At 36.1% G+C, this 834,445-nt stretch overlaps 4 protein-coding genes and 2 pseudogenes across 10 annotated transcripts; 3 read left to right on the top strand and 3 right to left on the bottom strand.

Moving 5' to 3' along the window:
• Positions 1–58,630: 58,630 nt before the first annotated feature.
• On the bottom strand, positions 58,631–59,956 carry LOC308649434 (keratin, type I cytoskeletal 18-like; annotated as a pseudogene). Its single transcript has 2 exons — positions 59,513–59,956; positions 58,631–59,297 (listed from the first exon to the last, which is right to left on the bottom strand). The product of its transcript is annotated as a keratin, type I cytoskeletal 18-like (transcript).
• Positions 59,957–257,213: 197,257 nt separating this feature from the next.
• KCNQ5 (potassium voltage-gated channel subfamily Q member 5) lies at positions 257,214–808,578 on the top strand. Of its 5 annotated transcripts, XM_081293799.1 has the most exons (16): positions 258,658–258,794; positions 351,423–351,589; positions 620,240–620,330; positions 665,277–665,403; positions 700,966–701,141; positions 701,402–701,527; positions 714,990–715,100; positions 720,782–720,877; positions 728,959–729,053; positions 733,119–733,145; positions 737,932–737,988; positions 741,526–741,746; positions 773,551–773,659; positions 800,454–800,585; positions 802,609–802,735; positions 804,047–808,578. In XM_081293799.1, the coding sequence occupies exons 2-16, from the start codon at positions 351,486–351,488 to the stop codon at positions 805,007–805,009; spliced, it is 2,562 nt and encodes an 853-aa protein (XP_081149925.1). In that variant the 5' UTR covers positions 258,658–258,794; positions 351,423–351,485; the 3' UTR covers positions 805,010–808,578. The 5 variants fall into 5 exon arrangements, with proteins under 5 accessions (XP_081149922.1, XP_081149921.1, XP_081149924.1 ...); XM_081293795.1 differs by lacking the exon at positions 351,423–351,589 and having other exon boundaries at positions 257,215–258,794; XM_081293796.1 differs by lacking the exons at positions 351,423–351,589; positions 733,119–733,145 and having other exon boundaries at positions 257,214–258,794.
• Positions 645,788–646,481, bottom strand: LOC308650026 (non-histone chromosomal protein HMG-17-like). The gene has a single exon (XM_081295950.1). The coding sequence runs from the start codon at positions 646,460–646,462 to the stop codon at positions 646,190–646,192; it is 273 nt and encodes a 90-aa protein (XP_081152076.1). The 5' UTR covers positions 646,463–646,481; the 3' UTR covers positions 645,788–646,189.
• LOC308648787 (uncharacterized protein) lies at positions 788,407–789,015 on the top strand. Its single transcript, XM_081293800.1, has 2 exons — positions 788,407–788,521; positions 788,566–789,015. The coding sequence occupies exon 2, from the start codon at positions 788,566–788,568 to the stop codon at positions 788,953–788,955; it is 390 nt and encodes a 129-aa protein (XP_081149926.1). The 5' UTR covers positions 788,407–788,521; the 3' UTR covers positions 788,956–789,015.
• Positions 808,579–818,173: 9,595 nt separating the features above from the next.
• On the bottom strand, positions 818,174–819,089 carry KHDC1L (KH domain containing 1 like; the record flags this gene model as incomplete). The annotated part of the gene is made up of 3 exons (XM_081294997.1): positions 818,174–818,331; positions 818,654–818,836; positions 818,990–819,089. The coding sequence occupies 3 exons, from the start codon at positions 819,087–819,089 to the stop codon at positions 818,174–818,176; spliced, it is 441 nt and encodes a 146-aa protein (XP_081151123.1).
• A 13,169-nt stretch (positions 819,090–832,258) lies between these two features.
• LOC308649436 (large ribosomal subunit protein uL30-like) lies at positions 832,259–832,792 on the top strand (annotated as a pseudogene). Its single transcript has one exon. The product of its transcript is annotated as a large ribosomal subunit protein uL30-like (transcript).
• Positions 832,793–834,445: the final 1,653 nt, after the last annotated feature.

Raw genomic sequence — 834,445 nt, forward strand, 5'->3', positions numbered from 1 at the left:
CTTGGAACTGTTCAAAGCTGCATGCACGTTTTGTAAAAAAAAAAAAAAAAAAAGAAAAAAAGAAAAGAAACAAAGGTTATTTAATAACGTATGTTAGTTCCACATAGGCCAGCTTGTATGTTGCATGTACTTGTACAGTTTGCTCGTTAATTACTATACTAAAATAACCAAGAAATCTAAGCCATCCATTTTTGTTATAGACATTTTGCAGGTTTTAGCCAGACTCAGTCTGGGTCTGGGGTGAAATGTCTATAGATGGACTTTATTTTTTACCCTCTGGAAAACGTGATGTAGTATGGACCAAATTCCTTCTAATAAATATTTTGGTGTAGATTCCTACTGTGGGGCTGTAACACATGTAGACACTGTGTACACACTAGGTTTTAATCCATAGACATACTGCCTGCACCAAGTGAATTATTTATTATTATTTACACATGCCAGAATTATCTGCCCATCATTCCACAGGGCACAGATTGACCACTGCTCATCAGGCTGAGCAGGAGGAGCTGAAGCATTGGTGCACTTCTACTAGATTCCGTTCTGTCTTAGTGGCCAACAATCAAATGATTATAATTGGATAGTATCTTTCTATTTTGACCACTTGTCTTAACACTCCCCTGTGCTTTTAAATGAACTTCCAACTCATGTATGTAAACATGTTTAATAAAATTTACTTTTCATGTCAGTCAGTAGCCATCTGTGTTCTATGTTTTGCTAGGTTTCCATTGTGGGTTCAATGGTGCAAAATGGGAGCCAGAGCATGGGAAGGGGAGGCTGGGATTTGTTGTCTGCTGCAGGCATTTGACTTGACTTGTCACTGCACTATCTATGTCTTAATCTACGGCCCAAAAGGTACTTTGCATCACATACAAGTTTTCACTTTGTCAGCCTGTCTACGTGAGCACATGACTATGAACTTCTGAAAAGTGGCTTTATTAAAAACAATAAATCTCAGTAAGAATCAAATGGAAGGTTGTTTTTCTGCTGCTGTCTGAATGTGTTAATAAAAGAGACAACTCTGTTGTCCAATTGACAAATCATTTCTGGTGATGTGATATACCAGAATATCAATGCCTGCACCTCTCATCTTAGTACCTGGTTCCCTTTTCCATCTGTTCCTTCTGGGTCCTAAACTAGTTTATAGAATCCTGCCTTAGAGTATGCCAGCTTAACAAGATTACCAATGAATTCACTCAGTCATCTTCAATAGATTCTTAGGGAGTAAACATATCTGCAAAAGTAGAACAATAAATTATTAGCTTTATTAATTTCATTTTATGACCTCTAGATTTCTCTAAAAGTGTATTCAAATGTTTCATAATCAAAAAATCTTGGTAAGCACTAACTTTATGTCACATTATAATAAAAAAAACCTTGAGATCTAGTATCCACTTTCTATAGAGCATACTTTATCTTCATAAAGTGAAATAAGCCAAATTTGAGACAAGGCAACAATTTAAGATATGACACCACCCATCCTTTATAGTTTTTAAAACAATTGATTGACTTTTACCTATGAAGTCATCCAATTGTTTGATCTATAAGATGTGAAATTGTCTATAAGGCCAGGTCAATGGGAGGCCAAAGAAACTGATGGTTCGTTTAAAAACTGTCAAGAGTAAATCTGTGAAATATGTATGCATTAAGATGGCACGTAACTGGGAGGGTGAGGGCACGTCACTGAAATGGGGGGGAGGTAACTACAGGCAGTTCCAAAATGTCTAGGCAGGAACAGAAAAGCAGTGATCTCATCAAATCAGAGAAAGCAGCACGGTGTTGAGATTTCAGAGTCTGTACCATGGAAAGGCAAAGCAATTTGCTAGGTCTTCATAGTTTCTTGCTCACTCTGACAACTCAGTTCTTGAAATCTCAGCCTGAAGTACATGATTTGATTATAGTTAGCCAACATTATTAAGGGCTTAAGTGCTCAGATTATTAAAAACAACAACAACAACAACAACATTGAGCCTGTCTTTAAAAAGCTCCCTATTAAAATATATCACTATAAAAGAAATAATTAAGATGACATATTTAATTTGTATATAAAGGATAATGGTGTTATATTTAATCCTTCACATAAATTCCATGAGATCAGCACTATTCTGACCCCTACTTTACACATAAGGATACATAGCATAGAGAAGCTGAGAGAAGATCATAGCTCATACTGCTGAACTGTAATAGCTGATTTGACCAACCCAGAAGCCTGCCTGCTACACAATTTCTGTGTCCTCCCCCAACTGCTGACAGTTGAACTAGAGCTAAAGATTGAAGAACCTGCCAGGTGGGAATAATTTTCAGGATAATTAGTCTGAACTCAACACCAATCCATTCTTCTGCCACAAGGCAGCTCTGGCCTTATCTGGTCTCCTATGTATTACCTGAGTGGCTCTACCATTACCATGGTGGTGAGAAGGGGGCTGATGGGCTCTTCTTCACCTCTTGAACCCCATTCCTAAGGTTTTTCTCTTTTGTGTCCACCTCTCACCATATTGCATTTCCAAACATCAAAAACATCAGAGCCGGGCACAGTGGTGCACACCTATAATCCCAGCAGCTCAGGAGGCCTAGGCAGGAGGATCACGAATTCAAAGCCAGCCTCAACAAAAGCAAGGCACTAAGCAAGCCACATCACCAGTCCTATTTTGTATTTTATTTAGAGACCCTGTCTCTAAATAAAATACAAAATAGGTAGGACTAGTGATGTGGCTCAGTGGTCGAGTGCCCCTGAGTTCAATCCCCAGTAACCTGCTCCCACCAATCCCCCTAAAAGAAAACCACATTGGATGCAGGAACAGCATGAATAAAGGAGATGAAATTTCCTTTATCAAGGTCCCAGACTTATCCTTTGGTTTAAGTTCTAATTGTCTTTTGAGTACCCTTATATGACTCCTTGTCCCAATGCAACAGTACACTTCCATTTTGTATCTCTTACAAATCTACATCTGGGTTTGAACTGATCAGGCTGGAATTCTAGTCCAGTAGAGTTCTGAGTATTTATTATGACTTTTATGTTGTTTGCTTCCAAAATACACTTCACCACTCTTCATCTCTGCGCAGCTTTCCTTGTCCTCAGAGGCACTGAGACACCATCAGGCCTTTACACAGCCTGCCTAGTATTCCATCTGAGGCCTCTCTAGAGGGAGCAACACACCCAAGTCTGCACACTTCCCATGTGTAAGCAAAACATGACCAATGTCATAGCCATAGCATAATGACAATTCTATGATTTTTCCTTATTTATGCAGGTTACTCTGAACTCAGACCTTGGGTCCAAATCTTGTTGTTGCTATTTAATCACCACAAAGAAGAAAAAGATGCTATTGTGCTACTGTGCCCAATTATAGCTGAAATTTTATGTTATAAGCTCTCAGTATGGGAAGTGTTACACACACTCACACACCTTGAATATGTGTGATGGTCTCTGGCATTCAGAGCCAGGTATTCACTGCCAATAGAGCTCTTTCTAACTATATAGACCTTCCAGCTTACCTCTCTTCTTCCTTCATCACTGACTTCTTCAACAGGGTCTTTCCTACCCTGCAGCCAGTGCCCCACCTGCATCTCATTTGTTCCTCAGCATTAAGGTTTGCCAGATTAAATACAGGGTGCCCATTAAATTTGACTTTTAAACAAACAAAAAATTCTTAAATTTAAATGTAATTTTTAATTAACTGTTTATCTGAAATGAAAATTTAATTGGTCATCCAATATTTTATTTGCTAAGTCTGGCAATGCTACCCTATTGCCATCTGGTCTGTGTTCCCACCATTTGCTGAAATGATCTCCTAAATGCTATCTTAACTGCTGACAAATGCCAAAAAAAGTCTTTTCTCATCATGGTTATTGACTCTTCTGTGTTTACTATGGAAGGTTTCCTCCTTAGAAAATTTTCTCTCCTCATTGTCCTATTTTCTAACTTTGAAGGAGGATGGATTTTGTTCCAAATTCATACTTCTAATAGGATTCTACACCCATACCTGTCGCATGTGGTTTTGCAGTACCTCAGTAGAGCATACACTTAGCCACATGGTGTATTTCAAGAAGTTAGTGGATGTGACATAAGCAAAAGCCATTCTCCATGAGAAGGACTTTGGGCAAGTAGGCACTGCTCTTCAACCTGGACCTTGAGTGAAGGACACGTAGGACAGACCTGTACCTAACTCCCAGCCTAAATCAGAGCTGCCCCAGTTGACCTCCAAATATGAGGACAAGATTAAAAAAAATATTGTGTCAAACATCACTGAGATGTGGAGGTTTGTTACAGAGTTATACTATGGCAAAACTACTATGCCATCCTTCTTTACATCAGATCCTCTTCAGCAACCACGAGGTGTAATTATTGTGGGAGGCACTGAGTAAAATACCAAGCTAAGTTGCAGATTCCTGAAAAATCCTTGTTTTTGCTTACCACAAGATTCTAACCTTTTCGCCCTTTTCTTCTCCTTTCACAATTTATTTATCTCAAGACTTCAATTGTCGCCTCTATCTTCATCAGTAGACCTACAAATTCTCCACCTAACAGACTTAAGCGCCAAACCATTTCGACATCTCCCAATGATCCAACTCCTCAAACTGAACAAATACAAACAAGCTATTGATTACATACACCCAAAGTGACTTTATTTCTGCTGTGTACCACCATTTTCCAGGTTTCAAAAGATAATCATGTGGCACAAAACGATATTTTAGATCAGCAACGGATTGCAAAACTGACAGTGTATACCACACAGCCTAGGTGTGTATTGGGTATACCATCTAGGTTCATGTAAATACACTCAATGATGTTTGCACAAAGAAGAAAGTCTAATAATTGCATATCTCAGGACATATCCTCATCATTAAGCAACACATAACTGTGTTCAGTTATTCTTGAGATGGATGATAAAAGTAGTGACAGAATAAGTAAGGAAAGTCCAGGAGGAGTTGGGTGAGGATGGATCCCCTTTAGAACTTATTTATCCAAAAAAATTTTATTAAATGTTTTATACTAATAAATCACCAAGTAATCAACCCTATAATGTCACAGAAAATGAAAAGGAGCCCTGCCCTAAAGGAACCTGCAATTTGAGAGACTGGTGTGGCTAGGTTGTGAAAGCTTTCTTAAAGAAGTAAAAATTGGAGTTGAGAGGAGTGAAGAGGAGTATAAGATGTTCCTAGCAAAGGAAGCCTGTGCAAAGGCGAGAGACAGGAGATAATGTAGCACACTAAGAATTGAAAGGAGGCCACTGTGAATGAAATACTGAGATCAAAGAAGCTAGAAAAGCAGGCATGGTCAGACCATGTAGTGGTGGGGGCAGTTTGCAACCTTCTATAGCTCTTACCACTTATAACTCCTTTAATAAATGTGTAAACCTATCTTCTCACATACTGGTGCTTGGTACTTTTTAGGAAGATGTATTTGTTGGGGGAGGGTAACCACTATAAAAAGTAGGGCCCCAAATGTATCATAGCCCCAACTCAATAAAATTCATTTCTTCCTGGCAAACACAATTGGGACAGTGAACAGATGAACAGAAATGGCCCTTTTTTACACACTATTTGGGGACTCAGATGGAAGGGGACCCTGGTGTCCCTAATACATGACTTCTAGGCTCTGCACAAATTGGCTTCAGTGTAGCCATCTAGACTAAGAAAGCAGAGGAGCATGCTCCGAGGATGATTACCGGCCATCTCTGAAGCGACATATGTTAACATTCCATCAACAAGAATTCAGTCACGTGGCTTCACCTCATTGTGAGGGAGGGTGTGAACTCCCAGAAAAACGAACATGGATTCTAATGCGCCATTAACAGTGTCTGTCCCAGTGAATGAAGGAATGAAGGAAACAAAGTACCAAGTAGTAGCCTCTGTCAGAGCTCACTTTGAGTTGGAAGGTGTTTGTGCTCAGGCCTAAAAAGCAGATACTTGTAGTTGCCATCAGAGACTTTCTATCTCCCAAGAGCAACACACAGATGAAATCAGTCATGTTTTTCTATGCATTTTTTGATACATTTGATGAAAATTGATAAGTTATTACCCCTTCGGTAACATCTGAGGAACCCATTCATTTTCCTTTGAAATACTTTTTTTTTATTGGTTGTTCAAACATTACAAAGCTCTTGACATATCATATTTCATACATTAGATTCAAGTGGGTTATGAACTCCCATTTTTCCTCAAATACAGATTGCAGAATCACATCAGTTACACATCCACATTTTTACATAATGCCATATTAGTAACTCTTGCATTCTGCTACCTTTCCTATCCTCTACTATCCCCCCTCCCCTCCCCTCCCATCTTCTCTCTCTACCCCATCTACTGTAATTCATTTCTCTCCTTGTTTTTTTTTCCCATTCCCCTCACAATCTCTTATATGTAATTTTGTATAACAATGAGGGTCTCCTTCCATTTCCATGCAATTTCCCTTTTCTCTCCCTTTCCCTCCCACCTCATGTCTCTGTTTAATGTTAATATTTTCCTCCTGCTCTTCCTCCCTGCTCTGTTCTTAGTTGTTCTCATTATATCAAAGAAGACATTTGGCATTTGTTTTTTAGGGATTGGCTAGCTTCACTTAGCATAATCTGCTCTAGTGCCATCCATTTCCCTGCAAATTCCATGATTTTGTCATTTTTTAGTGCTGCGTAATACTCCATTGTGTATAAATTCCACATTTTTTTATCCATTCATCTATTGAAGGGCATCTGGGTTGGTTCCACAGTCTAGCTATTGTGAATTGTGCTGCTATGAACATCGATGTGGCAGTATCCCTGTAGTGCGCTCTTTTAAGGTCTTCAGGGAATAGTCCGAGAAGGGCAATAGCTGGAATACTTTTGATGAGAGTTTTCCAAATTACATTCTAAAGAACTAAGAAATAGTCTTTGAGCCTATCTCTAGCAGTGGTGAGAGGAGGAGAATGGAGGTAACAGACAGATCCCAGAACCTTTACTCTTGCTCCAACCACAGTTCTGAACTTTAATTTGCTTGGCATTTTTATTGAGTTTTGGGAAAGGTAGAAGTAGGTATGGGTCAGTCAGGCAAATTCCACTTTTGTGAAAAGTTACGTGGAGACTAAGGGTGATTCTTTTAATCTAGTAGTATCCACAGAACCAATCTGACTCTGGCCTATATAAATCCCCTTTCCCAGGAAATTAGACAATCAGAAACTTAGTTGGTAGAGGGTTAAGCAATTAAACAAAAATCTACACATTGGAGGTAAGGTGGCCTCTTTTCTCCAAAGGAATTAGGAAGCCAAACAGCAGGTTGGTTATTAGCTAGCATCCTAAAATTCTGACCCCCATCATCCCCTCATCCCAGAAGCCTTTCGGCTACCAGTACAGCACAGGGTGAACAGAGACTAGAAGACAAATTACAAATTCAAAATAATATATCTAGCAGCATGTTTTCACCTCCTGGAGGTTGTATAATTTTTGTGCATTTCCACTGCTATATTAACAGGCAAGTAATAGTTGTATTATATGGCTTTTCTCAATTTTCTGTTTCAAAAGAAATCTGTCTCTCTGCCGCACTAAGTAAATGCCAAAAGCTCAAAATTATACACCAGGGTTTCTCAGTACCCGCCCTCTGTTGGTGAAAACTAGTACCATAGGAAACTAATCGGTGTAGTGATGCTCCCTGGCCACAAGATGGCAGCAGTACTTCGTGCAGCTTCTGGATGACTCCAAAGACTGATTAACCTCAGGGGGAAATACTACTGTGGAAGTCTTGGGTGTGGAAAAACAGATAGGACTAAGCCTTAAGGACAAAACTTACAGGAAATAGTGTTCTGCGTGATATAAACCATATGCATTAGAGCCTAGATATTTCGTGATTATGAACGTGCCCAAATATTTTTCATCTTTATCTCCATTAAGAATTAGTCAGAAGTCCTTATTATTGAATGAATTCTTAATTTTGGCTCTCCTTCCTTAAGACTAGAGCAGTTCATTTTCAGTCACCAAATGTGCTTTGTCAGAGAACCCCTATCAGTTCATATATGTAGTTGTAAGTTATTCCTGTCCCCAGGATCAATGTCACTTGCCCCAAACACCGCATAGCCCCATCAAGCAGAAGCCAAGTGTCTGGACACTAGCAGAGTTCAAGAATTAGCAGCACTGAGGAAGATTCTCAAGGCCAGATAATTTTAACTGCTGGAAGTTTTGTGAGAAGTTTTATGAGAAGGAAACTAGTATACTAGTTTCCTAAGGTTGTAACAAATCACCACAAAATTTGTGGGGTAAAACAGACTTTTATCATTTTACAATTCTGGAGTCCAGAAATCCAAAATCAAGGTGTCAATAGGACCACATTCCCTCCAGCTTCATTGTCTTGTGGCAGAGTCAATCCAATCTCTGTCACCATCTTCATGTGCCTTTCTGCCTGGGCTCCTCTGTCTTCTCCTAGTCGGTCTCTTAGAAGGACATTTGTCATAGGACATAAGACTTGCCCTAAATCAGGATGATCATATTTCAAGATCCTTGCCTTAACTATGTCTACAAAGAATCTTGTCCCACGTAAAGTCACATTCTGACATTCTAAGTAGACTTATTTGGAAAGAGGCTATTCCCTGACATCTCTGTTCTCGTCAGTGTTATAGAATGTCAGCCATTCTGGACAAAAGTCAATAAATATCAGGTCAGAGCAGCAAAGTCTACTTGAGTATGAATGTGGAAGTTTCTGGAGATGCATCATCGGTAAAGAAAGACCCTTTCCACAGATATGTCTTGTTGAAGCCTTTTGCAACTCCGTAACTTCTAATGTATGTGCACTCATGTATTAATAAGAGTCATAACAATAATATTCTAGCTTGAACTATAATAATGACATTCTAATTAGATTAATATCTTGTGGGGAACAGGAATATATGTATGTAAAAGTGCTTTAAAGTATATAAAACCCTACAAGAATGAAAGATGTGCTTTTCCTTCTTGTTCACTTGGAACCTGAGCCCTTCCTACTCAAAGCCCAGTCCTCTGAATAGCTGAGAAGCAGCAGCAGCAACCGTAGCAGCTTGGGAACTTTTCAGAAATACAGAACCTCAAGCCCCACTCCAGACTGACTGGATCAAAATTCACTGTTTAACACAGTCCCTGAGTAGACACTAACAAATAGAGATGTCCTACTCCAAATGAGCCTTGCTTGGCAAGTTTTATTTGCTAAACAGGACCCTCAATTTTTCATCTTAAGAATACCCCAGGTATGAACAGTGGTTGGCACAGGGAACAAAGTCCTGATCCTTTCTTTGGGCATCAGTCGGGTTCAGCTCAGATGACTGTGGAAGATCTGTGGGGCCGCACTGATTGGAGAACTGTATAAAATCCTGTGATCTTGACTCTGGCTCTTTAGTTGTGTCATTTTCAGACAACTGAAAAGAGAAACTGCAAGACGGTGCCAGGAGTATTGGTTTAAAAAGAAAAAGAAAAAAAGAAAGGTGGGAGGAGATAAGGAGGACAAAGAAGCCCGTTGCAGAATCCTTTGATTTTTCTTCAGTGGAAATAACGATGACATTCATCTCAATAAGCTAAGACCCATGTCATGTGTGAAAGCATTCCTGCTTTGAGGCACCCAGATGAAAGGTGCTCTACAAATACAAAATGATGGCAGCAGGGTTGATATTTGTCCAGGACAGGGAGTCTCCAGTGTGGTCTCTTACTATTTAAAAGCCAAGAGCTTCACATGGTCCCACTGTGAGTTGTTGAGCTCTCTGGACGGGCCCTGGTTGCCAAGGAAACTGCTGCAGGAGCGACGGGGGCTGTCTGGGTTCTTGGTTGACTGGTGGAGCTGAAAGCAGAATCTCACATGAAAGATGTGTTTTCAGTGACAAGGAAAAAAGCAAATCAGGGTTCCTGGAAGGGATTCGTGTCTATCTTCTCCTCCAACGGAACTCATTGGGATGGAATCTCTTAGCAAGGAAAGAAGTAGCCTCAGGAACAGCAAATAGAAGTTAGAAACCTTAAATCTGAATGTATGTGCTCTTTAGAGAGCTGTTATCTTTTGGACAGAGACATCTTGACATTTCTCTTGCAGATGAAACTGGGAATGCAATGACTAGTCCAGCCACAGGTGATATTCCTGCTTTTAGCTGGCACACTGCTCATTAAGGACCAGAGAAATGCTGTCCTGCCCTTTCCCCTTGAGAAAGGGATACAAGATTTGGTGTGCCTTGCTCATGCACATCTGTGAGCTTTTCTTGACAGCTTCCCAGTAGAATTTGTTTTTTTCTTTGCTCCCATGGTACGTACGATATTCAGGCCTTTATGATCACATTCTATTGTAGTTATTTTGGGGGTATCTGATACTATTACCAGTCAAATAATCTCCTTGGGATCAAAGATTGTCTTTATTTTTCTACTGCAAGTGCCCAGGATAGTGCCTGACATAGCAGGCCCTCAATTGTTATTTGAGTAAATCGCCCTCACTTGGTGAAAGCTGAGAGAAGGCAGGACAGACAGAGCCAAGCAACCATAAAATTTTCCAGGAAACCTCATTAAAGACAAAACAATAAAAGACAATTAAAGACTTACTGGTTGCCACCAATTTACAGAGTGACTGCATCTGGTTTTAATGTTTCCTCCACCCTCACCTGATAGATGATGTTGCCCACAATTACAGAAAAGAAACTGAATCTCAGAAAAGTTAAATAAGTGACTTAGAAGTCACAACCATGAGTCAATATTTCAACCTGATCTGTCTGATGCAAAGCAATGTTCTTAGTCATTGCACTAGACCATCTCACAGCTGTAAGATGGACCATGTAGCATCTTGCATAAGGTGTTCCCTAGATCATAAAGGACACAGACCTCACATGGGGGTGAAACCATTCTAGGTGAGAAGACATAAGCTTAGGTTCCAGGCTGATCAGGAGTCAACCAGAACCTACTGATGTGTGCGCAGCATTGCCAGCTTGGATGCCTTGGGGGCCAAAACCAAGCTCCAGCAATCACTAGCTTTGTAGCCTTTGAAGTAACTTAAACACTTTATTCTTCAAATAGCTCATCTTCAGACTGAGTTAAATAACATTAATTTTCTAAAAGTACAAATTTTGAGAATTAAATTAGACAATATATGCAAACTTGCTTAGTACAATTCCCAGCACATGGTAAGTGCTTAATGGAGTATCATTATCATCTTTATTACCAATACATCCATTCTAATTATAGATATTCTTTTTATTGTAAAAGTGGTGTTTTTGTTTTCTGCTAATTTGGAGTGTGTGTGTGTGTGTGTGTGTGTGTGTGTGTGTGTGCACGCGCGCACGCGCACGGGCGCCTGTGCATGCATACATGCATGGCGCTGGGGATTCAACCCAGGACATAACACATGCTAGTCAATGCTCTACCCCTGAACTATATCCCCAGCTCCAAAGTGGGTTTACTTTTTAATATTTAAGCATCATGAGTATCATTTCAGAATCACTTCTTTAGAAGCTTAGAAAAGACAAAAAGGTGGTACCAAGAGAAGAGAAAGGATTCTGTCTGGTCAGTTGATATTCTCATCACAGCCTCCAGCAGATCATGGGATTTGCACAAGCCATTTGGCATTTTTTTTCCACCTTTGTGAAAGAAGGTAGTAAAAGTGAAGGAGAATTTATAGAAGCACTTTGAAAATGAAAAGGTATCATGCAACAAGCTCTTTTTCCATGTTAATTAAAATTCACAAGCAACCATAAGATTTTCAAGAAAATCTCATTGAAGAGATTCACTTCAGTTTTTCTTCCCTATTTAACATGAACAGCTTGGAATCCTTTCGAGTAGCCTTGCCTTTCTACTGTTCCTACCAGGTTCTCAGGGTCCCAGACGGGAGAAAAACTGGTATTCTTTCCATGGGACTCATTTTCAATTACAGTTTTTTAAGGACAGAATTTGCATTTAATGTTTTTTTTTGGTGTCTTTTCTAGTTCTATGAATTCATTGTCATATGCTAATCCATGTCTTCCTAAGTAGAAGATTCTCCGTGGCCTGGGAAAGCCTTGGATAACCCACGAAGCACACTTTGCTGGTTACTCCATAACCACTAGTTGCTAGAGGTCATGGTTCGAGCTGATCAGCAGCTGATGAGCAGGAGCCTCCTAAGTGCCAGTCTGTAGTATTTGCCCCAGTCTGCCTCCTCTTTGATGAGGGTCTTTTGTTCTTACTGCTCAACAGCCACCTGTTGCAGATCAATAGCTCTCCAGCAACTATTGTTTTTCTGGCTGTTATAAGATCATGGTGTTGGGATGTCACTGTCAATGTTTGTTTTAATTGGAATTCTTGGTAATATCCACAGAGCACAATTTAATTCCCCTGTGGAGTGGTGGCCTCCTGATAGCTCCTTGGCCACCACTATTCGAGACTGCTGATTTTTTTCATTGTGTAGCATGAATGCAATTTGCTCCTAAATGTTCTTCAGTTGATGAATCTGTGTAAACAGAGATACTTCAGCTCAAATAGTCATTCATTTCACTCAATTAACACAACCTTTATCTTTCCAGTTATCCAGTTATTAAGACTAGAGACCTGCTTGAGATTCCTGCTGCTCTTCCATAGGCAATGCCAGAAGGGCTGCGGTCATGGACCGAATTGTCTGAACATGCTCAGCATACCCAGGCTGTGTAGGTTTGAATCAAACAGGCTCATCTTGGCTTAGGGAAAGAACCATAAACAGAGACAGAAATGCAGTTAAAGCATTATATTTAGCATTGCATATGCTTAGGTCAAAATCAGACTTCCAAAATAGCAGTGCCAGAAATCTAGCTTAACTCCCTGAATGCAATTGAATCCTAAAATGCTAAAATCTAGAAGGAGATATTCATTTTAGAGTAAATAAAAAGGTCTAGAAAGGTAACATGACATTTGAGCTCATAGTTTGTGGCAGAGGCATGTACAGGACCCCGGTGTTAAGCCCAGTATGACTGTCACCATTGTCTTACGGCCTCTTGTCTTTTTGTGTGTGCTTTAGAATAAAGAAACTGTTCAAACTGTTCACAGGCATTATCTCATTAAATTTGCACACACGTTGAATTGATTTGTATATAACAACCTATTAAGGGAAATGGAAGCATCCTGAACTGATTTACAATTTTCTGTCCTGTGCCTCTGGAGTACACTTCTCAACTGGAAAGATCTCAATTTGGGTCCATTCCGGAAACATCAAAATGCCAAAAGTCACCTCTCCATGTGCACAAGGTAGCTTTGCTCTCTCTCTCTCTCTCTCTCTCTTTTTTTTTTTTTTTGACACGCGCTCAGGAATTCAGAGTAATCTGAGCAGACTCAGTAAGAATTATTCAGTGACAGATACACAAAGGAAACAAAACAAAAAGAAGACAGCACATGAGAGATTTGTTTTGGAAGAGATTCTGTTGCTTGTTTCTGGCTTCTGCTGATATTCAAAGGGATTAAGACAAAATGAAGGAAAAATGACTAACATAGCAGCCTGCTCACCTCAGAGGGTGCAGTTCTTTGGGGTCTCTGCGTTGCAGGAGGGAGCGCTGGCAGAGTCCCTAGGGAGTTCAGCCAGCAAAGCCACAATTGCCTGGACTGCTGGTGGTGAGGAGGTCTGGGTTCCTATCCAGCCTGCTAGAAGCTTGGGTACGTCACTCACTCCTTCAGAATCTCTCTCCCCACCATGGACATGAGAGAGCTGAACCATATCAGTGGTATTAAACATCGTTTTTATTATTGTTGTTGTTGTTACTGTTGCCATTATTATTGTTTGCAGAAGCAAAGGACTTTCTTCAGTGGAAATGAACAGCTTAACCTATAAAAGTCATTTTTTTTTTCTAATGGAATGATGTTCATGGTAGGTGGGTGAAAAATATTTCCTCTGCAGGCCCTCCCCTGCCCAGGCTCTTCTACTTGCTCTCTGTTGAGCAAGTCTGAAGGCAGAGGTCTGATTTCTTAGGGTCTTTAATGTCTCACCTTATTATTTTTCCTTCCATGTCAATTTGTCCTCTGTGCCAAGTGCCTTCTAACACATTACCAGGAGGGTGAACAGAATCCAGATGGTTCACCTCATCCTCTGATCTCCAGAGTTAAAATGAACATTGCTATCCAGATGGCACGGAAAAGAAGAATACTGTGCCAACCCTACTACTGAGTGGTTTAAGTGGTTTAAGACTTATGGCTGACAGGTAGAACTTAAGAAGATTTTTTAAAATAGACCTGTAAATGCCTTGAACTTTCTAAGCAACTCTATTTAAAAAGGCTATTTCTCTTAATAAATACAAAACGTGAGCTACATGTAAATTGACATAAAAGTCCTGTTTATTAATAAGAATGATGTCAAATACGTGCATCTCTGTTTCATCTCTTGCCAATAAAAGTGCCTGGGCCATTATTAGGTCCTGCATTTTCTGTGGGGACAAGGACCTTGTTGAGTACGGGGCACTGGCATTTCCCCCACCAATCCTTTTATTTCTATCCTTGTTTTCTATATTGGGTGTGAAAAGAGTTGAGTTCTGTATTGTGACTTAACAAAGATTTTTCTAGGCAATAATAGGCCGAGTGATAACAGGTAGCCTTTCCCCAATTCCCATTGATTTCTTTGGCTCTCAGTCCTTAAAATAACCTTGAGGCTAATAATTTGTAGATACAAATTGTCAGTCTTTTTCTGTAGCATCCCATGTTTCTCTATCAGTGTTGCATGTATGTTTGTTATCACCTAAAATGTGATTTTTATTAATTTCTAAGAGGTTTGACAAAACAACCAATAACACCATTTTGTAATATATTTGCCTTTTTTTTCATGAAATGTCATGGGTAACATTGCCTTAAAATGATTGCAAATACAAGAAGAACTAACTGTGAATTCCCTGTTCTTTTAGGATTTTGGCAGAGGCTCCACAGCTTGTAGGAAAGGGTGTTAAATATCCGTATGTATATTCTAAAAGAAGATACCAGAGAAACGAGGCAACACTCACTGAGGGGTAATCCAAAACAGTTTGGTCACATTTAACCCCACACTCTTCATCTAGGGTATTTACCAAAAAAAAAAAAAAAAAAAAAAAGAAGATTGACTAGGGGAAGTTTAAGAGTAAAGATTTTCTCTGGGGAGATTGTTACAATGCAGTGTCACTGTTTCGGAAGGAGTAAGAAAAGAGAATCTTTTTTTTTTTTTTTTCAACAGCAAGGCAGGTAAGGAGAACGTCCAGAGACCCACTCATAGGACAGCAGGCACTTGCCAAAACTGGGGAGACCAAGTATGGCCCAGTAATTAGCTGACATGTAGGGACCTGACTGTCCCCTGGGGAATTCTGTAGATTCCCTCAAGGTAAGGAGACAGAGTGCTCCATAATTCACTCCTGCTATGGGTCTCCCTGCTGTCTACAAATTTATTGGTCTTGAATTGCATTGTGTATTGACAAGGTCATTAAGGATCCCTCAGACATGTCATTACTTCCCCCTGGGAATTAGGGCTTCAGGATTCTGAAAGCCTGTGAATCCGTGAAAATAAACAGAGTTCTTCCTTTGGATACCTCCCACATGCAGGAGAGCAACCCCTGCCAGATTGCACCCTTCTCCGGCCCTTCCTTCTTCCTTCTCCTCCCAGCTTTTAATACAGCCCTGCAGCAGCCAGAAGCAACACAGAGCGAGGAGGAGTTGAGAAATGCGTGGAAACCAAAGAAAAACGAACCATCTGACCACGCTCCCCATATCTACTGTAGATTTCTGAGCCTGCATTAGGGCCACATCAGCAAAGAGTGAGAAGCATAAACCAGAGGAGAGGTCTCATTGTTAGATTGGGCTGAGTTTTTCAAAGACTTATGGAATTTTCAAACATAGCAAGAGAATGGTGTAAGGAACTTCCTTGTCCTTATCACCCAGCATAAATGTCTATCATCTATTTATATCCCCCACTCACACCCTTCCACATACTAAGTGAAAGCCAAAACTGCACTATCTCTTTTAACACCTAAAAATGAAGATTCCATTTATATGTCAATGCACTGGCCATGTCCAGGCCCTCTGCTCCCCCCAAGTATCAAGCTTTGCTCCTTCCAGTAGCAAGCATGAGATGTTCCCTCCTATGGTCGTTCAAGTTCCCTTTTCTGGTTTCTATTAGGCACTAGCAAATAGTATTGTTTCAGTGTTTGGTGGATGCCCAGTTAGGTTAAGACTCAATCCCCTACACAAGCCAGTTAGGACATTCAGATGAATGGTGACATACATGCACCCAAAGGATGCGAAAGGTTTATTACTCATATAATTGCACTTTCTGGGGAGACCATGGCAGGTATCCAAGTTGTTCTAGAATGAATTGAGCCAAGTGAAGAGTAAGTTATTCTAATTTTTATTGTAATGGGGTGGAGGCAAAGCCTAGGTGAGTTTCATGCAGCTCAAAGAAGATCTCCGTCCCTGTGAGTCATCTCAGGATGTCTATGCACCCCTCCAGGCTGGCTGAGACAGAAGTTGTTGCAGACAGTAGTTCCTTCCAGTGAGGGGCGCTGTGCCAGGATGCAGAGGCGATCCGTGGTGTGGCACTCTTCCCAGGATCAGCTCTCACTGGGAACACTTGATGTACATCATGTATTATATCTCTTCACAGAGGAGTTTCTAGGATTTTTTAAAAAATATTTTTTAGTTGTAGGTGGACACAATACCTTTATTTTATATTATTATTTTAATGTGGTGCTGAGGATTGAACCCAGTTCCTCACAGATATTAGGCGAGGGCTCTACCACTGAGCCACAACCCCAGTCCTCTAGAAATATTTTATTCCCTATTTTTTACTATGTGTTCTTCCCTCCCAATGGATGTTAGAAGCCCTAATTGGCCCATAGGATAAATAATGCAGCAAATCATCTAGTAATAATGTCAGAAATCTACCCTTAGTCTCTCAGTGTTCAGTTGGATAGACTCATATTCAACCCCAAAATTTTGGAATCAATTCATAACCTGAGGAACTATTTAGGTCCTCTTAGGTTTTTTTTTTTAATTTTTTTTTTATTGGTTGTTCAAAACATTACAAAGCTCTTGACATATCATATTTCATACATTAGATTCAAGTGGGTTATGAACTCCCAATTTTACCCCAAATACAGATTGCAGAATCACATCGGTTACACATCCACAATTTTACATAATGCCCTATTAGTAACTGTTGTATTCTGCTACCTTTCCTATCCTCTACTATCCCCCCTCCCCTCCCCTCCCATCTTCTGTCTCTACCCCATCTACTGTAATTCATTTCTCTCTTTGTTTATTTTCCCATTCCCCTCACAACCTCTTATATGTAATTTTGTATAACAATGATGGTCTCCCTCCATTACCATGCAATTTCCCTTTTCTCTCCCTTTCCCTCCCACCTCATGTATCTGTTTAATGTTGATCTTTTCTTCCTGCTCTTCCTCCCTGCTCTGTTCTTAGTTACTCTCATTATATCAAAGAAGACATTTGGCATTTGTTTTTAGGGATTGGCTAGCTTCACTGAGCATGATCTGCTCTAGTGCCATCCGTTTCCCTGCAAATTCCATGATTTTGTCAATTTTTAGTGCTGCGTAATACTCCATTGTGTATAAATGCCACATTTTTTTTTATCCATTCATCTATTGAAGGGCATCTGGGTTGGTTCCACAGTCTTGCAATTGTGAATTGTGCTGCTATGAGCATCGATGTAGAAAATTCTACCAAACAAAATTGCTTCATCTCTTCAGACTTTTTTTTTTTTTTTTTTTTAGGAATGAGACTCATGTACCAAAAGTATTATGGAGCCTAAACGTCTCAAACTTAAAAATAGTTTCCCTCTGAAATTCATGATTTCTCAATGACTAAGTGCCCACTGTGATGGGACACAAGTAGTGGTGTGCTGGAACCAGTTAACAAGAACTTGTGATTCACTCCTCTTCTCTGAGGCTCACTGAGAACACTGCATCCTGCAACAGATTGTTTTAAGAAGATGATGAGTTAATTTTGATCACATAAAAATTCACTACGTTTTCTTTCCTTCCCTTTTATGTTTTTGATGTCATAATTTGGTGATTTGCTGTCACAGTTATATCACATATTCTTTAACCAGTTATGATGGTTATAGTTAGTTATAATAGTTTTGTCTGAACATTTATACCAGAGATATAAGTGAGTTGTATGTCAACATTATGTAGTATTCTCAATTTGACTTTATTTTTTACCATTTTTATCATTGAGTTTTGTACTAGCGTATGTTTTCATGTTAATTAGCATCATTTCATTTCAACTTAAAGAGCTTTCTTTAGCATTTCTTGTAGGGCAGGTAGAGAAGTGTTGAACTCTCTTAGCATTTATTTGTCTGGCCATGTATTTTTCTCTCCTCATTTTTGAAGGAAAACTTCCCACTTGTGCCAGTCTTGATTGGCAGATGCCCTCACTGCCCCCAGCACTTTGAATATATTATCTCTACTCCCTCCTGGCTTGGGACATTTCTGTTGAGGAGTGAATAATTGTCTTCTGCAGTGGAGGGGTCTCTTGTCGAGTGCTGCTTTCAGGATTATTTGTCTTTAACTTTTGACAATTTGATTAGAATGTGCCTTGGAGTATTCTTCTTTGGGCTGATCTTGCTTGGGATCCCTTGGATTTCATGAATCTGAATATTCAATATTCCTCCCAACTCACATGGGTACTTGAAATTATGGAGTATATTTACCCAACAGAAAATGGCAAATGACAACTGCTACTAATCGTGCTTTTTTTTTTTTTTCTTAAACCAGAGAATCAGTAACTCAAAACTTGTTAAGGTAGAATGGGGAGAGGGAGAAGTGAATGAAACTTTATTTTACCTAAACACTGCAAAAAAAAAAAAAAAGCATAACTTTTAAAATGGAATGACTTGATTTTCTTCACTTTCCTTAGCTCTCATTTGACTCATCTTATAGCCTTGCTCTTTACATATATGAAAATAAAATGATGAATTGTGATATATCTTCATAATTCTAGGTTTGATATAATATATGAAGCAGTATGACACATGATTGGGATTTGAGTCAGAATTCTGGCTCTGACACTTTCTAGTTATTTGCCCATTGGAATTTCATTAAGCTTGAAAAATCTGAGAGTTTCCTTATCAGAAAATGTCAATAATAAGAACCTTTAGTTCGTGGATTTATAGTGAGAAACAAATAAGATAATGCCTAGCATGTGGTGGGCACCTAGTAGATATTTGTTAAATAAGTGCTGTTGGTATGCATGTAAACTCATTTTGTCAATGTCTGGTATATACCAAGTGATTAATAAATATTAAATAATACAAATTAATTTCAGTTGCCTAAAATACCTTCAGTAATAATTTATTCATTTTCATGAATCTTTCCACATACATATCAGTCTCTTAAAATGATGAAAGTCAGGATCTGTTTTTAAAAATTTGACAAGTTGCCTTGAGATAAAATAACACATATTCATCTCTCAAAACAAAAGTCCATTCACTACTCAAACAAGTTGGAAAAGAAGGAGAGGCTAGATGGTAGAGAGCAGACAAAAACTGTTGTACCCACATGTAACAGCTTGCAAATTCTAGGCATGCTATAATATATTTTCAAATAATATTCATTAGTCAGCCCTGCTGTGACCATTGCTTTATATATTTTGATCACATGCTCTTTTGAACATACCCATGGTAATATTCATTTTTATATTTAAAATTTTAAATTCATTTGAGTACTCCACTGACTATTTTAGCCCTTGTTATCTTCAGCTATCCTAGCAATTTAAAAAATAATTTTTTAAAAATTAGCTAAAGACTAAAACTCTGCTTAAAATTGAAACATTTTAAAGTATCCACATATTTCTTTGAGTGTCTGTCTTATCTGGTATTGAGGTAGATTTATGCCTCTCTATAAAATTCATTGGAGAGATTTGGAGAGATTAATGGTAGCAATAACAGTTACAGGAAATAGAGACAATAACAACTATTTGCTTTGGCCAAAAAGACGGGAAAATAGAAGCAAATTGAAAACTCAATGCACTAGTAGTCAGCTGTCAGAAGCAGCTGTGCTTTCATATACCAGTGAGTATATGGCATCTTATAAATCATATTTAGAACAGAAAGAAACTTCAAAAGGAAACGTAACCAGAATTAATGAAGATCTATACAAATTTTTTCTGATTGATTTCCACCACCACCTCCATTTCCTGTTTCTTCTCTACTAATTTAAGTGTCAGCAAATGAATTGCCTGAGCAGTTAATAGCCCCTTAGGCATGAAGATCTCAGTTAATGTGTCAAGGTCATGCCCTCACTATGTACCTCCTCCCTCTTTAACAGGCCTGTGGGAAACTGTAGGTAAGTAATATGCATGTGTTGAACATGTGCTCAGAATTTTCTTGGGGTGAACACTACAAAAGTATAAAACATGGTGTCTGATCCCCAGAGTTCACAATCTACATAGGAAATAGACTTAGAAACATGCCCTAACACTAAACAATATTGTATGACACATATTTAAATACTAGTTATACACAATCCACCAATTAGTGAAGTAATTCAGACAGAAAACATTGAGACTACAGACCATCACAGTTAAGGTAGAATTGAATTGGACCATGAGTAAGGGATATTATTTTGATATTCTGAGAAAAATAGAAGAGTTGTGACCTAGGGTGGAGGAAAAGTGCCTGTCATGGAAGGCCAGCAAGGTTCCTGGAAAGCAGAAAGACAAGTTATTTGACCTAAATTTCAACCTTCTGGTGGGTGTTCTGCAGAATAATTCCATGTCTGCATGGGGTTCACATCTCACTTTCTCAGTGGCTAGCTCATCTCTTAGTCTCTATTGAAACTCCTAAGTATTGAGTTTTCTAGTGCCTTCTATGTACTTAATACAATCTGATTACATTGCATTTACATCATTTTTACCTCTGTTAGGTGTGGATTTTCAGGAGACAAAAGACTAGTGGAAATCTGCTCTAGAAAATTAGCCATCTCAAAAAGCACCCATATTTCTCTATTTACTACTTAAGATGTGGGGGAAAAAATCAGAAATCTCCTTCTACCTTTTATATAATAGAGTGGTAGTAAATATTCTGATTGCTTCATTTAAATATATTATTTTTAATAAATATAATTGTAGAGAAAATAATTTCAAACCATGTAACCACCAGCCCCTACTGAAATATCCGTAAAGGTGACAGTGTGTTCTTCCAAACCAAATTCACAGTTGATAGACATTAAGATGCTACAATCAGGAGTATGTTCATAGTTAGAAGCATTTCCTTTTTATCATCAAATCTAGCATACAATTTTCACAATGTAAAAGAGACTTGGGGTTTTCATTTGCAACATCAAGGAACATTAAAACAGTAGTAAAGCTGAGAATACTGGTATAAACCATAAAACTAAGGATAGTTGGCTTGGACAGAAAAATAGCCAAAAATAAATAAAAATAAACTTTCACAAGTGAGTGAGCTTTTAAAGCAGATTTAATAACAAAATCATTGGGAAAACTTTATTCTACTTCATTATCACAGTTCACTTAACAGATGGCAATTAAAGAAATAAGTAGAAACTTAAGGGCATATTAAAGTGGCAACATTTTGAAAGTTTTTTTTCTTTTCTTTTTTTTTTGGTAAAAGCTGTCCAAAATTTTAGTGCTTGCCAAGTTTACATTTTAATTAACCCCTGTTCAGCATATTTTGTTCCTCGTCTTCTTAGTCACATATTAACATTCACGTGTGCTAAGACTGACTCACTCAACCCATCCGCTCAGCATCCTTGACCAGTTTCTCAAAACTCTTAAACTACACAGGTCCTGAGTCCAAACAGCTATTATTGTTCTTAAGTCATTTGTGGGATATTTTGACTTCTTCTTTAGCCATTCCAGCAATCATAAGAACAAGGGCCGGGAACAGTAAAGATCTTCTGGTGTCTAGATCTGGGACTCAGCTCCAAGGGTCTTTTTTTTTTTTTTTTTTATTCAGCCATTTCTGGTTTCACTCCCATATGCCCCTAAGTTGCTATTCCAGTCCTCCTCATGCCTCCTATGCTAGTGCCACAGGTTCTTGAATTCTTGCTATTTCCATATTGACATGGACAGAGTTTTTGTCCCACCTATGTTGTTAACCCCCGAGGGCCAAATGAGTGTGACACCATTTTCACCTAACACCTCTATGGTCGTAACTCTATTTATTTTACTTTAGTCTATCAGGTCGTGAAATCTCTTCTATTGGAATTTATCCCATATTGGAAGCTGCCAGCGAAGAATAAGAGCCCTCAGTTCCCCAGTCTTTCTAAGGTTCTCCTGTGTCCTGCCATCCTTCCTCACAGAACATATCTCCAGAGGCTGATGATCTCTTTAGCCATTTCTGTCTTGAGAACCTCCACTATTAAGGAACTTAGTTTAATAGAACAATAGGCATATAAACCAATACTTAAACTCAGCACAGTAAACACAGAAGTAAAGAGTGTACTATGGGAACAGAGGGCAAGAAAGTGCTGATTGTATCTAAAGGTGTCAGTAGAGGCAAGTGAGGACATTCACCACAAGGGAGAAGGAGCACAGGATCTAAGCAGAGAGGGAGACATGGGCAAGCCATGGCATCCCCCAAAACACAAAGACCCCATAACTGCAAGTGAGAAAGTTGAAATCCCTTCTATATTCAGGGAAATATTGTGAGAGAACACCAGGAAAGAAAAAGACCTCAGATTTTAATTTTTTTTAAATGTTTGGTTATGGAATTTGGGGTTTTTTTATTTTTTTTATTGGTTGTTCAAAACATTACAAAGCTCTTGACATATCATATTTCATACATTAGATTCAAGTGGGTTATGAACTCCCATTTTTACCCCAAATACAGATTGCAGAATCACATCGGTTACACATCCACATTTTTACATAATGCCCTATTAGAAACTGTTGTATTCTGCTACCTTTCTTATCCTCTACTATCCACACTCCCCTCCCCTCCCATGTTCTCTCTCTACCCCATCTACTGTACTTCATTTCTCTCCTTGTTTTTTTCCCATTTCCCTCACAACCTCTTATATGTAATTTTGTATAACAATGAGGGTCTCCTTCCATTTCCATGCAATTTCCCTTTTTTCTCCCTTTCCCTCCCATCTCATGTCTCTGTTTAATGTTAATATTTTCCTCCTGCTCTTCCTCCCTGCTCTATTCTTAGTTGCTCTCATTATATCAAAGAAGACATTTGGCATTTGTTTTTTAGGGATTGGCTAGCTTCACTTAGCATAATCTGCTCTAGTGCCATCCATTTCCCTGCAAATTCCATGATTTTGTCATTTTTTAGTGCTGCGTAATACTCCATTGTGTATAAATGCCACATTTTTTTATCCATTCATCTATTGAAGGGCATCTGGGTTGGTTCCACAGTCTAGCTATTGTGAATTGTGCTGCTATGAACATCGATGTGGCAGTATCCCTGTAGTGCGCTCTTTTAAGGTCTTCAGGGAATAGTCTGAGAAGGGCAATAGCTGGGTCAAATGGTGGTTCCATTCCCAGCTTTCCCAGGAAAGTCCATACTGCTTTCCAAATTGGTCACACCAATTTGCAGTCCCACCAGCAATGTACAAGAGTACCCTTTTCCCTACATCCTCGCCAGCACTTGTTGTTGTTTGACTTCATAATGGCTGCCAATCTTACTGGAGTGAGATGGTATCTTAGGGTGGTTTTGATTTGCATTTCTCTGACTGCTAGAGATGGTGAGCATTTTTTCATGTACTTGTTGATTGATTGTATGTCCTCCTCTGAGAAGTGTCTGTTCAGGTCCTTGGCCCATTTGTTGATTGGGTTATTTGTTATCTTATTGTTTAATTTTTTGAGTTCTTTGTATACTCTGGATATTAGGGCTCTATCTGAAGTGTGAGGAGTAAAAATTTGTTCCCAGGATGTAGGCTCCCTATTTACCTCTCTTATTGTTTCTCTTGCTGAGAAAAAACTTTTTAGTTTAAGTAAGTCCCATTTGTTGATTCTTGTTATTAACTCTTGTGCTATGGGTGTCCTATTAAGGAATTTAGAATCCGACCCCACAATATGTAGATCGGAGCCAACTTTTTCTTCTATCAGACGGAGAGTCTCTGATTTGATATCAAGCTCCTTGATCCATTTTGAGTTCACTTTTGTGCATGGCAAGAGAAGGGGATTTAGTTTCATTTTGTTGCATATGGATTTCCAGTTTTCCCAGCACCATTTGTTGAAGATGCTATCCTTCCTCCATTGCATGCTTTTAGCCCCTTTATCAAATATAAGATAGTTGTAGTTTTGTGGATTAGTCTCTGTGTCCTCTATTCTGTACCATTGGTCCACCTGCCTGTTTTGGTACCAGTACCATGCTGTTTTTGTTACTATTGCTCTGTAATATAGTTTGAAATCTGGTATCGATATACCACCTGATTCACATTTCCTGCTTAGAGTTGCTTTTGCTATTCTGGGTCTTTTATTTTTCCATATGAATTTCATGATAGCTTTATCTATTTCTACAAGAAATGCCGTTGGGATTTATAAATGAATTCAGCAAAGTGGCAGGATATAAAATCAACACGCATAAATCAAAGGCATTTCTGTGTATCAGCGACAAAACTTCTGAAACGGAAATGAGGAAAAACACCCCATTCACAATATCCTCAAAAAAAATAAAATAAAATAAAATACTTGGGAATCAACCTAACAAAAAGGTGAAAGATTTATACAATGAAAACTACAGAACCCTAAAGAGAGAAATAGACGAAGATCTTAGAAGATGGAAAAATATACCCTGTTCATGGATAGGCAGAACTAACATCATCAAAATGGAGATATTACCAAAAGTTTTCTATAGGTTTAATGCAACGCCAATCAAAATCCCAACGGAATTTGGGTTTTAAATATCAGGAAAGACAGTCTTTCTGGAATAATTTAAAAAGATAAATGAGACCAACTTTATGTATTTCAGAAAGATAACTTCAATGGCAGTGTTAGAAATGTTATAATTTAAGGGTGTTTTGATTTCAAGCAACAGGAACAAATGGACCACAATGAACTAAAACAGGAATTTGTTGCAAAGTTCTGCATTACCTCACTTCATTGGAGAAATTGTTAGCTAACAATGGACAGAACAAGAAGAGCTACAGAAGTCCTGGACAGTCTTCCTTATGGGATATCACTAATGTAAGATAGTTCTACCAATTCTTGATTACTTTGTCTTTCTGTTCCAAGAATGAAAAATTCAGATTGTAGGGAAAAATTTTGATTTTTCCAGCTTGGATCAATCATTCATGTACAAGAAATGGACTAGCTAGTAGTGAAATGACCATTAATTGTCCCATGAGAGCTGTTAAGATACTTTCTATGAGATGAGAAGCCATTTACCAAAGAGAATTAAAAGCAATTGTTCTATACTAATATGAAATGCTTGAAATCGATGAGGAAAATATAGAACATATTTTACATATACTTGCTAGAAGCAGTATAATCTGGTAAGTAATCAGATATGAGAAGCAAATTAAGTAAACTAGAATAGCCCCTTCAGTTTAGATAGGATAATGGGATTACTAGTCATTAATATAGAAAACAGAGAAAGAAGAGAAGGTTTGAAGAGGGAGAAGAGAGGTCTGCCCTTAACCTTTTGAATTTGAGATGCTCAATGACTGTGCAGCACAGGCAGGAGAGAGACATTCATGGAGTGTTGAGATGTAATTTGGGAGCTTAAGTGAAACACCCACTCTGGATCCCTGGATGTCCTCAGTTTTGATGGCATACCTGGAAGCCATGGAAGTGGACATCATCTTCCAGAGAGACCATGTAGAATAAGAGGAGAGTGAACATAAGAGTCATAAACTATGATTCATGACATAAGGAAGGTGAGTAAGAAAGAGGAGAAAGGATGTTGCATTTGTTATTTAGAAAATAGTGGTGGCTTATGAGTAAAGGGATGGCACAGTTGGACACAGAGATGGGGACACAGGACTGAATATAAATTAGAAGTGAGAAAGTAGAAGTAGAGGATGTAGAATGACGTCATTATTTCAAGATGTTTGCCTAAAGAGAGAGAAAGAAAGAAACTTCACATTGTTTTTGTATCCAGTGTCAAAGGCAATACATACAATCACAGAAAAGGTAGAAAATCATAAGACACATAAACTGTAAACTTTAATGATAGCTCAGAAGAAATGAACATAAGCATATTTACTAAGGGAGGAAGAGTCATTTAAAAAAAACACAGAAAATTGATGACAAATATTTGGAGGAAACAGTAGTGTTAATGAAGGATTATAGGGGAAAAAATACCCGTTCTTTTTTTTTAAGTCTTTTTTTTTTTAAGAGAGAGAGAGAGAGAGAGAATTTTTTTATATTTACATTTTTTTTATTTTTTTTATTGGTTGTTCACAACGTTACAAAGCTCTTGACATATCATACTTCATACATTAGACTGAAGTGGGTTATGAACTCCCAATTTTACCCCAAATGCAGATTGCAGAGTCACATCGGTTACACATCCACAATTTTACATAATGCCCTATTGGTAATTGTTGTACTCTGCTCCCTTTCCTATCCCCCACTATCCCCCCTCCCCTCCCCTCCCTTTTACTCTCTCTACCCCATCTACTGTAATCCATCTCCCTCCTTATTTATTTTCCCATTCCCCACCCAGCCTCTTATATGTAATTTTGTATAGCAATGAGGGTCTCCCTTCATTTCCATGCAATTTTCCTCATCTCTCCCTTTCCCTCCCATCTCATGTCACTGATTAATGTTACTCTTTTCTTCCTACTCTTCCTCCCTGCTCTGTTCATATTTGCTCTCATTATATCAAAGAAGACATTTGGCACTTGTTTTTTAGGGATTGGCTAGCTTCACTAAGCATAATCTGCTCTAGTGCCATCCATTTCCCTGCAAATTCCATGATTTTGTCATTTTTTATTGCTGCATAGTAATCCATTGTGTATAGATGCCACATTTTTTTATCCATTCATCTACTGAGGGGCATCTGGGTTGGTTCCACAGTCTAGCAATTGTGAATTGTGCTGCTATGAACATGGATGTGGCAGTATCCCTGTAGCATGCTCTTTTAAGGTCTTCAGGGAATAGTCCAAGAAGGGCAATAGCAGGGTCAAATGGTGGTTCCATTCCCATCTTTCCCAGGAATCTCCAAACTGCTTTCCAAATTGGCCGCACCAATTTGCAGTCCCACCAGCAATGTACAAGTGTACCCTTTTCTCCACAACCTCTCCAGCACTTGTTGTTGTTTGACTTCATAGTGGCTGCCAATCTTACTGGAGTGAAATGGTATCTTAGGGTGGTTTTGATTTGCATTTCTCTGACTGCTAGAGATGGTGAGCATTTTTTCATGTACTTATTGATTTATTGTATATCCTCCTCTGAGAGGTGTCTGTTCAGGTCCTTTGCCCATTTGTTGATTGGGTTATTTGTTATATTATTGTCTAATTTTTTGAGTTCTTTGTATACTCTGGATATTAGGGCTCTATCTGAAGTGTGAGGAGTAAAGATTTGTTCCCAGGATGTAGGCTCCCTGTTTACCTCTCTTATTGTTTCTCTTGCTGAGAAAAAACTTTTAAGTTTAATTAAGTCCCATTTGTTGATTCTCGTTATTAACTCTTGTGCTATGGGTGTCCTATTAAGGAATTTGGAGCCCGACCCCACAATCTGTAGATTGGATCCAACTTTTTCTTCTATCAGACGCAGAGTCTCTGGTTTGATATCAAGTTCCCTGATCCATTTTGAGTTAACTTTTGTGCATGGCGAGAGAAAGGGATTCAGTTTCATTTTGTTGCATATGGATTTTCCAGTTTTCCCAACACCATTTGTTGAAGATGCTATCCTTCCTCCATTGCATGCTTTTAGCCCCTTTATCAAATATAAGATAGTTGTAACTTTGTGGATTGAATACAAAAACACATCAAAAAAATTGTGCACCATGACCAAGTAGGATTCATCCCTGGGATGCAAGGATGGTTCAACATAGGGAAATCAATAAATGTTATTCACCACATCAATAGACTTAAAGATAAGAACCATATGATCATCTTGATAGATGCAGAGAAAGCATTTGACAAAGTACAGCATCCCTTTATGTTCAAAACATTAGAAAAATTAGGGATAACAGGAACTTACCTTGACATTGTAAAAGCTATCTATGCTAAGCCGCAGGCTAGCATCATTCTGAATGGACAAAAGTTGAAGGCATTCCCTCTAAAATCCGGAACAAGACAGGGATGCCCTCTATCACCACTTCTATTCAATATAGTTCTCGAAACACTGGCCAGAGCAATTAGACAGACGAAAGAAATTAAAGGCATAAAAATTGGAAAAGAAGAACTTAAATTATCACTATTTGCAGATGACATGATTCTATACCTAGAAGACCCAAAAGGGTCTACAAAGAAACTACTAGAACTAATAAATGAATTCAGCAAAGTGGCAGGATATAAAATCAACATGCATAAATCAAAGGCATTTCTGTATATCAGGGACAAAACTTCTGAAAGGGAAATGAGGAAAAACACTCCATTCACGATATCCTCAAAAAAAAATAAAATACTTGGGAATTAACCTAACAAAAGAGGTGAAAGATTTATATAATGAAAACTACAGAACCCTAAAGAGAGAAGTTGATGAAGATCTTAGAAGATGGAAAAACATACCCTGTTCATGGATAGGCAGAACTAACATCATCAAAATGGCGATATTACCAAAAGTTCTCTATAGGTTTAATGCAATGCCAATCAAAATCCCAACAGCATATCTTGTAGAAATTGACAGAGCAATCATGAAATTCATATGGAAAAATAAAAGACCCAGAATAGCAAAAGCAATTCTAAACAGGAAGTGTGAATCAGGTGGTATAGCGATACCAGATTTCAAACTATATTACAGAGCAATAGTGACAAAAACAGCATGGTACTGGTACCAAAACAGGCGGGTGGAGAGAGAGAATTTTTAATATTTATTTTTTAGTTATCTGCGGACACAACATGTTTGTTGGTATGTGGTGCTGAGGATCGAACCCGGGCCGCACGCATGCCAGGCGAGCACGCTCCCACTTGAGCCACATCCTCTTGTGAAGAAGGAGGTCAAGGGAGATAGATGATTCTTTTCAATAAAGTTAGAAAGGCCATCTGCCAGGAAGGATGGGGTGAGGGGCTTAAAGTAAGGTGTTGAGTTGAAGAGAGTGGGGCCCGAAAGGGATCTTTTCAAGAATGAGGAACACAGAGCAACACAAAGGCTCAGCTGACATTGAAATCAGACATTTGTGCAAACTCCAATCTGAAGAGCTTTGAGACTTTAGCAGGCTTCTCAATCAAGACTTCATGCAGGAGGAGAAAAGAGAAATGATTAAGGCAGAACTGTGCTTTCACAAATCAGGCAGGACAGAAGCACAAATTGACAAGGCTTTGAGTGATTAGGAAAGACAACTAAAAAACATAGTCTTTAAGCCACAAAAGGAAGGAGGGAAGCTACTCTTTTCTTCACTGATCAATTGGAATTAAAGAGAACCATCAAAGACCTATAGGACTCATTAATTAAACAGCAGATTTAATGGAAGTGGGAAAGAAAGAGGAGGGTGTGGTTGTAGAGAAAAATATCAAAGTTGTTTTTATTTTAACATTTCAGAGGAAACAATATTGATTAATATCAAGATAAAGATAATTTCATTTAAAATGATCTTGATACTGAGCTTCATCTATGAGATGGTTTATTTCCCTTGGAAATTAAATTCCTCCAAGTTTATGGAAGGAGTTGGGGGAGGCATAATGACTGAGTTAGATATTAAAATCCTCAAAGTGTGTGCAAGAGAGACTTGAAGGATTGTGCATGATTATGTTGCTTGGACCAGAGAGTGGTAGAGTTGCATGATACCATTCCAGAAATAAATCTCTGATGTTTAAAATAATGTGGGAAAGCAATGATCCCAAAGGATTAAAGAAGGACAACATGAATGTCTTTAAAATGCTATCTAATAATTGACTTTCCCTATTAATAAACACAGCATTATCAAGTACACTATTTTTATAACTCCAGTGTTTCATTTTATATGTCCATTTAGCATGTGGAAAATAGAGTAATAAGTAAATAAAACTAGTCTTTAAATATGAGGTTAATGGAAGGTTTGCTGTCTTATAAGGAAACATATCTATTTGGGTTAAAATGGGGAGTTATGTTAGCAATAGAAAAATATTCTTAAAATTGTAGAAGACTTGTAGTAAGAGATTGTAAAAAGGAGGGGGAACAGAAAGAGCAGGAAGAGAAGGAAAAAAGAATGACTTCCAGAATACTCCTAAGAGCAGGTGGCGTTTCACTCTCCTCAGGTCACCATTTCACTTATTAGTTCCTTTGAGGTTTCTGGGAGATGCAAATTGGGGCAAAATAGAACATCCAAGAATTGCAAGTCCCAAAGGACCACAGCTGAACAGCAGCCGTGTGATTTCAGCCTGAGAAGGACTAACTAATGTTTATATTGGTTATGTTTCATAATAAAATTTTCAAAATATTAGGAAATCTCTTGATCAAGTACCCAAATATTAGGAATCATTTTTCAGGGGAAAAAAAAGGAAAATAACACATGAAAATGTCAACAAAAATTATCTCTGACTGGTGGAATTACAGGTGCTGTTTTCAGTAGCTTTTAAATTCTCTACAATGAACATCTATAAATAGCTTCTGGAGGTCATTCCCTCACATTTTCGTGAATAGCAACCTTGGGTAATATATGTACAGAACAGATACTGCTTGAATTACAATGGAATTACATCCCATTGAAAATATCTAAGTCAAAAATGCATTTAATTCACCTAATCTACAGAACACTGTGGCTTAGCAGCAAAGTATACTGGAGAGCATTGGTTAACCCTCCTGATTGCATGGCTGATGGACACTGTGGATTGCTGCCACTGTCCAGCATTTCAGGGCAGTATTTTTATGTGGTTTAATTAGTTACACCTGACGGTAGAAAGCATTTATGCACTTTGATATATCATACATAGATGAGGTATATATCATTAGCACAGGGAAAAATAAAAATTCAAAATTTGAAGTGTGGTTTCTACTGAATGCTTATCACTGTCACACCACTGTCAAGTTGAAAACTTGTAAGTTACACTATCACAAGCCAGGGAATGCCTGTATTCCTTTTGTCATTGGAATAAAAAATAAATGCTCCTATAATTAAAAATAACAATAAAAAATTAATGTATGTATGTAGAAAATTGTTCCTGGATCAATAGGCTGATTTTGCAATATCAGCCAACATTTACCCTAACTTTAAAGTGTTTATAATACTTAATGGAAAAGAAAAAAAAAACCTACTTCAACAAACTAGGAGATATCTATGAATGATAAAACTTCTTCATTGGAAACATATGGGACTGGAATTATAGCTAGACATGTTGAATCTTTATTAACATCTCTATGAACACTAATAAACATAAAATTTACATGACCTGATAATTTAGCAAATAGATCTAGAAAGTAAAGTATTGATTTCTTTCAGTATAATTTATCAATTATCTGCAAATACTGGCATTAAGAAAAAGAAAAAATGGGTGCTGGGGATGTAACTCAGTCGGTAGAATGCTTGCATTGCATGCTTGGTTCAATCCCCAGCATGGCAGGAAAAGAAAGAAAAGGAGGAGGAGGAGGAGGAGAAGGAGCAAGAGGAGGAGGAGGAGGAGGAGGAGAAAGAGGAGGAGGAGGAGGAGAAAGAGGAGGAGGACGACGACGTTGAAGAGGAGGAGGAGGAGAAGGAGAAGGAGAAGGAGAAGGAGAAGGAGAAGGAGAAGGAGAAGGAGAAGGAGAAAGGTTCAGCTGGACTGTTGCTAGGATTGTCATAAGCGATTCCTCCTCTTCCTGCTCCTTAGCCCTTAAGGAAGTGTCAAGGGGATCTTTATGCAGATACTTTCCCAAGTGTTCTACATGTGCTCACACACTTCCTACAACACTAGGAGGTAGGTTATAGTAATATCCCAGATGGGCAGAAACATAAAGAAACTGAGACCAAAGGGGTACAGCAACTTGCTGGAAGGTGTTGTAACAGCCTGTTGAGGGTACTAGAGTTTGAAAACTGGCAACCCTACTACTGACTCCAGTGCTTGATCTCAATTTCTGTTGTCTGAAGAATGATTTAGACTTTTTCCCCCCATTATAAAAGAAATTATGGGGCTGAAGTTGTAGCTCAGCAGTAGAGCGCTCACCTAGCATGTGCGAGGCCCTGAGTTCAATCCTTAGAACCACATAAAAATAAATAAATAAAATGAAGGTATTGTGTCCAACTACAACTAAAAAAATAAATATTTTTTAAAAGAAATTATATACTCATGAAAATGCATACGTATGCAAACATAAAATTTTAAAATATTTGGTTATATTTCTTCAGTTTAAAAAATAGAAAATACCTAAAGTAAAGCTATCTTTAAGCCCTTAGTTCTTTCCTGGCTCATTTTTCAAGGCCAAGTTTGTCTCTCTTCTTTCCAGGACTAATTCAATTTGTTCTCAAATCCTGGCTACACTGTGGCCTCAAATGTATCACTTAATTTAGCATTTAAGACTTGTGTTATTTTTAAGGGTAAAGGGTTTATAAAGCCACATACTCTTCTAGGTAGAAAATTATTCCTGGATAAATAGCTTGATTCTGCAATGCCAGACAAGATTTACCCTAACTTTAAATTGCTTTTAATACAAATATGGGAAAGAAAAACACAGTTCAACAAATAAGATACATCTATAAAATTATATGACTTCTTCATCATAAATATAGGGGGCAGTATATATTTACACACATACACCTGCATGCACACATACGTGCACACCCATTTACATGGCACTCTGTTCTTCTTGACCTTTAACCAGACAAAATACTTTCTGTCATCTACTTCCACTTCTGGGTTCTGATCATTACCTTTAAAATCATAACCATCTTAGGACTGCCTCTGAGTTGAAAAGGGCCTACAGGAGGTTTTCCCCAAAGGTTTAAATGAACATTTTGCTCAGGAGAAATATTTCCTTATTTGCAGGGTTAACTCATTTGCAGGATTAAGTGAAGACTTGTAAAAAGGTTCTTTTTTGAAAGAAACCTATAGATATGCCTTTATTTCTACTTAGATATCAATTTCTTTAAGACATCAAGAAAGGGATCAATTTTACAGCTTTTACATTCAGTATCAATCAGAACATTTTGAGAACCTGTTTATAAGATGAAATAATTCTTTCTAGGGAACTTGCTGAAATTCTTTCCCTTGATTGGGCAACCAAAATAATCATCCTATGTATATGTCTTTTTGACAGTCTGACATAAGAATTGAGTTTTTTATCCTCCCAAAAGAACAACATGGTGCCTTGTTACTGTGCACAAACATGTTATTTTATAAAGGAAATATGGATTCATCAAACTTTTGTCTTTCAAATCACTTTCAAAAGGAGTAAGTCTTCATTGCTTAGAAGATGTTTGGGCATTTAATTTTGTTGACTCATGTAGTCTCTAGAAAAGAGAATTGAAAGAGACATTGAAAGTTTAGATTGATCTGTTTTAGAATGGAGGAACAACATTTTTTAAGAACTCAAGTAAAATAGTAGGAGACATCCAGCCTAACATGGACATGGTTCAGTTACAGCATTGGGGATTGGAGAAAGGAAATATCCCAACAGCTTGTGTCCCTGATTAGATAATTGGAGAGAGATGGGGAAATGGTCTTGGAAATTCTCTTCTGTTTGATATGAATGTAAGCCCTTTTTGACACTGTAGTGAGCCATTGCAGTAAAGATTTAAATTGCTTTTCAATTTTCCAGGATCTCAGATTTGTGGAGGTTTTTAATTTTTTTTTCTGCAATGGCTTATTGAAATTGGCTTACAGGCTGCCTGGCTTCATGCAGGTGGTACCAAGCCATCAACTAGGAAAGCTCTTCCACTCATACGAAACTAAACACTGGAGAAGATGTCATCCTGCAGATAATGACTCTGATGGCACTTCCACCAAGAAGCAATTTTCCAATGAGGAATTTCACTGTGTGTGGCTTTCTGGGGCAGATGCAATGGTGGAAAGGTCTTAGGCAAATATAATGTATAATTCAAAGGTGGGGCACCCTACCAGAAAGAAACAGAGTAGATGGCTTCAGCCCAGCCTCATCAGCAATGAGCATAGGCTGAAACTGAAAAATCACATCCAAGGGAGGCCAGAGGATGGAAAACTAAAAGTCACAGGGAAGTACTGGCTTTCTGGGAAATGAGCAGGTTCTTTTTTGGTACCATGAATTCCATTCCTTAATTGAATTTAATCAATTTTGATTCTCTCCTGCTGTCTTGTTGGCATCTTTCCATAGTAACAGATAGTTAAGTTTCACCAAGGCTGTGTCCTTGTAAGAGGCGGCCATTTTCTCTTATTCTTCCTGTTATTGAACCACTGAAGACATAGGCGACATGTTACAAAATAAATTGAAATTCTTTCCCTTGATTGGGCAACCAAAATAATCATCCTACGTAAATGTCTTTTTTGACAGTCTGACATAAGAATTGAATTTTTTATACTCCCCAAAAGAACATGGTACCTTGTTACTGTGCATAAGTAACAGAAGTAACTTTTTTCCATGGTCCTGTGATATTTCTTCCCTAACTCCCTAGAATGTGGCCTTTGTATTCTCCTATCCCAAATGACTAACTCATATCTCTGCTTGTCCATTTTCTCTACCACACAACCCTGCCCAAAGGAAGACTGCTGACATTCCCCATAAGGTAACTATTGACATCCGCACCTCAAATGAAGAATGGGTTCTTTAATTTATCCAAATAGCATGAAATGATTTTTAAACATCACCAACAGGTCTTGTTGTTTTTTTTTTTCCAGAATACATATAATTTGGATAAAAGTCATAATAGAATTATCACAGATCATTAGCAAGAAGAGCATTTGGACAAAAGACCCATCTTCAAGGACATCAGCAGTTTTTGATAGGGTGAAAATAAAAGAAATACTTCTAAAGAAGGGAGAAAATCAAATGGAAGTTATTCCAAAAGAGCACCATATGGCCTACAAGATGCGTGGGTATGGAAGACTCATGTGCTGAGGGAAACACAGATTCTGGAAATCCAAAATGAAACCCCTTACAAAGTAGGTCATTCCCATCATAATCAAAATTTAAGACCAAATTTCTCATCTCATACTTCTAATTTAATCTACTTCAATTGACATAAGTGTGTTTTTTAAAAAAGTGAATTCAATTCTCCCCTCAGCACAGCTTATATTTCAGTGTAGCTAAGTGACTTCATCCTAAGGATGACATCATGGAGCATATGGTATTCAATTATAACATCATATTTTCATTTGAAAACAAAAAAGATGCACTCACTTTGGAAGCAATTGTATGCAAAATTACTATCCTTTACAATAAATGTGTACATTGGCATAAAAACTGTGACTTCCTCAAGGTAAGGTTTCTCAAATTTGGAACTACTGACATTTGGGGCTAGGTAATTTTTTTAAATAGTCTAGATGTTTTGTTTTGTTTGTTTGTTTTTAGAGAAGCTTAAAAGTTGAGCAGAAAACACACAGGGTTCCTTTCCCATATACCATTGTACTCGATAATTCTTTCTGTAGGGATCTGTCATATGCATTGTAAGATAAACATTTAAGAGCATCCCTGCCCTCTATCCACTAGATGCCATGAGTATCTTTCATTTTTGACAACCCAAAATGTCACCAGACATTGCAAAATGTCCCCTTGTGGCCAAAATCACCTCTGGTTGAAAATTTTTATTTCAGGTTGGCTTTACCCCCATAGGAAAGATGGAAGCTACATGTGTCTTCCAGTCTCTTCAAGAGTCATCTTTTTTTTTTTTTTTTTTTACACTTATTTGACCAAAATGAGAACTCAGCTAGATATTTTATTAGTGTGTGATTTCTTCAGATAAAACTGTTACCATTGAAGAGTTCAGTTTAGGTCCTGGTCCTGGGTATTCCAAACAATGAATTGAGCAAGACACAAACAAGTAACAGGAAAAGTACAGATTTACTGAAGGTGAAGGTGAGAGTACCACTCGGTAAGGTAGACTACCTGTGGTGGGCTGAGGGAGAAAGAGAGGCTAAAGGCCTGTGTCTTATATGCTGAACTGTGAAACAAAAGTTCTCTTTCTTATAGGAACCTCCACCATGCGGCCTGCGCAATGGTTACATTAATGAGGTTCTAGGCATAAAGTTAGCCAGATGAGATCGAAATAAAACACACAGACTCAGTTACCGTATTTATATTGCCAGGTCCGAGACGGCTCCCCTCTCTGGTTCCCTCCTCTAACAGCCCAGCAGGGCAGCAAGGATTACTCAGGGCTAGCAGGAGAGAGAGAGAACACGCCTGGGAGTAGCCTTTTATTGGGGAACAAGAGATTCAAGGGAGAATTCCATCCAATGAAGGTTGAGGGGGGACCGCACTCCAAGGTCAGGGTCAGTGATTGGGCCCCCGGGGTCAGTGGTCAGGCACACTCCCACACGGATGGGCTCTCTCATCAGGAAAGGGCCGGGAAAGTTCCCGACACAGCCAGAGCGCCTCAGGCCCTTAACGGGAGCCACCCAATCACGTGTCAGAAATGGCTTCCCACAGGAACCAGATTGAAGACCTTACCCCATTTGCTCCATTGGTCACCTTGTGATACCCGATTAGAATATTGTCCAACTCCCCTCCCCCCATTGGAATACTGCTGAACGGGATTGTCATGGTAACAGGACTTACCATAAACAGGTGACTCCCCTCTCTGTCTTGTCCTCCATCTTGGCATCTCTGAACTCCTACCTAACAAAACCATGATCAACTTATGAATGTTTTAGAAAGACAAGACAATTGGGGCAGGGGAGAAGGGATTGGAAAAGGAGACCAGAAATATTCCTTATTTCTGGTAATCCAACATGTTCAGAAGCTCAATATATTTCAAAGAATTATTAAATAATTGATCAGATTCAGAGTCCCAATTCAAGGAACAAAGCTCACAAAGTATTAAACAAGAACAACCATGGTAATTTGTTAATTTGCAATGAGATGCAACATAGTAAAAAGAAGCACAGTCCAGACTGGCTCTCTCTGCAGGTTTCTCCAGTGGTGTAGCCACAAGGAAGCTAAATTGCCTGAGAGCACTTGTTAGCATGGGGTGAGGGGGGGGAGGGGGGGTCAAAGTCAGGGAAGTAAAACTTGGGATGTGATTTTTTTTAAAGGGGTGTAGTGTTTGTGTAGCCTGATATACCCCTCTCCACACTGACACCCGTCCCCTTCTCTGAGCAGCTGTGCAGGTTGTCATGTCTGAATTAGTGCTGCAAATTAATGGAGCTTGTTAAAATCAGATTCATGGTATCTTTCCCCAGAGATCCTGATTTAGTAGGATTGAGGTGGAACCCAGTCATCAACAGTTTTAACAAACATTCCAGGTGCTAGTGAAACATTGGCCCATTGGTACCTTTGCATCTAGTTTTGCACTTTTGCTTCCCTGGGGCTCTGAGCAATCCTGAGCTGGTTAACAGACTTTCTCTGTACTTCCAGGCATTGCAGTTGCAGCCTGCAAGCCTGAAAAAGTCAGTTTCTGTAGGTAAAATGATGGATACATGGTTATTGATTTTCACTTGAACAAAACATCAGCATATATCCTCCACTTCCTCATTGGGAATGGAAGGCAGAGGGGAAGGACACCACAGTTCAACCCCATGTGATACGTGCAAATACTAAAACGATGTTTATTTGTTTTGTTTGTTTGAAGTATTGTTGAAGGAAATTAACTTGAGAAGACTTTTATTTATTAAGAGAATTGAGGCATTTTTGTTGCTGGTTTTAGGTTATTGTTTTTAGTGAAATTACCAAAGAGGAGAGCAGAATACTGAGTAATAGACATCCCCACTTCTCTTCCAGTCCCCCAATTACTAAACTGAATGTCCTGTTCTTCATATTATAAGCCCATCTGTCCATTCATTCTGTAAACACTTATTGAGTGTTTATTATAAGGCAGCTGTGATTTTCAGTTTTTCAGACATAAAATTTCTGCTCTGGGGTGCAGAGTTGTAGGACTGGGGCTCAGGAGGGGGCAGAAAAATAAAGGGTAAAAAGGAACCTAACTCTAATAAGGTAAGGTAAAGGGTGGGAGTAGAGGGGAAGTAGGCAAGGTTTCTCAGAGGAGGTTATATTTGAACAGAATAGATAGGATAAGGAGATGTTCATTAAGCAGAACAAGGAAGATATGACATTCAACAAGATTAAATAGGATGTGCAAAGACTGGGTGATGTGGGAGCCTAGTGCCTCCTGAGATCTCTCAGTTGCTGGTTTGGCTGGAATATGGGGTACATATGGAGATGTGGGATGTGATGGGAGGTAAGCAAAAACTACTCCATGAGGGGCCTTGAACAAAAGGCAGAGGATGTTTGACTTCGTGCATCAGTGTGAAAATGAGCCCTTAGATGTATTTAGGCAGGGGAAATGACATGAGTGGGTTTATGCTTATGAGAGATCATTTTGTAGCATAGTGGGGGTTTTCTGGAGTCAGACACTCAAGCAGAGGCTGAGAGTCTGGCATAAAGAAGGAACACGAACAAGGATAAGACATAGGATTGTCAAGCAGTGTTGAACATCTTGCAGCAGTTTTAAAACTTTCATGCTTTAAATAATCCATTTGCTTTGAGGACTTTTTTCTAGCAGCTCTCAGAAACAAGTTGCACAGCAGAGAAAAAGATGATAGTTGAATTAATTCACAGTTGTCATGTGAAAATTATTTAGACAAAAGGGGTGAGTATTTTTATAGGTTGAACAAGAGATATAGTGGAAGAGAATGATAGATGGGAAGGAAGAAGAAGACTTCAAATAATGTGAAGTCAATAAATTTGAAGAAAATATTTGCAATGGTAATAATGAAGTGAAAAAGCTAGGGAGATAAGCTGTGATAGACACTGGAATATGGAAGATTGATATTTAAGAGGCAGAGCAATCCTAAGTGATGAGTCAGCATTGTAAATGACCATGGTAGGAAATCCCTGCCATAGATAGATGGCATTTCAAGTATTTTTCTATCCACTACTTCCCCCCCTTTATTTTTACCCTCCTTTATTTTTATCCTAGTAGGCAGGATGATATCCATATAGATAATGTGTGGCCCCCTTGACCAACTGGACCAAATTATTTTCTTACTCTTGGGGATCTAAAATCAGAATATCAGATACTCCATCTTGCTTGAATTTTGGTACTCTGGGGCGTCATCATCTTTGCCTTATGCCTAGTTCAACAGAAAAAAAAAAACTAGTAGAAGAGGAGAGGAGAGAAAAGGGAAAGAGGGCAGTGGGGAGAAGGAGAGAATGCAAACGTATAAAGAGAAACAGAAACAAGAACTGTTAAGTTGATGAAAGATAAAGTCTGATTTTCCCAATGGTTTTCCAGTTCTCAATTCATTTTCTTGGACATTCTTCTAAGAATTTATTTTCTTGGTCTAGTCCTCCAAGAGTTCTTTGGGGAAAAAATGTGCACTTATATTCTTAAATTAGGCAGTTCAAATCTAAACGTTATTCACTTATGGACTGGCTAAATGTTATTGTTCAATAACTGTCAGCTCCCAGGAAGAGGTAGAAGTACTCTAATATTCATTTGGTAAGGAATATGTACGGGCACTTGGCAATAACTGTGAACATTTCATATATATATCACAGAGACTTGGTGTTGCATACCATCAAAAGTACACAAAATTATATATGTATTATTCTATCCCTTGTAATATTGTTTGTAATAGCAAAAACAAATTTGAAACATGGTACATACCCACAAATGGATAACTAGTTAGTCATATTATGATACATACATTATGATGTAATATTTGTACATACTACACAGTTCAAGGGTGATAAGGATCTCTATTTGCTAATATGTAAATGTTTCTAAGACATATAAATGAATGAATAAAGAAAAGTACCCAAGAGTGAGTATACCACAATTTTGTGTACATTTTTAAAGTGTATATTTATTTGTGCAAATGTACTTACAACACTTTCTGACTGGATACGCCACAATCTGCTTACAGTGATCAATTTGAGGAGAAGGATTTGAGTGAACTAGGGGATGGAGGAGAAAAGAAAATTTTCTGTTCATTCTATGCCTTTCTGTACTGCTTTGTTCATTTGTTTAGTATGTCCATATGTTACTTTGGCTTAAAGAATAAAATACGCCTACTTTCTAATATGTGTCATTTATATAAGGTTACTCAAAGTACTGATCCATGGCAAACTCAGGTAAATGTGTCAGAATGTAAACCAACACATTGCTTCCATTCCTAAATAGTCTTCCTATGAAAACATAATGCCTGCTGAACTACACCGTGTTTAGTGATGAAGTCGATTTACATTCCAGGGCGAGCTTTTTATCCCTCTCTGGCCAGTAGCACACAGTTCTCATGGGTTTTACACTGATTTATACTTTAATATATTTTAGGACAAATTCTCACTTCTGCTAAGTGTATTGTATGTTATGATTCTTTTCTTGCTTTGGAGAATAATAAATTTTTAGAAATATGTTTAAGCTATTTTCTATAGCAGAATGTTTTCTGCCCCTAATCCAACAGACAGGGACCCATGCTGACAGTGACTCTACCATCATTAACAATAGGTTTTAAGAGTAGTACTGTGTATCAGGATTGGCAAGAATGAGGATACAGTCCCCCCCTGGGGCAATCAGGCCTTAGATTTTCAGTCCTTTAGTTGACAGCTCTTTCTTAGCAAAAAAAAAAAAAAAAAAAAAAAAAAAAAAAAAAACACTATATGCAGTGATATAATATCTGTTAGAGAAATTTATATTTTCTTCTCCAGTACTGAAATGCAAAGAAATGGAAACTAAATGTGCTGTTCTCAAATAAGGGTTGATATAATAAGAGTTACAAATCTGACCATTAACTTTAAGTACATCTTTTTATATACATGGATAAAGTGCCTTCCTTACAAAACTGTGAAGGGAAATCAGTCTATGACATTTTCTAAAGTGTATTTAGCTTGAGAAAATAGGGCAATGTGAAAACTGGATGATGATGTCATGTGATACGGTTTGCTAACTTCCTCTTGAGGTTGAGTCTAAGACCCGCACACCCGCCCAAGTGGTTGAACCCTGAACTCTTATTTAAGTTCCATAACCCAAACTTGTCCATTGCCTGAGGAGAATCTGAACAATCTGAGCCACTTGCAGAGACGAAAACTAGTTATTCTCTACTAGGCTCTTAACCAGGAAATGACATAGGGTTGGGCGAGGAAGACAATGTTGGCCTCATACACACAGAGAAAAGAAGTCATTGGGCAAAGAGAAGAGAATAATAAAGGAGTCCCACAGAAAGCAGTGATAAGGAGAAGCTATGTGCACTCTGACAGTGAAGTCCACTGGGGAAGCTGTGTCTGCATAGCAAGGGATCTCCTCCTCTTGTTTCTATATCCCAAGATCTCATATTCCTTAGACCCTAATGATCAATTATCCCTTCAAGTTTCATTTAATAAGCTCATTGTAGCTCATTTATGTTATTTGCAAAGGGCCTTAGGATCACTGTTTATCATTCATTCCTTTCAAATTTCTTCCTCTTATGAATTAAGGGGTGAAGGAAAGTCTTCACTGGCCCCATACAATCTAGATGTCTATAATTTCTTCAAGTTAGGAACTCGTGATTGATTTTTTTGAGCAGTTATCATATAGTGGTCTGTCTCTTTATTTTTCTTATACAGACCTATCTCTTGCAAGAATGTGTGAGGCATAAAACACACAGTTGGCAATTCCACTTTTAAAAATATATTTTCTGCTTTCTTACACTTTCATCACTTAAGGCACTAGTAGCTTACCTAGTACTTTGCTAGTACTTATTAGTACTTTGCACATAACTCTCAATAATCATCCTAGACTTTAAAATGCATGAGCATGTACTTAATTTTTCATCTGAGGCTCTCTGCCAATTGTAGATTCAGAGTTAAAATGTCCTCCACATTTTTGCTGGAATGATAACCAAAATCAAATTGCTGATTTTTTTTTAATCCGTAAGTTATAATATCAAACTTCTTTCCTTCCTAGGCTAACTTCTATAAGGGAAGAAAAATGTATGAAAAGCAATAACTTTAATTCTGTCATTGTCTGAGATCAATTCTTTTATATGAATCTCAAACATAAGAACACTTTTCTATGACCTACTTGCCTAACTAAAAGAGTATTGTCCTAACTGCTTTCTTAGGAAATAACTTATACTTATTTCAAATATGCATCCAATGATTGAAAAGAGCATCAGTTTCATGACTTGATATTATAGACAAACTCCTCCTATAAAATAATATTCTCTCCTTATTTCATTCAGAACATCTATTTCCTCCTTTCCCACTCATAATTTCCAGGGAGCCTTCCTTTTAGCTTGAGAGACCCTGAGAAGGTAGCTATCATTTGTATGAACAGGCTGATTTCAAGTCATAATATGACTTGATAGAAACAGTCCCATCAGTAACTTTGGTCGGCCTCTACAGATTCCTAGCCTGAGATTAAGGTGTTAAAGTGTGAGCTTGGGAATGAGGCTCACAGAAAGAGGAGTTTCAAATCAGCATTATCAAAAGATGTTCTCAGTTCATGCTAATCCTTCCCAGGACTTTTCCATTTCTCCCCATTTTTGAAAATATGGTAGTATTATCTTTTCTAGGAGAACTAGAGATTTTGTTAAGAACAGAAGGAAATCAGAAGTCTCTGGACAAGGCAGGAAACATGAAATCAGCCCTCCTTTAGCCCATAGCTCATTCATTTTTATGATGCAGAAAGACCATTGTTGTTGTTCAGCATTCTTACCTTACGTGACTTTTTTTTTAATGACATGAAACCCTCAACACTCATGGAGAAAGAGATTCTTATTTTCTTAGTGGGATTTTATATGAATCCATAAAATCCAGCCCTATGGTTTCCATCCTATTCTCATCTTTTGCCTCTCTGTCTCTTTCTCCATCTGTCTCCCAAGCCTGATCTTAATAGCAATTAGTGCAATTATCTCTTCCTTTTCAGTCCTTTGTGATGTTCTCTCCTTACATATCTGCAGAGCTGCAGCAACATGGAGATAGTTGTGTGGATATCAAATTCATTTATTCTAATGAAGGCTTTAATTAGAATGTCACTTGTTCTCAATCTTATGCTAAGTGACACAGTTCTCAATTTCTAAATTTCCTCTCTTCCAAAGCTGACTCTTTCTAGTCTTTTATATTTTATTGTTTTGTGCAATCGATATAGCCTATTTTAAAAATCTAAACTCTTAAAATAAACTTCTTATTGACCACTTAAATGTGATGGTAATATGCTTAATAATTATCTTCTGTCATTTATTTGCATCTTTAAAAATTAACCGGCATCCTAATTATTTTTTTGAAATATTCTTAGAGGATTTGAAGTACTTCAAGATAGATCTGGGTTTAGGATTCATTCTCCCAGCCCATTTTACACTTCTATCATTCTTCTCATATCTTCTGATAATTCCTGGTGTGTTTTTCTTCTTGTTATTGTTTTACCTTCTCCAAATCTCAGTTTCTTCACCTGAGAAATCGAGGTTATTGTGAAATAATCGAGGTTATTTCACAATGCCCATTCCAATCCCACAATGCTCTTCACCTTGTTAGTAAATCAATGTTTTCTTCTTATTGCAAACATATTTGGAATTGTCCCACAGAGGACTAGCCAAGAATATGTGTAAAGATTTTGATTGATTATTGATTAATTTCTCTAAATGTCTGTTTTCACATAGATACAATTTGATGGTTTGTGGACCCATGTGGGGACCTATGAGGCTGCTGTACATAGGATAGATTGTTACTGCCATATTAATTTAAGTTATTTTTGCTAAAGATGAATATATACATATTTTATTATCACCAGTAACTCTATAACTTCAGTGCCTCTCCTGCATATAAGAACATGTAGAGCCAAATTCATAGTCCAACATAATATGCCAGATGCTAAGGCTAAGGAAAGTATCTGTTTCTTTTCAGATGGATTTTGTTCTCTATTATCTTCAAATGTCTTACTTGAGAGTTTTAATTTGTAGGTGTGAGCAGAATGCAAGACTGAAATTCAATTCACAGTACAATCTTGAATTTCAAGCTGATAAATTTTCAGATTCTTGGTTGCAAATTAATCTACTCACTTGCAGTTGTTCATCTCCCAGTCTGTTGGCAGAAGCTATGAGTGGAAATTTCTTCTCCCCTATAGGCAGATCTGTCTGAGGACTAAAGAGCCATTTGGAGGTACTGAAGTGTGAGAACATGATCCCATAGAGGCTGCCGATGGGGAACAATCGTGGGCAAACTATCCAGAGGCTGTAGCAATTTATGCAAAAATCATCTGCTCACCTGTGCTAACATGGAACTGCTTTGCATAGGCAGATCCTGCAGTTTTCCCAGGCCTGCAGAGTTCCCAATCTTCTACACTCCAGGGAATATCCCCAGTGCTGAAAAAATATATTCTTATGTTGAAAACTGCAGCTATTTGGTTTCTTTCTAGCTCAGCAGGCTTCTTTCTCAGGGCAAGAATTCTGATCAAGTCAAAGAAGCTATATACAAGTTAATAACGCCCTAAAGATCTGCAGTGAACAACCTATACAACTGACCTATAGAGTGCTTTCCATAATCTGATTCAGGAAAGCTCATTTGGGTTCCAACTTTCACTTTGATAAGTCTCACCATCACCCCCAGATGTCAATAAACGTTCAGAATGTTGGTGCTAACTACAGAAACTCTTGATAATTTTCAAAATCACACAACAGATAATATTAACTGAAATTTGTAACCACAAATTTCAAATTGAATTACAAATCTCCCATACAAAAAATGAACTTGAATCAGTAAAGAGAATAAGGTGAAGGAGGAGGGGACAGAAATGGGGGCAGGAAATGGAGACTGAATGGAGTAAACAAAATTTCATGTATGTATGATTTTGTCAAAGTGAACCCAACTACTATGTATAACCATAATGCTCTGGGGGGAAAAAAACTTGTTAGGTAGCTCATCAGACATAAATGGTGGGCAAGGAAAGGATAATAAAGGTCACTGAAAACCACAGGAAGCCTAAGCCTATCTAACAGACAAGCACCTGGAAGATGGTGGGCTTGTTATGTCAAAACATACCCAGACATAATTACATCTCCTTAAGAAACCTATTGTTTCAAGATCACGTCACACCTTACTAGGTGTCCTAGAAGCTCCCTTATACAGAATCTATGTCACAACCCCCAATCATTCTGGCAACCAAAACATCAAGACCCTCACAAAGAAAGTTTTCTGAGGACTATTAAAAGGAAAATAAATCAATAAAGAGGGTAGAAGAGTGAGACAAAAACAGAGGGACTCAATTTCCTTAAAAACTCCAAACTCTGAACAGCACACCATGCACACCACTTGTACTTATACAAAAGTATAAGTACACTCTTCCAGGCAATCAATGCAGTTCCTATGCTACTGAATAAGGATAATCAACCATCAAGAATCAGAGGGATGGGCAGCAATTGAGGTCTTGTTCAAATGCAGGGACCACACCAGGGGAATAAGGGTAGAAACATTAATGGGCCCCTTCAAGGCCATTTTCATATGTGAAGACCGGGAGTCTTACCTGTGGGAAGATTCCAGCCAACTCTTCTTCCAGAGCAGCTGGGGGAAAATGGAAGGTGGGGGTGAAGCCAGATAGGAGTTATAAGAAGAATTAAAACTCAGAGACTGAAGCACCAAGCCAATAGCCTTAACACTTTTCCATTGCATGTTTAACAGAGATTTTTGACCAATGGCTTTGGTACTTTTTCAACGCTTCCTTAACATAGATTTTGTTCAGTGCTCATACTCAAAATCCATATGAATCCCTAGGCTAGCACACCAAAATGGATTTTCTAGCTATCAGTTTCCCTCCCACATGGTCTCTTCTCACTCAAATAAATCCTACTGTGTTTACTCTTCCCTTCCTTATTGTTGGATTTTAGTCTTCAAATTTGCAAGACAAGAACTCAGAAAGATAGTGGTGAAACAGAGACTCTAGTCTCAACTCAAAACTCTTATTTCACTGTCAAGTTAAAAGGTGAATCTGGGTGAGACTGTGGAAACTACCTTGTGACCCCATTAAAACTGAAGGGAGGGAGGGTTGTGCCCTCCTTCTCTCTGAGGACCCAATCTCCCTTGAGAGCATACCCCTTTTCTTTTTCCTATCCCTTCTAATAAACACATCCTTGCTACTCTGAGCAATACGTTTGAAATATTTGTGTCATGATCACAATAGGGCAACAAAGGAGCACTTCATCTGCCTTGGCTCAGCATAGACCCATACCCTGTAACAAACTCAATGGCTAAAAGTGGAAACCAAGTAATGTTGATCTGGGGATAACAATTAACAAAATAGAAATTAGTCATCTTTAAAGAATTCAAGAATCTACTTAATTACTATCAATTTTTAAAAATAATTTTCTAAAATAAGTCTTTATTAGTATCAAAAAAGCATATTTAATTTAATTCATAAATTTAATTTCATCTGGAAGAATTTAGTTTAGTTTAGATTCAGTCAAGCTATGAAAACATCCAGGGACGATGTGGGAATGCCAATCTGGATAGTCCTTAAAAAGCAGATCAGATCAAAAAGGTGATTAAATGTGTATATGTATTACCTCTAAGGCTCCACATCAAGGTTAAACTTAGGGCTACAGAGATCTCTGCTAAATTAGATTTTCAAAATACTTATGTTCGTCTTTATATTTTTATATTTTTGTTTGCAATATTATAGTTTTAGGAGAAAGGACTACATTATCAAAGAGATCCTATTGATGATTTTCAGAGGAAGTTCTAGGTCCATTACTCATTGAACTTACTGCCCCATCATTCCAAAAGATAAAGATTACTGAAAGTTATTTGAAGCAGTAATGTTCTAGCATATGAAGGACTTAAACACCCATAAAATAGTCAGCTGTCTCGGTGTACCATTCTTTTTCAGCCAGGAACAAGAAAATGACTTGCCTTATAAGGAGTCTCAACAGTGAGAATTATAACAAAATAAACATTTTATCTGACTTCTAAACTGCTTTCCTCATAACATAAGAATTTTGTGACTTTATGTGAACATATAAATGAAGCCCATGATCTCTGATTTGAAACTACTTAATGGAACACCTGAACTGGAAAAGAGGGATTTGAGGAGTTCACAGAAATATTCCCCACTTGCTGTTCTGAAGCTGCTCTAAACCTCAAGATTGCCCAGGCTTCTATATTCTGAGCAGGAGTCCAGCACTGAGAAATCCATTCGCTTTGTGAGGAATTTTTCCCATCCACTCCACAAATCAGCGAACTGACCACATTCAGCAGTGCATCTTGCCTGAGTTTGTATACTCTCTGTCCTCCACGTTGCCTTATATATCTTCGCAGCACTTATCACTGTCTGACAAGATTTAACTATTTGTTTACTTCTCTCTTCAAACTCAGTATGGAAAAAGTAGGAAGGCATCGATTTATTTTACTGTTGTGTCCATTGCTCCAACCGTAGCACTTAGAAGAGTGCAGGATACATAGAAGTCATTGAATACTTTTTGAATAAATGAATACATGAGCTTTGGTGAGTTCTACTTGTGAATAGTCATTCACTCAACTTGATTAAATATCTGGGAAGAATCAGAAAGCTAGCTGAAGTGATCTAGTTTTCATGGCACTTTGGGTAAATGCCAATGAATGCTTAATAGTTACTTTCGTTATTTAAAATATCTTCTGTTTTCTTAAGCATTTGCTAGTGCTTGACTTTTTGTTGCTTTTTTCCAAATTATTGTCAAGGCCCTAATTGAAAGATTTGAATCCTGACTATTAAAACCTTAACTTCTTTAAATAAAATATTTTATTTCATTTATCAATTTGGCAATATTATTATCATCATAGACAATCCATTACCAAAATGGAAATATTCAACAAAGCTAGACTCTGGGATTCAATTCCATTTTTCCTTCATTGGACATTAAATGGTATTTTTATAAAGTGCAAAGAGTTATTAAAAATTGGCAAGGTGAAATTTCTGATTATCATTTTAGCAGATATAACGAGCATTCTTTCCTTAATTGGCATTTATTTAATATGAGATTTTATTTTATTTATCAGTTATTATATTTTAAGAATTTTGGTGAAACAGAATAACATACCTAAGAGTACCTATAGCATTAAGTAGTGGTTTCTTAAGACAAAACAATTCCCTATAAACCTAGAAATTCCTCTATGTCCCTTTCCTTTTATTCTTATACCCAGTAGGAGCCATTATCCTGAATTTTATTATAATCCCTTCCTTGATTTTTCTTTAAAACTTTATCAAATTATATATCCCTAAGCAATGTAGCTTATTTTTTTCAAATTATTATAACAATAGAATCACACAGTATACATTCTCTTATGTACTTTCCTCAATATTATACCTTTAAGATTTAAAACTGTTGTATGGATATGTAATTGAGTCTATAATTTATCAATGAAAAATATTTTGCATTATATAACTGATGGTAATTTGGGTTGTTTCTAGTTTGGTTCTATCACCAACAGTGCTGCAATGAATATTCTTTAACAGGTATTTTATTGTCCTGAAGCACAATATGTACTGGGAATTAAATTGTTTATTATGGATTTGAATAATATAATTAGCTCTCAAATATTTGTCCAAATGGTTTTGCCAATGTATATTTCCTTTTAAAAACATTTAAATTCTATTTTAACTTATATAAAAACATACAATTTGTAGTATTAAAGGGTTACCATGTTATGTTTTAATACATCTACATATAATGCAATGTTTAAATCAGGTTAAACATATTATCTCCCTAAATAATAATTATTTCTTTACAGTAAAACTTTTCAAAATCCTTTGTTCCAGAAGTTGTTATTCAGTTTTCCATCACTATGATCAAAATACATGACAAGAACAACTTAGAAAATGAAAAGGTTACTAATAATCTCTAGACCATGCCCCTAGGAACCTGCTTGCTACAGCCATACCCCATCTGCCTACAGTTACTACCCAGTAGTCCAAATTATTAATCTATCAGAGGATTGATTAACTCATGAGGTTACAGCTCTCATAATGTAATCATTCCACTTCTGAACATCCCTGCATTAACACATGAACTTCTGTGGGGGCATCTCATATATAAGCCATAGCAAAAGTATAACTACATTATTATCTATCATCCCCTACTGTGCAAAAGCACACCAGAAATTCTTGCTTCTAACTCTCAGTACCCATTGCTCAATATTCCCCTCACACTCTCCCTAGACTCCAGTAACCAGGATTCAATTCTCAGCTTCTATGAGATCTACATTTTCAGATTTGACATATGAGTTAGATCACTAGGTACTTGTCATTATATGTCTGTCATACTTTATTTAACCTAATCATCTTCAGATCTATCCATGTTGTCATAAAATTTCAGATTATCTTCTTTTTACAGCTTAATAATAGTCCACTATACCACATTGGACACATTTTCTTTATCCACTCCTCAGTTGATGAACATTTGGGTTATTTCCATTTCTTGACTATTGCGAATAAGGCTACAATGAACACAGCAATGCAAATGTCTTTCTGACATCAGTTTCATTTCCTTTATATATATACCCAGTAGTGGCATTGCTAGATCACATTGTAGTTCTATTTTTAATTTGGATGAGGAACCTCCATACTGCTTTCCATATGACTGGACTAATTTACATTCCTACCAACTTCCACCAGCTTTAGGAAAGTATTCCTATTTGCTCTACATCCTTATCAACACCCAGGAGTATATGGCTTATTAAAAGCTTTCAACATTCTGGTTGTTGGTAGTATATCACTGTAGTTTTTATTTGCATTTTCCCATGATTAAGGAGAATGGGAACATTTTTATTTGTTAATTGGGCATTTGAATTTCCTCTCTTGTGAAGTGATTTTTGCCCATTTTTTCCTTTGTTTTTAATGAATTCTATGTCAATGTATTCCTGGTATGCTGTTTTAAACAATTTTATGTACTACATATATATTTCCTTTCTTGTGTTTGCCTTTCAATGGTGTTTTCTGATGATCAGATGTTCTTAATTTTAATAAGGTTAAATTTATCAGTCTATTATAAGGTTAGTAGATTTTTTTGAGTCCTATTTAAAGATTATTCCCCACTCTAAAGTCATAAAGATATTATTCTTTTTTTCTTTTAAAATCACCTTTATTTAGTGCTTATTTTTCTAAAAAAATCATATTTCTGAGCATTTGTTTTCATTGCAATAGAATTAGTATTACATTCCATAACTGCATGTTAATACTTTGTAAGGCAATTTGCTTTGCATATTACAGTGAAATAGATTGCTCCTTGATAGCAATAATTAAGAATACATTATAGTTTTTTAAAGGAAAATTTCAACTTAGTTCTCAAATTTTTGGTACATTATAGTCATAAATAATAATGGGATTCATTTGACATATTCATAAGTGCATATAGAATAATTTGCTGCATTGCAATCCCCAGATCTTCCCTTTCTTTCTGTTTCTCCCTCCCCGAATCTTCTTCATCTATTCTATTCGTCTTCTATAACCTATCACTGAGCTACATCCCCAGTCCTATGAAGATTTTATTCTACATTATTTTATAAAAGATTTGTGATTTTTGGTTTTCACATTTAAATCTATGGCATACCTACAATTTATTTTTGTGTATAGTGTGAAGTAAGGAGCCCAGTTTTTTGCCCACATATGCTCAATTGTCCCAACTCCATTTATTGAAAATGTTATTTCCAACAACTCTGGGTGCTGATTTATTATATATCAGGTGAATTTCTCTTTATCTAACCTTATTTCATATTTTCTTCCTTTTTTCTTTTCTTTTTTTTTTTTTTTTTTTTTTTTTTTTTTTTTTGGTACTGGGGATTGAACTCAGGGGCAATAAACCACTGAGCCATATCCACAGCCCTATATTTTATTTTATTTAGAGACAGGGTCTCACTGAGTTGCTTAGTGCCTTACTTTTGCTGAGGCTAGCTTTGAGTTTGTGATCATCCTGCCTCAGCCTCTGGAGCTCCTGAGATTACAGGAGTACACTACTGAGTCCAGCTTATTTCATACTTTCTTAGTTGCTATTAATTGCTTAGTTCTTAATTGCTAGAACTAGTGGAAGATCTAGGCACTGAGGAACACAAAGTTTATAAAATTTTATGCTCTTTAGAAGAAAAAATTAGTAAATAATGATGAGTTTAAAATTAAGCACAAAAATAAATGAGAAACTACAACAAATTATTTATTGTAGAAAGCTTATGAAAATATGAAATAATGAGATAGAGGAAAGCAATATATTTTTATTAATTGTTGCTTCATATATCTAGATGATTTTTCTCTAAAATTTTTGGCTACATTTATTTGTCTTCATATGTTGACAATGATGATTTTGTAATGCAATTTTCTATAGCAAAAGATAAAGTTCTGTAGCAGAGTTAATGAGTTAATAAAAATTTATTTTTAATTTTTGTAAATTTAGAAAAGTTTTGTTCATCTTTTCAAATCATCATTGGTAAAGACTGGAATAATTTAGAATTTCTGTCAAATTTGCACTAATTTCTACCCATTTTTTTCATATATGAGGTATAGATATACTCACCATTTGTGTACTGCTGCAAATGATGTCCTAAAAACATAATAATTTTTGTAATTTCTACTTGGCATAGTTCCCATTTAAAAATACATGCTGGATTTTCCAGTATACTGCTGTAACAAGAGAACTTTCATTTTAACTTGACCATCAAAACAAACGAATTTCCCCCTTAATATTTTATATATGTTGGAAAAATTCCAACAGAGTAGCTCTGGTCTCACTTTAACTCCTCTACCACCTGCACACTTCTGGTGCCAGATACCATAAGGCACATTCCTGGAGTGATCTGGCCCACTGATCCCAATTCTTCAGGTCACCATACTGGGTGAGTCAGCACAATGGACATCGGAGTATTCCTGGAAGTCATTATTACAACTGAAGGCTAGGAATAAAGTATCCAAATATGAAAGTGACTCATAGCCACAAAAGTATGTTACAATTAACTAGTATTAAATAAAAATCAGTATTCCAAAGTAGGAAACAGATCTAGGCAGCAATTCCTAATTTCCTTACAATAGAGAAAGGAGGCAGTGAAAGAACAACTGGTCTGAGAGGTGGGTGACAAAATAAATGCTCTAAGACCCAATGTCACAAAATCTGAGACCTGGATAAGCTTGAAGATTGATGGCTAGAATAGTTATCTGAAACTGGAACAGAATATGGAAAGTGGGGAGAGAAAACAGAGAAAGAGGGAGTGAAAAAGCATATAATTTCACCCCCTTAACAACAAAAGCAAAGAAGAGTTGACAAAATTAAAGCATGACAAGAGCAGTGGTGTCCTTAAAGTAGATCAAGCAGTTTAAAATGAAACCCTGAATAGAAAACCTTGCCAGCTCCACAGCTAATCAGTCACCCTCTAAATCAATACGGCATCTTCTCACCTCCAGATATATGTAGTGGGATCTCTTAAGAATCCATCAAGAAATAACTAGTAGGGATATTGCTATTGGCTGAAAGTTGATGAAATCTCTTCCCCCTTACCAGGAACAAGGGGAGCAAGGTGAAGCAGCCCCCCTGGGAAATGCTCACCTAATCTAGTGCTCTGCACAGTCTCTGCAGGAGCCTCAGAAGACATGGAGAAGAAGCCCACAATTCTGGCATAGAAATGAGAGCTCAAATCTAGGGTGGGAGGAGTTTTGGAACCAAGCAGAGGAAAAGAAATTTATCAGGTTTGCTGCCACCACTGATGATTGACACTAAGCAGAGACACAGTGAGAAGCTGCCTGAATCCTAAGAAGCATAGAGCAACTGTACCACAGGCCATGGCTGCAGTCTGTATGGGGCTTATCCAGGAAGGAAGCTGCCAAGGATATCCAATGACATAGAAGGAAAATCCCTGAATTGTGACAGCAACTGGTGGAAGGCCAAGACCAAGAATTTGCCTAAGTCCCAGGAAGTTTACAGGGAAAGTGACTTATCATTGCCATAGTCAATGGGAGGTTGGACTAAGTAAAAATTTGTGTGGGTCCAAGGCAGCAGAGAGCAATGGTACTTAGTCTGACCCATGGCCACAACTGGTGAGTTTTAGAGAACTGTTTGGACACGGTTGGATTCTGTCTCAGTCATCGCAGAGGGAAGTAGAGCCTATAGTTTACAACCTGGGGCAGTGGAAGCTAGAACCCAGGCAAACCAGCTGAGTGTCAGCCAGGGGAAACAGTTCTGCACCATACGTCACCCACAGAGAATCCACAATCATAGGACCTGTGCTTATAGACAAGTATCAGGCTCTATACCACTGTGAAAAAGATACTATAGAGAGGAGTAGTGATCCACAGGTACATGGTGATCCACAGCAATACAGTGACAGCTCAGAACTCTGCATTCTGAACTCCTTCACACAATAGAAATGACAAATAGACACAACACCGTACCCTCTGAGGAGTCAGCCATAGGCTCCTAAACTGACAAACCAGAACCAGCTGGTGGGACATTCAGAGCAACTTAAGGGAATGGCTTCTGTGTGTCAGCATCTCTGGAGGGATTCAGTGCCAAAGAATGACTGATATCTTCTAAATGTCCAAAATCCTAATGAAATCTAAACCAAGATTGAACAAGAATTTTCTTTCCTTTGGCATGGTTTACTATGAATAAATCTAATGTTAACTTTGATCATATATATTACTCTTGATTGATAGTTGTTACCCTAATAACCAACATTGTATATTTAACCCATTGGAATGTATTTCTTCTAGTGGTTTAAAGCATTAATTGAAATAACTTTCTCTACCTTTGTTTTCCTAGCTCTGGTTTATACTTACTCCTCTTACCACTATTCTCCTTCTTACCAGCCATTTTATTGTTCTTTTCTACCTTGGACTGTATTATTGTTTTCTATTTTTCTTTTCTATTTTTTCTTTCTTTCTTTTTTCTCTTTTGCTCCAATCTTGCTCTTTTCCTCCTTTCCTCCTCCATATAATGTTGTAGCAATTTTACTATTTTTAAAAACAAATTTTTGACTTATTCCAGAACTTCACTATAAGCTTTTACTTGGACTAGAAGAATTGTGGAGAACAACATCAACAAGTTTTTCACTTTTCATAAAGTTAATTAGTATGTGTCTAGACTCTGAAATGATTGTAGTAAATAGGGTTCAGTGGGGCTTCTTTCAAAGTGGTGTTAATACTGGAATCAGCAGAGGCCACACATTGAGTTAAAGTATTGGTATTCACTCAATATAGGACTCTTCAAAGAAGCTCATGAACTAGTCCTTTGCTTAAAAGAAGTGGCAATAATCCAAATATATGGGTAGACATACAAGCAATATGAAAAATCAAGGGAACAAACCACACCAAACAACCCATAACACTTCAACAACTGACTCTGTCAACATTGGAGTGGATGAAATGTAAAAGAATGAATTTATAAAACTTATAGTCAAAATTTTCAGTGATCTAAAAGAAAATGTAAGTAGTGAAATTAGAAATACAAGAGTGAAAGATCACTAAATAAAGGGATAGAGATTCTCAAAACAAATCAAATTAAAAATGCAATGTAAAGCATCACCAACAGATAAGAACACTTTGAAAATAGATTTTCAGGCCTTGAAGACAAAACAAATAATCTTAAAAATAAAGTTTATCATAAAGAAAAGATATTAACAGACCATAACCAGACTGTTCAAAAACTCTGGAATAACATCAAGAGACTGAATTTAAGAATCACTGGGGCAGATGGAAGCTCTGAACTATAAAATGAAGGATGCATAATATTTTCAAAAAATAACATTAGAAAATTTTCCAAATCTTAGGACTGAGATGGAATTTCAAATACAATGTCCATAGAGAACTCAAAATAGAATCAGAATAGGTCTTCTCCAAGACACTGTATAATAAACATGCCTAATATATAGCATAAGAATAGGATTTTTAAAACTGCAAGAGAAAATGACTGGTCACATTTGGATGTAAACCAATTTGGATTTCAACTGGTTTCTAAACCGAAACCCTAAAAGCTAGGAGAGCTTGGAATAATATATGCCACACTATGAAAGAAAATGAGTACAAACCAGATTACTACACCCAACAAAATTATCCTCAGAATTTAAGATGAAATAAAAACCTTCCATACAAAATAAAAAAACAGAAACTAAAATAATTTATACCCATAAAACCTGCATTAAAGAACATACTCAATGATATATTTCATGAGAAGAAATAAAAAATAAAAATGAAAACCAGCATAGGAATGAATTTTAGTAGAAGAATAGCCAATTAAAAGAGAGTCAAGTCTGAATTAAATATTACAAATAAATAAACATGGCTGGAAATAAAAATCATCTTTTTTATAATAACATTGAATTAAAAGGTCCAAACTTTTCAATCAGAGATATAGATTGGCAAATTGGATTAAAGCACAAGACCCAACAATGCATTTTTTTGAAAGAGACACACCTTACGAACACATCCACAGGCGAAGATGAATGAATGGGAAAAGTTATGCAATGCAAATGGTACCCATAAACAAGCAGACATAGCTATTCTCATATCAGAGTAAATTTTAAGTCAAAATTAATCAGAAGAGAAAAAGTCACTTCCTACTGATTAAGGTAATCTTCTAATAAGATATAATCTTTGAAAATATTTATGGCCCAAACAATGGCACATATACCTATATTATACAAATCCTTGTCAATATAAAGAATCAAATATACCATGATACATTAATACTGAGTTATTTAAACATACCTCTCTCACCATTAGATAGATCATCAAGATGTAAATTAAGTAAAAATTCTTCAGAACTAAAGAATACTATTAATCAAATGATATAATAGACATTATTTTATTTACTAATAGACATCTATAGAATATTTCATCCATCAAAGACTGAATTCACTTTCTTCTAAGCAACACATCAAACATTTTCTAAAATAGATCATCTTTTAGGTCACAGAAAAAAATCTTAATACAAAAAAAAAATAGAGATAATTTCTTACATCCTATCAGATCAAAATGGAATGAAATTAGAAGCCAATGACAAGATAAAAAACAGAAACCACTCTAACACCTGGAGATTACATAACACATTTTTGAATGACTAATAACAGAAAAAAATAGGAGAGAAATAAAAATATTCTTAGAAAGACATGAGAATAGTGAAAAAAAACATATCAAAATCTCTGGGACAGTATGAAGGCAATTCTAAGAGGACAGTTTATAGCAGTGAGTTTATATGTTAAAGAAGTGGCAAGATACTAGCTGGAAATTCTGGCACATGCATGTAATACTAGTGACTCAGAAAATTAGACAGGAGGATCACAGGTTCAAGATCAGTCTCAGCAACTTAGTGAGACCATCAGCAATTTAGTGAGATCCAGTTTCAAAATATTTAAAAAAGGTCTGAGGATGCAGCTCAGTGGTAATGTGCCTTGGGAGTAAATCCCTAGTACCAAAAAAAAAAAAAAAGAAAAAAAAGAATAGGTACCAAATAATAAATTATTAATCTAGTATTACACTATTACACCTTAAGGACCCAGAAAGACAAGAAAAAACTAACACTAAAAATCAGTAGAAGACAAGAAATTATTAAAGTGAGAGCTTAAATCAATGAAATTAAGAATAAAAATAAATACAAGATCAATGAAAAAAAGAGTTGACTTTCTGAAAGGATAAACCCTTAGCCGAATTAACTGAAAGAAAGAGAAGACACAAATTGACAATATTAGAAATGAGAAAGGAAATATAACACAGAAACTACTGAAATTCATAGGATCCGCAGAGACTACTTTGAAAATTTATACTCTAATAAGCTAGAAAATCATAAAGATATTGACAAATTCATAGATATATATGACCTACCCAAATTGAAGCATGAGGATATAGGAGACTTAACAGATCAATATCATGTAACAAAATTGAAGCAACTATCAAAATCTTTCCAACAAAGAAAACCCCAGGACTAGATGAACTGTCAGCAGAGTTCTAGCAGACCTTTAAAGAAGAATTAATACAATTCTTCTCAAATTATTCCATAAAATAGAAAAGATGAGAAGACTGTGAAATTCTTTCTATGAAGCCAGTATCATCCAGATAATAAAACCAGACACAACAAGGAAAGAAAAGGTGAGGCCAATATCATTGAAGAACATAGATGCAAAAATTCTTAATAAATATTGGCAAACTGCATAGAAAAACACATTAAAGAGATAGTGTGCTATGATCATGTGGGTTTCATCCTAGGGATACAAGGTTGGTTCCACATATGGAAGTCAATAAATATAATTCACCAAATCAATAGAGTTAAGGATAAGAATCACGTGATTATCTCAAGAGATGCAGGAAAAACACTCAACAAATACAGCACCTATTCCTGTTTAAAACACAGAGAAACTAAGAATAGAAGAAACTTACCTCAACATTTGAAACACTATATATGACCCACACATGATAATAAATGGAGAGAAATTTCAAGCATTTCCTGTAAAATCAGGAACAAGACAAATATGTCTGCTCTCACTACTAGTAGTTAACATAGACCTTGAAACTAGCCAGAGCAATCAGGTGAGAGTAGGAAATTAAAGGGAAAGACCTCAAATTATCTGTTTGCTGATGACATGATTCTATATTTAGAAGACCCAAAATATTCCACCATAAGACTTCTAGAGCCATTAGACAAATTTAGTGAAATAGCAGGAAACAAGATTAAATACATAAATCAGTTGCATTCTTATACTCTAATGATGAATTTGCTGAAAAAGAAATTAGAAAACTACCCCATTTACAATAATTTCAAAAAAATTAAAATAATTGGGAATTAGTCTAGCAAAAAAAGGTGAAGGACTTCTACAATGAAAACTATAAAATTAAAGAACACCTTATAAGATGGAAAGACCTCCCAGGTTCTTGGATAGTCAGAATTAATATTGACAAAATTGCCATACCACTAAAAGCATTGTGCAGATTCAGTGAAATCCTCAAAGTATGAGTGACATTCTTCACAGAACTAAAAAAAAATAGTTTGAAAATTCATTCAGAAAAATAATAGCTAAACCAATACTGAACAAAAAGAATAATGCTGGAGGCATCATAATAACAGACCTCAAATTATATTAGAATTATGTTAGCAAAACCAACGTGGTATTGGTACCAAAATATACATGAAGACTAATGGAACAGAATAGAAGACACAGTTGCTTTTGACAAAGTCACTAAAAACATGCATTGGAGAAAAGTTAGGCTTTTTTAACAAATAGTGCTGGGAAAAGTGGATATCTATAAATAGATAAAACGTGACCCCTCTCTCTCACCCTGCACAAAGTCAACTCAAAGAGGATCAACACCTAGGAATTAGACCAGAAATTCTACAACTGCTAGAATAAAATGTTGGTCCAACACTTGGATATGTTGTCATAGGAACTGGATTCCTTAACAAGACTCCTAAAGCTCAAGAAATAAAATAGAAAATCAACAAGTGGGATGGCATGAAATTCAAATACTTCTGCGTAGCAAAGACAAGTAAGAATGTGAACAGAGAACCTACCAAATGGAAGAAGAGCTTTGCAATCTGCTCCTCTGGGCATTGATGTTCAGAATATTAAAAGAACTATAAAAACTAAATATTAAAAAGTGATAAAGGGGATAAAAAACTAAACAGACACTTTATTTTTATGTCTAAAGATTTCTGAACATTTATTGGTCCCTTGTTCCCTGAGGGTCCCCTGCTCCTGCTGCCTCAGTGCCTCAGCACTTGGGTGTCATTGGTCTCAGACACTATTTTGCCATCCACAATCCTGCTGGTGGTGGTCTTTTGGATGGTTTGCACTGAGTTGCTGCTGTCCAGGGCATCATTGAGATTGAAGTCCTCTCCGTCTTCCAACAGGTGGCGGTAAGTAGCAAGCTCAGCCTCCAGTTTGGCCCTGATGTTCAGCAGGGCCTTATAGTCCTAAGCCTGGAGCTGCCTCTCTGCCTGGGTCTGTACAGCTTTGATTCCAGATGCAACAGGACACCATGGAACTTCTCCATCTGCATGGTGTAGCAGGCCTCCACTTCCTTCAGACTGTTCTCAAAGCTGATCTTCAGATTTCTCATCAAGTCCAGGTTAATCTCCATGGACTGGACTGTGCATCTCAGCTCTGTGAGTATCATCTCAGCAGCTTCCATCTCAGCTGGCTGTAAGGTGCCCACTCTGTGCTCTCTTCAATTTTCTGGGATCAGTACTTGTCCAGTTCCTCTCGGTTTTTCTGAGCTAGCTCATCATACTGGGCCCAGATGTCTGCCAGGATCTTGCCGAGGTCCTAAGATTTGGGGGCATCTACCTGCACTGTCAACCCAGAGCTGGCAATCTGGGCTTGAAGGTCTTTGAATTCCTCCTCTTGGTTCTTCATGAAGAGCAGTTCCTCCTGGGGGGGACGAGGGTGGAGGGTGGAGGAGAGATGGGTACTGGGAATTGAACTCAGGGCACTAGACCACTGAGCCACATCCCCAGCCCTATTTTGTATTTTATTTAGAGACAGGGTCTCACTGAGTTGCTTAGCACCTTGCTTTTGCTGAGGCTAGTCTTCCCGAGACACTAGGATTACAAGCCTCCCCCATGGCACCCGACTTGCAGCTCCTCCTTGAGAGTCTCAGTTTCCATCTCTAGCTGTGACCAAATGATATTGGTGTCATCAATGACCTTGTGGAGCCCATGGATGCTGCTCTTCACAGACTGGCATATGGCCAGCTCTGTCTCATACTTGACTCTAAAGTCATCAGCAGCAAGATGAGCATTATCTGCAGATGCGGACATTGTCCATAGAATTTGCAAAGATCTGAGCTGTCAGTTCCTCCATGGTCTTGAAGTAATGACCCTAGTCTCTGATCTGGGGTCCTTTCTTCTCCAGATGTTCTCGGATTTTGCTCTCCAGCCTCTCATTATCAGCCTCCAGTCCCCTCACTCTGCCAGGTAGGAGTCCAGATGATCTTTCAGGTCTTGCATGGTCTTCTAGCTCTGTCTGCTTCCCGTTCCTGCCAGACCGTCAGCCATCCATGTTGTCTGGAGCTGGTGGAGCTCCGACATCTGGAAGCCTAAGCCCCTGGCACCTGCATATATGCTGGTCGTGCTGTTGGTGGGTGGGACCCAGTGGCTGGGTGACTGGATGGACCCCAGGGAAAGAGAGTTGGTGGAAAAGGTGATGGAGTGGGTGGTGAAGCTCACTGCTATCCAGTAGGAAGGTGGGAAACCAGGACTCAGGTTCCTGCCCTAAACAGACACTTCCTAAAAAGAAAAACAAATGGCTCATAAATATATGAGAAGTATCTACTATCTCTAGCAATTAGATAAATGCAAATCAAAACTACATTGAGGTTTCATCTCCTATCATAAGGGCAATTATCAAGAATATAAATAATAGTAAGTATTGGAAAGAATGTGAGGAAAAAGGTACACTCATACATTGGTGGTGGGACTGCAAATTAATGCAAGTACTCTGAAAAGCAGAGTGGAGAGTCCTCAAAAAAACTAGAAATAGAACCACCTAATGGATCCAGCTATCCCACTCCTCAGTACATAGCCACAGAGTCTAATAAGGGGATGCAGCCAAATCAATATTTATAGCACCACTATTCACAATAGCCAAGCTATGGAACCAACCTAGGTGCTTTTCAACAGATGAATATATAAAGAAAACGTGGTATATTTATTTACACAATGGAGTTACTCAGCCATAAGGAAGATTGAAATTATGGCATTTGCCTATAAATGGATGGAACTGGAGAGTACCATACTAAGTGAAATAAGCCAGATCCAAAAGTCAAAGGTCAAATGTTTTCTTTGATATGTGGAAGTTAGTCCAAAATAAGGGCCGGGGTAGAGGTGGAAGGGGAGGAGTTGAAGTCCATCAAAATATAAGAAAGATCAGTGGAGTAGGGGAAGAGGATTGACTGGGAGGGAGGAGGGATGGAATAAGGCAAGAACAGTAGAATGAATACGATTTAACTTTCCTATGTACATATATAAATATGACACAGTGAATCTCACTATTATGTATAGTCACAAGACATTAATTATTTTAAGAAAATACAAGAACAGAAAAATCAGTGGAATAGAACGAAGGAAATAGTGGGAGCAAGAGGGAAGAGAAAGAAGCACTAGGAATTGAATTAGAGTAAATTATATTTCATTCTTTTATAATTATGTCAAAATGAATCTTAATGTTACATATAACTAAAAAGAACTGATTGAAAATGAAAAGCATAGGCCAGAGTTGTGGATCAGTGGTAGAGTGCTTGCCTAGCACATGTGAGGCATTGGATTCAATCCTCAGCACCACATAAAAATACATAAATAAATAAAAGTATTGTGTCCATCTACAATAAAAACATATTTTGAAAAGCATTTTAAAAAATAAAACCACAACTTGACTTTTCCTCATTCAAATTCCTCAAATGCCTGTAGCCCTTCCAAAGTTGGCCAGTTGATGTGGATCTACAATGGATGTTAGTTCATTAAGGAAAGACAAGGCAATCTTGACTATGATTAAATTATCTTGTTTAACAAATTTTCTAAAAGCACATTATCATGTAAACAAAGTATTAGTATATCTCAAGGTCTGAAAGAAGGCATTTCAAGCTCCATGGTAAATCTGCTTTTAACTGTACCTTGCAATAAGATTTAATAAGCTTTAGAAGCTAACCTTACATTTTGCTATTTGTCCTCAAAAGTGTCTGTATTACTCTTGGCACTCTGAATTTCTATGGAAATTTAGATTCAACTTGCCTTGTCCAGAGATACATATATGGCCTTGGACTGAGATTACACTGAATCTATAAGTCAGTGTTAGGAGAACAATATTAAATCTTCCAATCCATGTGTATATCTTCATTTACTGTTAAAATTTTTTCTATTAAATGTGCATGAATTCTTATAGAGAGGTGTTAGACATATTTTCCTCATTTCATTACTTTGTGATATATATATTAATGTATGATATTTTTAAAATAATTTAATTTCCTAATATTTGTTGCTGGTATAGAAATATGCAGTTATGTATATGAAGCCATTTTGCTAAATTCTATTAAAACTGGAAATTTATCTGTATATTCAACTGAATTCTTTCAAAATTATATACTTTGTTTAAAAACAACATTTCCCTTCTTATTCTTATATTTACATTATTCACAATAACATGTATATAATAACATGTGTATATATAATAATGCTTATATATATTTGTTTGATTGTATCTTATTTCATTTGCTTAGCTCCTTAGTACCCAGAAGAAAGGAAGTGGCAGTAATGAAATTCTTGTATTTTTCTCAAAATATACTATTAAGTACAATGTTTCCTATAGAATTTTTCTTGGAGACATTCATTTCAACTTGAAGAAGTTATTTTTTTTCCTATTTTTAAATTGTGAATTAATGAATATTGAATTTTGTCAAATGCTTTTCCTGCAACTGTTGAAATGATATCATAATATCCCTCCTCTAAGGTCTTAATATGGGAAATTATATGTTGATTGATTTTTGAACATCAAACTAATCTTTAGCTCCTGGGATTAGCTCAATTTAACATGTACATTATTCTTTTTATATGTTTTCATGTATTTGATAGTTTTTGTAAAGGATTTTTGCAGTCTATGTTTATTGGTGATATTGGTCTATACAATTTTGTTTCTCTGTATACGTGTATATATATACATACTAGGTGAGTGCTCTACCGCTGAGCCACAACCCCAGCCCTCTCTGGTTTTATATTCAATGTTATATCATTCTCATAAAGTGTCTGGGGGAGTCTATAATCTTTTCTTTACTTCTTAGAAAAGTTTTAGCAAGATTCATGTTATTTCTTTTAATGTTTGGGAGACCTCACTGACAAAGCCATTTGGCTCAGAGTTTTCTATGTGGAAATATTTTTATTTACTATTTTTAAATAGTTGTAGATAAATTATTCAGGTTTGATTTCTCATAACAGGTTTAGTAAGTTATATTGTACTTTTAATAGGACCAACTTTTGAATCCTCTGATTCTCACTGTTGTGGTGGCTTCTATTTCATGACCTGCATTTCCTTGGCTTAATTTGCTCTTCCTCCTAGGACTTCTTGAATAGGCTGTTTACTTCACCCATTTTCAGCATTATTCTTTTCTAATAAGTGTATTTTTAATAAATATATACATAGTTTTTGCAAACATCTAATAAGGGGTTAGTATTTAAAATAAATAAGAAACACAGACAACTCAATAGCAAGCAAACAAATAGCTCAATTTAAAAATGGACAAAGGACCAGAATAGCATTTCTCAAAAGAAGACATACAAATCACTGACCAGTATATGAAAAAAAAATGTTCCACATTATTAATCATGAGAGAAATGCAAATTAAAACCATAGTGAAATATTATCCTCTTAGAATGGTCCTTATAAGCAAACTGAGAGCTAAAAAGTGCTGGTTAGGATATGGAAAAATGGAAACACTTGCACACTGTGGATGGAAATGTGAATTTACGCAACCATTATGGAAAATAGTATGGAAGTCCTTCAAGAAACTAAAAATAAAACTGCCATGTGATCTAGTAGGTCCACTACTGGTTATAAGTCAAATAAAATTAAGTTAGTATGCTAAAGTGATATCTACACTATCATGTTCATTGCAGCACTATTCACAACAGACAAGAAACAGAATGAACAAAAGTGTCCATCAATGGAGGAATAAAGAAGATGTAGTATGCATAATGGAATACTATTCAGTATTGAAAATGAAGAAATCCTGTCATTGATAACATGGATGAACCTGAAGGACATTACATTAAGGGAAATAAGCCAGGCACTGAAATGAAAATACTCTGTGATTTCACTGATATGTGGAAGCTTAAATAATTGAATTCTTAGAAAAATAGAGTAGAATGGGAGCTGGGGATTGTAGTTAAATGATAGGAAATTTCAATTAGAAGGAATAAATTCAAAAAATCTCTTGCGCAATGCAGTGACTGTAGTTAAAAATAATGTATTTTATTCTTGAACGTCACCAAGCCAGTATTTTTTCAAGTATTCTCACCATACAAAATATTATAAATATATGAGGTAATACACACTAGTTTCATTTAACAGTTCCATAAGATTACATATTTCAAAACATATTGTACATGATAAATACATACAATAAAAGAAAATACAAAAATGTTCTCCAGGGAATGATTTAGCAGCATACCCTATGTTTTGTAATGTTCTATTTTCATTATCATCCATTTGAAAACATTGTCTAATCCATTATAGTGTTTTATTTTAGCCATATACTATTTAAGGATTATTTCTTAGTTTCCAAACATGTATATTTCCTAGTTTTATGATGCTTTCTATTTCTAACATAATCACTTTGTGATAAAAAATACAACTTATGATATTTCCATTAATTAAACATATTAAGCCATGTTTTATGAGCAATATGTGCTCAACTTTTCTAAGTTTCAGTAAATGCTAGAAGAGACTGAATCCTGCAGTTAGTTTTATGAACAAAAAAAAAATAATGGACTATCAAATATATCCTCATGTCATATAATACTACCAAAGATGGGGAAAAACACTATTCTAAGTCTTTCTTGTTTTTACTGTGCTATGTTTCTACAGTCCTTTAAAGAAGCTGTGGATTAGATGAGAAAGGAGCCAATTGTGTCGACATATCGTTTTTTCAAATTTTCTCAGCAGAGAGGCTCACAGCCCTGTAGTTATGTCCGATTTATGTTTTATTTTTTTTCCCATGAGCCAATAGACAGTTTATTTTTAGAATTTCAAATATCAGTAAATAATGCATCTGGGAAAGAAAAGTTACTTGTTAGTAACACACACCAATGAATCCATAATGAACAACTCTAAATTTGATGCTGTTCCTCAGTAAGGCATCTCAAAGGGTAGTGTTTGATTTTATACTTAACCTGGGCATTCACTTTTAGTTTAACACTATTTCAAAGAGCATGTTTTACTTTCCACCTGATGTTCTAAGAATCTTTCAAAGGAAAATTCATTTCATTTTGTATTGATAACATTTAAAGAACACAGTGGTGTCAAAACAGTGAGAACATTGTATTAGAAAAAAGCCCAGAAAATCAAACCACCCTCCAACATTGAATTTTCAAGGAATTCATAGAACTAGAAGTACATGAAACACATGACCCTCATTGATGTCCAGGCAGCTCAAAATATAGTGATAGAACAAGGTTTTCTTTAAATGTTGTTTTAAGTTGTCCAAGTTCAGGTAGGAATCCCTGAAGACTGTAGCTTCACTTTTTATTATGCTTCCTATTATTTTGAATGAAAGGTCTTGAACTATATCCACCTAGGCAGGTGGTAGTAATTGAGGGGTGGAGACGGAAAAAAAAGTGAAAAGAGCTATTCCTATTCCTTCCTTTCGTGGCTGTATGACCTTGAATAAGGGATTTAACCTCTTTTGCCTCAGTTTCTTCTTTTGTACAAAAAATCATACCTACATTGCAAGACTATTATTCATTTACATGTGAGCATTCCTATATATAACTACCCAATACATTTGGCTCATTCTATGCACAGAGCTTTGAAGATCAATTATTTCTGTGGTTTCTAGATTAGTATTAGATTTTGGTGGAAGCCAAGCCTGTGACATAAGGGAAGGACTTACAAGTATTAAGAGGCAAATGGATCTGAGCTTTTAAACACAGCCAAATCTCTCCTGATAGCTGTTTCCCCAAAGCAACAATTTCCATTTAAATCTTCAGAAATACAAGGTGAAGTGCTTTCCAAATGACAAGGTCCACTTCAAGACACTACTGACTATTACATAGACAATATCTGGATAATCAAAATAGCATCCTAAGCCTCCAGTCAGACATCATTCTTTTCTACTGTGGTTCATTTTACTTCTGGTACAGACATTGTGGTGTCATTGGGTGGCCTGGTTCTTTTTACATGTCTTTCACATGGAAAGGAAGATTATTTTCAGACAGGAAAAGCAAAATGCAACTAATTTATTCATAATTGTGTTCTGTTCAACTCAGTGAGGATATTTTTTAGCTTTGTTCTAGAAAAATAAAAATATGGCTGGCTCTCTTTGACAGAAGGATTTGAGAATATTGTTTGAATGTCCTCCAATCAATCATTGTGTTACTTGGGATGAGCCACTTAAGTTGTCTGTAGCTGACATACTTTTGTAGAAAAACTGATAGAAACTTTTCCTCAACTGATAGATTCTTTTCCTCAATAAAAATAGACAAAAGCAAAGTCAGGACAGTAAATAGTAGCTAATATGTATAGATCAATACCTATAAGCCAAGTGCTATTCCAAGCATGTCTTAGGTAATTAATGTTCCATCCTCACATCAACTTTATAGGGAGGCTTATAGAAGTCTCCCCATTTTCTGGTGAGAAAATCGAGGCACAGGAAAGTTACATAATGTGCCAGGAGTCACAAAACTAGTGAGTAGTATTCAAACCCAAGTAGTCTATCTCAGGTCCACACAATCATACCTTGTGTGGTATGATTTTCCAGTGAAATGACAAATAAAAGGTCTCACCTCCCAAATCAGCATTTAGTGTGTCAACAAAGGTGCCAAACTTGTGGGTGGTGGTTTAGTCATCTCTTCCACTGCTATGACTAAAGGAACAGACAAGAACAATCTTAAGGAGGAAAAGTTCATTTAGGGGCTCATAGTTTCACAGGTCTCAATCCATAGACAGCTGGCTCCATTCCTCAGGGCCTGAGATGAGGCGGAACATCAGGATGATAGAGTGTAGCAGCTCAAGACCTGATGATCAGAAAGCAGTGTGATACTCAACTGGACAGACACAAAATATATACCCCAAAGGCATGCCCCCAATGATCCATCTCCTCCAGCCACACCCTATCCGCCTTCAGTTATAACTCATTTAATCCCTATCAGGGGATTAATTTACTGATTGAATTAAGGCTCTCATAACCCAATCATTTCACCTCTAAGTCATCTCACACACAAGCTTTCGGGAGACACCTCACATCTACACCATAACAGGTGGGAATTACTCTACCAAATGTTTTGTTTGTTTTAAGGTAAGCTGTTTTCCTCATGTAAGCAACGGTGGATATATGGTTGCTTTTGTCTTCAGAGAAGAAAATCTCTGAGAAGAAAATCTCAGAGAAAAAAAGAAAATCTCAGAGAAGAAAATTCTCTGGACATATCATGACCTAAAGAGGCTATATGCCTTACAATATAACTCCTGTGTGGTCCATCCTTTGAGGTCTAAGGCTGTATTTTGTATGCCTTCTCATAAACTATTTTTTCTATGTCTTGGTTCAGATTGACTTGCCCACATTTCAGCATTACCCACCCACATAGTTAGAATCTTTACAAAGCCAATTCCAGCTGTGCTTCATAATATTCTTGCAGAACTCCCCCTACCACACACACACACACACACACACACACATAAACACAGCACATCTTGCTTGAGGTTGTTTTATTCAACTGAACACAAAGCACTAACTTTTGAAACAAGTCTGCCAGGGCTGCTATCTCACTTGAGTCTCTTTTTCTATTTCATCTCTCATTCTGCTATCAGAGTAATCTCTCTTGAGTATAAGTTGGCTTTATTGATTTTAATTTTCTATCACAGAAACTGAATAGATCACTTTCTTACAAGTCTCCTTAATCTGTATTCCCTGATATCCAACCTTGCCATGCCATCACTGTTTTAAACCCACTTTTCATATGCCTTGCTTCTCTTGCTCAATTTCTCTATAAATACTTCTTGAGCACCCACTATGTACCGGGTTCAGAGATAGAGGCTGGTCAAGAATGATTTACCATTTGTCAGTTCTTACCAATATTTCCAAAAACTCACACTCATTCCTTCATTTCTACTAACATCACCAAAATTAAATGGTCTTTATTAATTTAGATCTATCTCCTCAATCGGGTCATAGCCACTTTAGGCTTTTAACCTCTGTGTCTGTCATCACCCTAAGTAAACAAAAGAACTTTAAAAAAAAGCCCTTAGCCTTATTAAAACTTCAATCTAACCAAGGTCTTCAACCTTTACTTAGAAAGTGATGATGAATTGTTTGGAAACTGATGAATTATTGTTGCCATCTGTGCAGATGTAAGTGAGGAACATGGAGTCACTTTAGCTCTTTAAAAACGGATGGTGTTGATGTGTATCTGAGGACAGCGGGGGTGGGATACATGGAGAGGAAAGGAATGTACTTTTATGTTACACGACCCAGTCCAAATCCATTGGTTTTCTACCTTAGTATCTTTCCTCCAGTACAAAACTTTTCTGACATATTGTAGTTCTCATTTTCTGCATTTTCTCAGCACAGATTTGAGTATTCTTTCTGTTAGAATTAGGAATCAACCCAGCTCTCTGGCCCCTGCATTATAACTATAAAATCATACCTTCTAAAATTCTCATTTTATGCTAGCTCAATCCTAGCCTGGTATGCATGTGTTTTTTTTCATTTATTTTATGATTTCTCTAGTCATTTCCAACATATTATCATACTGTAAATACTTCGGCTCACTCATTTAATCAAAAGCCCACTTTGTTCATTTTACTTTGTAATTCAGTCTCAACACATCTTTTGCAGCCCAATTGTTATGAATTTTCAATTTATTTTTTATCTATTTTTATATCTGCCACTTCTACAGTGTGGCAAGATTTTTTTCTTAACTTTAAAAACATCATTTCCGAAAGAAAGCTGTTCTAAAATCTGGCTTTTTCAGCAAACTGAACACCCACACAATGAAAATGAAATGACAGAAGTTAGAGGTGGAAAGATGCATAAGGTCACCTTGCCTTTTTTTTTTAAAGCAAATACAAAGATGTGTGTGCAATAATGTTTGAGTTTACATAACTTCCCATTTAAGCCTAGAGAATGTTGTTGCCCCTCATTATATGTACTCTTATCTATGGGTTTTTCTAGAAACTTATACTTTGCTACAGTTCAAATTTTCATTGAAATCAATTTGTATCTGTGTGGTAGAATGGGAGGCTGACTGATTCCAAATTTATTTTGCCTTTTAAAGGATAATAATCACTTTGTATTTTTCTGTTTTTTGGAGTCGTGTTCTTATCTATTGCTTCATAACAAACCAATTCAAACCCTTAATAATTTAAGATAACAGTTATCACTTGTTTTTATTTTGTTGTTACTTGTCAGAGAAAGTAGCTCAGCTCCCTGCAGCTACAACCAGCCGGTGGCTGCTGGAGTCATCTTAAAGGACATCTCACACACATGGCTCTTCTATAGAAGCTGAGCAGGGCTGCCGGCTGGAACACCTGTAGTTGGCTTCTCTAAGGGTCCTGGGCTTCCCTCACAGCACCATGGCTTGTTCCCAAGGTAAGTATCCCAAAATAAAGGTGGAACCATAGAGTCCTGTATGTCTCAGCCTCAGAGGTTACATAGCACCACTTTCACCAAACAAAACGGACTGCAGGGGTGCAAGTGGGATGGAGGTAGAGGTTAATGGTGAGAATTAGGAGAAGTGGGGAAACAGGTCCCAATTCTAGAAAATTCTGTAAAGAACACATGGGATAAAAGATACTCTTACTGCCATCTTTGGAAATCACAATCTTCTACAATATAATCAGCTCTTTGTTAGTTTTAAATGGATAAAGAATTCAAACTTTTACCTACATTCCAGTTTCAACCTATTTTCACACGGAACTACTCATAGGTGCCACTAATAGATCTATCAAACTGCAGAGTCTTTCACATTACTTATTTTGTCTTAATGTTTCCTGATTACGCCTTTAAGGTTGGATGCAGCCAGTGAAAAGCAATAAGAAGAAAAAGACTTGCTAATTCATATTTTGAATGATGGGTCCTAATCGTATCATTCAATGAGTCCACATTATTTATCTACTAGCTATGTGAACTTGAACTTCAGTTGATTTCCCAGGGCTTCAGGATGGTTAAATTATCCCAAATTTTCTTTAAGCTCTAAAGTTCTAGAATTCTGAACTCTTACATTCTGAAACTCTATTTTCATCTGCTAAATAAACATCATTACCCAGTACCACTAGATAATTATCCAAATGAATGTGCATGTTTATTTTCTATCTTGAACCCCTTGAAAAACCATGAAATCAATTATTATCGCATGCTGCCTCTTCACAAATAAAAGGATTATGTTTCTACTTCAAGTTGAGTTTATCCAAATTATACATATTATTTTTCTTCTCCTTTTTATCCTAGAATGCTCCTTGAATCCTCAAAAATTTCCCATGAAAATAATAATACTATTCCAGCAATATGTCCCCAGTAGGCTAGTTGATAACATCTTTCTCTATCAAACACGAACCTCGGCTAACACGATGAAAGAAAAAATCTGGATTCTTTCAGAAGCATGAAACTCACACAGGAAACTATCTGGTAGTGTGTGAGACATTCACAACACAAAACTAAATTGAAGGATTTATAAATAAACAGGAAATTCAAATCTCCAAAACATCTACCCAACTGTCTAAATCAGTGTCCCGCAAAAGTGACAAAATAGTGATCAACATACATCCTAGTATTCTTTGTCAGTAATAGCTCATTGTTTTCAGTCTTTCTGAATAAACATTTGATTAAGTATAGATTTCCTCTTTCTCTGTCAGTTCGATTGAGAATTTAATTTACACTTTCCTGCAATTCCTAAGAGATTTTCTCCGTCCTCCAATTCAAATGATTTCCCTTCCCTTGTGGTTATCAACAAGATAGTTTTTCTAGTCTCACTTTTTTTCCCTCCCAATCAATAAGTCCTCCCCCCATCTTTTATACAATGCATTATTCTAACAGCTTTTTTTCCCCTTAATTTTACTCTAAATCCAAATTACAATTCCAGATCAAATCCTTTGGGAATCCTCTTCTTATACGTTTAGCTCTACTTACAAACACGTGTACTGACATGTGTTAAACACTGCGGGAATATTGCTGATCTTCCTATCATTGTCTTTTGGTAGTTCTAGCATCAGCCTTGACCATGTCTTAGTACTGACTTGTGGGAGCCAAGCCAAAAATGGCTGAGGAGATCTACAACCTTGGGTCTCCGGAAGCTGCTGATCGAGGCCAAGTGCGCTGCTGGAGTGACACAGGCACTCAGTTGAGAACACTGGCTATGAGGTCTCTCTTCCTTTGCACCACCATGACTCATGCTCTTGAGGGAGAAAGTCAAAAGACTTGCTGGCATTTCTCTCCATCCCATGTGTGTCCACACTCCTAGTAACCACAACATTTCTAAAAGCAACTTCAGATTTAGGGGACAATAGGGACCCATTACTGAAATCACCACTGTGCACATCAAAGCCTGTCACACAAATGTGCATTCAGAAAGTGGTTGAACTCAACACCCTATCAGTGAATCCTGTTTACTTAATGACCTTATCCAGAAATATGTGGCCAAGAAAAGGAGGAGAAAGAGCAGGGCTGCTCTGACTCCAGGAATCTATCACATACTGCGCAGGAAGGCCACCTACCACAGCTGCCACATACTGCACAAGTCCTGCTGCAGAAGGTAGGCCAGACGCCCTTGCACACCACCGCAGCCCTAAAGCTGCATTTTTCTTGCTAGAAGAGACTACTTACTGAGAAGCTAACCAGGGAAAATGCAGAGTTTCCCCTTTCCTTATTTAGCCCTTAAAGAAAAATGACTGTTTTCAACATATAGGGGAAAAGGTTTAAAAATCATAAAAATCAACTTTCTTCTTTATACTTCTTTTCTTCCATCTCCCCAAATTACTCTATATAGAATGACCAAGGAGAATACATAGATATAACAGGATTAAAAATTTGTTCTTCAAATGTAAAGAGAATACTCATAGTGTGAGAATCTGTCAAAAAGAAAAATAAACAAACAAACAAAACAAACATGATCTTCCCAAAAAGCATGGTTAAAATAAAAACAGAGGTGGAAAAATAGAAGACATATGCAGCATGTATGGACCCTAATTAAAATTCAAGTCAAAAGTATATTGGAATAGGCCAATAGGTCTGGCTAATGGGTATCTTCATCTTATCATTAGATGAATAGTGGCAAGAAAATGGAAATGAAAAGGCATTTAGGAGCCTTGAGAAGTAGCTACATTTTAGATAATTGTCTCTTCTTCTATAAAACAATATGCTGCATGGTCAACATGTTTGCCTTGGTGGGAGGAAGGAAGGGTGGAATTTTAAAATAATTAAAATTGAGTTGTCACTTTATTGTATCTGATGATGGGATAGAACTTTAAAACCAAGATATGAACTTGCAGATGGGGCCCTAGGCTGTTGATAACTTCTTGGCAACCCAAGATGTTTCTGTCCAGCCCACCCTACCTGACCAATGCTGTGAGCTAAATCGATGCTTTGTTCCTTAGAATTCCTGGTCTGCACTTAAGGAGGCAGACAAGGGCTGGCTGTACCTTTGGCCAAACACATACTCACTAACCCACAGACTTGAGTACATACAACTTCTATGTGTGCAGGTGGGATGGGGTAGAGTATAAATTCACACATCACAAGTAGTCATTACAGCACTTCTCTTCCTAGTACTAAGAACACTTTATTCAAACTTTAAGATTTAAGTAGGGTATGATATTTACTTTTCAAATGTCAAAATCGCCTAAGTTTGTATTCTTGGATGGGTTTAAAGATTTCAGTTTTTAAGCTAAAAAAATACCCCTTAACACTAATAGATGTCTCAATAGTCTGTCTTAACATGATGAATGAAAAGTTCTTACACAAGACAATTACACTGAAATGAACATTTGGGTGTTGTGGCCCATAAAACAACAATTTGGAAGGTTGAGGCAGAAGGATTGCAAGTTCAAGACCAGCCTTAACAATTTAGCAAGACTCTTTCTCAAAATTAAAAAAAAAAGTAAAATAAAAGGACAGGGGGTCTGGCTCAGTGGTAAACCACCCACAGGTTCAGTCCCTAGTCATGAAAAAACAATTCATTGATTTTTAAAAAAATGTCCCCTTACCTTATAGAAGAAGGGAAAAAAATGATACATATCACAGACACATAGACCATCTTGGTTGGCCACATGACACCCAATAGCAATGGCTTTTACTAGGAAATGTGTACTCATCCCTGCTCAAGTTTAAATATCAATTCCGGTTTTTTTTTTTTCCTCTCTTGGGAACAGAGCAAAGACGATGTGTTGTGCAAATTACAAAAGGTTAAGTAAACCCCATCTAAAAACAAACTGCCTTTAATTAGAGTCTGTTTTCTCCAAATGGTCTCATTATTTGTATAATAACAATCATTGTTCTTATTTGATTCAGTATGGACTTGTTTTGAGACATATTATTTTGAACTGTATTATAGCACTCTAGAAATATTTTCAAAAGTATTGCCCCTTGGAATCAAGAAATATGTCACTTGGCCATAAACTTTGAGACCAGCTGAAAATTATCAATAAAATGCATGCTATTATTCACAGGAATAATTAGGGTAATCATGTTGTAATCAAGCAGTCAGTCTTTGAGGTAAGCTTTTCCCCTGATGGTTTCATTATATGGTCAAGTAAGATAAAAGATGCCATCAGTGAAAGGTATATTCCCTTCCCCTAAAGTCAAAACTTTGGAAGTGAGGATACAGGAAGGCCAAAATAGCCAATTTATTGACAGGAAATTTTCCTCCTTACCAAATTATTATGGCAGGACATAACTTCAGATTGGATTTTAAATCAAACTTCCAGTTTGATTTTAAAAGCACTTCTCATAATAAAGTCACTCACTAGTTTTAATCCCATAAATGTTGCCTACTGATAACTCAAGTTATGCACACTCATCATTCACATAGTTCAAGAGACTGAAAGTATTAGTTTCTTGATATCCTGCAGATAATCCTCAGGCATTTATTGGTGATTTTATGGCTTTTCCATAGCAAATACTTTCCCCATACAGCTGCGGTGTTGTGTCTCTAATGCCTTCATATATTGCAAGCTCTATATAAATGAAAAACAAAACAAAAATCTTAAACTCACAGCAAGAGTCATCCAACTGTGGTCTACTGCCTATTTATGTAAGGATTAAAAATAATCTAAAATAGTTTTTAGAATTTTTTAATTGTAGGAAAATATCAAAAGAATAAGATTTTGTGACATGTGAAAATAATATGAAATTCAAATTTTAGTGTCTATAAGTGAGGTATTACTGGAACATAGTCACACCCATTCATTTATGTGGCAGCTTTTGAGCTACAACAGCAGTCAAGCAGTTGGAACAGAGACCAAATGACCCACCAAGTCAAAAATATTTACTATCTGGCTCTTTATAGAAAAATGCTGTTGAACCCTGATTCACAGCATTCTTGAAACAGAAACTCAAGAGTTATTTCTTTCTTTCTTTTTTTTTTTTTTTTTTTTTTTAAGCCTGAAAGTATCCGACAGCAAAAAGTTTCCTTTAACAAGGTTCTGGGCTGTGTGACAGTAATGCCAAAATTCTCACATGGGTACCTGAAAGAATGTGATTTTTAAATTATGCAGAAAAATACGGGTAAGTAAAATAATACCTGAAAGGACATAGTGTGGGCCTGAAATCCCTGCAAGGCTTGAGGAAACATACTGAATTACAGAATGTGTGCCTCTCTGCGTTTCTTTCTGGCAGGCATGTAAAACTGAACTATTTATAGTGAGGCAGGCAATGGATGAATGCATGTTAGCTAAAGAACACCTTAGAGAATAACAGGAACTGTTCTTTGTGGGAGAAGGGGCAGAAAAGGCTACCTTAAACGACCCAGAATAGAAAATAATTATAAAAATTTGAAAACACGGGAGGGCGTGACTTGTGCCCCAATTTGCAAACGCTTTGTGCTGATCCAATGTCCCTTTCAGAGTTCAAGGAGCAGTGGTTACTGTTTCCATGCCCTAACCCGGGACCTTAAATACATTCTCACTCTCATCGCTAGTGTCCCCAGTGCCTTTTTCAAGGCATGTCTCTGACAGATGGATGATATTTTCATTCAGACAATGTCCAATTAACAATCTCAGTTGGTAAATATATGAAGTTCAGTTTACAGCACAAGAGTGCTATAAACAGAAGAGGAAAAAAACAACCTTGTGAGGTGTCTGGTTTTATTTGCGATTCCCTACAGATCAAGAAAACAGAACCAATCTAAATGGCTTTAGGCTTCCATGGCAGCGTGTAGTATTTATTGGCATCACAGTACAAATCAAATGAGCAAATAAAACCACTGCTGCTGTGAGAAGAGATGCAGAGCTCAGAGGGAGCCATTCCATGTCCTTCAACATGACACCATCTCTCTTGGGCTTCTAGAGTCCTGTGGATGTACTAATTTGAGCATATTTTAATATACATTACTAGAATTTATCTTTTCTTCTTTAAATCAAGGGACCAGTTCTGCACCTTGGAAGTCAGACCTCCAGATGTCTGAGCAATGCCTCTATGGGGTTTACCTGGCATTATAGAATCAGAACATGCTGCTTTAGGGGACAGCTAGAGTTCTGGGGCCAGCAGCACATTATTTCTTTGCTCCCTTGGCCTATCCATTGCACTTTCACTACCTTAGCTTTGTGGTGTTTTCTGGTTTTTGATTTGATTCCCCTAATTCATTGTTTTAGTTTATTGAATCTGAGCAGCTGCACCAAGTTTCACTCAAACTTTTCTTGCTATCTTCTATCCTTGCATATATCTCCTTATTTCCTGAATTTGGAAAAAAAAAAGGGAAAAATATTTTCGTTTTGATGAAACAAGTAAATTGTTCTGAACTAACTGCATAGGTTTAACCTGATAGATCTTATTCTCACATCAGCACTTCCCCTGACCTTGAGTCTACTATTATTCTGAGGTTTCTTGTTCCAGTTTTCACAACAGTTTACAGTAATTGATCAAGCAACATGCCATAATTTAGGAATTCACTTGTAGCTGTGGGTTAACTTTTCTTCAAGTGTAATCCCTCAAAGTCTTAATTTCCCACTCACATGCTCAGTTAGAGCTTTCACTTGGAACCATTATTTCATTGTATGAACCAGTAACATTTTTAGAAATGTCAGAAATTTGATAATCACTACCTAAAATGTAATGAAGATGAAAAAGGAGGCAGTCATAGGAGATGAAATAAGTGCCAGAAGTTAGCAATCGATAAAAAGTACTCAGAACATCATTTGTGTCTCACACAAAAGCAGACAGAGTCTGAATAGAGAGAAAGAATTTTGTATCTATTGGGAGCATTAGATAATATGTAATCGTATAGAATGCTTAGAAAGTATATCAATCTTATTTTAGAAACACTTAAATACAGTTTTTTTTAAAGTTGAACTTCATCTTTTTGCACTGTACACTCTAAAATAACACTTAGAATAGGCTATTTTAGCAAAATATCCAATACGTGTTGATGGGTAAGAATTAAATTATCTCTGGGAAAAGAGGGAATACAACATATTGAAAGAAAGTCATTAGAAAAATCTCTCTTCAAGTAATCAGTTTAAAAGTGGCAGACAGTGTGGAGGAGGGCCTATCTGGACAACTGCCATGCAAGGTCTAACCCATAGTAAACAGGTACTTGAAAACAGTCATGGCCATGGAAGCCAGAGAACACAGAATTTGGAATGCCTGTGCAATTTTGGACAAGTCACTTAAATTTCCAAAATTTCAGTTCACTCACCTTTAAAAGCAGAGGTATAAATACTGGCCTCTCCAGAGGCCATTTTGAGAAAATGAGATAAACACATGCAAGGTTTTTAAACAAGATCAAATTATACTTTGGGAGAAAGCACATGAAGGCGATTTTGGTTAGATAAACTTCGATCCAATGCTATTGATATTAGTCATACATAGTCTTTACTTCTTGAGCACATGCTATATACCAGGCCCTCTGCTAACAACTTGTCATACATTTTCTCTAATTTATATAACAACCTTATAAAGGTGGATATTATTATTACTATTCTGAGATGACAGAACACATTTTCTATTGTCTTATTTTCTACTTATATCTATTTTCTACTTATATGTCTCATTTTCTACTTATATCTGCTGAATTACAGTTTTAGGACTAAGTCCTAGGCTTTATCTCTTTTTTTTTAAATCGGTTCATAATAGTTACACAGAACATTAGGATTCATTTTGACATAATTATAAATGCATGGAATATAATTTGTTCCAAATCAATCCCCAGTACTTACCCTTACCCTCCCCCTCCTCACTCCCCCTGTGCCTTTCCCCTACCCTGTTGATCTATTTATTTACATTTATTTTTTTTCCAAAAATTAGTGTCTTGTGGATAGACATAGTGGTAAGATTCACTATAGTGTATTCCTAGGTTATCTTAATCATATTTCAAAAACTGTGTGTGCTGGTGTGTGTCTGTAGTCCCAGCTACTTAGGACTCACTTCAGTCCCAGCTGAAGTGAGAGGACTGCTTGAGCCCACTAGTTCAAGATAAGGCTGGCAATATAGCAAGAACATGTCTTAAGAAGAAGAAGGAGGAGGAGGAAGAGGAGGAGGGGGAGGAGCAGAAGGAGGAGGAGGAGGAGAAGAAGGAAGAAGAACTGGCTTTGTTGTCACCTGTAGCCCCAGGACAGGCCCCCTTACCTTCTGTGAGAATTTAGATTAATCTCATAGGGATTTGTGGAGGGAGGGAGAAGTAAGACCTCTTCTGATTTCACATTTGTTTGTTCTAGTGTGAAAGTACTTTGCTGAATGCTTCACAGACTTAATTCCATAATTTTCAGGAGAAAGATTTTTTAGTAATTTTATTTATTTATTTATTTACTCTAATTAGGTATATATGATTCCTTGTACATAATTGCAGTACAACTTTTCATGTCTCTGGTTGTACACAATGTAGCGTCACACCATATGTGCAGTCACACATATACCTAGGGTAATAATGTCCATCTCATTCCACCATCTTCCCTGCCCCCATGCACCCTCCCTTCCTTCCCTCCCCTTTGCCCAATCAAAGTTCCTTCATTTTTCCCATGGCTCCTTCTCCCCATTATGGCTCAGCATCCACTTATCAGAGAGAACATTTGGCCTTTGGGTTTTGGGGATTGGCTTATTTCCCTTAGCATTATATTCTCCAACTCCATCTACTTACAGGAAAATGCCGTAATCTTATTCTTTTTTATTGCTGAGTAATATCCCATTGTGTATATATACCAAAGTTTCCTATCCATTCATCTGCTGAAGGGCATCTAGGTCGCTTCCACAGTTTAGCTACTGTGAATTGAGCTACTATAAACATTGAGGTGGCTGCATTACCATAGCATGCTGATTTTGAATCCTTTGGATATAGATCAAGGAGTGGAATAGCTGGGTCAAATTGTGGTTAATTCCAAGTTTCCTAAGGAATTTCCATACTGCTTTCCAGATTGGCTGCACCAATTTGCAATTCAACCAGAAATGTATGATGAGTGTGCCTTTCCCCCCACATCCTCTCCAACACTTATTATTGTTTATATTCTTGATAACTGCCTCTCTGACTGGGATGATATGAAATCTTAGAGTAGTTTTGATTTGCATTTCTCTAATTACCAGGGATGTTGAACATTTTTTCATATATCTGTTGATCAATTGTATATCTTCTTCTGAGAAGTGTCTGTTCAGCTCCTTAGCCCATTTGTTGATTGGGTTGTTTGTTTTTTTGGTGTTAAGTTGTTTGAGTTCTTTATATATCCTGGATATTAGTGCTCTATCTGATGTGTGTGGTAAAAATTTGCTCCCAAAATGTAGGCTTTCTCTTCACCTCATTGATTATTTCTTTTGTTGAGAAGAAGCTTTTTAGTTTGAATCCATCCCATTTATTTTATGTCTTGCACTTTAGTAGTCTTGTTAAGAAGGTCAGGATAAAGATTTGGGCCTATTTTTTCCTCTATTAGGTGCAAGGTCTCTGATCTAATTCCTAGACACTTGATCCACTTTGAGTTGAGTTTTGTGCATAGTGAGAGATAGGGATTTAGTTTAATTTTGCTGCATGTAGGTAAAGTTTTCCCAGCAACATTTGTTGAAGAAGCTAAGAAAGAGAGATCTTTTTTTTTTTTTTACTTATTTTTTTTATTGTTGGTTGTTCAAAACATTACATAGTTCTTGATATATCATACAAGAGGAAGTGAGGGGAAAGGGAAAAATAATACAAGGGGGAGGAATGAATTACAGTAGAGGGGGTAGAGAGAGAAGAGGGGAGGGGAGGGGAGGGGAGGGGGATAGTAGAGGATAGGAAAGGCAGCAGAATACAACAGACATGAGTATGTCAATATGTAAATCAGTGGAAGTGTAACTGATGTGACTCTGCAATCTGTATACAGGGTAAAAATGGGAGTTCATAACCCACTTGAAAGAAAGAGAGATCTTAATGAAGACAGGGACACCATGCCTTAGAACAAACGACAGGTAGCGAGGTGCTCTTTCTGTTGGTGTGCTGAAGCAGGATTGAGGACACAGCCTCCAGGCTTTGCCTTGTAAAATGTGCTAATTTGATGCTGATTCAGGAGTCTCCACCTGAGTCCCCTACCTCAGGCTGCAGAATTTTGTTATGAAACAAAGCAGAGGCATACTGTGTTGAAGATTAAAATCCTGGTGTTTAAAAAAAAATCTGTCAGTCTTCAAAGAGACATGACGAGATGTGTAGAGAGAATAATAAATTTGTGAATGAGAAAATAAATCCACAGATAGGTATTATTTTTCTCACAAATTACAGAGGAAATTTCTCAGGCTCAGTTCTGATAAAGCTAAACAATGCCACAACTGTTATCAAGGCATCACTTAAGCAAGCAGGGTCCATCATGACATTCATGAACTTTCCAGTTTTGTGATCATTGGTCCTTCCCTCCATAAAAAATAAAAATAAAAATAAAAATTACATTCCATGGCTGTATTAGTAGAAAGACGAGTAAATTAAAATTGCATATTAAAATACTCTGTTTGATCTAAAAGTTCTTTTTCTTCTGATTGTAAAAGAAATAAAAACATTGTCAGAGGCTCCTAAAAATATGGTGCCTGCTAGTGACTCCGTTTCCTATGTCTACTCTTGCCCTGATATAACTTACTTTTTAAACGATGAATATCTCTAACTATGTTTATAAAACTAAAGTGGTCCCTAGATTTCTTTTTAATTAAGTTGCTTTTATCACATTTTAACATTAAGATTTTATGACTTTGGTAAAAGGTAGCAAAATATGGGAATTTTCCTTTTATTTCTATGTTTGGGAACTAACCGTTGCAAAAATTTTCTTCCTGTTAAATTAAAACCTACCTATAAAGTTGTTTGAGCCTCGTTGTTTGAGGAAGAAAATATCAGATTGTTCCCATTTCTTTCTTGGTTAGTAATCTATTCTGTGTTTTTTCTTCTATGTAAGCCAATTTTCCTAGAAAAGTTATCATGTTCTTAATGTCTTTACTTTTATTAGCTGGAATTCATGCTTCTAAAATTTTTATCTGCTCTTAATCTGTGATTGTCTAATACTTTTCATTCTTAATGTCCATATGTTTTCTTTCTTTTTTCATTTCATTTGCTGTGCCAGAGAGGCAGTTATTTTAATTTTCCATCAAGTGAGATCTTTGAGTTTTTTTTTTTTTTTAATTTCTGCTTTTAACATTTTAAAGAAGTCCTTTCTTTTGTCTTGGGTCAGATGGTCTAAGGATGTGACTTGATGATCCAGGTTTTAGAAAAGCCTGTGATAATGAGGCTAGTTTACCAAAGAAACCGAAGTGACAGATGAAAAGAGAGTCCTGAAAGTATCATCCAAAGGGAAAGGGAGTACAAGCCAGGTCCCCATCTTTCCTTACATCACATAAGCTATTAAATTATTTTAGTTAAACATGCTGTTATGATAGGTAAATACACCATTTTAATATCCATGTTTTCATTTTGGGTACTTAGTATAGTACCTGGTCTGCAAATCACAGATACTCAATAGGTGTTTGTTAAAACAATAGATGTTGTTAGTCTTTCAGCTTCTATAGGTGGTTTCATATGTCTCCTTATCTCAAAACTCCAGCATTCAACAATTGATCTGTTTCATTAATTTTCTCCTATGTTATCAAATAACAAATAAAGATAGCAGTTCTCCTCAAAATTTCACTACTACAAAAGTTTATAGGATTAAATTAAGAAAAATAAAAATGTGTCTAGGGCCAGTTCAGTATTGGCCACCTATCTGAAGCCTGATATCTATTCTTTTCTTCTTTATATCCATCCCTTGCACAACTCACAACTTGAAAAGAGTGGAAAATATTGTGGCATAAAAACCAGACGAAGACATCTTATGGCATAGTTTCTGCCATGAGCCCTGGAGGCTGCTGGAAGCCATATAGACGGTGTGTCGAGTTCCGGGTACAGACTTAATTCCTCTATGAATTTACTGTGGGGCCTGAATGGTTGACTTCCTGTGCATGTTTATAATTTTTTATTAGGGAGTATAATGCTATCTGGAATAGGGAACTTTTAAAATTATTAGTTCTTAAAAAAGCAGAGTGAAAATGGCAGGACCTACAGATCATCTTGCTTTTGGTTGGTCACAATTTTCTTATTTGAAGAAAGAGAATTTTAGTCAGATGATTTCTAAGTTTAGTATGTTTTGGGAATCTGCAATGAAAAATGTTTTACCAAAATGAATCTCATTGTGTGATAGTTATAGGACCATAGTATTTCTTATATTTGTAAAGATGATTTGATATGATATGCATTCTGAAATATTTAATACATTCTCTATCTATATATACTCTAATGTTTGAATGGCTAAGAGTACTAGTTTCATACATTGCAAAGGGAATATTAGCTTAGAAAAATCATTCTTTTCCTATAGACCTCCACATTAAAATAAAGGACTTGGCTTCCAGGAAGACATCACTCAGTAACTTGTCAAGAATACTTTTGGCAAATAAGGAATTAAATGGTGGACTATCACATACACAGGACAAGAAACCACTCTATCTGGGGTATTTTCATTTTGCTTTGAATAAAGCTTCCTTTCTCTACTGTTAATAGTGCAACTGTGCCCTCAGAATTCCTCTCATCCCCGGAACCAGATCAATCTTTCTCTTCTTTTTACTATATCTGGAAAGTATTTTATGAAGAAAGATATAAAAAAAGAGGATATGTGCATGTGCAATCCTAGGCACTCTTATCAATTATTTTATTTAATGTTCACACAAGCTTTCTATTCATATTATTGTATAATGAAAGAAACTGAACTTCAGAAAAGTTAATGGGATAAAATGACATAACAAGAACTGAACTCCAGGTGTGTCTGACTTTATTGTATGTCACATGTAAGATTCTAGAAGGTAATGGTAAAAGATCCTTCCTTTGTAATTGGGAAAGATCAATACTTTTCTGCATGCTTTATAGGACATTTAAGAACCTACTACCATATTCATGTAGGTAAATAGCATATTGAATCCAATTAATATGTACAATTAATACACATTTTAATCCTTTTATTAAAAGAACCAACACTTGCTTAAAAATATATTTACAAATTGATTTTTGTTTTGTGAATTTTTACTCACAATAAAATAGTTACAATTTAGCATTTAATGATAGCCATACATCATACAAAATACTATATTGTGTATGATCTTATTTAATCTTATACATAATTGTGCATTAAGAAATATTATTAACTTGGGCTGGGGTTGTAGCTCAGTGGTAGAACACTTGCCTAGCATGTGTGAGGAACTGGGTTCAATCATCAGCACCACATAAAAAATGAATGAATAAATCAATAAATGGATAAAGTATTGTGTCCATCTACAACTAAAAAATTTAAAAATTAAAAAAAATAAATATTACTATCCCATTTCTAAGACTCTGAGAAGTTAAGTAATTTGATTTATTCAAGAAGTAAAGTTAGCAGGTGAGCGAGCTGGAATTTGAATTCAGGATCTCTGACTCAACAGCCCAATTACCCACAATGCTATAATGCCAGGTACTAGATTAAAAGGAGAGCTGAGTTCTGTGATGGTCTTCTAAAAACTCACTGAGAACTTCATAACAATTTAAATTCTTTTGACCTCAGTTTTTTCCTCTATAAAATTAAATAGTGGATACAGAGAATTTTGAAGATGCCCTTTTATTTTTTTTAAACATTCTAGAATTTCCCCAGCCTGAGGCTATCTCAAATGTACAAGGTCAATACTGTACAGATTTGTCTACCTTTTATTTTTCTTTGAAAAATAAGGTATCCAGCAGCTCGGGAGGCTGAGACAGGAGGATCACGAGTTCAAAGCCAGCCTCAGCAATGGTGAGGCACTAAGCAACTCAGTGAGCCCCTGTCTCTAAATAAAATACAAAATAGGACTGGGGATGTGGGTCAGTGGTCAAGTGCCCCTGAGTTCAAGCTCCAGTCAGTACCGAAAGAAAGAAAGAAAGAAAGAAAGAAAGAAAGAAAGAAAGAAAGAAAGAAAGAAAGAAAGAAAGAAAGAAAGAAAGAAGAAAAGAAAAAGATATGGTAATCAATCTCTGAACTTAAAACCTTATGTGGAGTTTTAATTTGGGAAGTACCATGGGTTTGACACCTCCTGTGAAACAAAGATTCATAGAATTCCTGACTCATTCTGAATGGTTGACTTCCTGTGCAAGTTTATAATTTTTTATGAGGGAGTATAATGCTATCTGGAATAGGGAACTTTTAAAATTATTAGTTCTTAAAAAAGCAGAGTGAAAATGGCAGGACCTACATCAAACTCAGAATGTTCCATCATATATAAAAGTTTGGATAGGAAGTAGAATAGTTTCCTTCTATTCTCATTATCCAAATTCTTGGCTGTTGGTAGAAATCACAAAGCATAATTTTGTATATTTCTTCTTGCAATTTTATTTTTACAAATTACGAAATATAAACATGAGCTTTGTGTATATATGTGCTATGTGTGTGTCTTTTCCATCTTAAGATACAGAATATGTTAGTAGCACCTTTGAATTCACCTGTGCCTCTCTCAGATCACATCCCCCCAACAGCCTCCCATCTGACTAATAAGTATTGAGGGAGTGTGTATTAATTATTTCTTGCTCTTCCATTGTATGAACAAACAATGTACCATTTAGGTTTGCTTGTTTTCAAACTTTATAAACTATATGAATGGAATAATCATACTGTTTTCTTTCTCCTATGACTTGATATTTTTATTCCCTTTTATTCTTTTAAGATCCATGTACATAGAGTAGGTAATGTTGGCATTTTGTCACAGGTCAATAGTATTCCGTGATGTTATCATACCATAATTTATGTATCCATTCTGCTGTCAACTATGAATGGATCTGTTATTTCTGTTTTGTTTGGGGCATTTTATTTTGTGTTTTTTTTTTATTGGTTGTTCAAAACATTACAAAGCTCATGACATATCATCTTTCATACATTTGATTCAAGTGAGTTATGAACTCCCATTTTTACCCCAAATACAAATTGCAGAATCACATCAGTTACACATTCATATTTTTACATAATGCCATATTAGTGACTGTTGTATTCTGCTGCCTTTCCTATCCCCTACTATCCCCCCTCCCCTCCCCTCCCATCTTCCCTCTCTACTTCATCTGCTGTTGTTCAGTTCTCTCCCTTGTATTTCCCCCCCTTTCCCCTCACAACCTCTTATATGTGATTTTGTATAACACTGAAGGTTTCCTTCCATTTCCATGCAATTTCCCTTCTCTCTTCCTTTCCCTCCCACCACTCGTCTCTGTTTAATGTTAATCTTTTCCTCATGCTCTTCCTCCCTGCTCAGTTCTTAGTTGCTCTCCTTAAATCAAAGAAGACATTTGGCATTTGTTTTTTAAGGATTGGCTAGCTTCACTTAGCATAATCTGCTCTAATGCCATCCATTTTCCTGCAAATTCCATGATTTTTTTCTTTTTTTAGTGCTGAGTAATACTCCATTGTGTATAAATGCCACATGTTTTTTATCCATTCATCAATTGAAGGGCATCTAGGTTGGTTCCACAGTCTAGCTATTGTGAATTGTGCTGCTATGATCATTGATGTGGCAGTATCCCTATAGTACACTCTTTTAAGGTCCTCAGGGAATAGTCCAAGAAGGGCGATAGCTGGGTCAAATGGTGGTTCCATTCCCAGCTTTCCCAGGAATCTCCATACTGCTTTCCAAATTGGCCACACCAATTTGCAGTCCCACCAGCAATGTACAAGTGTACCCTTTCCTTACATCCTCACCAGCACTTATTGTTGTTTGACTTCATAGTGGCTGGCAATCTTACTGGAGTGAGATGGTATCTTAGGGAGGTTGTGATTTGCATTTCTCTGACTGGTAGAGGTGGTGAGCATTTTTTCATGTACTTATTGATTGATTGTACGTCATCCTCTGAGAAGTGTCTATTCAGGTCCTTGGCCCATATGTTGATTGGGTTATTTGTTATCTTATTGTCTAATTTCTTGAGTTCTTTGTATACTCTGGAAATTAGGGCTCTATCTGAGGTGTGCGGAGTAAAAATTTGTTCCCAGGATATAGGCTCCCTATTTACTTCTCATATTGTTTCTCTTGCTGAGAAAAACTTTTTAGTTTGAGAAAGTCCCATTTGTTTATTCTTGTTATTAACTCTTGGGCTATGGGCGTCCAATTAAGGAATTTGGAGCCTGACCCCACAATATGTAGGTCGGAGCCAATTTTTTCTTCTATCAGGTGCAGAGTCTCTGATTTGATATCAAGCTCTTTGATCCATTTTGATTTAACTTTTGTGCATGGCGAGAGAAAGGGGTTCAGCTTCATTTTGTTCCATATGGATTTTCAGTTTTCCCAGCACCATTTGTTGAAGATGCTATCTATTCTTCCTCCATTGCATGCTTTTAGCCCCTTTATCAAATATAAGAAAGTTGTAATTTTGTGGATTGGTCTCTGTGTCCTCTATTCTGTACCATTGGTCCACCTACCTGTTTTGGTACCAGTACCATGCTGTTTTTGTTACTGTTGCTCTGTAATATAGTTTGAAATCTGGTATCACTATACCTCCAGATTCATACTTCCTGCTTAGAATTGTTTTTGCTATTCTGGGTCTTTTATTTCTCCATATGAATTTCATGATTACTTTATCTATTTCTACAAGAAATGCCGTTGGGATTTTGATTGGCATTGCATTGAACCTGTAGAGAACTTTGGGTAATATCGCCATTTTGATGATGTTAGTTCTGCCTATCCATGAAGAGGGTATATTTTTCCATCTTCTAAGATCTTCTTCTATTTCTCTCTTTAGGGTTCTGTAGTTTTAATTGTATAAATCTTTCACCTCTTTGTTAGGTTGATTTCGAAGTATTTTATTTTTTTTGAGGATATTGTGAATGGGGTGGTTTTCCTCATTTCCATTTCAGAAGTTTTGTTGCTGATATACAGGAATGCCTTTGATTTATGCTTGTTGATTTTATATCCTGCGACTTTGCTGCATTCATTTATTAGTTCTAGTAGTTTCTTTGTAGACCCTTTTGGATCTTCTAGGTATAAAATCATGTCTCCAGCAAATAGTGATAATTTAAGTTCTTCTTTTCCTACTTTTATGCCTTTAATTTCTTTTGCCTGTCTAATTGCTCTGGCTAGTATTTCAAGAACTAAATTGAATAGAAGTGGTGAGAGAGGGCATCCCTGTCTTGTTCCAGATTTTAGAGGGAATGCCTTCAGTTTTTCTCCATTTAGAATGATGCTAGCCTGAGGCTTAGTATATATAGCTTTTACAATGTTGAGGTAAGTTCCTGTTATCTCTAGTTTTTCTAGTGTTTTGAACATAAAGGGATGCTGTACTTTGTCGAATGCTTTTTCTGCATCTATCGAGATGATCATATGATTCTTATCTTTAAGTCTGTTGATGTGGTGGATAACATTTATTGATTTCCTTATATTGAAACAGCCTTGCATCCCAGGGATGAATCCTACTTGATCATGGTGCACAATTTTTTTGATATGCTTTTGTATTCGATTCACCAGGATTTTATTGAGAATTTTTGCATCTAAGTTCATTAGAGATATTGGTCTGTAGTTTTCTTTCTTTGAATTGTCTTTGTCTGGTTTTGGGATCAGGGTGATGTTGGCCTCATAGAATGAATTTGGAAGAGCTCCTTCTTTTTCTATTTCTTGAAATAGCTTGAAAAGTATTGGTACTAATTCTTCTTTGAAGGTTTTGTAAAACTCCGCTGTATACCCATCTGGTCCAGGGCTTTTCTTGGTTGGTAGTCTTTTGATTGCTTCTTCTATTTCTTCCTTTGCTATTGGTCTGTTTAAATTGTGTGTGTGTTCCTGACTCAATCTGGGCAGATCATATGACTTAAGAAATTTATCGATATCTTCACTATCTTCTATTTTATTGGAATATAGGGTTTCAAAATGCTTTCTAATTATCTTCTGTATTTCTGTAGTGTCTATTGTGATATTACCTTTTTCATCCCGTATGTTAGTAATTTGAGTTCTCTCTCTTCTTCTCTTCATTAGCATGGCTAAGGGTCTGTGGATCTTATTTATATTTTCAATGAACCAACTTTTAGTTTTATCAATTTTTTCAATGATTTTTTTTTGTTTCAATTTCATTGATTTCCACTCTGATTTTAATTATTTCTTGTCCTCTACTACATTTGCTTAGTTTTTTTTTCTTTTCTTTTTTTTTAATTTTTATTGTTGGTTGTTCAAAACATTACATAGTTCTTGATATATCATATTTCACACTTTGATTCAAGTGGGTTATGAACTCCCATTTTTACCCCGTATACAGATTGCAGAATCACACCAGTTACACATCCATTGATTTACATATTGCCATACTAGTGTCTGTTGTATTCTGCTGCCTTTCCTATCCTCTACTATCCCCTGCCCCTCCCCTTCCCTCCCCTCTTCTCTCTCTACCCCCTCTACTGTAATTCATTTCTCCCCCTTTTATTTTTTTCCCTTTCCCCTCACTTCCTCTTGTACGTAATTTTGTATACCCCTGAGGGTCTCCTTTCATTTCCATGCAATTTCCCTTCTCTCTCCCTTTCCCTCCCACCTCTCATCCCTGTTTAATGTTAATCTTCTTCTCATGCTCTTTGTCCTTAATCTGTTCTTAGTTACTCTCCTTATATCCTTTGCTGTTGTTTTGCTCTTCCTTTTTTAGGGTTTTAAGATGTAGTGTGAGTTCATTTATTTGTTGATTTTTTTTTCTTTTTTTGAGAAATGAACTCCAGGAAATGAATTTCCCTCTTAAAACTGCTTTCATTGTGTCCCATAGATTCCAGTATGTTGTGTCTGTATTGTCATTTATCTCTAAGAATTTTTTTAATTTCCTCCATTATGTATTCTGTAACCCATTGATCATTCAGTAGCATATTGTTCATTTTCCATGTGATGTAGGATTTTTCCTTCCTTCTTTTATCATTGATTTCCAGTTTCATTCCATTATGATCAGATATGGTGCATGGTATTATCTCCACACCTTTATATCTACTGAGAATTGCCCTATGGCATAATATATGGTCTATCTTTGAGTAGAAACCATGTGCTGCTGAGAAGAACGTGTATCCATTTGATGATGGTTGATATATTCTATATATGTCAGTTAAGTCTAGGCTATTGATTGTGTTATTGAGTTCTATAGTTTCTTTATTCAGTTTTGTCTTGAGGATCTGTCTAATGGCGAGAACGGTGTGTTGAATTCACCCATAATTATTGTGTTGTGGTATATTTGACTCTTGAACTTGAGGAGAGTTTGTTTTGTGAATGTTGCAGCACCATTGTTTGGTTCATACAAATTGATAATTGTTATGTCTTGTTGGTGAATGGTTCCTTTTAACAGTATATAGTGTCCTTCTTTATCCCTTTTGATTAACTTAGGTTTGAAGTTGATTTTATTTGATATGAGTATGGCCACTCCTGCTTGCTTCTGAGGGCCATGTGAGTGGTATGATTTTTCCCAACCTTTCACTTTCAGCCTGTGTATGTCTTTTCCTATCATATGAGTCTCCTGAAGGCAGCATATTGTTGTTTTTTTAATCCAGGTTACTAGCCTATGTCTCTTGATTGGTGAATTTAAGCCATTAACATTTAAGTTTACAATTGAAATATGGTTTGTACTTCCAGTCATGTTTATTTATTTATTTATTTTAGTTTGGCTAGTTTTTCCTCTTTGGTTATTTTTCTCCCCCTTTACTGAGATACCTCCCACTGTTAGTTTTGGGCGCTATTTTTCAATTCCTCTTCTTGTAGTATTTTGCTCAAAATGCTTTGCAGTTCTGGTTTTCTGGCTGCAAATTCTTTTAGCTTTTGTTTATCATGAAATATTTTAATTGCATTGTCAAATATGAAGCTTAATTTTGCTGGATACAGTATTCTTGGTTGGAATCCATTATTTTTCAGTGTTTGAAATATGTTGTTCCAGGATCTTCTCGCTTTCAAGTCTTTGATGAAAAATCAGTCGTTAACCTAATTGGTTTACCCCTGAATGTAATCTGCCTCCTTTCTCTCGTAGCTTTTAATATTCTCTCCTTGTTCTGTATGTTGGCTATCTTCATAATTATATGTCTTGGGGTTGGTCTATTATGGTTTTGAATGTTTGGGATCCTGTAGGCTTCCAGGATTTGGCAATCCATTCCATCTTTCATCTCTGGGAAGTTTTCTAGGATTATTTCATTTAATGGGTTGTCCATTCCTTTGGTTTGAACCTCTATACCTTCTTCTATACCAAGACTCTCAAGTTTTGTTTCTTTATGACATCCCATATCTTTTGGATAGATTGCTCGTGAGATTTAAGCATCCTTTCTGTGTTGACTATATTCTTTTCAAGTTGATGAACTTTGTCTTCATTATCTGATGTTCTGATTTCTACTTGGTCTAGTCTATTTGTAATATTCTAGTTAGAGTTTTTAATTTGGTTTATGGTTTCCTGCATTTCTAGGATTACTCTTGATTTTTTTTTTAAATCTCTATCTCCTGGTAAAGATCGTTCTTTGCCATTTGAATTTGTTTGTTTAATTCGTTTTCAAAATATACTTTCATTGCTTGGACTTGCTGTTTCATGTCTTCTCTAATATTCCATTCCATCTGAGTTAGGTATGCCTTGAGTTCTTTCCCTGTCCATGTTTCTGATGCTTCTAGGTCCTCCTGTAGATTTAAGTTGTCCTGCATTGTTTGTAATCATTTTTTCCCTTGTTTTTTCATGTTGTTCATGTTACTTTCCAGCTCTGTTTTACTGCTGTGTATCTCCTTTCTCCTATAAATTTGTTTTGGTTTTGTATATCTCTGTTGTCTCTCCTTTGTGGTGGGAGACTATGCCTAGAAATATTGGGCTTTATTGTACTTTAAAGCTGATTTATTCAATTCATAAAAGGCTTCCGGATTCTGTATGCATATAGTGATTTGTTTTTTGTTCTTAGGACTTTATGTTTAAGTTAGGTGCTATGATGGTATGAGGGTTAGTATGTCTTGGCTACTTTAGAAGATTGCTCTACTGAAGGGGGATACTAACAGGCGATTGGTTCAGGATCTTGGTAGTAGCTAGGTATTTAGGAGCCCTATATACAGCCTTGAAACATTCACCTATTTGCATTTAGACATAATGCTTGGGATGAAAGTTAGGGGGTAGGGGAAGGAAGGTGCTCTTAAAAAGAAAGAAGGTGAGAGAGATAGATAGATTAGAGGAGAATGAAAAGAACAATAATACTTGAAATGGGAAAGAAAGAAAGAAGGAAAAGGGGAGAAAAGAACAGAGAGAGAAGAAAAAAAAAGAAAAAAATTGAAATCTTAGAGATCCATTTTCTTCTCTTCCAGTAGGCAGAGCTGTGCCCTTGGAGCCGAGCTTTTGCCCTCTATGTGCCCATAGCAATCCCTGTAAGATGGCTCCTGGGAGTCTCTCAATCTTGGCGGTCCAGAGCAGTTTCACTTCTCCGGCCCCTCCCCCCTTCCTCCTGTCAGCCAGCCAGCCAGGTCCTGTTCACCGGAAGCGGTTCCCCAAAGATCTAGTTACACTTGCAGCCCCACCGCGCATCCCGTTTAAGCCCCAGTGCTGTGGTAAATGGTGACGTCACCTCTCTGCTATGGCGGCCCCAGGCTCCTTGCTGGAGTGTCCGAAGGGAGGGGTGGGACTGGTCTGTCCCCTGTTGGCCTCAGCTCCCGGCTCGCTATTTCATGAAGGCTTGGCTAGAGACTTCTTCCTGCCACTTGGAGGCTAGCCGCCCAGTCACATGGCACATGGGCAGCGGCTTGTGGGTCTGGACCTCTGTGTCTCGTGGCAGGGATTCACTCGTCTGGGGCAGACTGTCACCTCCAAAAATCCTAGTAACTCCCGGCTGGTCTCTCTTCAGTGGAATTTTGCTAGGAGATTCTCAGCAGGTAGAATCTAAGCAGATCTATGAGTCTCTCTGACCCCATCACTGAGGGGGTACTGAAAGCGCTGCCTCTCTGCCCGCCGCCATGTTGGATCTCCCCTCCTGAGTCATTCTATCTCCCAAGGCTCTTATAGTCATAGAGTAAATCTTTTCAATTAATTTCTCTCACATTTCTGGAGGCTGGGAAGCCTAGGATCAGGGTGCCAACATGGTCAGTTTCTGGTTAGGGCCCTCTTAGTTTTCCTACAGCGTGCCTATCCAAGAGCAAAGTAGATCTTTCCATCTTCTTTAATTTCTTTCTTTAGCATGTTGTAGGTTTCATTGTAGAGGTCTTTCACTTCTTTCAATAATTTTATTTCCAAGTATTTTATTTCATTTGAGGTATTGTAAATTGGGTGGTTTTCCTAGTTTCTCTTTCAGAGTATTTGTCACTGATTTACAAAAATGCCTTTGAATTATGAATGTTGATTTTATATCCAGCTACTTTGATGAAATCATTTATTAGTTCTAGGAGATTTCTGGTGGAATGTTTTGGATCTTCTAGATATAGAATTATATGGTCTGCAAATAGTGATAATTTTAGTTCTTCTTTTCCTCTCTGTATCCCTTTAATTTCTTTCATCTGTTTGATTGTTCTGGCTAGAGTTTCAAGAACTATGTTAAATAGAAGTGGTGACAGAGGGCATTCCTGTCTTGTTTCAGTTTTTAGAGGAAATGCTTTCAATTTTTCTCCTTTTAGAATGATGTTGGCCTGGGGCTTAGCATATATAGCCTTTACAATGTTGAGGTATGTTCCTGTTATCTCTTGTTTTTTAAGTGTTTTGAATATGAAGAGATGCTGTATTGTATCAAATGCTTTCTCAGCATCTATTAAGATGATCATATGATTTTTATCTCTGAGTCTATTGATGTGATGAATTACATTTATTGATTTTTGTATGTTGAACCAACCTTGCATCCCTTGAAAGAATCCTACTTGATCATGATGCACTATCTTTTTGATATGTTTTTGTATTCAATTTGCCAGAATTTTATTGAGAAAACTTGCATCTGCATTCATTAAGATATTGGTCTGTCTGGGCTGGGGATGTGGCTCAAGCGGTAGCGTGCTCGCCTGGAGTGTGTGCGGCCCGGGTTCGATCCTCAGCACCACATACCAACAAAGATGTTGTGTCTGCCAAGAACTAAGAAAAAATAAATTAAATATTAAAAATTCTCTCTCTCTCTCTCTCTCTCTCTCTCTCTCTCTCTCTCTCTCTCTCTCTGTCCCCCTCTCTCTCACTCTCTCTAAAAAAAAAAAAAGATATTGGTCTGAGGTTTTCTTTCTTTGATGTGTCTTTGGTTTTGGAATCAGGGTGACATTGACCTCATAGAATGTGTCTGGAAGTGTTCCCTCTTTTTTTATTTCATGAAATAGTTTGAGGAGTATTGGTGATAGTTCTTCTCCAAAGGTCTTGTAGAACTTAGTTGTGTATCCATCCAGTCCTGGGCTTCTCTTGGTTAGGCTTCTGATGGTGTCCTCTATCTCCTTGCTTAAAATTGATCTATTTAAATAGTGTATATCATCCTGATTTAGTTTAGGCATATCATATGCCTCTAGAAATTTGTCAATGTCTTCAATATTTTCTATTTTATTGGAGTACAAATTTTCAAAATAATTTCTAATTATCTTCTGTGTTTTTGTAGTGTCAATTGTAATATTTCCTTTTTCATTAGGGATGTTAGTGATTTGAGTTTTCTCTCTCCTTCTCTTCATTAGCATGGTTAATGATTTATCAATTTTTTTTCCAAAGAAACTTTTTGTTTTTTCTTTTTTTCTTCAATTGTTTCCTTTTTTTCAATTTCATTGATTTCAGCTCTAATTTTAATTATTTCCTGTCTCCTACTGCTTTTGTGGTTGATTTGTTCTTCTCTTTCTAGAGCTTTGAGATGAAATGTTAGGTCATTTATTTGTTGACTTTTTCTTTAAGGAATGAACTTCATGCAATGAACTTTCCTCTTAGCACTGCATTCATAGTGTTCCAGAGATTTCCATATGTTTTATTGGTGGGCTCATTTACCTCTAAAAATTTTTTAATCTCATCCTTGATATCTTTTTCAACCCATTATTCATTCAATAATGTATTATTTAGTCTCCAGGTGTTGGAGTAGCCTTTATTTTTTATTTTATCATTGATTTCTAATTTCATTCTCTTGTGGTCTCATAGAATGCAGGGTAGTATCTCTACTTTTTTGTATTTACTAAGATTTACTTTGTGGCATAACATATGGTCTATTTTAGAGAAGAATCCATGTGCTAAGAAGAAAGTGTATTCACTCATTTGTGGATAACATACTCCATTCAAACTAAAAAGCTTCTTCTCAGCAAAAGAAACAGAGAGGTGGATAGAGAGCCTACAGAACGGGAGCTATTCTTTACCACAAGCATATCAAATAGAGCACTAATCTACATCGATGTTCATAGCAACACAATTCACAATAGCAAGACTGTGGAACCAACCTAGATGCCCTTCAATAGATGAATGGATAAAAAAAATGTGGCATTTATACACAATGGAGTATTACTCTGCATTAAAAAATGACAAAATCATAGAATTTGGAGGGAAATGGATGGCATTAGAGCATATTATGCTAAGTGAAGCTAGCCAATCCCTAAAAAACAAATGCCAAATGTCTTCTTTGATATAAGGAGAGTAACTAAGAACAGAGTAGGGACGAAGAGCATGAGAAGAAGATTAACATTAAACAGGAATGAGAGGTGGGAGGGAAAGGGAGAGAGAAGGGAAATTGCATGGAAATGGAAGGAGACCCTCAGGGATATACAAAATTACATACAAGAGGAAGTGAGGGGAAAGGGAAAAATAATACAAGGGGGAGAAATGAATTACAGTAGAGGGGGTAGAGACAGAAGAGGGGAGGGGAGGGGAGGGGCGGGGGGTAGTAGAGGATAGGAAAGGCAGCAGAATACAACAGACACTAGTATGGCAATATGTAAATCAATGGAAGTGTAACTGATGTGATTCTGCAATCTGTATATGGGGTAAAAATGGGAGTTCATAACCCACTTGAATCAAAGTGTGAAATATGATATATCAAGAACTATGTAATGTTTTGAACAACCAACAATAAAAAAACACCTTAACACTAATAAATAAATAAATAAATAACCCAATCAAGAAATGAACCAAGGAACTAAACAGACATTTCTTAGAAGAGGATATACAATCAACCAACAAACATATGAAAAAATGTTCAACATCTCTAGCAATTAGAGAAATGCAAATAAAAACTACTCTAAGATTTCATCTCACTCCAATCAGAATGGCAGCTATTAAGAATACAAACATAAGTGTTGGAGAGGATGTAGGGAAAAAGGCACACTCATACATTACTGGTGGAACTGCAAATTGGTGCAGCCAATCTGGAAAGCAGTATGGAAATTCCTTGGAAAACTGGGAATTCCTTGGAAAACCACCATTTGACGCACTCCTTGGTTTATACCCAAAGGACTTAAAAACAGAATAGTACAGGGACACAGCCACAATGTTTATAGCAGCACAATTCACAATAGCTAAATTGTGGAATCAACCTAGCTGCCGTTCAGTAGATGAATGGATAGGGAAACTGTGCTATATATACACAATGGAATACTACTCAGCAATAAAAGAAAATAAAATCATGGCATTTGCCAGTAAGTGGATGAAGTTGGAGAATATAATGCTAAGTGAATCAAGCCAATCCAAAAAATCCAAAGGCCAAATGTTTTCTTTTATATGAGGATGCTGACTCATAATGGCAATTGAGAGGGGGTGGAACATGGGAGGAATGGAGGAACTTTTCACAGAGCAATGGGGACGGAGGAGAAAGGATGGGGCAAGGGAGTAGGAATGATGGTGGAATGAGTTAGAAATCATTACCCTAAATACATGTATAAGATACAAATGGTTTGAAAATACTTTTGTACAATCAGGTTCTTGAAAAATTGTGCTCTATATGTATAATATGAAATGAATTGCATTCTGCCATCATATATATGAAATCAGAATAAATTACCAAATAAAATAAAGCTTTGGCAAAAAAAAAATTTTACATACTTATACCGAAATTGCTTTAACTGCTGGGCGTGGAGACTTGCTGGTATTCTTAGCAACTCAGAAGGATGAGGTAGAAGGATCCCAAGTTTGAGGACAGCCTGGGCAACTTAGATCCTGTCTCAAAATAAAATATAAAAAGGGCTGGAGGATTTAGCTCAGTGGTAGAGAGCCTCTGCATTTGACACACAGTCAAACAAACAAACAAACAAACTTTGACCAAGATATTAGCAAACCTGATAGATAATTTGTATTAACTATAAGAAAATCAGCAACAGGTTGGGGTGGGAGGAATAAAGAATGAAGAAGGTAGCAATGGGAAGCTATGTCTACACAGTGCTGTAGTCTGCATATGGTTGGACTGTGTCCTCCCAAAGGTTCATGTGATTGGAGTCTGGGTCCCAAAGGTGATAAGTGTGCAAGGTGCCTGGAACCTTTAAGAATTTAAACCTAAAGAAAGGTTCTTAGGTCACTGGGATGTGCTCTCTGGAAGTGGTTCTCCCTGTGACTTACAAGAGGGTTGTAATTGAAGGGGCAAGTTGGCCCCTCTGTCCTCACTCTGCTCTGGTTCAAGATGTAATCACTTGCTTGATTCTCCACATGCTGCCGCTATTGCTATCTACCCCATGAGGGGATTAAAACCAAGGGGCAGCACTCACTGAGCCTGCATATGCCATTTGGATAGTCAGCATCCAAAACCATGAACTAAGTAAGCATTTTTTGTTTCTTTGTTTTAAGTAGCTGGTACCAGATATTTCATTATAGTGACAAAAAGTTGACTAATACAAATGGGCATGTATCATTTCTTTTCTATTAATAATTAGGAATTTGTGTTATTTCAGCCCTTGGAAGATGACTAGCATTCTGTGAATTCTCTATCAATAATGTCAGCTTACAAACCAGGAACTCCACGGAAGGAATCTGTATTAACTTTGTCTCAGTTATTCTTCTCCCTTCTCCCCAATGCCTCATTCTTCCTCCTTCCCATCCCTATTTCTTTCTGTTCCAGTTCAGTCATTATCAGTTCAAAGAATAACTCTCTACTCATACTCTTGGTGAAACTCCACAAGAGTCATAATGTAAAAAAGAAAAAAAAAGGAAATCTCAGGATTTTCTAGGTAATTGACATCCTAAGGAATATATTCTTAGAAATATAAAAGAAAATACAGAGTTCACATTTATTTTATGAGTGTATACTTTTTTTTCCATTATGAGATCTTTGGGGAATCATTTGAAATGGGGCTCAAAAAGAATTCCATGAATGTTCCTCCTCAGTAGTTGTCCCTACCTTGTATGCCATGGACTTCCGTGGGCACTGAGAGATCTCTCAAGTGGACAGTGACCCCATGAATGAATGATGAAGCACAGTGCATCTCAGGGGCCTGTAGACAATGGCTATTCAAATGTGTGCAGATACTGTGGTGATGAATAGAGGACAGTTGTATTTAATACCACAAGTTAATCCCATTTGGTTTCTTTATCCTTTTAATCATGAATATATAGATTTCAACTACTGTCAAGAAAGTGGGTGAAAGGAAATTTTTTGTATTAAAAGTGGTTTTAAGTTCTGTAAGTTTGTTAATGTCATAACATACATCTGCATCTCTAACATTATGTGTGTGTGTGTGATTAGTTACATAAGCATACACACCTCTCTCTCTCTAGATATATTTTACATCCACCTCCAGAATGATAGGAGGATATTAACAATTTTTTTTCTGTAAAATGTGCATTCTAGCTTACTCTGAGACAACATTTTAAATCATTAAACAGAATATTTAACATTTGTACTTGAGTATCTTATTTGTAAATAGATAAATTAGACAGCACCATTCATTATTCAACAGAATTTTTCACATTGGAGAAAGGACATAAAGTCCCTTTCAGTTGCATCTTTGTAAACATTACTTATAAATCACTAAATAAATAATAGAAAGAGAATCAAAAAGCCTAGCTGATTAAATATGAATCAGAAAAAAAGGACAAAGCAACAGTTAAATAGTAGTAAGTATCTCCTCTTGATTATTGTTCAGGTTTTGAAAAATTAAAGTTCATTTTTTAAAAAATTGACGACTGTTTCATTACTCAAAACAGTTTCTTCCAGAACAAAGTAATTATAAGCAACCCTGAATATACATGTGAGTGTACTTATTTTTTCTTTGTTCAAACAAAATTTCCTTGAGTGGAAGAGACTTTTTAAAATAGCATAAAAATGACACCCCCTACATACAACTCAATTTTATAATTGAATTCTTCAAATGAAAATAAAAATAACAAGAATTATTCCTCACATGGCTAAGACTTAGCATAAGAATTTCTTGCTAACTCTCCTCAGAGAACTGTTATGGAAAATAACTAAACTGGCTTCTGACAGTGTTTTCATATATAAAACAAAAATATAAATGACAGTATGTTCATTACTGCTAATAATGAAAATATTGGTGTCTAAATATTTATACTCTGGAAAAACATGAAATGCGAGCTTGATTGAATATTTAAAAGTAGGGGATGAAAAATAAAACATATGCTCATCACTGAAATAGGGTTTTTTTTTTAAAAATCATAAAACAATCAGCATCTAATATCCTATGTGTGGTTTCATCTTTTTTTTCTAATGATACTTAAGGAAGAAAGTCAAGTTGAAAAAAAGTGAAACAAATATACCAAGGAAAATGATGGATTTAATAAAATTCTTAATTAGATGATTTACAAGATTCCTATTTCCATACCCCCTCATGGGTCAGTCAATAAATAATATACTTGAGAGAGTTTGTATAAATAGTGTCTTGGCACCAGGGAAAGGTAAGATTAGAACCAACTCCTGGAATAGATCCTGGCAACCTCACTGAGGCTGAGAGTAGTGTGAGTTGATACAAGAGATTCTGTGCAGGACAGTTTATCCTTTGTATCTGCTGTGTTTATAGATGTGAAAATATAGATACTGTCGCGTACATACAGAAGAACAACCACTGAGAACACCAAATTTTTTCAAGCTTGTAACACAATTATTTCTTTCTTTTGCCCTTTGGTGGAAACTTTCCTATTACCATATGGAAACAAAATGTTGCAATGCAAAGACAGGCTAATGAGAATTAGCTTTTGCCTCTTGGCTGTTTGGAGAATAAGTGTGGCCTCAGTAGAAGCCTTTGGAGTCTTGGCAAACCCTGTTTACTATTATATAGCAGATATCCATAAGGTCAGACACACTATAGGAGACTAATTCTTAATCTCAGTGGTAATTCCTCTAGAGGAATTCATGTATTCAGAAAAATATAATTTGCTTCTGAACAGGCTATTCCCAGACAGTAATTATTTCTTATTATGAAAGAACAATTGAAATCCATCTCTTTTTTCCTCTCAATGCTTCCATGTTACCTGTGCATTGCAACCAGACCCATTTAGTTATCAGATATCTATCTAGATTAAATTTATTTGTACTCTTTTATCTACTGGATTAAATTTGTTTTTCTCTCCTGAAGCAAGAAGATGTATCTTATTACACATTCAGATTTTGCTTGTACTTTAAAAATATAACCTTGATTTACTCATCATAGATTTGAGTAGGCATAATGCACACCAAGACTAGCAATGCTTCACTTACACTTTCTGGAAGAGTATAGACAAGCAAACATCAAACCATTTCTGGTTGTCTTTGGCATTTGAGGTACTTGAGTATTAGTTTTGACTTCTTTATGGCAACCATGCAGATTCATGGCATTCCAATTTAGAATTTGTCTAAATATTATTTCAAATTGTACCATACAAAGCTAATATGAGCAAAATAATTTTATTTGGTTTAATTGAATGCACTTGGACAGAGAATTCTCTAATTAAAATTGACTCATGTTGTACAGTCCAGTAACTCTTCTGAAGTGATAAAAACTTTGTTTCTTAGAAAAATTATTACCAAAGAATTTATTCTTAAAAAATTATAGAGATCTTCCACTGAGCACATGGAAGGGACACCTTACAAATAAAAGAGGTCTCCTTAATTGATGGATATTTTCATAGTATGGATTCAGCTCCTCCTAGGAACTCTTGAAAGAACTTCCATTAGAACTTTGGATTACATGTGACAGAGAATGTACTCAAAGGGAATCCCTCAAAAATAAATAAATAAAAAGGAATTCACTGGTTCATATAACTAAAAAAGTCCAAGGAATGGGGACAGTTTCAGAAGTGGCATGGTACAAAGGTCAGTAGACATCTCCAAGACCCTCCCTCTGGTTCATACTTCCTGTGCGTTTTTTTTTTTTTTCTTGGAAGCAAGATGCCTATAACATCTGTAGCCTCACATTCTTCTAATATCAAGTCTAACCAAAGAGTACTGACTCTAGTATTCCCAGCTGAGCACTCTATTGTGTTTGATTGGCTCTGCTTGTGTAACCTACCCAATCAATTACTGTGACCTGGAAAACACAAGAATTGACACACTGTTAGCCTTAACCACATATTCCATACCTAAAGCTGAAATGGAAGCCCATTCAGAATAAAGATAAGAGAATGGTGGAAATGGAACTGTAAACTAAAGCCCTTTGCCAGGAAAAGAAACTATAGGATTCACTAATTGACATTGTTGGAACCCTATACCATCAGATCATTTCACACAATCTCATCTCATCTAGATCCGGTCTGTCAAGGATATCTAAAATGTTAGAGATGGAAGTATAACATTATAGATCTAATAAGCCATCCTCTAATACAATGTATCATTGGTAAAATGACTGACTATACTGAATTTAGTGTTAACACTCCTTAAATGAGTTCTTCATACCGTGCACAAATATTTACAACTTGAATTCAGAATTAAAATTTTATTTTATTCAAGTTTAGACAAAAGCTAATATTTGAGTAATTTGTAATTGCATTTATGTAAGCAAAGTCATTAAACTCCTCCCTCCCTTCCATAGAAATAAGTATATGATGTTAACATTTAATTTCTTCTATTAAAGATAATAACATAGGAAAACCAAGGATTCATTCACAAATATGAGTGAAAGTAAACGAAGCACATTACTAGGTACAAACACTCCAAATATTGCATTAAAGTATTATCATATTTAATATCATATTAAGTACTAATTTTTGTGAACAAAAAGAACTATAGAGGTCATTTTAATGCTAAAGTTTCATAATGAACATATTTTTGTCAATACACTGTCACCTTTTTCTACATAAAATAGTGCAGCCAGGAAGATATCATTCATATCAGCATATCTCTATGAAATAGATTAATTTGATTAATTTGGGGCTATTCTATAAAGAATTCTCTGCTCATCCAAGTAGATGAAACTGCACTTTAACTCAGCTAATTCCTTCACAGGCTCTTCATTGATTCCAAGTGTCATTGAGTCTCTCCACATCCCAACACAGTGTGAAGTGCTGGGATACAATGATGGACAAGATAAGTGACCCACAACCACATGATACTCTAATGAGAAAAACAATCCTACTATTACATGAATGAATCCACTATTGCATGAATGCATTCATCAGTACAAATTGTAATTGATTTTTAAAGAAAATTTTCAGTACTCCTGGTATATTCAGTACACTCTGGAGACCTAGGAAAGTTGCCTTTGAGCTAAGAATAAGAAAAGGAATAAGAAAGACTCTGATAACAGCACACCTATAGCACAGAGCAAGAAGAAGGAGTTTTGATGGGGCCAGGTCATGCAGGTTTTTAGACTGCAAAGATTTTAGTCTTTATCCTAAACTTCATCCTAAAATTTATCTTAAAATGTCTTCAAATAAACCAATCCACAAAACTACAACTATCTTATATTTGATAAAGGGGCTAAAAGCATGCAATGGAGAAAGGATAGCATCTTCAACAAATGGTGCTGGGAAAACTGGAAATCCATATGCATCAAAATGAAACTGAATCGCTTTCTCTCTCCATGCACAAAAGTTAACTCAAAATGGATCAAGGAGCTTGATATCAAATCAGAGACACTGCATCTGATAGAAGAAAAAGTTGGCTACGATCTACATACTGTGGGGTCAGGCCCCAAATTCCTCAATAGGACACCCATAGCACAAGAGTTAATAACTAGAATCAACAAATGGGACTTACTCAAACTAAAAAGTTTTTTTCTCAACAAAAGAAACAATAAGAGAGGTAAATAGGGAGCCTACGTCCTGGGAACAAATCTTTACTCCTCACACTTCAGATAGAGCCCTAATATCCAGAGTATACAAAGAACTCAAAAAATTAGATAATAAGATAACAAATAACCCAATCAACAGATGGGCCAAGGACCTGAACAGACAATTCTCAGAGGAGGACATACTATCAATCAACAAGCACATGAAAAAATGCTCACCATCGCTAGCAGTCAGAGAAATGCAAATCAAAACCACCCTAAGATACCATCTCACTCCAGTAAGATTGGCAGCCATTAGGAAGTCAAACAACAAGTGCTGGCGAGGATGTGGGGAAAAGGGTACACTTGCTCATTGTTGGTGGGACTGCAAATTGGTGCAGCCAATTTGGAAAGCAGTATGGAGATTTCTTGGAAAGCTGGGAATGGAACCACCATTTGACCCAGCTATTCCCCTTCTCGTTCTATTCCCTAAAGACCTAAAAAGAGCATGCTACAAGGACACTGCTACATCGATGTTCATAGCAGGACAATTCACAATAGCAAGACTGTGGAACCAACCTAGATGCCCTTCAATAGATGAATGGATTAAAAAATGTGGCATCTATACACTATGGAGTATTACTCTGCATTAAAAAAATGACAAAATCATAGAATTTGGAGGGAAATGGATGGCATTAGAGCAGATTATGCTAAGTGAAGCCAGCCAATCCCTAAAAAACAAATGCCAAATGTCTTCTTTGATATAAGGAGAGTAACTAAGAACAGAGTAGGGACGAAGAGCATGAGAAGAAGATTAACATTAAACAGGGATGAGAGGTGGGAGGGAAAGGGAGAGAGAAGGGAAATTGCATGGAAATGGAAGGAGACCCTCAGGGGTATACAAAATTACATACAAGAGGAAGTGAGGGGAAAGGGAAAAAATAATACAAGGGGAGAAATGAATTACAGTAGAGGGGGTAGAGAGAGAAGAGGGGAGGGGAGGGGAGGGGAGGGGAGGGGGGATAGTAGAGGATAGGAAAGGCAGCAGAATACAACAGACTCTAGTATGGCAATATGTAAATCAATGGAAGTGTAACTGATGTGATTCTGCAATCTGTATATGGGGTAAAAATGGGAGTTCATAACCCACTTGAATCAAAATGTGAAATATGATATGTCAAGAACTATGTAATGTTTTGAACAACCAACAATAAAAAAAATGTCTTCAAATAAAGGGTGACATATCAGATGTGCATTTGAAAAGTCACACTGTTTTATGTGTAAAGAACGGCTGTGAAGATGGTGTAAAAATGATATGGGAATGTGTAGAAAGCCAACAGAGTGGTCCCAGTAAGAAAAGATGATGGTGGTGGCTTGTCCTCAGTAGGCACTGTTGGAGTGGAGAGGCTTCATGACTGGAGAGGGAGGCAAAAACAAAATTAAGAAGACACATTGGCTCTCACAAAATTTTAAGAGTTGTTGAGTTCCAGAAAGGTTTTTTGTTGCTGTTGTTTTTTTTGCCTTAGTGTACTTTCTGAAAGATCTCACAACCTGTGTCAGTCTTCCTAACAAGACTCAATAAAGACTGCCATGCTTTGACAGCCGTGTTCCTTGTTTATTGTGATATGTAAATACCTCTAGGAACATGATGCCCATGCCCTAGAGCTTTCTGCTTATTCCAAATGCCTTTTGGAGGGTCGCCTGAATTTCCCATCTTGTAAATTCAAGTCTCTTTACCCTTGAATGAACCCATAGACACTTCAGATTTTTTTTAACATAACAAATCAGGGTGCCCATGTGCTTTAAAATTTTCTCAATCATATCATAGTTTATTTCTAAATTTGTCATCCTAACCTGATCTGGAGTACACTAAAAGCTGGCAAATTTAACTGATTTGACTTAACATCCTATGTGGATATTTTTCCTTAAGCAAATGCAATGTCCTGAATTTACAATTCTAATTTAGGCTGAAATGAGATTGGAACAATTATATTTTTTGAAAACCTCTCCTCCCTTCCTGTCTCTGATTTTCCTTCCTATCTCCTTCAGTATCGGCTTCCCCTGTCTCATCATGGGCCACTGTCTCTTATTCCAAAGCAATGGCCCCCAAATCATGATACAACCTTTGGGTCTTTTGCCTTTTCCTTCAGTTAACAAATATCTCTGAGAGCTTAATTCTATCCAAATTCCCATTAAATATCACCAAGGCATCATCCTCCAACAATTCAAATCCACATATCTGAAACCAAGTTAATCATCAGACCTCCCCAGATCTGTCCCCTTACTTTCAGTGTTCAATATTTCAGTCAAGGTTACAAAGATGGACCTCCTTTAGCTAGACAACTCATTGCTTCACTCAGTGCCTGCTCCATCTCCCCCAGCTCTTACTATCCAGTCACAAGTTTTATTGCTCTGCCTGGTAAACCTCTCTCCAATCCATCCCTTTTTCCTGCCTTCACATATAGGGACTAAGTTAACACCTCCTGAGTTCTGGTTCACCAAGTTCCCATTGGATTCCTTTCCTCTAATCAGGCTTCCCTTGCCAATCCATCCTTCCCATCTAAACCATCTGTCAGGAAGACTGGTCTAATTATCTCACTTTGGGATAAAACAGTATCCTTAGAAACGTAAATGGTGTAAAAATGATAAAGTAAGGGTAAAGATCCTTAGAAATGTGCTCTTTGACCTTTCAGTTATATCTCACCACCACCACCATTCTCCCCTGGAATCAGTCCTTACTCTGCAGTTAGATAACATGTTCATATCTATGCATTTGCTCTTGTTCTTCCTCTACTATGACTCTTCACTTTCAAAAGTTGATACTAATTTCATTTCCCAGCATAGGATTTTCAGCATCAAGCCCACATATATTCCTGCCATTGTACTTTGTCCATTTATATACCTTTAGGAACCCTCAGATCAGCTTCCTGTCAATATTTGTTCACACTACATTCTCAACCAAGCCTTCCTGCATGTATTATCTTTTTGTCCTCTAGGAATTACCACAGAGCATGACATACAATAAGTATTCAACAAGCATTTATTCAATTTGTGCTGATAATTGTAAAACTTAAAAATAGGTAGTGATATAATGAGTCCCACTATTATTTATAATTATACAGCATCGATAAAAATAATGCAAATTTTGAGTAGTACTTAGTATGTGTTGCATGTTTCAGCAAGTTTAGAAGAAATGCAGATGGATACATACACACAAACAATTAAAACTTGAGTGACAAAACAAGTATGTAAATGTAAAAACTCACTATGGGACTTTGCAAACAAAATCACTTTCAAGTATTGTTTTACAGGACCAATAACAAAATACATTTCATGTCATAAACCTTCACCATTCAATCATACACAATGGAGGTAAACATTTTACAAAAATCAGTCTTTACCCTTACTTTATTGATGTCTTCTGGCATTTTCCCACAGTTATTTTATTTCTAAAATACTAGCTGAAATCTGTTAAAACTTATTTTATGGCTTATTTGGGGAAACACTACTTTAGTACTTTGTACCATATTTGATTTATACAGGTTTTAAGTCATACAGTTTCTGTAAATAATTAATTATACTTGAAAAGCAAATAAGCAATTTTACTAATTTTAGGGCTATTCTCACTACCAATCTCATCATCATATTTTAATAATAACAAATGACTTGTTATGATCAGTTCTGACATATCTCACAGACATTGAAATCATTGGAAGTAGGCTGAGTGACTCTGAAGAAAGATTTGTAATCACTGAACTGGACAGTTCCCATTTTCAATCTTCTGTGTTGAGTCTAAATGTTAAACTCCCATTTCATATTGTAAAAGAGTTACAGCGGTCTGAGAGTGCTGTTTCCACAAGGTGTGGTTTCTTTTATGTTTGTTTATTTGTTTATCTTTCAAAAAACTGCATAAAATGTAAGAAAGGGCTAATTTTCTTCAAGTGAATGGTAAAAATCAATTCAATATATACACATAAGGAATCATTCCATAATATTGTTTCCTTTCTTTCCTATTTCTGGATAATTCTATAACTGTGAATAAATTACAGATAGCTCTCCCATAGCCACAGCATTTGGCAAAGAAATTTGCAACATTTTAAAATCAGTTTAGTGAGCATATATCTGCCAAATTTTATGTTGCCTCATGAAAAGTAATAAATATTATACTTCATATGTCAGCAATTCAGTGCCCCATAAAGGAGAGCCTGTTCATTGTTTTTCAAAATGAAAGAGCAAAAAAATTTCAGAGGGATTCAGAAAAATGGAGAGATATTGCCAATGTTTTGCTATAGAAACGTTCATCTCTTTAAAAAAAATCTGTTACAGGAACTATACCAGAAATGGGGATATTTATCATGATATATGCCTTCACAACTAAAGTTGTGAATATTTTAAATTGAGATTTTGAAGAGCACGCTTATATAAATAAGTGTTTTGTTTTTAAATAATTCATTTTTCAAAATAAGATTTAAGCTGTGTTGAGAAATTTGTCAAAATTAAAGTTCTATCCCTACCCTCTGCTAAGTATAGTAGCACAGCTGCCATGAAGCCTATATTTGAAGGCCCAACTTGTATAAGTGGGACATGGAATGCCGTTTCTCAAGTAGAACTCGGGGTCCTCTTGACATGTTTCATGGCCATGAATATCCTTCCCGCATTTAGTAGTTCTACTAAAACCGAAATCTTGAGAATGGTGCAGAGGAAGGAAGTTATGAAATATCCATATTCATATGGGTATTTTTCTAAAAGCATTTGATGAATTGGAGGATTGTTTAATCCAGGAAATGTCAAAACTATTTATTGCAAATTTTTCATTTTGTTTGATGTACTAAAAAAAAACCAAGTGAGGAAGACAACCCACATGGGGTGGGGAGAACAAGTAGGATGATCAGCATATCCACATGGGGAAAGGGGCATAAATCTTCACTGGTACTGCCCAACACAGAGTACAGGTGTCTAAATTGAAAGTGACATGGGGGGATGGCAGCCACAAGGATGTAGGGGACTGCTCAGGGGACAGCAGGGACAAGGGCCTGGAAAGGGGCATCAGAGCCTGAATGGAATATAGAAGGCATCCATGCAATGAGACCAACAGTAGGATTGGTTATATATTTGCTGACCAAATAAGAAAATGTGCTATGATTGACAGGAAACGGGTTTGTCATGGTCAGAGAGGGGAGGTACAAATAGGGAAAGAGAGAAAACTAGGATGAATCCTGAGATAACAGCAGAGATATAAATGTGAACTTTTGTTTTTCCATATATTTACACATAGAAACAAATGTAGAAGTATATGTGTTTTTATCAGAGTGCTCCACAGAAACAAAACCAAGAAAGTTTATCATAAGGAATTAGATTATGAGATTATGGAGATTGACAAATCCCACAATCTGCAGTCAGCAAGGTGGAAACCCAGGAGAGCTGATGTGTTTTTAGTGCAAAGACCAGAGGCTAAGAACCCAAGTACAGCTGATGTTTCAGTTACACTCTGAACGCAGAATTAACCCAGCTCAAAAAACATAGGAGAGGATCAGATTATCCCATCTTTATGGAAGAGTTAAGAATAGTTGTTCTACTCAGGTTGACAAACTGATTGGATAAGACCCACCTGCATTCAGGATGGCAAAATGCTTTACTCTGTCCACCAATGTGAAGTCTACTCATAACCAGAAATACCCTCACAGAAATTCCCAGAATAATCTCTGAAAAAACAGATGAGAAAGCCCTGTTATAGTCAAATTGACACGTAAAATTCAGTATAACAATGTGAGTGATCTTGTGTTCATGTTTCAAATGCCTAGCACCCAGATCTTGGTAACTAAATACTGTTCTACCTTAAAAGGAATTAGAGAAATGGCTTAATCCATGGCTGGGCAGAGAAAGTAACAGATGAGCCTGAAACATTTTATTATGCCATAAAAACTGCTTGAGGAACGATGAGGACATGTCAAAAGGACACAGGAACCAGCTCCAAGAAACACCCACTGGCCAAATCCAGGACAACGTGAACATCAAAGCAATTAATAAGAGTAACAGATTGTAACATCAAATGTAATAAGAACCACAAGCCCATACTAAGTTCATTAATTAATTAAGAAGTTGATGGGAGATGAGATATTTACATAATCTCAAAGTACATTCCCACTAAATATGAATTGATTACAGTAGGAAAAAATAGTAACTTTCCAATGGAGAATCCTGGCAAACACTACCTTGAACAAGTGAAAAACATTGTAACAGAACAAAAAAATAATGTGCCGGCTGATTAAATGCAAAGAAATAAAGGCAATATCACTTCTGTGGTATTCCCACGAGAAATAAAATACATTATGGAGAAACGAAAGACAAACTCACATTGAGGGATATTCTACAGAGTGCAAACTGATCTTTATCTTCAGCAAGATTAAGGTCATGAAGCCAAGGAAAGATGGAAGATCTGTTCCAAATGGAAGGAGAACAAAGAGACAAGCCATGGTGACTAAATGCAACATTTCATTCTGAACTGGGTATTTTTGTCTAAAAAGGACATTGTTTGAATAATTAATATAATATAAATGAGGTTTGTGAGTTATGGGAGTAATATATTTGTGTTAATTTCATGATGTTGACAGTTTGTGGTTATGTAGGTAATGTCTTTGTTTATAAAAAATACTTATTAAAGTACTTGAGATTGATGGGCTGATTATCATCTCACTCTCAAATTCAGGGGAGGGAAATCTTTGTTCTGTTTTATAAAGTTTTCTCCATATTTTAAGTTCTTTTTAAAAAATATGTGAATATTTTATTGCATTGGCAATCAAATATCACGTTTCCTTAAGAATATAGCTCTTTCCCTATATCATCTTCACTCTCACATCTGTTCATCTTGATGTGAAATGGCAATAGTTACTACAACCCCATTATTTTGTAAATTACTATATATATTTTTTTAAATCTTAGAAAACATTCTCAGATTTGGATTTTTATTTTGCCCAAACCTTAGCAAATAATGGTATTTGAGTATACCACATCATAGGGAGGACATTCCCATGTGTCCTCCTTGGATGAGTCACCTTTATTGAAACTTTGTGTGGTGAGCACTCCCTACCACTCAGTGAAACTGCCTTAGCAATTGTTATCATCTCTATGTTAACTTTCGTATTCTTAATCCTTAGTTGAGGTCTCTGCAGCCTAATATACTTTTGGCCTCTGCCTCCATAAATTTTATCTCACTTGACTCTATGACCAGTTCCTTGCCCTCCTCCAGAAATTCCTTCTCAGTGGTATTCATAGACTCTTTTCCTTCTGACAGCCCCTAAAATATCCATGTTCTTCTGGGTTCTGATCTCATGTCTTATTCGGTCCCCCATTGCTCACATTTCCTGAGTCATCTCTTCAAAGTCTTTATCATCACCCACGTGCTGGAATCAAGTCTTTATAGCAGGAAGGCCCCACTCCCAAGCTCAGACCTGAAGAGCCCACTGCCTAATAGATGCATATACGTTTGAGTACCTTGGGTGTCTCAAAATGAGTACAAAACCGAATCCATCGCCAAATTCTGTCCTCCTGGAAGCTCTCCAAATAGAGTGGTGCTATTTTTTTTTTTTAAATCCCTCTCAGTGAATTGCATCACCATTTACCTAGCAGCCAAGCACACAACAAGATCATTTTTAACTTCCTTACTATTTATCAGATCCCTACATTTCTTTCTCTCCTCGCCCACTTATAATGGTTCAGGCCACCATTATCTCTTCTCTAGATTTCAAATCATATTTGGTGCCCTGGATCAAATTAGAGATATTTTCGCCTTCTCCAATCTGTCATCATGATAATGTAATGACAAATTGTCAGTTGTGCCATGAAAACTTCTGGTTGAAATTCTGTGTTGTTTTTTCATCTTGCCTTTGGGCAAAAAAAAAATGTAAACTTCTTTGCAAGGTAGACCAAAATAGATTTTGGTCTTTGCATAATCCCATGCAATCCCAATATTCCTCACCTTTCTAGCTTCATCTCTTCTCATTCCTTCTCATTACTGCCAAGCCCCATGCAGTTCCATGATGAAGTCACGCTTCATCCAGCTTCCAGACTGGAGCACACTTCAGGCTTCATTTGCTTTCTCTTTATTCACCTAATTACCTGTCAGCCTAATTAAAAGGCAGCACATTTTCCAAAGAGCCTTCACTGACAGAACCTCTGTCACTAGGTCATTTCTCGGAATCCTGATTGTCTCTTATTTCTATCTGAACACTTATCATACCATATTATTATTTTCTGTTCCCATCCTCCAAACAAGCCTAAAACCTTTCTGAGAGCTTTGCACAACTCAGAATAAAATCTAATTCCTTACTGTGATCACAAAACTAGCTTATCTGACTCCTCTCTAAATCTCCCACCTCATATAGTACCTTTCTACTTCCCCCAGGGTCCTGAAGTGAAGCTAGCCTCTTAGCCCTCAGGAATAAGGTGTTCATTTTGAGGACTGCCTGCCATCCCTGGTCTTTGTGTAACCAGCTCCTCCCTTTCTTTCATATCTTTCCTTAAATATCATCTTAGCAGAAAGGCTCCTTGACCACCCAGTCTACTGGCTTCTCTGTCACTCCACATTCTTTTTGTTCTTTGCATAGTGATCAGCACTGTTGAACATTTTTTTCTTAATTATTAATTTATTTTATTGGAGTATTTCAGCCAGAGGATAAATTCCAGGAGAAAATAGATTTTGGTCTGCCTTTTTCTTCATGTAGCCCAAATGCCAAGAAAAACACCTCAATAATTCCTTGCAGGAATGACTTCCCATAAGATTACAAGATTCCAAAGAACAGACACTATCTCATTAATCTCTGATTTTATGGTGTCATCCTTGGCATATCAAAGCTGTAATTCTATTAATTTACTCAACAAGTATTGCTATGTCCACATCCATGGCACTGGACTATGGATACAAGTAAGAAGAACACAGTCCCATAAGAAAAACTCACTCTACCAGGAAAGACTCCAAACATAGAATTGTGACCCATTTTTCCTGAGTTGCCAACTTTCTAGGATCCCTATTTATTTTGTTCATATAATTCTAATGCCAAATAAAATCTAGCACCTTGCTGATTTTTCCAGGAATTCATCAGGGGATAGCAGTGATTGATTTCAGAAGGCATTTGTCACCTCTTTCTCCAAATCCTGCTCTAAGCTCCACTCCTGGTCTCTTTGTGTTGTCTCCCTTTGGCTGTTGCCCACTATCGCCTACAGAAGAATGTCCTCGCCTTCTACTAAACACAAAGTGGGTATGTATAACTGACCTGTAGTGAATATTTGGGAGTTTCAGTGAAATTATATTTCAGAAGAGAAAGCAGTCTATTATTGAACAGCAGTTCTGAATGGTCACAGACTTTCCCCAGCTAGAAAGTTCCCACTGCCCTTTCTCTCCAGCCTGCCACTACATTGCTAGACCCCCTACCCCTACCTACAGGGATTTTTCTTTCAGAACATTCCCATTTTTATAATAAAAAAATGTAGCTTCCCTTGAAGCACACTTTCTTCCCTAAATAAGTTCACATATCTCATTCATAAGGGGTCACTAATAGGTTTGGCTTAAAGCAAGCAAGCAAATCAATCAATCAATCAATCAATCTGTCCACTCCCCCTTGCTGGGCAGTCACCCATTTGAACAGAAGAGAACAATCATTTCCCTTAAAAATGCCTAAAATTGTATTTAGTTTAGATTGAATGCACTGCACAATTGAATCATTGAAACTGTTCAGACTGAAACTTTTAAGTCTTTCACAAAGGTTGCCTTTCAACACCTCTCTCTCAGTCTGCATCTATTTAGTTGGAATTTTGACCAAAGTACAGACACGTATCGCTGGGAAGTTTCATCTTATTACATTTGGCCCATCATTGCAGCCTGTCAAGATCTTTTAGAATCTTGATTCTGGCATGCAATCTATTCACTCTCCCTGCCAAATTCATGTCAAGTGCAACTTACTTAAGTATGTTCTCCATCCTCACATAAGCCACCAAAAATGGCTAACAGGCATGTGCTGTTTTGTTACAGGATTCCAAGAACTAAAAAGAAGTTAAAAAATCACCAAATGAGACACGTAAGGAAAAATATCTTTAGATTGAGAATGAAGGTCTCATGTTCAGGCATGTGTCTTATTTTCTTCTTGCCACTTCCTTTACTGTTATTTTGAGATATGGGCTGATGTGGTGGGAGAATAAGGCCTGAAATAAGTGGATGCCATAAAACGTTTTAACATAGCAGGGTCAGAGTGAGGGTAAGGCAAGGGAGAGGTTGAAGACAGAAAAGTTCAGGAGGTCTTGCAAGAGCAAGGTGGTATTTGCAGATGCTGGGAGGGGGTGCCTTCTTAAATTTTGTATCCAAGGTTTCTCTCTTGCCTTATCCTAGTCCAGGCCCCATAACGTTTAACTTCTGAATTTCTTTGTTAGAATTTGCTCCTTCAATCTGCGCCTGAGCTGGCATTTTACCACCTTCCTTGTTGTTAGCAGAAACTCCACAGTTAATACCCTTAGCAAACACAGGTCATGCTTGAATTTGTTCTCAGTTCATTCCTCTAGTGAACCAAGACCAAGATTACTGAAGAGAGTTCTAAACATCAGAAATAATAAAGAATAAGTATAACCACTCTTTTCTGTTAAAAGCATAGACCAAAAATGCCATTTTATTATTTAATATTTTGTAGCCCTATATTATTATTGTTTTCTTTGCTCTGCTTCCCTCGGTCATTTGCAATTTGGTCCACCAACACGGTCATTTCCAGGAAAGCCAAGTTCAAACTGATTGTGGCATTATTAGAAGGGGTCCTGAGATTCTCCTGGCAACCCTGTGATCCACGTACTGTGGAGATATGTTCAGTCATGCTCTCTGGGGGGTCTGTGTTGCTACTCTGTATCCACACCTCTGCTCCCAGGACTGAACCTAGTGGTCCTGTATCCCCAGGTCCTAACACTTCTCCCTTTCTTGTCCCTTGTGTGCCTCACTGTCATACTGAGTGTTTGTGCAGTTTGTGGTCTCTGCTACAAAATTAAATGTTGCTTTGCCTATGCTGTTTGCCTGGCTCAGTACGCACAAATCCCACCTAAGTTCTGTTCTCTAGGAATTCAACTTCTTTAGAGAAGTCCCTCCTGCCTGGGGAACAAAACCTGCTTTCCAGAATGCTTCATGGAGGCTAGAAAGTATATGTGTGTTTGTGGGGGGGATCCACTGTTCCCAAACAGATATCCTGTTATCCCCCCTCCTCTTAGTCCCATTAACTGAATCTAGCATTTTTCAGCTCCAAATTCTTAATAAATTCATTGTAGATAAAGCTAAACGTAAGCCTTTCTATGTATTATTGGCTGGAGATTTCCTCTGAAATAATTCACCAGACACCACTTCTTCACCACTTTATTTGTTTTTATTTGTTCAAAATAGTTATACATGACAGTAGAATGCATTTTGAAACATCATACATAAATAGAGTATAACGTCTCATTCTTCTAGTTGTATGTGATGCAGTTACACCAGTCATATAATCAGATATGCACATAGGATAATAATGTCTGATTCATTCTACTATTCCTCCTACCTGTACACCCCTCACCCTTCACTCCCCTCTGTCTGATCCAAAGTACTTCTATTCTTCCTCAGGCTTTCCCCAACTGTGAATTAGCACCCACATATCAGAGAAAACATTCATCTTGGGTCTTTGGGATTGGCTTATTTCACTTAGCATGATATTCTCCAGCTCCATCAATTTTCTTCACCTCTTTTATATATGCTAAAATCACAAATATGCTAAAATCTCTTTTGTTGATGACCTATCTCCTTTTTCTAAAGAGTGGCTTATTAAAGTTTTCACAGGAGTCTTTGTTTAGAGATGGGACTCCATGCATCTTTGACCAAGTGTTTTTGTTGTTGTTGTTGTTGTTTGTTTGTTTGTTTTTATTTGTATTTTTAAGTACAGCTTAATTCTATCCTACTAGTTCATAAACTCCAGAAGATAGGGGTTATGCATGTTTTCACTGATGAAGCCCTATAACCTATTTTTGTAATATCTAATAATTTCTGGCAATATAGTTGCTGAAGGAGATATAAGGACTTGTGAAAATATCACAAGAAAATGCAAAAATACAAAAATTAAACCATTAAGTTGTAATTCAGGTGGATTAATTTGAAGGAGAAACATAATCTGCCTTACATAAACTAATGTAATTGATTTTCTCTGAAAATCTTTCTTGGTGGCTTGTTTTTGAACAATGGCAGGGCGATACAGCAGCAGATGAAAGTGACAAGGTGGCTTGTTGTGGGACTTGCTGCCCTTCAGACTTCATATTTACTGTATGTTTGCTCTTGTGCACAAGGAAAGTGATAAAATGCTTTACAATTTTATAACAAGTGCTACATTTACCGTTTTTCTCTGAATCCCTGTTTCCCACTATATTTTAAACTTATTAATCATGATTTTGCCAACTAAAGCACTTAAATAAATCACTGCTTTAAATGGTGAGGAGTAGCTGTGTATTGTTGCCATCTGCCTGACTCCCAGGTACTTGCCCCTGGTTAGTTAGGTTAACTGTTCATGTCATTAAATGACGGATTCATTAACAACCTTTTAGGAGGAACAGTTCCCTATGGGCAGGTAATCTTTGTAAGGGTGGAGGAGGAGGGGCAAGGGCTCAGTCTACATTTTTCCAGACCCAAATCAGCTTCCATCTTCTGGATCCAACCCAATTATTTATCATTTATACTGACTGTCTTTTTGTCCCTTGGCCTCACTAATTAAAACAACAATCACCAAAAATACTCACACATAGCATTCTCTCTTCTTTGAACATGCCATGATTTTTTCTTCTCTGGTTTTAATAACTTGTCCACATATTTATGGCTCAAAAATTTCAGAACTGAGGAATCCCCATGTCATCTGCTTTAATTAATTGTCTTGATTTTCAGTAGACTCTTTCAATTTGGAGACTTTAATCTTTTAACTCTGAAGATTTACCTTTAACTGGTAATTTGATCCTTTCTCTCAGCTATTTTTACATGCTATTGATCTTTAGAGACTCTATTCTAGTAATCAAATGCTTAGCCTCCTGGACTGTTTCCTTCACATCTTTAGTACCTTTGTTTTGTAGCTGCATGGTCTCACGGATTATTCTTTTTTTCATCTTTAAATTCATCAGTGGTCTTTTTGATAGTGATGTATTTCACATATTGTTCCTTTTGTAGTTTCCTATTCTTGTTTTGTGCATTCCAAATTTTCTTGATTCTCTGAGCATAACAGAAATATTTGGGTAATTTTTTCTTTTTTTTAAAGTTAACTTTGATGTTAATTTATTTTGGTCATTGTTTCATATTGAAAGTTTTCAGTGCTTTCCTGGTGCCTTCTTTTAAATTTATTTTTTAGTTTTTGGCGGACACAACATCTTCGTTTTATTTTTATGTGGTGCTGAGGATTGAACCCAGCACCCTGTGCATGAGAGGCGAGCACGTTACCACTTGAGCCACATCCCCAGCCCCATTCTGGTGCCTTTTGATTGTTTATTTTTCACAAATAAGCTGATAAAAATCTGGTATTTTTATATTTGTGGACTGTGGTAATTATTAGGCATACACTTTAGAATAGGGGATGGGAAGACATGGAGAGAACTCTACATTCAAGAGACTTATGTTCTGTTTTCCTCAGTCTGTTGCAGTTTGGTTCATCGTCATCTCCAGGAAAGCCAAATTCAAAGCCCACTGTGGCACAGTTAGAAGGGTCCTGGGGTCCTTCTGGCAATCCTGTGTTCCACATGCCGTCCACGCTGCTCATCTGTGCTCTGTGGGCATCTGTGCTGCTACTCTGCATCCACACCTCTGCCCACAGGACTGAAGCCCAAGTGGTCATTTAGCCCAGGTCCTAGCACCTATCCCTTTCTCCTCCCTCATACTCCTTACTGTCCTTCCAGTGCTACTGAGTGCCTGTGGAGTTTGTGGTCTCTGTTGCAAAATTAAGTGTTGCTTTGCCTAAGCTATTTTTATACGGCTTCTTACCTGGTTGTATATTTGCAAATCCTACTTAATTTGCTTTTTAAAAGGGAAGTATTTCATAGATATTTAATGAATGGATGGTGAATTAATGAGAATGAACCATAAAGAACTAGAGATACAGCACTCCAGAATCCATGATTTAATGACATGAACAGAAAATGGGGATTCAGAGTAAAACAGTGAACGTAGCACTTGTTATAAAATTGTAAAGCATTTTATCACTTTCCTTGTGCACAAGAGCACACACACAGTAAATGTGAAGTCTTAAGGGCAGCAAGTCCCACAACAAGCCACCTTGTCACTTTCACCTGCTGTGGTATCGCCCTACCAATGTTCAAAAACAAGCCACCAAGGAAGATTTTCAGAGAAAATCAATTACATTAGTTTATATAAGGCAGATTATGTTTCTCCTTCAGGTTAATCCACCTGAATTAAAACTTAATGGTTTGATTTTTGTATTTTTGCATTTTCTTGTGATATTTTCACAAGTCCTTATATCTCCTTCAGCAACTATACTGCCAGAAATTATTAGATATTACAGAAATAGGTTACAGGGCTACATCAGTGAAAACATTCATAATCCCGACCTTCTGGAGTTCATGAACTAGCAGGACAGAATTAACCTGTACTTAAAAAAAAAAAAAAAAAAAAAAAAAAAACTTGGTCAAAGATGCATGGAGTCTCATCTCTAAACAAAGACTCCTGTGAAAACTTTAATAAGCCACTCTTTAGAAAAAGGAGATGGGTCATCAACAAAAAGAGATTTTAGCATATTTGTGATTTTAGCATATATAAAAGAGGTGAAGAAAATTGATGGAGCTGGAGAATATCATGCTAAGTGAAATAAGCCAATCCCAAAGACCCAAGGTGAATGTTTTCTCTGATATGTTGGTGCTAATTCACAGTTGGGGAAAGCCTGGGGAAGAATAGAGGTACTTTGGATCAGACAGAGGGGAGTGAAGAAGAAGGGGGTGGACAGATAGGAAGAATGGTAGAATGAATCAGACATTATTACATTATGTGCATATCTGATTATATGAGCAGTGTAACTGTATTATGTACAACTAGAAGAATGAGAAATTATACTCCATTTATGTATGATATTTCAAAATGCATTCTCTTGTCATGTATAACTAATTTGAATAAATAAAAACAAAGAAAGAGGTGAAGAAGTGGTGTCTGATGAAATACATCAGAGGAAATTCTCAGCCTATAATACATAGAAAGGCTTATGTTTAGCTTTATCTTCAATTAATTTATTAAGCATTTGGAGCTGAAAAATGCTAGAGTCAATTAAAGGTAAAGTCATTCATGGGACTAAGAGTAGGAGGGATAACAGGATATCTATTTTGGAACAGTGTACCCCGCCCCCCCCCCCCGTCCCACCACACACACACACACACACACACACACACACACACAGCATCTGCTTGAGAACAAAGGAAATCTAAAATGTATAAAAGGGGCAGGACACCCCACACACACTTCTTTGGATATTCAGCTCTGGGGTCCCTTCTTTGTGGAGAAGTCTATTTCTTCTATCCTTTAAAATAAAACTTGCTTTCTAAGCTTGCCTTGGCATTTCTTCACATCTGGAGAAACAGAACTAGGCCCTGATTGATTTTCTTTCTTTCTTTCTTTTTAAATACCTTTATTTGATTTATTTATTTTTATATGGTGCTGAGGATTGAACCCAGTGCCTCAGACACGCTATACAAGCGCTCCACCACTGTGTTAATTCCCCAGCCCCCTGATTGATTTTCATCACTGTCAGTATCATTAGCAACAGTGAACACTGGAAGATAATGAAAAAATGTCCTGGGAGCTCCAAGAGAGTGCTGTTTCATGACTATAGCTCTGAATGCTTAAGTTGTATAAAATAATTCAACAGAATTTTATAAATTTTCAGACATATAAGCAATAAAAAAATAATATTGCCAAACGAGAAGGTGAAAAGAAGTTCCCTAGCACCAGATATGTATCAGATTCAGAGAACAAGTGTGGACAGGAGCTGAAGGATAGACATAAGTATGTATCTGTGAAGAAAATAATTAAAATGTGCAGTGACATGGGATGTTTAAATAAATCATGGTTCATCCATAGAGCTTGATAAATGTCATCCAAGACTATTTCTTGATATGTTCATAGTGTCTTAAGTTTTTTTAAAAAAACTGATTACAAGATAATTTACCAATATGTATAAGAATGTGTGTGTGTGTTCTCTCTCTCTCTCTCTCTCTCTCTCTCTCTCTCTCTTTCTCTCTCTCTCTCTCTCCCTGTCTCTTCATTTTCATGCATAGAAACATTATGGAAGATGGACTCTAAATTTTAAATATCAATAGTACAATGGTATTTCCTTTGGAATTATAAGTGTCCCCCCCATCTCCTAATGAATATACATTACCTTTTATGGTAATGACACAAAGACACATTTGGTACACAAAATTATAAGAGGTTGTGAGGGGCAAGGGGGAGGGGAAAAGGGGGGAGAGAATTGAACAACAGCAGAGGAGGTAGAGAGGGAAGATGGGAGGGGAGGGGAGGGGAGGGGAGGGGGATAGTAGGGGATAGGAATGGTAGCAGAATACAACAGTCACTAATATGCCATTATGTAAAAATGTGAGTGTGTAACAGATGTGATTCTGCAATCTGCATTTGGGGTAAAAATGGGAGTTCAAAACCCAATTGAGTCAAATGTATGAAAGATGATATATCATGAGCTCTATAATGTTTTGAACAATCAATAAAAAAAGAAGAAGAATGCAAAAAAAAGACACATTTGGTAGTAGTTTAGTTTGCTTTTATGTAGCCTACATATGCTGCCTCTATTTCTTCATTCTTTTCATATCCTTTTCAACCCTCTGCAATTTAGGTTTGTTCCCCAAGTCTTCATAAAAATTATTGTCCACCGTGGTAACAAATGGTTTTCTAGGAACAAAAGTCAAAGGATACCTCATTATTATTCAATTTTGTCTTGATATTTGATTTATTATTAGTTACTCTCCTATTATTTAATTTCTCTCTTACTTTGGCTTTCCTGACCCTACGTACCCCTTCCTTCATTCCTGATACATTATAACTGTCTCTATAATGGACTTTCCATTTTTGCCCTGTTCCTTTGGTATTAGGGACACCAAATAGTGTCATGGGAACTCTAAGCATTATTTCAATCCTACAGCTATGTAAGGAGCATCTGCCATAGACATGCTGGGACTCACTAAGTTGCTGGCCATAAGGAACAGCAGCCATTGAACTGCTTAATCATGGCTTTTTGCAATTAATAAAGAGCTGTGAGGGGCGCTAGCCATAGGCATGCTTAGCAATAACTGGTTAAAGTTGATAGAGAGCACAGCTTTATGGATATGCACAAAGAATATACACAGTTGCAATTACATCACCTCACTGGACATAACTAGTGGACACTGAAATTCACTGGGCGTAACCAATCACCAACTTGGAACTGTATTTAAATTTCTGGTTCTGCCATATTGAAGAGTTTTGATCCAAGGACATCAGTGAGACTGGCTGCCTTACTGTTCATCCCGGGACTGACTCCACCATTCCCTGATGTCCAGCCATCAGCTGGAGAGAACCACCAGACAAGGACAAAGTCTGCTCTTTTGCTAAGAGAAGTCTCGTGGCATTAGAGGTATTTTGGGGCTTGAGTTTCTCTAGAATTGTGTGATTTTCTTATAGTGTTTAATTAGTGTGCATTGAATGCTAGTTGGGGTGCTCCAGCACACCCAACACTTTTGCATTAATTGTTTATATGTGATGATTGGTGTGATCCAATATACGCTTGCATTTAGAGAAAATCTGCCTCTGAGTAATTATTAATAGTGTTGCTCGAGACAAGCTATTTCTGCAAAAATTGTACGAAGTGAACCAGTAAAAGTTTTTAAAATTTCAAACATGAAATTTTAAAATGAACAATAGAAAAAAATAGTCTTCCCATCCTAGCAAGTGAAAAGAAGTTTCCACTCTTCTGGACAGCCTAACACCTCCCCACCCCTCCCGCCCCCTTACCTCCATCCCGTAAGCTGAACCATTCATATGATGTTTCTCATGAGCTAAAATTTACCTACTGTACATCTCTGATTCTGCATATGTAATTTCAGTTCTGATTTCTTTTGTGGTCTCCAAAGCCTAATGGAAAATCCCAACCAAATATGTCCCTGTGGATGTGTGAAACTGGACTTATTATCTTCCTCTTTGTCTCCATGCAGACATAATTCCTCTTCATTTTCTACCTTAGTTTTACATATAGTTTCCCACAACGGATATCTCCATCTGCATTTCTCTCTATAACCACTTTACACAGATGAGTATAGTGAAAACACTCCTGATTTCCCTGGGGTTGGCGCCTCCTCACTGTTTGTAAGCCATTGTTTTTGTTTAGATCTTTCATTACCTCCTGCCTCTTGCAATGTATTAGCCAGCATCCAGTCAGGTCCAAATTCTCATACACCTCCCCAGACACTGCAGCCCACATATGACTCTAGAGTGTTCTTCCCTCACCCCAAAAAGATTTCCTGTTCATTCTCTTGCTCTTTAGCATTTGACATTTCTCAATTGCACTCTGTAAAAATCTCGCACATGAGAAACTTTGTGGCTTTATTCTTCTCTCCAGTCAAGACTCAACATATTCCCCATTATCTCCTAGCGTCTAGATTTCTCTGGGAATTCTCCTCTACCTGAAAAGGTCTGCTTTCCTGTGTGCCTTGTCCACTGGGCTCCTCTTACTCATCCTTTTAATATCAGCTTGAGCACTTCCTTAAGGAAATCTTCCCAAATCTTCTAATTTATGTTTATTGGAAAGTTTCTTTTACTAGATTATGAAGTCTTCATGGAAGAATCTGTATTTTCATTTCTGTTAGATTGAATACAATGAAATGGTTGTTGGCTTAAAAATATCTATGTCATATACTAATTTTGTGTAGCCTGATCACAAACACAATTTTGGGTAATTTGATATATCCCAACACTAAACATAATACCTGGCACTTGAATGCTGATTATATGTTGTTAAAAGAATGAATACTTTCCCCAAAAGGGAAGGAGGTTGTTACTCTTGATGTTTGGGATTGAGATTTACCTACATGATTTAGAAATGTAAGAAGGGTTCCATTATTATGGTATAAGACAAAAAAAAATTAAGATCAGAAACTAAACTGTCAGCATTTAAGTCAAGCACAATAATCATTTCATCTATATGACTGTGTTTAAAGCTCAATCACAAAATCACTCTTAGCCAAAAATCATTAGTTGAATATAGGACCCACTAAAAATCAAACAAAAAAATGTACTTAAGCTCTTAATATCTAAGTTACAGAGTTCTTTTTATTTCTATGGTCTACATGAAGAGAACTTACTCATATGAAAGAGAGAGATAAATTTGCTATTGAATAGTCTATCTTTTGGCTTCCTGTTGCTAATTTTCAACTAACAGGATGTGGTAAAAATCAAACACTGTTTTTAGTCATTCTTCACTTACATGGATGTTTAAAAGAAGACTACCTGCTGAATTGGGAATGAAAAAAGTATTGATTGAACATAGTGAAATCGATTGGACCTTTTAGTGTTTCACATCTGTTTTTTTCCTATTAACTTTCAAATGGATTGACTGATTTTGATCAAATTTCCTGCACTACAATTTTAAGTATCAAGACAAAGGCCAATATTAGGAGAAATTTTCCAGTATATAAGATTTGTTTTCAGGAAACCCCTCATCTTTGGATTAGATGTGAGCAAAATCATAAAATGGATCCAGTATGTCTCAGATAACCATCTGTCTTTATCTACATTTTTCCCCTCTGTATGGTGTCTCTTTTCCTTCTTTCATAAGATCAGACACATTTCTAGTCAGATGTTCTTAATACCAACATCAAAAGCATAAGCATCTGCCATGCTTAGAAGAGGTATATATGCAGAGGCAGGAAGGCTTTCCCACCACTCCTGAGAGCATTACAAGTTTCACTGTACTCTGTGGGATGTGGCACTGCAGTACTTATGAAAGCATAGGAAACTGATTTAACTCCAATCTTCTATTTTGTCACCCCAAAATGAACTAAAACACTCCTATCTTGTCAATTTTTAATAATGTAAGAATCTATAATTATATATCATAGCAGAATACCTGACAAAGTTCATACTTGATAGCTGTTGATATTACTTTTATCTCCAAAAGAATGATGTCTGCTTTATCACTTAAAATAAGAAACAAAGCTTCCACACTCTGACTTAAGTCCTTTAAAACTTTTTTATTTTGAAATAATTACAGGAAATACATAGGAAGTTAACAAAAAAAAAAAGGTCCTGTGAGCTTTTCATTCAAATTATAATGGTAATATTCTAACTCTTCACTGTGAAATCCAGGAAACTGACATTGGTACAATCCACAAGATGTGACTTAGTTTTACCAGATTTACTTACACTGATGTGCCCATATGTGTTTATGTGTGCATGTCCAGGTAATATGAGGGTCAACAGTACATCTTATTTTAGCCCTTCTGACAGGTATAGAGGGAGATCCCCTATGGTTTTATCCACTGTCTTTGGGTTTGAAGTAATATTCCTTGGTCTATTCATGATATTGGTGATTCATATTCTATTTTTTATTTGTCTTGCCAGAGGCTTGATCCTATTATTCTTTTTTGAAGAAGTGACTTTCTGTTTCATTGATTTATTCAATTGTTTCTCTGCATTTAATTTCTTAGAATTTATACTGTAATTTTATTGTTTTTTCCTTATTCTTGATTTTAGTTTATTTTCCCCTTCTTTTTCTAGTTTCTAAATACGGAAGCATAGATTATTGGTTTGAGATATCTTCGTTTCTAATGTAAATATTTAGTAGTAGAAATTTTTCCCATAGGACTGCTTTAATTGCATCCCACAATTTTTTTTTTCCTTTTCATTCAGTTCAGGGTACTTTCTATTCATCAAGATTTCCTCTTTGACTGAATTATTTTAAAGGCCTACTAACCAAGAAAAGCCCAGGATCAGACAAATTCTCAGCCAAGTTTTATAAGACCTTCAAAGAAAAATTAAAACCAATACTCCTCAAATCATTCCATGAAATAGAAAAGGAAGGAAGTTTTCAAACTCATTCAATGAGACTAGTATCTCCCTGATACAAAAACCAGACAAAGACACATCAAGGAAAGATAACTTCAGATCAATATCCCTGATAAACATAGACACAAAAATTCTCAATAAAATTCTGGCAAATTGCATAAAAATATATCAAAAAGACACTGCACCATGATCAAATGGGGTTCATCCCAGGGCTGCAAGGTTGATTCAACATATGAAAATCAATGAACGTAATTCTTGACTTAAAGACAAGAATCATATGATCATTTCAATAGATGCAGAAAAAGCATTTGATAAAATACAACACCCCTTCATGTTCAAAACACTAGAAAAACTAGGGATAGTAGGAATATACCTCAACAGTATAAAAGCTATCTATGCTGAACCCAAGGCCAACATAATTCTAAATGGAGAAAAAATGAATGCATTCCCTCTAAAATGTAGAACAAGACAAGGATGTCCTCTTTAACCACTTCTATTTAACATAGTCCTGGAAACTCTAGCCAGAGCAATTAGATGAAAGAAATATTTCTTTTTTTTTTAGAGAGAGAGTGAGAGACAGAGAGAGAGAGAGTGAGAGAGAATTTTTTAATATTTATTTTTTAGTTTTCGGCAGGCACAACATCTTTGTTTGTATGTGGTGCTGAGGATCGAACCCGGGCAGCACGCATGCCAGGCAAGCGCGCCACCGCTTAAGCCCCATCCCCAGCCCAGATGAAAGAAATTAAAGGGATACAAATAGGAAAATAAGAACTCAAACTATCACTATTTGCTGATGATGTGGTCTGACTCCACCAGAAAAATTCTAGAACTAATAAATGAATTCAGCAAAGTAGCAGGATATAAATTAAATACCCATAAATCAAACACATTCTCATACATCAGTGATGAATCCTCTGAAAGAGAAATTAGGAAAACTACCCATTCACAACAGCCTCAAAAAAAAATACTTGGGAATCAATCTAACGAAAAGTGTGAAAATACCTCTACAATGAAAACTATAGGACATTAAAGAAAGAAATTGAAGAAGATCTTTAGAAGATGGAAAGATCTCACATGTTCTTGGATAGGCAGAATTAATATTGTCAAAATGGCCATACTACCAAAAGTGTTATACAGATTTAATGCAATTCTTATTAAAATCCCAATTACATTCTTCACAGAAATAGAAAAAGCCATCATAAAATTTATTTGGAAAAATAAGAGACCTAGAATAGCCAAAGCAATTATTAACAAGAAAAGTGTAGCAGTAGACATCACTATACCAGACCTTAAACTATACTACAGAGTCATAGGAACAAAAACTGCATCATATCAGCACCAAAATAGGAATGTAAACCAATGGTACAAAATAGAAGACACACATAAAAACCCACAAATATACAGTTATCTTATACTAGACAATATTGCCAAAAAAATCATTGTAGAAAAGATAGCCTCTTCAACAAATGGTGCTGGGAAAACTAGAAATCCACATGTAGCAAAATGAAATTAAACCCCTATTTTTCAATATGCACAAAAATCAACTCAAAGTGGATCAAAGACTTAGGCACTAGAACAGAGACCCTGCACATAATAGAAGGAAAAATAGGCCCAAATCTTTTCCATGTCAGCTTAGGACCTGACTTCCTTAATAAGACTTCTAAAATGCAATAAGTATAATTAAGAATCAAAATAAATGGGATGGATTCAAACTAAAAAGCTTCTTCTTAGCAAAGGAACCATCAGTAATGTGAAGAGAGAGCCTACAGAAGGGGAGAAAGTCTTTACCACTTGCATCTCAGAGCATTAGTCTCCAGTATACATAAAGAACTCAAAAAGCTCAACACCAAAAAAAAAAAAAAAAACCAATCAATAAATGGGATAAGGAACTAAACAGATATTTCTCAGAAGAAGAAATATAATCAATCAACAAATATATAAAAAATGTTCAACATCTCTTGCAATTAGACAAATGCAAATCAAAACTACTAGAGATTTCATCTCTAGTCAAAATGGCAAAATCAAGAATACAAGCGACAACAAATTTTGGCCAGTATGTGGTACACTCATACATTGCCAGTTAGGCTGCAGATTGGTGCACCAACCTGGAAAGTGGTATGAAGATGTCTCAGAAAACTTGGAATGGAACCAGCATTTAACCCAGCTATTCCACTCCTCGGTTTATACCCAAAGGACTTAAAAAAACAGCATATTTACAGGGACACAGCTACATCAATGTTTACAGCAGCACAATTCACAGTAGCTAAATTGTGGAACCAACCTAGATGCCCTTCAATAGATGAATGGATAAAGAAACTGTGGTATATATACATAATGGAATATTACTTAGAAGAATGAAATTATGGCATTTGCCAGTAAATGGATGGAGCTGGAGACCATCATGCTGAGTGAAATAAGCCAATGACAAAATATCAAAGGCCAGATTTTATCTCTGATATGCAGATGCTAATTCACAATAAAGGGGAAGTTAGGGGGAAATAGAAGTACTTAGGATTAGGCAGAGGAGAGTGAAAAGAGAGAGGGGGTATCTGGGTAGGAAGGATAATAGAATGAAGATAGTAGAATAGTAGAAAGGATAATAGAATAATACATGTACATTATTACCCTATGTACATATATGATTACACAACAAGTGTGATTCTACATCATGTACAACCAGAAGAATGAGAAGTTATACTCCATTTAATTATGATGTGTCAAAATGCATTCTACTGTCATGAATAACTAACTAGAACAAATTGTTTTTAAAAAGAAACACATTGCTTAGTTTCCAAGAGTTTGGGAATTTTTTGTTATATTTTTGATATTGATGTCTATTTAGATTATATCATGACAGAATACAAATTTTGATTTCAATTATTTTAAATTTTTTGAAATCTGTTTTATGGCCTAGATATGACCAATCACAGTAAAGGTTCTTTGGATTCTTCAAGGAAAATGAATTTTGTTTTTTTGTTGTTGTTTTTTTTTGTTGTTGTTGTTGTTGTTAAGTGGAGGATTCCATGAAAACCAATCAGATTCTCTTGATGGATGGTGGTGTTGAATAGCCTTACAGATTTTCTCACGAATTGTTCTATCCTTATTTAAAAAGAAGTGTTGAATTCCCTAATAATAATTATGAATTTGTCCCTTTTTCATTTCAGTTTTTATCAAGTTTTCTTCATGCACTTTGCAGTTCTGTTATGTAGTACATACACACTTAGGATTCATTAGTCTTTTGGGAAGATTGACTTCTTTATCATTATGTAATGCTTGTGTCTCTCCCTGGTAAATTTTGTTGCTATGAAGCATACTTTATGTGATATTAATAAAGTTATTCTTGCCCTAGTATTTTTTCCTTTTCTTTTTTTAGCAGTGCTGTTAATCAAACTACAGCCTCATACATGCTAGGCAAGTGCTCTACCACTGAGCTACACCTTCAGCCCCAACTCTGCTTTATTTTGATAGATGTTTATATTATCTATTCTTCTTTTCATTTACTCACAATTTACCTATAGTGTTGTTTTTAAGATATTTTCTTGCAGTTATCATATAGTAATGTTTTAATCCACTCTGCTAATCTTTATCTTTTAATCAATTTATTTATGTGTTGATATTCAATGTTACTATTAACAGTTTAAGGCTTAAATCTGGCATTTTGTTTTTTGTTTTGTTTTGTTTCTTATTTCTTTTTATGCCTTCTTGAAGGTTACTTTGAACATTCTTTAGAATTTAATTTTTATTTACTTGTGGAGTTTTTAAGTGTATTAATTTCTATAATTCCTGCAAGAGGTAAATTATATATAATAAATTATCTGTCTATTTGTGTCATGCTTCTACCAGCTCTAATAAGACTATTAAAATAGGCTTTCCTTTATTCTCCTCCATCTATAATATTCATATCTTGAATATTTTCTTTCTCCTCATTACATACATTCAATATTATAGTTTTTCTTCAACCATCAAATACAGTTTTGAAAAGTTAAGAGGAAAAAGAGCCTATTTGAATTTTACTCTTTCTTTTTTCCTTTGTTTCAAGGTTCCTTCTTTTATCATCTCTTTGTGTTTGAAAAAAAAATAAATCATTCTTTTAGGTTAGGTATTCTGGAAAGAAATTCTCCTGGTTTTTATTCATCTAAGATTATTTGTCTTACAATCCCAAGTTATAGGTTGACAGTCTTTCAGCCGTTGAAAATATTGTTTTACTTTTTTCTAGCCTCATGATTTCTGGGGAGAAATCCATCATAACTTGAATTGTTTCCTATTAGGTACGAAAGGTTAGAAACACAGTTTAATGGTATAATGAAAAAGATTTTTATTTCTTGATATTTTTAAATATTTTTCCCTGCATCTTAGTTTTCAGAGGTACAGTTTTTATTTCTTGATATTTTTTAAATTTTTTCCCTGCATCTTAGTTTTTAGAAGTTTGATTATGATTTGTCCTGGCATAGTTTTCTTTGGATTTTTCCTGTCTGGCATTTTCTTAGTGTCTTGAATCTATAAGTGTATGTCCTTTGCCAAATCTGAGAAAATTTCATCCATTATTTATTTGAATACATTTTCGACCCTACTTTTTTCCTCCTTCTCTGGGACTCTGATAGCATAAAAGCTATATCTTTTAATATAGTTCCCACAAATTCTGAAGGCACTGTTCATTTCTTTTCAGTTCATATTCTCTTACTTTTTCTTATCATTTCTCTATTTCTACATCCTGTGTTCAAGTTCTTTTCTCTGTCACATCTTTTCTGCTGTGAAGTTTACCCATTGACTTCACTTATCTTATTTTTTAGTTATAAAATTTTAATTTGGCTTTTTAGTGTTTTCCTATATTTGCAGTCTTTCTATTTCTTGACTGAGACTCTATTTTTTCAATTGCTTCAATCTTGTTGAAATATTTTTATGAGGACTGCTTTAAAATCCTTTTCATATGATTATCGGTTTGATGTTGGTGTTGTCATCTGTGCTTGTCTTTCTCATTTAAGGTGAGATTTTTTTTTCAGTTTCTGTTTGACACGTGAATTTACATTTTATCTGGAAATTTTGGTTATTATGTTATGAGTCTCTGGAGCTTATCTAAATAATTTGCTTTAGCAGGTGCCCTCTGTCATTGTTAATCAGCAAAGAGGTGGACGCTACCTTAGTATCATCAGGGAGCAGTGAAAGTCAAGGTTGCCCACCTAACTGCATGATATACACCAAAGGAGGACCATTTCTTGCTTTTGGGTTGGTGGGAAGTTCAGTGTCCCTGCTTTACTTGTGCTCATGCCACCCTAATTTGGTGGGCATATAATGTCCCATTACTGCTCTTGGCAAGACTCACACTGCCACTGTGAGGGTGGGGTGGTGAGGAGCTTGCTAACACTGGGAGGGAAGGAATATCTGGCTTCCCACCTATCTTCCCTGACCCCAACCCAGTGGTGAAGGGAGCAACTTGGCTGCAGCTTCACAAGGGCAGAGATTAGCGCTCCACTCCATCTTTGCTATTGGTGGTATGTATAGTTATAATTTGTCCATGGTGTTTGCTGATTTAGAGAGGGATAATACTGTCTGAGAGTTGTTTTTTTCCCCCTAGCTAGGCTTGCCCTTTTCTTGTTCTTTGACTGAAGAATGGAGACATTTCTTGGGTCCAAGAAAAAAAAAACAAAACTCATTGGAGTTTCCATGTTCCTTTCTCTCTAGCACAGAGTGAGGGATGTAAAATGAACAGGGAACTCATCACAGTCTCATTTCTCAGGACTCAAACTCATCTTCTCTCTTGTCTCCACCTTTCAAATCCTTTCATATTTGTCAATACATACATGCATGTGTTTATATATAGACACATAAAATTGACATAATTGTAACTGTATACATACACATAAAACCATGTATGTATATATGTGGAGATATCTATCTATATATAGATATATATGTATATATATAAACCTTGCCATATATATATATATGTATATACATATATATATATATATACATATATATATATATACATATATATATATATATATACATATATATATATATATACTTTCCCCAAAGTGTTTAACTTTTACTTATGAGGAGGAATAAGGAGATGTGAATCTATTCCATCTTGTCCCCACAATTTAACTGTATTTTTCATTATACCATTAAACTGTGTTTCTCTAATTGTTAACAATGTAGCACATCACTTTATGTATTTGCCATCTGCATAGTCTCTTTAGTCTCTTTGGTAAATCTTCCATGTCTTTTGTTATTTTCTAATTGAATTTTTTTTTATTTACTGCTGAGCATTGTCAAGAAGCATAGCCTCTGTCAAATGTGTGGTTTGCAAATGTGTTCTCCCAGTCTAGCTTGAATTCTCATCCTCTTATCAGAGTTTTTCACAGAGCTAATGTTTTAAACTTTGATGGAGATAATTTATAACAGTTTTAAATACTTAGACTATTAAAAATTCTTCTAAAAATGTTCTTTAATTAAACACATGTCAGGGAGAATTTTTAGAGATCTTTTTAATTGCCCTTGCTAAGAAATCTCTGGATTAAAAAATAATCATTAAGAGATCAGTCTCCTAAAAGAGAAGATAAGCTCTGAAACTGCTCACCTGGACATCCATCATTTATTAGATACATGGCCTTCGGAAATTACTTATTTAGATCTCAATTTCTTCATTTCTCAAAGAAGGATAATAATCAGAACTACCATATAGCAATGTTATAAGTTAGAATGTTAAAATATGTAAAGCACTTTCTGGCACCTAGTAAGTACTTAAAAAATATTAGCTGCTATCATTTCAGTTGTTACCATCATCATTGCTTCTCAGTCTACTGCTTGGTGCTATACAATGGACCTTAAGTTTCAAGGAGCCCCAGGTAGTCCTTCCTTTGTCTAAAACATTCCTCTTTGGCAATAACTTTCTTTCATGCTATTTAAGAATCTGTACAGACTGATAAAACCCAATTAAACTTTGCTATTAAATAATATTTTATATATTGGAGAAAACTCATGTTATTTGTATAGGTTTCTCACATCAACAATGTTTCATACTTTCTATTTTCTGGACTAAAAATCATACCTGATATACTTAGAATATATATATATATATATATATATATATATATATATATATATATGTGTGTGTGTGTGTATGTGTGTGTGTGTGTGTGTATGTGTGTGTGTATATATATGTATATATATACATATATATATTCTAAGGATATCATATATAATATATATGATACACACACATGCATATAATTCCAAAGTCTTAATAGCAAATAAAGAAAAACAATTAAAATGGGCAAGAATCTAAATAGATGTTATCTATTTATCAAAATAATACATACAAATGATCACCAGGTATATTAAATAATTGCTCAAAATCACTAATCATCAAAAAATGCGAAAAAGATAATGACATATTGCATCATTTTAGTAATAATGTCTATTATCAAGATGAGTAATTAAAACAAGTGTTGGGGAGGATGTGAAGAAATGAAACTCTTGCCCGCTTTTGGTAGAAATGTAAATTAGTACAGCCACTATGAAAAATAGTATGGAAAAAATTAAAAATAGAACTGTCCTGTGATCCAGTAATCATTCCATTGTGGAGGAATATCCCACTCCAAAGGAAATAAAATCAGTATGTTGAAGAGACTTCTGCAGTTCCCTGTTTATCACAGCACTATCCATAATACCCAAGATACAGAAACAACCTGAGTGTCCATAAACTGATGAGTGGGGAAGAAAATGTGATATATAATCAAATGCTATTCAGCCATAAAAAAATAATGGCATGTGTGCAACTTGGGTGGAACTGGAGATCATTATATTAAGTGAAATTATCCAGGCACAGAAAGATAAATTGTGCATGATCACACTCAATGTGAAATCATGTAAGTCAAGAGTAGGATGGTGATTACCAGAGACCAGAAAGATAGGATAGGGCCATGAGAAAAGGTTGATCTATGGATACAAATTTACAGGTGGATAGGAGCACGTTCTAATACGCTACTGCACAATAAGGTGCCTACAGATAACAATAATGTACTGTGCATTTCAAAAACTAGAAGAAAAGATTTTGAAAGTTTTCACTGTAAAGAAGTGATAAATATTTGAGATAAATGTGCTTAATCTGATTTAAACATTATACAATACATACATATACTGAAGCATCATAATGTACTCCATTAATATGTATGAATTTAATAGTTTTATGGATCACTTTAAAATAAATAAAAATCACATATGATATTCTTAACTTTTCATTAAAATATTTTTATAATATAACAGTATTAAATTTAAAAAGTCATTATTATCATAACTGAAAAATTAGAAAATAAGAAAATCAAGGAGAAAAAGTTCCCAAACCCCATGACCTAAATTCTGAAAATACTTTTGGCTATTTCCTTCTAGTTTTAGTATTTGCAAAGTTTTTGGCCTCCTAAGCAGAATTATAACCCACTTTAAAAATTATTTTAGAACATAAGCATTTTAATGTCATTAATAGTAGTTTAATAAGGTAATTTTATTGTATTATATTAATCCTCTGTGAGAAAATAAACTAAACAAAGTGACATGAACAGTTTAATGTCTCTTCTCTCTCTTAAACACAATACACACAAAACGAAACATAGACATATTGAATTGTCACACTGTACTCCATAAACATGTATAATTATTATTTTAAGTTAAAAAATAAGTAGTTAAATTTTAAAAAAATAATTTAATATAAAATCATGTAGGTTATGACAAATGAATACATTTCAGCATTTTAATTTGAAAAATGTTTTTAAAGTGGGGTGGTTGAATATGTTTTCTTATAATAACTAACCCATTGTTTTTACTCTTGTGAATTGACTTTTCCTATTTATTTTTGGAACCTTGTGGTCTTTTGAGTAGGAGTCCATAAAAAAATACACTCACCCTTCATCAGGGTCATAGGTGCAGATATTCAGGTTGTACCCTGAATTAGAACACCCTGCAGAGAAGGGGAGCAGGGACTGAAGTCTAATTAATTTATGTATGCACCTGTAAGTCTGTGCCCAGATATATTTTTTTCCTAAACTGCATTAAGATATTAGACATCTACAATTATGTATTAGGCTTTTCTATTCCAATTTCAAGCTTATATTTTCAAACTAACATATCCTTTCTCCTCTAAATGTTTCATAAACAACAACTTTAAATATTTCAACACTCCTTTTTTTCCCATAGAAACAATGTGGGATAAAAATGTTGATAGTTAAGTCTTTAACTCATGTGGATTTATTCTGATGTGGTATGAGAAACTATAAATAAGTTTTCTTCCTATGTCAATAGTCACTTGTTCCTGAACTATTTAGAAAATAAACCCCTTTTCTTATTCATTTTTTATTTTTGAAATTCCTTTTTATGTTATACAAATAATAAAATATTTTTCTGAGACATTTTCACTCAAGCACCACTGTTTAATTATTGAAATATATTTTTTTTAATATTTGCTATTAATACACTTATAATACTCACCTTTTAAAATTGTCTTTAGTATCGTATTCATTTTTTCAGAGAACCTTGAAATTATTTTGCAGGTGTGAAAACACAAGCTAATTAAAATTTTAAAATATAAATTAATTCAATAATTCTCCACTTTAAATATATTCCAAACTTGCCAGAAATGAGTATGTCACTTCTCTGATTCCTTCATGTTTTTGTCAGTAAGCCATTATACATGTGCTATCTAGTCTCCTCCATTAAATTTACTTCTAGAGGTTTTGTGTTCTTTAAGTTCTCCCAGCAATGTCTCTCATTGCTAATAATTTCTTCCAATGAGAGGAATGGAGTGACACTACCCTATGAAATAAGCCTCTCTTGGACACAATTATTCTCAAAGAAGGGAGTGATGACTGGTTTTCTCCTTTCTGTGTACCAGAATCTTATTATAAAAAAATACTCATTTATGTATATCTGAATATGACCCAATGAAACCAATCATTCTGTATAAACAATATGCCCCAATAAAAATTAAATAAAAAAGAATGAGGAAAGTGCACTGCTTCAGATAGCTACTTGCAATAATACCCAGAAATGCTATTTATCTTGAAAATATATGAAGTAATTAACATTTTGAAGCTTGTTGGACTCTCTACATTAGGAATTTACATAAACAATGTATTCCATATATGTGTATGTTATGGTTTCCAGATATACATTGGTTTTAGCTATGTGTCTTCAACTTTTCTTCAGTAATGGTGAAAAACGGAATGGCTAAAATAATCTCTCTACTTGTCCCATTTGTTTTCTCTATTTTTGCTCTGGTAGTATGTTCAATTCTAGTGTACATTGTTGTTTTCATTTCTGCATGTGCAATTTTCCCTTCATACACAACTAGCTGTATTGTGTGGCAATTCTGAGTGCTCACCCCAACTTGCCTTTCACCTTCCTGTTTGCTGAATTCTTTGGGTGGGGCTTTCTTCCTTATTCCAAATATGCTTCTCTGGCATGGTATAACAATTTAGACCAGCCCAGGATCTAACCAGAGACCTCTATTTGTATAATGCCATAAGACTTTCTCTGTTTTTCTATTAAACATACCCTTGAAATAGTTGCTCACATAACATTTTATTATTTTATATACAAGATCATGAGGATGGGACTATACTGTTATCATTTAATGAATAATATATGACTTGGGGATAATTATTAAACTACTTAATAATCAATAATTAAATATAACTTTTTCTCTATTAAAATGATAAATAATAAGTACTATATACCAATAAACACGAGGATTTCTTTGATTGGTTAATATATAGAGTCATGATTTTTCTAGTAACCATATTTAAGAAGTAAAAAGAAAGAGATAAAATTAACTTTTAAGCTATTTTCTGTTTAGCCATTTTTAGGTTTCTAAGAAAGAGAATCAAGTTGGTCTAATTTGTCCCAGTTTGAGTAGTACTTCTATGCCTGGCCATTTAGCAGGCAATTGTTAAATATATTTGAAACTGATTCTTCCAAGGTACAGATTTGATCTTGGTGTGGTAAGACAAATTTATTTGTCTTATCTACAAAGTAGCTTTACCTGGGTAAACTCCTACCTTTCCAATCTGTTATATGTAATCCTTCTAACAGTTACTGAGAATAAAAATTTATTTCTGAGATGAATAAAAATTTATTTGCAAGGTGCATGAGTCAGTACTTATTCAATTTATACCTAGTGATATTTTATACAGTGAAGTTACACTCAGATGAGAGGGGGAAAAATCCATATGAAAAGTTGGTATCTGTCCATTATCTAGATTTCAGACTTCCATTTATCATCCTGAGATACGGAAATGAATTGTCGATTGTGAAGTCCTGGCCTTTGCTTTGCTTTACTGCATCATAATACTCCAATGGATGGAGAAAGAAGGTACTAATAAATTCAAAAATATAGGTTCTTGAGAATTTGTCTTACCAAACCAAGATCAAACTTGTACATTGGAGAAATCATTTTCAAACATGTTTAACTTGACTTCTGAAATTAAATTAGGACAAAAACCCAGAGTATTCTACTAAATTAAAACATATTCACTTGATGTAAATGTTTGACAATTATTTTACACAATTTTATCCACACTGTAAGACTTATCAATGTATATAAAGCAAAACAATGTCTGTATGGATTTTTAGGCCTTCTTATTCATGCTGGGCTAATTTTTTTTTTAATCTTCTGCAAGGTTCACAGAAAAGGAAATTCAGGTAAGTAATTGTCACACTTAAATATTGAAGTCATTCAAGAATGATAATATGATTAAGGTGGTTTTAAATACTTTGCTATTTAAAATTAATCAGCTTATTTTAAAATAAGACTTTATTTTGGAGAACAATAGAATAACAAAAATGTATCCAACAATATAATTTCATAATTGCTGGGATAAATACATCAATAAGTTTTAAAGGCCAAAGTAATATAAATGCATCCTTTTAAAGGTCTCAAAATATATAAATGGAAACTAAAACTTAGTGAATTGATAAAATTAGTGAATTGTTGGAAAAAGTAAACCAACAAACACTGGGCTCAGGGTAGCAGGTAGAAGAGGAAACTGTTGTCCTTTCCCCTGATGGCTCTTCATATCTCCAGAGAATGCCTGCCAATAACATAGCCCTTAGTCAGGAAAGTGTACGCTTAAACAAACTGACCCACCCCAGAGGAGAAACTTACAGGCTCAAACATCCCAAGATCTCTATTGAAAGGGACAGTCTCTCTGATCACACTCATAGAGACCTTCCAATTCGCTCTTCTTCCAATTAACACTACCTTGCAGAGATCTGATTTCCATTTTCCAATGTTTATTGCTAATAAGATCCTTGGTTTACCCATCATTTCACTCCTAGGTTTTGGATTTTTGGATTTCCCTGGAATTTCTCACTATTTCCAAATATAAAAGCACTATTCACACCATGCTTGTGTAGACACATGCCTTTAGATTACCCATAGAATTTAACCCAAGGTCACCTTTCCCTATACTAGTGGAGATAACATCAATGAAGAGAGGGAAGAGGTCCCTTGAATCATCCAGGAACTCTTAAAGATAGATTACAATGACAAATTAAGACAGACAGAAGTGTTAGGGTCAGAATTCAGTCATCAGAAGCATCCTGTCCTTTCTGTTCTCTCTATAATTTCCTCCTAAAGGACATGTGGACATACAAGCCAGGCAAAAAGAGGACATAGGACCTGGAAAAGCCAAGGCCAGAACTCTACCTCCAGCTCTCCCAAAGGAATATGGATCAAATGAAATTCAGAGCCAGGCCAGGTTTTTCAATGGAAATATATGAAGTCTGAATATGGATCTTCTAGTCCCTGTCCATGGTGCAAATGAAAAAGGAGATCTGAGCTTGTATGTTGTACACTACTGCTATGGCACTGCCCCTGCAGAACACTAGTCCTGTTAGAGGCAGTAGCTCTTTCCAACCATAATGGTACGGTCATCTTCTTCATTCCAATTTCTGGGAATAGTTCTTTCAAACCTCTCTGGGTTAAGATTATTTTTGTAGATGTTTCAATGAAAATGTAAGGAAACTTTTGTTTGAGGGAACTAGTGAGCACTTGTCCATCTTGCTGGTGGTCAGAGAAAATTAAGTTATCTTATTGTATTGAATGTGTTTCAGGTATTTCCAATTATGTGATTTCCCAGAAAGTGAAATTTGTTGTGTTCTGGCTCTTAGAAGGTAAAATGTAAATGAATCCACTAATTGATTTTAAAACTTAAAGGAACAACAACACAAAGTAGTAAACAGGCCCAGTTGGAACTAGCAAGGAGATGACAACCCAGAGCCCTTTGAGTATGCTTAGCCTGGGCTATGGAGTTCCAACAAGATTATTATTTCTGTTTAGAGCCTAACCACCTGTGTGAAGGGGAGCTACTTTGAATGCCAGCTTACTGAACAAGTCCTACACATAAGTGAGCCAGTCCTACACATAAGTGAGCCAATATGGTCAAGGGCCATGCTGAAACCAAGAGTTCCAGCATGTAGGGGACTCACACACAGAAAACCTTTGAATCTACTCTAGAAAAACACGGGGGAAACACTTCAAGGTATAGATACAGGTAACAATTTCCTGAGAAAGACTCTGATACCTTAGGAAATGTTAATAAGAGTTGACAAATAGTATTATATCAAATTAAAAATTATAACTAATTAGAACAAATAAAAAAAAGTTTCTGCCCAGCACATGAGAACAATCAACAGAGTAAAGAGACAACCTACAGAATAGGAGAAAAATCTTTGCCAACTATTCATCTGACAAAGGATTTTAAAAAAAAAATTAAAACAGAGAATATATAAAGAACTTAAAAATTGAAAAGCATAACAAATAATCCAGTTAATAAATGGGTTTGCATGGGAGGCAAGCGCTCTACCAACTGAGCTATATCCCCAGCCCCTAATATGGCAGTATGTAAAAAAGTGGATGTGGAACCAATGTGAATCTGCAATATGTATATGGGGTAAAAATGGGAGTTCATAATCTGCTTGAATCAAATGTATGAAATATGATATGTCAAGAGCTTTGTAATGTTTTGAACAACTAATAAAAAAATAAATAAAAATAAAAAAATAAATGTTATAAAAAATAAATAAATGGGTTTGGAACTGAACAGACATATCTCAAAAATGAAGAAATATGAATAGCAAATAAATATATGAAAAAATGTTCAACATCTTTAGCCACAAGGGAAATGGCAAATCAAGACTACATTGAGATTCCATCTCACTCCAGCCAGAATGGCTATTACAAAGAATACAAAAAAAAATAACAAATGCTAGAAAAGATACAGAAAGAAAGAAACCCTTGCATACTGGTGATGGGAATGTAAATCAGGTCAGCCTCTATGGAAAACATTATAGAGGTTTTTCAAAAGATAAAAATAGAACTACCATGTAACCCAGCTATTCCACTCCTGGGCATATAGATGAAGAGAATCAAAGTCAGCATTCTAAGAGATACCTGCATATCTGTATTTATCATGATGCAACTCACAATAACCAAATTATGGAATCGATGAGGCTAAATGTTCACACCAGTGGAAGAATGAATAAATAAAATATGATTACGTATACACACACACACACACACACACACACACACACACACACACATATATATATATATATACATACATACAACATAGAGTATTATTCAGCCATACAAAAGAACAAAAGCATGTTATTTGCAGAAAAACAGATGAAACTGGAGAAGATTATGTTATGTAAAATGTGTCAGACACATAAAGGTAAGTATCACAAGTTTTCTCTCATATGAGACCTAGAGAAAAAAAAATAAAATAGATGACATGAAAGTAGAAGGGAAACTATTAGGGAAAGATAAGGGAAGCAGAGACAGTGTGCGAGAAAGAAACAGATCGAAATACATCATATGCATAGATAAAATTGTATGCATGGATGGAAAGTTACTTTTTAGGATTAATATACAACAATAATACAATTAAAAAATAAAACTCTTTGAAAGTAGAAAACACAACAGTTTCCTTAGTGGGTGAAAAAAGCAAACTCACAGATGAAATGGGCACAAACCCTACAATTGCTGTATGGGCTGCAGGCTGCTAAAGTGTGGTCAGCCACCAGGGAGTTATGTCTGCTCTAGGATTGAAATATATCATAAACAGGTGTCCCACCTGACTTCCTGGAAGGAGCATTTTTCATACTTCCAGACCTAGGTTAGCCCCCATTAGAAGGTGATTTATGCCAGCAATAATTGCCCAGGAAGGTGTGGGGGATATTAAGGATACCCCAAGACCTAGTGATCTCATCAGACATCCATGTAAGGACTTGAGGGTGGGAAGGATTAGTAAAAAATAAATAAACTTCAAGCCTTTTGAAAAATCATAATCATCACCTAGTCCCTCCATGTCTTATCTGGTAGAAGAGAATAAAGAACCTTGTTGTCATTAGTTTTTTTTTAAATTGTTTTGATGAATGCCCTTCATCCTGCACAAGGAACATGTGCGGGGTTAAGAAGCTCCAAGGCATTCATAGTGCCAGTGTCATCTCAATTCTTCACTAGCACCAAAATATAGGCTCACCAACTCAATTATCTCTTTGCTGAAGTAGGCAAGAGCCCAGGATTTCCTCAGTCTAAACCAATGTTCTCTGCTCCCTGAATTGTCTCCAATCCAGGGGTTTATGCAGTAATTCTCATCCAAGAGTCCTGTGGACTTTCAGCTGGATGCTACCTACCCACTTCTGCAGCCAATACAAGGTGTCATACAAATGTAACCCAAAATTTACATTCACACATTTTTCTATCTTCCTGTCTGTCTCTCTCTTTCTCTCCCCTATCTTCTCCCCTACATTGAGCCTGCCTGTCTCTGAGGAGACATGTTCACTGTCCCTAGGTTAAGAAAGGAAAATATTTCACTGGTATAAAGTTGCAAGTCGCCAGGGACTTATCAGTTCAAGATTCAGCACAGTGACTCAACCTAACAGTGAAAACAAAACCAGTGTTCAGTCTTCCCCAGGTAACAGTTTGCTTTTATCTTTGGTCACACTGCTTGCTCTTTACATTTTTCCCAATGACTTGAATCAAAGACTGTATGCTGAGGCAAAATACTGAATATAAACAAACTGTCTTGGCAATAGGCTTTTTTTTTTTTAAAGAGAGAGAGACAGAGAGAATTTTAATATTTATTTTTTAGTTACCGGCAGACACAACATCTTTGTTGGTATGTGGTGCTGAGGATCGAACCCAGGCCGCACGCATGCCAGGGGAGCGCGCTACCGCTTGAGCCACATCCCCAGCCCTTGGCGATAGGCTTTTATCTTCCAAAGGATTGGTCACCAAAAGGTTATTATTATGGGTATTAATTTGCAGTGAGAACTGAACAAATTTCAGAGTGATTAGAGGATGTGACTATGATTAACAGAAGCTAGAAAATATGTATGAAAAAGAATCTAGTGTTTCTATATACTTTTTCTTTCACTTTTCTTGGTCTCTTGAGAAAGTCATAGTGGAAATTATGAAGATGAAGCTATTACTGAGCAGAATATTTCGGGGAACATTCTGATCTATGGTCCCTCAGAGGAATTGATTACTAACAGCCTGTAAGTGAGAGTGACATTCAGTACATTTAAGATAAGACTCCTAAAACCAAAGTTTCTCTTCCATTTTACATATAAGAGATCTTATGATCACTCTGTTCATCTAAGCAATCATACTTCATAAGAGCCAGACAGACTTTTAATTCAAAGTATATCCCTCTTGGAAGGGAATCTTGAAAGGCGATGAGGAGAAAGCTCTATCTCCTGGCTTAAGTGCTGTTCAGCTCCTGGAAGGATTTCTTAATATTTTATTTTGTGCTTTACTGAGTATTTCTTGGTTCTCCTAATTCCAAAGAAGTGTTTATTTTTTTTTTGTTCACCCTCTGCTTTTTCTTCCCTTGTCAAAAAGAAATATCACTCCCACAGTTGTTTCCTTCTTTTCTGCAGGGAGAGGGAATTCTAAAATTGTTTCATTGTGCCAGGTGGTAAGGTCTTTTCAACCTCTAATGAAATGCTGTTCATGGAAATTAAGCCATTGTCACAAGATGTATACTACACAGATTCTTTCCCATTTGTGAAGTTGACTTTATTCTTACAATGTACCTTTCAACACTCTGTTTCTAGTTGAGCATAGTTACAAAAAGTCAAATAATGTTCCGATGGTGTAGGAAGAGCTCAGTGCTCTGGCACAGAAAACTGCAAATTTTTTTTTTCAAATGCTAAATATCTACGTATATTTAGAAAAATGTAATTGTACATTCAAATGTCAAGGAAAAGCTTATTTACACAGAGAAATTATGGTCACTAACTAGATCAAAATTGGGAGGTGAATGAAAAAATTACACAAAAGGGACGTTTACTCTTTCTCTTTCAAAGGAGTCTAGCTATTACCTATTTTTCAGAATTTATCATTGGTGAGCTTCATAAAAATTAAGGAAGCAAAGACTTAAGTACTCCCAGATCCCTGAAAACTGGTCTTCCATCCAATTTTAAAGCACTTTTAGCAATTGAGAGCACTGTTTCCAAAGACTGCCTTTTTCTTTGGATATCTGGTGTTCCCATGATCACTTACGAGTCTCTAAGTATAAACATATCAAATAGCTGCTGCTGCCACCCAAAATGCCCACACACTATCTAATCATTCTTTATAGCCAATATGGTTCTTCTTAAACTTGGACCCATTGGTTCTAGCTTTGCCTTATTAAACTACACCAAAGAAATCTAATCCATCTTCTGTGTAAAAATATTATATACCAAAAGCTCACCCATCATGTAATATCCTTCAGGTCTTCTCTCTATAAAGTAAACATCCCATTTCCCTACAGCCATGTGACATGGTTTCTGGACCCCTGGCTATTCCAAATACCTTACTCTGGGTACACCTCAGGAATCTCTTAAACTATCATTGGGCAGACGATTCCTTGTGAGGTCTAATTAACAAACAATCCAGCAAGACCACTTAGACACTTTCTATAAACCTAGCCTAAACCACAGGAGCTTTCTTGGCAGACATCTGCTCTTTATTCGTTGAACTCATAATCAGCTAAACCAAATGTCCTTTACCCAGAATTGTGCAATTTAACTTGTGAACCCAAACATGTAACTTTGCATTTAAACCTCTTACATTTCTTCATACTATACTTATTTCAGCATTCTAGTTTTTAAAGTAAATTTTTATTCTTTATGCTTTGCATCTTCATCTGACATATTAGTTATTCTTAAATTTTTTAATCTTTGAATTTGACTGATATGCCATAGATATATTTTCTGAGTCCATTTATGTAAACTGTTGAATGGAGGATGAAGGAGTATTTTGTCTCTACAGAAACCTAATACATTGACATCAGTCTAGTGGTCTTTCTCCTTAGGTATTACCTTTGTGGCCTAACTACTCCAGCCTGACCTTTATAAATAACCACTCCTCCCTGTTGATTCCTTTTATTAGGGAAGAAATAGTAGTCTGTATGAGAAAAAAAAGTGTATATTTGACCTTAAATCAAATTTCATGTGGCTTAAAGGGGTAAAGCCAGAATCACTGATTTCACGTTTTAGGAACAAAAATACTGGCTTACTAAGAGTTCTGATCATTGATAATATGATGCAGTGTCCTTACTGGAGACAGGTATAATATAATGTTTTTATATTTAGATAATGAATTATTTCAGAGAAGGCAGACAACATATATCTCAATGCATTTTATTGTATATTGTATTAATGGTAGCAGCTATTCCATGTCCAAGAAAATAAAGAGGAATCCTCATTCTAAAAACAACCATTCTACCATGGTGTCTAACCCTGATCCCTCAACATCATATACTGTCATACACCAGACCTCATATTCAAATCAAGTGCTTATAGCTCACATCTGATATTCTCTTAAAAGATGAGCATTTTACTAAGCCAAACATATATACATTTGAATTAAGATATTTATGTTGACAATTAAAATACCAATATACCAACTCATATTTGCATTTTAACAAAGTCTGTCAATGTCCTAAACCAAGCAAACAGATATTGAAAGGTTAGGCTCCCCCAAGATTCCTTTACATTATATAAGAAAAGAGTGATATTCATTTACTAACATGCAAAGCCAGCAATGAAACCAGAGTCATGAGAGGCTGGAAAGCCAAGTTCTATATAGGTGACTCTTCCAAAGTAAAATTAACTGTTATTTTTATTTTCATTTAATGCATTAATAACCAGTCCTGTTAACCTTTTTCAGTTACATCTAAATAGAAAAAAAAATAGTTTAAAACCTGCCTGGTTTAGTAAAGAGCTATTACCCCCAAGGTTCAGTTTTCATCTATACTTAAAACATTCTAACTGAAAACAAGGTGCTAGAAAGATTTCAAAGGCAATACTCAGAAAGCAATTATACACCAAAACAATAGTAATAGCACCAATATTACTAAGGTTCTGTAGCAACCATCCCTGAATGTCAGCTTTTGTTTATAAATCTCAACTACTGCCTCTGAAGCTACACCCATCTCTATGTTAAAATGTAACCGTTTCAAACTGGCACAACAATGTGTGTTCCCAAATAGAAATTTACCAAATATGTATTAAATGGTTTTTAATTTTTTTTATTTTTAGTGCATGCATTATAGTTACATGTAATAGTGTATACATATTCTGTTTTGTGAGATTCCCTTTTATCATTGCTTTTTTCTCTCTAGCTTCTACATATGAGAGAAAACATTTGACCCTTGACTTTCTGAGTCTGGCTTATTTCACTTACCATGATTTCAATAGTTCCATCCATTTACCAGAAAGTGACATAATTCCATTCTCCTTTATGTCTGAGTAAACTTCAATGTGTATATATACCACATTTTCTTTATTTGTCTATCAATGGGCACCTAAGATGGTTGCATAAGTTGGTTGTTGCTATGAATATTAATTTGCTGCTATCACTAGAGTATGCTGACCTTAGATCTTTGGGATAAATACCAAGAAGTGAGATAATTGGGTCCAATAGTGGCTCCATTCCTAGTCTTTTGAGGAATTTCTATACTGCCTTCCAAGTCATTGTACTACTTTGTAGTTCCACCAACAATATATAAGTTACCTTGCTTCCCACATCCTCACCATCAATTACTGTTAATTGTATTCTTTTAAATGTATTTTTAGTTGTAGATGGACAAAATACCTTTTTATGTGGTGCTGAAGGTCGAGCCCAGTGCCTCATGCATGCCAAGAGAGCGCTCTACCACTGACCCACAACCCCAGACCATACTGTTAATTGTATTCTAGATGATTGCTTTTCCGATTTGGGTGAGATGAAATCTCAGTGTAGCTTTGATTTGCATCTCTCTGATTGCTAAGGATATTGAATAATTTTTCATGCATTTCTTGGCCATATATATTTCTTCTTTTGAGAATGTCTCTTCGGACCTTTTACCCATTTATCGGTATTAGTTTTTAGTATAAGTTGTTTTGAATTAAGGTATTTATGTTGACAATTATTAGTTATTATTAGTCCCCTTCTGGAAGAGTAGCGCAGGAAAAGATTTTTCCCATTCTGTAAACTCCTTTATCATGCTTTTAATTGTTTCTTTTTCTGTGAAGAAGCTTTTTAATTTAATACCATCCCATCTATTAATACTTGGTTTTATTTCTTGAGCTGGAGGAGTCTCACTAAGGAAGTCAATGCCTATACCAAGGGGTTGGAGTACTGATCCAATGTTGTTGTTGTTTTCCCAGCAGTTTCACTGTTTCTGGTATGATTCCTATGTCTTTGACATATTTTTAGTTGATTTTTGTGCAGGATTAAAGGTAGGATCTAGTTTGTTCTCCTTCATATGGCTATCCAGTTTTCCCAGCACCATTTGTTAAAGAGACTAACTTTTCTGCCACTTATGCTTTTGGCATTTTTGCCAAGGATCAGATGACTGTACTTACATAAATTTTTTTTCTGTGTCTTCTAGTCTATTCCATTGGTCTTTATATCTGCTTTTATGCAAACACTATGCTATTTTTGTGACTGTAGCTCTGTAGTATAATTTGAAGTCAAGCATTGTGATGCCTCCAGCCTCCTCCTTTTTGCTCAGGATTATTTTTACTATTCTGGGTCTTCTATTCTTGCATATAAATTTTAGTACTATCTTTTCTCATTCTATGAAGAGTGTTATTGATATTTTGATGAGGATTGAATTGAATCTGTAGATTGCTTTTGGTAATGTGGACATTTTTATGCTATTAATTCAACCTGTTCTATCCATAAACATGGTAGAGCTTTTCATCTTCTAGGGTCTTCAATTTCTTTCTTCATTTTTTAATGACTTTTTGCTGTTGTTGTTGTAGTAGAGATCTTTCACCTCCTCAGTTAGATTTAGTCCCAAGGGTTTTTTTTATTTTTTATTGTGAATGGAATACTTTTCTCGATTTCTTTCTCAGCATATTCATTATTAGAGTGTAGAAGAGCTATTTATTTTCATGTGTTATTCTTGTATCCTGCAACTTTATTGAATTTGTTTACTAGCTCTAAAAGTCTTCTGCATGAGGTTTTTTTTTTTTTTGGTTTTCTAAGTTTAGGATCTTGTCATCAGCAAACAGAGATAGTTTTTTAAATTATTTATTTATTTTAATTGGATATATATAACAGCAGAATGCATTTTGATTCATTGTACACAATTGCAGCACAACTTTTTATTTCTCTGGTTGTAAAACAGAGATAGTTTGACTTCTTTCTTCCCTACTGGTATCCTTTTAATTTTCTTCTACTGACTGATTGCTCTTCCTAAAGTTTCAAGAACTATAATGAATAAGATGGGTAAAAAATGGACATTCTTGTCTTGTTCCTAATTTTAGAGGAAATGCTTTCAGTGTTTCTCCATACATTATGGTGTTGGCTATGGGTTTGTCTTGTATACCCTTTATAGAATTCAGGTGCATTTCTTCTAAATCTAGTTTCTTTGGTGTTTTTAACATGAATGGGTACTGGATTTTGTCAAAGGTTATTTTTCTTCATGTATTGAAATAATTGTGTGATTTTAAAAAAAAATTGTTAATTCTATTTAAGTGATGAATTACATATATTGACAGAGACCAATATCAAGCAAAGAGATTAAAGTAGTAATAAAAAAAAAGCCTTCAAAGAAGGAAAAGCTCAGGACCAGCTGAATTCTCAGTTGAGTTCTAGCAGACATTTAAAGAAGCACTAATTCAAATCCTTCTCAAAATATTCCATGAAATAGGAAGGGAAGTGGAAGATGATATGTCATGAGCTTTGTAATGTTGTGAACAACCAATAAAAAATAAAATAAATAAATAAATAAATTTTTCCTCCTCAAAAAAAAAAAAAGAAAAGAAAAGAAATAGGAAGGGAAGGACATTCCCAAATTCAATCTATGAAGCTAGTAACACCCTGATTCCAAAATCAGATAAAACTGTAGACCAATATCTCTTATGAACATACATGCAAAAATTCTTAATAAAATATTAGCATAACACATTAAGAAGATTATACATCATGATCAATGGGTTTCACATCCTAGACATTGAATGTGTTATGATAGTTTTCACTTAACTGAAGCACAGATGTATACTTGTTCACATAAAATTTTGGGAAAACTTTATTAGTTTCTAAAAAGTTTTGTAATGTTAGTAAGTTTAACAATGAAAAGACTTGTTTTCGAGGCTTGGCATCAAGAGATTTTTTTTTTTTTTTTGTACTAGGAATTGACCCAGGCTCCTTTACCACTGAGCTACAACTCTTGTCCTTTTTATTTTGAGATAGGGTCTTGCTAAGTTACTTGAGGTCTCTCTAAGTTGCTGAGGCTGGTCTTGAACTTGTGATCCTCCTGCCTCAGCCTCCTGAGTTACTGGGATTACAGTCTACAATTCTTGGTGCATCAAGTATTTGTTTAAAAAAAATAGCATTAGAAATGTGTAGTATCAGGCTGGGGATATAGCTCAGTTGGTAGAGTGCTTGCCTTATATGTACAAGGCCCTCAGTTAAATCCCCAGCCACACACACACACACACACACACACACACACACACACACAATGTGTAATAAAGCTACAATGATGCAGCCACATTAATGTTTATAGCAGCCCAATTCACAATAGCTAAACTGTGGAACCAACCTAGGTGCCTTTCAACAGATGAATGGATAAAGAAACTGTGGTATCTATACACAATAGAATATTACTCAGCCTTAAAGAAGAATGAAATTCTGGCATTTGTAAGTAAGTGGATGAAACTAGAGAATATAAGCTAAGCAAAATAAGCCAATTCCAAACAACCAAAAGGTGAATATTTTCTCTGATATGAGGATACTAATTCACAATAGGTATGGTGGGGCAGGGGGAATAGATGTATTTTGAACTAGATAGAGGGAAGTGAAGGGAGGGGAGGCGGTATAAGGGTAGGAATGATAGTAGAATGAATTGGACAATATTACCCTATGTGCATATGTGATTACATGGTGTGGGTAACTCTACAGCATGTACAACCAGATGAATAAGCAGTTATAATCCATTTATATATGATGTGTCAAAATGCATTCTATTGTCATGTATAACTAATCAGAACAAATAAAAATATTTTAAAAAATTTAAAAATGTATAGTATCAGGGCTTGGGATGTAGCTCGGTTGGTAGAGTGCTTACTTAGCATGCACAAGGTTTAATCCCCAGCACCACACACACACACACACACACACAAAAAAAGTATAATATCAGAGTGTTATGACTATTTAGAAGGAATTTTGAAAAACCATCTTAAGCTATTAACTCTATACACTTAATCAAAGCTAAACTCATTGAGATGAGTAGTCTATCCTCTGTATGCAGACTTATACAAAAGATTTCACAATCAAGATCTCCCACAGGTGCCTTTATCCTTGCTTTTTTTTTCATTTTTTTTATTAGTTGTTCACAACATTATAAAGCTCTTGACATGTCATATTTCATACATTAGATTGAAGTGGGTTATGAACCCCCAGTTTTACCCCAAATGCAGATTGCAGAATCACGTCGGTTACATATCCACAATTTTACATAATGCCCTATTAGTAATTGTTGTATTCTGCTACCTTTCCTATCCCCTACTATCCCCCTCCCCTCCCCTCCCATCTTCTCTCTCTACCCCATCTACTGTAATTCATTTCTCTCCTTGTTTATTTTCCCATTCCCCTCACAACCTCTTATATGTAATTTTGTATAGCAATGAGGGTCTCCCTTCATTTCCATGCAATTTCCCTTTTCTCTCCCTTTCCCTCCCATCTCATGTCTCTGTTTAATGTTAATCTTTTCTTCCTGCTCTTCCTCCCTGCTCTGTTCATAGTTGCTCTCATTATATCAAAGAAGACATTTGGTATTTGTTTTTTAGCGATTGGCTAGCTTCACTAAGCATAATCTGCTCTAGTGCCATCCATTTCCCTGCAAATTCTATGATTTTGTCAATTTTTATTGCTGCATAGTACTCCACTGTGTATAGATGCCACATTTTTTTTTTATCCATTCATCTATTGAAGGGCATCTGGGTTGGTTCCACAGTCTAGCTATTGTGAATTGTGCTGCTATGAACATCGATGTGGCAGTATCCCTGTAGCATGCTCTTTTAAGGTCTTCAGGGAATAGTCTGAGAAGGGCAATAGCAGAGTCAAATGGTGGTTCCGTTCCCAGCTTTCCCAGGAATCTCCATACTGCTTTCCAAATTGGCCACACCAATTTGCAGTCCCACCAGCAATGTACAAGTGTACCCTTTTCTCCACGTCCTCGCCAGCACTTTTTGTTGTTTGACTTCATAGTGGCTGCCAATCTTACTGGAGTGAGATGGTATCTTAGGGTGGTTTTGATTTGCATTTCTCTGACTGCTAGAGATGGTGAGCATTTTTTCATGTACTTGTTGATTGATTGTATATCCTCCTCTGAGAAGTGTCTGTTCAGGTCCTTGGCCCATTTGTTGATTGGGTTATTTGTTATCTTATTGTCTAATTTTTTGAGTTCTTTGTATACTCTGGATATTAGGGCTCTATCTGAAGTGTGAGGAGTAAAAATTTGTTCCCAGGATGTAGGCTCCCTATTTACCTCTCTTATTGTTTCTCTTGCTGAGAAAAAACTTTTAAGTTTAATTAAGTCCCATTTGTTGATTCTTGTTATTAACTCTTGTGCTATGGGTGTCCTATTAAGGAATTTGGAGCCCGACCCCGCAATATGTAGATCGGAGCCAACTTTTTCTTCTATCAGACGCAGAGTCTCTGATTTGATATCAAGCTCCTTGATCCATTTTGAGTTAACTTTTGTGCATGGCGAGAGAAGGGGATTCAGTTTCATTTTGTTGCATATGGATTTCCAGTTTTCAGAACACCATTTGTTGAAGATGCTATCCTTCCTCCATTGCATGCTTTTAGCCCCTTTATCAAATATAAGACAGTTGTAACTTTGTGGATTAGTCTCTGTGACCTCTATTCTATAAAATTGGTCCACCCGCCTGTTTTGGTACCAGTACCATGCTGTTTTTGTCACTATTGCTCTGTAATATACTTTGAAATCTGGTATCGCTATACCATCTGATTCACACTTCCTGCTTAGAATTGCTTTTGCTATTCTGGGTCTTTTATTTTTCCATATGAATTTCATGATTGCTTTCTCTATTTCTACAAGAAATGCCGTTGGGATTTTGATTGGCATTGCATTAAACCTATAGAGAACTTTTGGTAATATCGCCATTTTGATAATATTAGTTCTGCCTATCCATGAACAGGGTATATTTTTCCATCTTCTAAGATCTTCTTCTACTTCTCTCTTTAGGGTTCTGTAGTTTTCATTGTATAAGTCTTTCACCTCTTTTGTTAGGTTGATTCCCAAGTATTTTATTTTATTTTTTTTTGAGGATATTGTGAATGGAGTGTTTTTCCTCATTTCCGTTTCAGAAGTTTTGTCGCTGATATACAGAAATGCCTTTGATTTATGCGTGTTGATTTTATATCCTGCAACTTTGCTGAATTCATTTATTAGTTCTAGTAGTTTCTTTGTAGACCCTTTTGGGTCTTCTAGGTATAGAATCATATCATCCACAAATAGTGATAATTTAAGTTCTTCTTTTCCTATTTTTAGAGAAATGCAAATCAAAACCACCCTAAGATACCATCTCACTCCAGTAAGATTGGCAGCCACTATGAAGTCAAACAACAACAAGTGCTGGCGAGGATGTGGAGAAAAGGGTACACTTGTACATTGCTGGTGGGACTGCAAATTGGTGCGGCCAATTTGGAAAGCAGTATGGAGATTCCTGGGAAAGCTGGGAATGGAACCACCATTTGACCCAGCTATTGCCCTTCTCGGACTATTCCCTGAAGACCTTAAAAGAGCATGCTACAGGGATACTGCCACATCGATGTTCATAGCAGCACAATTCACAATAGCTAGACTGTGGAACCAACCCAGATGCCCTTCAATAGATGAATGGATAAAAAAAATGTGGCATCTGTACACCATGGAGTACTACGCAGCACTAAAAAAATGACAAAATCATGGAATTTGCAGGGAAATGGATGGCTCTAGAGCAGATTATGCTTAGTGAAGCTAGCCAATCGCTAAAAAACAAATACCAAATGTCTTCTTTGATATAATGAGAGCAACTATGAACAGAGCAGGGAGGAAGAGCAGGTAGAAAAGATTAACATTAAACAGAGACATGAGATAGGAGGGAAAGGGAGAGAAAATGGAAAGTGCATGGAAATGAAGGGAGACCCTCATTGCTATACAAAATTACATATAAGAAGTTGTGAGGGGAATGGTAAAATAAACAAGGAGAGAAATGAATCACAGTAGATGGGGTAGAGAGAGAAGATGGGAGGGAAGGGGATAGTAGAGGATAGGAAAGGTATCAGAATACAACAGTTACTAATAGGGCATTATGTAAAATTGTGGATGTGTAACCGATGTGATTCTGCAATCTGCATTTGGGGTAAAAATTGGGAGTTCATAATCCACTTGAATATAATGTATGAAATATGATATGTCAAGAGCTTTGTAATGTTGTGAACAACCAATAAAAAAAGAAAAAAAAGGACAAAAGATAAAATAAGCCAAGCATCACTGAAGAACCCTTAAGCTAACAAGTGGAAAGCACCATTGGTCAAGAACCAGCAAGGTCTAGTTAAGTGATTCTGTATTATTATGCCAATGCATCATTTCATCTCACATGGAAAGACAATAAGATCTCCAATAAAGTGATTTCTCATCCAACCTTCACAATAACTTGTCTCAGATAGAGCTGGTAGCATGAGCCCTTGACTATAGGTGAAGAAGTCAAATGTCTGTCCAGCTCACTGAGCTGAGAAATATAAAACTGTGGTCTCTAATTAAGGTCTCCAAACTCAGGCTTGAACTTCAAGGCTTTTATAGCCAGTCATTACTTTTGTTTTTCACCACAAATCACTTATTTGAAGCCTAACTTTACTTATTTTGTTTCCACAGTGTTGTGTGCATAGTGGACTGATACTATTCAGTGAAATGGGCTCGTTACATTTCTCAGAGGAGGACAGCATGTATGTAGAAGATTTTATTTTTTAGATAAACAAGACCAATTAATTTTAAAATTGGTTGTCAAAAATTGACTTTTATTGGTTGAAAATCATTTTAATGATTGAAAGCCATTTCCCCATTCCAAGTAAAGGAAACCCTTCTGATTTTTATGCTATCCGTAAGTTTTTAGCAGGTGCTAAGTTGATGGTAATAAGATTAGCCTTACTGCTGATCATGATGGATTTGGCTCACAATTTACCAGATATGCAGCCACAGCATCATTTTAGTCAGCATCCCATACTACTGCAGTCTTGGCCTGAACTGTGAATTTCCTAAATAGCTATTATTTGGCTACATGCCATATTCAATTTAGTGTCTACACCATGACAATTGATTATTTTTTTCTGCTACCTTTAGCAGCCTGTGTTTACAGTGCATGCCACCCTCAGTAATTTTTAGTACAGGAGATTTGCCTATATAAAGACTCTGTAAACTTAGTAAAGATAGATTTTGTACAAAGTCAGATTATTTAGAGACATATGTAAGAGCGTTCACAAATGCATTTATTAATATTTGATGCACTTAAAAAACCAGAGTAGGGGAAGCATCTGTGGTGAGATGAACATATGTAGCAAGTTTGTTCACTGCTTTCTTGAGACTTTTGTTATATATATATATATATATATATATATATATATATATATATATATATATATATATATTACTATATATAGTAATTACTCAACTTGAAAGTGTTAAATCAGATGGATATGTTAAGAAGCTCAGTGAAGTAGAGTAAGTTTGTATCGAATAATAGAGACTATATATGTGTATAGAGAAATGTGTTCCCAAGGCAGTTTATAGTTACCCTTTTTCAACCATGGGGGAAAAAATCTATAGATATAATTTGTTTTAGTCATCACTAGAGTTTGCAAGAAAAGAAGGGGGAATAGATGATGTTATCATTCCTCATGACAAATCCTTCCTGATAAATTCTAATGTTAGTTTCCAAATATTATGCATATGCACTGTGATCAATTTTGCAAAGAAACACAAAGTGCTATAGGACTATGCTAGGGGGAGAATGAACAAAGTACGGAAGCAAATTTAAAAAGCCATTTGGGGCTTAAATTAGGATAGTTAAAATAGATGTATGGTTATTTAATATCATCTTTACTTAACAGAATGATGATATCATAACCACATGAGAAATGTGCCTCTCTTAAAAGTCTCTATTTTGACTATAAACTACCCAAATTTTTGGTTTTAAAATCAACCCATATACATGCACCAATAGCAACCCTATCTCTCCAAAGCCTATCTCTCCATTATCATATAAAGTTGTACTTTATATGTAGTTATTTTTTAGAAAAATTTCATTCTTTGGCAGCATTGTATGGAATGATTCTTCAGTTAATCTTAAACTTTCTGTATTCACCCTAAGTGTTACTCTTGTGCAAATGCTTTGCAATTATTCTAATAGAATATGTGGCTACTTTTCAAGATGCTCTATTAGACCAATTACTCATAAAAAATCTTTGTTGGCTCATTCCACTTCACAAGTGGGCGGCAGTTGGAAGTCTATCACTACCAGATGGAGTGGAGAATATATGCCCAGCTTGGGTAATGCTTCTCTGACATGGAGGGATAGAAAAGTTTCTAAAAGACTTTCTAAAAGTGGAGGAAAGTGCTCACTCTCCAATTGTTATCATTTGTTTTGTCTTTCTTATATAGATTTTGTAGAGGAGATTATATTCAAGCAATGTTTCCCACATTACCATCCCTAACCAAGAGGTGGCAGTAATACTGCACCAACAGTACTAATCAGTGTCCTGGCATCCCTCTTTTGATAGTGGAGCCCGTGGTGGCTCACAACGGCATCATACCTGTTGTAGATTGACCCTGCTAACCTCTGTTGCCACAGTTATAATTTAGAAAAGCACCTCATTCCTGCTCTTAGCCCCCTGTAGCTTCTTATTCTCTCTATTGGTACTTTTACTGCCTCTCACAGTGGTCAAAAATGAGAGGTGCTGAGGGATCCATCTTGAGTCCCCCAATCCCTCCTCAGAGCTTCACCATCTCCTCATGAAACACTGCTGACACCTGACCATCTGGTTACTCACCTTCCTCTGATAACAGTGAACTTGTTCTTGTATCACTTTCTGGACCACTCATCAGGGGTAAGACTTGAATTTCATCCTGAGTCTGCCTCACTAGGGTGATGCCTCTTCTGGACATTGCTCCAAGATGAATTTGCACCTTTTGAAGATTCACACATCATTTCTCCTCTTACATTTTAGGGGTTGTGCCTCCTCTCTACTGAAGAAAGCTAGGGAGAACTCTTCTTCAAAATTGACCTCAAAATTTGAAATGGTTGTTTTTTCTCATGCTTCTACCATGAGGTTACTTTCTATGACTTTGTGATTTCCTCTTGCTGCTTCTCAGCATCATAATCTAATTGTGCTTTTTGTCTTTTGAATTTGTTTCTTTCACTGGAAACCTAAACTAGATTTGCTGAATAAAAGTGAAGTTAATTTAGCTACTTAGAGATAGAATATTAGCAGAGAAGTGGAAAAGAGTGAGAAATGAGAAAGAGATGGCACAGTGAGACCTCTTTTGACAGCTCTTGGGAATTAACTTTGAATGGTCCAAGGCCAGCCATAGAAATGTCTGTCTAGGCTTCAGAACCCATGTCTCCTTTTATTGTGTCAAATTTCTCCAGAAAATAGGTTGTAGCATCTTCCCTTCTGTATTTTAAAGTGTGAAGCAACTGCCATTCCTGATATTGCAGAAGTCTCCAGTTGGTATATGGTGAGTTACTACTAATCTGCAAGTGTTTGCTTTGCCCTCACAGTGTTGCTTAATAATCTGAACTTTACTGCTTTTGGACAGAGGGTCAGGTTTTATAAATCTCCAGCAATTCCTATGATAGTTCACCTTACTAACTTCTCTTATTTGAATGATCTGTTTTTTTTGACCTCTATAGACCATTGAGGTCCCATGAAAATCACAATTGCCTTTTTCACTGTAAAACCACGAGTATGGGCACACCAAGGACAATATCGAATGGATGAAAACAATTTGAGAAAATATCATGGGAGTGAAGAAACAGACGTAATATATATCATAAAATTTACTTCAATAATAAACTGTACTAAGATTTGACAGCAGACAACTTAGACTCCCATGCTATTGCAGCACCAATACATTCTTCAGCATCTCTATGAAATTTAGTTCCTCTCTCAATATTACCATATTTTCTCATCCTGGTTCAGTTAGTTGTTTCTTATCTGTGCTCCTTCAGTACTATATTCTTAAGGCTTACAGTTCATAGTACATACAATAATAGCTTATTTAGTTATCTGAATTCTTTACCAATTCAAGTTGCAAATCCATGGATGAACTGATCAAGGATGGATTGACAAACATATAGAAGGAGAATTTTGCAATATTCTGAGTGAAACAGAATGAGGACATAAATAAAAGCAGAGGTTATGGACCTGAAAAAAAACAGTATTGAAGGACATCTGAATTTGGCACTAAATTGTTTTCACTGATCACTAACCAAATTCTTGTCTTCAGTATCTGTCCCTTGTCTGTCAAATTGTGAACCCAGAGATCCATATGGCTCAATTCCAGGCAATGTTTTGATCATAAAAAGCTCAAAACTGTGAGCAAAGTTATCTTTAATTTTAATATTGACACAAGGCACAAGAGTTTGCTTGCATCTTTCTACAACCATGAAGACAATGCAGCTGTATAGAGTTTAAGGAGCATGTTTAGATTCCACCTCTCTCTTGCTCTTTTCCTCACACTTGGCTGCAGTCTTTCCCTCGAAATTCTCCAAATCCTGTTCCTGCAGCTCTTTCCACAGCCTGCTCTGCCTCTTGGCCTTTGCAATCCTTTATTTTGTTCCGTATCCCCAGCCCTCATCTATCTCCCCTACCACCACCCCTTTTTATTGATCACATGATTTCCTAAAGCTAGTTGGGCATATTTAAATACTTTTTCAGAGAGTGAAGGAAAGGGAATATTTACTGGGTAAAGGATGAAGTTCCCTTTCGAGGCAGATTGTAAAAGCAGAGCTGGATTCAAATTTCTGTCCCAAAAATGTAACCAATCTCTCTGACTTTCATTTCTTGAAGATTAGGTAGTATAGAGTAAAATAAGATGGTGGGAGAGAGAGATGGTGGGAGATTGCTCAGAAGGCTAGTAGAACCAAGAGCATAATGTTGATGCGTGGCTTATGATATTTGCAAGTGTAAACAAAAAACTTTTTGAATCCTTGTCTCTTGTCTCTCTTCCTAAGAATATTGGAACCCACTGCAATTCTCTGAGTGTTTACTTGCATATTATCTTAAGTATCCATTACATTTCTCTCATTGAGACTATACAGATTTTTTTTAAAATATGGCTTCCGTATCAGTATGAGGGCTCCCTGTAGATATTCTGAATCCAACATTGGTTTTCACTACCTGTGTTGTTGGTAAGACTGCAGACTGGCACATTATCTCTGGTATCCTTCTAATTCTTTCCTGACTTGAATCTGCATCCTTAATCGCTACAATTACTTAAATAATGCTTATTACATATCAGTGATGTTTTTAGAACTACACATTTATTAACTTACTGAACTTTCACAAAAATCCTAGAAAATAGATAAAGGCACATTTCTATAATACAACATATGACCTGGGGGGTGGGGTAACCTCATGTTTGTAGAGTTACATAGTAATAACAAGCTTTATTGGAAAAATAGAGGACAAAATATGTGCATCGTAGTAATATTATCATAGCAAAATTATCAGTATTGTTATGTATTTGCACCTGCCTAACTGGCTTAAAAGATTTGTAATTATTTGCCTTAAGGGATTGTGATGATCACAGAACCCTTTTGAGTTGATGCTTTTCCTATAAGACCCAAGTATCTGAACATCAGTAGCTAGCACCAAGCCTTGTCCTTCAGCATGGCAGATGTGAAGTCTTTTGACATTTCTCTCTCATTTCTAATGTCCAATAAAAGTCCATAAAATTCCTGCAGAGAACATTCTCTCCATTCCTGAAAATGTTACAGAGTTTTTCCGAAGGCTGAGGGAAGTTTCTTCCTGACCATGACAGCTCATCACTGAATCCTGGCATGTTTGCTAACAGGACACCAGTTGTTTCAGTGATTTTTATATTTTCAGAAATATCTTCTCTTCCATGAAAAAGACATCTTCCCTCTCTGATGCAGACCAAAATCTATGGTGTTCTCACTTTTACAATTTCAGGCCTAGAAGTCAGAGCTGGTTTGGCCATAATGACTGCTTCAGACTCTGCCCCCTACCCTTACACAAAGATCTCTCTTACTGATCAATAACAAATCTTGGTCTTGGCTTCTGCTTGTGGTTTGTTTGTAATAAAGTTGCTTTAAATCAAATTTTGAACATTCACAGGTTTCATGAAGACTTACTAAATTATGTTTTTTTATAATTTTTGAGTCACATGTATTTCATTCCAGAAAATGGAAAACAAAAAAAAAATTATGCTAGAAAAAAATATTATCCTTAATAACCTCAAGCTCTTAAATAATGCTTATTACATACCAGGGATGTTTTTGTTGCTGCACATTTATTAGCTTACTGAACCTTCACAAAAATCCTAGGAAATAGATAAACGCATGTTTTTATGATACAACATATGTCCTAAGGGGAAAAAGCCCATGCTTGCAGAGTTACACGCTAATAACAAGTTTTATTGGAAAAAAAAATAGAGCTAGGACTGTCAAAATCTGTGTTTCATAGCACTATGTACTGTAACAGTAAGAGAAATGGTAATTGGTACCTTTGGGGACAGTTTGGACAGCCCAGAAAGGCAGTGCTGCGTGGCTGGAGGGTCTCTCAGAGGAGAATTGCTGACTTGCAGACACTGACAATCCAGATGGGCATGAAGCTTCCAGTAAACAGGGTGATGTGTAAAGGCATAGGAGGAAGTGTAACCTGCCAGGAGCCAAAAACTACACATCTGGGTACATGCCAATGATGTCAGCAAGGCCTGGGAGTTTCAGTGGGAGAAGTTTTTGATTACTAATTCAAACATTTTACTTGGTACAGGGTTGTTCAGACTTTCTTTTGAGCCAGTGATAGATAACTTTTGTCTTCCTGGAAGTTTGCCTATTTCATTAAAGCTTTCTAATTTGCTGGTGTGCCCTTGCTTGTTGTATAATTGTAATTTATAATCCCTTTGAATTTCTGGAAAATTAATATCATGTTCCCCATTTCATTTCTGATATGATCATTTAATAATTTCTCTCTCTCTCTCTCTCTCTCTCTCTCTCTCTCTCTCTCTCTCTCTCTCTCTCTCTCTCTCTCTCTCTCTCTCTCTCTCTCTCTCTCTCTTTCTCATGTCATCCTAGCTAAATGTGTGTTACCTTTGTTGGTCTTTTAAAATAATCAAATTTTGGTTTCATTGATTTTTCTGTCTTGCTTTTCTGTGCTGTACTTAATTTATTTTCATACAAATCTTTTTTTCTTCTTTTTACTTGCTTTGATTTAGTTTGCTTTTCTTCTTTTCTTTCCAATTTATTTGTTTGTTTGTTTGTTTTGTAGTACTGGGGGTTTAACCCAGGAGAACTGTACCACTGAGCTATACCTATACCCCTCACTCTTTTTATTCAAACTTGCCATCCTCCTGCCTCAGTCTCTGGAATTGCTGGGATTATTATTATGCTCCACCATGCCTGGCTTACTTTTATTTTCTTTAGAAAGTTAAATCATTGATTTTTTTCCCTTTTAATGTGTGAATTCACAGCTACAAATGCTCTAATGTATACTCATTTGGCTCTATCGTAAGTTTTGATATATCTAATGTTTTCATTTTCATTCATTCCAGATTGTTTTTTTTTTCCTTCTGATTTCTTCTTTGACCCATCGGTTATTTAGGAGTGTGTTATTTGCTTTCTGTACATTTGTTTGTTTCTAAAATATCCTTCTGTTAATGGTTTCTGTTTTTTTTTATTTTAATCAAAAAATATATATTGCATGATATCCAATCTTTAAAATGTATTGACACTGTGACCAAACTTATAAATACCTTGCAGAATGCTGCATGTACACTTCAAAATATGTGTGCCTGCTGTTGTTGAGTGCAGTGTTCTGTAGTTATCTGTTAATTCTGGTTAGCTTAGAATCCTGCCTAGTTGTTCCATTATTGAGAGTGGATTATTGATGTCTCCCAACTCTGACTGCTGAATTGTCTACTTCTCCTTTCAGTTTTGTCAGTTTTGGCTTTTCCATTTTGGTACTCTGTTGTTAGGTGAATATAGACATCATATTATCTTGATCATTTTTCATCACTTTCATCTTAATAAATGTCCTTAGTAACATTCAGTCTACTTTGTCTGGAGTTAGTATACCCACTAACAGTTTGCATGATTCCATCCTCTACTTTCAACCTATTTATGCCTTTGATTTTAATGTACCCAAATATGTCTACATGTAAATAACATATAGTTGAATCATGTTTTCGTTGTTGTTGTTGTTTGATCTTTTCTTTTTGGTGTTGAAAACTGAACCCATGGCCTCACATAAAACTTTACCCCTGAGCTATAACTCTACCTTGAATCATCTCTCTAATGAATTCAATCTGCCAATTTCTGCCTTTTAGATTTAATGTGATTTTTCTATGTGTCTTATATCTTTTGGGTTCTACTAGTTCCACATTACTGCTTTATTTAAAGTCATTTGTCATTGGGGAATGACAAATTAAAATATCAATGAGATACTACTGCATACCTACTAGAATGGATATACCCCAAAAACCTGACAATAGCAATTGCCTGGCAGGATGTGAAAGATCAGGAACTCTTATTCTTGCTGGTGGAAATTTAAAGTTGTATAGCCACTTTGGAAGACAGTTTGGAAATTTCTTAAAAGTTAAGCACAGCCTTACTAAGTAATCAAGCAATCATGTTCCCTACATATTCATCTAAGTGTCTTGGAAACATGGATCCACACAAAACCTGACATGAAAGTATTTACTGAATCTTTATTCATAATCATCAAAAATCTGTAAGCAACCAAAATGTCCTTCAATAAGTGAATAAATAAGTAAACTGTGATGTAACCATACAATGAAGTTGCTGTTTTTAATGTCCCCTCCGAAACTCATGCTGATATTTAATTGCCAATGTGGTAATATTGGAAAGTGGGGCCCTTATGAGGTGAGAAGGTCAGGAGAACGCTGCCCTCTTGAATGGGTTAGTTCTTTTCCCTGGAAGTGGTTTGGCTCTCATGGTAGCTTGTTCCCCTTTATTCTTTCTCTATCTTGTCTATGTTCACTTGTCCTTCATCAGGTTTTGATTCAGCATGAAGGCCCTCAACAGATGCTGATGCCATGCTTGAAGACATTTTAGCCTCCAGAGCCAAAAGCCAAATGAATTTCTGTTGTTTCTAAATCATTCAGTCTGTGGTATTCTGTTACTGCAACAGAAAATGGATCAAGACAGGAATATTATTCAGATACCATATTTAAATGTCTAATAAAACTTAAATCACAAAAAGAAAGACATGAGTAAGTCTAAAATCAAAGAAGCCAACCTTAAAAGACTATCTATGACATAATTAAATCATATGACATTATATTATATGATATAATATGTCAATATATGACATAATGAAAAAAAGACAAAATAGAATGATAATAAAATATCAGTGATTTCCAGGAGTTCAGGGTAAGGTGGGATGGTTGAACAAGTGAAGTGCATGGGATTTTTTAGGGCAGTGAAACTACTCTGTATGAAATTGTAGTGGTAGATTTATGCCACTAAACATTTACAAAACCACAAAAAGAGAATTTCAATGTATGCAAATTCCAAATATTTCAGAGGTCAAATGATCCCAGGGCATTTAATACAAAGTTATTGAACTAAAAATGTATGAAACAACCTTACTGAAAAAGTAGGGAAAGAAGAAAAGGTGCTGACTTATGTAATTTTGGAAATGAATAGTGTCTTTAAAACTAAACACAAAGAAATTGAGCATATGCACTGTATTTGATTCAATGAACTTGTTTCCCATGAGGTATTGGTTAACAATTCTGAGACCATTCTGAGACCAGTATATATATATATATATATATATATTGAACATTAAGAAAAAAGATGGTAGATGGTAGGAATTAGATTCTTGTTATTGGAATGAGAGGTTACAGAAAAGCAAGAAAAAAAGGTTATCATGATCTATGTGGCAAAGGATCAGTGTTAGAGATTCATGAACATGAGCTCACATTCAGTTTAATATGCATACAGATGGTTAAACCCAGAAATATTTGTATACATTGATACACAAGTCCGCATTTATAGATTTTTTTTGTGCCATAATATAAGAAGTCCTAGAAAAAATACTATCCCAGAAACTTTTATTGGAGGATGGTAACTTCAGATTCTATTATCAGTTTCCAATAAAGGAACCCAGTGCTCCAGGGAGAAATGGCTGAATCTAGGACTGGGGAAAAGCATATGCCAGATGATAGTGAATTATTCTAAAATGCTCCAAAATTTCCACAATAATTTGAATGTAGGTGGTTTAATAGAGTCCCTTCTGAATTAATGTTTCCCTACTACCTAACAATGTGACTTTATTTGGAAGTAAAGTTTTGCAGATATGGAAACAGTTAAGATGAAGTTATAGTGGAACAGGTGAGTCCTATACCCTGAATGGTGTCCTTATAAGAAACTATAAAGACACAGAGAGAAGAACACCTTGTGAAAATAGAAATAAATTTTGGAGTTATTAATCTATAAGCTAAGAAATTACAGCAACCAAAAGAAGCTGGAAGGGAAAAAAAGAACTTTACCAGCAGTCTTCAAAGAGAACCTGGTGGTACCAACACCATTGTATTGGACTTATTATTTCAGCATCTCTAAAAAACTGACCTAGGTGGTATGTCAAAAGGGCCCAGCCAACTAAAAGAGATAACAATGGCCAAAACTGGAAAAACTTAAGCCACAAAATAAATAAATTAGTATTAGAATACAACCTAAAGTATTAAATAAATAAGTAAATCAATGACTGAATAAAATACATGGGAAGAAGATACAAATCTCCAAATGATTAAAGTAGACACTGAGGCCGAAGGACAAAGAGACAATCAGTGTAGGTAATAAATGATGGGGTCAGAAAGATGAAAGCCGATTCAGGAGGAAATAAAATATTAATACCGTCAGGACACTTCCCCCTCCTCCACCTGTTGCCAAGGTGACCTGTCTCCTGGGAATTATTCCTCCCTACAAAGAGTTGTTAATGATTGAAGCCCATTGGGCCTCTCCCTTCCTTTCTGTCCAGGATCACTCCACCTTTGGCCCAATTTCTGGTCACTAGTCAAGCAGGATGGGGGAAGAAAGGCCATGAGAACAAAGGAATTTTAAAAAGTATAAAAGGGGCAGGACATCCCCCACTTCCTCAGACACTCAGATCTGGGGCTCCTTCTCTGTAGAGAAGATTATCTCTGTCCTGTCCTTTAAATACATCTTGCTTTCTACACTTGCCTTGGCGTTTCTCCAGTGTTCAACCTTCAACATCTAGAGAAAGAGGACTTGGCCCTCATTGATTCTCATCACCAGTATCAATACTACGTTTTCAAGGACCTGGATCACAACTCCCCACTCCTTAAATATGGGATATGCATAGGATTTTATTCATTAGAGTACAGTGTAGAAGTGTGCATGTGCGTGTGTGTGTGGGTATGGTGTTGTGTGTGTAACTTTACAGTAGGGAACCATAACAAGTAATTCTTCAACTAGGTGGTTAAGTTCAACATCAACAGATGTAGATTTAATGTGATATGGTGAAACTGACACTTTTCCTTTGTGACATTCCTCCCAAGAACATAATTCCAGTCTAATTAGAAAAACATCAGATAATTTCCAATTAAGGTGACATTCCACAAAATCCCTGATCAGTTTTCTCAAAACTTACAAGGTTACATAAAAACAAGGAAAGTCTTGAGGATCAGTCATAGCCAAGAGAATACAAGGGAAATATGACAATTAAATGTAATTGGTAGTGTTGCCAAAAGCTCAGTCCTTGTCCCCAATGCCAATCCAATAATGAGGACACAGTTTTGAGAAAAAAAAAGAGAAAAGAAGTTTTATTGCTTTGCTAGCAAAGGAGAAACACAGGGAACTCCTGTCCCAAAGGCTGTGATTCTGCCCATTAGCAGGAACAGGGGGCTTTAAAAGGGGTGATTCAAAGGCTACTTTCCATGTGTTCTCTGTCTGCAACTGTATTCACTTGTTAATATCAAAGACAGTCATTTCTGAGATCTTCTGGTATCATCCCCAAAGTCTGGATAACTTCTTTCATATAGTGGTTGTGTACTCAGGGACAGATGACTCTGCTTAGGAGGGGGAAGAAAGGGAAGGCTGTTTCTCCTGAGATTAGAGAGGGGGAGAGATTAGTGAGGAGCAAGGAGAAAGAAACATGTCTATTTTTAAAAATAAGTTGTAGTGGCAGAGGAACCAGGGTTGTATTCAAAGCAAAAAGTAGACCACTGTTACAGTAGCCCAGATGTTATACTAGAACAAGAAAAGGACACTAGGTAAAAGCTAAGGACTAGACAAAGGAGAATGAAGAGAAGAGAGGGAGGATGGGAATAGAAAAGACAGTAGAATGAATCTGACATCTTTTCCATCCTTATATATGAATATACAACCAATGTAACTCCACATCATATGCAATCACAATAATGGGATCCTAATTGGAATAAGTTATACTTACTCTATAATGTGTAAAGACACACTCTACTGTCATGTATATTTACAAAGAACAAACAAATAAATAAATTTTCAAAACTAAGGAAATCTTGGGCTGGGGTTGTAGCTCAGTGGTAGAGTGCTTGCCTATCACATGTGAGGCACTGGTTTCGATCCTCAGTACATCATGAAGATAAATAAATAAGTAAGTAAAAGTAAAACAATCTTAATTAAGTATGGATTTCAGCTAATGATAATGTATTAATATGGTTAAATTATTAAAATAAATATCTTATATTTATGTGAGTTTGAAATAATAAGAGAAACTGTATGCAAAGTATATAGAAACTATAGGCATTACCTTCAAGATTTTTCTGTAAACCTCAAAGTATTCACAAATTAAAATGTATTTTAAAAATTTAAAGGGAATAGAAAAATCAAAAGCACAATAAAATTAATTTTAAAATAAGATAACAATTTAAGTCCTAATATATCAATGATTATATAACATAAGTATTATAATGTAACCACTGAAAGAAAAAGACTGGGAAAGTAGATCTGAAAACATGACCCAAATATATAACTCAAGAAACTCATTTCAAATACAATGACATAAGCTGTCTAAAAGCAAGACAAAAGAAAATTTATACCATGTAAATATTAATCAAAATAAAGAAGTAGTGGCTCTAATAAAATTACATAAAGTAGACTTTAGAGGAAAGAAAAGTATTTGTGACAGAAAAAAAAAACCTGATATAATACTAACAGGTTCAATGCACCCATATGTCACAATCCTAAATATGTATGCAAAAGTAGAGCTGCAAAATATGTGAAACAAATTGTGATAGAACTAAAAGAAGAACTAGACAAATCAATAGGTACAAATTACAAATGGAGACTCCAACACTCCTCTTCTAACAATTAATAGCACAATGAGAATCAAGGATATAAGTAAAAACCTCAAACAAAAGCAAAACAACAACAAAAACAACCAATAACTAAAAAGGTAGAATGTACATTTACAGAATACTCTACCCAAAATAATAGGTTTAAATTCACTCCAGTGGTCATAGAATATTTGCCAAGATGAATTACGTTGACTGTGAGCAAAACTCAACAAATTATAGAGTATGCTTTCTTACCACAAAGAATTAAATAACAGAAAGTGTGGGAAGCCATTCTGACACGTGATTGGGTGACTGCTGTTAAGGGCCTGAGGCGCTTTGGCTCTGTCAAAGCTTTCCCGACCTTTTCCTGATGAGAGAGCCCATCCGTGTGGGGGTGTGCCTGACCACTGACCTCGGGGACCCAATCACTGACCCTGACCTTGGAGTGCAGCCCCCCCCTCAACCTTCATTGGATGGAATTCTCCCCTGAATCTCTTGTTCCCCAAATAAAAGGCTACTCCCCGGAGTGTTCACTCTCTCTCTCTCCTGCTAGCCCTGAGTAATCCTCGCTGCCCTGCTGGGCGGCTAGAGGTGGGAACCAGAGAGGTGAGCCGTCTCGAACCTAGCAATAGAAATAAGGTAACTGAGTCTGTGTGTTTATTTCAATCTCTTCTAACTAACTTTATGCCTAGAACCTCATTAATGAAACCACTGCGCAGGTCACGTGGTAGAATTGGCGCCCACGAGGGGGGCATTCTAGATTAGTTAGATTGAGTGGGAGCACGCGCTAAAAAGATAAGGAAAAAAATAAAGATAAAGGAAGATAAGGAATAAAAATAAAGATAAAGGAAGAGGTGACAACTTGAGTCACAAAAGTACCTGGAGATATTGAAGGAAAGAGACGTTAAATTACTTAAAATGGGAAATTCTACTTCTACGGATAAGGAAATGTATCTGACTATTTTAGACAGTATAATTAATCAGAAAGGAAAACAGATAAAGAAAACTCAGTTATTACAATTCTTAAAGATTGTAGGTGAATATTGTCCTTGGTTTTGTGACCAAGAGTCTCCAAATTTACTTACTTGGGAGAAATTAGGAAGGAAGTTACAGAGAGTCTGTCTTTCTAATGAACTACCTGGAGGCATAGAAAATATACAGAAAACTTGGACAGCCCTAGAAGTTTGTCTTTTTGAATATATGGGCCAAAGTTCGTGGCCCCCTGAGGACCTTTTAAAAGGCATTCAAAGAGCTGTTAGGTCTATTCAAATGGAGAATCAGCCTGAGGCTAAGTTAATTACCTTTCCCTTGAGCCGTTTAAAAACAAAGGCACTAGGGGCCAAGCCAAAGGTTAAAAATGCTAGCCCGCAGGCAGATTGTACAGAACAGCATCATACAGGAGAAACATCCCTAATCTTAGAGAGCCCTCCGGAAGAGGTAGATGATCTTCCTAGAGAGGAAAATACGGAAGAGACTCCTAGAGGGGCTCAGGGTTCTTCTCAACCACATGGTTTAGAAACCCAAAATCGAAATGGCGATAGTGCAGAGTCTGACCGCGGCTCACGGTCTGAGGAAGAAGAATCAGACGTTGAAATGCAGGACTTAGAGAGAAATTTTAATAGGCTGCGTTTAGCACCGCCTGCCCAAGCTATTCGAATTCGGCCAGTACCTGCTAGAAGGACCGAATTTAACAGGTATGCTGAATTAAAGATGACTTTTCTTACCCAAGTCCAGCAAGGTATTAGGAAGGCTCAAGAAATGGGAGAGGATACTACTGGTTTTTACCTCTTTCCAGTTTTTGAGCAAACTAATGAGCAAGATCAGAGAGTTAGAGTTCATGCTGTAATCCCATTTAAAACTATTAAAGAATTAAAAAATGCATGTGAGACGTATGGTCCAAATTTGCCTTTTGTACAGTCTGATAGAAAATAATTGCTCACAAACCCTTCCTCCTAGCGATTGGATTTCTTTAGGCAGATTTTGTCTGAGCGGGAGATGTTACGTTTGTGGAAAAAATAATCATTTTGCGCGCAAGTGTCGCATGCGCGGTTTTAAGTTCAGAGCTCCATCTACTGGCGATAATAGATATTGCAGGACTCAGCGCCACGCGGTGGATTCAGATGGCGCGGATGAACCCGCCTTCTTGTCACCATTTCCGCCTAGCCGGAACACAAACTTCCGGTCGGCCCGCCCCCGGGACGAAAATGAGGAAATAGGTGGTCGCGCAATGTGACGTCATCGCGCCGACCATGGGGGCCGCCATCTTTACATTTACCGGAGCGGAACAAACAGTTTCCGTACAAACCCCTAATGATTTTCAAGGCTTTTAAGAGAGATTAACTGGCTAAGACCATCCTTAAAACTAACTACTTCTGAGTTAAGTCCTTTATTTCAGATATTACAAGGAAATCCTTCTCCAACCTCTCCACGTCAGCGAACCCTGGAGGCCAAAACAACTTTAAGAAAAGTTAAAATTGCAATTAAAAATGCACAGCTTACTACAATAGATCCTAAAGAAATAATGTATTTATTAATATTTCCAACTGAGCATACCCCAACAAGAGCCATATGGCAAAGATTAGGAGTTATTGAGTGGATTTATTTATCCCACTCCCCTCAAAAAACATTAATTCCTTTTCATGATTCTATAGCTCAATTAGTAATTAAAGGTAGAACTAGGATTTTACAATTAATTGGATCTGAACCTGATATTATAATTATTCCATTTTCTGTTCAACAGACTAATTGGCTTTTTCAAACTTCTAGCTCATGGCAGATAGCCTTTGCAGATTTTCCTGGACATATAGATAGCCATTATCCTCGTGATAAGATTGTACAATTTGCATCATTAACATCACTTATTTTTCCAAAAATTGTACGTTCTTATCCAATAGAGGAAGCCTTATCGGTGTTCACGGATGGTTCCAACTCCGGTAAGGCAGGCTTTTTCAGTTGTGTTCACACAGAGGTAATACAAACTTCTTATACTTCTGCCCAAAGAGCAGAGCTTCAAGCTCTGATTTGTGCCTTAGATTATTTTTCAAATGAGCCTATTAATATCTATTCTGACAGCTTATATGCAGTCAGAGTTACCAAAAATATTGAAACCTCAGTTATTGGGTTTACTTCATCACAGGAGTTATTTGAATTATTTCATAATTTACAAAAGACAGTGCTAATGCGAAAGTACCCATGTTTCATAGGACACATACGTGCCCATACTAATCTTCCTGGACCTCTAGTTTCAGGTAATGACAAAATTGATAAGTTAGTAGCTTTTTGTCAACAGATGTCTTTGTATGACTGTGCACTAGCTTCCCATTCCTTGCATCATCAAAATGCTTCTAGCTTACGTAAAAAATTTAATATTACCAGAGAACAAGCTTGTCAGATTGTAAGCCAATGCCCTAAGTGTGTTATTCACACTCCATCTCTGCCATCAGGGGTAAATCCCCGTGGATTAAAACCAAATCAAATATGGCAAATGGATGTAACTCATATTCCTCAATTTGGTAAGCAATGTTATGTGCATGTCATAGTGGACACTTATTCTAGATTTATTTTTGCCACAGCACGTACTAAGGAAAATACTCAACATGTAATTTCTCATTACTTAACAGCTTTTTCCATTTTAGGGTGCCCTATGCAGATTAAAACAGATAATGCTCCAGCTTACGTAAGCTCTTCTTTTCAACAATTTTGCCAGGAGTTTAAAATTAATCATAAAACAGGAATTCCTTATAACCCCCAAGGTCAAGCCATTGTGGAACGAGCTCATTTATCTATTAAGCTTCAATTACAAAAATTAAAAGGGGGGAATAGGATTGTGACTCCCTAAAATAGCCTTAATCATGCCTTGTTTGTTTTAAATTTTTTAAACTGTGATGCAGAAGGTCACACTGCTGCTGAAAGACAAATGTCTCCCTCAGTAACAGGCCCCTTAGGCAGAGTTCTGTGGAAAGATTTACAGACTGGTCAGTGGAAGGGCCCAGACCCGGTAATAATGTGGGGAAAGGGTCATGCCTGTATCTTCCCAGAAGGTGCTTTCCGTCCTATTTGGGTGCCTGAACGTGCTATCAGACATGGAGGAGATAGAACCCAGACTCAAGCGACTGAGGATCGACCCGGAGGAGCCACTACCCAGAAGGAGGAGATATCGGAAAAAGATGAAGAAAAACCAGATTGAACCAGCCAAAAAGCTGATTTCATGAAAAGATGTGAAGAAGCTAACAACCCAGGCTTCCCGAATACTTCGATGCCTAGGAAAGAACAGGACCCCAGTGATGATGGTAGCAACAATAATTGCCCTACTGGGCTTTCAGGTAAAAGGGAATCAAGTAGACACTTATTGGACATATTTCCCAGATCCACCCCTGGTACACCCAGCTGTGTGGACTGGAGCATCTATTCCAGTATTTACTAATGACTCATTCATGATGGGAGGATTTACAGATATTCATATTACTCCCAATCATGTGACTAGATTTAATTATTCTGGCTACAGTGCCCAATTACCTTTGTGTTGGTCACATGATAAACATGCTGGCTGTCTGAAAGTATCATTTGAAGAAAAGACAGCGATTGGTAGACCTAGACTGACAAATAATTCTATTTATGGGGACTTAAAACCTAATACTAGATCAGTAATTAAGATGGGACTTTCCCATAACAAGCCAGTCATTCCTGAAAAACCTACACAGATACCCCACTGTCCAAATAGTTCTACAATTGAAATTGGCACCTTTCCTAAATGGATGGATTGTGTAAATACCTTTCCTGTACAACATAAGGTGTTTAAAGATAGTGGGTATATTTTAGACTGGTCTCCAAAAATTGATAAGAGACAATTACGAAGAAATTCTGCTATGACACCTGCAGGATTTGTTAGTAATATTTTGACTTATAGTGAAGGAGGTGTTCAAAGAGATATTTGGCGTTTAATTGCTGCCTCAGAGTATTTACATTTTACAGATAAACCTTTACCAAAATTTGTCGGTAAGAACTGTAAAGAGGGATCTTGCTATGGCTTAAGAGCTTGTGTCCAATCTCCTTATGTTTTAATTATTGGAAATGCAAAAGTTAAGTGGATAGATGACAGATATTTTGTTACTTGTAATAAGTGCAACCTAACCAATTGTATTACTAGGTATAATAGAGGAAAAGGAGTGCTGATACTTCATCAGCCCTCTTTTGTTTTATTACCTGCTAATATTTCAGAGCCATGGTATGCTGATGCTGGTTTACAAGTCTTGCAGCAAATTCATGCCCAGCTAACCAGACCTAAACGTGCTATTGGGGTCATAATTGTTGGTGTTTTAGCACTGGTCTCTTTTATTGCCTCAACTGTCTCTGCATCTCTGACATTGTCTCAGAATATTCAGCATGCAAAATTTCTTAATAATTTAGCTCAAAATACTTCCAAGGCTCTGCGTAATCAAGTAAATATTGATGAAAGGATTGAGACTAAATTAAACGCCTTAGAGGCGACTGTTATAAACATAGGTAATGAACTTTCAGCCTTAAAATTTAAGGAAAGGCTTAAATGCCATGCTAATTATAAGTATGTATGTGTTACAACTGCCAAGTACAATGCTTCTCTCTGGGATTGGGAGAAGGTTAAAAACCATTTATTAGGTATTTGGCAAAATAGTAATAATAGCTTGGATATTCTGGAACTTCATCACCATATCCAAGACATTCAAAATAATAGAGCTGATTTTTCAGATCCTTCTTCTTTGGCTAACCAAATATTGAAGGAGTTAAATGGATTCAACCCTGGAAATAAACACTCCGCTTGGTACATTATTGGATTATTCTCTTTGCTGTTAATTCTCTTTTGTATTGTAACTATAGGATGGCGAGTCTTCCAATCAAGAATCCAGGAACTCCAGAGAGTGAACCGCCGCCTCATTGTTAAGAAAAGAAAGGGGGAATATGTGGGAAGCCATTCTGACACGTGATTGGGTGACTGCCGTTAAGGGCCTGAGGCGCTTTGGCTCTGTCAAAGCTTTCCCGACCCTTTCCTGATGAGAGAGCCCATCCGTGTGGGGGTGTGCCTGACCACTGACCTCGGGGACCCAATCACTGACCCTGACCTTGGAGTGCAGCCCCCCTCAACCTTCATTGGATGGAATTCTCCCCTGAATCTCTTGTTCCCCAAATAAAAGGCTACTCCCCGGAGTGTTCACTCTCTCTCTCTCCTGCTAGCCCTGAGTAATCCTCGCTGCCCTGCTGGGCGGCTAGAGGTGGGAACCAGAGAGGTGAGCCGTCTCGGACCTAGCAATAGAAATAAGGTAACTGAGTCTGTGTGTTTATTTCGATCTCTTCTAACTAACTTTATGCCTAGAACCTCATTAATGAAACCACTGCGCAGGTCGCGTGGTAGAAGAAAGATTATGGAAAAATTTGAAAATTCAAAAACGAAGCTCCAAACAATCTTGAGTCAAAGGAATATCAAGAGAAGTTAAAACATTCAACTAAAACAAAAGGAAAATAATACATCAAAACTTGTCATTATGTAGCCAATGCAGTTCTTAGGGACATTTATAGCCCTCAAATGCACAAATTAGAAAAGAAGAAAATATCAAAATAAGTCTTCTAAGTTCTCACATCAATAATATAGCAAACTAGCCAGGTGCCAGGGTGCACACCTGGAATCCAAGCAGCTCAGGAGGCTGAGACAGGAGGATTGTGAGTTCAAAGCCAATCTCAGCAATGGTGAGGTGCTAAGAAACTCAGAGATTGTGTCACTAAAGGAAAATACAAAATAGGGCTGGGAATGTGGCTCAGTGGCCAAGTGCCCCTAAATTCAATCCCCATATCCCCCACCCGACATCTTGCCAAAAAGTAAATAAATAAATAAATAAATAAATAAATAATGTAACAAACTAGAGATTCAAGATTGCAGATTAGAGGATTCAAGCAGTGGGAGTACTGCTTCTCAGCAAAGTAGGTGAAACGGGGATTCACTGAAATTTAATATTGGACAGTCAGAGTTCTAGAGACTCAGAAATTCAGGTGCATTTAATAAAGAAAAAGAAAGAGTACATTGGAGCTAAAGTAGTTGCAACAGCAATGGCAGCACTGGTTCAGCACAGAGGGAGGAACAACAGAGAGAAACAGAATGGATAAATTTGTCATGGAAAAAACCTGTAGAACAGAAAAGAAACCTGAACTTAAATGATCGATAGGCTGCACAATGAACTGTGCTTGAAAAGTGCTCTGTGTTTCTCAGATGGCAAGCAGAGAGCTGAGAGAGGAGCCATCTTGAGTAGGTCATGCTGTAGCTGCTACTGCAGAAGCCCAAGAGATCAGAACAAATACTGCCCTACCGTCCTGGTAAGTGCCTACCATGTAACCTAGGGGTTACTTAACAGAATGTGAATGAAACAGGCACAGATAAGATTGTACCCAGAAGGATTCAAGTCAAAGATACAGAGGGGACAGCAACTTACTTTCCCTTCAAGTCTGTCAACTAATGTGACTGGCTAAGGAGGATTGAAAAACTGAATAGGTGGGCCGGAAAACAGTCAGGGACTAAGCCTTGGAAGGCTGTATTCCTGGACAATGTGTGAGATTTGTGGAGGGTTGGTTCCTCTGCCCCAAAAGTAGAATTTTCAAGAGGCTAGTGAGATCCGACTCCCAGACTCCCAGAAGAGATCAGCAACTGCCCAATTCTAGGTGTATGTTGGTCTAATCTCTCTAGAGAAGATATCACCCTACAAAGTCCCAAAGGCCTGATTAGGCTGAGCCCCAGATGCTAAAACCCCCCACTTAAAACTCTGTAACAGTCCCACCCTGGGAGAGCATTGACCTGGTCTGTCTGGAAAAAATTCCATTCAATGGTACTTCCCGCTTCATTCTACTTTATACTGATGAGGAGGGAAGTTGAAAGCTATTTGAATCAGCTTCAATTTTAGTACACTCATTTGGTAGTGTATAACAATACCCAGCCCTTGTGTGTGTACTCTCTTTTTCAGTACATAGCCCAAGAAGAAATTAAATGAAAGACAGTTGCACATAAATAATAACCACCCATCCTCATCAACAGTTTGACTACCTCAGTGAAGATAATTCTTTCATTGTTCACTAAGAATATTTTCTGAGGGGTGTTCTTTCTGTGCTGATTGGTTTGTAGTATAATGAATTAAAGACTCAGATCCTGATATAATAATACTGCATGATTTCAACACACCTCTTTCACCAATAGATACGTCATCCAGACATAAACTCAGTAAAGACTCCTTGCACCTAAAAAAATAGTATAAATAAAATGGATGTAATAGTCATCTATAGAATATTTCAACCAACAAGAACTGAATTCACTATTCTCACTTGCTCATGAAACCTTCTCCAGTATAGACCATATTCTAAGCCACAAAGTCACTCTTAGAAAATACAAAAGAAATACATAATTTCTTGGATTTTATCTGATAATAATGGAGTAAAATTAGAAATCAACATAAAAAAATCCTACTGAAACTATACAAACATATGGAAATTGAACAATACATTTTTGAACAATGATGGGTGATAGAAGAGATAAGGGAAAAAATTCAAAATTCTTAGAATCAAACAAGAATGGTAATACAACATACCAGAACTTCTGGGACACTATGAAGATGATTCTAAAGGAGGTTCATAGTTATGAGTGCCTACATAAGAAAATCAGAAAGATCCCACATAAACAAGCTAGTGATAAACCTCAAGGCCCTGAAAAAACCTGAACGAACTAAGTCTATAACCAATAGAAGGAAGGAAATAGTTGAGATCAGAATCCAAAAATCATGAAATAGAGCATTAAAAAAAAAACATACAAAGAATTAATGAGGGGCTGGGGATGTGGCTCACATTAAATAAATATTAAAAAATTCTCTCTCTCTCTCTCTCTCTCTCTCTCTGTCTGTCTCTGTCTGTCTCTCTCTCTCTCTCTCTCTTTAAAAAAAAGAATTAATGAACTGAATTGTTTTTTTTTCAAAAGATAAAAAAGATTAATAAACCTATATCTAAACTAAAAGAAAAAAAGAAAACCCACGGTAGTAAAAATAGAGAGAAAAAGGAGATGTTGCCACAGACATCACAGAAATACAGAATCATTGGGGATTATTTTGAAAATTATACTCCAATATAGAAGGAAAGTATAGAAGGATGGATCCATTTCTACACCTGTATCACCTGCTAAACTTGAGCAGAGGACACAGAAAACCTAAACAGACCAATAATAAGCAATGAAATCAAAGTAGTAATGCAAAGTCTTCCGATAAAGAAAACTCTGGGACCACATGTATTCTCAGCTGAACTCTACCGGACCTTTAAAGAACTAATTGTAAAGCTCCTCAAATTATGCCATGAAATAGAAAGAGTTGGAACATCATAAGGCTATATATGACAAACCCAAACACAATAGTGAATGGAGAAAAGCTGAAAGTCTTCCCTCTAAATTCAGAACAAGACAAGGGAGTTCAATCTCACCACTTCTATTTTATGTAAAACTAGAAATTTTCTCCAGAGTAATTATACAAAAAAAAAAGAAAAGAAAAGAAATAAAAATGGGCAAGAAGTCAAATTATCACTATTTGCAGATGATATGACCCTGTGTTTAGAAGATTAAAAAAAAAAAAAACACTCCACCAGAAGCTTGCTAGAGTTAATAAAGAAATTTATCCCAAGTAGCAGGATACAAAATCAACATACAAAAATAAAGAGCTTTCCTATAGATCAATGAGGAATTTACTGAAAATGAAATCTGGAAAATAATTCCACTCACAGTAGTCTCAAAACAAACAAACATAACAAAAACCAACCTAGGAACAAATCTAACCAAGGAGGCAAATGACCTCTACATTGATAATAGAACACTGAAGAAAGAAATAGAAGACACTAGAAGACACATGTTCATGGATAGGCAGAATTAACACTGTTTAAATGGTCATATTACCAAAATCGATGTACAGATTCAATGCAATAACTATCAAATTACCAGTGATATTCTTCACAAAACTAGAAAAAAAATGGTTATTAAAATTCATTTAGAAGAATTAAAGATCAAGACTAGCCAAAGCAAGCAAAGCTGGAGGCATTGCAATACTTGGCTTCAAATTATTTTGCAGAACTGCAGTAATGAAAACTACATGGTACTGGTACAAAAACAGACACATAGGCTAATAGAACAGAAGAGAAGGCACAGACTAACACACACACAGACACAGTCATCTGATCCTTGGCAAAGATACCAAAAACATATTGGAGAAAAGATAGTATTTTTAATAAATGATGCTGGAAAAACTAATTATCCTAGTGTAGAACAGCAAGTCTAGATCCCTATCAGTCACCCTGAACAAAAGTCAACTCAAAATGAATCAAAGACCTAGAAATTAGACCAAAAACATTTCAACAGCTAAAAGATAGGGTCAATATTCTAATACAGAGGCATGGGCAGCATCTTCCTTAACAGAACCCATAAAGCTCAGGAAATAATACCAAGAAGTAACAAATGGGATGGCATCAAATTACAAAGTTACTACACAGCAAAAGAAAATTAAGAATGTGAAGGGAGGACTGGGACTGTCAGTTCTATCCTCAGCACCACATAAAAATAAATAAATAAAGATATTGTGTCCATCTACAAGTAAAAAATTTTTTTTAAATGTGAAGGGAGAAGAGAGAACATATATAATGGGAGAAAATCTTTGCTAACTACTCTTATGGCAGAGGATTCATATCCAGAATACAATATATTAGTATCCATTAATATCAGGAACTCAAAAAACTTAACGCCAGAAAAACAAAAACCCAGTTAATAAATGATCAAATTAACTAAACAGACATTTCTCAAAAGAATAAATACAAAAAGCCAACAAATATATGGAAAAATATTAAAAATGCAAACCAAATCTACACTGAGGTTTTATCCTGTTACAAGAGTAGCCTTCAAGAATGTAAACAATAATAAATGCTGGAGAGCATGGGGGAGGAAACAGAACACTTTTACATTGTTGGTGGGATGGTAAATTAGTATAAGCACAATGAAAATCAGTATGGATGTTCCTCAACAGACTAGAAATGAACCTACCATATGACTCCAGGTATACCCCGTTGTATCATGTGTATGTACATGATATGTTGCAAGGAATCTCACTATTAGGTAAAATTATAATGACTCAATTAAAATATAGAGGAAAAAACTACATGATATCATTTGATAAGTCTTTCAGGCTGTTTAAATTTTTACCATTTTCTCTTAGTTTTCCATGTTATTATTTCTATTATTTCTATAGCTCTAATTTCCAGGTTACTCTTACTTCTGCCATTTCCAATTCGTTGTTAAACCCATCAGTGAATTATGTTTAGATATTGTTTTTTTTTTTTTTTTCAGTTCTCAAATTTCTATTTAGACTTCTTCTTCAGGTTCCCTTTCTCTGCCAAGATTCCCTGTCCATAAATTCATTGACTGGTTTCCTTTTCATTCTTAAATTTGTCTATTTTAACGTCTTCAAAGTTCTACTTTACTAAGTCCAACATCTGCATCATACTGGAGACTTTCTCTGAACTGTTTTCTCCCTTCTCTAGGAGTCACATTTTTCTATTCCTTCATAGGTAGAATAATTTTAAAAACTTACATTGAATACTCTGGATAATCCATCATAGATGGATTCTAATATTGGCCTCAGAAGAGTACTGATTTCTGTTTTGGCAAGGGGCCAATTAAGCGGGACTCAAATACAAATTTCATTTTCCTTGCATTGTCAAAACTGAAATAACACACTTTTCTCAGACTTGTAACTCATAGGCTCCTTGAAATCTCTCTCATGCTTGCACAATTCAGAGTTCAACCAAAGATTTGGACATATTTTTTTATTGTGTATATTTTCAGGACTCCTCATCTGTGAATCCTTCCTTTTTAGATGTTTTCCAAATTCTCTAGTCATGATGGCAGTATCAAATTCCATCCTTTCACCCTGTGGCCAATGAGTGGGTTTCTGTTCCAGTTGTATTGTAATGGATAACTAACCCAAGCCTGGATGCAAAATAAACTAAGAACACTGTCCTGAGAATTAGTGCCTGGGAAAGGGAGAGTTCTCCTCCACTTTCTAGTCAGCTTCTCCTGGAGAAACTTGATTAACCCCCTCCCCTCCTACCTTTTGAGTTATAAATGACTTCCCCTAGGACTAACTGCTTTTCTTTAAAGTGTAAATGTCCCTATCAAGGCTCCAGGCCCAAGGCTAGAGATTTATCAAAGGCCTTGTAAAAGGAGACAGTTCTTGCCTTTATCACACTAAATGATTCCAGTTTGAAACACTGTGTACAACTATGTATCCTTTAGACCAGAAAATTTATGACACCAGATAGGTTATAAATGTTGTAAAAACCTGGTGATGGGCGCTCAGAATCTGGAGTCTGATCTCCAATTCCCCCACCTACCCCGAGTGTAAAACAAAGTTTGGGGGTTCTCCTCCTCTCCTGCTTGCTGCTTCTGGACCAGGCTGTTTCATGCAACACTATCTACCCAGCATTATAGCTCTTCAACAGATAAATAGGAATTTTTCCCAGTTTTCTTTTCTCAAACATGATCCCCCCCCCCAAAGTTTTTGCCTTTTCTTTTACTTCTGTGCCTTCACATAATGGTTTTTAACAAGTATTTTACACAGTGTTTTAAATTGTGGTTTGCAACACAGTCAGAACACATAGGGCAAATCCACTTTTACCAGAAGGAGCATTTGTGCACATGAATGTCTGATGATACCTTGACCCTTTTTTTTATTTCTTTAAACATATCAAGCACACAGATTCTCCATTTTCACTTGATCATTTTGATTCTTGAATATTTTATAGGTCTTCATTTTCTTATGTTCCCTTTTTGCTTTCTTTATTTTAATAAATTTCTTATTATGCACAATAATTTATTGGTACTTTTTGCACTTGGAGTTTTATCTGCTTTAAATATTCTTTTCCTAAAAAGATCCTTTTTAGGAAAAGAATACGCTTCTTTCACTTTCAGTTCTTTATTTGTTTGAGCTAGACATAGAAAATGACTTTCCAATTCAACTTTGTGGTTTGTATTTAAACTAAATAAATTTAAACTAACTTTGAATTTAAACTAAATTCTTACTTTTTTGGAGGAACTAAGTAGTAAGAATTTTGGTCTCAAATCATTTGGAAAGTTTTCTTCCCTTTATATAGAGCTAACTCTGTGGGAGACTGGTTTATTCATTTATATGGTTCACCGGTTAAGCAGGGGTATTTGCCTTCAGGGGTTCTAGTGTTAGAGTAGGGAATCTTGTAAAGGTGTTAGTATTCATTTCCATGAAAAAGAAAATTGAATGATATTCAAAGCAGTCATGCTTCAGTGATTGCTTACTGTACTAAATTTATGCTTTACCATAGTTTTTGACTTTTTACTTTTCTTCAATTTCTGCTTAGCTCAACTGGTCATTTAGAAAGATGCATTGTTTTAAAGCCAGTTATTTAAATGCTTGATAAGTAAAAAGTATTTCAGGATACCTAATATGTAATATCAGAAAAAGAAGTCCTTTATTCTAGTTCCAAGTAATTTATTCTTTAAAGATTTTTAAGTTATTAGTTGTAGATGGACACAATATTTTTTTTTATTTTTATGTGGTTCTGAGGATCGAACCCAGTGCCTCAGGTGTGCTGAGCAAGCACTCTACCACTGAGCCACAGCCCCAGCCTGAGTAATTTATTCTTAATTATCTATTTACATTTAGATTTAATCCAAGTGTTGACAAGGTTGTGGGAAAAACAATTTATTGTACTTAGAAGAAAGGACCTTGGAGGTTTTCTTCAGGCTATCAGCCTTTATTACTGTGCAAAGAAAAAATTTAGCACTATGGATGATTCCATAGTTTCCCAGGCTGACGCTGAATTTTATGTTCTTCTCTGAAAGATAAAATATGCTTATCAAGTATAGTCATGTTACTGGTTTTCTTGGAACTATATTAATGGTACCACCTATCTATAAAAATGGCTAAAATTAAGGCAGATTGTTAAAGGATTAAATTACATTTATCTCAAGAGCACTTCTAAGATCTATGAATTCAGAGAGGGTTGTAATCAGAAGAACATGATTCAACTACTTCACCTAAATGAAAGAAAACTTGAGTGGTCATCTAATCCAGTCATTTCTCTTAAGCAAAATGACAATGAAATCGTGCTCTATACATGAGAATGTATTCTATATAAAGGTTTCCAGAAAAAAAAATCACACTTTAAAAATGTGGTTGTAAAAATTATTTTCTCTGATGCTAAAAGAAGCTTCTTTCATAGATAGCTTTAAGTCCATTTGTCTTACCTCTTAGTTACCTCACTCATCTTCTGACCTACCTGAAAAAAAAAAAGATAGCTGTAAATATTTAGGAAAAAGTGAGAATAAAGTGAGCATAATCCCTTTCCTGTCTTTGTCCATTAAACATTCAAAATGGCTGTGACTGTAAAAGATATGTATGGCAGGTTTGGATTTTTTTTTTCTATCTGCTACTGTCATAGAATTTACTAAGGAAAACCCCTCACATCTGCTCAAATTGGCCTGTGCATTTTTAAAGAATCTTACTAAAATGTGTCTGAGGAAAAAAAATCTAGACACAAAAATCTGGGGGTTTTTTTAGCATTCTTTTATTTCCCCCAAGTTGTTACCTTTAATAAAGTGCCTGACTTCAGCTATTAAATCAGTCTTTAGTTTATTCTTCACTAGGCAAGTTGATTCCTATATTTTATTTCATCTCTGCTCAAAACTCCAGTCTTCTTATCCTTTAATAATGTCAGTGGCTTTTCTCTAAAATCTCCTCAAGACTGTGCTCCTCTCAGGATGAGTCGTCACCAGCATCCCTTTCAATCTTAAAAAAAAATTATTTGTTATTTGCTAACTCAAATTTCAGTTGGTATAGATTGCTGTTGCTCAAACGTTTAATTCTAGGCTTAACTTATAGATGGATAAGTATTTCAAAGTGTTGACAGCAATAAGCTGAATGTTTTCTGATACTCAGAAGTGTTCCATCTGAGACAATACCAAAATGGAAATAGAGTCATAGGCTGAATTGTACAAATTTGGAGTTGATAGAAACATATGCATGTGGTTTTCTTAATTTTGCCATCTTTATTTTTTTTTATATAAGCAAAGTACACATGATGCACCATTTAAACCACTTTAGGAGAGTTGTGCAACTCTCACCACTGTATGGTTCTAGGACATTTCTATTGCCCAAAAAGGAAACTTGTCCTGGCTGTCACTAATCTGTTGGGTCTTATGGAAGTTATTGTTCAATTATTTTAACTTATTGAAGAGCTGCCTTCTTTCCACAGCCACAATATCATTTACACTGCCACCTGTAATGTACCAAGATTCCAATTTCTTGACACACTCATCAGCACTTATTATTTTCCTTTAAAAAAAATTACAGTCATCTTAGTATATGTAAAATTGTGTATCCTTATGGTTGGCATTTGCACTTCCCTAGTAACAAATGACATTGGACATCTTTTCATGTGTTTGTTCCCTATGTGTATGCCTCCCTTAAGAGAAAGTCTACTTAAATTTTTGCCATTTATAAATTGGGTTGTTTGTCCTTTTGCTATTGACTTTTAAAGTTCTTTATATATACTAAATACTAGACTCTTATCAGATATAAGATTTGCAAATGTTCTCTTCTAAGCTGTGAGTTATCTCTTGATGGTGTCTGATAATATACTAAAGATTTAAATTTTGATGAAGTTAAATATATCTACTCTTTTGGATTTTGCTTTTTCTTTTGGTATTATTACTAAGAATTCATTGAACAATCCAACATCATAATGCTCTGAGTGAAATCTTTCTGGTATGATTACAAAAACATGTGAGAGAGCGCTGCTGTGACTGTCTTGGTTCCTTAGTAGGCCCTTGCTTTGTAACACTTGTCATTTTCTTCCAATTTACATGGAGTTTAAAGTCAGTTGAGGGTCGCGGCTGGATGTTGGAGCTGCGAGCGCAGCTCTGGCACCGGCGGTGGGACCGTGGACCGGAAAATGATGGACCTAGAAAGCATCATGTGAAGAACAATAAGTCAGATGCAAAAGAAAAAGCATCACATTTTCTCTCCTATGGTGAAACTAAAGAAGGAGATATTTTCACTGGGAAAGACAATCAGTATAGAGAGAAAGGAGTTGGGCATAGGAAGGAAGAAATGACACGGCAACACACGCTGCGGGCGCAGCGGTGCGGGGCACGGATCGGCTCACTCCCTTCCCGCCACCATCTTCCCTCCTAAGATGAGTGACAATTTAAAATCTAAGTGATCCAACATGGTGGCGGATGCGGAGAGATCAAGTCTCTAACCCCTTCAGCTGCGCGGGCATAGGGAGAAGTAAACTATCAAAATGCTGTTTGCTCAGGACCACTAGGCAATGTTGAGCTGACGTGGATCCCGGGCGAACAGTCTGGCCTTCTCAGAACACACCGAGCCCGGATCGGCTGCATTCTAGCTCTGGGTCGCCTGCTTATCGTGACTCAGCACTAACGATCCCGATGACATAACTAGTCGGCCCGCCTGAACTCACAGAGGTAAAAGCCAACCGAGCTCGATAGCCAGACCAAGGGAATCAGGAGTGACGCGGGACTAGCGGTGCAGAACTCCCACCAGTGCTGACAACTGAGGTCCCTTGCACCAGCTACCAGGGGAGTTGCTACCAGAGGGCAAACAAATTTGCTGGGGGTTCTTAGCCCCAAGCTCTACAAACTTAGGGGTGAGGGAGGCAAACAGAAAGAGTGTGTCCAGGCATCCATGAAAACAGGGCTCCCAGGAGCAGCAGACCTGGCGTGTAGCCAGTATTGTGGTGAGTGTCACAGGTGAGCAGGGCCTGGCTTGAGGAAACACAAGAGAAGGCCCTAGGCATTCAGGGTTGGAGACCCGCACAGTCTGGGAGGAAGAGCTGCTGCACAGTGATTGGATCCCACCTATGAAGAAGAGAAGCTTGGCCCAGTGGGCACAACTCCACCTACTGGAAGAGAAGTTAATCGAGCTTTATGACTGCATTTATTATTATGATTATTATTTTATGATTATTATTTTTTTAATTTTATTTTCATTTTTTTGTTGTTGATGTTATTCTTTAACTTTTTTATTGATGCTTTCAATTTTTTAATTTTTTTATTTTATTATCATTACTATTATTTTTTAAACTTTAATTTCCATTTTTTATTATCATTATAATTTTTTTTCGTTTTTTCTTTCTTTCTTTCTTTTCACATTTTTCTTTTGTCTTTTCATTTCTTTTCAATTTTCTTATTTCCCCTTCCTTGAATTCTACCTGCCTACACTCATTCTCTTTAGTGACTTCTTCCCTTCCCTTCTAATATCTCTCCTCTCAAGCATCAAAAAATTTATAAGAGTAAACAGTAACTCAGCAGTCAAACAGAACAAGAAGTAACATGAGCATAAAAAAGCAAGGAAGAAAAGGAGTACAAACAATGAAGGACAGCCTAAATATTCAGGAGGACCTAGAGTCATCGGAAAAATGGCCATATAAAGAACTCAAGGAATACCTTAGACAGATGGAAAGGAACCTAAAAGAGGATACGAGACAGCAAATCCAAACAGCAAAAGATCACATTAAAAATGAATTACATAAACAGATAAAAGAAGTTAAGCATCTTTATCAGGAGATAGAGATTTAAAAAAATCAAACAATAATTCTAGAAAAGAAGGAAACGATAAACCAAATTAAAAACTAAATCGAGAGTATCACTAACAGAGTGGAGCAAGTAGAAGCCAGAACGTCAGATAACGAAGACAAAATATATCATCTTGAAAAGAGTCTAGCCAACTCAGATAGGCTGGTAAAAAATCACAAGAAAAACATCCAAGATATTTGGGATAACATAAAAAAACCAAACTTACAAGTCATCGGGATAGAGGAAGGTACAGAGATTCATATCAAGGGAATGAGTAACCTGCTGAATGAAATAATTACAGAAAACTTTCCAGAAATAAAAAAGGAAACAGATATACAAATTGTAGATGCATACAGGACACCGAGCACACAAAATCACAGTAGACCAATGCCAAGACACATTGTTATGAAGATATACAATATACAGAACAAATAGAAAATATTAAAAGCTACAAGAGAAAGGAGGCAGATTACATTTAGGGGTAAACCAATAAGGTTAACAACGGATTTTTCATCATAGACGCTGAAAGCGAGAAGATCCTGGAACAACGTATTTCAAACACTGAAAGACAATGGATGCCAACCAAGAATTCTGTATCCAGCAAAATTAAGCTTCAGGTACGACAATGAAATAAAAATCTTTCATGATAAACAAAATCTAAAAGAATTTGTAGCCAGAAAACCAGCATTGCAAAGCGTCTTGAGCAAAACACTACACGAGGAAGAAATGAAAAACAATAACCAAAACCATCAGTGGGAAGTGCCTCGGTAAAGACAGAGGACAGGGGGAAAGCTAACCATGGAGAAACAAACTAAATTAGAAAAAAAAAAGATAAATAATCAAACATGGCAGGAAGTACAAACCATATATCAATAGTAACTCTAAACGTTAATGGCTTAAACTCTCCAATAAAGCGACATAGGCTGGTAACATGGATTAAAAAAACAAATCCAACAATATTCTGCCTCCAGGAGACACATCTGATTGGAAAAGACATACACAGGCTCAAGGTGAAAGGTTGGGACAAAATATACCACACACACGGTCCTCGTAAGCAAGCAAGGGGGCCATTCTCATATCGAATAAAATTGACTTCAAGACTAAGTTAATCAAAAGGGATAAGGAAGGACATTATATACTGTTAAAAGGAACCATTCACCAACAAGACATAACAATTATCAATATTTATGCACCAAATAATGGTGCTGCGACTTTCATAAAACAAACTCTCCTCAACTTCAAGAATCAAATAGACCACAACACAATAATTAGGGGTGACTTCAACACACCTCTCTCACCATTGGACAGATCCTCCAAACAAAAGTTGAATAAAGAAAATATTGACCTCAATATCAGAATCAATAACCTAGACTTAACTGACATATATAGAATATATCAACAATCATCAAGTGGATATCCTTTTTTCTCAGCAGCACATGGATCCTTCTCAAAAATAGACCATATATTATGCCATAGGGCAACCCTCAGTAAATATAAAGGGGTGGAGATAATACCATGCATTTTATCTGATCATAATGGAATGAAACTGGAAATCGGGCTGGGGATGTGGCTCAAGCAGTAGTGCGCTCGCCTGGCATGCGTGCGGCCCGGGTTCGATCCTCAGCACCACATACCAACAAAGATGTTGTGTCCGCCAAGAACTAAAAATAAATATTAAAAATTCTCTCTCTCTCTCTCTCTCTCTCTCTCTCTCTCTCTCTCTCTCTCTCCTCTCTCACTCTCTCTTTAAAAAAAAAAAAGAAACTGGAAATCAATGATAAAAGAAGGAAGGAAAAATCCTACATCACATGGAAAATGAACAATATGTTACTGAATGATCAATGGGTTATAGAAGACATAAAGGAGGAAATCAAAAAATTCTTAGAGATAAATGGAATTACAGACACAACATATCGGAATCTATGGGACACAATGAAAGCAGTTTTAAGAGGGAAATTCATCACCTGTAGGTCATTCCTCAAAAAAAGGAAAAACCAACAAATAAATGAGCTCACACTTCATCTCAAAGCCCTAGAAAAGGAAGAGCAAAACAACAGAAAATGTAGCAGAAGGCAAGAAATAATTAAAATAAGAGCAGAAATCAACAAAATTGAAACAAAAGAAACTATTGAAAAAATTAACAAAACTAAAAGTTGGTTCTTTGAAAAAATAAATAAGATCGACAGACCCTTAGCCATGCCAACGAAGAGAAGAAGAGAGAGAACTCAAATTACTAACATACAGGATGAAAAAGGCAATATCACAACAGATGCTACAGAAATACAGAAGACAATTAGAAATTATTTTGAAAAACTATATTCCAATAAAATAGAAGATAGTGAAGACATTGATAAATTTCTTAGGTCATATGATTTGCCCAGACTGAGTCAGGAGGATACACACAATTTGAACAGACCAATATCAATGGATGAAATAGAAGAAGCAATCAAAAGACTACCAACCAAGAAAAGCCCAGGACTGGATAGGTACACAGCGGAGTTCTACAAAAGCTTTAAAGAAGAATTAATACCAATACTTTTCAAGTTATTTCAGGAAATAGAAAAAGAGGGAGCTCTGCCAAATTCATTCTATGAGGCCAACATCACCCTGATTCCGAAACCAGACAAAGACACCTCAAAGAAAGAAAACTACAGACCAATATCTCTGATCAACCTAGATGCAAAAATCCTCAATAAAATTCTGCCGAATCGGATACAAAGGCACATTAAAAAAATTGTGCACCATGATCAAGTAGGATTCATCCCTGGGATGCAAGGATCGTTCAATATACGGAAATCAATAAATGTTATTCACCACATCAATAGACTTAAAGATAAGAACCATATGATCATCTCGATAGACGCAGAAAAAGCATTTGACAAAGTACAGCATCCCTTTATGTTCAAAACATTAGAAAAACTAGGGATAACAGGAACTTACCTTGACATTGTAATAGCTATCTATGCTAAGCCTCAGGCTAGCATCATTCTGAATGGAGAAAAATTGAAGGCATTCCCTCTAAAATATGGAACAAGAGAGGGATGCCCCCTATCACCACTTCTATTCAATATAGTTCTCGAAACACTGGCCAGAGCAATTAGACAGATGAAAGAAATTAAAGGCATAAAAATAGGAAAAGAAGAACTTAAATTATCACTATTTGCTGGAGACATGATTCTATATCTAGAAGACCCAAAAGGGTCTACAAAGAAACTACTAGAACTAATAAATGAATTCAGCAAAGTGGCAGGATATAAAATCAACACACATAAATCAAATGCATTTCTGTATATCAGCGACAAAACTTCTGAAATGGAAATGAGGAAAAACACTCCATTCACAATATCCTCAAAAAAAAAAAAAATACTTGGGAATCAACCTAACAAAAGAGGTGAAAGACTTATACAATGAAAACTACAGAACCCTAAAGAGAGAAATAGAAGAAGACCTTAGAAGATGGAAAAATATACCCTGTTCATGGATAGGCAGAACTAACATCATCAAAATGGCGATATTACCAAAAGTTCTCTATAGGTTTAATGCTATGCCAATCAAAATCCCAATGGCATTTCTTATAGAAATAGATAAAGCAATCATGAAATTCATATGGAAAAATAAAAGTCCCAGAATAGCAAAAACAATTCTAAGCAGGAAGTGTGAATCAGATGGTATAGCGATACCAGATTTCAAACTATATTACAGAGCAATAGTAACAAAAACAGCATGGTACTGGTACCAAAACAGGCGGGTGGACCAATGGTACAGAATACAGGACACAGAGACTAATCCACAAAACTACAACTATCTTATATTTGATAAAGGGGCTAAAAGCATGCAATGGAGAAAGGATAGCATCTTCAACAAATGGTGTTGGGAAAACTGGAAATCCATATGCAACAAAATGAAACTGAATCCCCTTCTCTCGCCATGCACAAAAGTTAACTCAAAGTGGATCAAGGAGCTAGATATCAAATCAGAGACTCTGCGTCTGATAGAAGAAAAAGTTGGCTCCGATCTACATATTGTGGGGTCGGGCTCCAAATTCCTTAATAGGACACCCATAGCACAAGAGTTAATAACAAGAATCAACAAATGGGACTTAATTAAACTTAAAAGTTTTTTCTCAGCAAGAGAAACAATAAGAGAGGTAAATAGGGAGCCTACATCCTGGGAACAAATTTTTACTCCTCACACTTCAGATAGAGCCCTAATATCCAGAGTATACAAGGAACTCAAAAAATTAGACAATAAGAAAACAAATAACCCAATCAACAAATGGGCCAAGGACATGAACAAACACTTCACAGAGGAGGACATACAATGAATCAACAAGTACATGCAAAAATGCTCACCATCTCTAGCAGTCAAGGAAATGCAAATCAAAACCACCCTAAGATACCATCTCACCCCAGTAAGATTGGCAGCCATGATGAAGTCAAACAACAATGAGTGGTGGCGAGGATATGGGGAAAAGTGTACTCTTGTACATTGCTGGTGGGACTGCAAATTGGTGAGGCCAATTTGGAAAGCAGTATGGAGATTCCTGGGAAAGCTGGGAATGGAACCACCATTTGACCCAGCTATTGCCCTTCTCAGACTATTCCCTGAAGACCTTAAAAGAGCACACTACAGGGATACTGCCACATCGATGTTCATAGCAGCACAATTCACAATTGCTAGACTGTGAAATCAACCCAGATGCCCTTCAATAGATGAATGGATAAAAAATAATGTGGCATTTATACAACATGGAGTATTACACAGCACTAAAAAATGAGAAAATCATGGAATTTGCAGGGAAATGGATGGCACTAGAGCAGATTTTGCTTAGTGAAGCTAGCCAATCCCTAAAAAACAAATACAAAATATCTTCTCTGATATAATGAGAGCAACTAAGAACAGAGCAGGGAGGAAGAGCAGGAAGAAAAGATTAACATTAAACAGAGACATGAGGTGTAAGGGAAAGGGAGAAAAAAGGGAAATTGCATGGAAATGGAGGGAGACCCTCATTGTTATACAAAATTACATATAAGAGGTTGTGAGGGGAATGGGATAACAAACATGGAGGGAAATTAATTACAGTAGATGGGGTAGAGAGAGAAGATGTGAGGGGAGGGGAGGGGGGATAGTAGAGGATAGGAAAGGTATCATAATACAACAGTCACTAATATGGCAGTATGTAAAAATGTGGATGTGTAACCGATGTGATTCTGCAATCTGTATTTGGGGTAAAAATGGGAGTTCATAACCCACTTGATTCTAATGTATGAAATATGATATGTCAAGAGCTTTGTAATGTTGTGAACAACCAATAAAAAAAATAAAGTCAGTTGAGAGCTTAGGGTCTTTTCTTTCTTTCTTTCTTTTTTTTTTTTTTTTGAACATGATTCCAATCTTGAACATAAACATGGCCTTGTAGACTCCTGTATCACACTAGAATTTTTCAAAGGCCTTATTTCTCAAAGGAATCTCTGTTCCTGCCTTTCCTCCCAAGCTCTTACCAGACCTTTCAACTAATATTGTTTGTCTTATGAGGCATCATGAAGCTCATTTGCCTTTGCCTATTTTTATCAGTGCCCATTGTATAGCCATGTTGCTGCTCCTCTGCCCTAAAAGCACTCTCAGTTAAAGAAACAAAGGCAATTCCTTCACAATAGGCCTCAAGGAGATGCAGGACAGTTCAAAACAGACAACCACAATTCTTAGGGAAGGAGATCTGCTCTGCTGCCTCCAGCCTCAGACTCTCCAGTGTGAATGTGAGCTGTCATCTTCAAGACCACTGGGGCAAGTGGAGATGGTCCAAGGATGAGTTAAAATGTCTCAAGATCTTCCGCCAATTTTCATTTGTCTTTTTTCTTTATTTAAATTTAAATCTTTCACTTTTTTCCAGAGTTCTGACAAAGTTGATTTTGGCAGTTTTTGCCACATTTTCCAGTGTTTTGGAGACAGGATGTGTTCTTGGGGTTCCCTACTCCATCATTTTTGCTGACATCATTTCAACTATATACTTTTAACTGCTTTTCCTGTGTGAATAAAGTGAATTTGATTAACTATAGAATAGAAGTGTTTTTTTTTACTGTGTACTTTTATTGTATACTATTAAATGCTAAAAAATATCCTTAAAAAGCAATATGTGACCATTAATAAGATAGCCTGAAACTTCATCTGAGGAGTTTATATGCTTCTGAAAACATGGCAAATACCAAAGCTACTAGATCAGCTAACTAAGGCCCCATAGACTAGCATCAGCTTTTGTAAACAAAGATTTATGGGAACACAAATACACTCTTTGCTTTGTGTGCTGCCTGTGGCTACTTTTGAATTAGAACAGCAGAACTGAGTAATTACTACAAAGCTGAAAATATTTATTATTTGACATTTACAAAAAAGTTTTCAAGCTCCTGAATTAAAATATAGATATTGAATTTTAAAAAGAGAAAAACATAGTCCCTCTTGTATGAGAGAGTGTGTATGTACATGTTATGAATATGTTGCATTTAAAATACATAGAAAAGAAAGAATAAATTATTAAGGGATACTTACTGGACTTAAACATGGGAATGAAATTTCTTGATATAGGAGCCCATATGGGGAAATACTGAAGAATTTACTTTCCAATTAAATATATCTACAATTCAACCTTTGTATATGATTCTGAAATTCTTAATATAATCTTCACATCAGTCTAAAGCTTTCCATATTGAAAATTATAGCCTTTTGGCGATACCATGGCCCTAAAATTTTGCAGCCCCAGAGAAGATGCATTTCAAGTTTACAGGATAGACTTAACCACAGTGAAGAGAAATTATATGTATTGCCCAGAGAATTACATAGCTTATTGAAATTATTTTAAAAGTATAGCCACTTGAGAGCATTCTAGATATTGACTGCTGTACTCAATAATGTTAAAAATAAGCAAGTCCACCCAGAAAGACAAGGAAACTGGTGAGGATTATCTCATTGACCTCAGGAAAGAAAAGAATGTCATGCATATTTGTCATTAACATCATGTACTTCAGGGAGACACAGTTTCACTTATTGAAAAGAAGACATCAATATTATGATACTACAGGTGCAAAAATTGGATCTAGGAAACTGAGAAAATTAGTACTAGAAAAGTCAGTTTAGCTGTAATTCTCTTCAACACACCTCTCTAATCACAATATTTTTCACCTATGGGCACAGAAATCAGAAATAAACATTATTTCTGAGCACCCTAGAGAATTGGTATCAGCACTAAACAGTTTCCTAGATGATTCTCAAAGTCACTCAGCTAAAATCTAAAAGCAATTACTGGAAAAATATCTGAGCTTTATATTGCCACAAACCTCTAGGAGCATAAAAAGTCACAAACTAATATGTTTCTTATTGTCTTCCTTAAGCTCAAAGGAATTGCTGATTTAATTAAAACAAAACCTGTCTTTAGAACAAGACTCAAATAATCTACATATATAAAGCAATATGTTTCAACACCTAAGGATACTACATTAACTTTGTCTTTGAACACCCTGGAAGAATGTCGCGTAAAATCAAATTAAATCTCAAATGAATGTATTAAATTCTCATTGGCTTGAAATATTTCATTCTGTTTATGGACATGTTCCTTCTTGAGATGTTTTGGTAATTATTAAATAATTCTTGTGCCTCTGAAGGTGAATCTTTTCCTCACATGTCTACACTGCTTTCCAATCATTTTTGTGTGGTAAAGTTGTAACTGGAAACCACGGGTGATATAAAATTGATAGAGAAGCTGGTCGAAGCAAGCAAAATACTGACACTTGTAAAATTAGAGACAAGATACCTTAACTAAGTGGCAACTGACAGTGGATACATATAAATGTTATTTTTGTGGTCAAATATTATTCAGGCCTCTTTTGAAAACCTCTGGTTAATTGGCAGTTTAGCTGCTCAAATTGCTAATAATAACATACTTATAATGAGTTTACAAATTTACAGAAGGTAATTTCCATGGGACTTTTAAAATATAAATGTATATTTTTCGTGAAGTTTATTTCTGTTTACTTTTGCTTTTGTCCTATAGCTTTGAAACCAACAACAGTGAACTTGTACTGCATTGTTCTATGTTCAGCTCTCTGCATGAATTCTTCACTTCACTCTGCAGGACCTCTTATCTCATCAGGCTTCATTTGATTTGGGAAGTAATAGCAAACCTGCTGGGCAGGGAAACTTAAGAAATGTAAGAAAATAATAATAAGTACAACAATGTCTTCATGCTGTTGATGCAGGGCCAGGATGCAGAGCTTAGAAAGGTACACTGTTGCTTAGATAATAATATCATAATAATTTATTGGATAGAGAACATAAACTGATCAAAGTTCACCTTCAAATGAAAGAGAAATCACAGACTTCAAAGGTGGTTTTAAATCACTTACTGATGATTTACTAAGAATAGCAGTGAATTTGCAGAAATAGAATTTGAGATATTAGGGGAAGGGATATAGATACTAATTTATTTGTGGCTCTAAAATAAGAGGTAGCAGAATATCATATACAAGTTATCCACATTGCTCACCGAATTTGGAGTGATGGGGGATTTCAATAATACTTAGAACAATTAAGAAAAGGTGAATTTGATGTGATTAAATACACTTGAGTTGCACAAAACTCATAAGGAATAAACTTGAGATGCTATAAAAGGCTAACTAACATTGTTGGATCTTCCCTCCTGGCCTATTTGAACCAGGCATGAGATTATTCATTTTAATCAGCTTTCACAAATAATAGTAGTTTGCATTCACAAAAATTATAACTAAATATCATGGAGAAGGACAGAAATCCTGTAACTGTTACATTAACACTAAAAATAATACATCAATAGAAACTGACAGCTAGACAAAACATTACTGATGTTTTTAATGATCACATTCTGGGTTGCAGATAAGAAAATCAAGGTGCAAAGTGCCTTGTGAACATTTTGAACCAAACTTACACATACATTCAGGACACACATATGCACACACACATATATCTTAGTCCTGAAGTATCTCATCTCTTACATAAATTTTAACTTTGATTGTTAAACCCAGTGAAAAAGATCTTTCAGAAGCAATTGTTTTCACAAATTCAGCAGGTTAATCTTGTTAGAACATATGCAAAAAGCAAAGAATCAAGTTTCTGTGCAAAAATGCACTTAAAATTATCTGAAAAATAAAAATTAAAATTAAAGATTAGTATTTTAGTAGATACATAAGTTAATGTTCACATATGTACACTCCATTTTTTTCTTTCTCAGATTAATATTTCTAAAAACAAATAAGATAAAGATACACAATATGATAGAGAACACATATTATCATCTCCTCAATAAATATTTCCCAGATAAATTTTGTAATTAAGCACAGTAAGGGTCAGTTCTTTTTCTTTCAACTTTTACACAACTTTCTGTTTTTTCCCATAGATTTAGATCCAAAGAGAATCTTTGAAATATTCTAATTACCTTACTTCAGATGAGCCAAGAATTTAAAGGTAATTTTATTGACTAAAAGTCACTTAGCAAGGTTGTGATGACTTCAACTGGTACAAATGTGCTGATTGGCATATGTAAATGTATTTTCTTACATGAAATCAAGAAGAAAATTAAAATTGTTGTGAGAGAGGTAGCCATCACAGGAGTTTGTTAAGTATTTTAAGATACACCAAAACAAATGCTTGCTTCTAATATAGAACTTTTTATATTTTCCTGTTTAACAAACCTTTCTTTCTCTTGGTTAATCCTCAGCATTGCCCACTACTTCCTAATTATAACTACATTTCTAAAACTATTTCTTCTAGGTAGAGAAATAACTGAACAAGTAGTCTCTTGTCAATTTCCCAATCACTCATTTTGTTAAATTTCTATTTTTTTTTTGCCCTCCTCCTATGACTAAATCAAACCTATGAAGTTCTACTGAAAAATTCCCCTTCATCTTATGTTGAAAAGTATTCTTCTCCCTGTAACCCAATGTACAATTGAAAAATTCGAACTGCTAATAAACAGCATGGATTCCTAGGTTGGAAAGCAGACCATCTGTGCACCAAATACCTGGACATAGAATGAAGCCTCCCTTTATTAATGATTCAAAACATGAATATAAAATTGGAGAAACCTGGAATATTATCAGATGATCCACTGGAAGGTACTAATAAACTAAAAACCTCACACAGTGCCCTGTAAATGTTGCTTGAACTTCTCTTCAGTTCTTCTTTGCATTCCCTTATATGTAGATTTGCCAGAGTTAGCAAAAAAATGTATAAGATGTCCTATATTGTGTGGGACATATTCCTATTAAAATTTCCTTTAATATTTTTCTGGAATTAAACTTTAGCTGGGTATTCCTATATTTTATCTGGCCAAACTGCGTGTGTGTAAATGTCTTTGAGCTATTTCTAAAGACAATCTGGACTTTCCTATGAGTCAATGTGTAATTTTCACGTGTTTGGAGGAAATATTCAGTGAGTCACCATACCTAAGCTTTACTTCAAGACCTGACACAGAAACTTGCCCAAGAGTGTATGGATTACCAGTAGGCAAACATTTTCTCAAAGGATGAGGCAGCAAACATTTAAGTCCTTAAAGACCAAACAGTCTCTGTGAAACTGTTCTACTGTTCTTTTGTAGTATAAAATGAATATGGCTGTGTTTTAATGAAACTTTATTTACAAAAAAAGTGTTAGACTGAATTTGACATAGAGGGTTTAGTTTTTCAATCAATATCACAATTGAACTGGTATTTAGATGATATTCCAGTAACATTAAATTGATCTTACTAGAAAATCAGTCCAACCTTACTGAATATAACAGTCATCAATATAACAAGAATATTAAGAAGATTGGAAATCAGAATTTTTAATAAATAATTTACTGAATCCCTCTGCTATTAAGGAAAGATGAGACTGAATATAGGATAACTTGAAACATTAACTAGAACTAATTAAATTTAGCACATTGTACTATCATATAGTTGATTAAACAGAGAAACACTGTCATTTAACCAAATTATAACATAAAAATAATAAAATATTTAAAATTTAAAAAGGTGGTGAGGGCTATCAATTCAAAGATAAGAATTTGAATGAGAAAAATAAAACTGAAGAAGGCAAGTATAAAAGCATCTCATTACACAAGGGCAGCTGAAAGGCAGACGAATAACAGGATCTGGCTGGAAGGATAGACAAGACTTGAGTAGCTTCCATGATTCATTGCTGAGCTGCAGTAACCAGAGAGGCACCAAGACTGAATCAAAATGGATACAAGGAAAGTGAATATGGGAGGCAAGAGGAAGGACAAAAAGAGTCAAGAACCAAGAGAGGAGGAAACAGAGTGATATCTTAGGTTACCTCCCGGGTGAGATGTATGGAAAAGAAAGACATAGATTTGTTGTTTCTGATCTCTTGCCAGCTGCTACTTTTTTACAATATGAGGGTTCAGTCAAAGATGACAGTGTACCTGACAACGACAGGAAAGCCCTTTTTGCTGTAAATGTGGTTTGCTTTCCTAGAGGTTTAGTCTGGTAGAAGGGATTCAGGCACACATTTAAAATCAATCATGCATGTGGCAGCCAATGATGTATATCAGATAATCCATTGAAACAAATGTTTCTCTTGCTAAATTTGAGACACAGATACAGAGATGCAAAAGCAAATTGAGCAGAAAAAAAATCACTTTATTAAATGTTTCTTTTTCCCTTTTCATCAGCATCTAATCCAGAATAAACCTGATACAACAATAACTGTGCAAAAGATTGAAATGAAGAGGATATTGTAATTGGGTAGATATCCCCATGGTAATAGGAACAGACCACAAGTACTAAAGAGTGAAAAGAATGACTGAATAATGAATAAACACAGCACGTATTCTGAGAGCTCAGAATCAGTCTGATGGCAATGAGGTACACCAGAAGAGACACACAGGAGTCAAGTTATCAGAAATTACCAACATTTGATTTTGCTAGAACTCTATACTTTGTAAGATAAAATTCTACCCAAGTTAGAATGCAAATTTAAAGTAATGGCCCAAGATACCTTTAGCTACTGCCTAGTTATCAAAATGTAAATTGGTAACTGAACTATCTTAACAGCATAATCTGCATACTGCGATGAAAAAATTTTCAAGGAATCTTCAACTCCTATGTGATTTTTTTTCAATTTGTCATACTAAAATATATAAATATATCTTTATTCTAATGAAGTTCACTAAGCATCCTCAAAGGACAAAATTATCTTGTTGGACTTACAATCACTAACTTTTACTGAGCACTTTTTAAGTATCAGGTATAGTGATGTAAGTTTAACAACAATTTTGATGTAAGTTTAACAACAATTTTGATGTAAGTTTAACAACAATTTTGGAAAAAATACAGAAATAGAGAAATTATCTCTATTTTCATATGAAAAAAGTGTGGCCCAGATATGTTAAGTATTTCCAAGGAACACAACTAAGACGTATCAGTTCAGGGATTCTACCATAAGCTGTCTTATCCATAAGATTGGGTCTTGATCACAACTGTTTATGAAAAGATTTTCTCTATACCCAGATTGAAATTTTTGGTCACACACAGCCCAAAGAAACAGCCAATGTGACCCTGGTTAACTGGCTTTTGAGAATGAAATTTCCTATTCCAGGTCACAAACATCTCTCATCTCTCTACTTGAGGTACCAGCTACTACCTAGGAAAGGTGATCCAACTGTGTCAACTACCAGTGGATGAATTTCCAGAGGTGATTGCTGAGCTTACTGGTGAGGCAGATGTGTCCTTTCTCTCTATCTTCAGTCTTCGGACAGCCCTGAGAGATCCATTCTTTGGTCATGGATATTCATAGAAAGTATTCTAGTTTCTGGATTAAATTAATCATTGATTAATCGTAACTGCTTAGAACTGTTCTATTCAAAGTATTGTCCTCAAAATTGCAGAGCAGCAATATCTAGGAGCTTTCTAGAAAGGCAGCTTCTTAGGCTCCATCCTAGACTAATAATCTCAAAATATTTGGAGTAGAAAACCAGGTATCTGTAATTTAAGAAGATCACAAGGCAAATTGTAAACATCAAAGTTTGAGAAATACTAACAGGATGTCCTATAGCCTCATGTTAGAAGATTCATAGGTCTGTGTCTAGAGAGCCTTCCATAACTCACAATCATTTCTCTAGAGAGCCCAGGGAAGCCATTCCCAATTTCAGCCAATTAGAGATTCCCCTACAAGAGACAGATGTTGTTTGCAACAACACTTGGAAATGTCTCTTCTTCATAGAGTCATGAGTTGCATGTTTTCCTTGGAGCCCTAGTTCTCCTCTGATTCCCAAAGTAGTCAATGACACAAAAACTTCACAGTGGAATCAGACTTGTCTCAGCTCCCAGTTATGCTTTGGCTTTGGTATGCCTCACTGCATGAAAGAGCTCCAAGCTAAGAACAAATGGGAAAAAAAAAGAAAATAAAATGCATAGAATTCTGTTTAGTGTAAGGTGGTGAAAATCGTGATAGCTGAAAGGGAAGTTGAGTGACAAACTTGTGACAGGGAAACACTACTCCTGCCCTCCATTCTTTTACTTTATATGAGCTGCTATGGCAATTTCCATTCCCTGAATACTAATTTAATATTTGAGGGCTTCATTTAAATTAAATGTCTAGTGCCAGAGTTCTATCCTGCCAAACAAGGGGCTTATAGTCTACTTGAAGAAATGCTATGGGTGCATAAATTATGCAACGATAATATAAACAAAACAAGGCATTGGACAAAATCACCAGTTAGTTATACTACAAGCTGTGTGGAAGCTGAACCTACACAGAAGCTGGGTATTCTTATTCATTACCATGTCCCAGAAAATAATCCATGATTTAAAAAAAAGAAAATTTAGCTTGAATTCCAGTCATCTAGAGCCAGGGATCCTCAGTATATATTGCAGACTGATCCAAACTCTTGGTGTCTCAAAAAAAGGTTAATATAGATTTCCTTTAAATTAAAAATTAACTTTCTTTGCATTATTTATCTTATACTAAAGATTTACCACCACCTGTCTCCATATCTCGCCTTTTCCTTGTCTATCTCTGTATTGGTCACTCTATCCTTGAAGGTTTTGCAAATCTCTCTTGTGATCACACAACTCATTTTAGATCTGGCCAGAGTTTCTTCAGAAGGTTCCAATCTGGACTCCTAGCACCCAGAATTTAAATTCATTCCACATCCTGGACAAAACAGGAATGAGAAACTTGTACAGACATACGTGACATGAAGGCAGATGCCAAACAATAGTGAGTGCAGGAATGATATATGTCAAGAGGAGCAAAATCCAAGTAGATGAGAAATGAATCAATACATACATAAGCAGAAATCAAGCTGATCAGGGAGAATAAAAATCCTGTAAAAAAAAAAACTATAGGGCTTTACAAGATTTAAAAAAGGACCTCAGTGGGCTGGGGATGTGGCTCAAGCGGTAGCGCGCTCGCCTGGCATGCGTGCGGCCCGGGTTCGATCCTCAGCACCACATACCAACAAAGATGTTGTGTCCGCCGAGAACTAAAATAAATAAATAAATAAATTCTCTCTCTCTCTCTCTCTCTCTCTCTCTCTCTCTCTCTCTCTCTCTCTCCCCCTTTCCTCTCTCTTTAAAAAAAAAAAAAAAAAAAAGGACCTCAGTTAATTACGATCCATGTATCTGAAATTTAGTACTTACATTTTACAGTTAATCACTTATAAATAAATACAATAATTATACTTTATAGTCATTTATAAATAAATAGAATAATTATGAAGGTATATATCTATACTTTTAAGCAGAATGGCCAAAATCATTATCTCAACACTTGAATTATATTTTATTATTTTTATATTATATTATTTTTATTCATCAATATTCTGTTAACATCAGCAAAATTATTGCATAAACTAAGAATTTTTCAAAAAGCAAAGATAAAGAAATGCTTTTGCAAGTGGTTATTATAGAATAAATGGTCCTTAATTTAGTTTTCAAAGGCATTCCTACATCTAATGGTTGATCTAAGCAGAAGTAGATCTGCTAGTGTGCAGCCTGGTGATCTTCTAAGGGAAACCAGCCACAGAAGTCTCCATTTTGACCCTCATGAGAAATTAAAGAAGTTTTATGTTTTGCAATATTTTTCTTACTGGTTTGAAAGCAGAGAAGACATCACTCTGCCAAAGAAGTCAAAGGATACCTATCCCTTCTGTTTCTTGGCTATTAATGAATCTAAGAATGATAATTTTGACTTTTTCAAAAATAATTCATAATTGACCTTCCCCAGAAAAAGTATAAGTTTTATGGATAGTCTGGAATTTACTTCAAAATGTAATGCTGGTCTTAGGGTACTCTCTGTTTTAATTCTATAATGTGACCAGGAATTAAAGAAGGAAATAAAAAATTCCTGTAAGGTGTTTTGTTGTTGTTGTTGTTTTTCTTTGGTACTAGGGATTGAACTCAGATGAACTCCGCCACAGAGCCACATCCAAAGCCCTATTTTGTATTTTATTTAGAGACAAGGTCTCACTGAGTTCCTTAGCACCTAAGTATGGTAAATACCAGCAATTGAGAGAGAGAGAGAGAGAGAGAGAGAGAGAGAGAGAGAGAGAGAGGGAGGGAGGGAGGGAGATTAGTAAAAGTAATGTTGATGAAAAGGTGATTACTCCAAAGAAAAATCAAGGATGGTCTTAAAGTTCCCTCACATTGACTAAATTTTAGATAGGATTCATCCTGACTCTGGGCCCTAAACTTTTCTTAGAACATTTACTTGAGAAAACTTTCAATTGTGACTTCTTTCACTGCCCTTTTGAGATATAAATTTTCTCCCAGCCTCTGGTCAGTTTTACAACTCAGGAATGTCTTTTTCAAGAACCTGGAAGTAATCCCTGTGGAACACAGTCATCAAGGAAGATAGTGATGTTTTCTCCCTGTTTTGGAGGGAGGGGGGAACCCTGGGGTACCAACTAGCAAACAGAAGTGGCCTAATCTTAGAGTCTAATTATAGAACATTTGCAAATTGAAGAATAACTAATTTAATGTGCACAACATATCCCATTGATCAACCTCCCCCTAACATCCTCCAGTACTTTTCCTATAGTTCACTCCTGGGCCTAAAACCCCTCCAGCTTTTTGATTTAGCAAAATGGAATTCAGACTGAGGTCTCTCTTATATTAGAATAATCTTGAATAAAATTGTCCTTACCTATTTAACTTTCTCTAGTACAACTTTTGTTTTCCCAGAGGCCTCAAGCTAAAACTAAGGAGCAGAAAACCAGGCAAGAAACCAAGGTCTGGGCAGATGCCATCAACAAATACACATTTCCAAGTGCTTATTAGCAAGAAGCATAGCATTTACAGTCTAATGTAAATGTACAATAATACATTGCCACAAAATTACCACAAATGACTTTAGTTCAGAGTTGAAAATGAACAATGGCTTGAAAAAATCATCAAGTTCTATCAAAGAATTATAAACCTTTATGCTGATGTGAGAAACCAAATGCCTAAGAAACAACAATAAGAGTAAGACAAGAATTTTTTTTTATTGGTTGTTCAAAACATTACATAGTTCTTGATATATCATATTTCACACTTTGATTCAAGTGGGTTATGAACTCCCATTTTTACCCCGTATACAGATTGCAGAGAAATTTTTGACATAGCTAATGAGATAGGAAGATAGGCCACCCCTAGGCAGCCAGGAAAAGGGACTCAGAGAAGAGAAGGAGGAGAAAAGGATTGGAAAATCGAGCTTTTTTTCCTATATTTTTTATTGGTGCATTTAGGTGTACATATTGATGGGATTTGTTGTTACATATTTGTACATGCACATGATATAACAATATCATTTGGCCAAAATCACTCCCCAGTATTTCCCTCCTTCCTCTTTACCTCCCATTCCTTGGTCCCTTTTCTTTACTGATCACCCTTTAATTTTTAGAGGATCCACCCCCACCTTTGTTTTCCTTTTTTTCTTTCTAGCTTGTGCATATGAGAGAAAACATATAACCCTTAATCTTCTGAATTTTACCTGTTTCACTTAATATGATGGTCTCTAGTTCCATCCATTTTCCTGAAAATGTCATAATTTCATTTTACTTTATGATTGAACAAAACTCCATTGTGTATATATGCCACATTTTCTTTATCTATTCATCCATTTGATGGACACCTAGGCTGCTTCTATAGTTTGCTATTGTGAATTGTGCTACTATAAACATGGGTATGTGTGTATGATGACTTTAATTCTTTAGAGTAAATACTGAGAAGTAGTATAGCTGGGTTATATGGTGGTTCCAAGCCTAGTGTTTTGAAGAGTCACCATACTGATTTCCATAGTGGTTGTACAAATTTACAGTTCCACTAATAGTGTAAAAGTGTTCCTTTTCTCCACATCCTCTCCAGCATTTATTATTATTTGTATTCTTGATTGTTATTGGTGTGAGATGAAATATCAGTGTAGTTTTGATTTGCAAGGAAATCAAGTTTTTGACCCCAGCTATTCCTAGCCAGAGGGACAGTTTCTTAGCCCTTAGATATGACCAATGGCAAAAGGTGCTGCTTCCTCTTGTGCCAACAAAACTTCACCCCTACACTTGTGCTAATGAAGGCTTAGAAAACACTTTTCTCCGAATTTTACTGAAGAACAAAAAAATAGAGAGAGTTGATTGGTTCCTTTATTAAATCCTATATTTATATTTCATCTCACCAATCAACTATAGGGACAAATTAAGCCCATAAAATCCCATAGACAACAGATACCCATTGCACCCTCTCTTGGGGCCCCTCTCAGGAGCTCAGCTTTCTATTATTCTAATAAATCCTTTTACTTTGTTCTCATTCTTGTATCCATGGATTTCATTTTCAAATATGTGTGACAAAGAACCCACCTGACAATACCATTTCCATGTTATGCTAATAGAGTGGCAAGAGCCAAATACCAGGCTTACATATTAGCAGAACTGTTGAGTAGGCAACATGGAATATTAAGCAGTGCAGAGACTAGCAGAGCTTGACTATCTTCATCTCTTATTTAGTATGTGGTCACTACAGGGAATACACACACACACACACACACACACACACACACACACATGTATGTGTCAAAGAACTGGAGGAGCCAGGCACAGTGGTGCTCATCTGTAATCCCAGCAGCTCAGGAGACTGAGGCAGGAGGATCACAAGTTTAAATCCAGCCTCAGCAACTTAGTGATACCCTGTCTCAAAAATATATATATATGTGTGTGTGTGTGTGTGTGTGTGTGTGTGTATGAGCTAGGGATGTGGCTCAATGATTAAGCTCCCCCAGATTCAATCTCTGGTACAAAGAGAGAACTGGAAGAAACAAGGACATCAACTACCTACTTTAATGATATAAAACTAATAATATCAACCCATAATTGCCATAATAAATGCTTCACATACCTTATACCATTTAGTGCTTCCTAAAATGGGGAAGATATTGTTGTGCCCATTTATCTGATAAGGAATTTCAAGCTCAAAGAGATGACACAAATCAACAGAAGGTGAGAATGATGTTTAAACTACAACTGATGAGAAAAGCCACATACTTGTGTGATTAATCTAGTGTTCTCAATTCTAGCTAAATATTAGAATCTCCTGGAGTGTGATTTAAAATACCAATATCTGGATGCTATCCCTAGACAATCAGATTTAATTGGTTCATAATAAGTCTCAGGCTAGGTATTTAAAAAGTAAAAAATAAAATGAACTCTTCTCAAGGTGACTGTAATATGCAGCCAACTTTGTGGCCTATTGTACTAAGCTATTCTGTTTCTCTTCTTACCCTTTTTGGGTAGAAATAATAGCATAAATCAATACCTTCAGAAACAAAGCTGGCTTTTCACTACATCCTCACCTCTAATTCACCTTAGAAAGTAGCAGTCTGACTTCCACATTCACCATCCACTAAAACTGCAACATGCTAAGGCGACAAACTAACTTCTACCTGACAAATCCACAGTCCTATAATACTCAATCTTCCTGTATTATTTGACACGGTGATTAGAGGTTTCATTCCTGAAACCTCTTTTCCATTTTTAAAATATTCTACTATGGAATTGTCCTGTTCTCCCTGCTTGATTTTCTTCCTTGGCTCCTCCTGGTCATTCTATGTTTCTCACCCTCTACCCTTCTCTTTCAATACATTTACATTTCTGCAATTATCTCAACCCACTCCTCACATTATCAACTCCCTCCTAAGGAATTCCAGGTTTTCATCTCCAGCCCAGTCTCTCTCCTATACCTCAATTCCACATAGCCAGTGGAGTATTCAGAATATCTTCACCTGCTTTGTTGGAGACCAAGGGTTCCTGGATCTTTGGGGTTACTGCCCAGGAGCAAGGGGTTACTTTTCCATACCATGCCTGTTGTCCTAAGCATAGTGTATGTGTGTGTGTGGGGGGGTGGCAGAGTACTTACCAACACTTTAGCTCCTGAGGGTGTGGTGAACCCATCCAGCCTCCCAAACTCACCTCCTGAGGCTCAGAGGGTGTTTGTCCTGCAGATGTTAAAGCAAAATCATTTCTTAGAACATTATTTATGGAACACTGAGAAAATAGAGCTTAAGAGAATTTTATTCTGGCAAGTCCTTTGACTGCTTCCAGGTTCCTCTATGCACAACTCTTCTACTAAACCACAAGCCCAAGGTGAAATTGCTCAGAGTCCGAGGTTGACTTGGCTGTTTTTCCTTATTCCAACTCTGTTCTCGCTCATTCCCTGCGTGGGTGAGGGAACGGGTACCTACCTGAGGGATGGGCTAGCTGCAAAATAAAAGTTATGAAAGTAATATATCAGAAATAAAGACAAAAGACAAGAATATTTTTAAAGAAGTGGCATGACCTGTTGAGCGGCCAGAGGGGACTAGCTTCTAACACAGAAGATGCCTTCACTTGCTTCAAAAGGGATCCATAATTATAAGATTTCAGTGTGGGAGAAGTCTTGTTTTGGTGCTTGCTTCTAGGTGTGGCAGGGGTCTTGCAGTAAACACATTGTTTTGTTATTGGTGGATCACTCCCATCTGGAGGCTGTGTTTGAACTTCAGGTGTGAACTAGATCAGAGTTCCAGAGTGAGTTGGGCATTCTCAAACCAGGGAGTTCCTCCCGGGAGTTCCCAAAACAGCAATGTCCCTTCCTAATGGCTAGAACATAGCTCAGTTCACACGTGGCTCATAGATGACCCCCAGCACTTTGTACTGCTAACTAAAATTTGTGCATTCAGTTTTTTTTTCCACTTTAAATATTTATGTAAGGAAATATAATTTATTTCCCAATTAGTTATGTATAGTTTGTGTCTTTTCCCTCATTTCTGAGATCACACTTGCTAAAACGTGCTGCCTTCAATAATGATAAATCTCTAGTTACATATTCCAATTTTGTGATAATTTAATTTTCATTGATTTTACTAAATAAGGTTATACTACTCTGAAATGAATCACTTTATTATTAGTTATTTTTTATTTTATAGCATTATGCTTTATGGTTATAACACTGGTGATAATAGTTATAATAACAGGTAAGCTATTTTCTTCAGTGATTTTTTTTAGTTTATATTACCTATTATTAGGACATTACAAAAAATTTTATGTAATTATCAGTAAAATGTCACAGCACAAAACTATTATAGTATCCCACTCTTTATTTTTTCTAGAGTTAAGGATGAATAACAACTTGAAGATACATAAATTAAGCACCTGACTCAGTAATTGAAGTCCAAGTTTATATGAATTACAAGCACAGGAGGTGTTTACTCAATATTAAGTGAAAATTGTATGAATATATGCACCATTTCATTTGCAGTAAAATGAAAGTTTTTTTGCAATTTATGCTAGACAAAAATCCAATTAAGAAGTTTGCAAATCTAGCCATTTCATTATGGAACATATAAACTTTGACATATTAAAAGTATCTCCCTTAGGAGAGGTCAAATTTTTTAAATCAATGTCTGTCATAATTTTTTCTTGCTTACAATTTAATATGCACAGTGTGCATCCTGGATACAATAACATTCAACAGATTCCACCTTTTGCTTCATGAGATTAATATAAAACAGTATTTTCACATTGCTCCATGTAAGGCTTGCTAAAACTTGCCTTTGAAGACAGAGATTCTCAAGATACTTTAATTTTTTATTTCCAAGTTCAAGCAAAGTCTAATTAGACTACAAATTATCTTATCTAAAATTTTCAGTTAAAAGTTAGAGATCGATTTTTACTTGTCTTTGCAAAGTGGAAACACAGTCTAATATGTAAAATAAAAAACCTTGTGATAAATGTGACTGACTAATAGGGTTACAGTTATATTTCTGAGTAACAGTTTTAGGAAAGAACAAGAATTTTCTATCGTGTGCTAGCTCTGTCAGTCTCAGAAGTCAGGCATTTGGCCATTGCCCACCTGAATTTCTATGACTCACAAACATTTGCATTCACTACCAAGGAGTCTGTCACTTTGTTTTCTTGCAGACTATGGGCCACAGAAATGCAAGAGGAGACAGAAATTCTCTGAGATGTCATTGAAACTTCCATCTTTGGTTATGTAGCAGGAATACGCATCTGAAATTGTTTCTCATATCTATTCCTGTCTCACATTACCCCATTAATGTAATCTGAAGTTAAGAATGGAAAATTTTTAGTTTGATACGGAGAGAAAATATTAACAACAAAATAAAATAATTACAACAACAGAATTTAAAAGGTTAAGGATAGGAGTGTTGGTATTCATGTGTATATAGATTAGAATCTTATAGTCATGTGCTAAGGAAATAGAATATCAGAAGATGGTTCTATGGCTCTAACCAAAAGATGTCAGGCATAACGTGCCCCTTATTTATGAAACTGAACCTTGAGATTGCTAAGGTCTTTGTTTTCTGTGAGGAAGAAAAGTATTTGGAGACTTCTATTAATTAAAAAATAATCTATCAAGAAGAAGGTGAGTGCTCTGCATTCAATCTCTGCAGATTCCCTCCATGCTAAGCCCCCATCCTCGGTGCTTCTCCTGCTAGGTTGGTACAGGGGTTTTTGTTTGTTTTTGCTTGTTTGGGGTACCAGGGATTGAAACCAGGGGTGCTTAACCCCAGAGCCAAATCCCCAGTGCTTTTTTGTTACTATTTTTTTTTTTTTTTAATTTTGAGACAGCCTCTTGCTAAGTTGTTCAGGGCCTTGCTATGTTGCTGAGCCTGGCTTTGAACTTGCAATCCTCTTGCCTCAGCCTCCCAAGTTGCTGGAATTACAGACATGTGCCACCATGCTTGGCTGATCTAGGTTTCTAGATGTTCCTTACAGCAATTTCTTTTTTTTTTCTGTTTTTTTTTTATTGGTTGTTCACAACATTACAAAGCTCTTGACATATCATATTTCAAACATTAGAATCAAGTGGGTTATGAACTCTCATTTTTACCCCAAATACAGATTGCAGAATCACATCGGTTACACATCCACATTTTTACATACTGCCATATTAGTGACTGTTGTATTCTGCTACCTTTCCTATCCTCTACTATCCCCCCTCCCCTCCCCTCACATCTTCTCTCTCTACCCCATCTACTGTAATTCATTTCCCTCCATGTTTGTTATCCCATTCCCCTCACAACCTCTTATATGTAATTTTGTATAACAATGAGTGTCTACCTCCATTTCCATGCAATTTCCCTTTTTTTCTCCCTTTCCCTCCCACCTCATGTCTCTGTTTAATGTTAATCTTTTCTTCCTGCTCTTCCTCCCTGCTCTGTTCTTAGTTGCTCTCATTATATCAAAGAAGACATTTGGTATTTGTTTTTTTAGGGATTGGCTAGCTTCACTGAGCATAATCTGCTCTAGTGCCATCCATTTCCCTGCAAATTCCGTGATTTTGTCATTTTTTAGTGCTGCGTAATACTCCATGGTGTATAGATGCCACATTTTTTTTTATCCATTCATCTATTGAAGGGCATCTGGGTTGATTCCATAGTCTAGCAATTGTGAATTGTGCTGCTATGAACATCGATGTGGCAGTATCCCTGTAGTGTGCTCTTTTAAGGTCTTCAGGGAATAGTCCGAGAAGGGCAATAGCTGGGTCAAATGGTGGTTCCATTCCCAGCTTTCCCAGGAATCTCCATACTGCTTTCCAAGTTGGCCGCACCAATTTGCAGTCCCACCAGCAGTGTACAAGAGTACCCTTTTCCCCACATCCTCGCCAGCACTCATTGTTGTTTGACTTCATCATGGCTGCCAATCTTACTGGGGTGAGGTGGCAATTTCTTATACAATGGAGTTAGTATGATATAGTGGCTAAGAACATGAATGAACTTTAGAGTCATTCAACATAGAACCCACATCATACTACCTATTAGTCAAGTAACCTCAGGAAGTTCATTTATATTTTACCAGTCTTTGGGGTTTTCCCCCCATCTCTAAAGGGGAAATAATAATACCTAACTGTAAGAGTTGCTCACAGAATTGATTCAGAGCTCATGTGCAAAGTAAATTATGTCTTGCATATAATAAATATGTACATAGTAGATAGACTGCAATATTTTTGTATTCTTTGATGATTTTTATACTCTTTAGTAAACAATAGAGTTGGGAAAGAAGAGACTGAGCCCTTTTACTGTAATGTTCTAAATTATGACTTATTTTCTATCCCTGTTTGATTTTCTAATGACTATTAGAGGGTTCTTCCCATTCTAAGTGGTTGATTTTGTAAGTTCAAAGGTGTGCTTGAGGTTGTCTCTTTAGTTCACCCTCACTGCCCCCTGCAATTTTTATTGTGGAATATATTCAATCATCAAGGGGAAACTTTAATCACACTTCAACTATAAAATATTTCTAATCCTTTCAGAAGAATTACTAGTGTTCTTTCTAGTAGTCTCACAAAGAGCACAATATGCAATTTATTATCTTTGGTTGCTTGTATATATGTCTCTCTCCTTTGAGAGCCTGTAAGTTCCTTAAGGGAGCAGACCATGGCCTACTTGTCTTTATTGAACTTAACAGTGTAAAAACAGTTTTAAAATACATACTTTGGGAAAACAAATACTGAAAATCTTTCTGCCAGTGATGTCAGTTGGCATTTGGAGAGCCACCAGGGACAGAAAAGTATGGTCAGACATTCTGTTTGATTTTCTATAGAAATGCCACAGTGAAAAGTGGCAGGGCATTTGAGAGCCCTCCTGGAGTACTGCATTTTGAAACAGCAGTTTTTAAGTGTTCTTTTAGGACACATATCTACTCTTGATATTTTGTTTTTCAAAGACTATGCATAGAATATTATAAAATATCAGTAAGCAGTCCTTCAATTCATTTCTTTCTTTTCCCCCCTGAAAAATAGCAAAAAGATATCTTCAGTCTTTAAGATGTTAACAATAAGATTCTCAAAATACAAAAATAAATTAACTCAAACCCAGCTTATATTTCTAAAATATAAAAACAATAAATAATTCATAGTAATCATATTCATATAATAATCATAGTGCAGTCAATTCCATTAGTGATAGAAATTTGAATATTAATTCACGCTTACTGGATATGAAAAAAAACAGCAATCCTTATTTTTGGTAAAACTTGTTTTTTAAAACATTATTGGTGATCTTGCCACTGACTCTAATAAATACTTTGTTTACATAAATAAAATCTTTATGGAGAAATAATAAGAAAATAAAGTTCATTAAAGCAACTAAAGTAACCATTTCAAGAAAGAATGTAGCTTGTCTCTTCAAATTTAGAATTCAAAGATCATTCTGCTCTCAAGCATAGCTTAATATTAATACAGAAACAATGTAGCTGGACTGCTAGAACAGGTTAACAGTTAAATATAAGACAGGGAAGCCAGTACTATCTTCATCTCCCCTAAATACAACTTCTCTATCATAATTTAAATGAACCTACAAGTGAACATTCCAAATTAAAATTGAAATAGCTTTTGAATTTTAACCCAAATAAGCCCAACCTATTAGCACATAAAAATGGTGGAGCAAAATGTATGGTGCATAACTCTGAAGACTAATGACTTGCAAAGATGAAAATAAAACTTCTAAGGTTAAACTTCCATAAATTTACTGGGCTTAGAAAGATCTAACCAAGCTTCATGTGAACAAGTCATTTTCTGCAAATAAAAACTATACTGAGGTTTCATCTCACACTGTTCAGAATGTGTGTCACCAAGAATACAAATAATAATGAATGCTGGAGAAGATGTGAAGAAAAATAAAAAATCCTGGTGAGATTTTATATTAGTACAACCACTATGGAAATCAGTATGGAGGTTCCTCAAATGACTAGAACCACCATATGATCCATTTCTTGGTATTTATTTAAAAAAATAAAGTCATCATATTATAGTGATACATGCATATCCATGTTTATTTTTTTATTTTATTAATCCTAATTTGTTATATATGACAGCAGAATGCAATTCAATTCATATTACACAAATAGAGCACAATTTTTCATGTCACTGTTTGTATACAAAGTAGAATCACACCATTCATGTTTTCATACATGTACTTAGGGTAGTAATATCTGTCTCATTCCACCATAATTCCTACCCTAATGCTCCCTCCCTTCCCCTCCCTCCCCTTTGTGATATCTAAAGTTCATCTATTCCTCCCATGCTCTGCACCCTACCCCATTATGAATCAACATCCTTATATCAGAGAAAACATTCAACATTTGGTATTTGGGGATTGTCTTACTTCACTTAGCATTATATTTTCCAACCCCATCCATTTACGTGCAAATGCCATGATTTTATTCTCTTTTTTCCCTTTTTCTTTTTAAAAATTATTTATTTGTTCTAATTTATTATACATGATGGCATAATGCAATTCATTTCATATTACACATATGCAGGTCACTGATTGTATACAAAGTATTTTCACACCATTCATGTCTTCATAAGTATACTTAGGGTAATGATGTCTAACTCATTCCACCATCATTCCTACTCCTTTGCTCCCTCCCTACCACTCTCTCCCCTTTGCCTTAACTAAAGTTTCTCCATTCCTCCTGTGCTCCCCAGCCATAGCCATCTTGAGTCAGCATCTGCATATCAAAGAAAACATTGGCCTTTGTTTTTTTTGGGATTGGCTTACTTCACTTAGCATTATATTTTTCCAGCTCTATCCATTGATCTTCAAATGCCATGATTTTATTCTCTTTTAATGCTGAGTAACATGCCATTGTGTATATATACCAAAGTTGCCTATCCATTCATCTATGGAAGGGCATCTAGCTTGTTTCCACAATTTAGCTATTGTGAATTGTGCTGCTATAAACATTGATGTGGCTGTGTCCCTGGAGTATGCTGTTTTTAAGTCCTTTGGGTATAAACTGAGGAGTAGGATAGTAGGGTCAAATGGTAGTTCCATTCCAAGTTTTCTAAGGAAACTTCATATTGCTTTCCAGATTGGCTGCACCAATTTGCAGTCCCACAAGCAGTATATGAGTGTGCCTTTTTCCCCCACATCCTCACTAACATTTATTGTTGTTTGTATTCTTGATAGCTGCCATTCTGACTGGAGTGAGATGAAATCTTAGAGTAGTTTTGATTTCTCTAATTGCTAGAGATGTTGAACATTTTTTCATATATTTGTTGATTGATGTATATCCTCTTCTTTGAAGTGTCTGTTCAGTTCCTTGGCCCATGTATTGACTGGGCTATTTAGTTTTTTTGGTGTTAAGGTTTTTTGAGTGCTTTATATATCCTAGAGATTAGTGCTCTATCTGATGTGCATGTGGTAAGAATTTTGTTCCCATTCTGTAGGCTTTCTATTCACTTTACTGATTGTTTCTTTTGCTGAGAAGAAGCTTTTAAGTTTGAATCCATCCCGTTTATTGATTCTTGATTTTAGTTATTGTGCTATAGGAGTCTTATTAAGGAAGTTGAGGCCTAATCCAACATGATGGAGATTTGGGCCTACTATTAATGAAGACTTTAGAAGATGGAAAGATCTCCCTGTTCTTGGATAGGCAGAATTAATATTGACAAAATGACCATACTACCAAAAACACTATACAGATTTAATGCAATTTCGATCAAAATCCCAATGACATACCTTATAGAAATAGAAAAAGCAGTCATGAGATTCATTTGCAAAAATAAGAGACCAGAATAGCTAAAGTAATACTTAGCAAGAAGAGTGAAGCAGGTAGCATCACTATACCAGACCTTAAACTATACTACAGAGCAATAGTAATAAAAACAGCAAGGTATTGGTACCAAAATAGACTTGTAGACCAATGGTACAGAATAGAGTACACAGAGGCAAACCCACATAATTACAGTCATCTTATATTAAACAAAGGCACCAAAAACATGTATTGAAGAAAAGATAGCCTCTTCAACAAATGATTCTGGGAAAACTGAAAATCCATGTGCAACAAAATGAAATTAAGCCCCTATCTCTCACCATATACAAAACTCAACTCAAAGTGGATCAAGGCCTAGGAATTAAACCAGAGACCATATCCATGTTTATAACAGCATAATTCACAATAGATTAAGTATCCATCAATGGATGAATAAATAAAGAAAATGTGGTGTGTTTACACAATGCAGTTTTATTCAGCCATAAAAAATTGAAATCATATTATCTGCAGGAAAATGGATAGTACTATAGACCATTATGTTATATTAAATAAGCCAAACTCAGAAGGTCAGGGTTCTTATGTTTTCTGTCATGTGTGGAAACTAGAGAGGAAAAAGGAGAAGAAAGGTGGTGGGGAGGTGAGGATCTCATTGAAATCAAAGGGAGATCAGTCAAGGAAAGGGACCAAGGGGTAGGAAGTGAGGAGGATGGGGTAAGTTCTGGTACTGATATTGGCCAAATTATAATGTTATATTGTGTGCCTGTACAAATATGAAACAACAAATCCCATCATTATGTACCACTATAATACACCAATAAAAATTAAAAAGTGAGACAGAAAAGATCATTTTTATTTTACTTTTGTTCCTCAGGGAGATCTGTTAAAGCATGGAGTTTGAAAATCAACTTCATTTTGCTTTTGGAAGAATTCCAACATATTCTATATTTTTAAATAACTAGAGAGAAACTGATACTTATTTCAGATAAGATGTCTTTACCTTAAATTCTTAGAACCATGATTTCTTTCAAAATTCTTATGGCTGGTGACATTCTTATCAATCTAGTTTTTTTTTCCTTTTAAACAAATTCTGATATTGATATATTTAAACAAACTATTAAGTCTAAATATTTCCATAGCATCTAAAATTTTGCCATGAAGAAATAATCCCCCCCAAAAAATTATGCCTAATGCCTTCCAAAAACATTTTAAAAGCATCATATTATAGAAATAGTGGCATTTGGCAGCTTAAAAAATCATTAAGGGCAAACAATAAGGGAAATCAATTTTAAAAAGTACTAAATATGGTCAAATTAAGCAAACTATGTAAATAATTGTTTTATTTTATGTTATTTTTAAAAATTTAAGTTACTCAGGCTGACCTTGAGCTCATGCTCCTTCAGTCTCAGTCTCCTGAGTAGATGGAATTACAGACATGTGCAAACACACCCAGCTCAATAATAATTTTAAATGTCAGTGATCTAAATACACTTACTAAAAGATCGATTGTTAGAGCAACCCAAAAAACAAGAGGCAGCTAAATGCTGTCTATGAGAAACCCATTTAAGATTTAAAGAAAAATAAATATTAAAAGTAAAAGAATAAAGAAAACTATATCATTCTAACACTGATCAAAATTAAGTATGAGTAGCTATATTAATTTAAGATACATTAGACTTCATAGCTGTTAGAGATAGGAAGAAGCATTATATAATGATACAGGGATCAAAACTCCAAGAATAAATAGCAATCTTTAATGTGTGTGAATATAAAAACAGAGCATCAAAATATATGAAGCAAAAACTGCAAGGAGAAATAGATGAATCCATTATTATAGGTCCTTAATCATCTCCCTTAAGAAGAGCAAAGAAAATGTCTTTACCTTAAATTCTTAGAACTGTGATTTATGTGAGAAGAAAATTAGGAAAAGAAGAGCAAATTAAATCCAAAGTGAGGAGAAACAAGGCAATAATAAAAATCAGAACAGAAATCAATGAAATTGAAAATGGAAAATAGAGAAAATTCAACAAATTAAAACCTGCTTCTTTTAAAAGATCAATAAATTCAGTAAGCCTGTACAAAGACTAAGAACACAAGAGACTTGTCATGTACTATTAGAAATCATAACGAAAACACTACCAGAAATACCATAGATGTTAAAAGGGTAATAAAAGAACATTATGAATAGATCTATACCCATAATTATATAATCTAGATTAAATGAAACAATTCCTCGAAATTCCATTTTTGCCAAAACTCATATATGAAGAAACTATCGGAATAGGTTTTTCTAGTAAAGAAACTGAATCAATAATCAATAAGACTCCAAACAAAAAAGCACCAGGTCCAAATGGTCCATTGGTTAATTGTACTAAACATCTAATGATGAAATCACATTAAAATTCTACAATCTCTTCCAGATGATAGAATTGGAGAAATACTTACTAATTCATTACACTGGGCAATACCAGAAACTAGAGCTCATTATAAGAGAAGAAAATTATAGACCAATGTCTCTTATGAAATATATATATATATATATATATTATATATACACATTTATATTATATATACACATTTATATATTATATATACATATTTATATAATATATATATCCTCATGAAAATAATAGCAAATCAAATTTAACAATGTATAAATGATCAGGAGCTCATTCACTATTGATGGAAATAAAACATGGTACAACCACTTTGGAAGAAAATTTTCAGCTTCCATAAAATTAAACATACTTGATCAGGAAATCCAACAGCCACACTCCTTAACATTTACTCACATGAACTGAAAACATATTTCCACACTAAATCTTGCACATTAATACTGATAGTGTCTTCATTCATAATTGCCAAAACTTAAAAGAATCAATATGTCCATCAGTAGGTGAGTGATAAACTATGTTACATTCAGACAAAAGAATAACATTCAGCAGTAAAAATAAATGAATTATCAAATCATGAAAAGACACACCTGGATTTTAATGTATATCACTAAGTGAAATACACCAATCTAAAAAGGCTACATGCTGTGTGATCCCAACTATATGTCACTCTGGAAAAGGGAAAATAAAGGAGACAATAAAAGGATTACAGGTTGCACGACATTAAGTTGGAGGGAGGGATGAATATGAGGAAAAAAGAGGATTTTCAGGGCAGTGAAACCATTCTGCACAATATTAAAATGGTGTATACATTTCATTATTCTTTTGTGCAAACCCATAGTAGGTAAAACACTACAAGTGAAGATTAATGTATGCTATTGATTTAGGGTATTGATGTATCAGTGTAAGTTCATTGATTTCACCAAATGTACACTGTGGTGGCACATGTCAATAGTGGAGGAGGCTGTGCATGTCTAGATCTTTTCAGTTATTCTTTGTAGACTTGCACTTAAGAATTAAAAATTTTATCAAATCAATTGCAGAAAATTTGAAAATGATGGCTTTAGAAAATGTATACAAATATGCTTCTCACATAAGATATAAAAATTTATATACACATTCCTCTCTTTCTAGTTTGCAGACATTTTATTCATGGACCAATGACAACTGCAAAATTGCTGTCCAGATTTACATATCTCAAACTTATTTGATACTGAAACTATTTAAAGCTGTTATATAATATCAGATCCCCAACAGGACATTATTGGTCTCTATAACTCATTAATCATTATATACTGGCAGATACCCAATGGGAACTCTTTAATCTATACATGTTTGATATGTCTTAAACATTCAAAAGATTATCATTATGTGTTTAAAGGATAAAAGCAGAAGATACCACATGAGCAGACAGGCACTGTCAAATCTTCCAACCCCTGGGTATTAGTGACTGCTGCCTCTACGTTAGCACATAGATTAAATGGTATGGTTAGGTGCTACCATCTTTTGTTTCCTTAAGAATGTTCATTCCTAAGAACATTCTAGGGAAGTTTTCTTAGAGATCAATGCAATGCAATTAGTTCTTCAAAAATATAAATAGGATTGATACACCCTTAACCAAACTAACCAAAGAAAGAGAAAACCCAAATAAAACTGAATATGAAAAAGGAGATATCACCACAGACATTTCTGAAATCCAGAGGATCATTAAAAACTTCTTTGAAAACTTATTCTTCAAGAAACTGGAAAATTTATAAGACATTAACAAATTTCTATACACACATGACCTACCCAAATTGAACCAAGAAGAACAGAAACAGAAACTCTAAACAGACAAATATGGAGTAATTAAATTGAAACAGCAATTAAAAGCCTTCTGACCGGGCTGGAGATGTGGCTCAAGCAGTAGCGTGCTCATGTGGCATGTGTGCGGCCTGGGTTCTATCCTCAGCACCACATACAAATAAAGATGAAAAGAAATAATAAAATTCTCTCTCTCTCTCTCTCTCTCTCTCTCTCTCTCTCTCTCTCTCTCTCTCTCTCTTAAAAAAAAAAAAAAAGCCTTCCGACCAAGAAAAGGCTAGGAGCAGATGAAATCTCAGGTGAGTTCCACCAGATCTTTAAAGAAAAACTAACATTAGTTTTTCTCAGATTATTCCATGAAATTGAAAAGGAGGGAACACTCTGAAATTTATTCTATGAAGTCAATATAATCCTAATACCAAAACAAGATTAAAAACACATCAGGAAAGAAGACTACAGACCAATATCTCTGATGAACATAGATGCAAAAATCCCTAAAAAAATAGTAAACCACATTCAAAAACATACCAAGATGATAATACATCATGATGAAGTGGGTTTCATTCCAGGGATGCAGGGTTCGTTCAATATATGCAAATCAATAAATGTAATTCAAAGTACTAGAATCATATGATCATCTCAGTAGAGACAGAAAAGATCTTTGATAAAATCCAGCACCCATTCATATTAAAAATTCTGGAGAAACTATGGTCAGAAGGAACTTACCTCAACATTATAAAAGCTGGGTATAACAAACCCAAAGCCAACATTACACTTAACAGAGAAAAACTGAAATTATTTCCTCTAAAATAAGGAACAAGACAAGGATGTCCATTCTCATCACTTCTATTCAGTAAAGTTCTCAAAACTCTAGCCAGAGCAATATGGCAAAGAGAAGGAAATTTTTAAAAATAGAAATAGGAAAGTAGTCAAATTATCTCTGATGATGACACAATTCTATATCTAGATGACCCAAAACCTCCACCAGAAGACTTCTAGAGCTGATAAATGAATTCAGCAAGAAAAGAAGAATACAATATCCATGTCCTCTAATTAGTAGATTATCTTTAAATAAAATTTCAAGTCCTGAAAGAGGATTGTAAAAGCTATCTATCTTCCTGTCATGCAATAAATAATTTCAAAAGTACTCAAGTTGTTTGGTTTTGATTTAAGTGTATGCTGTTGATGCGAGCAAAAGTATATAAACGTTGTGGACAAAAAGTTGATGTAAATTTGCACTGTGGATACAAAAAATATTTTCATAAAAGCAGAGCACTAATTTAGAAATTTGTTTGATTTTTATTTTCCATTGCACACCTTAGACTTGTTCAGTCTTTTTCTATGGTTTAATAATATATAATTTGGTACCCAAATACATCATACTTAAACAATCCAATCTTACAACAAATATTAGTTTGCTGAAGAAAAGTCACAAGGTAGAGACTAGTGGTCTGTGTTGAAAAATTCTCCAGTACTGCTTCAAAGGAAATACAGAGAAGGAAGCTACAAAGTGAAAGCAGGGACAACACACTGACAAACAGTTACTTTGCCGTCTTTTGTGTGAAGCAGTTCTTTTCTCCAAGAAAATTACATCCATTTTATTTTATGCTTTCAAAAAATTACAACAATGGAGTGCATTTACCCTCAGAATTTTTTTTAAAAGTAATTATTATGGTAACTCTCACTTCAGAAAGTTTCACAACATCCTAATTCCTGGAAGAGGCTCAACATGGCGTTATCTATATGTTTATTCAACATAATATTAACTATAATGTTTATTTCGAAGATTGGGCGTTCTTCTAAGTGGAAAGTACTCTATGTGGAACTTGCAGTTTCTATTGTGTAGTTTGGCAAGGTGGTATTTATTTAATTAATGTATCCCACTTTTAAGGCAATTTTCTGACCCTGTGGAGCAAGTATGGAAGACCTCTTGGCTGCTTTGCTGAATGTTATTAGTGCCATCTGCTGCATGTTTCCGGCTACTGTAGGGGACTATTGTAGTTAATAGGGGTTCATGGAAATAGAAAGAGCTGGTGTCATATTTATTAATTTTTAGTCCATATGTGGAAAGAAAACAGTAACGCTGTAATAGCTTCTGACACAGAAAACTTTTTAAACTATTTTGAAACAGTTACCAATAATGATTAACTATGTGATTCTTATGCTAAAAATAAATCATTAATGCACTCTATTTTTCTGTGTAAAATGTCTATATGTAATAATTTCATCTGATAAGTGATTTGTCATTAACTTCAGCTCTTCTAAAATGAAGCTTTTATCTTTCAGATTCCTCAGACAAGTAATGAATCTATTGTATTTGGAAGCAGCAAAAATAATTTAATGGTACTAATAATAAAGTTTATTAAATGATATTCACATTTTTAACTAAAAGACTTCTTCTTACTTAAAAAAGAAATAGGACAGGGCTGGGGTTGTTGCTCAGGGGTAGAGCACTTGCTTAGCACATGTGAGGCCCTGGGTTGATTCTCAGCACCACATATAAATTAATAAAATAAAGGTATATTGACAACTAAAAAAAAAAAGAAGAAGAAATGGGACATATATAAAAGGACATTAAAAAGCAGATGAACCCATTATTCTGAAGAGCATTTCCAAAGATACCTGTTGATAGCTAACTATGACCCAAGTGGGGAGAAAAGATTGCTTATGATTAGATTATTCTTAAGTGTAGTGGAACTTGTACCCAAGTGTGCAGCCCTGACTCCTTAGGCAACCACACCACTTTGTAGACATGTTCTTCAACTTTGCTGAAGACTGGTACCATTTTACTTCCTTATTTAGGCTTTCTTTTCCTGATATCACATCCATTACTATAAGATCTTGTGTGTAAGCTGGGCACGGTGGCACACACTTGCAATTCAAGGGGCTCAGGACTGGGATGTGGCTCAGTGGTTGAGTTCCCCTGAGTTCAATCCCCAGTACAAAAAAAAAAAAAAAAAAAAAAGATCTAGTGTGACAGTTGTTGTCATGCTCTGTGTCTGTCTTGGTTCCAATCTGTCTCTTTGTCCTAATTCTGAATCCTAAATTTCCTTAAGATTAAAGAAACTGGGTGGCCTCCAGTAACTTCATTGTTCAATGAGTGCTGCTGCACTATTACCACTATTACCTCACCTTCTGTGTGATTCTTTAGATTACTTGCAAGGGGCATGGCAATTGCAGCTACATTTTCTCCTTGTTGTAATAAGCATGATGAAGTATATTCTGTTGAGATATTTCATCATTTGATCCTAACAGTCTGGTTTATTACTTAAAATATCTAGGTATAAAATGCCTGAAGAGGATTGCCCTTTTGTCTCTTCTTCCAGCTGTTACTCTATAACAACTCCTGAGCTAGTTGTTCTTTTTGTCCCCAAGAATTGTTTACCCCTATCTACTGACTGTTCTTATCTGGCAGACAATTATAAAATGTTCAAGAATTCTATTCCCCGTAGAGTTCTAAGATCAGAGCTTCCTAAAAAATACACAAGTCATTTCCTCCACATTGAAAATGAAGCAGACTCTGTGGTAATGCAAAAGGTATTTAATTATGCATAAAACAAATAATAGTCACAAAATCATGAAGAAATTAGAAGCATTGGGGTAAAAGACTGCAAAGACAAATATGAACAAAAGCACAGCAACCTGATAATAAGTACATTGCAAAACTGCTCAGAGTGTTAGGATTCTTGAAAGTATTAGTCATTTTTCCTAAAACCAATTGATTAGGCTTGATCAAAATCACTGTGAAAATAAAAATAGTAGATTTTTCTTCTTTAATCACTAAAAATAAATGTTATTTTGTGTACAAAGATATTTGCAGTGTTTAATGCCAATGTGAAGTGTGTTCCTTCCTAGAAATTCTTGTCATACATACCCTTAAATGATTAGGAAAGGAGCTATTATCTTCCTAGAATGTTTACAATATCTACTTTGCTTCTTTCCAAGATCCCCCCTTTTATTAGAACTACCAGATAAAACCATTAGTTAATTATTGCTTTCTGTCCCCAATTTATCTTTCTCAAATTGCATCCAATGTCCCAGGCTTTATGCTCTGCAGTGCCTCTTCTTCTAGGTGCAGTAATCTGATAAACTTCTTTCTCTATGCTGTGGAGACTTGATGTCTTTTCTTTCATGGGAAACTACACTGTAAGAAGCAGCTTACAGACAGAGAAATGCCTTCAAAACGCTTGCACATGCAGAGTAAATCTGGCCAGGGGTATGCGACAGGCCAGTCTACTTCCTACTAGGATTTGTTTTGATTGAAGAATGGAGTTGGACATGTTTAAGTAACTGGCTCACCAAACCAAAAGTACTCTTGAAAACCACCAGGAGCACAGGAGAAAATTGCTTCTGAGAGAGTCTTTCCAGTATGTGTGCTGTATATATAATAATGAGGTCATTTCTCTAGACATTATTTACCCCAATAATTGCTCATGAGAAATAAAGAGTTAAACTGATGATTTAACCCAAATCTCCCTGGCTCCAAAACATATTCCAGTTTTGTAGAACTGAATATGAAGAGAGCTTTATAAAAACCAGGGACAGATCCAGGACATCTCATGGTTTTGTCAGTGAACTATCCTCTTATAAGAGTTTACGTACTTGGCCAAGACTTAAAAGTCTTTTAAAAAAGCCTACCTTTAGTTTTATTTTTCCACCTGCATGTTCATTAACTCTTTAAAGTTATCCTTTAACTCAGTCACCTGCCTTCTTTATTGACATATTTCACATCTAGTCTAAATTGATGTGCATATTATCCAAGAACATTATTGTTGTAACATTAATGTTCTAGGCCCCATCTTAATATTTAATTCAGTCTTTCTTTCCTGGTCCCCCTTCAAGGCCCTCCGTTCTAGAAACTCTTTACTACATCTTTTATCATGCCAACTCCTCACTTCACTTCTTTTCTACATATCAGAAGAGGGAAATCTTAAAGCCTTCCAAACACAAAAGACCTAAAAAGTTCTAGCAACAAATTCATTCAAGTAAGGTGAATACAAAATAAAATTTGCAGAAATAAGTTGGGATAAAATAGAACAGGTTTGGGATTTGTTTTGATTGAAGAATGGAGTTGGACATTTCTAAGTAACTGGCTCACCAAACCAAAAGCACTCTTGAAAACCACCAGAAGCAGAGGAGAAAATTGCTTCTGAGAGAGTCTTTCCAGTATTTTATCAAGCATAAGATATGTAGTATCTATCAGCAAGAAAGTAAAAAGGTACTCCAAAAGATCTTCATTCTTTGTTCAATCTAAAGTTGAAAATTGAGTTCTGTCTCACAAGATCCTACACTCAGCTCTACTCAGAGGATTTGCTGGAAGGAGTCTTCAGCCCTCAGGAGAGACTGGTAGATAATCTCAAACTCTTCTGTGACCACAGGATCAACCCTGCTAGTTAAGTATCAAACTCTGCTGTCAGTCTGTAGCAAGATAAATATTCTTTGCCCACTAAACGATGTTGAATCACTCAACATGCCAAGGGTGAGGCCTTCTGTATATTTTTTCATCTATTGATTATAGAGAATATTACTTCAGGGTAGTGTAGTTGCTTTGATTTCCTTTATGATACATTTTGATCACAATATTCATTCTTTTATTAAATAAAGTGGATCAGATTTTCATAATATAAGCAGTAGTACAGAACAGAAAACTGCTTGTCCTGTTTTGTTGTATTACATATAACCCAATAAAATTTAGTGTTTAAAGACATCTATAATCAGACTTTTAAAATTATTAATTGATATGCCTAAAAATATAAGGAATGCTTCCTGTATAAACAAGGGTATGAAAATCAGAGTTTTCACTTTCCATAGGACAACTTTTAAAAGCAACAGCAATAAAAACAAAAACCTAAATTGAGGTTTTTAATGAAAACACAGGATAAATACATTTGAGACTTAAGATTCATGTAAATCTGCCCCCAAACAAATATTTTACAATATTATAAGCTGTATGTAATAGTTTCATTTCTTCCAAAACTTCACCAATACCTGATATAGTGGGTCTTTTTAATTTGAGACATCAAATAGAGGTGTACTAATTTGCTATCTCAATATAGTTGGTGAAGTGTCTATTAAAATATTTTGCTCATTTTTAATTAAGTAATTTTTCTTCTAATTGGGCGTTTTGGATTTAGATTTTACAAAACCAATGATAATAAAGTCTTGTTATCTCATGAAAACTTTAGCACTTTTATAACTATACATAAGATTAAACACTTTTTCAAATGTCTATCAGTCGTTTTTACTTCTTTTTTAATAAAAGTGTTTATTCTTTTATTTTGTCCATTTTTTCTTTTGCATTTTTCTTTTCATTGTTGATTTGCAGGAGTTCATTGTATTTTACAGGGTTGCATCTTTTATTTTTAGCAAATACTTTTCCCATTGTGTGGATTATCTTTTAATAATTTTATAGTACCTTTTGATGAAGAAAATTCTTTTAACATAATATTTATTGATCTTTTCCTTCATGGTTAGTATTTTTGTGTCTTATTTGAGAAATATTTCCCTTCCCAAAATAAATTATATAAACCTACTTCTTAAAGCTTTATCTCTTTGCCTTTGCCTATGCCATTTGGGTACCTCATCCACCTATGACATGCTGTGATATAGAAATCTACTTTATTTTTTTCCACATATAATTATCACATTGTTCATTTTTGTCCTTTTACAGTGCTTGCTACTACTTAAATCTGATGTCTATAGATGCTTGACTCCATTCCCTTTTCTGTTCCTCAGGCTATCTTAATTATTCTATGTTGTATAATGTTACTAAGCTTTGATATCTAGTAGAGATATACACTAACTCATCACATTGAATAAACTAATATTTGTATCACTTTGCTAACTTTTTATACCCTTATTCATATCAAATCTTCCATGTGGGGTCATTGTTATTAAGTAAATCCTTTAGAGTTTCTTTTTAGTACAGTTTTGAGGTGGTAAGCACATTTGACTTTTTATCTGAAGATGTTCAGTTTGGAAAATATCATCACTTTCTTCTCTCTTAGACTTTGGAGGATATTAGTATTCTTCTGACGTTTAGCATCTTTGGTTGCTATTATGGAGTTGGCTGTCAGTCAAGTTGTTCCTTCTTTGGAGACAATCCACCTTTATTTTCCTGTCATATGTAAGATTTTCTCTTTGCCTTAGGTATTCTGCATTTCCACTATCATGTGTCTACATGTTTGTTTCTCCTTTTAGTTCAAATTTTATTAAGGTCGTTATCCAAAGTACATGTATGAAGACACAAATTGGTGTGAACATACTTTATATACAACCAGAGATATAAAAAAAATGTGCTCTATATGTGTAATAAGAATTGTAATGCATTCTGCTGTCATTTATTTTTAAAAATCAATTGAAAATTAAAAAAATAAAAAAGAATTGTAGATTCACATATTATAAGAAATAATACAGAACATGTATGCTTTCCCTAGTTTTCCTTAATTTAAGAACAATTTTTAAATGACAGTATAAAGGCACAACCAAGAATTAACACCCATATAATCCACTAATCTAATTCAGATTTTCAAGTTTTCCTTGTAATTATTGTATTATTAGTTTTATAACATTTTATTGCATATGTAAATTTCCATGTTCATTCCTCCAGTCACAAAAAATAGTTCCAATACCACAAAAATACTTCATGTTATACTTTTGTAACTACACTTCTCTCCCTCCTGTAGTCCGTTGGGGAGACAAACTACAAAAATCAGTTTCTACCTATGTTATTTTGGATCTTTTCAGCCTATTTCTCTCTCTCTCGGCATTGACTTTTTCATTTTCAATCTTTTTGTCATGTTCATGCTGCATTCTGAAAATTTTATTCTAACCTATCTTATAGTACACTAATTTTATTTTTTAACTATTTTTAATGATTTTTTAAAAGAGAGAGAGAGAGAGAGAGATGAGAGAGAATTTTTTAATATTTATTTTTTTTTTTAGTTTTCGGCAGATACAACATCTTTGTTTGTATGTGGTGCTGAAGATCGAACCCGGGCCGCACGCATGCCAGGCGAGCGCACTACCACTTGAGCCACATCCCCAGCCCTCTTTTTTTAACTATTTTTAGTCAATTGTCAAATTATTCCATTTAGTTCTTCATTTATAGATTAGGGTAAGAAGATTGATTTTCTTTTATAATCATTCTCTCTCTGTCTTTACAATTTTTTTGTTTCTCAAACTTGTTTTTTAAATGTATTTATGACTTACATCATAAGTTGTTTTATAATAAGTCTGTTAATTCCAATACTTGAATTTATTATGGATCTCTTTCTATTGCCTATTTTCAAGAAATGGCTTCTTCTGGTTCACTTTTCACATGAGAATTCTGCTCTTTTCAGACTGCAGATGGGTAGAAAATGATTTTTTGAAGTCTTTTTCCAAGACCCAGGAGGCTGCCTGAAACATAGTTTGATTCCATAGCTGTTTCTTTCAATAGACAAATACCATGTGGGAAAAATCTGCTTTAGTTTTTTACTTAATCCTTTGAAAACTAAGATTTATTCTAGGTTTTGTCCAGGTAAGAACTGACTCTCTGATTAGTTTACTTATTTGTGGGGGGGGGGGGGGGATGCTTTAAAGAGTTTATTTGGCTTTGTTAACTGTTATTTTAAAATGCTGAGAGCTCACTAAATATTTTACATTCTTTGAAAGTTCAAATCACATAAAATACTACCTATTTGGATCTCTCTCTCTCTCTCTCTCTCTCTCTCTCTCTCTCTCTTACACACACACACACACACACACACACACACACACACACACACCCCTACCTTGTGGAAGGATTCCAGAGATGCACTTGTAGGAGAGTAGTAAAATTGTGGAGAACGTTTTTCAGAGTTACCCATGTATGGAGTCTGTGTTTTGTTATTTACTTTTGAGATTTTTAAAAAAGATGTACAGATTGCCAAAATGTCTTGGCACAAATACAAGTAAAACAGAATGGAGCATGGGGTGAACTAGAACAGATTTATTTTCCATATTAATCACATAAGTTCATTTACTACTGAAAGTTTCTAAGGCAATTGAATTTTAAAATAGATTAACGGTTATTTTTTGCTTTAGTTTTAAAAAAATATGCCTTCAAATTAGCTAAAAGAAAAGGTGATAATGGCTACTGTCATGTTCATCTTCAGTAGCATGCTGAGCTCCAGAAAATTATCAAATGGTATCTGTGGAGAAGAGAGAGAAAGAGGATTGCCCAACCCCAGAAAGTTCATGGTTTGATCTACAATTAATTCAAGGCAGATCTTTACAAGGGACCAGTAATAGTGTAGTTGAACAGCAGTAGTTTAGTGGATACTAAAGGAGGCTCCTTGGTCAGCAATTATGCCTTAAGCAAGGAGTGATAGATCATAACTTCCTTAAGAAAAAACTAAGACAACACTAATAAGAAAAGATATGAGGATCACATGAGATGGAGGGATAAAACCCCAAGACTATGTACTTGACAAAGATGTTCCAGTTTAAACTCTGTCAAATAAAATAGCAATGTTAGATAGTTAACAATGCTTACTTCAAAACACTAAGGCATTTTCACACAAAAGAATTGTAATTAAAAATTAAGGCAAAGAATGATGTGAAATGTCTATAAGGAAATCCCATTTAAAGTAGCACAAGACAACAAATCAGATCAAATTATGCTTTATCTTCAAAACCTTTTAACTTTACACTTACAGAAATATTTAGATTAAGAAGATCAAGAATATTAAGATAATTATCCTGTTGTTTACCTTTTCTCCCCTATCAAAAATGATATAGTAATATCTCCTTTTTCATCTGCAATTTTGTTGATTTGGGTTTTCTTTTTCTTTCTTTTGGTTAGATTGGCTAATAATTTATTCATCTTGTTTATCTTTCCAAAGAACCAACTTTTTGTTGCATTGATCCTTTATATTGCTTTTTAATCTTAATTTCACTAATTTCAGCCCTGATCATAATGATTTCTGTCTTCTACTGATGTTGGAATTAGTTTGCTTTTTTCTAGGGCCTTTAGCTTTAACATTAAACTATTTATTGAGGATCTTTTTATTGTTTTAACGTGTGGAATCATGCGGTAAACTATTCTCTTAGAACTACTTTCATACTGTCTCAGAGATTTTGATACATTGTATCTCTATTCTCATTTGTTTCTAAGATTATTACTTCTCTCCTCATTTCTTCTACAATCCATTCCTCATTAAAATGTATATTGTTTAATCTCTCCAAATTAAAATGTTTTTTGTTTTTTATCTTCTTGTTGATTTCTAATTTCATTCCATTATGATTTGATAGGATGCAAGAAATCATCTCTATTTTTCTGCATTTGTTAATTCCTGCTTTCTGTCCTAAGATACAACTTATTTGGGGGAAAATTTCATGTATCACTAAAAAGATAGCGAATTCAGTTGCTGATGAATGAAATAGTTTGTAGATGTCTGTTAAGTTCATTGGATTAATAGTATTTTTGAAATTTAGAGGCTCATTAGAAACTATTTTGAAGATCTATACTCCAATAAACTGGTAAATCTAGAAGACATTGACAAATTTCTAGACACATATTACCTACCTGAATAAAACCATGAGAATATAGAGAACTTAAGCAGATGAATATCAACCAATGAGATTGAAGCCCAATTAAAATCTTCCAACAAAGACAACCCCAGGACCATATTGCCAGTTGAATAATACCAGACATTTAAAGAAGAACTAACACCAATATTCCTCAAATTATTCCATGAAATTGAAAGAGAGCTAACACTCTCAAGTATATTCTATGAAGTTGGTATAATCCTAATACCAAAACCAAAGGCACATCAAGGAAAGAAAACTACAGACCACTACCCCTGATGAACATAGATGCAAAAAATCCTAACAAAATTTTAGCAAACTACATTCAGAAGCACATCAAGAAGATAGTTCACCATGATCAAGTGGGTTTCATTCCAGGGAAGCAATATTAGTTCAACATATGCAAACCAACAAATGTAATTCACCATGTATACAGAATTAAAGATAAGAATCACAGGATAATCTCAATAGCTGCAGGAAAGTGCTTTGAAAAAAATCCAGCACTTATTTATGTTAAAAATATTGGCAAAACTAAGGATAGAAAGAGGCTACCTCAACATTGTAAAGTCTATATGTAACAAATCCAAGGTCAGCCTCATACTGAATGGAGGAAACTGAAAGCATTTCCTCTAAAACTAGGAACAAAACAAGGATGTCCACCCACACCATTCCTATTCAGCATCATTCTTGAAAGTCTAGGCAGAGCCATCAAGCAAGAGAAGGAAATTAAAGGAATACAAATAGGAAAAGAAGTCACATTATCTTTGTTTGCTACTGGCATGATCCTATATTTAGAAGGCCCAAAGAACTTCACTGTAAAATTCCTAAAGCTGATAAATAAATTCATCAAAGTAGCAGGATACAAGATTAACATTCATAAATCAATCACTTTCCTGTATCTAATAATGAATCTGCTGAAAAAGAACAGGAAAACTATCCCATTCACAACCTCAGTAACATAAAATAAAATACTTGAGAATAAATCTAAGCAAAGAGATAAAAGATGTCAAAAATTAAAACTATAGCCAGGCACCGTGGTGCATGCCTATTATCCCAGGGGTTGGTTCTGAAGGCTGAGATAGGAGAATCATGAGTTCAGAACCAGCCTCAGCAAAAGTGAGGTGCTGAATACCAAAGAAAGAAATTGAAGAAGACCTTACAAGATGGAAAGACCTCCCATTTCCTTGTCATGGAATTAATATTATCAAAAAAAGCCATATTACCAAAAGCATTATGTGGGTTCAATGCAATCCCGATCAAAATACAAATGGCATTCTTCACACAATTAAAAAAAATAGTCCAAAAATTAATTGGAAGAATCAGACCCCAAATAGCCAAAGCAAACTGGAGCTGGGAGAGTGATACTAGAGGCGTCATAATATTCTGATTTCAAATTATACTATAAGTGCTATATTAACAAAAACAGCATGGGATTGTCATCAAAATAGACATGAAGATCAATGGAATATAACAGAAGACACAGAGATAAATCCACATAGATACAGTCATCTGATACTTGGCAAAGTTGCCAAAAACATACATTGGGGAAAAGACAACCTTTTAAACAAATAAGGCTTTCTAACAAATTTATCAAAATGCTTCATCTAGAAGAATGAAACTGGATCCCTTTTACCTTACATAAAAAATGTAGGAATTAGACCAGAAACTTTGCAACTGTTAGATGAAAACATAGGCTCAATACTCCAATATTGGCACAGAAACTGACTTTCTTAACAAAATTCCTGAAGCATAAGAAATAAAACCAAGAATCGGAAAGTGGGATGGCATCAAATTAAAAAGCTTCTGCAAAGCAAAGCAAAAGAAACAAAAGCAAAAAGCCTACAGAATAGGAAAAGATCCTTTTCAACTGCTCCTCAGAGAGGGGATTAATATTCAGAATATATAAAGAAGTCAAAAAACTTAATACCAAATATAAAAACAATTCAATTATTTGGGCAAAAAAAAAAACCAGACAAACACTTCTCAAGATAAGAAAAACAATGACCAATAAATATATGAAAAAAATATTCTACATTTCTAGCAATCAAGGAGATGCAAATCAAAACTACATTGAAATTCCATCTCACTCCAGTCAAAATGACAATTATTAATACTACTACAAATAAAAGCTGGTGGGATGTGGGTGAAAAGTTACATTCATACATTGCTTTGTGGACTGCAAATTAGTACAACCACTCTGGAAAGCAGTATAGAGATTTCTCAAAAGACCAATAATAGAACCACTGTATGACCCAGCGATTCCACTCCTTGGTATTTATCCAAGAAACTAAAATCAATATACTATAGTGCTACAGGCACATCACTGTTTATAATAATGAGATTGACAATAGCCAAATACTTGAACCAGCCCAGATGCCTGTCAACAGATGAATGGATAAATAAAATGTGGTATATATGCACATTGCTATAAAAAAGAATGAAATTATGGCATTTATGGTAAATGGATGGAACTGGAGAACATCATGGTAAGTGAAATAAGCCAGACTCAGAAAGTCAACGGTCAAATGTTTTTTCTCATATGTGGAAACCAGACCGAAATAAGGGGAAAGGAGATGGGTGTAATACCATGAAAATAGATGGGAATTCAGTGGAGCAGAGAAATGAGATTGAAGGGGAGGAAGAAAGGATGGGGAAAAAGAGGAATTGTGGAGCTAAATTTGTACATATATGAGTATACCTTTATGTATATCTACAAACCACTAAGAAAAACTATCAATAAATAGAAGAAAAACTAGTAGAATAGAGGAAGGAGGAGAGGAGGTGGGAGGAGAGAAGGGAAAGAGAAGTACTGGGGACTAAAATGGAGCAAACTATATTCCATGCATGTATGATTGTGTCAAAATGATTCCTAATATTGTCTACAACCATAATTTACTAATAAAAGCATTTATTTTTTATGACATAGTGAGATCCAAGGGTTTCTACATTGAAAAAATTTAAGAAATTACATTAGGGTTGACATACAAAATCAGGCCTACTCTGATAGCCCCTAGTGTGTCTTATACGACATAAAGTACTGGGTTTCTCCAGTTATTGTATTATAAATGTGACTTTACCCTATAGTACTTATAGAAGACAGTTTTTCAATTATTTTCATTACATATTGAGTAGATACAAAGGTTTATGTAAAATATGGATAAAATATCAAAAATGATAAAACAACACCTCAAAAAACAAATGTTTATCTGCAACCCAGTTTAAGAAATGCAATATTTCTATCACTTTGACTTGTAAACATCATTCTCCCATCTCATCCTGTTTCTTGGCCCTCATCACCATCCCAAAAAACCATAATCATATTTTCTGTATCATTCCTTTGTTACTGAATATGTTTTTTTAAATAATTACCAAATATGTTTGTATATGCAAATAGCACATTGTTTACTTTTGGATGGTTGAGTACTGTATATAAAAGGAATTTTCAAGTACAACAAAATCTTGAATTTGGTTTTCTTTGTTTTGCTCCTGAGTTTTGTCAATGTTGTATATGGTTTTAATTTATTTGTTTTACTGCCATTTACTGTTCCATTGGAGGAATATTTATTCAGTCTACTATTGGATTGTTTCTAGTTTGGGGCTATTAACAAATGGCACTTCTAAAAACATTCTTGCACATATTTACTGGTATCCATGAGCAAACAGTTTTCAGGAATATGCAAGAGTGAAATTGTTAAATCATAGGATTTATGCATATTCTTCTAAATTGGAAAACTTCAGCTACTTTTTAAGTGATGGTTCTTATTTACATCTCCACCAAGAGCACACACTGGTCTGATGGCTTCACACTCAAGGCAAAATATAATGTTCTCAGATTTTGAAATTGCTGCCATTATAACAGGTACAAATTAACTTCTCATCATGATCTCAACTTCCATTCTCCTAATTCTTGATGAGATTGAATGTCTTTCTATTTTCTTTCTGTTTCTCCCAGGTAAAGTGACTATTTAGGTGAATCCTCTCCCACTTTGTTCTTTTAGTCCCATTTTATTGGATTGTTTATCTTTTTTCTTGTAGATTTTTGTGATATTTTAAATATATTCTAGACTTGTTTTTTTATCAGTTATATATACTGAAAATATCTTCTTCTAAAATTAGTGTGACATTATTTATTTTACAGATATTTTTAACAGAAGTTCTTTATTTTAATATACCATTAATGCATTTTGAGAGGTCTTGTTTTAGAAAGCTCTCTCTATATTATTGGCATAAAGATAATCTCCAATATTACTTTATTCAGATTTTTTGTTTGTTTTAAGCCACTAAGTTTTAATGCAAAAAAAAGAGGACCAAAACAAATTTCACTGAGGTCTCTGTGACTTCATCTCCATCATTTCTTAACAATTATAGAGGTATTTTTTTCTTGACAACTATGAAGTGTGCTTTTTACTTTTCTCACCACTTGACTCTTTTGCTTTATGTTCTAGCTATTTGTATTTGCATTTTCTCTCTCCTTGAGGGTTGAAGACTCTAGCATTCTTAACAGTATGTACCCAGGAATTTGCTTTATTTGAGGATATGCTGGGGAGTGACATTGGGGAAAAACTTCAAAAGATCCAACACCCCAGTCAACCGAGATGTCCTCTGACCTCCAGCAGTTACAAAGAACCTTGTACTTTTCTACTTTTTCAAGGTTTTTTATTTTTATTTATTTTTATATTTTTTACTTTTCTTGTGTTTGTTTCCTCACATGCCCCAAGAGCAGAGATTGTTAAGGCACTATGAGGTTCTACATCATATCTGGCACAGGGCAGGGCTCATGAATCTACAGTTGTCTGATAGAGATGATTCAGCACTGTGATAAGAATGACAGGCTAGAGCAAGTTTTATAAGAGGACTCATTCTGAAGGTAGAGGGGAAAAAAGCAAACATAAGAAAAATTCTGGATTTAAAATTAACTCAAAAAAATGACGCTTCTGCAGTGGACATTATATGCAACTAAGAGTATCAAAGTTACCAAGGAAGTGAGCAACCTTACGTAGAGTTTATAAGGAGATGGGCATGTATTTGGGAATAAGCAGAATGATGTGTTGGATGAAATAAATTGAATGTAAAGCAATGCCTAGATGTTAGACTGGGAAGTTCCCTTGGAAAACTTGTTCAGTGTTCTGGACCTAGCTTGTTATTTTGGATTCCTCTTTATCATAACTACAAAATATGTGTACCACTGCCATTTGCACAGGTGGCTTTGCCGCTGTGAGACTAAATAAGGCTTCTCCTCAGTGTCCTGGGATCCAGACCTGCTAGTGGATGACGATGAAGGGAAAGGTTGCTAGGAGAGAGATAAAAGGTCACTTAAAATTCAGTAAAGCAATTCTTTAGCAAAAATGGTTCCTGAATGATAAAGAAATAAAAGTCTTTGTAGAGGTGTTATCTTAAAGCTTGCCATATACTTGCTAGAAGGACCAATCATGAAACCTGTCAAGATTTCCAAATTCTGGCTGGGCACGGTAATCCACAACTGTAATCCCAGGAGCTTGTGAGGCTGACACAGGAGGATCGCAAGTTCAAAGCCATCCTTAGCAAAAATGAGGTGCTAAGCAGCTCAGTGAGCCCCTGTCTTTAAATAAAATACAAAATAGGGCTGGGTATGTGGCTTAGTGGTCAAGTGCGCCTGAGATCAATCCTTAGTTACCAACCCCCACCAAAAAAAAAAAAAAAAAAAAAAAAAATTCCAAGTTCTGGATTGGCAAAAAGATTGTTCCTCTGGTATTGCCATGGATTAAGAAAAATCCATAGTAATTCATATCAACAGGAATCAAAATGAGTAGATATTGTTCAGTGTTGAGATTTAGTATTCTCATTTTTGTTCTCTGTTCTCTTTTTGTGTGTGTGTGATAAATGGTTAATCATTATTATTTCAAGGAACTAAGTTTTGGAATCATTTGTTTCACAACAATGGAGGATGGAAACAAAAAGAAATCTCTACTTTTTCTCTGGCCACTTTTATGATGCAAAAATTATTTTTATGGTTAGGTTTAGGTCCAATACAATTTCTCACATAATCATTCTAATGCTTTTTTCTTAAACTATATCTTTATCACTGTTAATATGAAATGCCAATTCATTATTTGAATTACATATGTTTAATTCTGTTTCAGGGTACTCTTTGGATTTGTTGACTAAATTATTACAGCTTATAGCTTTACAATTATTCTTCATGATTTATTTACAAAGGCACATTTTTTCAGGAGTATTTCAGCTATTTGGGGGCTTTTTTGCTTTTTAATACAGTGTTGTATATATTTTGGGTTCAGTGAGTATGTCATGCTCCTTAACAGAATAAAAAACAAACAAACAAAAATTTTAGCATTTCCAATAAAATTTGTATTAAACTTAACTAAAGAGAAAACTATTGTCTTTATACTTTGTTTTGTAAGAAGGTACTTTATCTTCTTATCCATAAATATGCTGTGTCTCACATTTAGTTAGGTATTGGTCTAACTTGGTGATGTTCAGTTAGTTTTATAACTTTTCCCATTAATATCTTAGATATTTTTGTGTAATTCATTGTTGGTAATTTTTAAAGTATCACGCTAAAGACTGTGTTTGATTTCATTTTCTAACTCTTTGTTGCTAATGTATAAGACATGAAGTTTTCTTCATTGATTTAGGTATTTAGGAGTCTTGATAAATATGCAAGAATTCTTTAGAGGTTTCTGGCTTTAAAAATATTATACCATCTTGTGCAAAATATTAGTTTTACTTTTTACTTATAAACATTATACTTCTTTTTTTATTCCCTTGCTGCCCTGATGGAATGCTCAATAGAAGTTATCAAAAGAGAAATGTCTTATCTTTTTTTTTTTTCTGGTATCTTATAGTATCCTTTCTTTTTTAAAAAAATTTTTATTGTTGGTTGTTCAAAACATTACATAGTTCTTGATATATCATATTTCACACTTTGATTCAAGTGGGTTATGAACTCCCATTTTTACCCCATATACAGATTGCAGAATCACATCGGTTACACATCCATTGATTTACATATTGCCATACTAGTGTCTGTTGTATTCTGCTGCCTTTCCTATCCTCTACTATCCCCCCTCCCCTCCCCTCCCCTCCCCTCCCCTCCCCTCCCCTCCCCTCTTCTCTCTCCACCCCCTCTACTGTAATTCATTTCTCCCCCTTGTATTTTTTTCCCTTTCCCCTCACTTCCTCTTGTATGTAATTTTGTATACCCCTGAGGGTCTCCTTCCATTTCCATGCAATTTCCCTTCTCTCTCCCTTTCCCTCCCACCTCTCATCCCTGTTTAATGTTAATCTTCTTCTCATGCTCTTTGTCCCTACTCTGTTCTTAGTTACTCTCTTTATATCAAAGAAGACATTTGGCATTTGTTTTTTAGGGATTGGCTAGCTTCACTTTATCTTAAAAGAAAAACTGTCAAAAGTTTTACCATTAGGTACGCTCTGGGGCTTTAGATAATATCTCCAATTAGAGAAGTTTTTCACTTTAAATTTTTAGTATGATAAGGATTTTAACACAAATGAAAGTTTCATTTTATCAAATTCTTTATGTGTATCTACTTAGATAATAATCTATGTCTTTTTAATTTATTAATATGGTATATACTTGAAACTAATCTTATATTAAACCACCTCATATGCCCAAATGATTGCACATTTGTCAGAATATTAATCATTTTTAAGCAATGCTCATATTTTCTTTAAGATGTTAATATCTATATTTGTAAGTTAGTTTGGGCAGTAATTTCCTTATACTGTCCTCTCAGATTCTGGAACATGATAAAATATAGGAATATTTCCTCTAGTTCTATATTTAAGGAGAATTAGTTGAATCAAATTAATTCTTCTATTGAATGTTTGATAGAATTTACAAGTTTTTGAGCCATTTTGAAAGGATATATAAGAAGAAAGACTTAACTACAATTAGTTTCCTTAACAGTGAAATTAATATTCAGATTTTTTTCTATTTCTCCTTAAGTAAATTTTCTTTATATTTTAATTAAGTGTTTTTCATTTTGGCTAACATTTTTAATTCATTGGCATGATATGATAACAATCATAATATATCACTTAAAACTGCAAAATACCTACTTATGTATTTTTTCACTGCTTAATCTTACTAGAGTTTGTCAATTTTATCATTCATTTCAAATAATTTTTTACTTTGTTGATCTCTCTATTGTTCTCTGTTTTCCTTTTACTGTGTTCTTTTGTTCTCTGCCTTCTACTTTTAAGGAGAGTGAATTCAGTTGTAGTTTTGTTTTTTATTTGCTCAATTTCTTAAGCCCATCATTTTGAGTTGGTAAAAATGTTTCTAATACGACCATTCAAAGCTAATTCCTTCCAAGAATCACTTTAGCTTTATCACATGTTTGATATGCACCAGTTCCACTATCCTTGTGTTCTCAGCACTTTCTAATTTTCATTGATTTCTTCTTTTACCTATGTGTTTCAAAGAAATATTTAATTTTCAAAGAGTGAGTTTTGCTGAGTATTTTTAATCGCTTCTAACCATTTCACTGTAGCCAGAAAATGTGTTCTGTAAGACAACAGTAATTTTAAGTTTGGTAAATGTTGCTTTATGGTAACAATGTTTGGTTAATTTGATAAAGGACATAAGTGTCCTTTGAATGGAATGAGCATTTGCTCTTGAATCATTAGGTTAAATTTGTTAATTGTGTTATTCAAATCTACTATATCCTCATTGCCTTTATGTGTCTGTGTCCTCAGCTACTAGACAAATATTCTAGAATCTCCCACTTTGATATGGTATTCATCTTTTCATTCTTTTGGTTCCTTGCATATATACACAAAAGCTATACTAAAGTAGATGTCAAAATGAGTGAGAATTCCTAGATAGTTCTAGTAAATTGGATTTTTTTCCAGCATGTGCTGTCTTTCATCTACACTATGATTTTTGTACTCAGATAAAATAGCTGATATTTACACAATTTTACTGTCCATTTTATACTATTATTGAATCAATGTAGCTTTTTATCTTATTGGCACATATCAGTTATACAGAATGGCAGGATTCATGCTGATATGTGTGTATGTACATATATATGTGTGTGTGTGTGTGTGTGTGTGTGTGTGTGTGTGTGTGTATTTTTTTTGCTCAATCTCACTCCACAATATCAGCCCCACTCTCTTCTATTTCCTCACCCTGAACACCATCCTCTACCCTACTTGTTTGCCGTCTACTTCCATGGCATCCCCCCTTTTCTCTCTCTAGCTTCCATATATGAGAAAATAAACTTATTTTAATCAAAATTATGGTCTTTAGGCCATTCATTTTTTTTTCCTGCAGATGATCTGATTTCATTTTTATTTGTGGCTGAATAAAACTCCATGGTGTATTTATACCATATTTTCATTATCTGTTCATCCGTTGATGGATACCTGTGCTGTTTCCATAACTTGACTATTGTGATTGTGTTGTGATAAACCTGGGTATATGTGTATTTCTAAAGTATGCTAACTTTAATTCTTTTGAATAAATACCAAGGAGTTTTATAGTTGTGGCACAGAGTACTTCTAATTTTAGCTTTTGGAGTAACCTCCATACTGATTTCCATAGTGGCTGTACTAATTTACATTCCCATCAACAGTGTATAAGAGCTCATTTTCCTCCCACATCCTCACTAGCATTTATTGTTATTTGTATTCTTTTTTATTGATTATTTAAAGCATTACATAGCTCATGATATATCATCTTTCATACATTTGACTCAAATTGTGTTTTGAACTCCCATTTTCACCCCAAATACAGATTGCAGAATCACATCTGTTACATATTCACATTTTTACATAATGCCATATTAGTGACTGTTGTATTCTGCTACCTTTCCTATCCCCTACTATCCCCCCTCCCCTCCCCTCCCCTCCCATCTTCCCTCTCTACCTCCCCTGCTGTTGTTCAATTCTCTCCCTTTTTTCCCCTCCCCCTTGCCCCTCATGACCTCTTATAATTTTATGTATCATTGAAGGTCTCCTACCATTTCCGTATGCTTTCCCTTCTCTCTCCGTTTCTCTCCCCCCATTCGTCTTTGTTTACTGTAGTCTTTTCCTCATGCTCTTTCTTCCTGTTCTGTTCTTAGTTGCTCTCTTTATATCAAAGCAGACATTTGGCATTTGTTTTTTAGGGCTTGGCTAGCTTCGCTTAGCATAATCTGCTCTAATGCCATCCATTTCCCTGCAAATTCTATGATTTTGTTATTTGTATTTTTGATGATTGTCATTCTAACTGAAGTGCGATGGAATCTTAACATAGTTTTTCTGATTTATATTTTCCTGATGGCTAAAGATGTTGAACACATTTTCATATGCCTGTTGGCCATTTGTATTTCTTCTTTTGAGAAATGTCTATTTAGTTCATGTGCGCACTTATTGACTGAGTTATTTGTTTTTTAAATGTTGAGTTTTTTATGTATTCTGTATATTAGTTCTCTGTTGAAAAGAGTAACTAACAAATATCTTCTCCATTCCGTAGGTTACTTTTTCACTCTTTTGTTTCCTTTGCTATGCAGAAGCTTTTAAATTTGTTGCTGTCTCATTTATTGAGTCTTGCTTGCTCTTATCTCTTGAGCAATAAAGATCGTATTTAGGGACTGTTTGCCTGTACCAATAAGTTCAAACATTTCCACTACTGTTTCTTCTAATAGCTGTAAAGTTTCTGGATTTGTACATAGGCCTTTGATTCATTTTGAGTTGACTTTTGTACAGAGCAAGAGAAAGGGATCTGGTTTCCTCCTTTTACATGGGGATATCCAGTTTCCCCAGCACCATTTGTTAAAGAGGATGTTTTTTTTCCATTGTGTTTTTTGGCACCTTCATCAAGAAACAGATGACTGTACGTGTATTGGTTTGTCCCAGTGTCTTCCATTCTGTTTCGTGCCCAAAGTGTTTTTGTTTCATCTTGCCATTTTCAGGCAGTAAACTGAAATTTCAGATGGAGTTCTCATGTTTTAATCAAGAAAAAAACTCTTTGTCTTTTAACTGGATCATTAATTATATATTTTTTTAATTTTATAAATCAAATTAGGAAATGAAATAATAATCATATAAAAATTCAGATCAACTTCTCCAAATATCACAAAAACACTCTAAAACTCACATAACAAGTCACCAAACACTTCTGCATTATATAGAGCATCGAAAACCCAACTTATCAAAAGTTTTAATGCTTTTCTTAATGATCTCTTTATGGAGATTACTGTGTCTAGTGTCCGTGAATATTGGATGCAAATTAACTTGGCTTTCTATACATAATAACAAATATGTACTATTCTACAGGCAAAGAAATTGTATGCTAAATATGGTAGGGGTATTATTTAAATTTGATCTAAGTGCTAATGCCCCAAGATAACTGGCAGAAGCAAATATAGAAATTTAAACAAGGAAAATAACATTAGCAAAAGACAAAACACTATCAATAAAACAGCTGAGATCCTTCTGTAAGAATTTTAAAACCTCCTTACTGAACATACATAAAACTTAACATTTTTGCTTATGCATAAAGAAAGTAAATCTTTAGCAAAACAGTTGCAAGTCATTATTTTAAATATCTAACTATTTAAATATTAAGAGCTCAGAAGAGAGGGACATATATATTTGTATTTTATTTCTTTTCTGTTTTTATACTTTCTATATCACCATCTCTCTTTGTTTTTTTCTTGGTTTATTATTTGTTTTGTTTTTTATAAGTATTTATTGGAGTTTCTCGTATGAGGAATTGAAAGTTAAACATTCTATTTATATTCTTTAATTGGTTACCTTAATATTGTCAGAATACTAGTTAATTTATTAAAATGTGAAAATATAAATTTTGCTTCACTGCACAAGGATTATATTAAACCAGTGCTTCCTAACTTATATGTAATGATTGGATAGCATAGTTCTACCCTATTTTAAACCAAAAAAGAAATATTTTTCTGCATTCAATGTTGTTAACATTTACCCACATATTTACCACTTTCCTTATTCTTCAGTCCCTTTCGAATCTTCATTTTGCCTGAAGTACATCTTTTGAATTTTTTTAAAAGGAGTATCTTTCTATTACAAACTCTCTCCCTTTTTATTCATCTGACAGCGCCTTTTTTTTCTTTTTTTTAATTTTTCAAAGTATTTTTGCTAAGTATATAAATCCAGATTAGCAAGTGTTTCCTCTCATCACAATATTCCATTGTTTTTTGGCTTTCTTTTCTATAGCTGAAAGGGTGATTATCAATCTAAACACAGTTTCTTTCTCTCTAGTGTTTGCAAAAATTTTTTGGTTAGTCTATAGCATTCCTTAGTTTAAATGAGAAAAAGAAATTTATGTTCACTTATTTTCATTTATTCTGTTATGATTCATGAGTGTATCTGATGTTTTTATCAGGTTACCAAATTTCTTTTTCAATTTCAATAGTGCCTTTCTCTGGTTCTGTACTTCTAAATTACTGATTATTTAGGTTCTGTTCTATTTATCACTTTTCTGCCATATTTTCTCTTTTTTTTTCCTCACTGTGCCACATTTCAGATCAATTTTTCAAATCCTTCACCTAGTTCTTTACACTTCCCATAATATGTAAAATCATCCCTTAAATCTAACCATTATTTTTATTTCAATATTTTTCATAACTTCCATTTTATTCTCTTCCAAGTTGTCTAGTATAATTTTATACCACCAGTAATTATATTTTATTCCACTTTTTTAAAGCAATTGTTTTTAAATTGCTAAGTGTAGTCATTGTATAGTCTGATAAAATCTCATATCTAAAAGTCTTACTAGTTCAATTCAGTTGTTTATTTACCCTGCTGGTGCTCATTCATGTTGACCTGTTTCTTTGGGTGGTTGTGATTTTGGCAATAAGTTCCCATTCACCAGAACTTTATCTCCAAGTATTCCTTGAAGCCTCACTTGATATTGAATAGAGTGTTTTCATTTTCCTCTTCTAAGTCCCTGAGGATAATATCAAACTCAGACACCTTCAAACTAAAATACTACTGATAGCCTTAAAAAAACAATTAAAATGTTCTTTACTGAGTAAGAACAAATATATAAAAGATAGTCTTAATGAAAAATCATGGGGTACATAATAGACGATAAGTCTTCCTTAACCTTCAAGTTAACTGATTCTAACCAAATGAGGTTTTCTGTAAGGACATTAGAGTTCATTTAAATTCAGAGAAAATCACATATGGGTTCTTTTTAGTTATACATAACATTAGGATTCATTTTTACATAATTATAAAATCTTGGAATATAATTTGCTCTAATTTCTAATTCAGTCCTCAGTATTCTCCCTTTCCCTCCTCTCCTCCCTCCCCCTGTGCCTTTCCCTCTACTGATCTTTCTGCTCTTTATTTACAGGGTTTCTTTTGTAATTAGTATTTTGTGGATGTACATAATAGTGAGATTTACTGTGGTATATTCATATATGAACATAGGAAAGTTAGATCAAATTCATTCCACTGTTCTTCCATTATTCTATCTCTTCTCCCTCCCCATCAATTTCATGTCTCTACTCCTCTGAACTATCTTCTATTTTTATGAAATACACCCTTTTATTTTCTTTTAATCCCCTTATTATGGACTAGCTTTAGCATATAGGAGAAAACAGTCAACCTTTGACTTTCTGGATCTGGCTTACTTCACTTAGCATGATAATCTCCAGTTCTATCCATTTACAGGCAAATGCCATAATTTCATTCTTCTTTGTTCATTCATATATTGAAGTGCATCTTAGGATGGTTTCATAGCTTGGCTTTTGTAAATTGTTCTGCTGTAAACGTTGACATGGATACATCATTATAGTAGGCAGATTGGGGATCTTTTGGACATATACTGAGGAGTGAGATAGCTGGATCATATGGTGGTTTTATTCCTAGTTTTTTTTTTTTTTTTAGTTGTAGTTGAACATTTATTTATTTATTTTTATGTGGTGCTGAGGATTGAACTCAGTGCCTTGCATGTGCTAGATAAGCGCTCTACTGCTGAGCTACACCCCCAGCCCCTCATTCGGAGTTTTTTGAGGAAACTCCATATAGCTTTGCAGAGTGGTTGCACCAATTTATAGTCCCACCAACAACGTATGAATGTACATTTTCCCCCCTTCCTTGCCAACACTTATTATTATTATTATTTGTATTCTTGCCATTCTGATTGAAGTGAGATGAAATCTCAATGTAGTTTGATTTGCATTTCCCTAATTGCTAGGCCCAGATGATATGAAAATCTGCAAATGTTTATTTTCATACCTATTAAGAATAATTAGTATATATCACTCCCCCATAAATCTAGTACAGTTTAATAACAGGAAATTATTCCTTCTTTCTTTTTTCCTTTAATTGAAGATCCAGTCCCCTGGAATTCTATACAGGGAGAATCACTCATTAGATTCTACCTTGAATAGCTTTATCTCCCACCACTATCTGCCCCCAGCCTCAACATTCTTTGAAAATTAAATTTTACATTCTTCTAATGATTAGTAAGTATTTTCAGGTGCTTCATTTACCTGTCAAAATTATCTTTTTCATTAGTATTTTTTGCTTCTAAGTGAGAATAGATTATTACATTTTTTTCTACAATGCCAGAAACAGAATGCCAGTAGTATGTTTTTTTATTATGTTAGTTAGTATATGTACCTTTAATCAGATATATATGTGTGTGTTTATAAAAATATTTGCTCTCTACTATTCACTTAGAAAGCAAAATTATCCAAATTGCAAGTAATGCCTATATCTGTGCATAAAATTTTATACATGTGTTCATTTAACAAGCATTTTGAATTACTTATGTAAGCAATACATCCTTTTCTGGCATTACCCACTAATAACTTTATAATAAAATAGACCTTTTCTTATTTTTCATCAATGTTTTTGGTAAATTATGATCTTCTTGTCCTGATTCCAAGAGACTGATGACATTGAATATGATTTTGTCCTTAGGCTTTAGAATTCATAGTCTGAGATTTGAGCTCTTTTAAGGAAGCATTCATAAGGTGTACCACTCACTATTTGCAGTGAAAATTGATCACATGTTCTGACACGTAAATCTCTTCTTAAATTTCTTACTTTCAGGAATTCCTTAATGTAATAGTGTATGACACCAAGATAGAGGCAAAAAAAAAAAAAGAATTAGGATATTCCAATTTAAAACTTTGATTGAGTGGTGAACAACATCAAAAAAGAGACCCAACTAAGAGTGACTGGACTTATGGAGTTGTGTTTGTTTTAAGATCAGCAGCTAGCTAGATGAAACAACATGTTGTTGGCAACTGCGGTACAATAAAGAAAAGTTCATCCAGGCATGGTGGAACACTCCAGTAATCCCAAGGACTTGGGAGGCTGAGGCAGGAGGATTGCGAGAACAGGCCTGCCTCACTACCTTAGTGAGACCCTGTCACAAAATAAAAAGTAAAAGGACTAGGTATATATCTCAGTAGTTAAATGCCCCTGAGTTCAACCTTCAGAGGAAGGGAGGGAGGGAGGGGGGGAGGGAAGGAAGGAAGGAAGGAAGGAAGGAAGGAAGGAAGGAAGGAAGGAAGGACGGAAGGAAGGAAGAAAAGATAGGGAGGAAAAGAAAAGTCTCATAAAATACAGATTTTAACTATGGCATATAAATAGACTGACAAATTTTGCATGGTTTGGGTATTGTCCCAATAATTAGTCTTGGGCCTGGTACCCCAGTGATGTCTTCAATAATGTGTATAATAGAATATTCTCTAAATTGACACATTTCAATTAATCAGAGAGAGCTATTGCTTTCTTACCTGACAACCAGATCTGAAAGAGATTGCTACCAGGAACACTACAAGTAACAGAGGGCCCAATCATGCACAGCCTGGAAAAGTGTGGGTTCTTGATGAGTGGTAGTTAGCTATTTGCATGCTTGACCTGGGATGAACACAGTTTGCCAACTGAGGTCTGAAATGTTAAATGAAATAAACCAAAAATTCATAATAGTGTGTGTCATGTGGCCAATTTTCTACTTCCAAAAAAGTCCTATGAGAGATGAGGTCAGACTAGGGCTAGTAGGTCAACAACCAGAAGGAAGAGAATTCTGCTTTTTGAAGGAAGAAGCTCTCTGTCTGTGCATGAAAGGCTTTTTACAAGGTTCTTGGAAGTTTATCAAACCATCTTCTTTGGTACCTGAAATGAAAGCTGATGGAAGAAGATAGACCAAGCTCACAGTTCTTTCTGAATCAATTCTAGTAGGAATTTTCAGCTATATAACCCAGGTTGGCCGCTGGCAAAGATCACAGGAAGGATTTTTATTATTTTAAACTGCCTCAAAGTATTAACCAAAGTGTAGCCAAAGGGCTGGAGAGATGATAGAAAAGTTTCATGGTATAGACCAGATTTCTGCCTTTGGTTCCTTTCACACAGAATTCATTAGCAGCTAATACACTGGCCACAGTAATTATGCTTGACAATAGCCTGAGGTCGTTCCGTCCTTAATGCAATCCCAGCACCCAAGTTTATATCAACAGGAATCAAATTACTAGAGTGGAGCAGCCTTCCATGAGTACATCCTCCTTTGAGTGTGACATCCCTAAATGTGGCTGTGCTAATTAATTAGAGAAGTGACATTCCTCCAGAGGCCAGAAGCCAGGATAATGAGAGTTACTGTAGTTACAGAACAAGAAATTTTTCTCTTCCTGTCCAATTCTACTTTATTCTACTTCTGCCACTCTGTTTTCCTTCATCCTCTTTCCTTAATGGAAGATGATATTATTATTATTATTATTATTATTATTATTATTATTTTGTCTCAACACTTCTATATGATGTGCTATTATTATTTTGTCTCAACACTTCTATATGATGTGCTCAGGGCATTTATTTTATTATTTTATTTTTTAAAATATTTTTTAGTTTTGAATAGACCTTTATTTTATTCATTGATACGTGGTGCTGAGAATCAAACCCAGTGCCTCACACATGCTAAGCTAGTGCTCTACCACTGAGCCACAACTCCAGCCCTGCTAGGACATTTATTTGGAAGCATCTAACTTACCAGTCTACAGAATCCAAATTTAGATCTGATAAAGCAGAGTTCACCTCATCCAGAAGTATCCACTTTGAGGTTGATTCAGTACTTTGATGAGCTTTGGCCAGGAGAGTAGAGTGTGTTCTGTGGTCATGAAGAGTTATACAGATGAAGTTGGGTAGTCAAAGGGTGAACAATTGTAGGCACTATTTGTTGTGTATTCATTCCTCACTTCTTTTAATTAGATGTATCAATTCTTACTTTTCAATGAATTCAACTAAAATAATTAACAATGCATTTAAGACTGTACATGTGGTAGTTCTGGCCAATGAGAAATCCCACAGGAGGACATCATTTCTGAATAAAAGGCAAATTGCATTTTGCCCTTGAGCCTTCCCTGTTATTCTGATCTGGAAATCAGAAAGTGTCTGGAGATAGAAAGGCCATGATTATGAGCATAAGAAATCAAAGACACATGCTAAGAAGGCAGAAGTGCCAGACAGAAAAGGTGAGGCCTTAATGGTTCAGCAGAGGGTCACCTTCTCTACTAAAGACTTCTCTGCTTGAAACAAATAAAATGTACTTAAATTAGTGTTTCAGGGAAGTTTTCTATTTGCAGCTAAACACATTCTTTTTTATTATTTGTCCTAATTAGTTGTACATGACAGCAGAATGCATTTGACTCATTGTACACAAATGGAGCACAACTTTTCATTTCTTTGGTTGTACATAAAGCAGAGTCACACCATTTGTGCATGTACATAAGGTAATAATGTCCATCTTATTCCACCATATTTCCTATTCCCATACCTCTACCCTCACTCCCCTCTGCCCAATCCAAAATTCCTCCATTTTTCCCTGTCCCCCACACCTATTATGGATCAGCATCCATTTATCAGAGAAAACGTTTGGCCTTTGGTTTTTGGGGATTGGCTTATTTCACTTACCATGATATTCTCTAACTCCAACCATTTACCTGCAAATGCCATAACTTCATTCTTCTTTAAGGTTGAGTAATATTCCATTGTGTATATATGCCACAGTTTCTTTATCCATTCATCTATTGAAGGGCATCTAGTTTGGTTCCACAGTTTAGCTATTGTGAATTGAGTGCAGCTAAATACATTCTTATTAGATATACTCATCATCTTAAGGTACATAATCCCCCAGGAGCAAGACATCTATACTGAGAAGTGACTAATTCTTCTCTCCTGGTTTTTAAAGACCTTCATCAGTGTTTTTGGATCTTTGCAGTTGTGTTCTTTGTTCTTTCAAATGTGGCTATTAGTAAAATTCCCAAATAAACAATACTGTATTCCTAAGAGCATTTACATGGGGGTACATTATGATTTCATTGTTAAGATCACAGTCTCTGGAGTCAGCCATTGTTTAAGTTCCTACTTTCCCATTACTGTTTGCTAATCCTGAATAATTGATCAACATTTCTGAGCTTATTTCTACATCTCAAAAATAGGAAGAACACTAATACTTCACATAATTTTTGCAGGACAAAATAAAAGAAAACATTTAGAAGGGTGTATATTGACTTTTTCAACAAAGAGTTAAAATTTCAAATGTAGAATAAATTTTAAAATGTATGCATTGATTCAAAGGGTTCTAAACTCCATCTCAACTCTAAAATTCAATGGCTATGTTAAATATATGGTGTGTTATAGGAGTAGGAGACTTGGAACAAAAAGTTAAATGAAAAAAAAAACAGAATAAGAAGTGAAGGTTATTTAAATTCATGTACATAAGTATTTTTATATATTTATGTTAATGTTTACTTTAGCTTTGGAACTACTAAAAACATGATAATTTGTATGCCTAAGTAATGTTGAATTTTCCAGTTAATCATGTTCCTTCACACACACACAAAAAATTAAATAAATACACAACCATATCAACATGTTGTAACTCCAAATTTTTTTCCTAAAATACTCTCCTTCTCCCACCAACAGCAAAACTGTAAAGGCCTCTTTAGGTGTTATTTAGCATTTTCAGAGCACCTACTGGTGTAAGGTACTTTGCATGTGTTATATAATTTAATTCTTTTCCCAGAAATCCTTCTTATTGTCTTCCATTTTGAAAAATGAGAAAATTGTGGAGCAAATAGACTAAACAATATATCCAAGTTTATTAATAGGTTAAATAGTTATTAGATAATAAGAAGGTAAAATCTCTGATTTTTCCAGTAGAATTCATAACAGAAAATTATCTAACACATGTTGAATCATTTTTGTCGAAAGCAAAAATTGGAATGTCATTGAAGGAATATTAAGGAAGTAGGAATATTAAGGAAGAATTTTTAATTCAAATTTGACAAGTAATTTATTTTCCTTAAAATAATAACTTTCTTTTCTAGAACAAAGAAGCTTAATGAGTGTGGTAAGCAAGTGAAGGTAAAAATAAAATCAATATTTTGGAGGTTCTATGTGCTCATATGTCTATATGTGTGTATACATAAAAAAAAGAAGTCCAGAAAATAATCATAAATTTAGCAAAAGAGGTTAAAACAAACTTTATCATACAACTATAGGTAAATTTATTCAGTAAGAAAATGTATTAACTCACCTTCTGATATTTTCTCATTCTAACAGATTTCCTTCTAGCCCAGAGACTGTTGTTATGTGTGAAAATTACTTACTATAATACATTCATATATTATTAACTGAAGAAAAAAACAAATAATGTGGGTTTGATATAACTTGTGATTACCACAAGAAATGTGTTTTCATTAAAATTCTCAAAAAAATACAGTAACCAAAATGGAAATATTTGCATTAAAATTACACTCAAATCAAATGTTCAATGATTGAATCTCTCAGAATACAACTCTAGTGAATTGGGGAATAGTCAGCTATATATCATAGTTATTCTAATTTGATGATTGGCACTTTATTACCATTCTTATCTCAAGAACTATTGTATAAATTTATATGGAATTAGATAAAGTTTGAATAAAGCTATGGAGTTATTTGAAGGATCTATATTCTAATGCAATCAAGAAATAATGCTTCAAGGAGCCCTCAAAACCCTTACCAACTGTATGTTCATCTGTTTCCCAGATGATCTGCTTCTTTCATTTATATGAGAATGAAATTTTTAGGTAAAAAGAATATTGATACTTTCTTAACCTTCTAGAACAGTAGAGATAGATCTGGGACTTGTCAACCTTTCCTGGTATCGTACATTGAGGGATTTTTCTCTGAGTAAGAAAAATGTTTTTCATATGTTTTATATCTACCATCATTTCCTAGGCATATACTAAAATTTAAAATTCTAAATGCAGAAAATAATAGTATACTGACCAAAATATTTTATGAAATAATGGCAAGAAAAACTCCCCATCTCAATACCTTTAAATGTTATCAAGGTTTTTCAACTTTGGCACTATTGGCATTTTGTGTAGGATAACTTTTCTTGTGGAAGATGTCCTATATTTTGTAGAATGTTTGGTAGCATTCCTGGCCTCCACCCACTGAATACTGGTAGTATTGCTTTCCCACACTCTCCTACCTACCTAGCATAGTGCTAAATAAAATAATCTCTAGACATTTCAGATATTCTCTGGGGACTCAAATCATCACTGGTGTAAAGAATTAATTCTAGATGAATGAAAGTTTATAAAACATGCAAGTTGGTTTTGAATTATCAAGTTTGAGGCCATCTTTTTTTAAAAATCATTCTGTATTTTTATCATTATGTATTTACGTTTGCTTTGAAAAGGGGTTCAAGCTTTTAAAAAATTACAGTAAACAACAGACTACATTAGGAATAATGTTTGTTCTACACTTTTGAAACACAGCAGGACCTCAACAATTTTTGACTGAATTTATCAATGGATAAATGAATAAATTTTCACTGGGAGACTGAAATATGAGTCTGGTCTAAACTGAAGCAAAATTTTTCATGATCCAGCGAACACTGTAGAACTGAACTTTGACAGTTCCATCTTTAGGAGCCCAAGCAAGGGTTGGGGAGAATAGCCCCATTGGCAGACTTCAGGGAGGAAACAGTCTGCTAAGCAGAAAGGTGGGTTTTATTTTTGACATAGAGTTATTCAGTAGGTTATCCAACACACACACACACACACACACACACACTCACTCACTCACATACAAAACATGATGCTAGAGTCAAGATGACATCCTGAGATTCAAGTGGGTGGGTAGGTAGACAGCTGGCATTGTGAAAGCCAATAAATCAGTAGTAGGACTCCATCACCAATGTGGGACCAAGGGCCAACTCTTGAGGATGACTGACAAAAAAAAGATGAGTATCTTCCATGACAGTGAAGCAGTCATACAACAGTGGAAAGAATTTAAGCATAGAAATGACTATAATCCATTTAACAGAGATGAGACCCTGGCTGGCCCATAATCTTCCCTCATACTGCATGGACAGATTCCTGATGCTCTGTAAGTTTTGTTGGACAATATTTTAAAGCATTGAACTTCAATTATGTCAATACATATGTTTATATGTTTATACACTAAACTATACATGCACCGACACACACACACACTTGAATTTAAAATATACAAACTTTGTAAAATTAATTTGGAATAGGAATATCATTACTCTGAGTGAATGTGCTCCTACACTAGAACCATATGAAGTGAGTAATAAGAATTCAAGGACTCATTTTAGTAGGAAGAGTCATAACAGAGATCCAGAATTTCATTCTATCAATTCAAGGACTTTATAATGACCACCAACCTTGTTGTTTTAAAACCCCTTGATAGAAGTGTCAGGAAAGTATTCCTAATTGAAGTTGGGAAGAAAGAGCATTGGCTATTCCAGGGAGGTGAACGAAGTTTGGACAGTTATTCATGCATCATACTACCTTCACAAGAGCTAAGGAAGCTGGATGAGAACCCCTATGCCTGGTGCTAGTATAATAAAAATAAAAGATGCATTGAAGAAGAGAGGAAATATAGAGTTGCTGGCACTAATACTCTTTCAGCTCCAAACAGCTTGGAGAAAGATATCTTTTACTTGGGGGATGTTATGGTTTGGATATGAGCTTTTTGTACCCCAAAAACTCACATGTGAGACAATGTGAGAAGGTTCAGAGGAGAAATGATTGAGTTGTGAGAGTCTTAACCCAATTAATTAATCCTCTGATAGGGATTAACTGAGTGGTAACTGAAGCAGTAGGGTGTGGCTGGAAGAGATGGGAATTGGGCATGGCTTTGAGATACATATTTGTATCTGGCAAGTAGAGAACTCTCTCTCTTCTTCCTGATCACCATGATGTGAGCTGCTTCCCTCTGCCACACTCTCCCACCATGAACATTATGATGTTCTGCCTCACATGGAATATCAGTGGAGCTAGCCTTTTATGGATAGAGACCTCTGAAACCATGAGCCCTCGAATAAATCTCCTCTACAATTGTGTTGGTGGGGTCCTTTAGACGCAGCAATGAATAAACTGACTTAAACAGGGTAGGAGGGGGCTGGGGTTATAGCTCAGTGGTAGAGCGCTCGCGTTCCATGTGGAAGGCACTGGGTTAGATCCTCAGCACCACATAAAAATAAATAAATTAAATTAAGGTATTGGGTCCAACTACAACTAAAAAAGTATTAAAAAACTAGAGAGGAGGTGAAGGAAATTAAGTCCATGCCTTAGGCATGAAATTGGGCATTAAGCCATCGTGATGAAATTCGGTGCTGGACAGAGTCCAACTTTCCCTCAGGACAATACCCAAAGACTGAGACCCTAGAACTGATTGGTGAAATAGTTGACTGTCTCCTCCAACCTCAGGCAGCAGAGCAGGGAACAAGACTCCACCTGATGAGGAGCAGGGCATGAATGCAAACATAGGACTTTGTCGTAGAGCTCAGAGACACACCTGCTTTGGTGCCAGACAGGACCAGGAAGAAGCCAAAGTCCTCTACATTTAAGTCAGATTACACAAACAAAGCTTTTAGATCTGTTCCAGTATCAGGCAGAGACTTGTAACTCAGTAGGTACAGGTTATGCTCTACATCATTGCCAGCCTTGAAGTTGAGCTGGGGCATATCCCTCTTCCCCAGACTATACAAACACTTGGGACTATGAAATTCAGGTGTGACCAAGCTTAGCATTAGCCTTGGTGACCAAGTGACTGTTTCCACCACTAGTCCACCAACTGTGGGTAGCAAAGCTATCCCCAGCCCTATGCTTATAAATGAAGGCTCTAGACCAGCCCATAATTGGTGGAATGGACTTATGTTTTAGCCTGCATCACTACCAGTTGTAGTTGTGGTGTGGGTCTAGTGTACCACTGAGACTGCAGGTTCTTGCATTTGTGAGACTTGAGCATAACCTGGTCCAGCATATGTTATGAATATATATATATATATAGTCCAGGAGAATACCTTTGCCATCACTACCCCAACATTAGGCAGCAGGCATGGATTAATATTCCATTTCCTGGGAATAGGTTGGGGTAGTCATCCCAAGACTTTGCCTTGTAAATCATTGCCAGGATAGTAAAACCTAACACTGGGCAGATCCTAATGACTCCTACACCCAGGGTAATGCTTGTAGATGTAGTCTCTGAAACATCCCTGAGCCAGGCAGAGACAAACATCCCTAGTCCATTGGACTTCTGTTAAGCCCCAGTCCATTGGACTTATGTGGCTGGTTGCAGGGGTCATTGGCCATTAGTCCACCTCAACAGTGGGCACTCCTTAGCAATGTGGGCCTTGGTCCTGCCCCAGAGCAATTTATGTCTTTGTAAGTTGTGAGCTCAGGATGTAATACAGCTTTACAACATTGCTGGCCACAACAATGGCTCAGGAGCTTATGGCTAGTCCATATATGGTGATTCTGCCTAGTCCAGCATAATAACTCAGTGTCTAACCATAGTCCATGAATGTAGATGAGGCACATAGGCCAAATTCAATCCCAGGGAGAGGCTTGAGGGTATCAACTACTCTTTTCTAGGTACTCCCTCAGGTCATGTTGTACAGCACACCAACTATGAACTTTAGATAAACCTGGGCTTAAGTCATCCTTTAGTAGTGAAACAGTGACAACATTCCAATGGTGAACTGATGGCAAACTTGGACTTAGGTGTGATCTAGTGCTGAAATAGCAGAAATAGTTACAGGTTCAGAGAAAATAAACAGCTTGCTTAAAATTTCTGGCAAGACAGGCACAGAGAGAGATTACAAAAACTGCAATGAATACATAAATCCTTAAATGCCCAAAGGACATTGCATACCAAGCAAGAGCTTTCAGGAGACCATGACCTCACCTAATGGTAAAAATACAATGCCAGAAACTTAACCAGATGGTAACCAGTAGAGATGAATCCTCAGATGGAGAATTTAAAATACTGTTTTATGGAAACTTAATGCATTTCAAAACACAAATAATTCATTACTCTGACAGAGAAACTTTTAGAAATGGAGAAAATTTCATGTAATGATACTGGAATCCTTAAACTAATTACATGCTCAGTGAAATTTGAAACAGAAGATATCAAAGCAGGTACAGGAAGGTCCAAAGTCAGTCAAATGTAGCTCAACCAAGACAGGTGCTGTGGTGCATGCCTATAATTCCAGCAACTAGGGAGACTGAGGTAGGAAGATTGCAAGTTCAAAGTCAATCTCAGCAACTTGGTGATACCCTGTCTCAAAATAAAAAGGGCTGGGGATGTGACGCAATGGTTAAGCATTCCTGAGTTCAATACCTGGTAGAAAAAAAATTGCTCAATCAAGTCTTCTCCACGATATGTTATAATCAAGCTCTCAAAGATGAAAGGTAGAGAAGATGCTGAAGGCAGCTAGAGGAAAAAACAAAACATAGGGGTGTACCAATTTGCCTCACAGCAGACTTTTCAGAAGGAATTTACAGGCCAGGAGAGTGGCATGAGATATTTTGCAAGACTTAAGGGAAGAAAAACCCTGCCAACCAAGAATACTATACTCAGTAAAGCTATTTAAATATGAAGGACGGATAAAGACATTCTCAGACAAACAAAAATTGAGAGAATATGTCTCTAGCAGATCTGTCTTAAAAGAAATGCTGAAGGTAGTTCTTCAAACTGAAAAACAAAAACAATCAATAAGAATAAAACATCGGAAAGTGTAAAGCTCACTAGTAAGAGTAATTATGCAAAAAAAATTCAGAAGGCTCTTATCTTATAAACATGGTACATAAACCATTGATATCTTTAATATGAAGACTAAAAAACAAAACTATTCAAAGTAATAATAATGACTACACTGGCAATATGGAAAGATATAAAGTAAGATATTGAAAATTTAACATGTGGGAAGGAAACGAGTACATGTCTAGAATTTTTATTAGAATATTTTCTGTTTCTTTTTTTCTTATTTTTATAATCACATTAAGTTGCTATAATTTCAAAATAGTTGCTTGTATTCAGCCAGACCAAAAAAATGAAATCCTGTCATTGCAACAACACGAATAGTAATGGAGATCATTATGTTAAGTGAAAATAGGCACAAAAAGAAAAGTACTACATGATCTCCCTCATATGCAAGATATAAAAAAGTTGGTCTTGTGGAAATTGACAGTAGAATGAATGTTACCAGAGGCTGGGGAGAATAGGGAGTAGAAAAGGGTGGGGAAAGTCTGAAAAATGGATACTAATTTGTAATTAGAAATAAGGAAGTTGGGGGCTGGGGATGTGGCTCAAGGGGTAACACGCTCGCCTGGCATGCCCGGGGCGCTGGGTTCGATCCTCAGCAACACATAAAAATAAAAAAATAAAGATGTTGTGTCCATCGAAAACCAAAAAATAAATATTAAAAAATTTCTCTCTCTCTCTCTCTCTCTCTCTCTCTCTCTCTCTCTCTTAAAAAAAAAAAGAAAGAAAGAAGTTGAGTAACTGTAGACCACAAATGTGTCATATAGATAGCAAATGCTTTTGGATGTTTTCATCATAAAGAAGTAATAAATATTCAAAGAGATAGATATGTTTAACCTAATTGTGCAAATATACATTCAAAACATCACATTGTAACATTAATATGTATAATCTTTGTGGTTTTCTGTATCAGCTAAAAATTTAATTTAATTAAAAAAATATATATGTGTGAATATATATATATATATATATATATATATATATATATATATACTTTTTAAAGAGGTGGGCATGTGGCACATGCCTGTAGTCCCAGCTAGTTGGGAGGCTGAATCAGAAGGACTGCTTGAGCAAAAGAGTTTGAGGACAGCCTGGACAACATATGGGGGCCCTGTCTCATGTTTTTGCTAAGGCCCTTACATAAAATATTACACATAATTCTCACAAAATCCCATGATCTAGATGTTATTACCCCCATTGCAAACATGAAACATAAATAACTAAATTAATATTTTTAAGAAAAATATAATAATATTCTCATAATCTAAGAACCACAAATCTCAGGTTTTACTAATTATTTCCAAGGGTCAGTGAATCTTCTAAGTTGTATGCAAAATTATAAGCATGCTTTTTTTATTTTTCTAAGAATTACACCAATTCTCAAACCTCTGTCATCCAGAGACACTCTAGAATCATAAATTCACAATATTCTGGAGTAATGAATTCAACCATATTGTCAGAAATCTAAAATATATATTTTAAAGGGAAAGGATTACCACTTGAATATAGTTGTTAGAAGCAGAGTAACATCCCAAAGCTATATACATTAAGGTTTCCTTTGTTTTGTTATGCCTGGTAACATTTAATAAAATATATATCCATGAATGTATAGCCTGATATATTACCAGGTATAGTTGCTTTCATTTGTTTTTAAACTTCACAATAGTAAATACATGCTCGGTTAAATTTAAATACAATAGTACCCTGGAAGCAATCATCTGCAAAATTTTAAGTTTCACTTCTGCATTATCGCAAGGTTTATTCTTTTTTTTATAAGTTCATATTTCTAATCTTTTGTGACTGTTAAGTGTTAACATTTAGCCAAATGTTAACAATTAGAAAATCTGATGTTTAAAAAATTAATCAGCTATCATTTCAAATTACAGGCTACTCACAGGTTGGATCTAAAATAAATCTTGATAAGCGTGAATATAAGTAGCAGTAGTCAACATTTACTGAGCACTTAGCATGTGTCCACATATTTATTTATTTATTCACTTATTTGTAGTTGTAAGTAGACAGCATACCTTTATTTTATGTGTTTATTTTTATGTGGTGCTAAGGATTGAACCCAGTGACTTACACATGCTAAGCAAGCGCTCTGCTGCTGAGCGACAGCCCACTCCCGCATGAGTCCACATTTTGCTAAGGCCCTTACATAAACTATTACACTAATCCTCACAAAATCCCTGTTGTCTACATATTATTATTGTCAAATGCATATTTAGTGAGATTTAGGAACCAGGTCCCACAGTTTATGCTTTTCTGACTCCAAATTCTGAGCATATTTAAAAATATCTTTAATGCACTAATTAAAATAATAATAAGGTTACTACTACTACTACTAACAATGGTGATCAGTAGAGTACATGAAGCAGATCAGGTAAAGGCAAGAAGAGAAGGAAAAGGAAGGCACTAAGAATGAGATAGATCAAAATTATGTTATGTGCATGTACAAATATGGCATAATGAAACCCACTATTATGTAAATTACAATACACTAATACAAATACATTTTTAAATACTTAAATACTTATTGTTACTTATTTCTCCATTTTCAATTCTCATTACCCAAAACAATAATATGGCTACTGTTCCCTAGCTTCTTCCTCATTTTTGATCTTCCTATTCACATTAGGAAACATCTTCTTCCTTAAAATAATTATCAGCTTTGTCCCTCTATTTCTCAATATGCTTCAGCCTCAAGTGCAAAATATCATGCAAAAGCAAAAACAGTTACCTTGAAAACACATTCAAGTAACACTCTCTCTACTTCATTGAACTTATCTTGTTATATCTTCTCAAAATTTTACACCAGACAGGCAAACTGCAGCTTGGTGGCAACCCTACTTTCCTCTGCTCTTCCTGCTAGGCACATTAGCCTCTTGCTCTAAATTAGCTCTTTTAACTAACAAGATTCCTACCAGAAGCTTGGTATGTTCTTGTAGCATTTTGATCATAACTCTTGCCATAATCTACAGTCCACCCAGAGTGCTGTAGAACTCAGGATGGCCAGAATCTCAAGCCTGTCACCTCTGTCACTGGCCTTCTCCTTTTGCTCCAGTAGGCTATTCATCCTGTCATTTCGTTTATGAGCCAAGTCTCAAAAGGACAGGATGTGCTACTCTTAGAATCCCAACAAACAGGCACATTCTTTTGTTGAGTGGTTTTCAAACATAATTTTAAACAACCTTTCTATTAATGTAATTTTACACAGAAACCTCATATACAAAAGGAAAAGAACTAAACGTTGAAATTCTAAGAACTTGAAAGTCTCTGCTTTTGCCAACTCCTGACCTACCTGAGGGACTCTGAGTATCTCTTCTAGCTCTTAGCAACACATTTTGATAACCCTGTTGAACAATTTTGTTTCCTGAATGATCCAGTCAGTTCCTCAGCCTCTTATTATAGCTAAAATTAAGCAAAAATGTACAGTTTATCCATCACACATCTTTATTCATGATAATTTAAACATAATAATGTGTTTTTATCAGCTTGAACTTTCTGGAAAATGTTAGGTATAAAATGGTGTTTTTCATTTAAAAATATCATACTACATATACTCAGAAGATATTTAAGTTGTCTCAAACCTCACAATTAAAAGTGAAATAGTATAAATCAAAATTGTCACTCAATTATTCAAATGCCTATGCTAACTCAGCCAGGACCTATGAGAGGGCTGAAGCAGCCATTCAGGTCTTGGGTGGATGAACATTGTATTTTTTGTCTACAGTCTTCCTCAAACCCAAGCGCTCTGCTTGCTACTTCCTCTTCCTTACCTTCAAAATAACTATCTTCCCTCCCTCATCTTCAAATTTTTCCTCTCTCCACTCAAACCTGATTTGTATTTCTATAATTCGGGAATAAAACAAAAGCAACTTCTTCAAATTACATTTTCTTGATAAATCCAAAATGCCAAATTCTTCCCAGAATTTTTCTTTTAAGCTGGAGCTGCTAGCTTCCATATCTTAAGTACTTGTGTTCATCAGGGATGGGCCTTCAGGTTTCTTTTTTTAAAAACATACTTCCCCAGGTAATCTTATCTCAACCTATTGATTTCACCCTATAAATATGTTAATGATTCTCAAATTTAAACTCACTTCTCTGCAAGCTGCAGATCTGTTTATACAACCATCAATCCATCATCTCAACTACCAATTGGCATTAAACTCAACGCCAATTCAACTCAGTATATTTTCCTTCCCCAGATGAACTCCCCTTGAATCTTTCCTAATTATGTATGTGATACCACTACCCACTCAGACACTCATGCCTGAAAATTGGAAGTTAGCTTTAGGATATGGGCTTGGATTGTTAGGGAGCTCTCACTAACTTTCAACATAAACACTGTACCATTTTATCTTTGATTCCCCTGTCTTAGAGAAGTGTGTACCTCTCATGGGTGCTCAATCCACATCAACATTTTTCTCTGAAAGTAGAAATAAGAGTGACATGTCTCTTGCTTAAGATTCTCCAGTGGCTCTCAATTTGTCAGGATAAAATCCAAAGTTTTGCCCAGACCCTTAGCCATAGAGTCCTGCCCTACTTCTCCTGCTTCTTCCTTACAGATACATCTTAAAAACGTAACTGCACTCCAGTAGAATCCTACTACTCATCATTCTCAAAGCATGATCAGCTCTCCAGATTGCACGTTTCCTCAAATGTCTTCTCTTTGAGTGCTCTGTCTTCAGTATTCATCAAAGTCTAGTTATTCTTTAAGACTTAGCTCATTTATTACATTCTTCAAGAAATCCTCCACAGGTTCCTATGAGATTTTGTATGAACTTTTCTGAACTCATCACCAAATTATAATTACTTACTTGTTTATCCATCTCTCACACTAGTCTGTGAGCATGATAAGGTATATTTCCCACCTCTATAACAGTCCTGCTAGTATTGTACCTGATGATTACCGATTGCCCATTGAAGGAATGAATATGTTTTGGGAGCCTCATAAAGGATGCTTCCCTAACTTGGAAAAATAATGGTAAAATGTAAGTACCACTAGAGGGCACAGAATTATAACAAAATTTTCCAGGACACTAGCTCAGAGGAGATCTTCTATTTCAACTTACTCAGTTTCTAAATATATGGATCTTAAAAAGATCAAGTAACTTATTCAAAGTACTTCCTGAATGATGTGTTTAAATAGCTGACTAAAAGATAGTCATACTGTCATATGAACATGCCAGAAAAAAAATTAAATCAGGTACAGACAAATACAATAAATATGGTTTTATTAATAAAACAGGAAATAGTATTAGGAAAAATAAAATGTGAACATAATCTCAAGAAATTCATACTGTGAGGCCCAGGACTGTTTTTAAAATATCAATAAAAATAGTATAAACACATTGAAACCCTTACAGCCACAGGAACAGTGAAAAGAAAATTGAAGCTATTTCTGTGCTTGAAATGAAACCCCCAATTTTGCTTTAAAACAACACAGAGAAACTTTCCAATACTTTTTCATTTGTAAAGAGAAACTACAAAGATGCAGTTATTTATGTTTTAATTTCAAAAGTTAAAATAAGATCACTAGTTAAAATCTGGGTTTTATTTTTGTGCTAAAACTTTGCTTTGTTTTTGTACTAAATAATAATAAGTTTGACTGTATAGTCTAAACTCTTGACAGTTTCAAAAATTATTAACTATCTTAACCTGAGTTTCTTCTCCTATAAATTGAGTATGATTGTAGTTTATGCTTTGGAAGTTATTGTCAGAAACAAGTGAAATAATTATTTAAGCCAAAGTACCCTCCACATTTTAAACAAATACTAAGTGTTTTCTATTATTTTGCTTTGGAAAAAAAAGTGATCAGCATAATATTTTAGTAATTCTTAGACAAATAAATTTTGGTAGCCACTGAAATAAAGCAGAAATTTCGAGGCTCTTTTCTTTCCTTCCTTCCTTCTTTTCCTCCTTCTTCCCTCCCTCCCTCCTTTCCTTCCTCTTTCTTTCTTTCTCCATCTCTCTCTGAATCTCTCACTTCCTTCCTTCCCTCCCTCCCTCTGTTCCTCTTCCTTCCTTATTTTTAAAGAAAATTTTGTTATAGGTGATTGTGATTTAATCCAGGCGCACTTTACCACTAAGCCACACCCCCAGACCTTTTCTGGTTTTTGTTTTAAGACAGGGTCTCACTAAGTTGTTGAAGTGCTTTCTTTTTGAAGCACTATTTCTCTGCTCTCCTACCAGCATTTTCCTTACAGCTACACACATTCACACACACATTTTTTCTGTATCCTTAGTGAAAATGCTGTTCTGAAGGGGCCATACCTCATTTGCTGTGTGATGTAGGCCTGAGATTCTGATTGTGTTACCACCTTTGTTCAATCTGGCCAGCCTCAGAGGATCTCTGAAATTGTCCTGGATTCTCTGTTGGAGAGACTTCTTGTGAAGCTTGTATCATATCTCTTAAAGATAACAATTCTTGATTGACACACACAAAAAAAGTGGTACTGTGGTACATTGTACTGATACATTTAAAATATTAGGAGATGAATATGGATTTCTAAGCAAATGGTTACAATAAGATACCTATAAAACATAGCATAAGAATCAACAAGTGGGAAAGCATCAAATTTAAAAGCTCCTGCACACACAAGTAAATAATTAAAAGCATGAAGACAGAATCTATGGAATGGAAGAAAATCTTTTGAAGGCTAATCCTCTGATGGTGAATTAATATTCAGAATGTAAAAAAGAACTCAAAAAACTTAAAACCAAAATAAATAAATAGATAAATAACCCACCAGATCAATAAGTAGGCAAAAGAATTAAACACACTTTGTGAAAAAATAAACACAAATGACTAACATGAAAAAAATGTTCAATTTTCCTAGCAATCAGGGAAATACAAATCAAAACTTCACTGAGATTTCTTCTCACTCCAGTCAGAATCAACAATACAGGCAGTCATCAACAATACAAATAACATGGGGAGAAAAGTAAACTCATATATTATTGGTGGGACTGCAAAACAATACAACTACTCTAGAAACAGTATGGAAATTCCTTAAAAAACTAAGAATGGAACTGCCATGTGATCCAACTATCCTACTCTTCAGTATTTACCCCAAAGAACTAAAATCCATATACTATAGGGATACATCCATATCAATGTTTGTAACAGCACATTCCCATTAGCCAACTTATGAAACAGCCCACGTGCCCTTCAACAGATGAATGGATTAAGAAAAATACACACACACACACACACACACACACACACACAATGGAGTTTTACTCAGCCATAAAGAAGAATGAAATTATGGCATTTGGGCTAGTAAATGGATAAAACTGGACAACATTATGCTGAGTGAAATAAGCCAGACTCAGAAAGTCACAAGTTTTGTCTTATATTTAGAAACCAGAGCAAACTAAGGAGAAAAAAATAGGGAGTGGGTGGATAAGGGTAAATGAAAGACCAGTGGAGTTGAAGAAGATGAATGAGGGGGGGGGGGAGGAAAGACAGGAAAGGGGAGGAAATGTGGAATGAATTTGACAAAATTACACTATGTGCATGTACAACTATACCACAATGAATTCCACCTTTATGTATATCTATAAATCACCAATTAAAAATAAATAACTAGATGGAAGGAAGACCAGCAGAGTAGAGGAAGGAGAACAGAGGGAGGTAAGGGAAATACTGGGGACTGAAATATAGCAGATTAAATTTCATTCATGTATGATTAAGTAAAAATGAACCAAACTATTATGCATAACTATAATACACTAATAGAAGCATAAAGAAGAAAGTATAACTGCTTTGCTTATTGGTTTATGATTTGATGGAAGGGTAATAAAGACTAACAAGAATGATGTAGCTTAAAGGACACTCTAGTTAGAAGTTTAGAGTCTTCAGTTCTACTCCAAGACTACATGGCAAATTGTTGAACAGAAGCCAACCATGAATTTTCATTTTTGCAACAGTTAATTATTTTTTGCTCTAAGGTTTAATGATTCTGTTTATTCTTACTGCTTTGATTAGCCCAGGAATCTCACACCATAACAAAGTGCCCCTGTATTACTTAACAGCGGCACTTACATAATTCACCTGTTCATCAGAACCATGAACACCACTTGATGGTAGTGTACATTGTGTTGAAAGGACTGGGGGAAATTGGAGGACATGGAGAAGAAAGAAAGAGAGGAATGGGGTCACTGACATTTTTGCGAACCCATACCAGATCTAGTTATCCTGTCTCCTTTGCAGGCACTGAAAGTCTTTGTGTGCATCTCTAGCTCATGTATTGCATTTTCAATATTACTACTCCAGAGTACCTTTCAGAAGATAAATACAATAGGGTACGAAACACAATGAAATCAAATATTTCTAATCATTATGCTCAATTGAAATCACCTTCATACGGACTTCAGAGAGTAAGTTTCCAGGATCATTAATTTCAGGAAGGCATCACACAACTTGTAGAAAAGGAATGGGTAAAAGTAAATCCCTCTCAAAGGATGGGAAAGGCCCATGTAATCCCAAATTGTGTAGTAACAATTAACATATGCCTTTGAAAAATCTGGTTTTCATTACCTTTACCTTTACTTCTTCATAATGCTCTAATATGATTATATGAATAGACTATATACTGTATTGTTTTAGTCATGGATCACTATGCCCATCCTCTTTACTGATATTTCAGCAAAAAAATAAATAATAAAAATCGGTTTCCTAGCAACATCTGTATTCAAAGGAACAACAAAAGCTTAATCACCAACACTTTATTTTCCCCCAAAGTTAATTCCTGTCTATCCAGGAAAGTTAGTGGGTGGCAAAGAAAATATGGCACAAAGAATCTCTCAGAGAAGCAACCTCACTTGGCCTTTCTTTCCTGGGAATGGAAAGATAGGATGGTTATGGTTTGCAGCTAGACCAGTCTTCCCCAGTGGGAGCAGGCAGAGGTGTTTGATGCCAAATTGTGTGCTGTTTTGTCTGACCACCTCTTTTGAAGATGCAAACCTAATGGAAGGAACATTTAAGGGGGAAGCGAGGTTTCTGGGTTCCTAGCAACCCTCACACTAAGTATTGGTGAATTCGGTGAATACATGGGCGGATCCCCATCTCTGCGCTGTGTGTCTAAGCTCTAAATCCCTACCAATCAGCGGAGCTAATTTTTTGAAGGTTTATTGGCATTTACTCAATCAGCATCACAATTTCACTAGTATTACTGCTGCGCCCCAGGAAAGCATTATTTGAAAATTAAGCAGCTGGCTCTCCTCCAGAGAAACATGTCCCTGTGCCTCGCGTTCCTGAGACTTCCTGCCCAACTGCGACGTGAGATGGAAGTAACCTGACCGCTGTAGTAGAAGTCTAACAAGGAAAACAGCTTGGTTTAGAGGAAGTGGTTTTCATTTTACTGCCTGCGAAAAACCTTGGTTTTCAAGTTTAAAGCGGGTACACGAGTCATTTTAAGTCTCCAGATCCTTCACCCTGAAAGCCCCTGCACAGAAACTCCATGGGGAATCTAAATATAGGAACAGCGAACTCCCCCCGCCTTCAGCCGGGGTCCCCGCGCAGCTCTAGGATTGGAAAGCTCGTTCCAGAACGCGATCTGCATCTGCCCAGAATGGCAGGGCACGGAGCAATCTCTCTCGCACCTCCACAGTGCGTGGGTGTGAAGTGTATTAGGGGAAAGCAAGAGTGGCTCTGAGTGTTGGTGCCTGGCTCACAGTCACGTGGCACCGCTGCCAGCTGCACGGAGCTGGGAGCTAGTGCCTGCTGCTCAGAAGCTTAGGGGGAAAAGCGAGGTCCTGAGGTGACCAGGAGCGATAAGAATAAAAAATAAAAGCAAATCGTTTAAATGAAGCTATTACCAAAAGCAGAAAATAGTTGCCGCAGGCGTGGGTGTCAGTACCAGAGAGAGTTGGTAGAGTATTTATCTCGAGGAAGGGCGGGGATAGCTGAAGTAAGACTTTTGCCTTATTATTGGTTTAGATTTAAGGAAGGAAGTCACACGGAACAACCCACCTTGCAACTATCTGCCATAGCGTTGTGGTGGAAGCTTAGTTGGGCTTAACTTGGTGATTGTTTTCTTTCATATTTAAAAGGAAAGCTACTCTCTTGGAAGAAGTCCCCAAGCCTGGCATCCTTATGCTGAAGGCGATGTTTTATTACCGACACTGTTTTTGAAAGCCAGAGGAACTGTGGCGTCCCACTCCACCAAAAGCGTGGGTGTTGGGCCGCCCAGGTGCCAGAGGTGGTGGGAGACCCAACCGGTGGCTCCTCACTGCACGTCTCTAACCATGTAAAATACAGCATATGGGGGTAAGGTGGCGTGCCCTGGGCTCCCACTCTCTGGAACTCCTCTCCCAGACACTGGGGCCACAGTCGCCACTGCGGAGACTTAGCAGTTTTATGACTTTCTCGGATTAAAATGGAAATTTCTTGACGGAGGGAACTGAGTTCATTCTCCCAGTCTTGGCTGTCAGGCGGAGCCCCGGGCAACTCGCTCACCGCCGAGAAGCCACTTTGGAGTTTCACGCCCCCCCCCTTCCCCCCCCCCACCCCCGAGATGGGAAGGATGTTCAGTTACTCGCGGGCATGCTGTCGGATGCTAGGATGGAAAGTCACAGCCTGCAGGCTGGAGTGAGCCGAGGGAAGTCGGGTCCCCGACTGGCGGACTAGGCAACAGCTTCTTTCGGTTGTGCCCACTGAAATACCGAAGACTTGCTCCCTGCGCGGGAACCCAGGAGCCACTGCCCGGAGCGCTGCCTCGCTCTCCTCCAACGGGCTAGCTAGTACCTGGAGGGCAGGACAGGGCTGTTCCTGTTCACACCCCCTGAAGAAGGATGTCAGGACTTGGCACGGCGGCGGCTTAGCGGCGGGTGAGCGCAGCGACCTGCGTCTCCAGTTTCTCCACAGGGCACACGGCAGACTTAACCTTCCGGACAGCTCCAGATCCCTGGGGAGAACCAAATCAAACTCCTGCCCCGGAGATTGGCTCAGGAGGCCCGTTCTCCGTGGGGGGAGGGGGAAGACAGTCTGGGCGTGGGGAGTGGAAGGAGAGAAGAAAGGGGGAGCCTGCGGCCGGGTGTGCGCGCGTGGGAGCGCGCCTAGGAGCGCCCCTCACAGCCCCGCTCCAGGCCTGGGGCCGCTTCGGGAAGGAGGTAGTGGTAGCCGCGGGAATGAGAGGGAGCAAGATAAACCCTCTCAAAGTGACGCCCCCAAACACTTCGGATTTCGAATTCGAAGCTAAAGGCTGCTAGGAATTGAGACTCTTCGGCCTCCTCCGCACACCCCCCTCGGCCCCCGCCCCAAAGACCCGGTGGTTTGCTGGCTGCCTGCTTCCCGCCCCCGGCTCGGAGGTCTCTGGCACGCGGGCGCCCCGTCGGCCGCCGGCTTCCTCCTTCAAACCCGCCGGCGCACATGAGGCCACTGCCCCCGCCGCAGGCGCTGGCACCCCCCTCCCGGTGCCCGTGGTGATGCCATGCCCCGCCACCACGCGGGAGGAGAGGAGGGCGGCGCCGCCGGGCTCTGGGTGAAGAGCAGCGCGGCGGCGGCGGCGGCGGGCGGGGGGCGCCTGGGCAGCGGCATGAAGGATGTGGAGTCCGGCCGGGGCAGAGTGCTGCTGAACTCCGCGGCCGCCAGGGGCGACGGCCTGCTGCTGCTGGGCACCCGCGCGGCCGCGCTCGGCGGCGGCGGCCTGAGGGAGAGCCGCCGGGGCAAGCAGGGGGCCCGGATGAGCCTGCTGGGGAAGCCGCTCTCCTACACTAGTAGCCAGAGCTGCCGGCGAAACGTCAAGTACCGGCGAGTGCAGAACTATCTCTACAACGTGCTGGAAAGACCCCGCGGCTGGGCGTTCATCTACCACGCATTCGTGTAAGTACCCGCGCCCCCCGCGCGCTCCCGCCACGCCTGCTCCGAGAAGCCCCTGCGCCTGGCCCCCTGCGGCGGGTTTGGCGCCCGCGTCCTGACCTGACGCGCGCGCACGCGTGGACACACACACACACACACACACACACACACACACACACACACACTCGCGCGCGCACACGTGGTGGGTTTTATTTCTTTGCACGTGTTTGTGGTCTTCCTCCAGGAGCCTTCCACCTCCCGCAGCTCCACCTCTCCCACCTCCCAGTTTGAACCTTCTCCCCGAGGGCACCCAATGAAGTGCCCTGCAGCTTCAGGCAGGCATGGGGCGGGATCCTGGCGGATGCGTGACTTCAGCTTAAGCAGTAATTGGGAGTAATTAAGTCCTGAGATACATAAACTTCAACTGAGCCAGGCGCCCAGGAGTTGGGATATGCACCGGGGGAACACGAGTCCGTGTGAGGCTTGAGAGTCTATGGGAGAGGTTAGGAGGTGATGGCGGGGTTGGACCGGGTTGAGAGAGGAGGCAGCGAGGGCTGGGTTCTAAGTCCTAGGGGCGGAGCAGGGGAAGCTGCTACTTGGAAAGCTGCTAGGTTTTAAGTGCGCCCGGAAACACGCCTTACCACCACCACAGCTACCACCAACGGAAAATCTGTCAGTGTGTGTAGCCCTTCTTGCCTCAGAGAAGGTGGTCAGGGCCTAGAAGAGGCTAGCGGCTAGCGGGCCAGGCGAAGCAACGCTCCCGCGCTGTGGCCAGGGCTGGTGGCGCGGGCGATGGGAGACCAGCGGCGAGGTAGTGGGGCCAAGGTGCTATTAGTTGAAGCGCAAATGAGCTGTCTTTGACCGGGATCAGACTGTGGGTTAGGTCGGAGTGTAAGGCGCCAAGTCAAAGCCTGGGTTTTAAGTTAGCGTTTGCCATCTAACAGAGAATGCTTAATGAGAAAATGATTGGAAGCAAATGTTTATTTTTCCCTTAGGCATTTAAAACCTTTCAGTGGCTTTAAAGTTTACTACTGTTTTTCCCACAACGTCCATTCATTCAATCTCCTGTTAAGAGTTAGATTTATCTGGACATTTCATGGTTGTTTTAATGCTTTCACACTCTATCTAATACATTCCTTTTTTTTTCTTCTTTTCTTCTTTTTTAGTGTCCTGCCCCGATCCTTTATGTTAAAATGATATATAAACATGTCAGCCTTAGGAGACCCATAGGGAAAGTCGCAGGCACTCACTGATTTGTTCATTGTTTCCTAATAAAATATGTTTGGAATACACGAACTATGTTTCTTTTAGAATGAGGTGTGTTATCCATATATATATCCCTCATCTGGGATGAAGCATTGGCACCAATATTGGAATTTTTTTTTAATAACGTGGAAGAAGGGAATGGTTTTGTAAATAGGTGAACCTGAAATTTGACCACGTAGAAATCAGGAAATTGGTTGAGTCTACAATCTGTGGGGCTCTGGTGTCTGGAAAATTTTACAGTCCCAGACTGATATGATTGTGTAGGATTCGGTAGAATATTCCAGCCAACTTTCCATTTTACAAAATACACAAGGAGAATGTTGTGTTGCATCATTATTACATTAAAAGGTATAACATATTATTCACTAATTCACATTGATTCAGATGTGGATACTGTAATTAATGATAGACATAAAGAAACACTCCTGACACTTTACATGTTCATCACCTCTGGTTTGATATATAATTAATCCTATTATTTAATCAGCCTAGTAAATTATTTTGACGTGTCAAGATACACTAAAAATTTTTAGCAGTGATGATGCTCGATTTGGCAGCAAATATACACTGTATGGAAATGATTTTATAACAATAGGCTCAAAATATTCATTGCTTTGAATTCTCAATATGATACATAGCATGTATAGCCTTTCAGTTTTGGTAAATTATACACTATATAATTCAGAGAGGGTTAGAGACAACTTTGATTGGACTACCTACTTTGTATCTCCTAAGCATTGTTCTCCAACATGTATGAAAATTTCTCACAGTGCAACATTTTCTGTTTAATATCCTGGTGCTTAACAAGTTTTTGTGGGCTTACAGAAATTTTACACATTTTGATGAATTATTTTTTAAAAGATTAAAATTTGGACACTTCTCTACTCATCAGGCTTTATGAGTCTAGCTGTGTCTTTAGTGGTAGGTAGGGAATAAATTGTTAATATGGTGTTGCTGATGTAAACTTTAGTGTTATACACCTCTAGAGACTGAAGCTGTAATTTCTGAGCAGTTAGATAGGGGTGCTAGATACACATCAACATACAAATAGAATGGAAAGTGTCATATTCTGGGAGATTGTATGCAACTACAGCAGACCCTGAGGAAAAGAGGCCATCATTGGCAATTGCTGCTTATGAGTTTGAATGAGTTTTGAATAACTGGACTTTATACATATTAAATTAATAAAGCAAAGTTGCTTTGATCTGTAAGCCTAATAAGATCATTAATTATATAGGAAATTATAAGAAAATACTTTCTAGAGAGGTGTAACTAACTAATTCTTGCCAGCCTGGGAATCCCCAAATCTTACTTTAATAACAGTGTTTGTAGCATATTAAGGTTCCTGCCAAGAACAAGTGCATTGTGATTAATGAGGTACTTCAGGGATGAATTTACTTGGTAGATAAGTGTTTTCATTGCCAAGAAACGAGGGTATGTTTAAAATTATGCTTCAGGTAAAGACAATTTCTGTTAAATATACAAAAATCATCATTATTATTATATTTTAATAATATAGAGTGTGGTTTCAGGAGTACATTCCTAGCCTACTGACGGCATGACCATAAAAGATTACTTAATTTAAATATTTTTTTTCAATCTATAAAGTAGTGGAGTGTAGGAGATCTGTACCTTTACTGCTGTTTAGTGGTCAGCCATGTTTTCTATCTGTTCCTCATAGTTGAGTTATTGAACTATGAGGTTCTTTCTTTGAATGTTGTTTGTCCCTTTTTAATTTCTCCCTTTAAAGGAAAGTTTTAGAATTATAACTGTGGAGGCAGAGAAATACATGATGGGGTTCCATATATAAATTTACATTGATAGAGCGAAGGTGGTTCTGAGAAATTACACAGCAAACAATGTTGTACAGATATATAACTCATAACCTTGTCAAATATATCTTTGGCTGGTTTTATAACATGATAGTAATTGTGAGTAAACTAGAAGAATAGTTCAGCTACTCAAGCTAGGCACCTGAAGTCATCATTTTTTCTCATATTTCTCATATCATTTTTCTCATATTTGCTCTTGCTAGCCATCCAAACAGACATTAAATTCTGTTTCTTCACTAATATTTTTGAACATATTTGCCTCCTTCTCTTGCTATTTCTACTGTTTCTTCCTGTTTCTCTAAAACTTTTTGTAATATTAATAATTTATAATATTCTCCTAATCATTTGGCATCTGTTCATAGCTTGCTTTCCCTCTGATACCACAGTCTTTTTTAAAATGCAAATCATATCATATCATTGCCCTTCCTAAAATATTTCTGTGACCCATGTTATTTACTTATTCATTAATCTATTTATCCATCTATAAATTTTTGAATGTCTAGTGGTGCTAATTCACAAATTAATGAGACAGAGGCCTCCACTCTCAAGGGAAAAATTTCACCATGGGGCGATTACAAACATGAGAACAAGTTTGAAACAGTATTACTGGTGCTGTTACAGACGAGACAGGTTAGAAAGATTTGTGGATAAAATAGAAGTGTAGGAGAGAAAGAAGAAAGCTCAGCATAGTCATTGAAGGGGAAATGAGGCATGAGCCAAGTTTGTCCAAATGAGTTGTTAATTTTCAAGTGGATAAAGCAAGGGGGAAATGAGCAATCTTGGTGGAGAAGAGATATGGAATTGTGAACCAGCATATTTACTGTTTTAAGTATGTGCAAGCTGAGGACAGCAGCAAGAAAAGAGGGTTTAGGGAAAGGCATGTATGTGATCTTTGATAGTCTCAGATGCTGTCCATAGAGTCTGGTTTTTATCCTATAGTCAGTACTGGTCAATGAATGGTAAAGAAAAGTTTACCATGGGAACAATCTAATTGAATATGAATTTTGGAAATACCTCCATTTTACCAGTTTGGAAACTGAACTGGAGGATTCAAAATGGAGTTGGTATGGACTATAATTAGGTGGTAGCAGTTCTGAAATTTCCATTCATTCTTGCATTCTTTTATTCATAAATTTGTTCTTCAAATGTGTCTTGACTCTCTAGTATGTGCAATGGACTGTTCTAGAAAAATGAGAGATGATTGCCTAAGAACTAAGGCAGTTAACTGTGAAAAAAGGGTTTAATAAGAAAAATGTTAAAGATACAGAATTGGCAGATTGTTTTCACCAGTTTGATATGTGGTATGAGCAGGATGGCTCTGACCTGGATTATTTAGGGAGTGACCTTCACTAACATGAAAGGCACATATTCATGAAAATAAGAGTTCACATTTGGGCATGACTTGAAGATATTTTTGTGTTATTCAGGTGGAGAGTATTAGTTGCAGGAACATAGCAATGAACTAATCTCTTTCCAATGGGTCTTGGATCAGCAACCAAAACTATTCCTGCATAAAGGGTATGCAATAAAGATAATTTTGAATGAATGAATTTATTTAAAATTGGAGGTTAATATAAATGCCTAATCACACATTTAGATTTAAAAGCCTGTAGCAGTTTCATGGTAATTAAAGCAAGGAGCAGAAAATATTAAATAGTCCAGGAAATGCACTGGTGGAGGACAGTCTTGGGAACATTAACATCAAATAGTGAATGGAACAGTAAGACTCCAAAGAAAAACCTGGAAAACCCATGATAAAGCAACCCAAAGGCCAAGAAAAAAAGCCAGGAGATCTTATCTTTCTAAAAATAATGGAAATTTTGGTTAATTTTTCATTGTAGTGGCCAAAATACCTTTCATAAACAACTTAAAGGAGAAAGACTTAGTTGGCTCATGGTTTCAGAGATTTCAGTCCATGGTTGGCTGGCTCCATTGCTTTGGGCTTAAAGTGAGACAGAACATCATGGCAGAAGGGCATGGCAGAAGGGAGTGGCAAAGGAAAGCTTCTTGCCTCATGGCAGTCGGAAAGCAGAGAAAGAAGAAGGGACCAAGGACAATATATTCCTTCCATGGGTATGTCCCCAAGGACCCACTCCCTCCAACTAGGTCCCATCTACTACATTTTCTACCATGTTCCAATAATACCATCAATGATGACGTCCTCAGTGGATTAATAATAAGAAAAATGTTAAAGATAGAGAATTGGCAGATTGTTTTCACCAGTTTGATATGTCCTCAGTGGATTAATTCATTGATGAGGTCAGAGCACAGCTGATATTATAATCACTCCCCAAAATACCACCTCTAAAAGTTACTGCATTGGGGACCAATCCTTGAACACGCGAGTCTTTGGGTGGCACTCATATCCAAACTATAACAGAAGATCATACAAAAAGGAAATTACGCTTAGTAGTTTCTGCTGCTGAAGAAAGGACTAAAAATTTGGGTAAGACTTCACTGGACTGTTGACAAAAAAGGCCACCGATGGCCTTTGAGACAGCAGCTTCAGTGGAGTGGTGGGGTAAAAAATATAATTTCAGTGGGCTGAGGGGTGCTTAGAGGTGGAAAAATGGACACAGTAGTGTCAGTTGAGCTCCAGATTTCTTGGAACAGCTCAGGAGAACCTCTGCCCATCTCTTTGGCCTCATTCCAGCCACTCCTCTCTAATATGCACCCTGGTCCCAAGACTTACTAAACTTCTTCCTCTTGTGTCTCACTACTATTCCTTTATTCATCTGTGTTCTTGGACCTTTCTCACTTCTTGCACTCTGGCTTTCCATCTCCTACTGGTTTTCGTTTGTTTGCTTGCTTGTTTAAAAACAAAATGTAGGAATGGCTTCCTTTTGGGTACACTTCTAGAAAGTCTTCCAGGATGGGTTAGGTGCCTCTTGACTCAGATTCCATGGCACTCTAGAAGTGTCATCCTAATGATGTTTTCTACCTACTGTGTTATTATCATGGGATACTTTCTCTGTCCAGCAGGAGGGTGAACTAAAATTTCCTACTTATCTCTGAATCTCAAGTACCTAGTAAGTTCTCTAGTATCTAGTAGATCCTCAATAGATGCTTGTTTAATGAATAAGTAAATAATTTTCCTTGGAAATCTTCCACAAAAGAGATTTGGGTGAAGGATAAGATGAAGGAACTATCAAGTGTTTTCAGTTTAGTTAGAGGTAAGCTACTGATGATTCATTTAAAGGGAAAATATATGGGGCTAGAAATAGGACACTAATGCTCTTCTCCCAGCTTTTCAACTAAGTAGCTTTGTGACTTGAAATAAGACATGTTAGACTTTTGGTCCTCCTTATCTTCACTTGTGCATGGGCACAACAGTGTTGTGATCCAACCGAGATGGTGGAAGATATTGTTGAGTCTAATATGCTATCAAAAATGAAATGAGTATTTGGAATAAAAAGTTTCCTAGTATAGTTTGTGTTTCCCCTCCTCATCTCTGAGCTGGAGGGTTTCTTTCTAACCAGTTGCTCTCACTTCACTCTGAACTCCCCAAGATCTATGCTGCATAGTAGCCAAGGTGATTTTTCCCAAGTCTTCCTTAAGAACACATTCCTCCTCTTCTTGGGGGAGAAAGTTGTTTATTGATTCTCCTCTCCAACACACACAATCATTAAAAGCAGGGTTTTTCTGTTCACTGCCATATTACTGTCACCCAGAGCAGTGCCTGCTGATTTACTGAGGGACACCCCAGATCTCCAAAATACTCTATTGGTTCCCCTGTGGAAGATGGAATTTCACCCTATTGGCCACTCTACCAGAATGCATCAGACCCAGTGAATTGCTTTATTATTTAGATATATATTCTGTCCTGAATTATGTGTGTATCTATAGAAATTCATATTTGTATTTTATTTTTGCCCCTGCATTCCTTAAAAAATCACTGATTTTCCTTAAGTACAGAGAAATCTTATATAATTTATACAGCTTTCTATTAAGCTCATAATAGGAACATAAGATACTCCACATCCTTCAAACCAGTTTTTAGAAATGCCATAATATTTGGGGACTGCATTGAAATTATTAATGTTGAAAGTGTTAAGATATTAGTATTGGGACTATTATGGCCTAAAAGAAAAAAAATGTGAAGAAAATTTCAAACTGGAATAAAGTCCTGATACAAGAAACAGTATAAACAAAGAAGACAGCCACTAGCTTTTGATAATTACTTGCAAAGAAGTAATGCCAGTTTTAATTTTTAATTGCAAATGGCTATTTTGGCAGATGAAAAATGCCAGCAGAGCATGTTTTATCCTAGCCCAGTGGTGTGAAACTACTAGAAGCCCAATTGTTGAATAACCATAGCTCATCATTGTGTTTAATGATTTGTCAATGTTTCCATTTTAATTCCTTTTTTCTTTAACCATTTATGAGTATGTTATTTGAAGTTTTATTTGGTTGCAACCTGGGATACAGATTGGCTGTACAACTGTATTTTTCATAATTATTGAAATTATTTGATGGGTCTCAGAGGTTCCAGGTGATCTTTTAAATGCTTTGCAATGATTCTGTCTGATGAATGAGTTTCCTAAATATTATTGAAGTCATCAATTTCTAAATTTAAAAATAGTTTGAGCATTTCCATTGCATATATATATATGATATTAATGCATATATCTTTCATAATCACACACAAATACACAATATAAACACACACTATATACTTAAATGAGAAATTATGTCAATGTAAATACTCATATTTCCCTTTGTTTTGCTCCTCTTAAAGTAAATAAAACACTTGAATAAGGTATTCAAATAAGAATTAAAAATAAAAGGAGTCTTAAATGTACTTTTGATAATATGAAAATTATATCATTTGATTATATAATATATTTAAATATAAATGGATAAAAAGAGACACATTATTTTTCAAATTCAGCCACAGGGGCCATTATTTCTATTTATAGTACCTATGAGGTAATTCTGCAATCTCTATTTCTTCTTCAGTCAGCGGCAGGATGATTCTTTTTATGATTATAATGTTGTAATCCATCTTTTCTCCTGTTTTTCAACAGTCAATTCAGTTTAACATTTAATTAACTGCTATTATATGTACCAGGTAATGTGTTAAATGCTGGTGGTTCTAAATATGGAATGAGATGGACTGAAGGAAATTCCATTGAGAAATAAAATTAGGTTCAGATTCAATTATCAACTTCATTTCTATTGATTTGATTTCTATAAGCAAGTTGATTTCAACACCAGTTTCTTAATTTTCAAAGTATGAATAAAATATTACATCAAGATATCACAGTATTATATATGAGAACTATGCAAATATCTTTTATATATACATATTCCATAATTACCATAGTGGCTGTTGATTGAAAATGGAGAGAAAAATATAGAGATAATGTGGTAAAGGGATAAATTTCCAAGTTAAAGGATTAGAATTTTATTCTTTAGGTGATGGATAATCTTGGAGAAAGATAGGACTTAGGTTATAATGTCATTTATGGTCAGCTCTATGAATGATGGCATAGAGGGACCAAACTGGAGGTTGAGGATCAGTTTTGAAATTGTTGTTCCAGCTTAAGCAAGAGATGATTAGAACATAGACGAGGGTGATGGTAGTAAAGAAGGAGAATAAACACAACAGTAGAGTTGAAATGTACTAATGAATGATTGAATGTAGAAGAGGAAGAAGAAAGACAGATTGTTATTTCCAGTTTTTTTGACTTGAGTGACTATATGTAGAGTGGAGCCATAACTTACATCAGTACAGGTAAAATTGAGGGGAACAGTAGATTGAGTTTAGCTTTGGAGATACTGAACTACTGAACTGAACTAAGTGCTTGTGGAACTTTCAATTGTACGTGTTCAGCAGCTTGTGGATGATGATTTGAAATATAAGAGTTAAACCACAAGGAAAATATAAAAGAGAAAGGGCCTTGGGTCAACAATGGATACCTGAAGAATACCAGAATTTAAGGGGTGAACACAGGAAATGGGGAATGGAATGATGTAGACAGCAATATATAAAGAAACACTAGACAAAAAGATGGTCAGGTGGTTATGGAAACCAAATGTGCTGAAAAAGTTTCACAAAATAGTCAATTATGAAATAAATGTAGAGAGTAGGTTAGCATGATAAATGCCAGGGGTCTACCACTGCATCTGACAAGATAAAAATTTTCAGTTATTATTTTACCTCACCAATGTTAATCTTTAGTGAAGCAAGACTGCCGTTAGTTCAAAAATAAGTCAGAACTTAGGCTATATATTCAGATAATGTGAGAATGATAAAAGAGTGATTGGACACCAGCTAGAAGATAAAATTAAGAGGAAAATCAAGAAAGGATAAGGCTTTATTACCAGTATAATAGTCATATTTATTATGGATTTTATGTTCGATGTGATTCTAAATGCTTTATAAACATCAACTTCTTTGATCTTCAGAATAACTTAAAGATGTACTATTATTATCCAATTTTTCTTAAGGTTTTCCTTGATTTATTACATGATTTATTGCTTTCCTTTTTAATTTTTTAATCTCCTGTAGTTTTTATTAACTGGATCATGTATTTTAGTCCTTATTTATATTATTGCATTGTCCTCTAATTGGATTTTTTAAGGGATGAAGGAATGAATTTCTTTTATATACCTTTATTTTATTTATTTATTTTTATGTGGTGCTGAGGATTGAACCCAGGGCCTTGCACATGCTAGGGCGAGCGCTCTACCACTGAGCTACAACCCTAGTCCCCTTTAATTGGATTTTTATCTTAGTTTGTGAGTATCTAAATAAACTAAAATACTCTTTTTGTGTCTTCTATGATATCTAGCTAGAGTTGTATTCTTTATTTTTAACCAAAATTCAGTCTTACCACCAGTTGGACTGCTGTAATGTTTTAACATTTTCTTTTCCAAACAGGAATTTCCTTACATTCTCCAAGTTTAAATTCTAAGACAACTTGTATTGATGATCCAAACAATAGTTTTCTTAATGCCATTTCCATGAAGATTAAATTCCATATGTATGCCTTCGTTTAAAAATATCTAGGATTCACTTCAAAATAGCAGCAGTGGCTCTAAGTATGTCTCAAAATGACTGAATTTAGGACATATTTGCTTCAAACTAATTTCACAGGGTTTTCTGTCTTTCTGTAAAATGATAAATAGCTCATGTTTTGTTCACACTAGTAGAAATATATTCCATTCACTTTTCATACTGTCTCTCTTCCCATATATATATATTTTTTTCCTGACCATGTCTTTATTTTTCTCATTTTTTAAAATTCCCCCTTTCAATTAAAGTAGTCCTAGTTTTTTTTTTTCCTCTTCCTTTCTGTGCATCTGTCTTGCTGGAATGGTATTTTTCTTTATTTATTTTTGTTATGTTGTATAGTTTGATTTCTCTTCCTCTAGAAGCTGTCTGTTCTTAATCATAAGATGCATTGATCCTCTAATTACTCATGTCTTCTAAGTGTACTACCTAAGTAGACTGATACCTAATTTACACATTACTCTGTAGTAATTAACAGAGATTTCTAGAAAGTTGTGGGAGTTAGAAGTAAAAGGAGAGGCCACTACTTTTTTTGTTGTTGTTGCTTTTGGAGTTTCATTTAGGCTAAATTTTCTTTTTTTTTCTTTTAATTTTTTTTATTGATTATTTAAAGCATTACATAGCTCATGATATATCATCTTTCATACATTTGACTCAAATTGTGTTTTGAACTCCCATTTTCACCCCAAATACAGATTGCAGAATCACATCTGTTACATATTCACATTTTTACATAATGCCATATTAGTGACTGTTGTATTCTGCTACCTTTCCTATCCCCTACTATCCCCGCTCCCCTCCCCTCCCCTCCCATCTTCCCTCTCTACCTCCCCTGCTGTTGTTCAATTCTCTCCCTTTTTTTCCCACCCCCTTGCCCCTCATAACCTCTTATAATTTTATGTATCATTGAAGGTCTCCTACTATTTCCATGTGCTTTCCCTTCTCTCTCCGTTTCTCTCCCCCCATTCGTCTTTGTTTACTGTAGTCTTTTCCTCATGCTCTTCCTTCCTGTTCTGTTCTTAGTTGTTCTCTTTATATCAAAGCAGACATTTGGCATTTGTTTTTTAGGGCTTGGCTAGCTTCGCTTAGCATAATCTGCTCTAATGCCATCCATTTCCCTGCAAATTCTATGATTTTGTCATTTCTTAGTGCTGCATAATACTCCATTGTGTATAGATGCCACATTTTTTTAATCCATTCATCTATTGAGGGGAAATCCATATGCAACAAAATGAAATTGAATCCCTTTCTCTCGCCATCCACAAAAATTAACTCAAAATGGATCAGGGAGCTAGATATCAAATCAGAGACACTGCGTCTGATAGAAGAAAAAGTTGGCTACGATCTACATATTGTGGAGTCGGGCTCCAAATTCCTTAATAGGACACCCATAGCCCAAGAGTTAACAACAAGAATAAACAAATGGGACTTACTTAAACTAAAAAGTTTTTTTCTCAGCAAGAGAAACAATAAAAGAGGTAAATAGAGAGCCTACATCCTGGGAACAAATTTTTACCCCCCCACACCTCCGATAGAGCCCTAATATCCAGAATGTACAAAGAACTCAAAAAATTAAACAATAAGATAACAAATAACCCAATTAACAAATGGGCCAAGGACCTGAACAGACACTTCTCAGAGGAGGACATACAATCAATCAACAAGTACATGAAAAAATGCTCACCATCTCTAGCAATCAGAGAAATGCAAATCAAAACCACCCTAAGATACCATCTTACTCCAGTAAGATTGGCAGCCATTATGAAGTCAAACAACAATAAGTGTTGGCGGGGATGTGGGGAAAAGGGTACACTTGTACACTGCTGGTGGGGCTGCAAAATGGTGAGGCCAATTTGGAAAGCAGTATGGAGATTCCTGGGAAAGCTGGGAATGGATCCACCATTTGACCCAGCTATCGCACTTCTCGGACTATTCCCTGAGGACCTTAAAAGAGCGCACTATAGGGATACGGCTGCATCAATGATTATAGCGGCACAATTCACAATAGCTAGACTGTGGAACCAATCTAGGCTAAATTTTCTTAATCTCAATTCATTATTTCTAAAATATATGAGTACTTAGATATTTAGCAAGTAATTTTTTTAAAAAATCATGCTTCCCATTTTGAAAGTTCACTAGATGGTAGAGAAATAAATTAGAAATCAAATTTTATTTCAGATGGAATTATTTTAGGAAAAGGGATGTTAAAAGTCCAAATATATTTGTAACATATAGATAAATAGCACATCTTTAAAAATGTTTATCACATAAACTTTTCTAGTCACTAGGAGTTTCCTTGTTCACTGAGTCAAGAAGTAGATCTGTGATCTGGCATTAAAGAGGTGCATTTTTTTTCTGTGTAATTGGAAGGTTAAAGCATGACCTCAAAATGCAAGTATAATATAGGAAAACCTATGAGATAGAAAGCCACTTGTCCCCTTTTCTAGTTGGAAATTTTTCAAAACATAGACTCCGTGAAAGCTATTCCCATAAGCTTTTGTAGATAGGAAAGAAGTTTCAGGGCTCCTATTCCTCTTACCCTATTATTTTTCACACCTGAATGCATCAGGAGGATTGGATGGGATTGAGATTTTAGAGCCTTCTCTCCATGTTTTGAGACATTGGATGCATTTTGCAACTTTCTGATTTGTAAAATCAGAATGCACATCTTCAGTGTTTGTTTAATAACCTCAATTCAGGATATGTTTAGACCCTGTGGTAGGTACTATAGGGACTTAACATTCATAAGACATGGTGTATTCCCTTGAGGAATTTTTATTCTGGAAGGATATTAGTTAACTATTTCCTGAGCCACAGAAACCATCTCTATGAATTGACTTAGAATAAAAGGAAAAATGGGCCTTTCTCTAGCGATATTTAGCTACTGCTTCTATTGAAAGGATTTATAAGGTAAACTCCAGGAGTGCCACACACATCACCATTGGTTGCCAGTTCTCTTGACCCTTGGGGAACTTTGAAGCTGGGTGTTGAGCTGCTGGTGCAGGTGGGTGTTCTACTCGGGGCATTCCCACACAGACACCAGGCACAGGAGTTCCCACTGATCACAGTAATTTTTAAAGAGTAGTAATTAAACTAGTTAAACTAAATGTTCTAGTTAATAAAACATTCTGAGCATGTTCAATTTGCTCCAAAGTATTTTGAAAATAGAAAAGAAGCTCAGGCCACATCATAATAGTTTGTTGGGGATGTTATATTTTTTCTCCCCGAAATGGCATTTGAACAATAATAAAAACAAAAAGGTTTTTTTTTTTTGGAAAAAAATCAAATCAATTGGCTGTTTATTTTCAGTGCATACTTTTAAAGCTTCTGATATGGTGAACATTTTTATTCTTGCACACAAAGGAAAATATTACCTAGTCTTCCAGAGGGCCTAGAATTCACACATTTATTTATTTAATAGTTGAGTGTCCATGTCCTTGGAACACTTTGGAAATACTTCTCCCCATTTGTTCAGCTACCTACAGGAATATGGAAAATGGCTTTTTTTTCTTCTCCAGCCAGACAGTGGTACTTCCCAGTATAGCTAAGGTCAATATCAGGAATGTGTGTTCATTAAAAACCCTAATGTGTACTTTCTCCATCTCTTTAAAATTACCTTCTTAACCTAGTTTTTGAACTAGATCATCAGTCAGCTTAAAAACATGCAAAGTAAGGTTGGTTTTAAATTTTCCATACCAGATGATAAAATTCTATATGTCTATTATGCTGCATTAAATGGATAAGGAAAAGAAGTTGAACAATACAAATAACTTTGGGGTAATACATTAGCTTCTTCAGGATAGAGTTGTGAACCCAGGAATAGTTTGTTATTATTCATGTAATCCTTGAAAAGAAGTGACACATTGTTAGAGACAGCAATTTTAGCATCCTTAAATGTTCAGTCAGTCATCCAAATATTTTTCTATAGAAGAAAGTCAGGTAGGTTCCTTTAGATTCAGATCCTCCAATGGATAAACAGAAGGAGATAGATTTGAATGTTCTCAAAGGAGCCAACTACTCTAGTTTAACACAGCTCTACGTTAGTCTTGTACTGAGATAGATGTACTTGAAGTTCTTCCAAAATTAGGACAGTCAAGAGAGTAGAAAAGGAAAAGTATCCAGTTATCATATTTGTGCCGATCATATTGACTTCTAGACACTCACTAAAGCCACCGGTTTGGTTTGCGCAGGCTCAGTAGTTCCTATTGTCTTTTCTGTAGAATGGCCTCAGTCATTCCCTTGAAAATGGAAGTGAGAGTTTCATAGTATGTCTAGCAAGAAAGGTTCCCTTACATGGTTTCAATTGTTGCTTCCAGTGTTGGCCTTGATGAGTTACTTTATAAATTACTGTTCTTAAACTGGTTGGGTCATGCTGCAGAGAGCTTGTGGTATGGAGTTTTATTCCAGGCTTCAGGGCGGGAAGTAGATAATAAAAATAAGTTTATAGATGGCACTAAGCAAGGTAGCCTAGACAACCATAAAAAAAGAATAGTCAATAAACTCTCACATCATGCAGGAGAAAACAGAATATTCCTCTAAGTCAAAGATAGATAACACAATTCACAGTTAATCACCAATGAGAGATCATAGTCCCTCCAAAAAAAGTCAAAGACAAGTACCTGTTCTTTGTTGTTGTTGTTGTTGTTTCTTGTTGTTTTTAAGTCCCTTTCCACATTGCAATCTTAATATAGATGTTCAAAGCACATGGTATTACACTTAGGAGACTTACCCATGATCAATCTATTATGTGTTTTTATACTTGTTTCAAGGGCTGCATGTAAAGTTTGTGAATGGTCACTCTAGAATAACATCTGACAGTGGGGTAGTGACATGGCATGACAAGAGCCTGGCCTGGAACATTCACTCTGGGAATGTGAAGGAAGGGAGAATGGGAAAGAGTTAAAATGGAGAGCTGGACTTATTTGCCCTTGACTGGCTTCTCTTAGGCAGAAGAGAGGAAAGAATAAAAATTGTTAGGGTTTCAAGGAAGTGTAACTGTTACCATGCAATAGTTGCTTAATCCTGTTTTATGTATAGACAGGATACACAGGTGAACATGTAGCCTGTTTGGGCTTTGAAAGAGGATGGACGGTCATCAGTTACCAAGGTAGAGGTGATGAAAGAAGAGATAATAAAGGTGCTGGGCGAAGAGTGTAGGATAGAAGTTTAGGGAACACCAGCATTTGGAGATGAGAGGAAAATAGAGAAGAGAAAAACTAGGGCAATACAGCATCTATAGAAAGACCTGATCTTGATGGTGTGAAAGCATTACGGAGAAGGGAGAGAAGATAAGCATATAAAAAGATATGCATATACTAATGTAGAGAGCCAGTATTAAAGAGGAGGGGACAGAATTTAGAGGAAAACTTGGCCATCTAGGAGTGGATAGCCTCTGTAGTCCCATATGTTAGTAGAGCATCCAACTTCAGAGAAAACAAACAAACAAACAAACCTGATGTCCTTAGGGTGGGGGGATGGAACAAAACAACCTAGCAAGTAGGTAGTGTACAGATAAAGCAATCAGGTTCTCAAAAGGCACCTCTAGGCCGAAGGGTGTCCCCTAATGTATAATTGTATAACTAGAATAGGATTTCAGGAGACGGGGTGATAAGGAAACTCCCCTGCAAGTTGGGAAATCTGGTGAGAAAGCAGTTCCCCCGCAGTCTGAAAGAGAGATACTGATAAGTGCAGAACACTTCTAAAAAGTTTGAGATAAGGCACCAAACAGTGTTGGAGGGAAGAAGGAGGAAACTGATTAGGCTGCATAATTGACAAATGGATGAAGAGAGGAGAATGGTAGATTACCAAGTTATCACCAATGAGAGTATAGCTGCAGAGAAAAGCTAAATCTTTTTTTTTCTTTCCTCCAAGCAGCTAGGAGTCTTTGCAAACATAAAATCCCCAAATAGTGCTGCCCTATAAGGGGAAAGATTCGAGTAATTGAGAGGAACAAGATACTGGATGAAGAGAGATTGGGATTTAAGATATCTAAAGGTTTGGAGTGGGAAAAAAGAAAAAAAAATGGGATGGCAGCATTGGGATGTGCCTAAAAGTAGTGCTGGGTAATAACAACATCATACATTGATAACAGCAAAGACCCTGGTGGAGCTTTGGCATCACCATGTAGAAGACCAGTGTATGAGATCCTGAGAATTTCTCTAACAGTGGTATGTGGGAGAAATTTGAAAAAGCAGACGGAGCCACAACCTTGGAGTCACAACTCTGCAGCCATCAAGGGAAAGAGAATGTCATGTAAGTCACACACACTTAACATGTATGACCTTGGACAAATTGTGAACCTCTCTAAATTATGACCATCTGATAAATGTAGAAATAATGAGACAAGGTATTAAAGCTCATTAATATAATTGCAGATGCAAAAACTGTTAGTTTTTCTACTCCGTAACCAAATAGTCTTAATAACCAAAGGAGAAAATACCACAATAATAGGCACATGTAAAAAAATGCATTTAATGAATAAATGAGTGAATAAATGAATAAACATCACAAGTATTTTTACAACAGCATTATATTTGGCACCAAGATTATATAGCCACACATTTACTGTTGTGTGTACAAACTCTCTGAGCTTGAGCACATATTTTCCCCTAGAAATCTAGAAATATAATCTCTATTTTTGAATGCATGGATAAGAGCTCATTCTTAAGGTTTAAACTTGAAAACACCGTCAGGGACTCATGCTTCAACACATTGAAGCAAAAGGATTGTAGAGCTGGAAGGACGCTTGGGGATTCTACCCTAACACTGTCCCTTTTTATATGGAAAAACTAATTTGAAAAAGTGATAAATAATTTGCTCGGGATAAAACACTTACTTGGAACCAGAGTTGGTGGTCAGGGCTTCCATTGCCTGTAATAGAAAGGAGTTCACTTGTAGGTTTGTGACTTGCTTTAATCTTCCTCTCCTCTCCTTGAATGTGTTGTATAGTTTTAAAAATGAATACTTATGTTCATTTAAAATACTATTGTTTGTTCAACTGCTGTATGAAGGACATTGTATAACAAACGTATTGGTACCTCTACACTATGTATAATAGGAGGAAAAAAAATTCCCCCTCTGTGAAACTCCTAATAAGTAGCAGAAGATACTAATTTCTATGACTTTTCTTCCTTCTAACAAAGTTGAATTTTGAACAAACAACTTCTCCTTGAGTTAAAGCATATATGGACTTGGTCTTGAAAGGCTTTAATAAATGAATAGATCAAAGAAGCAGCAAGTCAGTATTCAACCCATTCAGTCACAGCACTTTGATTTGTTTTTAGATATGAAAATTTTGTGAGAGTTAGCTCCAGAATTCAAACAAGTAGGAGTGGGAAAGAGTATTATAAACACACACACACACACACACACACACACACACAATTTCATTACACTTTGTAAACTCATTAGGGCAAAGCAAGTGAATTTATCCAGAAATTTAAGTGAGTACAAACGTGTGTATTTACGTGTGTCATAATAAATAACCCTAATATCCTTTTTACAGGCTCTCAGAGCCTAGATCAGCACAGTTAGACATGGGCGGGAACAGCAAGAAGAACTATCTTGCTTGTTTGCTTTCTTTCTTTCTTTCTTTCTTTCTTTCTTTCTTTCTTTCTGTGGTTAAAATTAATTTGAATTTAGTTTCTATGCTTCTGATTTTTCATTTTCTATAACTAATATGCTTTTCATTGTTAATATTGTCATTAAAAGGTAATGGTTTTATTAATGAATTATGGGGGAGAAAGGAGTTAGGTGGTGGCTTTAAATTGTTAGTCTCTAAATGCCATTTTCTGCCTGGGTCTTGTAGATGCATAGACAAATTGAAGTATACGATATGTACTTCAGGCATTATCTTTTGATCTAGGAAAATTTTGAAGCATAGAAATGATTGGAGAAATTAGAGTGCTCCTGTTTGTTCATGTGAACAATTCAGCATGCCTTATTTCTCCCTTGATTTTTGAATACCTGTAAGATTCTCTGTGTCGTCATAGGCTCCACACTGATAGTCCTGAACTACTTCATTACTCAAATAGCGTTGGGGGCAGGTAAGATGTAAAGAAGAACCTCAATTCCCATTGGCATGTGGCTGTTGCTTTTTACATTAAGGAAAAGGGTTAGTTTGACACTACTAGGTAAGGAGCACTTTAAAAGAGCCTCCCTTCTTCAAAGGCAGATTTGTACTCACAGAACACTTACCACTGGCCAGCTGAGGCAAAGAGGAACCCTGCAGTTATTAAACCTGACCTTACCCACCAAAAGAAAATCTATTTGACCTTTGTTTGACATCCTCAGCATGGTGCTGCTGTTGCACAACATAAACTCACAAGCCAAATCTATACCTTGTGTAGTAATATTAGTCTAATGAAAATCTTCAATGGTTCCTAAGACAGCTAAAGCAGTTGGATATTTGTTAAGGTCAGAATTTTCTTTAAATCAGAGACCTGTATATATAGTTACAAAAAGCACAAGAATCTTACTTAAAGCATGATTTTGTTGTTTAAAACATCCAGAAACTATGTAAAACTAAAATCATTAGCAAGTAGTTAAGTCAATAGTGGCAAAATCATCCAAAGGAAAAGTGTATCCTTTGAAAAGAATGAGATAGATATGCATGACAGTGTGTAGCCTGGTTTCTAAAATGAGTCAAGGTATAACATAGTGTATAACATAGTATACAAACACAAGTACCCACTTTTGTAAATGAAACATACAAACACAGAGTAGATTCTTGTTATTTATGGTAGTTAGTTACTGTAAGATCATTGCAAATACTGAATTAGTGAATGCTGAATCATTGCTCATAGTGGAAATACAGGATTAGGTCTTGAAACTGTGATCATAACATTTTCAATAATCAACAAATACATAGGTTGTTTTAATTATGTTTCTGTTTAAAGACACATTATTTAATACATATTGTTAACTTTTTAATGTAATTAATGCCTGAATAAGAAGTTTAATTTACATGTATTTTCTCTGTAAGACACATCCCAGCCCTCTTGTGATTTGGAACATTGAGAAGCCTTTCAATGATTGCACATGTTCCCAAATATTTACTTTTAAATTTTTAACTGCTCTGCACATGTCTACAAATGATTTCAAAATCACTATATTGAATTTCAGGGCTACAAATCAATTTTGAATAGACAAAGATGCAAATAGGAATCTGTGAATAGTGAGTATTAGTGTGGGTGCATGCATGCGCGTGCACCCGCTCCCATATATACATGTACATAAGTGGAAGATTTTTGGAATGAATACAAGAAATCACTCCATAAAAGTTACCTTTGGGGAGTAGGACTGTGGGCAGGAATGAGATAAGATGTACCTGTTACTGTCCTCTCTGTTCTACATGACTTGTTTACCATGTATGTACCTTCTTATTCTTTGTCCTCTCCCACCACCACCATTGAAACTATTCTTAAGCAAGACTTTTACATTTTTCTGGGGTGCTACAATGACAAGGTTTTATTTGAGCCAAATTGAGCAGAGTGACTACATACTGAATCAACTCTTGAAAAATCAGGTTACAAAATTTTGCAAATGAAAACTGTTTTATAAATACTAAGCTTGACATTTTAGAACATGAGCTTTTGTGGTAATCTGTGTCAAACAATATTTCCCTATCTCCCAGGACCTTGGAAAGTCCTGAACTTTGGTATACTTAAGGTCTTTCAAATACACTTCCTTAAATTCTTACCACTGGTTGTCAGTGGTAATGATATAGTAATAATGGTGAAGTAATATATAAAATATGGCATGGAAATTATCCCTGGTAGATTCCAGTGTCTGGGTTCCCTGCACCTCCTTTATAGTGGCAGAAGAGGTGATCATTCTCTTGGTTTGGTCCCTGCTGGCTTCATAAAGGATTCAATTAAGAGTTTTTGAGTCCCATCTCTCCCAGGATATCCAGACTCAAGAACATCCATTTCTAGCCTCAGCATATGTAGTGTCTTGAATTATTTTTGAAATATTGTCATTCATAACTCATAACTTTAGAAAATCTTTAATTTTTGTTTAATGTTTCCTACCTTGCATGTGTCATGGTGTTCTTTTCTTTTGTTGAAAGACAAGCCTGAATAGAAAGCAAATTCTGGTTTCCCTGAAAGACTTTTTTCCCCCATTCAATGCAAACATTTCCACATCCCTCCAAGTACTTTCTGTGATGTACTATATCCCTGGCTAAAAGCAAGACAAAGCTAAGCTGACAGTGAATAAAGAAAAAATATATAAGAACATGCCAATATCTAAACATACCTTATATACACATTAGTGTTAATGGCTTTCTCTGGACTGTCAGCTAGATTAGTCTGTAATCTGAAATAATTCAATTGTTTGTATAATTGGATTTTGACAGCAGTATTCATCTATCATTCTATCTCTTATCAGATATTGAAAATACTGTCTTTTAAATATGTTTGCATGCATATACACATACATAATCAAAATGTGTGAAAACATTCCTTTGGGAAAAAAAATCAATAAGACTTGTAAAGAATAACTTTAGCAACAAATGGTGAGTTTATTTTAAGAATACACTTTGTAAATGTATGTTCCTCTAAAAATAAAAATAGTAAAATTTCTAAAACATTTACTTTCCTAACTAAATACAACAGTACCCACAAGTCACCCAGATTGTAATTATTGTTGATCTTTTTTTTTTTAATTTTTTATTGATTATTTAAAGCATTACATAGCTCATGATATATCATCTTTCATACATTAGACTCAAATTGTGTTTTGAACTCCCATTTTCACCCCAAATATAGATTGCAGAATCACATCTGTTACATATTCACATTTTTACATAATGCCATATTAGTGTCTGTTGTATTCTGCTACCTTTCCTATCCCCTACTATCCCCCCTCCCATCCCCTCCCCTCCCCTCCCATCTTCCCTCTCTATCTCCCCTGCTGTTGTTCAATTCTCTCCCTTTTTTTTCCCTCCCCCTTGCCCCTCATAGCCTCTTATAATTTTATGTATCCTTGAAGGTCTCCTACCATTTCCGTATGCTTTCCCTTCTCTCTCCGTTTCTCTCCCCCCATTCGTCTTTGTTTACTGTAGTCTTTTCCACATGCTCTTCCTTCCTGTTCTGTTCTTAGTTGTTCTCTTTATATCAAAGCAGACATTTGGCATTTGTTTTTTAGGGCTTGGCTAGCTTCACTTAGCATAATCTGCTCTAATGCCATCCATTTCCCTGCAAATTCTATGATTTTGTCATTTCTTAGTGCTGCATAATATTCCATTGTGTATAGATGCCACATTTTTTTTATCCATTCATCTATTGAAGGGCATCTAGGTTGGTTCCACAGTCTAGCTATTGTGAATTGTGCCGCTATAATCATTGATGCAGCCGTATCCCTATAGTGCACTCTTTTAAGGTCCTCAGGGAATAGTCCTAGAAGTGCAATAGCTGGGTCAAATGGTGGTTCCATTCCCAGCTTTCCCAGGAATCTCCATACTGCTTTCCAAATTGGCCTCACCATTTTGCAGCCCCACCAGCAGTGTACAAGTCTACCTTTTTCCCCACATCCCCGCCAACACTTGTTGTTGTTTGACTTCATAATGGCTGCCAATCTTACTGGAGTGAGATGGTATCTTAGGGTGGTTTTGATTTGCATTTCTCTGATTGCTAGAGATGGTGAGCATTTTTTCATGTACTTGTTGATTGATTGTATGTCCTCCTCTGAGAAGTGTCTGTTGAGGTCCTTGGCCCATTTGTTAATTGGGTTGTTATCTTATTGTTTAATTTTTTGAGTTCTTTGTACATTCTGGATATTAGGGCTCTATCGGAGGTGTGGGGGGTAAAGATTTGTTCCCAGGATGTAGGCTCTCTATTTACCTCTTTTATTGTTTCTCTTGCTGAGAAAAAACTTTTTAGTTTAAGTAAGTCCCATTTGTTTATTCTGGTTGTTAACTCTTGGGCTATGGGTGTCCTATTAAGGAATTTGGAGCCCGACCCCACAATTTGTAGATCGTAGCCAACTTTTTCTTCTATCAGACGCAGTGTCTCTGATTTGATATCTAGCTCCCTGATCCATTTTGAGTTAATTTTTGTGGATGGCGAGAGAAAGGGATTCAATTTCATTTTGTTGCATATGGATTTCCAATTTTCCCAGCACCATTTGTTGAAGATGCTATCCTTCCTCCATTGCATGCTTTTAGCCCCTTTATCAAATATAAGATAGTTGTAACATTGTGGATTAGTTTCTGTGTCTTCTATTCTGTACCATTGGTCCACCCGCCTGTTTTGGTACCAGTACCATGCTGTTTTTTTTACTATTGCTTTGTAGTACAGTTTGACCTCTGGTATCGCTATACCACCTGATTCACACTTCCTGCTTAGAATTGCTTTTGCTATTCTGGGTCTTTTGTTTTTCCATATGAATTTCATGATTGCTTTGTCTATTTCTACAAGAAATGCCGTTGATATTTTGATTGGCATCGCATTAAACCTATAGAGAACTTTGGGTAATATCGCCATTTTGATGATGTTAGTTCTGCCTATCCATGAACAGGGTACATTTTTCCATCTTCTGAGATCTTCTATCTCTCTCTTTAGGGTTCTGTAGTTTTCATTGTATAAATCTTTCACCTCTTTTGTTAGGTTGATACCCAAGTATCTTATTTTCTTTGAGGATATTGTGAATGGAGTGGTTTTCCTTATTTCCATTTCAGAAGTTTTGTTGCTGATATATAGGAATGCCTTTGATTTATGCGTGTTGATTTTATAACCTGCCACTTTGCTGAATTCATTTATTAACTCTAGCAGCTTCTTTGTAGACTCTTTTGGGTCTGTTAAGTATATTATCATGTCATCCGCAAATAGCGATAGTTTAATTTCTTCTTTTCCTATTTTTATGCCTTTAATTTCTTTTGTCTGTCTAATTGCTCTGGCTAGTACTTCGAGAACTAAATTGAATAGAAGTGGTGATAGAGGGCATCCCTGTCTTGTTCCAGATTTTAGAGGGAATGCCTTCAATTTTTCTCCATTCAGAATGATGCTAGCCTGAGGCTTAGCATAGATAGCTTTTACAATGTTGAGGTAAGTTCCTGTTATCCCTAGTTTTTCTAGTGTTTTGAACATAAAGGGATGCTGTACTTTGTCAAATGCTTTTTCTGCATCCATCGAGATGATCATGTGGTTCTTGTCTTTAAGTCTATTGATGTGGTGGATAGCATTTATTGATTTCCGTATATTGAACCATCCTTGCATCCCAGGAATGAATCCTACTTGATCATGGTGCACAAGTTTTCTGATATGTTTTTGTATTCGATTCGCCAGAATTTTATTGAGAATTTTTGCATCCAAGTTCATTAGAGATATTGGTCTGTAGTTTTCTTTCTTTGAAGTATCTTTGTTTGGTTTTGGGATCAAAGTGATGTTGGCCTCATAGAATGAATTTGGAAGAGCTCCTTCTTTTTCTATTTCTTGAAATAGCTTGAAAAGTATTGGTATTAATTCTTCTTTGAAGGTTTTGTAGAACTTCGCTGTATACCCATCTGGTCCAGGGCTTTTCTTAGTTGGTAGTCTTTTGATGGCTTCTTCTATTTCTTCTTTTGTTATTGGTCTGTTTAAATTGTGTGTGTCTTCCTGTCTCAATCTGGGCAATTCATATGCCTTAAGAAATTTATCGATATCTTCGTTATCTTCTATTTTATTGGAATATAGGGTTTCAAAATACTTTCTAATTATCTTCTGTATTTCTGTAGTGTCTGTTGTGATATTGCCTTTTTCATCCCGTATGTTAGTAATTTGAGTTCTCTCTCTTCTTCTTTTCGTTAGCGTGGCTAAGGGCTTGTCTATCTTATTTATTTTTTCAAAGAACCAACTTTTAGTTTTATCTATTTTTTCAATGGTTTCTTTTGTTTCAATTTCATTGATTTCTGCTCTAATTTTAATTATTTCTTGTCTTCTACTACATTTGCTGTTGTTTTGCTCTTCCTTTTCTAGATTTTTGAGGTGTTGTGTGAGTTCATTTATTTGTTGGTTTTTTCTTTTTTTGAGGTAAGAACTCCAAGAAATGAATTTCCCTCTTAAAACTGCTTTCATTGTGTCCCATAAATTCCGGTATTTTGTGTCTGTGTTATCATTTGACTCTAAGAATTTTTTCATCTCCTCCTTTATGTCTTCTATAACCCATTGATCATTCAATAACATATTGTTCATTTTCCATGTGATGTAGGATTTTTCCTTCCTTCTTTTATCATTGATTTCCAATTTCATTCCATTATGGTCAGATATGGTGCATGGTATTATCTCCACGCCTTTATATTTACTAAGAGTTGTCTTATGGCATAATATATGGTCTATCTTTGAGTAGGATCCATGTGCTGCTGAGAAGAACGTGTATCCACTTGATGATGGTTGATATATTCTATATATGTCGGTTAAGTCTAGATTATTGATTGTGCTGTTGAGTTTTATAGTTTCTTTATTCAGTTTTTGTCTAGAGGATCTGTCTAATGGCGAGAGCGGTGTGTTGAAGTCACCCATAATTATTGTGTTGTGGTCTATTTGACTCTTGAACTTGAGGAGAGTTTGTTTTATGAACGTTGCAGCTCCATTGTTGGGTGCATACAAATTGATGATTGTTATGTCTTGTTGGTGGATGGTTCCTTTTAACAGTATATAGTGACCTTCTTTGTCCTTCTTGATTAACTTAGGTTTGAAGTTGATTTTATTCGATATGAGTATGGCCACTCCTGCTTGCTTCCAAGGGCCATGTGAGTTGTATGATTTTTCCCAACCTTTTACCTTCAGCCTGTGTATGTCTTTTCCTATCATATGAGTCTCCTGAAGGCAGCATATTGTTGGATTTGTTTTTTTGATCCAGTTTACTAGCCTATGTCTCTTGATTGGTGAGTTTAGGCCATTAACATTTAAGGTTACAATTGAGATATGATTTGTATTTCCAGTCATGCTTCTTTATTTATTTATTTTAGTTTGGTTAGTTTTGCTTTTTGGTTATTTTCCTCCCCCTTTACTGAGATACTTCCTGCTGTTAGTTTTGGGCACTATTTTTCACATCCTCTTCTTGTAGTGTTTTGTTCAAAATGCTTTGCAGAGCTGGTTTTCTTGCTGCAAATTCTTTTAGCTTTTGTTTATCGTGAAAGATTTTAATTTCATTGTCAAATTTGAAGCTCAATTTTGCTGGATATAGTATTCTTGGTTGGAATCCATTATTTTTCAGCGTTTGAAATACGTTATTCCAGGATCTTCTCGCTTTCAAAGTTTGTGATGAGAAATCTGTCGTTAACCTAATTGGTTTACCCCTGAAAGTAATCTGCCTCTTTTCTCTCGTAGCTTTTAATATTCTCTCCTTGTTCTGTACGTTGGCTATCTTCATAATTATATGTCTTGGGGTTGGTCTATTATGGTTTTGAATGTTTGGGGTCCTGTAGGCTTCCAGGATTTGGCAATCCATTCCATCTTTCATCTCTGGGAAGTTTTCTAGAATTATTTCATTTAATATGCTGTCCATTCCTTTGGTTTGAATCTCTGTGCCTTCTTCTATCCCTATGACTCTCAGATTTGGTTTTTTTATGACATCCCATATCTCTTGAATAGATTGCTCGTGGGAATTAAGCATCTTTTCTGTGTTGACTCTATTCTTTTCAAGTTGATAAACCTTGTCTTCATTATCTGATGTTCTGACTTCTACTTGATCAAGTCTATTTGTAATATTCTCGTTTGAGTTTTTAATTTGGTTTATATTTTCCTGTAATTCTAGGATTATTGTTTGATTTTTTTTTTAATATCTCTATCTCCTGGTAGAGCTCGTTCTTTGCCATTTGAATTTGTTTGTTTAATTCATTTTCAAAATATATTTTTATTTCTTGGACTTGCTGTCTCATGTCTTCTCTAATATTCCTTTCCATTCGAGTTAGGTATGCCTTGAGTTCTTTCCCTATACCTGTTTCTGAAGTTTCTATGTCCTCCTGTAGAATTGAGTAGTCTTGCATTGTTTGTAATCCTTTTTTCCCTTGTTTTCTCATGTTGTCCACGTTACTTTCCAGCTCTTTTTGATTGTCGTGTTTCTGCTCTCCTCTATAGATTTGTTTTGTTTCTGTATTACTCTGATGTCTCTCCTTTGTGTTGTTGAAGTATGACTGCTAACGTGGATTCCGCTGGGAAGGAATTCTGACGTTCGAGCTCCAGTGAGGACACTACTCTGCTATGACGGGCCCCAGTCTCCTTGCCAGGGTGCCCTAATGGGGGGGTGTGACTGGACTGTCTCTGTGTGGTTTCAGCTCCCGGTCGTGGCAGGCGGGTAGACTCCAGCCGCCCAGTATCACAGGCCGCGGGCAGGTGATCCGTCACCAACGGGAGGGCGTTCTCCTACCGCCCAGTTACGCGGGCAGTGGGTGAACTGTTGCCGGTGGGCCTGCAGTTTACAGCTGCCCAGTCGCGAGGGCCTTGCCTCTAGGCTCCTGGTTTCTCCTGCTAGCCTTGGTTTCTCCTGCTAGACCAGATTTCCCCTCAGTGATGATTCTCGGCAGTTCAAACTGTACTCTGTGCCTGTTTTGTTGTTGCAATCTGTCGGACAGTGGCGGTGGATACTTCAGCTGTCCAAGATGGTGGCCGCTGGTTACCTTAGTGGAGTGTCCCTTGTGGGGGGTGGGGCTGTATCGCTTCCGTCCCCGTCAGCAATCCCGAACTCAGCCCGGGGGTCAGTGCGGGCTTGGGCTCGGCTGGTGGGATACCACCGTATCGCAGCCACTTAATTCCCTGCTGACTAGTTAACCCCTTCTCTGGGGCGCCACGCCTTCTGTAGCCTCGGGGCAGGCCACGCGAATCAGACAGCCTGGATCTCCAGGGTCACACCGTTGGCTTTTGGGATCCCCGGCACTCTATGGTTTTGATTTTTTCTGCTTGCCCCTCCCCAGCGCTGGCTAGACAGGTTTTGTTTTGGCCGCTGATGGGAGGGGGGGGGGTTGAGGGTCAGGTGCCTCTAGCTCTCCTTTAGTCTTTATGCAGGCTCACTCTGATAGTCTCTCCCCCTGAAAGTCTAGGAGATTATTGTTGATCTTATCTCTGAAAAGCCACGAGTGTTCTTGGGGAAAGCATATATGTGTCTGCATACTTCACTGTTGCACCTGTATAGAGAGTCTTAAGTAAAACTAAAGGGAACTTTTATGATCAAAATCTGGGTTGGATGCCCCACCAGTTCAGGTTTGCTTTAGATTGAAGGTACCTTCTAGCTGGGACCAAATTCTCTGTGACTGATTTTGTGTCAGTTGCTCTATGAGTATGCAATGTGAGGCGCACTTTTGCCCAAAGACAAGTGCCCATCTTCAGTGCATTGTTTGCTTTACAAACCACCATCTTGCCATGTCTGTGAACATTAAGATACAAGTGATTATTACTGTGTATGCTTTACTCACAGTTGAAATGGTTCTTTTTTTTATTCATCCTATAACATTCTTAAATGAGTTACAACCCTTGAATCCATGTGACTATCCTATTCTTTCCCAGGAAGAAGAGCTATCTACAAAACTGAACCATCACCAGATAGATGATGACTGGGTAAGCATAGCATAGATCAGTCAGGCTCTGGTCAAGTCTAATAGGCTTGGGGTCCATTATAAATAGTTGTATTGAAATACCATCATCCACATTTATTTATGTGTTTTCTTGACTGTTCTCATGCCACAATAGCAGGGAGGGGTAATTGCAATAATGACCCATTGCTCCCAAAGCTAAAAATGTTTACTATCTGACTAAGGCTAGAAAACTACATTTTATATCATGTGTCCTTGTGCTGTAGGCAGGTGACTTATGGAAAACTGGGATGAAAAATGAGCATGGTGAGTTAATCATCAGTAGAGTTGAAATAGGAAGGATACCACTAGTTGGATTAGATACTTGGTTAAGTGAGGGAGAATGCAAGGAGAAGTTATGAAGGTAATAATTTAGCAGAAGAAACTTGTCTGGAGACAGTAGGATGTAGAAAAGATCCAGGAAAAATGCAGTGGTACCTCAGGGAGAGATCAGATGGCCCTGAGACAAAGATTAGCTTGTTCCTCAAGCTCCCTGGGTTTCTGACAGTTGTCCAGCCCACAGGTGTACCTACACAACTCTCCTCTGTCTATAGAAAGCAAGAAGCTCTTTTTTGAAATCAAGAGAGTAACTAAAATAGAACTTTATGTTTTTACCATCATGGGGCAAATTTATTTCTCTTATTTCTAAGTTCCTATGGGAATAAATGACTATCCCCATTAGATCTCAGCATGGATAATAAGCATGAATAAACTCTATGGGTAGAAAATCTACTTGGTGTAGTAGATAAAGAATCATGGCATTAGAAAACTTAAATACATTGTTGACTACAGTTAAGATACTGCACACACACACACATCATGTAATTAAATAACAAATAACATTTTCTTTTGATTTGTTCATTCACTCTAAAATATTGGAACCCCACTAAGTGCACAGAACTTATATAAGATAGCTCAATGGATGAGAACATATATATAACAAATTCCATTCCCAGAAAACAAACAGTTTCCTAAGAAAGTTGAGACCAGTATACTGACAACTATTAATAAATATTTATAACAGATTCATTATGTACTAAAGCATAATGAAAGGCACCATGGATACCAAGATGGATAAGGATGAGTCTTTGACATTGGAGACACTGTAATATTGTGCATGAGAAAAATGGAAGATCACTTTTTGCCATTGAGATCAGGCAGGCCATCATGGGGCAGTGGGTAGATGGGTACATGAGATATATTTATAAAGCCCATTGCAACATTGTTGATAATAGTGAAAAATGTCTATAAAAATAACTGGTAAAGAACTTGCAGTTCCATGTAGTAAATCACCATACAGTAGTTGAAAGGAATGAACTAGAACTGCTTGAATCAATATTAATACATATCAAACCTAACTTTGAGTAAAAAATAAAGGTCCAAAAGCATTTTTATAGTGTGAGAAAACAATATGATGTTCAAAAACATAGAAATCAATACTGTGTATTGCTTAGATCAGTATGTGTATGCTACGTAAGTATTTTTCTTAATATTAAGAATCGATAGATACAAAGATAATTTAAATTCAGGAGTGGGAAGAGAAAAATGAGATTAAGGAAGAGTAGGCAGTGGTTCCAACAACATCAGAATAATTTAATTCTTTTTTTTTCCAAAGATGATTTAAACCTGAGGCAATACTGCAAAATAGGTGGGGGTACATGGAAATTCATTTTTATCATTCTCAGACATTCTCTGAAATATCTCAGAAGAGAAGAAAAGAAAAGCCTACATGTGTTTGTATGGAGGCAATCCCAAAGAAAGAAGCATGAGTGATTTTACTTAATCACCTGAACTAGATGATACTGTTTTACTTCTGAGTGCCCAATTTTATTGTGTCCTGAATTGTATCAGTCAAGGTTAGCTTTATAATGGAGCCAAGGCAGCACATCCTGTGGTCAAACTAATAATCAAAGCCTGAAGATAACTTTATTTGAGCACTGACCATGCTCTGTTGACTGGGGTACAGCTGGATACGTGGACAGCAGAAGATGGATGCTGAGAACTCTGAGTGGCACATAATTCAGAAATCTCTGGACAGTAACTATTGGTGCAAAGGCTAAGTTTACAAAATCTTTTGGGGTCATATCCCCTTTAGGAGAAGTAAAACACAACTATGAACCTTAGACAATCATTCACACATGTGTGCATCTGGATGCTGGTGGCATACATTTCCATAAGTTCATAAACCATCAAATCTGAGAACCTTGGTTTAGAGCCTCATGTATAGACATTGTCTTGGTTAAATTTGGTCAGGTCTTCTAGTGGAGATAGCTAAAGATGAAGTTTCTGTGTATATACTCAGGACTCTGGAGATGGGCCCTGCAGACTCAATGAAGTCTGTTCAACCCAAGGAGACTTCATAAGCCAATTGATTTAGATACCCAGTTAACCACTATCCGTCTTAGAGCACAAATGACCAAAATGCACAGAATCTGTCCTTACTTACTACAGTGGTTTTGTAATACTTGAACACTTCTTTAAGGAATGGACATGTTGGGCATAGAAAATCCTTCAACCATTTTTGTCACCTCATGTGCCGCCATTTAGGATGGTGTAATTTAGCTAAAGCATTTTATGTGAAAAGGAAACTCAGTCAGATGACAAGTAAATTCTTGGCTTTAAACCCGACCACCAATACAGAATATGACTAAGGAATGAAACTTTTAGTGAAAGGTCACAGACAACATGGACTTCACACATTTTTATTCACCAGGTGGCAAATAGAAATGAAATCCCAGAAGCTTGGTTTGTTAAATAAATACTGCACTGACTGACATATCCAAGTATATTTAATACAGACCTCCTTTCTCTGCAAGTGCTGTGCCTTTTTCCTGACTTACATATTTTTTGTTTTTGACTCAAATATTTAATGACTTTTCTAAAATAGTAGACTTAATTTTCCACTCTTCTGAAAGGGTATTTTTGTTGTTATTGTTTTGATCAGATGACTAAAATGTACTTACATGAGATAGAAACTAAGTTTCCTTTTGTGGCCTTCTTGTGATCCCATGTGCATTAGATCATTCAACTAGTAACTGTTATTCTAATAATTTACCCTAACCATATTTTGTTCTCTGAACTGGCTGACTAGCTAGCTAAAGTATAAAAAATAGTGATTCATGGATATTTTGAAAAAACCAATATAAATAGGTGCAGTCTGGTTATGCTATCTTTTAAAACAACTTCCTAGTCAAGTGAAATATTAAAAAAAGTACTGCAAATACCTTGAAGTGTGTGTTTCAAGCTGACTTTCAGATTAGGTCCACGTTTATATAGCTGTGTGAAAAACAAGGAAAAGAAACCAGAAATTCCAGAATATTTTCAAACTGGCTAAGACATTTTGACACTTTATTGTTTTTCTCTGCCAGGAGAGTAAATGAGTGGTTTGCCCTCTGGGTAAAAATCCATTTAAAAGAGAAAATACTTTAAATTCTTACCTTTGTAGAAGAAAGATAAAAGAGTACTTCTTAGGAATTGGGCGAGCTGTTATGTGTGTACATGGGAAAGCACAGTGCAAGATGCTGGTCTAGTGTCTTCTGTATGGGTAATTAGTTGTCCTAATTACCTGGAGATTAATTAATCTACTGGAGATTGATTCCAGGAATCCCGTGAATACCAAAATCTGCTAATGCTCAAGTCTCCTAGTGATTGTATATAACCTATACACATCTTCCTGTGTACTGTAAATCATCTTTAAATTACTTGTAATACCTAATACAATGTAAATGCTCTGTAAATTTTTGTTGCACTGTATTGAGAATAATGACAAGAAAAAAGTTGATCTTATTCAGTATGGATGCAATTTTTGTCTAATATTTTCAAGCGGTGATTAATTGAACCCAATATGCAGAATGACATTTGGAGGACCCACTGTATTTTCTTTCCTTTTTCCATTTATTATTAATTTACACAATGAGCATTGGTGATATGAAGTTGAAAGAACCAGTCCTTGCCTTCGAGTAGCTTCAGTCCTAAGGGAGAAACTTCAGGACACAACACTGTGGTGTCACCTTAGAGGTGCTGGAGAATGCAGTGTGCAGTAACTAATTCCATGGAGCATGAGGGAAAGAATAGACAACCTGGTTGAGGGGACAGTGAGAAGGAACAGAAACAGATGGAAGAGAGAATATTTTGTCAACTGCATTTGTGAATTGTAAATTTTACCTTCTGTGTGGAGGTGAGGTAAGAGGCATGATTTCTGCCCTTATAGGCTCTTGTTCTCTTACTTTCGTTCATATATTTAATGTAGCTGTTTCTTTATTATACTGAAATCACCTGATTACCTTTTAATCTGTTCAAAAGTAGGAACATTCTGTCTGTCTCTATTCCCTAGTGTTTAATATACGACAAGGCATCTGGTGGGTAAAAAATGACTGCTTTTTTGGTTGAACTGAATACATGAATGAAAGAATGAATGGATGGATAGATGGATGAATGGATAGATATTCTGTATTTAGAAAGAAATGTACTTGGGCTGTGACTCCTTCAGTGGAAAAAACAACATAGGAAATAGGAAAAAACTGTAACAAATGAGGTGTAGCAGAACATAAAAGAATTTTTACTAGAAACACTCTGGGACTTTATTATAAATTAGAAATTTTTTCTTCCTATGTCTGGACCTTCCAAAATTTCACATTTATGCGTACACAAATATACTTGTCAAATTATTGGATCAAATTCTCGATTGATTTAGAAGACTATTTTTTCATTGAGATATTTTTTTAACTAGTAATGAAAGTTTTCTGATTAAAATACTAATTTTGTGATGTGAAAATATATTGCTTAGTCCATTGGAGAAATCTTAATTCTGTTAATCCCCTTAAAATGCCATCATATATCAAAGAGTACACCAATGGAGGAAAAATAAAATAGCTCTGGAGACACAAGGAGAGCAAGCAGACAGCTGGAATTTTTGGGAAATGTCTGTGGTATTTGGGTTTACTTTTAAGGGAAAGAAAATTTTTCCATTAAATTTTATAACACAATAACATTTTAAAAACTTACACTCAATAAGAACCTTTATAGTGCTGATGTAAAATTCAGATTATATTTTACTCATGAATTACAGATTTATTTTTTGATGAGGGTGGATAGTGTAAGAAACAGGCTTTTATATGCTTCTTCCACCTCCTTTAATTACCTCCTCCTCCTGTCTCAATGCACACACTGACACACGAACACTCACACCTTTTTATTTTTATTTTTCATGGTATCTATGTGTAAACAACACCACACCACATATAAATTTAGAAACACTCTGAATATTCACTGGGACATTAAAAGGAAATCAAACAAAACATTCTGTAATGTGTAGGCAATTTTAAGTGCGGAGATAGAAGCAAAGAAGAAAAAGGGGAAAAAAAGTGAGAGAGGCTGTCTACTCTTGTGTCTTTTTTAGTTAGATGTTTCAGAAGATGAAGAAGTTTTAATTATGTGCTTCCTTAGAAGAGTGGGATAGTGACTCCTCTGAATCATTCTCTCCAACTTTGAGTCCCACTCTTATTTTTCTCTCCTTCTTCTTTGCACCCCAATTCCTCCTTTCTTTTTCTCTTTTTTCCCCTTCCTTCCCTTCTCTCCTTTCTTCTGTTTCTGCCTTATTCAACCTGGGTATTATTGGATCCTTACTGATCTGTGTCACAGCCCACATCTCTCCTCCCCCTGAACAGCGTCAGGGGCTTTGGAAAGGCAGAAGACCTATTTGTTAATATCAAATATGCTGTATTTCTGTATTCTGGTTAAACTCTGGGCTAGAGAGGAAAGAACACTCAATCCTAGTCAGAAAAGAGTTCATTTCAGCCTCACAAGTTACTTTGTGATTTTAAACAAGGAAATCTTCAGGTCCCAGTTTCATCATCTATAAAATGAGAATGATTAGAGCCACATCCCTAAAGCGTGGTGAGGATCACATGAAATGTGATATAAAAAGCCAGACTCCCCCAAGTGGAGCCTAGTGCAGGTTCCAGCCCTCAGTGCTCTTCACAACAGCATTCTGGGTGTGCTCCCTCTTTCAGTTGGTACTATTTATTCAATCACAGGTACCCATAGATGCTAAGAACCACACTAGCAGCTGCATACTGCTAGTTTGTTTATTCCCCAGGAGTGGCTTTGATTTATTTTGAAGAAAGAAGTGTCCCTTGGGTTTTCATTACAATGTGTTTCATCTGCCACATTTTCTGAAACTTCCATGTCTTGAAGCCCTTGTGTTGGTGTTTCATAACCAACCTGCAGGTTGTCAGAATCAGTGGAGCAAACCATTTACTCCTTGTCTTAGATACAAGAATTATTCCTTCTTTCCCTAGTGCTTCAATTTTCTGCTGTAAGGATCCTCCTTTGTTTGAGTAGATTCTTCATCACTGCCAGCATTTATAATTTTTATCTCCACTTCTAGTTATGATTTTTTTTTGTAGATGTGAATTTTCTTTCAGTACTCTTCAGAGAGGAAAAGATAATGGATGACACTCCAATGAACAAAGAAGCTAAAATAATGCCTTTTTTCATTATTATCATATTTTGGTGATTTTAGCAACCTCATTAGTTTATAGTTGTGGTAATAATTCATAATGTTTATTAAAAATAGTTATTCAAAATTATTGCACTGATCTCAACCTCTAAATAACACTTTCCAACATAACCTTTTCTTTTAAGAGAACAAATATGTTCTAAATAACAGTTTATGTTGCTAAATGCAGTTAATTCTCTTGCTAAGGATACCCATTTATCAAATTAAAGTAATATTATCTTAATATTTTTCTGATAAAATTATTTCTAAATATTTATTAGAGAAACTACTAGGGGAAAATTACATTATAGATATTATGTACTTAATTCTGAGATGGAAACGTCTAGAAACTTGGACACAAGACAGTTTCATATATAATTATATATCCTCATATTAAATAAATATTTGAAGGGCTTCTCATTTGTAAAATATGAATAAAAGTAGCATCTTCTAATTGAGTTACTTTGAAAATCAATAAAAATGATGCATGTAAAACTTGGTGCGCATCTGGCATATGGTGAGCATTTAGTGAATAATAAATATTATGTTATAAACATAGCCCAGAATAAGACCCTAGGGACATAATAACGGGAATAATTAACATTTAAATAAAAGAAAACAGAAGGAAATAAACAAATAATTTCATTGTGTATAACATGATATACAGAACAGGAATAGAAGGGAATTGGATTTCAGGGGAGGGAAACTGGAAGATTTTGGAGGCTCAGGGTAAAAACAGTCACACTAAGTTGTGTTCGATATAGACTGAATTTAAAGTGATGGAGGTCACTGTGGTGAAGACATACTGTAATAAACCTCATGGATTGAAATAGATCTTCTTTGCTGCTGTTGTTGTTCATCTGATTTTTCAAAAGATTTTTATAGTGGGCCAACTATTTACCAGATACTGTGCATAGGTGAGAAACCTAGAATGGAAACAAGTCAGTTTGCTAGTCGATTTTCTGAGGGAAAGTTAGACATAGGGAAGAATGTGGTAGGCATGGCTAGTGATTTCTAATACAAGAGAAAAAGGAAGAAGTCCCCAAGGAGGTAACGTAAGAGGCTGTGAACATACCAAGAGAGTGCAGTGTCAGGGCAAAAGACAAGTTCAAATAATTGTAGCTGTTCAGAAAAATCACTTTTATATGAATTTATTTATTTTTTAGAGTTTATATCATTCTTCATATAGAAAATGAAGATAAGTAGATTTTTCTTGGCATTTATATACCTTAGTTACAGATGAAAACAACTACAAGTATTAATTCCAGCATGAAATAATTTCATAAAATTAAAGGTATTGAAGCAGTTACTCAATTAATAATGAAAACTGTCTCATTATCTAAGTACTAATTAAGGATGCTTGAATACTGGAAGATGCTTAGTTCTGCAATTTTTCTACACAATTTGTAGCAATCCAGACATATTTCCGAGAAATAATGCTTTTATCTTTTTTGTTGTTATGGTTAATATCCAGGATGCTTTTATTTGTTTATTTTTTAAGAAAAAACTGGGTGAGCTCCCTCTTTCAGTTGGTACTATTTAGTTTGGTGCAAGTGTGCAAACAAAAGGGGGAAAATGGGGGAAAGTCTTCCAATAAACAGTGACAGACCTCAAGCTTTAGAACCCCACACCCAGTCACTAAAGGAAACCTCAAATACTGCTAGATTCAATTCAAAGTGACAAATGAGTATTGAGCACCCATTTTTGAGCAATATGTTAGGTTCTGCAAACCACAAGCTCACAGTCTTTAAGTGTAAGGAGATAACTATGTAAAGAATTTATGACACAAAGGAGGGTTTGTGGATCGCCATAAGACATTTCTGAAGGACTGTGAAGATTCACAATATGTTGACAGACCAAGGAAAGGTTCATGGTGAAAGTAGAGTTGGAGAGGAACGAGGAGTAGGACGCAGAGGGGTGCCATGCTCTCCACCACGGGAAGGACACCATGAGTGAAGATGTGGAGACACAGGTGGTGTGCAGTGTTGGGAGGCAATTATCATTCTGTTGGCTAGAGAAAACCAGACATGAAATTGGGGGGTTAGTAGGAGATTGGGATACAGCGTGAGGTGTGAGTACCTACTGTTAGTACTGTCGTGAGGGGATTCTGATTGATTTGGTAGGAAATGAAAAGCCATTAATGGGTTCTAAGAGGGAGATAATATTACCAAAGCAGCGATTCACAAGACTGATATAATAGCAACACATAAAATGTTCTGGAATGAAGACAAATAGGAATTTGGGAAACTGGAACCTTTTGTTATGGCTTAGCATTTAACGAAATGGAGTGGGATGGAATGAAAAGGAAAGAATCTATATATGGTTCTTCCCAAATGCTAATATTTGGAATCATTCCATATATTTAGAACATATGTCTGTGTTTTAAGTTTTCACATTGCCCTTGGATATTTGGCAGATTGAGCTGTGGTGTGATTTGGCACAGATGATCTCAGCTGCAGAACACTACTTTTGTTCTGTATTTATGGTGTCTTCTCAACTTTATAAGGCCACCAGAATGGATGCATAAGTAAAATTAGTCACTGTTTCTACACTGCTTGTCTTGGACGATCACACAATCAAATTTCATCAGGGATTCAAGACCATACAAAATAGTATAGTGTCATGAATTGTCTTTCCCGGGGAATTTTAGAGGCTTCTTAATTACTTTAGAAAGGCAGCTGCTCTTCTCACCCACTATGAGTTGGACATTCCGTGCTTGTCCTCTGGGCCAGTCTTCAAGTGCTTCTCTACTTGGTATTCCATAGGGAGCAACTGGTATGGTTAAAAGTGTGTTGCTTTATTTATTTTTCATAAGGCTCAGTTTCCTACTCAGTTAACAGAATAAGCTCTGAGTGAAGAATATTTCAGTTACTGTTGTCATGCTGTCTATTTGTCTATTACATATTTTCAACATTAAAATACATTCAGTTGTGAATAAAACTTTTAACACAAATAACTATGAAATTAAAAGTCTATGTCAACCATTTTAGCCTTGATGTTCCCCTCCTTTTCACCTACATCTATTCATGTAATAAATATCATAGACTCAATTTCCTGAGATTTATACTCCATGAAATTACCTCCACCATACAAGTGTATAGAGACTGTGGGTTTATATTTCTTGCTGTTACACATTTTGGCCTGGACCTAATCATTTCCATTGACTACTGTATCTAGAATACATATGGCTCTGTCACTAGATGCTTCAAGACATTATTACATAATATCATAAAAATATTATTTTATTTTTAACCCAAATCCTGTGATTGAAGGTACATTTTTTAGCCTAAAGAATAATGGGAGTGGGGAAGACCCTGCTTTCTAAAATCCATTCCACAAATTAGTCTTATTTTCTACTCAAGTACAATAAGAAATCAAGTCATATTTTTTAATTAAGTGAGGTCTTAGAAATGTGGTTATAATTCTCAGTATTCAAGAGAGAAATTTCCATATTTGCTTATCCTCTATTGAAATCAATCCCCTGATTAACTCACCCACTTAATAAATAGGGCTTTTTCAGTGAAATAGATTTCAGTATTATAATGTACTTTCTTAGAATGAAAGAGGTTATTTTACTTCTGAAGGTGTTGGAGTTTGCCTTATGGACTGTTCATTCCTAAGGAAAGAAACAAGGTCTTGTTCACCTACAGAAATTCCTGGGAGATGCTAGAGAAATTTTCTCAGTTTCAGAATGTGCCAGGACTATTAAAATTCTTTCCTCATATTAAAGCCCATATTAAAGCCTTTGTAGATCGGAATTCATAGCTTATTTCCAAATTATGTTATTATATAGTTACAGTTAACTTTTATATTTTATATTTGTCAAACTTATGTAAGAATTTAATGCAGTCTCTAAAGTTACATTGGTTTATCTTTGATATTCTTAAATCTGCTCATGGTCAGTTATTATTTTTGCCTCACAACTTGTCCAAGTACACATTTTGGGGGAAGGTCCTCAGAATTTGATACTGTCAGGCCACATTAAGATATAAATGGTCATCAGACTTCTTGCAATGTTTATTTATATTTTAATCCACAACTTAGGATTCCACTGTCATGGCTATTTCTGGTATCCTGGGCATATGTAGACCAGAAAGTAGGATGGACAGCAAGAAGTTTTCCTGAAATGCCCCAAATCCTTTTCTTTTTCCTTAGAAATGGATGAAGATCCAGTCTACATTCCAAAATGTCTGTTTTTAAAAATTGATTTAATTTTTTAAAATTCATGATGGCAGAATGCATTATAACTCTTATTACACAATTTTTCATATCTCTGGTTGTATATAAAGTATGTTCACATCAATTCATGTCTTCATACATGTACTTTGTATAATGATGTCCATCACATTCCACCATCATTGCTAACCCCCTGCCCACTCCCTTCCCCTCCCACTCCTCTGCCCTATCTAGAGATCATCTATTCCTCCCACACTCCCACTCCCTACCCCACTATGAGTTAGTCACCTTATATCCAGAGAAAACATTCGGCATTTGTTTTTTGGGGATTGGCTAACTTTACTTAGCATTATCTTCTCCAACTCCATCCATTTACTTGCAAATGCCATGATTTTATTCTCTTTTATTGCTGAGTAAAATTCCATTGTGTATTTATGCCACATTTTTTTAAATCCATTCACCTACTGAGGGACATCTAGGTTGGTTCCACAGTATAGCTATTGTGAATTGTGCTGCTATAAACATTGATATGGCTGTATACTGTTTTTAAATCCTTTGGGTATAGACCAAAGAGAGGGATAGCTGGGTCAAATGGTGGTTCCATTCCCAGATTTCCAAGAATCTCCATACTGCTTTCATATTGGCTGCCCAATTTGCAGTCCCACCTGCAATATATGAGTGTGCATTTTTCCCCACATCCTCACCAACACTTATTGTTGTCTTCTTAATAGCTGCCATTCTGACAGGAGTGAGATGAAATCTTAGAGTAGTTTTGATTTGAATTTCTCTAATGGCTAGAGATAATGAACAATTTTTTCATATATTTGTTGATTGGTAGTATATCCTCTTCTGAGAAGTGTCTGTTCAGTTCCTTGGCCCATCTATTGACTGGGTTATTTAGTTTTTTTTTTTTTTTTTTGGTGTTTAGCTTTTTGAGTTCTTTATATACTCTATAGATTAGTGCTCTGTCTGATGTGTGAGAGGTAAAAATTTGCTCCCAAGATGTGGTCTCTCTATTCGTCTCATAGATTGTTTCTTTTGCTGAAAAGAAACTTTTTAGTTTGAATCCATCCCATTTATTATTGGTTTTAATTCTTGTGACATAGGAGTCTAATTAAGGAAGTTGACTAACCCATAAAGTTACACTTATCTTATATTAGACACAGGCACCAAAAACATGCACTGGAGAAAAGATAGCCTCTTCAACAAATGGTGCTGGGAAAACTGGAAATCCATATACAACAAAATGAAATTAAACCCCTGACTCTCACCATGCACCAACTCAACTCAAAGTGGATCAAGGACCTAGGAATTAAATCAGAGACTGCATCTAATAGAAGAAAAAGTAGACCCTAATATTCATCAAACTGTCTGTTTTGAAAAGAGGGAATCTTTGGAAATAAAGCATGTTTATTCTATAGATTAGATACATTTATTTTTGTCAGTTTAAATCTTCAATTGCATCATGTTAGTGCTGCAAAAACAGCTCAATTTAAAAAAATAAGAATATATGGAACTGAATTGGGGGCTGGGAAGGAAGTAATGAGTTCCATGAGGAAGTGTCTTTCCTTGTATAGTTCTTCTTCCAGTGTGCTTCCCCATTCCATATTCTCAATCTCCTAAGTACCTAGATTCCTGTAGGTCCATCTGTAAAGTCACCTCTTTTCCAAAGTTCATTCAGAAACTTCATTTAGCCTGTGACTGGTTCTACCCATGTGCTTCTTCAGCTCTCTGGGAAAGTGGTTAGTAGAGCACATCGTAATTTCTCACTCAACAATGTTAAGTAAGCTCCTCAGGACTTAGGCTTTGTCTTTTCCTCTTCATTTCCAGTGTCAAGTGACTGAATATCCAGTTGAATAAATACTGAGTTATTAGAGAATATAACTGTATGCCTACTTCAAATGCAAGGAAGTTATTTTAATGTTTTGAATCTTGCAATTAAGCAGTGAATGGTATGTCTTAGAGATAAAGTCAATATCTGTACACTAAATTGTTTTCCCAAGTATTGGCCACTTCCTGTAATCTTACCCAAATATATTTCATGACAAACAGTTCTTGGAATTGTGGATTTTTAAAAAATAATCTGTGTATTCAAAGAATGTGATTTTTCTAAGCATATAATAACAGCCAGACAATGTCAAAGTGTGATGCACTAACAATGTAGCAATTATTCACATATTTAAGAGTTTTTAAAAAATCTCTCTTGGGGAAAAATAGCTTATGTTATGATTAACTGTTGATTTGGAAGTGTCTTCTTTCAACTTGCCATATCACATTTGAACCCCATTATGCACAACATAATCAATACCAACTCTGCTTTTAAACCTCTAGTCAGACTTTACCTTTTGTTTTTGCAACTACTTCCTTGACATCTCCAAGGATATCTGATAGGAATCTCTATCTGAATGTGTATGAAATCAAATTTCCAGTTGTCTTCATTTCCTTATTACAAACCTACCACTGTATTATTGTCCCCATTTAAGTATCCTGTCACTCCAAAATCTGTCCTCCAGTCACTTAGGAAGACAAAAAAAAAATCTTCCATTAAAAAATTAACGAATATATTCCCCCATCTTATTTCATTTCTACTGCTATATCAAAATAACACAGCCTGGGTAATTTGTAAGTAATTGAAATGTATTCCTCACTGCTCTGAACGCCAGGGCAATCCAAGACAAAGGTTCCAGCAGATCTAATGTCTGCTGAAGGCTGTTTTTTTTTCCTTCTAAGATGGTGATTTGCTCCTGAGTCCTCTGGAGGGGATTAAACTCCACTTCTTCATGTGGCAGAAGGAACATTGGCGCAAAAAGGGAACTGGAGTTTCCCACTAGGAAATCCAATTTTGAATTATCTTGTGCCACAGTCTGGCTGGGCACAAATCACGAGCCACTGAAGCAGGAACAAACTTTATTTCTGAATTCCACCAGCACACTCCACACACACTCCCCGGGAATCCTCCTGAACGCCACGTGTGGCTTGGGAACTCTCCTCCGGGAATCCCCGGGAGAGCTCAACTGGAACTCAACGGGAACTCTGCGAGAACTCACTGGCGTCACCTCTCAACCACTACTTCTGGCAAAAATGCCATGCGTCATCCCGACTTGGCTGTGGCCCTCAACAATCTTGACTCTTTCCTACAAAATCCAAGTCCAGTCAATAAAGCATCTTTAATGCTGTCTTTCTAGCATTTTCATATGTCACGGCTCCCTGCACTCTTATCTTGGTAGTTACTGTGATGGTTGCCTACCCAGCTTTTCTGCTTCCATTCTAGTCTCCTACAATTTGTTAATACTAAAGCTAGGGTGTGCCTTTTGAAACCCAAGATAGATCCTATATTTCCTTTGTCGGAAACCTTGCAGTATCACTGAAATGTTATGAGCATTGGTAATAATAACTTAGCTAATGTGTTGATCACTAACTATGCAGCAGATCCTATGTTAAAAGTATACAAACCTATTCTCATTTTATCCTTACCACAACCTTTTATTATTCCTGGCTTATACATGAGAAAACTGAAATATGGCAAGATTAAATCACTTTCTCAAGATCACTTGGATAGTACAGTGGCAGAACTATGCTTTGTCTCCTTCCTTTGTAACTATTTAACCTCTTAACATGACATATTATAAACAAAGTCTATCTTATAATCCATTTTTATAGAAGAAGAGCCAAAAATAATATGCACTATATATATATTCCTTAAAATTTTCAAAATTCAAACATAATAAGTGTACATATTTGTGGGGTATAGTGTGATAATTTGGTACATGTATACAATGTGTAATGATCAAATCAGAGTAATGAGTATTTCTGTCTCCTTAAACATTTATTATTTCTTGCATTTTCATTACATTGCATTTGTAAATTATGTTTTTCATGAGAATCAGCAGGAATTACAATGAATGTAATTATAGGCAAAAAAAGAATTTACCAAATTAGAAAGCATTAGTATATTTGGTCAGACTAATATGATGACTGTAACCAAAGTCATAATAACCTTAATATGAAAATATAACAAAAACACTATTAAATGTATAAAAGGCCCATTTTTGTGGTTGACAATTTTTTTAAAAGATCATATTTTAAAAATTTAAACAGGTATAAATTTCATTTACCATCCAGTCCTAATATATTTCTTCATTTCCAATATTTTTAAGGTACCTGGTCTAAATAACTGTCCAAAGGAAAGACATTGTGAATAGTGAGAAGAACATTTTATATATATATATATATATATATATATATATATATATATATATATATGGTAGAGAGAGAGAGATATTTAATACTCTTACCAAAAACTAAGCCACTACTATGTTACTGAGTCCTTATTTTCTTAGGAATGTAAAATTCTTCATGATTTATTATAATTTATATTAAAATTATAATTATCATACATTCTGAGGTTACTAATTGTCTAACAAAATAAAGTTGGCATGACTTTACATATAAAAATATTTCTAATACTTGGATAATGTATTTTTAGTCTTTCTATACAGGCTTACCAGCTTTGTTAGCATGATCCCCATTTCAGATTTATATAATCAAAAGAGAATGCCTGCCTGGAGGTGCTATTTGTAAATCAAGTGTTGCTCTTGGAAAAATGCTAATTTACTTACTATCCAAAATATTATCAAATTATTCTAACATAGTTAAAAGCACATAAAGGATTTTTTACCCCATGGGAGTTGGTTTCTTTACATATGTTTCTGACTTAGCTTCATTTTTTTTATATTGACTTATGCTTGGACATTTAAAAAATAACGGTCTGTATTTTGAATGATTCACACACCATTGTGGGTCAATCACTTGAATAGTGATACGATGAGCTTTAGAGATGTGAAGATTTAAAAGGCAGGTGTGTGACGTGGCAAGTTTTGTTGGCATTTTCATTTGGTCAGATTATTTAATCTCTGTATGCTTGTTCTTCCTGGGTTCATGTATGTAGAGTACTCAGCATACTACTTGGCTAATAATGAGCTTTTTTTTTTTTTCGGATTAGTAAAATTGTGTCATGGTTTGGAATGAGCTTCTTAAGATGAAGAACTGAACTGCTCCCAAAGTACTTATTTATTCTTACCATCCAAAACTTGATGTAGTACAGAGTGCCACGTTCCAAACGGACACACGACAGAAGTACCTCCATGCATGTGGTTTCCCTTGCATTGGACCTTTGTTCATTCAGTGCTTGCTTCATATTTCCTTCCCTATTATAAACCTCTCCTTTTGTATAATCTTTCTTCCTTTTTCTCTCCTCATCTCATGCCTAATTCCTACTGAAAAAGTAGTCTTTATTATCACATCTTTTCCTCTCCATACAGTTTGTACACTGAGCCTTATTTTTTGGGGTGAAGTTGAGAAGAATAAGTTATTTTATTATGTAAGCACATTTACTTTAGTCACAATCACCATTTAACATTTTTAATGATTAAAAGTTCTAGGCATGAATATAGATATTAATATTCTAGGAATAAGAGAAAAATAAAATTTTGTAACTTTGTTTTGCATAGTAAGACATCTACAGTTTGTTTCTCTTTTCTTCTTTTAAGTCTCAGTATCGTGGCAGTGATGTGATGACATAAATAACTTGTCTGGAATGTTTTTATTTATTGAAAAGCAGGTGTGCAGCAGCTACTAGATGGATAATCTTACACTATGCCCATGGGAAACAAAAAAAGAAATTAAAAATTAAATAATGCTCACAAATAATCAAACTGCACTATCAAAGCTATCAGAAACATGGGTTTCCTCCTGGGAAATAACATTTTTTTATATACCTAAGGGGATATTTTTCTTTTACCTTTAAAAAAACTCTCAATGTCATTAAGTAAATGTAAGATTTCGAACAATTTAAAAACTGAATTGCTCTTCATTTTTCTAGGGGATTACTTTGTTGTTATTGCTGTCATTGTTCTGGTTTGTTTAAACCCCTCTACTTATTAGTGAAAGAGAAACAAGGAAAACAATTTTTGACAGCTCAAACCTAAAACTAGGATGATCTGCAATAATTACCAAACAATTTCTGAACTTATAAGGGCATCTAGAGTAACATCAGTGAATTTTGTGTTGCTCTTTTAAAAATCTTTCAAGATGAGATATTGTAAAGGTCTTCAGGAAACAGCATGCATGGAACAGTAGTAGTTGCCTAATCATTAAAATAGTCGTGTTTCCAAGGAGGCTTAAAGTTTCATTTCATTAAGATTTGTCAAGGATTGAAGCATCACATACTGCAATTATAATCATAGTTGGTATTTAGCATAATTTACTTCTTAAGGGATATCCTTTTGGGTCAGTAGTTTAAAAATATTTTATCTTCTGCATATAAATGAGGACACGGAGCTGTGCCAAACTGTATTTCTTGCAACTTACCTAGAATTCACTCTTTAGAAACTTTTCCTCTTGGTCTGAAGAACAAAGAGCTCTCATTGGTGGGCTGCCTTGCATTATTTCATCACAGTCCAAAAGTGGAATCAAAAGAAAGCCTCATGAGCCATCACCACACCTGAGTAGTGTAAGAAGGCAAGTAAGGGATGGTCTAATGGTGGGTCCTGTGGATAACACTGCTTTGGGTTACATGGAACAGTAATACTGCTCTTCAGGGAGCAGTGTTGTTTGAACGCTTCTTGTGTGGTCTGTAAGAGGAAGCCTTGAAGTACATGGCAATCAGTTTTGAATGTGGCTTAATATTACACTATAGGTAGTTGGCATAAGACAGCCAAGCCTATTTTGGTTTTGTACTTGACACTTAAGAATTTATAGAAGACCATTTTTGTAGGGAGAAAAATAACAGAATGTGTAAAGTTTCTAAGTATTTATATGAAGGCAAATTTACCACAAAGTGAATGAAACTTAGTTTTATGGTTCCTCATATGCACAGCCCCTATTATTTAAAACTCAGTGGTCATTATTATTATTACACATATTATTAATTTCATAAATTGCCCCTGCTGAATGCATACAACATGAAGTAATTAGATATATACTTTATCAGGGAGAGAACCAAATTGTGCTTTACTATGTGCAAATATATTTTTAGAGTAATTTTTAGAATAAAACAGTCATTTTAAATATCAGACCATGTATTGTTTATAAATAAAAATATGATAGTATTTGTATATTACCTGCAGTAACAAACTTTCAATTTTTTGGCTATGATTTGAGGATAAAATTCAAAGGTTGAATGTTCTCTCTGATATATGGATGCTAACTCACAATAAGGGGGTTGAGTAGAAAAGAATAGAAGTACTTTGGATTACACAAATGAGAATGGAGGGAAGGGTGAGGGAATGGGAATAGGAAAAATGCTAGAATGAATCACACATTACTTTCCTATGTTCATGTATGAATACATGACTGATGTAATTCCACATCGTGTACAGCTAGAAGAATGGGAAGTTGTACTTTATGTTTGTATAATTATGTTTGCATAATACATTCTACTGTCATGTATAACTAAAAAGAAAAAAATTAAAAATCCATATGTATAGTAGGTAGTTTGAAATTACCAGTCTAAATCTCTGTTTTCATCATTTAGATCCACACAGTGATTGCCAAGAATTTCATGAAAGAGAGAATCAGTACCATTTTTTTAAACCTCTAGCTACCTTTATGTGAATTATTCAAATTGCATATTGCCAGGAAGAAACCACTTTCCAAATCAGGATTCATATGAAGTCATCTGAACCATGTTAACTTCACCCAGAACAATCAAGCTGCTTCCTTTTCATGTAATTATATTTCTCATGGATAGTTCACCTTTTCACATTTCTACTCATTTTTTCCTCCTTGGCACACATCACTAAGAGCTGCCTGTGTAGGGGTGTTTATGGTATGCCAGAAGTTATGTAACCCACACCCTTGAGGTAATATCCAGGCAGCCACACTGGTATATACTGTCAATTGGGAGACTGCTTCTTAACCACATTGAATTGCCTTCAAAGTCACCTCATGAGTTACGTAACAATTTCAATCCCTGGGCTTCTGGTCATGAATGAAATTAGCCCAAACCTTTGACCCACTATGCCAATGTCTTGGCTGGGCACAGAATCACGAGCCACTCCAGCAGGAACAAAACTTTATTTTTGAAAAAGCCGCCAATACTCCGGATGCTCGGGCAAGCCAAACCCGGTCCACCCATGCAAGCGTCTACCGGAACCGGCGGCCCGACCTCCCCTGGAATTCCCTCCTACTATCCTTCCCCAACCAATGGGAACTCTCCAGGAGTCCCGTAACATGAGTCCCGTAGCAGGCCAAGGTGAACAGCAGGAGTCCAATTTCCATATGAATGTAAATCTTAATCATATCATCTCAATGGCTAGCTGGCGTCACCTTACAACCGAAAGTGCCATGCATCATATTATTTGCTTGTGGCTCCTAGCACCACTATACTTAGCACTCTTGGCTTTTAATGATTTTATATTTCTTCCCATTATAAAAAAAATTGAGCTACAAATTTCATAAATGGGTTCAGCTGTGGGAGTACAACAGGAGTAATTTCACATTTTCTCCATATGATAGTGCCTTACCCATGAATATAGAGAACATCGTTCTTTAAAGATTGATGAAGTTTTTGCTACACTTCAAAACATAAAATTGCATATTCATTTTTCAGAAGTAACAATAAATAAAAAGTAGAGGCATAATCATGATATTAAAAAGGACTTTAATGTTATTAACAAAAAAGTTCTAACTCTAAACTTGTATTTATTTTACCAGTGTATAAAAAGAAAATTACAAATGGATAAATGTATATATTGATTTTGTGAGAAAGTCATGCCTTAGTTCAGTGTCATTATGTTGTCAACTCATCTTTACCAATGATATAAAACCGAACCCCTAATGAAATAATTAAGCTGGGTGTGGTGGCACACTCCTGTAACCCCAGTGGCTTAGGAGGCTGAGGCAGGAAGATGGTGAGTTCAAAGCCAGCTTCAACAACAGTGAGATGCTAAGCAACTCAGTGAGATCCTGTCACTAAATAAAATACAAAATAGTGCTGCGATGTGGCTCAGCAGTTGAGTGCTGCTCAGTTCAATTTTTGGTACCCCACTAAATTAATTTTTTACAAATGTAATTGGCTGATAAGTGATTTACTTCTTTTTAATATTCTTAAATTTGTAATTTTGGATTTCATTTGTGCTTTTTAAAAAAATTCTTTAATTTCCTTTTGAATGACTTAAGTATTAAAATTGTACATTATGACTAATGTATAATTACATGATTCAGAGTGTTTACAAATATTGCCAGGAGGTGATCTGAAATATAGATTTGTTAATATGAAGTCATGAAAAATATGTTAATAAGGTAAATATAATTATTTTATTATCAATATTTGCACTTAATTTTTAAAGTGTATTATTATAAATTAAAAAATATAGTGAAAAGCCCAATAAAAATTTTTGTAGTGTATTCATGATATGGAGATGAACTCTTAGTTCCAAATATATATATAATTAGTAAGTTTTTATTTCTGTTTTCAATGATAATATATTCCATTGTTTATAGATACTGCAATAAACATTTTTAAAATATTGGTCATGATCAACCATTAAATATGTTGATTAGACAATTTTTAGAAAATATACACTATTATAATATTAGTAAAGAAATTAATATGATACAATTATGAAAAAGATATCAAAATAGCTTCTCATTAGAAATATTCGTTGCTTGCTCTACAGCCTTCTGCTCCACGTCAGTTTTCAGTTATGTGTAAAGCAAACCTTTAGGCAGGCTTAGCTCAAAAACTGATCTCATCAAGTAAGAAAAGTGAGATGGACCACCTCTCAAGTCAGACATCAAAGCTGATTGAAGCCTGACATCTGCCTCCATGCTGGATTTGGGCACCATTAAGTATACTATTGTAGAGTTGTATTGTTCCTTCAGACTGTTGTCCCAAATTCACCCTTCATCTCATTATCCAGAGAAGTCTGGCCTTTGCCTTTGGTTTCTCTACAGAAGACTGCAGTTGATCAGTTTGTTTTGAAAGCCGACAATACAGGCATAAGAATTGAAAATCACAATTAGGTAAATACCACCAAATTAATATTGGTAGTAAAACCTGCCAATATATGCTAAAATAAGTGGATAGAAGGTGGAGGAGAAACAACATTTGAATAGTCTCTAAATATCTCCCCCAAGATATTTTTTAATTACAAAGGAAAAAACAGAGACTTTACAGTACAGAAATTCAACAGAAACCATGTGGTTATCTGGATAATGTCACCAGTAACAAGATACACCTGTGTGAGATGATCAACATTAATTTATAAGATAGCTCTATCATGCCCCTGATATGATGTAATAAGACAATGAAATCATGTATCCTAACATATGAAGGCATCCATGTTAGTTATGTGTAAGTTAATGAGAAAATATCAGAAAATAAACCAAAAAGTGATCAACATTCTACAAAATAATTGATTAGTAATATTCACAACTTTCAGAGTCATGAAAGGCAATGAAAGACTAAGGAACTGTCACAGATTGGAGGAGTAAATGCAATGAGGAATTTTATTCTGAAACAGATGATCATTAGCAGAAAAACTGAAATTCAAATAAATCTCTAATTTAGGGACTGCTAGTACAATAATTTCTGGGTCTGATAAATGTCTAATTATATAAAATATATTAGAAAGGCTAGGTGAGGATTACATAGGAACACTCTTATATGCCCTATGATATGGGGCATATTATTTTTGCTTCTGTAATTTTATTTATTTATTTATTTACTTACTTACTTACTTGCTTATGGTAATGAGGATTGAACCCAGGGACTTATACATGCTGGGCAAACCCTTTACCACTGAGCTACAACACTGGCCCTTTAAAAAAAATTATGTCTGACACAGGATCTCTCACAGGGTTGCTAGGGCTGGTCTTGAACTTTCAACCTTCCTGCCTCAGTCTCCTGAGTAGCTAGGGTTGCACTATACCTGGATTTTTTTTTTCTGTAATTCTTGAGTAAATGATCTCAAAATTTAAAGGTTTCTTTTTTTTTTTTTTTTTTTGTTTGTTTTGATAAGAGAAGTTAAAATAGAGAGGTCAACCGGGAGAGAATAGGCCCTATAGCTGTCCCTAAATCTGTCTGTGTTAACTCGGGACACCTTAACAAGATACCTTAGTGGTAATAAACAATAGAATCAATGGCTTAAACAACATAAATTCATTTTCTCACAGTTCTGTAGGTTAGAAGTCCCAGATTGAGGTGCCAGCCAATTCAGCCCCTGCTTTCTTTTTGGCTTGTAGACAACTTCTCATGGTATACTCATATGGCAGAGAAAGAGTATGATATCTTTCATATCTCCTTTATTAGAACTTGATCAGATTCCCCACCTTGTGACTTGGTTGAATTATAATTTCCTCCATAAAAGCTTTTATATTAAGTTTGTAACAGCAGGTAGCCTTTACTTTGGAAAAGTGGGATGAATCATTTGCTGAGAGAGTAAGGAATGGGGATATTGCTGAGTCTCATAGGGAGTCTAGGTGAGGGCTTGTAGGACTATGGAGGGCTTAGATGTTTTTCTTGTCAGAATAATCATAAGTTTTTCCCACAGTTGTATCACCAGGATTTAGATAGTTTCAGTATTTAGGAATACTCAAGTTTTCATAAGCCTTATCCCAAACCAAATGCCTTGTGTTTTTTCACTGGGTTTTTTTGTTTTCTAGAGAGAGAAGATAACAGCACTGAATATATTTTTATTCATCACTTTAAAATTGTGCTGCCTCTTGAGCTTAAATTTTCTAATATCATTTATTCAAGAAATTGCATCAATTTTGTACAAATGTAGTAATTTCATCTTTATACATAACAAAATATATGAGGATTATCAAAAAAGTAACCATGACAACAGGCTTTCTTGCAACAGCCATGCAGATCTTTAGCAGAAAATATTTTTCTGTGGTTCTATGTCTCACACACACACATGCACATCACCTGAAAATTTTATATGTACATGGACATATGTTAATAAGTTTTTTTAACATAAGAAAGGCCAACCAAGGTTCATTAAGATTGTATCATAGACATGAGTATGCAGCCTAGTAGTTTTAGAAATAAATGAGAAAAGTTTTGTTGTTTGAGTTCTGGCTTCTAGTTTGGAGTTATTCATGTTTCAGGAAACTAGGACCTCCTGAGCTTTCCATTTCCTCATCTGAAGAAAATGTATATTCCATCCCCTGCCATACCTACCTTAAAAACTCACCAGAATCAAAAGACATCGTGCCCAAGAAAGGATTTTGTGAAGTGTTATATTTATTTCACTTGTTATTTCATTACCACACTAATTATTACTTTCTAATATTTGTTACTTTCAAGTTCCATAACTAAAGGTGATAGGAAAAAGTCTGGAGATATCAGTGTTATAATAAAAAAAAAGAACAAGTGGCATAAAACACCTGTGAAAGGTTAAATGAGCTGTAGCAATTATGCATGAGGAAGAGATGTCAACAGGTGATCTAATAATTGTGTTCAAGCACTCCTGAGAGATAATAATGATGAGCAGAATGGGAAAGGTCGGCATGAGCTATTTAGGCTAATTTAATAAGATAACTTTCCAATAGTGAAAGAACCCTTCTGGAGAGGCTATAGCGTGCTATTTTGTGACAGCTCCCCCTTGAATGGGAGCAGTTCAATACCAGCCTGAACTGGAGTCAGGGACTAGACTCCTCAGGCCCAGAGCTGCCTTTCAGAGTTGTGCCCTATACTTCCATATAGATCTCGGGTGCTGTCATAATGGAAAAGGGGACTCTTATTTTCCGGGCATGATTATTTAAAGGAAAAGAAGCAAATGATGGAAACCCACAAACAAAATACACAGCATCAACTGCATTTCCTTCCTGGAGAAAGTGTCTAATTTTTATTTTAAAATATTGAAAACAATTTTATTTAATGAATATTTTAAATAGTAGAACATACTTCTTTCCAAGATTATGTTCATCTAAGGTGATTGAGATGGGAAAGAAGACAAGAAAAAGGGAGCGGACCAGGAAAAGAGAGGAGGAAGGAAAGGAGCCTGGGGCAGGGGTGGGGATACAGATGGGCAAGCAGGATGACATGGAGGGGCGGGGAAGGAGGGCATGGCATTGGGAACAGTTCCGGTTTAATGCAGGGCTCACCCCACTGTCCATGTATACTGTGGGGCTGGGCAATGTCACCCTTCATGTCCTGCCTCTGCAAACAGGAGTTAGCTGATTAACCTCTGACACCTTTACTTGAGTTTAGTAAAACTTACGAGGGCCACTAGAGTGGATACTGGAAATTGTTTTTCTAGACCGTGTCAGCAGTGACAAAGCAGTTTATCCAGATTCCATCAAACCAAAGGTTCTCCAACCAGAAGGAAGTTCTCCATTTCATTTCCAAGGAGAGGAGAGCATGATTCACTTTACACATTATTTACTTTATCCTAATGAAGCATCATCTTAATTAATTACGTTTCTAACCTTAAAGACTTAAAGATTAAAGCTATAGAATGAATAAAATATCATCACTGATCCTTTTTTGAAGTGAGGGAAGAAAAATCTGTATATATCTATTCAGCAATCTGTCACCTACCTACCTATTTATCTGTCATCTATCAGCCATTCATCTATTTATCTGTCTTGTCATCTGTCCTGTCAGGTATCATTCAGTGTTTTATTTTTTCAGAAGAAATTATTTTTCACTTTCCCAAAGTCTTGATAATAATTACATTTCTTAGGTAGATGGATTAGAGAATGGATTCAAGAGATGACGCTTGATGGAAATTCTTAACAAGGTTGGAAGTGGGAGTGGCACATTGTCTTTTGATAATCTGAGGAAAGACTTTGCTGTCCACTAATTTTGACTCCACTTCATGAAAGAGCTCTGTCTTGTTTAGTGAGGAAATAACATGTGTGAGCTCAACTGTGTGGATGCCACTAATCTCTTACTTTACGTAATGCAGTTATTACATAACGACTATTTTGTAGAAAGTTCTTTGCTAAGTTGTGCTTTAGATTTTTCATTACCACTATAGGTCAATCTTTAAAAAGCCCAGTAGTTATTTTTTGCTTTGCTCAGATCTTTCTGAGACAAACAAAAAACAATGTTTTAAAACCTTCTCTGTTTATATTTCCCAGAAGATGCTATATATTGATACCTGGGGACCACTTGATTTTCAAAATTGAGTATCCAAAACAATCTTAGGGATCCATAAGGCTTAGTCATGAACTTACTTGTTAGATTATCAAGTTAATTGTACTTTCTATCCAAGAGCTTTCTAAGAAATTATAAAATTGTTGTCTGTGTAAATGAAATCTTAATTCCCAGAGAAAATTAGAGAAAGCAGTCTCAATTATTTTAATTTATCTTGGAATTGAAATAATGTTTAAATTAAAACATTGTGCCCTTGATTTCTATTGTAGAAAGCCAGTGTTTATCTATGGCCCCTGATTTCAATTTTCAATTCTGGCCCTGATGTCTGCAGTCTTGCTTCTTATTTAGACAAACAACGGCCATCTGAGATTAACCACCAGTGGTTAGGATGGAATGACTGGACAATAGTGAGAACTGCCAGGGAGATAATAACCATGAACTTCCTTGGCATGCTTCTCATACCAGATTTGTGAAGGAATATGTCACAGTTTTCCAGAATGACCCCTAGTGAAACACTACCTTTATGGAATTCATCTCCTTTATTTCACTAAAGGTTGCATTAACCGAGCCTTTGCATTGTATGTTCCTGAAGCTTCGTACTATTAATTTTCAGGATTTTCCAGTGATTATATGAGATTAGAGCATTGATTTAGAAAAATTGATCCATTCTAGAATTAAGGGAGTAAATTACTGGACATTTTCACCTAGTTTACTATAATAGTCTTTTCTTTGTTTATAACATATACAAACTCTGAACCTCTTACTAATTTTGAAATGGTGTGCTGCTCCTATTTAACTGAAAATTTTAAGTAAACAGAATTTTAAGTAAATTCTGAGAATTTATCTTCGGAGCTATGACCAGAAGATCTAATTTCATTAATTCTTACATACATCTTCTGACTTTTGGGATTGCCTCTGTGAGACAACTAAGCTGCCTTCATCTGCTGTTCATCCTACTTACCAGTCCATGAATAGGACTGGTTATTCTCTACTCTTATCTTGAATACAAAAATACCTCTGAGAATGTGAGCTAGGAGTAGGAGACGTGTGTGGGAATGCAGTCCTTCCAGAAAAACTGGAAAATTTGTCTTTTTTTTTCCTGGATTGTTTAAATATGGTTTGTTTGCCCTCATAAAATAATAGAATAAAAGTCCCATCATAAAGTATTTCACCTTAGTATTAACTCTGTTTCACCAATCAGAATGCATCCATGGCTAATATGGAGGGACCGTGTCTTCCTGTTGTATGGTAAATCTATAATGAGTCAGGTTGATAACCACATCCCTAGATTTGAAGTAAAGTTTTGGAAGAAGCATTCTCAAACTTTTCTAAATGAGAGAAGAATATATAGATTCCTATTTGTAAATGATAGAAAACAAGACTTGCAATTAGAAAAAATTTTCATATTTCTTTGATTGTAGTTGTTTTTTTATTTTTTTATTTTTTTTATTTTTTTTTATTTTTTTTATTAGAATTTTTTTTTAATATTTATTTTTTTAGTTATCAGCGGACACAACATCTTTGTTTGTATGTGGTGCTGAGGATCGAACCCGGGCCGCACGCATGCCAGGCGAGCGCGCTACCGCTTGAGCCACATCCCCAGTCCCAATTGTAGTTGTAACATGAATTGACCATCATCATCATTATCGTCGTCGTCATCATCATCATCATCATCATTATTTGCATGTTGTATGGTGCTGGGGATGGAATCCAAGGTTTTGTGCATTCGAGGCAAGCACTCTACCAACTGAACTATATCCCTAGCCCAACAATACTTTTCAAAAATGCTTTCACTTAATTTTTTTATCCTACTTTAGTTTTTTCCCCATAAATTTGACATTATATTTGCAATCTAGCTATAATACTTGTTATACTAATTTTGTCCTGATTCTTTATAAAATGATAATTTTTAAAAACCTCTTTGGGGAGATGAAATCAAGTTGTCTAAGACTTTTTTCCCCCCTTTTCATAAAAAACCTGCAGAATAATATAGGGTTAAATGTTAAGGGTTCTGAATGGTCTAAATCCAAAGCAGTGTTTTGGATAACAGGGAGTGTTTAGGACTGTAGGTTACAATTGCTTTTTTAGTTAGTATCTTTCTTTTCCGTTTATTTTTGAGTAGTGGTGTATGTGTCTGCTTCCATAACAGACTTTGGATTTTAAGATTATCCTCTTAGATTACCAAATAAAATTAGTACAGTAATTGTGGTCTCAATTCATTTCACTTCTTAAAAATGGGTCAGCAAAAACTCAGTTCACAGAATCAATGCACATCCTGTCACAGGAGTCTCTGAAGCTGCCATTACCCTGCTCCCTGTGTGATATGCGGTCAAGTAAGCCAGGGCTTGCTCACACCACTCACTCCTGTCCAACACATCAGTAACCAAGGTGAAGCTCTCGGTCTTGCAGGTGCCTTCTCTCACAAACAGGAGCACCAGCCTTCAGCCTTAAGATCACATATGAGATTATCTCCAGGAAAGGAATGGTGCTTGTGGGATAGTGCCCAGATGATTTGGGAACCTCAGGAATGGAAGGTTTATGATAGGTGACATAAAGTAACATTTCCCCAGGGGATGGGGGGATGTTGTGTTTAAGATTAGTATCAGTGCTTGCCATACCATGAACTTTTCTAAACTACTTATCTTAAATGTAATCTGTGTTTAATGTCAGAGAGAATAAGTATATCTGGTATTAATGTTTTATTGATAGTAAAACTTACTTTCACTAAACCTCATCTTATAATTGAGGAGCTTGTATATTTCTAATTCTAAATACAATATGTCTCAGAATAAGGTTTTCAGATTTAGGTTCCATGAGGTTTAACCTTCATTTGTGTCTGTGACACCTTGCACAATGCTAAGGAATTCAACTGAATGGGAAATACATTCTGTGTAACTATGTTCAAAACATTAGGGAGTACCCAGAATTACTTACAGAATAGATGTAATGTCACTTAACAGTGAATCAAGCAAAGTTGAATGAGCAGACTGTTTGCTTCTTTTCACTTTTCATTACATTGATGGATGCCACATGTCTATTGTAGGTGATTTTTTTTTCCCGGGTGACTGACAATTATTGCCATTATTATCTTTAATACAGCAGTACTCAAATGGCAGCTCTTCTGCTTATAAGCAGCTGAATAAGATATTATGTTTGGCTTTGTTTATGGAAAAATAAGATATTTTATGAACTTGTGGTTAGAGGCCTGTTAGCAAAAAGGATGAATGATTTCTTGGAATTATAATTTGAATATTTTGAGAGAAACTGACAAAAAGTGTCTTACTGTGGGCTGCATTGGTTTGTGACCTTGCTTCTCTAGCTGAGATCCATGAAATCTATCAAAAGCATCCATGGAATGAGAAATGATCCTATAAAACTACATTAAAAATAACTAAAAAAAGATGATGATGATGATGATTTTGATCATGGTGATAATAATAATGTCAGTTTATCATGTGCCTAGCATTATATTAAAGCACTTTAAATACATTAAAATATTGAATTATTAGAACCCTATACTATTATGCTTATTATAAGAATGGAGAATTTGAAACCCAAGGAGATAAAGAAACTTTCTCAAGGACATAACTAGGGGAATCAAGATTCAAATCAGACAGTCCAACTCCAAGTCTTGTGGTCTTAGCTACCACATTGCTACATGTTATTGTCCAATTATTAAATAAAATCTTTCATCAATGCCACTTCCACATGCATGATTTTGAAAAATAAATAAAAAATAATGTTGGCTATATGAATGTGTACATTGTTTATAAAAATTACATTCTTTTTCTTCTGGAATTTTCCATGGCATTAAGTTATTAAAAGATCAAAATATAAAGCTTGGCATTTTTGCAACAAATGTGTATTATGTTCTAATAAATGTTTATAATATCTTTGGAACAACATTTAATTTGCAAGTTTTTCTTTTATTAATGTGCTCATTTAAGTAATTCTCTCTTCACTACTTTGGGTGTATTCCATGTTTGATATTTTGCTGGCTTCAAGGAACGACACTATATAATTCTTATTTAATCCCATTTGCCTCCACTTTTTCACAGAAACAAAGACAAAAATGAAAGATGTGAAACACTTCTTTTATCTTATTAGAAAACCTGATAAAATAAAAGAATTATCTAACACAATTTTTTTTTCAAAATTTAAAATTGACAGGAAATGTTGTTTAGAAGTCTGTGAAAACCAAACTGAAATTAACTTACAGGGATTTCGAAACTTATTTTGCTAATGTGGTGTCACTCAGGAATTCACCGAACCTCACAAGGTAAATTCACAGGCATGTTTGGGAAATGATGATGACAGGCAAGAATTTTCTAGGTAGAAAATTGAGATATAATCTACATAGATACAGTTCATCCTTTTAAAGTATAAATCTCAGTATGTTTTCCTACATTCAAAGAATTGTACAAGCAACACTACTATGTAATTCCAAGATATTTCTGTCACCCCAGAAAAGAAGTCCTAGATCCATAAGCAGTCACTATTCATCCCAGACCACCAGTTCCCCAGCCCTAGGCAACCACCAGTCCATTTTTCATCTCTATGTGTTAGCCTATTCTGGATAGTTAATAAAAATGGAGTCATATAATGTGTGGTCTTTTGTGCCTTCCCTTTTAGATGATCATTAAGAATTTTTAACATCTGTTTTAATTGTTATATATGACAGTAGAATGCACTTTGATACATCATATGTAATAGAGTATAATTTCTCATTCTTCTGGTTGTACATGATATAGAATCAGGCATATATATGACATAGCATAGTATCCATTGTGTAGACATACCACATTTTTTATTCATGAGTTAGGTGGTGGATGTTTGGATCAATATATTTCATTCATGTTAAAATTCTAAAGAGGTGTAGATAGAATAGAATTCATGCTAGTTTATTACTAGAAGGAAAAATTAAAATTCATGACTTCTCTCTCATATTAAACAACATTAGAGCCTATTTTAAAAAAGGATACTTTTAGAAAGAAAAACCCTGACTTCTGTGGACATTTAGCAAGTGGCAATAGAAGAGAAGTCTCTAGATTGCAATTAAATACTGCCAATCACAAGCTGCTAGAAATACTGTTTACTGATTGTACATTAAAGATCTGAGTGGAAAAGTGTGAAGTGGCTGTGAATAATTTGCTCAGCCTGTTACTTGCTTCTATAAACCATGATACATGTTGAGTGACCTGTGTGTTTATCACAGGTCACCCGGAAACACACAGGTCCTGCACGTTGGGGAAATTATAGCACTGAAGATGTGAGAAACGAACATGGGACTTGCTGTGTGATGATACTTGTCACAACTCTTATGATAACAGTAACAAGAATGTATGACAGCCTGGTGCAGTGGCACATGCTTTTAATCCCTATAGCTCGGGAGTCTGAGGCAGGAAGATTACAAGTTCAAAGCCAGCCTCGGTAAAAGCGAGGCACTAAGCAACCCTGTCTCTAAATAAAATACAAAACAGAGCTGGAGGGGCTGGGGATGTGGCTCAAGTGGTAGCGTGCTTGCCTGGCATACATGCAGCCTGTGTTCGATCCTCAGCACCACATACAAAAACAAAGATGTTGTGTCCACCGAAAACTAAAAAATAAATATTAAAAAAAATTCTCTCTCTCTTTCTCTAAAAAAAAAAAAAAAAAACAGAGCTCAGTGGTTGAGTGCCCCTGAGTTCAATCCCTGGTACTCCCCACCATGGGGGGGGGGGGGCGGGGGGAAGAAGAGTGGCTGTCATTACTTGAATATTTATTATCTTCTGGGCACTTTGTGACTATGCTTTACCTCTTAATTTCACAATTCTCCAAGATAAGTTTTATTTTTACCATTTTATAGATAAGGAAAATGTATCACTGAATAGAGAAGTGCTTTCCCCTTGTCTCAGAGAGCTAATTAATAGCAGAGTAGGAATTCCAATACTGATCCAAAGGCTCTCTCTCTGTTTGAACCAGTAAAGATCTGGGCCAGGAGTGTTTGACGTCAAGACTGTAGATACCACATACATGCAACATTGATGACATCACAGCTGCCTCTGTAAGCTTATCACCATAGCTTATCATCATTATGCGTGATCTTAGGACAGTCACAAGATGTGATCGAGTTTTAATGGAATTAACTCATGAACCATCTTCTTTCAGTAGCTTCAGTGCCCTTGTCTGACTTATAGAATCTTGAATCACTCTACAATATTTTAAATTTTTCTTGAGGAGTCAGTCTTCAGATGTACCTTGGACTTGCTCCTTGCTTGCCTTGGAGAATGAGGGAGTTCTTAGCTAAGGGGGAAACTGGAAAGTTACTGGAGTTCCCCAGGATTTCAGGATTTCCTTGAGTGTCAGGGAACTAACCTCCTTCAGATTCACTGACCCAGATTTCCAGTCTTTGGAGAAAAGAATCTCAGTTGAGACATAGACTCATTTTAAAATGTCACCTTATATTTTAATGCTTAAGCAGTTCCATCTATAACATTAAAGGAATTAGACAAATTCCTCCCATAATTATGTTCTTTAGCTCAGGACAGTATTTTTTTTTTAAAGACATTAAACCCAGCGCAGCGGTGCACACCTTTGATCCCAACGACTCAGGAGGCCAGTCTTGGCAACTTAGCATGATCCTGTTTCAGAATAAAACATAAAAAGTGTTGGAGACAGCCATCCTGCTCCTTGGTATTTTCCTAAAAGATCTAAAAACTTTTTAGATTATCTTTTTATACAGCAGCGATACAGTCACCTCGTTCACACCAGCACAATTCACAATAGTTAAATTATAGAATAAACCCAGGTGCCCATCAATAGAAGAATGGATTAAGAAATTGTTGTATATGTGTACAATGGAGTTCTACTCAGTCATAAAAAAAGAATGAAATTATGGCATTTGCCAGTAAATGGATGGAAATGGAGACTATCATGCAAAGTGAAATTAGCCAAACTCAGATACTTGAAGCTAGAGTAAAATAAAGGAAAGGTGGGGGAGGGAAGAATAGGACAACATAAAGATAAAGTGCAGGTCAGCAATGTAGAAGAAGGAGATCCAGAGGCAGAGTGAAGGGATGGGTAGGGGGAGGAAATGCAGAATGGATTCTTAGAAAATCACATTTTATGCATATGTAAATATACCACAGGAAATTTCACCTTCATGCATAAGTAAAATGAACCAGTCAAATATAAATAAATAGATGAGTGAAAGGAAGTCTAGTAGAGTAGAGGAAGGAGAATGGGAGAGAGGAGGGAGGCAGAAGGGGAAAGGAGGAGGGAACTGAAATCGATCTCCATTCATGTATGTTTGTTGGGATGAAACCAACTTCTATGTATAAATATAAAGCTCTAATTTTAAAAAGTGGGTGGGGCTGGGGAAGCAGCTTAGTGGTAAAGCCCCCCTAGATTTTAATCCTCAGTACTTTAAAAAAAAAAAAAAAAAACGTTGTTTTTAGGTATGATGCATGTTTATTTTATCACATCGGCCAACTTCCCTGATTAACATTGCCTGTCTGATCCCTGAAGGCAATTGCTTTTCAAGCCTCCTGTCCTGATAATCTTCTAAATTTCTTCCAGCTCTACCATTTCTCTGATTCTCTTATTATTTCAAGTTTATTTAACAGTGCAGCCGGGTTTTCCCTGTTGGCCCCATGCTTGGACTATCCCTGCTTCCCCATCCATCCCATTCTTCCTGTCTTTCCTCCAGTGTTCAGACATCCAGTGGCTGCTGGCTATTTGAGGGACTGTCCATAGTCCTTCACACACACCTTGTCCTCTCTCAGTGCCTCAGCCTTTTTATTAAATGGACTTTAACTATGAAGAATCATGAAAATAATCGGTTCAAACTGATTCTTACTGAGAGTAGACAACTCCCAGTATCTCTTGTTACCAGCAGGAAGAGAGTTGGATATGGGAGAGGAAATGCATCTGAAGTCCAATGAATCTTGAATCATCTGAAGTCCAATGAGTCCAGAAAGAGAGAAAAAAGAGGCTGTGGCCCCTCCCCACTTCACCTCCAAGAGGCTCCTCATTTTCTGGGTTGGAAGGAGGAGCTGATCAGTTCTTCACTTATAGACATCTCACTCCCTTCCTCTCTGGCACACGCATAGCCCCTCCTGGAAGAACTGCTCTGCTTGCCACGGTGCATGACCTCAGTGTCTGCCTTGTCCCGGATGCAACAGATGGAAAATACTGTCATTGACATACTTGTAGTCAGAAGAGGGAGAAATCTGCACACATATTCCTAAGCACTCCTGGCCTCTGGTCTTTATGTGAGCTTGAAGCAAGCTCATTATACACATGTGTCACATGCCCAGGGATTGTTCCTGCACATGCGTTAGCTGTCTCTTAAGAATGCTCTTAGAGATATGGAAAATTGTGCTGTATATGTGTAATATGAATTGTAATGCATTCTGTTGTCATATATAACAAATTAAAATTTAAAAATTTTAAAAAATAAAGAATGCTCGTACTGTACCTGCTTACCAGCTTACCCAGTTAGGATGAGTGATTATGTCAGAGTGTTCAGATTAACACTGTTTGGAGCTTAATTATATAATTATTAACAGGCTTTTCTTTAATGTTTCTATATAAATAATTGATTTTCTGTTCTCAGAAAATTTTACTTGTAAGAGAAACTTTAGTATCTCTATTTTTCTGGTAATGAGACTGAGTCTTAGGGTTTACTGTTCTACGTGATCATTGTCGACACACAGGCCTCCCAGTTCCAAACCCTTAACCAAACTTTGTTCATATATGTCTGGTGTCATCATCTATTATGTAATGGCATGATCACCTAGTCTCTATAAAGCAAAGAAAATAACCCCACTGTGGCTCTCTCAGCACTCCTGTTCTGAATGACCATGTGCCCTCCAGCCATATGCACCAAAGTCGTTATTTATTTAGCATCCTTCTTAGGTCACAACTTGGATCTTTTGTTTGCACTAACAGAGACCACATCCTATACACCCCAACATTGGAGATTACTGACAAGCTCCTAACCACTCTTCAAACCAAGTGAGAGCCTGTACTTATAAAGTATTTTGGTTTCTTCCCAATGTGTTACTTGACATTTGTCTGGAAAATTTCACCCAGTGTGACAGTAAAAGTGTATAAAAACTTCTGTCTTTTGGACAGATCTGCCTTTCCCATACATGTTAATATAAGGATTCTAGATATTATTCTATTCTTCCTCTACGTAATTCTTTAAAAGCATTTCTACTGGGCTGTATTTCTTGACCTAGAACATGATCCTTCCCTCTGAAGATTGTTTTTACACAGGACTCCAAACAAGCAAGCATAGCAAACACACAGAACAACAACAACAAAAAAAAGATAAAAGATGATGAATATCAGATGAGGTAGGGGAGTATAAGGTGAACATTGTGCAGAATAACTGAATTCAGACAAATTCTAATTTGGCTTAAAAAAATTATTTTATCTACTTTAGGAATATATCTTTTTTTTTTTTTTTTTTAAGTAGTGGTGCTGGGGATTGAACCAAGGGCCTTGTGCATGCAAGGCAAGACTCTACCAACTGAGCTATATCCCAGCCCCCTATTTTATCTACTTTAGTAACCTGTACTTAAAAAAATCTGGGCCTAAAGAGTTGAAATGAATCTAGTAATTTCTGAGATACACAAAGTTTCTGACTCATCAATAAATAGTTTTCTTAGAATAAATCCCTCAATGAAGTAAAATATACTGTTTTAAGTTAAACTTAAAGTTTTTCATTAGCCAAATGATATACATTCCATCATATATACTGCTCTTTTGCTTTCACTTTGTGTATATATACACATAGACACGCACACACATAACATGAAATTAAAAGGAACCCATTAGTTAATATTGGGAAGTCATCTACTCATTATTGTCCCTCCTGACAACTGGTTTCCTTCCCATTAGTACTACTGTCTTGGCATTTTTGGTGTCCTTCAGACATGCTACATGAAAGCCAGGTGTGGTGGTGCATACCTATAACCCAGAGACTCAGAAGGCTGAGAAAAGAGGATTGCGAATTCCAGGCCAGCCTCAGCAAGTTAGCGAAGATTCCCTAAGCAAATTAGTGAGACTCTGTCTCAAAAAATAAAAAAGGACTGCAGATGTAGCTCATTGCCAGGGTGCCCCTAGGTTTGATCCCCAGCACCAACCAAACAACCAACAAACCAACCCCCCCAAATATAGGTTATCTGTATTATCATTAGAGATATAAATTCTACTTCTTATCATAAATGTTAGCATATCACAATATCATATATACTGTTCTTTTGCCTTAGTACATATAACACTGCTTAATTTATTTTTATACTACACAAAATTTCATCAAGCATATATATATACTAATTTATTTAACCAGGTTTCAGTATTTTCAATATTGCATATCCTATTTCTCATAAAATACTTAGATGAATGTTATATCACTTGTGTTAGTGTGTTGAGAGGAGAGCTGCATATAAGTGTCTTAGAACAAAACAAAGGTGTCTTAGAACATGATAACCAAATGCTATGGGCTGGAAGGTTTAAATAACAGGACATTTATGGCTCATAGTTCTACAGACAGAAAGGTTCAAGATCAAGACATTATTGTGTATGAGCCTTCTTCCTAGCTTGTAGATGGCCATGTGATAACATGTATGCTCACATGTCCTCTCCTTTCTGTGCACTCAGAGAGAGCCCTGATATCTCTTCCAAATCCCACTACAATGACTCCACGCTCATGACCTCATCTAAACCTAATTCCTTTAAAGGTCCCACTTCTTAATATTGTCTTATTGAGGGGATCAACATATGGATTTTGAGGGGATGCCAGCATTGAATCCATAATACAACTGGATCAAACAGTATAAAATGTTAGATTTTTTTCCATTGCTCCACATTGGGTCCTACCCTTTTCCAATTTAAGAGTAAGCTTTTGAACCTTTCCAACAAAAGTGTGTTATCAATTTTTGGGTGTTCCTTGAGCTGACAGGTCAAAATGGTAGGTCAGTATAGTTTTAATGTATATTTTCTTGTTAATATCTGAAGTTGAAAAACAATTTTTATGTTTAGTAACTATCAGTAATTTCTTTTCCGAGAACCAGTCTGTTATAGTCTTTGCTCATGTATCCATTGTGTTAGTGATCTTCTCCTTATTTTCTAGGAAACATGTATTTACTAAAAATATGTCTTTTGTCACTGATACAAACTTTTCAAGTTTTTTGCATATTTTGATTTTTTATAATGGTGGGATTTTTTTATGCTGAATCCAAAAAATTATTTTCTTGTATTGAATATATCTAGGATGAGATTACATATTACTGCTCCCATCTTTACTTTTAGAATATTTATAACTTTATTTTCACTTTTAAGTCTTTAGTACATGTGGGATAATTATGCTATGCATACTGAGATAAGAAGCAATATTTTTGTTTTATTTTATTGGTCTTTTTTTCTTTTCATGAGCCATGTTGTATGTTCACTTACAGCATTTCTTCACATCTATCTTTTCTTATTTGCTGATTTTTATTGCATATTTTTTGGAGAAAACAGATGAAGCAACAGGTCAGAATTATACCTAAAAAAAGAATTTATAGAATCTCTATGGTAGTATGGAATTTCCTCTTACACATAACAAAATGAGCATTCGTGACAGAACATGTGCAGCCAGTTTTAATTGTCATCAAATCTGTTTAAGTTGTTTATTTCTTAGCAATGCTTATATAGTTGAATTTTCTGGATAACTTTTCTGGGTTTAGATGGGGTATGGTCATACATAAAAAATAAAATATAAATTGTTTCCAGAGACATTCTTCATACCCTGATTAAGATTGCATATTTATTGATAGACAATATATATCATAGTTATCCAACTTTTTAAATGTTATTTAATACTATAAAATGTCTATAATTTAAAAAAATGCTAGTTTATTTTAAAGTGTCAGTTTGTGGTGCATTTTTTTTTTGTATTCAAGTTGCCCAAAATTATAAGATTAGTGACCTCCCAAAATACTTCATGAAAAAATGGTGCATATTTAAAAGTAAAAATTTTAGTTGGATGAAATGGCATATGTTTGTAATCCCAGCAATTTGTAAGGCTGAGGTGGGAGGACCACAAGTTTGAGGCCAGGCTGGGCAACTTAGCAAGACCTATCTCAAAATGAAGCTTACAGGGTGGGAGGATCTGGAGGTGTAGCTCAGTGGTAGAGTGCTTGCCTAGCATTCACAAGGCCCTGGGTTTGATCCCAAGAACCCCTCCCTCACACACACACACACACACACACACACACACACACACACATACATTTAGAGAGAGAGAAATTTTGTAGAAATAAAGAGTTTTGACCAATAGAAATGTCTCATTGTCATTAAGCATTCTTTGCTCATTTAAAGTTCTTGCATTTGAGAACTGAATTTACTTATGGTCTGTCTGCAACTAATTTTGTAGTTTAGAAGGAACTTCATAGAGACAGCTCTCTGGAGTCCTCTGGTTAGAATACAAACCACGCAACAACTCCATCTCTCTCCAAATGTGTGGAACTCTAACGTCAGCTACAGGAACAGAGTGAGTGAGGGCAGTGATGGGGAAAGTGACTAATGGAATGGACCTTCAGTCACGATTCTAATTCCCCCGTGGTCAAAGCTGGCCTTCACACAGGAAAAACAGAACAAAAAAAATCTCCAACTAAAAGAGACATTCCACAATCTCAGGCAATGTCCCCAACTCATCCAGTCCTCTCACAAACATGACCATTCATACAGAGAGAACTGGGTGACAGAGCATCAACCCAGGAGGTCAAGGAGCATCCGGTGGATGGAGGTCCAGAGCAGTATCCTTGCTAAGAGTAAAATGCATTTGTGGCAGACCCACACCAGATTCCAGTCCCCTCAGAAAACACTTTTCAGAGGTGATAGACTTTCTCAGAACTGAGAATTTGTGTTTAAATAAAACTGAACATTAAATATACTCCTGCTTACATGTCAAGTATTAAGCAAATGTTAGTCTGTTTTCATTGCATTAAGTATTTTTGTGAAGCAGTAAAATTTACATTCATGAAATACACTGCAACTCAATGACATTGCATGCAGTTTTAAATTGGTTTTAATTGTGTTTAGTTTTTCTAGTTAAATACAACAGGTTCTGATAGAACCCCAGTGTGGCAGGAAAATGATAAAGAAAAACAAAACAAAATCACATTGTAAGTTGTCAGTATTCTGGCTCAGTAACTGATCTTCTTTTTGAAGACTTCATTAAGAGTAAAGAGATACAAGATTAAATTTATAATGTGAATTTCAAAACTCAATTGGAATAGCTTATAGAAGCATAAAAATAGGCTATTTCCGCAGAATCTTTTTCTCATACAATCATATATAGTTGCTGTCTCAGGTCTATTAATACAATTTAAAGAGCATCCTCATATTTACAAATTACTTTCAATATATTTTTGACCTGTTTTTGATTCTCTGTGCTTTGGTTCCCACTCTTCTATAAGATAAATAACACTGGATAGAGATACATAAAATAATCTCCCTGACTAAATTGTGTGTTCTATGAACAAAAGGTTTATATCCTATTTAGAGTTTGGATAGAGCACTAATAAAATTTCATTGTCGAACTGAATTGACTTAAACAATGTAAAACATTGGTGTTACCAATTACTTGGCATCTTCCTACAAAAGAGTTATAATGAAAGAGGCAAATCTTGTGAAATATCAATGTAAGAGATGCTGTTAATGATCCTGATGTCAGCATTCATTTCTCACGCACACACAGGGCTCTGATACTGGTCAGCCTGTGACATCTACAATCTGTTGTCAAAGAAGCCTAACAGTCCAATATCTTAGATTTCTTAAGGTACACCATTAGTGGAACTGTAGGTATTTTTCTAGTATTTTCATTCTTCATAGGAAGGATATTAATGTTTATGGTACATATGAAATGTTAGAGTACTATACATAAATTATTTAAAAATGGGGGTTTTTAAGTTGTAGATGGACACAATAACTATTTATTTATATATAGTGCCAAGAATAGAGCCTAGTGCCTCACATGTGCAAGGCAAGTGTCCACAACTGAGCCACACCCCCAGCCTCTAAAAATGGGCTTTAAAGAACATAAAGGAAGCTATTTTATCCTTTTTTCTCAATAATTTTCCTTAGCAAATGTTATTTTCATATAATAATTCAAAAATATTCATAGTCATTAGCTTTTTAATCATTCCATTTACTACTTTAAGAATAGATAGCAAATTTGCTCTGCCTCTTAGAATCAGTTCTTAGAAACTTGAACTCAAATTAAAAACCAGTGAATTCAAAAAGAGCTACAGTTTCAAAGTACTTGGCATAACATTTGAAAAAATTACTATTTCCTTCACCTATTTTTCTGTCTATTTGTGCCAATTAAGTAGTTCATCACCATAGCCTCAATAATAAGGATATTTAAAGTTGGAATGCTTAAATACTATTTTTGCAAATGTCACTTAGAAACCTCAATTTATAAACCCCATGATTTATGAAATATTGTGAACAAAACTCCTAATGTCATTGGTATAGTACAAATGAAAGAGGGTCTTATATTGAGCAATTTTCCAGTTTAAGACCTGCCTTTTACAATTGCTCTGCAGTTGACCCTTCAGTCCTATTTTGAGTAACCAGATGAAAATAAAAGTTTCCATTCAAGTTGTGGTTGCTAAGAGCAACTAGTACTGATGCCAAAAGATGAATACTGTACCTTCTTAGTATAATGCCTACTTTGTAAACTCAATAAAGAGCTAAATTATAGAGAAGAAAGTTATATTAATGTGAAATATCAGGGAAGGAATAGAAACAGGAATATTAGAGATGTGGAAATAGGAAAAGGAATTATTATTGGCACATTTTTGTAACTGCTAGGCAGTTTGGATAGATGTCCTAATCTCTAGGGCACTCTGTATTTCCACCTGTCATGCCTATGAAATTAGCATTGTTCACTGGGGCAAGTCTCTCTTTTTGTAACAAGAATTTATGTCCTTAGTTCTTAGGGGATTTTGAAAAATGGAAACAAGATTGCTATGAGATTGCATAGGGAAATAGTTGCCAACTTTTTTTAGCTTGAATTTTCAAGCAAAATTATTTGTGTCATTACAACTACTTTATGGTGTCTGAGAACTTGTAGTGGATAGGGTCAGTTACCTCTAATTGCATTTTATGAACATGTCATTTTAATGAGAGAGACTTCATAATATTATATCAGCAGTCATAATTTCTGTGACCAAATAGTGCTATTTTTAATATAGTCATCTCTATGATTACAAGAATTCTTTTAAAAATCAACCTTTTATTCATTGTATCCTAGGCATTGCTGTTCTTGAAGGGTGAGTTCATTACTTCTTTATTGGCATCTGCTGTATGCCAGGTGTTCTGCGTATCTACAAGGAGTTCACAGACTGGGAAGATGGACAGAAAATCAAGTAATTACATATAAATATGCTATGAGTTACAGTCAAGCCATAGACTAGATTTTATACACACATAGAGGAAGAAAATATTCATGGAATAAGTCAAATTTGGCTTGCATAATGAGCTGGATATATGAGAACCATTTGCCTGCAGCAGAGTTGCTTCCTCGATGACCAGGGTTCATGCGATTGGTCTGTTATATTGCATGTCTCTTTCCTCCCTCTCCAGGTCTGAAACTAATTTGTTGGTTAAAGAAAGTAATTCAACTTGAAGAAGAGTCTTCCTCCTGAAGTGAGGATCCTAGAATGTGGGTTCATCTATACAAGGCTTTGTAAATGCATTCTACATGATGAATGTTTTTTTTTTTTTTTTTGACATTTTCTAAGATGACAGAGAATGGACTCTGTAGGCAGTTTGGAATGGCTTCTTCAGGAAAACAAAAACTCTACGTTCCAGACTTGTCAAGACAGTTTTGACAGAATGAGACCTTTTACCCTGGTTTTAAAAAATCTGCCTATCAGACTGATGAGGTCTTAATGCACTTGATCCTGGAAATATGGGCACTACAGCAAGAAACAGATGAGTGAAGAAGGGTTGAAGAGGTACTTCCGTGATATGCTGCAGGGTTATGAGACTAGAAAACCATATAGGGACATACAATAGATGGATATATATGTAACACTAAGAAATTTGGACTTTATCATCCAGGTCTGAGGAGCCATGATATTTTCAACAAGTGGCAGATTTTTTTTAAGTGAATAATTCTAGTAGCAATGTGAATAATTGGTTTGGATTTTTGAGACAGAGACCGAATTTAGAGATATACATTTATGGGCTAGTAACTTATAGGTCATAATTAAAATTATGGGAATGAATGACAGTACCCAAGAAGAACATGTAGAATAAAGAAAATCAGGAAGAAGGGAGTAATTCTCAGAAGTTTATGTGATTGATGAAAAAAAAAAAGAGGAAGAACAATCAAAGGAGACTGAAGGCATATTTAGAGAATTAGAAGATGTTTTAGGAGTGAAATGAGGAGAGCATGTTAAGATTAAGGAATTTATAAGGAACATTAAATGCTGCCAAGGGTTAAGCAGAATGAGAATTGAGAAAGTACAATGGATTGGAAAGGTAGGTTGTTTGAACCCTTGTGCTGTTTGGGGAGACATTTGCTAGAAGAAAAAAACACTGTTACTGTCAGGGTAAAGGATTCCTTGAGAGTCGGAGTGTGGAGTAAAAGTTTTTCTTTGGAGGTATAAAAAGAAAAGATTACAGAAAAATGAAACTAATCATATATCAGTTAAAAAAACCCTAATCATAGAATTGTAAAACTGGTTATGACTGGTTGCTTAAATTATGCCATCACAGGCCAAGACTCTGCCTAAACTATTCTAGAGAGGTGGCTATTTTCATTACTTATATTGAATTGTAATTATAAACTAATAAGAAGAGGTATTACAACTAGCACCCCACTGATTTCATTTTGAGAGAAACATATATATTAACTGTTTTTAAGACTTTTCTTTCTGCCCTCCCCATACCATAGATATTTTACAATTGGCTCTCAGATTTGAAAGTAGAATTGAAGTAAAGAAAGAAATATAGCTTCAGAAGTTTTAGTTTCTGAAGATGTCAGAAATTCATGTTTTCTTGTATTTATCCTCTTCACTGATTTTTGTAGAACATTGATTAACTTAAATTTTTAAGATTTAATTTCTTCCTTTGGGCCATTGCACATAAATGCCAGCTGCCTTCTGCCAAGCAAAAACTAGGACAGCCCCATTCCAGACTACCTTGTTTTAAGCTGCAGGGTTACTAAGGAAGTAGTGAGAAATTATACATTTTGATTGTGTAAAATATGGATAATTTTTCTGGTGATTACCCTTTTCCAAATTTTGCAGAATATCATTTCCATGAAAAAATAGAACCCCAAAAGTATGCAGCATCTGTGCACCTTAGATGGAGCATCTCACTGTGACCCTCAGAAAGGCCAGCACCAATTGTGTCCCCAGCATGGACAGGAGGAGTCTGTCTGCAGGTGCACTAGCTGCATACCTTAAAATTTCTATTATTTTGTTCTAAAGGCTTGTCATGGTAACAACTTCATACATCCTCCTTATGTGTCTGACCTTTCATCTCATGGATTGAGAGATACAGAGTTTTTGTGGCAGAGTTAGGTGAGAGAGCCTAGACCTAGGAAGTATTCCTGGGTTCTGATACTGACTTGGACCCAGATTAACTCTGTAGTTGCTCATGGGCACATAAGTGAAGCTTGCTGAGTCTAATTTCTTCTCTTATATGATGGATTCATGCCAGTCTATCTCAGAATGGCTGTGAAGACCCAAGGAGGGAACACCTGGACATTAGATCTACACTGTTCTCTGTTCTAGGACAAGTGTTATTGAGATCATTATACACATCAGTGATCATTGTTTTAAAACATGAGTTTGCATTTCATGACTTCAATACCATTTCAGAAGGACATTAATTTCTATATAAGTTCAATGTTTTCGTTTCTCACTTACCACTAATTTTTAAGCTCAATTACAGAAAATAATAATTATTTTTCTACTCTTCTCTTATATAAAATGAATTAACATTTACCACATTTTCTCCAGATTTTCTTACAAAGAACTGAAATTTATAGATGGTGTTGGGGGTCCCATATCCCCATTCTATTCCCATTTCCCCCTCTGTAATGCCATTTTCTTTAAATGGATGTCTATTCCACACATGCATGTTTTTGTATTGTCACTACATGTGAGTTTTTCTATAAACTATATAATAAATATAACATGCATATCCACCTGTGTACACATACACTTGTTTGGGGGGGATTTAAAATTGTATTTATTTTTGTTTCATTCAAAAATAATGTTTTGAAAGGTTTATATACATTGATACATATAGTTTTAGTTTATTTTAACTTGAAAAGAGAATGCGGGTTTTCAAGTTGCCACTAGATGGGTACTACGGTTTGGATCTGGACTTTCCCCCCAAAGCTTATGTATTGAAGATTTGGTGCCCAATGCAACAAGTGTCCAGAGGTGGGTCTTTTGGAAATTTATTGGAACATGATGGCTCAGATCTCATTAGTGGATTAATCTATTCGTAGTTGAATGGACTATTGGGAGGTTGGAGGAAGTAGGTCACTGGGAGCTTTCCCTTGGGACTATATCTTGTCCTTGGCCCTTCCTCCCCTCTGTCCCACTCTCACTCTCTTGTTCCTGGCTGCCATGAGCTGAGAAGCTTTTCCACTATGCTGTTCTGCTTCACTTCAGGCCCAGAACAATGAAGCTGCAACCATAGATTAAAACTTTTGAAACTTTGAGCCAAAAATGAAACTTTTCTCCTTGAAGTTTTTTGTGTCTAGTATTTTGGTCACAGTGATGAAAAGCTGGCTAACACAGAGAGTCAACTTACAGAGTAATTTGCAAATATAGGACAAATTTGAAGGAATGTGTATCCTATGACCCAGCAATTCTACTTTTCTATGTAATCTTGAAAATTTGTCATGTATTTGTACAAAGATGTCTAAAAAATTGTTCATAGCAATAGCTATAAGAGTAAAATGTGGAAATAATCCATGGGTCTTTCATGAGTGAAATGGACAAATAGCAGAACACTGTGCAGCAGCTAAAATAACATTGTTATAAAGCAAATTATGATAATTTTAGAGAAATTAGCAAAACTATTAACAATATATAGATCTAGTAAAATGCTTGATAAAATCTAGGTGTGAAAATTTTAAATATTAGACACTTTATAAATCAAGTTATTTTCTTTTATACCCTGTTCATCATAATTTAAAACAGAAATAGATTTATTATTTCTGTTTTAAATCAATGTATTGGGCTTGTATGAGATAATTACAGTAAAAAAAGAAGACATCTTCAAAAGTGACTCACATTAATAAATAGGCAAGATCTACTATTTTTATGCAATGCTAGGTGGTAACTCTGTATTATCTCTTAGTGGATCACAATCAATATCCTTTGAATTAATGTTTAACCCAGCCCCATTTGTGGAAGAAGCTATCTTTTCTCTGATGTATGTTTGTGGTGACTTTGTCTAGTATGAAATAACTGTTTATAGGTGGGTTTTTCTCTGTGTCTTCTATTCTGTTCCATTGGTCTACATGTCTGTTTTAGTGCCAAAACCAAGCCGTTTTTGTTACTATGAGTCTGTAATATTATGGAAGGTCTGGTATGGTGCTGCCTCCTGTTTCACTTTTCTCACTAGGGATTGCTTTGGCTATTCTGGGCCTCTTATTTTTCAAAATAAATTTCATGATTGCTTTCTCTATTTTTAAGGAGAATGTCATTGGAATTTTAATAGGAATTGCATTAAATCTGTAATAAATAAATAAATAAATCTCTTATAGATGGTCTGCCATTCTAGATTCCACCTAACAACTATTTCAATAACTTTATCTGCATGCCAGTCTTCATTCATTCATTTTCTCAATGAGTAACTATTGAGAGATCTTATCAGAGCCAGAAACCCTCAAGAGTGCTGGTTCTATTGTGGAGAATGTGGTCCCTGCTCTTGCTGAGCTCCAGTCAGGGTGAGAGACTGGGGCTGCTTGAATTCTGAAGGGTCAGTGATGTGCAGTGGAGCAGCAACAGTACTAATCATTTCTTAATTCTTACTGCAAAATAAGATTGGTTCTCTAAGATGTCAGATAGTAACATTATATAGCATGTTATAAACTATTCTCCATTACTATATTAAATACAATCTAATGGTTGAAAAATAAATAAATAAATTTGTGTTATCTAGGGTGTTCTCTGCTTTAGAAAAATCTGCTGTGTTAAAACATGTACTTAACAATACAAAGCATATTTTTAGGATTTTCTAAAATAGGAGTATATTTGGATTTACATTGGGAAATACTTTTACTTAGGAAAACCCATAGCACCTTAAATATGATTCAGTATGGCAAATTTATTTTTTTCTCATTCTTTAAAAGTACATCTACTGCATAAAGAGGAAAGGTATATCTGTAGGTCAAAAGGTAATAAAATTGGCACTGAATACTGATTGACACTTCAGTACCAGATAATAATTAATAACTTTATGATAAGATGTACTGAAGCTGAGGATGCTGAGGACAATCAAGTTACCATTCAGTCTTCCAAAGCTTGATACCTATTTATAGTCAAGCAGCAGGGGAGGTAGAGAGGGAGGATGGGAGGGGAGGGGAGAGGAGGGGGGATAGTAGGGGATAGGAAAGGTAGCAGAATACAACAGTCACTAATATGGCATTATGTAAAAATGTGAATATGTAACAGATGTGATTCTGCAATCTGTATTTGGGGTGAAAATGGGAGTTCAAAACACAATTTCAGTCAAATGTATGAAAGATGATATATCATGAGCTATGTAATGCTTTAAATAATCAATAAAAAAAATAAACTAACTTCAAATGAAAAAAAATGATATTGGGTAAGAATTCTAAAGAATGTATTTTTTGAGTAATAGTGGCATCACAGACTTTTTAAAGTTGCTTTGTGAACTCAACCTCAGACCAAATAAAGAGGAATATTAATTATATTAAAAAAAAGCATGGCATCGTGATTTACTTCCATATTTTGCCAAGATCATCACTGTGAAGCTGAGGTAATATTGTTTTAACTTATTTTTTGAAACTGTTAAATCATGTAATCATTAAAGTCAAACAGTATTTAGTTTTTTTTTTTTTTTTTCCTTGTCACTTGCTTGCTTGAGACAGGGTCTCACTATGTTGTCCAGGGAATGAGCTTAAGCATTCTCTCAGCCTCCACAGGTATGCACCCCCTAACTGGCTGGTGTTTAGTTTTTTGATTCCATTTAACTCAGAATCACTGACTCACATTTTCCCTGTAAACTAGTATTTCAGAGAGCATTGATTCCATAGCTCTAATAGGATGGTTGTTTTAACAGGTCATTCATTTTCACCAAAGATCTTACCAATTATGCATTTTTAGGCACTATTTGAATTGTGGAGGGAGCAAGTGGGATGCAGGGGTCCGGGAACAACCATGTAAGATAGTTATACAATCTAATAACTCATGGTGGGCCACAGCTTGGTTTATTTCAGTGGTTTCTTCTGCTGAAATTTGAAATAGAAATTCTAATTTTTTTTTCAAAAAAGCACTTTTCTCTAAACCATAGGCAAAGAAAGCCAAGGGATGTTGATAAAATTAACTAATCCAAGATGAATTTAAGAATCACGAAACTTACAACAAAATAATATTTCTTAGACTTGTGTGAAAAATAAAGCAGGAGGTGATTAAGAAATATTTGATGCTGGGCTGGAGATGTGGCTCAAGCAATAGCGCGCTCGCCTGGCACGCGTGCGGCCCAGGTTCGATCCTCAGCACCACATACAAAGATGTTGTGTCTGCGGAAAACTAAAAATAAATGAATAAATAAATATTAAAAAAAGAGATATTTGATGCTGACTGCTGAAATTATCAACACAAAATAAAGTTTTAAGACATGGATACAGTTACTTCAGTTTTACATTGATGTTTGCATTTTGAACCATTTTATTAGTCACAGCAGTCACCTTTTATCTGTTTTATTAAAGGGGTTCTTTTCAGTTTTATTGAGGAATAGTTTACAAATGAGCATATTAATTGGTTTTTTATGGTGATTAATTTGCAATGTGTACACATATCAAAATATGAAGATGTACCACTAAATATGTATAAATTTTATCAAAGATGTTGTTGATAAAGCAAAATTCTTTTTAAAAGTGTGTTCATAGATATCTGTAAATCAATTTCTTCTCAAAAATTACTTAAGTCAGTATTTTTAGGAAAAAGTTAGTCTTTGTTTTAAAACCCTAATATGTAAAGCATCGCTAAAAATGAACACATTTACATATTTTTTGTTTTTGTTTATGTTGCAATTAGGGGATTCTCAAAGCACTATCTGAACATGTTGACAGGTGTTTATATAAATGAAAGAACAAACGTTCCATGATATTCAGGGAATAGAATTCTGGTTGTTTTTTGTTTGTTTGTTCTTAGTTTTTATTATAATTAAAAAGGCCAAATAAAATTAATGATAACACAATGTCATATATTAAAGAGCATATTGATTTCTTATTGGAAGTGGCAGAAGGCACTCATTTAAACACTGTTTTGGCTAAAACTTGTATATAAGGATAGCTCTTTGGAAAAACTAGAGGTAAGAGTACACATTAATGGGCAAAATCTAGATTAAGTATTAAGAGAAATCAGGTAGAATCTCTGAAATTTTAGATTCAGATCCACTTTTAAGGAATAAGAAGGGAAAAGAAGGGAAAACAAGGAAAAGTTGCTCTGGACTTCTTTTTCATATGAGGTAGTATTTATCAGATAATATGAACTTGCACTTAAATTAACAATGATTAAACATGCGATCAGTGATTAAATGCTGACAAACTGTCATTTAGAAATTTACAAAATGCTTCAGTGAACAAAGAGAGTATAATAATTCTTTTATTCATGTCAGCTGTGTAAGAACTTTCTTTTTTTTCTTGTTTCCCCCCAAATTTATGATTTAGGTCAAAAATTTTGTTTTTGCTATGGGAGTTATATTATCCTCCTTAGCTACTTATATCAAGTCAATTAATTAGAAGATTGCCAAACCTCCCACTTTGTTGTGAATTATATAAACACCCCAACTGACGAACAGATGATGGCTCTGTTCATCTTAAGAATTTATAATTTGATGAGTTGAAGTTTTATTTAATTTAAGAATCCTTAAACCACATTATTTTCATTCTTACCACTTACTTTGGTTTATGTTGAGATGAAATGACTAATTTGAACTTTGATTAATTTGAAAATTTAGCTTAATTTTGATCAGGCTTAAGTATTCTTATTTTGGAGTACTATTCATTACTTACACCATTGGTTTAAATTTCTGTAAGCAAAATAGTTAACATTTATTAAATCTGTATTTTAGACATTATGCTTTCCATGCAACCCACTTTAATTTTCATGCATAATTAGTTATTTCTTAATTCTTCTTCTTCTGTAAAAAGGGCATAAGAGCCAGATCCATCTCAAAGGCTTGTGGACTAAAAGAGTTCATTTATATAAAACACTTGAAACAGCATAAACACTCAGTAAATGTAAGATATTAATACCAGCTATTTTGATAATCAGGGCAGTTACATTTTGTCATATTGTTATTATGTTTAGACATACTATTCTTATCCTAATTCTCAAAAGTACGGTTACCTCAGGCAGCTAACTGGCAGTAATTGGCAGATCTGAGGTGCAAATTGATTTCTGTTTGGTTTTGGGGCCCAGTTCCTTATCTGCACCCCAAAAGCTAAATAGATGTAACAATTTTGCTTCAGTTTAACATATTCCAAATTTTTCAAACAATTTCTGCCATGATTAACCTCATTCCTATGATCATAGTTCTTGCTCAGGCCCATTTAACTCTCTCCCACTGAGGTTTTTTGTTTTGTTCTTTTAAGACTTATCAGGTTTAAGCAGTGCCTACTTTTACAATATCTGATTATGTGGTTTTCAACCAGTGCCAATTGCTAGGTGTCTCTTAATTAACTTTACTCATAACAATAAAATAGTACAATAAAGAACTAAACTTTAAAAATGGCCTTTTAAATATAAATTCTAGCAGATCCAAGATTATTCCTAAACAAACTTCTATTCACTTTTACAATCGTATGTGCTTCCTTGAGAAAGAAAGCAAGAGTGGAGTTGCAACCAGTTCTCTGGAAATCTTACACAAAGCACAGCCCAATAGTCTGCACATGCCCAAGAGAGGGTTTTGTATGTCATCCATCATGACTGCCAGATTGAAAGACTGACCTACCACCCCTCAGCTAAACCTCTGTGGAGGTTTTCAGGTACGAACTAAGTAACATCCTGCCACAGTCCGGATGCAGCAAAATAACGGGGGGGGGGGGGGGGTGACGAACAACTTGTGTAGATTGATACAGCAGGAGTAGGAGCCATTTATTGTAGGACAGGAGCAGTATTTATGCATTCCACACAGCTTATCTAATTAACATAAACTAGATACAGCAGTCAGCCAATCAGGAATCTCCACATCTTAATGGCTCACTGGCGTTACTTCACAAACCACTCCCTCTGGCATTTTGCCAGATGCCATCCAGACTTGTTTACAGACTTTAACAATATCCAGAATTATATTCTGTAAATTCAGGAAAAAAAAAACATTGTTTTTATTCTTCTATTATATGACTACCTTACTATTTCCTAAATTCATTCATGGTTTCACTCATTTCAGACAGAACAATAGCAGCAAGCACATCAGCAACAAAATTTTGAGGTTATACTCTGATGTCAAAAATATGAAGGGAAATTTTGGTAGCCTCAGTTACTAAAATGACCCTCTGAAAGATAAATAAATTATTTTTGGTGCACTTTGTAGAGTAGGCTATTTGTTAAATACCAGATCAAGGTAAAAAAAAAAAATCTACAATTAAAGCTTTTGTATTACGAAATTTTCTTCATTTTTTTTTATTAGTTTCACGTGACAGTACAATGATCTTGACATTTCATACATTTGAATCAAATGAGGTATAATTTCTCATTCTTCTGATTGTATGGGTTGCAGAATCACATTGTTAAACATACAGCAATAATAATGTCTATTTTATTCTGCTGTCCTTCCTTTCCCCCTTTCCCCTCTCCTGCCCTCCCCTCCCATCACTTCTCTCTACCCAATCTAATGTGACACACTTCTTTCCCCCACCCTCACAACATCATACATGTATTCTGTATAATGATAAGGGTCTCCTTCCATCTTCCCTGCAATACCCCTTTTCCCTCCTTTCCCCTCCCACCTCTCTTCCCTAACAAAGCAATTGGTCAGGTTTTTTTTTTTTTTTTTTTTTTTTTAATGTAGTAGAGCAAAGGCCAAGTGAAGAGTACATAATGTTTAAGGCTTTTTACCCCAGCTTCAGACACTTTTTTTTTTAACTTTTGAAAAGTTAAGTTCCAAATATAATAATATCACATTTACAAATAAAATACTCAAAATTAGTAAAAAAAATTTGGTAATTTTATAAATAGTAGCATACACTTTTTTAGCTAGGAATAATTTTGTGCTTCCTGCATAGCAAGAAAAAACAAATCTTGTAGGCTGGTGTTTGATGAAGCCAGTAAATTCTGTGTTACATTACACTATTTCAGAGAATGTTCAACAAATTGTTAAAATTTTTCCCACAGCACATTAATATTATAGAATACAGTAATTCAAAGGAAATACAAATTATTTTTTGTCATTTGTCTTAGTTTGTACATGTCCTAGAATACCCTTGAAGAGGAGAGTTAACATGCACAAAACAAATGACTTTTCAATAAAAATACATTATGAGGGTGAAGTTGAGCAAAGATAAAATTTGAAAATCTGTTTAGCAGTGTGAAGGGCTGCTGGGATAAAAAGTGGAAGCCAAATACAATCACCAATTCATGTGGCTCAAGGGAAATAACATGGGCATTTTTGAGTTATTGGCTCAGCTTAAGGAAATACAGGTTCCTTTTTCTTTTTTTTTTCCTTCAGGAGCATATGAAAGGGTTTAGGAAACAGGTACTTTTTTGCAATTGATAAAAAGTATTAAATTCTTGGAATGTTGCAATAAATAGCTATGGTTCAAGTAAAGAAAGATGTGTTTTCAAATTTCAAAGAACAAAACTCCCTTTGTTTGGTTCTACTCTCTGTGGAAATACTTTAAAACTCAGCCTGAGGACTGCACAGCATCAGATAAGCGGTGATGTTGTTCTCCCCTGTCCTCTACGTGTGACCTGTTCACATAGAACTTTCAACACAAACATAGGTTCTGATTATCAGGTTGTGTACAATTCCCCAGAATTTACTGCAAATGAAAAAAAAAATGTGACTTTACAGAATGATTTCACTCCATGAAGCAACACTTTTGGCAGATCCAGGTGAAATCATTCATATTTATTATCATTTCAAGTGTCTCTTCCTTTCCTTGGGTTCAGTGTGGATTTTTCTAAAAAATATTTTCTAATCTTTCTCGTCTTCTCCATCATTGCCATCTCTGACCTGCCTTAGGCCCTATTCAACTCTCTCCCAGTCTCCTACTGGATTGTTCCACTCCATTCTGTCCTCTGCACAACCACAGGGTGATCTACTTAGGATGCAGATCTGTAGATGTCACCCCCCTGCTGGAGACCTGCATTGGTCCCCTGCAACCAGCAGGCCAGAGGACAAGCTCTAATCAGGCCAGATTACACCCCTTGTGGACAGGAGCAGTCCTCATTTCTCCATGCACTCTACCTCAGACTCTAAACTCCATTCTAGCTACCTTTGAACTTGTTGTGTTGTCCTGCTCTTCCCAGCCATCTGCCTTTGCCCATGCTGCCCTTAAATCTCTCTTTCTATTTACTCTAACTTTTCCTTTTAATCCCAGCTCCATATCACCTCCTGAAGAGATTGCTTTAGGTAGCACTTGCCTCTGCCCTGGGCATCTCTTGATTATTGCACTTATGCCTTGTTTTGTAATTATTTGTTAAATGTCTGTTTCCCCCAGGAGATTGTTAATTTTTGAGGGATAAGAATTATGTCGTACCAATCCAACAAAACCAAAAGGACTGAAAATAGCTAGTTAAACCATTACTTTAAAAATATTTTATTTGGCCAGAGCTAAGGTACCCAAACTTAAAATTCTTACAAAGAAGCATTTGCAGACAAATCAGCTCAGTCTATAAAGCAACAAATTCAGGTGGTTTAGATGTACTGTATGTCAGCATTTTTAGATATTTTCTCATTTGGTCTGATTTTTTTTTTTAAAAACATGTTTTCCATTTATCCAATTCTGTTTGTAATATGTGCTTTAATTTTCAGCTAAATTTTAAGATTGTACATAGGTCTGAAAAGGAAGTCATTATCTAGGATGAGGACATTTGATATATTTACTGTTCCTATGAAACTTTTAAAACTGCTCATTCTAGGAGACTTCCTCTCAAAATAAGGTTTAAAAAAGGAAAATTCAATAAATGATTTTGTGCCTGCTTTTAAATGTTAATATTTATGCTACATTTTTGCATGTCTTAAAATAGGCCCAAACATATTTTCTATGAAAATAAAAGTGAATTGTAACTTACTTCTCTGAATTCTTATAATTGCACATGAGGTGTTATTTTAAATTTTTAAAATTTTTATTCAATAGTTTCAGATATATTTTAATTAGGTTTTAAAAGAAGATTATTTCCTGTTTACTTGTTTGTACATACATAATCACAAATGTTAGAAAATTATTTCTTGATGTTTATGGAGTGATAGTGGAAGCATGTGAAATTTAATTTTTAAAAATGGTTTCTAAAACTCATAAGGACCAAACTGAATTATTTTCAAGTTCATTATTTAAGCTCTTACATAATACATTCACAACATTCATGTTCTTTTTATGCCTTTATAAACTTCTTTTTTCCCCCTAATTTCCCAGTGAGAACCCTGCAGGAATTCATGCAAGATATGCTTAATAAATTCTTTTAGGCAAATGTAATAATGACTTTCTTCACTTAGTATACTATATTAAGAATTTTTCAAAAAATAAAATCATATGTAAAATGAAATCTGATAACAGTTTTATAATTTGAGGGTGCCTTCTTAATTAAAAGAAAATATAATATGAGCTTAAATTGTCCATACACCTTGTTTTTGCTTTTTAGAAATATTATCTTAGCTTTTCTGAAAAATTATCGTAAACAATGAAATGTTATTTCTTTTCGTATAATATGTAAAATTCTTTCTTTTGGGCATAAGAAAGTATTTTTGCAGAGTTTCTTTTCATAATTTTCACTTTTTAAAATTTATACATGACAGTAGAATCTATTTTGATATATTTATATAAGCATTTAACATATCTTATTCTAATTAGGATCCCAGTCTTGTGGATGTACAGGATAGTAAGATTCACTGTGGTGTATTCATATATGTACAAAAGAAAGTTATGTCAGATTCATTCACTGTCTTTCCTATTCCTATCCCCACTCCTTTCCCTTTATTTGCTTTTGTCTAATCCACTGAACTTCTACCCCCACCCCTTGTTGTGGTTTAGCATCCACATAAGAGAGAACATTCGTCCTTTGTTTTGGGGGGATTGGCTTACTTAGTATGAGAGTCTGCAGATCCATCTATTTACTGGCAAATGTCACAGAGTCATTCTTCTTTATGGCTGAGTAATATTTCATTGTGTATGTATACCACATTTTCTTTATCCATTCATCTGTTGATGGGCTTCTAGGTTAATTTCATACCTTAGCTATTATGAGTTGTGCTATTTTAGACATTGATGTGTCTGTGTAGTGTGCTGATTTTTAAGTCTTTTGGGTATATACTGAGGAGTGGGATAACTGGGTAAAATGGTGGTTTCATTCCTAATTTTTTGAGGAATCTCCATACTGCTTCTCAGAGTTGCACTAATTTGCATTCTTCAACAATGTATGAGTTTTCCCTTTTCCCCACATCCTCGCTAACATTTACTATTACATGTATTCTTGATAATTTCCATTCTTGTTGGAGTGAAATCCCAGTATAGTTTTAATTTGCATTTCTCTAATTGCTAGATATGTTGAACATTTTTTCACATACTTGTTGACTGTGCATATTTCTTCTTTTGATAAGTGTCTTCTGGTTTCTTTGCCCATTTATTGATTGAGTTTATCCATTCTGTAACTAGAACTCTTTTAAAACATGAAATGGTATTATTTGATCTTTCTGTATCTTTATCCCATTGTACATCTCTGGATTCAGTAATAATACAAAGAACATGCTATTTCTTTTCCTTTTTCTTTTTGATTTTAAAATGATTATAATGCTATTGCATTAAGTCTATAAATAACTTACAGAAAATGTATTACAGTAGTTTTATCATGTACCCCTCAGTTCCAAAACTTAGAAGCAACCCACTGCCTTCATAATAGCTTAGTCTGCCTTTCATGTTATTTCTGGATTGACTTTTTCATGGTGTCTTTGTTCCAAATAAACTGAACTAGTCAGTATTTCTCCAGGGATTTCTGTTCCTTACTGTATTTGCTTGATTTTTTCTCTCACCTGATATTCTTCCCTTGGTTTTTGTCCAATCCCATCTCTCAGCCTCATAGGGAGTAGGTGGTATTCTGAGACATGCTTTTGGAGGTGTACTGATTACTTATTCACTTTAATCTGTAGGACAAATTGTGACCACAGATATTCTGCTTCATCAGAATTCCTTGTGGGACTGTCATCAATTAGGCCAAACAGCGGATGCTAAAGCTAGAATATAAATATGCTTGTATACAGTCAGTTTACTGCTTTTCTCAATATTTAACAAGTATGAATAGGACAGACTGCATTTGCCAAGGTATAAATGGTAGAATTGCCTCTACAGAGAAAAAGAAACACTAGTTACTTCCTTGTGGAGACTACTTTCTTAAAAAGAGGAAAGTTTAGGTCCTTGAAAAGAGGAAAGTTTAGGTTAAAACTGAAGTATTGTTGCATTTTTGTGTAACAATTCTTAAAAATAAGCCTAGAGGTTTTACTGTCAAAGGATTTTTTAATAAAATGTAGACAATAAGAAATGAAAATTTGTAAAATCTAATTTTTTCTCCTATAAGATTTTGTGTTCCTTTTTTAAAAAAAATAAGGTGGAGGAGAATTTTCAAAGCAATTATCAAACTTAGTTTGATAATTGACATAAAGTACCTGTCAGGTTTTATACCTAAATGGCTTCAATCTGGGAGGTAATTTGTCATATTGTTTAGTGTCAACAGGGTCAAATTCACTGAAATATATTATCAAAATACAGAGTCTAGTTCAAGGTTTTTTATTTTTTTATTTTTTTAGGTATTGTTGTCTTACAAAAAAAAAAGGTTGGTGTGAAAAGTTGAACAAAAGAATAGAAAACTATTAAAATTAGCTATTTGCCTAAATTGATTTGAAATACATATTTGACAAATGTTTACTGTGTGAGAAGCTTGTTTAATTTACTTTGAAATTTAGGTTAAATGTGACAGCAGAAATCAGAAATATTAAAAATTATAAAAATTAAGTTTAATTAAAATGCCACTCATAATGTAGTTGCATTTTCTCTTTGTATATGAATTGTTGAGTGGTTCAAAACAGAAACACCTTATTGGTCATTGTAAACATAGCTATTATGATCTTATTAAAGCAGAAACATAAATGCACCAAGTAAAAACTATGAAATGGAAAGGATATTTCCTGCATAAGTTTCAGAAATCTGGTAAATTTCATATATTATCAAATATCTATTGCAATTGAAATTTAAAATATGTCTTTTTTAAAGTAAGATAAAAATGATGTTATCATTCATCTGTTAGAGATTTCTTTGTGTTTCCTCTTTCCCAGAAACTGTGGTAGACACTCAGAATGAAGAGATGAATTATAGTTATCAATCCTCAGAGATTCACAGTACAGAGAGAGTAAAGAGAGCTATAAGTGAATAAATGCAATAGAAGTATTTAACATGCAGAGGTGTATAAGGAATATAGCAAAAGCACATAGAGATCAGCCTTACTTTGCCCATGAACTTCTGGTGGATTCTAAAATATTTATATGCATACATACATATGTATGTATGTATGTATGTTATAGTCATATGAATGCATATACTTGTAGTTAAAAAATATGAGTACATATCTGAATACATATGTGAGTACATATATAAACAAATTTTAATCAGTTTATGAATATCAGTATATAACCAGTTTTTCTTATTTTTTCTATGCCTGAATTACTTTTTGATATTAGATTAAGTTAATGAGAAAGCATTATTAACTCCTATTAAGCAATAGATTCTCTATTTTAGTTAATTCCTCATGTGGCAACCTAAATTGGTGTCATGATAGCCTTGAAAGCATCAAGGTGCCTTCCTCTTGATGCATTAAGCCAAAGCATAATTCACCAAGGGAAATATGACTACTGCAAATGCTTGTAAAAAGAAAAATACAGAATAGCTTTCTACAGTAATCCACACCACCATTAATTATAAAGTACATATTTATCTGTTCCCTTGTGAAAAAGAACAACTCTTAGAGCCACATGCAATAATTTTCTATGTTCATTCATATTCATAACATGAAGACACCTACACCAACATGATCCCTCTACCTGTATTATACTTAGGATACTTTTAGGAAAATTTGTTAACTTAATTGTTTCTTGACTTCCATGCCGAGGACAGAGATGTCTAGTTAACATAGTCATATAAGGTCTCCAGTGGGAATGACAATTAGCTACTTCATAAAAACTTTTAAGATTTTCATGCATATTACCAAAGCCACTGGCTTTTTAAGTGTATTAACCATTTCCATTACTGAATGCAAATTTTTGCATCTCATAAATGTGTCCTGTCCCACTAGAGAACTGTGTTGATGAATATTCCTTTAAAAGTAAAGGCAGGAGGTCTTAATTCAATTAAGAAAGATCAGTATCAATTTATCTTGGTAAAAGAAGTGTTCTGTATGTGACTGTTAATCTCTATCTTCAGGTTTTATCCAGTTCTGGGATATATCTATGTTTATCTATATCTATCTAGGAATTATTTTAAAGTGACATACTTTATACCTTGATTCAGTAGGATATGATATGAAGTTTATGTTTGTTAAGTGAAATTAAAAATATTGAAAATCATCCAAAAATAGCTCTTGAGAAAAATTATAGCTAAGATAAAATGCTTAAGTGTTCAATTCATTCCATGATCCTTGAATCTCCTAGAATTTAAATTATACATTTGTCTGATAATAACTAATTTAGGATAGAATTTTAGCTAGATATCAATTATAATTTTATATGTGCATGTTTAATCATTAAGCAGACACAGAACATCTTAATAAATCTGAATGAAAAAGATTTTGTTTCCACTAGAGCAGGTGGACACGTCTTCAGGGTCCACAGTCGGCATTCGACTATGCTGGCTTTGTGTAATCAGCCACCATATTCAAGAATCTGGCCCTAACCTGGCCTTTTATCCAAACTCGGCTCCCAAGTTGTAGTTCTTCTGTCTCTAAGATTCAGAACTTCCAGGTCAGATCCAACCATATAGAGTGAAATTACGGCATTTTCTGGTTTATCAATGTAAACTGGAGAACAGCACACTAAGTGAAATAAAATCAAGGGTTGAATATTTTCTCTCATATGTGGAAGTTAGACCAAAATAAGGATGGTGGGAGGAAAAAGAAAAATAAAACCTAAGGGAGTAGGACAGTAAAGGGGGGAAAGTAATCAAAGAGGAAAACTAATCAGGTTTAGTAACATAAATAAACAAATATGACTGGAGGAAAAAACCAAATCTCAATAATAACCCTAAATGTTAATGGCTTAAACTCACCAATTAAGAGACACAGGCTAGTCGAATGGATTACAAAACAAGATCCAACAATATGTTGCCTACAGGAGACGCATTTGATAGGAAAAGATATACATGGACTGAAGGTGAAAGGCTGGGAAAAATCATTCCACTCATATGGAATGCGGAAACAAGCAGGAGTGTCCATACTCATATCAAACAAAATAGATTTCAAGCCAAAGTTAATCAAAAAGGATAAAGAGGGACACTGCATACTGCTCAAGGGAACCATACACCAACAAGACATAACAATCATAAATATATATGCCCCAAACAATGGTGCAGCTACGTTCATCAAGCAAACTCTTCTCAAGTACAAGAGTCTAATAGACCACCATACAATAATCATGGGAGACTTCAACACACCTCTCTCACCACTGGACAGATCTTCCAAACAAAAGTTAAATAAGGAAATTATAGAACTCAACAACACAATTAACAACCTAGACTTAATCGACATATATAGAATATACCACCCAACATCAAGTAGCTACACTTTTTTCTCAGCAGCACATGGATCCTTCACAAAAATAGATCATATATTATGTCACACGACAACTCTTAGACAATATAAAGGAGTAGAAATAATACCATGCATCTTATCTGATCACAATGGAATGAAACTGAAAATCAACGATAAAAGAAGGAAGGAAAAATCATGCATCACTTGGAGAATGAACAATAGGTTACTGAATGATCAATGGGTTATAGAAGACATTAAGGAGGAAATTAAAAACTTCTTAGAGTTAAATGAAATCACAGACACAACATATCGGAATCTATGGGACACATTGAAAGCAGTTCTAAGAGGAAAATTCATTGCTAGGAGCACATTCCTTAAAAAAAGAAAAAACCAACAAATAAACGATTTCATATATCATCTCAAAATCCTAGAAAAAGAAGAGCAAAACAACAGCAAAAGAAGTAGAAGGCAAGAAATAATTAAAATCAGAGCTGAAATTAATGAAATCGAAACAAAAGAAACAATTGAAAAAATTGACAAAACCAAAAGTTGGTTCTTTGAAAAAATAAATAAAATCGACAGACCCTTAGCCATGCTAACGAAGAGAAGAAGAGAGAGAACCCAAATTACTAGCATACGGGATGAAAAAGGCAATATCACAACAGACACTTCAGAAATACAGAAGATAATCAGAAATTACTTTGAATCCTTATACTCCAATAAAATAGAAGATAGTGAAGGCATCGATAAATTTCTTAAGTCATACGATCTGCCCAGATTGAGTCAGGAAGATATAGACAGCCTAAACAGACCAATAACAATAGAGGAAATAGAAGAAACCATCAAAAGACTACCAACTAAGAAAAGCCCAGGACCGGATGGGTATACAGCGGAGTTTTACAAAACCTTTAAAGAGGAACTAACACCAATACTTTTCAAGCTATTTCAGAAATAGAAAAAGAGGGAGAACTTCCAAATACATTCTATGAGGCCAACATCAACCTGATGCCTAAACCAGACAGAGACACTTCAAAGAAAGAAAACTACAGACCAATATCTCTAATGAACCTAGACGCAAAAATCCTCAATAAAATTCTGGCGAATCGGATTCAAAAACATATCAAAAAAATTATACACCATGATCAAGTAGGATTCATCCCTGGGATGCAAGGCTGGTTCAATATACGGAAATCAATAAATGTTATTCACCACATCAATAGACTTAAAAATAAGAACCATATGATCATCTCGGTAGATGCAGAAAAAGCATTCGACAAAGTACAGCATCCCTTTATGTTCAAAACTCTAGAAAAATTAGGGATAACAGGATCATACCTCAACATTGTAAAAGCAATCTATGATAAGCCACAGGCCAGCATCATTCTGAATGGAGAAAAATTGAAGGCATACCCTCTAAGATCTGGTACAAGACAGGGATGCCCTCTCTCACCACTTCTGTTCAACATAGTCCTCGAAACACTGGACAGAGCAATTAGACAGACGAAAGAAATTAAAGGCATAAAAATAGGAAAGGAAGAACTTAAATTATCACTATTTGCAGACGATATGATTCTATACCTAACAGACCCAAAAGAGTCTACAAAGAAACTATTAGAGTTAATAAATGAATTCAGCAAAGTGGCAGGATATAAAATCAACACGCATAAATCAAATGCATTCCTGTATATCAGCGACAAATCCTCTGAAACGGAAATGAGGACAACTACTCCATTCACAATATCCCCCCAAAAAATAAAATACTTGGGAATCAACCTAACAAAAGAGGTGAAAGACCTATACAATGAAAACTACAGAACCCTAAAGAGAGGTATAGAAGAAGACCTCAGAAGATGGAAAAATATACCCTGTTCATGGATAGGCAGAACTAACATCATCAAAATGGCGATATTACCAAAAGTTCTCTATAAGTTCAATGCTATCCCAATCAAAATCCCAACAGCATTTCTTGTAGAAATAGATAAAACAATCAGGAAATTCATATGGAATAATAAAAGACCCAGAATAGCAAAAACAATGCTAAGCAGGAAGTGTGAATCAGGCGGTATAGCGATACCAGACTTCAAACTATACTACAGAGCAATAGTAACAAAAACAACATGGTACTGGTACCAAAACAGGCGAGTGGACCAATGGTACAGAATAGAAGACACAGTAACCAATCCACAAAACTACAACTATCTTATATTTGATAAAGGGGCTAAAAGCATGCAATGGAGGAAGGATAGCATCTTCAACAAATGGTGCTGGGAAAACTGGAAATCCATTTGCATCAAAATGAAACTGAATCCCTTTCTCTCGCCATGCACAAAAGTTAACTCAAAATGGATCAAGGAGCTCGATATTAAATCAGAGACACGGCGTCTAATAGAAGAAAAAGTCGGCTATGATCTACATACTGTGGGGTCGGGCTCCAAATTCCTCAATAGGACACCCATAGCGCAAGAGTTAACAACTAGAATCGACAAATGGGAATTACTCAAACTAAAAAGTTTTCTCTCAACAAAAGAAACAATAAGAGAGATAAACAGGGAGTCTACATCCTGGGAATAAATCTTTACTCCACACACTTCAGATAGAGCCCTAATATCCAGAGTATACAAAGAACTCAAAAAATTAGATAATAAGATAACAAATAACCCAATCAACAAATGGGCCAAGGACCTGAACAGACACTTCTCAGAGGAGGACATACAATCAATCAACAAGTACATGAAAAAATGCTCAACATCACTAGCAGTCAGAGAAATGCAAATCAAAACCACCCTAAGATACCATCTCACTCCAGTAAGATTGGCAGCCATTAAGAAGTCCAACAACAACAAGTGCTGGCGAGGATGCGGGGAATTGGGTACACTTGTTCATTGTTGGTGGGACTGCAAAATGGTGCAGCCAATTTGGAAAGCAGTATGGAGATTTCTTGGAAAGCTGGGAATGGAACCACCATTTGACCCAGCTATTCCCCTTCTCGGTCTATTCCCTAAAGACCTAACAAGAGCATGATACAGGGACACTGCTACATCGATGTTCATAGCAGCACAATTCACGATAGCAAGATTGTGGAACCAACCTAGAAGCCCTTCAATAGATGAATGGATTAAAAAATGTGGCATTTATACACAATGGAGTATTACTCTGCAATAAGAAATGACAAAATCATAGAATTTGGAGGGAAATGGATGGCATTAGAGCAGATTATGCTAATCGAAGCTAGCCAATCCTTAAAAAACAAATGCCAAATGTCTCCTTTGATATAAGGGGAGTAACCAAGGACAGGGTAGAGACGAAGAGCTTGAGAAGAAGATTAACATTAAACAGGGATGATAGGCGGGAGGGAAAGGGAGAGAGAAGGGAGATTGCATGGAACTGGAAGGTGAGCCTCAGGGTTATACACAATTACATATAAGAGGAAAGGAGGGGTAGGAGAAAAATTATATAAGTGGAAGAAACGATTTATAGTAGAGGGGGTAGAGAGAGAAATGGGGAGGGGAGGGGAGGGGAGGGGGGATAGTAGAGAATAGGATAGACAGCAGAATACATCAGACACTAGAAAGGCAATTTGTAGATCAATGGTAATGTAACTGATGTGACACAGCAATCTGTATACGGGGTAAAAATGGGAGTTCATAACCCACTTGAATCAATCTGTGAAATATGCTATATTAAGAACTATGTAATGTTTTGAACAACCAACAATAAAATAAAAAAAATAAAAAAAAACTAAGGGAAAGAAATCCCATGAAGATATCAGAGAGATCAGTGAATTAGAGACAGGGGATTGAGGGGGAGAGAGATGGGACAGGAAAAGTGAAGAACAGTGGCATGAATCTGACCAAACTTTTCTATGTACATATGTGAATATAGCACAGTGAATTTCACTCTTATGTATATCTACAGGGCACTAATTAAATAATGATGAATAAAGAGAAGGAAGACTAGTAAGAGTAGAGGAAGGGGAATAGGGAAAGAGGAAGGGAAAGAAAAGGGAGGTATTGGAGATTGAGCTGGAGCAAATCCTATTCTGTGTTTGAATAATTACATCAAAATGAACCCCGATATTATGCATATCTGTAATGAAATACTAAAAAAATAAATTAAAATAGAAAAAAATTTAAAAAGATTCATATCTTCCCCTCCATTTCTCTAAAAATATAATTTCCATCCTTAATTCTTAATTATTCCCATCATCTGTGGTCCAACTGCTAAGGGCTCCTCACTACTCTGGACAGTCTCTGAATCACTGAAATATCTATTATCAATAGGGGATATTTAGATTCATTGATAAGGTCTTCCATTGTAGTCTGATAATATTGTTACTTACCATGGACTCCTTTTTTATTTTTAAATTGTTGGACCCTTCTTTTTAAGAGAAGAATCCATGACTTAGTCTTCTGTTGCTGCCCACATAGAACACAAAGAGACACAGGTGCTCAGTAATGCACATTAAATTAGTAGATTACAAAGATCATTACGAAAATTATATGTCAATGGATCTCAGTTAGGAATGATTTTGACTCCCCCAGGGCACATTTGGCAATATTTGAAGACATTTTTGATTATCAGAACTGCAAATGAGTTTCTACTGGCATCTAGTGAACAGAAACCATCGATGCTACTAAAGGTAACCGTCTGCCAGTGCACAGGGCAGCCTCACAACAGACAGTTATCCCCAACCTCCAAAATGTCAAGAGTGCCAAGGTTAAGAAATCCTGCTTAAATGGATGTGGAATTTGAGTGTAAGCAATGGAAGATCTTATATATTTTCTCCTTCCCCTCTTCCTCTTCCTCATTCTTTCCCCAACCCTTTCTTTTCCCCTCCCCTCCCCCTCCCCCTCTCATCTTCCTCCTCCTTCTCCTCCTTCTTCTCTCTTTCTTCTTAAGGAAGATCAGAAAAATGTTCCAGAGATAGCTAGATGTGATTTGAAAACTTAGTTCTCTAAACCTGCATTTGGCTTCCAACAGAAAAAATTCAAACTAACTCTATACTGTGTTTGTCAAAACACAGAGGGACCACCTTAATCCTGTGATCTGTTCTTGCTAAATTTACTCTATAATCTGGGTTGTTCATCAGTCTTTACTCTTTCTTATTCATACAACTGCCTGCTCTAAGGTTGTGGTTTTGTTTTGTTGCCAATGTATTTACTTAAATTCAAATTACAACTAAATGACAAAACATTTATGTATTTTATTTTTTCCCAAATAGTTGTTCATATTAAGACATATTAAGACATATTTTCATATTAAGACATATTTTGTATGTATTAAGACATGAAATGGAAAGAAATAGAGAAAAAATATGGAAAAAATTTGAAACTCCTTTTATATGTTCTTAAAGATAAGAACTAATTTAGAATTTTACCCTTTGGCAAAAAGAAAAAAAAGTTATATTTGAGCTAATTTGTTTAATAAAGCAAATACTTTTCCCCCTTTTCTCTAGGTTGAGAAATAAATGAAAAGGCAATAGGTATTTTTACCTTTTGGTTCATGCACTTTTCAACAAGTACTCAGATTCCTGTGAGGGTCTTTGGAAGAGAACAAACACAATTCTGTAAGGATGCAAATGTAACATACACAGTTTTAATTGAATTGCATCTCTTTTTGACCAATACCAAATAATAAATTAATTATAATATTGATTAGTTTTCCTTATTTTTAAGATTCTTTAATAATAATAGGCATAAAAACATCTACTTTCTTAGTAATATTTAGTTTAGGGTAGGAAGCTTTCCAAATTTATGCTTTTATTGCTTTGTTTTTAACACATTTATTTCAATCTACACAAAACATTCAAATAATTTGGTCCTGGTATCCCATTCATTGGTGAACTTCAGTATCATCCATATAAATAACAATCTGGGATTACACTTGGTCCTTGAAGGGGAAATATTTCTAGAAATAAAAATACTGTTATTCTGTCTCTCCTATAATTTTCATAGCACTTTGATGGCAGTTTTATGGTCCCTAACAGAGATTTGGCCCAGAAAAAAATATGCTTAAACTGAGGGCGTACCCCTGCTAAACCAAAATGAATTGTGAAATAGCTAGAAATGCTACAACTTCTCTTCATGTTCTGCAAATTATTTCAAGATGTTTTCTATAAACTTTCACTACTTTTGCTTTTTTAAAAAATCCATTCAGCAAATATTCACTGAAACCATACTACGTATTTGACACTAGGTCTTATGTGCCTGGCACTGGTGAGCAAACCAGACATTCTTCTTGTGCTATGAAGATTAGAATCTGGTGAAGCAAACAAATAGGAACCAACTAATCATACAAATAAACACATTTGTTAATTCATTCAAAAAATATATATATTGAGTGCTCCCTGAGTTCTGGATCTGTTCTAGACTTGTAAGACACACTGCCTGAACCCATTGAGATGGGCTTTTACTCTGGTAGCAGATAAGGTGATATGCAAATACAAAAACAGTAGAAATTATCATGGCATGGGATACTATGAAGAAAAATAAAACCGTGCAAGGACATGTAGAAAGTTTTAGTATTTAGGATAATATGTTTGAAGACACAGTGGTTGGGGAAGGCCTCACCAGGGGGTGATATTTGAACATAGACCTGATTGAAAAGCTCTTGTCCTGCCCAGAGAAGAGGCAGGAAATACCTGACATGTTGGCACATTAGCAAGAGAAATGAAGTGAGTGAGGGTAAGAATGGAAGGAGATTAGATCATAGAGGTAGGAAGCGTCCAGATCTTATCCATGGTAAATACTGTTGATTATTACAAACTCAGAAGACTGCACTGCAACAAACACTGGATGTTAAGAGAAAATATAACAGGGATTATACCCTCCCTCACCTGGGAAGCTAGGGAAAGGTTCTCTTATGGAATGAAGTGTGTCTCCCCCCCCGAAAAAAAAATTAAAAATTAATTTAATTCCCAATGTGAGTATATTTGGATATAGGATGTTAAATGAAGTCATAAGGTTGTAATGGTAGCACCCTAATCCAATAGGACTGGTCCCTGCTTTTAAAGAGAAGAGATGTGGAGGATATGTTTATATAGAGAAGAAGCTACATGAGGACCAGTGACAGGAGGGTCATCTGCAAATCAAAGAAAGAGGCCTCAAGAGAGACTAATCCTATCTGCACCTTGATCTTGGACTCCCAGCCTCCAGAACTGTGAGAAAATAAATGTGTGCTGTTTGGGGGCACCCAGACTGATTTTTGTTTGTTTTTTGTTATTATTGTTGTGACACCAATAGCAGACAAATATAATATCTCTGAGGAGGTGACCTTTTGGCTGAAAACTAAAGGTTAAATGGGAGCTAATTGCATGTAAAGAAGTTTAAGGGAAGAGCATGTGTATAGGGTCTACATTTGAAAAGTGTTCAGCATATTTGAGAATTCGAAAGAAAAACTTTTGTCTAAAACTGAAGAGTAATCGTGAGGGCAGCATGTGGAAAGATGAAAGAAGTAAAGGAAGCCAAGTCATGTCAGGCTTGATAGGCTCTGTGAAGGGTTTTGTTCATTAGCCTAAAGGGGTTGACAGGATCATATTTGCATTTTAAAAACATCTTCTGGCTGTGAAGAATTGGAGTAGAAAAGAAGTGAGTTCAGAGAGCTGAAGCAAACTAGATAGAGATGATGGTGGTGGAATTGGATCAGAATGGATTGGTAACTATGAATGAAGCTGGCAGAAGAGGGATTGCTCCCACATCTGTTTTTTTTTTTTTTTTCAAATAGAAGGAAGTCGATGTCATTTTTTAGGTGAAGAACACTATCTATAATTTTGCCTGCCACCTGATCAGTTGCATTTGGAACACGGTAAATTTGAAGTGCATCTGAAACCTCCAAGTGGAGAATCTGGAACTCAGAGAACAGATTGAGACTAACGATACAAACTTGGGAGCTAAAAGTATATTTTAGTCATCAAAGCATGCTACAGTATAAATTCTTCATAGACAGGAATTTAATGTTTTGTTCACAGATTTAGCCCAAATACATGGAACAATGCTGACATACAGAAGGCATTCATTCTATACTTATTTGTTGAATGAATGAATGAATGAATGAACAAACGAATGAAACAACTACCTAAAGAGGGCTTGATATGGAGAAAGAAGCAGACTTAGAATGAACTGGGGGAATGTCAACGTTTATAGGCTGGGTAAAAAGGAATGAGCTTACAGAGAAACAGCAAAGGAGCAGTTAGAGAAAGAAAGCATTACAGTCTGATATTTGGAAAGCCAGAGAAAGAATGTTTTGAGAAAGGAGAATTTGTCCTTTCGAGTGAGTGACATACAGCAGCAAGCCTAGAACATGAATGAACACTTCTGAATCCTAACAGCTAGATGGGCTTTAAAACACTTGAACCTGTTTATCAGAGTTGTCAATCTTTGAGTCTAGGAAGATGTGATTTCTTGTGTGTAAGATTTATTCACACAATAGCCATTTGGAACTACCTTTGAAAACACATCTCTGACACATTCCCAGCATGGGTGCATACATAATTACATCATCATTCTTTGTATTAAATTATGGTTTCAGTGACAGTTGGAAAAAATGTGCTCAACTAATAGAATACCGATCGTTTTTCTTGGCAAGTTCACTTGGAGTATTCTCTCTGGACAAAAAGGCAACGTTTTATTTTCCTCTCCTGTCCTTTCAATTTACTCTGTGCTTCCCTGCATTTTGGCACCTGAATTAACTTTGTGTATAACTACACGATAAATCATAATTTAAGATTTTGCTGAAAAGTAAAAAATAATCTTATTTTGCCACCCTTATAACTGTTTTTCTTTTAAAAAACAGATGAACTGATTAAAAGAAAAAATGATTTTCTGGTAAGGACTGTAATTAATTCTCAAGGTTTCGAATGTAAATTGTCTAACCCTGGTTGTTCTCATATGGTTCTCTGCCTTGAGCACAGCTGTGGGTCCTTCTGGAGACTGTTCTGCACACTCATGAGCATGCTTATCTTATAAATAAATTGGGGTCACAGCTCTCAACCTAGAGATTAAGGGTGTTTACTAAAAAGTCCTGCCAGTCTCTCTCATCTGAATGGCCTCTTCCTTGAGACAGATAATCCACTTGGGCTTTTAGATACTATTATCTGCAGTGGAGACACTAGGAGAAGAGCCATTAATTAGTCCTTGGTTTAAACCTCAATTGTACCATAAATATTTAGTTTAAAGAATACTACTTCCTCTCCCTCCTTTCCATATTTTTCTTCAACGCAGTTATTCTATTTGATATTTTATTAGATGTTTATTACTTATTTGGCTTTGGTAAGTCTTCCCTTGCAAGATAATTTGCATGAGAACTGGAATACCGTCTCTTCTCATTTGCTATCTCCCTGGACCCAAAATGATGCCTGACATATTGTAGGTGCTCAGTAATATTTATAGAACAAATAAATGAATAGATGCTTAAAGTCTGATGACAAGAGGTAAATATAAAAATGTTGATTGGGTTTGCAATTTAGTTGGAGATGCAGCCCCTGATAACAAGTCAAAGGCAAACAAACATCTTTGCTTGCTAATCTCTAGCTGACTTGCTCCAGCCTCAGATTGGATGTTTCCACATGAAAGTCAAACAGGTACTTCAAACTCAAAGTATTTGAAATGCAGTTCTTTAATTTTTCCTTTTTTTCACCTCAAACCTTGACATCAGTTCCTCCTCAAGGCTTATCCTTATCTTTGAGGGGCGTGTCACTTTCACCTGCTCATTTGAGTTACAAAATTCTTTTCTCTCCTCTCCATCACATGTCCAAAGAGTTGCCAAATTCTGTTAGTTCTGCTTATACAATGTGTTTCTATCTACCTTCCAAGCTACTTGTCTTAGTTCACAAGGTGACTTCCCTTTCTGATGCTTTCAACCTGTCTTTCGTCCAGTTAGTATTCCATATTGTCAGCCAAAATGTGTTACAATGATATGATAATTAGTCAATGTGATGTTCACTGATCAATTAGCAAGTCTCTTTTATGTGTCTATTCTAGGCCTAAGCAATAAATACTTCAAGTCCACGTAGGGCTTCTTGTCTTACACAGTAGTGCAGAGATTCGATAGGCTTATGTCAATGCCCTTCTCAAAGTTGTTCAAAGACTTTTTGTCTCCAGCAGAAGAAAACTTAACCCTGATATTCCCAGACCATTATGTGTGAATCCACTTACTTTATCATCTTCATCTCAGACCATGCTCAAAATCCTAAACACAAATGTTCTGTAGACACCTACTGTGTCCTTTCCAGAGAGGTATGCGCTTCATCCTAGGTTGTTCCTGTTTTCTTCTCATCCCCCTAACTGGAATGAACTTCCCTTTTTCTGTACACACATTAAAAAAATCACTTTTATTCTTGGAAGTCCAGCTCAAGTGTCAGCTTACCTATGAGCCCTCACCCTGCTACCCTAGGCAGAATTAAGCCTTTCTGTTTGCTTATTGACTCCATTTATCCCTCCATGAGATCATTTACTTCTGTGGAATAGATTTTAAGTGCCTTAGAGAGATGCTCTGAGTGAATTTTTGTTGTTGTTGTCTTTAAGGCCTCTTATTACTAAGTCTTAATCTCTACCTAATTACCTGTTTGAGGTATCCAGGTCATACCCATGACTGCATTTCTAAGGAGTTTCCAGATTCCCTTCAGTATGTTCTATGAAGTGCAAGCCATGGTTATGCAATGCTATATAGTTGTTTTGCTGTTTTTCTCTCTGAAGTTCTCTGTCTCTGATCTATAACAACGAAGGAGTTTTCTGCAGCACATTTGGTAGGAAGGTTCACACCCTCCTTGGAGTTCAAAATGGAAATGAATCCTCCACTAAACTGAAAAAAAAAAAAAACACTTCATAGCACAGTCATGTAATATCATTAAATGCTTTGCTTTCCTTTCCTCTCTGATACAGCTCAGGAGCAGTCACTTGTGTATTCCATGCTTAATATAGTGTGGGTTACAAAAGGACATGAAAATATCTTTTTATGGATATTTATGGATAGTGGTTGCCTTGGGTATTGTTTGATAGCTACTGTGCTTTCACTAATGACTATCAGACTCAGAGTTTAATTGTCAACTGCTACATTTCAGAATTCCTTCTTATACTGGCTAATTTCCATCAGTTTCTAAATGGTAACTGCTAATGTCAAGTCAGTTCAAAAATAGCAAAAACTCTATTTCTCCTTAATATCCGGAGAATCATATTCATGGGCACCAGGGAGTCTAGGCATAATTCTGATAGTTTTTTTGCCATCAGATTTAGAATAAACAAATTAATGTAGAAATAGTTTTCTAACAGGAGATAACAAGGAAATGGGCAAACAAAAAGTCAACGTTTCAATGAGGAAAAATGCAGTCTCAGTGACCAGATTAGTGGTTTAATTTTTTTCTTTTGTAAACTGGATGGAATTTTTTAAATGTAGGCAAGAATTTAAAAATTATGCAATCTGACTAAATATTTGTCCCTATCTTTAAATAGTTGTCTTTCTATTGGGGCCAAATTTGATATTTAAATGTGTTTTATTACAAAGTAGCACTTGCAAGATTATTTGCTAGTGACTATTTCTTTAACTGGACTGAGGTAAGTGTGATTCATCTCTAGAGGAGTTAGTTTCAGGCAGGTCATTACAGGGTAGGTGTGGAGGATTAACTCCAATCCCTAACCCTGCAATGAGATCACTGAAGAGCTCACTTGGTGGATTGTGGTGCACAGTGTGGCCATGTGCCAGAGTATGTTCATGGTGCAACACACTTCCCAAATCTCTGGGTCTGACAAACTTTGGCTCTTAAGCACAGTTACAGAGCCTTGTACACTGTGTGTATATTCTTAATAAAAATTTTTGTCTTTTGATTATTACAAAGACTTTCTTGGTAAGGAGATTCAGAAAAGATCATGATATGTAGGTTGAAAACCGAGACATGAGCAGAAGGAGCCAATTCTAAACTTGGTTGAAGTCAGCTCCTGCCTTCATATAACATTGAATATCTTTGGTTCCTCATTAAAACTTAAAAAGGACAGATATGTAATTTACTTTGAAATATAATAAAAGCATTTAAATTTTTAAAAGTCATAAGATTACATTTATAAAGTATCTTTAAATAACATTTGGTTTATAAAATACTGTTGTATTTTAATGATGGTAGGCTAATAATCTAACAGCATAAAGTTCTAGTGATATTCTATATGCTAACAATGTTATTGTGAAATACTTATTCTTTACAAGATCTCAATATTCTAACATCATCTTATTTTTTATCTGTGTTAAGAAATTTCACATCTAAATGACTTTTTCCAGTATATATATATATATATATATATATATATATATATATATATATATATATATAAACTTAAAATTTTGTGATTGATTTTTAGGATATAATTACTTTTTTAGTTATGTGTAAAATTTTGAACATATATTTGAGATCTTAACATTTTTAGTTTTATGGGAACTGGTTTGCACCATGGATAGGTGATAAGCTCCTTTTAATGTTCTCACACACATTTGTTCTCAAAACTTTTGTGCTCCTGAACTTACCATACCCTTTCTGACCTTCTTTTTAATACAAGTCCTTTGTAACAGATAAGCACCTATTTGAAGACAACGTTATCATATTTTTAATAATTGATTACTATAATTCTGTAAATGTACCTAAAAAAAGAAAATTCTTTTCTAAGGAATATACAAATGATATTAAAACATCAAGGAGATGTGCTATCTGAGATTTGATATAAACAAATTACATAACAAACTATATATGCCTATTTGGAAGAAAAGACTTCCAGCTTAAAGAAAATGATATAAAGACTTAACTTTGGCCCAAATATTACTACATTAAATTTAAAGACACAGATGAGATCAAATGGATCAAATCTTCCTTCCTTGTTAGACCATCTAGAAGATATAGTTTCCATTATGTTTTACATTTTGGCATATGGTATCTGCTTGTAATGTATTTTAGTACTATCTTTAAAATTATGTTTCTTTTCAAAATGTAGAGTTTTTTTGGCAACATCTTACATGTGATTTCTTTAGGAGATAAAAATAATATAATAATAAGTTGATGAAATAAGATTATTCTTTAGAAATGTATCTTTAAATGGTAAGTACAAAATACTGAGATCCTAGAGCACATACTTTTAAATTAGACAATGGGGATTTGTCTTGACAATGACCAACCTAATAAAATTTCCAGTTGTTCAAATGGTATTGGTATTATTCAAAGATATTCTGAAAGTGTAGCTCAGTGATAGAGCACTTGCCTAGCATATGCAAGACCCTGAGGTCCATCTCTAGCCCAGCAAACTCTTGTTTTGGATTTGTCCTTCCGATCAAATTATGAACCATACAAAAACTTCTAAGATGTTATAGCTGTGTCTTATTCTTAGCCCAAATGTTGTTTTCCATCTTGATTATTTATATTATTTATCATAAAGGACTCCAAATGAATGTTACAGCACCCTAGAAATGAAATCCATCCTTTAAATTTATTCAAAAGAACAGAATACAGTTTTGAAGGAAATTAAAATGTGATTTTGAAATATTTAAATGACTTTTTATGAGAATAAATGTATAATCTCACAAAGTAACTGTTTCCTGACACATGTAGGCTATGGTATGTGTAGTGTTATTGGTTGTACCCATTGATTTTGAATGAACTACTATGGTAATATGAAAACTATTCTTACCATCAAGGAGACATTTGAAATTTTTCTATTTTGTTTTAAGGTAATTTGGTGGAGTATTCATTTGGCTTTTGTAGTCATGAAAGCAGTGGATAAATCCCTGTTTTAGGGGCTTCTCCTTGATCTTTAATTGCTAACTTCATCATAAGCTTGCTTTCTTTTTAACCAGTTGATCTGAGGTGTCATATTTGTAAAGACTGATCTAAGCCACAGAATTAACTTTATTTTCATATCTTGATGTCATGAATAAGTCCACATCTGTTTGCTTCACTGGCTGTATATAGTAGGTGTTTAATTGCTGACTGTTAAGTGGATATTAGGTGTCAGACACTCACCCAATCCTGTTTAGATTTCCTGAAATTTGAGAGAAGTGTTCAACTTTGTTGAGAGGAGAGAAAATTGCATTTTAACAAAAGCAACCTTCAGAGAACAGATTGTAGGGTTATTCATAAGTGACACATAGACCTCTTTCCACTTCAACCACTGTTATCCCAGTGCCATCTCAAAGCAGCAACTTAAATCCCTTTGTGCATTTGATTATTGCAATGTTTAGTAGGCACATACTACATGTAAAAGAGTGTTCTAGGGACTGGGAAAATAACACTACACAAAACAGAACTCCTGGGGCTGGGGATGTGGCTCAAGCGGTAGCGCGCTCGACAATGATTCTCAAAAATACTATGAATAATTGTGAGCATTGTTTCTGATTATTGACCAAATGTGAGTAATGGTCTCTGTGTGGTGGAGTCTCACTGGCATAATTTGATGAGCTTCCGTAACTATGTCATAGCAGGAAGTACTGGTTATCCAGATTTGAGCAGATCTAGACAAGTTGGATGCCTAATACCTAATATTCTTTTACTGATATTGTAAATGGACTGTTAAGAGGAATAGTTGACCACCCTAGAAACTCCTAGATTTCTCAGGAGTTATCAAATAACATAGGAGAATTTTTTTGGATGATATGTGCTTTAAGAATATAATATGCTGGGCTGGGGATGTGGCTCAAGCGGTAGCGCGCTCGCCTGGCATGCGTGCAGCCCGGGTTTGATCCTCAGCACCACATACAAACAAAGATGTTGTATCCGCCAAAAACTAAAAAAATATATTAAAATATTCTCTCTCTCTCTCTCTCTCTCTCTCTCTCTCAAAAAAAAAGAATATAATATCTGTGAAGTATCAGTACCTATTTAGGGGTTCATCTTTAATAAAGACAGTAGGCTTGGGAGCTGTTGGTTTTAGCATTAACTACATATTCAAAGGGTAATAGGAACAACATCAATTAAGTCATTACTTAAAAATTCCTCTCTGTGAGGCTGCCTATAGATTTTTTACCACTCATCTAAACCACAGAAATAAAAATTTAGTAAATACTTTTGTTTGTACTCTTGAATGAGTTTTCACAAAAGCATGAAAAAGATTCATAACACTCAAGAGATATTTGAAAATTTCATTTTTTATTTCATTTATTTTATTTCATTCTCAAGATATTCCTAATGTGAGCAAATGAATCTAATATCTTTTTTATTAGCTATACATGACAGTACAATGATCTTGACAATTCATACATTTGAATCAAACGGGATATAATTTCTCATTTTTCTGATTGTACAGGTTGCAGAGTCACATTGGTCATACAGTCACCTATATACATACAGCAATAATAATGCCTATTTTATTCTGATGCCCTTACTATCTCCCCTCCCCCTCCCCTCCCCTCCCATCACTTCTCTCTACCCAATCTAATGTGACACACTTCTTTTTGTTTTTCTCCTTACAACATCATACATGTATTCTGTATAACGATGAGGGTCTCCTTCCATCTTCCATGCAATTCTCCTTCTCCCTCCTTTTCCCTCCCACCTCTTGGAAAATCCCATCAACCCTTAAAACCCATCAACGGTGGGCGTGGCTACCAACACAGTTCTGCAGCTGATCCAGGTACCTGGTTTCCAACTCCCACACCCTTAGCTGTGATAACTCAAAATTTTTCCCACAAGCTTTTGGAGGGTGTAGCTATCAACGCAAAACAACAACTGTGCAGGCACCTGGTTTCCATCTCAGAGATTAGAGTAGGGAGGCTACAGGTGGAAGCTCAAGTCCTTTCGTTTATTTTTAAAAAGCCATTTGTTTATTATTCACTCAGGTTTTAGAATACTGTAGCACCAACAGTAGTGGGAATCCTGCCTTGGAGTCTCCCCCAGCATGACCTCACATGACTCCTCCCAGTCAAAGTCACATTGCTCATCACTAGTTGTGTATCTCTATGACGACAAGGATTGTACTTTATATGTGCCTGCCTTTCATGCTCCGTGACCACCCCAAAGCATATACAATACCTCATATGTGAAGCACCCTTGCATCTTTATGAATTGAGTTTGGAGAGAAGCTGTGAAGAGCCCTTTCCTCTTTGCCTTATGTTGTTAAACATTTGCCATGAGTGGCTCTTCGGAGAAACACACTTTTTCTAAATTCCTTTAGAGAGCCATGTTCTTGTAAGAGATTTCTTCCAAATTGATCTCTATGAGGGTACGAATAGTTAATCACGTTCTGAATGTGTGCCTGGTCCTTTGCGGGGCAAGTGCTCTGCCTGCCTGTTTTCCATCAGCAGTTGGTGGCATTAAGCGGCAGCTGCCTTCTCTTTATCTTGCTTTCTACTTGCAGATTTGGGAGGTAAGCCAGGTCTTGAGACTCTTCCCTCCTGCTCCTTCTTATGGTCTTATCTGAAATCCTTTTGCATATTTGTGAAGCTGAGAAAAAGGACTAAACAGAATGACAATTTCTCCTCTCTCCCCAATAAAAGTCCCATTTTAGTCCTGGTTTTGTATGTGCTCACATTTTATCAGTTGCTCTTTTTGAATTGAAATGTGAAAAATTCTAGCTTTGTTTTCTAAAAATAACTCCTAAGAAATAGTTCAAACATGGTTGAATTAAAATGCTTTCATTGGAAAAAAAATGCTATGGGGATCAGGGAAGGGTGTTTGTTGGGCATTTATTTATTCTCTGGTTGAATAACTATTGACTGAGCATCTCCTATTTGTTAGGGTATGTGGGACGCAAAATGATGAATAAGACAGAACTCTATTTCCTTAGAACATGCAATCTGGATGTAAAAAATTGTAATCCTGCCCTGAATCGGCAGGAATCCGAACTCCTACTTGGATGCTTAGACCCCTACTATGCCAAGTGTTCTGATGGAAAAGTGTTATTCTGTTTTCACATTGAGGAGTAGTTTGAAAGATGAACACAGTGTGCATTGAGGGGGTCAGTAGAGGCAGAGATATGTCAAGACATTCGGCATCCTTGTGGTTCCATTTTACCTGCTGCTTCCTCCACTCAGAAGACCCTCTCATGGGTTCCTCTGATTGCATCTCAGATTTCATAAGTAATCATAAAACAAATGATTTTCAATTCGCCACTGTTCAGCTACATGTGAGTAACATCTCATTCAATTATAAGAACAATGAGATGATGAAGAGATTTTACTAGTGAAAAACCTGGGTATTGAATGTTCAAGCTAAACTAGGATTCAAAGCCACCTCTGTGGGACTCCAGGGCCATCCACTTTTAAAGTTATAACTTTGGTGCCTCCTACTTAGAGATCCTTCTCTGTGAAGGTGCCATCTGTTTTGGGCAATGGTAGCCCAATAGGCCCTTTGTGGGTGGCTCTCAAGTTCCTCTCTCAGGTTCCTCTCTTGTCTCCCTCAAGCAACTCCTCAGGAATTGGACATCACTTTGTTCCGCTATTGGCAACATCTACAGAATACCCTAATGTCAGCAGCAGTTTTCTGGATCTATCTTAAGGCACTTACTCAAGGACTGACGCTCTAGACTCAAAGCATCCTGGCTTGATGCCATACATCCAGAGTCTATCTCCAGTATCCCAGACTCCTGAAGGATTTGGTGAGAATTTCTTCTGTTCATCCTGATCCTTCCCATACCTGATATGTAGCTAAACTCTGGTGGTAAATCAGTAAATGTTGAGTCAGCATTATAAATATTATCTTTGCCTGTCCACACAGAAGGCAGTGCTCCTTATCATCCTACCCTTTGTCCTTTAGTGGGAAACTTCACACATTTTGCTGTTGGGGCATCGTGTTAGCTTTGAATAGTTTTTCTACCTCCTGCATTGCCTTTATAGTGCACACTTCTCTTAACCTTCTGGTACATTTGCTGCTTCGAATCTGCCATGGAATGGATCATCATATTTTACATGGCATTTGCAGATTGTACATAAAATAAGAGATGACAAACCTTCCAGGGAAGGACTCCTACGTGAATTAGTGCATCCATTTACGCTTCTGAATCTGTTTCCAAAAACTTTGCTTACTCCATGTCTTTCATCTGTACCATGTTATCATGTCCTTGAATTCTTGGTATGATTGGTAAGGACATTACATTTGTTGTAGGGGGGTATGAATCTCTTAGGCTTTTAGGGTTTGCTGTTGGAGTAGTACTCACACTACAAAACTGTGTGGATGTGGCTCAAGCGGTAGTGCGCTCTCCTCGTATGCGTGGGGCGCTGGGTTCGATCCTCAGCACCACATAAAAATAAAATAAAGATGTTGTGTCCACCGAAAACTAAAAAATAAATATTAAAAAATTCTCATTCTCTCTCTCTCTCTCTCTCTCTCTCTCTCTCTCTCTCTCTCTCTCTCTCACTGTGTAGGAAACATAAACATATAAAGGCTGCCTTGTTGTCTCTCTTTTCCCTCCTTTCCTCCTCCCTTCTGTCCTCTCTTTCATCTCAGGTAGTTGTATGAAAAGTTGGGTATTTAAAGTACTTTTGAAATATTGGATTTTGGAAGAATTTTTGCAAAAAAAAAATCTGTGATTCAATACATTGCCATTAATCATTACCTTCTCTTACAACCCTTCATGCTATTTTGGTGCAGATGAGAGCTCTCCTATCACAGCTAATTTGAATTCATTTTTCAAATGAGATTTCATGAGCTCCTATGCTAAAATTAAGGTCTGTTATATCTTCTGCACTTCCTTTGTCTGCTAACGTTGTAATATGATTTTTAAATAATTGAGTTACTTCTGACATGCTTTCTTATTTAGAAACTTGGGCTTATTTGTAAGTCTTTTATCTCTAAAGATGTTTCTATATTTTATGTATATGTTTTCCCTGTGGTTGATGCTCTAATTATTTTAGAGACTTTGAATCATTCATTTTTAAGCCATATAAAATAGCTACATTCGATCATGGTCACATGATACAAGAATGCTAGCAAAAACTGTCAGTAATTACTACTTTTATCATTAGAAAAGAGGAAGGCAAAAATCAATATAATACCTATGATAAAAAGAAAACAAATACTTGCATATAATAAATTGATGCCTTGAAATTTACCCTTTATTATTACACTTAAAGCAAAGAAAGATTACCTTCTCTTCTTTTTCCTTTGGCTTCTTTTATTCAAAGAAATAATTTTATCAGTAATGTAGAGAACTAAATTTACCTGAAAGGTAACTGAGAATTTCCCCTGTGACCTGTTGCGATAGAATATTCTTTTGGTATTCTTTCTAGAATACAAAAAAAGGCAATCACAGCGGTTGTAGGCTAGAAACTGTCTAGTAGCTCAATGCATTCGAAAATTGTTCATTTTTCTCTGAGGAGACATTCTGATTTAGACTCAGATGTACATCACAAATGTCTTTAGTATTAGAAATGGAGAACTCATTTGCTCTGTTGAGAGATTTATGCCCTTTGTTCCTCCATGGCCATCGTGCATGAATGCCATGCATGACAGAGAAGTAAGAGTCATTGCACATTGAAGCTCATGCTACTTTATAGACTTGGTGGCATGTGATTTTACTCATGAATAAGCAATAGCTCATGTGTGTGCAAAATGTGCTCTCTCACTGTGGGTCTCCCTCAACTAAAATCAGACATTTGAAATCAAATAGAAAATATATTGTTTAGCTTATTTGTAAACTTCAGTGCAGAAATACAAGTTATATTTTACCTTATAACCTGATTGCATTAGAGATGGAAAACAATATAAACAACTCAATATGATCCTAATGCATTGACACATCTACAATGAAATTAACAATCAATCTTAAAGAATATACTAAAAATTGATTTATTATATTCTAAAGTAAGGATGTATTTTTAAATTAGTTATACATGACAGTAGAGTCAATTTTGACATATTTATAAAAAATGGAGTATATCTTACTCTAATTAGGATCCCAGTCTTGTAGATGTACATGATATGGAGATTCATTGTGGTATATTGAGATATATGTACATAGGAAAGTAATGTAAGATTCATTCCATTGTTTTTCCTATTCCTATTCCCCATCCCTTCCCTTCATTTCCCTTTATCTAATCCACTGAACACCACTGAACATCTATTCTTTCCCTCCCACAGGATGTATTTTTTCTTATAATTTTCCCGATTTTTCATGCAAACATAATTAATTTTTAGAAATTCCACAATTCAAATAGACATTTTAATGCATTAACAAATTAAAATCTGGTGACAAAATGACATTAAATTATACTATATTTTATCTTTCTCATAAACATTTAGAGAGAATTTTAGAATATATGTATGTATTAAATCTATAAATTTTTGATACGTTTAATGACATTGAAACAACAATAATTTTCTTAAAAACGTATTAATCATATTAATTGCTATTTTGAAAATTTTCAATAATTAATATAAAAGTAGCATATGTGGTATGACATGACTTTTCTCTAATAAGTATGGAAAGAAAAAAATGTCCTTAAAGAATTATTTTTAAATGTGGTATATATACACGATGGAATATTATTCATCATTAAAAGAGAATAAAATCATGGTATTTGCAGGTAAATGGATGGAGCTGGAGAATATAATGCTAAGTGAAATTAGCCAATCCCCAAAAACCAAATGACGAATGATTTCTCTGATTTAAGAATGCTGATTCACAATATGCTGCGGAGAGTGTGAGGGATGGGAGGATTAAATAAACTCTAGATGGCGCAAAGGGGAAAGGAAGGGGCACAGGGGTAGGAAAGATGGTGGATTGCAATGGTTATTATTACCCTAAGTATATATATGAAGACATGAAGGATGTGACTCTACTTTGTTTACAACCAGAGATATGAAAAATTGTGCTCTATATATGTAATATGAATTATAATGCATTCTTTTGTCATATATAACAAATTGAAATTTTAAAAAATCATAGAAGTAGAGAGTAAACCGAATGGTGATTACCAGAGGTGGGTTGGGGAGGTAGCATGGGAATGGGCAGGTGTTGATCAGGTGGGTGCAAAGTTTTGCTTATTCAAGAAGAGAATAAAATTTAGTGATTTATTGCTGTAACAATTCATTGTATATTCTAAAGAGTAGAACATATGCTAAAGGAGAAGATTTAAATATTTTCACCACAAAAAATCATTATGTATGTGGAGTGACAGGTTTTTTAACTTGCTGATTTTTCCCATCCCCACAATGTAAAAATGTCTCAAAACATCACATTATATCCCACAAATATATACAATTATTTGTCAATTAAAAATAAAAATGAATTATTTTAATCACCAAAGACAATACCATCTATTTTTTTCTTATTACAAAGCTCCATTTTGGAAGAGGATATTTGAATTTTACAATGAAAATAATCTGTGAAACCAACCATGCCTTTATCACATAGTTTACTATATAACCCAAAGGGATGAATCATAGCCATAGCTTTCTTAGCATAGTTGCCCAAAATTCCTGACTCTCAAAAAAATCCATTCTATTATAAAAATTCTCATCTCACATAATGTAAGAAAAAGACTTGAACTTTGGTAAAAAATAAATTAACCAACAGGAATAAGTGATACTATAAGTGTATCAGAATAACAGGTATGACTAACTATAGATAAAATTTTATTTTTAATATTGCCACATTCTCACATTTCCCTTTATCTAATCCACTGAACACCACTGAACAATAAATGACTTCCTTTCATAAAGTTTAATGTTAAATATAAACAAAACGCCTTTTAAATTCTTGTCAAAGGTGACTCAAATGACAAACATAGGCGGATGATTGGATGATTAGAAAATATATGAATGTACAATAGATTATGAAATGTTATTGAACAAATACAAAGAAAATTCAGTGCTCTCTTTTTAACACTTGTATTAGTGCATTGTCATTTTGCATAATAGTGGGGTTGTTTAGACATATTAATGAATGCATATAACATAATTTCTCCATTTTAACCTGTACTGCTCTTTTGTAGAATGAAGGAACACTGAAGAGTAAAACAGAGGGAGGCTGCAAAAAGCCGGAGAAGACATGAAGGGAGACCTTAGGTTCTGAGGCATGTTTATAAAAAAAATAAACTCCTCAGATTACACTTAGTTGTGACCTTCAGGAAAGTGATTTTTTAAAATAAAATAGAAGTCAGTTGATTAACTACTACAGTGTAATAATTGAATACTTAAACTGAAATGTTTTCTTGATATGGAGCCAATGTAACCACTAATACTTAACTGTGGTGAACCATATTTCCTAGGTGGCACAGCAGGGTCCTGGTGTGACCTGCCATGGATGCAGGATGGATGAGCAGTGTGCTTTGTTCTGAGCAATAATATCTCACATAGAATTACTTTTAGCTCATAGAATAGAGATTTCTCCTTTTTATCTTGATCAAAATTTATGGGGAAATAAATATTGCAGAAAATGTTGAGCCCATCTCTGAGGTAATGGCTTCCAGTTTATGTAAAATTTTCATTTCATAATATCTAAACATTACTCTTTTTTATTATTTATTTATTTATGTATCTTTAGTTTTAGGTGGATACATTAATTTGTTTTTATGTGGTGCCGAGGATCGAACCCAGTGCTCATGCATGCTAGGCGAGCACTCTACCACTGAGCCACCACCCCAGCCCCCTAAACATTACTCTTAATACTAAATAAAATGTTTTCATATAAAATCCAATTATGGTTGTATTTATGTATTCAACATACTTCCCTCTCAGAGAATGCTCCCATGATTCTCTGTGGGTAGTCCCTTTAGTTCATAGTTTTTATAGATTTTTTTAAAACTTTTGTAGACACATTAGTTGAATAGAAATGGTTTCCAAAAAAATGCCTCCAAAATAAGTTGGAATCAATATCTAACAACTGCTATTCCTCAATAATTCTTCAGATTCCTGGACTGGTATGTTAGTTAGCTGTTGTCCCGATAATAATGCTTAACAGATTTACAGAAACCTGAGGGCCATTCAGGAAGTATTTGTTTCTTCCTCACAGGTTGTTTGGGGTTGGCTGGCGATCTAGGTTGCACTCAGTGGGGATTGGCTTTAAGTTGAAAATTGCATGTAGATCCTCTGCACCTCCTTCAGTCCTCTTTGAATCAGGAGCTACGTGAGACATCCTGGCACAGCAAAAAGCAGAGTAGATGCATAAAGTCAAACATGGTAAAAAATGTTTTAAAAGTTACCTCATTTGTTTCTAATTGACAATATTTATGCATATATAGGGCATAAAGTAATGTTTTGATCTATATATGGTGGTCACCGTGCAGTGCAATACATCTCTAAAACATTTTTCTTCTAACTGAAACTTGTGCTCTTTGATCAACATCTTCCCTGTCCTCATTTTGTCCCTTCCCCTCTCCCAACTTTTGGTAACCACCTCTCTACTTCTACGAGATTAATTTTTTTTTTTTACATTGTACATGTAAGTGAGATAACAGAGTATTTGTCTTTCTGTGACTGGCTTTTTTCACTTAGCATAATGTCTTTCAGTTCCATCCATATTGCTGAAGATGAGGGAATTTCCTCCTCTTATTCACAACTGTTTAGTATTCCGTTGTCATTTAGGTTGCTTCCATATCTTGGTTTTGGGAATAGTGTTGAATTGAACAAGGGAGTGCTTATATTTCCTCAATAATTCTTTTGGATACATACTCAGTATTGACATTGCTAGATCATATAGGAATTCTATTTTCAGTGTTTGAGGAAACTCCATATTACTTTACAACATGGTTATAACACTTTACGTTCCTACCAAATTATATGAGGTTTCTCTTTTTTTTATGCCCTTACCAACCCTTATCATTTCCAATTTTGATAATGACTGTTTTAACAGGTAATATCTTATTGTGGTTTTGATTTGTATTTTCCTGATGATTCTGCACAGCAAAGTAAACGACTAATAGAATGAAGAGACAACCCAACAGATTGTGAGAAAATATTTGTAAACCAAATATTTGTATAAGAAGCTGAAACAAATTAATAGCATAAACAAGCAAGCTAAGCCAACCCTCTTCTAATGGTTTTTCAGAGATCTCCCTCTTTTTTACTCCTCCTTCTTAAATTATTCTAGGTGCTGCTCATAGTGGTATAGAGATTCTGATAGTAAGAAAGAAGGTGAGAATGAACTTCAGGAAGGCAACTTATTATAGTCCTTGACATAAGGAGTAAACATCTTTTTTTCATTTTCTTCTCAAGTGTGTTGACAAGAAATAAGGATAACAAGAGGAAAATGGGAAAATAAATAAAGTGAGTACAGTTCAATTATTTTTCATATCTTTGGATCTTTTAAGACATTCTGTTGCTCAGAAAAACTTTAGTTGTAAATCACCACTTTGCTATGGAGGTTTCTCAAATGACTAGGAATGGAACCAACATATGACCCAGCTGTGCCACTTCTCAGTATCTATCCTAAAGACTTAAAGTCATCCTACTACAGTGATATATGCATATTCATGTTTATAGCAGCACAATCCACAATAACCAAACTGTGAAACCAGTTTAGGTGTTTGTTCATCAACAAACAAATGCATAAAGAAAATGTAGTATATATACACAAGGGGATTTTATTCAGGCATAAATAAAAATAAAATTATGTCACTTGCAGGAAAATGGATGGAATTAGAGACCATTATACTAAGTGAAATAAGTCCAATTCAGAAGGTTAAGGGTCCTAGGTTTTCTCACATATATAGAAGCTAAAAAGGAAAAAGGAAAAGAAAGATGGGGATAGGTCTCATGACAATCAAAGGGAAATCAGTAGAAGAAAGCAACCAAAAGGTAGGAGGTAGAGAGGGATCAGGGAAGTGCTGGGGAGTGATTTTGGTCAAATAATATATTGTGTATTGTCTGCATGTACAAATATGTAACAACAAATTTTGTCAGTCTATCCAACTATAAATGCACCAATTAAAAAATGGGGGGGGGGAAGAAATCACTGCTTTTATTTTGTAGTTTCTCAATGTAAAAATGTTTTCAAGAGTAATAAATCACATGTTCTTTTCTTCCTCAGAACTGAGGAACCTCAGTAAGGTGTGCAAATTCAATCCCACAAAAGACATACTTTTACAGGGTCAACAAAGTAGATTAAGACATAGTTCTTTCCTTGAGTGATGTACAATCTAGCATAGGAAATAGATAAAGAAGTACTTCTAGGGCAAGGTGATGAGTGATTTGACAGAGGTGAGCACAAGGTGAGAGGGGATATATACAAGAGGCACCTGACTAAAACTGGGTAGGAGAGTTATATCAGGAGGTGAAAACTGAGCTGAGCCCCATAGGACTTGTTGCAGGATACAGTATGGATTGGATGCATATGTGGGGAGGGAAAGAGATGGCAAGAGGATAGAACTCACTGGGTATTATAGAAAGCCTGCCCAAAAGAACATAGCACAAGTGAAGTCTTAGAAATGAAAGAGAACTCTTTCATTTATGAGCTTTTCTGGCTCTTTATACATTCCCAACTGGGAGTGACTGAAGAGATGAGAGTGGACAGGAAGCCTCTAGGACTAGATCATGAAGCTACTTGTGCCACTAATTAACTTTTATATTATTCTTTAGGGAAGGACTTGGAGGACTGGATGTAGGAAGTGATGTGCTCAGATCCTCACAGAGACATTGGTGAGAATGAGTTGTAGATCAGCAATATCCAAAGAACGGGTGGTAAAGAGGCACATTTGGTCTAGGCAAGAAATGTTGAGGGTTTGAACAATGCAGAGTGGGCAGTGACAAGTCCTTAGGAGGGAGGAATCTATAGACTTGGAGCTGACCGAATCAGTAGGGAAGAAAATGGAAAAAATAAAGAGGGAGATGCCCTAGTTTCTGTTCTCTTTACCTATGTGAGATGCATGATTATTCACAGAGATCTGAAAAACAGGAAGTGAGGTAGATTTTTGTATGGTAGATAAGGTTTGTTCAGTTTATGAAAGATAAATTTAAGGTGCTACTTAGACATCCACATGGGACTATTGAGAGTTTGAACTTGGGGAAAATATCTGGACTGGATAAAGGAATTATGCCATGCTGTGACTAAGCCAGGGTGAGTGTATAGAATTAAAAAAAAGAGGACAGAACTCTGAAGAACATGACACTCAGCATGAAGAGGGTGAATGAATAAAGGAGACAGAGAAAGAACCAAAAATAAGTGGAGTAAAACTAGATGAGAACAATATTGCAGAAATTGAGGAAGACATTTCAAATACTACAGGTATCAAATAAATTAAGGACCAACATATGGACTGAATTTCACCACAAAAACAACAGAGAGGACCAATGTAAGATAGCTTTGGTTGAAAGGTAGTGATGAGGAATGAATGAGCACTGAGGAAGATAAATATAAAATGCTTTCAAGCAGTGATGCTCATTGGATTAGGGAGAAGCAAGACTTTGTATCCACCTTTTAAAATGGAAGAGTCTTAGCCAAGCTTAAATACTGATGAGAAAGAGAGATACACAGATGGAGGCAATACAGGAGAGAGAGGCAATATTGAAGTGAGCTTCGAGAAGTCAGAAGAGGAATTTAGAGCATATGGAGAAACCTTGAAGGAAGGAGAAACAGATCTTTGCAGTGTCAGGAGTGGGAAGGAAACCTAGATAGGCATCACCAAGAGGCTTTGGTACAGAGGGAGCAGCAAGGACAGCCACTGTGATTCCCAACAGTTTCTAATGTTAATTAAGGTGACAACTAAGTAGGAACAGATTGTGAGGTTGGAGACTTCAAATTTGTAGTTCCTCTATTCTATGTGTTTGTGTCATTTTCTGCATTAGGGCTCCATAATTCAGGTACAGGATAGATGAGTGGGTAATCTGATTTTCCTGTGGTTGAAATTCTTCCAAATGTGTCTGAAGAAAGGACAAAGACTTGTTGGTTTGGGCAATAAGATGGTTAGATTGGAAAGGGAATGAAGGCAGAAAGAGATCAATCGAGGAGAACTCAGTCACACATAAGATTAGATTTTGTTGATATTTTTAAAATTAATGGTTGGATGTGGTGATGCATGCCTGTAGTCCCAGCTGTGCTCAGGAGGCTGAGGCAGGAGGATTGCAACTGTTCCTGGCCAGCCTCAGAAACTTAGAGGGACCCTGTCTCAAAATTAAAAAAAAAGAGCTGAGAATGTTGCTCAGTCGTTAATCACCTCTGGGTTAAAAGATAATAATAATGATAGTCAAAATGAGGAGAGAGGACTGGAAGTTTGATTGCAAAGGGGCTTTGCAATACTTTGATGTCTTTCTCAAGTTCAAGACTGAAAAGTGATATTTAAGTGAATATTAAATTGTCATAGCTTGCTCCATAAATTAGTTCACTTCAAATATGAATAGTCAAATATTATCATAAGATATTCATATTTAAAGCACTTTCTAAATGGCTTAAAACATAAAACTTTAATCAAGTCTAATAATTATAGCTGATTCCATTTGATGTTTGAAACTTTTAGCTGTGCTCTGGTTTAGAATCTCCCTTTTTGATATCCAGTATCAGTCATTCCATTCATAGGCATATAGAGACCAGCAAAATTGGTGGTTGGAATTACAATTTACACATCATAGACTACAATAACTTTAGACACCAATAGATCATTTGGATAAACTTTTGTATTTCCAGGACTGGGTTACTGGGTCAAAAGCATTGTTATAATAATTGACTTCCCAGTGTTTCTCTTAAAATAATTATCCCTCTTAATGTTGAATGGTTGCTGCTCATATATTTAATTTCTTAATGCATACCAAAGTGTCTTTAAACTTACCTTTTTATAAAAAGTGACTGACATAACTATTTATTCATTTCTTGTTAAAACTCAAATTTTTGAGTTTGTGAATTTCAAGCACTGTTCAGCTTGTTGATCCTTTAGGTTTAGAGTTCAGTTTTTTGTTGATGACTTTTAGTTAGAGTCCTCTTCTTTTAATAAAACTAAATTATTTTTATTTTTAAGGAATTTATGAATACAGTCTTTTTGGATGCTTTGAAAAATAAAGAAGTTTCTATATCTTTTGTTATGATGTATCAAGTAGAAATTTAACTCATTTTGCTGTGTTTTTTTAATTTTTTTTATTCTAATTCGATATATATGACAGCAGAATGCATAACAATTTATATTACTCATATAGAGCACATTTTTTCATATTTCTATTTGTACACAAAGTATATTCACACTATTCGTGTCCTCATACATCTACTTAGGGAAATGATGTCCAACTCATTCCACCATCTTTTTTTACACCCCTTCTCCTCCCAGTTCTCCCAGCACCAATTGTTTAAGAAGGCATCTTTTCTCCAATCTATGTTTTTTTTGCCATGTTTTATATCTTTTTGAAATAGTATTTAGTTGAAGATTATTATTTTTTGTATCTATTTAAGCTAAGTAACTGTAAGAAACGAAAAATCTTTATGGTGGTATGTATATACTCAATGTAGGAAATTCGAAAAATATTTCTGACTTTTTCCTTTCTATTATTAGTAATTAAAAAAACATGAAATTCCTCTACTATCCCCCCTCCCCAGTGTCTGTAAATCAGTGGATGTGTAACCGATGTGATTCTGCAATCTGTATATGGGGTAAAAATGGGAGTTCATAACCCACTTGAATCAAAATGTGAAATATGATATATCAAGAACTTTGTAATGTTTTGAACAACCAACAATAAAAGTAAAAAAAAATAAAAAAATAAAAAAATGAAATTAATAATTTAAGATTTACTTCACATATACATACACATACACAGATTTTTCCAATTCAAATTTTTAATACAAAGTTTGTGACCCTGGAGGTTTTGGTAGAACATATCAAAATCCATAAAATATCTAATATCTTTGACCCTTAAATTCTATTCCCAGGAATGTACTCCAAGGAAATATTGCAAAAGGAGAAAAAGTTTGTGTATAAAGAATTTTGGCAGTGTTATTTATAATGTTAAAAATAAAAAACAATCTAAATGTCCAACAATGGGAACATAACTAAGTAAATTATGGTATAGTAGTAGTGTTGATTATTATATTGGCAAAAAGATGATAATGCACTTAGTAAGAAGGAATATGCATATCTTCTTATGAAACAATATTAAATGAGAAAACATAGAAAAAACATAATAGATTAGCTTTTTTTTTGGCAATACTAGGGATTGAATTCAGGGACACTCTAACACTAGTTACACTCTCAGCATTTTTTAATTTTTATTTTGAGATAGGGTCTTGCTAATTGACCCAGGCTGGATTTGAACTTGTGATCCTCCTGACTTGGCCTCCAAGTTGCTGGAATTACAAGTGTGGACATTTATGTGTAGATAAAAATTTTAGGGGAAAAAATTAAGTAGGCAATAGGTAAAGGTGAAATTCTTATCATTTTATTTTTTAAATATTTTAAATTTTTGCAATGATAAGTGTATGTGTGGTATAGAGCTTTTAAAGTATGTTAAGCTGAGTGGTAAATAAAAGGAGTTTTATATTAGTATATTACTAATTTAACTTTAATAGATTATAAGCACTATTAAGTAGTGGTCAACTTTCATCACATGTTATTTATTATTAATGAAATATTTATAATAAATAAAGGGGAAAAATGGATGGCTACAATAGACTCACAAGGCTTGCACTGCCTCTAACAGGACAATAAGGTACAGAAGTAGGAAGATGTGTATTTTCACTTCCAGAAAATACAGCTGACATTTTTCTCTTCAAGAGCCACCATCAGCTTCTTGGGGATGCCCAAGAGAAGGCAGGAGGGGGGTGATTTTCATCCTATTCATCCTGAGCCATTAGTAGGGCTTGAGATTAATTTAGTGCATAGAGAACTACATATTTACTTTGGTTTATTTGTAGAATAGTATCATTTATTTTAGGAGGTTTTTTCCTTAAAAGTTCAATTAAATGCTAACAATATCACCTTCCATATGGACTCTGTTATAGTTTTATAGTCCTGATAGGTGAGTCTTATTTCATAAAACTTGTCTTAGTTTTATTTTTAAGGGAAAGTAGAGGAGCCAGAAAGGGAGAGGGTGGATGGACAGAAGGAGAAAGAATAAAAATTGTACTACTCATTATCTGGTAAAAAAAAATTGGAAAAATACTACCTTAGAGGGGAAAAAATCATCTGTTGACAGGAGAGGGCTGAAGAAGCTGACTTTACAAGTCCCTAGGATTCAACAGCCTCAGGCCCCAGTAGCCTCACTCACCTGGAGGAGCTCTGAGGTAGCTTTCAATTCTCAGAGACTTCCTTATAGATTTCAGATGCTCTAGTATATAAGACAGTTTTATTCTTTAAGTGACTATTGAGTATAGCAAAATATCTTGTTAGGCTTTAGATTATCAACCCTACCCATTAATATTTTTAAATATATCTAATATAATATGCAAATAAAGTGGTAAGACTTTCAGTTCATATGTTGCTTGAAATACATTGGGTTTTTTTCTTTTTTTTTTTAATTGCCTTTTGTATTGTTGTATTGACTTATTACTTCCATGGTCAATTATATGAATTTGCATGGTAGCATAGAAAAAACATTTAAAAAATTAGGATATCTGTTTCCAGTAAGGAGGTGGATCAATAAACTGTGGTATGTCCAGACAATGGAATATTAGTCAGTAATAAACAAGCTATCAAGTCATAAAAAGACACAGAGGAGCCTTAAATGAATATTAAGGGCAAGAGGCCAATATGAAAGACTACATACTGCATGAATCCAACTATATAATATTTTAGAAAACAAAGAACTATCTGGACAGAAAGACTAGTGTGGTTTTTAGGGTCCAGGAGGGAGGGAGGTCTGACTAAGCAGAGCACAGAGGATCCTCAGAGCACAGAAACTTTTCTGGTAGTATAATGGTGAATGCATGTCATTACATATTTGTCGACACCCATAAAATAGACCATACTAAGAGTGAACCCTAATGTAAGCTATGGCCTTTGGGTGATGATGACGTGTCAATGTAGGCTCATCAGTTGCATTAAACATTCCACTTTGATGGGGAAATCATCATAGTAGGGAATACTGTGAACAGGGGATATGTGGGCTCTGTTCACTTTCTGATCAGTTTTACAATAAACCTAAAATTGATCTAGAAAATATGATTTATTTTTTTCAAACTTTTAAAAGAAATTAAACATTAATTTCTTATGAAGATTATTCTTATAAAGATTAATTGCTTATGAATTATGAAGAGGATAAACTTTGGGCATTCTAGAACTCAGTTCTTTATTAGTTACACAGTAACTGCTGAAAGTCTATAACAACAGTGCTACTTTGCAACCACCGAAGCTGCCATTTGTCATACGGTGTGTAGGGCTGACAAGTAAGACACAAGGGGAAAAAAAATCTCAAAATTTACCAGTCTGTCAATTGCCTTTGTACTCATTTTGGTTTTATTCTGCTTCATCTCTATTGCTTATAAACTTCTTTCATTTCATAAATAAAACTCTGAGCTTTTGTCACTTCACTAAATTTCATTTTAAAACCCATTCTTTTTTAGAAACGATAATACATACACCACTTTTACAAACACATTTAAAGAAAGTCATGGTTCCCTAAATAATTTGTTTCTCTATCAGAGAAGGCGACAGTGCTACAGATGGTATATTCAGTGAGCTGAGAATTTAGGACCGAGAAGCTATTAATTTTCACAGCAGCTCTTCAACTAACTATTTTATGGTCCCAGGAACCAATGTCATTCAAAATCTGCTTCACAGAGTATAAATCTATAAAATGAAAAATAAAGTTGATTCTTATATTTTAGGAATATTTATAGCAACTACATGTTTAGGCTATTCTATTACTGGGTAACAAATTACTGTAAACAGTGGCTTCCACAACATAAATGTATTACCTCACAGTTTCTTTAGTCAGGTATCAAAGCAAGGCTTATTTGGATTTTCTCTTCCATGACCTTCAGTTGAAACCAAGCTCCTTACAAGAGAAATTGTTTTTCTAAAATTTTTATTATAGTAATCCCATAGCCTTCTCAGTAAGTTTTAGTGTCTTCCCTGGATAGTGATGTCTGGAGAAAGCCACTGTAGTTTTTTCCAGCTACCTTCAGTTCCAGAATATTTATTGAGTACCTCTTGTTTTTAAGTTCCAGTCTTTGGAAATAAGATTGAGTACAAGGCTGTGACCTCAGGGAATGTATGATCTACTAGTGAAACAGACTGGGGAAAGATGTTAAGGAGACCAAGCTGGAATCATTTTGAGAGGAAGAAGGGAACTCAGAGTTACTGCCAGGATTAATTTGTCTTGAGAGAAACTTCCCTACTAGTGAGTAACTGGAAATTTCTCTGAAGATGATAGATTTGCTATGGATAACTGTTGTATTCAGCGACTTATGAAGCAGTCTGCAGAGGTCATCTGAGTTGACAAAGGCGACTTGTTTGGGCAAAGCTAAAACAAGATTCTCAATGAAAGATCAAATCTAAGCAGCAATTTTGTGATACTGTAGAAGATGCTAGGGGGGAGATCTCAGGCAAAGGAAACGCTGAGGAGATACAGCTTTATTTTATAGGGAGATGTTTATAGGGAGATCTTTTATAAGGGAGATCAAATTCTGATTAAAGTGTTGATGACTTTTCCAAGTCTAGTTACGCAGATAGAAAGATTCTAGGAAATTGGGTTGTATGCTAAGGGGCTCTAACAGGCTCTCTTTTCGGGGAGGGCTTAAAGGGGTGGGGATAACGTTGGCCACCCATAAATGAGGGAGGAGTGTGCCCAATGGGAGTTCATGTTGAGGCATTGATGTCTTGTCCTTTCCCTGAGTGTGGGAGAGGAAGCTGCAGAGGCAATGAGTTGAACCTCAGTTGACTTGAGCCTGACGTCATATTGCCCAGAAAATGGATTCTCAAGGGGAGCTCGTGGTTAACGTCTCAAGCATCGCGTCAGATCACACAGTGTTTCCTTTTCTGTGACTTGTCTAAATATCATGAGTACCCAAGAAGGCTTTGCAGTTCAGTTAAAGAGATAATGTTCCTTGACTTTCAACCACTTTTAGAAGTTAGCCTATAAGAGAGTCCCAAAAAGTAAATGAGACTCTTTCTCACTTAAAGAAGTAAAGATGTGAATGCCTCCTAGGACCATGTTTCTCAAATTTATATGAGCATATAAATCACCTGGAGGTTTATTAAAATGCAAGTTCTGATGCAATAGGTTAGAGAGGGAGAGGGGGTGAGAATGTGGAGAATGCGTACTTCTTAAGTTTCCAAATTATGCAGATACTGAGTATTAGAATAGGGAAGATCTACCTTAGATGATGTCACAGAGCCACAAGAGTAGAGGAAACAACTTATGCAGCTGAAGTAGGAATTATAGAACTCTTCAGGAATATTTAAAGATCTACAAGAAATGAAAATTCAAAAAACAAATACATTTGTAAAGCCAGTTTTTGTCTTCACTAAAGGATGTGTCATGAAAGAACAAGAAATGAGGTAGTTACTAGAGAAGTAGAGACTTATAGCTGTTATCCCTTAACTCTGAAGGGTACGGTCTTCTGTTCTGTTTTAGGGTCACTCAGTGCTGCCTCCCAAACCCCACACCACAGCTTACTCCCATCCTTCCCTCCTCATGCCCTGCCAGTGACCTGTGCCTACCACTGGCTCTTGATTGCTTTCACACAATAGGGGAGCAATTGCAGGTTGGGTTGTGGATGAATTCTAGACTTGGCTCTCAAGTATTCTACAGTGATTGTTTTTGGGGGGCAAAGGGATTAATATCTCTAGGGATGGAATGATGGTGGAGGGCTGGTTAGAAGGTAGTTTTTTTAATTGTAATAGTCATTTGAATATTTAATATAATGTAATTCAAGCTCACCAAAATTTGTATCTCTCCTAAACTTAATAAAATGAAACTTAATTTGAATTAATAGAAGCTTTTGTAATGCAAGCTTGGAAATAGTTTTCAAAGTTTACAGTGGTTGCAAAAGTGCTACTGGATCTGCTCACATGCACAAATGTTTCTTCCCTGCTCCTCTTTCTATTGCTATTTATATCAGCTGTTCTACAGGAGATCAGCTTTCTTCTCAGTATCTGATATAAATAACCACAATTCTCTAAGTATGATCTACTCAAGATTTCCAGGTAGCTAATTGACTGATATATTGTTATTTATATTCACCATTTGGTTTCTGTAACTAATATAAATTAATACTTTTTCATGTAAAATGCAATAAAAGTTGCACCTGACCTCAATGATGTTTTTATAAAAAATGTCACTATTAATGAACAGGTAAATGGAGTTTGTACACTGCAGTGACATTCAGAAATAAGAAACAGGGGTAGTCTTTGATGCCATACCCTTGAATTGAACTTTTCCCTGAGAATTACATCCAAATTCAGAAATGAACATGATGTACTCAATAGGGTGCAGCTTTCTGATTTGCTCTGTTTTTTTATGATATCTTTCATACCTAGCAAGTGTAGGCACCTGTTTATTTTTATGCCCCTTACACTGTAACTAAAAGAAACACAAAATATTCTTTCTTCTTTGAGATAAAAAGGTATAATATAGAACTCCCTTTTTAGGGGTGAAATCAACCAATATATTTTTTAGCTTAAAATTGCCCATGTTAAAGGCAACTCAGTCTAGCTTCTACATAGAATTTTTCAAAACTCTTTAATCATTTTAAACATTTTAGATGTATCTTGATCTAAAATGTACCCTTGACTTTAGGTAATGTGATGGCAGTCATTAAACCCTTCCAAGATGTAAAGATCAAAGTGTGGAATAGAAATACAAATTTAACTATATCAATATAAACATTAATAAATAAGTAAGTGAGTTTAAATATTATTAAACCTGCCTAATGAAATGTTTAATAATATAACTAATGCATTTTATTAAGTATTTTTCATAACATTAGTCATTGAACTGTAACTTAATTATGTTAATAGAATTTTAATGGGTTTAAGATATTACCTTTCAGCTTCATAATTCGAATTTTAAACTGAATTTATAGTAAATAAAAACCAGTTTTATTTTAATTTTTCATTGCATAATTATAGTGGATGAAAGTAGAATAAAAAAGGTAATTTGTCAGGTTCAATTTATTAATGTCTCTGGTAGTGACCATACCAAGATTATACTGCAATAAATCTCCCTCCCTTATGTTAGGACTATGCTTATATAACTTTATATCTATTACAGGTAACCTAATTAAGGCAACACTGTGGCTCCAGATTCAACTTCTGATATGTCTTTTACCAGCTCTGTTCACAATGAGCCTTAACTTTCTCTTTGGTGAACTGGTGTATCTAATCTGCGCCTTGTGTACACAGAGCATTGTTAACTGAGGTAAAAATAAAGTATTGGATGTGATCTAAGCTTTTTGTTACTGTATCTTTCATTATTGACTATGTCTTTCTGTATTAACAAACGGAAAAACAAGGCCCAAATCTCAGTGCACATAAGACTAGTCCCTATGTAGTTTATTTTTCATGCTTCGTATCTGCCTGCACTTCACTCGTTGTGATCCCTGAGAAGCAGGCCAGTGAAAACTCCATGTTAGCATGTGCTTTCACAATCACCAGGTCAGGGGAAAGATGCTGACAAATCACATCCTGTCAATTAAAATGTTCTTGCAGAAATGACACTCCTAATTGAGCTCACATGTCATTGGCCAAAGCAAATAACACAGCCACACCTAATTTCAGAGCAAGTGAAGAAGTATGGTTCTACCGTGTGTCTTATGAGAGAGTTGGGCACATTTCTGATGAACTCTAATCATTATCATGGTGTATAAATGTGGAATGGTAATCTGTTTATCCTGAGATGAATTTAGTGAAGAAATTATTTTTGCCTTGCAATGATAGGACTGTTATATCATTTTCTGCTATCAATTATAGATATGGGCAGCCAATATCTGAGAAGGGAAGATGTTCTGATATGAAATAAAGATCAGGCATATGCACTATTATATTACTAGTATGAGAAACATAAGATGAGAGAGAGATACACAAATGAAGTAGAAAAGTGGTAAGAAAGACAGAAGGACACCTGGCTTGCAGGTGAATCCTATAGCTATAGTGGGGAAGAGTTACGGGGAAATGTGAGATAAAGATAATATTGAAGAACAGGAGGGATATTGATTTTCAGAGAGGATATGAAAAACTATAATACAGAGAAGTAGAATTCACACTTAAATTCTGATTTCTGGTCCATTCTTAATAAGCACATTTATTTATTTATTTATTTATTTATTTATTTATTTATTTATTTATTTATTTTGCTAAAATATCAGGACCTTTTAATCTAATGACTCAGCTTTTCTGTGTTTCTGTTTCTGTTGCACTTTGTCTTATTGCTTTGCCATTTAAAAGCCATGAAAGAAATTTTGGAAACTATGTCTCTTTCTATGCACACGATTGCTCCTTAAAAGTAAAAAGATCAGTTAGGATATTATTGGCTCCTTGGTACTTCTTTTGTCGCCTCTAGTCAATTAATTGCTTGAATTGGGCTTTCTAGATTCAGCTCCTCTTATAATATCAAATCAATAATGATTAAATGTCTAAATCAAGTGAGTGTAACTGTGACACTTCTTGCAGTTTCTAGGAGCCACCCCCAAAGGTTCAAGATTGTCATTCAACAACAGCATCAATCAAGGCTAGGATGGGTTAGTGAATTTGCAGCTTTTACTCTTTTTTTTTCCCCAAAGTTTAATCTGAATTTATGGAAACAATAATGCAACAGTGTGCTCTCTCTTTTTTGTTTTTTAATAAATTTTTAGTTGTCGATGGACCTTTATTTTATTTATTTATTTATTTATTTATATGTGGCACTGAGACTTGAACCTAGCATCTCACACATGCTAGGCAAGCATTCTACCACTGAGCCACAACCCCAGCCCCTAGTTCTGTGTCCTTAAATTCAATGTATATTTTGTTTTGAGATTAAAGCTGGTTTTTTAAAAACATATTTTTTTCAATTGTTGATAGACCTTTTATTTATTTATATGTGGTGCTAAATATGTATGTGTACTTTACATATCTTTTTTATAACTAGTGCGAGTGTGAGTTGATCACAAATATTAATTATTTAAATATTAAAAATCAATATTAATTAATTAAGTTAATTAATTAAATATGTAAAAATACTCCTGAATACCATCAACTCCATAATGCATCATTCAAAGATTCTCAAATCTGACTTCAACCTATGTTGAATACTTATTTTCTATACTGAGCCCAAATCTCACCAGTTGGGTTCACTAACTAAATTCTGTATGAAATAGAATCATATTTGGCCATATAGTGTAATTTATATTATGAAATATCAGTATTGTGACTTTTTTAAAACTGAATAGGCTTATAAGGCATTATGTTATGACCTTTTGAAAACTTAACAATCCTTTAAAAAAATCATTGTTCTACAGCTAAGTCTATAATCAAAATATACTGTTATTTGATTTTATTGTTGATAAGATTAACAAATCACTAAGGACATTGATAATTCATTGAGAGTTATTTTAGCTGAGTAATGTTCAAGAAGCCTGCATTTCCAAATAAATTATTTTAAAATTATCTGAAAACTAAATTTCAAAATGACATAGAAGTTAGTTTCTAGAAAATTTTTATTTCTAAGTAATTATTACTTATCAGATTTCACAGATTATCCATTTCAGGGCATGTTTTCACTCTGGATAAGAGTAGTGCATTTAAACTTACATAATACTCTTTAGGCAATGTGCTTGGGAGTTCCCTTCTAGGGTTTGCCAATGACTCATGGTGGCCATGTTATGTGCTGCTTTGTCTCCATATATTAAAAAGTATATAAAATTTATATATAATTTGCCATGTACCATTTTGGATAGCATTTTGACACCAACATGTATAGATCAAGGTTTTATAAAATTTAAATTCCATTCTATGTCCATTTCAATTAAAAATTGTAATCACTGAAGTAATTATTATTTTAAAAAGGTTTTTACCTTTACCTTCTTTTTTTTTTTTTGACAGTATTGTCATTGTAATTATAATTTGGACCATGAATGGTCAGTACTTCTTGACAGGCTACTTTAATTTATATGTTTTCTTTTAATTAGATAATGTTTCTGAAGAAATAAATAAAGAAGATTCTATGAAAAGAAAAACCATATACCCAATGGCATGTCAAAAACAACCCTAAGTTGATTGCATAAATGGAAATAAAAATATTTTTAAAAAATATTGTCAGTGGCTGGTCAAGGCAGGATTATTCCCTATGTGGGCTATTTGTGCCTTGTATTTTTCCATCCACCTACCTGTGGTTGGACCTTTTCCCTGCCCATTTTCTATGGAACAGAAAGCAGAGCAAGGCAAGAGAAATAAAATGTAATGAAGTTCAAATCCTTCCTTTTGGCTACTTGTGAGCAATTGAAGGCAGTGGCTCATTGTGAGATTTAACAGCAGGTATTGCCTGAACTGAAGTTTGAGGAATATTAATGGTTTTAATTTGTCCACATTATTCCATGGCTAGATGTATCTGAAAATTAAGTGATTAATCAATGGTATCTAAAAGCATATTTATGAATGAGAATAATTCCTACCTTCAACTAAAAATAAACACTAAGATAAGACACCCCTGGTTAGGGGACTTTAAAATGTAAATAAAAATCACCTTTCTAGTTGGCTGGATAAATTGATACTCTGTCTGAACTTTGAACAGTATTTCAATCTAAATACCAGAACAAGGATTTGCCTTTAAATGAAATGCTTTTGGAGTGTTAAGAAGTCTTTTTGTGGTTTATTCAAACTTCTCTGAATTGTAAGGTTCTATCATAGCAATGAGCAGTGAAGAGAAATATGAGGAGGAAGAAAATAAATATGTAATTTAGAGTTTGTTCAGGATCCAAGAGTTTACTCCCTTTATTCAAGAAAGTTGAGTCATGGGCAAACCACAGGTGGTCAGGGAGTGGGTGAACCATGACACATCTGTTTCTCATAAAACCCGACTGTGCCATTCTAGAGCCTTTACTTTTTCTGAATGAAATACATTCATGTGTGAACATGTCAGAGCCAGTGCAGGAAAAACATTAGTTTTGCCTGGCACACTATGCACTTCTGATTTGCCCAAGTGCAATATACTTGGGCCTTCTTGCTCCCTCGGAAAGTGAACTTTCCTGGGGTGACTGTGGTTCCAACAGGGGCTGGTTTTTCTCATACGTGGTGCTATGATGAAATCTCTTCCTAAAATCTTTAGAAACAAATGGTCTGATTTAATGATATTTTAATTGAAAGTAATTAGTAAATACATTTTTATTAGTATAAACCTCAGATCCCTCCATGAGGGTAGAAACAGCAGCTGGAAACTCCTTAAACAATGCAAGATTAAGTTATGAGAAATGTACAGTCATTTCTCAGTTAAAGTCATCAGTGTTCCTCAAACTTGACAGTGTAATTGGACCACTTGAGGATATTGTTAAAATGCAGATTCTGATTCAGTAAGTCTGAGGTGAGCTCAAGATTCTCATAACAGGCTTCCAAGTAAGTCTCTGACAGAACCTAGGACATGGGTCTTAGACAGGAAGATACAACCAAGCAGCTGATATTAAAGCCAATTTGAGTTTATCTCAATTTCATTCCATATCTTTTCCTAGTTTTTGTGAGAACAGTATTTGCATTTATGAATAGGTTAAGATTTAACAAACAATGACAACAACAGCCAATGATTACATATCTACTGTATTAAAGTTTATGGTCAGTAGTTACTTCCCTTCCTGAGATAGCTCTATCTTATATAACCAACCCACTTTATTCCTAACAAGCCATCTTACATGTTTAGTAAACGTGTAGATCACACACTTACATGCTGAAAAGGACAAGAGAGTTTTCTGACAAAGAATTTTTTCTAAGGAAACAATGATGTGAAATGAAAAGTCCCACCGAACTACAATTTGGAGTAACTGACCATTTTCTTGCTTCATCTGTCTCCTGCTTAAAGGGAAGTCACTTTTATTTATTAACCTGATATGATCTTTCTTTACCAACTTAAACAACCCTGTTGATGGTATCCACTGAGTTCTTAGGTCTTAAGTACGACAGTATTCTGAGAACATTTAAAAAAGCATTATACTAGTATAAGAAATCATTTTAATATATGATGTAAAAAAGGTGTTCTGTACAATTTACTAGACCACACTGTCACTGAAGACAGAATTATAATATACTTTGTTTTTATAATCCTGTATCTTTAGTTATTTAGTCCATTGTTAGTTACCATAGGATTACTTTTAAAAGTTCAGATGATTAATGAATTGGCTAACTGAAAAAGAAATAAAAGTTGTAGTACTTAATGCCAACATTTAAATATTTTAATCTGTCACTATGAAATACAAGATACTAAAACTAGCAAAAAAGTTATTATCTAATTTTATGTCATGGTGCACTTTGGCAATCCTATGAAGCCTGGGGAAATGTTTTTTATATAACCATTTAACATGCATAAAACATTACAATGAAATATTTAAATGAAAATGACCAAAATATTAAAATAATTCTTTACTAATATGTTAAATAACAAGATTTAGCAGTAGTTCTAACTAGTAGTTAATATAATTTTGAAGGGATGTTGAGTATATATTACATTTGAGATGTTCAATACCTGTGATGTAATTTAAAACTAATCTGTGATTTCTAGAGGTGCTAATGCAGCTTTGGTTTAAGCTTAAATATCAGAGTTAGTAAAACTAAAAGTGTAATTGTTTTTGTCTGAGTTCTGGAAATTAGGTTATGAACACCTAACCTAAAGAAGAGTAGATATTAGAATTATGATATAATATAATCTTTAAGAAATCTCAAAATCCATACCCTTATTTCCTTACAAGCAAGGTTTACAGTACAACATATTATCTTTTGTTACCATTATAAAAGGCTTGCAGTTCTGCCAGATAGAATCATGTAGTTTTATGATGTTTGGTAACTACTACATTAGTATACACAATGTATGGTATGTCTTAATTTAACACAGGAATGCAGTACAATGTAAAAGGATGCTGTTGACTCTTAATTCATTATCTGGTGCTTTTGGATTTTAATACATTATCCTTAATGGAATTTTCTAACTTTTACCTCTTCCTTGCTCAAAATTACTTCCTTTACTCAAAATTATATTAATGTTACTTTGAAAGAAAAGATGGTGCTCTGAGATTTGGCTTAGATTTTTTTTTAAAAAAGCATTTAGCTAAATATATCCCATGTAGTTGTTGAAGAGAAAGAAGGAAAAATTCTAAGTTATCTTTGTTAAAAGTGTTACAACCCTTGGTTTCTTTCACATTGCTTCAGATTTAGTTCAATGACAGCAACCATTAGTATCTGTCAGCAAATCCCTGACAGAGGAGGGAAAGAGTGACTCACCCTTGATCACTAGCATGTCTCCTCCACTGCATCTGAACTGCCAACCAAGACTTTTTCAAAGAAGGCCAAGTTTGACAAATACTAATAAGAAAATCATAGAAAAAGAAGAGCTGCTCTCAAGGAACCAGGTCTTAGGGCAAGTAAACAAATATGCAGATTTATAAATAAAGTGGAGATCAGAAGCAAACAAAATGATCCTGATGACAGTGGAATTTGGGAGCTGGGAGGGCAATTATTCCACAGAATTCTTACAAGGGGTTGCCAGAGACTTACAGAAGTATCAATAATACTGTTGTTGCAAGTTGATCTGTATCTCCTAAAAAAGATACATTGAAGTTCTCACCTCTGATATCTGTGTGAATGTGATCACTTTTGGAAATAGAGTCTTTGCAGATATAATTAAGATAAGGTCACATTGGATATCAGTGGAACCTATCATTTCTTACACTTGTGTAATGTCCTTACAAGAGAGTGAGATATCCAGAATCAGACACAGGCATGGAGGGAAAACAGCCATGAGATGACAGAGACAGAGACTGGAGTGACGCACTACAAGGCAAAAAATGTTAAAGATTCTTGGGAACTGCCAGAACCTTGGAAAAGGCAATGATGAAGTCCTTCCTCTTACCTTCAGAAGGAATAGGACTTTCTGACACACCTTGACCCCAGACTCTGGCCTCCAGAACTGTAAGCAAATACTTTTCTGTTGTTTGAAGCTGCTCAATTTGTGGTAATCTGGTATGGTATCCCAGGGCAACTCTGTGGTTGTATACAAAGTATATTCACACCAATTCGTGTCTTCATACATGTACTTTGGATAATAATGTCTATCACATTCCACCATCATTTCTAACCCCATGCCCCCTTCCTTCCCCTCCCACCCCTCTGCCCTATGTAGAGTTCGTCTATTCCTCCTATGCTCCTCTCCCTTCCCCACTATGAATCAGCTTCCTTATATCAAAGCAAACATTCAGCATTTGGGTTTTTGGGATTGGCTAACTTCACTTAGCATTATCTTTTAATAAGGTTTAGGAATTCACTACAACTACCAACAGGGCAGCATCCTTAATTTTTGTCTCAAAAGCAGCTTATAAAATTATTAAATAGTTTATACTACTTAAAATTGCCATTTTGAAAGTTAACAAGAGTCAAATATCATTAGTTTTGTATGGTTAACCTTCATACTTGATCCTAGAATCAGAAATGTACATTTTATCATTGACTTGTTTTATGATAAGATATTTTTAAAATGTAACATAGTCATCACTGTGGTTTAGTACAAAAAACAATGGATCAATTCTGCAATTTTTTGACTACCTACCATTTATAAGCACATTGTAAGGCACATTAAATACCTTGATTCTTTCCTTATTATTAGACCCATTTTAGGAATTAGTGATGGTCAGAATGCTTATGTAAGTTTCCCTAAATCATCAACAGTAAATAATTTTTTAGTAGAAGAATGAAGCTCAGAATATTTACATAAATTTCACCAAATCATTAGCTAGGGGATGATGGTATTGGGTTTTAAGTAACTTTATTGTTTGTTTGGTTTGGCTTTAAGTTTTGGTTTTGGCTTTTACTACACTCTATTGCTTCACATAGGGGTAAGCTCCTCTGCAGTGTGACTAGAAGTCTTCCAGTGAAAAATCAAATTTTTGTTGAGCAAGTGACTGTAGTGACCACCAACACAGATATTGTCCTCTTGCTTATAAGCTCATATTTGAGACAAATACAAAACACTAATTACAAGCTAATTTTTTACTGAAATTGTGCTATATGCAGTGAGAGAATATGCAATTGTGTTCAGAGTCTATAAGCGGAGGAATTTGATCCCCAGGGCAGGAAGAATGATCTTAAACATTTAAACTAACACCTTAAGAGGAGTAGGAGTTAACTGGTAATAGAGAGGAGAGGATTTTAGGCAAAGAAAATAGCCTAGTGAAGATTTTGGTGCTCCTTAAGTAATAACAAAATATCAATTCCAGTGAGCTTAGAAGTAAAATCAGGATCTTAAAAAACATACTTTCACTCAGGCTATGCCCCACATATTGATATGGAAATTCATCTTCAAAGTCAATACCAAATATTTTTTGTTTTAGTCCATTGCACAAATAGGATCCTCACACCCTGATGACCTGTTAAATCCTAAATTGTGCAAAGTTCATAACAGACAAACTGGAACAGCCAGTTCATGTTTTAAATAAAAGATTGGACTAAATTCTTCCAAAGCTCTGTTTCTGTCCTAACAATCTATAATATTGTGTTTCTGTTTTGTTATGGCAATTGATATTGCAAAATTTAATTCCTTGTTTTTATTAGAAACAGAACATAGTGAACATGTACAGTAACAAAGGATGGGGCATGAATGAAGAGTCATTCTAGATTCTACTAGATTCTAGAATGCTTCCTAAGGAAGCAGAGAAAAATCATGTTCCTCTCAATGTTGAAATGTTATTAATAACTTTAATAATTAAAATTTAATGCAATTCTTACTTGCTGAGATTTGTTAAAAAAAGAAAAAATTAAAGCCTAACCAGCACCACAATTGAGCCATAGAATATTTCCATCATCCCCCAAATTCCTCTATTCCTCTTCTCCCAGTCCTCATTGCTAGCAATCACTGGTCTGATTTTTGGTCCCATAGTTTTGCCTTTTCCAGAATGTCAAATAGATGGAACTGTATAGTATATGGACTTTGGTGACCGATTTTTTTTCTTTTTTACTGGCATAATATTTTTGAGATTTATTCATTTTGTTGTTTAATTTCTTTACTCCTTTATATTTTCAAATTGTATATTATTTCATGGATGTACAATAATTCACTTTTTAACCAATTGGCAGATATTTAATTTTGGTCATTATAAATAAAATTGCTATAAACATCCCCATATACGTGGTCCTTTTGTGGATATTGGATTTGGACAGATACACAGGAGAGGGAATCTTTGGGATGGTAAATGTGTGTTTAACTTTATAAGTTAAAATTTTAGCCACTCCTGTTGAAATATAATGGTATCTAATTATAATTTGATTTTTCATTTCTCCAATATCTAATGATAACATCTTTTCATGTTATTATCTACCAAAAACTCTTCTTAGGTATACACATTTTAAATACTGTTCTCATTTAAAAATGTTTTGAGTTGTTTGTTTTATATTGTTGAATTGTAATGGTTCTTTATAAACTCTAGATGGAGAGTGTTTTATGAGATATGAGTTTTGCAAAGATGTTATCAAAGTGAGTAACATGCCTTTTAATTTTCTTAGTAGTGTCATTCAAAATTGTGTATACTTTGATATTTCCTGCTTATGCATTCATATGGTCTACAATTAAAAGATAGATGGTCTACTTGCTTGCCCTTTCTTTCCTTCTTTCTCCCTCCCCCTCTTTCACCCTCCCCCTCTTCCTTCCTTCCTTCCTTCCTTCCTCCCTTCCTTCCTTCCTTCCTTCCTTCCTTTCCTTTCCTTTCCTTTTTTCTTTTGTGTATACTTTGATTTTTGTTCATTTTCCATTGGCTAGGACCTCCACCATGATGCTGAATAAGAGTAGTAAGAACAGTCTTACCATGTTCTTGGTCTTGGGTAAAAGCATTCATTGTTTCACCAGTAAGTGTGAAGTTAGTAGTAAGTTTGTTTTAGATACCCTTTCTCAAAAGGAGGAAGTCCCTTTCTATTCCAAATTTGCCAGGTTCTTTTCCTTTCCAAATTCATATCATAAAGGATGTTGAATTTTGTCAAATGTGCCATATATCGAACCAACCTTGAAATTATGGGATAAACTCACTTGGTCATAATGTGTTCTCTCACTTAATTTTGATTGTTAAAATTTGTTGTAGTTTATGAACATACTTGATATTAATGGTTCATGACTCTGGACAACTCTGCTTTCCAGAAGATATTTGGCAACATCTGGAGACATATCTGGTTGTCACATCTGTTAAAGGGAGAGGACTTTCTACTGGCATCCAGAGGTAGAGACCAGGTCCTGCTAAATATCCTAAATTGCACAGGAATGCTGCACACAACAAAGTAGTGTCAATAGGGTCAAGTTTGGAGAGATCCTTCTTTCTAGGATTTTAAATCTTTCAAATTTATTTAGATTTATTATTTTATGACCCAGAATATTGCTATCTTGGTGAATATTCAATACATACATGAAGAGAATGTTCATTCTCTTAATTGGGAGGAATGTTATATAAATGTCAATTAGGTCATGTGGATTGGTAGAGTTCAAATCTTTTGTATTTTTACTGTTTTCTGTTTTCTCTACAGATTACTGAGAGAAGAACATTGAAACTATAATGGAGCATTTTCACTCTTGCTTTTATGTTGATTAGTATTTGCTTCATGTGTTACGAAGCAGTGTTTTTAGATACATTCAACTTTATGTGTATTCTTAAAGAATTGACTTCTTTATTATAATGTAATGTCTCTCTTATTCCTAGTAAAATTTCTACTGAAGCCTACTTTCTTTATTAATGGTATAGGCTCTCAGGCTTTATTTTGGTAGAGCTTATGTGGCATATTTTTTAACCCTTTAATTTTTAAACTATGTCTCTCTATTTACAGAATGCTGATTGTGTATATCACATAGTTGGGAATTTTTAACTCTTGTTGAAATTTTCCATCTCTTAAATGATGTATATAGAACATTAACATCTAATATGCTTATTTATATAGTAAGTTTCAATGTAGATTATAATCTACACATTGCTAATTGTGTATCGACTCATATAGTCTCTATTCCTTTCTTCTTTCTTGTCTTAGATTAAGTCATATTTTTATGACTACATTTTTTTTTGTACCAAGGATTGAATTCAGGGGCACTTTCAACCCCTGAACCACATTCCCAGCCCTATTTTGCATTTTATTTAGAGATGGGGTCTCACTGAGGTGTTTAGCACCTCACTATTGCTGAAGCTGGCTTTGAACTCACAATCCTCCTGTCTCAGCCTCCTGAGCTGCTGGGATTACAGGTATGTGCCACCATGCCCAGCTTTTATGACTACATTTTATCTCCAGTATTAGCCTATTATTTACTTATCCCTTTAAAACTTTTAGTAGTTATTATAAGGTTCACTGTATACATCTTTAACTTATCATATCTACCTTCAAGTAATTTCATGTCATTTCATCTCTAGCATAAAAACCTTACTATACATTCCATTTACTCCTTTCCATCCTTTGTGTTACTGTTATAATCCATTCCTTCTCACAATACATTGTTATAATGTTTGTCTAAAGACATTTTCTTTAAAAAATGATTAAAAGTAAGCAAAATATCTTTTATATGGACCTTTATTTTTACCATTTTCAGTGGGTTTTTTTATTTGTACAGTTCCAGATTTCTATCTGGTGTCATAGAGATAAGCTTTTCTTATAGGATAGGTCTGTTGGTTTTGTCTTTGTCATACAGCAGCATTCATTCACCTCCTACATGTCTCTGCCACAGCAAGGACCTCTCTCTAATTTCCTGCACTGCATATTTCTCACGAGCACTTGATGAAGGCCCATGGAAAAGAGCTTATAAGTGTGGATTACTTCGTGTCTGGAGTTTAGCTAATTTCTTCCTACCCACAAGTGTAGAGGCCCCCTCCTTCTCTCATTGCTTTGCAAAAGTGAAGTAGTTTATACATCCTTTTCAGAGAGCTTGTCACTCTTTGGAATTTAGCTGGTTGCCTTGACCCTCAGCTCCCTAATAGCCTTAAGGAGAGTTGTGATTTATATATCTTCTTGCTTCTGTTTATTGTTTGAGGAAGCAAAGTTCTTGTGTCTTTCTATATTTTCTATTGATATAGAGCTCCCTTTTTTCACCTCTTAAATAAATATGTTTTAGTTAATTTTAGATTGAAATGATTGGAAACTTTTCAAAATTCCATTCTGCATATCTTAAAATGGAACTTCAATAGCCCTACTTTATCTTATGATCTTAATTGTAAATTAAAAGGTGGCTATATGCCACCTTTTAACAACTTACAGGGCTGTATTATTACTATTTATCATGGCTCAAAGAGTAATTTCCACATAAGCATTAAAATCATTTCTCTAAAAGCAGGTAACTGTGAAAGTGTCATGTGTTCCATGGCTTAAGCCTGGGAGTTACGTGGAGCTTATGGCAGGATGAGATGAACCTTATGAATTGCCTAAATTCCTACTTACTACATTTTACTTGTTTTAATTTTTACAAATATTTATGTTGGACATATTTATCATTCCATGTTCATATGTGCTTAAGTAATTGAAATACACAAACTTGATTGAAGTAAATCCATTTAAAAAATCATTGTTTTTAATTCCTTTGAATTGGGGCTCATACAAAAAACTAAAATTTCAAAATTCCCTTAAAATTGTTCTGTGCCATTTAGAATTCAGGCAAGCTTCTATATTGAAAACTGCCTTCCAAATTTGTGGAATTGAATATACATTTCAAATATAATGAATCATTGATGCCCATGAAATACTTTCACCCTCATTTATGCAGGGATCACATATTGTGAAGAAATTTAACATTATATATGGACTAATATGAAAAGAAACTAGATGAACTGCAATAAAGCATTCAAACTGAGTTTTTAATGTAGTGTGTTCATATGTTAGCCCTTGAAAAAATATGAATCAGACATAATCATAAGTAGCAATAAGTGAACATGCACAGTTTACCAAGTGAGGCACCTGAGGAAAGTGCTATTCATATAACACTGTCTAATCAGTGTGCATTTAAGCATCTTTCAAAGAAAATATAGAATCTTTCATGTGCAGGCCTTTGTTATTTTATTTTTTATAATTTTTTATTATGAAAAAATTAGTGAAGTTAGAAAAAATAATGCTTGATTTAAATCCATTTCTAATAACAGAAGAAAACTAATAAGGAATTGATTATAAAGCTATAAGCCCTATCAGTGAAATTTTCTTGCAGTTGGAGGAGTTTTATATTTGAATCAGAACTATCCAAGAAATATTTATTTTCCAGGTACAGTCAGGTATGTCAGTGGCTACAATAGCACGGTCTCTGCTTCCAAGTGGCTTTCATTCTGGGAAGGGGACATGCAGAGCCATGAGTTCAAGTACTGCAAAAGGCAGGCTGTAGAAGCATTGTCCGGGAGATCTGCCCTACAGCCAGGCAAGGCCTCCAGGATGAGGATCACTGGAGGAAGAAGATAAAAAAGGTTCTCCTCTTCTCTTCTTATAGTATTCTTCATAAGACTGTGGCTGCAGAGCCAAAAAGTTTTCTTATTATCTTTAAGAACATGGAATTCCTTGTGAAATTCACTTATATCTTCTCAGCCCTCAGTTCTCTCCTTAGCCCTCACATCTCAGTATGTTTTTATTTTGATGTTCATGTGGATGCATTTCAAGATAATAATATTTTATAAGTAATATTTTAATTGTTCAGATATTTGTCTTATATTGTGTTTCAAGATTTTAAGACATTTTTACTAGAAGATTTTAGTAATTTATGTGAATAAAGCATAACTGTTAAAACATGTAGCCACAAACAACCCAGGGGAGAGTTCAGATTAGAACTGAGGAATCAGATACAAATTTTCTCCTAACTATATACAAAGAGTTTAGGTTGAACCTGAATTCAAAACAGAAGAAAGGTAAAGCCTGCATTAAGAGATAGCATATAGAAAGAAGCCAGCCATCAGGAAAACGAGAGAAAAGGCACATGACAAACTTGTGAGTAGAAATGCAATTTGCAGCAATTTTGTAATGTATTTATTTATTTTTAAAGTTATTATTATTAACTCAATTTATTCTTAAATGATTATTAATTCATATTAATTGTACAAATTAAAGAGAAAATGATATTTCCATACATGCATACATCACACATGCATTGATAATGTTTGGCCACTTTTCTGCTGTCCTACCCCCCTTTTTTCCCCCCAAGACCCTCCCTGGTCTTCAATAACTCCTCTTCTACTTTCAGGTCCACATTTTTTTTTAGTTTTCACACATGAAAGAAAATGTTTGTTACTTGTCTTTCTGCATCTGGCATTTTGCTTATGATGATGTCCTCTTGTTTGATCTATTTTGCTGCCAAGTGACAGGATATCATTCTTCTTTATGGCTAAATAATGTTCCTTTGTGTATATAACATAATTTCTTTATCTGTTCTATATCTATATATACCATAATTCTTTATATGTTGATGGACATCTAGCCAGATTCCATGTCTTAGCTATACATATGTGTGTGTGTGTATGTGTGTGTGTGTGTGTGTGTGTGTGTGTGTGTGTGTGAATTTTGTTTGGCTATATACCCTGATATGGGATAAATGGATAGGATAGTTCTGTTTTTAGAGGAATCTCCATACTGTTCTCCATAGTGGCTATACTAATTTACATTCCCACCAACAGTGTATACATAAGAGTTTCTTTTTCTGTACATTCTTGCCAACATTTGTTTGTTATAATAGCCATTCTTACTGGGGTGAGATAGTATCTCATTGTAGTTTTGATTTGAACATTCCTGATGGCTAATGATATTGAGCATTTTTTCATATTATTTCTTGGCCATTTGTATTTCTTCTTTAGAAATTTGTCTATTCAGATCATTTGCTTGTTTTTTTTATTGGATTTTTTATTAGTTTGGGGTTAAGTTTCTTTTTTACGTCTTTATGTATCCTGGATGTAATCTTCTGTCAGATGAATAGGTGGCAAATATTTTCTCCTATTCTGTAATTTGTGTCTTCACACTCTTGTTTCCTTTGTTATACAGAAGCTTTTTAGTCTGATGAAATCCCTCTTGTCAATTTTTACTTTTGTTTACTGTGCTTTTAGAGTCACATCCAGAAAAGTCATTGCCTGTACCAATATCCTGAAGTGTTTCTCCTATGTTACCCTCTTGTAGGTGCAGAGTTTACCGTCTTACATTAAAGTCTTTCACACATTTTGAGTTGATTTTTGTACTGGTTGAGAGATAGGGGTCAAACTTCAGTCTTTTGCCTGTGGCTATTCAGTTTTCTCAGCACCATTTTTCAAGAGGCTGTCCTTTCTTCAGTGTACATTTTTAGCACCTTTATGAACAATCAGTTGGATGTAGATATGTGCATTTATTTGTGGGTTCTCTATTCTTTTCCATTGGTCTGTGAATCTATTTTTATACCAATACCATGCTGGTTTTGCTACTATGGTTCTATAGTATGTCTTGAGATGAAGCATTGTAATGCCTTCAGTTTTGCCCTCTTTTCAAGATTGCTTTGGCTGTATAAGGTTTTTATGTTTTCATATTAGTTTTAGGACTGTTTTTTTTCTAGTTTTTTGAAGAGTGACATGGGTATTTTGATGGAGATCCAATTGAATGAATAGATTGCTTTGGGGCAGTATGGACATTTGAATAATATTTATTCTTTCAATCCATGAACTTGGGAGGTCTTTCCACCTTTTAGTATCTTTTCCAAAGATGCTACTACTGCTTTTTGTATATTGATTTTTGTACTCTGATTCTCCAGTGAATTCGTTTATCAGTTCTAATAGTCATTTGTTAGTGTCTTTATGGTTTTCCATGTATAGAATCATATCATCCTCCAACAGGGACAATTTTACTTCCTTCTCTTCTGTTTTTATGCCTTTTATTTCTTTCTCTTGCCAATTTCTCTGGCTAAAAGTTCAAATATCATATTGAATAAGAGCCATGAGAAGGCATCCTTGTCTTGTTCTGATCTTAGAGGGAATGCTTTCATTATTTTCTCATTCAGAATGATGCTGAATATGGGTTTGTCATATGCAGCCTTTTTTATGTTGAGCTTTGATCCTTCTATTCCTAATTTATTCAGGGTTTTTACCACTAAGGAGTGTTGAGATATATCAGAAACTTCTTATACATCTATTAAGTGATCATGTGATTTTTAATCCTTGATTTTATTTATGTGGTATATTCACATTTATTTATTTTCGTATGTTTAATCATCCTTACATCCCTGGAATGAGACCAACTGATCAAGTTGTTTGATCTTTTGATGTATTGTCATTGAGTTTGATTTGCTAGTACTTTGTTGAGGACTTTTTTACATCTGTGTTCATCGGGGATGTGGGTCTATGGTCTTCTTTTTCATTGTATGTTTATTCAGTGATTTTAATCACCTTGGAATGTGTGCTCACTTGAGTGTATACTTTCTGTTGTTTATTTATTCATATTTACTTTAGTTTGTTATTTTAAAGAAAATACCAAACTATGTGTCTGTAAGAAGTAGCCATGTCAGGCTCAGTCTTGCCCACAGTTCTTTCTAACTGGATTGGCCTAAAGGATAGAATCTAAGGAATCAAAGTATATTAGAAAGAAGTGATTATTAACATCACCCAAGGTGTTCATAAATTTCAACATTAATAATTATAAGAGAGAATCCACAGAAACTAGAGATTTAGGAAGTGGGAAGGAGATCATTGGCCTTCAAGAACTCTGTACTGGAGAAAACACCTTAAAGCCAATAGGAAACCACAGGCCATGTGATGCTCCTTATTTCAGATACACCTGGTTCTTCTGTTTTTATATTTATTCTAATAAGTTATACATAACAGTAGAATACAGGGCTGGGGATGTGGCTCAAGTGGTAACGAGCTCGCTTGGCATGCGTGCAGTGCTGGCTTCGATCCTCAGCACCACATAAAAATAAGATAAAGATGTTGTGTCCACTGAAAACTTAAAAATAAATATTTAAAAAACTCTCTCTCTCTCTCTCTCTCTCTCTCTCTCTCTCTCTCTCTCTTTAAAAAAAACAGTAGAATACATGTTGACACATCATACATAACTTGAGTATAACTTCTCATTCTCCTGGTTGGACATGATGTAGAGTTACACCAATCATGTAATCATATATGCACATAGGGTAATAATGTCTGATTCATTGTACCATCCTTCCTACCCCCATATCCCCCTTCACTCCCCTCTGTCCAATCCAAAGTACCTCTGTTCTTCCCTACCTCTTACTGTAAATTAGCTTCCACATATCAGAGAAAACATTCAGCCTTTGTAAACCTGGTTCTTGAGTCAGAAAAACAGAGTTGGATAGAACCCAAAACCTTAGGAGATAAATGACCTCCTGGAAATATGAAGATGCTAATTCATGAATTTTTTGATCTTTAAGTCTGAGGTAAAAAGATATAACTCTTAACAAACAAATTTCCTTTTCTTCAGTCCTTTTCCCACTCCTGTTATAAGCAAAAAACTATTATGGTAGAAGAATGATCAATTCATGTTGATTTTGGCTCAGGTTTAAAGGAGGACAGTATGTAAGTTCAGCTTCATGCTATAACAGTCTGCCTCCTGTTTTTATGTAGCTCTCAATAGAATAATGACTATGCAGCAGAACATTTTGGAGTAACTGTGTCTATTAGAGGCACTGCCCTGATCTTACCTGTACACAAGCGGAAGACAGTGTCCTTATGGGCATGTAACCATGCCTCCTAATTTACATAATACAGCACCAGTTTATACCCCATTTGTTTTCAAAATATCATGATTTTGATGAAAATGTAATTGTCACTCTGTTAATGAGCCACTCCTCTAGAGACAGATTCTCTCCAGAAGGGAAACTACATATCTGAACATACCCACAGATAGTATTAAATATTACTAAAAAGTGAGCTTTAAATACTTTATAGTCACATTAAAGAACTAAAGAGGCACAATATAAAGAAAAGGATAAAGCTTCACAAATGTGCCCACACACACCATTCAGCAATCTTTTTTTTTTCCAAATTGAAATACCTATGAGTCTTAACAGTATAATAAGAAAAGGGAGAAGTGAGTAGATAAGATATGCAAATAAGACAGCCCCAACTAACAGGGCAGAAGGACAAGAAGCGCAGTTCTTACTAAACAGAACTCACTGAAACACTCAGCACTTCTACCCCAGGATAAACAGGACTCTTCTGAGCAACCAATCTCATAAGAAGGAGAAAGGAGCCCCTTTCCAGATGACAGGCTTTCTCTTCCCAATGAGGGTGACTACACTTGGTAACTTTTATTAATAAACCAAGTCCAGCAATTCATGTGGTACTAGGAAAGGATCTAGTTGGAAGAGCAGCATTAGTATTCCAGATTTAGGTCTAACTGCATAGCAAGGTCTCCTGGGTAAGGTTTTAAGAGCAATTACAGCTAATTAAAAAGACAGGCTTGTCAGCACCTGAACAATGTGGAAAAAAAAGTCAGTGACTTGGCTTTTGATTTTTAAGCTGCACCCAAGTTAAAGCTGCATACAATTGTTTTTTCAGGAGTGTGTATATGTGTGCGTGGAGCATGTGTGTGGGGTGAGAGGGTTGATAAACATAGATACAGTTCAGCTTTGGAATAAAAGTGAAAGGCATTCTTAGTTGCTTTCAAATCCTCTAAAAATAGCCACAAGTCTCTCTGCCAAAGCTAATATAGACAGGATTCCCATGGAAACCCTCTGGGCTAGAAGGGGCGGGCATTATTTTTTCACCAGTTATTGGTTAGATGACTCTTATCCATGTTCTATAACGTGGAGACTTATGAAGCAAACACTAAATGTAACTGCTTATCTGGTCTGCTTATCTAAAGGAGAGGGTACAGCAGTGTCTAGTAATTCAAAATTGTCATAAGGAAAGCTTTGTAGAAAAAAGAAACATGCCACCTTGCTTTATGTTTTGTGCATGTGCTTGACGTTGCTTTAGTTTGGAACTATATTTTTATGTTATTGGGCTCATTTTTTTTATCTGATAGCTGGTCTCATATGTGCCCTTAACCCAGTTCTAGTGGTAAGGGGGAGTTTGTAGGTGATCCCTTGCAAAGGTAGCCCTTGGGCAGTCTTTATTATTTTCTTTATTTTCAGATCATGGTTAAGAATTTCAAAACATATTACATGCCAAGAATGATCAATTTATTTCTCTTTCCTCTAAGTATTTTAACATCTTTGGAAAAAGTATTTAAACACAATAATTACCTGTTAAAACTACCCATTGTAAAAATGCAGAAACATGAAGAATTTAAATATTTTTAAACATCAAAAGCAAAAATATAATAAAATCACAAAAGTATTTTCCATGTATGTTTCAATATAAAAATCATGATTAATGACAAATTAACAATCATTTTTTTAAAAATGAGATCTATATTATTTTATTTTTTTCTTCTTTTACTTTCTAACAATGTGTTTTATAAACCACATTAGAAATCATAATTACTATATGTACATGAACCTTACTAACCTACAAAACACTTCCATATAAGACAGATTTAATCATCATAAATGTAAAACTTAAAAGGTTATAAAGTTAAAACTTTTATAATTATTTGACACTTATAAAATAACCATTCTTAACATGTCATTTTTATTTCCTCATATGGTTAATATCATTTAACCTATAAATGTACAAGCTCACAAAATGTACCTTAGAGCTCTATTTTAGCTATTCTTATTCCCAAATATCAGCAGTAGTGTCTAGAAACAAGCCTTTATTGGCGGAAGTCACCAAAGTTCCCAGGTTGCATCTGCAAATTCCAGGGCCAGGTGCTAAAAAGGTCTGGGTTTCCTCTCCTGTCACATTGGCCAAGAGGCTTATGCAGAGAAGCTTGTGAGTCCCACACAGAGCCCTCCTCATCACTAGAGCTTGGTGAGGGGCACATCAGGGAATCATTTTCCTTCTTCTCACCACCATCTTCAGGAGATATTCACTGTTTCCCAAGGGAATACAAGTAGAGCATCTGACCTGTTTGAAATGTCTGTGAGTGTTCCACATCTGAAGAATTTTAAAAATCGCATTAAATGTTTGTGGGAAAATAAAGGGTAGGACATCACAATCAGGAAATAATGCTTTGTTTGTCAACTTACAGATTTAAAATGATTGTCACATTGTTATGGTTTGGAGTGAAGTGTCTCTCAAAAGCGCATGTGTGAGACAATACAAGAAGATTTAGAGGAGAAATGATTGGGTTATAAGGGCCTTAACCCAATCAGGGATTTAATCTAGGGGACTGAGTGGTAACTGAAGGTGGGTAGGGTGTGGCTAGAGGAGGTGGGTACTGGGGACATGGCTTTGGGGTATATATTTTGTGTGTCTCTTTCCGCTTTCTGATCATCATGTGAGTCACTTCCCTCTGCCACACTCTTCTGCCATGAAGTTCTGCCTCATCTTGAGCCCTGAGGAATGAGCCAGCCTTCTATGGACTGAGACCTCTGAAACTGTGATCCCCAAATAAACTTTTCCTTCTCTAATTGTTCTTGTCAGATCTTTTAGTGATAGGAGTGAAAAGTTGACTAAAACACACGTGGTTTTATTTTGTCATCGAGGCACAGAGAGGGAAGGAGAGAGGGTACGGGATAAAAAGTGCAGGTCTTCAAATTACTCAGAGCTGTGTTTGAAACATAACTTTGCAACCAACTAGCTGTTTGACCCTAGGATCCTCTTTCTTGAGGAATTCAGACCCTACACACATTTTGATTGATGGCAACAAAGTTTAGGATATGAGATTTGACTGTTTATCATTTTAATCAGGCATCAGCATTCACAATGGTCATTCACACATGGCTTGGGCACTGAAGGATTTTGAAAACATCAAGACCAAAAGGTGATGTCTGCTGGCCCAAAGTATGATATTGTTGTCATCTACTATAAAGTTAATTTGGAATAGCATCTAAAGTCAGGCAGTGTTTCCTAGGTAATAAAATCAACACAAACTATTATTCAAATAAGAAGAGGATGACATTATGTCATGATTAAATGAGAAAGTAATACTATGCATTGTTTGCAACTCTTTAAATAACCTCAAATTTACTGCTTTGAATTACAGATTATTTAAGTACATTCATCCATTTTAGTCAAATTTCCTTTTTATGCTTTCTGCTAATTGGCCTATCATTGTCATTTGAATCTAATTTAAATATTTAGTCTTATCTCAAGATATAAAAGCAATTGAGTAGCACTGAACCATTTTAATGGTGCTTGTAATAAAAACACATGCACACACACACACACACACACACATATACACACACACCCCACACCACAGACACAATCCTACACAGTTATGTTGTTGAACTATTACCCAGAATCAGATGTTTTTATACAAAACAATAATAAAAATCTTTTCATAAATGGTAGATTTTAGTTTACATATAAACTGTGAACAATGTAATATACTATTTATTATAATAAAAAATTTATTTATCAATATATCTATTCTTACTATTTTTCTGAAAAAGCACTGGTGCCCTAGGCCCTGGGTAGGTCATGTCTATAGCACATAGAGTAGTATTAACAAACCTTACATTGATTATTTTTTAAAATAGGCTTAATAGCCCCACAGGCAGGATGTGTTGGCCTTAAAGGGATGAGTTATTATAAACACTATCTGTGTAGACATTTGAAAGAAACAGCGTGGGAGTTAAAATTACAGGTTCAAGAACCTATTTTTCGTCTTTCTCCCACACATATACTCATCTTCTGTCATATTCTTTCCCAAAAGTTTGCAAATTTCTAGTGTTTTTCAATAAATTCTTCCTTTAAATAAATGCATAAAGTATCAGTTACAGGTCATTGGAATGCCCTTTATTGTCTTGTGTCAAGATTCTTCATATCTGAGTGCTTAAAAATACAAATTCCTATGATCTAGTACTTTACTACCAGAACAAATTTTGCTATCTATAGAAAGGTATTTATTTCACGTCTGAGGCCTTATTATAAAAAAAAAGGCTTTATTTTTAAAAATAGGCTTTACAGTAAAAAAAAATAGTATACATAAAACATAAATTTTTTAACCTAAAGGAGGACTCAGTTAGTTATTTCTCTCAATTCTACAATATTCTAGATCAGGTGTGCTAAGTAAGGAGAGAGGAATCCTAACAGGGGGAATATACGTGGAAGAACATTTTCAGTGTTCCATATTTCTAAGTAGTTTTTTATGTGGGAAGTATAAGATATTTGAAAGAGAGGGAAAAAATGAACTGAATTCTGGATCTACTTTTTCCTTATCTTGTATCCTTAGGAAAGTTATTCAATCTTTTTAAATTCTGTCTCCAACTCAGTATACAACACCAATGAAAACAAGTTTGTTTGTTTGTTTGTTTTTTAAAGAAGATCCAGAACTCTGTTTTATAAAGTGAGTATAAACCCTTAGTTATTGTGTAAGCATAAGGTCTTATGTTCATCATTTTAAAATGCTTTTTATTAATTATTATAATTATACATGATATTGGGGTTCACATTTACATATTATTTATGCATAAAATATGTTTCAATTCAGTTCTCAGTACTTCCTGTTTCTCTACCCTCCTCTCTCCTATTCTTTCCTTTCCTCTTGCTCTATTGATCTTTCTTCTATTTATTTTCAGTTTTTTAAAATTGGGACTTTATAGATATACATCAAGTAGAAATTACTGTGATGTATTTATATAGGTATATAACATAATTGAGTCAATTTCATTCTGCACTTCCTCCCTTTTCCTGTCCCTGCTCCCTCCTCCTCTATCCCCTTTCTCTACTCCACTGATCTCCCTTCTAATTTTATGGACATCCCCCGTCTTCCCCCCCCCCTCATTTTGCTCTAGCTTCTGCATATAGAGAAAACATTCAACTGTTGACTTTCTTAATCAGGCTTAATTCACTTAGGATGGTGTTTTACACTTCTATCCATTTACCAGATAAGGCCATATTTCATTCTTATTTATGGCTGGGTAAGACTTCATGGTGTATATATTCCACATTTTTTTAATCCATTCATCTGCTGATGGGAACCTGGGCTGGTTCTATGACTTGGCTATTGTGGATTGCACTGCTATAAACATTAATGTGGCTCTATTACTGTGATGTGCGGATTTTAGTTCTTTCGGGTAAATACAAGGATAGACAATTCCAGTAAGCCTAGCCACTGGGAAGGTTGTATTTTCCAAAGTAATACTCAGAAAATGTTGTCATTAGTGACTTATAATCATGAGGAAACGCTCTGCTAGTTTATCTGAAAAATTAGACCCAATTGAAACTGCACTTATTTGGAATGACAAAAACAAGAAAACCAAAAAGCTTTGTGAGCCTAGCCCAATGACGCACACCTGTAATCCCAGTGGCTCAAGAGGCTGAGACAGGAGGATCAGAGATCAAAGCCAGCCTCACCAAAAACAAGATGCTTATAAACTCAGTGAGACCCTTTCTCTAAATAAAATACAAAACAGGGCTGGGGATGTAGCTCAGTGGTGGAACGCTCCTGAGTTCAATTCCTGGTAACCCCCCCCCCCAAAAAAAAAAAAAAAAAAGCTTTGTGAAACTTTATCAGAATATATTCCTCTGATGCTTTAGCTGGAAATTGGTGTTTGATATCAGATAAGGTGAAAGAACATAACCCATTTGATGTGACAAATAAATACTAAGCACCTATCATGTGCTTACTATGGAAAGTGCTAGGGGTGCAATTTTTAATAAGGAAAACACAAAGGCCTGATCTCTTGGGGTTTATATTCTAGTACGTATGAGTCAGGAGTAAAGACAAAAAAGGTTAGACAATCAATCATGAACAAGTAAGCAAAATATCAGATAAACATAAGGGCTATGCAGAGACTCAAAACAGAGTGATGATTCAAAATGACTGGTGTCTTCTTTACACTGTGGTCAGGAAAGTCCCTTCTGATAAGGTGATATTTAAGCTTAAGTCTCAGTCACCAGAAACTAGCTCTGTAGAGACTGCAATAAGAATATTCTATGAAGAGAGACCAGCTAGACAGAAAGAAAAGAAGCAGGAAGGTCCTAAAATAAACAACTTGAGCTAGGGAGAACTAAGATACTGACAAATGTATGGGAGGCAGCTCATGTCAACCTTCCTATGACACAAGTACAGAGACTGGGTTCCATTGTAAGCATGGAAACTTATCACTTGGGAGTTTTAAGCAGAAGAATACCTTGATCTGATTAGTATATATAAAACACAATGCTATCTGCTCTGTGGAGATGAAATTGTAGGAGGCAAGTGTGGAAAGGGGAAGGCCTATTAGGAGACTGTTGAATTGTTAGGTGAGAGACCAAAGTGGCTTCCGCTAGGATGGTGGTAATAAAGACATTTATTCCTTCATTCTTTCATTTGACACCTATTTACTAGTAGTGTGCTAATGCCAAATTCTATTGTAGGTGTTAAGCTTGTAGTAAAAATCAAAAGCAAGGGACCTGCCCTCCTGTGGCTTAAATACAGTGGAGCATATAGACATCAAGGGAATGAGGAGCACTGAGGCTACTTTTAGACAGGCTGTTGGGGAAGACCCCTGGGCAGACCTCAGCAAGGGAGCAAGAATGACAGCTGCCTGGAGAAAAGACTCAGGAGGATATCGAGACCCTAGGATGGGACTATATTTGGAGCACAATTGAGTAGGAGGCAAGTGCCAAGTCAGGGTCTGGAGGACAAATAGGGACCAGGTCCTTCAGGGTTACATAGACCACATGAAAAGTTCTTGAAGGGTTTTGGATGGTGGGATGACTTGATCTGATCTATATTTTAAACTAATTACTGTGGCTGCTGCATGAAGAAAAGACAGCTGATGTGATGGGTAACAGGAGGCAGTGGGACCTGTTTGGAGACTGAATAAATATTTGCTTTTGGACATGTTAAGTTTGAGTTACCTATTAAATAATCAAGAGGAGATATCTAATAGAGAGTTGTATATTTGACACTGGAGTTTAGAGTAGAAGATGGAACTAGAGAAATGAATCGGCTTATCAAAACATGCAGGTAAAATTTAAGCCATGGAAAAGTGAAGTTAGGAAAGAGTAGATGAGGGGCCTGTGGCTCAGTGGCAGAGCGCTTGCCTAGTATGTGTGAGGCACTGGGTTTGATCCTCAGCACCGTATAAAAACAAACAAATAATATAAAGGCATGCTCTTCATCTACAACTACCAAAAAATAAAAATAAAAAAAGAAATAAAAATTAAAGAGGAGATGAAGAGAATTAATTTACAATGTGTTTTGAAGATAGAGACAAAAAATTTGCTGATGAATCACAGAAAGAAAACAATCAAGGATAAATTGTTGGCTTGAACAACTGATTGGATAATTGTATCAATCACTGAGTTGGAAAAGCCTGGAGAAGGAGCAGTCATCACTTTATAGGAAAAGAATCAAGAGTTCTCTCCCAGTGTGTTAAATTTGAGATGTCTGTTAAACCTGCAAAGGAACTTGTTTAATAGGCAATAAGGTATTCAGAACCAAGAAGGGGTGACCCATATGTCACATCAGGCAATGGTGTTAGGATAACTGAATAACCACATGAAAAAGAATGAAGTTGAACCCTTACCTCATAACACATGCAAAAATTAAGTCAAAATGAACCAAGACCTAAATGTAAGATCTAAAACTATAAAGGGCTTAGAAGAAAACATAGGGGTTAAAAAGCATGACTATAGATTTGGCCAAAAAAAAAAAAGTTCTTAGACATGATACCACGTGCATGAGCAACAAGAAAAAAGACAGATTGATTGGATTGATCAAAATTTAAGACTTTTTTTTAACCTCAAAACGTATCATCAAAAAAGTGAAAAGACAACCAAAATGGGAAAATATTTGCAAATAATCTACTTGATAAGGGTTGAGTATATAGAATGTATAAAAAACTCTCACAACTCAATAATGTAAGACAGCCCAACTTAAAAAGTGGGTAAAGGGGACTAGGGTTGTAGCTCAGTTGGTAGAGCGAGCGCTTGCCTAGCACATATGAAGCACTGGGTTCAATCCTCAGCACCACATAAAAATAAAATAAAGTTATTGTGTCCATCTACTGTAAAAAAAGTATTTTTTTAAAAAGTGAGTAAGGGTAAGTAAACATTTTTTCAAAGAAAATATAATATGTATATTTTCAGGTGCTTATTGGCCACATATAAAAAATATGTTTGATATGATAAGCCATTAGGGAAATGCAAACCCAAACTATAGTAAGATACTACTTTATCCCAACTAGCATGGCTATAACAACAACAAAAAAATTCTGATAAAGACAGATATTGGGAGGATGTGGACAAACTGGAATCCTCATGTACACTGCTGGGAAAATAAAATTGTGTAATAATATTGAAAATTACTCTGGCAGCTCTTTAAAGTCTTAAATGTATTACCATATAACCTTGCATTTATAATCCTAGATATATACCAAAGCAAATGAAGAAATATATCCACACAAAAACTTGAACTTGAACACATTCACACAGTATTATTCATGATAGCTGAAAGTGTAAGCAACACAAATATCTATCAGCTGATGAGTAGATAACTAACTTGTAGTCATACAGTGGAATATTATTTAGAAATAAATAGTAATAAAATACTAATATATGTTGCAACATAGATGAACCTTGAAATACTATAAATCACAAAAGACCTCATATAGTGTAATTGAGTTTATGTGAAATACCCAGAATAAGCATATCTGTAGACACAGAAAATAGGTATGTGGTTGCTTAGACCTGTGGTGGAGGGCAGGACAAAATTAAAATGAAAAGGTAGAGGGGTGATGATTTTTTAAAAAGATTTTAAAAATTTGTTCTTTTTAGGTAGACATATCATACAGATATGGAGGATAACTTCCCATTCTTGCAGTATGTGTTGTGTAGTTACAATGCTCATGTATTCATATATGAACATAGGAAAGTTATGTCTGATTCATTCTACTGTCTTTCCCATTACCATTCCACTTCCTTTTTTCCCCAATTTTCCCCTGTCCAATTTGTTAAACCTCCACCCCATATTCAGAACATTCAGCCTTTGGTTTGGGGAATTGACTTATTTCACTTAACATTATAGTTTCCAGTTCCATCCATTTACCATCAAATGCTATAATTTCATTCTTCTTTATGGCTGAATAATATTCTATTGGGTATATGTACCACATTTTCTTTATCCATTTATTGTTGAAAGGCATCCAGATTGGTTCCACAACTTAGCCATTTTGAATTGAGTTGCTATGAAAACTGATGTAGCCACATCACTATAGTATGCTGATTTTAAGTCCTTTGGATATATACTGAGGAGTGGGATAACTGAGTCAAATGGTGAATCCATTCCAAGTTTTCTGGGGAATCTCCATACTGTTTTACAGAGTGGTGCACCAATTTGCAGCATCACCAGCAATCTATGAGTGTACATTTTTCCCCACATCCTCACCAAAATTTATTGTTATTTGTATTCTTGATAATCACCACTCTGGCTGGACTGAGATGAGATCTCTGTGCAGTTTTAATTTGCATTTCTCTAATTGCTAGAGATGTTGAACATTTTTTCATATATTTGTTGACCAATTATACTTCTTCTGAAGTATCTGTTCAGTTCTTTTGTCCATTTATTGATTGGGTTATTTGTTTTTTTGGTGTTAAGTTTTTGAGTTATTTATATATCCTGGAGATTAATTCTCTATCTCAGGTGTGTGTGGTAAAGATTTTCTCAAATTCTGTAGGATCTCTCTTCATGTTCTTGATTGTTTCCTTTGTTGTGAAAAATCTTTTTAGTTTAATACAATCCATTTATGGATTCTTGATTTTATTTCTTTCACTTTAGGAGTCTTGTTTAAGAATTCAGTTCCTAAGCCAACATGATGGAGATCTGGACCTACTTTTTCTTCTACAAAATAAAGGGTCTCTGATCTAATGCCTGGCTTCTTGATCCACTTTGAGTTTTGTGCAGGATGACATATAGGGGTCTAATTTCATTTTGTTACGTGAATTTCCCATTTCCCCAAAACCATTTGTTGAAAAGGCTATCTTTTCTCCAACGTACGCTTTTGACGCCCTTGTCTATTTTGAGTCAACTGTATTTATATGGGTTCATCTCTGTGTCTTCTATTCTGTACCATTGGTCTTCATGTCTGTTTTGTGCTAATACCATGCCATTTTTGTTACTGTATCTCTGTAGTATAATTTTAAGGTCTTGTATCGTGATGTCTCCTGCTTCACATTTCTTGCTGAGGATTGCTTTTGCTATTCAGGTACTCTTATTTTTCCAAATAAATTTCATGACTGCTTTTTCTATTTCTGTGAAGCATATCATTAGAATTTTAATGGTAATTTCATTAAATATGTACAGCACTTTTGGTAGTACGGCCATTTTGACAATATTAATTCTGCCTATCTAAGAACATGGAAGATCTTTCCATCTTCTAAGGTCTTCTTCAATTTCTATTTTAAGCGTTCTGAGGTTTTCATTGTAGAGGTCTTTCATCTCTTTTGTTAGACTGATTCCTAAGTATTTTTGCTATTGTTGTTGAGGCTATTGTGAATAGGATAGTTTTCCTAATTTCTCTTTCAGTTGATTCATCATTGATGTGTATGAACACAGTTGATTTATGGGTGTTAATTTTATATCCCGCTACTTTGCTAAATTCATTTATGAGTTCTAGAAGTTTTCTGGTAGAGTTTTTTGGGTCTTCTAAATAAAGAATCATATCATCAGCAAACAGGGATTGTTTGAGTTCTGTTTTTTCCTATTTGTATTCCTTTAATTTCTTTCTTCTGTCTAATTGCTCTGGCTAAAGTTTCCAGGACTATATTGAATTGAAGTGGTGAAAGAGGATATCCCTGACTTGTTCCAGTTTCTAGAGGAAATGCTTTCATTTTTTCTCCATTTAGAATTATGTTGGACTTGGGCTTAGCATAGATAGCTTTTACAATGTTGAGGTATGTTTCTACTATCCCTTGTTTTTCTAATGTTTTAAACATAAATGGATGCTGTATTTTGTCAAATGCTTTTTCTGCATCTATTGAGATAATCATGTGATTCTTATCTTTAAGTCTATTGATGTGATTAATTACTTTTATTGATTTCCATATGTTGAACCAACCTTGCCTACCTGGAATGGGAACAACTTGATAATGGTGTGCTATCTTTTAAATATATTTTTGTATGCAATTTGCCAGTATTTGATTAAGAATTTTTGCATCTATGTTCATCGTGGATATTGGTCTTAAGTTTTCTTTCCTTGATGTGTCTTTGACTGGTTTTGGTATCAGAGTGATACTAGTCTCACTGAATGAGTTTGGAAGGGTTCCCTCCTTTTCTATTTCATGGAATAATCTGAGGAGGATTGATATTAGTTCCTCATTGAAGGTCTAGTAGAACTTGGCTGAAAATACATCTGTTCTGGAGCTTTTCTTTGTTAGTAGAGTTTTGAGAGTGTCTTTAATTTTATTTCCTGAAATTTATCTGTTTAAATTTTCTATGTCCTCCTGGTTCAATTTGGGTAGGCCACATGTCTCTAGAAATTTGTCAATGTTGTCAAGATTTTCTATTTTATTAGAGTATAAATTTTCATAATAGTTTCTGATTATCCCCTGTATTTCACTAGTATCCATTGTGATATCTTCTTTTTCATCATGAATTTGAATTTTCTCTCTCTTTCTCGTCATTAGCTTGGATAAGAGTGTATGAATTTTATTGATTTTTTTTTCAAAGAACTAACTTTTTGTTATGTCAATTTTTTGGATTCTTTGCTTCAATTTCATTGATTTCACCTCTGATTTTAATTATTTCCTGGCTTCTGTTGCTTTTGGTATTGATTTGTTCTTCTTTTTCTAGAGCTTTGAAATATTATGTTTCTATTTTTTTAATGAGTGAGATCAATGCAGTGAACTTTTCTCTTAGTACTGCCTTCATAGTTTCCCAGAGATTTTGATATGTTGTATCGCCATTCTCATTTACCTCTAAGTATTTTTTAATGTTATCCCTGACTACTTCTGCTATCCATTTGTCATTTAATAGCATATTGTTTGGTCTCCAGGTATTAAAGTAGCTTCTATTTTTTGTTTTATTGCTGATTTATAATTTTATTCTATTATTATCTGATGTGATGCAAGGTATTAATCTCTATTTGTTAAAAATTTGCTTAGAGTTGCTTTGTGGACCAAGATGTGGTCTGTTTTAGAGAAGGATCCATGTGCTGTTGAGAAGGAAGTGTGTACAGTCATTGATGGATGAAATATTCTATATATGTCTGCTAAGTCTAAGTTAGTTGTTGTATTTTTTAGTTTTATAGCTTCTTTATTTAGTTTTTGTTTGTGGAATCCTTGCAGTGGTGAAAGAGTTGTGATAAAGTCACCCAGTATTATTGTGCTGTTGTCTATTTGATTCTTGAAATTAAGAAGGGTTTGTTTGACGTGAATAGATACTCCATTGTTTGGGGCATAAATATTTACAGTTGTTATGTCTTATTGATGTATAATTCCCTAAAGCAGTATGAAATGTCCTTCTTTGTCCCTTCTGATTAACTTTGGCTTGAAGTCCAGTTTGTCTGATATGAGGATAGAAACCCCTGCTTGTTTATTATATCCATGTGAATGATATGTGTTTTCCCATCCTTTTGCCTTCAGTCTGTGGTTGTCTTTGCCCATGACGTGAGTCTCTTGGAAACAGCATATTGTTGGGTCTTGTTTTTTAATCCAATCTGCCAGTCTTTATCTTTTGATTGGTGAGTTTAGGCCATTTGCATTCAGTGTTATTATTGAGATATGATTTTTCTTCCCTGTAATTTTGATTTATTTCTGGTTTTTAATTTGAATTTGTTTCTCCAGTGATTCATTGTTCTTTTAGTGTAATCTGTCCCTTTGCTGGTTTTCACTTTTATTTGTCATGAAATATCCTATTGAGTATGTTTTGTAGTGCAGGCTTTCTTGTGAATTATTTTAACTTTAGTTTATCATAAAAGGATTTTATTTTATCATTAATTCTGAAGCTTAAATTTTCCTGCATATAGATAGTATTCTTTGCTGGCATCCTTTTTCTATCAGAGCTTGGTATATATGGTTGTAAGACCTCCTATTTTTTAGTGTCTGGCTTGAGAGATCAACTGAGTTCTGGATTGATTTCCCTCTATGTGTTTCCTGTCACTTTTCTCTGGCAGCCTTTAAAGTTGTATACTTATTCTGTATGTTAAGCATTTTTATAATAATGTGCCTTGGTGTGAGTCTTTTGCAATTTTGTACATCTGGGATCCTATAATCTCCTATATTTGATTTTCCATTTTATGATTTATGTTTTGTAAATTTTCTGATATTATTTCATTGAAAAAAATTGTGTATTCCATTGGTTTGTATCTCCAAGCCTTCATCTATCCCAATAAATCTTAAATTTGATCTTTTCAGCTTATCCCATATTTCTTGGAAGTTCTATTCATGGTCTCTTAACATCTTTTCTCCACTGTCAATTTTGTTTTCAAGATTATACATTTTGTCTTCATTGCCTGAAACTTTGCCTTCCAAATGATATAGTCTGTTGGTAATGATTTCAACTTGAATTTTTAATTTGGTTTATTGATTCTTCCTTTCAAGGATTTCTGCTTGGTTTTCTTTTGCAGAATCTCTCTCTCTTTATTGAAGTCATCTTTCACTTCCTGTATTTTCTCTCTAATTACCTCACAGATTAGTCTAACTAGGTACACTCTAACTCCTTCTCTGACATTTCTTCCACTGTGGTGTCAATGGGTTCTGTTATTCAAGTATCTTGGTTTCTTTGGGGTGATTTGTTCTATTGATTTTTCATGTTGTTTTTTGTGTCTACCTATCTAACAGTATGGATCTGAGGTAGTTGAGTTTTTACCCTGCAGACTTATAGTGTCCCTGAAGGTTTCCAGTACCTCATTGTTTAGAGGGAGACAAATAATAACAACTACCAATGCAAACATTGTACATCACTAAAACAAATAGTTCCTACTGTGATGTCTACAATGTCAGTTATCACAATAAACAGAAATGATAAATCAGTTATTGCCTACAGTAAAAACAGCAAGTTTGTAAAAGAGTTTACAATTTCAAATGGTGGACATGGAGAGATCAGAAGTGACATAGGATGTGATGGTTATGGGGGAGGAGGAGAGAAGATAGAAGTAAAAAGTTAAAGGAAGAGTGAAAGAGGGAACAATAGAGATTGGCTGTGAGCAGCAGATGATAAGTGAGAAAGAGAATCAAAGGAAACAGGTGAGAGAAAAACATATATTTCTGTATCTATATAGTAAAAAAATTAATTAAAAATAAAAATAAAAGAATTCAAAACAAAACTTAAATATACTAATCAAACATCTTACTTCTCCACAAACTGATCCATGAAAAATAACTGACTTCAAAAATGCTAGAAATGAAAAAAAACAAATATGAGTATGTATAATTGTCCATGAATCATTAAGGTCACAATTAAACAGAGAAAAAAAAAGAAAGAAAGAAAAGAGAAAAAAAATCTCAATGAAAAGTTAAAGAATACTTTCCTTTGGAGTTCAAAAGATTTTCAGCTTCTCTTCTCAACAGTTTTAGGAGGTGTCATCTGGAGTGTGATGCTCTACCCTCTGGATTGCTGGAATGAGGGAGGGAATCCCATAGGCAGAATTCCTGGAGGCAGGGTTTAGGCTTAGGTAGGCTCCAGGCTCTTTGCTGAATGCCAATTTTTCTGGATATTTTAAACCAGTGTACCTCCAGGGCCTAGCAATTGCTGGTCCACACTGGAAGACTGTATGTACCCCAGGCATCCACCCTGGGTTCCACTCATGTGGTGCAGGAGCCAATTCTTAGTTCACGACATCACCTGCAGACCCCTAGTCTTTGGTACAGTCTCCAAACTCAATTGTTCCTGCTTCTGCCTCTCTGAATTCCTGGCCAGGTGTGTCTCTCCCAACTAGTTCTGTAAACAGCTGGATTGGAGTGGGGGAGGGGATTAAAGTTGGGTGGGTTTCCATATCCAGTTGTCCCCTGTGTGAACCTCTCTCCATGTTTGATTTTCTCCTGTTCACTTAAGCACACTCTATGCCGTGCAATGTGTGTTTACTGGGCCTGCATTTCAGGCCAAACTGTGATTTGCCAGTAATTGGCTCTCTTAGCTGCTGCCCTCCATGCTGTGGCTGCAAAATGTTCCTTCTTTGTCCTCTGCACACCACCTGGAGACATGGCAGCTTCTTTCCCACAGAAGGATTTTGTGCAGTGCACCTTTCAGTTTAGTTGGGCAATGTCCATACCCAGATAAATCTCAGGCTTCCTAAAAATACTGGTTCCTTTAAATCCCTTATCCCTTCACTTTGCTCACAGAGGATCTGCTCTGGCTGGGGCTTCTGACCCAACCAAGGCAGCAGCTGTGCCATCGGGGATTTCTTCCTTATTTTATTACATCCAACTTGCTGAGTCCCTGATATGTTTTAAATGTCCAGTTTAAATTCTAGTAATGTCCCCTCACCCTCTTTGCTTTTGTTCAACCACCTTGCTGAGAAACTGCCTGTCTGCTTTCTTGGTTTCATGCCATGGAGCAGTTAGAGTAGTGACCTCCTGTATTCCTGATGAAATGTTTGAAAATGGATTATGGTGATGCATGCATAACTCTGAATATATGGAAAAAATAACATTTAATTATACACTTGAAGTGGATGGACTTATGGATATATTAATTATATCTCAATAAAAACATACCTCCCGAAAATTGAGAAAAAAAAAGAGCAACAAAGTGGGGAACAAATCAGATGGGAGTAGAACTAAAGAAATGCATCATCAAAGTTGCTGACAGTGAGCTTCTAGAATGGGGTGAAACGTGATAAAGGAAGTTGAATATGAAGGGACCTGAGGATTGTCTACTAACTTTAGCAATAAAGCAGCAATTTGTGGAGAACCTTTCTGCTGGAGTAGAGGAAGAAAGTCCAACTTGAATGGATGAAGGAGAAAAAAATGAGGCAAGGAAAGGAAGATAACTGATGATAGCTTCTTCAAGACATTTTGCCTCAAAAGTGAAAAAGATATAGGACAGGAGCTATATTTCTTTTGTTTTAGAGGTTTGTTCTCTGATGTGGTTTGTTCTAATAAAGAAAGAGAAACCAGTGCTACAAAAGGGAGATAAAAAATAGTTGCCAAAGCAAAGTCTCAGAGAGAATGAGATACACAATCCTGGTGGAAGATGGATGAATCTTGGATAGTAACTGCGACCACTGAGCCAACATAATTGAAGGGAAGCAGGTCATGAGTACAGATGAGTGACTCCAGTTATCACATCACAGTTTGATACATGAAGGTTAGTGGACTTCTTCATGGATGTCTTGTTTTTTAAAACATTGCTTCTGTCTGTGTGAGTGTGTGTGTGTGTGTGTGCGCGCGCGGCGCACGCACACTCATGTGTGTACTTTAAGTATCTTTTAGTTGTAAAACCCAATTTTTGGTTCTCTGTAATCATGTCCCAATCTGGGACTATCTTGCTTGGCTTACATTTACAAATATTTCACTGTCCACCTCATTGTTGGAGCTATCTGTTGGGCTTTAGTCAACAATTCTTGTAGTGCAAAAGGGAGAAGCATTTTATCATGTGGAAAAGAATTCCTTTCTAAATAACCAGTTACCCTAGCCCAGAACTCCCCAAATACTCTCCTTTCTCCAAATATTTTTTTCTTTTCCTAGTTCCACTCATGCAGTACTCAGAGGATAAGCCACAGGAGAAGTACAGAACAGAGCTAAATAATTTTAAGGCAAAACAGATATACTATGCCATGCTAACACACGATAAGGAAGCAAATGCACATATTCACAGATTTATTCATATTTTCAAAAGCAATTTTGGGTTTTTTAAAGCACTATGGGAATAAAATCAGCGATATAACATTTAATTCTATGTACACAATGAAAATACCTTTAAGATAAATATTTTGTTTTGAGTTGTTTGATAAAATTATAACCTATTCAAGTAAATTTATGTATGATCAAATACAGAATCATAGATACATTTCCAAATGTTAAGAGCTTTCTGTTTGTCAACTCTTTTTATCATCCTGGGATATTTTTAGATAAAATGCAATACCTAAGGTTCACTCAAGATCAATTAAATCAGAAATTTGGAAGGGCACCTGAGCATATTTTTTTTAAAAAAATCCCTCTCCAGATTCCATGTGCAGCCCAGGATGAAAACCACTGGACAGATCATTGAGACTTTAAAAAAAAAATAATTTTAGTTGTAGATGGTCACAATGCCTTTTTTTTTTATCTATCTACCTATCTATCTATCTATCTATCTATCTATCTATCTATTTATTTTATGTGGTGCTGAGAATCAAACCCAGTAACTCAGGTGTGCTAGCCAAGTGCTCTAGCACTGAGCCACAACCCTAGTCCTCATTGAGACTTTTTGAAGAATGCCCAACACCACTGCCTGACCTTGTGTTCTGGACACTGTGAAGTGCCTACTGTTGACACATGGAAGGAAAACAACACTACAATTAATCCTACACTTTTTGAAACTTTTTATGTCATAGCTTTGTTTGAAATTAATTTGTATAAAAGACAAGAAGTTAAAACAACAGATTTTTTAAATTGGTTTGTTTCAAGATGGGGAAGTAGAATAAAAAATGCAGCAGGCTTCAGAGATGCAAAGGACTCTACAGCTCTTAATTTGATTGAAGTGGGAAGTCAGCCAGATTATTTACAATCTGTTTTTAGGCATTGTGCTGACAGGTGTTGTACCTTCTATCACACCCTCCTGGAGAGGGCTTGCCTAGAGTAGATCCAAAATTTAAAACCACCTTCAACAAAAGGAACAAAAACCTATAAATTTATAAGTGGAGGCAACAGCATGGACACCCTCTCAATATTATATCAAGCTACATTTAAAAAAAAAACTAAATGAGAGATACGGCGTAAGATGGATTTTAATGGTTCATCTGACTTAAAAGTTATTTTAGGGAGAAATAATTCTAGAATATATATGTGTGTGTGTATATATGTGTTGTATATATATATATGTATATATATGCATATATGCATATATATGTTATATGTGTGTGTATATATATATATTTATATATATCTATACATATATAATGTCACGTCTTTTTAACAATAATTCAGAAATGGAGGAAATAAGAAGAGAGGAAAGAGGCAGAGGATAAGTGGATGTAACTCTGGATATAACGGGCATGGGCCTCAGGAGACACCAGAGAAACTTCTCACTGTTCTACCTTTGTGTTAAGTAGATTAATGCTTCAGTGGATGATTGTGAGAATTTCAGTGATGACCCAACAGGTAGATTTACTTCAGGAATCTGATAGGAAGAATAAAAGAAACTAAATATTGTAATCTTTGAAAAGAATAAAACATAATGCACTAAATATTATGTTGTAGGGAATAATTTTATTTTAAAAGCAGTAAATGTATAATGTCTTATTTACCAATTGACAGTGTTCATTATGAACTCAATAATTGTTTCAAGTAGGAAAGAACTACCTATGTGGGTCAGTTTCATTTTCTTTATTTTTGGGTGCTATATTGCATGTGGATGTTATGATTTCTTGTATACAATTATGATTCATTTAGTACTTCCATCTGAATATCATATAATAAGCTGACAAGCTAAAAATAGGTACTGAAGAGCTAGTTTTTGTATATGATTATAAAATTGGTAATATTAACCTCTAACTGAGCTTTGTCAAAGTATATTGCCACAGGAAAGATCCCTTCATTGAATTATTGATCCACAAACTTTCATTGCTCACTAATATGCTAATTGCTATATCAGGCATTCAGGTACATGGGTGAATATGAAATACCCTCAAGCTCTCAAATGACCCTCAGACTAGAAGTGGGCATGGGGATAAGGGCTTAAAATCAAAACATGGCAATAAATCCAGTGTGCTGGAAGAAGTTCTTACAGATCTTTAGAAGGAACAGATAAAGGAGGACAGGTGAGAATGGAAGAATGAGAAAAGGCTTTGTTGAGTGTACTAAGTGTGGCCAGGAGGAGGGGAATGGTGAGGTGGGAAGGCTTTGTTGAATGTAAGGGGGTTTAACTGTGGCCAGGAGGAGGGGAATGGTGAGGTGGGAGGCGGGGGAGGACACTAACAAAAACAGGTCTCAAAAGGTCAGTAGGTTTTCAAGCCTCAGACCAGATGAAAAGGTATTAAATCATTTTAACTCAGGAAGATAACAATATATTTTGACTTGCATTAAATTTAGACTTAATTTTTGGAATAAAGGACTTGAAGAATGAGAGGACATTTAACCTGTTATAAAACCAAAATATTTTATAGTAACTTCAAAATGGTTTCTAAAATCCCACCAATAAATTAATTACTTTTTCTTCACACTCTTATCAGCACTTGTTATTTCTTGTCTTTTAGCTAATAACCATCCTAGCAGACAGGAGATGCTATCTCATTGTGGTTTTTATTTGCATTTTCCTGAGATTAGTGATGATGAGCACTTTTTTATACTTATGGGCTCTTGCCCCCCTACACATGTACAATGAGTAACATTGTGAGACACTGGACATGTTAAATTACTTGACTACAATACCCATTTAATAGTGTATATGTATATTAAAACATCATGTTGTACAACTTAAATGCATGTAACAAAAATTGCTTTCAGTGATAAACAATTTATAAATAGGAACTTATTTTTCAGGCTTCATTAAAACAAGATGTACAACTTTGACAACAGATTTAATAGTCCCTGCAAGTTGAGAAGCATGGGAGGGAGATATAGAGGAATAGAGAATAGGATCTATGGATGGAATATATATGGTAGGAAACAGGACTTTGAGAATACCTAAATATTATATGCAAAAAAAAATTTATTTGTGGAGATAGCCTATAATCTTCAACAAATACTAAAATGATTCATAGCTTCAAATGGTTAATATTTTGCCTTAAATTAAGACATATTTTATATATTTTATGATGTGGGGGTTTTGCTCATTCAGTATCTTTTTTATTCTGAGTCTCCGAAATGTATTGTACTATATAATTTGACCCTAAGTTAGTAAATTATATACCTTAAGATACATTTTCTCTGATACACTTTTATTTTCTAAATAGCACACATCTTTTAGAGACTTCATTGCAGAGAATACATTGATGCAAAAGATTATACACAAAATTCCAATGTAAGCTTGAACTTATAATCAACTATTTTAAAGGCCTTTAATAGCTTATCTGATGGCAAAGTGCAATGAAAAAGGTCTTAAAGTTAACTGTTGAAAGGAAAAATCAACAGATGTTAGAAAATGGATACCAGTACATAACATGTGCATAGTTCATTATAAAATGTCACATGGTTTTAGACACTAAGCAGCAAAATTCTTTCTTATTCTGATAAAATAAATGGCTTCATAGAAGTGAAAATTGTTTTGTGAGGACATTGGTATTCTGACAATATTAACATGAATGCTCAGGAAACTGGCCATTCCCCATCTGCCTCTCTCCAGAGTTGTTAAAATTATCTAATGAGATAAGGTAGGGAAGGTAATGTGCAGGTAGCATGTTATCCAATGTCAATTTAAAACTTGACTAAATATCACTAGATTTATGGAAGAAATGTACAGCATCCCTATTTCAGAAAAAATAAATAGACAGATAGATAAATAAATAACAGTGAGACCTGAAAACACCGAGGAAGGAAGATGCAAGGAGAGCTTTTTCATAAGAATTCAGCAGTTACCAAAAATTTTGTCTCTTTTGAAAGGATAATGTACGTACACCAACTACACCTGAATTGTGATAGTGACCTACTGAATTTCCAACAGGTATTTTAAAATTGAACTCCATTATCAAGAATATCTTATGTCAATGTCACGGATCCTCTAGATTTTACCTTATTGATGTTGCACTTATGAAACATGATATTGAATTAAATAATAAACAAAAATGATACTTTATAGAAACTATTTGCTACTGTACATGTTTACATTTCAAGTTTGAAGTATTCTTTTCATATGTGAAAATATGTATTTAAAAAATGGAAACCTATTTTTCTGCTTTCTTAACAGTCAAGATATTTTGCAAAAGCAACATTAACTCTCCAAAATGCATATGAAAATGTAAAGGACCAAGAATAGCTAAGGTCTTATGGCAGGTTTATAATACCCAATGTCATGCCTATTAAAGAAGTATAGTATTTGGGACCATGCAGTCTTGGTGCAAGAATAGATCTCAATAAATCAGTGGGACAGAATAGAGATAGAGATCCACACATGCAGATCACTTTATTTATGACAAAGTTGACACAGTGGTACAGTTGGAAAAGGATTTTTTTCCCAATAAGAGCTGAAAGTTCAATTGGATAGCCTGAGGAGGGAATCATGAATCTTTTAATCTTCATCAAAATATGCACAAAAAGTCAATTCTAGAGGAATGGCAAATCCAAGTACAAAAGTTAAAAAAAAAACCCTTCTAGAATAAGTGTAGGCAAACTTATTCTTAAGGGGCAAATAGTAAATATTTTAGACTTTGCAGATCATGCATGTCTGTTGCAATTACTCAACTTTCTGCACTAGTATCATGAAAGCAAGTCACAAACAATATGTGAGTGAGTAAGCCTGTCAGTTCCCTAATAAAACTTTATTTACAAAAACAGATGGCAACTGGATTTGGCTTGAAGGCTATCATTTTCCAACCCCATTCTTAGGACATCTGTCTAGGAATAAGCAAAAATTTCTTAGACTGAAAATAAATGGTGATTTCAAAAATAAAATTTGGTAAAATAGATTACATTAAAATTTTAAAAACTGTTCAACAAGAGATGCTCTTAGGATTGTGAAAGGCAAAACCGAGAGAGTGAAAGAAGATTTCTAAACAAGACATTCAACAAAGAATTCATATCCATAATATATGTGTGTATGTGTGTGCGTGCACACACACACACACACACACACACACACACACTACAGATTAATAAGAAAGACAATCCTCCAGTAGTAAAAAAGAATAAGAAATTCTGAACGAAAGTTCACAAAAGAAACTCCACAAAGATAATATCCAAGTGGCACTTAACATATGAAAAGGTTCTTGGTTTCAATAGTTGTCAGGAAAATAAAAAACATAACTTCAATAACATCCTACCATATTCACAAATGAAAATGTGGGCTATTTCAAGGATTGTGAAAGAATGTAGAACAAATAGAACTCTCATGGTCAGAGTGCAAATTGGTATAGCTCCATTGGAAAACTTCATCATCTACTTAGATCATAGGATAATTTCATTCTTTGATATAAAATCAACATAATATGTATTTCACTAAAAGCCATATGCTTAAATGTCCATAGTGGCAATATCCCTATTATTTCAATGCTCATCAACAAAGAAAACATAAATACATGTGGCATATTCACACTGTGAGTAATTTAGATATACATTCATATAGAGTATAGTCACACTAAAAGACCTTCAGTTATACAGCAGTGAGAATGAAACACACTGTGATATATCGCCACAGAGCAATGAGAGTAATCTACAATGACATGCAGCAACATGGATGAATCTGTCCTCAGCTCTATTCCTCGTTAAATATGGAGTGAAAGACGCCAGGCACAATTAAATACAAGTGATAGAATTACGTTTGTATGAAGTTCAAGGCAAAATTGCCTCTGTGTCTGGAATTGAGGTTCATGATGCAGGAGGTGAAGAGGACACAGTAACTAAAAGGGTACAAGCAAAAGGAGAGTTCCCAAGTGACCAATAATGCTTTATTTCCTGAACTAGTTACTGTTTTCGCAGAATTATTGTTTCTAAAAATTAGTTGAAAATGCATATTTTAGTGCAATTTTCTGTGTACTTCGTACTCTTCTGTGGTTTTCTGTTCAGGGGCTTCAATCAGCTGAAGAGAATTAGATTAGCGGCAAGATGATGAAAATAATGGTTCTTGGCTCCCTGTCCCCATTCCTGTTTCATGTTAATTTTGCCTCCTTTTACTTCTGTTTAATGTGTTATTTTAAAAAAATCACAATATATAGAAAAAAATCATAATATATAGTTCCATGTAAGTATAAATAAAATGATTGGATACAGCCATACCGGGGGAGAAGAGACAAATCTCCCAAGCAAAAGAATTTCAAATAATTCATATAAATACTTTGCCCTCAAGGAGGGAAGCATATACCTACCCTTCAGAGGAAGGCTGCACATGGGGTGACTTTCTTAAAAGAGAACAGTATGGAAAGAATGGAAAAGATTGACATTACAGTGGGAAACCTACAGATACTACCTCAGCCAGGTGATCAAAGCAGACAACAGGCAACCTTGATAGGATGTGATGAAAATGGCTCTTTGTGACACTGGTCTTCCTCCCAAAATCACAACCTCAGACTAATCAAATGAATATCAGACAAGCCCAAACTGAGAGAGATTCCACAAAATAGTTGACTCAGTGCTTCTCAAAATCATGAAGTCCATCAAAAATGAAAACCTGAGAACCTGTCAGAGACAAGAACAGTCTAAGGAAATGTGACATCTAAATATAATGCGGTGCCCTGATTGAGATCCTGGAACAGAAAAAGGACATGATAAACTGATAGGAAAAGGATAGATAAACATGAAGGAAATTTGAATTATGTTGGGATGTTAATAATAATCTCTCAATATTGTTTCAATAATTACAATAATGGCTCCTACTTAAGTAAGATGTTAAGAATAGGGGAAACTTGGGACAAAGTTTGTTAAACTCTCTATAATATCTTTTCAACTTTTCCCAAATTAGAAGTTTATTTAAAATAAAAACAACCCACATATTATTGGGGAGGAAGACCACATAATAAGTATTGGTTACACTTAAACTGGAAAACGTGACCTACAATATTAAGTTGCTAATGATAATAAAATATAAGTGCAGGAAACAATGACTAGTTTTATAATCCTGTAGCCAGTTATAATGCAGTAATTATCCTTTGCCTTCTCCGAAAGTTTGAATGGCTTTCTAGTGATTAAACTTTATGAATAAGAATTACTTCTGTTTACTCCAACACATTAAGGTGGGAACTTTATGAGCTATTACTTACAGATATTTTAAATTAAACTCTTTATATATCAAACTTCATGCAGAAGAGCTGAGTGATGAAATAGGGAATGTTTTGTTAGTAATTACTGACTATTAAAAATTAATTTTCACTCCATTACACTCTTTCAACAAATATAATAGAAGCATCATAGAATGTTGGAACTGAAAGGGACATTTAAGAGATTAGTTCAGCTCCTTAACTTTATATGAAGTAACTGAGTACCAGAGAATTTGGGACTTGCCCAGGGTCATAATAAATTGGTGGGAAAGTGGAATTCGCTTATTCATTTGAACGAGAATTTACTGAGTATTTATTATGTTTCAAGAACTGTGATAGATGTTAGAGATTTTTTTTAAAATGAGTAAAACTTTATTCTTCAGCAGGAGGAGGTGGGGAGCAGGGAACGGCAGGGAATTTGATGGGTGAATATAGTACCGTGTGAAAGCAAGCCAAAGGATATGGGTACAAAGTACCTGGAAAATGAGGGAGCAGATCACTTGATACAGCTTAGGTATTTGGGCAGGATTTGTGCAGGTGAGAAGGTTAGGAATAGATACTCTAAGTACAGCTCATCTCATGAGTCAAAGGTATAAGAGGTAAAATAATGTACAGAAAACTTGATTCTCTTCCCATATTCCCTCTTTGATAAGCAGCACAATCATCCACAGTCACCAAAACTAAAACAGGGTGTTTCAGGTAGGAATCCAAGGTGGCACACTTTATGGAGTATACTTGAAATTTAGGGTGGGCTCTCTGTAACTTAGGAGAAAAGAAAACATCATTGGGAGCAATTTCTCTTAGCTCTTCAAAGAATTGCCTCAACTATCCCTATTGATTATGCATGCATAGTACAGGAAGACTACTATAATCTGTACATGAAAATTGCCCAAAAAATGTCCATCTTGGGCTGGGGCTGTAGCTCATTGGTAGAGTGCCCGCCTCACACGAGTGAAGCACTGGGTTCAAGCCTCAGCACCACATAAAAATAAATACAGACATGTGTCCAACTACAACTAAAAAAATAAAAAATAAAATGTCGATCTTAAATCTCACCCCCCCACGCACAGACTGGATATATTAATTCCCTTGACTGTAGTAAACATTTCACAATGTGTACATATATCAAGACATCACATTGCATATTGAAGGTACATATAATTTATATTTGTCAATTATATCTCAATAAAACTATAAAATGTTTTTGAAAAAAAGAAAATTCAACAAAATAGTCATAAAGGTACCAGAAAAACTAGGAGAGTCTTATCCCGGAACACAGAAGTTTATATAATTTTAGAATGCTCACTTACATTGCATATCGAAGAGGAGCCTCTAAAAACAGTTCCTATAAAAAATGACTATTAAACTTGGCAGTGAACAGGATGTATGTGACTTTAGTGAGAATGATTTCAGTGCAGTAACTGTCCTTAATTGTACTGAAGTGGATTGATGTGTATGGAGGTGGTGAAGTAGAGACCGCTTTTCTCGACTATTCTGTGAAGGTTTGTATGAAATCAGGAAAAAAGCAAGACAGTATCCGGCGGAAGGGTCAAGGGAGTCTCCTCTCTTGTCTGCTTAATTTGGAATGAGATGCTTAGTACATTTGTAGGCTACAAGGAGAGCCATCCACTGGAAAGCAGATGTTGATGAGACAGGGCAGGAGCAGAGGAGTCCTGGAGCACCAGGAATAGGGCATGCAGAAGAGGAGCTGGCATCCAGCATTTGAAGGGGTGTTTCCTTTTCAAACCCAGAAAGGAAGGACACAGCACAAATGGATATATGGACAAGTTTGTTGAGGGGAGAGAAAGAGGGAAAGGGAGAGGGAGTGAGTCCCCCAAATGGGGCACTGGGGTACTAGGAGGAGATCATGCTTGAAGACATAATTGGAGAACAGTGAGTATTTGGATGAAGACTGAGAAGAGTGGGCAAGGGAATGACAAGGTTCAAAAATAAGAAGATGAAACCGAAGGAATTAAGAGTGGGAGACTCTTCATTTGAGGCAGTAATCTGAGGGCTTGTATGATTTTCTTTCAAGTGTGATCAGCTATCAGAATTCTTAAAAGGTATTTGAAAAATTCTTTACTATATATTTTTCATTATGCATCACAAACATTGCTTCAATCACAGTAGGCAGGCATATTTATTACTCCAGTTTACAGGTTAAGTAACATCTCCAAGGTTGCACAGTTGGTTAAAAGGCAGAGCACAGGTCTGTCCAACTCCAGAACATATGCTGTTAACCATATGTTACATTCCTTCCAAGGAATTGGAGCTTGAAGAATTGATAAGACATTTTGTCTAACCTCAGGGAACTCCTAATGCACAAAAGAAAATATGCTAATAAATAATCACAAGCATATATGATGAGAGTTAATGCTCAAAAAGCAAAAAGAAAAAAAAAAGCTCATCACTCTTACTAGGTTTCAGGGAAGCCTTTTCAGGGACCATATCTGAGTCAGTATTCACCAGTGTACAGGGAGTCTGAGCATTCCCAGACCTGGGGACTGTGTGTGCGAGAGCAAGGAGGCATGAGAAGGCACATGTTCTTGCTTTTTGCAGCTGGGAATGGAGTGACCATCGGGTGAGGAGTAAGAGACTTGGAAAAGATGAGATCAGATAATAAGAGGCATTGTGTCTACTGAGAACTTACTTTAATAATCAATTGGATGGTGTATAAGATTTTATAAAAGAGAAACACATCGGATTTGACTATTAGAAACAGGACCCTGGCAGTAACTGGCAGGATGGGTTCCAGAACAAGGGGACTAATAATTATAATAATTACTAGCTGTCACTCTGAATCTGGCACTGTGTGAGAGGTTTTCATAGATTCCATGATTTAATCATAGAAAACTCTATGAGCAAAGTACAATTATTTCCAGTTTGCAGGTGTGAAAAAACCAAGACCCTGACAGGATAAGTGATTTGCCCAAGGACTCACAGCTAAAAGAGGTTGAGGCAGAACTGGAACCCAAGCAAACCGGCTAAGGCAGAATCTTGGTTAGAGAGCTGTTAGGATGACCTTGGGTTACAGATGCTGAGGATGGAATGGAGGCAATAGCAATGGAGCTTGTAAAGAAAGAACCAGCCTCAGCTTTGTATCCTTGAGGCCAGTGTTCTTTCCTCTATTTTCTTATTTTTCATAGTTTTGTTTAGATACAAAAATAGATCTTATGACATCTGTAGTGGGGTGGATAGTGCCCCACCCAAATTCATGCCTGTGTAGAACCCCAGAATATATTTTAATTTGGGAACAGGGTTTCCGTGGATGTAATTGGTTGTTCATATTAGGTTAAGAGACTGGGCTCTAAAGCTAATGATTGATGACCTTATAAGAAGAGGCAAATACACACAGATAAGAATATCTAGAAGGAGACAGACTAGAAAGATGCAGCTACAAGCCAGGGATCACCAAGGATGCCAGGACTTACCTGAAAGTAGGAAGAGGCTGGAAGATTTTGCCTCTAGAGCCTTCAGAGGGAACCTTAATTTCAGACTTTTAGCCTCTAGGCTGTGAGAGAATAAATCCCTGCTGTTTGAACACATCATTTTTTTTTTTTTTACAGCAGCCCTAGGAAACTCATTTATTCAAGTTGATCTTCCAGTTAGAGCTATATCCCCATGTATTTATAATTGCATACAAAACAAGTAAATGGTTTTGAGGGAAAGCCCACTCACCATTGATGGTCTGATGGGCCCACCATCCTTATCTTTATTACAGTTCACTGCCTTTTGCCTGATAGATAAATATCACTTGGATTCCAGGTGGCAAACCTGGCTTTCACCAGTACATTGATATTGTTTCCTATGCTTTCAGTATTTTGGATTACAAGAAGAGAATTTTCTTTTCACCCTAGCTTGGCAGAAACATGAAGTTAAGACTTACTTGATATCCAGAACAACCACCTTTGAGCTTGAAAAAAAAAGACAAAAGTGCTCAAGCCTGCTTTAGAGTTGGCTTTCACCCTGACCCAGGAATTGACAGTCTGCACTTTTTTCAAGACTGGAAATATCAGGAGCAGTTTGCAAAGTGCATGATAAGCCAGACAAGCAATGCAACAGGAAGGGAGCCTTTTCACATCTTATTTGAAACACTGAGTTTTCACAGTATAGAACTATAGAATTTTAGAGCTAGACAAATCAAATTGACATGTCCTTAATAGGAGTCAAAGTCACTTTAATTTCTATCAAAATAGTGGCATTGATGACTTTAACCCAATGTCATCTGTCCTTTTCTCTGCCAACCACTTTCTTGTTGATATGGCACATAACATTAGTTACTTACTTCACAAATGCTTCTGGGTTTGCTTCTCTTTGCCATTCATTTTTTTTTTCACAAAGAAAAGCTGGACACAAATGTGCCTGAGATTTTCTAGGTGCCCATTCAGACTCATAAGTCACAAAGACAACCCTGTGCACACACAAAGCCCCACAAGGGTTAAGGGATATATCCTGAGGGTAAAAAGGGAGGCTCTGTGACCTGAGAAACTCTGCTCAGAACATCCCTGAATCTGCAGTCCTGACCCCATACAATTTGGTTCACACCCTGCTTCGCCATGAATAGGAATATGTTAAGTTACATTTGCACAAGGAAGTGATTATCCTCTCCTCCAGAACACAAATACACTGACACAAAGCATGATCCACTTTCCTTTTAAAATTCACTCCTGAAATGTTCTTGTGGCTGTTTTGATGAACTAACAAAGACGTAGGATGCAAATCTTAGGGTCAGTGAGAAGAAGGTTCTCGACATTCAGGTTTCATTTGAAATGTCTCCTCTTCAGAAAGATCCCTGTCCCTCTGCCAACCATTTTTATTTACTACAACACTTACCTGGTTTTGTTATTTTTAAGTTTATTCTGTCTTTTGCAAACTCGCTGACTCTTATCTGCTTTATCCACCTTCTACAAAAACCTAAAACTATACCTGCTGTTAATCAAAAGTTTGCTGGATGAATGCAGCCTAGGTAAGGAGTAACGATTCAAAGAAAGGAGCAGTGACAGATGATAAGTAGGATCTGTAGCAGAGAAGTAGAAGCAGACACTCTGTTGAGATCCTAGGGAAGAAACTTTGGGTCCTGTGCCGAAGGGATTGACTTTGGAGTCTACAGAGACAAAGAATGAAGGCATTCAGAGCACAAAGTAGCTGCCAGTTGGGGTTGGGGGTTGAGGTGAAAGGGCAAGTCCTAATAGTGTGTCCTTCACCTGGTCATGCAGGGAGATGAAGGGGTGTAAGCTAAGCAATTCTAGAGCTTGTCTAACATGTGACAAGTAAATAACAGCCTCAAAAGAGGAAAATGATGAATTTATCCTTTAGCTCTTGTGGGGCTTTGTGTGTGCACAGGATTGTCTTTCTGATGAGTCTAAGTGGGCACCATTTTCAGAAGGTGTACAATAAAAACATACATTATGAAATTCTGTATTCCTGCTAACATATAAATGCCTAATGGAAAACACGACATTATAAGATAGCATGGGTGTGCAGCACAATAGTATGGTGGGAAAAAAGAACCTAATTGGTACTTTGAGGCAAATTAGCCAAACTAAAATACATGAGACACACTCAAGCAACTCCTCAGGTAGAGTTACCTGGCAATGGGATGTGCCTTTGCCTGTCCTCTCTGCCTTCAAGGCCACACCACTTTACATAGCAAACAAGAGAAGCTTATTTCACCCAACGTCTCCTAGGTATTTATTGCCAAGTGAAATTTGTGGGAGAAAGCAGAGGATGTTGTTGTGTTGAAAGAAAAGTAGAAAGCTGTAGCTGTATCAACATTACCCAGTGTCACCTAGTTACATCAAAAGTTCTGAATAAACAGCTCCGGGGGGAAAAAGACATTTTCCTTTTCTGAGTTCATATGTCCCCGCGCTGTTGTCTGGGCGTCTTTTCAATTTTCCTTTGTTGACTTGGCTGCTTTTGGATGGAGGCTTCTTTTTCTTATCTGTGGGGAGGAAAGCTTTTCTAACGAGAGCCTGATGACTTTGCCAGGATGACAAGGCTTGTGTGGATTTGACCACAGAACACAAAAGGCTGTGTAGCTCAAAGGAAACTGAGATGTGTCCCTGTGCCCAAGGGCCCACCAAATGGGGGGAGGAGATCAGCATTCCAACACAGGGAGCGTTGCACCCCGGTCCTGCCTCATGGAATAGGTAGCCATTTTACCCTCCCTCCAGTCCTCCACCCCTACCAAGGGCCTGGGCACCCATTTGGCAATCAAAGCAGCATTTCCCAAGACAAATGTAATGTAAATCCTATGGGTAATTTTAAATTTTCTATTATTCACATTTTTAAAAAAGACAAAAACAGGGAAAATTAAATTTAATAATATAGTTTACTTAAACCAGTATATCCCAAATGCCATCACTTTGACATGATGATTATTATTACATATAACAATTACAAGTGATTGATCTTACATCCTTGTTTTCATGGTACATCTTTGCAATTTAGTATGTGGTTTTGTTTGTTTGTTTGTTTGTTTGTGGTGCTGGGCAAGTACTCTACCAACTGAGCTATATTCCCAGCCCCAGTATGTTTTTAAATATAGTCAATTTGGACTAGCCACATCTCCAACAGTCAAGAGCTGCATGTGGCCAGTGGCTGCCATAGTGGAAGGTACTACTCTAGATCTTACAGATCAGAGTGACTCATTATAAAATTTGTTAGTTATGCCTAAGTGATGCCTAACAGAGTTCATGGCATGAGGTCAGGCACAAAGCTGTCTGTGTGAAGAAATCCAGCTGCTTCCCTGTCAGCTCCCCATTGAAGGCATTTGTCTTAGTGATTACACCACTGCCCAGAGTCTAGGTCTCAGCCACATGGGTTTAGAAAAACTTGATTTATTCAAAGTTATCTGGTTAGATTTATTTCAGAATCCTGCTCCTGGTGACCAAATTCTGAGATTGGTGCATAAAAATGAGAATCTCAGTCTATTTTCAATGAAACATATCAGGAGATCTCTGCATATATTTTTTTTTTTTTTTGGCTTCTCCATAGACCCTGGTTGGACTGCCCTGGCTTGTGAGATAAATCCAACTCCTCTCCCATCTGTTTTTGTGTAGCTGCAAACTAAGAATGATTTTTTACATTTTAAAATTTTTGAAAGGAAAGCAAAAAAAAGGAATAAAATTTTGTGATAGCTAAGAAATGCACAAAATTCAAATTTTATCATCTATAAAAACATTTTATTGGAACATGGCCACACTCATTTAAGTATTATCATTCATTTAAGTATTATCTATAGTTGTTCTTGTACTACAATAGCAAAGTTGAATAGTTTCAACAGAGACCATATGGCCCACAAAGCTTGAAATATTTGCTTATCTGGCCCATTTCAGAAAATGTTTGCCGATCCCATGTTGTTGTGTATGTAAATCACTTGAGGAGTTTTTAAAAAGTACAAACATCTAGTACCCTCAAGTAATTCTGATTTAGTAAGTATCTGAAAGTGGAGCCTACCTATCAGTCTTTAAAAGAACAAAGGGAAAAATTTTAAGGCACCTCTGCAATAGAGAAATTTGTTAAACGCTACCAAGAAACTTAGCATTAATAATAGGACAGAGCAGCCCCATGTACCGCCACAGGTGATGAACTGAGAACATAAGTCTGGGTGGTAGTTTCATCAAATAGTTTTAATTTGAATTTAATAACAAGGAAACATTAGACAAACCAAAACTGAAGAATATTCTGCAAAGCATTTGCCCAAGCCTCCTTGAGGATGGCAGCATCATGAATGAAAATAGTAGTATGGCCGTAGGCTGCAGATGAGAGCTAGTGCAGCTGAATGTACCACGTGGTTTGGGATTGGATCCTGGCTTAGGAGAAAACACATTCACAAAGTACATTATTGCAATAATGAATAAATTTGAATATGAAATCTCAAAAAAAAGAAATGAAAACTCCTAATACCTTATAATACCAATCTATTTTGAAGACCAGCAGGTTATATGGAAAGCATGGCCTCAGGTCAAGGAGTCAGGAAGGTAGCTTGAGGATTTATCCTTACCATCAGTCTGTACCTGTCAGCAGTGGGGCCACCTGAGCCAGCATGCCAAGGCACATTCTTCTGAGTCAGCGCTCATCCTGTTGGTACTCACCTCTGTGACCTCGATGTTCCTAGGTTTCCAGCTTAACTAACTCCTCTGCTGATTGACACATTCTTCCTGTGCATTCACCAATTAATCCAGTCTTACCAGCCTGGGGCCATTGTTTCTCTCCAACATAATTGTGTTTATCTTTTATGAGTAGCTATTAGCTACCTTTGTAACTTGTTCAAGACCAATCTGAATTTTCTTTTCCAAATATTTCCTGGTTGCCTCAGTGCCTGTGCCTTAGACAACTTCCACCTCCATTGTTGCTTTGCTTGGGTACCTGTGAGTCTTGAGTCTGACATGCACCAAGCTACTGAAATGTTTGGTGATGGGTTCATTGGTGGTTCAATGAGGAATGAATGGGGAGAAAAGTTTAAAAAAATATATGGAGGAATTTTGCACGCTATGTATTGTGGGTTGAGTGAGTTTAAAATTAGAATGCCCAGACTTGAATGTCATCTGTGTTACTTTCCCCAGAAAACCCCATTGGGAAGATCCCTTGCCTTCCTAAGAACAAAGCTTTAAGTGCTTTGGGATACCACTTCCTTGATAGGATAGTATGAAGAGGCCTTACCAAATGCAGTAGCACCCAGTGTAGTGGCTGACCCATTTTTAATGGAAAGCATCCTGCTCCTCCTTGCTTTTGCTGAGCTACCACATCCTTTTGCACTTAAAATGTCCTAATTGTTTATAGTTATAAATAGCTTGCAATCATTTATAAAATTATGCAGTTGATAGCAATATTATTAAATATAGCTTGGTAAAAAGATTTTATTATTTGTACATAAGTTTTATAGTACAATGTAAAAAATAATTCCAGATAATAAAATTTTATAATTAACCATCACTCTAATAATTGATTTTTGCCATAACAAAAATATTCATATAAACCTATTCACTTTGTAGGCTCTATTCCTTTTTGTGAAACATTACATTTTATTTTCTCCTAAAAGGTTTTTAAAATTTTCAGATGGGAATTTACTTCATTTGAACCCATGTCATATATTTTATATGCTTAGACAAATATAGTTCAACCTAAAAAATGTCTTTTTCTATTTGTTGGTTCTAAAACAGTCATGCATACTGAAGGATCAAAATCTTCTGACCTTAATTTTACATTGGAAACACCAGAGGAGATGCTTTTATGCTGAGGCCCAGCCCTGCCTGGGTCCCAGACTCTTGAGGGTGGAGCCAGAGCATCACCTGTTCTCTTGTAGATGATACCAGTGGTCAGCCAAGGCTGGAGGCCACTACTTTATTCCACCGGCTGTATTTAACATATGAGGAGAAAAGATGCTGTAGGGTCGTGAAGGACCCACTGCTCCTTGGATGATCTGGAACTGAAACCCAGTCCCCCATCCAGGTCTGTGTTCCAGGCTCATCCTAAGCCAAGAATTTTAGACTGTGTGGTTTTCTTGATGCATATAAAAGCATCACTATGTGGAATATACTTAAATTAATTTAAACAAACGTGTGAATACATAGAAAATATCAGTGATAGAAGAATTAAAGTGTATGTGTTTAATTCATTTCTAAAGTTCATTTCAGCACATTTTGTATGTTAGGTGGGGTGACTTTCATCTTTAGGTCACTTTCATGAGGTAAATATAATTCCCCTTTTTTCCAGTAATACTGGACCCATTTAATATGTCTTCATATGTTATCACACATCATTGAATGTTATTTCATTATTAAAAATATTCCTAGTGGCTATCTCTCTTGTTAGAACTTCCCAGCACTTATTCCTCCTTCTTTGAATAGCTTCCTTGTAATTTTTCTCTGGGACACTATGAGGAAATTAATGCACAAAAAAGCCAATAGACTTTTGTTAGGTCACACAACTAGTGGCTGTCAAGGTCAAGAAATGAACCTAAATCATAGAGCATTTAGTCCCATCTTCCTTTCCCCTCCCTGAAAATAGAATATATAATTCGTACAGTCCTTTACCTTTTATGATTTTTCCCTGAAGAAATTAATATCTCAATTTATTTGAGTCAATAACTTAATCATCTCAATGGCAAACTGAAAGATAAATGGAGAAGCTGGAGAAAGATACATAAAGAGGTGAACTTGTAAATGGCATGATCTGCACCATATAGTGAAAATTCATCTAAGATTTCTCAGTAGGATTCTGTAGACCATTCCCTGATACATGTAGTAAGTAGAATAGAGAGAGAGGTATTTTGTTTTGCTTTGCTTTTTGGAGGTGCAATGGAAAGGACCCATTGGATAGGAAAGATGAGCACGATGTACTCACATTTCACAAAGGGCATTTTATAATGAATTTGGATGGGTCCCAACACAAGAGAATAGAAGAAGAATAGTATTGAGATGAGGGGATCCTGCAGTGGCCAAATAGAATCAGAACTTGACTTGACTTGTCAAGGTAAATACTTGATATAACTTGCATGTCTGACCAGAACTCATTAAAATGTTGATTTAAACATTAACACTTTCTCAAAGCAATACAGTTGGTGCTTAAAACTCTACACTAACAAATTTTTCTATATGCTTTCTTGAAATCTAGTTTTTTGTGTTCTATAGAATGATAGTAATCACAAGATAAGCTCCCATGGTAGTGAAAGTTTCTCCATACAAATAAAGAGGCTAGGGAAGCCCAGGGATGCCACAGATAACATCACAAGAACTAGAGGGCAATGGAGATGAATATAGTGGCTAAAATGTTAATTTGAGCTACAGATTAAGTATAGAAAAATAATTTGTATAAATTTATTTTTTCTGTTTGGAAAACTAAAGTCATGGAAAGCTAAGTAAATTAAAAAGAATAAATTACAGGCATTAAACTTAAAGAACAAAATTTTTAGATCCAAAGGATTATATTCAGTGTTGTTTATTCAACAAAAAAATTTGAGCATCCTCTATATGCCAGAAATGATTCTAGGTGGGGCCTAAGAATGATAAACAAGACAGACAAGGATTGCCCTCAAGCGGCTTGCTTTCTGGTGGAGGGAAGTCATCAAAAAACAATCATTAAGTCAATAAACAAGATGACAGTAGTTTTTTAAGTGCTCTAAAGAAAATGAACAGGTTATGGTCTTGGAGGGTGTTTTAGTCAGCTTTTTGCTGCTATGACTAAAGTACCCAACCAGAACATTTGTAGAGGAAGAAAAGTTTATTTGGGGGGGGGGGGGGCTCACGTTTTTTAGAGGTCTTAGTCCATAGAAAACCAGCTTTATTCCTTGGGGCTCAAAGGTAAGGCAGAACATTGTGGTGGAAGAGTGTGGCAGAGGGAGGCAGCTCTCATGGTGATCTGAAAGCAGAGAGAGAGAGAGACAGACTTCCCTCTCCAGATATAAATTATATATCCCATAGCCATGCCCCCAACGAATGGCTCCAGTCACATCCCACCTGTCTCCAGTTACCACTAAGTTAACCCCACCAGAGAGTAATTCACTGATTAGATTAAGGCTGTATCCCAATTATTTCTCCTCCAAACCTTCTTGCATTGTCTTGCACATGAGGTTTTGGGGTACAACACATCTAAACTATAACAGAGAATGAGAAGGACCACACACAGCCAATGGTGGGTGAGAATGGATCCTTCCATAGAGTCAGGGAGGACTTCTCAGAAGAGGTGACATCGGAGGTGAGATCTGAGCTGAGGAAGACACAGGACAAGCTAGGGGAGGATCATGGTAGGCAGAGGGAGTGGTATATATGTATATTCCCTAGAGAGCAGCTTTGCATGCTGTAGGAGAACTTAGGCAATATTCACACTGCACACACATACACACACATGCATACACACACAATGATGTGAATGAAGATAAAGTGTAACAGCTAGATTAATATCCAGTAATCAGGATGGCTAAATTTCCTTGATGTTATATTTTAAGGTATTCTAACTCTATTCTTTCTCATCCCCATTCCCTTTCAACTTCCAAGGTATACCAATCTAACTTGGGGAAGAATTAAAAACATTGTCCTCCAGAGAGACGCATCTTTTTCTCTAGTTCAGAATATCATAGAAAAAGCCTCCTGCCTGTGCTTGGTCAAAGGATGGTTTTTATAAATTCATCTATTTGAAAACTACTTAAAGTGTCTCAGGAGGACTAGAATGCAGTAACAACAACAAAAAAGGTCATTATATTTTCAAGGGGTTTAAAATCGAAACTCCCAATAAATAGCTTTTAGATAGCATTGAGTACAAAAGTTTGTTTTAAGCTTCGCTGCTTACTCATGGCAGCAAATAAAGTCATTGAATATGTTTGCAACTCTTTGATTATTGAGAAAGATTTATTATTATTTATTTGTTTTTGTTTGTTTGTTTGTTTTTGTGGTGCTGGGATGGAACCCAGGGCCTCACACATGCTAGGCAAGTGCTGTACCACTGAGCTCATCCCCAACCTCCAAAACATTTTTATATTCCCCAAATCTTTCAATTTGTGGGGTTTTTTTTCTTTTTTCAATATCTCATGTTCTTGTCTGTTTGTTTTATTACATCCATTTATTTCAGTGGACCACTGTTCATAAAACTTCTCAAATATATTTTTAAATTTCAACTTCTTATTATTGATGTTGTTTCTGATTTGGCAGGCGAAATCTTGCCATGCAGTTCTTTTGAAGCATAATAAAATGGTACAGGGATTGTCTTGTATGAGTATTTTGGAATCAATGTTTTTCTAAGTGTTCTACAAGTAAATCAACTCTTGTTTGTTTGTTTGTGGTACTAGAGAGTGAACCCAGGGGTCCTCTATCATAGAGCTACATCCCAACATTTTTTATTTTTTATATTGACACAGAGTCTCCCTAAGCTGGTAAAGCTGGCCTCAGACTTGTGATGCTCTTGCTTCAGCCTCTAGAGTTAGCTGGAGTTATAGACATATGCCATCATACCTAGCTGGTAAATCAACTCTTGAATGAAAAAGATCTTTAAATGAATGTGGCCCTTAAAATGGCTATATTCTGGAAATCACAAAGTCGTGAATTAGAGCATTTCTATAATGGGTCATGTGTTTTTATGTTAATTTGCATTTTTTCCAATTGACTTTGAGATTCTGTTACAATTCATCCTGCCTCTGGTATTTTATGCGCCTTAAAACTTGTTGCTACTGTATAATAACTAGGAGAGAATAGCTGCAGGGTTCCAATTACTCTGGCAAAGAAACCTTATTACATTGTCTCAGACTAAGCATGTAATTAATGTCTCTATTTCAAGGCCATTTTGGTACATTCAAAAGCCCAAAGACTATCCATACATATTTAGGAATGCATAGGAACACTTATGATGTCTTCATTGCAACAAAGGGTAATGCCAGAGGAATTTTGGAGGAATGTGGTATACATTAGCATGGGTTGCAATATTTTATTATAACTAAATATGTGGTTCAACATTAAATATATATTTCTAAGAAATCTCAATGAGGATAGGATCAACCTCATTAGAGAGAGTTTTTTAAAATGGGTGAGATGTTTGTTCCCAAGTAATTTGTGTAAAGCCTACTGTCTGCAACATACTTTGAACATCCAACTGGACATTTATGTAAGTAGAAAGTCTGCTTACAATCATCTGAATTCAACCCTAACTCCATTTTGCAAATAAACACAAGTAGTTTTGCGTAATTTCTATACCTGCTGAGTCTTGTAGGAATGTAGCTGATGTACAAACCAAGATTCTAAATATGTCAAAATATACTGTCATGCATAACTGAAAAGAAGAAATAAAAAATGTTTTTAAAAAGAGACAACTATAGTTAGTTTTGTTCAGAACTTTACAAAGAGTTGTTCATCATTTAAAAAAAAAAATCATACCATGGATGGCAGCACAGCTTGTGGTATTTGAGCTGCCAATAAAATATGCCTATATTATTATACATTTGCAGCATTTGCAGTTGAGAGGATTCTGTGTTTAGGGGCCATAATCCAACAATTTAATCATTTTTCTAATCAAGAAAGAATATCATGCCCAAACATTTACCTACTGAAATATGTTTTATTATGAATGAGTTTCCTTATAATTTTCCTTGATATTACATATAGATTGGTGGGGGAGGAGGTTGTGTGCTTAGGCAAGTTATTTTATTGTTGGAACTTCTTTCCAGGATATCAGAGAGGCATCATTAGGAGCATTCAGTGAGACAAGGTTAAGAACACTTTGTTTAAATATATCATTCTTCCAAGCAGAAGGGGGATGATGTATGTGTGCATGCGTGCACTTCAGGAAGGAAAGGGTACAAGAGAATTGGCCTTGATTTCAGTCCCTATTGTGTGTCAGGCCCTGTGCCCAGCCCTTCTAATCCATGATCTCATTTTTTGTGCACGGTGCTGAGAAATGCCATGTGTGCTTTGAATCTCATGGCCCTGTAGTGCCACATTCAGAGCTGAATTTTTGACATTTGGAAAGCAGAGAATAAAAGGAGATGAGCCGATGAATATTCTTAACATTGCTGGAATGTTAGAATTATTTAAAAGTTCTGTTAAATCAGTGGCAGTCTCAGAGCCTGATTTATGGTAGTTAATGAAATTTTCACAAAGAAATGTTACCATGAAATTTGAAAAAAAAGCATAGTAGATGCACACAGGAATTCATATGCATATGAATGTCAGTGCATGTTGGTGCCTCGTGCTTCCTATTTATAGCTTGCGGGACACATCCGCAAGTGATAAATGAACATTGAAACACTACACATATGTTTATATCCACTTTTAGCCATGGAGTTGTTTCAAAAAGTGTTATCTCCTCTGAGCCAAATCCCAGGCATTTGGAAAGAACAAAAAATTTAAAATTTTTAAGATGAACCAAAGAGAAGAAAAAGGAGAAAAAAAAATACAAACTGACATATACAGCAATAGTAAATCTGACAGAAAATTATTTTTAGCAGAACTGTATTAGAAATAAAATGTATCAGAATTCATTAGTTATCCTTTGTTCCTCGATTGTAGTTCTTAAAGACTGACACAAGGACCTTTCTGCTACGTAGATACTGCCTCTAGACTTTTTATCCTTGAAGATACTTTTATTTTTAATAACATTTCAGAGTTGTTAATTTAAAGGATATTATTATTTGGATAAGTGACAGATTTCTTTCAGTTTTAAAAGCTAGAGATTAGTATTTAATGAGGAATGTGTGTCTGTGCATCTAATTTTTTACCGACCAGAATATTACTGTGAGAAGGAATTAAGCAAAGTAGGTGGGCCTGAGTTTGAAGAGAGGATACTTGTGTTGAACAGGTGGCATTCTGCACCCACTACAATAAAATTGAAACTCTCTTTCTTAGGTTTATGTTGGTTGCAAATTGGAGATACCCGAATAAACTGGTTTGAGCCAGAGAGAGAGAGAGAGAGAGAGAGAGAGAGAGAGAGAGAGCATATGTTAACTCACTTAACTGAAAAGGCTGAGGACCTTGCTTGCTTTGGGCATAGCTAGATAACTCAAATTTTGTTATCAGGTCTGCCTCTCTCTCACTGTCCCTGCCCTCTCTCCCCATCTCTTGATCCTCCCTGCTTTCTCTGAATTCACTTTTCACCCTAAATAGACTCAACATGTTGGTCAACAGACACCCATGCCTAAATTATCCTTATCCAAGCAGAATAAAACTAAAACAAAAACTGGGATGTGTTTTATCCAACCAATTTGGGTAACATGTCCAATGTTATGATTTGGAAGTGAGGTGTCCCCCCAAAAGCTCATGTGTTAATGCAGGAATGTTCAGAAGGAAAGTGATTGGACTGTGAGAGCTATAACCTAATCAGTCCATCCTAGTTTCAATGCCTGAGTGGCAACTCTAGGCAGGCAGAGCATGGCTGCCCTGGAAGATTATTCTTTCCCTGTAGCCCCTCCCTCTGCCCTGATTCCTGGTAAGGTGTTGCCTCACCTTGGGTCTAGAGCCACGGAGTCCACCATCCATGGACTGAGGCTGCTGAAGTCATGAGCTCAAGATTCATTTTCCCTCCTCCAAGTTGTTCTTATAAGGTATTTTGATCACGGTGTGGTAAACATGGGTAGCTAAAACATCCATGAAGTAAGTACTGGGGGCTGAGGGATCCTGAGTGGTCAGGTCAAGGTTTAGTGCCTCTTAAGTGGGAAACCGTGGTGATGTCAGCTCCACCAGAACTTGAATCAAATCTACTGAGACTGAAGGAGGTGAATTTTAACACCCTTCAACTGATGGCTGCAGGCAGCCTAACCTAGGAGGAAGTGCCAGATACTGAGAAAATTTGTTTTACATATACTACAGTCATATAGATTCTAAATTTGTTCCTCTTTTTCTTCAGATGTAAGAAGGCACAGTTAGGGAATGACAGAATTTTAGAACTAAAAGAGACCTTGTAAATTATGTAGTTGAACATTATCAATTTAAGCATTTCGAGGGAGTATGTTCATCTTTAAATTGAGTCTTGCTGATTGTAAGAACTGGTTATCTTGTATCTATGCAAAATACTTGAGGAGAGTAATATAAAATATGAATCAGAATTTTATTAAAAGTATTCAGCATATATCCTAAAGACAAATTTTGAAATTACAGTTTGACATAAACTATAGGAATTATTAACAAATATTAAAATTGAAAAAAAGCCATCTTTTCCCCTTCCCAGCTATGTTATCATTTCTAAAGTTTCTATTATTATTGTAAATTGTTACTCAGTCTAAAATGTTTAATGAAAAGTCATTCTAAATTTTCATTTATATTTTTGGTTGTTCTGACCAATATCTGTCCTACTTACTGCAGACAAGCACAGTTGGTATGCCTTGTTACAGAAAATAATCATTCAATCAGTGTATCTGAGTGTATAAATATTTATATCTACTATTACAAGCAAGCCATTATTAAATATAAGTTATGGAAGCAGTTTTAAAATATTATGTATTTATATGTTTATGTTTTAAAAATATATTTTGAAGTTATTGCCGAGTTCCCTGTACAGAGGAAAAGACAACTGACCCCAAACTCATAAACTCCCATTATTCAAGGTTTTATCATTGTCAGTGTTGACTCCACATTTGAAAATTTTGTGGACTGTCTATAATCCCTCTGCCCAACCCTGACAATGATGTGAAGCATGTGCCATGTTTCACAGCCAGCCAGGACCACAGGGGGCCAGAGGAAACTTTGTAATGTCTGCATCTGGTCACCTCAGCTCAATAGAGTTGGTGATAATGAGGCCAAGGTCAGGGATTTGACCTCTCTCAGAATGCCCTAAGCGCTCTGGATCTGAGGCCACAGACCACAGCACCATCTCTTTCGTTAGGGGAAAAAAAATCTTGAAGAATGTTGGTTGAGCAACACAAAACATCCCTCAACCCTAGGAGCACTCCACAGTTTGCTGACCTGTGCTAGTGGCCAGGCTCTTCATCCCAAAGGCATTCACATTAAAAAGGAGACATACAGGATGACTGGGATTTTTGCTGATCCATGGAAGCTTATCTAAGGTTTCAATATAATTAGATGTCTTTGTCATATTTAAGACAGTAAGATTAAAGTTTGCAAGAAATACTGATTTAAGAATTCCAAAGGTCAAAATTGAAACACAAATATATATGGTAATAGGATTAAAGGGTAGAAAGAGCTGATGGTGAATCTGTTCATTGAATATAATGAGATTATTCTCAGGCAGATGAATCCTTAGTTTAAACAAGAAAATGAGCTCCACAGAGTAAAGATGTTATATTGCAATTTCCATGAACACATTACCTTTATATTTTGCTAATATATATTATTAATACCAATTACTTTTTGGAAAACAAAAATACTTTCTATAATCTCAACAAAACTTCATGAAAGTAACTAAATTCTTGTTTAAACCTAAATATATCTATAAAAACTACCTTATTAACTATTTCAGTTAGTTAGAACAGCATATAAAATAAAAATTCATAATGATTTTGAACTATACCCTTTTAAAAAATATTTATGTTTTTTAGTTGTAATTGGACACAATACCTTTTTTATTTTCTTTGTTTATTTTTATGTGGTGATGAGGACCAAACCCAGGGCCTCCGCACTCACCAGGCAAGCGCTCTACTGCTGAGCCACAACCCCAACCCCTATATCATTTCTTTTTTTTTTATCATTTCTTAATTTATCTAAATTTTAAATATAAATTCTCTTTGTTATAATTACATTGACAGGTACTCCTAATATGCTATCACTGCTCAACCAATTAAGTTAATGCAGTCTTTAATAGGTTATTATAGTGACATTATTGAGTTCAGTTGAAGTTTTAAACGTATGAATAAGATACCTATCAAATTAGGAAATAGATTTTTATAGTATAGTAACTTACTCTATTAGCTATCAGATTGACTTATAGTATGAATAAGTAATAATAAAGTAAAGGTCAAATTTTGGCAAGTGTTATACTTCGGATATTGAGTATTTGCTAAGGTCCATGTGTTAAAGGATTGGTCTCCAGGATGGCAGTTGGGATGGGTGGAGTGGGTGGAATCTTTAGGAAGGTGATACCTTGCTAGAGGTCATTAAGTCATTGGAAGTGTGCCCTCCAAGAGGATTGTGGATCCTGGTCTCTTCTTTCTCTTATGCTGCTCTTATGAGCAGTTTGCTATGTCACATACTCCCTGCCATTGCCATCCCATAGTCTACCACAGTCCAGAAAACAATAGATTTGCCCAGTCATGGATGGAACCTTTACAACTGTGAGCCAAAATAAAATTTTTCTCTTTATGTGTTAATTATCTTAGGTATTTGTTATAGTGATGATAGAAAGCTAACAGCTACTATTTTTAGTTGGGAAAAAAACCCTACATATTAAATAATATATAGATAATATTAAATCATTATAATTCCATTTGAAATTTTAACTTCTCAATTATTAATTAAAATTAGACCTTCTATATTCAATATTAGTGATCACTAATCAATTTTCAAGTACCACAAGTATGAATACGACGATATATAAGATTCTAAGCCAGTCACTGTGGGGAAATAAATATAAAAATCATTGATCTTGGTCTTAGGTTCTGGCTTCCAAGGTACAAAAAAGAAAAAACAAGTTGTGCCAAAGTGCTGTGGCTACATGTAGCCTATTTGCCTATTTTTTGCACCTACTTCTCTGAGTGCACACCCAAGGACAAGGCCATAAAGAAGTTCATCATTGGAAAATTAATAAAGACTACAATTATCAGAGTAATTTCTCTTTTTTAATGTTTATTGATCTTTTTATTTGTTCTAATCAGTTATGCATAATAGCAGCATGTTCTTCTATTCATTGTACACAAATGGAACATAATTTTTCACTTCTCTGGTTGTACATGCACCATTTGTGCAATCAAACATGTACCTAAGGTAATGATGTCCATCTCATTCCACCATCTTTCTTATCCCCATGCCCGCCCTCTTCCCTCTGCTCCCTCCCCTTTGCCCAATGCAAAGTTCCTCCACTGTCAGAATCATTTCTGAAGCAATTGTCTTCCCAAACTCTATATGAAGCTGCATTACTGTGTGACATGTGCCATTCACAGCAAGGTGGCCAGGAACCAATTTTGTAAAGCCAGGAAGGGCAGTCACCCTACTCCATGGGATGCTACCTCTTGACCTCCACCAAAGCTCATGTAAGAAGCTGGACAGAAGAAAAACTCTCCTCTGGAGAAAATAAAAAATTAGAAGGAAATTATATTTTTTAAAAATCATTGATCTTCTTAAAGAATATATAGTCTAAAAGGGATGCATACAAGATATAAAATCCTTAGAATAACAAGGAACAGCATAAAGCATTTAGTGATACTCACTATGTGATTTAGAGATGAATGCTGTAATAATTCAAAACCAGAGCAAAATCATCATGAGAACTGAGCTAGATCTTGAGAAATGAATATACTTCAGATCAGTGCAATGTGTCTGAAAGTTCACACATATATCCAGATACTTCTTTTTTATTTGTTCTTTTTAGATATACATGTCAGTAGAGTGCACTTTGACACATTATACATACATGGAGTGTAATTTCCCATTTTTGTGGTTAGGTGTAAGCGCTCTGCATCTTTGAAATATCTTTTAAGCCAGTATTTCTATTTCAAGCATGAGGTTTCACCTAGGCCTATTGTAATTCATCATATAATTTTTAAATTGAATATTTGCAGGTGGGATAAAGAGATTGATCAAGCCCTCAGTTCATGGAACACTGATGTTATTAATCTGAAAATTAACTTCCTCTTCATACAATATTTAATTTAAAAAATTATTTGTCTATTTTATCTTCTATTTTCAATGCTATTTCTCTATATAGGTACCCTTTGTGCATGTTTAATGTAGGACTTTTTACTATATCTTAAAATTTTATATATATATATATATATATATATATATACACACACACACACACACACACACACACATATTATAATGTAGGTATAGCTTTACAAATTTACCTATACAGAAAAAAATGTGTATCAGCCAAGGGTCTCCACAGGAACAGACCCAGGAGGATACTCTAATAGACAGGGAGGGTCGGGACATAGGAGAAAGACATGGACAAGACAGAGACAGAGGGAACGATGGAGAGATTGATTTCAGGAAACTAGTTTACATGATTTCAGGAAACTAGTTTACATGAAGTCTCTAGGGCAAGCCAACTGGCTGGAAATCTCAGGTAAGAGAGAATGCTTCAGGTGTAGGGCAGAACTTCTCTGTTATGCTCCTTTGGACTTTCAACTAATAGGAGGAGGCCCACCTATGCTATCAAGGTTATCTCGTTTACTTAAAGTGCACAACTTATAGGTGTCAACCACATCTATAGAATACCTTCACAGCAAAACCTAGATTGCTATTTGATTGATAACTAAGTACTGTAGTTAACCAAGTTAATACATAAAACTAGTCATTGTGCATGACTTCTGCTTTCTTAATCTGCCAAGATTTTCCCTGCCCCCAAACGTAACTTCATTCAATAAGAGGATATCATTGTGAACTTAACTGAGCTGTATAACTCTACTTTGACTCGTGATGAAGACAGAATCTGTATTTTCTACACCTAGTCTAGTAACATTTTTTTGAGCTCAAACATGAAAACTCCAAAGTGGAATGTGGAATGAATATGAGGAAGGGCTGGAAACTAGTTAATGGATAGTAGTATTTAACTCTCTGAGTTCCCCAAAGTCCTGTTCCTGAATAAGATTGATGATCAGCATTCAATGAGCATGTTTCACATGCCAGACCCAAGAGCCTTTCATGTGTTCACTTCACACAGCAACCCCATAAAAAAACTTCCAGAGAATGGAATAAAGAGTTTCTGATCTCCAGAAGATCTTTACTGTATCAAAATGTTCTAATTACTGCGTGTTTGGGGCCATGCAGAATAATCCCAATTAAAACAGGGAATAAAAATCCAATCTACTTTAACTATTATCACATTATCATTGTGCACTTTGAATCGTGTATTCTTAATAACCAGACTAATAAATAATTATGAGAGAAAACCTACCTTTATTTGCATCATACCATGCTCTATGATTTACATTTGAGTTTCAGGGAGTGCAGACACACTTCTTGATGAAGTTTTTTTTCTACCTTTCTCATCCTTTACTGAAGCAAAACAATGGTAGCAATTTTTTAACACCCAAACATTTTATACAACAAAATAGACGATTCTGTATTTACTTAATCTGTTGAATTTAACTGTTGACTCAGCTCTGCCAGCTTTTTAGCAAAGCAAAACTCAACCTCATGATTATTTTAATTTCTAAAGAATTTTCTTTTTGTTAGTTTTAGTAAGAAAGAGCAATGTAAGACATTTCTGAAGATGAGATGTTTGTCTATTTCTGAATGAAAGGTACTTGGCATAGAAAACCTCAGCATCCATACAATAATCCACATGTCCACGAGTACATGTCCTGTCACTAGTTGAAAGCAAAGCTGAAACCAGAACTCAATTGCCCTACCCTCCTATGCCAGCTGCAGCCTGGTCAATATACCACATCTGGTCTTATTAGTGCCCAGTCTTATAAAACCCATTTCTTCTTGTGAACCCTTTACTCATATAAATGTGCATCTCTGCATTGAACTTCAGGAACCTACAGCATGACCGCTGTATGACGGTGAAGAACCCTATTTCCCTAGGCTGCAGCAGTGCCAACATTTCTGTAGATAATTAGGGAGCTTTGCTGAGGGATTGCACCTGGACATTTGTTCTGGACTCTTATTCTTGAGACAAACACACAGTCCATTCTCAGTCCAACCACAATCAATATTTGACTTAGGCACGGTCTTTGTTCCTATTGTCATTACTCCCACTGACTCTCCCTATTTTAAAAGAAATCTCATTTCAGGAGTCAAAGGGAATATGGGATGCCATTGCATTCAGGCTTACTCAACACTTTAATCTTTATGTGTAAAAATTTGAATATTAAACTCAAGAAAAGCCTGGGCCAGAAACAGATACTTTGTGGAGGAAAAAGTCACCACATGATCTCCTTGCTAAGTCCTTAGATCTGTGCCTTCCAAAATCTGTTATGGGGATTGCCAAGTATGTACATTTTTCCAAGGACTTTAACCATCTTAGGCTTTTCCAAGACTTTGTGCTTAATGGTTTCAGTTTCCAAAAGAGGAGGTTATACTAGAGAGCTCTGCCTAGTGTGTCCACACCTACAGACTCTGGGTGTATCCTGTAAAGTGAGTCACATACCAAATTTCCCCTGAAAATTTTGGAGCTTTGGCTATGTTGTTTAAATGCTTTAACTGTTTTATGTATTTTCAAGAAAGATAAAAGATATTCCTAATATTATGAATCACAGATTACCACCACTGGAAAACTTTGGTCCTATTGCATTGTCTCTAGAAACCTTTTACTTAGCTGATTTTTTTTTTTTTTTTGACTACGTGCTTAATGCCACAGTTTTACTCATCTCTTTTTATTTTCCCGAAGTGGCTCTTCAGAGATCTTCTAAGAAAAGTTTTTCTTTATTCTTAGAAATAACGATTTTGTTTGTGAGTAATATAAGCCCAATAATCTTCCAATGAATAACTTAAGTAGATATAAATAGATACATTTTAGGAAAGGAATAAAACACAGCAAAATTATAAAACAGAGTGTTGAATACAAGCAAAAGCATTTCTAGGTCAAATTTATATGACTTTTGTCTTCTGGGTTTTCAAGAACATTACTGGTTACTTCTTCCTGGTTCCTGAAATCTGCAACTGTTGACAGAGAGTAGAAGAAAGACACAGAGGAAGTGGAGTGCAAAAATACCTTGGATTTTGACTTCCTCTCTTTCTTTCATGGTCTGCTGCAGTTTTAATTTATTAATTTTCATGACACTGAATAAGTTTTAGTGGGCCTATATAGAAACTGAAGTTCACAAGAGTTTTCTTTGGCCCCTAGTAATTGGGGATCTCAGCATAGAATATTAATTTCTTAACTACATTTAAAACCCTAAAAGAGTATAGATGCATCAATCCAGACAGTGTTGGTAAAGAGTTGTCACAAGAAATAGGAAGGAAAAAAGGTGAAAAAAATGCAAAAACTAGGTAAAATAGAAAGAACAAAGTTTGCTAGTGATCCCACTGAGTACCACCACTCTTAATATGTTACTATTTTCTTCTGATCTTTTTAGAATGCACATGTCTTGTCATTTTTGTCATACATGTTCTGCCTACATTCACTTAACTTTGCAACATTATCATCTAGCTGCAATGCTGAAAATTATTCACAAAACTTATTCTTAATGTCTTGGTAATCATGCATCATGTAAAAGTTCTCTAATGATTAACAACTTGGGTGATTTCCCATTTTTTACAATTACAAATTGCATAGTGGTGAAGAACTTTGTGCTAAAACTATTCTTTGTATGAGTGTGTGTGTGAATGTGTGCCTGTGTGTGTGTGTGTGTGTGTGTGTGTGTGTGTGTGTGTGTGAGAAAGAGAGAGAGAGAGAGAGAGAGAGAGAGAGAGAGAGAGAGAGGGAGAGAGAGAGACCCTAAGGTTATTTCCTTAGGATAGACTTTCAGAAAAGGACTTACTGGTTCATAAGGTTATTTCCCCACACATCATAAATTTGACCAAACATTTGTAGAAACTTATAGATTACACTTTCTCCATTCTTTCCGTTCTACTGGTGGCTTAATTAAAAAATATCTTTACAGGAAACTGGGAGGAGATTTTCAAGTACTAATATAAGAGTGGATTTTAAAAAAGAAGAATTTGCCTAAAACTCTTTGGTGATGAAACTTATCTGGTGTGCCCTTTCAGTGTGACATAATATTAAATATGGAAATGTTAATATTAAAATAAGCACTAATTAATGGCTGAATACCACTGATTATCATTAGTGAATTGCATTATTATATCCATGGATAAAACTCTGAAGCTAAAAGAATTTAGTACCAACTAATGAAAAATAGCTCTCTCTTATCCTCTTTTTGTCACTCTTGTTTCTGTTTCATAGTAATGGTTGTACAGCTTTTCTAAGCATCTGAGAGAAAAGGACAAAGTATATGCCTTTTTTTCTTCCATAATGTTCATCCATAGCCATTAATCATTTTTCACATGCTGCTCTCGACTTTGAGGAAGACTGTGAGCTCCAGTCCAGGTTTAACAGTGCAAGAAGCAGAGAAGGAACTGACTTGGGAAAATAGGAGTGTAAACCCAGTACTAAAGTCAGAGGTAAAATAAAAATTATGGAAAGTGTAGGACACACATTTAACCCCCTAGTTACAGGTATATTGGCCAAACATCACAGAGTCCTGATATGTTTGGACAAATTTTATCTCTCATGGAGGCCACCCGAGAGGACTTCAAGCATCATTATTCTCTGCATATTGTCTTATTTTGTTTCTTGTTAATTTTTTCCCTCCAATTTTGGTTTTTAAGTCTTTGGCTGAACTGACCCTAACTCCTTATGTAAACTTGGTAAGGATTCATTATCTTCTTTTGAATTTCATATGTTAATTTTCAGTCCTATTTTTCCATTATAGGGGAATAAGATCTACAAATAGCTGTATTGTTTGAAAATAAGTAATCAACATTATTTTGTAATAATTTGCTTTTCTATGAATAATGAGCATTCAGGAATATAAAGAGCCTTTGTCTCTCTTTTTATTATATGTTTTACTTCCCAAAGATATTTGAAAATGAGAATTCTCTCTCAATCTGCATGGTAAGGATCTCTCTTCCAATTATTTATTTATACATTTTTTAATATCAGGGCATCCTGTAGTTCTAGTTTTGTGGGTTGAATTATTTAATCAGGGGAGAGAATAGTATTGAAATAGTGTAAATTTTGATATCTGAGTTCAATCCTAGCTATGCCTTCCCATTACATATAATCTTCACAGCATATGGCTTGGTTCATAGTAAGTACTAAGTAAGTTCATGGTGACTTCACATTTACAATGTGTATATCAATACGATAGGTGTTTCAAAGGTATAATTGACTTATGGAAAAGTCATCTTTCCTTTCAAAGGAATTAAAGATGATTAGACTATAAGTAATGAATTATCATCTACAACCAACATCTTTTCATGGAAATTATTTCTGTACTTATTAACTTCTACCCTGATTTGTTTTGGGGTGAAGCTCTGGTTCTCAAAGTGTGGACACATCACAGCCACCTGAGGGAAGGTGCCAAATAAACGCCCAGGTTGTACCCCACATCATTGAATAGTGGGGCTTAGCAATGGTGAAGCTTGCCAAGATGCACAGACCACCGAGGCACATCATTATAGCCCAGCATTTTTGTATGGGCTAGTGGTGTTAAGTTTCTAACATGGTACTTGCTGTTCTTGGGCCCTCGCCAGCATCAGCCTTGCAGAAGGGGCATCTAAGATAAGACCTGAAGAAGAGTGAAAAATTGCTCCATGTACGAGGCTGGGATAGGATGTGGAAAAGTGCTCCAAGCAGAGAAAATTCTACGTGCAAAGGCCTGTAGAAGAGGAGACATGGTCTTTGGGGGTAACTGGAAGAAGAAGAGTGTGGCTGTTGTCTAGGAAGGAAGGGAGGCAAGCAGGTTAAATAACTTGGATCTCACCCTGAGGGCATGAAATTGCTGCAGAAGAATTGGCAAGATCTTAATGTGATCAAATGTATGTTTTAGTGACAGCAGACTGACTGGGGTACAGAAACCAAAGGACAAAGCAAATAGCCATCTGGGCTAGTAGCAGAGAAAATGGAGAGGAGGACTGATCTGACAGACACTTAGGTATATATGAGGACAACGAAGTAACTAAGGAGAATTTTGAATATTCAACCTCAAACGACTAAATATATGGTCCAGATAAGAAATATAAAAAGAACAACCACTTTGGGAGTGGGAAAAGTAGAGGCATACAATATGAAGAGGCAGAAACTGGGTTGATTTCTTTTTGTTTGCCTGGAATATTCAGTTTAATACGTCTATGTCTATATCTACATCAGCCAAATCAAAAACATCTTAACCTCCATGTCTCCACGTGAGGGGTAACTGTCATCAAAGCTTATTGTCTTTTAATTAGTCATAAATTTTCCCCTATTTATTATGTCACTCATTCGGACAATCCACTGTATCTATTTAAGATAAACTGATTTAAAACGAGAAAAATAAAAGGCCCTTCTTAATTGTTATTTTTATGTCTTGTGCCCTGGCACTTAACAAGTAGCCTTTCCCAAGCCAGGTGGTGAGTGAGGAATGACCGTAAAAGTGACAACACATCTTTTGAGTCATATCCATGTTAACTAGTGAAACCCAGAACACAGGACGCATATAAATACACTCCTCCAAGTGGGCTGGATGCTGACCGTGTTTGATGGAAACTCTACACTGAGCACTTCTCTACAATTTGATCCTAATGATGTCAAGGCAAAGGAGCATTTAGTGACAGTCTGCCTAGATAACAGAGACACACTGCTTTCTAATGCTTCCTCTCACTTTCACTTTTTTCTGAAGTTCACAGATGTGCCCTTGATGTGGTCTGGGTATTTTTGTGAACTGCTGGAAAATTTCACTCACACACTAATGGTTCCAACGAACACAAAATACCTTTTCCAGAGAACAGTTGCCAATAAGCAGTATTTTTAGAGGCACATGTCACAGTTTCTGTTTGCCTCTGTTGTGACTGTTAATGGGCTCTGAATGATTAAGAAATAGCCTCTGATAAAAGGCATTACCCCACGGCTTCATTACATAGTATGGGGCTGTAAATGTTTACTACACATCGGGCTCAAGCTAACATGTCATTAAACTGTGTTGCAGTTAAATCGGTTCCTAGTGCATAGCTGTTACTCCCTTGAACATGTTTGTCATATTCCTGTGTCTGAAAGAGCAGATTGTTCCTTTTAGCTTCCTATAGCTAAATGTCCCTTAATAGTGATGTCATATCATTTATGCATGCTTCCTTACAGAGGTATTTTAGTGAGCTTTCTGAACGGTTTGATGGACTTTGCCCCTCACTCAATTATCCCTCTTTTCAATAATTTTCTCTGATGTGTTGAGAAAAGGAATCCTTTCCATAAAATAAAAAGAAACTGAATGATACAGGTATATGATTTTTTATTCGGATAAGTCACCAGGACTAGTTTTCCTCTGGAGATTGGAGAAGTCGAGTTTCTGGTGTCTGATCAGAGAAGAAACCTATTTTCCTTTTCCCTTGTAAAAATGGTGAGAGTATCGAAATTTCTCATAGCCACCACCCCTCCTGCAGCCAGCTCTGCAAAGAACCTTCCTGTTTCTTCTACTGTGTCTGGAAATGAAAAAGGAAATGCTCGATTTTGACAACACTCCCAGCTACTACAATGTTAGTACTAGAAATTATGACTGCTAGCAATTAGAGGGAAAAGTTATTCAGGTGCCATTTTGGCTTTCCGTAAGCATGGCTATAAAAATAAAGTGCCTCTTTGGACATGCTTAGTCACTACTTTGGGGTTAAAAAAGGAAAACAGGAAAAAAAATTACCTGAAACATAAACATGTGTTTTTTATTCTGACATACAGTGTTAACATTGTTTTCCACAGCTACAACCCTGAAGGGTTAGTACCTTTTCATCTGTCTCTTTTCTGAAACAGTGAACAGTTATGCTGCTAACCTAGAGGTGCTAAGAATATGCTGTGTCTGGTTCTCCTTGGTACTAAATATCCACTTGTGTAAATTGATGTTTTTCATGATGAAGACAGGAAAGTACGTTCTTGTCTTAAGCTCACACAAAGCATCATTGCACGTGGTGCCACTCAAGCATGGATCTCTCCAGGTGGCTCCAAAATGCAAGGGGAGTTAGGACTTGCCAGGGTCAGAGCCTGTGTGCAAAATAAGCTGCCACGGTTGGCATTAAATGTTGATTATTTCCTGTGCTGGGTTTGCTGCAGAGGAAAATTCTGTTGGTTAGTTCTGAAGAGGATATTTCTGGTAGAAAGGAAGAAACGTGGAGGAAGATTTTATTCTTTCCTCCTCTCCCAGAATGCTTTGCTTATGCTTTTTGAATCAGAAGAAGTTTAATCAATTCTGAATTCCAGAGGATAAATCATGAAGATTCATTTGATGTCATCTGCTGCTCAAGTTCTTTGCATCCCCTTGTAGGAAAGGATCATAATTTATTTTCCATTTATTTATAGATAAATATACTATAAATGATATTTCCAAGCATTTCTTTTCTAAAACAAAAAATGCCATATTCCAAGAGCAGTTTTGTTTAAAGAGATTCTTCTGAGAATTAATCTTCCATACTCCCACATCTCTGTGGCAGTAACAGCATTTCTCACGGTCGGCATGTGTTAGAGTTATTTAAGGATGATTCTTTCTGCCCTACTAGATTGGGAGCCTGTGGGTGCTAAGATCCAAGTGTTCTTGGTCTCTTGGATGTGCATAGGCCATCATTTTACCCACAGTAGGCGCCAATATTATGTTCATTTATGTTTATTGAATAAAAGCATATTGAACAGGGAATATCATGTACACTTACTAAAAAGTATTTACTGTCAGGACTGATTTCATGGCAAAACCACTGTGTACTCTCTCTTGGATGTCTTGATAAAATTGTGCACACAGAGTACATTTGAACTTTGTTGATAAAAATTATTGCAAAAGAGCTAAAACGCCATATTGTGTGACGAATATCACTCCTGACCAGAAATGGAGGCAGAGAGGCTAATTAACTGTATGTGGAATGGAGCTAGGTGAATCAGACTGGCTTCAGAAGCTAGATCTACTCAGAAACCCATGTAAGTGGCACACTAAGTATACTCAAGCTGTATTTCTAGCTGTAAGGAACAATTGCAAAGGTTTTAGGAACAAGTGAGAGCAAATTACAAAATAAGTGGCAAGCCGAGGCTTACCCTGGTATATTCCTTTCATGACATATCCCAATCAAAAGGAGGGGCATTTTAAATTAGAAGCATTAATTTTTTTATGTAGACTAAAATTCCTACTTCCCTGAGTGATTAATAATCTAATGAAATTTTATTTAAAAGATGATGTTACAATGTAGCACATACTGGGGGATATTCCATGGGAGATTACTTTCTTAGTCAAATAAGCACTAATTCTTATTTTTTTCTTTTTATTCCTTAATTAGAGATGCTGTTTTTTCACCTGTAAAGAAATATGCTATTTCATCCCCTTAATTTTTCAGTTTATTTTATTTGTTTCTATCAGTTGCCTATGAACATGGTGAGGGGGGGGAGGGAGAGGGGGAGAGAGAGAGAGAGAGAGAGAGAGAGAGAGAGAGAGAGAGATGCAAAAAGCTTGTTTCCAGAATTCTCCCAGCCTGAAGGTCTTACCCTGAGAATATGTTAGACTTACTAGGGAAACATTTATTTTCAAAACCTAATCAGGTATAGTTATTGGTTAGTAACAGTGATATGAATTTACAAGGTTTTTCATCAGTTTAGTAGCATGCTACATATATCTGGGAATAGAGGAATAACTATTTGTACCCAAATGAGTCTCTTCCTCTACTTTCCACAATTAGTAGACTTTATCTCATGTACCACTTTTTAAAGTGAAAATGTTAATTTGAATTACCTTATACTAAAGCATTCAGGAGCAGTTACTGGGCTTGCTGATGGGTTGTTCTAGCTTCTGACTATATGGAGCCCTTGTTAGTGCCACTGTAACCAGAGACTTGTGGGACCAGGAAGAATCAAAGCAAAAAGAGGGCAGGCAGGGTTGCTGCCAGAATAAGAGCAAGTTTAGCACAGAGCCAGGCCCACGGCCACAGATACACTTCAGGGTGAAGGGCAGAACCGAAGCAAAGTACAGAGGGTGGAAGACAAGATAAAACATGACTTGGTGTTACACAACAGCTAAAAGAGCAAAAAAAGTGGTGGGTTCCCTGGGGGAGAAAGGCAAAGCTGTCATCCCTGAAGATGGTGGCCCTGTCCACCACAGAGAGAAAATGCTGGACCCTGTCAGATAGGTTGAATTAGCTACATGCCACTGCACCTGTCCACTGCAGTGTTAATGTCATATTTGACTCCCTACAGTTTGTCTTCCTAGCTTCCAATCTTTACTAATTGTGCTGCTTTAAGGAGATACTCAAGATCTCTAGACTCCTGTTTCTTTATAGGTAGAATAAGAGTTACACAACCATTACCAATATCATAGGTGCCTATGGAGATTACTTGATAATATAAAATACTCTTAACCCTCTATGAGCCCTACCTGACACAGGAAGTTGTTGAGCTTTTTTACATTATACTATCTGGTGCAAGTGCAAGTGCATGCCATTAAACTATAACTTCTGTGTGACTCTCTTCCTTCCATTCGCCACCATCTTTGTTTCCTTGTTGAATCCTTTTCAGTAAATTAATTTTTAAATTTAAAATCAATGGTTTACTCATGTGGCACATCTTAGCATAGAAGTATAATTCTGTTTTTTTTTCACCTTGTTAGTTGACAAAGGAGACGTGAACACTACCAATCCGGGGCACAGTGACAGTAGCAACTTTTTCTTGATTGTTTTTGTGTGTCTTTCCTTTGAAACAGAATATCCTTACTTAGCAGTTCTTAGAAGACAATTTGACAGAATAGAGCCTTTAATTAGAATTTTAAGTAGGAAACAATTTAGTGTGCTATTCATAATTTTGCATCAATTTTCACATAGAATCTTGTCAACTGAATTCAGAAAACAAGGAGTACATCTCAGACAGGGGAGTGTATGGAAAGAAAGTAGAAAAGTGGACCATGGTCAGGAAGTGTGGTATTCAGTTTTCTATCAGCCATTTCAAAATACATGAAAATGCATGAAGTCCCAGTGTTTGGTGTTCTAGAAGATGAAAAGAATAATCAGACAGTTTTGCTTTCAAGAGGCCTACAGAGTCATTTGGGTGGCATGTGACATGTATATGGGGTCTTCAGAACCTCAGACATCCTTCATACTTGGGAATGATGAATTGCTTTCTTTTTCTCCACAGTACACAACAAAATAAGGAAATGTAGAAAAACGTTAGAAACACATTTTATAAGCATCCCAAGAGAGCTGTAAAGTTCAAGAGGTGAAAAGAATGGAGCGATAAGGGAAAGATATGGAAGGGCAAATACCTGAGCTGGTTATTCCTTAATGTTCAGGGTCCATGGCTTTGTGGGAGAAAAGCTGTGAGCAAAGGGAGCAAGGAGGGACAAAAAATTAAAATGGATCAGCAAATTTAAGTGATGAATCCAATGAGAGTTGAGAGTTGAATCATTTGGCAATGAACTTAGAAATTAGAAGGCCAGTGCAAGAGGCACTTAGGAGATAAAATTAATATGACTCATTTTGAGCATCTAAACGACAGATGATGGTGCCATTAGCAGAGCCAGGCAACCAAAAAGAAGAGAACTGGATTTACAGGGGAGATGATGAGTTGAACTTGGGGCGTATTAAGTTGAAAGTGTTGGCAGGATACTCAACACTGGAACTCATGATAGAGTTCCAGTGGAGAGAGCAGTCACATACAGGAGAAAACTGAAGCCTTGGAATTACCAAAAAAGAAAGTGCCTGGGAACAGAGGATTAAGGACACTTCCCTAAGAAACATCCCATTTACAGAGTAAAAGCACACAGAGAGGTAAGGGCAAGAAAGGAGGTGAACACCTTGGAATGCTAAAGAAGTCACAGGGAGAGGAAGTGTTGGAAAGGAAAGACCAGGCAAGAATTTTATTGTTGCAAATAAATGTGGAATCTGAGAAGAGATGCCAAATTTGGTGACTAAAAGGAAACTGGTGACCTTTCATGAGACCACAAGTATAGTGAAGGCCAAAGCTGTGCTATAATTGATTAGGGGAGAGAATAGGTGTTGAGAAGATAGAAGCAATGAGCAGAGGACTTAGTTTGGGGGATGTTTGGTAATAAAATAAGAAAGAACTTAGAATTATCTTCCTTTTTAAATTTTTATTATTGGTTGTTCAAAATATTACATAGTTCCTTGAATCGAATTATCTTCCTTTTACAATTTCCTTAAACGTCAACAGCTTCATTTGGAAAATTAATGGACTAGTAAAATTGAAGTCACTTCCTAAGAACAGAGAGATTTCAACTAGCCTATAAACTGAAAGAAGGACTCCAATGCTCTGGAGAGAGTAAAAGTGAAAATTAGACGTGTGTGGTGGGAAATCAAAAGCAAATGGTAAATATAGGATCAAGGTCATAACTCATGTGTTCCAATTTTATAAAGTCCATGTTATTTATCTAGATTATTGTCATCATTAGCATGGTCTCTAAAACAGCTCAGAACTGGCCAGAAGGACAATCCCAGTGGTGGATGAGCCATTTTATGACCCAGCCATGTGGTCATGCATAAATGTAGCCTATCTTCCCAAGGATGAATTACTTACCTGATCTTTCTGTTACCATTATCTTAGTAATATCAGAGAATAGACTAATTTCTCCACAAGAGAGTTCCTCCAAATTGAAAAGGATATAAGATTATTAGTAGTTCCTTCAGCAAGGAGTAGGAAGAAACAGTCTTAAAACCTGCCTTGTACATGAAGGACAGGAGTCAGGTACAAATATTTCACTGACCAGAGAAATACAGGAAGATATTTAGGGTATTGTTCAGGTTCTGCTAGGATGCATTTAATACCAATGTTCGTTAGGCAATATAAAGATTTGCATACTTGTTCAAGAAGAAAAGAATATATACAGATTCCATCTTTGTTTTTGTTTTTGGTACTGAGGATTGAATCCAGGGGTGCTTTACCACTGAGCCACATCCTCAGCTCTTTGAATTTTTTTATTTTGAGACAGGGTCTCAGTAAATTGAGGCTGGCTTAAATTTGCAATCCTCCTGACTCAGCCTCCAGAACCACTGGGATTACAGGCTTGCACCACCTTGCCCAGCTGCAGACTCCAACTCAAAAATAAAATCACATTCAAGTGCTACAAATGAATATGGTAATATGGTTGCTATTAATAATATAATCATCAGTCCTAATAGAAATAGTGAAAACATATCTTTCTACTTGCTACTATGTCAAACTGAGAAATGGTAGAGGTAAATCTCAATTCTGGTTCAACAATTGTATAGTTCACATGAGAAAACTGAACATAGTATGTTTGTTAAGTGCCTTAAACACAATATGTATTGTACTGTATATTATTCAAAATTAGATTCTAAAAATATTAAATAGACATGATGTGTTGGCACAAATACAAAGGAAACTGAAAATTTGGCTTTAAAGTCAGGCTAATTCTTCAGAAGAATGTATTAAAATTGAGAACAAGATTAGGATTACTCTATGCAATCATGAAACCAACACTGAAGCTGGGCATCTTGAAGTTTTCTCTGATGAGTTCATTGTTTTATAATTAAGGAAACTGAGGCCCATGGTGTTCTAGTACCTCATTAAATAAATTCCTGCAGATGAATCAAACAAAATATATTCAATAAACAATAAGACACATTAAATTGTGACACATATTATTTATTTATCCTTGATTAATTTTTTAAAATTCTAAGCTCAGTTTAAATAAAACTTAATTTATAGGCAACATAATTAATTCTTTAACAATATCAGAGAGAAATATTTTCATATGCTTAGACTTCTATTAGTTATGAAGAAATCATGATTAATAAAAAGAAAGTTTCACTGAGAAGTTATACATCAATTTCAGCATAGTTAAAAAAACTTGCTTTCTTTGTTTATTAGAACATAAATCCAATTCAATAAATTTTATGAACATTTATTAATATGGCCTGCATTAAAGATATTTTTATAATTTTAAGAAATTTCTATTTGTTTATTACACAAAGTAAGCATATTCAAGGAGAAAACTGCTTAGGAAGGGTATTTTTCTCAGTGTAATACATTTTAGATGTCTTTATGACTATGTGACTCATATAATTATTGGTTTTGTGAAAGCTAAGGTAAGCTAATTTGAAATTTACATAAGCATTACTATTAATATTTAACTAAAAATCTATGTATTAATTTAAATATATGTCATTCACATTTTATAGAAGTATAAATATTATGCATATGGGTGAATCTCTTAATCCTTATGAGTTAACAATTATTTGAGAGTTGTAATTTGGATTATAGAGACATATTTTGGAATTTTTACTAGCAGAATCAGTTAATAAGTCTTTAATACATAATTATTAATGTATTTTAAATATATTTTACATTCTTAAATACTTTAACTTTTAAAGTATTTATAGTTAAATAATATTTATTTTAATTATTTAATAAAGAAAAATTATTTTAAATGACAATTCACATTAATATAATTTCCTGTTTCTCAGTGATTTTTCAGTTGGATCCATTTGTATACTTTTTATACATGACATGTGCTCTGAAAAGGGCTGATGTCTGTTATGTGTTCCTTGGGGGTAGAAAGTTCTTCCTACTATCAGTACTCTGATTCCCATTACTTTACAATTTGAAAAGCTAGGAAGTTAATAAAATATGGAATAGATATAGGGAATTAATATTTATCTAGCAATAAAGTTACTTAAAAATCAGCATATCTATGAATAAAAATAATGGGAATTTAAAATGAAATAAAAATATTTTATGACTTGATTCATATTTTTCATAATCTAATGCTTTTTAAAATACAATTGTGGGGCTGGGGATGTGGCTCAAGCGGTAGCGCGCTCGTCTGGCATGCGTGCGGCCCGGGTTCGATCCTCAGCACCACATACCAACAAAGATGTTGTGTCCGCCGAGAACTAAAAAAATAAATATTAAAAATTCTCTCTCACTCTCTCCCTCTATCACTCTCTCTTTAAAAAAAAATAAAAAAATAAATAAAATACAATTGCTACTAAAATCAAAACTTTAATATTTCTTCCAAAATTAAGAATGATCTAATATTCCCAAAATAACCCAAGGAAGAAGTATCTAAAGTGAATCCATGGTAAAACTGAGTCCTGAGAGTGGATTCCCTTGCTTCAGGTAGGATTACTGTCCCTCACCTCCCAGCTTCTAGCCCCAGCCCCAGAGACTCCTTGACTAACAAGCTGCAATAAGCTGTCACTCCTTTTTGGCACATCTCACTCCCTGGAGTAACTTCTTACCTATCATATTTTGTCATCTCAGCTTTTGGCCCAGTGGCTCTAGAGCTTCTCTCAGGGTGACCTAGGCTTCCTGTTTGTCTGCCTTGTTGTAGCAGCACCTGATTTCCATTTCCTGGGCAGCCTGTTGTCTTAAGAGTAGAGTTCCACACTTGCTTTCTGCCTCCAAATCTTTTCTGTGCTTCCTCTCTTATCTCCTCTGTTCCTATTCCTTCCTCTGCCTATCAGCTCCCCTTTATGAAATCTCTTCCACCTGGGCATTGCACTATTCCATTTTTCTTACTTTCCACATCTGGGCCTTGAGTCCAGTGTACCAACACAGGCCCAGTAGAGGCTGGTGCTTTGTCTCTGTGCCATGAAAAACATGTCTCAGATCACTTTTCTCTAGGGATACCCGTAAACTTCTCTAGTTATAGTGTAGAGAAGTTTAGGTAGACCAGTAGAGGACCTCATGGTTCCCATGTGAGGGTCCAGATATTATGATCATTAACTAGCTATTTAGAGAAACTGAGACACAAAGAAGTTTAAACCCTTGGACAACCCACCCAGTTGTAAGAAAGAGGTGGAATTCAAACTCAGAGATTTAGAATGCACAAGTCTGGGCTTTTAAACACTAACTCTGGTGTGGAATCTGAAGAAGTCTACTAACAAATCCAGTCACTCTTTCCATGTTACTAGCAGGTCTTTCTTTTTCTTTTTCTTTTTTGTAAGTAGATTTAATAGTTTGTGAGTTCGCACATAAATTCCAAAATGTTAGCACAGTCTTTAATAAGTAATATATTTGCATTTTGCTATAGTAGGAAGAATAAAATAAATTTAAACAGAATGACAGATAGGCCTAGGGGGAAAGCACAGAGAAGATGGCGGTTTTTTTGGCTCTCTCTTACATCAGATGAAAGAGACTCACAAAGAAAAGACAGGCAACCCTCAAGATATCAGTGAGATGTATCATTTCTCTCTATAGTGAGGCACTGCCTCTGCTCACCAGTAGAGCCTTAGGGCCATAACACATGTAGTGTTTATGAATTTAGCTTTTATAGATGCATTATAAAAATTGTCATTTTCCAAATAGCATTTTGTATGTTCAACTTGTGCTTACAAGAACATTTTACGAGAACATTTATAAATTGTCTCGCTGGACATTCATTGGGCTTCTGGAGAGAAGTTGATGTTCAGATAATGACTGTGCGTGTTGTGACATAAGCAGAAGGGCAGAGAAAGGAAAGTGGCAGGCATCACCAGTGCCCATGTGACCTCAGAGGCTGCTGGAAGAGGGACGATATGTGAGAAGCTGAGATAAAAAGACTGATAAAAACCACCAACTGTGAGGGACAGATGCCAGAGATGGGTCGGGCATTAGAACAATTTGTAAATGGTAGTGGATATTCAGCTACAAAAGATTAGTGTTCTCCTAAGCCATCTGAAATTTGTGCACAAAAGCTACTTTTCACTAAAACTCCCATTCCACAAATTCCTCCTCTCCCCTGAAGAGCCATTTCAAGGAAGAGATTACCAGATATCCATCCTGGGTTCTAATTCTCTTCTCTCTAACATTTCAACACTTACAGACAATGATCTTTTTCCTTGAGCTCAACTGCAGCATGCATATAAATGAGAGACAAATTTACTTGTCTGCCTCCCAAATTGCCTTTCATTGAGTTCTGCATATTATGTTCTGTCACTGTGGAAGGCATTTTGAGCTAAATATTCAATCTCGACTGAAATGCCACAGTCATTTATCTCTTTTTCTGAAGAGTGTTTATTGCAAGGTGGTCACTCATGATTTTTCAAAAGATTTTTTTTAATATATTAGTGGTTTCTCCACATCTAGTAATTTCTAAACTTACTGTCCTTTTCAGTCTTTCCTCCATCTCCTTTGCTTCTGTGTTTTTAGAAAAGACAATGATTTCTGACCTAAACTATTGTATTCCTCTTCTGTTCATTTGTTGGGTCAGGGTCCCAAGTATCTTCTCACTATGGTGCCCCCACATCACTGTCAAAATGGATTGTTTAGTGATTTCTAGTGTTTCTTTCCAGGCCCTTTTGCCATGCTTCTCATTGCCTAATAAACCAGGAACAAGGATTCAGTCTGTGTTCATCCTCTCATCACAGCCCCTGAATAGCCCTGTCTCCTCCTTACTGCTGCTCTCAGAAAAGTTGATTTCCTGGTCAGACTTTTTCCCAAGGACCTTGATGCATAGTGTGCTGCTTATTACCCTCCTGTTTCCCTTAAGGAAAATCTAGCCCCTACATATAACCTTCCCTCACCAACAGGATATTATCAAATCCTCAAAATGATTAAGAATGCAACTCCCAAGCCGTCCCATCCCCTAATACCAATTTGGCATTTTCTCCTGTGAAACATTGATATTTTTCAGTCAGTGCCTTCTTATATGCATAGTCTTTTGACTGAATGCATTCCTGAAAACCTTCCACTAGATAGATACAAAAGATGTTTGTAATAAACACTTGAGGATTCACTGATATATATATAAAATCATTGAACAATGTGCATGTTTTCCTTAGAACTTTTTTTCCAAACACCTTTCCTTATGTGTTGTCTTCTGAGCTTTTTCATAAGGATGGTCTTTACCATGGTGTTCAGGGATTAAAATCACCAGGTAAATTAAGAGGAAAGATGTCCATAGGATGATTCTCTAAAGAAAGCTTACTTTCTTAATCTGTGCATGTGGGAATTTGCAGGTGTTTCAATTTCTTTGTTTTTTTCCTTAAATAAATTTTATCTTCTGTCTGTTATTACTGAACATCTAGCACTTATGAATGGGACAACCAATCAAGAACCAATCAAGATATAAACTCTTATTTATTATTTCCTATTACTGTTGTAACAAATTATCACAAAATTATTTGCTCAAGACAATACATATTATTTTATAGCTTTGGAGATCTGAAGTCTAAAATAGGTCATGTAAAGCTAAACTGAACATTTATTCAGAGCTTCATTCCTTCTTAGGGATCTAGGGAATAATTTACTTCCTTTCCTTTACCAGATTCTAGAGACCATCTGTATTCTTTGGCTCATGACCCTACATCACTCAGACTTCTGACTCCAGAAATTTTTCCTGACTGATTCACCTGACTTCCTTTTTTAAGAACTATAATGATCACATTTCGTCCATCCTGGTGATTCAAGATAATCCCTCCATCTCAAGATCTTAACTTTGAATCATATCTTCAAAGTGTTCACAGGTTCCAGAAATTAGAACATGGATGTGTTGGGGTGGGGCATTATCCTGCTTATCCCACTCTACATGATTATAAACTTGAACCTGCATATAATATGTTTCATACATTTAATCGAAAATGGACACACTAATACTAAAATGAGGAATTTGTTTAAGATCACACCAAACTTGATAGTGCCTTAAGTTGGAATTATTGTTCTTATCGATTACGTTATATCAATAATCTATGGCATTAAAATTAGCAAGACCTAAATTTTGCCAGAGTCCATTCAATACAAGGACTTATAAGAAATTCCTCGAATTTTCACTTGTAAGAATATATCTGTCACATTTCTGAAAAATTCTATTTAGTGACATTTCTTATCCCTATCCTTTTTTTCTAGCACTAGTATTTAGACATAAACATTTAGCCCTGTAACAACCTCTGAACCAATCACAGCTGCAGAAGGGAGCCCTGCAGTTGTTGGCAGGTGCTGGGCTTGCTGGAGACCCTGACTCAGTTCTTTTCACGGTCTACCAGATGTTGCACACTTCTTTGCACTGTGCTCCTGTGACACCACTGAGGTTGCACTTTATATGCCAAATGAGGGGTTCAGAAATAAAAAACATTGAACTAAAAACTTTTTACTAACTTTATAAGGCAAAATATGCATGTATAGATTATGTGGATTTATAAAGACACTACATTCAAAAACATTTCATATGGAGAAGTCTGACCAGTTTCAAATCAAGTAGTGTGATATGCTTCATCCACTACATTTTCTTCATAATGTTCATAGATACAAAATATTTTGATGCATTTTTATTAAATTCACTTTGATATTTACAAATTACTTTCATTAATAAGTACCATTTTGGTTCCACAGTCTAGCTATTGTGAATTGTGCCGCTGTAATCATTGATGTGGCCGTATCCCTATAGTGCGCTCTTTTAAGGTCCTCAGGGAATAGTCCAAGAAGGGCGATAGCTGGGTCGAATGGTGGATCCATTCCCAGCTTTCCCAGGAATCTCCATACTGCTTTCCAAATTGGCCGCACCAATTTGCAGTCCCACCAGCAGTGTACAAGTGCACCCTTTTCCCCACATCCTCGCCAACACTTATTGTTGTTTGACTTCATAATGGCTGCCAATCTTACTGGAGTGAGATGGTATCTTAGGGTGGTTTTGATTTGCATTTCTCTGATTGTTAGAGATGGTGAGCATTTTTTCATGTACTTGTTGATTGATTGTATGTCCTCCTCTGAGAAGTGTCTGTTCAGGTCCTTGGCCCATTTGTTGATTGGGTTGTTTGTTATCTTATTGTTTAATTTTTTGAGTTTGAACAGGAAGGAAGAGCATGAGGAAAAGACTAATAGTAAACAAAGACGAATGGGGGGAGAGAAAGGGAGAGAGAAGGGAAAGCATATGGAAATGGTAGGAGACCTTCAATGATACACAAAATTATAAGAGGTTATGAGGGGCAAGGGGGAGGAGGGGGAAAGGGGAGAGAATTGAACAACAGCAGAGGAGGTAGAGAGGGAAGATAGGAGGGGAGGGGAGGGGAGGGGGGATAGTAGGGGATAGGAAAGGTAGCAGAATACAACAGTCACTAATATGCCATTATGTAATAATGTGAGTATGTAACAGTTGTGATTCTGCAATCTGTATTTGGGGTAAAAATGGGAGTTCAAAACCCAATTGAGTCTAATGTATGAAAGATGATATATCATGAGCTCTGTAATGTTTTGAACAATCAATTAAAAAAATAAGTACCATTTTGAATGTTCTCTTCTGAAATTTTTGCTTTTATCCAGGATCCCTGTATTCCAGTGAAAAGACATTAAACATTAGAAGTTCGGCTTTCATGTTGTTTAGGAAAATTAGTTTCCTTTTTCATATAATTACTAACACTTGAAGATTATGAATCATAAACTAATTTCAAGTTCCTTAACTACCCTTTTGGAAACAATCGAGTAATAGAAAAAAAGTGGCCTTCAAATTTGATCAGTTTTTGACCTAAATGAAATCAAGAAAGGGAGACTGTGAAATGATGAAGAAAAAGTGAATTTTTAAAAAAAGAAAACAAAAATTGTAACTAAATTGGAAAATTGTTAGTTTTACTTCACATATCAAAATATTTGATTCAGTGGTACATGGCTATAGTCTCAGAACTTATGAGGCTTAGCCTGGAGGATCACTTGAGCCAGGAGTTTGAGATCACCCTGGGCAACACAGTAAGAACTCCATCTTAAAAAAAATTACACACACACACACACACACACACACATACACACACACACACACACACACACACATATATATACACATATATACACAAAAATGCACATATTCAATAACTTTTATTTATATTATATGTTCTTGATTTTTTCTCATCAGTTTTAACTTTTTTACTAGATAATTACTGATATTTTCTGTTGCCTAAGTAATTAAAGAGTCTGCAAAATTAACCTGCCTTTCAATTTACATATGTATTTATGAAGGTAAAAATCAATATTTTTACCCTAGAATTGATCATGTGCTTTGCAGTCTGATGGTAAGAAGCAAACATATCTCAGAAGGCCAAAGCCATTTCATCTATCAGCAGTGCTCTGCAGGCAGGTAAGGAAGGGTGTCACCTCACCTAGATATAGACTGCAAGCAGCTTCATAAATACAATTATAGGGCTGGGATATAGCTCAGTTGGTAGAGGGCTTGCCTCAAATGCTCAAGGCCCTGGGTTCAATCCCCAGCACCACAAAAATGGAGGGACAGGATAAACCTGTGTTCAGCATCTCCCCCATCTTAATACTATAGTTAATGATGTTGGGATACAGAATAATCACCCCACTTGTTTCCAAGATGATCCTGTAATAGTACTAGTTTGCCAGCATCTAGAACTTTCATTATTTTTAAAGCGCCTTTGTAGCCATTCTCTCCTTTGATCCTCACAACAGTTCTAAGAGGCAGGCAAGAGATATAGTAATATTCCCCTTTTGAAATGAAAAAACTCTTCAAGTTATCGGCTCTTCAAGGACCTTGGGTAATGTCATCATATCACACCAAGCCTATGTGAACTTTGCTCTAAAAGTAAACTAGGGGAACAAAACAGGTTTGCTTGGTGCACATTTGACATATCCTGACTTCTTTTACCTTTTGCCTCAGGTATAAATGTTTACCCTCTCCTTCAAATGTCCTGTGCCTTTGTATTATTTTCTCTCATCACCCTTCTAAAAACTATTCTGCAAAGTGAATGACACCTACCCTCCATCTCCAACCTGTTCCTCCTTACTGTTTTCTTCTTTCTTTTTCCATAGCACTTATTTCTGGGTTGTTTTTGTGGGTGTTGTGTTGTTTGTTTGGGTACAGAGTGTTTAATCCAGGGTGCTTTACCACTGAACTATATTCCCAGACCTTTTTTTTTTTTTTTCTGGTACAGGGTCTCACCAAGTTGCTGAGGGTCTCACTACGCTGCTGAGGCTTTCCTGGAACTTGTGATCCTCCTGTCTCAGCTTTCTAAGTTGCTGGGATTATAGGCATATGCCACCATGCCCAGCTAATTATTGCTTTTGAATGTGCTGTATATTTCATGTATTTGTCATCCACATCCCCAACTAGAATGCAAGTTCCTTGAGGGTTAGGATTTTCATTTATTTTGTACATATCTTCCCAGCACCAGAATAGAGTCTTCGCAAAGGGCATGAAGAAATGCCAGCTTGAGTCACAGGGTGCAGACTTGAACTAGGTGCAAGATCCATCAGCTGGTGCTCTACTTGGAAAGTTCTCTCTTATTCATAGGTAAAGGTGAGAAGAGTCTTAAAAGCAAGATAGAGACATCTCATCCTAGAGTAATAGTCTGGCCTTAAGTATCAGCCCTTCTCAGGAGCTAGAGGACTCCACTGTACCACATGTAGAACATTAAGGGCCCTCAGTAAGCTGAGTTTGGGAGCAGGCCACTTGCTCAGGAAAAGGGTGTCCTTCAGTCCATTCGTGGGCAACCTACAAGCAAGTATCAGGGTCATATCTGTTTGTCTACTTACACTGGCACATAAGAAGGCATTATACTTTTTGAAGGTATGACATGAGTTGTTTATATGTTAAAGTAAAACATTGTCATTGAATGCTTTAATTATAATTGTGCAGTGAAAGCCTCAGACAACTCAGCAAATAAAGTGGGGGATTTGGGATCTAGTAGGCTAACCAGTTGTCCAATAATAACTACCTTCCTGGGGTCAGCCTTCGGTGTTATGCCAGTAAGTAATCCTACTTCCCTGACTGAAAAGCTACTATGATTCCCACTTGCCTTCATTGATCCATCGCAAAGAACTTTAGCCCCAGAGAATGCATGCTGAACATACCAACTGAGGGAATTGAGCAAAACTACAAACTCCCGAGATAAAGATACCAATTCAATCTGTTCTGTCCATTAAAAGATACCTATACACATAGATGACATAAAGAATAATTCAGTCACTAGTCATTCTTCCTGTGAGATTAGTCATCAGATCCCCTGATTAGCCTTGTTAATGCCTTGGGGAAAATCAGATAATTATAATGGGCTAAACTTAGAAACAATAGTCATTTTTGTGGATTAGTAATAGTGAAAGTCCATGTCTGTCAGTCTTTTCAACTCAGAAGCTATAAAAATAATAATAATGAATAGAAATATGATATGCTTCTAATTAAAAAATGGATTTTATTTCAGCTTCCTATATGCCTGTCTGCTTAAATATAATCATGCTTATGTTCAATATTATCTCCTAAGTATTCCTACCATGATCATAAAAAAATTTTGAAAGTGTTCCTGCTATAATAAAATCAACAAAATTAATTGATGTGAGTATGTAAGTGTATACACATATATACACACATTATACATATAATTATACACACACATACAGTCATATGTTGCTCAACAGCAGAGATGCATTATTAGGACTATGTAATTAGGCAGTTTGTCTTTCTGCAGACATTATAGAGTGTACTTACACAAACTATGATGGTTACAGAATCACTAAGCAATATACCTTATAGTCCACTGTTATATATGCAGTCCACCATTGACCATCATTATGCTGTGGATAATTTATGAATGTGTGTGTTTGTGTGTGTATGTGTGTGCATTATATTAATGTAAATTAAGTCAGCTATGGTGTGGCCCATGTCTACTTGTTGCATCCCACAGTCCTATGACTGACTATCCAGGAATGCTGCTTCCAGAGACCCAGTGTGTGTCCCTTTCTTCCACAAGACCTCCTATTGAGAGGCTCTTACCAAGTAACTTTTGCTTACTACAGTATGTGCATGATATCTGAAAAAACAAGACAGCAAATGTATTTGTTTGTAAAGTGGAATTTTCTGCTGTCATTAGGTAGATTAGAGATCATTTTGGCCCAAGGCATTTTTTTTTTTTTTTTTTTGTAGCTCATACCATGTAAAGGAGCCTGTTTGGTTCCATTTATAATAGACTTTACAAAAGTGTTCAAGTTCTCTCCCTCCCCCCCCCCCCACTTCATTTATTCATACAACACATTTTTATTGAGTATACTCTATGTGCAAGGCACAGTACTAGGAACTGTTGGAGAGGTTTTATACCCATAAGACACATACCCAACACTTTATAGTATGAATATGCCACATGAATAATTTGATTATTCTACAGGTAATATAGGGTTCAAGAAAAAAGTAAGTTTCTGTTCCAAAGCATCAAGGAGCATTCAGAGAGGAGGTAGCATCTGAACTGACCATAAGATCAATAAAATAAAGTTTAGTAAGCAGAGAGAAGGTGAAGGGAAAACATTATTAAAAGCGCATTGGTAAACAACCATGGTGGGGCACACCTATAGTCTCAGCTCTCAGGAGGCTGGGGGAGGAGGATTGCAAGTTCACGGCCAGACTGGACAACTTAAACCCTCAGCAACTTAATGAGACTGATTTTGTTACCAGTGTGGGAAAAGGAGAGTGCAATGCCAATGACATCCAATGGGTAGAGGCCAGGGATGCCACTCAGTATCCTGTAATGCACAGGGCAGCCCTCCCCAGAAAAGAATTATCTGTTCCCAAATGTCTATAGTTCCAAGGTTGAGAACCTCTGCTCTTGTTTGCAAAAAGAAATCCTTTCAGCATGTTGTTTAGTCCAACAAACATTGTCTCCCAAATGCACTTGTCTCGTATAAGAATCAAAAATAGAAATCCTTTTAGAACCAAATAAACTCTCCTAAAAAGGTCTCCAACTCTTCCATCACTTTTTTCCATAAATGAAAAACTTCTCTCTCACTCCCCATATATGAAAACCTATATACTCAACATAAGAATGAGAGTTAGGGAAAAATTATTTTCACAAAAGCAAGCAAGAAACTCATCCACTTTGCAAATAACTTCAACTGAACACATCTGTATATGGGAAAACCACTGGAATAAGCTTACATTTGTTATTAGTTCGGGGTATTCAGAAATATGCATGATCAAAAAACAGCACAACTGTATGCTTGAACAGCTCTACACAGCCTGCCTATGAGCCTTCCTGCCTCTCGCCCGTGGTGGCATCAATTTATACAGACTCTGTTGGGGCTGTGCTCCATCAGGCAGGTCCCTAGGGTTTTGCACATGAAAAAAAAAAAGATTTTATTTTTGTAACGTTTCTTAAGAGATACTTGAGTCATTGGATAAAATTGGAACAATAGGTAAATGTGAAGGAGTCAAAATATCCCTGAGCCACTTAACTTTCTCTGCATGAGAGCAATTGAGTACCTTGCTGCCAGGAGGAACTTGTGTTCCATCCTGTCCAGATCTACATGTCAGTCACAATTGTTATTAAAGTGAATCTCCTCCTCAGTTTCCTCATATGTAAAGTGAGGATGGGGAACATGCCCATCTCACAAAGCTATTGTGAGGCCTGAGTGGAGCAAGCACCTGGGATATTAGAGATCATACAGTCATTGTTAGCATTCACAATTAATCAGAATGACTATGATTAAAAAGCTACTTGTAAGAATTAAAGGAGAAAACACCTGAAACATAGCAGGTGCACAACAAGAAGTATTATATCAATTTTCTTCTAACCTCAGAAGTCTAAAAGTCATATGATTTTAATATGTGATTGTAAGTTATCAAAGCTGAAAACTACAAGAATTTAAATATTCCTCAGACCCTAGTTTAAATTATTAACCAAAATCCAAAAGAAGTGGAACCATCAGAATGACATTATTTAGCATTGCTGAGCCTGTCACCAAACCAAAATTTTAATCTTTTATCATATTTTATGCTTTGAACAAATATGTGCTACCACACATGTAAAGAGATCTCTGTGAAACACACACACATATACAAATCATTAAATATTTCTTAGCATTGAAAAAGAGGCTTGATCACTGGGATATCATTTTGCAAATATGAGTGTGTGTTTAGGGAGCCCTATATTGAAAATATTGATAGAATTTTAATTTTCATTTAAGTTTCTAAATAATGAGATTGAATATTTTGTTTGTTGTGTTGTCTGTTTCTAAATTGCATGGGAAGTAATTTTAAATTCAAAATTGGAAAGCAATAAAATTTCAAAGATGACATACTGCATCTTTTTGTTTTAGGAAAAAATTCTTAAAACCCATCCATAGGATGGAGTTGAAGAATATCACACTAAGCCAAGTAAGCCAATCTCAAAAAACCAAAGGCCAACCAGAGAAATGAAAAGTTGTGCTCCGTTTGTGTATGATGAACCAAAATGCATTCTGCTGTCATATATACCTAATTAGAATAAATAAATCTTTTAAAAATTCTTCCATAGGAAAATAGAAAATACATGTGACATATTTATATGATGGATCAACTGTAAGTTATTTAAAAGAATGGCATGTCTATATTTGTCCACATCAATAGATCTCAAAGTTGAATGAAAGAATCAAGTTACAAAATAATGTGCAAAATTATCATAGTTTTGTAAATTAGTAAGAAACATTATATAATACTATAAATTGATTACAAATAACAAATGTATCAGGCAGTGGAGGTATGGCAATGGGTTGGGGAAGAAGACAGTGACTCAATTTTATCAAAAGTTGTGTAGTTCTTTTATAGTCAAATGAATATATAAGAAACAAAATGACAAAATAGGAACATTTGTGAACTAGTGGGTTGAATACGTGTTTGTTATATTATTCTTTGTACTTTTCTGTACTTCTTAAACTTTAAGAGAGAGAGAGAGAGAGAGAGAGAGAGAGAGAGAGTTTCATTAAATGGGGCTTGTATAACCCTGAAATTAGGATAATTGGCCAAGACCTGTACTTCCCAAAAGTAATTCTTATTCCCAGTCAGAACTTTAGTACTAAATATTATAGATGTTCATTTGACGTGGAAGTATATACCTAAATAGGATAGTGATTTGGGCTTTTTGAAGGCAAACTCTAAAAAGAATGCCTCAGAAAATGTTAGCAGAATCTAGGAAATGGTTTTTGTAATTTGGGTAAACCTGATTATAGGTAGACTGACATATGTCAAGAGTGTGATACAATTAGTTTTGCAGAATATGAAGATGTCTGTTGTTAAGGTCAAGGCACAATTAAATCCTACACTGTTAACTTAAGGAACTTTAGAATTGGTCCTCCGTTGCAAGATCCTTCTGGACTTGCTTCTCATATGTGGAAATTAAGTTGTTATACTGCTTGGAAAACCAAAGCAAGGCCTATAATCTTTTCTTAACTTCCATATATAACCCATGTTAAGGAACATCCCAAACAATATCCTAGCATTGCTATTTGTGTTATATGACTCTCAGAATATCGAAAAGGAACCAAAAATGATTTCTCTTTTTTTTCCAAGTACCATTTACTTTATATCCTTTTCCATCTGCTCCCATCAAACAAACAAAACAAAAACTGAATTGAATTGAGCCAGTTTTGTTTTCTGGCTTTGTGACTATATATTTCATATTTTTTTTACAAAGTTATCATCATATCTTAGTCAACCTTCATTTCAAATGTGTGATATCCTCAAGCTCAGGAATGTGTTCATAAGGTGTTTTCTTTTCTTTTTTCTTTTTTTTTCTTTATAGCTGAGGTACAAAATTAATTTTCTTCAAACACTGTAAGCATAGGCCCAGATCAAGGACAGTCAATAGACACAATGATTTCTTTCTCCCTACCACTAACCATAGTCATGCTGCCTTACATGTTAAAAGCATGCTTCCCTGCCAAACCTAAAAGGAGCCTCAGAACCTTTCTCAACATGATGATCTGTTAATCAGACTTAATACATGAGAAGAAACCTATTTAATCTTACTGCAGATGTCTTCTAAAATGTATAGATAGAATGCCTTTCTGCTCCCATAGCCAAGCTAATTAAATATCACATTAATCATTTTGGTTAAGATCACTTTTTACCTTTTAATTTTCAGTAGTATACTACCTTCAGCTGTCTGGGAAGAAAAATTATGTGAATCTTATATCACACAATAATTGTGTTTTTTCATCAATAAAATTTCACTTTTTTTCAGGAGTAGCAATTTTTCAACAATGTATTGTGTCAGTAACAATTTATAATCATACATGGATTGAACTATTATTATTAATTAGGATGGAGTAAATTATTATTGTGAATTATGTTATTATAATATTTTGGACACTGTGCTAAGTGTTAGACGTGTAGTTCTTTTTATCTTTGCAATGGCTTTACTCAGTAGATATAATTATATAGATGAGATCACTGAGACTTAGAAAGATTAGGTAAATTGACCAGTAACACCTGAAAGTGGCAGAGTCCAGCTTCAAATCCATATACCAGGCCCTTTACCCTTACCTCTGTGGTCAGTGTTATGTTGGAGTCAGCTTCTACTGGCTTACAAGAACCAACCTGTTGGATTTTGAGACATTTTGCAAGCCAATTGTTAAGCTTGACCATTGTTAGAAATTAAGTTACATAATTTCTATATTTTATATTCTCTCTGGATAATGCATTATAAATTGGAGATACTGATAAATAACCATGGAAATTCATGTGGCCATAAGATTCATAACTGGCATTCTCTTTATAAATATTGTGTATTGTATTTCCTGCAAGTATGTTAGAATAGGGAACTGAAAGGAATTGTCTATTTTCACCTAGGATTTTTAAATAATGTCTTTTAATTCACTTTAATGTAAGTCTTCAAATAAACTACTTAGCATCACCTGGAGATTAGTATGAGATAAAATTTTCAAGTTGATAAAATTATGTCATTCATTCATTCAACAAACCTTTGGTGGAATGCAACAATTTAGTAACTACTTTTTATTAAGCACTATGTTCCAAGTTCTAATATACACACTTTAGTTACTCTATCCTATAAAAACAGAAACTGCATGAGGTAGTTCTTATTGTTATTCCCATTTAAATTATGAAGAACCTATTGTTTGGAAAGTTCAAGTTATTTGTACAGATCAGAAGCTAGATGACTGTTTCTTAATTATGAGCAACCAGTTGCCTAGTACCTTTCCTCTACATTTAACAGCTATGCTGGTTGTCCTGTAAAAGGTCAGAAAAACATGTCATGTAGGCATGAATATTAAAGAATATTCAGCCCTATTGTAAAAAAGGCACATGGGAATTATTATATTAAAAAGTTGAGTATATATTCACACACACACACACACACACACACACACACACACACACACCAAATATAAAAGACCTACTTCTCAGTAATGTTGAGTTTCCTATGCAGTATGGTTTCCTTTCACAAGTATAAAACATCTATATTATTATTACTGACAAAATGGATTAAAGAATAAACTACAGATTGAGTGAATGTGGCTAAATAGAAACCTAAAAATATATATTATGGATAATAAGTTTCTTGATAGCCTTTTCACTATTTCTTCAAATATGGGTCTCTATCACCAATTCTCTGAATAGGGTGTCACCATCCAACACTTCACGAGCTCTTTTCCTACCCATACCATCATTGATTAAGTAATTCCTTTGCTTCTGTTGAAGTATGCTACAAAGTTCTCATCGAAGTAATTTACAGACTAGATCTCTGTATTCCCTGGGGTAGTGGGTAGTACTTTGTAAAAGGAAGTGATAAATGAAGTAGATAAATGTTCAGTAATTACTCACAGATATTCCCTATCATCTTTACTATGACTAACACAGGTGGAAAAAAACAACATTGTGAATGTATTTATTTACAGGATACAGTGTGATCTTTTGATATATCTATAATATGGAATAATTAATAATAGCATATTCATCAACATTTTACCATTATTTACCAGAAACACCTCGCAATAACATATATACTAACGTGGTCTGTGGTTCAATTTGTGAATTAGAAATGTAAAAAAATAAACAAAAAATAAAAGCATTCTGAATGGTGACTTGAGTTTCCAACAATGGGAGGGAGGACAGTTTGCAGTTTGATTCCAACATGGGCAACTGCCCACAAAAGTAAAAATGAAACACCCTTTAAAGTAAGGTAAGAGAATCTAGAGTCTCCACAACACATTCCTCACAGTGTCTGAGATAAATTCAAAATTATTTGACACAAATCAACGAAGACATGATCTATTTTCAAGGAAAAATAATCAACCGATACCAACCTCAAGATAACCCAAACACTGGAAATACAAAACAAATATTTTAAAGCAGCTATTATCATATGCTCAATGTGATCAAATAAGTGTATGCTTATGATAAATAAAAGACATACATTGTCAGCAGAGTAAAAAGTAGATTAAGATAATTTTCAAACTCAAATGTAAAAATTATCTGAAGGAAAGGGTATCATTTAATTTGCGCAAAGTACTATGTGGGGCTATTGGTCAAATACAATTTCTTGAAAAATACCTAGAACTAGTTGCTCTTGGAGGCCATACTATAGTTTAAATTAACCCAAGAAAATTTCCTTGTAAGTACTTGAATTCAATCCTGTGTAAAAAATAAACTAAAACATATTTGAAAACACTAGGTGAGAACAGAAATATGCAAATTTCCCACTCAGCTCCATTTTCTATCCAGCCTCCAGGAAGAAACAATATATAATAATAATTTCTGTGGTTCAAGTGGCTCACTCTAGGTTTAGACAGGACATGGTCTTCTGTGTGTAGCAGCCTTTATCATGTGGGCATGTGATGTCACTCGTACACATAGCTACTTGATACCATCATACCATGAAGCCTCTGGGCTGCTGATTCACCCCCAATGGAGGGCTGTGTTGTACATTCGTCCCTCATCCTCACCTCCACTGAGACATGGATTTCAAGTACCCAGACCACTGCAAATCAGTTTGCTCAAAGTAACTGCAGAGAGTGCTTTTCTGTAGCATTGTAAGTCACAGCAATACTTAATATAGAAAACCAAGAGAATCTAACTTAAATCCAACCCACTGCCCCAGTCACCGCCACCACTTACAAACTAAATCCTACACATCTTCATATCCTCCCTTTTCAGTCTCACTTGCAAATTACTCTGCAATAACTTTTTGTAAAACTGCCATTAGTTTTATAAAAGCACTCTTTGGATCATGAAGCTTTGATGGTGAAGACCAGCAAAGTACTTAACATATTGAGTCAAAACTTATGTCTAGCTTCAAAGGACCTTGTCAGCCTGAATCTACCTCATCCTCCCAACTTCCTGTACTAGTATATTTTGGGCATACTCACGTTCATGTCCATACCCTGTTGAGCCTGTCATGGATATACCATATCACTCTGCATCCAGACTTTTTTTTAGGGGGCAGGGATGGAAATACTAGGTATTGAGTTCAAGGACACTTAGCCACTGAGCCATATCCCCAGTTCTATTTTGTATTTTATTTAGAGACAGGATCTCACTGAGTGGCTTAGTGTCTTGACGTTGCTGAGGTTGGCTTTGAACTCTGGATCCTCCTGTCTTAGCCTTCTGAGGCACTGAGACTATAGACATGTGCCATTATGTGAATCTTATATCACACAATAATTGTGTTTTTTCATCAATAAAATTGATTAATGCACATAAAGTATAAAAAAATTAAATCAAAAGTAATTTAGGAATAGAACAAATAGAAATATCATTGGATTAGCAAATTTTATTAACTGGAAATTTTCACACATCATGAAGCAAGGATTTCTGAGAAACCAGGCTGCAAACTTTTGTGGTGTAGGAGGGCCCACTGTAAGAAAAATGTTTGAAAGTTGAAGTGATGTGGAAAGGAGTGCCAGTATCTTGACATCATCTATGGAAAGGACTTCCAGAGAGAGAAACACTTTTCTCTGTTAATAAGTCCATTGTCAAGTCTCTGCTGTCCATTCTCCTTTGGCCCCTGTCTATACAATAGCTGGAAAGCATTTGCTGTGCCCACAGGGCTGCATCTCAATCACCATGACAAGAACTGACAACTAGGATTCATTAAAGGCATACTGTGTACTACATACAGTGTGCTCACTCATGAGGCCAGACAACCTGCAACATGGTTATCATAACTCATTTTTTCGAGGAGGAGTCTGGTGCTCAGAAACACTACGTAGTTTACCCAAGGTCACACTGATGGACATGACAGGATTGGATTATGACACGCATCAATCTAACTCTCCCTCAGTGTAGAGCTGGTAACCTCTGTGTGACAATGCCTTTCAGAGAGGATGAGCTCATCTAATACGAACACACCCTGGGAACGCTCTCTGCAAGGGTACAAGTTTTAGATGTGGAAAAGCTTTGAAAGCAAGAGAATGCTGCTGCAGAGAAGCAAGGCATTGTTCCTTCCTGTTGGCTCCTTTTTCTTTGTTTTCCCCTTATCCTGTTTCATCACACTTGGTAAATACATGAGTCATCCTGAAAATGTGCACTTTGCTTTAGTTTATTCATTCCAAGATCTATTCTATATTGAAATGCATTCTTTGGTAACTGAAGATAGAATAACATAGTAGAATTATGATAGAATAAACCCCTGTAATTCCAATGCTACAGGGTAACTTATGCTTTCTATCAATCTTACTTTCTATAAGGATTAACCACAATACAAAAACATAGGAATCAGCTAATACACCTGATTTAGGTCTTTACTTTCCAGTACTGCATAAAAACAAAATTATACTGATTGAGCTAAAAATCTCATTAAGCACAAATTTTTTAAAATAAAACAAATTGTAAAGTAATCTGTTCTATAGAAATGACATGCCTAACCTTTTCCTAAATCACATGAAGGTTGTGACATTTTGTGGCCATTGGCACAGCTAAATATAAACAGATTATTCTGTGCTTGCTCCCTGTGCTTTTGCTGACTGACACAACAATTAAGGAAACAAGTTTCCTTTGTAAATTACAGCTCCATGCAGCTTTGAATAAGCAAAAGTGTACATTAGAAATATTTTTAGCTTGACACGAAACTTTCCAAAGGCTCTTAATTAAGCATTTAAGTCCAAGAAACTATAATTGCAACTGCCAAAATAACTGGGAAATCATACCTTTGGTGGGATCAATCTTAAACTAAAACTATTGTTTGGAAAACCTTATGGAAGGGCCTTATTATTCTTCAACACCCTCTTAAACAGAAGGCTATTTCTAATATTACCCACCTTATGACAAATTCAGGCACACTGTTTATATGCAGGAGTAAATACAGCAGTATGTAAACACATATGAGTGAAGAGTGACTGCAAACCATGGCCACTTGTGACTAGAGAACAAACCTCTAAAATCTTGTCCCAGTGAACTCTAAAGCAAAACTTTAGATGTACACGTACCTGCAGGTGAGACATGGATTCTTGCCATAGAATTCAGCTATTAGAAATAACCCAAAGAGGTCTTATTAGAACATTGCCTCACTTATAACTTGATCCCAAAACTATTAAATCTCCACGGATGTGTCACATTTTCAAAAGAATAGTATCTTAATGTTGGGCAGAATATTTCTGTAGAGCTCACACTTCCAATATTATCAAATGAAGATGATATACTTTATTATAATTTAAATGCCAAGACCTTTTGCATGAAAACATCAGTTGCTTTAATGAGGATGTTCAGAGCCACTAGCATATTTCAACTTAAAATAAGAGCCATCTAGTTACTCTTATCACAGCAAGTCATGTTATGGTCATATGAATATGTTTTAAGATTTTTATATCCATGCAATTTTTATTTTTTATTTTTTGAACCAGGGATAAAGATTGAACCCAGTGGCATTAAACCACTGTGTCCCATCCTCACCCCCTTTTATTTTTGATTTTTAGACAGGGTCTTGCTAAGTTTCTGAGGCTAAGTTGCCTGGTGATGAAGCCTTCAACACTGGGACATTTATGATCCAAACTAACTGGGTGTTGTGGTGATACCTGTAAAATTCTAGTAATTCAGAAGGCAAAGGCAGAAGGATAAAGTTTGAGGCTGGCCTGCACAACTTAGCATGACTCTATCTCAAAATGAAAACTAAAAAGGGCTGAGCACTCATGGGTTCAATCCTGGTACTATAAGTAAATAGATAAATACATAAGTTAACTTAAAATCCAAACCATAATGTGGAAAAAAATAAGCCACAGCCTTTACAATGCAGCTTGATATCTTTATAGCCCCACAACTTTTTTTTTTTTTAAAAAAGGGGGATTTCCCTGCCTGAGTAGTTACCTTCTTCACCAAAACTTGTCTCTGAATGACATTTGGGTGTTAAGAATTAGATCTACCCTCAAAGGGCAAAAAGGTGTCAACTGTCAAAGTGTTCAAGTTTTGTTGCAATTTATTTTAATCAATTCCAAAAATGTGTTGAGTAATGAAGGTATTATTATAAAGGTACGGTCTTCTGAATTGGAAGCACTAATAAGAATCCTATTGATTTAGATAAATGGGCTCCTTAGAAGACCTAAAAATGGAGCTTGTGCCTTTAAATCTATGTGTGAAAACCTCTGCCTTGTTCCTTGGCCTGTGCTAGAGAATAAGGTGGAACAGAGCATAAGGAAGATAGCTAGTGACCTTCTCTAGAACATGTGAGATTGATGTCTTCGGAAAAAAAAAATTCCTTGTCCTCCAGTAGAATCTTTTAATGATGATAGAAGGCTAGTTAACAGCAATTTACCAGAAGAGTTAGAGTAAAGGATCTTGATTGAAAGTTGGCCTGAGGCAAAGCTTAAAATTAAAAACTTTGGCTTTTTAACCTTTACTAGATTCTTCCTACACCTCTATTTCCTCTTCTAATGAGCTTACCCCTCCACCCCAGCTTGACATTACATTTATAGCCAACAATTTATATTTGCATTTTACAAAAAAACTTTCAGAAAAGGAAAAGCAGCCCAACTCTGCCTGGGAGGAGAGCCTCCATCCTCTGCACCCCTTTCTCTTCACCAGAGAGAAATCGATGGAGACTTCTAAACCAAACCGTCTCTGAAACTTACAAAGGCTGTCATCAATGACCTTCCTTAGAGGAGGAAAGCTAAGTAGCTGCAAGATTTAAACTAAACTTGCTGATATAATCAGAATAACACATCACAAGCTGTAAATATCTAAAGAGAACTTGCTAGAAAAGACAACTCCAGCGGAAATCATCCAGTGTTCAAGGAAATATCTTAAACTAGCGCAGTCCATGTTCCAGAAGAGGCAAGGGTTCTACAGTTGGGGTATTTGCTGGGCCCTTGAAAGACCATCAGTAGCCTCCTTGTGTATTATCTTCATAATAAACTCTCAGGAAAACTTTTTAATATTGATAAAATTGACCATCAATAAAAAACGTTATGTTGATAGACATTAACATTGACTAATACTCATTAATAACAAGAGTACTCACAGTTAACAAGATTAAAATTAAAGTTTTCCTTTGCAATTTGGAATGAAGACAAGGAGATTTTGATCTGGCTTTGTCACTCAAATAACTCTTCTTCACCTTCCCCAAAAGTCTAACTTAAAAGAGATATGGCCAGAGGGAAGCTTATAAAAACACCATTCCAGTCTTAAGATCCCTAATAGACATGTTAAACATCTCTTCTATGTTAATCAGCTTTATCACTGTGGCCAAAATACCTGACAAGAATGACTGTAAGAAAGAAAAGTTTATTTTGGCTCTTGGTTTCAGAGATCTGAGTCCACAGTTGACTATCTCCACTTCTCTGTCCCCCAGGTGAGGCAGAGCATCATGGTCGAAAAACCCATCAGAAGAAAGTTTCTCAGCTCATGGTAGCAGAAAGAAGGGGGTGGTGTAAAGGGTCATAGGGAATATGCACCCTTCCAGGGCATGCCCCCAGTGGTCCTACTCCTCTACTCATGCCTCACCTGCCTGCAGTACACCCAGTCAGTCCATTCAAACTAGGGTGGACTGATTAGGTGACAGTTCTCACAATCTAATTATTTCACCTCTGAGCATTCTTGCATCTACAAAGGAGCTTTTGGAGACACCTCATATCTAACCCATAACACTGTCCAAATCTGTTCCATTGTAAAACAGCCAACAATGACTACAAAGGAGTGACATGCCAGTTTAACTAAGCAGATACGCATCAGAATTTGAAATTTAAATTGTTAAATTTAAATTACCCCAAAGTGATTATTAAATATTCAAGTAAATAGAGGAGGACAAAAACAATGATCAGTGTTATTAAGGTGTGGAGGAAGATGAGGGCAGATATTTCTTTTTCTTTATTAAGGGTGATTTTATTTTTGATGAAAAATGGAAGATTTATCACACACACAAATGGAAGACTTATCACACACACACAAAAAAATTCACCAATAATAAAGTAACTAGAGATGCATACCGTACAGCAACTGACAAAGCAAAGCATAGGTTGCAACTGAGTGAACACTACTCTTCCAGCCTCTGAAGGCAGATATTTCTGATTCCTCAAAAGGCACACTATTCTAAAGCAGGTGTGAAAGATACAGATGAATCATGATCTAGAGCTGTGAGGCTTCATGCTAGCATGTGAAAAGCCATGGTGTGGCAAGACTCTAAAAGCCCACCAAGCATATTCAGAGGAAAAGAGTAGGGAGAGAGGCCTGAAAGATTCCAGCAACTTCTTTTTACATAGCCTTTCATGTTTGAAGAGGGAGAGGCCTTCTTTGAGTGTCTCATGGGCACTGGGAGTCTTGGAATCATCGGTTCTGTCATGCATTCCGACAGAACCTTCCCTTCCACACTCTGTGGGAGATTTATTTCCAGTAATTCACAAATAGCCCAGAGTCTCCAACTCCTTTGAATTTATAATAAACACTCAGAACTAAATCTTAAACACTCTGATGTTTAAAAACATATTTCTGAATCAAACATATTCTTTATCCAAATGTGTTGGTCTACAGGGTCTGTGTTTTGATCGTGTCAATTTTTGCTGGTTTTCTTCTTGTAAGCTTAATCAATTTATGATTTCTTTTATGGCAAGAAATTGTATAACATCAGGGTTAGTTACCCACATAAGAAAATATTTATTTAGAAGTACTTGTGATTTCTAAAGAGGTTTATTGTCAGATGAGAGATGAAAGGCTGGATCTGTCTAGAACAGTCAATTTCAGAGAGACCAGAATTGCCATTCAAATGAAATATGAGTCAATGTCTGGACTTTTGTTCCCATCTAAAGTAGTTTACTTATCTGAGGTGGCTTGCACAGTTTGCAGGACCTATAATGACATTTATTTCAGAGTTGCTTGAGGTCTGCTTTCTGTGTAAAAAGAGTGGTGGATCTGTGGTCTCTGCACTCAGGCTCTGATTCAGATCCATAAAATGGTATTCATTGCGAGCCTACTAAGGGCACAGTAGAAGCACTCCTTCAGCTTCATTGTGACACCTGGCAAACATGTCTCCTGGATGACTCTTGCCCCCAACTCTCCTGTGGGAATAATAATTTTTCACACTTATCTAGTTCCTGGAGATGCTGTGAAAATTGACAAGTGAATGCTTATGAAGTGTGTGAAATCCTCAGATGAACAGGTCATATAAACATTGTAGACTGTTGCCTTTCCAGGCCAAGGCCTGGAGCCTCTCTGCAAACCAGTTTTTCCTGGGTGAGTGCTACTTGCTGGAGGCTCACCTGTTCTGGGGTAGCTGCTATGCAGTAAGTATCTCCAACTCATGGCCCCATGGGAGACAAGTGTATAAAGAGCAAATTATATTTTCCTCAAATATAGGCTAAATGTCTCCTAATCTCTTCCATTATTTTTAAATGGAAAAATCTTTGTGACTCATTATACACTAAAAAGAAAGAGAACTTTGGTCCTTGCCTAACAAATATTCCTTGTATTCAGGAAAATTTTTGCAAAGACATTCAAAACCCCAAACTAAGTGATTGCTTAGAAGTTGGCTCATAAATAATTGAAGAGAATAATTTCTAAAGTTCGACTGTGTTCCAAAATAATTTAAGAAGATGTTGCAGTAATACAATATATTATCAGATTAAGGACAATGTTGTTACTACCTTTTCAAGTAGTCCATTAGAAAACAAATCATATGAAGACTTTAGTGGACACACTGAACATCTTGCTGAAAGTCTCTGCTATTTAAACTTGTCAACATACATTGGAAATTATTAGTTCAATGACACTTTCTGAAAAATACAATTTTGTGCCTCTTGTAATGTGTGTCAACAGTTAGCAGTATTCATTAGTACTCAGCAGTCAGGAACTGAGCTCATTTCCAGCTGTTAATCTGGGACCAACTCAACAAAGACGCCTATGATCTAAACAAGTCTGCTACTGGTCCTTCAATTTACAATATGTCACAGTTTTCTGAGTAAGCTTTATTTCCATTCTTTAAATACCAAAACTATCATCATTGCTTGCAATTTACTGAAAAGATCACTTTCTGAAGACATTAGTATGTTGAAAACAAAATATAAAATCTTACCTTAAGTAGATTTCAGGTTAAATATATATATTTACCTATATTGAATTTATTTGTGTTCCACCTATCTCTCTCCTATCTCTCTCTAACCTCAATAGTCATTTACATAAAACAAGTTATTCTTTAAAGACTGTGGGAATAAAGTAATACATCAAAAATTATCTATGCTTACTAATGGAGTTAAGAATATGTATGATTAGTTTTATAAAATTATATTTTGCAGAGCTGTTTCTCCTGAAATTAATTGAGATGCTTCTTTCAGAACATACTCATATTTATATATAGATAAATATATATAAATTTCACCATTTTAAGATAGATACGAAAAGACAGATAATGTAAATACAGATAGAGATGAAGATACTCCGCTACATACATAAATACACATACACATAGTATTAGTTGATAATGAACTACTTCCATTTCATGGTTTTTTTTCCCCCAGTAAAACTAGTTATTAAGTAATAAGTTTCTCTGCAGCCTTCCTAATAATATTTAAAATGAACTCTTTAACAATATTAAATAGAACACAAACAATAATTTAAGCATGAGTAAGTAGGACATATTCATGATATTTATAGAAACATAGAAGTCTGCATATCTTAGGAGTATGCTGGAAGTAGTTCATACCAGCCTATGAGAGCTGGATGTAAAATTTTCAGGAATTTTGTGATCCAGGTGTAAGTCATACACATTACTGAATTATTCATTGTATAAGTTTATAATTAAATAAATTATATTAAGAACAAAACAATCAAAATTCATCACCCTATTTTGTTTATGTTCTTGAAATTATGAATTGTATCTGCATAATAGAAATCTTAATTAAATCGTGAGCTACTGAGCGTTTTGCTCCAAGCTCAAGTTCAGTGACACTTCATTGGAAGCTTGAAATCAGCCATAGTGGAGGTATTTACACCACAGAAATCAACAAATTCTACACATGACCAATCACCCTGACACACATACTAACAACCTTGCCCCCCAACCTTGGTGAATTAGTTGTGAAACATTCACTGGCACACCACCTACTTATTCTAATGTAATGATTGGATAAATATTTAATTCTGTTGATTCTTTATAGGGACTTATCCTTCTCCTTCTGACAGATTTTAGTCCAAAGTGGGAAAGGGACGATATTTTATATTGCAATGAAATGAGCATTTGTATAATAGTCTATAAAAAGTGCTTTGAGATTTTGTGATTTCAAGTCCTGTTACTAAACTTCAGATGAAATCTTAGACAACATTGAAAATTTCACCTCAAGAGTACGTTGGCAGATTTTTGTTACCTTCTATTCCATCAGCCCTGCCTGATGTGCTGCAGGGTTGAACAGCCTGTCCTATGTCTCAGATCAGGACTGAAACTCAGGTGGCATCCACTGAAATGAGGAAGGAGAGCAAGTTTGGGAAAGACTCTTGGTCTAAATGTAGCTCACTAAAGTAATTCACAATTAGTGCCCTTTCCAGCAATACCCCTAAGTCTTCCCAATTCAGTTTCCACTCATTTTTATTTTGTAGTATATTGTCATGTTTCATATATTTAGAGAAACATGCAGTAAGAATATATACACCAAACCCTTAAAGTCGAGTTGTACTTATGATTGACTTCCACACTTTCTGAATGCAATTAATTTCTCTTTTTGTGTAAACCACTTCCAAGAAGGCCACAATAGACCAGACCGTGCCAGTACATACTTTTAGTAAAGTATCTCTGCAATGAGATTACCAGGATATATTTAAGGGAAAAACCATAAGAATGTTTTTTAAAACTCTGCATGCAGCATTACATGACATCTACCAAGTTATGCTATGTACATGTATGAATATACCACTATAAATTACACCTTTATATCTATAAAGCAACAATTTTAAAAACTATAAATAAATAGAAGGAAGACCTGTTCAGTGGAGGAAGGGGAAAGGGAGAGAGAGAAAGAGAAGGAAAGAGGAAATACTGGGGACTGAAGTGGGGCAAATTATATTCTGTGCATGTATGGTTTATGTCAAAATGAACCCCAATATTATGTATAAATAAAATGCACCAGTAAAAACTCCTAAAATTAAAAAAACAATATCCAAGCCAGATGTGGTGGTACATACCTGTTATCCCAGCTGCTTGGGAAGCTAAGTCAGGAGGATTGCAAGTTCAAGGCCAGCCTCGGAAACTTAGGCCCTAAGCAACATAGTGAGACCTTTCTCAAAATTTAAAAATAAGAAATAAAAAGAACTGGGGATGTGACTCAGTAGTAAAGTGCCCCTGGGTTCAATCCCTAGTATCAAAATAAATAAAATAAAATTTATTTAAAATAAATAAATAAAAGCAAAACCCAGGCAAAATTTCCCCTTCCAAAAAAAGATTTAAATTGTTTTTGTTGTTATTGTACTCCCTGATATTTGTGGGTTTGTTTTTATTAACATGTATTAATTGCATATATTAATAAGCTCCTGTATACACATATATATGGCTAGCAATAATCAAATCAGGGTCAATAGCATTTCCCTCTCCTCATCATTTCCAAACCTTTATGTTTGGAAATTTCAGCTCTTTTAGATTATGTAGTGACTTCTAAAGTACAGAACAGATATTTATAACAGTAGAGAACCAATCATGCTTATCTCAACTGGTAAGATTAGAAAAGGGAGGTGCATGAAGTGAATTTCTTTATAATCTGGTTGTATTAAAATTTCAACTTAATGGTACATATATGATACTTAAAATCACTTCACTTAGGCAACATTAAAAATGGAATGATCATAATATTATGTATGATGGCAAAATGGTTAGGTAATTAGGTAACTTTATTTGAGGAAAATTTTTCCTTTTGCTCTTAATTATGTATTCATTTGTGTAAAAAAAACATTCAATATTGCTTTAAAATTCTGTCATAGATTTTTTAGTAATCCAAAGAAAGTTTACAATGTCTATTATTAATTCTTAAAAGAGAATAAATGTGAGTATAGGTTAAAGGATTCTTTTATTATATTTAATTCTTTAGTCCTTTGAGATGCTGTATTTTTTTATTCACCTCTTTTATAATGACAGAACATTAACACAAATACTAAATGACTTGCGAAGAAGTTGATAACAGCCTCCTTCCCTCCCTCCTTTCCTCTCTCTCTCTCTTTCTCTGCGTCTCTATATATGTGTGCGTACACACACACACACACACACACACCACTTTATGTGAGTGATTAGAGCAAGTGGACTAATTTACCATGCCAGTTGAGAAGTGTCCTTTATGAGTTCACAGGGAAACAGTTCTCCACTGACATTTTGTACCGTAGATAATAATACTTTTCCTTCATGAAGAGGAACAAGCAGTGCTGTGCAAGCATCACTCATCAATGGCCATTGTTTTATCATCAATTATCGCACATTAGAGAAGAAGCAGCACCAAGCTTTACCCAGTGTAAATTATTATGTTCTCACCAAGTCTCACCATTATTAAGCTTTCAAATTAAGTTCACACTTTTAATAGGAAGATAAGAACCTATGTCATTAGAGGCCAAAAAAAATTTTTTTATCAATTCTAGCATTTGTAACAGGATAAATTAAAACTATTTTAAATTTGAATGTTTATTTTTAAGGAACATGAAAGCCCTGATTAAAATCAACTAGCTACTTAAAAAATGAGTTTTAGCTACAGTAAATGCATTATTTTATTAAAATGCTGAGTTAAAACAAATTATTAAAATAAATTGCAATGCTATCTAAAAAGATAATCAGTGCTTTCATGTCAGTATGCACATGTGTGCCATACATGCCCCTGAAATGACTTAAGTAAAAGTAATTGGGTCTTAATTTTATACACCACAGTCCATTGTATTTGTAGACAAATCTATAACACAAACATTTCATTCAGTTTGGTAAATGATTTTCAGTAATTCTGATAAGACACCAAGGAAATGATGTTCACATAGCTTAATATAGTTTGGAAAGGCACTCTGATGAAATTTTGGCTAATGTTAGACTAGGGGTATAAAGAACTATTATGGAAATCAAGGGCTTGGAAGTAAGTGGCTTATGAGTCAGGAGCATATTAAGTGGTAGAAATAATGAGTGCTACCAGCTGAGATATAAAATCCACCATGCAGATTTCACCCTCTGGTATAGATGAGATTTTAAATTAGATTTTAGCTAAAGGTCCATTTTCTGAAAATCTTAACTAAAAATTTTGCATCAAATTTGTCAGTACAGGCAGACTCTCCATATTCATAAGTTCTGTTTCTTTGGATTAAACTAACTACAGATGGAAAATATTTTTTAAAATGCCTATACCAAACATATATAGATTTTTATGTCATTAATCCCTAAACAATGCATTATAAAAAACCTTTACGTTGCTTTTACATTGTATTATGTATTTTTTTGTATTGCATATTATACATTATCTATAGATGTTTTAAAGCATATAGGATAATGTATGTAGGTTATATGCAAATATCATTCCATTTTATATGAAGGACTTCACCATCTGCAGATTTGGGTATCCACAGGAGAGGAGAGTCCTGGAACTGATTCTCCAAAGATACTAAGGGATGACTGCATATAGTATTGAGTATGGTCCATAAATAAGCCTTTTAATCTCATCTAATGACACATGATAGCAGACATATGTAAATTAATAAGGAAAATTTAGATGAACTTTCTTTTGATTCTAGTTTACCCCTTCTTTTAAATAAACTGATTTTCCAAAGATTTGTCATAGAAATTTTTAAAATTAATGAGCCAAACTACAGACAGGTCTCACTTTACATAGTTCTAATATTCACAAACTTAAATTACTAAAAGCCAGTCAAATAATAGCAGACCCCATAATATAGAGTCAGATTTCTGTTAGCATAGTATATGAGCTATGAGGAATTGTATAAAAGAAAACATTCACTGGTAGTTCTTCTGTCCACTGATAAGTGTGTAAAGGACAAATTTGCATCATCACTGACCAATTTCAGTTTGATCACTGCTATTCTGTTATTCAGTCCACACACATACATCCAAGTATAGCTTTATTGTTTGCTTGTCCCCCATGTTTAAACCATGGAGACTTCTTACACAAATGGTTCATCCAAAGAGAACCATGGACACAATAAGTAATAATGCCAAAAAAAGAAATTTAAATCAAACATAAATGGAGTTATGGAAGAAATAGACATGTAGCCAGAAGAATTTGGGGATGGCTAATCTATTAACACACATAAGGAAATTTTGGTCATGATGAAAATGATGACAGTGTCTCAGAGAAAGGGACATTAGAAGAAAAAAAATCCACATTAAAGGAACTCTCGGAGGTATTGCATGCCATAAGCATTCAAAGGACAAAATGTTTGAAGCCAATCCAGACTTATAAAGGAGAATGACAATTTTTCAAGTCACAGAAAATTTGCTTGTTCCATATAACTCAATATTGATGGTGTCCAAACCATGTAGCTAAATTTAGAGGGCAGTCAGATGTCTCCCAGGGAAGAGATCAGTGAATCATTCAAGGTTATTGAGAATGAATAACACCACACTCAACTAGGACCACATTTACATAAAAGAGAGAAAAGACAATGTACAAGATCTAGCCCCCACCAATGTGATGGTGGTTCCTTGGCCAGTGGCTTCACTTGGCAGCCAATATGGGTGATGTAGTACTACATATTCCTATTTGAGCTGCAATAAAAAGACCCCAGACTTTGACCCCTTCCTTGTGGAATCTGAAATACAGGAAGTTCATGGCCTACCTGAGGGCCATAGACACACATATGCCTAAACAGAACAAAATGGTATACATCAAGCCCAGAATAGGGAATGATACTCCTTTACAAGGCAGCAAACCCACCACAGGCTTTGAGGGCTCTTAATCTTCCAATTAGGAAATGTTCTGGGCCTAAAGCCAATCTTATGTGGCAATGCAGGTAGCAACAAGCTGTGCATGACTCTCTTTCCTAGTAGTAACTATATGGCCAGAAGAAAACAAGCATTATTCAAAATAATTTCTTTGTTTTTTCTTTTTTATTTTTGATTAACACATAATTATACATATTTATGAGATACAATGTGATACTTAGATTTGTAAGTACATTTTACAATGATCAAGTCAGAACATAATATTAAATGAATAAACCAGGCACAGAAAGACAAATACTGCATGATCTCACTTATATGTGGAATCATACTATTCTTAAGATTTTTTTTAACTTTTATTCTCAATGCTTTTAATATTTTAAGTTACAGTGTACTGAACAAATGTTAGTTTTAATTGTTTCATTTCTTTATACATTTATAACTAACCATGATAGCATTTTAATGTTTTTATTTTAAAAAACTTAAAATTTATGGATCAATCATAATTTTGCCCATTGATTACTATCATCACTTTGCATGGTTTCCATCTCAATCATGTTCACAGTGCCTCACTACTATGCAAAGCAAAGACTGCCTACCCACTTCTAACACTGGCATCTTCTACAAGAAGGACATCTTTACATACAGAACAAGTTCACAAAAGCCTTTACAATTGCCTCAACTCTGGCCTTGATATTCTATCTTTGGGATTAAGCACAAACTAAAAGACCTCAGAGCATATATTATCATCTGTATAGTAAAATAATTTGTATGTATTGCATATTTACAAGTCAAGGAGAGAAAATAGCACCCAAGAGAGTCACTCGTGACCTGAAATAATGGGACTTCTCAGTATGTGCTGTATCATCCAATTTGATTATTAACAGTTACTTTGCTAATAGACCCCTATGTTGCAGGAGAGGATACACAAGAATATGGCATAGACCTCACTCTTGCAAAAGTTTACAATTTAACTGGAGAATAAAAAATATACTCATTAATTTACTCAATAAACATTCTTGATGCCTACTATTTACCAGGAATTCAGCAAACTCCTGGGATACATAAGAAAACAAAATGCATAAAGAATTCTACCTCATAGAAGCAACTCCAGGCATGACAATTAGGAAGCAGAGAGAGAGAGCTCCACTAACCAAGGACCAAATATAAACCCCAGAGGCACACAGACAGGGATCCATCTCCTCCAACCACATGCTAACTCCCTACATTTACAACACAGTTAATCCCTACCAAGGGATTCATGTACTGGTTAGGTTAAGGCTCCCATATTTCAATTATTTTACTATTAAATTTCTTGAATTTTATCATACATGAACTTTTGAAGGGCATTTCAAAATCTATTTTTATTGTTTCTTTTTAGATATACATGACAATAGAATTCAACTTAATATAATTATGTAAGCATGGGATATATCTTATTCTGATAAGGGCCCCATTTTTATGAATGTACATGGTGGTTGGATTCACTATGACATATTAATATATGTAAATACTATCTCATAGAACTTGCATTCCTCAGTGATAAGAAAGATAGAGGAAGGAAAACATGATATGAATCAAAATGGAGAACAAATAGTAAAGGCTTCAAAGGCTTAGAGAAGTCTTTGGAGAGGGTGGAATTTAAGCTGAATCATAGCTAGTAGAACTATAAATGGAGTATACATTTGAATAAAATTATTCTAAATTTTTCCCATGGCATTTAACTTTAAAAATAGTTTTTTGCTTTGAAAAATTCATACATACATATAGAGGAAAAATTTGCATGCTTTAAAGTTATGCTTTAAAATTGTTTCTATATTTAGATTAAAATATATAGCACTAAAATATGTATATATGGCAGCATTTCTAGTAAGGTAGATATTATGAAGTTTGCTGATTAAATTCATGACAACTATTGAACAAAATCATTTATATTGGTCAAGTTTTTCCCTTTCAAAAGGCATGGTTCAAGAGTGATGCTCTTAAATCATCGTTTCTCAATATGGACAAACAACTTCATTCTCTAGATGAATGTATATTTTTGGTAAAAACTGAGAATGGCATTCCTAGAGAAAACTCTAATTCCTATATTTACAAAATTTTCTCCTTTCAAGGAAAACACCACAGAATCACATTTTAGATAGATAGATAGATAGATAGATAGATAGATAGATAGATAGATAGATAGATAAAATTTATATATCATTGTCTTGCTGCAAACAAGACTGACAGAGCAAGTTCAATTCTGTCACAGGAGATGGGTTCTGCTTGGAGAAAAAGAAACCTGGAAAATGGATACTCTCTGCAGCATTGACATAGACTATGATCCATATTACCTGTTGTTTCCATTTGAATGACTTTATTCTTTATAGATACATTCCTCCTCAATATTTACATCTCTATATATGAAGCATATATACATATGTATCATGAATATGAAGCATATAGATAGAATCGTTCATAATCATAAATCTTCAAAATAGCCTTTCACTTGCCAAATTAGACCTAATCTCTAAGATTTCCAAGTTCTGAAGTTGAGAAATATATTTAATCATCAAATATATTACAAAGGAACACTCTCTTAATGCCATATACATTTTTCTCTTTAATAACTCCAGTTCCCTTTTCATATCTACCTTAAACACCAATATCCCTCGAACCATGAATTGCTTGGTGTTAAAAAAAAAATTTTTTTTCCATCTCCAAGAAACCATTGACCTCCCTCCATTGGCCATTCTTGGATTCTGGTCATTTCTATTCCATGTATTCATAGACATTTCTTTGGAAAAAGGTATTAATGTAAAGGCCATAGTATAGAGCTTCACACATAGTAGGCATCTAGTAGTGATTATTGCATTCCTTTGTGATCCTTAGCTGACTGAATATCAGGATGCTTTTGTACTCTGACTAAAGTAATAAGGTTTTATTTTATCACATAACTGGAAGCCCAGAGACAGAGTATATCTAGAATTAATTCACTGGCAAGAAATATTGTTCTCCTTTTCTGTAATCCTCTTGTCCTTGCCTTATGTTTGTAGAATGGCTACAAGAAATCCAAGAACCATCTCTTCACAGAATATCAATAACAGGAAGTGGGAGAGGGATTTCAGCTCTTCTTTTTCAATCTAGCAAAAAATTCCTGGAAGACTTGCTAGCATGCTTTCTCTCAAGTTCCATCTGCCAGGATGGATTTTATATCAATGTCTTGCTGGAAACAATATTGACAGAGCAAGCTCAACTTCTGTCACAGGAGATGGGTTCTGTTTGGAGAAAAAGAAGCCTGGAAAATGGATTTTCTCTGCACCATTGACATAGACTATGGTCCGTATTGCCAGTTGTTTCCATTCAAATGACTTTATTCTTTATGAATGCATTCTTCCTCAATATCTTTATCTCTACATCCACATAAATCCATTAGTGAATACAAGTTTGTAAGAAAAATACAAGTTATTTTGTATTTTCACAGTGAGATCAGATGTTCCCATGTTTCAGTCATCGCATACCCTTGTTTCAACAACAACAACAAAGCCATTTCTCTAACACATGTAAATTTTGGCATTGAGGGTGGACCATTCTTTCATCATGCTAATATATTTATATTTTCTCAAGTCTGTTGAAAGTTAAAGCCTTCAAAATAGGGGGGTTTTTTGCTTACCAACATTTATTTTTATATTTTCAATGTCATATTTCTTTCCTTCATAGTTAATGTTTCCACTTTTTTCTTTTAAATCATCTGGTCTTATATTCCATATACTTACCTTTCTTAAAATAGCTTTCTTATATAGTGTATCTCTATTAGCTGAACGATAATATCATTTTTCCAACTATGAAAATACATGACTTTTTTTATTTTTTTCTTTTTTTTTCTTTTTTTTTATTGGTTGTTCACAACTTTACATAGCTCTTGACATATCATACTTCATACATTAGATTGAAGTGGGTTATGAACCCCCAATTTTACCCCAAATGCAGATTGCAGAATCATGTCGGTTACACATCCACAATTTTACATAATGCCCTATTAGTAACTGTTGTATTTTGCTACCTTTCCTACCCCCTACTATCCCCCCTCCCCTCCCCTCCCTTCTTCTCTCTCTACCCCATCTACTGTAATTCATTTCTCACCTTGTTTATTTTCCCATTCCCCTCCCAACCTCTTATATGTAATTTTGTATAGCAATGAGGGTCTCCCTTCATTTCCATGCAATTTTCCTCATCTCTCCCTTTCCCTCCCATCTCATGTCACTGATTAATGTTACTCTTTTCTTCCTACTCTTCCTCCCTGCTCTGTTCATATTTGCTCTCATTACCCTAAAAAACAAATGTCAAATGTCTTCTTTGATATAATGAGAGAAAATACATGACTTTTTAAAAATTCTGGTTATAACCATCATCCATATCACATCACCCATGTGTCTCCATTTGAGTCATGACTTCATCCTTCATGTGGACATTTTCTTCCAGGGTGCTCCCTTCCAGAGTACCCTCCAGTTCTGTATCTTGTGCTCCTTGGCTTTCTAAAGTTCTCAATTATGGCAGTACTTACACAAATCTACATATGTAAGAAAATTTTATAAAATTCTACACACATATTCAAAAGGCTGCAAAAAGTGAAATCTGAGTAAGTTCTGTAGTTTAGTTAATTATATTGTTCTGATGGCAATTTTCTGGTTTTGATAAAATACTCTAACTATGTAAATGTTATCACTGAGAGAAGCTGGATGAAGGGCACAGAGGACCTCATACTAGTTTTGCAACTTATAAAGTTTATACATTGCTCAAAATGAAAAGGTTTTCTTAGAAGGTGTTCCCTAGTTCCCATCTCTCTGCAGATTAGCCTATTTATGCTGTGTAAACATAAAAGATTTATATAATGACTATATAAACTTCCTCATTAAAATTTTCCAGTTTTTCCCTATGATAATAAAATTTTATTATAATAGAGTCCTATGATAATAATAAAACTTTTCCTTTTAACTCCATATGCTCTCCTATTTCATAATGTTCTGAGGGGGGAAAAATCCCATTGAGGCATTTAAAATATCTAAAGATAGAAATAGTACTGCTTTTTTAAAAAGTAAAGATTAATTAAACTTCCTTTAATATTTAGAAGTGGTTAACAACAATTTATAATTGTTTTCCCCACATTTTTTGTTTTTCTTTCTGTTTGTCTATGTCATACATTGCTTTTTCCAATTGCCATATTCTTCTATTTTTCTCAATTTAAACTCTGTACTCATTTTTAATATCTTTGTGCCTGACTCTCTTACTCCTGATTTTTATTTTTTTAATTTAATTTATTTTAACTGATACAAAAAAAATTGTACATATTATTGAGTTTCCATGTGATATTTTGGTACCCGTATATATTATATATTGTACAGTGCTTAAATGGGGTTAAATATATCTGTCTACTTGATTATCACTTCTTTATGATAAAAAGTTTCAAAAACATTTTCTTCTAGATTTTTGAAATGTACAGTACTTTACTGATATTGTCTGTAGTCATCCCACTACACCATAGCACACAGGAACTTCTTATTTCATCTAACTGTAAGTTAGTACCCATTGATCAACTTTTGCCTATACCTCCCTTCCTTCTACTCCTGCCAGCCTCTGAAAACCACTATTCTAGTCTCAGCTTCCATGAGATCACTATTTCCCTCTTTCTTATATTTTATTTAAAGACAGCGTCTTTCCAAGCTGCTGAGGCTGGCTTTGGACTCATGATCCTCCTGCCTCAGCCTCCAGAGCCACTAGGATTATAGGAGTGTACCACCATGCCTGGAGAGATAAACTTTTTTAGATTCCACGTATGAGTGAAATACAGACTTGTCTTTCTGTGTCTGGCTTATTCATTTAGCGTAAAGATCTGCAGCTCTGTCCATGATGACACAAATAACAGGATTTTGTTCTTTTTAATCATTGAATAGGACTCTACTTTGTATATGTGACACACTTTTGTATCCATTCATCAGTTGACAGACACTTAGATTGTTTCCATTTCTTTTGACAATAGTGCTACAATGAATATGGGAGTGCAGGTGTCTCTTTTACACACTGATTTAATTTCCTTTCATACTATAGTTCTATTTTCAATATTTTGAGGAACTTCCATACTATTTTCCATAATGGCTATACTAACTTACATCTCCACCAAGAGTAGGCAAGATCTCTCTTTTCTCCACATCCTTGCTAGTACTGGTTATCTTTTCTTTTTGATAATACCCATTATTTCACTATAGTTTTGATTCGCAGTTCTGATCATTAGTGGTGTTGAACATTTTTTTACATGCCTGCTGACCATTTGCATGTCTTCTTTTGAGAAATAACTGTTTAGGTCTATTGTCCATTCTTTAATCAGGTAATTTGCTTTTCTCCTCTTGAGTTTTTGGTATTCCTCAGATATTTGGCTATCAATTCCTTGTTAGATATATACTTTGTCTTCTCCTGTTTTGTAGGTTGTCGCTTCACTCTGTTGATGGTTTCCTTTGCTGTGCAGAAACTTTTTTGTTTGATGTAGTCCCTGTATCTATTTTGTTTTCTTTTGTTTCCTGAGCTTACTGGTTCTTGTCAAAAAATCCTTGCCTATTCCAATGTCCCATTTGTCTTCTTTTGCTGTTTCTTTAAAACTATGCAGTATTTTTTAAAAAATTGTTTTTCCTCTGTTTGTTGTCTCTGCCCTCAAAAAGCAATCACTTTCTTTCTAAGACACTGGTTAGGACACCAAAGGAAATGCGCTTTCCTAAAAAAAAAAAAAAAAAAAAAAAAAACAAGAAAGCAAGCCAATGGAGAGAAAAAAGACACAGGTGCAGTGATTCAAATATTCAAATAAATACAAAAGACATGAGAGTATGAGGGTGCTACTCCTGAAGTCACAAGCATGGTGACATTTTCCCAGTTCTGTTCCCAGATTTACTCTAATTTTATCTTCCTCTGAAGTCTTTTCTCCAAGGTGACCCTTCAATCCTGCTTAACCTTTATCCCAAATCTGATCATTTCAACAGAATCTTTCTAAGTACTAAGTCTTTGATGGAGAAAAAGTTTTAAAGGCCATGGTATTCTGGAATCAGAGTCCTGACTTCCAAAGAGGTGTGAAGAGTTTGGCTTCCTTAGCCCTTTGTAAGCTTCAGATTCCTCATCTGTAAAATGATGGAAGTAATAGTAATGGGAAAAGAAAATTAAATGGGATATAAGAGCAGAAGAGCTCTTCTGAAGCATATATGAGATAATTCATGGAAAGCACTTAATGTAATACTAAACAATTAATAAACTGATTATAAGACATTGATTATCAGAGTCAATGTCTTATAATCAGTTTATTCATTTTCTGCTATCATAAATTTAATCACCTAATATCCATTTTCCTTATAAAACTCTATTCCCCCCTGAAATAGTTCCTCCTTCAGAAACATTATTATAGTTTTCACATTTGGGGTATGAATTTAATTCCTGTGATCCTTATTTTTTACTTGTCTTGCTGTTAATGTATTTACGGCTCACCACTCTTCTGCTATGGGGTGTATGGGAGAGGGAGACAGATAAATTGGGAAGGTACTTGAACTGTACTTTTTGCTCATTTCATGGAGGCTAGTATCGATGTACACAATATTAGAAGCTATATCTGAAGTTTCCTGTGGAGATTGAGATAGAGATCTCATTTTTAGATAGCAACATGAGTATTGCTATCTAGACTCCTAAATTAATTACTTCTGAGCTGCTAGATTTGGAGAAGTGGCCACCAGGCAACATGAAACCCTTCAAGAACAGGACCAGAATAGGGAAGTCCAGCCAAAGAGGGAAGCAACATGTGCCTTGTGAATCTTCTTTTTTAATAATGACTCAGGAAGAAAATAGGTGATTGTAATGATGCAGACCAACCATCAATATTCCAAATACAGAAAAAAAATTAGAGATTCCTTTAAAGGAGAATTTAAAATACAAATAAATTCCTTAGTGGGCCAGTACCAAAACTAGAAGAATAGGAGGACGAGTGAGATATGTAGAGAATTAGAGAATGAATTGTGAGTGGAGCCTCCAATATCTCAGGAGTATATAGGCCAAAAGAATGAATTTGCCAGAATGGCCTTAATTCAAATTTTCTTTTTTTAAATTTTTTATTGATTTTATTTTTTAAATACATGACAGTGGAATGCATTACAATTCTTATTACACATATAGAGCACAATTTTACATATCTCTGTATATAAAGAATGTTCACACAAATTCATGTCTTCATACATGTACATTGGATAAAGATGTCTATTCACATTCCACCATCCTTGCTAACTCCCTGCCCCCCACTCCCCCACCACCTGGCTGCCCTATCTAGAGTTTGACTGTTCCTCCCATGCTCCCCCTCCCTACCCCATTATGGGTCAGTCACCTTATATCAGAGAAAACATTCAGCATTTGTTTTATTGGGATTGGCTAACTTCATTTAGCATTATCTTCTCCAACACCATCCATTTACCTGCAAATGCCATGATTTTATTCTCTTTTATTGCTGAGTAAAATTTCATTGTGTATATATGCCACATTTTTTTAATCCATTCATCTACTGAGGGGCATCTAGTTTGGTTCTACAGTTTAGCTATGATAAATTGTGCTGCTATAAACATTGATGTGGCTGTGTCCCTGTAGTATGCTATTTTTAAGTCCTTTGGGTATAGTCCTAGGAGAGGGATAGCTGGGTCAAATGGTAGTTCTATTCCCAGTTTTCCAAGGAATCTCCATACTGCTTTCCATATTGGTTAGAAAAGGTTTTCTTTAAAAAAACAGTCCAGATTTCCTTCTGACCTACTACAAAAGTTCCTCTTGGTGTGTTTTTGGATGTCTTTATCAGAAACCACTCGATGGTAAACAGAGGTGAATGTAAAGTAATAGAACCCAAGCTTAAAGACCCCTCACCGAACATTCATGGTTCCTTGTACAGAATTCTCTGTTGTAATTGCAAATCCTCCTGAGTAAAGGCTTCCAAGGTGCATATGGTCCAGGCCCCCCAAAATTTTTATCCAGGCCCAGTTGTCAAAAATATAAACACATGTCTTTAAATGAACTCTAGTAACTATTTTCTCTTGGGATCTCTCCCCGTAAGAAAATTGTGTAGATCATTTTCCTGCATTTGGCAAAAAGTTTTCTCAGCCTACGAGTAGCTTCCTGGCCCTACTAAATCTTTGGCTTCCATGTAGTTCTGGCTGGCAGTGGTGCACCATCACGTCTGGTTCAGACTCTATCTTGAGCTTTCAAATCAAACCCCTGCAGGCAAGTAACGGATTCCTTCTCCCCATTCTAAATTCCCTGCAGAGGGGCCTGATGGTCCAGTTCAAGTCAGTCAGCACAGGCTGTGCTAATTGAGGGAGGGTCCTGTCATGGGCTAAGAGAACTGCTCAGGAGGCAATGAATGTGGTGTCTCCTGTACTTAAGAAGGAAGTTGACTCAGTGTTCTCAATTCACTCAAGATATACAAATAACTGAGCAGGGAGGAGCAATGGCAAGAGACTTGCTTTCTTATTATGATTCACAGAGTGCTCAGAAGCCATGGTTTTCCTGCTGTATATATATATATATAATTTTTCTTCAAATTATAATTTTCAAATCTCTTTGGCTAATACTCATAAGCTCATTCTGATGTTTCACCATCCTTATACTCACAACATCCTACCAGTGATTCCATTGTTCTAGAGGGAAAAAAACCTAGACAATGTCTTTTACATATGTAAAAATAGCATATATTTTTGTTTTTCTCTTAGCTGACTACTTTTGCACTGTTATTTATAGGAACATACACAAAAAAGAGAAAATGATATTATTTTTCTGGAGAACATAGGCTAAAAACTGGAAGCAGCTTATGACAGACTAATTGACTGGGTTGATATTATGTGCATAAACAACTCACTAAGGCATAAAAGATGCATTTCTTAGCAAGCAGTAATGCGTGTGATGTCTATAGGAAAGCATGCCCTCAGACTTTTAAGAAAAATGGGCCTTTTTCTCATTTCCTTGTTCGTATGTCCAAACTTACAGCCACATAGAGACTACAGTCTTTTCAGACTCTTAAATGTTAATCCTGGCAAACAAATTACCAGGTAGCTGAATACAAACAAGGTTAAACAAGTCTCCGAAGGCCAGATGTGTCATCCTAACACCACAGATCACACTTTACAAAGAAGAATTTCTTTGACCAATTGCCTTTTTTTTTCAATCATGTTGTTTTAGTTCGTTTTTTACTTGGAGCTCATGGTTTCAGATGTCTCAGTCCACAGATGGTAGTAGACTCCACTGCTCTGAGCCCCAGGTGAAGCTACACGTGATGGTGGAAGGGTGTGGTAAAGAAAAGCAGCTCAGGACATGGCAATCAGGAATCAGAGAGCTCCACTCACCAGGGACAAAATATAAACCCCAAAAGCATACTCTCAATGACCTACCTCCTTCAACCACACTCTACCTGCCTACAGTTACCACCCAGTTAATCCCCTGTCAGTCCACTGATTGCAACTCTCATAATCTAATCGTTTCACCTCTGAACCGTTTTGTGTTATCTCAACACATGAGCTCTTGGGAGACACCTCATACATAAATCATAACAAACACATTCCTAGAATTTACTTTTTTAAGATTCCTAATTTCGCATGTGATTGTGCAGTACTTTTTTTCATTAAACAAAATTTTATTGAAAATACCTCAGAGGGCTTTCTTAACTGCTAAAAAAGCCAGCTAGATTACTGGTCTAAAAAATAATCAAAACTATTTTTTAAAATAGTTTATGGTAGATAAGAGGGAGTAGGTAGACCCAAACAAAGTTAGCTTCTATCTGGGCAACAAAATAGGGCATTAGAATCCTTCAGATATAGTTTTTGGAAACAAGTGTTTCTTCAGAAATTTTTTGTTAGAGTGTTTTATTTGTTTAAAAAAATAAATTATTTAAAACTATGATTGGAATGGATAACAAAAAATTATAGCTGAAAATATTAAATATTTAATTTCTTATTACACAAATAATAGTAAGTATTGCATATTATAGGTAAATCATACAAGTATGGATTTGGTGGATCAAAAAAATGAAAGATAAAGATACAGGGAGCCATTATACATCAAGTAGGAGAAAGTGGTAGCTTCAAGTAGAAGAAAGTGGTAGCTTTCTCCAAAGCTACTACTTTCTCCTACTTGATGTATAATGGCTCCCTGTATCTTTATCTTTCATTTTTTCCCACCTTTTGATTGACATTGCAGGTGCCCTCTGCAAAGTAACTCAATGCCCAAATATCAAGACTATATCTGGATTCTGCTGTATCCTATATCTGAATATATCATTTTACTGGTTGCTTTAATTTTACTTACAGTGGTTTTATTCTTATGCCCTTTTATTTGTACTCCTGATTTCACTCACTCTGGCCTTGTCCATATCTTAGGAGTGCTAACTCCAATGCTATTCGTCCCCCACCCCCAGTTGCATTTCTTTTAGTAATCAGTAAAGTAATAATGGGTCATCAGTATTACTCAGGACACAAAGTTCCCTAGTGAACTTATATAATCAATTATTAAGTACTATTCTAGCAGCCTTACTAACTTCATGCCAATCCCCAAATCCCAAACTCTTTTCCCAGAATCAGCATTTGCTCACTAAGAAAATTTGGGTCAGCACACAATCTTAGTTATGCTCCTTATCTTTTCTTTTCACTTTCCCCTTGTTATTTGACAAATAACCTAGCAGTCTTATAAGGTGGCTTTTATTAAATATTAAAATGTTGACAGTTATCAAAATTTGAATGGATTTGATTTTGTGAAGCCACACAGAATTATTTGCAATCAGTAATAACATCAATACATAGTTTCATTTCACACACACATACACAAATGCATGCACACACACACACCAAGAGTGTTAGTATAGAGTAGTCTTTAATTACTTGGACTTCTTTTATTTACTTACTTTTGTGAGTCTTGATAATAAAATAGTTTTGATTTTGTTGTTACTGTTTCAGGCTTTTGCTAACTTCAATAAAAGGACATGATATGTATTCTAGGGAAATGGGAAAACTAGTGTCCCAGGAATTACATAGAACTTTTCACAACTGAGTCAATATTTGAACATGGTTTTTGTTAGCATTAATAATAGGTTCTGCTATTTGGGGAACTATCCTCATTATAAATAATTCTTATCCTTCATTTATTAAGCACTTGTTGAGAAATTTCTTCTTTGGGGGCCTACATTTCATGAGTCGTATTTCTTCATTTGATCCTCATAGCATCTTTGGAAGTGGATATTATAACCCTCACTTTGCAGATGAGAAACTGAAGTCTAAAGTAGTGAAATAACTATACTATGCTTAAAAGTTGTCTATGGAAATCTTGGTCTGAATCCCAAATCTTCCAGATCTTAATCTCAAGTTCTTTCCATACTATTGTGACCTCACACTCCTTTGCAATGTTCTCCATATAGACTCCATTATAATTCAAGCATGGGTATATCTAGAAGTCTTCATGAAAATTTACATTGAAAAATAGTCTTGGCCAATATATAGAAAATTAATATACAAAGTACTTCATAGATATAATATCCTTTATTCACCATAATGAAAAGTACTAAGTGGAATTAGTGAATTCAGTACACAATATTGAACCTGTCTCAGGGTCATACAATGGTCCTGTCACCACCCTACTCTCTGTAAGATTCAGTGCATTATCCCTTTGATAAGATAATCCCTTTATGGAGTTCTTTTGATCATAAGGGATCCTGGACAGGATGTTTTGCCATTCAGAAAATTAGCGCTACTGGGATGCCAGCTGGAGATGTCATGAAAGCTTGGCCCCAGTTCCAAAACCAACAGTGTGTTGAAATTAGAGCATATTACTTCCATAGTTCCTGGCTACATACTTTTCAACTGACAACTAGAAGTTACTAATAACATCCTGCACACATATGTACTCCTGGTCCTGGCAGATTCCAAGTGTGTAGCAATCATTTTGCTCTTAATTGGATGCTTTAAGGTCTTAGAATCATTAATGTAGAGTGATGGGAAGAAGAATTTTGTTTTACTGTAGAAAAACGCCACTGTACACAATGGTATATTCCTATATGAATGGAATTTGCAAAGCACATCACAGCAAAAGTGAAATAAAGCATGGCTAGTGTTCATAACAGTGCTGAAACCAAACAAAAAAAACACTATGAATTAAAGATCTAAACCAAGCTATATACTCTTTTAGCCACCTCCTGGAGCCATGTTGCCTGTGTCAACTTTCCTGGTAGACAGAAAGATAATGATAAACACCTTCAACATAAACTAATAGCTGAGAGATTTAAATAATATAATATTAATTATGGCAAAAATACCTACTATTATTAAACCCATTTTATAAACATGAATACTAAGACTAAGATAAATTAGAAAACAGCCAAAAGTCACATGATATAAAATGATAACCAAAACTGAAACTGTAACTATCTGATTCTGGAGGCTCTGTGTTTAGAAATTTATTATGCCATTTCAGAGTTTACTTCATGCTGATTTTAGTTCTTTCTACCTTGTTTATTTGAGTTATCTCCCTTTTGATCCTCCTGTATGAGGATTTTAGTCTCATCTACAAAATGAAGCCAAGATAGATGATCTAGATGTGTGTTAGTAGTTAGTAATGTTTGTCTCCAAATCACACATTAGTCAAACCCTTTAGTTCCAGTCAATTCTTGCCATGGAACCACATTGTCAGTCAATTAATTTAAAAGCATGAAAACTTTCAGAATTCAGACACTGCTATGGTGTAACTATATACTGATAAAGAACTTTATAACCTTTATCATTGACATCTTCAGTACCTCTCAAGATATACTTAGAATATCCTTCCTTAATATGAAAACTACTTAAGCTTTTCCATTTTTGCCACCTCCTCTTTCTTTGTATGAATTCAAATTATTTTGTCCCAAACTATATTTTTTTCTCTCTAACCTTTACAAAATTATTCTAATCCATTAAGCTCTGACACTGCTATAACTGATACAGGCATTGATTGCTTATTAATTAATAACTGAATGATAAATACATGTGTGTACATAGACTTGAAGAAAAATAGTTTGAAATTATGTCTGTGAATCAGAATTTGCTTTATGTAAAGAAAGAAGTTTCTAAACCCCAATCGAATTAAATATATCTCACAAAATCATCTTAGCTTTTGCTTTATCAGAGTTCCTCACAGCTTTCTTTATAATCCTTTCTTAAAAAGTGATCTTAAGAAAACACAACTTTGGCTTTGTTCTGATAGTTATTTAACCTGGAACTCTTGATAGTTAAAGCCCTGAGTATGTCTTACTACCCTATTAAAATTCTCTGCAGTCTTAGAGTGCTTTAAAAGAAACAGAATGGTGGAGAACAATGGAAATTATAATTTCACATTGGTGAAACCAGCCTGGACTAGTGCTGTGTTTCATTTAGATATTTGAAGAACAATATAGATAAATGGAAGTATGTTCCAAACAGTCAATAGAAGATTTAAAAATAATTCATGAAGAAGAATAAATGAAGAAACTCAATATATGTAATCCAAAGAAGGGAAATTGCAGAAGGAATACCATAACTGTTATCAAATAATTGGAGAACTCTTGTATAGACTAGCAATTTAGACCTGTTATCTGAGACTCTGAAGAGCAAAACCAGGACCAATCCATGGACCCCCACAAGAATTACATGGACTGTGTCCTGCACAAGATTGCCCAGGAGATAAATGGGGTGAAACTATATTCAAGCCCTGTGGCGTGAATTCAGCTGTGAGATATGGAGGTCCTTTTTAAAATTGGTCTATCTAAAGAAAATTTTTTCTAACTTGTACATAAGTACTGTGTTATGTTGGCCTCAGTGTTTTAGTTCATAGAATAAAAACCTTTCTGTTGGTCATTAATTTTATCTTTATATATACATATTGGGGGATTGAACTCAGGGGCACTTAACTGATGAGCCACATCCCTAGCCCGTTTTATATTTCGAGACAGGGACTCTCTCTAAGTTTCCTAGGGCCTATGTGGCTGGAGCAAGCTTTGAACTAGGTATCCTCCTGCATCAGTCCCCTGAGCTACTGGGATTACAGGCATGCATGACCGTGCACAGCTGGCCATTAATTTTATAAGATAAAATGAGCTTCCTCAGACAACAGTGGGTTCTTGAACGTCTGTGACCCAGAAATTGGATAACCACTTAAGAGAAATTTCATTCTAATTATGAGACAGAGATGAGCTTCAATTCTGATGCTGACAGCAGCTGTTGAAAGTGGGCCTTACTGGAATGGTGCAAAAATGCCTTCAGTGAAGGCTGTGACAAGCCACAGGTGACTTTGCAGGTGGTATCAAGGAGGACCAGATCAGGGTAATAGGAAAGTGGAGCACAGTCAGGGGAGAGACAGGAACCCACAAGCTCTGGCAGCCCACATCAGAAAAATAGTGCCTGGAGGCAGCAGAACCCCCATACAAAGGTAGTGTCCTGAGGGGAAGGAGGCACCCCCACTTCCTAAAAAAGGAATGAAGATGGAAATCAACTATAAAACACAATGACACGAGCTCAATTCTAGTCAGGACTTAGTCTCTGAAATACCATGTTAGGATTAGTACTTACTTGGAGAACAGGATTTCAGTCTTTCCAAACCAGAATTCCTTTCATCCTCACCATCTGGGCATTTGAGCTTGGTGCAGACATTTGAGCTGGTAAGGGTCAGGTGACTTTTATCTGAAGAGAGCAGCCTTGAGAGAGCAGGGGACTGGGAAACATGGAGTTTCTAATATTTAGGTCAACATTGTAACCAAATGGTTTTTCAGGTGTTCTCCAACCCTAAAATATCCTGATTTTATAAGGATACATGCACTTTTCTGCACTTAAGGATGGGGTTTTCCCCCCATTTTTACATCTGCTTCAGGCAAACCATGAGTTCCTTTTCTTCCATAGGCCTCCTTGTTCACCTTTAATAAGCCTAGCCCTTACAGAAACAGAACATTTTGACACAGCCTTTCTGACATTCACTGTAAGATGTAAAATTATTTTTTAAAAAATTCAAGGGGGTGGTGTTTTCAAGTAATAAGCACAAAAGATGTGCATCACCCCTGTACCATCCTTCAGGATGTGCTCCATGATGTGAGTGAGGGCCAACACCAGGTCAAGGCTGGACACAAGTTGCAGAGCAATTTCTGGATGCCCACAAGCCAGGGCTATGGTGATGGTCAGAGGGACAATGTGGTGACTTTTGTGCAAAGAACTGAATATTTTCAGAAGTCGAGAATTCAGTGACTTTCTTTCTAGGGCATATCAAAATGTTCTCTTTCCAAAATTGCTGCATTAAAAAGTCCACACCATCAAAATGGTTCTATCAGAATTTCACCTGCACATGTTTTAGAGTACCACTATTTCTGAAGTACTGGCATTTTGACTGTAATTCTACTTGACTACTTCTTATAAAAATGTTAAAATTTGGAATCATGGTAAAATTATTACCTTATGTGGTCAGATACTTGGACTTTTATTATGAATAAAATGACATCAGGATGAACACCCCTGCTACTTGCATGATTTTTTTTTCTCTTAATATCTCGATGTTGATATTCAAGCTAGGCAAAAATAAATAAATAAATACAAGAAATTTCTTATGCCAGATATTTAAAGCCATCATCATTTTTAAAACCAATTTATTATAATTCTATTATTCTGAAAAAATTATATTACTCCTTTGCCCTTTTATCTAACATATAATCAGGTAGAAATTTTATACCCAGGGAAAAAAGTTATATGAAGTACAAATAATCCAACAGTGAAGATTTCTTACTTATATCATCATAATGACTGTAATTTATGTTTAATGCCCAGGCTTTTAAAAGTTAAATACTCAATAGAAAATTATGATGGTTATTTCTCTGCTGCTTAATTTTTTCTTTTACATTTTAATGATTTGAGGATGATATCTTGAAAAGCTGGCACTTCAGGTAGATAACCCTGATTCCACACACTGGGCCAGGAATGAACTGACTTTGAGTACTATCATAGTCACTGGATGAGCAACCTCTATACCCCAGCCTAAGTACTCTACCCACTATGTTCCTGTCATCACCATACATTTCAGAGACAAGAACTGTCATCCGCATTTAATAGACAGTAAGTTACAGCAAAGAGGGGATTTATTCATTATTTTTTAATTTAGAGGAAGAGATTATTTAAATATTTATCATATTTTTAGTTTGACTTCTAATTTTTTCATTTGACCATGTTACATATTCTGATTCTGAATCTGCAAGCCTATTCTGGGAAACAAATAGAAGGAGATTGCTAACTGCTGGTTTTTTCCTGCTATTTTCCTCTCTTTACAATGCATTTACATATTTATGTTGTAAATGCTGTTATGATATGGCTGCCAACTCCCTCATCATTGAATCTGTTAAATAAATAAGTGTGTGTTAGAATCAGTTGATAAAGAAATAGCTACTCACTCAAGCTGAAGATTTGTTTTACTTGAGTATAACTTCCTTGCAGTAATAACTAGAAAAAATGAAACAAAAATATTCACAATTATGCTTGACATATAAATCCAAAAATAACAATATTTAATGTAAATGTAAACTAAAAGTCACTTTGTTAATTCATTAAATACAGACCAATAAAAGCCAGAGTGAAATCAAAAAAATTGCCCAAGGTTCCACAGAGTGCAATGTGATTCTATAAATGAAGTTGCATCTTCCCTTTGTTCCACTCCACTGAGTATGAGTCCAAGGATTCTCTCCACCAGCAGCATCTGGGGACTGGCCCAGCATTCACTCACAACTTCCTCCCCCCCCCCCCCCAAACAGGCCATTGAAGAGAAGAGTGTTCATTCTGAGGGTGGTGAGAGAAAATTTAATCTTTTTTTCCTCTGGTCTGAATGGGAAGCTCCTCTAAAAGAATGAGAAAAAAAAAAGGGCAACTGTCAAACAAACAAATCTAGGTTTCCAGGAAATGGCCCAAGCTTCTTATTAAAGTTTCCCCCAAAGTCTATTTACCTGCCCCAGTATCTATTTACAGCCCCAAATAGATCTTCAATAAATATTTAATGACTAGAAGGATGAACAAATAGATGGATGGATGGATAAATAAATGAACAGGTAGACAAATGGATAGAAAAGATTTTAATAGAACTAGTGGTATCTAAGCATATACCTTCTGTTTCTCCGTATACCTCTCTCTCCCGTCCCTTTACTTCCTAAAAGAAGTGCTCTGGGCATATGTCTGAGTCATGATCTAATGTGTTACTAACCTGCTTCTAAAATTAAGTTCTGAAATTTTTAAATCATTTTTTATTTTAAGTTGAAACATGGAGAGTTACCTCTGTGATAACGTCACTCTTGCTTATTTGGATCCCAGAATATTTGTCATGAGAGGATAGGAGGGCAACTCATAGAAAATGGACCAAAAGGGTAGGTATGCTATACATATGGCTATTATCTCTCTGGAGAGTCTCAGAAGAAAAAAAAAAAACACTAGGAACTACTCTGCAGTAGTAATAATAATAGCTGATACTTTGCATAATTTGAATGATTTCTACATGCCAGATACTTGTCCAAGAACTTCACATGTACTGTTTCACTTGATCTCAAAAGCTGTGATAGGCAGTACTGCTTTCTCTCCCGTGTAGCCGCATACCATTAAGTAACTAGCAAGGCCACGCAATGAGGTATTGACAGAGCTGGCATTTGAACCCAGGCCTTCTGTGCTGTGACCTTTGCTTTGCTGCTTTTTAGTGAGGAAATGTTTTCATTTCCAATTTGTGCAAAAAATGTGGAGGTTACACTCCAAGCAGCCCTAATGAAATACTCTCCATTACTGCTATATCTGAGGACTATTAAGAATTTTTGTTCTATGATAAAAACTGGGAAAAGAAACTTTTGTAATTGGAATCCATATTTTACATTTAATTATGGTTATGTAAAATTATTCACTCATGCAGGTATTGAAGAGTCTATTCCTTGTAGACTTAAGCAGATAGCTCTTCTAATAAAACAGGATCTGAAAGAAATGTATGACTTTACTGCTCTGAAAGTCTCCAGAAATGAGAATGCTCAAATTTTTTCTTAGATATCCCTCAGATATCATACACACTTAGGGAAATAATTTTCATTTTTATCTAAAACTTAATTATATTTTCAGTATATTTTTAATCAATGACACCTAGTTTTTATTCTCAACAGTTTATATTTAGATAATCTTTCTATTTTATCTATTCTGTCTGGCACTAACATTACAAAAACTTAAGTAAATGCACTGATTGAAGATGATATTCAAGTTTTAATGTTTTAGTTCTATTACTTTATTGGAATTTGTAAGTACGCACTACACCTGGGGTAATTTAAGAATAATTATTAAAGTTTATGATGATGTTACACCTGTCACAAACATGGTATATCTCTTCTTAAAAAATATACCATTGATTTTACAAAACCTCAAACCACAGTATATAAAGCAGTTCCGCAGGTATCTGTACAGTCTGGGGAGATTTAATTTGACCTCATCAAAAAGCTTACTCTAATACAATCCTCCAACCTTTTATGGACAGGGAAAGAACAGAACTGCTTACATGGTATTTCTGCTTCCAGATATCAGATGTGATTTATTACTGAGTAAAGCAGCCGGCACCATGGTTTTAACTGGCTTAGAAAAGCCTAGCTGTACTTTCTTCTTAATCATGTTAGTAGCCATTTTAGTATTTAATTACATTTTCAGAGCATCTCAACAGAACAGTGTTTTTAGTACATTAAAAATAATCTAGAAAAAACATTTTTTTCTTCTTGATATGAACCAAGTATGTTTCCTCAAATCAGAAGCATTCTAAGATAGCAATTTAATAGGTACATGTTTATAATTTTAAATTCTTCCCCTATATAGGTGCATACATGTCTATTGCAAAACTTCAGTGACAACAAGTATGTTGATATAAAAGTTGAGAAATTAATGTATAAACCATTAAACCCAGTAATGCATGGACTTTTAAAATGTATCTTTGGATTAAAGTTCCTTATTACAAATAAGTAAACCTAAATCTAATTGACATTATATTTAATGTATTAATTATTATATCCCTTCAGCATTAAAAAACATAGTTTACATCACAAAAGAGAATGCCTCTCCCAGTACGAAAGAGAAAATATTTTAATAAAATTATTTTTCTTTGCTGTATTCAGAGAGGGGAAATAAAGGAATATCATGGTTTTAGTTTTCTGGAAAACTTATTATGACTAATTTTACCAAGTTGGTTAGATAAGGTAGTTCCTATATTATTTATTTAGGAAAAAATTTTATAAAGTGAATTTGTTTATCTTCCTAGAGGAAAGAAGTACACACTGAATTGCTTAGAGTAAAGAAGGCAGTAAAGTCGTAGAAATGGGGAGGAATGAAGTTCTGGGCCCTAGATGTCCTATCAACACAAATATTTATTGCAAATGAGTTAATAATCACATAATGAAACATATTTTTACTTCTATTACGGTTTATATATTAGATGTCCCAAAAAGCTCATGTGTGAGACAATGCAAGAAGGTTTAGAGGAGCAATGATTGGGTTATGAGAGCCTTAACACAATTAGTGAAACCCTGAAGGGATTAACTGAGTGTAAACTGAAAGTGGGTAGGATGTGGCTAGAAGAGGTAGGTCTTTGGGGGCTTGCCTTTGGGGTGTGTTTTATGTATAGCAGTGGAATCTCTCTCTCTCTCTCTCTCTCTCTCTCTCTCTCTCTGTCTCTCTCTCCCTCCCACCCACCCTCCCTCCCCTCTCTCTCCCCCTCCCTCTCCCCCTCCCCCCTCCTCTTTCTCTCTCTCTCCTTCTCATCCTGTGAGCCATTTCCCTCCACCACACTCTTCCACAATGTTGTTCAGCCTCATGTCCAGTGGTAAGGAATGGAACCCGCTATTTCTGGACTGAGACCTTTGAAACTGTGAACTCCCAAATAAAATTTTCCTTCTCTAAAATTGTTTTTGTTGTAATCTTTTAGTCACAGCAGCAAAAAAGCTGACTAAATCAACTCCTGTTACCGAAATTACTAAAAACACCTGTATTAGCTAGTTGGGAGGCTGAAGCAAGAGGATTGTAAGTTTGAGGCCAGCCTGGGCAACTAAGTAAGACCTTGTCTCAAAAAATTAAAAAATAAGAAAGGCTGGGGATGTCGCTTAAGCATTGAGTGCTCCTGGCTTCAATCCCCAGTACCAAAAAAAACAAAACAAAACTATTCTTTCTCAAATCTAATAGGAGTGGCTTAATAAAAAATAAAAAGAACCAACTAGTCTCTTGTCAAATTACTAATAATAGTATTAATAATAACACTTGTATCATAATAGCTACCTTTTGAGCGACAGCCACAATCGAGGAACTGCTAGGTACTCCATATATCCCTGTTCTTCATGGCACCCTGAAATGTGAACCCCTCATCCTCATTTTATAGAAAAGGCATGTTTTGTAACCAAACAGCAGAAAAAGAAATCAATTCCTAGTCCATGTGCTTCATTAAAATATAACTCCCAAGGGCTGGGGTTGTGCCTCAGTGGTGGAGCACTTGCCCAGCATGTGTGAGGCACTGGGTTCAATCCTCAGCACTGCATATAAACAAATAAATAAATAAAGGTCAATCAATAACTAATAGAAATATTTTTTAAAAAAGATATAATTCCCAGGTCTGGGGCTGTAGCTTAGTGGCAGAGCACTTACCTAGCATGTGTGAGACCCTGGGTTTGATCCTGAGCACCACATAAAAATGAAACAAATAAAGGCATACTGTCCATCTACAATCCCAAAATTGAAAGAAAGAAAAAAGTCTTTGAAAATTATATAGTCTTCTGGTTCTTTATTAAAAAAAAAAAGATATAACTCCAGTGAAATACCTGTATTTAAAATTTCACTAAAGAAAAAAAGATAGTATGATAAACAAATTTCTCAAAAGCGCATAGCAAGGTTTAAAGTCAAATATTATTTTTTGTGGGGAGAGATGGGTGTGGTACTGGATATTGAACCCAAAGGGGCTTAACCACTGATCTACATCCCCAGCCCTTTTTACTTTTTATTTTAAGACAGAGTCTCATTAAGTTGGTTAAGGCCTTGCTAAGTTACTGAGACTAGCCTCAAATCTGTGATCCTCCTGCCTGAGCCTCCAGAGCCACTGGGATTACAGATGTGTGCCAAAATGCCTGGCAAATATTATTTTCTGTAAATTTTGCTGTACATATTTCTTCTAATAACATTACCATTAATTAAAATGCTTTGGGAATCAGGTTCTGGAATAGCCTACAAATCTCACAATATATTCCCTTTGAGTATCTTCGTTGTGGGAAAGATAATTTTTGTCTGGTAAAGATGAATTTCATTTTTAGAAGCAGCCTGAAAGCATTTGGAACCTTGTTCAATGCAAACGGGATGATTGAAGTGGTAAATGTAGTATTACTCAAAACCCCTTGAAGAAAGCTATCACAGCAGCATCACGGTAAAGTCAGCCCCAGCCAGCCAAGCCAGCCCTTGGCTTTGCGTTACACAGTCTGAAGGTGCATCACAAGTTCCCCTCCACAATAAATTAGGCTAAGTGATCCAATAATATGAATTCTCCCTGAATAATATCATTGATTTTACAGGAATAAATCAATATTCGCTTAACTTAGATTTTGGCAAGTAAAATTTTCTCCATGTTGGAGTTCTCACTGCAGACTTTCTGGTTTATTTCCAAGTTTTATTGGAAACAACATATTTCATCTCCAGGCACTGTTTTCCTCAAATTCACATTATTTTGTCCATTTCACTTGAGAGAATACAATAAATGTCAAGTCCTCACTCTGTTTGCTCATCTTTCATAATGAGTGAGACATCTTGGAAGAAATTTCCTTAATTCTTACATTGTTTTGCTTTGAATGAAAATGTTTATTATATAATTGTAATGACTCAGCCACCATCTTCACAGTTAATTTAAATTGCTCAAGTCTATGTCCAATTTACTATTTCTATTGGTCCCACAAGTTTTTCATTTATTTTTACTTAAATCTTTACACCATAAATATATTAATTGATAAAAATTTAAAATATAATCAATAATATAACAACCACCAATGTGCATGATACTAACTAACAAATTCTTCTGGTTATAATAATTTGTTTTTTGACAAAATTTCAGATAAAATTTTATTACCCATCTCAATTAACATTTTTATATTTGTATTCCTATTTCTGTAGCAATCCATCTATATATATGTATATATATGTATATGTATGTACATATATATACGAATATATGATGTATAGAATTATTTATGTTATGTTTCTTAATTTGTAAAAATTATATTGTATGGCATATTATTTTCCATAGATTTTTTTTTTAATTTAACCCAATAAGGTGCCCCTTTGATGTCTTGGGAGAGATGGATTATTTTTTAATATAGAAAATAATACTGTTTAATAATTGTTCTTTAATATTTTGTTTAATAGAGTTTTAATTTTAAAACTTAACTTTTCAAAAGATTTTAAAGCAAACTTACAAGTTCTATTTTACCTTTTTGTGTGTGTCTGCCAAATACTATTTTATTGAACTCTTGAAAGAGAAATAAAATTATTTCATAAGCCACTGAAATTTTGTGGTTGTTTATTGTAACATTTGTTGTACCTTGTTTGTATGTCTCAGAACTAGGCTATGTTATAATAACAAACCACACCAAAATCTTCAATATCTCATTGTTTTAATTCATTAATGCCACTATAACAGAATCCATAGACAGGGTAATTTATAAAGAAGAGAGATTTCTTCCTTATAGTTTTGGAAGTTATGAGATTTAAAATTGAAAGTCACATCTGGCAAATCCTATTTTTCAAAACTAGCAATTTAATGAATAAATTAAAATAGTTTTACATGGTTATTGAATTAATGCTCACTTTGTTTATGCATTTAATATATTAAAATCTCCAAATATTTGAAAATATTTAAAGAAAATTTAGTCAATCTCTCTTAAACATATAATTAAAAACACAAATTTGATATATCTAATTTTGGCACTTCAAATACCTAGGAGGCAGATTCAAATACACACAAGAACAACAAAATCTTCCTAAACACTAAAACACTGCTTATAAATACAAGAAACCTAAATAAGTACTTCTAATAAATCAGATTGACTTGAAAATTTAAAAACTGGTTTAAAATTATATTACATCTTTCTATATATTTTAGTAAAAATCCCTTTTATGTGAGAATCCCTTAAATGCCTCTTTAAAAAGCAACAAAAATACAAATTATCAAAACAATTTGGGGTCATTACTACCCTTGCACTTAATACAGAAGTATTAGTACTGGGCATTTATTGTATTTCCTCATCTTCTATATATGCTCATGGTGTACATCAAGTGCCGAAGTCATTTGCCATGGAATTAAAATGACCATCTCATAATGGCTGTGAGATTGAGTTTAGTTTACAGAATTAAGACCTTAGTAAAGGCATAGATTGATTTCATTAGCTAGAGATTTGACCAGAACATAGGAACCTGGGCCTATTTAGTTATATGGCAGATCACTGAGATTTTTGTGTTTGTTTTTGTTTTTGTTTTTTCCACAATACCATCTGCTGCTCTGTTAACAGGTCTTTCAGGAAGAAAGAACTGCTTAGCCCATGGACATCTCTTAATTGTCACCCTCTCCCAATTCCTTTTTAACATCTCATCACATCTTTTCCCATAACTTCTTCCTTAAATTTTTACCATATGATTTTTCCTAATGGGACAAATGCAAATAAAATACAAGTATTTAATTTCAGTTGGTAAATGTGTTTTCTGTAGACAACACTGGAAATCTATAGATGCCTTTGCTTCCACATACTTCATTTTGAGAAATAGTTGAAAAATGTGGGCTTGGACAGAATCATTAAGTACTTTTGGGGTTCTCAGACTGTCACATCCCCAGGAGGCATTTCCCCCTCTGCTCCCAGACATCTTTGGAGGCACTCCACGTTCTGGTAACTACTTATTTTCAATACAATTTTCTTTGCCTACTTCATGACAGGGAATTAATTACTCGTCAAGGAGTTCTTGTTTCCTGGAATATAGAGGCCAAAATCTGGACAGCAGGGGTGCACATCCCATTGTCATGAATGAGAACTGAGATAGACATTGTGATATTTTTTCAGACTGCTTAACAACAGAGCTAACTTTTTTTTGAAGTTCAAGTTCATGTGCATTCATGTAGTTTATTTTACCTTTAGATTCAATTTTATTAGTCTGTTAAAATGGTTTGCTCTAATATAAACTTTCTTATATCGTTTGTTTCCTTTTCTATCATTCTTTCACTGCTCTGAATATGCTATTTTATAAGTTGTCATATCAAATTATATGATTAAATTATGAGAATGTCTAACTTTTCTATGAGTAGATGTGTTTTGCTTAGAACTTATAACCGTTTCAGCTGCAATTGGGTCTTCTCTTTCTTTAGATAAGTCATAATTTAACAGTCATTTTTAGATGAGCATTATGTTTTTAAAACCTTTTCCTGTTATACCATATAGTTTGACTTTTAGAGACAAATCTATAAACACACATAGCTTGTATAAATCTCTGTCGTCGTGTGCTAGAATTTCTTTGGGATAGAAGTCTGATAGAAAGTATAATTATTAGGTTTTATATTCTGTTCACTTTTAACTTTATTGGATTTTGATGAAGCACCCTTTAAATGGATTGACAACTTGCACTGTTACTAGGAATATATGAAATTTCCAATTTCCCCTCTTTCTCATCGTACTTGATATTATCAGTTGTTTTAAATTTTTGCTACTTCTTATAATGAAAATGGCTCAACTTCATTGTTTTTAATTTCAGTACCTTAATTTCGAGTAAGATTGAATATCTCTTCATATGTTTGCAACTTAGAGTCCTGTTTAATGAATTTCTTGTTCACTTCCTTGACAATTTCTCTTTTGTATCTTTTTCTAAAAGATGTTATGTATTCTAGATATTTGCTCTTTGTTATATATGTTACTACATGTCTTCTCAGGCACTTTACTTTTCACAATGCAGTATTTTTATTATAGAGAAGTTGTATGTTTCTATACAGCCAATTCATCAGTTTTTTTTATTATCTTGTGTTTTTGTGTCTTATATGAATCCTTTTCATCTTGCCCTAATATAATAAGGATACCTCTAAGAGTTTTGATTTATTAAGTTTATTTTTCATTTTTATATCTTCAAATCATTTTGGAGTTTAGTTTTATATATGGTATAAAAAGCAAATCTAATTGATTTTTAGAAGCAAACATTCCCAAACCATTTCTAGTCCATTTTCCTTTTTTTTCCCCTAAATTTTAATGCCTCTTTATCTATGCCAAGGTCCATATAAGTTCTAGAGGGCTTCTGAGATATATAGTCTTTCATGGAGTGTTTCTTTTCATCTATCCCTATGTCCAGTATTCTTTTTTTTTAAGATAGATAGAGAGAGAATTTTAATATTTATTTTTTAGTTTTCGGCGGACACAACATCTTTGTTTGTATGTAGTACTGAGGATCGAACCCGGGCCGCACGCATGCCAGGCAAGCGCGCTACCACTTGAGCCACATCCCCAGCCCCAAAAACTTCAGTCAGTACAATGCTAAATAGTAGAATTAATCATTTGCAAAGAGCAAATGACAAGAGCTTTTTTAAAAAAAAAAAAAAAAAGGATAATTGGATTGATACATGTTTGTTGGAACAGAGAGAGTTAAAGATGTTGATAAGATTATATTTGAAACTCCTGGCTGTTTAGACTACATTACTTCTTGAGACTCTTCCCAGTTGGTGATTCTGCAGTTTGATCTTTATTTTTATGTTTTTTATAGTATACTTAGTGATAAAATGAAGTAAAGATATAGATGGATGAATTTCTCTAAAGGTTTCTCATGCACTTGATTTTTTTAATGAACATAACAGAGGAAAAAAAGAGTATACTTTCCCATTAGGTAATAATTTTATAAGATGTACAATTGTCACTTCAAAAGGCAAAATGTCCCAAATTCAATTTTAAAAGACCAATGCTCTTAAAGATATATTTAATCTCTGAATTTTGGTCCTGCTGTACAAAGAGAGCATCATGTTAAAAGTGGACGTGGGTGGTTCTGGGATTCATTTGCATAATTGTTAGTGGTGCAGATCAGGGTACAGGCATCAACTAGGAAATAGTCTTTTTAAAAGTCCTGAAGGGCAAAGGGTGTAGCTCAGTGGTAAGCATATGCTTAGCATGCTCTAGGCCCTGGTTTCCATTCCTACAGCCACAGTCATAATCATAATCAAATTATCAAAAGCCTGAACTTGGTTAAGCATATCTTGAGTGAACTTCTTCTAAAGACATCAGATGTCCTAAAAATAAACAAAGATGTCCCTAACTGCAGTGGAAAAAAATGAGAGAATTCATCAGTTGATCATGTGTTCAGGGAAAGCTCAAGACTCCATTATGATATAAAGCTAAGAGAATTAAATTTAAAAGCTCAGAAATATTGATACTGTTATTTGGCTCATCTTCCACTTTCAAGAATTCATTTTCTCTAAAAATCAGTGCTTTAAAATTGTATTTTGAGGGGTCTGAAGTAATTATGTACATACATAGACATATTGATTTATTCTTTTCTTTTTATTGGCACCCAACACACACTTTTAGGGATGGTTTACTTCATTTCTCTGCATTCTGCTGGGTTGATGTTGAGTGTGAGACGTCTTTCCAAGCAATCAAGGGAAGTTTAACAACACTGTATGTGTCATTGCACTAGCGTTATGGTTTTTAATGTTGGAAGCAATTTTTTTTTTCATGTAGGAAAAATAAATATATATCCCATTTTGTTTTCAACTTGATTTAGATGGAATTTTAATGTGACTAACAAGTTGTGACTCATGTGGTTGTTGGTCTGTAATTAATCATAGGCCTAAGATCCTTTAAAAACCCACTCTTGTGTGAGATTTCCAGCAATTGTAAGCCTTAGGCTCACCTGTCTTTCTTCTCTACCCTCGAGGTATGTCAGGTAATCATTGTCTGACCAGAGGGGCTGAAAAATAAGAACAGCACCTGTGCTCTGTGCTTCTCAAAACATTTAACAAGATGATTTTTCTTCTTACACTGTTTTTGTCTATTTTCTTATAACACCATTTCTTTCTAGAATAGTTGCTGCCTCCCGTTCTCAAATGAACACTATGTTTCTCTTAGGTGTACTTTGTAAAGCAAAGTGAGAAATGATAATGTAAAAAGTCCCAATAAGACTACCTTACCGCTGAGCTCATGCTCCATTAAAAATCCCCGAAGCAACCAATGTTGGGTTTTATAGACTCCTCTTGAAAATTCAAAGGCAAAACTTTTTAAAGTATTTAGGGAAAGAAAAAAAGAAAAAAAGAAGGAAGAGTACAACATGAAACAGATGCACTTAGGATGGAGCTGTCATGGAAAGAAAGAACTGATCAGAATAGAACATTTGCAAGCAACAGGGAGAGAGAACGTCAGGAAGAACATTATGTGTGCAGAGAGGCTGGGGATGCAGGAGAATTGAATAGAAGGTTCCCATTGCTACCTCTGGGAAATCTCATGCTGCACCTCATCACACAGCTGGCAGCAAGTGAGAATAAGAGGAGACCATGCAGCCGCCTGGGCTGTCAAGAAAGATATGGAAGTGGAAAGAACAAAGACAACAAAAGGCTAGAACCTAAAATTAGGCAGATTAAGAGGAGTGGAGGGGGTTCTTAAAATGTCATAGAAGCACAATAAGGTGAATAAAGTACAATTTACTACTGAAAAGATGTCACTGGTAAAATTAAATGCAACTAAATATTGCATAGTGATTACTATTGCTATTGCTTACTGCATATTAAGAATCAATACCCTAAGGGCACATACAGTATGTCATCTTCATTTTCTCAGAATTCATGTGATGAGGTGAATCTCTGCCACACCAAGTAGATGTCTGAAGATCTGACTCAATTAAAAATTCTGACACATAAAAACAACCGGGGTTTGAATTCTTTTGCCAAAAGGTTTCACACAATGGTGTTCTTACCTGAGTGTACTCACTTCTCAATCCAGGACATAGAGTACTGCCTATGATTGGCTCCATCTTCAGGGATGCTTTGCCTGCTTTCCTTTAGGTATGTTAAAGTGAATCTCTGAAGTCATATGTAATATTAAGTCTATAGCAATAAGTAGCCATTACTGGAATTCAATAGAAAGATTATTTACAATGTTTAAAGATTAGGTCATGAATATCTTATTACACTACTCTTTTACTATATATAAGTTACTTCTCTCAACCTCAGTTTATTTATCCTTAAAATGAAATAATAATAAGAACAAATTCATATGGTCATTTGAAGATTAACTTCAGACAATAAACATAAAGCATTTATGAGAAGAACTAGGCAGTTTGTTGAACTAGCAATGATTCAAGAAATGATTGCATTTCTTACGTTTAACTTATCAGCTTCTTAGTATACCATTCAATTTAGACAATTTCTGTAAAACTAATTCATCAGTGCATAGTAAATAATAGAAGCTGAAATATATTTTTGTCTGAATAAATTAATACATAGTAAAACAACAGCTCCTGTCCTCAGGATGAATGCAGTCAACATGGAGAGATAGCAAATATAATTGACAATTACTAAAGAATGTACTGTTATAAAATGAGAAATTTGGAACACTAGAAGAGGGACTTATCTTTCTAATAATATGATCAAACAGGTACCCTGAAAATCCCTCTTATAACATCACCTTAAAAATGCATAACCAAGGTGACAAGAAAATAATGAAGCTCCTCAAAGGCCAAAATGAAGGAAAAATCCTGACTCCAATGAGAAGACAGCTTTTGCTAATGCCTCATGGTCCAGAGCTTAGAGTACCTATGCACAGGGGAAAGGAGCCCCAAGGGGCTACTTCTATGACACCAAGTAGAGCAAAAGCTATTTAAGGACAAGTGCTATGGTTGAACAGGAAAATGAGGTGGGGGAACCACTTCACAAAGGGAGAGACTAAAGAAAATAATGTGCCTCTACTTAGACCCTCACTAGAGAGAGGAAAGAAGTTTCCAAAGAGAAATACAAGCCAGTTCACCAGTGAGTGACTTGGGTTCACTCTACTGTGTGTTCCTGAAAACCTAAGTTCCACACCTGACATAAGCAGAAGAAAATTCTCTCTGAGAGAATACACTTTACACCAGGACCCCAAGAATTCTCACAGATAAATGCCAGTGAGCATGAGCTGACAATGAATGAAGGTCAATGACAAATGACAATCAGATGATTAAAGATTGTGTCAGAGTATCAGCAATTTCAGAGCATTAAATAGGCAACTGCAATCTATTTGTAGAAATAAAAGATGATTCCACATATGGATGAGGAAAAAGGGAATGCTTTCCAGGCATCATATCATATTTGAAAGAATAATTAATTAACCTGTAAAAATTGTAGTGGGTGTGAATGTGTGTATAGTAAACATGAGCATGTTACACACAGCTGAGGTTATCAAGGAAAAGAACGAAAATGTATGAAAGAGGCTAAGTACACATTTAATCAGAATTCTAGAAAGTATGAAGTACATAGAGAAGAGGAAATAGTACAGAATAGGATTGTTGAGAAATTTGCAAAATTGAAAGACATCAATTAGCCAAGTCAAGCAGTCAAATTTATTCCAAAGTATCTAATGATAACAAGTCCATACAAACTATAAGCAAACTACAGAAATAGAAAATTTTTATGAGAAGCTAGAGAGAAAAGCAGATAACCTAAAAAAGAATGACAATTAGACTGAAAAATTGACTTTTTAAGACAACAATGGACTACAGAAGACAGTGAAATAATTATTTTAAAGTTCTGAGAGATAAATTACTGACAAGTATAATTGTATGTCTTCCAAGAACAGAGGCAAAACAATTTCATTTTCAGTCATTCCAAAAACTAAATATCCAAAAACAAAGCTAAAGAATTATTACCAAGAAACCCTCAAACATGTATTTCCCTAAAAGATGTACCTAAAGAAAAAAGCAAATTATCCTAGAAGGTCTGTCTTATCTGAAAGACAAGAAAGAATGATGAACATAATTTGTAAATATAAGCAAATGCATGGGGGGAAAAGTGAATTATCATGGTGTTAAAAAAACTACTAAAAATAATAGCTAATAAATTTTGTGGGCATTATCAAAATAAGAAAAAAAATCCAAGGAAAAAGTAAAATTTCCTCAACGGAAGATCTGAAATTCAAGAAAGTATGATGAGCAAAGAAAAGAGTTAACATATAAGTAAATTTAAACGTTGATTACAAATGATTGAAAATAATATTTGCATATTAAATAAAACAAGTGAAAAATGGGGCAACAGCATTTCAGTAGTTGTTAGTGCATGTTCAAAGGTCATAATTCCAAGAGAAAGTAAATATATTGATTAAACCTTGCTAAGTTAAATTATGCATATTAGAAATGAGAGTAAACACTAAAATAATAGAATTAAAGAATACAATTCCAAAACTAGTGGACTGGAAAACTCAGAAGACAGATAAATCTAATTAGCTAAAAAAGAATGACAATGAAAATTTGTGCTAAAAATAGCAGAAATGTACCCCTTACCTAATAAGTGAAAATAGACTAAATAGTCAAATAAAAGACAAATATTGGCAGATAATAGATTTTTAAGTAAATATATTATGTTTAAAAGAGCCACGATTAAAAATATAGTTGAACCTTGAAAAACACAGGTTTGAACTGTGCAGTTCTTTTTATGTGTTGATTTTTTTCAAAAAATAAATTTGAAAGCTAAGAAAGTGAAAGTTAGATATGTCTTGAATGCATAAAACATATAGATAGTAGTTTATTTGATCATTTACCAACACTAAACATACATTAATAATCAAAACTTATGCATACACAGACCCTATTTCACATCATTTGCAATTGAGAGAAATGTAAAACAAAGGTAAAGATGCAGTATTAAATCATAACTGCATAGAATTAGCTAGCACATACTACTACTACTGTAATAATTTGGTATCCACATCCTATTGCTATTGTAGTAAGCTCAAGTGTTGGGAGTATCCTCTTAAGATATCCTTTGACTCCAGGTAGATTGCAGTGAAAAGCCATCTCTTGTGGTTCTCAAGTAATTTTCACCATATACAATCCATAGAACATACAAAAGTGTGTTAACTAACTGCTTATGTTATCAGTAAGACTTCTGGTCAACAACAGGATATTGGTAGTAAAGTTTTAGGGGAGCTAAAAGTTATATTAGGTTTTTCAAAAGTGTGGGAGATCAGTATACTTCCTAAGTTATTCAAGGGTTGACCATATGACACACTAATATTGGAAATAGAATCTTGAGAAAATATACATGAAGAAAACTAAACAGATGAAAGTTGGTAGACAAAATAATATTTAAGACAAAAAAAAGAAATAAAGAGGGTTAATACATAAAATGAAGCATTAAAAATTGGCAGAACTATAAGAGGAAATTTCAAATCCAATATGCTAAGAAGTAGAGGGTGAGTTTAGGCATCCCAGGCAGTTCACGGAATTTTCTAAGGAAAATTCTTCCATGAAGAATTCTTGTGGGAAGGAGAGGCCAGGTGGAGGGAGAGGTTGAGGGTAGGTGACATTAGAAATAGCCACTGCCAGGCACAGCAAGGTATGGATGTGTGGCCTTGGTTGCCCTGTGGGAGACTGAGTGTCCCCCCATCCCCCACTGCTGCTATGTGAATGGGTAGAATGCTCCAAGGTACCAGCATCAAAACCATTCTCCCTCAGTTCTTACTCTTGATACAAACAGCTATGTAGTTCAGAAATTATCAGATAGAGATCTTCATGTCTTAGGCAAAAGTGAATCGACTTTGGACCACACATCACATAAGCACATCACATTAGAAGACTCTGGAAAGACTATTGAGCATCAAGATTGACACCAAACATCTGGTCCTTGTAAGAGAACATGTAGCTCTCCTAAGGGAATTCTAGTAGTTGTAATAGAATGAACTCTAACCTAGTATCTACAAAACTTCTGGGTGAGATTATAAACCATTGTTCCCAATTGGAAGAATTTGGGAAATGGAAAAAGTAGAGACAGGCAAATGCTACTGCTGATTTTACTTTTGGGAATTTCAGGAGCAAGTGTGCTTCATGGGATCAAAGGCAGTATTCTAGAATGGATTATTTAATAGATGAGCATAAGTATTTTGAAAAGCAAGTGTCCTTGGGATGTATGAGCTCACCAAGAATAAATCACCCCAGACTTGCTTATTTCCCAGTTTGATAGATTTACTAGAACTGTAATTATGGTATTATAGTTAAGTATGATTCAGTAAGCAGTTGGCAAAATCGGTCACAAAAGTCTTCAGAAACGGTTCAGTTATTTAGTTGTATATTAACAATATGTATAAATGGTTGGATATGAACATATTTTAAAAGTGTCAATTCATATACTGTAGAGAATTATCAGAATTGAATGAGGATATTTGGATAAAGCACACTCCATACCCAGATAACCCATGATTCCGAAACCCTTTCTTACCTGATGATTATGTTACCGCTCTTAATCATGGGAAAAAGCTTTAAAAGGGTGACAAATTAAAGTGATTTTAACAAAACACCTGTAACTGAAATTATCTGCTCTACATGACCTTCATTATGGTTATGTAATCCACAGTTATGTAATGAATGCCTTAAAAATAAGTTGTAAAATGTAGCCACTGATGTTAGACTGCAGCACTGATCTAAGATGTATTCCCACTACCTTGTCGAGTTTTTGCCAAAATGAAGAACTACATTAACCTATCCAAAGACTCTAGAGGCTTAATTGTAAAGCAGAATAATGTAATTTCTACAATTAAGCAAGAACATTCTAGAATTCTCTATCTATCTCCCATTCACCTCAGAATCTAGTAGTAATCTAAAAGGCAAACAAGTTTGGATATCCACACATTTGCAAATAAACTTTCAGGAGTTCTCAGTCTGGGGGTAATATTATTGCTATGTTAATATCATGACTACTTTATGGTCAAGTTAAAAGAAATTAAATATCATTTTTACTGTTTTTAATGGTTTGTCTTTCTCATTAGATTTACATCCTAATCTCCACATAAGGTTCTACTTTACCATATGTATACATATATACACTGTCAAGGAATAACAGAAAATGATCTTCTCCTCTCCCACGAAAAGGAAAGCAATTAACATTTCCTAGGTACTTGCTGTGTGGAGGGCACTGTGTTTTGAGTCCCTGTGTTCTTTCATTAAACACAAAGGCTTTCTTCAGAAGGTCAGAAGTCAAATCCATTGGCAGCATCCCCTTATGCACATCTGGAAATTTTAAACTCGTACTACTCTTTCACTTTTAAACTCATACTGCTCTATCTTAGGGAGCCAGGAACATGGATCCTCTATTGCGTGACAGGTCTAGTATAGTCTGAGTCCAATCAGGTAAGTTGCACTGTTGGGACCTGCCAGTCTCTTGACTTTAAATGAAAGCCCTGTGACAAACACAGGGCTTCCCTCTAGCTGTGAGGAGGAATGTTGCTAATTCACACCTGTGATGAAAGTTCACACAGACACCTGTAGCCAACAGCTAGGCCATTGGCTTAACTACAGTGGAGGTCCTCTGGCAGATTTGGAGAATTTGTGCAAATGTATCAAAACTCTAATGTTCTACAACAGGAGGATTTCCTCTACCAATCCTAAGAATTAAGATATCTGAAACTATTATTCAGTGAGATGCAAAGCTTCTTCAGCTAAAAAGCAATTTGCAGACTGACACACATGCCACAGCAAGTTTGTACTTTGTATGAAACCTGCCTTTACAAAAAAAAAAAAAAAGCAATGCATTTATATTATGGCTTGTCTATATTTTGAAACAGAACATCAATAGCAGAAAATATTTGCTTTCTAAACTTCATTTGCTTTGAATTAAAATATCAGGATTGTTTTTTTTTTCTGCAAGAAAAAGTACAGTGCCTTTAACAAATTCTATTGGTAATCAATCATGATTGCTGATGGAATACATGATTCAAATGGAACATATGAACACTATATCTGTAAAGTTATAATAGGAAGAATAACCTATGGGCACCCCATGGAAAGAGAGTCTGATTTTGGTTTTTGTTTTTGTTTTGTTGTTTGGGGGGTTTTACCTATATCATAATTTTTCATATTGAGCAAAATTTTCCATCCTTGTTTATCTCCAAAAAAAATGAAAATAAAAGTCTTAAAACAACTCTCTGAGCATAGTGCAATCAGAAGGGGAAAGTAGGGTTGAGTGGAATACAATTAGCCTTTACATGTGAGAGGAGCTGGGAAGCACTGTAGGGCCATCAGAGCACATGGGAATTTCGAGACAGACTTTAAAAATACTGGAGACTCAGCTGCATTGGAGTGAATGCATCAGGCTTCTGTACTTTTTTTCTTTCTTAAAGACTAATTCTATACATGTTTTTTCTTTGTAAAAATAAGGCTTAAAAAAGAAAAAAGAGGAGTGACAGAATGTTTCCTCTAGTAAGTGGGCATGTACGGCAATGGACAAGGAGCCTAGCTGTCCTCAGTAGAGAGAGTGGGAATCAACAGGAGACTTGAGGAAATGCTTTTGCAAGAAGTCTTGAGAAAATTTTGGCACATACCCTCCCAATCTAATCTGAAATTCAATGCTTTAGGAGAACTAGGTGCCATATTAGCATTGTGTAAAACCAAATTCTGTCCTTTTTTTTTTTTTTGTCTCTAAGTAAACACTGACTTTGTGCCTTGTGAGAAAAATGCTATCCTTTGCCTGTGAATTTGTTCTATTGGCCCACTCTCAGTAAGAGCGTTCTTTGGAGAACTTTTTTTCTTTGGCAATAATGATAGATTCATAGGTGTTTATCCACACAATTTTGTTACCCAGGTAGACATTTTCAAGGAAGCCCATTAAGGTTAAGTGGGCAATCCAAGATCATTCCTCTATTTAATTAATTTTCTTTAAGCATCTACTATGTGCCAAGCATAGTGCTTAGCACAGTCAATAAAAGTATCACCTCTACTTTAAGCTCCTATTTACTGAAACTGCATCAAGGAAGCCTAATTTTCCCAGGTCATCACAGAACTCTAACACAAATCTCCTGTAACTGCATCTTTTCTGTACTTAGGAGATTTTCCTCCTCATCATCTGGTCCTACTCTGGTTAATAAAGCAGTTATTCCCATTCTTCCTGAGTTCCAGTCTTGTATAAGTACTAGGATTGTGAAACACTTTCACATAAGCATTTTAAGTGTTTGGCCTACAAATTGAACCGGAAATAGTTTGTTTTAGAACTTTGAAGTATAGGATAACCAAAAATATTCTCAAATACTGAAATTTAAATAATAATTCTGCCAAAAAAATGCATCTTTTCTGGGTCCCTTTAACATTTATCATCTCTATTGACTCAAATGAGTCAAAGCAGTTATTCTGACACTTGAAATTTTACTTTTAACGTTTCCCAGGAAACATCATTTCTATTCACCCCTACCCTCACGTGGAACCAGCTAAAGAGGAAATACAAGGAAACAGCCATAAATGTGCACAGTTCCCTACTGCCTTAATGTTTTCCCACTTCTCCACTGCCATTCAACCCAACAGCTGTCACTGTTGCCTCTGTAGGAATTTGGGTCTTGTATGGCAACTTGAGTGGCATTGGGCTTTGATAGAAGGTCCTAAAATCTTTGTTAGAAATTATGTGCAAATTTTTCCAAGAGGTTTTGTCTCAACTTTTTATTCTGAAAGCAAGAAAAGCTGCAAAACAAATTTCTTTGTAAATCAAATATTAAAAGGTGATAAAAATGAATTGCCCTCTAGCTTTTGTCTTGGTTGACAATTCTTCTGGGATAAGGTTGATTATTTTTATAATTCCTCATGGAGACTTGTCAGATCTGTCTGATTAAATGAAAACTAGCATAAGGAGCTTGTATAATGGATGTTATTCATATAAAAGCATTCCTTTTAGGGACTAACGAAAATTTGTCTTACATAAAGGGAAATTCAAGCATTTTACCTTGGTTGTCTTATTTTGATTACTGAAAATCATATTTTGAATCCTGTAGGATAATTCTCATATTTTAGAGGAGCAATTACTGTCAGAGAGAATAAGTAACATGGTCACACATTTATTAGGTGGTCAGATAGAAATCTGAATTAGATCTTCCCCAGAAACTAAAGCCCAAACTCTAAAACAATAGGACACAGACTCCTAGTTATCAATGGTTCTCTTCATAATGGGGAAGGACACACTACACCTCTTACTTGGGGATGCCCAAGAGAAAACACACACACACACACACACACACATATTTCATATGTTTCAATTCAGAAGATTTAAGGTGGAGCCCTGGAGGCTACATTTTTTAAAAGTTCCACGGAGGATGGTAGAATGTGATGGACATCATTGTCCAAAGTACATGTATGAAGACACGAATTGGGTATCAACCTACTTTATATACAGAGATATGAAAAAATGTGGTATATATGTGTAAAAAGACTTGTAATGCAAAAAAAAAGTACATGTATAAAGACAAAAAAAAAATAGTTCCACAGGTGATTCAGATGCTTATGCCTAGTTGAGAACCCCCGTGTACATAATATGCTACTTTAATTTAAGCTGGATAGTGAAATGACAAAAATGCCTATCATAAATTCTGGCTAACAACTCAGAAGCATGCCAGTGAGAATTTCATATATATATTTTGATTACTGAAAATCATATTTTGAATCCTGTAGGATAATTCCCATATTTTAGAGGAGCAATTACTGTCATAGAGAGAATAAGTAACATGGTCACACATTTATTAGGTGTGTGTTACTTATATATATATATGGAGAACCAGGGTTAGGAGGAAGAGTCATTGAGACTTTGAATTATTCATTACCATGTACTGTATAATGAACTCAATTTACATGTTATTCAACCACAGAGGATATTTTTATAACCTATCCATAATAGGCCTAATGCATATATTTAATGTTCAGCTATGTGCACCGATACTGATAGTCTTTTTAAAGAATGGAAGAAGGACTTCAGAGGCTTTTCTTTTACATCTAGGTCAGAAAGCTTTTATATCTACTCCAGAAAACCTAGTTACTTAGTTGATGAGGTCTTTAGTAGGTGGTTTGGACTCATACTAAACTCTAGAGATTTGGCATTACAGGAAATTTTTTTGTTTTAAAACAATGTGTGTAAGTTATAAAACCTCGTAGGTTCAATACAGACAATGGATTGAGTTACAAAAGTCCATTTCTTAGCAAGTCTAGTCAATTATAACAAGATTATTTATACATTATAAATATAGTACCAACGAGAGTTTGTAAAGGGGTCATAATGTAATTGCAATGTCATATATTTGCCCTGAAAAAATGCTTAATAACAATACTTCCATAATTATTAAACAATATTTAAACTGGGTCTTTGAACTGGGTACCTATACTTTGTATAAGTGCATTATTAGAAACAACAATTTGAAAGCAAGTTTTAACTTTGTGTACTTCCATAAAGGCACTTAATATTAATTATTTACTTATACGCTACATTGAAGATGATTTTTATTAAATGTTTAGAGGAAGATTATTGAAGTGAATCACAAAGAAATACTTAAGTATTTTTTAAAATCTTTTAAATGTTGTGGTTCTCAAACCTTAACTAATAAGCAACTGAGGAACCTGTGTTACATGCAGATTTCAGGCTGTAATTGCAGCAATTTGAACTCAAGACGGTCAGAAGTCCAGGAGTCTATATTCTTTACAAATAAATATACAATAAGAGGCAGAAAAATGTATCCAATTATCCAGTTGTTGTACTTTATCTTGTAAAAATTGTCCTATGATTTTTAATAATACACACTTCAACTCAGTGTACTAGTTTGGATGATAAATCATGGTCAACTCAAGTGTAGAGTACCCAGAATTCCCTAAAGTCTCCCAAGATGTAAAAAGTGATACTCCTGGCATTCTTAGGACCCTGCATCCACAGACACTGGAACCTTCCCCATCTGTCAAAATTTAAGCATTTTAGAGCCATGCACAGCAGTGCATGCCTATAATCCCAGTGGCTTGGGAGGCTAAGGCAGGAGGATTGCAGATTCAAAGCCAGCCTCAGTAACAGCGAGGCTTGCTAAGCAATTCAGTGGGAGAATGTCTCTAAATAAAATGTGGCTCAGTGGTCCAGTGCCCCTGAGTTCAATCCCTGGTACCAAATGAAGGGAAAACATTCCTAAGGCTACAATTAAGATTAAATGAACTTCCTGGAAAACATGTTTATCTTATCACTGATAATGTTTTAGCTGTGTGTGGTGGCACACACCTGTAACCCCAGTGACCAGGGAGGCTACATTGCTTTCATTAATTAATGAAAGCAATGTAGAAACTACCCCAAAAGAAGCCTCTTGCTGGAGAATCTTCAGAGTTTTGTTGTTTTTCAGTAAATTCTCATTAATCTATCATATTCCAATATTACAGTCATTTTAGGAGGTCATTCAGAGCAAAATGGAATGTAAGAGAGTCAACCCAGAATGCAGAGCGCACTTGGATAAAGATGAGATGGACAGAGTATTCTAGGAGTAGAAGGAGAAGAGGTGAAAGTATAGACTGACCCACTTTGAAGCTCAGGATGACAAGGAAAAGCACTAGAATTATACTGCTTCTGTCATGGAAATCACTGGAAAATAAATTTATTTTAAAAATGAGGCCCAGTCAGGCCTGAAACTATTGATTTTTTCTTGGTTAACTAAAGAGAACTCATATGAAAATACCTGATAAACAATAAAGGCTTATGAACCATTATCAGGGTCACTGGAGACTCAAGAAAAATAGAAGGCAAAAGACAAAATAGCAAAAGAAAAAGCAAAAAGGATAAGAGGAAGTAGGAGAGGTGAGATCAAGCTATGGCTTCATCAGCACAGGCCCTGGCAGGGGAAGTAGAGGTGGGGTGAGCGGATGAAGGTAAAACATTCCTAAGGCTAAGATTAAGATTAAATGAACTTTCTGGGAAAAATGTTTATCTTTTCATTGATAATGTCTTAGCTATGTGTGGTGGCACACACCTGTAATCCCAGTGACCAGGGAGGCTAGGGCAGGAAGATCACAAGTTCTAGGCCAACCTTAGCAACCCTGCAAGGCTTTGTTTCAAAATAAAAAAATAAAAAAGGCCTGGGGATGCAGCTCAGTGGTAAAGTGCCCCTGGATTCAATTCTTATTACAAAAAAAAAAAAAAAAAGAAAGATAATGCTTAATTTTCTAAATAAGGCTTTGTTATTACCCTGTTTACACTATAAAGTTCAGTAAATCCTGTCCATACTACCAAAACTGAGCAAGGCTGGAGTATTCTCCTCTAATACTTTGTTCACTTTCAATGATAAATTAAATTATAAAGTTCAAGTAGTAACAATTTGCTATTTAAATTAATATGTGTGCACAGTTTGTTTTCTGTTTGTTAATGGGTAATGACACGAAAGGGAATACGTCTGTATATTTACATATTGAGACATTATTGGGTAGTTAACTTTGTGTCTTGACTTTTCATTTACCTTTTAACAAAAGCATTTTATCTTGACACTTGATGTTCTCAAAAGTTATCTTTAATAACCATCTGCTCTTCCAACTTGTGCATGCACCACAATTTCCCAGCAACCGTCACCCTTCCTTGGTAGATTTCAAGATTCTTTTCTGTTGAGTGTCACCGTGTATTTCCTCATCTCAGATCATTTACTAAGGATAGACTCAGAAGTGTACGAATACTGAGCCAGGCATCATGAGCATTTTTGAGGCACATAATACATATTTCCAAAGTATTGTGGAAACAGATTTTTCTGTCTACACATATTCTGCCATGTAGAAAATTGTTTATTTATCACAAGCTTATTTTGACGGTAAAATATTATATATATTTTTCTTAATTTGCTTTGATTATTAATCAGGTGAAACATATTTACCCATAATTTTTCCTTCTTTGTAAGTTTTCTGGTTGTGTTACTACCGATTTGCTAATTGGGATCATAATGTTTTCCTTAAAGATTTGAAATTTTATAGTCTATGTTATATTATTATGTTATATTTATTCCAACTAGATTGTGGTGAAACTTTGGCTCACACAGATGTTTTAAAATTTTATTATTTTTACTTTGTTGTTCTGCACATGCTTTTTAAAGTCCACCCTCAAATTGATTTTTCTATAACTAATTAATTAGGTTTACTAAGAATGAGGGGCCTAATTTTTACAGCTAACTACAATATACATAGAATTTCTTGTTGGTGAATGCAGTGAGACAAAAGATTTCAAATTTTTTTTCTTCATAAATAACCACTTGTCCTGCAATAATTTGTGCATCCTTCCTTTCTCCACTAACTATGGTATTTCTTTCTTCTATTATAGGTAAAATAAGTTTTGTGTATATTTCTTTCTAGGTTATCTATTCCCTTTATATATTTCCCTATTTTTATGACATTGCATACCATCTAAACTATTAAATTTTATATTTTGATAAAAAATAAACTTTCAAAACAGTTTGTAACATATTAAGTTAAATAATTTTACTTCATTTGGAGAAGAAATTCTAACCAAATTTTTCTTCAAAATATGTCACTTAAAGTTTCTTAGCAATTCAGTAAAGACTTTTCATATAAGTGAGTTTTAGGTACTTTTGTTTTTAAAGAGAAGGAGGTCACGTGAAAGATATAGTGTTTCAAACCTACATCATTAAGAGAATAAAGGCTTAGTGATACCTTACTCTGTTAATTATATCTAACCATCTCTTATGCTGTGACACAGAAAAAGATGTAGGCTTTTTCTTTTCCTGAGTGATTAGTACGTACAATGAACCATGATAAATAATTATCATGACCTTTGAAATTTTAATATATAAGAACACTGCCACAGTGTTATTTTTAGAAAGATTTCCTAAATTGTTTTTACCTAATCTTTTCAATGACATATATCGTAAAAATGCTTAGCCTTTGAGTTAATTCTAAATGTAGCTGAGTGCGGGTTGTATCTCTCTGTGGAGGGGGAGGCCTCTGTGCGCAGGGTGCAGAGTTCTACACAGAATTGGTTTGGATCTAGAAATCCAAGAAGAGTCTATGTCTCCTGAATCCCATTTCAATCCTCTTTCAACCCTATCCTCATGACTTTCCTCTATTTCTGAACCATCATTTCATTGCTTCATTAAGGCAAAGTCATACTATATTGTCACCATTCATGTTTTTTCTGGTGTTGGAAAGTAAAAATATTTCACAGCCTAGTCTAAATCAGTAATACCGATAGAAATGTGTTAACAAGCAAAGACTATTTCTTTCACAACTACCTTCACCAAGTATGTGCATTAGTTCAACATTTCTACCACCAAGAATTTGCATTTTTTATCTTTATTTTCCCCTAAGCATTTAAAAATATGTGAAATAATATACCTTGTCCACATGCACATTTTCCATACTCATTTAAACTATGTCTGCAGAAAGCATTTATCAAACAGAAACTAAACATATGGACTTTCTAAAATTAAGAAAGCCTTTTTTGAAATTTGAATAGACTTTTTGAATAGAGCTTGATGCAACAAGCATCCAGGAGATCAACCAAATAGAGGAAACAATTTTGTGCTAGGAAAGCAAAGCTCTGTAGATTGATAAATGATGATAGGTAGAATAATTTTGTTGTCTGGAAGAAAATGAAATGAATTTAAGAAATTCTTAAAAATATTTCTATCTTATTTTATAAAATTAAAGATATCTGCTGATTTGAATTTGCCACTGTTCTTTACTCCAAAATTCAACAAATTCTTTTTATAAATTGAGAAAAATGCATCTAATTTACAAATAGTTTCCATTCTCTGCAGTTAGAAATGTATGCATATAATTTGATAATCCTACAGAGTTGAATATATAAAATAGAAAAAACCTGAGACTGACCTTACTTAATGACCATGCTTGTGAAATTTAAAATCTTCAGATATTTTTTAATTGAAACAATAATATTTCAATGGAGAAGTTTTCAACGGGTAAAGCTTTGGAGGCACAGGCAGATTTAAAATCACTTGAAAGAAAAATGTATGTGTAAGGGAAAAAGTTACAGGTAATAAGATTTAATGGTTGTGGGAAATAGACAAAAACTGATAGTGTTCTCTAGAGAAAATAGCTTTAGGGCAGACAAGAGAAATGAAATGTGATAGTGAGTGAGGTTTTAACAATAACAGAAACAGTAATAACAGAGAAAAGAAAAGATTGAAGAGAAGATTAAATCAGAGGGTAGTATATAACTAATTCCAAAATTTTTTCCTTGATCAATCTGATGGGAAATTAAAGCACCAAGAGTAAATTTTTCCTAAGTGAGAACAATGATCTTTGGCAAGAACTGGTTACATTGCTTCCATGGTTGGGGCTCAAGAAAGGTGGATGTTGTAGCAGCTTAGGTTGAGAGCCAAAGGGATGCTTTCCAGCCAACTCAGAACTCTTTGCTCCTAATGGAAACTCAGTCTTGGAGAAATAATATCAAAAATAAGGTGATAGGGTCTCCATGCTCCTATAAAGAGGTTTCTCAGCCTCTCAATGTAGAAGACAGAATTTTAAGCAAAGATATCTAAAGGAATATATGGGAGATTTCTAAATGAATAGACTGACTACAACTAATGCAGAAAAGATAACATTTCAAAAGGATAACCATATGCAATTTTATCTTCAACAGGATTAAATATTTAGGACATCCCCTCAGAAGAATGTTAGACATCAAGTTCATGTTTACTAGAAAAAAATGTGATTATCAGTGAGAATAGACCCAGGTTGTTCCTTTCTGCTGAATGTTACTGAACTTCTTTGAAGAGTTATATCTTGAATAATAAAATGTAATAAAATATATGAATCCTTTTCTCAAATATAACTTGGTGGGGTTTTTTTATTCACTTTTTTTTTAATTTGAATTGTATGGTACACCACATTCCTGCCACCTGTTTTTGATACAACTAACTGCAGGAAAATGATTTGCTAATCTAATTCTTATTTATAATATTAAGCTCTAAGATTCATTATGATTTTATTATTCAAGTAAAATCATATTCTAAGAAAATGCCAAATTTTTCAACTTGGCATAGGCAAAAACTGGTTAAGGACAAATATGAGGATTTGATGAAAGTGAAATGATTCTAGGATAAATGGATTGTAGGTCCCAGAGAGGAATAAATGTTAATTTCTGAGCTAGAAAGGAGAGTAAGATGATTGAGACTAAGAGGCTCTGGGATGTAGCTCAGCAATATAGTGCTTGCCCCGCATGTACAAGGACCTAGGTTCAATTTTCTACACCAAAAAGAAACAAAACAAAATGTTGAGACAAGATTTTGAAAGCAACTCTCTAAAAAAATTCTTGAATTTAGAGATAGAACATTAAAGCTGGTTGCTTTAAACCTTGTCATATTACAATTGAAGAAATAAAATGATGAAAGCTAAATATATTCATTGTTAGTAACATAGAAATGAACTGTCTGCCAGTGCCTATGACAATTACATAGAATATTATAAGAATTGAATTTTTATTCCTGTCACCTGTAGACTGTTCCCTCATCTATTCTTCTTTACCTGATTAGCTATTAATATGTAGACATACATAAATTTAAACCCTTACCTTTGTAATCCTTTGGAAAGGAATTTGTGTGAGAGGTTGATTAATTATTGTCCCTGTTATGATTTGGATCTGAGATGTCTCCCCAAAACTCACATGTGAGACAATGTGAGAAAATTTGGAGGAGAAATGATTGGGTTATAGCTTTTGCCAAATCAGTAAATTAATCCCTGATAGGATGAAATGAGTGGTAACTAGAGGCACGTGGGGTGTGGCTAGAGGAAGTGGTTCATTGGGGGTGTGGCTATGGAGTATATATTTTGTATCTAGATAGTGGAATCTCTCCCTCAGCTTTCTAATCATCATCTGAGATGCTTTACTCTGTCGCACTCTCCTACCATGATGTTCTGCCTCACCTCAAGCCCCTCGGAATGGAGCCAGCCTTCTATAGACTAAGAACTCTGAAACCATGAGACCTCAAATAAACTTTTCATCCTCTATGATTGTGCTGTTGGGTCTTTTAGTCACAGTAGTGAAAAACTGACTTAAACAGTCCCTTGTGTACAAACATGTTTTCACCCCTGATCTAGATCTCCTACTCCTCTGAGTCAAATACCCTTGAATTCTAAATGTTATTGTTCTAAGCCTCTTGGACAATTTGCTAAATGGGAAGCTGAAGCAGGATGAGATTAATATGAGTAGCAATTTGTATATGAAGTGGTAAACATGAGTGTGACTCACTCAGCAGCACTGAAACAGGTACAGAGATTCCTTAGCTTCCCATCGGGTGACTACCCGAAGAAGCTACAGATGGAAGAAACATGGTCTTAAACGCTTGCAAGTGGGGAAAGGTGAGAGAAGCCTGAGGAAGGAAACTCATATCTGGGGTCTGTGCCCACAATCCCAAATGGGCCAAGGTCAGGGTTGCTCACAGCTTTGTTAGCTATACTAAGGAGTTTTAAATTGTATCCTTGAAATAATAGAAAGCCCATGCGAAATTTACAGCAAGGAAATGATAAGACCAGATTTAGGTTTTGGAAAAAATCCTTCTAGCTTCAACAGAAACCACTGTGCGATAGATAGAATAGTTGTGACCATACAAAACTCATGTTAGCACCCTAACCCCCAATGTGACAGTATTGGGAGCTGGGACCTTTGGGAGGTAATTAGGACCTCTGGGTGGAGGCATCTTGAATGGGATCAGTACCCTTTGAAGAGACCAGGGAGTGAGCTGCTCTTTCACCATGTAAGGATTAAATGAGAAGTCACTACCTACAACTCAGAGAAGGGTCTTCACCAGAATCCCACCCCATACACACATACATACATCCTGGCCCCTGATTTCAGAGGTCAGCCTCCAGAACTGTGAGAAATGAGTTTCTGCTCTTTATAAGCCACCCAGTTTATGGTACTTTGTTATTATAGCCAAATAAAAAGACAAGTGATGAGCAGTTAAGTGGTGAAAAGCCCAACACCTACCATGGTGCTTGGCAAATAGGAGGTGATAGGTAAAATATTGCTGATTATTGAGGTAGCAAGAAGACCCATTATGATGCTGTTGCAGAAATCCAGGCAGGAGAGGGGTTTCCAGGTCAGCCTGATAACTGTCAACAAAAGTATACCAAGTGTCCAATGTGATTCTGCAAAACTTAAGAACATCATATGTATTTGTGTTGTATGCTGAATCCAGAGTAAAGAAAAAGTTCTTGATTCTGTTTGTCAAAACAGCATTTCACTTTTAGCAGTTTCCTTTCCTTAAAGATGCTGTGCTCTTTCACCGCTGAAGCTGCATTACTTCTGAGCTGGCAGTTTTGCTGATGGCTTCTGTGCTCTGGAAGCCTTGCCCATTCATTTTCCACTTCTCCATTTGGCAGTGCACATTTCTGCCCTCATTCTTCACGGCAAGGTTCAAATACACAAGCTTTCTAATTACTAACAACCAGGAGAGCAAGAAACTGTAAAACAAACAAGTAAGGATAGACAGATGCACACCAGGTGAGTTTACACGAGAGCAGCGTTTCTCTTTATCATCCCAAGTGTTGACAGACTAAGCTTGGACACGATCCAGAACACTCACTCTTACTGAAAACAGCTAATTACTTGGGGGGAAATCGTGTGGACTGACAAACAGGGCTGTGTACACAGAGGCAAGTGGAAAACACTTGGTGGGTTTATTATTCCATAACTTTTTCATAGTGAGTATTAATGGATTACAGGTATTTATTGAATTTATAGAAAATGTCCACTAGTGAACAAAGCTTTCTACCACCTTTTAATACAGAATTTTTTTTTTATTAGTTTCGGAGCTGTTTGTGATTTTCCAATACTGGAACCTGTTTCCCTTTCTACTGAGTTTACCAGAGAGTTTTGTAGCCTCACAAAATGAAATGCAAGATGCTCAGACTTCGTCATCTTACTGATAAGGGTTTTAAAATCATAGGATGCTTCAGCTTGGCAACAGTAGTCAAGTTGTTAACCTCTTCTGACCATGATATAAAGAGGTGCTTGAGAGGTTTAATTAAATTGTTTATTTTCTTAAAAGTGTAGCACAATACCAGACACATAAAAGGAACAAACACATAAAAGGAACAAATTTTCATGACTATTCTATCAAATGAAAAAGTTCTCAAAAGGTATCTTTGTATCTTTTGTTGTGTTTAGAAACATTAGATGAAGTAAAAATAATGGAATCTCAGAGAGAGCCACACTGATATTATTTGAATTCTATAGTACTACATGGAATATTTCATTAAATTATTTTAAAATTGACACATACTTTTGTATTCTTTATTTATGATATATGTAAGAAGTTAATACTAAATTAAGATGTTTGGTGTATTAGCTGCACTCTAAAATTATTGGTATATCTTTCTGCTTTTCTATTTTTTTAACCAGCAGATTTGAGTTTGATCTTATTCAGTGACATTAATGATGTTAAACAAGCCTAGCAAACTCTCAAGTTACCCTCTGAGGTAAAATTTAGGAAATTCAGGCCTAATATAAACCTTTGAGGCCACTGGATCACCATGAGGGTTTAGAGTGACAATAGCATCATGTCAACCTAGGTATTCCTTAGAGCAGTGGTTCCCACTGTACCCTGAAGATGCCTAGGAGACTTGAAGTCATGACAGGAATGGTTGTATCCATGGAAAGTCATATTAAGTATGATTAGAAAAGATAATCAGTGTTAAATGCTCTATATACAGATACATCGGTTTTTCAAAAATACACAGATGCCATTGTGATTGGAAGAGAAATTCATCAGAAGGCATTACTGAATTTGAGTAGTGTTTTGTTTTGTGCTTTTTCCCACTAATATTCGTGTATAATCTGTCTGCTCCCATGTGAAAACTTTGGGCATTTTAAATGGTGTAAGGAAAAAGAAATATCTTTTCTTCTCATCTTGGGCTCATGGCTCAGGCTCCCATAAAACAAAACACAGATTAATAAAGGAAAATATATGAATTTATTTAAAATAAATTCTCCTGGCATGGGCACCTTCAAATGAAAAATGAAGAAATAAAGAAATAGGTAAAGTGTATTTTTGTGCTTAGGTTTGATGACGAATGAACAGTCACGGAGAAATAATTATAAGGTAAAAGGGCGTGCAATATATGGGCATGAACTAAAGTCAGGCTTATTTGTATTTTTCTCCATGTCCCTGTATTCTCAAAGACGACTGTGCCTTTCCTCTGGGTGCAGGGAGAGCAGCTCTGGAATGAGGGTTTTACAAGATGCTTCAGGAAAGAAGAGCAAGGGAAAGTCAGAGAGTGACCTTCATAGGTTTGATAGCCTGCTTTTGCATAAAAAGTCAAGGGAGATGGGGAAAGCAACCTTATGCATCTGCTGTTTTGTCTGATGCCAATGCGCCATATTCTAGGGTGGACTTGAACTTGAAGTTCTGTACTTGAAGGGCAGGGGCTGGGAGTTATTCACATGGATATATCAACTTGGAAGGGAGAAACCAACTGGTACATCCAGATGGCATTTGGCAAGGTTTCTAACTCAGTCCAAGCTGGGGAAGAATGTAACAAGGAATTTGATAAAAGAGTGTAATAAAATACTAGAGAAAAACTAAGAAGGTTGCATAGGCTTATTTTTTTGTCAAGAGAAATACAGTTCTTTTCAGCCTGCAGATGTATTGATTTATTAAATTACTAGAATGGGACACTTCAGGGTGGGGTTCACAATGCTCAATAGGAATGCTCAATAGATTGGTCTTTCAGGACCAGGCCACCCTTGTGAATTCAACCTCCCCAGCACTAATTAAGGAAGGGTAGGATGGAGGAGATGGTCTCCTGCTTTGAGGGACCACTAACACATCTCCCATGCCACAGGGCTCTTTCTTGCCCATTTTAAATGTGAAAATAAAACTACAATGTAAAATATAATAAAAGCATATTGTACAAAGTAAAATACATCAGAAGACTTTTTATTGCTATGATAAAAGAAGCATCAAGGTCCTAAAGAGATGAAGAATAAATTTTGGTTTATCTACCAAGGGTCCTGTGAGGCTAAGTCAACGTTTGCCAGCCGTTAGTGGTACTGGAAGAGCCATTGGCTGAGTCTTTACACATAGGTCTCAAGCCAGAAACTTGGACAGTGGTGTATTTATAGATGGGGCGGTGTGGGGGGGAGGTGTGGAAGAATGCAAGCTCAGCAGATCTCCTAGTCAAGGAAATATGCAAAACCCAGACCAAATAAACACTGCTGCCTGGCTCTGACTCTCTCTGTCCAACCCTCTCATAGAGAATGTTGCCTTTTCTATTTCTCTGATGTCAGGAGAAAGTTACAAGAACGTCTAAGAATCAGAAAATAGAACCCATAAATTTGAAAAAGTGAAAGGATTTGGGTTATTTGGTCAAGAAGAGATGCCAAAAAGATCAACTTAATAATGGCTTTTTAGCAAACAATATATTGCAATGAAGCTGCAGATGTATTTTTTCCCCACTAAGGCAAAGTAAGGAGAAGTAGTAAGAGTTGGAAGCAGGATATATTTAGATTAGATATGAGGAAGGACTTCTCCGTCATAAGGAGTGTGTAGCTTGGCTGCTTAGGATGTGGTCTGACTTCACAGATGTTTTGTCTCTTATTTTTAAAAGTTTAAACGACTATTGACTCTTTACTCCCAAATAGAAAAGTCCATATTTTTTACTCCTTTAGAAAAGCCACCAAAGGGACCAGAAAAATGAGTTAAATGACTTCCACATTGAGTAATTTTCCTTAACTCCCCCCAAATGAATATTACATGAATCTCCTTGAAAATAGCAAATTTTGTCCTACGTACTTAAATTTCATAAAATGTTATAATTAAAAATAAAAAAAATATATGTGTTTAAAGCTTTAAGGAATAGCAGGCTTTTGCGGTGTGTGCTTCACCTGTGCACAAACACACTCATACACACAATCACAGGCACAATGACTGAGGTTTAAGTACTGTCAAAAATCTCTAACCATTAGAAAAATAACAAGTTTGTTCATTGAACTTCTCTTCTCACATCTAACCCTTTGTAATTATTTATGTAGAATCCTGTATTTGAATACTAACACATTAAAGAAGCTGGCTTGAAAAGTGAGATCCATGAAGTACATAGACATTATTAAAAATCATAATCAGTACTAAAATCCTCACAATTTGCATGGAGTGCAAACAGAGCCCCAAACATGAATTTTCTAGTTGAATTCCTCCTCTGTATACTGTAGATTTTAGGTGCCTTTGGTTTTTATCCCTGATAGATAATCTTGGGGAATTGATTCATCACTATAGAATTGGTCTTTTGGGGAAAATTTTCATTTATAATGTTAAATTACTAAAGCTAAGCTCTCCAATGACAGTGCAAAATTGTTGGAAATTTCTTTATCTATTCTCATTTTATGCTGTGTCCAAGCCACTTTGTTGTGTACACAGGACTAATGAGTATTAATTTCTAAAACAAAGCAAAAACAATTCAGGTTTCACCCCTAGTACAACATGGATATAGCCTAACACCTACATATATCATTCCTGCTTTAAAATATTGAAGATTCAACTGATATTAGCTCATATCCCCTTAGACTTTTCAGGGGAGTATAGCAGAAAAAAAAAATCTAAGTGAGACAGGGAGAATAAGAAATTAGGATTGTGTTAATATAGAGGAGGTGGGCCAGGCATGGTGTCACACACCTCTAATCCCAGTGACTTGGGAAGCTCAAGCAAGAGTATAGCAAGTTTGAGGCCATCCTTAGCAACTCATCAAGACCCAGTCTCAAAATTAAATTTTAAAAAAGGACTGGGGATGTAGCTCAGTGGTAGAACATTTACCTAGCAAGTCCTGGGTTCATTCTCTAGTACCACAAACTGAGGGGGTGGGGGTGGGGGGAGGATTACTTTGAGATGCCAACAATGCCAACTCATTCCTACTTACAATTGGGAGTTTCCTAAACATTATCTGAGAAAGAGAGCATGGACATATTCAGCTTGACTATTCCACTCATGTTTTCCCTTTAATTCCTGAAAACATGGATGAAATAATCCATATTCTCAAGTAAGAAATAGAAAACATTTTTTTCTGTTTTTACTTCCACTGAGGAGGAAATAAATTCTTCTCTTTTATATCTCACCCTCAAGTAATTTTCTTCATCACTAAAGTCTTCTGCAATTATTTGATTTAATGATTTTGCTTTTATTTACAAAGAAAAAAAAAGGTTGATCTTAGCTGGACATAGTGGTGCAGGCCTATAAATCCAGAGGCTCAGGAGGTTGAGGCAGGAGGATCTCAAGTTCAAAGCCAGCCTCAGCAATTTAGGGAGGCCCTAAGCAACTTACTGAGAACCTGTCTCAAAATTAAAAGGGTTAGGGATGTGACTCAGTGGTGAAGTGCCTCTGGATTCAATCCCTGGTACCAAAAAAAAAAAAAAAAAAATGAGGTTAGTAATTATATTAATGATGACAAATGAGTAGATTGAAGAAATGTTCTATCTTTATTTTACAACCGTTGACTTAGCCTCACAGAACCCTTGGTAGAGAAATCAAAATTTATTCTTCATCTCTTAAGCGTGAACAAACATGAGAAATATGTAACCTGTCAGTATCCTCATTGTCTGGGCCATAGCTTTTCAATAGTGGGTCAGCTCCAATGGTCAAGCAATAGCTGCAAATAACCAGGAGAAATGTACAGTAGGTTATCTTGGGAAGGGGCCTCCCACTGCAGCCAGTCAGGATGCTCCTCCCAGGCACCTGAATTACCACTCCAAGACAAACTGGGGAAGACCATGGGTTAGGAAGACTAGTGATGTAGAGAAGGAGGCAGGAGGGAGTGTCCCAATGTTGCTCAGTGAGAACAGGAAACCAATCCACATCCCTGTCCTTGCTGGACCACTTCTGCCTTTGGCAGTATTTCTCAGTAATGAACAATGCCTGTAAAGGCTTGCTCCACTGATGGAGGCTTCAACTCCTGTAGTCACTTCTACAGAGTGGATTTGTGAGGCCGGCACTGTGCTAAAGCACCTCCCTACAGATGCCTGATACTTCCATGTGAATATTCTTTTCTTTGTCCTCTTCCTGAACCCTGAACACTTTTCCTGACCATGGAGGAATGAGATTTTAGTGTTCTTATGCATTCACAGAAATGCGTTCTTCATCCAGAAAGAGAGGCTAGGCAAAAGGAGCCCAGGATGCTGAAGGAAGAACTGATACAGAAAGAAGGTAGGGAGGGGACAGTGGTTAAAAATGCCTCACAGTCTAACCAGGGACACCTCTGCTGCTGCTTATCTTCCACAGCATGTGGTACAAATAAATTAGACCGAGTAAATCTTGAGAAAGCATGAGGCTAGAAAAAAATTACCAATACTTATTTCACTCTTACTTTCCCTTTTATGTTGTAAATCTGAAATATTTTAAAAGAATGAATATAATAAAACTGAAAGACATTTAAAAAAAAAAGCTCTTTGTTAAACTGGGAACATCAAGGACCTGCAGAGAACTTAATCTATTATAGATTCTGGGAGATTTAAGAGCTCCATTTCCATGAAGCATTCTACCTAGAAAGGAAGGCTGTGACCAGGGAAGTCTGTGGCCCACCCCTGACCCCACCCTGCAAGTTAATGTTAGTATTACTGACCAGGTTCTTTAATTGGGATCAGGTTCCCACAATCTGGAAAAGGAATTGAATTCTTTGTTAAGGTGTTTTTTTATTGTAAGATGTTATTCTTACAATAAGATGTTCTGCAGCATACCAGCCTTGGCCCACTAGTTGCAACAGCACCCCCACTTCTGAGTTGTGACAACGAGAACTCTCTCGAGACATTGCCACATTTTTCTGGGGAAGAAGGAGGGGACTTATAGGGAAAATCTTGTATCCAGTTTAAAACCACTGATACATACTGAGTTTTCCAAACTGGGTTCCCTGCGTCTCTGTGCTCCATGAAAAAGTAACATCATGGGAACTGGCAAATGCTCTCTCTTGCTCTTAAAAAAAAAAAAAAAATTCTGCACATCAGCATATTAAAGTCTCTTAGAAGTCCTGCTCAGCTCTGTTTAAATCCAAGCCAAATTCATCAAAGCATAGGAATCTTATTTTCTAATATCCTATTTACTAACATCTATTAGTATTTTATGGAACTTTTGTTTTGAAATGCTCCTTGAATGCTTTGATTAGTATAGAAATTAGTGGAAGAATTATTTGATTGGTTCATGTACTCCAAAGCTCTTAACCTGAAAATAACTATTTTTGTGAATGTGTCTGAAGGTCATGAGAGAGGAGTCTTTATGAGGAGAGACAAAATTTATTCCTCCCAGAACTTTAAGAATTTAAAGAAGACTCTCAGAGGAATAGAAAAGAGAAAAAGATGGAGCCAATAATAAAGTCCCTGATCATGACTTCCAGGGAAATTGAGTGCTGGCTGCCCTACATTCCTTTAGCGTACAGAAAATCACACCAAACCAAACAAATAATACAATGAGAGGGAGATATGTGACAATACCTGGCCTAGATAGCTACCAAATGAAACTTTGGGGCCATGGGGCTGATGGTGTAGCTCACTGGTAGAACACTTCCCTAGCATATGCAAGGCCTGGATTCAGTCCTAACACTGGGGGTGGAGATAAAGGAAGAGAAACTTCAGGATCCTATCTACAAATTGGGAATCCCTGTGGATTTTTATGAGACTATAATATAGTATAGCAAAAGAAAAAAAGTCATGCAAATAAACTCAAGTAAACAAGTAACAAGCATGACCTCCAGAAATGACTTACTAGAGTTGGAAACCAGGAAGATCTGGGGAACTGAAGTGCTGTCTCTTCTCCTCTTTCCCACTCCTCCTCATTCTCTTTCCCACCTCACCCCATCTCTATCTCTCTATATACATGTATTCCCACCCCCATTTCTTTTTTTCTCTGCATAGACAGACTTCTGCTTCCTAGTGATTTTGGTTCTCATAACTTAAGTGAGCAAGTGACTTGTTCTTCCCTGTGGTTAACTTTGGCCCAAAATCTAGATGACATGTTTTTCAAATGGCCTGAATGTCCATGGTCAACCAGTGACCAGCTGGCCCTAGATCAAGTGTTTGCCCACGGTCCAGTCATCTGAAGCCAGGGAAAGGGATACAGTCACAAAATGTTTATAGGGTCACAGAGAATACCGATTCAACAGTCTGTAAGGGTTGAGGCAGCGCAATAAAAAAAAAAAAAAAAAAAAAAAAGTCCTGGGTAAGCAGAAACCCTGAAACACATCTATCACAACCCATTGCTCTTTAGTTTACAAGGGTAGTTCAGACATACACCATAATAATAATAGTAACGAGCATTCATTCAGCTGTTAAGCGCTAACTTGCATCTCTGTCAGGCATTTTCCCAAGTGCTCTTTGGTCATTTGATCAACGTATTATAACAACATATGTGGTGGATAGAATTATTTTTCCTATTTTTCAGCCAAGGAAACAGAGGATCAGAAAGATTTAGTTCCCAAACAACTGATAAATGACAGAGCCAGGATTCAACATTAGGTGTCTGGCTCAGAATCTAGGCTCATAATTACTCTGCTTAACTTCCTCTCTGGAAAAAAAATGTAAATATAAAATACAATTTCAGGCAATTAGATACCTCAATTTTGGCAAATTGTCTTGTGTGGGCTGGTATTTCAGAAAAAGTACCAAACAATATTAAACATGCCTATAGTTATAGATCAGTCATGTAATTTGTGTCTAAATTTCCATACCCCGGATGGATGTGTTCTATGGGAGCTCACCAGTCATTTACCTCAGAGTTTGCCTGTTGCTTGAAACCAAGAGCCTGAAGTTCACCCACTATCTACCACAAACCAGAATTGAGTCCCAGCTGTTCATTGAAACTGGTTTGTGGCAGTGCTGTCTTCATTTCCACCTATGTAAGAGGAGACGAGGCATGGTGGCACTCACTGTAACCCTAGCTACTTGGGAGGCTGAGTCAGGAGGATCACAAGTTCAATGCCAGAAAACAGGCTTATCTCTGATGGTGTTTTGAGCTTACCTTCTTCTTTACAGTTAATTAGAAGGAAAAAAAAGATCCTTTTATATGTGATGGAGTATTCTGAACCAGGATATTGGGATATACACCTATAAAGATCAGTGACCTCATGCAGATCACTTATATTACCCAAGGCTTGCTCTATTATTAATAAGGTGGCCATTAATGCTACTTCCTAAAAGACTTTCGCCAGTCAGGTGTTATTTCAGAATCAAGTCGCTCTGACCTTTAACATTTTCTTGACATTTATTTCAGCAAATAAAAAGGTCAATGCACTTTTCTTTTTCTATATTCTACATTTTTTTCTTAGAATAATGTTAATCGTCCTCATCCCTTACCCTATTTCAGTCTGTCTTTCAAAAGTATTTTTCTTATAAAGTCTTAACAAATTCTTTTTCTTCTTGGTATTTAGTCTTATTTTTTTAAAGTGTAGTGATACTGCTACACACTAAAATCTAGGTAAATCGACCACCTTCTTTAACTTTGAGTCAAAGGGTTCTACTTTTACCAAACTATTTATCTGGCTTCCAAAGAATTTATCTGAAACCCTATGTTTAATTTGCATTCAAGTGAGACAAAAATTTTCCTTTAAATGTTATTCGGAATGTCTTGGATTAAACTCATTTTAACAAACATCTATTGAAATACCTGAAACATGAAAAATCAAATGAGGTTGTCTTAGTGGACTCAAGGAATAGTGAAAAAGCCTGACATGAAGGGCTTGAGCAGAACTGGGATGTGGGGATAGAAGTGGAAATTGGGACAAGTGTCACAGTAATCAGCCCAGGTTCCAAATTAAGGACGATTTCATAACATGAGGAGTGATACACATGTTATAAAATCGCTATATCAATGCTTGTGTTGAAAGGAAACAGCAATATTAGTAGTATTATATTAGAAAGGTACCAGAAAGCCTTCCCTGGAGGACAAGGTACAGGAAGTGAGGACCAAGTGGTCACCTATGTGGACAAAGACATGGAGACAAACACACACGGCAGGTTTAGAGAGTGCTGTGAAGGTTGATTAGGCTCAATAGCACAGTAAACTGAGGGGCAGGGCACTGGAGATAATTGACCAGTTACATTTCTGGAAAGCCCAAGTGGATAGTGAACAAGAGAGCAGAGCCAGGAATATTGGGGTCTGAGTCCTTGCTCTGATACTTACCAACTTTGTAACCTTGAATCTTAGAGCTTCAGTTTTTTCCTCTATAAAATTATGAAAATAAGAGAATCTGCTTCACTAGGTTATGGTAAAAATTACATGAGTTAGACCATGGGACATTCTCAGAAATATGCACTATTTTTTTTATCTGATCTTTTGTTCTCTAGAATCTTGAATTGAATATTTTGACAGAAAATTCCCCAATGATGCAAATCAAAACTCATGGAATCACTAAACCCAAACCTAACTTAGCTTTGTGACTCTAATGTAGTAACTTTGTCAGTTAAGGAAGTATTTTAAGAAACCCTTGATGCTGTTAAGAATGTTCTAACCAGTGCAGTGATGCACAGCTGTAATCCCAGCTACCCGAGAGGCTGAAGCAGAAGGCTGACAAGCCTGGGCAACTTAGCAAGACCCTGTCTCAAAATAAAAGATAAAAAGGGCTGTGGGTGTAGCTCAGCAGTAGAGCACCCCTGGCTTCAAGTCCCCTGTATCCTACACACACTAAAGAATTTAACTCTGAAGGGGCAGTGGGAGACCATGCCAGCAAAGTCTGTGCACTGACATCTTACTAAACAGTGGCAATGATACATAACTACCAATTCACTCACAAATCATCAGAGGTACCAGTCCCACTTCTGTCTTAAGACTGACTTCATACTTATGGCCATATTTTATGTATAAATGTCCTAAATAATATAAGCATTGAGCAAGCAATCATCTAATTATAGTGGATCTTTTAATAGGAAAGTATTGTCTTATCTGTGGTTAATCATTACATAAATATTCTATATTTCATATGATCTTTATTTTTCATTTAATTTTTAATAGACATGAAATTATATATATTTGTGGTATAAGACATGATGTTTTTTATATGTGTACATTGTGGAATGACTAATCAAAATAATTAGCATATCCATTACTTCACACAATTATCATTTTTCATGGGAACTATTTAAAATCTGCCCCTAATAATTTCTGATGATATTGAAAGTACACAGTTACTAATTTCTGGTCACCATGTTGAACAATGGATCTCCTGAAGCATATTCATCTTCACTGAAATTTAATTTCTTGGGCAATTTTTTCCCCAACCCCTCCCTACCACTGGCTACTTTCTGCTTCTAATAGTTCAACGTTCTGAAATTTCACTTTTAAGTGAGATCATCTCTTTCTGTGCCTGACTTATTTTACTTAGCATCATATCTTCTAGGTTCATCCATGTTGTTGAAAATAATAGAATTTCCTTCTTTTTAAGTCTGACTAGTATTCCATTTTATATACAGAGCACGTTTTCTGTGTCCACTGATGAGATACTTAGTTTAACCTTATATCTTAGTTATTGTGACTAAATTGCAATGAATATGAAACTGCAGATATCTTTCTGACACATTGATTTCAAAACTTTTGGATACATACCAAGAAGTGGAATTGCTGGATGGTGTGATAGTTATATTTTTAAGTCTTTTAGGAACCCTTATTCTGTTTTCCATAATAACTGTAATAATTTACACTCCCACCAACAGTGTGATGGGGCTCCCTTTTCTCTACATTCTTGCCAATGCTTATTATCTCTTGACTTTGAATAATAGGCATCCCCACAGATGTGAGGTGGCATATCATTGTGATTTTAATTTGAATATCCCCGAGGATTAGTGATTCAAAACATTTTTTTCATATCCTTCCTGGCCGTTTGTATGTTTCCTTTTGAGAAATGTCTATTCGGATCCTTTGTCTATTTTTATTGGGTTATTTGGGTTTTTTGAACGTTGTTTGAATTATATAATATGTAAAGAGAAATATAAACATAGCCCTTATCTTTGAGAATAATTTTGAAGAGTGTGGTTTCCTTTTCAAGTTAAGATGAATCTGGAAAAAGGAATTGAAATAACTCAATAGGAGTTTACTAAAAAATTTTTTTAAAAAAGAACATTTTGCTAGTATTTCATGAGTCACATAAGTAACATTCAACTTGGTAGATTTTTATACTATTTTCCATTTTAATTCCTTTTTAAAAATAATTTTTAATGTGAAAACAAGTTTTATTATAGTTCATGTTCTGCTAATAATTATACATCTTAGCATGCTCATCCGAGATCTACCAGTCATTTTCATGACATCTTCCAATGTAGCTGAGAGATGAACTTATAACAGATTCTTTCAGTTTTTAAGCTTGAAGAACAGATTTCAAAATAACACATTGAACTAATCAGAGGAAACTATAAAGCCAAAATAGCAATTTTTTTCTGAGCAGAAATTAATATTGGAACTATCAAGTCAGTTGTTTTATATAAAAGTCAAAACTGGAGTCTCAAAATTTCAATGTTGAGGTCTTTGCTTCTCTGAAGAATTAGTAAAGGTGCCTTCTTAAGTTGGTTTCCTCAGTTATGGGCATTATCCTGTCCTTCAAACCCAACAGCTAAATTGTCCTCAACTGCTAATTTCCAGCTCTGTGATCAGTGCAGTGTATGATTTTGAAGTCTGCTCTTCATGCTCAGAGCCTTCCTTCAGATGGTAGAGCCTTGTCTTTCCTTCCCAGGCCATGCAGGATCCTTCTCTTCTCTCACCTTCCCTCACCTTCTTTCCTCCCATATGACTATACCTTCATCCCTCTGGCCTCCCTTGAAGGGTGAGCCGCCATCCTGCTAAAAGATTTCCTTGGATATGAAATTATCAGTACTAAATCCGGGATAATTGTTTTCATGGCAAGAAGTGGTGAGGGGAGAAGAAGTGAGGGACCCCAGCAGTCCCTGATCTTTCTTACTTTCTTCCAATATTCTACAAACCTCTGCTCATGTTTGAATCAAATTTCAATTTATTTTGTTTCTTAAAAGAATATTCATAGGAATGCCAGGTATGGAGGAGGTGCACACCTACAATCCTACCACTCTGGAGGCTGAGGCAGGAGGGTCAGTTGAGCCTAGGACTTTGAGGCTAGCCTGGGCAACACAGAGACTCTGTTTCTAAAAATAAAATCATATGAAAATAGAAGAAAGAGTTCTTAATATTCAAATAGTTCTGTCATAATTTATCATTTTAGGGCGTGATTCTCTGAATCTATCAATTAGCCATTTTGTGACAAACTTTCTTTTTTCTTTTTTAAAAAATGTTTATTGGTTTATTATAATTGTACATAACAATGGGATTTATTCTGCCATATTCACACATGTACCTTCCTTTTCCCTTGTTTCCTCCCTCCCCCATCAATGAATATTTTATTTGATAATGTATAGCAGGAACAGAGGGACCTACTGTTGGAAATTATCTTTCACTAAAACATTATCACCTCTTAATAAAGGGAATGATTAAATAATTTTTCAGAAATGTATATGAATAAGTATGCCCAGCACTCTGGATGAGGATGTTCTCCAGTAGCATGCTGTGAATGAGTGGTGAGCTATCAGCGCATGCAGAGCTCTGGTAATCTAGAGGAGTTTCCAAACGGAGCTCTTCAATCCAAATCTGTCGACTCTGTAAGGATGTTTATAAAAATCAGTCAAAACAGCTATCTTGCATCTGAACCACTTAATTAAAAGCTTTATACCTCAACTGGTTGATTTTGAATCTTGTAATTATATCTCAAAGAGGCCAGCATCATCAGAATAGATCTACAAATAGTCATTCATTTATATGTTTAACCATTTCACAAGTGAGTATCTACTCCCTCTTAACCCATACTCCAAGCAAAAAGAGTCTTAACACCTGGCCTCATGAAGTTTATAATACATTGTTAGCATAAAACAAACAAATAAATAATTACATGAATACATACTAAAAATTCATGATAAGGGCTTTGGAGAGAAAAGGTACATGGAGAAAAGGAGAAAACAAGGTGGCCCTATTGAATATGAAGGCTGGCTTCATCTAGGCAGAGGTGAAGGGTGATTCTGGGTAGAGAGAACAATGTGTTTGAGGGAGAAGCTGAGTAATTCAAGGAACCCGAGAGAGACAATACAACTGGAGCTTTGCAAGCAAAGGGAAGCTCCTGCTGAAGATGACAGAGAACTCTGAAAGCTGAAGGCAAACGCTTGCCTCTTACATGAATTGTAATGAGAAACCATCTAAGGGTTTTACGATGAGATGCTTAGATGTGTGGTCCAGTTGATGTTGTATAAAGAATACTCTGCCTCAGTGAGAATAGACTTGAGAATGCCAGAAAAGTAGTAGGGAGCCAGAAGAGTCTGCATGTCAGCAACACTGTGAGTCCAGGAATTATTCTCCTCTGCAGTTGGGCAGTAGGGATTGAGAGCAGAGAGGGTCTGCTTGCCGGGTCTCCTGCCCTCAGAGATGCAGCCTCACTCATCCTCTTGCCTGCCAGGGAAAATGATAAAGTGCTCTGCCCCACAGAATTTTATTGGTGTGGGACACAGATCTGGTTAGAAAAGATTGATTAATATTACAGCTGCTAGAAATTATCAGCTCATGAAAAGCTACCCAATATTAAAAACCAACATGCTTACGTTGTTTATGGGAAACATCTGTCCACAGTCTAGTGAGGCATCATTTCTCCCCGCTTCTCTCCTGTCTGGCATTTCATTCTGATTTCTAGAAGGCGGTCTATTGTTTATCTTAATCATTACTAATGATCACGTAACTGGTTATATAAGCAGTATACCTAGTAACTCCCCAAGCCTCGGATTTTATCAGCAGACAAGAACAACATCTAAAGGGAGCCAATGATCTTAATGTTCCTTAGAATCTTCAATTTAATTCTTTGTAGGGGGAAAAAAACTGTAATTGTGAAAGTTCAAAATCTTCATATAATATTTTCAGGGCGTGCTTAGAAGATTTGTATTTTTATTAAAAACAAGTAGAGACAAATGATGGGCTCTGACAAGTTTCTCTCTGCCGAGGAGACTTCTTGCATTTTAAGTGCAGCAAATCATTTCTAATACTCAATACATGTTGAGATAGAGTTGAGATCCAAAGGCTTTGCTTAAAAAAAAAAAAATCGAAGTCTCACAAAACATTGACACAAAGAATTAAATTTTACAAAGCTGGCTAACTTTGGTCCCACTGGGGAAAAATTTATGGTTGTTTCAGTAGTACTTAGTGGTTCTTTATTAGCCATGTGGAAATGCTAAAACTTTTACTACCAGAATTCTGTAGTTTTAATATGTGGCAAATATCCCTGGACTAAGTCCCACTGAGCTTCTCAAATACTTCAACTATGACAAGCTTAAATTTTATTTTTCAGAAAATATGACTTGCTCATATCTCACTTTGGAAAACTGACTTGATTGTGCTGCAAATCCGAGACAGTCATTTTATTTACAATGAATTGTTTATGTCATGTGTTCTCTTGTGACTTCGAAGATCCTAGAGAGTCCCCCATACAAAGGCTTTTAGCAAATATGATTCACAATGAGACTAACATGAGAATTTTTAGATAAAATATTTGCTGTCTCAAAACAAAGGCATTCCAGTTCAGAGAAATGAGAAAACAGAGTAGAACAGAAAATGTTTAAAGATCATCATGTAAATGGTATGGAGGCCAACTCAACCACTCTATATTTTTCTTGAATGCTGCATGCTTATTTTGCTTTTGTTAGTCGAATTTTCTAAGATTGCATTGAATTTGTCAAATTTTATTATTTTATTAAGTATATATTAATATCAATCTGGGCTAATGTATAACCGAACAATTCAAGTGTTTTTTTTTTTTTCCCCACTTGCTTTTACAAATGATAATTCTGAACTCATAGATCTCTAGGCACTATTCCTGGTCACAGCAGGTATTCAAAAACCATTAGTTCCCACACTTTTATCTGAGGACATTTAAGCATTGGAGGAAGAAAATGTGACCTTTGAAAATTTTAGGACAGGAAGCACAATTATGAAAAGGAAGAAAAATAGAAAATTTACATGTTAAAAATGTGCACCATTTGAGAACTCTTTTAGCAATAAAGGTGTTTTCTCTATTAAAAGCAGACAGGTTAGCTTTCTTAAGAAAAACCTGATTCCTTTATGTTCATTGCTTTAACATGTGTCAGGTCCTTGGATACACAACAGATTGTGAAGTTTCCAGTTTGTATCACTTTAAATGGCTCAATAAGAAGTATAATTGGATAAAAGCCAATTACATATATTATTATATATAAGTTAACTAATATAAACATAATATTTGGGGGGGGTAGGGATACCAGGCATTGAACTCAGGGATATTTAACCTCTGAGCCACATCCCCAGCCCTATTTTATATTTTATTTATTTAGAGACAGGGTCTCACAAGTTGCTTGGTGTCTCGCCTTAGCTGAGGCTGGCTTTGAACTCATGATCCTCTTGCCTCAGCCTCCCAAGCCACTAGGATTACAGGCATGCACCATCTTGTCCAGTTTGAACTTAATTTTAATATAAAAGAATGTAAGCAGAAGGCCTCATATTGGTAGCCTGAGAAATCTTCATTTTATTTCAAAATAAGCCTCAATTTAGAAAAATGAAATCCCTTGGATAGTTGGATATATATAGCTTGAGGTAAATAGGTTTGGAGTCTAATATATGTCTATATGTGCTTCTAAAAAGACAGATTATTTTTTATTGAATTGCTATAAAATTACCATTAGAATAAATTGCTCATATACCCAGCACAGTTCCCTATCCTGAAAGTACAAGTAAACTGTTAATTTTCCATTCATTGATTTTTTCACCCAGTCAACAATATCTGTTAAACATTCTGTGCCATGTATTTTGTCAAGTTTTGGAGAAAGATAAGTAGGCCTTGTTCCCTGTGTTTAAAGACTAACAGGCATCCCAGGTTTGCTCCCAGTCCTGAGTCATGTATTGAGAAATATTGCAGGATCATTATGATTATATAAATAATCAGTTCCACAAATTAATTTTGAAACCCTAACATCACAAATGCTTACTCACAATGGTTGTAAAGCCATAAGCAAGTTTTTTAACCTCTCAATGCATTGAGGAGTTTGATTTGTAAAACTATGGTACTGAAGTTGAGATACCTTCTGGATTTGTAGCATTGAACTGAGAGTGGCTACTGATTAAATAAATGCCCTGTCAATGTTCATGAGGAGAGGAGTTAAAAGATTATATAGGGTTAACCAAAAGAAAGAGGAAATGGAGTTCAGTGGAACAAGACCGATGGACAATGTGAACTGCCCACTCCTCCTAAGCTTCCCAAAGACACATAAAATGATTGCCAGAAAATGCACTCTTGGTTGTTGTCTGGACTCAAGGAAATATCTGGCATAGTCTCTTATTCATTAAAATCCTAAATACACTAATTAAGAACATTGTAGTTTGGAATTACAAAACCAATTCCATGTGTTTCATGTGGTTTTAAACTGCAAAGTTGTCCATTTATAAGCCTGCAGTTGTGCCAAATGGAATGCATAGAATACATTAAGTTGGACCAGAAATTTAATAGTATAGAGAAGAATAGTCTAAAATAAGAATATACAAAGTCCAGAGCATTAAAAATGTTAATTTTGTCCAGGATGATTTAAAATGAGTGCAATTTGCTAAATATAATTATTGACAAAATTAATAAAGAGTATCAATAAGATATTGATAGTTAATATTACTCACAGTTTTGTGATATGAAATACAAAAGGCAAGAACTGCATGTTATCTTTTATTTATACAAGACTCATGTAATTTAACTTGCTATTTTTTGGCCATAGCTATCAGAAAGTTTTTTATCAAATGTGATTGATGCTCAGTCATGGTAACTGATAACTATTTGTTCCGATTTTCTTACATTTGATTTTTTTTTGTTCTATGTTGATTTTTTAAAATTTTTGTTGGATGTTGACAGAACTTTATTTTATTCATTTATTTATATGCAGTGCGGAGAATCAAACCCAGTGCCTCACATATACAAGGCCAGCGCTCTACCATTGAGCCACAACCATGGCCCCTATGTTGATATTTTATAAGTGAACATTTAAAAAAATTTTCTTTAATCATCTTTGGGAAAAGATAGCATAGGAAAAATGCATAACTTTGTATCAACACAAAGTTGAACAGAGTTCATTCCTTATGTATCACAGTAAGTATTAATTAATTTGTCGGATCTTTTGTAACAAAGTAAATAAAGACAAAAAGACATCAACCAGTTAATTAAAATATTTCAACAAAGCAAGTTCATCTGAGAGGAGCAGCTATGTTTTATTATATTAAAACTTACAAAGGGAAGTTTTTCTTCAAATATAAAATATTATCCCTTTATTCCAGAAAGTCAGTTTCATTTGATTTGTGAATGTTAGCCAACCTTGACTTTTTAAATCATCTTGAAAATAAACAGAACATTTGAGCCATGTTTTCTGTTAACTAAGTAATAAACTTTGAGGGTTTATGCTAATTTTCTGAAGTCATTAATATAATTCAGTTAATCACCTTAGTTAAGACATATGGGCATTTTGCCACTGGTCCTTGAAATAAGGTTAAATAGATCTAATTTATGTTAAACTTTAATTAACCATATGCACTACTACGTGATAATGTTCCTGCATATGTTGCTTACGTTAATTGCTTTCATAAGTTAATTACTTCAACACACTTTGGCTTCTGTTCACTTGAAACATAACAAATGTTCACACCAGCTGTGGAAGTGATTGAAGGCAATAAATGAATGAGTAAACCATTGGTTTACTTGTTTAAATTAAACCTGCTATCTCAAGCTGTCCTATGTCTTAATATATTAAAAAAGACACCTGAGAGTCAATGATCATGTAATTTCTAATTTAATCATTGTTCAGTCATACTTATTTAAGTAACAGAGACATTGGACCTTTGTGTTAACTAGCCTCTGCTCACAGTAGGTAACTGAGTCATCATTGACTATAGCTTACATTTATTGTAATGGAATTGATTTGTACTTTTATATAAGCAGAAATACATCTGGTCCTTGTGCAAAAATATACAAACCATCATTCCTGATATCTTTTTATTACCCACTTTAATTAGATACTAAAGTTTGCATTTAGAGAGACAATTCATATAGACAAATGACATTTTTAAATAATAGAACACATCTTTTATTAAAACCAAAGTTTACTTTTTGATTACATTAGTTTGCCTCCCTGAATCTGTACCATGTTGGCCAATATTGTGTGACAATAAGTTACTTCCAGAACAAGAACTGTATTTTCCTTAAATACCCTTTGAATCGCTTTTGTTAAAAATCAGATTTCAGGATGTCTGGTTAAAAAGGTGGATTGAACACTGGCATTACTCTCTGACCCTCTTCTGAAGCTCAAATAAAATGAGTATAAAGAGTTTTCTCAAAGACCCTATATCACTGGGACACAGGAAATAAGAAAGAGAACACAAAACAAGCCTGGATAGCATATGGACAGGGGTAACTGACTTAGCAAAACGTAGGAAGTTAATTCCTAAATCAGCAGCTAGGAAAGCCAAGAAGCAACCTGATTTACATTGCAGTCCAAAAGGCTCCGAACTGGTGACTGTGGAAGGGCAAGAATGGGGGCTCTACCAAAAAATTTCTTATAAGAGGCAGTTAGGCCCCAGTGTCCCTCCCCATGTCCACATAACCAGATAGTTGACCCTCCCATAATCCGGCAAAAATTGGAGGTGCATTCTCCAGAGAGACAACAAGAGAGGGCTTCCAAACTGTGGTCCTCAGTCTAGCTGTGTGGTGAATACTGGACCAAAGCAGGCAAGTAAAATAACAGTTAATACATGACAGGTATGCTCACCCCCACCTAGCTCCCAAAGCACTGACAAAAAGATTCTACCCTCTGAGAACTCAGAACCTTCTCTGGGGAATTTCTGAAATCCAAGAACAAAGACCTGCCTCCACAGAAATAAGGCTGGAGACAGAACGCAGAAAGAGCATAAAAATTTTAAAAGTCCCTGCCAGGTCTCCTGACACCAAAGTCCATCCAACTCACTGTGCTCCCAGTAGACTTCTACTCTCTTCAGCAAAGGATAGAAATTCTGTGGTCCTAATAATAGAAACATTGAACATGGATCCGACCCAAACTATATCATGACTCTATTGAGAGAGTGAGAGTGGGGCATGAAAAATATGTGTGTGTGTGTGTGTGTGTGTGTGTGTGTGTGTGTGTGTGAGAGAGAGAGAGAGAGAGAGAGAGAGAGAGAGAGAGAGAAAGGTGGCAGGGAGAAATAGGATGTCGATAGATGATACCTACACCAATAACCAAGAAACAGAAAATAGGCATGCTGTTTAAGTTTTCCCTATTAAATGAAACTTAAAAGCAGTTGGCTTAGGAGCAGGGAACTATGTGACTCTGTTATATACATGCTACACTGACAAAAATAAAGACTACATTAAGATTACATATAATAGATGCTATATAGTTCTAATTTGAAAAACAAACTTCAAAGAAAAGTAAAATAAAAATCTGTTTTTCTTTCTTTATCAGTTTCCTAGGCTTAATATTTTATAGCTTACTATCATGTACAGCCTCTAGACTCTCTGCTATTTTAAGACCTGTACAGCCCTAGGAATTATGTCCCATCCTACATCATATCAAATAGCCTAAAATGCATCTATATCTTGCATTAAATAAAATTATATGTAGTATAAAATTCAAGGTTTTTATATTTTGCGTTTTAAACTATTATTTATTTAAGAAACTTATCTGCTGTATGAGTTGTTAACATTATCAACTTTTCTGTACTTTACACTAAAACTGCTTTCAAAAATGTTTCATGAAAATTCACATAAGTTCAAGTTTCATGAAAGTTCAAGCCAGGCGCAGTGGCGCATGCCTGTAATCCCGGTGGCTTTGGGAGGTCAAAACAGGAAGATCATGAATTCAAAGCCAGCTTCAGCAAGGCACTAAGCAACTCTGTGAGACCCTGTCTCTAAATAAAATACAAAATATGGGGATGTGGCTCAGTGGTCAAGTGCCCCTGAGTTAAATCCCCTGTACCCCTAAAAAACTTTTTTTAAAGTTCACATAAACTAGTATATAGCAGTATCTTTCTCAACAAAGAATATAAGTCTGTCAACTGATTATGATTTATATGAAACATAAATTTACTCTGTTGCTCTCAAAAAAGTTTGAACATGAAAGATCTAGTGACATTCTTAACTGTCCTCAATAAAGCAGCAAAAAGGAAAAATTTGAATTTTAATAAGCTAATATATTTTAGCATATTAAATACAAATTACCATCTGATGCTCAGATTGTAAAGAATTCTGAAAAGAATTTGCTATCTTAAGAATTTTAAAGTTTTAATTACATTAAGATTTTTCCTGAAGAATTATCTGAACTTTAGATGAAAGTACTGAATTCTGGTGGAATTGCACTTATAATTCTTACAGGATGGATATCCCAGTCTGTGGGCAGTGGGGTAGGAGGTAGATGAGTTGGGAAGTAGCACTCATGTCCTTCTGGACACTTGTACCTTACCATTGGCCATGTTGTGTGAGTTTAGTCTTTGCTGTGAGTACCAATTAGTGATCTTCTGTCATCTGTCACCGGTAATTAATTCTACTTGATTGTTTCAAGTCAGCTCTAATGAGATGGCCATTATATGTCTTCTTCTCTATAAGCCTAAATCTTGAGATTAAAAAAAATCATCATCATCATGCTTCAAAAATACAATGTGTAAAAAAGTGCTTCCTCTTTGAGTTACAAACTTTAAAGTGATTGCATTGAGGTCATGCATCTCTTCCCAATAAAAACAGTAACTGTTTATACATAATTTCACAGTTTGCCTTTTCCTTGATTCATCATTGCTCTAAGCCAATCATTGTTCTTGTTTTTTAAGCAAGGTCTTTGATCTCATAGAATTTTTTTCTTGAAAGAGGCAATGCAAACAGTAAACAATTAGGTGGGTGACATGGCATGCACCTCTAGTCCCAGCTACTTGGGAAGCTGAGGCTGGAGTTTCACTTAAGCCCAGGAGATCAAGACCAGCCTAGGCAACATAGTGAGATTTTATCTCCAAAAGAATTTTAAAAATAATAGTTAATTAATAACAATAAGCAAGCAAATAAATTAATGTATGACATCTTAGATTGAAAATATATCCCAGGTAGTCTGAGTAGAATAAGGAGTAAAATAGCTTTTTTTCAGACTAGAACATATTCAGAGTGCAGGGGGATCCTTCTTTAGTTTGAGTGGTTGGACTTCTTGGAAAAGGTGACATTTGAAAGGGAGACTAAATACCCCACTCAGCAAATTTCTGGGGACAGAGCCAGTACAAAGGCCCTATTTAATTATGGCAATCTACATATTTAGCAATGTTGATGCTGGTAATGGAGAGGAGGAAGAAGATAGTGGTGGCTTTGGTTGTAGTGATAATAACAATAGTGATGATGCTGATAATAATGGTGGTAGTAGGGATACCTTACTGTTACAAATGAAGTTCAACAAAACTAAATAAGATGCCTATGGTCACACAATAAGTAAATTATATAGCCCCCCAAACCGCAGTATTTAGTGACAATGAAATTGCAAAAGTGACCTGAACTTTGACCTTTTGACTGTTTTATTAGAAGTGCTCTTAGAGAATTGGCATATCTTTACAGGAAACCCTTAATTTCAAAACTCCTTATTAAGCACTTCTCAAACTATGGAAGCTAATGCTGTCCTGAAGGACCCAGTCCTTCACTGTGATTGCAAGTTGCTCTTCTCTTTGGAGGGTCTTCATGACCTGTATAGCTCACCTATATTGTTTCACTTGACTGATCAACAACACTACTAATTCCAAAAACTTGATTTTTAAGCAATTCACTGACTACCCTTGCATCTTTACTTTGGTATTCCCAATTTCACTAAGTCTTCAATCCATTGGAACCTCTAATCCCTAAGACTTTATTCATCAATGCCCTCCTGTGCTCATTCTCTTCTTCTAACTGGTATAAATTCCACAGATCTTCACTATGACATTCACTTGCAACCCCCACTCACAACAAGTCTCCAAATCTTGACTAAACCCATAAATGAACTTTCTCCTGTCCTGTCCCTGAGAAGATAAACTGCATTTGAGAAATCTCATGCTGCTGGTCTCTCTTTAAATTTATTACCATATGTCATAGACAATTCCTCCCTCCTCCGCAAAGTGTTTCTCCCAGCACTCAGAGGTAGCTCCTTCAGGTCTCTCCTTGGCAAGATTAGCTGTGTCCTTTTACTATATCATTCTTATCAGTATTTAAACATGATCTAATATCTCCCACTAAAAACAAACACTTTGATTTTCTATCCCCAAGCAATTTATGCCTATTTCTCTGTTCTTCAATAGCAAACTTCTCAAAGGGATGTCTCTCCCTTCTTATCCCCCACCCATTCTAATTCACTCCCATTAAACTTGAGTCCTTACCTCTTCACTGAAACTGCTTCACAATGCCAAATTCAATTGGATTTCCTCTGTCTCACATTAGTACTCCATACAGATGATCAACCTCCTTCTTGAAATTTCCCTTCCTTGCATTCTACAGCTTTGTGTTCTCCTGGTTTTCTCCACTCTCCTGGAAGAAACTTTTTCAGACTCCTTAGTGGCTTCTGTTCTCTAACTTACTTTATACTTGGAACTGTTCTGGGATGTAGCACAGGAATTTATTTTAACATGTGCCCTAAATAGTCTTCCCTAAATGCCATGCCTTCAAATCCCATCTGAATGCTGATATTGACTCTCTTATTTGCTACCCTGAACTCTACCCTGAACTCTAGGCTCACACAACTAAAAGCCTCTTTGACATTTTAACTTACTTTTCTGAGAGTCATCTGAAACAGCGTGGCCAAAACTCCAGAGTTCATAATGTCATCCCCCCAAATACTCCTTTTCCAGCAATGCACTTCTCGGTGACCTTCCATTCTTGATTCTTTCCCTTTCCTTGCTCCACACCCAGTCCATCAGCAAATCCTGTCATGGTACTTGAGTCAGTCCATTTCTTTTTTATTTTTATTATTTTTTAGTTGTACACAATACCTTTTATTTTGTTTATTTAGTTTTTATGTGGTGTTGAGGATTGAACCCAGGGCCTCACACATGCCAGGTGAGCGCTCTACCACTGAGCCACAACCCCAACCCATCAGTCCATTTCTTTAACTCTGTCACTGCCTCCTCCCTTCTGCTGTCATCCCAAGCTTCCATCTTTTTTCGGCCTGGATGATTGAGATAGCACATTAACCTTTCCCCCCACTTCCACAGTTGCCCCAGATCATCCATTCTCCAAACAGCAACCAAGATAATTCCTTAGAAATATAAATCAGAATATGATTCTGTTTTGCTCAAATTCCTCATGACTTTCTTTTGACCTTAAAATAAAATCTCAACTCCTTATCTTGACCTGTAAATAAAAGCATTATGTGGTTGGCTTTTTTTTTTTAATGCTCTTCCACCACTTCCCTTCTCCCTTACTAATTTCTAGCCATGGGGTTTCTCTCATCTTCAAACACATTGTTTGTTTTAAACACATTAAGTCTTTGCTGAGCATTCCATACAGAAGTCCCTTCACGCATGGTTTTCTTCAATCCATCTTCTCCATTCAGGTCTCCTCTCAGGTGTCCTCACCCTAGAAAGATTAGTTAGATCACTGTATCGAAAATCATCTTCTTGGCTATTTTCTATCCCATTACCCATTTTAACTTTCTTCACTATGTGTGTCATTCTCAGAATTCTTTCTTACTTATTGATTTTGTTGTGCATAATCTGCTTTCCCACTGGAATGTAAGCTCCAGAGGCAACGTGTTTATCTGACTTATTCTGGCTTTAGTGTCAGAACATGACACAGTGCTGATTCAGAGTAGACACTCAACAATACTTATTGTAAAGACATTGATAAAATGAATGAAACAAAGAATGGACACTTCAACTTTAACACAGAGTTTAATTCAAAGATCTATGTGAAGCGTTTTCCTAAAATAAGAAAGGTATCAAAGAATCAGATGTGTTAAAATGAGTCACATGCAAAGTTTGGGACTGAGAAATTTATCATTTTTACATCATCTGACAAATGAAATTATAACCAAGGCAAATATCATATTTGGTATTCTTTAGCTTAGTACCAAAATTATTATATTTTAACTTATCTGAATTTTTTTTTAGGGATTTCAAATTGAACTCAGGGGCCATAAGTACCTGCTATGTCACTGAACTACACTCCCCCAGCCACTTACCTAATTTTTTAGTTAATAAATATACATAACTCATTAAAATATAAATTCTATAAACAAACTCAGCTTTTGTCAACACTCCTTCTTGTCTCCCTCTTGCTCCAATTACATTTCCACATTATTTAGTCTGCCTAGACCTTGGCTTTTTAGTCCTTGAGCTTGGAGACTTCCAACTTTTGAACTCTGGCTCCATCTTAACTCTACCATCATTAGATGCATTCTCATCCATTTGTTCCTTGTCTCTACAACTCCCTCATAGTTCCGTTTGTGTGCTTTGCATAGTTGAAATAGAACTGTGGCTTTAACTGTAACTGAATGTGAGAGTCTCCAGAGAGCTGAAAGTATATGCAAAATAGCTAACCCATAAAACAACTATTCACATTGGTAAATTATACATACAAGTTAGGGTTTTAAAGGAATAAAGGAACATTTTATTGTAGTAATTTGTAACTAATGCACCATAAAAAGGAAGTGTCATTTTTGGTATCCAGAGAAATTTTTAAATTCTTTAACGGTTCCCATCTCCTTGATTTTTTTTTTTTTTTTTGGATATTCAAGGGTAACGGGACTTGAAGGGCTTGTATGATATTCCGTAAGTCCAGAACAAATTCAGCTGCCAACTGAAGCCCATTTCACTAAGGAACTATGTCATCCTTTGCTTGAACCAACAAGAATTTGCCCTTAGGGACAGGGTAACCAACTTTCAGAGGCATGTGCCAACCAGAACCACTTTTAAAGGAAAGTTATGTTTGCTTTCACCAGAGTCATATGTCCATGGAATATAGCACACATTGCCAAAATAAAGATAATGGAGATCAACTTGAAGTATGTTTTAATAAAAAGTAATTTCTTTTTCTTTTGTACCCCTGTTAGTAATTCTTTCCCATCTCACTTTGGTTATGTAAAAGTGACTGAGTCCCTCATTGTTGCCCACAATGAAGGGCAAGATTAAACAACCAGCCACAAAAAGGGGTCCTCAGAAAGCTATGTGCTCTCAGATTTTCCAAACAGCATGAGAAAACATGTGTTTTTAGAAACTCCAAAGAATTTCTTCAGTTCTACATGTTAGTATGTATGTATACACATCATTTTAAAGTAAAAATATTTTGTTGTTCTATATCAAATAAATTCATGGTTTAAAGATAATGAAAGTTTTAAGTTCTATGTAAAAAGTCCAAATGTATTTGTGTAAACCTCAAGCATTCGCAATATTTTATCATCCTATTTTAACAATAATGGAGTGAAACCAGCTATGTAGTCAAAAAAGCATAACTTTATCACTTACAGTTGGGAGATTTGAACATGTCACTCATCGTCTCTAGGCCTGTTTTATCATTTTCAGAAAGCATCATCCTGACCTGAACTCTCACAGGTTTTTTGATGAAATGGGATGATGCCAGATTAAAGTGCTTGGTATACAAATGGAAAGTTGGATTTCATGAGCAGAAAGTGCTACATCCCTAGTATCCAATTAATTTAGAAATCGATTTAATAAACCTTTATTGAGTGCCTACTAGGTGCCAAGAATTTCCTGTGGCACTGGGGCTTCAGAAATGAACTGAAAATAATTTAGCAGCTGCATGAAATCAAGTGAGTATGAGATTTCTACTTGGATTGATAGAAATGATTTAAGATAAAATTGTAGTAACTTTCACAATTCCATAAATTTACTAAAAATCAGAGTTGTACATTCAAAACAGGTGAATTTTAGGATATGCATACTATACCTCAGTAAAGCTTTTTAAAAATGTAACACACCCCTACCCTCAAGAAGCTAGCTTATAGTCTAATGAGGGAAAACAACACATAAACAAAGAAGAGTTGTGAGGGTCAGGAGAGAGATGGATGTTGTTGGCCTACATGACCAAAATTTTAAATTATTTGAGTTGAAAAAGCAAAATTAAAATCCTGCTAACATTAGTAATATTGTTTCAAACCCCAGACAGATTTTATGCTGTATACAGACAAACAGTATCTGAAATTTGCAGAAACTCATTAATCCTTGTACCAAATTTGGCATGTATGAGACTTTATTTTAGGAAACAAGGCCTTGACATGTCTAGAAATGTTGCCAGTATTGTTGATTTGATGTCCGTTGATCATCACAGAATCCTCAGTGCTGTTTGGAGAGCGGGTGGAAGCCAGGCTGAAGAGGAACAGCTGAGCCCTGGCACTCTAGTGCACTTGAGCAGGGCCCCTCAGGGACACTGACTGGCTGAGCTCCCAGATTATCACAGCAAGCAGGATGGAAGTGGTGGGCAGAGCAGAGACTGCAGACCCACCACAGCCAGGGCCTCTGCTTCTACTCGGAAGGAATGAGTCTGCAAATCCAACCCAGGCTTTCTAGCCCTGCACATGATAATTTGCACTAAGGAAAATACAAAGGAAATACACCTTTGCTCTGGGTTTAAAGTATGGATCTCTTATCATCCAAACTTTCTTATATTTCCAGTAGTTGCCCTGCTTTAAATCCTAAGCCCTCAAACTGCTTTTTCAAGTTTCAGACAGGTCCTCCTTAAAGAGGCATTTCTCTTACTACTAAGTGTCTGCCTCTCTGAACAGGTAATGGATATTATCTTCTTCCAGCCTGATCTGTACACCTCAAATGACAGGAGATACATACATGTTCCTGGTTGACCCAGTTATACATTCTTTCATTCACTCAGCAAATACTTATCAAGCCTCACTATCTATTTAAAGTTACTCCAAGCCTGAAAATCAGACTGCATCAAGTACCAATACATAAACCTACATGCTCGTCTCTGAACAGAACCCCTGGTGTTCTTCCCCTGATGACCCCTCAAGCATGTGCTCCCTTAGCAGAGAGAGGTTCTAATTCTTTACATTCATTCCTGTGGAAGATGAGTGAAAGTTGAAAATGAGAAGGAAGATAAAAAGCAACCATCATTTACTGACTGGTTTTCTCAGTTTGGTAACTAATAGGGAAGGCAGCACAGGAAAAAATGCTATTCTCCATGGTGTCTTTCTCTCTGAGTCATCTTACCGTTACAAAGAAATATTCATTCTTCTTAAACTGCTTCTCTGGGCCTTAGTTTTGTCTCTTATAAAATGAGGGCATTGCATTCATGACCCCCAAGGTCTCTTTAAGCATGAACATTCTTTGAAACTCTGAATCATACCCAAAATTCAGCTCTTAGTTTCACAGTAAGAAGTGGAAATTTGAAGTCGAGCCAAATGGAACTGACTATTCTCAACAACAAAACTTAATAGTTTGACCACTTCAACCAGAGGAAATAGTTTATCAAGCTGTATTACTTATGCATTCAGTCAAATTATTAAAGTTTCAGCAGGAAACTTTTTGCCTAGCTCTGATATTTATTTTCATGCGTAGAATGACTGTCGCCCCCAGTCCAGCCTCCATCTTATCTGACTAGAGCATCTCTGCAGCTCACACCCCAGCTGGGTCTGCAACAGTCACTACTGGTGATACAACACAGGGCCTGTGGGAAAGCAGACCAGGGTTCTGGGATGTGAGTCAACACTCCACATGGGGTCAGAGATGATGTGAGTGTACATGTTCAGGTTAACCATTTTAGTGAGATTAATAAAGACCACTCATTTGTTCACTAATCTGTTTGCTCTATGAAGAGACAGTTTAAGGGCATAATTAGAGCTGACCTCCATATGATTCACAGTTTCTGCATGAACTGGCTCCATGGCTCTTAGCTTTAATGTTGCCTGTTGGCAAAATGGGAAGAACAATAGGGTTGTTTTAAGGATTAAATAAGGTAAGGTAAGTAAAGTATTTAGAAAAGTACCTGGCACATAATCAACACTTAGTTTTGTTATCTGTGAGCTATCTGTTATACCTCCGGGTGGGAAAAAGTTGAAATTAAACCCCAAATAAAAGGACATTTAGATGAGTGAAGAAAATGTAATATAGTATGAAGGTCATTGGAATAAGATTATCATGAGGCTAAAATGTTTATAAAGTATAGAGGCTAAGGTATTTCCCCCTGCACCCCACCCCCCACGTGCCTTAACTAATGGTTACTCATTTCCTTCTCCATATCATGTAGTCTGTGGATTCTGGTGATAAAATTGGTGAATAAACCAACTGTCTCTTGTAGTCTAATGAAGGAGAAAAGTATTTATCAGATCATCCTATTGATGAATGCATAAATACAAACTTTAGATAAGTATCCTGAGCAAATAGAACACTGCTTTGTAAGGTCATGTGTCTGAAGCACCTGCCCTCTGAGATGGTGAGGACAGTGAGGGCAATGAGGGCTGTGACCGAGCTGACCAGGATCGAGGCTCAAAGGTATGGAGGACATTCTCTGCAAAGCAGTAACTCACACAGAGAACTATGTTCAGAGTAGTTACAAGAATGTGACTGGAGCTCAGGGAGGCACACAGCAGTGCTACACCTCTCACTGGAAAGATCTGGCAGAAATACAGTAATATCTAGTGAAAAGTTGCTCTGCCTTAGAGATAACCACACAGGATCGTGTGATTTATTTCTAAATAAAAGTTTGAATATACAGAGAAGCTATTTCTGTAAATATCAAAATCAAACCTATTTCTATTATTCTTTGTAAATTTGTGTTAACATAATTATTGATAATTATCCGCATACCTAGCCAAACATTCATCAAAGATTTTATGATTATCTAAAAAAGCAGAAGTAGAATCATACTTGACACCCCTGCTCTGGAGCTGTCAGGGAGATACCAAAGAAAAACTCAAAAATATATTTCACAGATAAAAAATTAAAGAGATTGACAGATAAAAGAGGTAAAGAAATCATAACCTCAGTTGCAGAGAGATTCTTTCCGTATGCTAATTGCCTTCTAACTTTTCAGATTATTTGGGGGAATTTGAATATAGAATTCATGCTTCAGAACTGTCACTGAGACTTCTAAGTAGAAATATAGGTTTCTTTAAAATGATTTTCCTCAAGTGTTCATTGCGGTCCTGAGCACCTCTCAGGTGATGTAGAATGTGCACTAAGAAGGAAGCACTGAGACCAAAAATAACCAGTTTAATTCACCAAAAAGTTTATGTCAGTCTTCTCCTGTATTTATGTGTATCAAACTATTTGGCTGATTTCAAAAATGAAAATGATTGCAAGTATTAATGTAAATAACCATTATAGAGTTTCAGTCTTCTACTTTATTGTGTAGTTGGCATACCTGATTAGGTTTTCACAGGCTGTTTAATCTCAAAAAGTTAAATTGCTCAGAGGAGAGATTTGCAAAGTAGATAACAATTTGTATCCTTTCATGATCATTTCTTTATAAAGGCAATTTTACATTAAACAAACACAGTTTCTTCTCATTTACCATTTAAATATAGTCTACACTATTTTCCCCACTTATTTTTTTAAAATTTAATGTATGTTTAAGCATTTTTCAAAAGCACTAACCTCTTACATATCCAGAGAACAATAATGTTGACCTTGTTTATGCCATATAAAATCTGCATGAATATATCCTAAACTATAGCTCTTGTTGAGGCTCCTCCATTTCAGATGGAGAATTCAACATAAAGAATTGGGTTAGTGTCAAATGAATGCAAAGCTGGTCTCAAAGAGACAAGGTTTATTTTTAGCTACTAACACTTTTTCAAGAATAAATTATAGAAAATAGCAATCATTTTTTAGTGCATTGGCTCTTAAAATTAATCAAGAGTCTGGGTTAATAATAGCATATTTTTTAATAACCTACAGAAACACCTGTACTCATTCATCAGAAATCTTCAAAATGATATTCTAGTCAAAGAATGCCAAATTACCATTAGAAAATTCTTGAATAAATTCTAGGAGCAGTTTATTACTAAGAGTGATTTAAATACCTTTTCAGTACATTCATGCTGAGGAGATACAGTGGCCTAAAGGTTAACAGCATAAGCTCTAGAGTTAGGCAACCTAAATTCCAACCTTAGTTTTAATACTTACTAGCTGTGTGATCTTGAGCTAGTTACTTTTCTGTGCATCACTTTTCTCATCTGTAAAATGGGAATAATAGTAATGCATCATGATTGCTAACATTTATATAGCTCCTACTTTATACTGTTCTAAGTGTGCTTGCCAGAGAAAAAGAGAGAGGGGTTGGGGGGGGGAGAGATTGATTGCATGGCTGTACTATTCTAGGATCAGTTATGCATTTAATTTTCACAAGAACTCTATGAGGCAGGAAGTATTATTTTCCCCTTGGTACAAGAAGGAAACTAGAGGCAGCTCAGTTTCAGAGCCTGAATTTAGACCAACAGTTGTCTAGCTCTGAAGTGTCCTCAGTCACTACTCTACAATGCCTAACATACCCAACACTATGGGGCTGTTATTTAATGAGATTAAACCCACAAGCCACTTAAACCATTATGTGGTTCTATCAAATATCCAGTAAACATTTGTGACTATCAGCAGTTTATTAAAATTTATATACATACTCTAATATATATTCTTTTGTTGCATTGAATGTTCAATTTTCCACTAAAAGTTTCTTTTTTTATGCCACCTTTTAATAAGTTTTGTGAGATTTCATAAGATTATCTTTGAACCAATATATATTAAAAGGCATCACACATTTTTGGTTTCTAGTAGCTTCATACATCAGAGTATGAAATGATGGAGGTCAATTTTCAAAAAATATTCGTTTTTCTCTATAAATACTTACGGAGCACCTACTATATCCCTGGTATTATTTCAAGACCTGTTCTAGGACAGTTTTCAGAGACTAAGACAAAATCCTTTCCTCACAGAGTTCACTTCCTACTCAATGATTTTGTCATTGACTCAATTCAAACTTGAGCCTTTAATTTTGGAAAATAATGGCACAATTAAAACTGAAACATTCTGCTGTTAAATACTTGGGACATTAGTAGAAAAAATGTAGTATTACATATCCACAGTCCTCTCTATCACTGGCTCTTTCTCATATGCTTAAGAAAACTGCTTCAGAGCCAACCTCTGGAGAACTTTCATCCCATGTGTACAGATGCCCTCAGATCAGCAGCTCCAGGGCAAAGCAATGGTGCTCCAGGACCTTGAGAATTGTGTCGGTAAATAAAGCCCCATCAGAAAAGATGCACCAGTATATGTGCTCCAGTGGCACACAAGTGAATGCTTCATAAACCACCCATTCTCCTCCTTACCACATGGAAAGGGGCCATCACAGTCACAAAATAGAAGCTTCAGTTTTCATACTCCCAAGAACAGAATTTGACTCCATTTCATTTCTTCACAGTCTTTTTTTTTCTTTTTTTTGGCAGCAGGTATTGGACCCAGGGCCACTTAACCAGTGAGCCACATCCCAGTCCATATATATATATATATATATATATATATATATATATATATATATATATTATTTAGAGACAGACTCTTGCTAAGTTGCTGAAACTGGCTTTGAACTCCATAGTCATCTTTTTAAACATTTTTTCCTGTCCTGCTACTATTGATTTTTCGTAAAACAATTATATTAGTGAAAGATTTTAACATGTGTTTATGTCCCTTGGCTATACACTGAATAACAATATAATTATCCAGTATACTTTTTTCAATCATTTTATTATTTCAGGGGAAATGAGTTTATAAACAGATGTAGCTCCCTAAAATTTTAAAGGAAGAGCATATGTTTCTTTTTTTAATTTTTAATTGACCAATAATAACTGTACACATTTATGAGGAGCAACATGTTATTTTGATATGTGTATACACTGTGGATAAATTATATCAAGCCAATTAACATCCATGTTTCTTTATTCTGCAAATCTGGTAGTCTATTCTAAAGAGATTAAGGAGAAGAAAGGAAAGTTATATATATTGACCACTCACAAATTTGATATATTTAATCTCATATAATTCTCACAACTTTGGAAGTAATAATGTTTAACCTCCATTTAACTCAGTGCAAATAGAGATTCAGGAAAGCCTGTAACTGGCCTCTGTCCACTGAGATAAAGGACTAGACCAGCTGTGTCCAAAAGTCATGTCTTTGCCATGAAATCACAGTGTTCTCCATCAGCAGAGATCATGCATATGACTATAAGACCATCACTGTTCTAGAGAAAGTGATTCTGAATAGGCTTTTATACACTCTGTTGTACACATATTATGCTAATATTAGCATGAAGAATCCTCTAAATGTGTTCATAAGCTCCATCTAAACACATTGGCTCAATAGCCATGTGAAACAATTTTAAATCAATTGCACCTCTCAGATGAAGTGCAACACTTCAAACATTACTTGATGATTTCATTAAAAGGAATAAAAATAATCAGCATAGATGATATTAACACCTTTACCCGTTCATTTTTTAAATTTTTTTTTAGTTGTAGATGGACATAATATCTTTATTTATTTATTTATTTGTTTATTTATTTATATGTGGTGCTGAGGATCGAACCCAGTACCTCACACATGTGAGACAAGTACTCTACCACTGAGCCACAACCCCAGCCCTCCCCATTCATTTTATGACATACTTTTTTAAAGTCATCATCATCATTAATGCACAATGTAATTCCTAGAAGAGCAGCATATAGACTGGAAGCCATAATTGAGATACAAGCAAAATTTACTGCTTATTTAATAGGTCATGAGCCATTAGCTGCAATTGAAATGCCTCCTTTTTATGTACTCATTAGAAAAACCTTTGCATTCATTTGTAAAAAGAATGGAGAAAAATCAAAAGTCATGAATATTTTTGAACAATTTTGAATTTATGTCTCCTGAGAAGCTAAGCATACACTTCTTTCTTCCCTACCATTAAATCTAATTGGAACGGCAAGAAGAAAAGGAAATAAATATGGAATTGCTTATTGGCAAAATGGTTTATCTTGTTGTGATTATATCTTGTTTATAAATAGTAACTTGCACTGGAAATCATAAAGTATTCCAAGTATGTTTATCTCATAAAGTATTGGAGATGGAGCTTCCTTGCTCTCATTTTCCCCCACGAAAATGAAGTACCACTAGATGATGTGCATAGAGTTCCACAGCAAGTGGCAGAACTGCCCCAAATTTGAGACTGATGATCTTTTTTTTAAACTGTATTTTTCATTGATTTTTTTAAAAAAATAAATGACAGCAGAATGCATTACAGTTCTTATTACACATATACAGCCCAATTTTTCATATCTCTAGTTGTATATAAAGTATGTTGACACCAATTTGTGTCTTAATACATGTACTTTGGATACTGATGTCCATCTCATTCCACCATCCTTGCTAACCCCCTGCTCCTCCTTTTCCCTCCCACCCCTCTGCTCTACCTAGAGTTTGTCTATTCCTCCCATGCTCCCCTTCCCTACCCCACTATGAGTCACCCCCCCATATCAGAAAAAACATTCGGCATTTGTTTGGGGGGATTGGCTAACTTCACTTAGCATTATCTTCTCTAACGCCATCCATTTACCTACAAATGCCATGATTTTATTCTCTTTTATTGCTGAGTAATATTTCATTGTGTATATATGCCACATTTTTTTATCCATTCATCTACAGAAGGGAATCTAGGTTGGTTCCACAATTTAGCTATTGTGAATTGTGCTGCTATAAACATTGATGTGGCTGTGTCCCTGTAGTAGGCTGTTTTTAAGTCTTTTGGGTATAGACCAAGGAGAGGGATAGCTGCGTCAAATGGTGGTTCCATTCCCAGATTTCCAAGGAATCTCCATACTGCTTTCCATATTGGCTGCACTAATTTGCAGTCCCACCAGCAATGTAAGAGTATACCTTTTTCCCCACATCCTCACCAACACTTATTGTTGTTTGTGTTCATAATAATTGCCATTCCGACTGGAGTGAGATGGTATCTTAGAGTAGTTTTGATTTGCATTTCTCTATTTACTAGAAATGATGAACATTTTTTCATATATTTGTTGATTGATTGTATATATTCTTCTGAGAAGTGTCTCTTCAGTTCCTTGGCCCATTTATTGATTGGGTTATTTGTTTTTGTTTTTTTGGTTTTTTTTTTTTTTTTTTTTTTTTTTTTGGTGTTTAGCTTTTTGAGCTCTTTATATATTCTAGAGATTAGTGCTCTATCTGATGTGTGAGAGGTAAAAATTTGCTTCCAGGATTTAGGCTCTCTGTTTACCTCATTGATTGTTTCTTTTGCTGAGAAGAAACCTTTTAATTTGAATCTATCCCATTTATTGATTCTTGGTTTTAATTCTTGAGCTATAGGAGTCTTATTAATTAAGGAAGTTGGGGCCTAATCCGACATGATGGAGATTTGGGCCTACTCCAATATGCTTTTTTTTTTTTTAAGTTGTAATTTTGATTTTTTTTTTTAGTTGTAATTGGACACAATGACTTTATTTTATTTATTTATATGTGATGCTGAGGATCGAACCTAGAGCCTCGTACGTGCTGGGTGAACACTGTACTGCCAGGCACAACCCCAGCCTTAAATTTATGCTTTTGATGCCAAGTCAAGAGAGGAAGTTTAGACTACCTGAAATTATCACCATCATCAACATATTTACTAAAAACTATACTTCACAGAAGAAGGGCAAAGTTTGGACTGGTAAACACATCTGAGATACAGGCAAGACTCTATTTATTTACTAGATCATGTGCCATTTAACTAACATAGAGCAATTAAGTCTGTTCTCGTCTACTGATCTGAAATATCTGAAACTCACTAGCATATTTCTAATGAAACAGCATTGAAAATGTTAAAGGGTTTATCACTCTCAATATAAAATCCTAATGGAATATTGACCGCTTCGACATTCAGAAACACTACCTGTTTATCTCATTATTTCAAAACAAAACATGTTATTTATCTTTTCTACAGTCATCATAGCCTATATCTCAGTCCATTCATCTATATATAGTTACCACATTTTTTCTGACAAATATTAAATAATGAGATTTATTATTGCAGCCAAAGAAGATATAGCTACTTGGAAAGTTATGCAGATATGTGACATGGAGATAGTTGATAATTCATTTTGTTTTACAATTAGCTTCTGTACAATTTAGATACAGTAAAAATATAAACCATTAAAAAATAATGACTTTTTGAATCTTAGGGATCCAATTATACAATATTATAAAAAGGTACCAGCACACAGGTGTTTTATAAGAACACCCCAAATTTTTTTTAAAAAAACTCAATTAACATAACACCACTTTAGAAAGCAATTATCAACTCTCCCTACCAACCCAGAGTCAGATTTCATGGTAGTCATATACTTAATTTTAAAATAATTGCTAGACTGAACTTTGTTTAACAATACCATGAATTTACTTGTAGGAATTTTGTTAAGGTTCCTTGGGGTCATTCCTATGAGATTTAAAAAAAAAAAAAAAGTATTGGCTTCACAAAAAGCCAAGATGTTTTTAAACCAGCTGGCTTACAAAGCTCAACTGACCTGTGGCTACCATACAGTTAAGAGTTATGAGAATAACTTGTTCTGCTTCTTCCAGGCGACTCCCCACATGGAATAAGCATTGGTATCTTTTTAGATTCATACACACACCATTTTGTTAGGGTTTGACTTCTTTTCTCTTATGGAATGAGCAGGGGTTTTTTTTAACTGCATTTGTGGTCAGTATTAATCTTTCCTCTCAATGTATGTATTACAAGAAAAGAGAAATGGAAACTGAATTTATGCTGACTTTATATATTTGAATCTACCCCCATTTAACTTATTTTTATATTTTTGAAAAATATTTCCTTAAGGTTTTTTTTCTGTATTTCAATAGTTAAGTTACTTGTTATGTTAGTAGGATAACACATGCCAACAATTCATTTTACTTTTCTTTAGATAGATTTGAAGGAAAGCCTGAAAGAGCTGGAGTTTTATGAAGAGATGAGATATTATATATGTTGACCTTAATAATCAATGTTACCAACATTGTCTTCTTGAAATTCCTTAGGGGAGAATAATAACCGATCCATGGATCAAAGCAGGTTTTGACAACCAATAAGAGCCCATATTCTGGTTGTTAGGGCCCCTACCAATCCCCTGCCCCTCCCACCCTCCAAAAAAACTTTCTTTTACTTTTTTTCCCTACTCTTCTCTGGTTAGTGTATTATTTGTTATTGGGTCAAAAATTAAAGAAGTTTTATCTGATTGTCAGTGTTCATATTTACTTATGTCCATTCAGGAAAAGGCAGAAAAGAACACTTATTTTTATCACATTAAAATTAAAGTAGAGGGCTGGTGTTGTGGCTCAGCACTAGAGAGCTCACCCAGCACATGCAAAGCTCTGAGTTCAAACCTCAGCACCACATAAAAACAAATAAATAAAATAAAGGTATTGTGTCCAACTACAATTAAAAATAAAATTTAAAGAAATTAAAATAGAATTAAGACACAGGCTTTGACCCCTTTCACATGGGCGCCCAAGGCTGAATAGTTGAACCCTGGCTTACTATGACACTATGCAAATTTTCTGCCTGTGTCATCTCACTGGAAGTATGAATAGTACAAGTGTTATTTCCTCTCTTGGAGATATTGTGACACTTGGTTTTCATGGTCTGGAGCCAAAAGGTACAAAATAGAATTACATGTGGCAAAAAGCATTTCTAAACATGTCAAGTGGAGCAGGACACTTGGACCCACCATGTTGGAACAGGGCCTCCTGTGTACAGTGAAGGGCAAGAACAGCTGTAAATATCTTTGTATTTTTGTGTCTCTCTCATTTCTTTAAAATAGATTATGAAACATCAGCACCAATTAATGTGAGTTTTCTGAGTTTAGATTCCATATGGATATTATTGCGTTAATATTGCTAACTGTACAGAAAAATTTAACTTCATTGATATGGTTTTAAAATTATTCTTATTGCATTCATTTTCATATATAGCACAAATCAGAATGTTAATATTTAGTGTGGGCATTTTTTCCTCAATGAACTATGAGCATTTCTTTAATAATAAGTAGTCTTTCTATTCTTTTTCATCAATTGTGATAGGAATAAATCTAACTGCTACTTTCAACAAAGTTACACTAGAAAACAAGTATATCTGCCTTACCCTCCCAACTACTCCAGAAAAAAATCCTAAATTTGTTTTTTAAAATGCTTTTAATTTAATGCTATATTTAATTATTAGGAAAAACAAAAGTTTTTAAAAAAAACACTCTACTCTCTCAAGTGTTTTCTATTCAAAACCCTCTTGCACAATCATTTTATTCAAAATTCTCTACCCTTTTCAAATTCCCAAAAGAGATGCAAGAAATCTGCATTTGTTCTTTTAGGAACAGAATTAGTATAAGGATACCACAGAAATTTCTCTTGAATATTTTTTTCAGCAAAGATTCTGGTTATTCACATCACTATAAATCAAGAATAACTAAGAAAAACTAAAAACTGTGTTTGCAAGGCCCTCTAGAAATTTCATCTATTATTGCCTTTATTGCTTTTTAAAAATCTCTCTTGATTGTAGTTTGTAATAATAACTGGTAGAATATTCAGTATTATTTCTTTGTGACATAGTAGTAGCAGCCAATCTTGGTAAACAAACCAATTAAAAGATGATCTATCATCCACATTTCATCATTCCCAATACTGATTCACTTGTCTGGAGTTAGGATGTAGTCTGAAATCACTGAATGGAGTTGATGAGACTAATACTTCACCAAATAGAAAATTAAAATTGTTGTCTGAAAACCAGGCAGAAAATCCTCCTGATTATTGCCAAATTATGTGATGTATGAAAGAAAAGTGCAACTGTTTGGTAAGAATCCAACTGTATGGGTCTCCATTCATGAGTCACAGCAACCACAGGTTGCAGCAGAGCCTCTCAGCTGTCACTGCCTCAGGTGGCGTAAGCCAGCTGCTGTCCCCTGTACTCACCTGGTGACAGTGATGACTGAGATAGTCTCTTGCTGCAGCAAAAACCACACTGACGTTCTCAGTGAATCCACAGTTCTGTGTGTATTTGGAGAAGTGGTGAATTCCAAACACAGAGCACTAGAACAATTCCAAACCAGTGTAGTCCATCTTGAATTCTAAAGATATGTATCCGTGATTTGGAGAAGGGCCATATCATGGAAGGGGGAAACCCAAATATTGACTCTTTTGCCTACTGTGATGTCATAAGGATTAATGATACAAATGTAACTTTCTGAGCTCTGTAAAAGGTCATGGGAAATTAAGTTGCTATTAATGATTAGATTACATATCTGATCCCAAGACTTCAAAACAATCCTGTCTAGCCTTTTCTATTGCAGCTGCTTAGATCTGAGGAGGCTAATTGTTTTTCTGAAAACTGAGCTGATTTCCAGTTCCTTGGCTTCTCAAATCCTGAAAATTCAATGTTGAGAACTTGAATATTTTCACATGCAGAGGAAGCATTTGAACATGGGAACAAAAATGTGCATATTCTCCCAATGATCAGAATTTTCACTTTTCTTATTTTTCTAGTGTCCCTTTTCCCAAAAATATTTCTCGTCCTCTCTCTTTCCCTTCCTGTCTCCCCTCCTCTGCCCTCTTTCTCAATTTAACACCTTAGCCTTCTATTATAGAAACATCCCCTAATATATGTAACCTGTCAGTAATCCTGAAAGTTTATATCTATGTGTGGTTTTTATTTGCTGATTATGTTACTTTTTTTCCAATCCACAGATATTTCTCAATATCCCAGATAACAAACATTTTTAGGGATGAATATCATATAATAAAGGACAAAGTTTAGTTTATGCCAAAGTTGATCTCCTTCCTGTAGAGTGTGAAATAATGCACTTTTAGAACTTCATATTCTATGCAAATTCAATGAATTAAAAGATAGATTGAAGAACCTGAGTAGAAAAGTAATTAACATTTTACTAAATAACATTAGGATCATTTTTCTGTAATTAGTTTGGCTTATTATAAGTCTAGTGAGATGTGAAAGGATAGTGTTTGGGCCTGGCACACCAAAGTCAATACTTAAGAATCGTCTGTGGATGCAGGGTGTGAAGTGACCATTACAAGTTTGCCAAGTTGGAGGTAAAAAGGATGGGTGGTGAAACGGATGCAAAGAGGAATGGTTCAGTGAAATCAGTTAAGTATTCTTGATGTATCAAAGAACCAACTTCAAAGTTCAACAACACATCTGTGTAAATACATATACTCAGTGTTTTCTCCCTTTTACTTGTGCCAACAACATTTCCATTCCATTTAGTCTTAAGAATTTTTTTTCATTTCTGTATGTATCATTTGCATCATTGAAAATAAATTTTATTAGCCATGATGCTACATACAGGACAGGATCTTGCATTGTATATTTCTTTGACATAGCTCATAACTTCTCTTTCTAGACCACAATATTCTAGAAGAATAGACCTTGCAACTGTTTTACAAAGCAAGAGCATATTTTATAGTAGTGTGAAGTCACCTTAATAAAATGGGAAATTTCACAAAATACCATAGCTCTTTATAATGCTTAATCCTAAACCTCAGTCCATTTGGTAAACTGTGTTCCAGCTTAAACTGAATTTAGACATTGAGAGACTCAAAGCCAATTATCTTATTCCACCTTATTTGAAATTCTCTATCTCCCATCACTTCTTAGTAATTTTGTGATTAGCAAAGCTTTGGAAGACCTTTCTCAAGAGTCTTCCCTTCCATTCATTCCCTCTTTTACCCCTGCCAAAATCATTCCTTAACTAGGACGTTTCTCTTTAAATAGCTCAACTTTGTTGTTTTAAGTCAAAAGTCATAAATCTGTATGCTACATCTAGATTGTAAATTCCAGAAAAAGGAATCTGCTCTCTTTCCTGCTTTTTATGTTTCTTCTGAGGACCCAACAATGTCTCCTAAATGCAATATAAACTTCTTGTAAACTTTCCAGGAGGCTATTTTCATTTGATCCTTTTATCCAGCCTGTGATTATTTGTTAAGTACCTGGTGTGCATCATGCATGGTGCTGGGCTCTAGAAACTCGAGTGAGTAAAACAGGTCTAATGCTCAACCTCATGGATCTTACACTCCTGTGATGAAGTTTAAATAGTGAGAATTTCTCCTGACCCACATTTTATCCAGTGTAGATACATGTATTTGTGTAAAACATTTTGATTAACTGATATTTTCCTAAGTGGACATCAGCCTGACTTGCAGCAACAAACCATACACCAAGATTTGTCTTCTTCCAATCCCAAAAAACCAAAGGCTGAATGTTTTCTTTGATATGAGGATGCTGACTCATAATGGCGATGGGGATGGAGGAGGGGAGGGGAACATGGGAGGAATAGAGGAACTTTAGATAGGGCAAAGGGGAGGGAGGAGAAGGGAGGAAGGAAGGGAGTAGGAATTATGGTGGAATGAGTTAGACATCATTACCCTAAGTACATGTATGAAGACACAAATGGTGAGAAAATACTTTGTGTACAATCAGTGACTTGAAAAATTCCACTCTATATGTGTAATATGGAATGAATTGCATTCTGTCATCATGTATAACAAATTAGAATATATAAATAATTTAATTTAAAAAAAAGATTTGTCTTCTTATGAATAACAATTTCAGTTGGAAATTGTGAATCATAAGACTTTTCCAGCCCCCAGAGTAAGAGCTAGTAATTTATCCTTTGTTTCTCAAAGTAGGGGTTAGCAAGTGAATGATGACCAAAGCTATTTGTATTGGGCTCACATGTATTTTAGTTGTTATCTTTCTTATATTATAGGAAATAACATCAACAAATTGTAAAGTGTTTAAACAGAATTGAAATGCAATTACACTTAAATCCACTTCAAAAGAATCATACTAATCTGTCATCTCTTTTCCTCTCTACAGTGTAAGAGCTTCTCCCTTAGGGTAGCCTCCTCCTCCAGCCCCTCTGACATAAGACACTTCCATGCCCATCTGTTCTTGTAACTAAGGAATCTCAGACAGGTTGTACCTGCTTCAAAAATACAAAGAGAACACTCATTTTTTCAGTTACCTGTGGAGACAGGAGCAGGGCAAAGAGTCAGGAGTGGATGAGACTTCCTCAAATATGCACATTGCAGGGTTGCAACTTCTAAAGTCTGAAAATGTATTATCTATCCATAACAAAGGAGACCCGCACTGTCATACAAAATTACATATAAGAGGTTGTGAGGGGAATGGGAAAAAAACAAGGAGAGAAATGAATTACAGTAGATGGGGTAGAGAGAGAAGATGGGAGGGGAGGAGAGGGGGGATAGTAGAGGATAGGAAAGGTAGCAGAATACAACAGTTACTAATATGGCATTATGTAAAAATGTGGATGTGTAACTGATGTGATTCTGCAATCTGTATTTGGGGTAAAAATGGGAGTTCATAACCCACTTGAATCTAATAGATGAAATATGATATGTCAAGAGCTTTGTAATGTTTTGAACAACCAATAAAAAAAAGAAAAGTAAAAAATAAATAAATAATTTTTAAGTAAAAAAAATATATTCGCTATCTCAGGCTAGGGAAAAGGATCTTATTTGAAGCTAAAGTTATATTATTATCTAGTGGGGTTTCAATGAATGTATTACATATGTGCTAACTATATCAAAGATCAATGATGAAGTGATACTCAATGAATTTATATAGCTGCAAGATTTCTGTACTCTATGTGAAACAGTAAAAGTTTACTCTAAAAAAAGAAAAAAAGAAAAAGAAAAAATAAAAATGGCTGGGGATATTAAAAAAAAAGGTGAACCAGAATTAAATAAAGAAAATAAAGAGAAGTAAAATGGTGAGAAAATTTAAATATCTCTCAGTACAGTCAGCATTTCATTTTTCTGGACCTCAGATGTTTCTCTGGGTTGACTTGAGATTCCAATCAGTCATACACCAACAAATATCAGTAGCAAAACTGAGCCAACCAAAGCTTTTGCCACCTAAGTTCAAATTCTTTGGCAATCTTTAGAATTTCTCTTTGGCAGACCTCAATACGACCAAGTAAAAATGTACTGTCTTTGAGTTCATGTCCAGGTACTTTATCCATCTTCCTTATCTGTGACACTAAGATCATGTGTGCTTCTGGTTCCAACTATCAATTTGTGTTAGAGTGTCTCACCTGAACAATCAAGTATGTTACATGCAGACCTGTATGGCTCAGTTCTGTTAGAGAAGAAACTTTGTGTATTGAGCCCAGGGGTTTGAGGGGAAAAGGAGAGAAGGATCCAGAGGCTTGATGGATTTGGAGGTTGATGCAGAAAAATGAGTAAAAATAGTACAAAATAATGCAGCAGGGAAACAATTTGAGATAACTAAAGCAGCATTCTGTGCACCCACTTAAGAAAGTGTCATTAGTGCAGTTACACTTTTATGGATAAGGAATTAACTTAGTATATAAATGTATTCTCAGAGTTTTTAAGACTTGTGTGGATGTGTATATTGATAAAAACTCTCACTTGCTGATATCTCTCATTGGTTATAAAATGTTACCCTATAGTCAACAGTAGCAGGAATTTAAGTTGAAAAGCATGATACAGCTACAAAATGTGCTTTTCTAGATACACAGCTCTTTCCCAGGCTTGGCACAGTCAATGGATTTAAATGGTTGGTTCCATCTGTGTGATAAAATTGTATTTGACATCTGTTTAAAATAAGCACATGATGCTTGAAAAAGAAGGACAACCCTCAGTATTGAACGTGACAAAATCTGGGGGTCATAGTTTGTATGTGTGTGTGTGTGTGTGTGTGTGTGTGTGTGTGTGTGTACACAGTTTACCAACCTTGTCAGCTGTTACTACCTTTTTATCTGGATCCTGTTAACTTGAGATTTGTTCTTAGTTCATGGAAAAGGTCTCCCTTTGTTTTCTTCCTTCAGATAGGAGAAGTCTCTTGGCAGAGTTCTTCAAAGGCAGTTAAGTCAGTAGCATCATGGAAATTTGGCAGTGAGCTGAGTACTAGGGCAGATCTAAACATTAGTTTAGGTTATTTTCACAGGCAATTGTTCCATGATTTTTCATCCTTTTATTTTAGCAGTTAGCATAATCATTCACGAGCATCCTTTCAAAGTGAACCCGCTAATCCATTCTTATCATTGTGTAGTCTGAGTAATTTTGAAATTTAAATTTAAATTGGATACATAAACATGGCAAAACATGAATAAATCATTGAAGGGCCTCTGAATTGTTCAGTTTACACCTTTTTAAAACTAATACAAAAAGTCAAATTCAGGTCTTTGATTAAATAAAAAATTGAACAACTGGATAACTTTGACGTATTTCATCTCTAGTCATTTTGTTCTTTTGCCTTTTAAATCATTTTTAATTGCTTTGAGTATTGCCAAACTGCCTGTTAACTCTAATCCATTATAACTACAAGTAGGTGCTTTGTGCCTCTAATATAAAGAAGAAAACACATATTCTAGGTGATTTAGTCCACCTCATGTGAGTTGGATTACTTAGAAAGTGGAATAGGTTGATATAGAAGGAATTAGGTTTCAGTCCTTGAATAAATGGCTCATATATTGACAAATACAAAATGGGATTATTTTACTTTTTGTGTTTTGGAAGCACTATGATCCGCCAAAGTCATATGAAAATGGGTCTTCTGTGACTATGTCTTCTAAAGGTGTGATGCCAAAACAATAGTTCTCAAAATAAAACATACCTTAAACAATTTTAGTGCCTAAATTCTTTTTTTTTTTTTAGAGAGAGTGAGAGAGGGGAGAGAGAGAGAGAGAATTTTTAATATTTATTTTTTAGTTCTCGGCGGACACAACATCTTTGTTGGTATATGGTGCTGAGGATCGAACCCGGGCCGCACGCATGCCAGTCGAGCGCGCTACCGCTTGAGCCACATCTCCAGCCCTAGTGCCTAAATTCTTTAGCCTGTAATCTCATGTCACCATTTAATCAAAACTTTTCCATAGCTCTCAACTAAAAGGGAAAAAAGAAAGGAGTGAAACTAATGCTTCGTGTGGGATACATTCTGTGCTTTGCATTTGTATTTTTGTGTTAAGTCTTTTACTACTCTCATTGTTTTGTGCAATATTTATAATAACCCAGTGACAATATCTTCATTTTACATATTTTTAAAAACCTAAGGATCCGAAAAGTTGCTAAAAACTGTACAGCAAGTCAATTACCAGAAGATGATCCAAATGAGAGCTAATTCAAAAAGTCAAATTCAGGTCTTTATCCTTTAGCTAAATCCTTTAGCAACTTCATAATTAAATTGCCTTTTGGGTCAATTGCCTTTAGTATCTACCCCTTCTTTGTGTGTAGATACCCCTAAAAGATAGGAGAGATACTTCAAATAACATCTAAACAAAAACTCAAGTTATTATGGTTCATTGTTGGGAGAAGATTTTAAATTGGTGGATTTTGAAGTCCCTTTCTAGATTATTTCCTGACTGAAGCCAATATATTCAATAGATTAAAACTGAGATCATCTGGATGAAAGAGGAGGAACAGGTCAGGCTGAACCTCTGAAACTCCATGATGGGCTTTTGAGATCTTAGAGGGCAACTGATTTATATCAGATGTTCTGAATGAATAAAAAAATTACTCTCAGTAGACCATCCAAAGTTTCCTCAAAAGTCAGAAGCAGGTATCTGGAGCCCTAGGTGCTCAGTCCCATTACAATGTCCAGATTCCCCAAGTCCAGGCTTAGCTCTGCATCTACAGTATAACCTTGAGTGCACAACTTAACCATGTGGATCTGAGTTTTCTAAGCTTTGATATGAGTGAAGGTTGACCTGGGCAGTATATCTCAACTTTGGCTCTATATGTGTAAGAAGCTTTTTTAACACCTAGGGCCTACTCCCATGGATTCCAATTTACTTTCACTGTTGGATGAAGCCTGGACATGATTATTTTGTAAATACCCCCCAGATGATTTTAATATATAACCAGAATGGAAAGGCACTGGTCAGGGTGATCTCTCTCTTTCTTTCCATTTCTAAACTGATTTTTGTCATTGGAATGCTAATGAGTAAATTCTTAAATATCTCAGTCATCCTATTTCATAGCATTAGGAGTTTAAGGAAGGTCATTCTTAAAAATGTCAGTCTCTTTAGTGTCCATGTTATTGGTGGATTGGAATTAATCACATGACTGGTCTTTTCCACAGAAAACCTGAGAGGAAGGCTAATATCTCAAGGGGTTGCTCGGGAAAATACTTCCATTGTGTTATCATCTTCCTTTCCCAAGTCATGTCAATGTTTTCTAGCAATCACTCTTAAAAGCCATGTCTCACATACTGCAAAAAAAGAAAATTTCCAAGCCCTCTTTCAGAATGACTACATTGTTTTACTAGATTACTTAGGGCAAGTTCTGTGTCTTATGAACTCATGTGTCCCCAGTACCTAACTCAGTGAGTGCCCAACACATAACTTGTCCATTTTTGTTGTGTTTATGTTCATTTTTATTTCTATTTTCTTTTTATAATTAATGAAAGGTATTGATTCCATCCAATAGAAATTTGAAAGCCAAATAAGGTTATATGACAAGGTTATCCTATGAAGCCTCCAAGTAACCATTACAAGAACACAATTTGACCATAATATAAAACAAATGGGCAATTGAAGTCAACATGCAGGAGTCTCCCATCTCCCTTTCCCAGTTTTGCTGGTTGGTCAAATAAGTGTATGATCCGATAGAATAACAATACCAAAAATGTGGGTTATTTCAAAAAGCCTATTTTTAATACATTACTAGTAGAAGCACAAAACTATTGTTTTGTTCAATTTATAAACACTATTTCACAATTTTTTATGTGAGGTTTAATATCCTGCCAGACTAGCCCCCAGAAGCCCAGTCTGTATTTTCTCCCAACATATCCACTAACACAAAGCATTTTCCTCTATCAAAAACTTGCTCACTTTTGAGGTTCTCACTTTAAATTGTCTATAAGCTATTAAAGTCAAACACTGCCTCTATACTGAATAATATGGTAAGGGAATTGAAGTTGTTTTACACAGATATATTAAGGTACGACAAAATATCAAAACCATATGCGGCCTCACACATGAGTACCCAATAAGTATGCGTTCAATTGATGTTAAACAGGCCTTACACTAAGGTTAAGAATCAGATAATAATTCCAATGGCATTAATAGGAGAATTGCCCTAATTGGTACCATTGAAACATGCTTTTTTTACGTTTTTAAAGTGCAGTACATTATCTGAAAAGAGGAAAACATGTGGCAACCATCCATTAATACCACATTAGTTAGAGATGTTATTGTTCCTATAAGACACTAGAACCCATTTTCCTAACATCTCCAACTAATGTAAAACTTCATGAAATCCTATATATATGCTACCTGTTTACTACAAAGTGAAGCGGGTTTGGAAAGTGTTTATCCTTCTCTTTTCTCCTATATGCTTTCAAGTTATATTTTAATACTTAAGATATTACCAGTCAGCCAGTACTCTTCACTCCCCCTTTTGAAAATGTGAACTTTAAATCAGATTTTTGTGGCAGAAAAAAAATGAGTTTAGTAATCTCTGGTCTTGTTGTGAAGCAGAACATGCATCCATCAGCAGAATAAACTGCATTTAGCTTTCAGTATAGGCCTGGACAATAATGAGCCTCCAAATGAGAGCTAGAATTCTAGATGTTCTGCCTGGGAATCTTGCCCAGGGCCTTTTTGGCTCTCATTTTTGCTGTTTCATGTTTGCTATTTCATTTCAATACATCAAATTAACACTAACTTTCATATTTGGGCAAGAAAATGAAGATTTTTGTAAGTTACTAGAGTTAAAGAATTCCAAAGAACTCTGTAAGGAGCATAATTCCTATTTGAGGTCTCAGGTTTCTATATTTCTAGGAAATACACATATACAATATATGGGTAACCTGCAGACATTTAACATACATCCTTGGTTCTAGAAATTGTGCTACCAGCTAAGGAGGCAATGAAAATATTTTGGGAGACATGGTTTAGTACAGTATAGATGAATGTAAAGAGTAAGAAGCAATATTCATTTGGTTATATAATGTGCTGGGTAGCCCTGAGATTCAGACTTGTTAAAGAAAACAAGAATTCTTCCTCATAAACGGGAGGCATGAATAAATCACACTTGTTCATTTCAGAGTTCAAAATGCAAAATGATAGTTTTGTATTTTTCATTTTCTTTTTTTAAGCAAGTTGCTTTGGAGGAAACTCAGACTGAAATTCTTATTGAATAAAAGTTTGTAAACATAGGGATCTAGGAGATGCAGAGTACAATTCAAATATAATTACAGGAGTGACATCCCAAAGCACAAAGGCAGGGGAAGTATATTGAATGTTTAAAATATATAAGAATTTTTTAACTATACTTTTAGCCATCACTTTTTTTCATCTAACTCTCTGTTGTGGTTTGAATATGGACTGTCTCCCAAAGCCTCCTGAGCTTAACAGATTGGTCTTCAATGAACAATATCCACAGGTGGAGCTTTAAAGAAAGAATTGGATCATGGAGGTTCTAACCTCATCAGTGAATTAATCCATTTGATGGATTCATAATTCAAATGGACTGATGACTGGGAGGTGGGACCTTGTTGGAGGGAAGTAGGTCACTGGGGGCATGCCCTGGAAAGGTTTATCCTATTCCCAGTATTTCTCTCCCCCCACTCCCCCCCTCTCCTTCTCTCTCCTTCCCTGCTGCCAAGAACTGATCTGAGCTGCTTTTGTATACTACACTCTTCCATGATGTTCTACCTCCTCTCTGGCCCAAAGCAGCGGAGCCAAGGACCAGGGACTGAAACCTCTGAATCTGTGAGCCAACGTAATTATATTTTCCTTCGAGTCATTGTTGTCAGTTATTTTGGTCATAGCAACAAAAGCTAACACAGACTCTAAAATGAATAAATATAATATGGAGTGATTTTTGTGCTGCTAAGGATTTTTGAAAGCATGCCATCTGTGGGTCAGAGTGGAAAGGAATGGTTAGATGCACACTATTGTGTGTGTGTTGAGTCTTCCTCTGTGAGAGGCTGGGATTACAGTGAAAGAAGCTTGACCACACAACCCTTTTGTTGGCATTGTCATGACATCTGACATAGAACATACTGTCAGATATTGAGAATTACAATCATAAGACTAAATGGTGAGAAAGTGCCCAAAAGATTCCATAGCATTAAATCACGTTATCATTAGAACAAAGATCTAACAGTAAGCAACTAAGAGGCCCTTTTAACTTTTCATGATGTCAATTTATAAAAATATGGATTTATCAAATTCCTTATTCATTTTTTCTTAACTTTTTGATAGATACTTAAATGTTTCCCTCAATAGTCCATTTCAGTGCTCCTTTGTACATTATTTTTATACAAAAATATCATCATAATGAAACAAAAAAATGACTCTTCTAAATGGTTAATAATTTAATACACTTCTGAAGCTGATGTGATTTTACAAACTGAAACTATATCATACTGACCCACATCATCTATTTGTGGACAAGAATATTACAAATTAAAAGTTAAATAGCAAAATAAAATATATGTATAATTACACATGGAACTATAAGACCACAGGTATGTTTTAGGAGAAGTGAAATAGACTGGAGTAGGCACAGCTAATTGGACTTGGGACAGGCTGAGATGGAAAGATAAAGTATTCTAGGCATGAACTTGAGAAAGAATACTTAAGTCTGAAACTGGTGAGACCCACCTGGAGCACTTTGCATGCGGACAACAGTGGTCAGAGGAAAAGAGAAAGACCCTATCTGGGTCATGCATGATGACCATGAAAGGCAATTGAAACAATGTTTAGTTCTGGAAGCCATAGGGAACCATTGATGACTATCAAAGGGAAAAAGTAAACTGAAAAAAAAAGGAGAAATATAGGAGCAGTTTGGAGACTATATGGCAGCAGAGAAAAGGGGAGCCAGAGAGAATAATGAAGAGCCAATCACAGCATCACATTGTGAGACTATTGGAGCCTGCTACTGGATGGGTACAATTTAATTGCTTCTCAATGTCATACATTGTCCATCTGCAAAGGTCTTTAACCTTTTTTATTGTGTAATACCCAACTACAACCAACAACTATCTTTCATTCAAAAATCTTGTTATCTGAGGATTTAGATGTATTTTAAAGGCATTATTCTTTTCTCTCTAAAGCAATGAAATCCATGTCTCACACTTTTCTGAGAAAAAAAAAACGTTTCATCCAAGTTTTAATTTTTATGAGCTAAAACAATATGCATATTACAAAAACAAAACAAAAAAAAACAAGCCCAAGTTAGTTTAGATATTTATAAAAGCAAAAAACACTGTGGAGTTGGTTTAGTTTATATGACTGAAATATTTTCAGACATTTTGCAGTTAGCTTTCTTTGGAGACAGGATATTGTTTTAAAATGCAAAGTGGAATGTTTTGGAAGGTTCTTTACCTTTGATAACTAACAAGCAGAAAGTTAATCAATGGAGATGGGAAAGAAACCTTGGTTGACCAATGCAATACTTGGGCTGCATATAGGAACTTTACACTTGTGAATAATCTGTTTAGAACTTGAATGAAAACTGGAATTAGCTAATATATTTACTTCTATTTTTCACAGAGCAAATTTTAGACTTATTGTAATTAAATTTATTATTTAATTTTTGACTATTCTTTCTTACTGAATGCCATAGAAAACCAGTTGACACCTACATTTCTAATAATGTGAAAATGCCTAAAGTCTAGAAGGAGTATTGTTTTAGCAAAAATACCTTACTTAAATGATAATAGAAAGCATTTACTTTAAAGCCCGAATTGAAGCCTTCATTTAGATTGCTATAGCTATTAATCACAGCTTTTATTTTTAAGATGGAGAACTTAGTATATTTCTTGTCAAGTCAGTCATAATGAGTTTCAGTGCCTCATTTGAGCTCCCACAATTTTTCATTGTTTGGGAAATTAAAAAGAATATATATTAATTTAAATGAACTATAATGATGTTGTCTTTTGTGGTATTATGTTAGTTCTCAAGTCCATGAGTGCCTTGGCAGCTTTGTATTCATTCAAATCAATAAATAAGTACTTGTAATTGTGCACTGATAGACTTTTAAACATAAGCTGTGAAATGTTAAAAATGACAGCATCACCTAAACTGTTCATTTTACTCTTTTTGGTAACCCTTGCAACTATATATGTATTAGTATAAGGATGTGATGAAAGGATTTATGTTAATTAATATTAGGAGCAGGCCTCATTACTTTCAGGTTCCTGAGAGATTTTGCAGCCTATGTAGTTTTGCATGTTTGTAACTCCTGGTTTTTTTTTTTTTTTGTTGTTGTTGTTGTTGTTGTTGTTGTTCTAAAACAAATTCCTTTTATCAAGTGAAAATGTGCAGTAAGATACAAAAGACATTATTTGTATGTGAACTATAATTACTTTTTAAATTTCTCTTACTCTGCGTTTATAAGAAAGTATTAAAAGTTCAAATTTTCAGGCTGGGGCTGTAGCTTAGTGGTAGAGTGCTTGCCTCAAATGTGTGAGGCACTGGGTTCGATCCTCAGCACCACATAAAAATAAATAAATGTATCTTAAAAAAATAAAGATATTCATTTAAAAACCAAGTTCATATTTTCTATGAATTTACAACAGCAATACCATTACTTACTCTTAAGATATAGGAACATGTGATGTTTAGGTATTTATATTTTGAAATTTATATTCAGCTTATACTTACAGTTGACCCTATTATTCATGGATTCCATATTTACAAATTTGTTAACTCCTTAAAATTAGTTTGTGAGTCAAAATCATCATCATCATCATCATCATCATCATCATCATCATCGTGGAATCTTCATGATCATTCAGAGTGGTGAAAAAAACTTAGCCTCCTAATGCTCCCAGCTGAGATGAAACAAGGTGACACTTTGCTTTCCTGTTTTAGCGCTCAGCCACTAAACATGCATGTTTTTCAAGGCCTTTTTACTGCTATGATTTTTGCATTTTTGTGCTTTCTGTTGATAATTTCACTACGTAAAATGGTCCCTGAGGGCTATATAATGTTTTTAAGCACCAGAAGACTGTGATATACTTCATGGAGAAAATACATGGTAAGCTTTTTTCAGAATGAATAAAGTGCTCACTTTTGCTGTGAGTTTAATGTTAATGGATCAACAAAGATATTAAGTATATTTTAATAAACAAAACACACATTAAACAAGCTCATGCATTGATCAATTCCTGAAACTGTTGTGGCCAGAGGATCACAGGGCCTACCTCTATATTTTCCCTAGGAGTGGTGGTTTGGTATTGGCTAACTCAGTATTTATGACAGCATTATAAAACATACAACTGCAAGTAATGAGAATGAACTGTGTTCTTTTATAGAAGTCATTTCCCCAGTATTTCATCATGAATTATTGAGGCCTGGTGGGGAACATGAAAAATGTGTGGCCTGAGCAGATGTTCTTATTGCTGTACTAGCCACTGATGCTAAGCATCAAACAATTTATAGGCAAAGTGTCTCCAAAGTCTTCAGAGTTATTAACCGTTGGAAGATCATCTATTTTATTTTTAAACCCAAACCTCAATAGTTGGCCTGCTATTAAGGTTGAATTTACTCGATTTAGACATTGTCATTTAAAATTTTAAAAAGGGCCCATAACTGGGTTAAGTACATACAATACAATAATGCTTGAGAGCTAGCAGCACCTAACAATATGCTTCTATAAAAAAATAGAGAGTAATTTGCTTTGCCTATGTATGAAACAATCTACAGCACACTTTTATGAGGAATAATACATGGATTTAGATTTATGTGGAAGTGTTGTTTGAGCTTACGCAGATCAACCTCTTGATTTTACAGGAAAGAAATGCCAGTCCCAGGGAAGTTAAGTGCCTGCCCTAGGCCACCTGCTAGGACAGAGCTGGGGAGGTGTGACCATCCAGTCCAGTGCAAATACTTCCTTCCATCAGATCTCCTTTCCTGTGAAGTCCTATCAACTAGTATAAAAAAAAAACAGCTATTTTTGGACTACTTTGAAATATCAGCCCAATCCTACTAGAATTTCTTCTTGTTATTGTATAAATATATTAGTTTCCTTCTTCATTAGTTTAGGCATATTTGTAAAGAGAAGTCAAATATTACCAGTAAGCATAGTATCAGAAATGTTATTTCATCTTTTCATTATAAAAAGGAAAGCAACATTTTGGAAGGTACCCTTCCCTTAAATTTATGGTGACAATCAAATAGTTATACTAAACTGAACTTGCGTTAGGAAAATAGAAATTCAAGTGTGTTCAATTTGAAACTCATGACTGTATCTCGAGCAGGAGGATGAGCTGTGGTGTGAGATAGGGGCATATGCTTTGAGAAGAATTTCCTCCATACAGACTATGCCTGGGAACTGGACACTTCCTCTGTAACTCAATAAGTAGCAGAAATGATTAGGAAGGACTACCGGCAGCTGATTTCAATAAAACCCCCTCTCTTGTGCCTTGAAGATTTACTTATAGAGGGAGTTGGAGACATTAAGGAATGAGATATGATTCATTTCATGTATTGTAGAAATCAGAGGAAGAAACACAAAGATATAAATTGATGAGGCTACCTGGAACTTGTGATTCTCCTTCCTCAGCCTCCAGAGTCACTGGGATTACAGTTATATGTCACTGCGCCCAGCCACAAAGATATATTTAAGATAATGTCTCTTTTATTGTATATCTCATTATATGGAGCAAAAATTCAGTTTGGCTTCCCTCAGTTATGACAAAGGAGAAAGCCCACAGTTATGAAGATTTCCATCATACTCTATTCATACATAGGAAATGAACTTCCATAAATGTAATGATATTGCTCTTAGAGTTTCATTTCTACCTTTTTTATAACCTTCTTTAGGATAAAAACATTTCAGGGGCTGGGGTTGTGGCTCAGTGGTAGAGTGCTTGCCTCAAATGTGTGAAGCACTGGGTTCAATTCTCAGCACCACATATTAATAAACAAAGTTGATTGACAACTAAAAAAATAAAAAATAATAAAAAGTATTTCTTACCCTATAAAAAATTAATCAATAAAATTTTCAAGTTCTTGTAGTGATTTGATCTCCAGTGCCCAGACCCTTCCTCTGTAATGATTTAGCAGTATAGTGAAAGATAATGGCTTTACGTAATTTTAAGATGTAAATCTTAAACAAAGGTGTCAATTTATTTAATTAAAGATAAAGAATCAGTGATGAAAGTCGTGAAAGATTTGTGTACATTTATCTTTCAATATGTCTCATTCCTTTTTTACTTACCTTCAATTACATGAAGTAATCTATGAGTATTTATTGAGTGCTTTGACATTTTCAAAACTATCCTATGTACTACCAGGTATCCAAAGGAATGAAGAACATAGCCTCTACTTTCAAGAATGTAATGTTTTTTAATGTTTAAGAAACATTAAGTGTACCTAAGATATCTTAAGAGGGTGGGTAGGATGGTGTTCTTTAAACCAAGTTTTAGAAACATGGTATACTAAAATCTTCCCCTAAACCTTCACCATTCACATTAGGTATTAGAGGTGTCTCAGAAATCCTGTGACAAAGAGACACAGTGACTGTCATTAAATCCAGTACTTCTTACATGTATTTGACAAGGCAACATTTTTTTTGAGGCAAACCTATAAAAATCTCTTGGGATACAGGCATCCTATGGGAAATGGTTGGGGGAAATGCTGAATTAGAGAACCATGCATGAAATTTTATTTTTAATATTTTAAGTCTAAAACCAAATTATTGAAAGTGTAGAGAAAAGAAAAATCATTATAATCTAGGCTGATGAAGAAAATAATCTCAAAGGTTAGATTTCAGAAGAAACAAAAATGTAGTTAAGAAAAAGAAAAATATTGGTCCGACAAACAGAGGTTATATCTCCCAAATTGTTAACACTGATTATTTGGATTACTGGAGGCAAAAGTGCAGACAATGATTACTAGGGACTTTGACTAAGTTATACATCTCTCTCTTGTTACGTGCTAGTTTTTCTAAAAAGTGAGACATTATAATCAGGAGATATTTTTATAAAACTCACTAAGTTTATTTATCAGATAAGTTAATAATACCTTTATTAAAATAATATCTCTTTTCATAACTATGCATATATGTATAATAGTTACAACAAACAAGTGCAGATACAATAACTTGGCCAAAAATAAATTGAAGCATCAAGGTCAACCTGTGTTTTGAACTTGAGTAGCACCTGCTGTTTGTTCATCTCTCAAGTGTGACTGACTTCAGGAATGAGAATAAACAATGTACTAAGTTTCCCTTTTGGCTAGTCACCTCATGGGTATGTGCTGACTCTATGACTGAAACTAAGGAGTTGAGGAGTTAGCTGAAAATAACCAACCTGAACATCTTAATTATAGTTTGGCTTGTGTAATAACTTTTAATTGTTCCTTAATTTCAAAGTATTTAGTTTTTAAATTAGGTTTTCTTTTTAAAATGGAAAATTTAGGTATTCCTTAATAGTTAATAAACTACTTATGCCCAAAATACAGGATATGTTTTTAATGTGAAAACATAAACAGATTTAAAAGAAACTAAACTGATAATCCTCTAGATAAAAGAAATGTTTTATAAATATGACCTTGGAAAACCATTTTTCCCCTGAACTCCTTAAGAAATTATTCTTTTTGAATCTGGGAAGAAGATATACTTGACCTTTCGGTTGGATATAAATATGTACACAGGAAAGTCTGAGCATGATGCCAGTATACACAAGGTTAAATCATGTAAAATTGCTCAAATTTGACTCTTTCTGACCCCAGTAATGATGATTTCATACAGTTGAACCAGATGGTTTAACTCACTCATTAGTTAGTGCTCCCTCTTCCCTTGTGTGCAGAATTTTCCAATTGTATTGGGGTAGTATTTTGATTCTCACCACATTCCCCACTTGATTCAGAACTCTCTCTTTGCCTTCTCTGCTTGTATATCATTCTGTTCTCTCATTCTCCTAGATATTACCAGACTGCTTATTTATGTTAATTCATCTCTCCATTGGAAATGCACAGACATGAGACCATAAAAGGTCAAAGAGAGATCCTGCTTGAGTTCAGTAACATATATGTAGAATAAGTCAACTATTGCTGCCCTTCCCCAATTGCCAATCTCTATTTCTTTTACTCTTAATACTGCTAAGAGTCTCTCATTGACCTCAGAAGTTCAGGTGCCTAACAGGACTCTATCTAGATGACAACTTCTGATTGTCTGATGCCCTGCCTGTCAGGAGTTATAAGGCCTGCATAGAAGATGGCTTTTCCTGGCAAATGCTAGAAAGAAAATATTCCCACCCACCCCCCATAATCAAGCAGGCTTATTACTATCTTGCTTCCTGTATTTCGCTCTTTGATGTCCCCACCACTATGATTACAGATCAAAATGAACACCAGCTTCATGGATTCAGTATCAGAAACTTCACATGACTGTTTAATAGTTTGTGACCATGTACATGTATACAATACTAGCACAATAACCCAGAATTTTTTTTAAAAATCACCAAATGTTTTTTTCCATATCTATTTTCAGTGAAACCAAATCTAAATATCCATTTGAGGAGAATTAAGTGTTATAGGAGATGCTAAATATGTTCTAATGAGTTTGGTAGCTGAGATTTATAGAGGGAAAAAAAAGGAAATATTTTAGTCTGCTTTTGTGTCACTGTGACCAATATGCCTAGCAAAGAATAACAGAAAGAAACAAAAGTTTATTTTGGCTTATAGTTTCAGAGTTTTAGTCCATAGACAGATTCCACAGTTCTGGGCTCAAGGTGAGCCAGAATATCATGGTGGAAGTTCAAGGAAGAGGAACTCAGCTCAGGATAGAACAACAAGGAAGCAGAGAGAGCTGAACTCACCAAGAACAAAAAATAAAACTCCACGGCCACACCCCCAGTGACTGACTTCTCCAATCACACCCTACTTTTACCAAGCAGTTAATCCCTATCAGTGATTTATCCATTAATTAGGTTATAACTCACATAATCTAATTATTTCACCTCTGAAAATTCTTGCATTATCTCACACATGAGCTTTTGGGGGATACCTTATATAGAAACCACAATATTCCACCCAAGGCCCCCAAAAGCTCATATCCATCTCACAATACAAAATACAGTTAATCTATTTCTAAGAGCCCCCAGAGTCTTAACAGTTCCAGTATTGTCCAAAAGTTCAGTCAAAGTCCAAAGTCTCCTCTGAGACTCAAAGCAAACTCTTAGATGTTTTTCCCTATAAAGATCAAAACAGGTTACATATATCCAATGTTATATAAAGGCACAGAGTAAACATTTCTCCCCAAAGGGAGAAATGGGGGCATAGAAAGAAGACATATAACCGAAGCAAGACTGAAATTCATCGGACAAACAAGTCCTGTAGCTCCACATTCAGGATCTAGGGCCCGTGGCATCCTGATGGTCTCTCAAAGGGCTTGTTTAACTCTGCTGCTAATGATTTTTCTGGTTACAGCACACATGGCCTTTCTCTTGGCTTGTCTCTGCTTAATTCCTTCAGCTTGTGTTAGCAGATGTCCCATGTTACTCAGATCTCTTAATCCCGAGGATCTCCACTGCAGCTTCAGCTTCCTTCTCCTATCTTCACACATTGCCCATTCTGGGGATACCCACAGTGATACCAACCTGCTACACTTTGCCTGGCCTCCCAGACCTTCCTTTGAAATCTCAATGGAAAATTCCATGTCCCCCTAACTCCAGCATCCCATGTTTCTGCAGAACTAGCACCATGTGTTTGCGGCCAAGGTCTGTTGCCATTTTGAGCAATAGTCAAGCTTCCTGATACCATGATTGCAGCAGCTTGTAAGTGACTGTGTGGTTGAGCTTGGGGAAACAACTTCCTAGTCTCCCTAGTGCAAACAGGGTGAATTGGTCTCAGAGGAATTTTTACTTTTACACCCTTGAGCCTGAGATGAGCGTAGTTCTTGCCAATCCCTGAGATACCCTCGAGCCATCTTTCTTATTATTTATGGGTGAAGAACTTACCATCTCTTTAGTGTTTTATCTTTAACAACCACATCTTCTTTAGCCTCAATTTTTCACACAGTTTTTTTACCAAAATGCAAGTTTTTCAAATCCTTTTGCTATGTTTTCTGCTCCTGACTATCACAGTAAACTTGAGTAAAAGCTGCGAGCAATATCCATTTTACCACCTGAATGTTGTGCTGCCTTGAAATTTCCTCCTCCAGATAATTAGTTCATCACTTTTAAACTTAGACTCACAGAAAGTCTTAGGACATGGGTAAAATTTAGATAACTTCATTGTCAGAGCATAACATGATTGGTCTCTAGTCCAGTTTCTAATAGAGTCCTCCTCCCCTGAAACTTTCTGAGTCCAGTCTTTACTGCTCACAGTCCTTATAGCATTCTGGTCTTTGGAGCTGTCCCCAGAATTGATCACCAAGCTCCACTTACAAGATTCTAAAGTTTTTCCAGCCTGCATGTCTAAACTTTTCAAAATTCTTACCCCTGGAAATAAGCTCCAAACTCTTCTGAACCACATGGTCTGGTTAGTCACAGAAATGACCCCACTTCTCAGTACCCATTTCTATTTTAGTCAGCTTTTTCGTTGGTGTGACCTAAAGCTTTTTTCGTTGGTGTGACCTTTCGTTGGTGTGACTAGGGTCAGATGGAATTTCAATGTAGTTTTGATTCTCATTTTCCTGATGGCTAAAAATATTGAGCACTTTTTATACGTTTATTGGCTATTTGTACTTATTTTAAGAAGTGTCTGTTTAGATCAATTGCCAGTTTATTAATTGGACTACTTAATCTTTTGTTGTTAAGCTTTTTTAAGGTCTTTATATATTCTGGATATTAATCCACTGTCAGGTGAATAGCTGGAAAAGATTTTCTCCCATTTTGTAAGTTGTGTTTCAACTGTTGTTTTCTTTGCTTTGCATTGAAGCTTTTAATTCAATGTAATCCAGTTTGTTAGTTCTTTTTTTTTTTAGAGAGAGAATTTTTTTAATATTTATTTTTTAGTTCTCGGCAGACACAACATCTTTGTTTGTATGTGGTGCTTAGGATTGAACCCGGGCGGCACGCAAGTTCTTGCTTTTGTTTCCTGAGATGTTGGAAGTCCTCTTCAGGATGTTGTTACCTGTACCAATATTAATTGTTTCTGCTATTTCTTCTAGTAATTTCAAATTTTCAAGTATTACATTAAGGTCTTTGATCCATTTTGAGTGGAGTTTTATACAAGGTGGAAGATAGGGGTCTACTTCCAAACATCTACATATAAATATCAGTCTTCTCAACACATTTTGTTAAAGAGGCTACCTTTTCTCCAACGTGTTTTTGGCACCTGTGTTGAGAATCAGTTGACTGGCTGCAGATGTCTGAGTTTATTTCTATTTAATTCTACGGTGTACATTCCTGTTTTTATGCCAGAATCATGCTTTTTTGTTATTATGTCTCTGTAGTATACCTGATTTGTATTTTCAAATCAGGTATTGTGATGCTCCAGTATTTGTTGTTTTCTTTCTTCTTCTTTATCCCTCTCTCAGGGTAACTTTGACTCTTCAGAGTCTTTTGTGGTCTCGTATGAATTTAGGATTGTTCTTCTAGTTCTATATTTTGATGGAGACTGTATTGAGACTTATTATTGTTTTGGTAGTATGACTATTTTAACAATATTAATCCTTCCAATCCATAAACATGAGAGGTCTTTCCGTCTACTAGTGTCTTCTTCAAATTCTTTCTTCAGTGTTTGTAATTTTCATTGTAGAGGTTCTTTGCCTCTTTAATTAGATTTATTCTAGGTTTTTTTGTTATTGTTTTTGATGATGATGATGATGTTATTGTTTTGTTCGGTTTTTTGCTTTTTGAGACTATAATGAATGATAAAGATTGCTTTCCTGATTTCTTTCTCAATGAGTGCATTATTGGGTTTATAGAAAAGTTATTGATTTTTTGTATGTGGCTTTTTCTATCCATCCACCTGGCTGAATTTGTTGATCAGTTCCAAGAATCTTTTGGTGTAGTCTTTAGGACTTTGTAGGTATAGAGTTGTATCATCTGCAGAGATAATTTTAAATTCTCCTTACCTATTTGTATCTCTCTCATATCTTTCTCTTACATACTTGCTCTAGCTAAAATTTCAAGCATTGTATTGAAAAGTACAAGTGGTGAATAAATACTCCTGTCTTATTCCTGATCTTTGAGGAAATGCTTTTAGTTTTTCCCCACTTAGTATGATGTATAGATTCATCAAATGTAGGCTTTATTATGTTGAAATATGATCCATGTGTAACTAATTTATTCAGAGCTTTTATCATGAAGGGATGTTGAATTTTATGAAATGCTTTTTCCGAATATATTGAGATGATTATGTGACCTTTATCCCTGATTCTATGTATGTGCTGTATTACACTTATTGATTTGCATACATTGAACTATCCTTGCATCCCTCCCTGGAACAAAACCAACTTGATCATGCTCTATAGTCTTTTTAATGTGCTTTTGATTTCTACTTACAAGTATTTTATTGAGGATTTTTCCATCTACGTTCATCAAGGACATTGGTCTATAGTTTTCTTGTTGTTGTGTCCTTATCAGATTTTGGTGCCAAGTAATTTTGCCTTTGTAGAATGAATTTAGAAGAGTTTCTTTCTGTTCTATTTGATGAGGTAGTATTATTTCATTAACTAAAAAATAAAATATAAAAAAAGTCAGATAAAATTCTATGGGGAATCATCTGTTCCTGGTTTGGTTTTTTTTTGTTTGTTTGTTTGGTTGGTTGGTTGGTTGGTTATTTTTCTTTTTGTTTTTGTTTGTTTGTTTGTTTTGGTTAGGAGATTGTTATGGTTTGGATGTGAAGTGTCTCCCCAAAGGGCCTGTGTTAATGCAGGAATATTCAGAGGTGACATGATTGAATCAAAAGAGCTGTTACCTAATCAATCCATCCTACTTTGAAGAGGATAACTGTAGGCATGTGGAGTGTGGCTGGAAGAAGTGGGTCACTGTGGACATGCCCTGGAAGGGCTCATTTTTTCTGGATCTCCTCCTCCCACCTGCTGCTTCCTGACCACCATGAGGTGAGCTGTTTCCTTTACCCTGACCTTCAGCCATGATGTTCTGCTGACTGGGGACTCAACCTCTAGAAACATGAGCCAAAGTTATTGTCAGGTATTTGGGTTACAATGATGAAAAGCTAGCACAAGAGATTTTATTGCTACTTCAATCTCATTTCTTATTATTGATCTATTTAGGCTTTTTACATTGTCTTGGTTTTAATTTCATTAAGTCATATGTGTTCAGAAATTTGTCCATTTCTTCTAGATTTGTCTAGCTTTTTGGCATATCATTTTTCAAAATATTCCCTAATGAGCCTGTTAATTTCAATGGTATCTGCTGTAGTATTCACTTTTTCATCTATTTTATTTATTTGGGTCTTCTCTGTCTTTTGGTTAGCATACCTAAGGGTTTGTCAATATTTTTTACCTTTTTAAAGAACCAACTTTTTGTTTCATTGATTCTTTGTATTTTTCATTTAGTCTCTATTTATTTCTGCCCTGATCTTTCTTTCTATTAATTGTGGGTTTAGTTTGTTCTTGTTTCTAAGACTTTGAGATACATCTCTATGTTATTTGAGATCTGTTTTTCAAATGTAGGTAATTGTAGTTCCCTCCTAGGACGACTTCTTCCACTGTATCCCACAGTTTTTGTCTGTTGTATTTTCATTGTAATTTGATTTTGATTTTTAATTCCCCCTTTATTTTTTCAGTGACCCACTGTTCATTCAAAGGTGTACAGTTCAATTTTCATGGTTTATATACTTTCTGTAGATTCTCTTGCTGTCAATTCCTAGTTTTATTCCATTATAATTTGAAAGTAGAGAGAAATTATTTTGAATTTGTTTTGATTAATCACATACAATTATCAATATTATGTTCTATTTTTGGGAAAAGTTCCATGTGCTGATGAGAATTCTGTAGATGCCTATTAAGTTCATTGGATATATAGAGTAACTAAACTCTAATGTTTCTTTGTTGCTATCTTTGTCTGAATGACCCAGTTATTGGCAAAACTGTGGAGTATTGAATTCACCCACTATGATTGTTTTGTGGCCTCTTTCTTTATGTCCAGTAGTGTGTGTTTTCTAAAATTGAGTGAGCCAATGTTCAGTGCATGCATATTTATAATTGTTATAACTCATTAATGAGTCATTCCCAGTATATAGTGATTTTCTTTGTCTCTTTTGATTTTTCCTAGAGTACATTTTGTCAAATATGACTATGGTTATTCCTGCTTGCTTTCAGATTCTGTTTGCTCAGAATATTATTTTCCATCCTTAAACTTTTAGTCTGTGTATGTCTTTTCAGAATATTGTTGGGTCTTGTTTTTCAATCCAATCTACCAGTTTGCATTTTTAAATTGGAGAATCAATACTGTTTGCACTCAGGGATATTGTTGAAAGGTATATGCTAGTTCCAATCATTTTGTTGTTTTTCTTCTGGTTGCTTTGAATATTCTGTTTGTTTCTTCCTCCTTTATTTGTGCTAGAAGTTTGATGGTTTTCTGTATTAATAATGTTTGATTCTTTTCTAATTCTTATTTGCTTATTTACTCTTCAAGTGAGATTTACTCTTTCTTGTGCTGTCATTACTGTATTTAGATTTTTTTTCCTCTTCTGAATATAGAATTTTCCTTAAATATTTTCCATAATTCTGGTTTGGTGGTCATGAATTTTCCAAGTTTATGCTTATCGTGGAAGGTATATTTCTTATTTGATTCTCAAGGATAACTTTACTGGGTGTAGTTAAAAAGTTGGCAATATTTTCTTCCAGGATTTGAAATACAACATTCCATGGTTCCCTAGCCTTTCAAGTTTTTGTTCAGAAATATATTGTTATTCTGATTTGTCTTTAAATGTGACTTTGAATTTCTCTCTTGCAGATTTTTTATTAGATCAATATAGTCACACATAGTAGCTATGTCTATCCCAACAAAATTGAACATGCATGGAATTTTATTTCAGTTCACATTCTCCATCCAAATTTTTTATCTCTTTCTTCCCCATTCTCCTTCTTCAACCCTACTGCTCTTCCTTTTGACCACCAATTTATTTATTTTTGATTGATTCTTTGTACTTATAAAGGTAGAATTCCCTGGTAATTTATGTATGCAAATAGCATGATTTTTTTAAAATTAATTCTTAATTTACTTATTTTTCCCATCCTTCTTCTCACCTTCTAGATCTCCTTCTGCTTTACTGATCTTCCTTATATCTTTATAATATCTGATCCTCCCTTCTTTCTTTCTTTCTTTTTTTTTTCTTTTTTTTCTTTTTTTTTTTTTTTTTTGGTACCAGGATTAAACTCAGGGGCACTCAACCACTGAGCCACATCCCTAACTATATTTTGTATTTTATTTAGAGACAGGGTCTCACAGAGTTGCTTAGCACCTCAACATTGCTGAGGCTGGCTTTGAACTGATAATCCTCCTGTCTCAGCCTCCCAAGCTGCTAGGATTATAGTTTCTTTCCCTTATTTTACTTTAGCTTCTACATTTGCAAGAAAACATTTGACCCTTAATTTTGTGACTGACTTATTTCACTTAGCATGATTTTCTCCATTTACATCTATCTACCAGCAAATGCCATAATTTTATTCTTCTTTTATTCTTCTTTATGGCTTAATAAAACTCTATTGTGTGTGTGTGTATACACACACACACAAATATATACCACAATTCAATTCTTTTTTTTTTTTCATGCAACAGCAAAAGGGGATTTATTGAGGATCCAATCCAGCGAGCTGGGGCTCCAGGCTCACTCAACAAGGGAGAGCGGCCAAGAGCCCGGAGCAGGGGTTGAGCAGTGCTTAAGTACACTTTTTGGGGAGGGCAGGAACTTTACATACGTCACGGTCCCCTTTAACAAATCATTATACACCGAGGGAAAATCAAACAACAATTCCTGAACATGATTAGTACATTCATTGGTGGGAACAGGTCGGGCGGGAGTGATAGGTCAATCCTAAGGAGGGGATACATTTAAACTGATTGGTTTGGGCCCTGAATGCCTACGTGCCAAGCTGTACAGGGTCCTAGGTTATTAAACAACTAAATGGTCAGGGGGAATATCTACTGGGCAGTCCCGGGAATTGTCCTAACAGCTACAGGAATTTCAGGTTTTGAGTGTAGCATAGGAACTTAACAATACCTGGTCCTTTACATTTTAACTCAGGCTTTGCAGCTTAGAAGCAGCTTTACAATGTCTGGTCCTTTACATTTTAATTCAGGCTTTGCAGCTTAGAAACTTTACCCTTTCACACCAAGCTAAAGAATTTGGTTTTCTTTTTTTTTTCTTTTTTTTTATTGGTTGTTCAAAACGTTACAAAGCTCTTGACATATCATATTTCATACATTAGATTGAAGTGGGTTATGAACCCCCAATTTTACCCCAAATGCAGATTGCAGAATCACGTCGGTTAAACATCCACAATTTTACATAATGCCCTATTAGTAATTGTTGTATTCTGCTACCTTTCCTATCCCCTACTATCCCCCCTCCCCTTCCCTCCCATCTTCTCTCTCTACCCCATCTACTGTAATTCATTTCTCTCCTTGTTTATTTTCCCATTCCCCTCACAACCTCTTATATGTAATTTTGTATAGCAATGAGGGTCTCCCTTCATTTCCATGCAATTTCCCTTTTTCTCCCTTTCCCTCCCATCTCATGTCTCTGTTTAATGTTAATCTTTTCTTCCTGCTCTTCCTCCCTGCTCTGTTCATAGTTGCTCTCATTATATCAAAGAAGACATTTGTATACCACAATTCTTAATCCATTCATCTATTAACAAGCATCTGAGTTAATTCCACAATTTGGGTATTGTGAATCGTGCCACTCTTGTGGCTTTTAATATTCTTTCTTTCTTCTGTACTTCTGCTAATTTAACATAATGTGTTATGGAAAAATTCTTTTCTGGTCTTGTGTGTTTGGGTTCTAAATACCTCCTGTACCTAGATGTTTATGTCTTTCCTAAGATTTGGGAATTTTTCTGCTATTATTTTACTGAATGGGTTTTCTATGCCTTCAGCCTGTAGCTTTTCTCTCTTTTCTAGTCTTATTATCTACATGTTTGGTCTTTTAATGGTGTCTCATAGATCTTGTGTGTTCTGCTCATTCCTTCTTACTTTTTTCTTATTATTGTCTAAATGTGATAATTCCTCAAACTTGTCTTCAAGCCCTGATATTCTTTATTCTGTTTATTCTAGTCTACTGGTGAGGCATTCAAGTGATTCTTTAATCTGACTTACTGAGCTTTTCATTTCAAAGATTTCTGTTTGGTTCTGTTTCAAAATGTCTAATGTTTTATTGAATTGCTCATTCATATCCTGCATTGTCTTCCTTAATTAATTCAGCTGTTTATTTGTAACTGCTTAGAATTCATTGAACTTTAGAATAATCACTCTTTTGGACTCTTTGCCCAGAATTTCATGCCCTCCAATCCTTAGGATGTTACTAGAGAATTATGAACATTAGCAGATGTCATGGTTTTCATATTTCTTGTGTTTCTGTATTTATATTTGTGCATCTATCATGATGCCTATCTCATTCATTTTTATATGAGGGCCTTCTTAGTAAGCAGTCTTCTCTTGATGGTATATCCTTGAATATCAGGTTATTGTGTAGTGTTGAGTTTAATTCCAATTGGACTTTATAATTAAATTTCCCTGAAGCTCCTTTAGCCATTATTAGTGGGTTTTTACACAATGTATAATGTGTCAGAGACTGAAAGACCCACTTTTTCTATAGGTATCACAAGAGTGGAATCCCTCTGGTAATTCAGACATATATAGTATAGTCAGCATAACATATGGGGTGTACCCTCTGTGACTACTACTGCAGTCTTTTCAGCAATATGAGGTCTGTTGGGGACTGGAAGCACCCTATGCTGAGGTCTCTCATAAATATTGAGCCCACAACTCATGTTCTCTCTCTCTGTTATTGCTATGGGTTGAATGTTCAGAAGCAGGCCCTCAGTACCTCCCCATCCCCCACCATCTACCTACTTGGGAACAGTTCATGATTAGAGACTTTTATCTCTCCTAGTTTTAAAGTTGAAGTGTCTGAGAAGGCTCAAGCAGGGGTAGGTCATGAATGGAATAAGGTACAGTTTCTCTGAGCTGAACTGGGAGTGTAGCTCTAGGGCCCAGCACCTGCACAAAATACTCAAAGTGACAGGTTCAGTCTGTAGAACTGCATATAAAGAAGACAAGTGACAGAGACAACAACTACTACAATAAAAAAACAGATGAAGAAATAAAGTCCAAATAAAACAACCATCACTACTGCAACAACAGAAGAGAATGGGGCAAAAATAATATAGAATAAACTAAAAAGCTTAAAAAGTAAATTAAATTGATTTTTAAAAAATTAAAAGGAAGAAAAATGTGGGCAAGAATTAATGATGGCAATGTGTGCTTGATCAGATCTTCTTTCTTTGTCTTCTTAGACTGTGTGCCCCTTGGAAAAAATGGAGGCTGGGGGTTATTCACCCCCTTCTTTATTTTGCTGTGCTCACCAGGTGACCAATGGGAGAGATTTGTGGCCAAAGCTGGTTTGAATGCCTGCCAATGCCTGCATTGCACACAAAAACAAGATAAGGAAAAACCCAAAGCTCCCCAGGCAGATTGACTCCAGAGCTCCTTGGGCTACGCAGTCACATAGTGGAGCAAATACCTTGTTGCAGTATGTCAAGGACCTTGTTATCTTTTGTGCTGCATACTATACTCTGAGTTTGAAAGACAATTTGGAATTGCAACTATCTATGCTGAGAGGAATGGAAGCAGGCTCCACAGGATGCACCACCTACAACTGTGGTGTTTTGAGACTTAGCTCCCAAGCAAAATTAACACTGACTGCTCATTCTCCTGATTCCTGCTGTGGGCTTCTTGAACCACTAGTCTTAAAGGGGAAGCATCCTCCGTTCCCTTCCACATTGAAGTCCAGTTTCCCACAGGATAGTATTCTTAGTGGGTTTGGTCCCTTGTGACCAAACTGATTCTCAAGACAGCCATCCCTTGAGCCAATGTAGTAATATTGCCATGGGGACCTAGAGACAGAAAAATGCAGAGGCCTTTGACTCCCAGAGCCACAAGCTCATAAAGGATCTTTTCAAAATGACTCCCTGTTTTATCACCATGAGAATTTTCTGAGAAGTGCAGAAAACCTCTCTAGATTCAGTTTGCTACACGGTCTGTTTAGGTCTACTGTCTGTTTAGACCATATTTCAGCAAGGTGCTAATTCCTACACCAGTGGTGCTCACTGGGACTCTCCCTCTTTTCACCTCTCCCTGTCCTCTGATTAATGCTGAAGTGCTAATTTTACCTCTGTTCCACTACCCCAAGTCTCTGGGTTTCGCCAAATCTCTGTCCACGGATGTGCTTCAGCATTCTCCCACAGGCACCCACCTTGACATGCAGCTGCTCTCCTGGTGTTTTGATTCTATCTTGTGGAGAAAGAGGCAAATGTTGGGTGCCTCCCATCCACCATCATCTCACTCCAGGTCACAATTATTCATATGGCTTTTTGATAGTGTCCAAACCTATACTTCCTTTCTAGCACTGGTGAAGACATTTTCTTTTTTTTTAATTTTTTTATTCTGATTTGTTTTTGTTTGTTTTTTTTTTTTTTGACAGCAGAATGGATTACAGTTCATATTACACATTTGGAGAACAGTTTTTCATATCTGTGGTTGTATACAAAGTATATTCACATCATTCATGTCTTCAGACATGTACTTTGGATAATGATGTCCATCTCATTCCACCATTATTTCTAACCCCTTGCCCCTCCCCTGTCACTCCTTTGCCTTATCTGCAGTTCATCTATTCCTCCCATGCTCCTTCTCCCTATCCCACTATGCATCAGCCTCCTTATAACAGAGAAAACATTGGGCATATATTTTGGGGGGATTGGCTGACTTCACTTAGCATTATATTATCCAACTCCAGCCATTTACCTGCAAATGCCATAATTTTATTCTCTTTTATTGCTGAATAATATTCCATTGTGTATGTATACCACATTTTTTTATACATTCATCTACTGAAGGGCATCTAGATTGGTTACACAATTTAGCTATTGTGAATTGTGCCGCTATAAACATTGATGTGGCTGTGTCCCTGTAGTATGCTGTTTTTAAGTCCTTTGGGTATAGACCAAAGAGAGGGAAAGCTGGGTCAAATGGTGATTCCATTCCCAGTTCTCTAAGGAATCTCCATACTGCTTTCCATATTGGCTGCACCAATCCAGCAGTAGTGTATGAGTGTGCCTTTTTCCCCACATCCTTGCCAACACTTATTGTTGTTTGTCTTCATAATAGCTGCCATTCTGACTGGACTGAGATTAAATCTTAGAGTAGTTTTGATTTGAATTTCTCTAATTGCTAGAGATTATGAACATTTTTCATATATTTTTTTACTGAATATATATTATATCATCTTCTCCTGAGAAGTGTCTGTTTAGGTTCTTGGCCCATTTATTGATTGGGTTATTTGGGTTTTGTTTGTTTGTTTGTTTTTTAGTTTTGGTTTTTTTTTTTTTTTTTTTTTTTTTGGTGTTTAGCTTTTTGAGTTCTTTGTATACCCTTGAGATTAGTGCTCTGACGTGTGAGGGGTAAAAATTTTCTCCCAAGATATAGGCTCTCTATTCACCTCACTGATTGTTTCTTTTGCTGAGAAGAAGATTTTTACTTCGAATCCATTCCATTTATTGATTCTTGATTTTAATTCTTGTGCTATAGGAGTCTTATTAAGGAAGTTGGGGCTTAATTTAACATGATGGAGATTTGGGCCTACTTTTTCTCCTAATAGGCTCAGTGTCTCTGGTTTAATTCCTAGGTCCTTGATCCATTTTGAGTTGAGTTTTGTGTATGGTGAGAGATAGGGGTTTAATTTCATTTTGTTGCATACGGATTTCCAGTTTTCCCAGCACCAATTGTTGAAGAAGCTATCTTTTCTCCAATGCATATTTTTAGCACCTTTGTCTAAGATAACTGTAATTATGTGGGTTAGTCTCTGTGTCTTCTATTCTATACCATTGGTCTACCAGTCTATTTTGTACCAATACCATGCTGTTTTTGTTACTATTACTCTGTGGTATAGTTTAAGGTCTGGTATAGTGATGCTACCTGCTTCACTCTTCTTGCTAAGGATTGCTTTAACTATTCTGGGTCTCTTATTTTTCTAGATAAATTCATGACTGCTTTTTTCTATTTCTATGAGGAATGTCATTGGGATTTTGATTGGAATTGCTTTAAATCTGTATAGTGCTTTTGGTGGTATGTCATTTTGATAATATTAATTCTGCCTATCCAAGACCAAGGTAGATCTTTCCATCTTCTAAGGTTAGTGAAGACATTTTCTAACATTTGTCCTAACCCTTACCTCTGTCACTCTGAAAGCCAATTATGATGCCAGATAGCCAATTTTCATATTCTTTCTTTCAAAAATCTAATGAATACACATAGTCTTATAAAGGCTTATATTTTTATTTATTAATGAATAGATGAATATCTGTTTTTCATTAAATATACCTTTGAATTAATACAAGTCAACAAGTAATCATTGAACTACTTCTTTGTATAAAGCCCTGGTGGCTAATATTTATACCTAATAGGCATTCAATGAATTTTTCTTAAATTCAAAGGAATAAGACAAAGACCTTCTCTCAGGAACATTATAATCTCCTCACAATAATACCATGTTCTTGTTCAAAGCTTTCATTTCATCACAGACATAATCAAATCCTATCTACAGATAGCAGGTATTATATTTCATTTTATAAGTGGAGAAATTGAAACTGAGAGGAGATTTTCCCAAAGATTCTAAGCTAGGAAGTGGTGAGGCTCAATTGAACTCCAGGACTTCTAATGCCTCGTATAATGCTAGTTCCACCAAATTGCTCTTGTTCACTAAATCAAACTAAAAGAGAAGTACTCTAGCCAGGTATGGTGGCACATGACTTGGGAGGTTAGGGGAGGAGGATCACAATTCAAAGGCCAGTCTCAGCCACTTAGTGAGACCCTCAGCAACTTAGCGAGATCCTGTCTCAAATTAAAGTAGTAGTTAGGTTCAATCCCCAGTACCAAAAAAAGAAAAAGAAGTATTCTAGCAAAAGAAAATAAGAGCCATTCATTCACTCATTTATTGACTCACAAATGCTCCAAATGGGTTGAAAAATTCAACCTACTTTCTGCAATATGTGTCCCTCAGTTAAGAGTTTCTTAGTGATAGATTCCTGGTTACCAAAGTCATATCATATTGACAGGGTTATAAGTTCTTAAAGTAGGAAAAAAATCTTTAAAATGTTTTATGTTACCCAGTTAAAAGAAATTTTTAAAACTTTGAGGTCATGGGAAATCTTTATACCTCTCTCTCAATTTTGGTGTGAACCTAAAATGGCTATAAAAGAAAAAAGTCTTGGGGTGGGGAACTTGAGGTCAATAGTAATTTTTTTAGAGATTCCATGAATTTTTTTCAAGCATTCAATGTTGGAAAGTTTTTCTCAGAAACATTTTAAAAGTATGTATGTGTGTTTGTGTGTGTGTGTGTGTGTGTGTGTGTGTGCAAGTGTGTTTTAAAGTATTTGCATTTTCAGTTGGAGACAAAGCATTTTGTAGAAATCCTTTAAAAGACTAAACTCTTATGAAAATTTATTTTTAAACTATTAAATTATTTTGTTACCAAAGCTTCTGGAAAACTTTTCAAGCACTTAGAATTTTACAGCAATACAGAAGTTGCCTAATGCTCATTATAGATAGTATTACCTGGTTAATTTTCTATTGCTTTTCTTTCTTCCTTCTTTCCTTTATTTTTCTTTATTTTTTAAATTTATTGGTGCATTCCAGATTAACATAATAATAGGATTCCTTGTGATATATTTGTACATGCATATAACATAAATTGTTCTGTTTCATTACCCCATATAGCCACTTCCCCTCCTCCCCTCCCTCCTGAATCCCCTTTCTCTTTTCTACTGGTCTTACTTCTGTTTTCTTGTGGTTTCTCTCTCCCCACCCCCATCTCTCCTCTCCTTCTTCTTCCTATCTACTCCATATGAGAGAAAACAGATAACCCATGGCTTTGAGTCTGACTTATCTCACTGTGAAGTTCTCCAGCTCCATCCATTTTCCTGTGAATGCAATAATTTAAATTTTCATGGCTGAGGAAAAGTCCACTGTGTATATATACCACATTTTGTTTATTCATTCATCTCCTGATGAACACCTAGGTTGGTTCTATAAGTTAGCTATTGTGAATCATGCTGCTATAAACATGGGTATGCATGGATCACTATAGTCTGCTGACTCATTCTTTAGGATAAATATAAAGGAGTGTTATAGCTGGGTCATGTGGCATTTCCGTTTCTAGTCTCTCAAGGAACCTAAATATTGATCTCCCATAGTGTTTGTACTAATTTACAAATCCACCAACATTATATAAGTGTACCTTTTTTTCCACATTCCCACCAGCATTTTTTTCTATTTTTAATGAACGCTATTCTAACTGAAGTGAAATGAAATCTCAGTGTAGTTTTGATTTGCATTTCCCTGATTGCTAAAGGTATTGAACATATTTTCATATATTTTTTGTCCATTTGAATTTCTTCTCTTGTTAAATATCTGTCTTATCCATTTTTCCATTTATTGTTTGGGTTATTTGTAAAGCTTTTTCCTTTTATTTTGGAGTTACATTTTTTTTTTAGTTCTTTATATGTTATGGGTATTAATCCTTTGACAGAGAACAAGCTGACAAAAATTTCTTTCATTTTGCAGGTTCTCTATCTTCATGCTTTTAATTGTTCCCTTTGCTATGCAGAAGGTTTTTAATTTGATGACACCTCATGTATTAACCTTTGTTTTTATTTCCTGGACTTTAGGAGTTTTATTGAGGAAGTTGATGCATGCATCTATATATTAGAGTGTTGAACCTGTGTTTTCTTCTAGCAGTTGTAGTTTCGGTTCTAATTCCTACGTCTTTGACCCACTTCGAGTTGACTCTTTTGAAGGGTAAGAGACAGAGATCTGTTTTCATTCTCCTACATATTGCTATCTTGTTTTCCCAGCACCATTTTTTAAAAAGGCTGTCTTTTCTGCAACAAATATTTTTGGCACCTTTGTCAAAGATCAGAAGTTTGTATCTGTGTGGGGTTTTCTTTTGAGTTTTCTATTCCATTTGTCTTTATGTCTACTTTTATGCCAGTATCATGCAGTTTTTATTACTATAGCTTTGTAGTATAATGTGGGATATTGTAATGCCTCCATCTCAGCTCCTATTGTTAAGAATTCCTTTGGCCATTCTGAGTCTTTTATTCTTCCATATAAATTTTAGGACTTTTCTTTTAGTTCTGTGAAGAATGCCCTAGGGATTGGGGTTGTGGCTCAGTGGTAGACCCTCACATGCATGAGGCACTGGGTTCAATCCGGCACCACATAAAAAAATAAATAAATAAACAAAATAAAGGTACTGTGTCCATCTACAACTAAAAAAATATTTTTTAAAAATATTTTTAAATATTTGGGGATTCATTGGATTGCAATAAATCTATATATCACTTTTGGAAATATGGTCATATTAATTAATTAATTTATTAATTCTGCCCAGTCAAGAACATGGGAGGTCTTTCTATCTTCCAGTGTTTTCTTCAATTTTTTTCTTCAGTACCTTGTAATTTTTGTTGTAGAGGTCTTTCCCCTTTATTAGATTAATTCCTAAGTATTTGGTTTGTTTGTTTGATGTTGTTGTTGTAAATGAAATTGTTTTCCTGAATGCTTTTTCACTGGATTCATTATTTCTGTATAGGAAAACTTTTGGTTGTTGTATGTTGATCTTGTATCCTGCTATTTTGTTGAATTTGTTTATCAGTTCTAGAAGCCTTCTGGTGGAGTTTTGGATTGGGAATGGGGGTCTTTTAAGTACAGAATCATAAAATCTGAAAATAGTAAGTGATAATTTGCCTTCTTCCTTTCCAACTTGTATCTTTTTTTATTTCCTTCTCTTTCTTAATTGCTTTGGCTTAACTTTCAAGTACTATACTGAATAGGAGTGATGAGAGTGAACATCCTTGTCTTCCTCCTGATGTTAGAGGAAACACTTTAAGTATTTCCCCATTCACTATGATGCTGGCTTTGGATTTGTCATAAATTCCTATTATTTTTCATTCAATTATGGTTTTCCACCAAGCAGCACTAAACAAAGAAAACAAAGACCAAATACTAAATACTCCTCAGATCAGCTCATGTTCCTTTTGTCCAATAAAAATGACAAAACAGAAATAATAATGGGAATGAGAACTTTAGCCCTGCCAGAGACATTTCAAAATATGTAACATCTCTTCATCTGCCACTATCCGTCCTTTGGTTAATTTTCTTTTATTTAAAGAGAAAAAAAGTACATACATTTTTCCCTATGCTTTAAATTTATTCTTGAATGATAATCTTTAAATCCACAATAAATGATAACATAAAAGATTATATTCTTGATGAATTCTTTTTCACAAAGACTTGAGTAGAAAGAAGTACACACTCAATGCCTTTCTGGGGAATGAACTATAAAGCAGAGTAACCATTGTTTTGCCAGATGAAAGTGAAAATCATATTTTTGCCCTTTACAATACTCTAAAACCAAGAACTAGCAAACTACAAGCATTGGACCAAATCTGGCTCCCCACCTGTTTTCATAAATAAAGTCCTATTAGAAACAGTCACACCCATTCATTTACAAACTATGGTTTTACACTATAACTACAGGGACGGGTTGCTGTATGAGAGACAATACAGCTCACAAAGTCTAAAACTTTTACTATCTGGTACTTTGCAGAAAAAAGTTGCCCTCGGCTGCTGTGAATCTTTGTCCTTTCCTTTCTCCTCTTACAGATGTCAGTAACTAGTAAGAAAAGACATAGCCCAGATTCTTATGGCAAGAAATGGAAAATAACACATTTTTTTTCTGGATCATGCAGGTAATATTTCTGGGTCCATGCCATTCTTATGCATTTTGAAGGGCTCAGGAATCAGAAACTATTTATGGTTCTTCAATAGCAGGGTCTTTCTGACAACAACTCTCTGATTAAAAGCAAAGATAGAAGAGTACCCCCCCCCAAAAAAACCCCTGAATTTTTAACTGATGAAGACATTAACGTTTACTTAGTGCATCCCCAACACGTACAGATAAGAAAACTGACTTATGTTTCCATGGTAAGACAGAAAAAAATTAATGAAGATATAAAATTAAGTGCTCATGAAAACTGAAAATTGGGGGCAAAATATCCAGACAAATAGCACTTTCTACTTGTACATCTTCCATCACACTTAATATGTTTTAGTTTCAACAGTGCAAAGGAAACAATAACAAAAATAATTTACATAAACACATCTAGAATTTTCAGTTAATAGTAAAATATAATATATAGCTACTTTGTTTTTCTTTTTTCCCCCTCAATGTCCTTCTACCTACATGGAATGGCCAACTTCAATATTTTAGTCACAAAAAGGGAGCAGGGGATTTTTGGTGTCTGTCACTATTACAGCAACAGGATAAAACACACTCTTTCCCTACTTACCAGACCTCCAAGGAGTGTCTACTGTGTTTAAAGCTGACTGAATATATTTTTGGACAAAGGAAGTACGTGTTGTCTAGGGTCTGTCATTGCTTGCCAACTTCTCTGGTCTATAAAATACTTCAGTGACTCTACACGTGGAAGCTGACTTCCAACTTCCTTTCAGCTCTGGTCACTGAGATCAACAGGTGCCACTGTAGGTCAGTCCCTAGAGAACCATCTACCATCTCTAATCCATGGGCAGTTCTTACACGTGTAATAGTTTCAGAGTTTATGGTTATTGCTCTCTGGAGACATCTGTCTGCTGGGTTTATTTTTTCCTGATGTACCACATCATAAAGTCTACTGCCAACAGCATTTTAACTTCTCAAGATCTTGTTTTCTGCTGTTTTAGTCACTTTACTACTTTATTTCTGAGACTAAAGAAAGTGGAAAAAATCAGTAGCAATTGTGCACTCCATAGGCCATATACATAGCATAACCTGGCTTGATTCCAAGTTCTTGCTGTTTGTCAGCTTTTTAAAATTCCCATTTCATGACAAGATTCATATATATATTAGAGATGCACCAAGCTTTTCCATGAGTTGTGAATACTCTCAGAAAACCTTTCAAAGAAAATATGGATTAAAGCAAGTGGATTATATGAATCTAATCAGTTTATAATAACCAAATTTATGATTGATTTTTATTACCAAATATAAAACTATAATACCGAATATTAAAAAGCCTTTAAATAGCTTTTCAGACAAAAACAACACCAAGCCTATTTTTACTTTTGTTTCCAACAATATTTAAATAAATTTACTTCAGAATTTTAATTTTCAGATAATATATGGTAATCATATAGTCATAAAAAATTGCAATGAAGACATTATTTGTCTAATAAATTTCCAACCCTTTTTAAGGAAAAATGATTCAGGCCAGACAACTATTGTCAAACATCTTTTAACATGTTTTCAACACTTACCATGGCTCACTTTCAGGCATAAACAGACCCTTCAAAACAAAGCATGGAAAATTTAATCCACAAAGAGTCATATTATCAAAACTATTAGACTGTATTATTTTCTAGGGTGTCAGCACTGACATTAATCTCTTTAGAAGGTGACTTTAATGGAAACACATAGATTCTACAAATGTCTCTTCCTGACCCTCACAGATAACTTTTATTCCGTTCATGGCATAATTAGCACATTGCTCTGAGGGGGCCCCTTTCTCATCTTGGATGGGCAGATTGTCAGTTCATTAGCATAGCAGCCTAGGTCAGCAGAATTACTAGGGGTCGTTTTAATGATGAATTGGAATCTCTGCCTGGTCATTTAACCAAGGCTCATTCTCCAGTCACTGCTGCCACCAAGCAGCTTCGTGTAGGGCAGCTTCATTAGGGCTCATTCACTTAGGGAAGCTCGAATAGTTTCCCAGGACCTGTAATCATGAGGGGCTAAACACAGGCCTAGCTCACCCAAGCTATTATGTATGGAGAAGATAGGACAAGCCAGCCTTCAGTGCTTCACCACACACATTCAAATACAGTTCTCACGACATCACTCTTCATGCAGCTTTGCTTAAACCAAGTCATAATCTGAGCATCTCTAATCTTGCTAGGCTTGTTTCATATTTTACATTTTCACACGTCTTGCTTTATAGACAGAGATTCTAAATGATATGTCCATTTAATTCATTGTCATAATTATGACCTATGTTAATGAAGTATCATTATTATGTTAGGTCACAGGGTTATCAGTCTGATGCTCTCATTTTTTTTTCCTTAAAACACTACAGGAGAGGCAATGAGCATGGCAAGGAGGCTGTGTGCCTGTGCCAGCAGCAGACAGAGCAGCAGTGTGGGATCAACTGATGTCTGACTTGCTGACGTGACTGCAGGCAGGGGAAGCAGCACACAGAACCATGAACTTCCGTAATTATATCCCATTATATGTTCCATCATGATATAGTGCAGAAAATAGAAAAGAGGCAGCCCTGCCCAGAGGGTCTACTCAGAAGAAATGGAGGAATTAATGTTCTTGAGCAGATCTTAAACTCTAAATAAAGAAGTTTGGATGAGATAGCAAGAGAGGAGCCATAATTTTTAAACAAAGAATTGACGTGATAAAAGCAGTCCCTTAAGGAGCAGGGTCTGCAAGATCTATGCAGGTTGAACTCTGAATGCACCATGGCTTTGGCTTCATAGATAAATGGTATTTTAGTTTTGAAACTCAGTAAATGCCACCTTTTCAATGAGATACTCCCTGACCACTTTGTCCAAATATTCTACTCTGCCCACTTCTGCATCTTATCCCTCTCTGCTGCAGTTTCCCCTCCTTCACAGTTATCACTCTCTAACAGTATATGTTTTATTTATTTACATTATTTATGTCTCACCTCTCCTGCTAGAATGTAAGTTCTTTAAGGGCAGGGATTTTGTTTTATTCATAACTAGAACTTTAGCACCTAGAACACTGCCTGGCACATAGTAGCCTCTAAATAATACATGTTACATGAATAAGTGAATTAACCAGTACCTGTTCCAGGCCTCATTCTTGATACTGGGAGTAAAGTGATTAAAAAAGAGAGACAAGGTTCCTGCTCTCATGGAGCTTACATGCTAGTAGAGGAGACCAAAATAAACTTGTATGTAATTCCAAATGGTGCTATGTGATCAGAGAAAAACACAAAATGATAAGAAGAATATATAACAGCAGGCAGAATGTTTTTCTATGTAGCAGAAAAACATTGTCATGTCATTGAATACATGACAATAGGAAAGGCTTCATTTTAAGCTCTTCATTTTAATCTCTGAACAATATGCACTGGTTTTCAACATCAGTTACATTTCTGAAAAAGGGCACAGAAACAGAGTACTTGCAAAGGCCAAGACCCTAACTATGATGAATTTCTAAATTGCAGACCTCAGGCCATTTAAGAAATAATGCTGTTGCCTTGTTTTAGTCAACAAGACCATCCTTAACCATTGCATTCAACCATCTTGTAGGATAAGAATGTGCTTTAAAAAACAAAAATTGTGGGCTGGTATATAGTTCAGCAGCAAAGCCCTTGCCTCACAAGGAAAAAAAATCATTATCATAATATGGGATTTTCAGTTTAATTTTTAAATTAAATTTAATTTTAATTGATACATAAAAACACAAAAAAGTTTTAATGATACAACTTGTGATGTTTCATTACATTTATACATTATGTGATCAATTTAATTTTGAAAGGTCACATCCCATTCAGATCAAGTGAGTGTCTTCAAGAAGATCAGACTGATGACTGACACCCAGAGGCAGGGCAGTGACAGGTCAGACTAGACCTTCCCATCCAAGGCCTCTTCTCAAGAACACAGACTGAAATGGACAGAATAAGACAGAGATAAAGAAATAAAGAGGTTAGGAAAAGTTGTTTAAAAAAAAAAAACAGCAAAAACAAAACAATTGAAACCCTAGACAGAGACCAATCAGAGGAACTGGAAAAAAAGGAACATCAAAATAAACCAGTCTTACCCAGAAATTCTCTGAAGAACTCAGATTTTTTGGCCTCTGTATTTTTAAACAGAAAATGGAAGCTCTTTTAATCAAGAACATACTTGTTAAAAACACACATTTGGGGGCTGGGGATGTGGCTCAAGCGGTAGCGCGCTCGCCCGGCATGCGTGCGGCCCGGGTTCGATCCTCAGCACCACATACCAACAAAGATGTTGTGTCCGCCGAGAACTAAAAAATAAATATTAAAAATTCTCTCTCTCTCTCTCTCTCTCTCTCTCTCTCTCTCTCTCTCTCTCTCTCTCTCTCTCTCTCTCACTCTCTCTTTAAAAAAAAAAATAAAAATAAAATAAAAACACACATTTGTTAAGAACAATTTCGGATGGGCTATAAGCCAGACAAACTACAACTCACCTCCCTCAAAAATCTCCTTTTCTTAAAGATAGAAAACAGGATTAGAGAAGAAATGATCAAGTGATCCTACTTCAGGGGTCATATTGTTAAAATTATGCAAAGAATCAGAGCTGTTCAAACCCAAAACTATTCTTTCTTTTCCATCAAAAAGCATGATTTCAGACTAAAAGGGGTTTCATTTTTTAAATGTGATTAAGAGAAAATGAAAAATAATATGGTCAAACTCTTTTTATAATAATTTTTATGCCTTCATTTTATTTATTTTTGTATGTGGTGCTGAGGATCTAACCCAGTGCCTCATGGCAAGTGCTCTACCACTGAGCCACAACCCCAGCCCTAAGCAAACTCTTGACCATTAATGAGTTCATATTTCTGAACCTACATTTATTACATTGTGTATTTATAAAATTGAAGAACTTTTATTAGCAACTTTAATAAATCTTGGAAAAGTGTAATGGCTGCCAAATGATCAAAGAGAAGAAAATATTCTGATTGTCAAAAAACAGTAAAATAGGAAGTTTTGGACTTTGTATACTAATAAGCTCAAAAACAATTCCTAGAAATATCTCAGACAGAATATTAAGCCAATGGTTTATAAATGTGGGCAAACAACTGTGGTTACTAAAAAGCTACACAAGTTTGCCAAAAGCAAGAAACATTTAGTGATATTTATTTCTTACTTGGATAAGTTTACCAGCATTGCTATATCAGGGAAACAAAGTAAAAGATCTTTATTTCAGGAAAGCACTATAAGTGTTTTATACAATCCTTGTGAAGTAAGAAGAAAAAATCAGGCAGGATGATAGGATAGTCCTGAGAACATGTACCTGGTATGACTTCTCCAGAGACAAGCCACAGTACTTATAAGAAAATCCTGAAGACAAGTACAGGACATTTGAAGGTTCTTAGAGTAGGGAGTTGATAGTTCATGCTAGGAATAAAATAATAGGCATAATATATAAAAGTAATAAATATAAGACTTTTTAGAAATCCAAGTAAGCAAAAATCAACTCATTTTTTAGTTTACTTTAAATAGATCCAAAGGGTGTCATTTGATGATTTTAAAAGAATGCAACTTTAAGCTGCATCAATACTCTCAAGGAAGAGTAGTAATAAAAGCACATATTTATTGGTTTTGTGCTTAGTCATTCAGTCAAGCATATCCTGTATGCTCTGTATCATAGAAAAAAGATTTGAGGATATTAACAAAATATATATACTGCAAGTAGATAAAATAATCTTAGGTCTGTCTTCCTACTGAACTGAAATGTACAGTTCAGTAGACATTAGAGTACAGACAATATTCGAGTTCCCAGTGCCTGGTAGAGTGTCTCTAAATATTTATGACTAACAGAATACAGGGAAGATAAGATAATGATAGACTACTAAAAAGCAATCAAGAGTGAAGTTCACCATAAATGCATACAACTGTGTTAGTAATGGATCTGTGTCATCGTTAACATGGATTACAGAGTCACCTCTGAGCTTCCTAACAACGCAGGCAAGAAAACAAATATGTTAAAGATTACTTTTCCACACTAAAACATCTTCATTTTTTCCAAAAGCAACATATCACAAATTCTTGCAATAAAATACTGACAGAAATTTCACATGGAGGCCTCACAGAGCAAATGCAAAGTGAAATACTAAGAAACGCGTAAAGTCGAATGAGTTGGCTGAATACTCTCTCCTCCTTCTCCAGGTAGTGGCAACCAGCTGGGGTTTAACTCAGTGATAGAGATCTGCCATAGCACTGAGAAATCAAAACAAGTAATTACTTTAGGGACCAAGGTAGGGAGACCAGTGCTCAGGTTTGCTCCAGGCCCTGTGATGTAGTAGGAAAAGTAAAGAAAATAAGTGACGGCATATGCTGGAGATAGTCCTTTTTTGAAACCAAACTTTTGCTAATAGCTGGGCAGTGGAAAGTTTGAACTTGTGTTTCCTGGCAAGAATCAACAGTGCAGCTATTTTATGTTGGTGATTAAATGCCAAATCTTTTGCTTACACTGGAGGATGATGATGGGTCTGAGTCTCACTTGGAGGGATACAATAACAAACTGGGCAAACTTAAAGAACAGTGACAAGGAAAGTGACAGACCTGGACATTGTTTCAAAAGCAGACAGCAAAGCAGACAGCAAACTGGGCTTGGTATATTTTATCTGAAGACTGAGGGGAAAGCCATGATATAAAACCAACATTGTTTATCTGAAGAAGCATCTTAAGGAAGTGGGAGAACACGTCTTCTGTGGGTCAGAGCCTGACAGAAGGGGAGTGAGTAAGGTCCCAGATAAGAACAGTTGACTCAGAGGAGAAAATAGCTTTCCAACAGTACAGCTGTCTGCAACAGCCCTGTGTTGCCTTAAAGTGGGAGGAGGGTTCTAGACACTGGAAGGATTCAAAGAGAAACTGTTTAACTGTCTATCCCTGATGTTTTTAAAAATAACTCCTGTCTTGAAAGGGAGGCTCAGTCAGAAATCCATCTATCACATAGATTCCCCCATCCTGGAGGAGGAATCTGGCTGAACATGTCCTAAGCTGGTGTCAGCAGGGTCCAGCCGCTGCTCTAAGGGAAGCCTCTTGAATGCTTATGGATTTTCTTGCCATGTTCTAGCTCAGATCCTTTTGCCTCATCTTCCACAGAAACATACTGAGCAAGCGAAAACTGCTCTTTCCCACACCTTCTAATTTCCCCTTAACACTACATCTAAAATGCAGCATTTCATTTTTTAAAACTGTCAGCTGGTGACCCTATTTTTAAAACTTCACAAAGATTTCACTGATCATTCTTATTGATTATGGTCTTTATTAATATTTAGTACTCATTGTACTTAAGCAGAATTGTGCAGCATTTCCAATCAAATATTCTAAATCACTGTTGAAGATGCCAAAAATGTCATGCTAAATTTTTATTGCTTTGCAATGGAAAGTGGGGTGTGCTGTGAATAGATTTCAGGTGCAAAATGCACTTCTCTTACAGAAAAGTTACTCAGAAAGGACATTTACAAACTACCAAGTTTAGAAAGACAGATAAATTTAGGATGCAGGAAGCCCTTTCCTCTGATGATGAGCTTTTGATTTCACCAGGCAGGGTGTCTTCCAGGCCAGTGCATGTCTGTCAGCAGGTCACTGTGGTCACCAATACCAGCAGGCATACCACCAACTCCAGCCATCAAAATTTGTGGTGCCTTAGCAAGATCTCCTATCAAATGTTCTAAAATGCATAGTTGATCAAAGCAATACTTAGAAATTCATGAAAAGTCAGATGCCAGGCTGAATTTCCTTTGGAAGTTATTTCTAAAGAATTGCTCTCTGCAAGGGCTGGAAAATAGCTCACTGGAAGAATACATACTAACACGTGCAAGGCCCTGGGTTAAATCCCCAGCACTGAAAAAAAAAAAAAAAAAGAAAAGACTTGTTTCCTTCAACGATTCTACATCTACTTCTTGTTGCATCCTTTATTTTAATCCCATGATTCCTTTCCTTTGAAGACACTTAAGATCTCCCCTCCTCCAAAGCCCTCTCAATATGTATAACTGACTTACATGGCAAGTTACATTATGCAAAACTTATAGTTCACCAGAATATTGCAGAGAGTATCTTCTGGGTAGAAATGTACGCCCACTTACAGCTAAGCTCAGTGGGATGGTCACTTTATTTATTTTTTTAATTTTTTCTTTTTAATTATACATGACAGTAGAATGTATTTTGACAAATCATACATACATGGATTATCACTTCCCTTTCTTGTGGTTGTTCATGAAGATTATTTTAAATACCAGTTCTATCTCTTCTTTCTTCATTGCATCATTCACAATTGTTTGAAGATGGCTAGAGTTGTTTCTGTGAATGACAATAACATAACTTGTCACAACTTTTCTTTTTCTTTTTTTAAATATCTTTTTAGTTGTAGATGGACACTTATTTATTTATTTATTTATTTATTTATTTTATTTATTTAATGTGGCGCTGAGGATCAAACTCAGTGCCTCATGCATGCGAGGCAACCGCTCTACCGCTGAGGTACAACTCCAGCCCAGCAAAGCTTTTTTTAATGCTCTATTGTGAAGTTGTTTTAATTCTAGCTAAGTGAACCTGTGCTTCAGGTACAAGCTTTGGGAGCTGGACATCATCTAATCCACAAGAACCAGTGATCTTTCCAAGTCAAGCTTCTTACCAAATTGATCCTGACAAACTGATTCTTAATTAACCCACAAGAAGAGTTGATGGTGGTTTTCTTGACTAAATTTAGAAAGCTTTTTTTTGTTTTTGACATGCCCTTCTTTTCTTCTTACACCAATCAGTGCCTTCCAAAAAAAGGTTTGGATGAAGGTTTAGATCAAAGTGAATTTCCTCAGAAACAAAATATGAATGAATGAATGCTTTAGGCAAAATAAAGGCCAATAACTGTTAGAGGATGGCTTTGAAAGAATATACATCATATGATACCTTAGGATTTGTGTATAAAAGACAAAATATCTATATTTGAAAAACTGATCAAAAAACTTACCTGGGTAAATTATTGATGGCTGTCAAAATGGGCCATCTTCCCGCTTCCAGCTCTGACTTCCTAATCCTCCACCAAAGGCATCTTCATTGTGTGCAGTAGACCTTCAGCAGTTTGGTGAAGCCTATTTCTCAGAAGAATTTTTATTTATTTATTTGTTTATGGTGGTACTGGATATTGAACCCAAGGGTGCTCTGCCATTGATCCACATCTTCAATCTGCCTTCATTTTTATTTTGAGGAAGAGTCTGGCTAAATTGCAATTCTCCTACCTCAGCCACCTGAGTAGCTGGGATTATAGGTGTGCACCATCATGCCAGGAAGAATTATGTTTTTAAATGCATAAAATACATGTGATCATATAAGAACATTTTATATTGAAATGCTATTATTGAAATATTAAATATATTTTTACATGCTAAATCATATCCTTCTTTCTACATGCATTAAAAATAGCCCTAGCAAAGAGTCTAATGACTACACAAATCTCAAAATAGTGATGAGAAAAGTCACTATTCAGTAGGAAAAATTATGATTTTATCTACACTATAAAATCAGATATAAAAATATTTAATTTCTATCAGTGACAAAATCACAAGTGCTAAGGATACTACCAGGATTTGTGGCCATGGGTTAGTGCAAAATAAAGACATTGTGGTTTTCCCACCCATGTGCACAACACCCTAAATTTATGCACAGATTCCTTGGACACCTGTTGACCCAATATAAGGCACCCTAAGTCCAATGACTCTTGCCACTGTTCCCACTTGTATTCAGCCACCAGAGAGAGGCAACAGGGTGATAGCAGGTCACCAGCATGCACATATACACATATGCATGGGACCTCCAGAATCAATGATGTCAGTAAAACCCACTCACATCACAGTAGTGCACCACATCACTACCAATGAGCCCAATGTCTGATTGTCACATCAGAAGGGTGATTGTGTCAAATCAGTGCCTTCTCCAACCAAGAAGTCTGCCCCTGAAAATGTTCCCAAGAGCTAACTCATAGAAGAATGAACTTTTTTTCTCTATGATGTCATTCACCAAGTTCAGAAAGTGATCCTCAAATATCCTTTATGCTTCTTTACCAAAACTTTATACATTTGGTCTGTACTGTTCTCAGGATAATAGGTTTTACACATTAATTTCCTTTGGGGAAAAAAAATGCATCCATATCTCCAACCTAACTCTGTGCCTAAAATTTTGATTGACATTTCCATGTGGATGTCTAAACCTGGGTTTGTCATTGTGTCCCCAAAATCAGTTTCTCCTCCTGACTTTGCTAATTTTTCTCTTCCTAACTTATCAGGAGCATCACCAATAACTATGTATGCAAAGTTCCCAGCTGCCACGCCCCTTCCCAATCTCCACTCCCCAGTTCACAGCAGCCCTCTAAGCTGCCTCTAATCTCTTCTCATTTCTACTTTGCTCGTGTAGGGATAAATTTCCACAAGAGAATTTTCTGGAGACACACATTCCAGAAAGAAGGTACAATAGAAAAAGGCAGCAAGCCAGAAAACAAATAAGGCAAAATATTTGCTCCCTGTTTCATGGAACAAAAGTAATCAAGCTTGCAGCACAGGGTGAAACAGGCAGCTGAATTGGAGTCTGGAGCCATGTTGGAGAGAGTTTCCTCTCATTAGAAACTCTAATGATATTAGTACTCTGTCAAAATTTATTCAGTGGCTCCCATTGTCCACTGAACTAGATACAGACCCTGCCCTACAGGCCTCTCATTTTTTTTCTGGCTTGCTGCCTTTCTTATATCGTACCCTCCTTTGGAATGTGTTTCTCCAGAAACTTCTCTAATTGAAATCCTACACTTCAAAGACCATCTCAAATATCATCTATTTTGGGAAACTTTCTGAGTCTGCTTCTACCTTTGTTACCTTTCCCAGTTGAGTAAAATCCCTTCCTTCTTTCCGTCTCTGAAGCATTTTTCTTAGTGTTTATCTGCTTCTGCCTTTTGTTATGATCCAATATGTTCATCTTGTCCATCTCATTAGATATGTACTTCCTAAGTTTGGGTCTGCTTAATTTATCTTTGTACTCTGTTGTGCTTGACATAGTGTCTTTCACAATAAGAAGAGAATTCAATACATGTTTTCAATTGAAATGAAATGATTCCTATGCAAAAAAAAAAAAAAATGGATTTGCAGTACTGACCTGTCTGATGCTTTTCATGTATCAGGCATTTACTAACTATAATTCACTGATTAATTAGTAAATTCTAGTGATACTTTGCTTGCATCTGACCTTGACTCACATGATCTCATGGACTAGAATATTCCATCTTTCTAACTATTCTCCTAACTAACTCCTGCTAGGCCTCCAGGACTCAGTTTTTCCAGAATTTTCTTCAAGAAGTCTTCCCTAATCCCAGTTCAGCTTCATGGGTATGCAGTCTGTATAGTCCCATGGATTCCCACACTTAAAATGGTGCTAAACTTGGATTCATACTCTGTTGTTTCTATCATGAAATTCTTAATTTTTAGCAAAATGCCCATATCTTCATTTTGCATAAGAAACCACAAATTTAGCAGCCTAATTCATCCTTTACCACATGCTCCCATCATCCCCAGTACTTTCCCTATCATTGAAATCATCAATACGAATTTTTTTGTTTATATCTGCTTTTTTGTTTACATCTGCTTGCCTCTCTATACATTCTAAAAGACTTGATATTCTGTGAAGGAAAAAAGGAAAGAATGAATTTTGTTCATTGTTACAACCCTCACAGTTCAGACTAGCATTATATGTTTAATCAGTATTTACCAAATGGATAACTGGATGAATGATAAAAGGAAGGGCGAGGGAGAAAGGGATAAACTAATGAACATATTTGTCCATCCATAGCTTCTTGGGCAACCAGAGCAATAGAGGTCTTTGGCTTGCAGTCTTCAGAGGGGCCTCTGTAGCAATGACAATACTAGTATAGAAACTACTCTCATTAGAAAGGAAGGTAGTATTTGTTCAAAAAAGAAAATGGGAAAAGTGGTAACATGAAGAGGAAAGACTAAGCAGATCCAAATGTTAGTGAGGAAAGAACTAGCAAAAAGTTCTGTTTTAGACACAGACATAAGAGATTATGAGCCTATCACTGAGATCTCTTGGAGAAGAATGATATTTTGTGATTAAATAATTGGCCAGCTCACTTTTCCTAACATTTTCTGGTAAACCTGGACTCAAGGAGCATATTCAGATAATGGCCACTCATTAGAGAGGAAACATCTGTCATCATCCTTTTTAGACGCCACATCCTGTTCCCAGCCACCTTAATGATCCCTGAGTTTTATTTTCTCATTGGTAGTTTGACAGTGAGGTAGGTATGAAGTTTTGACCATTAGTTTACAATTTCTAGTCTATTGGGATGAATTTAATATATAATCGAAAGTATCTTGATTTGTTAGATGTATAAGTCAAGGATCAATGAGACATTATTAATATTGTGTGCTAGGTTTGTATCACTAGTAGAATCCTTCCCCTTGGAGCCATCTTCTATCTGGAACAGCAACTACTTCTGTGAATGTTGGTAATTATTATCATCATGCAGAATATGAGCAATTATGTACTTTCACTCTAGTTATCTGTTGGGATAGATACAAAGAAATAAGTAATAGATGGTATTAGTCAGGGTCAGCAGATTTATTCTCTTTTTTAGTGCACATTATTTATTTTCATTACAATTTTTAATACACCATTATATAATAATTTATCATATCTCTGATTATATATAAGGTATGTTGACACCAAATTCACATCTTCATACATGTATTTTGTATAATGATGAGAGTCTCCTTTCACCATCCATGCTATTCCCCTTCTCCCTCCCTTTCCCTCCCTCCCCGATTCCCTATCTAGAGGTAATCTTCCTCCCTTGCTCTCCATCCCAACCCCATTTTGAGTTACCTCCCCTTATATAGCAGATTTATTCTCTAAAGGGCCAGATAGTAAATATTTGTCTTGCTGGTCATACTGTCTCTTTTGCAACTACTCAGTTTTGCGATTTGCCAATGTCTTGGCTGGGCACAGAATCATGAGCCATCACACAGCTTTGTAGATTCAAACAGCAATCTTTATTCCCGAACTCACACCGGCCTCCACACACGCTCTGGGGCAATCCCAGTTCTCCTCCGCCCAATTCACCTACTCCACGAGGCTTTTTTCCAATCTCCTTTTAATCTCACGAGAACTCAACAGGAACAAGCAGCAGGAACACCCTAATCCCGGCAGCAATAATCTTCAACCTCCAACTTCCCTAAAACCCCTATTGTCTTAAACTGGGAACGCCCTAAACCCAAGGACCGGGATACTTCCTCAAACCTGATCAGCTCTAAACCCGGATCCGCCTTGGTCCTTGGGCAAGGTCACCTTTCTCAAACACACATGCAAGGTCACAGCAAATTTCCAAGGCAAGTCCATTTAACATGGGGTACGCTGGCAAGGAAATATCGATGCATCATTCCTACTTGGCAATGGCCCTCAGCAGCGATTGAAACATGAAAACAGTCACAGACAATACATAATGAATGGCAATGGCTGTGTGCCAATAAAACTTTACTTACAAAAAGAGGTATGAGGGGCCAGATTTGTTTCCCAGACCATAATTTAGCTAATCCTTGGCTATAAGCTATTAGGCACTCTCAGTGAAGGGTGGTAGAAAGACTTATAAGACTTTTCAGGGCAAGCCAAAGAGAGGCAAGAATTAACTCCACTATTACACAGAACACAAAAATTTATCTTTTAAAGGACCTTATTATATGAGTTTCTCAGAGATGAGTAGAAGTTGAAATTGTCCCAAAGCAGGTAGCTTGGGTGTTTTGTTATCTTGTAAATTGACTTTGAAACAAAGCCTTGTCTTTTATTAGACATTTTCCTCGGGAACTCTACTCCTCCCTTGATTCTGCAAGTTCCATCTTTCTTGAAATAAAAAATCTATATAGATGGATTGGTCGGAAATGGTTGCTCCTGACTTCCAATCCCTAGCAGTATCCATGAAGTCTCTCATGATTGCTAAAAACTACAGGGGAAGAGAGCATTTTCTAATAACCTATGAGGAGACAGAGCACAGGGGTCATTTTTCTGTTAGTTTGACTACAAGGAAATTGAGATGCACAGGTAGCAGAGTAGATCACCCCTTCCCTTTTCTATTCTTCTTATTCATATAAAAGAATGACAAATGAGAATTCATGAGCAGTATCAGACTCGAACAATGGGCCAGTGTCCTGGTAACAGTGACTTAGAATACCTGACTTTTTGCCAAAGCTGCCAAACATGAGGTGGATACTGCTTTTTTGATAGGAGAGTGGCTGCAGTCTGCTCCAGTAGGAAAACATGACCACTCTCTCTCTCTCTGAACCTTTCTCAGGATCCCTGCTTGGAAAAAGATTTGTATTGGAAACTTGTAGATTATTAAATGTGAATACTTAAACACAGCATCACACACACAAACAAATTCACACATACAACCTTTTCTTTATCAATAAAATTGTTAAGGTTGCCCCATTTCCACCCTATATCATACTGTATTTTGATATTCAAAATGGCTAGTGTCTACTAGGGCTTTTATGATTTAACCTATGCCTATTCAACTGGGTCTGGTGTTTTATTCTTTCTATAATGATAAGGCAAGTTTCTTATCAAATTCCTCTTTTTTACTGTTGTTTTACAGTTTCCTCCTTGTCTTTGGCTGCTTGATTTTGTCCGTGTTTTCTACCATCCCTGAACACACGAAATTGGCCTCAAGTTGCCTCTTAATTCTGGTAAGTAAAATACATGAACAAGAATATGTATAAAATTTATGTCATATAATAATAACTGTCTATAACATTTATGCTATACATTTTCCTACAGAAATTTCTAGCTAGAAAAAAGAATATTACTAAGAAATATGAAAGTTTCAAAGATCACTAAAGCATTTGCCTACCAGTTTAACCTATAGTCAATCCTCAGGAATATATTTTTAAATTCAGGATTGATATTATAGAGCAATACTTTGTGTTATAGGCACATCATAAATAGAAGAAAGTATTTGATAGTAGTTTTAATTATGTTTACCTATGCTAATAAACAAATTATAAGAAAAGTTAGTATCCATGAAGTCTCTCATTATTGCTAAAAGCTACAGGGGAAGACAGCATTTTCTAATAACCTCATTTTAGCAGTAGCTAAGTATAATTCGCCAGGAACTGTGAGAATATGGCGCCTCATAAGAAAACAGAAGGCTCCTTCATGTTCTTTTCAACTGACATACTATATTATGAGTTTTGCTGCTAATGCAGTTACTGGTGAAAAATTCTGCAGTTTGCTCTGTTTCCATTTTGCTGTCGATCCTCAACCACACAGAATTACTTGATTCATTTTAAAATGGAAAAAGTCCCCAAGATATTTTAATGTGAATTATTCTGAGTCTTTTAAGCTCTTATACCTTCTATTACAACTGAACTGTAGCTCTGTGTACTCAAATCACATATGATTGAAAGTTTGGTTCATTTACATCCATTTTAGCCTGCTCACTTCATCCAAAATTATCAGAATTGACAGTCTCAGAACCATCTAAATGAACTGAAATAACTCACTTCTGTAATGCTACTAGACAGTGGAGGAAGGAGGGGAGCCCAATTAAGATGGTTTGTGTGCCCTAATAAACAGAGTTTGGTTATACATAGCAATAAGCATTTATTATAGAAAAAAAGTTATTGCTATGAAGGTAGAAACTGAAAGATTTCAACTCACATAACCTGAGAAGAGGGCAGATGCTTTTCTTACCTTTGCTTTTAGATGGCTAGTTTGTGCTTGAGGTTGGCAAGAAATCATCAAGTCTTTGGGTTCAGTATTAGGGGAGAAAGTATTTTTTGAGTCTAGAACAAATCTATCTCAATTTGTTTCCATAAAAAATGTGCTCAGCAGTATATTTCTAATGTTATGGTCATTGTTTCAAAACCCAAGACAGAGAACAGATAGACCAAAGAGCACATTGGAGAACTGTTCCATTTACAAGGTTTATATTTGGGTAGCAAGTGGGCTTTTAGCCTTGTCCGCCCCTTTGATTTCAACAAGTGATCTGAGCCCAAGGTTTAAAGCACAGCTGGTTTTATGTACACATGCAGAACTGCCAACAAAAATTTTAGATTTAAAATATAAATCTGATTTTCAGACTTCGGAACATGAAAAACTGGATCCACTATATGACCATTGATACATACTAGAAATAAATAAATCATCATTAGGAATCTCATAAAAAGGTTTCTTTCATAAATCAAGAATCCAAAATGCATGGGAAGAAAAGAGAAAAATACTGGGGGGAAGTGCTGGGGAGTGATATTGGCCAAATTACATTGTTATATTATGTACATGTACAAATGCATAACAATGAATCCCAGCATTATGTAAACTATAATGCACCAACAAAAAATATGACAAAAATAATTCAAAATGTTAGGTTGCATCCTTCAAATCTCCAAAGTATGTATTTACTCATTGCTAATTAATTTCTAAAGACTCTAAAGAAACTCTTAAAACTTCAAAGACCAAAATTGACTAAAACCTTGACTTTTTAAACATGATGAGCAGTGAACAACTGATCAAAATTTAGTAACTAGAGTGCATTTTAGTTGATAAAATATAGATATTGTCAATTATTTTTTCCAAGTCAGGGAAAATGTTATGTTGCCCATGCTACTCTTTGAGCTTAAGTGATTCTCCCATCTCAGCCTCCCAAGAGGCTGGGATTAGAGACACGCACCCCCACACTCAGTTTAAAGTCATTTTTGTATACTTTGGGATTCATTGTTGTGAACAAACAGCAGAGGAGTAATTTAGAATTACATATAAATCACACATCACAATTGTGTATTTTTTCATAGCCTCTCCTTTTAAGGTTTTTTTTTTTTAATTTTAAATGTGCTCAGAGATTTCCTATAATTCTGTTTCTGGGCAAATAAAAGGTACCCATATTTCTGGCAAGGAGCAGACTACAAGCAAACATGGCCCTCAGACAACCTCCCAGAGCCTCTCTGACCTCACTCTTTTCCACACCGTTGTATCCTTGAGGGAACCAAGGTATGGCATGCAGGCCATTTGAATATTGTCTTGCTCACCTTCTGAGGCCCTGTGAACACTTCAGCTCTCCATCCCACAGATTAAAGAGGCTCTTGTCATCCTCATCCAGAATTATATGCCCAAAGCTACTTTGTAAATTTGAAGCTGCATATTTACTTCAATTACAAGCCAGATTGATTGCTGCCTATGCTAATTTGCTCATTCATTCTTTTCAGTTGGGTGAACTAAGGTTTCATTTATATACCCACTCCCTTTATTTCTTTCCACAGAAATAGCAATTTGTGAATTTAAGAATGTGATATAGTCTATGTAGCCAGGCACCATGAGTCCAAATTCCATTTCTGCCACTTTTTACCTCTTTGATTTGGGGAAAAAAAAAAATTCTCTGTGTCTTAGTTTTCTCATTTGTTAGAAGTGGATAGGAGACAGATGTGGTAACACACATCTGTAATCCCAGAAATTTGGGAGGCTGAGGCTGAAAGATCACAAGTTCTAGGCCAGCCTGTGCAATTTTCCAAGGCTCTGTCTTAGAAAAATAAAAAAAAGGTTTGGGGTGTAGCTCAGTGGTAGAGAGCCACTGGGTTCAAAACCTTCCCACAAAAAAATAGATAGGCGGCTTAAGGTGGGGGCACATATCCATAATCCTTTAGTGATTCAGGATGCTGAGTCAGGAAAATTGCAAGTTCCAGACCAGCCTCAGCAACTTAGTGAGGCCCTCAACAAGTTAATAATACCCTGTCTCAAAATAAAAATAAAATAACTAGATCTGGGGTTGTGGCTCAGTGATATAGAGCACTTGCCTCACATGTGTAAAGCCCTAGGTTCACTCCTCAGCACCATATGAAATAAATAAAATAAAGGTGTCGTGTCCATCTACAACTATAAATAAATAAATAAATAAAGTATAATGTAGCTCAGTGGTAAAGTGTTCCTGGGTTCAATCCCCAAAACCAAAAAAAAAAAAAAAAGTGAATAGGAGGATTTAGGAAAGAAGACAGAATAAAAAGTACCAGGACTGGATCTCCCTACCTAGACAACAATTGCACTGGCAGAATCTGATGTAACTGTTTTTGGAACTCTGGGTTCTATTGACTGCTTTCAATTTCTAGAGGAAGGGTTGGACAGTAAATTATAGTCCATTTCAGCTCTAGCACAGTAGCAGCTACTGGTCCCTTATCTCAGCCCATAGCAGACAACTGTGCCTGTGTTCCAGAAACAGCCTGAACACTGCTTGTAGAAGCCAGGATGGGCAAAAGAACTCTGTCCTTCAAATATCAGAGACATGTGCTATTATTGCTGATTACGGCTTCTGATCACAAAAATTCAGACAGCTATTCAGCTATTCTTGTTATGCCTCTTATATTATTACAATCTCCTCCAGCCAAAGGGACTTTAATGGAACTTGAAGGGTAACCTCCTCTTTATTTTTATTTTTCCTCTTTTTGAAACCAATCTACAAAGATAAAATTTTGTGTCAGCGATAACTGAAAATAGTGGAGATGAAGAAGTAAATTAGTGGGCTGGGGATGTGGCTCAAGAGGTAACGCGCTCGCCTGGCATGCATGCAGCCTGGGGTTCGATCCTCAGCACCACATACCAACAAAGATGTTGTGTCTGCCGAAACTAAAATATATATATTAAAAAATTCTCACTCTCTCTCTCACTCTTTCTTAAAAAAAAAAAAGAAGAAGTAAATTAGCAAAGTTTCATGTTATCAAAGTTGTGCTGGTATAAATTCAACTTAGAGTGATATAACTTTAATATATTAATAATCCCTATGGTAACCACAAAGAAAATTATTACAGGATATACATAAAAGGAAATAAGAAAGAAATTTAAACATTTCACTGCAAAGAAAAAAGAAAAAAAGAACTAAACACAAAAGAATACTGTAATGTAGAAAATGAGGGTCAAAAAAATGCTTTAAAGTACATAGAAAATAGCAAAATAACAGAAGTAAAATTTTTCTTATCATTAATAACTTTAAAGGTAAATAGGTTAAAGTTCCCAATCAAAAGACAGTGATTTGAAGAATGGATTAAAACATGATTAAATTCTATGCTGATAACAAGAGATTCTACTTTAGATCCAAAGAAAAAAATGGAAGTAAAAGGAGCAGAGGTGGCCACCATGCCAAAATCTGACAAAAAAAAAAGTTTTAAATCAAATGTGGTTTTGAGAGATAAGAATAATATTATGTAATAATAAAAGTTCTGATACAAGAAGAAGATATAACAATTATAAATATTTACATATATTATAACCAAACATCAAAATATATGAAGCGAAAATAACAGAATTGAAGGGAGAAATAAACAGTGCTACAATAATAGTTGGAGATTTCAACACTCCACAATCAATAATGAATAGAATAATCAGTCAGAAGATCAGTGAGGAAACAGAAGTCCTGACGCAGTGAACAAACTAGACCTAGCAGACATGAACAGAACACTCTACCCAACAACACGCACACACATCTTCCCCAAGTTCATATGGGACACTTTATAAGACAGACCATATGTCAGTTCACAAATTAAGTCTTAGTAAACTATAAAAGATGGATATCACACAAAGTAACTTCTCATACAATGAGATGAAGTTAAAAATCAGCACCAGCAATAAAACTTGGATATTCACAAATTTGTGAAAATTAAACCAATAACCTTACATGACCAATAGACCAAAGAAGACATCATGAGGACAATCGGGAAATATTTAGAGGTTTGAAAACACCAAAGATCAGTTCAACAGCATAACTTTACAAGTTATGGAAAAAGAACAAGTTAAACCAAGGACTAGCAGCAGGAAAGAAATGATAAAGGTTAGAACACAGACAGATAAAACACAACAGGAAAAAAAATAAAACCAGTGAAACAAAAAGTAGGTTCTTTGCAAAGATCATCAAAGTCAATAAACATTTAGCTAGATAGACTAAGAAAAAGGGAGGATTTGGCAGAAACTCAATGATTCTATAATAATAGGAAGGATTATAAGAGAATACTAAGAATAAATTTAATAAATAAAACAAATGAACTCCTAGAAATACAAAACCTACCACGACCAAATCATGAAGAAATATAAAATCCAAATAGACCTATCAAGAACTGGTAAGGAGATTCTGTGAATAGTCAAAAATCTCCTGAAAAAGAAAAGCTTGGGACCTATGACTGCACTGATGAATTCTGACAAATATTTAAAGAACTAATAGCAATTCGTCTCAAACTTTTCCAAAAATTTAAAAGTGAGGTAATACTTTCTGATTCTATGGAGTCATAACTACTTTGATACCAAAGCCAGAGATACTACAAGAAAACTACAGACTAATAATCCTGTGACCATGAATATAAAAAAAATCAACAATATATTAGTAAACCAAATTCAACAGCATGTTAAAGAGATAATATACCATAACCAAATGAGATTTAATTCTGGACAGAAAGGCTGGTTCTACCTGGTGAATACACCACTTTAAGGGAACCAGCCATGTTATCTTTTTAATAGATGCAGAAAAGGCATTTGACAAAACACAACACCATTTCATGATAAAAACGAAACACTCTACAAAGCAGGAATAGAAAGAAACCACCTCAACATAATAAAAGCTTTATATGAAAAACACACAACCAACATCATATGCAATGATAAAAGACTCCAAGTTTTTCCTATAAAGTGAGAAACAAGACAAAATGTCTGTTTTTACCACTCTTATTCAACATATTACTGTGAGTTCTAGCTAGAGAAATTAGACAAGTGAAAGAAATAAAAGGCATCCAAATTGAAAAGGTAAAAGTAAAATTAATTCACAGATCATGCAAAGTTATATGCAAAAAAATCTTCCATAAAAAAACTATGAGATTATAAGTGAATCCAGCAAAATACCAGGACACGAAGTTGACACACAAAAATCAGTTTCATTTCAATATACTAATGCTAAGTTAGTATATAGAAGTTAACCAATCCAAAAAAAAAAAAAATGCCGAATGTTTTCTTTGCTATAAGGAGGCTGATTTATAGTGGGATAGGGAGGGGGAGCATGGGAGGAATAGACAAACTCTAGATAGGGCAGAGGGATGGGAGGGAAAGGAAGGGGGCAGGGGGTAATTAATGATGGTTTAATGTGATGATCATAATTATCCAAAGTACATATATGAGGATATGAATTGGTGTGAGTATACTATGTATACAACCAGAGATATGAAAAATTGAGCTCTATGTAATAAAAATTATAATGCATTCTGCTGTTATATATAAATAAAAAAGGAGAAAATATTTGCATGTCATATATCTGATACAGTATTAATATTCAGAATATATAGAGAATTTCTAGAACTCAACAGTAAAACAATCTGATTTAAAAATGAAAAATTCACCCAAACAGTGCTGAACTGCTCAACTATAGACTTTATACTATATTTTTTGTTAATGAGCAAAGAACATCAATAGACTTTTCCCCAAAGAAGATATATAAATGTCCATAAGCACATGATAAGATGGTCAAGTACAAATCAAAATTTAAATGAGATACCACTCACACCTATTAGGATGGCTACTATCAAAACAATCGAAGCTGGGCATGGTGGTACAGGCATGTAATCCCAGCAACTCATGAAGCTGAAACAGAAGAATTCCAAGTTCAAGGCCATCCTGGGCAACGTAGCAAGATTTTCTCATATTAGAATTAGAAGGGCTGAGGATGTCTCTCAGAGGTAGAATGCCCCGGGGTTCAATTTCCAGGAAAGAAAAGAGAGGAGGGGAAAAAAGAAAGAAAGAAGGAAGGAAGGAAGGGGGTAGAAGGGAGGAAGGAAGGAATTACTGAATGTTTGCAAGGATATGAAAAACTGGAATACTTTTGCACTATAAGTGTAAATACGAAATTATATAGCCACAGTGGGAAAGAGTATGACAGTTCCTTATTATGTAGCAAATTCACTTATGGGTATACTGCCAAAGGAATTGAAAGCAGGATCTTGAAGAAATATTTGTATATCCATGTTCATAGCAGCATTATTTACAAAAGCTAAAATGTGGAAGCAAAACAAGTGGCCATTGAGAGATAAAAGAATAAGCAACATTTATTACAAACATTCAACTACTATTCAGCCTTATAAATGGAAGGAAATAGGGACATGCTACATATAGATGAACCTCAAGTGAAATAATTCAGTCACAAAAAGAATATTGATGTATGCTTCCACTTACATTCGATGACTTAGTCAAAGATCATAGAGGTAAAGTAGATTAGTGGTTTCAAGGTGTTGGGAAAGTGAGGAATGGGGAATTATTAATATGTGTAGTGTTTCAGTTTAATAAGATGAAGAGACTTGCAGAGTTGTGTGATAGCAATGATTACACAACATTACACAATTATAAAACCACTGAACTGTATTTTAAAATGGTTTGGGGTAAATTTTGCATGTGTTTTTATGACAAAAAAATGAGAAAGAATTAAATGAGATTTAAAATTCAAAAAAACTGCTAATAATAACATACCCTATTTCATATATTTATTATTAATATTAAATAAATTGAACTCTTAGAACTGGAGCCAGCACAGAGAAAATACTTGGAAGGCTAGCAAGTGTTACAATCACTGGCTTTTTCATATATAAGGACCTAACAGACACAAGAACAAGTGAACTGTGGAGTATTTTAAAATGCTACATGAGAGAAAATATTATACTTTTATAGTGGAAACATCTTTATAAGAGTCTTCTTACCACAATCAAACTCTGTTAATTGTGGCACTTTTCTCCACAAACACACTCATCTAACTAAAGTGACTCAATGGTACATGTATTCACAATAACCACTTATTTCTGGTGAGTAATGAAATGGATTTTTATTGTTGTAGCTTTGTGGTAAATGTATCTGATAACAGTGCTCATGGTTTCATAAGCTCTTCTCTCAATGTCTACATCTGTTGAGTGGAGCATTAGGCAGGGATCACTCCAGGTCTGATAGAGTTGCTGCTTTGCCTTCCTTCTGGGGATAAAATTTATGAACTTAAGAACATGTCTGAGGGGGGCTGGGGTTGTGGCTCAGTGGTAGAGCACTCACCTAGCACGAGCAGGGCACTGAGTTAGATCCTCAGCACCACATAAAAATAAAATAAAAGTATTGTGTCCAACTACTACTAAAACAAAATATTTTTTTAAAAAAAGAACATGTCTGAGGCTGTGTATCCTAATTCCAAGGACAATTTGAAGCTAATGTTAATTTATTTTGCAAAGTTGTCAAAACCTAAAGGGAGCTAGCATTTAAGTACATTTTATTTATCAGGATTATTGATTTATTGTTTAACAAGAAACAAAAACACCTTACAATGTGTTATCCTCCCCACCCCCATTTTACCAAATGGCTAGATATATTATGCAAGATAATATACCAAGTACAAAAAAGAGCCATGATTTCTACCTAGACCTTGATGACTAAAAGCCCAGGCAATCTTCAAAACATTCAGCTACTTCTCGTTCTCTTGGTTCTTTCAAGGTTGACAAATGCATTTGCCACCACTCAATGAAGCACTAAGGTATAAGATGTCTTTTTTGTCCCCTAATCCTCAAGTGATGCTTACAACACTTTCACCTAAAATAAGATAGTTTTGTTTTTTTCATAAAGAAATCCAGTTACTACCGGGCAGTACCGGATGGTACTCCTGTAATCCCAGCTGCTCTGGAGGCTGAGGTAGGACCATCTCAAGTTCAAAGCCAAGGAACTCAATGAGACCCTATCTCTAAATAAAATGCAAAATAAGGCTGAGGATGTGGATCAGTGGTTAAGTACCCCTGATTTCAATCTTTGAGAAAGAAAAAAGGAAGGAAGGAAGGAAGGAAGGAAGGAGGGAGATCCAGTTACAAAGTTATCATGAAGGGGTTATCAGTTTAGACCAGTGGATGTTCTTTGTATCAGGAATTCTAAATAATATTTTGCAAGCAATCAACAGCCCAACCCACCATGTAAATAATCAAGTGTAAAGTTTTCTCTTCTAGCCTCAGCTCACATCGCTCAGATAAGCATTAGCCTATTAAATTTAACTCCTCTTTTTCCAGGTTAGACTATTGTGGAAAATTTTGCCACGGCTATTTTTATTTTAGTAGCATGATATTGTATGTTTTAGCATTTCATTTCCTGTGTTCTTGAATAATACTCTTGGTTAACATCTTGCCTTCCAGGTTACTTGCAGGGGTTGGGGTTTAGCTCATTGATAGAGCAGTTGCCTAGTACCTGCAAGGTCCTATTTCAATTCCCAGGACCAAAAAAATAAATTAATTAATTTTAATTTATTTTATTTTAGGCTTTTAAATGCAAATTGTTCATCACATTGAAAACAGACAACCTCTTCATTTAATGAAATTGACAGATATTATTTGCAAAATTTTCATCAAAGGGGTAATTTCTAAAATTGCCCACCTATAAGTAATAGAAGGAGTACACTATCATTTTTTGTAAAATAGAGAATATGTCATGTATGTGCTCCTCCTGCTGTGTTAGAAAAACTCCAGACTCAAACATATCATGCTAAGCATTTGGATGAGTATTTGAATGCATGGTCAAGTACTCAGGTTTTCCCAAACATCTGGTTGTTTGACACCTTCTAGATAGAACATATGCATATTTGCTGCTTATGCTTCATGTAGCAAAGCAAACATAGATTTGCTGTTTCCTTGCATAGTGAATCAGTTCCTGAAATGTGTACAAATCCAATTTAAGCAGATCTAATTATATCTTAAGTACACTAGTAGAGCTTAGATTTTCACTAGAAAATCTGTAGTGAATCCCTTTGTAAAAATGAAGAGTTTCCTTGAATAGCTAAAACAACTACGTAATTAATCTGTGCTACATGTTTGTTTTCTTTTTTTAATTGGGAGCATGTGGGGTTTTTTTTAAATTACTATGTCACTATACACTACATAACATGGTATCGAACAACTAAAGACTTCGTTGCCATTTCCTGTCTACCAGTATTAGATGGGGGAAGGGAGAGAAGAATCAGCCACAAACACATTTGCCAGTCCTTGCGAAGTAGGGAAGGTTGCATATGGAATTGTAATGATTTGATGAAGAATATGATTACATTATTCTTTACATTTAAAGTTCCTGGTACTAAACATTGTAAGAGAGGATAACGGTGTAAGGCTAAGAATCCATTCAAGGGTATTAAATCTTATGTTTGTAAGAGAAATGATAGAGTATGAGATATTAAGCAATCACATATGAGAAATGAGTGATGCCTCTTTAGGTTTCTCACATCCCTATAATTTACTGTAGAAAATTCTCAGAATATCCCAATGAACATTGAAAACTGCAATTATTTTCCTTTGCTTTTCTTTCATCAAGGAAAATGCAAATAAGCTTAAAATGATTCATGGAGACTAACGACCCTCATCAATCTGCTGATGACTGAAAAGAAAAGGCAGGAGTAGTTAAACACCTACACTGAATCTTAACTGAGGGATAATAATATAGTAAGTCAGTTTCCCTGTGAAAAGTACTTCAGATGTGAGAGGGAAGAGTTGTTCGAGTTTAAGAAAATGAAATTGTGTCTGACAAAGGCAAGGACTGGCACTGCTGCCTGGTCCCACACTGTCAGCTCACAGTCTTCATCATGCAGCTGCCCCCACTGAGGCCTGAAAGTCACAACCAGGTGAAGTCCCAGCTCTAAAACAAAACAAAACAGAAATTTCCTATGTATAAGGGTATGTCATTCAAAAGCCAAGTGGTGGCAGGGACAAACTTCATTGAGCTTAGTGTTGGTGGTGCTCACAGTGTTCAGAAGTCTCCATTATGAAAGCAAGCCCTTGACTTTGTCTGCCTCCATACCAGCAAGGCCAAACATCATGAGCTGACCTATTTCCATTTCCTCATTTTGAAAGAGGTCCTTCATCCATGTTTCAAATACTTACACTAATGCTTTGGAGTCTGCAGCATGTGTTTGGGACCATGAAATAAACTTCCTGTCTCTGCTATGCCATTCCAGGTAGAAAGGGCAGTACTAAGCAGCTTCCCTTATATTTTGCTTCCAAATTTAATTGTCTTGAATTTTTTCTTCCCAATTAATGATCTTGATTACTCACAAAGAGAACTTTGCATGATATATTTTAAAGCCTTTTTTCAAGACAAAGAAAGACACTTCCACATTTATGCTGCAAATATTAATATCTAACCAAATGGTCTAGTCCATCATAGAACCTCTCTACAATATCTGTTTCAAGGATGAACAGCCCAGCAGACATCCTTAGCATAATCAATGAACCACCCTCAACCAGGTCTACACAGATGCTTAGTTCTGTTTGAGCTCCACAAAAGTATATTCAGCTGAGAGAAAAAGGAAAAAGGTAATCTTTACAAGATTGCTTTAGAAAAAAAAATCAGAATGCAAGGCAGTTGGCAATAGGAATAACACCATTACTTTACTACCACTCCATCCTTAAATCATTCCCACATTGGAAACTCTAAACACCTCCTCCTTCCAAGTATAAACTCTTTCCTCTTTCTTTAGCACTATTTTACATTTCTTTTATTATTTCTTTATTTAACAATATTTATGCAGTTCCCAATATGGACAAAGCTTCTTTTAGGAGCTGAGGATATAGTAATGAACAGAACAGTCAAAATCTCTTATCCTCATAGAACACACATTTTTTTTTGAAGAAGTTATATGGTAAACAAGCAAATCAATAAATTAGAAATTACAGTAAAAGGAAAGCAAGACAAAAGTAGAGATTGTGAAGTCATATTTCATAGTCTTTTTGAAAAAAAAGTCCAATGAAAATGGTCATGATTATAGCAGAACCTTGAATGAAGTGAGGCAACAAGGTTTGCAGAGATTAAGAAGAATATTCTGGGCAGATGGAGCTTCAAGGAGAAAAGCCCTCAACAACAATGTACCTGCTGAGACAAGGAAATACAAAACGACCACAGCAACTGAAGGAAAATGAGCCAGAACAGAGAGTATAGAAAAATGAAGCACCTATTAGACTATAAATTTCTTGAGGATAGAACCCAGAGTTGATTTAGTGTCAGCATTTAATACAGTAGAATTGGGTGGCAATTGCCAAAATGCTTGATGAAAGAATACTCAAATTTAAACTAGCCAACATTGATATTGAGATCATCATAGTATCATGGTTGTGGCATTAAATTTAAAACAAGCCAGATGTGGCACACACCTGTAATGCCAGCAGCTCCAGAGGCTGAGGAGGCAGGAGGATTGCAAATTCAAAACCAACCTCAGCAACTTAGCAAGGTCCTGACTCAAAATAAAATATAAAAAGAACTAGGAGATATACTCCATGTTTGTATAAATATGTCAAAATATATTATATCCCATCTGATTCAAATGTATGATATGTCAAGATCATTGTACTGTCATGTGTAACTAATTAAAACATTTTTTTATTTTTTTATTGGTTGTTCAAAACATTACAAAGCTCTTGACATATCATATTTCATACATTAGATTCAAGTGGGTTATGAACTCCCATTTTTACCCCAAATGCAGATTGCAGAATCACGTCGGTTACACATCCACATTTTTACATAATGCCATATTAGTAACTGTTGTATTCTGCTACCTTTCCTATCCTCTACTATCTCCCCTCCCCTTCCCTCCCATCTTCTCTCTCTACCCCATCTACTGTAATTCATTTCTCTCCAAATTTTTAAAAAATGTAATCATAAAAGAAAAAAAGAAATATACTGTCATGTACATCTGAAAAGAACTAACAAATTTTTAAAAAGGGGTGGGGGGTGTTGGGATGTGGCTCAGTGGTAAAGTGCCCCTGGGCTCAATCCCTGGTACAAAAAAAAAAAAAAGTTAAAACAAGATATAGCACCTGACTTTAGAATGAACTGAGTAGGGAACTTATAGGGGGGATACCATGTAGGAAGCAGTTGAAGTCATTCCTATAAAACTCAGTGGAGCCGTAAACCAAACAAACAAGCATGAACCGAAAAAAGGCCACACACTTGAGCAATATAAGCAGGTTGGAGGTTAAAGTGAAACTGTAAGTCTGTCTAATTGATCTGTGCTTTTCAGAGAGTCAGGAGGGCTTTTCTCCTCGTAATTGAATTATTCTGCCTCTTTGGTTACTATCCAGCTGCAAGTCACTTGCCTCCTGTTAGACAGGCTGCTTATCTTCTGTGTGGCTCCATCTCCCTGTTGCCCCTGTGGTTGGGACCCGCTATCATGATCTGACCTGTGTATCCAGACTGGATCTCCAAGGTAGTCTCTGATCCTATGGAGTTCCATCAATTTCGGGTTATTTCCCTGAGTCCTGCATATCCCCATCCCTAATTTCCCCAGGCTCAGTTCTTAACTCACTGTGATTTTAATTCAAATACACATTAAGTGTTTCCTACATTCCAGCCCCTGTGGTGGGGATTGGAGTCACAAATATGAGCAAGACATTGCCTTGTACTGGAAGAATTCATTTTCTAAATGATGTTACTATTTACAGCCTCTGATTCTAGAGAAAATCGTGGGTTTATAAAAAATAATAATTAATGATGAAATTAGGAAATGAAAGAGAAATGAGCTTATCCTTTTAAAAAATTCCCTAAGGGGCTGGGAATGTGGCTCAAGCAGTAGCGCGCTCGCCTGGCATGCATGTGGCCCGGGTTTGATCCTCAGCACCACATACCAACAAGAATGTTGTGTCCACCGAAATCTAACTAACTAATTAAATAAATAAAAATAAATAATAAAAAATTCCCTAAGACATATCTGTGCGAGTCAATAGACCTATCTCATCATCTTTTTCTCCTGAAGATTACAAATAAGATGATTTTAAAAGCTATTTTTCAATATATATTACTACTGCTACTACTACTACTAATCATGCCCATAAATTAAACATCAGTTTGGTACTGTACAAAACCAACAGCTAGGTAGGGTGAGTTCCACTGTTTCTCGTGCAGACACACACCAGAGTCACAATTAAGGTGAGAAGACACACCAGGCCTCTGCAAAGTAGATTAGAGAAGAATTTTCCAAGCTATAAATGGCAGCTTGACAAACAACATTACAGGCTGGATTCAGTGAAAATGCTGCAGACCTGGCCTCCTCCAGGCCTATAAATCACAATGAATCCACAGAACATTACTGGAAAATGGAGAACAGAAAAGAGTCTGTGCAAGAGTTACAGGCCTCCAGCCTTGGCTCACAGAAGACTAATTGAGGAAGATATAGGGCTGCAAAATCTCAGCAACATGGGAAAACCTGGAAAACCCTCCTTGCAAAAGAACACCGAAGAACAGCTTTAACAAAGAAATGGAAACTGCAAGAAGTAACAATCTTCAGAAGAGGCCTTGAGGATGCATGGAAAGTGGCTGCAGGACAGGGGAATGACTAACTCTTATTCTCATTTCCTACCCCTTACCCTCCTGAACACTATTTTTCTTTTCTTTTTCTTTTTTCTTTTGGTGGTGGGGTAGGGGTAACCAGGGATTAACTCAGGGGAATTCAACCACTAAGCCACATCCCCAGCCCTATTTTGTATTTTATTTAGAGACAGGGTCTCGCCAAATTGCTTAGCACCTTGCTGTTGCTTAGGCCGGCTTTGAACTCACGATCCTCCTGCCTCAGCCTCCTGAGAAGCTGAGATTACAGGTGTGCATCCCCTTGCCTTGCTCTGAACACTATTTTTCAAATCACATGGAATCAAGAACAAATGAACATCAAATGCAACCTTAAAAAAATAAATTCTGCTGGACACAGATTACACGCCTATAATCCCAGCAGCTCAGGAGGCCAAGGCAGGAGGATTGAAAGTTCAAAGCTACCCTCAGCAACTTGCAAGGCCCTGAACTAATTAGTGATACCCTGTCTCAAAATAAAATATAACAAGGGCTGAGGGTGTGGCTCTGCAGTTAGACACCCCTGGGTTCAATTCTTGGTACAAACAAAGAAAAGAAAAAGATAACAGGCGCTGATGTGCAGAAGAGAAGCTGGTGAGCATTCCCATTCTCTTTGAATTAATGAATATTCCCTGGAGAAGTTGTGAGTTGGTCACACATCTATGAATCTGAAGAATTTTCTGCCCTGAGCCAGTCAGCACATCTGCTTATCTCCAGCAAGCTGAGTCACTTGTCTCTGGTCTTGACCTGTAGCCCAAAGCAGGGGAGAATTGGATTCCCAGGGTCACTGTTGCCAGACAAGGATGGCATAAAACTGGCTGAGGCAAGTGGGCTGTGTGATGAGGTCAGGAAGCTTGTTTGTCTGCAACATCCTAGAAAGAGCTCTAAGCTGGAGGTCAGCAATGTGAAACATCAGGCAGTCCATTCAGAGGTCTACCACTGTAAGGACAAACGTTTCCTGGAGTCATCTCTGCAGAGTGAAGGAATTTTTTTATTACTATTTTGAGCTCCTCATTGATTGATTCATTCTTCTATTTGCCCATCAGATATTCAATCTGCAACTACAAAACCTGCTATGGCCAAAGGCATGGCACACATTCTATACCAGCTGTGCACTGAGATACTCATATGGTCCCATCCTTGCCTGTGATGGATCTTAAAAGTATTTTCCTAGGTAAATCAAGCAGACGATTTGCAGTATTATGCAAACGTAGGCCTTTATAGCCTTTCAGCAATTGTCGATAATAATGTCAATGTAACATGGGAGTGAGGAATTTTTTTTTTCCTCCTGTTACAGCATCTGAGCAGAAAGCACATTGTCCTAGCTGAGTGCAGCAAGACTGAAGAAGTAAAGTCTTCTCTATTTTGGACACTTGCTCTGCCTTGGAATTGACTTTTAAAACCATTCTCCCCACTCTTTGTGCAAAAGGCATGAACATACGATGATAAACAGAAATGATCCGTTTTTAGCGTCACTACATTTTGTGCTAAGCTAGCACTTCCCTCTACCTGCAGTCCATAACAGGGTGCCCTTGACCATAACCCAGCAGCCTGGACACTTCCTGACATCCAATCTCCTCACACCTTCTTCACTTCAATTTAAGTGCAGGCCAGGATTGCTGTGCGTTTTATCATTAGAATTTGACATCTCTCTTTAACTGTATTTTTATTATGATTGCTGTTTTTCTTGTAACTCTGTTTAGAAGTTCCACATTTAGAGTGACTTTCCCTACTTTAGTCATAATCCCCGTGCTGCCTATGTGAAATTTTGCCTATATCCAGACTTTCTGCTGGGCAAAGTGATGGTCACCTGTAATCCCAGTGAGTTGGGAGGCTGAGGTGAAAGGATCACAAGTTTGAGGCCAACTAGACAACTTACGAAGGCCCTAAGCAATTTAGCAAGATTCTGTCTCAAAAATTAAAAAGTACTAGGGATGTAGCTTAGTGGTAAGGTGACCCTGGGTTCAATTCCCAGTTTAAAAAAAAAATAATAGATAAATCTTCAGGCTTTTCAGCAATGCAAGAATTGTACCCCATCAATGTTTAAAGAGATGGGTGCATCATGCTTATTCAAAAGCAGACATTATATTCTCCTTGACATTGGTCTTTTCAAGAGAAAGGGATTAGCAACACAAATTAAGTTTGGGGTTGTCATACTTATGTCAAATAAAAGGATAAAAGCCTATATCAGATCATAGTTTGAAGTATAATTCATCTAATCAAACTTTTCTACACTCCCCTATTAAGCTGTGTTAAAGAAATATTTAAGTTTTACAAACATTCAAATTTTTTAAATTAGCCTGACTTTTAATAGGGGAAACTTATCTCTAAGAATTTTTTGATTTCCTCCTTTATGTCTTCTGTAACCCCTTGATCATTCAGTAACATATTGTTCATTTTCCATGTGATATAGGATTTTCCCTTCCTTCTTTTATCATTGATTTCCAGTTTCATTTCATTATGATCAGATAAAATGCATGGTATTATCTCCACCCCTTTATATTTACTGAGGGTTGCCCTATGGCATAATATATGGTCTATTTTTGAGAAGGATCCATGTGCTGCTGAGAAGAACGTGTATCCACTTGATGATGGTTCATATATTCTATATATGTCAGTTAAGTCTAGGTTATTGATTGTGATATTGAGTTCTATAGTTTCTTTATTCAACTTTTGTTTGGAGGATCTGTCCAATGGTGAGAGAGGTGTGTTGAAGTCACCCATAATTGTTGTGTTGTGGTCTATTTGATTCTTGAACTTGAGGAAAATTTGTTTTATGAACGTTGCAGCACCATTATTTGGTGCATAAATATTGATAACTGTTATATCTTGTTGGTGAATGGTTCCTTTTAACAGTATGTAATGTCCTTCCTTATCCCTTTGGATTAACTTAGTCTTGAAGTCGATTTTATTCGATATGAGGATGGCCACCTCTGCTTGCTTACGAGGACCGTGTGTGTGGTATATTTTGTCCCAACCTTTCACCTTCAGCCTGTGTATGTCTTTTCCAGTCAGGTGTGTCTCCTGGAGGCAGCATATTGTTGGATTTGTTTTTTTAATCCATGTTACCAGCCTATGTCGCTCTATTGGAGAGTTTAAACCATTAACGTTTAGAGTTACTATTGATATATGGTTTGTATTTCCAGCCATGTTTGATTATTTATCTCTTTTTTTTTAATTTAGTTTGTTTCTCCATGATTAGCTTTCCCCCCGCCGTCTGTCTTTACTGAGGTACTTCCCACTGTTGGCTTTTGTTATTGTTTTTCATTTCTTCCTCGTGTAGTGTTTTGCTCAAGATGCTTTGCAATGCTGGTTTTCTGGCTGCAAATTCTTTTAGCTTTTGTTTATCATGAAAGATTTTTATTTCATTGTCGTACCTGAAGCTTAATTTTGCTGGATACAGAATTCTTGGTTGGCATCCATTGTCTTTCAGTGTTTGAAATACATTGTTCCAGGATATTCTCGCTTTCAGCGTCTGTGATGAAAAATCCGTTGTTAACCTTATTGGTTTACCCCTGAATGTAATCTGCCTCCTTTCTCTTGTAGCTTTTAATATTTTCTCTTTGTTCTGTATATTGGATATCTTCATAACAATGTGTCTTGGCATTGGTCTACTGTGATTTTATATGCTCGGTGTCCTGTATGCATCTACAATTTGTATATCTGTTTCCTTTTTTATTTCTGGAAAGTTTTCTGTAATTATTTCATTTAGCAGGTTACTCATTCCCTTGGTTTGAATCTCTATTCCTTCCTCTATCCCGATGACTCTTAAATTTGGTTTTTTTATGTTATCACATATCTCTTGGATGTTTCTCTCGTGATTTTTAACCAGCCTATCTGAGTTGGCTAGACTCTTTTTAAGATGATATATTTTGTCTTCATTATCTGACGTTCTGGCTTCTACTTGCTCCACTCTATTAGTGATACTCTCATTTGAGTTTTTAATTTGGTTTATAATTTCCTTCATTTCTAAGATTATTGTTTGATTCTTTTTTATAATCTCTATCTCCTGATAAAGATGCTTAACTTCTTCTTTTATCTGTTTATGTAATTCATTCTCAATGTGTTCTTTCGCTGCTTGAATTTGCTGTCTCATATCCTCTTTAAGGTTCCATTCCATCTCTCTAAGGTATTCCTTGAGTTCTTTATATGACCATTTTTCTGATGACTCTAGGTCCTCCTGAATATTTAGGCTGTCCTGCATTGTTTGTACTCCTTTTCTTCCTTGCTTTTTCATGCTGCTCATGTTGCTTCTTGTTCTGTTTGACTGCTGAGTTACTGTTTACTCCTATAAATTTATTTGATGTAATTCCCAGCAGGTCTCCTTTCAGCGGAATTTTGCTAGAAGTTTCTAAGCAGGTCGCATGTAGGTGTATTAATGGGTCTCTCTGATTCTGTTACTGCAGAGGCATTGAAAGTGCTGCCTCCTCGCCGGCCGCCATGTTGGGTCCTCCTAATAGGGGAAACTTTCAGGTAGCTTAGATCAAAAAATAATAATATATGAAGTTAGAAACAAATTTTAAAATGCCATAGAGCAAATTGACAATATTTTTATAAAATTATAAGACAGTCATCTTTTTTTTTTTTTTTTTTTTTGGTACCGGGGCTTGAACTCAGAGACACTGAGCCACATCTCCAGTCTTATTTTGTATTTAGAGACAGGGTCTCATTGAGTTGTTTAGTGCCTCGCCATTGCTGAAGTTGGCTTTGAACTTGAGATCCTCCTGCCTCAGCCACTGGGAGATTTAATAATTTTTAACTTCCCTTTTCACTTTAAGTATTTTGACATCTCAGTGTGTAAAACCTATAACATTTGGAACATACTATTTTTTCTTGTTTTTAACCTACAGTAAAATTTCAAACAATTATCAGAAATAAAAGGGTCACTTCCTTACCTAGCCACATACAGGCTTCTCATATCCTGGTCTTCCTACAACTCTGGCTTGATTTCTGTACCAGTTTCCCCTGGATGTCCATGCTTGTACTAGTACTTATACAGGTACATGCATGTGCACACACAAACATATATAATAGTTACATTCTACACTCCAGCATCACTAAGTCGTTTGTGCTTTACCATGCACACTACCTGACTGCCTTCAATGATGTTCATTCTAGCAAAGGCCCAGTTCCACCATTTCCCCTTGCCACCTTGGTAATCCCTATTTGTGTTTAAATTCTCAGCTTCTGCCTTCTCTGCTTGAAAATTTTCTCTGATTCTCCAGAAGTTGTTACACTTCTTTTGTGTGTGTGTTCTGGGGTCCAGCACAGCTCAGAAGGATTGGTCTGTAGCAGCAGATGGTCTTTAAAGGCATTCATTGCACCCTAGTACCTCTGCTGGTTTCCATGCATGTTTTATTTCTGCTAGACAGAAAACTACATAAGAATAGGGCCTGTATGTTAGTTGTCTTTATTTTCTAGTATCTATCACAGTGCTAGAATATAGAACATAATAAATATGTGAAAAATATTCTGTGACCAGAATATAAGCTTCCTAACCTGACCATCTAATCTAAAGTAGCCAGCATGTACTCCTGTTTTAGTGTCACTATAAGATTTACCACTACTTGGTATTTTCTTAAGTATTTGTTATTCCATTTCATTATTGGTTTCTGTCCCCAGAATATAAGCTCCTTAAGAGTCTGCCCTTAATGTTTTGTTCACCACTTTATCCCTCATGCCTAAAATAAAATAAAATATTCAGGGCCTAGAACAAAAGAAATCTGAGATAAAACTATAAATTGCATGAAATGAATGACTAGATTCAGGTTTTGCTCTCCTACACTAAGACCAAGCTTTTTAATAAATTACTATATAGGTTCATTGCCTCCAAGGAGACATTAAAATACTCTGGTTTCAATTAATCTTATAATTTTAGCAGTATTAAATTCTAAAAATAATGTTTCGCTCATTTGGAAGACTATAAAGGCAAGTATAATTAAGTAATGTGGAACATAAGTTTCAAAATCTAAAATGAAGTAATTATTTGCTCATTTTTACCTCTTTATTTCACTCTTTCTCATTTTCTTCTGAGTTTAATTTACCCTTCTGAATCTGGGCTAATCAAGCATTTATGTTATTATAGCAAATACTCTTATCTAAAATCAAAGTTGTCTGATCATTAACATTAAAGAATAATAGTATAACATGAGTCTGCAGCCAACATTAAAAATGAACAGGATGATATAACAATAATTACTGCAAAGACCTACCTAGCCAGTTACTCAATACTAATATATTTTAATTAAAAACTCATTTAGTAATGACTAAGTCATTCACTAATGATCTCTAGAGGAAAAAAAGTCTCCAAATAGCTTCCTATGATAACATTTTAGATTAGCTAAGCCTAATCAAAGTAAGATGTAGTTACCACTCCCCCCTCAGATTTCATGCAGTACTTTATTATATTTCACATTTGATGCATATTCCACCATGCATGAAACAAGCAATTTCTGAGCAACTGCTCTGTTCTAGATCTCATTCCTGATGTTATTCAAACTTAAATGAGAGAATCAAAAGAAATAGAATTAGAGGCTATGTGATTCATAAATATGATAGGATAATAGGAATGTATAAAAGGACCAACTGGTTACAACAGAGGAAATGATTCATTGTCCACTGGGAGTAGGAGAAACTTCCAGAGGTGGGGACATTTAAGCAGGATCAAGCATCACAAAGATCTGGATCTGTGTGACTAGATTTTAAGGAAGCCATGTAGTTGAACAGAAGCTCAGAGGACTGTTTGAACCAGACGTAGAAAAACCTAGGTTTCCAAGAACAATTGTCCCCACCCCACCCCTGACGCCCCTGCGCCTTTATCTGTAGTTTTGCTTTCTGTGGTTTCGGTTATTCACAATCAACCACAGTCTGAAAGTATTTAATGGGAAATTCTAGAAATAACTCATAAGTGTTAAAATGTGTGGCGTTCTGAGCAGCATGATGCAATCTCTGACTGCTGAGGACATGAAGCATCATTTTGTCTAGTGTATCTACTGTGTATATGCTACCTACCTTTCTTAGTTATCAGTTCTACACTCATGGTATTACAGTGCTTGTATTTAAGTAACCCTTATTTTATTAAATTATGACCCCAAAGCACAAGAGTAGTGATAGTGAGAATTCAGGTGGGCCAAAGAGAATCCATGAAGTGCTTCTTTTAAATGAAAAAGTTCTTGACTTAGTAAGGAAAAAAAAATCACATGCTAAGATCATGTGCCTTTAATTCACCTCACTTAATCTCATCATACAGGCATTGTATCATCTCAAATCATCAGAAGAAAAAAAGGGGAGTAGAGAATAATATGATATTTTGAAAGAGCAAGGGAGACAGAACCACATTCATGTAATTTTTATTACAGTGTATTATTATAGTCGGTCCATTAGTAGTTTTTTTGTTCATCTTTTACTATGATTAACTTATAAATGAAACTTTGTCATGTATTTGCAAGTATAAGGAAAAAAACAGTATATATAAGGTTTGCTGCTATCTGCAGTTACAGGTACCTAGTAGGACACATTTCCAGGGGATAAGGAAGACTACTATGAAGTCATTTTTTATTTTATGCTGCCATGGAAATTGAAAGGAGATCTTCCAGTATGATAACCTGCTCAAATTTGGTTTTGAGAGGTAATTCTGACTCCTTTGGGGAGGATGAGTGGCATGGAGAACTGTGGAAGACAGGAGAGAAAGGAGGCTGCATGTCGCCCAGGAGCTACTTAATTAGCATCTGCACTAAAACAAAATCAGAGCAGATGAGAGGAAAGGCTGAGATCAGGGCACATTTCTGAGGCAAAGTCAACAGCAAAGGCTTGTGCGGTTAGATACTGGATGTGAAGAACTGAGGGTGAGGATGTGGAGCTATTCTATTCTGTCTTGGAAGTGTGATCAGGTAGTGATGCCATCAACCAAGACTGAGAATATGGAGCCTTCAACAGGTTCAGAGGAATTCAGGCTGGTTGAAGATCCACTAACCTGACTCACTTGGAGACCATCAGGAAGATTAGAAATATTTATCTATAGCCCAGGAGATGTGGAAGTCTGTATGTGGAGAGAAGAAGATGAACCTTGAGAAGTGGGGAATGAAAAAATTGGATAAGAAAGTAGCAGCCACCAATATAATAAGCAAAGTACTCTGAAAACGAATCCAACATTAACCATCTTTTCCTTCATGTCATGCGCCTAGAAACCTAGTGTCCACACTTCCTCTGTTAACATTTAGACTTAAGACCCTTCATCAGGTGCCTCCCAGAACATGGCTTACCACCTGCATCTCAGCCTTGGCATTTGTTAGAATCTCAGTTTACAGCAGTCTTCATCCATACTCTTGGGGTCCTACATGATAGAAGCAAAATTAGTGTTTTGGTTAGCTTTTTCACTACTCTGTGGCTAAAAGATCTGACCTGAACCATTTTAAAGGAGGAAAAGTTTAATTGAAGGCTCACAGTTTTAGAGGTCTTAGTCCATAGAAGGCTGGCTCTATTCCTCAGGGCTCGAGGTGGGGCAGAACATCATGGCAGAAAACTGTGGTGGAGGGAAGCAGCTCACATGATAATCAGAAAGTAGAGAGAGACTCCACTCTCCAGCTACAAACTATATACCCTATAGCCACGCCCTCAATGAACCACTTCCTTCAGCTGCACCCCACCTGCCTCCAGTTACCACTCAGTTAATCCCATCAGGGATTAATTTACTATTAGGTTAAGGTTATAACCCAATAGTTTCTCCTCCAAACCTCTTGCATTGTTTCACATATGAGCCTTTGGGGGACACTACATCTAAATCATAAAAATTGGGAATGCAGTCTTATTTCTTTGCATAAGCTATGGATTGACACTGCATTGAGGACCCACTGGAATTAATTTTTAAAAGCAGACTTTTAAAAAGGGTTTACCAGGAAACATTATTTAACTTAAATCTAGGATTGAAATTGATGAAGTTGTAAGATGATTGAAATCACATGCTGTTACCCAGTTTCTTGCAGGATGGAGAGATGAACTTCCCCAAGAAGTATAGCACCTTGTAAAACTTAGTTTAAATATCCAAGGGCGTATGGGATCAGTGCTTTTCAGGAATCCAGCATCCTCCTCAAGGGAGTAACCAAGGACAGGGTAGAGACGAAGAGCTGGAGAAGAAGATTAACATTAAACAGGGATGATAGGCGGGAGGGAAAGGGAGAGTTAAGGGAAATTGCATGGAATTGGAAGGTGAGCCTCAGGGTTATACACAATTACATATAAGAGGAAAGGAGGAGTAGGAGAAAAATTATATAAGTGGAAGAAACGATTTATAGTAGAGGGGGTGGAGAGAGAGAAGGGGAGGGGAAGGGAGGGGAGGGGAGGGGGGATAGTGGAGAATGGGATAGACAGCAGAATACATCAGTCACTAGAAAGGCAATTTGTAAATCAATGAAAATGTAACTGATGTGACACAGCAATCTGTATACGGGGTAAAAATGGGAGTTCATAACCCACTTGAATCAATCTGTGAAATATGGTATAATAAGAACTTTGTAATGTTTTGAACAACCAACAATAAAATAATAAAAAAAAGTCACTTCTCATTTCACCATCTTTCCTGCCCCTATACTCCGTCCCCACTTCTCCCTCCCTTTTGCCCAATCAAAGTTCCTCCATTTTTTCCATGCCTTTCCCCATTATGGATCAGCATCCATTTATCAGGGAGAACATTCAGCCTTTGGTTTTTTGGAATTGGCTTACTTTGCTCAGCATAATATTCTTCAGTTCCATCCATTTACCTGCAAATGCCATAATTTTATTCACTTTTAAGACTGAGTAATATTCCATTGTGTATATATACCACAGTTTCTTTATCTATTCATCTACTGAACGGCATCTAGGTTGCTTCCACAATTTAGCTATTATAAATTGAGCTGCTATAAACATTGATGTGGCTGCATTACTATAGTATGCTGATTTAAAGTCTTTGGGTATAAACCAAGGAGTTGGATACCTGGATCAAATGGTGATTCCATTCCAAGGTGTCTGAGGCATCTCCATACTGCTTTCCAGATTGGTTGCACCAATTTACAATCCCACCAGCAATGTATGAATGTGCCTTTTCCCCCACATCCTCGCCAACACTTATTGTTGTTTGTATTCTTGATGAGATGGACATCATTACCTTAGGTGCATGTATGACTGCACATAGGGTGTGATGCTACATTGTGTACAACCAGAGAAATGAAAAGTTGTGCTGCAACTGTACACAATGAATCAAAGTGCATTCTGCTACCATATTACCTAATTAAAATTATTTAATTAATTATTTTTTAAAAAGTTAAAAAAAAAAGAAGTGTGCTGAATTTTATTTAAATATAAATAGATCTCAATATTATGGAACTATTTTTCCTAATTTTTTTTCCAAGCCAAACTGTATCCAGCTTTATTAAAGATACTTTTCATAAACAATCATGGTATTTCAGGCAGGACATGGGCAGACAATCGTTAACAGTATACAACAACTTTCAAACTCCCTTCTTGAATGGACTACCAAAATCAGAAAGCCACTATAAAACCCAATGAAGTCTTCATTTGATGCTCTGAATAGGGAAAGTTTAGAGTGAGGGTTGACATTTCACATTTAGCATGTTGTTTAACAACTTTTCACAAGCCGACCCTGACTTTCAGGAAATGAAAGGAAAATGGCAAAAATTATTAATCTGGAGATCCACAATCTAGAAAAGGAACTGCTGCTCTTCTGAGGGACACTATTCTCAATGACGTCACTGGAAAGTCCAGATGGCCCCACACACTGGTAAAACCAACTGTTGGGAATATCAGGTCCCAACAGGTTTAGGGGAGTTAAGTCTATGCCGATGGCAGAGAGGGACAGGAGGACATACAGATGAGTTTGAGTTTTTCCATACCACAAGGCATTTGTGCCAAGGTGGCTATGTGTGCCAACATCAGGGAATCCCTTCCTCTTAGGAACAAAGAGGAAGTCTCTCAAAACTAGAAGGGAAAGGTGTCTTCCCCCACAGCAATCCAGCTTTGGAGACATTCTACTAGTGACATATGCTCCTTCCCCCCCCCCCCAAACAACAATGAAGTGTTCTGTGTGCTAACAACATAGCTTAAAAAAAAAAATAAAACAAAATTCTGCATTTTTATAAAACTTGATAAAAAATAGTATTTCAAACTGTACAGTCACCAGAAGTACACAGTTATCAAAAACGCACACACTTCACTTGGCATCTCCAGCACCTTCAGCTTTCTGTGCCTGGTCTGTTTTGGCATCTCCATTTTCTGCAGGGTTATTCCCATCCTTGCCAGTGTCAGCTTTTCCCTTCTTCCCTTTGGGTACCTTCTCTCCCTTCTTTGCATGGGCCTTTTTAGGCTTGGGCTCTGGCTTTGGAGGAGCAGGTTTGGCAGACAACCTTGCAGATCTTCTCTGTGGTTCGTCTTTCACCTTGGCTTTATCTCCTTTAGCATCCCCTTCAGCCTTTCTCTTGGGCATGGTGGCGACGGCGGCGGGACGCAGGTGCTGGACGCGGGTATGCAGCGGCACACGGCTTTGGTGTCCGGGGGTCGTTCTCGCCTCTTCTTCTTCACACTGCTCCTATTTTTCCTAATTCTTAACAAATAAGAATTGTTTCTAATTCAATAATTTCGAGAGATAAAAGGTGAACAATAACTGTTGTATATATTTAAGTTTACTTTGTAACTTTCAACTATAGAAAGAGGAAAAGAAAGTGATCGTGTGAAGTGTTAATTATTGAAATCAACATGATGGAACTACATATGAGTCTATAGATATTGGCTATAAAATATTTTGAACTTTTTTATATATTTGAATTTTCTTAATAAAACATAAAAGGTTTTACTTTTCTATGAAAAAAATATATATAATAGAATAGTTGTTGATGATAAAATTTAATAAAGTTTGTATTCTGCACTTAAAATCATAGAAAACAGATACATAAAGCAAAAAAAGAAGTTCTCTTTCCAATAATCATTGAGTCAATCAAAATTGCCTTCTACTGTATCATAGATAGAAGAAGGTCCTGCCCCTTGAGAACCACTCACCTAAGTTGTTATGAACGGTAAGTAGTTGGTCCTTATCCTTAAGCCTCTGCCAAAATAAGTCTGATCCTATACCCAAGCAGCAAATGCCAATATAGGAGTTCAGTTACCACCATGAACATCTGCATCATAAAGGCAGAATAATGCAAAGGATAAAAGTGGTTAAATAAACAAGCAAAAGGCCTAAGTTTACCTACATATACAAACTTCCCTTGAAATAATAGCTGGAGACAAAAAAAAAAAATCAAAGTTTGGGATTTTTTTTCAGGAGATAGGTGCAGGAAGGCAAAGAGAATTAATTGCTCTGAAAAATCTCCAAGAAAAAAACATCTGTCTGAAATGAGGGATCTCTCTTTCTTTTCACTCAGTAATATTCAGAAATATAGAGGGATGAAATACAATTTTAACATAATTTAACCTAGCCAGAGCCAGGATTCATTTTTATGTTTCTGTCAAAATCCAACAACTTTTCAAAAAATCATAAGATGGAAATTTGCAACCTCTATAGTTACTAGCCGTTTTTCATAAGACAGACATTTCAGGCAAACAAAAACAGTAAATTCTGTTTCCAACTGACAAACTATTACCATAGAAAATAAGCACGCTCATCTTATCTGAGTCAGGTCCTGGCCTATGAATGTTGAGTGCATTCTGTGTGACAATTCATCCCAGCCTCTGGCCCACAGCACAGTGCTCCTCAGGACAGCATCTCCCCTGGGCGCTGAAGGATCTCAACATGAGGCAATAGTATCAATGCATGCCATATGCTTTTCTTAGCACTTGAGCACCCAGCATTCAATTGAGAATCAGGGAAAGGTACTAAAATTTTGTCCCTGACCTCGTTAGTGTTCTCACTGTATGGTCACTCCTTTACATGCATCCCCAAAGTCAGACAATAAGAGAATCTCAAAGTTTCTTGTCCCCAACTTTGCCAGAAAAGGGGAGATGATAATGTTCTCACAATCTTCATGGTACTTAGAGACCTCTTGGCCAGCTATTATAAAATTTAGATTTTTTAAAAAATTATTTTAGCCAAACTGTGGCAATATAATCAATGCTCTAGATTTCTCAATTTCCAGAATAATAGTTTGTTATCTTTCTCCCCGTGTCCCCAGGTTGGAACCTAGGGCCTCATCCATGCTAGGAAATGCCTTTCCAGTGAGCTACATCAAGAAGAATGTGAGCCGTAGAACAGGATAAGCAGGCATTGTAGAGTTTTATATCCCACAAATTCATTAATAAAAAAATCTCAAGTATTCTGAATTTCCATTTTAATTTATCTTAGAAATTTTAAAAATGAAGTGTGAGAGGACTCTTCCCTCATGTACTATTGCCCAGTCCTTTAATGCCAATAAACTATATCAAGTCTAACACTGTCTCCCATCTCCTCAAAGCCACTCTCTGGAAGCTTGTCAGTTCAGGGCCACATTGAAGACAAGGACTGAGGAACCGTGGGTTAGCACTTGGCAGTGATCAGATTATTGAATATTAACAATTATGGAAACTAATGAGGATATGATATATTTTCAAGCTTCTGCTTTTAGCATGTATGGGGAATGCCTTGTTCTTAGCTTAGGCTCATTCCTATTTTCCTGCCCAGAATAGACCTACATATATAAGTGCTATCCCAATTGCCCCTGCTGAGGGGCAAGAGCAGCTGTATGGTGACAGAGAACCCAAACTGGCTCTTCTTGAGACCTTTGTCCTGGGGCATATGCCTCATTTCCATCAGAATAAAAGCCAAAATTCTCAAAAGAACTAAGGAGACCCTACCGACCATGGTCCTCCATTCCTACCTCTTTCACCCCTGCCCCTCTCCCTTACTCAGTCTCCTTCAGCCATCCTGGTCTCCTATTCTCCATTCACACCCCAGAGCTTTTGCTGCAACTGATACCTCTGCCTAGATGTCTCTTACATCAAAGAGCTGCTTGACTCACTCCTTTAACAACTTCAATTGCCTCCAGAAAGGTCTACCCTAAATCTCCAAGTATTTAAGACTGCCAGCTCCTCCCAGCACCACTCTTTCATCAGTCTCTAGAGTAGTCATCTCCCAGTGTTCTGTAAAATGTAATTGTTTATTATCTACTTTACCCTACTAGAAGTACCAAGTGGGCAGGGATTTTTCACTCTGGTCACTACTCTATCCTTATAATCAAAAAAGTACCCCACACCTAGGAAGCACTCAACAAATATTTAATGAATGTATTTATTTTATTTAACAGTTTACAAAGTGATTTCTGTGTATCAGACAATGGTTTAAAAGCCACACAAACATTGACTTGTTAACTTATTTAAAATCTGATAACAAACATTAATAAAGAATTTTTTTCTTTTTTTTTCTTTGTACCAGGGATTTAACCCAGGGACACTCAACCACTGAGCCACATCCCCAGCCCTTTTTTGTATGTTTAGAGACAGGGTCTCATGGAGTTGCTTACAACCTCACTAAGTTGCTGAGGCCAGCTTTGAACTCGCAATCCTCCTGCCTCGGCCTCCCAAACTGCTAGTATTACAGGAATATGCCACCGTACCCAGCTAATAAGGGATTTTTATCCCTATTTTATTGAAACAAAAATGAGGCACAGAGTGGTTAAGTTAAATTGTACATACCTCATAAGTGTCAGAGTCTCTCTGTGCCCTGAGTTCTGCTAAATGAATGAAATAGTAGAATGTCCATTTTCTGCACTGTATCCTAAGCATCCTACTATGATAAGATCCCACTATTTGACACTAACCTAATCTGGTACTGTATTGGCCTTCTACTTCCCTGAAACTTGCAGCTAAGCATCCAGGGGCCAGTATCAGGGAAAGAGGCAAGTAAGTATATCAACTGAGGCAAGGCTATGTATCTTTTTATAGATCTATGAAATATATCAGATCAGAATATTCAAATTCAGTGCAAAGAACTAATGAACACAAAGCTTCAAAAATGAGTCTCAAGCCCCTTCAATTAGTATAGACTCTTCCTTCTGATCCAGCTTGTCATGGCCCTCCTAGGCTGGGGGCTGCCCCCACAGATCACAGGGGCCTTGGAGGTACCTATGGGGCAGACTAACACATTTGCATTCTGATTTATGCAGCTAGCTGTAATTTATTGAAATGATAACCTCAATGTTTAGAAAATATTTAAGAAGATTGAAAGGGGGTAATTAGAATTTGGGAGGAGGAATATCTCTTACCAGCTTTCCATTAAGTTGATACTTAGGGAATCTCTGCTAATAAACTGTTGCCAAATGAAGATCCTGCTGGGTTTTCTTTAATTAATGAGATGGCTTGGTTGTAATTATTCCATTAATTGTTTAAATGCAAATAACTGCTATTAAGGATCTTCAGAAATGTTTGCTCTCAAATATGTTAAACTTCCCCCCTTGTCCTTTCATTTCTGTTCTTAATTTTCCTAGTGAATCCTCTTTTAATAAATGGTGCAAAAATATGTGTTACCCAAACTCTAGTGGAATTGTTGCAAACTCTGAACTAGTGCAGTCTGAATGGAAGTGATGAATTGTGTTTGTGCTCTTGAAAAAGATAAGATTCCATTGAACCCATATTTACTATGCTAACAAGCAGAGTAAAATATTGGAAGAATGACAGAATAGGAACTTTCAACAGGATAGATAGTTCATTCTTTCTGATGAAATGCCAGTCTTGGATATGAAAAGCCCATCTTTGAACACTATGTTCTAGTAACTTGTAGACACTCTTTATCATGGGGAGGGTGCTTTAGTGTAATTCTATTCCCTACCTGCAAAGATAGGGCCTAGGAAATAGAGGCAGCAGAGAAGAGTCTCTCCCAGTCTCCACACCTATAGAGATTCTTGGAATTTCTGTCACCATAAATGGCTATGATGAATGCAGCTGCACAGGCAGGTTACCTACCAGAAGTGGGCCTGACCCAATCTCTTCCAGAGAGGATTCATGGACTGGCCTGGGAAAGGAAGCCATGATGGAAAATGGGGTTGCAAATGAGAGAGAAGAGCTGTTTCCAACCAAGGAAATTCCCCAAACCCTCCTTGGTTCAAGAGGAGAATCTGCCCCTGTTAAGTTCCTTGTTCCTTTTTCCTCCAACCCACCACCCTACTGACGCTAGTCAGGCTGTAAACTTACTTCCAGTTCATGTTGCTCTGGAGTCTTCTTTTGTCTAGATTTTACAAAAGGTCAACTTGACACTGCTGTATCATTTTACCTCTATTCAGGCATCCAGGCTGCTTAGGAAATGGTAAGAAATGCACTTTCTCTCTCCAGTGCATGCTTCCCTGGGGCTGACTCCGACTTCTAAACAGAGAGTTAGTTTTGCCCAAAGCCAACTTCTTGTTAATGTCCTGTAAAGTCAGTCAGTATGTGCGCCTATATTTCAATGGCTTTGATCTCTAACTGTGTACAGGATGCTTTATTAGTCAAAACTGTGAATCAGTCCTCTCATATAACATTATACTACTACTTTGGTCTCCAGAGCAAGTGTCAGGTTGCCAGCTAGGAATAGGCCTACAACCAAATAAAAGAGCAGGAGAGCAGAACAGAGTTTCAAGTTACTGTGACAGATAAGTTCCTTCCTACACTAAGTGATTTTCCAAATCAGTCCAAATGATGGCAATTCATCCTATTGATGGAGGCCATCTCCCGTCAGAGGCTGTTTGGCAGGTGCTCATAATGGGTGCAAGTGAGTAGTGGTGTAGTAATTAAGATATGTTGATGATATGAGTTTGGCAGCAATAACATCCCAAATACTATTATGAGCAAATAAGAGTGATGGCTTCTGTACAAAAGGAATCATCTCTGCCTAAGATAAAAGTTACACAGCAAGATGAGTCCATTTCTCTCCAACAAGGAAACTTCAGAAAAACAAATGGGAATCAGTGATGTGGTGAATAACAACACAACAGAGAAATAGATTGTGACTGAAACAATGCACACCCCATGTGTTCCCTGTATTCGTCTGTCAGAATAATTCACCATTAAATTAAGTTGACAAATATTTGCTAAATGTGGTGTCTTATATTTAGGGATAACCAAATGTAACATTCCAAACACCTGAAAATTTCCAGGTAGTTTACTGTTTATAATATCATCTCAGTTTTTTTTTTAATTTGTTTTGTTTTGGTTTTTGGTGGTGGGATCGAACCCAGGGCCTTGTGCATGCAAGGCAAGCACTCTACCAACTGAGCTATATCCCCAGCCCCCATCTCAGTTTTTTTTTTAAGAGTAGGTATAGAAGACATACTTATTCTTAATCTACTGTTTAATGATTCAAATGAACAACAGGCAAAAGAACTCATTATATTAGTTCTAGATTGTCTATGAGCAGGCCCTTCATCTTACTCAATTTAAGAGTATACTTGATTTATAGCCTAACCAGTCTTGAATAACATTGATGGATGACTAGAAACAATTAGAGATATAAATAGATATCTCAGAATCATGACAGATTTCATAAAGAATATACTGTGAAGACTCCCATAGTTAATAAAATTGAAACTTTTAAAATAGATAGTCTTATATATATTTGAAATTTCTTTGAGGTCTAAATGTTCAAAATGATAGAAAATGTCAAATGTTCCTTCAATTTAGAAAATGTTATTAACCCATTTTGTTCCATCATTCCAGATGTGGGACACCTATAAAAACTTAAATGTAGTATATAATATAAAATTATATAATATATAATGTAGTTAAATAATAATAAATTATAACATTAACATAATATATAAGCCATAGATTATGATTTCTGACCTATTTGCATGTATCTATATTAGTCCCAAGAATCAAAAACTAGGGACTTAATGGTTTAATGGAATATTGTTACACTACTATTTATGTATGTACTTTGGGGATAATAAGGTGTTTTATGTCAATCTGAGCTTGCACTGAGAGCTAAAGTGCACTATTTGTGTAGTCTATTAATAGGGACACTTGTAGAGTCTCATTTTTGAATTTTTGTCTCTCTTGCTTTTCTTTTTTTATTTGTTCTTTTAGTTATACATAACACTAGATTCCATTTTGACATAGTTATACAAGCATGGAATAGATATTGTTCTAAATCAGACCCTAGTTCCACTCCTTCTCCTTCTCTCTCTCCATCCCCTGCTCTTTTCTTTTTGTTGGCCTTTCTGCTATTTGCACATAGTTATTTATTTTTTTAATTAATTTCTTGTGTATGTACATGATGGTGAGATTCACTCTGGTATATTTGCATATGTACATAGTAAAGTCATGTCAGATTCATTCCACTGTCTTTCCTTTTCCTAACCTTGCTCCCTTCCCTTCATTCTTTTTTGTCTACCTCACTGAACTTGTATTTTCCAACCCCCCTTATAGTGTGTTAGCATCCACATATCAGAGAAAACATTCAGCCTTTGGTGTTTGGGGATTTGCTTATTTCTCTTAGCATGATAGTCTCCAGTTCCATCCATTTACTGGCAAATGCTATAATTTCATTCTTCTTTAAGGCTCAGTAGTATTCCATTGTGTATATGTACCATACAATCTTTATCCATTCAGCTGTTGAAGGGCACCTCTGTTGGCTCCATAGCTTAGCTATTGTAAATTGGGATGCTATAAACTGATATGGCTGCATCACTGTTGTATGCTGATTTTAAATCCTTTGGATATATACAGAGGAGTAGAATCACTGGACCCCATCCAGCACTCAGCAACTTCTGATTCCAGCATGCCCTGGGTAACCCTTGGTTTGCTTTCCTATGAGGCTTGACTGGCCAATGATTTATCTGCCCTCTCTCCTATTTTTCTATATGAACCTAGTTGTCTGAGTCCCAACATCAAGTTCTGAAAGCTTTTGTGAAGAAGACATACAAGACAGTTCTGATTCCTGCTTCACTCCAGCACTACCTCACCCATAGCCTTTTCAGCCCTGAAAGCCACAAACCTAGGTTTCTATTTCTTCCAGGCTATGCCTGCTGTTTTCCCAGTATACCAACAAGCAAAATATAACTCCAACTAACAGCCTTACTATGATATTCTCAGGACTCACAGGCCCTGCCTTCCTCTTGTATGAGTAAACAGAATACAGGCTGCTTCTGTCTAACCTTCGGGAGCCACTTTGGCTCCACTCTGAATCTTCATTTTCTCCAAAACCCAAGACATTTGGAGATTCTTCCTAAAACATGCATAAACGAAAAGAATAAATATCTCTTACTTTCTTTCCCCCTTTCTTAGGCTATCCTCAACACAAGCATAACCACTGGTGAAAAAAATCCTATCTTTCTAGTAAAAAAGTAAAAAAAAAGAGATATCATTTAATAACCCCAAATGGAAATAAAATTGATCACTGTATAAGTTAGAAGAGGGATATTCAGCAGCTAATTGTCCTATAGCTTGATCAAAATAGGCAAAAAATCCTATCATTCTAGTAAAAAAGTAAAAAAAAAAAAAGATATCATTTAATAACCCCAAATGGAAATAAAATTGATCACTGTATAAATTAGAAGAGGGATATTCAGCAGCTAATTGTCCTATAGCTTGATCAAAATAGGCACACACAGACACTAATACCATGACATCTGGTGGTAAGAACCACTCACCCTCTCATTGTAATTAGTGTCAATAAAGCAAAATAGGCAGGTTAAAAAAATTACAAGACAATTAACTTATTCAGATTTTTTAATAGCTTGTTGTTTTTCAGAATTTTGATCTTAATGGATTAATAAAACAGTATGTTAATTGGGTTTCACTAAACCCAAAGCCTTGAACTGAAAGCATCACACCCAGTGAGCGCCTGCCTTAGTTAGAGAAGCCACAACAATGGGAAAGGGGTTTCTCTGGAACCACCACCCCAGCAGCACTCAGGGCACTGCACTTTGTGAGTTTTCTGGTTGTAGGTCTCATTTTCCTCTACTCAAGAGTGGTAGAGCACAGTGTTCATCCTGCATGTTTATGGTAACGGTATACATTTGCAAAGTGAATTCATGACAAGCAGAACACCCATAAATAAAATGAAACTTGCAGAGTAGTTAATTATATGGAAATATGTAAATACCCTAAAGGAAGGGCAGATTTTTTTGGAACTCAAAGTATAAGACCAATTTCTTTGGTCCAGAAAAGGGCAGCTCTAAGAACAGAGATGTATGTAACTCCCAAGCAAGAAAAGTTCTCCAAGAGCAAAGCCCAGTCCTGTATTGACTCAGCCCATCAGTAGCTCAAAGACTGTCCTCCCTCTTGGCTTGTCACAGGTCTCTGCCTCAGCCCCTGGGACAAATATCACCAACAGGAGAAGATGATTAGTTGGCGGGTGTGCACTGGTCTTACAAGCCCAGGGATGTCTCTCTCAACTGAAATACATCATTTGTTGGGTTCAAGGAATTCTATTTAAATTTTTATAAATATCTTAAATTCTAATTTTAAATCCTTATAAATAAGAAAAACCCATTAGCTTTGTATGTACCTTATTAGAAAACAAAAATAATGGTCTGGGGATGTAGTTCAGAGGTCGAGCTCTTGCCTAGCATGTTTAAGACCATGGGTTCCATCCTCAGTACTGCAAAAAACAAAACTAAGAAAAAGAATGGCTTAATTTTATTTCTGGTAACAGTGTTCGTTTTAAATTGTCAAACATATAATATGGGGGAAAGCTTGTACAATTCTTAAGAGAAAGAAGAGTCTATATGTTAATGAAAAATAGACAAATCTGCAATTTAAATCAAACAAAAACTTGATTTGTTTATTTTGGAGATTTTTTGCTGTTTCCATTTTTATCTGATTTAGGGTTCTCGGCTACTGCTCTAAGTTGAACTGGTTAATTTGTGATTATTTCACAAAATTATGACAGAATACATTATCTGGGCGCAGTTCAAGCTGTAGCAACCTATTATCAATTTTTTCCACCTTATAATTCATGACTTAGAGATTTAGTTCCAATCCTTCTATATGCACATGTGGTTAAATGCACACGCCCATAACATCAACTTCAAACCAATTAAGGTGTAATTAGGTTTTGTGGGTAGGGTAGACCACCAATAAGAACACAGTGAGGCTGTTTCTGTTTTCATGGAGGGAAGAGGAAAATATGTGAGAATCTCCATTGCATGCATTGCCAACTGAGGCTCCTTCCCAGAGGCCACCGTCACAAACTGTCCTCATGGATCTATCCTCCCTATGGTATGTGAAGGCCTGAGACATCCACTCTGATGCAGATGTGAGCAGGATAGAAGTGATCACTTGGGTGACTAACATATACTAAGCAGGCATGATGGCACCTGTCAGCGACCAACCAGCCTAAGTGTGTAAAATCACTACAAGAGAGGGTAGAAGTCCTCACTGTGGCATCCCAACTAGTAACAGGGGCACACGGGACCAACTAGGATCAACTCCTGGGGTAGGGGCAGGGACTAGGGATGTTCCAGTGTTCTCATATCTTGTAATGCTATCCTTCTCCCCAAAAGGGGGACACCCACTTCCTGCCCCTGACACACGTGTTCTTAACATGTGGCCCCAATATCTGATAAAAACCTGGCCAGTTCTTCTTCAGTAACAAAGTGTAGATCCAACATTTGGAATGGGGCATTTTCAAACTTCTCCCTTCCATATTCTCCTCTGAAGAACTTCTGGGACAAATGAACATTGCCATACAGATATGGTTAAGCAAATTGATTTTCAGAAGGAGAATTGTATTTTAACAGGTGTGAAAAACTTAAAGGAATAAATCATGTTTAGGAAAATTTTAAAAATAAACTAACAAAAATGGGGAAGACCTACAGAGGCAATGGATTTTCAAACTAATTCACCCATCAATTTCTTCCTAAGCCTTCCATCTGGAGAAGCTAGTCCCAGTTACACTGTCCTTCAAAACTCTCAGTCATTGCTTCCGAAGGTATAAAGTATCAATGTTCCTTCATACTGTGTTCTACTTTCCCCATCTCCACTTAGCTCCCTATACCACCCCCTGCAGTGCCTGCTGAGCACCTTGGTAAAGTCCTCTTGTATTCTTATCACCATCAACACAGTGCAGGCATGATTCTGAAAGTATTGATGTGTCTTCAACAGTAAGGCAAGTCAGTCATTCTTTCAAATTCTCTTCCAATACACTAATAGTTAATGTATCTGTAAAAAAAAATAAGGAAAACTTTGAAAACCAAATTGATGCTATTATGTGATTGATGCTGGTATGTTAGTAAGCATATTTTTTAAATATTTTTCTGCTCTTCAGAGAAACAAAATACAGATAGCTGATTTACTTTTATATATCTCTTTCTACTTTCTGATTAAAGCGAGAAGCCATTTCTAGGTCTTAATTTCATTTCCTTAATATGTATTATACTGGTGGAATTTTCTAAATTACAAAAAATTACAACTGCAACTCTTCTGACTGAAACTGTTCTTTGCAATTTACAATGTGGTTTACATCACAAAGTCTTTTCCTGCAGGGATTGTGTGAGGAGGCATGCTGGCCTGCTAGCCCTGTGCTACTTTAAGTATGTGCACACACAAAAAAGGAGCAAAAATAGCTGGAAATTGATTATGTTGATATTGTGGATAAAGGCAATAGTTCCAATTTTGTATGTCTAATTAGCCACAGCTCTTCAAGAATTGGTGCAAATGTCATGGAGCTCATAATGGTGGCATTTCATCTTCACAAAAATACCATTTGATGGCATAACACGGGAAAAAACTAATAGTCACAGCAGACAGCTTGTAGATTAGACAAAGGTCACTGTGTTTTAATGAACAGTGCTGTTAATTAATGAGAAAACAACTAGAACATGCGGTTTTAGGCATTGTGAATTTGTACCGGACAAAAAAAAATCAATCAATCTTTACCTAAAAACCACTTTAAGCAACTAAAAAATAAAATAACTTCAAGAATAGAATTTAAATCTCAAGTGAAACAACAGTTATATCTACCAATGAAATAGTGTCAACATTCTCTGGTGTGACATATGAATAAGCTTATTTAATATCTAGAAAAGATGTTTAATGTTAGATTAGTAGCCTTAATAAACATTCTAGAAAGCACTCGGGACTAACTCTACCATGGCCTCTTAGGTTTCTTAATTTCTACATGCATTTCCTTGTCTTTAAGAATAGGAAAAGTATTCTGTTTTCCCAAAATTATGGAAGGACTCATGAGGAAGCACTATTTCTTCAAGATCAGTGATAAAAATAACAAACATTGCCTTTGGTTTTGTAGAGGGCTGCCAAAGCCAAACTTCTAGCGGCTTCTATAAAATAGAAGTAGGATAGAACCAGTATTAATAACACTAGCTTTACATTACAGCTTTTTTCCAAGTAGATCAAGTACTCTGAATATAATTCACTAATCTCTTCAGCAGCCATTTAAGTAAATACTATGCAATTTCTTGTTCAAGGAGAACCAAATGAGAGAAAGTGAACCAATTTATCCCAAGGTACAGCAATGAAAGCATCAGAATCTACCTCATTTCTGGCGAAATAAAGATCAGAATAACCACCACTAATCTAAATAGTTTCAACTTAACCCAACAGATTTCTAACTCATTTGAAAAGAAAATAAGGAGACCTAGGGAAAGGGGTGATTTAGAGAGCACCACTAAACCAACACACAGTGAGATCAGATCTAGCCTCTGGACATGAAGCAAAACATATTTCCTTGGCTAGATCACTGGTGATGGTTTTGCATTGAAATTTTTATGGATATAATTGTAGATTCAAAAGCAGTTGCAAGAAAAAATAAAGAGTACACTTTACTCAGTTTCCCCAACTGATAACCTTTTGCAAAACTATAGCATAATATCCCAATTAGAATGATAATATTGACAAAATACACATATCTTATTCCGATTTCTTTAGTTTTACTTATACTCATGTGTGTGTATTTGGTTCTGTGCAGTTTTATCACATGCAGAGTCAAAATGCTCAACCATTCTGTCACCACAAGTTGCCCACCTCCTCCCTCCCATCCATCCACCCCTTCTCCCCACCTGACCAGCTCCTAGCAATCACTAATCTGTTCTCTATTTTTAAATGTTTTCATTTCAAAAAATGTGATACAAATGGAACAATATGGGACCTTTTAGGATTGGCTTCTTTTCACTCAGCATAATTCCCTAGCAATTGATCTCAATTGTATATATCAATATTTCATTCATTTTGTTGAAAAGTATTCCATGGTATGTATGTACCCCACACAGCTGATGAAAGACATCTGAGCTGTTTTCAGTTTGGGGTCATCATGGATATATTTGCTATGAACATTCATGTACAGGTTTTTGTATAAGCAGAAGGATTTTTTTTCCTCTAACATAAATGCCCAAGAATACAATGACTGAGTTATATGGTAATCATGTTTTATAAGAAATTGATAAACTGTTTTCTAAAGGGACTATACTGTTTTACATTCCCACCAGAATGTTTGAGTGATCCAGCTTCTCCACATCCTCCTCAGCATTTTGTGTTGTCACTATTTTCCGTCACTATTGTCTGTATTAGACATTCTGATAACTGTGTAGTAATATCTCATTGTGGCTTTAATCTGCATTTCCTAATGGCTAATGATATCAAGTATCTTTTCATGTGCTTATTCAACAGTAATATATTCTCTTTGTTTTCACATTTACTAAAAATATCCTGTTCGTATCTTTTGACAATTTTTAATTGAATTTTTGGTTTTCTGTTGAATTTTGAGATTTCTTTATATATGCTAAATACTAATGGCAGATATATGGGTTGCAAATACTTTCTCCTAGTATATCGTTCATCTTTTCATCTTCTGTACATGGAATTTCACAGAGCAAAACATTTTAATTTTGATGCAATCTAATCTATCAAATTTTCATTTTTATAATTGTTATCTGGGTGTTAAGTCTAAGAACTCTTTGCTTTGCTTAGCCCACTCCCCAAAATCTTTTATGCTTTTCACCAAAAAAAAAACTGTTTTCTATATAAAAATTAAGCCCAGGACTCTTCTTAATTGACTTTTCTTTTTATGTACCAGGGATTGAACCCAGCGATGCTTAACCACCGAGTCTCATCCCACATTTTATTTTGAAATAGGGTCTTACTGAGTTGCCGAGGCTGGTTTTGAGCTCATGATCCTCCCCACTCAGCTTCCCAAGCCTTTGGGATTTACAAGCATGTGCCACCACCATACTATGCCTTAATTGATTTCTGTACAAAGTATAAGGTATAGATTGAGAGTTTTGCTTGCATTTTTTGTTTGTTTGTTTGTTTGTTTGTTTGGGGGGGTGTTTTGTTTTGTTTTGGCATCATTGTTGTTTTTGCCTATGAGTGTCCAGTTCTCCAGCATGTGTTTGAAAGATTGTTCTTCCTCCATTGAATTGCTTCTGCAACTTTAACAAAAATCAGTGTGTCCATGTGGACCAATTTCTGAGTTCTCTATTCTGATCCACTGTTCTGTATGTCCATACCTCTCCCTATACCATCCAATCTTGGCTACTGGAGTTATGTAGTAGACCTTAATATCAGCTAAAGTGATTCCTTTTGCTTTATTCTTCTTTTTTAGGATTATTTTAGCTCTTCTAAGGCCTGTGAATTTCCATATCATTTTAGAATAAGTTTATTTCTATCTCCCAAAAATGCTTTGCTGACATTTTGAGAGAAACTTCATCAAATCTATAGATCAATTTGGGAAGAATTAGCAACTTTAAGTATGTCAAGTTTTGCAATTTATGAAAATAGTATCTCACCCCACTTATTTAGGTCTTCTTTGATTTCTTTCATCAGCATTTTGTAATTTTCAGCACATATAAACTGCACATGTTTTACTAAGTATAAATTTAATTATTTTTATTTGGAATAACTGTAAATAATATCATGTTTTTAATTTTCACATGCTTTTTGTTAGTATACAGAAATGTGATTGACTTTTTCATTTTGGTCATATATCCTGCAACTTTACTGAACTCGCTTATTAGTTCTTAGAGTGTCTTTGTAGATTCCTTGAAATTTATTGACAATCATGTTATCTGCAAATATAGACCATTTTATGTTTGCCTTTCCCAACTGTGTGCCTTTTATTTGCCTCTTGCAAGGACAATGACTTATTGAACAATGTTGAATAAAAGTGTTGAAAAGAGATATTTTGCCTCGGTCTTGATTTTAGAGGAAAGCAGCCAGTCTTTTGCCATTAAATATGATATTAGCTGTAGAGTTTTTATGGTATGATTTATCAACTTGAGATTATCACTCTCTATTCCTAAATTGTTTCGAGTTTTTACCATGAATATGCATTCAATTTTGTCAAAGACTTTTTTTTGCATCAATTGATAAGGTTATATTTTTTCTTCTTTAGTTTGTTGATATATTGCATTATATACATTGATCTCAAATATTAAACTGTCCTTGAATACCTGGAATAAATTCGACTTGTTTATGGTATATATATATATATTTTATATATTGATGGGTCCAAATTGCTGAAATTTTGTGAAGATTATTGCTTCTAATTTCATTAAAGATATTGGCTTGTTGTTTTTGTTTTGTTTTGTTTTTGTATTCTTTAACCAAATATAGCGGCACACACCTATAGTCCCAGCTACTGAGGACACTGAGGCAGAAGGATTGGTTGAGCCCAGGAATTCGAGGCCAGCCTGGGTAACATAATAATGAGATCCTGTCTCTTTAAGAAAAATGAATCCAAAAGTACTTTCTCCTTTACTATTTTTGGGAAAGAATTGTGTGAAATTGGCATAATTTTCCTTTAAAAATTTGGTTAACTTCAGCAGTAAAATCTTTTGGCCTGGACAGTTCTTTTTTGAAAGCTTCTTAACTACAAATTCAATCTCTTTGGAGATTATAGGACTATTCACATTATTTGTTTCTTCTTTATTGAGTTTCATGGATTTGGTCAATGTCTTCAGATTTGTGATATTTATTTAGCTAAATTTATTCATAGTATATTATTTTTGAGAGCTGTATTATCTACAGTGAGATCCTCTGTTACTTTTCCAATATTGGTGATTTTTGTCAGCTTGTGAGAATTTTACCAATTTGAAATTCACAGAACCAAAACTTTTGGTGTCAGGAATCTTCTTTTTGCTTATTTTCTTATTTCATCAATTCATGATTTATCTGCATCATGTCCTTCTTTCTGCTTTCTTTTATTCTGTGTTTCTAATTTCTTGAGCTAGGATTCTAGATTGTTCGTTTGAGTCCTTCTTTCTTTCTTTCTTTCTTTCTTTCTTTTCTTTCTTTCTTTTTTTTTTCTTAAAGTTAGGGTCTTGCTGTGTTGCCCATGCTGACCTCAAACACAATTCTCCTGCAAGTAACTAAGATTACAGCCAAATACACTGTACATGGCTAGACCTCTTCTTATTTCTAATACAAATAGTTAGTGCTAAAAATTTCTTTTTCAGCACTGCTTTAACTGCATCCCTTATATTTTGGTATGCTGTATTTTCATTTTCTTCCTCTTCTATGCATTTTGTGATTTCCTTTAAGACTTCCCTTTGACTAATAAATTACTAAGAAATGTGTGGTTTACTTTCCACATGTTTAGAGATTTGTCCTTTCATTGTTGATTTTAAGTTTGATTTCACTGTGTTTTGAACACAGTCTGTATGATTTCATTTTTTCAAACTCTTTGGAATTTGTTTATGACCTAGAATTTGATCTATCTCGGTACCTATTCTTTAGAACAGTGACAAAGAATGAAAAAAATCTGTATTCTGCTGTTGTTGGGTGGAATATTCCATATCTGCCAATTAGATCCTATAAGTTATTATTTTATTCAAATATTATATAAGCTTGCTTATTTTCTTACTACTAGTCCTATTCCAGCAGTTCTGAGAAGGGGAAGTGATGAAATCCCCAAATATAACTGTGGATTTCTATATTTCTCCTTTCAACTCTACTAGGTTTTGCTTCCTGAGGTGGAAAAAAAAAAAAAGAATGTTGCCATTTTTTCTCTGATCTCTTTTAAAAACAAAACCAAAAAAAAAAAGCAGCAACAAAACTGAAATAACCAAAACTCAGAAATGCAAAAGCCAAATGTTTTCTCTCATATGTGGAAGCTAGAGTAAAATAAAGAAAACAGGGAGGAAAGGATAGGATAATAAAAAGGAAAGATCAGTAGCGTAGAAGAAGGAGATGGAGAGAAACTACTAGTAGAGGGATGGGTAAGGGGACAATGCAGAATGATTCTTTAAAAATCATGCCATGCACTTATATATAAATATACCATAGAGAACTTCACGTTTATGCACAGGTAGAAAGAACCCACCAAATATGAATAAATAGACAGCAACAAGCAATATTTTTGAATAATGGGCCCCAAGAAAATAATTTGCAAATTAAATTTATCCTACCTTACTGCACCATAGAAATAACACAGAGACCTTGGCATACTTTCCTTGAGAACAATGGTTATACATCTATTGGTGCCATCTGTTTCTGTGGAAAATAAAAATCATTACATGGTACTACAGGGGGCTCAGGTGACATTTCAGGTTTTCTTGTGTCTCCTTCACAATATGATGTCTCACAACCAGGGTACCAAACTTCCTGGCATGTGTAGGAGTCAAGGGCAGGGATAAGGGAAAAAATGGACCTTCCATTAAACTTACATTGGACCAAAGTACAGCTAAGTGGGCATTTTAGGCCTTAGCATGGTTTCTATATGTGGAAAGATGTGCTGGATGAAAACAGATGATCAGACACCTTTTGAAACCTTATTAAACAAATAGACTCAATTACACAGATATGCTTTCAAAACAAAAACAAAAACCAAAGGCTGAATGTTTTCTCTGATAAGTGGATGCTGATCCATAAGGGGGTGATGGGGCGGATGGAGGAAGTTTGGATTGAGCAGGGGGGCAGGGATGTAGAGGGGGAATGGTGGAATGAGATGGACATTATTACCCCTATGTATGGGTATTATTGCACAAATGGTGTGACTCTACATCATGTACAATCAGAGAAATGAAAAGTTGTGCTCCATTTGTGTAAAAAAGTTTTCAAAAATGAATTAATAAAAAAATACCTCTCAGTTCTTCAATCAGTAAATATATTGACCAGAGTTTTGGTGATCTGTGCATAAAGTTGTCTTCAGATATTTATCCTGTGAGAAGTTCTAAGCCACTGTGAGTAAGGAGTGATGATATGGAATATTTATTTCCCATCATGAGAAATATTTGCAGAATACTTAGTACAAGATAACAGAAGGATAGAATGGTGTCTCTACTAGATGTTGCCAAAGTGCAGCACATCATCACATGCTCTAACTAAAGAAACAGACATTTGCCTGAAACTTGCAACAAAAAAATGCCATTTTTATAAATTTGGTAACAGTTTTTGTCTTGGGAATGGGATGAGAGAGTGAGGAGTGGATTGCAGTCTTCATATAATGCTCTGTATGTCTGTGATGTTTGGAAGTTTCAGTAAAGAGTATGTACCACTTTTAAAATTAAGCCATTGTAATAAAAATCAATTAACAAATGATGTCTACATTGTAAATGCTGAGTCAATCTTGTTTAAAAACTAGAAAGGTAATTATTTTTAAAAAAAACAATTTTAATAAATTCATTACCCCTCCCTATAGGAACAAGTGACTCTGCTAAGTTTGCTCCAGAGATACTTTCCTTTTTCAAATTCCGTTCAGTTTTTTTCTTCTATGACTGACTGTTTAATGAGCCACTTTAGCTGGCCTTTCCCGAGGGTTAACTCACAACTCTTCCTAAATAATCTCAAAGTCATTTTGCTGGCTCAGGTGTTGTTTTTCAGGCAGCTGTTGCCAAAGGGCAGCATAATAATTAACAAGCTTCAGACTCAGAGGATTCAGGGTCTCATTTCTGGCAATGGATATACGTGCCACACACGGTGATGCTTTAGAAAAATCAGTTTTATAAGGAGATTTTGACACTGTAACAAAAGAGCTCAGTTACTCCTAAATATTTACTTCTTGTTCTCTGAGAACAACTCTCAAAAGCTTAAGGATGGTGTCATTCCTTGCACAAAAGGAAGCTTTGTTTTCAGTAGAACTTGCAATTATATTTTAGGGTCTACTCTTCAATTCAGCTATTTCATGTTACTAAATAGCTAACATCAGCTACACTATATATTACAGAGGAGACAGAAACATTATTTGGCATGCATGTTTAGTGTTGAAACTGATTCTTAAATGTTCAGTGTTTGTGACTTGAAAAGGAATAGTTTCCCATGATAGTAAATGCAGACAATATGAGGATTCAATGTTCTTCATGTTTAGTTGATGGATATGGAGGATATGTCCAGAAATAGTCACAGAGATTCCTATTGTGGTTTGCTCCATGGTGCTTCTCTCTGACGTGTCTTATCTGATATTTTAGGAGTTCGTGATGATTGTCGTCTTTGGCTTGGAGTTCATCATTCGAATCTGGTCGGCAGGTTGCTGTTGTCGGTATAGAGGATGGCAAGGAAGACTGAGGTTTGCCCGAAAGCCCTTCTGTGTTATAGGTGAATATGAAAGTCCCAGAGCCTGGATTTATGATCTGCATGCTTGTCTCCTGTATTGTAACATTTGTTTAATACGAAATATTTATACCTGTGGAGTACTTCGCACAAACCAGATACTAGTGTTTTAAGTGTTAATTCATTTAATACACATCACCACACCGTACAATAGATTCTTTTTTTTTTTTTTTTTTGGTACTGGGATTGAACTCAGGGGCATTGAACCACTGAGCCACTGAGCCAGCCCTATTTTGTATTTTATTTAGAGACAGGGTCTCACTGAGTAGCTTAGCACCTCACTTTTTTGCTGAGGCTGGCTTTGAACTCGCAATCCTCCTTTCTCAGCCTCCAGATCTGCTGGGATTACAGGCATGTGCCACTGCACCAGGCTAGATATTTTTATATCCACATTTTACCAATGAAGAAACAGAGGCAAAAAGAGGCATGGTAAGGTACAGAAAGTCTTACAGGTAGTGAGTGGTCGAACTGGGATTGAAGCCAAGTTATCTTACTCTAGAACACACATTCATATCAAATAAGTTATATTAATAACTTGTATTCAAGGTAGTGTTTCCTTATATTAGACAAGCATTAACTTCAGTAAGTATTTTTAAAAATTCAGAGTTTTATTCAGGTATAAAGTAAAAGGGAATTATGTCATTTATAAGAATGGATGTGACTTGAGACCATTATGTTAATTGAAATAAGCCAAACTCAGAAGGTCAAGGGTTGAATGTCTTCTCTCATAGGTGGGAGCTACAAAGGAAAAAGGAAAAGAAAGATGGGGATGGGTATATCTCATGGAAATCAAAGAGAGATCAGTACAGTAGAAAAAAGGGATAGAGAGGGAGATGGTGAGGGAGGAGGGAAAGCACTGAGGAGCAATATTGGCCAAAATATATTGTTGTATTTTGTGCATATATAAATATGTAACAATAAATTGCATCATTATGTACAACCATAATGCACAAACAAAAAAATGTAGAAAGACAAAAAAAACTATTTCATGTCTAAAATAGGGACAACAGGTTATGCTCTTGATAGGCTGGAATAGATACTATTGTATTTTTTTCTAATAATGCTTATCAATTAGTATACTTTAAGAAAGATTACAAGTATGGTTTACTTTTTGTTTTGATGACTTTTGGCTTAAGTGTCTGGTTCACCCCATTCCACAATTCCCAAATAAACAGCAGATCTCTGCATATCCCTTGCTACTGTCATTCAGAGGAACTCCATTCTACTGGGTTCTGACTAGAAATTTTACTTCTCTATGAAGACACACTCTGGAGTTAATGTCTTGCATCTCCCAGGAAGATAATCCAGATATAAAAACATCACAAAATTGAAAACTCTCTATATTAAATCTATTATTATTATTATTAGACAGCTAAATTTGATTTTCTTGCTCTTTTATCTCTTGCGCTTAGTCAGTCATTCAAACTCAAATGCTAGAAGTTCCTGTGAGGCTTACTTACTTCAACTATTTCCAAGCTGAGAATGTGGAGTTTTAATTTACAAGGTAGTATAGACTATCTTATTCATCCACAATAGGTTTTCCACTTTGTTTTAGAGAGGGTGAGTCATCATCTTAGCTTCCTCCTTTACTTGTGCTCCCTGTGGTGGGGACAGAGTGGATTCAAGAAGGAGACTGACACCTCACTCATGAGCACTATTAGAAATAAACCTTTATTCCACACTTACTTTACAGTAGGCACACTTTACAAGAATGCAACCGTATTTATGAAAATTTGGATTTTAAATAGTGAATATAGTGAAATTCTAAGTAAAATCAATCTTAAAAATACAATATTTGGCCTTCATGAATGCAGTCTATTTGCTCAGCTATCTCTCATCTGCAAGCAAAAGCTGCCCTTGATTTTGGAAGTCACTGTGCTGAGGTAGGAGGAAAGCAGGTGGTAATTTCCAGCCTTGTGGGTCCATCCAGCTCCAAGACATATTGGTGAAGGCATTTGATTTTTCTCCCAGGAGACTTTTTCTCTTTCAAATTCTCCACTCAAGCAACATTATGAAGGACTGCAACTTGATGTAAAACTACCGCACAGCAAGTACTCTCTGGCCCAAACAAAACAATTCACAAGGCAGATGGTTAGCCAAGATTCATTCAACTTCTACAGGATAAGGTCAGTTCATGGATGACTGCAGGAATGTTCCATTCCAGATTTTAAAACCAATTAAAATTGATTTTGTTCCAATTCCAGAGGCAATGCCAATGTGTTTCTGGCCTACAAGCTAAAAAGAAAGTTCTTTCCCAGATGCCTGCAGCCTTTTGATAGCTGTTTTCAGGGATGGGAATATAAGAACATCGTCATCCTTTAATCTTTCTCTTCATGCCTCAGATCCTGCAGGTCTTGTTCTAAAAATGTTATCTGTAATCTTACTTGCTTTTACACCTATCAATAGTGACCTCACAAATCTAGTATGACATTGTTTGGGCATAATTGCAATTTTATTAAGTCTCCAGGCCTTTTCTTCCATTGGATATTTTATATCAAATAAATTAATTGCTTTGAAAGAAAATTTCAAGGGTAAATAATGAATTATCATTAAAACAAAGACCAGATATGCACTTACAGTTGGAATAACCATGCCTTTTTCCAAACAGACACATCAAATGTCACCTGTTTGAAGATAGGAGATTAGACTAGATGACCATTGAGGCCCTTTCTAGGCTTATTTAGTTGGTCCATAAAAATGCTTGATAAACTGGTAAAAATGGTAAAGTGAGCCCTATAGTTCCCTTGTTCGGCCAAATTTATACTAGCAAAATTTAAAAAAAAAGGAATAGCACATCTCTCTCTCTCATCTGTCTATAATAGCTGTTCTGAGTGGGAGTTTGGAAATGTAGCTAAAACTTCTTAAGATTTCATCTATTTGTAAGATTTGATTACTCTGAACATGCAAAATACACACCCAAATATTTTTAGAATTCTTGAGGATTCAAGAAAAGAACACAGAAAGACTGTGGTAGGCTGGATGTTATGCGTTCAATGTGGGAAGTGCTTTCTGTAAAGTATGCCAGTGTTATGCCTCCCCACAATAGAGGACCCCTTCTGAACTGCCCACCCTCCTCAACCCTAAACTCAAGCCAAGCCAAGAATGTATTTATAAAATTCATTGACTTTTTAAAAATCATAAAATCATCATATACTTGTTTTGGGGAAACATTTTAAATACCTTTGGCCTAAGGGAAAAGTCTGTTTGATTCTTTTTAATTAGGAATTTTCTTTCATTACTATATTGAATTATTGCTACTTGGTTTGAATTGAAAATTAGTAAAAGCTTATCTAGAATATAAATTTTTTTCCTTCTACATGAATTCAATTTATATAACCCCTCTAATATTCTTCATAATAACATTTCTACATCTGCAGGCAATGATCACTGCATTACTAATTTAGAGAGTCAAATATATTTTGTAATGACTGCCTGAACTGTGCTTCACTTACCTGGGCTGGGTGTTATATGATTTTTTCTACATTCAAACACAAGTCATTCACCCCATAACATCAGTATCTAGAATGTACAAATTATTTCAAAAACTGATTTCATAGTCATTGTTTTTTTCCATTTTTTTCATTAATGACCTACCCAGAAAAATAATACCAAAGGCTGATATTTAGATCACAGTAATGAGCCTGAGACGTCAGAAAGCCAACAAATTACTTCTAACAGTGGCTTTTTTGGGACTCCATGGTGACTCCTTCTGAAGACAGATATAACAGGGCCATATTTTTTCAGTCTTGCAGTGTGTCTCAGTGAAGCAGAAAATACCAGCCTGTTATTAATCTTGGATCAGTATTTGATACTAAATGTAAGCTGATTTCTTACTGCTATTTTAAGTTTCCCTTCAGTGTAGTATTTCCACAAGAGGATAAAGTAGGCAAACCACAGCATGATATCTCCCTAGTGAACTGAGCAAAGATATCTTCAGCTTGAGATAACGGTTCCTCAGAAAGTACCAACAAGTGTATTTTTTTAATAGAAAATGTAGCCAGTTTCTAAGTTGACTAAAAATAAATAAATAAATAAAGATTTTGTTGAGGTCAACCACATTACAGGCTATACTAGTAAATCTATGATTTCATTTTTTTTCTTTCTTATTTGTTCTTTTTAGTTAGAACACACAAAAGAATGTATCTTGATATATTATACATACATGGTGTATAGCTTTCCACTCTTTCTTTGGGTGGGGGAGGTTACCAGTGATTGAACTCAGAGGCACTCGACCACGGAGCCACATCCCCAACACTATTTTTGTATTTTAGTTAGAGACAGGATCTCACTGAGTTGCTTAGCACCTCGCTTTTTGTGAAGGCTGGCTTTGAACTTGTGATCCTCCTGTCTCAGCCTCCCAAGCTGCTGGGATTACAGGTGTGCACCACCACACTCAGTTTAGCTTTCCATTCTTGTGGTTGTACATGATGTGGAGTTATACTGGTTGTGTATTCATATATGAATATAGGAAATTTACGTCTGATTAATTCTACTGGCTTTACTATTCCCATTCACCCTCCCTTCCTTCTATTTATTCCCCTTTGTCTAATTCAATGAACTTTTATTCTTTCCTCCCCCCTCCACCTTTTTGTGTATTAGCATCCACATATCAGAGAGAACATTCAGCCTTTGGTCTTTTGGAATTGGCTTATTTCATTTAGCATGATAGTATCCAGTTCCATCCATTTACCAGCAAATAACATAATTTTGTTCTTCTTTATAGCTAAGTAATATTCCCTTGTGGTGATTTCATTTTATTAAAAGGAGAGTTTAGCTGATAATGTGTTCAAAAGTTATATCAGAGACTCTCAGAATTGCCATTGGCTTATAAACTAAAGATTCAAGACATTGTATTTCCACTTCTCTGCCTTCTCCATCTTCTGTTCTGAGAAACCTGCTCTTGAACTGCACCATTTTCTACATTCTCAAATCACTTTTTACCTTTAGTAAAAACTATATTCTCCAGTCAGATGATAGACCGGACCACATGAGGACAATAAAACTGCTGTTTACTGAGAACTACTATATGCTATTTACTGCTCTAACTACTGTATCAATATTATCTTATTTAACACTATGTAAGTACCATAATATCCCATTTTATAGATAAGGAAGTAAGGTAGGGCTTAAGAAACTTTCCCAAAGTTAGAAAGGTAGATGGCAGAAGTATTAGGATTTCTTTTTCATGATTCCATTCTAGAAAATTTAACCAGCCCAGTTATGAAAAATAAATTGTCCTTATTGCTTGTTAGAAATTTAAAATTAAATTTAATTAAACTTGTTCATTATCACCAACTGATAAATAAAGAACATGGTACTTTTATGTGATTTAAGATCTTTGAGTAAGAAAACAGATTTAACAAAATAACATTAATAGCAATATCAACCTTATTGATAGCCACTATGTCAAATTACTTATTATTGCTTTCTAACCTGAATGAGAAATTGGGGAGTAAATAGACTTATATGTCCTACATGAAATTACATATGCTCTTGAGCAATGTTATCATGAAGTTACCTTGGTATTTTCAAATTGAAGACATGTTCAAGGATAAGTAATGTTACTCCCAGAAATGCCTTCAGATATTTCTTAACACTAATGGACTATTGGTAATTTAAGACATTGTTGACCATATACACAAACTTGAACTTATAAGGTAGTTTTATTAACTGATATGTTTTGACCATACAGAGAGTCTTCTTAGAGGAAAATTAATAACCAAAGATTATTTCCCGCTCCTTCTATAAACTATGATATATTTTACTAATATTTTATACTATCACATGTTATATAAGAAAATTCATTCACAGAGTACTTATGTGCCAAACACAATCATGGTGCAAAGAATACAAAAACAAACAAAACATGGTCCCCATGTAAGAGTCTAGTTGTAAGAGTCTGTAAGAGTCTAGTTTCCTGTGCCCTTAAAGAAAGGCAAAATCAGAGAGGAGAATGCTAATTATGGTGATACAGAGGAAAAGTGATAGAGGCTGAAATAGTGATGGTAAATGTTGTAGAATATTATGACTAATTGCATAAGACAAAGGAGCAAAAGATAACTCCCAGGTTTTGAACACAGTCATCAAAAAAAAAAGAAAAAAACATTTATACAATTTCTACTCTGTACACACATGGTTCCGGATGCTGGGAATGAAACCGTGAGTAAAGGCGACCTTTGATTAGGTGATCCAACAAAGTCTTTCTATGAAGTGGACACTCATTTAACCTCAAGTCTTAAAAGGCAGCCAGCTGTGAAAATAGTTAGGCACATATATTTCCAGGACAAGGAAGAATAATTGCCCAAATTCTTGAGACCTGACAAGCTTGGCTTGTACAAGGAGGAGACATAAGGTATTGCAGCTGGAGCTCAGTGAGAAGTGGGGAGAATGTTAAGAGGAGATAGAGGAGACAGGTTGAGGTACTGCCCTGAGGGCCATGTCCACCAAGATGCAAGGCAGCTTCTAGGGTCAGGTCACCAGGCAAATCTCCAGGAGGTTGCTGTCAAGCCCAATATAAATGAATATGTAGGTTAAAAACAAGGACATTAATTAGGCAACAAAAAGCATGCCTACTTGTACTTCCTATAAGTAACATGAAATGCATTACCCATTCTGAGGAATAGAAACATAAGTTATAAGGGAATAATAATTCTGAATTTTCCATGTGTCTGTATTTCCTTCCTTAGAAACATGAATTTTTCAAATTTAAAAATAAAATGTGTTATTTCCTATGAGCTACTAGAATTATAATGTGATGGAAACTTTTTTATAGCCCCATTGGTAGCTATCACCAGAAAGCAATTCCTGAGACCTTCTTACCAAAAGACTGTTCCAGACTCTTATTAGTTATAATGATTGCAATACAGATTTATTTCATTAAAGATTATTTATTTCCTTTGAGAAATTGTCCCTTTTTGCCTTGAGATGTTGTCTGAAAACTTATGATCAATAAGAAGCATTAAACTGTCACTATGGGGTAAATTTTCAAAGTGGTGCTTGGAATTTGCCTGTATGAGTCCCATTAACTTCAGTGAAAGTCCTACAGTTAAACTGCGGCATGAGGCTTTGAAAATGTTCTATAATATGTCTTTGCGATGTTTTTTTTTCTTTAATAAACATCACAGTGCACAGCTGATTGCAGTATTTAAGAATGTGGATAATGTACTGTGCAGTAGGAGGCTTTTAAAATTAGATTTTAAAGCTTCATTTCTATTAAGAGTCACAACAACAATATAAATACATCTTAATTCTTCAAAGAGTACCTTTCTATAAAGGAATTTGGAGTTCAATTAGAAAATGGAGCTCATAAAGCAGAACTATGCCCCTCTGAGACATTGTTTATCTCACTCTATAGATGGAAAAATTGAGGCACCATGAAGTGGGTGCTTTGTCCTCAGCTATAAGCAGCAATGAAGCTAGGAATAGAAGGCTGGCCTCCCAGAGCTCACTGCTCTGAAGCATTGCCTCTCGTTAGAGTCAAATTTAATTACAGTGTAATCCGTTTAATCTACACATGGAAGAATAATGAGGGAGCAGGAAAAAATGAATTTATTAACAGATTAGTGTTACATTGAGTGTAGCTTTCTTTTTAGTGTCCAGATTTTCAGCATTTTCTAGAAAATATTCAAAGCCATGAAAGAGGTTATCCTAATTCCACTGGCCAGAATTGGTAAAGGACTCTTGATTTTCCTCACCTATGAAATTTTATCACGTGTACAGATTCATTTACCTACCACCACAATCAAGATACAGAACTATTCCATTGTCCTAAAGAAACTTTGGAAGCTATCCCTAATGTTATCTTTTTGAGTCACTCCCTCCCCCAAGTCTTAACCCCTAAGAACCTCTATTTTCCAACACTATAATTTTGTTATTTTTTAATGTCATGTAAATGTAATCATACAGAAGTATGATTACATCTTTTGAAATTGTCTTTTTCTCTCAGCATGATACTCTTGAGGTCCATTCAAAATTGTCATATGCTTCAACAGTTCATTTCTTTTTATTGCTGGATATTTTTCCATGATATGGATATAACACAATTGTTTATCCATTTATCCTCTTACCTGATAAAGGTCATTTGGTTTGTTTCTAGATTTTGGCCTATTACAAATAAAGCTGCTCTGAGTATTCATGTACAGTTTGTTTTGTTTGTTGCAGTACTGGGAATTGAACCCAGGGTCTCATATACACTAGGCAAGTGCTCTAACAATGAGTTACATTCGCTCCCCTCATGTAGAGGATTTTGTATAAACATAAGTTTTTATTTATCTAGGATAGATATTGGGAAGTGAGTGACATGGTAAGTGTTTGTTTAACTTTATCAAATACAGCCAAACTGTTTTCTAGAATGTGGCCAATCCTTTTTAAACATAGGCTTAGAATATTTGATGGTAGTAAATTATATCTATGATGATTTAAATGACATTTTTTACAGTGCTGGGGATCGAACCCAGGGCCTCAGGCATGCTTGTCACTGAACTGCACCTCCAGTCCTTCAATGACATTGTTTATTTTCATAGAAAAGTATGTTTGTGATGCTTTTTCTGTTTTTCTATGAAAATTATTTTAATAAGCAAAAATTGATGAAATAAATATTTCACCATTCAGGTCAAGATACAAACAAAAATATAGAAGAAGCAGCTCTTGGGCTAGGATTGTGCTCAGTGGCAGAGCACTAGCCTTGCACGTGTGAGGCACTAAGTTTGATCCTCAGTACAACATAAAAATAAATAAATAAAGGTCTTGTATCCATCTACAACTTAAAAAATAGTTTAAAAAAAGAAGCACTTCTTCATGCTCTGATAAATAAATGTAAAGTCAATGTTTATGTAGATTAATTGTTGAGAGACCAATTAATTTTAAAAAAAGCCAATATTGTACAAATTCCTGAAGGACCATTGCTTAAATCTGACTCTACTTTTGTAGAAAGTTCTTACTCAAGCAAACTTTCCTGAGACCAATACTAATTATGCTTGCCTGATAAAGGATCCACATAATCACATTTGTTAGAGCCTCTAAGCTGGACCAACAGAGTAACATGTATAAAATCGCCACCAAGGCCCAAAGGTGCTTTATGGAGAGTTGGGCCCAATATTCATAGTTCTTATATGTTCAAAAAAGAGGTCAGGGGAGGGAGGGGATGGGAGGCAGTATGGGGGTAGGAAAGACAGTGGAATGAGATGGACATCATTATCCTAAGTACATGTATGAAGACATGAGTGGTATGACTCTAATTTGTGTATAACCAGAGATATGAAAGATTGTGCTCTGTATGTAAATATGAATTATAATGCATTCTGCTGTCATATATAACAAATTAGAATAAAAATAATTTTTAAAAAGGAGAACATAAAAAAGAGGTCATTTGTTCTTCTCAAACACATCTAAGAAATTCTCCTATTCTTTTAAAATTAAGAATCCCCTAGTCTTATGTCTAAAAGTCTACTTTTCCTCCAAAATTTTCTTTGATATTTGTCGGTGGATCTTTCATAATAATCAACACAAAAGTCTTTTTCCTTCAAAAATTAATAATAGCCCTATTAGGTCAAATTTATAAATTTCAACTTCATCTTCATTCTGGTTATAGAAATATTGGAAAAACTGATCATTTACTTGGAAAGTGGTAATGTTAGATACCTATCTATCTTATCATATTATAAGATAAATTCCCAAAAAAAATCAAAGATGCAAATCAAATAAAGTCAAAAATATGGTAAAGCAGAAATAAGTAAACTCTGTGTAAACTTAGAACCAGACACCCCTTTTAACTATAACTAAAAATACCAAAGGAAACACTGATAAATTAGGCTATCAAATAAAAAAAAATACTGCCTGATAAGCAAAACAAAACAAGCAATGTCAAAAGAACAACGTGGAAAAATATTCTCAACTCCTACCGCAGACAAAGAACTAATCACCTTAAGAATGAAAGAGTTTTAAAGATCAAGAGAATCCAACAACTCAGTACAAAGTAAAAGATGAGAAGTGGAAACGAACAGAGAATATACACACACACACCAAAGAAATACTTGCATGCCTCCTAAACATACTCAGTCTCACTCTTAAAGAAATTCAGATAACTTTTCTTATCTATAGATAAGACTGACAAAAATCTGCAGTTTTGACCACACAGTTTTAGTGGGAATGTGTGGAAATAGACAGACATATGCTCTTTCCTGCTAAAACTACACAAGTACTTACTCTTCCACTCAGGAATCCCACTTCCCAATAGCTCCATCCATTTACAGTAAATGTTAATTATAACTGAATAAACCAAGTTATGTCTACATAACAGAACACAAGGAAGAAGATCTCCCTGTAGCTGTAGAAGGAACCCAATATGTAGTAAAAGAAAAAGAAACTAGGCATGGTGGCATATGCCTGCAACTCTAGCTACTCAGGAGACTGAGGCAGGACAATGGCAAGTTTGAGGAGAGCCTGGGCAACTTAGGGAGACCCTATATCAAAATAAACATTTAACAGGGCTGGGAATGTGGCTCAGTGGTAGAGTGCCCCTGGATTCAATCCCCAGGACTTCAATTATTATTATTATTTAAGGAATGTTGGGTATTGTAACTAAAGGATATTGGGGTATTTAGAGGATTTTTTAAGCTTTGTTTTTAAGACTGATTGTTAATTAGAGCTTGACCCACATTTCTTCTAGAAGGACTTCCCTGGCCTTGACTAGGATAACTGCCCTTGCAATGTGTTCTTGGCATTTCTCCTGTCATAACTCTTGTCATAACCCATGATTGTGGTTGCACATTGTGGTGTCTTCTCTGCCACCTGACCTTTTTACCCCTGTGTAAATAGAGAGCATCTCTCTTGTGCACACCTTTCATATCTTCTCCAAACACTTTACTATTGTATACTCAGGTTCTAGCAGTTTCTACCACATGAATGTGTAGTGGATGAATTAGAATGTTAGAAAATGGTTGGCTACTAGACATTCACTTGAAGAACCTCTCCCCCCACCCACTATAGCAAGCCCCACAAGCACAATGTGGAAAGGACAGTCAGCATGAGCCAGTGAAGGAATAGCTTGTGGCAGCTATCCGAGCAGTGCAAAGCAAAAAACAGCACCTTCCCCTCAGTCAGCAGGAGTTGTCAGGCAACTTTTTCTAATCTAATTGCTTCAATTCTCTAATTTGCTCATGTGAATGTAATTTTTTTAAATAAAGTGCTTATTTGGCAAGCTTGTAAATTCAGGCTCTTTCAGGAGGCTCTCCTCCTATGCTGCCTTTTTGTCATTTTTATTTCACTTCTGTCTTTTGCAAAATGCTTTAAATATTTGATTTTAGCCCCTACCGCAGACTCCAAATCTGCTCTTGGAATTTGGAGATCAAAGTACTGTAGCTAATCCTTAGGACATTTGCCATTTGTGATTTGAGAATCTACTTCTTATCAAGTTTCTGTGGTTTTCTGGAGTATTTACTGATCATAATGTTAAAATGTGCACATCTGAAACTCTTTTTGAATTACGTTTTCCTGCTACTTTTCCATATTTAGTTATTGGGAAAATGTCCAGCTCCTGAGTGGTACTGAACTCTGTTAGGCCATCTCCAGCTTCTTTATAAAGGATTCCTAGGTTTATTATCACATGTTTCCAATAAACCTTGTTTTTTGTTCTCCTTTAAACAGAGCGTGTCTTATTCAAAAAGCTCACAATGGTAAGAAAGGAATTGATAATGAAAAAAAAGTATGCAAAGGAGGATTTTTCCTGGTAGCTTTAGGATTTCTTAATGATAGTGTATTTCAGTTTGAGCTATTGCTTCAGGGGTTGGCTACCAGGAATTCTAACACTGTCTCTTGAAGCAATTTTCTGCATTATCTTGTAAAGACTCTCTGAGACACTGTTTCTTTCCTTTGAAGCTCAAATAAGAACAGTAATACCCTTGTAGGGTTCGTAAACAGTAGCACATGAAAGCAATTATGAAATTAGAAAGTTCTAAAAACTGTCCTTTCGTGTCAAAGATGGAAAATCTTAGCAAGGATTTTATAAATAAAGATGGAACATTAATGGGTAATTAAATAAAATCTATTTGGTTAATAATCTCACTAAAAGTAGGTAGATATAACCTATCTATTGTCAAATGGCAGCAAGTAGGTTTTTCAAAATTATGATGAATGCCAGGTATTTATCTGCAACTTGTATTTACTCAAATTAACTTCTTTAAAGCACTATCTTTTCATTCTTCACAGAAGGAAAAGTCCATTTTCACACCCCAGCGTTTATCCCTGAGGATTAGTCGTGTGCCTAATGGTATCCATTTCTTATTTCTGAAAATAAGAAATTGTGCATTAGAAAAGATTAAGAGAGCCAGGTGAACCAGGTAATTCTCAATTTCCTCAGATTATACTTAAAATAAATTCCCATCCTTGGGTGTCTTTCAGTTAGACGCATTTGAGCTCAAGTGTCCCCTCCATTGCAAAACTCTAATAGAGTCTCATCAAAGAATCTCCTGTAAGATATCTTTTCAAAAACTTTTAGTTGTAGGTGATGATTAATTATAACCTGCATGTCATCTGAAAATAAGTAGCAGGTTTCCCAAAGATGACATATTCCAACACTACTAAACACAGCCAGCCACCAAGATGCAGAGTCACTCATCATTCAACTGCTGAGTGCAAGTGCAAAAAGGGAGAATTGAAAGTGAGGAATTTGTGTTTTGCTCTGTAAATTTAAGCCCTTTGCGATATTGTTTGCCTGCTGGTGTATAAACATTCAGGTTATGACCCCTAATATAAGATAGCCAAGCATTGAATTTCATCATAGGCTGTCAGGGGATTTCCAGTAGAAGTTTCAACTTTGATCATTCACTGGTAGCAACTGAACTCTTTTTTTTTTTTTTTTTTTAGATCTGTAGTCAAATACTAGTCTGGGGCTCTATTTAGGAATCAAAACTGACTGAAGTTTTGCAATTTGGTAGATATGGAAATAAGTGCTAAAAGAAAATGTTAAACACCTGGACACTAAAGGAGGACATTGAAGTACAAAACTGCTGCTTCTAAAAGCCTGTCTTGGGCCAGGGCTATGGCCAGAGCACTTGCCTAGCATATGTGAAGCACTGGGTTCAATCCTTAGTACCACATAAAAATAAATAAATAGAATAAAAAGTTATTTTTTAAAAAATCCTGTCTTGTACTTTCTGTATAAAAGAATGTAATGTAAAGCCACCCTGTCATTGCCTTAAACCATGTTTCAAATCATCAAAAAATACACACGACTTCTCATCCCTTTGATTTATTGAGGACTGATGGAATTATACCCAGGTAATTTGCTCAGGATGCTGTAGTATGCCTTAAAGAGGATGTGTTTGCCTCCTACTCAAAATGATTCTCAGGGGACAAACACTTCTTTCCTGTGTTATAAAACAGAAACACAGCTTCCTTGCATCCTCCGGTCTATAACCCACATCTGAAATTAAATGTTTGCAATCACACTTTGAAGCAATAGTTTCAGTTGATCGCTGATACCAGACAGGATTAGTCCTGGCATTAAAAAGCAAAAATATATTGCCTGGATACCCACACAGTGGCACACACCCGTAACTCCAGCTACTAGGATGCTAAGGCAGGAGGATCACAAGTTCAAGGCCAGCCTGGACAACTTAGTCAGACCACTGTCAAAACTAAAAACTAAAAAGAGGCTGAGGATACAGTGCTATGGTAGAGCACTCCTGAGTTCAATCCCAATACTGGGGTCAAAGGAGGGTGGGGTGGTTAAAAAAAAAAAAAAAAAACATATTGCAGGCCTGACCTCTGCCCTGAACTCCAACCTCAGGCAACATCTACCAGATGTCTAGTAGGCATCTCAAGGCTGAAACATACTGTGAATTTTGCCCTGGAAGAGCAGTCCTTTCTTACCTCTCCTCCCAAAGTGTTTCTCCATCTTGGAAAGCAGCACTTTGTTCATACGATTGTTCAGACCCAAAACCCCAAGGTCAGCCTTAGCTTCTCTTCTTAGTCTCACATCTCACAATCAGTCCTTCCTCAAATCTCGGCCTCTTCATCTTCATTTCATGTCCTAAATCCAACTACCCACTTTATCCTCATTTTTGTCAAGCTGATCTCACCCTCTGCCCAGACCACAGCAGAGGCTTCTTAACTGGCCTTTTGGCTCCCTCGCCAGCATCCAGCCCCTTCTTGATCTGTTTCCCAAAGGGAACCACCATGATTTTGTAAAATACAAATCTGATTCTGACTTAACCCAGAAACCTTCCATGGCTGCTATCACACTTAGAGGGACATCTAACTGAGTGCGATGGCACACATGTGTAATCCCAGGTACTCTGGAGCCTGAGGCAGGAAGATCATGAATTTGAGGCCAGCTTGGACAAAATTGTGAGAACTTGTCTCAGAAAGAAAAAGAAAAAAATAAATCAAGAAAAAAGGACATCTAAAGTTATTACCAAAATCTCCATGATCTGACCCACTCCTCTTCCCCTTCCTCACTCCACCCAAGCTCACTTGACCTTGCCTCCTGTTAAACACACAGATAGTGCTTCTGCCTCAAAGTCTTTGCATATTTTGCTTGGAACACTTTCCCTTTATAAGTGGTCCCAGCCACCCACCCCTTTACTTCATTAGGTCTCAGCTCAAATGTCATCTCCCCCAAAATGCTTTCTCTGACCATCCCAGCTTAGACAGATCCACTTGCTTCCTTCATTCTACATTGTATTTCTACAGGGCCCTTGTTGCTACCTAACATATTAGTTCAACATCCACCTAGCCCTTTAGAACATAAGTTCCAGGAAGACAGAAACCTTTTTTTTCATTGTCCTCCTCCTGGTGCTTGGCTCATAGCAGACATGCATCAGAAACTTTTTTTGAATGAACTAATGAATGAATGAATGTTCTTTCCACTTAATTTGAGAAACATTATTTGCAAAACACTCTTGCTGATGCTTTATCATTCAACCAGTGTCCAAAATGAGAAATTCAGATTTAGAAAGAATCCTTGCCAGTTCCCTGTTCAGTCCATCTCATTTTAAAGTATGGAAACAAACCTGAGAGATTAGTGGTGGAGAACCTAGACAATGGCAGAACCGATAGCTAAACCACACACACATGGGTCAATGTTCCTTAGGCTTCCATACACATCTCTGTTTCTTTCAGAGAGTTAGAATCATGTATACATAGGCAAGTATAATAACCACAAATTTTCAATTTCTCCTTATCCTGCTGCTCTGTTGGTAGTACAACATCTGCCACTTGATACCCAGGGGACAATACAAAGTTGTACATTCTTGCAAAAATGGTCCCACATAGACAAGACAGGTTGACCATTCTGATGTCCCATTGGGACAACCTAAAGTATAAAAATGTGTTAATTATAAAATTTTTACTATTTTTTATCTGAGTAACAACCATTTGTAAGTAATCACATTCCCTATTCTTAACACTTCACTTCTTGGAGTTTCACATTTAAGCCTTACTGTTGCCTACATGCCTATTAACTGATCATTTTCTTAAGTAAAATTTACCAAAAGAGAAGCATGAAATGAAACACAAGTACTCTGGAATCAGACAATTATGAGTTTGATTCTTGATCCCTTTTACTAGCTAATGACCTTTCTTAGTATCAGTTTTCAGATCTATAAAAGTGTAGGGAGAGGCAGATATAAATATAGATAATTCTGTGTGTGTGTGTGTGTGTGTGTGTGTGTGTATTGAAAAGTTAACATGATGCCAAGCACACTAACTCAGACTAATCACTTTATGGGTATTATCTCATTTAAGCCTCACAACTACCGTATGAGAAAAATGGTTCTACTCTGTATTTACAGGAGAGGACTCCAAAACTCACCAAAATTAATAGACCCAAGATCAAACAATTAGGAAAGGAGAGAACTAGAAACCCCTATGCTATCTTACACGAACTCCACACTCATAACCTCTGTGCCTTTTTGAAGGGCAATTATGGAGAAATAATGAAATAGAGTCTGTGTACTGAGCACCCTCAAGGCCTCATATATCAGAGGTACTCAATAAATGTGTCCTATTTCCCTTCTTTTTCCCCACAACTGACTAAATAAATTACCTTGGCCAGTGTGCTAACCTTCCAGAACCATAGCTTTTCATTTTAAATAAATAATAGTTCTCCCTTTTCTCATTACAAAGTAGTACGAACTTGCTATAGATCATTTTGGACAAAAGACATACGTGTAAAAAAAAGCTAAATTTTACATAATCCCACCACCCAAAGATAATCACCATTAACATGAAAGAATGTGTAATTATAGTACTCATTCTACTCATTCTCATATGTAATATAAGAATACATAATTCTTTTGAGAGGAAAAAACTTGGAATCATCCTATGCATTCTGCTGTATAATCAATTCTCTACATAGTGGCATATTTGAAACATTTTATCATCAATATTCTTATAAACCATGATGTTTTGTCATAGTAATAATAATCCAGCTAAAATTTATATGTTAGCACTTGTTCAATTCTCAAACAACATAGTTACTTTTATTACCCTCACTCTACAGATAAAGTAAGCCATAGAGAGGTTCAATTAACTTAATCCAAGTGTCCAGCTAATAACAGGTAGAACCAGGGTTAGAATCCAGGTAGAAGAACTCTACAGTCCTTGCTCTGAAAAGGAAAAACATGTTGCTTTCCATTAATCCACTTTTATTAGAAATCTAGGTTGGTTCTAATTATTATATTATTAATAATAGTGTAATAAGCATTTTGATGCATACCTTTATTGGCATCTACAATTTTTCAATAGAATAAATTCCTAGAATTAAAATTGCCAAAATAATAGATATTCACAATTTAATACCTTTGGCAAATAATGCCAAGTTGCTCAGACACACACCAAAAAAGAAAGAAAACACTTTATCATTATAGAAAATCTTCTTAAAAGAACCTTCTGTTCTCCTTGCCAATATGAACATGATTTTAAACTTTGTTAGCTTAATAGATTAAAATGGTAATTTATTAAATTTCAAAATTAGAAACTGTAAAGAACTTCCTTCTATATATTTATTGGCCACTTTTACTTATTCCTGAGATAAATTTGTATTTATACCTTCTATCCAATTTTCTTCTACCATGTCTTCCTATCACTTTTTTTCGTATAGTAACTATATTAACACTTTATCTGTTATCATATATATTGCAAATTTTTTTTCAAGTTCGTTTTTTGCATCTCAGTCTGTGTGGTATTTTTAACATATAGAATTTTTAACTTTTACATATTTGTGGCTTAGATTCTCAACTGCAAAATGCAAAAAAATCTAGTTCTTAGTTTATTACTATAAGAAAACAAGTCTACAAATAATTCCATTTGAGATGTTCTGAATATCTATAGTATAATAATTACTAATCTAGGCAGTGATGGTACAAAAAAATTAATAAGCACTTCCTCATACTATCAACTTCGTATGGTTGACTACAGAAGAGACCAGAAGTGAACAGACTACTACTGCAACAGTGAGAAGTGTTACAGCTGGAGAGTACCTCAGAGCTTTGGGCACCAGTGATGTGAAAACAGGTTTCTTCAATGAGTTGTGTTGAGTTCCAGAAGCAAATAGAAGTTAGCCAGACAGCAAAGGGAAGCGCTTTCCAGGCAGGGCAGAAGCATTTTGTAGAGCCTTTGAATGACAGGCAGCAGAATTTGACTTGATTTTAGGTATTGGAACTTCAGGGATTTTTTAATCAGAGAAACCTCTCAGATAAACAATCTATTCTCTACATAGTGGTATTATAGTGACACTTTAACATTTTAATCTGTCAGTGGGTACAAAATGATTTAAAAAGGAAAGACAGAAGATAAAGACCAGGTCAGAAATTGTAGAAAGGGCCAGGAAAGAAGTAACATAGGCCTGAACTAGAGAGAAGACAGATGACTTCTAAATGACATGAAATCCAGAAATCTGCTTTTAAAGAAGGGCATAAGGGGAGTAGTTTTACCTATTACACTAAAAGTTTACAATGTCCTGGGTGATACATGAAAATTCTTGAAACACACTAAACAGCAATTTTTTTATTGTTGGTTGTTCAAAACATTACATAGTTCTTGATATATCATATTTCACACTTTGATTCAAGTGGGTTATGAACTCCCATTTTTACCCCGTATACAGATTGCAGAATCACATCAGTTACACTTCCATTGATTTACATATTGCCATACTAGTGTCTGTTGTATTCTGCTGCCTTTCCTATCCTCTACTATCCCCCCTCCCCTCCCCTCCCCTCTTCTCTCTCTACCCCCTCTACTGTAATTCATTTCTCCCCCCTTGTATTATTTTTCCCTTTCCCCTCACTTCCTCTTGTATGTAATTTTGTATAGCCCTGAGGGTCTCCTTCCATTTCCATGCAATTTCCCTTCTCTCTCGCTTTCCCTCCCACCTCTCATCCCTGTTTAATGTTAATCTTCTTCTCATGCTCTTTGTCCCTACTCTGTTCTTAGTTACTCTCCTTATATCAAAGAAGACATTTGGCATTTGTTTTTTAGGGATTGGCTGGCTTCACTTAGCATAATCTGCTCTAATGCCATCCATTTCCCTCCAAATTCTATGATTTTGTCATTTTTTAATGCAGAGTAATACTCCATTGTGTATAAATGCCACATTTTTTTATCCATTCATCTATTGAAGGGCATCTAGGTTGGTTCCACAGTCTTGCTATTGTGAATTGTGCTGCTATGAACATCGATGTAGCAGTGTCCCTGTAGCATGCTCTTTTTAGGTCTTTAGGGAATAGACCGAGAAGGGGAATAGCTGGGTCAAATGGTGGTTCAATTCCCAGCTTTCCAAGAAATCTCCATACTGCTTTCCAAATTGGCTGCACCAATCTGCAGTCCCACCAACAATGAACAAGAGTACCCTTTTCCCCACATCCTCGCCAGCACTTGTTGTTGTTTGACTTCCTAATGGCTGCCAATCTTACTGGAGTGAGATGGTATCTTAGGGTGGTTTTGATTTGCATTTCTCTGACTGCTAGCGATGTTGAGCATTTTTTCATGTACTTGTTGATTGATTGTATGTCCTCCTCTGAGAAGTGTCTGTTCAGGTCCTTGGCCCATTTGTTGATTGGGTTATTTGTTATCTTATTGTCTAATTTTTTGAGTTCTTTGTATACTCTGGATGTTAGGGCTCTATCTGAATTGTGAGGAGTAAAGATTTGTTCCCAGGATGTAGGCTCCCTATTTACCTCTCTTATTGTTTCTTTTGCTGAGAAAAAGCTTTTTAGTTTGAGTAAGTCCCATTTGTTGATTCTTGTTATTAACTCTTGTGCTATGGGTGTCCTATTGAGGAATTTGGAGCCCGACCCCACAGTATGTAGATCATAGCCAACTTTTTCTTCTATCAGATGCCGTGTCTCTGATTTGATATCAAGCTCCTTGATCCATTTTGAGTTAACTTTTGTGCATGGCGAGAGAAAGGGATTCAGTTTCATTTTGTTGCATATGGATTTCCAGTTTTCCCAACACCATTTGTTGAAGATGCTATCCTTCCTCCATTGCATGCTTTTAGCCCCTTTATCAAATATAAGATAGTTGTAGTTTTGTGGATCGGTTTCTGTGTCCTCTATTCTGTACCATTGGTCTACCCGCCTTAAACAGTAAATTTTAGCTACTACTATTTTTAGCATTAGCATTCCTTTTCATTATCAACAAGAAAGAGAAATAAGTATTCTGATACATTGTTCATGAGAATTAGTACAGTCATTCTGAGGGCATTTTGATATCTATCACATTTCAATATCTATCACAATTCAGAATGTACCGACAATTCAGTCTCTAGGAATTTATACTTTTAAAAAATCCATAAAAATAAATGTACAAGCCTGTTCATCTCAGCATCATTTTAATAGCAAAATTCAAAGTAAACTAAAAGTTCATTAATAGCTAAGTTGGTTGATTAAATACATTCACTTCCTATCTTCTATTTGTAAAAGTTTCGATATTTTGTAAGAGCTATTACTTTTATAACATATTTCATTAAAATTATTCAAATTTTAGCTAATAGCAAGGTCACTAAAAATAGCTCAATTACCTGGAACATAAAGGGAGAGTGAGAAGAGATATGGTTTGGGAGAACATTGTATTTATTGGGGAATGAAGAGAAGGTAGGGGGATGGGCAAAGGAACGAGTAGAATGTATTGGACATAACTTTCCTATGTTCATATAGGAATACACCACCAGTGAACCCCACATTGTGTACAACCACAAGAATAGGATCCTAATTAGAATAAGTTATACTCCATGTATATATAAAATGTCAAAGTACACTCTACTGTCATGTATATCTAAAAAGAATAAAAAATAAAATTTAAAAAAAATGCAAGAGGAAAATTTTTCTGAGACTCTAGAATAAAGTACAAAAAAAAATTTAAAACCCTGACACCTCTGGAAATTTTCTAGGAATCAAAATGTACTTCTCTGTAGTTTACCTCTAGAAAATTTATCTGCCCTTACTAACTAATAGTTTAAACATGGTCAACCGAGCTTTTCACAATCCTTGTGATTTAATTCTCCCCTCTGTGGTTTAGTTCTAATGGATGCATTATGTATTATAATTGTGACAATGAAACATAGCTTTTAAAGGTCAGATGTACAACTGGCCTTGCTTTAACCCAATCCTTGGGTCCACCATTGGTGGATTTTGCTAGGAATTTGCCTGATAAGAAGAGCTTTTTGGTATTTCAGCAACTAATACTTTTAGACAGGATCCATGATGATCAAAACCATTCATATTGGTTTTACTGACTAAATAATACTTGAACAAAGTTCCAGTGGAGTCTAATAATAAGCTCTTTCAAAATCCCTTTTGTCGCGTCTACCCGCCGGCAGGAAAGACGACAACAGCAGGATTCTTCTTTAACACACTTTATTGGAAGCTTCCATGAGGTATAGATGAGAGAGAAAAGGGCCCCGGGCCCGAAAAAACCACCCCTTATATACTTCAGCTGCAGCCCTGCTCGTACACCATTGGACAAAGAGTGCATAGCAACACAGCAGCAGCCAATAGAATGATAGACCCAGCACTTGCACATAATGCAAGAGACACCCAGCTCCAGCTTGTGCAAAGCAACAAGCACTTCTTGAAAACAGTTTGTTCCAGGAGCTGGACAATTGATACATTGTATTCTAGGGAGTGGCTGAAAACAAAGAACTGGGTCTCAGCCCAAGAATTAGGCTCACGCCCACACAAGGCAGCACAGCAAAATGGCTCTCTACACCCTTTGTGTCTTACATATCATTATAGTATTTATTTTATTCCAATCCTTGCAGTCTCCTCAAACCTCAAAAATTCATCCATAAATCATTCTGATTTGGTAGGTTTGTGAGTCTACTTCATAATACTGTATAAGACTATATCACATTTCTACCAGGCTACTTATAATCAATAACTATTTCTTCGATATGTCCCAACTTGTTCACATCTGTCTTCTTTGGAAAAGGCAGATTCTAGGGCTCAAGGATTGCATGTTTTTTATGCAATTTAGAGCTCCTACTTATTTATTAGCAGTTCTATTTCTTTCTCTGGCCCCATTTTCTCTTGATACATCTATAAAAGTACCATCTGTTCTTAGCATCACTTTATTTCTGTTTTATCTTCCCTGCACTCTCTCTTCCCTGAATGCTTTGTGTGATAACGATTTATTCTTAATTTATTTTCCACCTGCCTTCACTGTCTTCTCCTTTCTCTTCCCCCAACCCATCCTGTCCTGGATTCTCTTTCTCCACAGAATGGAATAGCATAAAACTCTTAAAAGCACAGTTTTAGAGTCAGGTAAGGACCAGCATGACAGACTCTGGATGTAGGGCCTTGATTATTTGACCACTGCACACCTCAATTTCTCCATTTGTAAAAAGGATATTTTTAATACTATCTGCAACATACAGTTGTTTGAAGAATTAAGGTTTCTCAGTCTCGATAGTTCTTACATGCAGTGCTGAGTCTTTCTTTGTTCTAGAGATGTTTCTAAGCTATTCAGCAACAACCCTGGCCACTAACCACTATATATGCCAGTAGCAACTTTCTCTCCACTTAAGGCAACCTAAGATGTCAAATGACCCTTGGGAGGCAAAGTCATACCCGCTTCAGAACCACTGAAGTACATAAAAGATGTAACATATTACCTGGTACATAGCAGGCACTTGATGGATAGTCAGATCGATGAATGAATCGTCATTTTGAACATAGGATCCAATATAATGTCTGCCAATCAGTTAACTACTTAATATATAAATGGATAGACAAATGAACCTGAAGCCACTTAAATGAAACTGAGTACTTTCTAATAGTGTTGTATACTACATAAAGCATCTACTAGCAGATGAGCTGCAAGGGCTATCTATAGTTTCTACCTTATATTAAAATGTAATATCTTCACAAAACACAGGCTCCTACATTTCAAAAAATATTTTAGATGATTAGCTACTTGCACATCATAACCTACCCTAACGGTTCAATGCATATGTATTCTAAATATTAATGGATATTAATCATACTTATCTTTCATTAAAATTCGGTACTAAATATTGAAGTGATTCTTTGATTAACTTACATAAGTATTTTAGGTTGATACTCCAGTTATTAAGCCATGGATGTGTAGGAGAACAAAGCTCAAGCTACTTTTAAGTATTTGTTAATCTAAACTCATTCTATGACTTTCACATTGCAGGAACTATGCTCGGTCTATGCTAGGGATCCAAATGTTTAGTAATCCAAACCTGTATTATTTAAAGTGTCAGACCACAAAAGCAATAAATATACGAACGTGAAAGTAAAGGTTACTCATAGCTTTGAAAACATTAGCCTAGGAAATACTCCAGGTGATACTCACAGCAAAGTTCCAGTGGATGACTGGAACCAGCCCGAAACATTTTTGCAACTGCATCCACTGCTTGCCATTTGGGTGCTCATCTATGATTTTCATTTTACTGAACTCTGACTTTCTCATCTGATCTGAATTACAATGAGGGTATTAAATCAAATTCGTTGTTGCCTCTACATATTTGTGACTTCAGACATTTAGACTCTAATTCACTATGGGAATAATTTCCTAGATTGTCTCCAACATTGTTCCTTTTACTTTCTATAAATGAATTAACTTCAGAGCACTCTTTTCCTGTAGCAGTCTATCAGATCAGTAGTTAATTTTTTAAAAAAAAAAGTAATATAATATATGATTTGTATGCCTCATTTTTTATCTACAAAATGGGACCTGTAGAATGCTTAACTCATTGTATTTTGCTAAGGATTAAGAAAAGTAATGTCTTAAAACTATAGAAAAATGCCAGGCACAATAGTAATTTTTCAGTGCTGTGTTTTCTGCACCTCTACTAGCTATTTACTTATTTCTGCTGTTCTAAATATTTTGACATAGTAAATGAAGGATTGTAATGCTTTCTCTCCTTTGCATTCTTTGGAGGCTGAAATATTACAATAAAATTTTAAAATTTTATGTATTTGTGTGTGTATATATGTGTGTGTGTGTGTGTGTACATTATGTATGTGTCTGTATATATATCTCAAGTAGGCCACATAAGAAACACTTTTTTGTAAGTAATAAATAATAAGTCCCTCCACATGATAAAAATCATGAGCTGACTTGTGCTAACTCTAACATTTTTTTCTATTTTCCAAAAATATACTCATTTTTATGAAATTCTAACACTACATAAATTAATAATTTGGAAAAATAAAAGTCCATTTATCTACATACCACCGCAACCCTCTACCCCTACAGATAATGGTAATAATCTGTATATATTCACATGTTTTTCCCAGTCATATACTAATATATATTTTCTGAATAATATTACATTGTATATTCTGTTTTACAACCAGATTTTTCAAATGTTTCATTAATTAGTCATATTTATACATCATATGAGAGTTCATTTTGACGTATTCATACATGCACAGAATATAACTTACTAGGGACATCTCTGTCCCTAGTACTTCCTCTTTCCCTGCCCTCCTCCCTCTCCCTGTTCCCCTTCCTCTATATTACTGGTCTCCTATTTATTTATTTTTTTAATTGGTGCTTTATAGATATACATAAAGATAGAATTCACTGTGGTGTATTCATTCATATACCTAGCATAATTTGGTCAATTCACTCCTTTTTCCCATCCCACCTCCCTTCCTCTCAATCACTTTCCTCTATTCCACTGATCTTCCTTCTATTTTCATGGGATTAACCCTCCTCTTTTTTCCCCCTTATTTTCCTCTGGCTTCCTCATATGAAAGAAAACTTTTGACCCTTGACTTTCTGAGTCTGGATTATTTAATTTAGCATGATATTCTCCAGTTCTGTCCATTTACCAGCAAATACCATAATTTTATTTGCCTTTATGGCTGACTAAAACTCCATTGTGTATAACACAGTTTCTTTAACCTTTCATCTTTTGATGGGCACCTTGGCTGATTTCATAACTTGGCTACTGTTAATTGTGCTGCTATAAATACTGATGTGCCTGAATCATTATAATGCTCTGATTTCAGTTTTTTTTTTTTTTTTTTTTTGGATAAATAACAAAGAATAGGATATTGGGTCATATGGCGGTTCCATCCTAGTCTTTTGAGGACTGTCCCTAATGCTTTCCAAAGTGGTTGTACTAATTTGAAGTCCCACCAATAGTGTATGAATGTACCTTTCCCCTGCTTCCTCACCAGCATTTATTATTAGTTTTATTATTTTTTAATATTTTATTTTTTTTTAGTTCTCGGCGGACACAACATCTTTGTTGGTATGTGCTGCTGAGGATCGAACCCGGGCCGCACGCATGCCAGGCGAGCGCGCTACCACTTGAGCCACATCCCCAGCCCTATTAGTTTTATTCTTGATGGTTATTATTGTAACTAGAGTAAGATGAAATCTCAGTGTAGTTTTTATTTGCTTTCCCTGATTGCTAGAGATGTTGAACATTTTTTCCAAATATTTGTTGGACATTTGCTTTTCATCTTTTGAGAAATATCTTTTACTTTTTGCCCACTTATCGATTGAGTCATTTGTGGGTTTTGGTGTTAAGTTTTTTGAGCTTTTTATATATCCTGGATATTAATTCCTTGTCTGAGGAGTAGCTGGCCAAGATCTTATCCTATTCTGTAAGCTCTCTATTAATACTCTTGTTTCCTTTGCTGTGCAGAAGATTTTTATTTAATGCCATCCCATGTTTTGATCTTTGATTTTATTTCTTGAACTTTAAGAAAGTCAATGCCTGCACCAATATATTGAAGTGTTGAACCTGTGTTTCCTTCTAGCAGTTGCAGTGTTTCTGGTCTAATTCCTAGGTCCTTAATTTACTTTGACTTGACTTTGGTGCAGAGTGACAGGTAGGGATCTAGTCTCATTGTTCTGGGTATGGATATCAGTTTTCCTAGCACTGTTTGCTAAAAAGGCTATCTTCTACAATGTGCGTTTTGGGCACCTTTGTCAAGTATCCTAAGACTATATCTATGTGAATTTTTCTGTGGATCTTCTATTCATTGACCTTCACATCTGCTTCAAGGCCTATACTATAATACTTTCATTACTATAGCTCCTCAGTATAATTTGAGATAAGATATCATGATGACTCTTGCATTGCTCCTCTTACTCAGTACCATTTAGCTATTCTGGAACTTTTACTCTTCCACATGAATTTTAGAACTGTTTTTTTCTGGATCTTGAAAAATGTCATTGGCATTTGATAGGGATTGAATCTGTATATTGCTTTTGGTAGTATGATCACTTTGACAATATTAATTCTATTTATCCAAGAATTCAAGTGGTCTTTCCATTTTCTTAGATCTTCAATTTCTTTTTTTAATAAATCCAGAAGTTTGTTTAATATCTTTTAAGTTATTGATGGAACTTTATTTTATTTTTATTATTTTTATTAAATTATGTATTTATTATGATTTGTTATACATGATGGCAGAATACAATTAATTTCACATTACACATATAGAGCAGAATTTTTCAAGTCACTGGTTGTACACAAAGTATTTTCTTACTATTTGTGTTTTCATGCATGTACTTAGGGTAATGATGTCTAACTCATTCCACCATCCTTCCTGCCCCCTTTCTCCCTCCCTTCCCCTCCCTCCCTTTTGCCCTCACATGGTCCCTCCCATCACCATTATGAGTCAGCATCCTCATATCAAAGAAAACATTCGGCCTTTGGTGTTTTGGGATTGGCCTACTTCACTTAGCATGATATTCTCCAACTCCATCCATTTACCTGCAAATGCCATGATTTTATTCTCTTTTAATGCTGAATAGTGTTCTGTAGTTTTCATTGTGTATATATACCAAAGTTTTCCTAGCCATTCATCTGCTGAAGGGCATCCAGGTTGGTTCCACAATTTAGCTATTGTGAATTGTGCTGCTATATACACTGATGTGGTTTTGTCTCTGTAGTATGCTGTTTTTAAGTCCTTTGGATATAAACCAAGGAGTTGGATAGATGGGTCAAATGGTGGTTTTATTCCAAGTTTTCCAAGGAATCTCCATACTGCTTTCCATATTGGCTGCACCCATTTGCAATCCCACCAGCAGTGTATGAATGTGCCTTTTTCCCCACATCCTCGCAAACACTTATTGTTTGTTGTTCTTGATAGCTGCCATTCTGACTGGAGTGAGATGAAATCTTACAGTAGTTTTGATTTGCATTTCTCTAATTGCTAGAGATGTTGAACATTTTTTATATGTTTGTTGGGTGATTGCATATCATCTTTTGAGAGGTGTCTGTTCAGTTCCTTGGCCCATTTATTGATTGGGCTATTAGTTCTTTTAGTGTTTAGCTTTTTTAAGTTATATAAACCTTAGAGATTAGTGCGCTATCTGATGTGTAAGTGGTAAATATTTGTTCCCAAGATGTAGGCTTTCTATTTACCTCACTGATTGCTTCTTTTGCTGAGGAGAAGCTTTTTCGTTGGAATCCATCCCATTTATTAATTCTTGATTTTAATTCTTTTTTCATTGTTGTTTGTTTGTTTTGTTTTGTTTTGTTATTTTTTATTATTTTTATTTTTAATTCTTGTGTGATAGGAGTCTTATTAAGGAAGTTAGGGCCTAATCCAATATGATGGAGATTTGGGCCTACTTTATCTTCTAATAAGCTCAATGTCTCTGGTTTGTAAAAGCTATATATGCTAAATCTCAGGCTAGCATCATCCTAAACGGAGAAAAACTGAAGGCATTCCCTCTAAAATCTGGAACAAGACATGGATGCCCTCTATCACCACTTCTATTCAATTTAGTTCTCAAAGTACTAGCCAGAGCAATTAGACAGACAAAAGAAATTAAAGGCATAAAAATAGGAAAAGAAGAAATTAAATTATTGTTATTTGCGGATGACATGATAATATACTTAACAGACCCAAAAGGGTCTACAAAGAAGCTGCTAGAGTTAATAAATGAATTCAGCAAAGTGGCAGGTTATAAAATCAACATGCATAAATCAAAGGCATTCCTGTATATCAGCAACAAAACCTCTGAAATGGAAATAAGGAAAACCACTCCATTCACATTTAGCCCAAGAGTTAATAACAAGAATAAACAAATGGGACTTACTTAAACTAAAAAGTTTTTTCTCAGCAAGAGAAACAATAAAAGAGGTAAATAGGGAGCCTACATCCTGGGAACAAATTTTTACCCCTCACACCTCAGATAGAGCCCTAATATCCAGAATGTACAAAGAACTCAAAAAATTGAACAATAAGATAGCAAATAACCCAATCAACAAATGGGCCAAGGACCTGAACAGACACTTCTCAGAGGAGGACATACAATCAATCAACAAGTACATGAAAAAATGCTCACCATCTCTAGCAATCAGAGAAATGCAAATCAAAACCACCCTAAGATACCATCTCACTCCAGTAAGATTGGCAGCCATTATGAAGTCAAACAACAATAAGTGTTGGCGGGGATGTGGGGAAAAGGGTACATTTGTACACTGCTGGTGGGACTGCAAAATGGTGAGGCCAATTTGGAAAGCAGTATGGAGATTCCTGGGAAAGCTGGGAGTGGATCCACCATTTGACCCAGCTATCGCCCTTCTCGGACTATTCCCTGAGGACCTTAAAAGAGCGCACTATAGGGATACGGCCACATCAATGATTATAGAGACACAATTCACAATAGCTAGACTGTGGAACCAACCTAGATGCCCTTCAATACATGCATGGATAAAAAAAATGTGGCATCTATACACAATGGAGTATTATGAAGCACTAAGAAATGACAAAATCATAGAATTTACAGGGAAATGGATGGCATTAGAGCAGATTATGCTAAGTGAAGCTAGCCAATCCCTAAAAAACAAATGCCAAATGTCTTCTTTGATATAAAGAGAGAAAATAAGAACAGAACAGGAAGGAAGAGCATGAGGAAAAGACTAACAGTAAACAAAGATCAATGGTGGGAGAGAAAGGGAGAGAGAAGGGAGAGCATATGGAAATGGTAGGAGACCTTCAATGATACTCAAAATTATAAGAGGTTATGAGGGGCAAGGGGGAGGGGGGAAAAAGGGGAGAGAATTGAACAACAGCAGAGGAGATAGAGAGGGAAGATGGGGGAGGGAGGGGAAGGGAGGGGGGATAGTAGGGGATAAGAAAGGTAGCAGAATACAACAGTCACTAATATGCCATTATGTAATAATGTGAGTATGTAACAGTTGTGATTCTGCAATCTGTATTTGGGGTAAAAATGGGAGTTCAAAACCCAATTGAGTCTAATGTATGAAAAATGATATATCATGAGCTCTGTAATGTTTTGAACAATCAATAAAAAAATAAAAAATAAATTTAAAAAATTTAAAAAAAGAATGATGGTGGCCTGGGGCTTAACATAGATAGTTTTTATGATGTTGAGATATGTTTGTGTTATTCTTAGTTTTTCTAGTGTTTTGAACATGTATGGGTGCTGTATTTTGTCAAATGCTTTTTTTTGCATCTATTGAGATGATTATATGATTCTTATCTTCAAGTCTATTGGTGTGATAAATTACATTTATTGATTTCCATATGTTGAACCAGACTTGCATCTCTGGAATGAACCCCACTTGAACATGGTGCACTATCTTTTTTATATGCTTTGTATTCAATTTGCCAGAATTTTATTGAGAATTTTCATTAGAGATATTGGTCTGAAGTTTTCTTTCTTTGATGGATATTTGCCTGGTTTTGGAATCAGGGTGATATTGCCCTCATAGAATGAGTTTGGAAGTGCTCCCTCTTTTTCCATTTCATGAAATAATTTGTAGAGTATAGGTATTAGTTCTTCATTAAAGGTCTTGTTGAACTCAGCTGTGTATTCATCTGGTCCTGGGCTTTTTTTGGTTGGTAGGCTTCTAATAGCAACTTCTATTTCCTTGCTTGAAATTGATCTGTTTAAATTGTGTATATCATCTTGATTCAATTTGGTCATCATATGCCTCTAGAAATTTGTCAGTGCCTTCAATATGCTCTATTTTATTGGAGTACATGTTTTCAAATCATTTCTAATTATCTTCTGTATTTCCATAGTGTCTGTTGTGATATTTACTTTTTCATCATGTACATTAGTAATCTGAGTTTTCCCCCTCCTTCTTTTTATTAGCATGGCTAAAGGTTTGTCAACTTTATTTATTTTTTTGAAAAACCAACTTCTTGTTTTGTCAATTTTTTCAATGGTTTCTTTTGTTTCAATTTCATTGATTTCAGCTTTGATTTTAATTATTTCCTGTCTTCTACTGCTTTTGATGTTGATTTGTTCTTCTTTTTCTAGGGATTTGAGATGATGTAATGTTAAGTAATTTATTTGTTGACTTTTTCTTCTTTTAAGGAACGAACTCCATGCAATTAACTTTCTTCTTAGTACTATCTTCATAGTGTCCAAGAGATTTCGATATGTTATATCAGTGTTCTTATTTACCTCTAAGAATTTTTTAATATCCTCCTTGATGTCTTCTGCAACCTACTGTTCATTCAGTAGTATATTATTTAGTATCCAGGTGTTGGAGTAGTTTTTAGTTTTTATTTTATCATTGATTTCTAATTTCATTTCATTGTGATCTGATAGAATGCAGGATAATATCTCTACTTTTTTGTATTTGTTAAGAGTTGCTTTGTGGAATAATATATGATCTGTTTTAGAGAAGGTTCCATGTGCTGCTGAGAAGAAAGTGTATTCGCTTGTTGAAGGATGAAATATTCTATATATGTCAGTTAAGTCTAAGTTTTTGATTGTATTATTGAGTTTTATAGTCTCTTTGTTCAGCTTTTGTTTGAACTATCTATCCAGTGGTGAAAGAGGCATTTTAAAGTCATCCATAATTATTGTGTTGTGGTCAATTTGATTCTTGAACTTGAGAAGAGTTTGTTTTATGAACATAGATGCTTCATTGTTTGGGGCATGTATATTTATAATTGTTATGTCTTGTTGGTGTATGGTTTCCTTGAGCAGTATGAAACTACCTTCTTTGTCCCTTTTGATTAATTTTAGCTTAAAGTCTATTGTATTTGATACAAGGATGGAAAGTTTGGCTTGCTTCCACAGTCCATGTGAGTGGTATGATTTTTCCCAACCTTTCACCTTTAGTCTGTGGATGTCTTTTCCTATGAGATGAGTCCTTTGGAGGCAGCATATTGTTGGGTGTTTTTTGTGTTTCTTTGTTTATTTGTTTGTTTGCTTGCTTATTTGTTTTTAGATCCAATCAGCTAGCCTATGTCTTTTGATTGGTGAGTTTAGGCCAGGGTTATTCTTGAGACATGATTTGTATTCCCAGACATTTTTGCTTATTTTTGGTATTTAACTTGACTTGGTTTCTCCTTTGATTAGATTTTCCTTTAGTGTAATACCTCCCTCTGCTGATTTTCATTGTTTTGTTTTTCATTTCCTCTTTATAGAATATTTTTCCAAGGATGTTCTGTAGTGCAGGTTTTCTAGCTGTAAATTCTTTTAACTTTTGTTTATCATGGAAGATTTTTATTTCATCATCAAATCTAAAGCTTAATTTTGCTGGATACAAAATTGTTGGTTGGCATCCATTTTCTTTCAGAGCTTGATATATGTTGTTCCAGGATCTTCTAGCTTTCAGGGTCTGGGTTGAAAAATCTGCACACAAACTAATTGGCTTCCCCCGATATGTAATCTAATTCTTTTCTCTAGTGGCTTTTAATATTCTCTCCTTATTCTGTATGTTAGGCATTTTCAGTATAATGTGCCTTGGTGAGGATCTATTGTGATTTTGTACATTTGGTGTCCTGTAAGCCTCTTGAATTTGGTTTTCCAATTCATCCTTCACGTTTGGAAAATTTTCTGATATTATTTTGTTGAATAGATTGTTCATTCCTTTGGTTTGGAACTCCATGCCTCCCTCTATCCCAATAACTCTTAAATTTCGTCTTTTTATGCTATCCCATATTTCTTGAATATTCTGCTGATGGTTTCTTACCATTTTCACTGTGTGGTCTACATTTTTTTTCAAGATTACATATTTTGTCTTCATTGTCTGAGATCCCATCTTCCAAGTGGTCTACTCTGTTGGTGATGCTTTCAGTTGAACTTTTAATTTGGTTTATTGTTTCTTTAATTTCAAAGATTTCTGTTTGTTTTTTCTTTAGAATCCCTAGCTCCCCATTGAAGTAATCTTTTGCTTCCTGTATTTGCTTATGTATTTGTCTAAATGATTTTTGCTGCCTGTGTTTGCTTTCTTATGTCATCCTTTAATTCACAGAACATTTTAATTATGTACATTCTGAACTCCTTCTCTGTCATTTCATCTGCTGTGCTGGCCATGAATTCCAATAAAGTGGTATCTTGATTTGTTTGGGGCACTTTCTTCCCTTGTCTTTTCATGCTGCTTGTATGTCTTCCTTTCTAGCTCTGTGGATCTGAGGTATTACTGTTTTTACCGTATAGGCTTCTAGTGCCTTTGGAGGGTTCCAGTACTTCTCCTTTGAGGTAAAGGACAATGTTAACAGATCCCAATGTGAACAAAATACCACCTAAAAACAAATAGTTGTTATTAAGATGTTTACAGTTTGGTCACAATGTACGGGATTGATGAATTCAATTATTATCTACAATATAATCAGTAGGTTTGTAAAAGGGTTTACAGTTTCTGATGGTGGACAAAGAACCAGGAGTGAGGTGTAGGATGATATGCTGAGGAGGTATGAGATGAGGATATAGAGTTATTATATTTTGGAAAGTGTGAAAGAGAAATCTAAAGAAGAAGTTTAGTAACAGGAGAATAGAGAGGTAGCAATTTGGGGTAGACAAGTAAAGAGGGAAGACAATAGAGTACATAAGACAAAAACACATATATATTAAGAAAAGTTAAAATAGTAAAAATGGGAGAGAGAAAAAAAGAATATACAACACAACTGTAATAATACTATGCAATCGTCTCTCTCCTCAATATCCTAATTCATGCAAAGTACTTGGTTTCACATATGTTGGGGATGTGAGGGCAGAAGAATAAAGAGGGAGAAGAAAGAAAAAAAATCTCAAAAGAAGAAACAAGGATTGTCTTGGGTGAAGATCAGTGTCTTTCTTGCTTCCCTTCTCATCCAATGGTGGGGTTGTTTGTTCTTAGTTGTTATCTCCACCCTCTGCATGGTGGGGGTTACCAGGGTGTGAGGGTTGGTCTTGGGTGCAGAGCACTTGGAAGTGGAGTATGGCACCTGCTGGTCCCATTCGGAGACTGCACTTCAAGGATCTCCTTTGAGGTCTCCTCCTGTGATGTGGGAGCCAGGTCTTATCTCCTCATCTCACCTGTAGACCTAACAGTACCTGCCCTCTAAATTAGTCTCTAAAGTGTGTCTCCCTCACTCTCTCCCTTCCTAATCAGGAACCTTTCTCTCTGGGGGTCTTGTGTGTTGTACCCTGGTGGCTGCGCACCTGTCATGGAGGACTATTTTGTATTGGGCAGTCACTCCGCTGAGTTAGCGGCTGCTGGGGATTGGAGGTGATTAGAAAACTATGGGTACCCAGCTTCCGGTATTCCAAACCGGTAATTGCACATACTAAAGATGGTGATGGAGATGAATCAAGATGAAGGCAGCTGTTTTCAACTATGGGGTGTCAGATCGGGTGGGGGGAGCTGGGCGATGGCACCTTGCAGTGCACTCAGAGATGAACTCTCTATGGCATGTAGTCTTGTGGCTATCAGCTTTCTTCAGAGCCTGTGATGTCCCCAGCTGCAGGCAGGCTACAGTGAGTAGGGGACTATGGGAGTAGCTGCAGAGTCCCAAGATGGAGGTGACCAGGGGAGCTCCATGTTGGTAGATGGGGGTCCACACAGGAGTGGCAGCCAGAGTTCCTGCATGTGGGTAGTGGCTGAGTGTCCTTTTGTGGGAGTGGTGTCCAGGAATTCTGCACCAGTGCTGATGCTGGTGATCCTGCTAAGGCATTGCAAGACCTCCGGGGGCAAGTAGTTGGGAGTCCTTTGCTAAACTTTTTCAATTTCTTTCTTCATGTTATTTAGTTTTCATTGTAGAGGTCTTGCAACTCCTTATTTAACTAGATTCCCAATTTTGTTTGTTTGATTGTTTGTTGAGATTATTGTGAATTGAAATAAATTTTCCTGATTTCTTTCTCAGCAGATTCATTATTGAAGTATAGAAATGCTGTTGATTTTTTTGTGTGTGTGGTATGTTGCTCTTGTGTTTTAGTCAGTTTTTGCATCATTGTGACCAAAAGACCTAACAAGAACAAAGTAAAGGAAGAAGGAGGAAAATTTTGTTTTGGCTCATGATTTCAGAGGTTCAGTCCCTAGATGGTCAACTCCATTACTCTGGTCCTAAGATGAGGCAGAACACATAGAAGAAGGGCATGACAGAGGAAAACAGCTCAAAACATGGCAACCAGGAAACAGAGAGAGGGCTCTGCTCACCAGGGGCAAATTATAAACTCAAAAGTCACACCCCAGTACCCAACCTCCTCCAGCCCCACACTATCTGCCCACAATTACCACCCAGTTAATCCATATCATTTGATTAATCCACTGATTATCATAATTTGATCTTTTCACCTCTGAAAATTCTTGTCTCACATGAGGTTTTGGGGGGACATTGCATATCTAACCCATAATATCTTGTGTCCTGCAACTTTGCTGAATTTATCAGTTCTGAAAGTCGGCTGGTGGAGGTTTTTTGAGTCTTCTACATATAGGATCATGTCATTAGCAAACAAGAAACTGAATTTTATTTACTGAAAATATGTTCTCAGTGTCTGTGTCAATCCATTTCGTTCCTTATTATTTCCAACAGTTGCCTAGAACTGGAACTCAAGGATGCCTTTGGGGTTCTCTGGCACCTATCCACAAGTTACATAGAGTTTCGATCTGACTGGGAAAAGCCCTTTGACTGATGCATGCACTGTCAATCTCAGACTCCCTTTCTTCATGCACTGGCGCAAAAAGGGGGCACCCATATAGTTCAGAAGATGTTGACAATTGGCTTCAAGAGACCAGATCTTTCTGAGTGGAGGAAAAAGTATGAGCTGAATGAATTGTACACATTTACACAATAGCCAGTCCTGAGAATTATGAAAACATGACAAATGCAACACCTTTGAAGTGGAACTGGTTCTTTGGTGAGTGGAAGTACAGTAATGCACAACTCACTTGAAACAGGAAAGAAATTTTGTTTGAAGATGTTAAGGTCAAGCTAAGGAATTAAAATAGCCACAGGTGGTCATTCATCCCCACTTCATTTTGCCACTTCAAAATCTATTTCTCATCACTCAGATATTTATTCATGGAGTGGTTAAGTCCTCTTTTATCTTTTTTATGCTTTCATTAGCTGTTCTTTGTCTCTTTCTTGCTTACAAAAGGGCAGATATTTTTTAAGCCAAATGTCAACATGTCAAACATTGAAAGTCCATTCCCAGGAAATGCCGTTTGTTTATAATTACATACTTTATTGTAACAAATGTAATATTATTCAATTTGTGCGCCAGACTTTCACGCACTGACAGACCAGGTATAAAGAATACTGTATAGAGACACCAGAGTATTCAGCTTAGTGGAGGCCTTTGTTTAACAATATCAAAACTGCAGACTTCACAACATTAGGAATTTGGAACATAAAAGAGATACAAAGTGTCTGGCAAGAAAATAAGCATTACACCAAGCAAGCAGCATTTTACACCTGGATTGGTTGTCCTGCCTCTACCACATGAACCAGGAAGAGGTGGAGATGATAGGGGCTGAGGCAGGAGTTTCTTTCTGCAGACATGAATGCTAATCAGCTCAGAAGTCTTTTGGAAGACTGCCCCACAGTCAGTGTGGAAACACTGAACTGCCTGAAAACCATTGTTCAGTTCATTAGAGGTTACAAAGTATGTAGTTCAAAATTGCATGGGTAAAGCTCAAGGTGACCAAAAATCAGAACTTAGCATTAGATGAGTCCTGTCACTCTCAATCACTAGGGGAAACCCAAGTAGCTCTAGAAAAGGCTAGGGTTCAAGATCTGTTTATCTATTTGTGCCTCAAACAGGCCCAAGTGAACCTTTTGGAAATAATGTTTTGAGAAATAAAAATTCTTAGTCATGCAACTGATGGCTGTCTCAACCTGTTTTTTTCAGATACCATTGTTCTTATTGCTTCAATCGCAGTTGTTTCAGCAAAAACTCAGGGTAATATTTTCGCCACGTCTGCACTCAGAAGTCTCCGTTTCCTACAGATCCTCCGTATGGTGCGCATGGACCGGAGGGGAGGCACTTGGAAATTACTAGGTTCGGTAGTTTATGCACACAGCAAGGTAAGATTTGTTTTCTGGGTTTTAGAACAAAATTTTTGAAACAATTTATTGATAACTGTAATAATATTTAATAAACCTATCACAAGCAAACTTAGTCATTTCAAAGATAGTTAAAGCAATTTAGGGACATAGTAGGTAATGGATTATTTAAAGAATAGTATAAGTATCTAAAAAGTAGTAAAGTAAGTGAAATTATGTATAGATTTCCCCCTTTTTTCAGTTTTTTGCTTCTAAAAATCTTTCATTCCTTTTATATTTAGGAATTAATCACAGCTTGGTACATAGGATTTTTGGTTCTTATATTTTCATCTTTCCTTGTCTATCTGGTGGAAAAGGATGCAAATAAGGAGTTTTCTACATATGCAGATGCTCTCTGGTGGGGCACAGTAAGTAAAAAAACTGTTTTTTTATTGGATATCATGAAATGTTTCTTTTAAAAACAATGTAATGACTTCTATGAGTGGTTTCAATGAAAATATAAACCTCTGAAAGGGAGGCATGTGAAAATATATATTACTTATAATTGTCTTGAGAGCTTTCAGGCCTCTGATGCAACAAAGTTCTCTCATAAATTATTACTATTTTTTCCCAATACTGGGATTGAACCCAGAGGCACAGCACCACTGAGTTACATCCCCAGCGCTACTTTTATTTTTTTTTATTTTGATACAAGATCTCACTAGCTTTTTAAGTCTGGCTCTGAGCTTGTGATCCTCCTGCCTCAGCCTCCCAAGTAGCTGTATCATTAATGTTTCCTGAGAATTAGGTTGTTGCCAAAATAAAAATATAACATTTTTCAATGGTGGTTAAAAACTGACAGGCTTGTTTGTGCATTTTAACCTTGGGGAGCACAGATTTACATTGTCATTTGTTGCATTGATCTTCCACTCATCAAAACACTTATTTGGAGTTAAAAAAGTAAATGGTAGAAATGGTGGCAGAATGTGATGGACATTATTATCCAAAGTACATGTATGAAGACATGAATTGGTGTGAATATACTTTGTATACAACCAGATATATGAAAAATTGTGCTCTGTATGTGTAATAAGAATTGTAATGCATTTGCTGTCATAATATAAATTTTTAAAATAAATAAAATAAAATATCCAGAAAAAAAAATAAATAAATGATAGCTGAATGAAAGTTAAAAGAGTAAAATAGATCACAGAAAAAAAGAAAGAAAAAGAAGCTGGTAATTCACCTGTGAAATCAGCAATAATATACATTTGATTTCAAAAATTTAAATTCAAAATCCTACTTTTCCTTTATATTTTTATTGAAAAATAATTTTTCAAACAACTAAAAGTAAAATCATAATATAAATAAAAAATAAACAAGTGCTAATCATTGTATTCAATTTATTTTTTTAATTAAGTTATTATCATTAGTAAGATATTACCACCAATTCAAATACCTATCCAAAGAACAAAGGCATCTAAAGATCAGGAAAATTTAAATGATGTACAAATATAAGCAAACCTGGATTTTTCTATAATATTGGAAAGAAGTCAGTTGAAGCTCCACTAGACATAATTTATTTCTGTCTATAGACAAAAATTATTTTGCATAGTTACTATTTGTTATCTACAACTTACAGAGTTGCAAATAGCTCAAACCATGAAAGGTGCAGAGTCCCATAAAATCAGAATTCAATAAGCTGGATCAAATAACTGAACAATGGATAGTTATCCTTTGAAGTAAAAAATTTCCCTACATTGTAAAGAATTTATAAAATAATCATTGGAACTTGTGCCCTAATAAGAAATTTACAGGATATAAGAGTGCTTTATACAATCTATAAATTACATTTTATTTTATTATTTTAAGATATTCCAAAGGGAAGTTATATGGAAATACACAGTATTTATAATTTTCTAAAGAATTTCCACTATCTTTGGTCCAACAAAGAAATATTCTTTTATAAATCATCAATTTATATAATATATATCAATATATATATATAATTATATATATATATATAAATTGATTATTTATAATTTATTTATTTATTTTAGTACCAGGGATTGAACTCAGGGGCACTCAGCCACTGAGCCACATCCCCAGCCTTATTTTCTATTTATTTAGAGACAGGGTCTTACTGAGTTGGTTAGCTCCTCACTGTTGCTGAAGCTGGCTTTGAACTCTCGATCCTCCTGTCTCAGCCTCTGGAGCTGCTGGGATTACAGGTGTGTGCCAGTGTACCAGGCATCAGTAGTATTTTTTGAGTGCTAGATTGTTGCAAAATAAAAATATATCATTTTCACAAACATAGATGAAAATATTTTTGTTTTTGTTTTTCATTTTTTGTGGAGGACAGATTGAAGTTACCAATTGTTCATTATGCCACTACTCATCACAGGTTCAACAGCAAGATGTAGAACTTCCTACCAGGAACAAGGAAAATTTGTCAGGGCTGAATTAAGCAGAACTTGGCATATCTGTGGGTTGCATAGAAACAATAAAATGAATAAAAGTCAGAAATACATTCACCTAAAGATTATGACTTCTTAAAATTACCTGTGTAAATGTCTACAAGATTGTGCCATTGGTAACAAAGCATTCTGTTGCATTAGTAATTTGGTTTCCAACTCCTCTTCCCGACCCACAAGCAATAATAGACATTTTGAAAGGAAAAGAGTGGAAACGCAAAAGAGAACAGTCATCTGACATTCTTAAAATACTTTTTTATATGTAGAGAGCAAATGAAAATCTGTTACTCGTGGTAGGATTAACTATGTAAACTGAGAAAACAGAGGCTTTTCTTGCTAGCGAAGGGAAAGCAGTATCCTCCCAGCCTTTGAGGGAATAGCTTGAATTTAAGCTTAGTTTTTGCTTCTCTTGGATAATTCTAATGTCTTTCAATTACTGAAGCATTCATGTGCACTTTTCCCATTTGGTCCAACAAAGAAAGGTTCTTTTATAAATCACCAGTAGCATTTTTTGAGTGCTAGATTGTTACTTGGTCTGCAGTTATTGGGGAATTCAGCCTGGCAGCTCTCTGTCCCTTTTTCCATTTGTCTTCCCTTTCTCCTTATTACTAATAAGAAGTACTGTATTGTATATTAAACAGTGTGTAGGAAACTCTTAACATATCTCTTACTTAGTCACCAGCTAGTTTCTTCTGCCAGAGTAACACACATAACAGGTTTTCAAAGGTGACTTTCAGGGGAAAGGAACATATTTTCAATGATTTCCATTTCAGTAGTACTCTTTTGATTGACATTTAACCTAAACTTAACAGGTTTCTAAATGCCTTAATTATGTTTCCATTTAAAAACTCTAGATTTGATATGAGAGTAAAAATTTTCTTATATATCAAGCTTCAAAGGAAAAAAAATTGTTGGTCCACAGCATTTTTTTGATACTAACTCATTAATGAAATTGTTTGACGCCTAAAAAAAAAAGAGAGAGAGAGAGAGAGAGAAGCAAGAAGACTTATTATTTATATTTATGGTAAAAAGAATATACACTAGATCTCAGTGTTAAATGAAATAAATTTAGACTATTATACCATATGTTATATATTAATAAAAACTTTCATGAAAGGTTTGTATAGATAATTTTTTATTAAAATCGTCCAGATTGGCCAGGCATGGTGGCTCACACCTGTAATCCCAGTAACTCAGGAGGCTGAGACAGGAGGATCACAAGTTCAAAGCCAACCTCAGCAGTTTAGCAAGCCCTCAACAACTTAGTTAGACCCTGTCTTAAAATGAAAAATAAACAAACAAAAAGCATGTAATTCAGCGGTAATGCACTCTTGGGATCTATGCTCAATACAAAAAAAAAAAAAGTCAAGTTTGCATGTAATGAGCTCCTAATAACTATGGAAGTATAAAAATTAAATAGGAAAATTAAAGAAAACATTCTGAGTTGGAGTATTTCTAAGTACTAGGCTTTGAGGGTGGTGGGGGGAGAACAAGAAAAATAAATCCCCTTTATTAAACGAATACAAAGTATCAACATAAATTACCAAAATATATTTCATTTTCTACAGACACATTGTGCCAGTGAATTCCAAGTATTAAATAGTAAATTCCTTCCATGGAGGCAGGAGGATCATGAGTTCAAAGCCAGACTCAGCAAAAGTGAGGCACTAAGCAACTCAGTAAGACCCTATCTCTAAAAAAATACAAAATAGGGATGGGGATGTGGCTCAGTGGCCAAGTGCCCCTGTGTTTAATCCCCCAAAAAAGATTATGAGAACTGTCCCCAAAACAAATTTTAGGGGGATACTGTGGTGTGATCAACACTGCCCATAGCAAATAACAATTTAAAGAACTTTGATCCCTGAAAACAGCTCCATACTAGGGAAGGAATGCATCTAGTTAACAGATTAATTTAGATAACAGATAAAGGGGCTTTCTACCAAGAATGTAGGAAGTGCCCAAAGATGGCAGCTATTGCAGGTCTACACCAGCACTGTTGCAGGATGTTCAATGGAAGGGTCCTTATAACAAAAGGAACAAAACAAAACTATAGGCTTTGTTGCAGACCCACCATTTAAGCACAGAGGGGCTTGGGAATTGGAGATTGTGATGAAAAATGTTCTGGGATCTGAAGTGAGCAACTAAAAGGGCCTTGTAGCAGACGGAGTAGCTAGTGGAAGTGGCTTTTAGATGAGGCACTGGCCCCTCCTGGAAAAGAGGATCTTCTGGTTGCAAGGTGGAGCTCCATTTAATGTAATTTTCTGTATTTTCCTCCTTAATTGCTTCAGATTTATTCTGAATAATTTAAGAATGGATTTTCCTGAAGTTATTTTCTATTATTATCTCCTCCTTTCCTGTTGTTATTTTTTTTTTCTCCTTTAGATTTGCTTTAAATTTATTCTAAAATAACTTGCAATTGGGTTTTCCTGAAGCAATTTTTTCTGGTAATGACTTGTTCTTGAAGGCCAGTTTTTTTTTCTTTCTGTTTGCTGCTATTCTTATAATGATCATACTGTTATTGGTTTAAAAGAAAGATGCATGCAGCAGCAGATAGTGTAAATCTGATCTTGAGTCAACATCTGCATACAGATTCCACTTGAGTCTATGTGCTTGAAATTATTACCTCAGGTATATAGAAAAATTTTCATCAGCCACATTTAGCTTCAAAAATCATGCCAAAATCCTTATAGTCTTTCTCAAAGCAAGCTTTATATGTAATATGGTATACTCAACAACTTGACATCCCAAATATGCCCTTTTATTCCCCTTCAATAAGGCTTTCCAGCCATCATTTCCCTCCTAGGAAACATAATGACTGAGGCTTGTAGCATACCAAGTGCTATTCAATATCCACAGGATTCTGTTCTCACCATTGTCTGAATGTTTGCAGAGTTCAATGTGTTCATTCCAAAATATTTTTACGGCAGTCGTATTTAAAATATAATGGCATGCTTAAGTTCATATTGTTGCATAAGCTGATGATATATGGTAGAGAAAGAAAGATGGATGATCCTATTAAAAATGGAATAGAATGCCTTAGAAAAATTCAATAAATGCAAAATTCTAAATACATACATATATCTATATCTATATCTATATCTATCTATCTATATATATATATATATATATATATATATATATATATATATATATATAGCTGTGAAACCAGAAGTGAACATACAATTACACAGGGGGAAACCCGAAATAGCTAGGACTCTAAACTCAAATATCTCCACTGTATTCATTCTCCACTAAAAATACAACTTATAAAAAAAAAACATTAAAAATTAAGAAAAACAATTTATTATGGGTGAGGTTTATGCAAAGAAAATGAAGCATAAGTTCAACTGCAAACTATGCCTTTCATCAAGAATATTAGGAAATAAATATACATTTGTGGGTTTTAAGTTGAAATAATATATTTAACATATTTACCTCTTTGTGATGATGTACTTTAATCAAATTTCTAAGTGGCCAATTAATCATCACAGAAGTTTCAATCAAGAAAGCTTTTCTTTATATTATCATGTATTAATACATAAGATCAGAAAATCATCTCACCTACATAGAACACCAGGAATCTCTCATAAGAACATTTATTTTATTTTACATTAATTCAATTGCACTATAGTTCAGTCCATTCCTTTGACATTCATTTGCTTTACAGAGTAAAAGTTTACTGTATCGTGATTCACTTTTAACGCTATATCTTGGAAGGGAATTAAATGCCTTGACTCAGGAATTATCAAAAATGTATTAGTACAGGGAGAACCCATTAAATGACCGATTTTCAGTTCCTTCTACCTTCCTGAACCAACCCAGTCCCTGTCATTCCCACCCAGCTAACCTGTATGCAGTCGTGAAGCATCCCCAGAGCTCATCCAAGATGAACAGAGGCACTGGATTTAACTCCAAGATGAATGAAGGCATTGGATTTACCACTATCCACTGTGCTCAGTTCTTGCACCCTAAGTTGTATGCACATTTAGAAGTGGCAAGGAATTAACACAGGGTTGATGAAGGTATCTTCAAAGAAAATATATTACTTACTCTATTACTTTGTCAGTGTGGGATCCCTAAAGAAACTGGTTATTTCAAGGGATTTTTTGTTGTTGTTGTTATAATAGTACTTCGTTACTAGATTTCAGTTTTTCAAAATCAACCATTTCTCTACAAGTTCATGCAGTCCACATCACTATGTTACCTGTATACTGTAATTAATAATCACCATCCGCCCTTCTGAGTTGGAGTCACCAATGAACTTGGTGTGGGAGCTGCTGCATACAGAGATAAGATACAATAAAACTCATCATACCATGTCAAGCTACAAAGGATCTTGGAGGTCTGTGAAGAGTTTTTCCAGAAGATAAGTCAACTGATCCATCATCTAATTCAACTGTAAAGTCCAGGTATGGTCTCCCCTCAACCCCTGAAGAGCTTACAGGTGGCCTCAAGTTTCTCTGAAACAAACCACTGTTCCAGAATCTCCCCCAGTGTCCTGAAGGGTCTTCAGGGTCTTACATGGGCCGGCTTTCCTCTGACTCTGAACCTACATGAAAGTAATCATTAATGGGCACATCCAAGGAAAGATTCATGAGATTTATGAAAGACCGAAGTGGTTTATTGTTTAGGATAAGCACACAAGAGGCTTCTGCTTCTCACTTCATGTGCGAAGGATCAACTGATTGACACCCAAGGCCTTTCCAGTGCTAGGAAAAGAAAAGAAATAGAATGCAGCTGTACTGGCCCAAGGAGACTTACTGGTACTTCAAGGGAAGCTTCACTTGAAAGTACAAAAAGAAATCGGTCATCTCTATGCAGGGCTCAATCCAAAGATGGCTTTATTGAATGCAGCTGGTCCTTGCCTTAGAAAGCTGGCAGCTAGATCAACCAGATGGGTCATTGTGAATTTCTGGAGAAGATTCACATCTTTTTATTCTAAGTGCACCTTAGAGACTTCATAATTCGTCTGGTGCTCTCAGTTCACACAGGGAAGCCCAGTTGCCCCCTTTGCATCCACAGAAGTGAAGTGATTCGTTCTCTGGGCAAGAAACAAAGGCAACTCCCGCCACCTCCCTCCTTGGCATGAAGGAGACAAACTTCCACCTGTTGCCAAATCCTTCTCAGGCCTACCCTAGAGACAAAATGCGCCTGTGCAGCCAACCAAGAAATTCTCGGTCCTAGCGACATCAGAACAAAAGAAGTTGAGGAGGTCAGGGAATCAGCTGCTGGCTCTTCAGGTTTCTGCACTCTGAAATGTGGTCATCCCAAAAGCTGGGCCCAGAGTACAGGGAGAAGGTAGGAAGAGTCTTCTCCCAGCCAGCGGGTCCCTAGGCTGCTACACTGTCAGCACTTGAACCAAGAAGAATAACTCAAATGTGTTATTTTTTAGGTCTTTCAAACCATGAAAGATAACATTTTTGCTGTAATCAAAACATGAAATTTCACCTTCAGTAGATAATTATTATAAGCTGTTATAAAAAATATTTTAAAGAAAAGGTATAGTAGACTTAGTAGATTGAAATCTTTCCCACATATTTAAAATTAGAAATCTATAATAAAATTGTCCCTTTTTTTGACATTCTTAAAGAAATCAAGGGTCCCATACTGACACTTCTGGTGACATATGATTAACTTGACTAATTCCATCTCTCTGACCACAGATGAACTCTTCCACTCCAGAGGCCTCTTGTCAACTTGAATTTGATGCCCTCTCGCCCTTACAGCCCCTTTCCAGGATGAATTTCTTCTTAATTCAACAGATTACCATTGAAAGATTTTTTTGAGGAGAATAAGAAAATGGTACTTCTTGCAAGTATATAAAGAAGGAAATAGAGGAAGACAAGAATAAAAACAGAGAGAGCAGATACTGTAACATTCTGGCCTACCAGGGTGGCAGTGGAGACAGAGAGAAGGGAATGAATTTGCAATAACTGAAATAAATACAAACAAACAACAGGACTTGCTGATTATTTCAGTGAGGAGGGGCACCAGAAAAAGGAGTAAGAAGGTTGCTTGTGAGGCTTCTGACATGAGCCACTGGATGGATGGTAGTACTCTTGATTAAGATGAAAGGGGAAACATTTGGGAATTCACAGACTGGAAGAAAATAGGAGTTCGGTTTAATGACTCTGTGATATCCAAATAGAAATATCAACAGATATGTGAATTTAAAACTCAGAAGAGTGGCTTGGCTTAAAAATATAAATCTGGTGGGTTCAGCAAAAAAATGGTACCTAAATCCATAAGAACATTTAAGATCACCTGGGAAGAGAGAGAGAGAGAGAAAGCAAGAAAAAAGAAAGTCCAAGAAGAATAATTTTTAAAAGACCTAAAGTCAAATCTTAGAAATCCAATGGCCCAAAGATGGAAAGGAGTAGGAGGGAGCCACAGAAGATGAGCTACCAGAAACACAGGAAAAAATCATGGAAGTGAAGAGAAAAAAGTTCTCCTAGGAAGGATTTCCTGCTCAGCTGAATGCTTCTGCAAGGTCGTGTCCTGGAGTCTATCTCCTTTCATCATTTCTGTCTCTCAGAATGGTACCTACCCTCCCCTTCAAAACCTGGGTAAGATGGCATGACATGAGCAGTCACTCTCAGGGCTCCTTCACAACTGTATCCCCAAGATGTTGGTACTTTTTCTCAGTCTTCATTTTCCTGATTCCCTATTACTCTGCAACATCAGGAATTTCCTGATACTTTGTGACAGTCCCTCTCTTCTCCAGTAGGGTTTCATTGATATAGGCTTTTTAAATTGTTTCCTATTATTGAAGAACCATATTTTTCTTTCTTTTCCATCCCATAAATATCTCTTTCCTATGGTGTCCTTAAACTTTTTCTTTTCTTACTTTGTAATGTCATTTATGTGCAAAGCTTCAAGGATCATTCTGTGCCAGATTTCAAAACCCAAATATCATGCCAAACCCAATCTTTCTCAAAATCAAGCTCTCATTCTCAAATTCCTGCTAGACTTGACTACATCCGTCACACTGACATTTAAAAAACCATTATTTGCAAAAACAAACTCTTCACCTTTACTCTAAAACCTTCTCTTTTTCATTGTTGTATTTTTATTTATGCCACAAACATCTTGCCACTTGAACTATTAAAGTCAGTTTTTAGTCTTTCCCTTTACCCCAGACATGCGTAAATGTATTTCTATTGAACTTCCTAAACATTTCTCTCTACTTTTCATTTACATACAACCTCTTAACTGGTTTCTCCACCTCTCATTTCTCCCTGCTCCAATCCATTCTAAACATTTTCTGCTAAAATTTCAATTTCTAAAACCAATACAATTTCAATGTACACTGCCTTAGAAACCTTTCATAAGTATTTCCTTGCTTTAAAACAGGAAACAGAATTCTTAACCCACCACCTAAGGGTTTTTTAATTCATTCAGTGCATATCTATTGAGTGACTACTACTGTATACCAGTCACAGTGCTTGGATTCAGCAGTAAGCAAGACACAGCCACAGCCTACGTGATTTTTACATTCTAGCAGGGAAACTAGTGAACAAGTAAATTTAATCAATATATACTATTTAAGATATTGATATCATCTATAAATAAAAATGAACAGAGTACAAGACTCCTAAAGCTCAAGAAATAAAATCAAGAATTAATAGATGGGATGGACTCAAACTAAAAAGCTTCTTCTCAGCAAAAGAAACAATCAATGAGGTGAACAGAGAACCTACATGTTTAGGAGCAAATTTTTGCCACACACACACATCAGATAGAGCACTAATCTCCAGGATATATAAAGAACTCAAAAAACTTAACACCAAAAAAAAAAAAACCCAATCAATAAATGGACTAAGATGAAAATTTGATCAACACATATATTAAAAAATGTTCAACATCTCTAGTAATTAGAGAAATGCAAATCAAAACTATCTAAAATTTCATCTCAAGCCAGTCAGAATGGGAGCTATTAAGAATACAGAACAGGGCTGGGATTGTGGCTCAGCGGTAGAGCGCTTGTCTAGCACGTTCGAGGCCCTGGGTTTGATCCTCAGCACCACATAAAAATAAATAAACAAAATTAAGGTATTGTGTCCAACTACTTCTAAAAAATAAATATTTTTAAAAATACAGAACAATAAATGTTGGTGAGGATGTGGGGTAAACGTTACACTCATACACTGCTGGTAGGACTGCAAATTGGTGCAACCAATCTGGAAAGTAGTATGGAGATTCCTCAGAAACTTGGAATTGAACCACCATTTGATCCAGCTATCCCACTCCTCAGTCTATACCAAAGGGACTTAAAATCAGCATACTATAGTAATGCAGCCACATCAATGTTTATAGCAGCATTATTCACAGTAGCTAAACTGTGGAAGAAACTTAGATGCCCTTCAATAGATGAATGGATAAAGAAACTGTGGTGTATATACACAATGGCATATTACTCAGCATTAAAAGAAAATTAAATTATGGCATTTGCCAGTAAATTGATGGAGTTGGAGAATATCATGCTAGGCGAAGTAAGCCAATCCCAAAAAACCAAAGGCCAAATGTTCTCACTGATAAATGGATGTTGGTCCATAACAGGGAGGGGGCAGACACAGGAGGAACTTTGAATGCAAAGAGAATGGAAAGTAGAGAGGGTGCATGGTGGCAGGAAAGATGGTGGAATGAGATGGACATCATTACCCTAGGTACACGTATGACTGCACATGTGGCACGAAGCTACATCATGTGCAACCCTAGAATTCTAAAGTTGTGTTGCAATTGTGTATAATGAATCAAAATGCATTCTGCTGTCATATATACCTAATTAAAATAAATTAACTAATTTTAAAAAGAAAAAATCTTTAAAAAATGAACAGAGTAAAGATTTAGGGAACAATTGGCAGGGAAAAATCTTAAATAAGGTGATCAGGGATAGTCATTTTTAGATTTGTTTTTATTTTTAATTGACATATAGCAAATGCACATACATACACACCCTCAGTGTATGATAATCAGAGCAGGTTAATTGCCGTTTCTGTTGTTATGGACACTTATCATTTTTTTTGTGTTGGAAACATGCTAAATCCTTTCTAATATTTTAAAATATTTTATTGATTATTGAAAGCTGTAGTTATTCTCCTGTGCTATAAAACATTAGAAGTTACTCCTCTTATTCAACTGTACCCCTGTACCCATTAATCAGAGTTGGTCTTTCTGTGGAGCTGACAGTAGAGCAGCTACCTGAATGGAGACCTGGGAGTAAAAGAAATCCACAAAGAAAATAGCAGGTGCAAAGACCCAGAGGCAAACAAAGGATCAGTGTGCTGATGAGCATCAGGGCAGGCTTAATGGATGCAGTATGAGATGGAGAGTGATAGAAGAAGATGCCTGAGAAGTGGGAAGAGGCCCAATCATGCAAAACCCTGAAGGCCTTGGAGAGGAGCTGGGACTTTGTTCTAGGGCTATAGGGGCCCCTGGAGCTGATTGACCATGGGAGAGACACGCTTTGATTATCATTTTCAAAGACACTTCCTGGGGCTGAGGATGTGGCTCAGTGGAAGACCTTGGTTAGCATGTATGAGGTCCTGGATTTGATCCCCAGAATGATAACCCAAAATAAAAAGAAATCTTGAGCAAATCTATTTAACCCCCCTGTTCTACTAATGCTCTTTGTTTTTGTTATATGTTGGTGAATTATTATTGTACATATTTATGAGGTACAAGGGATGTTATGATTTATGAATATAATATATAATAATCAAGCTAATTCATGTATCTACCACCTCAAACACCTCAAATCATTTTTGGTGAGAATTTCGATATTTACTCTCAGCAATTTTGAAATATCCTGTGCACTGTAATTAGCCATATTCACAACATTGTGCAATCGATCCTTAAAGAAAAAAAAAAGCCACATTCCATTCTCTCCAACTCACACCTCTGGTAACTACCATTCTACTCTCTGCTTCTAAGTTCAATTGTTATAGATTCCACATTTAAGTGAGACCATGTGGTATTTGTTTTTTTGTGCCTAGTTTATTTCACATCATCTCATTTGATGCAGAAAAAGCCTTTGAAAAAAATCAGTATCATTTCATGATAAAAACTCTCAATAAATTAGGTAAAGAAGAAAGGTAACTTGATATAATAAAGATCAAACATGACAGTCCACAGCTTACATTATATTCAGCAGTGAAAATTTGAAAGTCTTTCCTTTAAGATCCAAAACAGAGCAAGGATACCGCACTCCGGCCGCTTCTATTTATTATAGCACTGGAAGTCCTTGCAATTGGGTAAGAGAAAGAAATAAAAGCCATCCAAACAGGAAAGGAAAAAGTGCAATTACTACTGTTTACGCAGTACATAGACTTATACATAGGAAAAAACTCTAAAGATTACACACACACACACACACACACACACACACAATCTGTTGCAATGAAAAATTCAGTCAAGTTGGAGGATACAAAATAAACACACCCCACAGTCCTTCTATTGTTAGCTTCTATATGTTTACAACAAACCTTCTGAAAAAGAAATCAGGAGAATGATCCCATTTTTGCAATAGCCACCAAAAAAAAAATGAAATAAAAACTTGGAATTTTTGAATAAGAAGGTGAAAGACCTATACACTGAAAACTATAAAACAGTAATGGAAGAAACTGAGGAAGTCACTAACCCTTTTCAAATCCACCATGCCCGAGCCCAGAGAACCACTTATACTTTTCAGAATGTCCTGTATGTTCTCACCGATGTGCCGCTGGCCTCTCCCTAGAGGCCACTCTTGATCATTTCTGTCTTTCAAAATATTACCCCTCCTTCAAAACCTAGCTATGACCGACATCTCCCCAGTAAAACCTATCTAATCTCCACGCTGGTAACAATCAATTGTTCTTAAAATCCCACAGCAGTTTATTTGAGCCTCCATCACCATCCCTGCTTTGCCCTATTTTTGTGTTTTAATTATTTGTGTGTGACACACACCTCCCTTAATATCTTAGGCCAAGAACTGTGTACCTCTCATATTTGTTCCACTACAAATCATGACATGTACCTTGCACACACCAAGCCTTCAGGAAGTCCCTGCCAAGGTAATGGATGGACAGCCTTAATTAACATAAATTATTGTTTGGGGTTCTGATCCAGTCCTAAATCTGCAGTGCTATCATTTCTGTATCACTGATGATTATCTGCTTACTTAAATAACCTTTCCCTGAATACACTTGGAAAAGATGGAAAACTGTTATACGGGAGGAACAACTATGTAGGTTATTCCTTTCCTTAAACAAAGCAAAGTTCTGTTATGCGTCATGGAAAATTAAAGCACAGTAATAAAATGCGCCAACAAGACTTGTTGAGTAATGATTTAGTGGAAATGTTGCTTTGTCTCCTGTTCATGGGTCCTAACTTCCCTCTCAAGTACTTAAGCTGAAAGTTCTGTTTATTTTGTTTTTAGATTACATTGACCACTATTGGCTATGGAGACAAAACTCCCCTAACTTGGCTGGGAAGATTGCTTTCCGCGGGCTTTGCACTCCTTGGCATTTCTTTCTTTGCACTTCCTGCCGTGAGTATCTTTGCATCAATAAAGCAGCTTCAATTAGGTCTTAGAGGTTTAGTGGAGTCAGCTTTCACACATTGGTATGCTTGGGAACATATCTATGTCACTGACAAATTTAATTTTTCTAATATAATATTGACTTTTCTAAATATATCTAGGTGGATAATTTATAAAATATGGTCTTCCCTCAGAAGCACTTAGACATTAATACCAGCTAGGTCTTTAGGATCAAATAATAATTCAGATGGCATCACCTTTTCAATCAGCATGCCCCCGAAACATTTTAAATATTTGTGAAGATTTAAAGATGTCTTCATTTTAAACTGATTGTTTTGATTTGGTTTTATAACATATGCTACTAAAGAGACGGCTATGCACAAGTGGAGATTCATTTGAATGAAAAACATATGATCTCAAAGGGTTTTAAATGTGTCCAGTGATTTAGTCTTTGTGTCACTGTCATTGATTTTCTTAATGAGCTGTTTCTGCATCTTATCAGAATGAAGAACACATTTTTCTTCCCACAAGTTTCTGATTATTCTCTACTTAATGAATGAAGTTTATTTTTCTGATCATTTTATCCTCTTGTTTCTTTGCTGGCAGTTGAAGTAAATATTATAGTTTCTGTTTCCAAGTTCTAACTTTTGTCCCCTCTGCCTGGGAGTTGGGGGAGGCAGTCAGCATAATGGAGTGTTGAGGTGGTAGTCACAGGTGTACCTGAAGAACATAGTCGTGTCCTCCAGACACACACAAATGCCATTGCACAGTCCCTGCCAAGGAGAAACTTGAGAGCAACCCTCCAAAGAAAGCCAAGGGAGTGGGTCAGAGGGATCTTTCCAGCTCCATTTTTTATTTCATGGGGATCCTCCCTTTCCTGTTAATAAATGCAAAGGGCATTCTTGGTCCTTCTGACAGCCAATGCCCAGCTCCATATTGACCAGCTGGTTCTTCCTCAGAACACTCAAACTCACAGAAAAGAGATTTAAAAGACTGTGCACATGCTTGGGCATTAGACCTGAGTTTGAATTATTTGTCACATACTATATGACTATATTGGTTTGCTACGGCTGCTATAACAAGCTTCCACAGACTGGTTGTCTTAAATAATAGAAATGTATTGTCTCATAGTTCTTGGAGGATAGAAACCTAAAATCAAGGTATTGGAAGGATTAGTCCCTTCTGAAAGCTATGAGAGAAGCATCTGTTTCAGGACCCTGTCGTTGGCTTGAGGACGACATCTTCTTCCTGTATCTTTATGTCTCCCATGTCTAAATTTCTTCTTCTTATAATCAGTCATGTTGGATTAGGGACCACTTGAATGACCTTATTTTAACTTGATTACCTCAGGAAGGTCCCTATCTTCAAATAAGGTTATATCCTGAGGTTTAGAAACTAAGACTCCAACATATCAACTTAGGGGGAAAATAATTCAGTTCAAGGAGTGACTTTGAATATGTTTCTGCATGGATACAATGGAGGAAGAATTATTGAACCCAGAGAAATTTTGTGAAGAACAACCACTATGAGATAGTAGAATGAATCAGATATAACTTTCCTATGTTCATATTTGAATACACAACTAGTGTAACTCCACACCATGTACAATCACAAAAATGGGAAGTTATACTCCATGTATGTATGTATGATGTCAAAATTCTACTGTCATGTGTAACTAAAAAGAACAAATAAAACATTTTTTTAAAAAAGGGGGAAAAAAACAACCAATATGATAATGTAAGTCAAGGGCTTGTTATAAAGAAAACTTAAATGCTACTTCCCTTTACTTCATGAATATAAAAAGACATGTTTCCTACAACATGATGACATCAAAGAGAATTTTAAAAAAAAAAAATTTCACTTATCCAAAGCCAACTCCTCTGGCAGTCTGAACAATCCAGAACAGGGCAGAGACTCGCTGAACAATTAGATTCCTGCAGGAAAATAACTTAAGAACAGTGAAACACAGTTTGTGATTTTTGTTCCTAAAATAATGGCCCCAAATATCTGCTTCTTTTGTGTTTATAGTTCCCCTTAGCTAACCTAGATAGCAGATGTAATTAAATAGACAGCAAAGCCACTTGAGACCTAACTCATAACCCAGTCTTCTTCATCATTCTATAAAATGACCCATATAGTTTCACGATTCTTTAAGGATTAAAAACAACAAATATAGAGGGAAAGTGATAGAACAAACACTACAATGGGGAGAAATGGTGAAAGGTTAACAGCAAAGGAAGGAAAAGAATATCTGTAAGAAGTGAGCAGACCTAAGTGTTCAAAGTGTGTGAAGACCTGGGGCCAAGTAGTGTTAGGGTCAACCTGCCCCTGGAAGCTGGCTGCCTCCAGCAAAGTGAAATGCCTCGTGTCCACTGTTGCAGGGAGTTTAAGCTGTGTTGCTCTTAGGTTAAAGGTCAGAGACTAGCCATTCCTGGGAATGTTTCTGGTAAAATGATTACAATTTTATATGCAAATTAAAGTAACACAGGAAACCTGAAGAATTTGCTCACACAGAACAGAACATTTCTTAACAATGCCAAGAAAAGTTGCCTCTGTTATGGATCTTTTACTGCAACCTGGCAGGAGGTGCTGAGTTATCATTTTGTTATGTGCACCTGCCAGCCAACAGTGTTGTCTGATGGAAATTTAGGAGGACACATTGGCATTTTGCTGAGAAAGTTAGAGATGGATTGTGATCACTCCAGTTTCAGGCTTTTCCCACCCAGTAAACTTGAAGATCAGGGTGTCCCCATCTTACCTTCAATGCTGAAGGAGTGTCTTGCACATCAAAGAGTCATACAGGTCATCCTGTGTGACTTCTTCTGAGGCCCTCTCTATGCCTAGACTAAAGAGCTCACAGAGACAGCCCCTGCATCCTGGCATCACCCTGATGAGCAGGTCTCTCTCCTCTTTGGGGTGCTCCCTCCCTCCCACTAATACTCCTGCTACAGGTATCTTTTTACTGATGAAGAAATTTTTGCAGATTGAATTGCTTGAGACATTCAGCTAATAGGTTCAATGCAAGGACTAGTTCTGTTTGACTCAGGACATTAACCTTTCAAAAAATAAATATTAACCTCTAAATCATTAACAATATTAACAAATATAATTATTATATATAGTAAAATATTAACAACTGTTAAAAAGTCTTTTGGCAGAGGTTGTTTTCCAAGTGTGGGATACAAATTAGGCTCATTTAAGCTGGAAGATAAGGAGGGATAAATATTTAAAATGTTTAGCAAAACATTTTTTCTACTTAGTATTTATGTAGCACTACTCAGACTAGTACTAAAACTTAAAACCTAAAAAATTAAGCCTTGTTTTCCTAGAAAATGAATGAAAACGAAACTCAGTTTCTAAGAATCTGTATTATTGGTGTCAGCATTTGAAGGGATAGCACATATGTTGAAAGATTAAGCCATGTTGTGTGTGCGTGTGTGTGTGTGTGTGTGTGTGTGTGTGTGTGTGTGTATCATAACAGACTTTACTTAGCAGACTTCTATTTAGGTGCACTGAGCTGTATACTTAGAGAGAGGTGGAAGAAAGTTGGAATGGAGCCACAGTGAGACAGTGAGCAGACCTGGTTTAATAACTGCTGTAATGTATAATCTGACGCAAGAGATATGTAGCAAACAGTTGCCACCTACTAATATAGGTTTCTAAGCAAAGCCAACATGACTTTCAGCAAATTTTAGTCTGTTTGGTAGATACTTAAGTTGTGCCATATAAGGCCTGACTTCATTTTCTAAACTCATAACTACACAAGTGCTCAAAACTGGCAGTTATGGCTGTTAATTCAACTTCTACAAAATCTTACGTTCCATAAGAATTGGTTATATACGATATATATATAATGTACATACATCTAATACATATTATAAATAAGTGCTATAAATTTTGAGGTTTTATATTCTCTTATATGTTTATACTGCATGGAGAGTAGCATTAGAAGGAAAATAAATCAATTTTTCCTAAATAACTTTACATAACAAAAAATTAGGAATTACAAATGACTAGAGTTGATCTGGATTTGGAAATGGAAAGCCATTTGTATAACCTCCAAGTGGAGGTAAATATTGTTTAAATCTGCAAACCAGATCACAGAAACCAAGTTATTCTAAAGCTTAGTTTGTATAATCACAACCTGTATGAGATGGAAATCTTAGACAGCATGAGGCATGCACTGAAAAAAAGAGATGGAAAGCAGAACCTATGATGTCATTGCTCATTACATGGGACAGTCATTTATCTAATTAGTAATGGAGTAGGTCATTGCTCATTAGTAGAAAATAGTATTATTTTATAATTGTGTATTTTAAACATGATTGCATTACTGATTGTCTGGTTATTGTCACAGATGTACTCAGAATTGTGGAATCTCAAGATAAGAGGAAGGTTAAAAGCTATCTAGAGCCCAAAAATATCTTAGCCAAACTGTCACCCAGTCAAAACTTAACTAACACCTCCAAGAGATGAAATAAACCCACCACCTCTCCAGACAGCCTGTATCATTCTTGAACTACTTAAAAAAAACATAAAGAAAAGGAAAGCAACCATTCCTTACCTATGGCAAATAATGACTTAGTGCTTCTAAGATGTCCATCTCTAACCTAAGGGTTAGACTCCTTGAAGTTTAATAAAAAGCTAATAATTTATAGCTAGCAAATAAAATCCACAAACTTGAAAGCAGTGGAGTTCCAAGTCTCATACCAATAAAGTCGAGAGTATAGACAAAGCCCAGAGACTGAATGTAGCAGTCTCTGAAAGCCAATGCAAGGCTGAGACGAAACGCATCCTGATTTCACAAATGTTAGACCAAAGCAAACTGAAAGGAGAGGGGAACATCAAAGAACCAGAATTTTGGCAGATCAAGATGATAAGCAGACAGAAAGAAAACTAGCCAAAAACTAACATAAACATACTAATCTTACTAACCCCAAAATCTGAATAGGTGAGCCAAAACCAAAAGGTAAGGAATGCTAATAGTGTGAGATGAAAACAGGAAAATAGGAGTGTGCTTTGCAATGACCCATGCTCCTATCTCTATCGTATAGACAGGCAAAATGGAAAACCTCTTCAAAACTGAGTGCCTATTTGTCTCATATGGATAATTTTCCACTCTCTTTTACTTTATTTGTAAAATTATAGCATCATGAAGGATTATAATTAGGACAGACTTGAAACACACCCTCCCCCATTTCATGGATCAAGAATATATAAAGTCCTCCCATATCCACAGCAGCAAGATTTTAATTCTCTCAAAGTCAAAATCCAGAATTCATGTCCTCAAAATGCTATTACTAGATAAGACCACTCACTCCAATTTAGACACAAAGAGATGTCACAGAGAAGGCCATACACACAAAAAAAATTAATAGCAAATTATATTTGTGTTTATGATGCCTATTACTATATCAGCAAAGCCAAGAAAAAGGCAAACCCTAGTTGATTTGCTAAAGAACAGAAGTTGTTATATCTCTTGACAATGTTGCCTAACAACTTGCCATTAGCTGGCGCTATTATAATAGAGATAAATAGTGTTTGTTTTAGTAAGTAACATGTTTATTCTGGACAGGTTACACACTGTTTGTCTTCTCAGACTCATTTTAGCAGTTTTTTAAATACTTGTATTATTTAACAGTACTTTTGAAATTTGTTTTTAAAAGTACTATTTTTATATTTTGTTCCAGGGCATTCTTGGCTCAGGTTTTGCATTAAAAGTACAGGAACAGCACCGCCAGAAACACTTCGAGAAAAGAAGGAACCCAGCTGCCAACCTCATTCAGGTAAATGGCAATTCAATAGGTAAACCACAACATCTGTCTCCGTCAGTGCTAGATGGGTCATTTTCAAATCTCTGTGCTTCTTTATTTTGTGGAGCTACTATTTTGTCTGCTTTTAAAAAATAAAGTCAGGACTTAATGAACAGTCTTGGGTTTGGGCAGGTATTTCCTCTCTCCCAACAGAAATATATATTTTTCAGCAAATGATCTAAGCATTATCCAGACTAATTAACCTTACCAGCAAGACTATGTAGAAATGAGCAGTTTGGTTTCTCCTGGAATGACCTAATGTGTCTTATGAATGATTGGTGAAACATAACCGATCATTAAGTAATGAAACAGGGGCTGGGGATGTGGCTCAAGTGGTAGCGCGCTCGCCTCGCATGCGTGCGGCCCGGGTTGGATCCTCAGCACCACATACCAACAAGGATGTTGTGTCCACCGAGAACTAAAAAATAAATATTAAAAATTCTCTCTCTCTCCCCTCTCTCTCCTCTCTCAGTCTCTCTTTAAAAAAAAAAAGTAATGAAACAGAACATGGCCTTGTTCCCTGTGTGACAGTTAGCTTCCTCCAGCCAGATGTATGCCCGGGCTGAAGAACAACAGATGTGTTTAGAGTGTCAAAGTATAGTGCCTGTGACATTGCTTTTAATGTTGTCTAGGGCAATCACTTGAAAGAGTTATCTTATTTTAAGAGCTGGTGGTATTATGGGTTACATCCATGATGGAGGATATGAAATAATAAGCATATTACTTGAGGCGAGCTCATCATATATTGATGTTGTTAAGCATTTCGTTTTCTTTACGATAACTCAGAATTTGCTTTAGCACTAAAAGAAATGAGCTATCCTTTTGCTCTCCATATCTTTTGGGTGTGGAACCATCCTAGAACCAGGTTAAGAATCACAAAATATATTTTTTGCCAGACTCATAAAGTGACGTTGGTACTTAATTATAGGTAAGATAATTCTACAATCTAAAGTTTTTTCCCCATTCTGCCAGGGACTTAAGCTCCAGAACTTGTAAACTGGAGGTGTTTGGGATGGCAGTCCCAGGTACTTGGAGGCTTGTCTTCATGTAATAGGAAGCAACCATTTGAACCCTTAGCCTTGCAGTTCCTCCAGTACAGGAGGAGCTAGGGAAAGGAGGGAGGAGAGAACATCGGTTATACCATGAAAGAGATCTGTTCATGTCTAATGGCTAAATAAGAACATTAATTGTTAAATCAGCCTATTCTACAACTATTGACTCAAAAAAATGATCTTTCCACATGACTTCTAATACAAACCACTTTTTAAATTTCCAGCTTTAAAAGAACACAAAAGAGAAAGAAAACTTAATTTTCTTAAAGGAAAAGATCCCCTAAATACTAAAAATGTATGAGCTGATGCCAAACAAAGATCAGCAGAATGAAAGGAGGACACACACAAAACACTCAGCCCCCAACTCCGAGCCTTTCATCCTTTAGCACTTCCAATAAAATCTTCTCTTTACATATTCTTCTCTTTAATATCCCTTCCCTCTAGAAAAATGTTTCCAACCTGTGAGTGAAAGGTTATTTGATAGGTTTCTTGCTTCCATCTGGGCACCAAATCCTGTCCTTGTAAGGAGCCGATAACACATCTTACCTCTTACATCTTAAAACCTCTTAGAATATCAACTGTTCTGTTAGCAAGTGAGCCGTTGTAGGAATTTCTCTGCATATATCAATTGTGATGCTATAGGGCTATTCTGCCCAATACAATAACCACAGACTCCATGTAGCTACTTAAATATAAATTAATTAAAATAAAAAATCCATTCCTTTGTAGTACTAGATACTTCTCAAGTGCTCAATAGCTTTAAGTGGCTATTGGATACCATATTACATAATACAGATGTGGAGAAAAACAGCAGGAACTTTTCTGATCTGACTTGTCATTATCAACTACTAAACTGTGCAAAAACAATTTCCAAATGAACTTAAAAATAAATTGCTATTTTCCTACATTAAATCACTGGAGCAAGGCATTTATATGTCCACAGCCTAACTACGGCAAGGCCTGCAGCACAGGTAACCTATAAAAGGTGGGGAAGATGCTGATTGAACAGATTTGCTTGGAGGCTTAGAATTTTACTTTATGGAACTTGGTTATATAACATATATCACAATCAGCAATTAAACTTGTAAAAATTGAGGTAAATATAGAGCAAAATCATGATTTTTTTTACTTAAATTTCCAAAGTATATATTGTTCTTAAGCAGAAACTAATAGAAAATACAGTACTTGAAGTGTTGAAGAACACCTTTAAAATATAATCATAGATTCATAAATCAAAATAGAATTTACTAATTTAAAAAGTAACTGCTCGCTCATTCAAATGCAACTTACTTATTTATTATACATAGGAATAATATAACTATTAATTCATTGCTTCTCCTTGATATAGTTTTTGGACAGAATTCAGGGCTTTAGGCCTTGATTATATCTTATAGAAATTTATTTTTAAGGATGAACTAGATTGAAAAGCAAGCCTCATTTGCTGATCATTCATTTTCTTACCCAATAAACCTGACTTGATTTGCTGAACATACAAAGCATCAAGACCCAAAGCAATCTCATTTGTTTTAAGCCAGAGCCACTCTCATCCTACAAGGGCAAGTGAGATGCCCAGATTGCTTTGTCATTTGGTTGGTGATAGAACTAAATTAACCAGCATTTCAGGGTTTTAGGGAAAAGCTTAAAACCCCAGAAGTTTGCAGCAAATTTAGCTGTGTCAATATCTTTGCATGATTCATTTAAATTAACTTTTCATTTCAAGTGGAGCAGTCTGGGAAAAGAAATCAGCTCTCAGTAACGTTTTGAATACCTGCCCAAATGTCACAACTTTTATTAATAATGCCTAAGACTCATGAAGTGCTTTTTAGTTTGCAGAGTGCTTCTAATACACAATATTACTTGATCCTCAAGATAAGCCTAGGAAAATCTAGGTCCAAAATTCTTGCTGTCTGAATCCAAATCCATTACTCTTTTGAAAAAACAACCTTGCACCTTCATATAGGCATTTTTGAGCTTTGGGGTTAACATTTAAAGACTCTCCCAACCCATGTCAGAGTTTTGCCTCTGTAGAAGATGGACCAATTCAGGGTACAGCGAAGACGCTTTCCTAGAAACAGAAGCAAGGGAATTGAATAAAAATTTGAGAAATCAATGCTGATAGAATTCATTTCCTTAAAGGAGTCAACTAAAAAAATGTTGCTTTTGAGGATGCTAACTGTCCTAAAAGAAATATATATATATATATATATATATATATATATATATATATAAAAACTGGCTTCCTCTAATGGCATAACTTGATCTTTACCAAGTTATCCTCAAGTAAGGCTGCCAATCCATAAGCTCAAGCCACTTATACAGACTATACATCTTTTTTAGTGCTTTGACCATAAATAAGAACAGAATCAGGAAAAAATTCCATATGTTAAAAAAATGATAGCAGAGAAAAATAATAGGGAAGATAAGATTGTGAAAATCTCCAAGAGGGCACCTTAAATAGAGTACAGGAAAACTGAAGAGGGGAGATTTTACCAGATAAATATTACATTATTCTCCAGAACTGGGTGTCAGAAGTGGCCACCATAAAAGAGTATACAAAATGCCCAGCACAGTAAACCAAAAACTTCATACCAAGATTATCATAATGAGATATCAGAACACTTCCAACAAAGAAGATCCTAAATGATTTCTGAGAAGGACATATCCACAGGAACAAGAATCAGCATGGCATTGAATATCTATCTCATTAGTAACTCTAAAATTAGAAGACAGTGGAATAATACATCCAAAATTATGGAGGAAAATTACTTCCAACCTAGAATTCTATCCCCAGCCAAACCAGTCATGGAGAACAACAGTAGCACAAAAGCATTTTTAGACATAAAGATCTCAAAAACTTACCTATTATTTTTCCTTACCCAAGAAACTACCTGGATAGGACTGTCCTTCCAGAAGAAGATGAACCAAGAGAGGAAGAGACATAAGATTCAGGGAATAAGAGTCCCATCTCTACAGCGATAAGGAAGGGAAGCGCCCCCCCCCCCATGGCAACAGGCACAGCAGGCTGGATAGCAGAGTGAGCAGGAGGCTGAGTGATCCAGGAGAAAGATCTTCAAGGACACACAAAAACAGAACTGACAGATTCCACCACGCATTTGACGTGAGAAATTTTATAGTTCTGTAGGAAACAGCAGGAATGTCTTCATAATAGTTACATAAAATCAAATCAATAAACTAAAATAGAGCAGTGATAACTCAAGAAAAACAAAAAAATTATAGAGAAAAGAATGAGTATTTATAGTCTGTTACATTGCTAAACTAGGAAGAGTAGTTACATGCTTACAATAATGAAAACACTAATAACTAAAATTGTTGTAAGGATGAGAGGAGGGGAAGAGGGCATATAAGTGGACCATGTTATTATCTTTCATGATAGGAAGTTAATTGATGATGCCTAAAACTGAAAAATCAAGAAATAATAGTATGAGCATAATCCTTCAGAATAGAGATTCTTGGGCTGGGGTTGTAGCTCAGTGGTAGAGCACTTGCCTAGCACATATGAGGCACTGGGTTCAATCCTCAGCACCACATAAAAATAAATAAATACAATAAAGGTATTGTGTTCATCTACAACTAAAATTTTTTTTTAAAAAAAGAAAAGGGATTCTTAAAAATAGAAATGACAGCCAGGCTTGGTGGTACATACCTGTAATCCCAGCATCTTAGGAGACTGAGGCAGGAGGATCGTGAGTGCAAAGCCAGCCTCAGCAATTTAGTGAGGCCCTAAGTAATTTAGCAAGATCCTGTCTCTAAATAAAAAAATATATAAAAAAGGGCTGGGGGTGTGTCTCAGTGGTTAAGTGCCCCTGGGTTCAACCCCCATCACCAAAAAGAAAAAAAAGAACTTCCATACTAATATATCTTTGTATGGTCAGCTGAAACCTTCTGAACTGTTTCCAGAAATGGTCAAGCTTGCCATAGGTGTGCTACTTCAGATAGAGCAATTAAATACTTCCAAAGCTGAATTATATTACATAGTACTTTTGATCACAGAAAAAAAGTTCAAACTTTTTTAGCTACCTAGAGCACCACCTTCACTTGATAACTAGCAAATTTGGTTCTTACTTTTCTTCTTGTTAACTTATCCTTTGGAGTAGATACACCATGTAAATCAGCCTTGGGAAAGTGCTGTTTTTCTCTTGCCAACCACTATGTGATTTGGGTTTTAAAATGTAGGAACATTAAGTACTGGATCCTGCAAATGTGGACTTGAATTTCAGCTACTAGAAGCAATCAGCTGAGATGTAGGGCAGGACATAGTTATTAAGAATTCTCAGAGCAATGGAGTTACACTTCTCTCTGCCTTTTTAACCGTTGACTAATATCATCCCTGGAATAGATGCCACTTGCCCCTTCTGTACCCCTAATTTACAAGGCATTTTTGGGAGAACAGTAATGAAGGGAAAAAGAGCTTAGCTGTTGAGATCAATTTTATTAAAAAGAGCAAGAAGCCAGGTTCTATTGTAAAAAGAAAGAAAAGAAAAGAAAAAAATCTTCAATTTTCTCAGCATAGCCTCTTTTGGCCCCAATTCTCTATAACATTAACAGATAGTGCCTTGTCCCATTTTTTTTTTTTTGTATTGTTGCTTTGGATTTTTTTTTCCACTGGTTTCAGATAATGCACAGACCCTACTGTATACATGTAGTTCTACATGAGCTCTGCTTTTAGGGTATCAAGAGCTCACATATATATCATACCTGCTACAGAAATTATTTAACTAAAGCAGCCAACCATATCCTGATAGCATCAGAGGATCTCTAGGCCCCACCACTACAGAAGCTGCAATAACAAAGTCAATGGATTTTCATTGATTATTCTAGTCACCCTAAAAATTGTATATGTGGTTGCAAAAACTATCATTTCAAGTTGATAGGCTAGTAATTGCTTTATTGTCTATAAGATGTCAAGATGCTTACCACAAATTTCCATAGATTTATTGGTTAAATCAACATGAGCCATGAGAATGAAGCTTCAGGCAAGGAATCCTGATTGAAAATATAAAAACCTTTCTTGGAAACATAAAAAAGTCCCTCAGGTTCTACTATATATTTTTCTAATTTTTCATGTCATTTCCTGAGCATTTTACTGAAGTATAATGTGCATGCGGAAAAGACCACATTTCCTACAAGAACTCAGCACCCTGCATCACCAACACTCAGATAAGCAGAGCATAACCTCCTGTGTGCCCTTTCTCAGTCACTGTTGCACCAGGGTAGCCACTGGGCTCCCTTCTAAGGATAGATTAGTTTTCCCTGGTTTTTGTACATAATGTTAAAGTATTCATTTCTGTCTTGTTTCTTTCACTCAGCATTATTCATATGACGTTCACCCATATTGTTGAGCATAGTTAGAGTAAACTATTACCATGTAGTGTTCAATTGCATGACCATACCACGAATTTCCTGCTTTTGCTACTGTTGATAGATATCTAAGGCATTTTCAGCTTTAGTTTATGAAGAAATTAGTGCATATCTTTTGGTGTACATATATAAACATTTCTGTTAGGTATTTACCTAGGAATGAATAACTGTATCATAGGAACTGTATATGTTCAATTTTAACAGATCTTCCAGACAGTTTTTCAAAGTAGTTGCGCCAATTTTTTACTATTTATTCAGCTTACTTTTATTCAATGATATGCTGCTCAGGAAAGGGAATATAATTAGATCACTTTTTTCCTTCATTGTAGGTTTCAAAATCATGACTGATGGTTATATAGCAGGGATATGACCCATTTAAATGAATTTGCCACACAAAATAGAATACTCTGAGTAATGAATCATAATAAAAACTTTTCTCTGAGGAGATTAGTGCAAACATTTGATCATTAGAGATGCTTGCAGGGCCATTGCAAAGGGATAAATTTACCAAATTCTACATGGGAAAGTAAGCTCAGGCAGTCTCTCAAATGGACAGTTCAAATAGAAGGTCTTTCAACCACAGTGATCAAGCATTTAGTAAAATCCCCACTGGAAGACTGTCACCAAGAGCCAGGCAACTGGAGGTGCTGTCTCAACCCCACCACGCTTGTATAAATCTCTTCATTTATCTGAGCACTTTTGTTCTCATCTACAAAATGGGGATCTTAATCCACACTTTGATTGTAAGGATCATGTGAAAATATCTCATTTTATGAATGTCAGGAATGATTGCATGAAGTAGACAGAGCTTATCTTTTTACATCACAGAGATATAAATATATTCTTAGTTCATGATATTAAATCCTTTGGTGTTTTCCACTTATATTCCTAGAGATACATCCCTCCCAATCTTGTTTTGGCTCTGTTCTGGTTATCACTATTTTCATTTTTAGCAATAGAACTACTTTATGGTTCATCTTCAGGGACATCACTAATGAAATCATTATCATACCCTGGAGGTCATTAGTTTACTAGTTAGTTCACTAGTTGCATAGTGGATTTTGGTAATTCTTTGCCTCTATCTTTTCAAATATTGCTCAAAGATCACTCCCTAGAATGCATATCTCTGCTCAGGTAGTTTATCTAACTAGTATCTTGGATATCAGTATGTATTGAATGAGTTACTCATTGCTGATTTTGTTTTTGGATAATATAGTATTTTTTCCTAACCAATTCAAAAATTGAGTTATGATAATACTTTTTGACATTTTTGCTTTTTGACACAAGTTGTTTTGAAAATTATTTTGATATAGCAGAATCTGTGCAGCAATCAGCTGAAAATACCAAAGTAGACTTCTTCTTCCTTTGGGAATTTATTAGGGATAAATATGACAAAGAAAAGACTTTTTTTAGTTTGTTGATGGACCTTTATTTTATATATTTATCTGACATTCGAACCCAGAGCCTCACACATTCTAGGTAAGCTCTCTACCATGGAGTTAAAGCCCCAGTCCCAAATAAAAAATTCTTAATGTGCATAACTTAATATTCTGCCTGTTATGTCATTCTATTTCCTACTCTTTTTTCTTTTCTTTTTCATGTCCCCACGTGTGCCACATGCAGTGTGTTTGGCGTAGTTATGCAGCTGATGAGAAATCTGTTTCCATTGCAACCTGGAAGCCACACTTGAAGGCCTTGCACACCTGCAGCCCCACCAAGTAGGTATCTATGTGACAGCTGGTGCTCTAGTTGAGTCTTTTCAAGTTTGTTAAACAAACCTTATACACAGAGAATGTCAATTTTTGGCTTGTTATTCTCTATTGCTCTTAAAGAGATTTATACCTGTTTAGCAACTTAAGCACAAAACTGTATGGAATCAGTATCATTCCTCACATGCACAGGCCAGGATTAAAGATTAAAGGAATGTAAACTTTTATATAGACTTCTTTCTGCTATTTCATGCTTTTTCATCTCATAAAGTCCACCAGAACCCTAAAGGAGAGCATCACAGTCCCTGAAAGCAAATTACTTATCTTCTACTCATCACCTGTCTTCAGAAGGGGAGTGCCTTGAGAGCAATATATCGCCTCATATTTAAGTCTGTCAAAGTCATTGCTCATCTGGATCCACTTACAGGGTGGTTCGTGAGCTTTCAGTTACAGATCAAACTAATATCAGCAGGAAAAAACAAAGGAACGAGAAGAATTGAAGTCCAATAGAATTAGAAATTTTAAGTGAGGCAATGGGACCAATCAGATTAAAATTTGGAACTAACATTCAAGATTTTAAAGTCATACTATTACTGCCATTCCTATTTCATTGGCCAGAGCCAATCATCCAGTCATGCCAAAACTCAAAGGTTTGGGAAAGTATAACCCTACCATGTACCTAGAAGAAGGAAAGAACCTGAGACATTTGAGCAGAATTAAGGATTACCACAAGGATCTTTAATTTTAAAAAGTCCACAGTCCTAGAATCCTCAACTCCAGTTCAGCTTACAGAGCACATATTAAATCATAATTGCCATCTAATTAAAGAAGCCCTCACTGAAGCACCAAAGCAAGTAAGTCCTGACAAAGACTCCCTGTGAGTCCCTCAGCTTGATCCGAGGTGTCAGTCCTTCAGATTGTTCCAAAGGTAGTAGATTGTTCATCTGGCTTAGTGTTTTATGGCACTAGCCATTTACCTTCATAGCCCAACAAAACCTTAGTCTCAATGGCTTCATGGGATTCAAGGGGCTCACCACTGTGACTCAGAAAGGCCATGTTCTTATTGATTGGGAAGGGAGAGAGGCAGCAGAAATCTTCATGACTTGCCTCTGGGCATGGCTGCTGTGTGGAGGCAGCACCATGCTTAGTGTTGGGGTGCATCAACCCAATCATTAACTAACAGGATTTATTAAGTGACTTTACTGTCTTGCTCTGGGCCTCAATTTTCCTACCCACAAAGAAAAGGACAAGAGCTGTCAAGGTGGTTCCTAAGTGCTAATGGAACACATATCCTAGAGGTCAGTAGCTAAAACCATCAGGACAGAGATAGTCATAGAAACACCTCCCACCCACCCTTCCTTCCCACACTGCCTCAGGATTTTAGAAAGGATGGAACCTTATCAAGGACAGAAGCCTGGATGCTGTTGAGTGAATGTGCAGATGAAACTCCTTTCTTCATTTAGATCTTGAAATTTAGTTGAAGTCCTTTTATTGAATAGTAGATCCTTTCAAGCTGTTGGTATAGAAATTCAAAAAAAAAAGGAACACAACTCTTGTGTCATCTATTCCTTGGAATATGAGTAAAAATGGGAATTATATAGACATTATATTTCTTATCTTCTTAAAGATTCTAGATAAAGATAAAAGAATAAGGTTAGTAGGAAAACTGATAAAGGGTTCTCAAATAACAGAAGAGAGTGGTCTGTTGCCATATGTGACTATTCCACTTACTGCAGTTTGGGATTAAAAGTCATTCGGAAGCCTAGAAAACCCAGGCTGCATCAGTTATTATTTTACTCGTCATTTTTTTATTTTCCTCTGATATTTTCCATTTAAAATGGGAGTGGAGGTAGAGAAGGATCGACATCTGTGCCTGCTTCCCCTCTGTCCTGTTGTGCCCCTCAGCCCATGTCCTCATTCACCTTTCCCTGCAACCTCATTGGCCTCTGAATCTCAACCCCATTTACTGAAGAGCATTTATATGTCCTGAATGCCAGCAGTCTCTAGTGCAATTTATAGAAACCTGGGTATCTGAACATCTCTCTTTCCAATGATACTTCCTTGTTCTCATGGTTCTCGCTATTGATGTTATTGTTGTTCTTTCAATTGGTGTTGTGATGGAACTTAAGGGCTACTCCCCAAGAATAATATTCATTGCACAAAAAAAGTCAAAAGCTTGCCCACAATTTTAATGTATTCAGAACCTTTGCTTTAGAAAGAAAACCTAGTCAGGCTTCTAGGTTCTTGAGAAGAATAATTTACAATGACTTAGAGGGATATTTTTACATTTATAATTAGCTGGCTTGTTGAATGCAGAGTAATGTTGTAAGAAAAACAGCAAAGCTTTTGTTATTTCTATAGTGCCCTTCCTTTATCAGCAGCTAAGAACTTCTGGAGAGAAATATAGTATTTCTATATATCCATTCAACAAGCATTCCCTGAACACCTGTTGGGTGCCAGGCACTGTTCTAGGCACTGGGGAGTCTGAGAGAAAAACAAACATGATTGAACCTCAGGGCTTAGGAAGTCTATATGCAATGGATACTGGAAATAAATTTAAAAAGTAAAATACAAAACATGTTAGATAACAAAAAGTGCTAAGGAGGACAGAAAAATAAGGAATTTAGGGAGTATCAGGGGCTGCAATTTTAAATGAGAAGTCGGGGGAAAGAACACATTACTAACATCATCACCAGCAGCAGCAGCAATGGTAGTTATCACTGAAAATCAGCAGCCCCATGCTCTGCTTCCCCACAGTTTTAGAAATACAGTGGGACGTTGTGACTCCACAAGCTCCTCCCAAGGAGTAGGATGAAAGAGTTTAAGAAACAGAGGTGTCAGGGAGAGAGGCAGGCAGCGGGGACATGCCGCACCCACTCAATTCTGCCAGGGGTGCAAACCAGCAGTTTCCTACTCTCTCTTTTTCTGGCCTGCATGTCTCTTATGTACACCTTGGAGATCTGAGATGCTACTTCAAAGTGTTGTTCAGACAGAAGGATTTATAGAAGGAAAGGTTTGCCTTGATTTTTCTTCTCAGAGTGAGCAAAAGCTATGCAAAGGGTGAAACGTGGGTAAATGTGCTATTTTAGAGGATGAGTCAGACATATTCTATGAAGCTGTAAGGAATTATCAAACTCTAGGAATGCCACAAGTTTCCTTAAGAAGTCAGAAGTTAGATTCTAACATAAGGCCTTCCCATTCAGTCATGACAAATACGAAGACCCCCAGGGAAGAGAGGTGCCTACCAGGGGCCCAAGGCTCATTTGCTAGGAGTGGTGACTCTGCACGGTGCTGCCTAGACCTGAATTTGCTCCCATGAATTATTAAAAATGCTACTCAACAGTAGACTAAAAGAGTTCTAATGTTTTGTTGTTTTGTTTTGTGGAACTGGGAATAGAACTCAAGGGCACTCAATCACTGAGCCACATCCCCAGCCCTTTTTGTATTTTATTTTAGAAGACAGGGTCTCACTGGTTGCTTAGTGCCTCACTTTTGCTGAGGCTGGCTTTGATCTCACGATCCTCCTGCCTCAGCCTCCTGAGCTGCTGGGATTACAGGTGTGTGCCACCATGCCCGACACTCTAATACGTTTTTTATGTATCTTATTTATTCCAAGCAAATTCATATTTTATACTATAGAAAAAAAAAATCTACCTCAACAAGTGGCTGAAGTAAAAGGCCACAGTTACTGATTAATGAATCCAAATTTAGAACTCAAACGTCTCCCTAAGGCACAGAGACTGGAGCTCCTTTGTAACTTGCAACCTTCTAATGCCAGTCGGATCAGAACCACTTTTTCTTACCCATGAATAACCTTGGTTAATGAAGAGCTTTTGGCTATATGTGGGCAGTATTGGATTTGCTAAGTAAATGTGCTATCTCAGATCTGTACCACAAAGAACATATGTTGGAAAGTTGAGTATATTTATTATAAGTGAATGCCTTTGTGGCTTGTACTTGAAAAGGGCTACTTAAAGTACTTGATTCCCCAGTCTCCAATTTGGCCATTATCAAGTGCTGTAAATGTATTCACCGGTTTATCATCATTTCTCTTCTGTCTGCACGCACCTGAAGGAAAGAACAAGGGGAAGCATCAAGCAGGTTTGTGATTTCTCTTTTGCTACATGTTTGTTTATAAATCTGATGCCTAACAGATGTTTTAAATGTGTCTCATGAGTAAAATCGATCAACAAATTCAAGATGATTAAAAGTGACCTTTCACAAGATTGCCTGCAAAGTTTGCTGGGTTTTATTGATTGTTCTCCCTATGGAAGCTGCAGCATCTTTCCCTAACTCACTCACTGCTTTTAACAATCTGCAGGACATAGAACATTGGGTGTAGGGAGGATTATGGTCTTTGATTGTTCCTTGCTACCATCTTCCCGGTCTTATCCAAGTATTCAAATACAGTAATCTAGATAGTTAAAAAAAAGAAAAGAAAAAATTCTGATTGTTATGGGCTCAGAAAACAGTCTAGGATACACTTTTCTTCATTAGAGTCCTTCTTTGGATGTGAAAATTTTTTATTTTGTTATTTTTTGGCTAGAGGTGAGAACCATTTCTCTAGGATATCCCCAGAGCATTCAGCAGTGAGGTTTACTCGGGTTTTATAATTCAAAAGAAGAACCCTCTCCATCCTTCAGGAAGAAGACAGCCCTCCAAAACTTCTCCAAATAATTCATGTTCATTTTTGTGTGTGTGCTCTGGAAGGAAGTGCCTGAGTGGAATTAGACCTAGAGGGAGTAGAAGATAAAAGAGAACATTTTTATTTGTTTTAATGAATACCAGGAAGGGTATAGATTCAGGAGCAAAGCCCTGAAGGACAGAGCCAGTGGACCCCCAAACTGATGGTGTAAGGAGTGGCAGAGTCTAAATAAGTGCCCGGGAGGGAGGAAGGGGTACAGTTTTCTTCCTATCATTGCCACTTGTTTCAAGAAACAGGAAGCAAAAGCATCTCCCCCACACACACCTGGAGTTGGCTTCTAGGTGGGAGCCACTGTAAATCCAAGGATTGTTTCTTTAGCCTTGTATTGTTATAATAATGACATTAATTATAAAATATTTGTTCAATATTTAAATTAGTTTAGAAAGTTCACTTGGAATAATAAGGCTATAGGCTTTCATTTCAACATTAGCACTTAAAAAGATTTTTAAACCAAGACATGAATGCATGCATCTGTGACAGGAGACAGATAGGGTAGGACACACAACATCGAGCATTCCTTTGGGTACATGGGCCTGTACAGGGATGGCTTTAAGGATCCTCTCTTACTTGATAGCCACAGAGTTAGAGAAAGGGACATTGAGTGTTCCCAAGTGATACTTCCAGAAAATGTTAACTGCCTAAAGAGTTGTTCTCTTCCACCTTAGAAATATTTCTAACCAGGGAGAGTTCTAGTCATTAGTCTCAAAACTCTCTTTGCACAAACACTGGAAGGGACCAACAAACAAATTCTAATCATTTGCCCTTTTTCCAGGTTCTGTGCAGACCTTTCCATCCTTCTATTGTGACAAATTTACTTGGAAAAAAATTATACAAAACACATCATGGCCACTATAAGCCATTTTAGTCTCTCTGGTAATATTTTTAAAACTTCCCTTGTCTTCGGAGTTATCTACTTCAAATTATCTCCAAGGGTGATTTGTCTCCAAGATTCTAAGGGCAGCGACCACCTTTGGCATGAATTACAGCACTATCTGAGAGTAAGATCACCTATCTTGCTTTCATCCTCCAAAACAGAGCTGTTGACAACCAAAGGGGAAGTTTATAAATCCTGTAGAGGTGAGTGAATGAGTGTGACTCCATGGCAGGGCTTTGTGGGGGTCACTTCTAGCCGGCAAGCTTTCCAAGACAACAAAGAAAAGATAAGATGAAAGTGTCACTATTGAGCTTCTGCTCACTAATCCAAACATGAGTCTCCTCGTCAGCAATGCAAAAAGACTACCAATCAAATTTTCTAAATTTCACATGTATCTAATTAAATGTATTCTGCATGTTTGGGACTGAGGTTGTCAAAGATAACTCACCCATGAGTTTGAATATGTACTGCACCACAGAACTGAGTTTATGACTTAGAAAATTTCTTACTTCCCTGCAGTCATTGGACACCTGGCAAAACTACCTTGAAACAAATCTCATACTACTACTTAGCCTAGATACCTTACTCCATGCTTCATTCTTCATACATTTAGGTCTCCTATCTCCAACTATCTGTTGCACCACCTGTGTAAAGTTATACAGAGAATGTGCTCAATTAATAATTCTTGGATAGAGTAATATAATGTCACTGACCTCATGTGAGGAGAGAAAACACAAACAGAAATGGAAAATTAGAAATATTTAAAAAGAGAGAGAAGATGATCAATTAAAAACATTGAAATAATCTGAAGGAAATAAGCTAAAGGCTCTCATTTTTTTAATTGACACATAAAATTTGTACATATTGAAACTCCCATTTTAATATTGCCTTAGCTTTCACCTTGTGCTCCACAGGCAATGGAATTTATAATGCTGCATAATGAATGCAGAAAACTATTGTAATGACAATAGCAATAACACCATCTTAGAAAATAATACATTTGTCCTTATCCAAGCAAAATAAGCATAAAGGAAAATGCATTTATAATGAGAGTTCTCCCTTAGAGAAGAGCAGCTCTGGATCCAGAATACTGATAATTAGTGCTTGACCCATTTCAAATGAACCAATTAGCACCACCCAATTGCAGAGTTCTGTTACTGTGCTTGGGGGCCCTTGGGTTATTGATAGTGATTTGGGTAAAAAGAATAGACAAGTTTCAGCCCAAGTAGGAACTTTCAGATATCTCAGATCATGGAATCTGCCCAGTCTTTCCTTTTCCTGGAATCTCCCCAGCACCTGACACTCACAGCCAGCACTGTAGACTGGGCCATCCACAGAGAAGCTCTTCTCTCTGCAGAATGGATGGAGGTCAAACACATTCACATAACCCTTACTTAATTATATTGCCTGCTTTGGAGTGTTCCTGATTTTTAAAAAAAAAAAAAAAAAAGTCTTTCTATACGGAAGTTAAGAAGTTAAACAAAATTCATCTGTGATTATCTCAGGCTAAGAAACGGTGTCATGTTGTTTATGACAGATCCAAAATTTTCAAAAAAATACAAACCATCGTCCCAAGAAAAGCTTTTTAAATATAGCTCAACTGAGCAATAGTTAAAATAATGTTTTTTTAGCTCTCTTCGGTACAGGGTTGGATACAAATTACTGTTAGTCTCAGCTGACCCTACTGTCTTCTTCCTCAATTTCAACCATGAAAACAATTTTTTGAGCATCATTTTAGTACTTATTTTTCTTCCCATGAAAATAGCTTTAATCTCATAATGAGATGGCAAATGTGTTTATTGATTTTATTCAAATTAATCATCTCATTAATAATCTTTCCAACCCATTTTTTTAAGTGGGACAGTTTTTCTCTATATGGTATAAATTGACATTTTCAGAGAATGGAATTTACCTGTGAGCCTCTCTGGCCACTTTAGTCTAGGATTCTCACCTTGAGGTCCTATATTTTTTCCTCCTTGACCAGGTCATCAGATAATGGTCAGTGAGTCGCATCACATGGTAACAGAAGGCTTGTACCTCTTCTTCCCTGGGTTTTTAATGCTACAAGAACAAATCATGCCATCTGAGATGTGAGGGATTACCTGCCATCCTCTGCCTCCATGTACCCTGTCTGCTTAGTCACTAATGGTTGGGCGGGTGCCAGCTTCATAGTTACACTGTCTTCCTTAGCAGCTGTTTTCAAAGCAACACTAGAACCCCCTCAGACTTCTCAGACAGCACACTATATAAACTGCTTTCACAGGTACTTGTGAGACTTATAAAGATGTATGTCTTAAAAGTTAAGGCACAAATAACATTCTTTCATTACATGAAAATCTTGTGCTATGGTCCACTGAGTGCTTTGTCCAAACAGCTCCAACATGGTTGTTTTATTGGGTTCTGAGACTGTGTGTGGCTCCTGGGATAGAACTCTAGAACACTTTTGGAAGAAATTCTTACACATCTCCTGCACTTATTTTCTGCATTTATTTTCCATTATTTACATTTTCTTTCTTACTTGTGCAATGAATGATCTGCATGTTTTGTTAAACTGAGCTCGATAAAACTGGACTTTATTTTTTCCAGCGTTGTCAGCTTGAGTCATTATTGGGAAAATGTTCAATTGTTTAAAACAAAAATCTTTTCAACACCATCTCTCCTTCTGTTCACATTTATTGTACATTATAATGTACACTTCACTGAAAGGAATTAATTCCCTTTTTAAAAACATCATAGGATTTAAAATAAGAATTTTTTTTTCAAACTAGCAACCTAGACTCTTTTCTTGTTTTTGTTCATGTAGTTATTTGACAGTTGGTTACTTATATTATCTTTAACTGCAGGCATTTTGCAGAAATCAAAATCTTTTTTTTTTACATTTCAAAGCAATTAATGTTATCTACCTCATTGATTTCTATAAATATTTATTCTTAAAATTTCTGAAGTATTTTATTCCTCAATCATTTATACTATGTTGTATTGATATTTACTAGGGGGGTTGCTATATTCTAAATTATCTGTGTTCTTCTTTTCTAATGAAACAGATGCTAACACATAGACTACCATCATTTATATTGCCTATTTCAAACCTAATTATTTCAACCTAACAATTAAAAGCATTGAATATATTTCAAGCAGCACAATTAAAGTACATAGTATTTACTGCTTAAGTAGTTTATGTATTTATATATAAAACGCAATAAAGCCAAGTGGCTTTGTTTTTAGAAAAAGAAAGAAAAAAAATCCCTAAGCACTTCCCTGGTGGTAAAATGCTTAGTAATGTGCTGCTCTATTTCCCTCACTCCTAGTAAGTTCTGTAGTAATAAGCAGAAGCTCTTCAGAATGTACACTTCACGGAAGCAGAGGTACCCAGCATCCCAGCTATTGACATGAGATTTGAGAATGCCAACTAACCTCAGGTGCATGACCAGGCTACACCGCCACCCCACCTGAGACCTGTTCACAGACTCACTACTCCTAGGGACTTCTTGAATGAGATTTTTCAGCCCGCTTGTAATTTTCCTTGTTGCCTGTTGCCTGCTTTGATACTGTCCACCACTGGGACAAATAGGCAGGGTCCCGCATAGTACTGGCAGTCAGCCCCTTGGCGCCTCCTTGTGGTTGGACTACTGCTGAGCTGCTGCACGCCTTGAATTGTTATGGCTTAGTTGCCATCTTGTGCCTGAGGCAAGAAATTGTAGAATGCTTATCCTATGAAGGGCTAAAACCCTAATTAAGTATAACAATAACTACAGCATTCTGAGTCCCAGAGGATTACTGTGGGGTATAATGCCACACAGTTCCCTGGCAGGGAGCATCCGGTAGTTCACTGCATGCTGGGGCTATTTGAATAACTTGTACATCTGGTTCTAGAGGGAAAAATTCCCTTCCAGAGCAGTTGTGCAGGCTCCCCTCAGCATGGTCTTCAGCTGGGGATGTGGGATTATATACTAAGATGGTCCAATCAATGACCATGGTGACCTTTTGGTTACTTTCTCCAAAGAGACCTACTTGTTGGTCTCCTGGGGATCATCCTTGGCATTCTTCCTAAAAATACTGTTACATAAATCTTCCTCAAAAATGATGCTTCTAAATGTCACAATAAAACAGGAAAATAATGGAAACTTTAATGTACCCATTAAGAGTCTATATTTTTAATCAATGTGTGTTTTCAATAACAGCTACTTAATCAGTTTGTCATCAAATCAAAATGCTGTGTTGATTTCCAAAGGGGAAATGAAGCAGAACAACTAATAAAAGTGGGCTTTTTGTGAGAGAACACAAGAACAGATCTTTGTCTTGTGAGGGAAAATGAATGCCTAATTAAAAAGTTCTGGGTTAGGGTCTTATTTTTACCTTTCAGACAATTCTGACAAAAGAGAAAGTAGAACATTACATTTTCTCCAATTTATTGTGCAATATATTGAGTTTATTTTAAAACGGTTCTTGAAATTTTCTAAAGTATTAGATTTAAGCAAATATTCATGTAGTTTAGAAGTAAAAAAGGGAAATGGCAACCAGAATTTGTTTATACCAACTTTAAATTATTTGAATGGAACTTTACATTAAGATTCAGAGAACATTGTTCCCACTTTACATGAATCCATAGAGACAATCCCCAAGTGTTTCATAGGGACAGTTTTTTAATATATTTTATCGGAGCAATTTTTAAATATTTTGTTATTGTAAATACACCATGGTGGATTGGATGTTGGTACTTTCATTTTAGGATTTTCCTTTAACATTTTTAGAAATTGAAATGTTTTAAAACTAACAAAATGAGGCTCACATTAAATAGTTGCATGACTTTTATTAGTATCTTGTTCATTTAGTTGGCATAGGAAAGAAATATCTTGAAAGTTTGAGAAAATAATTTAATATTTACTGAACCCAACCTTATATAGGAATTAGCCTCTGTTGGTTCCAGAAAAGATAAGATCAACTATAGTGAGGACTCCTGTATTGATAGCTACATCTGCTTTTCCTTCACTAATCTAAATAAAGTTGCAGATAGGAGCATATGGTCCCTGAACCAGATCATCATAAATTTAAATTACGGAGCAGGTGTGTTGAAATCAAGAAGAAATCTGAAATTTTACTATTAAAAAAATTTAAGAAAAGTAGGCCTTTGGGGCACTATCCCTTTGATGGATTTGTTTAAATAATTGAAGGTTTTTGGATGACACAGAGAAACTAGTCTGAGAATAAAAAGATGCAGTTTTATGATGTTATTGTTGCTCTTGTTTAATGTAATCTACCATTTAATCACACATTTGTCAAGTACAGATAAACCTTCCGACTGATGGTACTGTCGTAAAGAACTCTTGAACTCACCTGACCTCATCACAAAACTGCCCAGCCTGTTCTCTGCATGTGCCTTCAGCTAGTCATGCTAGACTTTGCTGTGTCTGCATTTCAGAGGGAGCTGTCAGTTGCATGGTCAACTCGTTTATTGTTACCAGAACTCTCTGACCACCCCAGTTCATGAAATGATTTGTTTCCATGTAAACACACATAAAATGCGGTGCATTTTTAGAATATCATTTGTTAAGCAACTAGGCATGGAAAAATAAATGTTACTGTTTCTTGTTAGCTATAAAACACATATCCACTAAACACATTTGCTGTTGGCATGCTGCAGTTGGGGACAGTGGACACTGCGGTAAGTGGAAAAGACAAGGCCTCCACTTCGTCTCAGATAATCCTTATCCATGAGAACACTGCCTTCATCTCCCACAAGGGCTGCAGCATGACTTAGAAGAGCTGCTCTGGGTGACTCCCCCATAGACCCATTGCCCCATTATTTCTTCAGTCCCTGCTGAATCCTGGGCCTCTCACATTGATAACAGTGTTTTGCCTGCTAATAACTAGCACAGTTACTTAAAGAAGCAAGAAAACAAAATGGAAGCATACTTCCTCCAGTTCATTTGATTCCCACAAAAATCCTTTAGTTATGTTGCTGTTTTCATCTCCATGTCAGAGATGAGATTCCAAAACTCATGTCTCTTTGGTTCAACCTTACCTTTACCGGCACATCACACCACATCTCTTGATTAGGAATGTGTGAAGATGCATTTGGGATTTTGTTGTTGTTAATGCTTCCTTGAACCATCCACAACAATTTAATCCTGGCCAGGACCAGAGAACTGAATGTTTGAACAAATATAATTTACCAGTAGCTGCCACAGCAAATCAATAGCCTGTTTAATAGCAGGAAATTGTGTTAGTGAACATGACATCTCATTCTGTTAATCAGTCATCTCATTCATTATATGTTGAGGCTGTCCTATCTTGGTGTTTTTTTATCTCACACGAATGAATGTAAGCATAGAAGAAATGTAATGTTAAGTGTTGTATGTTTAGTATTGTGAATGCAGTGCTACCAACTGCTATGAGATTGCATGAATGTATGGATATCATAATCTTGCCTGGAATAAAAAATGCATGCTGAATGTAGGTATATATGTAACTGTCATCCCTGTTTTCCTTTAGAAATTACAAAGAGATATGCTCTCAAACAAAAAAATAAATGAAACTCTTTTTAATTTAAAAGTTGAGGCTAACGCTAAAATCACCTGACAGTTTTTAAAGTGAATTCCAAACCAGTTCTTGTTTATCTCCAGTGTAAGTGTGTACAAAATGTACCTGGTCACAGTCATTTCTATGATGAATCTAAGAAGGGTGTGTATGCCTGTGGAATGAGACTGATCTCACGTAAATGCAAACATATTAAATGAAGCTCAAATTTTCAATAAGGATAAAATACATTTCTGTGTTCCTACTTGCTGAAAACACTTTATCTATAGAAATACATGACCATATACAATTTCATCCAATTATGTACCCAAGTGAGATTAAAGAAATTGCTTGAAATGGAATAATCATGCCTCTGTTCTCCACAGTCAGAAGCTAAGTTTTAAGGAGCGAGTGCGCATGGCTAGCCCGAGGGGCCAGAGTATTAAGAGCAGACAAGCTTCAGTAGGTGACAGGAGGTCCCCAAGCACCGACATCACAGCCGAGGGCAGCCCCACCAAAGTGCAGAAGAGCTGGAGCTTCAATGACCGCACCCGCTTCCGGCCCTCGCTACGCCTCAAAAGTTCTCAGCCAAAACCAGTGATAGATGGTAAGCTCTGCTTTTCCATGACCATTTTTAATTTGATAGGCTATAGTGAGTGAGATTATGAAGTAATTAATTCTCCATGGTACCACTTGAAGATAGAAGGAAACACTCCAGAGAAAGAAATTGCTTGTTTGTTTTGTTGGAAATTTATTCATTGCCTTGGGCAAGCGTACAGAACATAAGTTAACTTTTGGAAGCGACTTTGGCAGTTAAATAAGAAGCCACTGGACAGATCTGTAGTGCAGTGGTAGAGCTTAGCATAGGCAGAGGCCCCAGGTTCAACCCCAACACCACCAACAACAAAAACCAAAAAAGATTTTATTAAATTTTCACTCATATCTACAATCTATTTATTGTGAGATCAGCGTGGCTATCTCTCTGACATATATTAGTCTGACCAGCAAAGACTTACGGACAACCTGGTGCTCTGAATATCCTGAAACATAAGCAGAGTGTGACAACGCCTTTCTAGTCAATGAAGAAGGTGCTCTTCCCCTTCCTCACCCTCACATTCTCCGTCTACCACAGGTCAGACCACTGCCTCTCTTCCTCAGAAAAATTCCTGCTGAAAAGTTCTTAAATCTCCCAATGATAAGTAAAAGTCAAGTTCTTCTCTCAAGCGTAATTAACCTACTTTATTTATCATATTACGTGGCAGATGTTTACTTGCTAACACACTTTATTGAGTGCCACATTATTTTCATGTTTTATGAAACAAAACATTTATTTCTCATTTAAAGATTAGCTTGTTTTCCCTTTTAAGTGTGCCCTCTGGGATCTCTTATACTGGGCAAAGAACCAAAATCAAATAGCATCTGCCATTAATGCATAAAAAAATGCAAAGGCTATCAGTCCTTCTGTTCTCGTTCCCTAGAATAACCTGTATTTTCCCAGGCCCTGAAGGCTCAAGGGATAAAATTAACAACCAAGGGTCATAATCAACAGTGATCTCAGGCTCCCTGCAGTGAAATCCCTGGAACCTCAGCCCAGGGCTCCATCCAGTTTACCCAGAGATCTTTGGGGATATGCTTCCACCCTCAAGTGAGTGATGCAAGTCCCCTCTTCACACTTTTCCATTCTCCACAACCCCACAAGGGCTATACTCTCCAGACTCCTAGCTGCTGACCTGATGTGGTCCCTCCTGGCAGAGCTTGTGGCTCCCACCTCAACTTCTGTACATGCTGATCCTGCCACGCTGCACCTCCACCTGTTGCTTTGCTAAGGTGGGAAATGCCTCCTCCTTCAACACTGGACACTCCTCCATCAAGCCACTTGGAATGCCCTGAGTCACTGGTGGCAGAGATTTTTCAGTGTCCTCTAGTTTCTATACTTTCCTTCCTTGGAATTTGGCTAAAAGCCCTTAAGCAGCTGAGTGTGGAGTTACTGGTGACAAGGCTTTATGCTGCACTCGAAATAGATTCACTGACTATAAATGTGTGCATCCTTTCTGAAGGTAATTCAGCAAAATATATCAAAGACTTTACAAATGTCTGAGCCTAGACCCATCCCGCTCCCCAACTCTACTTCTAGAATATAATTGATAGAATGTAATAATATCAGATATGAGAAATGAATTATTCCATTTCGCTTATATATAGGTATGCATTGTACATATAGATTTGTGTGTTTACAGGGAAAAGTCTGGAAAGACAACAATATATTAATACTAATCTTAAAGAGGTGAGATCCTAGTTATATACCATTTATTCATTTTCTTCATCTATATCTCCTAATATTTCTACAATGAACATGTAAATCTTTTGCAATAAGAAAGCAAAATGATTTTTGTTGTTGTTAAAAAATAATTCTTCCTTGCACACACTGCCCTCTCACCCTGCTGTACTCTAGGGCCCTGGGACCAACCAGTACTCACAAACCCCAGTCCTTAAGCTGATTTTCTCCCATGTGGTAAATGTGGGGATCAGCATGCGCTGAGTGCAGTCATGGATTGTCAGATGAGTTTTTGACATGTTCTTTTACGAATATAGTTTGTATGAGTTTGCTTGGACTTTTGTAACAAAGCACTACAGATGTGGTTGTTTAAAGAACAGAAATTCATTTTCTCACAGTCTAGGAGCTAAAAGCCCAAAATCAAAGTGTTGGAAGAATGGTCCCATCTAAAGGCTCTCTTCTTGACTTTCAGATGGCCACCTTCTCTCTGTATCTTCAGTCTTCCCCTTTTTCCTGTCTGTGTCCATATTTCTTCTTCTTAGAAGAATACTAAGCATATTGGATTCAGGTCCACCATAATAATTCATTTTAACTTCATTACCTTTTTAAATATTCTATCTTCAAATGCAGGATCATTATGAGGTGCTGGGGATTAGGATATCATCACATGAATTGGGGAAGGGGGTCACAATGCCTCCTGTGACAGAGCTCCTGCTCCCCACATCACAGTGTCCCTGGTAAACTGAGGTACATTCATATCTTCATCTCTGACCCTGGGTTCATAATGTACTAGAAACACATTAATTATACATTACAATGGGTCTGTATTCTAAAGTCGGCTTCAGCAAACATTCAGCTCCTTGCTGTGACATCCTTACGGTTGGCCGAGTATATTCAAACATAAAAATTATACAATATGGATTCTAAGCATGGAAAATGAATTCTAGTACTGTTTGGCCAGAGGGAAAAAGAATTTCAAAGACTTGATAGAGTCAGCACTATCCATCACAGTATTCCCAGTATCTGCAAAGATGTCTCAGAGGTGAGACATAAAAACAGATGTCTTGTCTCTACCATTTCACAAGTTGGAGAGGCCTCCTGTCACCCACTTTCTAGATCATTTCATACAAGTGCAGTTCTGTTCGGTTGGAAAGGAATTACTGTTCGCTGGCTGATGCCCATCTCGATGGATTCTGAGCTCCTCAAATAATGAGAGGACTGACTACTGATCTGCGAAGTACCTTCTGGCTGTCCACCTGCAGGAGATGGTGGCTTCTGACTGCTCATTTAAGCCAGTAGTCCAAAATCATTACCTCTGATTAGCATGATATTGAGTCTCAGAACATTGGAAATCCTTTTTTAGAGAAAAGGAAAAAAAACTGAAGTAGCTATCGAGTAAACGTAGACTTCAATTATACATTTTTATTTTTAGTGCCTCTCCAGGCTTTAAGTAGTTCTAAAATCCACTTACTCCCCTTAGAAAATAATACAGAACACTACAGTCAACTCCCAGTTATTCTAGGTCCTTTAGTTCATTCACTTCTGAAGTTCTTTTCTTCTACTTCTCTCTTTTCTTTATATATTTTTAGGCATTTCATTGCCCATTAGCATGCTCAAGGAGATTGAATGAATAAAAGAAATAATAATGGAAATTCAGTTTAGCCTGTACATTAATAACCAAAGCTATATTTCAAAAGTAATGGGCCTATAACCAAAAAAAAAATACTATAAAGGAAAAGCAAACAAATTCAGAGTTAATCTATAAATATAATAATGCCCACTAAATCTGATACTCTTTACCACAGATGGCAGTATTTTGTAATTTAATGGCTCTTTCAAAAGCTTATTAGATATCCATGTTGCTTTTCTTTGTTTGTTGTAACTTTCAATGAGATTACTATGTTACACTTTAAAAGGACACAGTTATCTCCTAATATTCCACACTCATGTGTATCAGAGAAGTAGAAAGTAGCAGGCAGATGATGGAAACCAGAAATGGACAAATGGCAAAAGAAGAAAGTTAACTTTAAGGGCTGGTGTGATATTACCATAGCAAATTTATTTTGATCAATATGATATGATTGGTAGTTTTAGTTCATATATCAAACTAAAATTGCAATAACAAACAGAAAGTTAATATTTAAGTATTTGAGTCACTTTGTGTAATTTTAGAAATTAAGTAGCACAGAAATGATATTTTATCATGAGTACATAAGAACAATAATGATAAAACTTTGATTGAATCCTCTGTGACAGGCATGTTCTAAATGCTTTTTCCTTGTTATCTCATTTAATTCTCCCTGTACCCCTATGAAGTTGTGACATTATTATCCCCATTTTATGCATGAGGAAACAAAGACCTAAAGCTAAGTCACCTGTTCATGTAAAGGACCCACAGTGCACACCAGGCCATCTAATGTCACAGCCCTCCTTCAGTCACATTGTAAATTGTGCTCTAGGCAGTCACATCAATTTCCCTTCAGCATCTTTTATTTCTTCCCTTCCTTCCTGCCCACCTTTCACTCTTCCATCTTCAGTTGGTCCAGATCCTCCATCTCATGCAAGCCATTTTACCTTGCTACTGCTCCACACTGTCTTGCAGCCCCAGCTGCCATACCTCTTAACTGCATCATCTTCAAAGGATGCCAGAGATAGAAGATTAGGCAAATTGGGGAAGTGGCCTTTTGTTGACCCTTCTCTGTTTTGATCAGGTATCTAGGAAGAGATCCAGGATAATAGCTATGCTGGTCTGTGTCCATTTACCCAGGCAGGGAAGCAAATGATGAGGTTATCTGAGGTCTGTTTCAAGATGCAAAAAGGTAATAGTGGGAGATGGACAGCTGTTGTCAACAGATGAGCAAGTGGAAGGTAGCAGATTGCAAGTAAGAAATAGCAAGCCAAAATCTACATGAGTGAAACTAAGGTAGAGCTGGGGAAAGTTTTCAGATTCTGGGTGACTAGTTTGCTATCGAGGAGAGCTATACTTTTCAGACCCTGCTGCACGTGGGAATGCCTTTCAGAACAGTGCTTAAAGAATACAGTAACTTGGATAGAGAAGGACAAGGAGGTAACTTGAGATAGGTCCACTCTGTAGTGCTTAGTAATTTGATATTAACTTGAAAGTTCTAGAGTAATTAGCATCTGTTAGTTCCAGAAATGTTCATAGATTTAAAAATATAACTCACACATAGATTTAAAAATGTAACTCACCAGTTCTCCACCCCCACTCCATCCCTGGTACTAGGGATTGAACCCAAGGGCTCTCTAAAACTGAGCTATACACTACCCCCCAGCCCTTTTTATTTTTATTTTGAGACCAGGCCTCACCAAGTTACCCAGGCTGGCCTCACACTTGTGATCCTCCTGAACTCAGCTTCCCAAATCACTGGGATAAAAGGTTTGCACCACTGTGCTAAGCATCTCTAGGATTTTAAAGCATAAAAGCCAGATTTAGAATCCTTCTTTCCCCCACCCCTTATTCTTTCATCCCATCATTTCCACAAGACAACGAACAGACTGATCTAAGTCCTTGAATTTTAAAAGAAGGGTACAGCAGGTAAAGGAAAATCTAGACAAAAATAAATATTAGTATTTTGATCATGTAATCCCTTCTCCATTTCCTGTCTGCATTGCCATCACTGAAGGAAAGCTGGCTCCTATGCCTGTTCCCCACCTGCTCTGCAGCCCTGCAACACCCGTTCCTCTATCTATTTTCCTTAGTCACTCTCCCTTTTGACATTAACAATAACTAACCAGATCTCACCTAAAAATAGCAAACTGGTAGAAATACACCATGTGAGGTGCCAGAACCCCCGAGTCCTCTGGAAGATGGTCAGTTCATTATTTTCTCTCTTCTTTAACCTGGTCCCGGGTCCACTGGTCTACTAAAACCCTTGCTTGAGACTATCAGTTTAAGGTCACTGAGGATACTGATAAAAAGGAGGCATTTTAACGCAATTGTTTTGACAACTGCTGTATCTGGACTGACAGTTTCCTACATCCACTTCTCAAAATTCTGGATATTTTCTTCCAAGCAGTATCTATCACAAAACGTCAACATTTCACGTGCCTGATGAATGCACATGGGCTTTGATCTTCTATAATCTTCTTTTATGTTTGTTTTCCAATGATATCTTCTTCCCTCATGCTTTTCTCAGTCTTCCCAGGTGACATTTTTGATGTTTCCCAAAAATGCCAAGCACTGCACTGCATGTAATGTTTTCCCTGACTTTCCATAATGATGGCCCAACTTCATCCAGATCTTGATTGTCATTTTTTTCTTCGCTATATGTTGTTTCCTGGCACTTTCTGAAACTGCCCAATAATGAATCTACATTGTGATGACAGAAACCCTATAGTTCAAGCAGCATTCTACTAGGGCTTCTAGTTAGCCAGTTTGTACACATTCTGTGTCTGAGATTCTGACTGAGGAGCGTACTCATTCCTGTCAGCTTTGTTTGTAACAAAACCTGAGGGTTTTCTTTAATGATAAGGACAAAGGGGGCTTATTGAGAATGACTGGATCTGAATTCTGACAATTTACATGCCACATTTCACTCTGACTTCAACTTGGGACCATAATTCTTTGCAAAAGCCCACTAGGTGTATGCAGTAGGATTCTAAATCACGCTTTCAGTTCTTCACTAAGTTATTAGTGGAAACCATTAAAACCATTGCCTGAATGAATTGTCTCAATTCTGGCCCATGGGTGTTTGGTTTCTGGGTTGTTGGTGGTGGTGGTGGTTTTAGCTGTCCAGGTTCTTCAATCTCTAGCTACATATTCCAAAGACTAAGTGTTTATTATTATTTCTGAGAAAGGTTGTGTCTTTGTCACTTTGAGATGCTATAACAAACATACCATAGACTGGATGGTTTATAAACAGCAAACACTTCTCACAATTATGGAGACTGAAAGTCCTCCATAATCTGGCAGATTTTTCATCTGGTGAGGGCCCACTTCCCCATGCTGAAAGGGGCAAGGCACCTCGTGGGTCTCTTTTTTAAAGGTGCTAATCCCATTCATGATAGCTCCACCCTCATACCCTATTCACCTCCCAAAAACTCACCTTTTAATGCCTTTGCCCTGGAGGTGATGGTTTCAACCTATGAATGTGTGTGGAGTGAGGTGAGGGGATGCAAGCACTCAGACCACAGCAGGTTGCTCCTTTCTAACTTTTTGTGCCCTATTCGTAGCTCTTCATTACAGGGGAAATCTTTTCTGTTTTGATTGGACTGAAGTTCCTCCTAGCTTTCTGCTCTCATCCAAATGCTCCTTGTACTGATCAGGACTTCTGTTAGATTTCTCTAGGTTCTGCCCCAGTGTTTCTTGTCACCCTATAGTGTCACTCTGTCTCAGAAAAAAAATAGCTACTTGTTTGAAGTATGACTGAATCTACCTCCTCCCTTATAGCAGGAGCTAAGCTCCCAAATGACCTCCAAGTTTCACCTTAAGCCACACCTTTTGACTTTTATAGAGAAACCCAGATTTGTGAAGTGGAGCTCACTATTTTGTTTTACCAGCAAAATGTATGTGTGCATGTGTATACTGCTGCTTTAAAATAAATCCAAATGCTGTATTAGTTATCTAATGTTACATAACAAATCCCCCCCCAACTTAGTGATTTCACACACACACACACACACACACACACACACACACACATTTGTAGTCTGAGAGCTTCTGTGTATGGAATCCAGGAGCATTTTAGCTGAGTGACTATGGCTGAAACTCTCATGAGGTTACAGTCAAGCTCCTGGCTGGAGGTGCCATCATCTCAAGGCTGAGCTGAGAGAGGGTCTGTTTCCAAGCTCACTTGAGCATTTGCTAGCAGGACTCATTTCTTCACTGCATCAGCCACTCAGTAAGTTGCCTGAGTGTTCACAAAACATGCAGCTGGCTTCCCCCAAGAGAGGGATAGAGTATCCCAGGGAGAAGCTGGTCTTTTACAGCCCCACCTTGGAAGTGCTCCACCAGCACTCCTCCCACATGGAGTTGATCACACAACCAACCCTGATACAGTGTAAGAGACTATCCAAGGGGAAAATGCTAGAAGGTGGGGATCACTGGGGACCATCTTAGAGGCTACCACAAATGCCCTGTAATCCTATATATCTCAAGTTGCAGAGGTCCACATTAGCAGTTGTTTTCCAGGAACCCTCATCCCTTTCAAATATTCCCATGACCTTGCCTCCCTCTAGAAGCATTAAAGCTTGTAACCTCACGTCCAATATCCTTTTTTTTATTGGTTGTTCACAACATTACAAAGCTCTTGACATATCACATTTCATACATTAGATTGAAGTGGGTTATGAACCCCCAATTTTAACCCCAAATGCAGATTGCAGAATCACGTCGGTTACACCTCCACAATTTTACATAATGCCCTATTAGTAATTGTTGTATTCTGCTACCTTTCCTATCCCCTACTATCCCCCCTCCCCTCCCCTCCCTTCTTCTCTCTCTACCCCATCTACTGTAATCCATTTCTCTCCTTGTTTATTTTCCCATTCCCCTCACAACCTCCTATATGTAATTTTGTATAGCAATGAGGGTCTCCCTTCATTTCCATGCAATCTCCCTTTGCTCTCCCTTTCCCTCCCATCTCATGTCTCTGTTTAATGTTAATCTTTTCTTCCTGCTATTCCTCCCTGCTCTGTTCATAGTTGCTCTCATTATATCAAAGAAGACATTTGGTATTTGTTTTTTAGGGATTGGCTAGCTTCACTAAGCATAATCTGCTCTAGTGCCATCCATCTCCCTGCAAATTCTATGATTTTGTCATTTTTTATTGCTGCATAGTACTCCATTGTGTATAGATGCCACATTGTTTTTATCCAAAACTTTTAGTTTTGTTAATTTTTTCAATAGTTTCTTTTGTTTCAATTTCATTGATTTCCACTCTGATTTTAATTATTTCTTGCCTTCTGCTACATTTGCTGTTGTTTTGCTCTACCTTTTCTAGGGCTTTGAGATGAAGTGTGAGCTCATTTATTTGTTGGTTTTTTCTTTTTTTGAGGAATGACCACCAGGCAATGAATTTTCCTCTTAAAACTGCTTTCATTGTGTCCCATAGATTCCGATATGTTGTGTCTGTATTTTCATTTATCTCTAAGAATTTTTTTATTTCCTCCTTTATGTCTTCTGTAACCCATTGATCATTCAGTAACATATTGTTCATTTTCCATGTGATGTAGGATTTTTCCTTCCTTCTTTTATCATTGATTTCCAGTTTCATTCCATTATGATCAGATAAAATGCATGGTATTATCTCCACCCCTTTATATTTACTGAGGGTTGCCCTATGGCATAATATATGATCTATTTTTGAGAAGGATCCATGTGCTGCTGAGAAAAAAGTATATCCATTTGATGATGGTTGATATATTCTATATATGTCAGTTAAGTCTAGGTTATTGATTGTGATATTGAGTTCTATAGTTTCTTTATTCAACTTTTGTTTGGAGGATCTGTCCAATGGTGAGAGAGGTGTGTTGAAGTCACCCATAATTATTGTGTTGTGGTCTATTTGATTCTTGAACTTGAGGAGAATTTGTTTTATGAATGTCGCAGCACCATTATTTGGTGCATAAATATTGATAATTGTTATGTCTTGTTAGTGAATGGTTCCTTTTAACAGTATATAATGTCCTTCTTTATCCCTTTTTATTAACTTAGTCTTGAAGTCGATTTTATTCAATATGAGGATGGCCACCCCTGCTTGCTTACGAGGACCGTGTGCGTGGTATATTTTTTCCTATCCTTTCACCTTCAGCCTGTGTATGTCTTTTCCAATCAGATGTGTCTCCTGGAGGCAGCATATTGTTGGATTTGTTTTTTTAATCCATGATACCAGCCTATGTCACTTTATTGGAGAGTTTAAGCCATTAACATTCAGAGTTACTATTGATATATGGTTTGTACTTCCATCCATGTTTGATTATTTATCCTTTTTTTAAAAAAAAAATTAGTTTGTTTCTCCATGATTATCTTTCCCCTCGCCCTCTGCCTTTACCGAGGCACTTTCCACTGATGGTTTTGGTTATTGCTTTTCATTTCTTCCTAGTGTAGTGTTTTGCTCAAAATGCTTTGCAATGCTGGTTTTCTGGCTGCAAATTCTTTTGACTTTTATTTATCATGAAAGATTTTTATTTCGTTGTCATACCTGAAGCTTAATTTTGCTGGATACCGAATTCTTGGTTGGCATCCATTGTCTTTCAGTGTTTGAAATACATTGTTCCATGACCTTCTTGCTTTCAGTGTCTGTGATAAAAAATCCATTGTTAACCTTATTGGTTTACCCCTGAATGTAATCTGTCTCCTTTCTCTTGTAGCTTTTAATATTTTCTCTTTGTTCTGTATATTGGATATCTTCATAACAATGTGTCTTGGCATTGGTCTACTGTGATTTTGTGTGCTCGGTGTCCTGTATGCATCTTCAATTTGTATATCTGTTTCCTTTTTTATTTCTGGAAAGTTTTCTGTAATTATTTCATTCAGCAGGCTACTCATTCCCTTGGTTTGAATCTCTGTACCTTCTTCTATCCCGATGACTCGTAAGTTTGGTTTTTTTATGTTATCCCATAACTCTTGGATGTTTTTCTCATGATTTTTTACCAGCCTTTCTGAGTTGGCTAGACTCTTTTCAAGATGATATATTTTGTCTTCATTATCTGACGTTCTGGCTTCTACTTGCTCCACTCTGTTAGTGATACTCTCAATTGAGTTTTTAATTTGGTTTATCGTTTCCTTCATTTCTAGAATTATTGTTTGATTATTTTTTATAATCTGTATCTCCTGATAAAGATGCTTAACTTCTTCTTTTATCTGTTTATGTAATTCATTCTCAATGTGTTCTTTCGCTGCTTGAATTTGCTGTCTTGTATCCTCTTTAAGGTTCCATTCCATCTGTCTAAGGTGTTCCTTGAGTTCTTTATATGACCATTTTTCTGATGACTCTAGGTCCTCCTGAATATTTAGGCTGTCCTGCATTGTTTGCACTCCTTTTCTTCCTTGCTTTTTGAAGCTGCTCATGTTACTTCTTGTTCTGTTTGACTGCTGAGTTACTGTTTACTCCTATAAATTTATTTGATGCTTGGGAGGAAAGGCATTAGAAGGGAAGGGAAGAAGTCACTAAAGAGAATGAGAGTAAGCAGGTAGAATTCAAGGAAAGGGGGATAAGATAATTGAAGAGAAATGAAAAGACAAAAGAAGAAAAAAATAGGAAATAAAAAAAGAAAAAATTTTTTTTAAAAAATAATAATAAAAAATTAAAATTAAAATTAGAAGAAAAAAATTTTTAAAAATTGTAAAAAAAATTTAAAAAAACAACAATAAAGAAAAATGAAAATGAAAGAAAAACCCAAATCAAAAAAAGAGAGAAAAGAAAAAAAGAAAAAAAAACTAATAAACGCAGTCTTAGAGTTTGATTAACTTCTCTTCCAGTAGGTGGCGCTGTGCCCACCAGGCCAAGTTTCTCCTGTCAATACGCAGGAACCAATCACTGTGCAGCAGCTCCTCCCAGACTGGGCGAGTCTCCAATCCTGAGTGCCTAGGGCCTCCTCTTGTGTCTAGTCACTTCCCACTTTTCCTCTAGCAGGCCCCTCTCACGGGTGCCGCTCACACTAGTGGGAGCGGTAGTTCCGCGCTGCGAGTCCCGCACCACCTCTGATTCCCTCAGTCTGGCTATCGCTCTCACAGGACAGCTGGGAGGGGCCCTTAAGGTTTCCCCGATGTGTGGAGAGGGAAGGCTAGGGAATTACACACCTGTAGCCGCAGGTTTCAATGAAGTTATCTCCTCCGCCGCAGTCTGATGACATCAGTTCTCTGCCATGGTGGTATCTCTTGCAAATGGCGACAGTTCATTTCCCTTTTCCCGGCGACCAATGCAACGGGTGGGTCCTTACTGTCTCTCCCAAGCCCCGTTTCAAACCTGTGGCCACTACCTATGAAGGCTCGGTAGGCATTTACCTCTGTAGGATCAGAAGGGCTGACCAGTTGTTTCAGCCGGATGGATTAGTGCTGAGTCACAGCTGTTTGTCTGCGGGAAGCAGGCGAACGGGAGCTTGAATTCAGCCGATCCGGGCTCAGTGTGTGTTCTGAGAGGCCCAGACTGTTCGCCCCAGATCCACGTCAGCTCAGCATTGCCTAGTGATCCTGAGCAAACAGATTTAGGTTGTTTACGACTCCCTATGCCTGCACAGCTGACGAGGTCAGAGACTTGATCTCTCTGCGCCCGCCGCCATGTTGGAATCCCCCCAATATCCTTTCTATTCTATCGGGGGAAAAAAATCAATTCACTTCCTGGATCATATAATAGCTATATGATTATATTTGACTGTTATTGCCCTTTTGAAAAGTAATTTCAACAAAATATTGACCATAGGATGAGTGCAATATAAATAAATAAATTAAATTAAATGAGGCAGTGGGAAACTAGAAACTCAGTTGCAAAACCAAGGTGTTCTAACTTCTAAGCCAGCACTGTTTCTTGAACAATGTACGGCCCCCTTTCAAATACATCAAGAGGCTAAAGGTAATTCTGGGTAACTTCAAAGGGTAGAACCAGAACCAGGATCTGTGTGGTATCAATTTTTAGTGCAATATAATGACGGTCTAGCAATCAGAGACCTCAACACCAATGGAATGAGTTCCATGATTGGAAGCATTCAAACCAATCGTCAAGAACTTGTAGACCCTTTCTAAGTTCAAACCAGATAATCTAAGAAATTTTCTTCCAGGCCTCAGTTCCTATAACCTGCTCTTCTCATCTGGTGGAAAATAACTTCCTTAGTCATTCCTCTTATCCTTCCAAACTGAGAAATGGAAGAGGGAATGAAGGATTGACTGAGGAATATTGGAGAAAAATTTTCTGTTATTACCCTGGTTTCAGGTCACTTTGACACACAAAAAAAGTGCTTCCCATTGCTTCCCACCACTCACTAGTCCCTCTTTATTTCTTCCCTTTCCTGTATTAGTGTTAAGCCACAATATTCTGAGAAGTGTGAAAGTGTGTCCCATCTATCACTGAGGTAGATGTATGAGATCCACAGTGGACCACTCATAAAATTTGAATAAGCCCTCTATTTGCAGATTTCAATCCAAATCAGAAGTACTTATGAAATGCTGCTCAGGGATAGCATTTTCCTAGACACTTAGAGGGCAAATAAATACAACTTAGAGGGCAAGTAAATACAACTCCACCTCAAGGAACGTGTTGTTACAAATTTTACTGCCCGGACCCCACCTCAGCTGCAGTATTGATTTGCACTGGGGAGAACAAAAGGCACCTTCCTCACACCTCAAACTTCATACTTTTCAGAAATAACCTGTGGGTGACCTATGAAATTTGCACAAAATAAGCACAAAGTTAACCATTGCACAATCACAGAATCTAGCCCATATTTAAGAGAGGCACTTTTCAGCGGCATGGTGATTTTTCATTCATCTGTCTCAAATTATTTCCTTCAAAGGCACACTTAGTTTTATGCTTCACAAAGAGAAACCAATATGACACAATTTTAAAATTATATTTAATCGCATTCATGGTGTGCTCTACTTGGTAAAGAGGGAGAAGAAAATAGTTAGGTAAAGGCTACGATCCTTTTTCTGCAATGGACAACTGACATAGGAAAAAGACAAGTTACCCAGGCTTTGCTTTTTTCTATCTGCAGTATGAAACTTTGTCCCAAATTTCTTTTATTTTATATTCAACATTAATTTTTTCCTGTTTTTTCCTTCTCTTGCCATCATCTTTTTCCTCTGTTGCCATGCACAGCACAAAACAGTTCCCTGAATCCAAAAATATAGAAAACTCAGAAAATACTGCCTGGGGAAAATTAATCTCTGTACCTCCAGTTGCAAAGAATCATTTGCACATGAAACCCTCAATCCCCACTAGTGAGTGATTTGCATCTTTCATTCAACTAGAGCAGTAGCAACTGGTGCATCACATCATTCCATTGGAATTGGTAACTAATCATTTCCAAAATTGTTTCAAACCTCTGTTCCCATGATTTTGTTTTGGCTGAAAAATATCATGGCCCCATATCTCCTCACATTCTTATCAATTGTCTGCTCCTGCATAACAAACTCCCCCCCCCCACCCCCGGATTTAGTGGCTTAAAACAGCAACCATTCATTTAGCCTGCAATTCTATTAAGCAATTCTTCTGATCTTGGCTGTACTCACTCACAGTCTGTGATCAGCTGCTGAGCTGACTGGGGGCTGCCTGGCCTAAGGGAGCCTCCTATGGGATTACTCATCTCTCCTCCACATGTTCTCTCTTCACCTTCCATCAGGCTGGGCTGGTTCACATGGAGGGTAGGTTTCTAAGAGCAGTACAGATGGAGCCTGCAAAGATTCTTGAAGCTCAGGCTCAGTCACAGTATACAGTCCAAAGCATCCTGTTATACAGAGCAAATGACACGGACAACCCTAATACAAAGGATGAGAAACAAGAAAACAGGAGAGGAACTACAGGTACCTTGGCCAGTCATATGCAGCTGACTCACTTTTTGTATCTTCAAATCCTACTTGTTCTATGAAGACAGGGATTGAACCCAGGCTCTTTCTTCCACTGAGTTACATCCCCAACCCTTTTTATTTATTTTTTTTATTTTTTCATCAGATATATTTTGTAGTCCTCCCTGAAAGTTTCCTTCACTTTCAGAGGCTGAGAAAGAAAATAGCACCGAGAGCAACCAGTGTCTTCCAGGACACTAGGAATTTACTAGGCATTTTCTACTGGTTCATGTAATAGTCACCTAGCCATTTAGCAGATAAGGAAATTAATAAATGAAAAAAATGCAGAAAATGTAAATAACTTGCCTATGTACCTCAGTGTTAATGCTGAAGTTGAGTTTGAAATTACTTAGGTCTCATTTCAAACATTTTTATGTTCCATCATGCTGCTTGGCACATTTTTTTGCATAATTTACATCAATGAATGAATGAATGTTGATGTAAATCCACTATATATATAGTGTTAGTGGAACAATTTGTCTTCTTTTGCAATAAATATGGCATATCTGCTTAATCCATGCCCCTTTATCATTGTTTACCCTTCATGTGTCAATTAAGGTAATACACCAGTGATTTCCTTTTTGTTGCTATTGTTATTGTTTTGTTGTGGTACTAGGAATTGAACCCAGAACCTTGCACAGTGCTAGGCAAGTGCTCTGTCACTGAGCTATATCTTCATCCCTCCTGTTATTTTTTTAAAGCAACAGTTTTGTTACCATGCCTGGTCAAGCTTGTTCAAATGATATCAGGGTTGATATGTAGGCATTTCCCGGCAGTATCATATTAGTCTAATAAGAGTTTAAGGTTGAGAAAAATCATCTGATCTATTTAGAATTCCTCAAGAGAGCTGATGAAAGAATAATGTTGATTTGTGATTCCACAGTGTTTTTTGTTTTGTTTTTGTTTTTTGTTTTTTGGAGGGGGATACATTATAAAGCATGACTACTTTGATTAAGGCTGGGTATCTTTGAATGTGATTCAAAGGAAACAAATCTCATGCCTCTAAAGATAGGAGTAAATAAGACCCTGTAAGTCATTTGCCATTGACTCAGAGTATTTCTGCTGTGGCAAAACATTCTGAAATGTTTAAGTGTAGAATGGTAAATGTCTAAGTTTAGAATGGCAAAATTCATTGATGTCTTCTAGTGTGATCTAGCCCATCACTGACCATGTGAGGGCCTGTCATATGAGGCTCAGACTTTGGAGCAACAACTGTTGTAGTGGTCCCAATGGAGTTGGCCACTTTGCCAGGATTTCCTCGACATTTCTTCTAATAAAGACAGTCCTTCTAGACTATGAATTTACCTTTGCTTTTGTTACAAACACTTTGATGATTTGTTATGGTTAGGATATGAGTTGGCCCCCAATTTCTCATGTGTGAGACAGTGCAAGAAAGTTCAGAGGAGAAATGATTGGGTTGTGAGAGTCTTAACCTGATCAGTGAATTAATCCCCTGATAGGGATTAACTGAGTGGTAACTAAAGTGATAGAGTGTGGCTGCAGGAGGTAGAATTTGGAGTATAGCTTTGGGGTATACATTTGTATCTGGCAAGTGGACACCTCTCTCTCTCTCTCTCTCTCTCTCTCTCTCTCTCTCTCTCTCTCTTTTCTGATAAACATGTGAGCTGATTCCCTATGCCACCCTATTCTGCCATGTTATTCCACTTCACCTTGAGTGCCAAGGAATGGAGCCATGCTGTCCATGGACTGAGACCTCTGAAACCGTGAACACTCAAATAAACTTTTTCTCCCCTAAAATAGTTCTGGTTAGATCTTTTAGTCACAGTGATGAAATAGCTGACTAAAACAATTGGCAAATAAAACTATAAAATCTACAAAAACTGATTCTTATGCCAGGTGCTTGGCACATGCCTGTGATCCCAGCAACTTGGGAGGCTGAAATAGGAGGATTACAAGTCTGAGGCCAACCTGGGCAACTCAGAGAGACCCTCATCAACTTAGTGAAACCCTGTATCAAAATTAAAAAGAGCTGGGGATGTAGCTCTGTGGAAGAGCATATGGCATATCTACTCAATCCATGCCCCTTTATCATTGTTTTGATACTAGGGAGTTCAATCCCTAGTATAAATTAAAAAAAAAAAAAGTTTTATGTTTGTGAGTAAAAAGTGTTTCCACAAAGCTGTGAGTTTCATTTGGGAAGCCTTAAGACTGTTGTGAATTCCAAAAAAAAATTCATGAAAATTGAATTAATCAGACACAATGGCTAGGATCTTGGTTTTAGAGTAAAACAGAACTTGTTTCAAATCCTAGAACCTTACTAATTTGAGTAACATAAAGCAAATGACTTAAATTCATTTCTCTCTCTCTCTCTCTCTCTCTCTCTCTCTCTCTCTCTCTCTCTCTCCCACTCACTCTAACAGGAATAATACCTACTTAGCAGGATGTGTGAGTAATAATGAAATATAACATGTATAAAATTCTCATAGAATGCCCAGCATAGTATAGGTGCTTAATAAATTGAATGCAATTATTATTTATTAATGTTAATTTCTACACTAACATTGATGAATGAAATTGGAAATTTAATTAATTTTCATGTTTTCCTCTTCTTTCTATCTGTGGCAAATGGAAGGTTAAAATGTAAAAGCTCATACAAACTTTATTTTTTTAATTCCTTAGAGTGTGTTTTAACAGTCCTCATACTGAATAATTCATATAATCACAGAAAGAATGAAGTTATCTTATTATATCCATTATCTTACTATTTATCAGGAATCACTGACTTTATTAAAGGTGACAGGAATAATTCTGTCACTCTGGGAGGGAGCATTGGTTTACAACATGATAGCACAGTGCATGACACATAATGGTTACTTAGAAAAATTTATTTTGAGCAAATAAATAATGAACAGATTATGAACAAATAAATGATTCAGTATTTACTTATTTGGGAATCAATTAATTAAGCTTTTTTCATAAAAATTTCTTTGGGGGGGGCCAGGATTGTGGCTCAGTAGTAAATCACTTGCCTAGCATGTATGAGGCACTGGGTTCAATCCTAGGCATCACATAAAAAATTAATAAAAGTAAATAAATAAATGTATTGTGTCCATTTACAACTAAAAATATATATGTATTTTAATTTCTTTGGGGTTATAAAAAGCCCAGTCAGGACTGAGCTGCATTACTGAGTCAGAGAGTGTATTAGTAAAATATTGGTGAACCATGGAATGCTGAGATATTCCATGAAGATATTGGAGTGATTTTAAGAAAATAATTAAATTCCTGTATAGCTTAATTTGTAATAATTTTTAAAGAACATATTAAAATTAGTGTTCCATTTGAATAAAGATAAAGAATATAGTAACATGCAATTAAAAAGAAAACAAAATTTTTATATTTTTACCTTTTATGTTACAGCCATTTTTATGGTATGATCAGCAATTTTAACAGTAGGGACCATATTAATTGTTTTTGAAAACTCTCTAGTGCTTCATATCATCAATCAAAGCAGAAAGACTCCTTTTAATTAAGCGCCAAGAACCATTCCATGAAATTTTGCCAGCATTTCTGCTAGCCAGTGAGGTTAATTGACAATCTTTAATAGAGAAGCTTAGAGAAATTCATATCATAATTAACATAATTTAAGATGCTGAGGATGCATGAATTATCCCTAAACGGCATCTTTGATCTTTAAGAGAAAACGCTCAAGTGCAGTACTGTCTTACATAATAGATCCCCTCATTAGTGTGAATTAGTATTTCTGAATGTTGCTAATTGGCAAACCTGAGAACAAACAAAATAAAAATCAACATCACTAATCATCAGTGAAACGCAAAGCAAAATGACAATGAGATATCTCCTCTCTCTTCAGTTAGAATAGTATCAAGAAAAAAAAAGATAAAAAATGTTGGTGAGAATGTAATTATTATACACTGTTGGTGGAGATGTAAATTAGAACAGCCACCAAGGAAAACAGTATGAAGGTTCCTCAGAATACTAAAAATAGACCTACCTTATGATCCAGCAATCCTACTACTGGGTACAAGCTCAAAATAAATGAAATCAATATGTAGAAAGATATGTCCGTGCCCATGTTCGTTGCAGAATTTTTCACAGTAGCCATGATGAGTAATGAACTTAAGTGGCCAACAACGATGAATGAATAAAGAAAATGTACTCTACATACACAATGAAATACTAGTCAGCTATTTGCAACAGGGATAAGCCTAGAGGACTATATGTTAAGTGAAAAATGCCAGATACAGAGAGATCTTGCTCATATGTGGAATCTAAAAATGTTGAACCCATAGAAATACAGAGTAACATGATGGTTGCCAGAGACAGATATGGGGAAAGGTAGGTCACAGGACATATAATTACAGCTAGATAAGAAGAACTAAATCAAAGCCCTAGTTACAGAAAGATGAATGTAGTTACTGATGATATACTGTATTCTTTAAAAATGCAAAGAGAGTGGATATTAAGTGGGTATTTTTAAATTTTTTAGTTGTAGATTGACACAATACCTTTTATTTTATTTATTTCTTTTTACATGGTGCTAAGGTTGAACCCAGTGCCTCACATGTGCTAGGCAAGCACTCTACCACTGAGCCATAACTCCAGCCCAAAATTAAGTGTTTTGTACTACAAAAATGGCAGTGCATTTTATTAGATTTAACCATTTCTCAATATATACATGATCCAAAACATCATGTTGTATGCAAATAAATATATACATGTTGTCTGTTCAAGCTTTTAAAAGTAAATAAAATTAAATAATAAAATAAATAAAATGTCAAATAATATAAACACTTTATGACAGAATATGATGGCTCAATTTCTCAACTCTCCCACTCTATCACAGACTTCCTTTCCAAAGGCAACTGTCTATTGTTTTAGTTATTTCTTCTGATATTTACATATCTCTATATTTTTCCAATAATGTGTATAGTGTTAATTCCTAATTAATCAATTTTGAACATTATGTATGTACTCCCTACTCTTGTCACGTGGAATTTAGCCCTTTTTTTCCCATGGTTTCCATTCTGAAGACCCTCCCATCCTTTCAATATAAGATACAATACTTTTTAATAAGTCAAATTGCAATGTCTGCCTTATATCTATGTGTTGCATTGTACTACAATCATTTACCTTTTGCTTTTCTTGTAGTATACTAATAATACCTCATTTGTAGTTATTGTTGTTTTCATAATTCTCCCATATCCCAATAATCTCTCAGTTAAATCTCCTCAGGGTTCATTGCATCCCAAACCAACAAGTTTCATGTGACCTTTCTTGGGAACCCATCCTGGAAACCTCTATCCTTTTAGCTCAGTGAGCCGCTCTTACACCTACTGCATAGCCATTATCTTTTAAGTTTCATTTTCTTCTACATTGAATTTTCAGCTCAGAGGTTATTACAGTTTTGTCTGTTTAAATGTACTCCATTATATCAAAATATAAAACTCTAATACTTTTATCATATTAAAAAATGGTGTGGTGATGGAAGGCAGATAATGACAACTGCCAGCATACCCATCCCTTGCTTCACATTCATCCCACTTCAGCTGAGTCCCACCCCACCTGCTGCCCTGTGTCACACAGTGATGTCCTTCTCCATTGTCTCTGGCTCCCACTGTGTCTCAAATTCCTTCGGCACCTGTGTCCTCCTCTCTCTTAGTTTTCCGACCCATGTTGATGATGTATGTCCCCCCACTAATTCCTAATCAGTGCATAAAAAGCAATTTTTTTTCAGATTTTCATGTCTTAAATTTTTTTCATTCTGGAATGGCTTTATTAATTATTTTTGCTTTTTGTTTGTTTGTTTGTTTGGCAGGAGGTGCTTTTCTGCTTTCATTTTCCCTGTTGTCTCTTTTTTTGTTCAACTATTTAGGCATTTGGTTAACATTATCATCCAAACCTTTTATTGAAGTTTTCATTTCTGGGATCATTTCTAAGGTTCTTTGTTATTGTTGTTGTTTACTAAGAGTTCCTTTGTTTTGGCATCCTATTATTTTTGCCTGGATATAGTATCTTGCCTTGTATCTGAGAAAATAATTATGATAGTGTTAAGAATATTCTTTTCCTTGGTTTCTTCGAGTTGCTTTTGTTCTCTATTTTTGTATGGGAACTCTTTCTCAGATATTGAGTAAACCCTGGGTGCCTCTCCAAAAATGAAGTAGGAAAGACTGCAGGAGTGGCTGAAATTTTTTAGTTCATTACAGGAACTTATTAACTTTGATTTTTACCACAAGTTGATCTGAGCAAGTCATTTCTCGGGGAGTTCCTAATATCTTTAGCACTTTCTTTGGAGGCTGGTCATGTTCCCTAGAGAGCACTTATCCAAACTCCTATCTAGGGAATCAAGGGCTTGTTATGTTGGGGAGCAGGTGGTAGTGTGTTCCCAGCATTCAGTCTACATACCGTCACCTAATTCCCCAGCGTTTGTTTTAATATCTAACTTTCAACTGTGGCTGATGACTCCTCATCTAGAGGAGTCAGAAAGGATTAAGTACAGTCTTCCTTTTCATAGTTTTTGCTCCTTTCCGCCTAAATCCAGAGATACCTAATCCTGCCAATTTCCAAGGCTTTTGAGTTCTCTAAAGTGTAAATCTTGTTTTCCCCAATTTGGGCATAGGACTTCCTCTCTGGTATCAGCTAGTCAGTTACCTAACTCATCCACCTGCTTCTCTCTTCCAAACTTATGTTGTTGCTGCCTCTTCTATTTGGTCCTTCAATGGGTTTTTATTTTTTTATCTTGTCACTATATTTTAGTCGTTTTTTTCAGAGGGAGTAAAATTAGATGTGCATTCAACTCACCATTAGAAGGGAACTTCTCTCTGGCTGGGGCTGTATCTCAGTGGCAGAGCACTTGCCTAGAACATGTGAGGCCCTGGGTTCAATCCTCAGCACCACATAAAAATAAATGAATAAAACAAAGATATTGTGTCCATGTATCACAAATGTATCAAAAACTTCCTTACAACTAAAATATATTTTTTAAAAGGGAACTTCTGTCTTAATTAATGTTTATGTGCGCATGTTTGTGTGTGCAAGATTATGATATAAAATGTGTTTCATATTGTGGATGGAGTTCAAGAAACTTTGAAAGTTAGTTATTATTAGGCCAAGCCAACAAAAGGTAATCAAGTCCAGTGAAAAGCTAATCATATTTCCTCTTTAGTATGAAAGTATCCCATAGATCTGAAAGAGTTTTAGAGATATATGTGGTCATTTTTTTTTCATAAAGTGGCATTCACTGGAAATTCTAGGTCTAACTTTTTTAAAAATATTTTTTAGTTGTCAATGGACCTCTATTTTATTTATTTATATGCAGTGTTGAGAATTGAACCCAGTGCCTCACACATGCTAGGCAAGCACTTTACCACTGAACCACAACCCCAGCCCCTAGTTCTAACTGTTTTAAGGGGGAGGGGGGGGGAAGGTGCTGGGCATGGTGGCGCATGCCTATAATCCCAGTGACTTGGGAGACTGAGGCAGTAGGATCACAAGTTGAAAGCCAGCCTCAGCAACTTAGCAAGGCCCTAAACAATTTAGCAAGACCCTGTCAAAATAAAAAATTAAAAGGGCTGGAGATGTGGCTCAGTGATAAATCACCATGGATTAAATCTGTGGTACCAAATAAATAATAGATAAACTAGACTTCCCCTGATAGTACATTTGAATGGTCCTCTTCAGTTCTGTTTTGGGTACTAAGACTGTTTATTCTGAGTCCCAAATTTTCTGTTTCTTGTCAACAACATCATAACACTAAAGAATAAAATAAACAGGAAGCCCAGTTAAGTCACACAATCTCTGTCAATCTGTAAACTGGAATTCTGCTCTAATGTTTGCTATTTAAATTACATCTACTTTGGTAAAAAGCATACACAAGAAAATGCAGTTACCTGATTAAAATATTAAAATTAGCTCTTTATCTAGAATATTGCTTTAAAACATCAAAAAGTTATTTTATTTTTAAACTAATATTTGCTGCAGATATGAATGCTTAGACTTTTAAATAAAAACATTTTTTCTCTCCACTTTCCAGAATGTTTTCCAAATATTGGGTTATTTTAATTCTCAGCCTAGAAAAAAATTAACGGAAACATGTTCACAGATGTATCAAAAATTTCCTTACAACATTATCTTTTATGTCTGTAGGAGCTCAGTGAAATGATTTCTTAACTCTTAATAAGAACTCACTTATAATCAATCTATTTACTCCAAATCAGATTCAAAATTGAAAAAACAATGGCCTCATGATTGAAATTTCAGTTTGTCCCCACAGTCCCACAGTTCCAACAATACAAAGTACTGGAATAAATATCTCATTTGGAAAAAGACACAGGAGTCAATTATCCAAAAGTGATATGAAGTAACACTTTATATCACTATAATATATTTACATATTGATAAATATCATCTTGTTCCTAAGGAGAAAAATCACTCTGAATGGTCTTCATTGTTATTGTAATATGAATGATAACTAGTGAGAGAGATTCTCCTCTGCTTTTTGTACTGATGTTATTTTTTTTTACAAGGATTGAACCCAGGGGTGCTTTACCTCTGATCCACATCCCCAGCCCTTTTATTTTTTATATTGAAACAGGGTCTTGCTAAGTTGCTTAGAGTCCCACGAAGTTGCTGAGGCTGACTTTAAATTTGTGATCCTCCTGCCTCAGCCTCCTGAGCCACTGGGATTACAGGCCTACAGCACCGCACCTGGCCCTAATGTTAAAATTCATCTATTATTTACTAATTATAAACTTTATAGATCAAAGAATTTAAAGTATACCTACAGGTAGCATTTCTAACTAAAAATCAAGGTGTGGTAGACAATATTTATTCAATACATATTGTCTGAGTTCTACAATAGAAGTTATTTATTCTTTTAGATTAAACATCTTTTTCTTCTTAAGTATTTTCATGAGACAATGTGGGTAAATCCTACTCAAAAAAAAAAAATGGCACCCAGAGATTGCCAAACAAAAAGGGAAGGATGGACGAGGGCGGGGGGGAGAAGGGGAGAGGGCAGGGCAGGGGGTTGAGTGTGTAGACAATACCACTTAGGACACTTTCCCATGGTGTTTATGCTTAAACATCCCCTAGAAAAACCACTAGTAGCTTAGCATAGCTGAAACATGGGACAGAAAGACATAATAAGTTGTGGCTAAATGGGGGCTTCTGAGCTATCAGAATAAATTTCTTACATGGCACTCAGAGATGTTTCACTTTCAGTCTGTGTTGAGTAAATGACTTTGACATTAACCATCAGCTGATGCAGAGGAATATGCCAAAATTTAATAGGATTTTCCTCAGAGTGTTAGAACCACAGGCAAACTTTTTCTCATTCTTTTTGACTTAATTTAAAATTCAAGGAGGGAGGATGGGGAGAGATTGGTAGATAGATACAGTGTTACAGTTAGATAGGAAGAATAAATTCCCATACTCTGTGGCACAGCAGGGTGAATATAGTTAACAATAATGCACCATATATCTCAAAATAGTTGTGAGGATTGCTAAATGTACTTATTATAGAAAGAATAAAAGTTAAAGTGATGGGTAAAGGGGCTGGGGATGTGGCTCAAGCAGTAGCGCGCTCGCCTGGCATGCGTGCGGCCCGGGTTCGATCCTCAGCACCACACACCAACAAAGATGTTGTGTCCGCCGAGAACTAAAAAATAAATATTAAAAATTCTCTCTCCTCTCTCACTCTCTTTAAAAAAAAAAATTAATTAATTAATTAAAAAAAATAAAGTGATGGGTAAAGTAATGACCCTGATTTGATCTTTATCCAATGTATACCTGCCTCAAAACATTATGTTGTATTTCACAAAAAAAGTACAAATATTATGTGGCCAATCAAGAAATAAAATTATATTTTAAAAATATTAAAATTTAGATTTTCAAAGTTTCTATAATGAGTATATATTATAATGAGAGAAAAACAGTTAAAATAGAAGTATTTGAAAGGAGAAATTCTACATCAAAAATAATGTATTTTCTATAGTTTTTTTTTTTTAGTTTCCTTATTAGAGGTGCCTTGGGAACCAAGTATGTCCCTTAGTGACCTAGCAGCATCTATCAGAACAGTAAAAAGAAAAAGGCCCTAGCCAAGAACATAGTGAAATGAAATTGTGCTTCTGCATCGGGGTCCAAGCAGTTACTCTAAATTCTAGTTGGATTAAAGAAGTTAATCCAACTAGACTAGCACATGTCTAAAATGAAACTTCTAAATTTAGGATGATATTTAAGGTATTGGGAAATGATAGCAGAGGGGGGATGAGGTGGGGAGGAGAGCAGTTGAGATACAACTAGCAGCAGAAGAAGGAATACTTGGAAAATAAATTATAATTCATGACAGAACGTAACCAATTAGTCATCACTGCCATTAATAGCAGCCATTTTAATGTGTGTTCCCCATAGAATAATGAAACAAAATCGTTGCATGCTTCATTTAAATTCCAAAAATAAAAATATATTGTGGGCTTCTAGTCTTCACACTCTTACTGTGAGAAAAATATTACAATCCTGGTTGCTTTTAAGTTCTGGAACTTTTAAATATTTTTTCTTCATTCTAATTATTTTTCTAGTTTTAAAATACTCTGTCAAAAAGTATTTATTATCAGGAGCCATGGGTGTGGCTTAGTAATAGAGTGCATGCTTAGTATTCATGAAACCCTAGGTTTAACCTCTACCAGTGCCCCCAAAATATATATATATATTATTTTTTTGATGGAAAAATGTTCTTAAATTCTTTAAGGAATTTTAAAGCAATTACATATAATTTTTAATTTCATGCCCCAGTAAGCTAACTTATTTTGTTGTTTATTAATCTTTTAACTCATTGATATGTAATAATTACATATTATAGTGAGGCTCATTGTGACATATTTGCATATGTACACAACATAATAATCTCACTTTTCACATCATTGTACATAATCAACATGAGTATTTGGTTTCATATTATAACTTAATCATACACTTTTAAATAGTTTCATGTTATTACATACTTTCCATAATTATCTTTTTTAGCTGCATAGTACACTTCCATAGTCAAATGATGTAATTTATGATAATTCAGTTTTCTACTTTGGGACATTGAAATTTATATGACAATTTTCTACAGCAGGCAACAATAAATACAGTAAACATTATTGCACTAACCTTTCTTTTTGAAATTATTTTGCAAAGAAAACTTCTGGAATAAAATTATATGATTACTGATTACAATTTTTTCAAAGTTTTTGTTGCCATAAAAATCTGTTTCAATTTTTATTGCCACCAGCAATGTAAAAGTGTACAAAATTCACCTCAATTTTCTTATGAACCATTATTATTCTTTTACAAATTACATAGCTGACATCCATACTTTTAATTTATAGATTTTTATTATCTACTAAAGTTTAATAGTTTTAAATCCTTTTTTATTACTCCAAGTCTCTTTAGGATAAATACAATTTTTGTTCTTTGCAATCCTAGGGATTGACTCAGGGCCTCTTAAATGCTAGGCAAGTGCTCTACCACTGAGTTAAACCCTGAGCTCTACTCATCTCTCTTGACTAATGTATCTGTACTTTTATATTTTGTATCATGATTCATTCAAATAAACTCCTCATACATTTACAGGTATTAAGCCTTTTTATACTTTGTGAATTTTTTTCTTTCCTAATCAAATTTTTGGCATTACGGTTTAGTCACTCAGAGTAGTAAAATTTTCCATTTTCTTGTTCAGAGTTCTCATTTTTCTCCTTTATAATTTCTTCTATTGCCCCAAACCTGAGCACACCATCATTTTTCCACAAAAAAAAAAAAGCAAGCAAATGTTTTATGCTATGTTTTTGGAAAATTTTTATTTTACTTTGGTATGTGGAAATGTAAACTTCTCATTTATAAAAACAGCAGTGACTCCTTTAAAAGAAGAAGGATGCCAAAGCCTAAAAAGAGTGAGGTTTCAGATAGTAATGGGAAGAAGACAAGAACTAGACCCCAGAAGACTGAGGACTTCAAGCTGAATTAAATGATGATTAGAATATCATGATAGAACAGACTTTTTTATTATTACTGATTTGTCAAAGGACGTTTTTTCTATTTTTTTTTTAATGATGTGGTCATGTCCTGTTGTTGAGGCACCTATATTGTCTCAAATTGCTCCTCTCAAAATACACCAGTAGCACCAACAAAAAGAAAGCAGATCAGTCAAACACTCTTCAACTCTGGTTGAGAGAAAAAAGAGGATGTCATCTCTTCATCTACTATCATGGCCTTGCTGTTGGCTGCCCTTGAACTACTTTGGAGAGCTTTAACAAGAACTCTGATGCCTAGCTCTATTCTTCAGTTTCTAATGTTGGTCCTGAAGGCATCCTGTGTGTTGGAATTTTTTTAACACTCGCCAGACGAATCTAATGTGCAACCAAGGTTGAAACCCACTGTAGTCATTTCAAGAAGTGCCAAAAGAAATAGAATCTATAAGAGGAGGGGTCTAAGAAAGAACTTGAAAATTCCTGTCCTGCTTTCAGAAACGCCTGAATCTGGATGGCAAATTTTCATAAGGGAAACAGAAAAAAAAATGGTCTTTGGACACAGCAGAGTTTTTAGCATATCTTCTTTAACACCTTCTACCTTTATCACCTAAGGGCCAAGTGGTTCTCTCCAAACACTATGAAAAATAGCAATTTTAAGTAGCATTTTTTCCAAAATTCATATTAGATTTTCCAAACTGTATCACGGGGAGGTTTGGGAACCATTCCGGGAACACTGCTAATTCACAGGAAACAGGGCTGGGAGTATAGCCCAGTGGTAGGGTGTGATCCTAGCATGTATGAGACCCTGTGCTCCATCCAGAGCCCCTCAATGAATAAATAAATAAATAAAAAGAAAGGAAGGGAGGAAAATGAAAAAAGGGAGAGAGGAAAAAGGCTACCGGAAAGGGATGGAGGAGACAAAGAGTTACATTTTATTCTTCTTTTTCTCCTCCATGCCAAGTATGGACCATGCATGGAGTAGGCCACCAGGAATAAGGGGAGCACCTCCATTGCCATTTTTGCCTTTTATGACTAGATTTTGTGCAGATCTGTGCTCACATGAGCTTATGTTCCCTTAACCCACATCTCGCAAAATGCCAAGGGCAAAAAGCCAGACATCTGGTTAGGGGGCAGAAAGCCAGCCTCAGCTGAAAATTTAGTCCCACCAGGTGTTTTAGTATTCACAGAAGGTTTAAGCCCCTGGTAATCATAAGAAAGACATTTAATTGGGGCTCAGGATGTGGCAGTGGTAGTGTGCTTGCCTGGCATGCGTAGGGCACTGGGTTCGATCCTCAGCACCACATAAAAATAAAATAAAGATATTGTGTCCACCTAAAACTAAAAAATAAACATTTCAAAAAAAGAAAGACATTTAATGTGTTATTAACCTTGCTAAAAAGAATATTGACATCTCAAGATACTTAAGAAACAAAGATAGCAACTTCTTTCCCATTTTTCTGGCTTCAAAATAAAGAGGACAAAAATCTTTAATTCAGCCTCTGCCTCAACACATGCCAGCAAAAATATACTTCCTCTTCATTTGCTCTAACAAAACCTACCAAAATTTAAAAAAAGAAAAAGCAGGACTGAGTGTTTAATTTATGCATTGAGTAATCAAGTTATAAATTGTTACAACAAAACTCCCCAATAAGATGCATTTAAATGTAATACAGTTGGTGTCTGACTCCCATTCCTGTCCAGCCTTGTTCCCAAACAAGAGGAATAGATGAATCTCCTGTTGGGAATAAGGCAGTGCAGCACTGACCTAGCAAGTAGTTGTCCCATAACCATGTGTCCTGTTCCCAGCTCCATTTACAGTCAGTTGTGAACATTAGTTTCAGTATTAGCACTACAGTAGACACCTGCTGAAAAACCAGTTTTTCATCAATCTTACAATGAAAAGGCCCTGCATTTTATGCTATTTAACCATTGAGACCTTCATCATCATGTTATATTTGGTTATACTGTCTTCACGAAAAAAGATCATCATATAGGTATCCCAGGATCTGCCTTCCCTGAACCCATTCTGGTGTTCCTCAGTTTCCTAAGGTATAAGATAGCTATTCGAGGTGCCTCTCACTAGAGTTCAGAGGAGGGAAAGCAGTCACTTGCCTCTGTTTTGAAGGACAGCATAGAACACTCTCATGAATTCTATACTTGTACAGAGAATCATCACAGAGTGTGTTATTTGATATTTCCTTTGTGTAGCCAATATCTGGGCTTCTCACAGGGCTCCAAAATAGCAGCTGGTCACCTCAACTCTGTCCACCTCCTACCCTGGTTGTGAGCACCCCCTCTACCTATCTTCCTCTTCTACCCCTCATACACTCTCCTGAAGTTCCAGAGTATGTGTATTTCCAGGGATCCCTTAGAGTGTGGACTGGCTCAGCACATGTCCATGGTAACCACACTGCTCCAAATTGGATCCTTTGTCCATGATGTGAAGGAAAATATAATACAAGAGAAGAAAACCCAGCTGCCAAAAAGAGACAAGGACAAATCTGGAAGGGGTCAGAGGTGAAGTTCAGGGTCAGGTAGCTCCAGACCCCAATTACATGGGTTTAAATTCTGGTTGTATCATTCACTCTCCAAGTGTCCTTGAGGGAGTCTCCTTACCTTCTATTCTTCACTTCTATAATCTGTAAAACAGAACAATAATAGTACACACCTCATGGGGTTTTATAGCAATCAACTAAAGTTCTTGTTACATAATTACATTTCTCTTAAAAGCTCTTATTACTATTATTATAATAATCATTACTGTCCTAGAGTGAAGAATTGGAAGTGGAAAGTGGTGAATAGTTTCCCAAATGCATTAGTTTCCCAGGCTACCACAACAAATTGCCACAACTTGGGTGACTTGAAGCAACAGAAAGGTAATGTCACAATGCAGGAGTCCAGAAGTCCAAAATCCAGGTATTCCTAGGCTAGTTCCTTCCAGAGTCTCTGGAGAAGAAATGATCCTTAGTTTTGGGGGGTTGCCAGCAATCTTTGGTATTCCTTGGTTTGTAAATGCATTGCTCCACTTTCTTGCCTCTGTCTTTTCTGTATCCTTATGTCTTCTCCTTTTGTCTCTCCCATAAAGACAATTTCATTGTATTTAGAGTCCACCCAATGTAGCATGCTTTTATCTAAACCTTACCTTTTATTACATCTGCAAAACTCTCTAAGTAAAGTCAGACTCTGATGTTTCAGGTGGACATAAATTTTGGGAGCAAAACTAATCACCCCACTATAGCAACTAAGCAGGGTGAGATCAAATCAGAGGAAGAAACCATGAACAGTTTCTGAAAGAATGTCATCCCACCATGGGCATGATGTTTTAGGACTGTAATGGCTGTGTGGCATGGGTGGTCAATCAAGCAAAATGAGCCAGCCACCCTCAAGGTCATCACTGAGTCAGAACCAGCTGTCAAACAGAGTTAATCATGTGCTGTCATTTAAACTGTAGCCAACTTCTCTAGAGAAAAGTTAAAGGTACCCAACTCATCCGGCAACACATTATAAGCTCTTTACTCTGTCTCTCCCAACACTGAATGCATTCTGACACTGGGAGATGCAATGGAAAATGTATGAGCTTTGGAGCTTCAGAGAAATGGATTGTAATGCCATGCTTTGCAATTTACTATCTTCACTTACTCACCTTCATGGCCTCAGACAAGGCACTTACCCTCTCCAAGTCTCAATTTCTGCATAATACCACTGCCAACTTGTGGAGCTATTCCACATAAGAAAATAATGTATGCAGAAGCTTCACCTATGGGCTGGCATAAATCTCAGTGAGTGGTTGATATCTGCCTTAATCCATTTGTGCTGCTGTAACAAAACACCTGAGTCAGGGTACTTTATAAGGAACAGAAACTTACTGTTCATAGTTAGGGAAGCTGGAAGGACAGACTAAGGCACCAACAGGTTCCATGTCTGCTGAGGACTGGGGTTCTGCTTCCAAGAGGGTGCCTTGTTGCATTCTGCAGAGAAGATGAACCTTGTGTCGTCACATGGTGCGAGAGACAGAAGAGCCAAAGGGTCTCACTAGTTCCCTCCAGCCCTTTTATAAAGTTGCTAACCTTATTCATGAGGAGTCTGCTGTCCTAATTTAATCACCTCCCAAAGATCCCTAGCTCTTAAAACTATCACATTGGTGATTAAATTTCAGCATAAAAATTTCAGGGGATGAATTCTGACAATATCCCAGTTACTGTAACAATTGTGAGGTGATAGTTCCATCTCTCCTCCTGATTAGGAGAGAAGGCCAAAGGGACCATGAAGAAGAATGTGACGACTCATCCACATAGATATCCCATCATCTCTTCCCCCACCACCACCTCCACTCCAGCACAATGTAAATGGAGTGAATACGCAGTGAATATTACAGGAACTAAATGACACAGCAACAGCATTCCAAGTACAAACTGTCTCAAGGAATGAACCTCCAATAGCCTTTTGGATTTTGAAGCATCCAGGACAGTACATAATCAAAGTCTCTCCCTTTCTTGGCTTACCAAATGAACACTGCACAGAGCAAAGGCAACACAAAGTAGTGTCAGTGCTGTAGTACAGGTCAACACATAGAAGCTCGGACCATATAAATCCAGCATTTAGAGGCCACACAACCTGTTTCTCATGAGTGCATTTTTATTATTTAGTTTACATGTGTATTACTGAGGTAATACATATTCATTGTAGAAATTTTAGAAAATATAGCCAAGCAAAAATAATAAAATCGCTCTTAATCCCAGAGAAATATGAAGACTTTTTTAACAATATATTGTACAATGAAACCCACTGTTTTATACAGTTAATATGTACTAATGATTATAATAAAAAAATAATATATCATTACAGCTTCCTAATATTCCATGATATAAACCTATCCATATTCATTTATCCCGTCCCTAAATGGATGAAACTTCAAGGAATTTCAACTCGTTTTCAATATTTTGTCAGTGGAAAAAAAATGTAAATATATGAATTTACTTCTGATTCATCTTACAAACCTTTAACGATTCGCTATTTATTATAACTCTTCCCCTTTTTTCAGTGTTGAACCCCAAAATAAATTTGCTTGATATATGAGGAACTGATTTTCTTATCTAATCTGAAAATCTGCTCTCAATTTTGGCTGTATTGTCTTAAGCAAGCTCTTTCCTGGGCCACGCCTGCCTGTGTGCAGTAACAAGTAGCCAACATTTCCTGGGTCTGGCTGCTTAGCTCACTTGTTCAGGGCATAGGGCTCATGGGGTCAATGTCACGGGATTAGAGCTCTACATAAGCAGGCCAGTTACATGTTCAAAGACTGTTTTCTAACTCCAAACAGCTGTTGTTTAAACTCTGGCTGTTAGTTTCCAAGGAACTGTGCAAAAGAGCATGGGTAGATGAACACAAATACTCACCACTGTCTTCCCCATGAAGAGCAGTTCAGGAAAGTATTCATGTCAAATCACACAAAACTGGTGAGACTATAGAAAATGAGAAAGAATAACGTTGGGAAAAGAGTTGCTGACCTGATACGTACCTTGGTTTATAAGCTTAATCTGTGAATACCTACTGTTCCTGTGAGATAATTCAGCATCATGTTTTTCAATTGCAGTCGTTGGTGTTGACTGGCGTTTTTCTCTTGCAGCTGACACCGCGCTTGGCACTGATGATGTATATGATGAAAAAGGATGCCAGTGTGATGTATCAGTCGAAGATCTCACCCCACCACTTAAAACTGTCATTAGAGCTATCAGGTTAGTGAAAATTTGGAACCAAATGATTCAGAGGCAAACCTCTGATTATTTGAATTACTATGTTGCTAAGTTCTACTTTAGCAGATAAATCTCCTAGAATAACTACTTTTCCTAATCATTCACATGCCTATTAAGTTGTGAAATATTTTTTTCTAAATCAAAATTCTATAGCATGCAACACAAAATATGTTCTGAAAGGTGAAAAGCCGGGCCATCCTGGAGAAATTACATAGGAATCAGCATGCTGTGTGTATTTGTTCCTTTAAGGACATTTCGTTTATTGATGCAACTGGATTTTTAAATGGTACTTAGGATGTGATGCTCCAATCTACATTCTGTATTTTGTATCAAAGATAAAGTCCTCTGGGTTATTTTTAAAGAGATTGAGTTCTGAAAATGAGAAACCCAAATTACAATGCAGTGACTTGGTCCTGTCTTCTGAAATGTAATTGTTAATGATTAATCTTAACTTCGCTTCTTCTATTGATGGCAGAAAGCTAAGAATGCATCCAAAGCAACTTAAATTTATATTTACAGGCCCCTCTTCCCCTTCACAAAAAAAAAAAAATTTCAGAAATTGGACTAAATGAACTGTTGCATTCTCAGCCTGTCTCGTCAAATCCCTCTGGGAGAATTTATATCTGTAAGGGAATGCTGAGTGACTGTAGCAAAAAAAAAAAAAAAAAATACCTCTGATATTTTTTGGCACTTTCTACCTCTTACCAAAAAGCAGAAGCAAAATTTAAAATATTCAAAACAGCTTAGCTGTTCAGATGCTTTGTCTAATCTCATGTCAGCATGACTGATTATGTCTGTTTATTTGGTCAGTTAGCATCATGTTGGACATGACTTTCTCTATGGTTGGGAGTCACTAGAAAAGCAGAAATGAATGAAAAGATTTTGGTGAATGTGGGGACAAAGAAAATCATGGTATGGTAAAAATACATAGTGCACATTGTTTTTATGTTTAACCTATCTTTAACAGCAACCTCAGAAGAAATTAAGTAAAGCCTAGTTATTTCCCAATGGAACCATTCAAGTGTCAAGTCCTACAGGAGAGCACATCTTCCTATTTGGCCTGGAAAATCTCAGATTATGCCTCTTCTCTCATAGTAATCATTAATAATATTCCCTGTTTTTCTAAAAGTATCCCAGTTTAGTCAACCAACTATATTATCATCCTACCCTGGGGAAACTAGAAGTCTTGGATGATATTTAAGCCCAGAAAATCCAGAATATATAGTGAAATGATGTCTGAAAACCTTAAGTTAAAGAGATGCAGAGGATCTAGAAATGCACTTTCCAATACAGTAACCATTAGTCACCTGAGACTATTTAAATTTGAACTGATTGAACTGGAATACAATTTAAAATTCAGCAACTCAGTCTCACAATCTACATTTCAAGTGCTCAGTACCACAGATGGCTAGTGGCTACAATATTAGACAAAGAAAATATGGAACATTTCTTTCACTGCAAAAAATTCTGTTGGACATTGGTGGTCTAGAAGTCACCTTGAGATTCCTTACATGCATTGATTATATCCATGAAAGATCCTAAAGTGAAGGGGTGAGGGGACAATTCATTCTTCAAATTAATCTAACTTGCAACAAGAATAGAAAATTTTATCTAGTGGAAGCAGATTAGTTTTCCTAAAAGTCATATTTAACCTGGTCTCTGTCATTTCCCAAGACCTTCTGAAGCTTTCTGCTTTTGCTTCACAACCTATAAAATGGATTGTGAGCTGCGAGAAAGAAAATGAAATAGGTTTATTCTGCTAGCTAAGCGCTTTAGCAACAGTTTAAGATTTACTTTGCTCTACCTTCTTGAAACCTGACTGATTTTTGTAATGTCCTTTGTAGAATTCCCTTGATTTTCAGAATTCTTTCTTCATCCTTATTTTTAACTTAATTGAATTATTTATCTGTCTATCCTTGCTGTGGATTTCTGAAACTTTCTGTGTACTATGTGACACTTGAGGAGGATGTTTTTCTCCACCATATCCTGATTTTGCTTAGTGGGACTTTTTTTTATCATTTTCAAGTTTCAGCTAAAATTATTGGATTCTATAAAAATCTAATAACTATACTAAATAGTTTAATAACTTAATTGGAAGTCTTTTATTCATGGTAGTACTTAATTTCTAAAGATATGTAATTAAAAGACCAACCCATATAATTAACAGTTATGAAAACAAGTTTGCAGGTATAAGTTCCTAAATCATATGCAAAAGTGTTCTCTTTTTTTAGAATTTTAATTACATAAATAAGTTCAGCAGCATCAGTTGACTGAAATATTTTTTTGCCAGAAAATGTCCACCTTTTGCAACTCACAATAATAGTTTACATATACATTATTAATTCAAGTGTAAACTACATATTATTAATCTCTAAAATAACAACTTGTCTTGGCATTTTCTTTGTTTTTTTTTTTGATTGTTTGAATACTTAATACAAGTGCTTGAATATGCCTTTTGTATCCCAGTAGCTCTTACAATAATAGGTTTTCTTATCTAAAATGTGGAATAGAAAGTATGTATTCCACTACAAGGATGATAGTATAGAAAATGATATTACTACACTTACAAAGTAGGAATTCTCATTTTCAGTTATTAATATTTATTAAATATCTAACCATTTTCTACTTACTTTTGAGAGTGAAAATTCTCAGGCAATGAGAATATTAAGACCACTCTGGGGCTGGGGTTGTGGCTCAGTGGTAGAGTGCTTGCCTCACACATGTGAGGCACTGGGTTCGATCCTCAGCACCACATAAAACTAAATAAACAAAATAAAGGTATTGTGTCCATCTACAACTAAAATAAAAAATACCACCCTGAATTTGCCTGGATTCTATTATCCAAATGCACTTTCTGCCTTTTTAATGAATGATGCCACTTTTTATAGTACATATAAAATAATGACTATTCTTAGACTATTGCCAAAATATGTATTTTACTCAGAAAAAAAAATCTTAGTTTTGTATTTTTCCTTTATAATTTTCACAGACTTTTCTCAAAATAATATTTTATGAAAATGTACAAATTTTATGGAATATTTTTTCAAATTCACCTCTGAGATTAGAAAGAAATTTACTTTTTTTTTTTTTTTTTTGGTGCTGAGATCCAGCCTTGTGCATGCTAGGTACTCTAACACTGAACCACATTCCCAGTCTGAGATTGTACTTTTTTTTTTATTTTAGTACCTGGTATTGAATTCAAGGGTGCTCAACCAATGAGCCACATCCACAGCCCTTTTCATTTTTTACTTTGAGACAGGGTTTCATTAAGTTGCTTGGGGGCCTCTCTCTGTTGCTGAGGCTGCTTCCAACTCCTGCCTCAGCCCCCTGAGCTGCTGTGATTACAGGTGTGCGCCACTGTGCCTGGCTTCATGACTCAATTCAAACAATGTTAAGTTTGTCTTCCTCCATTCAGGGAAATTAGTATCTAAACAGAAAGAAAAAATTAGGAAGGAAGTAAACAAATCAATCTAGACATTCTACAAACAAATCTAGAGCATTCATCATACCCCCTTTTCCCTGTCTCATAGTAGGACAACAGTTTTCCTATCACTGTTTAAAAAATATAGCCCATAAGTTGCTTGGGTGTGTTTTTCTCAGAGATTCTGAATTCTCTGAGTGGATACTGACTGTGACTGTTCACACTAGGACTTGACATTGTAGGTCACCACGTAAGTATGAGTCTTAGGCAAATTTTCACATAAAACATTAACATATGCTTTTTTAAAATTTGAGATAGCGAGTGTTTGAAAGTTATATCCAATACAAGTAAATATTTTTAAAAGAGTCCAATAATGACTTTTTAAAACACAAAAGAAATTAGGTAACTTGTTTTCTTGTACTAAACTGGTTAGGTAGTTTCTTAGATATGTACACCAAGGCAAAAGGTAAGTATGTTTAGGGCATTTGGGAAGAAGTACTTTGTCTGTTAAAATAAGGGAATATGCTTCCTACCAGTTCTGTTTTCACATCTAGGATCAAGGCCACTCTTAACAAGAACTTCATTAACAATTGTTCTATCAGCTTCCTTTATACTGCCATGTTTTCCACCATCTTCAAGATCACAATATCAAGCAACGTATTTTCCTTGTGAAGATAACCAAGAATACCAGTGCAGATACTCATTATTCTCAAGAGAAATGAAAGATAAGTCATTGATTATATCAGGTTCTTAACTTCTCTTAGTACCTTCATGCTATAATCACCATGCCTCTCATGTTTTTCTACATGCAACCTTTCATTTCCCAAGTCACACCAGCCTTTTAGAGAAGCAAATAAATTTTTTTTAAAAAAAGGTCTAGGGTGAAAACTCAAAGAATGTACCAGAACCCAGGGGTACTTGACCACTGAGCCACATCCCCAACCCTTTTTATATTTTGAAACAGGGTCTCACTAAGTTGCTTGGAGCCTCACTAAGTTGCTGATGCTGGCTTTGAACTCACCATTCTCCCACCTCAGCCTCCTAAGCAACTGGGATTATAGGTGTGTGCCACCACAACCAGATCAAAGAAAATTCTTTTTTTTTTTTTTTGGCTTAAAAGAGCATAAGTTTATTTTCTCACAGTTCTGGAGGCTAGAAGTCAAAAATTAAGGTGTCAGCAGGGCTGGTTCCTTCCTGAGGCTCTCTGAAGGATAATCTGTTCATCCTTTTTCCTAGCTTCTGATGGTTCTTGGCAATCCTTAATGTTTCTTGGCTCATAGCTATTTATACCTTCACATGGCTGGTGTTGTCTCCCCCCACCCTCACTCCCTCTCTCTCTACCAATTTGCCTGAACCTGTCTCTGAAAAAGACACCAGTCTTTGGATTTAGAGCCCATCCTAGCCTATTCTGACCTTGTTTTAACTTGATTGTATGTGCAAGCCTCCTAATTCCAAATAAGATCACACTCACAGGCACCAAGGATTAATTAGGACTTGGACATACCTTTTGGAGGGACACGCTTCAGCCCAAGGGGCAAGGAATAAACATTTTTTTAGTTGAAGCTGCAGCTGATTTTACCCTAACACCACAGGTTAATTCTATTCTGCCACCCCGCTCCCCAGTGCTGTGTAGGAAAAGTGGTCCACAAACAGTACCACCTCTATTGGGCCCTGAGTGGCTCATATAACCACTCTGGGCCTGTTTCCTCATTAGTGAGAAGGGTATGGCAATAATATTGTCCTAGTAGTGTTGTGGAGAGGATTAAACGAATTAACATTTACAATGCACCTAGAGCAGTTGCTATCACAAGCTAAGAACTATATAAGTGCTAGTTGTTATCACCCTTGAGTTGTTTGGGCTCTTTGGTGTCTCCTTAGTATGCTGCCACCTCTACTGCTCATTGTCTACTAAGAAAGTGGATTTTGATCTTTATCTCTCCATGACAAGTCACCTAAAAGGAGCAACTTGCTGCCTTCCCATTGACCTTTTAAAGAAGTCAGGACAGTAAGAGGTAGAAGTTACCTCTTCTCTCACTCTCCTTCACCCTTTCAGAGTCCTGACTACAGACTCTCTGAAGTTCCTCCCAGAAAGTCAGTGCATGCACTCAGAAAATATGTATTGAGCCTCTACTCTGCATAGAGATAAACATTAGCAGGAAGGAGAGAGAGCTCCACTTGAAGTCCTGAGGGGTTAGCAGAAAAGTAAAGAGTCAATCATGATACAGAGCCACACATCTCTACAATGATAGAAGTCCAGGATGTTCTGGGTCAACATAAATCAGCACTTCTTTGGGAGATGGCATTCAGGAAGGCTTTCTGGAAAGAGAGAATGAATGGAAAGATCTGGTAGATTCATAGATACGAGGTTATTAAGGAGGGAAGGATTAAGGAGAGAGGGAATTGCAATTGCAAAAAGAAGTGAAGGTGGCATTAGAAAGTATGTGTTAGCCTGGCACCCTGGCGCATGCCTATAATCCCAGTGGCTCAGGAGGCTGAGGCAGGAAGATGGTGAGTTCAAAGCCAGCCTCAGCAACAGTGAGGCTCTAAGCAAAGCAGTGAGACCCTGTCTCTAAATAAAATGCAAAATAGGGCTGGGGATGTGGCTCAGTGGTTGAGTGCTCCTGAGTTTAATCCCCAATAACCCATTCCCCCAAAAAAGAAAGAAAGTATGTGTCAATATATGGTGGAAACCTAGGAAAACAGAGGTGAAGCTGAAGAGAGGACTGTCATAGTGAACAGGAACATAAGGAAATCTTTATGTTTTATATTTATCAGACTGGTACATTGCACTGCAATCTATTTTTTACAGTACAATAAGTCGTCATTCTTGTTTTTGTTTTTGTTTGTACTTGAAATTTGAACCCAGAGGCATTTTACCACTGAGCCACATCCCTAGCCCTTTTATATTTTATTTAGAGACAGGGTCTTGCAACATTGCAAACTTTGGGCCTTACTAAGTTGTTGAGGCTGGCTTTGAATTCGCAATCCTCCTGCCTCAGCCTCCCGAGCTACTGGGATCACAGGCATACACCACCATGCCCAGCTGTCTTTCTAAATTATAAAACAAAGAACAAATCAAAAAAGACATTGTTGTTACAGTACCTGGATCTGCTGGGGCCTGAGCCACATAGTCATGATGGATAATAGTGGAGGAAGGATTTCAGAGCTTTGTGGACATTAAAAATTATAAGATTTGGATATATACTGATGGGAAAGGATGGAATGAAAGAATAGAAGGAGGACTGGGGTACAATAGTGGTACCAGTGATACAATGCTTGTTTAGCATGTGTGAGGCATTGGTTTCAATTCTCAGCACCACATTAAAAATAGATAGATAGATAGATGATAGATAGATAGATAGATAGATAATAGATCAACAACTAAAAAATTTTTTTAAAAGAGTGGGAGGAAAAAATATGGAATGAGACAAACATGGTAGCCATCAACACAGAGATAAAAGGCTTATACAAGTCTCACCCAGGAAGTGAAGAGAAGATGGTCCACATAGAATTCTAAGACTCACATACATGGAAGGAGCTACAAAAGGAAGAAGGCTCTCAAGGGGACCAACTCAAAGCAGCAGATAGGTGGAAATCAGAAGATGTGGTGAAAGAGGACCTAGAGGAAGAACATGCTTCAAGCAGGAGACAATAAGCACTGCTAGGAGGTCAAAGAAGACAAAAAATAGGAAGATCCTTTGAAAGTGGCAACAAAGAGGTCATCAGGACTTTGGAGGAAAATTCAGAGAGGTGAAAGGATTTGAAGCCAGATGTAAACAGAAATTAAATTATCAGAAGCTTTCAATCTAATATGAACATAGATGAAGTGTCAAGAATTTCTTTGTAACTAGGGAAGACTCATCAACTCTTCTAAAATAGCTCAGATCTGATCAGAGCTCTGAAGAATCACTGATGACATTTCAGAGTTTCCAAGGTGGATATGCAAATCAAACCCTGCTGTTAATCCTGGCTTGGGTGCTAAGGTTTTCCAGTTTTCTTGCCCTGCTATTCTTCCTATTCTGAAAGGCAAGCTTAAAATCATTGTCTTGACCCTTCCCTAAAATTTGATCTCAACTCTGACTCCTTCTTGAATCTCACTTTATATGTCAGACAAGAATACTCCACAAACAGAGAAGAGGCACATGTCTGCACATGTTTCTGCTAAATCTACAAGCTGTTTAATCGTCACCAGTTCTTAACTTTACTGATGACATCTCTGCTATTCTAGCAGAGGTGATGAGTCTTTGTTTGCAAGTCACTATTAACAGTGAGGTCTATGACATATTACAGTAAAAGATGCTACTAGAAGAGCATTTTATGGATCATTCAGCACGTATTGTTTAAATCATTTAATACATTCCCTTGAAGATTCTTATTGTTTGCTTTTGTTTTTTTTTTTTGTTTTTGTTTTTTTTTTTTATTGATTGTTCAAAATATTACAGAGCTCATGATATATCATCTTTCATACATTTGACCCAGTTGGGTTTTTTTTATTGGTTGTTCAAAACATTACATAGTTCTTGATATATCATATTTCACACTTTGATTCAAGTGGGTTATGAACTCCCATTTTTACCCCGTATACAGATTGCAGAGTCACATCAGTTACACTTCCACTGATTTACATATTGACATACTCATGTCTGTTGTATTCTGCTGCCTTTCCTATCCTCTACTATCCCCCCTCCCCTCCCCTCCCCTCTTTTCTCTCTACCCCCTCTACTCTAATTCATTTCTCCCCCTTGTATTATTTTTCCCTTTCCCCTCACTTCCTCTTGTATGTAATTTTGTATAACCCTAAGGGTCTCCTTCCATTTCCAAGCAATTTCCCTTCTCTCTCCCTGTCCCTCCCACCTCTCATCCCTGTTTAATGTTAGTCATCTTCTCATGCTCTTCTTCCCTACTCTGTTCTTAGTTACTCTCCTTATATCAAAGAATACATTTGGCATTTGTTTTTTAGGGATTGGCTAGCTTCACTTACATAATCTGCTCTAATGCCATCCATTTCCCTCCAAATTCTATAATTTTGTCATTTTTCAATGCAGAGTAATACTCCATTGTGTATAAATGCCACATTTTTTTAATCCATTCGTCTATTGAAGGGCATCTAGGTTGCTTCCACAGTCTTGCTATTGTGAATTGTACTGCTATGAACATCGATGTAGCAGTGTCCCTGTAGCATGCTCTTTTTAGGTCTTTAGGGAATAGACCCAGAAGGGGAATAGCTGGGTCAAATGGTGGTTCCATTCCCAGCTTTCCAAGAAATCTCCATACTGCTTTCCAAATTGGTTGCACCAATTTGCAGTCCCACCAACAATGTACAAGTGTACCCTTTTCCCCACATCCTCGCCAGCACTTGTTGTTGTTTGACTTCATAATGGCTGCCAATCTTACTGGAGTGAGATGATATCTTAGGGTGGTTTTGATTTGCATTTCTCTGACTGCTAGCGATGGTGAGCATTTTTTCATGTACTTGTTGATTGATTGTATGTCCTCCTCTGAGAAGTGTCTGTTTAGGTCCTTGGCCCATTTGTTGATTGGGTTATTTGTTATCTTATTGTCTAATTTTTTGAGTTCTTTATATACTCTGGATATTAGGGCTCTATCTGAAGTGTGAGGAGTAAAGATTTGTTCCCAGGATGTAGGTTCCCTATTTACATCTCTTATTATTTCTTTTGCTGAGAAAAAACTTTTTAGTTTGAGCAACTCCCATTTGTTGATTCTAGATATTAATTCTTGTGCTATGGGTGTCCTATTGAGGAATTTGGAGCCCGATCCCACAGTATTTAGGTCGTAGCCAACTTTTTCTTCTATCAGATGCCTTGTCTCTGGTTTGATATCAAGCTCCTTGATCCATTTTGAGTTAACTTTTGTGCATGGCGAGAGAAAGGGATTCAGTTTCATTTTGTTGCATATGGATTTCCAGTTTTCCCAGCACCATTTGTTGAAGATGCTATCCTTCCTCCATTGCATGCTTTTAGCCCCTTTATCAAAGATAAGAAAGTTGTAGTTTTGTGGGTTGTTTTCTGTGTCCTCTATTCTGTACCATTGGTCCACCCGCCTGTTTTGGTACCAATACCATGCTGTTTTTGTTACTATTGCTCTGTAGTATAGTTTGAAGTCTGGTATCACTATACCACCTGATTCACCCTTCCTGCTTAGCATTGTTTTTGCTATTCTGGGTCTTTTATTTTTCCATATGAATTTCATGATTGCTTTCTCTATTTCTACAAGAAATGCCGTTGGGATTTTGATTGGCATTGCATTAAACCTATAGAGAACTTTTGGTAATATCGCCATTTTGATGATGTTAGTTCTGCCTATCCATGAACAGGGTATATTTTTCCATCTTCTAAGATCTTCTTCAATTTCTCTCTTTAGGGTTCTGTAGTTTTCATTGTATAAGTCTTTTACCTCTTTTGTTAGGTTGATTCCCAAGTATTTTATTACTTTTGAGGATATTGTGAATGGAGTGGTTGTCCTCATTTCCATTTCAGAGGGTTTGTCGCTGATATACAGGAATGCCTTTGATTTATGCGTGTTGATTTTATATCCTGCCACTTTGCTGAATTCATTTATTAGCTCTAATAGTTTCTTTGTAGACCCTTTTGGGTCTGCTAGGTATAGAATCATGTCATCTGCAAATAGTGATAGTTTAAGTTCTTCTTTTCCTATTTTTATGCCTTTAATTTCTTTCGTCTGTCTAATTGCTCTGGCCAGTGTTTCGAGAACTATGTTGAACAGAAGTGGTGAGAGAGGGCATCCCTGTCTTGTTCCAGATTTTAGAGGGAATGCCTTCAATTTTTCTCAATTCAGAATGATGCTAGCCTGGGGCTTAGCGTAGATTGCTTTTATAATGTTGAGGTATGTTCCTGTTATCCCTATTTTTTTGAGAGTTTTGAACAAAAAGGGATGCTGTACTTTGTCGAATGCTTTTTCCGCATCTATCGAGATGATCATATGGTTCTTATTTTTAAGTCTCTTGATGTGGTGGATAACATTTATTGATTTCCGTATATTGAACCAGCCTTGCATCCCAGGGATGAATCCTACTTGATCATGGTGTACAATTTTTTTGATATGATTTTGTATCCGATTCGCCAGAATTTTATTGAGGATTTTTGCGTCTAGGTTCATTAGAGATATAGGTCTGTAGTTTTATTTTTTTGAAGTATCTTTGTCTGGTTTAAGAATCAGTGTGATGTTGGCCTCGTAGAATGAATTTGGAAGTTCTCCCTCTTTTTCTATTTCCTGAAATAGCTTGAAAAGTATTGGTATTAGTTCCTCTTTAAAGGTTTTGTAAAAGTCTGCTGTATACCCATCCGGTCCTGGGCTTTTCTTAGTTGGTAATCTTTTGAGGGTTTCTTCTATTTCCTCAATTGATATTGGTCTGTTTAGGTTGTCTATATCCTCCTGTCTCAATCTGGGCAGATCATATGATTTAAGAAATTTATCGATGCCTTCACTATCTTCTATTTTATTGGAGTATAAGGATTCAAAATAATTTCTGATTATCTTCTGTATTTCTGAAGTGTCTGTTGTGATATTGCCTTTTTCATCCTGTATGCTAGTAATTTGAGTTCTCTCTCTTCTTCTCTTCGGTAGCATGGCTAAGGGTCTGTCGATCTTATTTATTTTTTCAAAGAACCAACTTTTAGTTTTATCAATTTTTTCAATTGTTTCTTTTGTTTCTATTTCATTAATTTCAGCTCTGATTTTAATTATTTCTTGCCTTCTACTACTTTTGCTGTTATTTTTCTCTTCTTTTTCTAGGATTTTGAGATGAAGTATGAGATCATTTATTTGTTGGTTTTTTCTTTTTTTAAGGAATGAGCTCCATGCAATGAATTTTCCTCTTAGAACTGCTTTCAATATGTCCCATAGATTCTGATATGTTGTGTCTGTGTTTTCATTTATCTCTAATAATTTTTTAATTTCCTCCTTAATGTCTTCTATAACCCATTGATCATTCAGTAACCTATTGTTCATTCTCCAAGTGATGCATGATTTTTCCTTCCTTCTTTTATCATTGATTTTCAGTTTCATTCCATTATGGTCAGATAAGATGCATGGTATTATCTCTACTCCTTTATATTGTCTAAGAGTTGCCCTGTGACATAATATATGATCTATTTTTGAGAAGGATCCATGTGCTGCTGAAAAAAAAGTGTAACTGCTTGATGTTGGGTGGTATATTCTATATATGTCAATTAAGTCTAGGTTGTTAATTGTGTTATTGAGTTCTATAGTTTCCTTATTCAACTTTTCTTTGGAAGATCTGTCCAGTGGTGAGAGAGGTGTGTTGAAGTCTCCCATGATTATTGTATGGTGGTCTATTAGACTCTTGAACTTGAGAAGAGTTTGTTTGATGAATATAGCTGCACCATTGTTTGGGGCATATATATTTATGATTGTTATGTCTTGTTGGTGTATGGTTCCCTTGAGCAGTATGTAGTGTCCCTCTTTATCCCTTTTGATTAACTTTGGCTTGAAATCTATTTTATTAGATATGAGTATGGACACTCCTGCTTGTTTCCGAAGTCCATATGAGTGATATGATTTTTCCCAACCTTTCACCTTCAGTCTATGTATGTCTTTTCCTATCAAATGCGTCTCCTGTAGGCAGCATATTGTTGGGTCATGTTTTGTGATCCATTCTACTAGCCTGTGTCTCTTAATTGGTGAGTTTAAGCCATTAACATTTAGGGTTATTATTGAGATATGGGTTATCCTTCCAGCCATTTTTGTTTATTTATGTTACTGAATATGGTTTGTTTTCCTCTTTGATTATTTTCCCCCCTTTACTGTCCTACCTCCCACTGTTGGTTTTCATTGTTATTTTCCATTTCCTCTTCCTGTAATGTTTTGCTGAGGATTTTTTGGAGAGATGGTTTTCTAGCTGCAAATTCTTTTAACTTTTGTTTATCATGGAAGGTTTTAATTTCATCTTCTATCTTGAAGCTTAATTTTGCTGGATACACAATTCTTGGTTGGAACCCATTTTCTTTCAGTGTTTGAAATATGTTATTCCAGGATGTTCTAGCTTTCAAAGTCTGTGTTGAGAGATCAGCTGTTATCCTGATTGGTTTACCCCTAAATGTGATCTGCTTCCTTTTTCTTGTAGCTTTTAAGATTCTCTCCTTATTCTGTATGTTGGGCATCTTCATTATAATGTGTCTAGGTGTGGATCTCTTATGATTATGCACATTCGGCGTCCTGTAGGCTTCTGGGATTTGGGATTCTGTCTCGTTCTTCAAGTCTGGGAAGTTTTCTCGAATTATTTCATTGAATAGATTGTTTATTCCTTTGGTTTGGAGCTCTGTGCCTTCCTGTATCCCAATGACTCTTAAGTTTGGTCTTTTAATGTTATCCCATATTTCTTGGATGTTCTGCTCATGGTTTCTTAACAGTCTTGCTGAGCTGTCTATGTTCTTTTCAAGTTGAAATACTTTGTCTTCATTGTCTGATGTTCTATCTTCTAAGTGTTCTACTCTGCTGGTAGTATTCTCAATTGAGTTTTTAAGTTGGTTTATTCCTTCCTGCCTTTCTAGGATTTCTGTTTGTTTGTTTTTTATAACCTGTATCTCCCTGTATAGTTGATCTTTTGCTTCCTGGATTTGTTTATGTATTTCATTGTTGAAGAAATCTTTCATTGTCTGATTTTGCTGTCTAATGTCTTCCTTGAGACTCCAGATCATCTGAAGCATGTATCTCCTGAATTCTTTATCTGACATTCCATCTGCTGCAGATATTACCTCTTCTAACGTTGAGTTGACCTACATTGCTTGTGGTCCTTTCTTTCCTTGTCTCTTCATACTGTTCGTGTTTCTTTCTGCTTATTGAGACTGTTGTGTTGTTGAATTTTCCCCCTATATATTTGTATTACTCTTGTATAGTTGCAAAGTCTCCCGCGCAGGCGCGGGCAGGGGCTCTGCTCCTCCTCCAATTGGGGCACTGTGCCTACCACATCGGCAGGCCGCTGGGCCTGTTCTGCTGGTTGGTAGCAGGTGCGCCTACCTTGCAGGCACGTGGGGCGGCTCTGCCACTCCCAGGTTGCTGGGCCTGACCTGCTGGTGGGTTGCAGGTCCAGCTACCTTGTAGGCGCGGGGGGAGGGTGCACACCTATTTGTATTTAGACGGTTACTCGAAACGGAGGACGTAATGCTTGGGATGAAAGTTGGGGGGAAGGGGAAGGTAGGTGCTCTTGAAAAGAAAGAAGGAGAGGGAGATAGATAGTATAGAGGAGAATGGAAAGAGCAGTAAACCTTAGAAGGGGAGAGAGAGAGGGAAAAGGGAGAGAAAAAATTAAAATGAAATAGGAAATAAAATTAGGTCTTAGAGATCCATTTTCTTCTCTTCCCGTAGGCAAAGCTGTGCCCTCCGGGCTGAGTTTTGCCCTCAATGTGTCAACAGCAATCCCTGTAAGGCGGTTCCTGGGAGTCTCTCAATCCTGTTGGTCCAGATCCGTTTTACTTCTACGGCCCCTCCTCCCCTTCTTCCTGCCAGCCAGCCCGGTCCTGCTCACCGGAGGCAGTTCCCCAAGGATTTGGTTACACTTTCAGCCCCACCAAGTGCTCTATTTCCCTAACTACTGAGCACTCTCGCTGTCATTCATCTAAGCCCCAGTGCTGTGGAGCTGTGGTCTGGGAGTCAATTGTTTAATTTTTCCAGACCCCTTTGGTAGGCACACCTTCGGAATCTGGCGGCTAAGACCATTGGTGTCACTGCTGGTGGTAATAGGAGTTGGGGGTCGAGGATCCCCTCTACTTCCCTCAGCCCCTACAGTCACAACCACTCTGCTGGCGGTAGGAGGAGTTGGGGGTCTGGAGTGTCCTCTGTTTCCCTCCGCCCCTACCGTCACACCCTCTCAGTTCGCGGTTGGGGGATTTGGGGGTGGGGAGTCTTCTCTGCTTCCCTCTGCCCCTACAGTCACGCCCTCGTCACTGGCAGTAGGGGGAGTTGGGGGTCGAGAGTCCTTTGGCCCTTACGGTCACGACCACGGAGAGATTTTGAAGTTTCACGGTTGTTTGTATCTGGTGTGGGTGGGAGTCACACACCTGCTAAAGTAGATTCCGCTGGGAAGGAATCTCTTTGGCCGAACTTTGGTGACTTCCCCTCTCTGCTATGGAGGGCCCCTGGCTCCTTGCTGGAGTTTCCAAAGGGAGGGGTGGAACTGGCTTGTCTCTGGTCTGACACAATCTCTGGTTTTAGTTCCCAGTTCGCTATTTCGTAAAGGGTTGGTTAGATTCCCTTCACGCTGTCTCAGGGGGGGTTCGCCGGGTTGGCGCGGCTGTTAGTAGAGCCGGGAGGGCACGGGCTGTCTGCTGGGCCAGGCGGGGACACTTCTCGCTGCGCCGGGCCGCCGGGGGCTGCCTGTAGAGCCAGGCAGCTGCGGCCGCGTGGCTAAGATCCGGGCGGGCGGGGTGGCCGTTCGCTGAGCGAGAGCAGGGCCTCCCAGGACAGTGAGATGGCGGGTGCCGTCTGCGGGTTCGGGCGGGCCGCGCCGCTCGGGGCCGCCGGCCGCTTTCTGAAGCGGCTGGTGGCCACGGGATTGTACCTCTGCACCCGCCGGGGGGCCGCCTGTAGAGCCGGCCAGCTGCAGCCGCGTGGCTACGAGCCTGGCAGGCGTGGTGGCCGTTCGCAGAGCGAGAGCAGGGCCTCCCCGGGACGGCGGGATGGCGGGTGCCGTCTGCGGGTTTGGGCGGGCAGCGCCGCTCTGGGCCACTGGCCGCTTGCAGAAGCGGCTGGTGGCTGCGGGACTGGACCTCCGCGCCCGCGTGGCTGGCCAAGATCCACTTGTCTGGGACAAACTGACACTTCTAATAAACCTACCAATTCCCAGCAGGTCCCCTCTTAACGGAATTTTGCTAGAAGTTCCTCAGTAGGTAGACTGCCGCTGTTCCAATGGGTCTTTCTGATCCCGTTAATGAGGAGACATTGGAATCGCTGCTTCCTCGCCGGCGGCCATGTTGGATCATCCCCCAGTTGGGTTTTGAACTCCCATTTTTACCCCAAATACAGATTGCAGAATCACATCTGTTACACACTCTCATTTTTACATAATGGCATATTAGTGACTGTTGTATTCTGCTACCTTTCCTATCTCCTACTATCCCCCCTCCCCTCCCCTCCCCTCCCATCTTCCCTCTCTACCTCCTCTGCTGTTGTTCATTTCTCTCCCCTTTTTTTCCTCCCCCTTGCCCCTCACAACCTCTTATAATTTTGTGTATCATTGAAGGTCTCCTACCATTTCCATATGCTTTCCCTTCTCTCTCCCTTTCTCTCCCCCCATTCGTCTTTGTTTACTGTTAGTCTTTTCCTCATGCTCTTCCTTCCTATTCTGTTCTTAGTTGCTCTCTTTATATCAAAGAAGACATTTGGCATTTGGTTTTTAGGGATTGGCTAGCTTCACTTAGCATAATCTGCTCTAATGCCATCCATTTCCCTGCAAATTCTATGATTTTGTCATTTCTTAGTGCTGCATAATACTCCATTGTGTATAGATGCCACATTTTTTTATCCATTCATCTATTGAAGGGCATCTAGGTTGATTCCACAGTCTAGCTATTATGAATTGTGCCGCTATAATCATTGATGTGGCCGTATCCCTATAGTGCGCTCTTTTAAGGTCCTCAGGGAATAGTCCGAGAAGGGCGATAGCTGGGTCAAATGGTGGATCCATTCCCAGCTTTCCCAGGAATCTCCATACTGCTTTCCAAATTGGCCTCACCAATTTGCAGTCCCACCAGCAGTGTACAAGTGTACCCTTTTCCCCACATCCTCGCCAACACTTATTGTTATTTAACTTTGCTTTTGTTTTGAAGATAATTACATGTAACCACACTTTTCTCTGAGGCTACATTGTTTCCACGAAAAACACACTTGGTAACATCTGAGATTTTTAACCTTTCAATTGGCTATAATTTTAAATGAATCTCGTATTTATTGCCATAACCAAAAATGTTTAAGAGTAACTAAGATGTATGAGCACTTTATTTATTTACTTGTTTATTTCACACTTTAAAGTTTATGAAGGATTTGATACTCCTAAGAGAACAAAATCACAAATTTAGTTACCACAGAATCCTAGTGGGAAAGTTAACCATTTACAGACTTGCTTGGATCTGGAAGTTTTTGCTTGGGTCTTACTACTCTTACCCTTTTGAAAGAAAATCTAACAAAATCTACAATACAGCCTGCAAATAAGGGACCATAATAAAAATCAAGAAAATAACAACTCCACTTCCACTGGTGGAAACAGTGCAGCCACAGAACTTGTCCTAATGTCCTAAATCAGATAAATGGGTATCTGTTTGCCCCTGCAGTGAGGACACCAGACAGACTACAGAGTTGGGGCTAGTGTCTCTATTAAAAGCCAAAAGCAAGAAAATGAGACTGGTCAGCAGATTTAGAAACTCCTGGGGCTCCTTAGTTACTGGCTAGCAGCTCGGTCCAGGATGAAGAAAGGCTGGAGGAGTCTTAACTATGATTCTTCGGCCTTATTTTATTTTATTTGTGTGTGTGTGTGTGTGTGTGTGTGTGTGTGTGTGTGTGTTAGAGAGAGAGCGAGAGAGAAAGAGAGAGAGAGATTGGAGATTGAAACCAGGGGTTCAACCACTGAGCTTCACCCCAGCCCTTTTTTCTTTTTTTTTTTTTTTCATTTTGAAATAGGGTCTTGATAAGTTACTTAGGGCCTATGTTGCCAAGGTTGGCCTCAAACTGGCCATCCTGCCTCAACCTTCTGAGTTGCTGGGATTACCAGCATATACCACTGTGCCCAGATTTGGATGTATGATTCTTTAGTTTGTTTTCAGGATCTAAATACTGTGTACACAAATGTAAATTTGTATTTTTGAATTATGTTCATATATCAACAGGAAAACAACATTAATACATTCTAAAAAGTCATACACGTGCCTTTAATAGTAACCCAAATTAGCCAGTTCTGTAGCCCTAGTTGTCTGCTGAATTTGTTCTATGATCAATATCCATGAACTAATCTCTAAAAGTTGACAAAGATTTTATGGGGGAGATTCAGTGATGGAAAGGCCCTAGATCATCTCAAGAATGAATCCTGGGAGGCTAGGGATGTGGCTCACGCGGTAGCATGCTCACCTGGCATTCGTGCGGCCTGGGTTCGATCATCAGCACCACATATGTTGTGTCTACCAAAAACTAAAAAATAAATATTAAAAAATTCTTTCTCTCTCTCTCTCTCTCTCTCTCTCTCTCTCTCTCTCTCTCTCAAAAAAAAAAAATTCTGTATTGAGTATGAGACACTATTTAAAAAAAAAAAAAAAGAACGAACCCTGGTACCCTTGGTTTTAAGGGAGCTAGACACTGTATTTCTCATGAAGAGTCAGAAATCAGAAGATAGAGTTTTGCAAGTGGGAGAAGAATATGGATGCATATTGGTAAAGTAAATCAGCCCAATTAGCCAACATAAAATAAGGAGAGGGACTGGGGAATCAAACATCTAGCCCAAAACATATGATCTGGCATAATAAGACCACTTTGTAGCCTTGAGAAATTTAGTAATATCCCCAGAGATGAGGGTGAAGAGCTAGTAAAAGACAGTTCACTCTTCCATAAATGGTTGCCTACCACCTCTGCCAGTATGGGCCAAATCTTCCTTTCCTGCACTCCCATGGTAACCTGTGCTTCCCACAGTCCTGCATCCACACTAGACTGGAAGTGCTCCAAGATTTATTTCTTCATCAAAGTATCCCTGCCATCTAACACATAGGCTAGTGCAGAGTAGGTACTCAATAAATGTTTGGTGGATGAGTGAATGAATGGATGGATGGATGGATTCCCAAGTCCTGCTCATCAGATACACGGTTGTCATCACTTGGAGAAGCAGCCACAGGGAGCTCACATGGACAGCTCCAGGCTCTGGGTACATGAGGCCCTCAAATCCTATCAGAATTCATAGTTGCAGCAACTGTTGTCTCAGTGGGGCTGAGTACTCCTTGACATCATGTGGGAGGCTTCCTCAACTCTGCCCACTCCCTCCTAGAAGAGCTGGTGCTCCTCCCAGCCTAGCCCAGTGCCCAGCACAACAGCGTAGGTGCTCATGAATATGCATTGAAAGAATGTATGAATCAGTCACCTTGGCACTCCCTTCCCTTTCCAACAATCCTTTGAAAAATTAATAGAACTTCTTCACTGCTTGCATGAAACTTCAGACCTCATCAAGGAAGCGGAAAACAGGAAGCTTTGGGGTTCTGATTAGAGGCCTGACATCAAGGCACGTTAACACTTGGCCCATCAGTATGACATGTGTGACTTAGAAGATTTATGCAAACTGGAAAAGTCATGATCGATTCTTTGAATGGGAGCAGAGACTTTCCACCCCCAATACCCTGCACCACCACCCCAGACCCACCTCCTCCTCAGTGGTTCTTAACCTTGACTGAATGATTGCATATCTTGATGCTTTTCATTTTAAAAATCTCTGGGCTACATGCTGAACTAATTCAAATAGAGTTTCTGGAGGTAAGACCTAGGCTTCCTGGGTGATCCCAATGAGCAGCCAACCTTGGGAAGTTCTGCTGTCTTTACAGTCAATCAAACTGCCTCTTCTGTGCACGGTCGGCTGAGCCCTCTCCACCCTGCACATGGTTTGGCTGCTGGCCGGACCCATCCATCTGTTTGGTGGTGGCAGCAGTCACTGCTGCTTCTGTTTTCTCATCATTCTTAACTCTGCATATTCATATGCAATGTTTTTGCCCTGATTTAGAGGACTGGAACAAGACTTTTGCAAGATTTTATAACTCATGGCAGCAAAACAAATGCACCTACATTTCCTTAGAAATGCACATGTGTTTGTGTATATATATAGATATATTCTACCCGGAGTTTAACTTTAGTTATTTCTTCGTACTCAGAAAATTGTATGAGCAGAGTTCTTCAGTTTCAAGTTGACAGTTTGGGTTTGTGATGAATCTTTTCCACCCTCTAGTGGTACTACAGGGGCATGTCGATTTTGTTTTATAGGTTTTCTAGATTTCCTATCCTTTTAGTTATCAACAGCATCAAAAGAGACTTGACAGTACTGAGTTTGGCTTTTTGTTCTCTATTGACCAGTTGATGCTATTTACCCTCGTGAAAAAAGAAGCCAATGAGTGTGTCAGTCACTCCTTAGCCTCTTGATGGCTCTACAACAGACCATCTAATTATTGTAATGGTACGGGCCTTTCACTTCACAAAGGTTTATTAAGCACCTGCTTGTGCCAGCCACATGTGAACCCTAGCATATTCAAAGCATCTTAATACAATAAAGTTTCTTAAGACAATAATGAGTATTATAATTAAGAGCTCAACACTGGAACCAAACTGGTTCATTTCCTAATTCCATACTGACTTTATATAAGCTCTCTATTTACATTTGCTACTGACTGGGTTACAATATCATTTGTTCATTACTTGAACTTTAACTTGTTTTGGCCTTTCTCCTTACTTCCTTATAATGACATTTTATTGTTTGTGATTCAATTGTTTTGTGAGATCCTAATTACAGTAGCAACCTAAGAGAAAAGAATATTATTATTTTCATGATTTTCAGAAGCAGTTCTATTTAAATTATTTTTCTGCACTAGGCATGTTCCTGCTCTCAAACATCTAAGCATTTGTTTTATTTTAAGAAGCTTCTTGTACCTGTGGAGGAGAGTCAAAGGGTATGTTGTTTCTGAAATGTGCCTGAAGAACTTGAATCTAACCTAAGACATTCTTTTTAGATTTCTACAAAAGACTGCCTTATCGCAGAACAAAAGCTTTAAACAACTATGCAATAGTAAATCCTCATTCATTTCTTCAGCTAGCATTTACTGAACTCCTAATACTTGCCAGGGATTGTGCAGGATGCTAGGATAAAAAACACAGTCCCTAGTAGGGCACAGTGATGCACTCCTGTAATTCCAGTGGCCTGGGAGACTGAGGCAGGAGGATCCCAAGTTTGAGGCCAGCCTGAGTAATTTAGTGAGGCCCTGTCTCAAAATAAAAACAAAAAGGGCTTATGATGTTGCTCTGTGGTAAAGCACCCTTGATTTCAATCCCCAGTACCTTCAAAGCAAACAAACAGTTCCTGACATTAATAAATGCCAGTGGGTGAAATACACTGCCACATATTTAACTACATGATAGCCCACTTGAGGGCACAAAGAAAGACTATCTACCCCAGTGGGAGAAGCTGGAAAAGACTTCCTAAAGAAGCTTATGATTGAAAGATATAGGGATATAGCTCAGTTGGTGGAGTTCTTGCCTCACATACACAGACCCTGGGTTCAATCCCCAGCACCATGCACACACACACAAAAAAAAAAAAATCAAGAAGCTTATGATTGTGCTGAATCTGGAATAGTTAGCAGTTGAAGTGGAATACAAGGATAGAACCCTGAGGAATGAGCACTTTGATGACAAGAAAATCAAAAAAGAAAAGAAGTGGGCTGGGGAGATAACTCAGTTGGTAGAGTGTTTGCCTTGCGTGCACAAGGCACTGGATTCAAACCCCAGCATCACAAAAAAATAAATAAAAAGAGAGAGAAGAAGCAGTAAATAAAGTGATAATTTATTGAATGGTGTTTTTGTGGACCTACAAATACTTACTGAAACCTACATTCCAAAGAAGAAGAGAAAGGTGAGGAGGTAAAAGAGGTAGACAAGAGACTACCACTCCATGAACATCCCTAGAGGGTATGCTAAGGAATCTGATGTTTACCCAGTAGGTCATGTAACCCAACAGAGGATTCTAGGAGGGAGCAACATGGTCTTACTTACATTTTGAAGTTTTTATTCCAAGGCTATAACAGGTCAGATGGTCGAGTGCTTGCCTTGCATGAAGGAAACGATTAGGACATGCTTTGTTGTTCCTTACATAACAAGTAAAATGTCAGGGCCATCATTCTTTATATAAATTATTGATTTCAAAAAATATTTATGTCTTTAAACATTCCCTCTGCAAACATAAAATTATGAGTTAAAATTTTCATCTTAAACTTCTCTTTTTTTTTTTTTTTTTTTTTTTTGAGACAGGGTCTCACTATATTGCCCAGGTTGGTCTCAAATTCCTGGGCTTATTCCTTTTCCCACCTAGGCCTCTCAAGTAGCTGGGACTACTGCTCCATGGCACCAAGCCTGGTTTTACCTCAAACCTCTTTTCAGTTTTTGTTTTCAACCCACAATACAGCCAGCTAAGAAAACCTATTTGATCTCCATCTTAGAAAGCTTAATCCTTAGTAAGATGGACTTATGCCCTCAGCAGCGCACTAGGACATGCTTACCAACCAGCTCTCCGGGAAAACAAAGTGCTGGTTTACATCTTTGCCAAATTTCTGTACCGTAAATACTTTTACAATCACTGGTTTCAAGCTTCCAATGGGCTATCCCTAATCCTGGAATTGAAAAGAGATGTGCAGCATCATATCATTAGGTAGGATTTCTACTACAGTGATACAAAGATGGAAGGAACAATAAAGGACCATAAAAGAGCAATATTAATAAAATAATTAGGAAATGGTGAGTTTTGAGTATGTATTATCTTTGTTTTTAATACAATGTATTTGACTGTAAGTTTATAAGATTTAAATTTTAATATTGGCTATATTTAACAACCATAAAAATTCCTAACAATTTCAAGAATCAGCTCTTAGGAGTAAGTACCAGCCTACTACAGCCCATCACTGTATATATTACTCTTTTCCAAAGAATTGAAATGATAGTTATTAATCCAGTTTTCACCATTTCATTCTGGTACATAAAGTATGAAAATCTGTAAATAAAGCACATAAGACAAAGCAGTACCTCCTGAGGAATTGTATGATATGTAAGAAATAGTAAGCTATTTAGGAATTTTTAAATCAACTTTACATAACTATCATCATATGGCTATACTGAAATAACATAAATGGTAATCAGTTTCTTTTTTAATATTGATCAAAATGATAAATACTGATCAAAACTATAAAATGGATTTTCATTAATGTGGCTAGCACATAAATAATAAGTTGTCTAAGTAAAAGTGAAATTATTTAAGGGCTATATAAAATATGAATGAGGGAGAAATATTGTCTGTCAAATGTACTTCTGAAAGAAAAAGAGAAAAGCATTTTGCAAACTTCATCTCATAAGGGTAAGATATATCCAAAATACATTAGGAACTTTAAAATTCAATAACACTACATATATGTAATATGAATTGAAATGCATTCTGCTGTCATATATAACAAATTAGGATAAATTTTAAAAATAAAATAAAATTGAAAAAAAATAATACCAGCCATGTGTGATGATGCATGCCAGTAATCCCAGCTACTCAGGAGGCAGAAGGATTGCAAGTTCAAAGCCAGCCTGGGACTGACAAGACCTATCACAAAATAAAATTTAAAAAGAGCTGGGGAGGTAGCTCAGTGGTAGAACACCCCTGAATTCAATCCCCAGTATTGAAAAAATAAATAAATAAAACTCAATAACAAAAATCAAATCATCCAATTTAAAAATATAAGTAGACAGTTCTCAAAAAATTAAACTCAAATAGTTAACAAATTTATGTAAAAATGCTCAACTTCATTAGCCTTCAGGGAGATGCAAGTCTAAAACCACAATGAGCCAGGTACAGTGGCCCACGCCTGTAATCCTAGTGGTTCAAGAAGCTTAGACAGGAGGATTGCAAGTTCAAAGCCAGCCTCAGCAATGGTGAGGCGCCAAGCAATTCAGTGAAATCCTGTCTAAATAAAATATAAAATAGGGCTGCGGATGTGGAGTTCAATCCTTGTACCAACCAAAACTAAACAAACAAACAAAAAAACACAGTGAGATATCATTTCCCTCCAGTTAGAAAGGCCATTATCAAAAATTCAAAAAATAATAAATGCTGGTAAGGATGTGAAGAAAAGGAAACTCTCATATTCTCATATAAGGTTGATGGGAATGTAAATTAGTACAGCTGCTAAGGAGAACCATTCCTCAAGAAACTAAAAATAGATCTACTATATGATACAGCTGTCCCATTTCTAGGTACATACATTCAAAGGAAATTATATCAGCATAGCAAAGAGACCTGAGCCACCATGTTTGTTGCTATACTATTTGCAATAGCTAAGATACAGAATTAACCCAGATGCTCAGATGCTCATTAATGGATGAATGGATAATGAAAATGAGACACATATACACAATGGAATAGTATCCAACCATAAAAAGGAATGATATCTCATCATTTGCAGCAAAATGAACGGAACTGGAGGACATTATGCTGAGTGAAATAAGTTAGACACAGAAAGACAGATACCACACATTCTCCCTCACATGTGAATATTTTTTTCTTAAGCCAATTAGAATGTATAATAGTGACTACTGGAGGCTGGGAAGGGTGGAGAGGAGTACATATATGCAAGTTGGCTAACAGATACCCAAACACAAGTAGATAGAAGTAACGTGTCTACAGAACAGTGGGGTGATAAGTTTACAATGACCTATTACATGTTTTACAAAGAATAAGAAGAGAGGTTCTAAAAGGCTCCAATCACAAAGCAATGATGAAAAAATAGAAATATGAATCTCCATGATTCGTTCAGTACATATACTGAAATATCACAAGGCACACCATAAATATGTTTAGTAATTACATGTTAATCAAAAATATCTTCAAATGTTTAAGGAGACAGAAATATTAACTATCCTGACTTGACCATCACATACTGTATACATGTATAAAATCATCACATTGTACACCATCAATTCGTATAATTAAAATAATAATTTTTAATATCATGCTAAGTGAAATAAGCTAAACTCAGAAACACAAAGGTCAAATGTTTTCTCTCACATGTGGAAGCTAGAGTAAAGGAAAGGAAAGGGGAAGGGAAAGATAGGATAATGTAAAGAATCAATCAAACAGATTAATAGATGAACAAAAGGAAGTCAAGTAGAAGAAAGAGAATGGGAGGGGGTAGGGAAGATAGGAGGGATGGAGTAGGGGATCATGAAGTGAAATCAATCTCCATGCATGTTTGAGTTTGTCAGGATGAACCCAACTACTATGTATAACTATAAGCTCTAATAAAATAATAACAATAATAATGTTAATTTAAAAAAAGAGAAAAGCAACATGCAGCTTTGAAATGCATTGTCATACAGAACTCACACAACACCTGACCAAGAAATAACTGTGAGCCTCTTTTTTTTGGGGGGGGGGGTAATTCAGTTTGGAAGAATGGGGGTTCACTCTTGCCACTGGACAGACATGCCACCATTGCCTGAGCTACAGTCAGTGGGAACATGCTGACTTGTGCTGAAACTTGTCCCTTCACTGCCACAGAGGGAAAGAAGGAACTGCTGAAGGTCCCAGGCCACCTTCTTACTTTTCTGGAGTTGATACCATGGGAAACCAGGTCAGGTGGGCACGAGAACCAGACGGGTGTGAGGCGGATCCTGGCTTTACATCGTGCTGGTTGCAAAGGGGCAAGTCACTTAAATTCTTTGAATCTCAGTTTCCTGAAATATAGAAAATAAAAAAGAATATCTTATCAAGTACAGCTGAAGATAAAACACGCAACACACTTCACTTGGCAGAGGGTCCACTTTTCTAACTAAAACCATAAAACCACCTAGGGATGTATGAAGACGAGTTTCTTTCCTGCTCACCCAGGGACAAATAGCCACTTTGAAAATAGCAAAGAAGGATTCTGGACTGTTCAATTAGATCTTCTCCCAGTTTTGTTGGTAACATGATCCAGAATAGAGGATGTTTTCTGTATTGGTTCCCGTCCTTCCTCCTGCTATGTCAAGAGCTACACTAAACTCCAAACACACAACGTTGAAGAATAGCCATGGTAACAGCTGCAATAGGAATAGTGATAGTTTTAAAAAAAAAACTAACTTATTATGCACTGACTGTTGGATAAAAGATAGGCTTCTGCCTATACTAATTGACACTTTGGTGTAGGGAAACATATTTACATAGTAATTGCTTGGGTAGAATTTTCAGAAACTGTGCCCCAATGGAACCTAAATTGGCAAACAAATTCATAAGCAAATCTACATATCAAAAAGTTAAATTAAAACAGATTTCTTTTACTTTCTCTGAATAATTCTGTCTGTCTTTGGGGTGTGTTCAGGGGCAGGGGAGAGCTTATCCTGAATGAAGTAGACATTGGTGAAGAAAATGTGGTCAAGAGAGGGAGTAAGAATATTACAGATAAGTGATTTGACAATAGTTGGGATATAATTAACTTGATGTTAACAATACAAGGTAGGGTTTGTGCTCTTTAACTTATAAATCAATTTAGATTAGTTGAAATAAGCTGTCACTTAGGATTGGTAATGGATATTTTCTTTTTAAACTCTAATCTTCCTCATCTTTCCACTTTTCACCAAGGAACAATAAATTTTAGTCTGGTAACCATGAATTTGATAATAGGAGTGTATGAGTCTTTAAATAGTTGAACAACACCAATAGGTATATATAACATTTTCCTGCAACAAGACTGCATAGGCTAACTTAAGTTGACAATGCTTCTTTGCTTTCATCAGGAATTTTATGAAGTTATTGCAGTAACTGGTTATCTTAAGCAGATTAGCTATCATTAGCACCATGGAGGTTACTGATGAAACATTGTTTCAAAACCAGGGGCTCCTGTTAAGGGGAGGGAGGCATTGTAATACAAGACCTCTGGGGCTGGGGTTGTGGCTCAGTGGTAGAGAGCTTGCCTAGCAAGTGAAAGACACTGGGTTCCATTCTCAGCACCACATATACATAAATTTTTAAAAAATCCATTGACAACTAAAAACTATTTTTTAAAAAAAAGGCCTCTGCTTCTTAAAAGCTTAGATACCAAGCTTAGTTGCTAAGTATGTTGTGTTTGACATAAAATAACTTAGCTAATCCAGCAATATAATGCAGAAATAATTTATGAAAAAAATTCACAAATTTCCATGCATCAGTGTACATTGCTTCAGGAGAATAAAAGAGTTTTCAAAACACATTTGTGTTCCAAAAATGCATGTAGTTATATAAAAGTCCATTTGAACAGCCTAGGTGTTACATCTTGGACTTGTGGGATCCCAGGGAAAGAGTACATTTGCATTTCAACTATAGTTTTAATCTGAGGTTTCAATGGACAATACTTTTTTTTTTTTTTAGTGTATTGTTTCTACTCTTAAGGTGTGTCTGACAAGAAATGTTCTTAGATTGTCCTCTGTAATCTCAGTCTTATATATGTCATTTCTGTAGGGGCTTAAAATAATTTGATGCATGACTTTTTCCCTCCAGTGTTTCTTATATTTCTCAGTAAACTATTTTGGTCCCTTCTTTTAGCAAAGTCATGAAAATTAATACATAATATGTTGTTCATACAGAATTATGAAATTTCATGTGGCCAAACGGAAATTTAAGGAAACATTACGCCCATATGATGTAAAAGATGTCATTGAACAATATTCTGCTGGTCACCTGGACATGCTATGTAGAATTAAAAGCCTTCAAACACGGTAAGCAACAAAAACTTATTCATTGTAAAGGAACAAGCATGAAAACCATCTGGGAGCAACTTCTCTTTAGCAGACAAAACCTCTGGATTCCATATTCCTAATTTATTTTTAGTGGGCAACTGGACTTTTGTTTTAATGTAGATTTTACTTTGCTTTTAACATAGATGTAAATCAGCCACTAAAAGCCTCCTGCCATCTCAGTCTCCTCATCTGTAAAAATGGAGAGAATGATAGTGCTTACCTCCTGGGGTGATTCTTAGTGAACAATTTAATACATGTAACTCATATATGTAATAGCCCTGGCACTGAGTGTTCAATAAAAGTCAATGAATGTTGCTGATGTATGAATTATTGCCGATGTTGCAATCGGTTTGTTATTTTCAAAACCAATCAATATTAAGCTAATCTTTCTCCTTCACTAAACTTTACCCAACTATCTAGCCCAGGAAGACAGACCTTTCTCTTCTCTGACCTCTTGCAGCACTAAAGTCTAATACAGAGCAAAGGCCCACTCATAATCTTGGTGTGATAGACCAGAGAGTTGAGACTCAACCCCTGTACTGTTATTTGGTTGCAACCGTACTCCCCCTGGCTGTCCACTTAGATAGGGCCTTTTCTTCGTTGCCTTCAGATACAGTGATAGATAAATGTTTTTCTTCCAGTGAGCTCTTATTGAATGATTGAAATGAATGATGAGTTCAACATGTTAATTCCAACCACATGTGGTTGATTGTGGCATCTTCAAGCCAAATATTTAGTCAATTCAGGTTTTTTAAAGAATCTTGCTTTATATTCAGACAAAACAACATTTGTGATTGAACAGCTCTTAAAGTGCAAGGACCTAGGATTAAATGGTTTTTGCGTCCCCACAGAACACCTTAGCTTAGAGTGAATCATATACCAGAACTTTAGTAAAATGCCTGCTGATCTATTATAGAAATCACAACTTGCGCATTCATTCAGCAGATAAATATTGAGCCCATTATGTTTGCCAGGCATGCTGGACATTTAGTGATTAATAAAATAATGACCCAGTTCTTGCAGAGCTTATAGTGTAATACATTAGATATCATAACAGAAAGAAGTCACTGCCTATGTTTCTGTGCAAGCAAAGCAAACTGGAAAATTGAGTCAATATCCCTGATAATTCAATTCTAAAACAAACTTTCCACAAAAAGAGGAAAGTGATTCCCATTTCAAGGAGACTGATCAAGTCTCCTTGAAAATTACTTTAACTCATTGTATTCTAATCTCTGCCTAGGCAGCCATGATCTTACAAGTCCTTTAATAAAACTATCTGATGATTTTTACAAAGTTGAACTGCTACAGAATTTGTAGAACTAATCTAGAATTTCTACCTCATGTATATTCTCTCACTCAAATTCTAAAAGAAAGAGACTGTTGCTTTCTTATCTGCTTATCATCCAATATCAGATATACAATAAATCTTTAATGGACAATCTGTTCTATAATACAAAATCATCATAGTTTCATATTTTGAAGTGGTTGAATTAAGAAACTGCCTGGTCCAAGGTAGAAATGAGCAAGTTACTTTGTTTAAAAACAGTTTTGCCTCCAGAAAATTACCCATAGGTGACTTCATCATGGACCAGAATATTGAGAAAATTAATCTCATATGTAACCTCATGTTAAGAAAATAAGCACATCAGCCTGGCACAGTGGCACATGCCTGTAATCCCAGTGGCTCAGGAGGCAGAGACTGGAGGATCACAAGTTCCAGGCCAGCCTCATCAACTTAGTGAGATTATAAGCAACTTAGTGAGACTCTGTCTCAAATAAAAATTAAGAAGGGTTGGGGATGTGGCTCAGTGGTAAAGGCCCCTGGGTTCAATCCCCAGTACCAAAAAAAAAGGAAAGAAAAAAGGCATATCAACTACAACACACTCAACTTACATGAATTAAAGATACTTGTATTTAATTCTTCTATTGAAAACACTTCACTCTGGCCTAGGACAATCTTCATCTTCAGTGTAAATAATCAGATATCCTCTTTCTCTGGTAGTGTTGATCAAATTCTTGGAAAAGGGCAAATCACATCAGATAAGAAGAGCCGAGAGAAAATAACGGCAGAACATGAGACCACAGATGACCTCAGTATGCTCGGCCGGGTGGTCAAAGTTGAAAAACAGGTACAACTCAACCACACTAATTAACTTCTAAGCCAAATTTTTTTTATCAAAATAGATTACAGGCAATTGGATCTTTTGTAACGATTGACATATTTAAAAGGAATGAAAATAGGGCAAAAGAGGTTGCTTAGTAGTAAAGCACTTTCCTAGAATATATACACCTAGGGATAAGGGATAGATAGATAGATATAGATATAGATATATAAAGATAGATAGATAGATAGATATTCTCTTAAAAATACATATATATATATATATATATATATATATATATATATATATATATATATATTCCACAAGGGATATAGATAGATATTCTCTAAATAATACATATATATTATTTTATATATATTTTCCACATATATGGAAATATAGTTTATATATTTATATATATAAAGGGAAAAAAATAAATGAACAAAATAAAGAATGAATGGTGTTAAACTTCCTCAGTACATTGACAGTATTCTCCAAAACATTTCTTTGGATTTCCATATAAAGAATATAAAATTTTATGAAGCAACTATAGATTTTCAGTAGTAAAATACCCATAGGTATTGTCCTTTGTGTTTTGGTTATTTTTATTGGCCTTTAGGTCACTCTTTTTAAAAATAAGGTAGAACCTGTGATAACACATTGAATTTTTGGTAACCCAGAGTGTAATCTTCTCATATAAAAACAATTTTTCAGGGCTGGGGATATAGCTCAGTTGGTAGAGTGCTTTCCTTGCATGTATAAGGCCCTGGGTTCAATCCCCAGAATCACAAAAAAAAAAAAAAAAAAAAAAAAAAAAAAAAAAAAAAATTCCAGAAATCAAATTGTTCTCCCAAAAGAATCATAAATACTCCAAGTATTAATCCTGAAGCATTTTGTGCCTTTATTTTTAAACTCAGACTCACCTGGATTGATACTTAGGTCTTAATTTCACTATAGAATAAATTCCTTATTAAAATGCAGTCAGGTTCCAGAAAGTGGATCAATGGGGCTGGGAAAGGCAATCTGACTGGGTTGGGGAACCTTCAGGTCACATTTTTATAGTGCTTATATACCTTTTCAGAACACCAATCATCCATTTTAAGGAAGTAGAGGGGGCTGGCCAAAGGAAATTATATGGAAGCCAAAGTATCTCTCCCCCCTTTTAACCTTCCCTGCCCCATCACTGCCAGATGCTACATTCACTGAGTCCAAACTGCATTTCACTTTACACTCTATTTATTTATTTTGTATTGACACACTCTGTGGTTTTAATTCCAGAAGTGAGATTCATTCTTCACAGCAGGTCGTCCTCATATGTAACCATTTCCCTCCTTTTAGGTCCAGTCCATTGAGTCCAAGCTGGACTGCCTGCTGGACATCTACCAACAGGTCCTCCGGAAAGGCTCTGCCTCAGCCCTCACTTTGGCTTCATTCCAGATCCCATCTTTTGAATGTGAACAGACATCTGATTATCAAAGCCCTGTGGACAGCAAAGACCTGTCCAGTTCTGCGCAGAACAGTGGCTGCCTAACCAGATCAGCTAGTGCCAACATCTCGCGAGGCCTGCAGTTCATTCTGACGCCAAATGAATTCAGCGCTCAGACTTTCTATGCGCTTAGCCCTACTATGCACAGTCAAGCAACCCAGGTGCCAATGAGTCAAAGTGATGGCTCCGCAGTGGCGGCCACCAGCAACATTGCAAACCAAATAAATGCGGCACCCAAGCCAGCAGCCCCAACAACTTTACAGATCCCGCCTCCTCTCCCAGCCATCAAGCATCTGACCAGGCCAGAGACTCTGCACCCAAACCCCGCAGGCTTACAGGAAAGTATTGTTGACGTCACCACCTGCCTTGTTGCCTCCAAGGAAAATGTTCAGGTTGCACAGTCAAATCTGACAAAGGACCGTTCCCTGCGGAAAAGCTTTGACATGGGAGGAGAAACTCTGTTGTCCGTCCGTCCCATGGTGCCCAAGGACTTGGGCAAATCTTTGTCTGTACAAAACCTGATTAGGTCGACAGAGGAACTGAATTTACAGCTTTCAGGGAGTGAGTCAAGTGGCTCCAGAGGCAGCCAAGATTTTTACCCCAAGTGGAGGGAATCCAAATTGTTTATAACTGATGAAGAGGTGGGTCCCGAAGAGGTAGAGACAGACACTTTCGATGCCACCCCGCAGCCAGCCAGGGAAGCTGCTTTTGCATCAGACTCTCTAAGGACTGGAAGATCCCGATCATCTCAGAGCATTTGTAAGGCAGGAGAAAGTACAGACGCCCTCAGCTTGCCTCATGTCAAACTGAAATAAGCTCTTTGTTTTCTTTCTAGGCATAGCAGTTCCTTTAGCCATACATATCATTGCATGAACTCTTTTGAAAGCCCTCCTAAAAAGTTGAAATTGCAAGAATCAGGAAGAACATGAAAGGCAGTTTATAAGCCCGTTATCTTTTAATTGCATGAAAATGCATGTTTAGGGATGGCTGAAATTCCGAGGTGCATCGACATTAACCCACTCATTTAGTAATGTACCTTGAGTTTAAAAATCATCAGAAACCAAACACTGCTCATGCTATGGGGTATATGAAAACGTCAAGATTAGGTGATTTAGAAGTTTCAACACTGTACTTTGAAATTGTGGAAGAAAACACTTTCAAATTTCAGGCATTTCTGCTTTGTAACTAAATACGAAATACATTTTCAAAATTAGGCCATAATGTGTATTTAAACATAATGGCTCTCAATAGCTGCTAACAAGGTATCAAGTAAAACAGAATTTGGGAATAACAGAAATGGCTGCTTATTTCAAGATATATTTGCCAACCCATTTATATTCAGTCATTTTATTATTAATGTAATTTGAGTGTCAGTTTGTATGCTTTTGGTGATTTAGCGCTGTGGCAAGCAATTTTGCACATCATTTTCATGTTGTTCTTTATGACAAGAATGTTTTTCATTTAGAAAATGTGCAAATAATGAAATTCAGGACCAGCAGGGCAAATAGACTCACTATCTGACATATTTGACTTTATGGAAACATATTCCCTGATGGCAGATTCAACTCTATATGAGTGGTCAGCTTCTATACACATGCATGAAACACTGATGAGTAGAATAGCCAGTGTGACTGGGCATCTCTGCAATGGCACCAACCCCAGGTTTGCCAATCCTGGCCACGTGAAGGGCAAGTGTGAGGAGCTATTGCCATTTAGCCAACACACAGGCAGGACCCTGGGGAGGGGGACAGTTAAGTGGAACTGAGAGAAAAAAAAAATGTTTAAAAAGAAGCCAGAAATAACACCAGGAAGTAGACAATGTTCAGAAAATTACTTCTCCCTTAAAAGGCAGTGAGAGGGAAGGAGAGAAACAAACCAAAATAAAAGAAATCAATTTTTTGGATAATGAGTATTGCTAGGGAATTCAACTGCCTAAGCATCCCTTATTCTTATATAGAAACAGAGAATTTTGCAAGTTATTTATTTTTTAATATACCCTGAATGTCTTTTGCTATTATGTCTTACATTTTTGCATATGAAAGGCTAAAACTAAAGGTTCCTTTACTTTTTATACTGTAGTAAACACTTTGTATTGTCCCTGAGAATGTTGTCCCAAATCTGAAATTACCAGTTTGGTTTCCTTGTATAAACATTCACAATTAAGAAGCCAGATAGCACTGCAGGGTCCGCTAATCACCACACTTAATAATATATCAGTGCAGCAAAAAGATCAGGGAAAGGAAATTTAAAATGCATTTAGCAGAAAGTGAAAAATGGCCAGGTGCTGTGGCGCACCGTATTTCCAGCAACTCAAGAGTCTGAGGCAGGAGGGTCGAAAGTTCCAGGTCAGCCTCAGCAATTTAGTGTGGCCCTAAGCACCTTAGTGAAACCCTGTCTCAAAATTAAAAAAAAAAATTAAAATAACTAGAGATGAGGCTCAATTGTAAAGTGCCTCTGGGTTCAATTCCCAGTACAAAAAAAAGAAAGAAAGAAAGAAATGCAGACTGGGTTTTAGAAACCTAGCTCTCTCAGATGATCAGAACCTGGGCCAGAAGCAAAGAGAGGTAAAAGAACATTTCAAATCAGTTAAACTCAAGAAAGGAAAGGATGAGTTTTTCCCTTGGCAAACCTCTGAGCTGCCTCCAGGCAAACTTTTCCAGCAGCCAGGGAAAATGACCAGGAATAGTAACTGGCCATTCAAAGAAAAGAGGCCCTGAAATCCAGCAATCCTTCCCAAGTCGCCCCTAACAGAAGCTTCTCTATCACTGACTATCTTTTCTTCTTCCTGGATTGCTTACTTATTCCTACCACTATTTTGCTTTGAAATTTCACTAGGCCTTACCCAGCACCCATCCCCAAGTAAACCAGTTCTGCTCTCTACCTAAAAATGCTTTTCAACATTTTTAAAATTTTTGTCCCTTTTGATAAACACTGAAATTTTAAAAGCTTCCTCTTCCCACCCCACTTGGATCCTAATACAATCCCTTGGAGTGTATCATTCAGAACCTTCTTGGCTACTGGAGATACACAGAAGATAGAATCTAAATTTTACACTCCAGTTAAAAATATTTTGTCAAGCTTTGAAGGTTATTATTTTCACTTTCCAAACATAGAATGTTAGTCAATTATTAAATGCAAATTTTCATCTACCCTTGTCTCTACTCAACCTGAAGTTCTGACATATCTTCCCAAGGACATTGCACACACACACACCCATCCACAGACCTAAAGCCAGACACCCGCCCTGTACCCAGCAGGTTCTCTCCAAATATTAGCAGAGGAAGAAGAGGTAGGCAGCACCTTTCAGGTAGCACTGATTCTTGGACATACTCTGTCCCAGGTTGAACCCCACTGGCAGCAGGAATTCTGAATGTATCAGGGACCCCTTCTTAGGCCTTCTTAGGCCTCAAACACAGAACAGTTGATCCAGCATTGCTAAAGACTGAAGATTCAGAAACAATGCCTAAACACATCACTGAGGTCTTAAACATAGCAAAATGTGATAAATTATATTGTGGAAAACTTTTATGCATCGAAGCCATGACCATTTTGTCTATCTTACTCTTGCACAAAGAAAAAATCTCTTGGATGTTAAGATAGTTGTATAATGTGAAAATTGTAGATTGTCTGTTGTGTCACTCTATGGAAATGAGAGGGGTCTCCCATTTACACTTAGCAAAACCCCACTGGTCAATCCCAAATGGTGTCTTGAAGCACAATTTTGCTGAGTACTGAGTAGCCACAAGCTTTCTCAGTTCAGGTTTGTCCGCCTTCTTCAACATGTAGGTTTGATCAAGCTAATAATTAATTGCAAATATCCCATGTATGAGGTTAATTAAAATTTTTTGCTATGTCTTCTCTAAATGTTTGCATTTTGTTCAATTAAATTGATATCTGTAGATTGCAAGTTTTGTTTAAAGTAAGACACTTTCCTCAGTTTTTAAGTCCTTATCTCTTGTTCTAAGGTGCCTTTCTCACCTCCCACTGACTCAGTGATTTTGAAAGTTCTTAATTTGAAAGTCAAACAAGCCTAATAATGAGAAGGAAATCAGGCACTAAGTGATTAAGTCTCCTACCCATGTGAAAAGCAAACCGCAAAGAATGAAGAAACCTGGGCGACTAAACATATGGATCACTTCATTCAATCACATTGAGGAAATATTGCAGATATTAACTTAACTCCCCAGAAGCTGATATTTTTTGCCTTAAATGACATGGTTGTGTTTTTGTAAGAGAAACTTAATATAATTATGTGCATTTAAGTGAGCAATTCTAAAAGTCATGTACGACAATGCAATTGTCTGTTTCCTGAAAACAAATAAATCAGGAATATGGTATCCATTTCAAGCTATCATTAAAATGTAATTTCCTTTGCTCTCTTTTACTGGGATTATTTGTTTTAAAGTAAAACATTAAAAAGATATCTATAAATGGCTAGTGTAAACATTTTATCTGGAACTAACTGGTTGGTTCTGATCTCATTGATCCAAGTTAACCAAACTGACTACAGTTTTGGTACTGAAATATAAAAATTAGCTTTTTGTAATGTTGCTAAAGAAATCTTTGGTAATTTGAAAATGGAGGAGATTTTCATGTGCTCTTTAGAGTATTATAAGAGAAATTCATTTGCTATAGATCACGTAAGCTTTGTGTTAATTACAAGTTGAGTATCCCTTGTCTAAGATGTGTGAGACCAGAAGTACTTTGGATTTTGAATTTTCTCAGATTTTGGAATATTTGTATATACATAATGATACGTCTTCAGGATGAGATCCAAATCAGAACATGAATTTCATTTATGTTTTATACATACCTTATATGTAAAGCCTGAAGATAGTTTTATACAAATTCTTTTTTTTTTTTTTTTTTTGTACTGAAAATCAAACCAAGGGCCTTGCAAATTCTAGGCAAGCATTCAAGCATTCTACCATTGAGCTACCATCCCCAGCTTTTTACAAAATATTCTTAAATTTTGATAACAAAACAAGTTTTCATGATATGGAATTTATATAAGTGCTCAAAAAGTTTTGACATATTCTGGATTCAAGCTTTCAGATCAGGAATTTGCAGGGGAGGGGCATGCTGTGGATTGAACTCAGGGATGTTTTACCACTGAGCCACACCCCCAGTCCTTTTTATGTTTTATTTTGAGACAGGGTCTCATCAAGTTGCTTAAGACCTCCCTAAGTTTCTGAGGCTGGCCTAGGACCTGTGATACTCCTACCTCAATCTTCTGAGTTACTGGGATTGCAGTTGTGTGCCACCACAGCCAGCCAGATTAGGGATATTTAACCTGAGTAATAAAAAGGTTTGCTAAACAAGTGATAAGAAATGGAAACCAGGTGAGTGCCCAAATTCTGCCATTTCTGGTTACTAAGAACTACTATTTTTAGTTCCTAACCCTGTCTTACCAGGGAAGGCTCCTGCTCCAAATGGGACTATATCCCTGTTATTTCTGTTGTGCTAACAACTTTCTGCTAGATGGCTAGGATTAATTCCCATGGAATTATTCTCAAGAAGTCCCAGGATATTGGAACTCTGAATCCAAAGCCAGAAAGCCCTAACTGGTGTTATAGACAGGGGGAAGAACAACAAGGGACTACTACCTTGAAGGAGGAAGGAGCTTCCCATTATGGCTCTAAAAAAATCAGAGGTGTGCCTGTTCAATCAACCTGTAGACAAGTGAAAATAAAAATGTGTACAGAACATGCTTTCTTGACCAACTTGTAAATGCAAACTGATTCCAAACATTTTTAGAACTACTTTGTAAACAGTAACATCCAGCCCTAACTCTTAAAAGCAAAACATATTTTACCCCAACCATGGATTTAAAAAAATGTAGGTTTCTAGACCTTAAAGTGGCAATTTTTATTAGCCTGGTTTCAAGTGCCTCAATAATCAGACACAATTATTTCTTTAAAAAAATTTAAATTTTCATTAGCTGTAACAATACTTCTCCCTCTCACCAACCTAATTCCATATTATTGAGGGTTTTATTATATTTCAAAGCAGATGTTTTTCAAATACATTATATGTACTGCCCTGGAAATCACAGCACCATAAAACTGTCAAGTGACAAAACTTTTCTTTTCAAATAAATAGAAAAACCCAAAAGAACATTGGTTTAATATGTTATTCTGCCCACTCATGGTTCGTGTCAGTTCTGCCATAATTTTGGGTGACTACTGGAAGTACATATGCTCTTGAAGAGATGTCAGGGTTCTACGGCTCCCATATGTGGTAAGAGCACTCATTCCTACTTTTAAACATTTCCACCTTTATGCTTTTTCTCTTACCTTAAGTGACTTTGCGTACTAGCTTTTTCTTCCTTCTCTTTGCCTGCATTGTTATGACTGGCTTCATAGATTTCCAATCCCTGCAGATCCTTATAATCCCAAATAACTAGGCACTCACATTCTCCTTGCTGCAGCTGGCAGGGCCACTTGCCCTAACATACATCATGAGAATGGCATGCCACATAGACTCCAAAAGCAGAGATGCTATGGGGAACCAATGGAACTCCTCACCTGAACCCTCAGGGAAATGCTCTGATGCTCTCTCCTGTTTCCAGACATCCCACTGCTGGGTGGCAAGGGAGGCCTCCATCACTACTCCAAGATGGGAACTCTTTGCCTTTAGAAGAGACTATTTCTGCTCTTGGGTTCCCAAGACCATGGTTGTCCCATTAGCCTTTCCCATTCCCATTGTTGCAGCATCTAGCTCTCGCTCTTTCCCCTCATATGCTTAGCCTCTGGTTACCAGCAACTTTCCAGTCTCCTCCCTTAGGCTTCATTGTACTCTATACCTCATCTTCACACAGCTCTGTAACTAGTAACAGCATTTCAGTTAATGACGAACCACATATACCACAGTGGACCCATAATACTTAAATACAGCTGAAAAATTCCTATCACCAATTGACATCATAACCATGATAATGTGGTAGCTCAATGAATGCATGTTCATGGTGATGCCAGTATAGACAAACCTAATGCACTGCCAATGGTACAAACGTATAGAGCATACAATGAGGAATAGTACATAACATTTGAGAATGATAATAAACAACTACATTACTAATTCTGTATTTACTATATTAAACTTTTATTATTATTTTGGAGTATACTTCTATTTATAAAAATGTTTACTATAGAACACTGATATATGATAATGCAGCAGCCTCAAATATGTTCTGTTTACCATGTTTCTTGGTTGCATCAAAAGGCCACATTGAATGACTGACCTAAATACATCCTGTGATGTTTGCATGATGAAATTACCCGACAGCCATTTCTTAAAACTTAAGCCATCATTCCAGGTGTGGTAGCACATGCCCATAATCCCAACAACTCAGGAGCCTGAGACAGAAGAATTGCAAGTTCAAGGCCAACCTGGGAACTTAGTGAGACCTTGTCTCAAAATAGAAAATAAAAAGGACTGGGATGTAGCTCAGTGGTAGAGTACCCCTGGGTTCAAACCCCAGTACCAAAAAAAAAAATCCCATCATGAAGGTATGTGTGACTGTGCTTATAAAATAAATGATAGAAGAAACTTTCATTTCCACAGCATCCATATACTAAACATGGCAGTCAGACTCATCCCCACCCTTCACCACAGAAAAACTGCTTTATGAATTCATCCACAATCTTCTACAAGTTGATTCAATGGACACTCACCCTTTGAGGTCTTTCTATAGTAGTTGACACCATAACAAGAGCTGGAGATGTAGCTCAGAGGTAGAACACTTTCCTAGCATGTGCCAGGCCCTGGGTTCAACTCACAGTAGTGCAAAAAAAAAAAAAAAAAAAAGCAGCACAATTCACAACTACTCTTTATCTTAAAACGCTCTCATCTTTCTGAATGAAAGTTTGTCTCTAAATATAAAGGGGGGAAAATGTTTTTCTGTTCTCTCACTCAACGATTCACACAGAAGGCTCCTATTTCTCCCCACCAACAACCAATCAATCCATTCTGCAGCGGACACCAGCTGAGCCTCTTCCAGTTCTACTTAGTAGAACTCCAATCACCCTGGAGATAGCATCAGATCCCACAAGCTGACAGCTCAGTTCCACAGGACTGCAACCACTTCAGACGCTCATCACAAGTAATAGTGCCATAGGTTAAAACTTACACCTGCTATAGACTGGAATTCCTGCTACCCTGTCCTTAGGTTTCACTAATTCACAAAAGTCAGAGAAACAATTTATTTACCTTAGCTAATTTATTTTAGTGAATATTCCAAAGAATGCAGTTGCCAGTTTATTTTAGTGAATATTACAAAGAATGCAGAAGAAGAGATTCATAGGACCAGGTTATGTGGCAAGGTAAGAAAACTCTTCCAAGAATCTCCATATGCTTGGCTCTCCACCATCTCCCAGAACTCGATTGTTGTGGGTGTTTTTGTTTTTGTTTTGTGGGGAGGGGCGAAACAGGGATTGAACTCAGAGGCATGCAACCACTGAGCCACATCCCCAGCCCTATTCTGTATTTTACTTGGAGACAAGGTGTCACTGAGTTGCTTAGCACCTTGCTTTTGCTGAGACTGGCTTTAAACTCGCAATCTTCCTGCCTCAGCCTCCAGAGCTGCAACGCCCAGCCAATCCTTGACTTTTTATGGAAGCTTTATTACATTATGTAGACATGATTGATTGATTCAATGTTTGGTCTTTGGTAATCAGTTTAACCATTAGCATCCCTGGAGATGGAAAGGGAAATTAAAAATTCCAACCATCTAATCTCTCTTTTCCTTTTCTGCCACCAGTCCCCACCCTAAACTATCTAATCCTATCTTCATCTTCTTATTAGTATACAGAAAACACTACTGGGCACAGGCCTGTAATCCCATCAACTAAGGAGTCTGAGGCAGATTGTCTCAGCAATTTAGAGAGACCCTGTCTCAAAAATAAAAGGGGCTGGGGATTCAGCTTAGTAATAGAGTACCCCTGGTTTCAATCCCTAGTACTGAAAAATAAAAATAAAGATAAAACACCCTCACTGTGGAGATTCCAGTGTTTTAGGAGCTGTATGTCAGGCGACCACTGGACAATATCAGAGTCCCCTACGTCTCTGGCTTGCTCATCTTTGACTTCTCCAAGTTCTCTATTGAACTTTGGCTCGTGACAGTCTGCATTCAGTGGATTTCGTTTCAGCGTCTTCTCTTTCCTCCTCACACTCATGCTGTCCCCAGGGGTCTCACCCATGACCTCAACTATGAGATGATCTTAGCTAGTCATGAGTCTCCAGCTCAGATTTCCCTCCTGCTCATACATAGCTTCATTAGAACACAGTGTTACCTCAAAAATCCTAGGGCAAGATGATTTGAGAACAGGAACATTATATTCACAAGGTGCCTTTGGCTTCTCACACTGCCTGCAAAAGGAACTCTATATGTTAAAGAATAAAAGTTTCTTGTTGGCTCTGGGCTTTTTATTCAGCTCAACTACTTCCAAACTCTTAAATTCAGAGGCCTTCAGCCAAGTGATTGTTGTGAGCGGCTTACTTGAATAATAACTCAGAGGCGGATCTCCATCCCCAGCAAAAAATTGTCACACCCCTTAGATGACACCCACACCTAGACTCTGCCCATTTATCACGAAGACTGATTACCCCCCAGACTTTGCTATAGACTCTAAAGGAAAAGGGACACTATTCTCCCTTCCCCTGCCCCTGAGCCCTAGAACACTACATTCCTGCTTCCCCCCTTCTCTTGGCTCTTTCCTACCAGGGCCAGGCCCATCCTATGGAGTCTTGGCTTACAGTAACAACCCACGCCTAGTGACAGCCCTGTATTATGTCAATACGTGATTCCCAGTTATTTTCTCACTTGATCCATCTTACCAAAGGTTAATGCACCAGTTAGGATGGATTTGGCTATAGGTATAAAATTAAAAAAAAAAAAAAAAACCCTGGCTGAAAACATGTGGTAGCATATGTTTTCATATGGTAGCACATGCCTGTAATCCCAGGGACTCTGAGGCTGAGGCAAGAGAACTGCAATTTCAAGGCCAGCCTGGGCAACTTAGAGAGGTTCTGCCTCGGGTTTCTAAGGCAAACTTTAACTGAAACCTGGAGGAAAAGGAAGACATGGCCGGGAGCACTCTTGAGCAGGATGCTGGCGCCTGGTATGGAAAAGATGTTTAATGAATGGTTGTGGTCCCATGCTACTCTGGAGGTGAAATTTGTGCCTTGATATGGCAGACGGTGCCTTCTGTCTTTGGTTCTACAAGGGTGACCTTCCAGACAGTCTTTTTCTTATCTAGGGACTTTCTTATATTCTTATACTAGAAGTCCAAGCAGAGTACAGTTTGCTCAATTACATCATCAAGATTCCAGGTTCTTTCTGTCTATGTTGTTTCCTTATCAGTAAATATAGTATTGGTGTAGCACAGAGCTGTGGGGTTGGGTTTGGTTTTGTTTTGTTTTGTTGATACTAGGGATTGAACCCAGGGGAACTCGACCACTGAGGCACATCCCAAGCCCTATTTTGTATTTTAATTTAGAGACAGGATCTCACTGAGTTGCTTGGCACCTCACCATTGCTAAGGCTGGCTTTGAACTTGTACTCCTCCTGTCTAAGCCTCCTAAACCACTGGGATTGCAGGCATGGGCCACTGCAGGAAAATCAAAATTTCAAGGCCATCCTCAGCAACTTAGTAAGGCACTAAGCAACTTAGCTGACTCAGTCTCTAAATAAAATATTTTTAAAAGGGCTGGGCAAAAGAAACAATCAATGAGTGACGAGAGAGCCCACAGAATGAGAGCAAATTTTTACCTCCCATACATCAGATAGAGCACTAATCTCCAGGATATGTAAAGAACTCGGAAAACTTAACATCAAAAAAACAAACAACCCAATCAATAAACGGGCTAAGGAACAGAACAGACACTTCTCAGAAGAAGATATATAATCAATAACAAATATATGAAAAAATGTTCAACATTTCTAGTAATTAGAGAAATGCAAATCAAAACTACCCTAAGATTTCATCTCATGCCAATTAGAATGGCAGTTATCAAGACTATAAGCAACAATAAGTGTTGTCCAGGATGTGGGGGGAAAAGGCACACTCATACATTGCTGGTGGGACTGCAAATTGGTGCAACCAATCTGGAAAGTAATATGGAGATTCCTTTAAAAACTTGGAATGGAACAACCATTCGACCCAGCTATCCCACTCCTCGGTCTATACACAAAGGGCTTAAAATCAGCATACTACAGTGACTCAGCCACATCCGTGTTTATAGCAGCACAATTCACAAAAATCAAACTGTAGAGCCAACCTAGATACCCTTCAATAGATGAGTGGATAAAGAAACTGTGGCATATATACATAATGGCATATTGTTTAGCAATAAAAGAGAATAAAATTATGGCATTTGCCAGTAAATGGATGGAATTAGAGAATAGCTTGCTAAGCAAAGTAAGCCAATCCCAAAAAATCAAAGGCCAAATATTTTCTCTGATAAGTGGATGCTGATCCATAATGGAGGAGGCATGGGATGAGCGGAGGAATTTTGGATTGCCCAAAGAGAGGGAGGGATAGGGAGGGAGCAGGGGGATAGGAAAGATGGTGGAATGGGACAGATATCATTACCCTAGGTACATGTATGACTGCACAAATGGTGTGACCCTACTTTGTGCACAACCAGAGAAGTGAAAAATTGTGCTCCATTTGTGTACAATGAATTGAAGAGCATTCTGTTGTCATGTATAACTGATTAGAACAAATAATTTTTTTAAAGGGGGTGCTGGGGATGCGGCTTAGTAGTTAAGCACCCTTGGTTCAATCCCTAGTACCAAAAAAATTAAAAATCCCTAGTACCAAAAAATTTTAAAACTACTTAAGGTAGTTACTATTATTATCTTCATTTCATAGATGAGAAAAATCAATGCACTGTGAAATTAATAACTTTCCAAAGGTCATAAAGTTATTTAGCAGTAGAGTTAGGATTTAAACTGCATGTAGTCTCACTCCAGTATTGGAGATATCAAATCCTAGGTTAACTCCTAGGCTCTGACATTTCAGAAACCATTAGAAGTCAGAAGTACAACCTGGAAAAAATAAATGTTAATTTGATAATTACTGGTTTGAAACTTAATTGAAGGAACAAATACTCTTTTTGCAAGCTTTTTTGTTTGTTTGTAAGTAGGGATTGAATGCTGAGGCACTTTACCAGTGAGCTACATACCCAGCCCTTTTTATTTATTTATTTATTTATTCATTTATTTATTTATTTATTTATTTATTTATTTTAGATGGGTCTGACTAAGTTGCTTAGACCTTTGCTAAATTACTGAGGCTGTCCTGGAACTTGAGATCTTTTTTCCTTGGTCTCCTGAGTCACTGGGATCACAGGAGTTCACCACCACACTCAGCTTCAGGCATTTTTTTTAAGAAGTTTTTTCTCTACTTTGTGAACACACAAAATTTTAAATTGCCAATTAAGAATTAAATATGACATTTTCCTTTGAGAATAATGTGGTTTTGTTGTTCTTCTCCTCCAGTTAGATTGGTTGTTGTTGTTGTTTACTGTGAATCTGATCTAACTTTTGTTTAGCAACTGGCCATGTAAAAATCATATAGTTTGCCAGATTTGGTGGCACATGATTATAATCCCAGCAATTTGGTGAGCTGAGGCAGGAGGATCACAAATTTAAAGCCAGCCTGGGCAACTTAGCAAGAGCATCTCAAAATAAAGTTTTAAAAACGTCTTGAGCTGTAGCAAAGGCCTCTGAGTTAATCTTTCGGTACCAAAAACAAATAATTTTTTTTAAATAACAAATAAAGCATTTAGTTAGCATTTTTAAAAAATACATATTTTTAGTTGTAGATGGGCACAATACCTTTGCTTACTTATTTTTATTTTTATGTGGTGCTGAGGATGGAACCCAAGCCTCACAAGTAACAAACAAGTGCTCTCCCACTGAGCTACAACCCCAGTCCATAATTAACATTCTTGTTGTCTTCAAAATATATTTCAAAAAATTCCACCACTTCTTGACATTTCTACTACTCCACTCTGGTCCAGGACAACACTGCCTTTCCTCAAAAACTGCAATGGCTTTTGTAGAAGATAGATTCCTGGAGAAGGAACAGGTTTGACAATGAAATGTTCAAGAAAAGGCATGTTTCGCTTGCCATAACCTTGGATGGAGAGATCCAAATGTATTTTGGCATTCAAGAGAAAGTTCTGAAGTAGAGATTCAGAAAGACTTACTAGTCAGCTTATTCATACTTCGAAGGACCTCAGAATCCTTTGTTCCTAGAAAACCACCCCCTCAAAGCCCACCTTCAAAGCTTCTGGACAGTCAGGGACAATGTTGGCTAATTCACGTTCACCAGGCTTGGCTGGGTTGTCCCCTTGCCTATTCCACCAGGCAGTGAAACTGAGGACATCTTTGGTTTCCATCTGGACCTCCCAACTTCTCACTCTCCCCTTTGGTTTGCATTTTCAACTCAGAAGAATCCTGAGCCTTCTAGGAAGATCCCTTCTTTTCAGAAGCCCTCCCCGCCCCCTCCCCACCACCACCCCTCCCTCCACTGCCCCTCCCTGCTCCCGTTTTTATTCATCTAAGAGCCTCTGGTCTGAGAAAAGCAGTTCATTGAAAGATGTCTTATATCTGGCTTTTCCCCTGGGCTGGGCCTCCCCAGAGGCTGTGGATGCCATCCACAGCTCAGCACCAGGCTGAGACTAGACCCTACTAGACTAGATAAGCTTATCCAAATAAAAAAGAGGCAAAAGCATTACATATTAGGTAGCATGCTTTATTAGATATCTTTGCCAGTGGAAAGCTTTCCAACACTTAGGAAACTTCCTTCAGATCCACACCTAGAAGCTTGAGAGATGAGATGAGCCACAAATCAAAACTTCTATCAATCTTTCATGCTTTTCTCAACAGGGCTAAAATAAGACTTCTCACATCTCAGCTCCCCAGAAAATCAGTCCTTTATTATGGATACAGCTAATTCCAAAACAACCTAAAATAACCATGCAATTGGTAATGGGAACCCTGAGATGGCCCCAATCATTCTGACGGCCAATGATAGACACAAGTTATCTGATTCCACGATGGTGGTGGCAATTAGTTCGAGATTGGTCAGGGGCTGGCTCCGGACACGCTGTAACATCTCCAGGCCTATGGAGGGAATAATTAGAAATAGTAAAGTAGAGCTCATTACTAGGGGGCTGCAGTGCAGGTGAGGATCCCCCACAGGAACATTATGGGAAAGATAGTAATCCTAACCCAGGCCCCCTCAGACAACCCATTCATGCCTCCTCACTACCTTTTACTCCCTCAGTGACTTCAAGTCACAAAAATGGTGTGACTTTGTCCCTCCACTTGTAATGAACTCTGGGGAGCACTTAGATTCCCAACCACCTGAGCAATCCTTCAATGCCACAAAACTCTACCAGGACTATCACTTCATTCTTAACCACAATTTAGTAAAGATACCTACCTTGGTCCTGACACCACGAATCCCGGCTCCCCAAACACCGGATCATACTCTGCAGCCACTTTCTTGCTCTAGGTGGTCCAACGACTATAACTCGAGTCTGGCCTGTGGCTGTGAACCACGGCTCCAGCTGAATGAAAGTGTGGCTATGCACCTCAATACTACGAAGGTATTTATCTCCTTGACCTGTGAACACAGGAGGGGAGAGAGAGGAAAAGTAAACGTACTGAGTGAGACAAAGAGGTGGCCTTGAGAGTAGGGACCTGGGACGGACAGAGGAGGAGAGAGAAAGGTTGGAAGGGAAGGATGGGGAAGGAGATGTGGGCAAGGGCTACCTACCAAATATGTGCTTCTCTAGGTCTTCTTCCATGTAAAATACCAGTGGAGAATGAAAGTTTTCAGGTAAGGTCCACCACGCTTTCTTGCCAACAGTGCTCATTTCCAAATGGTGCGCTGCTCTTCTTGATTCAGAGTAGAGCAAGTCCAAGCAACTGGCTGGAAAATGTGAAAAAGGCCTGGACCCTGTGCTATATATGGGCACTCAAACAACCCACCCCCTGACACACCCTAGGGAGGATCTCCGGTTACTGTAGCCTTGTGGAGAAAATCCAATCCAGCAATATCCCATTCAGGTCTTAATCCCTCCATTCGAAATTAGATTATCAATCAGTGCTTGCCCGGGCAATTCCCAGGGATCCAAAATTTTCTTATTTCTAATTTCAACGGATTTTGAAGCAGATTCATTGAGCATCAACCAGGTCAGGGGTTGAGGGATGGAAGGTGCTAGAACAGGAAGTCTCCGAGTGGCTCCCTAAATTTTGACAGGTCTTGGCAGTCAATCAACGACTATACATGTGCAGACAAACAAAGCTGGGTTTATTTAGTGTGCTGTACTAGAGAATCAGAAGCCAATTTTCTAAAATGTGACAATTAGATAATTATCTTAGCAATCTTCATCTAGGAGGTAGGGTGCTTGATATAATCTGAATTGTAGAGTATTATCTTTACCTAGTTTCCAACAGTTTCCAGACTGGCCTTTGTCCCTCAGGTTCCCTCACTGTGACTAAGTGGTTGTGACTGATTAAGCTATTTTTTAAGAGCCAGGTGCAATGGCAAACACCTGTGACCTCAATGATTTGTGAGGCTAAATCAGAAGAATCCCAAGTTTGAGGCCAGCCTGGGAAACTTAAACAGACCCTCAGCAACTTAGCCCCAATTTCAAAGTAAAAAAAAAAAAAAAAAAAAGTAGCTGGGTGTGGTGGCACATGCCTGTAATCCCAGCAACTTGGGAAACTGAGACAGGATTGCAAATTCAAGACTAGCCCCGGCAATTTAGTGAGACCCTAAGCCATTTAACAAGACCCCGTCTCAAAATTTAAAAATCAAAAGGGCGGGGGGTGGGGGGGGTGGTTACTAAGTGCCCCTGGGTTCAATCCCCAGTACTGAAAAAAAAAAAAAGTGAGATATTTATTTATATTTACTAGGGAAGATTAGAGTTTATCTATCAGCCTCAGACTGTAAGTTCCTGCCTGTTTTTTCACTCTTCACCCTCCCCTTTTGGCCAAAACAACAAAGTCAGGCTTCATGGTTTGAATTCGCCAGGTTTAGATCCACACCATTGTCAGAAGTCATTAACAAGGTTACTCAGAGAACCCAGCCTACAGCAGTGTACAGTTGTCTCTCAGGCCTTTTGTTGCAAAATGAGATATTGAATGATCTGAAAAGACAATAACTGCACAGGAGCATTCAGCATACTAAACACACTGATCAACTACATAGTCATTAAAAACTAAATGACTATGGATCCTAATAAAACACTGCAAACACATCAAAACCAGGCCAGGAAATCACATTCCCAAATCCATCTAGAGATCCAGGGCATCTTTTCTTTCAATGGAGCCACAAAACTATCCGACCTGACCAATAATGTTCTAAGAATGTGCTGCAAACAATGTTTGTGACCAAAGTTCTTAGCTAGCCAAAGGTTTTGCAATCGCCCAAAATTGCCTTGAAACTTAAGTTGAAACTAGTTTGTAGAGGTTGTGTCATTTGTAACTTCTGCTAAGGGACAGAGACACGTTTTGGACCCCATTAGTTGCACTATTCCTGCCACTGGATTGGGAGCCAATGATCTCTCCTTGGAGCCTTCCTCCACAGTCCAGGCTTGCCTCATTTTAGGTAACTAAGTATATTTCTCAGAAAAATATAGTTTCTTATAAGAGTAGATGATTAAAATTGAAAAATATTTTTAAAGTTAATATGTTTTAATATTTATTAATAAAATATTCAAAAAGCTGCATCATATCACATAAGATAGGTTTGTGTAGTGATCAGATGAAACCCTGATGTCCACATGAACTGTGGTAGTTTAGTGTTACACAAACTGTACGGGGGTAAAGTCTCACCTATCACAATGAGACTGGGGTGCTGGGCACGGTGGTAAATGCTTGGAATCTCAGTGACTCAGGAGTCTGAGGCAGGAGGATCAAAAATTCAAAGCCAGCCTCAACAACTTAAAGAAAGGACCTAAGTACCTGATCACAACTGTCTCAAAATAAAAAATAAAAAGAGCTGGGAATGTGGGTCAGTGGTTAAACACCACTGGTTTCAATCTGTGGTACCAAGAAAAGAAAAGGAAAAAAAATGTGTGTGTGGATAGATAGATAGATAGATAGATAGATAGATAGATAGATAGCCAATGAGAGTGAGGTGACCAGTAGTCCCTCAAATGTGAAGATTTCTAGAATGGAGGCTGGGGAGTCACAGAAGATAACATACTAATGCTTCAAGGATGCCCTCCATTTTTTGTTGCAATAATGTCAGCAGAAGTATGTTATTTGGGGGTCAGTGTCCAATTTTGATAGAGTAAAGGTTAAAATTAACCTTCAGGAAAATTCAAGTTACAGAGGGGCCCACAAAAGAGAATTTGCCTTTTAAACTGTGGAAAAGAACAATTATTAGATTTTTGTTAGTAGAATCAGATGAAGGATGAAAAATTTATTAATCAGTTAATTTTAAAACAATAGATAGAGTCTGATAAAAACACACAAGAAAGCTTTGCTCTTCCTTAGGTGAAGAAAAATACTAGAGTTAAAAATAATTATGAAGATTTCTGAAACACACTTGAAATTTTGTTGGCCTCTGGAAGCCACCAAAGAATGATAACAAGTAGAGCAAAAATTTTTAATTAGAAATTTTTTTTTCTTGTTTTATTCTCTTGGGTAGAAATATCTGTTTGATGCCATCAGCTACTTGATCTTCTTCCAAAGTTTGTTTGTTTCTGAAAGATATTTAAGAAGCTTCAGCTTATGGTTTCTGAATGAAGTATTTTACACTCAGTCCAAGGGTAGATTTTCTCTGACTTTTAGAAGTTTAGATTCTTCCCAAAACTTAATCTCCAGATTTCTAATCATGCAGAGATTAATTATGTAAAAATTTAAGGAAGATTGTTTTTACTACTGATGAAGAAAGTTAGTATTTAGAAATGGGAGAGATCCAACATGGCGGCGGGCGCAGAGAGATCAAGTCTCTGACCTCTTCAGCTGTGCGGGCATGGGGAGTCGTAAACTGTCTAAATGCTGTTTGCTCAGGATCACTAGGCAATGCTGAGCTGATGTGGATCTGGGGCGAACAGTTGGGGCCTCTCAGAACACACACCAAGCCCAGATCGGCTGCATTCAAGCTCCGGTTCGCCTGCTTCTCGTGACTCAGCACCAACGATCCCGCTGAAATAACTGGTCGGCCCTTCAGAACTTATAGAGGTAAAAGCCATAGGCAGTGGCCACAGGATTGAAACGGGGCTTGGGAGAGACAGTCAGGTCCCACCCGTTACATTGGTCACCCGGCAAAGGGAACGAACGGTCACCATTTGCATGGGATCCCACCATGGCAGAGAACTGACATCACGGGCGGAGGAGATAACTTCATTGAAACCAGCGGCGACAGGTGTGTAATCCCCTAGCCATCCTTCTCCACACAGCGGGGGAAACCTTAAGGGCCCCTCCCAGCTCTCCCTTGAGCGCAATAGCCAGACTGAGGGAATCAGGAGTGGCGCCGGACTCGCGACGCGGAACTCCCGGCTACCGCTCCCACTAGTGCTGACAACTGAGGTCTCTTGCACCAGCTACCGGGGGCATGGCTACCAGAGGGCAAACAAATTCGCTGGGGGTTCTCAGCCCCAAGCTCTACAAACTTAGGGTCTGAGGGAGGCAAACAGGGAGAGTGTGCCCAGTCGTTCATGAAAACAGGGCTCCCAGGAGCAGCAGACCTGGTGTGTAGCCAGTATTGTGGTGAGCATCAAAGGTGAGCGGGGCCTGGCTTGAGGAAACACAAGAGAAGGCCCTAGGCACTCAGGATTGGAGACCCGCCCAGTCTGGGAGGAAGAGCTGCTGCACAGTGATTGGTTCCCAACTATTGAGAGGAGAAGCTTGGCCCAGTGGGCACAGCTCCACCTACTGGAAGAGAAGTTAATCGAACTCTATGACTGCATTTATTATTTTTTTTAATTTTAATTTTAATTATTTTTATTATCATTATTATTTTTTATGGTAAATATTTTTTTAATTTTATTTTTATTGGTTGTTCAAAACATTACAAAGCTCATGACATATCATCTTCCATACATTTGATTCAAGTGGGTTATGAACTCCCATTTTTTACCCCAAATACAAGTTGCAGAATCACATCGGTTACACATCCACATTTTTACATAATACCATATTAATGACTGTTGTGTGCTGCTACCTTTCCTATCCCCTACTATCCCCCCTCCCCTTCCCTCTCATTTTCCCTCTCTATCCCATCTGCTGTTGTTTAATTCTCTCCCTTGTTTTTTTCCCCCTTGCCCCTCACAACCTTTTATATATAATTTTGTATAACAATGAGGGTCTCCTTCCATTTCCATACAGTTTCCCTTCTCTCTCCCTTTCTCTCCCCCCACTCGTCTCTGTTTAATGTTAATCTTTTCCTCATGCTCTTCTTCCCTGTTCTGATCTTAGTTGCTCTCTTTATATCAAAGAAGACATTTGGCATTTGTTTTTTAAGGATTGGCTAGCTTCACTTAGCATAATCTGCTCTAATGCTATCCAATTCCCTGCAAAATCCATGATTTTGTCATTTTTTAGTGCTGCGTAATACTCCATTGTGTATAAATGCCACAGTTTTTTAATCCATTCATCTACTGAAGGGCATCTAGGTTGATTCCAAAGTCTAGCTATTGTGAATTATGCTGCTATAATCATTGATGTGGCCGTATCCCTATAGTGCGCTCTTTTAAGGTCCTCAGGGAATAGACCGAGAAGGGTGATAGCTGGATCAAATGGTGGTTCCATTCCCAGCTTTCCTAGGAATCTCCATACTGCTTTCCATATTGGCCACACCAATTTGCAGTCCCACCAGCAATGTACAAGTGTACCCTTTTCCCCACATCCTCGCCAGCACTTATTGTTGCTTGACTTCATACTGGCTGTCAATCTTACTGGAGTGAGATGGTATCTTAGGGTGGTTTTGATTTGCATTTCTCTGACTGCTAGAGATGGTGAGCATTTTTTCATATACTTATTGATTAATTGTATGTCCTCCTCTGAGAAGTGTCTGTTCAGGTCCTTGGCCCATTTGTTGATAGGGTTGTTTGTTATCTTATTGTCTAATTTTTTGAGTTCTTTGTATATTCTGGATATTAGGGTTCTATCTGAAGTGTGAGGAGTAAAAATTTGTTCCCAGGATGTAGGTTCCCTATTTACCTCTCTTATTTTTTCTCTTGCTGAGAAAAAACTTTTTAGTTTAAGTAAGTCCCATTTGTTTATTCTTGTATTTAACTCTTGGGCTATGGGCGTCCTATTAAGGAATTTGGAGCCCGACCCCACAATATGTAGATCGGAGCCAACTTTTTCTTCTATCAGGTGCAGAGTCTCTGATTTGATATCTAGCTCCTTGATCCATTTTGAATTAACTTTTGTGCATGGCGAGAGAAAGGGATTCAATTTCATTTTGTTGCATATGGATTTCCAGTTTTCCCAGCACCATTTGTTGAAGATGCTATCCTTTCTCCATTGCATGCTTTTAGCGCCTTTATCAAATATAAGAAAGTTGTAATTTTGTGGATTGGTCTCTGTGTCCTCTATTCTGTACCATTGGTCCACCTGCCTGTTTTGGTACCAGTACCATGCTGTTTTTGTTACTATTGCTCTATAGTACAGTTTGAAATCTGGTATCGCTATACCTCCCAATTCACACTTCCTGCTTAGAATTGCTTTTGCTATTCTTGGTCTTTTGTTTTTCCATATGAATTTCATGATAGCTTTATCTATTTCTACAAGAAATGCCACTGGGATTTTGATTGGCATTGCGTTGAACCTGTAGAGAACTTTGGGTAATATCGCCATTTTGATGATGTTGGTTCTGCCTATCCATGAACAAGGTACATTTTTCCATCTTGTAAGATCTTCTTCTATCTCTCTCTTTAGGGTTCTGTAGTTTTCATTGTATAAATCTTTCACCTCTTTTGTTAGGTTGATTCCCAAGTATTTTATTTTTTTTGAGGATATTGTGAATGGGGTGGTTTTCCTCATTTCCATTTCAGAAGTTTTGTCGCTGATATACAGAAATGCCTTTGATTTATGCGTGTTGATTTTATATCCTGCCACTTTGCTGAATTCATTTATTAGTTCTAGTAGTTTCTTTGTAGACCCTTTTGGGTCTTCTAGGTATAGGATCATATCATCCGCAAATAGTGATATTTTAAGTTCTTCTTTTCCTATTTTTATGCCTTTAATTTCTTTTGTCTAATTGCTCTGGCTAGTGTTTCAAGGACTAAATTAAATAGAAGTGGTGAGACAGGGCATCCCTGTCTTGTTCCAGATTTTAGCGGGAATGCCTTCAGTTTTTCTCCATTTAGAATGATGCTAGCCTGAGGCTTAGCATATATAGCTTTTACAATGTTGAGGTAAGTTCCTGTTATCCCCAGTTTTTCTAGTGTTTTGTACATAAAAGGATGCTGTACTTTGTCGAATGCTTTTTCTGCATCTATCGAGATGATCATATGGTTCTTATCTTTAAGTCTATTGATGTGGTGAATAATATTTATTGATTTCCGTATATTGAACCAACCTTGCGTCCCAGGGATGAATCCTACTTGATCATGGTGCACAATTTTTTTGATATGCTTTTGTATTCGATTCGCCAGGATTTTATTGAGAATGTTTGCATCTATGTTCATTAGAGATATTGGTCTGTAGTTTTCTTTCTTTGAAGTGTCTTTGTCTGGTTTCGGGATTAGGGTGATGTTGGCCTCATAGAATGAATTTGGAAGAGCTCCTTCTTTTTCTATTTCTTGAAATAGCTTGAAAAGTATTGGTATTAATTCTTCTTTGAAGGTTTTGTAAAACTCCGCTGTATACCCATCCGGTCCTGTGCTATTCTTGGTTGGTAGTCTTTTGATGGCTTCTTCTATTTCTTCCTTTGTTATTGGTCTGTTTAAATTGTGTGTGTCTTCCTGACTCAATCTGGGCAGCTCATATGACTTAAGAAATTTATCGATGTCTTCACTGTCTTCTATTTTATTAGAATATAGGGTTTCAAAATACTTTCTAATTATCTTCTGTATTTCTGTAGTGTCTGTTGTGATATTGCCTTTTTCATCCCGTATGTTAGTAATTTGAGCGTACTACAGGGATACTGCCACATCAATGTTCATAGCAGCACAATTCACAATTGCTAGACTGTGGAACCAACCCAGATGCCCTTCAATAGATGAATGGATAAAAAAAAATGTGGCATTTATACACTATGGAGTATTACGCAGCACTAAAAAATGACAAAATCATGGAATTTGCAGAGAAATGGATGGCACTAGAGCAGATTATGCTTAGTGAAGCTAGCCAATCCCTAAAAAACAAATACCAAATGTCTTCTTTGATATAATGAGAGCAACTAAGAACAGAGCAGGGAGGAAGAGCAGGAAGAAAAGATTAACATTAAACAGAGACATGAGGTGGGAGGGAAAGGGAGAGAAAAGGGAAATTGCATGGAAAGGAGGGAGACCCTCATTGTTATACAAAATTACATATAAGAGGTTGTGAGGGGAATGGGAAAATAAACAAGGAGAGAAATAATTACAGTAGATGGGGTAGAGAGAGAAGATGGGAGGGGGGGAGGGAGGATAGTAGAGGATAGGAAAGGTAGCAGAATACAACAGTTACTAATAGGGCATTATGTAAAAATGTGGATGTGTAACCGATGTGATTCTGCAATTTGTATTTGGGGTAAAAATGGGAGTTCATAACCCACTTGAATCTAATGTATGAAATATGATATGTCAAGAGCTTTGTAATGTTTTGAACAACCAATTAAAAAAAGAAAAATAATAGAAATGGGAGCTTGTACCACTCCTCAGTATTTAGCCAAAAGAATTAAAGTCAGCCTACTATATATAGCGTTGCGTGCATCTCCACATTTATAGCAATGCAATTCACAAGAGTCAATTATGGAACCATCAACAATACATATCCACCAAAAATAAATGCATTTTTTATAATGTGGTATATATACACAATAGATTTTTATTCAGCCATAAAGAAGAACAAAATTAAGTCATTTGCATGGATGGAACTTAAGAGCATATTAAGTTAAGTGAAATACAGAAGACTCAGAAAGTCAAATGTTGTGTGTTTTCTCTCATATGTGACACCTAGAGAGAAAAAAAGAATGATTTTAAGTAGAAGGGGAATCTCATAAAAGTATAAGAGAACAGGAAGGAAAGGAGAGGTACTGCAGAATGAAGTTGACAAAATTATGTTATATTCATGTACAAATATGGCACAGTGAATCCCACTATATGTATAATTATGATGCACTAATAAAAAATAATTTTAAAAAAGAAAGAAATGTGAGCTTGTGATACGCAGAGTACACTTTCAGAAGTATATTTCTAAATGTTTGGAGTAGCCTACAGATCCCAGGAGGAGCTGATTGTATTGTTATCAAGGTTAGCAGCAAGTCTCAGCCACAGATGTCTTGGAGAGTATTCTCGACTTTAGTTTTAGAATTCATTGTTTTCTTTCTAGTTTTCCTAAATATTCACTTGGGACAGTGAAAGTTAGTTATTAAAATAAATTTTGGGGCTGTTCTTTAGTAACAACAGCAGGAAAATGTGTGCCCCATATCACTGAAGAATAAATTGAAATTCCTTAGGTTCAGAATAACAATCAAGCAATCTAATCATCAGAACTTTGATCTGATGCATATCCTTGATCCATCCTGGAAATAAACAACAGCCAGAACATATTTGCAAGACATCACTGAGGCCACTGCATTGCTAATGTTACTTGTTTAATTAGTATAGCAGTGAACTGTTATTTCCTCAAGATTCTGGGTCATTGCACTTTGAATGAATTTCCAGTCTTTTATATGGCTACCCCCCCCCTTTTTTATTTTTAGTGGTTTATTGTGTTTTACAATGTAACAGTCTTTCACTGATAGAAATGAAAAAACTAAACAGAGTCCTAACAGGTACTTGGAAAACTGAAATTGATAATGGAAAAACAAATGCTACCAACGAAAACAAATAAATGGGAAAATATACCAGAGAGACTTTAATTGCCAGGAATATAGGATAAAGGGAAATCCATGCCTTTAATCACAGCAGTTTAGGAGGCTGAGGCAGGAGGACTGCAAGCTCGAAAGCCTCAGCAACTTAGCAAGACCCTGTCTCAAAAGAATAAAGATGTGCTTAAGGATAATGTGCCCCTGGGCTCAATCCTCATTATCCCCCACCCCAAGAAAAATCAATTAACATGCCAGAATGTTTTAATATTTATCAGGGAAATAGATGAAAACCATAGGTAGTACAGATGGTCTGCAGATGGTCACGGCCTCATAATACTGAGTGTCTCAAGGGCGCCGGGCACAGCCCCTGAAAGAGCTTGTGGGCAGCATCCACGCGAGGAAGCGCACCCAGGAACACCCACTTCACTCCTAGACTGGAAACGGGGACATCTCCCAGGTGACTCAAATGGGGACAATTAGGTGCGAAAGTAGCCAGAATGCGAACCTGCGGGGCCTGGGATGTGGCAGGCGCAGAACCCACGTACATTCAGGAATCTGATTTGTCCATGTCCTCCAGACCACCCTCCTCCACATCTCAGCAGACGTCAGGCAGAGACCAAGAGTCTCTGGGAGGCCACCAGGGCCTCGCGGGCCTCCACCCCTGAGGTTCAGAGGCACTGGGGCCCCGAGGGTGGGTTGCGACTGCTGGGAAGCCCTCCTGGACGCTGCCCCCCGGGTACCCACAGGACTGGTGTTTACTGGAGAAGCTGGGTTTGTCCTCTGGGAAGAAATTCTAAGGACTAGCACTTAAGTCGCTCATTGCTGAGGGGTATGTACCCCATGGAAGTCTGCAGGCTCAGGCGCTCCTCAGGACATAGGCGACATAGGCGGTGAAGCCCCTGTGGCGGGGCAGACTGCATTGGGCCTGTAGGAGGGCGGGCGCGGACGCTGCCCCCTGCGAGGGTGTGGTGGTGCCCAGCGAGGGCATAAGGCCTGGTGCGCCACAAACCACGTCCGCACATGTCGCTCCTCCAGGTCGAGCCTGGCGGCTAGGGCCACCAGGGCACTGTGGGACAAGCGTCCTTCAGCAAGTGTTTCTCCAGCTCCTGCTGCTGCTGCTGCTTACTGAGAATCATAACAGGGCAACTTGGGGCCTCTGAGCTCAATAAATCATGAATTTCTTCCACTGCAGCTGCTGCTCTGTTCAGGGGAATGGCTACCTCTTTTGTAATAGCAAAGTTTCTAAAATGTTCTTTAATTTCTTACCATTTTGTTGGTGTTGTTTGTTTGTTTGTTTGTTTTAATAAACCAATCCAATTGCATATCTACGGCTTATACAAATATTTGATTTTTTTTTTCAGTCTCATTAGCTGGCAAGTTTGAGTGATGGGAAACAATTCAGCTTTTTGAGCTTATTTAACTTGTGGGAGTAGGTTATTCTAATGATAAATTTAGATCGGTGGTAGCACAGAATGTTTGACAAACTTTATATTTTTAAGTATGAATCATTAACAAGCAATATTAAATACTATTTTTTTTTTGACACTGGAGATTGAACCCAGGGGCATTATGCCACTGAGCTACAACCACAGCCCTTTTTATTTTTATTTTGAAAGGGGGTTTCACTAAGTTGCAGAGGCTGTCAATCCTACTGCCTCAGCCTACTGAGGTGTGTTTCCAAAATATTTGTAGAGAGTGCAAATAGCTCCCTAACACCAGTCAAATAATGCTCACTCTCCCTCCCCAGTGAGGGAGGCAGAGTTGCAATGCGAGTTAATGAGAGTTCCTCTTTTTCCTGCTGGAACCATGGAGGGTTTGAGGGTGCTGAAGAAATCAACACATATATGAAAAAATGTTCAACATCTCTAGTAATTAGAGAAATGCAAATCAAAACTACTCTAAGATTTCATCTCATGCCAGTCAGAATGGTAGTTTTCAAGAATACAAAGAACAATAAATGTTGATGAGGATGTGGGGGGAAGGCACACTCATTCATTGCTGGTGGGACTGCAAATTGGTGCAACTAACCTGGAAAGTAGTATGGAGATTCCTCAAAAAATTTGGAATGGAACCACCATTTGATCCAGCTATCCCACGCCTCAGTCTATACCCAAGGGACTTAAAATCAGCATACTATAGTAATGCAGCCACATCAATGTTTATAGCAGCATTGTTCACAGTAGCTAAACTGTGGAAGAAACCTAGATACCCTTCAATAGATGAATGAATAAAGAAACTGTTTATATATACACAATGACATATTACTCAGCATTAAAAGAGAATAAAATTATGGCATTTGCCAGTAAATGGATGGAATTGGAGAATATCATGCTAAGTAAAGTAAGCCAATTCCAAAAAACCAAAGGCTGAATGTTCTATCTCATAAGTAGATGCTGATCCCTAATAAGGGACACATGGGAATAATGGAGGAACTTTCATGGGACAAAGGGAAGGGAGAGGTGGGAAGGGACATGGAGGTAGAAAAGATGGTAGAATGAGATGGACATCATTACTCTAGGTACATTGTATGATGCACATATAATGAGATTCTACATCATGTACAACCAGGGAAATGTAAAGTTGTGCTGCAATTGTATACAATGAATCAAATTGCATTCTGCTGTCATATATACCTAATTTTTAAAATTTAAAAAAAAAACTCAAAAAAAGTTCCTGCTGTGCCAGAAATCCTTAAGAAAAAGTGATACAGAATTCAGGTATGACAATGTGAGGGGAAAAAAAAAAAAAGTAGGTCACATTAGATTGGGTAGAGAGAAGTGATGGGAGGAGATGGGAGGGGAAGGACAGCCGAATAAAATAGACATTATTATTGCTGTGGGTATATATGTGACTGCATGACCAATGTAATTCTGCAAACTGTACACTCAGAAAAATGAGAAATTATATCCCATCTGATTCAAATGTATGATATGTTAAGATCATTGTACTGTCATGTGTAACTAATTAAAACAAATATAAAAAAAGAAAAAGTAAAAGCCTGGTTTATTTCACTTAGCATGATATTCTCCAGTTTCATCCATTTACCAGCAAATGCTTTTTATAGCTGGGTAATATTCCATTGTATGTGTATGTATGTATATATATACAATATTCCATTGTATGTATATGTGATATATATATATATATATATATATATATATATATATATCACATTTTCTTTATCCATTCATCTGTTGTAGGACACCTGTCTAGGTTGGTTCGATAGCTCAGCTGTTGTGAACTGAGCTGAAATAAGTCAGTACCAAAAAACCACATGCAGAATGTTCTCTCTGATATGAGGATACTAACCCACAACAAAGGAGGTTGAGGAGAGGAAGAATAGAAGTTCATTGGACTATACAAAGGGGAATAAAGACAGTGGGGATGGGAATAGAAAAGACAGTAAAATGAATCTGAGGTAAACACAATAATGGAGTCCTAATTGGAAGAGGTTTTACTTCTAAGTATGTATAGTATGTCAAAATACACTCTTCTGTCATGTATCTCTAGAAAGAACAAAGAAATAAATAAATAAGAAAAGTGAAGGAATTTCACAGTGCTGAGAGCCACAGAGTCTGGATGGCGCCAGAAGGAGTGGTTAAGAGGTGATGCCAGCGAGCCATTAAGATGATGATAATTAAGTTATAATTGCTGTGACTGGATGATGCTGGATTGGGACAGGCTGTGTAATAGGGTGGCTCCAGGAATAGGGTGGTTCCTGCTGCCTCGGGAACCTGCCACTTTGGAGTTCCCCTTGAGTTCTCACGGGCTTCTGAGGGAGAGAGGGCTCGGAGCCCGGTGGAGAGCTGGGAGAGTTCCCGGGGAGTGTGCGTGGAGTGCTGGTGGAGTTCGGCAATAAAGAGTTGCTGTTTTGAACCTACAAGTGCTTCCTGGTTATTTGTGCCCAGCCAGACTGCGGCATCACGGAGCTGAAGGTAAATCACCCAAGAAAGAAGTTTGCCCAAAAGATGTTTTAAAAGTCAAGGAAGAAACTTATCTATAAAAAAAAAAAAAGCCAAGCATTGCCACAAAGATTATAGGCACATGTACAGAATGGAGATTTGAATGGCTAGAAAATTTGGCAACTTCTGTGTACCTGCAGAACCAAAATTGGCATTTGTCATCAAGATCAAGTATCAATGGTATGGGTGCAAAGGTTATTAAGGTGTTGCAAATTCTTCTCCTTTACCAGATCTTCAATGCCACCTTCATTAAGCTCAACAAGGCTTCAATTAACAAGCTGAGGATTGTGGGACCATATATTGCATGGGGGTATCCAAATCTGAAGTTAATGAATGAACTAATCTACAAGCATTGATATGGCAAAATCAGTAGGAAACAAATTGCCTTGACAGATAACGCTTTGATTGCTTGATCGCTTGGTAAATATGGCATCATCTGCATGGAGATCTGATTCATGAGATCTACACTATGGAAAACACTTCAAAGAGGCAAATAACTTTGTGTGGCCTTTCAGGTTATATTCTCCACGAGGTAGAATGAAAAAAAAAAAAAAAAAAGACCACCTATTTTGCAGAAGGTGGAGATGCTTGTAACAGGGAAGACCAGATCAAGAGGCTTATTAGAAGGATGAACTAAGGTATCTACCGTGGTATTTTTGTAATATGGTCGTTTAATAAAACAGTACCTGTTCTCAATGTAAAAAAAAAAAAAAAACCTTAATGAGAGCACTAATGCAGGGGCTTTAATTTATCCCTAAAGTATATTATGAATGTCACTAATTGACAACTGATAAAGAATTTTTTCTTTTTTAAAATCAATGTATTGACTTATTTTTTCAGTTTTTACAAAAGAGGATCTTTTTAAGTTTAGAACTACACAATCATCTTATTATAATTAACCTCAGAAAACCCAATTTTTATTTTGTCAGGTTTCTTTATGTTATTCTGTTTGATATCCAAAAGAACAGTCACAATATGTTTGAATTCTCAAAATTTAGAGAGTGTCAACAAACCTTAATATTTTTAAAAAAAAACATATGATAACATTTTTATATGCCTTTTCTTGTATTTACTTATTTTTATGTGGTGCTGAGGCTTGAACCCAGTGATTCACACATGCTAGACAAGTGCTCTACCACTGAGCTACAACCACATTCCCAAAACCTGAATATTTCTATTATTTTTCCCTTTATAAATTATCAGAGCAAATATTTTTTGTCAATGATGGTCATTCCAAGAAACCCAAATAAAAGACATTTTAATGTTGTGATGATTTTGGACTTGGAATCTAGATTTTAGAAAAGAAAATAAAAACTTTTTTTTATGTTACTTGGGATTGAACTCAGGGCCTCACACTCATCACCTAGCTATACTCTCCCCCACCCCACCCCAAAATAAAAAGGTATGTCTCAGACTAGAGTACTAGTTGGTTAAAATGATAGAAAATGTATAAAACGGAGGTGTATTTTGAAGTTAGAGCCAACAGCAATTTCTGATTTCAAGATTTGGGGCAAGTGTCTCAAAAAATGTTTCTAAAAATTAAAGACTGAGAACTACCTCAGTTTCTTTCTTCCAGTTCCCTCTGCAGAACCCCGAAGATCAGAAACAGTAACAATTTGAGGCCTCACCTAGGACAACCTCCTGGGAGGTACTCAACTGAGGTAAGCTTCCACCACTCCCATCAAGGGCCAAGTAAGTTGGACAGCCAGGTGGGACCTGCCTGTGGCCATGGAAAGTCTCCTAAATACCCACCCAATCATTTTTCATTGCAGGCTGCTGTGCCAAGAGTGGATGCAGCCAGGGAACACTCTGGTACCTCCTCCTAGTCTTCCCCCCAGGTAAGACAGTGGGAGGAGCTACCTCAGTGGTGACTGTATGCTTGAATCTATCCACAGGATTTGCTTCTCAGAATACTTGGATTTTGGTGATGGGAGACGTAGACCTGAGAAGGGAGCCCCTGATGACCTTTTCTGAAGACACACGTGCACCTCCTGGGAAAGTATTTTGCAAGATTTGAAGCCTGGAGTTTTTCCCCTTTCTTTTTTTTTTTTTTTTTTTTAAGAGAGAGCGAGAGAGGAGAGAGAGAGAGAATTTTTAATATTTATTTTTTAGTTCTCGGCAGACACAACATCTTTGTTGGTATGTGGTGCTGAGGATCGAACCCGGGGCCGCACGCATGCCAGGCGAGCGCGCCACCGCTTGAGCCACATCCCCAGCCCTCCCCTTTCTTCTTGCTATCTATCTCTCCCATCTCTTCTATCTCTCCTCTATCTTCTGCCCCATTCTCATT

Source organism: Spermophilus citellus, assembly GCF_964194105.1.
Source record: "Spermophilus citellus genome assembly, chromosome: 5".
Taxonomy (NCBI): Eukaryota; Metazoa; Chordata; class Mammalia; order Rodentia; family Sciuridae; genus Spermophilus; species Spermophilus citellus.

Excerpts from the sequence above, each read along its gene's own strand:
- KCNQ5 (XM_081293795.1), top strand. The coding sequence starts at position 258,403 with ATGCCCCGCCACCACGCGGGAGGAGAGGAGGGCGGCGCCGCCGGGCTC. Across the intron at positions 701,142-701,401 it reads TAGTTTATGCACACAGCAAG|GAATTAATCACAGCTTGGTA; the intron begins GTAAGATTTGTT and ends TTTTATATTTAG. Across the intron at positions 701,528-714,989 it reads ATGCTCTCTGGTGGGGCACA|ATTACATTGACCACTATTGG; the intron begins GTAAGTAAAAAA and ends TTTTGTTTTTAG.
- LOC308650026 (XM_081295950.1), bottom strand. The coding sequence starts at position 646,462 with ATGCCCAAGAGAAAGGCTGAAGGGGATGCTAAAGGAGATAAAGCCAAG.
- LOC308648787 (XM_081293800.1), top strand. The coding sequence starts at position 788,566 with ATGGCGGGTGCCGTCTGCGGGTTCGGGCGGGCCGCGCCGCTCGGGGCC.